At 45.2% G+C, this 1,063,583-nt stretch overlaps 544 non-coding genes and 73 pseudogenes across 544 annotated transcripts; all 617 read left to right on the plus strand.

Moving 5' to 3' along the window:
* The first annotated feature begins 1,634 nt into the window (after positions 1-1,634).
* On the plus strand, positions 1,635-1,840 carry LOC141230376 (U2 spliceosomal RNA; annotated as a pseudogene).
* Positions 1,841-2,955: 1,115 nt separating this feature from the next.
* LOC141230557 (U2 spliceosomal RNA) lies at positions 2,956-3,146 on the plus strand. Its single transcript, XR_012297015.1, has one exon. It is a non-coding gene; the product is annotated as a U2 spliceosomal RNA (small nuclear RNA).
* Positions 3,147-9,252: 6,106 nt separating this feature from the next.
* Positions 9,253-9,457, plus strand: LOC141230349 (U2 spliceosomal RNA; annotated as a pseudogene).
* Positions 9,458-15,563: 6,106 nt separating this feature from the next.
* Positions 15,564-15,768, plus strand: LOC141230350 (U2 spliceosomal RNA; annotated as a pseudogene).
* Positions 15,769-16,883: 1,115 nt separating this feature from the next.
* Positions 16,884-17,074, plus strand: LOC141230568 (U2 spliceosomal RNA). Its single transcript, XR_012297026.1, has one exon. It is a non-coding gene; the product is annotated as a U2 spliceosomal RNA (small nuclear RNA).
* A 1,115-nt stretch (positions 17,075-18,189) lies between these two features.
* On the plus strand, positions 18,190-18,380 carry LOC141230579 (U2 spliceosomal RNA). The gene has a single exon (XR_012297037.1). It is a non-coding gene; the product is annotated as a U2 spliceosomal RNA (small nuclear RNA).
* A 1,115-nt stretch (positions 18,381-19,495) lies between these two features.
* LOC141230590 (U2 spliceosomal RNA) lies at positions 19,496-19,686 on the plus strand. The gene has a single exon (XR_012297048.1). It is a non-coding gene; the product is annotated as a U2 spliceosomal RNA (small nuclear RNA).
* Positions 19,687-20,801: 1,115 nt separating this feature from the next.
* On the plus strand, positions 20,802-20,992 carry LOC141230602 (U2 spliceosomal RNA). Its single transcript, XR_012297059.1, has one exon. It is a non-coding gene; the product is annotated as a U2 spliceosomal RNA (small nuclear RNA).
* A 3,033-nt stretch (positions 20,993-24,025) lies between these two features.
* LOC141230308 (U2 spliceosomal RNA) lies at positions 24,026-24,221 on the plus strand. Its single transcript, XR_012296857.1, has one exon. It is a non-coding gene; the product is annotated as a U2 spliceosomal RNA (small nuclear RNA).
* A 1,115-nt stretch (positions 24,222-25,336) lies between these two features.
* Positions 25,337-25,527, plus strand: LOC141230614 (U2 spliceosomal RNA). The gene has a single exon (XR_012297070.1). It is a non-coding gene; the product is annotated as a U2 spliceosomal RNA (small nuclear RNA).
* A 1,115-nt stretch (positions 25,528-26,642) lies between these two features.
* Positions 26,643-26,833, plus strand: LOC141230626 (U2 spliceosomal RNA). The gene has a single exon (XR_012297081.1). It is a non-coding gene; the product is annotated as a U2 spliceosomal RNA (small nuclear RNA).
* A 1,112-nt stretch (positions 26,834-27,945) lies between these two features.
* LOC141230637 (U2 spliceosomal RNA) lies at positions 27,946-28,136 on the plus strand. The gene has a single exon (XR_012297092.1). It is a non-coding gene; the product is annotated as a U2 spliceosomal RNA (small nuclear RNA).
* Positions 28,137-29,245: 1,109 nt separating this feature from the next.
* On the plus strand, positions 29,246-29,436 carry LOC141230649 (U2 spliceosomal RNA). Its single transcript, XR_012297103.1, has one exon. It is a non-coding gene; the product is annotated as a U2 spliceosomal RNA (small nuclear RNA).
* Positions 29,437-30,548: 1,112 nt separating this feature from the next.
* LOC141230662 (U2 spliceosomal RNA) lies at positions 30,549-30,739 on the plus strand. Its single transcript, XR_012297115.1, has one exon. It is a non-coding gene; the product is annotated as a U2 spliceosomal RNA (small nuclear RNA).
* Positions 30,740-31,854: 1,115 nt separating this feature from the next.
* On the plus strand, positions 31,855-32,045 carry LOC141230673 (U2 spliceosomal RNA). The gene has a single exon (XR_012297126.1). It is a non-coding gene; the product is annotated as a U2 spliceosomal RNA (small nuclear RNA).
* Positions 32,046-33,160: 1,115 nt separating this feature from the next.
* LOC141230685 (U2 spliceosomal RNA) lies at positions 33,161-33,351 on the plus strand. Its single transcript, XR_012297137.1, has one exon. It is a non-coding gene; the product is annotated as a U2 spliceosomal RNA (small nuclear RNA).
* Positions 33,352-34,466: 1,115 nt separating this feature from the next.
* On the plus strand, positions 34,467-34,657 carry LOC141230696 (U2 spliceosomal RNA). Its single transcript, XR_012297148.1, has one exon. It is a non-coding gene; the product is annotated as a U2 spliceosomal RNA (small nuclear RNA).
* Positions 34,658-35,769: 1,112 nt separating this feature from the next.
* On the plus strand, positions 35,770-35,960 carry LOC141230707 (U2 spliceosomal RNA). The gene has a single exon (XR_012297159.1). It is a non-coding gene; the product is annotated as a U2 spliceosomal RNA (small nuclear RNA).
* Positions 35,961-37,075: 1,115 nt separating this feature from the next.
* Positions 37,076-37,266, plus strand: LOC141230719 (U2 spliceosomal RNA). Its single transcript, XR_012297170.1, has one exon. It is a non-coding gene; the product is annotated as a U2 spliceosomal RNA (small nuclear RNA).
* A 1,115-nt stretch (positions 37,267-38,381) lies between these two features.
* Positions 38,382-38,572, plus strand: LOC141230730 (U2 spliceosomal RNA). The gene has a single exon (XR_012297181.1). It is a non-coding gene; the product is annotated as a U2 spliceosomal RNA (small nuclear RNA).
* A 1,115-nt stretch (positions 38,573-39,687) lies between these two features.
* On the plus strand, positions 39,688-39,878 carry LOC141230741 (U2 spliceosomal RNA). The gene has a single exon (XR_012297192.1). It is a non-coding gene; the product is annotated as a U2 spliceosomal RNA (small nuclear RNA).
* Positions 39,879-40,993: 1,115 nt separating this feature from the next.
* On the plus strand, positions 40,994-41,184 carry LOC141230163 (U2 spliceosomal RNA). Its single transcript, XR_012296719.1, has one exon. It is a non-coding gene; the product is annotated as a U2 spliceosomal RNA (small nuclear RNA).
* A 1,115-nt stretch (positions 41,185-42,299) lies between these two features.
* On the plus strand, positions 42,300-42,490 carry LOC141230752 (U2 spliceosomal RNA). Its single transcript, XR_012297203.1, has one exon. It is a non-coding gene; the product is annotated as a U2 spliceosomal RNA (small nuclear RNA).
* A 1,115-nt stretch (positions 42,491-43,605) lies between these two features.
* Positions 43,606-43,796, plus strand: LOC141230764 (U2 spliceosomal RNA). The gene has a single exon (XR_012297216.1). It is a non-coding gene; the product is annotated as a U2 spliceosomal RNA (small nuclear RNA).
* Positions 43,797-44,911: 1,115 nt separating this feature from the next.
* On the plus strand, positions 44,912-45,102 carry LOC141230777 (U2 spliceosomal RNA). The gene has a single exon (XR_012297229.1). It is a non-coding gene; the product is annotated as a U2 spliceosomal RNA (small nuclear RNA).
* A 1,115-nt stretch (positions 45,103-46,217) lies between these two features.
* On the plus strand, positions 46,218-46,408 carry LOC141230164 (U2 spliceosomal RNA). Its single transcript, XR_012296720.1, has one exon. It is a non-coding gene; the product is annotated as a U2 spliceosomal RNA (small nuclear RNA).
* A 1,115-nt stretch (positions 46,409-47,523) lies between these two features.
* Positions 47,524-47,714, plus strand: LOC141230788 (U2 spliceosomal RNA). The gene has a single exon (XR_012297240.1). It is a non-coding gene; the product is annotated as a U2 spliceosomal RNA (small nuclear RNA).
* A 1,115-nt stretch (positions 47,715-48,829) lies between these two features.
* LOC141230800 (U2 spliceosomal RNA) lies at positions 48,830-49,020 on the plus strand. Its single transcript, XR_012297252.1, has one exon. It is a non-coding gene; the product is annotated as a U2 spliceosomal RNA (small nuclear RNA).
* A 1,118-nt stretch (positions 49,021-50,138) lies between these two features.
* On the plus strand, positions 50,139-50,329 carry LOC141230811 (U2 spliceosomal RNA). Its single transcript, XR_012297263.1, has one exon. It is a non-coding gene; the product is annotated as a U2 spliceosomal RNA (small nuclear RNA).
* Positions 50,330-51,444: 1,115 nt separating this feature from the next.
* Positions 51,445-51,635, plus strand: LOC141230823 (U2 spliceosomal RNA). The gene has a single exon (XR_012297274.1). It is a non-coding gene; the product is annotated as a U2 spliceosomal RNA (small nuclear RNA).
* Positions 51,636-52,750: 1,115 nt separating this feature from the next.
* LOC141230834 (U2 spliceosomal RNA) lies at positions 52,751-52,941 on the plus strand. The gene has a single exon (XR_012297285.1). It is a non-coding gene; the product is annotated as a U2 spliceosomal RNA (small nuclear RNA).
* Positions 52,942-54,059: 1,118 nt separating this feature from the next.
* On the plus strand, positions 54,060-54,250 carry LOC141230846 (U2 spliceosomal RNA). The gene has a single exon (XR_012297296.1). It is a non-coding gene; the product is annotated as a U2 spliceosomal RNA (small nuclear RNA).
* Positions 54,251-55,365: 1,115 nt separating this feature from the next.
* LOC141230857 (U2 spliceosomal RNA) lies at positions 55,366-55,556 on the plus strand. Its single transcript, XR_012297307.1, has one exon. It is a non-coding gene; the product is annotated as a U2 spliceosomal RNA (small nuclear RNA).
* Positions 55,557-56,674: 1,118 nt separating this feature from the next.
* Positions 56,675-56,865, plus strand: LOC141230868 (U2 spliceosomal RNA). Its single transcript, XR_012297318.1, has one exon. It is a non-coding gene; the product is annotated as a U2 spliceosomal RNA (small nuclear RNA).
* A 1,116-nt stretch (positions 56,866-57,981) lies between these two features.
* LOC141230880 (U2 spliceosomal RNA) lies at positions 57,982-58,172 on the plus strand. Its single transcript, XR_012297329.1, has one exon. It is a non-coding gene; the product is annotated as a U2 spliceosomal RNA (small nuclear RNA).
* Positions 58,173-59,287: 1,115 nt separating this feature from the next.
* LOC141230132 (U2 spliceosomal RNA) lies at positions 59,288-59,478 on the plus strand. The gene has a single exon (XR_012296688.1). It is a non-coding gene; the product is annotated as a U2 spliceosomal RNA (small nuclear RNA).
* A 6,383-nt stretch (positions 59,479-65,861) lies between these two features.
* Positions 65,862-66,076, plus strand: LOC141230329 (U2 spliceosomal RNA; annotated as a pseudogene).
* Positions 66,077-67,191: 1,115 nt separating this feature from the next.
* Positions 67,192-67,307, plus strand: LOC141230415 (U2 spliceosomal RNA; annotated as a pseudogene).
* A 524-nt stretch (positions 67,308-67,831) lies between these two features.
* Positions 67,832-68,013, plus strand: LOC141230280 (U2 spliceosomal RNA). Its single transcript, XR_012296832.1, has one exon. It is a non-coding gene; the product is annotated as a U2 spliceosomal RNA (small nuclear RNA).
* A 1,115-nt stretch (positions 68,014-69,128) lies between these two features.
* On the plus strand, positions 69,129-69,319 carry LOC141230893 (U2 spliceosomal RNA). The gene has a single exon (XR_012297341.1). It is a non-coding gene; the product is annotated as a U2 spliceosomal RNA (small nuclear RNA).
* A 1,115-nt stretch (positions 69,320-70,434) lies between these two features.
* On the plus strand, positions 70,435-70,625 carry LOC141230904 (U2 spliceosomal RNA). Its single transcript, XR_012297352.1, has one exon. It is a non-coding gene; the product is annotated as a U2 spliceosomal RNA (small nuclear RNA).
* Positions 70,626-71,740: 1,115 nt separating this feature from the next.
* Positions 71,741-71,931, plus strand: LOC141230915 (U2 spliceosomal RNA). The gene has a single exon (XR_012297363.1). It is a non-coding gene; the product is annotated as a U2 spliceosomal RNA (small nuclear RNA).
* A 1,115-nt stretch (positions 71,932-73,046) lies between these two features.
* Positions 73,047-73,237, plus strand: LOC141230927 (U2 spliceosomal RNA). The gene has a single exon (XR_012297374.1). It is a non-coding gene; the product is annotated as a U2 spliceosomal RNA (small nuclear RNA).
* A 1,115-nt stretch (positions 73,238-74,352) lies between these two features.
* LOC141230939 (U2 spliceosomal RNA) lies at positions 74,353-74,543 on the plus strand. The gene has a single exon (XR_012297385.1). It is a non-coding gene; the product is annotated as a U2 spliceosomal RNA (small nuclear RNA).
* Positions 74,544-75,658: 1,115 nt separating this feature from the next.
* LOC141230138 (U2 spliceosomal RNA) lies at positions 75,659-75,849 on the plus strand. Its single transcript, XR_012296694.1, has one exon. It is a non-coding gene; the product is annotated as a U2 spliceosomal RNA (small nuclear RNA).
* A 1,115-nt stretch (positions 75,850-76,964) lies between these two features.
* LOC141230149 (U2 spliceosomal RNA) lies at positions 76,965-77,155 on the plus strand. The gene has a single exon (XR_012296705.1). It is a non-coding gene; the product is annotated as a U2 spliceosomal RNA (small nuclear RNA).
* A 1,115-nt stretch (positions 77,156-78,270) lies between these two features.
* On the plus strand, positions 78,271-78,461 carry LOC141230160 (U2 spliceosomal RNA). The gene has a single exon (XR_012296716.1). It is a non-coding gene; the product is annotated as a U2 spliceosomal RNA (small nuclear RNA).
* Positions 78,462-79,576: 1,115 nt separating this feature from the next.
* On the plus strand, positions 79,577-79,767 carry LOC141230171 (U2 spliceosomal RNA). Its single transcript, XR_012296727.1, has one exon. It is a non-coding gene; the product is annotated as a U2 spliceosomal RNA (small nuclear RNA).
* Positions 79,768-80,876: 1,109 nt separating this feature from the next.
* LOC141230182 (U2 spliceosomal RNA) lies at positions 80,877-81,067 on the plus strand. Its single transcript, XR_012296738.1, has one exon. It is a non-coding gene; the product is annotated as a U2 spliceosomal RNA (small nuclear RNA).
* Positions 81,068-82,182: 1,115 nt separating this feature from the next.
* Positions 82,183-82,373, plus strand: LOC141230152 (U2 spliceosomal RNA). Its single transcript, XR_012296708.1, has one exon. It is a non-coding gene; the product is annotated as a U2 spliceosomal RNA (small nuclear RNA).
* A 1,115-nt stretch (positions 82,374-83,488) lies between these two features.
* Positions 83,489-83,679, plus strand: LOC141230188 (U2 spliceosomal RNA). Its single transcript, XR_012296743.1, has one exon. It is a non-coding gene; the product is annotated as a U2 spliceosomal RNA (small nuclear RNA).
* A 1,112-nt stretch (positions 83,680-84,791) lies between these two features.
* Positions 84,792-84,982, plus strand: LOC141230219 (U2 spliceosomal RNA). The gene has a single exon (XR_012296773.1). It is a non-coding gene; the product is annotated as a U2 spliceosomal RNA (small nuclear RNA).
* Positions 84,983-86,097: 1,115 nt separating this feature from the next.
* On the plus strand, positions 86,098-86,288 carry LOC141230148 (U2 spliceosomal RNA). The gene has a single exon (XR_012296704.1). It is a non-coding gene; the product is annotated as a U2 spliceosomal RNA (small nuclear RNA).
* A 1,115-nt stretch (positions 86,289-87,403) lies between these two features.
* Positions 87,404-87,495, plus strand: LOC141230432 (U2 spliceosomal RNA; annotated as a pseudogene).
* A 795-nt stretch (positions 87,496-88,290) lies between these two features.
* Positions 88,291-88,473, plus strand: LOC141230361 (U2 spliceosomal RNA). The gene has a single exon (XR_012296894.1). It is a non-coding gene; the product is annotated as a U2 spliceosomal RNA (small nuclear RNA).
* Positions 88,474-89,588: 1,115 nt separating this feature from the next.
* Positions 89,589-89,779, plus strand: LOC141230195 (U2 spliceosomal RNA). The gene has a single exon (XR_012296750.1). It is a non-coding gene; the product is annotated as a U2 spliceosomal RNA (small nuclear RNA).
* Positions 89,780-90,894: 1,115 nt separating this feature from the next.
* On the plus strand, positions 90,895-91,085 carry LOC141230161 (U2 spliceosomal RNA). The gene has a single exon (XR_012296717.1). It is a non-coding gene; the product is annotated as a U2 spliceosomal RNA (small nuclear RNA).
* A 1,115-nt stretch (positions 91,086-92,200) lies between these two features.
* Positions 92,201-92,391, plus strand: LOC141230207 (U2 spliceosomal RNA). Its single transcript, XR_012296761.1, has one exon. It is a non-coding gene; the product is annotated as a U2 spliceosomal RNA (small nuclear RNA).
* Positions 92,392-93,506: 1,115 nt separating this feature from the next.
* LOC141230218 (U2 spliceosomal RNA) lies at positions 93,507-93,697 on the plus strand. Its single transcript, XR_012296772.1, has one exon. It is a non-coding gene; the product is annotated as a U2 spliceosomal RNA (small nuclear RNA).
* Positions 93,698-94,812: 1,115 nt separating this feature from the next.
* Positions 94,813-94,951, plus strand: LOC141230424 (U2 spliceosomal RNA; annotated as a pseudogene).
* A 470-nt stretch (positions 94,952-95,421) lies between these two features.
* LOC141230301 (U2 spliceosomal RNA) lies at positions 95,422-95,614 on the plus strand. The gene has a single exon (XR_012296851.1). It is a non-coding gene; the product is annotated as a U2 spliceosomal RNA (small nuclear RNA).
* A 1,115-nt stretch (positions 95,615-96,729) lies between these two features.
* On the plus strand, positions 96,730-96,920 carry LOC141230230 (U2 spliceosomal RNA). The gene has a single exon (XR_012296783.1). It is a non-coding gene; the product is annotated as a U2 spliceosomal RNA (small nuclear RNA).
* A 1,115-nt stretch (positions 96,921-98,035) lies between these two features.
* Positions 98,036-98,226, plus strand: LOC141230241 (U2 spliceosomal RNA). The gene has a single exon (XR_012296794.1). It is a non-coding gene; the product is annotated as a U2 spliceosomal RNA (small nuclear RNA).
* A 1,115-nt stretch (positions 98,227-99,341) lies between these two features.
* Positions 99,342-99,532, plus strand: LOC141230253 (U2 spliceosomal RNA). Its single transcript, XR_012296805.1, has one exon. It is a non-coding gene; the product is annotated as a U2 spliceosomal RNA (small nuclear RNA).
* Positions 99,533-103,999: 4,467 nt separating this feature from the next.
* Positions 104,000-104,192, plus strand: LOC141230302 (U2 spliceosomal RNA). Its single transcript, XR_012296852.1, has one exon. It is a non-coding gene; the product is annotated as a U2 spliceosomal RNA (small nuclear RNA).
* A 1,115-nt stretch (positions 104,193-105,307) lies between these two features.
* Positions 105,308-105,498, plus strand: LOC141230264 (U2 spliceosomal RNA). The gene has a single exon (XR_012296816.1). It is a non-coding gene; the product is annotated as a U2 spliceosomal RNA (small nuclear RNA).
* A 1,115-nt stretch (positions 105,499-106,613) lies between these two features.
* Positions 106,614-106,804, plus strand: LOC141230275 (U2 spliceosomal RNA). The gene has a single exon (XR_012296827.1). It is a non-coding gene; the product is annotated as a U2 spliceosomal RNA (small nuclear RNA).
* A 1,115-nt stretch (positions 106,805-107,919) lies between these two features.
* Positions 107,920-108,110, plus strand: LOC141230286 (U2 spliceosomal RNA). The gene has a single exon (XR_012296838.1). It is a non-coding gene; the product is annotated as a U2 spliceosomal RNA (small nuclear RNA).
* Positions 108,111-109,225: 1,115 nt separating this feature from the next.
* On the plus strand, positions 109,226-109,416 carry LOC141230255 (U2 spliceosomal RNA). The gene has a single exon (XR_012296807.1). It is a non-coding gene; the product is annotated as a U2 spliceosomal RNA (small nuclear RNA).
* A 1,115-nt stretch (positions 109,417-110,531) lies between these two features.
* LOC141230298 (U2 spliceosomal RNA) lies at positions 110,532-110,722 on the plus strand. The gene has a single exon (XR_012296848.1). It is a non-coding gene; the product is annotated as a U2 spliceosomal RNA (small nuclear RNA).
* Positions 110,723-111,837: 1,115 nt separating this feature from the next.
* Positions 111,838-112,028, plus strand: LOC141230310 (U2 spliceosomal RNA). Its single transcript, XR_012296859.1, has one exon. It is a non-coding gene; the product is annotated as a U2 spliceosomal RNA (small nuclear RNA).
* A 1,115-nt stretch (positions 112,029-113,143) lies between these two features.
* Positions 113,144-113,334, plus strand: LOC141230322 (U2 spliceosomal RNA). The gene has a single exon (XR_012296866.1). It is a non-coding gene; the product is annotated as a U2 spliceosomal RNA (small nuclear RNA).
* A 1,115-nt stretch (positions 113,335-114,449) lies between these two features.
* Positions 114,450-114,640, plus strand: LOC141230334 (U2 spliceosomal RNA). The gene has a single exon (XR_012296876.1). It is a non-coding gene; the product is annotated as a U2 spliceosomal RNA (small nuclear RNA).
* A 1,115-nt stretch (positions 114,641-115,755) lies between these two features.
* Positions 115,756-115,946, plus strand: LOC141230345 (U2 spliceosomal RNA). The gene has a single exon (XR_012296884.1). It is a non-coding gene; the product is annotated as a U2 spliceosomal RNA (small nuclear RNA).
* Positions 115,947-117,061: 1,115 nt separating this feature from the next.
* LOC141230357 (U2 spliceosomal RNA) lies at positions 117,062-117,252 on the plus strand. Its single transcript, XR_012296890.1, has one exon. It is a non-coding gene; the product is annotated as a U2 spliceosomal RNA (small nuclear RNA).
* A 1,115-nt stretch (positions 117,253-118,367) lies between these two features.
* On the plus strand, positions 118,368-118,558 carry LOC141230369 (U2 spliceosomal RNA). Its single transcript, XR_012296898.1, has one exon. It is a non-coding gene; the product is annotated as a U2 spliceosomal RNA (small nuclear RNA).
* A 1,115-nt stretch (positions 118,559-119,673) lies between these two features.
* LOC141230190 (U2 spliceosomal RNA) lies at positions 119,674-119,864 on the plus strand. Its single transcript, XR_012296745.1, has one exon. It is a non-coding gene; the product is annotated as a U2 spliceosomal RNA (small nuclear RNA).
* A 1,115-nt stretch (positions 119,865-120,979) lies between these two features.
* On the plus strand, positions 120,980-121,170 carry LOC141230380 (U2 spliceosomal RNA). Its single transcript, XR_012296905.1, has one exon. It is a non-coding gene; the product is annotated as a U2 spliceosomal RNA (small nuclear RNA).
* Positions 121,171-122,285: 1,115 nt separating this feature from the next.
* On the plus strand, positions 122,286-122,476 carry LOC141230392 (U2 spliceosomal RNA). The gene has a single exon (XR_012296912.1). It is a non-coding gene; the product is annotated as a U2 spliceosomal RNA (small nuclear RNA).
* Positions 122,477-123,591: 1,115 nt separating this feature from the next.
* Positions 123,592-123,782, plus strand: LOC141230403 (U2 spliceosomal RNA). Its single transcript, XR_012296913.1, has one exon. It is a non-coding gene; the product is annotated as a U2 spliceosomal RNA (small nuclear RNA).
* Positions 123,783-124,897: 1,115 nt separating this feature from the next.
* LOC141230414 (U2 spliceosomal RNA) lies at positions 124,898-125,088 on the plus strand. Its single transcript, XR_012296914.1, has one exon. It is a non-coding gene; the product is annotated as a U2 spliceosomal RNA (small nuclear RNA).
* Positions 125,089-126,203: 1,115 nt separating this feature from the next.
* On the plus strand, positions 126,204-126,394 carry LOC141230426 (U2 spliceosomal RNA). Its single transcript, XR_012296916.1, has one exon. It is a non-coding gene; the product is annotated as a U2 spliceosomal RNA (small nuclear RNA).
* A 1,115-nt stretch (positions 126,395-127,509) lies between these two features.
* On the plus strand, positions 127,510-127,700 carry LOC141230437 (U2 spliceosomal RNA). Its single transcript, XR_012296917.1, has one exon. It is a non-coding gene; the product is annotated as a U2 spliceosomal RNA (small nuclear RNA).
* Positions 127,701-128,815: 1,115 nt separating this feature from the next.
* On the plus strand, positions 128,816-129,006 carry LOC141230205 (U2 spliceosomal RNA). Its single transcript, XR_012296759.1, has one exon. It is a non-coding gene; the product is annotated as a U2 spliceosomal RNA (small nuclear RNA).
* Positions 129,007-130,121: 1,115 nt separating this feature from the next.
* On the plus strand, positions 130,122-130,312 carry LOC141230448 (U2 spliceosomal RNA). Its single transcript, XR_012296918.1, has one exon. It is a non-coding gene; the product is annotated as a U2 spliceosomal RNA (small nuclear RNA).
* A 1,115-nt stretch (positions 130,313-131,427) lies between these two features.
* LOC141230458 (U2 spliceosomal RNA) lies at positions 131,428-131,618 on the plus strand. The gene has a single exon (XR_012296919.1). It is a non-coding gene; the product is annotated as a U2 spliceosomal RNA (small nuclear RNA).
* A 1,115-nt stretch (positions 131,619-132,733) lies between these two features.
* LOC141230459 (U2 spliceosomal RNA) lies at positions 132,734-132,924 on the plus strand. The gene has a single exon (XR_012296920.1). It is a non-coding gene; the product is annotated as a U2 spliceosomal RNA (small nuclear RNA).
* Positions 132,925-134,036: 1,112 nt separating this feature from the next.
* Positions 134,037-134,227, plus strand: LOC141230460 (U2 spliceosomal RNA). Its single transcript, XR_012296921.1, has one exon. It is a non-coding gene; the product is annotated as a U2 spliceosomal RNA (small nuclear RNA).
* A 1,115-nt stretch (positions 134,228-135,342) lies between these two features.
* Positions 135,343-135,533, plus strand: LOC141230233 (U2 spliceosomal RNA). The gene has a single exon (XR_012296786.1). It is a non-coding gene; the product is annotated as a U2 spliceosomal RNA (small nuclear RNA).
* Positions 135,534-137,945: 2,412 nt separating this feature from the next.
* On the plus strand, positions 137,946-138,132 carry LOC141230297 (U2 spliceosomal RNA). The gene has a single exon (XR_012296847.1). It is a non-coding gene; the product is annotated as a U2 spliceosomal RNA (small nuclear RNA).
* A 1,115-nt stretch (positions 138,133-139,247) lies between these two features.
* LOC141230461 (U2 spliceosomal RNA) lies at positions 139,248-139,438 on the plus strand. The gene has a single exon (XR_012296922.1). It is a non-coding gene; the product is annotated as a U2 spliceosomal RNA (small nuclear RNA).
* A 1,115-nt stretch (positions 139,439-140,553) lies between these two features.
* On the plus strand, positions 140,554-140,744 carry LOC141230462 (U2 spliceosomal RNA). The gene has a single exon (XR_012296923.1). It is a non-coding gene; the product is annotated as a U2 spliceosomal RNA (small nuclear RNA).
* Positions 140,745-141,859: 1,115 nt separating this feature from the next.
* LOC141230463 (U2 spliceosomal RNA) lies at positions 141,860-142,050 on the plus strand. Its single transcript, XR_012296924.1, has one exon. It is a non-coding gene; the product is annotated as a U2 spliceosomal RNA (small nuclear RNA).
* Positions 142,051-143,165: 1,115 nt separating this feature from the next.
* On the plus strand, positions 143,166-143,356 carry LOC141230464 (U2 spliceosomal RNA). The gene has a single exon (XR_012296925.1). It is a non-coding gene; the product is annotated as a U2 spliceosomal RNA (small nuclear RNA).
* A 1,115-nt stretch (positions 143,357-144,471) lies between these two features.
* Positions 144,472-144,662, plus strand: LOC141230770 (U2 spliceosomal RNA). Its single transcript, XR_012297223.1, has one exon. It is a non-coding gene; the product is annotated as a U2 spliceosomal RNA (small nuclear RNA).
* Positions 144,663-147,000: 2,338 nt separating this feature from the next.
* LOC141230466 (U2 spliceosomal RNA) lies at positions 147,001-147,191 on the plus strand. The gene has a single exon (XR_012296927.1). It is a non-coding gene; the product is annotated as a U2 spliceosomal RNA (small nuclear RNA).
* A 1,115-nt stretch (positions 147,192-148,306) lies between these two features.
* Positions 148,307-148,497, plus strand: LOC141230467 (U2 spliceosomal RNA). Its single transcript, XR_012296928.1, has one exon. It is a non-coding gene; the product is annotated as a U2 spliceosomal RNA (small nuclear RNA).
* Positions 148,498-149,612: 1,115 nt separating this feature from the next.
* LOC141230468 (U2 spliceosomal RNA) lies at positions 149,613-149,803 on the plus strand. Its single transcript, XR_012296929.1, has one exon. It is a non-coding gene; the product is annotated as a U2 spliceosomal RNA (small nuclear RNA).
* Positions 149,804-150,918: 1,115 nt separating this feature from the next.
* LOC141230469 (U2 spliceosomal RNA) lies at positions 150,919-151,109 on the plus strand. The gene has a single exon (XR_012296930.1). It is a non-coding gene; the product is annotated as a U2 spliceosomal RNA (small nuclear RNA).
* A 1,115-nt stretch (positions 151,110-152,224) lies between these two features.
* Positions 152,225-152,415, plus strand: LOC141230470 (U2 spliceosomal RNA). Its single transcript, XR_012296931.1, has one exon. It is a non-coding gene; the product is annotated as a U2 spliceosomal RNA (small nuclear RNA).
* Positions 152,416-153,530: 1,115 nt separating this feature from the next.
* Positions 153,531-153,721, plus strand: LOC141230471 (U2 spliceosomal RNA). Its single transcript, XR_012296932.1, has one exon. It is a non-coding gene; the product is annotated as a U2 spliceosomal RNA (small nuclear RNA).
* A 6,133-nt stretch (positions 153,722-159,854) lies between these two features.
* Positions 159,855-160,048, plus strand: LOC141230375 (U2 spliceosomal RNA). The gene has a single exon (XR_012296901.1). It is a non-coding gene; the product is annotated as a U2 spliceosomal RNA (small nuclear RNA).
* Positions 160,049-161,163: 1,115 nt separating this feature from the next.
* LOC141230472 (U2 spliceosomal RNA) lies at positions 161,164-161,354 on the plus strand. The gene has a single exon (XR_012296933.1). It is a non-coding gene; the product is annotated as a U2 spliceosomal RNA (small nuclear RNA).
* Positions 161,355-167,372: 6,018 nt separating this feature from the next.
* Positions 167,373-167,559, plus strand: LOC141230299 (U2 spliceosomal RNA). The gene has a single exon (XR_012296849.1). It is a non-coding gene; the product is annotated as a U2 spliceosomal RNA (small nuclear RNA).
* Positions 167,560-168,674: 1,115 nt separating this feature from the next.
* Positions 168,675-168,865, plus strand: LOC141230473 (U2 spliceosomal RNA). The gene has a single exon (XR_012296934.1). It is a non-coding gene; the product is annotated as a U2 spliceosomal RNA (small nuclear RNA).
* A 1,115-nt stretch (positions 168,866-169,980) lies between these two features.
* Positions 169,981-170,171, plus strand: LOC141230474 (U2 spliceosomal RNA). Its single transcript, XR_012296935.1, has one exon. It is a non-coding gene; the product is annotated as a U2 spliceosomal RNA (small nuclear RNA).
* A 1,115-nt stretch (positions 170,172-171,286) lies between these two features.
* Positions 171,287-171,477, plus strand: LOC141230475 (U2 spliceosomal RNA). Its single transcript, XR_012296936.1, has one exon. It is a non-coding gene; the product is annotated as a U2 spliceosomal RNA (small nuclear RNA).
* A 1,115-nt stretch (positions 171,478-172,592) lies between these two features.
* On the plus strand, positions 172,593-172,708 carry LOC141230416 (U2 spliceosomal RNA; annotated as a pseudogene).
* Positions 172,709-173,232: 524 nt separating this feature from the next.
* On the plus strand, positions 173,233-173,414 carry LOC141230281 (U2 spliceosomal RNA). Its single transcript, XR_012296833.1, has one exon. It is a non-coding gene; the product is annotated as a U2 spliceosomal RNA (small nuclear RNA).
* A 1,118-nt stretch (positions 173,415-174,532) lies between these two features.
* LOC141230224 (U2 spliceosomal RNA) lies at positions 174,533-174,723 on the plus strand. The gene has a single exon (XR_012296778.1). It is a non-coding gene; the product is annotated as a U2 spliceosomal RNA (small nuclear RNA).
* A 1,118-nt stretch (positions 174,724-175,841) lies between these two features.
* On the plus strand, positions 175,842-176,032 carry LOC141230477 (U2 spliceosomal RNA). Its single transcript, XR_012296938.1, has one exon. It is a non-coding gene; the product is annotated as a U2 spliceosomal RNA (small nuclear RNA).
* A 1,115-nt stretch (positions 176,033-177,147) lies between these two features.
* Positions 177,148-177,338, plus strand: LOC141230478 (U2 spliceosomal RNA). Its single transcript, XR_012296939.1, has one exon. It is a non-coding gene; the product is annotated as a U2 spliceosomal RNA (small nuclear RNA).
* Positions 177,339-178,453: 1,115 nt separating this feature from the next.
* On the plus strand, positions 178,454-178,644 carry LOC141230174 (U2 spliceosomal RNA). Its single transcript, XR_012296730.1, has one exon. It is a non-coding gene; the product is annotated as a U2 spliceosomal RNA (small nuclear RNA).
* A 1,115-nt stretch (positions 178,645-179,759) lies between these two features.
* Positions 179,760-179,950, plus strand: LOC141230479 (U2 spliceosomal RNA). Its single transcript, XR_012296940.1, has one exon. It is a non-coding gene; the product is annotated as a U2 spliceosomal RNA (small nuclear RNA).
* Positions 179,951-186,020: 6,070 nt separating this feature from the next.
* LOC141230374 (U2 spliceosomal RNA) lies at positions 186,021-186,221 on the plus strand (annotated as a pseudogene).
* A 1,115-nt stretch (positions 186,222-187,336) lies between these two features.
* LOC141230944 (U2 spliceosomal RNA) lies at positions 187,337-187,527 on the plus strand. Its single transcript, XR_012297390.1, has one exon. It is a non-coding gene; the product is annotated as a U2 spliceosomal RNA (small nuclear RNA).
* A 1,115-nt stretch (positions 187,528-188,642) lies between these two features.
* LOC141230935 (U2 spliceosomal RNA) lies at positions 188,643-188,833 on the plus strand. Its single transcript, XR_012297381.1, has one exon. It is a non-coding gene; the product is annotated as a U2 spliceosomal RNA (small nuclear RNA).
* Positions 188,834-189,948: 1,115 nt separating this feature from the next.
* On the plus strand, positions 189,949-190,139 carry LOC141230480 (U2 spliceosomal RNA). Its single transcript, XR_012296941.1, has one exon. It is a non-coding gene; the product is annotated as a U2 spliceosomal RNA (small nuclear RNA).
* A 1,115-nt stretch (positions 190,140-191,254) lies between these two features.
* On the plus strand, positions 191,255-191,445 carry LOC141230481 (U2 spliceosomal RNA). Its single transcript, XR_012296942.1, has one exon. It is a non-coding gene; the product is annotated as a U2 spliceosomal RNA (small nuclear RNA).
* A 1,115-nt stretch (positions 191,446-192,560) lies between these two features.
* Positions 192,561-192,751, plus strand: LOC141230482 (U2 spliceosomal RNA). Its single transcript, XR_012296943.1, has one exon. It is a non-coding gene; the product is annotated as a U2 spliceosomal RNA (small nuclear RNA).
* A 1,115-nt stretch (positions 192,752-193,866) lies between these two features.
* LOC141230483 (U2 spliceosomal RNA) lies at positions 193,867-194,057 on the plus strand. Its single transcript, XR_012296944.1, has one exon. It is a non-coding gene; the product is annotated as a U2 spliceosomal RNA (small nuclear RNA).
* Positions 194,058-195,172: 1,115 nt separating this feature from the next.
* LOC141230484 (U2 spliceosomal RNA) lies at positions 195,173-195,363 on the plus strand. The gene has a single exon (XR_012296945.1). It is a non-coding gene; the product is annotated as a U2 spliceosomal RNA (small nuclear RNA).
* Positions 195,364-196,478: 1,115 nt separating this feature from the next.
* On the plus strand, positions 196,479-196,669 carry LOC141230485 (U2 spliceosomal RNA). The gene has a single exon (XR_012296946.1). It is a non-coding gene; the product is annotated as a U2 spliceosomal RNA (small nuclear RNA).
* Positions 196,670-197,784: 1,115 nt separating this feature from the next.
* LOC141230417 (U2 spliceosomal RNA) lies at positions 197,785-197,900 on the plus strand (annotated as a pseudogene).
* Positions 197,901-198,424: 524 nt separating this feature from the next.
* On the plus strand, positions 198,425-198,609 carry LOC141230294 (U2 spliceosomal RNA). Its single transcript, XR_012296844.1, has one exon. It is a non-coding gene; the product is annotated as a U2 spliceosomal RNA (small nuclear RNA).
* Positions 198,610-199,724: 1,115 nt separating this feature from the next.
* LOC141230425 (U2 spliceosomal RNA) lies at positions 199,725-199,840 on the plus strand (annotated as a pseudogene).
* A 525-nt stretch (positions 199,841-200,365) lies between these two features.
* Positions 200,366-200,547, plus strand: LOC141230292 (U2 spliceosomal RNA). Its single transcript, XR_012296842.1, has one exon. It is a non-coding gene; the product is annotated as a U2 spliceosomal RNA (small nuclear RNA).
* Positions 200,548-201,662: 1,115 nt separating this feature from the next.
* LOC141230427 (U2 spliceosomal RNA) lies at positions 201,663-201,778 on the plus strand (annotated as a pseudogene).
* Positions 201,779-202,303: 525 nt separating this feature from the next.
* LOC141230279 (U2 spliceosomal RNA) lies at positions 202,304-202,485 on the plus strand. Its single transcript, XR_012296831.1, has one exon. It is a non-coding gene; the product is annotated as a U2 spliceosomal RNA (small nuclear RNA).
* A 1,115-nt stretch (positions 202,486-203,600) lies between these two features.
* LOC141230418 (U2 spliceosomal RNA) lies at positions 203,601-203,716 on the plus strand (annotated as a pseudogene).
* A 524-nt stretch (positions 203,717-204,240) lies between these two features.
* On the plus strand, positions 204,241-204,425 carry LOC141230295 (U2 spliceosomal RNA). Its single transcript, XR_012296845.1, has one exon. It is a non-coding gene; the product is annotated as a U2 spliceosomal RNA (small nuclear RNA).
* A 6,231-nt stretch (positions 204,426-210,656) lies between these two features.
* On the plus strand, positions 210,657-210,832 carry LOC141230313 (U2 spliceosomal RNA; annotated as a pseudogene).
* A 1,115-nt stretch (positions 210,833-211,947) lies between these two features.
* On the plus strand, positions 211,948-212,138 carry LOC141230486 (U2 spliceosomal RNA). Its single transcript, XR_012296947.1, has one exon. It is a non-coding gene; the product is annotated as a U2 spliceosomal RNA (small nuclear RNA).
* A 1,115-nt stretch (positions 212,139-213,253) lies between these two features.
* LOC141230430 (U2 spliceosomal RNA) lies at positions 213,254-213,345 on the plus strand (annotated as a pseudogene).
* Positions 213,346-214,139: 794 nt separating this feature from the next.
* On the plus strand, positions 214,140-214,340 carry LOC141230393 (U2 spliceosomal RNA; annotated as a pseudogene).
* Positions 214,341-215,455: 1,115 nt separating this feature from the next.
* On the plus strand, positions 215,456-215,646 carry LOC141230206 (U2 spliceosomal RNA). The gene has a single exon (XR_012296760.1). It is a non-coding gene; the product is annotated as a U2 spliceosomal RNA (small nuclear RNA).
* Positions 215,647-216,761: 1,115 nt separating this feature from the next.
* LOC141230488 (U2 spliceosomal RNA) lies at positions 216,762-216,952 on the plus strand. The gene has a single exon (XR_012296949.1). It is a non-coding gene; the product is annotated as a U2 spliceosomal RNA (small nuclear RNA).
* A 1,115-nt stretch (positions 216,953-218,067) lies between these two features.
* LOC141230489 (U2 spliceosomal RNA) lies at positions 218,068-218,258 on the plus strand. Its single transcript, XR_012296950.1, has one exon. It is a non-coding gene; the product is annotated as a U2 spliceosomal RNA (small nuclear RNA).
* Positions 218,259-219,373: 1,115 nt separating this feature from the next.
* Positions 219,374-219,564, plus strand: LOC141230490 (U2 spliceosomal RNA). The gene has a single exon (XR_012296951.1). It is a non-coding gene; the product is annotated as a U2 spliceosomal RNA (small nuclear RNA).
* A 1,115-nt stretch (positions 219,565-220,679) lies between these two features.
* On the plus strand, positions 220,680-220,870 carry LOC141230491 (U2 spliceosomal RNA). Its single transcript, XR_012296952.1, has one exon. It is a non-coding gene; the product is annotated as a U2 spliceosomal RNA (small nuclear RNA).
* Positions 220,871-221,985: 1,115 nt separating this feature from the next.
* On the plus strand, positions 221,986-222,077 carry LOC141230433 (U2 spliceosomal RNA; annotated as a pseudogene).
* Positions 222,078-222,866: 789 nt separating this feature from the next.
* LOC141230317 (U2 spliceosomal RNA) lies at positions 222,867-223,050 on the plus strand. The gene has a single exon (XR_012296862.1). It is a non-coding gene; the product is annotated as a U2 spliceosomal RNA (small nuclear RNA).
* Positions 223,051-224,165: 1,115 nt separating this feature from the next.
* On the plus strand, positions 224,166-224,356 carry LOC141230492 (U2 spliceosomal RNA). Its single transcript, XR_012296953.1, has one exon. It is a non-coding gene; the product is annotated as a U2 spliceosomal RNA (small nuclear RNA).
* Positions 224,357-225,471: 1,115 nt separating this feature from the next.
* Positions 225,472-225,662, plus strand: LOC141230493 (U2 spliceosomal RNA). Its single transcript, XR_012296954.1, has one exon. It is a non-coding gene; the product is annotated as a U2 spliceosomal RNA (small nuclear RNA).
* Positions 225,663-226,777: 1,115 nt separating this feature from the next.
* LOC141230494 (U2 spliceosomal RNA) lies at positions 226,778-226,968 on the plus strand. The gene has a single exon (XR_012296955.1). It is a non-coding gene; the product is annotated as a U2 spliceosomal RNA (small nuclear RNA).
* Positions 226,969-228,083: 1,115 nt separating this feature from the next.
* Positions 228,084-228,274, plus strand: LOC141230304 (U2 spliceosomal RNA). The gene has a single exon (XR_012296854.1). It is a non-coding gene; the product is annotated as a U2 spliceosomal RNA (small nuclear RNA).
* A 1,115-nt stretch (positions 228,275-229,389) lies between these two features.
* On the plus strand, positions 229,390-229,580 carry LOC141230539 (U2 spliceosomal RNA). The gene has a single exon (XR_012296998.1). It is a non-coding gene; the product is annotated as a U2 spliceosomal RNA (small nuclear RNA).
* Positions 229,581-230,695: 1,115 nt separating this feature from the next.
* On the plus strand, positions 230,696-230,886 carry LOC141230495 (U2 spliceosomal RNA). The gene has a single exon (XR_012296956.1). It is a non-coding gene; the product is annotated as a U2 spliceosomal RNA (small nuclear RNA).
* Positions 230,887-232,001: 1,115 nt separating this feature from the next.
* On the plus strand, positions 232,002-232,192 carry LOC141230420 (U2 spliceosomal RNA). Its single transcript, XR_012296915.1, has one exon. It is a non-coding gene; the product is annotated as a U2 spliceosomal RNA (small nuclear RNA).
* Positions 232,193-233,307: 1,115 nt separating this feature from the next.
* On the plus strand, positions 233,308-233,498 carry LOC141230496 (U2 spliceosomal RNA). The gene has a single exon (XR_012296957.1). It is a non-coding gene; the product is annotated as a U2 spliceosomal RNA (small nuclear RNA).
* A 1,121-nt stretch (positions 233,499-234,619) lies between these two features.
* On the plus strand, positions 234,620-234,810 carry LOC141230497 (U2 spliceosomal RNA). The gene has a single exon (XR_012296958.1). It is a non-coding gene; the product is annotated as a U2 spliceosomal RNA (small nuclear RNA).
* Positions 234,811-235,925: 1,115 nt separating this feature from the next.
* Positions 235,926-236,116, plus strand: LOC141230499 (U2 spliceosomal RNA). The gene has a single exon (XR_012296960.1). It is a non-coding gene; the product is annotated as a U2 spliceosomal RNA (small nuclear RNA).
* A 1,118-nt stretch (positions 236,117-237,234) lies between these two features.
* Positions 237,235-237,425, plus strand: LOC141230500 (U2 spliceosomal RNA). Its single transcript, XR_012296961.1, has one exon. It is a non-coding gene; the product is annotated as a U2 spliceosomal RNA (small nuclear RNA).
* Positions 237,426-238,540: 1,115 nt separating this feature from the next.
* On the plus strand, positions 238,541-238,731 carry LOC141230501 (U2 spliceosomal RNA). The gene has a single exon (XR_012296962.1). It is a non-coding gene; the product is annotated as a U2 spliceosomal RNA (small nuclear RNA).
* A 1,115-nt stretch (positions 238,732-239,846) lies between these two features.
* LOC141230502 (U2 spliceosomal RNA) lies at positions 239,847-240,037 on the plus strand. Its single transcript, XR_012296963.1, has one exon. It is a non-coding gene; the product is annotated as a U2 spliceosomal RNA (small nuclear RNA).
* A 1,115-nt stretch (positions 240,038-241,152) lies between these two features.
* On the plus strand, positions 241,153-241,343 carry LOC141230503 (U2 spliceosomal RNA). Its single transcript, XR_012296964.1, has one exon. It is a non-coding gene; the product is annotated as a U2 spliceosomal RNA (small nuclear RNA).
* A 1,115-nt stretch (positions 241,344-242,458) lies between these two features.
* On the plus strand, positions 242,459-242,550 carry LOC141230457 (U2 spliceosomal RNA; annotated as a pseudogene).
* Positions 242,551-243,344: 794 nt separating this feature from the next.
* LOC141230365 (U2 spliceosomal RNA) lies at positions 243,345-243,524 on the plus strand (annotated as a pseudogene).
* Positions 243,525-244,639: 1,115 nt separating this feature from the next.
* LOC141230196 (U2 spliceosomal RNA) lies at positions 244,640-244,830 on the plus strand. The gene has a single exon (XR_012296751.1). It is a non-coding gene; the product is annotated as a U2 spliceosomal RNA (small nuclear RNA).
* A 1,115-nt stretch (positions 244,831-245,945) lies between these two features.
* Positions 245,946-246,136, plus strand: LOC141230505 (U2 spliceosomal RNA). Its single transcript, XR_012296965.1, has one exon. It is a non-coding gene; the product is annotated as a U2 spliceosomal RNA (small nuclear RNA).
* Positions 246,137-247,251: 1,115 nt separating this feature from the next.
* On the plus strand, positions 247,252-247,442 carry LOC141230506 (U2 spliceosomal RNA). The gene has a single exon (XR_012296966.1). It is a non-coding gene; the product is annotated as a U2 spliceosomal RNA (small nuclear RNA).
* Positions 247,443-248,557: 1,115 nt separating this feature from the next.
* Positions 248,558-248,748, plus strand: LOC141230507 (U2 spliceosomal RNA). The gene has a single exon (XR_012296967.1). It is a non-coding gene; the product is annotated as a U2 spliceosomal RNA (small nuclear RNA).
* Positions 248,749-249,863: 1,115 nt separating this feature from the next.
* Positions 249,864-250,054, plus strand: LOC141230139 (U2 spliceosomal RNA). Its single transcript, XR_012296695.1, has one exon. It is a non-coding gene; the product is annotated as a U2 spliceosomal RNA (small nuclear RNA).
* A 1,115-nt stretch (positions 250,055-251,169) lies between these two features.
* LOC141230140 (U2 spliceosomal RNA) lies at positions 251,170-251,360 on the plus strand. The gene has a single exon (XR_012296696.1). It is a non-coding gene; the product is annotated as a U2 spliceosomal RNA (small nuclear RNA).
* A 1,115-nt stretch (positions 251,361-252,475) lies between these two features.
* LOC141230434 (U2 spliceosomal RNA) lies at positions 252,476-252,567 on the plus strand (annotated as a pseudogene).
* A 794-nt stretch (positions 252,568-253,361) lies between these two features.
* On the plus strand, positions 253,362-253,540 carry LOC141230366 (U2 spliceosomal RNA; annotated as a pseudogene).
* Positions 253,541-254,655: 1,115 nt separating this feature from the next.
* On the plus strand, positions 254,656-254,846 carry LOC141230508 (U2 spliceosomal RNA). The gene has a single exon (XR_012296968.1). It is a non-coding gene; the product is annotated as a U2 spliceosomal RNA (small nuclear RNA).
* A 6,825-nt stretch (positions 254,847-261,671) lies between these two features.
* LOC141230339 (U2 spliceosomal RNA) lies at positions 261,672-261,844 on the plus strand (annotated as a pseudogene).
* A 6,070-nt stretch (positions 261,845-267,914) lies between these two features.
* Positions 267,915-268,113, plus strand: LOC141230372 (U2 spliceosomal RNA). Its single transcript, XR_012296900.1, has one exon. It is a non-coding gene; the product is annotated as a U2 spliceosomal RNA (small nuclear RNA).
* Positions 268,114-269,228: 1,115 nt separating this feature from the next.
* On the plus strand, positions 269,229-269,419 carry LOC141230509 (U2 spliceosomal RNA). The gene has a single exon (XR_012296969.1). It is a non-coding gene; the product is annotated as a U2 spliceosomal RNA (small nuclear RNA).
* Positions 269,420-270,534: 1,115 nt separating this feature from the next.
* On the plus strand, positions 270,535-270,725 carry LOC141230511 (U2 spliceosomal RNA). Its single transcript, XR_012296971.1, has one exon. It is a non-coding gene; the product is annotated as a U2 spliceosomal RNA (small nuclear RNA).
* A 1,115-nt stretch (positions 270,726-271,840) lies between these two features.
* Positions 271,841-272,031, plus strand: LOC141230512 (U2 spliceosomal RNA). Its single transcript, XR_012296972.1, has one exon. It is a non-coding gene; the product is annotated as a U2 spliceosomal RNA (small nuclear RNA).
* A 1,115-nt stretch (positions 272,032-273,146) lies between these two features.
* On the plus strand, positions 273,147-273,337 carry LOC141230513 (U2 spliceosomal RNA). Its single transcript, XR_012296973.1, has one exon. It is a non-coding gene; the product is annotated as a U2 spliceosomal RNA (small nuclear RNA).
* A 1,115-nt stretch (positions 273,338-274,452) lies between these two features.
* On the plus strand, positions 274,453-274,643 carry LOC141230487 (U2 spliceosomal RNA). The gene has a single exon (XR_012296948.1). It is a non-coding gene; the product is annotated as a U2 spliceosomal RNA (small nuclear RNA).
* A 1,115-nt stretch (positions 274,644-275,758) lies between these two features.
* LOC141230410 (U2 spliceosomal RNA) lies at positions 275,759-275,874 on the plus strand (annotated as a pseudogene).
* Positions 275,875-276,399: 525 nt separating this feature from the next.
* LOC141230285 (U2 spliceosomal RNA) lies at positions 276,400-276,582 on the plus strand. Its single transcript, XR_012296837.1, has one exon. It is a non-coding gene; the product is annotated as a U2 spliceosomal RNA (small nuclear RNA).
* A 1,115-nt stretch (positions 276,583-277,697) lies between these two features.
* LOC141230411 (U2 spliceosomal RNA) lies at positions 277,698-277,813 on the plus strand (annotated as a pseudogene).
* A 525-nt stretch (positions 277,814-278,338) lies between these two features.
* On the plus strand, positions 278,339-278,521 carry LOC141230287 (U2 spliceosomal RNA). The gene has a single exon (XR_012296839.1). It is a non-coding gene; the product is annotated as a U2 spliceosomal RNA (small nuclear RNA).
* A 1,115-nt stretch (positions 278,522-279,636) lies between these two features.
* LOC141230412 (U2 spliceosomal RNA) lies at positions 279,637-279,752 on the plus strand (annotated as a pseudogene).
* A 525-nt stretch (positions 279,753-280,277) lies between these two features.
* On the plus strand, positions 280,278-280,460 carry LOC141230289 (U2 spliceosomal RNA). Its single transcript, XR_012296840.1, has one exon. It is a non-coding gene; the product is annotated as a U2 spliceosomal RNA (small nuclear RNA).
* Positions 280,461-281,575: 1,115 nt separating this feature from the next.
* On the plus strand, positions 281,576-281,766 carry LOC141230514 (U2 spliceosomal RNA). The gene has a single exon (XR_012296974.1). It is a non-coding gene; the product is annotated as a U2 spliceosomal RNA (small nuclear RNA).
* A 1,115-nt stretch (positions 281,767-282,881) lies between these two features.
* Positions 282,882-283,072, plus strand: LOC141230515 (U2 spliceosomal RNA). Its single transcript, XR_012296975.1, has one exon. It is a non-coding gene; the product is annotated as a U2 spliceosomal RNA (small nuclear RNA).
* A 1,115-nt stretch (positions 283,073-284,187) lies between these two features.
* On the plus strand, positions 284,188-284,378 carry LOC141230516 (U2 spliceosomal RNA). The gene has a single exon (XR_012296976.1). It is a non-coding gene; the product is annotated as a U2 spliceosomal RNA (small nuclear RNA).
* Positions 284,379-285,493: 1,115 nt separating this feature from the next.
* On the plus strand, positions 285,494-285,684 carry LOC141230517 (U2 spliceosomal RNA). The gene has a single exon (XR_012296977.1). It is a non-coding gene; the product is annotated as a U2 spliceosomal RNA (small nuclear RNA).
* A 1,115-nt stretch (positions 285,685-286,799) lies between these two features.
* On the plus strand, positions 286,800-286,990 carry LOC141230518 (U2 spliceosomal RNA). Its single transcript, XR_012296978.1, has one exon. It is a non-coding gene; the product is annotated as a U2 spliceosomal RNA (small nuclear RNA).
* Positions 286,991-288,105: 1,115 nt separating this feature from the next.
* LOC141230405 (U2 spliceosomal RNA) lies at positions 288,106-288,183 on the plus strand (annotated as a pseudogene).
* A 5,564-nt stretch (positions 288,184-293,747) lies between these two features.
* LOC141230303 (U2 spliceosomal RNA) lies at positions 293,748-293,940 on the plus strand. Its single transcript, XR_012296853.1, has one exon. It is a non-coding gene; the product is annotated as a U2 spliceosomal RNA (small nuclear RNA).
* A 1,115-nt stretch (positions 293,941-295,055) lies between these two features.
* LOC141230519 (U2 spliceosomal RNA) lies at positions 295,056-295,246 on the plus strand. The gene has a single exon (XR_012296979.1). It is a non-coding gene; the product is annotated as a U2 spliceosomal RNA (small nuclear RNA).
* A 1,115-nt stretch (positions 295,247-296,361) lies between these two features.
* Positions 296,362-296,552, plus strand: LOC141230244 (U2 spliceosomal RNA). Its single transcript, XR_012296797.1, has one exon. It is a non-coding gene; the product is annotated as a U2 spliceosomal RNA (small nuclear RNA).
* A 1,115-nt stretch (positions 296,553-297,667) lies between these two features.
* LOC141230209 (U2 spliceosomal RNA) lies at positions 297,668-297,858 on the plus strand. The gene has a single exon (XR_012296763.1). It is a non-coding gene; the product is annotated as a U2 spliceosomal RNA (small nuclear RNA).
* Positions 297,859-298,973: 1,115 nt separating this feature from the next.
* Positions 298,974-299,164, plus strand: LOC141230520 (U2 spliceosomal RNA). Its single transcript, XR_012296980.1, has one exon. It is a non-coding gene; the product is annotated as a U2 spliceosomal RNA (small nuclear RNA).
* Positions 299,165-300,279: 1,115 nt separating this feature from the next.
* Positions 300,280-300,470, plus strand: LOC141230522 (U2 spliceosomal RNA). Its single transcript, XR_012296982.1, has one exon. It is a non-coding gene; the product is annotated as a U2 spliceosomal RNA (small nuclear RNA).
* Positions 300,471-301,585: 1,115 nt separating this feature from the next.
* LOC141230210 (U2 spliceosomal RNA) lies at positions 301,586-301,776 on the plus strand. The gene has a single exon (XR_012296764.1). It is a non-coding gene; the product is annotated as a U2 spliceosomal RNA (small nuclear RNA).
* A 1,115-nt stretch (positions 301,777-302,891) lies between these two features.
* LOC141230523 (U2 spliceosomal RNA) lies at positions 302,892-303,082 on the plus strand. Its single transcript, XR_012296983.1, has one exon. It is a non-coding gene; the product is annotated as a U2 spliceosomal RNA (small nuclear RNA).
* Positions 303,083-304,197: 1,115 nt separating this feature from the next.
* LOC141230175 (U2 spliceosomal RNA) lies at positions 304,198-304,388 on the plus strand. Its single transcript, XR_012296731.1, has one exon. It is a non-coding gene; the product is annotated as a U2 spliceosomal RNA (small nuclear RNA).
* Positions 304,389-305,506: 1,118 nt separating this feature from the next.
* On the plus strand, positions 305,507-305,697 carry LOC141230524 (U2 spliceosomal RNA). The gene has a single exon (XR_012296984.1). It is a non-coding gene; the product is annotated as a U2 spliceosomal RNA (small nuclear RNA).
* A 6,564-nt stretch (positions 305,698-312,261) lies between these two features.
* LOC141230525 (U2 spliceosomal RNA) lies at positions 312,262-312,452 on the plus strand. Its single transcript, XR_012296985.1, has one exon. It is a non-coding gene; the product is annotated as a U2 spliceosomal RNA (small nuclear RNA).
* A 1,115-nt stretch (positions 312,453-313,567) lies between these two features.
* LOC141230526 (U2 spliceosomal RNA) lies at positions 313,568-313,758 on the plus strand. Its single transcript, XR_012296986.1, has one exon. It is a non-coding gene; the product is annotated as a U2 spliceosomal RNA (small nuclear RNA).
* A 1,115-nt stretch (positions 313,759-314,873) lies between these two features.
* Positions 314,874-315,064, plus strand: LOC141230527 (U2 spliceosomal RNA). Its single transcript, XR_012296987.1, has one exon. It is a non-coding gene; the product is annotated as a U2 spliceosomal RNA (small nuclear RNA).
* Positions 315,065-316,179: 1,115 nt separating this feature from the next.
* On the plus strand, positions 316,180-316,370 carry LOC141230528 (U2 spliceosomal RNA). Its single transcript, XR_012296988.1, has one exon. It is a non-coding gene; the product is annotated as a U2 spliceosomal RNA (small nuclear RNA).
* Positions 316,371-317,485: 1,115 nt separating this feature from the next.
* LOC141230498 (U2 spliceosomal RNA) lies at positions 317,486-317,676 on the plus strand. Its single transcript, XR_012296959.1, has one exon. It is a non-coding gene; the product is annotated as a U2 spliceosomal RNA (small nuclear RNA).
* Positions 317,677-318,791: 1,115 nt separating this feature from the next.
* Positions 318,792-318,982, plus strand: LOC141230529 (U2 spliceosomal RNA). The gene has a single exon (XR_012296989.1). It is a non-coding gene; the product is annotated as a U2 spliceosomal RNA (small nuclear RNA).
* Positions 318,983-320,097: 1,115 nt separating this feature from the next.
* Positions 320,098-320,279, plus strand: LOC141230273 (U2 spliceosomal RNA). The gene has a single exon (XR_012296825.1). It is a non-coding gene; the product is annotated as a U2 spliceosomal RNA (small nuclear RNA).
* A 1,115-nt stretch (positions 320,280-321,394) lies between these two features.
* On the plus strand, positions 321,395-321,576 carry LOC141230274 (U2 spliceosomal RNA). Its single transcript, XR_012296826.1, has one exon. It is a non-coding gene; the product is annotated as a U2 spliceosomal RNA (small nuclear RNA).
* Positions 321,577-322,691: 1,115 nt separating this feature from the next.
* Positions 322,692-322,873, plus strand: LOC141230276 (U2 spliceosomal RNA). Its single transcript, XR_012296828.1, has one exon. It is a non-coding gene; the product is annotated as a U2 spliceosomal RNA (small nuclear RNA).
* A 1,115-nt stretch (positions 322,874-323,988) lies between these two features.
* On the plus strand, positions 323,989-324,170 carry LOC141230277 (U2 spliceosomal RNA). The gene has a single exon (XR_012296829.1). It is a non-coding gene; the product is annotated as a U2 spliceosomal RNA (small nuclear RNA).
* Positions 324,171-325,285: 1,115 nt separating this feature from the next.
* On the plus strand, positions 325,286-325,476 carry LOC141230531 (U2 spliceosomal RNA). Its single transcript, XR_012296990.1, has one exon. It is a non-coding gene; the product is annotated as a U2 spliceosomal RNA (small nuclear RNA).
* A 1,115-nt stretch (positions 325,477-326,591) lies between these two features.
* LOC141230278 (U2 spliceosomal RNA) lies at positions 326,592-326,773 on the plus strand. The gene has a single exon (XR_012296830.1). It is a non-coding gene; the product is annotated as a U2 spliceosomal RNA (small nuclear RNA).
* A 1,115-nt stretch (positions 326,774-327,888) lies between these two features.
* LOC141230532 (U2 spliceosomal RNA) lies at positions 327,889-328,079 on the plus strand. The gene has a single exon (XR_012296991.1). It is a non-coding gene; the product is annotated as a U2 spliceosomal RNA (small nuclear RNA).
* A 1,115-nt stretch (positions 328,080-329,194) lies between these two features.
* LOC141230147 (U2 spliceosomal RNA) lies at positions 329,195-329,385 on the plus strand. Its single transcript, XR_012296703.1, has one exon. It is a non-coding gene; the product is annotated as a U2 spliceosomal RNA (small nuclear RNA).
* Positions 329,386-330,501: 1,116 nt separating this feature from the next.
* LOC141230211 (U2 spliceosomal RNA) lies at positions 330,502-330,692 on the plus strand. The gene has a single exon (XR_012296765.1). It is a non-coding gene; the product is annotated as a U2 spliceosomal RNA (small nuclear RNA).
* Positions 330,693-331,807: 1,115 nt separating this feature from the next.
* On the plus strand, positions 331,808-331,998 carry LOC141230931 (U2 spliceosomal RNA). Its single transcript, XR_012297378.1, has one exon. It is a non-coding gene; the product is annotated as a U2 spliceosomal RNA (small nuclear RNA).
* A 1,115-nt stretch (positions 331,999-333,113) lies between these two features.
* LOC141230534 (U2 spliceosomal RNA) lies at positions 333,114-333,304 on the plus strand. The gene has a single exon (XR_012296993.1). It is a non-coding gene; the product is annotated as a U2 spliceosomal RNA (small nuclear RNA).
* Positions 333,305-334,419: 1,115 nt separating this feature from the next.
* LOC141230256 (U2 spliceosomal RNA) lies at positions 334,420-334,610 on the plus strand. Its single transcript, XR_012296808.1, has one exon. It is a non-coding gene; the product is annotated as a U2 spliceosomal RNA (small nuclear RNA).
* A 1,115-nt stretch (positions 334,611-335,725) lies between these two features.
* LOC141230535 (U2 spliceosomal RNA) lies at positions 335,726-335,916 on the plus strand. The gene has a single exon (XR_012296994.1). It is a non-coding gene; the product is annotated as a U2 spliceosomal RNA (small nuclear RNA).
* Positions 335,917-342,020: 6,104 nt separating this feature from the next.
* LOC141230353 (U2 spliceosomal RNA) lies at positions 342,021-342,234 on the plus strand (annotated as a pseudogene).
* Positions 342,235-343,349: 1,115 nt separating this feature from the next.
* On the plus strand, positions 343,350-343,540 carry LOC141230536 (U2 spliceosomal RNA). Its single transcript, XR_012296995.1, has one exon. It is a non-coding gene; the product is annotated as a U2 spliceosomal RNA (small nuclear RNA).
* A 1,115-nt stretch (positions 343,541-344,655) lies between these two features.
* On the plus strand, positions 344,656-344,846 carry LOC141230537 (U2 spliceosomal RNA). The gene has a single exon (XR_012296996.1). It is a non-coding gene; the product is annotated as a U2 spliceosomal RNA (small nuclear RNA).
* Positions 344,847-345,961: 1,115 nt separating this feature from the next.
* On the plus strand, positions 345,962-346,077 carry LOC141230419 (U2 spliceosomal RNA; annotated as a pseudogene).
* Positions 346,078-346,601: 524 nt separating this feature from the next.
* Positions 346,602-346,782, plus strand: LOC141230291 (U2 spliceosomal RNA; annotated as a pseudogene).
* Positions 346,783-347,897: 1,115 nt separating this feature from the next.
* Positions 347,898-348,088, plus strand: LOC141230538 (U2 spliceosomal RNA). The gene has a single exon (XR_012296997.1). It is a non-coding gene; the product is annotated as a U2 spliceosomal RNA (small nuclear RNA).
* Positions 348,089-349,203: 1,115 nt separating this feature from the next.
* On the plus strand, positions 349,204-349,394 carry LOC141230941 (U2 spliceosomal RNA). The gene has a single exon (XR_012297387.1). It is a non-coding gene; the product is annotated as a U2 spliceosomal RNA (small nuclear RNA).
* Positions 349,395-350,509: 1,115 nt separating this feature from the next.
* Positions 350,510-350,587, plus strand: LOC141230406 (U2 spliceosomal RNA; annotated as a pseudogene).
* Positions 350,588-356,153: 5,566 nt separating this feature from the next.
* Positions 356,154-356,352, plus strand: LOC141230332 (U2 spliceosomal RNA). Its single transcript, XR_012296874.1, has one exon. It is a non-coding gene; the product is annotated as a U2 spliceosomal RNA (small nuclear RNA).
* Positions 356,353-357,463: 1,111 nt separating this feature from the next.
* Positions 357,464-357,654, plus strand: LOC141230510 (U2 spliceosomal RNA). Its single transcript, XR_012296970.1, has one exon. It is a non-coding gene; the product is annotated as a U2 spliceosomal RNA (small nuclear RNA).
* Positions 357,655-363,582: 5,928 nt separating this feature from the next.
* On the plus strand, positions 363,583-363,773 carry LOC141230540 (U2 spliceosomal RNA). The gene has a single exon (XR_012296999.1). It is a non-coding gene; the product is annotated as a U2 spliceosomal RNA (small nuclear RNA).
* A 1,115-nt stretch (positions 363,774-364,888) lies between these two features.
* On the plus strand, positions 364,889-365,079 carry LOC141230541 (U2 spliceosomal RNA). Its single transcript, XR_012297000.1, has one exon. It is a non-coding gene; the product is annotated as a U2 spliceosomal RNA (small nuclear RNA).
* Positions 365,080-366,194: 1,115 nt separating this feature from the next.
* LOC141230150 (U2 spliceosomal RNA) lies at positions 366,195-366,385 on the plus strand. The gene has a single exon (XR_012296706.1). It is a non-coding gene; the product is annotated as a U2 spliceosomal RNA (small nuclear RNA).
* A 1,115-nt stretch (positions 366,386-367,500) lies between these two features.
* On the plus strand, positions 367,501-367,691 carry LOC141230542 (U2 spliceosomal RNA). Its single transcript, XR_012297001.1, has one exon. It is a non-coding gene; the product is annotated as a U2 spliceosomal RNA (small nuclear RNA).
* A 1,115-nt stretch (positions 367,692-368,806) lies between these two features.
* LOC141230153 (U2 spliceosomal RNA) lies at positions 368,807-368,997 on the plus strand. Its single transcript, XR_012296709.1, has one exon. It is a non-coding gene; the product is annotated as a U2 spliceosomal RNA (small nuclear RNA).
* A 1,115-nt stretch (positions 368,998-370,112) lies between these two features.
* LOC141230543 (U2 spliceosomal RNA) lies at positions 370,113-370,303 on the plus strand. The gene has a single exon (XR_012297002.1). It is a non-coding gene; the product is annotated as a U2 spliceosomal RNA (small nuclear RNA).
* Positions 370,304-371,418: 1,115 nt separating this feature from the next.
* Positions 371,419-371,609, plus strand: LOC141230154 (U2 spliceosomal RNA). The gene has a single exon (XR_012296710.1). It is a non-coding gene; the product is annotated as a U2 spliceosomal RNA (small nuclear RNA).
* Positions 371,610-372,725: 1,116 nt separating this feature from the next.
* Positions 372,726-372,916, plus strand: LOC141230928 (U2 spliceosomal RNA). The gene has a single exon (XR_012297375.1). It is a non-coding gene; the product is annotated as a U2 spliceosomal RNA (small nuclear RNA).
* Positions 372,917-374,031: 1,115 nt separating this feature from the next.
* LOC141230544 (U2 spliceosomal RNA) lies at positions 374,032-374,222 on the plus strand. Its single transcript, XR_012297003.1, has one exon. It is a non-coding gene; the product is annotated as a U2 spliceosomal RNA (small nuclear RNA).
* Positions 374,223-375,337: 1,115 nt separating this feature from the next.
* Positions 375,338-375,528, plus strand: LOC141230546 (U2 spliceosomal RNA). The gene has a single exon (XR_012297005.1). It is a non-coding gene; the product is annotated as a U2 spliceosomal RNA (small nuclear RNA).
* A 1,115-nt stretch (positions 375,529-376,643) lies between these two features.
* On the plus strand, positions 376,644-376,834 carry LOC141230547 (U2 spliceosomal RNA). The gene has a single exon (XR_012297006.1). It is a non-coding gene; the product is annotated as a U2 spliceosomal RNA (small nuclear RNA).
* Positions 376,835-377,949: 1,115 nt separating this feature from the next.
* Positions 377,950-378,140, plus strand: LOC141230548 (U2 spliceosomal RNA). Its single transcript, XR_012297007.1, has one exon. It is a non-coding gene; the product is annotated as a U2 spliceosomal RNA (small nuclear RNA).
* A 1,115-nt stretch (positions 378,141-379,255) lies between these two features.
* On the plus strand, positions 379,256-379,446 carry LOC141230549 (U2 spliceosomal RNA). Its single transcript, XR_012297008.1, has one exon. It is a non-coding gene; the product is annotated as a U2 spliceosomal RNA (small nuclear RNA).
* A 1,115-nt stretch (positions 379,447-380,561) lies between these two features.
* Positions 380,562-380,752, plus strand: LOC141230476 (U2 spliceosomal RNA). The gene has a single exon (XR_012296937.1). It is a non-coding gene; the product is annotated as a U2 spliceosomal RNA (small nuclear RNA).
* A 6,231-nt stretch (positions 380,753-386,983) lies between these two features.
* Positions 386,984-387,159, plus strand: LOC141230315 (U2 spliceosomal RNA; annotated as a pseudogene).
* Positions 387,160-399,250: 12,091 nt separating this feature from the next.
* Positions 399,251-399,443, plus strand: LOC141230364 (U2 spliceosomal RNA). Its single transcript, XR_012296895.1, has one exon. It is a non-coding gene; the product is annotated as a U2 spliceosomal RNA (small nuclear RNA).
* Positions 399,444-400,557: 1,114 nt separating this feature from the next.
* On the plus strand, positions 400,558-400,748 carry LOC141230550 (U2 spliceosomal RNA). The gene has a single exon (XR_012297009.1). It is a non-coding gene; the product is annotated as a U2 spliceosomal RNA (small nuclear RNA).
* A 1,115-nt stretch (positions 400,749-401,863) lies between these two features.
* On the plus strand, positions 401,864-402,054 carry LOC141230551 (U2 spliceosomal RNA). Its single transcript, XR_012297010.1, has one exon. It is a non-coding gene; the product is annotated as a U2 spliceosomal RNA (small nuclear RNA).
* Positions 402,055-403,169: 1,115 nt separating this feature from the next.
* On the plus strand, positions 403,170-403,360 carry LOC141230934 (U2 spliceosomal RNA). The gene has a single exon (XR_012297380.1). It is a non-coding gene; the product is annotated as a U2 spliceosomal RNA (small nuclear RNA).
* A 6,334-nt stretch (positions 403,361-409,694) lies between these two features.
* LOC141230377 (U2 spliceosomal RNA) lies at positions 409,695-409,886 on the plus strand. The gene has a single exon (XR_012296902.1). It is a non-coding gene; the product is annotated as a U2 spliceosomal RNA (small nuclear RNA).
* Positions 409,887-411,001: 1,115 nt separating this feature from the next.
* Positions 411,002-411,192, plus strand: LOC141230228 (U2 spliceosomal RNA). The gene has a single exon (XR_012296781.1). It is a non-coding gene; the product is annotated as a U2 spliceosomal RNA (small nuclear RNA).
* A 1,115-nt stretch (positions 411,193-412,307) lies between these two features.
* Positions 412,308-412,431, plus strand: LOC141230413 (U2 spliceosomal RNA; annotated as a pseudogene).
* A 5,380-nt stretch (positions 412,432-417,811) lies between these two features.
* LOC141230348 (U2 spliceosomal RNA) lies at positions 417,812-417,994 on the plus strand. The gene has a single exon (XR_012296886.1). It is a non-coding gene; the product is annotated as a U2 spliceosomal RNA (small nuclear RNA).
* A 1,116-nt stretch (positions 417,995-419,110) lies between these two features.
* Positions 419,111-419,301, plus strand: LOC141230552 (U2 spliceosomal RNA). Its single transcript, XR_012297011.1, has one exon. It is a non-coding gene; the product is annotated as a U2 spliceosomal RNA (small nuclear RNA).
* A 1,115-nt stretch (positions 419,302-420,416) lies between these two features.
* Positions 420,417-420,607, plus strand: LOC141230553 (U2 spliceosomal RNA). Its single transcript, XR_012297012.1, has one exon. It is a non-coding gene; the product is annotated as a U2 spliceosomal RNA (small nuclear RNA).
* Positions 420,608-421,722: 1,115 nt separating this feature from the next.
* Positions 421,723-421,913, plus strand: LOC141230554 (U2 spliceosomal RNA). The gene has a single exon (XR_012297013.1). It is a non-coding gene; the product is annotated as a U2 spliceosomal RNA (small nuclear RNA).
* Positions 421,914-423,028: 1,115 nt separating this feature from the next.
* Positions 423,029-423,219, plus strand: LOC141230555 (U2 spliceosomal RNA). The gene has a single exon (XR_012297014.1). It is a non-coding gene; the product is annotated as a U2 spliceosomal RNA (small nuclear RNA).
* Positions 423,220-424,337: 1,118 nt separating this feature from the next.
* Positions 424,338-424,528, plus strand: LOC141230558 (U2 spliceosomal RNA). The gene has a single exon (XR_012297016.1). It is a non-coding gene; the product is annotated as a U2 spliceosomal RNA (small nuclear RNA).
* A 1,109-nt stretch (positions 424,529-425,637) lies between these two features.
* LOC141230429 (U2 spliceosomal RNA) lies at positions 425,638-425,729 on the plus strand (annotated as a pseudogene).
* Positions 425,730-426,489: 760 nt separating this feature from the next.
* On the plus strand, positions 426,490-426,717 carry LOC141230383 (U2 spliceosomal RNA; annotated as a pseudogene).
* Positions 426,718-427,829: 1,112 nt separating this feature from the next.
* Positions 427,830-428,020, plus strand: LOC141230559 (U2 spliceosomal RNA). Its single transcript, XR_012297017.1, has one exon. It is a non-coding gene; the product is annotated as a U2 spliceosomal RNA (small nuclear RNA).
* Positions 428,021-429,135: 1,115 nt separating this feature from the next.
* On the plus strand, positions 429,136-429,326 carry LOC141230270 (U2 spliceosomal RNA). Its single transcript, XR_012296822.1, has one exon. It is a non-coding gene; the product is annotated as a U2 spliceosomal RNA (small nuclear RNA).
* Positions 429,327-430,441: 1,115 nt separating this feature from the next.
* LOC141230257 (U2 spliceosomal RNA) lies at positions 430,442-430,632 on the plus strand. The gene has a single exon (XR_012296809.1). It is a non-coding gene; the product is annotated as a U2 spliceosomal RNA (small nuclear RNA).
* Positions 430,633-431,747: 1,115 nt separating this feature from the next.
* On the plus strand, positions 431,748-431,938 carry LOC141230560 (U2 spliceosomal RNA). The gene has a single exon (XR_012297018.1). It is a non-coding gene; the product is annotated as a U2 spliceosomal RNA (small nuclear RNA).
* Positions 431,939-433,053: 1,115 nt separating this feature from the next.
* On the plus strand, positions 433,054-433,244 carry LOC141230561 (U2 spliceosomal RNA). The gene has a single exon (XR_012297019.1). It is a non-coding gene; the product is annotated as a U2 spliceosomal RNA (small nuclear RNA).
* Positions 433,245-434,360: 1,116 nt separating this feature from the next.
* On the plus strand, positions 434,361-434,551 carry LOC141230562 (U2 spliceosomal RNA). The gene has a single exon (XR_012297020.1). It is a non-coding gene; the product is annotated as a U2 spliceosomal RNA (small nuclear RNA).
* Positions 434,552-435,666: 1,115 nt separating this feature from the next.
* Positions 435,667-435,857, plus strand: LOC141230563 (U2 spliceosomal RNA). The gene has a single exon (XR_012297021.1). It is a non-coding gene; the product is annotated as a U2 spliceosomal RNA (small nuclear RNA).
* Positions 435,858-436,973: 1,116 nt separating this feature from the next.
* Positions 436,974-437,164, plus strand: LOC141230564 (U2 spliceosomal RNA). Its single transcript, XR_012297022.1, has one exon. It is a non-coding gene; the product is annotated as a U2 spliceosomal RNA (small nuclear RNA).
* Positions 437,165-438,280: 1,116 nt separating this feature from the next.
* Positions 438,281-438,471, plus strand: LOC141230565 (U2 spliceosomal RNA). The gene has a single exon (XR_012297023.1). It is a non-coding gene; the product is annotated as a U2 spliceosomal RNA (small nuclear RNA).
* A 1,116-nt stretch (positions 438,472-439,587) lies between these two features.
* LOC141230214 (U2 spliceosomal RNA) lies at positions 439,588-439,778 on the plus strand. Its single transcript, XR_012296768.1, has one exon. It is a non-coding gene; the product is annotated as a U2 spliceosomal RNA (small nuclear RNA).
* A 1,115-nt stretch (positions 439,779-440,893) lies between these two features.
* LOC141230566 (U2 spliceosomal RNA) lies at positions 440,894-441,084 on the plus strand. The gene has a single exon (XR_012297024.1). It is a non-coding gene; the product is annotated as a U2 spliceosomal RNA (small nuclear RNA).
* A 1,116-nt stretch (positions 441,085-442,200) lies between these two features.
* Positions 442,201-442,391, plus strand: LOC141230567 (U2 spliceosomal RNA). The gene has a single exon (XR_012297025.1). It is a non-coding gene; the product is annotated as a U2 spliceosomal RNA (small nuclear RNA).
* Positions 442,392-443,506: 1,115 nt separating this feature from the next.
* LOC141230569 (U2 spliceosomal RNA) lies at positions 443,507-443,697 on the plus strand. The gene has a single exon (XR_012297027.1). It is a non-coding gene; the product is annotated as a U2 spliceosomal RNA (small nuclear RNA).
* Positions 443,698-444,812: 1,115 nt separating this feature from the next.
* On the plus strand, positions 444,813-445,003 carry LOC141230245 (U2 spliceosomal RNA). The gene has a single exon (XR_012296798.1). It is a non-coding gene; the product is annotated as a U2 spliceosomal RNA (small nuclear RNA).
* A 6,070-nt stretch (positions 445,004-451,073) lies between these two features.
* Positions 451,074-451,267, plus strand: LOC141230381 (U2 spliceosomal RNA). The gene has a single exon (XR_012296906.1). It is a non-coding gene; the product is annotated as a U2 spliceosomal RNA (small nuclear RNA).
* A 1,115-nt stretch (positions 451,268-452,382) lies between these two features.
* LOC141230570 (U2 spliceosomal RNA) lies at positions 452,383-452,573 on the plus strand. The gene has a single exon (XR_012297028.1). It is a non-coding gene; the product is annotated as a U2 spliceosomal RNA (small nuclear RNA).
* Positions 452,574-453,688: 1,115 nt separating this feature from the next.
* On the plus strand, positions 453,689-453,879 carry LOC141230254 (U2 spliceosomal RNA). The gene has a single exon (XR_012296806.1). It is a non-coding gene; the product is annotated as a U2 spliceosomal RNA (small nuclear RNA).
* Positions 453,880-454,994: 1,115 nt separating this feature from the next.
* On the plus strand, positions 454,995-455,185 carry LOC141230177 (U2 spliceosomal RNA). Its single transcript, XR_012296733.1, has one exon. It is a non-coding gene; the product is annotated as a U2 spliceosomal RNA (small nuclear RNA).
* A 1,115-nt stretch (positions 455,186-456,300) lies between these two features.
* Positions 456,301-456,491, plus strand: LOC141230571 (U2 spliceosomal RNA). The gene has a single exon (XR_012297029.1). It is a non-coding gene; the product is annotated as a U2 spliceosomal RNA (small nuclear RNA).
* Positions 456,492-457,606: 1,115 nt separating this feature from the next.
* LOC141230178 (U2 spliceosomal RNA) lies at positions 457,607-457,797 on the plus strand. Its single transcript, XR_012296734.1, has one exon. It is a non-coding gene; the product is annotated as a U2 spliceosomal RNA (small nuclear RNA).
* A 1,115-nt stretch (positions 457,798-458,912) lies between these two features.
* LOC141230572 (U2 spliceosomal RNA) lies at positions 458,913-459,103 on the plus strand. The gene has a single exon (XR_012297030.1). It is a non-coding gene; the product is annotated as a U2 spliceosomal RNA (small nuclear RNA).
* A 1,115-nt stretch (positions 459,104-460,218) lies between these two features.
* On the plus strand, positions 460,219-460,409 carry LOC141230573 (U2 spliceosomal RNA). Its single transcript, XR_012297031.1, has one exon. It is a non-coding gene; the product is annotated as a U2 spliceosomal RNA (small nuclear RNA).
* Positions 460,410-461,524: 1,115 nt separating this feature from the next.
* LOC141230574 (U2 spliceosomal RNA) lies at positions 461,525-461,715 on the plus strand. Its single transcript, XR_012297032.1, has one exon. It is a non-coding gene; the product is annotated as a U2 spliceosomal RNA (small nuclear RNA).
* A 1,115-nt stretch (positions 461,716-462,830) lies between these two features.
* On the plus strand, positions 462,831-463,021 carry LOC141230575 (U2 spliceosomal RNA). The gene has a single exon (XR_012297033.1). It is a non-coding gene; the product is annotated as a U2 spliceosomal RNA (small nuclear RNA).
* A 1,118-nt stretch (positions 463,022-464,139) lies between these two features.
* LOC141230576 (U2 spliceosomal RNA) lies at positions 464,140-464,330 on the plus strand. The gene has a single exon (XR_012297034.1). It is a non-coding gene; the product is annotated as a U2 spliceosomal RNA (small nuclear RNA).
* Positions 464,331-465,445: 1,115 nt separating this feature from the next.
* LOC141230162 (U2 spliceosomal RNA) lies at positions 465,446-465,636 on the plus strand. Its single transcript, XR_012296718.1, has one exon. It is a non-coding gene; the product is annotated as a U2 spliceosomal RNA (small nuclear RNA).
* Positions 465,637-466,751: 1,115 nt separating this feature from the next.
* Positions 466,752-466,942, plus strand: LOC141230202 (U2 spliceosomal RNA). The gene has a single exon (XR_012296756.1). It is a non-coding gene; the product is annotated as a U2 spliceosomal RNA (small nuclear RNA).
* Positions 466,943-468,057: 1,115 nt separating this feature from the next.
* Positions 468,058-468,248, plus strand: LOC141230577 (U2 spliceosomal RNA). The gene has a single exon (XR_012297035.1). It is a non-coding gene; the product is annotated as a U2 spliceosomal RNA (small nuclear RNA).
* A 1,115-nt stretch (positions 468,249-469,363) lies between these two features.
* LOC141230578 (U2 spliceosomal RNA) lies at positions 469,364-469,554 on the plus strand. Its single transcript, XR_012297036.1, has one exon. It is a non-coding gene; the product is annotated as a U2 spliceosomal RNA (small nuclear RNA).
* A 1,115-nt stretch (positions 469,555-470,669) lies between these two features.
* Positions 470,670-470,860, plus strand: LOC141230580 (U2 spliceosomal RNA). The gene has a single exon (XR_012297038.1). It is a non-coding gene; the product is annotated as a U2 spliceosomal RNA (small nuclear RNA).
* Positions 470,861-473,806: 2,946 nt separating this feature from the next.
* LOC141230382 (U2 spliceosomal RNA) lies at positions 473,807-473,994 on the plus strand. The gene has a single exon (XR_012296907.1). It is a non-coding gene; the product is annotated as a U2 spliceosomal RNA (small nuclear RNA).
* Positions 473,995-475,109: 1,115 nt separating this feature from the next.
* On the plus strand, positions 475,110-475,300 carry LOC141230235 (U2 spliceosomal RNA). The gene has a single exon (XR_012296788.1). It is a non-coding gene; the product is annotated as a U2 spliceosomal RNA (small nuclear RNA).
* A 1,115-nt stretch (positions 475,301-476,415) lies between these two features.
* Positions 476,416-476,606, plus strand: LOC141230581 (U2 spliceosomal RNA). Its single transcript, XR_012297039.1, has one exon. It is a non-coding gene; the product is annotated as a U2 spliceosomal RNA (small nuclear RNA).
* A 1,115-nt stretch (positions 476,607-477,721) lies between these two features.
* Positions 477,722-477,912, plus strand: LOC141230582 (U2 spliceosomal RNA). Its single transcript, XR_012297040.1, has one exon. It is a non-coding gene; the product is annotated as a U2 spliceosomal RNA (small nuclear RNA).
* Positions 477,913-479,027: 1,115 nt separating this feature from the next.
* On the plus strand, positions 479,028-479,218 carry LOC141230583 (U2 spliceosomal RNA). Its single transcript, XR_012297041.1, has one exon. It is a non-coding gene; the product is annotated as a U2 spliceosomal RNA (small nuclear RNA).
* Positions 479,219-480,333: 1,115 nt separating this feature from the next.
* On the plus strand, positions 480,334-480,524 carry LOC141230584 (U2 spliceosomal RNA). The gene has a single exon (XR_012297042.1). It is a non-coding gene; the product is annotated as a U2 spliceosomal RNA (small nuclear RNA).
* Positions 480,525-481,639: 1,115 nt separating this feature from the next.
* Positions 481,640-481,830, plus strand: LOC141230585 (U2 spliceosomal RNA). The gene has a single exon (XR_012297043.1). It is a non-coding gene; the product is annotated as a U2 spliceosomal RNA (small nuclear RNA).
* A 1,115-nt stretch (positions 481,831-482,945) lies between these two features.
* Positions 482,946-483,136, plus strand: LOC141230586 (U2 spliceosomal RNA). The gene has a single exon (XR_012297044.1). It is a non-coding gene; the product is annotated as a U2 spliceosomal RNA (small nuclear RNA).
* A 1,115-nt stretch (positions 483,137-484,251) lies between these two features.
* On the plus strand, positions 484,252-484,442 carry LOC141230587 (U2 spliceosomal RNA). The gene has a single exon (XR_012297045.1). It is a non-coding gene; the product is annotated as a U2 spliceosomal RNA (small nuclear RNA).
* Positions 484,443-485,557: 1,115 nt separating this feature from the next.
* LOC141230588 (U2 spliceosomal RNA) lies at positions 485,558-485,748 on the plus strand. The gene has a single exon (XR_012297046.1). It is a non-coding gene; the product is annotated as a U2 spliceosomal RNA (small nuclear RNA).
* Positions 485,749-486,863: 1,115 nt separating this feature from the next.
* LOC141230589 (U2 spliceosomal RNA) lies at positions 486,864-487,054 on the plus strand. Its single transcript, XR_012297047.1, has one exon. It is a non-coding gene; the product is annotated as a U2 spliceosomal RNA (small nuclear RNA).
* A 1,115-nt stretch (positions 487,055-488,169) lies between these two features.
* LOC141230591 (U2 spliceosomal RNA) lies at positions 488,170-488,360 on the plus strand. The gene has a single exon (XR_012297049.1). It is a non-coding gene; the product is annotated as a U2 spliceosomal RNA (small nuclear RNA).
* Positions 488,361-489,475: 1,115 nt separating this feature from the next.
* Positions 489,476-489,666, plus strand: LOC141230593 (U2 spliceosomal RNA). Its single transcript, XR_012297050.1, has one exon. It is a non-coding gene; the product is annotated as a U2 spliceosomal RNA (small nuclear RNA).
* A 1,115-nt stretch (positions 489,667-490,781) lies between these two features.
* On the plus strand, positions 490,782-490,972 carry LOC141230594 (U2 spliceosomal RNA). Its single transcript, XR_012297051.1, has one exon. It is a non-coding gene; the product is annotated as a U2 spliceosomal RNA (small nuclear RNA).
* Positions 490,973-492,087: 1,115 nt separating this feature from the next.
* Positions 492,088-492,278, plus strand: LOC141230595 (U2 spliceosomal RNA). The gene has a single exon (XR_012297052.1). It is a non-coding gene; the product is annotated as a U2 spliceosomal RNA (small nuclear RNA).
* A 1,115-nt stretch (positions 492,279-493,393) lies between these two features.
* On the plus strand, positions 493,394-493,584 carry LOC141230596 (U2 spliceosomal RNA). Its single transcript, XR_012297053.1, has one exon. It is a non-coding gene; the product is annotated as a U2 spliceosomal RNA (small nuclear RNA).
* Positions 493,585-494,702: 1,118 nt separating this feature from the next.
* On the plus strand, positions 494,703-494,893 carry LOC141230597 (U2 spliceosomal RNA). Its single transcript, XR_012297054.1, has one exon. It is a non-coding gene; the product is annotated as a U2 spliceosomal RNA (small nuclear RNA).
* Positions 494,894-496,011: 1,118 nt separating this feature from the next.
* On the plus strand, positions 496,012-496,202 carry LOC141230598 (U2 spliceosomal RNA). The gene has a single exon (XR_012297055.1). It is a non-coding gene; the product is annotated as a U2 spliceosomal RNA (small nuclear RNA).
* Positions 496,203-497,317: 1,115 nt separating this feature from the next.
* LOC141230599 (U2 spliceosomal RNA) lies at positions 497,318-497,508 on the plus strand. The gene has a single exon (XR_012297056.1). It is a non-coding gene; the product is annotated as a U2 spliceosomal RNA (small nuclear RNA).
* A 1,115-nt stretch (positions 497,509-498,623) lies between these two features.
* LOC141230600 (U2 spliceosomal RNA) lies at positions 498,624-498,814 on the plus strand. The gene has a single exon (XR_012297057.1). It is a non-coding gene; the product is annotated as a U2 spliceosomal RNA (small nuclear RNA).
* A 1,118-nt stretch (positions 498,815-499,932) lies between these two features.
* On the plus strand, positions 499,933-500,123 carry LOC141230601 (U2 spliceosomal RNA). The gene has a single exon (XR_012297058.1). It is a non-coding gene; the product is annotated as a U2 spliceosomal RNA (small nuclear RNA).
* Positions 500,124-506,192: 6,069 nt separating this feature from the next.
* Positions 506,193-506,394, plus strand: LOC141230394 (U2 spliceosomal RNA; annotated as a pseudogene).
* Positions 506,395-507,509: 1,115 nt separating this feature from the next.
* Positions 507,510-507,610, plus strand: LOC141230397 (U2 spliceosomal RNA; annotated as a pseudogene).
* Positions 507,611-512,501: 4,891 nt separating this feature from the next.
* On the plus strand, positions 512,502-512,630 carry LOC141230400 (U2 spliceosomal RNA; annotated as a pseudogene).
* A 1,115-nt stretch (positions 512,631-513,745) lies between these two features.
* LOC141230173 (U2 spliceosomal RNA) lies at positions 513,746-513,936 on the plus strand. Its single transcript, XR_012296729.1, has one exon. It is a non-coding gene; the product is annotated as a U2 spliceosomal RNA (small nuclear RNA).
* Positions 513,937-520,144: 6,208 nt separating this feature from the next.
* Positions 520,145-520,327, plus strand: LOC141230321 (U2 spliceosomal RNA). The gene has a single exon (XR_012296865.1). It is a non-coding gene; the product is annotated as a U2 spliceosomal RNA (small nuclear RNA).
* A 1,115-nt stretch (positions 520,328-521,442) lies between these two features.
* On the plus strand, positions 521,443-521,633 carry LOC141230227 (U2 spliceosomal RNA). The gene has a single exon (XR_012296780.1). It is a non-coding gene; the product is annotated as a U2 spliceosomal RNA (small nuclear RNA).
* Positions 521,634-524,045: 2,412 nt separating this feature from the next.
* On the plus strand, positions 524,046-524,232 carry LOC141230300 (U2 spliceosomal RNA). The gene has a single exon (XR_012296850.1). It is a non-coding gene; the product is annotated as a U2 spliceosomal RNA (small nuclear RNA).
* Positions 524,233-525,347: 1,115 nt separating this feature from the next.
* Positions 525,348-525,538, plus strand: LOC141230189 (U2 spliceosomal RNA). Its single transcript, XR_012296744.1, has one exon. It is a non-coding gene; the product is annotated as a U2 spliceosomal RNA (small nuclear RNA).
* Positions 525,539-526,653: 1,115 nt separating this feature from the next.
* Positions 526,654-526,844, plus strand: LOC141230603 (U2 spliceosomal RNA). Its single transcript, XR_012297060.1, has one exon. It is a non-coding gene; the product is annotated as a U2 spliceosomal RNA (small nuclear RNA).
* Positions 526,845-527,959: 1,115 nt separating this feature from the next.
* LOC141230604 (U2 spliceosomal RNA) lies at positions 527,960-528,150 on the plus strand. The gene has a single exon (XR_012297061.1). It is a non-coding gene; the product is annotated as a U2 spliceosomal RNA (small nuclear RNA).
* Positions 528,151-529,265: 1,115 nt separating this feature from the next.
* On the plus strand, positions 529,266-529,456 carry LOC141230605 (U2 spliceosomal RNA). The gene has a single exon (XR_012297062.1). It is a non-coding gene; the product is annotated as a U2 spliceosomal RNA (small nuclear RNA).
* Positions 529,457-530,571: 1,115 nt separating this feature from the next.
* On the plus strand, positions 530,572-530,663 carry LOC141230435 (U2 spliceosomal RNA; annotated as a pseudogene).
* Positions 530,664-531,461: 798 nt separating this feature from the next.
* Positions 531,462-531,650, plus strand: LOC141230378 (U2 spliceosomal RNA). The gene has a single exon (XR_012296903.1). It is a non-coding gene; the product is annotated as a U2 spliceosomal RNA (small nuclear RNA).
* Positions 531,651-532,765: 1,115 nt separating this feature from the next.
* LOC141230606 (U2 spliceosomal RNA) lies at positions 532,766-532,956 on the plus strand. The gene has a single exon (XR_012297063.1). It is a non-coding gene; the product is annotated as a U2 spliceosomal RNA (small nuclear RNA).
* Positions 532,957-534,070: 1,114 nt separating this feature from the next.
* Positions 534,071-534,261, plus strand: LOC141230607 (U2 spliceosomal RNA). The gene has a single exon (XR_012297064.1). It is a non-coding gene; the product is annotated as a U2 spliceosomal RNA (small nuclear RNA).
* A 1,115-nt stretch (positions 534,262-535,376) lies between these two features.
* LOC141230609 (U2 spliceosomal RNA) lies at positions 535,377-535,567 on the plus strand. The gene has a single exon (XR_012297065.1). It is a non-coding gene; the product is annotated as a U2 spliceosomal RNA (small nuclear RNA).
* A 1,115-nt stretch (positions 535,568-536,682) lies between these two features.
* Positions 536,683-536,873, plus strand: LOC141230610 (U2 spliceosomal RNA). Its single transcript, XR_012297066.1, has one exon. It is a non-coding gene; the product is annotated as a U2 spliceosomal RNA (small nuclear RNA).
* Positions 536,874-537,988: 1,115 nt separating this feature from the next.
* LOC141230611 (U2 spliceosomal RNA) lies at positions 537,989-538,179 on the plus strand. Its single transcript, XR_012297067.1, has one exon. It is a non-coding gene; the product is annotated as a U2 spliceosomal RNA (small nuclear RNA).
* A 1,115-nt stretch (positions 538,180-539,294) lies between these two features.
* LOC141230612 (U2 spliceosomal RNA) lies at positions 539,295-539,485 on the plus strand. Its single transcript, XR_012297068.1, has one exon. It is a non-coding gene; the product is annotated as a U2 spliceosomal RNA (small nuclear RNA).
* Positions 539,486-540,600: 1,115 nt separating this feature from the next.
* LOC141230613 (U2 spliceosomal RNA) lies at positions 540,601-540,791 on the plus strand. Its single transcript, XR_012297069.1, has one exon. It is a non-coding gene; the product is annotated as a U2 spliceosomal RNA (small nuclear RNA).
* A 1,115-nt stretch (positions 540,792-541,906) lies between these two features.
* On the plus strand, positions 541,907-542,097 carry LOC141230236 (U2 spliceosomal RNA). Its single transcript, XR_012296789.1, has one exon. It is a non-coding gene; the product is annotated as a U2 spliceosomal RNA (small nuclear RNA).
* A 1,115-nt stretch (positions 542,098-543,212) lies between these two features.
* LOC141230615 (U2 spliceosomal RNA) lies at positions 543,213-543,403 on the plus strand. The gene has a single exon (XR_012297071.1). It is a non-coding gene; the product is annotated as a U2 spliceosomal RNA (small nuclear RNA).
* Positions 543,404-544,521: 1,118 nt separating this feature from the next.
* LOC141230936 (U2 spliceosomal RNA) lies at positions 544,522-544,712 on the plus strand. Its single transcript, XR_012297382.1, has one exon. It is a non-coding gene; the product is annotated as a U2 spliceosomal RNA (small nuclear RNA).
* A 6,849-nt stretch (positions 544,713-551,561) lies between these two features.
* Positions 551,562-551,734, plus strand: LOC141230340 (U2 spliceosomal RNA; annotated as a pseudogene).
* A 6,247-nt stretch (positions 551,735-557,981) lies between these two features.
* Positions 557,982-558,177, plus strand: LOC141230331 (U2 spliceosomal RNA). The gene has a single exon (XR_012296873.1). It is a non-coding gene; the product is annotated as a U2 spliceosomal RNA (small nuclear RNA).
* A 1,115-nt stretch (positions 558,178-559,292) lies between these two features.
* LOC141230616 (U2 spliceosomal RNA) lies at positions 559,293-559,483 on the plus strand. The gene has a single exon (XR_012297072.1). It is a non-coding gene; the product is annotated as a U2 spliceosomal RNA (small nuclear RNA).
* Positions 559,484-560,598: 1,115 nt separating this feature from the next.
* Positions 560,599-560,789, plus strand: LOC141230617 (U2 spliceosomal RNA). The gene has a single exon (XR_012297073.1). It is a non-coding gene; the product is annotated as a U2 spliceosomal RNA (small nuclear RNA).
* A 7,484-nt stretch (positions 560,790-568,273) lies between these two features.
* LOC141230618 (U2 spliceosomal RNA) lies at positions 568,274-568,464 on the plus strand. The gene has a single exon (XR_012297074.1). It is a non-coding gene; the product is annotated as a U2 spliceosomal RNA (small nuclear RNA).
* A 1,115-nt stretch (positions 568,465-569,579) lies between these two features.
* On the plus strand, positions 569,580-569,770 carry LOC141230619 (U2 spliceosomal RNA). The gene has a single exon (XR_012297075.1). It is a non-coding gene; the product is annotated as a U2 spliceosomal RNA (small nuclear RNA).
* A 1,115-nt stretch (positions 569,771-570,885) lies between these two features.
* LOC141230157 (U2 spliceosomal RNA) lies at positions 570,886-571,076 on the plus strand. Its single transcript, XR_012296713.1, has one exon. It is a non-coding gene; the product is annotated as a U2 spliceosomal RNA (small nuclear RNA).
* A 1,115-nt stretch (positions 571,077-572,191) lies between these two features.
* On the plus strand, positions 572,192-572,382 carry LOC141230620 (U2 spliceosomal RNA). The gene has a single exon (XR_012297076.1). It is a non-coding gene; the product is annotated as a U2 spliceosomal RNA (small nuclear RNA).
* A 1,115-nt stretch (positions 572,383-573,497) lies between these two features.
* On the plus strand, positions 573,498-573,688 carry LOC141230212 (U2 spliceosomal RNA). The gene has a single exon (XR_012296766.1). It is a non-coding gene; the product is annotated as a U2 spliceosomal RNA (small nuclear RNA).
* Positions 573,689-579,764: 6,076 nt separating this feature from the next.
* LOC141230621 (U2 spliceosomal RNA) lies at positions 579,765-579,955 on the plus strand. The gene has a single exon (XR_012297077.1). It is a non-coding gene; the product is annotated as a U2 spliceosomal RNA (small nuclear RNA).
* A 1,115-nt stretch (positions 579,956-581,070) lies between these two features.
* Positions 581,071-581,261, plus strand: LOC141230622 (U2 spliceosomal RNA). Its single transcript, XR_012297078.1, has one exon. It is a non-coding gene; the product is annotated as a U2 spliceosomal RNA (small nuclear RNA).
* A 1,115-nt stretch (positions 581,262-582,376) lies between these two features.
* LOC141230231 (U2 spliceosomal RNA) lies at positions 582,377-582,567 on the plus strand. The gene has a single exon (XR_012296784.1). It is a non-coding gene; the product is annotated as a U2 spliceosomal RNA (small nuclear RNA).
* Positions 582,568-583,683: 1,116 nt separating this feature from the next.
* On the plus strand, positions 583,684-583,874 carry LOC141230232 (U2 spliceosomal RNA). Its single transcript, XR_012296785.1, has one exon. It is a non-coding gene; the product is annotated as a U2 spliceosomal RNA (small nuclear RNA).
* Positions 583,875-584,989: 1,115 nt separating this feature from the next.
* LOC141230201 (U2 spliceosomal RNA) lies at positions 584,990-585,180 on the plus strand. The gene has a single exon (XR_012296755.1). It is a non-coding gene; the product is annotated as a U2 spliceosomal RNA (small nuclear RNA).
* Positions 585,181-586,295: 1,115 nt separating this feature from the next.
* LOC141230623 (U2 spliceosomal RNA) lies at positions 586,296-586,486 on the plus strand. Its single transcript, XR_012297079.1, has one exon. It is a non-coding gene; the product is annotated as a U2 spliceosomal RNA (small nuclear RNA).
* Positions 586,487-587,601: 1,115 nt separating this feature from the next.
* LOC141230625 (U2 spliceosomal RNA) lies at positions 587,602-587,792 on the plus strand. Its single transcript, XR_012297080.1, has one exon. It is a non-coding gene; the product is annotated as a U2 spliceosomal RNA (small nuclear RNA).
* A 1,118-nt stretch (positions 587,793-588,910) lies between these two features.
* Positions 588,911-589,101, plus strand: LOC141230942 (U2 spliceosomal RNA). The gene has a single exon (XR_012297388.1). It is a non-coding gene; the product is annotated as a U2 spliceosomal RNA (small nuclear RNA).
* Positions 589,102-590,216: 1,115 nt separating this feature from the next.
* LOC141230465 (U2 spliceosomal RNA) lies at positions 590,217-590,407 on the plus strand. The gene has a single exon (XR_012296926.1). It is a non-coding gene; the product is annotated as a U2 spliceosomal RNA (small nuclear RNA).
* Positions 590,408-591,522: 1,115 nt separating this feature from the next.
* On the plus strand, positions 591,523-591,713 carry LOC141230627 (U2 spliceosomal RNA). Its single transcript, XR_012297082.1, has one exon. It is a non-coding gene; the product is annotated as a U2 spliceosomal RNA (small nuclear RNA).
* A 1,115-nt stretch (positions 591,714-592,828) lies between these two features.
* On the plus strand, positions 592,829-593,019 carry LOC141230628 (U2 spliceosomal RNA). Its single transcript, XR_012297083.1, has one exon. It is a non-coding gene; the product is annotated as a U2 spliceosomal RNA (small nuclear RNA).
* A 1,115-nt stretch (positions 593,020-594,134) lies between these two features.
* On the plus strand, positions 594,135-594,325 carry LOC141230629 (U2 spliceosomal RNA). Its single transcript, XR_012297084.1, has one exon. It is a non-coding gene; the product is annotated as a U2 spliceosomal RNA (small nuclear RNA).
* A 1,116-nt stretch (positions 594,326-595,441) lies between these two features.
* Positions 595,442-595,632, plus strand: LOC141230630 (U2 spliceosomal RNA). The gene has a single exon (XR_012297085.1). It is a non-coding gene; the product is annotated as a U2 spliceosomal RNA (small nuclear RNA).
* Positions 595,633-596,747: 1,115 nt separating this feature from the next.
* On the plus strand, positions 596,748-596,938 carry LOC141230631 (U2 spliceosomal RNA). The gene has a single exon (XR_012297086.1). It is a non-coding gene; the product is annotated as a U2 spliceosomal RNA (small nuclear RNA).
* A 1,118-nt stretch (positions 596,939-598,056) lies between these two features.
* On the plus strand, positions 598,057-598,247 carry LOC141230632 (U2 spliceosomal RNA). Its single transcript, XR_012297087.1, has one exon. It is a non-coding gene; the product is annotated as a U2 spliceosomal RNA (small nuclear RNA).
* Positions 598,248-599,362: 1,115 nt separating this feature from the next.
* LOC141230633 (U2 spliceosomal RNA) lies at positions 599,363-599,553 on the plus strand. The gene has a single exon (XR_012297088.1). It is a non-coding gene; the product is annotated as a U2 spliceosomal RNA (small nuclear RNA).
* Positions 599,554-600,668: 1,115 nt separating this feature from the next.
* Positions 600,669-600,859, plus strand: LOC141230634 (U2 spliceosomal RNA). The gene has a single exon (XR_012297089.1). It is a non-coding gene; the product is annotated as a U2 spliceosomal RNA (small nuclear RNA).
* Positions 600,860-601,974: 1,115 nt separating this feature from the next.
* LOC141230635 (U2 spliceosomal RNA) lies at positions 601,975-602,165 on the plus strand. The gene has a single exon (XR_012297090.1). It is a non-coding gene; the product is annotated as a U2 spliceosomal RNA (small nuclear RNA).
* Positions 602,166-603,280: 1,115 nt separating this feature from the next.
* LOC141230636 (U2 spliceosomal RNA) lies at positions 603,281-603,471 on the plus strand. The gene has a single exon (XR_012297091.1). It is a non-coding gene; the product is annotated as a U2 spliceosomal RNA (small nuclear RNA).
* A 1,118-nt stretch (positions 603,472-604,589) lies between these two features.
* LOC141230638 (U2 spliceosomal RNA) lies at positions 604,590-604,780 on the plus strand. The gene has a single exon (XR_012297093.1). It is a non-coding gene; the product is annotated as a U2 spliceosomal RNA (small nuclear RNA).
* Positions 604,781-605,898: 1,118 nt separating this feature from the next.
* Positions 605,899-606,089, plus strand: LOC141230639 (U2 spliceosomal RNA). Its single transcript, XR_012297094.1, has one exon. It is a non-coding gene; the product is annotated as a U2 spliceosomal RNA (small nuclear RNA).
* Positions 606,090-607,204: 1,115 nt separating this feature from the next.
* On the plus strand, positions 607,205-607,395 carry LOC141230641 (U2 spliceosomal RNA). The gene has a single exon (XR_012297095.1). It is a non-coding gene; the product is annotated as a U2 spliceosomal RNA (small nuclear RNA).
* Positions 607,396-608,513: 1,118 nt separating this feature from the next.
* LOC141230642 (U2 spliceosomal RNA) lies at positions 608,514-608,704 on the plus strand. Its single transcript, XR_012297096.1, has one exon. It is a non-coding gene; the product is annotated as a U2 spliceosomal RNA (small nuclear RNA).
* Positions 608,705-609,819: 1,115 nt separating this feature from the next.
* Positions 609,820-610,010, plus strand: LOC141230643 (U2 spliceosomal RNA). Its single transcript, XR_012297097.1, has one exon. It is a non-coding gene; the product is annotated as a U2 spliceosomal RNA (small nuclear RNA).
* A 1,115-nt stretch (positions 610,011-611,125) lies between these two features.
* On the plus strand, positions 611,126-611,316 carry LOC141230644 (U2 spliceosomal RNA). Its single transcript, XR_012297098.1, has one exon. It is a non-coding gene; the product is annotated as a U2 spliceosomal RNA (small nuclear RNA).
* Positions 611,317-612,431: 1,115 nt separating this feature from the next.
* On the plus strand, positions 612,432-612,622 carry LOC141230645 (U2 spliceosomal RNA). Its single transcript, XR_012297099.1, has one exon. It is a non-coding gene; the product is annotated as a U2 spliceosomal RNA (small nuclear RNA).
* A 1,112-nt stretch (positions 612,623-613,734) lies between these two features.
* On the plus strand, positions 613,735-613,925 carry LOC141230646 (U2 spliceosomal RNA). Its single transcript, XR_012297100.1, has one exon. It is a non-coding gene; the product is annotated as a U2 spliceosomal RNA (small nuclear RNA).
* A 1,115-nt stretch (positions 613,926-615,040) lies between these two features.
* Positions 615,041-615,231, plus strand: LOC141230647 (U2 spliceosomal RNA). Its single transcript, XR_012297101.1, has one exon. It is a non-coding gene; the product is annotated as a U2 spliceosomal RNA (small nuclear RNA).
* Positions 615,232-616,349: 1,118 nt separating this feature from the next.
* On the plus strand, positions 616,350-616,540 carry LOC141230648 (U2 spliceosomal RNA). Its single transcript, XR_012297102.1, has one exon. It is a non-coding gene; the product is annotated as a U2 spliceosomal RNA (small nuclear RNA).
* Positions 616,541-617,655: 1,115 nt separating this feature from the next.
* Positions 617,656-617,846, plus strand: LOC141230650 (U2 spliceosomal RNA). The gene has a single exon (XR_012297104.1). It is a non-coding gene; the product is annotated as a U2 spliceosomal RNA (small nuclear RNA).
* A 1,115-nt stretch (positions 617,847-618,961) lies between these two features.
* Positions 618,962-619,152, plus strand: LOC141230651 (U2 spliceosomal RNA). Its single transcript, XR_012297105.1, has one exon. It is a non-coding gene; the product is annotated as a U2 spliceosomal RNA (small nuclear RNA).
* A 1,115-nt stretch (positions 619,153-620,267) lies between these two features.
* On the plus strand, positions 620,268-620,359 carry LOC141230436 (U2 spliceosomal RNA; annotated as a pseudogene).
* A 787-nt stretch (positions 620,360-621,146) lies between these two features.
* LOC141230341 (U2 spliceosomal RNA) lies at positions 621,147-621,336 on the plus strand. The gene has a single exon (XR_012296880.1). It is a non-coding gene; the product is annotated as a U2 spliceosomal RNA (small nuclear RNA).
* A 1,115-nt stretch (positions 621,337-622,451) lies between these two features.
* LOC141230438 (U2 spliceosomal RNA) lies at positions 622,452-622,543 on the plus strand (annotated as a pseudogene).
* A 791-nt stretch (positions 622,544-623,334) lies between these two features.
* Positions 623,335-623,519, plus strand: LOC141230370 (U2 spliceosomal RNA). The gene has a single exon (XR_012296899.1). It is a non-coding gene; the product is annotated as a U2 spliceosomal RNA (small nuclear RNA).
* A 1,115-nt stretch (positions 623,520-624,634) lies between these two features.
* LOC141230652 (U2 spliceosomal RNA) lies at positions 624,635-624,825 on the plus strand. Its single transcript, XR_012297106.1, has one exon. It is a non-coding gene; the product is annotated as a U2 spliceosomal RNA (small nuclear RNA).
* Positions 624,826-625,940: 1,115 nt separating this feature from the next.
* Positions 625,941-626,131, plus strand: LOC141230653 (U2 spliceosomal RNA). Its single transcript, XR_012297107.1, has one exon. It is a non-coding gene; the product is annotated as a U2 spliceosomal RNA (small nuclear RNA).
* A 6,158-nt stretch (positions 626,132-632,289) lies between these two features.
* LOC141230367 (U2 spliceosomal RNA) lies at positions 632,290-632,485 on the plus strand. Its single transcript, XR_012296896.1, has one exon. It is a non-coding gene; the product is annotated as a U2 spliceosomal RNA (small nuclear RNA).
* A 1,115-nt stretch (positions 632,486-633,600) lies between these two features.
* Positions 633,601-633,791, plus strand: LOC141230654 (U2 spliceosomal RNA). Its single transcript, XR_012297108.1, has one exon. It is a non-coding gene; the product is annotated as a U2 spliceosomal RNA (small nuclear RNA).
* Positions 633,792-634,906: 1,115 nt separating this feature from the next.
* Positions 634,907-635,097, plus strand: LOC141230657 (U2 spliceosomal RNA). Its single transcript, XR_012297110.1, has one exon. It is a non-coding gene; the product is annotated as a U2 spliceosomal RNA (small nuclear RNA).
* Positions 635,098-636,212: 1,115 nt separating this feature from the next.
* Positions 636,213-636,403, plus strand: LOC141230658 (U2 spliceosomal RNA). Its single transcript, XR_012297111.1, has one exon. It is a non-coding gene; the product is annotated as a U2 spliceosomal RNA (small nuclear RNA).
* Positions 636,404-637,518: 1,115 nt separating this feature from the next.
* Positions 637,519-637,709, plus strand: LOC141230659 (U2 spliceosomal RNA). Its single transcript, XR_012297112.1, has one exon. It is a non-coding gene; the product is annotated as a U2 spliceosomal RNA (small nuclear RNA).
* Positions 637,710-638,824: 1,115 nt separating this feature from the next.
* Positions 638,825-639,015, plus strand: LOC141230660 (U2 spliceosomal RNA). The gene has a single exon (XR_012297113.1). It is a non-coding gene; the product is annotated as a U2 spliceosomal RNA (small nuclear RNA).
* Positions 639,016-640,130: 1,115 nt separating this feature from the next.
* LOC141230661 (U2 spliceosomal RNA) lies at positions 640,131-640,321 on the plus strand. The gene has a single exon (XR_012297114.1). It is a non-coding gene; the product is annotated as a U2 spliceosomal RNA (small nuclear RNA).
* Positions 640,322-641,439: 1,118 nt separating this feature from the next.
* Positions 641,440-641,630, plus strand: LOC141230663 (U2 spliceosomal RNA). Its single transcript, XR_012297116.1, has one exon. It is a non-coding gene; the product is annotated as a U2 spliceosomal RNA (small nuclear RNA).
* A 1,115-nt stretch (positions 641,631-642,745) lies between these two features.
* Positions 642,746-642,936, plus strand: LOC141230664 (U2 spliceosomal RNA). The gene has a single exon (XR_012297117.1). It is a non-coding gene; the product is annotated as a U2 spliceosomal RNA (small nuclear RNA).
* A 1,115-nt stretch (positions 642,937-644,051) lies between these two features.
* Positions 644,052-644,242, plus strand: LOC141230665 (U2 spliceosomal RNA). Its single transcript, XR_012297118.1, has one exon. It is a non-coding gene; the product is annotated as a U2 spliceosomal RNA (small nuclear RNA).
* A 1,115-nt stretch (positions 644,243-645,357) lies between these two features.
* On the plus strand, positions 645,358-645,548 carry LOC141230666 (U2 spliceosomal RNA). Its single transcript, XR_012297119.1, has one exon. It is a non-coding gene; the product is annotated as a U2 spliceosomal RNA (small nuclear RNA).
* A 1,115-nt stretch (positions 645,549-646,663) lies between these two features.
* LOC141230667 (U2 spliceosomal RNA) lies at positions 646,664-646,854 on the plus strand. Its single transcript, XR_012297120.1, has one exon. It is a non-coding gene; the product is annotated as a U2 spliceosomal RNA (small nuclear RNA).
* Positions 646,855-647,969: 1,115 nt separating this feature from the next.
* Positions 647,970-648,160, plus strand: LOC141230668 (U2 spliceosomal RNA). Its single transcript, XR_012297121.1, has one exon. It is a non-coding gene; the product is annotated as a U2 spliceosomal RNA (small nuclear RNA).
* A 1,115-nt stretch (positions 648,161-649,275) lies between these two features.
* Positions 649,276-649,466, plus strand: LOC141230259 (U2 spliceosomal RNA). Its single transcript, XR_012296811.1, has one exon. It is a non-coding gene; the product is annotated as a U2 spliceosomal RNA (small nuclear RNA).
* Positions 649,467-657,068: 7,602 nt separating this feature from the next.
* Positions 657,069-657,259, plus strand: LOC141230180 (U2 spliceosomal RNA). Its single transcript, XR_012296736.1, has one exon. It is a non-coding gene; the product is annotated as a U2 spliceosomal RNA (small nuclear RNA).
* A 1,115-nt stretch (positions 657,260-658,374) lies between these two features.
* Positions 658,375-658,565, plus strand: LOC141230669 (U2 spliceosomal RNA). The gene has a single exon (XR_012297122.1). It is a non-coding gene; the product is annotated as a U2 spliceosomal RNA (small nuclear RNA).
* A 1,115-nt stretch (positions 658,566-659,680) lies between these two features.
* On the plus strand, positions 659,681-659,871 carry LOC141230237 (U2 spliceosomal RNA). The gene has a single exon (XR_012296790.1). It is a non-coding gene; the product is annotated as a U2 spliceosomal RNA (small nuclear RNA).
* A 1,115-nt stretch (positions 659,872-660,986) lies between these two features.
* LOC141230670 (U2 spliceosomal RNA) lies at positions 660,987-661,177 on the plus strand. The gene has a single exon (XR_012297123.1). It is a non-coding gene; the product is annotated as a U2 spliceosomal RNA (small nuclear RNA).
* A 13,947-nt stretch (positions 661,178-675,124) lies between these two features.
* On the plus strand, positions 675,125-675,340 carry LOC141230355 (U2 spliceosomal RNA; annotated as a pseudogene).
* Positions 675,341-681,443: 6,103 nt separating this feature from the next.
* Positions 681,444-681,656, plus strand: LOC141230391 (U2 spliceosomal RNA; annotated as a pseudogene).
* Positions 681,657-682,771: 1,115 nt separating this feature from the next.
* Positions 682,772-682,962, plus strand: LOC141230671 (U2 spliceosomal RNA). The gene has a single exon (XR_012297124.1). It is a non-coding gene; the product is annotated as a U2 spliceosomal RNA (small nuclear RNA).
* Positions 682,963-684,077: 1,115 nt separating this feature from the next.
* Positions 684,078-684,268, plus strand: LOC141230672 (U2 spliceosomal RNA). The gene has a single exon (XR_012297125.1). It is a non-coding gene; the product is annotated as a U2 spliceosomal RNA (small nuclear RNA).
* A 1,115-nt stretch (positions 684,269-685,383) lies between these two features.
* LOC141230674 (U2 spliceosomal RNA) lies at positions 685,384-685,574 on the plus strand. The gene has a single exon (XR_012297127.1). It is a non-coding gene; the product is annotated as a U2 spliceosomal RNA (small nuclear RNA).
* Positions 685,575-686,689: 1,115 nt separating this feature from the next.
* LOC141230675 (U2 spliceosomal RNA) lies at positions 686,690-686,880 on the plus strand. The gene has a single exon (XR_012297128.1). It is a non-coding gene; the product is annotated as a U2 spliceosomal RNA (small nuclear RNA).
* Positions 686,881-687,995: 1,115 nt separating this feature from the next.
* On the plus strand, positions 687,996-688,186 carry LOC141230676 (U2 spliceosomal RNA). The gene has a single exon (XR_012297129.1). It is a non-coding gene; the product is annotated as a U2 spliceosomal RNA (small nuclear RNA).
* A 1,115-nt stretch (positions 688,187-689,301) lies between these two features.
* On the plus strand, positions 689,302-689,492 carry LOC141230677 (U2 spliceosomal RNA). Its single transcript, XR_012297130.1, has one exon. It is a non-coding gene; the product is annotated as a U2 spliceosomal RNA (small nuclear RNA).
* Positions 689,493-690,601: 1,109 nt separating this feature from the next.
* Positions 690,602-690,792, plus strand: LOC141230678 (U2 spliceosomal RNA). The gene has a single exon (XR_012297131.1). It is a non-coding gene; the product is annotated as a U2 spliceosomal RNA (small nuclear RNA).
* Positions 690,793-691,904: 1,112 nt separating this feature from the next.
* On the plus strand, positions 691,905-692,095 carry LOC141230679 (U2 spliceosomal RNA). Its single transcript, XR_012297132.1, has one exon. It is a non-coding gene; the product is annotated as a U2 spliceosomal RNA (small nuclear RNA).
* Positions 692,096-693,210: 1,115 nt separating this feature from the next.
* LOC141230181 (U2 spliceosomal RNA) lies at positions 693,211-693,401 on the plus strand. The gene has a single exon (XR_012296737.1). It is a non-coding gene; the product is annotated as a U2 spliceosomal RNA (small nuclear RNA).
* A 1,115-nt stretch (positions 693,402-694,516) lies between these two features.
* Positions 694,517-694,707, plus strand: LOC141230680 (U2 spliceosomal RNA). The gene has a single exon (XR_012297133.1). It is a non-coding gene; the product is annotated as a U2 spliceosomal RNA (small nuclear RNA).
* A 1,115-nt stretch (positions 694,708-695,822) lies between these two features.
* On the plus strand, positions 695,823-695,914 carry LOC141230439 (U2 spliceosomal RNA; annotated as a pseudogene).
* A 794-nt stretch (positions 695,915-696,708) lies between these two features.
* On the plus strand, positions 696,709-696,901 carry LOC141230390 (U2 spliceosomal RNA). Its single transcript, XR_012296911.1, has one exon. It is a non-coding gene; the product is annotated as a U2 spliceosomal RNA (small nuclear RNA).
* A 2,438-nt stretch (positions 696,902-699,339) lies between these two features.
* Positions 699,340-699,534, plus strand: LOC141230356 (U2 spliceosomal RNA). The gene has a single exon (XR_012296889.1). It is a non-coding gene; the product is annotated as a U2 spliceosomal RNA (small nuclear RNA).
* Positions 699,535-700,649: 1,115 nt separating this feature from the next.
* Positions 700,650-700,840, plus strand: LOC141230545 (U2 spliceosomal RNA). The gene has a single exon (XR_012297004.1). It is a non-coding gene; the product is annotated as a U2 spliceosomal RNA (small nuclear RNA).
* Positions 700,841-701,955: 1,115 nt separating this feature from the next.
* LOC141230681 (U2 spliceosomal RNA) lies at positions 701,956-702,146 on the plus strand. The gene has a single exon (XR_012297134.1). It is a non-coding gene; the product is annotated as a U2 spliceosomal RNA (small nuclear RNA).
* A 1,115-nt stretch (positions 702,147-703,261) lies between these two features.
* LOC141230683 (U2 spliceosomal RNA) lies at positions 703,262-703,452 on the plus strand. The gene has a single exon (XR_012297135.1). It is a non-coding gene; the product is annotated as a U2 spliceosomal RNA (small nuclear RNA).
* Positions 703,453-704,567: 1,115 nt separating this feature from the next.
* Positions 704,568-704,758, plus strand: LOC141230684 (U2 spliceosomal RNA). Its single transcript, XR_012297136.1, has one exon. It is a non-coding gene; the product is annotated as a U2 spliceosomal RNA (small nuclear RNA).
* A 1,115-nt stretch (positions 704,759-705,873) lies between these two features.
* Positions 705,874-705,965, plus strand: LOC141230440 (U2 spliceosomal RNA; annotated as a pseudogene).
* Positions 705,966-706,756: 791 nt separating this feature from the next.
* LOC141230324 (U2 spliceosomal RNA) lies at positions 706,757-706,940 on the plus strand. The gene has a single exon (XR_012296868.1). It is a non-coding gene; the product is annotated as a U2 spliceosomal RNA (small nuclear RNA).
* Positions 706,941-708,055: 1,115 nt separating this feature from the next.
* On the plus strand, positions 708,056-708,246 carry LOC141230686 (U2 spliceosomal RNA). The gene has a single exon (XR_012297138.1). It is a non-coding gene; the product is annotated as a U2 spliceosomal RNA (small nuclear RNA).
* A 1,115-nt stretch (positions 708,247-709,361) lies between these two features.
* LOC141230687 (U2 spliceosomal RNA) lies at positions 709,362-709,552 on the plus strand. The gene has a single exon (XR_012297139.1). It is a non-coding gene; the product is annotated as a U2 spliceosomal RNA (small nuclear RNA).
* Positions 709,553-710,667: 1,115 nt separating this feature from the next.
* On the plus strand, positions 710,668-710,858 carry LOC141230688 (U2 spliceosomal RNA). The gene has a single exon (XR_012297140.1). It is a non-coding gene; the product is annotated as a U2 spliceosomal RNA (small nuclear RNA).
* Positions 710,859-711,973: 1,115 nt separating this feature from the next.
* LOC141230689 (U2 spliceosomal RNA) lies at positions 711,974-712,164 on the plus strand. Its single transcript, XR_012297141.1, has one exon. It is a non-coding gene; the product is annotated as a U2 spliceosomal RNA (small nuclear RNA).
* Positions 712,165-713,279: 1,115 nt separating this feature from the next.
* Positions 713,280-713,470, plus strand: LOC141230690 (U2 spliceosomal RNA). The gene has a single exon (XR_012297142.1). It is a non-coding gene; the product is annotated as a U2 spliceosomal RNA (small nuclear RNA).
* A 1,115-nt stretch (positions 713,471-714,585) lies between these two features.
* LOC141230441 (U2 spliceosomal RNA) lies at positions 714,586-714,677 on the plus strand (annotated as a pseudogene).
* A 791-nt stretch (positions 714,678-715,468) lies between these two features.
* Positions 715,469-715,652, plus strand: LOC141230325 (U2 spliceosomal RNA). The gene has a single exon (XR_012296869.1). It is a non-coding gene; the product is annotated as a U2 spliceosomal RNA (small nuclear RNA).
* A 1,115-nt stretch (positions 715,653-716,767) lies between these two features.
* LOC141230691 (U2 spliceosomal RNA) lies at positions 716,768-716,958 on the plus strand. The gene has a single exon (XR_012297143.1). It is a non-coding gene; the product is annotated as a U2 spliceosomal RNA (small nuclear RNA).
* Positions 716,959-718,073: 1,115 nt separating this feature from the next.
* LOC141230442 (U2 spliceosomal RNA) lies at positions 718,074-718,165 on the plus strand (annotated as a pseudogene).
* Positions 718,166-718,956: 791 nt separating this feature from the next.
* Positions 718,957-719,140, plus strand: LOC141230326 (U2 spliceosomal RNA). The gene has a single exon (XR_012296870.1). It is a non-coding gene; the product is annotated as a U2 spliceosomal RNA (small nuclear RNA).
* A 1,115-nt stretch (positions 719,141-720,255) lies between these two features.
* LOC141230692 (U2 spliceosomal RNA) lies at positions 720,256-720,446 on the plus strand. Its single transcript, XR_012297144.1, has one exon. It is a non-coding gene; the product is annotated as a U2 spliceosomal RNA (small nuclear RNA).
* Positions 720,447-721,561: 1,115 nt separating this feature from the next.
* On the plus strand, positions 721,562-721,653 carry LOC141230443 (U2 spliceosomal RNA; annotated as a pseudogene).
* Positions 721,654-722,444: 791 nt separating this feature from the next.
* LOC141230327 (U2 spliceosomal RNA) lies at positions 722,445-722,628 on the plus strand. The gene has a single exon (XR_012296871.1). It is a non-coding gene; the product is annotated as a U2 spliceosomal RNA (small nuclear RNA).
* A 1,115-nt stretch (positions 722,629-723,743) lies between these two features.
* LOC141230693 (U2 spliceosomal RNA) lies at positions 723,744-723,934 on the plus strand. The gene has a single exon (XR_012297145.1). It is a non-coding gene; the product is annotated as a U2 spliceosomal RNA (small nuclear RNA).
* Positions 723,935-725,049: 1,115 nt separating this feature from the next.
* Positions 725,050-725,240, plus strand: LOC141230694 (U2 spliceosomal RNA). The gene has a single exon (XR_012297146.1). It is a non-coding gene; the product is annotated as a U2 spliceosomal RNA (small nuclear RNA).
* Positions 725,241-726,355: 1,115 nt separating this feature from the next.
* Positions 726,356-726,546, plus strand: LOC141230695 (U2 spliceosomal RNA). The gene has a single exon (XR_012297147.1). It is a non-coding gene; the product is annotated as a U2 spliceosomal RNA (small nuclear RNA).
* A 2,330-nt stretch (positions 726,547-728,876) lies between these two features.
* On the plus strand, positions 728,877-729,067 carry LOC141230697 (U2 spliceosomal RNA). The gene has a single exon (XR_012297149.1). It is a non-coding gene; the product is annotated as a U2 spliceosomal RNA (small nuclear RNA).
* Positions 729,068-730,179: 1,112 nt separating this feature from the next.
* On the plus strand, positions 730,180-730,370 carry LOC141230698 (U2 spliceosomal RNA). The gene has a single exon (XR_012297150.1). It is a non-coding gene; the product is annotated as a U2 spliceosomal RNA (small nuclear RNA).
* Positions 730,371-731,485: 1,115 nt separating this feature from the next.
* LOC141230699 (U2 spliceosomal RNA) lies at positions 731,486-731,676 on the plus strand. Its single transcript, XR_012297151.1, has one exon. It is a non-coding gene; the product is annotated as a U2 spliceosomal RNA (small nuclear RNA).
* Positions 731,677-732,791: 1,115 nt separating this feature from the next.
* On the plus strand, positions 732,792-732,982 carry LOC141230700 (U2 spliceosomal RNA). The gene has a single exon (XR_012297152.1). It is a non-coding gene; the product is annotated as a U2 spliceosomal RNA (small nuclear RNA).
* Positions 732,983-734,097: 1,115 nt separating this feature from the next.
* On the plus strand, positions 734,098-734,288 carry LOC141230701 (U2 spliceosomal RNA). The gene has a single exon (XR_012297153.1). It is a non-coding gene; the product is annotated as a U2 spliceosomal RNA (small nuclear RNA).
* Positions 734,289-735,403: 1,115 nt separating this feature from the next.
* On the plus strand, positions 735,404-735,594 carry LOC141230702 (U2 spliceosomal RNA). The gene has a single exon (XR_012297154.1). It is a non-coding gene; the product is annotated as a U2 spliceosomal RNA (small nuclear RNA).
* Positions 735,595-736,709: 1,115 nt separating this feature from the next.
* On the plus strand, positions 736,710-736,900 carry LOC141230703 (U2 spliceosomal RNA). Its single transcript, XR_012297155.1, has one exon. It is a non-coding gene; the product is annotated as a U2 spliceosomal RNA (small nuclear RNA).
* A 1,115-nt stretch (positions 736,901-738,015) lies between these two features.
* On the plus strand, positions 738,016-738,206 carry LOC141230704 (U2 spliceosomal RNA). Its single transcript, XR_012297156.1, has one exon. It is a non-coding gene; the product is annotated as a U2 spliceosomal RNA (small nuclear RNA).
* Positions 738,207-739,321: 1,115 nt separating this feature from the next.
* LOC141230705 (U2 spliceosomal RNA) lies at positions 739,322-739,512 on the plus strand. The gene has a single exon (XR_012297157.1). It is a non-coding gene; the product is annotated as a U2 spliceosomal RNA (small nuclear RNA).
* Positions 739,513-740,627: 1,115 nt separating this feature from the next.
* LOC141230706 (U2 spliceosomal RNA) lies at positions 740,628-740,818 on the plus strand. The gene has a single exon (XR_012297158.1). It is a non-coding gene; the product is annotated as a U2 spliceosomal RNA (small nuclear RNA).
* Positions 740,819-741,933: 1,115 nt separating this feature from the next.
* LOC141230444 (U2 spliceosomal RNA) lies at positions 741,934-742,025 on the plus strand (annotated as a pseudogene).
* A 794-nt stretch (positions 742,026-742,819) lies between these two features.
* LOC141230387 (U2 spliceosomal RNA) lies at positions 742,820-742,999 on the plus strand (annotated as a pseudogene).
* A 1,115-nt stretch (positions 743,000-744,114) lies between these two features.
* Positions 744,115-744,305, plus strand: LOC141230708 (U2 spliceosomal RNA). The gene has a single exon (XR_012297160.1). It is a non-coding gene; the product is annotated as a U2 spliceosomal RNA (small nuclear RNA).
* Positions 744,306-745,420: 1,115 nt separating this feature from the next.
* Positions 745,421-745,512, plus strand: LOC141230445 (U2 spliceosomal RNA; annotated as a pseudogene).
* Positions 745,513-746,306: 794 nt separating this feature from the next.
* Positions 746,307-746,486, plus strand: LOC141230389 (U2 spliceosomal RNA; annotated as a pseudogene).
* A 1,115-nt stretch (positions 746,487-747,601) lies between these two features.
* Positions 747,602-747,792, plus strand: LOC141230709 (U2 spliceosomal RNA). Its single transcript, XR_012297161.1, has one exon. It is a non-coding gene; the product is annotated as a U2 spliceosomal RNA (small nuclear RNA).
* Positions 747,793-748,904: 1,112 nt separating this feature from the next.
* LOC141230710 (U2 spliceosomal RNA) lies at positions 748,905-749,095 on the plus strand. The gene has a single exon (XR_012297162.1). It is a non-coding gene; the product is annotated as a U2 spliceosomal RNA (small nuclear RNA).
* A 6,070-nt stretch (positions 749,096-755,165) lies between these two features.
* Positions 755,166-755,383, plus strand: LOC141230371 (U2 spliceosomal RNA; annotated as a pseudogene).
* Positions 755,384-756,498: 1,115 nt separating this feature from the next.
* Positions 756,499-756,689, plus strand: LOC141230155 (U2 spliceosomal RNA). The gene has a single exon (XR_012296711.1). It is a non-coding gene; the product is annotated as a U2 spliceosomal RNA (small nuclear RNA).
* A 6,389-nt stretch (positions 756,690-763,078) lies between these two features.
* Positions 763,079-763,267, plus strand: LOC141230318 (U2 spliceosomal RNA). Its single transcript, XR_012296863.1, has one exon. It is a non-coding gene; the product is annotated as a U2 spliceosomal RNA (small nuclear RNA).
* Positions 763,268-764,381: 1,114 nt separating this feature from the next.
* LOC141230711 (U2 spliceosomal RNA) lies at positions 764,382-764,572 on the plus strand. Its single transcript, XR_012297163.1, has one exon. It is a non-coding gene; the product is annotated as a U2 spliceosomal RNA (small nuclear RNA).
* Positions 764,573-765,687: 1,115 nt separating this feature from the next.
* Positions 765,688-765,878, plus strand: LOC141230712 (U2 spliceosomal RNA). The gene has a single exon (XR_012297164.1). It is a non-coding gene; the product is annotated as a U2 spliceosomal RNA (small nuclear RNA).
* Positions 765,879-766,993: 1,115 nt separating this feature from the next.
* On the plus strand, positions 766,994-767,184 carry LOC141230713 (U2 spliceosomal RNA). The gene has a single exon (XR_012297165.1). It is a non-coding gene; the product is annotated as a U2 spliceosomal RNA (small nuclear RNA).
* A 1,115-nt stretch (positions 767,185-768,299) lies between these two features.
* On the plus strand, positions 768,300-768,415 carry LOC141230456 (U2 spliceosomal RNA; annotated as a pseudogene).
* A 523-nt stretch (positions 768,416-768,938) lies between these two features.
* On the plus strand, positions 768,939-769,120 carry LOC141230282 (U2 spliceosomal RNA). Its single transcript, XR_012296834.1, has one exon. It is a non-coding gene; the product is annotated as a U2 spliceosomal RNA (small nuclear RNA).
* Positions 769,121-770,235: 1,115 nt separating this feature from the next.
* On the plus strand, positions 770,236-770,426 carry LOC141230145 (U2 spliceosomal RNA). Its single transcript, XR_012296701.1, has one exon. It is a non-coding gene; the product is annotated as a U2 spliceosomal RNA (small nuclear RNA).
* Positions 770,427-771,541: 1,115 nt separating this feature from the next.
* Positions 771,542-771,732, plus strand: LOC141230208 (U2 spliceosomal RNA). Its single transcript, XR_012296762.1, has one exon. It is a non-coding gene; the product is annotated as a U2 spliceosomal RNA (small nuclear RNA).
* Positions 771,733-772,847: 1,115 nt separating this feature from the next.
* LOC141230886 (U2 spliceosomal RNA) lies at positions 772,848-773,038 on the plus strand. Its single transcript, XR_012297335.1, has one exon. It is a non-coding gene; the product is annotated as a U2 spliceosomal RNA (small nuclear RNA).
* A 1,115-nt stretch (positions 773,039-774,153) lies between these two features.
* Positions 774,154-774,243, plus strand: LOC141230404 (U2 spliceosomal RNA; annotated as a pseudogene).
* A 5,552-nt stretch (positions 774,244-779,795) lies between these two features.
* On the plus strand, positions 779,796-779,993 carry LOC141230312 (U2 spliceosomal RNA). Its single transcript, XR_012296861.1, has one exon. It is a non-coding gene; the product is annotated as a U2 spliceosomal RNA (small nuclear RNA).
* A 1,115-nt stretch (positions 779,994-781,108) lies between these two features.
* LOC141230714 (U2 spliceosomal RNA) lies at positions 781,109-781,299 on the plus strand. Its single transcript, XR_012297166.1, has one exon. It is a non-coding gene; the product is annotated as a U2 spliceosomal RNA (small nuclear RNA).
* A 1,115-nt stretch (positions 781,300-782,414) lies between these two features.
* LOC141230715 (U2 spliceosomal RNA) lies at positions 782,415-782,605 on the plus strand. The gene has a single exon (XR_012297167.1). It is a non-coding gene; the product is annotated as a U2 spliceosomal RNA (small nuclear RNA).
* Positions 782,606-783,720: 1,115 nt separating this feature from the next.
* LOC141230716 (U2 spliceosomal RNA) lies at positions 783,721-783,911 on the plus strand. The gene has a single exon (XR_012297168.1). It is a non-coding gene; the product is annotated as a U2 spliceosomal RNA (small nuclear RNA).
* Positions 783,912-785,026: 1,115 nt separating this feature from the next.
* On the plus strand, positions 785,027-785,217 carry LOC141230243 (U2 spliceosomal RNA). The gene has a single exon (XR_012296796.1). It is a non-coding gene; the product is annotated as a U2 spliceosomal RNA (small nuclear RNA).
* Positions 785,218-786,332: 1,115 nt separating this feature from the next.
* LOC141230717 (U2 spliceosomal RNA) lies at positions 786,333-786,523 on the plus strand. The gene has a single exon (XR_012297169.1). It is a non-coding gene; the product is annotated as a U2 spliceosomal RNA (small nuclear RNA).
* A 1,115-nt stretch (positions 786,524-787,638) lies between these two features.
* LOC141230720 (U2 spliceosomal RNA) lies at positions 787,639-787,829 on the plus strand. The gene has a single exon (XR_012297171.1). It is a non-coding gene; the product is annotated as a U2 spliceosomal RNA (small nuclear RNA).
* A 1,115-nt stretch (positions 787,830-788,944) lies between these two features.
* On the plus strand, positions 788,945-789,135 carry LOC141230721 (U2 spliceosomal RNA). The gene has a single exon (XR_012297172.1). It is a non-coding gene; the product is annotated as a U2 spliceosomal RNA (small nuclear RNA).
* A 1,115-nt stretch (positions 789,136-790,250) lies between these two features.
* Positions 790,251-790,441, plus strand: LOC141230722 (U2 spliceosomal RNA). The gene has a single exon (XR_012297173.1). It is a non-coding gene; the product is annotated as a U2 spliceosomal RNA (small nuclear RNA).
* A 1,115-nt stretch (positions 790,442-791,556) lies between these two features.
* LOC141230723 (U2 spliceosomal RNA) lies at positions 791,557-791,747 on the plus strand. The gene has a single exon (XR_012297174.1). It is a non-coding gene; the product is annotated as a U2 spliceosomal RNA (small nuclear RNA).
* Positions 791,748-792,862: 1,115 nt separating this feature from the next.
* Positions 792,863-793,053, plus strand: LOC141230724 (U2 spliceosomal RNA). Its single transcript, XR_012297175.1, has one exon. It is a non-coding gene; the product is annotated as a U2 spliceosomal RNA (small nuclear RNA).
* A 1,113-nt stretch (positions 793,054-794,166) lies between these two features.
* Positions 794,167-794,357, plus strand: LOC141230229 (U2 spliceosomal RNA). The gene has a single exon (XR_012296782.1). It is a non-coding gene; the product is annotated as a U2 spliceosomal RNA (small nuclear RNA).
* Positions 794,358-795,472: 1,115 nt separating this feature from the next.
* On the plus strand, positions 795,473-795,663 carry LOC141230926 (U2 spliceosomal RNA). Its single transcript, XR_012297373.1, has one exon. It is a non-coding gene; the product is annotated as a U2 spliceosomal RNA (small nuclear RNA).
* Positions 795,664-796,774: 1,111 nt separating this feature from the next.
* Positions 796,775-796,965, plus strand: LOC141230725 (U2 spliceosomal RNA). The gene has a single exon (XR_012297176.1). It is a non-coding gene; the product is annotated as a U2 spliceosomal RNA (small nuclear RNA).
* Positions 796,966-798,080: 1,115 nt separating this feature from the next.
* LOC141230399 (U2 spliceosomal RNA) lies at positions 798,081-798,238 on the plus strand (annotated as a pseudogene).
* Positions 798,239-798,762: 524 nt separating this feature from the next.
* LOC141230293 (U2 spliceosomal RNA) lies at positions 798,763-798,947 on the plus strand. The gene has a single exon (XR_012296843.1). It is a non-coding gene; the product is annotated as a U2 spliceosomal RNA (small nuclear RNA).
* A 1,115-nt stretch (positions 798,948-800,062) lies between these two features.
* LOC141230137 (U2 spliceosomal RNA) lies at positions 800,063-800,253 on the plus strand. The gene has a single exon (XR_012296693.1). It is a non-coding gene; the product is annotated as a U2 spliceosomal RNA (small nuclear RNA).
* Positions 800,254-801,368: 1,115 nt separating this feature from the next.
* Positions 801,369-801,559, plus strand: LOC141230191 (U2 spliceosomal RNA). The gene has a single exon (XR_012296746.1). It is a non-coding gene; the product is annotated as a U2 spliceosomal RNA (small nuclear RNA).
* A 1,115-nt stretch (positions 801,560-802,674) lies between these two features.
* On the plus strand, positions 802,675-802,865 carry LOC141230726 (U2 spliceosomal RNA). Its single transcript, XR_012297177.1, has one exon. It is a non-coding gene; the product is annotated as a U2 spliceosomal RNA (small nuclear RNA).
* A 1,115-nt stretch (positions 802,866-803,980) lies between these two features.
* On the plus strand, positions 803,981-804,171 carry LOC141230727 (U2 spliceosomal RNA). Its single transcript, XR_012297178.1, has one exon. It is a non-coding gene; the product is annotated as a U2 spliceosomal RNA (small nuclear RNA).
* Positions 804,172-810,326: 6,155 nt separating this feature from the next.
* On the plus strand, positions 810,327-810,524 carry LOC141230368 (U2 spliceosomal RNA). The gene has a single exon (XR_012296897.1). It is a non-coding gene; the product is annotated as a U2 spliceosomal RNA (small nuclear RNA).
* A 1,115-nt stretch (positions 810,525-811,639) lies between these two features.
* LOC141230728 (U2 spliceosomal RNA) lies at positions 811,640-811,830 on the plus strand. The gene has a single exon (XR_012297179.1). It is a non-coding gene; the product is annotated as a U2 spliceosomal RNA (small nuclear RNA).
* A 2,313-nt stretch (positions 811,831-814,143) lies between these two features.
* Positions 814,144-814,334, plus strand: LOC141230729 (U2 spliceosomal RNA). Its single transcript, XR_012297180.1, has one exon. It is a non-coding gene; the product is annotated as a U2 spliceosomal RNA (small nuclear RNA).
* A 1,115-nt stretch (positions 814,335-815,449) lies between these two features.
* LOC141230731 (U2 spliceosomal RNA) lies at positions 815,450-815,640 on the plus strand. The gene has a single exon (XR_012297182.1). It is a non-coding gene; the product is annotated as a U2 spliceosomal RNA (small nuclear RNA).
* Positions 815,641-816,755: 1,115 nt separating this feature from the next.
* On the plus strand, positions 816,756-816,871 carry LOC141230423 (U2 spliceosomal RNA; annotated as a pseudogene).
* A 524-nt stretch (positions 816,872-817,395) lies between these two features.
* On the plus strand, positions 817,396-817,577 carry LOC141230290 (U2 spliceosomal RNA). The gene has a single exon (XR_012296841.1). It is a non-coding gene; the product is annotated as a U2 spliceosomal RNA (small nuclear RNA).
* A 1,115-nt stretch (positions 817,578-818,692) lies between these two features.
* On the plus strand, positions 818,693-818,883 carry LOC141230732 (U2 spliceosomal RNA). Its single transcript, XR_012297183.1, has one exon. It is a non-coding gene; the product is annotated as a U2 spliceosomal RNA (small nuclear RNA).
* Positions 818,884-819,998: 1,115 nt separating this feature from the next.
* On the plus strand, positions 819,999-820,189 carry LOC141230733 (U2 spliceosomal RNA). The gene has a single exon (XR_012297184.1). It is a non-coding gene; the product is annotated as a U2 spliceosomal RNA (small nuclear RNA).
* Positions 820,190-821,304: 1,115 nt separating this feature from the next.
* On the plus strand, positions 821,305-821,495 carry LOC141230734 (U2 spliceosomal RNA). Its single transcript, XR_012297185.1, has one exon. It is a non-coding gene; the product is annotated as a U2 spliceosomal RNA (small nuclear RNA).
* A 1,115-nt stretch (positions 821,496-822,610) lies between these two features.
* Positions 822,611-822,801, plus strand: LOC141230735 (U2 spliceosomal RNA). Its single transcript, XR_012297186.1, has one exon. It is a non-coding gene; the product is annotated as a U2 spliceosomal RNA (small nuclear RNA).
* Positions 822,802-823,910: 1,109 nt separating this feature from the next.
* LOC141230198 (U2 spliceosomal RNA) lies at positions 823,911-824,101 on the plus strand. The gene has a single exon (XR_012296753.1). It is a non-coding gene; the product is annotated as a U2 spliceosomal RNA (small nuclear RNA).
* Positions 824,102-825,216: 1,115 nt separating this feature from the next.
* LOC141230736 (U2 spliceosomal RNA) lies at positions 825,217-825,407 on the plus strand. The gene has a single exon (XR_012297187.1). It is a non-coding gene; the product is annotated as a U2 spliceosomal RNA (small nuclear RNA).
* A 5,993-nt stretch (positions 825,408-831,400) lies between these two features.
* Positions 831,401-831,582, plus strand: LOC141230359 (U2 spliceosomal RNA). Its single transcript, XR_012296892.1, has one exon. It is a non-coding gene; the product is annotated as a U2 spliceosomal RNA (small nuclear RNA).
* Positions 831,583-832,697: 1,115 nt separating this feature from the next.
* On the plus strand, positions 832,698-832,888 carry LOC141230737 (U2 spliceosomal RNA). The gene has a single exon (XR_012297188.1). It is a non-coding gene; the product is annotated as a U2 spliceosomal RNA (small nuclear RNA).
* A 1,115-nt stretch (positions 832,889-834,003) lies between these two features.
* Positions 834,004-834,194, plus strand: LOC141230738 (U2 spliceosomal RNA). Its single transcript, XR_012297189.1, has one exon. It is a non-coding gene; the product is annotated as a U2 spliceosomal RNA (small nuclear RNA).
* Positions 834,195-835,309: 1,115 nt separating this feature from the next.
* LOC141230739 (U2 spliceosomal RNA) lies at positions 835,310-835,500 on the plus strand. Its single transcript, XR_012297190.1, has one exon. It is a non-coding gene; the product is annotated as a U2 spliceosomal RNA (small nuclear RNA).
* Positions 835,501-836,615: 1,115 nt separating this feature from the next.
* On the plus strand, positions 836,616-836,806 carry LOC141230740 (U2 spliceosomal RNA). Its single transcript, XR_012297191.1, has one exon. It is a non-coding gene; the product is annotated as a U2 spliceosomal RNA (small nuclear RNA).
* Positions 836,807-837,921: 1,115 nt separating this feature from the next.
* Positions 837,922-838,037, plus strand: LOC141230421 (U2 spliceosomal RNA; annotated as a pseudogene).
* Positions 838,038-838,561: 524 nt separating this feature from the next.
* On the plus strand, positions 838,562-838,743 carry LOC141230283 (U2 spliceosomal RNA). The gene has a single exon (XR_012296835.1). It is a non-coding gene; the product is annotated as a U2 spliceosomal RNA (small nuclear RNA).
* A 1,115-nt stretch (positions 838,744-839,858) lies between these two features.
* On the plus strand, positions 839,859-840,049 carry LOC141230742 (U2 spliceosomal RNA). The gene has a single exon (XR_012297193.1). It is a non-coding gene; the product is annotated as a U2 spliceosomal RNA (small nuclear RNA).
* A 1,115-nt stretch (positions 840,050-841,164) lies between these two features.
* Positions 841,165-841,355, plus strand: LOC141230743 (U2 spliceosomal RNA). The gene has a single exon (XR_012297194.1). It is a non-coding gene; the product is annotated as a U2 spliceosomal RNA (small nuclear RNA).
* A 1,115-nt stretch (positions 841,356-842,470) lies between these two features.
* Positions 842,471-842,661, plus strand: LOC141230744 (U2 spliceosomal RNA). The gene has a single exon (XR_012297195.1). It is a non-coding gene; the product is annotated as a U2 spliceosomal RNA (small nuclear RNA).
* A 1,115-nt stretch (positions 842,662-843,776) lies between these two features.
* LOC141230199 (U2 spliceosomal RNA) lies at positions 843,777-843,967 on the plus strand. The gene has a single exon (XR_012296754.1). It is a non-coding gene; the product is annotated as a U2 spliceosomal RNA (small nuclear RNA).
* A 1,115-nt stretch (positions 843,968-845,082) lies between these two features.
* Positions 845,083-845,273, plus strand: LOC141230745 (U2 spliceosomal RNA). Its single transcript, XR_012297196.1, has one exon. It is a non-coding gene; the product is annotated as a U2 spliceosomal RNA (small nuclear RNA).
* Positions 845,274-846,388: 1,115 nt separating this feature from the next.
* LOC141230746 (U2 spliceosomal RNA) lies at positions 846,389-846,579 on the plus strand. The gene has a single exon (XR_012297197.1). It is a non-coding gene; the product is annotated as a U2 spliceosomal RNA (small nuclear RNA).
* A 5,993-nt stretch (positions 846,580-852,572) lies between these two features.
* On the plus strand, positions 852,573-852,754 carry LOC141230360 (U2 spliceosomal RNA). The gene has a single exon (XR_012296893.1). It is a non-coding gene; the product is annotated as a U2 spliceosomal RNA (small nuclear RNA).
* Positions 852,755-853,869: 1,115 nt separating this feature from the next.
* LOC141230747 (U2 spliceosomal RNA) lies at positions 853,870-854,060 on the plus strand. Its single transcript, XR_012297198.1, has one exon. It is a non-coding gene; the product is annotated as a U2 spliceosomal RNA (small nuclear RNA).
* A 1,115-nt stretch (positions 854,061-855,175) lies between these two features.
* Positions 855,176-855,366, plus strand: LOC141230748 (U2 spliceosomal RNA). Its single transcript, XR_012297199.1, has one exon. It is a non-coding gene; the product is annotated as a U2 spliceosomal RNA (small nuclear RNA).
* Positions 855,367-856,481: 1,115 nt separating this feature from the next.
* LOC141230749 (U2 spliceosomal RNA) lies at positions 856,482-856,672 on the plus strand. Its single transcript, XR_012297200.1, has one exon. It is a non-coding gene; the product is annotated as a U2 spliceosomal RNA (small nuclear RNA).
* A 1,115-nt stretch (positions 856,673-857,787) lies between these two features.
* On the plus strand, positions 857,788-857,978 carry LOC141230750 (U2 spliceosomal RNA). The gene has a single exon (XR_012297201.1). It is a non-coding gene; the product is annotated as a U2 spliceosomal RNA (small nuclear RNA).
* Positions 857,979-864,823: 6,845 nt separating this feature from the next.
* On the plus strand, positions 864,824-865,014 carry LOC141230751 (U2 spliceosomal RNA). Its single transcript, XR_012297202.1, has one exon. It is a non-coding gene; the product is annotated as a U2 spliceosomal RNA (small nuclear RNA).
* Positions 865,015-866,129: 1,115 nt separating this feature from the next.
* On the plus strand, positions 866,130-866,320 carry LOC141230753 (U2 spliceosomal RNA). The gene has a single exon (XR_012297204.1). It is a non-coding gene; the product is annotated as a U2 spliceosomal RNA (small nuclear RNA).
* A 1,112-nt stretch (positions 866,321-867,432) lies between these two features.
* Positions 867,433-867,623, plus strand: LOC141230755 (U2 spliceosomal RNA). The gene has a single exon (XR_012297205.1). It is a non-coding gene; the product is annotated as a U2 spliceosomal RNA (small nuclear RNA).
* A 1,115-nt stretch (positions 867,624-868,738) lies between these two features.
* Positions 868,739-868,929, plus strand: LOC141230756 (U2 spliceosomal RNA). Its single transcript, XR_012297206.1, has one exon. It is a non-coding gene; the product is annotated as a U2 spliceosomal RNA (small nuclear RNA).
* A 1,115-nt stretch (positions 868,930-870,044) lies between these two features.
* Positions 870,045-870,122, plus strand: LOC141230408 (U2 spliceosomal RNA; annotated as a pseudogene).
* Positions 870,123-875,687: 5,565 nt separating this feature from the next.
* LOC141230296 (U2 spliceosomal RNA) lies at positions 875,688-875,884 on the plus strand. The gene has a single exon (XR_012296846.1). It is a non-coding gene; the product is annotated as a U2 spliceosomal RNA (small nuclear RNA).
* Positions 875,885-876,999: 1,115 nt separating this feature from the next.
* On the plus strand, positions 877,000-877,190 carry LOC141230757 (U2 spliceosomal RNA). The gene has a single exon (XR_012297207.1). It is a non-coding gene; the product is annotated as a U2 spliceosomal RNA (small nuclear RNA).
* A 1,115-nt stretch (positions 877,191-878,305) lies between these two features.
* LOC141230758 (U2 spliceosomal RNA) lies at positions 878,306-878,496 on the plus strand. Its single transcript, XR_012297208.1, has one exon. It is a non-coding gene; the product is annotated as a U2 spliceosomal RNA (small nuclear RNA).
* A 1,114-nt stretch (positions 878,497-879,610) lies between these two features.
* Positions 879,611-879,801, plus strand: LOC141230759 (U2 spliceosomal RNA). Its single transcript, XR_012297210.1, has one exon. It is a non-coding gene; the product is annotated as a U2 spliceosomal RNA (small nuclear RNA).
* Positions 879,802-880,916: 1,115 nt separating this feature from the next.
* On the plus strand, positions 880,917-881,107 carry LOC141230929 (U2 spliceosomal RNA). The gene has a single exon (XR_012297376.1). It is a non-coding gene; the product is annotated as a U2 spliceosomal RNA (small nuclear RNA).
* A 1,115-nt stretch (positions 881,108-882,222) lies between these two features.
* Positions 882,223-882,413, plus strand: LOC141230760 (U2 spliceosomal RNA). Its single transcript, XR_012297211.1, has one exon. It is a non-coding gene; the product is annotated as a U2 spliceosomal RNA (small nuclear RNA).
* Positions 882,414-888,605: 6,192 nt separating this feature from the next.
* On the plus strand, positions 888,606-888,794 carry LOC141230352 (U2 spliceosomal RNA). Its single transcript, XR_012296887.1, has one exon. It is a non-coding gene; the product is annotated as a U2 spliceosomal RNA (small nuclear RNA).
* A 1,115-nt stretch (positions 888,795-889,909) lies between these two features.
* Positions 889,910-890,100, plus strand: LOC141230761 (U2 spliceosomal RNA). Its single transcript, XR_012297212.1, has one exon. It is a non-coding gene; the product is annotated as a U2 spliceosomal RNA (small nuclear RNA).
* Positions 890,101-891,215: 1,115 nt separating this feature from the next.
* Positions 891,216-891,406, plus strand: LOC141230762 (U2 spliceosomal RNA). Its single transcript, XR_012297213.1, has one exon. It is a non-coding gene; the product is annotated as a U2 spliceosomal RNA (small nuclear RNA).
* Positions 891,407-892,521: 1,115 nt separating this feature from the next.
* LOC141230763 (U2 spliceosomal RNA) lies at positions 892,522-892,712 on the plus strand. Its single transcript, XR_012297214.1, has one exon. It is a non-coding gene; the product is annotated as a U2 spliceosomal RNA (small nuclear RNA).
* A 1,115-nt stretch (positions 892,713-893,827) lies between these two features.
* LOC141230765 (U2 spliceosomal RNA) lies at positions 893,828-894,018 on the plus strand. Its single transcript, XR_012297217.1, has one exon. It is a non-coding gene; the product is annotated as a U2 spliceosomal RNA (small nuclear RNA).
* Positions 894,019-895,133: 1,115 nt separating this feature from the next.
* On the plus strand, positions 895,134-895,324 carry LOC141230766 (U2 spliceosomal RNA). The gene has a single exon (XR_012297218.1). It is a non-coding gene; the product is annotated as a U2 spliceosomal RNA (small nuclear RNA).
* Positions 895,325-896,439: 1,115 nt separating this feature from the next.
* LOC141230144 (U2 spliceosomal RNA) lies at positions 896,440-896,630 on the plus strand. Its single transcript, XR_012296700.1, has one exon. It is a non-coding gene; the product is annotated as a U2 spliceosomal RNA (small nuclear RNA).
* Positions 896,631-897,745: 1,115 nt separating this feature from the next.
* On the plus strand, positions 897,746-897,936 carry LOC141230767 (U2 spliceosomal RNA). Its single transcript, XR_012297219.1, has one exon. It is a non-coding gene; the product is annotated as a U2 spliceosomal RNA (small nuclear RNA).
* A 1,115-nt stretch (positions 897,937-899,051) lies between these two features.
* LOC141230768 (U2 spliceosomal RNA) lies at positions 899,052-899,242 on the plus strand. Its single transcript, XR_012297220.1, has one exon. It is a non-coding gene; the product is annotated as a U2 spliceosomal RNA (small nuclear RNA).
* A 1,115-nt stretch (positions 899,243-900,357) lies between these two features.
* On the plus strand, positions 900,358-900,449 carry LOC141230446 (U2 spliceosomal RNA; annotated as a pseudogene).
* A 789-nt stretch (positions 900,450-901,238) lies between these two features.
* On the plus strand, positions 901,239-901,415 carry LOC141230320 (U2 spliceosomal RNA; annotated as a pseudogene).
* Positions 901,416-902,530: 1,115 nt separating this feature from the next.
* LOC141230769 (U2 spliceosomal RNA) lies at positions 902,531-902,721 on the plus strand. The gene has a single exon (XR_012297222.1). It is a non-coding gene; the product is annotated as a U2 spliceosomal RNA (small nuclear RNA).
* Positions 902,722-903,836: 1,115 nt separating this feature from the next.
* On the plus strand, positions 903,837-904,027 carry LOC141230771 (U2 spliceosomal RNA). Its single transcript, XR_012297224.1, has one exon. It is a non-coding gene; the product is annotated as a U2 spliceosomal RNA (small nuclear RNA).
* A 1,115-nt stretch (positions 904,028-905,142) lies between these two features.
* On the plus strand, positions 905,143-905,333 carry LOC141230772 (U2 spliceosomal RNA). The gene has a single exon (XR_012297225.1). It is a non-coding gene; the product is annotated as a U2 spliceosomal RNA (small nuclear RNA).
* Positions 905,334-906,448: 1,115 nt separating this feature from the next.
* LOC141230773 (U2 spliceosomal RNA) lies at positions 906,449-906,639 on the plus strand. Its single transcript, XR_012297226.1, has one exon. It is a non-coding gene; the product is annotated as a U2 spliceosomal RNA (small nuclear RNA).
* Positions 906,640-909,238: 2,599 nt separating this feature from the next.
* LOC141230386 (U2 spliceosomal RNA) lies at positions 909,239-909,424 on the plus strand. Its single transcript, XR_012296910.1, has one exon. It is a non-coding gene; the product is annotated as a U2 spliceosomal RNA (small nuclear RNA).
* Positions 909,425-910,539: 1,115 nt separating this feature from the next.
* Positions 910,540-910,730, plus strand: LOC141230774 (U2 spliceosomal RNA). Its single transcript, XR_012297227.1, has one exon. It is a non-coding gene; the product is annotated as a U2 spliceosomal RNA (small nuclear RNA).
* Positions 910,731-911,845: 1,115 nt separating this feature from the next.
* On the plus strand, positions 911,846-912,036 carry LOC141230776 (U2 spliceosomal RNA). Its single transcript, XR_012297228.1, has one exon. It is a non-coding gene; the product is annotated as a U2 spliceosomal RNA (small nuclear RNA).
* A 1,115-nt stretch (positions 912,037-913,151) lies between these two features.
* LOC141230778 (U2 spliceosomal RNA) lies at positions 913,152-913,342 on the plus strand. Its single transcript, XR_012297230.1, has one exon. It is a non-coding gene; the product is annotated as a U2 spliceosomal RNA (small nuclear RNA).
* Positions 913,343-914,457: 1,115 nt separating this feature from the next.
* Positions 914,458-914,648, plus strand: LOC141230779 (U2 spliceosomal RNA). Its single transcript, XR_012297231.1, has one exon. It is a non-coding gene; the product is annotated as a U2 spliceosomal RNA (small nuclear RNA).
* A 1,115-nt stretch (positions 914,649-915,763) lies between these two features.
* On the plus strand, positions 915,764-915,954 carry LOC141230187 (U2 spliceosomal RNA). Its single transcript, XR_012296742.1, has one exon. It is a non-coding gene; the product is annotated as a U2 spliceosomal RNA (small nuclear RNA).
* Positions 915,955-917,069: 1,115 nt separating this feature from the next.
* Positions 917,070-917,260, plus strand: LOC141230780 (U2 spliceosomal RNA). The gene has a single exon (XR_012297232.1). It is a non-coding gene; the product is annotated as a U2 spliceosomal RNA (small nuclear RNA).
* A 1,115-nt stretch (positions 917,261-918,375) lies between these two features.
* Positions 918,376-918,566, plus strand: LOC141230781 (U2 spliceosomal RNA). Its single transcript, XR_012297233.1, has one exon. It is a non-coding gene; the product is annotated as a U2 spliceosomal RNA (small nuclear RNA).
* Positions 918,567-919,681: 1,115 nt separating this feature from the next.
* LOC141230271 (U2 spliceosomal RNA) lies at positions 919,682-919,872 on the plus strand. Its single transcript, XR_012296823.1, has one exon. It is a non-coding gene; the product is annotated as a U2 spliceosomal RNA (small nuclear RNA).
* A 6,149-nt stretch (positions 919,873-926,021) lies between these two features.
* On the plus strand, positions 926,022-926,222 carry LOC141230373 (U2 spliceosomal RNA; annotated as a pseudogene).
* Positions 926,223-927,337: 1,115 nt separating this feature from the next.
* LOC141230782 (U2 spliceosomal RNA) lies at positions 927,338-927,528 on the plus strand. Its single transcript, XR_012297234.1, has one exon. It is a non-coding gene; the product is annotated as a U2 spliceosomal RNA (small nuclear RNA).
* A 1,115-nt stretch (positions 927,529-928,643) lies between these two features.
* Positions 928,644-928,834, plus strand: LOC141230204 (U2 spliceosomal RNA). Its single transcript, XR_012296758.1, has one exon. It is a non-coding gene; the product is annotated as a U2 spliceosomal RNA (small nuclear RNA).
* Positions 928,835-929,946: 1,112 nt separating this feature from the next.
* LOC141230783 (U2 spliceosomal RNA) lies at positions 929,947-930,137 on the plus strand. Its single transcript, XR_012297235.1, has one exon. It is a non-coding gene; the product is annotated as a U2 spliceosomal RNA (small nuclear RNA).
* Positions 930,138-936,243: 6,106 nt separating this feature from the next.
* LOC141230351 (U2 spliceosomal RNA) lies at positions 936,244-936,448 on the plus strand (annotated as a pseudogene).
* A 1,115-nt stretch (positions 936,449-937,563) lies between these two features.
* Positions 937,564-937,695, plus strand: LOC141230401 (U2 spliceosomal RNA; annotated as a pseudogene).
* A 923-nt stretch (positions 937,696-938,618) lies between these two features.
* Positions 938,619-938,814, plus strand: LOC141230309 (U2 spliceosomal RNA). Its single transcript, XR_012296858.1, has one exon. It is a non-coding gene; the product is annotated as a U2 spliceosomal RNA (small nuclear RNA).
* Positions 938,815-939,929: 1,115 nt separating this feature from the next.
* On the plus strand, positions 939,930-940,120 carry LOC141230784 (U2 spliceosomal RNA). Its single transcript, XR_012297236.1, has one exon. It is a non-coding gene; the product is annotated as a U2 spliceosomal RNA (small nuclear RNA).
* Positions 940,121-941,235: 1,115 nt separating this feature from the next.
* On the plus strand, positions 941,236-941,367 carry LOC141230402 (U2 spliceosomal RNA; annotated as a pseudogene).
* Positions 941,368-942,290: 923 nt separating this feature from the next.
* Positions 942,291-942,486, plus strand: LOC141230311 (U2 spliceosomal RNA). The gene has a single exon (XR_012296860.1). It is a non-coding gene; the product is annotated as a U2 spliceosomal RNA (small nuclear RNA).
* A 1,115-nt stretch (positions 942,487-943,601) lies between these two features.
* LOC141230943 (U2 spliceosomal RNA) lies at positions 943,602-943,792 on the plus strand. The gene has a single exon (XR_012297389.1). It is a non-coding gene; the product is annotated as a U2 spliceosomal RNA (small nuclear RNA).
* A 1,115-nt stretch (positions 943,793-944,907) lies between these two features.
* LOC141230785 (U2 spliceosomal RNA) lies at positions 944,908-945,098 on the plus strand. The gene has a single exon (XR_012297237.1). It is a non-coding gene; the product is annotated as a U2 spliceosomal RNA (small nuclear RNA).
* A 1,115-nt stretch (positions 945,099-946,213) lies between these two features.
* LOC141230407 (U2 spliceosomal RNA) lies at positions 946,214-946,291 on the plus strand (annotated as a pseudogene).
* A 5,564-nt stretch (positions 946,292-951,855) lies between these two features.
* On the plus strand, positions 951,856-952,046 carry LOC141230306 (U2 spliceosomal RNA). The gene has a single exon (XR_012296856.1). It is a non-coding gene; the product is annotated as a U2 spliceosomal RNA (small nuclear RNA).
* Positions 952,047-953,161: 1,115 nt separating this feature from the next.
* On the plus strand, positions 953,162-953,253 carry LOC141230447 (U2 spliceosomal RNA; annotated as a pseudogene).
* A 789-nt stretch (positions 953,254-954,042) lies between these two features.
* LOC141230354 (U2 spliceosomal RNA) lies at positions 954,043-954,225 on the plus strand. The gene has a single exon (XR_012296888.1). It is a non-coding gene; the product is annotated as a U2 spliceosomal RNA (small nuclear RNA).
* Positions 954,226-955,340: 1,115 nt separating this feature from the next.
* Positions 955,341-955,531, plus strand: LOC141230786 (U2 spliceosomal RNA). The gene has a single exon (XR_012297238.1). It is a non-coding gene; the product is annotated as a U2 spliceosomal RNA (small nuclear RNA).
* Positions 955,532-956,646: 1,115 nt separating this feature from the next.
* LOC141230787 (U2 spliceosomal RNA) lies at positions 956,647-956,837 on the plus strand. Its single transcript, XR_012297239.1, has one exon. It is a non-coding gene; the product is annotated as a U2 spliceosomal RNA (small nuclear RNA).
* Positions 956,838-957,952: 1,115 nt separating this feature from the next.
* On the plus strand, positions 957,953-958,143 carry LOC141230789 (U2 spliceosomal RNA). The gene has a single exon (XR_012297241.1). It is a non-coding gene; the product is annotated as a U2 spliceosomal RNA (small nuclear RNA).
* Positions 958,144-959,258: 1,115 nt separating this feature from the next.
* Positions 959,259-959,449, plus strand: LOC141230790 (U2 spliceosomal RNA). Its single transcript, XR_012297243.1, has one exon. It is a non-coding gene; the product is annotated as a U2 spliceosomal RNA (small nuclear RNA).
* A 1,112-nt stretch (positions 959,450-960,561) lies between these two features.
* LOC141230791 (U2 spliceosomal RNA) lies at positions 960,562-960,752 on the plus strand. Its single transcript, XR_012297244.1, has one exon. It is a non-coding gene; the product is annotated as a U2 spliceosomal RNA (small nuclear RNA).
* A 1,115-nt stretch (positions 960,753-961,867) lies between these two features.
* LOC141230792 (U2 spliceosomal RNA) lies at positions 961,868-962,058 on the plus strand. Its single transcript, XR_012297245.1, has one exon. It is a non-coding gene; the product is annotated as a U2 spliceosomal RNA (small nuclear RNA).
* Positions 962,059-963,173: 1,115 nt separating this feature from the next.
* Positions 963,174-963,364, plus strand: LOC141230937 (U2 spliceosomal RNA). The gene has a single exon (XR_012297383.1). It is a non-coding gene; the product is annotated as a U2 spliceosomal RNA (small nuclear RNA).
* Positions 963,365-964,479: 1,115 nt separating this feature from the next.
* LOC141230215 (U2 spliceosomal RNA) lies at positions 964,480-964,670 on the plus strand. Its single transcript, XR_012296769.1, has one exon. It is a non-coding gene; the product is annotated as a U2 spliceosomal RNA (small nuclear RNA).
* Positions 964,671-965,785: 1,115 nt separating this feature from the next.
* LOC141230938 (U2 spliceosomal RNA) lies at positions 965,786-965,976 on the plus strand. The gene has a single exon (XR_012297384.1). It is a non-coding gene; the product is annotated as a U2 spliceosomal RNA (small nuclear RNA).
* A 1,109-nt stretch (positions 965,977-967,085) lies between these two features.
* On the plus strand, positions 967,086-967,177 carry LOC141230449 (U2 spliceosomal RNA; annotated as a pseudogene).
* A 794-nt stretch (positions 967,178-967,971) lies between these two features.
* Positions 967,972-968,161, plus strand: LOC141230384 (U2 spliceosomal RNA). Its single transcript, XR_012296908.1, has one exon. It is a non-coding gene; the product is annotated as a U2 spliceosomal RNA (small nuclear RNA).
* A 1,115-nt stretch (positions 968,162-969,276) lies between these two features.
* On the plus strand, positions 969,277-969,467 carry LOC141230793 (U2 spliceosomal RNA). Its single transcript, XR_012297246.1, has one exon. It is a non-coding gene; the product is annotated as a U2 spliceosomal RNA (small nuclear RNA).
* Positions 969,468-970,582: 1,115 nt separating this feature from the next.
* Positions 970,583-970,773, plus strand: LOC141230794 (U2 spliceosomal RNA). Its single transcript, XR_012297247.1, has one exon. It is a non-coding gene; the product is annotated as a U2 spliceosomal RNA (small nuclear RNA).
* A 1,115-nt stretch (positions 970,774-971,888) lies between these two features.
* Positions 971,889-972,079, plus strand: LOC141230795 (U2 spliceosomal RNA). Its single transcript, XR_012297248.1, has one exon. It is a non-coding gene; the product is annotated as a U2 spliceosomal RNA (small nuclear RNA).
* A 1,115-nt stretch (positions 972,080-973,194) lies between these two features.
* LOC141230165 (U2 spliceosomal RNA) lies at positions 973,195-973,385 on the plus strand. Its single transcript, XR_012296721.1, has one exon. It is a non-coding gene; the product is annotated as a U2 spliceosomal RNA (small nuclear RNA).
* Positions 973,386-974,500: 1,115 nt separating this feature from the next.
* On the plus strand, positions 974,501-974,691 carry LOC141230246 (U2 spliceosomal RNA). Its single transcript, XR_012296799.1, has one exon. It is a non-coding gene; the product is annotated as a U2 spliceosomal RNA (small nuclear RNA).
* Positions 974,692-975,806: 1,115 nt separating this feature from the next.
* On the plus strand, positions 975,807-975,997 carry LOC141230797 (U2 spliceosomal RNA). Its single transcript, XR_012297249.1, has one exon. It is a non-coding gene; the product is annotated as a U2 spliceosomal RNA (small nuclear RNA).
* A 1,115-nt stretch (positions 975,998-977,112) lies between these two features.
* LOC141230798 (U2 spliceosomal RNA) lies at positions 977,113-977,303 on the plus strand. Its single transcript, XR_012297250.1, has one exon. It is a non-coding gene; the product is annotated as a U2 spliceosomal RNA (small nuclear RNA).
* A 1,115-nt stretch (positions 977,304-978,418) lies between these two features.
* On the plus strand, positions 978,419-978,609 carry LOC141230799 (U2 spliceosomal RNA). The gene has a single exon (XR_012297251.1). It is a non-coding gene; the product is annotated as a U2 spliceosomal RNA (small nuclear RNA).
* Positions 978,610-979,727: 1,118 nt separating this feature from the next.
* LOC141230450 (U2 spliceosomal RNA) lies at positions 979,728-979,819 on the plus strand (annotated as a pseudogene).
* A 790-nt stretch (positions 979,820-980,609) lies between these two features.
* Positions 980,610-980,788, plus strand: LOC141230307 (U2 spliceosomal RNA; annotated as a pseudogene).
* Positions 980,789-981,903: 1,115 nt separating this feature from the next.
* On the plus strand, positions 981,904-982,094 carry LOC141230655 (U2 spliceosomal RNA). Its single transcript, XR_012297109.1, has one exon. It is a non-coding gene; the product is annotated as a U2 spliceosomal RNA (small nuclear RNA).
* A 6,382-nt stretch (positions 982,095-988,476) lies between these two features.
* LOC141230335 (U2 spliceosomal RNA) lies at positions 988,477-988,701 on the plus strand (annotated as a pseudogene).
* Positions 988,702-989,819: 1,118 nt separating this feature from the next.
* Positions 989,820-990,010, plus strand: LOC141230801 (U2 spliceosomal RNA). Its single transcript, XR_012297253.1, has one exon. It is a non-coding gene; the product is annotated as a U2 spliceosomal RNA (small nuclear RNA).
* Positions 990,011-991,128: 1,118 nt separating this feature from the next.
* Positions 991,129-991,319, plus strand: LOC141230247 (U2 spliceosomal RNA). The gene has a single exon (XR_012296800.1). It is a non-coding gene; the product is annotated as a U2 spliceosomal RNA (small nuclear RNA).
* Positions 991,320-992,440: 1,121 nt separating this feature from the next.
* On the plus strand, positions 992,441-992,631 carry LOC141230179 (U2 spliceosomal RNA). Its single transcript, XR_012296735.1, has one exon. It is a non-coding gene; the product is annotated as a U2 spliceosomal RNA (small nuclear RNA).
* Positions 992,632-993,749: 1,118 nt separating this feature from the next.
* LOC141230248 (U2 spliceosomal RNA) lies at positions 993,750-993,940 on the plus strand. The gene has a single exon (XR_012296801.1). It is a non-coding gene; the product is annotated as a U2 spliceosomal RNA (small nuclear RNA).
* Positions 993,941-995,058: 1,118 nt separating this feature from the next.
* Positions 995,059-995,249, plus strand: LOC141230269 (U2 spliceosomal RNA). Its single transcript, XR_012296821.1, has one exon. It is a non-coding gene; the product is annotated as a U2 spliceosomal RNA (small nuclear RNA).
* A 1,118-nt stretch (positions 995,250-996,367) lies between these two features.
* On the plus strand, positions 996,368-996,558 carry LOC141230249 (U2 spliceosomal RNA). Its single transcript, XR_012296802.1, has one exon. It is a non-coding gene; the product is annotated as a U2 spliceosomal RNA (small nuclear RNA).
* An 11,980-nt stretch (positions 996,559-1,008,538) lies between these two features.
* Positions 1,008,539-1,008,713, plus strand: LOC141230398 (U2 spliceosomal RNA; annotated as a pseudogene).
* Positions 1,008,714-1,014,888: 6,175 nt separating this feature from the next.
* Positions 1,014,889-1,015,078, plus strand: LOC141230358 (U2 spliceosomal RNA). Its single transcript, XR_012296891.1, has one exon. It is a non-coding gene; the product is annotated as a U2 spliceosomal RNA (small nuclear RNA).
* Positions 1,015,079-1,016,196: 1,118 nt separating this feature from the next.
* On the plus strand, positions 1,016,197-1,016,387 carry LOC141230802 (U2 spliceosomal RNA). The gene has a single exon (XR_012297254.1). It is a non-coding gene; the product is annotated as a U2 spliceosomal RNA (small nuclear RNA).
* A 6,104-nt stretch (positions 1,016,388-1,022,491) lies between these two features.
* Positions 1,022,492-1,022,714, plus strand: LOC141230363 (U2 spliceosomal RNA; annotated as a pseudogene).
* Positions 1,022,715-1,023,832: 1,118 nt separating this feature from the next.
* LOC141230250 (U2 spliceosomal RNA) lies at positions 1,023,833-1,024,023 on the plus strand. The gene has a single exon (XR_012296803.1). It is a non-coding gene; the product is annotated as a U2 spliceosomal RNA (small nuclear RNA).
* Positions 1,024,024-1,025,141: 1,118 nt separating this feature from the next.
* On the plus strand, positions 1,025,142-1,025,332 carry LOC141230803 (U2 spliceosomal RNA). The gene has a single exon (XR_012297255.1). It is a non-coding gene; the product is annotated as a U2 spliceosomal RNA (small nuclear RNA).
* Positions 1,025,333-1,026,450: 1,118 nt separating this feature from the next.
* On the plus strand, positions 1,026,451-1,026,641 carry LOC141230804 (U2 spliceosomal RNA). The gene has a single exon (XR_012297256.1). It is a non-coding gene; the product is annotated as a U2 spliceosomal RNA (small nuclear RNA).
* Positions 1,026,642-1,027,759: 1,118 nt separating this feature from the next.
* On the plus strand, positions 1,027,760-1,027,950 carry LOC141230251 (U2 spliceosomal RNA). The gene has a single exon (XR_012296804.1). It is a non-coding gene; the product is annotated as a U2 spliceosomal RNA (small nuclear RNA).
* A 1,118-nt stretch (positions 1,027,951-1,029,068) lies between these two features.
* Positions 1,029,069-1,029,259, plus strand: LOC141230805 (U2 spliceosomal RNA). The gene has a single exon (XR_012297257.1). It is a non-coding gene; the product is annotated as a U2 spliceosomal RNA (small nuclear RNA).
* Positions 1,029,260-1,030,377: 1,118 nt separating this feature from the next.
* LOC141230806 (U2 spliceosomal RNA) lies at positions 1,030,378-1,030,568 on the plus strand. Its single transcript, XR_012297258.1, has one exon. It is a non-coding gene; the product is annotated as a U2 spliceosomal RNA (small nuclear RNA).
* Positions 1,030,569-1,031,686: 1,118 nt separating this feature from the next.
* On the plus strand, positions 1,031,687-1,031,877 carry LOC141230807 (U2 spliceosomal RNA). The gene has a single exon (XR_012297259.1). It is a non-coding gene; the product is annotated as a U2 spliceosomal RNA (small nuclear RNA).
* A 1,118-nt stretch (positions 1,031,878-1,032,995) lies between these two features.
* On the plus strand, positions 1,032,996-1,033,186 carry LOC141230808 (U2 spliceosomal RNA). Its single transcript, XR_012297260.1, has one exon. It is a non-coding gene; the product is annotated as a U2 spliceosomal RNA (small nuclear RNA).
* A 1,112-nt stretch (positions 1,033,187-1,034,298) lies between these two features.
* LOC141230809 (U2 spliceosomal RNA) lies at positions 1,034,299-1,034,489 on the plus strand. Its single transcript, XR_012297261.1, has one exon. It is a non-coding gene; the product is annotated as a U2 spliceosomal RNA (small nuclear RNA).
* Positions 1,034,490-1,040,886: 6,397 nt separating this feature from the next.
* Positions 1,040,887-1,041,075, plus strand: LOC141230319 (U2 spliceosomal RNA). Its single transcript, XR_012296864.1, has one exon. It is a non-coding gene; the product is annotated as a U2 spliceosomal RNA (small nuclear RNA).
* Positions 1,041,076-1,042,195: 1,120 nt separating this feature from the next.
* On the plus strand, positions 1,042,196-1,042,386 carry LOC141230810 (U2 spliceosomal RNA). Its single transcript, XR_012297262.1, has one exon. It is a non-coding gene; the product is annotated as a U2 spliceosomal RNA (small nuclear RNA).
* Positions 1,042,387-1,043,506: 1,120 nt separating this feature from the next.
* LOC141230813 (U2 spliceosomal RNA) lies at positions 1,043,507-1,043,697 on the plus strand. Its single transcript, XR_012297264.1, has one exon. It is a non-coding gene; the product is annotated as a U2 spliceosomal RNA (small nuclear RNA).
* Positions 1,043,698-1,044,818: 1,121 nt separating this feature from the next.
* LOC141230814 (U2 spliceosomal RNA) lies at positions 1,044,819-1,045,009 on the plus strand. Its single transcript, XR_012297265.1, has one exon. It is a non-coding gene; the product is annotated as a U2 spliceosomal RNA (small nuclear RNA).
* Positions 1,045,010-1,046,127: 1,118 nt separating this feature from the next.
* LOC141230815 (U2 spliceosomal RNA) lies at positions 1,046,128-1,046,318 on the plus strand. Its single transcript, XR_012297266.1, has one exon. It is a non-coding gene; the product is annotated as a U2 spliceosomal RNA (small nuclear RNA).
* A 1,120-nt stretch (positions 1,046,319-1,047,438) lies between these two features.
* LOC141230816 (U2 spliceosomal RNA) lies at positions 1,047,439-1,047,629 on the plus strand. Its single transcript, XR_012297267.1, has one exon. It is a non-coding gene; the product is annotated as a U2 spliceosomal RNA (small nuclear RNA).
* Positions 1,047,630-1,048,750: 1,121 nt separating this feature from the next.
* LOC141230817 (U2 spliceosomal RNA) lies at positions 1,048,751-1,048,941 on the plus strand. Its single transcript, XR_012297268.1, has one exon. It is a non-coding gene; the product is annotated as a U2 spliceosomal RNA (small nuclear RNA).
* A 1,122-nt stretch (positions 1,048,942-1,050,063) lies between these two features.
* On the plus strand, positions 1,050,064-1,050,254 carry LOC141230818 (U2 spliceosomal RNA). Its single transcript, XR_012297269.1, has one exon. It is a non-coding gene; the product is annotated as a U2 spliceosomal RNA (small nuclear RNA).
* A 1,114-nt stretch (positions 1,050,255-1,051,368) lies between these two features.
* On the plus strand, positions 1,051,369-1,051,559 carry LOC141230819 (U2 spliceosomal RNA). The gene has a single exon (XR_012297270.1). It is a non-coding gene; the product is annotated as a U2 spliceosomal RNA (small nuclear RNA).
* Positions 1,051,560-1,052,679: 1,120 nt separating this feature from the next.
* Positions 1,052,680-1,052,870, plus strand: LOC141230820 (U2 spliceosomal RNA). The gene has a single exon (XR_012297271.1). It is a non-coding gene; the product is annotated as a U2 spliceosomal RNA (small nuclear RNA).
* Positions 1,052,871-1,053,991: 1,121 nt separating this feature from the next.
* On the plus strand, positions 1,053,992-1,054,182 carry LOC141230216 (U2 spliceosomal RNA). Its single transcript, XR_012296770.1, has one exon. It is a non-coding gene; the product is annotated as a U2 spliceosomal RNA (small nuclear RNA).
* Positions 1,054,183-1,055,303: 1,121 nt separating this feature from the next.
* LOC141230265 (U2 spliceosomal RNA) lies at positions 1,055,304-1,055,494 on the plus strand. The gene has a single exon (XR_012296817.1). It is a non-coding gene; the product is annotated as a U2 spliceosomal RNA (small nuclear RNA).
* Positions 1,055,495-1,056,614: 1,120 nt separating this feature from the next.
* LOC141230821 (U2 spliceosomal RNA) lies at positions 1,056,615-1,056,805 on the plus strand. Its single transcript, XR_012297272.1, has one exon. It is a non-coding gene; the product is annotated as a U2 spliceosomal RNA (small nuclear RNA).
* A 1,119-nt stretch (positions 1,056,806-1,057,924) lies between these two features.
* Positions 1,057,925-1,058,115, plus strand: LOC141230822 (U2 spliceosomal RNA). The gene has a single exon (XR_012297273.1). It is a non-coding gene; the product is annotated as a U2 spliceosomal RNA (small nuclear RNA).
* A 1,119-nt stretch (positions 1,058,116-1,059,234) lies between these two features.
* Positions 1,059,235-1,059,425, plus strand: LOC141230268 (U2 spliceosomal RNA). Its single transcript, XR_012296820.1, has one exon. It is a non-coding gene; the product is annotated as a U2 spliceosomal RNA (small nuclear RNA).
* The last annotated feature ends 4,158 nt before the right edge of the window (positions 1,059,426-1,063,583 follow it).

A 1,063,583-nucleotide genomic window follows, 5' to 3' on the forward strand; every position in this document is an offset into this window, starting at 1 on the left:
GGGTAGGAAAGTGAATGTGTTTTCGGGTGTGCGACAGGGGTGTCCTTTGTCCCCTGTAGCATTTATTTGTGCAATTGAGCCATTGTTGTGTATGCTGAGGAAAGATAAGGTAATTCGTGGTGTGCAAGTGCCGGGAGGTGGAGGAAAAGAATGGAAGGTGAGTGGTTATATGGATGACGTGTGTGTATTATGTGATTCTGAATGTTCGGTGAGGCGGGTGAAGTTGTTAGTGTCTATTTTTTGTGGTGCATCTGCGTTTAAAGTGAATTGGGAAAAGAGTGAGTGTAAGGGTTTTGGAGGCGGAAGTTTAAGTAGGGATGTAGGTGTGAATGTAGTGAATGGACCTATTAAAGTTTTGGGTGTGAAGTTTTCAGAGAGTTTGGATGGGAAAGAAAGTTGGGATGATGCGAAAGGAAAAGTTGAGCAGAAGTTGAATTTTTGGAAATTGAGGAGTTTATCCTTTTTTGGGAAGATTTTAATTGTTAAGAGTGTGGTGTTGCCAATATTTTTATATATTGCGGTAGTATTTCCACCAGGATATATGTGTATGAGACGCTTGAATAGAATTTTATTTGTTTTTTTGTGGAACTCGAAAATGGAGAGAGCTAGGAGAGAAATTTTGGTTAAAAGAGTGGAAAAAGGTGGCTTGGGTTTTCCGAATTTGGACGTGTTTTTTGGTGTGAATATCGTTGTGTTTGTTTTGAAAGTGATTAGGGCGGATGGAAAGTTTTCATCTATGTGTAGGTATTTATTTGGAGCGTATTTGTTTCGTTTAAAGTGGCAAGAAAGGGATTTGCGATGTCCGATTGCTTTTGAGGTGCCTGTATGGTATGTGTGGGTTTATAAGTTTTTGGTGAGGTATGAACTGTGTGATGCAGATGTGAGATTGCTGGAGAATAAGAAGGCTGTGTATAGGATGATTGAATGTAGAGAGGTAGAATGTGGAATAAATATGGTTAGGGGTGGTGATGTGCAGAAGGTTTGGAAGAAAGTGCGGATGAGTGGTATGACCAACAAACAGAGTGAGGTGGTGTGGCAGTCTTTACATGGAGTATTACCTGTGAGAAAGTTTCAGAGGAATAGAGGTTTGGTGAGGAGTGAAATGTGTCCAAGAAATGGCTGTGGTGGAAGGGAAAGTGTGTTGCATGTTTTTTGGAATTGCCAGTATGCTAGAGATGTGATTGGGAGAATGGGGCCTTTGTGTAAAGAATTGTGTGGTGTGAATTTGTTGTCTTTTGAGTTGTTTATGTTTGGTTTGGGAATATGTGATGGGACAAAGGAAAGAGTCTTGTGGTTGATGCTTGCATGTATAAAGGAAGTGTTATGGGATGTGAGGAATGTGTATGTGTTTAAAAGGAAGGAAATTGCTGTAAAGGATAGTGTGAAGGTGATTTTGGGGAAGATGTATGTGTGTTTCCTATGGGACAAAAAGAGGAGAGGGGAAGTGGATGCGGAGGGAATATGGAAAGTTAAAAAGTGGAGATATATTGTTAGTACCTCTTGATTTTTGTTATTGTTGTTTTGAAATATGAAATAAATATTTCCGATGATGATGGGGACAGCAAATTGCGTATTGGATTTGACGCAGCTGTTTTGATGGAATTTTCCTTTGTCTGGTTTCCATAGACTGTGGAATTTCCTCGTCTGAGGAGAAAAAAGAAAAAAAAAAAAAAAAAAAAAAAAAAAATCTGTTCTTATCAGTTTAATATCTGATACGTCCCCTATCTGGGGACCATATATTAAATGGATTTTTAGAACAGGGAGATGGAAAAAGAGCTTGCTCTGTCCACTCCACGCATTGACCTGGTATTGCAGTATCTCCAGGACCGGTGCACCCCTTCTTTAATGCAGTTTCTAAAATCAGAAAGAATTGAATTCAATGTTTTTTGTTCATTTTGCTTGTTTGTCGGATTTGGGGATGGACTCTTTGGCTTTGCTTTTCTTCTCCTCATTGGATTTTTCATGTTCAAAGTTGCAGAAGCCAGATTACAAGCTCATTTTGGTTCAACTTCAGCAACTGTGCATTGCATTGCCATGTAATGTGATGCAATGCTATCTTTCTAGCTCTCCCTTTTTACTTCCTTTTGGATAAACAGACATATTAGGCAAGCATTTTGGAGCTTTCACCTAAATAACTACAGGTGGTGAGATAAGCTGCACAATATAATTGACCTTTCAGTATATTGTTGCACACACACCATCTATTTAGCAAATGCCCTTGTTATCAACAGCAGCCTTTTAAACTCACCTGAGCTAACAGGTATGTGCGCTGGTTACTCTGCTGCGCTTAAAATTTCTTTTTTGGTTTGCTACAATGCCTTTTCTGAAACGTTGTCTCCTTCTGCTGGAACACTGACTTCTTTCATTTAATGCCTGCAGACTATAAAAGAGAACCCAACCCAAAAAGTTTGGTTGATTAGTCTGTGGCATTCTGTTAAACTGTTGCTTATGGCGGTCTCTGTGAGCTTCTCAGCGACATTCAGCCAGCCAGGTATCCTGCCTGCAGTAGATGGAATGTGGCAATGGAACGCTGGCTGCGCGTGTCATAATAGGCTCTGAGCCTTTATATACCTGTGCACAGCAGCAGCCACCTTCAGTCTGCTGCTGGACAGCCAGCAGCAGCAGCAGCAGGAGAGGTATGTAATCAGGAGCCCTCCTGCTAAGGGTAGACAGCTGCTCGTTCCACCCCACCCCCCGCCTTAATTGGTTCTCCTCCCTTCCAACGGTGTTGAGGCGGGTGGGAACAGCAGGGGGTGAAGGTGCTGTGTTTAAAGAGGTGGAGTTATGCAGATCTAAAACGCGTGGATTGCAGCAGCAGCAAGCCGAAAAGTGCAGGCATGTAAGGGATCTAGAGGTTGACAACATGTCTTCTTAACGGGAGTCCAGGAGCTCATCTCCACAAATGGACTTTTCAGGATCCTTGGGTGGCTCCGTAGTTTGAAACCAATTCTGGTTATCGCTTCTCGGCCTTTTGGCTAAGATCAAGTGTAGTATCTGTTCTTATCAGTTTAATATCTGATACGTCCCCTATCTGGGGACCATATATTAAATGGATTTTTAGAACAGGGAGATGGAAAAAGAGCTTGCTCTGTCCACTCCACGCATTGACCTGGTATTGCAGTATCTCCAGGACCGGTGCACCCCTTCTTTAATGCAGTTTCTAAAATCAGAAAGAATTGAATTCAATGTTTTTTGTTCATTTTGCTTGTTTGTCGGATTTTGGGATGGACTCTTTGGCTTTGCTTTTCTTCTCCTCATTGGATTTTTCATGTTCAAAGTTGCAGAAGCCAGATTACAAGCTCATTTTGGTTCAACTTCAGCAACTGTGCATTGCATTGCCATGTAATGTGATGCAATGCTATCTTTCTAGCTCTCCCTTTTTACTTCCTTTTGGATAAACAGACATATTAGGCAAGCATTTTGGAGCTTTCACCTAAATAACTACAGGTGGTGAGATAAGCTGCACAATATAATTGACCTTTCAGTATATTGTTGCACACACACCATCTATTTAGCAAATGCCCTTGTTATCAACAGCAGCCTTTTAAACTCACCTGAGCTAACAGGTATGTGCGCTGGTTACTCTGCTGCGCTTAAAATTTCTTTTTTGGTTTGCTACAATGCCTTTTCTGAAACGTTGTCTCCTTCTGCTGGAACACTGACTTCTTTCATTTAATGCCTGCAGACTATAAAAGAGAACCCAACCCAAAAAGTTTGGTTGATTAGTCTGTGGCATTCTGTTAAACTGTTGCTTATGGCGGTCTCTGTGAGCTTCTCAGCGACATTCAGCCAGCCAGGTATCCTGCCTGCAGTAGATGGAATGTGGCAATGGAACGCTGGCTGCGCGTGTCATAATAGGCTCTGAGCCTTTATATACCTGTGCACAGCAGCAGCCACCTTCAGTCTGCTGCTGGACAGCCAGCAGCAGCAGCAGCAGGAGAGGTATGTAATCAGGAGCCCTCCTGCTAAGGGTAGACAGCTGCTCGTTCCACCCCACCCCCCGCCTTAATTGGTTCTCCTCCCTTCCAACGGTGTTGAGGCGGGTGGGAACAGCAGGGGGTGAAGGTGCTGTGTTTAAAGAGGTGGAGTTATGCAGATCTAAAACGCGTGGATTGCAGCAGCAGCAAGCCGAAAAGTGCAGGCATGTAAGGGATCTAGAGGTTGACAACATGTCTTCTTAACGGGAGTCCAGGAGCTCATCTCCACAAATGGACTTTTCAGGATCCTTGGGTGGCTCCGTAGTTTGAAACCAATTCTGGTTATCGCTTCTCGGCCTTTTGGCTCAGACCTAGTGTTTGGACAAGAGGTTCCTTGTGTACTAGCCCTCAGCCTTCCAGCATCGCCACTTCGGTGGCTTAAGCTGGATGCTGCTATAGGGGGAGAGTGAGGAGGAAACGAGAAGGCGATTCCTGAAGCGACCATGGGTGTCAAGCTTCGTTTTGCTGGGACCGGGGATCCCCGGGTCAAGAATGCTTTCCGTATCGACGTCTCTGAGGAGAAGAAGGACCATTTCTCGTTGTCATACCTGGTCAACGCCATTTTCTATGAAATCCTGAAGATCCAGAAGTCGGAGATCATCTTTTTGCAGGAGTTCAGAAGGGAGCATAGGTACGTCTTGGTGCTTTCTTCTATGGCGGCTTGCCAAAACCTTTTCAAAACTCTTCAAGTCCTTTCAGAGCACCCTCAGCTGGATGGACTTATCTTCACTGTACTCTACTCTAAGGGGGATATCCCGGTGGTAATATTCATGCACAACCCCTTTATCTCCCGGGATGATATCACTGCATTCCTGAGAAGACACTGCATTTTTGTGCAATTCTCCCATAAAATCTTAAATGGAGAAGGGCTGTGGACTGGGAAGTATAAATACTTTGTGAGGTTTGGGATAGACCCTCATGGTCCTGGAGGTATTCACTATCCTCCCCTGAACTTTACAATTGGAAGAGACTCTGGATATCTGTTTTTTCCCGAGGCGCCATTGTTCTGCAGGAGATGCAACATGTTCGGGCATATCCAGGATTTCTGCAAGCAATTGCCAAACTGTAGAAAGTGCAACAAGTACGGTCATCTGGCGAAGGATTGTTCCAACCCGGTGGTATGTGATGCCTGCGGGGAGGAAGGACATGTGATTCGGGATTGTAAGGCTAAAGTCAAGCCTAGGTCCTTCTCCGAAGTGACCAAAGGTAAGCCTACTGTCCCTGCTGTTACCCCACAGGTGACTACTGCAGAGATCAATGCTGAGACGGAGCCCCCTGAGGTTGAAGATCTGGTGGGTGAGGCCCAGAACCTGTTGGACCCTCCGGCCCCTGCTGGGCCAGGTATGGAGATCTCCGAGTTGGATGTGGACCTCCCTCATCAGTCCGAAATATGTGGTGAGGGTGACATGGATGTGTCTCTAGCTCGAACCCCTGCATTGTCCTGGGGTGCTACAGACGAAGAGGTGGCCAGGGATGGTGGCCAAGGAGACTTTACTTCTGGGAGGTCTTTTGATGATGATGATACTCCTGAACTGGCCAATAAAAAACCCAGACGAGAGTACTCACCTGCCAGCGGAGGGTGCGACAGTCCTGCAAGTGACCGCATTTACCCGCAGGATGTCTTCTCCCCTGATGCTCCTTACCTTGGCATCCCTGAGAGCATCAACACCTTTGGGGTGCTTTCCCAGTCTGATGATAATGGATGAGTATGGTGTGATCAACATTGAGTCATGTATTTCTTTTCATTAATTAATGTCTTGCCAATCTGGTTGGGATGTAGTGTCCCTAAATGTAAGGCAGATCAGATCTAAAATCAGAAGAACAACTGTTCTGGACTACCTGAAACATTTAGGTGCTGATGTTTTTTGCCTTCAGGAGTGTGGGATTCAGGATGCTCCTTGTGACAAAGACTGGCCTTACGGACAGCATATCTGGTCAGGGTCTAATCATAATAAAAATGATGGGGTGGGGATATTAGTTGGGAATAAAGAAATCTCTATTGATAGTTATATTGTGGTGGAGGTGGGCCGATGTTTAATTGCATTTTTGAGTTATAGAGGGTGGCGGGTCAGAATTATTAATTTATATTGCCCTACAGGGAAGGAAGAGCGGCTTGCTCTTCTTGAAAAATTAAGTTTTTTTCTTCCAGGGAAATCTCCCACTATTTTTGTTGGGGACGTTAATTGTGTCACAGAAGGAAAGTGTGACATAACAGGAAAGAAATTGTCCCATTTAATTTGTGATTTTTCCTTTTTAGATGCAGCAGTTGTTGTTCTTGGCATGCCACCACCGCCGACATACCATGCTGACCGTGGTGAGATTCATTCCAGAATTGATTTAATGTTATTTTCTAAAAATATGGTATGTTTGGATTTTTCTCAACAAAAGGTACCTTTTTCGGACCATGAATGTTTGAGAGGCGTGTTTTGTGCGAATGGTGACCAAGTGTATGGCGGTGGGGTATGGAAGTTGAATGCAAGGCTGTTAGAGGATGATGAGGTGATGAATGAGTTTAATGTAAAGTATGAAAGATGGAGAATGCGTAAGAAGGATTTTGTGTGTGTTCTTGACTGGTGGGACTGGGTGAAAGTGCAATTTAAAACTTTCTTCAAAAAGTGGGGCTATAGAAAAGCTGCCAGATATAGGAATAGGTTTAATGACCTTAATAGACGGATTGACTGGTTGAGAAAGTGTGTTGCAAGTGGTTTGGAGATGTCTGATCAACTTACTGAGGCTAAGAATGAATTGAAGCGTGTGTTGGATGAGAAAGGAAAGGAAATTATATATCGTACTAAAATTGAGCACCTGGAGAAAAATGAGAAGTGTACGAGGTTCTTTTTTAAAAAAATGAATGGTAGGAAGACTGATATGAATGAAGTTGTGAATGAAAGTGGAACCAACTGTATGGGTGAGGATGTGCTGAAAGAAGTGAATAGGTTTTATAGCAAGTTGTATGATGAGAAATGGATTGACTCTGGGCTTGTGTCATATGTTCTGAATGGTGTGGAGAAAAAACTTGATTCTGAGGAGCGTGATCTATTGTGTGAGGATGTAGTTCTGGATGAAGTGAAGAATGTGGTGTGGAGTGCTAAAAAGAGTAAGACTCCTGGGAAAGATGGTATACCTGTAGAGTTGTATGTGACAGCATGGGAAGTTTTGGGAACAGATTTGACTGAGGTATGTAAGTATATGTGGGTGAATGGTAGGTTGTGTGAATCAATGAAAGAAGGAGTGGTTGTGCTTGTGTATAAAAAGGGTGAGAGGAAACGTTTGGAAAACTGGAGACCAATAACACTGCTGAATTCGGATTATAAGGTCTACAGTAAGTTACTGGCAAATCGTATGCGTGAAGTGATTGGTAGTGTTGTGGAGGAGGACCAAGTATGTGCAGTGCCTGGAAGAAGTATGAGTGATAACTTGTTATTGTTGAGAGATATGATTGGGGATTGCAAGGATAGAAAGCAGAAATGTATGACTTTAGCTATTGATTTTGAGAAGGCGTTTGACAGGGTTTCGCATGTGTTTTTGTTTAAAGTACTGGAAAGAATGGGGTTTCCTAGAGAATTTGTGAATTGTGTAAAATCATTGTATGATTGTGTGTCAAGTGAGTTCTTGGTTAATGGGTGGCTGTGTGACAAAGTGAAGATTAGGTCAGGAGTAAGGCAGGGGTGTCCTATGTCCCCCGTCTTATTTGTATGTGTAATAGAACCATTGTTATGTTTGATTAGACGGGATAAAATGATGAGAGGTTTGTTGGTGCCTGGTAGTGGTGGTAAGCATGTGAAAGTGTTAGGTTATATGGATGATGTTGTGGTTGTGAGTGAAAGTATGGCTTCTTTGAGTAGAATTAAATTGCTTTTGGATTTTTTTGTTGGTGCGTCTGGTTTTAGGGTAAATTGGAATAAATGTAGTTTTAAATGTTTTGGAGATAGTAGTATTCGTATGGATGGTGTAAAGTGTGAAGAGGGTGCAATCAAGATTTTGGGCGTATTATTTAATGATGACTTAAAAGGGAATGAAAGTTGGGAAGAGTGTGGTATGCGGGTTGAACGTAAATTGAATTTTTGGCGAATGAGAGAATTGACTCTGCGTGGTAAGGTATTAATTATCAAAGCAGTGATTCTCCCTATCCTGCTTTATGTGGCGACTGTTTTTCCTTCTCCTTACAGGAAAATTAAGAGAATAGAGAAGTTGGTATTCACATTCCTGTGGTGTAGTAAGATGGAGAAGTTGAAGCGGGAGAGCCTTTTTAAGGCTTGTCAGCATGGTGGGCTGGCCTTTCCCAATATTGAAGTTTTTTTAGGTCTTAATTATATTAAGACTGTGGTTATTTTGCTGGGTAAAGGCAATAAAGGTGCTTTTATGGCTAATTATTCTGCTGGATGGATGTTGTATGGGTTATGCTGGAGGAAGAGAGATGCGAGTGTGCCTGTGGCCTTTAAGTGTCCTGTTTGGTATGAGGTGATTGAGAAATTTGTGAGAAAGCATGATTTGTTGAGTGTGGGAATGAATGATTTTAGAATGACCAAGAATGTGGTGAAAAGAATGAGTGCAAATGAGGTAGAGTGTAATATTGTTGGGCTGAGAGGGAATGAGGTTTCAGATGCATGGAAGAAGTTAGATACGTATGGGATGTCAAACAAACAGAAGGATGTTGTGTGGATGACTTTACATAATATTTTACCTGTGAGAGAAGTGCAGAAGAAAAGAGAGTTGATAAGAACAGATGTGTGTCCGAGAGTGGGATGTGGTGGTTGTGAGACTGTCAGGCATGTTATGTGGGATTGTGAGTACGCGTACAGTGTGTGGAAGTGTGTAGGTGGATTGTGTAAGGGTTTAGCAGGCGTGAATTTTGTGGATTGGCGTGTGGCGATGTTTGGAATTGGTGCGTGTAGTCGGTCTAAAGATAGAATTTTATGGTTGATAATGGCTTGTGTGATGGAGAGTTTGTGGGATGCAAGGAACCTTGGACTTTTCAAAAGGAAATCTTTATCAGTGAATGAATGTGTTAGACTTATTCTTTCAAGACTATACCTGATATATAAGTTGGACAGCAGAGGCGGTGGTGGCACAGATGCCGAAGGGATTTGGAAATTTAAAAAGTGGCATTACCTTATCAAATACCAGTGATTTTTTTCTTTGTGATTCCTTGAAGTTTCTGCATTTGTGTTACGTAAAGGATGTTCCCTTGTGATTATATTTCGTCTTATACTACTGCTAAATAAATAGAACCATGATGATGAGAAGTTTTAAGTAGCAAATTTTGGAGAAATTCATACTGTTTGCTAAAAAACTAAACTGAATGGTTTAAAAAAAAAAAAAAAAAATCTGTTCTTATCAGTTTAATATCTGATACGTCCCCTATCTGGGGACCATATATTAAATGGATTTTTAGAACAGGGAGATGGAAAAAGAGCTTGCTCTGTCCACTCCACGCATTGACCTGGTATTGCAGTATCTCCAGGACCGGTGCACCCCTTCTTTAATGCAGTTTCTAAAATCAGAAAGAATTGAATTCAATGTTTTTTGTTCATTTTGCTTGTTTGTCGGATTTTGGGATGGACTCTTTGGCTTTGCTTTTCTTCTCCTCATTGGATTTTTCATGTTCAAAGTTGCAGAAGCCAGATTACAAGCTCATTTTGGTTCAACTTCAGCAACTGTGCATTGCATTGCCATGTAATGTGATGCAATGCTATCTTTCTAGCTCTCCCTTTTTACTTCCTTTTGGATAAACAGACATATTAGGCAAGCATTTTGGAGCTTTCACCTAAATAACTACAGGTGGTGAGATAAGCTGCACAATATAATTGACCTTTCAGTATATTGTTGCACACACACCATCTATTTAGCAAATGCCCTTGTTATCAACAGCAGCCTTTTAAACTCACCTGAGCTAACAGGTATGTGCGCTGGTTACTCTGCTGCGCTTAAAATTTCTTTTTTGGCTTGCTACAATGCCTTTTCTGAAACGTTGTCTCCTTCTGCTGGAACACTGACTTCTTTCATTTAATGCCTGCAGACTATAAAAGAGAACCCAACCCAAAAAGTTTGGTTGATTAGTCTGTGGCATTCTGTTAAACTGTTGCTTATGGCGGTCTCTGTGAGCTTCTCAGCGACATTCAGCCAGCCAGGTATCCTGCCTGCAGTAGATGGAATGTGGCAATGGAACGCTGGCTGCGCGTGTCATAATAGGCTCTGAGCCTTTATATACCTGTGCACAGCAGCAGCCACCTTCAGTCTGCTGCTGGACAGCCAGCAGCAGCAGCAGCAGGAGAGGTATGTAATCAGGAGCCCTCCTGCTAAGGGTAGACAGCTGCTCGTTCCACCCCACCCCCCGCCTTAATTGGTTCTCCTCCCTTCCAACGGTGTTGAGGCGGGTGGGAACAGCAGGGGGTGAAGGTGCTGTGTTTAAAGAGGTGGAGTTATGCAGATCTAAAACGCGTGGATTGCAGCAGCAGCAAGCCGAAAAGTGCAGGCATGTAAGGGATCTAGAGGTTGACAACATGTCTTCTTAACGGGAGTCCAGGAGCTCATCTCCACAAATGGACTTTTCAGGATCCTTGGGTGGCTCCGTAGTTTGAAACCAATTCTGGTTATCGCTTCTCGGCCTTTTGGCTCAGACCTAGTGTTTGGACAAGAGGTTCCTTGTGTACTAGCCCTCAGCCTTCCAGCATCGCCACTTCGGTGGCTTAAGCTGGATGCTGCTATAGGGGGAGAGTGAGGAGGAAACGAGAAGGCGATTCCTGAAGCGACCATGGGTGTCAAGCTTCGTTTTGCTGGGACCGGGGATCCCCGGGTCAAGAATGCTTTCCGTATCGACGTCTCTGAGGAGAAGAAGGACCATTTCTCGTTGTCATACCTGGTCAACGCCATTTTCTATGAAATCCTGAAGATCCAGAAGTCGGAGATCATCTGTTTGCAGGAGTTCAGAAGGGAGCATAGGTACGTCTTGGTGCTTTCTTCTATGGCGGCTTGCCAAAACCTTTTCAAAACTCTTCAAGTCCTTTCAGAGCACCCTCAGCTGGATGGACTTATCTTCACTGTACTCTACTCTAAGGGGGATATCCCGGTGGTAATATTCATGCACAACCCCTTTATCTCCCGGGATGATATCACTGCATTCCTGAGAAGACACTGCATTTTTGTGCAATTCTCCCATAAAATCTTAAATGGAGAAGGGCTGTGGACTGGGAAGTATAAATACTTTGTGAGGTTTGGGATAGACCCTCATGGTCCTGGAGGTATTCACTATCCTCCCCTGAACTTTACAATTGGAAGAGACTCTGGATATCTGTTTTTTCCCGAGGCGCCATTGTTCTGCAGGAGATGCAACATGTTCGGGCATATCCAGGATTTCTGCAAGCAATTGCCAAACTGTAGAAAGTGCAACAAGTACGGTCATCTGGCGAAGGATTGTTCCAACCCGGTGGTATGTGATGCCTGCGGGGAGGAAGGACATGTGATTCGGGATTGTAAGGCTAAAGTCAAGCCTAGGTCCTTCTCCGAAGTGACCAAAGGTAAGCCTACTGTCCCTGCTGTTACCCCACAGGTGACTACTGCAGAGATCAATGCTGAGACGGAGCCCCCTGAGGTTGAAGATCTGGTGGGTGAGGCCCAGAACCTGTTGGACCCTCCGGCCCCTGCTGGGCCAGGTATGGAGATCTCCGAGTTGGATGTGGACCTCCCTCATCAGTCCGAAATATGTGGTGAGGGTGACATGGATGTGTCTCTAGCTCGAACCCCTGCATTGTCCTGGGGTGCTACAGACGAAGAGGTGGCCAGGGATGGTGGCCAAGGAGACTTTACTTCTGGGAGGTCTTTTGATGATGATGATACTCCTGAACTGGCCAATAAAAAACCCAGACGAGAGTACTCACCTGCCAGCGGAGGGTGCGACAGTCCTGCAAGTGACCGCATTTACCCGCAGGATGTCTTCTCCCCTGATGCTCCTTACCTTGGCATCCCTGAGAGCATCAACACCTTTGGGGTGCTTTCCCAGTCTGATGATAATGGATGAGTATGGTGTGATCAACATTGAGTCATGTATTTCTTTTCATTAATTAATGTCTTGCCAATCTGGTTGGGATGTAGTGTCCCTAAATGTAAGGCAGATCAGATCTAAAATCAGAAGAACAACTGTTCTGGACTACCTGAAACATTTAGGTGCTGATGTTTTTTGCCTTCAGGAGTGTGGGATTCAGGATGCTCCTTGTGACAAAGACTGGCCTTACGGACAGCATATCTGGTCAGGGTCTAATCATAATAAAAATGATGGGGTGGGGATATTAGTTGGGAATAAAGAAATCTCTATTGATAGTTATATTGTGGTGGAGGTGGGCCGATGTTTAATTGCATTTTTGAGTTATAGAGGGTGGCGGGTCAGAATTATTAATTTATATTGCCCTACAGGGAAGGAAGAGCGGCTTGCTCTTCTTGAAAAATTAAGTTTTTTTCTTCCAGGGAAATCTCCCACTATTTTTGTTGGGGACGTTAATTGTGTCACAGAAGGAAAGTGTGACATAACAGGAAAGAAATTGTCCCATTTAATTTGTGATTTTTCCTTTTTAGATGCAGCAGTTGTTGTTCTTGGCATGCCACCACCGCCGACATACCATGCTGACCGTGGTGAGATTCATTCCAGAATTGATTTAATGTTATTTTCTAAAAATATGGTATGTTTGGATTTTTCTCAACAAAAGGTACCTTTTTCGGACCATGAATGTTTGAGAGGCGTGTTTTGTGCGAATGGTGACCAAGTGTATGGCGGTGGGGTATGGAAGTTGAATGCAAGGCTGTTAGAGGATGATGAGGTGATGAATGAGTTTAATGTAAAGTATGAAAGATGGAGAATGCGTAAGAAGGATTTTGTGTGTGTTCTTGACTGGTGGGACTGGGTGAAAGTGCAATTTAAAACTTTCTTCAAAAAGTGGGGCTATAGAAAAGCTGCCAGATATAGGAATAGGTTTAATGACCTTAATAGACGGATTGACTGGTTGAGAAAGTGTGTTGCAAGTGGTTTGGAGATGTCTGATCAACTTACTGAGGCTAAGAATGAATTGAAGCGTGTGTTGGATGAGAAAGGAAAGGAAATTATATATCGTACTAAAATTGAGCACCTGGAGAAAAATGAGAAGTGTACGAGGTTCTTTTTTAAAAAAATGAATGGTAGGAAGACTGATATGAATGAAGTTGTGAATGAAAGTGGAACCAACTGTATGGGTGAGGATGTGCTGAAAGAAGTGAATAGGTTTTATAGCAAGTTGTATGATGAGAAATGGATTGACTCTGGGCTTGTGTCATATGTTCTGAATGGTGTGGAGAAAAAACTTGATTCTGAGGAGCGTGATCTATTGTGTGAGGATGTAGTTCTGGATGAAGTGAAGAATGTGGTGTGGAGTGCTAAAAAGAGTAAGACTCCTGGGAAAGATGGTATACCTGTAGAGTTGTATGTGAAAGCATGGGAAGTTTTGGGAACAGATTTGACTGAGGTATGTAAGTATATGTGGGTGAATGGTAGGTTGTGTGAATCAATGAAAGAAGGAGTGGTTGTGCTTGTGTATAAAAAGGGTGAGAGGAAACGTTTGGAAAACTGGAGACCAATAACACTGCTGAATTCGGATTATAAGGTCTACAGTAAGTTACTGGCAAATCGTATGCGTGAAGTGATTGGTAGTGTTGTGGAGGAGGACCAAGTATGTGCAGTGCCTGGAAGAAGTATGAGTGATAACTTGTTATTGTTGAGAGATATGATTGGGGATTGCAAGGATAGAAAGCAGAAATGTATGACTTTAGCTATTGATTTTGAGAAGGCGTTTGACAGGGTTTCGCATGTGTTTTTGTTTAAAGTACTGGAAAGAATGGGGTTTCCTAGAGAATTTGTGAATTGTGTAAAATCATTGTATGATTGTGTGTCAAGTGAGTTCTTGGTTAATGGGTGGCTGTGTGACAAAGTGAAGATTAGGTCAGGAGTAAGGCAGGGGTGTCCTATGTCCCCCGTCTTATTTGTATGTGTAATAGAACCATTGTTATGTTTGATTAGACGGGATAAAATGATGAGAGGTTTGTTGGTGCCTGGTAGTGGTGGTAAGCATGTGAAAGTGTTAGGTTATATGGATCATGTTGTGGTTGTGAGTGAAAGTATGGCTTCTTTGAGTAGAATTAAATTGCTTTTGGATTTTTTTGTTGGTGCGTCTGGTTTTAGGGTAAATTGGAATAAATGTAGTTTTAAATGTTTTGGAGATAGTAGTATTCGTATGGATGGTGTAAAGTGTGAAGAGGGTGCAATCAAGATTTTGGGCGTATTATTTAATGATGACTTAAAAGGGAATGAAAGTTGGGAAGAGTGTGGTATGCGGGTTGAACGTAAATTGAATTTTTGGCGAATGAGAGAATTGACTCTGCGTGGTAAGGTGTTAATTATCAAAGCAGTGATTCTCCCTATCCTGCTTTATGTGGCGACTGTTTTTCCTTCTCCTTACAGGAAAATTAAGAGAATAGAGAAGTTGGTATTCACATTCCTGTGGTGTAGTAAGATGGAGAAGTTGAAGCGGGAGAGCCTTTTTAAGGCTTGTCAGCATGGTGGGCTGGCCTTTCCCAATATTGAAGTTTTTTTAGGTCTTAATTATATTAAGACTGTGGTTATTTTGCTGGGTAAAGGCAATAAAGGTGCTTTTATGGCTAATTATTCTGCTGGATGGATGTTGTATGGGTTATGCTGGAGGAAGAGAGATGCGAGTGTGCCTGTGGCCTTTAAGTGTCCTGTTTGGTATGAGGTGATTGAGAAATTTGTGAGAAAGCATGATTTGTTGAGTGTGGGAATGAATGATTTTAGAATGACCAAGAATGTGGTGAAAAGAATGAGTGCAAATGAGGTAGAGTGTAATATTGTTGGGCTGAGAGGGAATGAGGTTTCAGATGCATGGAAGAAGTTAGATACGTATGGGATGTCAAACAAACAGAAGGATGTTGTGTGGATGACTTTACATAATATTTTACCTGTGAGAGAAGTGCAGAAGAAAAGAGAGTTGATAAGAACAGATGTGTGTCCGAGAGTGGGATGTGGTGGTTGTGAGACTGTCAGGCATGTTATGTGGGATTGTGAGTACGCGTACAGTGTGTGGAAGTGTGTAGGTGGATTGTGTAAGGGTTTAGCAGGCGTGAATTTTGTGGATTGGCGTGTGGCGATGTTTGGAATTGGTGCGTGTAGTCGGTCTAAAGATAGAATTTTATGGTTGATAATGGCTTGTGTGATGGAGAGTTTGTGGGATGCAAGGAACCTTGGACTTTTCAAAAGGAAATCTTTATCAGTGAATGAATGTGTTAGACTTATTCTTTCAAGACTATACCTGATATATAAGTTGGACAGCAGAGGCGGTGGTGGCACAGATGCCGAAGGGATTTGGAAATTTAAAAAGTGGCATTACCTTATCAAATACCAGTGATTTTTTTCTTTGTGATTCCTTGAAGTTTCTGCATTTGTGTTACGTAAAGGATGTTCCCTTGTGATTATATTTCGTCTTATACTACTGCTAAATAAATAGAACCATGATGATGAGAAGTTTTAAGTAGCAAATTTTGGAGAAATTCATACTGTTTGCTAAAAAACTAAACTGAATGGTTTAAAAAAAAAAAAAAAAAATCTGTTCTTATCAGTTTAATATCTGATACGTCCCCTATCTGGGGACCATATATTAAATGGATTTTTAGAACAGGGAGATGGAAAAAGAGCTTGCTCTGTCCACTCCACGCATTGACCTGGTATTGCAGTATCTCCAGGACCGGTGCACCCCTTCTTTAATGCAGTTTCTAAAATCAGAAAGAATTGAATTCAATGTTTTTTGTTCATTTTGCTTGTTTGTCGGATTTTGGGATGGACTCTTTGGCTTTGCTTTTCTTCTCCTCATTGGATTTTTCATGTTCAAAGTTGCAGAAGCCAGATTACAAGCTCATTTTGGTTCAACTTCAGCAACTGTGCATTGCATTGCCATGTAATGTGATGCAATGCTATCTTTCTAGCTCTCCCTTTTTACTTCCTTTTGGATAAACAGACATATTAGGCAAGCATTTTGGAGCTTTCACCTAAATAACTACAGGTGGTGAGATAAGCTGCACAATATAATTGACCTTTCAGTATATTGTTGCACACACACCATCTATTTAGCAAATGCCCTTGTTATCAACAGCAGCCTTTTAAACTCACCTGAGCTAACAGGTATGTGCGCTGGTTACTCTGCTGCGCTTAAAATTTCTTTTTTGGCTTGCTACAATGCCTTTTCTGAAACGTTGTCTCCTTCTGCTGGAACACTGACTTCTTTCATTTAATGCCTGCAGACTATAAAAGAGAACCCAACCCAAAAAGTTTGGTTGATTAGTCTGTGGCATTCTGTTAAACTGTTGCTTATGGCGGTCTCTGTGAGCTTCTCAGCGACATTCAGCCAGCCAGGTATCCTGCCTGCAGTAGATGGAATGTGGCAATGGAACGCTGGCTGCGCGTGTCATAATAGGCTCTGAGCCTTTATATACCTGTGCACAGCAGCAGCCACCTTCAGTCTGCTGCTGGACAGCCAGCAGCAGCAGCAGCAGGAGAGGTATGTAATCAGGAGCCCTCCTGCTAAGGGTAGACAGCTGCTCGTTCCACCCCACCCCCCGCCTTAATTGGTTCTCCTCCCTTCCAACGGTGTTGAGGCGGGTGGGAACAGCAGGGGGTGAAGGTGCTGTGTTTAAAGAGGTGGAGTTATGCAGATCTAAAACGCGTGGATTGCAGCAGCAGCAAGCCGAAAAGTGCAGGCATGTAAGGGATCTAGAGGTTGACAACATGTCTTCTTAACGGGAGTCCAGGAGCTCATCTCCACAAATGGACTTTTCAGGATCCTTGGGTGGCTCCGTAGTTTGAAACCAATTCTGGTTATCGCTTCTCGGCCTTTTGGCTAAGATCAAGTGTAGTATCTGTTCTTATCAGTTTAATATCTGATACGTCCCCTATCTGGGGACCATATATTAAATGGATTTTTAGAACAGGGAGATGGAAAAAGAGCTTGCTCTGTCCACTCCACGCATTGACCTGGTATTGCAGTATCTCCAGGACCGGTGCACCCCTTCTTTAATGCAGTTTCTAAAATCAGAAAGAATTGAATTCAATGTTTTTTGTTCATTTTGCTTGTTTGTCGGATTTTGGGATGGACTCTTTGGCTTTGCTTTTCTTCTCCTCATTGGATTTTTCATGTTCAAAGTTGCAGAAGCCAGATTACAAGCTCATTTTGGTTCAACTTCAGCAACTGTGCATTGCATTGCCATGTAATGTGATGCAATGCTATCTTTCTAGCTCTCCCTTTTTACTTCCTTTTGGATAAACAGACATATTAGGCAAGCATTTTGGAGCTTTCACCTAAATAACTACAGGTGGTGAGATAAGCTGCACAATATAATTGACCTTTCAGTATATTGTTGCACACACACCATCTATTTAGCAAATGCCCTTGTTATCAACAGCAGCCTTTTAAACTCACCTGAGCTAACAGGTATGTGCGCTGGTTACTCTGCTGCGCTTAAAATTTCTTTTTTGGTTTGCTACAATGCCTTTTCTGAAACGTTGTCTCCTTCTGCTGGAACACTGACTTCTTTCATTTAATGCCTGCAGACTATAAAAGAGAACCCAACACAAAAAGTTTGGCTGATTAGTCTGTGGCATTCTGTTAAACTGTTGCTTATGGCGGTCTCTGTGAGCTTCTCAGCGACATTCAGCCAGCCAGGTATCCTGCCTGCAGTAGATGGAATGTGGCAATGGAACGCTGGCTGCGCGTGTCATAATAGGCTCTGAGCCTTTATATACCTGTGCACAGCAGCAGCCACCTTCAGTCTGCTGCTGGACAGCCAGCAGCAGCAGCAGCAGGAGAGGTATGTAATCAGGAGCCCTCCTGCTAAGGGTAGACAGCTGCTCGTTCCACCCCACCCCCCGCCTTAATTGGTTCTCCTCCCTTCCAACGGTGTTGAGGCGGGTGGGAACAGCAGGGGGTGAAGGTGCTGTGTTTAAAGAGGTGGAGTTATGCAGATCTAAAACGCGTGGATTGCAGCAGCAGCAAGCCGAAAAGTGCAGGCATGTAAGGGAGCTAGAGGTTGACAACATGTCTTCTTAACGGGAGTCCAGGAGCTCATCTCCACAAATGGACTTTTCAAGATCCTTGGGTGGCTCCGTAGTTTGAAACCAATTCTGGTTATCGCTTCTCGGCCTTTTGGCTAAGATCAAGTGTAGTATCTGTTCTTATCAGTTTAATATCTGATACGTCCCCTATCTGGGGACCATATATTAAATGGATTTTTAGAACAGGGAGATGGAAAAAGAGCTTGCTCTGTCCACTCCACGCATTGACCTGGTATTGCAGTATCTCCAGGACCGGTGCACCCCTTCTTTAATGCAGTTTCTAAAATCAGAAAGAATTGAATTCAATGATTTTTGTTCATTTTGCTTGTTTGTCGGATTTTGGGATGGACTCTTTGGCTTTGCTTTTCTTCTCCTCATTGGATTTTTCATGTTCAAAGTTGCAGAAGCCAGATTACAAGCTCATTTTGGTTCAACTTCAGTAACTGTGCATTGCATTGCCATGTAATGTGATGCAATGCTATCTTTCTAGCTCTCCCTTTTTACTTCCTTTTGGATAAACAGACATATTAGGCAAGCATTTTGGAGCTTTCACCTAAATAACTACAGGTGGTGAGATAAGCTGCACAATATAATTGACCTTTCAGTATATTGTTGCACACACACCATCTATTTAGCAAATGCCCTTGTTATCAACAGCAGCCTTTTAAACTCACCTGAGCTAACAGGTATGTGCGCTGGTTACTCTGCTGCGCTTAAAATTTCTTTTTTGGTTTGCTACAATGCCTTTTCTGAAACGTTGTCTCCTTCTGCTGGAACACTGACTTCTTTCATTTAATGCCTGCAGACTATAAAAGAGAACCCAACCCAAAAAGTTTGGTTGATTAGTCTGTGGCATTCTGTTAAACTGTTGCTTATGGCGGTCTCTGTGAGCTTCTCAGCGACATTCAGCCAGCCAGGTATCCTGCCTGCAGTAGATGGAATGTGGCAATGGAACGCTGGCTGCGCGTGTCATAATAGGCTCTGAGCCTTTATATACCTGTGCACAGCAGCAGCCACCTTCAGTCTGCTGCTGGACAGCCAGCAGCAGCAGCAGCAGGAGAGGTATGTAATCAGGAGCCCTCCTGCTAAGGGTAGACAGCTGCTCATTCCACCCCACCCCCCGCCTTAATTGGTTCTCCTCCCTTCCAACGGTGTTGAGGCGGGTGGGAACAGCAGGGGGTGAAGGTGCTGTGTTTAAAGAGGTGGAGTTATGCAGATCTAAAACGCGTGGATTGCAGCAGCAGCAAGCCGAAAAGTGCAGGCATGTAAGGGATCTAGAGGTTGACAACATGTCTTCTTAACGGGAGTCCAGGAGCTCATCTCCACAAATGGACTTTTCAGGATCCTTGGGTGGCTCCGTAGTTTGAAACCAATTCTGGTTATCGCTTCTCGGCCTTTTGGCTAAGATCAAGTGTAGTATCTGTTCTTATCAGTTTAATATCTGATACGTCCCCTATCTGGGGACCATATATTAAATGGATTTTTAGAACAGGGAGATGGAAAAAGAGCTTGCTCTGTCCACTCCACGCATTGACCTGGTATTGCAGTATCTCCAGGACCGGTGCACCCCTTCTTTAATGCAGTTTCTAAAATCAGAAAGAATTGAATTCAATGTTTTTTGTTCATTTTGCTTGTTTGTCGGATTTTGGGATGGACTCTTTGGCTTTGCTTTTCTTCTCCTCATTGGATTTTTCATGTTCAAAGTTGCAGAAGCCAGATTACAAGCTCATTTTGGTTCAACTTCAGCAACTGTGCATTGCATTGCCATGTAATGTGATGCAATGCTATCTTTCTAGCTCTCCCTTTTTACTTCCTTTTGGATAAACAGACATATTAGGCAAGCATTTTGGAGCTTTCACCTAAATAACTACAGGTGGTGAGATAAGCTACATAATATAATTGACCTTTCAGTATATTGTTGCACACACACCATCTATTTAGCAAATGCCCTTGTTATCAACAGCAGCCTTTTAAACTCACCTGAGCTAACAGGTATGTGCGCTGGTTACTCTGCTGCGCTTAAAATTTCTTTTTTGGTTTGCTACAATGCCTTTTCTGAAACGTTGTCTCCTTCTGCTGGAACACTGACTTCTTTCATTTAATGCCTGCAGACTATAAAAGAGAACCCAACCCAAAAAGTTTGGTTGATTAGTCTGTGGCATTCTGTTAAACTGTTGCTTATGGCGGTCTCTGTGAGCTTCTCAGCGACATTCAGCCAGCCAGGTATCCTGCCTGCAGTAGATGGAATGTGGCAATGGAACGCTGGCTGCGCATGTCATAATAGGCTCTGAGCCTTTATATACCTGTGCACAGCAGCAGCCACCTTCAGTCTGCTGCTGGACAGCCAGCAGCAGCAGCAGCAGGAGAGGTATGTAATCAGGAGCCCTCCTGCTAAGGGTAGACAGCTGCTCGTTCCACCCCACCCCCCGCCTTAATTGGTTCTCCTCCCTTCCAACGGTGTTGAGGCGGGTGGGAACAGCAGGGGGTGAAGGTGCTGTGTTTAAAGAGGTGGAGTTATGCAGATCTAAAACGCGTGGATTGCAGCAGCAGCAAGCCGAAAAGTGCAGGCATGTAAGGGATCTAGAGGTTGACAACATGTCTTCTTAACGGGAGTCCAGGAGCTCATCTCCACAAATGGACTTTTCAGGATCCTTGGGTGGCTCCGTAGTTTGAAACCAATTCTGGTTATCGCTTCTCGGCCTTTTGGCTAAGATCAAGTGTAGTATCTGTTCTTATCAGTTTAATATCTGATACGTCCCCTATCTGGGGACCATATATTAAATGGATTTTTAGAACAGGGAGATGGAAAAAGAGCTTGCTCTGTCCACTCCACGCATTGACCTGGTATTGCAGTATCTCCAGGACCGGTGCACCCCTTCTTTAATGCAGTTTCTAAAATCAGAAAGAATTGAATTCAATGTTTTTTGTTCATTTTGCTTGTTTGTCGGATTTTGGGATGGACTCTTTGGCTTTGCTTTTCTTCTCCTCATTGGATTTTTCATGTTCAAAGTTGCAGAAGCCAGATTACAAGCTCATTTTGGTTCAACTTCAGCAACTGTGCATTGCATTGCCATGTAATGTGATGCAATGCTATCTTTCTAGCTCTCCCTTTTTACTTCCTTTTGGATAAACAGACATATTAGGCAAGCATTTTGGAGCTTTCACCTAAATAACTACAGGTGGTGAGATAAGCTGCACAATATAATTGACCTTTCAGTATATTGTTGCACACACACCATCTATTTAGCAAATGCCCTTGTTATCAACAGCAGCCTTTTAAACTCACCTGAGCTAACAGGTATGTGCGCTGGTTACTCTGCTGCGCTTAAAATTTCTTTTTTGGTTTGCTACAATGCCTTTTCTGAAACGTTGTCTCCTTCTGCTGGAACACTGACTTCTTTCATTTAATGCCTGCAGACTATAAAAGAGAACCCAACCCAAAAAGTTTGGTTGATTAGTCTGTGGCATTCTGTTAAACTGTTGCTTATGGCGGTCTCTGTGAGCTTCTCAGCGACATTCAGCCAGCCAGGTATCCTGCCTGCAGTAGATGGAATGTGGCAATGGAACGCTGGCTGCGCGTGTCATAATAGGCTCTGAGCCTTTATATACCTGTGCACAGCAGCAGCCACCTTCAGTCTGCTGCTGGACAGCCAGCAGCAGCAGCAGCAGGAGAGGTATGTAATCAGGAGCCCTCCTGCTAAGGGTAGACAGCTGCTCGTTCCACCCCACCCCCCGCCTTAATTGGTTCTCCTCCCTTCCAACGGTGTTGAGGCGGGTGGGAACAGCAGGGGGTGAAGGTGCTGTGTTTAAAGAGGTGGAGTTATGCAGATCTAAAACGCGTGGATTGCAGCAGCAGCAAGCCGAAAAGTGCAGGCATGTAAGGGATCTAGAGGTTGACAACATGTCTTCTTAACGGGAGTCCAGGAGCTCATCTCCACAAATGGACTTTTCAGGATCCTTGGGTGGCTCCGTAGTTTCTCGGCCTTTTGGCTAAGATCAAGTGTAGTATCTTTCGAAAAGGCGGTTTTGGATGTTGGCCGCCCTAGTAGATTGATACATTATGCACACTGGGGTTTAGGCGCTTGTTAGTACGCCAGGTGGCTAATATAGTCATCTGGTGGAAAGCATGGCCCCCCAGGATCGACGCCATTGGGCCGGGGAAGATCGAAAGCCCGAAGTGTGAAGTGCCCCAGGAGTGGTGACCCTGGGGTGCCTTAACTCACTGGGATTGGGAACCCCACTTGAGTTTATGGCACATTTGCACTAGCACTTCAATATTTCTTTCTTCACACACACCCTTATTCCGGGCCTTCTGGCCTTAGGATGGGGAATTTTTCAATTCCCGGTCGAAGGTCCGGGCAGTATTATACTGTGAAACCTTCACTATTTATTTAAATTTTTTTTGTCACTGTGTGTCCACTTTTTCACGTGTGTCCACGTCCTTACTAGGATTTTGTCGGGATGCGGTTCCCTTACGGGTTCCTCTCTTGGCAGGTCTAGGGGGGGAGTGTGTGGCCATCAGGTTCCGCTCCCCCCTGAACCCCCCTGGCTCTCCTCTTTCGGGAGGAGAGCGTTGTTGGCTCCCCTCTTCCGGGAGGGGAGCACAGTCTTTGGCTCCCAGTGCCTTGCTCGGGTGAGAACTCGGGCAGGTATTGGGGGTAAGATTGGGTCGCCTCTGGCTCCGGCTGGAGGTGGCTATTTGTCCCTGTTCCTCGCTGTGGCCTTCTGGCTCGGAGGGACGGGGAATGGTTTGGGGGACCCTTCTCCTTTTGGAGAGGGTTTCAAGAAGACCAGCATCCTAGTGCACTTTTTTTGTGGCACTTGTCACTTTTTTAAGCGCACTCGGGTTTTGTACACGAATTCGGGCTTTCGAACAAAAAAAAAAAAAAAAATCTGTTCTGAATGGCTCCGCGGGCAGGTCCATGTCTCGCTTCTTCCTGCTTCCTCTTTGGAGGCGACTCGGCTGGGACAAGTGGGACAGCTCCTTCCCCTACAACTGGACGACGCCATGGTTCTACGGAGACGTCGTTCGATTTGTGGGGGAGCATCAACTGGAGGGACTCAAGCCCGACTTGTGGAAGCCCAAAACTATCCACAAGCTAATCAGAGCCAAGGATGACGTGGAGAACATCACAGGACTTCACCAGGACACGCTGGAGACTGTGTGGACAAATGTGTCGTCTGACAGGCTGACCAACGGGCACAAGGACTTGTCGTGGATGGCGATTCAGGGCGGACTGCCCGTCCGGTCATTCATGCATGCCCGGAACCTGTGCAAGACCCGGTACTGCCCAAGGTGCCCCTTCGTGGAGGAAACATCTTTGCACACTTTTTGGGACTGCGGATTTGCACAGCGCCTATTGACTGCACTTGAGGACGACCTGAGGAACTCTGTCCCCAGGGCGAGCCTATCGCACCATTCTGTGCTTTACGGACTCTTCCCTGGGGTTCATACCGTCGGAGCCATCCAGGAGGCTTGGCGCCTTATGAACTGCTTCAAGGATGCCGTTTGGGTCGCCAGGAACCGGCTCATCTTGAGGAGGGAGAGGATGTCCATCCAGGACTGCCGCAGGCTGATCCACAGCCTGCTCAGAGACTATTCCATCATGGACGGTCCGGAGGACGAGGACGAGGACTAAACCCCTCCTCCCCCTCTCCCCTTATGTGTCTTGTCTTTCAATAAAGCTTCGGGCCTGTGATTTTCCCCTCCCCATCCCCTTTTTCTCAATCCCCATCCCTTATCACAGTTCGTCGTACTGCATTGATTGACATGCTTTTTCTTTCAGATTGAGTGTTTTGTGTAGCATAGGGGTGTGATGTGTCTAGTTAGTGCGTCGTATCCTCATGCTATGTAAATATGATGTAGAATTCTGTGTGTACTGGGCTGCGGCACTGTACACTGTCTGTTAACTTATTTTTTGTGCTAATAAAAGATATATTCAATCAAAAAAAAATCTGTTCTTATCAGTTTAATATCTGATACGTCCCCTATCTGGGGACCATATATTAAATGGATTTTTAGAACAGGGAGATGGAAAAAGAGCTTGCTCTGTCCACTCCACGCATTGACCTGGTATTGCAGTATCTCCAGGACCGGTGCACCCCTTCTTTAATGCAGTTTCTAAAATCAGAAAGAATTGAATTCAATGTTTTTTGTTCATTTTGCTTGTTTGTCGGATTTTGGGATGGACTCTTTGGCTTTGCTTTTCTTCTCCTCATTGGATTTTTCATGTTCAAAGTTGCAGAAGCCAGATTACAAGCTCATTTTGGTTCAACTTCAGCAACTGTGCATTGCATTGCCATGTAATGTGATGCAATGCTATCTTTCTAGCTCTCCCTTTTTACTTCCTTTTGGATAAACAGACATATTAGGCAAGCATTTTGGAGCTTTCACCTAAATAACTACAGGTGGTGAGATAAGCTGCACAATATAATTGACCTTTCAGTATATTGTTGCACACACACCATCTATTTAGCAAATGCCCTTGTTATCAACAGCAGCCTTTTAAACTCACCTGAGCTAACAGGTATGTGCGCTGGTTACTCTGCTGCGCTTAAAATTTCTTTTTTGGTTTGCTACAATGCCTTTTCTGAAACGTTGTCTCCTTCTGCTGGAACACTGACTTCTTTCATTTAATGCCTGCAGACTATAAAAGAGAACCCAACCCAAAAAGTTTGACTGATTAGTCTGTGGCATTCTGTTAAACTGTTGCTTATGGCGGTCTCTGTGAGCTTCTCAGCGACATTCAGCCAGCCAGGTATCCTGCCTGCAGTAGATGGAATGTGGCAATGGAACGCTGGCTGCGCGTGTCATAATAGGCTCTGAGCCTTTATATACCTGTGCACAGCAGCAGCCACCTTCAGTCTGCTGCTGGACAGCCAGCAGCAGCAGCAGCAGGAGAGGTATGTAATCAGGAGCCCTCCTGCTAAGGGTAGACAGCTGCTCGTTCCACCCCACCCCCCGCCTTAATTGGTTCTCCTCCCTTCCAACGGTGTTGAGGCGGGTGGGAACAGCAGGGGGTGAAGGTGCTGTGTTTAAAGAGGTGGAGTTATGCAGATCTAAAACGCGTGGATTGCAGCAGCAGCAAGCCGAAAAGTGCAGGCATGTAAGGGATCTAGAGGTTGACAACATGTCTTCTTAACGGGAGTCCAGGAGCTCATCTCCACAAATGGACTTTTCAGGATCCTTGGGTGGCTCCGTAGTTTGAAACCAATTCTGGTTATCGCTTCTCGGCCTTTTGGCTAAGATCAAGTGTAGTATCTGTTCTTATCAGTTTAATATCTGATACGTCCCCTATCTGGGGACCATATATTAAATGGATTTTTAGAACAGGGAGATGGAAAAAGAGCTTGCTCTGTCCACTCCACGCATTGACCTGGTATTGCAGTATCTCCAGGACCGGTGCACCCCTTCTTTAATGCAGTTTCTAAAATCAGAAAGAATTGAATTCAATGTTTTTTGTTCATTTTGCTTGTTTGTCGGATTTTGGGATGGACTCTTTGGCTTTGCTTTTCTTCTCCTCATTGGATTTTTCATGTTCAAAGTTGCAGAAGCCAGATTACAAGCTCATTTTGGTTCAACTTCAGCAACTGTGCATTGCATTGCCATGTAATGTGATGCAATGCTATCTTTCTAGCTCTCCCTTTTTACTTCCTTTTGGATAAACAGACATATTAGGCAAGCATTTTGGAGCTTTCACCTAAATAACTACAGGTGGTGAGATAAGCTGCACAATATAATTGACCTTTCAGTATATTGTTGCACACACACCATCTATTTAGCAAATGCCCTTGTTATCAACAGCAGCCTTTTAAACTCACCTGAGCTAACAGGTATGTGCGCTGGTTACTCTGCTGCGCTTAAAATTTCTTTTTTGGTTTGCTACAATGCCTTTTCTGAAACGTTGTCTCCTTCTGCTGGAACACTGACTTCTTTCATTTAATGCCTGCAGACTATAAAAGAGAACCCAACCCAAAAAGTTTGGTTGATTAGTCTGTGGCATTCTGTTAAACTGTTGCTTATGGCGGTCTCTGTGAGCTTCTCAGCGACATTCAGCCAGCCAGGTATCCTGCCTGCAGTAGATGGAATGTGGCAATGGAACGCTGGCTGCGCGTGTCATAATAGGCTCTGAGCCTTTATATACCTGTGCACAGCAGCAGCCACCTTCAGTCTGCTGCTGGACAGCCAGCAGCAGCAGCAGCAGGAGAGGTATGTAATCAGGAGCCCTCCTGCTAAGGGTAGACAGCTGCTCGTTCCACCCCACCCCCCGCCTTAATTGGTTCTCCTCCCTTCCAACGGTGTTGAGGCGGGTGGGAACAGCAGGGGGTGAAGGTGCTGTGTTTAAAGAGGTGGAGTTATGCAGATCTAAAACGCGTGGATTGCAGCAGCAGCAAGCCGAAAAGTGCAGGCATGTAAGGGATCTAGAGGTTGACAACATGTCTTCTTAACGGGAGTCCAGGAGCTCATCTCCACAAATGGACTTTTCAGGATCCTTGGGTGGCTCCGTAGTTTGAAACCAATTCTGGTTATCGCTTCTCGGCCTTTTGGCTAAGATCAAGTGTAGTATCTGTTCTTATCAGTTTAATATCTGATACGTCCCCTATCTGGGGACCATATATTAAATGGATTTTTAGAACAGGGAGATGGAAAAAGAGCTTGCTCTGTCCACTCCACGCATTGACCTGGTATTGCAGTATCTCCAGGACCGGTGCACCCCTTCTTTAATGCAGTTTCTAAAATCAGAAAGAATTGAATTCAATGTTTTTTGTTCATTTTGCTTGTTTGTCGGATTTTGGGATGGACTCTTTGGCTTTGCTTTTCTTCTCCTCATTGGATTTTTCATGTTCAAAGTTGCAGAAGCCAGATTACAAGCTCATTTTGGTTCAACTTCAGCAACTGTGCATTGCATTGCCATGTAATGTGATGCAATGCTATCTTTCTAGCTCTCCCTTTTTACTTCCTTTTGGATAAACAGACATATTAGGCAAGCATTTTGGAGCTTTCACCTAAATAACTACAGGTGGTGAGATAAGCTGCACAATATAATTGACCTTTCAGTATATTGTTGCACACACACCATCTATTTAGCAAATGCCCTTGTTATCAACAGCAGCCTTTTAAACTCACCTGAGCTAACAGGTATGTGCGCTGGTTACTCTGCTGCGCTTAAAATTTCTTTTTTGGTTTGCTACAATGCCTTTTCTGAAACGTTGTCTCCTTCTGCTGGAACACTGACTTCTTTCATTTAATGCCTGCAGACTATAAAAGAGAACCCAACCCAAAAAGTTTGGTTGATTAGTCTGTGGCATTCTGTTAAACTGTTGCTTATGGCGGTCTCTGTGAGCTTCTCAGCGACATTCAGCCAGCCAGGTATCCTGCCTGCAGTAGATGGAATGTGGCAATGGAACGCTGGCTGCGCATGTCATAATAGGCTCTGAGCCTTTATATACCTGTGCACAGCAGCAGCCACCTTCAGTCTGCTGCTGGACAGCCAGCAGCAGCAGCAGGAGAGGTATGTAATCAGGAGCCCTCCTGCTAAGGGTAGACAGCTGCTCGTTCCACCCCACCCCCCGCCTTAATTGGTTCTCCTCCCTTCCAACGGTGTTGAGGCGGGTGGGAACAGCAGGGGGTGAAGGTGCTGTGTTTAAAGAGGTGGAGTTATGCAGATCTAAAACGCGTGGATTGCAGCAGCAGCAAGCCGAAAAGTGCAGGCATGTAAGGGATCTAGAGGTTGACAACATGTCTTCTTAACGGGAGTCCAGGAGCTCATCTCCACAAATGGACTTTTCAGGATCCTTGGGTGGCTCCGTAGTTTGAAACCAATTCTGGTTATCGCTTCTCGGCCTTTTGGCTAAGATCAAGTGTAGTATCTGTTCTTATCAGTTTAATATCTGATACGTCCCCTATCTGGGGACCATATATTAAATGGATTTTTAGAACAGGGAGATGGAAAAAGAGCTTGCTCTGTCCACTCCACGCATTGACCTGGTATTGCAGTATCTCCAGGACCGGTGCACCCCTTCTTTAATGCAGTTTCTAAAATCAGAAAGAATTGAATTCAATGTTTTTTGTTCATTTTGCTTGTTTGTCGGATTTTGGGATGGACTCTTTGGCTTTGCTTTTCTTCTCCTCATTGGATTTTTCATGTTCAAAGTTGCAGAAGCCAGATTACAAGCTCATTTTGGTTCAACTTCAGCAACTGTGCATTGCATTGCCATGTAATGTGATGCAATGCTATCTTTCTAGCTCTCCCTTTTTACTTCCTTTTGGATAAACAGACATATTAGGCAAGCATTTTGGAGCTTTCACCTAAATAACTACAGGTGGTGAGATAAGCTGCACAATATAATTGACCTTTCAGTATATTGTTGCACACACACCATCTATTTAGCAAATGCCCTTGTTATCAACAGCAGCCTTTTAAACTCACCTGAGCTAACAGGTATGTGCGCTGGTTACTCTGCTGCGCTTAAAATTTCTTTTTTGGTTTGCTACAATGCCTTTTCTGAAACGTTGTCTCCTTCTGCTGGAACACTGACTTCTTTCATTTAATGCCTGCAGACTATAAAAGAGAACCCAACCCAAAAAGTTTGGTTGATTAGTCTGTGGCATTCTGTTAAACTGTTGCTTATGGCGGTCTCTGTGAGCTTCTCAGCGACATTCAGCCAGCCAGGTATCCTGCCTGCAGTAGATGGAATGTGGCAATGGAACGCTGGCTGCGCGTGTCATAATAGGCTCTGAGCCTTTATATACCTGTGCACAGCAGCAGCCACCTTCAGTCTGCTGCTGGACAGCCAGCAGCAGCAGGAGAGGTATGTAATCAGGAGCCCTCCTGCTAAGGGTAGACAGCTGCTCGTTCCACCCCACCCCCCGCCTTAATTGGTTCTCCTCCCTTCCAACGGTGTTGAGGCGGGTGGGAACAGCAGGGGGTGAAGGTGCTGTGTTTAAAGAGGTGGAGTTATGCAGATCTAAAACGCGTGGATTGCAGCAGCAGCAAGCCGAAAAGTGCAGGCATGTAAGGGATCTAGAGGTTGACAACATGTCTTCTTAACGGGAGTCCAGGAGCTCATCTCCACAAATGGACTTTTCAGGATCCTTGGGTGGCTCCGTAGTTTGAAACCAATTCTGGTTATCGCTTCTCGGCCTTTTGGCTAAGATCAAGTGTAGTATCTGTTCTTATCAGTTTAATATCTGATACGTCCCCTATCTGGGGACCATATATTAAATGGATTTTTAGAACAGGGAGATGGAAAAAGAGCTTGCTCTGTCCACTCCACGCATTGACCTGGTATTGCAGTATCTCCAGGACCGGTGCACCCCTTCTTTAATGCAGTTTCTAAAATCAGAAAGAATTGAATTCAATGTTTTTTGTTCATTTTGCTTGTTTGTCGGATTTTGGGATGGACTCTTTGGCTTTGCTTTTCTTCTCCTCATTGGATTTTTCATGTTCAAAGTTGCAGAAGCCAGATTACAAGCTCATTTTGGTTCAACTTCAGCAACTGTGCATTGCATTGCCATGTAATGTGATGCAATGCTATCTTTCTAGCTCTCCCTTTTTACTTCCTTTTGGATAAACAGACATATTAGGCAAGCATTTTGGAGCTTTCACCTAAATAACTACAGGTGGTGAGATAAGCTGCACAATATAATTGACCTTTCAGTCTATTGTTGCACACACACCATCTATTTAGCAAATGCCCTTGTTATCAACAGCAGCCTTTTAAACTCACCTGAGCTAACAGGTATGTGCGCTGGTTACTCTGCTGCGCTTAAAATTTCTTTTTTGGTTTGCTACAATGCCTTTTCTGAAACGTTGTCTCCTTCTGCTGGAACACTGACTTCTTTCATTTAATGCCTGCAGACTATAAAAGAGAACCCAACCCAAAAAGTTTGGTTGATTAGTCTGTGGCATTCTGTTAAACTGTTGCTTATGGCGGTCTCTGTGAGCTTCTCAGCGACATTCAGCCAGCCAGGTATCCTGCCTGCAGTAGATGGAATGTGGCAATGGAACGCTGGCTGCGCGTGTCATAATAGGCTCTGAGCCTTTATATACCTGTGCACAGCAGCAGCCACCTTCAGTCTGCTGCTGGACAGCCAGCAGCAGCAGCAGGAGAGGTATGTAATCAGGAGCCCTCCTGCTAAGGGTAGACAGCTGCTCGTTCCACCCCACCCCCCGCCTTAATTGGTTCTCCTCCCTTCCAACGGTGTTGAGGCGGGTGGGAACAGCAGGGGGTGAAGGTGCTGTGTTTAAAGAGGTGGAGTTATGCAGATCTAAAACGCGTGGATTGCAGCAGCAGCAAGCCGAAAAGTGCAGGCATGTAAGGGATCTAGAGGTTGACAACATGTCTTCTTAACGGGAGTCCAGGAGCTCATCTCCACAAATGGACTTTTCAGGATCCTTGGGTGGCTCCGTAGTTTGAAACCAATTCTGGTTATCGCTTCTCGGCCTTTTGGCTAAGATCAAGTGTAGTATCTGTTCTTATCAGTTTAATATCTGATACGTCCCCTATCTGGGGACCATATATTAAATGGATTTTTAGAACAGGGAGATGGAAAAAGAGCTTGCTCTGTCCACTCCACGCATTGACCTGGTATTGCAGTATCTCCAGGACCGGTGCACCCCTTCTTTAATGCAGTTTCTAAAATCAGAAAGAATTGAATTCAATGTTTTTTGTTCATTTTGCTTGTTTGTCGGATTTTGGGATGGACTCTTTGGCTTTGCTTTTCTTCTCCTCATTGGATTTTTCATGTTCAAAGTTGCAGAAGCCAGATTACAAGCTCATTTTGGTTCAACTTCAGCAACTGTGCATTGCATTGCCATGTAATGTGATGCAATGCTATCTTTCTAGCTCTCCCTTTTTACTTCCTTTTGGATAAACAGACATATTAGGCAAGCATTTTGGAGCTTTCACCTAAATAACTACAGGTGGTGAGATAAGCTGCACAATATAATTGACCTTTCAGTATATTGTTGCACACACACCATCTATTTAGCAAATGCCCTTGTTATCAACAGCAGCCTTTTAAACTCACCTGAGCTAACAGGTATGTGCGCTGGTTACTCTGCTGCGCTTAAAATTTCTTTTTTGGTTTGCTACAATGCCTTTTCTGAAACGTTGTCTCCTTCTGCTGGAACACTGACTTCTTTCATTTAATGCCTGCAGACTATAAAAGAGAACCCAACCCAAAAAGTTTGGTTGATTAGTCTGTGGCATTCTGTTAAACTGTTGCTTATGGCGGTCTCTGTGAGCTTCTCAGCGACATTCAGCCAGCCAGGTATCCTGCCTGCAGTAGATGGAATGTGGCAATGGAACGCTGGCTGCGCGTGTCATAATAGGCTCTGAGCCTTTATATACCTGTGCACAGCAGCAGCCACCTTCAGTCTGCTGCTGGACAGCCAGCAGCAGCAGCAGCAGGAGAGGTATGTAATCAGGAGCCCTCCTGCTAAGGGTAGACAGCTGCTCGTTCCACCCCACCCCCCGCCTTAATTGGTTCTCCTCCCTTCCAACGGTGTTGAGGCGGGTGGGAACAGCAGGGGGTGAAGGTGCTGTGTTTAAAGAGGTGGAGTTATGCAGATCTAAAACGCGTGGATTGCAGCAGCAGCAAGCCGAAAAGTGCAGGCATGTAAGGGATCTAGAGGTTGACAACATGTCTTCTTAACGGGAGTCCAGGAGCTCATCTCCACAAATGGACTTTTCAGGATCCTTGGGTGGCTCCGTAGTTTGAAACCAATTCTGGTTATCGCTTCTCGGCCTTTTGGCTAAGATCAAGTGTAGTATCTGTTCTTATCAGTTTAATATCTGATACGTCCCCTATCTGGGGACCATATATTAAATGGATTTTTAGAACAGGGAGATGGAAAAAGAGCTTGCTCTGTCCACTCCACGCATTGACCTGGTATTGCAGTATCTCCAGGACCGGTGCACCCCTTCTTTAATGCAGTTTCTAAAATCAGAAAGAATTGAATTCAATGTTTTTTGTTCATTTTGCTTGTTTGTCGGATTTTGGGATGGACTCTTTGGCTTTGCTTTTCTTCTCCTCATTGGATTTTTCATGTTCAAAGTTGCAGAAGCCAGATTACAAGCTCATTTTGGTTCAACTTCAGCAACTGTGCATTGCATTGCCATGTAATGTGATGCAATGCTATCTTTCTAGCTCTCCCTTTTTACTTCCTTTTGGATAAACAGACATATTAGGCAAGCATTTTGGAGCTTTCACCTAAATAACTACAGGTGGTGAGATAAGCTGCACAATATAATTGACCTTTCAGTATATTGTTGCACACACACCATCTATTTAGCAAATGCCCTTGTTATCAACAGCAGCCTTTTAAACTCACCTGAGCTAACAGGTATGTGCGCTGGTTACTCTGCTGCGCTTAAAATTTCTTTTTTGGTTTGCTACAATGCCTTTTCTGAAACGTTGTCTCCTTCTGCTGGAACACTGACTTCTTTCATTTAATGCCTGCAGACTATAAAAGAGAACCCAACCCAAAAAGTTTGGTTGATTAGTCTGTGGCATTCTGTTAAACTGTTGCTTATGGCGGTCTCTGTGAGCTTCTCAGCGACATTCAGCCAGCCAGGTATCCTGCCTGCAGTAGATGGAATGTGGCAATGGAACGCTGGCTGCGCGTGTCATAATAGGCTCTGAGCCTTTATATACCTGTGCACAGCAGCAGCCACCTTCAGTCTGCTGCTGGACAGCCAGCAGCAGCAGCAGCAGGAGAGGTATGTAATCAGGAGCCCTCCTGCTAAGGGTAGACAGCTGCTCGTTCCACCCCACCCCCCGCCTTAATTGGTTCTCCTCCCTTCCAACGGTGTTGAGGCGGGTGGGAACAGCAGGGGGTGAAGGTGCTGTGTTTAAAGAGGTGGAGTTATGCAGATCTAAAACGCGTGGATTGCTGCAGCAGCAAGCCGAAAAGTGCAGGCATGTAAGGGATCTAGAGGTTGACAACATGTCTTCTTAACGGGAGTCCAGGAGCTCATCTCCACAAATGGACTTTTCAGGATCCTTGGGTGGCTCCGTAGTTTGAAACCAATTCTGGTTATCGCTTCTCGGCCTTTTGGCTAAGATCAAGTGTAGTATCTGTTCTTATCAGTTTAATATCTGATACGTCCCCTATCTGGGGACCATATATTAAATGGATTTTTAGAACAGGGAGATGGAAAAAGAGCTTGCTCTGTCCACTCCACGCATTGACCTGGTATTGCAGTATCTCCAGGACCGGTGCACCCCTTCTTTAATGCAGTTTCTAAAATCAGAAAGAATTGAATTCAATGTTTTTTGTTCATTTTGCTTGTTTGTCGGATTTTGGGATGGACTCTTTGGCTTTGCTTTTCTTCTCCTCATTGGATTTTTCCTGTTCAAAGTTGCAGAAGCCAGATTACAAGCTCATTTTGGTTCAACTTCAGCAACTGTGCATTGCATTGCCATGTAATGTGATGCAATGCTATCTTTCTAGCTCTCCCTTTTTACTTCCTTTTGGATAAACAGACATATTAGGCAAGCATTTTGGAGCTTTCACCTAAATAACTACAGGTGGTGAGATAAGCTGCACAATATAATTGACCTTTCAGTATATTGTTGCACACACACCATCTATTTAGCAAATGCCCTTGTTATCAACAGCAGCCTTTTAAACTCACCTGAGCTAACAGGTATGTGCGCTGGTTACTCTGCTGCGCTTAAAATTTCTTTTTTGGTTTGCTACAATGCCTTTTCTGAAACGTTGTCTCCTTCTGCTGGAACACTGACTTCTTTCATTTAATGCCTGCAGACTATAAAAGAGAACCCAACCCAAAAAGTTTGGTTGATTAGTCTGTGGCATTCTGTTAAACTGTTGCTTATGGCGGTCTCTGTGAGCTTCTCAGCGACATTCAGCCAGCCAGGTATCCTGCCTGCAGTAGATGGAATGTGGCAATGGAACGCTGGCTGCGCGTGTCATAATAGGCTCTGAGCCTTTATATACCTGTGCACAGCAGCAGCCACCTTCAGTCTGCTGCTGGACAGCCAGCAGCAGCAGCAGCAGGAGAGGTATGTAATCAGGAGCCCTCCTGCTAAGGGTAGACAGCTGCTCGTTCCACCCCACCCCCCGCCTTAATTGGTTCTCCTCCCTTCCAACGGTGTTGAGGCGGGTGGGAACAGCAGGGGGTGAAGGTGCTGTGTTTAAAGAGGTGGAGTTATGCAGATCTAAAACGCGTGGATTGCAGCAGCAGCAAGCCGAAAAGTGCAGGCATGTAAGGGATCTAGAGGTTGACAACATGTCTTCTTAACGGGAGTCCAGGAGCTCATCTCCACAAATGGACTTTTCAGGATCCTTGGGTGGCTCCGTAGTTTGAAACCAATTCTGGTTATCGCTTCTCGGCCTTTTGGCTAAGATCAAGTGTAGTATCTGTTCTTATCAGTTTAATATCTGATACGTCCCCTATCTGGGGACCATATATTAAATGGATTTTTAGAACAGGGAGATGGAAAAAGAGCTTGCTCTGTCCACTCCACGCATTGACCTGGTATTGCAGTATCTCCAGGACCGGTGCACCCCTTCTTTAATGCAGTTTCTAAAATCAGAAAGAATTGAATTCAATGTTTTTTGTTCATTTTGCTTGTTTGTCGGATTTTGGGATGGACTCTTTGGCTTTGCTTTTCTTCTCCTCATTGGATTTTTCATGTTCAAAGTTGCAGAAGCCAGATTACAAGCTCATTTTGGTTCAACTTCAGCAACTGTGCATTGCATTGCCATGTAATGTGATGCAATGCTATCTTTCTAGCTCTCCCTTTTTACTTCCTTTTGGATAAACAGACATATTAGGCAAGCATTTTGGAGCTTTCACCTAAATAACTACAGGTGGTGAGATAAGCTGCACAATATAATTGACCTTTCAGTATATTGTTGCACACACACCATCTATTTAGCAAATGCCCTTGTTATCAACAGCAGCCTTTTAAACTCACCTGAGCTAACAGGTATGTGCGCTGGTTACTCTGCTGCGCTTAAAATTTCTTTTTTGGTTTGCTACAATGCCTTTTCTGAAACGTTGTCTCCTTCTGCTGGAACACTGACTTCTTTCATTTAATGCCTGCAGACTATAAAAGAGAACCCAACCCAAAAAGTTTGGTTGATTAGTCTGTGGCATTCTGTTAAACTGTTGCTTATGGCGGTCTCTGTGAGCTTCTCAGCGACATTCAGCCAGCCAGGTATCCTGCCTGCAGTAGATGGAATGTGGCAATGGAACGCTGGCTGCGCGTGTCATAATAGGCTCTGAGCCTTTATATACCTGTGCACAGCAGCAGCCACCTTCAGTCTGCTGCTGGACAGCCAGCAGCAGCAGCAGGAGAGGTATGTAATCAGGAGCCCTCCTGCTAAGGGTAGACAGCTGCTCGTTCCACCCCACCCCCCGCCTTAATTGGTTCTCCTCCCTTCCAACGGTGTTGAGGCGGGTGGGAACAGCAGGGGGTGAAGGTGCTGTGTTTAAAGAGGTGGAGTTATGCAGATCTAAAACGCGTGGATTGCAGCAGCAGCAAGCCGAAAAGTGCAGGCATGTAAGGGATCTAGAGGTTGACAACATGTCTTCTTAACGGGAGTCCAGGAGCTCATCTCCACAAATGGACTTTTCAGGATCCTTGGGTGGCTCCGTAGTTTGAAACCAATTCTGGTTATCGCTTCTCGGCCTTTTGGCTAAGATCAAGTGTAGTATCTGTTCTTATCAGTTTAATATCTGATACGTCCCCTATCTGGGGACCATATATTAAATGGATTTTTAGAACAGGGAGATGGAAAAAGAGCTTGCTCTGTCCACTCCACGCATTGACCTGGTATTGCAGTATCTCCAGGACCGGTGCACCCCTTCTTTAATGCAGTTTCTAAAATCAGAAAGAATTGAATTCAATGTTTTTTGTTCATTTTGCTTGTTTGTCGGATTTTGGGATGGACTCTTTGGCTTTGCTTTTCTTCTCCTCATTGGATTTTTCATGTTCAAAGTTGCAGAAGCCAGATTACAAGCTCATTTTGGTTCAACTTCAGCAACTGTGCATTGCATTGCCATGTAATGTGATGCAATGCTATCTTTCTAGCTCTCCCTTTTTACTTCCTTTTGGATAAACAGACATATTAGGCAAGCATTTTGGAGCTTTCACCTAAATAACTACAGGTGGTGAGATAAGCTGCACAATATAATTGACCTTTCAGTATATTGTTGCACACACACCATCTATTTAGCAAATGCCCTTGTTATCAACAGCAGCCTTTTAAACTCACCTGAGCTAACAGGTATGTGCGCTGGTTACTCTGCTGCGCTTAAAATTTCTTTTTTGGTTTGCTACAATGCCTTTTCTGAAACGTTGTCTCCTTCTGCTGGAACACTGACTTCTTTCATTTAATGCCTGCAGACTATAAAAGAGAACCCAACCCAAAAAGTTTGGTTGATTAGTCTGTGGCATTCTGTTAAACTGTTGCTTATGGCGGTCTCTGTGAGCTTCTCAGCGACATTCAGCCAGCCAGGTATCCTGCCTGCAGTAGATGGAATGTGGCAATGGAACGCTGGCTGCGCGTGTCATAATAGGCTCTGAGCCTTTATATACCTGTGCACAGCAGCAGCCACCTTCAGTCTGCTGCTGGACAGCCAGCAGCAGCAGCAGCAGGAGAGGTATGTAATCAGGAGCCCTCCTGCTAAGGGTAGACAGCTGCTCGTTCCACCCCACCCCCCGCCTTAATTGGTTCTCCTCCCTTCCAACGGTGTTGAGGCGGGTGGGAACAGCAGGGGGTGAAGGTGCTGTGTTTAAAGAGGTGGAGTTATGCAGATCTAAAACGCGTGGATTGCAGCAGCAGCAAGCCGAAAAGTGCAGGCATGTAAGGGATCTAGAGGTTGACAACATGTCTTCTTAACGGGAGTCCAGGAGCTCATCTCCACAAATGGACTTTTCAGGATCCTTGGGTGGCTCCGTAGTTTGAAACCAATTCTGGTTATCGCTTCTCGGCCTTTTGGCTAAGATCAAGTGTAGTATCTGTTCTTATCAGTTTAATATCTGATACGTCCCCTATCTGGGGACCATATATTAAATGGATTTTTAGAACAGGGAGATGGAAAAAGAGCTTGCTCTGTCCACTCCACGCATTGACCTGGTATTGCAGTATCTCCAGGACCGGTGCACCCCTTCTTTAATGCAGTTTCTAAAATCAGAAAGAATTGAATTCAATGTTTTTTGTTCATTTTGCTTGTTTGTCGGATTTTGGGATGGACTCTTTGGCTTTGCTTTTCTTCTCCTCATTGGATTTTTCATGTTCAAAGTTGCAGAAGCCAGATTACAAGCTCATTTTGGTTCAACTTCAGCAACTGTGTATTGCATTGCCATGTAATGTGATGCAATGCTATCTTTCTAGCTCTCCCTTTTTACTTCCTTTTGGATAAACAGACATATTAGGCAAGCATTTTGGAGCTTTCACCTAAATAACTACAGGTGGTGAGATAAGCTGCACAATATAATTGACCTTTCAGTATATTGTTGCACACACACCATCTATTTAGCAAATGCCCTTGTTATCAACAGCAGCCTTTTAAACTCACCTGAGCTAACAGGTATGTGCGCTGGTTACTCTGCTGCGCTTAAAATTTCTTTTTTGGTTTGCTACAATGCCTTTTCTGAAACGTTGTCTCCTTCTGCTGGAACACTGACTTCTTTCATTTAATGCCTGCAGACTATAAAAGAGAACCCAACCCAAAAAGTTTGGTTGATTAGTCTGTGGCATTCTGTTAAACTGTTGCTTATGGCGGTCTCTGTGAGCTTCTCAGCGACATTCAGCCAGCCAGGTATCCTGCCTGCAGTAGATGGAATGTGGCAATGGAACGCTGGCTGCGCGTGTCATAATAGGCTCTGAGCCTTTATATACCTGTGCACAGCAGCAGCCACCTTCAGTCTGCTGCTGGACAGCCAGCAGCAGCAGCAGCAGGAGAGGTATGTAATCAGGAGCCCTCCTGCTAAGGGTAGACAGCTGCTCGTTCCACCCCACCCCCCGCCTTAATTGGTTCTCCTCCCTTCCAACGGTGTTGAGGCGGGTGGGAACAGCAGGGGGTGAAGGTGCTGTGTTTAAAGAGGTGGAGTTATGCAGATCTAAAACGCGTGGATTGCAGCAGCAGCAAGCCGAAAAGTGCAGGCATGTAAGGGATCTAGAGGTTGACAACATGTCTTCTTAACGGGAGTCCAGGAGCTCATCTCCACAAATGGACTTTTCAGGATCCTTGGGTGGCTCCGTAGTTTGAAACCAATTCTGGTTATCGCTTCTCGGCCTTTTGGCTAAGATCAAGTGTAGTATCTGTTCTTATCAGTTTAATATCTGATACGTCCCCTATCTGGGGACCATATATTAAATGGATTTTTAGAACAGGGAGATGGAAAAAGAGCTTGCTCTGTCCACTCCACGCATTGACCTGGTATTGCAGTATCTCCAGGACCGGTGCACCCCTTCTTTAATGCAGTTTCTAAAATCAGAAAGAATTGAATTCAATGTTTTTTGTTCATTTTGCTTGTTTGTCGGATTTTGGGATGGACTCTTTGGCTTTGCTTTTCTTCTCCTCATTGGATTTTTCATGTTCAAAGTTGCAGAAGCCAGATTACAAGCTCATTTTGGTTCAACTTCAGCAACTGTGCATTGCATTGCCATGTAATGTGATGCAATGCTATCTTTCTAGCTCTCCCTTTTTACTTCCTTTTGGATAAACAGACATAGTAGGCAAGCATTTTGGAGCTTTCACCTAAATAACTACAGGTGGTGAGATAAGCTGCACAATATAATTGACCTTTCAGTATATTGTTGCACACACACCATCTATTTAGCAAATGCCCTTGTTATCAACAGCAGCCTTTTAAACTCACCTGAGCTAACAGGTATGTGCGCTGGTTACTCTGCTGCGCTTAAAATTTCTTTTTTGGTTTGCTACAATGCCTTTTCTGAAACGTTGTCTCCTTCTGCTGGAACACTGACTTCTTTCATTTAATGCCTGCAGACTATAAAAGAGAACCCAACCCAAAAAGTTTGGTTGATTAGTCTGTGGCATTCTGTTAAACTGTTGCTTATGGCGGTCTCTGTGAGCTTCTCAGCGACATTCAGCCAGCCAGGTATCCTGCCTGCAGTAGATGGAATGTGGCAATGGAACGCTGGCTGCGCGTGTCATAATAGGCTCTGAGCCTTTATATACCTGTGCACAGCAGCAGCCACCTTCAGTCTGCTGCTGGACAGCCAGCAGCAGCAGCAGCAGGAGAGGTATGTAATCAGGAGCCCTCCTGCTAAGGGTAGACAGCTGCTCGTTCCACCCCACCCCCCGCCTTAATTGGTTCTCCTCCCTTCCAACGGTGTTGAGGCGGGTGGGAACAGCAGGGGGTGAAGGTGCTGTGTTTAAAGAGGTGGAGTTATGCAGATCTAAAACGCGTGGATTGCAGCAGCAGCAAGCCGAAAAGTGCAGGCATGTAAGGGATCTAGAGGTTGACAACATGTCTTCTTAACGGGAGTCCAGGAGCTCATCTCCACAAATGGACTTTTCAGGATCCTTGGGTGGCTCCGTAGTTTGAAACCAATTCTGGTTATCGCTTCTCGGCCTTTTGGCTAAGATCAAGTGTAGTATCTGTTCTTATCAGTTTAATATCTGATACGTCCCCTATCTGGGGACCATATATTAAATGGATTTTTAGAACAGGGAGATGGAAAAAGAGCTTGCTCTGTCCACTCCACGCATTGACCTGGTATTGCAGTATCTCCAGGACCGGTGCACCCCTTCTTTAATGCAGTTTCTAAAATCAGAAAGAATTGAATTCAATGTTTTTTGTTCATTTTGCTTGTTTGTCGGATTTTGGGATGGACTCTTTGGCTTTGCTTTTCTTCTCCTCATTGGATTTTTCATGTTCAAAGTTGCAGAAGCCAGATTACAAGCTCATTTTGGTTCAACTTCAGCAACTGTGCATTGCATTGCCATGTAATGTGATGCAATGCTATCTTTCTAGCTCTCCCTTTTTACTTCCTTTTGGATAAACAGACATATTAGGCAAGCATTTTGGAGCTTTCACCTAAATAACTACAGGTGGTGAGATAAGCTGCACAATATAATTGACCTTTCAGTATATTGTTGCACACACACCATCTATTTAGCAAATGCCCTTGTTATCAACAGCAGCCTTTTAAACTCACCTGAGCTAACAGGTATGTGAGCTGGTTACTCTGCTGCGCTTAAAATTTCTTTTTTGGTTTGCTACAATGCCTTTTCTGAAACGTTGTCTCCTTCTGCTGGAACACTGACTTCTTTCATTTAATGCCTGCAGACTATAAAAGAGAACCCAACCCAAAAAGTTTGGTTGATTAGTCTGTGGCATTCTGTTAAACTGTTGCTTATGGCGGTCTCTGTCAGCTTCTCAGCGACATTCAGCCAGCCAGGTATCCTGCCTGCAGTAGATGGAATGTGGCAATGGAACGCTGGCTGCGCGTGTCATAATAGGCTCTGAGCCTTTATATACCTGTGCACAGCAGCAGCCACCTTCAGTCTGCTGCTGGACAGCCAGCAGCAGCAGCAGCAGGAGAGGTATGTAATCAGGAGCCCTCCTGCTAAGGGTAGACAGCTGCTCGTTCCACCCCACCCCCCGCCTTAATTGGTTCTCCTCCCTTCCAACGGTGTTGAGGCGGGTGGGAACAGCAGGGGGTGAAGGTGCTGTGTTTAAAGAGGTGGAGTTATGCAGATCTAAAACGCGTGGATTGCAGCAGCAGCAAGCCGAAAAGTGCAGGCATGTAAGGGATCTAGAGGTTGACAACATGTCTTCTTAACGGGAGTCCAGGAGCTCATCTCCACAAATGGACTTTTCAGGATCCTTGGGTGGCTCCGTAGTTTGAAACCAATTCTGGTTATCGCTTCTCGGCCTTTTGGCTAAGATCAAGTGTAGTATCTGTTCTTATCAGTTTAATATCTGATACATCCCCTATCTGGGGACCATATATTAAATGGATTTTTAGAACAGGGAGATGGAAAAAGAGCTTGCTCTGTCCACTCCACGCATTGACCTGGTATTGCAGTATCTCCAGGACCGGTGCACCCCTTCTTTAATGCAGTTTCTAAAATCAGAAAGAATTGAATTCAATGTTTTTTGTTCATTTTGCTTGTTTGTCGGATTTTGGGATGGACTCTTTGGCTTTGCTTTTCTTCTCCTCATTGGATTTTTCATGTTCAAAGTTGCAGAAGCCAGATTACAAGCTCATTTTGGTTCAACTTCAGCAACTGTGCATTGCATTGCCATGTAATGTGATGCAATGCTATCTTTCTAGCTCTCCCTTTTTACTTCCTTTTGGATAAACAGACATATTAGGCAAGCATTTTGGAGCTTTCACCTAAATAACTACAGGTGGTGAGATAAGCTGCACAATATAATTGACCTTTCAGTATATTGTTGCACACACACCATCTATTTAGCAAATGCCCTTGTTATCAACAGCAGCCTTTTAAACTCACCTGAGCTAACAGGTATGTGCGCTGGTTACTCTGCTGCGCTTAAAATTTCTTTTTTGGTTTGCTACAATGCCTTTTCTGAAACGTTGTCTCCTTCTGCTGGAACACTGACTTCTTTCATTTAATGCCTGCAGACTATAAAAGAGAACCCAACCCAAAAAGTTTGGTTGATTAGTCTGTGGCATTCTGTTAAACTGTTGCTTATGGCGGTCTCTGTGAGCTTCTCAGCGACATTCAGCCAGCCAGGTATCCTGCCTGCAGTAGATGGAATGTGGCAATGGAACGCTGGCTGCGCGTGTCATAATAGGCTCTGAGCCTTTATATACCTGTGCACAGCAGCAGCCACCTTCAGTCTGCTGCTGGACAGCCAGCAGCAGCAGCAGCAGGAGAGGTATGTAATCAGGAGCCCTCCTGCTAAGGGTAGACAGCTGCTCGTTCCACCCCACCCCCCGCCTTAATTGGTTCTCCTCCCTTCCAACGGTGTTGAGGCGGGTGGGAACAGCAGGGGGTGAAGGTGCTGTGTTTAAAGAGGTGGAGTTATGCAGATCTAAAACGCGTGGATTGCAGCAGCAGCAAGCCGAAAAGTGCAGGCATGTAAGGGATCTAGAGGTTGACAACATGTCTTCTTAACGGGAGTCCAGGAGCTCATCTCCACAAATGGACTTTTCAGGATCCTTGGGTGGCTCCGTAGTTTGAAACCAATTCTGGTTATCGCTTCTCGGCCTTTTGGCTAAGATCAAGTGTAGTATCTGTTCTTATCAGTTTAATATCTGATACGTCCCCTATCTGGGGACCATATATTAAATGGATTTTTAGAACAGGGAGATGGAAAAAGAGCTTGCTCTGTCCACTCCACGCATTGACCTGGTATTGCAGTATCTCCAGGACCGGTGCACCCCTTCTTTAATGCAGTTTCTAAAATCAGAAAGAATTGAATTCAATGTTTTTTGTTCATTTTGCTTGTTTGTCGGATTTTGGGATGGACTCTTTGGCTTTGCTTTTCTTCTCCTCATTGGATTTTTCATGTTCAAAGTTGCAGAAGCCAGATTACAAGCTCATTTTGGTTCAACTTCAGCAACTGTGTATTGCATTGCCATGTAATGTGATGCAATGCTATCTTTCTAGCTCTCCCTTTTTACTTCCTTTTGGATAAACAGACATATTAGGCAAGCATTTTGGAGCTTTCACCTAAATAACTACAGGTGGTGAGATAAGCTGCACAATATAATTGACCTTTCAGTATATTGTTGCACACACACCATCTATTTAGCAAATGCCCTTGTTATCAACAGCAGCCTTTTAAACTCACCTGAGCTAACAGGTATGTGCGCTGGTTACTCTGCTGCGCTTAAAATTTCTTTTTTGGTTTGCTACAATGCCTTTTCTGAAACGTTGTCTCCTTCTGCTGGAACACTGACTTCTTTCATTTAATGCCTGCAGACTATAAAAGAGAACCCAACCCAAAAAGTTTGGTTGATTAGTCTGTGGCATTCTGTTAAACTGTTGCTTATGGCGGTCTCTGTGAGCTTCTCAGCGACATTCAGCCAGCCAGGTATCCTGCCTGCAGTAGATGGAATGTGGCAATGGAACGCTGGCTGCGCGTGTCATAATAGGCTCTGAGCCTTTATATACCTGTGCACAGCAGCAGCCACCTTCAGTCTGCTGCTGGACAGCCAGCAGCAGCAGCAGCAGGAGAGGTATGTAATCAGGAGCCCTCCTGCTAAGGGTAGACAGCTGCTCGTTCCACCCCACCCCCCGCCTTAATTGGTTCTCCTCCCTTCCAACGGTGTTGAGGCGGGTGGGAACAGCAGGGGGTGAAGGTGCTGTGTTTAAAGAGGTGGAGTTATGCAGATCTAAAACGCGTGGATTGCAGCAGCAGCAAGCCGAAAAGTGCAGGCATGTAAGGGATCTAGAGGTTGACAACATGTCTTCTTAACGGGAGTCCAGGAGCTCATCTCCACAAATGGACTTTTCAGGATCCTTGGGTGGCTCCGTAGTTTGAAACCAATTCTGGTTATCGCTTCTCGGCCTTTTGGCTAAGATCAAGTGTAGTATCTGTTCTTATCAGTTTAATATCTGATACGTCCCCTATCTGGGGACCATATATTAAATGGATTTTTAGAACAGGGAGATGGAAAAAGAGCTTGCTCTGTCCACTCCACGCATTGACCTGGTATTGCAGTATCTCCAGGACCGGTGCACCCCTTCTTTAATGCAGTTTCTAAAATCAGAAAGAATTGAATTCAATGTTTTTTGTTCATTTTGCTTGTTTGTCGGATTTTGGGATGGACTCTTTGGCTTTGCTTTTCTTCTCCTCATTGGATTTTTCATGTTCAAAGTTGCAGAAGCCAGATTACAAGCTCATTTTGGTTCAACTTCAGCAACTGTGCATTGCATTGCCATGTAATGTGATGCAATGCTATCTTTCTAGCTCTCCCTTTTTACTTCCTTTTGGATAAACAGACATAGTAGGCAAGCATTTTGGAGCTTTCACCTAAATAACTACAGGTGGTGAGATAAGCTGCACAATATAATTGACCTTTCAGTATATTGTTGCACACACACCATCTATTTAGCAAATGCCCTTGTTATCAACAGCAGCCTTTTAAACTCACCTGAGCTAACAGGTATGTGCGCTGGTTACTCTGCTGCGCTTAAAATTTCTTTTTTGGTTTGCTACAATGCCTTTTCTGAAACGTTGTCTCCTTCTGCTGGAACACTGACTTCTTTCATTTAATGCCTGCAGACTATAAAAGAGAACCCAACCCAAAAAGTTTGGTTGATTAGTCTGTGGCATTCTGTTAAACTGTTGCTTATGGCGGTCTCTGTGAGCTTCTCAGCGACATTCAGCCAGCCAGGTATCCTGCCTGCAGTAGATGGAATGTGGCAATGGAACGCTGGCTGCGCGTGTCATAATAGGCTCTGAGCCTTTATATACCTGTGCACAGCAGCAGCCACCTTCAGTCTGCTGCTGGACAGCCAGCAGCAGCAGCAGCAGGAGAGGTATGTAATCAGGAGCCCTCCTGCTAAGGGTAGACAGCTGCTCGTTCCACCCCACCCCCCGCCTTAATTGGTTCTCCTCCCTTCCAACGGTGTTGAGGCGGGTGGGAACAGCAGGGGGTGAAGGTGCTGTGTTTAAAGAGGTGGAGTTATGCAGATCTAAAACGCGTGGATTGCAGCAGCAGCAAGCCGAAAAGTGCAGGCATGTAAGGGATCTAGAGGTTGACAACATGTCTTCTTAACGGGAGTCCAGGAGCTCATCTCCACAAATGGACTTTTCAGGATCCTTGGGTGGCTCCGTAGTTTGAAACCAATTCTGGTTATCGCTTCTCGGCCTTTTGGCTAAGATCAAGTGTAGTATCTGTTCTTATCAGTTTAATATCTGATACGTCCCCTATCTGGGGACCATATATTAAATGGATTTTTAGAACAGGGAGATGGAAAAAGAGCTTGCTCTGTCCACTCCACGCATTGACCTGGTATTGCAGTATCTCCAGGACCGGTGCACCCCTTCTTTAATGCAGTTTCTAAAATCAGAAAGAATTGAATTCAATGTTTTTTGTTCATTTTGCTTGTTTGTCGGATTTTGGGATGGACTCTTTGGCTTTGCTTTTCTTCTCCTCATTGGATTTTTCATGTTCAAAGTTGCAGAAGCCAGATTACAAGCTCATTTTGGTTCAACTTCAGCAACTGTGCATTGCATTGCCATGTAATGTGATGCAATGCTATCTTTCTAGCTCTCCCTTTTTACTTCCTTTTGGATAAACAGACATATTAGGCAAGCATTTTGGAGCTTTCACCTAAATAACTACAGGTGGTGAGATAAGCTGCACAATATAATTGACCTTTCAGTATATTGTTGCACACACACCATCTATTTAGCAAATGCCCTTGTTATCAACAGCAGCCTTTTAAACTCACCTGAGCTAACAGGTATGTGAGCTGGTTACTCTGCTGCGCTTAAAATTTCTTTTTTGGTTTGCTACAATGCCTTTTCTGAAACGTTGTCTCCTTCTGCTGGAACACTGACTTCTTTCATTTAATGCCTGCAGACTATAAAAGAGAACCCAACCCAAAAAGTTTGGTTGATTAGTCTGTGGCATTCTGTTAAACTGTTGCTTATGGCGGTCTCTGTCAGCTTCTCAGCGACATTCAGCCAGCCAGGTATCCTGCCTGCAGTAGATGGAATGTGGCAATGGAACGCTGGCTGCGCGTGTCATAATAGGCTCTGAGCCTTTATATACCTGTGCACAGCAGCAGCCACCTTCAGTCTGCTGCTGGACAGCCAGCAGCAGCAGCAGCAGGAGAGGTATGTAATCAGGAGCCCTCCTGCTAAGGGTAGACAGCTGCTCGTTCCACCCCACCCCCCGCCTTAATTGGTTCTCCTCCCTTCCAACGGTGTTGAGGCGGGTGGGAACAGCAGGGGGTGAAGGTGCTGTGTTTAAAGAGGTGGAGTTATGCAGATCTAAAACGCGTGGATTGCAGCAGCAGCAAGCCGAAAAGTGCAGGCATGTAAGGGATCTAGAGGTTGACAACATGTCTTCTTAACGGGAGTCCAGGAGCTCATCTCCACAAATGGACTTTTCAGGATCCTTGGGTGGCTCCGTAGTTTGAAACCAATTCTGGTTATCGCTTCTCGGCCTTTTGGCTAAGATCAAGTGTAGTATCTGTTCTTATCAGTTTAATATCTGATACATCCCCTATCTGGGGACCATATATTAAATGGATTTTTAGAACAGGGAGATGGAAAAAGAGCTTGCTCTGTCCACTCCACGCATTGACCTGGTATTGCAGTATCTCCAGGACCGGTGCACCCCTTCTTTAATGCAGTTTCTAAAATCAGAAAGAATTGAATTCAATGTTTTTTGTTCATTTTGCTTGTTTGTCGGATTTTGGGATGGACTCTTTGGCTTTGCTTTTCTTCTCCTCATTGGATTTTTCATGTTCAAAGTTGCAGAAGCCAGATTACAAGCTCATTTTGGTTCAACTTCAGCAACTGTGCATTGCATTGCCATGTAATGTGATGCAATGCTATCTTTCTAGCTCTCCCTTTTTACTTCCTTTTGGATAAACAGACATATTAGGCAAGCATTTTGGAGCTTTTACCTAAATAACTACAGGTGGTGAGATAAGCTGCACAATATAATTGACCTTTCAGTATATTGTTGCACACACACCATCTATTTAGCAAATGCCCTTGTTATCAACAGCAGCCTTTTAAACTCACCTGAGCTAACAGGTATGTGCGCTGGTTACTCTGCTGCGCTTAAAATTTCTTTTTTGGTTTGCTACAATGCCTTTTCTGAAACGTTGTCTCCTTCTGCTGGAACACTGACTTCTTTCATTTAATGCCTGCAGACTATAAAAGAGAACCCAACCCAAAAAGTTTGGTTGATTAGTCTGTGGCATTCTGTTAAACTGTTGCTTATGGCGGTCTCTGTGAGCTTCTCAGCGACATTCAGCCAGCCAGGTATCCTGCCTGCAGTAGATGGAATGTGGCAATGGAACGCTGGCTGCGCGTGTCATAATAGGCTCTGAGCCTTTATATACCTGTGCACAGCAGCAGCCACCTTCAGTCTGCTGCTGGACAGCCAGCAGCAGCAGCAGCAGGAGAGGTATGTAATCAGGAGCCCTCCTGCTAAGGGTAGACAGCTGCTCGTTCCACCCCACCCCCCGCCTTAATTGGTTCTCCTCCCTTCCAACGGTGTTGAGGCGGGTGGGAACAGCAGGGGGTGAAGGTGCTGTGTTTAAAGAGGTGGAGTTATGCAGATCTAAAACGCGTGGATTGCAGCAGCAGCAAGCCGAAAAGTGCAGGCATGTAAGGGATCTAGAGGTTGACAACATGTCTTCTTAACGGGAGTCCAGGAGCTCATCTCCACAAATGGACTTTTCAGGATCCTTGGGTGGCTCCGTAGTTTGAAACCAATTCTGGTTATCGCTTCTCGGCCTTTTGGCTAAGATCAAGTGTAGTATCTGTTCTTATCAGTTTAATATCTGATACGTCCCCTATCTGGGGACCATATATTAAATGGATTTTTAGAACAGGGAGATGGAAAAAGAGCTTGCTCTGTCCACTCCACGCATTGACCTGGTATTGCAGTATCTCCAGGACCGGTGCACCCCTTCTTTAATGCAGTTTCTAAAATCAGAAAGAATTGAATTCAATGTTTTTTGTTCATTTTGCTTGTTTGTCGGATTTTGGGATGGACTCTTTGGCTTTGCTTTTCTTCTCCTCATTGGATTTTTCATGTTCAAAGTTGCAGAAGCCAGATTACAAGCTCATTTTGGTTCAACTTCAGCAACTGTGTATTGCATTGCCATGTAATGTGATGCAATGCTATCTTTCTAGCTCTCCCTTTTTACTTCCTTTTGGATAAACAGACATATTAGGCAAGCATTTTGGAGCTTTCACCTAAATAACTACAGGTGGTGAGATAAGCTGCACAATATAATTGACCTTTCAGTATATTGTTGCACACACACCATCTATTTAGCAAATGCCCTTGTTATCAACAGCAGCCTTTTAAACTCACCTGAGCTAACAGGTATGTGCGCTGGTTACTCTGCTGCGCTTAAAATTTCTTTTTTGGTTTGCTACAATGCCTTTTCTGAAACGTTGTCTCCTTCTGCTGGAACACTGACTTCTTTCATTTAATGCCTGCAGACTATAAAAGAGAACCCAACCCAAAAAGTTTGGTTGATTAGTCTGTGGCATTCTGTTAAACTGTTGCTTATGGCGGTCTCTGTGAGCTTCTCAGCGACATTCAGCCAGCCAGGTATCCTGCCTGCAGTAGATGGAATGTGGCAATGGAACGCTGGCTGCGCGTGTCATAATAGGCTCTGAGCCTTTATATACCTGTGCACAGCAGCAGCCACCTTCAGTCTGCTGCTGGACAGCCAGCAGCAGCAGCAGCAGGAGAGGTATGTAATCAGGAGCCCTCCTGCTAAGGGTAGACAGCTGCTCGTTCCACCCCACCCCCCGCCTTAATTGGTTCTCCTCCCTTCCAACGGTGTTGAGGCGGGTGGGAACAGCAGGGGGTGAAGGTGCTGTGTTTAAAGAGGTGGAGTTATGCAGATCTAAAACGCGTGGATTGCAGCAGCAGCAAGCCGAAAAGTGCAGGCATGTAAGGGATCTAGAGGTTGACAACATGTCTTCTTAACGGGAGTCCAGGAGCTCATCTCCACAAATGGACTTTTCAGGATCCTTGGGTGGCTCCGTAGTTTGAAACCAATTCTGGTTATCGCTTCTCGGCCTTTTGGCTAAGATCAAGTGTAGTATCTGTTCTTATCAGTTTAATATCTGATACGTCCCCTATCTGGGGACCATATATTAAATGGATTTTTAGAACAGGGAGATGGAAAAAGAGCTTGCTCTGTCCACTCCACGCATTGACCTGGTATTGCAGTATCTCCAGGACCGGTGCACCCCTTCTTTAATGCAGTTTCTAAAATCAGAAAGAATTGAATTCAATGTTTTTTGTTCATTTTGCTTGTTTGTCGGATTTTGGGATGGACTCTTTGGCTTTGCTTTTCTTCTCCTCATTGGATTTTTCATGTTCAAAGTTGCAGAAGCCAGATTACAAGCTCATTTTGGTTCAACTTCAGCAACTGTGTATTGCATTGCCATGTAATGTGATGCAATGCTATCTTTCTAGCTCTCCCTTTTTACTTCCTTTTGGATAAACAGACATATTAGGCAAGCATTTTGGAGCTTTCACCTAAATAACTACAGGTGGTGAGATAAGCTGCACAATATAATTGACCTTTCAGTATATTGTTGCACACACACCATCTATTTAGCAAATGCCCTTGTTATCAACAGCAGCCTTTTAAACTCACCTGAGCTAACAGGTATGTGCGCTGGTTACTCTGCTGCGCTTAAAATTTCTTTTTTGGTTTGCTACAATGCCTTTTCTGAAACGTTGTCTCCTTCTGCTGGAACACTGACCTCTTTCATTTAATGCCTGCAGACTATAAAAGAGAACCCAACCCAAAAAGTTTGGTTGATTAGTCTGTGGCATTCTGTTAAACTGTTGGTTATGGCGGTCTCTGTGAGCTTCTCAGCGACATTCAGCCAGCCAGGTATCCTGCCTGCAGTAGATGGAATGTGGCAATGGAACGCTGGCTGCGCGTGTCATAATAGGCTCTGAGCCTTTATATACCTGTGCACAGCAGCAGCCACCTTCAGTCTGCTGCTGGACAGCCAGCAGCAGCAGCAGCAGCAGGAGAGGTATGTAATCAGGAGCCCTCCTGCTAAGGGTAGACAGCTGCTCGTTCCACCCCACCCCCCGCCTTAATTGGTTCTCCTCCCTTCCAACGGTGTTGAGGCGGGTGGGAACAGCAGGGGGTGAAGGTGCTGTGTTTAAAGAGGTGGAGTTATGCAGATCTAAAACGCGTGGATTGCAGCAGCAGCAAGCCGAAAAGTGCAGGCATGTAAGGGATCTAGAGGTTGACAACATGTCTTCTTAACGGGAGTCCAGGAGCTCATCTCCACAAATGGACTTTTCAGGATCCTTGGGTGGCTCCGTAGTTTGAAACCAATTCTGGTTATCGCTTCTCGGCCTTTTGGCTAAGATCAAGTGTAGTATCTGTTCTTATCAGTTTAATATCTGATACGTCCCCTATCTGGGGACCATATATTAAATGGATTTTTAGAACAGGGAGATGGAAAAAGAGCTTGCTCTGTCCACTCCACGCATTGACCTGGTATTGCAGTATCTCCAGGACCGGTGCACCCCTTCTTTAATGCAGTTTCTAAAATCAGAAAGAATTGAATTCAATGTTTTTTGTTCATTTTGCTTGTTTGTCGGATTTTGGGATGGACTCTTTGGCTTTGCTTTTCTTCTCCTCATTGGATTTTTCATGTTCAAAGTTGCAGAAGCCAGATTACAAGCTCATTTTGGTTCAACTTCAGCAACTGTGCATTGCATTGCCATGTAATGTGATGCAATGCTATCTTTCTAGCTCTCCCTTTTTACTTCCTTTTGGATAAACAGACATAGTAGGCAAGCATTTTGGAGCTTTCACCTAAATAACTACAGGTGGTGAGATAAGCTGCACAATATAATTGACCTTTCAGTATATTGTTGCACACACACCATCTATTTAGCAAATGCCCTTGTTATCAACAGCAGCCTTTTAAACTCACCTGAGCTAACAGGTATGTGCGCTGGTTACTCTGCTGCGCTTAAAATTTCTTTTTTGGTTTGCTACAATGCCTTTTCTGAAACGTTGTCTCCTTCTGCTGGAACACTGACTTCTTTCATTTAATGCCTGCAGACTATAAAAGAGAACCCAACCCAAAAAGTTTGGTTGATTAGTCTGTGGCATTCTGTTAAACTGTTGCTTATGGCGGTCTCTGTGAGCTTCTCAGCGACATTCAGCCAGCCAGGTATCCTGCCTGCAGTAGATGGAATGTGGCAATGGAACGCTGGCTGCGCGTGTCATAATAGGCTCTGAGCCTTTATATACCTGTGCACAGCAGCAGCCACCTTCAGTCTGCTGCTGGACAGCCAGCAGCAGCAGCAGCAGGAGAGGTATGTAATCAGGAGCCCTCCTGCTAAGGGTAGACAGCTGCTCGTTCCACCCCACCCCCCGCCTTAATTGGTTCTCCTCCCTTCCAACGGTGTTGAGGCGGGTGGGAACAGCAGGGGGTGAAGGTGCTGTGTTTAAAGAGGTGGAGTTATGCAGATCTAAAACGCGTGGATTGCAGCAGCAGCAAGCCGAAAAGTGCAGGCATGTAAGGGATCTAGAGGTTGACAACATGTCTTCTTAACGGGAGTCCAGGAGCTCATCTCCACAAATGGACTTTTCAGGATCCTTGGGTGGCTCCGTAGTTTGAAACCAATTCTGGTTATCGCTTCTCGGCCTTTTGGCTAAGATCAAGTGTAGTATCTGTTCTTATCAGTTTAATATCTGATACGTCCCCTATCTGGGGACCATATATTAAATGGATTTTTAGAACAGGGAGATGGAAAAAGAGCTTGCTCTGTCCACTCCACGCATTGACCTGGTATTGCAGTATCTCCAGGACCGGTGCACCCCTTCTTTAATGCAGTTTCTAAAATCAGAAAGAATTGAATTCAATGTTTTTTGTTCATTTTGCTTGTTTGTCGGATTTTGGGATGGACTCTTTGGCTTTGCTTTTCTTCTCCTCATTGGATTTTTCATGTTCAAAGTTGCAGAAGCCAGATTACAAGCTCATTTTGGTTCAACTTCAGCAACTGTGTATTGCATTGCCATGTAATGTGATGCAATGCTATCTTTCTAGCTCTCCCTTTTTACTTCCTTTTGGATAAACAGACATATTAGGCAAGCATTTTGGAGCTTTCACCTAAATAACTACAGGTGGTGAGATAAGCTGCACAATATAATTGACCTTTCAGTATATTGTTGCACACACACCATCTATTTAGCAAATGCCCTTGTTATCAACAGCAGCCTTTTAAACTCACCTGAGCTAACAGGTATGTGCGCTGGTTACTCTGCTGCGCTTAAAATTTCTTTTTTGGTTTGCTACAATGCCTTTTCTGAAACGTTGTCTCCTTCTGCTGGAACACTGACTTCTTTCATTTAATGCCTGCAGACTATAAAAGAGAACCCAACCCAAAAAGTTTGGTTGATTAGTCTGTGGCATTCTGTTAAACTGTTGCTTATGGCGGTCTCTGTGAGCTTCTCAGCGACATTCAGCCAGCCAGGTATCCTGCCTGCAGTAGATGGAATGTGGCAATGGAACGCTGGCTGCGCGTGTCATAATAGGCTCTGAGCCTTTATATACCTGTGCACAGCAGCAGCCACCTTCAGTCTGCTGCTGGACAGCCAGCAGCAGCAGCAGCAGGAGAGGTATGTAATCAGGAGCCCTCCTGCTAAGGGTAGACAGCTGCTCGTTCCACCCCACCCCCCGCCTTAATTGGTTCTCCTCCGTTCCAACGGTGTTGAGGCGGGTGGGAACAGCAGGGGGTGAAGGTGCTGTGTTTAAAGAGGTGGAGTTATGCAGATCTAAAACGCGTGGATTGCAGCAGCAGCAAGCCGAAAAGTGCAGGCATGTAAGGGATCTAGAGGTTGACAACATGTCTTCTTAACGGGAGTCCAGGAGCTCATCTCCACAAATGGACTTTTCAGGATCCTTGGGTGGCTCCGTAGTTTGAAACCAATTCTGGTTATCGCTTCTCGGCCTTTTGGCTAAGATCAAGTGTAGTATCTGTTCTTATCAGTTTAATATCTGATACGTCCCCTATCTGGGGACCATATATTAAATGGATTTTTAGAACAGGGAGATGGAAAAAGAGCTTGCTCTGTCCACTCCACGCATTGACCTGGTATTGCAGTATCTCCAGGACCGGTGCACCCCTTCTTTAATGCAGTTTCTAAAATCAGAAAGAATTGAATTCAATGTTTTTTGTTCATTTTGCTTGTTTGTCGGATTTTGGGATGGACTCTTTGGCTTTGCTTTTCTTCTCCTCATTGGATTTTTCATGTTCAAAGTTGCAGAAGCCAGATTACAAGCTCATTTTGGTTCAACTTCAGCAACTGTGCATTGCATTGCCATGTAATGTGATGCAATGCTATCTTTCTAGCTCTCCCTTTTTACTTCCTTTTGGATAAACAGACATAGTAGGCAAGCATTTTGGAGCTTTCACCTAAATAACTACAGGTGGTGAGATAAGCTGCACAATATAATTGACCTTTCAGTATATTGTTGCACACACACCATCTATTTAGCAAATGCCCTTGTTATCAACAGCAGCCTTTTAAACTCACCTGAGCTAACAGGTATGTGCGCTGGTTACTCTGCTGCGCTTAAAATTTCTTTTTTGGTTTGCTACAATGCCTTTTCTGAAACGTTGTCTCCTTCTGCTGGAACACTGACTTCTTTCATTTAATGCCTGCAGACTATAAAAGAGAACCCAACCCAAAAAGTTTGGTTGATTAGTCTGTGGCATTCTGTTAAACTGTTGCTTATGGCGGTCTCTGTGAGCTTCTCAGCGACATTCAGCCAGCCAGGTATCCTGCCTGCAGTAGATGGAATGTGGCAATGGAACGCTGGCTGCGCGTGTCATAATAGGCTCTGAGCCTTTATATACCTGTGCACAGCAGCAGCCACCTTCAGTCTGCTGCTGGACAGCCAGCAGCAGCAGCAGCAGCAGGAGAGGTATGTAATCAGGAGCCCTCCTGCTAAGGGTAGACAGCTGCTCGTTCCACCCCACCCCCCGCCTTAATTGGTTCTCCTCCCTTCCAACGGTGTTGAGGCGGGTGGGAACAGCAGGGGGTGAAGGTGCTGTGTTTAAAGAGGTGGAGTTATGCAGATCTAAAACGCGTGGATTGCAGCAGCAGCAAGCCGAAAAGTGCAGGCATGTAAGGGATCTAGAGGTTGACAACATGTCTTCTTAACGGGAGTCCAGGAGCTCATCTCCACAAATGGACTTTTCAGGATCCTTGGGTGGCTCCGTAGTTTGAAACCAATTCTGGTTATCGCTTCTCGGCCTTTTGGCTAAGATCAAGTGTAGTATCTGTTCTTATCAGTTTAATATCTGATACGTCCCCTATCTGGGGACCATATATTAAATGGATTTTTAGAACAGGGAGATGGAAAAAGAGCTTGCTCTGTCCACTCCACGCATTGACCTGGTATTGCAGTATCTCCAGGACCGGTGCACCCCTTCTTTAATGCAGTTTCTAAAATCAGAAAGAATTGAATTCAATGTTTTTTGTTCATTTTGCTTGTTTGTCGGATTTTGGGATGGACTCTTTGGCTTTGCTTTTCTTCTCCTCATTGGATTTTTCATGTTCAAAGTTGCAGAAGCCAGATTACAAGCTCATTTTGGTTCAACTTCAGCAACTGTGTATTGCATTGCCATGTAATGTGATGCAATGCTATCTTTCTAGCTCTCCCTTTTTACTTCCTTTTGGATAAACAGACATATTAGGCAAGCATTTTGGAGCTTTCACCTAAATAACTACAGGTGGTGAGATAAGCTGCACAATATAATTGACCTTTCAGTATATTGTTGCACACACACCATCTATTTAGCAAATGCCCTTGTTATCAACAGCAGCCTTTTAAACTCACCTGAGCTAACAGGTATGTGCGCTGGTTACTCTGCTGCGCTTAAAATTTCTTTTTTGGTTTGCTACAATGCCTTTTCTGAAACGTTGTCTCCTTCTGCTGGAACACTGACTTCTTTCATTTAATGCCTGCAGACTATAAAAGAGAACCCAACCCAAAAAGTTTGGTTGATTAGTCTGTGGCATTCTGTTAAACTGTTGCTTATGGCGGTCTCTGTGAGCTTCTCAGCGACATTCAGCCAGCCAGGTATCCTGCCTGCAGTAGATGGAATGTGGCAATGGAACGCTGGCTGCGCGTGTCATAATAGGCTCTGAGCCTTTATATACCTGTGCACAGCAGCAGCCACCTTCAGTCTGCTGCTGGACAGCCAGCAGCAGCAGCAGCAGGAGAGGTATGTAATCAGGAGCCCTCCTGCTAAGGGTAGACAGCTGCTCGTTCCACCCCACCCCCCGCCTTAATTGGTTCTCCTCCGTTCCAACGGTGTTGAGGCGGGTGGGAACAGCAGGGGGTGAAGGTGCTGTGTTTAAAGAGGTGGAGTTATGCAGATCTAAAACGCGTGGATTGCAGCAGCAGCAAGCCGAAAAGTGCAGGCATGTAAGGGATCTAGAGGTTGACAACATGTCTTCTTAACGGGAGTCCAGGAGCTCATCTCCACAAATGGACTTTTCAGGATCCTTGGGTGGCTCCGTAGTTTGAAACCAATTCTGGTTATCGCTTCTCGGCCTTTTGGCTAAGATCAAGTGTAGTATCTGTTCTTATCAGTTTAATATCTGATACGTCCCCTATCTGGGGACCATATATTAAATGGATTTTTAGAACAGGGAGATGGAAAAAGAGCTTGCTCTGTCCACTCCACGCATTGACCTGGTATTGCAGTATCTCCAGGACCGGTGCACCCCTTCTTTAATGCAGTTTCTAAAATCAGAAAGAATTGAATTCAATGTTTTTTGTTCATTTTGCTTGTTTGTCGGATTTGGGGATGGACTCTTTGGCTTTGCTTTTCTTCTCCTCATTGGATTTTTCATGTTCAAAGTTGCAGAAGCCAGATTACAAGCTCATTTTGGTTCAACTTCAGCAACTGTGCATTGCATTGCCATGTAATGTGATGCAATGCTATCTTTCTAGCTCTCCCTTTTTACTTCCTTTTGGATAAACAGACATAGTAGGCAAGCATTTTGGAGCTTTCACCTAAATAACTACAGGTGGTGAGATAAGCTGCACAATATAATTGACCTTTCAGTATATTGTTGCACACACACCATCTATTTAGCAAATGCCCTTGTTATCAACAGCAGCCTTTTAAACTCACCTGAGCTAACAGGTATGTGCGCTGGTTACTCTGCTGCGCTTAAAATTTCTTTTTTGGTTTGCTACAATGCCTTTTCTGAAACGTTGTCTCCTTCTGCTGGAACACTGACTTCTTTCATTTAATGCCTGCAGACTATAAAAGAGAACCCAACCCAAAAAGTTTGGTTGATTAGTCTGTGGCATTCTGTTAAACTGTTGCTTATGGCGGTCTCTGTGAGCTTCTCAGCGACATTCAGCCAGCCAGGTATCCTGCCTGCAGTAGATGGAATGTGGCAATGGAACGCTGGCTGCGCGTGTCATAATAGGCTCTGAGCCTTTATATACCTGTGCACAGCAGCAGCCACCTTCAGTCTGCTGCTGGACAGCCAGCAGCAGCAGCAGCAGCAGGAGAGGTATGTAATCAGGAGCCCTCCTGCTAAGGGTAGACAGCTGCTCGTTCCACCCCACCCCCCGCCTTAATTGGTTCTCCTCCCTTCCAACGGTGTTGAGGCGGGTGGGAACAGCAGGGGGTGAAGGTGCTGTGTTTAAAGAGGTGGAGTTATGCAGATCTAAAACGCGTGGATTGCAGCAGCAGCAAGCCGAAAAGTGCAGGCATGTAAGGGATCTAGAGGTTGACAACATGTCTTCTTAACGGGAGTCCAGGAGCTCATCTCCACAAATGGACTTTTCAGGATCCTTGGGTGGCTCCGTAGTTTGAAACCAATTCTGGTTATCGCTTCTCGGCCTTTTGGCTAAGATCAAGTGTAGTATCTGTTCTTATCAGTTTAATATCTGATACGTCCCCTATCTGGGGACCATATATTAAATGGATTTTTAGAACAGGGAGATGGAAAAAGAGCTTGCTCTGTCCACTCCACGCATTGACCTGGTATTGCAGTATCTCCAGGACCGGTGCACCCCTTCTTTAATGCAGTTTCTAAAATCAGAAAGAATTGAATTCAATGTTTTTTTGTTCATTTTGCTTGTTTGTCGGATTTGGGGATGGACTCTTTGGCTTTGCTTTTCTTCTCCTCATTGGATTTTTCATGTTCAAAGTTGCAGAAGCCAGATTACAAGCTCATTTTGGTTCAACTTCAGCAACTGTGCATTGCATTGCCATGTAATGTGATGCAATGCTATCTTTCTAGCTCTCCCTTTTTACTTCCTTTTGGATAAACAGACATATTAGGCAAGCATTTTGGAGCTTTTACATAAATAACTACAGGTGGTGAGATAAGCTGCACAATATAATTGACCTTTCAGTATATTGTTGCACACACACCATCTATTTAACAAATGCCCTTGTTATCAACAGCAGCCTTTTAAACTCACCTGAGCTAACAGGTATGTGCGCTGGTTACTCTGCTGCGCTTAAAATTTCTTTTTTGGTTTGCTACAATGCCTTTTCTGAAACGTTGTCTCCTTCTGCTGGAACACTGACTTCTTTCATTTAATGCCTGCAGACTATAAAAGAGAACCCAACCCAAAAAGTTTGGTTGATTAGTCTGTGGCATTCTGTTAAACTGTTGCTTATGGCGGTCTCTGTGAGCTTCTCAGCGACATTCAGCCAGCCAGGTATCCTGCCTGCAGTAGATGGAATGTGGCAATGGAACGCTGGCTGCGCGTGTCATAATAGGCTCTGAGCCTTTATATACCTGTGCACAGCAGCAGCCACCTTCAGTCTGCTGCTGGACAGAAAGCAGCAGCAGCAGCAGGAGAGGTATGTAATCAGGAGCCCTCCTGCTAAGGGTAGACAGCTGCTCGTTCCACCCCACCCCCCGCCTTAATTGGTTCTCCTCCCTTCCAACGGTGTTGAGGCGGGTGGGAACAGCAGGGGGTGAAGGTGCTGTGTTTAAAGAGGTGGAGTTATGCAGATCTAAAACGCGTGGATTGCAGCAGCAGCAAGCCGAAAAGTGCAGGCATGTAAGGGATCTAGAGGTTGACAACATGTCTTCTTAACGGGAGTCCAGGAGCTCATCTCCACAAATGGACTTTTCAGGATCCTTGGGTGGCTCCGTAGTTTGAAACCAATTCTGGTTATCGCTTCTCGGCCTTTTGGCTAAGATCAAGTGTAGTATCTGTTCTTATCAGTTTAATATCTGATACGTCCCCTATCTGGGGACCATATATTAAATGGATTTTTAGAACAGGGAGATGGAAAAAGAGCTTGCTCTGTCCACTCCACGCATTGACCTGGTATTGCAGTATCTCCAGGACCGGTGCACCCCTTCTTTAATGCAGTTTCTAAAATCAGAAAGAATTGAATTCAATGTTTTTTGTTCATTTTGCTTGTTTGTCGGATTTTGGGATGGACTCTTTGGCTTTGCTTTTCTTCTCCTCATTGGATTTTTCATGTTCAAAGTTGCAGAAGCCAGATTACAAGCTCATTTTGGTTCAACTTCAGCAACTGTGTATTGCATTGCCATGTAATGTGATGCAATGCTATCTTTCTAGCTCTCCCTTTTTACTTCCTTTTGGATAAACAGACATATTAGGCAAGCATTTTGGAGCTTTCACCTAAATAACTACAGGTGGTGAGATAAGCTGCACAATATAATTGACCTTTCAGTATATTGTTGCACACACACCATCTATTTAGCAAATGCCCTTGTTATCAACAGCAGCCTTTTAAACTCACCTGAGCTAACAGGTATGTGCGCTGGTTACTCTGCTGCGCTTAAAATTTCTTTTTTGGTTTGCTACAATGCCTTTTCTGAAACGTTGTCTCCTTCTGCTGGAACACTGACTTCTTTCATTTAATGCCTGCAGACTATAAAAGAGAACCCAACCCAAAAAGTTTGGTTGATTAGTCTGTGGCATTCTGTTAAACTGTTGCTTATGGCGGTCTCTGTGAGCTTCTCAGCGACATTCAGCCAGCCAGGTATCCTGCCTGCAGTAGATGGAATGTGGCAATGGAACGCTGGCTGCGCGTGTCATAATAGGCTCTGAGCCTTTATATACCTGTGCACAGCAGCAGCCACCTTCAGTCTGCTGCTGGACAGCCAGCAGCAGCAGCAGCAGGAGAGGTATGTAATCAGGAGCCCTCCTGCTAAGGGTAGACAGCTGCTCGTTCCACCCCACCCCCCGCCTTAATTGGTTCTCCTCCCTTCCAACGGTGTTGAGGCGGGTGGGAACAGCAGGGGGTGAAGGTGCTGTGTTTAAAGAGGTGGAGTTATGCAGATCTAAAACGCGTGGATTGCAGCAGCAGCAAGCCGAAAAGTGCAGGCATGTAAGGGATCTAGAGGTTGACAACATGTCTTCTTAACGGGAGTCCAGGAGCTCATCTCCACAAATGGACTTTTCAGGATCCTTGGGTGGCTCCGTAGTTTGAAACCAATTCTGGTTATCGCTTCTCGGCCTTTTGGCTAAGATCAAGTGTAGTATCTGTTCTTATCAGTTTAATATCTGATACGTCCCCTATCTGGGGACCATATATTAAATGGATTTTTAGAACAGGGAGATGGAAAAAGAGCTTGCTCTGTCCACTCCACGCATTGACCTGGTATTGCAGTATCTCCAGGACCAGTGCACCCCTTCTTTAATGCAGTTTCTAAAATCAGAAAGAATTGAATTCAATGTTTTTTGTTCATTTTGCTTGTTTGTCGGATTTTGGGATGGACTCTTTGGCTTTGCTTTTCTTCTCCTCATTGGATTTTTCATGTTCAAAGTTGCAGAAGCCAGATTACAAGCTCATTTTGGTTCAACTTCAGCAACTGTGCATTGCATTGCCATGTAATGTGATGCAATGCTATCTTTCTAGCTCTCCCTTTTTACTTCCTTTTGGATAAACAGACATATTAGGCAAGCATTTTGGAGCTTTCACCTAAATAACTACAGGTGGTGAGATAAGCTGCACAATATAATTGACCTTTCAGTATATTGTTGCACACACACCATCTATTTAGCAAATGCCCTTGTTATCAACAGCAGCCTTTTAAACTCACCTGAGCTAACAGGTATGTGCGCTGGTTACTCTGCTGCGCTTAAAATTTCTTTTTTGGTTTGCTACAATGCCTTTTCTGAAACGTTGTCTCCTTCTGCTGGAACACTGACTTCTTTCATTTAATGCCTGCAGACTATAAAAGAGAACCCAACCCAAAAAGTTTGGTTGATTAGTCTGTGGCATTCTGTTAAACTGTTGCTTATGGCGGTCTCTGTGAGCTTCTCAGCGACATTCAGCCAGCCAGGTATCCTGCCTGCAGTAGATGGAATGTGGCAATGGAACGCTGGCTGCGCGTGTCATAATAGGCTCTGAGCCTTTATATACCTGTGCACAGCAGCAGCCACCTTCAGTCTGCTGCTGGACAGCCAGCAGCAGCAGCAGCAGGAGAGGTATGTAATCAGGAGCCCTCCTGCTAAGGGTAGACAGCTGCTCGTTCCACCCCACCCCCCGCCTTAATTGGTTCTCCTCCCTTCCAACGGTGTTGAGGCGGGTGGGAACAGCAGGGGGTGAAGGTGCTGTGTTTAAAGAGGTGGAGTTATGCAGATCTAAAACGCGTGGATTGCAGCAGCAGCAAGCCGAAAAGTGCAGGCATGTAAGGGATCTAGAGGTTGACAACATGTCTTCTTAACGGGAGTCCAGGAGCTCATCTCCACAAATGGACTTTTCAGGATCCTTGGGTGGCTCCGTAGTTTGAAACCAATTCTGGTTATCGCTTCTCGGCCTTTTGGCACGATCTGTAGTGGGTTGTGACATTGGGCTGAAGGTTACTGTGGTGGCAGAACCGATTCTTGGCCTTTGGAGATATCCAGTGCTGCTTTTGGGAATCGGTGCTAAAGCTGCAGTGCCTTTTCTTTACGGAGGACGGTGTGTTGGAGGGAGGACGAACTTCGTGGAGGCTGCGATCCGTGTGTGATATTTTCCTTGGTATCTGGAAAAGAAGAGGAAAATCATGGAGACAAGGAGAAACCCTGGAGGAAGGAAGGAGAATCAAGCAAGCAACCCGAATGATTATTTCTCGGAGGAGCATCCGCTGAAGGACACCATCAGGTTCGTGGTTGCTCCTGACCACCGGCAGGTGAAAGATTCTCAATTTATTTTCAATGTTATTTGTAAGCTCTTGAAGATCGACAAGGAGCATCTTTTTTGCTTTCAATCTTTTTTTTCTCGAGGACTTTATGATGTTACGCTTAATAAAGCCTCGCAGTGTGAAAGTGCCTACGCTCTTTATGAAGTAAATAAAGAGAAGGTAGAGCTGGAGGGGGTGAAAGTAATCCCCTCTTTTCAGTTTTCAATGAAAGTACTGACGATTCATTTGTTTAGTCCATTTATTACAGACTCTGAGGTTGAAAGTTACCTATCAATGTATTGTGACAAAATCATCCCTAAGAGACGCGGGGAAACACAGTTTGGAGTGTGGAACGGGAAACGTGTGTATGTGGTATCATTTAGGAAGAACCCGAATGAGGAGGGGGGCGTGTCCAGACCTCCGCCGCAGGTTTATATCAACCATAGCCGCGGTTATTTATTCTTCCCAGGGATGCCACACTACTGCCGTGTGTGTAAAAAATATGGACATCTGGATGCAGAATGTAACAAGTGTTTTAGTTGCATGGGTACTCCTCACCAGATGGATGAGTGCCCTAAAAATAAGAAAAAGGATGTAGAGGAGATGGACACATCGCCTGAAGAACAGCAACAAGAAGCTAAAGACGATGTGGAAGCAGGCATTGCTGCTGAAGAGGAAAAAGGGGAAGAGGAGAAAGAAAGGAGTGAGAAGGAGGAGACAGAAAGAAAGAGAAAAGAGGAAGAGGAGGGACGGGCAATGAAGGAGAAGAAGAAGGAGGAACGGGTTAAAAAATCACAAGAAGAAGAGGAAAGGAAGTTGGAAGAAAGGAAGAGAAAGAAGGAAGAGGAAAAACAGAAGAGGATAGAGGACATAGAAAAAAGGGCCATGGAGATAAAGAAACAGATGGAAAGGAAAAAGAGAGAAGAGCAGAAGAAAGAAGATAAGAAGAAAGAAGATAAGAATGAAAAGAAGAAGATAGAAGAACAGAAGAAAGAAGATCAGAAGAGAGAAGAGAAGAGTCAAATGTTGCAAGAAATTTCTCCACTAAGTAAAGGGAGTAGTTGTGGAGGGGAAAGTGATATTCCAGAAGTAGTGGAGTCCACTCCTACTAATTCCCTGTCGCAGAGCTTACCTTGCGCGCAGGTACAAATGGACTGCACAGAAAAATCTCTAAAAAGAAGTGTGGATAGAAGTGATAATGAAGGAATACCATGTGGTGGGAAAGTAAAGGCATTAGAAGCAACAAGTCTGCTGGGGAGTGTGTCATCTTCGGATGTATCAGATCTGGAGGTAGACCCATCTTCTCCGGCAGTAGAGAATGAGGGCGGAGGGAAGAGCCCTGCACTAAATGTTAGAAGATGATCCGCTCAATGTCCTTGAATGTTCAGGGGTTTAACGACCTATATAAGAGAACTGCTTTATATGATTTTTTAAATAATGAAAATATTGATTTTATCTTTCTACAAGAATGTAATTTGACAAAAAAAATAAGCTATGAATATTTACAGGGTATATGGAAGGGTAACTTATGCTTTTCTGGTGGGAACGAGTCAAAAAGTGATGGTGTGGGGTTTTTATGCTCTAAAGATTGGGAGATTGTAAATTATGAAGAGATATACCCTGGGAGGATTTTAAGAATTGATGTGCAGAAAAATGGGAAGAAAGTGAGGTGTTTTAATGTGTATGCAAATGCAGAAAAAGCCTTGAGATTACATTTGTTTGAACTGTTGCAGCTGTTTTTACCTGGAGTAGATCCATTAGTTTTAGGTGGGGATTTTAATTGTCATTTAAAAAATGTAAAAGATGGGTCAGCTTCATGTCTTAGAAATATTTTAGCAGCTTTTAATCTTAAAGATACATGGGCATTAGATGGACAAAAAAAGGAGCATGAAGTCACTTGGGTGGGGAGAGGTGTTTCATCCAGAATAGATTATATTTTTATATCTCAAGCCCTAACATGCTCAGGTTTTAAAACGCATTCAACACCTTTTTCAGATCATAAAATAATAGAATGTAGTTTTAAAATAGAATCAGATGTGGATAAAAGACCGTCACACTGGAAATTTAATGTATCCCTACTACAAGACGAGGTGGTTATGGAAGGTTTTAAAAAGCTGTATGAAAAACTGAAGCTAAAAAAAACGTTTTTTAAATCTATTTTTAATTGGTGGGATTTTGTCAAGAAGGAGGTAAAAATATTTTTTATTAAAGAAGGAAAGAAGAAAGCTGCTGCAAAACGTATTTTTTATAATGATCTTAATGCTAAACTGCAATGTTTTTTTCACCTCGAAAATAACGGATGTGATATGGAGGAGGCGATCCGAACAACAAAAGAAAAGATCCAAAACTGCCTGAAAGAAAAAGGTAAAGAAATTATTTTTAATTCCCGAGTAAAAGTTTTAGACGAGGATGAAAAATGCACAAAATTCTTTTTTAAAAAAATATGTGACAAGAAGGATTATATGAAGGTTTTGGAAGGAGAAACAAGTTTGGAGGGGAAGAAGATGAAAGCAAAAGAATTTTATGATGATTTATTTTCTGTTAAAAACACGGATGTGTCTCTAAAAAAACATTTTTTAGAAGGACTGGAAAAAAATTTTAATGCGGATGATAAATCTTTTTTAATAGGGAATTTTACTAAAGAGGAAGTTTTTAATACAATTAATACGCTACAAAATAACAAAACGCCGGGAGCAGATGGACTACCTGTTGAATTTTACAAGTGTTTATGGGAGATCATGGGTGAGGATTTTTATGAAGTAATTTTAGAAGCAGAAGCATCTTTTAGTGTCCCAGAGTCGTGGTGGGAGGGTCTTATTGTTTTATTATTTAAGAAAGGAAATAAAGAACTGATTAAAAATTGGAGACCAATAACCCTTTTAAATACGGACTGTAAGGTATATGCAAAGTTACTAGCAAATAGATTAAAAAAGGTAATCGGCTCAGTAATAGAAGTGGATCAGACGTGTGCAGTGCCAAATCGGAGAATCAGCGACTCATTGATTTTAATCAGGGATGTTTTATGGGATGTTTTAGACAGAAAACAAAAGCTTGCTCTAATTACTTTGGATTTTGAAAAAGCGTACGATAGAGTTGCCCATGATTTTTTATTTGCAGTTTTAGAGAAAATGGGATGCCCGGATGTTTTTAGCAAACGTATTAAATCTCTTTACAAATCATGTTTTAGCAAAATATCTATTAATGGTTTTTTATCTGATAATGTAAAAATAAACTGTGGCGTTAAACAGGGGTGTCCCTTATCCCCTATTCTTTTTATTTGTGCAATTGAACCACTTTTAGCAGCTTTTAGGAGAGATAAGGTAATCAATGTTTTTTTTATTCCCGGGAGTTGCAATGAACAAGTTAAAGTGGTGGCATATATGGATGATGTGACGGTTTTAGTTAAAGACACTAGAAGCATGAACAGAGCCATAAGAACAGTGGATTGGTTTGGGGGCGCATCGGGTTTTAAAATTAACATGGAAAAATCTGGTATTTTAACTGTTGGTGATTTTATTGTAGATTCTGAGTGTAAATTAACAAGAATGAATGAAGTAAAAATTTTAGGTATTTATTTCTCAGAGTCAGGTGGTAATGTAAGAAATTGGGAGTCTCTGCTGGAAAGAGTTAAGAAAAAGATTACTTTCTGGCAGTTGAGAGATCTTACCCTGGAAGGAAAAATTTTAATTATTAGACAGGTTTTACTCCCAATGTTTTTATATGTCTCAACAGTTTTTATCCCCCAAAATAATATCATGAAGAGAGTTATTAAGGTATGTTTTAATTTTTTATGGAGATCCAAGATGGAAAGAGTAAAGAGAGAGGAGATATATAAATCAAAGAAAAAAGGTGGGAAAGGTTTTCCGGATATTAGGTCCTTTTTATATGCAAAGTATGTAGCGAACTGTGTATGCACTTTATTAGGACCAGGCTCTAAGCTAAAGTTGTTTTCTATATATAATTTAGGTTTCTATATTAGAAATTATAAATGGTTGGAGATGTCTCTAAATAGGCCTTATAGGTTTTTACCTCCAGGAAATTATATTGTTTTAGGAAAAATTTTAAGAGATTTTAAACTTAAGATGGTCGAAATAAATGTTCTTAAATGCCATAAAAAAATCCTAAAAATCCTGGAAGAGAGAATAGGTATCAGTCCTGTGGAACATTTTTCATTCAAAATTGTGGAAAGAATCTGGATGAATGTAAATTATAGTGTGTTATCTAATGAACACAGGGATTTACTCTGGTGTATAGTAAAAGACTGCCTGCCAACCCGTGAGTTCCAACACAGGCGTGGGTTGGTAAGATCTGAAGTGTGCCCAAGATCCAGGTGTGGGAATAGTGAAACACCCATGCACATCTTCTGGAATTGTAATTTTGCACAGACAATATGGAGGAAAGTGTGCAATATAGTGAGAGCTGTGAGTACTGTTAATTTTTTGGATTTTAACAGAGCATTTTATGGGATGGGGATAAGAGAGGAGGATTTTAAAATTGTATGGATTATTATTGCATGTGTGAAGGCGGCATTGTGGAAAGCAAGGAACATTTTAGTGTTTAAACATAAGGAAGTAACAGTCGACCAGTGTATTAAATTATGTCTAAGTTATTTGTACATGTATTTCTGGAGGGACAAAATGACGCTTGGCAAGGTGAAAGCAAATGAGAAATGGAAACAATGTAAATGGAATGAACTTACCTTGTAAGATTTGATTTTTTGAAAACCTGTGGAAAAACAAAAAAAGAAGAACAAAAACAAACAAAAAAAAATAGCCAAAACTATATAATTTTTTAAAAAAAAAAAAAAGAGGGAAAAAATAAATAAATATATATATATAAAAGAAAAAGAAAATAAAAGATTTGGAGAAGTATTAAAATTGGTAGAATGCACGATAAGGATTTGAGTCTTCTTATCTTTTTGTTGATTCCAAGACTTTGTAATCTGAGTGTAAAAAAAAAAAAAAAAAAAAAATCTGTTCTTATCAGTTTAATATCTGATACGTCCCCTATCTGGGGACCATATATTAAATGGATTTTTAGAACAGGGAGATGGAAAAAGAGCTTGCTCTGTCCACTCCACGCATTGACCTGGTATTGCAGTATCTCCAGGACCGGTGCACCCCTTCTTTAATGCAGTTTCTAAAATCAGAAAGAATTGAATTCAATGTTTTTTGTTCATTTTGCTTGTTTGTCGGATTTTGGGATGGACTCTTTGGCTTTGCTTTTCTTCTCCTCATTGGATTTTTCATGTTCAAAGTTGCAGAAGCCAGATTACAAGCTCATTTTGGTTCAACTTCAGCAACTGTGCATTGCATTGCCATGTAATGTGATGCAATGCTATCTTTCTAGCTCTCCCTTTTTACTTCCTTTTGGATAAACAGACATATTAGGCAAGCATTTTGGAGCTTTCACCTAAATAACTACAGGTGGTGAGATAAGCTGCACAATATAATTGACCTTTCAGTATATTGTTGCACACACACCATCTATTTAGCAAATGCCCTTGTTATCAACAGCAGCCTTTTAAACTCACCTGAGCTAACAGGTATGTGCGCTGGTTACTCTGCTGCGCTTAAAATTTCTTTTTTGGTTTGCTACAATGCCTTTTCTGAAACGTTGTCTCCTTCTGCTGGAACACTGACTTCTTTCATTTAATGCCTGCAGACTATAAAAGAGAACCCAACCCAAAAAGTTTGGTTGATTAGTCTGTGGCATTCTGTTAAACTGTTGCTTATGGCGGTCTCTGTGAGCTTCTCAGCGACATTCAGCCAGCCAGGTATCCTGCCTGCAGTAGATGGAATGTGGCAATGGAACGCTGGCTGCGCGTGTCATAATAGGCTCTGAGCCTTTATATACCTGTGCACAGCAGCAGCCACCTTCAGTCTGCTGCTGGACAGCCAGCAGCAGCAGCAGCAGGAGAGGTATGTAATCAGGAGCCCTCCTGCTAAGGGTAGACAGCTGCTCGTTCCACCCCACCCCCCGCCTTAATTGGTTCTCCTCCCTTCCAACGGTGTTGAGGCGGGTGGGAACAGCAGGGGGTGAAGGTGCTGTGTTTAAAGAGGTGGAGTTATGCAGATCTAAAACGCGTGGATTGCAGCAGCAGCAAGCCGAAAAGTGCAGGCATGTAAGGGATCTAGAGGTTGACAACATGTCTTCTTAACGGGAGTCCAGGAGCTCATCTCCACAAATGGACTTTTCAGGATCCTTGGGTGGCTCCGTAGTTTGAAACCAATTCTGGTTATCGCTTCTCGGCCTTTTGGCTAAGATCAAGTGTAGTATCTTTTGAAAAGGCAGTTTTGTCCTTGGGCTGCCCTAGTAAATTGATGCATATTACACACTGGTTTGGTGCACTTGTTAGTACGCCAGGTGGCTCATAGAGTTATCTGATGGAAAACATGGCCCTCCAGGATCGAAGTCACTAGGCTGGGTAAGTGTGAGGGCTTTGGAGCAATGTGCCCCAGGAGTAGGCGCCCTGGTGGGAGTCCAAGCTTACTGGGACTGGGAACCCCAGAAAGACTTGGCTTCGTAGCACGCCGCACCTTTGCCAATCATACTTTCTGAACAACCCTCCCTATTCCTGGCCTCCGGGCTAGGAAGGGGAATTTTTATAAACCCGGTCGGAGGTCCGGTCAGCTTTGGGCTGAGAAACCAACACAGGCTCCAGCTCCACTAGGGTGGCAGCCTAGATGGAAGCTGGGAGCACGAAAACGGCTCTTCTCCGGCTTCGGCTAGGGAGAGCATCGGAGATCCCTGACCCTCGCTGTGGCCTTCTGGCTCGGAGGGATGGGGATGGTTTATTGGGGACCCTCTCCTCCGGGAAGGGTCCACATGAATCCTCGCCTCGTGCGCTGTTTTGGTGTGACTTCGGTCACATTTTTCAGTGCCTTGGATGCAGCTTCAATCAAAAAATCTGTTCTTATCAGTTTAATATCTGATACGTCCCCTATCTGGGGACCATATATTAAATGGATTTTTAGAACAGGGAGATGGAAAAAGAGCTTGCTCTGTCCACTCCACGCATTGACCTGGTATTGCAGTATCTCCAGGACCGGTGCACCCCTTCTTTAATGCAGTTTCTAAAATCAGAAAGAATTGAATTCAATGTTTGTTGTTCATTTTGCTTGTTTGTCGGATTTTGGGATGGACTCTTTGGCTTTGCTTTTCTTCTCCTCATTGGATTTTTCATGTTCAAAGTTGCAGAAGCCAGATTACAAGCTCATTTTGGTTCAACTTCAGCAACTGTGCATTGCATTGCCATGTAATGTGATGCAATGCTATCTTTCTAGCTCTCCCTTTTTACTTCCTTTTGGATAAACAGACATATTAGGCAAGCATTTTGGAGCTTTCACCTAAATAACTACAGGTGGTGAGATAAGCTGCACAATATAATTGACCTTTCAGTATATTGTTGCACACACACCATCTATTTAGCAAATGCCCTTGTTATCAACAGCAGCCTTTTAAACTCACCTGAGCTAACAGGTATGTGCGCTGGTTACTCTGCTGCGCTTAAAATTTCTTTTTTGGTTTGCTACAATGCCTTTTCTGAAACGTTGTCTCCTTCTGCTGGAACACTGACTTCTTTCATTTAATGCCTGCAGACTATAAAAGAGAACCCAACCCAAAAAGTTTGGTTGATTAGTCTGTGGCATTCTGTTAAACTGTTGCTTATGGCGGTCTCTGTGAGCTTCTCAGCGACATTCAGCCAGCCAGGTATCCTGCCTGCAGTAGATGGAATGTGGCAATGGAACGCTGGCTGCGCGTGTCATAATAGGCTCTGAGCCTTTATATACCTGTGCACAGCAGCAGCCACCTTCAGTCTGCTGCTGGACAGCCAGCAGCAGCAGCAGCAGGAGAGGTATGTAATCAGGAGCCCTCCTGCTAAGGGTAGACAGCTGCTCGTTCCACCCCACCCCCCGCCTTAATTGGTTCTCCTCCCTTCCAACGGTGTTGAGGCGGGTGGGAACAGCAGGGGGTGAAGGTGCTGTGTTTAAAGAGGTGGAGTTATGCAGATCTAAAACGCGTGGATTGCAGCAGCAGCAAGCCGAAAAGTGCAGGCATGTAAGGGATCTAGAGGTTGACAACATGTCTTCTTAACGGGAGTCCAGGAGCTCATCTCCACAAATGGACTTTTCAGGATCCTTGGGTGGCTCCGTAGTTTGAAACCAATTCTGGTTATCGCTTCTCGGCCTTTTGGCTAAGATCAAGTGTAGTATCTGTTCTTATCAGTTTAATATCTGATACGTCCCCTATCTGGGGACCATATATTAAATGGATTTTTAGAACAGGGAGATGGAAAAAGAGCTTGCTCTGTCCACTCCACGCATTGACCTGGTATTGCAGTATCTCCAGGACCGGTGCACCCCTTCTTTAATGCAGTTTCTAAAATCAGAAAGAATTGAATTCAATGTTTTTTGTTCATTTTGCTTGTTTGTCGGATTTTGGGATGGACTCTTTGGCTTTGCTTTTCTTCTCCTCATTGGATTTTTCATGTTCAAAGTTGCAGAAGCCAGATTACAAGCTCATTTTGGTTCAACTTCAGCAACTGTGCATTGCATTGCCATGTAATGTGATGCAATGCTATCTTTCTAGCTCTCCCTTTTTACTTCCTTTTGGATAAACAGACATATTAGGCAAGCATTTTGGAGCTTTCACCTAAATAACTACAGGTGGTGAGATAAGCTGCACAATATAATTGACCTTTCAGTATATTGTTGCACACACACCATCTATTTAGCAAATGCCCTTGTTATCAACAGCAGCCTTTTAAACTCACCTGAGCTAACAGGTATGTGCGCTGGTTACTCTGCTGCGCTTAAAATTTCTTTTTTGGTTTGCTACAATGCCTTTTCTGAAACGTTGTCTCCTTCTGCTGGAACACTGACTTCTTTCATTTAATGCCTGCAGACTATAAAAGAGAACCCAACCCAAAAAGTTTGGTTGATTAGTCTGTGGCATTCTGTTAAACTGTTGCTTATGGCGGTCTCTGTGAGCTTCTCAGCGACATTCAGCCAGCCAGGTATCCTGCCTGCAGTAGATGGAATGTGGCAATGGAACGCTGGCTGCGCGTGTCATAATAGGCTCTGAGCCTTTATATACCTGTGCACAGCAGCAGCCACCTTCAGTCTGCTGCTGGACAGCCAGCAGCAGCAGCAGCAGGAGAGGTATGTAATCAGGAGCCCTCCTGCTAAGGGTAGACAGCTGCTCGTTCCACCCCACCCCCCGCCTTAATTGGTTCTCCTCCCTTCCAACGGTGTTGAGGCGGGTGGGAACAGCAGGGGGTGAAGGTGCTGTGTTTAAAGAGGTGGAGTTATGCAGATCTAAAACGCGTGGATTGCAGCAGCAGCAAGCCGAAAAGTGCAGGCATGTAAGGGATCTAGAGGTTGACAACATGTCTTCTTAACGGGAGTCCAGGAGCTCATCTCCACAAATGGACTTTTCAGGATCCTTGGGTGGCTCCGTAGTTTGAAACCAATTCTGGTTATCGCTTCTCGGCCTTTTGGCTAAGATCAAGTGTAGTATCTGTTCTTATCAGTTTAATATCTGATACGTCCCCTATCTGGGGACCATATATTAAATGGATTTTTAGAACAGGGAGATGGAAAAAGAGCTTGCTCTGTCCACTCCACGCATTGACCTGGTATTGCAGTATCTCCAGGACCGGTGCACCCCTTCTTTAATGCAGTTTCTAAAATCAGAAAGAATTGAATTCAATGTTTTTTGTTCATTTTGCTTGTTTGTCGGATTTTGGGATGGACTCTTTGGCTTTGCTTTTCTTCTCCTCATTGGATTTTTCATGTTCAAAGTTGCAGAAGCCAGATTACAAGCTCATTTTGGTTCAACTTCAGCAACTGTGCATTGCATTGCCATGTAATGTGATGCAATGCTATCTTTCTAGCTCTCCCTTTTTACTTCCTTTTGGATAAACAGACATATTAGGCAAGCATTTTGGAGCTTTCACCTAAATAACTACAGGTGGTGAGATAAGCTGCACAATATAATTGACCTTTCAGTATATTGTTGCACACACACCATCTATTTAGCAAATGCCCTTGTTATCAACAGCAGCCTTTTAAACTCACCTGAGCTAACAGGTATGTGCGCTGGTTACTCTGCTGCGCTTAAAATTTCTTTTTTGGTTTGCTACAATGCCTTTTCTGAAACGTTGTCTCCTTCTGCTGGAACACTGACTTCTTTCATTTAATGCCTGCAGACTATAAAAGAGAACCCAACCCAAAAAGTTTGGTTGATTAGTCTGTGGCATTCTGTTAAACTGTTGCTTATGGCGGTCTCTGTCAGCTTCTCAGCGACATTCAGCCAGCCAGGTATCCTGCCTGCAGTAGATGGAATGTGGCAATGGAACGCTGGCTGCGCGTGTCATAATAGGCTCTGAGCCTTTATATACCTGTGCACAGCAGCAGCCACCTTCAGTCTGCTGCTGGACAGCCAGCAGCAGCAGCAGCAGGAGAGGTATGTAATCAGGAGCCCTCCTGCTAAGGGTAGACAGCTGCTCGTTCCACCCCACCCCCCGCCTTAATTGGTTCTCCTCCCTTCCAACGGTGTTGAGGCGGGTGGGAACAGCAGGGGGTGAAGGTGCTGTGTTTAAAGAGGTGGAGTTATGCAGATCTAAAACGCGTGGATTGCAGCAGCAGCAAGCAGAAAAGTGCAGGCATGTAAGGGATCTAGAGGTTGACAACATGTCTTCTTAACGGGAGTCCAGGAGCTCATCTCCACAAATGGACTTTTCAGGATCCTTGGGTGGCTCCGTAGTTTGAAACCAATTCTGGTTATCGCTTCTCGGCCTTTTGGCTAAGATCAAGTGTAGTATCTGTTCTTATCAGTTTAATATCTGATACGTCCCCTATCTGGGGACCATATATTAAATGGATTTTTAGAACAGGGAGATGGAAAAAGAGCTTGCTCTGTCCACTCCACGCATTGACCTGGTATTGCAGTATCTCCAGGACCGGTGCACCCCTTCTTTAATGCAGTTTCTAAAATCAGAAAGAATTGAATTCAATGTTTTTTGTTCATTTTGCTTGTTTGTCGGATTTTGGGATGGACTCTTTGGCTTTGCTTTTCTTCTCCTCATTGGATTTTTCATGTTCAAAGTTGCAGAAGCCAGATTACAAGCTCATTTTGGTTCAACTTCAGCAACTGTGCATTGCATTGCCATGTAATGTGATGCAATGCTATCTTTCTAGCTCTCCCTTTTTACTTCCTTTTGGATAAACAGACATATTAGGCAAGCATTTTGGAGCTTTCACCTAAATAACTACAGGTGGTGAGATAAGCTGCACAATATAATTGACCTTTCAGTATATTGTTGCACACACACCATCTATTTAGCAAATGCCCTTGTTATCAACAGCAGCCTTTTAAACTCACCTGAGCTAACAGGTATGTGCGCTGGTTACTCTGCTGCGCTTAAAATTTCTTTTTTGGTTTGCTACAATGCCTTTTCTGAAACGTTGTCTCCTTCTGCTGGAACACTGACTTCTTTCATTTAATGCCTGCAGACTATAAAAGAGAACCCAACCCAAAAAGTTTGGTTGATTAGTCTGTGGCATTCTGTTAAACTGTTGCTTATGGCGGTCTCTGTGAGCTTCTCAGCGACATTAAGCCAGCCAGGTATCCTGCCTGCAGTAGATGGAATGTGGCAATGGAACGCTGGCTGCGCGTGTCATAATAGGCTCTGAGCCTTTATATACCTGTGCACAGCAGCAGCCACCTTCAGTCTGCTGCTGGACAGCCAGCAGCAGCAGCAGCAGGAGAGGTATGTAATCAGGAGCCCTCCTGCTAAGGGTAGACAGCTGCTCGTTCCACCCCACCCCCCGCCTTAATTGGTTCTCCTCCCTTCCAACGGTGTTGAGGCGGGTGGGAACAGCAGGGGGTGAAGGTGCTGTGTTTAAAGAGGTGGAGTTATGCAGATCTAAAACGCGTGGATTGCAGCAGCAGCAAGCCGAAAAGTGCAGGCATGTAAGGGATCTAGAGGTTGACAACATGTCTTCTTAACGGGAGTCCAGGAGCTCATCTCCACAAATGGACTTTTCAGGATCCTTGGGTGGCTCCGTAGTTTGAAACCAATTCTGGTTATCGCTTCTCGGCCTTTTGGCTAAGATCAAGTGTAGTATCTGTTCTTATCAGTTTAATATCTGATACGTCCCCTATCTGGGGACCATATATTAAATGGATTTTTAGAACAGGGAGATGGAAAAAGAGCTTGCTCTGTCCACTCCACGCATTGACCTGGTATTGCAGTATCTCCAGGACCGGTGCACCCCTTCTTTAATGCAGTTTCTAAAATCAGAAAGAATTGAATTCAATGTTTTTTGTTCATTTTGCTTGTTTGTCGGATTTTGGGATGGACTCTTTGGCTTTGCTTTTCTTCTCCTCATTGGATTTTTCATGTTCAAAGTTGCAGAAGCCAGATTACAAGCTCATTTTGGTTCAACTTCAGCAACTGTGCATTGCATTGCCATGTAATGTGATGCAATGCTATCTTTCTAGCTCTCCCTTTTTACTTCCTTTTGGATAAACAGACATATTAGGCAAGCATTTTGGAGCTTTCACCTAAATAACTACAGGTGGTGAGATAAGCTGCACAATATAATTGACCTTTCAGTATATTGTTGCACACACACCATCTATTTAGCAAATGCCCTTGTTATCAACAGCAGCCTTTTAAACTCACCTGAGCTAACAGGTATGTGCGCTGGTTACTCTGCTGCGCTTAAAATTTCTTTTTTGGTTTGCTACAATGCCTTTTCTGAAACGTTGTCTCCTTCTGCTGGAACACTGACTTCTTTCATTTAATGCCTGCAGACTATAAAAGAGAACCCAACCCAAAAAGTTTGGTTGATTAGTCTGTGGCATTCTGTTAAACTGTTGCTTATGGCGGTCTCTGTGAGCTTCTCAGCGACATTCTGCCAGCCAGGTATCCTGCCTGCAGTAGATGGAATGTGGCAATGGAACGCTGGCTGCGCGTGTCATAATAGGCTCTGAGCCTTTATATACCTGTGCACAGCAGCAGCCACCTTCAGTCTGCTGCTGGACAGCCAGCAGCAGCAGCAGCAGGAGAGGTATGTAATCAGGAGCCCTCCTGCTAAGGGTAGACAGCTGCTCGTTCCACCCCACCCCCCGCCTTAATTGGTTCTCCTCCCTTCCAACGGTGTTGAGGCGGGTGGGAACAGCAGGGGGTGAAGGTGCTGTGTTTAAAGAGGTGGAGTTATGCAGATCTAAAACGCGTGGATTGCAGCAGCAGCAAGCCGAAAAGTGCAGGCATGTAAGGGATCTAGAGGTTGACAACATGTCTTCTTAACGGGAGTCCAGGAGCTCATCTCCACAAATGGACTTTTCAGGATCCTTGGGTGGCTCCGTAGTTTGAAACCAATTCTGGTTATCGCTTCTCGGCCTTTTGGCTAAGATCAAGTGTAGTATCTGTTCTTATCAGTTTAATATCTGATACGTCCCCTATCTGGGGACCATATATTAAATGGATTTTTAGAACAGGGAGATGGAAAAAGAGCTTGCTCTGTCCACTCCACGCATTGACCTGGTATTGCAGTATCTCCAGGACCGGTGCACCCCTTCTTTAATGCAGTTTCTAAAATCAGAAAGAATTGAATTCAATGTTTTTTGTTCATTTTGCTTGTTTGTCGGATTTTGGGATGGACTCTTTGGCTTTGCTTTTCTTCTCCTCATTGGATTTTTCATGTTCAAAGTTGCAGAAGCCAGATTACAAGCTCATTTTGGTTCAACTTCAGCAACTGTGCATTGCATTGCCATGTAATGTGATGCAATGCTATCTTTCTAGCTCTCCCTTTTTACTTCCTTTTGGATAAACAGACATATTAGGCAAGCATTTTGGAGCTTTCACCTAAATAACTACAGGTGGTGAGATAAGCTGCACAATATAATTGACCTTTCAGTATATTGTTGCACACACACCATCTATTTAGCAAATGCCCTTGTTATCAACAGCAGCCTTTTAAACTCACCTGAGCTAACAGGTATGTGCGCTGGTTACTCTGCTGCGCTTAAAATTTCTTTTTTGGTTTGCTACAATGCCTTTTCTGAAACGTTGTCTCCTTCTGCTGGAACACTGACTTCTTTCATTTAATGCCTGCAGACTATAAAAGAGAACCCAACCCAAAAAGTTTGGTTGATTAGTCTGTGGCATTCTGTTAAACTGTTGCTTATGGCGGTCTCTGTGAGCTTCTCAGCGACATTCAGCCAGCCAGGTATCCTGCCTGCAGTAGATGGAATGTGGCAATGGAACGCTGGCTGCGCGTGTCATAATAGGCTCTGAGCCTTTATATACCTGTGCACAGCAGCAGCCACCTTCAGTCTGCTGCTGGACAGCCAGCAGCAGCAGCAGCAGGAGAGGTATGTAATCAGGAGCCCTCCTGCTAAGGGTAGACAGCTGCTCGTTCCACCCCACCCCCCGCCTTAATTGGTTCTCCTCCCTTCCAACGGTGTTGAGGCGGGTGGGAACAGCAGGGGGTGAAGGTGCTGTGTTTAAAGAGGTGGAGTTATGCAGATCTAAAACGCGTGGATTGCAGCAGCAGCAAGCCGAAAAGTGCAGGCATGTAAGGGATCTAGAGGTTGACAACATGTCTTCTTAACGGGAGTCCAGGAGCTCATCTCCACAAATGGACTTTTCAGGATCCTTGGGTGGCTCCGTAGTTTGAAACCAATTCTGGTTATCGCTTCTCGGCCTTTTGGCTAAGATCAAGTGTAGTATCTGTTCTTATCAGTTTAATATCTGATACGTCCCCTATCTGGGGACCATATATTAAATGGATTTTTAGAACAGGGAGATGGAAAAAGAGCTTGCTCTGTCCACTCCACGCATTGACCTGGTATTGCAGTATCTCCAGGACCGGTGCACCCCTTCTTTAATGCAGTTTCTAAAATCAGAAAGAATTGAATTCAATGTTTTTTGTTCATTTTGCTTGTTTGTCGGATTTTGGGATGGACTCTTTGGCTTTGCTTTTCTTCTCCTCATTGGATTTTTCATGTTCAAAGTTGCAGAAGCCAGATTACAAGCTCATTTTGGTTCAACTTCAGCAACTGTGCATTGCATTGCCATGTAATGTGATGCAATGCTATCTTTCTAGCTCTCCCTTTTTACTTCCTTTTGGATAAACAGACATATTAGGCAAGCATTTTGGAGCTTTCACCTAAATAACTACAGGTGGTGAGATAAGCTGCACAATATAATTGACCTTTCAGTATATTGTTGCACACACACCATCTATTTAGCAAATGCCCTTGTTATCAACAGCAGCCTTTTAAACTCACCTGAGCTAACAGGTATGTGCGCTGGTTACTCTGCTGCGCTTAAAATTTCTTTTTTGGTTTGCTACAATGCCTTTTCTGAAACGTTGTCTCCTTCTGCTGGAACACTGACTTCTTTCATTTAATGCCTGCAGACTATAAAAGAGAACCCAACCCAAAAAGTTTGGTTGATTAGTCTGTGGCATTCTGTTAAACTGTTGCTTATGGCGGTCTCTGTGAGCTTCTCAGCGACATTCTGCCAGCCAGGTATCCTGCCTGCAGTAGATGGAATGTGGCAATGGAACGCTGGCTGCGCGTGTCATAATAGGCTCTGAGCCTTTATATACCTGTGCACAGCAGCAGCCACCTTCAGTCTGCTGCTGGACAGCCAGCAGCAGCAGCAGCAGGAGAGGTATGTAATCAGGAGCCCTCCTGCTAAGGGTAGACAGCTGCTCGTTCCACCCCACCCCCCGCCTTAATTGGTTCTCCTCCCTTCCAACGGTGTTGAGGCGGGTGGGAACAGCAGGGGGTGAAGGTGCTGTGTTTAAAGAGGTGGAGTTATGCAGATCTAAAACGCGTGGATTGCAGCAGCAGCAAGCCGAAAAGTGCAGGCATGTAAGGGATCTAGAGGTTGACAACATGTCTTCTTAACGGGAGTCCAGGAGCTCATCTCCACAAATGGACTTTTCAGGATCCTTGGGTGGCTCCGTAGTTTGAAACCAATTCTGGTTATCGCTTCTCGGCCTTTTGGCTAAGATCAAGTGTAGTATCTGTTCTTATCAGTTTAATATCTGATACGTCCCCTATCTGGGGACCATATATTAAATGGATTTTTAGAACAGGGAGATGGAAAAAGAGCTTGCTCTGTCCACTCCACGCATTGACCTGGTATTGCAGTATCTCCAGGACCGGTGCACCCCTTCTTTAATGCAGTTTCTAAAATCAGAAAGAATTGAATTCAATGTTTTTTGTTCATTTTGCTTGTTTGTCGGATTTTGGGATGGACTCTTTGGCTTTGCTTTTCTTCTCCTCATTGGATTTTTCATGTTCAAAGTTGCAGAAGCCAGATTACAAGCTCATTTTGGTTCAACTTCAGCAACTGTGCATTGCATTGCCATGTAATGTGATGCAATGCTATCTTTCTAGCTCTCCCTTTTTACTTCCTTTTGGATAAACAGACATATTAGGCAAGCATTTTGGAGCTTTCACCTAAATAACTACAGGTGGTGAGATAAGCTGCACAATATAATTGACCTTTCAGTATATTGTTGCACACACACCATCTATTTAGCAAATGCCCTTGTTATCAACAGCAGCCTTTTAAACTCACCTGAGCTAACAGGTATGTGCGCTGGTTACTCTGCTGCGCTTAAAATTTCTTTTTTGGTTTGCTACAATGCCTTTTCTGAAACGTTGTCTCCTTCTGCTGGAACACTGACTTCTTTCATTTAATGCCTGCAGACTATAAAAGAGAACCCAACCCAAAAAGTTTGGTTGATTAGTCTGTGGCATTCTGTTAAACTGTTGCTTATGGCGGTCTCTGTGAGCTTCTCAGCGACATTCTGCCAGCCAGGTATCCTGCCTGCAGTAGATGGAATGTGGCAATGGAACGCTGGCTGCGCGTGTCATAATAGGCTCTGAGCCTTTATATACCTGTGCACAGCAGCAGCCACCTTCAGTCTGCTGCTGGACAGCCAGCAGCAGCAGCAGCAGGAGAGGTATGTAATCAGGAGCCCTCCTGCTAAGGGTAGACAGCTGCTCGTTCCACCCCACCCCCCGCCTTAATTGGTTCTCCTCCCTTCCAACGGTGTTGAGGCGGGTGGGAACAGCAGGGGGTGAAGGTGCTGTGTTTAAAGAGGTGGAGTTATGCAGATCTAAAACGCGTGGATTGCAGCAGCAGCAAGCCGAAAAGTGCAGGCATGTAAGGGATCTAGAGGTTGACAACATGTCTTCTTAACGGGAGTCCAGGAGCTCATCTCCACAAATGGACTTTTCAGGATCCTTGGGTGGCTCCGTAGTTTGAAACCAATTCTGGTTATCGCTTCTCGGCCTTTTGGCTAAGATCAAGTGTAGTATCTGTTCTTATCAGTTTAATATCTGATACGTCCCCTATCTGGGGACCATATATTAAATGGATTTTTAGAACAGGGAGATGGAAAAAGAGCTTGCTCTGTCCACTCCACGCATTGACCTGGTATTGCAGTATCTCCAGGACCGGTGCACCCCTTCTTTAATGCAGTTTCTAAAATCAGAAAGAATTGAATTCAATGTTTTTTGTTCATTTTGCTTGTTTGTCGGATTTTGGGATGGACTCTTTGGCTTTGCTTTTCTTCTCCTCATTGGATTTTTCATGTTCAAAGTTGCAGAAGCCAGATTACAAGCTCATTTTGGTTCAACTTCAGCAACTGTGCATTGCATTGCCATGTAATGTGATGCAATGCTATCTTTCTAGCTCTCCCTTTTTACTTCCTTTTGGATAAACAGACATATTAGGCAAGCATTTTGGAGCTTTCACCTAAATAACTACAGGTGGTGAGATAAGCTGCACAATATAATTGACCTTTCAGTATATTGTTGCACACACACCATCTATTTAGCAAATGCCCTTGTTATCAACAGCAGCCTTTTAAACTCACCTGAGCTAACAGGTATGTGCGCTGGTTACTCTGCTGCGCTTAAAATTTCTTTTTTGGTTTGCTACAATGCCTTTTCTGAAACGTTGTCTCCTTCTGCTGGAACACTGACTTCTTTCATTTAATGCCTGCAGACTATAAAAGAGAACCCAACCCAAAAAGTTTGGTTGATTAGTCTGTGGCATTCTGTTAAACTGTTGCTTATGGCGGTCTCTGTGAGCTTCTCAGCGACATTCAGCCAGCCAGGTATCCTGCCTGCAGTAGATGGAATGTGGCAATGGAACGCTGGCTGCGCGTGTCATAATAGGCTCTGAGCCTTTATATACCTGTGCACAGCAGCAGCCACCTTCAGTCTGCTGCTGGACAGCCAGCAGCAGCAGCAGCAGGAGAGGTATGTAATCAGGAGCCCTCCTGCTAAGGGTAGACAGCTGCTCGTTCCACCCCACCCCCCGCCTTAATTGGTTCTCCTCCCTTCCAACGGTGTTGAGGCGGGTGGGAACAGCAGGGGGTGAAGGTGCTGTGTTTAAAGAGGTGGAGTTATGCAGATCTAAAATGCGTGGATTGCAGCAGCAGCAAGCCGAAAAGTGCAGGCATGTAAGGGATCTAGAGGTTGACAACATGTCTTCTTAAAGGGAGTCCAGGAGCTCATCTCCACAAATGGACTTTTCAGGATCCTTGGGTGGCTCCGTAGTTTGAAACCAATTCTGGTTATCGCTTCTCGGCCTTTTGGCTAAGATCAAGTGTAGTATCTGTTCTTATCAGTTTAATATCTGATACGTCCCCTATCTGGGGACCATATATTAAATGGATTTTTAGAACAGGGAGATGGAAAAAGAGCTTGCTCTGTCCACTCCACGCATTGACCTGGTATTGCAGTATCTCCAGGACCGGTGCACCCCTTCTTTAATGCAGTTTCTAAAATCAGAAAGAATTGAATTCAATGTTTTTTGTTCATTTTGCTTGTTTGTCGGATTTTGGGATGGACTCTTTGGCTTTGCTTTTCTTCTCCTCATTGGATTTTTCATGTTCAAAGTTGCAGAAGCCAGATTACAAGCTCATTTTGGTTCAACTTCAGCAACTGTGCATTGCATTGCCATGTAATGTGATGCAATGCTATCTTTCTAGCTCTCCCTTTTTACTTCCTTTTGGATAAACAGACATATTAGGCAAGCATTTTGGAGCTTTCACCTAAATAACTACAGGTGGTGAGATAAGCTGCACAATATAATTGACCTTTCAGTATATTGTTGCACACACACCATCTATTTAGCAAATGCCCTTGTTATCAACAGCAGCCTTTTAAACTCACCTGAGCTAACAGGTATGTGCGCTGGTTACTCTGCTGCGCTTAAAATTTCTTTTTTGGTTTGCTACAATGCCTTTTCTGAAACGTTGTCTCCTTCTGCTGGAACACTGACTTCTTTCATTTAATGCCTGCAGACTATAAAAGAGAACCCAACCCAAAAAGTTTGGTTGATTAGTCTGTGGCATTCTGTTAAACTGTTGCTTATGGCGGTCTCTGTGAGCTTCTCAGCGACATTCAGCCAGCCAGGTATCCTGCCTGCAGTAGATGGAATGTGGCAATGGAACGCTGGCTGCGCGTGTCATAATAGGCTCTGAGCCTTTATATACCTGTGCACAGCAGCAGCCACCTTCAGTCTGCTGCTGGACAGCCAGCAGCAGCAGGAGAGGTATGTAATCAGGAGCCCTCCTGCTAAGGGTAGACAGCTGCTCGTTCCACCCCACCCCCCGCCTTAATTGGTTCTCCTCCCTTCCAACGGTGTTGAGGCGGGTGGGAACAGCAGGGGGTGAAGGTGCTGTGTTTAAAGAGGTGGAGTTATGCAGATCTAAAACGCGTGGATTGCAGCAGCAGCAAGCCGAAAAGTGCAGGCATGTAAGGGATCTAGAGGTTGACAACATGTCTTCTTAACGGGAGTCCAGGAGCTCATCTCCACAAATGGACTTTTCAGGATCCTTGGGTGGCTCCGTAGTTTGAAACCAATTCTGGTTATCGCTTCTCGGCCTTTTGGCTAAGATCAAGTGTAGTATCTGTTCTTATCAGTTTAATATCTGATACGTCCCCTATCTGGGGACCATATATTAAATGGATTTTTAGAACAGGGAGATGGAAAAAGAGCTTGCTCTGTCCACTCCACGCATTGACCTGGTATTGCAGTATCTCCAGGACCGGTGCACCCCTTCTTTAATGCAGTTTCTAAAATCAGAAAGAATTGAATTCAATGTTTTTTGTTCATTTTGCTTGTTTGTCGGATTTTGGGATGGACTCTTTGGCTTTGCTTTTCTTCTCCTCATTGGATTTTTCATGTTCAAAGTTGCAGAAGCCAGATTACAAGCTCATTTTGGTTCAACTTCAGCAACTGTGCATTGCATTGCCATGTAATGTAATGCAATGCTATCTTTCTAGCTCTCCCTTTTTACTTCCTTTTGGATAAACAGACATATTAGGCAAGCATTTTGGAGCTTTCACCTAAATAACTACAGGTGGTGAGATAAGCTGCACAATATAATTGACCTTTCAGTATATTGTTGCACACACACCATCTATTTAGCAAATGCCCTTGTTATCAACAGCAGCCTTTTAAACTCACCTGAGCTAACAGGTATGTGCGCTGGTTACTCTGCTGCGCTTAAAATTTCTTTTTTGGTTTGCTACAATGCCTTTTCTGAAACGTTGTCTCCTTCTGCTGGAACACTGACTTCTTTCATTTAATGCCTGCAGACTATAAAAGAGAACCCAACCCAAAAAGTTTGGTTGATTAGTCTGTGGCATTCTGTTAAACTGTTGCTTATGGCGGTCTCTGTGAGCTTCTCAGCGACATTCAGCCAGCCAGGTATCCTGCCTGCAGTAGATGGAATGTGGCAATGGAACGCTGGCTGCGCGTGTCATAATAGCCTCTGAGCCTTTATATACCTGTGCACAGCAGCAGCCACCTTCAGTCTGCTGCTGGACAGCCAGCAGCAGCAGCAGCAGGAGAGGTATGTAATCAGGAGCCCTACTGCTAAGGGTAGACAGCTGCTCGTTCCACCCCACCCCCCGCCTTAATTGGTTCTCCTCCCTTCCAACGGTGTTGAGGCGGGTGGGAACAGCAGGGGGTGAAGGTGCTGTGTTTAAAGAGGTGGAGTTATGCAGATCTAAAACGCGTGGATTGCAGCAGCAGCAAGCCGAAAAGTGCAGGCATGTAAGGGATCTAGAGGTTGACAACATGTCTTCTTAACGGGAGTCCAGGAGCTCATCTCCACAAATGGACTTTTCAGGATCCTTGGGTGGCTCCGTAGTTTGAAACCAATTCTGGTTATCGCTTCTCGGCCTTTTGGCTAAGATCAAGTGTAGTATCTGTTCTTATCAGTTTAAGATCTGATACGTCCCCTATCTGGGGACCATATATTAAATGGATTTTTAGAACAGGGAGATGGAAAAAGAGCTTGCTCTGTCCACTCCACGCATTGACCTGGTATTGCAGTATCTCCAGGACCGGTGCACCCCTTCTTTAATGCAGTTTCTAAAATCAGAAAGAATTGAATTCAATGTTTTTTGTTCATTTTGCTTGTTTGTCGGATTTTGGGATGGACTCTTTGGCTTTGCTTTTCTTCTCCTCATTGGATTTTTCATGTTCAAAGTTGCAGAAGCCAGATTACAAGCTCATTTTGGTTCAACTTCAGCAACTGTGCATTGCATTGCCATGTAATGTGATGCAATGCTATCTTTCTAGCTCTCCCTTTTTACTTCCTTTTGGATAAACAGACATATTAGGCAAGCATTTTGGAGCTTTCACCTAAATAACTACAGGTGGTGAGATAAGCTGCACAATATAATTGACCTTTCAGTATATTGTTGCACACACACCATCTATTTAGCAAATGCCCTTGTTATCAACAGCAGCCTTTTAAACTCACCTGAGCTAACAGGTATGTGCGCTGGTTACTCTGCTGCGCTTAAAATTTCTTTTTTGGTTTGCTACAATGCCTTTTCTGAAACGTTGTCTCCTTCTGCTGGAACACTGACTTCTTTCATTTAATGCCTGCAGACTATAAAAGAGAACCCAACCCAAAAAGTTTGGTTGATTAGTCTGTGGCATTCTGTTAAACTGTTGCTTATGGCGGTCTCTGTGAGCTTCTCAGCGACATTCAGCCAGCCAGGTATCCTGCCTGCAGTAGATGGAATGTGGCAATGGAACGCTGGCTGCGCGTGTCATAATAGGCTCTGAGCCTTTATATACCTGTGCACAGCAGCAGCCACCTTCAGTCTGCTGCTGGACAGCCAGCAGCAGCAGCAGCAGGAGAGGTATGTAATCAGGAGCCCTCCTGCTAAGGGTAGACAGCTGCTCGTTCCACCCCACCCCCCGCCTTAATTGGTTCTCCTCCCTTCCAACGGTGTTGAGGCGGGTGGGAACAGCAGGGGGTGAAGGTGCTGTGTTTAAAGAGGTGGAGTTATGCAGATCTAAAACGCGTGGATTGCAGCAGCAGCAAGCCGAAAAGTGCAGGCATGTAAGGGATCTAGAGGTTGACAACATGTCTTCTTAACGGGAGTCCAGGAGCTCATCTCCACAAATGGACTTTTCAGGATCCTTGGGTGGCTCCGTAGTTTGAAACCAATTCTGGTTATCGCTTCTCGGCCTTTTGGCTAAGATCAAGTGCAGTATCTGTTCTTATCAGTTTAATATCTGATACGTCCCCTATCTGGGGACCATATATTAAATGGATTTTTAGAACAGGGAGATGGAAAAAGAGCTTGCTCTGTCCACTCCACGCATTGACCTGGTATTGCAGTATCTCCAGGACCGGTGCACCCCTTCTTTAATGCAGTTTCTAAAATCAGAAAGAATTGAATTCAATGTTTTTTGTTCATTTTGCTTGTTTGTCGGATTTTGGGATGGACTCTTTGGCTTTGCTTTTCTTCTCCTCATTGGATTTTTCATGTTCAAAGTTGCAGAAGCCAGATTACATGCTCATTTTGGTTCAACTTCAGCAACTGTGCATTGCATTGCCATGTAATGTGATGCAATGCTATCTTTCTAGCTCTCCCTTTTTACTTCCTTTTGGATAAACAGACATATTAGGCAAGCATTTTGGAGCTTTCACCTAAATAACTACAGGTGGTGAGATAAGCTGCACAATATAATTGACCTTTCAGTATATTGTTGCACACACACCATCTATTTAGCAAATGCCCTTGTTATCAACAGCAGCCTTTTAAACTCACCTGAGCTAACAGGTATGTGCGCTGGTTACTCTGCTGCGCTTAAAATTTCTTTTTTGGTTTGCTACAATGCCTTTTCTGAAACGTTGTCTCCTTCTGCTGGAACACTGACTTCTTTCATTTAATGCCTGCAGACTATAAAAGAGAACCCAACCCAAAAAGTTTGGTTGATTAGTCTGTGGCATTCTGTTAAACTGTTGCTTATGGCGGTCTCTGTGAGCTTCTCAGCGACATTCAGCCAGCCAGGTATCCTGCCTGCAGTAGATGGAATGTGGCAATGGAACGCTGGCTGCGCGTGTCATAATAGGCTCTGAGCCTTTATATACCTGTGCACAGCAGCAGCCACCTTCAGTCTGCTGCTGGACAGCCAGCAGCAGCAGCAGGAGAGGTATGTAATCAGGAGCCCTCCTGGTAAGGGTAGACAGCTGCTCGTTCCACCCCACCCCCCGCCTTAATTGGTTCTCCTCCCTTCCAACGGTGTTGAGGCGGGTGGGAACAGCAGGGGGTGAAGGTGCAGTGTTTAAAGAGGTGGAGTTATGCAGATCTAAAACGCGTGGATTGCAGCAGCAGCAAGCCGAAAAGTGCAGGCATGTAAGGGATCTAGAGGTTGACAACATGTCTTCTTAACGGGAGTCCAGGAGCTCATCTCCACAAATGGACTTTTCAGGATCCTTGGGTGGCTCCGTAGTTTGAAACCAATTCTGGTTATCGCTTCTCGGCCTTTTGGCTAAGATCAAGTGTAGTATCTGTTCTTATCAGTTTAATATCTGATACGTCCCCTATCTGGGGACCATATATTAAATGGATTTTTAGAACAGGCAGATGGAAAAAGAGCTTGCTCTGTCCACTCCACGCATTGACCTGGTATTGCAGTATCTCCAGGACCGGTGCACCCCTTCTTTAATGCAGTTTCTAAAATCAGAAAGAATTGAATTCAATGTTTTTTGTTCATTTTGCTTGTTTGTCGGATTTTGGGATGGACTCTTTGGCTTTGCTTTTCTTCTCCTCATTGGATTTTTCATGTTCAAAGTTGCAGAAGCCAGATTACAAGCTCATTTTGGTTCAACTTCAGCAACTGTGCATTGCATTGCCATGTAATGTGATGCAATGCTATCTTTCTAGCTCTCCCTTTTTACTTCCTTTTGGATAAACAGACATATTAGGCAAGCATTTTGGAGCTTTCACCTAAATAACTACAGGTGGTGAGATAAGCTGCACAATATAATTGACCTTTCAGTATATTGTTGCACACACACCATCTATTTAGCAAATGCCCTTGTTATCAACAGCAGCCTTTTAAACTCACCTGAGCTAACAGGTATGTGCGCTGGTTACTCTGCTGCGCTTAAAATTTCTTTTTTGGTTTGCTACAATGCCTTTTCTGAAACGTTGTCTCCTTCTGCTGGAACACTGACTTCTTTCATTTAATGCCTGCAGACTATAAAAGAGAACCCAACCCAAAAAGTTTGGTTGATTAGTCTGTGGCATTCTGTTAAACTGTTGCTTATGGCGGTCTCTGTGAGCTTCTCAGCGACATTCAGCCAGCCAGGTATCCTGCCTGCAGTAGATGGAATGTGGCAATGGAACGCTGGCTGCGCGTGTCATAATAGGCTCTGAGCCTTTATATACCTGTGCACAGCAGCAGCCACCTTCAGTCTGCTGCTGGACAGCCAGCAGCAGCAGCAGCAGGAGAGGTATGTAATCAGGAGCCCTCCTGCTAAGGGTAGACAGCTGCTCGTTCCACCCCACCCCCCGCCTTAATTGGTTCTCCTCCCTTCCAACGGTGTTGAGGTGGGTGGGAACAGCAGGGGGTGAAGGTGCTGTGTTTAAAGAGGTGGAGTTATGCAGATCTAAAACGCGTGGATTGCAGCAGCAGCAAGCCGAAAAGTGCAGGCATGTAAGGGATCTAGAGGTTGACAACATGTCTTCTTAACGGGAGTCCAGGAGCTCATCTCCACAAATGGACTTTTCAGGATCCTTGGGTGGCTCCGTAGTTTGAAACCAATTCTGGTTATCGCTTCTCGGCCTTTTGGCTAAGATCAAGTGTAGTATCTGTTCTTATCAGTTTAATATCTGATACGTCCTCTATCTGGGGACCATATATTAAATGGATTTTTAGAACAGGGAGATGGAAAAAGAGCTTGCTCTGTCCACTCCACGCATTGACCTGGTATTGCAGTATCTCCAGGACCGGTGCACCCCTTCTTTAATGCAGTTTCTAAAATCAGAAAGAATTGAATTCAATGTTTTTTGTTCATTTTGCTTGTTTGTCGGATTTTGGGATGGACTCTTTGGCTTTGCTTTTCTTCTCCTCATTGGATTTTTCATGTTCAAAGTTGCAGAAGCCAGATTACAAGCTCATTTTGGTTCAACTTCAGCAACTGTGCATTGCATTGCCATGTAATGTGATGCAATGCTATCTTTCTAGCTCTCCCTTTTTACTTCCTTTTGGATAAACAGACATATTAGGCAAGCATTTTGGAGCTTTCACCTAAATAACTACAGGTGGTGAGATAAGCTGCACAATATAATTGACCTTTCAGTATATTGTTGCACACACACCATCTATTTAGCAAATGCCCTTGTTATCAACAGCAGCCTTTTAAACTCACCTGAGCTAACAGGTATGTGCGCTGGTTACTCTGCTGTGCTTAAAATTTCTTTTTTGGTTTGCTACAATGCCTTTTCTGAAAGGTTGTCTCCTTCTGCTGGAACACTGACTTCTTTCATTTAATGCCTGCAGACTATAAAAGAGAACCCAACCCAAAAAGTTTGGTTGATTAGTCTGTGGCATTCTGTTAAACTGTTGCTTATGGCGGTCTCTGTGAGCTTCTCAGCGACATTCAGCCAGCCAGGTATCCTGCCTGCAGTAGATGGAATGTGGCAATGGAACGCTGGCTGCGCGTGTCATAATAGGCTCTGAGCCTTTATATACCTGTGCACAGCAGCAGCCACCTTCAGTCTGCTGCTGGACAGCCAGCAGCAGCAGCAGCAGGAGAGGTATGTAATCAGGAGCCCTCCTGCTAAGGGTAGACAGCTGCTCGTTCCACCCCACCCCCCGCCTTAATTGGTTCTCCTCCCTTCCAACGGTGTTGAGGCGGGTGGGAACAGCAGGGGGTGAAGGTGCTGTGTTTAAAGAGGTGGAGTTATGCAGATCTAAAACGCGTGGATTGCAGCAGCAGCAAGCCGAAAAGTGCAGGCATGTAAGGGATCTAGAGGTTGACAACATGTCTTCTTAACGGGAGTCCAGGAGCTCATCTCCACAAATGGACTTTTCAGGATCCTTGGGTGGCTCCGTAGTTTGAAACCAATTCTGGTTATCGCTTCTCGGCCTTTTGGCTAAGATCAAGTGTAGTATCTTTCGAAAAGGCGGTTTTGGATGTTGGCCGCCCTAGTAGATTGATACATTATGCACACTGGGGTTTAGGCGCTTGTTAGTACGCCAGGTGGCTAATATAGTCATCTGGTGGAAAGCATGGCCCCCCAGGATCGACGCCATTGGGCCGGGGAAGATCGAAAGCCCGAAGTGTGAAGTGCCCCAGGAGTGGTGATCCTGGGGTGCCTTAACTCACTGGGATTGGGAACCCCACTTCAGTTTATGGCACATTTGCACTAGCACTTCAATATTTCTTTCTTCACACACACCCTTATTCCGGGCCTTCTGGCCTTAGGATGGGGAATTTTTCAATTCCCGGTCGAAGGTCCGGGCAGTATTATACTGTGAAACCTTCACTATTTATTTAAATTTCTTTGTCACTGTGTGTCCACTTATTCACGTGTGTTACGTCCTACTAGGATTTTGTCGGGATGCGGTTCCCTTACGGGTTCCTCTCTTGGCAGGTCTAGGGGGGGAGTGTGTGGCCATCAGGTTCCGCTCCCCCCTGAACCCCCTTGGCTCTCCTCTTTCGGGAGGAGAGCGTTGTTGGCTCCCCTCTTCCGGGAGGGGAGCACAGTCTTTGGCTCCCAGTGCCTTGCTCGGGTGAGAACTCGGGCAGGTGCTGGGGGTAAGATTGGGTCGCCTCTGGCTCCGGCTGGAGGTGGCTATTTGTCCCTGTTCCTCGCTGTGGCCTTCTGGCTCGGAGGGACGGGGAATGGTTTGGGGGACCCTTCTCCTTTTGGAGAGGGTTTCAAGAAGACCAGCATCCTAGTGCACTTTTTTTGTGGCACTTGTCACTTTTTTAAGCGCACTCGGGTTTTGTACACGAATTCGGGCTTTCGATAAAAAAAAAAAAAAAATCTGTTCTTATCAGTTTAATATCTGATACGTCCCCTATCTGGGGACCATATATTAAATGGATTTTTAGAACAGGGAGATGGAAAAAGAGCTTGCTCTGTCCACTCCACGCATTGACCTGGTATTGCAGTATCTCCAGGACCGGTGCACCCCTTCTTTAATGCAGTTTCTAAAATCAGAAAGAATTGAATTCAATGTTTTTTGTTCATTTTGCTTGTTTGTCGGATTTTGGGATGGACTCTTTGGCTTTGCTTTTCTTCTCCTCATTGGATTTTTCATGTTCAAAGTTGCAGAAGCCTGATTACAAGCTCATTTTGGTTCAACTTCAGCAACTGTGCATTGCATTGCCATGTAATGTGATGCAATGCTATCTTTCTAGCTCTCCCTTTTTACTTCCTTTTGGATAAACAGACATATTAGGCAAGCATTTTGGAGCTTTCACCTAAATAACTACAGGTGGTGAGATAAGCTGCACAATATAATTGACCTTTCAGTATATTGTTGCACACACACCATCTATTTAGCAAATGCCCTTGTTATCAACAGCAGCCTTTTAAACTCACCTGAGCTAACAGGTATGTGCGCTGGTTACTCTGCTGCGCTTAAAATTTCTTTTTTGGTTTGCTACAATGCCTTTTCTGAAACGTTGTCTCCTTCTGCTGGAACACTGACTTCTTTCATTTAATGCCTGCAGACTATAAAAGAGAACCCAACCCAAAAAGTTTGGTTGATTAGTCTGTGGCATTCTGTTAAACTGTTGCTTATGGCGGTCTCTGTGAGCTTCTCAGCGACATTCAGCCAGCCAGGTATCCTGCCTGCAGTAGATGGAATGTGGCAATGGAACGCTGGCTGCGCGTGTCATAATAGGCTCTGAGCCTTTATATACCTGTGCACAGCAGCAGCCACCTTCAGTCTGCTGCTGGACAGCCAGCAGCAGCAGCAGCAGGAGAGGTATGTAATCAGGAGCCCTCCTGCTAAGGGTAGACAGCTGCTCGTTCCACCCCACCCCCCGCCTTAATTGGTTCTCCTCCCTTCCAACGGTGTTGAGGCGGGTGGGAACAGCAGGGGGTGAAGGTGCTGTGTTTAAAGAGGTGGAGTTATGCAGATCTAAAACGCGTGGATTGCAGCAGCAGCAAGCCGAAAAGTGCAGGCATGTAAGGGATCTAGAGGTTGACAACATGTCTTCTTAACGGGAGTCCAGGAGCTCATCTCCACAAATGGACTTTTCAGGATCCTTGGGTGGCTCCGTAGTTTGAAACCAATTCTGGTTATCGCTTCTCGGCCTTTTGGCTAAGATCAAGTGTAGTATCTGTTCTTATCAGTTTAATATCTGATACGTCCCCTATCTGGGGACCATATATTAAATGGATTTTTAGAACAGGGAGATGGAAAAAGAGCTTGCTCTGTCCACTCCACGCATTGACCTGGTATTGCAGTATCTCCAGGACCGGTGCACCCCTTCTTTAATGCAGTTTCTAAAATCAGAAAGAATTGAATTCAATGTTTTTTGTTCATTTTGCTTGTTTGTCGGATTTTGGGATGGACTCTTTGGCTTTGCTTTTCTTCTCCTCATTGGATTTTTCATGTTCAAAGTTGCAGAAGCCAGATTACAAGCTCATTTTGGTTCAACTTCAGCAACTGTGCATTGCATTGCCATGTAATGTGATGCAATGCTATCTTTCTAGCTCTCCCTTTTTACTTCCTTTTGGATAAACAGACATATTAGGCAAGCATTTTGGAGCTTTCACCTAAATAACTACAGGTGGTGAGATAAGCTGCACAATATAATTGACCTTTCAGTATATTGTTGCACACACACCATCTATTTAGCAAATGCCCTTGTTATCAACAGCAGCCTTTTAAACTCACCTGAGCTAACAGGTATGTGCGCTGGTTACTCTGCTGCGCTTAAAATTTCTTTTTTGGTTTGCTACAATGCCTTTTCTGAAACGTTGTCTCCTTCTGCTGGAACACTGACTTCTTTCATTTAATGCCTGCAGACTATAAAAGAGAACCCAACCCAAAAAGTTTGGTTGATTAGTCTGTGGCATTCTGTTAAACTGTTGCTTATGGCGGTCTCTGTGAGCTTCTCAGCGACATTCAGCCAGCCAGGTATCCTGCCTGCAGTAGATGGAATGTGGCAATGGAACGCTGGCTGCGCATGTCATAATAGGCTCTGAGCCTTTATATACCTGTGCACAGCAGCAGCCACCTTCAGTCTGCTGCTGGACCGCCAGCAGCAGCAGCAGCAGGAGAGGTATGTAATCAGGAGCCCTCCTGCTAAGGGTAGACAGCTGCTCGTTCCACCCCACCCCCCGCCTTAATTGGTTCTCCTCCCTTCCAACGGTGTTGAGGCGGGTGGGAACAGCAGGGGGTGAAGGTGCTGTGTTTAAAGAGGTGGAGTTATGCAGATCTAAAACGCGTGGATTGCAGCAGCAGCAAGCCGAAAAGTGCAGGCATGTAAGGGATCTAGAGGTTGACAACATGTCTTCTTAACGGGAGTCCAGGAGCTCATCTCCACAAATGGACTTTTCAGGATCCTTGGGTGGCTCCGTAGTTTGAAACCAATTCTGGTTATCGCTTCTCGGCCTTCTGGCTAAGATCAAGTGTAGTATCTGTTCTTATCAGTTTAATATCTGATACGTCCCCTATCTGGGGACCATATATTAAATGGATTTTTAGAACAGGGAGATGGAAAAAGAGCTTGCTCTGTCCACTCCACGCATTGACCTGGTATTGCAGTATCTCCAGGACCGGTGCACCCCTTCTTTAATGCAGTTTCTAAAATCAGAAAGAATTGAATTCAATGTTTTTTGTTCATTTTGCTTGTTTGTCGGATTTTGGGATGGACTCTTTGGCTTTGCTTTTCTTCTCCTCATTGGATTTTTCATGTTCAAAGTTGCAGAAGCCAGATTACAAGCTCATTTTGGTTCAACTTCAGCAACTGTGCATTGCATTGCCATGTAATGTGATGCAATGCTATCTTTCTAGCTCTCCCTTTTTACTTCCTTTTGGATAAACAGACATATTAGGCAAGCATTTTGGAGCTTTCACCTAAATAACTACAGGTGGTGAGATAAGCTGCACAATATAATTGACCTTTCAGTATATTGTTGCACACACACCATCTATTTAGCAAATGCCCTTGTTATCAACAGCAGCCTTTTAAACTCACCTGAGCTAACAGGTATGTGCGCTGGTTACTCTGCTGCGCTTAAAATTTCTTTTTTGGTTTGCTACAATGCCTTTTCTGAAACGTTGTCTCCTTCTGCTGGAACACTGACTTCTTTCATTTAATGCCTGCAGACTATAAAAGAGAACCCAACCCAAAAAGTTTGGTTGATTAGTCTGTGGCATTCTGTTAAACTGTTGCTTATGGCGGTCTCTGTGAGCTTCTCAGCGACATTCAGCCAGCCAGGTATCCTGCCTGCAGTAGATGGAATGTGGCAATGGAACGCTGGCTGCGCGTGTCATAATAGGCTCTGAGCCTTTATATACCTGTGCACAGCAGCAGCCACCTTCAGTCTGCTGCTGGACAGCCAGCAGCAGCAGCAGCAGGAGAGGTATGTAATCAGGAGCCCTCCTGCTAAGGGTAGACAGCTGCTCGTTCCACCCCACCCCCCGCCTTAATTGGTTCTCCTCCCTTCCAACGGTGTTGAGGCGGGTGGGAACAGCAGGGGGTGAAGGTGCTGTGTTTAAAGAGGTGGAGTTATGCAGATCTAAAACGCGTGGATTGCAGCAGCAGCAAGCCGAAAAGTGCAGGCATGTAAGGGATCTAGAGGTTGACAACATGTCTTCTTAATGGGAGTCCAGGAGCTCATCTCCACAAATGGACTTTTCAGGATCCTTGGGTGGCTCCGTAGTTTGAAACCAATTCTGGTTATCGCTTCTCGGCCTTTTGGCTAAGATCAAGTGTAGTATCTGTTCTTATCAGTTTAATATCTGATACGTCCCCTATCTGGGGACCATATATTAAATGGATTTTTAGAACAGGGAGATGGAAAAAGAGCTTGCTCTGTCCACTCCACGCATTGACCTGGTATTGCAGTATCTCCAGGACCGGTGCACCCCTTCTTTAATGCAGTTTCTAAAATCAGAAAGAATTGAATTCAATGTTTTTTGTTCATTTTGCTTGTTTGTCGGATTTTGGGATGGACTCTTTGGCTTTGCTTTTCTTCTCCTCATTGGATTTTTCATGTTCAAAGTTGCAGAAGCCAGATTACAAGCTCATTTTGGTTCAACTTCAGCAACTGTGCATTGCATTGCCATGTAATGTGATGCAATGCTATCTTTCTAGCTCTCCCTTTTTACTTCCTTTTGGATAAACAGACATATTAGGCAAGCATTTTGGAGCTTTCACCTAAATAACTACAGGTGGTGAGATAAGCTGCACAATATAATTGACCTTTCAGTATATTGTTGCACACACACCATCTATTTAGCAAATGCCCTTGTTATCAACAGCAGCCTTTTAAACTCACCTGAGCTAACAGGTATGTGCGCTGGTTACTCTGCTGCGCTTAAAATTTCTTTTTTGGTTTGCTACAATGCCTTTTCTGAAACGTTGTCTCCTTCTGCTGGAACACTGACTTCTTTCATTTAATGCCTGCAGACTATAAAAGAGAACCCAACCCAAAAAGTTTGGTTGATTAGTCTGTGGCATTCTGTTAAACTGTTGCTTATGGCGGTCTCTGTGAGCTTCTCAGCGACATTCAGCCAGCCAGGTATCCTGCCTGCAGTAGATGGAATGTGGCAATGGAACGCTGGCTGCACGTGTCATAATAGGCTCTGAGCCTTTATATACCTGTGCACAGCAGCAGCCACCTTCAGTCTGCTGCTGGACAGCCAGCAGGAGCAGCAGCAGGAGAGGTATGTAATCAGGAGCCCTCCTGCTAAGGGTAGACAGCTGCTCGTTCCACCCCACCCCCCGCCTTAATTGGTTCTCCTCCCTTCCAACGGTGTTGAGGCGGGTGGGAACAGCAGGGGGTGAAGGTGCTGTGTTTAAAGAGGTGGAGTTATGCAGATCTAAAACGCGTGGATTGCAGCAGCAGCAAGCCGAAAAGTGCAGGCATGTAAGGGATCTAGAGGTTGACAACATGTCTTCTTAACGGGAGTCCAGGAGCTCATCTCCACAAATGGACTTTTCAGGATCCTTGGGTGGCTCCGTAGTTTGAAACCAATTCTGGTTATCGCTTCTCGGCCTTTTGGCTAAGATCAAGTGTAGTATCTGTTCTTATCAGTTTAATATCTGATACGTCCCCTATCTGGGGACCATATATTAAATGGATTTTTAGAACAGGGAGATGGAAAAAGAGCTTGCTCTGTCCACTCCACGCATTGACCTGGTATTGCAGTATCTCCAGGACCGGTGCACCCCTTCTTTAATGCAGTTTCTAAAATCAGAAAGAATTGAATTCAATGTTTTTTGTTCATTTTGCTTGTTTGTCGGATTTTGGGATGGACTCTTTGGCTTTGCTTTTCTTCTCCTCATTGGATTTTTCATGTTCAAAGTTGCAGAAGCCAGATTACAAGCTCATTTTGGTTCAACTTCAGCAACTGTGCATTGCATTGCCATGTAATGTGATGCAATGCTATCTTTCTAGCTCTCCCTTTTTACTTCCTTTTGGATAAACAGACATATTAGGCAAGCATTTTGGAGCTTTCACCTAAATAACTACAGGTGGTGAGATAAGCTGCACAATATAATTGACCTTTCAGTATATTGTTGCACACACACCATCTATTTAGCAAATGCCCTTGTTATCAACAGCAGCCTTTTAAACTCACCTGAGCTAACAGGTATGTGCGCTGGTTACTCTGCTGCGCTTAAAATTTCTTTTTTGGTTTGCTACAATGCCTTTTCTGAAACGTTGTCTCCTTCTGCTGGAACACTGACTTCTTTCATTTAATGCCTGCAGACTATAAAAGAGAACCCAACCCAAAAAGTTTGGTTGATTAGTCTGTGGCATTCTGTTAAACTGTTGCTTATGGCGGTCTCTGTGAGCTTCTCAGCGACATTCAGCCAGCCAGGTATCCTGCCTGCAGTAGATGGAATGTGGCAATGGAACGCTGGCTGCGCGTGTCATAATAGGCTCTGAGCCTTTATATACCTGTGCACAGCAGCAGCCACCTTCAGTCTGCTGCTGGACAGCCAGCAGCAGCAGCAGCAGGAGAGGTATGTAATCAGGAGCCCTCCTGCTAAGGGTAGACAGCTGCTCGTTCCACCCCACCCCCCGCCTTAATTGGTTCTCCTCCCTTCCAACGGTGTTGAGGCGGGTGGGAACAGCAGGGGGTGAAGGTGCTGTGTTTAAAGAGGTGGAGTTATGCAGATCTAAAACGCGTGGATTGCAGCAGCAGCAAGCCGAAAAGTGCAGGCATGTAAGGGATCTAGAGGTTGACAACATGTCTTCTTAACGGGAGTCCAGGAGCTCATCTCCACAAATGGACTTTTCAGGATCCTTGGGTGGCTCCGTAGTTTGAAACCAATTCTGGTTATCGCTTCTCGGCCTTTTGGCTAAGATCAAGTGTAGTATCTGATTTGCACAGCGCCTGTTGACTGCCCTTGAGGACGACCTGAGGAACTCTGTCCCCAGGGCGAGCCTATCGCACCATTCTGTGCTTTATGGACTCTTCCCTGGGGTTCATACCGTCGGAGCCATCCAGGAGGCTTGGCGCCTTATGAACTGCTTCAAGGATGCCGTTTGGGTCGCCAGGAACCGGCTCATCTTGAGGAGGGAGAGGATGTCCATCCAGGACTGCCGCAGGCTGATCCACAGCCTGCTCAGAGACTATTCCATCGAGGACGGTCCGGAGGACGAGGATGAGGACTAAACCCCTCCTCCCCCTCTCCCCTTATGTGTCTTGTCTTTCAATAAAGCTTCGGGCCTGTGATTTTCCCCTCCCCATCCCCTTTTTCCCAATCCCCATCCCTTATCACGGTTCGTCGTACTGTATTGATTGACATGCTTTTTCTTTCAGATTGAGTGTTTTGTGTAGCATAGGGGTGTGATGTGTCTAGTTAGTGCGTCGTATCCTCATGCTATGTAAATATGATGTAGAATTCTGGGTGTACTGGGCTGCGGCACTGTACACTGTCTGTTAACTTATTTTTTGTGCTAATAAAAGATATATTCAATCAAAAAATCTGTTCTTATCAGTTTAATATCTGATACGTCCCCTATCTGGGGACCATATATTAAATGGATTTTTAGAACAGGGAGATGGAAAAAGAGCTTGCTCTGTCCACTCCACGCATTGACCTGGTATTGCAGTATCTCCAGGACCGGTGCACCCCTTCTTTAATGCAGTTTCTAAAATCAGAAAGAATTGAATTCAATGTTTTTTGTTCATTTTGCTTGTTTGTCGGATTTTGGGATGGACTCTTTGGCTTTGCTTTTCTTCTCCTCATTGGATTTTTCATGTTCAAAGTTGCAGAAGCCAGATTACAAGCTCATTTTGGTTCAACTTCAGCAACTGTGCATTGCATTGCCATGTAATGTGATGCAATGCTATCTTTCTAGCTCTCCCTTTTTACTTCCTTTTGGATAAACAGACATATTAGGCAAGCATTTTGGAGCTTTCACCTAAATAACTACAGGTGGTGAGATAAGCTGCACAATATAATTGACCTTTCAGTATATTGTTGCACACACACCATCTATTTAGCAAATGCCCTTGTTATCAACAGCAGCCTTTTAAACTCACCTGAGCTAACAGGTATGTGCGCTGGTTACTCTGCTGCGCTTAAAATTTCTTTTTTGGTTTGCTACAATGCCTTTTCTGAAACGTTGTCTCCTTCTGCTGGAACACTGACTTCTTTCATTTAATGCCTGCAGACTATAAAAGAGAACCCAACCCAAAAAGTTTGGTTGATTAGTCTGTGGCATTCTGTTAAACTGTTGCTTATGGCGGTCTCTGTGAGCTTCTCAGCGACATTCAGCCAGCCAGGTATCCTGCCTGCAGTAGATGGAATGTGGCAATGGAACGCTGGCTGCGCGTGTCATAATAGGCTCTGAGCCTTTATATACCTGTGCACAGCAGCAGCCAAGTTCAGTCTGCTGCTGGACAGCCAGCAGCAGCAGCAGCAGGAGAGGTATGTAATCAGGAGCCCTCCTGCTAAGGGTAGACAGCTGCTCGTTCCACCCCACCCCCCGCCTTAATTGGTTCTCCTCCCTTCCAACGGTGTTGAGGCGGGTGGGAACAGCAGGGGGTGAAGGTGCTGTGTTTAAAGAGGTGGAGTTATGCAGATCTAAAACGCGTGGATTGCAGCAGCAGCAAGCCGAAAAGTGCAGGCATGTAAGGGATCTAGAGGTTGACAACATGTCTTCTTAATGGGAGTCCAGGAGCTCATCTCCACAAATGGACTTTTCAGGATCCTTGGGTGGCTCCGTAGTTTGAGACCAATTCTGGTTATCGCTTCTCGGCCTTTTGGCTAAGATCAAGTGTAGTATCTGTTCTTATCAGTTTAATATCTGATACGTCCCCTATCTGGGGACCATATATTAAATGGATTTTTAGAACAGGGAGATGGAAAAAGAGCTTGCTCTGTCCACTCCACGCATTGACCTGGTATTGCAGTATCTCCAGGACCGGTGCACCCCTTCTTTAATGCAGTTTCTAAAATCAGAAAGAATTGAATTCAATGTTTTTTGTTCATTTTGCTTGTTTGTCGGATTTTGGGATGGACTCTTTGGCTTTGCTTTTCTTCTCCTCATTGGATTTTTCATGTTCAAAGTTGCAGAAGCCAGATTACAAGCTCATTTTGGTTCAACTTCAGCAACTGTGCATTGCATTGCCATGTAATGTGATGCAATGCTATCTTTCTAGCTCTCCCTTTTTACTTCCTTTTGGATAAACAGACATATTAGGCAAGCATTTTGGAGCTTTCACCTAAATAACTACAGGTGGTGAGATAAGCTGCACAATATAATTGACCTTTCAGTATATTGTTGCACACACACCATCTATTTAGCAAATGCCCTTGTTATCAACAGCAGCCTTTTAAACTCACCTGAGCTAACAGGTATGTGCGCTGGTTACTCTGCTGCGCTTAAAATTTCTTTTTTGGTTTGCTACAATGCCTTTTCTGAAACGTTGTCTCCTTCTGCTGGAACACTGACTTCTTTCATTTAATGCCTGCAGACTATAAAAGAGAACCCAACCCAAAAAGTTTGGTTGATTAGTCTGTGGCATTCTGTTAAACTGTTGCTTATGGCGGTCTCTGTGAGCTTCTCAGCGACATTCAGCCAGCCAGGTATCCTGCCTGCAGTAGATGGAATGTGGCAATGGAACGCTGGCTGCGCGTGTCATAATAGGCTCTGAGCCTTTATATACCTGTGCACAGCAGCAGCCACCTTCAGTCTGCTGCTGGACAGCCAGCAGCAGCAGCAGCAGGAGAGGTATGTAATCAGGAGCCCTCCTGCTAAGGGTAGACAGCTGCTTGTTCCACCCCACCCCCCGCCTTAATTGGTTCTCCTCCCTTCCAACGGTGTTGAGGCGGGTGGGAACAGCAGGGGGTGAAGGTGCTGTGTTTAAAGAGGTGGAGTTATGCAGATCTAAAACGCGTGGATTGCAGCAGCAGCAAGCCGAAAAGTGCAGGCATGTAAGGGATCTAGAGGTTGACAACATGTCTTCTTAATGGGAGTCCAGGAGCTCATCTCCACAAATGGACTTTTCAGGATCCTTGGGTGGCTCCGTAGTTTGAAACCAATTCTGGTTATCGCTTCTCGGCCTTTTGGCTAAGATCAAGTGTAGTATCTGTTCTTATCAGTTTAATATCTGATACGTCCCCTATCTGGGGACCATATATTAAATGGATTTTTAGAACAGGGAGATGGAAAAAGAGCTTGCTCTGTCCACTCCACGCATTGACCTGGTATTGCAGTATCTCCAGGACCGGTGCACCCCTTCTTTAATGCAGTTTCTAAAATCAGAAAGAATTGAATTCAATGTTTTTTGTTCATTTTGCTTGTTTGTCGGATTTTGGGATGGACTCTTTGGCTTTGCTTTTCTTCTCCTCATTGGATTTTTCATGTTCAAAGTTGCAGAAGCCAGATTACAAGCTCATTTTGGTTCAACTTCAGCAACTGTGCATTGCATTGCCATGTAATGTGATGCAATGCTATCTTTCTAGCTCTCCCTTTTTACTTCCTTTTGGATAAACAGACATATTAGGCAAGCATTTTGGAGCTTTCACCTAAATAACTACAGGTGGTGAGATAAGCTGCACAATATAATTGACCTTTCAGTATATTGTTGCACACACACCATCTATTTAGCAAATGCCCTTGTTATCAACAGCAGCCTTTTAAACTCACCTGAGCTAACAGGTATGTGCGCTGGTTACTCTGCTGCGCTTAAAATTTCTTTTTTGGTTTGCTACAATGCCTTTTCTGAAACGTTGTCTCCTTCTGCTGGAACACTGACTTCTTTCATTTAATGCCTGCAGACTATAAAAGAGAACCCAACCCAAAAAGTTTGGTTGATTAGTCTGTGGCATTCTGTTAAACTGTTGTTTATGGCGGTCTCTGTGAGCTTCTCAGCGACATTCAGCCAGCCAGGTATCCTGCCTGCAGTAGATGGAATGTGGCAATGGAACGCTGGCTGCGCGTGTCATAATAGGCTCTGAGCCTTTATATACCTGTGCACAGCAGCAGCCACCTTCAGTCTGCTGCTGGACAGCCAGCAGCAGCAGCAGCAGGAGAGGTATGTAATCAGGAGCCCTCCTGCTAAGGGTAGACAGCTGCTCGTTCCACCCCACCCCCCGCCTTAATTGGTTCTCCTCCCTTCCAACGGTGTTGAGGCGGGTGGGAACAGCAGGGGGTGAAGGTGCTGTGTTTAAAGAGGTGGAGTTATGCAGATCTAAAACGCGTGGATTGCAGCAGCAGCAAGCCGAAAAGTGCAGGCATGTAAGGGATCTAGAGGTTGACAACATGTCTTCTTAACGGGAGTCCAGGAGCTCATCTCCACAAATGGACTTTTCAGGATCCTTGGGTGGCTCCGTAGTTTGAAACCAATTCTGGTTATCGCTTCTCGGCCTTTTGGCTAAGATCAAGTGTAGTATCTGTTCTTATCAGTTTAATATCTGATACGTCCCCTATCTGGGGACCATATATTAAATGGATTTTTAGAACAGGGAGATGGAAAAAGAGCTTGCTCTGTCCACTCCACGCATTGACCTGGTATTGCAGTATCTCCAGGACCGGTGCACCCCTTCTTTAATGCAGTTTCTAAAATCAGAAAGAATTGAATTCAATGTTTTTTGTTCATTTTGCTTGTTTGTCGGATTTTGGGATGGACTCTTTGGCTTTGCTTTTCTTCTCCTCATTGGATTTTTCATGTTCAAAGTTGCAGAAGCCAGATTACAAGCTCATTTTGGTTCAACTTCAGCAACTGTGCATTGCATTGCCATGTAATGTGATGCAATGCTATCTTTCTAGCTCTCCTTTTTACTTCCTTTTGGATAAACAGACATATTAGGCAAGCATTTTGGAGCTTTCACCTAAATAACTACAGGTGGTGAGATAAGCTGCACAATATAATTGACCTTTCAGTATATTGTTGCACACACACCATCTATTTAGCAAATGCCCTTGTTATCAACAGCAGCCTTTTAAACTCACCTGAGCTAACAGGTATGTGCGCTGGTTACTCTGCTGCGCTTAAAATTTCTTTTTTGGTTTGCTACAATGCCTTTTCTGAAACGTTGTCTCCTTCTGCTGGAACACTGACTTCTTTCATTTAATGCCTGCAGACTATAAAAGAGAACCCAACCCAAAAAGTTTGGTTGATTAGTCTGTGGCATTCTGTTAAACTGTTGCTTATGGCGGTCTCTGTGAGCTTCTCAGCGACATTCAGCCAGCCAGGTATCCTGCCGGCAGTAGATGGAATGTGGCAATGGAACGCTGGCTGCGCGTGTCATAATAGGCTCTGAGCCTTTATATACCTGTGCACAGCAGCAGCCACCTTCAGTCTGCTGCTGGACAGCCAGCAGCAGCAGCAGCAGGAGAGGTATGTAATCAGGAGCCCTCCTGCTAAGGGTAGACAGCTGCTCGTTCCACCCCACCCCCCGCCTTAATTGGTTCTCCTCCCTTCCAACGGTGTTGAGGCGGGTGGGAACAGCAGGGGGTGAAGGTGCTGTGTTTAAAGAGGTGGAGTTATGCAGATCTAAAACGCGTGGATTGCAGCAGCAGCAAGCCGAAAAGTGCAGGCATGTAAGGGATCTAGAGGTTGACAACATGTCTTCTTAACGGGAGTCCAGGAGCTCATCTCCACAAATGGACTTTTCAGGATCCTTGGGTGGCTCCGTAGTTTGAAACCAATTCTGGTTATCGCTTCTCGGCCTGTTGGCTAAGATCAAGTGTAGTATGCGTCCCCACTGAAGAATGAGCGTTTGGAGCTTTTCCAGACCCTGCGGCTTCAGCTTGCCACCACCAGGACCTTAGTGATGGCCGGGGATTTCAACTGCCCCATCGAGGAGGATGGTCGTAGTTCTGGCACATCTGCCAAGTTGGACATCACGTCCAAGCTGCTCATCGAGATGGTAACCGAGGCCTCTCTTCAGGACGTGGTGGACTCCATGGGGAGAGGCTCCATAAACTATTCGTGGAGCCGACCCGATGGCTCACTCCGCTCCAGGATTGACTTTGTGTTCACCTCTCGGGCAGTCAGGCAGAGTAGGCACTCGATGGTCCCCTGCTTCTTCTCCGACCACAGAGCCATTCACTTACAAGGTGTCCTCGGCGACGCTTTTCCGTCCGGCCCCGGCTCCTGGAAGCTGAATTGTGCTCTGCTGGCTCAGGATGAAGTCGTGGAGGAGCTGAGAGCAGCCTACGCAATGTGGCAGTCCTACAAGGGTATCTTCCAAACAGTCTCTGATTGGTGGGAATATGTTAAACTTGAGTTTCGCTGTTTCTTTCAGGCCAAGGGTCGACAACAGGCGTGTGAGAAGAGGAGGGACTTCAGAGGGCTGCAGCGCGAGCTGCGGTCGCTGCAGGACCTTCTTCACTGCGGCTGGGACGTGAGGGAGGAGCTGGAGGAGACCAAGAAGAGCCTGAAAAGGCACTTTGAGGAGGAGTCCAAGCGAATCGTCTTCCGTTCCAAAGTGGAGAATCTGGAGAAGGGTGAGAAATGTAACTCATTCTTTTTCAGGAAACTTCATGCCGGTCACACGCCCCTGAACGAGCTGCGAGACGAGAGCGGAAACATGCGACGTGGGAAGGAGGAAGTGATGAAGGTCGTCAGCGACTTCTACAGCGAACTCTACTCCCACAAGACTACCGACCCCGACGCTGCTGATAAGTTCCTGTCAGGTATCACTAACCATCTTGATCCTGCAGGCACGGCAGCCTTGGACAAACCTCTGATGGTGGGCGAATTGCTCTCTGCCGCTAAATCCTTTAGGACCGGCAGGACCCCGGGCAGTGATGGTCTTCCAGCGGAGCTCTATGTAGCGCTGGGAGACCTCATCTGTCCGGACCTGTTGGACCTGTACGAGGAGATGGTGGTGGAGGGTAGAATGCCTCCATCTTTGAGGGAAGGAATGGTCACGATCCTGTACAAGCGGAAGGGAGAGAGGTGCGACCTGAGGAATTGGCGTCCCATCACTCTGCTCAACGTGGACTACAAGATCCTGGCCAAGACAATGGCGACACGACTTAAGACGGTCATCGGACGGATCATCCACCCGGACCAGACCTGCGGCATCCCTGGACGTCGCATCGCAGACAGCCTCGCTCTCGTGCGGGACACGGTCGAGTACATCAAGGTCCGCCGCGCACACGCGGCCCTGGTCTCCTTGGATCAGGAGAAGGCCTTCGACCGGGTTTCCCACGAGTTCATGGGCCGAGCTCTGCACCGGTTAGGTTTGGGTAACATGTTTTGTTCGTATGTCCGTCTGATGTATTTTGATATCCACAGCTCGGTGTTGGTGAACGGCTGGAAGACTGACCCCTTCCCTGTCCTCTCTGGGGTCAGACAAGGCTGCCCTCTATCACCTCTTCTTTTTGTTTGTGTTATAGAACTCTTCGCAGAGGCTATCCGGCAGAATGGAGAGATCAGAGGGATCACCGCACCGGGTCCGGGACGACACGAGGTCAAGTGCTCGCTCTACATGGACGACGTCACCGTCTTCTGCGCTGATCGTGGTTCAGTCGACGCCCTCGTCCAGACGTGTGAGAGGTTCGGCCGGGCTTCAGGGGCCAAAGTCAACTGCAGGAAGTCGGAAGCCATGCTCTTCGGGGATTGGCAGCCGGCCTCCTCCGCCCCCTTCCCCTTCAACATTCAACCGGATTTCCTCAAGGTGCTGGGAGTCTGGTTCGGGAAGGAAGGAGCGGCCCTCAAGTCCTGGCAAGAACGCTTGGCCAAGGTGAAGCAACGGATCGGACTCTGGAGCCTCAGACACCTCACTTGTGAGGGTAAGGCACTCGTCCTGCGTAATGAGGTCCTGCCCGTCTTGCAGTACACGGCGCAGGCCTGGCCCCCACACGTCACTGTGTGCAGGGCCATTACCAGGACAGTGTTTCACTTTGTCTGGGGATCCAAGATGGACAGAGTCAGGCGGGCCGTCATGTACAAGGAGCCTCGCAAGGGTGGGAAGGGCGTTCCAGATATCCCCACCCTCCTGCGATCCTCTTTTGTGTGTGATTGTGTCCGCCGGACTTTGCAAGTCAAGAATGGCTCCGCGGGCAGGTCCATGTCTCGCTTCTTCCTGCTTCCTCTTTGGAGGCGACTCGGCTGGGACAAGTGGGACAGCTCCTTCCCCTACAACTGGACGACGCCATGGTTCTACGGAGACGTCGTTCGATTTGTGGGGGAACATCAACTGGAGGGACTCAAGCCCGACTTGTGGAAGCCCAAAACTATCCACAAGCTCATCAGAGCCAAGGATGACGTGGAGAACATCACAGGACTTCACCAGGACACGCTGGAGACTGTGTGGACAAATGTGTCGTCTGACAGGCTGACCAACGGGCACAAGGACTTGTCGTGGATGGCGATTCAGGGCGGACTGCCCGTCCGGTCATTCATGCATGCCCGGAACCTGTGCAAGACCCGGTACTGCCCAAGGTGCCCCTTCGTGGAGGAAACATCTTTGCACACTTTTTGGGACTGCGGATTTGCACAGCGCCTGTTGACTGCCCTTGAGGACGACCTGAGGAACTCTGTCCCCAGGGCGAGCCTATCGCACCATTCTGTGTTTTACGGACTCTTCCCTGGGGTTCATACCGTCGGAGCCATCCAGGAGGCTTGGCGACTTATGAACTGCTTCAAGGATGCCGTTTGGGTCGCCAGGAACCGGCTCATCTTGAGGAGGGAGAGGATGTCCATCCAGGACTGCCGCAGGCTGATCCACAGCCTGCTCAGAGACTATTCCATCGTGGACAGTCCGGAGGACGAGGATGAGGACTAAACCCCTCCTCCCCCTCTCCCCTTATGTGTCTTGTCTTTCAATAAAGCTTCGGGCCTGTGATTTTCCCCTCCCCATCCCCTTTTTCCCAATCCCCATCCCTTATCACGGTTCGTCGTACTGTATTGATTGACATGCTTTTTCTTTCAGATTGAGTGTTTTGTGTAGCATAGGGGTGTGATGTGTCTAGTTAGTGCGTCGTATCCTCATGCTATGTAAATATGATGTAGAATTCTGTGTGTACTGGGCTGCGGCACTGTACACTGTCTGTTAACTTATTTTTTGTGCTAATAAAAGATATATTCAATCAAAAAATCTGTTCTTATCAGTTTAATATCTGATACGTCCCCTATCTGGGGACCATATATTAAATGGATTTTTAGAACAGGGAGATGGAAAAAGAGCTTGCTCTGTCCACTCCACGCATTGACCTGGTATTGCAGTATCTCCAGGACCGGTGCACCCCTTCTTTAATGCAGTTTCTAAAATCAGAAAGAATTGAATTCAATGTTTTTTGTTCATTTTGCTTGTTTGTCGGATTTTGGGATGGACTCTTTGGCTTTGCTTTTCTTCTCCTCATTGGATTTTTCATGTTCAAAGTTGCAGAAGCCAGATTACAAGCTCATTTTGGTTCAACTTCAGCAACTGTGCATTGCATTGCCATGTAATGTGATGCAATGCTATCTTTCTAGCTCTCCCTTTTTACTTCCTTTTGGATAAACAGACATATTAGGCAAGCATTTTGGAGCTTTCACCTAAATAACTACAGGTGGTGAGATAAGCTGCACAATATAATTGACCTTTCAGTATATTGTTGCACACACACCATCTATTTAGCAAATGCCCTTGTTATCAACAGCAGCCTTTTAAACTCACCTGAGCTAACAGGTATGTGCGCTGGTTACTCTGCTGCGCTTAAAATTTCTTTTTTGGTTTGCTACAATGCCTTTTCTGAAACGTTGTCTCCTTCTGCTGGAACACTGACTTCTTTCATTTAATGCCTGCAGACTATAAAAGAGAACCCAACCCAAAAAGTTTGGTTGATTAGTCTGTGGCATTCTGTTAAACTGTTGCTTATGGCGGTCTCTGTGAGCTTCTCAGCGACATTCAGCCAGCCAGGTATCCTGCCTGCAGTAGATGGAATGTGGCAATGGAACGCTGGCTGCGCGTGTCATAATAGGCTCTGAGCTTTTATATACCTGTGCACAGCTGCAGCCACCTTCAGTCTGCTGCTGGACAGCCAGCAGCAGCAGCAGCAGGAGAGGTATGTAATCAGGAGCCCTCCTGCTAAGGGTAGACAGCTGCTCGTTCCACCCCACCCCCCGCCTTAATTGGTTCTCCTCCCTTCCAACGGTGTTGAGGCGGGTGGGAACAGCAGGGGGTGAAGGTGCTGTGTTTAAAGAGGTGGAGTTATGCAGATCTAAAACGCGTGGATTGCAGCAGCAGCAAGCCGAAAAGTGCAGGCATGTAAGGGATCTAGAGGTTGACAACATGTCTTCTTAACGGGAGTCCAGGAGCTCATCTCCACAAATGGACTTTTCAGGATCCTTGGGTGGCTCCGTAGTTTGAAACCAATTCTGGTTATCGCTTCTCGGCCTTTTGGCTAAGATCAAGTGTAGTATCTGTTCTTATCAGTTTAATATCTGATACGTCCCCTATCTGGGGACCATATATTAAATGGATTTTTAGAACAGGGAGATGGAAAAAGAGCTTGCTCTGTCCACTCCACGCATTGACCTGGTATTGCAGTATCTCCAGGACCGGTGCACCCCTTCTTTAATGCAGTTTCTAAAATCAGAAAGAATTGAATTCAATGTTTTTTGTTCATTTTGCTTGTTTGTCGGATTTTGGGATGGACTCTTTAGCTTTGCTTTTCTTCTCCTCATTGGATTTTTCATGTTCAAAGTTGCAGAAGCCAGATTACAAGCTCATTTTGGTTCAACTTCAGCAACTGTGCATTGCATTGCCATGTAATGTGATGCAATGCTATCTTTCTAGCTCTCCCTTTTTACTTCCTTTTGGATAAACAGACATATTAGGCAAGCATTTTGGAGCTTTCACCTAAATAACTACAGGTGGTGAGATAAGCTGCACAATATAATTGACCTTTCAGTATATTGTTGCACACACACCATCTATTTAGCAAATGCCCTTGTTATCAACAGCAGCCTTTTAAACTCACCTGAGCTAACAGGTATGTGCGCTGGTTACTCTGCTGCGCTTAAAATTTCTTTTTTGGTTTGCTACAATGCCTTTTCTGAAACGTTGTCTCCTTCTGCTGGAACACTGACTTCTTTCATTTAATGCCTGCAGACTATAAAAGAGAACCCAACCCAAAAAGTTTGGTTGATTAGTCTGTGGCATTCTGTTAAACTGTTGCTTATGGCGGTCTCTGTGAGCTTCTCAGCGACATTCAGCCAGCCAGGTATCCTGCCTGCAGTAGATGGAATGTGGCAATGGAACGCTGGCTGCGCATGTCATAATAGGCTCTGAGCCTTTATATACCTGTGCACAGCAGCAGCCACCTTCAGTCTGCTGCTGGACAGCCAGCAGCAGCAGCAGCAGGAGAGGTATGTAATCAGGAGCCCTCCTGCTAAGGGTAGACAGCTGCTCGTTCCACCCCACCCCCCGCCTTAATTGGTTCTCCTCCCTTCCAACGGTGTTGAGGCGGGTGGGAACAGCAGGGGGTGAAGGTGCTGTGTTTAAAGAGGTGGAGTTATGCAGATCTAAAACGCGTGGATTGCAGCAGCAGCAAGCCGAAAAGTGCAGGCATGTAAGGGATCTAGAGGTTGACAACATGTCTTCTTAACGGGAGTCCAGGAGCTCATCTCCACAAATGGACTTTTCAGGATCCTTGGGTGGCTCCGTAGTTTGAAACCAATTCTGGTTATCGCTTCTCGGCCTTTTGGCTAAGATCAAGTGTAGTATCTGTTCTTATCAGTTTAATATCTGATACGTCCCCTATCTGGGGACCATATATTAAATGGATTTTTAGAACAGGGAGATGGAAAAAGAGCTTGCTCTGTCCACTCCACGCATTGACCTGGTATTGCAGTATCTCCAGGACCGGTGCACCCCTTCTTTAATGCAGTTTCTAAAATCAGAAAGAATTGAATTCAATGTTTTTTGTTCATTTTGCTTGTTTGTCAGATTTTGGGATGGACTCTTTGGCTTTGCTTTTCTTCTCCTCATTGGATTTTTCATGTTCAAAGTTGCAGAAGCCAGATTACAAGCTCATTTTGGTTCAACTTCAGCAACTGTGCATTGCATTGCCATGTAATGTGATGCAATGCTATCTTTCTAGCTCTCCCTTTTTACTTCCTTTTGGATAAACAGACATATTAGGCAAGCATTTTGGAGCTTTCACCTAAATAACTACAGGTGGTGAGATAAGCTGCACAATATAATTGACCTTTCAGTATATTGTTGCACACACACCATCTATTTAGCAAATGCCCTTGTTATCAACAGCAGCCTTTTAAACTCACCTGAGCTAACAGGTATGTGCGCTGGTTACTCTGCTGCGCTTAAAATTTCTTTTTTGGTTTGCTACAATGCCTTTTCTGAAACGTTGTCTCCTTCTGCTGGAACACTGACTTCTTTCATTTAATGCCTGCAGACTATAAAAGAGAACCCAACCCAAAAAGTTTGGTTGATTAGTCTGTGGCATTCTGTTAAACTGTTGCTTATGGCGGTCTCTGTGAGCTTCTCAGCGACATTCAGCCAGCCAGGTATCCTGCCTGCAGTACATGGAATGTGGCAATGGAACGCTGGCTGCGCGTGTCATAATAGGCTCTGAGCCTTTATATACCTGTGCACAGCAGCAGCCACCTTCAGTCTGCTGCTGGACAGCCAGCAGCAGCAGCAGCAGGAGAGGTATGTAATCAGGAGCCCTCCTGCTAAGGGTAGACAGCTGCTCGTTCCACCCCACCCCCCGCCTTAATTGGTTCTCCTCCCTTCCAACGGTGTTGAGGCGGGTGGGAACAGCAGGGGGTGAAGGTGCTGTGTTTAAAGAGGTGGAGTTATGCAGATCTAAAATGCGTGGATTGCAGCAGCAGCAAGCCGAAAAGTGCAGGCATGTAAGGGATCTAGAGGTTGACAACATGTCTTCTTAACGGGAGTCCAGGAGCTCATCTCCACAAATGGACTTTTCAGGATCCTTGGGTGGCTCCGTAGTTTGAAACCAATTCTGGTTATCGCTTCTCGGCCTTTTGGCTAAGATCAAGTGTAGTATCTGTTCTTATCAGTTTAATATCTGATACGTCCCCTATCTGGGGACCATATATTAAATGGATTTTTAGAACAGGGAGATGGAAAAAGAGCTTGCTCTGTCCACTCCACGCATTGACCTGGTATTGCAGTATCTCCAGGACCGGTGCACCCCTTCTTTAATGCAGTTTCTAAAATCAGAAAGAATTGAATTCAATGTTTTTTGTTCATTTTGCTTGTTTGTCGGATTTTGGGATGGACTCTTTGGCTTTGCTTTTCTTCTCCTCATTGGATTTTTCATGTTCAAAGTTGCAGAAGCCAGATTACAAGCTCATTTTGGTTCAACTTCAGCAACTGTGCATTGCATTGCCATGTAATGTGATGCAATGCTATCTTTCTAGCTCTCCCTTTTTACTTCCTTTTGGATAAACAGACATATTAGGCAAGCATTTTGGAGCTTTCACCTAAATAACTACAGGTGGTGAGATAAGCTGCACAATATAATTGACCTTTCAGTATATTGTTGCACACACACCATCTATTTAGCAAATGCCCTTGTTATCAACAGCAGCCTTTTAAACTCACCTGAGCTAACAGGTATGTGCGCTGGTTACTCTGCTGCGCTTAAAATTTCTTTTTTGGTTTGCTACAATGCCTTTTCTGAAACGTTGTCTCCTTCTGCTGGAACACTGACTTCTTTCATTTAATGCCTGCAGACTATAAAAGAGAACCCAACCCAAAAAGTTTGGTTGATTAGTCTGTGGCATTCTGTTAAACTGTTGCTTATGGCGGTCTCTGTGAGCTTCTCAGCGACATTCAGCCAGCCAGGTATCCTGCCTGCAGTACATGGAATGTGGCAATGGAACGCTGGCTGCGCGTGTCATAATAGGCTCTGAGCCTTTATATACCTGTGCACAGCAGCAGCCACCTTCAGTCTGCTGCTGGACAGCCAGCAGCAGCAGCAGCAGGAGAGGTATGTAATCAGGAGCCCTCCTGCTAAGGGTAGACAGCTGCTCGTTCCACCCCACCCCCCGCCTTAATTGGTTCTCCTCCCTTCCAACGGTGTTGAGGCGGGTGGGAACAGCAGGGGGTGAAGGTGCTGTGTTTAAAGAGGTGGAGTTATGCAGATCTAAAACGCGTGGATTGCAGCAGCAGCAAGCCGAAAAGTGCAGGCATGTAAGGGATCTAGAGGTTGACAACATGTCTTCTTAACGGGAGTCCAGGAGCTCATCTCCACAAATGGACTTTTCAGGATCCTTGGGTGGCTCCGTAGTTTGAAACCAATTCTGGTTATCGCTTCTCGGCCTTTTGGCTAAGATCAAGTGTAGTATCTGTACTTATCAGTTTAATATCTGATACGTCCCCTATCTGGGGACCATATATTAAACGGATTTTTAGAACAGGGAAATGGAAAAAGAGCTTGCTCTGTCCACTCCACGCATTGACCTGGTATTGCAGTATCTCCAGGACCGGTGCACCCCTTCTTTAATGCAGTTTCTAAAATCAGAAAGAATTGAATTCAATGTTTTTTGTTCATTTTGCTTGTTTGTCGGATTTTGGGATGGACTCTTTGGCTTTGCTTTTCTTCTCCTCATTGGATTTTTCATGTTTAAAGTTGCAGAAGCCAGATTACAAGCTCATTTTGGTTCAACTTCAGCAACTGTGCATTGCATTGCCATGTAATGTGATGCAATGCTATCTTTCTAGCTCTCCCTTTTTACTTCCTTTTGGATAAACAGACATATTAGGCAAGCATTTTGGAGCTTTCACCTAAATAACTACAGGTGGTGAGATAAGCTGCACAATATAATTGACCTTTCAGTATATTGTTGCACACACACCATCTATTTAGCAAATGCCCTTGTTATCAACAGCAGCCTTTTAAACTCACCTGAGCTAACAGGTATGTGCGCTGGTTACTCTGCTGCGCTTAAAATTTCTTTTTTGGTTTGCTACAATGCCTTTTCTGAAACGTTGTCTCCTTCTGCTGGAACACTGACTTCTTTCATTTAATGCCTGCAGACTATAAAAGAGAACCCAACCCAAAAAGTTTGGTTGATTAGTCTGTGGCATTCTGTTAAACTGTTGCTTATGGCGGTCTCTGTGAGCTTCTCAGCGACATTCAGCCAGCCAGGTATCCTGCCTGCAGTAGATGGAATGTGGCAATGGAACGCTGGCTGCGCGTGTCATAATAGGCTCTGAGCCTTTATATACCTGTGCACAGCAGCAGCCACCTTCAGTCTGCTGCTGGACAGCCAGCAGCAGCAGCAGCAGGAGAGGTATGTAATCAGGAGCCCTCCTGCTAAGGGTAGACAGCTGCTCGTTCCACCCCACCCCCCGCCTTAATTGGTTCTCCTCCCTTCCAACGGTGTTGAGGCGGGTGGGAACAGCAGGGGGTGAAGGTGCTGTGTTTAAAGAGGTGGAGTTATGCAGATCTAAAACGCGTGGATTGCAGCAGCAGCAAGCCGAAAAGTGCAGGCATGTAAGGGATCTAGAGGTTGACAACATGTCTTCTTAACGGGAGTCCAGGAGCTCATCTCCACAAATGGACTTTTCAGGATCCTTGGGTGGCTCCGTAGTTTGAAACCAATTCTGGTTATCGCTTCTCGGCCTTTTGGCTAAGATCAAGTGTAGTATCTGTTCTTATCAGTTTAATATCTGATACGTCCCCTATCTGGGGACCATATATTAAATGGATTTTTAGAACAGGGAGATGGAAAAAGAGCTTGCTCTGTCCACTCCACGCATTGACCTGGTATTGCAGTATCTCCAGGACCGGTGCACCCCTTCTTTAATGCAGTTTCTAAAATCAGAAAGAATTGAATTCAATGTTTTTTGTTCATTTTGCTTGTTTGTCGGATTTTGGGATGGACTCTTTGGCTTTGCTTTTCTTCTCCTCATTGGATTTTTCATGTTCAAAGTTGCAGAAGCCAGATTACAAGCTCATTTTGGTTCAACTTCAGCAACTGTGCATTGCATTGCCATGTAATGTGATGCAATGCTATCTTTCTAGCTCTCCCTTTTTACTTCCTTTTGGATAAACAGACATATTAGGCAAGCATTTTGGAGCTTTCACCTAAATAACTACAGGTGGTGAGATAAGCTGCACAATATAATTGACCTTTCAGTATATTGTTGCACACACACCATCTATTTAGCAAATGCCCTTGTTATCAACAGCAGCCTTTTAAACTCACCTGAGCTAACAGGTATGTGCGCTGGTTACTCTGCTGCGCTTAAAATTTCTTTTTTGGTTTGCTACAATGCCTTTTCTGAAACGTTGTCTCCTTCTGCTGGAACACTGACTTCTTTCATTTAATGCCTGCAGACTATAAAAGAGAACCCAACCCAAAAAGTTTGGTTGATTAGTCTGTGGCATTCTGTTAAACTGTTGCTTATGGCGGTCTCTGTGAGCTTCTCAGCGACATTCAGCCAGCCAGGTATCCTGCCTGCAGTAGATGGAATGTGGCAATGGAACGCTGGCTGCGCGTGTCATAATAGGCTCTGAGCCTTTATATACCTGTGCACAGCAGCAGCCACCTTCAGTCTGCTGCTGGACAGCCAGCAGCAGCAGCAGCAGGAGAGGTATGTAATCAGGAGCCCTCCTGCTAAGGGTAGACAGCTGCTCGTTCCACCCCACCCCCCGCCTTAATTGGTTCTCCTCCCTTCCAACGGTGTTGAGGCGGGTGGGAACAGCAGGGGGTGAAGGTGCTGTGTTTAAAGAGGTGGAGTTATGCAGATCTAAAACGCGTGGATTGCAGCAGCAGCAAGCCGAAAAGTGCAGGCATGTAAGGGATCTAGAGGTTGACAACATGTCTTCTTAACGGGAGTCCAGGAGCTCATCTCCACAAATGGACTTTTCAGGATCCTTGGGTGGCTCCGTAGTTTGAAACCAATTCTGGTTATCGCTTCTCGGCCTTTTGGCTAAGATCAAGTGTAGTATCTGTTCTTATCAGTTTAATATCTGATACGTCCCCTATCTGGGGACCATATATTAAATGGATTTTTAGAACAGGGAGATGGAAAAAGAGCTTGCTCTGTCCACTCCACGCATTGACCTGGTATTGCAGTATCTCCAGGACCGGTGCACCCCTTCTTTAATGCAGTTTCTAAAATCAGAAAGAATTGAATTCAATGTTTTTTGTTCATTTTGCTTGTTTGTCGGATTTTGGGATGGACTCTTTGGCTTTGCTTTTCTTCTCCTCATTGGATTTTTCATGTTCAAAGTTGCAGAAGCCAGATTACAAGCTCATTTTGGTTCAACTTCAGCAACTGTGCATTGCATTGCCATGTAATGTGATGCAATGCTATCTTTCTAGCTCTCCCTTTTTACTTCCTTTTGGATAAACAGACATATTAGGCAAGCATTTTGGAGCTTTCACCTAAATAACTACAGGTGGTGAGATAAGCTGCACAATATAATTGACCTTTCAGTATATTGTTGCACACACACCATCTATTTAGCAAATGCCCTTGTTATCAACAGCAGCCTTTTAAACTCACCTGAGCTAACAGGTATGTGCGCTGGTTACTCTGCTGCGCTTAAAATTTCTTTTTTGGTTTGCTACAATGCCTTTTCTGAAACGTTGTCTCCTTCTGCTGGAACACTGACTTCTTTCATTTAATGCCTGCAGACTATAAAAGAGAACCCAACCCAAAAAGTTTGGTTGATTAGTCTGTGGCATTCTGTTAAACTGTTGCTTATGGCGGTCTCTGTGAGCTTCTCAGCGACATTCAGCCAGCCAGGTATCCTGCCTGCAGTAGATGGAATGTGGCAATGGAACGCTGGCTGCGCGTGTCATAATAGGCTCTGAGCCTTTATATACCTGTGCACAGCAGCAGCCACCTTCAGTCTGCTGCTGGACAGCCAGCAGCAGCAGCAGCAGGAGAGGTATGTAATCAGGAGCCCTCCTGCTAAGGGTAGACAGCTGCTCGTTCCACCCCACCCCCCGCCTTAATTGGTTCTCCTCCCTTCCAACGGTGTTGAGGCGGGTGGGAACAGCAGGGGGTGAAGGTGCTGTGTTTAAAGAGGTGGAGTTATGCAGATCTAAAACGCGTGGATTGCAGCAGCAGCAAGCCGAAAAGTGCAGGCATGTAAGGGATCTAGAGGTTGACAACATGTCTTCTTAACGGGAGTTCAGGAGCTCATCTCCACAAATGGACTTTTCAGGATCCTTGGGTGGCTCCGTAGTTTGAAACCAATTCTGGTTATCGCTTCTCGGCCTTTTGGCTAAGATCAAGTGTAGTATCTGTTCTTATCAGTTTAATATCTGATACGTCCCCTATCTGGGGACCATATATTAAATGGATTTTTAGAACAGGGAGATGGAAAAAGAGCTTGCTCTGTCCACTCCACGCATTGACCTGGTATTGCAGTATCTCCAGGACCGGTGCACCCCTTCTTTAATGCAGTTTCTAAAATCAGAAAGAATTGAATTCAATGTTTTTTGTTCATTTTGCTTGTTTGTCGGATTTTGGGATGGACTCTTTGGCTTTGCTTTTCTTCTCCTCATTGGATTTTTCATGTTCAAAGTTGCAGAAGCCAGATTACAAGCTCATTTTGGTTCAACTTCAGCAACTGTGCATTGCATTGCCATGTAATGTGATGCAATGCTATCTTTCTAGCTCTCCCTTTTTACTTCCTTTTGGATAAACAGACATATTAGGCAAGCATTTTGGAGCTTTCACCTAAATAACTACAGGTGGTGAGATAAGCTGCACAATATAATTGACCTTTCAGTATATTGTTGCACACACACCATCTATTTAGCAAATGCCCTTGTTATCAACAGCAGCCTTTTAAACTCACCTGAGCTAACAGGTATGTGCGCTGGTTACTCTGCTGCGCTTAAAATTTCTTTTTTGGTTTGCTACAATGCCTTTTCTGAAACGTTGTCTCCTTCTGCTGGAACACTGACTTCTTTCATTTAATGCCTGCAGACTATAAAAGAGAACCCAACCCAAAAAGTTTGGTTGATTAGTCTGTGGCATTCTGTTAAACTGTTGCTTATGGCGGTCTCTGTGAGCTTCTCAGCGACATTCAGCCAGCCAGGTATCCTGCCTGCAGTAGATGGAATGTGGCAATGGAACGCTGGCTGCGCGTGTCATAATAGGCTCTGAGCCTTTATATACCTGTGCACAGCAGCAGCCACCTTCAGTCTGCTGCTGGACAGCCAGCAGCAGCAGCAGCAGGAGAGGTATGTAATCAGGAGCCCTCCTGCTAAGGGTAGACAGCTGCTCGTTCCACCCCACCCCCCGCCTTAATTGGTTCTCCTCCCTTCCAACGGTGTTGAGGCGGGTGGGAACAGCAGGGGGTGAAGGTGCTGTGTTTAAAGAGGTGGAGTTATGCAGATCTAAAACGTGTGGATTGCAGCAGCAGCAAGCCGAAAAGTGCAGGCATGTAAGGGATCTAGAGGTTGACAACATGTCTTCTTAACGGGAGTCCAGGAGCTCATCTCCACAAATGGACTTTTCAGGATCCTTGGGTGGCTCCGTAGTTTGAAACCAATTCTGGTTATCGCTTCTCGGCCTTTTGGCTAAGATCAAGTGTAGTATCTGTTCTTATCAGTTTAATATCTGATACGTCCCCTATCTGGGGACCATATATTAAATGGATTTTTAGAACAGGGAGATGGAAAAAGAGCTTGCTCTGTCCACTCCACGCATTGACCTGGTATTGCAGTATCTCCAGGACCGGTGCACCCCTTCTTTAATGCAGTTTCTAAAATCAGAAAGAATTGAATTCAATGTTTTTTGTTCATTTTGCTTGTTTGTCGGATTTTGGGATGGACTCTTTGGCTTTGCTTTTCTTCTCCTCATTGGATTTTTCATGTTCAAAGTTGCAGAAGCCAGATTACAAGCTCATTTTGGTTCAGCTTCAGCAACTTTGCATTGCATTGCCATGTAATGTGATGCAATGCTATCTTTCTAGCTCTCCCTTTTTACTTCCTTTTGGATAAACAGACATATTAGGCAAGCATTTTGGAGCTTTCACCTAAATAACTACAGGTGGTGAGATAAGCTGCACAATATAATTGACCTTTCAGTATATTGTTGCACACACACCATCTATTTAGCAAATGCCCTTGTTATCAACAGCAGCCTTTTAAACTCACCTGAGCTAACAGGTATGTGCGCTGGTTACTCTGCTGCGCTTAAAATTTCTTTTTTGGTTTGCTACAATGCCTTTTCTGAAACGTTGTCTCCTTCTGCTGGAACACTGACTTCTTTCATTTAATGCCTGCAGACTATAAAAGAGAACCCAACCCAAAAAGTTTGGTTGATTAGTCTGTGGCATTCTGTTAAACTGTTGCTTATGGCGGTCTCTGTGAGCTTCTCAGCGACATTCAGCCAGCCAGGTATCCTGCCTGCAGTAGATGGAATGTGGCAATGGAACGCTGGCTGCGCGTGTCATAATAGGCTCTGAGCCTTTATATACCTGTGCACAGCAGCAGCCACCTTCAGTCTGCTGCTGGACAGCCAGCAGCAGCAGCAGCAGGAGAGGTATGTAATCAGGAGCCCTCCTGCTAAGGGTAGACAGCTGCTCGTTCCACCCCACCCCCCGCCTTAATTGGTTCTCCTCCCTTCCAACGGTGTTGAGGCGGGTGGGAACAGCAGGGGGTGAAGGTGCTGTGTTTAAAGAGGTGGAGTTATGCAGATCTAAAACGCGTGGATTGCAGCAGCAGCAAGCCGAAAAGTGCAGGCATGTAAGGGATCTAGAGGTTGACAACATGTCTTCTTAACGGGAGTCCAGGAGCTCATCTCCACAAATGGACTTTTCAGGATCCTTGGGTGGCTCCGTAGTTTGAAACCAATTCTGGTTATCGCTTCTCGGCCTTTTGGCTAAGATCAAGTGTAGTATCTGTTCTTATCAGTTTAATATCTGATACGTCCCCTATCTGGGGACCATATATTAAATGGATTTTTAGAACAGGGAGATGGAAAAAGAGCTTGCTCTGTCCACTCCACGCATTGACCTGGTATTGCAGTATCTCCAGGACCGGTGCACCCCTTCTTTAATGCAGTTTCTAAAATCAGAAAGAATTGAATTCAATGTTTTTTGTTCATTTTGCTTGTTTGTCGGATTTGGGGATGGACTCTTTGGCTTTGCTTTTCTTCTCCTCATTGGATTTTTCATGTTCAAAGTTGCAGAAGCCAGATTACAAGCTCATTTTGGTTCAACTTCAGCAACTGTGCATTGCATTGCCATGTAATGTGATGCAATGCTATCTTTCTAGCTCTCCCTTTTTACTTCCTTTTGGATAAACAGACATATTAGGCAAGCATTTTGGAGCTTTCACCTAAATAACTACAGGTGGTGAGATAAGCTGCACAATATAATTGACCTTTCAGTATATTGTTGCACACACACCATCTATTTAGCAAATGCCCTTGTTATCAACAGCAGCCTTTTAAACTCACCTGAGCTAACAGGTATGTGCGCTGGTTACTCTGCTGCGCTTAAAATTTCTTTTTTGGTTTGCTACAATGCCTTTTCTGAAACGTTGTCTCCTTCTGCTGGAACACTGACTTCTTTCATTTAATGCCTGCAGACTATAAAAGAGAACCCAACCCAAAAAGTTTGGTTGATTAGTCTGTGGCATTCTGTTAAACTGTTGCTTATGGCGGTCTCTGTGAGCTTCTCAGCGACATTCAGCCAGCCAGGTATCCTGCCTGCAGTAGATGGAATGTGGCAATGGAACGCTGGCTGCGCGTGTCATAATAGGCTCTGAGCCTTTATATACCTGTGCACAGCAGCAGCCACCTTCAGTCTGCTGCTGGACAGCCAGCAGCAGCAGCAGCAGGAGAGGTATGTAATCAGGAGCCCTCCTGCTAAGGGTAGACAGCTGCTCGTTCCACCCCACCCCCCGCCTTAATTGGTTCTCCTCCCTTCCAACGGTGTTGAGGCGGGTGGGAACAGCAGGGGGTGAAGGTGCTGTGTTTAAAGAGGTGGAGTTATGCAGATCTAAAACGCGTGGATTTCAGCAGCAGCAAGCCGAAAAGTGCAGGCATGTAAGGGATCTAGAGGTTGACAACATGTCTTCTTAACGGGAGTCCAGGAGCTCATCTCCACAAATGGACTTTTCAGGTTCCTTGGGTGGCTCCGTAGTTTGAAACCAATTCTGGTTATCGCTTCTCGGCCTTTTGGCTAAGATCAAGTGTAGTATCTGTTCTTATCAGTTTAATATCTGATACGTCCCCTATCTGGGGACCATATATTAAATGGATTTTTAGAACAGGGAGATGGAAAAAGAGCTTGCTCTGTCCACTCCACGCATTGACCTGGTATTGCAGTATCTCCAGGACCGGTGCACCCCTTCTTTAATGCAGTTTCTAAAATCAGAAAGAATTGAATTCAATGTTTTTTGTTCATTTTGCTTGTTTGTCGGATTTTGGGATGGACTCTTTGGCTTTGCTTTTCTTCTCCTCATTGGATTTTTCATGTTCAAAGTTGCAGAAGCCAGATTACAAGCTCATTTTGGTTCAACTTCAGCAACTGTGCATTGCATTGCCATGTAATGTGATGCAATGCTATCTTTCTAGCTCTCCCTTTTTACTTCCTTTTGGATAAACAGACATATTAGGCAAGCATTTTGGAGCTTTCACCTAAATAACTACAGGTGGTGAGATAAGCTGCACAATATAATTGACCTTTCAGTATATTGTTGCACACACACCATCTATTTAGCAAATGCCCTTGTTATCAACAGCAGCCTTTTAAACTCACCTGAGCTAACAGGTATGTGCGCTGGTTACTCTGCTGCGCTTAAAATTTCTTTTTTGGTTTGCTACAATGCCTTTTCTGAAACGTTGTCTCCTTCTGCTGGAACACTGACTTCTTTCATTTAATGCCTGCAGACTATAAAAGAGAACCCAACCCAAAAAGTTTGGTTGATTAGTCTGTGGCATTCTGTTAAACTGTTGCTTATGGCGGTCTCTGTGAGCTTCTCAGCGACATTCAGCCAGCCAGGTATCCTGCCTGCAGTAGATGGAATGTGGCAATGGAACGCTGGCTGCGCGTGTCATAATAGGCTCTGAGCCTTTATATACCTGTGCACAGCAGCAGCCACCTTCAGTCTGCTGCTGGACAGCCAGCAGCAGCAGCAGCAGGAGAGGTATGTAATCAGGAGCCCTCCTGCTAAGGGTAGACAGCTGCTCGTTCCACCCCACCCCCCGCCTTAATTGGTTCTCCTCCCTTCCAACGGTGTTGAGGCGGGTGGGAACAGCAGGGGGTGAAGGTGCTGTGTTTAAAGAGGTGGAGTTATGCAGATCTAAAACGCGTGGATTGCAGCAGCAGCAAGCCGAAAAGTGCAGGCATGTAAGGGATCTAGAGGTTGACAACATGTCTTCTTAACGGGAGTCCAGGAGCTCATCTCCACAAATGGACTTTTCAGGATCCTTGGGTGGCTCCGTAGTTTGAAACCAATTCTGGTTATCGCTTCTCGGCCTTTTGGCTAAGATCAAGTGTAGTATCTGTTCTTATCAGTTTAATATCTGATACGTCCCCTATCTGGGGACCATATATTAAATGGATTTTTAGAACAGGGAGATGGAAAAAGAGCTTGCTCTGTCCACTCCACGCATTGACCTGGTATTGCAGTATCTCCAGGACCGGTGCACCCCTTCTTTAATGCAGTTTCTAAAATCAGAAAGAATTGAATTCAATGTTTTTTGTTCATTTTGCTTGTTTGTCGGATTTTGGGATGGACTCTTTGGCTTTGCTTTTCTTCTCCTCATTGGATTTTTCATGTTCAAAGTTGCAGAAGCCAGATTACAAGCTCATTTTGGTTCAACTTCAGCAACTGTGCATTGCATTGCCATGTAATGTGATGCAATGCTATCTTTCTAGCTCTCCCTTTTTACTTCCTTTTGGATAAACAGACATATTAGGCAAGCATTTTGGAGCTTTCACCTAAATAACTACAGGTGGTGAGATAAGCTGCACAATATAATTGACCTTTCAGTATATTGTTGCACACACACCATCTATTTAGCAAATGCCCTTGTTATCAACAGCAGCCTTTTAAACTCACCTGAGCTAACAGGTATGTGCGCTGGTTACTCTGCTGCGCTTAAAATTTCTTTTTTGGTTTGCTACAATGCCTTTTCTGAAACGTTGTCTCCTTCTGCTGGAACACTGACTTCTTTCATTTAATGCCTGCAGACTATAAAAGAGAACCCAACCCAAAAAGTTTGGTTGATTAGTCTGTGGCATTCTGTTAAACTGTTGCTTATGGCGGTCTCTGTGAGCTTCTCAGCGACATTCAGCCAGCCAGGTATCCTGCCTGCAGTAGATGGAATGTGGCAATGGAACGCTGGCTGCGCGTGTCATAATAGGCTCTGAGCCTTTATATACCTGTGCACAGCAGCAGCCACCTTCAGTCTGCTGCTGGACAGCCAGCAGCAGCAGCAGCAGGAGAGGTATGTAATCAGGAGCCCTCCTGCTAAGGGTAGACAGCTGCTCGTTCCACCCCACCCCCCGCCTTAATTGGTTCTCCTCCCTTCCAACGGTGTTGAGGCGGGTGGGAACAGCAGGGGGTGAAGGTGCTGTGTTTAAAGAGGTGGAGTTATGCAGATCTAAAACGCGTGGATTGCAGCAGCAGCAAGCCGAAAAGTGCAGGCATGTAAGGGATCTAGAGGTTGACAACATGTCTTCTTAACGGGAGTCCAGGAGCTCATCTCCACAAATGGACTTTTCAGGATCCTTGGGTGGCTCCGTAGTTTGAAACCAATTCTGGTTATCGCTTCTCGGCCTTTTGGCTAAGATCAAGTGCAGTATCTGTTCTTATCAGTTTAATATCTGATACGTCCCCTATCTGGGGACCATATATTAAATGGATTTTTAGAACAGGGAGATGGAAAAAGAGCTTGCTCTGTCCACTCCACGCATTGACCTGGTATTGCAGTATCTCCAGGACCGGTGCACCCCTTCTTTAATGCAGTTTCTAAAATCAGAAAGAATTGAATTCAATGTTTTTTGTTCATTTTGCTTGTTTGTCGGATTTTGGGATGGACTCTTTGGCTTTGCTTTTCTTCTCCTCATTGGATTTTTCATGTTCAAAGTTGCAGAAGCCAGATTACAAGCTCATTTTGGTTCAACTTCAGCAACTGTGCATTGCATTGCCATGTAATGTGATGCAATGCTATCTTTCTAGCTCTCCCTTTTTACTTCCTTTTGGATAAACAGACATATTAGGCAAGCATTTTGGAGCTTTCACCTAAATAACTACAGGTGGTGAGATAAGCTGCACAATATAATTGACCTTTCAGTATATTGTTGCACACACACCATCTATTTAGCAAATGCCCTTGTTATCAACAGCAGCCTTTTAAACTCACCTGAGCTAACACTTATGTGCGCTGGTTACTCTGCTGCGCTTAAAATTTCTTTTTTGGTTTGCTACAATGCCTTTTCTGAAACGTTGTCTCCTTCTGCTGGAACACTGACTTCTTTTATTTAATGCCTGCAGACTATAAAAGAGAACCCAACCCAAAAAGTTTGGTTGATTAGTCTGTGGCATTCTGTTAAACTGTTGCTTATGGCGGTCTCTGTGAGCTTCTCAGCGACATTCAGCCAGCCAGGTATCCTGCCTGCAGTAGATGGAATGTGGCAATGGAACGCTGGCTGCGCGTGTCATAATAGGCTCTGAGCCTTTATATACCTGTGCACAGCAGCAGCCACCTTCAGTCTGCTGCTGGACAGCCAGCAGCAGCAGCAGCAGGAGAGGTATGTAATCAGGAGCCCTCCTGCTAAGGGTAGACAGCTGCTCGTTCCACCCCACCCCCCGCCTTAATTGGTTCTCCTCCCTTCCAACGGTGTTGAGGCGGGTGGGAACAGCAGGGGGTGAAGGTGCTGTGTTTAAAGAGGTGGAGTTATGCAGATCTAAAACGCGTGGATTGCAGCAGCAGCAAGCCGAAAAGTGCAGGCATGTAAGGGATCTAGAGGTTGACAACATGTCTTCTTAACGGGAGTCCAGGAGCTCATCTCCACAAATGGACTTTTCAGGATCCTTGGGTGGCTCCGTAGTTTGAAACCAATTCTGGTTATCGCTTCTCGGCCTTTTGGCTAAGATCAAGTGTAGTATCTGTTCTTATCAGTTTAATATCTGATACGTCCCCTATCTGGGGACCATATATTAAATGGATTTTTAGAACAGGGAGATGGAAAAAGAGCTTGCTCTGTCCACTCCACGCATTGACCTGGTATTGCAGTATCTCCAGGACCGGTGCACCCCTTCTTTAATGCAGTTTCTAAAATCAGAAAGAATTGAATTCAATGTTTTTTGTTCATTTTGCTTGTTTGTCGGATTTTGGGATGGACTCTTTGGCTTTGCTTTTCTTCTCCTCATTGGATTTTTCATGTTCAAAGTTGCAGAAGCCAGATTACAAGCTCATTTTGGTTCAACTTCAGCAACTGTGCATTGCATTGCCATGTAATGTGATGCAATGCTATCTTTCTAGCTCTCCCTTTTTACTTCCTTTTGGATAAACAGACATATTAGGCAAGCATTTTGGAGCTTTCACCTAAATAACTACAGGTGGTGAGATAAGCTGCACAATATAATTGACCTTTCAGTATATTGTTGCACACACACCATCTATTTAGCAAATGCCCTTGTTATCAACAGCAGCCTTTTAAACTCACCTGAGCTAACAGGTATGTGCGCTGGTTACTCTGCTGCGCTTAAAATTTCTTTTTTGGTTTGCTACAATGCCTTTTCTGAAACGTTGTCTCCTTCTGCTGGAACACTGACTTCTTTCATTTAATGCCTGCAGACTATAAAAGAGAACCCAACCCAAAAAGTTTGGTTGATTAGTCTGTGGCATTCTGTTAAACTGTTGCTTATGGCGGTCTCTGTGAGCTTCTCAGCGACATTCAGCCAGCCAGGTATCCTGCCTGCAGTAGATGGAATGTGGCAATGGAACGCTGGCTGCGCGTGTCATAATAGGCTCTGAGCCTTTATGTACCTGTGCACAGCAGCAGCCACCTTCAGTCTGCTGCTGGACAGCCAGCAGCAGCAGCAGCAGGAGAGGTATGTAATCAGGAGCCCTCCTGCTAAGGGTAGACAGCTGCTCGTTCCACCCCACCCCCCGCCTTAATTGGTTCTCCTCCCTTCCAACGGTGTTGAGGCGGGTGGGAACAGCAGGGGGTGAAGGTGCTGTGTTTAAAGAGGTGGAGTTATGCAGATCTAAAACGCGTGGATTGCAGCAGCAGCAAGCCGAAAAGTGCAGGCATGTAAGGGATCTAGAGGTTGACAACATGTCTTCTTAACGGGAGTCCAGGAGCTCATCTCCACAAATGGACTTTTCAGGATCCTTGGGTGGCTCCGTAGTTTGAAACCAATTCTGGTTATCGCTTCTCGGCCTTTTGGCTAAGATCAAGTGTAGTATCTGTTCTTATCAGTTTAATATCTGATACGTCCCCTATCTGGGGACCATATATTAAATGGATTTTTAGAACAGGGAGATGGAAAAAGAGCTTGCTCTGTCCACTCCACGCATTGACCTGGTATTGCAGTATCTCCAGGACCGGTGCACCCCTTCTTTAATGCAGTTTCTAAAATCAGAAAGAATTGAATTCAATGTTTTTTGTTCATTTTGCTTGTTTGTCGGATTTTGGGATGGACTCTTTGGCTTTGCTTTTCTTCTCCTCATTGGATTTTTCATGTTCAAAGTTGCAGAAGCCAGATTACAAGCTCATTTTGGTTCAACTTCAGCAACTGTGCATTGCATTGCCATGTAATGTGATGCAATGCTATCTTTCTAGCTCTCCCTTTTTACTTCCTTTTGGATAAACAGACATATTAGGCAAGCATTTTGGAGCTTTCACCTAAATAACTACAGGTGGTGAGATAAGCTGCACAATATAATTGACCTTTCAGTATATTGTTGCACACACACCATCTATTTAGCAAATGCCCTTGTTATCAACAGCAGCCTTTTAAACTCACCTGAGCTAACAGGTATGTGTGCTGGTTACTCTGCTGCGCTTAAAATTTCTTTTTTGGTTTGCTACAATGCCTTTTCTGAAACGTTGTCTCCTTCTGCTGGAACACTGACTTCTTTCATTTAATGCCTGCAGACTATAAAAGAGAACCCAACCCAAAAAGTTTGGTTGATTAGTCTGTGGCATTCTGTTAAACTGTTGCTTATGGCGGTCTCTGTGAGCTTCTCAGCGACATTCAGCCAGCCAGGTATCCTGCCTGCAGTAGATGGAATGTGGCAATGGAACGCTGGCTGCGCGTGTCATAATAGGCTCTGAGCCTTTATATACCTGTGCACAGCAGCAGCCACCTTCAGTCTGCTGCTGGACAGCCAGCAGCAGCAGCAGCAGGAGAGGTATGTAATCAGGAGCCCTCCTGCTAAGGGTAGACAGCTGCTCGTTCCACCCCACCCCCCGCCTTAATTGGTTCTCCTCCGTTCCAACGGTGTTGAGGCGGGTGGGAACAGCAGGGGGTGAAGGTGCTGTGTTTAAAGAGGTGGAGTTATGCAGATCTAAAACGCGTGGATTGCAGCAGCAGCAAGCCGAAAAGTGCAGGCATGTAAGGGATCTAGAGGTTGACAACATGTCTTCTTAACGGGAGTCCAGGAGCTCATCTCCACAAATGGACTTTTCAGGATCCTTGGGTGGCTCCGTAGTTTGAAACCAATTCTGGTTATCGCTTCTCGGCCTTTTGGCTAAGATCAAGTGTAGTATCTGTTCTTATCAGTTTAATATCTGATACGTCCCCTATCTGGGGACCATATATTAAATGGATTTTTAGAACAGGGAGATGGAAAAAGAGCTTGCTCTGTCCACTCCACGCATTGACCTGGTATTGCAGTATCTCCAGGACCGGTGCACCCCTTCTTTAATGCAGTTTCTAAAATCAGAAAGAATTGAATTCAATGTTTTTTGTTCATTTTGCTTGTTTGTCGGATTTTGGGATGGACTCTTTGGCTTTGCTTTTCTTCTCCTCATTGGATTTTTCATGTTCAAAGTTGCAGAAGCCAGATTACAAGCTCATTTTGGTTCAACTTCAGCAACTGTGCATTGCATTGCCATGTAATGTGATGCAATGCTATCTTTCTAGCTCTCCCTTTTTACTTCCTTTTGGATAAACAGACATATTAGGCAAGCATTTTGGAGCTTTCACCTAAATAACTACAGGTGGTGAGATAAGCTGCACAATATAATTGACCTTTCAGTATATTGTTGCACACACACCATCTATTTAGCAAATGCCCTTGTTATCAACAGCAGCCTTTTAAACTCACCTGAGCTAACAGGTATGTGCGCTGGTTACTCTGCTGCGCTTAAAATTTCTTTTTTGGTTTGCTACAATGCCTTTTCTGAAACGTTGTCTCCTTCTGCTGGAACACTGACTTCTTTCATTTAATGCCTGCAGACTATAAAAGAGAACCCAACCCAAAAAGTTTGGTTGATTAGTCTGTGGCATTCTGTTAAACTGTTGCTTATGGCGGTCTCTGTGAGCTTCTCAGCGACATTCAGCCAGCCAGGTATCCTGCCTGCAGTAGATGGAATGTGGCAATGGAACGCTGGCTGCGCGTGTCATAATAGGCTCTGAGCCTTTATATACCTGTGCACAGCAGCAGCCACCTTCAGTCTGCTGCTGGACAGCCAGCAGCAGCAGCAGCAGGAGAGGTATGTAATCAGGAGCCCTCCTGCTAAGGGTAGACAGCTGCTCGTTCCACCCCACCCCCCGCCTTAATTGGTTCTCCTCCCTTCCAACGGTGTTGAGGCGGGTGGGAACAGCAGGGGGTGAAGGTGCTGTGTTTAAAGAGGTGGAGTTATGCAGATCTAAAACGCGTGGATTGCAGCAGCAGCAAGCCGAAAAGTGCAGGCATGTAAGGGATCTAGAGGTTGACAACATGTCTTCTTAACGGGAGTCCAGGAGCTCATCTCCACAAATGGACTTTTCAGGATCCTTGGGTGGCTCCGTAGTTTGAAACCAATTCTGGTTATCGCTTCTCGGCCTTTTGGCTAAGATCAAGTGTAGTATCTGTTCTTATCAGTTTAATATCTGATACGTCCCCTATCTGGGGACCATATATTAAATGGATTTTTAGAACAGGGAGATGGAAAAAGAGCTTGCTCTGTCCACTCCACGCATTGACCTGGTATTGCAGTATCTCCAGGACCGGTGCACCCCTTCTTTAATGCAGTTTCTAAAATCAGAAAGAATTGAATTCAATGTTTTTTGTTCATTTTGCTTGTTTGTCGGATTTTGGGATGGATTCTTTGGCTTTGCTTTTCTTCTCCTCATTGGATTTTTCATGTTCAAAGTTGCAGAAGCCAGATTACAAGCTCATTTTGGTTCAACTTCAGCAACTGTGCATTGCATTGCCATGTAATGTGATGCAATGCTATCTTTCTAGCTCTCCCTTTTTACTTCCTTTTGGATAAACAGACATATTAGGCAAGCATTTTGGAGCTTTCACCTAAATAACTACAGGTGGTGAGATAAGCTGCACAATATAATTGACCTTTCAGTATATTGTTGCACACACACCATCTATTTAGCAAATGCCCTTGTTATCAACAGCAGCCTTTTAAACTCACCTCAGCTAACAGGTATGTGCGCTGGTTACTCTGCTGCGCTTAAAATTTCTTTTTTGGTTTGCTACAATGCCTTTTCTGAAACGTTGTCTCCTTCTGCTGGAACACTGACTTCTTTTATTTAATGCCTGCAGACTATAAAAGAGAACCCAACCCAAAAAGTTTGGTTGATTAGTCTGTGGCATTCTGTTAAACTGTTGCTTATGGCGGTCTCTGTGAGCTTCTCAGCGACATTCAGCCAGCCAGGTATCCTGCCTGCAGTAGATGGAATGTGGCAATGGAACGCTGGCTGCGCGTGTCATAATAGGCTCTGAGCCTTTATATACCTGTGCACAGCAGCAGCCACCTTCAGTCTGCTGCTGGACAGCCAGCAGCAGCAGCAGCAGGAGAGGTATGTAATCAGGAGCCCTCCTGCTAAGGGTAGACAGCTGCTCGTTCCACCCCACCCCCCGCCTTAATTGGTTCTCCTCCCTTCCAACGGTGTTGAGGCGGGTGGGAACAGCAGGGGGTGAAGGTGCTGTGTTTAAAGAGGTGGAGTTATGCAGATCTAAAACGCGTGGATTGCAGCAGCAGCAAGCCGAAAAGTGCAGGCATGTAAGGGATCTAGAGGTTGACAACATGTCTTCTTAACGGGAGTCCAGGAGCTCATCTCCACAAATGGACTTTTCAGGATCCTTGGGTGGCTCCGTAGTTTGAAACCAATTCTGGTTATCGCTTCTCGGCCTTTTGGCTAAGATCAAGTGTAGTATCTGTTCTTATCAGTTTAATATCTGATACGTCCCCTATCTGGGGACCATATATTAAATGGATTTTTAGAACAGGGAGATGGAAAAAGAGCTTGCTCTGTCCACTCCACGCATTGACCTGGTATTGCAGTATCTCCAGGACCGGTGCACCCCTTCTTTAATGCAGTTTCTAAAATCAGAAAGAATTGAATTCAATGTTTTTTGTTCATTTTGCTTGTTTGTCGGATTTTGGGATGGACTCTTTGGCTTTGCTTTTCTTCTCCTCATTGGATTTTTCATGTTCAAAGTTGCAGAAGCCAGATTACAAGCTCATTTTGGTTCAACTTCAGCAACTGTGCATTGCATTGCCATGTAATGTGATGCAATGCTATCTTTCTAGCTCTCCCTTTTTACTTCCTTTTGGATAAACAGACATATTAGGCAAGCATTTTGGAGCTTTCACCTAAATAACTACAGGTGGTGAGATAAGCTGCACAATATAATTGACCTTTCAGTATATTGTTGCACACACACCATCTATTTAGCAAATGCCCTTGTTATCAACAGCAGCCTTTTAAACTCACCTGAGCTAACAGGTATGTGCGCTGGTTACTCTGCTGCGCTTAAAATTTCTTTTTTGGTTTGCTACAATGCCTTTTCTGAAACGTTGTCTCCTTCTGCTGGAACACTGACTTCTTTCATTTAATGCCTGCAGACTATAAAAGAGAACCCAACCCAAAAAGTTTGGTTGATTAGTCTGTGGCATTCTGTTAAACTGTTGCTTATGGCGGTCTCTGTGAGCTTCTCAGCGACATTCAGCCAGCCAGGTATCCTGCCTGCAGTAGATGGAATGTGGCAATGGAACGCTGGCTGCGCGTGTCATAATAGGCTCTGAGCCTTTATATACCTGTGCACAGCAGCAGCCACCTTCAGTCTGCTGCTGGACAGCCAGCAGCAGCAGCAGCAGGAGAGGTATGTAATCAGGAGCCCTCCTGCTAAGGGTAGACAGCTGCTCGTTCCACCCCACCCCCCGCCTTAATTGGTTCTCCTCCCTTCCAACGGTGTTGAGGCGGGTGGGAACTGCAGGGGGTGAAGGTGCTGTGTTTAAAGAGGTGGAGTTATGCAGATCTAAAACGCGTGGATTGCAGCAGCAGCAAGCCGAAAAGTGCAGGCATGTAAGGGATCTAGAGGTTGACAACATGTCTTCTTAACGGGAGTCCAGGAGCTCATCTCCACAAATGGACTTTTCAGGATCCTTGGGTGGCTCCGTAGTTTGAAACCAATTCTGGTTATCGCTTCTCGGCCTTTTGGCTAAGATCAAGTGTAGTATCTGTTCTTATCAGTTTAATATCTGATACGTCCCCTATCTGGGGACCATATATTAAATGGATTTTTAGAACAGGGAGATGGAAAAAGAGCTTGCTCTGTCCACTCCACGCATTGACCTGGTATTGCAGTATCTCCAGGACCGGTGCACCCCTTCTTTAATGCAGTTTCTAAAATCAGAAAGAATTGAATTCAATGTTTTTTGTTCATTTTGCTTGTTTGTCGGATTTTGGGATGGACTCTTTGGCTTTGCTTTTCTTCTCCTCATTGGATTTTTCATGTTCAAAGTTGCAGAAGCCAGATTACAAGCTCATTTTGGTTCAACTTCAGCAACTGTGCATTGCATTGCCATGTAATGTGATGCAATGCTATCTTTCTAGCTCTCCCTTTTTACTTCCTTTTGGATAAACAGACATATTAGGCAAGCATTTTGGAGCTTTCACCTAAATAACTACAGGTGGTGAGATAAGCTGCACAATATAATTGACCTTTCAGTATATTGTTGCACACACACCATCTATTTAGCAAATGCCCTTGTTATCAACAGCAGCCTTTTAAACTCACCTGAGCTAACAGGTATGTGCGCTGGTTACTCTGCTGCGCTTAAAATTTCTTTTTTGGTTTGCTACAATGCCTTTTCTGAAACGTTGTCTCCTTCTGCTGGAACACTGACTTCTTTTATTTAATGCCTGCAGACTATAAAAGAGAACCCAACCCAAAAAGTTTGGTTGATTAGTCTGTGGCATTCTGTTAAACTGTTGCTTATGGCGGTCTCTGTGAGCTTCTCAGCGACATTCAGCCAGCCAGGTATCCTGCCTGCAGTAGATGGAATGTGGCAATGGAACGCTGGCTGCGCGTGTCATAATAGGCTCTGAGCCTTTATATACCTGTGCACAGCAGCAGCCACCTTCAGTCTGCTGCTGGACAGCCAGCAGCAGCAGCAGCAGGAGAGGTATGTAATCAGGAGCCCTCCTGCTAAGGGTAGACAGCTGCTCGTTCCACCCCACCCCCCGCCTTAATTGGTTCTCCTCCCTTCCAACGGTGTTGAGGCGGGTGGGAACAGCAGGGGGTGAAGGTGCTGTGTTTAAAGAGGTGGAGTTATGCAGATCTAAAACGCGTGGATTGCAGCAGCAGCAAGCCGAAAAGTGCAGGCATGTAAGGGATCTAGAGGTTGACAACATGTCTTCTTAACGGGAGTCCAGGAGCTCATCTCCACAAATGGACTTTTCAGGATCCTTGGGTGGCTCCGTAGTTTGAAACCAATTCTGGTTATCGCTTCTCGGCCTTTTGGCTAAGATCAAGTGTAGTATCTGTTCTTATCAGTTTAATATCTGATACGTCCCCTATCTGGGGACCATATATTAAATGGATTTTTAGAACAGGGAGATGGAAAAAGAGCTTGCTCTGTCCACTCCACGCATTGACCTGGTATTGCAGTATCTACAGGACCGGTGCACCCCTTCTTTAATGCAGTTTCTAAAATCAGAAAGAATTGAATTCAATGTTTTTTGTTCATTTTGCTTGTTTGTCGGATTTTGGGATGGACTCTTTGGCTTTGCTTTTCTTCTCCTCATTGGATTTTTCATGTTCAAAGTTGCAGAAGCCAGATTACAAGCTCATTTTGGTTCAACTTCAGCAACTGTGCATTGCATTGCCATGTAATGTGATGCAATGCTATCTTTCTAGCTCTCCCTTTTTACTTCCTTTTGGATAAACAGACATATTAGGCAAGCATTTTGGAGCTTTCACCTAAATAACTACAGGTGGTGAGATAAGCTGCACAATATAATTGACCTTTCAGTATATTGTTGCACACACACCATCTATTTAGCAAATGCCCTTGTTATCAACAGCAGCCTTTTAAACTCACCTGAGCTAACAGGTATGTGCGCTGGTTACTCTGCTGCGCTTAAAATTTCTTTTTTGGTTTGCTACAATGCCTTTTCTGAAACGTTGTCTCCTTCTGCTGGAACACTGACTTCTTTCATTTAATGCCTGCAGACTATAAAAGAGAACCCAACCCAAAAAGTTTGGTTGATTAGTCTGTGGCATTCTGTTAAACTGTTGCTTATGGCGGTCTCTGTGAGCTTCTCAGCGACATTCAGCCAGCCAGGTATCCTGCCTGCAGTAGATGGAATGTGGCAATGGAACGCTGGCTGCGCGTGTCATAATAGGCTCTGAGCTTTTATATACCTGTGCACAGCAGCAGCCACCTTCAGTCTGCTGCTGGACAGCCAGCAGCAGCAGCAGCAGGAGAGGTATGTAATCAGGAGCCCTCCTGCTAAGGGTAGACAGCTGCTCGTTCCACCCCACCCCCCGCCTTAATTGGTTCTCCTCCCTTCCAACGGTGTTGAGGCGGGTGGGAACAGCAGGGGGTGAAGGTGCTGTGTTTAAAGAGGTGGAGTTATGCAGATCTAAAACGCGTGGATTGCAGCAGCAGCAAGCCGAAAAGTGCAGGCATGTAAGGGATCTAGAGGTTGACAACATGTCTTCTTAACGGGAGTCCAGGAGCTCATCTCCACAAATGGACTTTTCAGGATCCTTGGGTGGCTCCGTAGTTTGAAACCAATTCTGGTTATCGCTTCTCGGCCTTTTGGCTAAGATCAAGTGTAGTATCTGTTCTTATCAGTTTAATATCTGATACGTCCCCTATCTGGGGACCATATATTAAATGGATTTTTAGAACAGGGAGATGGAAAAAGAGCTTGCTCTGTCCACTCCACGCATTGACCTGGTATTGCAGTATCTCCAGGACCGGTGCACCCCTTCTTTAATGCAGTTTCTAAAATCAGAAAGAATTGAATTCAATGTTTTTTGTTCATTTTGCTTGTTTGTCGGATTTTGGGATGGACTCTTTGGCTTTGCTTTTCTTCTCCTCATTGGATTTTTCATGTTCAAAGTTGCAGAAGCCAGATTACAAGCTCATTTTGGTTCAACTTCAGCAACTGTGCATTGCATTGCCATGTAATGTGATGCAATGCTATCTTTCTAGCTCTCCCTTTTTACTTCCTTTTGGATAAACAGACATATTAGGCAAGCATTTTGGAGCTTTCACCTAAATAACTACAGGTGGTGAGATAAGCTGCACAATATAATTGACCTTTCAGTATATTGTTGCACACACACCATCTATTTAGCAAATGCCCTTGTTATCAACAGCAGCCTTTTAAACTCACCTGAGCTAACAGGTATGTGCGCTGGTTACTCTGCTGCGCTTAAAATTTCTTTTTTGGTTTGCTACAATGCCTTTTCTGAAACGTTGTCTCCTTCTGCTGGAACACTGACTTCTTTCATTTAATGCCTGCAGACTATAAAAGAGAACCCAACCCAAAAAGTTTGGTTGATTATTCTGTGGCATTCTGTTAAACTGTTGCTTATGGCGGTCTCTGTGAGCTTCTCAGCGACATTCAGCCAGCCAGGTATCCTGCCTGCAGTAGATGGAATGTGGCAATGGAACGCTGGCTGCGCGTGTCATAATAGGCTCTGAGCCTTTATATACCTGTGCACAGCAGCAGCCACCTTCAGTCTGCTGCTGGACAGCCAGCAGCAGCAGCAGCAGGAGAGGTATGTAATCAGGAGCCCTCCTGCTAAGGGTAGACAGCTGCTCGTTCCACCCCACCCCCCGCCTTAATTGGTTCTCCTCCCTTCCAACGGTGTTGAGGCGGGTGGGAACAGCAGGGGGTGAAGGTGCTGTGTTTAAAGAGGTGGAGTTATGCAGATCTAAAACGCGTGGATTGCAGCAGCAGCAAGCCGAAAAGTGCAGGCATGTAAGGGATCTAGAGGTTGACAACATGTCTTCTTAACGGGAGTCCAGGAGCTCATCTCCACAAATGGACTTTTCAGGATCCTTGGGTGGCTCCGTAGTTTGAAACCAATTCTGGTTATCGCTTCTCGGCCTTTTGGCTAAGATCAAGTGTAGTATCTGTTCTTATCAGTTTAATATCTGATACGTCCCCTATCTGGGGACCATATATTAAATGGATTTTTAGAACAGGGAGATGGAAAAAGAGCTTGCTCTGTCCACTCCACGCATTGACCTGGTATTGCAGTATCTCCAGGACCGGTGCACCCCTTCTTTAATGCAGTTTCTAAAATCAGAAAGAATTGAATTCAATGTTTTTTGTTCATTTTGCTTGTTTGTCGGATTTTGGGATGGACTCTTTGGCTTTGCTTTTCTTCTCCTCATTGGATTTTTCATGTTCAAAGTTGCAGAAGCCAGATTACAAGCTCATTTTGGTTCAACTTCAGCAACTGTGCATTGCATTGCCATGTAATGTGATGCAATGCTATCTTTCTAGCTCTCCCTTTTTACTTCCTTTTGGATAAACAGACATATTAGGCAAGCATTTTGGAGCTTTCACCTAAATAACTACAGGTGGTGAGATAAGCTGCACAATATAATTGACCTTTCAGTATATTGTTGCACACACACCATCTATTTAGCAAATGCCCTTGTTATCAACAGCAGCCTTTTAAACTCACCTGAGCTAACAGGTATGTGCGCTGGTTACTCTGCTGCGCTTAAAATTTCTTTTTTGGTTTGCTACAATGCCTTTTCTGAAACGTTGTCTCCTTCTGCTGGAACACTGACTTCTTTCATTTAATGCCTGCAGACTATAAAAGAGAACCCAACCCAAAAAGTTTGGTTGATTAGTCTGTGGCATTCTGTTAAACTGTTGCTTATGGCGGTCTCTGTGAGCTTCTCAGCGACATTCAGCCAGCCAGGTATCCTGCCTGCAGTAGATGGAATGTGGCAATGGAACGCTGGCTGCGCGTGTCATAATAGGCTCTGAGCCTTTATATACCTGTGCACAGCAGCAGCCACCTTCAGTCTGCTGCTGGACAGCCAGCAGCAGCAGCAGCAGGAGAGGTATGTAATCAGGAGCCCTCCTGCTAAGGGTAGACAGCTGCTCGTTCCACCCCACCCCCCGCCTTAATTGGTTCTCCTCCCTTCCAACGGTGTTGAGGCGGGTGGGAACAGCAGGGGGTGAAGGTGCTGTGTTTAAAGAGGTGGAGTTATGCAGATCTAAAACGCGTGGATTGCAGCAGCAGCAAGCCGAAAAGTGCAGGCATGTAAGGGATCTAGAGGTTGACAACATGTCTTCTTAACGGGAGTCCAGGAGCTCATCTCCACAAATGGACTTTTCAGGATCCTTGGGTGGCTCCGTAGTTTGAAACCAATTCTGGTTATCGCTTCTCGGCCTTTTGGCTAAGATCAAGTGTAGTATCTGTTCTTATCAGTTTAATATCTGATACGTCCCCTATCTGGGGACCATATATTAAATGGATTTTTAGAACAGGGAGATGGAAAAAGAGCTTGCTCTGTCCACTCCACGCATTGACCTGGTATTGCAGTATCTCCAGGACCGGTGCACCCCTTCTTTAATGCAGTTTCTAAAATCAGAAAGAATTGAATTCAATGTTTTTTGTTCATTTTGCTTGTTTGTCGGATTTTGGGATGGACTCTTTGGCTTTGCTTTTCTTCTCCTCATTGGATTTTTCATGTTCAAAGTTGCAGAAGCCAGATTACAAGCTCATTTTGGTTCAACTTCAGCAACTGTGCATTGCATTGCCATGTAATGTGATGCAATGCTATCTTTCTAGCTCTCCCTTTTTACTTCCTTTTGGATAAACAGACATATTAGGCAAGCATTTTGGAGCTTTCACCTAAATAACTACAGGTGGTGAGATAAGCTGCACAATATAATTGACCTTTCAGTATATTGTTGCACACACACCATCTATTTAGCAAATGCCCTTGTTATCAACAGCAGCCTTTTAAACTCACCTGAGCTAACAGGTATGTGCGCTGGTTACTCTGCTGCGCTTAAAATTTTTTTTTTGGTTTGCTACAATGCCTTTTCTGAAACGTTGTCTCCTTCTGCTGGAACACTGACTTCTTTCATTTAATGCCTGCAGACTATAAAAGAGAACCCAACCCATAAAGTTTGGTTGATTAGTCTGTGGCATTCTGTTAAACTGTTGCTTATGGCGGTCTCTGTGAGCTTCTCAGCGACATTCAGCCAGCCAGGTATCCTGCCTGCAGTAGATGGAATGTGGCAATGGAACGCTGGCTGCGCGTGTCATAATAGGCTCTGAGCCTTTATATACCTGTGCACAGCAGCAGCCACCTTCAGTCTGCTGCTGGACAGCCAGCAGCAGCAGCAGGAGAGGTATGTAATCAGGAGCCCTCCTGCTAAGGGTAGACAGCTGCTCGTTCCACCCCACCCCCCGCCTTAATTGGTTCTCCTCCCTTCCAACGGTGTTGAGGCGGGTGGGAACAGCAGGGGGTGAAGGTGCTGTGTTTAAAGAGGTGGAGTTATGCAGATCTAAAACGCGTGGATTGCAGCAGCAGCAAGCCGAAAAGTGCAGGCATGTAAGGGATCTAGAGGTTGACAACATGTCTTCTTAACGGGAGTCCAGGAGCTCATCTCCACAAATGGACTTTTCAGGATCCTTGGGTGGCTCCGTAGTTTGAAACCAATTCTGGTTATCGCTTCTCGGCCTTTTGGCTAAGATCAAGTGTAGTATCTGTTCTTATCAGTTTAATATCTGATACGTCCCCTATCTGGGGACCATATATTAAATGGATTTTTAGAACAGGGAGATGGAAAAAGAGCTTGCTCTGTCCACTCCACGCATTGACCTGGTATTGCAGTATCTCCAGGACCGGTGCACCCCTTCTTTAATGCAGTTTCTAAAATCAGAAAGAATTGAATTCAATGTTTTTTGTTCATTTTGCTTGTTTGTCGGATTTTGGGATGGACTCTTTGGCTTTGCTTTTCTTCTCCTCATTGGATTTTTCATGTTCAAAGTTGCAGAAGCCAGATTACAAGCTCATTTTGGTTCAACTTCAGCAACTGTGCATTGCATTGCCATGTAATGTGATGCAATGCTATCTTTCTAGCTCTCCCTTTTTACTTCCTTTTGGATAAACAGACATATTAGGCAAGCATTTTGGAGCTTTCACCTAAATAACTACAGGTGGTGAGATAAGCTGCACAATATAATTGACCTTTCAGTATATTGTTGCACACACACCATCTATTTAGCAAATGCCCTTGTTATCAACAGCAGCCTTTTAAACTCACCTGAGCTAACAGGTATGTGCGCTGGTTACTCTGCTGCGCTTAAAATTTCTTTTTTGGTTTGCTATAATGCCTTTTCTGAAACGTTGTCTCCTTCTGCTGGAACACTGACTTCTTTCATTTAATGCCTGCAGACTATAAAAGAGAACCCAACCCAAAAAGTTTGGTTGATTAGTCTGTGGCATTCTGTTAAACTGTTGCTTATGGCGGTCTCTGTGAGCTTCTCAGCGACATTCAGCCAGCCAGGTATCCTGCCTGCAGTAGATGGAATGTGGCAATGGAACGCTGGCTGCGCATGTCATAATAGGCTCTGAGCCTTTATATACCTGTGCACAGCAGCAGCCACCTTCAGTCTGCTGCTGGACAGCCAGCAGCAGCAGCAGCAGGAGAGGTATGTAATCAGGAGCCCTCCTGCTAAGGGTAGACAGCTGCTCGTTCCACCCCACCCCCCGCCTTAATTGGTTCTCCTCCCTTCCAACGGTGTTGAGGCGGGTGGGAACAGCAGGGGGTGAAGGTGCTGTGTTTAAAGAGGTGGAGTTATGCAGATCTAAAACGCGTGGATTGCAGCAGCAGCAAGCCGAAAAGTGCAGGCATGTAAGGGATCTAGAGGTTGACAACATGTCTTCTTAACGAGAGTCCAGGAGCTCATCTCCACAAATGGACTTTTCAGGATCCTTGGGTGGCTCCGTAGTTTGAAACCAATTCTGGTTATCGCTTCTCGGCCTTTTGGCTAAGATCAAGTGTAGTATCTGTTCTTATCAGTTTAATATCTGATACGTCCCGTATCTGGGGACCATATATTAAATGGATTTTTAGAACAGGGAGATGGAAAAAGAGCTTGCTCTGTCCACTCCACGCATTGACCTGGTATTGCAGTATCTCCAGGACCGGTGCACCCCTTCTTTAATGCAGTTTCTAAAATCAGAAAGAATTGAATTCAATGTTTTTTGTTCATTTTGCTTGTTTGTCGGATTTTGGGATGGACTCTTTGGCTTTGCTTTTCTTCTCCTCATTGGATTTTTCATGTTCAAAGTTGCAGAAGCCAGATTACAAGCTCATTTTGGTTCAACTTCAGCAACTGTGCATTGCATTGCCATGTAATGTGATGCAATGCTATCTTTCTAGCTCTCCCTTTTTACTTCCTTTTGGATAAACAGACATATTAGGCAAGCATTTTGGAGCTTTCACCTAAATAACTACAGGTGGTGAGATAAGCTGCACAATATAATTGACCTTTCAGTATATTGTTGCACACACACCATCTATTTAGCAAATGCCCTTGTTATCAACAGCAGCCTTTTAAACTCACCTGAGCTAACAGGTATGTGCGCTGGTTACTCTGCTGCGCTTAAAATTTCTTTTTTGGTTTGCTACAATGCCTTTTCTGAAACGTTGTCTCCTTCTGCTGGAACACTGACTTCTTTCATTTAATGCCTGCAGACTATAAAAGAGAACCCAACCCAAAAAGTTTGGTTGATTAGTCTGTGGCATTCTGTTAAACTGTTGCTTATGGCGGTCTCTGTGAGCTTCTCAGCGACATTCAGCCAGCCAGGTATCCTGCCTGCAGTAGATGGAATGTGGCAATGGAACGCTGGCTGCGCGTGTCATAATAGGCTCTGAGCCTTTATATACCTGTGCACAGCAGCAGCCACCTTCAGTCTGCTGCTGGACAGCCAGCAGCAGCAGCAGCAGGAGAGGTATGTAATCAGGAGCCCTCCTGCTAAGGGTAGACAGCTGCTCGTTCCACCCCACCCCCCGCCTTAATTGGTTCTCCTCCCTTCCAACGGTGTTGAGGCGGGTGGGAACAGCAGGGGGTGAAGGTGCTGTGTTTAAAGAGGTGGAGTTATGCAGATCTAAAACGCGTGGATTGCAGCAGCAGCAAGCCGAAAAGTGCAGGCATGTAAGGGATCTAGAGGTTGACAATATGTCTTCTTAACGGGAGTCCAGGAGCTCATCTCCACAAATGGACTTTTCAGGATCCTTGGGTGGCTCCGTAGTTTGAAACCAATTCTGGTTATCGCTTCTCGGCCTTTTGGCTAAGATCAGGTGCAGTGATCTACCAGTTGCTGCCTTGGCCTTGGCTAGGAGGTGCCCAGGGTACCCGGCTCCTTGGCCTGGGGGGATCGCTTTGTCTAACGGCAGGGCTTCACCCTCCTGCTGCTATTGGGGAGTCGGATTAGTCCCTGGGCAACGAGAGGCGATCATCGTGTCACCACACATAGCTGTGGGGGGCAGTTCTTTTGGAGGAAGAAGATGGAGTTGACGAGGAAGAGGAACTGTTTACGGTTCTATGTGAAGACGGAGTTAGAGGATTTTTCGTTGGAGGAGAATCAGATCTTGGATATTCTGTTCAAGTATGGGACGATCATTGAAGAGGACATTTTTTGTATGCAAGAAATCAAGTTTAAAAAGGTATTTGACGTAACACTGAAGTCTGAAGAAAAGTGTATTTGTCTTCTCAAGAATTGGGAAGGAAAAGAAATTGGAGTTAATGCTCTTTTTGCTGGAAGGCCGAAAAAGGTGGTTATCTGTATGGATGACCCCTTTGTAGAGATGGAGGAAGTGATGGAGTTTTTGAAGCCATGGAGTATTTTGGTAAAATTCCAGAAGGACTACTTAAATAAAGTGGGAGTCTGGAATGGGAAGAGAAGTTTCCTAGTTTGGGAAAATGGACAAAATGAACTAAGTTTAGGAAGGATTGTTATAAATGGTAAATGTGGATTCAGTTATGTGGAAAATGGTAAAAGAAGAATTGATAATGGGAAACCTGGATTTTGTTATGAGGAAGGTGGGAAAAAAGAGGAGAAAGGGAAAAAGATATTTGAAGAATCGTTTGAAGATTGTAAAGAGAAAGAAGACAAAGATATACAAGTAGTTGAAAATAAGAAGGAGTTTGTGGGAGAGAAGCAGGAATTCTCAGGAGTTGGGGACTCTATGTTTTGCAGACTGGAGAGAGTACCTAGAAGTAAAGACGTTAAGGAAAAAAGGAAGGTGGATGATAAGGGAAAAGAGAAAGTAATGCAGGATTGTGTTGATACCAGTGCTGAAGCTGAAGAAGATGAAAAGATTTTGCTGCAAGGTTTTGACTGGAAATTGTTGGACATGTCATGGAGGAAGAAGAAACGTGGAAGAAGAAAAATGTTGAGTTGATGTTTTTGTTGGAAGTTTTTTGTTGTTGATGTAAGGATATGTTATGTTATGTTTTATTTATTAATTATCATTAAATTTTCTTAAAAAAAACAAAAAGTTGAATTCGGATGATGAAGGCGTAGGCGACATTTTTTTGGTTATCCATGCAAATGGAATTTAATTTATGTCGCGTCTTCTGACGCATTCAATTAAAAAAATCTGTTCTTATCAGTTTAATATCTGATACGTCCCCTATCTGGGGACCATATATTAAATGGATTTTTAGAACAGGGAGATGGAAAAAGAGCTTGCTCTGTCCACTCCACGCATTGACCTGGTATTGCAGTATCTCCAGGACCGGTGCACCCCTTCTTTAATGCAGTTTCTAAAATCAGAAAGAATTGAATTCAATGTTTTTTGTTCATTTTGCTTGTTTGTCGGATTTTGGGATGGACTCTTTGGCTTTGCTTTTCTTCTCCTCATTGGATTTTTCATGTTCAAAGTTGCAGAAGCCAGATTACAAGCTCATTTTGGTTCAACTTCAGCAACTGTGCATTGCATTGCCATGTAATGTGATGCAATGCTATCTTTCTAGCTCTCCCTTTTTACTTCCTTTTGGATAAACAGACATATTAGGCAAGCATTTTGGAGCTTTCACCTAAATAACTACAGGTGGTGAGATAAGCTGCACAATATAATTGACCTTTCAGTATATTGTTGCACACACACCATCTATTTAGCAAATGCCCTTGTTATCAACAGCAGCCTTTTAAACTCACCTGAGCTAACAGGTATGTGCGCTGGTTACTCTGCTGCGCTTAAAATTTCTTTTTTGGTTTGCTACAATGCCTTTTCTGAAACGTTGTCTCCTTCTGCTGGAACACTGACTTCTTTCATTTAATGCCTGCAGACTATAAAAGAGAACCCAACCCAAAAAGTTTGGTTGATTAGTCTGTGGCATTCTGTTAAACTGTTGCTTATGGCGGTCTCTGTGAGCTTCTCAGCGACATTCAGCCAGTCAGGTATCCTGCCTGCAGTAGATGGAATGTGGCAATGGAACGCTGGCTGCGCGTGTCATAATAGGCTCTGAGCCTTTATATACCTGTGCACAGCAGCAGCCACCTTCAGTCTGCTGCTGGACAGCCAGCAGCAGCAGCAGCAGGAGAGGTATGTAATCAGGAGCCCTCCTGCTAAGGGTAGACAGCTGCTCGTTCCACCCCACCCCCCGCCTTAATTGGTTCTCCTCCCTTCCAACGGTGTTGAGGCGGGTGGGAACAGCAGGGGGTGAAGGTGCTGTGTTTAAAGAGGTGGAGTTATGCAGATCTAAAACGCGTGGATTGCAGCAGCAGCAAGCCGAAAAGTGCAGGCATGTAAGGGATCTAGAGGTTGACAACATGTCTTCTTAACGGGAGTCCAGGAGCTCATCTCCACAAATGGACTTTTCAGGATCCTTGGGTGGCTCCGTAGTTTGAAACCAATTCTGGTTATCGCTTCTCGGCCTTTTGGCTAAGATCAAGTGTAGTATCTGTTCTTATCAGTTTAATATCTGATACGTCCCCTATCTGGGGACCATATATTAAATGGATTTTTAGAACAGGGAGATGGAAAAAGAGCTTGCTCTGTCCACTCCACGCATTGACCTGGTATTGCAGTATCTCCAGGACCGGTGCACCCCTTCTTTAATGCAGTTTCTAAAATCAGAAAGAATTAAATTCAATGTTTTTTGTTCATTTTGCTTGTTTGTCGGATTTTGGGATGGACTCTTTGGCTTTGCTTTTCTTCTCCTCATTGGATTTTTCATGTTCAAAGTTGCAGAAGCCAGATTACAAGCTCATTTTGGTTCAACTTCAGCAACTGTGCATTGCATTGCCATGTAATGTGATGCAATGCTATCTTTCTAGCTCTCCCTTTTTACTTCCTTTTGGATAAACAGACATATTAGGCAAGCATTTTGGAGCTTTCACCTAAATAACTACAGGTGGTGAGATAAGCTGCACAATATAATTGACCTTTCAGTATATTGTTGCACACACACCATCTATTTAGCAAATGCCCTTGTTATCAACAGCAGCCTTTTAAACTCACCTGAGCTAACAGGTATGTGCGCTGGTTACTCTGCTGCGCTTAAAATTTCTTTTTTGGTTTGCTACAATGCCTTTTCTGAAACGTTGTCTCCTTCTGCTGGAACACTGACTTCTTTCATTTAATGCCTGCAGACTATAAAAGAGAACCCAACCCAAAAAGTTTGGTTGATTAGTCTGTGGCATTCTGTTAAACTGTTGCTTATGGCGGTCTCTGTGAGCTTCTCAGCGACATTCAGCCAGCCAGGTATCCTGCCTGCAGTAGATGGAATGTGGCAATGGAACGCTGGCTGCGCGTGTCATAATAGGCTCTGAGCCTTTATATACCTGTGCACAGCAGCAGCCACCTTCAGTCTGCTGCTGGACAGCCAGCAGCAGCAGCAGCAGGAGAGGTATGTAATCAGGAGCCCTCCTGCTAAGGGTAGACAGCTGCTCGTTCCACCCCACCCCCCGCCTTAATTGGTTCTCCTCCCTTCCAACGGTGTTGAGGCGGGTGGGAACAGGAGGGGGTGAAGGTGCTGTGTTTAAAGAGGTGGAGTTATGCAGATCTAAAACGCGTGGATTGCAGCAGCAGCAAGCCAAAAAGTGCAGGCATGTAAGGGATCTAGAGGTTGACAACATGTCTTCTTAACGGGAGTCCAGGAGCTCATCTCCACAAATGGACTTTTCAGGATCCTTGGGTGGCTCCGTAGTTTGAAACCAATTCTGGTTATCGCTTCTCGGCCTTTTGGCTAAGATCAAGTGTAGTATCTGTTCTTATCAGTTTAATATCTGATACGTCCCCTATCTGGGGACCATATATTAAATGGATTTTTAGAACAGGGAGATGGAAAAAGAGCTTGCTCTGTCCACTCCACGCATTGACCTGGTATTGCAGTATCTCCAGGACCGGTGCACCCCTTCTTTAATGCAGTTTCTAAAATCAGAAAGAATTGAATTCAATGTTTTTTGTTCATTTTGCTTGTTTGTCGGATTTTGGGATGGACTCTTTGGCTTTGCTTTTCTTCTCCTCATTGGATTTTTCATGTTCAAAGTTGCAGAAGCCAGATTACAAGCTCATTTTGGTTCAACTTCAGCAACTGTGCATTGCATTGCCATGTAATGTGATGCAATGCTATCTTTCTAGCTCTCCCTTTTTACTTCCTTTTGGATAAACAGACATATTAGGCAAGCATTTTGGAGCTTTCACCTAAATAACTACAGGTGGTGAGATAAGCTGCACAATATAATTGACCTTTCAGTATATTGTTGCACACACACCATCTATTTAGCAAATGCCCTTGTTATCAACAGCAGCCTTTTAAACTCACCTGAGCTAACAGGTATGTGCGCTGGTTACTCTGCTGCGCTTAAAATTTCTTTTTTGGTTTGCTACAATGCCTTTTCTGAAACGTTGTCTCCTTCTGCTGGAACACTGACTTCTTTCATTTAATGCCTGCAGACTATAAAAGAGAACCCAACCCAAAAAGTTTGGTTGATTAGTCTGTGGCATTCTGTTAAACTGTTGCTTATGGCGGTCTCTGTGAGCTTCTCAGCGACATTCAGCCAGCCAGGTATCCTGCCTGCAGTAGATGGAATGTGGCAATGGAACGCTGGCTGCGCGTGTCATAATAGGCTCTGAGCCTTTATATACCTGTGCACAGCAGCAGCCACCTTCAGTCTGCTGCTGGACAGCCAGCAGCAGCAGCAGCAGGAGAGGTATGTAATCAGGAGCCCTCCTGCTAAGGGTAGACAGCTGCTCGTTCCACCCCACCCCCCGCCTTAATTGGTTCTCCTCCCTTCCAACGGTGTTGAGGCGGGTGGGAACAGCAGGGGGTGAAGGTGCTGTGTTTAAAGAGGTGGAGTTATGCAGATCTAAAACGCGTGGATTGCAGCAGCAGCAAGCCGAAAAGTGCAGGCATGTAAGGGATCTAGAGGTTGACAACATGTCTTCTTAACGGGAGTCGAGGAGCTCATCTCCACAAATGGACTTTTCAGGATCCTTGGGTGGCTCCGTAGTTTGAAACCAATTCTGGTTATCGCTTCTCGGCCTTTTGGCTAAGATCAAGTGTAGTATCTGTTCTTATCAGTTTAATATCTGATACGTCCCCTATCTGGGGACCATATATTAAATGGATTTTTAGAACAGGGAGATGGAAAAAGAGCTTGCTCTGTCCACTCCACGCATTGACCTGGTATTGCAGTATCTCCAGGACCGGTGCACCCCTTCTTTAATGCAGTTTCTAAAATCAGAAAGAATTGAATTCAATGTTTTTTGTTCATTTTGCTTGTTTGTCGGATTTTGGGATGGACTCTTTGGCTTTGCTTTTCTTCTCCTCATTGGATTTTTCATGTTCAAAGTTGCAGAAGCCAGATTACAAGCTCATTTTGGTTCAACTTCAGCAACTGTGCATTGCATTGCCATGTAATGTGATGCAATGCTATCTTTCTAGCTCTCCCTTTTTACTTCCTTTTGGATAAACAGACATATTAGGCAAGCATTTTGGAGCTTTCACCTAAATAACTACAGGTGGTGAGATAAGCTGCACAATATAATTGACCTTTCAGTATATTGTTGCACACACACCATCTATTTAGCAAATGCCCTTGTTATCAACAGCAGCCTTTTAAACTCACCTGAGCTAACAGGTATGTGCGCTGGTTACTCTGCTGCGCTTAAAATTTCTTTTTTGGTTTGCTACAATGCCTTTTCTGAAACGTTGTCTCCTTCTGCTGGAACACTGACTTCTTTCATTTAATGCCTGCAGACTATAAAAGAGAACCCAACCCAAAAAGTTTGGTTGATTAGTCTGTGGCATTCTGTTAAACTGTTGCTTATGGCGGTCTCTGTGAGCTTCTCAGCGACATTCAGCCAGCCAGGTATCCTGCCTGCAGTAGATGGAATGTGGCAATGGAACGCTGGCTGCGCGTGTCATAATAGGCTCTGAGCCTTTATATACCTGTGCACAGCAGCAGGCACCTTCAGTCTGCTGCTGGACAGCCAGCAGCAGCAGCAGCAGGAGAGGTATGTAATCAGGAGCCCTCCTGCTAAGGGTAGACAGCTGCTCGTTGCACCCCACCCCCCGCCTTAATTGGTTCTCCTCCCTTCCAACGGTGTTGAGGCGGGTGGGAACAGCAGGGGGTGAAGGTGCTGTGTTTAAAGAGGTGGAGTTATGCAGATCTAAAACGCGTGGATTGCAGCAGCAGCAAGCCGAAAAGTGCAGGCATGTAAGGGATCTAGAGGTTGACAACATGTCTTCTTAACGGGAGTCCAGGAGCTCATCTCCACAAATGGACTTTTCAGGATCCTTGGGTGGCTCCGTAGTTTGAAACCAATTCTGGTTATCGCTTCTCGGCCTTTTGGCTAAGATCAAGTGTAGTATCTGTTCTTATCAGTTTAATATCTGATACGTCCCCTATCTGGGGACCATATATTAAATGGATTTTTAGAACAGGGAGATGGAAAAAGAGCTTGCTCTGTCCACTCCACGCATTGACCTGGTATTGCAGTATCTCCAGGACCGGTGCACCCCTTCTTTAATGCAGTTTCTAAAATCAGAAAGAATTGAATTCAATGTTTTTTGTTCATTTTGCTTGTTTGTCGGATTTTGGGATGGACTCTTTGGCTTTGCTTTTCTTCTCCTCATTGGATTTTTCATGTTCAAAGTTGCAGAAGCCAGATTACAAGCTCATTTTGGTTCAACTTCAGCAACTGTGCATTGCATTGCCATGTAATGTGATGCAATGCTATCTTTCTAGCTCTCCCTTTTTACTTCCTTTTGGATAAACAGACATATTAGGCAAGCATTTTGGAGCTTTCACCTAAATAACTACAGGTGGTGAGATAAGCTGCACAATATAATTGACCTTTCAGTATATTGTTGCACACACACCATCTATTTAGCAAATGCCCTTGTTATCAACAGCAGCCTTTTAAACTCACCTGAGCTAACAGGTATGTGCGCTGGTTACTCTGCTGCGCTTAAAATTTCTTTTTTGGTTTGCTACAATGCCTTTTCTGAAACGTTGTCTCCTTCTGCTGGAACACTGACTTCTTTCATTTAATGCCTGTAGACTATAAAAGAGAACCCAACCCAAAAAGTTTGGTTGATTAGTCTGTGGCATTCTGTTAAACTGTTGCTTATGGCGGTCTCTGTGAGCTTCTCAGCGACATTCAGCCAGCCAGGTATCCTGCCTGCAGTAGATGGAATGTGGCAATGGAACGCTGGCTGCGCGTGTCATAATAGGCTCTGAGCCTTTATATACCTGTGCACAGCAGCAGCCACCTTCAGTCTGCTGCTGGACAGCCAGCAGCAGCAGCAGCAGGAGAGGTATGTAATCAGGAGCCCTCCTGCTAAGGGTAGACAGCTGCTCGTTCCACCCCACCCCCCGCCTTAATTGGTTCTCCTCCCTTCCAACGGTGTTGAGGCGGGTGGGAACAGCAGGGGGTGAAGGTGCTGTGTTTAAAGAGGTGGAGTTATGCAGATCTAAAACGCGTGGATTGCAGCAGCAGCAAGCCGAAAAGTGCAGGCATGTAAGGGATCTAGAGGTTGACAACATGTCTTCTTAACGGGAGTCCAGGAGCTCATCTCCACAAATGGACTTTTCAGGATCCTTGGGTGGCTCCGTAGTTTGAAACCAATTCTGGTTATCGCTTCTCGGCCTTTTGGCTAAGATCAAGTGTAGTATCTGTTCTTATCAGTTTAATATCTGATACGTCCCCTATCTGGGGACCATATATTAAATGGATTTTTAGAACAGGGAGATGGAAAAAGAGCTTGCTCTGTCCACTCCACGCATTGACCTGGTATTGCAGTATCTCCAGGATCGGTGCACCCCTTCTTTAATGCAGTTTCTAAAATCAGAAAGAATTGAATTCAATGTTTTTTGTTCATTTTGCTTGTTTGTCGGATTTTGGGATGGACTCTTTGGCTTTGCTTTTCTTCTCCTCATTGGATTTTTCATGTTCAAAGTTGCAGAAGCCAGATTACAAGCTCATTTTGGTTCAACTTCAGCAACTGTGCATTGCATTGCCATGTAATGTGATGCAATGCTATTGTAGCACCCTGAGGATTCGGCTGCTACAGGGGTATTGCACCTCAACCCAGAGGTGTGATATTCCATTCCCGGGTAAGGATGGAGTATGGAACTGAGCTCGGTAGGCTGCATGCACTACACACATCCCATTTCCGGGGAACAGGCCGACGGTACTCCCACTTAGAAATGTGCAGGTACGACCGAGTCTGTTCCTGGCTGGAGTGGGAGGGGAGTGGTACATCCCATGTAGTGTAGGGGCAGATAGGGGGAGCAGCCTGGGTAAAGATAGGAGCTCATTGGGTGCTGGTCACCTGAGCTCACACATAGAGGGTGTATATAAGGTGGGCACCAAGAAAGAACAGGGTCAGATGCAGAGAACAAGTCAGTTGGAGACAGCAAGACAGCTGCAGAGGAGCAGACAGCAAGCAGAGAGGAAGTCAGCCTGCAGCAAGGGAGAAAAGAGAGAGACCCAGAGGAACAGAAGAGAGGACTCTAAGATCCCAACTAAAATCCCCGGGTGAAGAGTCGGCATCAGGGTACCGGAACCCAAGCTGGTGGGGGTAAAAACATTCCCCAGCCAGAGACCGGAGACCGTGGGCAGCGTTTGCCACGGTCACCCACCACATCCACCCCGAAGGCACACCACATGAAGGGTCAGGGAACCCAGGGCCAAGGGTGTCCCAACAGAAGGCCCGAGGGAGCTGGACCTAGGTGGATCACTGGTGGGGACGGCCAGAGAACGGGACAGAAGGAGAGCTCAGGGCCACGCTCCGGACTTGTTTGGGGGTTGGCTGGATCCAGGACCTGGTGGACGCAGCACGGCTCGGGTGGTCACTCGAAGCTGGAGTGACCAGTACAACATCTGCAGTAAGTAAACACCCTTAACTGCACAACCCGACTCTGTCTTCACTGCCGTCTGCACTGCACCACCACAACCCTCATCCTCTGCACCTGTCCCCTCTGAGGCTATACCCCTCCCGTTGGGGGTTATACCATCACAAGCTGCACCTACACCATCAGCCTCAGCGGACCCTGCTGCAGCGGCGGCCATAGTGACCGCAATACAACGGGTGGCGTAGTCGACATTAAGAACTTATTAACATCTGTAGGACTGCCACATACAACTGAATTTGACACCCTGGGCACGGACCGGGTCATAGCCACTCGGAGACTACAACCCCCATCTGATCCGGCTCCGGATATTCCCATAAAGAATATGGCCCAGGGGGCGCGTCACTATCTTTCTAGCTCTCCCTTTTTACTTCCTTTTGGATAAACAGACATATTAGGCAAGCATTTTGGAGCTTTCACCTAAATAACTACAGGTGGTGAGATAAGCTGCACAATATAATTGACCTTTCAGTATATTGTTGCACACACACCATCTATTTAGCAAATGCCCTTGTTATCAACAGCAGCCTTTTAAACTCACCTGAGCTAACAGGTATGTGCGCTGGTTACTCTGCTGCGCTTAAAATTTCTTTTTTGGTTTGCTACAATGCCTTTTCTGAAACGTTGTCTCCTTCTGCTGGAACACTGACTTCTTTCATTTAATGCCTGCAGACTATAAAAGAGAACCCAACCCAAAAAGTTTGGTTGATTAGTCTGTGGCATTCTGTTAAACTGTTGCTTATGGCGGTCTCTGTGAGCTTCTCAGCGACATTCAGCCAGCCAGGTATCCTGCCTGCAGTAGATGGAATGTGGCAATGGAACGCTGGCTGCGCGTGTCATAATAGGCTCTGAGCCTTTATATACCTGTGCACAGCAGCAGCCACCTTCAGTCTGCTGCTGGACAGCCAGCAGCAGCAGCAGCAGCAGGAGAGGTATGTAATCAGGAGCCCTCCTGCTAAGGGTAGACAGCTGCTCGTTCCACCCCACCCCCCGCCTTAATTGGTTCTCCTCCCTTCCAACGGTGTTGAGGTGGGTGGGAACAGCAGGGGGTGAAGGTGCTGTGTTTAAAGAGTTGGAGTTATGCAGATCTAAAACGCGTGGATTGCAGCAGCAGCAAGCCGAAAAGTGCAGGCATGTAAGGGATCTAGAGGTTGACAACATGTCTTCTTAACGGGAGTCCAGGAGCTCATCTCCACAAATGGACTTTTCAGGATCCTTGGGTGGCTCCGTAGTTTGAAACCAATTCTGGTTATCGCTTCTCGGCCTTTTGGCTAAGATCAAGTGTAGTATCTGTTCTTATCAGTTTAATATCTGATACGTCCCCTATCTGGGGACCATATATTAAATGGATTTTTAGAACAGGGAGATGGAAAAAGAGCTTGCTCTGTCCACTCCACGCATTGACCTGGTATTGCAGTATCTCCAGGACCGGTGCACCCCTTCTTTAATGCAGTTTCTAAAATCAGAAAGAATTGAATTCAATGTTTTTTGTTCATTTTGCTTGTTTGTCGGATTTTGGGATGGACTCTTTGGCTTTGCTTTTCTTCTCCTCATTGGATTTTTCATGTTCAAAGTTGCAGAAGCCAGATTACAAGCTCATTTTGGTTCAACTTCAGCAACTGTGCATTGCATTGCCATGTAATGTGATGCAATGCTATCTTTCTAGCTCTCCCTTTTTACTTCCTTTTGGATAAACAGACATATTAGGCAAGCATTTTGGAGCTTTCACCTAAATAACTACAGGTGGTGAGATAAGCTGCACAATATAATTGACCTTTCAGTATATTGTTGCACACACACCATCTATTTAGCAAATGCCCTTGTTATCAACAGCAGCCTTTTAAACTCACCTGAGCTAACAGGTATGTGCGCTGGTTACTCTGCTGCGCTTAAAATTTCTTTTTTGGTTTGCTACAATGCCTTTTCTGAAACGTTGTCTCCTTCTGCTGGAACACTGACTTCTTTCATTTAATGCCTGCAGACTATAAAAGAGAACCCAACCCAAAAAGTTTGGTTGATTAGTCTGTGGCATTCTGTTAAACTGTTGCTTATGGCGGTCTCTGTGAGCTTCTCAGCGACATTCAGCCAGCCAGGTATCCTGCCTGCAGTAGATGGAATGTGGCAATGGAACGCTGGCTGCGCGTGTCATAATAGGCTCTGAGCCTTTATATACCTGTGCACAGCAGCAGCCACCTTCAGTCTGCTGCTGGACAGCCAGCAGCAGCAGCAGCAGGAGAGGTATGTAATCAGGAGCCCTCCTGCTAAGGGTAGACAGCTGCTCGTTCCACCCCACCCCCCGCCTTAATTGGTTCTCCTCCCTTCCAACGGTGTTGAGGCGGGTGGGAACAGCAGGGGGTGAAGGTGCTGTGTTTAAAGAGGTGGAGTTATGCAGATCTAAAACGCGTGGATTGCAGCAGCAGCAAGCCGAAAAGTGCAGGCATGTAAGGGATCTAGAGGTTGACAACATGTCTTCTTAACGGGAGTCCAGGAGCTCATCTCCACAAATGGACTTTTCAGGATCCTTGGGTGGCTCCGTAGTTTGAAACCAATTCTGGTTATCGCTTCTCGGCCTTTTGGCTAAGATCAAGTGTAGTATCTGTTCTTATCAGTTTAATATCTGATACGTCCCCTATCTGGGGACCATATATTAAATGGATTTTTAGAACAGGGAGATGGAAAAAGAGCTTGCTCTGTCCACTCCACGCATTGACCTGGTATTGCAGTATCTCCAGGACCGGTGCACCCCTTCTTTAATGCAGTTTCTAAAATCAGAAAGAATTAAATTCAATGTTTTTTGTTCATTTTGCTTGTTTGTCGGATTTTGGGATGGACTCTTTGGCTTTGCTTTTCTTCTCCTCATTGGATTTTTCATGTTCAAAGTTGCAGAAGCCAGATTACAAGCTCATTTTGGTTCAACTTCAGCAACTGTGCATTGCATTGCCATGTAATGTGATGCAATGCTATCTTTCTAGCTCTCCCTTTTTACTTCCTTTTGGATAAACAGACATATTAGGCAAGCATTTTGGAGCTTTCACCTAAATAACTACAGGTGGTGAGATAAGCTGCACAATATAATTGACCTTTCAGTATATTGTTGCACACACACCATCTATTTAGCAAATGCCCTTGTTATCAACAGCAGCCTTTTAAACTCACCTGAGCTAACAGGTATGTGCGCTGGTTACTCTGCTGCGCTTAAAATTTCTTTTTTGGTTTGCTACAATGCCTTTTCTGAAACGTTGTCTCCTTCTGCTGGAACACTGACTTCTTTCATTTAATGCCTGCAGACTATAAAAGAGAACCCAACCCAAAAAGTTTGGTTGATTAGTCTGTGGCATTCTGTTAAACTGTTGCTTATGGCGGTCTCTGTGAGCTTCTCAGCGACATTCAGCCAGCCAGGTATCCTGCCTGCAGTAGATGGAATGTGGCAATGGAACGCTGGCTGCGCGTGTCATAATAGGCTCTGAGCCTTTATATACCTGTGCACAGCAGCAGCCACCTTCAGTCTGCTGCTGGACAGCCAGCAGCAGCAGCAGCAGGAGAGGTATGTAATCAGGAGCCCTCCTGCTAAGGGTAGACAGCTGCTCGTTCCACCCCACCCCCCGCCTTAATTGGTTCTCCTCCCTTCCAACGGTGTTGAGGCGGGTGGGAACAGCAGGGGGTGAAGGTGCTGTGTTTAAAGAGGTGGAGTTATGCAGATCTAAAACGCGTGGATTGCAGCAGCAGCAAGCCGAAAAGTGCAGGCATGTAAGGGATCTAGAGGTTGACAACATGTCTTCTTAACGGGAGTCCAGGAGCTCATCTCCACAAATGGACTTTTCAGGATCCTTGGGTGGCTCCGTAGTTTGAAACCAATTCTGGTTATCGCTTCTCGGCCTTTTGGCTAAGATCAAGTGTAGTATCTGTTCTTATCAGTTTAATATCTGATACGTCCCCTATCTGGGGACCATATATTAAATGGATTTTTAGAACAGGGAGATGGAAAAAGAGCTTGCTCTGTCCACTCCACGCATTGACCTGGTATTGCAGTATCTCCAGGACCGGTGCACCCCTTCTTTAATGCAGTTTCTAAAATCAGAAAGAATTGAATTCAATGCTTTTTGTTCATTTTGCTTGTTTGTCGGATTTTGGGATGGACTCTTTGGCTTTGCTTTTCTTCTCCTCATTGGATTTTTCATGTTAAAAGTTGCAGAAGCCAGATGACAAGCTCATTTTTGTTCAACTTCAGCAACTGTGCATTGCATTGCCATGTAATGTGATGCAATGCTATCTTTCTAGCTCTCCCTTTTTACTTCCTTTTGGATAAACAGACATATTAGGCAAGCATTTTGGAGCTTTCACCTAAATAACTACAGGTGGTGAGATAAGCTGCACAATATAATTGACCTTTCAGTATATTGTTGCACACACACCATCTATTTAGCAAATGCCCTTGTTATCAACAGCAGCCTTTTAAACTCACCTGAGCTAACAGGTATGTGCGCTGGTTACTCTGCTGTGCTTAAAATTTCTTTTTTGGTTTGCTACAATGCCTTTTCTGAAACGTTGTCTCCTTCTGCTGGAACACTGACTTCTTTCATTTAATGCCTGCAGACTATAAAAGAGAACCCAACCCAAAAAGTTTGGTTGATTAGTCTGTGGCATTCTGTTAAACTGTTGCTTATGGCGGTCTCTGTGAGCTTCTCAGCGACATTCAGCCAGCCAGGTATCCTGCCTGCAGTAGATGGAATGTGGCAATGGAACGCTGGCTGCGCGTGTCATAATAGGCTCTGAGCCTTTATATACCTGTGCACAGCAGCAGCCACCTTCAGTCTGCTGCTGGACAGCCAGCAGCAGCAGCAGCAGGAGAGGTATGTAATCAGGAGCCCTCCTGCTAAGGGTAGACAGCTGCTCGTTCCACCCCACCCCCCGCCTTAATTGGTTCTCCTCCCTTCCAACGGTGTTGAGGCGGGTGGGAACAGCAGGGGGTGAAGGTGCTGTGTTTAAAGAGGTGGAGTTATGCAGATCTAAAACGCGTGGATTGCAGCAGCAGCAAGCCGAAAAGTGCAGGCATGTAAGGGATCTAGAGGTTGACAACATGTCTTCTTAACGGGAGTCCAGGAGCTCATCTCCACAAATGGACTTTTCAGGATCCTTGGGTGGCTCCGTAGTTTGAAACCAATTCTGGTTATCGCTTCTCGGCCTTTTGGCTAAGATCAAGTGTAGTATCTGTTCTTATCAGTTTAATATCTGATACGTCCCCTATCTGGGGACCATATATTAAATGGATTTTTAGAACAGGGAGATGGAAAAAGAGCTTGCTCTGTCCACTCCACGCATTGACCTGGTATTGCAGTATCTCCAGGACCGGTGCACCCCTTCTTTAATGCAGTTTCTAAAATCAGAAAGAATTGAATTCAATGTTTTTTGTTCATTTTGCTTGTTTGTCGGATTTTGGGATGGACTCTTTGGCTTTGCTTTTCTTCTCCTCATTGGATTTTTCATGTTCAAAGTTGCAGAAGCCAGATTACAAGCTCATTTTGGTTCAACTTCAGCAACTGTGCATTGCATTGCCATGTAATGTGATGCAATGCTATCTTTCTAGCTCTCCCTTTTTACTTCCTTTTGGATAAACAGACATATTAGGCAAGCATTTTGGAGCTTTCACCTAAATAACTACAGGTGGTGAGATAAGCTGCACAATATAATTGACCTTTCAGTATATTGTTGCACACACACCATCTATTTAGCAAATGCCCTTGTTATCAACAGCAGCCTTTTAAACTCACCTGAGCTAACAGGTATGTGCGCTGGTTACTCTGCTGCGCTTAAAATTTCTTTTTTGGTTTGCTACAATGCCTTTTCTGAAACGTTGTCTCCTTCTGCTGGAACACTGACTTCTTTCATTTAATGCCTGCAGACTATAAAAGAGAACCCAACCCAAAAAGTTTGGTTGATTAGTCTGTGGCATTCTGTTAAACTGTTGCTTATGGCGGTCTCTGTGAGCTTCTCAGCGACATTCAGCCAGCCAGGTATCCTGCCTGCAGTAGATGGAATGTGGCAATGGAACGCTGGCTGCGCGTGTCATAATAGGCTCTGAGCCTTTATATACCTGTGCACAGCAGCAGCCACCTTCAGTCTGCTGCTGGACAGCCAGCAGCAGCAGCAGCAGGAGAGGTATGTAATCAGGAGCCCTCCTGCTAAGGGTAGACAGCTGCTCGTTCCACCCCACCCCCCGCCTTAATTGGTTCTCCTCTCTTCCAACGGTGTTGAGGCGGGTGGGAAAAGCAGGGGGTGAAGGTGCTGTGTTTAAAGAGGTGGAGTTATGCAGATCTAAAACGCGTGGATTGCAGCAGCAGCAAGCCGAAAAGTGCAGGCATGTAAGGGATCTAGAGGTTGACAACATGTCTTCTTAACGGGAGTCCAGGAGCTCATCTCCACAAATGGACTTTTCAGGATCCTTGGGTGGCTCCGTAGTTTGAAACCAATTCTGGTTATCGCTTCTCGGCCTTTTGGCTAAGATCAAGTGTAGTATCTGTTCTTATCAGTTTAATATCTGATACGTCCCCTATCTGGGGACCATATATTAAATGGATTTTTAGAACAGGGAGATGGAAAAAGAGCTTGCTCTGTCCACTCCACGCATTGACCTGGTATTGCAGTATCTCCAGGACCGGTGCACCCCTTCTTTAATGCAGTTTCTAAAATCAGAAAGAATTAAATTCAATGTTTTTTGTTCATTTTGCTTGTTTGTCGGATTTTGGGATGGACTCTTTGGCTTTGCTTTTCTTCTCCTCATTGGATTTTTCATGTTCAAAGTTGCAGAAGCCAGATTACAAGCTCATTTTGGTTCAACTTCAGCAACTGTGCATTGCATTGCCATGTAATGTGATGCAATGCTATCTTTCTAGCTCTCCCTTTTTACTTCCTTTTGGATAAACAGACATATTAGGCAAGCATTTTGGAGCTTTCACCTAAATAACTACAGGTGGTGAGATAAGCTGCACAATATAATTGACCTTTCAGTATATTGTTGCACACACACCATCTATTTAGCAAATGCCCTTGTTATCAACAGCAGCCTTTTAAACTCACCTGAGCTAACAGGTATGTGCGCTGGTTACTCTGCTGCGCTTAAAATTTCTTTTTTGGTTTGCTACAATGCCTTTTCTGAAACGTTGTCTCCTTCTGCTGGAACACTGACTTCTTTCATTTAATGCCTGCAGACTATAAAAGAGAACCCAACCCAAAAAGTTTGTTTGATTAGTCTGTGGCATTCTGTTAAACTGTTGCTTATGGCGGTCTCTGTGAGCTTCTCAGCGACATTCAGCCAGCCAGGTATCCTGCCTGCAGTAGATGGAATGTGGCAATGGAACGCTGGCTGCGCGTGTCATAATAGGCTCTGAGCCTTTATATACCTGTGCACAGCAGCAGCCACCTTCAGTCTGCTGCTGGACAGCCAGCAGCAGCAGCAGCAGGAGAGGTATGTAATCAGGAGCCCTCCTGCTAAGGGTAGACAGCTGCTCGTTCCACCCCACCCCCCGCCTTAATTGGTTCTCCTCCCTTCCAACGGTGTTGAGGCGGGTGGGAACAGCAGGGGGTGAAGGTGCTGTGTTTAAAGAGGTGGAGTTATGCAGATCTAAAACGCGTGGATTGCAGCAGCAGCAAGCCGAAAAGTGCAGGCATGTAAGGGATCTAGAGGTTGACAACATGTCTTCTTAACGGGAGTCCAGGAGCTCATCTCCACAAATGGACTTTTCAGGATCCTTGGGTGGCTCCGTAGTTTGAAACCAATTCTGGTTATCGCTTCTCGGCCTTTTGGCTAAGATCAAGTGTAGTATCTGTTCTTATCAGTTTAATATCTGATACGTCCCCTATCTGGGGACCATATATTAAATGGATTTTTAGAACAGGGAGATGGAAAAAGAGCTTGCTCTGTCCACTCCACGCATTGACCTGGTATTGCAGTATCTCCAGGACCGGTGCACCCCTTCTTTAATGCAGTTTCTAAAATCAGAAAGAATTGAATTCAATGTTTTTTGTTCATTTTGCTTGTTTGTCGGATTTTGGGATGGACTCTTTGGCTTTGCTTTTCTTCTCCTCATTGGATTTTTCATGTTCAAAGTTGCAGAAGCCAGATTACAAGCTCATTTTGGTTCAACTTCAGCAACTGTGCATTGCATTGCCATGTAATGTGATGCAATGCTATCTTTCTAGCTCTCCCTTTTTACTTCCTTTTGGATAAACAGACATATTAGGCAAGCATTTTGGAGCTTTCACCTAAATAACTACAGGTGGTGAGATAAGCTGCACAATATAATTGACCTTTCAGTATATTGTTGCACACACACCATCTATTTAGCAAATGCCCTTGTTATCAACAGCAGCCTTTTAAACTCACCTGAGCTAACAGGTATGTGCGCTGGTTACTCTGCTGCGCTTAAAATTTCTTTTTTGGTTTGCTACAATGCCTTTTCTGAAACGTTGTCTCCTTCTGCTGGAACACTGACTTCTTTCATTTAATGCCTGCAGACTATAAAAGAGAACCCAACCCAAAAAGTTTGGTTGATTAGTCTGTGGCATTCTGTTAAACTGTTGCTTATGGCGGTCTCTGTGAGCTTCTCAGCGACATTCAGCCAGCCAGGTATCCTGCCTGCAGTAGATGGAATGTGGCAATGGAACGCTGGCTGCGCGTGTCATAATAGGCTCTGAGCCTTTATATACCTGTGCACAGCAGCAGCCACCTTCAGTCTGCTGCTGGACAGCCAGCAGCAGCAGCAGCAGGAGAGGTATGTAATCAGGAGCCCTCCTGCTAAGGGTAGACAGCTGCTCGTTCCACCCCACCCCCCGCCTTAATTGGTTCTCCTCCCTTCCAACGGTGTTGAGGCGGGTGGGAACAGCAGGGGGTGAAGGTGCTGTGTTTAAAGAGGTGGAGTTATGCAGATCTAAAACGCGTGGATTGCAGCAGCAGCAAGCCGAAAAGTGCAGGCATGTAAGGGATCTAGAGGTTGACAACATGTCTTCTTAACGGGAGTCCAGGAGCTCATCTCCACAAATGGACTTTTCAGGATCCTTGGGTGGCTCCGTAGTTTGAAACCAATTCTGGTTATCGCTTCTCGGCCTTTTGGCTCAGACCTAGTGTTTGGACAAGAGGTTCCTTGTGTACTAGCCCTCGGCCTTCCAGCATCGCCACTTCGGTGGCTTAAGCTGGATGCTGCTATAGGGGGAGAGTGAGGAGGAAACGAGAAGGCGATTCCTGAAGCGACCATGGGTGTCAAGCTTCGCTTTGCTGGGACCGGGGATCCCCGGGTCAAGAATGCTTTCCGTATCGAGGTCTCTGAGGAGAAGAAGGACCATTTCTCGTTGTCATACCTGGTCAACGCCATTTTCTATGAAATCCTGAAGATCCAGAAGTCGGAGATCATCTGTTTGCAGGAGTTCAGAAGGGAGCATAGGTACGTCTTGGTGCTTTCTTCTATGGCGGCTTGCCAAAACCTTTTCAAAACTCTTCAAGTCCTTTCAGAGCACCCTCAGCTGGATGGACTTATCTTCACTGTACTCTACTCTAAGGGGGATATCCCGGTGGTAGTATTCATGCACAACCCCTTTATCTCCCGGGATGATATCACTGCATTCCTGAGAAGACACTGCATTTTTGTGCAATTCTCCCATAAAATCTTAAATGGAGAAGGGCTGTGGACTGGGAAGTATAAATACTTTGTGAGGTTTGGGATAGACCCTCATGGTCCTGGAGGTATTCACTATCCTCCCCTGAACTTTACAATTGGAAGAGACTCTGGATATCTGTTTTTTCCCGAGGCGCCATTGTTCTGCAGGAGATGCAACATGTTCGGGCATATCCAGGATTTCTGCAAACAATTGCCAAACTGTAGAAAGTGCAACAAGTACGGTCATCTGGCGAAGGATTGTTCCAACCCGGTGGTATGTGATGCCTGCGGGGAGGAAGGACATGTGATTCGGGATTGTAAGGCTAAAGTCAAGCCTAGGTCCTTCTCCGAAGTGACCAAAGGTAAGCCTACTGTCCCTGATGTTACCCCACAGGTGACTACTGCAGAGATCAATGAGGAGACGGAGCCCCCTGAGGTTGAAGATCTGGTGGGTGAGGCCCAGACCCTGTTGGACCCTCCAGCCCCTGCTGGGCCAAGTATGGAGATCTCCGAGTTGGATGTGGACCTCCCTCATCAGTCCGAAATATGTGGTGAGGGTGACATGGATGTGTCTCTTGCTCGAACCCCTGCATTGTCCTGGGGTGCTACAGACGAAGAGGTGGCCAGGGATGGTGGCCAAGGAGACTTTACTTCTGGGAGGTCTTTTGATGATGATGATACTCCTGAACTGGCCAATAAAAAACCCAGACGAGAGTACTCACCTGCCAGCGGAGGGTGCGACAGTCCTGCAAGTGACCGCATTTACCCGCAGGATGTCTTCTCCCCTGATGCTCCTTACCTTGGCATTCCTGAGAGCATCAACACCTTTGGGGTGCTTTCCCAGTCTGATGATAATGGATGAGTATGGTGTGATCAACATTGAGTCATGTATTTCTTTTCTTTAATTAATGTCTTGCCAATCTGGTTGGGATGTAGTGTCCCTAAATGTAAGGCAGATCAGATCTAAAATCAGAAGAACAACTGTTCTGGACTACCTGAAACATTTAGGTGCTGATGTTTTTTGCCTTCAGGAGTGTGGGATTCAGGATGCTCCTTGTGACAAAGACTGGCCTTACGGACAGCATATCTGGTCAGGGTCTAATCATAATAAAAATGATGGGGTGGGGATATTAGTTGGGAATAAAGAAATCTCTATTGATAGTTATATTGTGGTGGAGGTGGGCCGATGTTTAATTGCATTTTTGAGTTATAGAGGGTGGCGGGTCAGAATTATTAATTTATATTGCCCTACAGGGAAGGAAGAGCGGCTTGCTCTTCTTGAAAAATTAAGTTTTTTTCTTCCAGGGAAATCTCCCACTATTTTTGTTGGGGACGTTAATTGTGTCACAGAAGGAAAGTGTGACATAACAGGAAAGAAATTGTCCCATTTAATTTGTGATTTTTCCTTTTTAGATGCAGCAGTTATTGTTCTTGGCATGCCACCACCGCCGACATACCATGCTGACCGTGGTGAGATTCATTCCAGAATTGATTTAATGTTATTTTCTAAAAATATGGTATGTTTGGATTTTTCTCAACAAAAGGTACCTTTTTCGGACCATGAATGTTTGAGAGGCGTGTTTTGTGCGAATGGTGACCAAGTGTATGGCGGTGGGGTATGGAAGTTGAATGCAAGGCTGTTAGAGGATGATGAGGTGATGAATGAGTTTAATGTAAAGTATGAAAGATGGAGAATGCGTAAGAAGGATTTTGTGTGTGTTCTTGACTGGTGGGACTGGGTGAAAGTGCAATTTAAAACGTTCTTCAAAAAGTGGGGCTATAGAAAAGCTGCCAGATATAGGAATAGGTTTAATGACCTTAATAGACGGATTGACTGGTTGAGAAAGTGTGTTGCAAGTGGTTTGGAGATGTCTGATCAACTTACTGAGGCTAAGAATGAATTGAAGCGTGTGTTGGATGAGAAAGGAAAGGAAATTATATATCGTACTAAAATTGAGCACCTGGAGAAAAATGAGAAGTGTACGAGGTTCTTTTTTAAAAAAATGAATGGTAGGAAGACTGATATGAATGAAGTTGTGAATGAAAGTGGAACCAACTGTATGGGTGAGGATGTGCTGAAAGAAGTGAATAGGTTTTATAGCAAGTTGTATGATGAGAAATGGATTGACTCTGGGCTTGTGTCATATGTTCTGAATGGTGTGGAGAAAAAACTTGATTCTGAGGAGCGTGATCTGTTGTGTGAGGATGTAGTTCTGGATGAAGTGAAGAATGTGGTGTGGAGTGCTAAAAAGAGTAAGACTCCTGGGAAAGATGGTATACCTGTAGAGTTGTATGTGAAAGCATGGGAAGTTTTGGGAACAGATTTGACTGAGGTATGTAAGTATATGTGGGTGAATGGTAGGTTGTGTGAATCAATGAAAGAAGGAGTGGTTGTGCTTGTGTATAAAAAGGGTGAGAGGAAACGTTTGGAAAACTGGAGACCAATAACACTGCTGAATTCGGATTATAAGGTCTACAGTAAGTTACTGGCAAATCGTATGCGTGAAGTGATTGGTAGTGTTGTGGAGGAGGACCAAGTATGTGCAGTGCCTGGAAGAAGTATGAGTGATAACTTGTTATTGTTGAGAGATATGATTGGGGATTGCAAGGATAGAAAGCAGAAATGTATGACTTTAGCTATTGATTTTGAGAAGGCGTTTGACAGGGTTTCGCATGTGTTTCTGTTTAAAGTACTGGAAAGAATGGGGTTTCCTAGAGAATTTGTGAATTGTGTAAAATCATTGTATGATTGTGTGTCAAGTGAGTTCTTGGTTAATGGGTGGCTGTGTGACAAAGTGAAGATTAGGTCAGGAGTAAGGCAGGGGTGTCCTATGTCCCCCGTCTTATTTGTATGTGTAATAGAACCATTGTTATGTTTGATTAGACGGGATAAAATGATGAGAGGTTTGTTGGTGCCTGGTAGTGGTGGTAAGCATGTGAAAGTGTTAGGTTATATGGATGATGTTGTGGTTGTGAGTGAAAGTATGGCTTCTTTGAGTAGAATTAAATTGCTTTTGGATTTTTTTGTTGGTGCGTCTGGTTTTAGGGTAAATTGGAATAAATGTAGTTTTAAATGTTTTGGAGATAGTAGTATTCGTATGGATGGTGTAAAGTGTGAAGTGGGTGCAATCAAGATTTTGGGCGTATTATTTAATGATGACTTAAAAGGGAATGAAAGTTGGGAAGAGTGTGGTATGCGGGTTGAACGTAAATTGAATTTTTGGCGAATGAGAGAATTGACTCTGCGTGGTAAGGTATTAATTATCAAAGCAGTGATTCTCCCTATCCTGCTTTATGTGGCGACTGTTTTTCCTTCTCCTTACAGGAAAATTAAGAGAATAGAGAAGTTGGTATTCACATTCCTGTGGTGTAGTAAGATGGAGAAGTTGAAGCGGGAGAGCCTTTTTAAGGCTTGTCAGCATGGTGGGCTGGCCTTTCCCAATATTGAAGTTTTTTTAGGCCTTAATTATATTAAGACTGTGGTTATTTTGCTGGGTAAAGGCAATAAAGGTGCTTTTATGGCTAATTATTCTGCTGGATGGATGTTGTATGGGTTATGCTGGAGGAAGAGAGATGCGAGTGTGCCTGTGGCCTTTAAGTGTCCTGTTTGGTATGAGGTGATTGAGAAATTTGTGAGAAAGCATGATTTGTTGAGTGTGGGAATGAATGATTTTAGAATGACCAAGAATGTGGTGAAAAGAATGAGTGCAAATGAGGTAGAGTGTAATATTGTTGGGCTGAGAGGGAATGAGGTTTCAGATGCATGGAAGAAGTTAGATACGTATGGGATGTCAAACAAACAGAAGGATGTGGTGTGGATGACTTTACATAATATTTTACCTGTGAGAGAAGTGCAGAAGAAAAGAGAGTTGATAAGAACAGATGTGTGTCCGAGAGTGGGATGTGGTGGTTGTGAGACTGTGAGGCATGTTATGTGGGATTGTGAGTACGCGTACAGTGTGTGGAAGTGTGTAGGTGGATTGTGTAAGGGTTTAGCAGGCGTGAATTTTGTGGATTGGCGTGTGGCGATGTTTGGAATTGGTGCGTGTAGTCGGTCTAAAGATAGAATTTTATGGTTGATAATGGCTTGTGTGATGGAGAGTTTGTGGGATGCAAGGAACCTTGGACTTTTCAAGAGGAAATCTTTATCAGTGAATGAATGTGTTAGACTTATTCTTTCAAGACTATACCTGATATATAAGTTGGACAGCAGAGGCGGTGGTGGCACAGATGCCGAAGGGATTTGGAAATTTAAAAAGTGGCATTACCTTATCAAATACCAGTGATTTTTTTCTTTGTGATTCCTTGAAGTTTCTGCATTTGTGTTACGTAAAGGATGTTCCCTTGTGATTATATTTCGTCTTATACTACTGCTGAATAAATAGAACCATGATGATGAGAAGTTTTAAGTAGCAAATTTTGGAGAAATTCATACTGTTTGCTAAAAAACTAAACTGAATGGTTTAAAAAAAAAAAAAAAAAAAAAAAAAAAAAAAAAATCTGTTCTTATCAGTTTAATATCTGATACGTCCCCTATCTGGGGACCATATATTAAATGGATTTTTAGAACAGGGAGATGGAAAAAGAGCTTGCTCTGTCCACTCCACGCATTGACCTGGTATTGCAGTATCTCCAGGACCGGTGCACCCCTTCTTTAATGCAGTTTCTAAAATCAGAAAGAATTGAATTCAATGTTTTTTGTTCATTTTGCTTGTTTGTCAGATTTTGGGATGGACTCTTTGGCTTTGCTTTTCTTCTCCTCATTGGATTTTTCATGTTCAAAGTTGCAGAAGCCAGATTACAAGCTCATTTTGGTTCAACTTCAGCAACTGTGCATTGCATTGCCATGTAATGTGATGCAATGCTATCTTTCTAGCTCTCCCTTTTTACTTCCTTTTGGATAAACAGACATATTAGGCAAGCATTTTGGAGCTTTCACCTAAATAACTACAGGTGGTGAGATAAGCTGCACAATATAATTGACCTTTCAGTATATTGTTGCACACACACCATCTATTTAGCAAATGCCCTTGTTATCAACAGCAGCCTTTTAAACTCACCTGAGCTAACAGGTATGTGCGCTGGTTACTCTGCTGCGCTTAAAATTTCTTTTTTGGTTTGCTACAATGCCTTTTCTGAAACGTTGTCTCCTTCTGCTGGAACACTGACTTCTTTCATTTAATGCCTGCAGACTATAAAAGAGAACCCAACCCAAAAAGTTTGGTTGATTAGTCTGTGGCATTCTGTTAAACTGTTGCTTATGGCGGTCTCTGTGAGCTTCTCAGCGACATTCAGCCAGCCAGGTATCCTGCCTGCAGTAGATGGAATGTGGCAATGGAACGCTGGCTGCGCGTGTCATAATAGGCTCTGAGCCTTTATATACCTGTGCACAGCAGCAGCCACCTTCAGTCTGCTGCTGGACAGCCAGCAGCAGCAGCAGCAGGAGAGGTATGTAATCAGGAGCCCTCCTGCTAAGGGTAGACAGCTGCTCGTTCCACACCACCCCCCGCCTTAATTGGTTCTCCTCCCTTCCAACGGTGTTGAGGCGGGTGGGAACAGCAGGGGGTGAAGGTGCTGTGTTTAAAGAGGTGGAGTTATGCAGATCTAAAACGCGTGGATTGCAGCAGCAGCAAGCCGAAAAGTGCAGGCATGTAAGGGATCTAGAGGTTGACAACATGTCTTCTTAATGGGAGTCCAGGAGCTCATCTCCACAAATGGACTTTTCAGGATCCTTGGGTGGCTCCGTAGTTTGAAACCAATTCTGGTTATCGCTTCTCGGCCTTTTGGCTAAGATCAAGTGTAGTATCTGTTCTTATCAGTTTAATATCTGATACGTCCCCTATCTGGGGACCATATATTAAATGGATTTTTAGAACAGGGAGATGGAAAAAGAGCTTGCTCTGTCCACTCCACGCATTGACCTGGTATTGCAGTATCTCCAGGACCGGTGCACCCCTTCTTTAATGCAGTTTCTAAAATCAGAAAGAATTGAATTCAATGTTTTTTGTTCATTTTGCTTGTTTGTCGGATTTTGGGATGGACTCTTTGGCTTTGCTTTTCTTCTCCTCATTGGATTTTTCATGTTCAAAGTTGCAGAAGCCAGATTACAAGCTCATTTTGGTTCAACTTCAGCAACTGTGCATTGCATTGCCATGTAATGTGATGCAATGCTATCTTTCTAGCTCTCCCTTTTTACTTCCTTTTGGATAAACAGACATATTAGGCAAGCATTTTGGAGCTTTCACCTAAATAACTACAGGTGGTGAGATAAGCTGCACAATATAATTGACCTTTCAGTATATTGTTGCACACACACCATCTATTTAGCAAATGCCCTTGTTATCAACAGCAGCCTTTTAAACTCACCTGAGCTAACAGGTATGTGCGCTGGTTACTCTGCTGCGCTTAAAATTTCTTTTTTGGTTTGCTACAATGCCTTTTCTGAAACGTTGTCTCCTTCTGCTGGAACACTGACTTCTTTCATTTAATGCCTGCAGACTATAAAAGAGAACCCAACCCAAAAAGTTTGGTTGATTAGTCTGTGGCATTCTGTTAAACTGTTGCTTATGGCGGTCTCTGTGAGCTTCTCAGCGACATTCAGCCAGCCAGGTATCCTGCCTGCAGTAGATGCAATGTGGCAATGGAACGCTGGCTGCGCGTGTCATAATAGGCTCTGAGCCTTTATATACCTGTGCACAGCAGCAGCCACCTTCAGTCTGCTGCTGGACAGCCAGCAGCAGCAGCAGCAGGAGAGGTATGTAATCAGGAGCCCTCCTGCTAAGGGTAGACAGCTGCTCGTTCCACCCCACCCCCCGCCTTAATTGGTTCTCCTCCCTTCCAACGGTGTTGAGGCGGGTGGGAACAGCAGGGGGTGAAGGTGCTGTGTTTAAAGAGGTGGAGTTATGCAGATCTAAAACGCGTGGATTGCAGCAGCAGCAAGCCGAAAAGTGCAGGCATGTAAGGGATCTAGAGGTTGACAACATGTCTTCTTAACGGGAGTCCAGGAGCTCATCTCCACAAATGGACTTTTCAGGATCCTTGGGTGGCTCCGTAGTTTGAAACCAATTCTGGTTATCGCTTCTCGGCCTTTTGGCTAAGATCAGGTGCAGTGATCTACCAGTTGCTGCCTTGGCCTTGGCTAGGAGGTGCCCAGGGTACCCGGCTCCTTGGCCTGGGGGGATCGCTTTGTCTAACGGCAGGGCTTCACCCTCCTGCTGCTATTGGGGAGTCGGATTAGTCCCTGGGCAACGAGAGGCGATCATCGTGTCACCACACATAGCTGTGGGGGGCAGTTCTTTTGGAGGAAGAAGATGGAGTTGACGAGGAAGAGGAACTGTTTACGGTTCTATGTGAAGACGGAGTTAGAGGATTTTTCGTTGGAGGAGAATCAGATCTTGGATATTCTGTTCAAGTATGGGACGATCATTGAAGAGGACATTTTTTGTATGCAAGAAATCAAGTTTAAAAAGGTATTTGACGTAACACTGAAGTCTGAAGAAAAGTGTATTTGTCTTCTCAAGAATTGGGAAGGAAAAGAAATTGGAGTTAATGCTCTTTTTGCTGGAAGGCCGAAAAAGGTGGTTATCTGTATGGATGACCCCTTTGTAGAGATGGAGGAAGTGATGGAGTTTTTGAAGCCATGGAGTATTTTGGTAAAATTCCAGAAGGACTACTTAAATAAAGTGGGAGTCTGGAATGGGAAGAGAAGTTTCCTAGTTTGGGAAAATGGACAAAATGAACTAAGTTTAGGAAGGATTGTTATAAATGGTAAATGTGGATTCAGTTATGTGGAAAATGGTAAAAGAAGAATTGATAATGGGAAACCTGGATTTTGTTATGAGGAAGGTGGGAAAAAAGAGGAGAAAGGGAAAAAGATATTTGAAGAATCGTTTGAAGATTGTAAAGAGAAAGAAGACAAAGATATACAAGTAGTTGAAAATAAGAAGGAGTTTGTGGGAGAGAAGCAGGAGTTCTCAGGAGTTGGGGACTCTATGTTTTGCAGACTGGAGAGAGTACCTAGAAGTAAAGACTAGAGATGAGCGGTGTTCGACTAGAACTGTTCGCCAATCTCAAATTCGAGCTGTTTTGGGCGGTGTTCGAGTTGTTCGACGAACCCGAACGATTTGCAAAAAATTCGGCTGTTCGAGGTTATGTTCGATAACTGTTCGTGCACCAAAAGCGTGTCCTGCATGTCTGGCGCTATTTAGAGCACCAATCATGCAGGGATTGTCTGCCACTCACTGTAATGCCACAGCCATGGTGGTTGTGGCATTACAGTGATTGCCCAAATCGATGGGAACAGTGCCAACAGTGAAACATGAAAAGCCGGCAATTCAGCAGCGGCATACACCTGTACCCGACAATTTAGAACCGAAAGAATAGAGCTTCACACATAGATTAGATAGATATAAACATGTCAGCCACATATATACGAAGTACAGTGAAAGTGCTGCTTACTGTACTTGTCATTTAGCGTAAAGGATTTATCAAAAAAAATAATAGTGTTTTCATGCACTGTCTCTTTAAAAAAGCCGGCCGGCAATTCAGCAGCGGTACCCGACAATTTAGAATAGAAAGAATAGAGAATCACACATAGATTAGATAGATAGAAACATGTCAGTCACATATATATGAAGTACAGTGACAGTGTTGGTTACTGTACTTGTCATTTAGTATTAAAACAAAGGATTTATTATTAAAAAAATTGGCGTGGGGTTCCCCTTAATTTTAGGCTCTAGCGGAGGTTAAGCAGACGGCTGGGGCAGATGTTTGAAGCCTGGGAAGGGGGTAATACCCACGGAGCTTCCCAGGCTACTAATATCAGCCCCCAGCTGAATACATAGCCTTTACTAGCTATTAAAATGGGGGACCCCCCCAAAAAAATGACGTGGGGTCCCCCCTAATTTAATAGCTAGCAAAGGCTAGGCAGACAGCTGGGGGCTGATATTAATAGCCCAGGAAGGGAGCCATGAATATTGGCCCCCTCCCAGGCTAGAAACACCAGCCGTCAGCCGCCCCAGAAATGGCGCATTCATAGGATGCGCCAATTCTGGCACTTAGCCTCGCTCTTCCACGCTGCCCTGGTGCGGTGGCAGGGGGTAATAGGGCTGGGGTTGATGTCAGCTTATAATGCCAGCTGACATCAAGCCCAGGTTAGTAATGGAGAGGCGTCTATAAGACACCCCCATTACTAACCCCATAGTCAAAGTTAAAAAAAACACAAACACCCAGAATAAAGTCCTTTAATTGAAATAAAGACACAATCCTTTATTGTTCTAAATTAAACCATACTTACCGTCACGCCCATTCCAGCTGAAGCCAACGATCTCCTGCAATAAAAGAAAAATAATAAAGCAACCTCATCCTTACCTTTCCATGGTTCCCACGACAGCTTCAGCTCTGCTACATCGAGATGACAGGCTGGACCGCAGCAGAACGCTGCCATCCAGCCTCTCATCCCGCAGACACTGAGAAGCGCAGGCTTGCTTGCGCTGCTCAGCGTCTCTCTGTGACGACATCCAGATGAGCCGAGGTCATGTCCAATGAACTCGGCTCACCTCATGCACGTCACTGACAGCGTGGGAAAATTCTCACGCTGAAGTGCTGAGTGCAGGAGAATTCTCCCACGCTGTCAGTGATGTGCATGAGGTGAGCTCATGTCCAATGAACTCAGCTCACCTCCTGCACGTCACTGACAGCGTGGGAAAATTCTCCTGCAATCAGCGCTTCAGCGTGAGAATTTTCCCACGCTGTCAGTGACGTGCATGAGGTGAGCCGAGTTCATTGGACATGAACTCGGCTCATCTGGATGTCGTCACAGAGAGACGCTGAGCAGCGCAAGCAAGCCTGCGCTTCTCAGTGTCTGCGGGATGACAGGCTGGATGGCGGCGTTCTGCTGCGGTCCAGCCTGTCATCTCGATGTAGCAGAGCTGGAGCTGTCGTGGGAACCATGGAAAGGTAAGGATGAGGTTGCTTTATTATTTTTCTTTTATTGCAGGAGATCGTTGGCTTCAGCTGGAATGGGCGTGATGGTAGGTATGGTTTAATTTAGAACAATAAAGGATTGTGTCTTTATTTCAATTAAAGGACTTTATTCTGGGTGTTTGTGTTTTTTTTAACTTTGACTATGGGGTTAGTAATGGGGGTGTCTTATAGACGCCTCTCCATTACTAACCTGGGCTTGATGTCAGCTGGCATTATAAGCTGACATCAACCCCAACCCTATTACCCCCTGCCACCGCACCAGGGCAGCGTGGAAGAGCGAGGCTAAGTGCCAGAATTGGCGCATCCTATGAATGCGCCATTTCTGGGGCGGCTGACGGCTGGTGTTTCTAGCCTGGGAGGGGGCCAATATTCATGGCTCCCTTCCTGGGCTATTAATATCAGCCCCCAGCTGTCTGCTTAGCCTTTGCTAGCTATTAAATTAGGGGGGACCCCACGTCATTTTTTTGGGGGGGTCCCCCATTTTAATAGCTAGTAAAGGCTATGTATTCAGCTGGGGGCTGATATTAGTAGCCTGGGAAGCTCCGTGGGTATTACCCCCTTCCCAGGCTTCAAACATCTGCCCCAGCCGTCTGCTTAACCTCCGCTAGAGCCTAAAATTAAGGGGAACCCCACGCCAATTTTTTTAATAATAAATCCTTTATTTTAATACTAAATGACAAGTACAGTAACCAACACTATCACTGTACTTCATATATATGTGACTGACATGTTTCTATCTATCTAATCTATGTGTGATGCTCTATCTTTCTGTTCTAAATTGTCGGGTACCGCTGCTGAATTGCCGGCCGGCTTTTTTAAAGAGACAGTGCATGAAAACACTATTATTTTTTTAAATAAATCCTTTACACTAAATGACAAGTACAGTAAGCAACACTATCACTGTACTTATTATATATGTGACTGACATGTTTCTATCTATCTAATCTATGTGTGATGCTCTATCTTTCTGTTCTAAATTGTCGGGTACCGCTGCTGAATTGCCGGCCGGCTTTTTTAAAGAGACAGTGCATGAAAACACTATTATTTTTTTAAATAAATCCTTTACACTAAATGACAAGTACAGTAAGCAACACTATCACTGTACTTATTATATATGTGACTGACATGTTTCTATCTATCTAATCTATGTGTGAAGCTCTATTCTTTCTGTTCTAAATTGTCGGGTACAGATGCTGAATTGCCGGCCGGCTTTTTTAAAGAGACGGTGCACGAAAACACTAATATTTTTTTTAATAAATCCTTTACACTAAATGACAAATGCAGTAACCAACACTGTCACTGTGCTTCTTATATGTGTGACTGACATGTTTCTATCTATCTAATCTATGTGTGAGGCTCTATTCCTTCTTGTCTAAATTGTCGGGTACCGGTGTATGCCGCTGCTGAATTTGCCGGCCGGCTTTTTTAAACAGAGTGTCTTCTGAGCAGTTTGTCAGCTTTTGGACACCTTTGCAGGTGTTTTCTATGTGTTTCTATGTGTTTTTGTTTGCCTGCCATTGGTTTTAACGGTGTTCGACGGTGTTCTAAGGTGTTCGACGAACAGTTCGACGAACAGTTCCTCGAACATCCCGGTGTTCGACGAACCGAACCGAACCCGAACACTACGGGGGTGGCTCAACACTAGTAAAGACGTTAAGGAAAAAAGGAAGGTGGATGATAAGGGAAAAGAGAAAGTAATGCAGGATTGTGTTGATACCAGTGCTGAAGCTGAAGAAGATGAAAAGATTTTGCTGCAAGGTTTTGACTGGAAATTGTTGGACATGTCATGGAGGAAGAAGAAACGTGGAAGAAGAAAAATGTTGAGTTGATGTTTTTGTTGGAAGTTTTTTGTTGTTGATGTAAGGATATGTTATGTTATGTTTTATTTATTAATTATCATTAAATTTTCTTAAAAAAAACAAAAAGTTGAATTCGGATGATGAAGGCGTAGGCGACATTTTTTTGGTTATCCATGCAAATGGAATTTAATTTATGTCGCGTCTTCTGACGCATTCAATTAAAAAAATCTGTTCTTATCAGTTTAATATCTGATACGTCCCCTATCTGGGGACCATATATTAAATGGATTTTTAGAACAGGGAGATGGAAAAAGAGCTTGCTCTGTCCACTCCACGCATTGACCTGGTATTGCAGTATCTCCAGGACCGGTGCACCCCTTCTTTAATGCAGTTTCTAAAATCAGAAAGAATTGAATTCAATGTTTTTTGTTCATTTTGCTTGTTTGTCGGATTTTGGGATGGACTCTTTGGCTTTGCTTTTCTTCTCCTCATTGGATTTTTCATGTTCAAAGTTGCAGAAGCCAGATTCCAAGCTCATTTTGGTTCAACTTCAGCAACTGTGCATTGCATTGCCATGTAATGTGATGCAATGCTATCTTTCTAGCTCTCCCTTTTTACTTCCTTTTGGATAAACAGACATATTAGGCAAGCATTTTGGAGCTTTCACCTAAATAACTACAGGTGGTGAGATAAGCTGCACAATATAATTGACCTTTCAGTATATTGTTGCACACACACCATCTATTTAGCAAATGCCCTTGTTATCAACAGCAGCCTTTTAAACTCACCTGAGCTAACAGGTATGTGCGCTGGTTACTCTGCTGCGCTTAAAATTTCTTTTTTGGTTTGCTACAATGCCTTTTCTGAAACGTTGTCTCCTTCTGCTGGAACACTGACTTCTTTCATTTAATGCCTGCAGACTATAAAAGAGAACCCAACCCAAAAAGTTTGGTTGATTAGTCTGTGGCATTCTGTTAAACTGTTGCTTATGGCGGTCTCTGTGAGCTTCTCAGCGACATTCAGCCAGCCAGGTATCCTGCCTGCAGTAGATGGAATGTGGCAATGGAACGCTGGCTGCGCGTGTCATAATAGGCTCTGAGCCTTTATATACCTGTGCACAGCAGCAGCCACCTTCAGTCTGCTGCTGGACAGCCAGCAGCAGCAGCAGCAGGAGAGGTATGTAATCAGGAGCCCTCCTGCTAAGGGTAGACAGCTGCTCGTTCCACCCCACCCCCCGCCTTAATTGGTTCTCCTCCCTTCCAACGGTGTTGAGGCGGGTGGGAACAGCAGGGGGTGAAGGTGCTGTGTTTAAAGAGGTGGAGTTATGCAGATCTAAAACGCGTGGATTGCAGCAGCAGCAAGCCGAAAAGTGCAGGCATGTAAGGGATCTAGAGGTTGACAACATGTCTTCTTAACGGGAGTCCAGGAGCTCATCTCCACAAATGGACTTTTCAGGATCCTTGGGTGGCTCCGTAGTTTGAAACCAATTCTGGTTATCGCTTCTCGGCCTTTTGGCTAAGATCAAGTGTAGTATCTGTTCTTATCAGTTTAATATCTGATACGTCCCCTATCTGGGGACCATATATTAAATGGATTTTTAGAACAGGGAGATGGAAAAAGAGCTTGCTCTGTCCACTCCACGCATTGACCTGGTATTGCAGTATCTCCAGGACCGGTGCACCCCTTCTTTAATGCAGTTTCTAAAATCAGAAAGAATTGAATTCAATGTTTTTTGTTCATTTTGCTTGTTTGTCGGATTTTGGGATCGACTCTTTGGCTTTGCTTTTCTTCTCCTCATTGGATTTTTCATGTTCAAAGTTGCAGAAGCCAGATTACAAGCTCATTTTGGTTCAACTTCAGCAACTGTGCATTGCATTGCCATGTAATGTGATGCAATGCTATCTTTCTAGCTCTCCCTTTTTACTTCCTTTTGGATAAACAGACATATTAGGCAAGCATTTTGGAGCTTTCACCTAAATAACTACAGGTGGTGAGATAAGCTGCACAATATAATTGACCTTTCAGTATATTGTTGCACACACACCATCTATTTAGCAAATGCCCTTGTTATCAACAGCAGCCTTTTAAACTCACCTGAGCTAACAGGTATGTGCGCTGGTTACTCTGCTGCGCTTAAAATTTCTTTTTTGGTTTGCTACAATGCCTTTTCTGAAACGTTGTCTCCTTCTGCTGGAACACTGACTTTTTTCATTTAATGCCTGCAGACTATAAAAGAGAACCCAACCCAAAAAGTTTGGTTGATTAGTCTGTGGCATTCTGTTAAACTGTTGCTTATGGCGGTCTCTGTGAGCTTCTCAGCGACATTCAGCCAGCCAGGTATCCTGCCTGCAGTAGATGGAATGTGGCAATGGAACGCTGGCTGCGCGTGTCATAATAGGCTCTGAGCCTTTATATACCTGTGCACAGCAGCAGCCACCTTCAGTCTGCTGCTGGACAGCCAGCAGCAGCAGCAGCAGGAGAGGTATGTAATCAGGAGCCCTCCTGCTAAGGGTAGACAGCTGCTCGTTCCACCCCACCCCCCGCCTTAATTGGTTCTCCTCCCTTCCAACGGTGTTGAGGCGGGTGGGAACAGCAGGGGGTGAAGGTGCTGTGTTTAAAGAGGTGGAGTTATGCAGATCTAAAACGCGTGGATTGCAGCAGCAGCAAGCCGAAAAGTGCAGGCATGTAAGGGATCTAGAGGTTGACAACATGTCTTCTTAACGGGAGTCCAGGAGCTCATCTCCACAAATGGACTTTTCAGGATCCTTGGGTGGCTCCGTAGTTTGAAACCAATTCTGGTTATCGCTTCTCGGCCTTTTGGCTAAGATCAAGTGTAGTATCTGTTCTTATCAGTTTAATATCTGATACGTCCCCTATCTGGGGACCATATATTAAATGGATTTTTAGAACAGGGAGATGGAAAAAGAGCTTGCTCTGTCCACTCCACGCATTGACCTGGTATTGCAGTATCTCCAGGACCGGTGCACCCCTTCTTTAATGCAGTTTCTAAAATCAGAAAGAATTGAATTCAATGTTTTTTGTTCATTTTGCTTGTTTGTCGGATTTTGGGATGGACTCTTTGGCTTTGCTTTTCTTCTCCTCATTGGATTTTTCATGTTCAAAGTTGCAGAAGCCAGATTACAAGCTCATTTTGGTTCAACTTCAGCAACTGTGCATTGCATTGCCATGTAATGTGATGCAATGCTATCTTTCTAGCTCTCCCTTTTTACTTCCTTTTGGATAAACAGACATATTAGGCAAGCATTTTGGAGCTTTCACCTAAATAACTACAGGTGGTGAGATAAGCTGCACAATATAATTGACCTTTCAGTATATTGTTGCACACACACCATCTATTTAGCAAATGCCCTTGTTATCAACAGCAGCCTTTTAAACTCACCTGAGCTAACAGGTATGTGCGCTGGTTACTCTGCTGCGCTTAAAATTTCTTTTTTGGTTTGCTACAATGCCTTTTCTGAAACGTTGTCTCCTTCTGCTGGAACACTGACTTCTTTCATTTAATGCCTGCAGACTATAAAAGAGAACCCAACCCAAAAAGTTTGGTTGATTAGTCTGTGGCATTCTGTTAAACTGTTGCTTATGGCGGTCTCTGTGAGCTTCTCAGCGACATTCAGCCAGCCAGGTATCCTGCCTGCAGTAGATGGAATGTGGCAATGGAACGCTGGCTGCGCGTGTCATAATAGGCTCTGAGCCTTTATATACCTGTGCACAGCAGCAGCCACCTTCAGTCTGCTGCTGGACAGCCAGCAGCAGCAGCAGCAGGAGAGGTATGTAATCAGGAGCCCTCCTTCTAAGGGTAGACAGCTGCTCGTTCCACCCCACCCCCCGCCTTAATTGGTTCTCCTCCCTTCCAACGGTGTTGAGGCGGGTGGGAACAGCAGGGGGTGAAGGTGCTGTGTTTAAAGAGGTGGAGTTATGCAGATCTAAAACGCGTGGATTGCAGCAGCAGCAAGCCGAAAAGTGCAGGCATGTAAGGGATCTAGAGGTTGACAACATGTCTTCTTAACGGGAGTCCAGGAGCTCATCTCCACAAATGGACTTTTCAGGATCCTTGGGTGGCTCCGTAGTTTGAAACCAATTCTGGTTATCGCTTCTCGGCCTTTTGGCTAAGATCAAGTGTAGTATCTGTTCTTATCAGTTTAATATCTGATACGTCCCCTATCTGGGGACCATATATTAAATGGATTTTTAGAACAGGGAGATGGAAAAAGAGCTTGCTCTGTCCACTCCACGCATTGACCTGGTATTGCAGTATCTCCAGGACCGGTGCACCCCTTCTTTAATGCAGTTTCTAAAATCAGAAAGAATTGAATTCAATGTTTTTTGTTCATTTTGCTTGTTTGTCGGATTTTGGGATGGACTCTTTGGCTTTGCTTTTCTTCTCCTCATTGGATTTTTCATGTTCAAAGTTGCAGAAGCCAGATTACAAGCTCATTTTGGTTCAACTTCAGCAACTGTGCATTGCATTGCCATGTAATGTGATGCAATGCTATCTTTCTAGCTCTCCCTTTTTACTTCCTTTTGGATAAACAGACATATTAGGCAAGCATTTTGGAGCTTTCACCTAAATAACTACAGGTGGTGAGATAAGCTGCACAATATAATTGACCTTTCAGTATATTGTTGCACACACACCATCTATTTAGCAAATGCCCTTGTTATCAACAGCAGCCTTTTAAACTCACCTGAGCTAACAGGTATGTGCGCTGGTTACTCTGCTGCGCTTAAAATTTCTTTTTTGGTTTGCTACAATGCCTTTTCTGAAACGTTGTCTCCTTCTGCTGGAACACTGACTTCTTTCATTTAATGCCTGCAGACTATAAAAGAGAACCCAACCCAAAAAGTTTGGTTGATTAGTCTGTGGCATTCTGTTAAACTGTTGCTTATGGCGGTCTCTGTGAGCTTCTCAGCGACATTCAGCCAGCCAGGTATCCTGCCTGCAGTAGATGGAATGTGGCAATGGAACGCTGGCTGCGCGTGTCATAATAGGCTCTGAGCCTTTATATACCTGTGCACAGCAGCAGCCACCTTCAGTCTGCTGCTGGACAGCCAGCAGCAGCAGCAGCAGGAGAGGTATGTAATCAGGAGCCCTCCTGCTAAGGGTAGACAGCTGCTCGTTCCACCCCACCCCCCGCCTTAATTGGTTCTCCTCCCTTCCAACGGTGTTGAGGCGGGTGGGAACAGCAGGGGGTGAAGGTGCTGTGTTTAAAGAGGTGGAGTTATGCAGATCTAAAACGCGTGGATTGCAGCAGCAGCAAGCCGAAAAGTGCAGGCATGTAAGGGATCTAGAGGTTGACAACATGTCTTCTTAACGGGAGTCCAGGAGCTCATCTCCACAAATGGACTTTTCAGGATCCTTGGGTGGCTCCGTAGTTTGAAACCAATTCTGGTTATCGCTTCTCGGCCTTTTGGCTAAGATCAAGTGTAGTATCTTTTGAAAAGGCAGTTTTGTCCTTGGGCTGCCCTAGTAAATTGATGCATATTACACACTGGTTTGGTGCACTTGTTAGTACGCCAGGTGGCTCATAGAGTTATCTGATGGAAAACATGGCCCTCCAGGATCGAAGTCACTAGGCTGGGTAAGTGTGAGGGCTTTGGAGCAATGTGCCCCAGGATTAGGCGCCCTGGTGGGAGTCCAAGCTTACTGGGACTGGGAACCCCAGAAAGACTTGGCTTCGTAGCACGCCGCACCTTTGCCAATCATACTTTCTGAGCAACCCTCCCTATTCCTGGCCTCCGGGCTAGGAAGGGGAATTTTTATAAACCCGGTCGGAGGTCCGGTCAGCTTTGGGCTGAGAAACCAACACAGGCTCCAGCTCCACTAGGGTGGCAGCCTAGATGGAAGCTGGGAGCACGAAAACGGCTCTTCTCCGGCTTCGGCTAGGGAGAGCATCGGAGATCCCTGACCCTCGCTGTGGCCTTCTGGCTCGGAGGGATGGGGATGGTTTATTGGGGACCCTCTCCTCCGGGAAGGGTCCACATGAATCCTCGCCTCGTGCACTGTTTTGGTGTGACTTCGGTCACATTTTTCAGTGCCTTGGATGCAGCTTCAATCAAAAAATCTGTTCTTATCAGTTTAATATCTGATACGTCCCCTATCTGGGGACCATATATTAAATGGATTTTTAGAACAGGGAGATGGAAAAAGAGCTTGCTCTGTCCACTCCACGCATTGACCTGGTATTGCAGTATCTCCAGGACCGGTGCACCCCTTCTTTAATGCAGTTTCTAAAATCAGAAAGAATTGAATTCAATGTTTTTTGTTCATTTTGCTTGTTTGTCGGATTTTGGGATGGACTCTTTGGCTTTGCTTTTCTTCTCCTCATTGGATTTTTCATGTTCAAAGTTGCAGAAGCCAGATTACAAGCTCATTTTGGTTCAACTTCAGCAACTGTGCATTGCATTGCCATGTAATGTGATGCAATGCTATCTTTCTAGCTCTCCCTTTTTACTTCCTTTTGGATAAACAGACATATTAGGCAAGCATTTTGGAGCTTTCACCTAAATAACTACAGGTGGTGAGATAAGCTGCACAATATAATTGACCTTTCAGTATATTGTTGCACACACACCATCTATTTAGCAAATGCCCTTGTTATCAACAGCAGCCTTTTAAACTCACCTGAGCTAACAGGTATGTGCGCTGGTTACTCTGCTGCGCTTAAAATTTCTTTTTTGGTTTGCTACAATGCCTTTTCTGAAACATTGTCTCCTTCTGCTGGAACACTGACTTCTTTCATTTAATGCCTGCAGACTATAAAAGAGAACCCAACCCAAAAAGTTTGGTTGATTAGTCTGTGGCATTCTGTTAAACTGTTGCTTATGGCGGTCTCTGTGAGCTTCTCAGCGACATTCAGCCAGCCAGGTATCCTGCCTGCAGTAGATGGAATGTGGCAATGGAACGCTGGCTGCGCGTGTCATAATAGGCTCTGAGCCTTTATATACCTGTGCACAGCAGCAGCCACCTTCAGTCTGCTGCTGGACAGCCAGCAGCAGCAGCAGCAGCAGGAGAGGTATGTAATCAGGAGCCCTCCTGCTAAGGGTAGACAGCTGCTCGTTCCACCCCACCCGCCGCCTTAATTGGTTCTCCTCCCTTCCAACGGTGTTGAGGCGGGTGGGAACAGCAGGGGGTGAAGGTGCTGTGTTTAAAGAGGTGGAGTTATGCAGATCTAAAACGCGTGGATTGCAGCAGCAGCAAGCCGAAAAGTGCAGGCATGTAAGGGATCTAGAGGTTGACAACATGTCTTCTTAACGGGAGTCCAGGAGCTCATCTCCACAAATGGACTTTTCAGGATCCTTGGGTGGCTCCGTAGTTTGAAACCAATTCTGGTTATCGCTTCTCGGCCTTTTGGCTAAGATCAAGTGTAGTATCTGTTCTTATCAGTTTAATATCTGAAACGTCCCCTATCTGGGGACCATATATTAAATGGATTTTTAGAACAGGGAGATGGAAAAAGAGCTTGCTCTGTCCACTCCACGCATTGACCTGGTATTGCAGTATCTCCAGGACCGGTGCACCCCTTCTTTAATGCAGTTTCTAAAATCAGAAAGAATTGAATTCAATGTTTTTTGTTCATTTTGCTTGTTTGTCGGATTTTGGGATGGACTCTTTGGCTTTGCTTTTCTTCTCCTCATTGGATTTTTCATGTTCAAAGTTGCAGAAGCCAGATTACAAGCTCATTTTGGTTCAACTTCAGCAACTGTGCATTGCATTGCCATGTAATGTGATGCAATGCTATCTTTCTAGCTCTCCCTTTTTACTTCCTTTTGGATAAACAGACATATTAGGCAAGCATTTTGGAGCTTTCACCTAAATAACTACAGGTGGTGAGATAAGCTGCACAATATAATTGACCTTTCAGTATATTGTTGCACACACACCATCTATTTAGCAAATGCCCTTGTTATCAACAGCAGCCTTTTAAACTCACCTGAGCTAACAGGTATGTGCGCTGGTTACTCTGCTGCGCTTAAAATTTCTTTTTTGGTTTGCTACAATGCCTTTTCTGAAACGTTGTCTCCTTCTGCTGGAACACTGACTTCTTTCATTTAATGCCTGCAGACTATAAAAGAGAACCCAACCCAAAAAGTTTGGTTGATTAGTCTGTGGCATTCTGTTAAACTGTTGCTTATGGCGGTCTCTGTGAGCTTCTCAGCGACATTCAGCCAGCCAGGTATCCTGCCTGCAGTAGATGGAATGTGGCAATGGAACGCTGGCTGCGCGTGTCATAATAGGCTCTGAGCCTTTATATACCTGTGCACAGCAGCAGCCACCTTCAGTCTGCTGCTGGACAGCCAGCAGCAGCAGCAGCAGCAGGAGAGGTATGTAATCAGGAGCCCTCCTGCTAAGGGTAGACAGCTGCTCGTTCCACCCCACCCGCCGCCTTAATTGGTTCTCCTCCCTTCCAACGGTGTTGAGGCGGGTGGGAACAGCAGGGGGTGAAGGTGCTGTGTTTAAAGAGGTGGAGTTATGCAGATCTAAAACGCGTGGATTGCAGCAGCAGCAAGCCGAAAAGTGCAGGCATGTAAGGGATCTAGAGGTTGACAACATGTCTTCTTAACGGGAGTCCAGGAGCTCATCTCCACAAATGGACTTTTCAGGATCCTTGGGTGGCTCCGTAGTTTGAAACCAATTCTGGTTATCGCTTCTCGGCCTTTTGGCTAAGATCAAGTGTAGTATCTGTTCTTATCAGTTTAATATCTGATACGTCCCCTATCTGGGGACCATATATTAAATGGATTTTTAGAACAGGGAGATGGAAAAAGAGCTTGCTCTGTCCACTCCACGCATTGACCTGGTATTGCAGTATCTCCAGGACCGGTGCACCCCTTCTTTAATGCAGTTTCTAAAATCAGAAAGAATTGAATTCAATGTTTTTTGTTCATTTTGCTTGTTTGTCGGATTTTGGGATGGACTCTTTGGCTTTGCTTTTCTTTTCCTCATTGGATTTTTCATGTTCAAAGTTGCAGAAGCCAGATTACAAGCTCATTTTGGTTCAACTTCAGCAACTGTGCATTGCATTGCCATGTAATGTGATGCAATGCTATCTTTCTAGCTCTCCCTTTTTACTTCCTTTTGGATAAACAGACATATTAGGCAAGCATTTTGGAGCTTTCACCTAAATTACTACAGGTGGTGAGATAAGCTGCACAATATAATTGACCTTTCAGTATATTGTTGCACACACACCATCTATTTAGCAAATGCCCTTGTTATCAACAGCAGCCTTTTAAACTCACCTGAGCTAACAGGTATGTGCGCTGGTTACTCTGCTGCGCTTAAAATTTCTTTTTTGGTTTGCTACAATGCCTTTTCTGAAACGTTGTCTCCTTCTGCTGGAACACTGACTTCTTTCATTTAATGCCTGCAGACTATAAAAGAGAACCCAACCCAAAAAGTTTGGTTGATTAGTCTGTGGCATTCTGTTAAACTGTTGCTTATGGCGGTCTCTGTGAGCTTCTCAGCGACATTCAGCCAGCCAGGTATCCTGCCTGCAGTAGATGGAATGTGGCAATGGAACGCTGGCTGCGCGTGTCATAATAGGCTCTGAGCCTTTATATACCTGTGCACAGCAGCAGCCACCTTCAGTCTGCTGCTGGACAGCCAGCAGCAGCAGCAGCAGGAGAGGTATGTAATCAGGAGCCCTCCTGCTAAGGGTAGACAGCTGCTCGTTCCACCCCACCCGCCGCCTTAATTGGTTCTCCTCCCTTCCAACGGTGTTGAGGCGGGTGGGAACAGCAGGGGGTGAAGGTGCTGTGTTTAAAGAGGTGGAGTTATGCAGATCTAAAACGCGTGGATTGCAGCAGCAGCAAGCCGAAAAGTGCAGGCATGTAAGGGATCTAGAGGTTGACAACATGTCTTCTTAACGGGAGTCCAGGAGCTCATCTAAACAAATGGACTTTTCAGGATCCTTGGGTGGCTCCGTAGTTTGAAACCAATTCTGGTTATCGCTTCTCGGCCTTTTGGCTAAGATCAAGTGTAGTATCTGTTCTTATCAGTTTAATATCTGATACGTCCCCTATCTGGGGACCATATATTAAATGGATTTTTAGAACAGGGAGATGGAAAAAGAGCTTGCTCTGTCCACTCCACGCATTGACCTGGTATTGCAGTATCTCCAGGACCGGTGCACCCCTTCTTTAATGCAGTTTCTAAAATCAGAAAGAATTGAATTCAATGTTTTTTGTTCATTTTGCTTGTTTGTCGGATTTTGGGATGGACTCTTTGGCTTTGCTTTTCTTCTCCTCATTGGATTTTTCATGTTCAAAGTTGCAGAAGCCAGATTACAAGCTCATTTTGGTTCAACTTCAGCAACTGTGCATTGCATTGCCATGTAATGTGATGCAATGCTATCTTTCTAGCTCTCCCTTTTTACTTCCTTTTGGATAAACAGACATATTAGGCAAGCATTTTGGAGCTTTCACCTAAATAACTACAGGTGGTGAGATAAGCTGCACAATATAATTGACCTTTCAGTATATTGTTGCACACACACCATCTATTTAGCAAATGCCCTTGTTATCAACAGCAGCCTTTTAAACTCACCTGAGCTAACAGGTATGTGCGCTGGTTACTCTGCTGCGCTTAAAATTTCTTTTTTGGTTTGCTACAATGCCTTTTCTGAAACGTTGTCTCCTTCTGCTGGAACACTGACTTCTTTCATTTAATGCCTGCAGACTATAAAAGAGAACCCAACCCAAAAAGTTTGGTTGATTAGTCTGTGGCATTCTGTTAAACTGTTGCTTATGGCGGTCTCTGTGAGCTTCTCAGCGACATTCAGCCAGCCAGGTATCCTGCCTGCAGTAGATGGAATGTGGCAATGGAACGCTGGCTGCGCGTGTCATAATAGGCTCTGAGCCTTTATATACCTGTGCACAGCAGCAGCCACCTTCAGTCTGCTGCTGGACAGCCAGCAGCAGCAGCAGCAGGAGAGGTATGTAATCAGGAGCCCTCCTGCTAAGGGTAGACAGCTGCTCGTTCCACCCCACCCCCCGCCTTAATTGGTTCTCCTCCCTTCCAACGGTGTTGAGGCGGGTGGGAACAGCAGGGGGTGAAGGTGCTGTGTTTAAAGAGGTGGAGTTATGCAGATCTAAAACGCGTGGATTGCAGCAGCAGCAAGCCGAAAAGTGCAGGCATGTAAAGGATCTAGAGGTTGACAACATGTCTTCTTAACGGGAGTCCAGGAGCTCATCTCCACAAATGGACTTTTCAGGATCCTTGGGTGGCTCCGTAGTTTGAAACCAATTCTGGTTATCGCTTCTCGGCCTTTTGGCTAAGATCAAGTGTAGTATCTGTTCTTATCAGTTTAATATCTGATGCGTCCCCTATCTGGGGACCATATATTAAATGGATTTTTAGAACAGGGAGATGGAAAAAGAGCTTGCTCTGTCCACTCCACGCATTGACCTGGTATTGCAGTATCTCCAGGACCGGTGCACCCCTTCTTTAATGCAGTTTCTAAAATCAGAAAGAATTGAATTCAATGTTTTTTGTTCATTTTGCTTGATTGTCGGATTTTGGGATGGACTCTTTGGCTTTGCTTTTCTTCTCCTCATTGGATTTTTCATGTTCAAAGTTGCAGAAGCCAGATTACAAGCTCATTTTGGTTCAACTTCAGCAACTGTGCATTGCATTGCCATGTAATGTGATGCAATGCTATCTTTCTAGCTCTCCCTTTTTACTTCCTTTTGGATAAACAGACATATTAGGCAAGCATTTTGGAGCTTTCACCTAAATAACTACAGGTGGTGAGATAAGCTGCACAATATAATTGACCTTTCAGTATATTGTTGCACACACACCATCTATTTAGCAAATGCCCTTGTTATCAACAGCAGCCTTTTAAACTCACCTGAGCTAACAGGTATGTGCGCTGGTTACTCTGCTGCGCTTAAAATTTCTTTTTTGGTTTGCTACAATGCCTTTTCTGAAACGTTGTCTCCTTCTGCTGGAACACTGACTTCTTTCATTTAATGCCTGCAGACTATAAAAGAGAACCCAACCCAAAAAGTTTGGTTGATTAGTCTGTGGCATTCTGTTAAACTGTTGCTTATGGCGGTCTCTGTGAGCTTCTCAGCGACATTCAGCCAGCCAGGTATCCTGCCTGCAGTAGATGGAATGTGGCAATGGAACGCTGGCTGCGCGTGTCATAATAGGCTCTGAGCCTTTATATACCTGTGCACAGCAGCAGCCACCTTCAGTCTGCTGCTGGACAGCCAGCAGCAGCAGCAGCAGGAGAGGTATGTAATCAGGAGCCCTCCTGCTAAGGGTAGACAGCTGCTCGTTCCACCCCACCCCCCGCCTTAATTGGTTCTCCTCCCTTCCAACGGTGTTGAGGCGGGTGGGAACAGCAGGGGGTGAAGGTGCTGTGTTTAAAGAGGTGGAGTTATGCAGATCTAAAACGCGTGGATTGCAGCAGCAGCAAGCCGAAAAGTGCAGGCATGTAAGGGATCTAGAGGTTGACAACATATCTTCTTAACGGGAGTCCAGGAGCTCATCTCCACAAATGGACTTTTCAGGATCCTTGGGTGGCTCCGTAGTTTGAAACCAATTCTGGTTATCGCTTCTCGGCCTTTTGGCTAAGATCAAGTGTAGTATCTGTTCTTATCAGTTTAATATCTGATACGTCCCCTATCTGGGGACCATATATTAAATGGATTTTTAGAACAGGGAGATGGAAAAAGAGCTTGCTCTGTCCACTCCACGCATTGACCTGGTATTGCAGTATCTCCAGGACCGGTGCACCCCTTCTGTAATGCAGTTTCTAAAATCAGAAAGAATTGAATTCAATGTTTTTTGTTCATTTTGCTTGTTTGTCGGATTTTGGGATGGACTCTTTGGCTTTGCTTTTCTTCTCCTCATTGGATTTTTCATGTTCAAAGTTGCAGAAGCCAGATTACAAGCTCATTTTGGTTCAACTTCAGCAACTGTGCATTGCATTGCCATGTAATGTGATGCAATGCTATCTTTCTAGCTCTCCCTTTTTACTTCCTTTTGGATAAACAGACATATTAGGCAAGCATTTTGGAGCTTTCACCTAAATAACTACAGGTGGTGAGATAAGCTGCACAATATAATTGACCTTTCAGTATATTGTTGCACACACACCATCTATTTAGCAAATGCCCTTGTTATCAACAGCAGCCTTTTAAACTCACCTGAGCTAACAGGTATGTGCGCTGGTTACTCTGCTGCGCTTAAAATTTCTTTTTTGGTTTGCTACAATGCCTTTTCTGAAACGTTGTCTCCTTCTGCTGGAACACTGACTTCTTTCATTTAATGCCTGCAGACTATAAAAGAGAACCCAACCCAAAAAGTTTGGTTGATTAGTCTGTGGCATTCTGTTAAACTGTTGCTTATGGCGGTCTCTGTGAGCTTCTCAGCGACATTCAGCCAGCCAGGTATCCTGCCTGCAGTAGATGGAATGTGGCAATGGAACGCTGGCTGCGCGTGTCATAATAGGCTCTGAGCCTTTATATACCTGTGCACAGCAGCAGCCACCTTCAGTCTGCTGCTGGACAGCCAGCAGCAGCAGCAGCAGGAGAGGTATGTAATCAGGAGCCCTCCTGCTAAGGGTAGACAGCTGCTCGTTCCACCCCACCCCCCGCCTTAATTGGTTCTCCTCCCTTCCAACGGTGTTGAGGCGGGTGGGAACAGCAGGGGGTGAAGGTGCTGTGTTTAAAGAGGTGGAGTTATGCAGATCTAAAACGCGTGGATTGCAGCAGCAGCAAGCCGAAAAGTGCAGGCATGTAAGGGATCTAGAGGTTGACAACATGTCTTCTTAACGGGAGTCCAGGAGCTCATCTCCACAAATGGACTTTTCAGGATCCTTGGGTGGCTCCGTAGTTTGAAACCAATTCTGGTTATCGCTTCTCGGCCTTTTGGCAAGATCAGTGGTGGTTTTCTGCTGCTGGTGTTGTTTGGAGGGCAGTTGTGACTGGGGTTCCCCCTTGTGGGGCCCTAGTGTGCGATTGAGCGGCGATTGTGTTTATCTGCTGTAAAAATGGTGGAGAAAACACGTGGATTAGAGGACTCGGTCTGTCTGAAGGTGGCTGCAGGTAATGAAGGAGAAATCGGTTTGGACCAAGTTTGCGTTGATGTCTTGAAGAACATTAATGGCTTGAAGGTAACGGATGTATTGGCACTGCAGGATTTTCAGAAACAAGGAATTTATGATATCACTTTTGTTTCTTTGAGTATTTGCCAGAGAGTCTACATGGAGTTGGTACGAATGAAGGAAGAAAAGGAATTGAAATGCCTAGAGTTTATTGCACTGGAACCTCTGTTCCAGCAGACATATAAGTATGTGGTTGTGCACATGTATAACCCTAAAGTTCCGGATGAGACTGTTTCCAATTTTTTAGCTCGGTATTGTAGTGAGGTTAAATTTTTGGGAAGAATGAAGAACAAATACAATTATCTAAATGGCAAGAGGAGATATGTTGTAAAACTGAGACCGGATGATAGAGCTATTGGGGGTGCCAAGAGCATTCCTGGACAGTTTTCTATCGGAAGAGAAAGGGGATTTTGTTTTTATAATGGACAGATGGAATATTGTAGGAAGTGTCATGAGTTTGGACATGTTCAGAAAGATTGTCCAGTGCAAGGTGATGTTTGTAGAGGTTGTGGGAAATCTGGGCATGTTGCAAGTGGTTGCCCAATGAATAAGGTGTGTGATTTGTGTGGACATGCAGATCACCTTGCAAGGAAATGTAGATTGTGGGCTCAGATTCCTAGGTCACAGGTGGACGCTGAAGAGAGGCAGAAGAAGACTCGGCAGGAAAGTGGGGAGGAGGGCGAAGGCTCAGACTCAGAGGGGGAAAGCCAAAAACAAGATGGTGGTAGGGGAAGAGACCATGCGGTGCCCAAGATGGAGGAAAAGGGGCGGAGCCAGAAGAAAGTTGGTTTGAGGGAGGGGCTGGAAGTAATAAACAAAGTAGCTGATGTGCATGGCCCGGGTGATGGGATGGATTTGTCTAATATGGCGGAGTCAGTGAATCCTGTTTTGGGAAGAGATGGGGGTGAGGAAATGGAGGTTTTGGAGGAGGAGGATTCTGATTCGGATGGAACTATAACCCCTCAGCAGCGTGATAGGGTTAACAGTGATTGGAGTGAAAATGAGGAGGAAGATGATGGCAAGGAGGAGAGTTATGCCTCCGCGATTAAAAGAAGTAAGGTGGAGGGGTGTTGGTCTGGGGGGCAGGAAGATCCAGTCTCCCTAAGACCAGGTTATTCTAACAGGGACTCGAGTTCTGAGTCGCCTGATATACGTAGAAAAGTGGGTGGCAGGAGTGGGTTTTCTCCTGGTTCATGATGGATCGGGTATGGTGGAGATTTTTTCCTGTTGTTATGATGGCGTTGTGTGTTGCTTCTCTGAATGTACGAGGGATTGGTTCTGCTTGTAGGAGAGCAGGGATACTGGAGTACATTGAGAGTGTGAATGCAGATATTGTCTGTCTGCAGGAATGTGTAATTAAATCTGCCCCGCATGAGAGTGAGTGGAATAAGGGGCAATCTTTTTGGTCCCCATGCTCAGAAAACAGGAATGAAGGGGTGGGCATTTTACTGTGTAATTCCAGTCTAAAGGTTTTAGAGTTTAAAGTAATCATACCTGGGAGATGTTTGTTTTTATTAGTGGATTTTTTAGGTCAGCGGGTACGGGTTTTTAATGTTTATGCCCCTGCTGATAAACAAGCAAGAGTTGGGTTTTTGGAGTCTCTAAAGTTGTTTTTACCAGGCAGAGACTTCACTATAGTGGCTGGAGATTTTAATTGTGTCAGATCCGCAAAAGATCGTAAGAGCTCTACGGAAGGTAGGACTGATGTTACGTCTAATATTTTAAATCAGATTGTGCAGGATTTACGCTACACGGATGCTGGTCTGATGGTTGGGCCAAGTGATAAGTTCACATACATATCAGACAGTGGACGTAGTGTTTCCCGAATTGACTATGTTTTTATGTCTGAAGGGATTAAGGTGGCCAAGTGCAACCACGTGATGACGACTTTTTCTGACCACAAGATGATAGTGGTAGATCTGTGTATAGCTGAGTCCCTGGCTTTTGGAAAGGGACTCTGGAAGCTGAACGTAAGCCTGCTGGAAGAGGAGAGTGTTAAGGTTGGTTTTAATAAAGTGTTTTTGTCTTGTGTGTCTGAACAGCACCTTTTTAAAGATTTGCTAGAGTGGTGGGACTGGGCTAAGGAGAAATTTGCATGTTATTTTAAAGGGGTGTGTTTTAGGAGAGCGAAAGCCAAAAGGGATCATGATGCTGCTGTTATTTCAAAATTGGAAGTACTCCATAAGTTTAAGAGAGCGGGGATGGAGGTGGATAAAGAGATTGCAGATTTGAAGGACGAACTGAAGAAGATACTTATTGAAAAAGGGAAGACTATTATGTTTAAGGCAAAAATAAAGCACATGGAGGAAAATGAGCAATGTTCGAGATACTTTTTTAAAAAATGTTTTAAACCTAAAGGGGTTTTTAAGTTTGTTTTTTCTCCTGCAGGGGAGGTATCTGGGGATGAGATGATTGGCAGTATTCTTTCCTTTTATGAAACACTCTTCTCTAACGATAGTAGAGCCAGTGATGCGGAAATTAATGATTATTGCAAAGTATTAACTAATAATATTCCTGAGGAGAAAATTGGGTTTTTAAGTGAGGAGGTTGGGAAAGATGAAATTAGACGGGCAGTGGATGGCTTGGCGAAAGGCAAGACGCCAGGCTGTGATGGTCTTCCTGCTGAATTTTATGTTAGATTTTGGGATATTATAGGTGTGGAGTTTTCCCGGGTGGTGCAATATGGTTTTACTCATGGGATTTTATCGGTTTCTATGCGTAGGGGGATTGTTACGCTGATTCATAAGAAAGGGGACATGAGGGATATTTAAAACTGGAGGCCCATAACATTGTTAAACAGTGATTACAAAATTATTTCTAAAATTGTGGCTGGTAGACTGGCAGATGTGATAGGTGATATGGTGGGGGAGTATCAGGCATGTGCAGTGCCTGGTAGGAAAATTTCAGATAATTTGCTGCTTCTAAGAGACTTAATTTATCAGGCTAATTTGAATAAGAATGCTCTTTTGTTACAGTCGGTGGACCTGGAGAAAGCCTTTGATAAAATATCACATAGATTTTTGTTCTCTGCTTTAAGTCACCTTGGTGTTCCGGATAAATTATTGATGGTCATTAAGAGTTTTTATTGTGGGGTCAGTAGCCAGATTTTAGTTAATGGGCATGTGAGTTCCAGTTTTAATATTTTATCGGGAGTTAGGCAGGGTTGTCCCCTGTCACCAATTCTTTTTATCTGTGTGGTGGAGGCCCTTTTAAAAAGTGTGCAAGTTGACAAGTGTGTGGCTGGTGTTTTTATTCCTGGGGGATCCGGGGGTCCAGTCAAGTCTTTAAGTTATATGGATGATATTGTTTTTACTTGTGGTTCACAGGCGGATCTCAATAGAGTGAATTTGCACGTAAGGATTTTTTGTTGTGTGGCTGGTATGGCGGTGAATTGGGGAAAGTGCCAGCTTTGTAACTTTGGGAGGCAGGTTGAGGTTAACGTGGCAGGAGTGGAGAGTAGGGAGGAAATTGAGGTTCTTGGTGTCATCTTTGAGAAGGAACTGAAAGGGAAAAGCAGCCTGAAGATTCTAGAAGACAAAATGGATCAGAAGTTGAACTTTTGGAAACTAAGGAACCTGTCGCTGAGAGGGAAAGTGCTGGTAATCAAGTCTGTGATTCTCCCGCTTCTGCTGTACACTGCTTTGATTTTCCCACCTGCTGTGCTTTGGACAAAGAGAGTGACAAGGAAACTGTTTATGTTTTTTTGGGGATCCAAAATGGAGAAACTAAGAAGAGGAATGGTTATGTGTTCTGTGGAAAATGGGGGTTGTGATTTTCCTAACATTGACTTATTTTTAAGAATGCATTATTTTTTGAACATTTATAAATTATCCCAGTGCAATAACAGGACTGCGGACATGTGCAAATATTTAGCAGGACGGCTTTTCCAGAAATGGAGCTGGTGTGAGAAGGATTTAAGAAAACCAGTTTCGTTTGTGATACCGTTTTTTTATGTGGTGCTTAGGTCCTTCTATGATCAAAATGGGATAAGCTCCATGGTTAGACCGGACAAAAAACTGATTGTCTCAGGTATTAAGAAGAAGGAGATGTTATGTGATGTGCCGTTTTGTAATAATGCACAGTCTGGACAGGTGTGGAAGCTTTTTTTCATGCGTGGAATCAGCAACAGACAGAAGGATGTAACCTGGATGGCGTTGCATGGATGCTTGCCAACAAGAGCTTTTTTGAATGACCGGGGGATAAAGGTTCAAGAACTATGTCCTAGGGAAGGTTGCAATAAGGTGGAAACAATACAGCATATTTTTTGGGACTGTTTTTTTGCTAAAAAAGTTTTTACCTTGTTGTCACGTATGTTTGTTGCTTTAGTTGGTTTTCATTGTTTCGATTTTGAAAGGATTTTAATAGGTCAAGATTTTAAGTACTCGCAAAGGAAGCGGGCAAGCTGGATTATTTTTGTCATATATAAAGAGGTTTTATGGGACGTTCGGAATTTGGTGATTTTTAAAAAGATTGTTTTTTCCCCCATGGAATGCAGAAAGATTTTTCTTGCTAGACTGTTTTATGCCTATTTATTGGATAAAAAGAAGTATGGTGAGACAGCAGCAGAGGCACTCTGGAACTTTTCACATTGGACTTCTTACAGTAAGTAACAGTTAATTGCAGGGTTGTGTTTTTTGGGATTTTGTTTTTGTTTTTCCGAATGATGATTTGAGAACCCGTTATGTGAATATGCGCTATGATGCATAAATTAATGTGGGTCTTAATCTGAGGAAAAAAAAAAAAAAAAAAAATCTGTTCTTATCAGTTTAATATCTGATACGTCCCCTATCTGGGGACCATATATTAAATGGATTTTTAGAACAGGGAGATGGAAAAAGAGCTTGCTCTGTCCACTCCACGCATTGACCTGGTATTGCAGTATCTCCAGGACCGGTGCACCCCTTCTTTAATGCAGTTTCTAAAATCAGAAAGAATTGAATTCAATGTTTTTTGTTCATTTTGCTTGTTTGTCGGATTTTGGGATGGACTCTTTGGCTTTGCTTTTCTTCTCCTCATTGGATTTTTCATGTTCAAAGTTGCAGAAGCCAGATTACAAGCTCATTTTGGTTCAACTTCAGCAACTGTGCATTGCATTGCCATGTAATGTGATGCAATGCTATCTTTCTAGCTCTCCCTTTTTACTTCCTTTTGGATAAACAGACATATTAGGCAAGCATTTTGGAGCTTTCACCTAAATAACTACAGGTGGTGAGATAAGCTGCACAATATAATTGACCTTTCAGTATATTGTTGCACACACACCATCTATTTAGCAAATGCCCTTGTTATCAACAGCAGCCTTTTAAACTCACCTGAGCTAACAGGTATGTGCGCTGGTTACTCTGCTGCGCTTAAAATTTCTTTTTTGGTTTGCTACAATGCCTTTTCTGAAACGTTGTCTCCTTCTGCTGGAACACTGACTTCTTTCATTTAATGCCTGCAGACTATAAAAGAGAACCCAACCCAAAAAGTTTGGTTGATTAGTCTGTGGCATTCTGTTAAACTGTTGCTTATGGCGGTCTCTGTGAGCTTCTCAGCGACATTCAGCCAGCCAGGTATCCTGCCTGCAGTAGATGGAATGTGGCAATGGAACGCTGGCTGCGCGTGTCATAATAGGCTCTGAGCCTTTATATACCTGTGCACAGCAGCAGCCACCTTCAGTCTGCTGCTGGACAGCCAGCAGCAGCAGCAGCAGGAGAGGTATGTAATCAGGAGCCCTCCTGCTAAGGGTAGACAGCTGCTCATTCCACCCCACCCCCCGCCTTAATTGGTTCTCCTCCCTTCCAACGGTGTTGAGGCGGGTGGGAACAGCAGGGGGTGAAGGTGCTGTGTTTAAAGAGGTGGAGTTATGCAGATCTAAAACGCGTGGATTGCAGCAGCAGCAAGCCGAAAAGTGCAGGCATGTAAGGGATCTAGAGGTTGACAACATGTCTTCTTAACGGGAGTCCAGGAGCTCATCTCCACAAATGGACTTTTCAGGATCCTTGGGTGGCTCCGTAGTTTGAAACCAATTCTGGTTATCGCTTCTCGGCCTTTTGGCTAAGATCAAGTGTAGTATCTGTTCTTATCAGTTTAATATCTGATACGTCCCCTATCTGGGGACCATATATTAAATGGATTTTTAGAACAGGGAGATGGAAAAAGAGCTTGCTCTGTCCACTCCACGCATTGACCTGGTATTGCAGTATCTCCAGGACCGGTGCATCCCTTCTTTAATGCAGTTTCTAAAATCAGAAAGAATTGAATTCAATGTTTTTTGTTCATTTTGCTTGTTTGTCGGATTTTGGGATGGACTCTTTGGCTTTGCTTTTCTTCTCCTCATTGGATTTTTCATGTTCAAAGTTGCAGAAGCCAGATTACAAGCTCATTTTGGTTCAACTTCAGCAACTGTGCATTGCATTGCCATGTAATGTGATGCAATGCTATCTTTCTAGCTCTCCCTTTTTACTTCCTTTTGGATAAACAGACATATTAGGCAAGCATTTTGGAGCTTTCACCTAAATAACTACAGGTGGTGAGATAAGCTGCACAATATAATTGACCTTTCAGTATATTGTTGCACACACACCATCTATTTAGCAAATGCCCTTGTTATCAACAGCAGCCTTTTAAACTCACCTGAGCTAACAGGTATGTGCGCTGGTTACTCTGCTGCGCTTAAAATTTCTTTTTTGGTTTGCTACAATGCCTTTTCTGAAACGTTGTCTCCTTCTGCTGGAACACTGACTTCTTTCATTTAATGCCTGCAGACTATAAAAGAGAACCCAACCCAAAAAGTTTGGTTGATTAGTCTGTGGCATTCTGTTAAACTGTTGCTTATGGCGGTCTCTGTGAGCTTCTCAGCGACATTCAGCCAGCCAGGTATCCTGCCTGCAGTACATGGAATGTGGCAATGGAACGCTGGCTGCGCGTGTCATAATAGGCTCTGAGCCTTTATATACCTTTGCACAGCAGCAGCCACCTTCAGTCTGCTGCTGGACAGCCAGCAGCAGCAGCAGCAGGAGAGGTATGTAATCAGGAGCCCTCCTGCTAAGGGTAGACAGCTGCTCGTTCCACCCCACCCCCCGCCTTAATTGGTTCTCCTCCCTTCCAACGGTGTTGAGGCGGGTGGGAACAGCAGGGGGTGAAGGTGCTGTGTTTAAAGAGGTGGAGTTATGCAGATCTAAAACGCGTGGATTGCAGCAGCAGCAAGCCGAAAAGTGCAGGCATGTAAGGGATCTAGAGGTTGACAACATGTCTTCTTAACGGGAGTCCAGGAGCTCATCTCCACAAATGGACTTTTCAGGATCCTTGGGTGGCTCCGTAGTTTGAAACCAATTCTGGTTATCGCTTCTCGGCCTTTTGGCTAAGATCAAGTGTAGTATCTGTTCTTATCAGTTTAATATCTGATACGTCCCCTATCTGGGGACCATATATTAAATGGATTTTTAGAACAGGGAGATGGAAAAAGAGCTTGCTCTGTCCACTCCATGCATTGACCTGGTATTGCAGTATCTCCAGGACCGGTGCACCCCTTCTTTAATGCAGTTTCTAAAATCAGAAAGAATTGAATTCAATGTTTTTTGTTCATTTTGCTTGTTTGTCGGATTTTGGGATGGACTCTTTGGCTTTGCTTTTCTTCTCCTCATTGGATTTTTCATGTTCAAAGTTGCAGAAGCCAGATTACAAGCTCATTTTGGTTCAACTTCAGCAACTGTGCATTGCATTGCCATGTAATGTGATGCAATGCTATCTTTCTAGCTCTCCCTTTTTACTTCCTTTTGGATAAACAGACATATTAGGCAAGCATTTTGGAGCTTTCACCTAAATAACTACAGGTGGTGAGATAAGCTGCACAATATAATTGACCTTTCAGTATATTGTTGCACACACACCATCTATTTAGCAAATGCCCTTGTTATCAACAGCAGCCTTTTAAACTCACCTGAGCTAACAGGTATGTGCGCTGGTTACTCTGCTGCGCTTAAAATTTCTTTTTTGGTTTGCTACAATGCCTTTTCTGAAACGTTGTCTCCTTCTGCTGGAACACTGACTTCTTTCATTTAATGCCTGCAGACTATAAAAGAGAACCCAACCCAAAAAGTTTGGTTGATTAGTCTGTGGCATTCTGTTAAACTGTTGCTTATGGCGGTCTCTGTGAGCTTCTCAGCGACATTCAGCCAGCCAGGTATCCTGCCTGCAGTAGATGGAATGTGGCAATGGAACGCTGGCTGCGCGTGTCATAATAGGCTCTGAGCCTTTATATACCTTTGCACAGCAGCAGCCACCTTCAGTCTGCTGCTGGACAGCCAGCAGCAGCAGCAGCAGGAGAGGTATGTAATCAGGAGCCCTCCTGCTAAGGGTAGACAGCTGCTCGTTCCACCCCACCCCCCGCCTTAATTGGTTCTCCTCCCTTCCAACGGTGTTGAGGCGGGTGGGAACAGCAGGGGGTGAAGGTGCTGTGTTTAAAGAGGTGGAGTTATGCAGATCTAAAACGCGTGGATTGCAGCAGCAGCAAGCCGAAAAGTGCAGGCATGTAAGGGATCTAGAGGTTGACAACATGTCTTCTTAACGGGAGTCCAGGAGCTCATCTCCACAAATGGACTTTTCAGGATCCTTGGGTGGCTCCGTAGTTTGAAACCAATTCTGGTTATCGCTTCTCGGCCTTTTGGCTAAGATCAAGTGTAGTATCTGTTCTTATCAGTTTAATATCTGATACGTCCCCTATCTGGGGACCATATATTAAATGGATTTTTAGAACAGGGAGATGGAAAAAGAGCTTGCTCTGTCCACTCCACGCATTGACCTGGTATTGCAGTATCTCCAGGACCGGTGCACCCCTTCTTTAATGCAGTTTCTAAAATCAGAAAGAATTGAATTCAATGTTTTTTGTTCATTTTGCTTGTTTGTCGGATTTTGGGATGGACTCTTTGGCTTTGCTTTTCTTCTCCTCATTGGATTTTTCATGTTCAAAGTTGCAGAAGCCAGATTACAAGCTCATTTTGGTTCAACTTCAGCAACTGTGCATTGCATTGCCATGTAATGTGATGCAATGCTATCTTTCTAGCTCTCCCTTTTTACTTCCTTTTGGATAAACAGACATATTAGGCAAGCATTTTGGAGCTTTCACCTAAATAACTACAGGTGGTGAGATAAGCTGCACAATATAATTGACCTTTCAGTATATTGTTGCACACACACCATCTATTTAGCAAATGCCCTTGTTATCAACAGCAGCCTTTTAAACTCACCTGAGCTAACAGGTATGTGCGCTGGTTACTCTGCTGCGCTTAAAATTTCTTTTTTGGTTTGCTACAATGCCTTTTCTGAAACGTTGTCTCCTTCTGCTGGAACACTGACTTCTTTCATTTAATGCCTGCAGACTATAAAAGAGAACCCAACCCAAAAAGTTTGGTTGATTAGTCTGTGGCATTCTGTTAAACTGTTGCTTATGGCGGTCTCTGTGAGCTTCTCAGCGACATTCAGCCAGCCAGGTATCCTGCCTGCAGTAGATGGAATGTGGCAATGGAACGCTGGCTGCGCGTGTCATAATAGGCTCTGAGCCTTTATATACCTGTGCACAGCAGCAGCCACCTTCAGTCTGCTGCTGGACAGCCAGCAGCAGCAGCAGCAGGAGAGGTATGTAATCAGGAGCCCTCCTGCTAAGGGTAGACAGCTGCTCGTTCCACCCCACCCCCCGCCTTAATTGGTTCTCCTCCCTTCCAACGGTGTTGAGGCGGGTGGGAACAGCAGGGGGTGAAGGTGCTGTGTTTAAAGAGGTGGAGTTATGCAGATCTAAAACGCGTGGATTGCAGCAGCAGCAAGCCGAAAAGTGCAGGCATGTAAGGGATCTAGAGGTTGACAACATGTCTTCTTAACGGGAGTCCAGGAGCTCATCTCCACAAATGGACTTTTCAGGATCCTTGGGTGGCTCCGTAGTTTGAAACCAATTCTGGTTATCGCTTCTCGGCCTTTTGGCTAAGATCAAGTGTAGTATCTGTTCTTATCAGTTTAATATCTGATACGTCCCCTATCTGGGGACCATATATTAAATGGATTTTTAGAACAGGGAGATGGAAAAAGAGCTTGCTCTGTCCACTCCACGCATTGACCTGGTATTGCAGTATCTCCAGGACCGGTGCACCCCTTCTTTAATGCAGTTTCTAAAATCAGAAAGAATTGAATTCAATGTTTTTTGTTCATTTTGCTTGTTTGTCGGATTTTGGGATGGACTCTTTGGCTTTGCTTTTCTTCTCCTCATTGGATTTTTCATGTTCAAAGTTGCAGAAGCCAGATTACAAGCTCATTTTGGTTCAACTTCAGCAACTGTGCATTGCATTGCCATGTAATGTGATGCAATGCTATCTTTCTAGCTCTCCCTTTTTACTTCCTTTTGGATAAACAGACATATTAGGCAAGCATTTTGGAGCTTTCACCTAAATAACTACAGGTGGTGAGATAAGCTGCACAATATAATTGACCTTTCAGTATATTGTTGCACACACACCATCTATTTAGCAAATGCCCTTGTTATCAACAGCAGCCTTTTAAACTCACCTGAGCTAACAGGTATGTGCGCTGGTTACTCTGCTGCGCTTAAAATTTCTTTTTTGGTTTGCTACAATGCCTTTTCTGAAACGTTGTCTCCTTCTGCTGGAACACTGACTTCTTTCATTTAATGCCTGCAGACTATAAAAGAGAACCCAACCCAAAAAGTTTGGTTGATTAGTCTGTGGCATTCTGTTAAACTGTTGCTTATGGCGGTCTCTGTGAGCTTCTCAGCGACATTCAGCCAGCCAGGTATCCTGCCTGCAGTACATGGAATGTGGCAATGGAACGCTGGCTGCGCGTGTCATAATAGGCTCTGAGCCTTTATATACCTTTGCACAGCAGCAGCCACCTTCAGTCTGCTGCTGGACAGCCAGCAGCAGCAGCAGCAGGAGAGGTATGTAATCAGGAGCCCTCCTGCTAAGGGTAGACAGCTGCTCGTTCCACCCCACCCCCCGCCTTAATTGGTTCTCCTCCCTTCCAACGGTGTTGAGGCGGGTGGGAACAGCAGGGGGTGAAGGTGCTGTGTTTAAAGAGGTGGAGTTATGCAGATCTAAAACGCGTGGATTGCAGCAGCAGCAAGCCGAAAAGTGCAGGCATGTAAGGGATCTAGAGGTTGACAACATGTCTTCTTAACGGGAGTCCAGGAGCTCATCTCCACAAATGGACTTTTCAGGATCCTTGGGTGGCTCCGTAGTTTGAAACCAATTCTGGTTATCGCTTCTCGGCCTTTTGGCTAAGATCAAGTGTAGTATCTGTTCTTATCAGTTTAATATCTGATACGTCCCCTATCTGGGGACCATATATTAAATGGATTTTTAGAACAGGGAGATGGAAAAAGAGCTTGCTCTGTCCACTCCACGCATTGACCTGGTATTGCAGTATCTCCAGGACCGGTGCACCCCTTCTTTAATGCAGTTTCTAAAATCAGAAAGAATTGAATTCAATGTTTTTTGTTCATTTTGCTTGTTTGTCGGATTTTGGGATGGACTCTTTGGCTTTGCTTTTCTTCTCCTCATTGGATTTTTCATGTTCAAAGTTGCAGAAGCCAGATTACAAGCTCATTTTGGTTCAACTTCAGCAACTGTGCATTGCATTGCCATGTAATGTGATGCAATGCTATCTTTCTAGCTCTCCCTTTTTACTTCCTTTTGGATAAACAGACATATTAGGCAAGCATTTTGGAGCTTTCACCTAAATAACTACAGGTGGTGAGATAAGCTGCACAATATAATTGACCTTTCAGTATATTGTTGCACACACACCATCTATTTAGCAAATGCCCTTGTTATCAACAGCAGCCTTTTAAACTCACCTGAGCTAACAGGTATGTGCGCTGGTTACTCTGCTGCGCTTAAAATTTCTTTTTTGGTTTGCTACAATGCCTTTTCTGAAACGTTGTCTCCTTCTGCTGGAACACTGACTTCTTTCATTTAATGCCTGCAGACTATAAAAGAGAACCCAACCCAAAAAGTTTGGTTGATTAGTCTGTGGCATTCTGTTAAACTGTTGCTTATGGCGGTCTCTGTGAGCTTCTCAGCGACATTCAGCCAGCCAGGTATCCTGCCTGCAGTAGATGGAATGTGGCAATGGAACGCTGGCTGCGCGTGTCATAATAGGCTCTGAGCCTTTATATACCTGTGCACAGCAGCAGCCACCTTCAGTCTGCTGCTGGACAGCCAGCAGCAGCAGCAGCAGGAGAGGTATGTAATCAGGAGCCCTCCTGCTAAGGGTAGACAGCTGCTCGTTCCACCCCACCCCCCGCCTTAATTGGTTCTCCTCCCTTCCAACGGTGTTGAGGCGGGTGGGAACAGCAGGGGGTGAAGGTGCTGTGTTTAAAGAGGTGGAGTTATGCAGATCTAAAACGCGTGGATTGCAGCAGCAGCAAGCCGAAAAGTGCAGGCATGTAAGGGATCTAGAGGTTGACAACATGTCTTCTTAACGGGAGTCCAGGAGCTCATCTCCACAAATGGACTTTTCAGGATCCTTGGGTGGCTCCGTAGTTTGAAACCAATTCTGGTTATCGCTTCTCGGCCTTTTGGCTAAGATCAAGTGTAGTATCTGTTCTTATCAGTTTAATATCTGATACGTCCCCTATCTGGGGACCATATATTAAATGGATTTTTAGAACAGGGAGATGGAAAAAGAGCTTGCTCTGTCCACTCCACGCATTGACCTGGTATTGCAGTATCTCCAGGACCGGTGCACCCCTTCTTTAATGCAGTTTCTAAAATCAGAAAGAATTGAATTCAATGTTTTTTGTTCATTTTGCTTGTTTGTCGGATTTTGGGATGGACTCTTTGGCTTTGCTTTTCTTCTCCTCATTGGATTTTTCATGTTCAAAGTTGCAGAAGCCAGATTACAAGCTCATTTTGGTTCAACTTCAGCAACTGTGCATTGCATTGCCATGTAATGTGATGCAATGCTATCTTTCTAGCTCTCCCTTTTTACTTCCTTTTGGATAAACAGATTTATTAGGCAAGCATTTTGGAGCTTTCACCTAAATAACTACAGGTGGTGAGATAAGCTGCAAAATATAATTGACCTTTCAGTATATTGTTGCACACACACCATCTATTTAGCAAATGCCCTTGTTATCAACAGCAGCCTTTTAAACTCACCTGAGCTAACAGGTATGTGCGCTGGTTACTCTGCTGCGCTTAAAATTTCTTTTTTGGTTTGCTACAATGCCTTTTCTGAAACGTTGTCTCCTTCTGCTGGAACACTGACTTCTTTCATTTAATGCCTGCAGACTATAAAAGAGAACCCAACCCAAAAAGTTTGGTTGATTAGTCTGTGGCATTCTGTTAAACTGTTGCTTATGGCGGTCTCTGTGAGCTTCTCAGCGACATTCAGCCAGCCAGGTATCCTGCCTGCAGTAGATGGAATGTGGCAATGGAACGCTGGCTGCGCGTGTCATAATAGGCTCTGAGCCTTTATATACCTGTGCACAGCAGCAGCCACCTTCAGTCTGCTGCTGGACAGCCAGCAGCAGCATCAGCAGGAGAGGTATGTAATCAGGAGCCCTCCTGCTAAGGGTAGACAGCTGCTCGTTCCACCCCACCCCCCGCCTTAATTGGTTCTCCTCCCTTCCAACGGTGTTGAGGCGGGTGGGAACAGCAGGGGGTGAAGGTGCTGTGTTTAAAGAGGTGTAGTTATGCAGATCTAAAACGCGTGGATTGCAGCAGCAGCAAGCCGAAAAGTGCAGGCATGTAAGGGATCTAGAGGTTGACAACATGTCTTCTTAACGGGAGTCCAGGAGCTCATCTCCACAAATGGACTTTTCAGAATCCTTGGGTGGCTCCGTAGTTTGAAACCAATTCTGGTTATCGCTTCTCGGCCTTTTGGCTAAGATCAAGTGTAGTATCTGTTCTTATCAGTTTAATATCTGATACGTCCCCTATCTGGGGACCATATATTAAATGGATTTTTAGAACAGGGAGATGGAAAAAGAGCTTGCTCTGTCCACTCCACGCATTGACCTGGTATTGCAGTATCTCCAGGACCGGTGCACCCCTTCTTTAATGCAGTTTCTAAAATCAGAAAGAATTGAATTCAATGCTTTTTGTTCATTTTGCTTGTTTGTCGGATTTTGGGATGGACTCTTTGGCTTTGCTTTTCTTCTCCTCATTGGATTTTTCATGTTCAAAGTTGCAGAAGCCAGATTACAAGCTCATTTTGGTTCAACTTCAGCAACTGTGCATTGCATTGCCATGTAATGTGATGCAATGCTATCTTTCTAGCTCTCCCTTTTTACTTCCTTTTGGATAAACAGACATATTAGGCAAGCATTTTGGAGCTTTCACCTAAATAACTACAGGTGGTGAGATAAGCTGCACAATATAATTGACCTTTCAGTATATTGTTGCACACACACCATCTATTTAGCAAATGCCCTTGTTATCAACAGCAGCCTTTTAAACTCACCTGAGCTAACAGGTATGTGCGCTGGTTACTCAGCTGCACTTAAAATTTCTTTTTTGGTTTGCTACAATGCCTTTTCTGAAACGTTGTCTCCTTCTGCTGGAACACTGACTTCTTTCATTTAATGCCTGCAGACTATAAAAGAGAACCCAACCCAAAAAGTTTGGTTGATTAGTCTGTGGCATTCTGTTAAACTGTTGCTTATGGCGGTCTCTGTGAGCTTCTCAGCGACATTCAGCCAGCCAGGTATCCTGCCTGCAGTAGATGGAATGTGGCAATGGAACGCTGGCTGCGCGTGTCATAATAGGCTCTGAGCCTTTATATACCTGTGCACAGCAGCAGCCACCTTCAGTCTGCTGCTGGACAGCCAGCAGCAGCAGCAGCAGGAGAGGTATGTAATCAGGAGCCCTCCTGCTAAGGGTAGACAGCTGCTCGTTCCACCCCACCCCCCGCCTTAATTGGTTCTCCTCCCTTCCAACGGTGTTGAGGCGGGTGGGAACAGCAGGGGGTGAAGGTGCTGTGTTTAAAGAGGTGGAGTTATGCAGATCTAAAACGCGTGGATTGCAGCAGCAGCAAGCCGAAAAGTGCAGGCATGTAAGGGATCTAGAGGTTGACAACATGTCTTCTTAACGGGAGTCCAGGAGCTCATCTCCACAAATGGACTTTTCAGGATCCTTGGGTGGCTCCGTAGTTTGAAACCAATTCTGGTTATCGCTTCTCGGCCTTTTGGCTAAGATCAAGTGTAGTATCTGTTCTTATCAGTTTAATATCTGATACGTCCCCTATCTGGGGACCATATATTAAATGGATTTTTAGAACAGGGAGATGGAAAAAGAGCTTGCTCTGTCCACTCCACGCATTGACCTGGTATTGCAGTATCTCCAGGACCGGTGCACCCCTTCTTTAATGCAGTTTCTAAAATCAGAAAGAATTGAATTCAATGTTTTTTGTTCATTTTGCTTGTTTGTCGGATTTTGGGATGGACTCTTTGGCTTTGCTTTTCTTCTCCTCATTGGATTTTTCATGTTCAAAGTTGCAGAAGCCAGATTACAAGCTCATTTTGGTTCAACTTCAGCAACTGTGCATTGCATTGCCATGTAATGTGATGCAATGCTATCTTTCTAGCTCTCCCTTTTTACTTCCTTTTGGATAAACAGACATATTAGGCAAGCATTTTGGAGCTTTCACCTAAATAACTACAGGTGGTGAGATAAGCTGCACAATATAATTGACCTTTCAGTATATTGTTGCACACACACCATCTATTTAGCAAATGCCCTTGTTATCAACAGCAGCCTTTTAAACTCACCTGAGCTAACAGGTATGTGCGCTGGTTACTCTGCTGCGCTTAAAATTTCTTTTTTGGTTTGCTACAATGCCTTTTCTGAAACGTTGTCGCCTTCTGCTGGAACACTGACTTCTTTCATTTAATGCCTGCAGACTATAAAAGAGAACCCAATCCAAAAAGTTTGGTTGATTAGTCTGTGGCATTCTGTTAAACTGTTGCTTATGGCGGTCTCTGTGAGCTTCTCAGCGACATTCAGCCAGCCAGGTATCCTGCCTGCAGTAGATGGAATGTGGCAATGGAACGCTGGCTGCGCGTGTCATAATAGGCTCTGAGCCTTTATATACCTGTGCACAGCAGCAGCCACCTTCAGTCTGCTGCTGGACAGCCAGCAGCAGCAGCAGCAGGAGAGGTATGTAATCAGGAGCCCTCCTGCTAAGGGTAGACAGCTGCTCGTTCCACCCCACCCCCCGCCTTAATTGGTTCTCCTCCCTTCCAACGGTGTTGAGGCGGGTGGGAACAGCAGGGGGTGAAGGTGCTGTGTTTAAAGAGGTGGAGTTATGCAGATCTAAAACGCGTGGATTGCAGCAGCAGCAAGCCGAAAAGTGCCGGCATGTAAGGGATCTAGAGGTTGACAACATGTCTTCTTAATGGGAGTCCAGGAGCTCATCTCCACAAATGGACTTTTCAGGATCCTTGGGTGGCTCCGTAGTTTGAAACCAATTCTGGTTATCGCTTCTCGGCCTTTTGGCTAAGATCAAGTGTAGTATCTTTTGAAAAGGCAGTTTTGTCCTTGGGCTGCCCTAGTAAATTGATGCATATTACACACTGGTTTGGTGCACTTGTTAGTACGCCAGGTGGCTCATAGAGTTATCTGATGGAAAACATGGCCCTCCAGGATCGAAGTCACTAGGCTGGGTAAGTGTGAGGGCTTTGGAGCAATGTGCCCCAGGAGTAGGCGCCCTGGTGGGAGTCCAAGCTTACTGGGACTCTGAACCCCAGAAAGACTTGGCTTCGTAGCACGCCGCACCTTTGCCAATCATACTTTCTGAGCAACCCCCCCTATTCCTGGCCTCCGGGCTAGGAAGGGGAATTTTTATAAACCCGGTCGGAGGTCCGGTCAGCTTTGGGCTGAGAAACCAACACAGGCTCCAGCTCCACTAGGGTGGCAGCCTAGATGGAAGCTGGGAGCACGAAAACGGCTCTTCTCCGGCTTCGGTTAGGGAGAGCATCGGAGATCCCTGACCCTCGCTGTGGCCTTCTGGCTCGGAGGGATGGGGATGGTTTATTGGGGACCCTCTCCTCCGGGAAGGGTCCACATGAATCCTCGCCTCGTGCGCTGTTTTGGTGTGACTTCGGTCACATTTTTCAGTGCCTTGGATGCAGCTTCAATCAAAAAAAAATCTGTTCTTATCAGTTTAATATCTGATACGTCCCCTATCTGGGGACCATATATTAAATGGATTTTTAGAACAGGGAGATGGAAAAAGAGCTTGCTCTGTCCACTCCACGCATTGACCTGGTATTGCAGTATCTCCAGGACCGGTGCACCCCTTCTTTAATGCAGTTTCTAAAATCAGAAAGAATTGAATTCAATGTTTTTTGTTCATTTTGCTTGTTTGTCGGATTTTGGGATGGACTCTTTGGCTCTGCTTTTCTTCTCCTCATTGGATTTTTCATGTTCAAAGTTGCAGAAGCCAGATTACAAGCTCATTTTGGTTCAACTTCAGCAACTGTGCATTGCATTGCCATGTAATGTGATGCAATGCTATCTTTCTAGCTCTCCCTTTTTACTTCCTTTTGGATAAACAGACATATTAGGCAAGCATTTTGGAGCTTTCACCTAAATAACTACAGGTGGTGAGATAAGCTGCACAATATAATTGACCTTTCAGTATATTGTTGCACACACACCATCTATTTAGCAAATGCCCTTGTTATCAACAGCAGCCTTTTAAACTCACCTGAGCTAACAGGTATGTGCGCTGGTTACTCTGCTGCGCTTAAAATTTCTTTTTTGGTTTGCTACAATGCCTTTTCTGAAACGTTGTCTCCTTCTGCTGGAACACTGACTTCTTTCATTTAATGCCTGCAGACTATAAAAGAGAACCCAACCCAAAAAGTTTGGTTGATTAGTCTGTGGCATTCTGTTAAACTGTTGCTTATGGCGGTCTCTGTGAGCTTCTCAGCGACATTCAGCCAGCCAGGTATCCTGCCTGCAGTAGATGGAATGTGGCAATGGAACGCTGGCTGCGCGTGTCATAATAGGCTCTGAGCCTTTATATACCTGTGCACAGCAGCAGCCACCTTCAGTCTGCTGCTGGACAGCCAGCAGCAGCAGCAGCAGGAGAGGTATGTAATCAGGAGCCCTCCTGCTAAGGGTAGACAGCTGCTCGTTCCACCCCACCCCCCGCCTTAATTGGTTCTCCTCCCTTCCAACGGTGTTGAGGCGGGTGGGAACAGCAGGGGGTGAAGGTGCTGTGTTTAAAGAGGTGGAGTTATGCAGATCTAAAACGCGTGGATTGCAGCAGCAGCAAGCCGAAAAGTGCAGGCATGTAAGGGATCTAGAGGTTGACAACATGTCTTCTTAACGGGAGTCCAGGAGCTCATCTCCATAAATGGACTTTTCAGGATCCTTGGGTGGCTCCGTAGTTTGAAACCAATTCTGGTTATCGCTTCTCGGCCTTTTGGCTAAGATCAAGTGTAGTATCTTTTGAAAAGGCGGTTTTGTCCTTGGGCTGCTCTAGTAAATTGATGCACATTACACACTGGTTTGGTGCACTTGTTAGTACGCCAGGTGGCTCATAGAGTCATCTGATGGAAAACATGGCCCTCCAGGATCGAAGTCACTAGGCTGGGTAAGTGTGAGGGCTTTGGAGCAATGTGCCCCAGGAGTAGGCGCCCTGGTGGGAGTCCAAGCTTACTGGGACTGGGAACCCCAGAAAGACTTGGGCTTCGTAGCACGCCGCACCTTTGCCAATCATACTTTCTGAGCAACACCCCCTATTCCTGGCCTCCGGGCTAGGAAGGGGAATTTTTATAAACCCGGTCGGAGGTCCGGTCAGCTTTGGGCTGAGAAACCAACACAGGCTCCAGCTCCACTAGGGTGGCAGCCTAGCTGGACGCTGGGAGCACGAAAATGGCTCTTCTCTGGCTTCGGCAAGAGAGAGCATCGGAGATCCCCGACCCTCGCTATGGCCTTCTGGCTCGGAGGGATGGGGATGGTTTATTGGGGACCCTCTCCTCCGGGAAGGGTCCACATGAATCCTCGCCTCGTGCGCTGTTTTGGTGTGACTTCGGTCACATTTTTCAGTGCCTTGGATGCAGCTTCAATCAAAAAATCTGTTCTTATCAGTTTAATATCTGATACGTCCCCTATCTGGGGACCATATATTAAATGGATTTTTAGAACAGGGAGATGGAAAAAGAGCTTGCTCTGTCCACTCCACGCATTGACCTGGTGTTGCAGTATCTCCAGGACCGGTGCACCCCTTCTTTAATGCAGTTTCTAAAATCAGAAAGAATTGAATTCAATGTTTTTTGTTCATTTTGCTTGTTTGTCGGATTTTGGGATGGACTCTTTGGCTTTGCTTTTCTTCTCCTCATTGGATTTTTCATGTTCAAAGTTGCAGAAGCCAGATTACAAGCTCATTTTGGTTCAACTTCAGCAACTGTGCATTGCATTGCCATGTAATGTGATGCAATGCTATCTTTCTAGCTCTCCCTTTTTACTTCCTTTTGGATAAACAGACATATTAGGCAAGCATTTTGGAGCTTTCACCTAAATAACTACAGGTGGTGAGATAAGCTGCACAATATAATTGACCTTTCAGTATATTGTTGCACACACACCATCTATTTAGCAAATGCCCTTGTTATCAACAGCAGCCTTTTAAACTCACCTGAGCTAACAGGTATGTGCGCTGGTTACTCTGCTGCGCTTAAAATTTCTTTTTTGGTTTGCTACAATGCCTTTTCTGAAACGTTGTCTCCTTCTGCTGGAACACTGACTTCTTTCATTTAATGCCTGCAGACTATAAAAGAGAACCCAACCCAAAAAGTTTGGTTGATTAGTCTGTGGCATTCTGTTAAACTGTTGCTTATGGCGGTCTCTGTGAGCTTCTCAGCGACATTCAGCCAGCCAGGTATCCTGCCTGCAGTAGATGGAATGTGGCAATGGAACGCTGGCTGCGCGTGTCATAATAGGCTCTGAGCCTTTATATACCTGTGCACAGCAGCAGCCACCTTCAGTCTGCTGCTGGACAGCCAGCAGCAGCAGCAGCAGGAGAGGTATGTAATCAGGAGCCCTCCTGCTAAGGGTAGACAGCTGCTCGTTCCACCCCACCCCCCGCCTTAATTGGTTCTCCTCCCTTCCAACGGTGTTGAGGCGGGTGGGAACAGCAGGGGGTGAAGGTGCTGTGTTTAAAGAGGTGGAGTTATGCAGATCTAAAACGCGTGGATTGCAGCAGCAGCAAGCCGAAAAGTGCAGGCATGTAAGGGATCTAGAGGTTGACAACATGTCTTCTTAACGGGAGTCCAGGAGCTCATCTCCATAAATGGACTTTTCAGGATCCTTGGGTGGCTCCGTAGTTTGAAACCAATTCTGGTTATCGCTTCTCGGCCTTTTGGCTAAGATCAAGTGTAGTATCTTTTGAAAAGGCGGTTTTGTCCTTGGGCTGCTCTAGTAAATTGATGCACATTACACACTGGTTTGGTGCACTTGTTAGTACGCCAGGTGGCTCATAGAGTCATCTGATGGAAAACATGGCCCTCCAGGATCGAAGTCACTAGGCTGGGTAAGTGTGAGGGCTTTGGAGCAATGTGCCCCAGGAGTAGGCGCCCTGGTGGGAGTCCAAGCTTACTGGGACTGGGAACCCCAGAAAGACTTGGGCTTCGTAGCACGCCGCACCTTTGCCAATCATACTTTCTGAGCAACACCCCCTATTCCTGGCCTCCGGGCTAGGAAGGGGAATTTTTATAAACCCGGTCGGAGGTCCGGTCAGCTTTGGGCTGAGAAACCAACACAGGCTCCAGCTCCACTAGGGTGGCAGCCTAGCTGGACGCTGGGAGCACGAAAACGGCTCTTCTCTGGCTTCGGCAAGAGAGAGCATCGGAGATCCCCGACCCTCGCTGTGGCCTTCTGGCTCGGAGGGATGGGGATGGTTTATTGGGGACCCTCTCCTCCGGGAAGGGTCCACATGAATCCTCGCCTCGTGCGCTGTTTTGGTGTGACTTCGGTCACATTTTTCAGTGCCTTGGATGCAGCTTCAATCAAAAAATCTGTTCTTATCAGTTTAATATCTGATACGTCCCCTATCTGGGGACCATATATTAAATGGATTTTTAGAACTGGGAGATGGAAAAAGAGCTTGCTCTGTCCACTCCACGCATTGACCTGGTATTGCAGTATCTCCAGGACCGGTGCACCCCTTCTTTAATGCAGTTTCTAAAATCAGAAAGAATTGAATTCAATGTTTTTTGTTCATTTTGCTTGTTTGTCGGATTTTGGGATGGACTCTTTGGCTTTGCTTTTCTTCTCCTCATTGGATTTTTCATGTTCAAAGTTGCAGAAGCCAGATTACAAGCTCATTTTGGTTCAACTTCAGCAACTGTGCATTGCATTGCCATGTAATGTGATGCAATGCTATCTTTCTAGCTCTCCCTTTTTACTTCCTTTTGGATAAACAGACATATTAGGCAAGCATTTTGGAGCTTTCACCTAAATAACTACAGGTGGTGAGATAAGCTGCACAATATAATTGACCTTTCAGTATATTGTTGCACACACACCATCTATTTAGCAAATGCCCTTGTTATCAACAGCAGCCTTTTAAACTCACCTGAGCTAACAGGTATGTGCGCTGGTTACTCTGCTGCGCTTAAAATTTCTTTTTTGGTTTGCTACAATGCCTTTTCTGAAACGTTGTCGCCTTTTGCTGGAACACTGACTTCTTTCATTTAATGCCTGCAGACTATAAAAGAGAACCCAACCCAAAAAGTTTGGTTGATTAGTCTGTGGCATTCTGTTAAACTGTTGCTTATGGCGGTCTCTGTGAGCTTCTCAGCGACATTCAGCCAGCCAGGTATCCTGCCTGCAGTAGATGGAATGTGGCAATGGAACGCTGGCTGCGCGTGTCATAATAGGCTCTGAGCCTTTATATACCTGTGCACAGCAGCAGCCACCTTCAGTCTGCTGCTGGACAGCCAGCAGCAGCAGCAGCAGGAGAGGTATGTAATCAGGAGCCCTCCTGCTAAGGGTAGACAGCTGCTCGTTCCACCCCACCCCCCGCCTTAATTGGTTCTCCTCCCTTCCAACGGTGTTGAGGCGGGTGGGAACAGCAGGGGGTGAAGGTGCTGTGTTTAAAGAGGTGGAGTTATGCAGATCTAAAACGCGTGGATTGCAGCAGCAGCAAGCCGAAAAGTGCAGGCATGTAAGGGATCTAGAGGTTGACAACATGTCTTCTTAACGGGAGTCCAGGAGCTCATCTCCACAAATGGACTTTTCAGGATCCTTGGGTGGCTCCATAGTTTGAAACCAATTCTGGTTATCGCTTCTCGGCCTTTTGGCTAAGATCAAGTGTAGTATCTTTTGAAAAGGCAGTTTTGTCCTTGGGCTGCCCTAGTAAATTGATGCATATTACACACTGGTTTGGTGCACTTGTTAGTACGCCAGGTGGCTCATAGAGTTATCTGATGGAAAACATGGCCCTCCAGGATCGAAGTCACTAGGCTGGGTAAGTGTGAGGGCTTTGGAGCAATGTGCCCCAGGAGTAGGCGCCCTGGTGGGAGTCCAAGCTTACTGGGACTGGGAACCCCAAAAAGACTTGGCTTCGTAGCACGCCGCACCTTTGCCAATCATACTTTCTGAGCAACCCCCCCTATTCCTGGCCTCCGGTCTAGGAAGGGGAATTTTTATAAACCCGGTCGGAGGTCCGGTCAGCTTTGGGCTGAGAAACCAACACAGGCTCCAGCTCCACTAGGGTGGCAGCCTAGATGGAAGCTGGGAGCACGAAAACGGCTCTTCTCCGGCTTCGGCTAGGGAGAGCATCGGAGATCCCTGACCCTCGCTGTGGCCTTCTGGCTCGGAGGGATGGGGATGGTTTATTGGGGACCCTCTCCTCCGGGAAGGGTCCACATGAATCCTCGCCTCGTGCGCTGTTTTGGTGTGACTTTGGTCACATTTTTCAGTGCCTTGGATGCAGCTTCAATCAAAAAAAAATCTGTTCTTATCAGTTTAATATCTGATACGTCCCCTATCTGGGGACCATATATTAAATGGATTTTTAGAACAGGGAGATGGAAAAAGAGCTTGCTCTGTCCACTCCACGCATTGACCTGGTATTGCAGTATCTCCAGGACCGGTGCACCCCTTCTTTAATGCAGTTTCTAAAATCAGAAAGAATTGAATTCAATGTTTTTTGTTCATTTTGCTTGTTTGTCGGATTTTGGGATGGACTCTTTGGCTTTGCTTTTCTTCTCCTCATTGGATTTTTCATGTTCAAAGTTGCAGAAGCCAGATTACAAGCTCATTTTGGTTCAACTTCAGCAACTGTGCATTGCATTGCCATGTAATGTGATGCAATGCTATCTTTCTAGCTCTCCCTTTTTACTTCCTTTTGGATAAACAGACAAATTAGGCAAGCATTTTGGAGCTTTCACCTAAATAACTACAGGTGGTGAGATAAGCTGCACAATATAATTGACCTTTCAGTATATTGTTGCACACACACCATCTATTTAGCAAATGCCCTTGTTATCAACAGCAGCCTTTTAAACTCACCTGAGCTAACAGGTATGTGCGCTGGTTACTCTGCTGCGCTTAAAATTTCTTTTTTGGTTTGCTACAATGCCTTTTCTGAAACGTTGTCTCCTTCTGCTGGAACACTGACTTCTTTCATTTAATGCCTGCAGACTATAAAAGAGAACCCAACCCAAAAAGTTTGGTTGATTAGTCTGTGGCATTCTGTTAAACTGTTGCTTATGGCGGTCTCTGTGAGCTTCTCAGCGACATTCAGCCAGCCAGGTATCCTGCCTGCAGTAGATGGAATGTGGCAATGGAACGCTGGCTGCGCGTGTCATAATAGGCTCTGAGCCTTTATATACCTGTGCACAGCAGCAGCCACCTTCAGTCTGCTGCTGGACAGCCAGCAGCAGCAGCAGCAGGAGAGGTATGTAATCAGGAGCCCTCCTGCTAAGGGTAGACAGCTGCTCGTTCCACCCCACCCCCCGCCTTAATTGGTTCTCCTCCCTTCCAACGGTGTTGAGGCGGGTGGGAACAGCAGGGGGTGAAGGTGCTGTGTTTAAAGAGGTGGAGTTATGCAGATCTAAAACGCGTGGATTGCAGCAGCAGCAAGCCGAAAAGTGCAGGCATGTAAGGGATCTAGAGGTTGACAACATGTCTTCTTAACGGGAGTCCAGGAGCTCATCTCCACAAATGGACTTTTTAGGATCCTTGGGTGGCTCCGTAGTTTGAAACCAATTCTGGTTATCGCTTCTCGGCCTTTTGGCTAAGATACCACATCTTGCCAGAAGGATTCTAAGCCAATCGTGCCCTTGGCCTTGAGGCATCGGCGGTGTAAAAGCCGTCTTAAGCCTCATGCTGCTTTAGGGGGCAGATACGCAAAGAAACCAAGAAGGCGATCGACCCTATCTACCTTTTGAAGATGGCATCAGCAGTAGCGGCCGCAGTGCGCTATGCCAGAGCTGGTGACCTTCGCATCAAGAACTCTTTCAAGATCGAAGTGGACGATGCATCCAAGGAGAAGATGACCTTGAAGTTTTTCGTGAGGAGAGTGCTGCTGGAGATCCTAGGAGTAAAGAGGGAAGACATCCTGGCCCTTCAAGATCGCCCCGGTTCCTTCACTTTGACTCTGGAGTCGGAGTATGCGTGCCAGAACCTCTTCCGCCAGATTCACCTGCACCTTTCAGATGAGGATCTTAAAGGACTCACCTTTGTCATCCTTTACTCCGGTGGAGAGAAGCCGCTCGTGGTTCAGATGAGCAACCCTCATGTTCCCTTAGTTAATATTATTTGCTTTCTTCAAAACTATTTCCCAGAACTGCGGTATTCCCACAAGGTCATGAATGAGGAAAACCTCTGGACGGGAAAGCATAAATTTTTTGTTAAATTTTGTGAAGATCCAAATGGCATTGGTGGTCAGCGTCATCCTCCGTCAAGTTTCCTGATCGGTAGGGAGCGGGGGCGCCTCTTCTACCCGGACATGCCCCTCTTCTGCCGGAAATGCATGTGTTTCGGTCACACTTATGAGAACTGCAAGGAGGAGGTGGCAATCTGTAAGAAGTGCTACAAGCATGGACATGCCACAATGGACTGTACCAATGAGATGGTGTGCAACATCTGCCGGGTCCCAGGTCACTCCTTCCGGGAGTGTCCTTTGAAGAAAAAGGCGGAAACCTATGCTGAAACGCTGGCAAAGCAACCTGCCCGTGTGCCTCCATCTGCTCCCGGGGGGCAGAGGCAACCCTCTGCTGTTCCTGCTCCTGCGGGTGCGTCTACAGCGCGGGGGCAGTCTTCTAGCTCTGCAGTACCTGCTCCACAGACCAAGCCTGCTAGTACATCAGGTGGTACGTCTGCACCTGCTGCACAGAGGAAGCCAACCAACCCTCCTGCTCCTGCTGCTAAGGGGGGTCCCACCGGTGTTCCTGTATCTACTGTGCGAACACAACCCCCTGTAGGCGGGTCCACAAGCACTTCAGTGCCTGCTGCACAGGGAAAACCTGCCAGTTCTCCTATTCCTGCTGCGCATAAGCCCACGTCTATGCAGAAACCTCCAGCTGAGAAACCTGTCCGTCCTGAGAGGAGGGAAGCTTCATCTAAGGACTGGGCTGCTGATTCTGATCCGGGTGATATGGTGGTGGAGGGGAGTCCCTCTGCTGAAATCGGGACATTTAGCTCGGAGGAAGAAGCAATGGAGCTGGAAACTCGTAGGAAAAGGAAAACAGATGATAGGTCTGATGAGAATGTGGCCAGGGAGACTTCCAAGAAGTGTCCATTAAAACCAAGTCTTCTGCAATACAAGCCAATGGCTCCCGCTGCCCCTCCTGAGGAGCCAAGGCCTTCAGACCCTATAAACATTTCTTTTTCGGACTCAGAAGTGCAGAGCCCGTTAACATCGGTGGGCTTTATGTCTGATTCTGACAGTAGTGTGACCTGAACTATCCTATCATGACCTCATCAATTAAAGTAGCCTCGCTCAATGTGAGGAGTATAAGGGGCTCTACAAGAAGGGCTGCTTTGTTTTCCTACCTGACAACAGTGGACTGTGATGTCTTTTGTTTGCAAGAATGTAACATTGACTTTGATATGAATTATGCAGATTTAAGAAAAGATTGGCCTCATGGGCCCTCTATCTGGTCCGGAGATAATGAAAATCGTTCCTCTGGCATTGGAGTGCTGTTTAGGTCGCATGACTTTAAAATCAACTCTTTTGTGGACATTTCTTCTGGACGTGCTCTTTTCTTAAATATTAGTTTTAAAGGTGTGGACTTTAGACTTTTGAACATTTATGCTTCTCCGGTGAAGGAAGAGAGACATCAGTTGTTTGAAGATGTGCAATATTACCTACCTGGTTCATCGCCTCTGATGTTCTGTGGGGATTTCAATTGTGTCTTGCCTGGTGAAGGGAGAAGCGGGAGTTCCACCGTTCCTAAAAAAGACAAAACAGAGAAACAACTAAAGGATTTGTTAACTGATTTTTTTCTTAGAGACTCCTGGAAAGAGAGCCGTAGTAATGATCCCGGTTATACTTGGGAGAACTCTTCTTCTAAATCTCGTATTGATTTTATTTTCATGTCCCAATATGTGAATGTCAAATCTGTTGTCTTAATCCCAAACATTTTTTCAGATCATAAGATGTTGCTATCAGAGTTAGAATTACCTGGGCTTGTCAAGGCAAGAGGAGTTTGGAGGCTAAATACAACATTGTTACAAGATCCTAAGGTAAGAACAGATTTTAAAGCGTTTTTTAATTATTTAAGAACAAAACAACAAAAATTTTTAACTCTGCTAGAATGGTGGGAATACAGCAAGATGAAGATAAAAAGTTTTTTTATCAAGGTCAGCATAGCCAATGCAAGAGAAAGGTCCGCTTGGCATAAAAGGCTTATTACTAAATTGCAGACCTGTTATCAACTAAGAGATGTGGGACTTGAAATGGACGATTTAATTGAAGCAACAAAAAAAGAAATTAAAAAGAGTATAGAGTCGAAGGGTAAGGAAATAATTTATAACTCAAAAATTGAAGTGATGGAGAAAAATGAAAAGTGCTCAAGATTTTTTTTTAAAAAAGTAGTTGCTGCTAAGGAAATGATAACAGAATTAGAGGGTGAAACTACAACTGAAGGTATGCTCAACCAAGCTCACCAGTTTTATCAGCAGCTTTTTAATGAGAAAACTATAGACCAGTCTTTTACTGAAGATGCCCTTAATTCATTAAAAAATAGTCTGAGCCGCGAAGACCAAGAATTGTTATGCACTGAAGTCACCTTGTCGGAAGTAGATGCTGCTATCAAAAGTTTTTCCTATGGGAAAACCCCTGGTTCTGACGGTTTGCCTGTTGAATTTTATCGTGAATTTTGGAATTTTTTAAAACCCGACTTGTTTTTAGTAATCAAAGAAGCTTTTAAGTGTGATATCCTGCCTATATCTTGGAGAAGTGGTCTGGTCTCCCTGATTTTTAAAAAAGGAGCCAAATCCCATCTGGCAAACTGGAGACCAATCACACTGTTGAATGTTGATTACAAGTTGATGTCCAAAATTTTAGTGAACCGTTTTAAAAAAGTTTTATCCAAAGTTATTTATGAAGACCAGGTATGTGGGGTGCCAGGAAGAGGAGTTGCGGAGCATCTCAATACCATCCGCGATGTCATATGGTACCAGCAATCCAGGAAGCAAGACTTAGCAATTTTATCGTTGGATTTTCAAAAGGCTTTTGATCGTGTCTCTCATTGTTTTTTATGGTTGGTTTTAAAAAAAATGGGCTTCCCTGAAATTTTTATCAAGCAAGTGGCACTTTTATATAAGAACTCTTTTAGTAAAATTTTAATCAATGGATTTTTGTCTAATGAAGTGTTTTTGCATTCAGGTGTGAAGCAAGGCTGCCCTTTGTCCCCAGTGCTATTTATATGTGCAATAGAGCCTCTTTTATCTATGCTACGAGAGGATAAAGTGATTAAAGGTGTCCCTATCCCTGGAGGACATGGAAGAGATGTGAAGGTAATGGGCTACATGGATGATATTACTATTTTTTGTTCATCACCTGCCGCTCTCAGGAGAGCTATAAGAACGACCAATTTTTTTTGTGAAGCCTCAGGTTTTAAGTTAAACATTGAGAAATGTGATTGTTTTGTCCGTGGCAATTGGGCGGATGTGTCCATCCCTGATCTCCCGATGCAGTCAGAGAAGATTAAAATTCTGGGCGTGATTTTTGATCGACAGAATGATGGAATGAAGAGCTGGGATGGAGTAAGGGACAAAATACAAAAGAAGATTGACTTTTGGAAATTAAGAAAATTAACAATCGAAGGTAAAGTTTTAATTATTAAGGCCCTTCTGCTTCCTGTCATGTTATATCTCAGTTATGTTTATCCCCCAAGTGACCTTACAGCGAGAAGATTACAGAGAATGCTGTTTGAATTTGTGTGGAACTCTAAGTTCGAAAAGGTGAAGAGAGAAACAATGTACAAGATGCACCACCTTGGTGGTAAGGATGTTCCCAACGTCAAACTGTTTTTATACTCCAAGTTTTTTAGCCTCTGTTTTAAATATATGTTTGCTTCAAGCCCTTGGGCACATTTTTTAAGATATGCAGCTGGCCACATTTTTAGGAGGCGAAAGTGGATATCCATTTCTTTAACAAGCCCAGTGTTGTTATCACCTCCACAACAATATGCCATCCTGGAGAAAGTTATCAGATTATATGGCCTAGATTCTTTTGAGATGGAGACATTGAAGAATGCAAGGAAGCTGCTGCAGCAATTAAAAAAGAAAGAAACTTTGACGCCCATAAGCCATTATTCATATAGCAGAGTCACTAAAATATGGAATTTAACAAATGCACCTTACCTGATGAATCAACATAAAGACTTAGCTTGGATGATTGTGCAGGAATGTTTACCGACTCGTGATTTCCAGTATAAAAGAAGACTGAGCACTATACAAACCTGCCCGAGGCATCAGTGCAATAATGATGAGACTACTATGCACCTTATTTGGAATTGTGATTTTGCACAGCAAGTGTGGAAAGACTGTGGTGAGCTTTTAAAATTTTTATCTGGTCTTAATTTTTTAAGCCATGAAGTGGTTTTATATGGGATTTTACCAAACATGATGAAAGAAAAAGAGAGAGTTTTATGGTGCACTTTGAGTTGTGTTAAAAGTGCTCTATGGAAGACCAGAAACATATTGTTGTTTAAAAGAGACTATATAGAAGTCAAGGATTGTATAAGACTGGCATTAAGTGAAATTTATATGTACTACCTAATGGATATGAAGAAGCTTGGAAAGAAAAGAGCCCTGAGTATATGGAACTATCACCTATGGAAGATGTTATTTTAAAGCTCTGAAGAAAAGATAAAGACTACGATATTTTAAATATAAACGCAAAATCTGTTCTTATCAGTTTAATATCTGATACGTCCCCTATCTGGGGACCATATATTAAATGGATTTTTAGAACAGGGAGATGGAAAAAGAGCTTGCTCTGTCCACTCCACGCATTGACCTGGTATTGCAGTATCTCCAGGACCGGTGCACCCCTTCTTTAATGCAGTTTCTAAAATCAGAAAGAATTGAATTCAATGTTTTTTGTTCATTTTGCTTGTTTGTCGGATTTTGGGATGGACTCTTTGGCTCTGCTTTTCTTCTCCTCATTGGATTTTTCATGTTCAAAGTTGCAGAAGCCAGATTACAAGCTCATTTTGGTTCAACTTCAGCAACTGTGCATTGCATTGCCATGTAATGTGATGCAATGCTATCTTTCTAGCTCTCCCTTTTTACTTCCTTTTGGATAAACAGACATATTAGGCAAGCATTTTGGAGCTTTCACCTAAATAACTACAGGTGGTGAGATAAGCTGCACAATATAATTGACCTTTCAGTATATTGTTGCACACACACCATCTATTTAGCAAATGCCCTTGTTATCAACAGCAGCCTTTTAAACTCACCTGAGCTAACAGGTATGTGCGCTGGTTACTCTGCTGCGCTTAAAATTTCTTTTTTGGTTTGCTACAATGCCTTTTCTGAAACGTTGTCTCCTTCTGCTGGAACACTGACTTCTTTCATTTAATGCCTGCAGACTATAAAAGAGAACCCAACCCAAAAAGTTTGGTTGATTAGTCTGTGGCATTCTGTTAAACTGTTGCTTATGGCGGTCTCTGTGAGCTTCTCAGCGACATTCAGCCAGCCAGGTATCCTGCCTGCAGTAGATGGAATGTGGCAATGGAACGCTGGCTGCGCGTGTCATAATAGGCTCTGAGCCTTTATATACCTGTGCACAGCAGCAGCCACCTTCAGTCTGCTGCTGGACAGCCAGCAGCAGCAGCAGCAGGAGAGGTATGTAATCAGGAGCCCTCCTGCTAAGGGTAGACAGCTGCTCGTTCCACCCCACCCCCCGCCTTAATTGGTTCTCCTCCCTTCCAACGGTGTTGAGGCGGGTGGGAACAGCAGGGGGTGAAGGTGCTGTGTTTAAAGAGGTGGAGTTATGCAGATCTAAAACGCGTGGATTGCAGCAGCAGCAAGCCGAAAAGTGCAGGCATGTAAGGGATCTAGAGGTTGACAACATGTCTTCTTAACGGGAGTCCAGGAGCTCATCTCCACAAATGGACTTTTTAGGATCCTTGGGTGGCTCCGTAGTTTGAAACCAATTCTGGTTATCGCTTCTCGGCCTTTTGGCTAAGATCAAGTGTAGTATCTGTTCTTATCAGTTTAATATCTGATACGTCCCCTATCTGGGGACCATATATTAAATGGATTTTTAGAACAGGGAGATGGAAAAAGAGCTTGCTCTGTCCACTCCACGCATTGACCTGGTATTGCAGTATCTCCAGGACCGGTGCACCCCTTCTTTAATGCAGTTTCTAAAATCAGAAAGAATTGAATTCAATGTTTTTTGTTCATTTTGCTTGTTTGTCGGATTTTGGGATGGACTCTTTGGCTCTGCTTTTCTTCTCCTCATTGGATTTTTCATGTTCAAAGTTGCAGAAGCCAGATTACAAGCTCATTTTGGTTCAACTTCAGCAACTGTGCATTGCATTGCCATGTAATGTGATGCAATGCTATCTTTCTAGCTCTCCCTTTTTACTTCCTTTTGGATAAACAGACATATTAGGCAAGCATTTTGGAGCTTTCACTTAAATAACTACAGGTGGTGAGATAAGCTGCACAATATAATTGACCTTTCAGTATATTGTTGCACACACACCATCTATTTAGCAAATGCCCTTGTTATCAACAGCAGCCTTTTAAACTCACCTGAGCTAACAGGTATGTGCGCTGGTTACTCTGCTGCGCTTAAAATTTCTTTTTTGGTTTGCTACAATGCCTTTTCTGAAACGTTGTCTCCTTCTGCTGGAACACTGACTTCTTTCATTTAATGCCTGCAGACTATAAAAGAGAACCCAACCCAAAAAGTTTGGTTGATTAGTCTGTGGCATTCTGTTAAACTGTTGCTTATGGCGGTCTCTGTGAGCTTCTCAGCGACATTCAGCCAGCCAGGTATCCTGCCTGAAGTAGATGGAATGTGGCAATGGAACGCTGGCTGCGCGTGTCATAATAGGCTCTGAGCCTTTATATACCTGTGCACAGCAGCAGCCACCTTCAGTCTGCTGCTGGACAGCCAGCAGCAGCAGCAGCAGGAGAGGTATGTAATCAGGAGCCCTCCTGCTAAGGGTAGACAGCTGCTCGTTCCACCCCACCCCCCGCCTTAATTGGTTCTCCTCCCTTCCAACGGTGTTGAGGCGGGTGGGAACAGCAGGGGGTGAAGGTGCTGTGTTTAAAGAGGTGGAGTTATGCAGATCTAAAACGCGTGGATTGCAGCAGCAGCAAGCCGAAAAGTGCAGGCATGTAAGGGATCTAGAGGTTGACAACATGTCTTCTTAACGGGAGTCCAGGAGCTCATCTCCACAAATGGACTTTTTAGGATCCTTGGGTGGCTCCGTAGTTTGAAACCAATTCTGGTTATCGCTTCTCGGCCTTTTGGCTAAGATCAAGTGTAGTATCTTTCGAAAAGGCGTATTTGGATGTTGGCCGCCCTAGTAGATTGATACATTATGCACACTGGGGTTTAGGCGCTTGTTAGTACGCCAGGTGGCTAATATAGTCATCTGGTGGAAAGCATGGCCCCCCAGGATCGACGCCATTGGGCCGGGGAAGATCGAAAGCCCGAAGTGTGAAGTGCCCCAGGAGTGGTGACCCTGGGGTGCCTTAACTCACTGGGATTGGGAACCCCACTTGAGTTTATGGCACATTTGCACAAGCACTTCAAATTTTCTTTCTTCGCACACACCCTTATTCCGGGCCTTCTGGCCTTAGGATGGGGAATTTTTCAATTCCCGGTCGAAGGTCCGGGCAGTATTATACTGTGAAACCTTCACTATTTATTTAATTTCTTTGTCACTGTGTGTCCACTTATTCACGTGTGTCACGTCCTACTAGGATTTTGTCGGGATGCGGTTCCCTTACGGGTTCCTCTCTTGGCAGGTCTAGGGGGGGAGTGTGTGGCCATCAGGTTCCGCTCCCCCCTGAACCCCCCTGGCTCTCCTCTTTCGGGAGGAGAGCGTTGTTGGCTCCCCTCTTCCGGGAGGGGAGCACAGTCTTTGGCTCCCAGTGCCTTGCTCGGGTGAGAACTCGGGCAGGTGCTGGGGGTAAGATTGGGTCGCCTCTGGCTTCGGCTGGAGGTGGCTTTTTGTCCCTGTTCCTCGCTGTGGCCTTTTGGCTCGGAGGGACGGGGAATGGTTTGGGGGACCCTTCTCCTTTTGGAGAGGGTTTCAAGAAGACCAGCATCCTAGTGCACTTTTTTTGTGGCACTTGTCACTTTTTTAAGCGCACTCGGGTTTTGTACACGAATTCGGGCTTTCAAAAAAAAAGAATAAAAAAAAAAAAAAAAAAAAAAAATCTGTTCTTATCAGTTTAATATCTGATACGTCCCCTATCTGGGGACCATATATTAAATGGATTTTTAGAACAGGGAGATGGAAAAAGAGCTTGCTCTGTCCACTCCACGCATTGACCTGGTATTGCAGTATCTCCAGGACCGGTGCACCCCTTCTTTAATGCAGTTTCTAAAATCAGAAAGAATTGAATTCAATGTTTTTTGTTCATTTTGCTTGTTTGTCGGATTTTGGGATGGACTCTTTGGCTCTGCTTTTCTTCTCCTCATTGGATTTTTCATGTTCAAAGTTGCAGAAGCCAGATTACAAGCTCATTTTGGTTCAACTTCAGCAACTGTGCATTGCATTGCCATGTAATGTGATGCAATGCTATCTTTCTAGCTCTCCCTTTTTACTTCCTTTTGGATAAACAGACATATTAGGCAAGCATTTTGGAGCTTTCACCTAAATAACTACAGGTGGTGAGATAAGCTGCACAATATAATTGACCTTTCAGTATATTGTTGCACACACACCATCTATTTAGCAAATGCCCTTGTTATCAACAGCAGCCTTTTAAACTCACCTGAGCTAACAGGTATGTGCGCTGGTTACTCTGCTGCGCTTAAAATTTCTTTTTTGGTTTGCTACAATGCCTTTTCTGAAACGTTGTCTCCTTCTGCTGGAACACTGACTTCTTTCATTTAATGCCTGCAGACTATAAAAGAGAACCCAACCCAAAAAGTTTGGTTGATTAGTCTGTGGCATTCTGTTAAACTGTTGCTTATGGCGGTCTCTGTGAGCTTCTCAGTGACATTCAGCCAGCCAGGTATCCTGCCTGCAGTAGATGGAATGTGGCAATGGAACGCTGGCTGCGCGTGTCATAATAGGCTCTGAGCCTTTATATACCTGTGCACAGCAGCAGCCACCTTCAGTCTGCTGCTGGACAGCCAGCAGCAGCAGCAGCAGGAGAGGTATGTAATCAGGAGCCCTCCTGCTAAGGGTAGACAGCTGCTCGTTCCACCCCACCCCCCGCCTTAATTGGTTCTCCTCCCTTCCAACGGTGTTGAGGCGGGTGGGAACAGCAGGGGGTGAAGGTGCTGTGTTTAAAGAGGTGGAGTTATGCAGATCTAAAACGCGTGGATTGCAGCAGCAGCAAGCCGAAAAGTGCAGGCATGTAAGGGATCTAGAGGTTGACAACATGTCTTCTTAACGGGAGTCCAGGAGCTCATCTCCACAAATGGACTTTTTAGGATCCTTGGGTGGCTCCGTAGTTTGAAACCAATTCTGGTTATCGCTTCTCGGCCTTTTGGCTAAGATCAAGTGTACTATCTGTTCTTATCAGTTTAATATCTGATACGTCCCCTATCTGGGGACCATATATTAAATGGATTTTTAGAACAGGGAGATGGAAAAAGAGCTTGCTCTGTCCACTCCACGCATTGACCTGGTATTGCAGTATCTCCAGGACCGGTGCACCCCTTCTTTAATGCAGTTTCTAAAATCAGAAAGAATTGAATTCAATGTTTTTTGTTCATTTTGCTTGTTTGTCGGATTTTGGGATGGACTCTTTGGCTCTGCTTTTCTTCTCCTCATTGGATTTTTCATGTTCAAAGTTGCAGAAGCCAGATTACAAGCTCATTTTGGTTCAACTTCAGCAACTGTGCATTGCATTGCCATGTAATGTGATGCAATGCTATCTTTCTAGCTCTCCCTTTTTACTTCCTTTTGGATAAACAGACATATTAGGCAAGCATTTTGGAGCTTTCACCTAAATAACTACAGGTGGTGAGATAAGCTGCACAATATAATTGACCTTTCAGTATATTGTTGCACACACACCATCTATTTAGCAAATGCCCTTGTTATCAACAGCAGCCTTTTAAACTCACCTGAGCTAACAGGTATGTGCGCTGGTTACTCTGCTGCGCTTAAAATTTCTTTTTTGGTTTGCTACAATGCCTTTTCTGAAACGTTGTCTCCTTCTGCTGGAACACTGACTTCTTTCATTTAATACCTGCAGACTATAAAAGAGAACCCAACCCAAAAAGTTTGGTTGATTAGTCTGTGGCATTCTGTTAAACTGTTGCTTATGGCGGTCTCTGTGAGCTTCTCAGCGACATTCAGCCAGCCAGGTATCCTGCCTGCAGTAGATGGAATGTGGCAATGGAACGCTGGCTGCGCGTGTCATAATAGGCTCTGAGCCTTTATATACCTGTGCACAGCAGCAGCCACCTTCAGTCTGCTGCTGGACAGCCAGCAGCAGCAGCAGCAGGAGAGGTATGTAATCAGGAGCCCTCCTGCTAAGGGTAGACAGCTGCTCGTTCCACCCCACCCCCCGCCTTAATTGGTTCTCCTCCCTTCCAACGGTGTTGAGGCGGGTGGGAACAGCAGGGGGTGAAGGTGCTGTGTTTAAAGAGGTGGAGTTATGCAGATCTAAAACGCGTGGATTGCAGCAGCAGCAAGCCGAAAAGTGCAGGCATGTAAGGGATCTAGAGGTTGACAACATGTCTTCTTAACGGGAGTCCAGGAGCTCATCTCCACAAATGGACTTTTTAGGATCCTTGGGTGGCTCCGTAGTTTGAAACCAATTCTGGTTATCGCTTCTCGGCCTTTTGGCTAAGATCAAGTGTAGTATCTGTTCTTATCAGTTTAATATCTGATACGTCCCCTATCTGGGGACCATATATTAAATGGATTTTTAGAACAGGGAGATGGAAAAAGAGCTTGCTCTGTCCACTCCACGCATTGACCTGGTATTGCAGTATCTCCAGGACCGGTGCACCCCTTCTTTAATGCAGTTTCTAAAATCAGAAAGAATTGAATTCAATGTTTTTTGTTCATTTTGCTTGTTTGTCGGATTTTGGGATGGACTCTTTGGCTCTGCTTTTCTTCTCCTCATTGGATTTTTCATGTTCAAAGTTGCAGAAGCCAGATTACAAGCTCATTTTGGTTCAACTTCAGCAACTGTGCATTGCATTGCCATGTAATGTGATGCAATGCTATCTTTCTAGCTCTCCCTTTTTACTTCCTTTTGGATAAACAGACATATTAGGCAAGCATTTTGGAGCTTTCACCTAAATAACTACAGGTGGTGAGATAAGCTGCACAATATAATTGACCTTTCAGTATATTGTTGCACACACACCATCTATTTAGCAAATGCCCTTGTTATCAACAGCAGCCTTTTAAACTCACCTGAGCTAACAGGTATGTGCGCTGGTTACTCTGCTGCGCTTAAAATTTCTTTTTTGGTTTGCTACAATGCCTTTTCTGAAACGTTGTCTCCTTCTGCTGGAACACTGACTTCTTTCATTTAATGCCTGCAGACTATAAAAGAGAACCCAACCCAAAAAGTTTGGTTGATTAGTCTGTGGCATTCTGTTAAACTGTTGCTTATGGCGGTCTCTGTGAGCTTCTCAGCGACATTCAGCCAGCCAGGTATCCTGCCTGCAGTAGATGGAATGTGGCAATGGAACGCTGGCTGCGCGTGTCATAATAGGCTCTGAGCCTTTATATACCTGTGCACAGCAGCAGCCACCTTCAGTCTGCTGCTGGACAGCCAGCAGCAGCAGCAGCAGGAGAGGTATGTAATCAGGAGCCCTCCTGCTAAGGGTAGACAGCTGCTCGTTCCACCCCACCCCCCGCCTTAATTGGTTCTCCTCCCTTCCAACGGTGTTGAGGCGGGTGGGAACAGCAGGGGGTGAAGGTGCTGTGTTTAAAGAGGTGGAGTTATGCAGATCTAAAACGCGTGGATTGCAGCAGCAGCAAGCCGAAAAGTGCAGGCATGTAAGGGATCTAGAGGTTGACAACATGTCTTCTTAACGGGAGTCCAGGAGCTCATCTCCACAAATGGACTTTTTAGGATCCTTGGGTGGCTCCGTAGTTTGAAACCAATTCTGGTTATCGCTTCTCGGCCTTTTGGCTAAGATCAAGTGTAGTATCTGTTCTTATCAGTTTAATATCTGATACGTCCCCTATCTGGGGACCATATATTAAATGGATTTTTAGAACAGGGAGATGGAAAAAGAGCTTGCTCTGTCCACTCCACGCATTGACCTGGTATTGCAGTATCTCCAGGACCGGTGCACCCCTTCTTTAATGCAGTTTCTAAAATCAGAAAGAATTGAATTCAATGTTTTTTGTTCATTTTGCTTGTTTGTCGGATTTTGGGATGGACTCTTTGGCTCTGCTTTTCTTCTCCTCATTGGATTTTTCATGTTCAAAGTTGCAGAAGCCAGATTACAAGCTCATTTTGGTTCAACTTCAGCAACTGTGCATTGCATTGCCATGTAATGTGATGCAATGCTATCTTTCTAGCTCTCCCTTTTTACTTCCTTTTGGATAAACAGACATATTAGGCAAGCATTTTGGAGCTTTCACCTAAATAACTACAGGTGGTGAGATAAGCTGCACAATATAATTGACCTTTCAGTATATTGTTGCACACACACCATCTATTTAGCAAATGCCCTTGTTATCATCAGCAGCCTTTTAAACTCACCTGAGCTAACAGGTATGTGCGCTGGTTACTCTGCTGCGCTTAAAATTTCTTTTTTGGTTTGCTACAATGCCTTTTCTGAAACGTTGTCTCCTTCTGCTGGAACACTGACTTCTTTCATTTAATGCCTGCAGACTATAAAAGAGAACCCAACCCAAAAAGTTTGGTTGATTAGTCTGTGGCATTCTGTTAAACTGTTGCTTATGGCGGTCTCTGTGAGCTTCTCAGCGACATTCAGCCAGCCAGGTATCCTGCCTGCAGTAGATGGAATGTGGCAATGGAACGCTGGCTGCGCGTGTCATAATAGGCTCTGAGCCTTTATATACCTGTGCACAGCAGCAGCCACCTTCAGTCTGCTGCTGGACAGCCAGCAGCAGCAGCAGCAGGAGAGGTATGTAATCAGGAGCCCTCCTGCTAAGGGTAGACAGCTGCTCGTTCCACCCCACCCCCCGCCTTAATTGGTTCTCCTCCCTTCCAACGGTGTTGAGGCGGGTGGGAACAGCAGGGGGTGAAGGTGCTGTGTTTAAAGAGGTGGAGTTATGCAGATCTAAAACGCGTGGATTGCAGCAGCAGCAAGCCGAAAAGTGCAGGCATGTAAGGGATCTAGAGGTTGACAACATGTCTTCTTAACGGGAGTCCAGGAGCTCATCTCCACAAATGGACTTTTTAGGATCCTTGGGTGGCTCCGTAGTTTGAAACCAATTCTGGTTATCGCTTCTCGGCCTTTTGGCTAAGATCAAGTGTAGTATCTGTTCTTATCAGTTTAATATCTGATACGTCCCCTATCTGGGGACCATATATTAAATGGATTTTTAGAACAGGGAGATGGAAAAAGAGCTTGCTCTGTCCACTCCACGCATTGACCTGGTATTGCAGTATCTCCAGGACCGGTGCACCCCTTCTTTAATGCAGTTTCTAAAATCAGAAAGAATTGAATTCAATGTTTTTTGTTCATTTTGCTTGTTTGTCGGATTTTGGGATGGACTCTTTGGCTCTGCTTTTCTTCTCCTCATTGGATTTTTCATGTTCAAAGTTGCAGAAGCCAGATTACAAGCTCATTTTGGTTCAACTTCAGCAACTGTGCATTGCATTGCCATGTAATGTGATGCAATGCTATCTTTCTAGCTCTCCCTTTTTACTTCCTTTTGGATAAACAGACATATTAGGCAAGCATTTTGGAGCTTTCACCTAAATAACTACAGGTGGTGAGATAAGCTGCACAATATAATTGACCTTTCAGTATATTGTTGCACACACACCATCTATTTAGCAAATGCCCTTGTTATCAACAGCAGCCTTTTAAACTCACCTGAGCTAACAGGTATGTGCGCTGGTTACTCTGCTGCGCTTAAAATTTCTTTTTTGGTTTGCTACAATGCCTTTTCTGAAACGTTGTCTCCTTCTGCTGGAACACTGACTTCTTTCATTTAATGCCTGCAGACTATAAAAGAGAACCCAACCCAAAAAGTTTGGTTGATTAGTCTGTGGCATTCTGTTAAACTGTTGCTTATGGCGGTCTCTGTGAGCTTCTCAGCGACATTCAGCCAGCCAGGTATCCTGCCTGCAGTAGATGGAATGTGCCAATGGAACGCTGGCTGCGCGTGTCATAATAGGCTCTGAGCCTTTATATACCTGTGCACAGCAGCAGCCACCTTCAGTCTGCTGCTGGACAGCCAGCAGCAGCAGCAGCAGGAGAGGTATGTAATCAGGAGCCCTCCTGCTAAGGGTAGACAGCTGCTCGTTCCACCCCACCCCCCGCCTTAATTGGTTCTCCTCCCTTCCAACGGTGTTGAGGCGGGTGGGAACAGCAGGGGGTGAAGGTGCTGTGTTTAAAGAGGTGGAGTTATGCAGATCTAAAACGCGTGGATTGCAGCAGCAGCAAGCCGAAAAGTGCAGGCATGTAAGGGATCTAGAGGTTGACAACATGTCTTCTTAACGGGAGTCCAGGAGCTCATCTCCACAAATGGACTTTTTAGGATCCTTGGGTGGCTCCGTAGTTTGAAACCAATTCTGGTTATCGCTTCTCGGCCTTTTGGCTAAGATCAAGTGTAGTATCTGTTCTTATCAGTTTAATATCTGATACGTCCCCTATCTGGGGACCATATATTAAATGGATTTTTAGAACAGGGAGATGGAAAAAGAGCTTGCTCTGTCCACTCCACGCATTGACCTGGTATTGCAGTATCTCCAGGACCGGTGCACCCCTTCTTTAATGCAGTTTCTAAAATCAGAAAGAATTGAATTCAATGTTTTTTGTTCATTTTGCTTGTTTGTCGGATTTTGGGATGGACTCTTTGGCTCTGCTTTTCTTCTCCTCATTGGATTTTTCATGTTCAAAGTTGCAGAAGCCAGATTACAAGCTCATTTTGGTTCAACTTCAGCAACTGTGCATTGCATTGCCATGTAATGTGATGCAATGCTATCTTTCTAGCTCTCCCTTTTTACTTCCTTTTGGATAAACAGACATATTAGGCAAGCATTTTGGAGCTTTCACCTAAATAACTACAGGTGGTGAGATAAGCTGCACAATATAATTGACCTTTCAGTATATTGTTGCACACACACCATCTATTTAGCAAATGCCCTTGTTATCAACAGCAGCCTTTTAAACTCACCTGAGCTAACAGGTATGTGCGTTGGTTACTCTGCTGCGCTTAAAATTTCTTTTTTGGTTTGCTACAATGCCTTTTCTGAAACGTTGTCTCCTTCTGCTGGAACACTGACTTCTTTCATTTAATGCCTGCAGACTATAAAAGAGAACCCAACCCAAAAAGTTTGGTTGATTAGTCTGTGGCATTCTGTTAAACTGTTGCTTATGGCGGTCTCTGTGAGCTTCTCAGCGACATTCAGCCAGCCAGGTATCCTGCCTGCAGTAGATGGAATGTGCCAATGGAACGCTGGCTGCGCGTGTCATAATAGGCTCTGAGCCTTTATATACCTGTGCACAGCAGCAGCCACCTTCAGTCTGCTGCTGGACAGCCAGCAGCAGCAGCAGCAGGAGAGGTATGTAATCAGGAGCCCTCCTGCTAAGGGTAGACAGCTGCTCGTTCCACCCCACCCCCCGCCTTAATTGGTTCTCCTCCCTTCCAACGGTGTTGAGGCGGGTGGGAACAGCAGGGGGTGAAGGTGCTGTGTTTAAAGAGGTGGAGTTATGCAGATCTAAAACGCGTGGATTGCAGCAGCAGCAAGCCGAAAAGTGCAGGCATGTAAGGGATCTAGAGGTTGACAACATGTCTTCTTAACGGGAGTCCAGGAGCTCATCTCCACAAATGGACTTTTTAGGATCCTTGGGTGGCTCCGTAGTTTGAAACCAATTCTGGTTATCGCTTCTCGGCCTTTTGGCTAAGATCAAGTGTAGTATCTTTCGAAAAGGCGGTTTTGGATGTTGGCCGCCCTAGTAGATTGATACATTATGCACACTGGGGTTTAGGCGCTTGTTAGTACGCCAGGTGGCTAATATAGTCATCTGGTGGAAAGCATGGCCCCCCAGGATCGACGCCATTGGGCCGGGGAAGATCGAAAGCCCGAAGTGTGAAGTGCCCCAGGAGTGGTGACCCTGGGGTGCCTTAACTCACTGGGATTGGGAACCCCACTTGAGTTTATGGCACATTTGCACAAGCACTTCAAATTTTCTTTCTTCGCACACACCCTTATTCCGGGCCTTCTGGCCTTAGGATGGGGAATTTTTCAATTCCCGGTCGAAGGTCCGGGCAGTATTATACTGTGAAACCTTCACTATTTATTTAATTTCTTTGTCACTGTGTGTCCACTTATTCACGTGTGTCACGTCCTACTAGGATTTTGTCGGGATGCGGTTCCCTTACGGGTTCCTCTCTTGGCAGGTCTAGGGGGGGAGTGTGTGGCCATCAGGTTCCGCTCCCCCCTGAACCCCCCTGGCTCTCCTCTTTCGGGAGGAGAGCGTTGTTGGCTCCCCTCTTCCGGGAGGGGAGCACAGTCTTTGGCTCCCAGTGCCTTGCTCGGGTGAGAACTCGGGCAGGTGCTGGGGGTAAGATTGGGTCGCCTCTGGCTTCGGCTGGAGGTGGCTTTTTGTCCCTGTTCCTCGCTGTGGCCTTTTGGCTCGGAGGGACGGGGAATGGTTTGGGGGACCCTTCTCCTTTTGGAGAGGGTTTCAAGAAGACCAGCATCCTAGTGCACTTTTTTTGTGGCACTTGTCACTTTTTTAAGCGCACTCGGGTTTTGTACACGAATTCGGGCTTTCGATTAAAAAAAAAAATCTGTTCTTATCAGTTTAATATCTGATACGTCCCCTATCTGGGGACCATATATTAAATGGATTTTTAGAACAGGGAGATGGAAAAAGAGCTTGCTCTGTCCACTCCACGCATTGACCTGGTATTGCAGTATCTCCAGGACCGGTGCACCCCTTCTTTAATGCAGTTTCTAAAATCAGAAAGAATTGAATTCAATGTTTTTTGTTCATTTTGCTTGTTTGTCGGATTTTGGGATGGACTCTTTGGCTCTGCTTTTCTTCTCCTCATTGGATTTTTCATGTTCAAAGTTGCAGAAGCCAGATTACAAGCTCATTTTGGTTCAACTTCAGCAACTGTGCATTGCATTGCCATGTAATGTGATGCAATGCTATCTTTCTAGCTCTCCCTTTTTACTTCCTTTTGGATAAACAGACATATTAGGCAAGCATTTTGGAGCTTTCACCTAAATAACTACAGGTGGTGAGATAAGCTGCACAATATAATTGACCTTTCAGTATATTGTTGCACACACACCATCTATTTAGCAAATGCCCTTGTTATCAACAGCAGCCTTTTAAACTCACCTGAGCTAACAGGTATGTGCGCTGGTTACTCTGCTGCGCTTAAAATTTCTTTTTTGGTTTGCTACAATGCCTTTTCTGAAACATTGTCTCCTTCTGCTGGAACACTGACTTCTTTCATTTAATGCCTGCAGACTATAAAAGAGAACCCAACCCAAAAAGTTTGGTTGATTAGTCTGTGGCATTCTGTTAAACTGTTGCTTATGGCGGTCTCTGTGAGCTTCTCAGCGACATTCAGCCAGCCAGGTATCCTGCCTGCAGTAGATGGAATGTGGCAATGGAACGCTGGCTGCGCGTGTCATAATAGGCTCTGAGCCTTTATATACCTGTGCACAGCAGCAGCCACCTTCAGTCTGCTGCTGGACAGCCAGCAGCAGCAGCAGCAGGAGAGGTATGTAATCAGGAGCCCTCCTGCTAAGGGTAGACAGCTGCTCGTTCCACCCCACCCCCCGCCTTAATTGGTTCTCCTCCCTTCCAACGGTGTTGAGGCGGGTGGGAACAGCAGGGGGTGAAGGTGCTGTGTTTAAAGAGGTGGAGTTATGCAGATCTAAAACGCGTGGATTGCAGCAGCAGCAAGCCGAAAAGTGCAGGCATGTAAGGGATCTAGAGGTTGACAACATGTCTTCTTAACGGGAGTCCAGGAGCTCATCTCCACAAATGGACTTTTTAGGATCCTTGGGTGGCTCCGTAGTTTGAAACCAATTCTGGTTATCGCTTCTCGGCCTTTTGGCTAAGATCAAGTGTAGTATCTGTTCTTATCAGTTTAATATCTGATACGTCCCCTATCTGGGGACCATATATTAAATGGATTTTTAGAACAGGGAGATGGAAAAAGAGCTTGCTCTGTCCACTCCACGCATTGACCTGGTATTGCAGTATCTCCAGGACCGGTGCACCCCTTCTTTAATGCAGTTTCTAAAATCAGAAAGAATTGAATTCAATGTTTTTTGTTCATTTTGCTTGTTTGTCGGATTTTGGGATGGACTCTTTGGCTCTGCTTTTCTTCTCCTCATTGGATTTTTCATGTTCAAAGTTGCAGAAGCCAGATTACAAGCTCATTTTGGTTCAACTTCAGCAACTGTGCATTGCATTGCCATGTAATGTGATGCAATGCTATCTTTCTAGCTCTCCCTTTTTACTTCCTTTTGGATAAACAGACATATTAGGCAAGCATTTTGGAGCTTTCACCTAAATAACTACAGGTGGTGAGATAAGCTGCACAATATAATTGACCTTTCAGTATATTGTTGCACACACACCATCTATTTAGCAAATGCCCTTGTTATCAACAGCAGCCTTTTAAACTCACCTGAGCTAACAGGTATGTGCGCTGGTTACTCTGCTGCGCTTAAAATTTCTTTTTTGGTTTGCTACAATGCCTTTTCTGAAACGTTGTCTCCTTCTGCTGGAACACTGACTTCTTTCATTTAATGCCTGCAGACTATAAAAGAGAACCCAACCCAAAAAGTTTGGTTGATTAGTCTGTGGCATTCTGTTAAACTGTTGCTTATGGCGGTCTCTGTGAGCTTCTCAGCGACATTCAGCCAGCCAGGTATCCTGCCTGCAGTAGATGGAATGTGGCAATGGAACGCTGGCTGCGCGTGTCATAATAGGCTCTGAGCCTTTATATACCTGTGCACAGCAGCAGCCACCTTCAGTCTGCTGCTGGACAGCCAGCAGCAGCAGCAGCAGGAGAGGTATGTAATCAGGAGCCCTCCTGCTAAGGGTAGACAGCTGCTCGTTCCACCCCACCCCCCGCCTTAATTGGTTCTCCTCCCTTCCAACGGTGTTGAGGCGGGTGGGAACAGCAGGGGGTGAAGGTGCTGTGTTTAAAGAGGTGGAGTTATGCAGATCTAAAACGCGTGGATTGCAGCAGCAGCAAGCCGAAAAGTGCAGGCATGTAAGGGATCTAGAGGTTGACAACATGTCTTCTTAACGGGAGTCCAGGAGCTCATCTCCACAAATGGACTTTTTAGGATCCTTGGGTGGCTCCGTAGTTTGAAACCAATTCTGGTTATCGCTTCTCGGCCTTTTGGCTAAGATCAAGTGTAGTATCTGTTCTTATCAGTTTAATATCTGATACGTCCCCTATCTGGGGACCATATATTAAATGGATTTTTAGAACAGGGAGATGGAAAAAGAGCTTGCTCTGTCCACTCCACGCATTGACCTGGTATTGCAGTATCTCCAGGACCGGTGCACCCCTTCTTTAATGCAGTTTCTAAAATCAGAAAGAATTGAATTCAATGTTTTTTGTTCATTTTGCTTGTTTGTCGGATTTTGGGATGGACTCTTTGGCTCTGCTTTTCTTCTCCTCATTGGATTTTTCATGTTCAAAGTTGCAGAAGCCAGATTACAAGCTCATTTTGGTTCAACTTCAGCAACTGTGCATTGCATTGCCATGTAATGTGATGCAATGCTATCTTTCTAGCTCTCCCTTTTTACTTCCTTTTGGATAAACAGACATATTAGGCAAGCATTTTGGAGCTTTCACCTAAATAACTACAGGTGGTGAGATAAGCTGCACAATATAATTGACCTTTCAGTATATTGTTGCACACACACCATCTATTTAGCAAATGCCCTTGTTATCAACAGCAGCCTTTTAAACTCACCTGAGCTAACAGGTATGTGCACTGGTTACTCTGCTGCGCTTAAAATTTCTTTTTTGGTTTGCTACAATGCCTTTTCTGAAACGTTGTCTCCTTCTGCTGGAACACTGACTTCTTTCATTTAATGCCTGCAGACTATAAAAGAGAACCCAACCCAAAAAGTTTGGTTGATTAGTCTGTGGCATTCTGTTAAACTGTTGCTTATGGCGGTCTCTGTGAGCTTCTCAGCGACATTCAGCCAGCCAGGTATCCTGCCTGCAGTAGATGGAATGTGGCAATGGAACGCTGGCTGCGCGTGTCATAATAGGCTCTGAGCCTTTATATACCTGTGCACAGCAGCAGCCACCTTCAGTCTGCTGCTGGACAGCCAGCAGCAGCAGCAGCAGGAGAGGTATGTAATCAGGAGCCCTCCTGCTAAGGGTAGACAGCTGCTCGTTCCACCCCACCCCCCGCCTTAATTGGTTCTCCTCCCTTCCAACGGTGTTGAGGCGGGTGGGAACAGCAGGGGGTGAAGGTGCTGTGTTTAAAGAGGTGGAGTTATGCAGATCTAAAACGCGTGGATTGCAGCAGCAGCAAGCCGAAAAGTGCAGGCATGTAAGGGATCTAGAGGTTGACAACATGTCTTCTTAACGGGAGTCCAGGAGCTCATCTCCACAAATGGACTTTTTAGGATCCTTGGGTGGCTCCGTAGTTTGAAACCAATTCTGGTTATCGCTTCTCGGCCTTTTGGCTAAGATCAAGTGTAGTATCTGTTCTTATCAGTTTAATATCTGATACGTCCCCTATCTGGGGACCATATATTAAATGGATTTTTAGAACAGGGAGATGGAAAAAGAGCTTGCTCTGTCCACTCCACGCATTGACCTGGTATTGCAGTATCTCCAGGACCGGTGCACCCCTTCTTTAATGCAGTTTCTAAAATCAGAAAGAATTGAATTCAATGTTTTTTGTTCATTTTGCTTGTTTGTCGGATTTTGGGATGGACTCTTTGGCTCTGCTTTTCTTCTCCTCATTGGATTTTTCATGTTCAAAGTTGCAGAAGCCAGATTACAAGCTCATTTTGGTTCAACTTCAGCAACTGTGCATTGCATTGCCATGTAATGTGATGCAATGCTATCTTTCTAGCTCTCCCTTTTTACTTCCTTTTGGATAAACAGACATATTAGGCAAGCATTTTGGAGCTTTCACCTAAATAACTACAGGTGGTGAGATAAGCTGCACAATATAATTGACCTTTCAGTATATTGTTGCACACACACCATCTATTTAGCAAATGCCCTTGTTATCAACAGCAGCCTTTTAAACTCACCTGAGCTAACAGGTATGTGCGCTGGTTACTCTGCTGCGCTTAAAATTTCTTTTTTGGTTTGCTACAATGCCTTTTCTGAAACGTTGTCTCCTTCTGCTGGAACACTGACTTCTTTCATTTAATGCCTGCAGACTTTAAAAGAGAACCCAACCCAAAAAGTTTGGTTGATTAGTCTGTGGCATTCTGTTAAACTGTTGCTTATGGCGGTCTCTGTGAGCTTCTCAGCGACATTCAGCCAGCCAGGTATCCTGCCTGCAGTAGATGGAATGTGGCAATGGAACGCTGGCTGCGCGTGTCATAATAGGCTCTGAGCCTTTATATACCTGTGCACAGCAGCAGCCACCTTCAGTCTGCTGCTGGACAGCCAGCAGCAGCAGCAGCAGGAGAGGTATGTAATCAGGAGCCCTCCTGCTAAGGGTAGACAGCTGCTCGTTCCACCCCACCCCCCGCCTTAATTGGTTCTCCTCCCTTCCAACGGTGTTGAGGCGGGTGGGAACAGCAGGGGGTGAAGGTGCTGTGTTTAAAGAGGTGGAGTTATGCAGATCTAAAACGCGTGGATTGCAGCAGCAGCAAGCCGAAAAGTGCAGGCATGTAAGGGATCTAGAGGTTGACAACATGTCTTCTTAACGGGAGTCCAGGAGCTCATCTCCACAAATGGACTTTTTAGGATCCTTGGGTGGCTCCGTAGTTTGAAACCAATTCTGGTTATCGCTTCTCGGCCTTTTGGCTAAGATCAAGTGTAGTATCTGTTCTTATCAGTTTAATATCTGATACGTCCCCTATCTGGGGACCATATATTAAATGGATTTTTAGAACAGGGAGATGGAAAAAGAGCTTGCTCTGTCCACTCCACGCATTGACCTGGTATTGCAGTACCTCCAGGACCGGTGCACCCCTTCTTTAATGCAGTTTCTAAAATCAGAAAGAATTGAATTCAATGTTTTTTGTTCATTTTGCTTGTTTGTCGGATTTTGGGATGGACTCTTTGGCTCTGCTTTTCTTCTCCTCATTGGATTTTTCATGTTCAAAGTTGCAGAAGCCAGATTACAAGCTCATTTTGGTTCAACTTCAGCAACTGTGCATTGCATTGCCATGTAATGTGATGCAATGCTATCTTTCTAGCTCTCCCTTTTTACTTCCTTTTGGATAAACAGACATATTAGGCAAGCATTTTGGAGCTTTCACCTAAATAACTACAGGTGGTGAGATAAGCTGCACAATATAATTGACCTTTCAGTATATTGTTGCACACACACCATCTATTTAGCAAATGCCCTTGTTATCAACAGCAGCCTTTTAAACTCACCTGAGCTAACAGGTATGTGCGCTGGTTACTCTGCTGCGCTTAAAATTTCTTTTTTGGTTTGCTACAATGCCTTTTCTGAAACGTTGTCTCCTTCTGCTGGAACACTGACTTCTTTCATTTAATGCCTGCAGACTATAAAAGAGAACCCAACCCAAAAAGTTTGGTTGATTAGTCTGTGGCATTCTGTTAAACTGTTGCTTATGGCGGTCTCTGTGAGCTTCTCAGCGACATTCAGCCAGCCAGGTATCCTGCCTGCAGTAGATGGAATGTGGCAATGGAACGCTGGCTGTACGTGTCATAATAGGCTCTGAGCCTTTATATACCTGTGCACAGCAGCAGCCACCTTCAGTCTGCTGCTGGACAGCCAGCAGCAGCAGCAGCAGGAGAGGTATGTAATCAGGAGCCCTCCTGCTAAGGGTAGACAGCTGCTCGTTCCACCCCACCCCCCGCCTTAATTGGTTCTCCTCCCTTCCAACAGTGTTGAGGCGGGTGGGAACAGCAGGGGGTGAAGGTGCTGTGTTTAAAGAGGTGGAGTTATGCAGATCTAAAACGCGTGGATTGCAGCAGCAGCAAGCCGAAAAGTGCAGGCATGTAAGGGATCTAGAGGTTGACAACTTGTCTTCTTAACGGGAGTCCAGGAGCTCATCTCCACAAATGGACTTTTTAGGATCCTTGGGTGGCTCCGTAGTTTGAAACCAATTCTGGTTATCGCTTCTCGGCCTTTTGGCTAAGATCAAGTGTAGTATCTGTTCTTATCAGTTTAATATCTGATACGTCCCCTATCTGGGGACCATATATTAAATGGATTTTTAGAACAGGGAGATGGAAAAAGAGCTTGCTCTGTCCACTCCACGCATTGACCTGGTATTGCAGTATCTCCAGGACCAGTGCACCCCTTCTTTAATGCAGTTTCTAAAATCAGAAAGAATTGAATTCAATGTTTTTTGTTCATTTTGCTTGTTTGTCGGATTTTGGGATGGACTCTTTGGCTCTGCTTTTCTTCTCCTCATTGGATTTTTCATGTTCAAAGTTGCAGAAGCCAGATTACAAGCTCATTTTGGTTCAACTTCAGCAACTGTGCATTGCATTGCCATGTAATGTGATGCAATGCTATCTTTCTAGCTCTCCCTTTTTACTTCCTTTTGGATAAACAGACATATTAGGCAAGCATTTTGGAGCTTTCACCTAAATAACTACAGGTGGTGAGATAAGCTGCACAATATAATTGACCTTTCAGTATATTGTTGCACACACACCATCTATTTAGCAAATGCCCTTGTTATCAACAGCAGCCTTTTAAACTCACCTGAGCTAACAGGTATGTGCGCTGGTTACTCTGCTGCGCTTAAAATTTCTTTTTTGGTTTGCTACAATGCCTTTTCTGAAACGTTGTCTCCTTCTGCTGGAACACTGACTTCTTTCATTTAATGCCTGCAGACTATAAAAGAGAACCCAACCCAAAAAGTTTGGTTGATTAGTCTGTGGCATTCTGTTAAACTGTTGCTTATGGCGGTCTCTGTGAGCTTCTCAGCGACATTCAGCCAGCCAGGTATCCTGCCTGCAGTAGATGGAATGTGGCAATGGAACGCTGGCTGCGCGTGTCATAATAGGCTCTGAGCCTTTATATACCTGTGCACAGCAGCAGCCACCTTCAGTCTGCTGCTGGACAGCCAGCAGCAGCAGCAGCAGGAGAGGTATGTAATCAGGAGCCCTCCTGCTAAGGGTAGACAGCTGCTCGTTCCACCCCACCCCCCGCCTTAATTGGTTCTCCTCCCTTCCAACGGTGTTGAGGCGGGTGGGAACAGCAGGGGGTGAAGGTGCTGTGTTTAAAGAGGTGGAGTTATGCAGATCTAAAACGCGTGGATTGCAGCAGCAGCAAGCCGAAAAGTGCAGGCATGTAAGGGATCTAGAGGTTGACAACATGTCTTCTTAACGGGAGTCCAGGAGCTCATCTCCACAAATGGACTTTTTAGGATCCTTGGGTGGCTCCGTAGTTTGAAACCAATTCTGGTTATCGCTTCTCGGCCTTTTGGCTAAGATCAAGTGTAGTATCTGTTCTTATCAGTTTAATATCTGATACGTCCCCTATCTGGGGACCATATATTAAATGGATTTTTAGAACAGGGAGATGGAAAAAGAGCTTGCTCTGTCCACTCCACGCATTGACCTGGTATTGCAGTATCTCCAGGACCGGTGCACCCCTTCTTTAATGCAGTTTCTAAAATCAGAAAGAATTGAATTCAATGTTTTTTGTTCATTTTGCTTGTTTGTCGGATTTTGGGATGGACTCTTTGGCTCTGCTTTTCTTCTCCTCATTGGATTTTTCATGTTCAAAGTTGCAGAAGCCAGATTACAAGCTCATTTTGGTTCAACTTCAGCAACTGTGCATTGCATTGCCATGTAATGTGATGCAATGCTATCTTTCTAGCTCTCCCTTTTTACTTCCTTTTGGATAAACAGACATATTAGGCAAGCATTTTGGAGCTTTCACCTAAATAACTACAGGTGGTGAGATAAGCTGCACAATATAATTGACCTTTCAGTATATTGTTGCACACACACCATCTATTTAGCAAATGCCCTTGTTATCAACAGCAGCCTTTTAAACTCACCTGAGCTAACAGGTATGTGCGCTGGTTACTCTGCTGCGCTTAAAATTTCTTTTTTGGTTTGCTACAATGCCTTTTCTGAAACGTTGTCTCCTTCTGCTGGAACACTGACTTCTTTCATTTAATGCCTGCAGACTATAAAAGAGAACCCAACCCAAAAAGTTTGGTTGATTAGTCTGTGGCATTCTGTTAAACTGTTGCTTATGGCGGTCTCTGTGAGCTTCTCAGCGACATTCAGCCAGCCAGGTATCCTGCCTGCAGTAGATGGAATGTGGCAATGGAACGCTGGCTGCGCGTGTCATAATAGGCTCTGAGCCTTTATATACCTGTGCACAGCAGCAGCCACCTTCAGTCTGCTGCTGGACAGCCAGCAGCAGCAGCAGCAGGAGAGGTATGTAATCAGGAGCCCTCCTGCTAAGGGTAGACAGCTGCTCGTTCCACCCCACCCCCCGCCTTAATTGGTTCTCCTCCCTTCCAACGGTGTTGAGGCGGGTGGGAACAGCAGGGGGTGAAGGTGCTGTGTTTAAAGAGGTGGAGTTATGCAGATCTAAAACGCGTGGATTGCAGCAGCAGCAAGCCGAAAAGTGCAGGCATGTAAGGGATCTAGAGGTTGACAACATGTCTTCTTAACGGGAGTCCAGGAGCTCATCTCCACAAATGGACTTTTTAGGATCCTTGGGTGGCTCCGTAGTTTGAAACCAATTCTGGTTATCGCTTCTCGGCCTTTTGGCTAAGATCAAGTGTAGTATCTGTTCTTATCAGTTTAATATCTGATACGTCCCCTATCTGGGGACCATATATTAAATGGATTTTTAGAACAGGGAGATGGAAAAAGAGCTTGCTCTGTCCACTCCACGCATTGACCTGGTATTGCAGTACCTCCAGGACCGGTGCACCCCTTCTTTAATGCAGTTTCTAAAATCAGAAAGAATTGAATTCAATGTTTTTTGTTCATTTTGCTTGTTTGTCGGATTTTGGGATGGACTCTTTGGCTCTGCTTTTCTTCTCCTCATTGGATTTTTCATGTTCAAAGTTGCAGAAGCCAGATTACAAGCTCATTTTGGTTCAACTTCAGCAACTGTGCATTGCATTGCCATGTAATGTGATGCAATGCTATCTTTCTAGCTCTCCCTTTTTACTTCCTTTTGGATAAACAGACATATTAGGCAAGCATTTTGGAGCTTTCACCTAAATAACTACAGGTGGTGAGATAAGCTGCACAATATAATTGACCTTTCAGTATATTGTTGCACACACACCATCTATTTAGCAAATGCCCTTGTTATCAACAGCAGCCTTTTAAACTCACCTGAGCTAACAGGTATGTGCGCTGGTTACTCTGCTGCGCTTAAAATTTCTTTTTTGGTTTGCTACAATGCCTTTTCTGAAACGTTGTCTCCTTCTGCTGGAACACTGACTTCTTTCATTTAATGCCTGCAGACTATAAAAGAGAACCCAACCCAAAAAGTTTGGTTGATTAGTCTGTGGCATTCTGTTAAACTGTTGCTTATGGCGGTCTCTGTGAGCTTCTCAGCGACATTCAGCCAGCCAGGTATCCTGCCTGCAGTAGATGGAATGTGGCAATGGAACGCTGGCTGTACGTGTCATAATAGGCTCTGAGCCTTTATATACCTGTGCACAGCAGCAGCCACCTTCAGTCTGCTGCTGGACAGCCAGCAGCAGCAGCAGCAGGAGAGGTATGTAATCAGGAGCCCTCCTGCTAAGGGTAGACAGCTGCTCGTTCCACCCCACCCCCCGCCTTAATTGGTTCTCCTCCCTTCCAACGGTGTTGAGGCGGGTGGGAACAGCAGGGGGTGAAGGTGCTGTGTTTAAAGAGGTGGAGTTATGCAGATCTAAAACGCGTGGATTGCAGCAGCAGCAAGCCGAAAAGTGCAGGCATGTAAGGGATCTAGAGGTTGACAACTTGTCTTCTTAACGGGAGTCCAGGAGCTCATCTCCACAAATGGACTTTTTAGGATCCTTGGGTGGCTCCGTAGTTTGAAACCAATTCTGGTTATCGCTTCTCGGCCTTTTGGCTAAGATCAAGTGTAGTATCTGTTCTTATCAGTTTAATATCTGATACGTCCCCTATCTGGGGACCATATATTAAATGGATTTTTAGAACAGGGAGATGGAAAAAGAGCTTGCTCTGTCCACTCCACGCATTGACCTGGTATTGCAGTATCTCCAGGACCGGTGCACCCCTTCTTTAATGCAGTTTCTAAAATCAGAAAGAATTGAATTCAATGTTTTTTGTTCATTTTGCTTGTTTGTCGGATTTTGGGATGGACTCTTTGGCTCTGCTTTTCTTCTCCTCATTGGATTTTTCATGTTCAAAGTTGCAGAAGCCAGATTACAAGCTCATTTTGGTTCAACTTCAGCAACTGTGCATTGCATTGCCATGTAATGTGATGCAATGCTATCTTTCTAGCTCTCCCTTTTTACTTCCTTTTGGATAAACAGACATATTAGGCAAGCATTTTGGAGCTTTCACCTAAATAACTACAGGTGGTGAGATAAGCTGCACAATATAATTGACCTTTCAGTATATTGTTGCACACACACCATCTATTTAGCAAATGCCCTTGTTATCAACAGCAGCCTTTTAAACTCACCTGAGCTAACAGGTATGTGCGCTGGTTACTCTGCTGCGCTTAAAATTTCTTTTTTGGTTTGCTACAATGCCTTTTCTGAAACGTTGTCTCCTTCTGCTGGAACACTGACTTCTTTCATTTAATGCCTGCAGACTATAAAAGAGAACCCAACCCAAAAAGTTTGGTTGATTAGTCTGTGGCATTCTGTTAAACTGTTGCTTATGGCGGTCTCTGTGAGCTTCTCAGCGACATTCAGCCAGCCAGGTATCCTGCCTGCAGTAGATGGAATGTGGCAATGGAACGCTGGCTGTACGTGTCATAATAGGCTCTGAGCCTTTATATACCTGTGCACAGCAGCAGCCACCTTCAGTCTGCTGCTGGACAGCCAGCAGCAGCAGCAGCAGCAGCAGGAGAGGTATGTAATCAGGAGCCCTCCTGCTAAGGGTAGACAGCTGCTCGTTCCACCCCACCCCCCGCCTTAATTGGTTCTCCTCCCTTCCAACGGTGTTGAGGCGGGTGGGAACAGCAGGGGGTGAAGGTGCTGTGTTTAAAGAGGTGGAGTTATGCAGATCTAAAACGCGTGGATTGCAGCAGCAGCAAGCCGAAAAGTGCAGGCATGTAAGGGATCTAGAGGTTGACAACATGTCTTCTTAACGGGAGTCCAGGAGCTCATCTCCACAAATGGACTTTTTAGGATCCTTGGGTGGCTCCGTAGTTTGAAACCAATTCTGGTTATCGCTTCTCGGCCTTTTGGCTAAGATCAAGTGTAGTATCTGTTCTTATCAGTTTAATATCTGATACGTCCCCTATCTGGGGACCATATATTAAATGGATTTTTAGAACAGGGAGATGGAAAAAGAGCTTGCTCTGTCCACTCCACGCATTGACCTGGTATTGCAGTATCTCCAGGACCGGTGCACCCCTTCTTTAATGCAGTTTCTAAAATCAGAAAGAATTGAATTCAATGTTTTTTGTTCATTTTGCTTGTTTGTCGGATTTTGGGATGGACTCTTTGGCTCTGCTTTTCTTCTCCTCATTGGATTTTTCATGTTCAAAGTTGCAGAAGCCAGATTACAAGCTCATTTTGGTTCAACTTCAGCAACTGTGCATTGCATTGCCATGTAATGTGATGCAATGCTATCTTTCTAGCTCTCCCTTTTTACTTCCTTTTGGATAAACAGACATATTAGGCAAGCATTTTGGAGCTTTCACCTAAATAACTACAGGTGGTGAGATAAGCTGCACAATATAATTGACCTTTCAGTATATTGTTGCACACACACCATCTATTTAGCAAATGCCCTTGTTATCAACAGCAGCCTTTTAAACTCACCTGAGCTAACAGGTATGTGCGCTGGTTACTCTGCTGCGCTTAAAATTTCTTTTTTGGTTTGCTACAATGCCTTTTCTGAAACGTTGTCTCCTTCTGCTGGAACACTGACTTCTTTCATTTAATGCCTGCAGACTATAAAAGAGAACCCAACCCAAAAAGTTTGGTTGATTAGTCTGTGGCATTCTGTTAAACTGTTGCTTACGGCGGTCTCTGTGAGCTTCTCAGCGACATTCAGCCAGCCAGGTATCCTGCCTGCAGTAGATGGAATGTGGCAATGGAACGCTGGCTGCGCGTGTCATAATAGGCTCTGAGCCTTTATATACCTGTGCACAGCAGCAGCCACCTTCAGTCTGCTGCTGGACAGCCAGCAGCAGCAGCAGCAGGAGAGGTATGTAATCAGGAGCCCTCCTGCTAAGGGTAGACAGCTGCTCGTTCCACCCCACCCCCCGCCTTAATTGGTTCTCCTCCCTTCCAACGGTGTTGAGGCGGGTGGGAACAGCAGGGGGTGAAGGTGCTGTGTTTAAAGAGGTGGAGTTATGCAGATCTAAAACGCGTGGATTGCAGCAGCAGCAAGCCGAAAAGTGCAGGCATGTAAGGGATCTAGAGGTTGACAACATGTCTTCTTAACGGGAGTCCAGGAGCTCATCTCCACAAATGGACTTTTTAGGATCCTTGGGTGGCTCCGTAGTTTGAAACCAATTCTGGTTATCGCTTCTCGGCCTTTTGGCTAAGATCAAGTGTAGTATCTGTTCTTATCAGTTTAATATCTGATACGTCCCCTATCTGGGGACCATATATTAAATGGATTTTTAGAACAGGGAGATGGAAAAAGAGCTTGCTCTGTCCACTCCACGCATTGACCTGGTATTGCAGTATCTCCAGGACCGGTGCACCCCTTCTTTAATGCAGTTTCTAAAATCAGAAAGAATTGAATTCAATGTTTTTTGTTCATTTTGCTTGTTTGTCGGATTTTGGGATGGACTCTTTGGCTCTGCTTTTCTTCTCCTCATTGGATTTTTCATGTTCAAAGCTGCAGAAGCCAGATTACAAGCTCATTTTGGTTCAACTTCAGCAACTGTGCATTGCATTGCCATGTAATGTGATGCAATGCTATCTTTCTAGCTCTCCCTTTTTACTTCCTTTTGGATAAACAGACATATTAGGCAAGCATTTTGGAGCTTTCACCTAAATAACTACAGGTGGTGAGATAAGCTGCACAATATAATTGACCTTTCAGTATATTGTTGCACACACACCATCTATTTAGCAAATGCCCTTGTTATCAACAGCAGCCTTTTAAACTCACCTGAGCTAACAGGTATGTGCGCTGGTTACTCTGCTGCGCTTAAAATTTCTTTTTTGGTTTGCTACAATGCCTTTTCTGAAACGTTGTCTCCTTCTGCTGGAACACTGACTTCTTTCATTTAATGCCTGCAGACTATAAAAGAGAACCCAACCCAAAAAGTTTGGTTGATTAGTCTGTGGCATTCTGTTAAACTGTTGCTTATGGCGGTCTCTGTGAGCTTCTCAGCGACATTCAGCCAGCCAGGTATCCTGCCTGCAGTAGATGGAATGTGGCAATGGAACGCTGGCTGCGCGTGTCATAATAGGCTCTGAGCCTTTATATACCTGTGCACAGCAGCAGCCACCTTCAGTCTGCTGCTGGACAGCCAGCAGCAGCAGCAGCAGCAGGAGAGGTATGTAATCAGGAGCCCTCCTGCTAAGGGTAGACAGCTGCTCGTTCCACCCCACCCCCCGCCTTAATTGGTTCTCCTCCCTTCCAACGGTGTTGAGGCGGGTGGGAACAGCAGGGGGTGAAGGTGCTGTGTTTAAAGAGGTGGAGTTATGCAGATCTAAAACGCGTGGATTGCAGCAGCAGCAAGCCGAAAAGTGCAGGCATGTAAGGGATCTAGAGGTTGACAACATGTCTTCTTAACGGGAGTCCAGGAGCTCATCTCCACAAATGGACTTTTTAGGATCCTTGGGTGGCTCCGTAGTTTGAAACCAATTCTGGTTATCGCTTCTCGGCCTTTTGGCTAAGATCAAGTGTAGTATCTGTTCTTATCAGTTTAATATCTGATACGTCCCCTATCTGGGGACCATATATTAAATGGATTTTTAGAACAGGGAGATGGAAAAAGAGCTTGCTCTGTCCACTCCACGCATTGACCTGGTATTGCAGTATCTCCAGGACCGGTGCACCCCTTCTTTAATGCAGTTTCTAAAATCAGAAAGAATTGAATTCAATGTTTTTTGTTCATTTTGCTTGTTTGTCGGATTTTGGGATGGACTCTTTGGCTCTGCTTTTCTTCTCCTCATTGGATTTTTCATGTTCAAAGTTGCAGAAGCCAGATTACAAGCTCATTTTGGTTCAACTTCAGCAACTGTGCATTGCATTGCCATGTAATGTGATGCAATGCTATCTTTCTAGCTCTCCCTTTTTACTTCCTTTTGGATAAACAGACATATTAGGCAAGCATTTTGGAGCTTTCACCTAAATAACTACAGGTGGTGAGATAAGCTGCACAATATAATTGACCTTTCAGTATATTGTTGCACACACACCATCTATTTAGCAAATGCCCTTGTTATCAACAGCAGCCTTTTAAACTCACCTGAGCTAACAGGTATGTGCGCTGGTTACTCTGCTGCGCTTAAAATTTCTTTTTTGGTTTGCTACAATGCCTTTTCTGAAACGTTGTCTCCTTCTGCTGGAACACTGACTTCTTTCATTTAATGCCTGCAGACTATAAAAGAGAACCCAACCCAAAAAGTTTGGTTGATTAGTCTGTGGCATTCTGTTAAACTGTTGCTTATGGCGGTCTCTGTGAGCTTCTCAGCGACATTCAGCCAGCCAGGTATCCTGCCTGCAGTAGATGGAATGTGGCAATGGAACGCTGGCTGCGCGTGTCATAATAGGCTCTGAGCCTTTATATACCTGTGCACAGCAGCAGCCACCTTCAGTCTGCTGCTGGACAGCCAGCAGCAGCAGCAGCAGGAGAGGTATGTAATCAGGAGCCCTCCTGCTAAGGGTAGACAGCTGCTCGTTCCACCCCACCCCCCGCCTTAATTGGTTCTCCTCCCTTCCAACGGTGTTGAGGCGGGTGGGAACAGCAGGGGGTGAAGGTGCTGTGTTTAAAGAGGTGGAGTTATGCAGATCTAAAACGCGTGGATTGCAGCAGCAGCAAGCCGAAAAGTGCAGGCATGTAAGGGATCTAGAGGTTGACAACATGTCTTCTTAACGGGAGTCCAGGAGCTCATCTCCACAAATGGACTTTTTACGATCCTTGGGTGGCTCCGTAGTTTGAAACCAATTCTGGTTATCGCTTCTCGGCCTTTTGGCTAAGATCAAGTGTAGTATCTGTTCTTATCAGTTTAATATCTGATACGTCCCCTATCTGGGGACCATATATTAAATGGATTTTTAGAACAGGGAGATGGAAAAAGAGCTTGCTCTGTCCACTCCACGCATTGACCTGGTATTGCAGTATCTCCAGGACCGGTGCACCCCTTCTTTAATGCAGTTTCTAAAATCAGAAAGAATTGAATTCAATGTTTTTTGTTCATTTTGCTTGTTTGTCGGATTTTGGGATGGACTCTTTGGCTCTGCTTTTCTTCTCCTCATTGGATTTTTCATGTTCAAAGTTGCAGAAGCCAGATTACAAGCTCATTTTGGTTCAACTTCAGCAACTGTGCATTGCATTGCCATGTAATGTGATGCAATGCTATCTTTCTAGCTCTCCCTTTTTACTTCCTTTTGGATAAACAGACATATTAGGCAAGCATTTTGGAGCTTTCACCTAAATAACTACAGGTGGTGAGATAAGCTGCACAATATAATTGACCTTTCAGTATATTGTTGCACACACACCATCTATTTAGCAAATGCCCTTGTTATCAACAGCAGCCTTTTAAACTCACCTGAGCTAACAGGTATGTGCGCTGGTTACTCTGCTGCGCTTAAAATTTCTTTTTTGGTTTGCTACAATGCCTTTTCTGAAACGTTGTCTCCTTCTGCTGGAACACTGACTTCTTTCATTTAATGCCTGCAGACTATAAAAGAGAACCCAACCCAAAAAGTTTGGTTGATTAGTCTGTGGCATTCTGTTAAACTGTTGCTTATGGCGGTCTCTGTGAGCTTCTCAGCGACATTCAGCCAGCCAGGTATCCTGCCTGCAGTAGATGGAATGTGGCAATGAAACGCTGGCTGCGCGTGTCATAATAGGCTCTGAGCCTTTATATACCTGTGCACAGCAGCAGCCACCTTCAGTCTGCTGCTGGACAGCCAGCAGCAGCAGCAGCAGGAGAGCTATGTAATCAGGAGCCCTCCTGCTAAGGGTAGACAGCTGCTCGTTCCACCCCACCCCCCGCCTTAATTGGTTCTCCTCCCTTCCAACGGTGTTGAGGCGGGTGGGAACAGCAGGGGGTGAAGGTGCTGTGTTTAAAGAGGTGGAGTTATGCAGATCTAAAACGCGTGGATTGCAGCAGCAGCAAGCCGAAAAGTGCAGGCATGTAAGGGATCTAGAGGTTGACAACATGTCTTCTTAACGGGAGTCCAGGAGCTCATCTCCACAAATGGACTTTTTAGGATCCTTGGGTGGCTCCGTAGTTTGAAACCAATTCTGGTTATCGCTTCTCGGCCTTTTGGCTAAGATCAAGTGTAGTATCTGTTCTTATCAGTTTAATATCTGATACGTCCCCTATCTGGGGACCATATATTAAATGGATTTTTAGAACAGGGAGATGGAAAAAGAGCTTGCTCTGTCCACTCCACGCATTGACCTGGTATTGCAGTATCTCCAGGACCGGTGCACCCCTTCTTTAATGCAGTTTCTAAAATCAGAAAGAATTGAATTCAATGTTTTTTGTTCATTTTGCTTGTTTGTCGGATTTTGGGATGGACTCTTTGGCTCTGCTTTTCTTCTCCTCATTGGATTTTTCATGTTCAAAGTTGCAGAAGCCAGATTACAAGCTCATTTTGGTTCAACTTCAGCAACTGTGCATTGCATTGCCATGTAATGTGATGCAATGCTATCTTTCTAGCTCTCCCTTTTTACTTCCTTTTGGATAAACAGACATATTAGGCAAGCATTTTGGAGCTTTCACCTAAATAACTACAGGTGGTGAGATAAGCTGCACAATATAATTGACCTTTCAGTATATTGTTGCACACACACCATCTATTTAGCAAATGCCCTTGTTATCAACAGCAGCCTTTTAAACTCACCTGAGCTAACAGGTATGTGCGCTGGTTACTCTGCTGCGCTTAAAATTTCTTTTTTGGTTTGCTACAATGCCTTTTCTGAAACGTTGTCTCCTTCTGCTGGAACACTGACTTCTTTCATTTAATGCCTGCAGACTATAAAAGAGAACCCAACCCAAAAAGTTTGGTTGATTAGTCTGTGGCATTCTGTTAAACTGTTGCTTATGGCGGTCTCTGTGAGCTTCTCAGCGACATTCAGCCAGCCAGGTATCCTGCCTGCAGTAGATGGAATGTGGCAATGGAACGCTGGCTGCGCGTGTCATAATAGGCTCTGAGCCTTTATATACCTGTGCACAGCAGCAGCCACCTTCAGTCTGCTGCTGGACAGCCAGCAGCAGCAGCAGCAGGAGAGGTATGTAATCAGGAGCCCTCCTGCTAAGGGTAGACAGCTGCTCGTTCCACCCCACCCCCCGCCTTAATTGGTTCTCCTCCCTTCCAACGGTGTTGAGGCGGGTGGGAACAGCAGGGGGTGAAGGTGCTGTGTTTAAAGAGGTGGAGTTATGCAGATCTAAAACGCGTGGATTGCAGCAGCAGCAAGCCGAAAAGTGCAGGCATGTAAGGGATCTAGAGGTTGACAACATGTCTTCTTAACGGGAGTCCAGGAGCTCATCTCCACAAATGGACTTTTTAGGATCCTTGGGTGGCTCCGTAGTTTGAAACCAATTCTGGTTATCGCTTCTCGGCCTTTTGGCTAAGATCAAGTGTAGTATCTGTTCTTATCAGTTTAATATCTGATACGTCCCCTATCTGGGGACCATATATTAAATGGATTTTTAGAACAGGGAGATGGAAAAAGAGCTTGCTCTGTCCACTCCACGCATTGACCTGGTATTGCAGTATCTCCAGGACCGGTGCACCCCTTCTTTAATGCAGTTTCTAAAATCAGAAAGAATTGAATTCAATGTTTTTTGTTCATTTTGCTTGTTTGTCGGATTTTGGGATGGACTCTTTGGCTCTGCTTTTCTTCTCCTCATTGGATTTTTCATGTTCAAAGTTGCAGAAGCCAGATTACAAGCTCATTTTGGTTCAACTTCAGCAACTGTGCATTGCATTGCCATGTAATGTGATGCAATGCTATCTTTCTAGCTCTCCCTTTTTACTTCCTTTTGGATAAACAGACATATTAGGCAAGCATTTTGGAGCTTTCACCTAAATAACTACAGGTGGTGAGATAAGCTGCACAATATAATTGACCTTTCAGTATATTGTTGCACACACACCATCTATTTAGCAAATGCCCTTGTTATCAACAGCAGCCTTTTAAACTCACCTGAGCTAACAGGTATGTGCGCTGGTTACTCTGCTGCGCTTAAAATTTCTTTTTTGGTTTGCTACAATGCCTTTTCTGAAACGTTGTCTCCTTCTGCTGGAACACTGACTTCTTTCATTTAATGCCTGCAGACTATAAAAGAGAACCCAACCCAAAAAGTTTGGTTGATTAGTCTGTGGCATTCTGTTAAACTGTTGCTTATGGCGGTCTCTGTGAGCTTCTCAGCGACATTCAGCCAGCCAGGTATCCTGCCTGCAGTAGATGGAATGTGGCAATGGAACGCTGGCTGCGCGTGTCATAATAGGCTCTGAGCCTTTATATACCTGTGCACAGCAGCAGCCACCTTCAGTCTGCTGCTGGACAGCCAGCAGCAGCAGCAGCAGGAGAGGTATGTAATCAGGAGCCCTCCTGCTAAGGGTAGACAGCTGCTCGTTCCACCCCACCCCCCGCCTTAATTGGTTCTCCTCCCTTCCAACGGTGTTGAGGCGGGTGGGAACAGCAGGGGGTGAAGGTGCTGTGTTTAAAGAGGTGGAGTTATGCAGATCTAAAACGCGTGGATTGCAGCAGCAGCAAGCCGAAAAGTGCAGGCATGTAAGGGATCTAGAGGTTGACAACATGTCTTCTTAACGGGAGTCCAGGAGCTCATCTCCACAAATGGACTTTTTAGGATCCTTGGGTGGCTCCGTAGTTTGAAACCAATTCTGGTTATCACTTCTCGGCCTTTTGGCTAAGATCAAGTGTAGTATCTTTCGAAAAGGCGGTTTTGGATGTTGGCCGCCCTAGTAGATTGATACATTATGCACACTGGGGTTTAGGCGCTTGATAGTACGCCAGGTGGCTAATATAGTCATCTGGTGGAAAGCATGGCCCCCCAGGATCGACGCCATTGGGCCGGGGAAGATCGAAAGCCCGAAGTGTGAAGTGCCCCAGGAGTGGTGACCCTGGGGTGCCTTAACTCACTGGGATTGGGAACCCCACTTGAGTTTATGGCACATTTGCACAAGCACTTCAAATTTTCTTTCTTCGCACACACCCTTATTACGGGCCTTCTGGCCTTAGGATGGGGAATTTTTCAATTCCCGGTCGAAGGTCCGGGCAGTATTATACTGTGAAACCTTCACTATTTATTTAATTTCTTTGTCACTGTGTGTCCACTTATTCACGTGTGTCACGTCCTACTAGGATTTTGTCGGGATTCGGTTCCCTTACGGGTTCCTCTCTTGGCAGGTCTAGGGGGGGAGTGTGTGGCCATCAGGTTCCGCTCCCCCCTGAAACCCCCTGGCTCTCCTCTTTCGGGAGGACAGCGTTGTTGGCTCCCCTCTTCCGGGAGGGGAGCACAGTCTTTGGCTCCCAGTGCCTTGCTCGGGTGAGAACTCGGGCAGGTGCTGGGGGTAAGATTGGGTCGCCTCTGGCTTCGGCTGGAGGTGGCTTTTTGTCCCTGTTCCTCGCTGTGGCCTTTTGGCTCGGAGGGACGGGGAATGGTTTGGGGGACCCTTCTCCTTTTGGAGAGGGTTTCATGAAGACCAGCATCCTAGTGCACTTTTTTTGTGGCACTTGTCACTTTTTTAAGCGCACTCGGGTTTTGTACACGAATTCGGGCTTTCAAAAAAAAAAAAAAAATCTGTTCTTATCAGTTTAATATCTGATACGTCCCCTATCTGGGGACCATATATTAAATGGATTTTTAGAACAGGGAGATGGAAAAAGAGCTTGCTCTGTCCACTCCACGCATTGACCTGGTATTGCAGTATCTCCAGGACCGGTGCACCCCTTCTTTAATGCAGTTTCTAAAATCAGAAAGAATTGAATTCAATGTTTTTTGTTCATTTTGCTTGTTTGTCGGATTTTGGGATGGACTCTTTGGCTCTGCTTTTCTTCTCCTCATTGGATTTTTCATGTTCAAAGTTGCAGAAGCCAGATTACAAGCTCATTTTGGTTCAACTTCAGCAACTGTGCATTGCATTGCCATGTAATGTGATGCAATGCTATCTTTCTAGCTCTCCCTTTTTACTTCCTTTTGGATAAACAGACATATTAGGCAAGCATTTTGGAGCTTTCACCTAAATAACTACAGGTGGTGAGATAAGCTGCACAATATAATTGACCTTTCAGTATATTGTTGCACACACACCATCTATTTAGCAAATGCCCTTGTTATCAACAGCAGCCTTTTAAACTCACCTGAGCTAACAGGTATGTGCGCTGGTTACTCTGCTGCGCTTAAAATTTCTTTTTTGGTTTGCTACAATGCCTTTTCTGAAACGTTGTCTCCTTCTGCTGGAACACTGACTTCTTTCATTTAATGCCTGCAGACTATAAAAGAGAACCCAACCCAAAAAGTTTGGTTGATTAGTCTTTGGCATTCTGTTAAACTGTTGCTTATGGCGGTCTCTGTGAGCTTCTCAGCGACATTCAGCCAGCCAGGTATCCTGCCTGCAGTAGATGGAATGTGGCAATGGAACGCTGGCTGCGCGTGTCATAATAGGCTCTGAGCCTTTATATACCTGTGCACAGCAGCAGCCACCTTCAGTCTGCTGCTGTACAGCCAGCAGCAGCAGCAGCAGGAGAGGTATGTAATCAGGAGCCCTCCTGCTAAGGGTAGACAGCTGCTCGTTCCACCCCACCCCCCGCCTTAATTGGTTCTCCTCCCTTCCAACGGTGTTGAGGCGGGTGGGAACAGCAGGGGGTGAAGGTGCTGTGTTTAAAGAGGTGGAGTTATGCAGATCTAAAACGCGTGGATTGCAGCAGCAGCAAGCCGAAAAGTGCAGGCATGTAAGGGATCTAGAGGTTGACAACATGTCTTCTTAACGGGAGTCCAGGAGCTCATCTCCACAAATGGACTTTTTAGGATCCTTGGGTGGCTCCGTAGTTTGAAACCAATTCTGGTTATCGCTTCTCGGCCTTTTGGCTAAGATCAAGTGTAGTATCTGTTCTTATCAGTTTAATATCTGATACGTCCCCTATCTGGGAACCATATATTAAATGGATTTTTAGAACAGGGAGATGGAAAAAGAGCTTGCTCTGTCCACTCCACGCATTGACCTGGTATTGCAGTATCTCCAGGACCGGTGCACCCCTTCTTTAATGCAGTTTCTAAAATCAGAAAGAATTGAATTCAATGTTTTTTGTTCATTTTGCTTGTTTGTCGGATTTTGGGATGGACTCTTTGGCTCTGCTTTTCTTCTCCTCATTGGATTTTTCATGTTCAAAGTTGCAGAAGCCAGATTACAAGCTCATTTTGGTTCAACTTCAGCAACTGTGCATTGCATTGCCATGTAATGTGATGCAATGCTATCTTTCTAGCTCTCCCTTTTTACTTCCTTTTGGATAAACAGACATATTAGGCAAGCATTTTGGAGCTTTCACCTAAATAACTACAGGTGGTGAGATAAGCTGCACAATATAATTGACCTTTCAGTATATTGTTGCACACACACCATCTATTTAGCAAATGCCCTTGTTATCAACAGCAGCCTTTTAAACTCACCTGAGCTAACAGGTATGTGCGCTGGTTACTCTGCTGCGCTTAAAATTTCTTTTTTGGTTTGCTACAATGCCTTTTCTGAAACGTTGTCTCCTTCTGCTGGAACACTGACTTCTTTCATTTAATGCCTGCAGACTATAAAAGAGAACCCAACCCAAAAAGTTTGGTTGATTAGTCTGTGGCATTCTGTTAAACTGTTGCTTATGGCGGTCTCTGTGAGCTTCTCAGCGACATTCAGCCAGCCAGGTATCCTGCCTGCAGTAGATGGAATGTGGCAATGGAACGCTGGCTGCGCGTGTCATAATAGGCTCTGAGCCTTTATATACCTGTGCACAGCAGCAGCCACCTTCAGTCTGCTGCTGGACAGCCAGCAGCAGCAGCAGCAGGAGAGGTATGTAATCAGGAGCCCTCCTGCTAAGGGTAGACAGCTGCTCGTTCCACCCCACCCCCCGCCTTAATTGGTTCTCCTCCCTTCCAACGGTGTTGAGGCGGGTGGGAACAGCAGGGGGTGAAGGTGCTGTGTTTAAAGAGGTGGAGTTATGCAGATCTAAAACGCGTGGATTGCAGCAGCAGCAAGCCGAAAAGTGCAGGCATGTAAGGGATCTAGAGGTTGACAACATGTCTTCTTAACGGGAGTCCAGGAGCTCATCTCCACAAATGGACTTTTTAGGATCCTTGGGTGGCTCCGTAGTTTGAAACCAATTCTGGTTATCGCTTCTCGGCCTTTTGGCTAAGATCAAGTGTAGTATCTGTTCTTATCAGTTTAATATCTGATACGTCCCCTATCTGGGGACCATATATTAAATGGATTTTTAGAACAGGGAGATGGAAAAAGAGCTTGCTCTGTCCACTCCACGCATTGACCTGGTATTGCAGTATCTCCAGGACCGGTGCACCCCTTCTTTAATGCAGTTTCTAAAATCAGAAAGAATTGAATTCAATGTTTTTTGTTCATTTTGCTTGTTTGTCGGATTTTGGGATGGACTCTTTGGCTCTGCTTTTCTTCTCCTCATTGGATTTTTCATGTTCAAAGTTGCAGAAGCCAGATTACAAGCTCATTTTGGTTCAACTTCAGCAACTGTGCATTGCATTGCCATGTAATGTGATGCAATGCTATCTTTCTAGCTCTCCCTTTTTACTTCCTTTTGGATAAACAGACATATTAGGCAAGCATTTTGGAGCTTTCACCTAAATAACTACAGGTGGTGAGATAAGCTGCACAATATAATTGACCTTTCAGTATATTGTTGCACACACACCATCTATTTAGCAAATGCCCTTGTTATCAACAGCAGCCTTTTAAACTCACCTGAGCTAACAGGTATGTGCGCTGGTTACTCTGCTGCGCTTAAAATTTCTTTTTTGGTTTGCTACAATGCCTTTTCTGAAACGTTGTCTCCTTCTGCTGGAACACTGACTTCTTTCATTTAATGCCTGCAGACTATAAAAGAGAACCCAACCCAAAAAGTTTGGTTGATTAGTCTGTGGCATTCTGTTAAACTGTTGCTTATGGCGGTCTCTGTGAGCTTCTCAGCGACATTCAGCCAGCCAGGTATCCTGCCTGCAGTAGATGGAATGTGGCAATGGAACGTTGGCTGCGCGTGTCATAATAGGCTCTGAGCCTTTATATACCTGTGCACAGCAGCAGCCACCTTCAGTCTGCTGCTGGACAGCCAGCAGCAGCAGCAGCAGGAGAGGTATGTAATCAGGAGCCCTCCTGCTAAGGGTAGACAGCTGCTCGTTCCACCCCACCCCCCGCCTTAATTGGTTCTCCTCCCTTCCAACGGTGTTGAGGCGGGTGGGAACAGCAGGGGGTGAAGGTGCTGTGTTTAAAGAGGTGGAGTTATGCAGATCTAAAACGCGTGGATTGCAGCAGCAGCAAGCCGAAAAGTGCAGGCATGTAAGGGATCTAGAGGTTGACAACATGTCTTCTTAACGGGAGTCCAGGAGCTCATCTCCACAAATGGACTTTTTAGGATCCTTGGGTGGCTCCGTAGTTTGAAACCAATTCTGGTTATCGCTTCTCGGCCTTTTGGCTAAGATCAAGTGTAGTATCTGTTCTTATCAGTTTAATATCTGATACGTCCCCTATCTGGGGACCATATATTAAATGGATTTTTAGAACAGGGAGATGGAAAAAGAGCTTGCTCTGTCCACTCCACGCATTGACCTGGTATTGCAGTATCTCCAGGACCGGTGCACCCCTTCTTTAATGCAGTTTCTAAAATCAGAAAGAATTGAATTCAATGTTTTTTGTTCATTTTGCTTGTTTGTCGGATTTTGGGATGGACTCTTTGGCTCTGCTTTTCTTCTCCTCATTGGATTTTTCATGTTCAAAGTTGCAGAAGCCAGATTACAAGCTCATTTTGGTTCAACTTCAGCAACTGTGCATTGCATTGCCATGTAATGTGATGCAATGCTATCTTTCTAGCTCTCCCTTTTTACTTCCTTTTGGATAAACAGACATATTAGGCAAGCATTTTGGAGCTTTCACCTAAATAACTACAGGTGGTGAGATAAGCTGCACAATATAATTGACCTTTCAGTATATTGTTGCACACACACCATCTATTTAGCAAATGCCCTTGTTATCAACAGCAGCCTTTTAAACTCACCTGAGCTAACAGGTATGTGCGCTGGTTACTCTGCTGCGCTTAAAATTTCTTTTTTGGTTTGCTACAATGCCTTTTCTGAAACGTTGTCTCCTTCTGCTGGAACACTGACTTCTTTCATTTAATGCCTGCAGACTATAAAAGAGAACCCAACCCAAAAAGTTTGGTTGATTAGTCTGTGGCATTCTGTTAAACTGTTGCTTATGGCGGTCTCTGTGAGCTTCTCAGCGACATTCAGCCAGCCAGGTATCCTGCCTGCAGTAGATGGAATGTGGCAATGGAACGCTGGCTGCGCGTGTCATAATAGGCTCTGAGCCTTTATATACCTGTGCACAGCAGCAGCCACCTTCAGTCTGCTGCTGGACAGCCAGCAGCAGCAGCAGCAGGAGAGGTATGTAATCAGGAGCCCTCCTGCTAAGGGTAGACAGCTGCTCGTTCCACCCCACCCCCCGCCTTAATTGGTTCTCCTCCCTTCCAACGGTGTTGAGGCGGGTGGGAACAGCAGGGGGTGAAGGTGCTGTGTTTAAAGAGGTGGAGTTATGCAGATCTAAAACGCGTGGATTGCAGCAGCAGCAAGCCGAAAAGTGCAGGCATGTAAGGGATCTAGAGGTTGACAACATGTCTTCTTAACGGGAGTCCAGGAGCTCATCTCCACAAATGGACTTTTTAGGATCCTTGGGTGGCTCCGTAGTTTGAAACCAATTCTGGTTATCGCTTCTCGGCCTTTTGGCTAAGATCAAGTGTAGTATCTGTTCTTATCAGTTTAATATCTGATACGTCCCCTATCTGGGGACCATATATTAAATGGATTTTTAGAACAGGGAGATGGAAAAAGAGCTTGCTCTGTCCACTCCACGCATTGACCTGGTATTGCAGTATCTCCAGGACCGGTGCACCCCTTCTTTAATGCAGTTTCCAAAATCAGAAAGAATTGAATTCAATGTTTTTTGTTCATTTTGCTTGTTTGTCGGATTTTGGGATGGACTCTTTGGCTCTGCTTTTCTTCTCCTCATTGGATTTTTCATGTTCAAAGTTGCAGAAGCCAGATTACAAGCTCATTTTGGTTCAACTTCAGCAACTGTGCATTGCATTGCCATGTAATGTGATGCAATGCTATCTTTCTAGCTCTCCCTTTTTACTTCCTTTTGGATAAACAGACATATTAGGCAAGCATTTTGGAGCTTTCACCTAAATAACTACAGGTGGTGAGATAAGCTGCACAATATAATTGACCTTTCAGTATATTGTTGCACACACACCATCTATTTAGCAAATGCCCTTGTTATCAACAGCAGCCTTTTAAACTCACCTGAGCTAACAGGTATGTGCGCTGGTTACTCTGCTGCGCTTAAAATTTCTTTTTTGGTTTGCTACAATGCCTTTTCTGAAACGTTGTCTCCTTCTGCTGGAACACTGACTTCTTTCATTTAATGCCTGCAGACTATAAAAGAGAACCCAACCCAAAAAGTTTGGTTGATTAGTCTGTGGCATTCTGTTAAACTGTTGCTTATGGCGGTCTCTGTGAGCTTCTCAGCGACATTCAGCCAGCCAGGTATCCTGCCTGCAGTAGATGGAATGTGGCAATGGAACGCTGGCTGCGCGTGTCATAATAGGCTCTGAGCCTTTATATACCTGTGCACAGCAGCAGCCACCTTCAGTCTGCTGCTGGACAGCCAGCAGCAGCAGCAGCAGGAGAGGTATGTAATCAGGAGCCCTCCTGCTAAGGGTAGACAGCTGCTCGTTCCACCCCACCCCCCGCCTTAATTGGTTCTCCTCCCTTCCAACGGTGTTGAGGCGGGTGGGAACAGCAGGGGGTGAAGGTGCTGTGTTTAAAGAGGTGGAGTTATGCAGATCTAAAACGCGTAGATTGCAGCAGCAGCAAGCCGAAAAGTGCAGGCATGTAAGGGATCTAGAGGTTGACAACATGTCTTCTTAACGGGAGTCCAGGAGCTCATCTCCACAAATGGACTTTTTAGGATCCTTGGGTGGCTCCGTAGTTTGAAACCAATTCTGGTTATCGCTTCTCAGCCTTTTGGCTAAGATCAAGTGTAGTATCTGTTCTTATCAGTTTAATATCTGATACGTCCCCTATCTGGGGACCATATATTAAATGGATTTTTAGAACAGGGAGATGGAAAAAGAGCTTGCTCTGTCCACTCCACGCATTGACCTGGTATTGCAGTATCTCCAGGACCGGTGCACCCCTTCTTTAATGCAGTTTCTAAAATCAGAAAGAATTGAATTCAATGTTTTTTGTTCATTTTGCTTGTTTGTCGGATTTTGGGATGGACTCTTTGGCTCTGCTTTTCTTCTCCTCATTGGATTTTTCATGTTCAAAGTTGCAGAAGCCAGATTACAAGCTCATTTTGGTTCAACTTCAGCAACTGTGCATTGCATTGCCATGTAATGTGATGCAATGCTATCTTTCTAGCTCTCCCTTTTTACTTCCTTTTGGATAAACAGACATATTAGGCAAGCATTTTGGAGCTTTCACCTAAATAACTACAGGTGGTGAGATAAGCTGCACAATATAATTGACCTTTCAGTATATTGTTGCACACACACCATCTATTTAGCAAATGCCCTTGTTATCAACAGCAGCCTTTTAAACTCACCTGAGCTAACAGGTATGTGCGCTGGTTACTCTGCTGCGCTTAAAATTTCTTTTTTGGTTTGCTACAATGCCTTTTCTGAAACGTTGTCTCCTTCTGCTGGAACACTGACTTCTTTCATTTAATGCCTGCAGACTATAAAAGAGAACCCAACCCAAAAAGTTTGGTTGATTAGTCTGTGGCATTCTGTTAAACTGTTGCTTATGGCGGTCTCTGTGAGCTTCTCAGCGACATTCAGCCAGCCAGGTATCCTGCCTGCAGTAGATGGAATGTGGCAATGGAACGCTGGCTGCGCGTGTCATAATAGGCTCTGAGCCTTTATATACCTGTGCACAGCAGCAGCCACCTTCAGTCTGCTGCTGGACAGCCAGCAGCAGCAGCAGCAGGAGAGGTATGTAATCAGGAGCCCTCCTGCTAAGGGTAGACAGCTGCTCGTTCCACCCCACCCCCCGCCTTAATTGGTTCTCCTCCCTTCCAACGGTGTTGAGGCGGGTGGGAACAGCAGGGGGTGAAGGTGCTGTGTTTAAAGAGGTGGAGTTATGCAGATCTAAAACGCGTGGATTGCAGCAGCAGCAAGCCGAAAAGTGCAGGCATGTAAGGGATCTAGAGGTTGACAACATGTCTTCTTAACGGGAGTCCAGGAGCTCATCTCCACAAATGGACTTTTTAGGATCCTTGGGTGGCTCCGTAGTTTGAAACCAATTCTGGTTATCGCTTCTCAGCCTTTTGGCTAAGATCAAGTGTAGTATCTGTTCTTATCAGTTTAATATCTGATACGTCCCCTATCTGGGGACCATATATTAAATGGATTTTTAGAACAGGGAGATGGAAAAAGAGCTTGCTCTGTCCACTCCACGCATTGACCTGGTATTGCAGTATCTCCAGGACCGGTGCACCCCTTCTTTAATGCAGTTTCTAAAATCAGAAAGAATTGAATTCAATGTTTTTTGTTCATTTTGCTTGTTTGTCGGATTTTGGGATGGACTCTTTGGCTCTGCTTTTCTTCTCCTCATTGGATTTTTCATGTTCAAAGTTGCAGAAGCCAGATTACAAGCTCATTTTGGTTCAACTTCAGCAACTGTGCATTGCATTGCCATGTAATGTGATGCAATGCTATCTTTCTAGCTCTCCCTTTTTACTTCCTTTTGGATAAACAGACATATTAGGCAAGCATTTTGGAGCTTTCACCTAAATAACTACAGGTGGTGAGATAAGCTGCACAATATAATTGACCTTTCAGTATATTGTTGCACACACACCATCTATTTAGCAAATGCCCTTGTTATCAACAGCAGCCTTTTAAACTCACCTGAGCTAACAGGTATGTGCGCTGGTTACTCTGCTGCGCTTAAAATTTCTTTTTTGGTTTGCTACAATGCCTTTTCTGAAACGTTGTCTCCTTCTGCTGGAACACTGACTTCTTTCATTTAATGCCTGCAGACTATAAAAGAGAACCCAACCCAAAAAGTTTGGTTGATTAGTCTGTGGCATTCTGTTAAACTGTTGCTTATGGCGGTCTCTGTGAGCTTCTCAGCGACATTCAGCCAGCCAGGTATCCTGCCTGCAGTAGATGGAATGTGGCAATGGAACGCTGGCTGCGCGTGTCATAATAGGCTCTGAGCCTTTATATACCTGTGCACAGCAGCAGCCACCTTCAGTCTGCTGCTGGACAGCCAGCAGCAGCAGCAGCAGGAGAGGTATGTAATCAGGAGCCCTCCTGCTAAGGGTAGACAGCTGCTCGTTCCACCCCACCCCCCGCCTTAATTGGTTCTCCTCCCTTCCAACGGTGTTGAGGCGGGTGGGAACAGCAGGGGGTGAAGGTGCTGTGTTTAAAGAGGTGGAGTTATGCAGATCTAAAACGCGTGGATTGCAGCAGCAGCAAGCCGAAAAGTGCAGGCATGTAAGGGATCTAGAGGTTGACAACATGTCTTCTTAACGGGAGTCCAGGAGCTCATCTCCACAAATGGACTTTTTAGGATCCTTGGGTGGCTCCGTAGTTTGAAACCAATTCTGGTTATCGCTTCTCGGCCTTTTGGCTAAGATCAAGTGTAGTATCTTTCGAAAAGGCGGTTTTGGATGTTGGCCGCCCTAGTAGATTGATACATTATGCACACTGGGGTTTAGGCGCTTGTTAGTACGCCAGGTGGCTAATATAGTCATCTGGTGGAAAGCATGGCCCCCCAGGATCGACGCCATTGGGCCGGGGAAGATCGAAAGCCCGAAGTGTGAAGTGCCCCAGGAGTGGTGACCCTGGGGTGCCTTAACTCACTGGGATTGGGAACCCCACTTGAGTTTATGGCACATTTGCACAAGCACTTCAAATTTTCTTTCTTCGCACACACCCTTATTCCGGGCCTTCTGGCCTTAGGATGGGGAATTTTTCAATTCCCGGTCGAAGGTCCGGGCAGTATTATACTGTGAAACCTTCACTATTTATTTAATTTCTTTGTCACTGTGTGTCCACTTATTCACGTGTGTCACGTCCTACTAGGATTTTGTCGGGATGCGGTTCCCTTACGGGTTCCTCTCTTGGCAGGTCTAGGGGGGGAGTGTGTGGCCATCAGGTTCCGCTCCCCCCTGAAACCCCCTGGCTCTCCTCTTTCGGGAGGACAGCGTTGTTGGCTCCCCTCTTCCGGGAGGGGAGCACAGTCTTTGGCTCCCAGTGCCTTGCTCGGGTGAGAACTCGGGCAGGTGCTGGGGGTAAGATTGGGTCGCCTCTGGCTTCGGATGGAGGTGGCTTTTTGTCCCTGTTCCTCGCTGTGGCCTTTTGGCTCGGAGGGACGGGGAATGGTTTGGGGGACCCTTCTCCTTTTGGAGAGGGTTTCAAGAAGACCAGCATCCTAGTGCACTTTTTTTGTGGCACTTGTCACTTTTTTAAGCGCACTCGGGTTTTGTACACGAATTCGGGCTTTCAAAAAAAAAAAAAAATCTGTTCTTATCAGTTTAATATCTGATACGTCCCCTATCTGGGGACCATATATTAAATGGATTTTTAGAACAGGGAGATGGAAAAAGAGCTTGCTCTGTCCACTCCACGCATTGACCTGGTATTGCAGTATCTCCAGGACCGGTGCACCCCTTCTTTAATGCAGTTTCTAAAATCAGAAAGAATTGAATTCAATGTTTTTTGTTCATTTTGCTTGTTTGTCGGATTTTGGGATGGACTCTTTGGCTCTGCTTTTCTTCTCCTCATTGGATTTTTCATGTTCAAAGTTGCAGAAGCCAGATTACAAGCTCATTTTGGTTCAACTTCAGCAACTGTGCATTGCATTGCCATGTAATGTGATGCAATGCTATCTTTCTAGCTCTCCCTTTTTACTTCCTTTTGGATAAACAGACATATTAGGCAAGCATTTTGGAGCTTTCACCTAAATAACTACAGGTGGTGAGATAAGCTGCACAATATAATTGACCTTTCAGTATATTGTTGCACACACACCATCTATTTAGCAAATGCCCTTGTTATCAACAGCAGCCTTTTAAACTCACCTGAGCTAACAGGTATGTGCGCTGGTTACTCTGCTGCGCTTAAAATTTCTTTTTTGGTTTGCTACAATGCCTTTTCTGAAACGTTGTCTCCTTCTGCTGGAACACTGACTTCTTTCATTTAATGCCTGCAGACTATAAAAGAGAACCCAACCCAAAAAGTTTGGTTGATTAGTCTGTGGCATTCTGTTAAACTGTTGCTTATGGCGGTCTCTGTGAGCTTCTCAGCGACATTCAGCCAGCCAGGTATCCTGCCTGCAGTAGATGGAATGTGGCAATGGAACGCTGGCTGCGCGTGTCATAATAGGCTCTGAGCCTTTATATACCTGTGCACAGCAGCAGCCACCTTCAGTCTGCTGCTGGACAGCCAGCAGCAGCAGCAGCAGGAGAGGTATGTAATCAGGAGCCCTCCTGCTAAGGGTAGACAGCTGCTCGTTCCACCCCACCCCCCGCCTTAATTGGTTCTCCTCCCTTCCAACGGTGTTGAGGCGGGTGGGAACAGCAGGGGGTGAAGGTGCTGTGTTTAAAGAGGTGGAGTTATGCAGATCTAAAACGCGTGGATTGCAGCAGCAGCAAGCCGAAAAGTGCAGGCATGTAAGGGATCTAGAGGTTGACAACATGTCTTCTTAACGGGAGTCCAGGAGCTCATCTCCACAAATGGACTTTTTAGGATCCTTGGGTGGCTCCGTAGTTTGAAACCAATTCTGGTTATCGCTTCTCGGCCTTTTGGCTAAGATCAAGTGTAGTATCTGTTCTTATCAGTTTAATATCTGATACGTCCCCTATCTGGGGACCATATATTAAATGGATTTTTAGAACAGGGAGATGGAAAAAGAGCTTGCTCTGTCCACTCCACGCATTGACCTGGTATTGCAGTATCTCCAGGACCGGTGCACCCCTTCTTTAATGCAGTTTCTAAAATCAGAAAGAATTGAATTCAATGTTTTTTGTTCATTTTGCTTGTTTGTCGGATTTTGGGATGGACTCTTTGGCTCTGCTTTTCTTCTCCTCATTGGATTTTTCATGTTCAAAGTTGCAGAAGCCAGATTACAAGCTCATTTTGGTTCAACTTCAGCAACTGTGCATTGCATTGCCATGTAATGTGATGCAATGCTATCTTTCTAGCTCTCCCTTTTTACTTCCTTTTGGATAAACAGACATATTAGGCAAGCATTTTGGAGCTTTCACCTAAATAACTACAGGTGGTGAGATAAGCTGCACAATATAATTGACCTTTCAGTATATTGTTGCACACACACCATCTATTTAGCAAATGCCCTTGTTATCAACAGCAGCCTTTTAAACTCACCTGAGCTAACAGGTATGTGCGCTGGTTACTCTGCTGCGCTTAAAATTTCTTTTTTGGTTTGCTACAATGCCTTTTCTGAAACGTTGTCTCCTTCTGCTGGAACACTGACTTCTTTCATTTAATGCCTGCAGACTATAAAAGAGAACCCAACCCAAAAAGTTTGGTGGATTAGTCTGTGGCATTCTGTTAAACTGTTGCTTATGGCGGTCTCTGTGAGCTTCTCAGCGACATTCAGCCAGCCAGGTATCCTGCCTGCAGTAGATGGAATGTGGCAATGGAACGCTGGCTGCGCGTGTCATAATAGGCTCTGAGCCTTTATATACCTGTGCACAGCAGCAGCCACCTTCAGTCTGCTGCTGGACAGCCAGCAGCAGCAGCAGCAGGAGAGGTATGTAATCAGGAGCCCTCCTGCTAAGGGTAGACAGCTGCTCGTTCCACCCCACCCCCCGCCTTAATTGGTTCTCCTCCCTTCCAACGGTGTTGAGGCGGGTGGGAACAGCAGGGGGTGAAGGTGCTGTGTTTAAAGAGGTGGAGTTATGCAGATCTAAAACGCGTGGATTGCAGCAGCAGCAAGCCGAAAAGTGCAGGCATGTAAGGGATCTAGAGGTTGACAACATGTCTTCTTAACGGGAGTCCAGGAGCTCATCTCCACAAATGGACTTTTTAGGATCCTTGGGTGGCTCCGTAGTTTGAAACCAATTCTGGTTATCGCTTCTCGGCCTTTTGGCTGAGATCAGGTGCAGTGATCTAACGGTTGCTGCCTTGGTCTTGGCTGAGAGGTGCCCGGGGTACCCCGCTCCTTGGCCTGGGGGGATCGTCTCACCTTTTGGTGGGACTTCACCCCCCTGCTGCTATTAGGGAGCTGGCTTAGTCCCCGGGCAACAAGTTGCGATCCCCAGGCGAAAGGCCGAGCCCGTAGTGACGGTAAGCCTTTGCCACTTTGGTGAGATGCCTTGTTCATTTCAATTTTCCACTGGCTTCGGCCAGATCAGGAACTCGGTGCGTATCGAGGTTCCAGCAAACCACGTCGGATATGACAACCCCCGTGAGTTCTATGTACAGAGTTTGAGAGATCTGTTGAACGTGAAAGATCATGATGTTTACTGCCTGCAGGAGAAGGGGCAGAGTACATATATTCTCACGTTCTCGACCAAGGTTGCCTGCCAGCACTTTTACGAATGCGTTAAGGGCCACCGTAACAGCAAGCTGTTGGACGGAGTGATTTTTACGGGTCTCTATGGCGGAGTTGACGTTCCCCTTGTGGTATACATGTTTAACCCCCATGTGTCCACAGATGATATTGAGCTTTTTCTGAGCAGATATTGTACATCTGTCAGATTTACGGGGAACGTCAAAGGTCGGAGCGGTTTCTGGAATGGGAAACGACGCTTTATGGTACGCTTCAGACTTGACCCTGGGGGTGTAGAAGGCCTTATGCACCCCCCCTCCACAGTGGTGCTGGGAAGAGACCATGGCTACCTCTTCTATGATGGACAACCATTCAGGTGTCGTAGGTGTGGTGACCTTGGTCACATACAGAGCGATTGTAAGAACGAGCGGATGAGTCAGTGCCACAACTGTGGACAATGGGGTCATGCCTCAAAGGACTGTAAGAACAGTAAGACCTGCAGTGGGTGCGGAATGTCTACTCACCTGTTCAGTAATTGTCCGATGCGGACAAGGTCTCGTGGTGGCTCTCGGGCGCCTGCGGCTAGTTCCGCAGGAGTTCCTGCTGATGCCAGCAGGGTCAGCCCGGGTGACCCCAGAAAAAGCTTTGTGGACATTACTAAAGGTCAAAAACAGTCTGACTCAGTCGATGCTCTGTCGGTACCTTTGCGGAAAAACCCGGCCTCTGTAGCCGAGGTCACGCCTTTGCCTACTCCTGCAGGGGTCCAGGTTTCACCTGGTGGGGAGATGGCACCTTCTCAGAGCGGAAATGAGAGGGAACCAAAAAAGAGGCGAAAATCTGGAGCTGTTGGTACCAATCCAGATGTCCATCCAGATACCCCTGCTGATGCCAGCACAGATGTTGGACCAGATGTCTGCCCTGATGCCAGTCCAGACGGATGCCCTGATGCCAATCCAGATGGATGCCCTGATGCCAATCCAGACGGATGCCCTGATGCCAATCCAGATGGATGTCCTGATGCCAACCCAGATGGATGCCCTGATGCCAGTCCAGATGGATGTCCTGATGCCAGTCCAGATGGATGTCCTGGAACCATTCCTGATGGATGTCCTGTTGCCTGCCTGGATGATAGAGGTCGTGCAGTGGTTGGTGAACCTGTTGCTGGTCCTGATGGTCATCCTGCTCCGGAAATGATGTCCCTTGGTGCTCCTGGAGGGTCTGCGGGTATTCCACCTGCTGCAGTGCCTGGTGAGGATCGGGTGGATTCGGAGGATCGGATGGATCTCAGCGCCAGTGGTAAGAGAAGTCGTGAAGAGGCGCAGGAGGAGCATAACCTGCCTCAGATGTCCCGTAAAGTCTTTCTATCTAGTGCTGCAAAAATTCTCAGCCCAGAGGGGACTAACTTAATTGAGGATTTCACGGACTCAGATGAAACGGACAGTTTACGAACTGTGTCATCCCTTCCTTCACCTTCTCTGTCACAAATTATTGATTCAGATTCAGAGTATAATGAATCAATAAAAAACACCTAACATGGCAGAAATCCGTGTTGCCTCACTAAATGTGAGAAGCCTAAAGAGCCCTGTTAGACGGGCTGCTTTGTTTGCTTGGTTAATGACTCTGAACTTTGACATTTTTTTCCTGCAAGAATGCGGTATTGATCACGATTTGTCATACCCCAACTTAAAAATGGACTGGTCAGCAGGACCCTCTATTTGGTCAGGGTCCAATGAAAATAAAGCTGCCGGGGTTGGGATTTTATTCAAATGTCAAAATGTTAATGTTTTATCCATCACTGAAATAGTTCCAGGTCGTGCCTTATCAACTCATGTTATTTTAAATGGTTTTACCTGTCGTCTTATTAATGTTTATGCATCCCCAGAGAAAAATGAGCGTGCTTCCCTTTTTAATGTCATCCCTTTGTTTTTATCAGGTCCGTCCCCTGTGATAGTGGGAGGGGATTTTAACTGTGTCATGTTGGGGGAGGGGAGGAGTGGAGGTGATACTAATGGAAGAACAGACAAAACATCCAGTCTGTTAAAACATTTGACAACGGACCTCAAATTATTAGATGCTTGGAGAAAGTCCTACCCTACTGACCCTGGGCATACATGGAGGGGTAGAGGGATGTCATCTCGTATTGATTTTATTTTTTCCTCTTCTGATGTTTTTAAACCTAGGAATGCTGGTCTAATAGAAAATATTTTTTCTGATCATGTATTACTATACAATGTATTGCAAACTCCACAGGAAGCAAAAGTTGGAAAAGGTATGTGGAAATTGAATGTGCTCTTATTAGAAGACGAACTGGTAAGGGCGGAGTTTTATGCAAAGTATGAGAGTTGGAGAAGACGGAAACACCCAAATCAGAGTATGTTGGGGTGGTGGGAGTGTGTTAAAACCCGTATTAAAGAATTTTTTATTAAAATTGGTAAAAGGAAGGCACGTGAAAAAAGGAAATGTTTTAAAGATTTTAATGTCAGGATGCAAACTCTCCTTAAGCTTAAGGGGTGGGGAGTACCTGGTGTGGATGATGAGATTGCCAAGATCCAGACAGAAATCCAAAAATTCCTGGAACAAAAGGGTAAAGAAATTATATTTAATACCCGTGTGAAATATTTGGAAGAGGGTGAGACCTGCTCAAGGTTTTTCTTTAAAAAAATGAGTGACAAAAAACAAGTGATTACTGAGCTAGAAGGACAATCTTCCACTGAGGGCATTTTAGAGCATACTGCTAATTTTTATAGAGATCTTTTTAGTATTAAAAATGTTGATGAACCTGCTTTTACAGAGAATCTTAATGTTTTATCCCAGTTTTTAAATAAAGATGACCAGATTTTTTTAGCTAAAGAACTTTTACCCAGTGAAATTGAAGAGACCCTTAAGAGTTTTAATAAAGGTAAGGCTCCTGGATCAGATGGCCTTCCTTTTGAATTTTATCTTTGCTTTTGGGATCTAATTAAGGAGGATTTTATACAAGTAGTTTGTGAAGCCTCTAAGGCTGATTTATTACCATATTCATGGCGTAAAAGTATGATTACATTAATTTTTAAGAAAGGTGATAAATCAAAGTTGGAGAATTGGAGGCCTATTTCACTATTAAATACAGACTACAAGATTTTAGCTAAAGTTGTTGCTGGTCGTCTTAAAGCAGTTATTAAAAATGTAATTCATCCAGATCAGGTGTGTGGTGTCCCCGGGAGATCAATCTGGGAGCATCTAAACCTAATTCGTGATCTTATCTGGTTTCAAAAAGATAGAAAACAGCCACTAGCTATTTTATCTTTGGATTTTATGAAAGCGTTTGATAGGGTCTCCCACTTTTATCTTTTTAAAGTTATGGGAAAGATGGGGTTCCCTGATTCTTTTATTCAGAAAATTGCGCTTTTATACAAACAGTCATCTGCCCGGATTTTAGTCAATGGTTTTTTAACTAGAGAGGTGGAGCTTCTTTCCGGTGTTAAACAAGGTTGCCCCATGTCCCCACTTTTATTTGTCTGCTCCATTGAGCCACTGTTGTGCCTGCTGCGTCGGGACAAGGTGGTTAGGGGCATTTTTATTCCGGGTGGGGGTGGACAACAAGTTAAAGCCATTGGATATATGGATGACATATCTGTATATGGCACTAGCTCAGCATCTATTAACAGAGCAATTCTAATTACTGAAATTTTTAGTGCTGGGTCTGGGTTTAAGTTGAATATAAATAAATGTGACTGTATGATTATGGGTCAATGGGAGTCAGATCCGCCTAGGGTTCCCACACAAACAGTAGGAATCAAGATCCTGGGTGTCTTGTTTAATCCTGCTAATGATGGTATTGAAAACTGGGATTTGGTTTTGAATAAATTAAATCAGAAGATCTCTTTATGGCAAACTCGAAAACTAACAATGGAGGGCAAGATTCTTGTAATTAAAATGGTTTTGCTTCCTATCATTTTGTATGCCGCTATGGTTTTTCCCCCTAATTCTCTGTATCTTAGAAGACTTATGAAGCCCATGTTTTATTTTCTGTGGGGATCCAAAATGGAGAAATTGAGGAGGGAGGTGGTATGTAAAAGCAAGAAAAATGGGGGTAAAGGGTTCCCTGATTTAAAATTGTTTTTATTTATCAAGTTTTTTGTATTTTGTTGCAAAAGCTTGAATAATGTTGGGGCTTTCTCTTGTTTTCTTAGATATACAACTGGGTTTCTTTTCCGAAAGTTGAACTTCGGTATGACTGTTAATTGTCCTTTTCTCTTATCTCCCCCTAAGCATTACAAGATCTTGGAGAAGGTCATTTCAGAATATGATCTGACCCAAGTTGATCGTCAGCTTTTATTTGATCAACGTAAGTTAACAGTTATTTGTAAGGGACATGAGGAGATGGAGGATGTGTCTAATTTTTCCATCTCCAGGTGCCGCCTGGTGTGGAACAACGTGGCCTGTCCTGCACTTAGAAACTCACAAAAGGATTTAGCTTGGCAGGTTGTTCACCAATGTCTCCCTACGAGAGCTTTTCAGCATCATAGGGGGCTGGTGGCTAGTGCTAGATGTCCCAGAGAAAGATGCGCCCCAAACGAGTCAGTGTTTCATTTATTGTGGGATTGCCCCTACGCACAAGAGCTATGGCAGACGGTGGGCACCCTCCTAAAATGGATATGTGGTATACAAACCCTTAATTGTGACATTATAATATATGGGATAATTAATTGCCCAACCATGAAACAAGCACGAGTCGCATGGCTTATAATAAACTGTTTAAAAGAAGCTTTATGGAAAGTGCGCAATATATTATTGTTTAAACGTGAATTTATTCCTGTCAAAGATTGTATTGGGCTTGCTCTTTGTGAAATGTTTACATACTACCTGAGAGATTGTAAAAAGATGGGAATCAATGAAGCAAAAAAGCTATGGTGTTTGCAAATTTGGAATATGTATTTATTTATGTAAATTATATGCAAAACTGTGTTTTATGCTTTTTATGCTTTTAAGTGCATTTTAATTCTGACTCTGTATTAGTTTTATGTCATATTTTATTCCAGTATTTGTGATTTGTTTCAAATATTGTATCGGATATGTTCTTTGTGAAAAGTTTTCATACTACCTGATTGTAAAAAGATAAAGTTAAAAAGCTATGGTGTTTGCATTTGACATATGTATTTATTTATGCAAATTATATGCAAAACTGTGTTTTATGCTTTTTATGCTTTTATGCGCTTTTTAAATCTGACCTTGTATTTGTTTTATGTCATATTTTATTCAAGTCTTTGTGATTTGTTTGTAATTTATGATGTATGTCTGATTTAAATAAAGCTTGTTTGAAAACGGATCTGTTCTTATCAGTTTAATATCTGATACGTCCCCTATCTGGGGACCATATATTAAATGGATTTTTAGAACAGGGAGATGGAAAAAGAGCTTGCTCTGTCCACTCCACGCATTGACCTGGTATTGCAGTATCTCCAGGACCGGTGCACCCCTTCTTTAATGCAGTTTCTAAAATCAGAAAGAATTGAATTCAATGTTTTTTGTTCATTTTGCTTGTTTGTCGGATTTTGGGATGGACTCTTTGGCTCTGCTTTTCTTCTCCTCATTGGATTTTTCATGTTCAAAGTTGCAGAAGCCAGATTACAAGCTCATTTTGGTTCAACTTCAGCAACTGTGCATTGCATTGCCATGTAATGTGATGCAATGCTATCTTTCTAGCTCTCCCTTTTTACTTCCTTTTGGATAAACAGACATATTAGGCAAGCATTTTGGAGCTTTCACCTAAATAACTACAGGTGGTGAGATAAGCTGCACAATATAATTGACCTTTCAGTATATTGTTGCACACACACCATCTATTTAGCAAATGCCCTTGTTATCAACAGCAGCCTTTTAAACTCACCTGAGCTAACAGGTATGTGCGCTGGTTACTCTGCTGCGCTTAAAATTTCTTTTTTGGTTTGCTACAATGCCTTTTCTGAAAAGTTGTCTCCTTCTGCTGGAACACTGACTTCTTTCATTTAATGCCTGCAGACTATAAAAGAGAACCCAACCCAAAAAGTTTGGTTGATTAGTCTGTGGCATTCTGTTAAACTGTTGCTTATGGCGGTCTCTGTGAGCTTCTCAGCGACATTCAGCCAGCCAGGTATCCTGCCTGCAGTAGATGGAATGTGGCAATGGAACGCTGGCTGCGCGTGTCATAATAGGCTCTGAGCCTTTATATACCTGTGCACAGCAGCAGCCACCTTCAGTCTGCTGCTGGACAGCCAGCAGCAACAGCAGCAGGAGAGGTATGTAATCAGGAGCCCTCCTGCTAAGGGTAGACAGCTGCTCGTTCCACCCCACCCCCCGCCTTAATTGGTTCTCCTCCCTTCCAACGGTGTTGAGGCGGGTGGGAACAGCAGGGGGTGAAGGTGCTGTGTTTAAAGAGGTGGAGTTATGCAGATCTAAAACGCGTGGATTGCAGCAGCAGCAAGCCGAAAAGTGCAGGCATGTAAGGGATCTAGAGGTTGACAACATGTCTTCTTAACGGGAGTCCAGGAGCTCATCTCCACAAATGGACTTTTTAGGATCCTTGGGTGGCTCCGTAGTTTGAAACCAATTCTGGTTATCGCTTCTCGGCCTTTTGGCAAGATCAGTGGTGGTTTTCTGCTGCTGGTGTTGTTTGGAGGGCAGTTGTGACTGGGGTTCCCCCTTGTGGGGCCCTAGTGTGCGATTGAGCGGCGATTGTGTTTATCTGCTGTAAAAATGGTGGAGAAAACACGTGGATTAGAGGACTCGGTCCGTCTGAAGGTGGCTGCAGGTCATGAAGGAGAAATCGGTTTGGACCAAGTTTGCGTTGATGTCTTGAAGAACATTAATGGCTTGAAGGTAACGGATGTATTGGCACTGCAGGATTTTCAGAAACAAGGAATTTATGATATCACTTTTGTTTCTTTGAGTATTTGCCAGAGAGTCTACATGGAGTTGGTACGAATGAAGGAAGAAAAGGAATTGAAATGCTTAGAGTTTATTGCACTGGAACCTCTGTTCCAGCAGACATATAAGTATGTGGTTGTGCACATGTATAACCCTAAAGTTCCGGATGAGACTGTTTCCAATTTTTTAGCTCGGTATTGTAGTGAGGTTAAATTTTTGGGAAGAATGAAGAACAAATACAATTATCTAAATGGCAAGAGGAGATATGTTGTAAAACTGAGACCGGATGATAGAGCTATTGGGGGTGCCAAGAGCATTCCTGCACAGTTTTCTATCGGAGGAGAAAGGGGATTTTGTTTTTATAATGGACAGATGGAATATTGTAGGAAGTGTCATGAGTTTGGACATGTTCAGAAAGATTGTCCAGTGCAAGGTGATGTTTGTAGAGGTTGTGGGAAATCTGGGCATGTTGCAAGTGGTTGCCCAATGAATAAGGTGTGTGATTTGTGTGGACATGCAGATCACCTTGCAAGGAAATGTAGATTGTGGGCTCAGATTCCTAGGTCACAGGTGGACGCTGAAGAGAGGCAGAAGAAGACTCGGCAGGAAAGTGGGGAGGAGGGCGAAGGCTCAGACTCAGAGGGGGAAAGCCAAAAACAAGATGGTGGTAGGGGAAGAGACCATGCGGTGCCCAAGATGGAGGAAAAGGGGCGGAGCCAGAAGAAAGTTGGTTTGAGGGAGGGGCTGGAAGTAATAAACAAAGTAGCTGATGTGCATGGCCCGGGTGATGGGATGGATTTGTCTAATATGGCGGAGTCAGTGAATCCTGTTTTGGGAAGAGATGGGGGTGAGGAAATGGAGGTTTTGGAGGAGGAGGATTCTGATTCGGATGGAACTATAACCCCTCAGCAGCGTGATAGGGTTAACAGTGATTGGAGTGAAAATGAGGAGGAAGATGATGGCAAGGAGGAGAGTTATGCCTCCGTGATTAAAAGAAGTAAGGTGGAGGGGTGTTGGTCTGGGGGGCAGGAAGATCCAGTCTCCCTAAGACCAGGTTATTCTAACAGGGACTCGAGTTCTGAGTCGCCTGATATACGTAGAAAAGTGGGTGGCAGGAGTGGGTTTTCTCCTGGTTCATGATGGATCGGGTATGGTGGAGATTTTTTCCTGTTGTTATGATGGCGTTGTGTGTTGCTTCTCTGAATGTACGAGGGATTGGTTCTGCTTGTAAGAGAGCAGGGATACTGGAGTACATTGAGAGTGTGAATGCAGATATTGTCTGTCTGCAGGAATGTGTAATTAAATCTGCCCCGCATGAGAGTGAGTGGAATAAGGGGCAATCTTTTTGGTCCCTATGCTCAGAAAACAGGAATGAAGGGGTGGGCATTTTACTGTGTAATTCCAGTCTAAAGGTTTTAGAGTTTAAAGTAATCATACCTGGGAGATGTTTGTTTTTATTAGTGGATTTTTTAGGTAAGCGGGTACGGGTTTTTAATGTTTATGCCCCTGCTGATAAACAAGCAAGAGTTGGGTTTTTGGAGTCTCTAAAGTTGTTTTTACCAGGCAGAGACTTCACTATAGTGGCTGGAGATTTTAATTGTGTCAGATCCGCAAAAGATCGTAAGAGCTCTACGGAAGGTAGGACTGATGTTACGTCTAATATTTTAAATCAGATTGTGCAGGATTTACGCTACACGGATGCTGGTCTGATGGTTGGGCCAAGTGATAAGTTCACATACATATCAGATAGTGGACGTAGTGTTTCCCGAATTGACTATGTTTTTATGTCTGAAGGGATTAAGGTGGCCAAGTGCAACCACGTGATGACGACTTTTTCTGACCACAAGATGATAGTGGTAGATCTGTGTATAGCTGAGTCCCTGGCTTTTGGAAAGGGACTCTGGAAGCTGAACGTAAGCCTGCTGGAAGAGGAGAGTGTTAAGGTTGGTTTTAATAAAGTGTTTTTGTCTTGTGTGTCTGAACAGCACCTTTTTAAAGATTTGCTAGAGTGGTGGGACTGGGCTAAGGAGAAATTTGCATGTTATTTTAAAGGGGTGTGTTTTAGGAGAGCGAAAGCCAAAAGGGATCATGATGCTGCTGTTATTTCAAAATTGGAAGTACTCCATAAGTTTAAGAGAGCGGGGATGGAGGTGGATAAAGAGATTGCAGATTTGAAGGACGAACTGAAGAAGATACTTATTGAAAAAGGGAAGACTATTATGTTTAAGGCAAAAATAAAGCACATGGAGGAAAATGAGCAATGTTCGAGATACTTTTTTAAAAAATGTTTTAAACCTAAAGGGGTTTTTAAGTCTGTTTTTTCTCCTGCAGGGGAGGTATCTGGGGATGAGATGATTGGCAGTATTCTTTCCTTTTATGAAACACTCTTCTCTAACGATAGTAGAGCCAGTGATGCGGAAATTAATGATTATTGCAAAGTATTAACTAATAATATTCCTGAGGAGAAAATTGGGTTTCTAAGTGAGGAGGTTGGGAAAGATGAAATTAGACGGGCAGTGGATGGCTTGGCGAAAGGCAAGACGCCAGGCTGTGATGGTCTTCCTGCTGAATTTTATGTTAGATTTTGGGATATTATAGGTGTGGAGTTTTCCCGGGTGGTGCAATATGGTTTTACTCATGGGATTTTATCGGTTTCTATGCGTAGGGGGATTGTTACGCTGATTCATAAGAAAGGGGACATGAGGGATATTAAAAATTGGAGGCCCATAACATTGTTAAACAGTGATTACAAAATTATTTCTAAAATTGTGGCTGGTAGACTGGCAGATGTGATAGGTGATATGGTGGGGGAGTATCAGGCATGTGCAGTGCCTGGTAGGAAAATTTCAGATAATTTGCTGCTTCTAAGAGACTTAATTTATCAGGCTAATTTGAATAAGAATGCTCTTTTGTTACAGTCGGTGGACCTGGAGAAAGCCTTTGATAAAATATCACATAGATTTTTGTTCTCTGCTTTAAGTCACCTTGGTGTTCCGGATAAATTATTGATGGTCATTAAGAGTTTTTATTGTGGGGTCAGTAGCCAGATTTTAGTTAATGGGCATGTGAGTTCCAGTTTTAATATTTTATCGGGAGTTAGGCAGGGTTGTCCCCTGTCACCAATTCTTTTTATCTGTGTGGTGGAGGCCCTTTTAAAAAGTGTGCAAGTTGACAAGTGTGTGGCTGGTGTTTTTATTCCTGGGGGATCCGGGGGTCCAGTCAAGTCTTTAAGTTATATGGATGATATTGTTTTTACTTGTGGTTCACAGGCGGATCTCAATAGAGTGAATTTGCACGTAAGGATTTTTTGTTGTGTGGCTGGTATGGCGGTGAATTGGGGAAAGTGCCAGCTTTGTAACTTTGGGAGGCAGGTTGAGGTTAACGTGGCAGGAGTGGAGAGTAGGGAGGAAATTGAGGTTCTTGGTGTCATCTTTGAGAAGGAACTGAAAGGGAAAAGCAGCCTGAAGATTCTAGAAGACAAAATGGATCAGAAGTTGAACTTTTGGAAACTAAGGAACCTGTCGCTGAGAGGGAAAGTGCTGGTAATCAAGTCTGTGATTCTCCCGCTTCTGCTGTACACTGCTTTGATTTTCCCACCTGCTGTGCTTTGGACAAAGAGAGTGACAAGGAAACTGTTTGTGTTTTTTTGGGGATCCAAAATGGAGAAACTAAGAAGAGGAATGGTTATGTGTTCTGTGGAAAATGGGGGTTGTGATTTTCCTAACATTGACTTATTTTTAAGAATGCATTATTTTTTGAACATTTATAAATTATCCCAGTGCAATAACAGGACTGCGGACATGTGCAAATATTTAGCAGGACGGCTTTTCCAGAAATGGAGCTGGTGTGAGAAGGATTTAAGAAAACCAGTTTCGTTTGTGATACCGTTTTTTTATGTGGTGCTTAGGTCCTTCTATGATCAAAATGGGATAAGCTCCATGGTTAGACCGGACAAAAAACTGATTGTCTCAGGTATTAAGAAGAAGGAGATGTTATGTGATGTGCCGTTTTGTAATAATGCACAGTCTGGACAGGTGTGGAAGCTTTTTTTCATGCGTGGAATCAGCAACAGACAGAAGGATGTAACCTGGATGGCGTTGCATGGATGCTTGCCAACAAGGGCTTTTTTGAATGACCGGGGGATAAAGGTTCAAGAACTATGTCCTAGGGAAGGTTGCAATAAGGTGGAAACAATACAGCATATTTTTTGGGACTGTTTTTTTGCTAAAAAAGTTTTTACCTTGTTGTCACGTACGTTTGTTGCTTTAGTTGGTTTTCATTGTTTCGATTTTGAAAGGATTTTAATAGGTCAAGATTTTAAGTACTCGCAAAGGAAGCGGGCAAGCTGGATTATTTTTGTCATATATAAAGAGGTTTTATGGGACGTTCGGAATTTGGTGATTTTTAAAAAGATTGTTTTTTCCCCCATGGAATGCAGAAAGATTTTTCTTGCTAGACTGTTTTATGCCTATTTATTGGATAAAAAGAAGTATGGTGAGACAGCAGCAGAAGCACTGTGGAACTTTTCACATTGGACTTCTTACAGTAAGTAACAGTTAATTGCAGGGTTGTGTTTTTTGGGATTTTGTTTTTGTTTTTCCGAATGATGATTTGAGAACCCGTTCAGTGAATATGCGCTATGATGCATAAATTAATGTGGGTCTTAATCTGAGGAAAAAAAAAAAAAAAAAATCTGTTCTTATCAGTTTAATATCTGATACGTCCCCTATCTGGGGACCATATATTAAATGGATTTTTAGAACAGGGAGATGGAAAAAGAGCTTGCTCTGTCCACTCCACGCATTGACCTGGTATTGCAGTATCTCCAGGACCGGTGCACCCCTTCTTTAATGCAGTTTCTAAAATCAGAAAGAATTGAATTCAATGTTTTTTGTTCATTTTGCTTGTTTGTCGGATTTTGGGATGGACTCTTTGGCTCTGCTTTTCTTCTCCTCATTGGATTTTTCATGTTCAAAGTTGCAGAAGCCAGATTACAAGCTCATTTTGGTTCAACTTCAGCAACTGTGCATTGCATTGCCATGTAATGTGATGCAATGCTATCTTTCTAGCTCTCCCTTTTTACTTCCTTTTGGATAAACAGACATATTAGGCAAGCATTTTGGAGCTTTCACCTAAATAACTACAGGTGGTGAGATAAGCTGCACAATATAATTGACCTTTCAGTATATTGTTGCACACACACCATCTATTTAGCAAATGCCCTTGTTATCAACAGCAGCCTTTTAAACTCACCTGAGCTAACAGGTATGTGCGCTGGTTACTCTGCTGCGCTTAAAATTTCTTTTTTGGTTTGCTACAATGCCTTTTCTGAAACGTTGTCTCCTTCTGCTGGAACACTGACTTCTTTCATTTAATGCCTGCAGACTATAAAAGAGAACCCAACCCAAAAAGTTTGGTTGATTAGTCTGTGGCATTCTGTTAAACTGTTGCTTATGGCGGTCTCTGTGAGCTTCTCAGCGACATTCAGCCAGCCAGGTATCCTGCCTGCAGTAGATGGAATGTGGCAATGGAACGCTGGCTGCGCGTGTCATAATAGGCTCTGAGCCTTTATATACCTGTGCACAGCAGCAGCCACCTTCAGTCTGCTGCTGGACAGCCAGCAGCAGCAGCAGCAGGAGAGGTATGTAATCAGGAGCCCTCCTGCTAAGGGTAGACAGCTGCTCGTTCCACCCCACCCCCCGCCTTAATTGGTTCTCCTCCCTTCCAACGGTGTTGAGGCGGGTGGGAACAGCAGGGGGTGAAGGTGCTGTGTTTAAAGAGGTGGAGTTATGCAGATCTAAAACGCGTGGATTGCAGCAGCAGCAAGCCGAAAAGTGCAGGCATGTAAGGGATCTAGAGGTTGACAACATGTCTTCTTAATGGGAGTCCAGGAGCTCATCTCCACAAATGGACTTTTTAGGATCCTTGGGTGGCTCCGTAGTTTGAAACCAATTCTGGTTATCGCTTCTCGGCCTTTTGGCTAAGATCAAGTGTAGTATCTGTTCTTATCAGTTTAATATCTGATACGTCCCCTATCTGGGGACCATATATTAAATGGATTTTTAGAACAGGGAGATGGAAAAAGAGCTTGCTCTGTCCACTCCACGCATTGACCTGGTATTGCAGTATCTCCAGGACCGGTGCACCCCTTCTTTAATGCAGTTTCTAAAATCAGAAAGAATTGAATTCAATGTTTTTTGTTCATTTTGCTTGTTTGTCGGATTTTGGGATGGACTCTTTGGCTCTGCTTTTCTTCTCCTCATTGGATTTTTCATGTTCAAAGTTGCAGAAGCCAGATTACAAGCTCATTTTGGTTCAACTTCAGCAACTGTGCATTGCATTGCCATGTAATGTGATGCAATGCTATCTTTCTAGCTCTCCCTTTTTACTTCCTTTTGGATAAACAGACATATTAGGCAAGCATTTTGGAGCTTTCACCTAAGTAACTACAGGTGGTGAGATAAGCTGCACAATATAATTGACCTTTCAGTATATTGTTGCACACACACCATCTATTTAGCAAATGCCCTTGTTATCAACAGCAGCCTTTTAAACTCACCTGAGCTAACAGGTATGTGCGCTGGTTACTCTGCTGCGCTTAAAATTTCTTTTTTGGTTTGCTACAATGCCTTTTCTGAAACGTTGTCTCCTTCTGCTGGAACACTGACTTCTTTCATTTAATGCCTGCAGACTATAAAAGAGAACCCAACCCAAAAAGTTTGGTTGATTAGTCTGTGGCATTCTGTTAAACTGTTGCTTATGGCGGTCTCTGTGAGCTTCTCAGCGACATTCAGCCAGCCAGGTATCCTGCCTGCAGTAGATGGAATGTGGCAATGGAACGCTGGCTGCGCGTGTCATAATAGGCTCTGAGCCTTTATATACCTGTGCACAGCAGCAGCCACCTTCAGTCTGCTGCTGGACAGCCAGCAGCAGCAGCAGCAGGAGAGGTATGTAATCAGGAGCCCTCCTGCTAAGGGTAGACAGCTGCTCGTTCCACCCCACCCCCCGCCTTAATTGGTTCTCCTCCCTTCCAACGGTGTTGAGGCGGGTGGGAACAGCAGGGGGTGAAGGTGCTGTGTTTAAAGAGGTGGAGTTATGCAGATCTAAAACGCGTGGATTGCAGCAGCAGCAAGCCGAAAAGTGCAGGCATGTAAGGGATCTAGAGGTTGACAACATGTCTTCTTAACGGGAGTCCAGGAGCTCATCTCCACAAATGGACTTTTTAGGATCCTTGGGTGGCTCCGTAGTTTGAAACCAATTCTGGTTATCGCTTCTCGGCCTTTTGGCTAAGATCAAGTGTAGTATCTGTTCTTATCAGTTTAATATCTGATACGTCCCCTATCTGGGGACCATATATTAAATGGATTTTTAGAACAGGGAGATGGAAAAAGAGCTTGCTCTGTCCACTCCACGCATTGACCTGGTATTGCAGTATCTCCAGGACCGGTGCACCCCTTCTTTAATGCAGTTTCTAAAATCAGAAAGAATTGAATTCAATGTTTTTTGTTCATTTTGCTTGTTTGTCGGATTTTGGGATGGACTCTTTGGCTCTGCTTTTCTTCTCCTCATTGGATTTTTCATGTTCAAAGTTGCAGAAGCCAGATTACAAGCTCATTTTGGTTCAACTTCAGCAACTGTGCATTGCATTGCCATGTAATGTGATGCAATGCTATCTTTCTAGCTCTCCCTTTTTACTTCCTTTTGGATAAACAGACATATTAGGCAAGCATTTTGGAGCTTTCACCTAAATAACTACAGGTGGTGAGATAAGCTGCACAATATAATTGACCTTTCAGTATATTGTTGCACACACACCATCTATTTAGCAAATGCCCTTGTTATCAACAGCAGCCTTTTAAACTCACCTGAGCTAACAGGTATGTGCGCTGGTTACTCTGCTGCGCTTAAAATTTCTTTTTTGGTTTGCTACAATGCCTTTTCTGAAACGTTGTCTCCTTCTGCTGGAACACTGACTTCTTTCATTTAATGCCTGCAGACTATAAAAGAGAACCCAACCCAAAAAGTTTGGTTGATTAGTCTGTGGCATTCTGTTAAACTGTTGCTTATGGCGGTCTCTGTGAGCTTCTCAGCGACATTCAGCCAGCCAGGTATCCTGCCTGCAGTAGATGGAATGTGGCAATGGAACGCTGGCTGCGCGTGTCATAATAGGCTCTGAGCCTTTATATACCTGTGCACAGCAGCAGCCACCTTCAGTCTGCTGCTGGACAGCCAGCAGCAGCAGCAGCAGGAGAGGTATGTAATCAGGAGCCCTCCTGCTAAGGGTAGACAGCTGCTCGTTCCACCCCACCCCCCGCCTTAATTGGTTCTCCTCCCTTCCAACGGTGTTGAGGCGGGTGGGAACAGCAGGGGGTGAAGGTGCTGTGTTTAAAGAGGTGGAGTTATGCAGATCTAAAACGCGTGGATTGCAGCAGCAGCAAGCCGAAAAGTGCAGGCATGTAAGGGATCTAGAGGTTGACAACATGTCTTCTTAACGGGAGTCCAGGAGCTCATCTCCACAAATGGACTTTTTAGGATCCTTGGGTGGCTCCGTAGTTTGAAACCAATTCTGGTTATCGCTTCTCGGCCTTTTGGCTAAGATCAAGTGTAGTATCTGTTCTTATCAGTTTAATATCTGATACGTCCCCTATCTGGGGACCATATATTAAATGGATTTTTAGAACAGGGAGATGGAAAAAGAGCTTGCTCTGTCCACTCCACGCATTGACCTGGTATTGCAGTATCTCCAGGACCGGTGCACCCCTTCTTTAATGCAGTTTCTAAAATCAGAAAGAATTGAATTCAATGTTTTTTGTTCATTTTGCTTGTTTGTCGGATTTTGGGATGGACTCTTTGGCTCTGCTTTTCTTCTCCTCATTGGATTTTTCATGTTCAAAGTTGCAGAAGCCAGATTACAAGCTCATTTTGGTTCAACTTCAGCAACTGTGCATTGCATTGCCATGTAATGTGATGCAATGCTATCTTTCTAGCTCTCCCTTTTTACTTCCTTTTGAATAAACAGACATATTAGGCAAGCATTTTGGAGCTTTCACCTAAATAACTACAGGTGGTGAGATAAGCTGCACAATATAATTGACCTTTCAGTATATTGTTGCACACACACCATCTATTTAGCAAATGCCCTTGTTATCAACAGCAGCCTTTTAAACTCACCTGAGCTAACAGGTATGTGCGCTGGTTACTCTGCTGCGCTTAAAATTTCTTTTTTGGTTTGCTACAATGCCTTTTCTGAAACGTTGTCTCCTTCTGCTGGAACACTGACTTCTTTCATTTAATGCCTGCAGACTATAAAAGAGAACCCAACCCAAAAAGTTTGGTTGATTAGTCTGTGGCATTCTGTTAAACTGTTGCTTATGGCGGTCTCTGTGAGCTTCTCAGCGACATTCAGCCAGCCAGGTATCCTGCCTGCAGTAGATGGAATGTGGCAATGGAACGCTGGCTGCGCGTGTCATAATAGGCTCTGAGCCTTTATATACCTGTGCACAGCAGCAGCCACCTTCAGTCTGCTGCTGGACAGCCAGCAGCAGCAGCAGCAGGAGAGGTATGTAATCAGGAGCCCTCCTGCTAAGGGTAGACAGCTGCTCGTTCCACCCCACCCCCCGCCTTAATTGGTTCTCCTCCCTTCCAACGGTGTTGAGGCGGGTGGGAACAGCAGGGGGTGAAGGTGCTGTGTTTAAAGAGGTGGAGTTATGCAGATCTAAAACGCGTGGATTGCAGCAGCAGCAAGCCGAAAAGTGCAGGCATGTAAGGGATCTAGAGGTTGACAACATGTCTTCTTAACGGGAGTCCAGGAGCTCATCTCCACAAATGGACTTTTTAGGATCCTTGGGTGGCTCCGTAGTTTGAAACCAATTCTGGTTATCGCTTCTCGGCCTTTTGGCTAAGATCAAGTGTAGTATCTGTTCTTATCAGTTTAATATCTGATACGTCCCCTATCTGGGGACCATATATTAAATGGATTTTTAGAACAGGGAGATGGAAAAAGAGCTTGCTCTGTCCACTCCACGCATTGACCTGGTATTGCAGTATCTCCAGGACCGGTGCACCCCTTCTTTAATGCAGTTTCTAAAATCAGAAAGAATTGAATTCAATGTTTTTTGTTCATTTTGCTTGTTTGTCAGATTTTGGGATGGACTCTTTGGCTCTGCTTTTCTTCTCCTCATTGGATTTTTCATGTTCAAAGTTGCAGAAGCCAGATTACAAGCTCATTTTGGTTCAACTTCAGCAACTGTGCATTGCATTGCCATGTAATGTGATGCAATGCTATCTTTCTAGCTCTCCCTTTTTACTTCCTTTTGGATAAACAGACATATTAGGCAAGCATTTTGGAGCTTTCACCTAAATAACTACAGGTGGTGAGATAAGCTGCACAATATAATTGACCTTTCAGTATATTGTTGCACACACACCATCTATTTAGCAAATGCCCTTGTTATCAACAGCAGCCTTTTAAACTCACCTGAGCTAACAGGTATGTGCGCTGGTTACTCTGCTGCGCTTAAAATTTCTTTTTTGGTTTGCTACAATGCCTTTTCTGAAACGTTGTCTCCTTCTGCTGGAACACTGACTTCTTTCATTTAATGCCTGCAGACTATAAAAGAGAACCCAACCCAAAAAGTTTGGTTGATTAGTCTGTGGCATTCTGTTAAACTGTTGCTTATGGCGGTCTCTGTGAGCTTCTCAGCGACATTCAGCCAGCCAGGTATCCTGCCTGCAGTAGATGGAATGTGGCAATGGAACGCTGGCTGCGCGTGTCATAATAGGCTCTGAGCCTTTATATACCTGTGCACAGCAGCAGCCACCTTCAGTCTGCTGCTGGACAGCCAGCAGCAGCAGCAGCAGGAGAGGTATGTAATCAGGAGCCCTCCTGCTAAGGGTAGACAGCTGCTCGTTCCACCCCACCCCCCGCCTTAATTGGTTCTCCTCCCTTCCAACGGTGTTGAGGCGGGTGGGAACAGCAGGGGGTGAAGGTGCTGTGTTTAAAGAGGTGGAGTTATGCAGATCTAAAACGCGTGGATTGCAGCAGCAGCAAGCCGAAAAGTGCAGGCATGTAAGGGATCTAGAGGTTGACAACATGTCTTCTTAACGGGAGTCCAGGAGCTCATCTCCACAAATGGACATTTTAGGATCCTTGGGTGGCTCCGTAGTTTGAAACCAATTCTGGTTATCGCTTCTCGGCCTTTTGGCTAAGATCAAGTGTAGTATCTGTTCTTATCAGTTTAATATCTGATATGTCCCCTATCTGGGGACCATATATTAAATGGATTTTTAGAACAGGGAGATGGAAAAAGAGCTTGCTCTGTCCACTCCACGCATTGACCTGGTATTGCAGTATCTCCAGGACCGGTGCACCCCTTCTTTAATGCAGTTTCTAAAATCAGAAAGAATTGAATTCAATGTTTTTTGTTCATTTTGCTTGTTTGTCGGATTTTGGGATGGACTCTTTGGCTCTGCTTTTCTTCTCCTCATTGGATTTTTCATGTTCAAAGTTGCAGAAGCCAGATTACAAGCTCATTTTGGTTCAACTTCAGCAACTGTGCATTGCATTGCCATGTAATGTGATGCAATGCTATCTTTCTAGCTCTCCCTTTTTACTTCCTTTTGGATAAACAGACATATTAGGCAAGCATTTTGGAGCTTTCACCTAAATAACTACAGGTGGTGAGATAAGCTGCACAATATAATTGACCTTTCAGTATATTGTTGCACACACACCATCTATTTAGCAAATGCCCTTGTTATCAACAGCAGCCTTTTAAACTCACCTGAGCTAACAGGTATGTGCGCTGGTTACTCTGCTGCGCTTAAAATTTCTTTTTTGGTTTGCTACAATGCCTTTTCTGAAACGTTGTCTCCTTCTGCTGGAACACTGACTTCTTTCATTTAATGCCTGCAGACTATAAAAGAGAACCCAACCCAAAAAGTTTGGTTGATTAGTCTGTGGCATTCTGTTAAACTGTTGCTTATGGCGGTCTCTGTGAGCTTCTCAGCGACATTCAGCCAGCCAGGTATCCTGCCTGCAGTAGATGGAATGTGGCAATGGAACGCTGGCTGCGCGTGTCATAATAGGCTCTGAGCCTTTATATACCTGTGCACAGCAGCAGCCACCTTCAGTCTGCTGCTGGACAGCCAGCAGCAGCAGCAGCAGGAGAGGTATGTAATCAGGAGCCCTCCTGCTAAGGGTAGACAGCTGCTCGTTCCACCCCACCCCCCGCCTTAATTGGTTCTCCTCCCTTCCAACGGTGTTGAGGCGGGTGGGAACAGCAGGGGGTGAAGGTGCTGTGTTTAAAGAGGTGGAGTTATGCAGATCTAAAACGCGTGGATTGCAGCAGCAGCAAGCCGAAAAGTGCAGGCATGTAAGGGATCTAGAGGTTGACAACATGTCTTCTTAACGGGAGTCCAGGAGCTCATCTCCACAAATGGACTTTTTAGGATCCTTGGGTGGCTCCGTAGTTTGAAACCAATTCTGGTTATCGCTTCTCGGCCTTTTGGCTAAGATCAAGTGTAGTATCTTTTGAAAAGGCAGTTTTGTCCTTGGGCTGCCCTAGTAAATTGATGCATTTTACACACTGGTTTGGTGCACTTGTTAGTACGCCAGGTGGCTCATAGAGTTATCTGATGGAAAACATGGCCCTCCAGGATCGAAGTCACTAGGCTGGGTAAGTGTGAGGGCTTTGGAGCAATGTGCCCCAGGAGTAGGCGCCCTGGTGGGAGTTCAAGCTTACTGGGACTGGGAACCCCAGAAAGACTTGGCTTCGTAGCACGCCGCACCTTTGCCAATCATACTTTCTGAGCAACCCCCCCCTATTCCTGGCCTTCGGGCTAGGAAGGGGAATTTTTATAAACCCGGTCGGAGGTCCGGTCAGCTTTGGGCTGAGAAACCAACACAGGCTCCAGCTCCACTAGGGTGGCAGCCTAGATGGAAGCTGGGAGCACGAAAACGGCTCTTCTCCGGCTTCGGCTAGGGAGAGCATCGGAGATCCCTGACCCTCGCTGTGGCCTTCTGGCTCGGAGGGATGGGGATGGTTTATTGGGGACCCTCTCCTCCGGGAAGGGTCCACATGAATCCTCGCCTCGTGCGCTGTTTTGGTGTGACTTCGGTCACATTTTTCAGTGCCTTGGATGCAGCTTCAATCAAAAAAATCTGTTCTTATCAGTTTAATATCTGATACGTCCCCTATCTGGGGACCATATATTAAATGGATTTTTAGAACAGGGAGATGGAAAAAGAGCTTGCTCTGTCCACTCCACGCATTGACCTGGTATTGCAGTATCTCCAGGACCGGTGCACCCCTTCTTTAATGCAGTTTCTAAAATCAGAAAGAATTGAATTCAATGTTTTTTGTTCATTTTGCTTGTTTGTCGGATTTTGGGATGGACTCTTTGGCTCTGCTTTTCTTCTCCTCATTGGATTTTTCATGTTCAAAGTTGCAGAAGCCAGATTACAAGCTCATTTTGGTTCAACTTCAGCAACTGTGCATTGCATTGCCATGTAATGTGATGCAATGCTATCTTTCTAGCTCTCCCTTTTTACTTCCTTTTGGATAAACAGACATATTAGGCAAGCATTTTGGAGCTTTCACCTAAATAACTACAGGTGGTGAGATAAGCTGCACAATATAATTGACCTTTCAGTATATTGTTGCACACACACCATCTATTTAGCAAATGCCCTTGTTATCAACAGCAGCCTTTTAAACTCACCTGAGCTAACAGGTATGTGCGCTGGTTACTCTGCTGCGCTTAAAATTTCTTTTTTGGTTTGCTACAATGCCTTTTCTGAAACGTTGTCTCCTTCTGCTGGAACACTGACTTCTTTCATTTAATGCCTGCAGACTATAAAAGAGAACCCAACCCAAAAAGTTTGGTTGATTAGTCTGTGGCATTCTGTTAAACTGTTGCTTATGGCGGTCTCTGTGAGCTTCTCAGCGACATTCAGCCAGCCAGGTATCCTGCCTGCAGTAGATGGAATGTGGCAATGGAACGCTGGCTGCGCGTGTCATAATAGGCTCTGAGCCTTTATATACCTGTGCACAGCAGCAGCCACCTTCAGTCTGCTGCTGGACAGCCAGCAGCAGCAGCAGCAGGAGAGGTATGTAATCAGGAGCCCTCCTGCTAAGGGTAGACAGCTGCTCGTTCCACCCCACCCCCCGCCTTAATTGGTTCTCCTCCCTTCCAACGGTGTTGAGGCGGGTGGGAACAGCAGGGGGTGAAGGTGCTGTGTTTAAAGAGGTGGAGTTATGCAGATCTAAAACGCGTGGATTGCAGCAGCAGCAAGCCGAAAAGTGCAGGCATGTAAGGGATCTAGAGGTTGACAACATGTCTTCTTAACGGGAGTCCAGGAGCTCATCTCCACAAATGGACTTTTTAGGATCCCTGGGTGGCTCCGTAGTTTGAAACCAATTCTGGTTATCGCTTCTCGGCCTTTTGGCTAAGATCAAGTGTAGTATCTTTTGAAAAGGCAGTTTTGTCCTTGGGCTGCCCTAGTAAATTGATGCATTTTACACACTGGTTTGGTGCACTTGTTAGTACGCCAGGTGGCTCATAGAGTTATCTGATGGAAAACATGGCCCTCCAGGATCGAAGTCACTAGGCTGGGTAAGTGTGAGGGCTTTGGAGCAATGTGCCCCAGGAGTAGGCGCCCTGGTGGGAGTTCAAGCTTACTGGGACTGGGAACCCCAGAAAGACTTGGCTTCGTAGCACGCCGCACCTTTGCCAATCATACTTTCTGAGCAACCCCCCCCTATTCCTGGCCTCCGGGCTAGGAAGGGGAATTTTTATAAACCCGGTCGGAGGTCCGGTCAGCTTTGGGCTGAGAAACCAACACAGGCTCCAGCTCCACTAGGGTGGCAGCCTAGATGGAAGCTGGGAGCACGAAAACGGCTCTTCTCCGGCTTCGGCTAGGGAGAGCATCGGAGATCCCTGACCCTCGCTGTGGCCTTCTGGCTCGGAGGGATGGGGATGGTTTATTGGGGACCCTCTCCTCCGGGAAGGGTCCACATGAATCCTCGCCTCGTGCGCTGTTTTGGTGTGACTTCGGTCACATTTTTCAGTGCCTTGGATGCAGCTTCAATCAAAAAAATCTGTTCTTATCAGTTTAATATCTGATACGTCCCCTATCTGGGGACCATATATTAAATGGATTTTTAGAACAGGGAGATGGAAAAAGAGCTTGCTCTGTCCACTCCACGCATTGACCTGGTATTGCAGTATCTCCAGGACCGGTGCACCCCTTCTTTAATGCAGTTTCTAAAATCAGAAAGAATTGAATTCAATGTTTTTTGTTCATTTTGCTTGTTTGTCGGATTTTGGGATGGACTCTTTGGCTCTGCTTTTCTTCTCCTCATTGGATTTTTCATGTTCAAAGTTGCAGAAGCCAGATTACAAGCTCATTTGGGTTCAACTTCAGCAACTGTGCATTGCATTGCCATGTAATGTGATGCAATGCTATCTTTCTAGCTCTCCCTTTTTACTTCCTTTTGGATAAACAGACATATTAGGCAAGCATTTTGGAGCTTTCACCTAAATAACTACAGGTGGTGAGATAAGCTGCACAATATAATTGACCTTTCAGTATATTGTTGCACACACACCATCTATTTAGCAAATGCCCTTGTTATCAACAGCAGCCTTTTAAACTCACCTGAGCTAACAGGTATGTGCGCTGGTTACTCTGCTGCGCTTAAAATTTCTTTTTTGGTTTGCTACAATGCCTTTTCTGAAACGTTGTCTCCTTCTGCTGGAACACTGACTTCTTTCATTTAATGCCTGCAGACTATAAAAGAGAACCCAACCCAAAAAGTTTGGTTGATTAGTCTGTGGCATTCTGTTAAACTGTTGCTTATGGCGGTCTCTGTGAGCTTCTCAGCGACATTCAGCCAGCCAGGTATCCTGCCTGCAGTAGATGGAATGTGGCAATGGAACGCTGGCTGCGCGTGTCATAATAGGCTCTGAGCCTTTATATACCTGTGCACAGCAGCAGCCACCTTCAGTCTGCTGCTGGACAGCCAGCAGCAGCAGCAGCAGGAGAGGTATGTAATCAGGAGCCCTCCTGCTAAGGGTAGACAGCTGCTCGTTCCACCCCACCCCCCGCCTTAATTGGTTCTCCTCCCTTCCAACGGTGTTGAGGCGGGTGGGAACAGCAGGGGGTGAAGGTGCTGTGTTTAAAGAGGTGGAGTTATGCAGATCTAAAACGCGTGGATTGCAGCAGCAGCAAGCCGAAAAGTGCAGGCATGTAAGGGATCTAGAGGTTGACAACATGTCTTCTTAACGGGAGTCCAGGAGCTCATCTCCACAAATGGACTTTTTAGGATCCCTGGGTGGCTCCGTAGTTTGAAACCAATTCTGGTTATCGCTTCTCGGCCTTTTGGCTAAGATCAAGTGTAGTATCTTTTGAAAAGGCAGTTTTGTCCTTGGGCTGCCCTAGTAAATTGATGCATTTTACACACTGGTTTGGTGCACTTGTTAGTACGCCAGGTGGCTCATAGAGTTATCTGATGGAAAACATGGCCCTCCAGGATCGAAGTCACTAGGCTGGGTAAGTGTGAGGGCTTTGGAGCAATGTGCCCCAGGAGTAGGCGCCCTGGTGGGAGTTCAAGCTTACTGGGACTGGGAACCCCAGAAAGACTTGGCTTCGTAGCACGCCGCACCTTTGCCAATCATACTTTCTGAGCAACCCCCCCCTATTCCTGGCCTCCGGGCTAGGAAGGGGAATTTTTATAAACCCGGTCGGAGGTCCGGTCAGCTTTGGGCTGAGAAACCAACACAGGCTCCAGCTCCACTAGGGTGGCAGCCTAGATGGAAGCTGGGAGCACGAAAACGGCTCTTCTCCGGCTTCGGCTAGGGAGAGCATCGGAGATCCCTGACCCTCGCTGTGGCCTTCTGGCTCGGAGGGATGGGGATGGTTTATTGGGGACCCTCTCCTCCGGGAAGGGTCCACATGAATCCTCGCCTCGTGCGCTGTTTTGGTGTGACTTCGGTCACATTTTTCAGTGCCTTGGATGCAGCTTCAATCAAAAAAATCTGTTCTTATCAGTTTAATATCTGATACGTCCCCTATCTGGGGACCATATATTAAATGGATTTTTAGAACAGGGAGATGGAAAAAGAGCTTGCTCTGTCCACTCCACGCATTGACCTGGTATTGCAGTATCTCCAGGACCGGTGCACCCCTTCTTTAATGCAGTTTCTAAAATCAGAAAGAATTGAATTCAATGTTTTTTGTTCATTTTGCTTGTTTGTCGGATTTTGGGATGGACTCTTTGGCTCTGCTTTTCTTCTCCTCATTGGATATTTCATGTTCAAAGTTGCAGAAGCCAGATTACAAGCTCATTTTGGTTCAACTTCAGCAACTGTGCATTGCATTGCCATGTAATGTGATGCAATGCTATCTTTCTAGCTCTCCCTTTTTACTTCCTTTTGGATAAACAGACATATTAGGCAAGCATTTTGGAGCTTTCACCTAAATAACTACAGGTGGTGAGATAAGCTGCACAATATAATTGACCTTTCAGTATATTGTTGCACACACACCATCTATTTAGCAAATGCCCTTGTTATCAACAGCAGCCTTTTAAACTCACCTGAGCTAACAGGTATGTGCGCTGGTTACTCTGCTGCGCTTAAAATTTCTTTTTTGGTTTGCTACAATGCCTTTTCTGAAACGTTGTCTCCTTCTGCTGGAACACTGACTTCTTTCATTTAATGCCTGCAGACTATAAAAGAGAACCCAACCCAAAAAGTTTGGTTGATTAGTCTGTGGCATTCTGTTAAACTGTTGCTTATGGCGGTCTCTGTGAGCTTCTCAGCGACATTCAGCCAGCCAGGTATCCTGCCTGCAGTAGATGGAATGTGGCAATGGAACGCTGGCTGCGCGTGTCATAATAGGCTCTGAGCCTTTATATACCTGTGCACAGCAGCAGCCACCTTCAGTCTGCTGCTGGACAGCCAGCAGCAGCAGCAGCAGGAGAGGTATGTAATCAGGAGCCCTCCTGCTAAGGGTAGACAGCTGCTCGTTCCACCCCACCCCCCGCCTTAATTGGTTCTCCTCCCTTCCAACGGTGTTGAGGCGGGTGGGAACAGCAGGGGGTGAAGGTGCTGTGTTTAAAGAGGTGGAGTTATGCAGATCTAAAACGCGTGGATTGCAGCAGCAGCAAGCCGAAAAGTGCAGGCATGTAAGGGATCTAGAGGTTGACAACATGTCTTCTTAACGGGAGTCCAGGAGCTCATCTCCACAAATGGACTTTTTAGGATCCTTGGGTGGCTCCGTAGTTTGAAACCAATTCTGGTTATCGCTTCTCGGCCTTTTGGCTAAGATCAAGTGTAGTATCTGTTCTTATCAGTTTAATATCTGATACGTCCCCTATCTGGGGACCATATATTAAATGGATTTTTAGAACAGGGAGATGGAAAAAGAGCTTGCTCTGTCCACTCCACGCATTGACCTGGTATTGCAGTATCTCCAGGACCGGTGCACCCCTTCTTTAATGCAGTTTCTAAAATCAGAAAGAATTGAATTCAATGTTTTTTGTTCATTTTGCTTGTTTGTCGGATTTTGGGATGGACTCTTTGGCTCTGCTTTTCTTCTCCTCATTGGATTTTTCATGTTCAAAGTTGCAGAAGCCAGATTACAAGCTCATTTTGGTTCAACTTCAGCAACTGTGCATTGCATTGCCATGTAATGTGATGCAATGCTATCTTTCTAGCTCTCCCTTTTTACTTCCTTTTGGATAAACAGACATATTAGGCAAGCATTTTGGAGCTTTCACCTAAATAACTACAGGTGGTGAGATAAGCTGCACAATATAATTGACCTTTCAGTATATTGTTGCACACACACCATCTATTTAGCAAATGCCCTTGTTATCAACAGCAGCCTTTTAAACTCACCTGAGCTAACAGGTATGTGCGCTGGTTACTCTGCTGCGCTTAAAATTTCTTTTTTGGTTTGCTACAATGCCTTTTCTGAAACGTTGTCTCCTTCTGCTGGAACACTGACTTCTTTCATTTAATGCCTGCAGACTATAAAAGAGAACCCAACCCAAAAAGTTTGGTTGATTAGTCTGTGGCATTCTGTTAAACTGTTGCTTATGGCGGTCTCTGTGAGCTTCTCAGCGACATTCAGCCAGCCAGGTATCCTGCCTGCAGTAGATGGAATGTGGCAATGGAACGCTGGCTGCGCGTGTCATAATAGGCTCTGAGCCTTTATATACCTGTGCACAGCAGCAGCCACCTTCAGTCTGCTGCTGGACAGCCAGCAGCAGCAGCAGCAGGAGAGGTATGTAATCAGGAGCCCTCCTGCTAAGGGTAGACAGCTGCTCGTTCCACCCCACCCCCCGCCTTAATTGGTTCTCCTCCCTTCCAACGGTGTTGAGGCGGGTGGGAACAGCAGGGGGTGAAGGTGCTGTGTTTAAAGAGGTGGAGTTATGCAGATCTAAAACGCGTGGATTGCAGCAGCAGCAAGCCGAAAAGTGCAGGCATGTAAGGGATCTAGAGGTTGACAACATGTCTTCTTAACGGGAGTCCAGGAGCTCATCTCCACAAATGGACTTTTTAGGATCCTTGGGTGGCTCCGTAGTTTGAAACCAATTCTGGTTATCGCTTCTCGGCCTTTTGGCTAAGATCAAGTGTAGTATCTGTTCTTATCAGTTTAATATCTGATACGTCCCCTATCTGGGGACCATATATTAAATGGATTTTTAGAACAGGGAGATGGAAAAAGAGCTTGCTCTGTCCACTCCACGCATTGACCTGGTATTGCAGTATCTCCAGGACCGGTGCACCCCTTCTTTAATGCAGTTTCTAAAATCAGAAAGAATTGAATTCAATGTTTTTTGTTCATTTTGCTTGTTTGTCGGATTTTGGGATGGACTCTTTGGCTCTGCTTTTCTTCTCCTCATTGGATTTTTCATGTTCAAAGTTGCAGAAGCCAGATTACAAGCTCATTTTGGTTCAACTTCAGCAACTGTGCATTGCATTGCCATGTAATGTGATGCAATGCTATCTTTCTAGCTCTCCCTTTTTACTTCCTTTTGGATAAACAGACATATTAGGCAAGCATTTTGGAGCTTTCACCTAAATAACTACAGGTGGTGAGATAAGCTGCACAATATAATTGACCTTTCAGTATATTGTTGCACACACACCATCTATTTAGCAAATGCCCTTGTTATCAACAGCAGCCTTTTAAACTCACCTGAGCTAACAGGTATGTGCGCTGGTTACTCTGCTGCGCTTAAAATTTCTTTTTTGGTTTGCTACAATGCCTTTTCTGAAACGTTGTCTCCTTCTGCTGGAACACTGACTTCTTTCATTTAATGCCTGCAGACTATAAAAGAGAACCCAACCCAAAAAGTTTGGTTGATTAGTCTGTGGCATTCTGTTAAACTGTTGCTTATGGCGGTCTCTGTGAGCTTCTCAGCGACATTCAGCCAGCCAGGTATCCTGCCTGCAGTAGATGGAATGTGGCAATGGAACGCTGGCTGCGCGTGTCATAATAGGCTCTGAGCCTTTATATACCTGTGCACAGCAGCAGCCACCTTCAGTCTGCTGCTGGACAGCCAGCAGCAGCAGCAGCAGGAGAGGTATGTAATCAGGAGCCCTCCTGCTAAGGGTAGACAGCTGCTCGTTCCACCCCACCCCCCGCCTTAATTGGTTCTCCTCCCTTCCAACGGTGTTGAGGCGGGTGGGAACAGCAGGGGGTGAAGGTGCTGTGTTTAAAGAGGTGGAGTTATGCAGATCTAAAACGCGTGGATTGCAGCAGCAGCAAGCCGAAAAGTGCAGGCATGTAAGGGATCTAGAGGTTGACAACATGTCTTCTTAACGGGAGTCCAGGAGCTCATCTCCACAAATGGACTTTTTAGGATCCTTGGGTGGCTCCGTAGTTTGAAACCAATTCTGGTTATCGCTTCTCGGCCTTTTGGCTAAGATCAAGTGTAGTATCTGTTCTTATCAGTTTAATATCTGATACGTCCCCTATCTGGGGACCATATATTAAATGGATTTTTAGAACAGGGAGATGGAAAAAGAGCTTGCTCTGTCCACTCCACGCATTGACCTGGTATTGCAGTATCTCCAGGACCGGTGCACCCCTTCTTTAATGCAGTTTCTAAAATCAGAAAGAATTGAATTCAATGTTTTTTGTTCATTTTGCTTGTTTGTCGGATTTTGGGATGGACTCTTTGGCTCTGCTTTTCTTCTCCTCATTGGATTTTTCATGTTCAAAGTTGCAGAAGCCAGATTACAAGCTCATTTTGGTTCAACTTCAGCAACTGTGCATTGCATTGCCATGTAATGTGATGCAATGCTATCTTTCTAGCTCTCCCTTTTTACTTCCTTTTGGATAAACAGACATATTAGGCAAGCATTTTGGAGCTTTCACCTAAATAACTACAGGTGGTGAGATAAGCTGCACAATATAATTGACCTTTCAGTATATTGTTGCACACACACCATCTATTTAGCAAATGCCCTTGTTATCAACAGCAGCCTTTTAAACTCACCTGAGCTAACAGGTATGTGCGCTGGTTACTCTGCTGCGCTTAAAATTTCTTTTTTGGTTTGCTACAATGCCTTTTCTGAAACGTTGTCTCCTTCTGCTGGAACACTGACTTCTTTCATTTAATGCCTGCAGACTATAAAAGAGAACCCAACCCAAAAAGTTTGGTTGATTAGTCTGTGGCATTCTGTTAAACTGTTGCTTATGGCGGTCTCTGTGAGCTTCTCAGCGACATTCAGCCAGCCAGGTATCCTGCCTGCAGTAGATGGAATGTGGCAATGGAACGCTGGCTGCGCGTGTCATAATAGGCTCTGAGCCTTTATATACCTGTGCACAGCAGCAGCCACCTTCAGTCTGCTGCTGGACAGCCAGCAGCAGCAGCAGCAGGAGAGGTATGTAATCAGGAGCCCTCCTGCTAAGGGTAGACAGCTGCTCGTTCCACCCCACCCCCCGCCTTAATTGGTTCTCCTCCCTTCCAACGGTGTTGAGGCGGGTGGGAACAGCAGGGGGTGAAGGTGCTGTGTTTAAAGAGGTGGAGTTATGCAGATCTAAAACGCGTGGATTGCAGCAGCAGCAAGCCGAAAAGTGCAGGCATGTAAGGGATCTAGAGGTTGACAACATGTCTTCTTAACGGGAGTCCAGGAGCTCATCTCCACAAATGGACTTTTTAGGATCCTTGGGTGGCTCCGTAGTTTGAAACCAATTCTGGTTATCGCTTCTCGGCCTTTTGGCTAAGATCAAGTGTAGTATCTGTTCTTATCAGTTTAATATCTGATACGTCCCCTATCTGGGGACCATATATTAAATGGATTTTTAGAACAGGGAGATGGAAAAAGAGCTTGCTCTGTCCACTCCACGCATTGACCTGGTATTGCAGTATCTCCAGGACCGGTGCACCCCTTCTTTAATGCAGTTTCTAAAATCAGAAACAATTGAATTCAATGTTTTTTGTTCATTTTGCTTGTTTGTCGGATTTTGGGATGGACTCTTTGGCTCTGCTTTTCTTCTCCTCATTGGATTTTTCATGTTCAAAGTTGCAGAAGCCAGATTACAAGCTCATTTTGGTTCAACTTCAGCAACTGTGCATTGCATTGCCATGTAATGTGATGCAATGCTATCTTTCTAGCTCTCCCTTTTTACTTCCTTTTGGATAAACAGACATATTAGGCAAGCATTTTGGAGCTTTCACCTAAATAACTACAGGTGGTGAGATAAGCTGCACAATATAATTGACCTTTCAGTATATTGTTGCACACACACCATCTATTTAGCAAATGCCCTTGTTATCAACAGCAGCCTTTTAAACTCACCTGAGCTAACAGGTATGTGCGCTGGTTACTCTGCTGCGCTTAAAATTTCTTTTTTGGTTTGCTACAATGCCTTTTCTGAAACGTTGTCTCCTTCTGCTGGAACACTGACTTCTTTCATTTAATGCCTGCAGACTATAAAAGAGAACCCAACCCAAAAAGTTTGGTTGATTAGTCTGTGGCATTCTGTTAAACTGTTGCTTATGGCGGTCTCTGTGAGCTTCTCAGCGACATTCAGCCAGCCAGGTATCCTGCCTGCAGTAGATGGAATGTGGCAATGGAACGCTGGCTGCGCGTGTCATAATAGGCTCTGAGCCTTTATATACCTGTGCACAGCAGCAGCCACCTTCAGTCTGCTGCTGGACAGCCAGCAGCAGCAGCAGCAGGAGAGGTATGTAATCAGGAGCCCTCCTGCTAAGGGTAGACAGCTGCTCGTTCCACCCCACCCCCCGCCTTAATTGGTTCTCCTCCCTTCCAACGGTGTTGAGGCGGGTGGGAACAGCAGGGGGTGAAGGTGCTGTGTTTAAAGAGGTGGAGTTATGCAGATCTAAAACGCGTGGATTGCAGCAGCAGCAAGCCGAAAAGTGCAGGCATGTAAGGGATCTAGAGGTTGACAACATGTCTTCTTAACGGGAGTCCAGGAGCTCATCTCCACAAATGGACTTTTTAGGATCCTTGGGTGGCTCTGTAGTTTGAAACCAATTCTGGTTATCGCTTCTCGGCCTTTTGGCTAAGATCAAGTGTAGTATCTGTTCTTATCAGTTTAATATCTGATACGTCCCCTATCTGGGGACCATATATTAAATGGATTTTTAGAACAGGGAGATGGAAAAAGAGCTTGCTCTGTCCACTCCACGCATTGACCTGGTATTGCAGTATCTCCAGGACCGGTGCACCCCTTCTTTAATGCAGTTTCTAAAATCAGAAAGAATTGAATTCAATGCTTTTTGTTCATTTTGCTTGTTTGTCGGATTTTGGGATGGACTCTTTGGCTCTGCTTTTCTTCTCCTCATTGGATTTTTCATGTTCAAAGTTGCAGAAGCCAGATTACAAGCTCATTTTGGTTCAACTTCAGCAACTGTGCATTGCATTGCCATGTAATGTGATGCAATGCTATCTTTCTAGCTCTCCCTTTTTACTTCCTTTTGGATAAACAGACATATTAGGCAAGCATTTTGGAGCTTTCACCTAAATAACTACAGGTGGTGAGATAAGCTGCACAATATAATTGACCTTTCAGTATATTGTTGCACACACACCATCTATTTAGCAAATGCCCTTGTTATCAACAGCAGCCTTTTAAACTCACCTGAGCTAACAGGTATGTGCGCTGGTTACTCTGCTGCGCTTAAAATTTCTTTTTTGGTTTGCTACAATGCCTTTTCTGAAACGTTGTCTCCTTCTGCTGGAACACTGACTTCTTTCATTTAATGCCTGCAGACTATAAAAGAGAACCCAACCCAAAAAGTTTGGTTGATTAGTCTGTGGCATTCTGTTAAACTGTTGCTTATGGCGGTCTCTGTGAGCTTCTCAGCGACATTCAGCCAGCCAGGTATCCTGCCTGCAGTAGATGGAATGTGGCAATGGAACGCTGGCTGCGCGTGTCATAATAGGCTCTGAGCCTTTATATACCTGTGCACAGCAGCAGCCACCTTCAGTCTGCTGCTGGACAGCCAGCAGCAGCAGCAGCAGGAGAGGTATGTAATCAGGAGCCCTCCTGCTAAGGGTAGACAGCTGCTCGTTCCACCCCACCCCCCGCCTTAATTGGTTCTCCTCCCTTCCAACGGTGTTGAGGCGGGTGGGAACAGCAGGGGGTGAAGGTGCTGTGTTTAAAGAGGTGGAGTTATGCAGATCTAAAACGCGTGGATTGCAGCAGCAGCAAGCCGAAAAGTGCAGGCATGTAAGGGATCTAGAGGTTGACAACATGTCTTCTTAACGGGAGTCCAGGAGCTCATCTCCACAAATGGACTTTTTAGGATCCTTGGGTGGCTCCGTAGTTTGAAACCATTTCTGGTTATCGCTTCTCGGCCTTTTGGCTAAGATCAAGTGTAGTATCTGTTCTTTTAAGAACACAAGAGCTACGATCTACACTTGACGAGAGCGATCGAACTCGGAAGGAGAAGAGCTTCGGAGCCCAGCTGACATCGGAGAACGAAGGCGGATATCGGTGGGAGGAAGAAGCTCTAAAGAATCCAGAAGAAGACGAAGACTCGGAGAAGAATCGGGCTGTCCTGTGGAATCTTCGAGGAAGAAAATCATCGAGACAAAGACCTTTCGGGGAATTTGTCCAGAACACGACGGGAGAAGAATCTGCATAGCTCCACCCATTCCGGGAAGAGTTCCAGATCCAGCTCCAAGAAGTAACTGCAGGAGGAAAGCCATGGCAAGCGCTGCGAGGAAGGCCGAAAAGAAGAGCCTGGAGCTGGGGACAGCCAGGAGGGCCCAGCCAGGAGCCGATTCTGACCCCAAGGACTCTGCCTCCACGACTGGCCAGCAGAAGGGACCCCAGAAGCCCCGCCACGAAGCTCCAGCCCTGGAGCCATGGATGCGGCAGACGGTGGCCCTGAAGCTGAAGGAAGTGGATGGGAGGGTGCCGGACATGTCCTCGGACGTGTTCTGCCAGAAGATGCTGCTGGATCGAGGCTTCTCCAGGTCGGACACCCTCAGCATCCAGACCTTCTTGACGGGGATCTTCTTCGTCACCTTCGCCACTGTGAACACCTGCAGGAGGTTCTGGGAAATGGTAAGCGCAAAAGGACCGGATAATTCTTTCTCTGCCTTTACAGGTAGCTGCCCTATCCAGAGGGATGAAAGGAGGATCACGGTCTCCATGCGCAACCCGCACACCCCAGGCCAAGACATCTGTACCTTCCTGAGACGCTTCTGTTTGGTTGTGAAGGAACCCTCTCACATCCTGAATGGACTCGGCTTCTGGACAGGTAAGTGGTCGGTGACCGTTAGACTTCACAGGGACCTGGCGTACTCAGACGGACTTCGGCACCAGCCCCCGACATTCTCCCTGGGCAACTCCTACGGCCTCATCTATTACCCGGACATGCCGCGGAACTGCAGGAGATGCGGCAAGAACGGCCACGAGATGAAGGACTGCAAGGAGGATGCCTGCAGGATTTGTCGAGTGACGGGACACAGCTCGAAGGACTGCCCGAAGAAGACGTCCTGCAACCTGTGTGGGCTGGCGGCTCATCTGTACAAGGATTGCCCCAGGCGTGAGAGATCCTGGGCATCGGTGGTTGCGACGACCCCAGCTACGGAGGACAAGGCCCCGACGACCAGGCCTGTGAAGGTCAAGGACGCGACGACCAAGGCCCCAGCGGCCAAGGCCGAGACGACCAAGGCCAAAGCGGTCAAGGAGTCGGTGGCCAAAGCCCCAGCGACGGTCCCAGCAGCTCCGAAGCAGAAGAAAAAGTCAAAGGAGGGTAAGAGTTCTGTCACCCCTCTCTCGATCCCTCCCCCTGCCACCCCCGTCCAATCCCCCCCCACCCCGGCCACCCCTGCTGAGGATTCCACTTCCTCTTCCTCCTTCCCCTACTCCTCAGCAGGTGTCCTTTCCCCTGCCCCGGCAGCCACTCTCCCTCCCCAGACCATGGTAGCGGTGGAATTAACCTTTCCTCCACCCGCCGCTATCTATTCCGAGGAGGATTTTCCCCTTCTTCTCTCCCCAGTTCCAACCCGGGGAAAGAGGAAGGTGGAGGACAGCCCTGCTACTGAATCCTCCAAAAAGAAGATTCTGGATTTCGTAGGCGAAAAGGAGGATACCCTCCCTGAGCCAGAAGAGATGGAGCACATGGTTGAGACCCTGGTGGCCGAGCCAGAAGAGGAGGAACTGGTGGTCGCCGAGATCGAGGCCGCGCTGCTTGACCAGATGGAGGAAGAGGGCCTGCTGGTGATCCCATCACCAGCAGTCAACACCGACGAGGGACCACCCGACCGGAGTGGTAACTAAGGTGTATTGCCTGCGCTAACTTTTTCTTTTTTCCCTACATGATGGCTAATATTAACTTATTTTCCATTAATGTCAGGAGCATCAAGGACAAGTTTAGACGTCAGACTATTTATGCCTTCCTTACTTCCCAGTTGTGTGATGTTTATATGTTGCAGGAATGTTCCCTTCCCTCCTCTAGGTCCTTCAAACATCTGGCCAGGGAGTGGTCCCACGGTCCATCCTACTGGTCCGGTGGGGGTGACTGCAAGTCTGCGGGGGTCGCAATTCTGATCAGGGGGGGCGCATTCACGCTTGAGTCCGTCCAGGAGCTCATCTGCGGCAGGGCTCTTGTTGTAGATGGCAACTGGGCGGGAGAACCTGTCAGGTTCATCAACGTGTATGCGTCCCCACTGAAGAATGAGCGTTTGGAGCTTTTCCAGACCCTGCGGCTTCAGCTTGCCACCACCAGGACCTTAGTGATGGCCGGGGATTTCAACTGCCCCATCGAGGAGGACGGTCGTAGTTCTGGCACATCTGCCAAGTTGGACATCACGTCCAAGCTGCTCATCGAGATGGTAACCGAGGCCTCTCTTCAGGACGTGGTGGGCTCCATGGGGAGAGGCTCCACGAACTATTCGTGGAGCCGACCCGATGGCTCACTCCGCTCCAGGATTGACTTTGTGTTCACCTCTCGGGCAGTCAGGCAGAGTAGGCACTCGATGGTCTCCTGCTTCTTCTCCGACCACAGAGCCATTCACTTACAAGGTGTCCTCGGCGACGGTTTTCCGTCCGGCCCCGGCTCCTGGAAGCTGAATTGTGCTCTGCTGGCTCAGGATGAAGTCGTGGAGGAGCTGAGAGCAGCCTACGCAATGTGGCAGTCCTACAAGGGTAGCTTCCAAACAGTCTCTGATTGGTGGGAATATGTTAAACTTGAGTTCCGCTGTTTCTTTCAGGCCAAGGGTCGACAACAGGCGTGTGAGAAGAGGAGGGACTTCAGAGGGCTGCAGCGCGAGCTGCGGTCGCTGCAGGACCTTCTTCACTGCGGCTGGGACGTGAGGGAGGAGCTGGAGGAGACCAAGAAGAGCCTGAAAAGGCACTTTGAGGAGGAGTCCAAGCGAATCATCTTCCGTTCCAAAGTGGAGAATCTGGAGAAGGGTGAGAAATGTAACTCATTCTTTTTCAGGAAACTTCATGCCGGTCACACGCCCCTGAACGAGCTGCGAGACGAGAGCGGAAACATGCGACGTGGGAAGGAGGACGTGATGAGGGTCGTCAGCGACTTCTACAGCGAACTCTACTCCCACAAGACTACCGACCCCGACGCTGCTGATAAGTTCCTGTCAGGTATCACTAACCATCTTGATCCTGCAGGCACGGCAGCCTTGGACAAACCTCTGATGGTGGGCGAATTGCTCTCTGCCGCTAAATCCTTTAGGACCGGCAGGACCCCGGGCAGTGATGGTCTTCCAGCGGAGCTCTATGTAGCGCTGGGAGACCTCATCTGTCCGGACCTGTTGGACCTGTATGAGGAGATGGTGGTGGAGGGTAGAATGCCTCCATCTTTGAGGGAAGGAATGGTCACGATCCTGTACAAGCGGAAGGGAGAGAGGTGCGACCTGAGGAATTGGCGTCCCATCACTCTGCTCAACGTGGACTACAAGATCCTGGCCAAGACGATGGCGACACGACTTAAGACGGTCATCGGACGGATCATCCACCCGGACCAGACCTGCGGCATCCCTGGACGTCGCATCGCAGACAGCCTCGCTCTCGTGTGGGACACGGTCGAGTACATCAAGGTCCGCCGCGCACACGCGGCCCTGGTCTCCTTGGATCAGGAGAAGGCCTTCGACCGGGTTTCCCACGAGTTCATGGGCCAAGCTCTGCACCGGTTAGGTTTGGGTAACATGTTTTGTTCGTATGTCCGTCTGATGTATTTTGATATCCACAGCTCGGTGTTGGTGAACGGCTGGAAGACTGACCCCTTCCCTGTCCTCTCTGGGGTCAGACAAGGCTGCCCTCTATCACCTCTTCTTTTTGTTTGTGTTATAGAACTCTTCGCAGAGGCTATCCGGCAGAATGGAGAGATCAGAGGGATCACCGCACCGGGTCCGGGACGACACGAGGTCAAGTGCTCGCTCTACATGGACGACGTCACCGTCTTCTGCGCTGATCGTGGTTCAGTCGATGCCCTCGTCCAGACGTGTGAGAGGTTCGGCCGGGCTTCAGGGGCCAAAGTCAACTGCAGGATGTCGGAAGCCATGCTCTTCGGGGATTGGCAGCCGGCCTCCTCCGCCCCCTTCCCCTTCAACATTCAACCGGATTTCCTCAAGGTGCTGGGAGTCTGGTTCGGGAAGGAAGGAGCGGCCCTCAAGTCCTGGCAAGAACGCTTGGCCAAGGTGAAGCAACGGATCGGACTCTGGAGCCTCAGACACCTCACTTGTGAGGGTAAGGCACTCGTCCTGCGTAATGAGGTCCTGCCCGTCTTGCAGTACACGGCGCAGGCCTGGCCCCCACACGTCACTGTGTGCAGGGCCATTACCAGGACAGTGTTTCACTTTGTCTGGGGATCCAAGATGGACAGAGTCAGGCGGGCCGTCATGTACAAGGAGCCTCGCAAGGGTGGGAAGGGCGTTCCAGATATCCCCACCCTCCTGCGATCCTCTTTTGTGTGTGATTGTGTCCGCCGGACTTTGCAAGTCAAGAATGGCTCCGCGGGCAGGTCCATGTCTCGCTTCTTCCTGCTTCCTCTTTGGAGGCGACTCGGCTGGGACAAGTGGGACAGCTCCTTCCCCTACAACTGGACGATGCCATGGTTCTACGGAGACGTCGTTCGATTTGTGGGGGAGCATCAACTGGAGGGACTCAAGCCCGACTTGTGGAAGCCCAAAACTATCCACAAGCTAATCAGAGCCAAGGATGACGTGGAGAACATCACAGGACTTCACCAGGACACGCTGGAGACTGTGTGGACAAATGTGTCGTCTGACAGGCTGACCAACGGGCACAAGGACTTGTCGTGGATGGCGATTCAGGGCGGACTGCCCGTCCGGTCATTAATGCATGCCCGGAACCTGTGCAAGACCCGGTACTGCCCAAGGTGCCCCTTCGTGGAGGAAACATCTTTGCACACTTTTTGGGTCTGCGGATTTGCACAGCGCCTATTGACTGCACTTGAGGACGACCTGAGGAACTCTGTCCCCAGGGCGAGCCTATCGCACCATTCTGTGCTTTACGGACTCTTCCCTGGGGTTCATACCGTCGGAGCCATCCAGGAGGCTTGGCGCCTTATGAACTGCTTCAAGGATGCCGTTTGGGTCGCCAGGAACCGGCTCATCTTGAGGAGGGAGAGGATGTCCATCCAGGACTGCCGCAGGCTGATCCACAGCCTGCTCAGAGACTATTCCATCATGGACGGTCCGGAGGACGAGGACGAGGACTAAACCCCTCCTCCCCCTCTCCCCTTATGTGTCTTGTCTTTCAATAAAGCTTCGGGCCTGTGATTTTCCCCTCCCCATCCCCTTTTTCCCAATCCCCATCCCTTATCACGGTTCGTCGTACTGTATTGATTGACATGCTTTTTCTTTCAGATTGAGTGTTTTGTGTAGCATAGGGGTGTGATGTGTCTAGTTAGTGCGTCGTATCCTCATGCTATGTAAATATGATGTAGAATTCTGTGTGTACTGGGCTGCGGCACTGTACACTGTCTGTTAACTTATTTTTTGTGCTAATAAAAGATATATTCAATCAAAAAATCTGTTCTTATCAGTTTAATATCTGATACGTCCCCTATCTGGGGACCATATATTAAATGGATTTTTAGAACAGGGAGATGGAAAAAGAGCTTGCTCTGTCCACTCCACGCATTGACCTGGTATTGCAGTATCTCCAGGACCGGTGCACCCCTTCTTTAATGCAGTTTCTAAAATCAGAAAGAATTGAATTCAATGCTTTTTGTTCATTTTGCTTGTTTGTCGGATTTTGGGATGGACTCTTTGGCTCTGCTTTTCTTCTCCTCATTGGATTTTTCATGTTCAAAGTTGCAGAAGCCAGATTACAAGCTCATTTTGGTTCAACTTCAGCAACTGTGCATTGCATTGCCATGTAATGTGATGCAATGCTATCTTTCTAGCTCTCCCTTTTTACTTCCTTTTGGATAAACAGACATATTAGGCAAGCATTTTGGAGCTTTCACCTAAATAACTACAGGTGGTGAGATAAGCTGCACAATATAATTGACCTTTCAGTATATTGTTGCACACACACCATCTATTTAGCAAATGCCCTTGTTATCAACAGCAGCCTTTTAAACTCACCTGAGCTAACAGGTATGTGCGCTGGTTACTCTGCTGCGCTTAAAATTTCTTTTTTGGTTTGCTACAATGCCTTTTCTGAAACGTTGTCTCCTTCTGCTGGAACACTGATTTCTTTCATTTAATGCCTGCAGACTATAAAAGAGAACCCAACCCAAAAAGTTTGGTTGATTAGTCTGTGGCATTCTGTTAAACTGTTGCTTATGGCGGTCTCTGTGAGCTTCTCAGCGACATTCAGCCAGCCAGGTATCCTGCCTGCAGTAGATGGAATGTGGCAATGGAACGCTGGCTGCGCGTGTCATAATAGGCTCTGAGCCTTTATATACCTGTGCACAGCAGCAGCAACCTTCAGTCTGCTGCTGGACAGCCAGCAGCAGCAGCAGCAGGAGAGGTATGTAATCAGGAGCCCTCCTGCTAAGGGTAGACAGCTGCTCGTTCCACCACACCCCCCGCCTTAATTGGTTCTCCTCCCTTCCAACGGTGTTGAGGCGGGTGGGAACAGCAGGGGGTGAAGGTGCTGTGTTTAAAGAGGTGGAGTTATGCAGATCTAAAACGCGTGGATTGCAGCAGCAGCAAGCCGAAAAGTGCAGGCATGTAAGGGATCTAGAGGTTGACAACATGTCTTCTTAACGGGAGTCCAGGAGCTCATCTCCACAAATGGACTTTTTAGGATCCTTGGGTGGCTCCGTAGTTTGAAACCAATTCTGGTTATCGCTTCTCGGCCTTTTGGCTAAGATCAAGTGTAGTATCTGTTCTTATCAGTTTAATATCTGATACGTCCCCTATCTGGGGACCATATATTAAATGGATTTTTAGAACAGGGAGATGGAAAAAGAGCTTGCTCTGTCCACTCCACGCATTGACCTGGTATTGCAGTATCTCCAGGACCGGTGCACCCCTTCTTTAATGCAGTTTCTAAAATCAGAAAGAATTGAATTCAATGTTTTTTGTTCATTTTGCTTGTTTGTCGGATTTTGGGATGGACTCTTTGGCTCTGCTTTTCTTCTCCTCATTGGATTTTTCATGTTCAAAGTTGCAGAAGCCAGATTACAAGCTCATTTTGGTTCAACTTCAGCAACTGTGCATTGCATTGCCATGTAATGTGATGCAATGCTATCTTTCTAGCTCTCCCTTTTTACTTCCTTTTGGATAAACAGACATATTAGGCAAGCATTTTGGAGCTTTCACCTAAATAACTACAGGTGGTGAGATAAGCTGCACAATATAATTGACCTTTCAGTATATTGTTGCACACACACCATCTATTTAGCAAATGCCCTTGTTATCAACAGCAGCCTTTTAAACTCACCTGAGCTAACAGGTATGTGCGCTGGTTACTCTGCTGCGCTTAAAATTTCTTTTTTGGTTTGCTACAATGCCTTTTCTGAAACGTTGTTTCCTTCTGCTGGAACACTGACTTCTTTCATTTAATGCCTGCAGACTATAAAAGAGAACCCAACCCAAAAAGTTTGGTTGATTAGTCTGTGGCATTCTGTTAAACTGTTGCTTATGGTGGTCTCTGTGAGCTTCTCAGCGACATTCAGCCAGCCAGGTATCCTGCCTGCAGTAAATGGAATGTGGCAATGGAACGCTGGCTGCGCGTGTCATAATAGGCTCTGAGCCTTTATATACCTGTGCACAGCAGCAGCCACCTTCAGTCTGCTGCTGGACAGCCAGCAGCAGCAGCAGCAGGAGAGGTATGTAATCAGGAGCCCTCCTGCTAAGGGTAGACAGCTGCTCGTTCCACCCCACCCCCCGCCTTAATTGGTTCTCCTCCCTTCCAACGGTGTTGAGGCGGGTGGGAACAGCAGGGGGTGAAGGTGCTGTGTTTAAAGAGGTGGAGTTATGCAGATCTAAAACGCGTGGATTGCAGCAGCAGCAAGCCGAAAAGTGCAGGCATGTAAGGGATCTAGAGGTTGACAACATGTCTTCTTAACGGGAGTCCAGGAGCTCATCTCCACAAATGGACTTTTTAGGATCCTTGGGTGGCTCCGTAGTTTGAAACCAATTCTGGTTATCGCTTCTCGGCCTTTTGGTTAAGATCAAGTGTAGTATCTGTTCTTATCAGTTTAATATCTGATACGTCCCCTATCTGGGGACCAAATATTAAATGGATTTCTAGAACAGGGAGATGGAAAAAGAGCTTGCTCTGTCCACTCCACGCATTGACCTGGTATTGCAGTATCTCCAGGACCGGTGCACCCCTTCTTTAATGCAGTTTCTAAAATCAGAAAGAATTGAATTCAATGTTTTTTGTTCATTTTGCTTGTTTGTCGGATTTTGGGATGGACTCTTTGGCTCTGCTTTTCTTCTCCTCATTGGATTTTTCATGTTCAAAGTTGCAGAAGCCAGATTACAAGCTCATTTTGGTTCAACTTCAGCAACTGTGCATTGCATTGCCATGTAATGTGATGCAATGCTATCTTTCTAGCTCTCCCTTTTTACTTCCTTTTGGATAAACAGACATATTAGGCAAGCATTTTGGAGCTTTCACCTAAATAACTACAGGTGGAGAGATAAGCTGCACAATATAATTGACCTTTCAGTATATTGTTGCACACACACCATCTATTTAGCAAATGCCCTTGTTATCAACAGCAGCCTTTTAAACTCACCTGAGCTAACAGGTATGTGCGCTGGTTACTCTGCTGCGCTTAAAATTTCTTTTTTGGTTTGCTACAATGCCTTTTCTGAAACGTTGTCTCCTTCTGCTGGAACACTGACTTCTTTCATTTAATGCCTGCAGACTATAAAAGAGAACCCAACCCAAAAAGTTTGGTTGATTAGTCTGTGGCATTCTGTTAAACTGTTGGTTATGGCGGTCTCTGTGAGCTTCTCAGCGACATTCAGCCAGCCAGGTATCCTGCCTGCAGTAGATGGAATGTGGCAATGGAACGCTGGCTGCGCGTGTCATAATAGGCTCTGAGCCTTTATATACCTGTGCACAGCAGCAGCCACCTTCAGTCTGCTGCTGGACAGCCAGCAGCAGCAGCAGCAGGAGAGGTATGTAATCAGGAGCCCTCCTGCTAAGGGTAGACAGCTGCTCGTTCCACCCCACCCCCCGCCTTAATTGGTTCTCCTCCCTTCCAACGGTGTTGAGGCGGGTGGGAACAGCAGGGGGTGAAGGTGCTGTGTTTAAAGAGGTGGAGTTATGCAGATCTAAAACGCGTGGATTGCAGCAGCAGCAAGCCGAAAAGTGCAGGCATGTAAGGGATCTAGAGGTTGACAACATGTCTTCTTAACGGGAGTCCAGGAGCTCATCTCCACAAATGGACTTTTTAGGATCCTTGGGTGGCTCCGTAGTTTGAAACCAATTCTGGTTATCGCTTCTCGGCCTTTTGGCTAAGATCAAGTGTAGTATCTGTTCTTATCAGTTTAATATCTGATACGTCCCCTATCTGGGGACCATATATTAAATGGATTTTTAGAACAGGGAGATGGAAAAAGAGCTTGCTCTGTCCACTCCACGCATTGACCTGATATTGCAGTATCTCCAGGACCGGTGCACCCCTTCTTTAATGCAGTTTCTAAAATCAGAAAGAATTGAATTCAATGTTTTTTGTTCATTTTGCTTGTTTGTCGGATTTTGGGATGGACTCTTTGGCTCTGCTTTTCTTCTCCTCATTGGATTTTTCATGTTCAAAGTTGCAGAAGCCAGATTACAAGCTCATTTTGGTTCAACTTCAGCAACTGTGCATTGCATTGCCATGTAATGTGATGCAATGCTATCTTTCTAGCTCTCCCTTTTTACTTCCTTTTGGATAAACAGACATATTAGGCAAGCATTTTGGAGCTTTCACCTAAATAACTACAGGTGGTGAGATAAGCTGCACAATATAATTGACCTTTCAGTATATTGTTGCACACACACCATCTATTTAGCAAATGCCCTTGTTATCAACAGCAGCCTTTTAAACTCACCTGAGCTAACAGGTATTTGCGCTGGTTACTCTGCTGCGCTTAAAATTTCTTTTTTGGTTTGCTACAATGCCTTTTCTGAAACGTTGTCTCCTTCTGCTGGAACACTGACTTCTTTCATTTAATGCCTGCAGACTATAAAAGAGAACCCAACCCAAAAAGTTTGGTTGATTAGTCTGTGGCATTCTGTTAAACTGTTGCTTATGGCGGTCTCTGTGAGCTTCTCAGCGACATTCAGCCAGCCAGGTATCCTGCCTGCAGTAGATGGAATGTGGCAATGGAACGCTGGCTGCGCGTGTCATAATAGGCTCTGAGCCTTTATATACCTGTGCACAGCAGCAGCCACCTTCAGTCTGCTGCTGGACAGCCAGCAGCAGCAGCAGCAGGAGAGGTATGTAATCAGGAGCCCTCCTGCTAAGGGTAGACAGCTGCTCGTTCCACCCCACCCCCCGCCTTAATTGGTTCTCCTCCCTTCCAACGGTGTTGAGGCGGGTGGGAACAGCAGGGGGTGAAGGTGCTGTGTTTAAAGAGGTGGAGTTATGCAGATCTAAAACGCGTGGATTGCAGCAGCAGCAAGCCGAAAAGTGCAGGCATGTAAGGGATCTAGAGGTTGACAACATGTCTTCTTAACGGGAGTCCAGGAGCTCATCTCCACAAATGGACTTTTTAGGATCCTTGGGTGGCTCCGTAGTTTGAAACCAATTCTGGTTATCGCTTCTCGGCCTTTTGGCTAAGATCAAGTGTAGTATCTGTTCTTATCAGTTTAATATCTGATACGTCCCCTATCTGGGGACCATATATTAAATGGATTTTTAGAACAGGGAGATGGAAAAAGAGCTTGCTCTGTCCACTCCACGCATTGACCTGGTATTGCAGTATCTCCAGGACCGGTGCACCCCTTCTTTAATGCAGTTTCTAAAATCAGAAAGAATTGAATTCAATGTTTTTTGTTCATTTTGCTTGTTTGTCGGATTTTGGGATGGACTCTTTGGCTCTGCTTTTCTTCTCCTCATTGGATTTTTCATGTTCAAAGTTGCAGAAGCCAGATTACAAGCTCATTTTGGTTCAACTTCAGCAACTGTGCATTGCATTGCCATGTAATGTGATGCAATGCTATCTTTCTAGCTCTCCCTTTTTACTTCCTTTTGGATAAACAGACATATTAGGCAAGCATTTTGGAGCTTTCACCTAAATAACTACAGGTGGTGAGATAAGCTGCACAATATAATTGACCTTTCAGTATATTGTTGCACACACACCATCTATTTAGCAAATGCCCTTGTTATCAACAGCAGCCTTTTAAACTCACCTGAGCTAACAGGTATTTGCGCTGGTTACTCTGCTGCGCTTAAAATTTCTTTTTTGGTTTGCTACAATGCCTTTTCTGAAACGTTGTCTCCTTCTGCTGGAACACTGACTTCTTTCATTTAATGCCTGCAGACTATAAAAGAGAACCCAACCCAAAAAGTTTGGTTGATTAGTCTGTGGCATTCTGTTAAACTGTTGCTTATGGCGGTCTCTGTGAGCTTCTCAGCGACATTCAGCCAGCCAGGTATCCTGCCTGCAGTAGATGGAATGTGGCAATGGAACGCTGGCTGCGCGTGTCATAATAGGCTCTGAGCCTTTATATACCTGTGCACAGCAGCAGCCACCTTCAGTCTGCTGCTGGACAGCCAGCAGCAGCAGCAGCAGGAGAGGTATGTAATCAGGAGCCCTCCTGCTAAGGGTAGACAGCTGCTCGTTCCACCCCACCCCCCGCCTTAATTGGTTCTCCTCCCTTCCAACGGTGTTGAGGCGGGTGGGAACAGCAGGGGGTGAAGGTGCTGTGTTTAAAGAGGTGGAGTTATGCAGATCTAAAACGCGTGGATTGCAGCAGCAGCAAGCCGAAAAGTGCAGGCATGTAAGGGATCTAGAGGTTGACAACATGTCTTCTTAACGGGAGTCCAGGAGCTCATCTCCACAAATGGACTTTTTAGGATCCTTGGGTGGCTCCGTAGTTTGAAACCAATTCTGGTTATCGCTTCTCGGCCTTTTGGCTAAGATCAAGTGTAGTATCTGTTCTTATCAGTTTAATATCTGATACGTCCCCTATCTGGGGACCATATATTAAATGGATTTTTAGAACAGGGAGATGGAAAAAGAGCTTGCTCTGTCCACTCCACGCATTGACCTGGTATTGCAGTATCTCCAGGACCGGTGCACCCCTTCTTTAATGCAGTTTCTAAAATCAGAAAGAATTGAATTCAATGTTTTTTGTTCATTTTGCTTGTTTGTCGGATTTTGGGATGGACTCTTTGGCTCTGCTTTTCTTCTCCTCATTGGATTTTTCATGTTCAAAGTTGCAGAAGCCAGATTACAAGCTCATTTTGGTTCAACTTCAGCAACTGTGCATTGCATTGCCATGTAATGTGATGCAATGCTATCTTTCTAGCTCTCCCTTTTTACTTCCTTTTGGATAAACAGACATATTAGGCAAGCATTTTGGAGCTTTCACCTAAATAACTACAGGTGGTGAGATAAGCTGCACAATATAATTGACCTTTCAGTATATTGTTGCACACACACCATCTATTTAGCAAATGCCCTTGTTATCAACAGCAGCCTTTTAAACTCACCTGAGCTAACAGGTATGTGCGCTGGTTACTCTGCTGCGCTTAAAATTTCTTTTTTGGTTTGCTACAATGCCTTTTCTGAAACGTTGTCTCCTTCTGCTGGAACACTGACTTCTTTCATTTAATGCCTGCAGACTATAAAAGAGAACCCAACCCAAAAAGTTTGGTTGATTAGTCTGTGGCATTCTGTTAAACTGTTGGTTATGGCGGTCTCTGTGAGCTTCTCAGCGACATTCAGCCAGCCAGGTATCCTGCCTGCAGTAGATGGAATGTGGCAATGGAACGCTGGCTGCGCGTGTCATAATAGGCTCTGAGCCTTTATATACCTGTGCACAGCAGCAGCCACCTTCAGTCTGCTGCTGGACAGCCAGCAGCAGCAGCAGCAGGAGAGGTATGTAATCAGGAGCCCTCCTGCTAAGGGTAGACAGCTGCTCGTTCCACCCCACCCCCCGCCTTAATTGGTTCTCCTCCCTTCCAACGGTGTTGAGGCGGGTGGGAACAGCAGGGGGTGAAGGTGCTGTGTTTAAAGAGGTGGAGTTATGCAGATCTAAAACGCGTGGATTGCAGCAGCAGCAAGCCGAAAAGTGCAGGCATGTAAGGGATCTAGAGGTTGACAACATGTCTTCTTAACGGGAGTCCAGGAGCTCATCTCCACAAATGGACTTTTTAGGATCCTTGGGTGGCTCCGTAGTTTGAAACCAATTCTGGTTATCGCTTCTCGGCCTTTTGGCTAAGATCAAGTGTAGTATCTGTTCTTATCAGTTTAATATCTGATACGTCCCCTATCTGGGGACCATATATTAAATGGATTTTTAGAACAGGGAGATGGAAAAAGAGCTTGCTCTGTCCACTCCACGCATTGACCTGATATTGCAGTATCTCCAGGACCGGTGCACCCCTTCTTTAATGCAGTTTCTAAAATCAGAAAGAATTGAATTCAATGTTTTTTGTTCATTTTGCTTGTTTGTCGGATTTTGGGATGGACTCTTTGGCTCTGCTTTTCTTCTCCTCATTGGATTTTTCATGTTCAAAGTTGCAGAAGCCAGATTACAAGCTCATTTTGGTTCAACTTCAGCAACTGTGCATTGCATTGCCATGTAATGTGATGCAATGCTATCTTTCTAGCTCTCCCTTTTTACTTCCTTTTGGATAAACAGACATATTAGGCAAGCATTTTGGAGCTTTCACCTAAATAACTACAGGTGGTGAGATAAGCTGCACAATATAATTGACCTTTCAGTATATTGTTGCACACACACCATCTATTTAGCAAATGCCCTTGTTATCAACAGCAGCCTTTTAAACTCACCTGAGCTAACAGGTATTTGCGCTGGTTACTCTGCTGCGCTTAAAATTTCTTTTTTGGTTTGCTACAATGCCTTTTCTGAAACGTTGTCTCCTTCTGCTGGAACACTGACTTCTTTCATTTAATGCCTGCAGACTATAAAAGAGAACCCAACCCAAAAAGTTTGGTTGATTAGTCTGTGGCATTCTGTTAAACTGTTGCTTATGGCGGTCTCTGTGAGCTTCTCAGCGACATTCAGCCAGCCAGGTATCCTGCCTGCAGTAGATGGAATGTGGCAATGGAACGCTGGCTGCGCGTGTCATAATAGGCTCTGAGCCTTTATATACCTGTGCACAGCAGCAGCCACCTTCAGTCTGCTGCTGGACAGCCAGCAGCAGCAGCAGCAGGAGAGGTATGTAATCAGGAGCCCTCCTGCTAAGGGTAGACAGCTGCTCGTTCCACCCCACCCCCCGCCTTAATTGGTTCTCCTCCCTTCCAACGGTGTTGAGGCGGGTGGGAACAGCAGGGGGTGAAGGTGCTGTGTTTAAAGAGGTGGAGTTATGCAGATCTAAAACGCGTGGATTGCAGCAGCAGCAAGCCGAAAAGTGCAGGCATGTAAGGGATCTAGAGGTTGACAACATGTCTTCTTAACGGGAGTCCAGGAGCTCATCTCCACAAATGGACTTTTTAGGATCCTTGGGTGGCTCCGCAGTTTGAAACCAATTCTGGTTATCGCTTCTCGGCCTTTTGGCTAAGATCAAGTGTAGTATCTGTTCTTATCAGTTTAATATCTGATACGTCCCCTATCTGGGGACCATATATTAAATGGATTTTTAGAACAGGGAGATGGAAAAAGAGCTTGCTCTGTCCACTCCACGCATTGACCTGGTATTGCAGTATCTCCAGGACCGGTGCACCCCTTCTTTAATGCAGTTTCTAAAATCAGAAAGAATTGAATTCAATGTTTTTTGTTCATTTTGCTTGTTTGTCGGATTTTGGGATGGACTCTTTGGCTCTGCTTTTCTTCTCCTCATTGGATTTTTCATGTTCAAAGTTGCAGAAGCCAGATTACAAGCTCATTTTGGTTCAACTTCAGCAACTGTGCATTGCATTGCCATGTAATGTGATGCAATGCTATCTTTCTAGCTCTCCCTTTTTACTTCCTTTTGGATAAACAGACATATTAGGCAAGCATTTTGGAGCTTTCACCTAAATAACTACAGGTGGTGAGATAAGCTGCACAATATAATTGACCTTTCAGTATATTGTTGCACACACACCATCTATTTAGCAAATGCCCTTGTTATCAACAGCAGCCTTTTAAACTCACCTGAGCTAACAGGTATGTGCGCTGGTTACTCTGCTGCGCTTAAAATTTCTTTTTTGGTTTGCTACAATGCCTTTTCTGAAACGTTGTCTCCTTCTGCTGGAACACTGACTTCTTTCATTTAATGCCTGCAGACTATAAAAGAGAACCCAACCCAAAAAGTTTGGTTGATTAGTCTGTGGCATTCTGTTAAACTGTTGCTTATGGCGGTCTCTGTGAGCTTCTCAGCGACATTCAGCCAGCCAGGTATCCTGCCTGCAGTAGATGGAATGTGGCAATGGAACGCTGGCTGCGCGTGTCATAATAGGCTCTGAGCCTTTATATACCTGTGCACAGCAGCAGCCACCTTCAGTCTGCTGCTGGACAGCCAGCAGCAGCAGCAGCAGGAGAGGTATGTAATCAGGAGCCCTCCTGCTAAGGGTAGACAGCTGCTCGTTCCACCCCACCCCCCGCCTTAATTGGTTCTCCTCCCTTCCAACGGTGTTGAGGCGGGTGGGAACAGCAGGGGGTGAAGGTGCTGTGTTTAAAGAGGTGGAGTTATGCAGATCTAAAACGCGTGGATTGCAGCAGCAGCAAGCCGAAAAGTGCAGGCATGTAAGGGATCTAGAGGTTGACAACATGTCTTCTTAACGGGAGTCCAGGAGCTCATCTCCACAAATGGACTTTTTAGGATCCTTGGGTGGCTCCGTAGTTTGAAACCAATTCTGGTTATCGCTTCTCGGCCTTTTGGCTAAGATCAAGTGTAATATCTGTTCTTATCAGTTTAATATCTGATACGTCCCCTATCTGGGGACCATATATTAAATGGATTTTTAGAACAGGGAGATGGAAAAAGAGCTTGCTCTGTCCACTCCACGCATTGACCTGGTATTGCAGTATCTCCAGGACCGGTGCACCCCTTCTTTAATGCAGTTTCTAAAATCAGAAAGAATTGAATTCAATGTTTTTTGTTCATTTTGCTTGTTTGTCGGATTTTGGGATGGACTCTTTGGCTCTGCTTTTCTTCTCCTCATTGGATTTTTCATGTTCAAAGTTGCAGAAGCCAGATTACAAGCTCATTTTGGTTCAACTTCAGCAACTGTGCATTGCATTGCCATGTAATGTGATGCAATGCTATCTTTCTAGCTCTCCCTTTTTACTTCCTTTTGGATAAACAGACATATTAGGCAAGCATTTTGGAGCTTTCACCTAAATAACTACAGGTGGTGAGATAAGCTGCACAATATAATTGACCTTTCAGTATATTGTTGCACACACACCATCTATTTAGCAAATGCCCTTGTTATCAACAGCAGCCTTTTAAACTCACCTGAGCTAACAGGTATGTGCGCTGGTTACTCTGCTGCGCTTAAAATTTCTTTTTTGGTTTGCTACAATGCCTTTTCTGAAACGTTGTCTCCTTCTGCTGGAACACTGACTTCTTTCATTTAATGCCTGCAGACTATAAAAGAGAACCCAACCCAAAAAGTTTGGTTGATTAGTCTGTGGCATTCTGTTAAACTGTTGCTTATGGCGGTCTCTGTGAGCTTCTCAGCGACATTCAGCCAGCCAGGTATCCTGCCTGCAGTAGATGGAATGTGGCAATGGAACGCTGGCTGCGCGTGTCATAATAGGCTCTGAGCCTTTATATACCTGTGCACAGCAGCAGCCACCTTCAGTCTGCTGCTGGACAGCCAGCAGCAGCAGCAGCAGGAGAGGTATGTAATCAGGAGCCCTCCTGCTAAGGGTAGACAGCTGCTCGTTCCACCCCACCCCCCGCCTTAATTGGTTCTCCTCCCTTCCAATGGTGTTGAGGCGGGTGGGAACAGCAGGGGGTGAAGGTGCTGTGTTTAAAGAGGTGGAGTTATGCAGATCTAAAACGCGTGGATTGCAGCAGCAGCAGCAAGCCGAAAAGTGCAGGCATGTAAGGGATCTAGAGGTTGACAACATGTCTTCTTAACGGGAGTCCAGGAGCTCATCTCCACAAATGGACTTTTTAGGATCCTTGGGTGGCTCCGTAGTTTGAAACCAATTCTGGTTATCGCTTCTCGGCCTTTTGGCTAAGATCAAGTGTAGTATCTGTTCTTATCAGTTTAATATCTGATACGTCCCCTATCTGGGGACCATATATTAAATGGATTTTTAGAACAGGGAGATGGAAAAAGAGCTTGCTCTGTCCACTCCACGCATTGACCTGGTATTGCAGTATCTCCAGGACCGGTGCACCCCTTCTTTAATGCAGTTTCTAAAATCAGAAAGAATTGAATTCAATGTTTTTTGTTCATTTTGCTTGTTTGTCGGATTTTGGGATGGACTCTTTGGCTCTGCTTTTCTTCTCCTCATTGGATTTTTCATGTTCAAAGTTGCAGAAGCCAGATTACAAGCTCATTTTGGTTCAACTTCAGCAACTGTGCATTGCATTGCCATGTAATTGTCACGGGTGTGTTGCCACGAAGATCGTCACGAGTACACAGCCTGACTTCTCGCAGCTGACTTGTTGGTGCTTTGTGTTTTTTCGGCAGTGAAGGAGTTAATTCTCTCTCTCTCTGGGCTAGCTGAGGTCCAGCCTCGCCCAGCTGCAATCAATACTTCTGTAGTGAGACTCCTTCATATTCCTGCAGGTCTGTTTGGGAGGTGTCGGTGAAAGCTTTTCATTCAGACTTACAGAGCGGATCGTGGTGTTTGGAGTTGCTGAGATAAGTGTATTTGGAAGTGTTTTTTCCCTTTCCTCGCTTTATCATTTATCTCCTTTCCCGTTGGTGTTCCCTCTGTTGTAGTTGTGTAGAAGTTGTATGCAAGGTGGTTTTGGTTTTTCCCTTGTACTGTCTCGTTCGTCTAAATACTGTGTGTGGGCATATTATTTCTGGTTCCCAATTGTTGTGATCGGGGTCCTTCTCAGGACTAGATTACTGAAGTGCAGGGATCCTCAGGAGGTAGGGGTTACGCTGGCGGCCTGGACCTCTGTACCTTTAACAGTACCTCCAGGTTGAGGGATTAGTCAGGGCCCCAGTTTAGGGTCAGCTTAGGCCCCCTACCTCCAGTATTCTGTGACAGTGCGACATTTTCACCGACCAACTTAGTTTTTCTCCAGCTTCCATGGATCCAGTAGCCGGTCTAGCTCGGCAGTTGCAGAGTTTGTCCATGGGGCTGGCGGACGTTAGGTCCAAGGTTTTGCATCCTCTGGAGCAAGCCGGACCAGAACCTAAAGTAGCTCTCCCTGACAGGTTCACTGGGGGGCGGGACAAGTTTTTTGTTTTCCGGGAGGCATGCAAATTGTACTTTCGGCTGCGGCCTCGGTTATCGGGCAGCGAAGAACAAAGGGTGGGAATTGTCATCTCGCTCCTACAAGGGGACCCACAATCTTGGGCGTTCTCTCTTCCCCCAAGCTCCCCGGTTCTCCAGTCAGTGGATAGGTTTTTCGCTGCTCTGGGACTCGTATATGATGACCCAGATCGGATCTCCCTTGCTGAGTCTAAGTTACGTAGGATTCAGCAGGGAGATCGTCCGGCGGAGGAATTCTGTTCGGAGTTCCGTAGGTGGGCCACGGACACCCAGTGGAATGACCCGGCACTTAGGAGCCAGTTTTGTCATGGTTTATCCGACAAATTACAGGATGTGTTGGCACAGTATGACTCTCCCGCGTCACTGGAAGCCGCTATGGCCCTTGCCATTCGCGTTGACAGACGGCTTCGGGAGAGGTGCGGGATAACTCTACCCCCTGTAATGTCTCCACCTCCTACAAGGTCCCCTCATATGGTGGTTCCCCTGGTCAGTGCGGAGGAGCCTATGCAATTAGGAGGGACATCATTTCGGGGAAGGGGACCGGTGGAGCGCCATAAGACAGGAAGGTGTTTCCTCTGCGGGAAAAAGGGACATTTTATTGGGGGGTGTCCATCCCGTCCCTTGCAGAGTAAAGAGTCGTCGAAAAAACTGTTGATCCCAGGTTGTGTGGTGAACGGCAATCTGGGAGTAGGTATTTCGTCCCTAGGTTCGTCTCAGTTTCTCGTACCGGCGGAGGTGGTGGTGGGTGCGAGAACTGAGAGGATATCTGTTCTTCTGGATAGTGGGGCCGGGGCTAATCTGGTTGATGCTCGGTTTGCCCGGGTTCAAGGTATGCGATTGAGTGAGTTGGCTAAACCCATCCCCATATTCTCGATCGATGCCAGGCCTCTCGGTCAGGGAAGTTTTTTGCAAGCTGTGCATGGCGTAAAACTTCAAGTGGGGGCAATACATAAAGAACTGTTGTCTTGCTACGTGTTGGAGGGTCTTCCCACTCCTATAGTGTTGGGCCTTCCTTGGTTAGCTAAGCATAACCCGGTTATTAATTGGCAAACCAGAGAGATAAGCCAATGGAGTAAATTCTGTAATAAAAACTGCATGAACACGGTCATCGGTGCGGTTACTCCTTGGGTCTTACCTCCATTTCTGGCGGACTTTGAGGATGTATTCTCGGAGAATGGGTGTCAGGAACTACCTCCTCATCGCGAGTATGACTGTTCTGTAAAACTGCTCCCTGAGGCCAAGTTACCTAAAGCTAGGTTGTATAACCTTTCTGGTCCTGAGAGGCAGGCCATGAAGGATTATATTTCTGAAAGTCTGGCTAAGGGGCATATTAGACCTTCATCTTCACCGGTGGCCGCGGGGTTCTTCTTTGTTATGAAGAAAGATGGAGGCCTACGCCCTTGCCTGGATTTCCGTGAACTTAATCGGATTACGGTCCGAGATCCGTATCCGCTCCCACTTATTCCCGATCTCTTTAATCAGATCGTGGGCGCCAAATGGTTCTCTAAGTTGGATCTCAGGGGGGCGTACAATCTGATTAGGATGAAGGAGGGGGATGAGTGGAAGACGGCTTTTAACACTCCGGAGGGGCATTATGAGAACCTTGTCATGCCATTCGGTCTGACTAATGCCCCGGCGGTGTTTCAACACTTTGTTAATGATATTTTTCGCCACCTGGTGGGACAGTTTGTTGTCATATATCTGGATGATATCTTAATTTACTCGCCGGATCTGGTGTCTCATCAGGAGCACGTTAGACAGGCGTTACAGATCTTGCGGGATAATAAACTGTATGCCAAGTGGGAAAAGTGTGTGTTCGCCGTACAGGAACTCCAGTTTTTAGGCTTCCTGGTTTCAGCGTCCGGTTTTCGTATGGACCCTGGGAAAGTGCGGGCAGTTCTTGAGTTGGATCGGCCGGAGAATCTTAAGGCACTACAACGTTTCCTGGGGTTTGCTAACTATTACCGGAAGTTCATTCGTAATTTCTCGTCCATGGTTAAGCCTCTCACAGACATGACTAAAAAGGGGACGGATTTTTCTAGGTGGTCTGACAAGGCTTGTCAAGCATTCTCCTCCTTGAAAAAATGTTTTGCCTCGGCACCCATACTCATTCAACCTGATGCGTCTCAGCCATTCTTTGTAGAGGTAGACGCTTCCGAGGTAGGGGTGGGAGCAGTATTGTCACAGGGTTCGTCCCCTGGTAAGTGGCATCCGTGCGCCTTTTTCTCTAAAAAATTGTCGTCCGCTGAGAGGAATTACGATGTCGGCAATAGGGAACTCTTGGCCATTAAGTTAGCTTTTGAGGAGTGGCGCCATTTTTTGGAGGGGGCAGTTCATCCGGTCACCGTCATCACCGATCACAAGAACCTGCTATATCTGGAGTCCGCTAAACGTCTGAATCCCAGACAAGCTAGGTGGTCATTGTTTTTTACCAGGTTTAATTTCGTCGTTACATATCGTCCTGGGTCTAAAAATGTAAAGGCGGATGCCTTATCTCGTAGTTTCCCTGGGGCCGGGAATACGGACGACCCGATTCCTATTCTTCAGGAGGGGGTGGTGGTTTCGGCAGTATGCTCTGAGCTGGAGGAGGAGATATTGGAGGCTCAGGGGGACGCCCCTGTTGGACCTCCGGGGAGACTGTTCGTTCCAGATCAGTTGCGACAAAAGGTGATCGAGGCACACCATAACTCAGTTTTTGCAGGACACCCGGGGAGTAAAGCAACTGTGGATCTCCTCTCGCGTCGGTTTTGGTGGCCTAACTTACATAAAGAGGTGGTAACTTTTGTCGCGTCCTGTGGGGTTTGTGCGCGCTCTAAGACCTCACATACCCGTCCGTCTGGGGCCCTTTTACCTTTGAAGATCCCGGAGCGTCCTTGGACTCATCTGTCTATGGACTTTATTACGGACCTCCCTCCGTCTTCGGGTAAAACGGTCATACTCGTTGTAGTGGACAGGTTCAGCAAGATGGCACATTTTATCGCTCTTCCGGCTCTCCCTAATGCTAAAACTCTTGCGCAGGTGTTCATTGGGGAGATTGTGAGGCTTCACGGGGTACCCTCCGAGGTGGTGTCTGATCGGGGGTCTCAGTTTGTGTCCAAGTTCTGGAAGGCGTTTTGTGCACGGCGGGGGATGCATTTGTCATTCTCGTCGGCTTTTCATCCTCAGACCAATGGTCAGACGGAACGTATGAACCAGAGCTTGGAGACATATCTTCGGTGTTTTGTGTCAGAGAACCAGGAGGACTGGGCTTCTTTCCTACCTCTGGCAGAGTTTGCTCTCAATAATAGGCGGAGCGAGTCCACTGGTAAGTCCCCGTTTTTTGGGGCATATGGTTTTCACCCCCAGTTTTGTACTTTCAGTAGGGGGGGCTCTTCGGGGGTTCCGGAGGAGGAACGATTTTCCTCATCTCTCGCTTCAGTATGGAGAGGGGTGCTGAAGAATCTGAATACTATGGGGAACCGATACAAACGTATGGCTGATAGGAGGAGAGTGTCTGGTCCGGACCTAAGTGTGAACGATCAGGTATGGTTGTCTACCAGGAATATTAAACTTAAGGTTCCCTCCTGGAAACTGGGTCCCAGGTTCATCGGGCCGTACAGAATCAGTTCTGTTATTAATCCGGTGGCATTCCGTCTTGACCTCCCCCCTACGTTTAAAATTCACAACGTGTTTCACAGATCATTGCTTAAGAGGTATGTGGCGCCGGTGGTACCGTCACCTTTACCTCCCCCTCCTGTGGTTGTCAATGGTAACTTGGAGTTCCAGGTATCGAGGGTCATTGATTCACGCTTTAATCGCCGGTCCCTTCAGTACTTGGTTCATTGGAAGGGGTATGGTCCTGAGGAGAGGATGTGGGTTCCTGCGTCGGATATTAACGCAGACCGATTAGTTCGGGCCTTCCACACGACTCACCCGAATAAACCTGGCCCTGAGGGTCCGGAGGCCCCTCGTAGAAGGGGGGGTACTGTCACGGGTGTGTTGCCACGAAGATCGTCACGAGTACACAGCCTGACTTCTCGCAGCTGACTTGTTGGTGCTTTGTGTTTTTTCGGCAGTGAAGGAGTTAATTCTCTCTCTCTCTGGGCTAGCTGAGGTCCAGCCTCGCCCAGCTGCAATCAATACTTCTGTAGTGAGACTCCTTCATATTCCTGCAGGTCTGTTTGGGAGGTGTCGGTGAAAGCTTTTCATTCAGACTTACAGAGCGGATCGTGGTGTTTGGAGTTGCTGAGATAAGTGTATTTGGAAGTGTTTTATCCCTTTCCTCGCTTTATCATTTATCTCCTTTCCCGTTGGTGTTCCCTCTGTTGTAGTTGTGTAGAAGTTGTATGCAAGGTGGTTTTGGTTTTTCCCTTGTACTGTCTCGTTCGTCTAAATACTGTGTGTGGGCATATTATTTCTGGTTCCCAATTGTTGTGATCGGGGTCCTTCTCAGGACTAGATTACTGAAGTGCAGGGATCCTCAGGAGGTAGGGGTTACGCTGGCGGCCTGGACCTCTGTACCTTTAACAGTACCTCCAGGTTGAGGGATTAGTCAGGGCCCCAGTTTAGGGTCAGCTTAGGCCCCCTACCTCCAGTATTCTGTGACAGTGCGACAGTAATGTGATGCAATGCTATCTTTCTAGCTCTCCCTTTTTACTTCCTTTTGGATAAACAGACATATTAGGCAAGCATTTTGGAGCTTTCACCTAAATAACTACAGGTGGTGAGATAAGCTGCACAATATAATTGACCTTTCAGTATATTGTTGCACACACACCATCTATTTAGCAAATGCCCTTGTTATCAACAGCAGCCTTTTAAACTCACCTGAGCTAACAGGTATGTGCGCTGGTTACTCTGCTGCGCTTAAAATTTCTTTTTTGGTTTGCTACAATGCCTTTTCTGAAACGTTGTCTCCTTCTGCTGGAACACTGACTTCTTTCATTTAATGCCTGCAGACTATAAAAGAGAACCCAACCCAAAAAGTTTGGTTGATTAGTCTGTGGCATTCTGTTAAACTGTTGCTTATGGCGGTCTCTGTGAGCTTCTCAGCGACATTCAGCCAGCCAGGTATCCTGCCTGCAGTAGATGGAATGTGGCAATGGAACGCTGGCTGCGCGTGTCATAATAGGCTCTGAGCCTTTATATACCTGTGCACAGCAGCAGCCACCTTCAGTCTGCTGCTGGACAGCCAGCAGCAGCAGCAGCAGGAGAGGTATGTAATCAGGAGCCCTCCTGCTAAGGGTAGACAGCTGCTCGTTCCACCCCACCCCCCGCCTTAATTGGTTCTCCTCCCTTCCAACGGTGTTGAGGCGGGTGGGAACAGCAGGGGGTGAAGGTGCTGTGTTTAAAGAGGTGGAGTTATGCAGATCTAAAACGCGTGGATTGCAGCAGCAGCAAGCCGAAAAGTGCAGGCATGTAAGGGATCTAGAGGTTGACAACATGTCTTCTTAACGGGAGTCCAGGAGCTCATCTCCACAAATGGACTTTTTAGGATCCTTGGGTGGCTCCGTAGTTTGAAACCAATTCTGGTTATCGCTTCTCGGCCTTTTGGCTAAGATCAAGTGTAGTATCTGTTCTTATCAGTTTAATATCTGATACGTCCCCTATCTGGGGACCATATATTAAATGGATTTTTAGAACAGGGAGATGGAAAAAGAGCTTGCTCTGTCCACTCCACGCATTGACCTGGTATTGCAGTATCTCCAGGACCGGTGCACCCCTTCTTTAATGCAGTTTCTAAAATCAGAAAGAATTGAATTCAATGTTTTTTGTTCATTTTGCTTGTTTGTCGGATTTTGGGATGGACTCTTTGGCTCTGCTTTTCTTCTCCTCATTGGATTTTTCATGTTCAAAGTTGCAGAAGCCAGATTACAAGCTCATTTTGGTTCAACTTCAGCAACTGTGCATTGCATTGCCATGTAATGTGATGCAATGCTATCTTTCTAGCTCTCCCTTTTTACTTCCTTTTGGATAAACAGACATATTAGGCAAGCATTTTGGAGCTTTCACCTAAATAACTACAGGTGGTGAGATAAGCTGCACAATATAATTGACCTTTCAGTATATTGTTGCACACACACCATCTATTTAGCAAATGCCCTTGTTATCAACAGCAGCCTTTTAAACTCACCTGAGCTAACAGGTATGTGCGCTGGTTACTCTGCTGCGCTTAAAATTTCTTTTTTGGTTTGCTACAATGCCTTTTCTGAAACGTTGTCTCCTTCTGCTGGAACACTGACTTCTTTCATTTAATGCCTGCAGACTATAAAAGAGAACCCAACCCAAAAAGTTTGGTTGATTAGTCTGTGGCATTCTGTTAAACTGTTGCTTATGGCGGTCTCTGTGAGCTTCTCAGCGACATTCAGCCAGCCAGGTATCCTGCCTGCAGTAGATGGAATGTGGCAATGGAACGCTGGCTGCGCGTGTCATAATAGGCTCTGAGCCTTTATATACCTGTGCACAGCAGCAGCCACCTTCAGTCTGCTGCTGGACAGCCAGCAGCAGCAGCAGCAGGAGAGGTATGTAATCAGGAGCCCTCCTGCTAAGGGTAGACAGCTGCTCGTTCCACCCCACCCCCCGCCTTAATTGGTTCTCCTCCCTTCCAACGGTGTTGAGGCGGGTGGGAACAGCAGGGGGTGAAGGTGCTGTGTTTAAAGAGGTGGAGTTATGCAGATCTAAAACGCGTGGATTGCAGCAGCAGCAAGCCGAAAAGTGCAGGCATGTAAGGGATCTAGAGGTTGACAACATGTCTTCTTAACGGGAGTCCAGGAGCTCATCTCCACAAATGGACTTTTTAGGATCCTTGGGTGGCTCCGTAGTTTGAAACCAATTCTGGTTATCGCTTCTCGGCCTTTTGGCTAAGATCAAGTGTAGTATCTGTTCTTATCAGTTTAATATCTGATACGTCCCCTATCTGGGGACCATATATTAAATGGATTTTTAGAACAGGGAGATGGAAAAAGAGCTTGCTCTGTCCACTCCACGCATTGACCTGGTATTGCAGTATCTCCAGGACCGGTGCACCCCTTCTTTAATGCAGTTTCTAAAATCAGAAAGAATTGAATTCAATGTTTTTTGTTCATTTTGCTTGTTTGTCGGATTTTGGGATGGACTCTTTGGCTCTGCTTTTCTTCTCCTCATTGGATTTTTCATGTTCAAAGTTGCAGAAGCCAGATTACAAGCTCATTTTGGTTCAACTTCAGCAACTGTGCATTGCATTGCCATGTAATGTGATGCAATGCTATCTTTCTAGCTCTCCCTTTTTAATTCCTTTTGGATAAACAGACATATTAGGCAAGCATTTTGGAGCTTTCACCTAAATAACTACAGGTGGTGAGATAAGCTGCACAATATAATTGACCTTTCAGTATATTGTTGCACACACACCATCTATTTAGCAAATGCCCTTGTTATCAACAGCAGCCTTTTAAACTCACCTGAGCTAACAGGTATGTGCGCTGGTTACTCTGCTGCGCTTAAAATTTCTTTTTTGGTTTGCTACAATGCCTTTTCTGAAACGTTGTCTCCTTCTGCTGGAACACTGACTTCTTTCATTTAATGCCTGCAGACTGTAAAAGAGAACCCAACCCAAAAAGTTTGGTTGATTAGTCTGTGGCATTCTGTTAAACTGTTGCTTATGGCGGTCTCTGTGAGCTTCTCAGCGACATTCAGCCAGCCAGGTATCCTGCCTGCAGTAGATGGAATGTGGCAATGGAACGCTGGCTGCGCGTGTCATAATAGGCTCTGAGCCTTTATATACCTGTGCACAGCAGCAGCCACCTTCAGTCTGCTGCTGGACAGCCAGCAGCAGCAGCAGCAGGAGAGGTATGTAATCAGGAGCCCTCCTGCTAAGGGTAGACAGCTGCTCGTTCCACCCCACCCCCCGCCTTAATTGGTTCTCCTCCCTTCCAACGGTGTTGAGGCGGGTGGGAACAGCAGGGGGTGAAGGTGCTGTGTTTAAAGAGGTGGAGTTATGCAGATCTAAAACGCGTGGATTGCAGCAGCAGCAAGCCGAAAAGTGCAGGCATGTAAGGGATCTAGAGGTTGACAACATGTCTTCTTAACGGGAGTCCAGGAGCTCATCTCCACAAATGGACTTTTTAGGATCCTTGGGTGGCTCCGTAGTTTGAAACCAATTCTGGTTATCGCTTCTCGGCCTTTTGGCTAAGATCAAGTGTAGTATCTGTTCTTATCAGTTTAATATCTGATACGTCCCCTATCTGGGGACCATATATTAAATGGATTTTTAGAACAGGGAGATGGAAAAAGAGCTTGCTCTGTCCACTCCACGCATTGACCTGGTATTGCAGTATCTCCAGGACCGGTGCACCCCTTCTTTAATGCAGTTTCTAAAATCAGAAAGAATTGAATTCAATGTTTTTTGTTCATTTTGCTTGTTTGTCGGATTTTGGGATGGACTCTTTGGCTCTGCTTTTCTTCTCCTCATTGGATTTTTCATGTTCAAAGTTGCAGAAGCCAGATTACAAGCTCATTTTGGTTCAACTTCAGCAACTGTGCATTGCATTGCCATGTAATGTGATGCAATGCTATCTTTCTAGCTCTCCCTTTTTACTTCCTTTTGGATAAACAGACATATTAGGCAAGCATTTTGGAGCTTTCACCTAAATAACTACAGGTGGTGAGATAAGCTGCACAATATAATTGACCTTTCAGTATATTGTTGCACACACACCATCTATTTAGCAAATGCCCTTGTTATCAACAGCAGCCTTTTAAACTCACCTGAGCTAACAGGTATGTGCGCTGGTTACTCTGCTGCGCTTAAAATTTCTTTTTTGGTTTGCTACAATGCCTTTTCTGAAACGTTGTCTCCTTCTGCTGGAACACTGACTTCTTTCATTTAATGCCTGCAGACTATAAAAGAGAACCCAACCCAAAAAGTTTGGTTGATTAGTCTGTGGCATTCTGTTAAACTGTTGCTTATGGCGGTCTCTGTGAGCTTCTCAGCGACATTCAGCCAGCCAGGTATCCTGCCTGCAGTAGATGGAATGTGGCAATGGAACGCTGGCTGCGCGTGTCATAATAGGCTCTGAGCCTTTATATACCTGTGCACAGCAGCAGCCACCTTCAGTCTGCTGCTGGACAGCCAGCAGCAGCAGCAGCAGGAGAGGTATGTAATCAGGAGCCCTCCTGCTAAGGGTAGACAGCTGCTCGTTCCACCCCACCCCCCGCCTTAATTGGTTCTCCTCCCTTCCAACGGTGTTGAGGTGGGTGGGAACAGCAGGGGGTGAAGGTGCTGTGTTTAAAGAGGTGGAGTTATGCAGATCTAAAACGCGTGGATTGCAGCAGCAGCAAGCCGAAAAGTGCAGGCATGTAAGGGATCTAGAGGTTGACAACATGTCTTCTTAACGGGAGTCCAGGAGCTCATCTCCACAAATGGACTTTTTAGGATCCTTGGGTGGCTCCGTAGTTTGAAACCAATTCTGGTTATCGCTTCTCGGCCTTTTGGCTAAGATCAAGTGTAGTATCTGTTCTTATCAGTTTAATATCTGATACGTCCCCTATCTGGGGACCATATATTAAATGGATTTTTAGAACAGGGAGATGGAAAAAGAGCTTGCTCTGTCCACTCCACGCATTGACCTGGTATTGCAGTATCTCCAGGACCGGTGCACCCCTTCTTTAATGCAGTTTCTAAAATCAGAAAGAATTGAATTCAATGTTTTTTGTTCATTTTGCTTGTTTGTCGGATTTTGGGATGGACTCTTTGGCTCTGCTTTTCTTCTCCTCATTGGATTTTTCATGTTCAAAGTTGCAGAAGCCAGATTACAAGCTCATTTTGGTTCAACTTCAGCAACTGTGCATTGCATTGCCATGTAATGTGATGCAATGCTATCTTTCTAGCTCTCCCTTTTTACTTCCTTTTGGATAAACAGACATATTAGGCAAGCATTTTGGAGCTTTCACCTAAATAACTACAGATGGTGAGATAAGCTGCACAATATAATTGACCTTTCAGTATATTGTTGCACACACACCATCTATTTAGCAAATGCCCTTGTTATCAACAGCAGCCTTTTAAACTCACCTGAGCTAACAGGTATGTGCGCTGGTTACTCTGCTGCGCTTAAAATTTCTTTTTTGGTTTGCTACAATGCCTTTTCTGAAACGTTGTCTCCTTCTGCTGGAACACTGACTTCTTTCATTTAATGCCTGCAGACTATAAAAGAGAACCCAACCCAAAAAGTTTGGTTGATTAGTCTGTGGCATTCTGTTAAACTGTTGCTTATGGCGGTCTCTGTGAGCTTCTCAGCGACATTCAGCCAGCCAGGTATCCTGCCTGCAGTAGATGGAATGTGGCAATGGAACGCTGGCTGCGCGTGTCATAATAGGCTCTGAGCCTTTATATACCTGTGCACAGCAGCAGCCACCTTCAGTCTGCTGCTGGACAGCCAGCAGCAGCAGCAGCAGGAGAGGTATGTAATCAGGAGCCCTCCTGCTAAGGGTAGACAGCTGCTCGTTCCACCCCACCCCCCGCCTTAATTGGTTCTCCTCCCTTCCAACGGTGTTGAGGCGGGTGGGAACAGCAGGGGGTGATGGTGCTGTGTTTAAAGAGGTGGAGTTATGCAGATCTAAAACGCGTGGATTGCAGCAGCAGCAAGCCGAAAAGTGCAGGCATGTAAGGGATCTAGAGGTTGACAACATGTCTTCTTAATGGGAGTCCAGGAGCTCATCTCCACAAATGGACTTTTTAGGATCCTTGGGTGGCTCCGTAGTTTGAAACCAATTCTGGTTATCGCTTCTCGGCCTTTTGGCTAAGATCAAGTGTAGTATCTGTTCTTATCAGTTTAATATCTGATATGTCCCCTATCTGGGGACCATATATTAAATGGATTTTTAGAACAGGGAGATGGAAAAAGAGCTTGCTCTGTCCACTCCACGCATTGACCTGGTATTGCAGTATCTCCAGGACCGGTGCACCCCTTCTTTAATGCAGTTTCTAAAATCAGAAAGAATTGAATTCAATGTTTTTTGTTCATTTTGCTTGTTTGTCGGATTTTGGGATGGACTCTTTGGCTCTGCTTTTCTTCTCCTCATTGGATTTTTCATGTTCAAAGTTGCAGAAGCCAGATTACAAGCTCATTTTGGTTCAACTTCAGCAACTGTGCATTGCATTGCCATGTAATGTGATGCAATGCTATCTTTCTAGCTCTCCCTTTTTACTTCCTTTTGGATAAACAGACATATTAGGCAAGCATTTTGGAGCTTTCACCTAAATAACTACAGGTGGTGAGATAAGCTGCACAATATAATTGACCTTTCAGTATATTGTTGCACACACACCATCTATTTAGCAAATGCCCTTGTTATCAACAGCAGCCTTTTAAACTCACCTGAGCTAACAGGTATGTGCGCTGGTTACTCTGCTGCGCTTAAAATTTCTTTTTTGGTTTGCTACAATGCCTTTTCTGAAATGTTGTCTCCTTCTGCTGGAACACTGACTTCTTTCATTTAATGCCTGCAGACTATAAAAGAGAACCCAACCCAAAAAGTTTGGTTGATTAGTCTGTGGCATTCTGTTAAACTGTTGCTTATGGCGGTCTCTGTGAGCTTCTCAGCGACATTCAGCCAGCCAGGTATCCTGCCTGCAGTAGATGGAATGTGGCAATGGAACGCTGGCTGCGCGTGTCATAATAGGCTCTGAGCCTTTATATACCTGTGCACAGCAGCAGCCACCTTCAGTCTGCTGCTGGACAGCCAGCAGCAGCAGCAGCAGGAGAGGTATGTAATCAGGAGCCCTCCTGCTAAGGGTAGACAGCTGCTCGTTCCACCCCACCCCCCGCCTTAATTGGTTCTCCTCCCTTCCAACGGTGTTGAGGCGGGTGGGAACAGCAGGGGGTGAAGGTGCTGTGTTTAAAGAGGTGGAGTTATGCAGATCTAAAACGCGTGGATTGCAGCAGCAGCAAGCCGAAAAGTGCAGGCATGTAAGGGATCTAGAGGTTGACAACATGTCTTCTTAACGGGAGTCCAGGAGCTCATCTCCACAAATGGACTTTTTAGGATCCTTGGGTGGCTCCGTAGTTTGAAACCAATTCTGGTTATCGCTTCTCGGCCTTTTGGCTAAGATCAAGTGTAGTATCTGTTCTTATCAGTTTAATATCTGATACGTCCCCTATCTGGGGACCATATATTAAATGGATTTTTAGAACAGGGAGATGGAAAAAGAGCTTGCTCTGTCCACTCCACGCATTGACCTGGTATTGCAGTATCTCCAGGACCGGTGCACCCCTTCTTTAATGCAGTTTCTAAAATCAGAAAGAATTGAATTCAATGTTTTTTGTTCATTTTGCTTGTTTGTCGGATTTTGGGATGGACTCTTTGGCTCTGCTTTTCTTCTCCTCATTGGATTTTTCATGTTCAAAGTTGCAGAAGCCAGATTACAAGCTCATTTTGGTTCAACTTCAGCAACTGTGCATTGCATTGCCATGTAATGTGATGCAATGCTATCTTTCTAGCTCTCCCTTTTTACTTCCTTTTGGATAAACAGACATATTAGGCAAGCATTTTGGAGCTTTCACCTAAATAACTACAGGTGGTGAGATAAGCTGCACAATATAATTGACCTTTCAGTATATTGTTGCACACACACCATCTATTTAGCAAATGCCCTTGTTATCAACAGCAGCCTTTTAAACTCACCTGAGCTAACAGGTATGTGCGCTGGTTACTCTGCTGCGCTTAAAATTTCTTTTTTGGTTTGCTACAATGCCTTTTCTGAAACGTTGTCTCCTTCTGCTGGAACACTGACTTCTTTCATTTAATGCCTGCAGACTATAAAAGAGAACCCAACCCAAAAAGTTTGGTTGATTAGTCTGTGGCATTCTGTTAAACTGTTGCTTATGGCGGTCTCTGTGAGCTTCTCAGCGACATTCAGCCAGCCAGGTATCCTGCCTGCAGTAGATGGAATGTGGCAATGGAACGCTGGCTGCGCGTGTCATAATAGGCTCTGAGCCTTTATATACCTGTGCACAGCAGCAGCCACCTTCAGTCTGCTGCTGGACAGCCAGCAGCAGCAGCAGCAGGAGAGGTATGTAATCAGGAGCCCTCCTGCTAAGGGTAGACAGCTGCTCGTTCCACCCCACCCCCCGCCTTAATTGGTTCTCCTCCCTTCCAACGGTGTTGAGGCGGGTGGGAACAGCAGGGGGTGAAGGTGCTGTGTTTAAAGAGGTGGAGTTATGCAGATCTAAAACGCGTGGATTGCAGCAGCAGCAAGCCGAAAAGTGCAGGCATGTAAGGGATCTAGAGGTTGACAACATGTCTTCTTAACGGGAGTCCAGGAGCTCATCTCCACAAATGGACTTTTTAGGATCCTTGGGTGGCTCCGTAGTTTGAAACCAATTCTGGTTATCGCTTCTCGGCCTTTTGGCTAAGATCAAGTGTTCTTATCAGTTTAATATCTGATACGTCCCCTATCTGGGGACCATATATTAAATGGATTTTTAGAACAGGGAGATGGAAAAAGAGCTTGCTCTGTCCACTCCACGCATTGACCTGGTATTGCAGTATCTCCAGGACCGGTGCACCCCTTCTTTAATGCAGTTTCTAAAATCAGAAAGAATTGAATTCAATGTTTTTTGTTCATTTTGCTTGTTTGTCGGATTTTGGGATGGACTCTTTGGCTCTGCTTTTCTTCTCCTCATTGGATTTTTCATGTTCAAAGTTGCAGAAGCCAGATTACAAGCTCATTTTGGTTCAACTTCAGCAACTGTGCATTGCATTGCCATGTAATGTGATGCAATGCTATCTTTCTAGCTCTCCCTTTTTACTTCCTTTTGGATAAACAGACATATTAGGCAAGCATTTTGGAGCTTTCACCTAAATAACTACAGGTGGTGAGATAAGCTGCACAATATAATTGACCTTTCAGTATATTGTTGCACACACACCATCTATTTAGCAAATGCCCTTGTTATCAACAGCAGCCTTTTAAACTCACCTGAGCTAACAGGTATGTGCGCTGGTTACTCTGCTGCGCTTAAAATTTCTTTTTTGGTTTGCTACAATGCCTTTTCTGAAACGTTGTCTCCTTCTGCTGGAACACTGACTTCTTTCATTTAATGCCTGCAGACTATAAAAGAGAACCCAACCCAAAAAGTTTGGTTGATTAGTCTGTGGCATTCTGTTAAACTGTTGCTTATGGCGGTCTCTGTGAGCTTCTCAGCGACATTCAGCCAGCCAGGTATCCTGCCTGCAGTAGATGGAATGTGGCAATGGAACGCTGGCTGCGCGTGTCATAATAGGCTCTGAGCCTTTATATACCTGTGCACAGCAGCAGCCACCTTCAGTCTGCTGCTGGACAGCCAGCAGCAGCAGCAGCAGGAGAGGTATGTAATCAGGAGCCCTCCTGCTAAGGGTAGACAGCTGCTCGTTCCACCCCACCCCCCGCCTTAATTGGTTCTCCTCCCTTCCAACGGTGTTGAGGCGGGTGGGAACAGCAGGGGGTGAAGGTGCTGTGTTTAAAGAGGTGGAGTTATGCAGATCTAAAACGCGTGGATTGCAGCAGCAGCAAGCCGAAAAGTGCAGGCATGTAAGGGATCTAGAGGTTGACAACATGTCTTCTTAACGGGAGTCCAGGAGCTCATCTCCACAAATGGACTTTTTAGGATCCTTGGGTGGCTCCGTAGTTTGAAACCAATTCTGGTTATCGCTTCTCGGCCTTTTGGCTAAGATCAAGTGTTCTTATCAGTTTAATATCTGATACGTCCCCTATCTGGGGACCATATATTAAATGGATTTTTAGAACAGGGAGATGGAAAAAGAGCTTGCTCTGTCCACTCCACGCATTGACCTGGTATTGCAGTATCTCCAGGACCGGTGCACCCCTTCTTTAATGCAGTTTCTAAAATCAGAAAGAATTGAATTCAATGTTTTTTGTTCATTTTGCTTGTTTGTCGGATTTTGGGATGGACTCTTTGGCTCTGCTTTTCTTCTCCTCATTGGATTTTTCATGTTCAAAGTTGCAGAAGCCAGATTACAAGCTCATTTTGGTTCAACTTCAGCAACTGTGCATTGCATTGCCATGTAATGTGATGCAATGCTATCTTTCTAGCTCTCCCTTTTTACTTCCTTTTGGATAAACAGACATATTAGGCAAGCATTTTGGAGCTTTCACCTAAATAACTACAGGTGGTGAGATAAGCTGCACAATATAATTGACCTTTCAGTATATTGTTGCACACACACCATCTATTTAGCAAATGCCCTTGTTATCAACAGCAGCCTTTTAAACTCACCTGAGCTAACAGGTATGTGCGCTGGTTACTCTGCTGCGCTTAAAATTTCTTTTTTGGTTTGCTACAATGCCTTTTCTGAAACGTTGTCTCCTTCTGCTGGAACACTGACTTCTTTCATTTAATGCCTGCAGACTATAAAAGAGAACCCAACCCAAAAAGTTTGGTTGATTAGTCTGTGGCATTCTGTTAAACTGTTGCTTATGGCGGTCTCTGTGAGCTTCTCAGCGACATTCAGCCAGCCAGGTATCCTGCCTGCAGTAGATGGAATGTGGCAATGGAACGCTGGCTGCGCGTGTCATAATAGGCTCTGAGCCTTTATATTCCTGTGCACAGCAGCAGCCACCTTCAGTCTGCTGCTGGACAGCCAGCAGCAGCAGCAGCAGGAGAGGTATGTAATCAGGAGCCCTCCTGCTAAGGGTAGACAGCTGCTCGTTCCACCCCACCCCCCGCCTTAATTGGTTCTCCTCCCTTCCAACGGTGTTGAGGCGGGTGGGAACAGCAGGGGGTGAAGGTGCTGTGTTTAAAGAGGTGGAGTTATGCAGATCTAAAACGCGTGGATTGCAGCAGCAGCAAGCCGAAAAGTGCAGGCATGTAAGGGATCTAGAGGTTGACAACATGTCTTCTTAACGGGAGTCCAGGAGCTCATCTCCACAAATGGACTTTTTAGGATCCTTGGGTGGCTCCGTAGTTTGAAACCAATTCTGGTTATCGCTTCTCGGCCTTTTGGCTAAGATCAAGTGTTCTTATCAGTTTAATATCTGATACGTCCCCTATCTGGGGACCATATATTAAATGGATTTTTAGAACAGGGAGATGGAAAAAGAGCTTGCTCTGTCCACTCCACGCATTGACCTGGTATTGCAGTATCTCCAGGACCGGTGCACCCCTTCTTTAATGCAGTTTCTAAAATCAGAAAGAATTGAATTCAATGTTTTTTGTTCATTTTGCTTGTTTGTCGGATTTTGGGATGGACTCTTTGGCTCTGCTTTTCTTCTCCTCATTGGATTTTTCATGTTCAAAGTTGCAGAAGCCAGATTACAAGCTCATTTTGGTTCAACTTCAGCAACTGTGCATTGCATTGCCATGTAATGTGATGCAATGCTATCTTTCTAGCTCTCCCTTTTTACTTCCTTTTGGATAAACAGACATATTAGGCAAGCATTTTGGAGCTTTCACCTAAATAACTACAGGTGGTGAGATAAGCTGCACAATATAATTGACCTTTCAGTATATTGTTGCACACACACCATCTATTTAGCAAATGCCCTTGTTATCAACAGCAGCCTTTTAAACTCACCTGAGCTAACAGGTATGTGCGCTGGTTACTCTGCTGCGCTTAAAATTTCTTTTTTGGTTTGCTACAATGCCTTTTCTGAAACGTTGTCTCCTTCTGCTGGAACACTGACTTCTTTCATTTAATGCCTGCAGACTATAAAAGAGAACCCAACCCAAAAAGTTTGGTTGATTAGTCTGTGGCATTCTGTTAAACTGTTGCTTATGGCGGTCTCTGTGAGCTTCTCAGCGACATTCAGCCAGCCAGGTATCCTGCCTGCAGTAGATGGAATGTGGCAATGGAACGCTGGCTGCGCGTGTCATAATAGGCTCTGAGCCTTTATATTCCTGTGCACAGCAGCAGCCACCTTCAGTCTGCTGCTGGACAGCCAGCAGCAGCAGCAGCAGGAGAGGTATGTAATCAGGAGCCCTCCTGCTAAGGGTAGACAGCTGCTCGTTCCACCCCACCCCCCGCCTTAATTGGTTCTCCTCCCTTCCAACGGTGTTGAGGCGGGTGGGAACAGCAGGGGGTGAAGGTGCTGTGTTTAAAGAGGTGGAGTTATGCAGATCTAAAACGCGTGGATTGCAGCAGCAGCAAGCCGAAAAGTGCAGGCATGTAAGGGATCTAGAGGTTGACAACATGTCTTCTTAACGGGAGTCCAGGAGCTCATCTCCACAAATGGACTTTTTAGGATCCTTGGGTGGCTCCGTAGTTTGAAACCAATTCTGGTTATCGCTTCTCGGCCTTTTGGCTAAGATCAAGTGTTCTTATCAGTTTAATATCTGATACGTCCCCTATCTGGGGACCATATATTAAATGGATTTTTAGAACAGGGAGATGGAAAAAGAGCTTGCTCTGTCCACTCCACGCATTGACCTGGTATTGCAGTATCTCCAGGACCGGTGCACCCCTTCTTTAATGCAGTTTCTAAAATCAGAAAGAATTGAATTCAATGTTTTTTGTTCATTTTGCTTGTTTGTCGGATTTTGGGATGGACTCTTTGGCTCTGCTTTTCTTCTCCTCATTGGATTTTTCATGTTCAAAGTTGCAGAAGCCAGATTACAAGCTCATTTTGGTTCAACTTCAGCAACTGTGCATTGCATTGCCATGTAATGTGATGCAATGCTATCTTTCTAGCTCTCCCTTTTTACTTCCTTTTGGATAAACAGACATATTAGGCAAGCATTTTGGAGCTTTCACCTAAATAACTACAGGTGGTGAGATAAGCTGCACAATATAATTGACCTTTCAGTATATTGTTGCACACACACCATCTATTTAGCAAATGCCCTTGTTATCAACAGCAGCCTTTTAAACTCACCTGAGCTAACAGGTATGTGCGCTGGTTACTCTGCTGCGCTTAAAATTTCTTTTTTGGTTTGCTACAATGCCTTTTCTGAAACGTTGTCTCCTTCTGCTGGAACACTGACTTCTTTCATTTAATGCCTGCAGACTATAAAAGAGAACCCAACCCAAAAAGTTTGGTTGATTAGTCTGTGGCATTCTGTTAAACTGTTGCTTATGGCGGTCTCTGTGAGCTTCTCAGCGACATTCAGCCAGCCAGGTATCCTGCCTGCAGTAGATGGAATGTGGCAATGGAACGCTGGCTGCGCGTGTCATAATAGGCTCTGAGCCTTTATATACCTGTGCACAGCAGCAGCCACCTTCAGTCTGCTGCTGGACAGCCAGCAGCAGCAGCAGCAGGAGAGGTATGTAATCAGGAGCCCTCCTGCTAAGGGTAGACAGCTGCTCGTTCCACCCCACCCCCCGCCTTAATTGGTTCTCCTCCCTTCCAACGGTGTTGAGGCGGGTGGGAACAGCAGGGGGTGAAGGTGCTGTGTTTAAAGAGGTGGAGTTATGCAGATCTAAAACGCGTGGATTGCAGCAGCAGCAAGCCGAAAAGTGCAGGCATGTAAGGGATCTAGAGGTTGACAACATGTCTTCTTAACGGGAGTCCAGGAGCTCATCTCCACAAATGGACTTTTTAGGATCCTTGGGTGGCTCCGTAGTTTGAAACCAATTCTGGTTATCGCTTCTCGGCCTTTTGGCTAAGATCAAGTGTAGTATCTGTTCTTATCAGTTTAATATCTGATACGTCCCCTATCTGGGGACCATATATTAAATGGATTTTTAGAACAGGGAGATGGAAAAAGAGCTTGCTCTGTCCACTCCACGCATTGACCTGGTATTGCAGTATCTCCAGGACCGGTGCACCCCTTCTTTAATGCAGTTTCTAAAATCAGAAAGAATTGAATTCAATGTTTTTTGTTCATTTTGCTTGTTTGTCGGATTTTGGGATGGACTCTTTGGCTCTGCTTTTCTTCTCCTCATTGGATTTTTCATGTTCAAAGTTGCAGAAGCCAGATTACAAGCTCATTTTGGTTCAACTTCAGCAACTGTGCATTGCATTGCCATGTAATGTGATGCAATGCTATCTTTCTAGCTCTCCCTTTTTACTTCCTTTTGGATAAACAGACATATTAGGCAAGCATTTTGGAGCTTTCACCTAAATAACTACAGGTGGTGAGATAAGCTGCACAATATAATTGACCTTTCAGTATATTGTTGCACACACACCATCTATTTAGCAAATGCCCTTGTTATCAACAGCAGCCTTTTAAACTCACCTGAGCTAACAGGTATGTGCGCTGGTTACTCTGCTGCGCTTAAAATTTCTTTTTTGGTTTGCTACAATGCCTTTTCTGAAACGTTGTCTCCTTCTGCTGGAACACTGACTTCTTTCATTTAATGCCTGCAGACTATAAAAGAGAACCCAACCCAAAAAGTTTGGTTGATTAGTCTGTGGCATTCTGTTAAACTGTTGCTTATGGCGGTCTCTGTGAGCTTCTCAGCGACATTCAGCCAGCCAGGTATCCTGCCTGCAGTAGATGGAATGTGGCAATGGAACGCTGGCTGCGCGTGTCATAATAGGCTCTGAGCCTTTATATACCTGTGCACAGCAGCAGCCACCTTCAGTCTGCTGCTGGACAGCCAGCAGCAGCAGCAGCAGGAGAGGTATGTAATCAGGAGCCCTCCTGCTAAGGGTAGACAGCTGCTCGTTCCACCCCACCCCCCGCCTTAATTGGTTCTCCTCCCTTCCAACGGTGTTGAGGCGGGTGGGAACAGCAGGGGGTGAAGGTGCTGTGTTTAAAGAGGTGGAGTTATGCAGATCTAAAACGCGTGGATTGCAGCAGCAGCAAGCCGAAAAGTGCAGGCATGTAAGGGATCTAGAGGTTGACAACATGTCTTCTTAACGGGAGTCCAGGAGCTCATCTCCACAAATGGACTTTTTAGGATCCTTGGGTGGCTCCGTAGTTTGAAACCAATTCTGGTTATCGCTTCTCGGCCTTTTGGCTAAGATCAAGTGTTCTTATCAGTTTAATATCTGATACGTCCCCTATCTGGGGACCATATATTAAATGGATTTTTAGAACAGGGAGATGGAAAAAGAGCTTGCTCTGTCCACTCCACGCATTGACCTGGTATTGCAGTATCTCCAGGACCGGTGCACCCCTTCTTTAATGCAGTTTCTAAAATCAGAAAGAATTGAATTCAATGTTTTTTGTTCATTTTGCTTGTTTGTCGGATTTTGGGATGGACTCTTTGGCTCTGCTTTTCTTCTCCTCATTGGATTTTTCATGTTCAAAGTTGCAGAAGCCAGATTACAAGCTCATTTTGGTTCAACTTCAGCAACTGTGCATTGCATTGCCATGTAATGTGATGCAATGCTATCTTTCTAGCTCTCCCTTTTTACTTCCTTTTGGATAAACAGACATATTAGGCAAGCATTTTGGAGCTTTCACCTAAATAACTACAGGTGGTGAGATAAGCTGCACAATATAATTGACCTTTCAGTATATTGTTGCACACACACCATCTATTTAGCAAATGCCCTTGTTATCAACAGCAGCCTTTTAAACTCACCTGAGCTAACAGGTATGTGCGCTGGTTACTCTGCTGCGCTTAAAATTTCTTTTTTGGTTTGCTACAATGCCTTTTCTGAAACGTTGTCTCCTTCTGCTGGAACACTGACTTCTTTCATTTAATGCCTGCAGACTATAAAAGAGAACCCAACCCAAAAAGTTTGGTTGATTAGTCTGTGGCATTCTGTTAAACTGTTGCTTATGGCGGTCTCTGTGAGCTTCTCAGCGACATTCAGCCAGCCAGGTATCCTGCCTGCAGTAGATGGAATGTGGCAATGGAACGCTGGCTGCGCGTGTCATAATAGGCTCTGAGCCTTTATATACCTGTGCACAGCAGCAGCCACCTTCAGTCTGCTGCTGGACAGCCAGCAGCAGCAGCAGCAGGAGAGGTATGTAATCAGGAGCCCTCCTGCTAAGGGTAGACAGCTGCTCGTTCCACCCCACCCCCCGCCTTAATTGGTTCTCCTCCCTTCCAACGGTGTTGAGGCGGGTGGGAACAGCAGGGGGTGAAGGTGCTGTGTTTAAAGAGGTGGAGTTATGCAGATCTAAAACGCGTGGATTGCAGCAGCAGCAAGCCGAAAAGTGCAGGCATGTAAGGGATCTAGAGGTTGACAACATGTCTTCTTAACGGGAGTCCAGGAGCTCATCTCCACAAATGGACTTTTTAGGATCCTTGGGTGGCTCCGTAGTTTGAAACCAATTCTGGTTATCGCTTCTCGGCCTTTTGGCTAAGATCAAGTGTAGTATCTGTTCTTATCAGTTTAATATCTGATACGTCCCCTATCTGGGGACCATATATTAAATGGATTTTTAGAACAGGGAGATGGAAAAAGAGCTTGCTCTGTCCACTCCACGCATTGACCTGGTATTGCAGTATCTCCAGGACCGGTGCACCCCTTCTTTAATGCAGTTTCTAAAATCAGAAAGAATTGAATTCAATGTTTTTTGTTCATTTTGCTTGTTTGTCGGATTTTGGGATGGACTCTTTGGCTCTGCTTTTCTTCTCCTCATTGGATTTTTCATGTTCAAAGTTGCAGAAGCTAGATTACAAGCTCATTTTGGTTCAACTTCAGCAACTGTGCATTGCATTGCCATGTAATGTGATGCAATGCTATCTTTCTAGCTCTCCCTTTTTACTTCCTTTTGGATAAACAGACATATTAGGCAAGCATTTTGGAGCTTTCACCTAAATAACTACAGGTGGTGAGATAAGCTGCACAATATAATTGACCTTTCAGTATATTGTTGCACACACACCATCTATTTAGCAAATGCCCTTGTTATCAACAGCAGCCTTTTAAACTCACCTGAGCTAACAGGTATGTGCGCTGGTTACTCTGCTGCGCTTAAAATTTATTTTTTGGTTTGCTACAATGCCTTTTCTGAAACGTTGTCTCCTTCTGCTGGAACACTGACTTCTTTCATTTAATGCCTGCAGACTATAAAAGAGAACCCAACCCAAAAAGTTTGGTTGATTAGTCTGTGGCATTCTGTTAAACTGTTGCTTATGGCGGTCTCTGTGAGCTTCTCAGCGACATTCAGCCAGCCAGGTATCCTGCCTGCAGTAGATGGAATGTGGCAATGGAACGCTGGCTGCGCGTGTCATAATAGGCTCTGAGCCTTTATATACCTGTGCACAGCAGCAGCCACCTTCAGTCTGCTGCTGGACAGCCAGCAGCAGCAGCAGCAGGAGAGGTATGTAATCAGGAGCCCTCCTGCTACGGGTAGACAGCTGCTCGTTCCACCCCACCCCCCGCCTTAATTGGTTCTCCTCCCTTCCAACGGTGTTGAGGCGGGTGGGAACAGCAGGGGGTGAAGGTGCTGTGTTTAAAGAGGTGGAGTTATGCAGATCTAAAACGCGTGGATTGCAGCAGCAGCAAGCCGAAAAGTGCAGGCATGTAAGGGATCTAGAGGTTGACAACATGTCTTCTTAACGGGAGTCCAGGAGCTCATCTCCACAAATGGACTTTTTAGGATCCTTGGGTGGCTCCGTAGTTTGAAACCAATTCTGGTTATCGCTTCTCGGCCTTTTGGCTAAGATCAAGTGTAGTATCTGTTCTTATCAGTTTAATATCTGATACGTTCCCTATCTGGGGACCATATATTAAATGGATTTTTAGAACAGGGAGATGGAAAAAGAGCTTGCTCTGTCCACTCCACGCATTGACCTGGTATTGCAGTATCTCCAGGACCGGTGCACCCCTTCTTTAATGCAGTTTCTAAAATCAGAAAGAATTGAATTCAATGTTTTTTGTTCATTTTGCTTGTTTGTCGGATTTTGGGATGGACTCTTTGGCTCTGCTTTTCTTCTCCTCATTGGATTTTTCATGTTCAAAGTTGCAGAAGCCAGATTACAAGCTCATTTTGGTTCAACTTCAGCAACTGTGCATTGCATTGCCATGTAATGTGATGCAATGATATCTTTCTAGCTCTCCCTTTTTACTTCCTTTTGGATAAACAGACATATTAGGCAAGCATTTTGGAGCTTTCACCTAAATAACTACAGGTGGTGAGATAAGCTGCACAATATAATTGACCTTTCAGTATATTGTTGCACACACACCATCTATTTAGCAAATGCCCTTGTTATCAACAGCAGCCTTTTAAACTCACCTGAGCTAACAGGTATGTGCGCTGGTTACTCTGCTGCGCTTAAAATTTCTTTTTTTGGTTTGCTACAATGCCTTTTCTGAAACGTTGTCTCCTTCTGCTGGAACACTGACTTCTTTCATTTAATGCCTGCAGACTATAAAAGAGAACCCAACCCAAAAAGTTTGGTTGATTAGTCTGTGGCATTCTGTTAAACTGTTGCTTATGGCGGTCTCTGTGAGCTTCTCAGCGACATTCAGCCAGCCAGGTATCCTGCCTGCAGTAGATGGAATGTGGCAATGGAACGCTGGCTGCGCGTGTCATAATAGGCTCTGAGCCTTTATATACCTGTGCACAGCAGCAGCCACCTTCAGTCTGCTGCTGGACAGCCAGCAGCAGCAGCAGCAGGAGAGGTATGTAATCAGGAGCCCTCCTGCTAAGGGTAGACAGCTGCTCGTTCCACCCCACCCCCCGCCTTAATTGGTTCTCCTCCCTTCCAACGGTGTTGAGGCGGGTGGGAACAGCAGGGGGTGAAGGTGCTGTGTTTAAAGAGGTGGAGTTATGCAGATCTAAAACGCGTGGATTGCAGCAGCAGCAAGCCGAAAAGTGCAGGCATGTAAGGGATCTAGAGGTTGACAACATGTCTTCTTAACGGGAGTCCAGGAGCTCATCTCCACAAATGGACTTTTTAGGATCCTTGGGTGGCTCCGTAGTTTGAAACCAATTCTGGTTATCGCTTCTCGGCCTTTTGGCTAAGATCAAGTGTAGTATCTGTTCTTATCAGTTTAATATCTGATACGTCCCCTATCTGGGGACCATATATTAAATGGATTTTTAGAACAGGGAGATGGAAAAAGAGCTTGCTCTGTCCACTCCACGCATTGACCTGATATTGCAGTATCTCCAGGACCGGTGCACCCCTTCTTTAATGCAGTTTCTAAAATCAGAAAGAATTGAATTCAATGTTTTTTGTTCATTTTGCTTGTTTGTCGGATTTTGGGATGGACTCTTTGGCTCTGCTTTTCTTCTCCTCATTGGATTTTTCATGTTCAAAGTTGCAGAAGCCAGATTACAAGCTCATTTTGGTTCAACTTCAGCAACTGTGCATTGCATTGCCATGTAATGTGATGCAATGCTATCTTTCTAGCTCTCCCTTTTTACTTCCTTTTGGATAAACAGACATATTAGGCAAGCATTTTGGAGCTTTCACCTAAATAACTACAGGTGGTGAGATAAGCTGCACAATATAATTGACCTTTCAGTATATTGTTGCACACACACCATCTATTTAGCAAATGCCCTTGTTATCAACAGCAGCCTTTTAAACTCACCTGAGCTAACAGGTATGTGCGCTGGTTACTCTGCTGCGCTTAAAATTTCTTTTTTGGTTTGCTACAATGCCTTTTCTGAAACGTTGTCTCCTTCTGCTGGAACACTGACTTCTTTCATTTAATGCCTGCAGACTATAAAAGAGAACCCAACCCAAAAAGTTTGGTTGATTAGTCTGTGGCATTCTGTTAAACTGTTGCTTATGGCGGTCTCTGTGAGCTTCTCAGCGACATTCAGCCAGCCAGGTATCCTGCCTGCAGTAGATGGAATGTGGCAATGGAACGCTGGCTGCGCGTGTCATAATAGGCTCTGAGCCTTTATATACCTGTGCACAGCAGCAGCCACCTTCAGTCTGCTGCTGGACAGCCAGCAGCAGCAGCAGCAGGAGAGGTATGTAATCAGGAGCCCTCCTGCTAAGGGTAGACAGCTGCTCGTTCCACCCCACCCCCCGCCTTAATTGGTTCTCCTCCCTTCCAACGGTGTTGAGGCGGGTGGGAACAGCAGGGGGTGAAGGTGCTGTGTTTAAAGAGGTGGAGTTATGCAGATCTAAAACGCGTGGATTGCAGCAGCAGCAAGCCGAAAAGTGCAGGCATGTAAGGGATCTAGAGGTTGACAACATGTCTTCTTAACGGGAGTCCAGGAGCTCATCTCCACAAATGGACTTTTTAGGATCCTTGGGTGGCTCCGTAGTTTGAAACCAATTCTGGTTATCGCTTCTCGGCCTTTTGGCTAAGATCAAGTGTAGTATCTGTTCTTATCAGTTTAATATCTGATACGTCCCCTATCTGGGGACCATATATTAAATGGATTTTTAGAACAGGGAGATGGAAAAAGAGCTTGCTCTGTCCACTCCACGCATTGACCTGGTATTGCAGTATCTCCAGGACCGGTGCACTCCTTCTTTAATGCAGTTTCTAAAATCAGAAAGAATTGAATTCAATGTTTTTTGTTCATTTTGCTTGTTTGTCGGATTTTGGGATGGACTCTTTGGCTCTGCTTTTCTTCTCCTCATTGGATTTTTCATGTTCAAAGTTGCAGAAGCCAGATTACAAGCTCATTTTGGTTCAACTTCAGCAACTGTGCATTGCATTGCCATGTAATGTGATGCAATGCTATCTTTCTAGCTCTCCCTTTTTACTTCCTTTTGGATAAACAGACATATTAGGCAAGCATTTTGGAGCTTTCACCTAAATAACTACAGGTGGTGAGATAAGCTGCACAATATAATTGACCTTTCAGTATATTGTTGCACACACACCATCTATTTAGCAAATGCCCTTGTTATCAACAGCAGCCTTTTAAACTCACCTGAGCTAACAGGTATGTGCGCTGGTTACTCTACTGCGCTTAAAATTTCTTTTTTGGTTTGCTACAATGCCTTTTCTGAAACGTTGTCTCCTTCTGCTGGAACACTGACTTTTTTCATTTAATGCCTGCAGACTATAAAAGAGAACCCAACCCAAAAAGTTTGGTTGATTAGTCTGTGGCATTCTGTTAAACTGTTGCTTATGGCGGTCTCTGTGAGCTTCTCAGCGACATTCAGCCAGCCAGGTATCCTGCCTGCAGTAGATGGAATGTGGCAATGGAACGCTGGCTGCGCGTGTCATAATAGGCTCTGAGCCTTTATATACCTGTGCACAGCAGCAGCCACCTTCAGTCTGCTGCTGGACAGCCAGCAGCAGCAGCAGCAGGAGAGGTATGTAATCAGGAGCCCTCCTGCTAAGGGTAGACAGCTGCTCGTTCCACCCCACCCCCCGCCTTAATTGGTTCTCCTCCCTTCCAACGGTGTTGAGGCGGGTGGGAACAGCAGGGGGTGAAGGTGCTGTGTTTAAAGAGGTGGAGTTATGCAGATCTAAAACGCGTGGATTGCAGCAGCAGCAAGCCGAAAAGTGCAGGCATGTAAGGGATCTAGAGGTTGACAACATGTCTTCTTAACGGGAGTCCAGGAGCTCATCTCCACAAATGGACTTTTTAGGATCCTTGGGTGGCTCCGTAGTTTGAAACCAATTCTGGTTATCGCTTCTCGGCCTTTTGGCTAAGATCAAGTGTAGTATCTGTTCTTATCAGTTTAATATCTGATACGTCCCCTATCTGGGGACCATATATTAAATGGATTTTTAGAACAGGGAGATGGAAAAAGAGCTTGCTCTGTCCACTCCACGCATTGACCTGGTATTGCAGTATCTCCAGGACCGGTGCACCCCTTCTTTAATGCAGTTTCTAAAATCAGAAAGAATTGAATTCAATGTTTTTTGTTCATTTTGCTTGTTTGTCGGATTTTGGGATGGACTCTTTGGCTCTGCTTTTCTTCTCCTCATTGGATTTTTCATGTTCAAAGTTGCAGAAGCCAGATTACAAGCTCATTTTGGTTCAACTTCAGCAACTGTGCATTGCATTGCCATGTAATGTGATGCAATGCTATCTTTCTAGCTCTCCCTTTTTACTTCCTTTTGGATAAACAGACATATTAGGCAAGCATTTTGGAGCTTTCACCTAAATAACTACAGGTGGTGAGATAAGCTGCACAATATAATTGACCTTTCAGTATATTGTTGCACACACACCATCTATTTAGCAAATGCCCTTGTTATCAACAGCAGCCTTTTAAACTCACCTGAGCTAACAGGTATGTGCGCTGGTTACTCTGCTGCGCTTAAAATTTCTTTTTTGGTTTGCTACAATGCCTTTTCTGAAACGTTGTCTCCTTCTGCTGGAACACTGACTTCTTTCATTTAATGCCTGCAGACTATAAAAGAGAACCCAACCCAAAAAGTTTGGTTGATTAGTCTGTGGCATTCTGTTAAACTGTTGCTTATGGCGGTCTCTGTGAGCTTCTCAGCGACATTCAGCCAGCCAGGTATCCTGCCTGCAGTAGATGGAATGTGGCAATGGAACGCTGGCTGCGCGTGTCATAATAGGCTCTGAGCCTTTATATACCTGTGCACAGCAGCAGCCACCTTCAGTCTGCTGCTGGACAGCCAGCAGCAGCAGCAGCAGGAGAGGTATGTAATCAGGAGCCCTCCTGCTAAGGGTAGACAGCTGCTCGTTCCACCCCACCCCCCGCCTTAATTGGTTCTCCTCCCTTCCAACGGTGTTGAGGCGGGTGGGAACAGCAGGGGGTGAAGGTGCTGTGTTTAAAGAGGTGGAGTTATGCAGATCTAAAACGCGTGGATTGCAGCAGCAGCAAGCCGAAAAGTGCAGGCATGTAAGGGATCTAGAGGTTGACAACATGTCTTCTTAACGGGAGTCCAGGAGCTCATCTCCACAAATGGACTTTTTAGGATCCTTGGGTGGCTCCGTAGTTTGAAACCAATTCTGGTTATCGCTTCTCGGCCTTTTGGCTAAGATCAAGTGTAGTATCTGTTCTTATCAGTTTAATATCTGATACGTCCCCTATCTGGGGACCATATATTAAATGGATTTTTAGAACAGGGAGATGGAAAAAGAGTTTGCTCTGACCACTCCACGCATTGACCTGGTATTGTAGTATCTCCAGGACCGGTGCACCCCTTCTTTAATGCAGTTTCTAAAATCAGAAAGAATTGAATTCAATGTTTTTTGTTCATTTTGCTTGTTTGTCGGATTTTGGGATGGACTCTTTGGCTCTGCTTTTCTTCTCCTCATTGGATTTTTCATGTTCAAAGTTGCAGAAGCCAGATTACAAGCTCATTTTGGTTCAACTTCAGCAACTGTGCATTGCATTGCCATGTAATGTGATGCAATGCTATCTTTCTAGCTCTCCCTTTTTACTTCCTTTTGGATAAACAGACATATTAGGCAAGCATTTTGGAGCTTTCACCTAAATAACTACAGGTGGTGAGATAAGCTGCACAATATAATTGACCTTTCAGTATATTGTTGCACACACACCATCTATTTAGCAAATGCCCTTGTTATCAACAGCAGCCTTTTAAACTCACCTGAGCTAACAGGTATGTGCGCTGGTTACTCTGCTGCACTTAAAATTTCTTTTTTGGTTTGCTACAATGCCTTTTCTGAAACGTTGTCTCCTTCTGCTGGAACACTGACTTCTTTCATTTAATGCCTGCAGACTATAAAAGAGAACCCAACCCAAAAAGTTTGGTTGATTAGTCTGTGGCATTCTGTTAAACTGTTGCTTATGGCGGTCTCTGTGAGCTTCTCAGCGACATTCAGCCAGCCAGGTATCCTGCCTGCAGTAGATGGAATGTGGCAATGGAACGCTGGCTGCGCGTGTCATAATAGGCTCTGAGCCTTTATATACCTGTGCACAGCAGCAGCCACCTTCAGTCTGCTGCTGGACAGCCAGCAGCAGCAGCAGCAGGAGAGGTATGTAATCAGGAGCCCTCCTGCTAAGGGTAGACAGCTGCTCGTTCCACCCCACCCCCCGCCTTAATTGGTTCTCCTCCCTTCCAACGGTGTTGAGGCGGGTGGGAACAGCAGGGGGTGAAGGTGCTGTGTTTAAAGAGGTGGAGTTATGCAGAACTAAAACGCGTGGATTGCAGCAGCAGCAAGCCGAAAAGTGCAGGCATGTAAGGGATCTAGAGGTTGACAACATGTCTTCTTAACGGGAGTCCAGGAGCTCATCTCCACAAATGGACTTTTTAGGATCCTTGGGTGGCTCCGTAGTTTGAAACTAATTCTGGTTATCGCTTCTCGGCCTTTTGGCTAAGATCAAGTGTAGTATCTGTTCTTATCAGTTTAATATCTGATACGTCCCCTATCTGGGGACCATATATTAAATGGATTTTTAGAACAGGGAGATGGAAAAAGAGCTTGCTCTGTCCACTCCACGCATTGACCTGGTATTGCAGTATCTCCAGGACCGGTGCACCCCTTCTTTAATGCAGTTTCTAAAATCAGAAAGAATTGAATTCAATGTTTTTTGTTCATTTTGCTTGTTTGTCGGATTTTGGGATGGACTCTTTGGCTCTGCTTTTCTTCTCCTCATTGGATTTTTCATGTTCAAAGTTGCAGAAGCCAGATTACAAGCTCATTTTGGTTCAACTTCAGCAACTGTGCATTGCATTGCCATGTAATGTGATGCAATGCTATCTTTCTAGCTCTCCCTTTTTACTTCCTTTTGGATAAACAGACATATTAGGCAAGCATTTTGGAGCTTTCACCTAAATAACTACAGGTGGTGAGATAAGCTGCACAATATAATTGACCTTTCAGTATATTGTTGCACACACACCATCTATTTAGCAAATGCCCTTGTTATCAACAGCAGCCTTTTAAATTCACCTGAGCTAACAGGTATGTGCGCTGGTTACTCTGCTGCGCTTAAAATTTCTTTTTTGGTTTGCTACAATGCCTTTTCTGAAACGTTGTCTCCTTCTGCTGGAACACTGACTTCTTTCATTTAATGCCTGCAGACTATAAAAGAGAACCCAACCCAAAAAGTTTGGTTGATTAGTCTGTGGCATTCTGTTAAACTGTTGCTTATGGCGGTCTCTGTGAGCTTCTCAGCGACATTCAGCCAGCCAGGTATCCTGCCTGCAGTAGATGGAATGTGGCAATGGAACGCTGGCTGCGCGTGTCATAATAGGCTCTGAGCCTTTATATACCTGTGCACAGCAGCAGCCACCTTCAGTCTGCTGCTGGACAGCCAGCAGCAGCAGCAGCAGGAGAGGTATGTAATCAGGAGCCCTCCTGCTAAGGGTAGACAGCTGCTCGTTCCACCCCACCCCCCGCCTTAATTGGTTCTCCTCCCTTCCAACGGTGTTGAGGCGGGTGGGAACAGCAGGGGGTGAAGGTGCTGTGTTTAAAGAGGTGGAGTTATGCAGATCTAAAACGCGTGGATTGCAGCAGCAGCAAGCCGAAAAGTGCAGGCATGTAAGGGATCTAGAGGTTGACAACATGTCTTCTTAACGGGAGTCCAGGAGCTCATCTCCACAAATGGACTTTTTAGGATCCTTGGGTGGCTCCGTAGTTTGAAACCAATTCTGGTTATCGCTTCTCGGCCTTTTGGCTAAGACCAAGTGTCTTGTCTGGGGTCCTTGAGTGTTTTCCCTTGGCCTTCCGGCATCGCCATCTTGATGGCTTAAGCCGGTTGCTGCTTTAGGGGGAGAACGAGGAGGAACGAGAGAGTGATCATAATGGGCGTGAAGATACGCTATGCTGGGACCGATGACAATCGGGTTCGCAATGCATTCCGCATTGAAGTTGATGCTGCTGTCAGAGAGCGTTTCAATCTGTCGTATATGGTGCACGAGGTGATCTTCAAAATCCTGGAAGTGACAAGAGAAAACATCGTCTGCCTGCAGGAATCCCGGAAAGAAGGACGGTATGTCTTGGTGTTGCAATCTATGGCGGCTTGCCGGAACCTGTATAAGAAGTTGAGGGAGCAGGAGAAGAATCCAACCTTGCATGGTTTGACTTTTACAGTCTTGTACTCCAAAGGTGATGTTCCCCTAGTCATATTTATGTATAATCCCTTTGTGCACGAACATGACATTGCGACTTTTCTTAAGAGGCATTGTGACTTTGTGAGCAACAGTCACAAAATCATGAACGAGGAGAACTTATGGACTGGCAAATACAGATATTTTGTCAGATTTGGGGAAAGTTCTTCGGAGCCTGGAGGTGTTCATTACCCTCCCCAAAGTTTCTCTATCGGGAGAGATAGGGGTATTCTCTTCTTTCCTGAGGCCCCAGTTTTTTGCAGGAAATGTAAGAAGTACGGACACTTACAAGAGGTTTGTACTGCTGTGCCTGTTTGCTCCAAGTGCAACCAAAGTGGGCATGTTGCTAAGGACTGTACCAATCCAATTGTTTGCAATGCTTGTGGCATGGAGGGGCATGCCTTTAAGGATTGTACTCGTCGTGCGAACGAGGGCAAGGCAAGGGCATACTCTGAGGTGGTCTCGAACTCTCCGAGGCCTAAGAGTGTGGCACCTGAGGCCGCAGTTTCTTCCAGGGTGAAGGTAGTGGAACAGCGTGTGGAGACTGCTCCAGTGAGGGCGTCTGCTGACCTACTGGTGGAGCCCGGGAGAGTGGAAGAGGTTCTGGCAGCTGAGATGGACATTTCTTCCTATCAGGGGGGTTTCATTGACTCCTTTTGTGAAGAACGTGAGGGAGCCTTGGAAATCCCAGGGGACCCGGCTCTCAGTTGGAGCAGTGAAAGTATGGATGAAGAGGGAGCTGGAGGTCAAGGAGACTTCACTGAGACTGGGGTGAGGTCTTCTGAGGAACCGGACCGCGCTAAGAATAAAAGGGCCCGGTTGTCTGAACCATCAAGTAGCCAATGCGTGGCAAGTCCGGTGAGTGAGCGGGATTACCCAGTGGTTTCTCTTTCTCCTGCGTCAACGGCTTACCTGGAGGAGAATTTGGAGTCCACTATCTTTCAGCTAAGTGGGAGTTCGCCGGATGACAAAGGATAAGGAAGGCATGTTTTTTTGCTGAGACTGGTGTTTCTGGTTTTTGAGCCAAAGAATGGTCTCTAAACCAAATTGGGACATTGCGTCCCTTAATGTAAGACTTTTAAAGTCTAGAGTTAGAAGATCTGTGATTCTGGACTTCTTACATAACCATTCTTTTGATATTATGTGTCTACAGGAGTGTGGTATAGAAGAACCCCTGGAAGACGCTGATTGGCCATATGGCCAGCATATCTGGTCTGGCTCTAGTGGGAATAAAAATGATGGAGTTGGGATAGTATTAAATAATAGAAATTTTGTTTTTGAATATTATAAGGTAATAGAGGTGGGTCGTTGCATCTCTGCAGTTGTGTGTGGGAGGGGGTGGAAAGTTAAAATTATAAATATTTATGGTCCTACAAAAAAAGAAGACAGGTTAAGTTTATTAGATAAATTATGTTTAGAATTACCTGGTAGGATCCCTGTGATAGTAACAGGTGATTTTAACTGTGTAACTGAGGGGAAAGTTGATGCCTCAGGAAAAAAATTGGCAAACATTATTTCTGATTTTTTCTTTTTTGATGCTGCTGAGGTTTATTTGGGGAAGCCACCACCACCAACCTATAAAGCTGACAGGGGTGGGATAACATCTAGGATTGATAGGATGTTTTTTTCTAAAAATATAATATGTGATGGTTTTTCTCAATTTTCAGTTCCTTTTTCGGACCATGTGTGCCTGAAAGGTGAGTTTAGAGGGGATTTAAGGCGGGTGCATGGGAGAGGTGTGTGGAAATTGAATGTGAGTTTGCTTGAGGATGAGAGAATTGTGAATGATTTTAAGAAAAAATATAGTTGGTGTAAATCTCAAAAGAGTAAGTTTGAAAGTGTGTTGGTGTGGTGGGATTGGATGAAGTATGAAGTGCAAAAGTTTTTTCGTCGATGGGGCTATAAAAAGGCTGCCATGGTTAGGAGTCAATATAAAGATTTAATGATGAGGGTGGAATGGCTGTAGAAAATGAGGATGTGTGGTGTGGATGTGGATGATTTGTTAAGAAGTGCGAGAGAGGATTTGAAGAGGACTTTGGAGAGGAAGGGAAGGGAAATAATTTTTAGGTCAAAGGTGGTCCATCTTGATAAAGATGAAAAGTGTTCAAGATATTTCTTTAAAAAAATAAATGGTAAGAAGGAGGGTATGGAGGAGATTTTTGATGTGGATGGTGTTTGTGTGAGTGGGGAGGATGTAATGAAGGAAGTGGTCACGTTTTATGCTGAGTTGTTTGGCAGGAAGTGGGTGGATGAGAGTTTGAAAGAAGAAGTGCTTAAGACTTTGGATTGTAAGGTGGATAAGGATGGATGTTCTGGTCTATGTGAGGCAGTGATTGAGGAGGAAGTTAAGAAAGCGGTGTTTGGTGCAAGGAAAAATGTGACGCCTGGGAAGGATGGTTTGCCTGTGGAGCTATATGTTATGATGTGGGAAGTGATGGGTAAGGATTTAGTGGAAGTGTGTCAGTTTATGTGGGAGAATGGGATGCTTGCGGGTTCAATGAAGGAGGGAGTGGTGGTCTTAATCCATAAGAAAGGGGATAAAAGGTGTTTGAGTAATTGGAGGCCAATTACGCTTCTGAACGCCGATTACAAGGTATTCAGTAAAATTTTGGCGTGTCGGATGCGTGTGGTTATAGCTGATGTGATTGGTAAAGATCAAGTGTGTGCAGTGCCTGGTAGATGTATGACAGATAATCTGTGTCTTTTAAGAGATGTGTTGTGGGATTGTAAAGTAAGAAAGCAGAAGTGTATGGTGATGGCTGTTGACTTTGAAAAGGCGTTTGATCGCGTGTCTCATGTGTTTCTATTTGAGGTTTTGCGTAGAATGGGTTTTCCGGAGAAATTTGTGCGTGCCGTGAGAGGATTGTATGGGGAGGTGGTGAGTGAATTTCTGGTGAATGGGTTTTTGAGTGAGAAAGTGTGTATTAGGTCTGGTGTGAGGCAAGGTTGTCCCATGTCACCGGTATTATTTGTGTGTGTGATTGAGCCACTGCTGTGTATGATTCGGAAAGAGAAAGTGGTGCGTGGTTTGTTAGTGCCGGGGAGTGGTGGAATGACTGTGAAAGTCTTAGGATATATGGATGATGTAGTAGTGGTGAGTGAGAGTGTGGCCTCTATGGAGAGAGTAAAATTGTTGTTGAATTTTTTTTGTGGCGCGTCAGCGTTTCGTGTGAATTGGAACAAATGCATGTTTAAATGTTTTGGTGACAATAGGATTAAGATGGATGGTGTGGCTGGTGTGGATGGTGCAATTAAAGTGTTGGGAGTTTTTTTTAATGATGATTTGAAAGGTTATGAGAGTTGGGATGAATGTGGTGAGCGGATTGTGCGAAAGATGAATTTTTGGAAGTTACGTTCTTTGTCTTTGGTAGGGAAGGTTCTTATTATTAAGGCTGTTATTCTCCCTATTTTGCTTTATGTTTCTTGTATTTTTCCAGTGCCCTATAGGAAAATTAAAAAAGTGGAGAAACTAATTTTTGTGTTTTTTTGGGGCAGTAGGATGGAAAGACTTATGAGAGAGATTTTGTTTAAGCAATATTTGTATGGGGGACTGAAGTTTCCGAATATTGAAGTGTTTCTAACATTGCATTTTATTAAGACTACGGTCATTTTGATTGGGAAGAATAATAAAGGGGCATTTATGTGTAAGTATTTGGCTGGATGGATGCTGTATGGTCTGAATTGGGTGAAGCATGATAAGAATGTGCCTGTTGCTTTTAAGTGTCCTGAGTGGTATGGTTTGATTGAGAAGTTTGTGAGGAAGAATGATTTGTTAGCAGTTGCAATGAAAGACTTTACGTTTGTTAAGAAGGTGATGGGGAAGATGTGTGTGAATGAGTGTGAGAGTAATGTGGTGGGGTTGCGTTCTATGGAAGTTGCGCGGGTATGGAAGAAGTTAAGCATTCAAGGTGTGTCGAATAGACAGCGAGATATAGTATGGATGGGCCTTCATAATATTTTGCCAGTGAGGGATTTTCAGAAGAAAAGAGATCTCATAAGATCTGCAGTATGTCCAAGGGATGGTTGTGGAGCGAATGAGACGGTGAGGCACCTTATGTGGGATTGTAATTTTGCGTATGATGTGTGGAAAGGTGTGGGTGGACTGTGTAAAGGGGTTGCTGGTGTGAAGTTTATTGATTGGAGAGTGGCTATGTTTGGTTTTGGTGCTAGTCGTCGTGGCCTAGAAAGGATGATGTGGTTTATTATGGTGTGTGTGCAGGAGAGCTTGTGGGATGTGAGAAATTTGTGTGTGTTTAAAAGAGTAAATTTAACAGTAAATGATTGTATTAGGTTGATCTTAGCAAGACTATATGTAATCTATTTGTGGGATACAAGAGAAGGTGGTGGTGGTGGAACAGATTCTGAAGGTGTGTGGAAATACCTTAAGTGGCAGGATATGGTTAAATACCGTTGATATTTTTTCTGGAAATTTCTCTGGCATAGGATTACTTGTTTGTATTTTTGTTGAATAATCCTTTAATAAAGAAACCACAATGATGTTTATGAAGTGGCAGTATAACTTATGACGAAGTCTGGTTAACTGTTTGCTTATATCTAAACCTGAGTGGTTTTAAAAAAAAAAAAAAAAAAAAAAAAATCTGTTCTTATCAGTTTAATATCTGATACGTCCCCTATCTGGGGACCATATATTAAATGGATTTTTAGAACAGGGAGATGGAAAAAGAGCTTGCTCTGTCCACTCCACGCATTGACCTGGTATTGCAGTATCTCCAGGACCGGTGCACCCCTTCTTTAATGCAGTTTCTAAAATCAGAAAGAATTGAATTCAATGTTTTTTGTTCATTTTGCTTGTTTGTCGGATTTTGGGATGGACTCTTTGGCTCTGCTTTTCTTCTCCTCATTGGATTTTTCATGTTCAAAGTTGCAGAAGCCAGATTACAAGCTCATTTTGGTTCAACTTCAGCAACTGTGCATTGCATTGCCATGTAATGTGATGCAATGCTATCTTTCTAGCTCTCCCTTTTTACTTCCTTTTGGATAAACAGACATATTAGGCAAGCATTTTGGAGCTTTCACCTAAATAACTACAGGTGGTGAGATAAGCTGCACAATATAATTGACCTTTCAGTATATTGTTGCACACACACCATCTATTTAGCAAATGCCCTTGTTATCAACAGCAGCCTTTTAAACTCACCTGAGCTAACAGGTATGTGCGCTGGTTACTCTGCTGCGCTTAAAATTTCTTTTTTGGTTTGCTACAATGCCTTTTCTGAAACGTTGTCTCCTTCTGCTGGAACACTGACTTCTTTCATTTAATGCCTGCAGACTATAAAAGAGAACCCAACCCAAAAAGTTTGGTTGATTAGTCTGTGGCATTCTGTTAAACTGTTGCTTATGGCGGTCTCTGTGAGCTTCTCAGCGACATTCAGCCAGCCAGGTATCCTGCCTGCAGTAGATGGAATGTGGCAATGGAACGCTGGCTGCGCGTGTCATAATAGGCTCTGAGCCTTTATATACCTGTGCACAGCAGCAGCCACCTTCAGTCTGCTGCTGGACAGCCAGCAGCAGCAGCAGCAGGAGAGGTATGTAATCAGGAGCCCTCCTGCTAAGGGTAGACAGCTGCTCGTTCCACCCCACCCCCCGCCTTAATTGGTTCTCCTCCCTTCCAATGGTGTTGAGGCGGGTGGGAACAGCAGGGGGTGAAGGTGCTGTGTTTAAAGAGGTGGAGTTATGCAGATCTAAAACGCGTGGATTGCAGCAGCAGCAAGCCGAAAAGTGCAGGCATGTAAGGGATCTAGAGGTTGACAACATGTCTTCTTAACGGGAGTCCAGGAGCTCATCTCCACAAATGGACTTTTTAGGATCCTTGGGTGGCTCCGTAGTTTGAAACCAATTCTGGTTATCGCTTCTCGGCCTTTTGGCTAAGATCAAGTGTAGTATCTGTTCTTATCAGTTTAATATCTGATACGTCCCCTATCTGGGGACCATATATTAAATGGATTTTTAGAACAGGGAGATGGAAAAAGAGCTTGCTCTGTCCACTCCACGCATTGACCTGGTATTGCAGTATCTCCAGGACCGGTGCACCCCTTCTTTAATGCAGTTTCTAAAATCAGAAAGAATTGAATTCAATGTTTTTTGTTCATTTTGCTTGTTTGTCGGATTTTGGGATGGACTCTTTGGCTCTGCTTTTCTTCTCCTCATTGGATTTTTCATGTTCAAAGTTGCAGAAGCCAGATTACAAGCTCATTTTGGTTCAACTTCAGCAACTGTGCATTGCATTGCCATGTAATGTGATGCAATGCTATCTTTCTAGCTCTCCCTTTTTACTTCCTTTTGGATAAACAGACATATTAGGCAAGCATTTTGGAGCTTTCACCTAAATAACTACAGGTGGTGAGATAAGCTGCACAATATAATTGACCTTTCAGTATATTGTTGCACACACACCATCTATTTAGCAAATGCCCTTGTTATCAACAGCAGCCTTTTAAACTCACCTGAGCTAACAGGTATGTGCGCTGGTTACTCTGCTGCGCTTAAAATTTCTTTTTTGGTTTGCTACAATGCCTTTTCTGAAACGTTGTCTCCTTCTGCTGGAACACTGACTTCTTTCATTTAATGCCTGCAGACTATAAAAGAGAACCCAACCCAAAAAGTTTGGTTGATTAGTCTGTGGCATTCTGTTAAACTGTTGCTTATGGCGGTCTCTGTGAGCTTCTCAGCGACATTCAGCCAGCCAGGTATCCTGCCTGCAGTAGATGGAATGTGGCAATGGAACGCTGGCTGCGCGTGTCATAATAGGCTCTGAGCCTTTATATACCTGTGCACAGCAGCAGCCACCTTCAGTCTGCTGCTGGACAGCCAGCAGCAGCAGCAGCAGGAGAGGTATGTAATCAGGAGCCCTCCTGCTAAGGGTAGACAGCTGCTCGTTCCACCCCACCCCCCGCCTTAATTGGTTCTCCTCCCTTCCAACGGTGTTGAGGCGGGTGGGAACAGCAGGGGGTGAAGGTGCTGTGTTTAAAGAGGTGGAGTTATGCAGATCTAAAACGCGTGGATTGCAGCAGCAGCAAGCCGAAAAGTGCAGGCATGTAAGGGATCTAGAGGTTGACAACATGTCTTCTTAACGGGAGTCCAGGAGCTCATCTCCACAAATGGACTTTTTAGGATCCTTGGGTGGCTCCGTAGTTTGAAACCAATTCTGGTTATCGCTTCTCGGCCTTTTGGCTAAGATCAAGTGTAGTATCTGTTCTTATCAGTTTAATATCTGATACGTCCCCTATCTGGGGACCATATATTAAATGGATTTTTAGAACAGGGAGATGGAAAAAGAGCTTGCTCTGTCCACTCCACGCATTGACCTGGTATTGCAGTATCTCCAGGACCGGTGCACCCCTTCTTTAATGCAGTTTCTAAAATCAGAAAGAATTGAATTCAATGTTTTTTGTTCATTTTGCTTGTTTGTCGGATTTTGGGATGGACTCTTTGGCTCTGCTTTTCTTCTCCTCATTGGATTTTTCATGTTCAAAGTTGCAGAAGCCAGATTACAAGCTCATTTTGGTTCAACTTCAGCAACTGTGCATTGCATTGCCATGTAATGTGATGCAATGCTATCTTTCTAGCTCTCCCTTTTTACTTCCTTTTGGATAAACAGACATATTAGGCAAGCATTTTGGAGCTTTCACCTAAATAACTACAGGTGGTGAGATAAGCTGCACAATATAATTGACCTTTCAGTATATTGTTGCACACACACCATCTATTTAGCAAATGCCCTTGTTATCAACAGCAGCCTTTTAAACTCACCTGAGCTAACAGGTATGTGCGCTGGTTACTCTGCTGCGCTTAAAATTTCTTTTTTGGTTTGCTACAATGCCTTTTCTGAAACGTTGTCTCCTTCTGCTGGAACACTGACTTCTTTCATTTAATGCCTGCAGACTATAAAAGAGAACCCAACCCAAAAAGTTTGGTTGATTAGTCTGTGGCATTCTGTTAAACTGTTGCTTATGGCGGTCTCTGTGAGCTTCTCAGCGACATTCAGCCAGCCAGGTATCCTGCCTGCAGTAGATGGAATGTGGCAATGGAACGCTGGCTGCGCGTGTCATAATAGGCTCTGAGCCTTTATATACCTGTGCACAGCAGCAGCCACCTTCAGTCTGCTGCTGGACAGCCAGCAGCAGCAGCAGCAGGAGAGGTATGTAATCAGGAGCCCTCCTGCTAAGGGTAGACAGCTGCTCGTTCCACCCCACCCCCCGCCTTAATTGGTTCTCCTCCCTTCCAACGGTGTTGAGGCGGGTAGGAACAGCAGGGGGTGAAGGTGCTGTGTTTAAAGAGGTGGAGTTATGCAGATCTAAAACGCGTGGATTGCAGCAGCAGCAAGCCGAAAAGTGCAGGCATGTAAGGGATCTAGAGGTTGACAACATGTCTTCTTAACGGGAGTCCAGGAGCTCATCTCCACAAATGGACTTTTTAGGATCCTTGGGTGGCTCCGTAGTTTGAAACCAATTCTGGTTATCGCTTCTCGGCCTTTTGGCTAAGATCAAGTGTAGTATCTTTTGAAAAGGCAGTTTTGTCCTTGGGCTGCCCTAGTAAATTGATGCATATTACACACTGGTTTGGTGCACTTGTTAGTACGCCAGGTGGCTCATAGAGTTATCTGATGGAAAACATGGCCCTCCAGGATCGAAGTCACTAGGCTGGGTAAGTGTGAGGGCTTTGGAGCAATGTGCCCCAGGAGTAGGCGCCCTGGTGGGAGTCCAAGCTTACTGGGACTGGGAACCCCAGAAAGACTTGGCTTCGTAGCACGCCGCACCTTTGCCAATCATACTTTCTGAGCAACCCCCCCTATTCCTGGCCTCCGGGCTAGGAAGGGGAATTTTTATAAACCCGGTCGGAGGTCCGGTCAGCTTTGGGCTGAGAAACCAACACAGGCTCCAGCTCCACTAGGGTGGCAGCCTAGATGGAAGCTGGGAGCACGAAAACGGCTCTTCTCCGGCTTCGGCTAGGGAGAGTATCGGAGATCCCTGACCCTCGCTGTGGCCTTCTGGCTCGGAGGGATGGGGATGGTTTATTGGGGACCCTCTCCTCCGGGAAGGGTCCACATGAATCCTCGCCTCGTGCGCTGTTTTGGTGTGACTTCGGTCACATTTTTCAGTGCCTTGGATGCAGCTTCAATCAAAAATCTGTTCTTATCAGTTTAATATCTGATACGTCCCCTATCTGGGGACCATATATTAAATGGATTTTTAGAACAGGGAGATGGAAAAAGAGCTTGCTCTGTCCACTCCACGCATTGACCTGGTATTGCAGTATCTCCAGGACCGGTGCACCCCTTCTTTAATGCAGTTTCTAAAATCAGAAAGAATTGAATTCAATGTTTTTTGTTCATTTTGCTTGTTTGTCGGATTTTGGGATGGACTCTTTGGCTCTGCTTTTCTTCTCCTCATTGGATTTTTCATGTTCAAAGTTGCAGAAGCCAGATTACAAGCTCATTTTGGTTCAACTTCAGCAACTGTGCATTGCATTGCCATGTAATGTGATGCAATGCTATCTTTCTAGCTCTCCCTTTTTACTTCCTTTTGGATAAACAGACATATTAGGCAAGCATTTTGGAGCTTTCACCTAAATAACTACAGGTGGTGAGATAAGCTGCACAATATAATTGACCTTTCAGTATATTGTTGCACACACACCATCTATTTAGCAAATGCCCTTGTTATCAACAGCAGCCTTTTAAACTCACCTGAGCTAACAGGTATGTGCGCTGGTTACTCTGCTGTGCTTAAAATTTCTTTTTTGGTTTGCTACAATGCCTTTTCTGAAACGTTGTCTCCTTCTGCTGGAACACTGACTTCTTTCATTTAATGCCTGCAGACTATAAAAGAGAACCCAACCCAAAAAGTTTGGTTGATTAGTCTGTGGCATTCTGTTAAACTGTTGCTTATGGCGGTCTCTGTGAGCTTCTCAGCGACATTCAGCCAGCCAGGTATCCTGCCTGCAGTAGATGGAATGTGGCAATGGAACGCTGGCTGCGCGTGTCATAATAGGCTCTGAGCCTTTATATACCTGTGCACAGCAGCAGCCACCTTCAGTCTGCTGCTGGACAGCCAGCAGCAGCAGCAGCAGGAGAGGTATGTAATCAGGAGCCCTCCTGCTAAGGGTAGACAGCTGCTCGTTCCACCCCACCCCCCGCCTTAATTGGTTCTCCTCCCTTCCAACGGTGTTGAGGCGGGTGGGAACAGGAGGGGGTGAAGGTGCTGTGTTTAAAGAGGTGGAGTTATGCAGATCTAAAACGCGTGGATTGCAGCAGCAGCAAGCCGAAAAGTGCAGGCATGTAAGGGATCTAGAGGTTGACAACATGTCTTCTTAACGGGAGTCCAGGAGCTCATCTCCACAAATGGACTTTTTAGGATCCTTGGGTGGCTCCGTAGTTTGAAACCAATTCTGGTTATCGCTTCTCGGCCTTTTGGCTAAGATCAAGTGTAGTATCTGTTCTTATCAGTTTAATATCTGATACGTCCCCTATCTGGGGACCATATATTAAATGGATTTTTAGAACAGGGAGATGGAAAAAGAGCTTGCTCTGTCCACTCCACGCATTGACCTGGTATTGCAGTATCTCCAGGACCGGTGCACCCCTTCTTTAATGCAGTTTCTAAAATCAGAAAGAATTGAATTCAATGTTTTTTGTTCATTTTGCTTGTTTGTCGGATTTTGGGATGGACTCTTTGGCTCTGCTTTTCTTCTCCTCATTGGATTTTTCATGTTCAAAGTTGCAGAAGCCAGATTACAAGCTCATTTTGGTTCAACTTCAGCAACTGTGCATTGCATTGCCATGTAATGTGATGCAATGCTATCTTTCTAGCTCTCCCTTTTTACTTCCTTTTGGATAAACAGACATATTAGGCAAGCATTTTGGAGCTTTCACCTAAATAACTACAGGTGGTGAGATAAGCTGCACAATATAATTGACCTTTCAGTATATTGTTGCACACACACCATCTATTTAGCAAATGCCCTTGTTATCAACAGCAGCCTTTTAAACTCACCTGAGCTAACAGGTATGTGCGCTGGTTACTCTGCTGCGCTTAAAATTTCTTTTTTGGTTTGCTACAATGCCTTTTCTGAAACGTTGTCTCCTTCTGCTGGAACACTGACTTCTTTCATTTAATGCCTGCAGACTATAAAAGAGAACCCAACCCAAAAAGCTTGGTTGATTAGTCTGTGGCATTCTGTTAAACTGTTGCTTATGGCGGTCTCTGTGAGCTTCTCAGCGACATTCAGCCAGCCAGGTATCCTGCCTGCAGTAGATGGAATGTGGCAATGGAACGCTGGCTGCGCGTGTCATAATAGGCTCTGAGCCTTTATATACCTGTGCACAGCAGCAGCCACCTTCAGTCTGCTGCTGGACAGCCAGCAGCAGCAGCAGCAGGAGAGGTATGTAATCAGGAGCCCTCCTGCTAAGGGTAGACAGCTGCTCGTTCCACCCCACCCCCCGCCTTAATTGGTTCTCCTCCCTTCCAACGGTGTTGAGGCGGGTGGGAACAGCAGGGGGTGAAGGTGCTGTGTTTAAAGAGGTGGAGTTATGCAGATCTAAAACGCGTGGATTGCAGCAGCAGCAAGCCGAAAAGTGCAGGCATGTAAGGGATCTAGAGGTTGACAACATGTCTTCTTAACGGGAGTCCAGGAGCTCATCTCCACAAATGGACTTTTTAGGATCCTTGGGTGGCTCCGTAGTTTGAAACCAATTCTGGTTATCACTTCTCGGCCTTTTGGCTAAGATCAAGTGTAGTATCTGTTCTTATCAGTTTAATATCTGATACGTCCCCTATCTGGGGACCATATATTAAATGGATTTTTAGAACAGGGAGATGGAAAAAGAGCTTGCTCTGTCCACTCCACGCATTGACCTGGTATTGCAGTATCTCCAGGACCGGTGCACCCCTTCTTTAATGCAGTTTCTAAAATCAGAAAGAATTGAATTCAATGTTTTTTGTTCATTTTGCTTGTTTGTCGGATTTTGGGATGGACTCTTTGGCTCTGCTTTTCTTCTCCTCATTGGATTTTTCATGTTCAAAGTTGCAGAAGCCAGATTACAAGCTCATTTTGGTTCAACTTCAGCAACTGTGCATTGCATTGCCATGTAATGTGATGCAATGCTATCTTTCTAGCTCTCCCTTTTTACTTCCTTTTGGATAAACAGACATATTAGGCAAGCATTTTGGAGCTTTCACCTAAATAACTACAGGTGGTGAGATAAGCTGCACAATATAATTGACCTTTCAGTATATTGTTGCACACACACCATCTATTTAGCAAATGCCCTTGTTATCAACAGCAGCCTTTTAAACTCACCTGAGCTAACAGGTATGTGCGCTGGTTACTCTGCTGCGCTTAAAATTTCTTTTTTGGTTTGCTACAATGCCTTTTCTGAAACGTTGTCTCCTTCTGCTGGAACACTGACTTCTTTCATTTAATGCCTGCAGACTATAAAAGAGAACCCAACCCAAAAAGTTTGGTTGATTAGTCTGTGGCATTCTGTTAAACTGTTGCTTATGGCGGTCTCTGTGAGCTTCTCAGCGACATTCAGCCAGCCAGGTATCCTGCCTGCAGTAGATGGAATGTGGCAATGGAACGCTGGCTGCGCGTGTCATAATAGGCTCTGAGCCTTTATATACCTGTGCACAGCAGCAGCCACCTTCAGTCTGCTGCTGGACAGCCAGCAGCAGCAGCAGCAGGAGAGGTATGTAATCAGGAGCCCTCCTGCTAAGGGTAGACAGCTGCTCGTTCCACCCCACCCCCCGCCTTAATTGGTTCTCCTCCCTTCCAACGGTGTTGAGGCGGGTGGGAACAGCAGGGGGTGAAGGTGCTGTGTTTAAAGAGGTGGAGTTATGCAGATCTAAAACGCGTGGATTGCAGCAGCAGCAAGCCGAAAAGTGCAGGCATGTAAGGGATCTAGAGGTTGACAACATGTCTTCTTAACGGGAGTCCAGGAGCTCATCTCCACAAATGGACTTTTTAGGATCCTTGGGTGGCTCCGTAGTTTGAAACCAATTCTGGTTATCGCTTCTCGGCCTTTTGGCTAAGATCAAGTGTAGTATCTGTTCTTTTAAGAACACAAGAGCTACGATCTACACTTGACGAGAGCGATCGAACTCGGAAGGAGAAGAGCTTCGGAGCCCAGCTGACATCGGAGAAGGAAGGCGGATATCGGTGGGAGGAAGAAGCTCTAAAGAATCCAGAAGAAGACGAAGACTCGGAGAAGAATCGGGCTGTCCTGTGGAATCTTCGAGGAAGAAAATCATCGAGACAAAGACCTTTCGGGGAATTTGTCCAGAACACGACGGGAGAAGAATCTGCATAGCTCCACCCATTCCGGGAAGAGTTCCAGATCCAGCTCCAAGAAGTAACTGCAGGAGGAAAGCCATGGCAAGCGCTGCGAGGAAGGCCGAAAAGAAGAGCCTGGAGCAGGGGACAGCCAGGAGAGCCCAGCCAGGAGCCGATTCTGACCCCAAGGACTCTGCCTCCACGACTGGCCAGCAGAAGGGACCCCAGAAGCCCCGCCACGAAGCTCCAGCCCTGGAGCCATGGATGCGGCAGACGGTGGCCCTGAAGCTGAAGGAAGTGGATGGGAGGGTGCCGGATATGTCCTCGGACGTGTTCTGCCAGAAGATGCTGCTGGATCGAGGCTTCTCCAGGTCGGACACCCTCAGCATCCAGACCTTCTTGACGGGGATCTTCTTCGTCACCTTCGCCACTGTGAACACCTGCAGGAGGTTCTGGGAAATGGTAAGCGCAAAAGGACCGGATAATTCTTTCTCTGCCTTTACAGGTAGCTGCCCTATCCAGAGGGACGAAAGGAGGATCACGGTCTCCATGCGCAACCCGCACACCCCAGGCCAAGACATCTGTACCTTCCTGAGACGCTTCTGTTTGGTTGTGAAGGAACCCTCTCACATCCTGAATGGACTCGGCTTCTGGACAGGTAAGTGGTCGGTGACCGTTAGACTTCACAGGGACCTGGCGTACTCAGACGGACTTCGGCACCTGCCCCCGACATTCTCCCTTGGCAACTCCTACGGCCTCATCTATTACCCGGACATGCCGCGGAACTGCAGGAGATGCGGCAAGAACGGCCACGAGATGAAGGACTGCAAGGAGGATGCCTGCAGGATTTGTCGAGTGATGGGACACAGCTTGAAGGACTGCCCGAAGAAGACATCCTGCAACCTGTGTGGGCTGGCGGCTCATCTGTACAAGGATTGCCCCAAGCGTGAGAGATCCTGGGCATCGGTGGTTGCGACGACCCCAGCTACGGAGGACAAGGCCCCGACGACCAGGCCTGTGAAGGTCAAGGACGCGACGACCAAGGCCCCAGCGGCCAAGGCCGAGACGACCAAGGCCAAAGCGGTCAAGGAGTCGGTGGCCAAAGCCCCAGCGACGGTCCCAGCAGCTCCAAAGCAGAAGAAAAAGTCAAAGGAGGGTAAGAGTTCTGTCACCCCTCTCTCGATCCCTCCCCCTGCCACCCCCGTCCAATTCCCCCCCACCCCGGCCACCCCTGCTGAGGATTCCACTTCCTCTTCCTCCTTCCCCTACTCCTCAGCAGGTGTCCTTTCCCCTGCCCCGGCAGCCACTCTCCCTCCCCAGACCATGATAGCGGTGGAATTAACCTTTCCTCCACCCGCCGCTATCTATTCCGAGGAGGATTTTCCCCTTCTTGTCTCCCCAGTTCCAACCCGGGGAAAGAGGAAGGTGGAGGACAGCCCTGCTACTGAATCCTCCAAAAAGAAGATTCTGGATTTCGTAGGCGAAAAGGAGGATACCCTCCCTGAGCCAGAAGAGATGGAGCACATGGTTGAGACCCTGGTGGCCGAGCCAGAAGAGGAGGAATTGGTGGTCGCCGAGATCGAGGCCGCGCTGCTTGACCAGATGGAGGAAGAGGGCCTGCTGGTGATCCCGTCACCAGCAGTCAACACCGACGAGGGACCACCCGACTGGAGTGGTAACTAAGGTGTATTGCCTGCGCTAACTTTTTCTTTTTTCCCTACATGATGGCTAATATTAACTTATTTTCCATTAATGTCAGGAGCATCAAGGACAAGTTCAGACGTCAGACTATTTATGCCTTCCTTACTTCCCAGTTGTGTGATGTTTATATGTTGCAGGAATGTTCCCTTCCCTCCTCTAGGTCCTTCAAACATGTGGCCAGGGAGTGGTCCCACGGTCCATCCTACTGGTCCGGTGGGGGTGACTGCAAGTCTGCGGGGGTCGCAATTCTGATCAGGGGGGGCGCATTCACGCTTGAGTCCGTCCAGGAGCTCATCTGCGGCAGGGCTCTTGTTGTAGATGGCAACTGGGCGGGAGAACCTGTCAGGTTCATCAACGTGTATGCGTCCCCACTGAAGAATGAGCGTTTGGAGCTTTTCCAGACCCTGCGGCTTCAGCTTGCCACCACCAGGACCTTAGTGATGGCAGGGGATTTCAACTGCCCCATCGAGGAGGATGGTCGTAGTTCTGGCACATCTGCCAAGTTGGACATCACGTCCAAGCTGCTCATCGAGATGGTAACCGAGGCCTCTCTTCAGGACGTGGTGGGCTCCATGGGGAGAGGCTCCACGAAATATTCGTGGAGCCGACCCGATGGCTCACTCCACTCCAGGATTGACTTTGTGTTCACCTCTCGGGCAGTCAGGCAGAGTAGGCACTCGATGGTCTCCTGCTTCTTCTCCGACCACAGAGCCATTCACTTACAAGGTGTCCTCGGCGACGGTTTTCCGTCCGGCCCCGGCTCCTGGAAGCTGAATTGTGCTCTGCTGGCTCAGGATGAAGTCGTGGAGGAGCTGAGAGCAGCCTACGCAATGTGGCAGTCCTACAAGGGTAGCTTCCAAACAGTCTCTGATTGGTGGGAATATGTTAAACTTGAGTTTCGCTGTTTCTTTCAGGCCAAGGGTCGACAACAGGCGTGTGAGAAGAGGAGGGACTTCAGAGGGCTGCAGCGCGAGCTGCGGTCGCTGCAGGACCTTCTTCACTGCGGCTGGGACGTGAGGGAGGAGCTGGAGGAGACCAAGAAGAGCCTGAAAAGGCACTTTGAGGAGGAGTCCAAGCGAATAGTCTTCCGTTCCAAAGTGGAGAATCTGGAGAAGGGTGAGAAATGTAATTCATTCTTTTTCAGGAAACTTCATGCTGGTCACACGCCCCTGAACGAGCTGCGAGACGAGAGCGGAAACATGCGACGTGGGAAGGAGGACGTGATGAGGGTCGTCAGCGACTTCTACAGCGAACTCTACTCCCACAAGACTACCGACCCCGACGCTGCTGATAAGTTCCTGTCAGGTATCACTAACCATCTTGATCCTGCAGGCACGGCAGCCTTGGACAAACCTCTGATGGTGGGCGAATTGCTCTCTGCCGCTAAATCCTTTAGGACCGGCAGGACCCCGGGCAGTGATGGTCTTCCAGCGGAGCTCTATGTAGCGCTGGGAGACCTCATCTGTCCGGACCTGTTGGACCTGTACGAGGAGATGGTGGTGGAGGGTAGAATGCCTCCATCTTTGAGGGAAGGAATGGTCACGATCCTGTACAAGCGGAAGGGAGAGAGGTGCGACCTGAGGAATTGGCGTCCCATCACTCTGCTCAACGTGGACTACAAGATCCTGGCCAAGACGATGGCGACACGACTTAAGACGGTCATCGGACGGATCATCCACCCGGACCAGACCTGCGGCATCCCTGGACGTCGCATCGCAGACAGCCTCGCTCTCGTGCGGGACACGGTCGAGTACATCAAGGTCCGCCGCGCACACGCGGCCCTGGTCTCCTTGGATCAGGAGAAGGCCTTCGACCGGGTTTCCCACGAGTTCATGGGCCGAGCTCTGCACCGGTTAGGTTTGGGTAACATGTTTTGTTCGTATGTCCGTCTGATGTATTTTGATATCCACAGCTCGGTGTTGGTGAACGGCTGGAAGACTGACCCCTTCCCTGTCCTCTCTGGGGTCAGACAAGGCTGCCCTCTATCACCTCTTCTTTTTGTTTGTGTTATAGAACTCTTCGCAGAGGCTATCCGGCAGAATGGAGAGATCAGAGGGATCACCGCACCGGGTCCGGGACGACACGAGGTCAAGTGCTCGCTCTACATGGACGACGTCACCGTCTTCTGCGCTGATCGTGGTTCAGTCGACGCCCTCGTCCAGACGTGTGAGAGGTTCGGCCGGGCTTCAGGGGCCAAAGTCAACTGCAGGAAGTCGGAAGCCATGCTCTTCGGGGATTGGCAGCCGGCCTCCTCCGCCCCCTTCCCCTTCAACATTCAACCGGATTTCCTCAAGGTGCTGGGAGTCTGGTTTGGGAAGGAAGGAGCGGCCCTCAAGTCCTGGCAAGAACGCTTGGCCAAGGTGAAGCAACGGATCGGACTCTGGAGCCTCAGACACCTCACTTGTGAGGGTAAGGCACTCGTCCTGCGTAATGAGGTCCTGCCCGTCTTGCAGTACACGGCGCAGGCCTGGCCCCCACACGTCACTGTGTGCAGGGCCATTACCAGGACAGTGTTTCACTTTGTCTGGGGATCCAAGATGGACAGAGTCAGGCGGGCCGTCATGTACAAGGAGCCTCGCAAGGGTGGGAAGGGCGTTCCAGATATCCCCACCCTCCTGCGATCCTCTTTTGTGTGTGATTGTGTCCGCCGGACTTTGCAAGTCAAGAATGGCTCCGCGGGCAGGTCCATGTCTCGCTTCTTCCTGCTTCCTCTTTGCAGGCGACTCGGCTGGGACAAGTGGGACAGCTCCTTCCCCTACAACTGGACGACGCCATGGTTCTACGGAGACGTCGTTCGATTTGTGGGGGAGCATCAACTGGAGGGACTCAAGCCCGACTTGTGGAAGCCCAAAACTATCCACAAGCTAATCAGAGCCAAGGATGACGTGGAGAACATCACAGGACTTCACCAGGACACGCTGGAGACTGTGTGGACAAATGTGTCGTCTGACAGGCTGACCAACGGGCACAAGGACTTGTCGTGGATGGCGATTCAGGGCGGACTGCCCGTCCGGTCATTCATGCATGCCCGGAACCTGTGCAATACCCGGTACTGCCCAAGGTGCCCCTTCGTGGAGGAAACATCTTTGCACACTTTTTGGGACTGCGGATTTGCACAGCGCCTATTGACTGCACTTGAGGACGACCTGAGGAACTCTGTCCCCAGGGCGAGCCTATCGCACCATTCTGTGCTTTACGGACTCTTCCCTGGGGTTCATACCGTCGGAGCCATCCAGGAGGCTTGGCGCCTTATGAACTGCTTCAAGGATGCCGTTTGGGTCGCCAGGAACCGGCTCATCTTGAGGAGGGAGAGGATGTCCATCCAGGACTGCCGCAGGCTGATCCACAGCCTGCTCAGAGACTATTCCATCATGGACGGTCCGGAGGACGAGGATGAGGACTAAACCCCTCCTCCCCCTTTCCCCTTATGTGTCTTGTCTTTCAATAAAGCTTCGGGCCTGTGATTTCCCCCCCCCCCCATCCCCTTTTTCCCAATGCCCATCCCTTATCACAGTTCGTCGTACTGTATTGATTGACATGCTTTTTCTTTCAGATTGAGTGTTTTGTGTAGCATAGGGGTGTGATATGTCTAGTTAGTGCGTCGTATCCTCATGCTATGTAAATATGATGTAGAATTCTGTGTGTACTGGGCTGCGGCACTGTACACTGTCTGTTAACTTATTTTTTGTGCTAATAAAAGATATATTCAATCCAAAAAAAAAAATCTGTTCTTATCAGTTTAATATCTGATACGTCCCCTATCTGGGGACCATATATTAAATGGATTTTTAGAACAGGGAGATGGAAAAAGAGCTTGCTCTGTCCACTCCACGCATTGACCTGGTATTGCAGTATCTCCAGGACCGGTGCACCCCTTCTTTAATGCAGTTTCTAAAATCAGAAAGAATTGAATTCAATGTTTTTTGTTCATTTTGCTTGTTTGTCGGATTTTGGGACTCTTTGGCTCTGCTTTTCTTCTCCTCATTGGATTTTTCATGTTCAAAGTTGCAGAAGCCAGATTACAAGCTCATTTTGGTTCAACTTCAGCAACTGTGCATTGCATTGCCATGTAATGTGATGCAATGCTATCTTTCTAGCTCTCCCTTTTTACTTCCTTTTGGATAAACAGACATATTAGGCAAGCATTTTGGAGCTTTCACCTAAATAACTACAGGTGGTGAGATAAGCTGCACAATATAATTGACCTTTCAGTATATTGTTGCACACACACCATCTATTTAGCAAATGCCCTTGTTATCAACAGCAGCCTTTTAAACTCACCTGAGCTAACAGGTATGTGCGCTGGTTACTCTGCTGCGCTTAAAATTTCTTTTTTGGTTTGCTACAATGCCTTTTCTGAAACGTTGTCTCCTTCTGCTGGAACACTGACTTCTTTCATTTAATGCCTGCAGACTATAAAAGAGAACCCAACCCAAAAAGTTTGGTTGATTAGTCTGTGGCATTCTGTTAAACTGTTGCTTATGGCGGTCTCTGTGAGCTTCTCAGCGACATTCAGCCAGCCAGGTATCCTGCCTGCAGTAGATGGAATGTGGCAATGGAACGCTGGCTGCGCGTGTCATAATAGGCTCTGAGCCTTTATATACCTGTGCACAGCAGCAGCCACCTTCAGTCTGCTGCTGGACAGCCAGCAGCAGCAGCAGCAGGAGAGGTATGTAATCAGGAGCCCTTCTGCTAAGGGTAGACAGCTGCTCGTTCCACCCCACCCCCCGCCTTAATTGGTTCTCCTCCCTTCCAACGGTGTTGAGGCGGGTGGGAACAGCAGGGGGTGAAGGTGCTGTGTTTAAAGAGGTGGAGTTATGCAGATCTAAAACGCGTGGATTGCAGCAGCAGCAAGCCGAAAAGTGCAGGCATGTAAGGGATCTAGAGGTTGACAACATGTCTTCTTAACGGGAGTCCAGGAGCTCATCTCCACAAATGGACTTTTTAGGATCCTTGGGTGGCTCCGTAGTTTGAAACCAATTCTGGTTATCGCTTCTCGGCCTTTTGGCTAAGATCAAGTGTAGTATCTGTTCTTATCAGTTTAATATCTGATATGTCCCCTATCTGGGGACCATATATTAAATGGATTTTTAGAACAGGGAGATGGAAAAAGAGCTTGCTCTGTCCACTCCACGCATTGACCTGGTATTGCAGTATCTCCAGGACCGGTGCACCCCTTCTTTAATGCAGTTTCTAAAATCAGAAAGAATTGAATTCAATGTTTTTTGTTCATTTTGCTTGTTTGTCGGATTTGGGGATGGACTCTTTGGCTTTGCTTTTCTTCTCCTCATTGGATTTTTCATGTTCAAAGTTGCAGAAGCCAGATTACAAGCTCATTTTGGTTCAACTTCAGCAACTGTGCATTGCATTGCCATGTAATGTGATGCAATGCTATCTTTCTAGCTCTCCCTTTTTACTTCCTTTTGGATAAACAGACATATTAGGCAAGCATTTTGGAGCTTTCACCTAAATAACTACAGGTGGTGAGATAAGCTGCACAATATAATTGACCTTTCAGTATATTGTTGCACACACACCATCTATTTAGCAAATGCCCTTGTTATCAACAGCAGCCTTTTAAACTCACCTGAGCTAACAGGTATGTGCGCTGGTTACTCTCATAGAATCATAGAATCATAGAATGGTAGAGTTGGAAGGGACCTCCTGGGTCATCTGGTCCAACCCCCTGCTCAAAGCAGGATTCACTAGATCATCTCAGACAGATGTCTGTCCAGCCTCTGTTTGAAGACGTCCATTGAAGGGGAACTCACCACCTCTCGTGGCAGCCTGTTCCACTCATTAATCACCCTAACTGTCAAAAAGTTTTTTCTAATATCTAATCTGTGTCTCCTCCCATTTAGTTTCATCCCATTGCTTCTAGTCTTTCCTTGTGCAAATGAGAATAAAGATGATCCTTCTACAATGTGACAGCCCTTGACATATTTGTAGACAGCTATTAAGTCTCCTCTCAGTCTTCTTTTTTGCAAGCTAAACATTCCCAAATCCTGCAACCGTTCCTCATAGGACATGGTTTGCAGACCAGTCACCATTCTGGTCGCTCTTCTCTGAACTTGCTCCAGTTTGTCTATGTCTTTTTTAAAATGTGGTGCCCAAAACTGTACACAGTATTCCAGATGAGGTCTGACCAAAGAGGAGTAAAGACCGATAATGACTTCACGTGATCTAGACTGTATGCTTCTGTTAATACATCCCAGAATTGTATTTGCCTTTTTTGCTGCTGCATCACACTGTTGACTCATGTTCAGTCTATGATCTATTAGTATACCTAAGTCTTTTTCACATGTACTGTTGCTTAGCTCTATTCCTCCCATTCTGTATATGCTTTTTTCATTTTTATTGCCCAGATGTAGTACTTTGCATTTTTCCCTGTTAAAAACCATTCTGTTGGTTGCTGCCCACTGCTCCAGTTTATTTAGGTCTTTTTGAATCCTCTCTCTCTCTTCTCTAGTATTAGCTATCCCTCCTAGCTTTGTGTCATCAGCAAATTTAATCAGTTTACCCTCAATTCCTTCATCTAAATCATTGATAAAGATGTTGAACAATACAGGTCCCAGGACGGAGCCCTGTGGTACCCCACTTGAGACATTCATCCAGCTGGATGTGAAGCCATTTACAACCACCCTTTGAGTCCGATCACTAAGCCAGTTATGAATCCACCTAACAGTTGCCTGGTCCATTGCATACTTGGTCATTTTTTCAATAAGGATGGTGTGAGATACTTTGTCAAATGCTTTGCTGAAGTCAAGATATACTATATCTACAGCATTTCCCTGATCCACCCAGTCAGTGATTCTGTCATAGAAGGAAATTAAGTTAGTCTGACATGACTTGTTAGTTACAAACCCATGCTGACTCTGGTTAATCACTTCATTCTTATCCATGTACTTACATACATGTTGTTTAATAATTTGTTCAAAGATCTTTCCTGGTATAGAAGTCAGACTCACCGGCCTATAGTTCCCTGGGTCCACCTTCTTCCCCTTTTTGAAGATAGGAACAACATTTGCTCTTCTCCAGTCTTCTGGGACTTCTCCTGTTCTCCAAGAATTTTCAAAGATTATGGAGAGTGGTTCTAAAATTTCTTCTACGATCTCCTTCAGTACTCTGGGGTGTAATTCATCTGGACCTGGAGACTTGAACTCATTTATGTTAGCTAAATATTCCCTCACAAGCTTTCTGTTTACAGATAACTTGGATTCCTCTATTCCTTTAAAAGGACAGTGAAGATCAGTTGATGTTACATTTTCTTTCTGAGGGAAAACAGATGCAAAATAGGAATTAAAAAGTTCGGCCTTCTCAACATCCTCTCTTACCATTTCTCCATTTTCATCCTGTAAAAATCCTATAGCATCTTTGACTTTTCTTTTACTTTTGACATACCCCCAAAATCCTTTTTTATTGCTTTTGACATCTCTTGCAAGCCTTAATTCATTGTCAGCTTTAGCTAACCTGATACGTGCCCTACAGGATCTGCAGACTGCATTATAATCTTCTTTAGATATGCCTCCCTCTTTCCATTTAATAAACATTTCTTTCTTTCTTTTTAGCATGTGTTTAAGTTCTGTGTTCATCCATCCTGGTTTCCTTAAATGCTTCCCATTCTTCCTACTTTTCGGGATTGTTAACGATTGTGCTTTGAGAATCTCATTTTTAAAAATTTCCCATCCTTCCTGGACATTTTTGTCCTTAAGGACATCCAGCCATTGGATCACTCCTATTCTCTTTCTGAGTCTCTTAAAATCTGCCTTTCTAAAATCTAACCTTGAAGTCTGAGTCTTCACATGTCTTCCTCCTCTAGTTATCCAAAATTCTATAATAGCATGATCGCTGCCTCCTAGGGTCCCAGCCACCTTTACCTCCTCAACCATTTCCTCCCTGTTTATAAGGATTAGATCCAAAGTAGCAGATCCCCTTGTTTTCTCCCCTACCTTTTGGAAGATAAAGTTGTCAGCAAGAGAGGATAAGAATTTGCTTGACCTGTTAGTTTTACTTGAGAGAGATTCCCAACAAATGTCTGGATAGTTGAAATCTCCCATGACCACTACGTCATATTTTTTGGAGAACTTGGTCATTTGATACATAAAGAGTTCATCCATATCTTCAGCTTGCCCAGGTGGCCTGTAGTAAATGCCTACAATGGTGTCCTTTCCGCTGTTCTCTCCTTGTATTCTTACCCAAACAGTTTCCACAGAACTCCCAGTCTCTGAAGCTTCAATCTCTGTGCAGATATACGCTTTTCTAACATACAATGCAACACCTCCTCCTCGTTTATCAAGTCTGTTTCTTGCAAATAAGGTGTATCCTTTTAGCCTTTTATTCCAATCATGTGTATCGTCCCACCAAGTTTCAGTGATTCCAATGACATCATATTCCTTTTCCTGCATTAGTAGTTCCAATTCTCCTTGTTTGTTGCCCATGCTTTGTGCATTTGTATAAAAACATTTTAGTTTGTGATTGGTTTCTCTTCCTCCCATATTTTTATTATTTAAATTGTTTTATCTTTGTTCTTCCTTTCCACTTCCAGTAGCAGAGATCTCAATAGTATTTGTCAGCTGTATGGCTTTTTCTGGCCTTTTGCTTCCCTTCCCACATTGTTCTAGTTTAAAGCTCTTCTGATGAGTGTAGCAAGGCGACTTCCAAATACATGTTTTCCAGTCTTCGTAAGGTGCACCCCATCTCTAGCAAGTAGTCCATCGTATAGGTAATTCATTCCGTGATCCAGAAATCCAAATCCTTGTTGACGGCACCATCGATGTAGCCAGTTGTTCACCTGTAGAATCTTATTCCACCTCATTGTTCCATGGCCATCCACTGGGAGGATGGATGAGAAGACCACCTGCACTCCCAATTCTTTCACTTTCTTGCCTAAGTCTTCAAAGTCACTGCAGATGGTTTCCAGGTCCTTTCTTGCGGTGTCATTTGTCCCCACATGTATTAGCAGGAATGGGTAGTGATCTGTAGGTCTGAAGAGTCTTGATATCCTGTCAGACACATCTTTAATTTTTGCTCCTGGAAGACAGCACATTTCTCTTGAGGTTATGTCTGGTCTGCAGATAGCGGCCTCTGTTCCTCTTAACAGGGAATCCCCCATGACCACCACTCTCCGTTTTTTCTTCACAACATTCTTCTTTCTCCATCCAGGAGGATTCTGAGGGCTTACAAGGTTATTCATTGCTGGCAAAGTCTTATTTTGCTGTATTTCTTCATGGTTCTCCTGCGTGAGAGCCTGGTACTGGTTCCTGAGCAGTATGGGTGCTGACTGCCTCTCGATCCTCCTGCTTCTGTGGGTCACATGCTTCCATTCCTCTGTTTCGTCAGGTGCAGTTCGAATTTCTTCTCTTTCTGAATCATGAAGAGATAATTCTGCTCTGTCTAAGAACTCTTCACCTTCCTTAATGATTTTCAAGGTAGTTAACCTCTCTTCTAGATTTCGCAACTTTTCCTCCAACAGGGACACAAGCTTGCATTTCTGGCATGTGAAGTTTGGCTTTTCCACTGGCAAGTCTGTGAACATGTAGCAGGATATGCAGCTCACCAAATGGCTCCTGGACTCTTCCATGTTCTTATTGTTAATGTTCTGAAAACAGTGAAAAAAGCTTAAAAAAAAAGCTTCAAAATGCGCGCGCCTACCGGCGCGCGGTTTACCGATGTCCTCTTTTCAGCTCCAACAGCCAAAATCCAGTGTTCTTTGAGCTCGCGGAGACTCTTCACTTACCCCAAAATGCAGTGGGAATATGCAAATTATCTCCTCAGGACTCCTCCCCTGGTTTACCGATGTCCTCTTTTCAGCTCCAACAGCCAAAATCCAGTGTTCTTTGAGCTCGCGTAGACTCTTCACTTACCCCAAAATGCAGTGGGAATATGCAAATTATCTCCTCAGGACTCCTCCCCTGGTTTACCGATGTCCTCTTTTCAGCTCCAACAGCCAAAATCCAGTGTTCTTTGAGCTCGCGGAGACTCTTCACTTACCCCAAAATGCAGTGGGAATATGCAAATTATCTCCTCAGGACTCCTCCCCTGGTTTACCGATGTCCTCTTTTCAGCTCCAACAGCCAAAATCCAGTGTTCTTTGAGCTCGCGGAGACTCTTCACTTACCCCAAAATGCAGTGGGAATATGCAAATTATCTCCTCAGGACTCCTCCCCTGGTTTACCGATGTCCTCTTTTCAGCTCCAACAGCCAAAATCCAGTGTTCTTTGAGCTCGCGGAGACTCTTCACTTACCCCAAAATGCAGTGGGAATATGCAAATTATCTCCTCAGGACTCCTCCCCTGGTTTACCGATGTCCTCTTTTCAGCTCCAACAGCCAAAATCCAGTGTTCTTTGAGCTCGCGGAGACTCTTCACTTACCCCAAAATGCAGTGGGATTATGCAAATTATCTCCTCAGGACTCCTCCCCTGGTTTTACTCTGCTGCGCTTAAAATTTCTTTTTTGGTTTGCTACAATGCCTTTTCTGAAACGTTGTCTCCTTCTGCTGGAACACTGACTTCTTTCATTTAATGCCTGCAGACTATAAAAGAGAACCCAACCCAAAAAGTTTGGTTGATTAGTCTGTGGCATTCTGTTAAACTGTTGCTTATGGCGGTCTCTGTGAGCTTCTCAGCGACATTCAGCCAGCCAGGTATCCTGCCTGCAGTAGATGGAATGTGGCAATGGAACGCTGGCTGCGCGTGTCATAATAGGCTCTGAGCCTTTATATACCTGTGCACAGCAGCAGCCACCTTCAGTCTGCTGCTGGACAGCCAGCAGCAGCAGCAGCAGGAGAGGTATGTAATCAGGAGCCCTCCTGCTAAGGGTAGACAGCTGCTCGTTCCACCCCACCCCCCGCCTTAATTGGTTCTCCTCCCTTCCAACGGTGTTGAGGCGGGTGGGAACAGCAGGGGGTGAAGGTGCTGTGTTTAAAGAGGTGGAGTTATGCAGATCTAAAACGCGTGGATTGCAGCAGCAGCAAGCCGAAAAGTGCAGGCATGTAAGGGATCTAGAGGTTGACAACATGTCTTCTTAACGGGAGTCCAGGAGCTCATCTCCACAAATGGACTTTTTAGGATCCTTGGGTGGCTCCGTAGTTTGAAACCAATTCTGGTTATCGCTTCTCGGCCTTTTGGCTAAGATCAAGTGTAGTATCTGTTCTTATCAGTTTAATATCTGATACGTCCCCTATCTGGGGACCATATATTAAATGGATTTTTAGAACAGGGAGATGGAAAAAGAGCTTGCTCTGTCCACTCCACGCATTGACCTGGTATTGCAGTATCTCCAGGACCGGTGCACCCCTTCTTTAATGCAGTTTCTAAAATCAGAAAGAATTGAATTCAATGTTTTTTGTTCATTTTGCTTGTTTGTCGGATTTTGGGATGGACTCTTTGGCTCTGCTTTTCTTCTCCTCATTGGATTTTTCATGTTCAAAGTTGCAGAAGCCAGATTACAAGCTCATTTTGGTTCAACTACAGCAACTGTGCATTGCATTGCCATGTAATGTGATGCAATGCTATCTTTCTAGCTCTCCCTTTTTACTTCCTTTTGGATAAACAGACATATTAGGCAAGCATTTTGGAGCTTTCACCTAAATAACTACAGGTGGTGAGATAAGCTGCACAATATAATTGACCTTTCAGTATATTGTTGCACACACACCATCTATTTAGCAAATGCCCTTGTTATCAACAGCAGCCTTTTAAACTCACCTGAGCTAACAGGTATGTGCGCTGGTTACTCTGCTGCGCTTAAAATTTCTTTTTTGGTTTGCTACAATGCCTTTTCTGAAACGTTGTCTCCTTCTGCTGGAACACTGACTTCTTTCATTTAATGCCTGCAGACTATAAAAGAGAACCCAACCCAAAAAGTTTGGTTGATTAGTCTGTGGCATTCTGTTAAACTGTTGCTTATGGCGGTCTCTGTGAGCTTCTCAGCGACATTCAGCCAGCCAGGTATCCTGCCTGCAGTAGATGGAATGTGGCAATGGAACGCTGGCTGCGCGTGTCATAATAGGCTCTGAGCCTTTATATACCTGTGCACAGCAGCAGACACCTTCAGTCTGCTGCTGGACAGCCAGCAGCAGCAGCAGCAGGAGAGGTATGTAATCAGGAGCCCTCCTGCTAAGGGTAGACAGCTGCTCGTTCCACCCCACCCCCCGCCTTAATTGGTTCTCCTCCCTTCCAACGGTGTTGAGGCGGGTGGGAACAGCAGGGGGTGAAGGTGCTGTGTTTAAAGAGGTGGAGTTATGCAGATCTAAAACGCGTGGATTGCAGCAGCAGCAAGCCGAAAAGTGCAGGCATGTAAGGGATCTAGAGGTTGACAACATGTCTTCTTAACGGGAGTCCAGGAGCTCATCTCCACAAATGGACTTTTTAGGATCCTTGGGTGGCTCCGTAGTTTGAAACCAATTCTGGTTATCGCTTCTCGGCCTTTTGGCTAAGATCAAGTGTAGTATCTGTTCTTATCAGTTTAATATCTGATACGTCCCCTATCTGGGGACCATATATTAAATGGATTTTTAGAACAGGGAGATGGAAAAAGAGCTTGCTCTGTCCACTCCACGCATTGACCTGGTATTGCAGTATCTCCAGGACCGGTGCACCCCTTCTTTAATGCAGTTTCTAAAATCAGAAAGAATTGAATTCAATGTTTTTTGTTCATTTTGCTTGTTTGTCGGATTTTGGGATGGACTCTTTGGCTCTGCTTTTCTTCTCCTCATTGGATTTTTCATGTTCAAAGTTGCAGAAGCCAGATTACAAGCTCATTTTGGTTCAACTTCAGCAACTGTGCATTGCATTGCCATGTAATGTGATGCAATGCTATCTTTCTAGCTCTCCCTTTTTACTTCCTTTTGGATAAACAGACATATTAGGCAAGCATTTTGGAGCTTTCACCTAAATAACTACAGGTGGTGAGATAAGCTGCACAATATAATTGACCTTTCAGTATATTGTTGCACACACACCATCTATTTAGCAAATGCCCTTGTTATCAACAGCAGCCTTTTAAACTCACCTGAGCTAACAGGTATGTGCGCTGGTTACTCTGCTGCGCTTAAAATTTCTTTTTTGGTTTGCTACAATGCCTTTTCTGAAACGTTGTCTCCTTCTGCTGGAACACTGACTTCTTTCATTTAATGCCTGCAGACTATAAAAGAGAACCCAACCCAAAAAGTTTGGTTGATTAGTCTGTGGCATTCTGTTAAACTGTTGCTTATGGCGGTCTCTGTGAGCTTCTCAGCGACATTCAGCCAGCCAGGTATCCTGCCTGCAGTAGATGGAATGTGGCAATGGAACGCTGGCTGCGCGTGTCATAATAGGCTCTGAGCCTTTATATACCTGTGCACAGCAGCAGCCACCTTCAGTCTGCTGCTGGACAGCCAGCAGCAGCAGCAGCAGGAGAGGTATGTAATCAGGAGCCCTCCTGCTAAGGGTAGACAGCTGCTCGTTCCACCCCACCCCCCGCCTTAATTGGTTCTCCTCCCTTCCAACGGTGTTGAGGCGGGTGGGAACAGCAGGGGGTGAAGGTGCTGTGTTTAAAGAGGTGGAGTTATGCAGATCTAAAACGCGTGGATTGCAGCAGCAGCAAGCCGAAAAGTGCAGGCATGTAAGGGATCTAGAGGTTGACAACATGTCTTCTTAACGGGAGTCCAGGAGCTCATCTCCACAAATGGACTTTTTAGGATCCTTGGGTGGCTCCGTAGTTTGAAACCAATTCTGGTTATCGCTTCTCGGCCTTTTGGCTGAGATCAAGTGTAGTATCTGTTCTTATCAGTTTAATATCTGATACGTCCCCTATCTGGGGACCATATATTAAATGGATTTTTAGAACAGGGAGATGGAAAAAGAGCTTGCTCTGTCCACTCCACGCATTGACCTGGTATTGCAGTATCTCCAGGACCGGTGCACCCCTTCTTTAATGCAGTTTCTAAAATCAGAAAGAATTGAATTCAATGTTTTTTGTTCATTTTGCTTGTTTGTCGGATTTTGGGATGGACTCTTTGGCTCTGCTTTTCTTCTCCTCATTGGATTTTTCATGTTCAAAGTTGCAGAAGCCAGATTACAAGCTCATTTTGGTTCAACTTCAGCAACTGTGCATTGCATTGCCATGTAATGTGATGCAATGCTATCTTTCTAGCTCTCCCTTTTTACTTCCTTTTGGATAAACAGACATATTAGGCAAGCATTTTGGAGCTTTCACCTAAATAACTACAGGTGGTGAGATAAGCTGCACAATATAATTGACCTTTCAGTATATTGTTGCACACACACCATCTATTTAGCAAATGCCCTTGTTATCAACAGCAGCCTTTTAAACTCACCTGAGCTAACAGGTATGTGCGCTGGTTACTCTGCTGCGCTTAAAATTTCTTTTTTGGTTTGCTACAATGCCTTTTCTGAAACGTTGTCTCCTTCTGCTGGAACACTGACTTCTTTCATTTAATGCCTGCAGACTATAAAAGAGAACCCAACCCAAAAAGTTTGGTTGATTAGTCTGTGGCATTCTGTTAAACTGTTGCTTATGGCGGTCTCTGTGAGCTTCTCAGCGACATTCAGCCAGCCAGGTATCCTGCCTGCAGTAGATGGAATGTGGCAATGGAACGCTGGCTGCGCGTGTCATAATAGGCTCTGAGCCTTTATATACCTGTGCACAGCAGCAGCCACCTTCAGTCTGCTGCTGGACAGCCAGCAGCAGCAGCAGCAGGAGAGGTATGTAATCAGGAGCCCTCCTGCTAAGGGTAGACAGCTGCTCGTTCCACCCCACCCCCCGCCTTAATTGGTTCTCCTCCCTTCCAACGGTGTTGAGGCGGGTGGGAACAGCAGGGGGTGAAGGTGCTGTGTTTAAAGAGGTGGAGTTATGCAGATCTAAAACGCGTGGATTGCAGCAGCAGCAAGCCGAAAAGTGCAGGCATGTAAGGGATCTAGAGGTTGACAACATGTCTTCTTAACGGGAGTCCAGGAGCTCATCTCCACAAATGGACTTTTTAGGATCCTTGGGTGGCTCCGTAGTTTGAAACCAATTCTGGTTATCGCTTCTCGGCCTTTTGGCTAAGATCAAGTGTAGTATCTGTTCTTATCAGTTTAATATCTGATACGTCCCCTATCTGGGGACCATATATTAAATGGATTTTTAGAACAGGGAGATGGAAAAAGAGCTTGCTCTGTCCACTCCACGCATTGACCTGGTATTGCAGTATCTCCAGGACCGGTGCACCCCTTCTTTAATGCAGTTTCTAAAATCAGAAAGAATTGAATTCAATGTTTTTTGTTCATTTTGCTTGTTTGTCGGATTTTGGGATGGACTCTTTGGCTCTGCTTTTCTTCTCCTCATTGGATTTTTCATGTTCAAAGTTGCAGAAGCCAGATTACAAGCTCATTTTGGTTCAACTTCAGCAACTGTGCATTGCATTGCCATGTAATGTGATGCAATGCTATCTTTCTAGCTCTCCCTTTTTACTTCCTTTTGGATAAACAGACATATTAGGCAAGCATTTTGGAGCTTTCACCTAAATAACTACAGGTGGTGAGATAAGCTGCACAATATAATTGACCTTTCAGTATATTGTTGCACACACACCATCTATTTAGCAAATGCCCTTGTTATCAACAGCAGCCTTTTAAACTCACCTGAGCTAACAGGTATGTGCGCTGGTTACTCTGCTGCGCTTAAAATTTCTTTTTTGGTTTGCTACAATGCCTTTTCTGAAACGTTGTCTCCTTCTGCTGGAACACTGACTTCTTTCATTTAATGCCTGCAGACTATAAAAGAGAACCCAACCCAAAAAGTTTGGTTGATTAGTCTGTGGCATTCTGTTAAACTGTTGCTTATGGCGGTCTCTGTGAGCTTCTCAGCGACATTCAGCCAGCCAGGTATCCTGCCTGCAGTAGATGGAATGTGGCAATGGAACGCTGGCTGCGCGTGTCATAATAGGCTCTGAGCCTTTATATACCTGTGCACAGCAGCAGCCACCTTCAGTCTGCTGCTGGACAGCCAGCAGCAGCAGCAGCAGGAGAGGTATGTAATCAGGAGCCCTCCTGCTAAGGGTAGACAGCTGCTCGTTCCACCCCACCACCCGCCTTAATTGGTTCTCCTCCCTTCCAACGGTGTTGAGGCGGGTGGGAACAGCAGGGGGTGAAGGTGCTGTGTTTAAAGAGGTGGAGTTATGCAGATCTAAAACGCGTGGATTGCAGCAGCAGCAAGCCGAAAAGTGCAGGCATGTAAGGGATCTAGAGGTTGACAACATGTCTTCTTAACGGGAGTCCAGGAGCTCATCTCCACAAATGGACTTTTTAGGATCCTTGGGTGGCTCCGTAGTTTGAAACCAATTCTGGTTATCGCTTCTGGGCCTTTTGGCTAAGATCAAGTGTAGTATCTGTTCTTATCAGTTTAATATCTGATACGTCCCCTATCTGGGGACCATATATTAAATGGATTTTTAGAACAGGGAGATGGAAAAAGAGCTTGCTCTGTCCACTCCACGCATTGACCTGGTATTGCAGTATCTCCAGGACCGGTGCACCCCTTCTTTAATGCAGTTTCTAAAATCAGAAAGAATTGAATTCAATGTTTTTTGTTCATTTTGCTTGTTTGTCGGATTTTGGGATGGACTCTTTGGCTCTGCTTTTCTTCTCCTCATTGGATTTTTCATGTTCAAAGTTGCAGAAGCCAGATTACAAGCTCATTTTGGTTCAACTTCAGCAACTGTGCATTGCATTGCCATGTAATGTGATGCAATGCTATCTTTCTAGCTCTCCCTTTTTACTTCCTTTTGGATAAACAGACATATTAGGCAAGCATTTTGGAGCTTTCACCTAAATAACTACAGGTGGTGAGATAAGCTGCACAATATAATTGACCTTTCAGTATATTGTTGCACACACACCATCTATTTAGCAAATGCCCTTGTTATCAACAGCAGCCTTTTAAACTCACCTGAGCTAACAGGTATGTGCGCTGGTTACTCTGCTGCGCTTAAAATTTCTTTTTTGGTTTGCTACAATGCCTTTTCTGAAACGTTGTCTCCTTCTGCTGGAACACTGACTTCTTTCATTTAATGCCTGCAGACTATAAAAGAGAACCCAACCCAAAAAGTTTGGTTGATTAGTCTGTGGCATTCTGTTAAACTGTTGCTTATGGCGGTCTCTGTGAGCTTCTCAGCGACATTCAGCCAGCCAGGTATCCTGCCTGCAGTAGATGGAATGTGGCAATGGAACGCTGGCTGCGCGTGTCATAATAGGCTCTGAGCCTTTATATACCTGTGCACAGCAGCAGCCACCTTCAGTCTGCTGCTGGACAGCCAGCAGCAGCAGCAGCAGGAGAGGTATGTAATCAGGAGCCCTCCTGCTAAGGGTAGACAGCTGCTCGTTCCACCCCACCCCCCGCCTTAATTGGTTCTCCTCCCTTCCAACGGTGTTGAGGCGGGTGGGAACAGCAGGGGGTGAAGGTGCTGTGTTTAAAGAGGTGGAGTTATGCAGATCTAAAACGCGTGGATTGCAGCAGCAGCAAGCCGAAAAGTGCAGGCATGTAAGGGATCTAGAGGTTGACAACATGTCTTCTTAACGGGAGTCCAGGAGCTCATCTCCACAAATGGACTTTTTAGGATCCTTGGGTGGCTCCGTAGTTTGAAACCAATTCTGGTTATCGCTTCTCGGCCTTTTGGCTAAGATCAAGTGTAGTATCTGTTCTTATCAGTTTAATATCTGATACGTCCCCTATCTGGGGACCATATATTAAATGGATTTTTAGAACAGGGAGATGGAAAAAGAGCTTGCTCTGTCCACTCCACGCATTGACCTGGTATTGCAGTATCTCCAGGACCGGTGCACCCCTTCTTTAATGCAGTTTCTAAAATCAGAAAGAATTGAATTCAATGTTTTTTGTTCATTTTGCTTGTTTGTCGGATTTTGGGATGGACTCTTTGGCTCTGCTTTTCTTCTCCTCATTGGATTTTTCATGTTCAAAGTTGCAGAAGCCAGATTACAAGCTCATTTTGGTTCAACTTCAGCAACTGTGCATTGCATTGCCATGTAATGTGATGCAATGCTATCTTTCTAGCTCTCCCTTTTTACTTCCTTTTGGATAAACAGACATATTAGGCAAGCATTTTGGAGCTTTCACCTAAATAACTACAGGTGGTGAGATAAGCTGCACAATATAATTGACCTTTCAGTATATTGTTGCACACACACCATCTATTTAGCAAATGCCCTTGTTATCAACAGCAGCCTTTTAAACTCACCTGAGCTAACAGGTATGTGCGCTGGTTACTCTGCTGCGCTTAAAATTTCTTTTTTGGTTTGCTACAATGCCTTTTCTGAAACGTTGTCTCCTTCTGCTGGAACACTGACTTCTTTCATTTAATGCCTGCAGACTATAAAAGAGAACCCAACCCAAAAAGTTTGGTTGATTAGTCTGTGGCATTCTGTTAAACTGTTGCTTATGGCGGTCTCTGTGAGCTTCTCAGCGACATTCAGCCAGCCAGGTATCCTGCCTGCAGTAGATGGAATGTGGCAATGGAACGCTGGCTGCGCGTGTCATAATAGGCTCTGAGCCTTTATATACCTGTGCACAGCAGCAGCCACCTTCAGTCTGCTGCTGGACAGCCAGCAGCAGCAGCAGCAGGAGAGGTATGTAATCAGGAGCCCTCCTGCTAAGGGTAGACAGCTGCTCGTTCCACCCCACCCCCCGCCTTAATTGGTTCTCCTCCCTTCCAACGGTGTTGAGGCGGGTGGGAACAGCAGGGGGTGAAGGTGCTGTGTTTAAAGAGGTGGAGTTATGCAGATCTAAAACGCGTGGATTGCAGCAGCAGCAAGCCGAAAAGTGCAGGCATGTAAGGGATCTAGAGGTTGACAACATGTCTTCTTAACGGGAGTCCAGGAGCTCATCTCCACAAATGGACTTTTTAGGATCCTTGGGTGGCTCCGTAGTTTGAAACCAATTCTGGTTATCGCTTCTGGGCCTTTTGGCTAAGATCAAGTGTAGTATCTGTTCTTATCAGTTTAATATCTGATACGTCCCCTATCTGGGGACCATATATTAAATGGATTTTTAGAACAGGGAGATGGAAAAAGAGCTTGCTCTGTCCACTCCACGCATTGACCTGGTATTGCAGTATCTCCAGGACCGGTGCACCCCTTCTTTAATGCAGTTTCTAAAATCAGAAAGAATTGAATTCAATGTTTTTTTGTTCATTTTGCTTGTTTGTCGGATTTTGGGATGGACTCTTTGGCTCTGCTTTTCTTCTCCTCATTGGATTTTTCATGTTCAAAGTTGCAGAAGCCAGATTACAAGCTCATTTTGGTTCAACTTCAGCAACTGTGCATTGCATTGCCATGTAATGTGATGCAATGCTATCTTTCTAGCTCTCCCTTTTTACTTCCTTTTGGATAAACAGACATATTAGGCAAGCATTTTGGAGCTTTCACCTAAATAACTACAGGTGGTGAGATAAGCTGCACAATATAATTGACCTTTCAGTATATTGTTGCACACACACCATCTATTTAGCAAATGCCCTTGTTATCAACAGCAGCCTTTTAAACTCACCTGAGCTAACAGGTATGTGCGCTGGTTACTCTGCTGCGCTTAAAATTTCTTTTTTGGTTTGCTACAATGCCTTTTCTGAAACGTTGTCTCCTTCTGCTGGAACACTGACTTCTTTCATTTAATGCCTGCAGACTATAAAAGAGAACCCAACCCAAAAAGTTTGGTTGATTAGTCTGTGGCATTCTGTTAAACTGTTGCTTATGGCGGTCTCTGTGAGCTTCTCAGCGACATTCAGCCAGCCAGGTATCCTGCCTGCAGTAGATGGAATGTGGCAATGGAACGCTGGCTGCGCATGTCATAATAGGCTCTGAGCCTTTATATACCTGTGCACAGCAGCAGCCACCTTCAGTCTGCTGCTGGACAGCCAGCAGCAGCAGCAGCAGGAGAGGTATGTAATCAGGAGCCCTCCTGCTAAGGGTAGACAGCTGCTCGTTCCACCCCACCCCCCGCCTTAATTGGTTCTCCTCCCTTCCAACGGTGTTGAGGCGGGTGGGAACAGCAGGGGGTGAAGGTGCTGTGTTTAAAGAGGTGGAGTTATGCAGATCTAAAACGCGTGGATTGCAGCAGCAGCAAGCCGAAAAGTGCAGGCATGTAAGGGATCTAGAGGTTGACAACATGTCTTCTTAACGGGAGTCCAGGAGCTCATCTCCACAAATGGACTTTTTAGGATCCTTGGGTGGCTCCGTAGTTTGAAACCAATTCTGGTTATCGCTTCTCGGCCTTTTGGCTAAGATCAAGTGTAGTATCTGTTCTTATCAGTTTAATATCTGATACGTCCCCTATCTGGGGACCATATATTAAATGGATTTTTAGAACAGGGAGATGGAAAAAGAGCTTGCTCTGTCCACTCCACGCATTGACCTGGTATTGCAGTATCTCCAGGACCGGTGCAACCCTTCTTTAATGCAGTTTCTAAAATCAGAAAGAATTGAATTCAATGTTTTTTGTTCATTTTGCTTGTTTGTCGGATTTTGGGATGGACTCTTTGGCTCTGCTTTTCTTCTCCTCATTGGATTTTTCATGTTCAAAGTTGCAGAAGCCAGATTACAAGCTCATTTTGGTTCAACTTCAGCAACTGTGCATTGCATTGCCATGTAATGTGATGCAATGCTATCTTTCTAGCTCTCCCTTTTTACTTCCTTTTGGATAAACAGACATATTAGGCAAGCATTTTGGAGCTTTCACCTAAATAACTACAGGTGGTGAGATAAGCTGCACAATATAATTGACCTTTCAGTATATTGTTGCACACACACCATCTATTTAGCAAATGCCCTTGTTATCAACAGCAGCCTTTTAAACTCACCTGAGCTAACAGGTATGTGCGCTGGTTACTCTGCTGCGCTTAAAATTTCTTTTTTGGTTTGCTACAATGCCTTTTCTGAAACGTTGTCTCCTTCTGCTGGAACACTGACTTCTTTCATTTAATGCCTGCAGACTATAAAAGAGAACCCAACCCAAAAAGTTTGGTTGATTAGTCTGTGGCATTCTGTTAAACTGTTGCTTATGGCGGTCTCTGTGAGCTTCTCAGCGACATTCAGCCAGCCAGGTATCCTGCCTGCAGTAGATGGAATGTGGCAATGGAACGCTGGCTGCGCGTGTCATAATAGGCTCTGAGCCTTTATATACCTGTGCACAGCAGCAGCCACCTTCAGTCTGCTGCTGGACAGCCAGCAGCAGCAGCAGCAGGAGAGGTATGTAATCAGGAGCCCTCCTGCTAAGGGTAGACAGCTGCTCGTTCCACCCCACCCCCCGCCTTAATTGGTTCTCCTCCCTTCCAACGGTGTTGAGGCGGGTGGGAACAGCAGGGGGTGAAGGTGCTGTGTTTAAAGAGGTGGAGTTATGCAGATCTAAAACGCGTGGATTGCAGCAGCAGCAAGCCGAAAAGTGCAGGCATGTAAGGGATCTAGAGGTTGACAACATGTCTTCTTAACGGGAGTCCAGGAGCTCATCTCCACAAATGGACTTTTTAGGATCCTTGGGTGGCTCCGTAGTTTGAAACCAATTCTGGTTATCGCTTCTCGGCCTTTTGGCTAAGATCAAGTGTAGTATCTGTTCTTATCAGTTTAATATCTGATACGTCCCCTATCTGGGGACCATATATTAAATGGATTTTTAGAACAGGGAGATGGAAAAAGAGCTTGCTCTGTCCACTCCACGCATTGACCTGGTATTGCAGTATCTCCAGGACCGGTGCACCCCTTCTTTAATGCAGTTTCTAAAATCAGAAAGAATTGAATTCAATGTTTTTTGTTCATTTTGCTTGTTTGTCGGATTTTGGGATGGACTCTTTGGCTCTGCTTTTCTTCTCCTCATTGGATTTTTCATGTTCAAAGTTGCAGAAGCCAGATTACAAGCTCATTTTGGTTCAACTTCAGCAACTGTGCATTGCATTGCCATGTAATGTGATGCAATGCTATCTTTCTAGCTCTCCCTTTTTACTTCCTTTTGGATAAACAGACATATTAGGCAAGCATTTTGGAGCTTTCACCTAAATAACTACAGGTGGTGAGATAAGCTGCACAATATAATTGACCTTTCAGTATATTGTTGCACACACACCATCTATTTAGCAAATGCCCTTGTTATCAACAGCAGCCTTTTAAACTCACCTGAGCTAACAGGTATGTGCGCTGGTTACTCTGCTGCGCTTAAAATTTCTTTTTTGGTTTGCTACAATGCCTTTTCTGAAACGTTGTCTCCTTCTGCTGGAACACTGACTTCTTTCATTTAATGCCTGCAGACTATAAAAGAGAACCCAACCCAAAAAGTTTGGTTGATTAGTCTGTGGCATTCTGTTAAACTGTTGCTTATGGCGGTCTCTGTGAGCTTCTCAGCGACATTCAGCCAGCCAGGTATCCTGCCTGCAGTAGATGGAATGTGGCAATGGAACGCTGGCTGCGCGTGTCATAATAGGCTCTGAGCCTTTATATACCTGTGCACAGCAGCAGCCACCTTCAGTCTGCTGCTGGACAGCCAGCAGCAGCAGCAGCAGGAGAGGTATGTAATCAGGAGCCCTCCTGCTAAGGGTAGACAGCTGCTCGTTCCACCCCACCCCCCGCCTTAATTGGTTCTCCTCCCTTCCAACGGTGTTGAGGCGGGTGGGAACAGTAGGGGGTGAAGGTGCTGTGTTTAAAGAGGTGGAGTTATGCAGATCTAAAACGCGTGGATTGCAGCAGCAGCAAGCCGAAAAGTGCAGGCATGTAAGGGATCTAGAGGTTGACAACATGTCTTCTTAACGGGAGTCCAGGAGCTCATCTCCACAAATGGACTTTTTAGGATCCTTGGGTGGCTCCGTAGTTTGAAACCAATTCTGGTTATCGCTTCTCGGCCTTTTGGCTAAGATCAAGTGTAGTATCTGTTCTTATCAGTTTAATATCTGATACGTCCCCTATCTGGGGACCATATATTAAATGGATTTTTAGAACAGGGAGATGGAAAAAGAGCTTGCTCTGTCCACTCCACGCATTGACCTGGTATTGCAGTATCTCCAGGACCGGTGCACCCCTTCTTTAATGCAGTTTCTAAAATCAGAAAGAATTGAATTCAATGTTTTTTGTTCATTTTGCTTGTTTGTCGGATTTTGGGATGGACTCTTTGGCTCTGCTTTTCTTCTCCTCATTGGATTTTTCATGTTCAAAGTTGCAGAAGCCAGATTACAAGCTCATTTTGGTTCAACTTCAGCAACTGTGCATTGCATTGCCATGTAATGTGATGCAATGCTATCTTTCTAGCTCTCCCTTTTTACTTCCTTTTGGATAAACAGACATATTAGGCAAGCATTTTGGAGCTTTCACCTAAATAACTACAGGTGGTGAGATAAGCTGCACAATATAATTGACCTTTCAGTATATTGTTGCACACACACCATCTATTTAGCAAATGCCCTTGTTATCAACAGCAGCCTTTTAAACTCACCTGAGCTAACAGGTATGTGCGCTGGTTACTCTGCTGCGCTTAAAATTTCTTTTTTGGTTTGCTACAATGCCTTTTCTGAAACGTTGTCTCCTTCTGCTGGAACACTGACTTCTTTCATTTAATGCCTGCAGACTATAAAAGAGAACCCAACCCAAAAAGTTTGGTTGATTAGTCTGTGGCATTCTGTTAAACTGTTGCTTATGGCGGTCTCTGTGAGCTTCTCAGCGACATTCAGCCAGCCAGGTATCCTGCCTGCAGTAGATGGAATGTGGCAATGGAACGCTGGCTGCGCGTGTCATAATAGGCTCTGAGCCTTTATATACCTGTGCACAGCAGCAGCCACCTTCAGTCTGCTGCTGGACAGCCAGCAGCAGCAGCAGCAGGAGAGGTATGTAATCAGGAGCCCTCCTGCTAAGGGTAGACAGCTGCTCGTTCCACCCCACCCCCTGCCTTAATTGGTTCTCCTCCCTTCCAACGGTGTTGAGGCGGGTGGGAACAGCAGTGGGTGAAGGTGCTGTGTTTAAAGAGGTGGAGTTATGCAGATCTAAAACGCGTGGATTGCAGCAGCAGCAAGCCGAAAAGTGCAGGCATGTAAGGGATCTAGAGGTTGACAACATGTCTTCTTAACGGGAGTCCAGGAGCTCATCTCCACAAATGGACTTTTTAGGATCCTTGGGTGGCTCCGTAGTTTGAAACCAATTCTGGTTATCGCTTCTCGGCCTTTTGGCTAAGATCAAGTGTAGTATCTGTTCTTATCAGTTTAATATCTGATACGTCCCCTATCTGGGGACCATATATTAAATGGATTTTTAGAACAGGGAGATGGAAAAAGAGCTTGCTCTGTCCACTCCACGCATTGACCTGGTATTGCAGTATCTCCAGGACCGGTGCACCCCTTCTTTAATGCAGTTTCTAAAATCAGAAAGAATTGAATTCAATGTTTTTTGTTCATTTTGCTTGTTTGTCGGATTTTGGGATGGACTCTTTGGCTCTGCTTTTCTTCTCCTCATTGGATTTTTCATGTTCAAAGTTGCAGAAGCCAGATTACAAGCTCATTTTGGTTCAACTTCAGCAACTGTGCATTGCATTGCCATGTAATGTGATGCAATGCTATCTTTCTAGCTCTCCCTTTTTACTTCCTTTTGGATAAACAGACATATTAGGCAAGCATTTTGGAGCTTTCACCTAAATAACTACAGGTGGTGAGATAAGCTGCACAATATAATTGACCTTTCAGTATATTGTTGCACACACACCATCTATTTAGCAAATGCCCTTGTTATCAACAGCAGCCTTTTAAACTCACCTGAGCTAACAGGTATGTGCGCTGGTTACTCTGCTGCGCTTAAAATTTCTTTTTTGGTTTGCTACAATGCCTTTTCTGAAACGTTGTCTCCTTCTGCTGGAACACTGACTTCTTTCATTTAATGCCTGCAGACTATAAAAGAGAACCCAACCCAAAAAGTTTGGTTGATTAGTCTGTGGCATTCTGTTAAACTGTTGCTTATGGCGGTCTCTGTGAGCTTCTCAGCGACATTCAGCCAGCCAGGTATCCTGCCTGCAGTAGATGGAATGTGGCAATGGAACGCTGGCTGCGCGTGTCATAATAGGCTCTGAGCCTTTATATACCTGTGCACAGCAGCAGCCACCTTCAGTCTGCTGCTGGACAGCCAGCAGCAGCAGCAGCAGGAGAGGTATGTAATCAGGAGCCCTCCTGCTAAGGGTAGACAGCTGCTCGTTCCACCCCACCCCCCGCCTTAATTGGTTCTCCTCCCTTCCAACGGTGTTGAGGCGGGTGGGAACAGCAGGGGGTGAAGGTGCTGTGTTTAAAGAGGTGGAGTTATGCAGATCTAAAACGCGTGGATTGCAGCAGCAGCAAGCCAAAAAGTGCAGGCATGTAAGGGATCTAGAGGTTGACAACATGTCTTCTTAACGGGAGTCCAGGAGCTCATCTCCACAAATGGACTTTTTAGGATCCTTGGGTGGCTCCGTAGTTTGAAACCAATTCTGGTTATCGCTTCTCGGCCTTTTGGCTAAGATCAAGTGTAGTATCTGTTCTTATCAGTTTAATATCTGATACGTCCCCTATCTGGGGACCATATATTAAATGGATTTTTAGAACAGGGAGATGGAAAAAGAGCTTGCTCTGTCCACTCCACGCATTGACCTGGTATTGCAGTATCTCCAGGACCGGTGCACCCCTTCTTTAATGCAGTTTCTAAAATCAGAAAGAATTGAATTCAATGTTTTTTGTTCATTTTGCTTGTTTGTCGGATTTTGGGATGGACTCTTTGGCTCTGCTTTTCTTCTCCTCATTGGATTTTTCATATTCAAAGTTGCAGAAGCCAGATTACAAGCTCATTTTGGTTCAACTTCAGCAACTGTGCATTGCATTGCCATGTAATGTGATGCAATGCTATCTTTCTAGCTCTCCCTTTTTACTTCCTTTTGGATAAACAGACATATTAGGCAAGCATTTTGGAGCTTTCACCTAAATAACTACAGGTGGTGAGATAAGCTGCACAATATAATTGACCTTTCAGTATATTGTTGCACACACACCATCTATTTAGCAAATGCCCTTGTTATCAACAGCAGCCTTTTAAACTCACCTGAGCTAACAGGTATGTGCGCTGGTTACTCTGCTGCGCTTAAAATTTCTTTTTTGGTTTGCTACAATGCCTTTTCTGAAACGTTGTCTCCTTCTGCTGGAACACTGACTTCTTTCATTTAATGCCTGCAGACTATAAAAGAGAACCCAACCCAAAAAGTTTGGTTGATTAGTCTGTGGCATTCTGTTAAACTGTTGCTTATGGCGGTCTCTGTGAGCTTCTCAGCGACATTCAGCCAGCCAGGTATCCTGCCTGCAGTAGATGGAATGTGGCAATGGAACGCTGGCTGCGCGTGTCATAATAGGCTCTGAGCCTTTATATACCTGTGCACAGCAGCAGCCACCTTCAGTCTGCTGCTGGACAGCCAGCAGCAGCAGCAGCAGGAGAGGTATGTAATCAGGAGCCCTCCTGCTAAGGGTAGACAGCTGCTCGTTCCACCCCACCCCCCGCCTTAATTGGTTCTCCTCCCTTCCAACGGTGTTGAGGCGGGTGGGAACAGCAGGGGGTGAAGGTGCTGTGTTTAAAGAGGTGGAGTTATGCAGATCTAAAACGCGTGGATTGCAGCAGCAGCAAGCCGAAAAGTGCAGGCATGTAAGGGATCTAGAGGTTGACAACATGTCTTCTTAACGGGAGTCCAGGAGCTCATCTCCACAAATGGACTTTTTAGGATCCTTGGGTGGCTCCGTAGTTTGAAACCAATTCTGGTTATCGCTTCTCGGCCTTTTGGCTAAGATCAAGTGTAGTATCTGTTCTTATCAGTTTAATATCTGATACGTCCCCTATCTGGGGACCATATATTAAATGGATTTTTAGAACAGGGAGATGGAAAAAGAGCTTGCTCTGTCCACTCCACGCATTGACCTGGTATTGCAGTATCTCCAGGACCGGTGCACCCCTTCTTTAATGCAGTTTCTAAAATCAGAAAGAATTGAATTCAATGTTTTTTGTTCATTTTGCTTGTTTGTCGGATTTTGGGATGGACTCTTTGGCTCTGCTTTTCTTCTCCTCATTGGATTTTTCATGTTCAAAGTTGCAGAAGCCAGATTACAAGCTCATTTTGGTTCAACTTCAGCAACTGTGCATTGCATTGCCATGTAATGTGATGCAATGCTATCTTTCTAGCTCTCCCTTTTTACTTCCTTTTGGATAAACAGACATATTAGGCAAGCATTTTGGAGCTTTCACCTAAATAACTACAGGTGGTGAGATAAGCTGCACAATATAATTGACCTTTCAGTATATTGTTGCACACACACCATCTATTTAGCAAATGCCCTTGTTATCAACAGCAGCCTTTTAAACTCACCTGAGCTAACAGGTATGTGCGCTGGTTACTCTGCTGCGCTTAAAATTTCTTTTTTGGTTTGCTACAATGCCTTTTCTGAAACGTTGTCTCCTTCTGCTGGAACACTGACTTCTTTCATTTAATGCCTGCAGACTATAAAAGAGAACCCAACCCAAAAAGTTTGGTTGATTAGTCTGTGGCATTCTGTTAAACTGTTGCTTATGGCGGTCTCTGTGAGCTTCTCAGCGACATTCAGCCAGCCAGGTATCCTGCCTGCAGTAGATGGAATGTGGCAATGGAACGCTGGCTGCGCGTGTCATAATAGGCTCTGAGCCTTTATATACCTGTGCACAGCAGCAGCCACCTTCAGTCTGCTGCTGGACAGCCAGCAGCAGCAGCAGCAGGAGAGGTATGTAATCAGGAGCCCTCCTGCTAAGGGTAGACAGCTGCTCGTTCCACCCCACCCCCTGCCTTAATTGGTTCTCCTCCCTTCCAACGGTGTTGAGGCGGGTGGGAACAGCAGGGGGTGAAGGTGCTGTGTTTAAAGAGGTGGAGTTATGCAGATCTAAAACGCGTGGATTGCAGCAGCAGCAAGCCAAAAAGTGCAGGCATGTAAGGGATCTAGAGGTTGACAACATGTCTTCTTAACGGGAGTCCAGGAGCTCATCTCCACAAATGGACTTTTTAGGATCCTTGGGTGGCTCCGTAGTTTGAAACCAATTCTGGTTATCGCTTCTCGGCCTTTTGGCTAAGATCAAGTGTAGTATCTGTTCTTATCAGTTTAATATCTGATACGTCCCCTATTTGGGGACCATATATTAAATGGATTTTTAGAACAGGGAGATGGAAAAAGAGCTTGCTCTGTCCACTCCACGCATTGACCTGGTATTGCAGTATCTCCAGGACCGGTGCACCCCTTCTTTAATGCAGTTTCTAAAATCAGAAAGAATTGAATTCAATGTTTTTTGTTCATTTTGCTTGTTTGTCGGATTTTGGGATGGACTCTTTGGCTCTGCTTTTCTTCTCCTCATTGGATTTTTCATATTCAAAGTTGCAGAAGCCAGATTACAAGCTCATTTTGGTTCAACTTCAGCAACTGTGCATTGCATTGCCATGTAATGTGATGCAATGCTATCTTTCTAGCTCTCCCTTTTTACTTCCTTTTGGATAAACAGACATATTAGGCAAGCATTTTGGAGCTTTCACCTAAATAACTACAGGTGGTGAGATAAGCTGCACAATATAATTGACCTTTCAGTATATTGTTGCACACACACCATCTATTTAGCAAATGCCCTTGTTATCAACAGCAGCCTTTTAAACTCACCTGAGCTAACAGGTATGTGCGCTGGTTACTCTGCTGCGCTTAAAATTTCTTTTTTGGTTTGCTACAATGCCTTTTCTGAAACGTTGTCTCCTTCTGCTGGAACACTGACTTCTTTCATTTAATGCCTGCAGACTATAAAAGAGAACCCAACCCAAAAAGTTTGGTTGATTAGTCTGTGGCATTCTGTTAAACTGTTGCTTATGGCGGTCTCTGTGAGCTTCTCAGCGACATTCAGCCAGCCAGGTATCCTGCCTGCAGTAGATGGAATGTGGCAATGGAACGCTGGCTGCGCGTGTCATAATAGGCTCTGAGCCTTTATATACCTGTGCACAGCAGCAGCCACCTTCAGTCTGCTGCTGGACAGCCAGCAGCAGCAGCAGCAGGAGAGGTATGTAATCAGGAGCCCTCCTGCTAAGGGTAGACAGCTGCTCGTTCCACCCCACCCCCCGCCTTAATTGGTTCTCCTCCCTTCCAACGGTGTTGAGGCGGGTGGGAACAGCAGGGGGTGAAGGTGCTGTGTTTAAAGAGGTGGAGTTATGCAGATCTAAAACGCGTGGATTGCAGCAGCAGCAAGCCGAAAAGTGCAGGCATGTAAGGGATCTAGAGGTTGACAACATGTCTTCTTAACGGGAGTCCAGGAGCTCATCTCCACAAATGGACTTTTTAGGATCCTTGGGTGGCTCCGTAGTTTGAAACCAATTCTGGTTATCGCTTCTCGGCCTTTTGGCTAAGATACCACATCTTGCCAGAAGGATTCTAAGCCAATCGTGCCCTTGGCCTTGAGGCATCGGCGGTGTAAAAGCTGTCTTAAGCCTCATGCTGCTTTAGGGGGCAGATACGCAAAGAAACCAAGAAGGCGATCGACCCTATCTACCTTTTGAAGATGGCATCAGCAGTAGCGGCCGCAGTGCGCTATGCCAGAGCTGGTGACCTTCGCATCAAGAACTCTTTCAAGATCGAAGTGGACGATGCATCCAAGGAGAAGATGACCTTGAAGTTTTTCGTGAGGAGAGTGCTGCTGGAGATCCTAGGAGTAAAGAGGGAAGACATCCTGGCCCTTCAAGATCGCCCCGGTTCCTTCACTTTGACTCTGGAGTCGGAGTATGCGTGCCAGAACCTCTTCCGCCAGATTCACCTGCACCTTTCAGATGAGGATCTTAAAGGACTCACCTTTGTCATCCTTTACTCCGGTGGAGAGAAGCCGCTCGTGGTTCAGATGAGCAACCCTCATGTTCCCTTAGTTAATATTATTTGCTTTCTTCAAAACTATTTCCCAGAACTGCGGTATTCCCACAAGGTCATGAATGAGGAAAACCTCTGGACGGGAAAGCATAAATTTTTTGTTAAATTTTGTGAAGATCCAAATGGCATTGGTGGTCAGCGTCATCCTCCGTCAAGTTTCCTGATCGGTAGGGAGCGGGGGCGCCTCTTCTACCCGGACATGCCCCTCTTCTGCCGGAAATGCATGTGTTTCGGTCACACTTATGAGAACTGCAAGGAGGAGGTGGCAATCTGTAAGAAGTGCTACAAGCATGGACATGCCACAATGGACTGTACCAATGAGATGGTGTGCAACATCTGCCGGGTCCCAGGTCACTCCTTCCGGGAGTGTCCTTTGAAGAAAAAGGCGGAAACCTATGCTGAAACGCTGGCAAAGCAACCTGCCCGTGTGCCTCCATCCGCTCCCGGGGGGCAGAGGCAACCCTCTGCTGTTCCTGCTCCTGCGGGTGCGTCTACAGCGCGGGGGCAGTCTTCTAGCTCTCCAGTACCTGCTCCACAGACCAAGCCTGCTAGTACATCAGGTGGTACGTCTGCACCTGCTGCACAGAGGAAGCCAACCAACCCTCCTGCTCCTGCTGCTAAGGGGGGTCCCACCGGTGCTCCTGTATCTACTGTGCGAACACAACCCCCTGTAGGCGGGTCCACAAGCACTTCAGTGCCTGCTGCACAGGGAAAACCTGCCAGTTCTCCTATTCCTGCTGCGCATAAGCCCACGTCTATGCAGAAACCTCCAGCTGAGAAACCTGTCCGTCCTGAGAGGAGGGAAGCTTCATCTAAGGACTGGGCTGCTGATTCTGATCCGGGTGATATGGTGGTGGAGGGGAGTCCCTCTGCTGAAATCGGGACATTTAGCTCGGAGGAAGAAGCAATGGAGCTGGAAACTCGTAGGAAAAGGAAAACAGATGATAGGTCTGATGAGAATGTGGCCAGGGAGACTTCCAAGAAGTGTCCATTAAAACCAAGTCTTCTGCAATACAAGCCAATGGCTCCCGCTGCCCCTCCTGAGGAGCCAAGGCCTTCAGACCCTATAAACATTTCTTTTTCGGACTCAGAAGTGCAGAGCCCGTTAACAACGGTGGGCTTTATGTCTGATTCTGACAGTAGTGTGACCTGAACTATCCTATCATGACCTCATCAATTAAAGTAGCCTCGCTCAATGTGAGGAGTATAAGGGGCTCTACAAGAAGGGCTGCTTTGTTTTCCTACCTGTCAACAGTGGACTGTGATGTCTTTTGTTTGCAAGAATGTAACATTGACTTTGATATGAATTATGCAGATTTAAGAAAAGATTGGCCTCATGGGCCCTCTATCTGGTCCGGAGATAATGAAAATCGTTCCTCTGGCATTGGAGTGCTGTTTAGGTCGCATGACTTTAAAATCAACTCTTTTGTGGACATTTCTTCTGGACGTGCTCTTTTCTTAAATATTAGTTTTAAAGGTGTGGACTTTAGACTTTTGAACATTTATGCTTCTCCGGTGAAGGAAGAGAGACATCAGTTGTTTGAAGATGTGCAATATTACCTACCTGGTTCATCGCCTCTGATGTTCTGTGGGGATTTCAATTGTGTCTTGCCTGGTGAAGGGAGAAGCGGGAGTTCCACCGTTCCTAAAAAAGACAAAACAGAGAAACAACTAAAGGATTTGTTAACTGATTTTTTTCTTAGAGACTCCTGGAAAGAGATCCGTAGTAATGATCCCGGTTATACTTGGGAGAACTCTTCTTCTAAATCTCGTATTGATTTTATTTTCATGTCCCAATATGTGAATGTCAAATCTGTTGTCTTAATCCCAAACATTTTTTCAGATCATAAGATGTTGCTATCAGAGTTAGAATTACCTGGGCTTGTCAAGGCAAGAGGAGTTTGGAGGCTAAATACAACATTGTTACAAGATCCTAAGGTAAGAACAGATTTTAAAGCGTTTTTTAATTATTTAAGAACAAAACAACAAAAATTTTTAACTCTGCTAGAATGGTGGGAATACAGCAAGATGAAGATAAAAAGTTTTTTTATCAAGGTCAGCATAGCCAATGCAAGAGAAAAGTCCGCTTGGCATAAAAGGCTTATTACTAAATTGCAGACCTGTTATCAACTAAGAGATGTGGGACTTGAAATGGACGATTTAATTGAAGCAACAAAAAAAGAAATTAAAAAGAGTATAGAGTCGAAGGGTAAGGAAATAATTTATAACTCAAAAATTGAAGTGATGGAGAAAAATGAAAAGTGCTCAAGATTTTTTTTTAAAAAAGTAGTTGCTGCTAAGGAAATGATAACAGAATTAGAGGGTGAAACTACAACTGAAGGTATGCTCAACCAAGCTCACCAGTTTTATCAGCAGCTTTTTAATGAGAAAACTATAGACCAGTCTTTTACTGAAGATGCCCTTAATTCATTAAAAAATAGTCTGAGCCGCGAAGACCAAGAATTGTTATGCACTGAAGTCACCTTGTCGGAAGTAGATGCTGCTATCAAAAGTTTTTCCTATGGGAAAACCCCTGGTTCTGACGGTTTGCCTGTTGAATTTTATCGTGAATTTTGGAATTTTTTAAAACCCGACTTGTTTTTAGTAATCAAAGAAGCTTTTAAGTGTGATATCCTGCCTATATCTTGGAGAAGTGGTCTGGTCTCCCTGATTTTTAAAAAAGGAGCCAAATCCCATCTGGCAAACTGGAGACCAATCACACTGTTGAATGTTGATTACAAGTTGATGTCCAAAATTTTAGTGAACCGTTTTAAAAAAGTTTTATCCAAAGTTATTTATGAGGACCAGGTATGTGGGGTGCCAGGAAGAGGAGTTGCGGAGCATCTCAATACCATCCGCGATGTCATATGGTACCAGCAATCCAGGAAGCAAGACTTAGCAATTTTATCGTTGGATTTTCAAAAGGCTTTTGATCGTGTCTCTCATTGTTTTTTATGGTTGGTTTTAAAAAAAATGGGCGTCCCTGAAATTTTTATCAAGCAAGTGGCACTTTTATATAAGAACTCTTTTAGTAAAATTTTAATCAATGGATTTTTGTCTAATGAAGTGTTTTTGCATTCAGGTGTGAAGCAAGGCTGCCCTTTGTCCCCAGTGCTATTTATATGTGCAATAGAGCCTCTTTTATCTATGCTACGAGAGGATAAAGTGATTAAAGGTGTCCCTATCCCTGGAGGACATGGAAGAGATGTGAAGGTAATGGGCTACATGGATGATATTACTATTTTTTGTTCATCACCTGCCGCTCTCAGGAGAGCTATAAGAACGACCAATTTTTTTTGTGAAGCCTCAGGGTTTAAGTTAAACATTGAGAAATGTGATTGTTTTGTCCGTGGCAATTGGGCGGATGTGTCCATCCCTGATCTCCCGATGCAGTCAGAGAAGATTAAAATTCTGGGCGTGATTTTTGATCGACAGAATGATGGAATGAAGAGCTGGGATGGAGTAAGGGACAAAATACAAAAGAAGATTGACTTTTGGAAATTAAGAAAATTAACAATCGAAGGTAAAGTTTTAATTATTAAGGCCCTTCTGCTTCCTGTCATGTTATATCTCAGTTATGTTTATCCCCCAAGTGACCTTACAGCGAGAAGATTACAGAGAATGCTGTTTGAATTTGTGTGGAACTCTAAGTTCGAAAAGGTGAAGAGAGAAACAATGTACAAGATGCACCACCTTGGTGGTAAGGATGTTCCCAACGTCAAACTGTTTTTATACTCCAAGTTTTTTAGCCTCTGTTTTAAATATATGTTTGCTTCAAGCCCTTGGGCACATTTTTTAAGATATGCAGCTGGCCACATTTTTAGGAGGCGAAAGTGGATATCCATTTCTTTAACAAGCCCAGTGTTGTTATCACCTCCACAACAATATGCCATCCTGGAGAAAGTTATCAGATTATATGGCCTAGATTCTTTTGAGATGGAGACATTGAAGAATGCAAGGAAGCTGCTGCAGCAATTAAAAATGAAAGAAACTTTGACGCCCATAAGCCATTATTCATATACCAGAGTCACTAAAATATGGAATTTAACAAATGCACCTTACCTGATGAATCAACATAAAGATTTAGCTTGGATGATTGTGCAGGAATGTTTACCGACTCGTGATTTCCAGTATAAAAGAAGACTTAGTACTATACAAACCTGCCCGAGGCATCAGTGCAATAATGATGAGACTACTATGCACCTTATTTGGAATTGTGATTTTGCACAGCAAGTGTGGAAAGACTGTGGTGAGCTTTTAAAATTTTTATCTGGTCTTAATTTTTTAAGCCATGAAGTGGTTTTATATGGGATTTTACCAAACATGACGAAAGAAAAAGAGAGAGTTTTATGGTGCACTTTGAGTTGTGTTAAAAGTGCTCTATGGAAGACCAGAAACATATTGTTGTTTAAAAGAGACTATATAGAAGTCAAGGATTGTATAAGACTGGCATTAAGTGAAATTTATATGTACTACCTAATGGATATGAAGAAGCTTGGAAAGAAAAGAGCCCTGAGTATATGGAACTATCACCTATGGAAGATGTTATTTTAAAGCTCTGAAGAAAAGATAAAGACTACGATATTTTAAATATAAACGCAAAATCTGTTCTTATCAGTTTAATATCTGATACGTCCCCTATCTGGGGACCATATATTAAATGGATTTTTAGAACAGGGAGATGGAAAAAGAGCTTGCTCTGTCCACTCCACGCATTGACCTGGTATTGCAGTATCTCCAGGACCGGTGCACCCCTTCTTTAATGCAGTTTCTAAAATCAGAAAGAATTGAATTCAATGTTTTTTGTTCATTTTGCTTGTTTGTCGGATTTTGGGATGGACTCTTTGGCTCTGCTTTTCTTCTCCTCATTGGATTTTTCATGTTCAAAGTTGCAGAAGCCAGATTACAAGCTCATTTTGGTTCAACTTCAGCAACTGTGCATTGCATTGCCATGTAATGTGATGCAATGCTATCTTTCTAGCTCTCCCTTTTTACTTCCTTTTGGATAAACAGACATATTAGGCAAGCATTTTGGAGCTTTCACCTAAATAACTACAGGTGGTGAGATAAGCTGCACAATATAATTGACCTTTCAGTATATTGTTGCACACACACCATCTATTTAGCAAATGCCCTTGTTATCAACAGCAGCCTTTTAAACTCACCTGAGCTAACAGGTATGTGCGCTGGTTACTCTGCTGCGCTTAAAATTTCTTTTTTGGTTTGCTACAATGCCTTTTCTGAAACGTTGTCTCCTTCTGCTGGAACACTGACTTCTTTCATTTAATGCCTGCAGACTATAAAAGAGAACCCAACCCAAAAAGTTTGGTTGATTAGTCTGTGGCATTCTGTTAAACTGTTGCTTATGGCGGTCTCTGTGAGCTTCTCAGCGACATTCAGCCAGCCAGGTATCCTGCCTGCAGTAGATGGAATGTGGCAATGGAACGCTGGCTGCGCGTGTCATAATAGGCTCTGAGCCTTTATATACCTGTGCACAGCAGCAGCCACCTTCAGTCTGCTGCTGGACAGCCAGCAGCAGCAGCAGCAGGAGAGGTATGTAATCAGGAGCCCTCCTGCTAAGGGTAGACAGCTGCTCGTTCCACCCCACCCCCCGCCTTAATTGGTTCTCCTCCCTTCCAACGGTGTTGAGGCGGGTGGGAACAGCAGGGGGTGAAGGTGCTGTGTTTAAAGAGGTGGAGTTATGCAGATCTAAAACGCGTGGATTGCAGCAGCAGCAAGCCGAAAAGTGCAGGCATGTAAGGGATCTAGAGGTTGACAACATGTCTTCTTAACGGGAGTCCAGGAGCTCATCTCCACAAATGGACTTTTTAGGATCCTTGGGTGGCTCCGTAGTTTGAAACCAATTCTGGTTATCGCTTCTCGGCCTTTTGGCTGCGATCGTATGACTGTACCTTGATTGGTGCGAGTCTCCTGGAGGAATCCGGACCCTTTTGTGGAGGATTTTCTGCTTTTTCCTGTGGTATTCCATGCCGACAGAATCCAAGATGTCTTTTGTGAAGAACACCATCCGTTTGTCCGTGGATCCATCTGACCAGAACAAGAACAACGTGGTTTTCATTGTCCAAGACATCGTTGAAGGCAAAGCTGGAGCAAGACGTTCTGAGATCTTCAGTGTCAACGAATTTTCACGTCAAGGTAATTATGACGTTACCTTTATGGACCAGGATGTTTGCCTTAATGTCTTTGAATGGCTCCGTGGTCACTCTAGTGACCCCTGCTTGGAAGGAGTTAGATGGGAACCTTTGTTTGGTCTGCAAGAAAAGGAGGTGACTGTGACTGTCTATAACCCTTTTACAGACCCTGAGCTGCTGGAGTGCTTCCTCTCTCGCTACTGTGAATATGTGCGGAAGGGAGTGAAGCAAGTCAATTGTCTAGGAATCTTTAACTGTCAGTATAAATTCCGTGTGAAATTGAAAAGGGATCCTGACAGTGTGGGGGGCTTTAGACACCCTCCATCAAATTTTTCCGTTGCAGGCCATAGAGGTTTCCTCTTTTACCCAGGCCAGCCCATGTTTTGCCGTAGATGCTTTTCTTTCGGACATACCATGGTAACATGCCTTAAAGGGCAGTGTTGCCGAAATTGCAGAAAGGAGGGGCATATGGCCAACCAGTGTCCAGAGGCCAAGTCCTGTGATGTCTGTGGGAGTAGTGATCACATGTATAAGGACTGTCCTATGAGTGCACCTAGACGTTCTGATAAAGAACAGAAGGAGGAGGAGCTGGAGAGGAGGCAGATGGCAAGCGCACTGAAAGTGCTGGAAAGATTGGAGAGGGAGGAGAGAGAGGGAAGGAGGCGGGAAACTGGTAGAGCCTCTCCCTCTACGGCGCCAGAGGAGGTGTCCCTGAGACCATGTTCTTCTTCTGCTGAAGAAATGAGGAAGAAGCGGAGGGAAGAAAAGGAGTTCTGGAGGGAAGTGGCAAAGGTGGAGAAAAAGGCAGTGTCTGCGAGAATATCTAGGAAAGTGGTGGAAGCAGAGCTGCCTGAGATGATGACTTTTGGAGAGGCAATGGACGCAACAGGATGTGAAGTGCAAATCTCGGAACCCGACAGTCCTGAACACCCTTCGGGTCCTGAATAGTGTTGAGCATTCCGATACTGAAATATCGGGTATCGGCCGATATTCACTGTATCGGAATTCCGATACTTAATTCCGATACTTTTATAATATCGAATACCGGAATCGGAAGTTCCCATAATGCCTGCGCTCTGCAGTGTCTGTGAAGGATGACAAGCTGGATGGCAGCGCTCAGCTGCGATCCAGCTTGTCATCAGAATGCCATCCCAGCGTGGGAGAATTCTCCTGATTGTTTAAAAGCCGGCGGGCGGTAAAAAGCCGCCGGCTTTTAAACAATCACACAGCCCATACTGCTTCCCCGCAGCCTCCCACCCCGATCCTCCGCTCCCCTCGCCACCTCCAATCCCAATCGTAAATTAGGACCGGGCGGGGAGCGCAGCACCAAGGAGCGAAGGACCCGGGCGGGGAAGCCGGCAGTGAAAAGACTTCACCGCCGGCTTTCCCGTTCTGTGCTGCGCTTTCCCGCCAGTTATTTCAAATGAACAGCTGAGGTATCAGGTGATGCCGATCAGCTGTTCATTTGAAGTAGCCGCGGTGCCCTCAGAGGGTTCATGTGAGTTCATGCTTGACTGCATGAACTCACATGAACTTTCCCACGGCCGCACAGGTCAGCCTCACCTCCCAGACCCGTCATGATTAGTGTGTGCGGGGTGTGTGTGTGCGGGGTGTGTGTGTGTGCGGGGTGTGTGTGTGTGCGGGGTGTGTGTGCGGGGTGTGTGTGTGCGGGGTGTGTGTGTGTGCGGGGTGTCTGTGCGGGTGTCTGTGCGTGCAGGCAGACATAGGCCGATGTGACACTACTACTCCCATCGGCCTATGTCTGTCCCCCGTCCACTCGTGCCAGCAGGATCAGCTCGATGGGAGCAGTAGTTCCCATCAGCCTGATCCTGCTATATAAATTGCCCTACTGTGTCCCCAATAAATGTTAGATACATGTCATTGGTGGCCAGTGGTTACCTAAAAGAAATTAGTTTATACATTACCTGTCCCCGCCGATCGCCACCTAAAATAAAGTAAAAAATAAAAAACTACACCTATACTCACCTAGACACCTAATTCCCCGAAGCCATCGATCTCCTGTAATAAAATATAAAATAATAAACCACAACCTTATCCTTACCCCTCCGTAGCAGTCCACGAGTGTCCCACGAAGATCTCCAGTTCAGAGCAGCCACATAGAATGTGACCGCTCTGAACCGCTGCCGCCGCTAGAATGACGGGGCCGTAAGGGTTCACCAGAGTTAAGGCAGCGCTGCTCCGGTTAGCTGCTTTACGGCACTGCTGTATCGTGAGAAATTCCCACGGTACAGCACTGCCGTAAAGGAGGTCTCCGGAGCTGCGCTGCCTGAATGCACTCCGGTAACCTCAGTCAGTGGCTCCCGCTGCCGGGAGCGGACGTGTTCCCGGCAGCGTGAGCTTACAGCAGCCATGCACAGCTGTCACCATCTCCAGATGTGACAGCTGTGCATGGGAGATCAGCGCAGGAACGTGGACAGGTAACTATTTTTTTTTAGTAAACTAAGAATTAAATAAAATGGTGTTTTATTTCAAATAAATTATTTTTTTCTGGGTGTAGTGTGTTTTTTCTTTTTAACACTTTGTAGGTTAGTAATGGGGGTGTCTTATAGACACCCATCATTACTAACCTGGGCTTCATGGCAGCTGGCGCTGACATGAACCCCACCACTATTACCCCCTGCCACCGCACCAGGGCAGCGTGGAAGAGCGAGGCTAAGTGCCAGAATTGGCGCATCCTATGGATGCGCCATTTCTGGGGCGGCTGACGGCTGGTGTTTCTAGCCTGGGAGGGGGCCAATATTCATGGCACCCTTCCTGAGCTATTAATATCAGCCCCCAGCTGTCTGCCTAGCCTTTGCTAGCTATTAAAATAGGGGGGACCCCACGTCATTTTTTTTGGGGGGGTCCCCCATTTTAATAGCTAGTAAAGGCTAGGTATTCAGCTGGGGGCTGATATTAGTAGCCTGGGAAGCTCCGTGGGTTTTACCCCCTTCCCAGGCTTCAAACATCTGCCCCAGCCGTCTGCTTAACCTCCGCTAGAGACTAAAATTATGGGGGATCCCACGCCATTTTTTTTTAAAATAAATCCTTTATTTTAACACTAAATGACATTTGAGGACTTAATAAAGATGCAGTCCCTAAATTATTATTTATTTTTTAATAAATTTTTCCCAAAACTTTTGACGTGGGCTTCGCCATATTTTTGTATGCCAGCCAGGTACAGCATCCAGCTTCTATGAACGCGCCATTTTCCGGGGCGGCCGCGGACTGCAATTTTCAGCGGGGGGCAGAAAGCTTGGGCCTCCCTGCGCTGCAGATTCCATCCCCCAGCTGCCTAGTTGTACCTGGCTGGACACAAAAATAGGGAGAAGCCCCACGTTTTTTTTTTTTTAATTATTTCATGAAATTCATGGAATAATTAAGAAAAAAAGGGCTTCCCTATATTGTTGTGTCTGGCCAGGTACAAATAGGCAGCTGGTGGTTGGGGGCAGCCCGTTCCTGCCTGCTGTACCTGGCTGGACACAAATATAGTGTGAAGCCCCACGTCAATTTTTTTTTAATTATTTCAGGAAATTCATGAAATAATTAAAAAAAAATTATGTGGGGCTTCGCCCTATATTTGTGTCCAGTCAGGTACAGCAGGCAGGAACGGGCTGCCCCCAACCACCAGCTGCCTATTTGTACCTGGCCGGACACAACAATATAGGGAAGCCCTTTTTTTCTTAATTATTCCATGAATTTCATGAAATAATTTAAAAAAAATTGACGTGGGGCTTCGCACTATATTTGTGTCCAGCCAGGTACAGCAGGCAGGAACGGGCTGCCCCCAACCACCAGCTGCCTATTTGTACCTGGTTGGACACAACAATATAGGGAAGCCCTTTTTTTCTTAATTATTTCATGAATTTCATGAAATAATTAAAAAAAAAAAATACGTGAAGCTTCTCCCTATTTTTGTGTCCAGCCAGGTACAACTAGGCAGCTGGGGGATGGAATCTGCAGCGCAGGGAGGCCCAAGCTTTCTCCCCCCCCCCCCCCCGCTGAAAATTGCAGTCCGCAGCCACCCCGGAAAATGGCGCGTTCATAGAAGCTGGATGCTGTACCTGGCTGGCATACAAAAATATGGCGAAGCCCACGTCAAAAGTTTTGGGAAAAATTAATTAAAAAATAAATAATAATTTAGGGACTGCATCTTTATTAACTCCTCAAATGTCATTTAGTGTTAAAATAAAGGATTTATTTTAAAAAAAATTGACGTGGGGCTTCGCCCTATATTTGTGTCCAGCCAGGTACAGCAGGCAGGAATGGGCTGCCCCCAACCACCAGCTGCCTATTTGTACCTGGTTGGACACAACAATATAGGGAAGCCCTTTTTTTCTTAATTATTCCATGAATTTCATGAAATAATTAAAAAAAAATTGACGTGGGGCTTCGCACTATATTTGTGTCCAGCCAGGTACAGCAGGCAGGAATGGGCTGCCCCCAACCACCAGCTGCCTATTTGTACCTGGTTGGACACAACAATATAGGGAAGCCCTTTTTTTCTTAATTATTCCATGAATTTCATGAAATAATTAAAAAAAAAAATGCTTGGGGCTTCGCCCTATTTTTGTGTCCAGCCAGATACAACTATGCAGCTGGGGGCTGGAATCCGCAGCGCAGGGAGACCCAAGCTTTCTGGGCCACCCCCGCTGCAAATTGCAGTCCGCAGCCGCCCCAGAAAATGGCGCGTTCATTGAAGCGCCATCTTCTGGCGCTGTACCCAACTCATCCAGGGCCCTGGTGCGGTGGCTCACTGGGTAATAAAGGGGTTAAGGCCAGCTTGGTATTATCAGCTGGCCCTAAGCCCAAAATTCATGGGGTCACGCCAATATTAGACATGACCACCATGAATTTCTAGTAAAGTATTTAAAAAAACACAACACCCAGAAAAAAGTCCTTTAATTGAAATAAACACACAATTCTTTATTGTTCTAAATTAAACCATACTTACCATCACGCCCATTCCAGCTGAAGCCAACGATCTCCTGCAATAAAAGTAAAATAATAAAGCAACCTCATCCTTACCTTTCCATGGCTCCCACGACAGCTTCAGCTCTGCTACATCGAGATGACAGGCTGGACCGCAGCAGAACGCTGCCATCCATCCTGTCATCCCGCAGACACTGAGAAGCACAGGCATGCTTGTGCTCCTCAATGTCTGGCTGTGACGGCATAAAGATGAGCCGAGGTCATGTCCAATGAACTCAGCTCACCTCATGTACGTCACTGACAGCGTGGGAAAATTCTCCTGCACTCAGCACTTCAGCGTGAGAATTTTCCCACACTGTCAGTGACGTGCATGAGGTGAGCTGAGTTCATTGGACATGACCTCACCTCATGTATGTCACTGACAGCGTGGGAGAATTCTCACGCTGAAGCGCTGAGTGCAGGAGAACTTTCCCACGCTGTCAGTGACGTGCATGAGGTGAGCTGAGTTCATTGGACATGAACTCGGCTCATCTGGATGACGTCACAGAGAGACACTGAGGAGCGCAAGCATGCCTGCCTTCTCAGTGTCTGCGGGATGACAGGCTGGATGGCAGCGTTCTGCTGCGGTCCATCCTGTCATCTCGATGTAGCAGAGCTGGAGCTGTCCTGGGAACCATCGAAAGGTAAGGATGAGGTTGCTTTATTATTTTTCTTTTATTGCAGGAGATCGTTGGCTTCAGCTGGAATGGGCGTGATGGTAAGTATGGTTTAATTTAGAACAATAAAGAATTGTGTCTTTATTTCAATTAAAGGACTTTACTCTGGGTGTTTGTGTTTTCTTTTAACTTTGACTATGGGGTTAGTAATGGGGGTGTCTTATAGACGCCTCTCCATTACTAACCTGGGCTTGATGTCAGCTGGCATTATAAGCTGACATCAACCCCAACCCTATTACCCCCTGCCACCGCACCAGGGCAGCGTGGAAGAGCGAGGCTAAGTGCCAGAATTGGCGCATCCTATGGATGCGCCATTTCTGGGGCGGCTGACGGCTGGTGTTTCTAGCCTGGGAGGGGGCCAATATTCATGGCACCCTTCCTGGGCTATTAATATCAGCCCCCAGCTGTCTGCCTAGCCTGTGCTAGCTATTAAATTAGGGGGGACCCCACGTTATTTTTTTGGGGGGGTTCCCCCATTTTAATAGCTAGTAAAGGCTAGGTATTCAGCTGGGGGCTGATATTAGTAGCCTGGGAAGCTCCGTGGGTATTACCCCCTTCGCAGGCTTCAAACATTTGCCCCAGCTGTCTGCTTAACCTCCGCTAGAGCCTAAAATTAAGGGGAACCCCACGCCAATTTTTTTTTAAATAAATCCTTTATTTTAACACTAAATGACAAGTACAGTAATCAACACTGTCACTGTACTTCATATATATGTGACTGACATGTTTCTATCTATCTAATCTATGTGTGATTCTCTATTCTTTCTGTTCTAAATTGTCGGGTACAGATGCTGAATTGCCGGCCGGCTTTCTTAAAGAGACGGTGCATGAAAACACTATTATTTTTTTAAATAAATCCTTTACACTAAATGACAAGTACAGTAAGCAACACTGTCACTGTACTTCATATATATGTGACTGACATGTTTCTATCTATCTAATCTATGTGTGATGCTCTATTCTTTCTGTTGTAAATTGTCGGGTACCGGTGTATGCCGCTGATGAATTGCCGGCTTTTCATGTCTACATTATTCTTAGTTGTTTTACTTCATGTAGAATTAACCTACAAGGAAAGAAAGGGTTTATTTTCATTCCGATATTTGTGTCCCATTGACTTGCATTGGTTTCCGGTATCGGAATCGGCGATATCCGATACTTTTTGGGTATCGGCCCGATCCAATCCGATACGATATTTCCTGATATCGGAAGGTATCGCTCAACACTAGTCCTGAAAACATTGAAGATTTTTCTTCGGAGGATGATAGGGGTGCAAAGAAGAGTCGTAGGGAGGATGGTGGGGGCAGTGATGATGCAAATTTTAGTGAGCCTCAGAGGAAGATCAGAACTGCCAGAATGAGGAGTGTGGCTGGTGAAGCCAGCGGGTCGGAAACCAGCTGTTCTGTTCTGATGGCGGAGGAGGATAGTGGTGGTGCTGGATAGTGTCACCATATAATATTGTAAATGTTTTTTTCTTTTTGTCCTCTTGTGAGCTTTGGTTTAGGCCAAAGGCTATTTCTTTGTGTAATTGGTGAAGGAGTAGAAGTATTATGGGATTTACCATAGTGTCCCAAAACGTAAGAGTGTTTAAAAGTAAAGTAAGAAGAGCTGCTATTTTTGAGTTTTTAGCTATGCAAAATGCATCTATTTTTTGTTTACAAGAATGTGGGGTAGTGGATGGTGTGAAAGGGGATGAATGGTCTTATGGAGCGTCTGTGTGGTCGGGGAGTGCATGTAATAAGAATGATGGTGTGGGTATTTTGGTTAAAGGAAGGGAGGTTGTTTTGAGTGATTATTTGGTTATTGAGGTGGGGAGATGTATCCTTGCTAATTTTGTATACAAGAATGTAAAGTTTTGTGTTATTAATGTTTATGCGCCAGTTGAAAAAAATGAGCGCAAAAATTTATTTGAAAAAATTAAGCTTTTTGTTCCAGGAAGAATACCTGTGGTAATTGTGGGTGATATGAACTGTGATGTGGGGAGAGTGAATGTGGATGTGTCTGGGAAAGCATTATTGGAGTTAGTGAATGATTTTGGGTTGTGTGATATGCAGCGCGTGTGTAACATGAATCCTTTGTTGAACACTTTCTTTTCTGAGAGTGGTAGGGTACAATCCAGATTGGATTATTGTTTTATTTCTAAAAATATGGTTTCTGTTAATTATAGGCAGGAAAACGTTCTTTTTTCAGATCATGTGTGTATGTTGTGTGAGTTGGATATAAAAGTTGATGGAGTGTTTGGGAGAGGATTGTGGAAGTTAAATGTTAAACTGTTAGAGAATGAAGATGTGAGAAAGGAGTATGAAAGGCGGTATGAAGAATGGTGTAAGCATAAAAATGAGTTTGGGAATGTTTGTGAGTGGTGGGACTGGGTGAAGAAACAAACAAAAATGTTCTTTAAAAATTTAGGATACAAGTATGCAGCAATTAAAAGAGAGAGTTTTGTTAAACTGAACGCGCGGTTGAGCGTTTTGTATAAGTTAAGGGAAGGAGGAGTTGAGGTGGAGGAGGATATTTTAGAGGTAAAAAAGGAGATTAGTGAGTTTTTGTTGGAGAGAGGGAGAAGCATAGTGTTTAGGGCAAAGATTGATAAGATGGAGCAGGATGAGAAATGTTCTCGGTTTTTCTTTAAAAAAGTTTTTGGAAAGAAACAGAGTATGAGCGTGGTGTATGGAGCAGATGGAAGTGAGGTGAGTGGAGAGGATATGTGTGAAGAGGTGGCTAAGTTTTATGAGGATCTGTATGCAGTGAAACAGAGGGATGAATGTTTGGAGAATGATGTTTTGAGTGTGTTAGAGAGTAAGTTGAGTGAAGCAGAAAGAGAGAGAGTGATGGGTGAGGTGACTGGTGATGAGGTATGGAAGGTTATGTGTAGTATGGCTTTGAATAAGACGCCGGGGGAGGATGGCCTCCCAGTAGAATTTTATCGTGTGATGTGGGGTGTGATTGGTAAGGACTTTGTGGATGTATGTAAGTATATGTGGGGAACATGGAGGTGGCTGAGAGTATGCGTGCAGGTATGGTTGTGTTAATTCCTAAGAAAGGGGATTTGAAAAGTCTGAGGAATTGGAGGCCAATAACGTTACTTAATTGTGATTATAAAATCTATGCAAAACTTATGGCTAATAGGATGCGTGATGTGATAGAGAGTGTGATTGGGGATGAGCAGTGTTGTGCGGTACCTGGGAGGCGGATTCATGAGTGTGTGTGTATGTTAAGAGATTGTCTATGGGATTGCATGGGTCGTAAGAAGAGTGTATTTTTGTTAAGTTTGGATTTTGAAAAGGCTTATGATAGGTTGTCGCATGGTTTTTTGTTCAGAGTGTTGTTAAAAATGGGTTTTCCGGCTGATTTTGTTGGGCGAGTGAGAAGTTTGTATGCGGGTGTTTATAGCTGTGTTTTAATGAATGGGTATGTGGGTAGGAAAGTGAATGTGTTTTCGGGTGTGCGACAGGGGTGTCCTTTGTCCCCTGTAGCATTTATTTGTGCAATTGAGCCATTGTTGTGTATGCTGAGGAAAGATAAGGTAATTCGTGGTGTGCAAGTGCCGGGAGGTGGAGGAAAAGAATGGAAGGTGAGTGGTTATATGGATGACGTGTGTGTATTATGTGATTCTGAATGTTCGGTGAGGCGGGTGAAGTTGTTAGTGTCTATTTTTTGTGGTGCATCTGCGTTTAAAGTGAATTGGGAAAAGAGTGAGTGTAAGGGTTTTGGAGGCGGAAGTTTAAGTAGGGATGTAGGTGTGAATGTAGTGAATGGACCTATTAAAGTTTTGGGTGTGAAGTTTTCAGAGAGTTTGGATGGGAAAGAAAGTTGGGATGATGCGAAAGGAAAAGTTGAGCAGAAGTTGAATTTTTGGAAATTGAGGAGTTTATTCTTTTTTGGGAAGATTTTAATTGTTAAGAGTGTGGTGTTGCCAATATTTTTATATATTGCGGTAGTATTTCCACCAGGATATATGTGTATGAGAAGCTTGAATAGAATTTTATTTGTTTTTTTGTGGAACTCGAAAATGGAGAGAGCTAGGAGAGAAATTTTGGTTAAAAGAGTGGAAAAAGGTGGTTTGGGTTTTCCGAATTTGGACGTGTTTTTTGGTGTGAATATCGTTGTGTTTGTTTTGAAAGTGATTAGGGCGGATGGAAAGTTTTCATCTATGTGTAGGTATTTATTTGGAGCGTATTTGTTTCGTTTAAAGTGGCAAGAAAGGGATTTGCGATGTCCGATTGCTTTTGAGGTGCCTGTATGGTATGTGTGGGTTTATAAGTTTTTGGTGAGGTATGAACTGTGTGATGCAGATGTGAGATTGCTGGAGAATAAGAAGGCTGTGTATAGGATGATTGAATGTAGAGAGGTAGAATGTGGAATAAATATGGCTAGGGGTGGTGATGTGCAGAAGGTTTGGAAGAAAGTGCGGATGAGTGGTATGACCAACAAACAGAGTGAAGTTGTGTGGCAGTCTTTACATGGAGTATTACCTGTGAGAGAGTTTCAGAGGAATAGAGGTTTGGTGAGGAGTGAAATGTGTCCAAGAAATGGCTGTGGTGGAAGGGAAAGTGTGTTGCATGTTTTTTGGAATTGCCAGTATGCTAGAGATGTGATTGGGAGAATGGGGCCTTTGTGTAAAGAATTGTGTGGTGTGAATTTGTTGTCTTTTGAGTTGTTTATGTTTGGTTTGGGAATATGTGATGGGACGAAGGAAAGAGTCTTGTGGTTGATGCTTGCATGTATAAAGGAAGTGTTATGGGATGTGAGGAATGTGTATGTGTTTAAAAGGAAGGAAATTGCTGTAAAGGATAGTGTGAAGGTGATTTTGGGGAAGATGTATGTGTGTTTCCTATGGGACAAAAAGAGGAGAGGGGAAGTGGATGCGGAGGGAATATGGAAAGTTAAAAAGTGGAGATATATTGTTAGTACCTCTTGATTTTTGTTATTGTTGTTTTGAAATATGAAATAAATATTTCCGATGATGATGGGGACAGCAAATTGCGTATTGGATTTGACGCAGCTGTTTTGATGGAATTTTCCTTTGTCTGGTTTCCATAGACTGTGGAATTTCCTCGTCTGAGGAGAAAAAAAAAAAAAAAAAAAAAATCTGTTCTTATCAGTTTAATATCTGATACGTCCCCTATCTGGGGACCATATATTAAATGGATTTTTAGAACAGGGAGATGGAAAAAGAGCTTGCTCTGTCCACTCCACGCATTGACCTGGTATTGCAGTATCTCCAGGACCGGTGCACCCCTTCTTTAATGCAGTTTCTAAAATCAGAAAGAATTGAATTCAATGTTTTTTGTTCATTTTGCTTGTTTGTCGGATTTTGGGATGGACTCTTTGGCTCTGCTTTTCTTCTCCTCATTGGATTTTTCATGTTCAAAGTTGCAGAAGCCAGATTACAAGCTCATTTTGGTTCAACTTCAGCAACTGTGCATTGCATTGCCATGTAATGTGATGCAATGCTATCTTTCTAGCTCTCCCTTTTTACTTCCTTTTGGATAAACAGACATATTAGGCAAGCATTTTGGAGCTTTCACCTAAATAACTACAGGTGGTGAGATAAGCTGCACAATATAATTGACCTTTCAGTATATTGTTGCACACACACCATCTATTTAGCAAATGCCCTTGTTATCAACAGCAGCCTTTTAAACTCACCTGAGCTAACAGGTATGTGAGCTGGTTACTCTGCTGCGCTTAAAATTTCTTTTTTGGTTTGCTACAATGCCTTTTCTGAAACGTTGTCTCCTTCTGCTGGAACACTGACTTCTTTCATTTAATGCCTGCAGACTATAAAAGAGAACCCAACCCAAAAAGTTTGGTTGATTAGTCTGTGGCATTCTGTTAAACTGTTGCTTATGGCGGTCTCTGTGAGCTTCTCAGCGACATTCAGCCAGCCAGGTATCCTGCCTGCAGTAGATGGAATGTGGCAATGGAACGCTGGCTGCGCGTGTCATAATAGGCTCTGAGCCTTTATATACCTGTGCACAGCAGCAGCCACCTTCAGTCTGCTGCTGGACAGCCAGCAGCAGCAGCAGCAGGAGAGGTATGTAATCAGGAGCCCTCCTGCTAAGGGTAGACAGCTGCTCGTTCCACCCCACCCCCCGCCTTAATTGGTTCTCCTCCCTTCCAACGGTGTTGAGGCGGGTGGGAACAGCAGGGCGTGAAGGTGCTGTGTTTAAAGAGGTGGAGTTATGCAGATCTAAAACGCGTGGATTGCAGCAGCAGCAAGCCGAAAAGTGCAGGCATGTAAGGATCTAGAGGTTGACAACATGTCTTCTTAACGGGAGTCCAGGAGCTCATCTCCACAAATGGACTTTTTAGGATCCTTGGGTGGCTCCGTAGTTTGAAACCAATTCTGGTTATCGCTTCTCGGCCTTTTGGCTAAGATCAAGTGTAGTATCTGTTCTTATCAGTTTAATATCTGATACGTCCCCTATCTGGGGACCATATATTAAATGGATTTTTAGAACAGGGAGATGGAAAAAGAGCTTGCTCTGTCCACTCCACGCATTGACCTGGTATTGCAGTATCTCCAGGACCGGTGCACCCCTTCTTTAATGCAGTTTCTAAAATCAGAAAGAATTGAATTCAATGTTTTTTGTTCATTTTGCTTGTTTGTCGGATTTTGGGATGGACTCTTTGGCTCTGCTTTTCTTCTCCTCATTGGATTTTTCATGTTCAAAGTTGCAGAAGCCAGATTACAAGCTCATTTTGGTTCAACTTCAGCAACTGTGCATTGCATTGCCATGTAATGTGATGCAATGCTATCTTTCTAGCTCTCCCTTTTTACTTCCTTTTGGATAAACAGACATATTAGGCAAGCATTTTGGAGCTTTCACCTAAATAACTACAGGTGGTGAGATAAGCTGCACAATATAATTGACCTTTCAGTATATTGTTGCACACACACCATCTATTTAGCAAATGCCCTTGTTATCAACAGCAGCCTTTTAAACTCACCTGAGCTAACAGGTATGTGCGCTGGTTACTCTGCTGCGCTTAAAATTTCTTTTTTGGTTTGCTACAATGCCTTTTCTGAAACGTTGTCTCCTTCTGCTGGAACACTGACTTCTTTCATTTAATGCCTGCAGACTATAAAAGAGAACCCAACCCAAAAAGTTTGGTTGATTAGTCTGTGGCATTCTGTTAAACTGTTGCTTATGGCGGTCTCTGTGAGCTTCTCAGCGACATTCAGCCAGCCAGGTATCCTGCCTGCAGTAGATGGAATGTGGCAATGGAACGCTGGCTGCGCGTGTCATAATAGGCTCTGAGCCTTTATATACCTGTGCACAGCAGCAGCCACCTTCAGTCTGCTGCTGGACAGCCAGCAGCAGCAGCAGCAGGAGAGGTATGTAATCAGGAGCCCTCCTGCTAAGGGTAGACAGCTGCTCGTTCCACCCCACCCCCCGCCTTAATTGGTTCTCCTCCCTTCCAACGGTGTTGAGGCGGGTGGGAACAGCAGGGGGTGAAGGTGCTGTGTTTAAAGAGGTGGAGTTATGCAGATCTAAAACGCGTGGATTGCAGCAGCAGCAAGCCGAAAAGTGCAGGCATGTAAGGGATCTAGAGGTTGACAACATGTCTTCTTAACGGGAGTCCAGGAGCTCATCTCCACAAATGGACTTTTTAGGATCCTTGGGTGGCTCCGTAGTTTGAAACCAATTCTGGTTATCGCTTCTCGGCCTTTTGGCTAAGATCAAGTGTAGTATCTGTTCTTATCAGTTTAATATCTGATACGTCCCCTATCTGGGGACCATATATTAAATGGATTTTTAGAACAGGGAGATGGAAAAAGAGCTTGCTCTGTCCACTCCACGCATTGACCTGGTATTGCAGTATCTCCAGGACCGGTGCACCCCTTCTTTAATGCAGTTTCTAAAATCAGAAAGAATTGAATTCAATGTTTTTTGTTCATTTTGCTTGTTTGTCGGATTTTGGGATGGACTCTTTGGCTCTGCTTTTCTTCTCCTCATTGGATTTTTCATGTTCAAAGTTGCAGAAGCCAGATTACAAGCTCATTTTGGTTCAACTTCAGCAACTGTGCATTGCATTGCCATGTAATGTGATGCAATGCTATCTTTCTAGCTCTCCCTTTTTACTTCCTTTTGGATAAACAGACATATTAGGCAAGCATTTTGGAGCTTTCACCTAAATAACTACAGGTGGTGAGATAAGCTGCACAATATAATTGACCTTTCAGTATATTGTTGCACACACACCATCTATTTAGCAAATGCCCTTGTTATCAACAGCAGCCTTTTAAACTCACCTGAGCTAACAGGTATGTGCGCTGGTTGCTCTGCTGCGCTTAAAATTTCTTTTTTGGTTTGCTACAATGCCTTTTCTGAAACGTTGTCTCCTTCTGCTGGAACACTGACTTCTTTCATTTAATGCCTGCAGACTATAAAAGAGAACCCAACCCAAAAAGTTTGGTTGATTAGTCTGTGGCATTCTGTTAAACTGTTGCTTATGGCGGTCTCTGTGAGCTTCTCAGCGACATTCAGCCAGCCAGGTATCCTGCCTGCAGTAGATGGAATGTGGCAATGGAACGCTGGCTGCGCGTGTCATAATAGGCTCTGAGCCTTTATATACCTGTGCACAGCAGCAGCCACCTTCAGTCTGCTGCTGGACAGCCAGCAGCAGCAGCAGCAGGAGAGGTATGTAATCAGGAGCCCTCCTGCTAAGGGTAGACAGCTGCTCGTTCCACCCCACCCCCCGCCTTAATTGGTTCTCCTCCCTTCCAACGGTGTTGAGGCGGGTGGGAACAGCAGGGGGTGAAGGTGCTGTGTTTAAAGAGGTGGAGTTATGCAGATCTAAAACGCGTGGATTGCAGCAGCAGCAAGCCGAAAAGTGCAGGCATGTAAGGGATCTAGAGGTTGACAACATGTCTTCTTAACGGGAGTCCAGGAGCTCATCTCCACAAATGGACTTTTTAGGATCCTTGGGTGGCTCCGTAGTTTGAAACCAATTCTGGTTATCGCTTCTCGGCCTTTTGGCTAAGATCAAGTGTAGTATCTGTTCTTATCAGTTTAATATCTGATACGTCCCCTATCTGGGGACCATTTATTAAATGGATTTTTAGAACAGGGAGATGGAAAAAGAGCTTGCTCTGTCCACTCCACGCATTGACCTGGTATTGCAGTATCTCCAGGACCGGTGCACCCCTTCTTTAATGCAGTTTCTAAAATCAGAAAGAATTGAATTCAATGTTTTTTGTTCATTTTGCTTGTTTGTCGGATTTTGGGATGGACTCTTTGGCTCTGCTTTTCTTCTCCTCATTGGATTTTTCATGTTCAAAGTTGCAGAAGCCAGATTACAAGCTCATTTTGGTTCAACTTCAGCAACTGTGCATTGCATTGCCATGTAATGTGATGCAATGCTATCTTTCTAGCTCTCCCTTTTTACTTCCTTTTGGATAAACAGACATATTAGGCAAGCATTTTGGAGCTTTCACCTAAATAACTACAGGTGGTGAGATAAGCTGCACAATATAATTGACCTTTCAGTATATTGTTGCACACACACCATCTATTTAGCAAATGCCCTTGTTATCAACAGCAGCCTTTTAAACTCACCTGAGCTAACAGGTATGTGCGCTGGTTACTCTGCTGCGCTTAAAATTTCTTTTTTGGTTTGCTACAATGCCTTTTCTGAAACGTTGTCTCCTTCTGCTGGAACACTGACTTCTTTCATTTAATGCCTGCAGACTATAAAAGAGAACCCAACCCAAAAAGTTTGGTTGATTAGTCTGTGGCATTCTGTTAAACTGTTGCTTATGGCGGTCTCTGTGAGCTTCTCAGCGACATTCAGCCAGCCAGGTATCCTGCCTGCAGTAGATGGAATGTGGCAATGGAACGCTGGCTGCGCGTGTCATAATAGGCTCTGAGCCTTTATATACCTGTGCACAGCAGCAGCCACCTTCAGTCTGCTGCTGGACAGCCAGCAGCAGCAGCAGCAGGAGAGGTATGTAATCAGGAGCCCTCCTGCTAAGGGTAGACAGCTGCTCGTTCCACCCCACCCCCCGCCTTAATTGGTTCTCCTCCCTTCCAACGGTGTTGAGGCGGGTGGGAACAGCAGGGGGTGAAGGTGCTGTGTTTAAAGAGGTGGAGTTATGCAGATCTAAAACGCGTGGATTGCAGCAGCAGCAAGCCGAAAAGTGCAGGCATGTAAGGGATCTAGAGGTTGACAACATGTCTTCTTAACGGGAGTCCAGGAGCTCATCTCCACAAATGGACTTTTTAGGATCCTTGGGTGGCTCCGTAGTTTGAAACCAATTCTGGTTATCGCTTCTCGGCCTTTTGGCTGCGATCTGTAGTGGGTTGCGTCATTTGGCCAAGGTGATCTAGGTGGATCTTTGCACTCGGCCTTCTGGATCTTGGTCCAGCTGCTGCTATTGGGTGTGGAGCAAAGTCTAGATTTGCCTTTTCTTCCTGGAGGACGGTTCTTTTTCGTGGTGTGGAGGTCGGTAGGACGAAGAGGATTGAAATCCGGGTGGAGCTGCGATCTGCTGTGTCGTTTTTTTTCCTGATCATCTGTGGAAAAAGAAGGAGGAAAAGAATATGGAATCGAAGAGGCCATTTGGAGGTAGGAGGGAAAATCGGGAGAACAATTCCAATGACTATTTTTCAGAGGATTATCCTTTGAAGGATACACTCCGTTTGTTGGTGGCTCCTGGTTATCGGCAGGAAAAGGATTCCGAGTTTATCTTCAGAGAGATTTGTAAATTTCTGAAGATTGAAAAGGAGGAACTTTTTTGTTTTCAATCCTTTTTTTCGAGAGGGATATATGATTTAACTTTAATGGGGAACTCTCAGTGTGAAAGAGCCTATACTCTCTATGAAGTTAATAGGGAGAACGAGCTTTTTGTTGGAGTGAGAGTGATTCCCTCCTTTCAGTTCTCCATGAAACTGCTAACAATACATTTGTTCAGTCCATTTGTTACTGATAGTGAAGTAATAAACTATCTAAGTGCATATTGTGAGAAAGTTATCCCAAGAAAACGTGGGGAAACTAGGTTCGGAGTATGGAACGGAAAAAGGGTTTTTCTGGTAGCCTTCAAGAAGGACCCAGAAGAAGAAGGTGGGGTACTTAGACCACCACCAAATGTCTATGTTAATCGTAGCCGTGGATATCTGTTTTTTTCGGGTATGCCTAATTACTGTTATGGGTGCCGTAAATATGGACATTTGGATATTGTGTGCAAAAAGTGTTGTAGGTGTCCCGGTTCAGCTCATCAGGAGGATGCATGTCCAAATAAGAAGAAAGGAGGCGAGGAGGAGATGGATACTTCATCAGAACATCGGCAGAATGAAGCCGAGGATGGTGAGGAAGCAAGTGAAAAGAGAACTGATGAGCAGGAAATGGAGGAGGTGAGAAAAGTAAAGAAGAAGAAAACACCGGAAGAAGAGAAGAGAAAGAAAGAAGAGAGAGGGAGGAGGTCGGAGGAGGATGAGAAAAGAAAGATGGAAGAAAGGAAGAAGGAGAAGGAGTTAGAAGAAGATAAGAACAGAGAAGAGCAGAAGAAAGAAGGTCGGGAGAAGGAAGAGCAGAAGAAAGAAGAAAAGAAGAAAGAAGAAAAGAAGAATGAAGAACGGAGGATTGAAGAATTGAAGTCTGTGCTGGTGGGTGTGGGACAATTAATGCAGAAAGTCCCTCCACCAAGCAAAGAGAGTAATATAAAAGAACAAGGGGGTGAAGTAAAAAAGGGAGGCGCAGGGGGAAAGGTGGTGGTAGTGAAAAGTCAAAGCCTGCCTGTAATAGGGCCTTCCCCTAGGGAGATTTTATCTCAGAGTATACCCTGTGGTCAGGAAAGGATGGATTCATCAAAAATTTTGAAAAGAAGTGTAGATGATAAAGAGCGTGGTGTAGGGCCATGTGTAGTAAAAGTATTTGCTTGTGAAAAGGATTTTGACATTTCCAGTACATCAGAGTCGGAAGGGCTGAGTATCGATGAAAGTGCTTTGCAATCCGATGAGGGCGGGGGAGATAGCCCGGTGCCAGTCACTAAAAGATGATCAGGGCGGCTTCCCTGAATGTTCAGGGTTTCAATGACTTATATAAAAGAACTGTGATTTATGACTATTTTAATAATGAAAATTTTGATTTTGTATTTCTTCAAGAATGTAATTTGTCAAAGAAGTTAAATTATGATTTTTTACGGGGTATATGGAAGGGTAATTTATGTTTTTCAGGCGGGAATGAATTCAGAAGTGATGGGGTTGGTTTTATATGTTCCAGGGAATGGGAGATTACCAACTACGAAGAAATATACCCTGGTAGGATTCTAAGAGTGGATGTAGAAAGGAATGGGAAGAAATATAGATGTTTTAATATTTATGCCAATACAGAAAAAGTTTTAAGGTTACATTTGTTTGAAATTTTGCAGCTTTTTATCCCAGGTGTAGTTCCAGTAATTTTAGGGGGAGATTTTAATTGTCAACTAAATAATGTAAAAGATGGTTCGGTTTCTTGTCTCAAGGGTATTTTATCTTCTTTTAACCTAAAAGATGCTTGGTGGTTGGACGGGCAGAAGAAGGAGTATGAAATTACTTGGGAAGGAAGAGGTTGTTCCTCGAGAATAGATTATTTGTTTATATCCAAGGATTTTACTTGTTCTAATTTTAAAACGCATAAAGCACCTTTTTCTGATCATAGAATAATTGAATGTACACTGATGGTAGAGGCGGATGAGGGAAAAAGGCCGTCTCATTGGAAACTGAATGTATCATTGTTACAGCATAAGGAGGTAAGGGAGGATTTTAAATTTTTCTTTGAGAAACTGAAATTAGAAAAGAAATGTTTTGACTCTACTTTTAAATGGTGGGACTACATGAAAAAGGAAGTTAAATTATTCTTTATGGAAGTAGGCAAGAGGAAAGCTGCGGATAAGCGACAGTCATACAATAACCTTAATGCAAATCTACAGTGTCTGTATCAGTTTAGGAATAATGGAGTTAATGTGGAGGAGGAAATTATGGTGACGAAGGAAAAAATTCAAAAATGTCTGAGAGAAAAAGGAAAAGAAATTATCTTTAATTCTCGTGTGAAGGTGTTGGAGGAAGACGAGAAATGTACTAAATTCTTTTTTAAAAAAATCTGTGAGAAAAAGGCCTTTATGGGGGTTTTAGAGGGGGAAAGGAGTTTGGAGGGGAAAAAGATGAAAGTGAAAGAATTTTATGATAACCTGTTTTCAGCAAAAAATACAGATAGGTCTTTGAAGGAGCATTTTTTAGGAGGGTTGGATAAATGTTTTACTAAGGAAAATAAATTATTATTATCAGAGGGTATTTCAAAAGAAGAAGTTTTTAATACAGTTAATACATTGCAAAACGGTAAGACACCAGGGTCGGATGGGTTACCCATTGAGTTTTATAAAATATTATGGGATATTGTGGGGAATGAATTTTATGAAATGTTTTTAAAAGTTGAGTCTTTATGTCGTGTCCCGGAGTCATGGTTGGAGGGGGTAATTGTTTTATTATACAAAAGAGGTGATAGAGAATTGCTAAAAAACTGGAGACCGATTACTCTTTTAAATACAGATTATAAAGTTTATGCGAAGCTGTTGGCAAATAGATTAAAGAAAGTGGTGAGTTCGGTGATAGATATAGACCAAACGTGTGCAGTTCCAACGCGGAAGATCAGTGACTCGTTGATTTTAATTAGAGACATAATATGGGATGTTTCCGATAGAAGACAGAAGATGGCGTTAATTACTCTGGATTTTGAAAAGGCTTATGATAGAGTCGCCCATGATTTTTTATTCGATGTTTTAAGGAGAATGGGTTGCCCGGATGATTTTAGTAAACGTATTAAATCCTTGTATCAAGCATGTTTTAGTAAAGTATCTGTAAATGGGTTTTTATCTGGAAGTGTAAAGATTAATTGTGGGGTGAAACAGGGATGCCCCTTATCCCCTATTCTTTTTATCTGTGCGATTGAGCCTCTTTTAACTGCTTTTAGGAAAGACAAAGTGATTAATGGTTTTTTTATTCCTGGGAGTTGAGGAGAGCAGGTTAAAGTGGTGGCTTTTATGGATGATGTGACTGTTTTTGTAAAAGATTTAAGAAGTATGAATAGGGTTTTAAGAACGGTTGAATGGTTTGGGGCGGCATCAGGTTTTAAGATCAATTTGGAGAAATCTGGTGTTTTAACGATGGGCGGTTTTATCTTAGAATCCGATTGTAAATTATTGAGAGTCTTTGAAGCAAAGATTTTAGGCATCTATTTTTCGGAAGAGTGTGGAAATGTAAAAAATTGGGAATCACTGTTGGAGAGGGTTAGGAAAAAGGTGTCTTTTTGGAATCTGAGAGAGCTAACGTTGGAAGGGAAGATTTTAATTATCAAGCAGGTTTTACTCCCAATGATTTTATATGTTGCAACCATTTTTATTCCACCTGTCAATGCGATGAAAAAAATTATTAAAGTATGTTTTAATTTTTTATGGAGATCAAAAATGGAAAGGGTTAAGCGCGAAGAATTGTATAAGCCAAAAAAGAAAGGTGGTAAAGGTTATCCTGATATCAAAGCCTTTTTATATGCAAAGTATATGGCAAACTGCATAAATATTTTATTAGGGTCAGAATCGAAGCTTAAAGCCTTTTCTATTTATAATTTGGGTTTCTATATAAGAAAATATAAGTGGGTGGACATGAGATTGAATAGACCTTATAGATTTTTACCCCCAAGTAACTATGTTGTGCTGGAAAAGATTTTGAGAGATTATGATCTAAAAGGTTTTGATCTTAAGGTACTGAGGTGTCATAAAAAGATATTACAAGTCTTGGAAGGAAGGTTAAACACTAGTCCAGTGGAGCACTTTATGCCAAAGATAGTGGACAGGATTTGGCTGAATGTAAACTATGTGTTCTTATCAAATGAACATAAAGATTTGTTATGGTGTATAATAAAGGATTGCTTACCGACACGAGAATTTCAGCATAGACGTGGTCTTGTTCGTTTTGAAAAATGTCCAAGACAGAGATGTGGAGGTAGTGAGACTCCTATGCACGTATTCTGGAATTGCGAGTTTGCACAAAAAGTCTGGAGGAAAATGTGCAATCTGATTAAAGCTGTGAGTAATGTTAATTTTTTAGATTTTAACAGGGTGTTCTATGGGATGGGTGTAAAGGAAGAAGATTTTAAGGTGGTGTGGGTGATTATAACATGTGTAAAGATGGCAATTTGGAAGGTGAGAAACATTTTGATTTTTAAACATAATGAAGTGTCTGTTGAACAGTGTATTAAGTTGTGTCTAAGTTATTTATTTATGTATTTTTGGAAGGACAAAATGGTTTTGGGCATAAGAAAAGCAGATGTATTGTGGAAGCAAAATGAATGGAATATACTTACTGTGTAGCCTTTGTTGTCATTGAAAATCTTTTTCTGGAAAAATACAAATATTAATTACAGGAAAAAAAAAAAAAAAAGTTAAAAAGAAAGTTAAGAAAAAGGAAAGAAGGAAATATATATGTATATATATATATATATATATATATATATATATATATAAAAAAAAAAAAAAAAAAAAAAAAAAAAAAATCTGTTCTTATCAGTTTAATATCTGATACGTCCCCTATCTGGGGACCATATATTAAATGGATTTTTAGAACAGGGAGATGGAAAAAGAGCTTGCTCTGTCCACTCCACGCATTGACCTGGTATTGCAGTATCTCCAGGACCGGTGCACCCCTTCTTTAATGCAGTTTCTAAAATCAGAAAGAATTGAATTCAATGTTTTTTGTTCATTTTGCTTGTTTGTCGGATTTTGGGATGGACTCTTTGGCTTTGCTTTTCTTCTCCTCATTGGATTTTTCATGTTCAAAGTTGCAGAAGCCAGATTACAAGCTCATTTTGGTTCAACTTCAGCAACTGTGCATTGCATTGCCATGTAATGTGATGCAATGCTATCTTTCTAGCTCTCCCTTTTTACTTCCTTTTGGATAAACAGACATATTAGGCAAGCATTTTGGAGCTTTCACCTAAATAACTACAGGTGGTGAGATAAGCTGCACAATATAATTGACCTTTCAGTATATTGTTGCACACACACCATCTATTTAGCAAATGCCCTTGTTATCAACAGCAGCCTTTTAAACTCACCTGAGCTAACAGGTATGTGCGCTGGTTACTCTGCTGCGCTTAAAATTTCTTTTTTGGTTTGCTACAATGCCTTTTCTGAAACGTTGTCTCCTTCTGCTGGAACACTGACTTCTTTCATTTAATGCCTGCAGACTATAAAAGAGAACCCAACCCAAAAAGTTTGGTTGATTAGTCTGTGGCATTCTGTTAAACTGTTGCTTATGGCGGTCTCTGTGAGCTTCTCAGCGACATTCAGCCAGCCAGGTATCCTGCCTGCAGTAGATGGAATGTGGCAATGGAACGCTGGCTGCGCGTGTCATAATAGGCTCTGAGCCTTTATATACCTGTGCACAGCAGCAGCCACCTTCAGTCTGCTGCTGGACAGCCAGCAGCAGCAGCAGCAGGAGAGGTATGTAATCAGGAGCCCTCCTGCTAAGGGTAGACAGCTGCTCGTTCCACCCCACCCCCCGCCTTAATTGGTTCTCCTCCCTTCCAACGGTGTTGAGGCGGGTGGGAACAGCAGGGGGTGAAGGTGCTGTGTTTAAAGAGGTGGAGTTATGCAGATCTAAAACGCGTGGATTGCAGCAGCAGCAAGCCGAAAAGTGCAGGCATGTAAGGGATCTAGAGGTTGACAACATGTCTTCTTAACGGGAGTCCAGGAGCTCATCTCCACAAATGGACTTTTCAGGATCCTTGGGTGGCTCCGTAGTTTGAAACCAATTCTGGTTATCGCTTCTCGGCCTTTTGGCTAAGATCAAGTGTAGTATCTGTTCTTATCAGTTTAATATCTGATACGTCCCCTATCTGGGGACCATATATTAAATGGATTTTTAGAACAGGGAGATGGAAAAAGAGCTTGCTCTGTCCACTCCACTCATTGACCTGGCATTGCAGTATCTCCAGGACCGGTGCACCCCTTCTTTAATGCAGTTTCTAAAATCAGAAAGAATTGAATTCAATGTTTTTTGTTCATTTTGCTTGTTTGTCGGATTTTGGGATGGACTCTTTGGCTTTGCTTTTCTTCTCCTCATTGGATTTTTCATGTTCAAAGTTGCAGAAGCCAGATTACAAGCTCATTTTGGTTCAACTTCAGCAACTGTGCATTGCATTGCCATGTAATGTGATGCAATGCTATCTTTCTAGCTCTCCCTTTTTACTTCCTTTTGGATAAACAGACATATTAGGCAAGCATTTTGGAGCTTTCACCTAAATAACTACAGGTGGTGAGATAAGCTGCACAATATAATTGACCTTTCAGTATATTGTTGCACACACACCATCTATTTAGCAAATGCCCTTGTTATCAACAGCAGCCTTTTAAACTCACCTGAGCTAACAGGTATGTGCGCTGGTTACTCTGCTGCGCTTAAAATTTCTTTTTTGGTTTGCTACAATGCCTTTTCTGAAACGTTGTCTCCTTCTGCTGGAACACTGACTTCTTTCATTTAATGCCTGCAGACTATAAAAGAGAACCCAACCCAAAAAGTTTGGTTGATTAGTCTGTGGCATTCTGTTAAACTGTTGCTTATGGCGGTCTCTGTGAGCTTCTCAGCGACATTCAGCCAGCCAGGTATCCTGCCTGCAGTAGATGGAATGTGGCAATGGAACGCTGGCTGCGCGTGTCATAATAGGCTCTGAGCCTTTATAAACCTGTGCACAGCAGCAGCCACCTTCAGTCTGCTGCTGGACAGCCAGCAGCAGCAGCAGCAGGAGAGGTATGTAATCAGGAGCCCTCCTGCTAAGGGTAGACAGCTGCTCGTTCCACCCCACCCCCCGCCTTAATTGGTTCTCCTCCCTTCCAACGGTGTTGAGGCGGGTGGGAACAGCAGGGGGTGAAGGTGCTGTGTTTAAAGAGGTGGAGTTATGCAGATCTAAAACGCGTGGATTGCAGCAGCAGCAAGCCGAAAAGTGCAGGCATGTAAGGGATCTAGAGGTTGACAACATGTCTTCTTAACGGGAGTCCAGGAGCTCATCTCCACAAATGGACTTTTCAGGATCCTTGGGTGGCTCCGTAGTTTGAAACCAATTCTGGTTATCGCTTCTCGGCTTTTGGCTAAGATCAAGTGTAGTATCTGTTCTTATCAGAGAAGAATCGGAGAAGAATCGGGCTGTCCTGTGGAATCTTCGAGGAAGAAAATCATCGAGACAAAGACCTTTCGGGGAATTTGTCCAGAACACGACGGGAGAAGAATCTGCATAGCTCCACCCATTCCGGGAAGAGTTCCAGATCCAGCTCCAAGAAGTAACTGCAGGAGGAAAGCCATGGCAAGCGCTGCGAGGAAGGCCGAAAAGAAGAGCCTGGAGCTGGGGACAGCCAGGAGGGCCCAGCCAGGAGCCGATTCTGACCCCAAGGACTCTGCCTCCACGACTGGCCAGCAGAAGGGACCCCAGAAGCCCCGCCACGAAGCTCCAGCCCTGGAGCCATGGATGCGGCAGACGGTGGCCCTGAAGCTGAAGGAAGTGGATGGGAGGGTGCCGGACATGTCCTCGGACGTGTTCTGCCAGAAGATGCTGCTGGATCGAGGCTTCTCCAGGTCGGACACCCTCAGCATCCAGACCTTCTTGACGGGGATCTTCTTCGTCACCTTCGCCACTGTGAACACCTGCAGGAGGTTCTGGGAAATGGTAAGCGCAAAAGGACCGGATAATTCTTTCTCTGCCTTTACAGGTAGCTGCCCTATCCAGAGGGATGAAAGGAGGATCACGGTCTCCATGCGCAACCCGCACACCCCAGGCCAAGACATCTGTACCTTCCTGAGACGCTTCTGTTTGGTTGTGAAGGAACCCTCTCACATCCTGAATGGACTCGGCTTCTGGACAGGTAAGTGGTCGGTGACCGTTAGACTTCACAGGGACCTGGCGTACTCAGACGGACTTCGGCACCTGCCCCCGACATTCTCCCTGGGCAACTCCTACGGCCTCATCTATTACCCGGACATGCCGCGGAACTGCAGGAGATGCGGCAAGAACGGCCACGAGATGAAGGACTGCAAGGAGGATGCCTGCAGGATTTGTCGAGTGACGGGACACAGCTCGAAGGACTGCCCGAAGAAGACGTCCTGCAACCTGTGTGGGCTGGCGGCTCATCTGTACAAGGATTGCCCCAGGCGTGAGAGATCCTGGGCATCGGTGGTTGCGACGACCCCAGCTACGGAGGACAAGGCCCCGACGACCAGGCCTGTGAAGGTCAAGGACGCGACGACCAAGGCCCCAGCGGCCAAGGCCGAGACGACCAAGGCCAAAGCGGTCAAGGAGTCGGTGGCCAAAGCCCCAGCGACGGTCCCAGCAGCTCCGAAGCAGAAGAAAAAGTCAAAGGAGGGTAAGAGTTCTGTCACCCCTCTCTCGATCCCTCCCCCTGCCACCCCCGTCCAATCCCCCCCCACCCCGGCCACCCCTGCTGAGGATTCCACTTCCTCTTCCTCCTTCCCCTACTCCTCAGCAGGTGTCCTTTCCCCTGCCCCGGCAGCCACTCTCCCTCCCCAGACCATGGTAGCGGTGGAATTAACCTTTCCTCCACCCGCCGCTATCTATTCCGAGGAGGATTTTCCCCTTCTTGTCTCCCCAGTTCCAACCCGGGGAAAGAGGAAGGTGGAGGACAGCCCTGCTACTGAATCCTCCAAAAAGAAGATTCTGGATTTCGTAGGCGAAAAGGAGGATACCCTCCCTGAGCCAGAAGAGATGGAGCACATGGTTGAGACCCTGGTGGCCGAGCCAGAAGAGGAGGAACTGGTGGTCGCCGAGATTGAGGCCGCGCTGCTTGACCAGATGGAGGAAGAGGGCCTGCTGGTGATCCCGTCACCAGCAGTCAACACCGACGAGGGACCACCCGACCGGAGTGGTAACTAAGGTGTATTGCCTGCGCTAACTTTTTCTTTTTTCCCTACATGATGGCTAATATTAACTTATTTTCCATTAATGTCAGGAGCATCAAGGACAAGTTCAGACGTCAGACTATTTATGCCTTCCTTACTTCCCAGTTGTGTGATGTTTATATGTTGCAGGAATGTTCCCTTCCCTCCTCTAGGTCCTTCAAACATCTGGCCAGGGAGTGGTCCCACGGTCCATCCTACTGGTCCGGTGGGGGTGACTGCAAGTCTGCGGGGGTCGCAATTCTGATCAGGGGGGGCGCATTCACGCTTGAGTCCGTCCAGGAGCTCATCTGCGGCAGGGCTCTTGTTGTAGATGGCAACTGGGCGGGAGAACCTGTCAGGTTCATCAACGTGTATGCGTCCCCACTGAAGAATGAGCGTTTGGAGCTTTTCCAGACCCTGCGGCTTCAGCTTGCCACCACCAGGACCTTAGTGATGGCCGGGGATTTCAACTGCCCCATCGAGGAGGACGGTCGTAGTTCTGGCACATCTGCCAAGTTGGACATCACGTCCAAGCTGCTCATCGAGATGGTAACCGAGGCCTCTCTTCAGGACGTGGTGGGCTCCATGGGGAGAGGCTCCACGAACTATTCGTGGAGCCGACCCGATGGCTCACTCCGCTCCAGGATTGACTTTGTGTTCACCTCTCGGGCAGTCAGGCAGAGTAGGCACTCGATGGTCTCCTGCTTCTTCTCCGACCACAGAGCCATTCACTTACAAGGTGTCCTCGGCGACGGTTTTCCGTCCGGCCCCGGCTCCTGGAAGCTGAATTGTGCTCTGCTGGCTCAGGATGAAGTCGTGGAGGAGCTGAGAGCAGCCTACGCAATGTGGCAGTCCTACAAGGGTAGCTTCCAAACAGTCTCTGATTGGTGGGAATATGTTAAACTTGAGTTTCGCTGTTTCTTTCAGGCCAAGGGTCGACAACAGGAGTGTGAGAAGAGGAGGGACTTCAGAGGGCTGCAGCGCGAGCTGCGGTCGCTGCAGGACCTTCTTCACTGCGGCTGGGACGTGAGGGAGGAGCTGGAGGAGACCAAGAAGAGCCTGAAAAGGCACTTTGAGGAGGAGTCCAAGCGAATCATCTTCCGTTCCAAAGTGGAGAATCTGGAGAAGGGTGAGAAATGTAACTCATTCTTTTTCAGGAAACTTCATGCCGGTCACACGCCCCTGAACGAGCTGCGAGACGAGAGCGGAAACATGCGACGTGGGAAGGAGGACGTGATGAGGGTCGTCAGCGACTTCTACAGCGAACTCTACTCCCACAAGACTACCGACCCCGACGCTGCTGATAAGTTCCTGTCAGGTATCACTAACCATCTTGATCCTGCAGGCACGGCAGCCTTGGACAAACCTCTGATGGTGGGCGAATTGCTCTCTGCCGCTAAATCCTTTAGGACCGGCAGGACCCCGGGCAGTGATGGTCTTCCAGCGGAGCTCTATGTAGCGCTGGGAGACCTCATCTGTCCGGACCTGTTGGACCTGTACGAGGAGATGGTGGTGGAGGGTAGAATGCCTCCATCTTTGAGGGAAGGAATGGTCACGATCCTGTACAAGCGGAAGGGAGAGAGGTGCGACCTGAGGAATTGGCGTCCCATCACTCTGCTCAACGTGGACTACAAGATCCTGGCCAAGACGATGGCGACACGACTTAAGACGGTCATCGGACGGATCATCCACCCGGACCAGACCTGCGGCATCCCTGGACGTCGCATCGCAGACAGCCTCGCTCTCGTGCGGGACACGGTCGAGTACATCAAGGTCCGCCGCGCACACGCGGCCCTGGTCTCCTTGGATCAGGAGAAGGCCTTCGACCGGGTTTCCCACGAGTTCATGGGCCGAGCTCTGCACCGGTTAGGTTTGGGTAACATGTTTTGTTCGTATGTCCGTCTGATGTATTTTGATATCCACAGCTCGGTGTTGGTGAACGGCTGGAAGACTGACCCCTTCCCTGTCCTCTCTGGGGTCAGACAAGGCTGCCCTCTATCACCTCTTCTTTTTGTTTGTGTTATAGAACTCTTCGCAGAGGCTATCCGGCAGAATGGAGAGATCAGAGGGATCACCGCACCGGGTCCGGGACGACATGAGGTCAAGTGCTCGCTCTACATGGACGACGTCACCGTCTTCTGCGCTGATCGTGGTTCAGTCGACGCCCTCGTCCAGACGTGTGAGAGGTTCGGCCGGGCTTCAGGGGCCAAAGTCAACTGCAGGAAGTCGGAAGCCATGCTCTTCGGGGATTGGCAGCCGGCCTCCTCCGCCCCCTTCCCCTTCAACATTCAACCGGATTTCCTCAAGGTGCTGGGAGTCTGGTTCGGGAAGGAAGGAGCGGCCCTCAAGTCCTGGCAAGAACGCTTGGCCAAGGTGAAGCAACGGATCGGACTCTGGAGCCTCAGACACCTCACTTGTGAGGGTAAGGCACTCGTCCTGCGTAATGAGGTCCTGCCCGTCTTGCAGTACACGGCGCAGGCCTGGCCCCCACACGTCACTGTGTGCAGGGCCATTACCAGGACAGTGTTTCACTTTGTCTGGGGATCCAAGATGGACAGAGTCAGGCGGGACGTCATGTACAAGGAGCCTCGCAAGGGTGGGAAGGGCGTTCCAGATATCCCCACCCTCCTGCGATCCTCTTTTGTGTGTGATTGTGTCCGCCGGACTTTGCAAGTCAAGAATGGCTCCGCGGGCAGGTCCATGTCTCGCTTCTTCCTGCTTCCTCTTTGGAGGCGACTCGGCTGGGACAAGTGGGACAGCTCCTTCCCCTACAACTGGACGACGCCATGGTTCTACGGAGACGTCGTTCGATTTGTGGGGGAGCATCAACTGGAGGGACTCAAGCCCGACTTGTGGAAGCCCAAAACTATCCACAAGCTAATCAGAGCCAAGGATGACGTGGAGAACATCACAGGACTTCACCAGGACACGCTGGAGACTGTGTGGACAAATGTGTCGTCTGACAGGCTGACCAACGGGCACAAGGACTTGTCGTGGATGGCGATTCAGGGCGGACTGCCCGTCCGGTCATTCATGCATGCCCGGAACCTGTGTAAGACCCTGTACTGCCCAAGGTGCCCCTTCGTGGAGGAAACATCTTTGCACACTTTTTGGGACTGCGGATTTGCACAGCGCCTATTGACTGCACTTGAGGACGACCTGAGGAACTCTGTCCCCAGGGCGAGCCTATCGCACCATTCTGTGCTTTACGGACTCTTCCCTGGGGTTCATACCGTCGGAGCCATCCAGGAGGCTTGGCGCCTTATGAACTGCTTCAAGGATGCCGTTTGGGTCGCCAGGAACCGGCTCATCTTGAGGAGGGAGAGGATGTCCATCCAGGACTGCCGCAGGCTGATCCACAGTCTGCTCAGAGACTATTCCATCATGGACGGTCCGGAGGACGAGGACGAGGACTAAACCCCTCCTCCCCCTCTCCCCTTATGTGTCTTGTCTTTCAATAAAGCTTCGGGCCTGTGATTTTCCCCTCCCCATCCCCTTTTTCCCAATCCCCATCCCTTATCACGGTTCGTCGTACTGTATTGATTGACATGCTTTTTCTTTCAGATTGAGTGTTTTGTGTAGCATAGGGGTGTGATGTGTCTAGTTAGTGTGTCGTATCCTCATGCTATGTAAATATGATGTAGAATTCTGTGTGTACTGGGCTGCGGCACTGTACACTGTCTGTTAACTTATTTTTTGTGCTAAAAAAAAAAAAAATCTGTTCTTATCAGTTTAATATCTGATACGTCCCCTATCTGGGGACCATATATTAAATGGATTTTTAGAACAGGGAGATGGAAAAAGAGCTTGCTCTGTCCACTCCACTCATTGACCTGGCATTGCAGTATCTCCAGGACCGGTGCACCCCTTCTTTAATGCAGTTTCTAAAATCAGAAAGAATTGAATTCAATGTTTTTTGTTCATTTTGCTTGTTTGTCGGATTTTGGGATGGACTCTTTGGCTTTGCTTTTCTTCTCCTCATTGGATTTTTCATGTTCAAAGTTGCAGAAGCCAGATTACAAGCTCATTTTGGTTCAACTTCAGCAACTGTGCATTGCATTGCCATGTAATGTGATGCAATGCTATCTTTCTAGCTCTCCCTTTTTACTTCCTTTTTGGATAAACAGACATATTAGGCAAGCATTTTGGAGCTTTCACCTAAATAACTACAGGTGGTGAGATAAGCTGCACAATATAATTGACCTTTCAGTATATTGTTGCACACACACCATCTATTTAGCAAATGCCCTTGTTATCAACAGCAGCCTTTTAAACTCACCTGAGCTAACAGGTATGTGCGCTGGTTACTCTGCTGCGCTTAAAATTTCTTTTTTGGTTTGCTACAATGCCTTTTCTGAAACGTTGTCTCCTTCTGCTGGAACACTGACTTCTTTCATTTAATGCCTGCAGACTATAAAAGAGAACCCAACCCAAAAAGTTTGGTTGATTAGTCTGTGGCATTCTGTTAAACTGTTGCTTATGGCGGTCTCTGTGAGCTTCTCAGCGACATTCAGCCAGCCAGGTATCCTGCCTGCAGTAGATGGAATGTGGCAATGGAACGCTGGCTGCGCGTGTCATAATAGGCTCTGAGCCTTTATATACCTGTGCACAGCAGCAGCCACCTTCAGTCTGCTGCTGGACAGCCAGCAGCAGCAGCAGCAGGAGAGGTATGTAATCAGGAGCCCTCCTGCTAAGGGTAGACAGCTGCTCGTTCCACCCCACCCCCCGCCTTAATTGGTTCTCCTCCCTTCCAACGGTGTTGAGGCGGGTGGGAACAGCAGGGGGTGAAGGTGCTGTGTTTAAAGAGGTGGAGTTATGCAGATCTAAAACGCGTGGATTGCAGCAGCAGCAAGCCGAAAAGTGCAGGCATGTAAGGGATCTAGAGGTTGACAACATGTCTTCTTAACGGGAGTCCAGGAGCTCATCTCCACAAATGGACTTTTCAGGATCCTTGGGTGGCTCCGTAGTTTGAAACCAATTCTGGTTATCGCTTCTCGGCCTTTTGGCTAAGATCAAGTGTAGTATCTGTTCTTATCAGTTTAATATCTGATACGTCCCCTATCTGGGGACCATATATTAAATGGATTTTTAGAACAGGGAGATGGAAAAAGAGCTTGCTCTGTCCACTCCACGCATTGACCTGGTATTGCAGTATCTCCAGGACCGGTGCACCCCTTCTTTAATGCAGTTTCTAAAATCGGAAAGAATTGAATTCAATGTTTTTTGTTCATTTTGCTTGTTTGTCGGATTTTGGGATGGACTCTTTGGCTTTGCTTTTCTTCTCCTCATTGGATTTTTCATGTTCAAAGTTGCAGAAGCCAGATTACAAGCTCATTTTGGTTCAACTTCAGCAACTGTGCATTGCATTGCCATGTAATGTGATGCAATGCTATCTTTCTAGCTCTCCCTTTTTACTTCCTTTTGGATAAACAGACATATTAGGCAAGCATTTTGGAGCTTTCACCTAAATAACTACAGGTGGTGAGATAAGCTGCACAATATAATTGACCTTTCAGTATATTGTTGCACACACACCATCTATTTAGCAAATGCCCTTGTTATCAACAGCAGCCTTTTAAACTCACCTGAGCTAACAGGTATGTGCGCTGGTTACTCTGCTGCGCTTAAAATTTCTTTTTTGGTTTGCTACAATGCCTTTTCTGAAACGTTGTCTCCTTCTGCTGGAACACTGACTTCTTTCATTTAATGCCTGCAGACTATAAAAGAGAACCCAACCCAAAAAGTTTGGTTGATTAGTCTGTGGCATTCTGTTAAACTGTTGCTTATGGCGGTCTCTGTGAGCTTCTCAGCGACATTCAGCCAGCCAGGTATCCTGCCTGCAGTAGATGGAATGTGGCAATGGAACGCTGGCTGCGCGTGTCATAATAGGCTCTGAGCCTTTATATACCTGTGCACAGCAGCAGCCACCTTCAGTATGCTGCTGGACAGCCAGCAGCAGCAGCAGCAGGAGAGGTATGTAATCAGGAGCCCTCCTGCTAAGGGTAGACAGCTGCTCGTTCCACCCCACCCCCCGCCTTAATTGGTTCTCCTCCCTTCCAACGGTGTTGAGGCGGGTGGGAACAGCAGGGGGTGAAGGTGCTGTGTTTAAAGAGGTGGAGTTATGCAGATCTAAAACGCGTGGATTGCAGCAGCAGCAAGCCGAAAAGTGCAGGCATGTAAGGGATCTAGAGGTTGACAACATGTCTTCTTAACGGGAGTCCAGGAGCTCATCTCCACAAATGGACTTTTCAGGATCCTTGGGTGGCTCCGTAGTTTGAAACCAATTCTGGTTATCGCTTCTCGGCCTTTTGGCTAAGATCAAGTGTAGTATCTGTTCTTATCAGTTTAATATCTGATACGTCCCCTATCTGGGGACCATATATTAAATGGATTTTTAGAACAGGGAGATGGAAAAAGAGCTTGCTCTGTCCACTCCACGCATTGACCTGGTATTGCAGTATCTCCAGGACCGGTGCACCCCTTCTTTAATGCAGTTTCTAAAATCAGAAAGAATTGAATTCAATGTTTTTTGTTCATTTTGCTTGTTTGTCGGATTTTGGGATGGACTCTTTGGCTTTGCTTTTCTTCTCCTCATTGGATTTTTCATGTTCAAAGTTGCAGAAGCCAGATTACAAGCTCATTTTGGTTCAACTTCAGCAACTGTGCATTGCATTGCCATGTAATGTGATGCAATGCTATCTTTCTAGCTCTCCCTTTTTACTTCCTTTTGGATAAACAGACATATTAGGCAAGCATTTTGGAGCTTTCACCTAAATAACTACAGGTGGTGAGATAAGCTGCACAATATAATTGACCTTTCAGTATATTGTTGCACACACACCATCTATTTAGCAAATGCCCTTGTTATCAACAGCAGCCTTTTAAACTCACCTGAGCTAACAGGTATGTGCGCTGGTTACTCTGCTGCGCTTAAAATTTCTTTTTTGGTTTGCTACAATGCCTTTTCTGAAACGTTGTCTCCTTCTGCTGGAACACTGACTTCTTTCATTTAATGCCTGCAGACTATAAAAGAGAACCCAACCCAAAAAGTTTGGTTGATTAGTCTGTGGCATTCTGTTAAACTGTTGCTTATGGCGGTCTCTGTGAGCTTCTCAGCGACATTCAGCCAGCCAGGTATCCTGCCTGCAGTAGATGGAATGTGGCAATGGAACGCTGGCTGCGCGTGTAATAATAGGCTCTGAGCCTTTATATACCTGTGCACAGCAGCAGCCACCTTCAGTCTGCTGCTGGACAGCCAGCAGCAGCAGCAGCAGGAGAGGTATGTAATCAGGAGCCCTCCTGCTAAGGGTAGACAGCTGCTCGTTCCACCCCACCCCCCGCCTTAATTGGTTCTCCTCCCTTCCAACGGTGTTGAGGCGGGTGGGAACAGCAGGGGGTGAAGGTGCTGTGTTTAAAGAGGTGGAGTTATGCAGATCTAAAACGCGTGGATTGCAGCAGCAGCAAGCCGAAAAGTGCAGGCATGTAAGGGATCTAGAGGTTGACAACATGTCTTCTTAACGGGAGTCCAGGAGCTCATCTCCACAAATGGACTTTTCAGGATCCTTGGGTGGCTCCGTAGTTTGAAACCAATTCTGGTTATCGCTTCTCGGCCTTTTGGCTAAGATCAAGTGTAGTATCTGTTCTTATCAGTTTAATATCTGATACGTCCCCTATCTGGGGACCATATATTAAATGGATTTTTAGAACAGGGAGATGGAAAAAGAGCTTGCTCTGTCCACTCCACGCATTGACCTGGTATTGCAGTATCTCCAGGACCGGTGCACCCCTTCTTTAATGCAGTTTCTAAAATCAGAAAGAATTGAATTCAATGTTTTTTGTTCATTTTGCTTGTTTGTCGGATTTTGGGATGGACTCTTTGGCTTTGCTTTTCTTCTCCTCATTGGATTTTTCATGTTCAAAGTTGCAGAAGCCAGATTACAAGCTCATTTTGGTTCAACTTCAGCAACTGTGCATTGCATTGCCATGTAATGTGATGCAATGCTATCTTTCTAGCTCTCCCTTTTTACTTCCTTTTGGATAAACAGACATATTAGGCAAGCATTTTGGAGCTTTCACCTAAATAACTACAGGTGGTGAGATAAGCTGCACAATATAATTGACCTTTCAGTATATTGTTGCACACACACCATCTATTTAGCAAATGCCCTTGTTATTAACAGCAGCCTTTTAAACTCACCTGAGCTAACAGGTATGTGCGCTGGTTACTCTGCTGCGCTTAAAATTTCTTTTTTGGTTTGCTACAATGCCTTTTCTGAAACGTTGTCTCCTTCTGCTGGAACACTGACTTCTTTCATTTAATGCCTGCAGACTATAAAAGAGAACCCAACCCAAAAAGTTTGGTTGATTAGTCTGTGGCATTCTGTTAAACTGTTGCTTATGGCGGTCTCTGTGAGCTTCTCAGCGACATTCAGCCAGCCAGGTATCCTGCCTGCAGTAGATGGAATGTGGCAATGGAACGCTGGCTGCGCGTGTCATAATAGGCTCTGAGCCTTTATATACCTGTGCACAGCAGCAGCCACCTTCAGTCTGCTGCTGGACAGCCAGCAGCAGCAGCAGCAGGAGAGGTATGTAATCAGGAGCCCTCCTGCTAAGGGTAGACAGCTGCTCGTTCCACCCCACCCCCCGCCTTAATTGGTTCTCCTCCCTTCCAACGGTGTTGAGGCGGGTGGGAACAGCAGGGGGTGAAGGTGCTGTGTTTAAAGAGGTGGAGTTATGCAGATCTAAAACGCGTGGATTGCAGCAGCAGCAAGCCGAAAAGTGCAGGCATGTAAGGGATCTAGAGGTTGACAACATGTCTTCTTAACGGGAGTCCAGGAGCTCATCTCCACAAATGGACTTTTCAGGATCCTTGGGTGGCTCCGTAGTTTGAAACCAATTCTGGTTATCGCTTCTCGGCCTTTTGGCTAAGATCAAGTGTAGTATCTGTTCTTATCAGTTTAATATCTGATACGTCCCCTATCTGGGGACCATATATTAAATGGATTTTTAGAACAGGGAGATGGAAAAAGAGCTTGCTCTGTCCACTCCACGCATTGACCTGGTATTGCAGTATCTCCAGGACCGGTGCACCCCTTCTTTAATGCAGTTTCTAAAATCAGAAAGAATTGAATTCAATGTTTTTTGTTCATTTTGCTTGTTTGTCGGATTTTGGGATGGACTCTTTGGCTTTGCTTTTCTTCTCCTCATTGGATTTTTCATGTTCAAAGTTGCAGAAGCCAGATTACAAGCTCATTTTGGTTCAACTTCAGCAACTGTGCATTGCATTGCCATGTAATGTGATGCAATGCTATCTTTCTAGCTCTCCCTTTTTACTTCCTTTTGGATAAACAGACATATTAGGCAAGCATTTTGGAGCTTTCACCTAAATAACTACAGGTGGTGAGATAAGCTGCACAATATAATTGACCTTTCAGTATATTGTTGCACACACACCATCTATTTAGCAAATGCCCTTGTTATCAACAGCAGCCTTTTAAACTCACCTGAGCTAACAGGTATGTGCGCTGGTTACTCTGCTGCGCTTAAAATTTCTTTTTTGGTTTGCTACAATGCCTTTTCTGAAACGTTGTCTCCTTCTGCTGGAACACTGACTTCTTTCATTTAATGCCTGCAGACTATAAAAGAGAACCCAACCCAAAAAGTTTGGTTGATTAGTCTGTGGCATTCTGTTAAACTGTTGCTTATGGCGGTCTCTGTGAGCTTCTCAGCGACATTCAGCCAGCCAGGTATCCTGCCTGCAGTAGATGGAATGTGGCAATGGAACGCTGGCTGCGCGTGTCATAATAGGCTCTGAGCCTTTATATACCTGTGCACAGCAGCAGCCACCTTCAGTCTGCTGCTGGACAGCCAGCAGCAGCAGCAGCAGCAGGAGAGGTATGTAATCAGGAGCCCTCCTGCTAAGGGTAGACAGCTGCTCGTTCCACCCCACCCCCCGCCTTAATTGGTTCTCCTCCCTTCCAACGGTGTTGAGGCGGGTGGGAACAGCAGGGGGTGAAGGTGCTGTGTTTAAAGAGGTGGAGTTATGCAGATCTAAAACGCGTGGATTGCAGCAGCAGCAAGCCGAAAAGTGCAGGCATGTAAGGGATCTAGAGGTTGACAACATGTCTTCTTAACGGGAGTCCAGGAGCTCATCTCCACAAATGGACTTTTCAGGATCCTTGGGTGGCTCCGTAGTTTGAAACCAATTCTGGTTATCGCTTCTCGGCCTTTTGGCTAAGATCAAGTGTAGTATCTGTTCTTATCAGTTTAATATCTGATACGTCCCCTATCTGGGGACCATATATTAAATGGATTTTTAGAACAGGGAGATGGAAAAAGAGCTTGCTCTGTCCACTCCACGCATTGACCTGGTATTGCAGTATCTCCAGGACCGGTGCACCCCTTCTTTAATGCAGTTTCTAAAATCAGAAAGAATTGAATTCAATGTTTTTTGTTCATTTTGCTTGTTTGTCGGATTTTGGGATGGACTCTTTGGCTTTGCTTTTCTTCTCCTCATTGGATTTTTCATGTTCAAAGTTGCAGAAGCCAGATTACAAGCTCATTTTGGTTCAACTTCAGCAACTGTGCATTGCATTGCCATGTAATTTGATGCAATGCTATCTTTCTAGCTCTCCCTTTTTACTTCCTTTTGGATAAACAGACATATTAGGCAAGCATTTTGGAGCTTTCACCTAAATAACTACAGGTGGTGAGATAAGCTGCACAATATAATTGACCTTTCAGTATATTGTTGCACACACACCATCTATTTAGCAAATGCCCTTGTTATCAACAGCAGCCTTTTAAACTCACCTGAGCTAACAGGTATGTGCGCTGGTTACTCTGCTGCGCTTAAAATTTCTTTTTTGGTTTGCTACAATGCCTTTTCTGAAACGTTGTCTCCTTCTGCTGGAACACTGACTTCTTTCATTTAATGCCTGCAGACTATAAAAGAGAACCCAACCCAAAAAGTTTGGTTGATTAGTCTGTGGCATTCTGTTAAACTGTTGCTTATGGCGGTCTCTGTGAGCTTCTCAGCGACATTCAGCCAGCCAGGTATCCTGCCTGCAGTAGATGGAATGTGGCAATGGAACGCTGGCTGCGCGTGTCATAATAGGCTCTGAGCCTTTATATACCTGTGCACAGCAGCAGCCACCTTCAGTCTGCTGCTGGACAGCCAGCAGCAGCAGGAGAGGTATGTAATCAGGAGCCCTCCTGCTAAGGGTAGACAGCTGCTCGTTCCACCCCACCCCCCGCCTTAATTGGTTCTCCTCCCTTCCAACGGTGTTGAGGCGGGTGGGAACAGCAGGGGGTGAAGGTGCTGTGTTTAAAGAGGTGGAGTTATGCAGATCTAAAACGCGTGGATTGCAGCAGCAGCAAGCCGAAAAGTGCAGGCATGTAAGGGATCTAGAGGTTGACAACATGTCTTCTTAACGGGAGTCCAGGAGCTCATCTCCACATATGGACTTTTCAGGATCCTTGGGTGGCTCCGTAGTTTGAAACCAATTCTGGTTATCGCTTCTCGGCCTTTTGGCTAAGATCAAGTGTAGTATCTTTTGAAAAGGCGGTTTTGGATGTTGGCCGCCCTAGTAGATTGATACATTATGCACACTGGGGTTTAGGCGCTTGTTAGTACGCCAGGTGGCTAATATAGTCATCTGGTGGAAAGCATGGCCCCCTAGGATCGACGCCATTGGGCCGGGGAAGATCGAAAGCCCGAAGTGTGAAGTGCCCCAGGAGTGGTGACCCTGGGGTGCCTTAACTCACTGGGATTGGGAACCCCACTTGAGTTTATGGCACATTTGCACAAGCACTTCAAATTTTCTTTCTTCGCACACACCCTTATTCCGGGCCTTCTGGCCTTAGGATGGGGAATTTTTCAATTCCCGGTCGAAGGTCCGGGCAGTATTATACTGTGAAACCTTCACTATTTATTTAATTTCTTTGTCACTGTGTGTCCACTTATTCACGTGTGTCACGTCCTACTAGGATTTTGTCGGGATGCGGTTCCCTTACGGGTTCCTCTCTTGGCAGGTCTAGGGGGGGAGTGTGTGGCCATCAGGTTCCGCTCCCCCCTGAACCCCCCTGGCTCTCCTCTTTCGGGAGGAGAGCGTTGTTGGCTCCCCTCTTCCGGGAGGGGAGCACAGTCTTTGGCTCCCAGTGCCTTGCTCGGGTGAGAACTCGGGCAGGTGCTGGGGGTAAGATTGGGTCGCCTCTGGCTTCGGCTGGAGGTGGCTTTTTGTCCCTGTTCCTCGCTGTGGCCTTTTGGCTCGGAGGGACGGGGAATGGTTTGGGGGACCCTTCTCCTTTTGGAGAGGGTTTCAAGAAGACCAGCATCCTAGTGCACTTTTTTTGTGGCACTTGTCACTTTTTTAAGCGCACTCGGGTTTTGTACACGAATTCGGGCTAAAAAAAAAAAAAAGAAAAAAAAAAAAAAAAAATCTGTTCTTATCAGTTTAATATCTGATACGTCCCCTATCTGGGGACCATATATTAAATGGATTTTTAGAACAGGGAGATGGAAAAAGAGCTTGCTCTGTCCACTCCACGCATTGACCTGGTATTGCAGTATCTCCAGGACCGGTGCACCCCTTCTTTAATGCAGTTTCTAAAATCAGAAAGAATTGAATTCAATGTTTTTTGTTCATTTTGCTTGTTTGTCGGATTTTGGGATGGACTCTTTGGCTTTGCTTTTCTTCTCCTCATTGGATTTTTCATGTTCAAAGTTGCAGAAGCCAGATTACAAGCTCATTTTGGTTCAACTTCAGCAACTGTGCATTGCATTGCCATGTAATGTGATGCAATGCTATCTTTCTAGCTCTCCCTTTTTACTTCCTTTTGGATAAACAGACATATTAGGCAAGCATTTTGGAGCTTTCACCTAAATAACTACAGGTGGTGAGATAAGCTGCACAATATAATTGACCTTTCAGTATATTGTTGCACACACACCATCTATTTAGCAAATGCCCTTGTTATCAACAGCAGCCTTTTAAACTCACCTGAGCTAACAGGTATGTGCGCTGGTTACTCTGCTGCGCTTAAAATTTCTTTTTTGGTTTGCTACAATGCCTTTTCTGAAACGTTGTCTCCTTCTGCTGGAACACTGACTTCTTTCATTTAATGCCTGCAGACTATAAAAGAGAACCCAACCCAAAAAGTTTGGTTGATTAGTCTGTGGCATTCTGTTAAACTGTTGCTTATGGCAGTCTCTGTGAGCTTCTCAGCGACATTCAGCCAGCCAGGTATCCTGCCTGCAGTAGATGGAATGTGGCAATGGAACGCTGGCTGCGCGTGTCATAATAGGCTCTGAGCCTTTATATACCTGTGCACAGCAGCAGCCACCTTCAGTCTGCTGCTGGACAGCCAGCAGCAGCAGCAGGAGAGGTATGTAATCAGGAGCCCTCCTGCTAAGGGTAGACAGCTGCTCGTTCCACCCCACCCCCCGCCTTAATTGGTTCTCCTCCCTTCCAACGGTGTTGAGGCGGGTGGGAACAGCAGGGGGTGAAGGTGCTGTGTTTAAAGAGGTGGAGTTATGCAGATCTAAAACGCGTGGATTGCAGCAGCAGCAAGCCGAAAAGTGCAGGCATGTAAGGGATCTAGAGGTTGACAACATGTCTTCTTAACGGGAGTCCAGGAGCTCATCTCCACAAATGGACTTTTCAGGATCCTTGGGTGGCTCCGTAGTTTGAAACCAATTCTGGTTATCGCTTCTCGGCCTTTTGGCTAAGATCAAGTGTAGTATCTGTTCTTATCAGTTTAATATCTGATACGTCCCCTATCTGGGGACCATATATTAAATGGATTTTTAGAACAGGGAGATGGAAAAAGAGCTTGCTCTGTCCACTCCACGCATTGACCTGGTATTGCAGTATCTCCAGGACCGGTGCACCCCTTCTTTAATGCAGTTTCTAAAATCAGAAAGAATTGAATTCAATGTTTTTTGTTCATTTTGCTTGTTTGTCGGATTTTGGGATGGACTCTTTGGCTTTGCTTTTCTTCTCCTCATTGGATTTTTCATGTTCAAAGTTGCAGAAGCCAGATTACAAGCTCATTTTGGTTCAACTTCAGCAACTGTGCATTGCATTGCCATGTAATGTGATGCAATGCTATCTTTCTAGCTCTCCCTTTTTACTTCCTTTTGGATAAACAGACATATTAGGCAAGCATTTTGGAGCTTTCACCTAAATAACTACAGGTGGTGAGATAAGCTGCACAATATAATTGACCTTTCAGTATATTGTTGCACACACACCATCTATTTAGCAAATGCCCTTGTTATCAACAGCAGCCTTTTAAACTCACCTGAGCTAACAGGTATGTGCGCTGGTTACTCTGCTGCGCTTAAAATTTCTTTTTTGGTTTGCTACAATGCCTTTTCTGAAACGTTGTCTCCTTCTGCTGGAACACTGACTTCTTTCATTTAATGCCTGCAGACTATAAAAGAGAACCCAACCCAAAAAGTTTGGTTGATTAGTCTGTGGCATTCTGTTAAACTGTTGCTTATGGCGGTCTCTGTGAGCTTCTCAGCGACATTCAGCCAGCCAGGTATCCTGCCTGCAGTAGATGGAATGTGGCAATGGAACGCTGGCTGCGCGTGTCATAATAGGCTCTGAGCCTTTATATACCTGTGCACAGCAGCAGCCACCTTCAGTCTGCTGCTGGACAGCCAGCAGCAGCAGCAGCAGGAGAGGTATGTAATCAGGAGCCCTCCTGCTAAGGGTAGACAGCTGCTCGTTCCACCCCACCCCCCGCCTTAATTGGTTCTCCTCCCTTCCAACGGTGTTGAGGCGGGTGGGAACAGCAGGGGGTGAAGGTGCTGTGTTTAAAGAGGTGGAGTTATGCAGATCTAAAACGCGTGGATTGCAGCAGCAGCAAGCCGAAAAGTGCAGGCATGTAAGGGATCTAGAGGTTGACAACATGTCTTCTTAACGGGAGTCCAGGAGCTCATCTCCACAAATGGACTTTTCAGGATCCTTGGGTGGCTCCGTAGTTTGAAACCAATTCTGGTTATCGCTTCTCGGCCTTTTTTCTAAGATCAAGTGTAGTATCTGTTCTTATCAGTTTAATATCTGATACGTCCCCTATCTGGGGACCATATATTAAATGGATTTTTAGAACAGGGAGATGGAAAAAGAGCTTGCTCTGTCCACTCCACGCATTGACCTGGTATTGCAGTATCTCCAGGACCGGTGCACCCCTTCTTTAATGCAGTTTCTAAAATCAGAAAGAATTGAATTCAATGTTTTTTGTTCATTTTGCTTGTTTGTCGGATTTTGGGATGGACTCTTTGGCTTTGCTTTTCTTCTCCTCATTGGATTTTTCATGTTCAAAGTTGCAGAAGCCAGATTACAAGCTCATTTTGGTTCAACTTCAGCAACTGTGCATTGCATTGCCATGTAATGTGATGCAATGCTATCTTTCTAGCTCTCCCTTTTTACTTCCTTTTGGATAAACAGACATATTAGGCAAGCATTTTGGAGCTTTCACCTAAATAACTACAGGTGGTGAGATAAGCTGCACAATATAATTGACCTTTCAGTATATTGTTGCACACACACCATCTATTTAGCAAATGCCCTTGTTATCAACAGCAGCCTTTTAAACTCACCTGAGCTAACAGGTATGTGCGCTGGTTACTCTGCTGCGCTTAAAATTTCTTTTTTGGTTTGCTACAATGCCTTTTCTGAAACGTTGTCTCCTTCTGCTGGAACACTGACTTCTTTCATTTAATGCCTGCAGACTATAAAAGAGAACCCAACCCAAAAAGTTTGGTTGATTAGTCTGTGGCATTCTGTTAAACTGTTGCTTATGGCGGTCTCTGTGAGCTTCTCAGCGACATTCAGCCAGCCAGGTATCCTGCCTGCAGTAGATGGAATGTGGCAATGGAACGCTGGCTGCGCGTGTCATAATAGGCTCTGAGCCTTTATATACCTGTGCACAGCAGCAGCCACCTTCAGTCTGCTGCTGGACAGCCAGCAGCAGCAGCAGCAGGAGAGGTATGTAATCAGGAGCCCTCCTGCTAAGGGTAGACAGCTGCTCGTTCCACCCCACCCCCCCCCTTAATTGGTTCTCCTCCCTTCCAACGGTGTTGAGGCGGGTGGGAACAGCAGGGGGTGAAGGTGCTGTGTTTAAAGAGGTGGAGTTATGCAGATCTAAAACGCGTGGATTGCAGCAGCAGCAAGCCGAAAAGTGCAGGCATGTAAGGGATCTAGAGGTTGACAACATGTCTTCTTAACGGGAGTCCAGGAGCTCATCTCCACAAATGGACTTTTCAGGATCCTTGGGTGGCTCCGTAGTTTGAAACCAATTCTGGTTATCGCTTCTCGGCCTTTTGGCTAAGATCAAGTGTAGAATCTGTTCTTATCAGTTTAATATCTGATACGTCCCCTATCTGGGGACCATATATTAAATGGATTTTTAGAACAGGGAGATGGAAAAAGAACTTGCTCTGTCCACTCCACGCATTGACCTGGTATTGCAGTATCTCCAGGACCGGTGCACCCCTTCTTTAATGCAGTTTCTAAAATCAGAAAGAATTGAATTCAATGTTTTTTGTTCATTTTGCTTGTTTGTCGGATTTTGGGATGGACTCTTTGGCTTTGCTTTTCTTCTCCTCATTGGATTTTTCATGTTCAAAGTTGCAGAAGCCAGATTACAAGCTCATTTTGGTTCAACTTCAGCAACTGTGCATTGCATTGCCATGTAATGTGATGCAATGCTATCTTTCTAGCTCTCCCTTTTTACTTCCTTTTGGATAAACAGACATATTAGGCAAGCATTTTGGAGCTTTCACCTAAATAACTACAGGTGGTGAGATAAGCTGCACAATATAATTGACCTTTCAGTATATTGTTGCACACACACCATCTATTTAGCAAATGCCCTTGTTATCAACAGCAGCCTTTTAAACTCACCTGAGCTAACAGGTATGTGCGCTGGTTACTCTGCTGCGCTTAAAATTTCTTTTTTGGTTTGCTACAATGCCTTTTCTGAAACGTTGTCTCCTTCTGCTGGAACACTGACTTCTTTCATTTAATGCCTGCAGACTATAAAAGAGAACCCAACCCAAAAAGTTTGGTTGATTAGTCTGTGGCATTCTGTTAAACTGTTGCTTATGGCGGTCTCTGTGAGCTTCTCAGCGACATTCAGCCAGCCAGGTATCCTGCCTGCAGTAGATGGAATGTGGCAATGGAACGCTGGCTGCGCGTGTCATAATAGGCTTTGAGCCTTTATATACCTGTGCACAGCAGCAGCCACCTTCAGTCTGCTGCTGGACAGCCAGCAGCAGCAGCAGCAGGAGAGGTATGTAATCAGGAGCCCTCCTGCTAAGGGTAGACAGCTGCTCGTTCCACCCCACCCCCCGCCTTAATTGGTTCTCCTCCCTTCCAACGGTGTTGAGGCGGGTGGGAACAGCAGGGGGTGAAGGTGCTGTGTTTAAAGAGGTGGAGTTATGCAGATCTAAAACGCGTGGATTGCAGCAGCAGCAAGCCGAAAAGTGCAGGCATGTAAGGGATCTAGAGGTTGACAACATGTCTTCTTAACGGGAGTCCAGGAGCTCATCTCCACAAATGGACTTTTCAGGATCCTTGGGTGGCTCCGTAGTTTGAAACCAATTCTGGTTATCGCTTCTCGGCCTTTTGGCTAAGATCAAGTGTAGTATCTGTTCTTATCAGTTTAATATCTGATACGTCCCCTATCTGGGGACCATATATTAAATGGATTTTTAGAACAGGGAGATGGAAAAAGAGCTTGCTCTGTCCACTCCACGCATTGACCTGGTATTGCAGTATCTCCAGGACCGGTGCACCCCTTCTTTAATGCAGTTTCTAAAATCAGAAAGAATTGAATTCAATGTTTTTTGTTCATTTTGCTTGTTTGTCAGATTTTGGGATGGACTCTTTGGCTTTGCTTTTCTTCTCCTCATTGGATTTTTCATGTTCAAAGTTGCAGAAGCCAGATTACAAGCTCATTTTGGTCAAACTTCAGCAACTGTGCATTGCATTGCCATGTAATGTGATGCAATGCTATCTTTCTAGCTCTCCCTTTTTACTTCCTTTTGGATAAACAGACATATTAGGCAAGCATTTTGGAGCTTTCACCTAAATAACTACAGGTGGTGAGATAAGCTGCACAATATAATTGACCTTTCAGTATATTGTTGCACACACACCATCTATTTAGCAAATGCCCTTGTTATCAACAGCAGCCTTTTAAACTCACCTGAGCTAACAGGTATGTGCGCTGGTTACTCTGCTGCGCTTAAAATTTCTTTTTTGGTTTGCTACAATGCCTTTTCTGAAACGTTGTCTCCTTCTGCTGGAACACTGACTTCTTTCATTTAATGCCTGCAGACTATAAAAGAGAACCCAACCCAAAAAGTTTGGTTGATTAGTCTGTGGCATTCTGTTAAACTGTTGCTTATGGCGGTCTCTGTGAGCTTCTCAGCGACATTCAGCCAGCCAAGTATCCTGCCTGCAGTAGATGGAATGTGGCAATGGAACGCTGGCTGCGCGTGTCATAATAGGCTCTGAGCCTTTATATACCTGTGCACAGCAGCAGCCACCTTCAGTCTGCTGCTGGACAGCCAGCAGCAGCAGCAGCAGGAGAGGTATGTAATCAGGAGCCCTCCTGCTAAGGGTAGACAGCTGCTCGTTCCACCCCACCCCCCGCCTTAATTGGTTCTCCTCCCTTCCAACGGTGTTGAGGCGGGTGGGAACAGCAGGGGGTGAAGGTGCTGTGTTTAAAGAGGTGGAGTTATGCAGATCTAAAACGCGTGGATTGCAGCAGCAGCAAGCCGAAAAGTGCAGGCATGTAAGGGATCTAGAGGTTGACAACATGTCTTCTTAACGGGAGTCCAGGAGCTCATCTCCACAAATGGACTTTTCAGGATCCTTGGGTGGCTCCGTAGTTTGAAACCAATTCTGGTTATCGCTTCTCGGCCTTTTGGCTAAGATCAAGTGTAGTATCTGTTCTTATCAGTTTAATATCTGATACGTCCCCTATCTGGGGACCATATATTAAATGGATTTTTAGAACAGGGAGATGGAAAAAGAGCTTGCTCTGTCCACTCCACGCATTGACCTGGTATTGCAGTATCTCCAGGACCGGTGCACCCCTTCTTTAATGCAGTTTCTAAAATCAGAAAGAATTGAATTCAATGTTTTTTGTTCATTTTGCTTGTTTGTCGGATTTTGGGATGGACTCTTTGGCTTTGCTTTTCTTCTCCTCATTGGATTTTTCATGTTCAAAGTTGCAGAAGCCAGATTACAAGCTCATTTTGGTTCAACTTCAGCAACTGTGCATTGCATTGCCATGTAATGTGATGCAATGCTATCTTTCTAGCTCTCCCTTTTTACTTCCTTTTGGATAAACAGACATATTAGGCAAGCATTTTGGAGCTTTCACCTAAATAACTACAGGTGGTGAGATAAGCTGCACAATATAATTGACCTTTCAGTATATTGTTGCACACACACCATCTATTTAGCAAATGCCCTTGTTATCAACAGCAGCCTTTTAAACTCACCTGAGCTAACAGGTATGTGCGCTGGTTACTCTGCTGCGCTTAAAATTTCTTTTTTGGTTTGCTACAATGCCTTTTCTGAAACGTTGTCTCCTTCTGCTGGAACACTGACTTCTTTCATTTAATGCCTGCAGACTATAAAAGAGAACCCAACCCAAAAAGTTTGGTTGATTAGTCTGTGGCATTCTGTTAAACTGTTGCTTATGGCGGTCTCTGTGAGCTTTTCAGCGACATTCAGCCAGCCAGGTATCCTGCCTGCAGTAGATGGAATGTGGCAATGGAACGCTGGCTGCGCGTGTCATAATAGGCTCTCTAGCCTTTATATACCTGTGCACAGCAGCAGCCACCTTCAGTCTGCTGCTGGACAGCCAGCAGCAGCAGCAGCAGGAGAGGTATGTAATCAGGAGCCCTCCTGCTAAGGGTAGACAGCTGCTCGTTCCACCCCACCCCCCGCCTTAATTGGTTCTCCTCCCTTCCAACGGTGTTGAGGCGGGTGGGAACAGCAGGGGGTGAAGGTGCTGTGTTTAAAGAGGTGGAGTTATGCAGATCTAAAACGCGTGGATTGCAGCAGCAGCAAGCCGAAAAGTGCAGGCATGTAAGGGATCTAGAGGTTGACAACATGTCTTCTTAACGGGAGTCCAGGAGCTCATCTCCACAAATGGACTTTTCAGGATCCTTGGGTGGCTCCGTAGTTTGAAACCAATTCTGGTTATCGCTTCTCGGCCTTTTGGCTAAGATCAAGTGTAGTATCTGTTCTTATCAGTTTAATATCTGATACGTCCCCTATCTGGGGACCATATATTAAATGGATTTTTAGAACAGGGAGATGGAAAAAGAGCTTGCTCTGTCCACTCCACGCATTGACCTGGTATTGCAGTATCTCCAGGACCGGTGCACCCCTTCTTTAATGCAGTTTCTAAAATCAGAAAGAATTGAATTCAATGTTTTTTGTTCATTTTGCTTGTTTGTCAGATTTTGGGATGGACTCTTTGGCTTTGCTTTTCTTCTCCTCATTGGATTTTTCATGTTCAAAGTTGCAGAAGCCAGATTACAAGCTCATTTTGGTTCAACTTCAGCAACTGTGCATTGCATTGCCATGTAATGTGATGCAATGCTATCTTTCTAGCTCTCCCTTTTTACTTCCTTTTGGATAAACAGACATATTAGGCAAGCATTTTGGAGCTTTCACCTAAATAACTACAGGTGGTGAGATAAGCTGCACAATATAATTGACCTTTCAGTATATTGTTGCACACACACCATCTATTTAGCAAATGCCCTTGTTATCAACAGCAGCCTTTTAAACTCACCTGAGCTAACAGGTATGTGCGCTGGTTACTCTGCTGCGCTTAAAATTTCTTTTTTGGTTTGCTACAATGCCTTTTCTGAAACGTTGTCTCCTTCTGCTGGAACACTGACTTCTTTCATTTAATGCCTGCAGACTATAAAAGAGAACCCAACCCAAAAAGTTTGGTTGATTAGTCTGTGGCATTCTGTTAAACTGTTGCTTATGGCGGTCTCTGTGAGCTTCTCAGCGACATTCAGCCAGCCAGGTATCCTGCCTGCAGTAGATGGAATGTGGCAATGGAACGCTGGCTGCGCGTGTCATAATAGGCTCTGAGCCTTTATATACCTGTGCACAGCAGCAGCCACCTTCAGTCTGCTGCTGGACAGCCAGCAGCAGCAGCAGCAGGAGAGGTATGTAATCAGGAGCCCTCCTGCTAAGGGTAGACAGCTGCTCGTTCCACCCCACCCCCCGCCTTAATTGGTTCTCCTCCCTTCCAACGGTGTTGAGGCGGGTGGGAACAGCAGGGGGTGAAGGTGCTGTGTTTAAAGAGGTGGAGTTATGCAGATCTAAAACGCGTGGATTGCAGCAGCAGCAAGCCGAAAAGTGCAGGCATGTAAGGGATCTAGAGGTTGACAACATGTCTTCTTAACGGGAGTCCAGGAGCTCATCTCCACAAATGGACTTTTCAGGATCCTTGGGTGGCTCCGTAGTTTGAAACCAATTCTGGTTATCGCTTCTCGGCCTTTTGGCTAAGATCAAGTGTAGTATCTGTTCTTATCAGTTTAATATCTGATACGTCCCCTATCTGGGGACCATATATTAAATGGATTTTTAGAACAGGGAGATGGAAAAAGAGCTTGCTCTGTCCACTCCACGCATTGACCTGGTATTGCAGTATCTCCAGGACCGGTGCACCCCTTCTTTAATGCAGTTTCTAAAATCAGAAAGAATTGAATTCAATGTTTTTTGTTCATTTTGCTTGTTTGTCGGATTTTGGGATGGACTCTTTGGCTTTGCTTTTCTTCTCCTCATTGGATTTTTCATGTTCAAAGTTGCAGAAGCCAGATTACAAGCTCATTTTGGTTCAACTTCAGCAACTGTGCATTGCATTGCCATGTAATGTGATGCAATGCTATCTTTCTAGCTCTCCCTTTTTACTTCCTTTTGGATAAACAGACATATTAGGCAAGCATTTTGGAGCTTTCACCTAAATAACTACAGGTGGTGAGATAAGCTGCACAATATAATTGACCTTTCAGTATATTGTTGCACACACACCATCTATTTAGCAAATGCCCTTGTTATCAACAGCAGCCTTTTAATCTCACCTGAGCTAACAGGTATGTGCGCTGGTTACTCTGCTGCGCTTAAAATTTCTTTTTTGGTTTGCTACAATGCCTTTTCTGAAACGTTGTCTCCTTCTGCTGGAACACTGACTTCTTTCATTTAATGCCTGCAGACTATAAAAGAGAACCCAACCCAAAAAGTTTGGTTGATTAGTCTGTGGCATTCTGTTAAACTGTTGCTTATGGCGGTCTCTGTGAGCTTTTCAGCGACATTCAGCCAGCCAGGTATCCTGCCTGCAGTAGATGGAATGTGGCAATGGAACGCTGGCTGCGCGTGTCATAATAGGCTCTCTAGCCTTTATATACCTGTGCACAGCAGCAGCCACCTTCAGTCTGCTGCTGGACAGCCAGCAGCAGCAGCAGCAGGAGAGGTATGTAATCAGGAGCCCTCCTGCTAAGGGTAGACAGCTGCTCGTTCCACCCCACCCCCCGCCTTAATTGGTTCTCCTCCCTTCCAACGGTGTTGAGGCGGGTGGGAACAGCAGGGGGTGAAGGTGCTGTGTTTAAAGAGGTGGAGTTATGCAGATCTAAAACGCGTGGATTGCAGCAGCAGCAAGCCGAAAAGTGCAGGCATGTAAGGGATCTAGAGGTTGACAACATGTCTTCTTAACGGGAGTCCAGGAGCTCATCTCCACAAATGGACTTTTCAGGATCCTTGGGTGGCTCCGTAGTTTGAAACCAATTCTGGTTATCGCTTCTCGGCCTTTTGGCTAAGATCAAGTGTAGTATCTGTTCTTATCAGTTTAATATCTGATACGTCCCCTATCTGGGGACCATATATTAAATGGATTTTTAGAACAGGGAGATGGAAAAAGAGCTTGCTCTGTCCACTCCACGCATTGACCTGGTATTGCAGTATCTCCAGGACCGGTGCACCCCTTCTTTAATGCAGTTTCTAAAATCAGAAAGAATTGAATTCAATGTTTTTTGTTCATTTTGCTTGTTTGTCGGATTTTGGGATGGACTCTTTGGCTTTGCTTTTCTTCTCCTCATTGGATTTTTCATGTTCAAAGTTGCAGAAGCCAGATTACAAGCTCATTTTGGTTCAACTTCAGCAACTGTGCATTGCATTGCCATGTAATGTGATGCAATGCTATCTTTCTAGCTCTCCCTTTTTACTTCCTTTTGGATAAACAGACATATTAGGCAAGCATTTTGGAGCTTTCACCTAAATAACTACAGGTGGTGAGATAAGCTGCACAATATAATTGACCTTTCAGTATATTGTTGCACACACACCATCTATTTAGCAAATGCCCTTGTTATCAACAGCAGCCTTTTAAACTCACCTGAGCTAACAGGTATGTGCGCTGGTTACTCTGCTGCGCTTAAAATTTCTTTTTTGGTTTGCTACAATGCCTTTTCTGAAACGTTGTCTCCTTCTGCTGGAACACTGACTTCTTTCATTTAATGCCTGCAGACTATAAAAGAGAACCCAACCCAAAAAGTTTGGTTGATTAGTCTGTGGCATTCTGTTAAACTGTTGCTTATGGCGGTCTCTGTGAGCTTTTCAGCGACATTCAGCCAGCCAGGTATCCTGCCTGCAGTAGATGGAATGTGGCAATGGAACGCTGGCTGCGCGTGTCATAATAGGCTCTCTAGCCTTTATATACCTGTGCACAGCAGCAGCCACCTTCAGTCTGCTGCTGGACAGCCAGCAGCAGCAGCAGCAGGAGAGGTATGTAATCAGGAGCCCTCCTGCTAAGGGTAGACAGCTGCTCGTTCCACCCCACCCCCCGCCTTAATTGGTTCTCCTCCCTTCCAACGGTGTTGAGGCGGGTGGGAACAGCAGGGGGTGAAGGTGCTGTGTTTAAAGAGGTGGAGTTATGCAGATCTAAAACGCGTGGATTGCAGCAGCAGCAAGCCGAAAAGTGCAGGCATGTAAGGGATCTAGAGGTTGACAACATGTCTTCTTAACGGGAGTCCAGGAGCTCATCTCCACAAATGGACTTTTCAGGATCCTTGGGTGGCTCCGTAGTTTGAAACCAATTCTGGTTATCGCTTCTCGGCCTTTTGGCTAAGATCAAGTGTAGTATCTGTTCTTATCAGTTTAATATCTGATACGTCCCCTATCTGGGGACCATATATTAAATGGATTTTTAGAACAGGGAGATGGAAAAAGAGCTTGCTCTGTCCACTCCACGCATTGACCTGGTATTGCAGTATCTCCAGGACCGGTGCACCCCTTCTTTAATGCAGTTTCTAAAATCAGAAAGAATTGAATTCAATGTTTTTTGTTCATTTTGCTTGTTTGTCGGATTTTGGGATGGACTCTTTGGCTTTGCTTTTCTTCTCCTCATTGGATTTTTCATGTTCAAAGTTGCAGAAGCCAGATTACAAGCTCATTTTGGTTCAACTTCAGCAACTGTGCATTGCATTGCCATGTAATGTGATGCAATGCTATCTTTCTAGCTCTCCCTTTTTACTTCCTTTTGGATAAACAGACATATTAGGCAAGCATTTTGGAGCTTTCACCTAAATAACTACAGGTGGTAAGATAAGCTGCACAATATAATTGACCTTTCAGTATATTGTTGCACACACACCATCTATTTAGCAAATGCCCTTGTTATCAACAGCAGCCTTTTAAACTCACCTGAGCTAACAGGTATGTGCGCTGGTTACTCTGCTGCGCTTAAAATTTCTTTTTTGGTTTGCTACAATGCCTTTTCTGAAACGTTGTCTCCTTCTGCTGGAACACTGACTTCTTTCATTTAATGCCTGCAGACTATAAAAGAGAACCCAACCCAAAAAGTTTGGTTGATTAGTCTGTGGCATTCTGTTAAACTGTTGCTTATGGCGGTCTCTGTGAGCTTTTCAGCGACATTCAGCCAGCCAGGTATCCTGCCTGCAGTAGATGGAATGTGGCAATGGAACGCTGGCTGCGCGTGTCATAATAGGCTCTCTAGCCTTTATATACCTGTGCACAGCAGCAGCCACCTTCAGTCTGCTGCTGGACAGCCAGCAGCAGCAGCAGCAGGAGAGGTATGTAATCAGGAGCCCTCCTGCTAAGGGTAGACAGCTGCTCGTTCCACCCCACCCCCCGCCTTAATTGGTTCTCCTCCCTTCCAACGGTGTTGAGGCGGGTGGGAACAGCAGGGGGTGAAGGTGCTGTGTTTAAAGAGGTGGAGTTATGCAGATCTAAAACGCGTGGATTGCAGCAGCAGCAAGCCGAAAAGTGCAGGCATGTAAGGGATCTAGAGGTTGACAACATGTCTTCTTAACGGGAGTCCAGGAGCTCATCTCCACAAATGGACTTTTCAGGATCCTTGGGTGGCTCCGTAGTTTGAAACCAATTCTGGTTATCGCTTCTCGGCCTTTTGGCTAAGATCAAGTGTAGTATCTGTTCTTATCAGTTTAATATCTGATACGTCCCCTATCTGGGGACCATATATTAAATGGATTTTTAGAACAGGGAGATGGAAAAAGAGCTTGCTCTGTCCACTCCACGCATTGACCTGGTATTGCAGTATCTCCAGGACCGCTGCACCCCTTCTTTAATGCAATTTCTAAAATCAGAAAGAATTGAATTCAATGTTTTTTGTTCATTTTGCTTGTTTGTCAGATTTTGGGATGGACTCTTTGGCTTTGCTTTTCTTCTCCTCATTGGATTTTTCATGTTCAAAGTTGCAGAAGCCAGATTACAAGCTCATTTTGGTTCAACTTCAGCAACTGTGCATTGCATTGCCATGTAATGTGATGCAATGCTATCTTTCTAGCTCTCCCTTTTTACTTCCTTTTGGATAAACAGACATATTAGGCAAGCATTTTGGAGCTTTCACCTAAATAACTACAGGTGGTGAGATAAGCTGCACAATATAATTGACCTTTCAGTATATTGTTGCACACACACCATCTATTTAGCAAATGCCCTTGTTATCAACAGCAGCCTTTTAAACTCACCTGAGCTAACAGGTATGTGCGCTGGTTACTCTGCTGCGCTTAAAATTTCTTTTTTGGTTTGCTACAATGCCTTTTCTGAAACGTTGTCTCCTTCTGCTGGAACACTGACTTCTTTCATTTAATGCCTGCAGACTATAAAAGAGAACCCAACCCAAAAAGTTTGGTTGATTAGTCTGTGGCATTCTGTTAAACTGTTGCTTATGGCGGTCTCTGTGAGCTTCTCAGCGACATTCAGCCAGCCAGGTATCCTGCCTGCAGTAGATGGAATGTGGCAATGGAACGCTGGCTGCGCGTGTCATAATAGGCTCTGAGCCTTTATATACCTGTGCACAGCAGCAGCCACCTTCAGTCTGCTGCTGGACAGCCAGCAGCAGCAGCAGCAGGAGAGGTATGTAATCAGGAGCCCTCCTGCTAAGGGTAGACAGCTGCTCGTTACACCCCACCCCCCGCCTTAATTGGTTCTCCTCCCTTCCAACGGTGTTGAGGCGGGTGGGAACAGCAGGGGGTGAAGGTGCTGTGTTTAAAGAGGTGGAGTTATGCAGATCTAAAACGCGTGGATTGCAGCAGCAGCAAGCCGAAAAGTGCAGGCATGTAAGGGATCTAGAGGTTGACAACATGTCTTCTTAACGGGAGTCCAGGAGCTCATCTCCACAAATGGACTTTTCAGGATCCTTGGGTGGCTCCGTAGTTTGAAACCAATTCTGGTTATCGCTTCTCGGCCTTTTGGCTAAGATCAAGTGTAGTATCTGTTCTTATCAGTTTAATATCTGATACGTCCCCTATCTGGGGACCATATATTAAATGGATTTTTAGAACAGGGAGATGGAAAAAGAGCTTGCTCTGTCCACTCCACGCATTGACCTGGTATTGCAGTATCTCCAGGACCGGTGCACCCCTTCTTTAATGCAGTTTCTAAAATCAGAAAGAATTGAATTCAATGTTTTTTGTTCATTTTGCTTGTTTGTCGGATTTTGGGATGGACTCTTTGGCTTTGCTTTTCTTCTCCTCATTGGATTTTTCATGTTCAAAGTTGCAGAAGCCAGATTACAAGCTCATTTTGGTTCAACTTCAGCAACTGTGCATTGCATTGCCATGTAATGTGATGCAATGCTATCTTTCTAGCTCTCCCTTTTTACTTCCTTTTGGATAAACAGACATATTAGGCAAGCATTTTGGAGCTTTCACCTAAATAACTACAGGTGGTGAGATAAGCTGCACAATATAATTGACCTTTCAGTATATTGTTGCACACACACCATCTATTTAGCAAATGCCCTTGTTATCAACAGCAGCCTTTTAAACTCACCTGAGCTAACAGGTATGTGCGCTGGTTACTCTGCTGCGCTTAAAATTTCTTTTTTGGTTTGCTACAATGCCTTTTCTGAAACGTTGTCTCCTTCTGCTGGAACACTGACTTCTTTCATTTAATGCCTGCAGACTATAAAAGAGAACCCAACCCAAAAAGTTTGGTTGATTAGTCTGTGGCATTCTGTTAAACTGTTGCTTATGGCGGTCTCTGTGAGCTTTTCAGCGACATTCAGCCAGCCAGGTATCCTGCCTGCAGTAGATGGAATGTGGCAATGGAACGCTGGCTGCGCGTGTCATAATAGGCTCTCTAGCCTTTATATACCTGTGCACAGCAGCAGCCACCTTCAGTCTGCTGCTGGACAGCCAGCAGCAGCAGCAGCAGGAGAGGTATGTAATCAGGAGCCCTCCTGCTAAGGGTAGACAGCTGCTCGTTCCACCCCACCCCCCGCCTTAATTGGTTCTCCTCCCTTCCAACGGTGTTGAGGCGGGTGGGAACAGCAGGGGGTGAAGGTGCTGTGTTTAAAGAGGTGGAGTTATGCAGATCTAAAACGCGTGGATTGCAGCAGCAGCAAGCCGAAAAGTGCAGGCATGTAAGGGATCTAGAGGTTGACAACATGTCTTCTTAACGGGAGTCCAGGAGCTCATCTCCACAAATGGACTTTTCAGGATCCTTGGGTGGCTCCGTAGTTTGAAACCAATTCTGGTTATCGCTTCTCGGCCTTTTGGCTAAGATCAAGTGTAGTATCTGTTCTTATCAGTTTAATATCTGATACGTCCCCTATCTGGGGACCATATATTAAATGGATTTTTAGAACAGGGAGATGGAAAAAGAGCTTGCTCTGTCCACTCCACGCATTGACCTGGTATTGCAGTATCTCCAGGACCGGTGCACCCCTTCTTTAATGCAGTTTCTAAAATCAGAAAGAATTGAATTCAATGTTTTTTGTTCATTTTGCTTGTTTGTCAGATTTTGGGATGGACTCTTTGGCTTTGCTTTTCTTCTCCTCATTGGATTTTTCATGTTCAAAGTTGCAGAAGCCAGATTACAAGCTCATTTTGGTTCAACTTCAGCAACTGTGCATTGCATTGCCATGTAATGTGATGCAATGCTATCTTTCTAGCTCTCCCTTTTTACTTCCTTTTGGATAAACAGACATATTAGGCAAGCATTTTGGAGCTTTCACCTAAATAACTACAGGTGGTGAGATAAGCTGCACAATATAATTGACCTTTCAGTATATTGTTGCACACACACCATCTATTTAGCAAATGCCCTTGTTATCAACAGCAGCCTTTTAAACTCACCTGAGCTAACAGGTATGTGCGCTGGTTACTCTGCTGCACTTAAAATTTCTTTTTTGGTTTGCTACAATGCCTTTTCTGAAACGTTGTCTCCTGCTGCTGGAACACTGACTTCTTTCATTTAATGCCTGCAGACTATAAAAGAGAACCCAACCCAAAAAGTTTGGTTGATTAGTCTGTGGCATTCTGTTAAACTGTTGCTTATGGCGGTCTCTGTGAGCTTCTCAGCGACATTCAGCCAGCCAGGTATCCTGCCTGCAGTAGATGGAATGTGGCAATGGAACGCTGGCTGCGCGTGTCATAATAGGCTCTGAGCCTTTATATACCTGTGCACAGCAGCAGCCACCTTCAGTCTGCTGCTGGACAGCCAGCAGCAGCAGCAGCAGGAGAGGTATGTAATCAGGAGCCCTCCTGCTAAGGGTAGACAGCTGCTCGTTCCACCCCACCCCCCGCCTTAATTGGTTCTCCTCCCTTCCAACGGTGTTGAGGCGGGTGGGAACAGCAGGGGGTGAAGGTGCTGTGTTTAAAGAGGTGGAGTTATGCAGATCTAAAACGCGTGGATTGCAGCAGCAGCAAGCCGAAAAGTGCAGGCATGTAAGGGATCTAGAGGTTGACAACATGTCTTCTTAACGGGAGTCCAGGAGCTCATCTCCACAAATGGACTTTTCAGGATCCTTGGGTGGCTCCGTAGTTTGAAACCAATTCTGGTTATCGCTTCTCGGCCTTTTGGCTAAGATCAAGTGTAGTATCTGTTCTTATCAGTTTAATATCTGATACGTCCCCTATCTGGGGACCATATATTAAATGGATTTTTAGAACAGGGAGATGGAAAAAGAGCTTGCTCTGTCCACTCCACGCATTGACCTGGTATTGCAGTATCTCCAGGACCGGTGCACCCCTTCTTTAATGCAGTTTCTAAAATCAGAAAGAATTGAATTCAATGTTTTTTGTTCATTTTGCTTGTTTGTCGGATTTTGGGATGGACTCTTTGGCTTTGCTTTTCTTCTCCTCATTGGATTTTTCATGTTCAAAGTTGCAGAAGCCAGATTACAAGCTCATTTTGGTTCAACTTCAGCAACTGTGCATTGCATTGCCATGTAATGTGATGCAATGCTATCTTTCTAGCTCTCCCTTTTTACTTCCTTTTGGATAAACAGACATATTAGGCAAGCATTTTGGAGCTTTCACCTAAATAACTACAGGTGGTGAGATAAGCTGCACAATATAATTGACCTTTCAGTATATTGTTGCACACACACCATCTATTTAGCAAATGCCCTTGTTATCAACAGCAGCCTTTTAAACTCACCTGAGCTAACAGGTATGTGCGCTGGTTACTCTGCTGCGCTTAAAATTTCTTTTTTGGTTTGCTACAATGCCTTTTCTGAAACGTTGTCTCCTTCTGCTGGAACACTGACTTCTTTCATTTAATGCCTGCAGACTATAAAAGAGAACCCAACCCAAAAAGTTTGGTTGATTAGTCTGTGGCATTCTGTTAAACTGTTGCTTATGGCGGTCTCTGTGAGCTTCTCAGCGACATTCAGCCAGCCAGGTATCCTGCCTGCAGTAGATGGAATGTGGCAATGGAACGCTGGCTGCGCGTGTCATAATAGGCTCTGAGCCTTTATATACCTGTGCACAGCAGCAGCCACCTTCAGTCTGCTGCTGGACAGCCAGCAGCAGCAGCAGCAGGAGAGGTATGTAATCAGGAGCCCTCCTGCTAAGGGTAGACAGCTGCTCGTTCCACCCCACCCCCCGCCTTAATTGGTTCTCCTCCCTTCCAACGGTGTTGAGGCGGGTGGGAACAGCAGGGGGTGAAGGTGCTGTGTTTAAAGAGGTGGAGTTATGCAGATCTAAAACGCGTGGATTGCAGCAGCAGCAAGCCGAAAAGTGCAGGCATGTAAGGGATCTAGAGGTTGACAACATGTCTTCTTAACGGGAGTCCAGGAGCTCATCTCCACAAATGGACTTTTCAGGATCCTTGGGTGGCTCCGTAGTTTGAAACCAATTCTGGTTATCGCTTCTCGGCCTTTTGGCTAAGATCAAGTGTAGTATCTGTTCTTATCAGTTTAATATCTGATACGTCCCCTATCTGGGGACCGTATATTAAATGGATTTTTAGAACAGGGAGATGGAAAAAGAGCTTACTCTGTCCACTCCACGCATTGACCTGGTATTGCAGTATCTCCAGGACCGGTGCACCCCTTCTTTAATGCAGTTTCTAAAATCAGAAAGAATTGAATTCAATGTTTTTTGTTCATTTTGCTTGTTTGTCGGATTTTGGGATGGACTCTTTGGCTTTGCTTTTCTTCTCCTCATTGGATTTTTCATGTTCAAAGTTGCAGAAGCCAGATTACAAGCTCATTTTGGTTCAACTTCAGCAACTGTGCATTGCATTGCCATGTAATGTGATGCAATGCTATCTTTCTAGCTCTCCCTTTTTACTTCCTTTTGGATAAACAGACATATTAGGCAAGCATTTTGGAGCTTTCACCTAAATAACTACAGGTGGTGAGATAAGCTGCACAATATAATTGACCTTTCAGTATATTGTTGCACACACACCATCTATTTAGCAAATGCCCTTGTTATCAACAGCAGCCTTTTAAACTCACCTCAGCTAACAGGTATGTGCGCTGGTTACTCTGCTGCGCTTAAAATTTCTTTTTTGGTTTGCTACAATGCCTTTTCTGAAACGTTGTCTCCTTCTGCTGGAACACTGACTTCTTTCATTTAATGCCTGCAGACTATAAAAGAGAACCCAACCCAAAAAGTTTGGTTGATTAGTCTGTGGCATTCTGTTAAACTGTTGCTTATGGCGGTCTCTGTGAGCTTCTCAGCGACATTCAGCCAGCCAGGTATCCTGCCTGCAGTAGATGGAATGTGGCAATGGAACGCTGGCTGCGCGTGTCATAATAGGCTCTGAGCCTTTATATACCTGTGCACAGCAGCAGCCACCTTCAGTCTGCTGCTGGACAGCCAGCAGCAGCAGCAGCAGGAGAGGTATGTAATCAGGAGCCCTCCTGCTAAGGGTAGACAGCTGCTCGTTCCACCCCACCCCCCGCCTTAATTGGTTCTCCTCACTTCCAACGGTGTTGAGGCGGGTGGGAACAGCAGGGGGTGAAGGTGCTGTGTTTAAAGAGGTGGAGTTATGCAGATCTAAAACGTGTGGATTGCAGCAGCAGCAAGCCGAAAAGTGCAGGCATGTAAGGGATCTAGAGGTTGACAACATGTCTTCTTAACGGGAGTCCAGGAGCTCATCTCCACAAATGGACTTTTCAGGATCCTTGGGTGGCTCCGTAGTTTGAAACCAATTCTGGTTATCGCTTCTCGGCCTTTTGGCAAGATCAGTGGTGGTTTTCTGCTGCTGGTGTTGTTTGGAGGGCAGTTGTGACTGGGGTTCCCCCTTGTGGGGCCCTAGTGTGCGATTGAGCGGCGATTGTGTTTATCTGCTGTAAAAATGGTGGAGAAAACACGTGGATTAGAGGACTCGGTCCGTCTGAAGGTGGCTGCAGGTCATGAAGGAGAAATCGGTTTGGACCAAGTTTGCGTTGATGTCTTGAAGAACATTAATGGCTTGAAGGTAACGGATGTATTGGCACTGCAGGATTTTCAGAAACAAGGAATTTATGATATCACTTTTGTTTCTTTGAGTATTTGCCAGAGAGTCTACATGGAGTTGGTACGAATGAAGGAAGAAAAGGAATTGAAATGCCTAGAGTTTATTGCACTGGAACCTCTGTTCCAGCAGACATATAAGTATGTGGTTGTGCACATGTATAACCCTAAAGTTCCGGATGAGACTGTTTCCAATTTTTTAGCTCGGTATTGTAGTGAGGTTAAATTTTTGGGAAGAATGAAGAACAAATACAATTATCTAAATGGCAAGAGGAGATATGTTGTAAAACTGAGACCGGATGATAGAGCTATTGGGGGTGCCAAGAGCATTCCTGCACAGTTTTCTATCGGAGGAGAAAGGGGATTTTGTTTTTATAATGGACAGATGGAATATTGTAGGAAGTGTCATGAGTTTGGACATGTTCAGAAAGATTGTCCAGTGCAAGGTGATGTTTGTAGAGGTTGTGGGAAATCTGGGCATGTTGCAAGTGGTTGCCCAATGAATAAGGTGTGTGATTTGTGTGGACATGCAGATCACCTTGCAAGGAAATGTAGATTGTGGGCTCAGATTCCTAGGTCACAGGTGGACGCTGAAGAGAGGCAGAAGAAGACTCGGCAGGAAAGTGGGGAGGAGGGCGAAGGCTCAGACTCAGAGGGGGAAAGCCAAAAACAAGATGGTGGTAGGGGAAGAGACCATGCGGTGCCCAAGATGGAGGAAAAGGGGCGGAGCCAGAAGAAAGTTGGTTTGAGGGAGGGGCTGGAAGTAATAAACAAAGTAGCTGATGTGCATGGCCCGGGTGATGGGATGGATTTGTCTAATATGGCGGAGTCAGTGAATCCTGTTTTGGGAAGAGATGGGGGTGAGGAAATGGAGGTTTTGGAGGAGGAGGATTCTGATTCGGATGGAACTATAACCCCTCAGCAGCGTGATAGGGTTAACAGTGATTGGAGTGAAAATGAGGAGGAAGATGATGGCAAGGAGGAGAGTTATGCCTCCGTGATTAAAAGAAGTAAGGTGGAGGGGTGTTGGTCTGGGGGGCAGGAAGATCCAGTCTCCCTAAGACCAGGTTATTCTAACAGGGACTCGAGTTCTGAGTCGCCTGATATACGTAGAAAAGTGGGTGGCAGGAGTGGGTTTTCTCCTGGTTCATGATGGATCGGGTATGGTGGAGATTTTTTCCTGTTGTTATGATGGCGTTGTGTGTTGCTTCTCTGAATGTACGAGGGATTGGTTCTGCTTGTAGGAGAGCAGGGATACTGGAGTACATTGAGAGTGTGAATGCAGATATTGTCTGTCTGCAGGAATGTGTAATTAAATCTGCCCCGCATGAGAGTGAGTGGAATAAGGGGCAATCTTTTTGGTCCCCATGCTCAGAAAACAGGAATGAAGGGGTGGGCATTTTACTGTGTAATTCCAGTCTAAAGGTTTTAGAGTTTAAAGTAATCATACCTGGGAGATGTTTGTTTTTATTAGTGGATTTTTTAGGTCAGCGGGTACGGGTTTTTAATGTTTATGCCCCTGCTGATAAACAAGCAAGAGTTGGGTTTTTGGAGTCTCTAAAGTTGTTTTTACCAGGCAGAGACTTCACTATAGTGGCTGGAGATTTTAATTGTGTCAGATCCGCAAAAGATCGTAAGAGCTCTACGGAAGGTAGGACTGATGTTACGTCTAATATTTTAAATCAGATTGTGCAGGATTTACGCTACACGGATGCTGGTCTGATGGTTGGGCCAAGTGATAAGTTCACATACATATCAGACAGTGGACGTAGTGTTTCCCGAATTGACTATTTTTTTATGTCTGAAGGGATTAAGGTGGCCAAGTGCAACCATGTGATGACGACTTTTTCTGACCACAAGATGATAGTGGTAGATCTGTGTATAGCTGAGTCCCTGGCTTTTGGAAAGGGACTCTGGAAGCTGAACGTAAGCCTGCTGGAAGAGGAGAGTGTTAAGGTTGGTTTTAATAAAGTGTTTTTGTCTTGTGTGTCTGAACAGCACCTTTTTAAAGATTTGCTAGAGTGGTGGGACTGGGCTAAGGAGAAATTTGCATGTTATTTTAAAGGGGTGTGTTTTAGGAGAGCGAAAGCCAAAAGGGATCATGATGCTGCTGTTATTTCAAAATTGGAAGTACTCCATAAGTTTAAGAGAGCGGGGATGGAGGTGGATAAAGAGATTGCAGATTTGAAGGACGAACTGAAGAAGATACTTATTGAAAAAGGGAAGACTATTATGTTTAAGGCAAAAATAAAGCACATGGAGGAAAATGAGCAATGTTCGAGATACTTTTTTAAAAAATGTTTTAAACCTAAAGGGGTTTTTAAGTCTGTTTTTTCTCCTGCAGGGGAGGTATCTGGGGATGAGATGATTGGCAGTATTCTTTCCTTTTATGAAACACTCTTCTCTAACGATAGTAGAGCCAGTGATGCGGAAATTAATGATTATTGCAAAGTATTAACTAATAATATTCCTGAGGAGAAAATTGGGTTTTTAAGTGAGGAGGTTGGGAAAGATGAAATTAGACGGGCAGTGGATGGCTTGGCGAAAGGCAAGACGCCAGGCTGTGATGGTCTTCCTGCTGAATTTTATGTTAGATTTTGGGATATTATAGGTGTGGAGTTTTCCCGGGTGGTGCAATATGGTTTTACTCATGGGATTTTATCGGTTTCTATGCGTAGGGGGATTGTTACGCTGATTCATAAGAAAGGGGACATGAGGGATATTAAAAATTGGAGGCCCATAACATTGTTAAACAGTGATTACAAAATTATTTCTAAAATTGTGGCTGGTAGACTGGCAGATGTGATAGGTGATATGGTGGGGGAGTATCAGGCATGTGCAGTGCCTGGTAGGAAAATTTCAGATAATTTGCTGCTTCTAAGAGACTTAATTTATCAGGCTAATTTGAATAAGAATGCTCTTTTGTTACAGTCGGTGGACCTGGAGAAAGCCTTTGATAAAATATCACATAGATTTTTGTTCTCTGCTTTAAGTCACCTTGGTGTTCCGGATAAATTATTGATGGTCATTAAGAGTTTTTATTGTGGGGTCAGTAGCCAGATTTTAGTTAATGGGCATGTGAGTTCCAGTTTTAATATTTTATCGGGAGTTAGGCAGGGTTGTCCCCTGTCACCAATTCTTTTTATCTGTGTGGTGGAGGCCCTTTTAAAAAGTGTGCAAGTTGACAAGTGTGTGGCTGGTGTTTTTATTCCTGGGGGATCCGGGGGTCCAGTCAAGTCTTTAAGTTATATGGATGATATTGTTTTTACTTGTGGTTCACAGGCGGATCTCAATAGAGTGAATTTGCACGTAAGGATTTTTTGTTGTGTGGCTGGTATGGCGGTGAATTGGGGAAAGTGCCAGCTTTGTAACTTTGGGAGGCAGGTTGAGGTTAACGTGGCAGGAGTGGAGAGTAGGGAGGAAATTGAGGTTCTTGGTGTCATCTTTGAGAAGGAACTGAAAGGGAAAAGCAGCCTGAAGATTCTAGAAGACAAAATGGATCAGAAGTTGAACTTTTGGAAACTAAGGAACCTGTCGCTGAGAGGGAAAGTGCTGGTAATCAAGTCTGTGATTCTCCCGCTTCTGCTGTACACTGCTTTGATTTTCCCACCTGCTGTGCTTTGGACAAAGAGAGTGACAAGGAAACTGTTTGTGTTTTTTTGGGGATCCAAAATGGAGAAACTAAGAAGAGGAATGGTTATGTGTTCTGTGGAAAATGGGGGTTGTGATTTTCCTAACATTGACTTATTTTTAAGAATGCATTATTTTTTGAACATTTATAAATTATCCCAGTGCAATAACAGGACTGCGGACATGTGCAAATATTTAGCAGGACGGCTTTTCCAGAAATGGAGCTGGTGTGAGAAGGATTTAAGAAAACCAGTTTCGTTTGTGATACCGTTTTTTTATGTGGTGCTTAGGTCCTTCTATGATCAAAATGGGATAAGCTCCATGGTTAGACCGGACAAAAAACTGATTGTCTCAGGTATTAAGAAGAAGGAGATGTTATGTGATGTGCCGTTTTGTAATAATGCACAGTCTGGACAGGTGTGGAAGCTTTTTTTCATGCGTGGAATCAGCAACAGACAGAAGGATGTAACCTGGATGGCGTTGCATGGATGCTTGCCAACAAGGGCTTTTTTGAATGACCGGGGGATAAAGGTTCAAGAACTATGTCCTAGGGAAGGTTGCAATAAGGTGGAAACAATACAGCATATTTTTTGGGACTGTTTTTTTGCTAAAAAAGTTTTTACCTTGTTGTCACGTATGTTTGTTGCTTTAGTTGGTTTTCATTGTTTCGATTTTGAAAGGATTTTAATAGGTCAAGATTTTAAGTACTCGCAAAGGAAGCGGGCAAGCTGGATTATTTTTGTCATATATAAAGAGGTTTTATGGGACGTTCGGAATTTGGTGATTTTTAAAAAGATTGTTTTTTCCCCCATGGAATGCAGAAAGATTTTTCTTGCTAGACTGTTTTATGCCTATTTATTGGATAAAAAGAAGTATGGTGAGACAGCAGCAGAAGCACTCTGGAACTTTTCACATTGGACTTCTTACAGTAAGTAACAGTTAATTGCAGGGTTGTGATTTTTGGGATTTTGTTTTTGTTTTTCCGAATGATGATTTGAGAACCCGTTATGTGAATATGCGCTATGATGCATAAATTAATGTGGGTCTTAATCTGAGGAAAAAAAAAAAAATCTGTTCTTATCAGTTTAATATCTGATACGTCCCCTATCTGGGGACCGTATATTAAATGGATTTTTAGAACAGGGAGATGGAAAAAGAGCTTGCTCTGTCCACTCCACGCATTGACCTGGTATTGCAGTATCTCCAGGACCGGTGCACCCCTTCTTTAATGCAGTTTCTAAAATCAGAAATAATTGAATTCAATGTTTTTTGTTCATTTTGCTTGTTTGTCGGATTTTGGGATGGACTCTTTGGCTTTGCTTTTCTTCTCCTCATTGGATTTTTCATGTTCAAAGTTGCAGAAGCCAGATTACAAGCTCATTTTGGTTCAACTTCAGCAACTGTGCATTGCATTGCCATGTAATGTGATGCAATGCTATCTTTCTAGCTCTCCCTTTTTACTTCCTTTTGGATAAACAGACATATTAGGCAAGCATTTTGGAGCTTTCACCTAAATAACTACAGGTGGTGAGATAAGCTGCACAATATAATTGACCTTTCAGTATATTGTTGCACACACACCATCTATTTAGCAAATGCCCTTGTTATCAACAGCAGCCTTTTAAACTCACCTGAGCTAACAGGTATGTGCGCTGGTTACTCTGCTGCGCTTAAAATTTCTTTTTTGGTTTGCTACAATGCCTTTTCTGAAACGTTGTCTCCTTCTGCTGGAACACTGACTTCTTTCATTTAATGCCTGCAGACTATAAAAGAGAACGCAACCCAAAAAGTTTGGTTGATTAGTCTGTGGCATTCTGTTAAACTGTTGCTTATGGCGGTCTCTGTGAGCTTCTCAGCGACATTCAGCCAGCCAGGTATCCTGCCTGCAGTAGATGGAATGTGGCAATGGAACGCTGGCTGCGCGTGTCATAATAGGCTCTGAGCCTTTATATACCTGTGCACAGCAGCAGCCACCTTCAGTCTGCTGCTGGACAGCCAGCAGCAGCAGCAGCAGGAGAGGTATGTAATCAGGAGCCCTCCTGCTAAGGGTAGACAGCTGCTCGTTCCACCCCACCCCCCGCCTTAATTGGTTCTCCTCCCTTCTAATGGTGTTGAGGCGGGTGGGAACAGCAGGGGGTGAAGGTGCTGTGTTTAAAGAGGTGGAGTTATGCAGATCTAAAACGCGTGGATTGCAGCAGCAGCAAGCCGAAAAGTGCAGGCATGTAAGGGATCTAGAGGTTGACAACATGTCTTCTTAACGGGAGTCCAGGAGCTCATCTCCACAAATGGACTTTTCAGGATCCTTGGGTGGCTCCGTAGTTTGAAACCAATTCTGGTTATCGCTTCTCGGCCTTTTGGCTAAGATCAAGTGTAGTATCTGTTCTTATCAGTTTAATATCTGATACGTCCCCTATCTGGGGACCATATATTAAATGGATTTTTAGAACAGGGAGATGGAAAAAGAGCTTGCTCTGTCCACTCCACGCATTGACCTGGTATTGCAGTATCTCCAGGACCGGTGCACCCCTTCTTTAATGCAGTTTCTAAAATCAGAAAGAATTGAATTCAATGTTTTTTGTTCATTTTGCTTGTTTGTCGGATTTTGGGATGGACTCTTTGGCTTTGCTTTTCTTCTCCTCATTGGATTTTTCATGTTCAAAGTTGCAGAAGCCAGATTACAAGCTCATTTTGGTTCAACTTCAGCAACTGTGCATTGCATTGCCATGTAATGTGATGCAATGCTATCTTTCTAGCTCTCCCTTTTTACTTCCTTTTGGATAAACAGACATATTAGGCAAGCATTTTGGAGCTTTCACCTAAATAACTACAGGTGGTGAGATAAGCTGCACAATATAATTGACCTTTCAGTATATTGTTGCACACACACCATCTATTTAGCAAATGCCCTTGTTATCAACAGCAGCCTTTTAAACTCACCTGAGCTAACAGGTATGTGCGCTGGTTACTCTGCTGCGCTTAAAATTTCTTTTTTGGTTTGCTACAATGCCTTTTCTGAAACGTTGTCTCCTTCTGCTGGAACACTGACTTCTTTCATTTAATGCCTGCAGACTATAAAAGAGAACCCAACCCAAAAAGTTTGGTTGATTAGTCTGTGGCATTCTGTTAAACTGTTGCTTATGGCGGTCTCTGTGAGCTTCTCAGCGACATTCAGCCAGCCAGGTATCCTGCCTGCAGTAGATGGAATGTGGCAATGGAACGCTGGCTGCGCGTGTCATAATAGGCTCTGAGCCTTTATATACCTGTGCACAGCAGCAGCCACCTTCAGTCTGCTGCTGGACAGCCAGCAGCAGCAGCAGCAGGAGAGGTATGTAATCAGGAGCCCTCCTGCTAAGGGTAGACAGCTGCTCGTTCCACCCCACCCCCCGCCTTAATTGGTTCTCCTCCCTTCCAACGGTGTTGAGGCGGGTGGGAACAGCAGGGGGTGAAGGTGCTGTGTTTAAAGAGGTGGAGTTATGCAGATCTAAAACGCGTGGATTGCAGCAGCAGCAAGCCGAAAAGTGCAGGCATGTAAGGGATCTAGAGGTTGACAACATGTCTTCTTAACGGGAGTCCAGGAGCTCATCTCCACAAATGGACTTTTCAGGATCCTTGGGTGGCTCCGTAGTTTGAAACCAATTCTGGTTATCGCTTCTCGGCCTTTTGTCTAAGATCAAGTGTAGTATCTGTTCTTATCAGTTTAATATCTGATACGTCCCCTATCTGGGGACCATATATTAAATGGATTTTTAGAACAGGGAGATGGAAAAAGAGCTTGCTCTGTCCACTCCACGCATTGACCTGGTATTGCAGTATCTCCAGGACCGGTGCACCCCTTCTTTAATGCAGTTTCTAAAATCAGAAAGAATTGAATTCAATGTTTTTTGTTCATTTTGCTTGTTTGTCGGATTTTGGGATGGACTCTTTGGCTTTGCTTTTCTTCTCCTCATTGGATTTTTCATGTTCAAAGTTGCAGAAGCCAGATTACAAGCTCATTTTGGTTCAACTTCAGCAACTGTGCATTGCATTGCCATGTAATGTGATGCAATGCTATCTTTCTAGCTCTCCCTTTTTACTTCCTTTTGGATAAACAGACATATTAGGCAAGCATTTTGGAGCTTTCACCTAAATAACTACAGGTGGTGAGATAAGCTGCACAATATAATTGACCTTTCAGTATATTGTTGCACACACACCATCTATTTAGCAAATGCCCTTGTTATCAACAGCAGCCTTTTAAACTCACCTGAGCTAACAGGTATGTGCGCTGGTTACTCTGCTGCGCTTAAAATTTCTTTTTTGGTTTGCTACAATGCCTTTTCTGAAACGTTGTCTCCTTCTGCTGGAACACTGACTTCTTTCATTTAATGCCTGCAGACTATAAAAGAGAACCCAACCCAAAAAGTTTGGTTGATTAGTCTGTGGCATTCTGTTAAACTGTTGCTTATGGCGGTCTCTGTGAGCTTCTCAGCGACATTCAGCCAGCCAGGTATCCTGCCTGCAGTAGATGGAATGTGGCAATGGAACGCTGGCTGCGCGTGTCATAATAGGCTCTGAGCCTTTATATACCTGTGCACAGCAGCAGCCACCTTCAGTCTGCTGCTGGACAGCCAGCAGCAGCAGCAGCAGGAGAGGTATGTAATCAGGAGCCCTCCTGCTAAGGGTAGACAGCTGCTCGTTCCACCCCACCCCCCGCCTTAATTGGTTCTCCTCCCTTCCAACGGTGTTGAGGCGGGTGGGAACAGCAGGGGGTGAAGGTGCTGTGTTTAAAGAGGTGGAGTTATGCAGATCTAAAACGCGTGGATTGCAGCAGCAGCAAGCCGAAAAGTGCAGGCATGTAAGGGATCTAGAGGTTGACAACATGTCTTCTTAACGGGAGTCCAGGAGCTCATCTCCACAAATGGACTTTTCAGGATCCTTGGGTGGCTCCGTAGTTTGAAACCAATTCTGGTTATCGCTTCTCGGCCTTTTGGCTAAGATCAAGTGTAGTATCTGTTCTTATCAGTTTAATATCTGATACGTCCCCTATCTGGGGACCATATATTAAATGGATTTTTAGAACAGGGAGATGGAAAAAAAGCTTGCTCTGTCCACTCCACGCATTGACCTGGTATTGCAGTATCTCCAGGACCGGTGCACCCCTTCTTTAATGCAGTTTCTAAAATCAGAAAGAATTGAATTCAATGTTTTTTGTTCATTTTGCTTGTTTGTCGGATTTTGGGATGGACTCTTTGGCTTTGCTTTTCTTCTCCTCATTGGATTTTTCATGTTCAAAGTTGCAGAAGCCAGATTACAAGCTCATTTTGGTTCAACTTCAGCAACTGTGCATTGCATTGCCATGTAATGTGATGCAATGCTATCTTTCTAGCTCTCCCTTTTTACTTCCTTTTGGATAAACAGACATATTAGGCAAGCATTTTGGAGCTTTCACCTAAATAACTACAGGTGGTGAGATAAGCTGCACAATATAATTGACCTTTCAGTATATTGTTGCACACACACCATCTATTTAGCAAATGCCCTTGTTATCAACAGCAGCCTTTTAAACTCACCTGAGCTAACAGGTATGTGCGCTGGTTACTCTGCTGCGCTTAAAATTTCTTTTTTGGTTTGCTACAATGCCTTTTCTGAAACGTTGTCTCCTTCTGCTGGAACACTGACTTCTTTCATTTAATGCCTGCAGACTATAAAAGAGAACCCAACCCAAAAAGTTTGGTTGATTAGTCTGTGGCATTCTGTTAAACTGTTGCTTATGGCGGTCTCTGTGAGCTTCTCAGCGACATTCAGCCAGCCAGGTATCCTGCCTGCAGTAGATGGAATGTGGCAATGGAACGCTGGCTGCGCGTGTCATAATAGGCTCTGAGCCTTTATATACCTGTGCACAGCAGCAGCCACCTTCAGTCTGCTGCTGGACAGCCAGCAGCAGCAGCAGCAGGAGAGGTATGTAATCAGGAGCCCTCCTGCTAAGGGTAGACAGCTGCTCGTTCCACCCCACCCCCCGCCTTAATTGGTTCTCCTCCCTTCCAACGGTGTTGAGGCGGGTGGGAACAGCAGGGGGTGAAGGTGCTGTGTTTAAAGAGGTGGAGTTATGCAGATCTAAAACGCGTGGATTGCAGCAGCAGCAAGCCGAAAAGTGCAGGCATGTAAGGGATCTAGAGGTTGACAACATGTCTTCTTAACGGGAGTCCAGGAGCTCATCTCCACAAATGGACTTTTCAGGATCCTTGGGTGGCTCCGTAGTTTGAAACCAATTCTGGTTATCGCTTCTCGGCCTTTTGGCTAAGATCAAGTGTAGTATCTGTTCTTATCAGTTTAATATCTGATACGTCCCCTATCTGGGGACCATATATTAAATGGATTTTTAGAACAGGGAGATGGAAAAAGAGCTTGCTCTGTCCACTCCACGCATTGACCTGGTATTGCAGTATCTCCAGGACCGGTGCACCCCTTCTTTAATGCAGTTTCTAAAATCAGAAAGAATTGAATTCAATGTTTTTTGTTCATTTTGCTTGTTTGTCGGATTTTGGGATGGACTCTTTGGCTTTGCTTTTCTTCTCCTCATTGGATTTTTCATGTTCAAAGTTGCAGAAGCCAGATTACAAGCTCATTTTGGTTCAACTTCAGCAACTGTGCATTGCATTGCCATGTAATGTGATGCAATGCTATCTTTCTAGCTCTCCCTTTTTACTTCCTTTTGGATAAACAGACATATTAGGCAAGCATTTTGGAGCTTTCACCTAAATAACTACAGGTGGTGAGATAAGCTGCACAATATAATTGACCTTTCAGTATATTGTTGCACACACACCATCTATTTAGCAAATGCCCTTGTTATCAACAGCAGCCTTTTAAACTCACCTGAGCTAACAGGTATGTGCGCTGGTTACTCTGCTGCGCTTAAAATTTCTTTTTTGGTTTGCTACAATGCCTTTTCTGAAACGTTGTCTCCTTCTGCTGGAACACTGACTTCTTTCATTTAATGCCTGCAGACTATAAAAGAGAACCCAACCCAAAAAGTTTGGTTGATTAGTCTGTGGCATTCTGTTAAACTGTTGCTTATGGCGGTCTCTGTGAGCTTCTCAGCGACATTCAGCCAGCCAGGTATCCTGCCTGCAGTAGATGGAATGTGGCAATGGAACGCTGGCTGCGCGTGTCATAATAGGCTCTGAGCCTTTATATACCTGTGCACAGCAGCAGCCACCTTCAGTCTGCTGCTGGACAGCCAGCAGCAGCAGCAGCAGGAGAGGTATGTAATCAGGAGCCCTCCTGCTAAGGGTAGACAGCTGCTCGTTCCACCCCACCCCCCGCCTTAATTGGTTCTCCTCCCTTCCAACGGTGTTGAGGCGGGTGGGAACAGCAGGGGGTGAAGGTGCTGTGTTTAAAGAGGTGGAGTTATGCAGATCTAAAACGCGTGGATTGCAGCAGCAGCAAGCCGAAAAGTGCAGGCATGTAAGGGATCTAGAGGTTGACAACATGTCTTCTTAACGGGAGTCCAGGAGCTCATCTCCACAAATGGACTTTTCAGGATCCTTGGGTGGCTCCGTAGTTTGAAACCAATTCTGGTTATCGCTTCTCGGCCTTTTGGCTAAGATCAAGTGTAGTATCTGTTCTTATCAGTTTAATATCTGATACGTCCCCTATCTGGGGACCATATATTAAATGGATTTTTAGAACAGGGAGATGGAAAAAAAGCTTGCTCTGTCCACTCCACGCATTGACCTGGTATTGCAGTATCTCCAGGACCGGTGCACCCCTTCTTTAATGCAGTTTCTAAAATCAGAAAGAATTGAATTCAATGTTTTTTGTTCATTTTGCTTGTTTGTCGGATTTTGGGATGGACTCTTTGGCTTTGCTTTTCTTCTCCTCATTGGATTTTTCATGTTCAAAGTTGCAGAAGCCAGATTACAAGCTCATTTTGGTTCAACTTCAGCAACTGTGCATTGCATTGCCATGTAATGTGATGCAATGCTATCTTTCTAGCTCTCCCTTTTTACTTCCTTTTGGATAAACAGACATATTAGGCAAGCATTTTGGAGCTTTCACCTAAATAACTACAGGTGGTGAGATAAGCTGCACAATATAATTGACCTTTCAGTATATTGTTGCACACACACCATCTATTTAGCAAATGCCCTTGTTATCAACAGCAGCCTTTTAAACTCACCTGAGCTAACAGGTATGTGCGCTGGTTACTCTGCTGCGCTTAAAATTTCTTTTTTGGTTTGCTACAATGCCTTTTCTGAAACGTTGTCTCCTTCTGCTGGAACACTGACTTCTTTCATTTAATGCCTGCAGACTATAAAAGAGAACCCAACCCAAAAAGTTTGGTTGATTAGTCTGTGGCATTCTGTTAAACTGTTGCTTATGGCGGTCTCTGTGAGCTTCTCAGCGACATTCAGCCAGCCAGGTATCCTGCCTGCAGTAGATGGAATGTGGCAATGGAACGCTGGCTGCGCGTGTCATAATAGGCTCTGAGCCTTTATATACCTGTGCACAGCAGCAGCCACCTTCAGTCTGCTGCTGGACAGCCAGCAGCAGCAGCAGCAGGAGAGGTATGTAATCAGGAGCCCTCCTGCTAAGGGTAGACAGCTGCTCGTTCCACCCCACCCCCCGCCTTAATTGGTTCTCCTCCCTTCCAACGGTGTTGAGGCGGGTGGGAACAGCAGGGGGTGAAGGTGCTGTGTTTAAAGAGGTGGAGTTATGCAGATCTAAAACGCGTGGATTGCAGCAGCAGCAAGCCGAAAAGTGCAGGCATGTAAGGGATCTAGAGGTTGACAACATGTCTTCTTAACGGGAGTCCAGGAGCTCATCTCCACAAATGGACTTTTCAGGATCCTTGGGTGGCTCCGTAGTTTGAAACCAATTCTGGTTATCGCTTCTCGGCCTTTTGGCTAAGATCAAGTGTAGTATCTGTTCTTATCAGTTTAATATCTGATACGTCCCCTATCTGGGGACCATATATTAAATGGATTTTTAGAACAGGGAGATGGAAAAAGAGCTTGCTCTGTCCACTCCACGCATTGACCTGGTATTGCAGTATCTCCAGGACCGGTGCACCCCTTCTTTAATGCAGTTTCTAAAATCAGAAAGAATTGAATTCAATGTTTTTTGTTCATTTTGCTTGTTTGTCGGATTTTGGGATGGACTCTTTGGCTTTGCTTTTCTTCTCCTCATTGGATTTTTCATGTTCAAAGTTGCAGAAGCCAGATTACAAGCTCATTTTGGTTCAACTTCAGCAACTGTGCATTGCATTGCCATGTAATGTGATGCAATGCTATCTTTCTAGCTCTCCCTTTTTACTTCCTTTTGGATAAACAGACATATTAGGCAAGCATTTTGGAGCTTTCACCTAAATAACTACAGGTGGTGAGATAAGCTGCACAATATAATTGACCTTTCAGTATATTGTTGCACACACACCATCTATTTAGCAAATGCCCTTGTTATCAACAGCAGCCTTTTAAACTCACCTGAGCTAACAGGTATGTGCGCTGGTTACTCTGCTGCGCTTAAAATTTATTTTTTGGTTTGCTACAATGCCTTTTCTGAAACGTTGTCTCCTTCTGCTGGAACACTGACTTCTTTCATTTAATGCCTGCAGACTATAAAAGAGAACCCAACCCAAAAAGTTTGGTTGATTAGTCTGTGGCATTCTGTTAAACTGTTGCTTATGGCGGTCTCTGTGAGCTTCTCAGCGACATTCAGCCAGCCAGGTATCCTGCCTGCAGTAGATGGAATGTGGCAATGGAACGCTGGCTGCGCGTGTCATAATAGGCTCTGAGCCTTTATATACCTGTGCACAGCAGCAGCCACCTTCAGTCTGCTGCTGGACAGCCAGCAGCAGCAGCAGCAGGAGAGGTATGTAATCAGGAGCCCTCCTGCTAAGGGTAGACAGCTGCTCGTTCCACCCCACCCCCCGCCTTAATTGGTTCTCCTCCCTTCCAACGGTGTTGAGGCGGGTGGGAACAGCAGGGGGTGAAGGTGCTGTGTTTAAAGAGGTGGAGTTATGCAGATCTAAAACGCGTGGATTGCAGCAGCAGCAAGCCGAAAAGTGCAGGCATGTAAGGGATCTAGAGGTTGACAACATGTCTTCTTAACGGGAGTCCAGGAGCTCATCTCCACAAATGGACTTTTCAGGATCCTTGGGTGGCTCCGTAGTTTGAAACCAATTCTGGTTATCGCTTCTCGGCCTTTTGGCTAAGATCAAGTGTAGTATCTGTTCTTATCAGTTTAATATCTGATACGTCCCCTATCTGGGGACCATATATTAAATGGATTTTTAGAACAGGGAGATGGAAAAAGAGCTTGCTCTGTCCACTCCACGCATTGACCTGGTATTGCAGTATCTCCAGGACCGGTGCACCCCTTCTTTAATGCAGTTTCTAAAATCAGAAAGAATTGAATTCAATGTTTTTTGTTCATTTTGCTTGTTTGTCGGATTTTGGGATGGACTCTTTGGCTTTGCTTTTCTTCTCCTCATTGGATTTTTCATGTTCAAAGTTGCAGAAGCCAGATTACAAGCTCATTTTGGTTCAACTTCAGCAACTGTGCATTGCATTGCCATGTAATGTGATGCAATGCTATCTTTCTAGCTCTCCCTTTTTACTTCCTTTTGGATAAACAGACATATTAGGCAAGCATTTTGGAGCTTTCACCTAAATAACTACAGGTGGTGAGATAAGCTGCACAATATAATTGACCTTTCAGTATATTGTTGCACACACACCATCTATTTAGCAAATGCCCTTGTTATCAACAGCAGCCTTTTAAACTCACCTGAGCTAACAGGTATGTGCGCTGGTTACTCTGCTGCGCTTAAAATTTCTTTTTTGGTTTGCTACAATGCCTTTTCTGAAACGTTGTCTCCTTCTGCTGGAACACTGACTTCTTTCATTTAATGCCTGCAGACTATAAAAGAGAACCCAACCCAAAAAGTTTGGTTGATTAGTCTGTGGCATTCTGTTAAACTGTTGCTTATGGCGGTCTCTGTGAGCTTCTCAGCGACATTCAGCCAGCCAGGTATCCTGCCTGCAGTAGATGGAATGTGGCAATGGAACGCTGGCTGCGCGTGTCATAATAGGCTCTGAGCCTTTATATACCTGTGCACAGCAGCAGCCACCTTCAGTCTGCTGCTGGACAGCCAGCAGCAGCAGCAGCAGGAGAGGTATGTAATCAGGAGCCCTCCTGCTAAGGGTAGACAGCTGCTCGTTCCACCCCACCCCCCGCCTTAATTGGTTCTCCTCCCTTCCAACGGTGTTGAGGCGGGTGGGAACAGCAGGGGGTGAAGGTGCTGTGTTTAAAGAGGTGGAGTTATGCAGATCTAAAACGCGTGGATTGCAGCAGCAGCAAGCCGAAAAGTGCAGGCATGTAAGGGATCTAGAGGTTGACAACATGTCTTCTTAACGGGAGTCCAGGAGCTCATCTCCACAAATGGACTTTTCAGGATCCTTGGGTGGCTCCGTAGTTTGAAACCAATTCTGGTTATCGCTTCTCGGCCTTTTGGCTAAGATCAAGTGTAGTATCTGTTCTTATCAGTTTAATATCTGATACGTCCCCTATCTGGGGACCATATATTAAATGGATTTTTAGAACAGGGAGATGGAAAAAGAGCTTGCTCTGTCCACTCCACGCATTGACCTGGTATTGCAGTATCTCCAGGACCGGTGCACCCCTTCTTTAATGCAGTTTCTAAAATCAGAAAGAATTGAATTCAATGTTTTTTGTTCATTTTGCTTGTTTGTCGGATTTTGGGATGGACTCTTTGGCTTTGCTTTTCTTCTCCTCATTGGATTTTTCATGTTCAAAGTTGCAGAAGCCAGATTACAAGCTCATTTTGGTTCAACTTCAGCAACTGTGCATTGCATTGCCATGTAATGTGATGCAATGCTATCTTTCTAGCTCTCCCTTTTTACTTCCTTTTGGATAAACAGACATATTAGGCAAGCATTTTGGAGCTTTCACCTAAATAACTACAGGTGGTGAGATAAGCTGCACAATATAATTGACCTTTCAGTATATTGTTGCACACACACCATCTATTTAGCAAATGCCCTTGTTATCAACAGCAGCCTTTTAAACTCACCTGAGCTAACAGGTATGTGCGCTGGTTACTCTGCTGCGCTTAAAATTTCTTTTTTGGTTTGCTACAATGCCTTTTCTGAAACGTTGTCTCCTTCTGCTGGAACACTGACTTCTTTCATTTAATGCCTGCAGACTATAAAAGAGAACCCAACCCAAAAAGTTTGGTTGATTAGTCTGTGGCATTCTGTTAAACTGTTGCTTATGGCGGTCTCTGTGAGCTTCTCAGCGACATTCAGCCAGCCAGGTATCCTGCCTGCAGTAGATGGAATGTGGCAATGGAACGCTGGCTGCGCGTGTCATAATAGGCTCTGAGCCTTTATATACCTGTGCACAGCAGCAGCCACCTTCAGTCTGCTGCTGGACAGCCAGCAGCAGCAGCAGCAGGAGAGGTATGTAATCAGGAGCCCTCCTGCTAAGGGTAGACAGCTGCTCGTTCCACCCCACCCCCCGCCTTAATTGGTTCTCCTCCCTTCCAACGGTGTTGAGGCGGGTGGGAACAGCAGGGGGTGAAGGTGCTGTGTTTAAAGAGGTGGAGTTATGCAGATCTAAAACGCGTGGATTGCAGCAGCAGCAAGCCGAAAAGTGCAGGCATGTAAGGGATCTAGAGGTTGACAACATGTCTTCTTAACGGGAGTCCAGGAGCTCATCTCCACAAATGGACTTTTCAGGATCCTTGGGTGGCTCCGTAGTTTGAAACCAATTCTGGTTATCGCTTCTCGGCCTTTTGGCTAAGATCAAGTGTAGTATCTGTTCTTATCAGTTTAATATCTGATACGTCCCCTATCTGGGGACCATATATTAAATGGATTTTTAGAACAGGGAGATGGAAAAAGAGCTTGCTCTGTCCACTCCACGCATTGACCTGGTATTGCAGTATCTCCAGGACCGGTGCACCCCTTCTTTAATGCAGTTTCTAAAATCAGAAAGAATTGAATTCAATGTTTTTTGTTCATTTTGCTTGTTTGTCGGATTTTGGGATGGACTCTTTGGCTTTGCTTTTCTTCTCCTCATTGGATTTTTCATGTTCAAAGTTGCAGAAGCCAGATTACAAGCTCATTTTGGTTCAACTTCAGCAACTGTGCATTGCATTGCCATTTAATGTGATGCAATGCTATCTTTCTAGCTCTCCCTTTTTACTTCCTTTTGGATAAACAGACATATTAGGCAAGCATTTTGGAGCTTTCACCTAAATAACTACAGGTGGTGAGATAAGCTGCACAATATAATTGACCTTTCAGTATATTGTTGCACACACACCATCTATTTAGCAAATGCCCTTGTTATCAACAGCAGCCTTTTAAACTCACCTGAGCTAACAGGTATGTGCGCTGGTTACTCTGCTGCGCTTAAAATTTCTTTTTTGGTTTGCTACAATGCCTTTTCTGAAACGTTGTCTCCTTCTGCTGGAACACTGACTTCTTTCATTTAATGCCTGCAGACTATAAAAGAGAACCCAACCCAAAAAGTTTGGTTGATTAGTCTGTGGCATTCTGTTAAACTGTTGCTTATGGCGGTCTCTGTGAGCTTCTCAGCGACATTCAGCCAGCCAGGTATCCTGCCTGCAGTAGATGGAATGTGGCAATGGAACGCTGGCTGCGCGTGTCATAATAGGCTCTGAGCCTTTATATACCTGTGCACAGCAGCAGCCACCTTCAGTCTGCTGCTGGACAGCCAGCAGCAGCAGCAGCAGCAGGAGAGGTATGTAATCAGGAGCCCTCCTGCTAAGGGTAGACAGCTGCTCGTTCCACCCCACCCCCCGCCTTAATTGGTTCTCCTCCCTTCCAACGGTGTTGAGGCGGGTGGGAACAGCAGGGGGTGAAGGTGCTGTGTTTAAAGAGGTGGAGTTATGCAGATTTAAAACGCGTGGATTGCAGCAGCAGCAAGCCGAAAAGTGCAGGCATGTAAGGGATCTAGAGGTTGACAACATGTCTTCTTAACGGGAGTCCAGGAGCTCATCTCCACAAATGGACTTTTCAGGATCCTTGGGTGGCTCCGTAGTTTGAAACCAATTCTGGTTATCGCTTCTCGGCCTTTTGGCTAAGATCAAGTGTAGTATCTGTTCTTATCAGTTTAATATCTGATACGTCCCCTATCTGGGGACCATATATTAAATGGATTTTTAGAACAGGGAGATGGAAAAAGAGCTTGCTCTGTCCACTCCACGCATTGACCTGGTATTGCAGTATCTCCAGGACCGGTGCACCCCTTCTTTAATGCAGTTTCTAAAATCAGAAAGAATTGAATTCAATGTTTTTTGTTCATTTTGCTTGTTTGTTGGATTTTGGGATGGACTCTTTGGCTTTGCTTTTCTTCTCCTCATTGGATTTTTCATGTTCAAAGTTGCAGAAGCCAGATTACAAGCTCATTTTGGTTCAACTTCAGCAACTGTGCATTGCATTGCCATGTAATGTGATGCAATGCTATCTTTCTAGCTCTCCCTTTTTACATCCTTTTGGATAAACAGACATATTAGGCAAGCATTTTGGAGCTTTCACCTAAATAACTACAGGTGGTGAGATAAGCTGCACAATATAATTGACCTTTCAGTATATTGTTGCACACACACCATCTATTTAGCAAATGCCCTTGTTATCAACAGCAGCCTTTTAAACTCACCTGAGCTAACAGGTATGTGCGCTGGTTACTCTGCTGCGCTTAAAATTTCTTTTTTGGTTTGCTACAATGCCTTTTCTGAAACGTTGTCTCCTTCTGCTGGAACACTGACTTCTTTCATTTAATGCCTGCAGACTATAAAAGAGAACCCAACCCAAAAAGTTTGGTTGATTAGTCTGTGGCATTCTGTTAAACTGTTGCTTATGGCGGTCTCTGTGAGCTTCTCAGCGACATTCAGCCAGCCAGGTATCCTGCCTGCAGTAGATGGAATGTGGCAATGGAACGCTGGCTGCGCATGTCATAATAGGCTCTGAGCCTTTATATACCTGTGCACAGCAGCAGCCACCTTCAGTCTGCTGCTGGACAGCCAGCAGCAGCAGCAGCAGGAGAGGTATGTAATCAGGAGCCCTCCTGCTAAGGGTAGACAGCTGCTCGTTCCACCCCACCCCCCACCTTAATTGGTTCTCCTCCCTTCCAATGGTGTTGAGGCGGGTGGGAACAGCAGGGGGTGAAGGTGCTGTGTTTAAAGAGGTGGAGTTATGCAGATCTAAAACGCGTGGATTGCAGCAGCAGCAAGCCGAAAAGTACAGGCATGTAAGGGATCTAGAGGTTGACAACATGTCTTCTTAACGGGAGTCCAGGAGCTCATCTCCACAAATGGACTTTTCAGGATCCTTGGGTGGCTCCGTAGTTTGAAACCAATTCTGGTTATCGCTTTTCGGCCTTTTGGCTAAGATCAAGTGTAGTATCTGTTCTTATCAGTTTAATATCTGATACGTCCCCTATCTGGGGACCATATATTAAATGGATTTTTAGAACAGGGAGATGGAAAAAGAGCTTGCTCTGTCAACTCCACGCATTGACCTGGTATTGCAGTATCTCCAGGACCGGTGCACCCCTTCTTTAATGCAGTTTCTAAAATCAGAAAGAATTGAATTCAATGTTTTTTGTTCATTTTGCTTGTTTGTCGGATTTTGGGATGGACTCTTTGGCTTTGCTTTTCTTCTCCTCATTGGATTTTTCATGTTCAAAGTTGCAGAAGCCAGATTACAAGCTCATTTTGGTTCAACTTCAGCAACTGTGCATTGCATTGCCATGTAATGTGATGCAATGCTATCTTTCTAGCTCTCCCTTTTTACTTCCTTTTGGATAAACAGACATATTAGGCAAGCATTTTGGAGCTTTCACCTAAATAACTACAGGTGGTGAGATAAGCTGCACAATATAATTGACCTTTCAGTATATTGTTGCACACACACCATCTATTTAGCAAATGCCCTTGTTATCAACAGCAGCCTTTTAAACTCACCTGAGCTAACAGGTATGTGCGCTGGTTACTCTGCTGCGCTTAAAATTTCTTTTTTGGTTTGCTACAATGCCTTTTCTGAAACGTTGTCTCCTTCTGCTGGAACACTGACTTCTTTCATTTAATGCCTGCAGACTATAAAAGAGAACCCAACCCAAAAAGTTTGGTTGATTAGTCTGTGGCATTCTGTTAAACTGTTGCTTATGGCGGTCTCTGTGAGCTTCTCAGCGACATTCAGCCAGCCAGGTATCCTGCCTGCAGTAGATGGAATGTGGCAATGGAACGCTGGCTGCGCGTGTCATAATAGGCTCTGAGCCTTTATATACCTGTGCACAGCAGCAGCCACCTTCAGTCTGCTGCTGGACAGCCAGCAGCAGCAGCAGCAGGAGAGGTATGTAATCAGGAGCCCTCCTGCTAAGGGTAGACAGCTGCTCGTTCCACCCCACCCCCCGCCTTAATTGGTTCTCCTCCCTTCCAACGGTGTTGAGGCGGGTGGGAACAGCAGGGGGTGAAGGTGCTGTGTTTAAAGAGGTGGAGTTATGCAGATCTAAAACGCGTGGATTGCAGCAGCAGCAAGCCGAAAAGTGCAGGCATGTAAGGGATCTAGAGGTTGACAACATGTCTTCTTAACGGGAGTCCAGGAGCTCATCTCCACAAATGGACTTTTCAGGATCCTTGGGTGGCTCCGTAGTTTGAAACCAATTCTGGTTATCGCTTCCCGGCCTTTTGGCTAAGATCAAGTGTAGTATCTGTTCTTATCAGTTTAATATCTGATACGTCCCCTATCTGGGGACCATATATTAAATGGATTTTTAGAACAGGGAGATGGAAAAAGAGCTTGCTCTGTCCACTCCACGCATTGACCTGGTATTGCAGTATCTCCAGGACCGGTGCACCCCTTCTTTAATGCAGTTTCTAAAATCAGAAAGAATTGAATTCAATGTTTTTTGTTCATTTTGCTTGTTTGTCGGATTTTGGGATGGACTCTTTGGCTTTGCTTTTCTTCTCCTCATTGGATTTTTCATGTTCAAAGTTGCAGAAGCCAGATTACAAGCTCATTTTGGTTCAACTTCAGCAACTGTGCATTGCATTGCCATGTAATGTGATGCAATGCTATCTTTCTAGCTCTCCCTTTTTACTTCCTTTTGGATAAACAGACATATTAGGCAAGCATTTTGGAGCTTTCACCTAAATAACTACAGGTGGTGAGATAAGCTGCACAATATAATTGACCTTTCAGTATATTGTTGCACACACACCATCTATTTAGCAAATGCCCTTGTTATCAACAGCAGCCTTTTAAACTCACCTGAGCTAACAGGTATGTGCGCTGGTTACTCTGCTGCGCTTAAAATTTCTTTTTTGGTTTGCTACAATGCCTTTTCTGAAACGTTGTCTCCTTCTGCTGGAACACTGACTTCTTTCATTTAATGCCTGCAGACTATAAAAGAGAACCCAACCCAAAAAGTTTGGTTGATTAGTCTGTGGCATTCTGTTAAACTGTTGCTTATGGCGGTCTCTGTGAGCTTCTCAGCGACATTCAGCCAGCCAGGTATCCTGCCTGCAGTAGATGGAATGTGGCAATGGAACGCTGGCTGCGCGTGTCATAATAGGCTCTGAGCATTTATATACCTGTGCACAGCAGCAGCCACCTTCAGTCTGCTGCTGGACAGCCAGCAGCAGCAGCAGCAGGAGAGGTATATAATCAGGAGCCCTCCTGCTAAGGGTAGACAGCTGCTCGTTCCACCCCACCCCCCGCCTTAATTGGTTCTCCTCCCTTCCAACGGTGTTGAGGCGGGTGGGAACAGCAGGGGGTGAAGGTGCTGTGTTTAAAGAGGTGGAGTTATGCACATCTAAAACGTGTGGATTGCAGCAGCAGCAAGCCGAAAAGTGCAGGCATGTAAGGGATCTAGAGGTTGACAACATGTCTTCTTAACGGGAGTCCAGGAGCTCATCTCCACAAATGGACTTTTCAGGATCCTTGGGTGGCTCCGTAGTTTGAAACCAATTCTGGTTATCGCTTCTCGGCCTTTTGGCTAAGATCAAGTGTAGTATCTGTTCTTATCAGTTTAATATCTGATACGTCCCCTATCTGGGGACCATATATTAAATGGATTTTTAGAACAGGGAGATGGAAAAAGAGCTTGCTCTGTCCACTCCACGCATTGACCTGGTATTGCAGTATCTCCAGGACCGGTGCACCCCTTCTTTAATGCAGTTTCTAAAATCAGAAAGAATTGAATTCAATGTTTTTTGTTCATTTTGCTTGTTTGTCGGATTTTGGGATGGACTCTTTGGCTTCGCTTTTCTTCTCCTCATTGGATTTTTCATGTTCAAAGTTGCAGAAGCCAGATTACAAGCTCATTTTGGTTCAACTTCAGCAACTGTGCATTGCATTGTCATGTAATGTGATGCAATGCTATCTTTCTAGCTCTCCCTTTTTACTTCCTTTTGGATAAACAGACATATTAGGCAAGCATTTTGGAGCTTTCACCTAAATAACTACAGGTGGTGAGATAAGCTGCACAATATAATTGACCTTTCAGCATATTGTTGCACACACACCATCTATTTAGCAAATGCCCTTGTTATCAACAGCAGCCTTTTAAACTCACCTGAGCTAACAGGTATGTGCGCTGGTTACTCTGCTGCGCTTAAAATTTCTTTTTTGGTTTGCTACAATGCCTTTTCTGAAACGTTGTCTCCTTCTGCTGGAACACTGACTTCTTTCATTTAATGCCTGCAGACTATAAAAGAGAACCCAACCCAAAAAGTTTGGTTGATTAGTCTGTGGCATTCTGTTAAACTGTTGCTTATGGCGGTCTCTGTGAGCTTCTCAGCGACATTCAGCCAGCCAGGTATCCTGCCTGCAGTAGATGGAATGTGGCAATGGAACGCTGGCTGCGCGTGTCATAATAGGCTCTGAGCCTTTATATACCTGTGCACAGCAGCAGCCACCTTCAGTCTGCTGCTGGACAGCCAGCAGCAGCAGCAGCAGGAGAGGTATGTAATCAGGAGCCCTCCTGCTAAGGGTAGACAGCTGCTCGTTCCACCCCACCCCCCGCCTTAATTGGTTCTCCTCCCTTCCAACGGTGTTGAGGCGGGTGGGAACAGCAGGGGGTGAAGGTGCTGTGTTTAAAGAGGTGGAGTTATGCAGATCTAAAACGCGTGGATTGCAGCAGCAGCAAGCCGAAAAGTGCAGGCATGTAAGGGATCTAGAGGTTGACAACATGTCTTCTTAACGGGAGTCCAGGAGCTCATCTCCACAAATGGACTTTTCAGGATCCTTGGGTGGCTCCGTAGTTTGAAACCAATTCTGGTTATCGCTTCTCGGCCTTTTGGCTAAGATCAAGTGTAGTATCTGTTCTTATCAGTTTAATATCTGATACGTCCCCTATCTGGGGACCATATATTAAATGGATTTTTAGAACAGGGAGATGGAAAAAGAGCTTGCTCTGTCCACTCCACGCATTGACCTGGTATTGCAGTATCTCCAGGACCGGTGCACCCCTTCTTTAATGCAGTTTCTAAAATCAGAAAGAATTGAATTCAATGTTTTTTGTTCATTTTGCTTGTTTGTCGGATTTTGGGATGGACTCTTTGGCTTTGCTTTTCTTCTCCTCATTGGATTTTTCATGTTCAAAGTTGCAGAAGCCAGATTACAAGCTCATTTTGGTTCAACTTCAGCAACTGTGCATTGCATTGCCATGTAATGTGATGCAATGCTATCTTTCTAGCTCTCCCTTTTTACTTCCTTTTGGATAAACAGACATATTAGGCAAGCATTTTGGAGCTTTCACCTAAATAACTACAGGTGGTGAGATAAGCTGCACAATATAATTGACCTTTCAGTATATTGTTGCACACACACCATCTATTTAGCAAATGCCCTTGTTATCAACAGCAGCCTTTTAAACTCACCTGAGCTAGCAGGTATGTGCGCTGGTTGCTCTGCTGCGCTTAAAATTTCTTTTTTGGTTTGCTACAATGCCTTTTCTGAAACGTTGTCTCCTTCTGCTGGAACACTGACTTCTTTCATTTAATGCCTGCAGACTATAAAAGAGAACCCAACCCAAAAAGTTTGGTTGATTAGTCTGTGGCATTCTGTTAAACTGTTGCTTATGGCGGTCTCTGTGAGCTTCTCAGCGACATTCAGCCAGCCAGGTATCCTGCCTGCAGTAGATGGAATGTGGCAATGGAACGCTGGCTGCGCGTGTCATAATAGGCTCTGAGCCTTTATATACCTGTGCACAGCAGCAGCCACCTTCAGTCTGCTGCTGGACAGCCAGCAGCAGCAGCAGCAGGAGAGGTATGTAATCAGGAGCCCTCCTGCTAAGGGTAGACAGCTGCTCGTTCCACCCCACCCCCCGCCTTAATTGGTTCTCCTCCCTTCCAACGGTGTTGAGGCGGGTGGGAACAGCAGGGGGTGAAGGTGCTGTGTTTAAAGAGGTGGAGTTATGCAGATCTAAAACGCGTGGATTGCAGCAGCAGCAAGCCGAAAAGTGCAGGCATGTAAGGGATCTAGAGGTTGACAACATGTCTTCTTAACGGGAGTCCAGGAGCTCATCTCCACAAATGGACTTTTCAGGATCCTTGGGTGGCTCCGTAGTTTGAAACCAATTCTGGTTATCGCTTCTCGGCCTTTTGGCTAAGATCAAGTGTAGTATCTGTTCTTATCAGTTTAATATCTGATACGTCCCCTATCTGGGGACCATATATTAAATGGATTTTTAGAACAGGGAGATGGAAAAAGAGCTTGCTCTGTCCACTCCACGCATTGACCTGGTATTGCAGTATCTCCAGGACCGGTGCACCCCTTCTTTAATGCAGTTTCTAAAATCAGAAAGAATTGAATTCAATGTTTTTTGTTCATTTTGCTTGTTTGTCGGATTTTGGGATGGACTCTTTGGCTTTGCTTTTCTTCTCCTCATTGGATTTTTCATGTTCAAAGTTGCAGAAGCCAGATTACAAGCTCATTTTGGTTCAACTTCAGCAACTGTGCATTGCATTGCCATGTAATGTGATGCAATGCTATCTTTCTAGCTCTCCCTTTTTACTTCCTTTTGGATAAACAGACATATTAGGCAAGCATTTTGGAGCTTTCACCTAAATAACTACAGGTGGTGAGATAAGCTGCACAATATAATTGACCTTTCAGTATATTGTTGCACACACACCATCTATTTAGCAAATGCCCTTGTTATCAACAGCAGCCTTTTAAACTCACCTGAGCTAGCAGGTATGTGCGCTGGTTGCTCTGCTGCGCTTAAAATTTCTTTTTTGGTTTGCTACAATGCCTTTTCTGAAACGTTGTCTCCTTCTGCTGGAACACTGACTTCTTTCATTTAATGCCTGCAGACTATAAAAGAGAACCCAACCCAAAAAGTTTGGTTGATTAGTCTGTGGCATTCTGTTAAACTGTTGCTTATGGCGGTCTCTGTGAGCTTCTCAGCGACATTCAGCCAGCCAGGTATCCTGCCTGCAGTAGATGGAATGTGGCAATGGAACGCTGGCTGCGCGTGTCATAATAGGCTCTGAGCCTTTATATACCTGTGCACAGCAGCAGCCACCTTCAGTCTGCTGCTGGACAGCCAGCAGCAGCAGCAGCAGGAGAGGTATGTAATCAGGAGCCCTCCTTCTAAGGGTAGACAGCTGCTCGTTCCACCCCACCCCCCGCCTTAATTGGTTCTCCTCCCTTCCAACGGTGTTGAGGCGGGTGGGAACAGCAGGGGGTGAAGGTGCTGTGTTTAAAGAGGTGGAGTTATGCAGATCTAAAACGCGTGGATTGCAGCAGCAGCAAGCCGAAAAGTGCAGGCATGTAAGGGATCTAGAGGTTGACAACATGTCTTCTTAAGGGGAGTCCAGGAGCTCATCTCCACAAATGGACTTTTCAGGATCCTTGGGTGGCTCCGTAGTTTGAAACCAATTCTGGTTATCGCTTCTCGGCCTTTTGGCTAAGATCAAGTGCAGTGATCTACCGGTTGCTGCCTTGGTCTTGGCTGAGAGGTGCCTTGGGTACCCGGCTCCTTGGCCTCGGGGGATCGCTGCATGTAGCAATGCGGCTTCACCCCCTTGCTGCTTTTGGGGAGCCGGATTAGTCCCGGGGCAACGAGGGGCGATCAGCCTGCCTGCTTTTTTTAAGTAGGCGAGGAGGATTTTTGCCACGTTTGGTGTGAAGATATGGACGGGAGAAGCCCAAATATGCTGACCTGTGAAGAGGTCCCAGTTTTTGCAAGATTGAAGAATGCAGTGCGGTTTATTTTTTTGGATCCAGAGAAGAAGAAGTCTGGCTTGTTTTTTTTGGTAGAGAAGATTTTGTTTGGACTATTGGAAGTTCAAATGGAACAAGTTTTGTCTATGTTGGAGTTCCCGAAGAGAGGGATATATGATGTTATTTTTTGTTCAGAAGATATCTTTTCTGACTTTTGGAAGAGAATGGATCTAGTGAAGGAAGATTCGATACTTGAAGGTGTTTTTTTTGTGTCGCATTTTCCTAGGAAGGAAAGGCTAATAGTAATAAGGATGTATAGTCCTTTCATATTGGAAGAAGAGATCATGACCTTTTTATCCCGGTACTGTGAGAAAGTGAGTTCTGCTGGCAAAATGTTTAACCGATATGGTTTTTGGACCACGAGGTGGAGGTTCCTGGTCAAGTTCAAGGAAAGTTCGGATGGTGTTGTGGTACTCCCACCAAGTAGATTCAAAATCGGGACAGTTAATGGAGATATGTTCTTTACAGGTATGCCGAAGTTTTGTAGGCGTTGTAAACAGTATGGCCATGAAAAGGATTCCTGTACATTACAGTGGTGTGCCAAGTGTGAAGAAGTGGGACATAAGGCAGAGAATTGTGAAAAAAGTAAGAAATGTAATCTATGTGGTGGCAGTGGTCATTTATATGATTGCTGTCCTGTCAATAAAAGGGAGGAGAAGTCAGTTGACAAGGAAGATGGAAAAGAAGAAGAGTCTGAAGCTGCCCCCCATGATGAAACGGAAGAGAACATATCTCAAAAGAAGGAGGAACAAATAAGAGATATAAGAAAAGAAGGTGATCATATGGAAGAAGATACTGAGAGTGATATCACAGACGTTGAGATTGAAAATACTAGCTTGGAAGAAGAAGTGGAGGTGGATAGGGAGTCAGAAGATCAGGAGGAAAGTGAGTCCTCCAGTCAGGATGAAAAGGAAGGTGCTGTAAGTAATATGGAAGAGGAGGAGGAGGGTGAAGAAACTAGTGAAGAAGAAAGAGAGGATGTCGCATGTGAAGCCAGAGAAGAAATTGAAGGAGTTTTGTCATCTGGGAAGGACTCTAGTAAAGCAAAGGATGTTTCAGAAAAAAATATGAGGGAGATGGAGGAGAGACAAGAAGTGTTGAAAATGCTAAAGAGTTGTGAAGGGGGGAGTCAGGCTAGTCTAAGGCGCAAAGTGTGGAATAACATTTATAGCGATATGCATCGTTTTTTTTCAACTTACAGAATAATTCAGTCGTTGGCTAAAGAGGTAGAAGAAGCTTGGGATGGTCGGTTTCTGGATGGAAGGCTTTTGAATGCCTTGGCAGCATATGGCCTGAAGAGAGGAATGTTGCCTTAAATCGTAATGGTAAAGATTGTAATGTTGTGATGTAAAGAATATGGAATAACTGTATTGTGATAATATAAACGTATATATATAAAATAAGATTGTAAAAATGGATATATGACCCACAATGATGGATAACAACCTAATACCATTTGGAAATCATTGCAAAGCATGAAATGGTAAATATGGGACTTGTAATCTGAGTGGAAAAAAAAAAAAAAAAAATCTGTTCTTATCAGTTTAATATCTGATACGTCCCCTATCTGGGGACCATATATTAAATGGATTTTTAGAACAGGGAGATGGAAAAAGAGCTTGCTCTGTCCACTCCACGCATTGACCTGGTATTGCAGTATCTCCAGGACCGGTGCACCCCTTCTTTAATGCAGTTTCTAAAATCAGAAAGAATTGAATTCAATGTTTTTTGTTCATTTTGCTTGTTTGTCGGATTTTGGGATGGACTCTTTGGCTTTGCTTTTCTTCTCCTCATTGGATTTTTCATGTTCAAAGTTGCAGAAGCCAGATTACAAGCTCATTTTGGTTCAACTTCAGCAACTGTGCATTGCATTGCCATGTAATGTGATGCAATGCTATCTTTCTAGCTCTCCCTTTTTACTTCCTTTTGGATAAACAGACATATTAGGCAAGCATTTTGGAGCTTTCACCTAAATAACTACAGGTGGTGAGATAAGCTGCACAATATAATTGACCTTTCAGTATATTGTTGCACACACACCATCTATTTAGCAAATGCCCTTGTTATCAACAGCAGCCTTTTAAACTCACCTGAGCTAACAGGTATGTGCGCTGGTTACTCTGCTGCGCTTAAAATTTCTTTTTTGGTTTGCTACAATGCCTTTTCTGAAATGTTGTCTCCTTCTGCTGGAACACTGACTTCTTTCATTTAATGCCTGCAGACTATAAAAGAGAACCCAACCCAAAAAGTTTGGTTGATTAGTCTGTGGCATTCTGTTAAACTGTTGCTTATGGCGGTCTCTGTGAGCTTCTCAGCGACATTCAGCCAGCCAGGTATCCTGCCTGCAGTAGATGGAATGTGGCAATGGAACGCTGGCTGCGCGTGTCATAATAGGCTCTGAGCCTTTATATACCTGTGCACAGCAGCAGCCACCTTCAGTCTGCTGCTGGACAGCCAGCAGCAGCAGCAGCAGGAGAGGTATGTAATCAGGAGCCCTCCTGCTAAGGGTAGACAGCTGCTCGTTCCACCCCACCCCCCGCCTTAATTGGTTCTCCTCCCTTCCAACGGTGTTGAGGCGGGTGGGAACAGCAGGGGGTGAAGGTGCTGTGTTTAAAGAGGTGGAGTTATGCAGATCTAAAACGCGTGGATTGCAGCAGCAGCAAGCCGAAAAGTGCAGGCATGTAAGGGATCTAGAGGTTGACAACATGTCTTCTTAACGGGAGTCCAGGAGCTCATCTCCACAAATGGACTTTTCAGGATCCTTGGGTGGCTCCGTAGTTTGAAACCAATTCTGGTTATCGCTTCTCGGCCTTTTGGCTAAGATCAAGTGTAGTATCTGTTCTTATCAGTTTAATATCTGATACGTCCCCTATCTGGGGACCATATATTAAATGGATTTTTAGAACAGGGAGATGGAAAAAGAGCTTACTCTGTCCACTCCACGCATTGACCTGGTATTGCAGTATCTCCAGGACCGGTGCACCCCTTCTTTAATGCAGTTTCTAAAATCAGAAAGAATTGAATTCAATGTTTTTTGTTCATTTTGCTTGTTTGTCGGATTTTGGGATGGACTCTTTGGCTTTGCTTTTCTTCTCCTCTTTGGATTTTTCATGTTCAAAGTTGCAGAAGCCAGATTACAAGCTCATTTTGGTTCAACTTCAGCAACTGTGCATTGCATTGCCATGTAATGTGATGCAATGCTATCTTTCTAGCTCTCCCTTTTTACTTCCTTTTGGATAAACAGACATATTAGGCAAGCATTTTGGAGCTTTCACCTAAATAACTACAGGTGGTGAGATAAGCTGCACAATATAATTGACCTTTCAGTATATTGTTGCACACACACCATCTATTTAGCAAATGCCCTTGTTATCAACAGCAGCCTTTTAAACTCACCTGAGCTAACAGGTATGTGCGCTGGTTACTCTGCTGCGCTTAAAATTTCTTTTTTGGTTTGCTACAATGTCTTTTCTGAAACGTTGTCTCCTTCTGCTGGAACACTGACTTCTTTCATTTAATGCCTGCAGACTATAAAAGAGAACCCAACCCAAAAAGTTTGGTTGATTAGTCTGTGGCATTCTGTTAAACTGTTGCTTATGGCGGTCTCTGTGAGCTTCTCAGCGACATTCAGCCAGCCAGGTATCCTGCCTGCAGTAGATGGAATGTGGCAATGGAACGCTGGCTGCGCGTGTCATAATAGGCTCTGAGCCTTTATATACCTGTGCACAGCAGCAGCCACCTTCAGTCTGCTGCTGGACAGCCAGCAGCAGCAGCAGCAGGAGAGGTATGTAATCAGGAGCCCTCCTGCTAAGGGTAGACAGCTGCTTGTTCCACCCCACCCCCCGCCTTAATTGGTTCTCCTCCCTTCCAACGGTGTTGAGGCGGGTGGGAACAGCAGGGGGTGAAGGTGCTGTGTTTAAAGAGGTGGAGTTATGCAGATCTAAAACGCGTGGATTGCAGCAGCAGCAAGCCGAAAAGTGCAGGCATGTAAGGGATCTAGAGGTTGACAACATGTCTTCTTAAGGGGAGTCCAGGAGCTCATCTCCACAAATGGACTTTTCAGGATCCTTGGGTGGCTCCGTAGTTTGAAACCAATTCTGGTTATCGCTTCTCGGCCTTTTGGCTAAGATCAAGTGTAGTATCTGTTCTTATCAGTTTAATATCTGATACGTCCCCTATCTGGGGACCATATATTAAATGGATTTTTAGAACAGGGAGATGGAAAAAGAGCTTGCTCTGTCCACTCCACGCATTGACCTGGTATTGCAGTATCTCCAGGACCGGTGCACCCCTTCTTTTATGCAGTTTCTAAAATCAGAAAGAATTGAATTCAATGTTTTTTGTTCATTTTGCTTGTTTGTCAGATTTTGGGATGGACTCTTTGGCTTTGCTTTTCTTCTCCTCATTGGATTTTTCATGTTCAAAGTTGCAGAAGCCAGATTACAAGCTCATTTTGGTTCAACTTCAGCAACTGTGCATTGCATTGCCATGTAATGTGATGCAATGCTATCTTTCTAGCTCTCCCTTTTTACTTCCTTTTGGATAAACAGACATATTAGGCAAGCATTTTGGAGCTTTCACCTAAATAACTACAGGTGGTGAGATAAGCTGCACAATATAATTGACCTTTCAGTATATTGTTGCACACACACCATCTATTTAGCAAATGCCCTTGTTATCAACAGTAGCCTTTTAAACTCACCTGAGCTAACAGGTATGTGCGCTGGTTACTCTGCTGCGCTTAAAATTTCTTTTTTGGTTTGCTACAATGCCTTTTCTGAAACGTTGTCTCCTTCTGCTGGAACACTGACTTCTTTCATTTAATGCCTGCAGACTATAAAAGAGAACCCAATCCAAAATGTTTGGTTGATTAGTCTGTGGCATTCTGTTAAACTGTTGCTTATGGCGGTCTCTGTGAGCTTCTCAGCGACATTCAGCCAGCCAGGTATCCTGCCTGCAGTAGATGGAATGTGGCAATGGAACGCTGGCTGCGCATGTCATAATAGGCTCTGAGCCTTTATATACCTGTGCACAGCAGCAGCCACCTTCAGTCTGCTGCTGGACAGCCAGCAGCAGCAGCAGCAGGAGAGGTATGTAATCAGGAGCCCTCCTGCTAAGGGTAGACAGCTGCTCGTTCCACCCCACCCCCCGCCTTAATTGGTTCTCCTCCCTTCCAACGGTGTTGAGGCGGGTGGGAACAGCAGGGGGTGAAGGTGCTGTGTTTAAAGAGGTGGAGTTATGCAGATCTAAAACGCGTGGATTGCAGTAGCAGCAAGCCGAAAAGTGCAGGCATGTAAGGGATCTAGAGGTTGACAACATGTCTTCTTAACGGGAGTCCAGGAGCTCATCTCCACAAATGGACTTTTCAGGATCCTTGGGTGGCTCCGTAGTTTGAAACCAATTCTGGTTATCGCTTCTCGGCCTTTTGGCTAAGATCAAGTGTAGTATCTGTTCTTATCAGTTTAATATCTGATACGTCCCCTATCTGGGGACCATATATTAAATGGATTTTTAGAACAGGGAGATGGAAAAAGAGCTTGCTCTGTCCACTCCACGCATTGACCTGGTATTGCAGTATCTCCAGGACCGGTGCACCCCTTCTTTAATGCAGTTTCTAAAATCAGAAAGAATTGAATTCAATGTTTTTTGTTCATTTTGCTTGTTTGTCGGATTTTGGGATGGACTCTTTGGCTTTGCTTTTCTTCTCCTCATTGGATTTTTCATGTTCAAAGTTGCAGAAGCCAGATTACAAGCTCATTTTGGTTCAACTTCAGCAACTGTGCATTGCATTGCCATGTAATGTGATGCAATGCTATCTTTCTAGCTCTCCCTTTTTACTTCCTTTTGGATAAACAGACATATTAGGCAAGCATTTTGGAGCTTTCACCTAAATAACTACAGGTGGTGAGATAAGCTGCACAATATAATTGACCTTTCAGTATATTGTTGCACACACACCATCTATTTAGCAAATGCCCTTGTTATCAACAGCAGCCTTTTAAACTCACCTGAGCTAACAGGTATGTGCGCTGGTTACTCTGCTGCGCTTAAAATTTCTTTTTTGGTTTGCTACAATGCCTTTTCTGAAACGTTGTCTCCTTCTGCTGGAACACTGACTTCTTTCATTTAATGCCTGCAGACTATAAAAGAGAACCCAACCCAAAAAGTTTGGTTGATTAGTCTGTGGCATTCTGTTAAACTGTTGCTTATGGCGGTCTCTGTGAGCTTCTCAGCGACATTCAGCCAGCCAGGTATCCTGCCTGCAGTAGATGGAATGTGGCAATGGAACGCTGGCTGCGCGTGTCATAATAGGCTCTGAGCCTTTATATACCTGTGCACAGCAGCAGCCACCTTCAGTCTGCTGCTGGACAGCCAGCAGCAGCAGCAGCAGGAGAGGTATGTAATCAGGAGCCCTCCTGCTAAGGGTAGACAGCTGCTCGTTCCACCCCACCCCCCGCCTTAATTGGTTCTCCTCCCTTCCAACGGTGTTGAGGCGGGTGGGAACAGCAGGGGGTGAAGGTGCTGTGTTTAAAGAGGTGGAGTTATGCAGATCTAAAACGCGTGGATTGCAGCAGCAGCAAGCCGAAAAGTGCAGGCATGTAAGGGATCTAGAGGTTGACAACATGTCTTCTTAACGGGAGTCCAGGAGCTCATCTCCACAAATGGACTTTTCAGGATCCTTGGGTGGCTCCCTAGTTTGAAACCAATTCTGGTTATCGCTTCTCGGCCTTTTGGCTAAGATCAAGTGTAGTATCTGTTCTTATCAGTTTAATATCTGATACGTCCCCTATCTGGGGACCATATATTAAATGGATTTTTAGAACAGGGAGATGGAAAAAGAGCTTGCTCTGTCCACTCCACGCATTGACCTGGTATTGCAGTATCTCCAGGACCGGTGCACCCCTTCTTTAATGCAGTTTCTAAAATCAGAAAGAATTGAATTCAATGTTTTTTGTTCATTTTGCTTGTTTGTCGGATTTTGGGATGGACTCTTTGGCTTTGCTTTTCTTCTCCTCATTGGATTTTTCATGTTCAAAGTTGCAGAAGCCAGATTACAAGCTCATTTTGGTTCAACTTCAGCAACTGTGCATTGCATTGCCATGTAATGTGATGCAATGCTATCTTTCTAGCTCTCCCTTTTTACTTCCTTTTGGATAAACAGACATATTAGGCAAGCATTTTGGAGCTTTCACCTAAATAACTACAGGTGGTGAGATAAGCTGCACAATATAATTGACCTTTCAGTATATTGTTGCACACACACCATCTATTTAGCAAATGCCCTTGTTATCAACAGCAGCCTTTTAAACTCACCTGAGCTAACAGGTATGTGCGCTGGTTACTCTGCTGCGCTTAAAATTTCTTTTTTGGTTTGCTACAATGCCTTTTCTGAAACGTTGTCTCCTTCTGCTGGAACACTGACTTCTTTCATTTAATGCCTGCAGACTATAAAAGAGAACCCAACCCAAAAAGTTTGGTTGATTAGTCTGTGGCATTCTGTTAAACTGTTGCTTATGGCGGTCTCTGTGAGCTTCTCAGCGACATTCAGCCAGCCAGGTATCCTGCCTGCAGTAGATGGAATGTGGCAATGGAACGCTGGCTGCGCGTGTCATAATAGGCTCTGAGCCTTTATATACCTGTGCACAGCAGCAGCCACCTTCAGTCTGCTGCTGGACAGCCAGCAGCAGCAGCAGCAGGAGAGGTATGTATTCAGGAGCCCTCCTGCTAAGGGTAGACAGCTGCTCGTTCCACCCCACCCCCCGCCTTAATTGGTTCTCCTCCCTTCCAACGGTGTTGAGGCGGGTGGGAACAGCAGGGGGTGAAGGTGCTGTGTTTAAAGAGGTGGAGTTATGCAGATCTAAAACGCGTGGATTGCAGCAGCAGCAAGCCGAAAAGTGCAGGCATGTAAGGGATCTAGAGGTTGACAACATGTCTTCTTAACGGGAGTCCAGGAGCTCATCTCCACAAATGGACTTTTCAGGATCCTTGGGTGGCTCCCTAGTTTGAAACCAATTCTGGTTATCGCTTCTCGGCCTTTTGGCTAAGATCAAGTGTAGTATCTGTTCTTATCAGTTTAATATCTGATACGTCCCCTATCTGGGGACCATATATTAAATGGATTTTTAGAACAGGGAGATGGAAAAAGAGCTTGCTCTGTCCACTCCACGCATTGACCTGGTATTGCAGTATCTCCAGGACCGGTGCACCCCTTCTTTAATGCAGTTTCTAAAATCAGAAAGAATTGAATTCAATGTTTTTTGTTCATTTTGCTTGTTTGTCGGATTTTGGGATGGACTCTTTGGCTTTGCTTTTCTTCTCCTCATTGGATTTTTCATGTTCAAAGTTGCAGAAGCCAGATTACAAGCTCATTTTGGTTCAACTTCAGCAACTGTGCATTGCATTGCCATGTAATGTGATGCAATGCTATCTTTCTAGCTCTCCCTTTTTACTTCCTTTTGGATAAACAGACATATTAGGCAAGCATTTTGGAGCTTTCACCTAAATAACTACAGGTGGTGAGATAAGCTGCACAATATAATTGACCTTTCAGTATATTGTTGCACACACACCATCTATTTAGCAAATGCCCTTGTTATCAACAGCAGCCTTTTAAACTCACCTGAGCTAACAGGTATGTGCGCTGGTTACTCTGCTGCGCTTAAAATTTCTTTTTTGGTTTGCTACAATGCCTTTTCTGAAACGTTGTCTCCTTCTGCTGGAACACTGACTTCTTTCATTTAATGCCTGCAGACTATAAAAGAGAACCCAACCCAAAAAGTTTGGTTGATTAGTCTGTGGCATTCTGTTAAACTGTTGCTTATGGCGGTCTCTGTGAGCTTCTCAGCGACATTCAGCCAGCCAGGTATCCTGCCTGCAGTAGATGGAATGTGGCAATGGAACGCTGGCTGCGCGTGTCATAATAGGCTCTGAGCCTTTATATACCTGTGCACAGCAGCAGCCACCTTCAGTCTGCTGCTGGACAGCCAGCAGCAGCAGCAGCAGGAGAGGTATGTATTCAGGAGCCCTCCTGCTAAGGGTAGACAGCTGCTCGTTCCACCCCACCCCCCGCCTTAATTGGTTCTCCTCCCTTCCAACGGTGTTGAGGCGGGTGGGAACAGCAGGGGGTGAAGGTGCTGTGTTTAAAGAGGTGGAGTTATGCAGATCTAAAACGCGTGGATTGCAGCAGCAGCAAGCCGAAAAGTGCAGGCATGTAAGGGATCTAGAGGTTGACAACATGTCTTCTTAACGGGAGTCCAGGAGCTCATCTCCACAAATGGACTTTTCAGGATCCTTGGGTGGCTCCGTAGTTTGAAACCAATTCTGGTTATCGCTTCTCGGCCTTTTGGCTAAGATCAAGTGTAGTATCTGTTCTTATCAGTTTAATATCTGATACGTCCCCTATCTGGGGACCATATATTAAATGGATTTTTAGAACAGGGAGATGGAAAAAGAGCTTGCTCTGTCCACTCCACGCATTGACCTGGTATTGCAGTATCTCCAGGACCGGTGCACCCCTTCTTTAATGCAGTTTCTAAAATCAGAAAGAATTGAATTCAATGTTTTTTGTTCATTTTGCTTGTTTGTCGGATTTTGGGATGGACTCTTTGGCTTTGCTTTTCTTCTCCTCATTGGATTTTTCATGTTCAAAGTTGCAGAAGCCAGATTACAAGCTCATTTTGGTTCAACTTCAGCAACTGTGCATTGCATTGCCATGTAATGTGATGCAATGCTATCTTTCTAGCTCTCCCTTTTTACTTCCTTTTGGATAAACAGACATATTAGGCAAGCATTTTGGAGCTTTCACCTAAATAACTACAGGTGGTGAGATAAGCTGCACAATATAATTGACCTTTCAGTATATTGTTGCACACACACCATCTATTTAGCAAATGCCCTTGTTATCAACAGCAGCCTTTTAAACTCACCTGAGCTAACAGGTATGTGCGCTGGTTACTCTGCTGCGCTTAAAATTTCTTTTTTGGTTTGCTACAATGCCTTTTCTGAAACGTTGTCTCCTTCTGCTGGAACACTGACTTCTTTCATTTAATGCCTGCAGACTATAAAAGAGAACCCAACCCAAAAAGTTTGGTTGATTAGTCTGTGGCATTCTGTTAAACTGTTGCTTATGGCGGTCTCTGTGAGCTTCTCAGCGACATTCAGCCAGCCAGGTATCCTGCCTGCAGTAGATGGAATGTGGCAATGGAACGCTGGCTGCGCGTGTCATAATAGGCTCTGAGCCTTTATATACCTGTGCACAGCAGCAGCCACCTTCAGTCTGCTGCTGGACAGTCAGCAGCAGCAGCAGCAGGAGAGGTATGTATTCAGGAGCCCTCCTGCTAAGGGTAGACAGCTGCTCGTTCCACCCCACCCCCCGCCTTAATTGGTTCTCCTCCCTTCCAACGGTGTTGAGGCGGGTGGGAACAGCAGGGGGTGAAGGTGCTGTGTTTAAAGAGGTGGAGTTATGCAGATCTAAAACGCGTGGATTGCAGCAGCAGCAAGCCGAAAAGTGCAGGCATGTAAGGGATCTAGAGGTTGACAACATGTCTTCTTAACGGGAGTCCAGGAGCTCATCTCCACAAATGGACTTTTCAGGATCCTTGGGTGGCTCCGTAGTTTGAAACCAATTCTGGTTATCGCTTCTCGGCCTTTTGGCTAAGATCAAGTGTAGTATCTGTTCTTATCAGTTTAATATCTGATACGTCCCCTATCTGGGGACCATATATTAAATGGATTTTTAGAACAGGGAGATGGAAAAAGAGCTTGCTCTGTCCACTCCACGCATTGACCTGGTATTGCAGTATCTCCAGGACCGGTGCACCCCTTCTTTAATGCAGTTTCTAAAATCAGAAAGAATTGAATTCAATGTTTTTTGTTCATTTTGCTTGTTTGTCGGATTTTGGGATGGACTCTTTGGCTTTGCTTTTCTTCTCCTCATTGGATTTTTCATGTTCAAAGTTGCAGAAGCCAGATTACAAGCTCATTTTGGTTCAACTTCAGCAACTGTGCATTGCATTGCCATGTAATGTGATGCAATGCTATCTTTCTAGCTCTCCCTTTTTACTTCCTTTTGGATAAACAGACATATTAGGCAAGCATTTTGGAGCTTTCACCTAAATAACTACAGGTGGTGAGATAAGCTGCACAATATAATTGACCTTTCAGTATATTGTTGCACACACACCATCTATTTAGCAAATGCCCTTGTTATCAACAGCAGCCTTTTAAACTCACCTGAGCTAACAGGTATGTGCGCTGGTTACTCTGCTGCGCTTAAAATTTCTTTTTTGGTTTGCTACAATGCCTTTTCTGAAACGTTGTCTCCTTCTGCTGGAACACTGACTTCTTTCATTTAATGCCTGCAGACTATAAAAGAGAACCCAACCCAAAAAGTTTGGTTGATTAGTCTGTGGCATTCTGTTAAACTGTTGCTTATGGCGGTCTCTGTGAGCTTCTCAGCGACATTCAGCCAGCCAGGTATCCTGCCTGCAGTAGATGGAATGTGGCAATGGAACGCTGGCTGCGCGTGTCATAATAGGCTCTGAGCCTTTATATACCTGTGCACAGCAGCAGCCACCTTCAGTCTGCTGCTGGACAGCCAGCAGCAGCAGCAGCAGGAGAGGTATGTAATCAGGAGCCCTCCTGCTAAGGGTAGACAGCTGCTCGTTCCACCCCACCCCCCGCCTTAATTGGTTCTCCTCCCTTCCAACGGTGTTGAGGCGGGTGGGAACAGCAGGGGGTGAAGGTGCTGTGTTTAAAGAGGTGGAGTTATGCAGATCTAAAACGCGTGGATCGCAGCAGCAGCAAGCCGAAAAGTGCAGGCATGTAAGGGATCTAGAGGTTGACAACATGTCTTCTTAACGGGAGTCCAGGAGCTCATCTCCACAAATGGACTTTTCAGGATCCTTGGGTGGCTCCCTAGTTTGAAACCAATTCTGGTTATCGCTTCTCGGCCTTTTGGCTAAGATCAAGTGTAGTATCTGTTCTTATCAGTTTAATATCTGATACGTCCCCTATCTGGGGACCATATATTAAATGGATTTTTAGAACAGGGAGATGGAAAAAGAGCTTGCTCTGTCCACTCCACGCATTGACCTGGTATTGCAGTATCTCCAGGACCGGTGCACCCCTTCTTTAATGCAGTTTCTAAAATCAGAAAGAATTGAATTCAATGTTTTTTGTTCATTTTGCTTGTTTGTCGGATTTTGGGATGGACTCTTTGGCTTTGCTTTTCTTCTCCTCATTGGATTTTTCATGTTCAAAGTTGCAGAAGCCAGATTACAAGCTCATTTTGGTTCAACTTCAGCAACTGTGCATTGCATTGCCATGTAATGTGATGCAATGCTATCTTTCTAGCTCTCCCTTTTTACTTCCTTTTGGATAAACAGACATATTAGGCAAGCATTTTGGAGCTTTCACCTAAATAACTACAGGTGGTGAGATAAGCTGCACAATATAATTGACCTTTCAGTATATTGTTGCACACACACCATCTATTTAGCAAATGCCCTTGTTATCAACAGCAGCCTTTTAAACTCACCTGAGCTAACAGGTATGTGCGCTGGTTACTCTGCTGCGCTTAAAATTTCTTTTTTGGTTTGCTACAATGCCTTTTCTGAAACGTTGTCTCCTTCTGCTGGAACACTGACTTCTTTCATTTAATGCCTGCAGACTATAAAAGAGAACCCAACCCAAAAAGTTTGGTTGATTAGTCTGTGGCATTCTGTTAAACTGTTGCTTATGGCGGTCTCTGTGAGCTTCTCAGCGACATTCAGCCAGCCAGGTATCCTGCCTGCAGTAGATGGAATGTGGCAATGGAACGCTGGCTGCGCGTGTCATAATAGGCTCTGAGCCTTTATATACCTGTGCACAGCAGCAGCCACCTTCAGTCTGCTGCTGGACAGCCAGCAGCAGCAGCAGCAGGAGAGGTATGTAATCAGGAGCCCTCCTGCTAAGGGTAGACAGCTGCTCGTTCCACCCCACCCCCCGCCTTAATTGGTTCTCCTCCCTTCCAACGGTGTTGAGGCGGGTGGGAACAGCAGGGGGTGAAGGTGCTGTGTTTAAAGAGGTGGAGTTATGCAGATCTAAAACGCGTGGATTGCAGCAGCAGCAAGCCGAAAAGTGCAGGCATGTAAGGGATCTAGAGGTTGACAACATGTCTTCTTAACGGGAGTCCAGGAGCTCATCTCCACAAATGGACTTTTCAGGATCCTTGGGTGGCTCCCTAGTTTGAAACCAATTCTGGTTATCGCTTCTCGGCCTTTTGGCTAAGATCAAGTGTAGTATCTGTTCTTATCAGTTTAATATCTGATACGTCCCCTATCTGGGGACCATATATTAAATGGATTTTTAGAACAGGGAGATGGAAAAAGAGCTTGCTCTGTCCACTCCACGCATTGACCTGGTATTGCAGTATCTCCAGGACCGGTGCACCCCTTCTTTAATGCAGTTTCTAAAATCAGAAAGAATTGAATTCAATGTTTTTTGTTCATTTTGCTTGTTTGTCGGATTTTGGGATGGACTCTTTGGCTTTGCTTTTCTTCTCCTCATTGGATTTTTCATGTTCAAAGTTGCAGAAGCCAGATTACAAGCTCATTTTGGTTCAACTTCAGCAACTGTGCATTGCATTGCCATGTAATGTGATGCAATGCTATCTTTCTAGCTCTCCCTTTTTACTTCCTTTTGGATAAACAGACATATTAGGCAAGCATTTTGGAGCTTTCACCTAAATAACTACAGGTGGTGAGATAAGCTGCACAATATAATTGACCTTTCAGTATATTGTTGCACACACACCATCTATTTAGCAAATGCCCTTGTTATCAACAGCAGCCTTTTAAACTCACCTGAGCTAACAGGTATGTGCGCTGGTTACTCTGCTGCGCTTAAAATTTCTTTTTTGGTTTGCTACAATGCCTTTTCTGAAACGTTGTCTCCTTCTGCTGGAACACTGACTTCTTTCATTTAATGCCTGCAGACTATAAAAGAGAACCCAACCCAAAAAGTTTGGTTGATTAGTCTGTGGCATTCTGTTAAACTGTTGCTTATGGCGGTCTCTGTGAGCTTCTCAGCGACATTCAGCCAGCCAGGTATCCTGCCTGCAGTAGATGGAATGTGGCAATGGAACGCTGGCTGCGCGTGTCATAATAGGCTCTGAGCCTTTATATACCTGTGCACAGCAGCAGCCACCTTCAGTCTGCTGCTGGACAGCCAGCAGCAGCAGCAGCAGGAGAGGTATGTATTCAGGAGCCCTCCTGCTAAGGGTAGACAGCTGCTCGTTCCACCCCACCCCCCGCCTTAATTGGTTCTCCTCCCTTCCAACGGTGTTGAGGCGGGTGGGAACAGCAGGGGGTGAAGGTGCTGTGTTTAAAGAGGTGGAGTTATGCAGATCTAAAACGCGTGGATTGCAGCAGCAGCAAGCCGAAAAGTGCAGGCATGTAAGGGATCTAGAGGTTGACAACATGTCTTCTTAACGGGAGTCCAGGAGCTCATCTCCACAAATGGACTTTTCAGGATCCTTGGGTGGCTCCGTAGTTTGAAACCAATTCTGGTTATCGCTTCTCGGCCTTTTGGCTAAGATCAAGTGTAGTATCTGTTCTTATCAGTTTAATATCTGATACGTCCCCTATCTGGGGACCATATATTAAATGGATTTTTAGAACAGGGAGATGGAAAAAGAGCTTGCTCTGTCCACTCCACGCATTGACCTGGTATTGCAGTATCTCCAGGACCGGTGCACCCCTTCTTTAATGCAGTTTCTAAAATCAGAAAGAATTGAATTCAATGTTTTTTGTTCATTTTGCTTGTTTGTCGGATTTTGGGATGGACTCTTTGGCTTTGCTTTTCTTCTCCTCATTGGATTTTTCATGTTCAAAGTTGCAGAAGCCAGATTACAAGCTCATTTTGGTTCAACTTCAGCAACTGTGCATTGCATTGCCATGTAATGTGATGCAATGCTATCTTTCTAGCTCTCCCTTTTTACTTCCTTTTGGATAAACAGACATATTAGGCAAGCATTTTGGAGCTTTCACCTAAATAACTACAGGTGGTGAGATAAGCTGCACAATATAATTGACCTTTCAGTATATTGTTGCACACACACCATCTATTTAGCAAATGCCCTTGTTATCAACAGCAGCCTTTTAAACTCACCTGAGCTAACAGGTATGTGCGCTGGTTACTCTGCTGCGCTTAAAATTTCTTTTTTGGTTTGCTACAATGCCTTTTCTGAAACGTTGTCTCCTTCTGCTGGAACACTGACTTCTTTCATTTAATGCCTGCAGACTATAAAAGAGAACCCAACCCAAAAAGTTTGGTTGATTAGTCTGTGGCATTCTGTTAAACTGTTGCTTATGGCGGTCTCTGTGAGCTTCTCAGCGACATTCAGCCAGCCAGGTATCCTGCCTGCAGTAGATGGAATGTGGCAATGGAACGCTGGCTGCGCGTGTCATAATAGGCTCTGAGCCTTTATATACCTGTGCACAGCAGCAGCCACCTTCAGTCTGCTGCTGGACAGCCAGCAGCAGCAGCAGCAGGAGAGGTATGTAATCAGGAGCCCTCCTGCTAAGGGTAGACAGCTGCTCGTTCCACCCCACCCCCCGCCTTAATTGGTTCTCCTCCCTTCCAACGGTGTTGAGGCGGGTGGGAACAGCAGGGGGTGAAGGTGCTGTGTTTAAAGAGGTGGAGTTATGCAGATCTAAAACGCGTGGATCGCAGCAGCAGCAAGCCGAAAAGTGCAGGCATGTAAGGGATCTAGAGGTTGACAACATGTCTTCTTAACGGGAGTCCAGGAGCTCATCTCCACAAATGGACTTTTCAGGATCCTTGGGTGGCTCCCTAGTTTGAAACCAATTCTGGTTATCGCTTCTCGGCCTTTTGGCTAAGATCAAGTGTAGTATCTGTTCTTATCAGTTTAATATCTGATACGTCCCCTATCTGGGGACCATATATTAAATGGATTTTTAGAACAGGGAGATGGAAAAAGAGCTTGCTCTGTCCACTCCACGCATTGACCTGGTATTGCAGTATCTCCAGGACCGGTGCACCCCTTCTTTAATGCAGTTTCTAAAATCAGAAAGAATTGAATTCAATGTTTTTTGTTCATTTTGCTTGTTTGTCGGATTTTGGGATGGACTCTTTGGCTTTGCTTTTCTTCTCCTCATTGGATTTTTCATGTTCAAAGTTGCAGAAGCCAGATTACAAGCTCATTTTGGTTCAACTTCAGCAACTGTGCATTGCATTGTCATGTAATGTGATGCAATGCTATCTTTCTAGCTCTCCCTTTTTACTTCCTTTTGGATAAACAGACATATTAGGCAAGCATTTTGGAGCTTTCACCTAAATAACTACAGGTGGTGAGATAAGCTGCACAATATAATTGACCTTTCAGTATATTGTTGCACACACACCATCTATTTAGCAAATGCCCTTGTTATCAACAGCAGCCTTTTAAACTCACCTGAGCTAACAGGTATGTGCGCTGGTTACTCTGCTCCGCTTAAAATTTCTTTTTTGGTTTGCTACAATGCCTTTTCTGAAACGTTGTCTCCTTCTACTGGAACACTGACTTCTTTCATTTAATGCCTGCAGACTATAAAAGAGAACCCAACCCAAAAAGTTTGGTTGATTAGTCTGTGGCATTCTGTTAAACTGTTGCTTATGGCGGTCTCTGTGAGCTTCTCAGCGACATTCAGCCAGCCAGGTATCCTGCCTGCAGTAGATGGAATGTGGCAATGGAACGCTGGCTGCGCGTGTCATAATAGGCTCTGAGCCTTTATATACCTGTGCACAGCAGCAGCCACCTTCAGTCTGCTGCTGGACAGCCAGCAGCAGCAGCAGCAGGAGAGGTATGTAATCAGGAGCCCTCCTGCTAAGGGTAGACAGCTGCTCGTTCCACCCCACCCCCCGCCTTAATTGGTTCTCCTCCCTTCCAACGGTGTTGAGGCGGGTGGGAACAGCAGGGGGTGAAGGTGCTGTGTTTAAAGAGGTGGAGTTATGCAGATCTAAAACGCGTGGATTGCAGCAGCAGCAAGCCGAAAAGTGCAGGCATGTAAGGGATCTAGAGGTTGACAACATGTCTTCTTAACGGGAGTCCAGGAGCTCATCTCCACAAATGGACTTTTCAGGATCCTTGGGTGGCTCCGTAGTTTGAAACCAATTCTGGTTATCGCTTCTCGGCCTTTTGGCTAAGATCAAGTGTAGTATCTGTTCTTATCAGTTTAATATCTGATACGTCCCCTATCTGGGGACCATATATTAAATGGATTTTTAGAACAGGGAGATGGAAAAAGAGCTTGCTCTGTCCACTCCACGCATTGACCTGGTATTGCAGTATCTCCAGGACCGGTGCACCCCTTCTTTAATGCAGTTTCTAAAATCAGAAAGAATTGAATTCAATGTTTTTTGTTCATTTTGCTTGTTTGTCGGATTTTGGGATGGACTCTTTGGCTTTGCTTTTCTTCTCCTCATTGGATTTTTCATGTTCAAAGTTGCAGAAGCCAGATTACAAGCTCATTTTGGTTCAACTTCAGCAACTGTGCATTGCATTGCCATGTAATGTGATGCAATGCTATCTTTCTAGCTCTCCCTTTTTACTTCCTTTTGGATAAACAGACATATTAGGCAAGCATTTTGGAGCTTTCACCTAAATAACTACAGGTGGTGAGATAAGCTGCACAATATAATTGACCTTTCAGTATATTGTTGCACACACACCATCTATTTAGCAAATGCCCTTGTTATCAACAGCAGCCTTTTAAACTCACCTGAGCTAACAGGTATGTGCGCTGGTTACTCTGCTGCGCTTAAAATTTCTTTTTTGGTTTGCTACAATGCCTTTTCTGAAACGTTGTCTCCTTCTGCTGGAACACTGACTTCTTTCATTTAATGCCTGCAGACTATAAAAGAGAACCCAACCCAAAAAGTTTGGTTGATTAGTCTGTGGCATTCTGTTAAACTGTTGCTTATGGCGGTCTCTGTGAGCTTCTCAGCGACATTCAGCCAGCCAGGTATCCTGCCTGCAGTAGATGGAATGTGGCAATGGAACGCTGGCTGCGCGTGTCATAATAGGCTCTGAGCCTTTATATACCTGTGCACAGCAGCAGCCACCTTCAGTCTGCTGCTGGACAGCCAGCAGCAGCAGCAGCAGGAGAGGTATGTAATCAGGAGCCCTCCTGCTAAGGGTAGACAGCTGCTCGTTCCACCCCACCCCCCGCCTTAATTGGTTCTCCTCCCTTCCAACGGTGTTGAGGCGGGTGGGAACAGCAGGGGGTGAAGGTGCTGTGTTTAAAGAGGTGGAGTTATGCAGATCTAAAACGCGTGGATCGCAGCAGCAGCAAGCCGAAAAGTGCAGGCATGTAAGGGATCTAGAGGTTGACAACATGTCTTCTTAACGGGAGTCCAGGAGCTCATCTCCACAAATGGACTTTTCAGGATCCTTGGGTGGCTCCCTAGTTTGAAACCAATTCTGGTTATCGCTTCTCGGCCTTTTGGCTAAGATCAAGTGTAGTATCTGTTCTTATCAGTTTAATATCTGATACGTCCCCTATCTGGGGACCATATATTAAATGGATTTTTAGAACAGGGAGATGGAAAAAGAGCTTGCTCTGTCCACTCCACGCATTGACCTGGTATTGCAGTATCTCCAGGACCGGTGCACCCCTTCTTTAATGCAGTTTCTAAAATCAGAAAGAATTGAATTCAATGTTTTTTGTTCATTTTGCTTGTTTGTCGGATTTTGGGATGGACTCTTTGGCTTTGCTTTTCTTCTCCTCATTGGATTTTTCATGTTCAAAGTTGCAGAAGCCAGATTACAAGCTCATTTTGGTTCAACTTCAGCAACTGTGCATTGCATTGTCATGTAATGTGATGCAATGCTATCTTTCTAGCTCTCCCTTTTTACTTCCTTTTGGATAAACAGACATATTAGGCAAGCATTTTGGAGCTTTCACCTAAATAACTACAGGTGGTGAGATAAGCTGCACAATATAATTGACCTTTCAGTATATTGTTGCACACACACCATCTATTTAGCAAATGCCCTTGTTATCAACAGCAGCCTTTTAAACTCACCTGAGCTAACAGGTATGTGCGCTGGTTACTCTGCTGCGCTTAAAATTTCTTTTTTGGTTTGCTACAATGCCTTTTCTGAAACGTTGTCTCCTTCTACTGGAACACTGACTTCTTTCATTTAATGCCTGCAGACTATAAAAGAGAACCCAACCCAAAAAGTTTGGTTGATTAGTCTGTGGCATTCTGTTAAACTGTTGCTTATGGCGGTCTCTGTGAGCTTCTCAGCGACATTCAGCCAGCCAGGTATCCTGCCTGCAGTAGATGGAATGTGGCAATGGAACGCTGGCTGCGCGTGTCATAATAGGCTCTGAGCCTTTATATACCTGTGCACAGCAGCAGCCACCTTCAGTCTGCTGCTGGACAGCCAGCAGCAGCAGCAGCAGGAGAGGTATGTAATCAGGAGCCCTCCTGCTAAGGGTAGACAGCTGCTCGTTCCACCCCACCCCCCGCCTTAATTGGTTCTCCTCCCTTCCAACGGTGTTGAGGCGGGTGGGAACAGCAGGGGGTGAAGGTGCTGTGTTTAAAGAGGTGGAGTTATGCAGATCTAAAACGCGTGGATCGCAGCAGCAGCAAGCCGAAAAGTGCAGGCATGTAAGGGATCTAGAGGTTGACAACATGTCTTCTTAACGGGAGTCCAGGAGCTCATCTCCACAAATGGACTTTTCAGGATCCTTGGGTGGCTCCGTAGTTTGAAACCAATTCTGGTTATCGCTTCTCGGCCTTTTGGCTAAGATCAAGTGTAGTATCTGTTCTTATCAGTTTAATATCTGATACGTCCCCTATCTGGGGACCATATATTAAATGGATTTTTAGAACAGGGAGATGGAAAAAGAGCTTGCTCTGTCCACTCCACGCATTGACCTGGTATTGCAGTATCTCCAGGACCGGTGCACCCCTTCTTTAATGCAGTTTCTAAAATCAGAAAGAATTGAATTCAATGTTTTTTGTTCATTTTGCTTGTTTGTCGGATTTTGGGATGGACTCTTTGGCTTTGCTTTTCTTCTCCTCATTGGATTTTTCATGTTCAAAGTTGCAGAAGCCAGATTACAAGCTCATTTTGGTTCAACTTCAGCAACTGTGCATTGCATTGCCATGTAATGTGATGCAATGCTATCTTTCTAGCTCTCCCTTTTTACTTCCTTTTGGATAAACAGACATATTAGGCAAGCATTTTGGAGCTTTCACCTAAATAACTACAGGTGGTGAGATAAGCTGCACAATATAATTGACCTTTCAGTATATTGTTGCACACACACCATCTATTTAGCAAATGCCCTTGTTATCAACAGCAGCCTTTTAAACTCACCTGAGCTAACAGGTATGTGCGCTGGTTACTCTGCTGCGCTTAAAATTTCTCTTTTGGTTTGCTACAATGCCTTTTCTGAAACGTTGTCTCCTTCTGCTGGAACACTGACTTCTTTCATTTAATGCCTGCAGACTATAAAAGAGAACCCAACCCAAAAAGTTTGGTTGATTAGTCTGTGGCATTCTGTTAAACTGTTGCTTATGGCGGTCTCTGTGAGCTTCTCAGCGACATTCAGCCAGCCAGGTATCCTGCCTGCAGTAGATGGAATGTGGCAATGGAACGCTGGCTGCGCGTGTCATAATAGGCTCTGAGCCTTTATATACCTGTGCACAGCAGCAGCCACCTTCAGTCTGCTGCTGGACAGCCAGCAGCAGCAGCAGCAGGAGAGGTATGTAATCAGGAGCCCTCCTGCTAAGGGTAGACAGCTGCTCGTTCCACCCCACCCCCCGCCTTAATTGGTTCTCCTCCCTTCCAACGGTGTTGAGGCGGGTGGGAACAGCAGGGGGTGAAGGTGCTGTGTTTAAAGAGGTGGAGATATGCAGATCTAAAACGCGTGGATTGCAGCAGCAGCAAGCCGAAAAGTGCAGGCATGTAAGGGATCTAGAGGTTGACAACATGTCTTCTTAACGGGAGTCCAGGAGCTCATCTCCACAAATGGACTTTTCAGGATCCTTGGGTGGCTCCGTAGTTTGAAACCAATTCTGGTTATCGCTTCTCGGCCTTTTGGCTAAGATCAAGTGTAGTATCTGTTCTTATCAGTTTAATATCTGATACGTCCCCTATCTGGGGACCATATATTAAATGGATTTTTAGAACAGGGAGATGGAAAAAGAGCTTGCTCTGTCCACTCCACGCATTGACCTGGTATTGCAGTATCTCCAGGACCGGTGCACCCCTTCTTTAATGCAGTTTCTAAAATCAGAAAGAATTGAATTCAATGTTTTTTGTTCATTTTGCTTGTTTGTCGGATTTTGGGATGGACTCTTTGGCTTTGCTTTTCTTCTCCTCATTGGATTTTTCATGTTCAAAGTTGCAGAAGCCAGATTACAAGCTCATTTTGGTTCAACTTCAGCAACTGTGCATTGCATTGCCATGTAATGTGATGCAATGCTATCTTTCTAGCTCTCCCTTTTTACTTCCTTTTGGATAAACAGACATATTAGGCAAGCATTTTGGAGCTTTCACCTAAATAACTACAGGTGGTGAGATAAGCTGCACAATATAATTGACCTTTCAGTATATTGTTGCACACACACCATCTATTTAGCAAATGCCCTTGTTATCAACAGCAGCCTTTTAAACTCACCTGAGCTAACAGGTATGTGCGCTGGTTACTCTGCTGCGCTTAAAATTTCTTTTTTGGTTTGCTACAATGCCTTTTCTGAAACGTTGTCTCCTTCTGCTGGAACACTGACTTCTTTCATTTAATGCCTGCAGACTATAAAAGAGAACCCAACCCAAAAAGTTTGGTTGATTAGTCTGTGGCATTCTGTTAAACTGTTGCTTATGGCGGTCTCTGTGAGCTTCTCAGCGACATTCAGCCAGCCAGGTATCCTGCCTGCAGTAGATGGAATGTGGCAATGGAACGCTGGCTGCGCGTGTCATAATAGGCTCTGAGCCTTTATATACCTGTGCACAGCAGCAGCCACCTTCAGTCTGCTGCTGGACAGCCAGCAGCAGCAGCAGCAGCAGGAGAGGTATGTAATCAGGAGCCCTCCTGCTAAGGGTAGACAGCTGCTCGTTCCACCCCACCCCCCGCCTTAATTGGTTCTCCTCCCTTCCAACGGTGTTGAGGCGGGTGGGAACAGCAGGGGGTGAAGGTGCTGTGTTTAAAGAGGTGGAGTTATGCAGATCTAAAACGCGTGGATTGCAGCAGCAGCAAGCCGAAAAGTGCAGGCATGTAAGGGATCTAGAGGTTGACAACATGTCTTCTTAACGGGAGTCCAGGAGCTCATCTCCACAAATGGACTTTTCAGGATCCTTGGGTGGCTCCGTAGTTTGAAACCAATTCTGGTTATCGCTTCTCGGCCTTTTGGCTAAGATCAAGTGTAGTATCTGTTCTTATCAGTTTAATATCTGATACGTCCCCTATCTGGGGACCATATATTAAATGGATTTTTAGAACAGGGAGATGGAAAAAGAGCTTGCTCTGTCCACTCCACGCATTGACCTGGTATTGCAGTATCTCCAGGACCGGTGCACCCCTTCTTTAATGCAGTTTCTAAAATCAGAAAGAATTGAATTCAATGTTTTTTGTTCATTTTGCTTGTTTGTCGGATTTTGGGATGGACTCTTTGGCTTTGCTTTTCTTCTCCTCATTGGATTTTTCATGTTCAAAGTTGCAGAAGCCAGATTACAAGCTCATTTTGGTTCAACTTCAGCAACTGTGCATTGCATTGCCATGTAATGTGATGCAATGCTATCTTTCTAGCTCTCCCTTTTTACTTCCTTTTGGATAAACAGACATATTAGGCAAGCATTTTGGAGCTTTCACCTAAATAACTACAGGTGGTGAGATAAGCTGCACAATATAATTGACCTTTCAGTATATTGTTGCACACACACCATCTATTTAGCAAATGCCCTTGTTATCAACAGCAGCCTTTTAAACTCACCTGAGCTAACAGGTATGTGCGCTGGTTACTCTGCTGCGCTTAAAATTTCTTTTTTGGTTTGCTACAATGCCTTTTCTGAAACGTTGTCTCCTTCTGCTGGAACACTGACTTCTTTCATTTAATGCCTGCAGACTATAAAAGAGAACCCAACCCAAAAAGTTTGGTTGATTAGTCTGTGGCATTCTGTTAAACTGTTGCTTATGGCGGTCTCTGTGAGCTTCTCAGCGACATTCAGCCAGCCAGGTATCCTGCCTGCAGTAGATGGAATGTGGCAATGGAACGCTGGCTGCGCGTGTCATAATAGGCTCTGAGCCTTTATATACCTGTGCACAGCAGCAGCCACCTTCAGTCTGCTGCTGGACAGCCAGCAGCAGCAGCAGCAGCAGGAGAGGTATGTAATCAGGAGCCCTCCTGCTAAGGGTAGACAGCTGCTCGTTCCACCCCACCCCCCGCCTTAATTGGTTCTCCTCCCTTCCAACGGTGTTGAGGCGGGTGGGAACAGCAGGGGGTGAAGGTGCTGTGTTTAAAGAGGTGGAGTTATGCAGATCTAAAACGCGTGGATCGCAGCAGCAGCAAGCCGAAAAGTGCAGGCATGTAAGGGATCTAGAGGTTGACAACATGTCTTCTTAACGGGAGTCCAGGAGCTCATCTCCACAAATGGACTTTTCAGGATCCTTGGGTGGCTCCGTAGTTTGAAACCAATTCTGGTTATCGCTTCTCGGCCTTTTGGCTAAGATCAAGTGTAGTATCTGTTCTTATCAGTTTAATATCTGATACGTCCCCTATCTGGGGACCATATATTAAATGGATTTTTAGAACAGGGAGATGGAAAAAGAGCTTGCTCTGTCCACTCCACGCATTGACCTGGTATTGCAGTATCTCCAGGACCGGTGCACCCCTTCTTTAATGCAGTTTCTAAAATCAGAAAGAATTGAATTCAATGTTTTTTGTTCATTTTGCTTGTTTGTCGGATTTTGGGATGGACTCTTTGGCTTTGCTTTTCTTCTCCTCATTGGATTTTTCATGTTCAAAGTTGCAGAAGCCAGATTACAAGCTCATTTTGGTTCAACTTCAGCAACTGTGCATTGCATTGCCATGTAATGTGATGCAATGCTATCTTTCTAGCTCTCCCTTTTTACTTCCTTTTGGATAAACAGACATATTAGGCAAGCATTTTGGAGCTTTCACCTAAATAACTACAGGTGGTGAGATAAGCTGCACAATATAATTGACCTTTCAGTATATTGTTGCACACACACCATCTATTTAGCAAATGCCCTTGTTATCAACAGCAGCCTTTTAAACTCACCTGAGCTAACAGGTATGTGCGCTGGTTACTCTGCTGCGCTTAAAATTTCTTTTTTGGTTTGCTACAATGCCTTTTCTGAAACGTTGTCTCCTTCTGCTGGAACACTGACTTCTTTCATTTAATGCCTGCAGACTATAAAAGAGAACCCAACCCAAAAAGTTTGGTTGATTAGTCTGTGGCATTCTGTTAAACTGTTGCTTATGGCGGTCTCTGTGAGCTTCTCAGCGACATTCAGCCAGCCAGGTATCCTGCCTGCAGTAGATGGAATGTGGCAATGGAACGCTGGCTGCGCGTGTCATAATAGGCTCTGAGCCTTTATATACCTGTGCACAGCAGCAGCCACCTTCAGTCTGCTGCTGGACAGCCAGCAGCAGCAGCAGCAGGAGAGGTATGTAATCAGGAGCCCTCCTGCTAAGGGTAGACAGCTGCTCGTTCCACCCCACCCCCCGCCTTAATTGGTTCTCCTCCCTTCCAACGGTGTTGAGGCGGGTGGGAACAGCAGGGGGTGAAGGTGCTGTGTTTAAAGAGGTGGAGTTATGCAGATCTAAAACGCGTGGATTGCAGCAGCAGCAAGCCGAAAAGTGCAGGCATGTAAGGGATCTAGAGGTTGACAACATGTCTTCTTAACGGGAGTCCAGGAGCTCATCTCCACAAATGGACTTTTCAGGATCCTTGGGTGGCTCCGTAGTTTGAAACCAATTCTGGTTATCGCTTCTCGGCCTTTTGGCTAAGATCAAGTGTAGTATCTGTTCTTATCAGTTTAATATCTGATACGTCCCCTATCTGGGGACCATATATTAAATGGATTTTTAGAACAGGGAGATGGAAAAAGAGCTTGCTCTGTCCACTCCACGCATTGACCTGGTATTGCAGTATCTCCAGGACCGGTGCACCCCTTCTTTAATGCAGTTTCTAAAATCAGAAAGAATTGAATTCAATGTTTTTTGTTCATTTTGCTTGTTTGTCGGATTTTGGGATGGACTCTTTGGCTTTGCTTTTCTTCTCCTCATTGGATTTTTCATGTTCAAAGTTGCAGAAGCCAGATTACAAGCTCATTTTGGTTCAACTTCAGCAACTGTGCATTGCATTGCCATGTAATGTGATGCAATGCTATCTTTCTAGCTCTCCCTTTTTACTTCCTTTTGGATAAACAGACATATTAGGCAAGCATTTTGGAGCTTTCACCTAAATAACTACAGGTGGTGAGATAAGCTGCACAATATAATTGACCTTTCAGTATATTGTTGCACACACACCATCTATTTAGCAAATGCCCTTGTTATCAACAGCAGCCTTTTAAACTCACCTGAGCTAACAGGTATGTGCGCTGGTTACTCTGCTGCGCTTAAAATTTCTTTTTTGGTTTGCTACAATGCCTTTTCTGAAACGTTGTCTCCTTCTGCTGGAACACTGACTTCTTTCATTTAATGCCTGCAGACTATAAAAGAGAACCCAACCCAAAAAGTTTGGTTGATTAGTCTGTGGCATTCTGTTAAACTGTTGCTTATGGCGGTCTCTGTGAGCTTCTCAGCGACATTCAGCCAGCCAGGTATCCTGCCTGCAGTAGATGGAATGTGGCAATGGAACGCTGGCTGCGCGTGTCATAATAGGCTCTGAGCCTTTATATACCTGTGCACAGCAGCAGCCACCTTCAGTCTGCTGCTGGACAGCCAGCAGCAGCAGCAGCAGGAGAGGTATGTAATCAGGAGCCCTCCTGCTAAGGGTAGACAGCTGCTCGTTCCACCCCACCCCCCGCCTTAATTGGTTCTCCTCCCTTCCAACGGTGTTGAGGCGGGTGGGAACAGCAGGGGGTGAAGGTGCTGTGTTTAAAGAGGTGGAGTTATGCAGATCTAAAACGCGTGGATTGCAGCAGCAGCAAGCCGAAAAGTGCAGGCATGTAAGGGATCTAGAGGTTGACAACATGTCTTCTTAACGGGAGTCCAGGAGCTCATCTCCACAAATGGACTTTTCAGGATCCTTGGGTGGCTCCGTAGTTTGAAACCAATTCTGGTTATCGCTTCTCGGCCTTTTGGCTAAGATCAAGTGTAGTATCTGTTCTTATCAGTTTAATATCTGATACGTCCCCTATCTGGGGACCATATATTAAATGGATTTTTAGAACAGGGAGATGGAAAAAGAGCTTGCTCTGTCCACTCCACGCATTGACCTGGTATTGCAGTATCTCCAGGACCGGTGCACCCCTTCTTTAATGCAGTTTCTAAAATCAGAAAGAATTGAATTCAATGTTTTTTGTTCATTTTGCTTGTTTGTCGGATTTTGGGATGGACTCTTTGGCTTTGCTTTTCTTCTCCTCATTGGATTTTTCATGTTCAAAGTTGCAGAAGCCAGATTACAAGCTCATTTTGGTTCAACTTCAGCAACTGTGCATTGCATTGCCATGTAATGTGATGCAATGCTATCTTTCTAGCTCTCCCTTTTTACTTCCTTTTGGATAAACAGACATATTAGGCAAGCATTTTGGAGCTTTCACCTAAATAACTACAGGTGGTGAGATAAGCTGCACAATATAATTGACCTTTCAGTATATTGTTGCACACACACCATCTATTTAGCAAATGCCCTTGTTATCAACAGCAGCCTTTTAAACTCACCTGAGCTAACAGGTATGTGCGCTGGTTACTCTGCTGCGCTTAAAATTTCTTTTTTGGTTTGCTACAATGCCTTTTCTGAAACGTTGTCTCCTTCTGCTGGAACACTGACTTCTTTCATTTAATGCCTGCAGACTATAAAAGAGAACCCAACCCAAAAAGTTTGGTTGATTAGTCTGTGGCATTCTGTTAAACTGTTGCTTATGGCGGTCTCTGTGAGCTTCTCAGCGACATTCAGCCAGCCAGGTATCCTGCCTGCAGTAGATGGAATGTGGCAATGGAACGCTGGCTGCGCGTGTCATAATAGGCTCTGAGCCTTTATATACCTGTGCACAGCAGCAGCCACCTTCAGTCTGCTGCTGGACAGCCAGCAGCAGCAGCAGCAGCAGGAGAGGTATGTAATCAGGAGCCCTCCTGCTAAGGGTAGACAGCTGCTCGTTCCACCCCACCCCCCGCCTTAATTGGTTCTCCTCCCTTCCAACGGTGTTGAGGCGGGTGGGAACAGCAGGGGGTGAAGGTGCTGTGTTTAAAGAGGTGGAGTTATGCAGATCTAAAACGCGTGGATTGCAGCAGCAGCAAGCCGAAAAGTGCAGGCATGTAAGGGATCTAGAGGTTGACAACATGTCTTCTTAACGGGAGTCCAGGAGCTCATCTCCACAAATGGACTTTTCAGGATCCTTGGGTGGCTCCGTAGTTTGAAACCAATTCTGGTTATCGCTTCTCGGCCTTTTGGCTAAGATCAAGTGTAGTATCTGTTCTTATCAGTTTAATATCTGATACGTCCCCTATCTGGGGACCATATATTAAATGGATTTTTAGAACAGGGAGATGGAAAAAGAGCTTGCTCTGTCCACTCCACGCATTGACCTGGTATTGCAGTATCTCCAGGACCGGTGCACCCCTTCTTTAATGCAGTTTCTAAAATCAGAAAGAATTGAATTCAATGTTTTTTGTTCATTTTGCTTGTTTGTCGGATTTTGGGATGGACTCTTTGGCTTTGCTTTTCTTCTCCTCATTGGATTTTTCATGTTCAAAGTTGCAGAAGCCAGATTACAAGCTCATTTTGGTTCAACTTCAGCAACTGTGCATTGCATTGCCATGTAATGTGATGCAATGCTATCTTTCTAGCTCTCCCTTTTTACTTCCTTTTGGATAAACAGACATATTAGGCAAGCATTTTGGAGCTTTCACCTAAATAACTACAGGTGGTGAGATAAGCTGCACAATATAATTGACCTTTCAGTATATTGTTGCACACACACCATCTATTTAGCAAATGCCCTTGTTATCAACAGCAGCCTTTTAAACTCACCTGAGCTAACAGGTATGTGCGCTGGTTACTCTGCTGCGCTTAAAATTTCTTTTTTGGTTTGCTACAATGCCTTTTCTGAAACGTTGTCTCCTTCTGCTGGAACACTGACTTCTTTCATTTAATGCCTGCAGACTATAAAAGAGAACCCAACCCAAAAAGTTTGGTTGATTAGTCTGTGGCATTCTGTTAAACTGTTGCTTATGGCGGTCTCTGTGAGCTTCTCAGCGACATTCAGCCAGCCAGGTATCCTGCCTGCAGTAGATGGAATGTGGCAATGGAACGCTGGCTGCGCGTGTCATAATAGGCTCTGAGCCTTTATATACCTGTGCACAGCAGCAGCCACCTTCAGTCTGCTGCTGGACAGCCAGCAGCAGCAGCAGCAGGAGAGGTATGTAATCAGGAGCCCTCCTGCTAAGGGTAGACAGCTGCTCGTTCCACCCCACCCCCCGCCTTAATTGGTTCTCCTCCCTTCCAACGGTGTTGAGGCGGGTGGGAACAGCAGGGGGTGAAGGTGCTGTGTTTAAAGAGGTGGAGTTATGCAGATCTAAAACGCGTGGATTGCAGCAGCAGCAAGCCGAAAAGTGCAGGCATGTAAGGGATCTAGAGGTTGACAACATGTCTTCTTAACGGGAGTCCAGGAGCTCATCTCCACAAATGGACTTTTCAGGATCCTTGGGTGGCTCCGTAGTTTGAAACCAATTCTGGTTATCGCTTCTCGGCCTTTTGGCAAGATCAGTGGTGGTTTTCTGCTGCTGGTGTTGTTTGGAGGGCAGTTGTGACTGGGGTTCCCCCTTGTGGGGCCCTAGTGTGCGATTGAGCGGCGATTGTGTTTATCTGCTGTAAAAATGGTGGAGAAAACACGTGGATTAGAGGACTCGGTCCGTCTGAAGGTGGCTGCAGGTCATGAAGGAGAAATCGGTTTGGACCAAGTTTGCGTTGATGTCTTGAAGAACATTAATGGCTTGAAGGTAACGGATGTATTGGCACTGCAGGATTTTCAGAAACAAGGAATTTATGATATCACTTTTGTTTCTTTGAGTATTTGCCAGAGAGTCTACATGGAGTTGGTACGAATGAAGGAAGAAAAGGAATTGAAATGCCTAGAGTTTATTGCACTGGAACCTCTGTTCCAGCAGACATATAAGTATGTGGTTGTGCACATGTATAACCCTAAAGTTCCGGATGAGACTGTTTCCAATTTTTTAGCTCGGTATTGTAGTGAGGTTAAATTTTTGGGAAGAATGAAGAACAAATACAATTATCTAAATGGCAAGAGGAGATATGTTGTAAAACTGAGACCGGATGATAGAGCTATTGGGGGTGCCAAAGCATTCCTGCACAGTTTTCTATCGGAGGAGAAAGGGGATTTTGTTTTTATAATGGACAGATGGAATATTGTAGGAAGTGTCATGAGTTTGGACATGTTCAGAAAGATTGTCCAGTGCAAGGTGATGTTTGTAGAGGTTGTGGGAAATCTGGGCATGTTGCAAGTGGTTGCCCAATGAATAAGGTGTGTGATTTGTGTGGACATGCAGATCACCTTGCAAGGAAATGTAGATTGTGGGCTCAGATTCCTAGGTCACAGGTGGACGCTGAAGAGAGGCAGAAGAAGACTCGGCAGGAAAGTGGGGAGGAGGGCGAAGGCTCAGACTCAGAGGGGGAAAGCCAAAAACAAGATGGTGGTAGGGGAAGAGACCATGCGGTGCCCAAGATGGAGGAAAAGGGGCGGAGCCAGAAGAAAGTTGGTTTGAGGGAGGGGCTGGAAGTAATAAACAAAGTAGCTGATGTGCATGGCCCGGGTGATGGGATGGATTTGTCTAATATGGCGGAGTCAGTGAATCCTGTTTTGGGAAGAGATGGGGGTGAGGAAATGGAGGTTTTGGAGGAGGAGGATTCTGATTCGGATGGAACTATAACCCCTCAGCAGCGTGATAGGGTTAACAGTGATTGGAGTGAAAATGAGGAGGAAGATGATGGCAAGGAGGAGAGTTATGCCTCCGTGATTAAAAGAAGTAAGGTGGAGGGGTGTTGGTCTGGGGGGCAGGAAGATCCAGTCTCCCTAAGACCAGGTTATTCTAACAGGGACTCGAGTTCTGAGTCGCCTGATATACGTAGAAAAGTGGGTGGCAGGAGTGGGTTTTCTCCTGGTTCATGATGGATCGGGTATGGTGGAGATTTTTTCCTGTTGTTATGATGGCGTTGTGTGTTGCTTCTCTGAATGTACGAGGGATTGGTTCTGCTTGTAGGAGAGCAGGGATACTGGAGTACATTGAGAGTGTGAATGCAGATATTGTCTGTCTGCAGGAATGTGTAATTAAATCTGCCCCGCATGAGAGTGAGTGGAATAAGGGGCAATCTTTTTGGTCCCCATGCTCAGAAAACAGGAATGAAGGGGTGGGCATTTTACTGTGTAATTCCAGTCTAAAGGTTTTAGAGTTTAAAGTAATCATACCTGGGAGATGTTTGTTTTTATTAGTGGATTTTTTAGGTCAGCGGGTACGGGTTTTTAATGTTTATGCCCCTGCTGATAAACAAGCAAGAGTTGGGTTTTTGGAGTCTCTAAAGTTGTTTTTACCAGGCAGAGACTTCACTATAGTGGCTGGAGATTTTAATTGTGTCAGATCCGCAAAAGATCGTAAGAGCTCTACGGAAGGTAGGACTGATGTTACGTCTAATATTTTAAATCAGATTGTGCAGGATTTACGCTACACGGATGCTGGTCTGATGGTTGGGCCAAGTGATAAGTTCACATACATATCAGACAGTGGACGTAGTGTTTCCCGAATTGACTATTTTTTTATGTCTGAAGGGATTAAGGTGGCCAAGTGCAACCACGTGATGACGACTTTTTCTGACCACAAGATGATAGTGGTAGATCTGTGTATAGCTGAGTCCCTGGCTTTTGGAAAGGGACTCTGGAAGCTGAACGTAAGCCTGCTGGAAGAGGAGAGTGTTAAGGTTGGTTTTAATAAAGTGTTTTTGTCTTGTGTGTCTGAACAGCACCTTTTTAAAGATTTGCTAGAGTGGTGGGACTGGGCTAAGGAGAAATTTGCATGTTATTTTAAAGGGGTGTGTTTTAGGAGAGCGAAAGCCAAAAGGGATCATGATGCTGCTGTTATTTCAAAATTGGAAGTACTCCATAAGTTTAAGAGAGCGGGGATGGAGGTGGATAAAGAGATTGCAGATTTGAAGGACGAACTGAAGAAGATACTTATTGAAAAAGGGAAGACTATTATGTTTAAGGCAAAAATAAAGCACATGGAGGAAAATGAGCAATGTTCGAGATACTTTTTTAAAAAATGTTTTAAACCTAAAGGGGTTTTTAAGTCTGTTTTTTCTCCTGCAGGGGAGGTATCTGGGGATGAGATGATTGGCAGTATTCTTTCCTTTTATGAAACACTCTTCTCTAACGATAGTAGAGCCAGTGATGCGGAAATTAATGATTATTGCAAAGTATTAACTAATAATATTCCTGAGGAGAAAATTGGGTTTTTAAGTGAGGAGGTTGGGAAAGATGAAATTAGACGGGCAGTGGATGGCTTGGCGAAAGGCAAGACGCCAGGCTGTGATGGTCTTCCTGCTGAATTTTATGTTAGATTTTGGGATATTATAGGTGTGGAGTTTTCCCGGGTGGTGCAATATGGTTTTACTCATGGGATTTTATCGGTTTCTATGCGTAGGGGGATTGTTACGCTGATTCATAAGAAAGGGGACATGAGGGATATTAAAAATTGGAGGCCCATAACATTGTTAAACAGTGATTACAAAATTATTTCTAAAATTGTGGCTGGTAGACTGGCAGATGTGATAGGTGATATGGTGGGGGAGTATCAGGCATGTGCAGTGCCTGGTAGGAAAATTTCAGATAATTTGCTGCTTCTAAGAGACTTAATTTATCAGGCTAATTTGAATAAGAATGCTCTTTTGTTACAGTCGGTGGACCTGGAGAAAGCCTTTGATAAAATATCACATAGATTTTTGTTCTCTGCTTTAAGTCACCTTGGTGTTCCGGATAAATTATTGATGGTCATTAAGAGTTTTTATTGTGGGGTCAGTAGCCAGATTTTAGTTAATGGGCATGTGAGTTCCAGTTTTAATATTTTATCGGGAGTTAGGCAGGGTTGTCCCCTGTCACCAATTCTTTTTATCTGTGTGGTGGAGGCCCTTTTAAAAAGTGTGCAAGTTGACAAGTGTGTGGCTGGTGTTTTTATTCCTGGGGGATCCGGGGGTCCAGTCAAGTCTTTAAGTTATATGGATGATATTGTTTTTACTTGTGGTTCACAGGCGGATCTCAATAGAGTGAATTTGCACGTAAGGATTTTTTGTTGTGTGGCTGGTATGGCGGTGAATTGGGGAAAGTGCCAGCTTTGTAACTTTGGGAGGCAGGTTGAGGTTAACGTGGCAGGAGTGGAGAGTAGGGAGGAAATTGAGGTTCTTGGTGTCATCTTTGAGAAGGAACTGAAAGGGAAAAGCAGCCTGAAGATTCTAGAAGACAAAATGGATCAGAAGTTGAACTTTTGGAAACTAAGGAACCTGTCGCTGAGAGGGAAAGTGCTGGTAATCAAGTCTGTGATTCTCCCGCTTCTGCTGTACACTGCTTTGATTTTCCCACCTGCTGTGCTTTGGACAAAGAGAGTGACAAGGAAACTGTTTGTGTTTTTTTGGGGATCCAAAATGGAGAAACTAAGAAGAGGAATGGTTATGTGTTCTGTGGAAAATGGGGGTTGTGATTTTCCTAACATTGACTTATTTTTAAGAATGCATTATTTTTTGAACATTTATAAATTATCCCAGTGCAATAACAGGACTGCGGACATGTGCAAATATTTAGCAGGACGGCTTTTCCAGAAATGGAGCTGGTGTGAGAAGGATTTAAGAAAACCAGTTTCGTTTGTGATACCGTTTTTTTATGTGGTGCTTAGGTCCTTCTATGATCAAAATGGGATAAGCTCCATGGTTAGACCGGACAAAAAACTGATTGTCTCAGGTATTATGAAGAAGGAGATGTTATGTGATGTGCCGTTTTGTAATAATGCACAGTCTGGACAGGTGTGGAAGCTTTTTTTCATGCGTGGAATCAGCAACAGACAGAAGGATGTAACCTGGATGGCGTTGCATGGATGCTTGCCAACAAGAGCTTTTTTGAATGACCGGGGGATAAAGGTTCAAGAACTATGTCCTAGGGAAGGTTGCAATAAGGTGGAAACAATACAGCATATTTTTTGGGACTGTTTTTTTGCTAAAAAAGTTTTTACCTTGTTGTCACGTATGTTTGTTGCTTTAGTTGGTTTTCATTGTTTCGATTTTGAAAGGATTTTAATAGGTCAAGATTTTAAGTACTCGCAAAGGAAGCGGGCAAGCTGGATTATTTTTGTCATATATAAAGAGGTTTTATGGGACGTTCGGAATTTGGTGATTTTTAAAAAGATTGTTTTTTCCCCCAAGGAATGCAGAAAGATTTTTCTTGCTAGACTGTTTTATGCCTATTTATTGGATAAAAAGAAGTATGGTGAGACAGCAGCAGAGGCACTCTGGAACTTTTCACATTGGACTTCTTACAGTAAGTAACAGTTAATTGCAGGGTTGTGTTTTTTGGGATTTTGTTTTTGTTTTTCCGAATGATGATTTGAGAACCCGTTATGTGAATATGCGCTATGATGCATAAATTAATGTGGGTCTTAATCTGAGGAAAAAAAAAAAAAAAAAAAAATCTGTTCTTATCAGTTTAATATTTGATACGTCCCCTATCTGGGGACCATATATTAAATGGATTTTTAGAACAGGGAGATGGAAAAAGAGCTTGCTCTGTCCACTCCACGCATTGACCTGGTATTGCAGTATCTCCAGGACCGGTGCACCCCTTCTTTAATGCAGTTTCTAAAATCAGAAAGAATTGAATTCAATGTTTTTTGTTCATTTTGCTTGTTTGTCGGATTTTGGGATGGACTCTTTGGCTTTGCTTTTCTTCTCCTCATTGGATTTTTCATGTTCAAAGTTGCAGAAGCCAGATTACAAGCTCATTTTGGTTCAACTTCAGCAACTGTGCATTGCATTGCCATGTAATGTGATGCAATGCTATCTTTCTAGCTCTCCCTTTTTACTTCCTTTTGGATAAACAGACATATTAGGCAAGCATTTTGGAGCTTTCACCTAAATAACTACAGGTGGTGAGATAAGCTGCACAATATAATTGACCTTTCAGTATATTGTTGCACACACACCATCTATTTAGCAAATGCCCTTGTTATCAACAGCAGCCTTTTAAACTCACCTGAGCTAACAGGTATGTGCGCTGGTTACTCTGCTGCGCTTAAAATTTCTTTTTTGGTTTGCTACAATGCCTTTTCTGAAACGTTGTCTCCTTCTGCTGGAACACTGACTTCTTTCATTTAATGCCTGCAGACTATAAAAGAGAACCCAACCCAAAAAGTTTGGTTGATTAGTCTGTGGCATTCTGTTAAACTGTTGCTTATGGCGGTCTCTGTGAGCTTCTCAGCGACATTCAGCCAGCCAGGTATCCTGCCTGCAGTAGATGGAATGTGGCAATGGAACGCTGGCTGCGCGTGTCATAATAGGCTCTGAGCCTTTATATACCTGTGCACAGCAGCAGCCACCTTCAGTCTGCTGCTGGACAGCCAGCAGCAGCAGCAGCAGGAGAGGTATGTAATCAGGAGCCCTCCTGCTAAGGGTAGACAGCTGCTCGTTCCACCCCACCCCCCGCCTTAATTGGTTCTCCTCCCTTCCAACGGTGTTGAGGCGGGTGGGAACAGCAGGGGGTGAAGGTGCTGTGTTTAAAGAGGTGGAGTTATGCAGATCTAAAACGCGTGGATTGCAGCAGCAGCAAGCCGAAAAGTGCAGGCATGTAAGGGATCTAGAGGTTGACAACATGTCTTCTTAACGGGAGTCCAGGAGCTCATCTCCACAAATGGACTTTTCAGGATCCTTGGGTGGCTCCGTAGTTTGAAACCAATTCTGGTTATCGCTTCTCGGCCTTTTGGCTAAGATCAAGTGTAGTATCTGTTCTTATCAGTTTAATATCTGATACGTCCCCTATCTGGGGACCAAATGTAGCACCCTGAGGATTCGGCTGCTACAGGGGTATTGCACCTCAACCCAGAGGTGTGATATTCCACTCCCGGGTAAGGATGGAGTGTGGGACTGAGCTCGGTAGGCTGCATGCACTACACACATCCCATTTCCGGAGGGCAGACCAACGGTACTCCCACTTAGAAATGTGCAGGTACGACCGAGTCTGTCCTTGGCTGGAGTGGGAGGGGGGGTGGTACATCCCAAGTAGTGTAGGGGCAGATAGGGGGAGCAGCCTGGGTAAAGATAGGAGCTCATTGGGTGCTGGTCACCTGAGCTCACACATAGAGGGTGTATATAAGGTGGGCACCAACTAAGATCAGGGTCAGATGCAGAGAACAAGTCAGCGAGCAAAGGAGAAGAAAGACCCAGAGTGAGAGAGGAGAAGAGAGAGAGACCCAGAGGGGGAAACAGCAGAAAAGGACTCCAAGAACCCAACTTAAATCCCCGGGTGAAGAGTCGGCACAGGGTACCGGAACCCAAGCTGGTGGGGGCATAAAACACACCCTAGCCAGAGACCGGAGGCCGTGGGCAGCATCTGCCACGGCCACCCACCACATCCACCCCGAAGGCACACCACATGAAGGGTCAGGGAACCCAAGGCCAAGGGTGTCCCAACAGAAGGCCCGAGGGAGCTGGACCTAGGTGGATCACTGGTGGGGACGGCCAGAGAACGGGACAGAAGGAGAGCTCAGGGCCACGCTCCGGACTTGTTTGGGGGTTGGCTGGATCCAGGACCTGGTGGACGCAGCACGGCTCGGGTGGTCACTCGAAGCTGGAGTGACCAGTACAACATCTGCAGTAAGTAAACACCCTTAACTGCACAACCCGACTCTGTCTTCATTGCCGTCTGCACTGCACCACCACAACCCCCATCCTCTGCACCTGTCCCCCCTGAGGCTATACCCCTCCCGTTGGGGGTTATCCCACCAAGCTGCGCACCCACCATCAGCCTCAGCGGACCCTGCTGCAGCGGCGGCCACAGTGACCGCATCACAACGGGTGGCGTAGTCGACACAAAAGAACTCTTAATAACATCTGTAGGACTGCCACATAACACTGAGTTTGACGCCCTGGGCACGGGCCGGGTCACAGCCGCTCGGAGACTACAACCCCCCATCTGATCCGGTGCCGGGTATTCCCCTCAAAAAGGAATATGTCCCAGGGGGCGCGTCAACTTTGGCGTAGTCGGCAGGATTACGTGCCCGCAACACCCGGGTACTGCGTGCCTGAAGAAAAGTGCAAGTTTACCTCAGAAAGAAGTCTCCCGCCGGTTCCGGATGGTCCACGCCATCGGACCCCATCACAGGTCGTTTCCCGCCGATTGTCCGCCATTTCCAGCTTGTTCCCGCCATCTGCAGAGTTTCCCGCCACTGGGCGACGCTTCCCGCCAAATCCGAAGATTTCCCGCCTTGGAAGAGCAGCGGACGCCATTATGGGCGTGCCAAAGGAGGGCAAGAGGCCGCCTCCCATCGTGGGCCAGGACAGAAAATGGCGCCAAAAGTGGAAACCGCCCCTACCAACAGAGACTGTGATGCTGGAGGTGTCTGTCAGCGTGAAAGAACTACCCCTGGAGCTGACAGTCACCGAGTTGCCCCGGGACCGCCCTCGAAGTGGGAGGAGACGAAAGAAAAGAACGAAGATGGGTGCCGCCTGGAGCAGTCTGGAGCGAGCGCACCCGGAGACAAGAAGTCTAACGAGCAGTCTGGAGAGAGCGCACCCGGAGACAAGAAGCCTGGAGAGGAGTAGCGGAGGAGCTTACCCGGAGATGGAGAGAAAGCAGAACAGCACCGGCCCGCTGGCCAGGAGTCTGCTAGAGACCGAGGAAGGAGAGCAGAGCAGCACCGGCCCGCTGGCCAGGAGCCTGCTGGAAGAAGAGCAGAGCAGCACCGACCCGTTGGTCAGGAGCCTGCTAGACACCACGACCCCACTAGGCCTAGTGGAGGTCCTTGCACAGCTCCCCCGAGACCGGGAGTGTGCACAGACTGCCCTGGAGGGCCTCGCACGGAGGATGGCCCGGGTACAGCGAGAGACATTGGCGGAGTGGAGCCGAGAGATGGCCCAGCAAACCAAGACCCGGAGCACGCCAACCAAGATGAGGAGACAGACCGCCTCTGAGGACGGCGCGGGAGGACCCAAGGCCGGAGACGGCGCCGAGAAGGGAGCCGGACGCAAGGAGGCAGGTAAAGGGGACGCCTATACCCCAAGCCGGGAAACCGCCCACCTGCCCCAGCTCCCCGTCGCAGAGCCCGAAAGTCCCCCTGCTGTGCCCGTAGCCGCCATGTCACCGCTATGGACTAGGCCCCGACCGGAAGCCGCCGCAGCGACCCCTGTGACGTCACGCGCCCCGACCCGGAGCGTGACAAAGCAGGAAATACCACCAGCCTGGTCGCAAGGCCTAGTACCCCCGGGCGCCGCATCACCAACAGCGCCCCCTACCTCCGCGGAGCCTCCGGCCTGGTCGCAAGGCCAGGTAGCCCAGGGCGCCGCCGTATTAACGGTGCCCTTCACCTTCCAGGTGCCCCAGGCCTGGCCGCAAGGCCTGGGCAACCCGGGCGCCACCACCACCGCGCCCGCGCCCGTAAAACCAAGGGTGCCACACCTGGGGGAGGACTTGTTCAGCCAGCTCACATGGCCGGACGGGCGGCCCTTCATCTGGCCCGAAGAATTCCATGAGCTGGAACGGCAGCAGAGACTAGGGCCCTTGTGTGAGCCCCTGATTCCGGCTCCGAAGCCCGTGGCACGGGTCTCGCCTCCTCTGGAAGAAGCCCAATTTGTGTGGGACCCCACGGGAGAAGATCTAATGGGGTTCACCGGAGAAACCAGGGCAGCTGCAGCGGAGCGTGCTGAGTGTTGCCGACAGCAGCTCGAAGAGTTTGCGAGGGAGCGGAGAGAGAGGCGGGTCCGGGAACAACAGGCCCAAATAAGGAGCGCCAAGCAGAAGAGCCGGGCCAGGAGAGACCCCCGTGCAGCGCACAGACCCCGTACCACCGGGACTGTAATAAAGTTTAACCTGCAGCATGGGTGGGGCTTCATCAGAGACAACAACACCCCCGGCGACGTCTTTGTCACGCGCAGAGACGTGGAGTCCCATCTGCCGGAGGGGCACAGAGGTCGTGACCTTTACAAGGGGGACGAGGTCACCTTTACCCGGCACAAGTGTGACAAAGGACCTTACGCCCTCCACGTACACCGCCTGACGGAGGAGGAGTTGCGGTGCGAGGAGGAGGAGCAAGAGGACCCGGACGGGTCTGAAGTTACAACCAGCTACAAGCAAAGAGCAGGAGGAAGACGCCGTTGAGTGCGGCAGAGCAGTAGATGTAAATAGTTACCCGACCGGGTACCAAAGAAACTGTTGCTATGTGAACTGTTCACCCGTTTACCCTTAATCCCACAGGCTGAGGACTGTGAGCAGCCATTCCCTTCCCTTTACCTGGCCGAGGACTGAGAGCGGCCAACTTCCCCTGTATATAGTTGCGCTTCCTAAAGCGCCCCCTACTGGTTTTACAGGAAAACCAGTTTTCCAGAGAGACTGTCGCACTTTACCCGGTCACACGTTGCACAGTGACCGGAGGAGGAGCCAGAGGCGACGAGAAAGTTTTATATATATAATGTTTTATATATTTTATATGTTTATGAAAAATTTGTATGTTTTGGTGTTGTTTTATATCTTACAGCCCGAGGACGTGCTGTGATTTACCAGGGGGGAATGTAGCACCCTGAGGATTCGGCTGCTACAGGGGTATTGCACCTCAACCCAGAGGTGTGATATTCCACTCCCGGGTAAGGATGGAGTGTGGGACTGAGCTCGGTAGGCTGCATGCACTACACACATCCCATTTCCGGAGGGCAGACCAACGGTACTCCCACTTAGAAATGTGCAGGTACGACCGAGTCTGTCCTTGGCTGGAGTGGGAGGGGGGGTGGTACATCCCAAGTAGTGTAGGGGCAGATAGGGGGAGCAGCCTGGGTAAAGATAGGAGCTCATTGGGTGCTGGTCACCTGAGCTCACACATAGAGGGTGTATATAAGGTGGGCACCAACTAAGATCAGGGTCAGATGCAGAGAACAAGTCAGCGAGCAAAGGAGAAGAAAGACCCAGAGTGAGAGAGGAGAAGAGAGAGAGACCCAGAGGGGGAAACAGCAGAAAAGGACTCCAAGAACCCAACTTAAATCCCCGGGTGAAGAGTCGGCACAGGGTACCGGAACCCAAGCTGGTGGGGGCATAAAACACACCCTAGCCAGAGACCGGAGGCCGTGGGCAGCATCTGCCACGGCCACCCACCACATCCACCCCGAAGGCACACCACATGAAGGGTCAGGGAACCCAAGGCCAAGGGTGTCCCAACAGAAGGCCCGAGGGAGCTGGACCTAGGTGGATCACTGGTGGGGACGGCCAGAGAACGGGACAGAAGGAGAGCTCAGGGCCACGCTCCGGACTTGTTTGGGGGTTGGCTGGATCCAGGACCTGGTGGACGCAGCACGGCTCGGGTGGTCACTCGAAGCTGGAGTGACCAGTACAACATCTGCAGTAAGTAAACACCCTTAACTGCACAACCCGACTCTGTCTTCATTGCCGTCTGCACTGCACCACCACAACCCCCATCCTCTGCACCTGTCCCCCCTGAGGCTATACCCCTCCCGTTGGGGGTTATCCCACCAAGCTGCGCACCCACCATCAGCCTCAGCGGACCCTGCTGCAGCGGCGGCCACAGTGACCGCATCACAACGGGTGGCGTAGTCGACACAAAAGAACTCTTAATAACATCTGTAGGACTGCCACATAACACTGAGTTTGACGCCCTGGGCACGGGCCGGGTCACAGCCGCTCGGAGACTACAACCCCCCATCTGATCCGGTGCCGGGTATTCCCCTCAAAAAGGAATATGTCCCAGGGGGCGCGTCACATATATTAAATGGATTTTTAGAACAGGGAGATGGAAAAAGAGCTTGCTCTGTCCACTCCACGCATTGACCTGGTATTGCAGTATCTCCAGGACCGGTGCACCCCTTCTTTAATGCAGTTTCTAAAATCAGAAAGAATTGAATTCAATGTTTTTTGTTCATTTTGCTTGTTTGTCGGATTTTGGGATGGACTCTTTGGCTTTGCTTTTCTTCTCCTCATTGGATTTTTCATGTTCAAAGTTGCAGAAGCCAGATTACAAGCTCATTTTGGTTCAACTTCAGCAACTGTGCATTGCATTGCCATGTAATGTGATGCAATGCTATCTTTCTAGCTCTCCCTTTTTACTTCCTTTTGGATAAACAGACATATTAGGCAAGCATTTTGGAGCTTTCACCTAAATAACTACAGGTGGTGAGATAAGCTGCACAATATAATTGACCTTTCAGTATATTGTTGCACACACACCATCTATTTAGCAAATGCCCTTGTTATCAACAGCAGCCTTTTAAACTCACCTGAGCTAACAGGTATGTGCGCTGGTTACTCTGCTGCGCTTAAAATTTCTTTTTTGGTTTGCTACAATGCCTTTTCTGAAACGTTGTCTCCTTCTGCTGGAACACTGACTTCTTTCATTTAATGCCTGCAGACTATAAAAGAGAACCCAACCCAAAAAGTTTGGTTGATTAGTCTGTGGCATTCTGTTAAACTGTTGCTTATGGCGGTCTCTGTGAGCTTCTCAGCGACATTCAGCCAGCCAGGTATCCTGCCTGCAGTAGATGGAATGTGGCAATGGAACGCTGGCTGCGCGTGTCATAATAGGCTCTGAGCCTTTATATACCTGTGCACAGCAGCAGCCACCTTCAGTCTGCTGCTGGACAGCCAGCAGCAGCAGCAGCAGGAGAGGTATGTAATCAGGAGCCCTCCTGCTAAGGGTAGACAGCTGCTCGTTCCACCCCACCCCCCGCCTTAATTGGTTCTCCTCCCTTCCAACGGTGTTGAGGCGGGTGGGAACAGCAGGGGGTGAAGGTGCTGTGTTTAAAGAGGTGGAGTTATGCAGATCTAAAACGCGTGGATTGCAGCAGCAGCAAGCCGAAAAGTGCAGGCATGTAAGGGATCTAGAGGTTGACAACATGTCTTCTTAACGGGAGTCCAGGAGCTCATCTCCACAAATGGACTTTTCAGGATCCTTGGGTGGCTCCGTAGTTTGAAACCAATTCTGGTTATCGCTTCTCGGCCTTTTGGCTAAGATCAAGTGTAGTATCTGTTCTTATCAGTTTAATATCTGATACGTCCCCTATCTGGGGACCATATATTAAATGGATTTTTAGAACAGGGAGATGGAAAAAGAGCTTGCTCTGTCCACTCCACGCATTGACCTGGTATTGCAGTATCTCCAGGACCCGTGCACCCCTTCTTTAATGCAGTTTCTAAAATCAGAAAGAATTGAATTCAATGTTTTTTGTTCATTTTGCTTGTTTGTCGGATTTTGGGATGGACTCTTTGGCTTTGCTTTTCTTCTCCTCATTGGATTTTTCATGTTCAAAGTTGCAGAAGCCAGATTACAAGCTCATTTTGGTTCAACTTCAGCAACTGTGCATTGCATTGCCATGTAATGTGATGCAATGCTATCTTTCTAGCTCTCCCTTTTTACTTCCTTTTGGATAAACAGACATATTAGGCAAGCATTTTGGAGCTTTCACCTAAATAACTACAGGTGGTGAGATAAGCTGCACAATATAATTGACCTTTCAGTATATTGTTGCACACACACCATCTATTTAGCAAATGCCCTTGTTATCAACAGCAGCCTTTTAAACTCACCTGAGCTAACAGGTATGTGCGCTGGTTACTCTGCTGCGCTTAAAATTTCTTTTTTGGTTTGCTACAATGCCTTTTCTGAAACGTTGTCTCCTTCTGCTGGAACACTGACTTCTTTCATTTAATGCCTGCAGACTATAAAAGAGAACCCAACCCAAAAAGTTTGGTTGATTAGTCTGTGGCATTCTGTTAAACTGTTGCTTATGGCGGTCTCTGTGAGCTTCTCAGCGACATTCAGCCAGCCAGGTATCCTGCCTGCAGTAGATGGAATGTGGCAATGGAACGCTGGCTGCGCGTGTCATAATAGGCTCTGAGCCTTTATATACCTGTGCACAGCAGCAGCCACCTTCAGTCTGCTGCTGGACAGCCAGCAGCAGCAGCAGCAGCAGGAGAGGTATGTAATCAGGAGCCCTCCTGCTAAGGGTAGACAGCTGCTCGTTCCACCCCACCCCCCGCCTTAATTGGTTCTCCTCCCTTCCAACGGTGTTGAGGCGGGTGGGAACAGCAGGGGGTGAAGGTGCTGTGTTTAAAGAGGTGGAGTTATGCAGATCTAAAACGCGTGGATTGCAGCAGCAGCAAGCCGAAAAGTGCAGGCATGTAAGGGATCTAGAGGTTGACAACATGTCTTCTTAACGGGAGTCCAGGAGCTCATCTCCACAAATGGACTTTTCAGGATCCTTGGGTGGCTCCGTAGTTTGAAACCAATTCTGGTTATCGCTTCTCGGCCTTTTGGCTTCGATCTTACAGCTTGTCTGTTTGGTTGTTGTCTATCTGGGTGCTTCCGGTACCCTCTCTCTCGGCCTGGGGGGATCGTTCCTCTTCGGAGGGACTTCACCCCCCTGCTGCTATAGGGAGAGAGGCTTAGTCCGGGAGCAACGGGAAGTGATCCCCTAAAAAGGCATATGCCTTTTTTTTCTTTCCGTAGTTGGCGTACTTTTTTTGGAAGAGATGCCGGCTGTGCTGTCATATGCATCGGGTGAACCCCGGATGAGAAATACAGTGCGAATTGACGTTTTGGAGAAGTTTCGCTGTGAGAAAAACATCCAGTATGTTTGCAACATCATCCTTCTTGGACTTCTGGGATTTAGTAGAGAGGACATCTTCTGCTTCCAGGACAACGAATCGAAAGGTACCTACACCATCACTTTTAGGAGTCAAGGGTGCTGCCAACAACTGGTCCAGAAAGTGAACGAAAATAGCCACATGGACGAAATGGAAGGTTTGATTTTTTCCTTATTATTTGTTTATGAAGAAGTCCAGATTGTGGTTCACTTCCCTAACCCTTTTGTGGAAGTGCTGGATATTTTGACTTTCTTGCGTCGCTATTGCGATGACGTGTCCTTTTTAGGAAAAATTAAAAATGCAGTTAATTTTTGGTGTGGGAAGCGGAGGTTCCTGGCACGATTAAAGAAGGATCCAACGGGAGTCGGAGGAACACAGCACCCTCCCTCCACCTTCACAATCGGGAAGAGCCGAGGATACCTCTTCTATCAAGGTATGCCCTTGTATTGTAGGAATTGTGGCACAATGGGGCATACCCAAGACGCTTGCCAGGAGAGGAGGGCTGCCCGTTGTAATAATTGCAGCCAGTATGGACACTTGACGAAAGACTGTCCTCACAAGAAACAGTGTAATCTGTGCGGGGAGGATGGACATGTATTCCGGAGTTGCCCCCAGAGAACCAAGGTACGGACATATGCAGAGGCAACTGGGGGTCCCTGGCGAAGACAATCTCTAGCTCGCCCCTCAGTGTCCGTCGGGGAGGATCCCCTTGACAGGACTGAGCTAAGCTCTACTGGCCCCTCTGTAGTGGAGGTGGCAAAGAAGAAGCCCCCGCAAAAAGGGGACTATGGGCGGTCCGTCCAGGGACCGGAGCAGGGATGCTCTTCTGTTCGGGAGGGTGTCTCTGTGTCGATGGCCCCTGAAGATGTGTGTGTTTCTGGTGTGCTGGAGCAGGGTGCCCCCAGTATGTTGGCACTGGTGGGCCCTGCTGCGAAGGCCCCAGATGCTATTCAAGTGTCGAGCCAGCAGGACGCAGTGTGTTTTTCCCTAGGTGACGACCTCGAGAAGAGAGACCATGAGGCAGTAGTGGGAGAAGATTGCACTAGTGACCTACCTGAACCCAGCGGGAAAAAGATGCGTGCGGATGTCTGTCCGGATTCACCGGATGTTTCCTTGGGTGTCGGTGATTTGTGGCTGCAGGGAGCAGGAGCTGGATACCCGGTCACTGCCTCGGATCCAATGAACATTTCCTTTTCCCCGGAGTCAGGGATCTTGGAGGCACTGTTGGATCATAGTCCTGAACAGGTCAAGATGATTCTGGATGACTCCCTCCCACCTTGACTTTAATGCCGTCCATAAAATGCCTCTCACTGAATGTGAGATCTTTAAAGAGCCCTGTTCGCAGGGCTGCTCTTTTTCAATATTTAGAGACTTTAGACTTTGATGTGTGTTTATTGCAGGAATGTGGACTACAACACTCAATTAATTATGACGAGCTTAAAAAGGATTGGAAGTCGGGACCGTCAGTGTGGTCCGGCTCAAATGTGAATAGGTCTGCTGGAGTGGGTTTGCTCTGTCGTGGTAATAACATCGTGTTTTCCTCTGTTACAGAGATTACACCAGGCAGGGCAATGTTAGTACATTTGCATATTAATAATTTTAGTTTTCGCATAATTAATGTGTATGCTCCTCCCGACAAGCAAGAGCGCATCCAATTGTTTGAAATTTTGCCTGTATTTTGTGTTGGGTCTTCTCCCCTCCTGATAGGTGGGGATTTCAACTGCCTTAGTGTCGGCGAACAACGAGTAGGAGGGGACCCTCTCCGTAAGTTGGATAAGTCATGTTTTCTGCTAAAAAATTTTCAAACTGATTTTAAGCTATGCGATGCCTGGAGGTCCCTTTCACCGACGGACCCTGGATTTACATGGTCCGGTCGGGGAGTGGCCTCTAGGATCGATTTTATGTTTTTATCTGTGGATTTTAAGCCGGTGATGTTTGATCTAATGTCTAATTTATTTTCCGATCACAAAATGTTAAAATTACAGTTAGAATACCAAGGAGAGCAGAGAATAAACAAAGGACTGTGGCGTTTGGGGACACATCTGCTGGAGGATCCTCAGATAAGGTCGGATTTTTGTACAGCCTACCAGGAATGGAGACAACATAGGCCTCCTTATATAAAAATGTTGTCTTGGTGGGAAAAGATTAAAAATAAAATTAGGCTTTTTTTTATCACGGCAGGGAGGAGGAAATCAAGACAGAAAAAACAATTTTTCTCAAATCTAAATACTAGGCTGCAGACACTTTATAAATTTAAAGAGATTGGGTTGGAGGTGGAGGAAGACATTGTCAGCCTAAAAGCAGAAATACATACACTTTTGGAGCAGAAGGGGAGAGAGGTTATTTTTAATTCAAAGGTAAAGCAGTTAGAAGAAGATGAAAAATGTACACGCTTCTTTTTTAAAAAAGCAATGGAGAGGAAAGATGCGATTACTTGTTTAGGTGAAGAATCCACTATACAGGGCATGAAGAACGTGGCTTTTGATTTTTACCGACTCCTTTTTAGTGAGAAAAGTGTGGATGATTCCTTTTTACAAGATGCTCTTAATGTCCTAGATTTTAAGTTGAATCAGTCAGATCAGGAGTTTTTAATACGGGATTTTAGCTTAGAGGAACTTTTTAACATTTTTAAAAGTTTTTCAAAGGGCAAAGCTCCGGGAGCAGACGGTCTCCCCGTCGAATTTTATCTGACTTTCTGGGATATTTTAAAGGATGATCTTTTAGCACTTTTTAAGGAGGTTTTTAAGTGTAAACGGTTGCCCAAGGGATGGAGGAGGGGAATAGTGTCCTTGATCTTTAAAAAGAAAGGGGCTCGTGAGGACCTTGCAAATTGGAGGCCTATCACCCTCCTCAACATGGATTATAAAGTATTAGCCAAATTTATTGCATGCCGGCTTAAAATGATAATTGATAAGTTGATACAACCAGAACAAGTTTGTGGTGTACCGGGAAGGAGTATTGCGGAGGTGTTAAATGTCATAAGAGATGCAATATGGTATACTAGGGATCGTGGTCAGAATTTAGCCCTGTTGGCGCTGGACTTTGAGAAGGCGTTCGACAGGGTATCGCACAAGTATCTTTTTAGTGTTTTAAAGAAGATGGCGATCCCGGATTTTATCATGTCTCTAATTAAGATTTTGTATAAAGATTCATATTGTCAAATCTCTGTTAATGGCTTCTTAACAGGTGAAATACCGCTGGAATCCGGAGTGAAGCAGGGCTGCCCTTTGTCCCCGATCCTGTTTATTTGTGCTATGGAGCCTTTATTATGCCAAATTAGGAAAGATAAAGTGATCCGTGGGGTCCCTGTTCCGGGTGGAGGGGGGGCCCAAATTAAAGTCTTCGGGTATATGGACGATGTTACTGCCATCTGCACGGATCCTGCTTCCCTCCGGAGGGTGGTGAGGTGTACCAGTTTTTTTAGTCAGGCTTCAGGTTTTAAGTTGAATTTTAATAAAACTGAGTGTTTGACAATTGGTTCCTGGGATACAGTGGACCTACCAGCAGTCAAAATGAAGTGTGATAAAGTTAAAATTTTGGGCATTACTTTTAATAAAGAAAATGACGGGGTTGTGAGTTGGGGGGAGGTCCAGGAGAAAATGGTGAAGAAACTATCCTTTTGGAATTTGCGTAGTTTGTCAATCGAAGGGAAAGTTCTAATTATTAAGTCTGTATTATTGCCAATGATGTTATATGTTGCAATTGTGTATCCTCCCTCCGACTTAATGCTCAAAAAGCTGACTCGCTGCATGTTTATATTTATTTGGGGCTCGAAGATGGAAAAAGTAAAACGCACAGAAATGTATAAAAGGCATCAAAATGGTGGAAAGGATGTCCCGGATTTGAGCATGTTTTTGTATATAAATTTCTTCTGTTTCTGTTTTAAGCTTCTTAATTCTAACAGTGTTTTTAGTCTGTTTTTAAAATATACTTGTGGTTATGTTTTTAAGAGATGGCTACGGCCATCCTTATCTTCGCCTGTTTTATTATGTCCCCCAAAGCATCTTATCATCTTAGAGAAAGTATGTAGAAATTATAAATTAAGAGACTTGGATACTGATATTCTTCAAGACCGAAGGAAATTGATAACTCATCTGAGAAGGGAAGAAAGAGTATCTGAAGTAATCAACTTTTCCTGGAGCAGATCCAAGCGAGTCTGGAGGAATGTGTTTGGAAAGTTTCTCGCAAATATTCATAAAGACCTTGCCTGGATGTCCGTCCACCAGTGCCTCCCAACTAGAGACTTTCAGCACAGGAGAGGCCTGGTGGCGCGGGCAAAATGTCCTAGAGACTCGTGTGGAAGTGATGAGACGGTTTTACATCTGTTCTGGAACTGTTTTTATGCGCAAGAACTTTGGCGGAGACTGGGGGTGCTTTTGAAATGGGTTTGTGGTCTGAAAGACTTTTGTCACGAATATGTTTTATACGGACTTTTTAATTGCCCAACTTTACATCAAACCAAAATATGCTGGTGTATAATAAATTGTGCAAAAAGTGCTATGTGGAAAGTGAGGAATATTTTGTTGTTCAAACGTGACTGTATTTCCATCAATGATTGTATTAGAATGGTTTTTAGCGAAATGTATATTTATTATTTGAAAGATGTCAAAGATGTGGGTAAACACGAAGCGAATAGAAGATGGTGTTTTTACATGTGGAATACTATTTTGTACTAATAAAGTCTGTGGAAAGAGCTCTATTAACGCTGTAAATAAGAATAATGTGTTTTTTGTACTTTTTTATATCTGAATAAATTTATGTTGAAACCTTATCTGTTCTTATCAGTTTAATATCTGATACGTCCCCTATCTGGGGACCATATATTAAATGGATTTTTAGAACAGGGAGATGGAAAAAGAGCTTGCTCTGTCCACTCCACGCATTGACCTGGTATTGCAGTATCTCCAGGACCGGTGCACCCCTTCTTTAATGCAGTTTCTAAAATCAGAAAGAATTGAATTCAATGTTTTTTGTTCATTTTGCTTGTTTGTCGGATTTTGGGATGGACTCTTTGGCTTTGCTTTTCTTCTCCTCATTGGATTTTTCATGTTCAAAGTTGCAGAAGCCAGATTACAAGCTCATTTTGGTTCAACTTCAGCAACTGTGCATTGCATTGCCATGTAATGTGATGCAATGCTATCTTTCTAGCTCTCCCTTTTTACTTCCTTTTGGATAAACAGACATATTAGGCAAGCATTTTGGAGCTTTCACCTAAATAACTACAGGTGGTGAGATAAGCTGCACAATATAATTGACCTTTCAGTATATTGTTGCACACACACCATCTATTTAGCAAATGCCCTTGTTATCAACAGCAGCCTTTTAAACTCACCTGAGCTAACAGGTATGTGCGCTGGTTACTCTGCTGCGCTTAAAATTTCTTTTTTGGTTTGCTACAATGCCTTTTCTGAAACGTTGTCTCCTTCTGCTGGAACACTGACTTCTTTCATTTAATGCCTGCAGACTATAAAAGAGAACCCAACCCAAAAAGTTTGGTTGATTAGTCTGTGGCATTCTGTTAAACTGTTGCTTATGGCGGTCTCTGTGAGCTTCTCAGCGACATTCAGCCAGCCAGGTATCCTGCCTGCAGTAGATGGAATGTGGCAATGGAATGCTGGCTGCGCGTGTCATAATAGGCTCTGAGCCTTTATATACCTGTGCACAGCAGCAGCCACCTTCAGTCTGCTGCTGGACAGCCAGCAGCAGCAGCAGCAGGAGAGGTATGTAATCAGGAGCCCTCCTGCTAAGGGTAGACAGCTGCTCGTTCCACCGCACCCCCTGCCTTAATTGGTTCTCCTCCCTTCCAACGGTGTTGAGGCGGGTGGGAACAGCAGGGGGTGAAGGTGCTGTGTTTAAAGAGGTGGAGTTATGCAGATCTAAAACGCGTGGATTGCAGCAGCAGCAAGCCGAAAAGTGCAGGCATGTAAGGGATCTAGAGGTTGACAACATGTCTTCTTAACGGGAGTCCAGGAGCTCATCTCCACAAATGGACTTTTCAGGATCCTTGGGTGGCTCCGTAGTTTGAAACCAATTCTGGTTATCGCTTCTCGGCCTTTTGGCTAAGATCAAGTGTAGTATCTGTTCTTATCAGTTTAATATCTGATACGTCCCCTATCTGGGGACCATATATTAAATGGATTTTTAGAACAGGGAGATGGAAAAAGAACTTGCTCTGTCCACTCCACGCATTGACCTGGTATTGCAGTATCTCCAGGACCGGTGCACCCCTTCTTTAATGCAGTTTCTAAAATCAGAAAGAATTGAATTCAATGTTTTTTGTTCATTTTGCTTGTTTGTCGGATTTTGGGATGGACTCTTTGGCTTTGCTTTTCTTCTCCTCATTGGATTTTTCATGTTCAAAGTTGCAGAAGCCAGATTACAAGCTCATTTTGGTTCAACTTCAGCAACTGTGCATTGCATTGCCATGTAATGTGATGCAATGCTATCTTTCTAGCTCTCCCTTTTTACTTCCTTTTGGATAAACAGACATATTAGGCAAGCATTTTGGAGCTTTCACCTAAATAACTACAGGTGGTGAGATAAGCTGCACAATATAATTGACCTTTCAGTATATTGTTGCACACACACCATCTATTTAGCAAATGCCCTTGTTATCAACAGCAGCCTTTTAAACTCACCTGAGCTAACAGGTATGTGCGCTGGTTACTCTGCTGCGCTTAAAATTTCTTTTTTGGTTTGCTACAATGCCTTTTCTGAAACGTTGTCTCCTTCTGCTGGAACACTGACTTCTTTCATTTAATGCCTGCAGACTATAAAAGAGAACCCAACCCAAAAAGTTTGGTTGATTAGTCTGTGGCATTCTGTTAAACTGTTGCTTATGGCGGTCTCTGTGAGCTTCTCAGCGACATTCAGCCAGCCAGGTATCCTGCCTGCAGTAGATGGAATGTGGCAATGGAACGCTGGCTGCGCGTGTCATAATAGGCTCTGAGCCTTTATATACCTGTGCACAGCAGCAGCCACCTTCAGTCTGCTGCTGGACAGCCAGCAGCAGCAGCAGCAGGAGAGGTATGTAATCAGGAGCCCTCCTGCTAAGGGTAGACAGCTGCTCGTTCCACCCCACCCCCCGCCTTAATTGGTTCTCCTCCCTTCCAACGGTGTTGAGGCGGGTGGGAACAGCAGGGGGTGAAGGTGCTGTGTTTAAAGAGGTGGAGTTATGCAGATCTAAAACGCGTGGATTGCAGCAGCAGCAAGCCGAAAAGTGCAGGCATGTAAGGGATCTAGAGGTTGACAACATGTCTTCTTAACGGGAGTCCAGGAGCTCATCTCCACAAATGGACTTTTCAGGATCCTTGGGTGGCTCCGTAGTTTGAAACCAATTCTGGTTATCGCTTCTCGGCCTTTTGGCTAAGATCAGGTGCAGTGATCTACCAGTTGCTGCCTTGGCCTTGGCTAGGAGGTGCCCAGGGTACCCGGCTCCTTGGCCTGGGGGGATCACTTTGTCTAACGGCAGGGCTTCACCCTCCTGCTGCTATTGGGGAGTCGGATTAGTCCCTGGGCAATGAGAGGCGATCATCGTGTCACCACACATAGCTGTGGGGGGCAGTTCTTTTGGAGGAAGAAGATGGAGTTGACGAGGAAGAGGAACTGTTTACGGTTCTATGTGAAGACGGAGTTAGAGGATTTTTCGTTGGAGGAGAATCAGATCTTGGATATTCTGTTCAAGTATGGGACGATCATTGAAGAGGACATTTTTTGTATGCAAGAAATCAAGTTTAAAAAGGTATTTGACGTAACACTGAAGTCTGAAGAAAAGTGTATTTGTCTTCTCAAGAATTGGGAAGGAAAAGAAATTGGAGTTAATGCTCTTTTTGCTGGAAGGCCGAAAAAGGTGGTTATCTGTATGGATGACCCCTTTGTAGAGATGGAGGAAGTGATGGAGTTTTTGAAGCCATGGAGTATTTTGGTAAAATTCCAGAAGGACTACTTAAATAAAGTGGGAGTCTGGAATGGGAAGAGAAGTTTCCTAGTTTGGGAAAATGGACAAAATGAACTAAGTTTAGGAAGGATTGTTATAAATGGTAAATGTGGATTCAGTTATGTGGAAAATGGTAAAAGAAGAATTGATAATGGGAAACCTGGATTTTGTTATGAGGAAGGTGGGAAAAAAGAGGAGAAAGGGAAAAAGATATTTGAAGAATCGTTTGAAGATTGTAAAGAGAAAGAAGACAAAGATATACAAGTAGTTGAAAATAAGAAGGAGTTTGTGGGAGAGAAGCAGGAGTTCTCAGGAGTTGGGGACTCTATGTTTTGCAGACTGGAGAGAGTACCTAGAAGTAAAGACGTTAAGGAAAAAAGGAAGGTGGATGATAAGGGAAAAGAGAAAGTAATGCAGGATTGTGTTGATACCAGTGCTGAAGCTGAAGAAGATGAAAAGATTTTGCTGCAAGGTTTTGACTGGAAATTGTTGGACATGTCATGGAGGAAGAAGAAACGTGGAAGAAGAAAAATGTTGAGTTGATGTTTTTGTTGGAAGTTTTTTGTTGTTGATGTAAGGATATGTTATGTTATGTTTTATTTATTAATTATCATTAAATTTTCTTAAAAAAAACAAAAAGTTGAATTCGGATGATGAAGGCGTAGGCGACATTTTTTTGGTTATCCATGCAAATGGAATTTAATTTATGTCGCGTCTTCTGACGCATTCAATTAAAAAAATCTGTTCTTATCAGTTTAATATCTGATACGTCCCCTATCTGGGGACCATATATTAAATGGATTTTTAGAACAGGGAGATGGAAAAAGAGCTTGCTCTGTCCACTCCACGCATTGACCTGGTATTGCAGTATCTCCAGGACCGGTGCACCCCTTCTTTAATGCAGTTTCTAAAATCAGAAAGAATTGAATTCAATGTTTTTTGTTCATTTTGCTTGTTTGTCGGATTTTGGGATGGACTCTTTGGCTTTGCTTTTCTTCTCCTCATTGGATTTTTCATGTTCAAAGTTGCAGAAGCCAGATTACAAGCTCATTTTGGTTCAACTTCAGCAACTGTGCATTGCATTGCCATGTAATGTGATGCAATGCTATCTTTCTAGCTCTCCCTTTTTACTTCCTTTTGGATAAACAGACATATTAGGCAAGCATTTTGGAGCTTTCACCTAAATAACTACAGGTGGTGAGATAAGCTGCACAATATAATTGACCTTTCAGTATATTGTTGCACACACACCATCTATTAAGCAAATGCCCTTGTTATCAACAGCAGCCTTTTAAACTCACCTGAGCTAACAGGTATGTGCGCTGGTTACTCTGCTGCGCTTAAAATTTCTTTTTTGGTTTGCTACAATGCCTTTTCTGAAACGTTGTCTCCTTCTGCTGGAACACTGACTTCTTTCATTTAATGCCTGCAGACTATAAAAGAGAACCCAACCCAAAAAGTTTGGTTGATTAGTCTGTGGCATTCTGTTAAACTGTTGCTTATGGCGGTCTCTGTGAGCTTCTCAGCGACATTCAGCCAGCCAGGTATCCTGCCTGCAGTAGATGGAATGTGGCAATGGAACGCTGGCTGCGCGTGTCATAATAGGCTCTGAGCCTTTATATACCTGTGCACAGCAGCAGCCACCTTCAGTCTGCTGCTGGACAGCCAGCAGCAGCAGCAGCAGGAGAGGTATGTAATCAGGAGCCCTCCTGCTAAGGGTAGACAGCTGCTCGTTCCACCCCACCCCCCGCCTTAATTGGTTCTCCTCCCTTCCAACGGTGTTGAGGCGGGTGGGAACAGCAGGGGGTGAAGGTGCTGTGTTTAAAGAGGTGGAGTTATGCAGATCTAAAACGCGTGGATTGCAGCAGCAGAAAGCCGAAAAGTGCAGGCATGTAAGGGATCTAGAGGTTGACAACATGTCTTCTTAACGGGAGTCCAGGAGCTCATCTCCACAAATGGACTTTTCAGGATCCTTGGGTGGCTCCGTAGTTTGAAACCAATTCTGGTTATCGCTTCTCGGCCTTTTGGCTAAGATCAAGTGTAGTATCTGTTCTTATCAGTTTAATATCTGATACGTCCCCAATCTGGGGACCATATATTAAATGGATTTTTAGAACAGGGAGATGGAAAAAGAGCTTGCTCTGTCCACTCCATGCATTGACCTGGTATTGCAGTATCTCCAGGACCGGTGCACCCCTTCTTTAATGCAGTTTCTAAAATCAGAAAGAATTGAATTCAATGTTTTTTGTTCATTTTGCTTGTTTGTCGGATTTTGGGATGGACTCTTTGGCTTTGCTTTTCTTCTCCTCATTGGATTTTTCATGTTCAAAGTTGCAGAAGCCAGATTACAAGCTCATTTTGGTTCAACTTCAGCAACTGTGCATTGCATTGCCATGTAATGTGATGCAATGCTATCTTTCTAGCTCTCCCTTTTTACTTCCTTTTGGATAAACAGACATATTAGGCAAGCATTTTGGAGCTTTCACCTAAATAACTACAGGTGGTGAGATAAGCTGCACAATATAATTGACCTTTCAGTATATTGTTGCACACACACCATCTATTTAGCAAATGCCCTTGTTATCAACAGCAGCCTTTTAAACTCACCTGAGCTAACAGGTATGTGCGCTGGTTACTCTGCTGCGCTTAAAATTTCTTTTTTGGTTTGCTACAATGCCTTTTCTGAAACGTTGTCTCCTTCTGCTGGAACACTGACTTCTTTCATTTAATGCCTGCAGACTATAAAAGAGAACCCAACCCAAAAAGTTTGGTTGATTAGTCTGTGGCATTCTGTTAAACTGTTGCTTATGGCGGTCTCTGTGAGCTTCTCAGCGACATTCAGCCAGCCAGGTATCCTGCCTGCAGTAGATGGAATGTGGCAATGGAACGCTGGCTGCGCGTGTCATAATAGGCTCTGAGCCTTTATATACCTGTGCACAGCAGCAGCCACCTTCAGTCTGCTGCTGGACAGCCAGCAGCAGCAGCAGCAGGAGAGGTATTTAATCAGGAGCCCTCCTGCTAAGGGTAGACAGCTGCTCGTTCCACCCCACCCCCCGCCTTAATTGGTTCTCCTCCCTTCCAACGGTGTTGAGGCGGGTGGGAACAGCAGGGGGTGAAGGTGCTGTGTTTAAAGAGGTGGAGTTATGCAGATCTAAAACGCGTGGATTGCAGCAGCAGCAAGCCGAAAAGTGCAGGCATGTAAGGGATCTAGAGGTTGACAACATGTCTTCTTAACGGGAGTCCAGGAGCTCATCTCCACAAATGGACTTTTCAGGATCCTTTGGTGGCTCCGTAGTTTGAAACCAATTCTGGTTATCGCTTCTCGGCCTTTTGGCTAAGATCAAGTGTAGTATCTGTTCTTATCAGTTTAATATCTGATACGTCCCCTATCTGGGGACCATATATTAAATGGATTTTTAGAACAGGGAGATGGAAAAAGAGCTTGCTCTGTCCACTCCACGCATTGACCTGGTATTGCAGTATCTCCAGGACCGGTGCACCCCTTCTTTAATGCAGTTTCTAAAATCAGAAAGAATTGAATTCAATGTTTTTTGTTCATTTTGCTTGTTTGTCGGATTTTGGGATGGACTCTTTGGCTTTGCTTTTCTTCTCCTCATTGGATTTTTCATGTTCAAAGTTGCAGAAGCCAGATTACAAGCTCATTTTGGTTCAACTTCAGCAACTGTGCATTGCATTGCCATGTAATGTGATGCAATGCTATCTTTCTAGCTCTCCCTTTTTACTTCCTTTTGGATAAACAGACATATTAGGCAAGCATTTTGGAGCTTTCACCTAAATAACTACAGGTGGTGAGATAAGCTGCACAATATAATTGACCTTTCAGTATATTGTTGCACACACACCATCTATTTAGCAAATGCCCTTGTTATCAACAGCAGCCTTTTAAACTCACCTGAGCTAACAGGTATGTGCGCTGGTTACTCTGCTGCGCTTAAAATTTCTTTTTTGGTTTGCTACAATGCCTTTTCTGAAACGTTGTCTCCTTCTGCTGGAACACTGACTTCTTTCATTTAATGCCTGCAGACTATAAAAGAGAACCCAACCCAAAAAGTTTGGTTGATTAGTCTGTGGCATTCTGTTAAACTGTTGCTTATGGCGGTCTCTGTGAGCTTCTCAGCGACATTCAGCCAGCCAGGTATCCTGCCTGCAGTAGATGGAATGTGGCAATGGAACGCTGGCTGCGCGTGTCATAATAGGCTCTGAGCCTTTATATACCTGTGCACAGCAGCAGCCACCTTCAGTCTGCTGCTGGACAGCCAGCAGCAGCAGCAGCAGGAGAGGTATGTAATCAGGAGCCCTCCTGCTAAGGGTAGACAGCTGCTCGTTCCACCCCACCCCCCGCCTTAATTGGTTCTCCTCCCTTCCAACGGTGTTGAGGCGGGTGGGAACAGCAGGGGGTGAAGGTGCTGTGTTTAAAGAGGTGGAGTTATGCAGATCTAAAACGCGTGGATTGCAGCAGCAGCAAGCCGAAAAGTGCAGGCATGTAAGGGATCTAGAGGTTGACAACATGTCTTCTTAACGGGAGTCCAGGAGCTCATCTCCACAAATGGACTTTTCAGGATCCTTTGGTGGCTCCGTAGTTTGAAACCAATTCTGGTTATCGCTTCTCGGCCTTTTGGCTAAGATCAAGTGTAGTATCTGTTCTTATCAGTTTAATATCTGATACGTCCCCTATCTGGGGACCATATATTAAATGGATTTTTAGAACAGGGAGATGGAAAAAGAGCTTGCTCTGTCCACTCCACGCATTGACCTGGTATTGCAGTATCTCCAGGACCGGTGCACCCCTTCTTTAATGCAGTTTCTAAAATCAGAAAGAATTGAATTCAATGTTTTTTGTTCATTTTGCTTGTTTGTCGGATTTTGGGATGGACTCTTTGGCTTTGCTTTTCTTCTCCTCATTGGATTTTTCATGTTCAAAGTTGCAGAAGCCAGATTACAAGCTCATTTTGGTTCAACTTCAGCAACTGTGCATTGCATTGCCATGTAATGTGATGCAATGCTATCTTTCTAGCTCTCCCTTTTTACTTCCTTTTGGATAAACAGACATATTAGGCAAGCATTTTGGAGCTTTCACCTAAATAACTACAGGTGGTGAGATAAGCTGCACAATATAATTGACCTTTCAGTATATTGTTGCACACACACCATCTATTTAGCAAATGCCCTTGTTATCAACAGCAGCCTTTTAAACTCACCTGAGCTAACAGGTATGTGCGCTGGTTACTCTGCTGCGCTTAAAATTTCTTTTTTGGTTTGCTACAATGCCTTTTCTGAAACGTTGTCTCCTTCTGCTGGAACACTGACTTCTTTCATTTAATGCCTGCAGACTATAAAAGAGAACCCAACCCAAAAAGTTTGGTTGATTAGTCTGTGGCATTCTGTTAAACTGTTGCTTATGGCGGTCTCTGTGAGCTTCTCAGCGACATTCAGCCAGCCAGGTATCCTGCCTGCAGTAGATGGAATGTGGCAATGGAACGCTGGCTGCGCGTGTCATAATAGGCTCTGAGCCTTTATATACCTGTGCACAGCAGCAGCCACCTTCAGTCTGCTGCTGGACAGCCAGCAGCAGCAGCAGCAGGAGAGGTATGTAATCAGGAGCCCTCCTGCTAAGGGTAGACAGCTGCTCGTTCCACCCCACCCCCCGCCTTAATTGGTTCTCCTCCCTTCCAACGGTGTTGAGGCGGGTGGGAACAGCAGGGGGTGAAGGTGCTGTGTTTAAAGAGGTGGAGTTATGCAGATCTAAAACGCGTGGATTGCAGCAGCAGCAAGCCGAAAAGTGCAGGCATGTAAGGGATCTAGAGGTTGACAACATGTCTTCTTAACGGGAGTCCAGGAGCTCATCTCCACAAATGGACTTTTCAGGATCCTTGGGTGGCTCCGTAGTTTGAAACCAATTCTGGTTATCGCTTCTCGGCCTTTTGGCTAAGATCAAGTGTAGTATCTGTTCTTATCAGTTTAATATCTGATACGTCCCCTATCTGGGGACCATATATTAAATGGATTTTTAGAACAGGGAGATGGAAAAAGAGCTTGCTCTGTCCACTCCACGCATTGACCTGGTATTGCAGTATCTCCAGGACCGGTGCACCCCTTCTTTAATGCAGTTTCTAAAATCAGAAAGAATTGAATTCAATGTTTTTTGTTCATTTTGCTTGTTTGTCGGATTTTGGGATGGACTCTTTGGCTTTGCTTTTCTTCTCCTCATTGGATTTTTCATGTTCAAAGTTGCAGAAGCCAGATTACAAGCTCATTTTGGTTCAACTTCAGCAACTGTGCATTGCATTGCCATGTAATGTGATGCAATGCTATCTTTCTAGCTCTCCCTTTTTACTTCCTTTTGGATAAACAGACATATTAGGCAAGCATTTTGGAGCTTTCACCTAAATAACTACAGGTGGTGAGATAAGCTGCACAATATAATTGACCTTTCAGTATATTGTTGCACACACACCATCTATTTAGCAAATGCCCTTGTTATCAACAGCAGCCTTTTAAACTCACCTGAGCTAACAGGTATGTGCGCTGGTTACTCTGCTGCGCTTAAAATTTCTTTTTTGGTTTGCTACAATGCCTTTTCTGAAACGTTGTCTCCTTCTGCTGGAACACTGACTTCTTTCATTTAATGCCTGCAGACTATAAAAGAGAACCCAACCCAAAAAGTTTGGTTGATTAGTCTGTGGCATTCTGTTAAACTGTTGCTTATGGCGGTCTCTGTGAGCTTCTCAGCGACATTCAGCCAGCCAGGTATCCTGCCTGCAGTAGATGGAATGTGGCAATGGAACGCTGGCTGCGCGTGTCATAATAGGCTCTGAGCCTTTATATACCTGTGCACAGCAGCAGCCACCTTCAGTCTGCTGCTGGACAGCCAGCAGCAGCAGCAGCAGGAGAGGTATGTAATCAGGAGCCCTCCTGCTAAGGGTAGACAGCTGCTCGTTCCACCCCACCCCCCGCCTTAATTGGTTCTCCTCCCTTCCAACGGTGTTGAGGCGGGTGGGAACAGCAGGGGGTGAAGGTGCTGTGTTTAAAGAGGTGGAGTTATGCAGATCTAAAACGCGTGGATTGCAGCAGCAGCAAGCCGAAAAGTGCAGGCATGTAAGGGATCTAGAGGTTGACAACATGTCTTCTTAACGGGAGTCCAGGAGCTCATCTCCACAAATGGACTTTTCAGGATCCTTGGGTGGCTCCGTAGTTTGAAACCAATTCTGGTTATCGCTTCTCGGCCTTTTGGCTAAGATCAAGTGTAGTATCTTTCGAAAAGGCGGTTTTGGATGTTGGCCGCCCTAGTAGATTGATACATTATGCACACTGGGGTTTAGGCGCTTGTTAGTACGCCAGGTGGCTAATATAGTCATCTGGTGGAAAGCATGGCCCCCCAGGATCGACGCCATTGGGCCGGGGAAGATCGAAAGCCCGAAGTGTGAAGTGCCCCAGGAGTGGTGACCCTGGGGTGCCTTAACTCACTGGGATTGGGAACCCCACTTGAGTTTATGGCACATTTGCACTAGCACTTCAATATTTCTTTCTTCACACACACCCTTATTCCGGGCCTTCTGGCCTTAGGATGGGGAATTTTTCAATTCCCGGTCGAAGGTCCGGGCAGTATTATACTGTGAAACCTTCACTATTTATTTTATTTTTTTTTGTCACTGTGTGTCCACTTTTTCACGTGTGTCCACGTCCTTACTAGGATTTTGTCGGGATGCGGTTCCCTTACGGGTTCCTCTCTTGGCAGGTCTAGGGGGGGAGTGTGTGGCCATCAGGTTCCGCTCCCCCCTGAACCCCCCTGGCTCTCCTCTTTCGGGAGGAGAGCGTTGTTGGCTCCCCTCTTCCGGGAGGGGAGCACAGTCTTTGGCTCCCAGTGCCTTGCTCGGGTGAGAACTCGGGCAGGTATTGGGGGTAAGATTGTGTCGCCTCTGGCTCCGGCTGGAGGTGGCTATTTGTCCCTGTTCCTCGCTGTGGCCTTCTGGCTCGGAGGGACGGGGAATGGTTTGGGGGACCCTTCTCCTTTTGGAGAGGGTTTCAAGAAGACCAGCATCCTAGTGCACTTTTTTTGTGGCACTTGTCACTTTTTTAAGCGCACTCGGGTTTTGTACACGAATTCGGGCTTTCGATAAAAAAAAAAAAAAAAAAAAAATCTGTTCTTATCAGTTTAATATCTGATACGTCCCCTATCTGGGGACCATATATTAAATGGATTTTTAGAACAGGGAGATGGAAAAAGAGCTTGCTCTGTCCACTCCACGCATTGACCTGGTATTGCAGTATCTCCAGGACCGGTGCACCCCTTCTTTAATGCAGTTTCTAAAATCAGAAAGAATTGAATTCAATGTTTTTTGTTCATTTTGCTTGTTTGTCGGATTTTGGGATGGACTCTTTGGCTTTGTTTTTCTTCTCCTCATTGGATTTTTCATGTTCAAAGTTGCAGAAGCCAGATTACAAGCTCATTTTGGTTCAACTTCAGCAACTGTGCATTGCATTGCCATGTAATGTGATGCAATGCTATCTTTCTAGCTCTCCCTTTTTACTTCCTTTTGGATAAACAGACATATTAGGCAAGCATTTTGGAGCTTTCACCTAAATAACTACAGGTGGTGAGATAAGCTGCACAATATAATTGACCTTTCAGTATATTGTTGCACACACACCATCTATTTAGCAAATGCCCTTGTTATCAACAGCAGCCTTTTAAACTCACCTGAGCTAACAGGTATGTGCGCTGGTTACTCTGCTGCGCTTAAAATTTCTTTTTTGGTTTGCTACAATGCCTTTTCTGAAACGTTGTCTCCTTCTGCTGGAACACTGACTTCTTTGATTTAATGCCTGCAGACTATAAAAGAGAACCCAACCCAAAAAGTTTGGTTGATTAGTCTGTGGCATTCTGTTAAACTGTTGCTTATGGCGGTCTCTGTGAGCTTCTCAGCGACATTCAGCCAGCCAGGTATCCTGCCTGCAGTAGATGGAATGTGGCAATGGAACGCTGGCTGCGCGTGTCATAATAGGCTCTGAGCCTTTATATACCTGTGCACAGCAGCAGCCACCTTCAGTCTGCTGCTGGACAGCCAGCAGCAGCAGCAGCAGGAGAGGTATGTAATCAGGAGCCCTCCTGCTAAGGGTAGACAGCTGCTCGTTCCACCCCACCCCCCGCCTTAATTGGTTCTCCTCCCTTCCAACGGTGTTGAGGCGGGTGGGAACAGCAGGGGGTGAAGGTGCTGTGTTTAAAGAGGTGGAGTTATGCAGATCTAAAACGCGTGGATTGCAGCAGCAGCAAGCCGAAAAGTGCAGGCATGTAAGGGATCTAGAGGTTGACAACATATCTTCTTAACGGGAGTCCAGGAGCTCATCTCCACAAATGGACTTTTCAGGATCCTTGGGTGGCTCCGTAGTTTGAAACCAATTCTGGTTATCGCTTCTCGGCCTTTTGGCTAAGATCAAGTGTAGTATCTGTTCTTATCAGTTTAATATCTGATACGTCCCCTATCTGGGGACCATATATTAAATGGATTTTTAGAACAGGGAGATGGAAAAAGAGCTTGCTCTGTCCACTCCACGCATTGACCTGGTATTGCAGTATCTCCAGGACCGGTGCACCCCTTCTTTAATGCAGTTTCTAAAATCAGAAAGAATTGAATTCAATGTTTTTTGTTCATTTTGCTTGTTTGTCGGATTTTGGGATGGACTCTTTGGCTTTGCTTTTCTTCTCCTCATTGGATTTTTCATGTTCAAAGTTGCAGAAGCCAGATTACAAGCTCATTTTGGTTCAACTTCAGCAACTGTGCATTGCATTGCCATGTAATGTGATGCAATGCTATCTTTCTAGCTCTCCCTTTTTACTTCCTTTTGGATAAACAGACATATTAGGCAAGCATTTTGGAGCTTTCCCTAAATAACTACAGGTGGTGAGATAAGCTGCACAATATAATTGACCTTTCAGTATATTGTTGCACACACACCATCTATTTAGCAAATGCCCTTGTTATCAACAGCAGCCTTTTAAACTCACCTGAGCTAACAGGTATGTGCGCTGGTTACTCTGCTGCGCTTAAAATTTCTTTTTTGGTTTGCTACAATGCCTTTTCTGAAACGTTGTCTCCTTCTGCTGGAACACTGACTTCTTTCATTTAATGCCTGCAGACTATAAAAGAGAACCCAACCCAAAAAGTTTGGTTGATTAGTCTGTGGCATTCTGTTAAACTGTTGCTTATGGCGGTCTCTGTGAGCTTCTCAGCGACATTCAGCCAGCCAGGTATCCTGCCTGCAGTAGATGGAATGTGGCAATGGAACGCTGGCTGCGCATGTCATAATAGGCTCTGAGCCTTTATATACCTGTGCACAGCAGCAGGCACCTTCAGTCTGCTGCTGGACAGCCAGCAGCAGCAGCAGCAGGAGAGGTATGTAATCAGGAGCCCTCCTGCTAAGGGTAGACAGCTGCTCGTTCCACCCCACCCCCCGCCTTAATTGGTTCTCCTCCCTTCCAACGGTGTTGAGGCGGGTGGGAACAGCAGGGGGTGAAGGTGCTGTGTTTAAAGAGGTGGAGTTATGCAGATCTAAAACGCGTGGATTGCAGCAGCAGCAAGCCGAAAAGTGCAGGCATGTAAGGGATCTAGAGGTTGACAACATGTCTTCTTAACGGGAGTCCAGGAGCTCATCTCCACAAATGGACTTTTCAGGATCCTTGGGTGGCTCCGTAGTTTGAAACCAATTCTGGTTATCGCTTCTCGGCCTTTTGGCTAAGATCAAGTGTAGTATCTGTTCTTATCAGTTTAATATCTGATACGTCCCCTATCTGGGGACCATATATTAAATGGATTTTTAGAACAGGGAGATGGAAAAAGAGCTTGCTCTGTCCACTCCACGCATTGACCTGGTATTGCAGTATCTCCAGGACCGGTGCACCCCTTCTTTAATGCAGTTTCTAAAATCAGAAAGAATTGAATTCAATGTTTTATGTTCATTTTGCTTGTTTGTCGGATTTTGGGATGGACTCTTTGGCTTTGCTTTTCTTCTCCTCATTGGATTTTTCATGTTCAAAGTTGCAGAAGCCAGATTACAAGCTCATTTTGGTTCAACTTCAGCAACTGTGCATTGCATTGCCATGTAATGTGATGCAATGCTATCTTTCTAGCTCTCCCTTTTTACTTCCTTTTGGATAAACAGACATATTAGGCAAGCATTTTGGAGCTTTCACCTAAATAACTACAGGTGGTGAGATAAGCTGCACAATATAATTGACCTTTCAGTATATTGTTGCACACACACCATCTATTTAGCAAATGCCCTTGTTATCAACAGCAGCCTTTTAAACTCACCTGAGCTAACAGGTATGTGCGCTGGTTACTCTGCTGCGCTTAAAATTTCTTTTTTGGTTTGCTACAATGCCTTTTCTGAAACGTTGTCTCCTTCTGCTGGAACACTGACTTCTTTCATTTAATGCCTGCAGACTATAAAAGAGAACCCAACCCAAAAAGTTTGGTTGATTAGTCTGTGGCATTCTGTTAAACTGTTGCTTATGGCGGTCTCTGTGAGCTTCTCAGCGACATTCAGCCAGCCAGGTATCCTGCCTGCAGTAGATGGAATGTGGCAATGGAACGCTGGCTGCGCGTGTCATAATAGGCTCTGAGCCTTTATATACCTGTGCACAGCAGCAGCCACCTTCAGTCTGCTGCTGGACAGCCAGCAGCAGCAGCAGCAGGAGAGGTATGTAATCAGGAGCCCTCCTGCTAAGGGTAGACAGCTGCTCGTTCCACCCCACCCCCCGCCTTAATTGGTTCTCCTCCCTTCCAACGGTGTTGAGGCGGGTGGGAACAGCAGGGGGTGAAGGTGCTGTGTTTAAAGAGGTGGAGTTATGCAGATCTAAAATGCGTGGATTGCAGCAGCAGCAAGCCGAAAAGTGCAGGCATGTAAGGGATCTAGAGGTTGACAACATGTCTTCTTAACGGGAGTCCAGGAGCTCATCTCCACAAATGGACTTTTCAGGATCCTTGGGTGGCTCCGTAGTTTGAAACCAATTCTGGTTATCGCTTCTCGGCCTTTTGGCTAAGATCAAGTGTAGTATCTGTTCTTATCAGTTTAATATCTGATACGTCCCCTATCTGGGGACCATATATTAAATGGATTTTTAGAACAGGGAGATGGAAAAAGAGCTTGCTCTGTCCACTCCACGCATTGACCTGGTATTGCAGTATCTCCAGGACCGGTGCACCCCTTCTTTAATGCAGTTTCTAAAATCAGAAAGAATTGAATTCAATGTTTTTTGTTCATTTTGCTTGTTTGTCGGATTTTGGGATGGACTCTTTGGCTTTGCTTTTCTTCTCCTCATTGGATTTTTCATGTTCAAAGTTGCAGAAGCCAGATTACAAGGTCATTTTGGTTCAACTTCAGCAACTGTGCATTGCATTGCCATGTAATGTGATGCAATGCTATCTTTCTAGCTCTCCCTTTTTACTTCCTTTTGGATAAACAGACATATTAGGCAAGCATTTTGGAGCTTTCACCTAAATAACTACAGGTGGTGAGATAAGCTGCACAATATAATTGACCTTTCAGTATATTGTTGCACACACACCATCTATTTAGCAAATGCCCTTGTTATCAACAGCAGCCTTTTAAACTCACCTGAGCTAACAGGTATGTGCGCTGGTTACTCTGCTGCGCTTAAAATTTCTTTTTTGGTTTGCTACAATGCCTTTTCTGAAACGTTGTCTCCTTCTGCTGGAACACTGACTTCTTTCATTTAATGCCTGCAGACTATAAAAGAGAACCCAACCCAAAAAGTTTGGTTGATTAGTCTGTGGCATTCTGTTAAACTGTTGCTTATGGCGGTCTCTGTGAGCTTCTCAGCGACATTCAGCCAGCCAGGTATCCTGCCTGCAGTAGATGGAATGTGGCAATGGAACGCTGGCTGCGCGTGTCATAATAGGCTCTGAGCCTTTATATACCTGTGCACAGCAGCAGCCACCTTCAGTCTGCTGCTGGACAGCCAGCAGCAGCAGCAGCAGGAGAGGTATGTAATCAGGAGCCCTCCTGCTAAGGGTAGACAGCTGCTCGTTCCACCCCACCCCCCGCCTTAATTGGTTCTCCTCCCTTCCAACGGTGTTGAGGCGGGTGGGAACAGCAGGGGGTGAAGGTGCTGTGTTTAAAGAGGTGGAGTTATGCAGATCTAAAACGCGTGGATTGCAGCAGCAGCAAGCCGAAAAGTGCAGGCATGTAAGGGATCTAGAGGTTGACAACATGTCTTCTTAACGGGAGTCCAGGAGCTCATCTCCACAAATGGACTTTTCAGGATCCTTGGGTGGCTCCGTAGTTTGAAACCAATTCTGGTTATCGCTTCTCGGCCTTTTGGCTAAGATCAAGTGTAGTATCTGTTCTTATCAGTTTAATATCTGATACGTCCCCTATCTGGGGACCATATATTAAATGGATTTTTAGAACAGGGAGATGGAAAAAGAGCTTGCTCTGTCCACTCCACGCATTGACCTGGTATTGCAGTATCTCCAGGACCGGTGCACCCCTTCTTTAATGCAGTTTCTAAAATCAGAAAGAATTGAATTCAATGTTTTATGTTCATTTTGCTTGTTTGTCGGATTTTGGGATGGACTCTTTGGCTTTGCTTTTCTTCTCCTCATTGGATTTTTCATGTTCAAAGTTGCAGAAGCCAGATTACAAGCTCATTTTGGTTCAACTTCAGCAACTGTGCATTGCATTGCCATGTAATGTGATGCAATGCTATCTTTCTAGCTCTCCCTTTTTACTTCCTTTTGGATAAACAGACATATTAGGCAAGCATTTTGGAGCTTTCACCTAAATAACTACAGGTGGTGAGATAAGCTGCACAATATAATTGACCTTTCAGTATATTGTTGCACACACACCATCTATTTAGCAAATGCCCTTGTTATCAACAGCAGCCTTTTAAACTCACCTGAGCTAACAGGTATGTGCGCTGGTTACTCTGCTGCGCTTAAAATTTCTTTTTTGGTTTGCTACAATGCCTTTTCTGAAACGTTGTCTCCTTCTGCTGGAACACTGACTTCTTTCATTTAATGCCTGCAGACTATAAAAGAGAACCCAACCCAAAAAGTTTGGTTGATTAGTCTGTGGCATTCTGTTAAACTGTTGCTTATGGCGGTCTCTGTGAGCTTCTCAGCGACATTCAGCCAGCCAGGTATCCTGCCTGCAGTAGATGGAATGTGGCAATGGAACGCTGGCTGCGCGTGTCATAATAGGCTCTGAGCCTTTATATACCTGTGCACAGCAGCAGCCACCTTCAGTCTGCTGCTGGACAGCCAGCAGCAGCAGCAGCAGGAGAGGTATGTAATCAGGAGCCCTCCTGCTAAGGGTAGACAGCTGCTCGTTCCACCCCACCCCCCGCCTTAATTGGTTCTCCTCCCTTCCAACGGTGTTGAGGCGGGTGGGAACAGCAGGGGGTGAAGGTGCTGTGTTTAAAGAGGTGGAGTTATGCAGATCTAAAACGCGTGGATTGCAGCAGCAGCAAGCCGAAAAGTGCAGGCATGTAAGGGATCTAGAGGTTGACAACATGTCTTCTTAACGGGAGTCCAGGAGCTCATCTCCACAAATGGACTTTTCAGGATCCTTGGGTGGCTCCGTAGTTTGAAACCAATTCTGGTTATCGCTTCTCGGCCTTTTGGCTAAGATCAAGTGTAGTATCTGTTCTTATCAGTTTAATATCTGATACGTCCCCTATCTGGGGACCATATATTAAATGGATTTTTAGAACAGGGAGATGGAAAAAGAGCTTGCTCTGTCCACTCCACGCATTGACCTGGTATTGCAGTATCTCCAGGACCGGTGCACCCCTTCTTTAATGCAGTTTCTAAAATCAGAAAGAATTGAATTCAATGTTTTTTGTTCATTTTGCTTGTTTGTCGGATTTTGGGATGGACTCTTTGGCTTTGCTTTTCTTCTCCTCATTGGATTTTTCATGTTCAAAGTTGCAGAAGCCAGATTACAAGCTCATTTTGGTTCAACTTCAGCAACTGTGCATTGCATTGCCATGTAATGTGATGCAATGCTATCTTTCTAGCTCTCCCTTTTTACTTCCTTTTGGATAAACAGACATATTAGGCAAGCATTTTGGAGCTTTCACCTAAATAACTACAGGTGGTGAGATAAGCTGCACAATATAATTGACCTTTCAGTATATTGTTGCACACACACCATCTATTTAGCAAATGCCCTTGTTATCAACAGCAGCCTTTTAAACTCACCTGAGCTAACAGGTATGTGTGCTGGTTACTCTGCTGCGCTTAAAATTTCTTTTTTGGTTTGCTACAATGCCTTTTCTGAAACGTTGTCTCCTTCTGCTGGAACACTGACTTCTTTAATTTAATGCCTGCAGACTATAAAAGAGAACCCAACCCAAAAAGTTTGGTTGATTAGTCTGTGGCATTCTGTTAAACTGTTGCTTATGGCGGTCTCTGTGAGCTTCTCAGCGACATTCAGCCAGCCAGGTATCCTGCCTGCAGTAGATGGAATGTGGCAATGGAACGCTGGCTGCGCGTGTCATAATAGGCTCTGAGCCTTTATATACCTGTGCACAGCAGCAGGCACCTTCAGTCTGCTGCTGGACAGCCAGCAGCAGCAGCAGCAGGAGAGGTATGTAATCAGGAGCCCTCCTGCTAAGGGTAGACAGCTGCTCGTTCCACCCCACCCCCCGCCTTAATTGGTTCTCCTCCCTTCCAACGGTGTTGAGGCGGGTGGGAACAGCAGGGGGTGAAGGTGCTGTGTTTAAAGAGGTGGAGTTATGCAGATCTAAAACGCGTGGATTGCAGCAGCAGCAAGCCGAAAAGTGCAGGCATGTAAGGGATCTAGAGGTTGACAACATGTCTTCTTAACGGGAGTCCAGGAGCTCATCTCCACAAATGGACTTTTCAGGATCCTTGGGTGGCTCCGTAGTTTGAAACCAATTCTGGTTATCGCTTCTCGGCCTTTTGGCTAAGATCAAGTGTAGTATCTGTTCTTATCAGTTTAATATCTGATACGTCCCCTATCTGGGGACCATATATTAAATGGATTTTTAGAACAGGGAGATGGAAAAAGAGCTTGCTCTGTCCACTCCACGCATTGACCTGGTATTGCAGTATCTCCAGGACCGGTGCACCCCTTCTTTAATGCAGTTTCTAAAATCAGAAAGAATTGAATTCAATGTTTTTTGTTCATTTTGCTTGTTTGTCGGATTTTGGGATGGACTCTTTGGCTTTGCTTTTCTTCTCCGCATTGGATTTTTCATGTTCAAAGTTGCAGAAGCCAGATTACAAGCTCATTTTGGTTCAACGTCAGCAACTGTGCATTGCATTGCCATGTAATGTGATGCAATGCTATCTTTCTAGCTCTCCCTTTTTACTTCCTTTTGGATAAACAGACATATTAGGCAAGCATTTTGGAGCTTTCACCTAAATAACTACAGGTGGTGAGATAAGCTGCACAATATAATTGACCTTTCAGTATATTGTTGCACACACACCATCTATTTAGCAAATGCCCTTGTTATCAACAGCAGCCTTTTAAACTCACCTGAGCTAACAGGTATGTGCGCTGGTTACTCTGCTGCGCTTAAAATTTCTTTTTTGGTTTGCTACAATGCCTTTTCTGAAACGTTGTCTCCTTCTGCTGGAACACTGACTTCTTTCATTTAATGCCTGCAGACTATAAAAGAGAACCCAACCCAAAAAGTTTGGTTGATTAGTCTGTGGCATTCTGTTAAACTGTTGCTTATGGCGGTCTCTGTGAGCTTCTCAGCGACATTCAGCCAGCCAGGTATCCTGCCTGCAGTAGATGGAATGTGGCAATGGAACGCTGGCTGCGCGTGTCATAATAGGCTCTGAGCCTTTATATACCTGTGCACAGCAGCAGCCACCTTCAGTCTGCTGCTGGACAGCCAGCAGCAGCAGCAGCAGGAGAGGTATGTAATCAGGAGCCCTCCTGCTAAGGGTAGACAGCTGCTCGTTCCACCCCACCCCCCGCCTTAATTGGTTCTCCTCCCTTCCAACGGTGTTGAGGCGGGTGGGAACAGCAGGGGGTGAAGGTGCTGTGTTTAAAGAGGTGGAGTTATGCAGATCTAAAACGCGTGGATTGCAGCAGCAGCAAGCCGAAAAGTGCAGGCATGTAAGGGATCTAGAGGTTGACAACATGTCTTCTTAACGGGAGTCCAGGAGCTCATCTCCACAAATGGACTTTTCAGGATCCTTGGGTGGCTCCGTAGTTTGAAACCAATTCTGGTTATCGCTTCTCGGCCTTTTGGCTAAGATCAAGTGTAGTATCTGTTCTTATCAGTTTAATATCTGATACGTCCCCTATCTGGGGACCATATATTAAATGGATTTTTAGAACAGGGAGATGGAAAAAGAGCTTGCTCTGTCCACTCCACGCATTGACCTGGTATTGCAGTATCTCCAGGACCGGTGCACCCCTTCTTTAATGCAGTTTCTAAAATCAGAAAGAATTGAATTCAATGTTTTTTGTTCATTTTGCTTGTTTGTCGGATTTTGGGATGGACTCTTTGGCTTTGCTTTTCTTCTCCTCATTGGATTTTTCATGTTCAAAGTTGCAGAAGCCAGATTACAAGCTCATTTTGGTTCAACTTCAGCAACTGTGCATTGCATTGCCATGTAATGTGATGCAATGCTATCTTTCTAGCTCTCCCTTTTTACTTCCTTTTGGATAAACAGACATATTAGGCAAGCATTTTGGAGCTTTCACCTAAATAACTACAGGTGGTGAGATAAGCTGCACAATATAATTGACCTTTCAGTATATTGTTGCACACACACCATCTATTTAGCAAATGCCCTTGTTATCAACAGCAGCCTTTTAAACTCACCTGAGCTAACAGGTATGTGCGCTGGTTACTCTGCTGCGCTTAAAATTTCTTTTTTGGTTTGCTACAATGCCTTTTCTGAAACGTTGTCTCCTTCTGCTGGAACACTGACTTCTTTCATTTAATGCCTGCAGACTATAAAAGAGAACCCAACCCAAAAAGTTTGGTTGATTAGTCTGTGGCATTCTGTTAAACTGTTGCTTATGGCGGTCTCTGTGAGCTTCTCCGCGACATTCAGCCAGCCAGGTATCCTGCCTGCAGTAGATGGAATGTGGCAATGGAACGCTGGCTGCGCGTGTCATAATAGGCTCTGAGCCTTTATATACCTGTGCACAGCAGCAGCCACCTTCAGTCTGCTGCTGGACAGCCAGCAGCAGCAGCAGCAGGAGAGGTATGTAATCAGGAGCCCTCCTGCTAAGGGTAGACAGCTGCTCGTTCCACCCCACCCCCCGCCTTAATTGGTTCTCCTCCCTTCCAACGGTGTTGAGGCGGGTGGGAACAGCAGGGGGTGAAGGTGCTGTGTTTAAAGAGGTGGAGTTATGCAGATCTAAAACGCGTGGATTGCAGCAGCAGCAAGCCGAAAAGTGCAGGCATGTAAGGGATCTAGAGGTTGACAACATGTCTTCTTAACGGGAGTCCAGGAGCTCATCTCCACAAATGGACTTTTCAGGATCCTTGGGTGGCTCCGTAGTTTGAAACCAATTCTGGTTATCGCTTCTCGGCCTTTTGGCTAAGATCAAGTGTAGTATCTGTTCTTATCAGTTTAATATCTGATACGTCCCCTATCTGGGGACCATATATTAAATGGATTTTTAGAACAGGGAGATGGAAAAAGAGCTTCCTCTGTCCACTCCACGCATTGACCTGGTATTGCAGTATCTCCAGGACCGGTGCACCCCTTCTTTAATGCAGTTTCTAAAATCAGAAAGAATTGAATTCAATGTTTTTTGTTCATTTTGCTTGTTTGTCGGATTTTGGGATGGACTCTTTGGCTTTGCTTTTCTTCTCCTCATTGGATTTTTCATGTTCAAAGTTGCAGAAGCCAGATTACAAGCTCATTTTGGTTCAACTTCAGCAACTGTGCATTGCATTGCCATGTAATGTGATGCAATGCTATCTTTTTAGCTCTCCCTTTTTACTTCCTTTTGGATAAACAGACATATTAGGCAAGCATTTTGGAGCTTTCACCTAAATAACTACAGGTGGTGAGATAAGCTGCACAATATAATTGACCTTTCAGTATATTGTTGCACACACACCATCTATTTAGCAAATGCCCTTGTTATCAACAGCAGCCTTTTAAACTCACCTGAGCTAACAGGTATGTGCGCTGGTTACTCTGCTGCGCTTAAAATTTCTTTTTTGGTTTGCTACAATGCCTTTTCTGAAACGTTGTCTCCTTCTGCTGGAACACTGACTTCTTTCATTTAATGCCTGCAGACTATAAAAGAGAACCCAACCCAAAAAGTTTGGTTGATTAGTCTGTGGCATTCTGTTAAACTGTTGCTTATGGCGGTCTCTGTGAGCTTCTCAGCGACATTCAGCCAGCCAGGTATCCTGCCTGCAGTAGATGGAATGTGGCAATGGAACGCTGGCTGCGCGTGTCATAATAGGCTCTGAGCCTTTATATACCTGTGCACAGCAGCAGCCACCTTCAGTCTGCTGCTGGACAGCCAGCAGCAGCAGCAGCAGGAGAGGTATGTAATCAGGAGCCCTCCTGCTAAGGGTAGACAGCTGCTCGTTCCACCCCACCCCCCGCCTTAATTGGTTCTCCTCCCTTCCAACGGTGTTGAGGCGGGTGGGAACAGCAGGGGGTGAAGGTGCTGTGTTTAAAGAGGTGGAGTTATGCAGATCTAAAACGCGTGGATTGCAGCAGCAGCAAGCCGAAAAGTGCAGGCATGTAAGGGATCTAGAGGTTGACAACATGTCTTCTTAACGGGAGTCCAGGAGCTCATCTCCACAAATGGACTTTTCAGGATCCTTGGGTGGCTCCGTAGTTTGAAACCAATTCTGGTTATCGCTTCTCGGCCTTTTGGCTAAGATCAAGTGTAGTATCTGTTCTTATCAGTTTAATATCTGATACGTCCCCTATCTGGGGACCATATATTAAATGGATTTTTAGAACAGGGAGATGGAAAAAGAGCTTGCTCTGTCCACTCCACGCATTGACCTGGTATTGCAGTATCTCCAGGACCGGTGCACCCCTTCTTTAATGCAGTTTCTAAAATCAGAAAGAACTGAATTCAATGTTTTTTGTTCATTTTGCTTGTTTGTCGGATTTTGGGATGGACTCTTTGGCTTTGCTTTTCTTCTCCTCATTGGATTTTTCATGTTCAAAGTTGCAGAAGCCAGATTACAAGCTCATTTTGGTTCAACTTCAGCAACTGTGCATTGCATTGCCATGTAATGTGATGCAATGCTATCTTTCTAGCTCTCCCTTTTTACTTCCTTTTGGATAAACAGACATATTAGGCAAGCATTTTGGAGCTTTCACCTAAATAACTACAGGTGGTGAGATAAGCTGCACAATATAATTGACCTTTCAGTATATTGTTGCACACACACCATCTATTTAGCAAATGCCCTTGTTATCAACAGCAGCCTTTTAAACTCACCTGAGCTAACAGGTATGTGCGCTGGTTACTCTGCTGCGCTTAAAATTTCTTTTTTGGTTTGCTACAATGCCTTTTCTGAAACGTTGTCTCCTTCTGCTGGAACACTGACTTCTTTCATTTAATGCCTGCAGACTATAAAAGAGAACCCAACCCAAAAAGTTTGGTTGATTAGTCTGTGGCATTCTGTTAAACTGTTGCTTATGGCGGTCTCTGTGAGCTTCTCAGCGACATTCAGCCAGCCAGGTATCCTGCCTGCAGTAGATGGAATGTGGCAATGGAACGCTGGCTGCGCGTGTCATAATAGGCTCTGAGCCTTTATATACCTGTGCACAGCAGCAGCCACCTTCAGTCTGCTGCTGGACAGCCAGCAGCAGCAGCAGCAGCAGGAGAGGTATGTAATCAGGAGCCCTCCTGCTAAGGGTAGACAGCTGCTCGTTCCACCCCACCCCCCGCCTTAATTGGTTCTCCTCCCTTCCAACGGTGTTGAGGCGGGTGGGAACAGCAGGGGGTGAAGGTGCTGTGTTTAAAGAGGTGGAGTTATGCAGATCTAAAACGCGTGGATTGCAGCAGCAGCAAGCCGAAAAGTGCAGGCATGTAAGGGATCTAAAGGTTGACAACATGTCTTCTTAACGGGAGTCCAGGAGCTCATCTCCACAAATGGACTTTTCAGGATCCTTGGGTGGCTCCGTAGTTTGAAACCAATTCTGGTTATCGCTTCTCGGCCTTTTGGCTAAGATCAAGTGTAGTATCTGTTCTTATCAGTTTAATATCTGATACGTCCCCTATCTGGGGACCATATATTAAATGGATTTTTAGAACAGGGAGATGGAAAAAGAGCTTGCTCTGTCCACTCCATGCATTGACCTGGTATTGCAGTATCTCCAGGACCGGTGCACCCCTTCTTTAATGCAGTTTCTAAAATCAGAAAGAATTGAATTCAATGTTTTTTGTTCATTTTGCTTGTTTGTCGGATTTTGGGATGGACTCTTTGGCTTTGCTTTTCTTCTCCTCATTGGATTTTTCATGTTCAAAGTTGCAGAAGCCAGATTACAAGCTCATTTTGGTTCAACTTCAGCAACTGTGCATTGCATTGCCATGTAATGTGATGCAATGCTATCTTTCTAGCTCTCCCTTTTTACTTCCTTTTGGATAAACAGACATATTAGGCAAGCATTTTGGAGCTTTCACCTAAATAACTACAGGTGGTGAGATAAGCTGCACAATATAATTGACCTTTCAGTATATTGTTGCACACACACCATCTATTTAGCAAATGCCCTTGTTATCAACAGCAGCCTTTTAAACTCACCTGAGCTAACAGGTATGTGCGCTGGTTACTCTGCTGCGCTTAAAATTTCTTTTTTGGTTTGCTACAATGCCTTTTCTGAAACGTTGTCTCCTTCTGCTGGAACACTGACTTCTTTCATTTAATGCCTGCAGACTATAAAAGAGAACCCAACCCAAAAAGTTTGGTTGATTAGTCTGTGGCATTCTGTTAAACTGTTGCTTATGGCGGTCTCTGTGAGCTTCTCAGCGACATTCAGCCAGCCAGGTATCCTGCCTGCAGTAGATGGAATGTGGCAATGGAACGCTGGCTGCGCGTGTCATAATAGGCTCTGAGCCTTTATATACCTGTGCACAGCAGCAGCCACCTTCAGTCTGCTGCTGGACAGCCAGCAGCAGCAGCAGCAGGAGAGGTATGTAATCAGGAGCCCTCCTGCTAAGGGTAGACAGCTGCTCGTTCCACCCCACCCCCCGCCTTAATTGGTTCTCCTCCCTTCCAACGGTGTTGAGGCGGGTGGGAACAGCAGGGGGTGAAGGTGCTGTGTTTAAAGAGGTGGAGTTATGCAGATCTAAAACGCGTGGATTGCAGCAGCAGCAAGCCGAAAAGTGCAGGCATGTAAGGGATCTAGAGGTTGACAACATGTCTTCTTAACGGGAGTCCAGGAGCTCATCTCCACAAATGGACTTTTCAGGATCCTTGGGTGGCTCCGTAGTTTGAAACCAATTCTGGTTATCGCTTCTCGGCCTTTTGGCTGAGATCAGGTGCAGTGATCTAACGGTTGCTGCCTTGGTCTTGGCTGAGAGGTGCCCGGGGTACCCGGCTCCTTGGCCTGGGGGGATCGTCTCACCTTTTGGTGGGACTTCACCCCCCTGCTGCTATTAGGGAGCTGGCTTAGTCCCCGGGCAACAAGTTGCGATCCCCAGGCGAAAGGCCGAGCCCGTAGTGACGGTAAGCCTTTGCCACTTTGGTGAGATGCCTTGTTCATTTCAATTTTCCACTGGCTCCGGCCAGATCAGGAACTCGGTGCGTATCGAGGTTCCAGCAAACCATGTCGGATATGACAACCCCCGTGAGTTCTATGTACAGATTTTGAGAGATCTGTTGAACGTGAAAGATCATGATGTTTACTGCCTGCAGGAGAAGGGGCAGAGTACATATATTCTCACGTTCTCGACCAAGGTTGCCTGCCAGCACTTTTACGAATGCGTTAAGGGCCACCGCAACAGCAAGCTGTTGGACGGAGTGATTTTTACGGGTCTATATGGCGGAGTTGACGTTCCCCTTGTGGTATACATGTTTAACCCCCATGTGTCCACAGATGATATTGAGCTTTTTCTGAGCAGATATTGTACATCTGTCAGATTTACGGGGAACGTCAAAGGTCGGAGCGGTTTCTGGAATGGGAAACGACGCTTTATGGTACGCTTCAGACTTGACCCTGGGGGTGTAGAAGGCCTTATGCACCCCCCCTCCACAGTGGTGCTGGGAAGAGACCATGGCTACCTCTTCTATGATGGACAACCATTCAGGTGTCGTAGGTGTGGTGACCTTGGTCACATACAGAGCGATTGTAAGAACGAGCGGATGAGTCAGTGCCACAATTGTGGACAATGGGGTCATGCCTCAAAGGACTGTAAGAACAGTAAGACCTGCAGTGGGTGCGGAATGTCTACTCACCTGTTCAGTAATTGTCCGATGCGGACAAGGTCTCGTGGTGGCTCTCGGGCGCCTGCGGCTAGTTCCGCAGGAGTTCCTGCTGATGCCAGCAGGGTCAGCCCGGGTGACCCCAGAAAAAGCTTTGTGGACATTACTAAAGGTCAAAAACAGTCTGACTCAGTCGATGCTCAGTCGGTACCTTTGCGGAAAAACCCGGCCTCTGTAGCCGAGGTCACGCCTTTGCCTACTCCTGCAGGGGTCCAGGTTTCACCTGGTGGGGAGATGGCACCTTCTCAGAGCGGAAATGAGAGGGAACCAAAAAAGAGGCGAAAATCTGGAGCTGTTGGTACCAATCCAGATGTCCATCCAGATACCCCTGCTGATGCCAGCACAGATGTTGGACCAGATGTCTGCCCTGATGCCAGTCCAGACGGATGCCCTGATGCCAATCCAGATGGATGCCCTGATGCCAATCCAGACGGATGCCCTGATGCCAATCCAGATGGATGTCCTGATGCCAACCCAGATGGATGCCTTGATGCCAGTCCAGATGGATGTCCTGATGCCAGTCCAGATGGATGTCCTGATGCCAGTCCAGATGGATGTCCTGGAACCATTCCTGATGGATGTCCTGTTGCCTGCCTGGATGATAGAGGTCGTGCAGTGGTTGGTGAACCTGTTGCTGGTCCTGATGGTCATCCTGCTCCGGAGATGATGTCCCTTGGTGCTCCTGGAGGGTCTGCGGGTATTCCACCTGCTGCAGTGCCTGGTGAGGATCGGGTGGATTCGGAGGATCGGATGGATCTCAGCGCCAGTGGTAAGAGAAGTCGTGAAGAGGCACAGGAGGAGCATAACCTGCCTCAGATGTCCCGTAAAGTCTTTCTATCTAGTGCTGCAAAAATTCTCAGCCCAGAGGGGACTAACTTAATTGAGGATTTCACGGACTCAGATGAAACGGACAGTTTACGAACTGTGTCATCCCTTCCTTCACCTTCTCTGTCACAAATTATTGATTCAGATTCAGAGTATAATGAATCAATAAAAAACACCTAACATGGCAGAAATCCGTGCTGCCTCACTAAATGTGAGAAGCCTAAAGAGCCCTGTTAGACGGGCTGCTTTGTTTGCTTGGTTACTGACTCTGAACTTTGACATTTTTTTCCTGCAAGAATGCGGTATTGATCACGATTTGTCATACCCCAACTTAAAAATGGACTGGTCAGCAGGACCCTCTATTTGGTCAGGGTCCAATGAAAATAAAGCTGCCGGGGTTGGGATTTTATTCAAATGTCAAAATGTTAATGTTTTATCCATCACTGAAATAGTTCCAGGTCGTGCCTTATCAACTCATGTTATTTTAAATGGTTTTACCTGTCGTCTTATTAATGTTTATGCATCCCCAGAGAAAAATGAGCGTGCTTCCCTTTTTAATGTCATCCCTTTGTTTTTATCAGGTCCGTCCCCTGTGATAGTGGGAGGGGATTTTAACTGTGTCATGTTGGGGGAGGGGAGGAGTGGAGGTGATACTAATGGAAGAACAGACAAAACATCCAGTCTGTTAAAACATTTGACAATGGACCTCAAATTATTAGATGCTTGGAGAAAGTCCTACCCTACTGACCCTGGGCATACATGGAGGGGTAGAGGGATGTCATCTCGTATTGATTTTATTTTTTCCTCTTCTGATGTTTTTAAACCTAGGAATGCTGGTCTAATAGAAAATATTTTTTCTGATCATGTATTACTATACAATGTATTGCAAACTCCACAGGAAGCAAAAGTTGGAAAAGGTATGTGGAAATTGAATGTGCTCTTATTAGAAGACGAACTGGTAAGGGCGGAGTTTTATGCAAAGTATGAGAGTTGGAGAAGACGGAAACACCCAAATCAGAGTATGTTGGGGTGGTGGGAGTGTGTTAAAACCCGTATTAAAGAATTTTTTATTAAAATTGGTAAAAGGAAGGCACGTGAAAAAAGGAAATGTTTTAAAGATTTTAATGTCAGGATGCAAACTCTCCATAAGCTTAAGGGGTGGGGAGTGCCTGGTGTGGATGGTGAGATTGCCAAGATCCAGACAGAAATCCAAAAATTCCTGGAACAAAAGGGTAAAGAAATTATATTTAATGCCCGTGTGAAATATTTGGAAGAGGGTGAGACCTGCTCAAGGTTCTTCTTTAAAAAAATGAGTGACAAAAAACAAGTGATTACTGAGCTAGAAGGACAATCTTCCACTGAGGGCATTTTAGAGCATACTGCTAATTTTTATAGAGATCTTTTTAGTATTAAAAATGTTGATGAACCTGCTTTTACAGAGAATCTTAATGTTTTATCCCAGTTTTTAAATAAAGATGACCAGATTTTTTTAGCTAAAGAACTTTTACCCAGTGAAATTGAAGAGACCCTTAAGAGTTTTAATAAAGGTAAGGCTCCTGGATCAGATGGCCTTCCTATTGAATTTTATCTTTGCTTTTGGGATCTAATTAAGGAGGATTTTATACAAGTAGTTTGTGAAGCCTCTAAGGCTGATTTATTACCATATTCATGGCGTAAAAGTATGATTACATTAATTTTTAAGAAAGGTGATAAATCAAAGTTGGAGAATTGGAGGCCTATTTCACTATTAAATACAGACTACAAGATTTTAGCTAAAGTTGTTGCTGGTCGTCTTAAAGCAGTTATTAAAAATGTAATTCATCCAGATCAGGTTTGTGGTGTCCCCGGGAGATCAATCTGGGAGCATCTAAACCTAATTCGTGATCTTATCTGGTTTCAAAAAGATAGAAAACAGCCACTAGCTATTTTATCTTTGGATTTTATGAAAGCGTTTGATAGGGTCTCCCACTTTTATCTTTTTAAAGTTATGGGAAAGATGGGGTTCCCTGATTCTTTTATTCAGAAAATTGCGCTTTTATACAAACAGTCATCTGCCCGGATTTTAGTCAATGGTTTTTTAACTAGAGAGGTGGAGCTTCTTTCCGGTGTTAAACAAGGTTGCCCCATGTCCCCACTTTTATTTGTCTGCTCCATTGAGCCACTGTTGTGCCTGCTGCGTCGGGACAAGGTGGTTAGGGGCATTTTTATTCCGGGTGGGGGTGGACAACAAGTTAAAGCCATTGGATATATGGATGACATATCTGTATATGGCACTAGCTCAGCATCTATTAACAGAGCAATTCTAATTACTGAAATTTTTAGTGCTGGGTCTGGGTTTAAGTTGAATATAAATAAATGTGACTGTATGATTATGGGTCAATGGGAGTCAGATCCGCCTAGGGTTCCCACACAAACAGTAGGAATCAAGATCCTGGGTGTCTTGTTTAATCCTGCTAATGATGGTATTGAAAACTGGGATTTGGTTTTGAATAAATTAAATCAGAAGATCTCTTTATGGCAAACTCGAAAACTAACAATGGAGGGCAAGATTCTTGTAATTAAAATGGTTTTGCTTCCTATCATTTTGTATGCCGCTATGGTTTTTCCCCCTAATTCTCTGTATCTTAAAAGACTTATGAAGCCCATGTTTTATTTTCTGTGGGGATCCAAAATGGAGAAATTGAGGAGGGAGGTGGTATGTAAAAGCAAGAAAAATGGGGGTAAAGGGTTCCCTGATTTAAAATTGTTTTTATTTATCAAGTTTTTTGTATTTTGTTGCAAAAGCTTGAATAATGTTGGGGCTTTCTCTTGTTTTCTTAGATATACAACTGGGTTTCTTTTCCGAAAGTTGAACTTCAGTATGACTGTTAATTGTCCTTTTCTCTTATCTCCCCCTAAGCATTACAAGATCTTGGAGAAGGTCATTTCAGAATATGATCTGACCCAAGTTGATCGTCAGCTTTTATTTGATCAACGTAAGTTAACAGTTATTTGTAAGGGACATGAGGAGATGGAGGATGTGTCTAATTTTTCCATCTCCAGGTGCCGCCTAGTGTGGAACAACGTGGCCTGTCCTGCACTTAGCAACTCACAAAAGGATTTAGCTTGGCAGGTTGTTCACCAATGTCTCCCTACGAGAGCTTTTCAGCATCATAGGGGGCTGGTGGCTAGTGCTAGATGTCCCAGAGAAAGATGCGCCCCAAACGAGTCAGTGTTTCATTTACTGTGGGATTGCCCCTACGCACAAGAGCTATGGCAGACGGTGGGCACCCTCCTAAAATGGATATGTGGTATACAAACCCTTAATTGTGACATTATAATATATGGGATAATTAATTGCCCAACCATGAAACAAGCACGAGTCGCATGGCTTATAATAAACTGTTTAAAAGAAGCTTTATGGAAAGTGCGCAATATATTATTGTTTAAACGTGAATTTATTCCTGTCAAAGATTGTATTGGGCTTGCTCTTTGTGAAATGTTTACATACTACCTGAGAGATTGTAAAAAGATGGGAATCAATGAAGCAAAAAAGCTATGGTGTTTGCAAATTTGGAATATGTATTTATTTATGTAAATTATATGCAAAACTGTGTTTTATGCTTTTTATGCTTTTAAGTGCATTTTAATTCTGACTCTGTATTAGTTTTATGTCATATTTTATTCCAGTATTTGTGATTTGTTTCAAATATTGTATCGGATATGTTCTTTGTGAAAAGTTTTCATACTACCTGATTGTAAAAAGATAAAGTTAAAAAGCTATGGTGTTTGCATTTGACATATGTATTTATTTATGCAAATTATATGCAAAACTGTGTTTTATGATTTTTATGCTTTTATGCGCTTTTTAAATCTGACCTTGTATTTGTTTTATGTCATATTTTATTCAAGTCTTTGTGATTTGTTTGTAATTTATGATGTATGTCTGATTTAAATAAAGCTTGTTTGAAAACGGATCTGTTCTTATCAGTTTAATATCTGATACGTCCCCTATCTGGGGACCATATATTAAATGGATTTTTAGAACAGGGAGATGGAAAAAGAGCTTGCTCTGTCCACTCCACGCATTGACCTGGTATTGCAGTATCTCCAGGACCGGTGCACCCCTTCTTTAATGCAGTTTCTAAAATCAGAAAGAATTGAATTCAATGTTTTTTGTTCATTTTGCTTGTTTGTCGGATTTTGGGATGGACTCTTTGGCTTTGCTTTTCTTCTCCTCATTGGATTTTTCATGTTCAAAGTTGCAGAAGCCAGATTACAAGCTCATTTTGGTTCAACTTCAGCAACTGTGCATTGCATTGCCATGTAATGTGATGCAATGCTATCTTTCTAGCTCTCCCTTTTTACTTCCTTTTGGATAAACAGACATATTAGGCAAGCATTTTGGAGCTTTCACCTAAATAACTACAGGTGGTGAGATAAGCTGCACAATATAATTGACCTTTCAGTATATTGTTGCACACACACCATCTATTTAGCAAATGCCCTTGTTATCAACAGCAGCCTTTTAAACTCACCTGAGCTAACAGGTATGTGCGTTGGTTACTCTGCTGCGCTTAAAATTTCTTTTTTGGTTTGCTACAATGCCTTTTCTGAAACGTTGTCTCCTTCTGCTGGAACACTGACTTTTTTCATTTAATGCCTGCAGACTATAAAAGAGAACCCAACCCAAAAAGTTTGGTTGATTAGTCTGTGGCATTCTGTTAAACTGTTGCTTATGGCGGTCTCTGTGAGCTTCTCAGCGACATTCAGCCAGCCAGGTATCCTGCCTGCAGTAGATGGAATGTGGCAATGGAACGCTGGCTGCGCGTGTCATAATAGGCTCTGAGCCTTTATATACCTGTGCACAGCAGCAGCCACCTTCAGTCTGCTGCTGGACAGGGGGTGAAGGTGCTGTGTTTAAAGAGGTGGAGTTATGCAGATCTAAAACGCGTGGATTGCAGCAGCAGCAAGCCGAAAAGTGCAGGCATGTAAGGGATCTAGAGGTTGACAACATGTCTTCTTAACGGGAGTTCAGGAGCTCATCTCCACAAATGGACTTTTCAGGATCCTTGGGTGGCTCCGTAGTTTGAAACCAATTCTGGTTATCGCTTCTCGGCCTTTTGGCTGAGACCAAGTGCTTCACAGCAGGAGGTTTCAGTTGAAGGGCACTCAGGTACCCCTCTCCTTGGCCTGGCAGGATCGTCCACTTCGGTGGGCTTCACCTGCCTGCTGCTATTAGGGAGAGGGATTAGTCCTAGGGTAACGGGCAGCGATCCCCCAGCCTTCAGGTGCTTTATCTCAAAGCTCTGAAGGCGCAGATTGCAGGCGGTTGCAATTTGCATTTTGTTTCGCCATACCATGGAGGTTGACCCCAACCTCGTGCCTCTATATGCGAGGCTTAAGAACACCATAAGGGTCCGCTTTACGGCTGGTGGTTCCGATATGCGGAATCTGGGATATGTAGTCCAGGACGTGCTTGAGAAACTGCTCCACGTCAGAACCAACGAAATCCTTTCTATCCAGGATTATCCTCGACGTGGAGATTATGATGTAACCTTTACTGGCGAAGGTATTTTCAAAGATGTTTTGTCCAGAGTTAAGTCGGTAGAAAATAGCCCTGGTCTAAAAGGGATTCAGATCATCGAGCACGTCCTGGATGAGGTAAAGATGGTGGTTGTGAAAATCTTCTCACCCTTCATAACAGCACCAGAGGTTATTTCCTTTTTGTCAGTTTATTTTAAAAGTGTGAAATTGATTGGGAAAGTGTTGAATGAGTTTAACATCTGGACCTCAAAATGGAAGTTTTTAGTAAACTGTGAAAGAGACCCTAAATTCCCTGGAGGTGTGAGACTTCCTCCAGCTCGATTTAAAATAGGGCAAACTAATGGGGATTTTTTTTTCTCAGGAATGCCACTTTTCTGTAGGTATTGTGGTCTCTATGGGCACTCTAAGGATAGTTGTGGTGCCACTTGTAGAAATTGTGCCAGTACTGAACATGACACAAAGGAGTGCCCAAATGAAAAAAAATGCTCTTTTTGTCGGACACCTGGTCATTTCTATTTTTCTTGCCCTCACAGGTTCAGAGAGGATGAACAAAAACAAAAGGAGAAGTCCAAGACATCCGGGAATGGACGGGCCAATCAGACCACCCCTCAGGAGGAGGAACAGCAACCTGGAGCCTCGGGAGGTGATAAGGGCGCTTCGACTAGTAACAATCCCTCCGAGTCAATGACAGGTAACTCACAGGAGCCCAGGAGCTGGCTGAAAGACCATAAGGAGGCTAAAAGGAAGGCTGAGAAAAATCATAAAGGGGTGGTCGGTAAGGCCAAAAAAGAACGCCAAAAGGCTGACACCGAGCCCAAAATTCCCACTGGGTCTCACGAGAGCGAGGGCGGTACGTGGCATTTGGTGAGGTCTCATAATAAGAAAAAGAATGGTTCCGTGGAGGTGGCTAATAGGGAGGAGATGGATACATCCCCTCACGGGGTGTAGACTCTGGAATCCCGAGGTCCCGGGGCTCTGCTGCCCCAGGTGGGGCCCCGAACCTGGCTGCCTCCGGGGACTCTGAGGCTCCGCCATGTGCGCAGCCTGCCCCTGTGTTACGACCCTCTGCGGGTCAGCAGGGGAGTGCGGAGCCTCTCGGAGACCCACCTGACGAGGACCTAAATGGTCAGCCTATGGAGACCCAGTGTAACCTTTCTCACAATATCCTTCCGAGCTACACCCCAGTAGCGTCGGGTCTTAATTTAAGTGAATGTTCCTTCTCCGATGATGAAGACTCTTTGATAACGGTGGATTCAGAAGAGGGCGTTGGTGAAAGTCCAAGTGGTCTGATCCGTCCATCGGATAGGTAAAGTCCAGTTTTTGTTTCTTCCTAACCATTTGTTATGATGGCTGACATTAGTGGTGTTTCCCTCAATGTGAGAGGCATAGGATCCAAGACCAGAAGAGCTACTGTTTTACATTTTTTAACCTGTTTTACAGCTTCTGTTTTCTTTTTACAAGAATGTCATATCCCTCATAAGATTTCTTACAAAAAATATAAGGAAGAGTGGAAACATGGTCCATCGGTCTGGTCTGGATCAAATGCAACCGGATCAGCCGGGGTAGCTATACTTTTTAAGGGAAATGTGTCTATTGATTTTATCCAAGATATTTTACCGGGTCGTATTCTTTTAGTTAAGGCTTTTATTGATGGGACAAGATGGCAGTTTTTAAATTTTTATGGGTCACCTGATAAAAATGAAAGGGCTGATATGCTGGAAATTTTACCTTTATTTATTAACATTTCAGAACCTTTTATCCTGGCAGGTGATTTTAATTGTATTTTAAAAGGCGAAAGCCGACGCTCCGGTTCCGTGAGTAGAAATTATGACAAAACGTCTGGAATGTTAAGCAATATTATAAATGATTGTAAATTAACTGATGTGTATAAAGAATGTAACAAGGATAGCCCTATAGACGCTGGTTTCACCTGGAGCAATTCTACATGTAGCTCCAGGATAGATTTTGTTTTAGGTTCAGAAAAAATACTGCCAGTGAAATGTGAAGTTTTAACTAATATTCTCTCAGATCACAAGGTTTTATCTTTTAGAGTGAGCATTAATGGAAAGAAGAAATGTGGTAAGAAATCTTGGAAATTGAATGTGTCCCTTTTAAAAGATCCACAAATTTTATCGGATTTTATTGAGTTTTATGTAAACTGTAGAAAAAGGAAAAACCCCAATATTTCTTTTAGCTCCTGGTGGGATAGAATGAAAATAAGCATTAAAGATTTCTTTATAAAGAAAAGCATACAAAAAGCTAAAGAAAAGTTTGAGATCTATAATTTTCTTAATATCAGGTTACAGACATTGTACAAATTCAAAGACAATGGTCTGGATGTAGGTAATGATATATTGAGTCTTAAAGGAGAAATTTCAAAGTGGTTGGAACAAAAAGGAAAAGAACTGATTTTTCGTTCAAAGGTAAAACACGTAGAAGAGGATGAGACTTGTTCCAGGTATTTTTTTAAGAAAAACAAACAGGCGAAAACAATAATTGATAACATAGATGGAGATAATAATATCAACGTTATATTGGATAAGGTAAATGTCTATTTTAATGATCTTTTTAATGTAAAAACTGTAGACCATGATTTAATACACACTTTCCTGGGGGAGATCAAGTCCACCCTAGATGCTGATGCCCAAAGTTTTTTATCCCAACCTCTATGTGAGGAAGAGATTTTAGAAACCATGAAGAGTTTTAAAAATGGTAAAGTGCCCGGCCCTGATGGTATCCCCATAGAGTTTTATATAAGTTTTTATGATATTTTAAAAGATGATTTGTTTAATTTGTTTTCCGAAGTTTTTAATAATAAGGTTTTACTCAACTCATGGAAGAAAGGTGAGGTATCACTACTATACAAAAAAGGTGACAAAACGGATCTTAAAAACTGGAGGCCGATAACTCTTTTAAATAGTGATTACAAAATTATGGCTAAGATCTGTGCAAATCGGTTGAAAAAAGTGATACATAAAGTAATTCATGCAAATCAGGTATGCGGGGTACCTGGGCGTAGTATCTGGGACAATTTAAACCTGGTGAAAGATTGTATTGAAGATGTAAAAACCAGAAAGACAAAGATGTCAATCCTAGCGGTGGATTTTGAGAAAGCTTTTGACCGCATGTCTCATTTTTATCTTTTTAAAGTTTTAGAAAAAATGGGCATTCCGGGTGGGTTTTTATTGTCTCTTAAAGCTTTTTATAATGATTGTACGAGTAAGATTTTAGTTAATGGTTTTAAAACAAAAGAGGTAGTTTTAAAATCAGGGGTGAAGCAGGGTTGCCCTTTGTCCCCCCTGCTTTTTATATGTGCTATAGAACCCCTTTTATGTACAATACGCCGGGATAAGCAAATATGTGGAGTACCCTTACCCGGAGGGAACGGTCTACAAGTTAAAGTTGTAAGCTATATGGATGATGTAGCAGTGTTTGGATGTGATGTACCTTCAATACAAAAAACGATAAGCCAAATTCAGTCTTTTTGTACAATTTCCGGTTTTAAAATTAATCTTACTAAATGTAATATTTTAAATGTCGGGGGGATGAGTTTACATGATGTACCAATTGCAGTTACAGATTCCATTACTATTTTAGGTGTTTCTTTTAATGAATCTAATAATGGTTTTAATAGCTGGGATGCGGCAGCACAGAAAATTAATCAGAAAATCTGCATGTGGAATATGAGAAAGCTGTCAATGGAAGGTAAAGTTCTGATTGTAAAAATGGTGATATTACCTATCCTGTTATATCTTAGTTTGGTGTTCCCCCTCCTACAAATTTGTTGAAACGAATTACAAAAGTATGTTTTACCTTTTTTTGGGGCTCAAAAATGGAGAAACTCAAAAGAGAAATTGTGACAAAGCCAAAGGTTAAAGGTGGGAAAGATTTCCCTGTTTTAGATAAGTTTCTTTTAATACATTTTTTCTGTTTCTGTTTTAAAACCCTTTTTAAAGATAATTACCTTTCCTATTTTATGCGTTTTAACACTGGTTTTCTCATGAGAAGGTTTGGTTGGTTTGAAACGGTTTTATCCTTTCCTTATGCTTTTAACCTGCCTGCACATTATGAGATTTTAAAGAAAATTATTCTTGATTTTAATTTGAATAAGAAACAGACAGGGGATCTATGTAACAGCAAGACACTACTCAAACAAATTAGTACTGATGTGACGTTGTGTGATATTGAACGTTATGATGATGACAAAACTGTACACATATGGAAAATGATTAACGCCCCTTATCTTTTTAATGTACAGAAAGACATGTCTTGGAGCTGCGCACACCACTGTCTTCCTTGCCGGGCATTCCAGTACAGAAGAAGTTTTGTGAGGTCTGCCATCTGCCCAAGAGAAGGTTGTCAAGAAGAAGAGACAGTGAAGCATCTTTTATGGACTTGTGCTTTTGCTAAAGAGTTCTGGAGAAGATTAATCCCCCTGCTGGAGAAAATGGTGGACCTCAAGGACTTTAATTTTGCATCAGTGTTATATGGTCTTCTGGAATGCCCAACAATGGACCAAAAAATAATGGCGTGGAAGACAGTGAATTGTGCCAAGATAGCGCTCTGGAATGCTAGAAATATTGCTGTTTTTAAACATGAAATGTTACCAGTAGATGATGTTTTAGCCTTTTGTAAAAGTGAAATGTACATATACTATTTATTGGACAGGAAAAAGAATGTAACATTGGCAGGCAAATGGCTTTTTAACCTATGGAATATTTGAAGTCTTGTAAAATTTGCTGTGATGGAATTTTTATTTTTCTTTGAAGTCCCGAAAGTGTAATGTGGATGTAATGGTTTTATTTCTGTAATTTGTTAAATTTTAAATAAACGGTTTTTATCCCCATGTGGGGGATAGCCAAATTAAAAAAAATCTGTTCTTATCAGTTTAATATCTGATACGTCCCCTATCTGGGGACCATATATTAAATGGATTTTTAGAACAGGGAGATGGAAAAAGAGCTTGCTCTGTCCACTCCACGCATTGACCTGGTATTGCAGTATCTCCAGGACCGGTGCACCCCTTCTTTAATGCAGTTTCTAAAATCAGAAAGAATTGAATTCAATGTTTTTTGTTCATTTTGCTTGTTTGTCGGATTTTGGGATGGACTCTTTGGCTTTGCTTTTCTTCTCCTCATTGGATTTTTCATGTTCAAAGTTGCAGAAGCCAGATTACAAGCTCATTTTGGTTCAACTTCAGCAACTGTGCATTGCATTGCCATGTAATGTGATGCAATGCTATCTTTCTAGCTCTCCCTTTTTACTTCCTTTTGGATAAACAGACATATTAGGCAAGCATTTTGGAGCTTTCACCTAAATAACTACAGGTGGTGAGATAAGCTGCACAATATAATTGACCTTTCAGTATATTGTTGCACACACACCATCTATTTAGCAAATGCCCTTGTTATCAACAGCAGCCTTTTAAACTCACCTGAGCTAACAGGTATGTGCGCTGGTTACTCTGCTGCGCTTAAAATTTCTTTTTTGGTTTGCTACAATGCCTTTTCTGAAACGTTGTCTCCTTCTGCTGGAACACTGACTTCTTTCATTTAATGCCTGCAGACTATAAAAGAGAACCCAACCCAAAAAGTTTGGTTGATTAGTCTGTGGCATTCTGTTAAACTGTTGCTTATGGCGGTCTCGGTGAGCTTCTCAGCGACATTCAGCCAGCCAGGTATCCTGCCTGCAGTAGATGGAATGTGGCAATGGAACGCTGGCTGCGCGTGTCATAATAGGCTCTGAGCCTTTATATACCTGTGCACAGCAGCAGCCACCTTCAGTCTGCTGCTGGACAGCCAGCAGCAGCAGCAGCAGGAGAGGTATGTAATCAGGAGCCCTCCTGCTAAGGGTAGACAGCTGCTCGTTCCACCCCACCCCCCGCCTTAATTGGTTCTCCTCCCTTCCAACGGTGTTGAGGCGGGTGGGAACAGCAGGGGGTGAAGGTGCTGTGTTTAAAGAGGTGGAGTTATGCAGATCTAAAACGCGTGGATTGCAGCAGCAGCAAGCCGAAAAGTGCAGGCATGTAAGGGATCTAGAGGTTGACAACATGTCTTCTTAACGGGAGTCCAGGAGCTCATCTCCACAAATGGACTCTTCAGGATCCTTGGGTGGCTCCGTAGTTTGAAACCAATTCTGGTTATCGCTTCTCGGCCTTTTGGCTAAGATCAAGTGTAGTATCTGTTCTTATCAGTTTAATATCTGATACGTCCCCTATCTGGGGACCATATATTAAATGGATTTTTAGAACAGGGAGATGGAAAAAGAGCTTGCTCTGTCCACTCCACGCATTGACCTGGTATTGCAGTATCTCCAGGACCGGTGCACCCCTTCTTTAATGCAGTTTCTAAAATCAGAAAGAATTGAATTCAATGTTTTTTGTTCATTTTGCTTGTTTGTCGGATTTTGGGATGGACTCTTTGGCTTTGCTTTTCTTCTCCTCATTGGATTTTTCATGTTCAAAGTTGCAGAAGCCAGATTACAAGCTCATTTTGGTTCAACTTCAGCAACTGTGCATTGCATTGCCATGTAATGTGATGCAATGCTATCTTTCTAGCTCTCCCTTTTTACTTCCTTTTGGATAAACAGACATATTAGGCAAGCATTTTGGAGCTTTCACCTAAATAACTACAGGTGGTGAGATAAGCTGCACAATATAATTGACCTTTCAGTATATTGTTGCACACACACCATCTATTTAGCAAATGCCCTTGTTATCAACAGCAGCCTTTTAAACTCACCTGAGCTAACAGGTATGTGCGCTGGTTACTCTGCTGCGCTTAAAATTTCTTTTTTGGTTTGCTACAATGCCTTTTCTGAAACGTTGTCTCCTTCTGCTGGAACACTGACTTCTTTCATTTAATGCCCGCAGACTATAAAAGAGAACCCAATCCAAAAAGTTTGGTTGATTAGTCTGTGGCATTCTGTTAAACTGTTGCTTATAGCGGTCTCTGTGAGCTTCTCAGCGACATTCAGCCAGCCAGGTATCCTGCCTGCAGTAGATGGAATGTGGCAATGGAACGCTGGCTGCGCGTGTCATAATAGGCTCTGAGCCTTTATATACCTGTGCACAGCAGCAGCCACCTTCAGTCTGCTGCTGGACAGCCAGCAGCAGCAGCAGCAGGAGAGGTATGTAATCAGGAGCCCTCCTGCTAAGGGTAGACAGCTGCTCGTTCCACCCCACCCCCCGCCTTAATTGGTTCTCCTCCCTTCCAACGGTGTTGAGGCGGGTGGGAACAGCAGGGGGTGAAGGTGCTGTGCTTAAAGAGGTGGAGTTATGCAGATCTAAAACGCGTGGATTGCAGCAGCAGCAAGCCGAAAAGTGCAGGCATGTAAGGGATCTAGAGGTTGACAACATGTCTTCTTAACGGGAGTCCAGGAGCTCATCTCCACAAATGGACTTTTCAGGATCCTTGGGTGGCTCCGTAGTTTGAAACCAATTCTGGTTATCGCTTCTCGGCCTTTTGGCTAAGATCAAGTGTAGTATCTGTTCTTATCAGTTTAATATCTGATACGTCCCCTATCTGGGGACCATATATTAAATGGATTTTTAGAACAGGGAGATGGAAAAAGAGCTTGCTCTGTCCACTCCACGCATTGACCTGGTATTGCAGTATCTCCAGGACCGGTGCACCCCTTCTTTAACCCCTTAATAACATCTGACGTACTAATACGCGTCTGTGCCCTGGGACTTAAGAGCCAGACCCGTATTAGTACGTCATCGCGATCGCGCCCGCACACAGGCTGTGCGGGCGCGATCGCCGCCGGGTGTCAGCTGATTGTCACAGCTGACACCCGGTACTATGTGCAGGGAGCGGTCACGCACCGCTCCCAGCACATTAACCCCCGCGATGCTGCGATCGAAGTCGATCGAAGTCGATCGCGGCATTGCGGGGGCAAGGGGAGGTGATCGGCGATACTCACCTCCTCTTCCGGCTTCCAGCGCAGTCTGCAAAGGCTTCCCGGGTGTTGCCATGATGACCCGATGTTGTCATGACAACATCCGGGTCACCAGAGAGCAGGAAGATTGCTTGGACATGCGCAGTGCATCTCCAAGCAATCTTCACACTGTGCACTTCTGACAGCCTTCATGGCATAGGGATGGTGCTCCATTCCTGTGCCATGCAGGCGATCAGAAAAAAAAAAGTGAAAGTCCCAGAGTGGGACAAAGTAATAAAGTGTATAAACTGTGTGAAAGTGGAAAAAAAAAAAAAAAAAAAATGTGCAAAAATATTATAAAAAAATAAAAAAAATAATACACCAAAAATAAAAATATAATGTACCCATCAATAAATATTATTATAAAAAAAAATAAAAAAAAAACAATAAAAGTACACATATTTGGTATCGCCGCGTCCGGAACAGCCTGACCTATAAAACTGTCCCACTAGTTAACCCCTTCAGTGAACACGGTAAAAAAAAAAAAAAAAAAAACAAGCAAAAAACAATGCTTTATCACCATACCGCCAAACAAAAAGTGGAATAACACGCGATCAAAAAGACGTATATAAATAGAAATGATACCGCTGAAAACGGCATCTCGTCCCGCAAAAAACAAGCCGCCATATAGCTCCATCAGCCGAAAAATAAAAAAGTTATAGCTCTCATAATAAAGCGATACTAAAAAATATTTATTTCTATAAAATAGCTTTTATTGTGTATAAGCGCCAAAACATAGAAAAATGATACAAATGTGGTACCGCTGTAAACGTACTGACCCGAAGAGTAAAGCTGCCTTATCAATTTTACCACACGCGGAACAGAATAAAAAAAAAAAAAAAAAAAACAATTCCTGAATTGTTGGTTTTTGTTTATTCTGCCTCCCAAAAATCGGAATAGAAAGCGATCAAAAAATGTCACGTGCCTGAAAATGGCACCAATAACAACGTCAAGTCATCCCGCAAAAATCGAGCCGTCACATGACTGTCTGCCAAAATCTGGAAAAATTATAGCTCTCAAAATATGGCGATGCAAAAACTAGATTTTACAAAAAATGCGTCTTTTAGTGTGTGACAGCTGTCAGTCATAAAAACCCCATATGATTCTGGCATTGCTGTAATCACACCGACCCGAAGAATAAAGTCGTCTAATCACTTATACCGCACAAGGAACGGCGTCAAAAATAAACTCTTGAGTTAGGATTGGGCTAGGGTTAGGGCTGGGTTTGGGGCTAGGGTTGTGCTGGGGCTAGGGTTGTGCTAGGGTTAGGGCTGGGGTTGGGATTTTTTTCAAAAGTAAGAAAAAAAGATGACGATATGGCGACTAGTGTTGAGAGCAAGTGCTCGCTACTTGAGTTTGCATCGGGTGCTCTGGTATGCATTTAGTATCGTGGGTATTTGAGTGACATGCTCGAGTCTCTGCCCCATATGCTTCGCGGCCAAAAAACTTTACGGGGATTGCCTGCCATGCACGAGCGATCCCCGCATGTTTTTTTTTGGGTGTCTAATAACCGTGAAACATGCGGAGCAGGGACTCGAGCATGTCACTCGAGCACACGCTGTACATGGTGCATACCTGAGTACCCGATGCAAACTCAAGTAGCGAGCACTTGCGCTCAAGAATAATGAAAACTTATTCAATATGATGACCTAATGTAAACAAATAATGTGCCGTACCTCTGGGTTCAAAATGTTCACTATACACCTTAATAAAATCTTTGAGGGGTATAGTTTCCAAAATGGGGACACTTGTGGGGGAGCTCCACTGTTTAGGCACATCACGGGCTCTCCAAACGCGACATGGTGTCCGCTAACAAATTGAATGGAAAATCGGCTCAAATTGTTAGCGGACGCCATGTTGCGTTTGGAGAGCCCCTGTGTGTCCAAACATTGGAGCTCCCCCACAAGTGACCCCATTTTGGAAACTAGACCCCCCAAGGCACCTATCTAGATGCATAGTGAGCACTTAGAACCCCCAGGTGCTTCACAAATTGATTCGTAAAAATGAAAAAGTGAAAATAAAACACTTTTTCATTTTTATGAATCAATTTGTGAAGCACCTGGGGTTCCAAGTGCTCACTATGAATCTAGATAGGTGCCTTGGGGGGTCTAGTTTCCAAAATGGGGTCACTTGTGGGGGAGCTCCAATGTTTGGGCACACAGGGACTCTCTAAATGCAACATGGTATCCGCTAACAAATTGAATGGAAAATCGGCTCAAATTGTTAGCGGACACCACATTGCGTTTGGAGAGCCCCTCTGTGCCCAAACTTTGGAGCTCCCCCACAAGTGACCCCATTTTGGAAACTAGACCCCCCAAGGCACCTTTCTAGATGCATAGTGAGCACTTGGAACCCCCAGGTGCTTCACAAATTGATTCATAAAAATGAAAAAGTGAAAAAAAAAACACTTTTTCATTTTTATGAATCAATTTGTGAAGCACCTGGGGTTCCAAGTGCTCACTATGAATCTAGAAAGGTGCCTTGGGGGGTCTAGTTTCCAAAATGGGGTCACTTGTGGGGGAGCTCCAATGTTTGGGCACACAGGGACTCTCTAAATGCAACATGGTATCCGCTAACAAATTGAATGGAAAATCGGCTCAAATTGTTAGCGGACACCACATTGCGTTTGGAGAGCCCCTCTGTGCCCAAACTTTGGAGCTCCCCCACAAGTGACCCCATTTTGGAAACTAGACCCCCCAAGGCACCTTTCTAGATGCATAGTGAGCACTTGGAACCCCCAGGTGCTTCACAAATTGATTCGTAAAAATGAAAAAGTGAAAAAAAAAACACTTTTTCATTTTTATGAATCAATTTGTGAAGCACCTGGGGTTCCAAGTGCTCACTATGAATCTAGATAGGTGCCTTGGGGGGTCTAGTTTCCAAAATGGGGTCACTTGTGGGGGAGCTCCAATGTTTGGGCACACAGGGACTCTCTAAATGCAACATGGTATCCGCTAACAAATTGAATGGAAAATCGGCTCAAATTGTTAGCGGACACCACATTGCGTTTGGAAAGCCCCTCTGTGCCCAAACTTTGGAGCTCCCCCACAAGTGACCCCATTTTGGAAACTAGACCCCCCAAGGCACCTTTCTAGATGCATAGTGAGCACTTGGAACCCCCAGGTGCTTCACAAATTAATTCGTAAAAATGAAAAAGTGAAAAAAAAAACACTTTTTCATTTTTATGAATCAATTTGTGAAGCACCTGGGGTTCCAAGTGCTCACTATGAATCTAGATAGGTGCCTTTGGGGGTCTAGTTTCCAAAATGGGGTCACTTGTGGGGGAGCTCCAATGTTTGGGCACACAGGGACTCTCCAAATGCAACATGATATCCGCTAACAAATTGTCGGCTCAAATTGTTAGCGGATATCATGTTGCATTTGGAGAGTCCCTGTGTGCCCAAACATTGGAGCTCCTCCACAAGTGACCCCATTTTGGAAACTAGACCCCCCAAGGCACCTATCTAGATGCATAGTGAGCACTTGGAACCCCTAGGTGCTTCACAAATTAATTCGTAAAAATGAAAAAGTGTTTTTTTTTTCACTTTTTCATTATTACGAATCAATTTGTGAAGCACCTGGGGGTTCCAAGTGCTCACTATGCATCTAGAAAGGTGCCTTGGGGGGTCTAGTTTCCAAAATGGGGTCACTTGTGGGGGAGCTCCAAAGTTTGGGCACAGAGGGGCTCTCCAAACGCAATGTGGCGTCCGCTAACAATTTGAGCCGATTTTCCATTCAATTTGTTAGCGGATACCATGTTGCATTTAGAGAGTCCCTGTGTGCCCTAACATTGGAGCTCCCCCACAAGTGACCCCATTTTGGAAACTAGACCCCCCAAGGCACCTATCTAGATGCATAGTAAGCACTTGGAACCCCTAGGTGCTTCACAAATTGATTCGTAAAAATGAAAAATTGTTTTTTTTTTCACTTTTTCATTATTACGAATCAATTTGTGAAGCACCTGGGGGTTCCAAGTGCTCACTATGCATCTAGAAAGGTGCCTTGGGGGGTTTAGTTTCCAAAATGGGGTCACTTGTGGGGGAGCTCCAAAGTTTGGGCACAGAGGGGCTCTCCAAACGCAATGTGGCGTCCGCTAACAATTTGAGCCGATTTTCCATTCAATTTGTTAGCGGATACCATGTTGCATTTAGAGAGTCCCTGTGTGCCCAAACATTGGAGCTCCCCCACAAGTAACCCCATTTTGGAAACTAGACCCCCCAAGGCACCTATCTAGATGCATAGTGAGCACTTGGAACCCCTAGGTGCTTCACAAATTGATTCGTAAAAATGAAAAAGTGTTTTTTTTTTCACTTTTTCATTATTACGAATCAATTTGTGAAGCACCTGGGGGTTCCAAGTGCTCACTATGCATCTAGAAAGGTGCCTTGGGGGGTCTAGTTTCCAAAATGGGGTCACTTGTGGGGGAGCTCCAAAGTTTGGGCACAGAGAAGCTCTCCAAACGCAATGTGGTGTCCGCTAAGAATTTGAGCCGATTTTCCATTCAATTTGTTAGCGGACACCATGTTGCATTTAGAGAGCCGCTGTGTGCCCAAATATTGGAGCTCCCCCACAAGTGACCCCATTTTGGAAACTAGACCACCCAAGGCACCTATCTAGATGCATAGTGAGCACTTGGAACCCTCAGGTGCTTCACAAATTGATTCATACAAATGAAAAAGTGTTTTTTTTTTCACTTTTTCATTGTTACGAATCAATTTGTGAAGCACCTGGGGGTTCCAAGTGCTCACTATGCATCTAGATAGGTGCCTTGGGGGGTCTAGTTTCCAAAATGGGGTCACTTGTGGGGGAGCTCCAATGTTTGGGCACACAGGGACTCTCTAAATGCAACATGGTGTCCTCTAACAAATTTAACGGAAAATCGGCTCAAATTGTTAGCGACACCATATTGCGTTTGGAGAGCCGCTGTGTGCCCAAACATTGGAGCTCCCCCACAAGTGACCCCATTTTGGAAACTAGACCCCCCAAGGCACCTATCTAGATGCATTGTGAGCACTTGGAACACTCAGGTGCTTCACAAATTGATTCATAAAAATGAAAAAGTGTTTTTTTTTTTCACTTTTTCATTGTTACGAATCAATTTGTGAAGCACCTGGGGGTTCCAAGTGCTCACTATGCATCTAGAAAGGTGCCTTGGGGGGTCTAGTTTCCAAAATGGGGTCACTTGTGGGGGAGCTCCAAAGTTTGGGCACACATGGGCTCTCCAAACACAACATGGCGTCCGCTAATTATTCAAGCAAATTTTACAATCAAAAAGTCAAATAGCGCTCCTTCCCTTCCGAGCCCTGCCGTGCGCCCAAACAGTATTTTTTCCCCAAATATTGGGTATCTGCGTGCCCAGGGGAAATTGCACAACAAATTTTGGGGTCCATTTTTTCTTGTTACCCCTGTGAAAATAAAAAAAATTGGGTCTAAATTAACATTTTTGTGAAAAAAGTTAAATGTTCATTTTTTTCTTCCACATTCAAAAAATTCCTGTGAAGCACCTGAAGGGTTAATAAAGTTCTTGAATGTGGTTTTGAGCACCTTGAGGGGTGCAGTTTTTAGAATGGTGTCACTTTTGGGTATTTTCTGTCATAAAGACCTCTCAAAGTGACTTCAAATGTGATGTGGTCCCTAAAAAAATGGTTTTGTAAATTTTGTTGGAAAAATGAGAAATCGCTGGTCAACTTTTAACCCTTATAGCTCCCTAACAAAAAAAAATTTTGGTTCCAAAATTGTGCTGATGTAAAGTAGACATGTGGGAAATGTTATTTATTAACTCTTTTGTGTGACATATCGCTCTGATTTCAGGGCTTAAAAATTCAAATTTTGAAAATTGCAAAATTTTCAAAATTTTCGCCAAATTTCCGTTTTTTTTACAAATAAACGCAAGTGATATCGAAGAAATTTTTCCACAATCATGAAGTACAATATGTCACGAAAAAACAATCTCAGAATCAGGGGGATCCGTTGAAGCGTTCGAGAGTAATTACCTCATAAAGTGACAGTGGTCAGAATTGTAAAAATTGGCCCGGTCATTAACGTGCAAACCACCCGCGGGGCTTAAGGGGTTAATGCAGTTTCTAAAATCAGAAAGAATTGAATTCAATGTTTTTTGTTCATTTTGCTTGTTTGTCGGATTTTGGGATGGACTCTTTGGCTTTGCTTTTCTTCTCCTCATTGGATTTTTCATGTTCAAAGTTGCAGAAGCCAGATTACAAGCTCATTTTGGTTCAACTTCAGCAACTGTGCATTGCATTGCCATGTAATGTGATGCAATGCTATCTTTCTAGCTCTCCCTTTTTACTTCCTTTTGGATAAACAGACATATTAGGCAAGCATTTTGGAGCTTTCACCTAAATAACTACAGGTGGTGAGATAAGCTGCACAATATAATTGACCTTTCAGTATATTGTTGCACACACACCATCTATTTAGCAAATGCCCTTGTTATCAACAGCAGCCTTTTAAACTCACCTGAGCTAACAGGTATGTGCGCTGGTTACTCTGCTGCGCTTAAAATTTCTTTTTTGGTTTGCTACAATGCCTTTTCTGAAACGTTGTCTCCTTCTGCTGGAACACTGACTTCTTTCATTTAATGCCTGCAGACTATAAAAGAGAACCCAACCCAAAAAGTTTGGTTGATTAGTCTGTGGCATTCTGTTAAACTGTTGCTTATGGCGGTCTCTGTGAGCTTCTCAGCGACATTCAGCCAGCCAGGTATCCTGCCTGCAGTAGATGGAATGTGGCAATGGAACGCTGGCTGCGCGTGTCATAATAGGCTCTGAGCCTTTATATACCTGTGCACAGCAGCAGCCACCTTCAGTCTGCTGCTGGACAGCCAGCAGCAGCAGCAGCAGGAGAGGTATGTAATCAGGAGCCCTCCTGCTAAGGGTAGACAGCTGCTCGTTCCACCCCACCCCCCGCCTTAATTGGTTCTCCTCCCTTCCAACGGTGTTGAGGCGGGTGGGAACAGCAGGGGTTGAAGGTGCTGTGTTTAAAGAGGTGGAGTTATGCAGATCTAAAATGCGTGGATTGCAGATGCAGCAAGCCGAAAAGTGCAGGCATGTAAGGGATCTAGAGGTTGACAACATGTCTTCTTAACGGGAGTCCAGGAGCTCATCTCCACAAATGGACTTTTCAGGATCCTTGGGTGGCTCCGTAGTTTGAAACCAATTCTGGTTATCGCTTCTCGGCCTTTTGGCTAAGATCAAGTGTAGTATCTGTTCTTATCAGTTTAATATCTGATACGTCCCCTATCTGGGGACCATATATTAAATGGATTTTTAGAACAGGGAGATGGAAAAAGAGCTTGCTCTGTCCACTCCACGCATTGACCTGGTATTGCAGTATCTCCAGGACCGGTGCACCCCTTCTTTAATGCAGTTTCTAAAATCAGAAAGAATTGAATTCAATGTTTTTTGTTCATTTTGCTTGTTTGTCGGATTTTGGGATGGACTCTTTGGCTTTGCTTTTCTTCTCCTCATTGGATTTTTCATGTTCAAAGTTGCAGAAGCCAGATTACAAGCTCATTTTGGTTCAACTTCAGCAACTGTGCATTGCATTGCCATGTAATGTGATGCAATGCTATCTTTCTAGCTCTCCCTTTTTACTTCCTTTTGGATAAACAGACATATTAGGCAAGCATTTTGGAGCTTTCACCTAAATAACTACAGGTGGTGAGATAAGCTGCACAATATAATTGACCTTTCAGTATATTGTTGCACACACACCATCTATTTAGCAAATGCCCTTGTTATCAACAGCAGCCTTTTAAACTCACCTGAGCTAACAGGTATGTGCGCTGGTTACTCTGCTGCGCTTAAAATTTCTTTTTTGGTTTGCTACAATGCCTTTTCTGAAACGTTGTCTCCTTCTGCTGGAACACTGACTTCTTTCATTTAATGCCTGCAGACTATAAAAGAGAACCCAACCCAAAAAGTTTGGTTGATTAGTCTGTGGCATTCTGTTAAACTGTTGCTTATGGCGGTCTCTGTGAGCTTCTCAGCGACATTCAGCCAGCCAGGTATCCTGCCTGCAGTAGATGGAATGTGGCAATGGAACGCTGGCTGCGCGTGTCATAATAGGCTCTGAGCCTTTATATACCTGTGCACAGCAGCAGCCACCTTCAGTCTGCTGCTGGACAGCCAGCAGCAGCAGCAGCAGGAGAGGTATGTAATCAGGAGCCCTCCTGCTAAGGGTAGACAGCTGCTCGTTCCACCCCACCCCCCGCCTTAATTGGTTCTCCTCCCTTCCAACGGTGTTGAGGCGGGTGGGAACAGCAGGGGGTGAAGGTGCTGTGTTTAAAGAGGTGGAGTTATGCAGATCTAAAACGCGTGGATTGCAGCAGCAGCAAGCCGAAAAGTGCAGGCATGTAAGGGATCTAGAGGTTGACAACATGTCTTCTTAACGGGAGTCCAGGAGCTCATCTCCACAAATGGACTTTTCAGGATCCTTGGGTGGCTCCGTAGTTTGAAACCAATTCTGGTTATCGCTTCTCGGCCTTTTGGCTAAGATCAAGTGTAGTATCTGTTCTTATCAGTTTAATATCTGATACGTCCCCTATCTGGGGACCATATATTAAATGGATTTTTAGAACAGGGAGATGGAAAAAGAGCTTGCTCTGTCCACTCCACGCATTGACCTGGTATTGCAGTATCTCCAGGACCGGTGCACCCCTTCTTTAATGCAGTTTCTAAAATCAGAAAGAATTGAATTCAATGTTTTTTGTTCATTTTGCTTGTTTGTCGGATTTTGGGATGGACTCTTTGGCTTTGCTTTTCTTCTCCTCATTGGATTTTTCATGTTCAAAGTTGCAGAAGCCAGATTACAAGCTCATTTTGGTTCAACTTCAGCAACTGTGCATTGCATTGCCATGTAATGTGATGCAATGCTATCTTTCTAGCTCTCCCTTTTTACTTCCTTTTGGATAAACAGACATATTAGGCAAGCATTTTGGAGCTTTCACCTAAATAACTACAGGTGGTGAGATAAGCTGCACAATATAATTGACCTTTCAGTATATTGTTGCACACACACCATCTATTTAGCAAATGCCCTTGTTATCAACAGCAGCCTTTTAAACTCACCTGAGCTAACAGGTATGTGCGCTGGTTACTCTGCTGCGCTTAAAATTTCTTTTTTGGTTTGCTACAATGCCTTTTCTGAAACGTTGTCTCCTTCTGCTGGAACACTGACTTCTTTCATTTAATGCCTGCAGACTATAAAAGAGAACCCAACCCAAAAAGTTTGGTTGATTAGTCTGTGGCATTCTGTTAAACTGTTGCTTATGGCGGTCTCTGTGAGCTTCTCAGCGACATTCAGCCAGCCAGGTATCCTGCCTGCAGTAGATGGAATGTGGCAATGGAACGCTGGCTGCGCGTGTCATAATAGGCTCTGAGCCTTTATATACCTGTGCACAGCAGCAGCCACCTTCAGTCTGCTGCTGGACAGCCAGCAGCAGCAGCAGCAGGAGAGGTATGTAATCAGGAGCCCTCCTGCTAAGGGTAGACAGCTGCTCGTTCCACCCCACCCCCCGCCTTAATTGGTTCTCCTCCCTTCCAACGGTGTTGAGGCGGGTGGGAACAGCAGGGGGTGAAGGTGCTGTGTTTAAAGAGGTGGAGTTATGCAGATCTAAAACGCGTGGATTGCAGCAGCAGCAAGCCGAAAAGTGCAGGCATGTAAGGGATCTAGAGGTTGACAACATGTCTTCTTAACGGGAGTCCAGGAGCTCATCTCCACAAATGGACTTTTCAGGATCCTTGGGTGGCTCCGTAGTTTGAAACCAATTCTGGTTATCGCTTCTCGGCCTTTTGGCTAAGATCAAGTGTAGTATCTGTTCTTATCAGTTTAATATCTGATACGTCCCCTATCTGGGGACCATATATTAAATGGATTTTTAGAACAGGGAGATGGAAAAAGAGCTTGCTCTGTCCACTCCACGCATTGACCTGGTATTGCAGTATCTCTAGGACCGGTGCACCCCTTCTTTAATGCAGTTTCTAAAATCAGAAAGAATTGAATTCAATGTTTTTTGTTCATTTTGCTTGTTTGTCGGATTTTGGGATGGACTCTTTGGCTTTGCTTTTCTTCTCCTCATTGGATTTTTCATGGTCAAAGTTGCAGAAGCCAGATTACAAGCTCATTTTGGTTCAACTTCAGCAACTGTGCATTGCATTGCCATGTAATGTGATGCAATGCTATCTTTCTAGCTCTCCCTTTTTACTTCCTTTTGGATAAACAGACATATTAGGCAAGCATTTTGGAGCTTTCACCTAAATAACTACAGGTGGTGAGATAAGCTGCACAATATAATTGACCTTTCAGTATATTGTTGCACACACACCATCTATTTAGCAAATGCCCTTGTTATCAACAACAGCCTTTTAAACTCACCTGAGCTAACAGGTATGTGCGCTGGTTACTCTGCTGCGCTTAAAATTTCTTTTTTGGTTTGCTACAATGCCTTTTCTGAAACGTTGTCTCCTTCTGCTGGAACACTGACTTCTTTCATTTAATGCCTGCAGACTATAAAAGAGAACCCAACCCAAAAAGTTTGGTTGATTAGTCTGTGGCATTCTGTTAAACTGTTGCTTATGGCGGTCTCTGTGAGCTTCTCAGCGACATTCAGCCAGCCAGGTATCCTGCCTGCAGTAGATGGAATGTGGCAATGGAACGCTGGCTGCGCGTGTCATAATAGGCTCTGAGCCTTTATATACCTGTGCACAGCAGCAGCCACCTTCAGTCTGCTGCTGGACAGCCAGCAGCAGCAGCAGCAGGAGAGGTATGTAATCAGGAGCCCTCCTGCTAAGGGTAGACAGCTGCTCGTTCCACCCCACCCCCCGCCTTAATTGGTTCTCCTCCCTTCCAACGGTGTTGAGGCGGGTGGGAACAGCAGGGGGTGAAGGTGCTGTGTTTAAAGAGGTGGAGTTATGCAGATCTAAAACGCGTGGATTGCAGCAGCAGCAAGCCGAAAAGTGCAGGCATGTAAGGGATCTAGAGGTTGACAACATGTCTTCTTAACGGGAGTCCAGGAGCTCATCTCCACAAATGGACTTTTCAGGATCCTTGGGTGGCTCCGTAGTTTGAAACCAATTCTGGTTATCGCTTCTCGGCCTTTTGGCTAAGATCAAGTGTAGTATCTGTTCTTATCAGTTTAATATCTGATACGTCCCCTATCTGGGGACCATATATTAAATGGATTTTTAGAACAGGGAGATGGAAAAAGAGCTTGCTCTGTCCACTCCACGCATTGACCTGGTATTGCAGTATCTCCAGGACCGGTGCACCCCTTCTTTAATGCAGTTTCTAAAATCAGAAAGAATTGAATTCAATGTTTTTTGTTCATTTTGCTTGTTTGTCGGATTTTGGGATGGACTCTTTGGCTTTGCTTTTCTTCTCCTCATTGGATTTTTCATGTTCAAAGTTGCAGAAGCCAGATTTCAAGCTCATTTTGGTTCAACTTCAGCAACTGTGCATTGCATTGCCATGTAATGTGATGCAATGCTATCTTTCTAGCTCTCCCTTTTTACTTCCTTTTGGATAAACAGACATATTAGGCAAGCATTTTGGAGCTTTCACCTAAATAACTACAGGTGGTGAGATAAGCTGCACAATATAATTGACCTTTCAGTATATTGTTGCACACACACCATCTATTTAGCAAATGCCCTTGTTATCAACAGCAGCCTTTTAAACTCACCTGAGCTAACAGGTATGTGCGCTGGTTACTCTGCTGCGCTTAAAATTTATTTTTTGGTTTGCTACAATGCCTTTTCTGAAACGTTGTCTCCTTCTGCTGGAACACTGACTTCTTTCATTTAATGCCTGCAGACTATAAAAGAGAACCCAACCCAAAAAGTTTGGTTGATTAGTCTGTGGCATTCTGTTAAACTGTTGCTTATGGCGGTCTCTGTGAGCTTCTCAGCGACATTCAGCCAGCCAGGTATCCTGCCTGCAGTAGATGGAATGTGGCAATGGAACGCTGGCTGCGCGTGTCATAATAGGCTCTGAGCCTTTATATACCTGTGCACAGCAGTAGCCACCTTCAGTCTGCTGCTGGACAGCCAGCAGCAGCAGCAGCAGGAGAGGTATGTAATCAGGAGCCCTCCTGCTAAGGGTAGACAGCTGCTCGTTCCACCCCACCCCCCGCCTTAATTGGTTCTCCTCCCTTCCAACGGTGTTGAGGCGGGTGGGAACAGCAGGGGGTGAAGGTGCTGTGTTTAAAGAGGTGGAGTTATGCAGATCTAAAACGCGTGGATTGCAGCAGCAGCAAGCCGAAAAGTGCAGGCATGTAAGGGATCTAGAGGTTGACAACATGTCTTCTTAACGGGAGTCCAGGAGCTCATCTCCACAAATGGACTTTTCAGGATCCTTGGGTGGCTCCGTAGTTTGAAACCAATTCTGGTTATCGCTTCTCGGCCTTTTGGCTAAGATCAAGTGTAGTATCTGTTCTTACCAGTTTAATATCTGATACGTCCCCTATCTGGGGACCATATATTAAATGGATTTTTAGAACAGGGAGATGGAAAAAGAGCTTGCTCTGTCCACTCCACGCATTGACCTGGTATTGCAGTATCTCCAGGACCGGTGCACCCCTTCTTTAATGCAGTTTCTAAAATCAGAAAGAATTGAATTCAATGTTTTTTGTTCATTTTGCTTGTTTGTCGGATTTTGGGATGGACTCTTTGGCTTTGCTTTTCTTCTCCTCATTGGATTTTTCATGTTCAAAGTTGCAGAAGCCAGATTACAAGCTCATTTTGGTTCAACTTCATCAACTGTGCATTGCATTGCCATGTAATGTGATGCAATGCTATCTTTCTAGCTCTCCCTTTTTACTTCCTTTTGGATAAACAGACATATTAGGCAAGCATTTTGGAGCTTTCACCTAAATAACTACAGGTGGTGAGATAAGCTGCACAATATAATTGACCTTTCAGTATATTGTTGCACACACACCATCTATTTAGCAAATGCCCTTGTTATCAACAGCAGCCTTTTAAACTCACCTGAGCTAACAGGTATGTGCGCTGGTTACTCTGCTGCGCTTAAAATTTCTTTTTTGGTTTGCTACAATGCCTTTTCTGAAACGTTGTTGTAGCACCCTGAGGATTCGGCTGCTACAGGGGTATTGCACCTCAACCCAGAGGTGTGATATTCCACTCCCGGGTAAGGAAGGAGTGTGGAACTGAGCTCAGATAGACTGCATGCACTACATACATCCCATTCCAGAGGAGCAGGCCGACGGCACTCCCACTTAGAAATGTGCAGGTGCGACCGAGCCTGTTCCTGGCTGGAGTGGGAGGGGGGAGGAACATCCCATGTAGTGTAGGGGCAGATAGGGGGAGCAGTCTGGGTAGTGATAGGAGCTCATTGGGTGCTGGTCACCTGAGCTCACACATAGAGGGATATATAAGGAGGGCACCAACTAGGATCAGGGTCAGACGCAGAGAGTAAGTCAGATGCAGAGGACAAGCCTGCAGAAAGAGAGAGAGAAAGAAACAACAGCCCTGGAGAGAGAGTGGAGTAAAGAAGGAGACCCAGAGGGGGACAAAGAAGGGACCCAAGAACCCAAATAAGAACACCGGGTGAGGAGTCAGCAGAAGGGTACCGGAACCCAAGCTGGTGGGGGTAAAGACATTCCCCAGCCAGAGACCGGAGACCGTGGGCAGAGTCTGTCACGGTCACCCACTACATTCACCCTGAAGGCACACCACATGGAGGGTCAGGGAACCTGAGGCCAAAGGTTGCCCAACAGAAGGCCCGAGGGAGCTGGATTTAGGTGAATCACTGGTGGGGACGGCTGAAGGAAGGACAGAGGGAGAGCTCAGGGCCACGCTCCGGACTTGTTTGGGGGTTGGCCGGATCCAGGACCTGGTGGACGCAGCACGGCTCGGGAGGTCACTTGGAGCTAGAGTGACCAGGAACATCTGCAGTAAGTAAAGACCCTTAACTGCACTACCCGAGTCTGTCATCATTACCGGCTGCACCGCACCACCACAACCCCCATCCTCTGCGCCTGTCCCCTCTGAGGCTATACCCCTCCCGTTGGGGGTTATCCCACCAAGCTGCGCATCCACCATCAGCCTCAGCGGACCCTGCTGCAGCGGCGGGCACAGTGACCGCATCACAACGGGTGGCGTAGTCGACACAACGAACTTTAATAACATCAGTAAAGACTGCCACATAACCCTGAGCTTGACGCCCTGGGCACGGGACCGGGTCACAGCCGCTCGGACACTACAACCCCCCATCTGATCCGGTGCCGGGTATTCCCCTCAAAAAGGAATATGTCCCAGGGGGCGCGACAACTTTGGCGTAGTCGGCAGGATTACGTGCCCGCAACACCCGGGTACTGCGTGCCTGAAGAAAAGTGCAAGTTTACCTCAGAAAGAAGACTCCTGCCGGTTCCGGAGGGTCCACGCCATCGGACTCCATCACCAGTCGTTTCCCGCCGATTGTCCGCCATTTCCAGCTTGTTCCCGCCATCTGCAGAGTTTCCCGCCACTGGGAAGCGATTCCCGCCAAAACCGCAGATTTCCCGCCTTGGAAGAGCAGCGGACGCCATTATGGGCGTGCCAAAGGAGGGCAAGAGGCCACCTCCCATCGTGGGCCAGGACAGAAAATGGCGCCAAAAGTGGAAACCGCCCCCACCAACAGAGACTGTGATGCTGGAGGTGTCTGTCAGCGTGAAAGAACTCCCCCTGGAGCTGACAGTCACCGAGTTGCCCCGGGACCGCCCTCGAAGTGAGAGGAGACGAAAGAAAAGAGAAAAGATGGGTGTCGCTTGGAGGAGTCTAGAACGAGCGCACCCGGAGGCAAGGTGTCCAGAGCGAGAGCACCCGGAGTCGAGGAGAGGAAGAGTAGACCCGGGAATGGAGCGGCAGCAGAGCAGCACCGGCCCGCTGGCCAGGAGCCTGCAGAAGGAAGAAGGAGGAGAGCAGAGCAGCACCGGCCCGCTGGCCAGGAGCCTGCCGGAAGCAGAGCAGAGCAGCACCGACCCGATGGTCAGGAGCCTGCTGGAGTCAACAACCCCGCTAGGCTTAGCGGAGATCCTGGCGCAGCTTCCCCGAGATCGGGAGTGCGCGCGGAGTGCCCTGGAGGGCCTCGCGGGAAGGATGGCCCGAGTGCAGAGGGAGATCCTGGCGGAGTGGGGCCGGGAGATGGCCCAGCAAGCTGGAATCCGTCCACGGAACCCGCTCCCTTGGAAGAAGACACCGACTACCTCTGCGGATGACGCGGGAGGACCCAAGGCCGGAGACGGCGCAGAAGAGGGAGCGAGACGTATGGCAGCAGGTAAGGGGGACGCCTATACCCCATACCGGAAGACCACCCACCTGCCCCAGCTCCCCGTCGCAGAGCCCGAAAGTCCCCCTGCCGTACCCGAGACCGCCATGACACCGCCACCGACTAGGCCACGACCGGAAGCCGCCGACGCGACCCCAGTGACGTCACGCGTCGTGACCCGGAGCGTGGCGCAGGAAGAAGAGCCTCCGGCCTGGTCACAGGGCCTAGCGTTTCCGGGCGCCGCATCCAAAGCAGAGCCATCTACCTCCGCGGAGCCTCCGGCCTGGTCGCAAGGCCAGGTAACCCAGGGCGCCGCCGTCCTTACGGTGCCCTTCACCTTCCAGGTGCCCCAGGCCTGGCCGCAAGGCCTGGGCAGCCCGGGCGCCATCACCACCGCGCCCGCGCCCGCAATACCAAGGGTGCCACACCTGGGGGAGGACCTCTTCGGCCAGCTCACATGGCCGGACGGGCGGCCCTTCATCTGGCCCGAAGGGTACCCTGAGCTAGAGCGGCAGCAAAGACTAGGGCCCTTGTGTGAGCCCCTGATCCCGGCTCCAAAGCCCGTGACTCGGGTCTCGCCTCCACTCGAGGAAGCCCAGTTCGTGTGGGACCCCACGGGAGAAGATTTGATGGGGTTCACCGGAGAGACTCGGGCAGCTGCAGCAGAGCGTACCGAGTGTTGCCGTCAACAGCTGGCAGAGTTCAAGAGAGAGCGGGAGGAGAGGCGGGCCAGAGAGCAATGGGCCCGGACCCGCAGCGCGGAGCAAAAGAGCCGGACCAGAAGGGACCCCCGTGCAGCAGATCGTCCCCGTACCATCGGGACGGTAATAAAGTTTAATGCGCAGCATGGGTGGGGCTTCATAAAGGACCAGAACACCATGGGTGACGTCTTCGTTACCCGACGGGATGTCGAGTCTCACCTGCCAGAGGGTCACAAAGGCCGTGACCTCTACGTCGGTGACGAGGTAACGTTCACCCGGCACAAGTGTGCCAAGGGACCTTACGCCCTCCACGTGCATCGCCTGACAGAGGAGGAGCTGCGGTGTAGGGAGGAAGAGCCAGAAGACCCGGACGGGTTCAAGGCTAGGAGGTACTACGATTAAGAACAGTAGTAAAGAAAAACTGTATATAGTTACCCGTCGGGGTACACAAGTAACCGTGGCTGCTTTGAAGTATAGTCCCCGTTGGGACCAGTGAACAGTTTAATCTGTGTGTCCCTTACCCAAACCAGGCTGAGGACTGTGAGCAGCCATCCCTTTACCTTACCTGGCCGGGGACTGAGAACGGCCAAATTTTCCTGTAAATAGTTGCGCTTCCTAAGGCGCCCCCTACTGGTTTTATAAGGAACTGCTTTTCAAAAGACTGTCGCACTTTACCTGGTCACGAGTTGCACGGTGACCAGAGGAGGAAGAAAGAAAGAGACGACGAGAATGTTATTTATATAAATATATCTACTGTTTTATATAATGTTTTATATGTTTATAAAAATTTGTATGTTTTGGTGTTTTTGTCTTGGCAGCCCGAGGACGTGCTGTGGTTTACCAGGGGGGAATGTAGCACCCTGAGGATTCGGCTGCTACAGGGGTATTGCACCTCAACCCAGAGGTGTGATATTCCACTCCCGGGTAAGGAAGGAGTGTGGAACTGAGCTCAGATAGACTGCATGCACTACATACATCCCATTCCAGAGGAGCAGGCCGACGGCACTCCCACTTAGAAATGTGCAGGTGCGACCGAGCCTGTTCCTGGCTGGAGTGGGAGGGGGGAGGAACATCCCATGTAGTGTAGGGGCAGATAGGGGGAGCAGTCTGGGTAGTGATAGGAGCTCATTGGGTGCTGGTCACCTGAGCTCACACATAGAGGGATATATAAGGAGGGCACCAACTAGGATCAGGGTCAGACGCAGAGAGTAAGTCAGATGCAGAGGACAAGCCTGCAGAAAGAGAGAGAGAAAGAAACAACAGCCCTGGAGAGAGAGTGGAGTAAAGAAGGAGACCCAGAGGGGGACAAAGAAGGGACCCAAGAACCCAAATAAGAACACCGGGTGAGGAGTCAGCAGAAGGGTACCGGAACCCAAGCTGGTGGGGGTAAAGACATTCCCCAGCCAGAGACCGGAGACCGTGGGCAGAGTCTGTCACGGTCACCCACTACATTCACCCTGAAGGCACACCACATGGAGGGTCAGGGAACCTGAGGCCAAAGGTTGCCCAACAGAAGGCCCGAGGGAGCTGGATTTAGGTGAATCACTGGTGGGGACGGCTGAAGGAAGGACAGAGGGAGAGCTCAGGGCCACGCTCCGGACTTGTTTGGGGGTTGGCCGGATCCAGGACCTGGTGGACGCAGCACGGCTCGGGAGGTCACTTGGAGCTAGAGTGACCAGGAACATCTGCAGTAAGTAAAGACCCTTAACTGCACTACCCGAGTCTGTCATCATTACCGGCTGCACCGCACCACCACAACCCCCATCCTCTGCGCCTGTCCCCTCTGAGGCTATACCCCTCCCGTTGGGGGTTATCCCACCAAGCTGCGCATCCACCATCAGCCTCAGCGGACCCTGCTGCAGCGGCGGGCACAGTGACCGCATCACAACGGGTGGCGTAGTCGACACAACGAACTTTAATAACATCAGTAAAGACTGCCACATAACCCTGAGCTTGACGCCCTGGGCACGGGACCGGGTCACAGCCGCTCGGAGACTACAACCCCCCATCTGATCCGGTGCCGGGTATTCCCCTCAAAAAGGAATATGTCCCAGGGGGCGCGACATTGTCTCCTTCTGCTGGAACACTGACTTCTTTCATTTAATGCCTGCAGACTATAAAAGAGAACCCAACCCAAAAAGTTTGGTTGATTAGTCTGTGGCATTCTGTTAAACTGTTGCTTATGGCGGTCTCTGTGAGCTTCTCAGCGACATTCAGCCAGCCAGGTATCCTGCCTGCAGTAGATGGAATGTGGCAATGGAACGCTGGCTGCGCGTGTCATAATAGGCTCTGAGCCTTTATATACCTGTGCACAGCAGTAGCCACCTTCAGTCTGCTGCTGGACAGCCAGCAGCAGCAGCAGCAGGAGAGGTATGTAATCAGGAGCCCTCCTGCTAAGGGTAGACAGCTGCTCGTTCCACCCCACCCCCCGCCTTAATTGGTTCTCCTCCCTTCCAACGGTGTTGAGGCGGGTGGGAACAGCAGGGGGTGAAGGTGCTGTGTTTAAAGAGGTGGAGTTATGCAGATCTAAAACGCGTGGATTGCAGCAGCAGCAAGCCGAAAAGTGCAGGCATGTAAGGGATCTAGAGGTTGACAACATGTCTTCTTAACGGGAGTCCAGGAGCTCATCTCCACAAATGGACTTTTCAGGATCCTTGGGTGGCTCCGTAGTTTGAAACCAATTCTGGTTATCGCTTCTCGGCCTTTTGGCTAAGATCAAGTGTAGTATCTGTTCTTATCAGTTTAATATCTGATACGTCCCCTATCTGGGGACCATATATTAAATGGATTTTTAGAACAGGGAGATGGAAAAAGAGCTTGCTCTGTCCACTCCACGCATTGACCTGGTATTGCAGTATCTCCAGGACCGGTGCACCCCTTCTTTAATGCAGTTTCTAAAATCAGAAAGAATTGAATTCAATGTTTTTTGTTCATTTTGCTTGTTTGTCGGATTTTGGGATGGACTCTTTGGCTTTGCTTTTCTTCTCCTCATTGGATTTTTCATGTTCAAAGTTGCAGAAGCCAGATTACAAGCTCATTTTGGTTCAACTTCATCAACTGTGCATTGCATTGCCATGTAATGTGATGCAATGCTATCTTTCTAGCTCTCCCTTTTTACTTCCTTTTGGATAAACAGACATATTAGGCAAGCATTTTGGAGCTTTCACCTAAATAACTACAGGTGGTGAGATAAGCTGCACAATATAATTGACCTTTCAGTATATTGTTGCACACACACCATCTATTTAGCAAATGCCCTTGTTATCAACAGCAGCCTTTTAAACTCACCTGAGCTAACAGGTATGTGCGCTGGTTACTCTGCTCCGCTTAAAATTTCTTTTTTGGTTTGCTACAATGCCTTTTCTGAAACGTTGTCTCCTTCTGCTGGAACACTGACTTCTTTCATTTAATGCCTGCAGACTATAAAAGAGAACCCAACCCAAAAAGTTTGGTTGATTAGTCTGTGGCATTCTGTTAAACTGTTGCTTATGGCGGTCTCTGTGAGCTTCTCAGAGACATTCAGCCAGCCAGGTATCCTGCCTGCAGTAGATGGAATGTGGCAATGGAACGCTGGCTGCGCGTGTCATAATAGGCTCTGAGCCTTTATATACCTGTGCACAGCAGCAGCCACCTTCAGTCTGCTGCTGGACAGCCAGCAGCAGCAGCAGCAGGAGAGGTATGTAATCAGGAGCCCTCCTGCTAAGGGTAGACAGCTGCTCGTTCCACCCCACCCCCCGCCTTAATTGGTTCTCCTCCCTTCCAACGGTGTTGAGGCGGGTGGGAACAGCAGGGGGTGAAGGTGCTGTGTTTAAAGAGGTGGAGTTATGCAGATCTAAAACGCGTGGATTGCAGCAGCAGCAAGCCGAAAAGTGCAGGCATGTAAGGGATCTAGAGGTTGACAACATGTCTTCTTAACGGGAGTCCAGGAGCTCATCTCCACAAATGGACTTTTCAGGATCCTTGGGTGGCTCCGTAGTTTGAAACCAATTCTGGTTATCGCTTCTCGGCCTTTTGGCTAAGATCAAGTGTAGTATCTGTTCTTATCAGTTTAATATCTGATACGTCCCCTATCTGGGGACCATATATTAAATGGATTTTTAGAACAGGGAGATGGAAAAAGAGCTTGCTCTGTCCACTCCACGCATTGACCTGGTATTGCAGTATCTCCAGGACCGGTGCACCCCTTCTTTAATGCAGTTTATAAAATCAGAAAGAATTGAATTCAATGTTTTTTGTTCATTTTGCTTGTTTGTCGGATTTTGGGATGGACTCTTTGGCTCTGCTTTTCTTCTCCTCATTGGATTTTTCATGTTCAAAGTTGCAGAAGCCAGATTACAAGCTCATTTTGGTTCAACTTCAGCAACTGTGCATTGCATTGCCATGTAATGTGATGCAATGCTATCTTTCTAGCTCTCCCTTTTTACTTCCTTTTGGATAAACAGACATATTAGGCAAGCATTTTGGAGCTTTCACCTAAATAACTACAGGTGGTGAGATAAGCTGCACAATATAATTGACCTTTCAGTATATTGTTGCACACACACCATCTATTTAGCAAATGCCCTTGTTATCAACAGCAGCCTTTTAAACTCACCTGAGCTAACAGGTATGTGCGCTGGTTACTCTGCTGCGCTTAAAATTTCTTTTTTGGTTTGCTACAATGCCTTTTCTGAAACGTTGTCTCCTTCTGCTGGAACACTGACTTCTTTCATTTAATGCCTGCAGACTATAAAAGAGAACCCAACCCAAAAAGTTTGGTTGATTAGTCTGTGGCATTCTGTTAAACTGTTGCTTATGGCGGTCTCTGTGAGCTTCTCAGCGACATTCAGCCAGCCAGGTATCCTGCCTGCAGTAGATGGAATGTGGCAATGGAACGCTGGCTGCGCGTGTCATAATAGGCTCTGAGCCTTTATATACCTGTGCACAGCAGCAGCCACCTTCAGTCTGCTGCTGGACAGCCAGCAGCAGCAGCAGCAGGAGAGGTATGTAATCAGGAGCCCTCCTGCTAAGGGTAGACAGCTGCTCGTTCCACCCCACCCCCCGCCTTAATTGGTTCTCCTCCCTTCCAACGGTGTTGAGGCGGGTGGGAACAGCAGGGGGTGAAGGTGCTGTGTTTAAAGAGGTGGAGTTATGCAGATCTAAAATGCGTGGATTGCAGCAGCAGCAAGCCGAAAAGTGCAGGCATGTAAGGGATCTAGAGGTTGACAACATGTCTTCTTAACGGGAGTCCAGGAGCTCATCTCCACAAATGGACTTTTTAGGATCCTTGGGTGGCTCCGTAGTTTGAAACCAATTCTGGTTATCGCTTCTCGGCCTTTTTGCTAAGATCAAGTGTAGTATCTGTTCTTATCAGTTTAATATCTGATACGTCCCCTATCTGGGGACCATATATTAAATGGATTTTTAGAACAGGGAGATGGAAAAAGAGCTTGCTCTGTCCACTCCACGCATTGACCTGGTATTGCAGTATCTCCAGGACCGGTGCACCCCTTCTTTAATGCAGTTTCTAAAATCAGAAAGAATTGAATTCAATGTTTTTTGTTCATTTTGCTTGTTTGTCGGATTTTGGGATGGACTCTTTGGCTTTGCTTTTCTTCTCCTCATTGGATTTTTCATGTTCAAAGTTGCAGAAGCCAGATTACAAGCTCATTTTGGTTCAACTTCAGCAACTGTGCATTGCATTGCCATGTAATGTGATGCAATGCTATCTTTCTAGCTCTCCCTTTTTACTTCCTTTTGGATAAACAGACATATTAGGCAAGCATTTTGGAGCTTTCACCTAAATAACTACAGGTGGTGAGATAAGCTGCACAATATAATTGACCTTTCAGTATATTGTTGCACACACACCATCTATTTAGCAAATGCCCTTGTTATCAACAGCAGCCTTTTAAACTCACCTGAGCTAACAGGTATGTGCGCTGGTTACTCTGCTGCGCTTAAAATTTCTTTTTTGGTTTGCTACAATGCCTTTTCTGAAACGTTGTCTCCTTCTGCTGGAACACTGACTTCTTTCATTTAATGCTTGCAGACTATAAAAGAGAACCCAACCCAAAAAGGTTTGGTTGATTAGTCTGTGGCATTCTGTTAAACTGTTGCTTATGGCGGTCTCTGTGAGCTTCTCAGCGACATTCAGCCAGCCAGGTATCCTGCCTGCAGTAGATGGAATGTGGCAATGGAACGCTGGCTGCGCGTGTCATAATAGGCTCTGAGCCTTTATATACCTGTGCACAGCAGCAGCCACCTTCAGTCTGCTGCTGGACAGCCAGCAGCAGCAGCAGCAGGAGAGGTATGTAATCAGGAGCCCTCCTGCTAAGGGTAGACAGCTGCTCGTTCCACCCCACCCCCCGCCTTAATTGGTTCTCCTCCCTTCCAACGGTGTTGAGGCGGGTGGGAACAGCAGGGGGTGAAGGTGCTGTGTTTAAAGAGGTGGAGTTATGCAGATCTAAAATGCGTGGATTGCAGCAGCAGCAAGCCGAAAAGTGCAGGCATGTAAGGGATCTAGAGGTTGACAACATGTCTTCTTAACGGGAGTCCAGGAGCTCATCTCCACAAATGGACTTTTTAGGATCCTTGGGTGGCTCCGTAGTTTGAAACCAATTCTGGTTATCGCTTCTCGGCCTTTTTGCTAAGATCAAGTGTAGTATCTGTTCTTATCAGTTTAATATCTGATACGTCCCCTATCTGGGGACCATATATTAAATGGATTTTTAGAACAGGGAGATGGAAAAAGAGCTTGCTCTGTCCACTCCACGCATTGACCTGGTATTGCAGTATCTCCAGGACCGGTGCACCCCTTCTTTAATGCAGTTTCTAAAATCAGAAAGAATTGAATTCAATGTTTTTTGTTCATTTTGCTTGTTTGTCGGATTTTGGGATGGACTCTTTGGCTCTGCTTTTCTTCTCCTCATTGGATTTTTCATGTTCAAAGTTGCAGAAGCCAGATTACAAGCTCATTTTGGTTCAACTTCAGCAACTGTGCATTGCATTGCCATGTAATGTGATGCAATGCTATCTTTCTAGCTCTCCCTTTTTACTTCCTTTTGGATTAACAGACATATTAGGCAAGCATTTTGGAGCTTTCACCTAAATAACTACAGGTGGTGAGATAAGCTGCACAATATAATTGACCTTTCAGTATATTGTTGCACACACACCATCTATTTAGCAAATGCCCTTGTTATCAACAGCAGCCTTTTAAACTCACCTGAGCTAACAGGTATGTGCGCTGGTTACTCTGCTGCGCTTAAAATTTCTTTTTTGGTTTGCTACAATGCCTTTTCTGAAACGTTGTCTCCTTCTGCTGGAACACTGACTTCTTTCATTTAATGCCTGCAGACTATAAAAGAGAACCCAACCCAAAAAGTTTGGTTGATTAGTCTGTGGCATTCTGTTAAACTGTTGCTTATGGCTGTCTCTGTGAGCTTCTCAGCGACATTCAGCCAGCCAGGTATCCTGCCTGCAGTAGATGGAATGTGGCAATGGAACGCTGGCTGCGCGTGTCATAATAGGCTCTGAGCCTTTATATACCTGTGCACAGAAGCAGCCACCTTCAGTCTGCTGCTGGACAGCCAGCAGCAGCAGCAGCAGGAGAGGTATGTAATCAGGAGCCCTCCTGCTAAGGGTAGACAGCTGCTCGTTCCACCCCACCCCCCGCCTTAATTGGTTCTCCTCCCTTCCAACGGTGTTGAGGCGGGTGGGAACAGCAGGGGGTGAAGGTGCTGTGTTTAAAGAGGTGGAGTTATGCAGATCTAAAACGCGTGGATTGCAGCAGCAGCAAGCCGAAAAGTGCAGGCATGTAAGGGATCTAGAGGTTGACAACATGTCTTCTTAACGGGAGTCCAGGAGCTCATCTCCACAAATGGACTTTTTAGGATCCTTGGGTGGCTCCGTAGTTTGAAACCAATTCTGGTTATCGCTTCTCGGCCTTTTGGCTAAGATCAAGTGTAGTATCTGATCTTATCAGTTTAATATCTGATACGTCCCCTATCTGGGGACCATATATTAAATGGATTTTTAGAACAGGGAGATGGAAAAAGAGCTTGCTCTGTCCACTCCACGCATTGACCTGGTATTGCAGTATCTCCAGGACCGGTGCACCCCTTCTTTAATGCAGTTTCTAAAATCAGAAAGAATTGAATTCAATGTTTTTTGTTCATTTTGCTTGTTTGTCGGATTTTGGGATGGACTCTTTGGCTCTGCTTTTCTTCTCCTCATTGGATTTTTCATGTTCAAAGTTGCAGAAGCCAGATTACAAGCTCATTTTGGTTCAACTTCAGCAACTGTGCATTGCATTGCCATGTAATGTGATGCAATGCTATCTTTCTAGCTCTCCCTTTTTACTTCCTTTTGGATAAACAGACATATTAGGCAAGCATTTTGGAGCTTTCACCTAAATAACTACAGGTGGTGAGATAAGCTGCACAATATAATTGACCTTTCAGTATATTGTTGCACACACACCATCTATTTAGCAAATGCCCTTGTTATCAACAGCAGCCTTTTAAACTCACCTGAGCTAACAGGTATGTGCGCTGGTTACTCTGCTGCGCTTAAAATTTCTTTTTTGGTTTGCTACAATGCCTTTTCTGAAACGTTGTCTCCTTCTGCTGGAACACTGACTTCTTTCATTTAATGCCTGCAGACTATAAAAGAGAACCCAACCCAAAAAGTTTGGTTGATTAGTCTGTGGCATTCTGTTAAACTGTTGCTTATGGCGGTCTCTGTGAGCTTCTCAGCGACATTCAGCCAGCCAGGTATCCTGCCTGCAGTAGATGGAATGTGGCAATGGAACGCTGGCTGCGCGTGTCATAATAGGCTCTGAGCCTTTATATACCTGTGCACAGCAGCAGCCACCTTCAGTCTGCTGCTGGACAGCCAGCAGCAGCAGCAGCAGGAGAGGTATGTAATCAGGAGCCCTCCTGCTAAGGGTAGACAGCTGCTCGTTCCACCCCACCCCCCGCCTTAATTGGTTCTCCTCCCTTCCAACGGTGTTGAGGCGGGTGGGAACAGCAGGGGGTGAAGGTGCTGTGTTTAAAGAGGTGGAGTTATGCAGATCTAAAACGCGTGGATTGCAGCAGCAGCAAGCCGAAAAGTGCAGGCATGTAAGGGATCTAGAGGTTGACAACATGTCTTCTTAACGGGAGTCCAGGAGCTCATCTCCACAAATGGACTTTTTAGGATCCTTGGGTGGCTCCGTAGTTTGAAACCAATTCTGGTTATCGCTTCTCGGCCTTTTGGCTAAGATCAAGTGTAGTATCTGTTCTTATCAGTTTAATATCTGATACGTCCCCTATCTGGGGACCATATATTAAATGGATTTTTAGAACAGGGAGATGGAAAAAGAGCTTGCTCTGTCCACTCCACGCATTGACCTGGTATTGCAGTATCTCCAGGACCGGTGCACCCCTTCTTTAATGCAGTTTCTAAAATCAGAAAGAATTGAATTCAATGTTTTTTGTTCATTTTGCTTGTTTGTCGGATTTTGGGATGGACTCTTTGGCTCTGCTTTTCTTCTCCTCATTGGATTTTTCATGTTCAAAGTTGCAGAAGCCAGATTACAAGCTCATTTTGGTTCAACTTCAGCAACTGTGCATTGCATTGCCATGTAATGTGATGCAATGCTATCTTTCTAGCTCTCCCTTTTTACTTCCTTTTGGATAAACAGACATATTAGGCAAGCATTTTGGAGCTTTCACCTAAATAACTACAGGTGGTGAGATAAGCTGCACAATATAATTGACCTTTCAGTATATTGTTGCACACACACCATCTATTTAGCAAATGCCCTTGTTATCAACAGCAGCCTTTTAAACTCACCTGAGCTAACAGGTATGTGCGCTGGTTACTCTGCTGCGCTTAAAATTTCTTTTTTGGTTTGCTACAATGCCTTTTCTGAAACGTTGTCTCCTTCTGCTGGAACACTGACTTCTTTCATTTAATGCCTGCAGACTATAAAAGAGAACCCAACCCAAAAAGTTTGGTTGATTAGTCTGTGGCATTCTGTTAAACTGTTGCTTATGGCGGTCTCTGTGAGCTTCTCAGCGACATTCAGCCAGCCAGGTATCCTGCCTGCAGTAGATGGAATGTGGCAATGGAACGCTGGCTGCGCGTGTCATAATAGGCTCTGAGCCTTTATATACCTGTGCACAGCAGCAGCCACCTTCAGTCTGCTGCTGGACAGCCAGCAGCAGCAGCAGCAGGAGAGGTATGTAATCAGGAGCCCTCCTGCTAAGGGTAGACAGCTGCTCGTTCCACCCCACCCCCCGCCTTAATTGGTTCTCCTCCCTTCCAACGGTGTTGAGGCGGGTGGGAACAGCAGGGGGTGAAGGTGCTGTGTTTAAAGAGGTGGAGTTATGCAGATCTAAAACGCGTGGATTGCAGCAGCAGCAAGCCGAAAAGTGCAGGCATGTAAGGGATCTAGAGGTTGACAACATGTCTTCTTAACGGGAGTCCAGGAGCTCATCTCCACAAATGGACTTTTTAGGATCCTTGGGTGGCTCCGTAGTTTGAAACCAATTCTGGTTATCGCTTCTCGGCCTTTTGGCTAAGATCAAGTGTAGTATCTGTTCTTATCAGTTTAATATCTGATACGTCCCCTATCTGGGGACCATATATTAAATGGATTTTTAGAACAGGGAGATGGAAAAAGAGCTTGCTCTGTCCACTCCACGCATTGACCTGGTATTGCAGTATCTCCAGGACCGGTGCACCCCTTCTTTAATGCAGTTTCTAAAATCAGAAAGAATTGAATTCAATGTTTTTTGTTCATTTTGCTTGTTTGTCGGATTTTGGGATGGACTCTTTGGCTCTGCTTTTCTTCTCCTCATTGGATTTTTCATGTTCAAAGTTGCAGAAGCCAGATTACAAGCTCATTTTGGTTCAACTTCAGCAACTGTGCATTGCATTGCCATGTAATGTGATGCAATGCTATCTTTCTAGCTCTCCCTTTTTACTTCCTTTTGGATAAACAGACATATTAGGCAAGCATTTTGGAGCTTTCACCTAAATAACTACAGGTGGTGAGATAAGCTGCACAATATAATTGACCTTTCAGTATATTGTTGCACACACACCATCTATTTAGCAAATGCCCTTGTTATCAACAGCAGCCTTTTAAACTCACCTGAGCTAACAGGTATGTGCGCTGGTTACTCTGCTGCGCTTAAAATTTCTTTTTTGGTTTGCTACAATGCCTTTTCTGAAACGTTGTCTCCTTCTGCTGGAACACTGACTTCTTTCATTTAATGCCTGCAGACTATAAAAGAGAACCCAACCCAAAAAGTTTGGTTGATTAGTCTGTGGCATTCTGTTAAACTGTTGCTTATGGCGGTCTCTGTGAGCTTCTCAGCGACATTCAGCCAGCCAGGTATCCTGCCTGCAGTAGATGGAATGTGGCAATGGAACGCTGGCTGCGCGTGTCATAATAGGCTCTGAGCCTTTATATACCTGTGCACAGCAGCAGCCACCTTCAGTCTGCTGCTGGACAGCCAGCAGCAGCAGCAGCAGGAGAGGTATGTAATCAGGAGCCCTCCTGCTAAGGGTAGACAGCTGCTCGTTCCACCCCACCCCCCGCCTTAATTGGTTCTCCTCCCTTCCAACGGTGTTGAGGCGGGTGGGAACAGCAGGGGGTGAAGGTGCTGTGTTTAAAGAGGTGGAGTTATGCAGATCTAAAACGCGTGGATTGCAGCAGCAGCAGCAAGCCGAAAAGTGCAGGCATGTAAGGGATCTAGAGGTTGACAACATGTCTTCTTAACGGGAGTCCAGGAGCTCATCTCCACAAATGGACTTTTTAGGATCCTTGGGTGGCTCCGTAGTTTGAAACCAATTCTGGTTATCGCTTCTCGGCCTTTTGGCTAAGATCAAGTGTAGTATCTGTTCTTATCAGTTTAATATCTGATACGTCCCCTATCTGGGGACCATATATTAAATGCATTTTTAGAACAGGGAGATGGAAAAAGAGCTTGCTCTGTCCACTCCACGCATTGACCTGGTATTGCAGTATCTCCAGGACCGGTGCACCCCTTCTTTAATGCAGTTTCTAAAATCAGAAAGAATTGAATTCAATGTTTTTTGTTCATTTTGCTTGTTTGTCGGATTTTGGGATGGACTCTTTGGCTCTGCTTTTCTTCTCCTCATTGGATTTTTCATGTTCAAAGTTGCAGAAGCCAGATTACAAGCTCATTTTGGTTCAACTTCAGCAACTGTGCATTGCATTGCCATGTAATGTGATGCAATGCTATCTTTCTAGCTCTCCCTTTTTACTTCCTTTTGGATAAACAGACATATTAGGCAAGCATTTTGGAGCTTTCACCTAAATAACTACAGGTGGTGAGATAAGCTGCACAATATAATTGACCTTTCAGTATATTGTTGCACACACACCATCTATTTAGCAAATGCCCTTGTTATCAACAGCAGCCTTTTAAACTCACCTGAGCTAACAGGTATGTGCGCTGGTTACTCTGCTGCGCTTAAAATTTCTTTTTTGGTTTGCTACAATGCCTTTTCTGAAACGTTGTCTCCTTCTGCTGGAACACTGACTTCTTTCATTTAATGCCTGCAGACTATAAAAGAGAACCCAACCCAAAAAGTTTGGTTGATTAGTCTGTGGCATTCTGTTAAACTGTTGCTTATGGCGGTCTCTGTGAGCTTCTCAGCGACATTCAGCCAGCCAGGTATCCTGCCTGCAGTAGATGGAATGTGGCAATGGAACGCTGGCTGCGCGTGTCATAATAGGCTCTGAGCCTTTATATACCTGTGCACAGCAGCAGCCACCTTCAGTCTGCTGCTGGACAGCCAGCAGCAGCAGCAGCAGGAGAGGTATGTAATCAGGAGCCCTCCTGCTAAGGGTAGACAGCTGCTCGTTCCACCCCACCCCCCGCCTTAATTGGTTCTCCTCCCTTCCAACGGTGTTGAGGCGGGTGGGAACAGCAGGGGGTGAAGGTGCTGTGTTTAAAGAGGTGGAGTTATGCAGATCTAAAACGCGTGGATTGCAGCAGCAGCAAGCCGAAAAGTGCAGGCATGTAAGGGATCTAGAGGTTGACAACATGTCTTCTTAACGGGAGTCCAGGAGCTCATCTCCACAAATGGACTTTTTAGGATCCTTGGGTGGCTCCGTAGTTTGAAACCAATTCTGGTTATCGCTTCTCGGCCTTTTGGCTAAGATCAAGTGTAGTATCTGTTCTTATCAGTTTAATATCTGATACGTCCCCTATCTGGGGACCATATATTAAATGGATTTTTAGAACAGGGAGATGGAAATAGAGCTTGCTCTGTCCACTCCACGCATTGACCTGGTATTGCAGTATCTCCAGGACCGGTGCACCCCTTCTTTAATGCAGTTTCTAAAATCAGAAAGAATTGAATTCAATGTTTTTTGTTCATTTTGCTTGTTTGTCGGATTTTGGGATGGACTCTTTGGCTCTGCTTTTCTTCTCCTCATTGGATTTTTCATGTTCAAAGTTGCAGAAGCCAGATTACAAGCTCATTTTGGTTCAACTTCAGCAACTGTGCATTGCATTGCCATGTAATGTGATGCAATGCTATCTTTCTAGCTCTCCCTTTTTACTTCCTTTTGGATAAACAGACATATTAGGCAAGCATTTTGGAGCTTTCACCTAAATAACTACAGGTGGTGAGATAAGCTGCACAATATAATTGACCTTTCAGTATATTGTTGCACACACACCATCTATTTAGCAAATGCCCTTGTTATCAACAGCAGCCTTTTAAACTCACCTGAGCTAACAGGTATGTGCGCTGGTTACTCTGCTGCCCTTAAAATTTCTTTTTTGGTTTGCTACAATGCCTTTTCTGAAACGTTGTCTCCTTCTGCTGGAACACTGACTTCTTTCATTTAATGCCTGCAGACTATAAAAGAGAACCCAACCCAAAAAGTTTGGTTGATTAGTCTGTGGCATTCTGTTAAACTGTTGCTTATGGCGGTCTCTGTGAGCTTCTCAGCGACATTCAGCCAGCCAGGTATCCTGCCTGCAGTAGATGGAATGTGGCAATGGAACGCTGGCTGCGCGTGTCATAATAGGCTCTGAGCCTTTATATACCTGTGCACAGCAGCAGCCACCTTCAGTCTGCTGCTGGACAGCCAGCAGCAGCAGCAGCAGGAGAGGTATGTAATCAGGAGCCCTCCTGCTAAGGGTAGACAGCTGCTCGTTCCACCCCACCCCCCGCCTTAATTGGTTCTCCTCCCTTCCAACGGTGTTGAGGCGGGTGGGAACAGCAGGGGGTGAAGGTGCTGTGTTTAAAGAGGTGGAGTTATGCAGATCTAAAACGCGTGGATTGCAGCAGCAGCAAGCCGAAAAGTGCAGGCATGTAAGGGATCTAGAGGTTGACAACATGTCTTCTTAACGGGAGTCCAGGAGCTCATCTCCACAAATGGACTTTTCAGGATCCTTGGGTGGCTCCGTAGTTTGAAACCAATTCTGGTTATCGCTTCTCGGCCTTTTGGCTAAGATCAAGTGTAGTATCTGTTCTTATCAGTTTAATATCTGATACGTCCCCTATCTGGGGACCATATATTAAATGGATTTTTAGAACAGGGAGATGGAAAAAGAGCTTGCTCTGTCCACTCCACGCATTGACCTGGTATTGCAGTATCTCCAGGACCGGTGCACCCCTTCTTTAATGCAGTTTCTAAAATCAGAAAGAATTGAATTCAATGTTTTTTGTTCATTTTGCTTGTTTGTCGGATTTTGGGATGGACTCTTTGGCTCTGCTTTTCTTCTCCTCATTGGATTTTTCATGTTCAAAGTTGCAGAAGCCAGATTACAAGCTCATTTTGGTTCAACTTCAGCAACTGTGCATTGCATTGCCATGTAATGTGATGCAATGCTATCTTTCTAGCTCTCCCTTTTTACTTCCTTTTGGATAAACAGACATATTAGGCAAGCATTTTGGAGCTTTCACCTAAATAACTACAGGTGGTGAGATAAGCTGCACAATATAATTGACCTTTCAGTATATTGTTGCACACACACCATCTATTTAGCAAATGCCCTTGTTATCAACAGCAGCCTTTTAAACTCACCTGAGCTAACAGGTATGTGCGCTGGTTACTCTGCTGCGCTTAAAATTTCTTTTTTGGTTTGCTACAATGCCTTTTCTGAAACGTTGTCTCCTTCTGCTGGAACACTGACTTCTTTCATTTAATGCCTGCAGACTATAAAAGAGAACCCAACCCAAAAAGTTTGGTTGATTAGTCTGTGGCATTCTGTTAAACTGTTGCTTATGGCGGTCTCTGTGAGCTTCTCAGCGACATTCAGCCAGCCAGGTATCCTGCCTGCAGTAGATGGAATGTGGCAATGGAACGCTGGCTGCGCGTGTCATAATAGGCTCTGAGCCTTTATATACCTGTGCACAGCAGCAGCCACCTTCAGTCTGCTGCTGGACAGCCAGCAGCAGCAGCAGCAGGAGAGGTATGTAATCAGGAGCCCTCCTGCTAAGGGTAGACAGCTGCTCGTTCCACCCCACCCCCCGCCTTAATTGGTTCTCCTCCCTTCCAACGGTGTTGAGGCGGGTGGGAACAGCAGGGGGTGAAGGTGCTGTGTTTAAAGAGGTGGAGTTATGCAGATCTAAAACGCGTGGATTGCAGCAGCAGCAAGCCGAAAAGTGCAGGCATGTAAGGGATCTAGAGGTTGACAACATGTCTTCTTAACGGGAGTCCAGGAGCTCATCTCCACAAATGGACTTTTTAGGATCCTTGGGTGGCTCCGTAGTTTGAAACCAATTCTGGTTATCGCTTCTCGGCCTTTTGGCTAAGATCAAGTGTAGTATCTGTTCTTATCAGTTTAATATCTGATACGTCCCCTATCTGGGGACCATATATTAAATGGATTTTTAGAACAGGGAGATGGAAAAAGAGCTTGCTCTGTCCACTCCACGCATTGACCTGGTATTGCAGTATCTCCAGGACCGGTGCACCCCTTCTTTACTGCAGTTTCTAAAATCAGAAAGAATTGAATTCAATGTTTTTTGTTCATTTTGCTTGTTTGTCGGATTTTGGGATGGACTCTTTGGCTCTGCTTTTCTTCTCCTCATTGGATTTTTCATGTTCAAAGTTGCAGAAGCCAGATTACAAGCTCATTTTGGTTCAACTTCAGCAACTGTGCATTGCATTGCCATGTAATGTGATGCAATGCTATCTTTCTAGCTCTCCCTTTTTACTTCCTTTTGGATAAACAGACATATTAGGCAAGCATTTTGGAGCTTTCACCTAAATAACTACAGGTGGTGAGATAAGCTGCACAATATAATTGACCTTTCAGTATATTGTTGCACACACACCATCTATTTAGCAAATGCCCTTGTTATCAACAGCAGCCTTTTAAACTCACCTGAGCTAACAGGTATGTGCGCTGGTTACTCTGCTGCGCTTAAAATTTCTTTTTTGGTTTGCTACAATGCCTTTTCTGAAACGTTGTCTCCTTCTGCTGGAACACTGACTTCTTTCATTTAATGCCTGCAGACTATAAAAGAGAACCCAACCCAAAAAGTTTGGTTGATTAGTCTGTGGCATTCTGTTAAACTGTTGCTTATGGCGGTCTCTGTGAGCTTCTCAGCGACATTCAGCCAGCTAGGTGTCCTGCCTGCAGTAGATGGAATGTGGCAATGGAACGCTGGCTGCGCGTGTCATAATAGGCTCTGAGCCTTTATATACCTGTGCACAGCAGCAGCCACCTTCAGTCTGCTGCTGGACAGCCAGCAGCAGCAGCAGCAGGAGAGGTATGTAATCAGGAGCCCTCCTGCTAAGGGTAGACAGCTGCTCGTTCCACCCCACCCCCCGCCTTAATTGGTTCTCCTCCCTTCCAACGGTGTTGAGGCGGGTGGGAACAGCAGGGGGTGAAGGTGCTGTGTTTAAAGAGGTGGAGTTATGCAGATCTAAAACGCGTGGATTGCAGCAGCAGCAAGCCGAAAAGTGCAGGCATGTAAGGGATCTAGAGGTTGACAACATGTCTTCTTAACGGGAGTCCAGGAGCTCATCTCCACAAATGGACTTTTTAGGATCCTTGGGTGGCTCCGTAGTTTGAAACCAATTCTGGTTATCGCTTCTCGGCCTTTTGGCTAAGATCAAGTGTAGTATCTGTTCTTATCAGTTTAATATCTGATACGTCCCCTATCTGGGGACCATATATTAAATGGATTTTTAGAACAGGGAGATGGAAAAAGAGCTTGCTCTGTCCACTCCACGCATTGACCTGGTATTGCAGTATCTCCAGGACCGGTGCACCCCTTCTTTAATGCAGTTTCTAAAATCAGAAAGAATTGAATTCAATGTTTTTTGTTCATTTTGCTTGTTTGTCGGATTTTGGGATGGACTCTTTGGCTCTGCTTTTCTTCTCCTCATTGGATTTTTCATGTTCAAAGTTGCAGAAGCCAGATTACAAGCTCATTTTGGTTCAACTTCAGCAACTGTGCATTGCATTGCCATGTAATGTGATGCAATGCTATCTTTCTAGCTCTCCCTTTTTACTTCATTTTGGATAAACAGACATATTAGGCAAGCATTTTGGAGCTTTCACCTAAATAACTACAGGTGGTGAGATAAGCTGCACAATATAATTGACCTTTCAGTATATTGTTGCACACACACCATCTATTTAGCAAATGCCCTTGTTATCAACAGCAGCCTTTTTAAACTCACCTGAGCTAACAGGTATGTGCGCTGGTTACTCTGCTGCGCTTAAAATTTCTTTTTTGGTTTGCTATAATGCCTTTTCTGAAACGTTGTCTCCTTCTGCTGGAACACTGACTTCTTTCATTTAATGCCTGCAGACTATAAAAGAGAACCCAACCCAAAAAGTTTGGTTGATTAGTCTGTGGCATTCTGTTAAACTGTTGCTTATGGCGGTCTCTGTGAGCTTCTCAGCGACATTCAGCCAGCCAGGTATCCTGCCTGCAGTAGATGGAATGTGGCAATGGAACGCTGGCTGCGCGTGTCATAATAGGCTCTGAGCCTTTATATACCTGTGCACAGCAGCAGCCACCTTCAGTCTGCTGCTGGACAGCCAGCAGCAGCAGCAGCAGGAGAGGTATGTAATCAGGAGCCCTCCTGCTAAGGGTAGACAGCTGCTCGTTCCACCCCACCCCCCGCCTTAATTGGTTCTCCTCCCTTCCAACGGTGTTGAGGCGGGTGGGAACAGCAGGGGGTGAAGGTGCTGTGTTTAAAGAGGTGGAGTTATGCAGATCTAAAACGCGTGGATTGCAGCAGCAGCAAGCCGAAAAGTGCAGGCATGTAAGGGATCTAGAGGTTGACAACATGTCTTCTTAACGGGAGTCCAGGAGCTCATCTCCACAAATGGACTTTTTAGGATCCTTGGGTGGCTCCGTAGTTTGAAACCAATTCTGGTTATCGCTTCTCGGCCTTTTGGCTAAGATCAAGTGTAGTATCTGTTCTTATCAGTTTAATATCTGATACGTCCCCTATCTGGGGACCATATATTAAATGGATTTTTAGAACAGGGAGATGGAAAAAGAGCTTGCTCTGTCCACTCCACGCATTGACCTGGTATTGCAGTATCTCCAGGACCGGTGCACCCCTTCTTTAATGCAGTTTCTAAAATCAGAAAGAATTGAATTCAATGTTTTTTGTTCATTTTGCTTGTTTGTCGGATTTTGGGATGGACTCTTTGGCTCTGCTTTTCTTCTCCTCATTGGATTTTTCATGTTCAAAGTTGCAGAAGCCAGATTACAAGCTCATTTTGGTTCAACTTCAGCAACTGTGCATTGCATTGCCATGTAATGTGATGCAATGCTATCTTTCTAGCTCTCCCTTTTTACTTCCTTTTGGATAAACAGACATATTAGGCAAGCATTTTGGAGCTTTCACCTAAATAACTACAGGTGGTGAGATAAGCTGCACAATATAATTGACCTTTCAGTATATTGTTGCACACACACCATCTATTTAGCAAATGCCCTTGTTATCAACAGCAGCCTTTTAAACTCACCTGAGCTAACAGGTATGTGCGCTGGTTACTCTGCTGCGCTTAAAATTTCTTTTTTGGTTTGCTACAATGCCTTTTCTGAAACGTTGTCTCCTTCTGCTGGAACACTGACTTCTTTCATTTAATGCCTGCAGACTATAAAAGAGAACCCAACCCAAAAAGTTTGGTTGATTAGTCTGTGGCATTCTGTTAAACTGTTGCTTATGGCGGTCTCTGTGAGCTTCTCAGCGACATTCAGCCAGCCAGGTATCCTGCCTGCAGTAGATGGAATGTGGCAATGGAACGCTGGCTGCGCGTGTCATAATAGGCTCTGAGCCTTTATATACCTGTGCACAGCAGCAGCCACCTTCAGTCTGCTGCTGGACAGCCAGCAGCAGCAGCAGCAGGAGAGGTATGTAATCAGGAGCCCTCCTGCTAAGGGTAGACAGCTGCTCGTTCCACCCCACCCCCCGCCTTAATTGGTTCTCCTCCCTTCCAACGGTGTTGAGGCGGGTGGGAACAGCAGGGGGTGAAGGTGCTGTGTTTAAAGAGGTGGAGTTATGCAGATCTAAAACGCGTGGATTGCAGCAGCAGCAAGCCGAAAAGTGCAGGCATGTAAGGGATCTAGAGGTTGACAACATGTCTTCTTAACGGGAGTCCAGGAGCTCATCTCCACAAATGGACTTTTTAGGATCCTTGGGTGGCTCCGTAGTTTGAAACCAATTCTGGTTATCGCTTCTCGGCCTTTTGGCTAAGATCAAGTGTAGTATCTGTTCTTATCAGTTTAATATCTGATACGTCCCCTATCTGGGGACCATATATTAAATGGATTTTTAGAACAGGGAGATGGAAAAAGAGCTTGCTCTGTCCACTCCACGCATTGACCTGGTATTGCAGTATCTCCAGGACCGGTGCACCCCTTCTTTAATGCAGTTTCTAAAATCAGAAAGAATTGAATTCAATGTTTTTTGTTCATTTTGCTTGTTTGTCGGATTTTGGGATGGACTCTTTGGCTCTGCTTTTCTTCTCCTCATTGGATTTTTCATGTTCAAAGTTGCAGAAGCCAGATTACAAGCTCATTTTGGTTCAACTTCAGCAACTGTGCATTGCATTGCCATGTAATGTGATGCAATGCTATCTTTCTAGCTCTCCCTTTTTACTTCCTTTTGGATAAACAGACATATTAGGCAAGCATTTTGGAGCTTTCCCCTAAATAACTACAGGTGGTGAGATAAGCTGCACAATATAATTGACCTTTCAGTATATTGTTGCACACACACCATCTATTTAGCAAATGCCCTTGTTATCAACAGCAGCCTTTTAAACTCACCTGAGCTAACAGGTATGTGCGCTGGTTACTCTGCTGCGCTTAAAATTTCTTTTTTGGTTTGCTACAATGCCTTTTCTGAAACGTTGTCTCCTTCTGCTGGAACACTGACTTCTTTCATTTAATGCCTGCAGACTATAAAAGAGAACCCAACCCAAAAAGTTTGGTTGATTAGTCTGTGGCATTCTGTTAAACTGTTGCTTATGGCGGTCTCTGTGAGCTTCTCAGCGACATTCAGCCAGCCAGGTATCCTGCCTGCAGTAGATGGAATGTGGCAATGGAACGCTGGCTGCGCGTGTCATAATAGGCTCTGAGCCTTTATATACCTGTGCACAGCAGCAGCCACCTTCAGTCTGCTGCTGGACAGCCAGCAGCAGCAGCAGCAGCAGGAGAGGTATGTAATCAGGAGCCCTCCTGCTAAGGGTAGACAGCTGCTCGTTCCACCCCACCCCCCGCCTTAATTGGTTCTCCTCCCTTCCAACGGTGTTGAGGCGGGTGGGAACAGCAGGGGGTGAAGGTGCTGTGTTTAAAGAGGTGGAGTTATGCAGATCTAAAACGCGTGGATTGCAGCAGCAGCAAGCCGAAAAGTGCAGGCATGTAAGGGATCTAGAGGTTGACAACATGTCTTCTTAACGGGAGTCCAGGAGCTCATCTCCACAAATGGACTTTTTAGGATCCTTGGGTGGCTCCGTAGTTTGAAACCAATTCTGGTTATCGCTTCTCGGCCTTTTGGCTAAGATCAAGTGTAGTATCTGTTCTTATCAGTTTAATATCTGATACGTCCCCTATCTGGGGACCATATATTAAATGGATTTTTAGAACAGGGAGATGGAAAAAGAGCTTGCTCTGTCCACTCCACGCATTGACCTGGTATTGCAGTATCTCCAGGACCGGTGCACCCCTTCTTTAATGCAGTTTCTAAAATCAGAAAGAATTGAATTCAATGTTTTTTGTTCATTTTGCTTGTTTGTCGGATTTTGGGATGGACTCTTTGGCTCTGCTTTTCTTCTCCTCATTGGATTTTTCATGTTCAAAGTTGCAGAAGCCAGATTACAAGCTCATTTTGGTTCAACTTCAGCAACTGTGCATTGCATTGCCATGTAATGTGATGCAATGCTATCTTTCTAGCTCTCCCTTTTTACTTCCTTTTGGATAAACAGACATATTAGGCAAGCATTTTGGAGCTTTCACCTAAATAACTACAGGTGGTGAGATAAGCTGCACAATATAATTGACCTTTCAGTATATTGTTGCACACACACCATCTATTTAGCAAATGCCCTTGTTATCAACAGCAGCCTTTTAAACTCACCTGAGCTAACAGGTATGTGCGCTGGTTACTCTGCTGCGCTTAAAATTTCTTTTTTGGTTTGCTACAATGCCTTTTCTGAAACGTTGTCTCCTTCTGCTGGAACACTGACTTCTTTCATTTAATGCCTGCAGACTATAAAAGAGAACCCAACCCAAAAAGTTTGGTTGATTAGTCTGTGGCATTCTGTTAAACTGTTGCTTATGGCGGTCTCTGTGAGCTTCTCAGCGACATTCAGCCAGCCAGGTATCCTGCCTGCAGTAGATGGAATGTGGCAATGGAACGCTGGCTGCGCGTGTCATAATAGGCTCTGAGCCTTTATATACCTGTGCACAGCAGCAGCCACCTTCAGTCTGCTGCTGGACAGCCAGCAGCAGCAGCAGCAGGAGAGGTATGTAATCAGGAGCCCTCCTGCTAAGGGTAGACAGCTGCTCGTTCCACCCCACCCCCCGCCTTAATTGGTTCTCCTCCCTTCCAACGGTGTTGAGGCGGGTGGGAACAGCAGGGGGTGAAGGTGCTGTGTTTAAAGAGGTGGAGTTATGCAGATCTAAAACGCGTGGATTGCAGCAGCAGCAAGCCGAAAAGTGCAGGCATGTAAGGGATCTAGAGGTTGACAACATGTCTTCTTAACGGGAGTCCAGGAGCTCATCTCCACAAATGGACTTTTTAGGATCCTTGGGTGGCTCCGTAGTTTGAAACCAATTCTGGTTATCGCTTCTCGGCCTTTTGGCTAAGATCAAGTGTAGTATCTGTTCTTATCAGTTTAATATCTGATACGTCCCCTATCTGGGGACCATATATTAAATGGATTTTTAGAACAGGGAGATGGAAAAAGAGCTTGCTCTGTCCACTCCACGCATTGACCTGGTATTGCAGTATCTCCAGGACCGGTGCACCCCTTCTTTAATGCAGTTTCTAAAATCAGAAAGAATTGAATTCAATGTTTTTTGTTCATTTTGCTTGTTTGTCGGATTTTGGGATGGACTCTTTGGCTCTGCTTTTCTTCTCCTCATTGGATTTTTCATGTTCAAAGTTGCAGAAGCCAGATTACAAGCTCATTTTGGTTCAACTTCAGCAACTGTGCATTGCATTGCCATGTAATGTGATGCAATGCTATCTTTCTAGCTCTCCCTTTTTACTTCCTTTTGGATAAACAGACATATTAGGCAAGCATTTTGGAGCTTTCACCTAAATAACTACAGGTGGTGAGATAAGCTGCACAATATAATTGACCTTTCAGTATATTGTTGCACACACACCATCTATTTAGCAAATGCCCTTGTTATCAACAGCAGCCTTTTAAACTCACCTGAGCTAACAGGTATGTGCGCTGGTTACTCTGCTGCGCTTAAAATTTCTTTTTTGGTTTGCTACAATGCCTTTTCTGAAACGTTGTCTCCTTCTGCTGGAACACTGACTTCTTTCATTTAATGCCTGCAGACTATAAAAGAGAACCCAACCCAAAAAGTTTGGTTGATTAGTCTGTGGCATTCTGTTAAACTGTTGCTTATGGCGGTCTCTGTGAGCTTCTCAGCGACATTCAGCCAGCCAGGTATCCTGCCTGCAGTAGATGGAATGTGGCAATGGAACGCTGGCTGCGCGTGTCATAATAGGCTCTGAGCCTTTATATACCTGTACACAGCAGCAGCCACCTTCAGTCTGCTGCTGGACAGCCAGCAGCAGCAGCAGCAGGAGAGGTATGTAATCAGGAGCCCTCCTGCTAAGGGTAGACAGCTGCTCGTTCCACCCCACCCCCCGCCTTAATTGGTTCTCCTCCCTTCCAACGGTGTTGAGGCGGGTGGGAACAGCAGGGGGTGAAGGTGCTGTGTTTAAAGAGGTGGAGTTATGCAGATCTAAAACGCGTGGATTGCAGCAGCAGCAAGCCGAAAAGTGCAGGCATGTAAGGGATCTAGAGGTTGACAACATGTCTTCTTAACGGGAGTCCAGGAGCTCATCTCCACAAATGGACTTTTTAGGATCCTTGGGTGGCTCCGTAGTTTGAAACCAATTCTGGTTATCGCTTCTCGGCCTTTTGGCTAAGATCAAGTGTAGTATCTGTTCTTATCAGTTTAATATCTGATACGTCCCCTATCTGGGGACCATATATTAAATGGATTTTTAGAACAGGGAGATGGAAAAAGAGCTTGCTCTGTCCACTCCACGCATTGACCTGGTATTGCAGTATCTCCAGGACCGGTGCACCCCTTCTTTAATGCAGTTTCTAAAATCAGAAAGAATTGAATTCAATGTTTTTTGTTCATTTTGCTTGTTTGTCGGATTTTGGGATGGACTCTTTGGCTCTGCTTTTCTTCTCCTCATTGGATTTTTCATGTTCAAAGTTGCAGAAGCCAGATTACAAGCTCATTTTGGTTCAACTTCAGCAACTGTGCATTGCATTGCCATGTAATGTGATGCAATGCTATCTTTCTAGCTCTCCCTTTTTACTTCCTTTTGGATAAACAGACATATTAGGCAAGCATTTTGGAGCTTTCACCTAAATAACTACAGGTGGTGAGATAAGCTGCACAATATAATTGACCTTTCAGTATATTGTTGCACACACACCATCTATTTAGCAAATGCCCTTGTTATCAACAGCAGCCTTTTAAACTCACCTGAGCTAACAGGTATGTGCGCTGGTTACTCTGCTGCGCTTAAAATTTCTTTTTTGGTTTGCTACAATGCCTTTTCTGAAACGTTGTCTCCTTCTGCTGGAACACTGACTTCTTTCATTTAATGCCTGCAGACTATAAAAGAGAACCCAACCCAAAAAGTTTGGTTGATTAGTCTGTGGCATTCTGTTAAACTGTTGCTTATGGCGGTCTCTGTGAGCTTCTCAGCGACATTCAGCCAGCCAGGTATCCTGCCTGCAGTAGATGGAATGTGGCAATGGAACGCTGGCTGCGCGTGTCATAATAGGCTCTGAGCCTTTATATACCTGTACACAGCAGCAGCCACCTTCAGTCTGCTGCTGGACAGCCAGCAGCAGCAGCAGCAGGAGAGGTATGTAATCAGGAGCCCTCCTGCTAAGGGTAGACAGCTGCTCGTTCCACCCCACCCCCCGCCTTAATTGGTTCTCCTCCCTTCCAACGGTGTTGAGGCGGGTGGGAACAGCAGGGGGTGAAGGTGCTGTGTTTAAAGAGGTGGAGTTATGCAGATCTAAAACGCGTGGATTGCAGCAGCAGCAAGCCGAAAAGTGCAGGCATGTAAGGGATCTAGAGGTTGACAACATGTCTTCTTAACGGGAGTCCAGGAGCTCATCTCCACAAATGGACTTTTTAGGATCCTTGGGTGGCTCCGTAGTTAGAAACCAATTCTGGTTATCGCTTCTCGGCCTTTTGGCTAAGATCAAGTGTAGTATCTGTTCTTATCAGTTTAATATCTGATACGTCCCCTATCTGGGGACCATATATTAAATGGATTTTTAGAACAGGGAGATGGAAAAAGAGCTTGCTCTGTCCACTCCACGCATTGACCTGGTATTGCAGTATCTCCAGGACCGGTGCACCCCTTCTTTAATGCAGTTTCTAAAATCAGAAAGAATTGAATTCAATGTTTTTTGTTCATTTTGCTTGTTTGTCGGATTTTGGGATGGACTCTTTGGCTCTGCTTTTCTTCTCCTCATTGGATTTTTCATGTTCAAAGTTGCAGAAGCCAGATTACAAGCTCATTTTGGTTCAACTTCAGCAACTGTGCATTGCATTGCCATGTAATGTGATGCAATGCTATCTTTCTAGCTCTCCCTTTTTACTTCCTTTTGGATAAACAGACATATTAGGCAAGCATTTTGGAGCTTTCACCTAAATAACTACAGGTGGTGAGATAAGCTGCACAATATAATTGACCTTTCAGTATATTGTTGCACACACACCATCTATTTAGCAAATGCCCTTGTTATCAACAGCAGCCTTTTAAACTCACCTGAGCTAACAGGTATGTGCGCTGGTTACTCTGCTGCGCTTAAAATTTCTTTTTTGGTTTGCTACAATGCCTTTTCTGAAACGTTGTCTCCTTCTGCTGGAACACTGACTTCTTTCATTTAATGCCTGCAGACTATAAAAGAGAACCCAACCCAAAAAGTTTGGTTGATTAGTCTGTGGCATTCTGTTAAACTGTTGCTTATGGCGGTCTCTGTGAGCTTCTCAGCAACATTCAGCCAGCCAGGTATCCTGCCTGCAGTAGATGGAATGTGGCAATGGAACGCTGGCTGCGCGTGTCATAATCTGCTCTGAGCCTTTATATACCTGTGCACAGCAGCAGCCACCTTCAGTCTGCTGCTGGACAGCCAGCAGCAGCAGCAGCAGGAGAGGTATGTAATCAGGAGCCCTCCTGCTAAGGGTAGACAGCTGCTCGTTCCACCCCACCCCCCGCCTTAATTGGTTCTCCTCCCTTCCAACGGTGTTGAGGCGGGTGGGAACAGCAGGGGGTGAAGGTGCTGTGTTTAAAGAGGTGGAGTTATGCAGATCTAAAACGCGTGGATTGCAGCAGCAGCAAGCCGAAAAGTGCAGGCATGTAAGGGATCTAGAGGTTGACAACATGTCTTCTTAACGGGAGTCCAGGAGCTCATCTCCACAAATGGACTTTTTAGGATCCTTGGGTGGCTCCGTAGTTTGAAACCAATTCTGGTTATCGCTTCTCGGCCTTTTGGCTAAGATCAAGTGTAGTATCTGTTCTTATCAGTTTAATATCTGATACGTCCCCTATCTGGGGACCATATATTAAATGGATTTTTAGAACAGGGAGATGGAAAAAGAGCTTGCTCTGTCCACTCCACGCATTGACCTGGTATTGCAGTATCTCCAGGACCGGTGCACCCCTTCTTTAATGCAGTTTCTAAAATCAGAAAGAATTGAATTCAATGTTTTTTGTTCATTTTGCTTGTTTGTCGGATTTTGGGATGGACTCTTTGGCTCTGCTTTTCTTCTCCTCATTGGATTTTTCATGTTCAAAGTTGCAGAAGCCAGATTACAAGCTCATTTTGGTTCAACTTCAGCAACTGTGCATTGCATTGCCATGTAATGTGATGCAATGCTATCTTTCTAGCTCTCCCTTTTTACTTCCTTTTGGATAAACAGACATATTAGGCAAGCATTTTGGAGCTTTCACCTAAATAACTACAGGTGGTGAGATAAGCTGCACAATATAATTGACCTTTCAGTATATTGTTGCACACACACCATCTATTTAGCAAATGCCCTTGTTATCAACAGCAGCCTTTTAAACTCACCTGAGCTAACAGGTATGTGCGCTGGTTACTCTGCTGCGCTTAAAATTTCTTTTTTGGTTTGCTACAATGCCTTTTCTGAAACGTTGTCTCCTTCTGCTGGAACACTGACTTCTTTCATTTAATGCCTGCAGACTATAAAAGAGAACCCAACCCAAAAAGTTTGGTTGATTAGTCTGTGGCATTCTGTTAAACTGTTGCTTATGGCGGTCTCTGTGAGCTTCTCAGCGACATTCAGCCAGCCAGGTATCCTGCCTGCAGTAGATGGAATGTGGCAATGGAACGCTGGCTGCGCGTGTCATAATAGGCTCTGAGCCTTTATATACCTGTGCACAGCAGCAGCCACCTTCAGTCTGCTGCTGGACAGCCAGCAGCAGCAGCAGCAGCAGGAGAGGTATGTAATCAGGAGCCCTCCTGCTAAGGGTAGACAGCTGCTCGTTCCACCCCACCCCCCGCCTTAATTGGTTCTCCTCCCTTCCAACGGTGTTGAGGCGGGTGGGAACAGCAGGGGGTGAAGGTGCTGTGTTTAAAGAGGTGGAGTTATGCAGATCTAAAACGCGTGGATTGCAGCAGCAGCAAGCCGAAAAGTGCAGGCATGTAAGGGATCTAGAGGTTGACAACATGTCTTCTTAACGGGAGTCCAGGAGCTCATCTCCACAAATGGACTTTTTAGGATCCTTGGGTGGCTCCGTAGTTTGAAACCAATTCTGGTTATCGCTTCTCGGCCTTTTGGCTAAGATCAAGTGTAGTATCTGTTCTTATCAGTTTAATATCTGATACGTCCCCTATCTGGGGACCATATATTAAATGGATTTTTAGAACAGGGAGATGGAAAAAGAGCTTGCTCTGTCCACTCCACGCATTGACCTGGTATTGCAGTATCTCCAGGACCGGTGCACCCCTTCTTTAATGCAGTTTCTAAAATCAGAAAGAATTGAATTCAATGTTTTTTGTTCATTTTGCTTGTTTGTCGGATTTTGGGATGGACTCTTTGGCTCTGCTTTTCTTCTCCTCATTGGATTTTTCATGTTCAAAGTTGCAGAAGCCAGATTACAAGCTCATTTTGGTTCAACTTCAGCAACTGTGCATTGCATTGCCATGTAATGTGATGCAATGCTATCTTTCTAGCTCTCCCTTTTTACTTCCTTTTGGATAAACAGACATATTAGGCAAGCATTTTGGAGCTTTCACCTAAATAACTACAGGTGGTGAGATAAGCTGCACAATATAATTGACCTTTCAGTATATTGTTGCACACACACCATCTATTTAGCAAATGCCCTTGTTATCAACAGCAGCCTTTTAAACTCACCTGAGCTAACAGGTATGTGCGCTGGTTACTCTGCTGCGCTTAAAATTTCTTTTTTGGTTTGCTACAATGCCTTTTCTGAAACGTTGTCTCCTTCTGCTGGAACACTGACTTCTTTCATTTAATGCCTGCAGACTATAAAAGAGAACCCAACCCAAAAAGTTTGGTTGATTAGTCTGTGGCATTCTGTTAAACTGTTGCTTATGGCGGTCTCTGTGAGCTTCTCAGCGACATTCAGCCAGCCAGGTATCCTGCCTGCAGTAGATGGAATGTGGCAATGGAACGCTGGCTGCGCGTGTCATAATAGGCTCTGAGCCTTTATATACCTGTGCACAGCAGCAGCCACCTTCAGTCTGCTGCTGGACAGCCAGCAGCAGCAGCAGCAGCAGGAGAGGTATGTAATCAGGAGCCCTCCTGCTAAGGGTAGACAGCTGCTCGTTCCACCCCACCCCCCGCCTTAATTGGTTCTCCTCCCTTCCAACGGTGTTGAGGCGGGTGGGAACAGCAGGGGGTGAAGGTGCTGTGTTTAAAGAGGTGGAGTTATGCAGATCTAAAATGCGTGGATTGCAGCAGCAGCAAGCCGAAAAGTGCAGGCATGTAAGGGATCTAGAGGTTGACAACATGTCTTCTTAACGGGAGTCCAGGAGCTCATCTCCACAAATGGACTTTTTAGGATCCTTGGGTGGCTCCGTAGTTTGAAACAAATTCTGGTTATCGCTTCTCGGCCTTTTGGCTAAGATCAAGTGTAGTATCTGTTCTTATCAGTTTAATATCTGATACGTCCCCTATCTGGGGACCATATATTAAATGGATTTTTAGAACAGGGAGATGGAAAAAGAGCTTGCTCTGTCCACTCCACGCATTGACCTGGTATTGCAGTATCTCCAGGACCGGTGCACCCCTTCTTTAATGCAGTTTCTAAAATCAGAAAGAATTGAATTCAATGTTTTTTGTTCATTTTGCTTGTTTGTCGGATTTTGGGATGGACTCTTTGGCTCTGCTTTTCTTCTCCTCATTGGATTTTTCATGTTCAAAGTTGCAGAAGCCAGATTACAAGCTCATTTTGGTTCAACTTCAGCAACTGTGCATTGCATTGCCATGTAATGTGATGCAATGCTATCTTTCTAGCTCTCCCTTTTTACTTCCTTTTGGATAAACAGACATATTAGGCAAGCATTTTGGAGCTTTCACCTAAATAACTACAGGTGGTGAGATAAGCTGCACAATATAATTGACCTTTCAGTATATTGTTGCACACACACCATCTATTTAGCAAATGCCCTTGTTATCAACAGCAGCCTTTTAAACTCACCTGAGCTAACAGGTATGTGCGCTGGTTACTCTGCTGCGCTTAAAATTTCTTTTTTGGTTTGCTACAATGCCTTTTCTGAAACGTTGTCTCCTTCTGCTGGAACACTGACTTCTTTCATTTAATGCCTGCAGACTATAAAAGAGAACCCAACCCAAAAAGTTTGGTTGATTAGTCTGTGGCATTCTGTTAAACTGTTGCTTATGGCGGTCTCTGTGAGCTTCTCAGCGACATTCAGCCAGCCAGGTATCCTGCCTGCAGTAGATGGAATGTGGCAATGGAACGCTGGCTGCGCGTGTCATAATAGGCTCTGAGCCTTTATATACCTGTGCACAGCAGCAGCCACCTTCAGTCTGCTGCTGGACAGCCAGCAGCAGCAGCAGCAGGAGAGGTATGTAATCAGGAGCCCTCCTGCTAAGGGTAGACAGCTGCTCGTTCCACCCCACCCCCCGCCTTAATTGGTTCTCCTCCCTTCCAACGGTGTTGAGGCGGGTGGGAACAGCAGGGGGTGAAGGTGCTGTGTTTAAAGAGGTGGAGTTATGCAGATCTAAAACGCGTGGATTGCAGCAGCAGCAAGCCGAAAAGTGCAGGCATGTAAGGGATCTAGAGGTTGACAACATGTCTTCTTAACGGGAGTCCAGGAGCTCATCTCCACAAATGGACTTTTTAGGATCCTTGGGTGGCTCCGTAGTTTGAAACCAATTCTGGTTATCGCTTCTCGGCCTTTTGGCTAAGATCAAGTGTAGTATCTGTTCTTATCAGTTTAATATCTGATACGTCCCCTATCTGGGGACCATATATTAAATGGATTTTTAGAACAGGGAGATGGAAAAAGAGCTTGCTCTGTCCACTCCACGCATTGACCTGGTATTGCAGTATCTCCAGGACCGGTGCACCCCTTCTTTAATGCAGTTTCTAAAATCAGAAAGAATTGAATTCAATGTTTTTTGTTCATTTTGCTTGTTTGTCGGATTTTGGGATGGACTCTTTGGCTCTGCTTTTCTTCTCCTCATTGGATTTTTCATGTTCAAAGTTGCAGAAGCCAAATTACAAGCTCATTTTGGTTCAACTTCAGCAACTGTGCATTGCATTGCCATGTAATGTGATGCAATGCTATCTTTCTAGCTCTCCCTTTTTACTTCCTTTTGGATAAACAGACATATTAGGCAAGCATTTTGGAGCTTTCACCTAAATAACTACAGGTGGTGAGATAAGCTGCACAATATAATTGACCTTTCAGTATATTGTTGCACACACACCATCTATTTAGCAAATGCCCTTGTTATCAACAGCAGCCTTTTAAACTCACCTGAGCTAACAGGTATGTGCGCTGGTTACTCTGCTGCGCTTAAAATTTCTTTTTTGGTTTGCTACAATGCCTTTTCTGAAACGTTGTCTCCTTCTGCTGGAACACTGACTTCTTTCATTTAATGCCTGCAGACTATAAAAGAGAACCCAACCCAAAAAGTTTGGTTGATTAGTCTGTGGCATTCTGTTAAACTGTTGCTTATGGCGGTCTCTGTGAGCTTCTCAGCGACATTCAGCCAGCCAGGTATCCTGCCTGCAGTAGATGGAATGTGGCAATGGAACGCTGGCTGCGCGTGTCATAATAGGCTCTGAGCCTTTATATACCTGTGCACAGCAGCAGCCACCTTCAGTCTGCTGCTGGACAGCCAGCAGCAGCAGCAGCAGCAGGAGAGGTATGTAATCAGGAGCCCTCCTGCTAAGGGTAGACAGCTGCTCGTTCCACCCCACCCCCCGCCTTAATTGGTTCTCCTCCCTTCCAACGGTGTTGAGGCGGGTGGGAACAGCAGGGGGTGAAGGTGCTGTGTTTAAAGAGGTGGAGTTATGCAGATCTAAAACGCGTGGATTGCAGCAGCAGCAAGCCGAAAAGTGCAGGCATGTAAGGGATCTAGAGGTTGACAACATGTCTTCTTAACGGGAGTCCAGGAGCTCATCTCCACAAATGGACTTTTTAGGATCCTTGGGTGGCTCCGTAGTTTGAAACCAATTCTGGTTATCGCTTCTCGGCCTTTTGGCTAAGATCAAGTGTAGTATCTGTTCTTATCAGTTTAATATCTGATACGTCCCCTATCTGGGGACCATATATTAAATGGATTTTTAGAACAGGGAGATGGAAAAAGAGCTTGCTCTGTCCACTCCACGCATTGACCTGGTATTGCAGTATCTCCAGGACCGGTGCACCCCTTCTTTAATGCAGTTTCTAAAATCAGAAAGAATTGAATTCAATGTTTTTTGTTCATTTTGCTTGTTTGTCGGATTTTGGGATGGACTCTTTGGCTCTGCTTTTCTTCTCCTCATTGGATTTTTCATGTTCAAAGTTGCAGAAGCCAGATTACAAGCTCATTTTGGTTCAACTTCAGCAACTGTGCATTGCATTGCCATGTAATGTGATGCAATGCTATCTTTCTAGCTCTCCCTTTTTACTTCCTTTTGGATAAACAGACATATTAGGCAAGCATTTTGGAGCTTTCACCTAAATAACTACAGGTGGTGAGATAAGCTGCACAATATAATTGACCTTTCAGTATATTGTTGCACACACACCATCTATTTAGCAAATGCCCTTGTTATCAACAGCAGCCTTTTAAACTCACCTGAGCTAACAGGTATGTGCGCTGGTTACTCTGCTGCGCTTAAAATTTCTTTTTTGGTTTGCTACAATGCCTTTTCTGAAACGTTGTCTCCTTCTGCTGGAACACTGACTTCTTTCATTTAATGCCTGCAGACTATAAAAGAGAACCCAACCCAAAAAGTTTGGTTGATTAGTCTGTGGCATTCTGTTAAACTGTTGCTTATGGCGGTCTCTGTGAGCTTCTCAGCGACATTCAGCCAGCCAGGTATCCTGCCTGCAGTAGATGGAATGTGGCAATGGAACGCTGGCTGCGCGTGTCATAATAGGCTCTGAGCCTTTATATACCTGTGCACAGCAGCAGCCACCTTCAGTCTGCTGCTGGACAGCCAGCAGCAGCAGCAGCAGGAGAGGTATGTAATCAGGAGCCCTCCTGCTAAGGGTAGACAGCTGCTCGTTCCACCCCACCCCCCGCCTTAATTGGTTCTCCTCCCTTCCAACGGTGTTGAGGCGGGTGGGAACAGCAGGGGGTGAAGGTGCTGTGTTTAAAGAGGTGGAGTTATGCAGATCTAAAACGCGTGGATTGCAGCAGCAGCAAGCCGAAAAGTGCAGGCATGTAAGGGATCTAGAGGTTGACAACATGTCTTCTTAACGGGAGTCCAGGAGCTCATCTCCACAAATGGACTTTTCAGGATCCTTGGGTGGCTCCGTAGTTTGAAACCAATTCTGGTTATCGCTTCTCGGCCTTTTGGCTAAGATCAAGTGTAGTATCTGTTCTTATCAGTTTAATATCTGATACGTCCCCTATCTGGGGACCATATATTAAATGGATTTTTAGAACAGGGAGATGGAAAAAGAGCTTGCTCTGTCCACTCCACGCATTGACCTGGTATTGCAGTATCTCCAGGACCGGTGCACCCCTTCTTTAATGCAGTTTCTAAAATCAGAAAGAATTGAATTCAATGTTTTTTGTTCATTTTGCTTGTTTGTCGGATTTTGGGATGGACTCTTTGGCTCTGCTTTTCTTCTCCTCATTGGATTTTTCATGTTCAAAGTTGCAGAAGCCAGATTACAAGCTCATTTTGGTTCAACTTCAGCAACTGTGCATTGCATTGCCATGTAATGTGATGCAATGCTATCTTTCTAGCTCTCCCTTTTTACTTCCTTTTGGATAAACAGACATATTAGGCAAGCATTTTGGAGCTTTCACCTAAATAACTACAGGTGGTGAGATAAGCTGCACAATATAATTGACCTTTCAGTATATTGTTGCACACACACCATCTATTTAGCAAATGCCCTTGTTATCAACAGCAGCCTTTTAAACTCACCTGAGCTAACAGGTATGTGCGCTGGTTACTCTGCTGCGCTTAAAATTTCTTTTTTGGTTTGCTACAATGCCTTTTCTGAAACGTTGTCTCCTTCTGCTGGAACACTGACTTCTTTCATTTAATGCCTGCAGACTATAAAAGAGAACCCAACCCAAAAAGTTTGGTTGATTAGTCTGTGGCATTCTGTTAAACTGTTGCTTATGGCGGTCTCTGTGAGCTTCTCAGCGACATTCAGCCAGCCAGGTATCCTGCCTGCAGTAGATGGAATGTGGCAATGGAACGCTGGCTGCGCGTGTCATAATAGGCTCTGAGCCTTTATATACCTGTGCACAGCAGCAGCCACCTTCAGTCTGCTGCTGGACAGCCAGCAGCAGCAGCAGCAGGAGAGGTATGTAATCAGGAGCCCTCCTGCTAAGGGTAGACAGCTGCTCGTTCCACCCCACCCCCCGCCTTAATTGGTTCTCCTCCCTTCCAACGGTGTTGAGGCGGGTGGGAACAGCAGGGGGTGAAGGTGCTGTGTTTAAAGAGGTGGAGTTATGCAGATCTAAAACGCGTGGATTGCAGCAGCAGCAAGCCGAAAAGTGCAGGCATGTAAGGGATCTAGAGGTTGACAACATGTCTTCTTAACAGGAGTCCAGGAGCTCATCTCCACAAATGGACTTTTTAGGATCCTTGGGTGGCTCCGTAGTTTGAAACCAATTCTGGTTATCGCTTCTCGGCCTTTTGGCTAAGATCAAGTGTAGTATCTGTTCTTATCAGTTTAATATCTGATACGTCCCCTATCTGGGGACCATATATTAAATGGATTTTTAGAACAGGGAGATGGAAAAAGAGCTTGCTCTGTCCACTCCACGCATTGACCTGGTATTGCAGTATCTCCAGGACCGGTGCACCCCTTCTTTAATGCAGTTTCTAAAATCAGAAAGAACTGAATTCAATGTTTTTTGTTCATTTTGCTTGTTTGTCGGATTTTGGGATGGACTCTTTGGCTCTGCTTTTCTTCTCCTCATTGGATTTTTCATGTTCAAAGTTGCAGAAGCCAGATTACAAGCTCATTTTGGTTCAACTTCAGCAACTGTGCATTGCATTGCCATGTAATGTGATGCAATGCTATCTTTCTAGCTCTCCCTTTTTACTTCCTTTTGGATAAACAGACATATTAGGCAAGCATTTTGGAGCTTTCACCTAAATAACTACAGGTGGTGAGATAAGCTGCACAATATAATTGACCTTTCAGTATATTGTTGCACACACACCATCTATTTAGCAAATGCCCTTGTTATCAACAGCAGCCTTTTAAACTCACCTGAGCTAACAGGTATGTGCGCTGGTTACTCTGCTGCGCTTAAAATTTCTTTTTTGGTTTGCTACAATGCCTTTTCTGAAACGTTGTCTCCTTCTGCTGGAACACTGACTTCTTTCATTTAATGCCTGCAGACTATAAAAGAGAACCCAACCCAAAAAGTTTGGTTGATTAGTCTGTGGCATTCTGTTAAACTGTTGCTTATGGCGGTCTCTGTGAGCTTCTCAGCGACATTCAGCCAGCCAGGTATCCTGCCTGCAGTAGATGGAATGTGGCAATGGAACGCTGGCTGCGCGTGTCATAATAGGCTCTGAGCCTTTATATACCTGTGCACAGCAGCAGCCACCTTCAGTCTGCTGCTGGACAGCCAGCAGCAGCAGCAGCAGGAGAGGTATGTAATCAGGAGCCCTCCTGCTAAGGGTAGACAGCTGCTCGTTCCACCCCACCCCCCGCCTTAATTGGTTCTCCTCCCTTCCAACGGTGTTGAGGCGGGTGGGAACAGCAGGGGGTGAAGGTGCTGTGTTTAAAGAGGTGGAGTTATGCAGATCTAAAACGCGTGGATTGCAGCAGCAGCAAGCCGAAAAGTGCAGGCATGTAAGGGATCTAGAGGTTGACAACATGTCTTCTTAACGGGAGTCCAGGAGCTCATCTCCACAAATGGACTTTTTAGGATCCTTGGGTGGCTCCGTAGTTTGAAACCAATTCTGGTTATCGCTTCTCGGCCTTTTGGCTAAGATCAAGTGTAGTATCTGTTCTTATCAGTTTAATATCTGATACGTCCCCTATCTGGGGACCATATATTAAATGGATTTTTAGAACAGGGAGATGGAAAAAGAGCTTGCTCTGTCCACTCCACGCATTGACCTGGTATTGCAGTATCTCCAGGACCGGTGCACCCCTTCTTTAATGCAGTTTCTAAAATCAGAAAGAATTGAATTCAATGTTTTTTGTTCATTTTGCTTGTTTGTCGGATTTTGGGATGGACTCTTTGGCTCTGCTTTTCTTCTCCTCATTGGATTTTTCATGTTCAAAGTTGCAGAAGCCAGATTACAAGCTCATTTTGGTTCAACTTCAGCAACTGTGCATTGCATTGCCATGTAATGTGATGCAATGCTATCTTTCTAGCTCTCCCTTTTTACTTCCTTTTGGATAAACAGACATATTAGGCAAGCATTTTGGAGCTTTCACCTAAATAACTACAGGTGGTGAGATAAGCTGCACAATATAATTGACCTTTCAGTATATTGTTGCACACACACCATCTATTTAGCAAATGCCCTTGTTATCAACAGCAGCCTTTTAAACTCACCTGAGCTAACAGGTATGTGCGCTGGTTACTCTGCTGCGCTTAAAATTTCTTTTTTGGTTTGCTACAATGCCTTTTCTGAAACGTTGTCTCCTTCTGCTGGAACACTGACTTCTTTCATTTAATGCCTGCAGACTATAAAAGAGAACCCAACCCAAAAAGTTTGGTTGATTAGTCTGTGGCATTCTGTTAAACTGTTGCTTATGGCGGTCTCTGTGAGCTTCTCAGCGACATTCAGCCAGCCAGGTATCCTGCCTGCAGTAGATGGAATGTGGCAATAGAACGCTGGCTGCGCGTGTCATAATAGGCTCTGAGTCTTTATATACCTGTGCACAGCAGCAGCCACCTTCAGTCTGCTGCTGGACAGCCAGCAGCAGCAGCAGGAGAGGTATGTAATCAGGAGCCCTCCTGCTAAGGGTAGACAGCTGCTCGTTCCACCCCACCCCCCGCCTTAATTGGTTCTCCTCCCTTCCAACGGTGTTGAGGCGGGTGGGAACAGCAGGGGGTGAAGGTGCTGTGTTTAAAGAGGTGGAGTTATGCAGATCTAAAACGCGTGGATTGCAGCAGCAGCAAGCCGAAAAGTGCAGGCATGTAAGGGATCTAGAGGTTGACAACATGTCTTCTTAACGGGAGTCCAGGAGCTCATCTCCACAAATGGACTTTTTAGGATCCTTGGGTGGCTCCGTAGTTTGAAACCAATTCTGGTTATCGCTTCTCGGCCTTTTGGCTAAGATCAAGTGTAGTATCTGTTCTTATCAGTTTAATATCTGATACGTCCCCTATCTGGGGACCATATATTAAATGGATTTTTAGAACAGGGAGATGGAAAAAGAGCTTGCTCTGTCCACTCCACGCATTGACCTGGTATTGCAGTATCTCCAGGACCGGTGCACCCCTTCTTTAATGCAGTTTCTAAAATCAGAAAGAATTGAATTCAATGTTTTTTGTTCATTTTGCTTGTTTGTCGGATTTTGGGATGGACTCTTTGGCTCTGCTTTTCTTCTCCTCATTGGATTTTTCATGTTCAAAGTTGCAGAAGCCAGATTACAAGCTCATTTTGGTTCAACTTCAGCAACTGTGCATTGCATTGCCATGTAATGTGATGCAATGCTATCTTTCTAGCTCTCCCTTTTTACTTCCTTTTGGATAAACAGACATATTAGGCAAGCATTTTGGAGCTTTCACCTAAATAACTACAGGTGGTGAGATAAGCTGCACAATATAATTGACCTTTCAGTATATTGTTGCACACACACCATCTATTTAGCAAATGCCCTTGTTATCAACAGCAGCCTTTTAAACTCACCTGAGCTAACAGGTATGTGCGCTGGTTACTCTGCTGCGCTTAAAATTTCTTTTTTGGTTTGCTACAATGCCTTTTCTGAAACGTTGTCTCCTTCTGCTGGAACACTGACTTCTTTCATTTAATGCCTGCAGACTATAAAAGAGAACCCAACCCAAAAAGTTTGGTTGATTAGTCTGTGGCATTCTGTTAAACTGTTGCTTATGGCGGTCTCTGTGAGCTTCTCAGCGACATTCAGCCAGCCAGGTATCCTGCCTGCAGTAGATGGAATGTGGCAATGGAACGCTGGCTGCGCGTGTCATAATAGGCTCTGAGCCTTTATATACCTGTGCACAGCAGCAGCCACCTTCAGTCTGCTGCTGGACAGCCAGCAGCAGCAGCAGCAGGAGAGGTATGTAATCAGGAGCCCTCCTGCTAAGGGTAGACAGCTGCTCGTTCCACCCCACCCCCCGCCTTAATTGGTTCTCCTCCCTTCCAACGGTGTTGAGGCGGGTGGGAACAGCAGGGGGTGAAGGTGCTGTGTTTAAAGAGGTGGAGCTATGCAGATCTAAAACGCGTGGATTGCAGCAGCAGCAAGCCGAAAAGTGCAGGCATGTAAGGGATCTAGAGGTTGACAACATGTCTTCTTAACGGGAGTCCAGGAGCTCATCTCCACAAATGGACTTTTTAGGATCCTTGGGTGGCTCCGTAGTTTGAAACCAATTCTGGTTATCGCTTCTCGGCCTTTTGGCTAAGATCAAGTGTAGTATCTGTTCTTATCAGTTTAATATCTGATACGTCCCCTATCTGGGGACCATATATTAAATGGATTTTTAGAACAGGGAGATGGAAAAAGAGCTTGCTCTGTCCACTCCACGCATTGACCTGGTATTGCAGTATCTCCAGGACCGGTGCACCCCTTCTTTAATGCAGTTTCTAAAATCAGAAAGAATTGAATTCAATGTTTTTTGTTCATTTTGCTTGTTTGTCTGATTTTGGGATGGACTCTTTGGCTCTGCTTTTCTTCTCCTCATTGGATTTTTCATGTTCAAAGTTGCAGAAGCCAGATTACAAGCTCATTTTGGTTCAACTTCAGCAACTGTGCATTGCATTGCCATGTAATGTGATGCAATGCTATCTTTCTAGCTCTCCCTTTTTACTTCCTTTTGGATAAACAGACATATTAGGCAAGCATTTTGGAGCTTTCACCTAAATAACTACAGGTGGTGAGATAAGCTGCACAATATAATTGACCTTTCAGTATATTGTTGCACACACACCATCTATTTAGCAAATGCCCTTGTTATCAACAGCAGCCTTTTAAACTCACCTGAGCTAACAGGTATGTGCGCTGGTTACTCTGCTGCGCTTAAAATTTCTTTTTTGGTTTGCTACAATGCCTTTTCTGAAACGTTGTCTCCTTCTGCTGGAACACTGACTTCTTTCATTTAATGCCTGCAGACTATAAAAGAGAACCCAACCCAAAAAGTTTGGTTGATTAGTCTGTGGCATTCTGTTAAACTGTTGCTTATGGCGGTCTCTGTGAGCTTCTCAGCGACATTCAGCCAGCCAGGTATCCTGCCTGCAGTAGATGGAATGTGGCAATGGAACGCTGGCTGCGCGTGTCATAATAGGCTCTGAGCCTTTATATACCTGTGCACAGCAGCAGCCACCTTCAGTCTGCTGCTGGACAGCCAGCAGCAGCAGCAGCAGCAGGAGAGGTATGTAATCAGGAGCCCTCCTGCTAAGGGTAGACAGCTGCTCGTTCCACCCCACCCCCCGCCTTAATTGGTTCTCCTCCCTTCCAACGGTGTTGAGGCGGGTGGGAACAGCAGGGGGTGAAGGTGCTGTGTTTAAAGAGGTGGAGTTATGCAGATCTAAAACGCGTGGATTGCAGCCGCAGCAAGCCGAAAAGTGCAGGCATGTAAGGGATCTAGAGGTTGACAACATGTCTTCTTAACGGGAGTCCAGGAGCTCATCTCCACAAATGGACTTTTTAGGATCCTTGGGTGGCTCCGTAGTTTGAAACCAATTCTGGTTATCGCTTCTCGGCCTTTTGGCTAAGATCAAGTGTAGTATCTGTTCTTATCAGTTTAATATCTGATACGTCCCCTATCTGGGGACCATATATTAAATGGATTTTTAGAACAGGGAGATGGAAAAAGAGCTTGCTCTGTCCACTCCACGCATTGACCTGGTATTGCAGTATCTCCAGGACCGGTGCACCCCTTCTTTAATGCAGTTTCTAAAATCAGAAAGAATTGAATTCAATGTTTTTTGTTCATTTTGCTTGTTTGTCGGATTTTGGGATGGACTCTTTGGCTCTGCTTTTCTTCTCCTCATTGGATTTTTCATGTTCAAAGTTGCAGAAGCCAGATTACAAGCTCATTTTGGTTCAACTTCAGCAACTGTGCATTGCATTGCCATGTAATGTGATGCAATGCTATCTTTCTAGCTCTCCCTTTTTACTTCCTTTTGGATAAACAGACATATTAGGCAAGCATTTTGGAGCTTTCACCTAAATAACTACAGGTGGTGAGATAAGCTGCACAATATAATTGACCTTTCAGTATATTGTTGCACACACACCATCTATTTAGCAAATGCCCTTGTTATCAACAGCAGCCTTTTAAACTCACCTGAGCTAACAGGTATGTGCGCTGGTTACTCTGCTGCGCTTAAAATTTCTTTTTTGGTTTGCTACAATGCCTTTTCTGAAACGTTGTCTCCTTCTGCTGGAACACTGACTTCTTTCATTTAATGCCTGCAGACTATAAAAGAGAACCCAACCCAAAAAGTTTGGTTGATTAGTCTGTGGCATTCTGTTAAACTGTTGCTTATGGCGGTCTCTGTGAGCTTCTCAGCGACATTCAGCCAGCCAGGTATCCTGCCTGCAGTAGATGGAATGTGGCAATGGAACGCTGGCTGCGCGTGTCATAATAGGCTCTGAGCCTTTATATACCTGTGCACAGCAGCAGCCACCTTCAGTCTGCTGCTGGACAGCCAGCAGCAGCAGCAGCAGGAGAGGTATGTAATCAGGAGCCCTCCTGCTAAGGGTAGACAGCTGCTCGTTCCACCCCACCCCCCGCCTTAATTGGTTCTCCTCCCTTCCAACGGTGTTGAGGCGGGTGGGAACAGCAGGGGGTGAAGGTGCTGTGTTTAAAGAGGTGGAGTTATGCAGATCTAAAACGCGTGGATTGCAGCAGCAGCAAGCCGAAAAGTGCAGGCATGTAAGGGATCTAGAGGTTGACAACATGTCTTCTTAACGGGAGTCCAGGAGCTCATCTCCACAAATGGACTTTTTAGGATCCTTGGGTGGCTCCGTAGTTTGAAACCAATTCTGGTTATCGCTTCTCGGCCTTTTGGCTAAGATCAAGTGTAGTATCTGTTCTTATCAGTTTAATATCTGATACGTCCCCTATCTGGGGACCATATATTAAATGGATTTTTAGAACAGGGAGATGGAAAAAGAGCTTGCTCTGTCCACTCCACGCATTGACCTGGTATTGCAGTATCTCCAGGACCGGTGCACCCCTTCTTTAATGCAGTTTCTAAAATCAGAAAGAATTGAATTCAATGTTTTTTGTTCATTTTGCTTGTTTGTCGGATTTTGGGATGGACTCTTTGGCTCTGCTTTTCTTCTCCTCATTGGATTTTTCATGTTCAAAGTTGCAGAAGCCAGATTACAAGCTCATTTTGGTTCAACTTCAGCAACTGTGCATTGCATTGCCATGTAATGTGATGCAATGCTATCTTTCTAGCTCTCCCTTTTTACTTCCTTTTGGATAAACAGACATATTAGGCAAGCATTTTGGAGCTTTCACCTAAATAACTACAGGTGGTGAGATAAGCTGCACAATATAATTGACCTTTCAGTATATTGTTGCACACACACCATCTATTTAGCAAATGCCCTTGTTATCAACAGCAGCCTTTTAAACTCACCTGAGCTAACAGGTATGTGCGCTGGTTACTCTGCTGCGCTTAAAATTTCTTTTTTGGTTTGCTACAATGCCTTTTCTGAAACGTTGTCTCCTTCTGCTGGAACACTGACTTCTTTCATTTAATGCCTGCAGACTATAAAAGAGAACCCAACCCAAAAAGTTTGGTTGATTAGTCTGTGGCATTCTGTTAAACTGTTGCTTATGGCGGTCTCTGTGAGCTTCTCAGCGACATTCAGCCAGCCAGGTATCCTGCCTGCAGTAGATGGAATGTGGCAATGGAACGCTGGCTGCGCGTGTCATAATAGGCTCTGAGCCTTTATATACCTGTGCACAGCAGCAGCCACCTTCAGTCTGCTGCTGGACAGCCAGCAGCAGCAGCAGCAGGAGAGGTATGTAATCAGGAGCCCTCCTGCTAAGGGTAGACAGCTGCTCGTTCCACCCCACCCCCCGCCTTAATTGGTTCTCCTCCCTTCCAACGGTGTTGAGGCGGGTGGGAACAGCAGGGGGTGAAGGTGCTGTGTTTAAAGAGGTGGAGTTATGCAGATCTAAAACACGTGGATTGCAGCAGCAGCAAGCCGAAAAGTGCAGGCATGTAAGGGATCTAGAGGTTGACAACATGTCTTCTTAACGGGAGTCCAGGAGCTCATCTCCACAAATGGACTTTTTAGGATCCTTGGGTGGCTCCGTAGTTTGAAACCAATTCTGGTTATCGCTTCTCGGCCTTTTGGCTAAGATCAAGTGTAGTATCTGTTCTTATCAGTTTAATATCTGATACGTCCCCTATCTGGGGACCATATATTAAATGGATTTTTAGAACAGGGAGATGGAAAAAGAGCTTGCTCTGTCCACTCCACGCATTGACCTGGTATTGCAGTATCTCCAGGACCGGTGCACCCCTTCTTTAATGCAGTTTCTAAAATCAGAAAGAATTGAATTCAATGTTTTTTGTTCATTTTGCTTGTTTGTCGGATTTTGGGATGGACTCTTTGGCTCTGCTTTTCTTCTCCTCATTGGATTTTTCATGTTCAAAGTTGCAGAAGCCAGATTACAAGCTCATTTTGGTTCAACTTCAGCAACTGTGCATTGCATTGCCATGTAATGTGATGCAATGCTATCTTTCTAGCTCTCCCTTTTTACTTCCTTTTGGATAAACAGACATATTAGGCAAGCATTTTGGAGCTTTCACCTAAATAACTACAGGTGGTGAGATAAGCTGCACAATATAATTGACCTTTCAGTATATTGTTGCACACACACCATCTATTTAGCAAATGCCCTTGTTATCAACAGCAGCCTTTTAAACTCACCTGAGCTAACAGGTATGTGCGCTGGTTACTCTGCTGCGCTTAAAATTTCTTTTTTGGTTTGCTACAATGCCTTTTCTGAAACGTTGTCTCCTTCTGCTGGAACACTGACTTCTTTCATTTAATGCCTGCAGACTATAAAAGAGAACCCAACCCAAAAAGTTTGGTTGATTAGTCTGTGGCATTCTGTTAAACTGTTGCTTATGGCGGTCTCTGTGAGCTTCTCAGCGACATTCAGCCAGCCAGGTATCCTGCCTGCAGTAGATGGAATGTGGCAATGGAACGCTGGCTGCGCGTGTCATAATAGGCTCTGAGCCTTTATATACCTGTGCACAGCAGCAGCCACCTTCAGTCTGCTGCTGGACAGCCAGCAGCAGCAGCAGCAGGAGAGGTATGTAATCAGGAGCCCTCCTGCTAAGGGTAGACAGCTGCTCGTTCCACCCCACCCCCCGCCTTAATTGGTTCTCCTCCCTTCCAACGGTGTTGAGGCGGGTGGGAACAGCAGGGGGTGAAGGTGCTGTGTTTAAAGAGGTGGAGTTATGCAGATCTAAAACGCGTGGATTGCAGCAGCAGCAAGCCGAAAAGTGCAGGCATGTAAGGGATCTAGAGGTTGACAACATGTCTTCTTAACGGGAGTCCAGGAGCTCATCTCCACAAATGGACTTTTTAGGATCCTTGGGTGGCTCCGTAGTTTGAAACCAATTCTGGTTATCGCTTCTCGGCCTTTTGGCTAAGATCAAGTGTAGTATCTTTCGAAAAGGCGGTTTTGGATGTTGGCCGCCCTAGTAGATTGATACATTATGCACACTGGGGTTTAGGCGCTTGTTAGTACGCCAGGTGGCTAATATAGTCATATGGTGGAAAGCATGGCCCCCCAGGATCGACGCCATTGGGCCGGGGAAGATCGAAAGCCCGAAGTGTGAAGTGCCCCAGGAGTGGTGACCCTGGGGTGCCTTAACTCACTGGGATTGGGAACCCCACTTGAGTTTATGGCACATTTGCACAAGCACTTCAAATTTTCTTTCTTCGCACACACCCTTATTCCGGGCCTTCTGGCCTTAGGATGGGGAATTTTTCAATTCCCGGTCGAAGGTCCGGGCAGTATTATACTGTGAAACCTTCACTATTTATTTAATTTCTTTGTCACTGTGTGTCCACTTATTCACGTGTGTCACGTCCTACTAGGATTTTGTCGGGATGCGGTTCCCTTACGGGTTCCTCTCTTGGCAGGTCTAGGGGGGGAGTGTGTGGCCATCAGGTTCCGCTCCCCCCTGAACCCCCCTGGCTCTCCTCTTTCGGGAGGAGAGCGTTGTTGGCTCCCCTCTTCCGGGAGGGGAGCACAGTCTTTGGCTCCCAGTGCCTTGCTCGGGTGAGAACTCGGGCAGGTGCTGGGGGTAAGATTGGGTCGCCCCTGGCTTCGGCTGGAGGTGGCTTTTTGTCCCTGTTCCTCGCTGTGGCCTTTTGGCTCGGAGGGACGGGGAATGGTTTGGGGGACCCTTCTCCTTTTGGAGAGGGTTTCAAGAAGACCAGCATCCTAGTGCACTTTTTTTGTGGCACTTGTCACTTTTTTAAGCGCACTCGGGTTTTGTACACGATTTCGGGCTTTCAAAAAAAAAAAAAAAAAAATCTGTTCTTATCAGTTTAATATCTGATACGTCCCCTATCTGGGGACCATATATTAAATGGATTTTTAGAACAGGGAGATGGAAAAAGAGCTTGCTCTGTCCACTCCACGCATTGACCTGGTATTGCAGTATCTCCAGGACCGGTGCACCCCTTCTTTAATGCAGTTTCTAAAATCAGAAAGAATTGAATTCAATGTTTTTTGTTCATTTTGCTTGTTTGTCGGATTTTGGGATGGACTCTTTGGCTCTGCTTTTCTTCTCCTCATTGGATTTTTCATGTTCAAAGTTGCAGAAGCCAGATTACAAGCTCATTTTGGTTCAACTTCAGCAACTGTGCATTGCATTGCCATGTAATGTGATGCAATGCTATCTTTCTAGCTCTCCCTTTTTACTTCCTTTTGGATAAACAGACATATTAGGCAAGCATTTTGGAGCTTTCACCTAAATAACTACAGGTGGTGAGATAAGCTGCACAATATAATTGACCTTTCAGTATATTGTTGCACACACACCATCTATTTAGCAAATGCCCTTGTTATCAACAGCAGCCTTTTAAACTCACCTGAGCTAACAGGTATGTGCGCTGGTTACTCTGCTGCGCTTAAAATTTCTTTTTTGGTTTGCTACAATGCCTTTTCTGAAACGTTGTCTCCTTCTGCTGGAACACTGACTTCTTTCATTTAATGCCTGCAGACTATAAAAGAGAACCCAACCCAAAAAGTTTGGTTGATTAGTCTGTGGCATTCTGTTAAACTGTTGCTTATGGCGGTCTCTGTGAGCTTCTCAGCGACATTCAGCCAGCCAGGTATCCTGCCTGCAGTAGATGGAATGTGGCAATGGAACGCTGGCTGCGCGTGTCATAATAGGCTCTGAGCCTTTATATACCTGTGCACAGCAGCAGCCACCTTCAGTCTGCTGCTGGACAGCCAGCAGCAGCAGCAGCAGGAGAGGTATGTAATCAGGAGCCCTCCTGCTAAGGGTAGACAGCTGCTCGTTCCACCCCACCCCCCGCCTTAATTGGTTCTCCTCCCTTCCAACGGTGTTGAGGCGGGTGGGAACAGCAGGGGGTGAAGGTGCTGTGTTTAAAGAGGTGGAGTTATGCAGATCTAAAACGCGTGGATTGCAGCAGCAGCAAGCCGAAAAGTGCAGGCATGTAAGGGATCTAGAGGTTGACAACATGTCTTCTTAACGGGAGTCCAGGAGCTCATCTCCACAAATGGACTTTTTAGGATCCTTGGGTGGCTCCGTAGTTTGAAACCAATTCTGGTTATCGCTTCTCGGCCTTTTGGCTAAGATCAAGTGTAGTATCTTTCGAAAAGGCGGTTTTGGATGTTGGCCGCCCTAGTAGATTGATACATTATGCACACTGGGGTTTAGGCGCTTGTTAGTACGCCAGGTGGCTAATATAGTCATCTGGTGGAAAGCATGGCCCCCCAGGATCGACGCCATTGGGCCGGGGAAGATCGAAAGCCCGAAGTGTGAAGTGCCCCAGGAGTGGTGACCCTGGGGTGCCTCAACTCACTGGGATTGGGAACCCCACTTGAGTTTATGGCACATTTGCACTAGCACTTCAATATTTCTTTCTTCACACACACCCTTATTCCGGGCCTTCTGGCCTTAGGATGGGGAATTTTTCAATTCCCGGTCGAAGGTCCGGGCAGTATTATACTGTGAAACCTTCACTATTTATTTAATTTTTTTGTCACTGTGTGTCCACTTTTTCACGTGTGTCCACGTCCTTACTAGGATTTTGTCGGGATGCGGTTCCCTTACGGGTTCCTCTCTTGGCAGGTCTAGGGGGGGAGTGTGTGGCCATCAGGTTCCGCTCCCCCCTGAACCCCCCTGGCTCTCCTCTTTCTGGAGGAGAGCGTTGTTGGCTCCCCTCTTCCGGGAGGGGAGCACAGTCTTTGGCTCCCAGTGCCTTGCTCGGGTGAGAACTCGGGCAGGTGCTGGGGGTAAGATTGGGTCGCCTCTGGCTCCGGCTGGAGGTGGCTATTTCTCCCTGTTCCTCGCTGTGGCCTTCTGGCTCGGAGGGACGGGGAATGGTTTGGGGGACTCTTCTCCTTTTGGAGAGGGTTTCAAGAAGACCAGCATCCTAGTGCACTTTTTTTGTGGCACTTGTCACTTTTTTAAGCGCACTCGGGTTTTGTACACGAATTCGGGCTTTCGAAAAAAAAAAAAAAATCTGTTCTTATCAGTTTAATATCTGATACGTCCCCTATCTGGGGACCATATATTAAATGGATTTTTAGAACAGGGAGATGGAAAAAGAGCTTGCTCTGTCCACTCCACGCATTGACCTGGTATTGCAGTATCTCCAGGACCGGTGCACCCCTTCTTTAATGCAGTTTCTAAAATCAGAAAGAATTGAATTCAATGTTTTTTGTTCATTTTGCTTGTTTGTCGGATTTTGGGATGGACTCTTTGGCTCTGCTTTTCTTCTCCTCATTGGATTTTTCATGTTCAAAGTTGCAGAAGCCAGATTACAAGCTCATTTTGGTTCAACTTCAGCAACTGTGCATTGCATTGCCATGTAATGTGATGCAATGCTATCTTTCTAGCTCTCCCTTTTTACTTCCTTTTGGATAAACAGACATATTAGGCAAGCATTTTGGAGCTTTCACCTAAATAACTACAGGTGGTGAGATAAGCTGCACAATATAATTGACCTTTCAGTATATTGTTGCACACACACCATCTATTTAGCAAATGCCCTTGTTATCAACAGCAGCCTTTTAAACTCACCTGAGCTAACAGGTATGTGCGCTGGTTACTCTGCTGCGCTTAAAATTTCTTTTTTGGTTTGCTACAATGCCTTTTCTGAAACGTTGTCTCCTTCTGCTGGAACACTGACTTCTTTCATTTAATGCCTGCAGACTATAAAAGAGAACCCAACCCAAAAAGTTTGGTTGATTAGTCTGTGGCATTCTGTTAAACTGTTGCTTATGGCGGTCTCTGTGAGCTTCTCAGCGACATTCAGCCAGCCAGGTATCCTGCCTGCAGTAGATGGAATGTGGCAATGGAACGCTGGCTGCGCGTGTCATAATAGGCTCTGAGCCTTTATATACCTGTGCATAGCAGCAGCCACCTTCAGTCTGCTGCTGGACAGCCAGCAGCAGCAGCAGCAGGAGAGGTATGTAATCAGGAGCCCTCCTGCTAAGGGTAGACAGCTGCTCGTTCCACCCCACCCCCCGCCTTAATTGGTTCTCCTCCCTTCCAACGGTGTTGAGGCGGGTGGGAACAGCAGGGGGTGAAGGTGCTGTGTTTAAAGAGGTGGAGTTATGCAGATCTAAAACGCGTGGATTGCAGCAGCAGCAAGCCGAAAAGTGCAGGCATGTAAGGGATCTAGAGGTTGACAACATGTCTTCTTAACGGGAGTCCAGGAGCTCATCTCCACAAATGGACTTTTTAGGATCCTTGGGTGGCTCCGTAGTTTGAAACCAATTCTGGTTATCGCTTCTCGGCCTTTTGGCTAAGATCAAGTGTAGTATCTGTTCTTATCAGTTTAATATCTGATACGTCCCCTATCTGGGGACCATATATTAAATGGATTTTTAGAACAGGGAGATGGAAAAAGAGCTTGCTCTGTCCACTCCACGCATTGACCTGGTATTGCAGTATCTCCAGGACCGGTGCACCCCTTCTTTAATGCAGTTTCTAAAATCAGAAAGAATTGAATTCAATGTTTTGTGTTCATTTTGCTTGTTTGTCGGATTTTGGGATGGACTCTTTGGCTCTGCTTTTCTTCTCCCCATTGGATTTTTCATGTTCAAAGTTGCAGAAGCCAGATTACAAGCTCATTTTGGTTCAACTTCAGCAACTGTGCATTGCATTGCCATGTAATGTGATGCAATGCTATCTTTCTAGCTCTCCCTTTTTACTTCCTTTTGGATAAACAGACATATTAGGCAAGCATTTTGGAGCTTTCACCTAAATAACTACAGGTGGTGAGATAAGCTGCACAATATAATTGACCTTTCAGTATATTGTTGCACACACACCATCTATTTAGCAAATGCCCTTGTTATCAACAGCAGCCTTTTAAACTCACCTGAGCTAACAGGTATGTGCGCTGGTTACTCTGCTGCGCTTAAAATTTCTTTTTTGGTTTGCTACAATGCCTTTTCTGAAACGTTGTTTCCTTCTGCTGGAACACTGACTTCTTTCATTTAATGCCTGCAGACTATAAAAGAGAACCCAACCCAAAAAGTTTGGTTGATTAGTCTGTGGCATTCTGTTAAACTGTTGCTTATGGCGGTCTCTGTGAGCTTCTCAGCGACATTCAGCCAGCCAGGTATCCTGCCTGCAGTAGATGGAATGTGGCAATGGAACGCTGGCTGCGCGTGTCATAATAGGCTCTGAGCCTTTATATACCTGTGCACAGCAGCAGCCACCTTCAGTCTGCTGCTGGACAGCCAGCAGCAGCAGCAGCAGGAGAGGTATGTAATCAGGAGCCCTCCTGCTAAGGGTAGACAGCTGCTCGTTCCACCCCACCCCCCGCCTTAATTGGTTCTCCTCCCTTCCAACGGTGTTGAGGCGGGTGGGAACAGCAGGGGGTGAAGGTGCTGTGTTTAAAGAGGTGGAGTTATGCAGATCTAAAACGCGTGGATTGCAGCAGCAGCAAGCCGAAAAGTGCAGGCATGTAAGGGATCTAGAGGTTGACAACATGTCTTCTTAACGGGAGTCCAGGAGCTCATCTCCACAAATGGACTTTTTAGGATCCTTGGGTGGCTCCGTAGTTTGAAACCAATTCTGGTTATCGCTTCTCGGCCTTTTGGCTAAGATCAAGTGTAGTATCTGTTCTTATCAGTTTAATATCTGATACGTCCCCTATCTGGGGACCATATATTAAATGGATTTTTAGAACAGGGAGATGGAAAAAGAGCTTGCTCTGTCCACTCCACGCATTGACCTGGTATTGCAGTATCTCCAGGACCGGTGCACCCCTTCTTTAATGCAGTTTCTAAAATCAGAAAGAATTGAATTCAATGTTTTTTGTTCATTTTGCTTGTTTGTCGGATTTTGGGATGGACTCTTTGGCTCTGCTTTTCTTCTCCTCATTGGATTTTTCATGTTCAAAGTTGCAGAAGCCAGATTACAAGCTCATTTTGGTTCAACTTCAGCAACTGTGCATTGCATTGCCATGTAATGTGATGCAATGCTATCTTTCTAGCTCTCCCTTTTTACTTCCTTTTGGATAAACAGACATATTAGGCAAGCATTTTGGAGCTTTCACCTAAATAACTACAGGTGGTGAGATAAGCTGCACAATATAATTGACCTTTCAGTATATTGTTGCACACACACCATCTATTTAGCAAATGCCCTTGTTATCAACAGCAGCCTTTTAAACTCACCTGAGCTAACAGGTATGTGCGCTGGTTACTCTGCTGCGCTTAAAATTTCTTTTTTGGTTTGCTACAATGCCTTTTCTGAAACGTTGTCTCCTTCTGCTGGAACACTGACTTCTTTCATTTAATGCCTGCAGACTATAAAAGAGAACCCAACCCAAAAAGTTTGGTTGATTAGTCTGTGGCATTCTGTTAAACTGTTGCTTATGGCGGTCTCTGTGAGCTTCTCAGCGACATTCAGCCAGCCAGGTATCCTGCCTGCAGTAGATGGAATGTGGCAATGGAACGCTGGCTGCGCGTGTCATAATAGGCTCTGAGCCTTTATATACCTGTGCACAGCAGCAGCCACCTTCAGTCTGCTGCTGGACAGCCAGCAGCAGCAGCAGCAGCAGGAGAGGTATGTAATCAGGAGCCCTCCTGCTAAGGGTAGACAGCTGCTCGTTCCACCCCACCCCCCGCCTTAATTGGTTCTCCTCCCTTCCAACGGTGTTGAGGCGGGTGGGAACAGCAGGGGGTGAAGGTGCTGTGTTTAAAGAGGTGGAGTTATGCAGATCTAAAACGCGTGGATTGCAGCAGCAGCAAGCCGAAAAGTGCAGGCATGTAAGGGATCTAGAGGTTGACAACATGTCTTCTTAACGGGAGTCCAGGAGCTCATCTCCACAAATGGACTTTTCAGGATCCTTGGGTGGCTCCGTAGTTTGAAACCAATTCTGGTTATCGCTTCTCGGCCTTTTGGCTGCGATCGTATGACTGTACCTTGATTGGTGCGAGTCTCCTGGAGGAATCCGGACCCTTTTGTGGAGGATTTTCTGCTTTTTCCTGTGGTATTCCATACCGACAGAATCCAAGATGTCTTTTGTGAAGAACACCATCCGTTTGTCCGTGGATCCATCTGACCAGAACAAGAACAACGTGGTTTTCATTTTCCAAGACATCGTTGAAGGCAAAGCTGGAGCAAGACGTTCTGAGATCTTCAGTGTCAACGAATTTTCACGTCAAGGTAATTATGACGTTACCTTTATGGACCAGGATGTTTGCCTTAATGTCTTTGAATGGCTCCGTGGTCACTCTAGTGACCCCTGCTTGGAAGGAGTTAGATGGGAACCTTTGTTTGGTCTGCAAGAAAAGGAGGTGACTGTGACTGTCTATAACCCTTTTACAGACCCTGAGCTGCTGGAGTGCTTCCTCTCTCGCTACTGTGAATATGTGCGGAAGGGAGTGAAGCAAGTCAATTGTCTAGGAATCTTTAACTGTCAGTATAAATTCCGTGTGAAATTGAAAAGGGATCCTGACAGTGTGGGGGGCTTTAGACACCCTCCATCAAATTTTTCCGTTGCAGGCCATAGAGGTTTCCTCTTTTACCCAGGCCAGCCCATGTTTTGCCGTAGATGCTTTTCTTTCGGACATATCATGGTAACATGCCTTAAAGGGCAGTGTTGCCGAAATTGCAGAAAGGAGGGGCATATGGCCAACCAGTGTCCAGAGGCCAAGTCCTGTGATGTCTGTGGGAGTAGTGATCACATGTATAAGGACTGTCCTATGAGTGCACCTAGACGTTCTGATAAAGAACAGAAGGAGGAGGAGCTGGAGAGGAGGCAGATGGCAAGCGCACTGAAAGTGCTGGAAAGATTGGAGAGGGAGGAGAGAGAGGGAAGGAGGCGGGAAACTGGTAGAGCCTCTCCCTCTACGGCGCCAGAGGAGGTGTCCCTGAGACCATGTTCTTCTTCTGCTGAAGAAATGAGGAAGAAGCGGAGGGAAGAAAAGGAGTTCTGGAGGGAAGTGGCAAAGGTGGAGAAAAAGGCAGTGTCTGCGAGAATATCTAGGAAAGTGGTGGAAGCAGAGCTGCCTGAGATGATGACTTTTGGAGAGGCAATGGACGCAACAGGATGTGAAGTGCAAATCTCGGAACCCGACAGTCCTGAACACCCTTCGGGTCCTGAAAACATTGAAGATTTTTCTTCGGAGGATGATAGGGGTGCAAAGAAGAGTCGTAGGGAGGATGGTGGGGGCAGTGATGATGCAGATTTTAGTGAGCCTCAGAGGAAGATCAGAACTGCCAGAATGAGGAGTGTGGCTGGTGAAGCCAGCGGGTCGGAAACCAGCTGTTCTGTTCTGATGGCGGAGGAGGATAGTGGTGGTGCTGGATAGTGTCACCATATAATATTGTAAATGTTTTTTCTTTTTGTCCTCTTGTGAGCTTTGGTTTAGGCCAAAGGCTATTTCTTTGTGTAATTGGTGAAGGAGTAGAAGTATTATGGGATTTACCATAGTGTCCCAAAACGTAAGAGTGTTTAAAAGTAAAGTAAGAAGAGCTGCTATTTTTGAGTTTTTAGCTATGCAAAATGCATCTATTTTTTGTTTACAAGAATGTGGGGTAGTGGATGGTGTGAAAGGGGATGAATGGTCTTATGGAGCGTCTGTGTGGTCGGGGAGTGCATGTAATAAGAATGATGGTGTGGGTATTTTGGTTAAAGGAAGGGAGGTTGTTTTGAGTGATTATTTGGTTATTGAGGTGGGGAGATGTATCCTTGCTAATTTTGTATACAAGAATGTAAAGTTTTGTGTTATTAATGTTTATGCGCCAGTTGAAAAAAATGAGCGCAAAAATTTATTTGAAAAAATTAAGCTTTTTGTTCCAGGAAGAATACCTGTGGTAATTGTGGGTGATATGAACTGTGATGTGGGGAGAGTGAATGTGGATGTGTCTGGGAAAGCATTATTGGAGTTAGTGAATGATTTTGGGTTGTGTGATATGCAGCGCGTGTGTAACATGAATCCTTTGTTGAACACTTTCTTTTCTGAGAGTGGTAGGGTACAATCCAGATTGGATTATTGTTTTATTTCTAAAAATATGGTTTCTGTTAATTATAGGCAGGAAAACGTTCTTTTTTCAGATCATGTGTGTATGTTGTGTGAGTTGGATATAAAAGTTGATGGAGTGTTTGGGAGAGGATTGTGGAAGTTAAATGTTAAACTGTTAGAGAATGAAGATGTGAGAAAGGAGTATGAAAGGCGGTATGAAGAATGGTGTAAGCATAAAAATGAGTTTGGGAATGTTTGTGAGTGGTGGGACTGGGTGAAGAAACAAACAAAAATGTTCTTTAAAAATTTAGGATACAAGTATGCAGCAATTAAAAGAGAGAGTTTTGTTAAACTGAACGCGCGGTTGAGCGTTTTGTATAAGTTAAGGGAAGGAGGAGTTGAGGTGGAGGAGGATATTTTAGAGGTAAAAAAGGAGATTAGTGAGTTTTTGTTGGAGAGAGGGAGAAGCATAGTGTTTAGGGCAAAGATTGATAAGATGGAGCAGGATGAGAAATGTTCTCGGTTTTTCTTTAAAAAAGTTTTTGGAAAGAAACAGAGTATGAGCGTGGTGTATGGAGCAGATGGAAGTGAGGTGAGTGGAGAGGATATGTGTGAAGAGGTGGCTAAGTTTTATGAGGATCTGTATGCAGTGAAACAGAGGGATGAATGTTTGGAGAATGATGTTTTGAGTGTGTTAGAGAGTAAGTTGAGTGAAGCAGAAAGAGAGAGAGTGATGGGTGAGGTGACTGGTGATGAGGTATGGAAGGTTATGTGTAGTATGGCTTTGAATAAGACGCCGGGGGAGGATGGCCTCCCAGTAGAATTTTATCGTGTGATGTGGGGTGTGATTGGTAAGGACTTTGTGGATGTATGTAAGTATATGTGGGGAAACATGGAGGTGACTGAGAGTATGCGTGCAGGTATGGTTGTGTTAATTCCTAAGAAAGGGGATTTGAAAAGTCTGAGGAATTGGAGGCCAATAACGTTACTTAATTGTGATTATAAAATCTATGCAAAACTTATGGCTAATAGGATGCGTGATGTGATAGAGAGTGTGATTGGGGATGAGCAGTGTTGTGCGGTACCTGGGAGGCGGATTCATGAGTGTGTGTGTATGTTAAGAGATTGTCTATGGGATTGCATGGGTCGTAAGAAGAGTGTATTTTTGTTAAGTTTGGATTTTGAAAAGGCTTATGATAGGTTGTCGCATGGTTTTTTGTTCAGAGTGTTGTTAAAAATGGGTTTTCCGGCTGATTTTGTTGGGCGAGTGAGAAGTTTGTATGCGGGTGTTTATAGCTGTGTTTTAATGAATGGGTATGTGGGTAGGAAAGTGAATGTGTTTTCGGGTGTGCGACAGGGGTGTCCTTTGTCCCCTGTAGCATTTATTTGTGCAATTGAGCCATTGTTGTGTATGCTGAGGAAAGATAAGGTAATTCGTGGTGTGCAAGTGCCGGGAGGTGGAGGAAAAGAATGGAAGGTGAGTGGTTATATGGATGACGTGTGTGTATTATGTGATTCTGAATGTTCGGTGAGGCGGGTGAAGTTGTTAGTGTCTATTTTTTGTGGTGCATCTGCGTTTAAAGTGAATTGGGAAAAGAGTGAGTGTAAGGGTTTTGGAGGCGGAAGTTTAAGTAGGGATGTAGGTGTGAATGTAGTGAATGGACCTATTAAAGTTTTGGGTGTGAAGTTTTCAGAGAGTTTGGATGGGAAAGAAAGTTGGGATGATGCGAAAGGAAAAGTTGAGCAGAAGTTGAATTTTTGGAAATTGAGGAGTTTATTCTTTTTTGGGAAGATTTTAATTGTTAAGAGTGTGGTGTTGCCAATATTTTTATATATTGCGGTAGTATTTCCACCAGGATATATGTGTATGAGAAGCTTGAATAGAATTTTATTTGTTTTTTTGTGGAACTCGAAAATGGAGAGAGCTAGGAGAGAAATTTTGGTTAAAAGAGTGGAAAAAGGTGGTTTGGGTTTTCCGAATTTGGACGTGTTTTTTGGTGTGAATATCGTTGTGTTTGTTTTGAAAGTGATTAGGGCGGATGGAAAGTTTTCATCTATGTGTAGGTATTTATTTGGAGCGTATTTGTTTCGTTTAAAGTGGCAAGAAAGGGATTTGCGATGTCCGATTGCTTTTGAGGTGCCTGTATGGTATGTGTGGGTTTATAAGTTTTTGGTGAGGTATGAACTGTGTGATGCAGATGTGAGATTGCTGGAGAATAAGAAGGCTGTGTATAGGATGATTGAATGTAGAGAGGTAGAATGTGGAATAAATATGGTTAGGGGTGGTGATGTGCAGAAGGTTTGGAAGAAAGTGCGGATGAGTGGTATGACCAACAAACAGAGTGAAGTTGTGTGGCAGTCTTTACATGGAGTATTACCTGTGAGAGAGTTTCAGAGGAATAGAGGTTTGGTGAGGAGTGAAATGTGTCCAAGAAATGGCTGTGGTGGAAGGGAAAGTGTGTTGCATGTTTTTTGGAATTGCCAGTATGCTAGAGATGTGATTGGGAGAATGGGGCCTTTGTGTAAAGAATTGTGTGGTGTGAATTTGTTGTCTTTTGAGTTGTTTATGTTTGGTTTGGGAATATGTGATGGGACGAAGGAAAGAGTCTTGTGGTTGATGCTTGCATGTATAAAGGAAGTGTTATGGGATGTGAGGAATGTGTATGTGTTTAAAAGGAAGGAAATTGCTGTAAAGGATAGTGTGAAGGTGATTTTGGGGAAGATGTATGTGTGTTTCCTATGGGACAAAAAGAGGAGAGGGGAAGTGGATGCGGAGGGAATATGGAAAGTTAAAAAGTGGAGATATATTGTTAGTACCTCTTGATTTTTGTTATTGTTGTTTTGAAATATGAAATAAATATTTCCGATGATGATGGGGACAGCAAATTGCGTATTGGATTTGACGCAGCTGTTTTGATGGAATTTTCCTTTGTCTGCTTTCCATAGACTGTGGAATTTCCTCGTCTGAGGAGAAAAAAAAAAAAAAAAAAAAAAAAATCTGTTCTTATCAGTTTAATATCTGATACGTCCCCTATCTGGGGACCATATATTAAATGGATTTTTAGAACAGGGAGATGGAAAAAGAGCTTGCTCTGTCCACTCCACGCATTGACCTGGTATTGCAGTATCTCCAGGACCGGTGCACCCCTTCTTTAATGCAGTTTCTAAAATCAGAAAGAATTGAATTCAATGTTTTTTGTTCATTTTGCTTGTTTGTCGGATTTTGGGATGGACTCTTTGGCTCTGCTTTTCTTCTCCTCATTGGATTTTTCATGTTCAAAGTTGCAGAAGCCAGATTACAAGCTCATTTTGGTTCAACTTCAGCAACTGTGCATTGCATTGCCATGTAATGTGATGCAATGCTATCTTTCTAGCTCTCCCTTTTTACTTCCTTTTGGATAAACAGACATATTAGGCAAGCATTTTGGAGCTTTCACCTAAATAACTACAGGTGGTGAGATAAGCTGCACAATATAATTGACCTTTCAGTATATTGTTGCACACACACCATCTATTTAGCAAATGCCCTTGTTATCAACAGCAGCCTTTTAAACTCACCTGAGCTAACAGGTATGTGCGCTGGTTACTCTGCTGCGCTTAAAATTTCTTTTTTGGTTTGCTACAATGCCTTTTCTGAAACGTTGTCTCCTTCTGCTGGAACACTGACTTCTTTCATTTAATGCCTGCAGACTATAAAAGAGAACCCAACCCAAAAAGTTTGGTTGATTAGTCTGTGGCATTCTGTTAAACTGTTGCTTATGGCGGTCTCTGTGAGCTTCTCAGCGACATTCAGCCAGCCAGGTATCCTGCCTGCAGTAGATGGAATGTGGCAATGGAACGCTGGCTGCGCGTGTCATAATAGGCTCTGAGCCTTTATATACCTGTGCACAGCAGCAGCCACCTTCAGTCTGCTGCTGGACAGCCAGCAGCAGCAGCAGCAGGAGAGGTATGTAATCAGGAGCCCTCCTGCTAAGGGTAGACAGCTGCTCGTACCACCCCACCCCCCGCCTTAATTGGTTCTCCTCCCTTCCAACGGTGTTGAGGCGGGTGGGAACAGCAGGGGGTGAAGGTGCTGTGTTTAAAGAGGTGGAGTTATGCAGATCTAAAACGCGTGGATTGCAGCAGCAGCAAGCCGAAAAGTGCAGGCATGTAAGGGATCTAGAGGTTGACAACATGTCTTCTTAACGGGAGTCCAGGAGCTCATCTCCACAAATGGACTTTTTAGGATCCTTGGGTGGCTCCGTAGTTTGAAACCAATTCTGGTTATCGCTTCTCGGCCTTTTGGCTAAGATCAAGTGTAGTATCTGTTCTTATCAGTTTAATATCTGATACGTCCCCTATCTGGGGACCATATATTAAATGGATTTTTAGAACAGGGAGATGGAAAAAGAGCTTGCTCTGTCCACTCCACGCATTGACCTGGTATTGCAGTATCTCCAGGACCGGTGCACCCCTTCTTTAATGCAGTTTCTAAAATCAGAAAGAATTGAATTCAATGTTTTTTGTTCATTTTGCTTGTTTGTCGGATTTTGGGATGGACTCTTTGGCTCTGCTTTTCTTCTCCTCATTGGATTTTTCATGTTCAAAGTTGCAGAAGCCAGATTACAAGCTCATTTTGGTTCAACTTCAGCAACTGTGCATTGCATTGCCATGTAATGTGATGCAATGCTATCTTTCTAGCTCTCCCTTTTTACTTCCTTTTGGATAAACAGACATATTAGGCAAGCATTTTGGAGCTTTCACCTAAATAACTACAGGTGGTGAGATAAGCTGCACAATATAATTGACCTTTCAGTATATTGTTGCACACACACCATCTATTTAGCAAATGCCCTTGTTATCAACAGCAGCCTTTTAAACTCACCTGAGCTAACAGGTATGTGCGCTGGTTACTCTGCTGCGCTTAAAATTTCTTTTTTGGTTTGCTACAATGCCTTTTCTGAAACGTTGTCTCCTTCTGCTGGAACACTGACTTCTTTCATTTAATGCCTGCAGACTATAAAAGAGAACCCAACCCAAAAAGTTTGGTTGATTAGTCTGTGGCATTCTGTTAAACTGTTGCTTATGGGGGTCTCTGTGAGCTTCTCAGCGACATTCAGCCAGCCAGGTATCCTGCCTGCAGTAGATGGAATGTGGCAATGGAACGCTGGCTGCGCGTGTCATAATAGGCTCTGAGCCTTTATATACCTGTGCACAGCAGCAGCCACCTTCAGTCTGCTGCTGGACAGCCAGCAGCAGCAGCAGCAGGAGAGGTATGTAATCAGGAGCCCTCCTGCTAAGGGTAGACAGCTGCTCGTTCCACCCCACCCCCCGCCTTAATTGGTTCTCCTCCCTTCCAACGGTGTTGAGGCGGGTGGGAACAGCAGGGGGTGAAGGTGCTGTGTTTAAAGAGGTGGAGTTATGCAGATCTAAAACGCGTGGATTGCAGCAGCAGCAAGCCGAAAAGTGCAGGCATGTAAGGGATCTAGAGGTTGACAACATGTCTTCTTAACGGGAGTCCAGGAGCTCATCTCCACAAATGGACTTTTTAGGATCCTTGGGTGGCTCCGTAGTTTGAAACCAATTCTGGTTATCGCTTCTCGGCCTTTTGGCTAAGATCAAGTGTAGTATCTGTTCTTATCAGTTTAATATCTGATACGTCCCCTATCTGGGGACCATATATTAAATGGATTTTTAGAACAGGGAGATGGAAAAAGAGCTTGCTCTGTCCACTCCACGCATTGACCTGGTATTGCAGTATCTCCAGGACCGGTGCACCCCTTCTTTAATGCAGTTTCTAAAATCAGAAAGAATTGAATTCAATGTTTTTTGTTCATTTTGCTTGTTTGTCGGATTTTGGGATGGACTCTTTGGCTCTGCTTTTCTTCTCCTCATTGGATTTTTCATGTTCAAAGTTGCAGAAGCCAGATTACAAGCTCATTTTGGTTCAACTTCAGCAACTGTGCATTGCATTGCCATGTAATGTGATGCAATGCTATCTTTCTAGCTCTCCCTTTTTACTTCCTTTTGGATAAACAGACATATTAGGCAAGCATTTTGGAGCTTTCACCTAAATAACTACAGGTGGTGAGATAAGCTGCACAATATAATTGACCTTTCAGTATATTGTTGCACACACACCATCTATTTAGCAAATGCCCTTGTTATCAACAGCAGCCTTTTAAACTCACCTGAGCTAACAAGTATGTGCGCTGGTTACTCTGCTGCGCTTAAAATTTCTTTTTTGGTTTGCTACAATGCCTTTTCTGAAACGTTGTCTCCTTCTGCTGGAACACTGACTTCTTTCATTTAATGCCTGCAGACTATAAAAGAGAACCCAACCCAAAAAGTTTGGTTGATTAGTCTGTGGCATTCTGTTAAACTGTTGCTTATGGCGGTCTCTGTGAGCTTCTCAGCGACATTCAGCCAGCCAGGTATCCTGCCTGCAGTAGATGGAATGTGGCAATGGAACGCTGGCTGCGCGTGTCATAATAGGCTCTGAGCCTTTATATACCTGTGCACAGCAGCAGCCACCTTCAGTCTGCTGCTGGACAGCCAGCAGCAGCAGCAGCAGGAGAGGTATGTAATCAGGAGCCCTCCTGCTAAGGGTAGACAGCTGCTCGTACCACCCCACCCCCCGCCTTAATTGGTTCTCCTCCCTTCCAACGGTGTTGAGGCGGGTGGGAACAGCAGGGGGTGAAGGTGCTGTGTTTAAAGAGGTGGAGTTATGCAGATCTAAAACGCGTGGATTGCAGCAGCAGCAAGCCGAAAAGTGCAGGCATGTAAGGGATCTAGAGGTTGACAACATGTCTTCTTAACGGGAGTCCAGGAGCTCATCTCCACAAATGGACTTTTTAGGATCCTTGGGTGGCTCCGTAGTTTGAAACCAATTCTGGTTATCGCTTCTCGGCCTTTTGGCTAAGATCAAGTGTAGTATCTGTTCTTATCAGTTTAATATCTGATACGTCCCCTATCTGGGGACCATATATTAAATGGATTTTTAGAACAGGGAGATGGAAAAAGAGCTTGCTCTGTCCACTCCACGCATTGACCTGGTATTGCAGTATCTCCAGGACCGGTGCACCCCTTCTTTAATGCAGTTTCTAAAATCAGAAAGAATTGAATTCAATGTTTTTTGTTCATTTTGCTTGTTTGTCGGATTTTGGGATGGACTCTTTGGCTCTGCTTTTCTTCTCCTCATTGGATTTTTCATGTTCAAAGTTGCAGAAGCCAGATTACAAGCTCATTTTGGTTCAACTTCAGCAACTGTGCATTGCATTGCCATGTAATGTGATGCAATGCTATCTTTCTAGCTCTCCCTTTTTACTTCCTTTTGGATAAACAGACATATTAGGCAAGCATTTTGGAGCTTTCACCTAAATAACTACAGGTGGTGAGATAAGCTGCACAATATAATTGACCTTTCAGTATATTGTTGCACACACACCATCTATTTAGCAAATGCCCTTGTTATCAACAGCAGCCTTTTAAACTCACCTGAGCTAACAGGTATGTGCGCTGGTTACTCTGCTGCGCTTAAAATTTCTTTTTTGGTTTGCTACAATGCCTTTTCTGAAACGTTGTCTCCTTCTGCTGGAACACTGACTTCTTTCATTTAATGCCTGCAGACTATAAAAGAGAACCCAACCCAAAAAGTTTGGTTGATTAGTCTGTGGCATTCTGTTAAACTGTTGCTTATGGCGGTCTCTGTGAGCTTCTCAGCGACATTCAGCCAGCCAGGTATCCTGCCTGCAGTAGATGGAATGTGGCAATGGAACGCTGGCTGCGCGTGTCATAATAGGCTCTGAGCCTTTATATACCTGTGCACAGCAGCAGCCACCTTCAGTCTGCTGCTGGACAGCCAGCAGCAGCAGCAGCAGGAGAGGTATGTAATCAGGAGCCCTCCTGCTAAGGGTAGACAGCTGCTCGTTCCACCCCACCCCCCGCCTTAATTGGTTCTCCTCCCTTCCAACGGTGTTGAGGCGGGTGGGAACAGCAGGGGGTGAAGGTGCTGTGTTTAAAGAGGTGGAGTTATGCAGATCTAAAACGCGTGGATTGCAGCAGCAGCAAGCCGAAAAGTGCAGGCATGTAAGGGATCTAGAGGTTGACAACATGTCTTCTTAACGGGAGTCCAGGAGCTCATCTCCAAAAATGGACTTTTTAGGATCCTTGGGTGGCTCCGTAGTTTGAAACCAATTCTGGTTATCGCTTCTCGGCCTTTTGGCTAAGATCAAGTGTAGTATCTGTTCTTATCAGTTTAATATCTGATACGTCCCCTATCTGGGGACCATATATTAAATGGATTTTTAGAACAGGGAGATGGAAAAAGAGCTTGCTCTGTCCACTCCACGCATTGACCTGGTATTGCAGTATCTCCAGGACCGGTGCACCCCTTCTTTAATGCAGTTTCTAAAATCAGAAAGAATTGAATTCAATGTTTTTTGTTCATTTTGCTTGTTTGTCGGATTTTGGGATGGACTCTTTGGCTCTGCTTTTCTTCTCCTCATTGGATTTTTCATGTTCAAAGTTGCAGAAGCCAGATTACAAGCTCATTTTGGTTCAACTTCAGCAACTGTGCATTGCATTGCCATGTAATGTGATGCAATGCTATCTTTCTAGCTCTCCCTTTTTACTTCCTTTTGGATAAACAGACATATTAGGCAAGCATTTTGGAGCTTTCACCTAAATAACTACAGGTGGTGAGATAAGCTGCACAATATAATTGACCTTTCAGTATATTGTTGCACACACACCATCTATTTAGCAAATGCCCTTGTTATCAACAGCAGCCTTTTAAACTCACCTGAGCTAACAGGTATGTGCGCTGGTTACTCTGCTGCGCTTAAAATTTCTTTTTTGGTTTGCTACAATGCCTTTTCTGAAACGTTGTCTCCTTCTGCTGGAACACTGACTTCTTTCATTTAATGCCTGCAGACTATAAAAGAGAACCCAACCCAAAAAGTTTGGTTGATTAGTCTGTGGCATTCTGTTAAACTGTTGCTTATGGCGGTCTCTGTGAGCTTCTCAGCGACATTCAGCCAGCCAGGTATCCTGCCTGCAGTAGATGGAATGTGGCAATGGAACGCTGGCTGCGCGTGTCATAATAGGCTCTGAGCCTTTATATACCTGTGCACAGCAGCAGCCACCTTCAGTCTGCTGCTGGACAGCCAGCAGCAGCAGCAGCAGGAGAGGTATGTAATCAGGAGCCCTCCTGCTAAGGGTAGACAGCTGCTCGTTCCACCCCACCCCCCGCCTTAATTGGTTCTCCTCCCTTCCAACGGTGTTGAGGCGGGTGGGAACAGCAGGGGGTGAAGGTGCTGTGTTTAAAGAGGTGGAGTTATGCAGATCTAAAACGCGTGGATTGCAGCAGCAGCAAGCCGAAAAGTGCAGGCATGTAAGGGATCTAGAGGTTGACAACATGTCTTCTTAACGGGAGTCCAGGAGCTCATCTCCACAAATGGACTTTTTAGGATCCTTGGGTGGCTCCGTAGTTTGAAACCAATTCTGGTTATCGCTTCTCGGCCTTTTGGCTAAGATCAAGTGTAGTATCTGTTCTTATCAGTTTAATATCTGATACGTCCCCTATCTGGGGACCATATATTAAATGGATTTTTAGAACAGGGAGATGGAAAAAGAGCTTGCTCTGTCCACTCCACGCATTGACCTGGTATTGCAGTATCTCCAGGACCGGTGCACCCCTTCTTTAATGCAGTTTCTAAAATCAGAAAGAATTGAATTCAATGTTTTTTGTTCATTTTGCTTGTTTGTCGGATTTTGGGATGGACTCTTTGGCTCTGCTTTTCTTCTCCTCATTGGATTTTTCATGTTCAAAGTTGCAGAAGCCAGATTACAAGCTCATTTTGGTTCAACTTCAGCAACTGTGCATTGCATTGCCATGTAATGTGATGCAATGCTATCTTTCTAGCTCTCCCTTTTTACTTCCTTTTGGATAAACAGACATATTAGGCAAGCATTTTGGAGCTTTCACCTAAATAACTACAGGTGGTGAGATAAGCTGCACAATATAATTGACCTTTCAGTATATTGTTGCACACACACCATCTATTTAGCAAATGCCCTTGTTATCAACAGCAGCCTTTTAAACTCACCTGAGCTAACAGGTATGTGCGCTGGTTACTCTGCTGCGCTTAAAATTTCTTTTTTGGTTTGCTACAATGCCTTTTCTGAAACGTTGTCTCCTTCTGCTGGAACACTGACTTCTTTCATTTAATGCCTGCAGACTATAAAAGAGAACCCAACCCAAAAAGTTTGGTTGATTAGTCTGTGGCATTCTGTTAAACTGTTGCTTATGGCGGTCTCTGTGAGCTTCTCAGCGACATTCAGCCAGCCAGGTATCCTGCCTGCAGTAGATGGAATGTGGCAATGGAACGCTGGCTGCGCGTGTCATAATAGGCTCTGAGCCTTTATATACCTGTGCACAGCAGCAGCCACCTTCAGTCTGCTGCTGGACAGCCAGCAGCAGCAGCAGCAGGAGAGGTATGTAATCAGGAGCCCTCCTGCTAAGGGTAGACAGCTGCTCGTTCCACCCCACCCCCCGCCTTAATTGGTTCTCCTCCCTTCCAACGGTGTTGAGGCGGGTGGGAACAGCAGGGGGTGAAGGTGCTGTGTTTAAAGAGGTGGAGTTATGCAGATCTAAAACGCGTGGATTGCAGCAGCAGCAAGCCGAAAAGTTCAGGCATGTAAGGGATCTAGAGGTTGACAACATGTCTTCTTAACGGGAGTCCAGGAGCTCATCTCCACAAATGGACTTTTTAGGATCCTTGGGTGGCTCCGTAGTTTGAAACCAATTCTGGTTATCGCTTCTCGGCCTTTTGGCTAAGATCAAGTGTAGTATCTGTTCTTATCAGTTTAATATCTGATACGTCCCCTATCTGGGGACCATATATTAAATGGATTTTTAGAACAGGGAGATGGAAAAAGAGCTTGCTCTGTCCACTCCACGCATTGACCTGGTATTGCAGTATCTCCAGGACCGGTGCACCCCTTCTTTAATGCAGTTTCTAAAATCAGAAAGAATTGAATTCAATGTTTTTTGTTCATTTTGCTTGTTTGTCGGATTTTGGGATGGACTCTTTGGCTCTGCTTTTCTTCTCCTCATTGGATTTTTCATGTTCAAAGTTGCAGAAGCCAGATTACAAGCTCATTTTGGTTCAACTTCAGCAACTGTGCATTGCATTGCCATGTACTGTGATGCAATGCTATCTTTCTAGCTCTCCCTTTTTACTTCCTTTTGGATAAACAGACATATTAGGCAAGCATTTTGGAGCTTTCACCTAAATAACTACAGGTGGTGAGATAAGCTGCACAATATAATTGACCTTTCAGTATATTGTTGCACACACACCATCTATTTAGCAAATGCCCTTGTTATCAACAGCAGCCTTTTAAACTCACCTGAGCTAACAGGTATGTGCGCTGGTTACTCTGCTGCGCTTAAAATTTCTTTTTTGGTTTGCTACAATGCCTTTTCTGAAACGTTGTCTCCTTCTGCTGGAACACTGACTTCTTTCATTTAATGCCTGCAGACTATAAAAGAGAACCCAACCCAAAAAGTTTGGTTGATTAGTCTGTGGCATTCTGTTAAACTGTTGCTTATGGCGGTCTCTGTGAGCTTCTCAGCGACATTCAGCCAGCCAGGTATCCTGCCTGCAGTAGATGGAATGTGGCAATGGAACGCTGGCTGCGCGTGTCATAATAGGCTCTGAGCCTTTATATACCTGTGCACAGCAGCAGCCACCTTCAGTCTGCTGCTGGACAGCCAGCAGCAGCAGCAGCAGCAGGAGAGGTATGTAATCAGGAGCCCTCCTGCTAAGGGTAGACAGCTGCTCGTTCCACCCCACCCCCCGCCTTAATTGGTTCTCCTCCCTTCCAACGGTGTTGAGGCGGGTGGGAACAGCAGGGGGTGAAGGTGCTGTGTTTAAAGAGGTGGAGTTATGCAGATCTAAAACGCGTGGATTGCAGCAGCAGCAAGCCGAAAAGTGCAGGCATGTAAGGGATCTAGAGGTTGACAGCATGTCTTCTTAACGGGAGTCCAGGAGCTCATCTCCACAAATGGACTTTTTAGGATCCTTGGGTGGCTCCGTAGTTTGAAACCAATTCTGGTTATCGCTTCTCGGCCTTTTGGCTAAGATCAAGTGTAGTATCTGTTCTTATCAGTTTAATATCTGATACGTCCCCTATCTGGGGACCATATATTAAATGGATTTTTAGAACAGGGAGATGGAAAAAGAGCTTGCTCTGTCCACTCCACGCATTGACCTGGTATTGCAGTATCTCCAGGACCGGTGCACCCCTTCTTTAATGCAGTTTCTAAAATCAGAAAGAATTGAATTCAATGTTTTTTGTTCATTTTGCTTGTTTGTCGGATTTTGGGATGAACTCTTTGGCTCTGCTTTTCTTCTCCTCATTGGATTTTTCATGTTCAAAGTTGCAGAAGCCAGATTACAAGCTCATTTTGGTTCAACTTCAGCAACTGTGCATTGCATTGCCATGTAATGTGATGCAATGCTATCTTTCTAGCTCTCCCTTTTTACTTCCTTTTGGATAAACAGACATATTAGGCAAGCATTTTGGAGCTTTCACCTAAATAACTACAGGTGGTGAGATAAGCTGCACAATATAATTGACCTTTCAGTATATTGTTGCACACACACCATCTATTTAGCAAATGCCCTTGTTATCAACAGCAGCCTTTTAAACTCACCTGAGCTAACAGGTATGTGCGCTGGTTACTCTGCTGCGCTTAAAATTTCTTTTTTGGTTTGCTACAATGCCTTTTCTGAAACGTTGTCTCCTTCTGCTGGAACACTGACTTCTTTCATTTAATGCCTGCAGACTATAAAAGAGAACCCAACCCAAAAAGTTTGGTTGATTAGTCTGTGGCATTCTGTTAAACTGTTGCTTATGGCGGTCTCTGTGAGCTTCTCAGCGACATTCAGCCAGCCAGGTATCCTGCCTGCAGTAGATGGAATGTGGCAATGGAACGCTGGCTGCGCGTGTCATAATAGGCTCTGAGCCTTTATATACCTGTGCACAGCAGCAGCCACCTTCAGTCTGCTGCTGGACAGCCAGCAGCAGCAGCAGCAGGAGAGGTATGTAATCAGGAGCCCTCCTGCTAAGGGTAGACAGCTGCTCGTTCCACCCCACCCCCCGCCTTAATTGGTTCTCCTCCCTTCCAACGGTGTTGAGGCGGGTGGGAACAGCAGGGGGTGAAGGTGCTGTGTTTAAAGAGGTGGAGTTATGCAGATCTAAAACGCGTGGATTGCAGCAGCAGCAAGCCGAAAAGTGCAGGCATGTAAGGGATCTAGAGGTTGACAACATGTCTTCTTAACGGGAGTCCAGGAGCTCATCTCCACAAATGGACTTTTTAGGATCCTTGGGTGGCTCCGTAGTTTGAAACCAATTCTGGTTATCGCTTCTCGGCCTTTTGGCTAAGATCAAGTGTAGTATCTGTTCTTATCAGTTTAATATCTGATACGTCCCCTATCTGGGGACCATATATTAAATGGATTTTTAGAACAGGGAGATGGAAAAAGAGCTTGCTCTGTCCACTCCACGCATTGACCTGGTATTGCAGTATCTCCAGGACCGGTGCACCCCTTCTTTAATGCAGTTTCTAAAATCAGAAAGAATTGAATTCAATGTTTTTTGTTCATTTTGCTTGTTTGTCGGATTTTGGGATGGACTCTTTGGCTCTGCTTTTCTTCTCCTCATTGGATTTTTCATGTTCAAAGTTGCAGAAGCCAGATTACAAGCTCATTTTGGTTCAACTTCAGCAACTGTGCATTGCATTGCCATGTAATGTGATGCAATGCTATCTTTCTAGCTCTCCCTTTTTACTTCCTTTTGGATAAACAGACATATTAGGCAAGCATTTTGGAGCTTTCACCTAAATAACTACAGGTGGTGAGATAAGCTGCACAATATAATTGACCTTTCAGTATATTGTTGCACACACACCATCTATTTAGCAAATGCCCTTGTTATCAACAGCAGCCTTTTAAACTCACCTGAGCTAACAGGTATGTGCGCTGGTTACTCTGCTGCGCTTAAAATTTCTTTTTTGGTTTGCTACAATGCCTTTTCTGAAACGTTGTCTCCTTCTGCTGGAACACTGACTTCTTTCATTTAATGCCTGCAGACTATAAAAGAGAACCCAACCCAAAAAGTTTGGTTGATTAGTCTGTGGCATTCTGTTAAACTGTTGCTTATGGCGGTCTCTGTGAGCTTCTCAGCGACATTCAGCCAGCCAGGTATCCTGCCTGCAGTAGATGGAATGTGGCAATGGAACGCTGGCTGCGCGTGTCATAATAGGCTCTGAGCCTTTATATACCTGTGCACAGCAGCAGCCACCTTCAGTCTGCTGCTGGACAGCCAGCAGCAGCAGCAGCAGGAGAGGTATGTAATCAGGAGCCCTCCTGCTAAGGGTAGACAGCTGCTCGTTCCACCCCACCCCCCGCCTTAATTGGTTCTCCTCCCTTCCAACGGTGTTGAGGCGGGTGGGAACAGCAGGGGGTGAAGGTGCTGTGTTTAAAGAGGTGGAGTTATGCAGATCTAAAACGCGTGGATTGCAGCAGCAGCAAGCCGAAAAGTGCAGGCATGTAAGGGATCTAGAGGTTGACAACATGTCTTCTTAACGGGAGTCCAGGAGCTCATCTCCACAAATGGACTTTTTAGGATCCTTGGGTGGCTCCGTAGTTTGAAACCAATTCTGGTTATCGCTTCTCGGCCTTTTGGCTAAGATCAAGTGTAGTATCTGTTCTTATCAGTTTAATATCTGATACGTCCCCTATCTGGGGACCATATATTAAATGGATTTTTAGAACAGGGAGATGGAAAAAGAGCTTGCTCTGTCCACTCCACGCATTGACCTGGTATTGCAGTATCTCCAGGACCGGTGCACCCCTTCTTTAATGCAGTTTCTAAAATCAGAAAGAATTGAATTCAATGTTTTTTGTTCATTTTGCTTGTTTGTCGGATTTTGGGATGGACTCTTTGGCTCTGCTTTTCTTCTCCTCATTGGATTTTTCATGTTCAAAGTTGCAGAAGCCAGATTACAAGCTCATTTTGGTTCAACTTCAGCAACTGTGCATTGCATTGCCATGTAATGTGATGCAATGCTATCTTTCTAGCTCTCCCTTTATACTTCCTTTTGGATAAACAGACATATTAGGCAAGCATTTTGGAGCTTTCACCTAAATAACTACAGGTGGTGAGATAAGCTGCACAATATAATTGACCTTTCAGTATATTGTTGCACACACACCATCTATTTAGCAAATGCCCTTGTTATCAACAGCAGCCTTTTAAACTCACCTGAGCTAACAGGTATGTGCGCTGGTTACTCTGCTGCGCTTAAAATTTCTTTTTTGGTTTGCTACAATGCCTTTTCTGAAACGTTGTCTCCTTCAGCTGGAACACTGACTTCTTTCATTTAATGCCTGCAGACTATAAAAGAGAACCCAACCCAAAAAGTTTGGTTGATTAGTCTGTGGCATTCTGTTAAACTGTTGCTTATGGCGGTCTCTGTGAGCTTCTCAGCGACATTCAGCCAGCCAGGTATCCTGCCTGCAGTAGATGGAATGTGGCAATGGAACGCTGGCTGCGCGTGTCATAATAGGCTCTGAGCCTTTATATACCTGTGCACAGCAGCAGCCACCTTCAGTCTGCTGCTGGACAGCCAGCAGCAGCAGCAGCAGGAGAGGTATGTAATCAGGAGCCCTCCTGCTAAGGGTAGACAGCTGCTCGTTCCACCCCACCCCCCGCCTTAATTGGTTCTCCTCCCTTCCAACGGTGTTGAGGCGGGTGGGAACAGCAGGGGGTGAAGGTGCTGTGTTTAAAGAGGTGGAGTTATGCAGATCTAAAACGCGTGGATTGCAGCAGCAGCAAGCCGAAAAGTGCAGGCATGTAAGGGATCTAGAGGTTGACAACATGTCTTCTTAACGGGAGTCCAGGAGCTCATCTCCACAAATGGACTTTTTAGGATCCTTGGGTGGCTCCGTAGTTTGAAACCAATTCTGGTTATCGCTTCTCGGCCTTTTGGCTAAGATCAAGTGTAGTATCTGTTCTTATCAGTTTAATATCTGATACGTCCCCTATCTGGGGACCATATATTAAATGGATTTTTAGAACAGGGAGATGGAAAAAGAGCTTGCTCTGTCCACTCCACGCATTGACCTGGTATTGCAGTATCTCCAGGACCGGTGCACCCCTTCTTTAATGCAGTTTCTAAAATCAGAAAGAATTGAATTCAATGTTTTTTGTTCATTTTGCTTGTTTGTCGGATTTTGGGATGGACTCTTTGGCTCTGCTTTTCTTCTCCTCATTGGATTTTTCATGTTCAAAGTTGCAGAAGCCAGATTACAAGCTCATTTTGGTTCAACTTCAGCAACTGTGCATTGCATTGCCATGTAATGTGATGCAATGCTATCTTTCTAGCTCTCCCTTTATACTTCCTTTTGGATAAACAGACATATTAGGCAAGCATTTTGGAGCTTTCACCTAAATAACTACAGGTGGTGAGATAAGCTGCACAATATAATTGACCTTTCAGTATATTGTTGCACACACACCATCTATTTAGCAAATGCCCTTGTTATCAACAGCAGCCTTTTAAACTCACCTGAGCTAACAGGTATGTGCGCTGGTTACTCTGCTGCGCTTAAAATTTCTTTTTTGGTTTGCTACAATGCCTTTTCTGAAACGTTGTCTCCTTCAGCTGGAACACTGACTTCTTTCATTTAATGCCTGCAGACTATAAAAGAGAACCCAACCCAAAAAGTTTGGTTGATTAGTCTGTGGCATTCTGTTAAACTGTTGCTTATGGCGGTCTCTGTGAGCTTCTCAGCGACATTCAGCCAGCCAGGTATCCTGCCTGCAGTAGATGGAATGTGGCAATGGAACGCTGGCTGCGCGTGTCATAATAGGCTCTGAGCCTTTATATACCTGTGCACAGCAGCAGCCACCTTCAGTCTGCTGCTGGACAGCCAGCAGCAGCAGCAGCAGGAGAGGTATGTAATCAGGAGCCCTCCTGCTAAGGGTAGACAGCTGCTCGTTCCACCCCACCCCCCGCCTTAATTGGTTCTCCTCCCTTCCAACGGTGTTGAGGCGGGTGGGAACAGCAGGGGGTGAAGGTGCTGTGTTTAAAGAGGTGGAGTTATGCAGATCTAAAACGCGTGGATTGCAGCAGCAGCAAGCCGAAAAGTGCAGGCATGTAAGGGATCTAGAGGTTGACAACATGTCTTCTTAACGGGAGTCCAGGAGCTCATCTCCACAAATGGACTTTTTAGGATCCTTGGGTGGCTCCGTAGTTTGAAACCAATTCTGGTTATCGCTTCTCGGCCTTTTGGCTAAGATCAAGTGTAGTATCTGTTCTTATCAGTTTAATATCTGATACGTCCCCTATCTGGGGACCATATATTAAATGGATTTTTAGAACAGGGAGATGGAAAAAGAGCTTGCTCTGTCCACTCCACGCATTGACCTGGTATTGCAGTATCTCCAGGACCGGTGCACCCCTTCTTTAATGCAGTTTCTAAAATCAGAAAGAATTGAATTCAATGTTTTTTGTTCATTTTGCTTGTTTGTCGGATTTTGGGATGGACTCTTTGGCTCTGCTTTTCTTCTCCTCATTGGATTTTTCATGTTCAAAGTTGCAGAAGCCAGATTACAAGCTCATTTTGGTTCAACTTCAGCAACTGTGCATTGCATTGCCATGTAATGTGATGCAATGCTATCTTTCTAGCTCTCCCTTTATACTTCCTTTTGGATAAACAGACATATTAGGCAAGCATTTTGGAGCTTTCACCTAAATAACTACAGGTGGTGAGATAAGCTGCACAATATAATTGACCTTTCAGTATATTGTTGCACACACACCATCTATTTAGCAAATGCCCTTGTTATCAACAGCAGCCTTTTAAACTCACCTGAGCTAACAGGTATGTGCGCTGGTTACTCTGCTGCGCTTAAAATTTCTTTTTTGGTTTGCTACAATGCCTTTTCTGAAACGTTGTCTCCTTCAGCTGGAACACTGACTTCTTTCATTTAATGCCTGCAGACTATAAAAGAGAACCCAACCCAAAAAGTTTGGTTGATTAGTCTGTGGCATTCTGTTAAACTGTTGCTTATGGCGGTCTCTGTGAGCTTCTCAGCGACATTCAGCCAGCCAGGTATCCTGCCTGCAGTAGATGGAATGTGGCAATGGAACGCTGGCTGCGCGTGTCATAATAGGCTCTGAGCCTTTATATACCTGTGCACAGCAGCAGCCACCTTCAGTCTGCTGCTGGACAGCCAGCAGCAGCAGCAGCAGGAGAGGTATGTAATCAGGAGCCCTCCTGCTAAGGGTAGACAGCTGCTCGTTCCACCCCACCCCCCGCCTTAATTGGTTCTCCTCCCTTCCAACGGTGTTGAGGCGGGTGGGAACAGCAGGGGGTGAAGGTGCTGTGTTTAAAGAGGTGGAGTTATGCAGATCTAAAACGCGTGGATTGCAGCAGCAGCAAGCCGAAAAGTGCAGGCATGTAAGGGATCTAGAGGTTGACAACATGTCTTCTTAACGGGAGTCCAGGAGCTCATCTCCACAAATGGACTTTTTAGGATCCTTGGGTGGCTCCGTAGTTTGAAACCAATTCTGGTTATCGCTTCTCGGCCTTTTGGCTAAGATCAAGTGTAGTATCTGTTCTTATCAGTTTAATATCTGATACGTCCCCTATCTGGGGACCATATATTAAATGGATTTTTAGAACAGGGAGATGGAAAAAGAGCTTGCTCTGTCCACTCCACGCATTGACCTGGTATTGCAGTATCTCCAGGACCGGTGCACCCCTTCTTTAATGCAGTTTCTAAAATCAGAAAGAATTGAATTCAATGTTTTTTGTTCATTTTGCTTGTTTGTCGGATTTTGGGATGGACTCTTTGGCTCTGCTTTTCTTCTCCTCATTGGATTTTTCATGTTCAAAGTTGCAGAAGCCAGATTACAAGCTCATTTTGGTTCAACTTCAGCAACTGTGCATTGCATTGCCATGTAATGTGATGCAATGCTATCTTTCTAGCTCTCCCTTTTTACTTCCTTTTGGATAAACAGACATATTAGGCAAGCATTTTGGAGCTTTCACCTAAATAACTACAGGTGGTGAGATAAGCTGCACAATATAATTGACCTTTCAGTATATTGTTGCACACACACCATCTATTTAGCAAATGCCCTTGTTATCAACAGCAGCCTTTTAAACTCACCTGAGCTAACAGGTATGTGCGCTGGTTACTCTGCTGCGCTTAAAATTTCTTTTTTGGTTTGCTACAATGCCTTTTCTGAAACGTTGTCTCCTTCTGCTGGAACACTGACTTCTTTCATTTAATGCCTGCAGACTATAAAAGAGAACCCAACCCAAAAAGTTTGGTTGATTAGTCTGTGGCATTCTGTTAAACTGTTGCTTATGGCGGTCTCTGTGAGCTTCTCAGCGACATTCAGCCAGCCAGGTATCCTGCCTGCAGTAGATGGAATGTGGCAATGGAACGCTGGCTGCGCGTGTCATAATAGGCTCTGAGCCTTTATATACCTGTGCACAGCAGCAGCCACCTTCAGTCTGCTGCTGGACAGCCAGCAGCAGCAGCAGCAGGAGAGGTATGTAATCAGGAGCCCTCCTGCTAAGGGTAGACAGCTGCTCGTTCCACCCCACCCCCCGCCTTAATTGGTTCTCCTCCCTTCCAACGGTGTTGAGGCGGGTGGGAACAGCAGGGGGTGAAGGTGCTGTGTTTAAAGAGGTGGAGTTATGCAGATCTAAAACGCGTGGATTGCAGCAGCAGCAAGCCGAAAAGTGCAGGCATGTAAGGGATCTAGAGGTTGACAACATGTCTTCTTAACGGGAGTCCAGGAGCTCATCTCCACAAATGGACTTTTTAGGATCCTTGGGTGGCTCCGTAGTTTGAAACCAATTCTGGTTATCGCTTCTCGACCTTTTGGCTAAGATCAAGTGTAGTATCTGTTCTTATCAGTTTAATATCTGATACGTCCCCTATCTGGGGACCATATATTAAATGGATTTTTAGAACAGGGAGATGGAAAAAGAGCTTGCTCTGTCCACTCCACGCATTGATCTGGTATTGCAGTATCTCCAGGACCGGTGCACCCCTTCTTTAATGCAGTTTCTAAAATCAGAAAGAATTGAATTCAATGTTTTTTGTTCATTTTGCTTGTTTGTCGGATTTGGGGATGGACTCTTTGGCTTTGCTTTTCTTCTCCTCATTGGATTTTTCATGTTCAAAGTTGCAGAAGCCAGATTACAAGCTCATTTTGGTTCAACTTCAGCAACTGTGCATTGCATTGCCATGTAATGTGATGCAATGCTATCTTTCTAGCTCTCCCTTTTTACTTCCTTTTGGATAAACAGACATATTAGGCAAGCATTTTGGAGCTTTCACCTAAATAACTACAGGTGGTGAGATAAGCTGCACAATATAATTGACCTTTCAGTATATTGTTGCACACACACCATCTATTTAGCAAATGCCCTTGTTATCAACAGCAGCCTTTTAAACTCACCTGAGCTAACAGGTATGTGCGCTGGTTACTCTGCTGCGCTTAAAATTTCTTTTTTGGTTTGCTACAATGCCTTTTCTGAAACGTTGTCTCCTTCTGCTGGAACACTGACTTCTTTCATTTAATGCCTGCAGACTGTAACGGGTCCGGGAGGCGGACTGTAACGGGTCCGGGAGGCGGAACCTCTGAGCTACTATACAAGGGGGCGGCCCTTGTAAGGGAGCGGGTGGCAGTCTCTGGGTGAACGGACAGGGAGTTACGGCAAGTGATCAGGGCAGTCTCTGGGTAAGGGGTAGGTACGACCTGTGATGGCAGAGCCTCCGGGTAGGCTAGCAGGCAGGTGGTAGATGTGTGCTCCCAGGTGAGCAAGCGAGAGTCTCTGGAATAGCAGGTGGTCACGGCACGTGACGGCGGAACCTCCGGGCTGGCAGGCAGGTAGGTAACGGAGAAGCGCTCCCAGGTGAGCGGGCAAGAGTCTCTGGAATAGCTGATGGTCACCGCACGTGACAACGGGACCTCCGGGCTGGCAAGCAGGCAGGTAACGGAGATGCGCTCCCAGGTGAGCGGGAAAGAGTCTGGAGTAGCTGGTGGTCACAGCACGTGACAACGGAGCCTCCGGGCTGGCAAGCAGGCAGATAACGGAGAAGCGCTCCCAGGTGAGCGGGCAAGCTGGTCCATAGACAGACTGACCGGAGTAGCAAGGCAGACCGTCGGACCTCAGGCAAGCAGGCAGGTAGCTGATATGCGCTCCCAGGTGAGCGGGCAGGCTGGTCCTTTAGACAGACTGACAGGAGTAGTAAGGCAGACCGTCGGACCTCAGACTGGCAGACAGGTAACAAGTATTCAGGCAGGAATCAGGCAGGTAACTGGCAGGTACTGGCAGGTAACTAGCAGGAAACTGGCAGGAAACTGGCAGGTAACTGGCAACGGGACCTGAGGGCTGAAGCACAGGTGAGACACAGGTGCAAACAACATTGCTCGGGCACCTCCATTTTGGAGGAGGTGCCTTATATATGATGAAGTCCTCCGGCCATTGGCCGGGGACTCTTTAGGGCGGCGCGCGCGGCCCCTTTAAGAGGAGGGGAGCGTGCGCGCGCGCGCCCTAAGCACAGGGGCCGGGAAGGGGCGCGTGCTGAGAGCAGAGCAGGAGGAGGACGCCGGGACGGAGCGCGCGCTGACAGCAGAGCGGGGGGAGGAAGCCGGGCACGGAGCAGAGCGGTGAGAGGAGCAGCGTCCCTGCCTAGCAGAGGGCAGGGACGCCGGCACTACAGTACCCCCCCCTTTAGGCCCCCCCTTTTTTAGGCCAGACAGAAATTTAGCTAGGATGAGAGGGGCATGGATGTTCTCCCGGGGCTCCCACGTTCTCTCCTCAGGACCAAACCCCTTCCAATCTACCAGGAAAAAGGTCTTTCCTCTTACCCTTTTGGTGGCAAGAATGTTCTCTACCTCAAACTCGTCCTCAGCAGAAACCGGAGCAGGAGGCGTACCTGTAGACTTGGAAAAAGAGTTAAGTACCACAGGTTTGAGGAGAGACACATGGAAGGAGTTAGGGATCCGTAAGTTGGCCGGGAGTTTCAATTTATAGGCCACCGGGTTGATCTGACTGATGACCTCCAGTGGGCCAATGAACCGAGGCCCTAACTTATAGGAAGGGATCTTGAGCCGGACATATTTGGACGAGAGCCAGACTTTATCCCCAGGGCGGAATTGAGGAGGGTCCAGACGTTTTTTGTCAGCGTGTCTTTTCATACGCTCGGATGACAGAAGGAGTGCGGACCGGGTACTCTCCCATATGGAGGAAAATTTGTTAACAAGAGATTCCGCAGCCGGATTGTCCGCCGAGGTGGAGACGGGAAACGGGATCCGAGGATGCTGACCGTAGACTACAAAAAACGGGGATTTGGAGGAAGACTCGCTCTCGTGATTGTTGTACGAGAATTCGGCCCATGGCAGGAGATCCACCCAGTCAGAATGGTGGGCATTAACGAAGTGCCGAAGGTAACTGGTCAGGTTCTGATTGATCCGCTCCACTTGACCATTAGACTGTGGGTGATAAGCGGAGGAGAAGTCCAGGGTGACGTCCAGCAATTTACAAGTGGCTCTCCAGAAACGGGAAGTGAACTGTACCCCACGATCCGACACGATGTGACGGGGCAGGCCATGAAGACGGAAGATGTGGCGGATAAAGTCTTTAGCCAGCTCGGGTGCAGACGGAAGACCTGGCAGTGGAATGAAGTGAGCCATCTTGGAGAAGCGGTCAGCGACCACCCAAATGACCGTACAACCGGCAGAGACGGGCAGATCAGTAATGAAGTCCATCGCTATATGCTGCCAGGGGGCAGCAGGTACTGGCAGAGGTAGGAGGCGGCCGGCCGGCAGGTGTCTCGGAACTTTGTTGCGGGCGCAGGACACACAGGCAGAAACAAAGTCTATTACATCCTTGTGCAGGTTAGGCCACCAGTAGTGCCGGGTAATAAGCTGGAGGGTCTTTTTCTGACCGGCGTGGCAAGCTAGTTTAGACGAATGACCCCAGTGTAGAATCTTCTCCCGATCAGGTACTGGTACGAACGTCTTACCAGGAGGAAGACGATTTAGACTCACGGGAGCCACCTGCATTACTCTGGCGGGATCGATGATATGTTTCGGATCCTCCTCGAGATCAGACACCAGAAAGGATCGAGACAAGGCATCCGCCTTGACGTTTTTGTCAGCCGGGCGAAAATGAAGGACAAAATCAAAACGAGCAAAAAACAAGGACCACCGGGCTTGGCGCGGGTTAAGTCTCTGGGCATGCTGGAGGTAAGCCAAGTTCTTGTGGTCAGTGTAAATTATTACCGGGTGAAGAGCCCCCTCGAGCAGGTAACGCCACTCCTCCAATGCCAGTTTGATGGCCAATAACTCTCGGTCTCCTATGGAATAGTTGCGCTCAGAGGAGGAGAAGAGTTTAGAGAAGAAGCCACAAGTTACCATCCTCCCGGAAGATGATTTTTGAGTAAGTACCGCTCCGGCTCCAGAGGAGGAGGCGTCAACTTCCAGGAAGAACTGCTTGTTGCCATCTGGGCGATGCAGCACCGGGGCGGAAGAGAAGGCCTGTTTAAGGGAAAGAAAGGCCTCCTCTGCTTCGGGTGGCCACTCTTTGGGATTAGTACCTTTACGGGTGAGCGCAGAAATTGGGGCCGTCCGGGAAGAGAAGTGTGGTATGAAGAGGCGGTAGTAGTTGGCGAAGCCCAGGAAACGCTGAATGGCCTTCAACCCCTCCGGTCGGGGCCATTTCTCGATGGCAGACAGTTTCTCAGGATCCATTTGAAGGCCGGTCTGAGAGATAATGTAGCCCAGAAACGGAAGCGAGGTCTGCTCAAAGAGGCACTTCTCAAATTTAGCGTAGAGATGGTTCTGCCTTAGCCTGAGCAGGACCTGACGAACGTCCCTCCGGTGAGTCTGGAGATCCGGAGAGAAGACCAAGATGTCGTCCAGGTACACCACTACGCAGGAGTAGAGAAGGTCCCGGAAGATGTCATTGACCAACTCTTGAAAGACGGCAGGAGCGTTACAGAGACCAAAGGGCATTACCAGGTATTCATAGTGGCCGTCCCGGGTGTTGAATGCCGTCTTCCATTCATCCCCCTGACGAATACGAACCAGGTTGTACGCCCCACGAAGGTCCAGTTTGGTGAAGATCCTAGCCCCCCTCAGACGATCAAATAATTCTGGAATGAGCGGAAGGGGGTACTTATTCTTCACCGTGATCAGGTTTAGGCCTCTATAGTCTATACAGGGACGGAGAGAGCCGTCCTTCTTTTTGACGAAAAAGAAGCCTGCTTCCGCCGGGGAGGTAGATTTCCGGATGAATCCTCTGGCCAGATTCTCCTCAATATATTCGGACATTGACCGGGTCTCAGCAGCGGATAAAGGATAGATACGCCCACGGGGAGGAGTAGTACCGGGTAGCAGATCGATGGGACAGTCGTATGGTCTATGTGGTGGTAATGTCTCTGCCTCCTTTTTATTAAAGACATCTGCATAAGACCAATAAGGAATCGGAAGTCCAGGTAGATTAGCTGGGGTAGGAGAGGGACGGACGGGATGGACGGGAACCAGGCAGGTTTTATGACAGTCTTGTCCCCAGCGAAGGACCTCTCCGGTTTGCCAGTCTAGCACGGGTGCATGTCTCTGGAGCCAGGGCAGACCTAGCAAGAGGGCGTGAGAGAGTCCAGGCAGAACATGAAAGGAGATACTTTCAGAATGCAGCATTCCCACCTGCAGGGTAATGGATTCGGTGATGAGTTGAATGGGGCGAGGTAAGAGGCCCCCATCCACGGCAGCGACAGACAAGGGTACAGCCAGAGGTTTGGTGGGGATGCGGTATTTCTCAACCAGGGACTGTGAAATAAGGTTCCCGGCTGCTCCAGAGTCAAGTTGGGCTAGTTCGAAATAACGGTTCTCCCCGTAGATGATCGAAACTGACAACAGCAGGGATGGAGAGGATTTATTCTTGTCTAGGTGGACCTCTCTGAGCGAACCTAGACACAGGCGTTTCCCGACCTCTCCGGGCAGGCACGGATCCGGTGCTCCTTACTGCCACAGTAGAAGCAGCTCCCCTCGGCACGGCGTGAGTCCTGACGGGTTTTGACCATCTTGGTCTGGTCGACCTGCATAGGCTCAGGAGAGTGTACCTGGGGAGAGATGGAGGGAATGACGGGTTTCTGGAAAGTAGGAGCTAAACGTGGAATCCTTCTCTCACGGGTGACCTCTTTGGCACGCTCCTGAAACCGTAGGTCAATTCGGGTGGCAAGAGTTATTAAGTCATCGAGAGTGGTAGGAATGTCCCGACCGGCAAGTTCATCTTTAATACGGCCGGACAGACCCTCCCAGAAGACGGAAACCAGAGCGTCGTTATCCCAGGCCAGCTCCGAGGCAAGGGTACGGAACCGTATGGCATATTGGCCCACGGTGAGACTCCCCTGACGGAGGCGTAGCAACGATGATGCAGATGAGGTCTTCCGTCTGGGTTCGTCGAAGACTTTCCGGAAAGCCGTGAGAAAAGCAGGCAAGTTGGACACCAGGGGGTCTCCTCTCTCCCATAGAGGATTCAGCCAGGCCAGGGCCTCCCCGGTGAGATGGGACATGATGAAGGCAATTTTGGCCCGGTCGGAGTTAAACTGGTAAGACAAAAGTTCAAAATGCAGGGTGCACTGATTCAAGAAGCCCCGAGCCTGGACGGGGTCGCCTCCGAAGCGAGGAGGTGCAGAAAGCCGGGGTCCGGGGTAGGATACCATAGTATTAGTGAGCAGCGGAGCCGCCGGATTGCAAGATATGGCACTGGCGGAGGTTGTTGGTGGATCAGACAGAGTGTTCAGGCGAGTATTAACATTCCGCAGGTGACCCAGGATGGCCTCCTGTTGGGACCTCTGACGGGACAGTTCAAGACCGAGGTCCGAGAGCGAGGGAGCTTGGGTGCCACCGGGTTCCATGGCCCGAGCAAACTGTAACGGGTCCGGGAGGCGGACTGTAACGGGTCCGGGAGGCGGAACCTCTGAGCTACTATACAAGGGGGCGGCCCTTGTAAGGGAGCGGGTGGCAGTCTCTGGGTGAACGGACAGGGAGTTACGGCAAGTGATCAGGGCAGTCTCTGGGTAAGGGGTAGGTACGACCTGTGATGGCAGAGCCTCCGGGTAGGCTAGCAGGCAGGTGGTAGATGTGTGCTCCCAGGTGAGCAAGCGAGAGTCTCTGGAATAGCAGGTGGTCACGGCACGTGACGGCGGAACCTCCGGGCTGGCAGGCAGGTAGGTAACGGAGAAGCGCTCCCAGGTGAGCGGGCAAGAGTCTCTGGAATAGCTGATGGTCACCGCACGTGACAACGGGACCTCCGGGCTGGCAAGCAGGCAGGTAACGGAGATGCGCTCCCAGGTGAGCGGGCAAGAGTCTGGAGTAGCTGGTGGTCACAGTACGTGACAACGGAGCCTCCGGGCTGGCAAGCAGGCAGATAACGGAGAAGCGCTCCCAGGTGAGCGGGCAAGCTGGTCCATAGACAGACTGACCGGAGTAGTAAGGCAGACCGTCGGACCTCAGGCAAGCAGGCAGGTAGCTGATATGCGCTCCCAGGTGAGCGGGCAGGCTGGTCCTTTAGACAGACTGACAGGAGTAGTAAGGCAGACCGTCGGACCTCAGACTGGCAGACAGGTAACAAGTATTCAGGCAGGAATCAGGCAGGTAACTGGCAGGTACTGGCAGGTAACTAGCAGGAAACTGGCAGGAAACTGGCAGGTAACTGGCAACGGGACCTGAGGGCTGAAGCACAGGTGAGACACAGGTGCAAACAACATTGCTCGGGCACCTCCATTTTGGAGGAGGTGCCTTATATATGATGAAGTCCTCCGGCCATTGGCCGGGGACTCTTTAGGGCGGCGCGCGCGGCCCCTTTAAGAGGAGGGGAGCGCGCGCGCGCGCGCCCTAAGCACAGGGGCCGGGAAGGGGCGCGCGCTGAGAGCAGAGCAGGAGGAGGACGCCGGGACGGAGCGCGCGCTGACAGCAGAGCGGGGGGAGGAAGCCGGGCACGGAGCAGAGCGGTGAGAGGAGCAGCGTCCCTGCCTAGCAGAGGGCAGGGACGCCGGCACTACACAGACTATAAAAGAGAACCCAACCCAAAAAGTTTGGTTGATTAGTCTGTGTCATTCTGTTAAACTGTTGCTTATGGCGGTCTCTGTGAGCTTCTCAGCGACATTCAGCCAGCCAGGTATCCTGCCTGCAGTAGATGGAATGTGGCAATGGAACGCTGGCTGCGCGTGTCATAATAGGCTCTGAGCCTTTATATACCTGTGCACAGCAGCAGCCACCTTCAGTCTGCTGCTGGACAGCCAGCAGCAGCAGCAGCAGGAGAGGTATGTAATCAGGAGCCCTCCTGCTAAGGGTAGACAGCTGCTCGTTCCACCCCACCCCCCGCCTTAATTGGTTCTCCTCCCTTCCAACGGTGTTGAGGCGGGTGGGAACAGCAGGGGGTGAAGGTGCTGTGTTTAAAGAGGTGGAGTTATGCAGATCTAAAACGCGTGGATTGCAGCAGCAGCAAGCCGAAAAGTGCAGGCATGTAAGGGATCTAGAGGTTGACAACATGTCTTCTTAACGGGAGTCCAGGAGCTCATCTCCACAAATGGACTTTTTAGGATCCTTGGGTGGCTCCGTAGTTTGAAACCAATTCTGGTTATCGCTTCTCGGCCTTTTGGCTAAGATCAAGTGTAGTATCTGTTCTTATCAGTTTAATATCTGATACGTCCCCTATCTGGGGACCATATATTAAATGGATTTTTAGAACAGGGAGATGGAAAAAGAGCTTGCTCTGTCCACTCCACGCATGGACCTGGTATTGCAGTATCTCCAGGACCGGTGCACCCCTTCTTTAATGCAGTTTCTAAAATCAGAAAGAATTGAATTCAATGTTTTTTGTTCATTTTGCTTGTTTGTCGGATTTTGGGATGGACTCTTTGGCTCTGCTTTTCTTCTCCTCATTGGATTTTTCATGTTCAAAGTTGCAGAAGCCAGATTACAAGCTCATTTTGGTTCAACTTCAGCAACTGTGCATTGCATTGCCATGTAATGTGATGCAATGCTATCTTTCTAGCTCTCCCTTTTTACTTCCTTTTGGATAAACAGACATATTAGGCAAGCATTTTGGAGCTTTCACCTAAATAACTACAGGTGGTGAGATAAGCTGCACAATATAATTGACCTTTCAGTATATTGTTGCACACACACCATCTATTTAGCAAATGACCTTGTTATCAACAGCAGCCTTTTAAACTCACCTGAGCTAACAGGTATGTGCGCTGGTTACTCTGCTGCGCTTAAAATTTCTTTTTTGGTTTGCTACAATGCCTTTTCTGAAACGTTGTCTCCTTCTGCTGGAACACTGACTTCTTTCATTTAATGCCTGCAGACTATAAAAGAGAACCCAACCCAAAAAGTTTGGTTGATTAGTCTGTGGCATTCTGTTAAACTGTTGCTTATGGCGGTCTCTGTGAGCTTCTCAGCGACATTCAGCCAGCCAGGTATCCTGCCTGCAGTAGATGGAATGTGGCAATGGAACGCTGGCTGCGCGTGTCATAATAGGCTCTGAGCCTTTATATACCTGTGCACAGCAGCAGCCACCTTCAGTCTGCTGCTGGACAGCCAGCAGCAGCAGCAGCAGGAGAGGTATGTAATCAGGAGCCCTCCTGCTAAGGGTAGACAGCTGCTCGTTCCACCCCACCCCCCGCCTTAATTGGTTCTCCTCCCTTCCAACGGTGTTGAGGCGGGTGGGAACAGCAGGGGGTGAAGGTGCTGTGTTTAAAGAGGTGGAGTTATGCAGATCTAAAACGCGTGGATTGCAGCAGCAGCAAGCCGAAAAGTGCAGGCATGTAAGGGATCTAGAGGTTGACAACATGTCTTCTTAACGGGAGTCCAGGAGCTCATCTCCACAAATGGACTTTTTAGGATCCTTGGGTGGCTCCGTAGTTTGAAACCAATTCTGGTTATCGCTTCTCGGCCTTTTGGCTAAGATCAAGTGTAGTATCTGTTCTTATCAGTTTAATATCTGATACGTCCCCTATCTGGGGACCATATATTAAATGGATTTTTAGAACAGGGAGATGGAAAAAGAGCTTGCTCTGTCCACTCCACGCATTGACCTGGTATTGCAGTATCTCCAGGACCGGTGCACCCCTTCTTTAATGCAGTTTCTAAAATCAGAAAGAATTGAATTCAATGTTTTTTGTTCATTTTGCTTGTTTGTCGGATTTTGGGATGGACTCTTTGGCTCTGCTTTTCTTCTCCTCATTGGATTTTTCATGTTCAAAGTTGCAGAAGCCAGATTACAAGCTCATTTTGGTTCAACTTCAGCAACTGTGCATTGCATTGCCATGTAATGTGATGCAATGCTATCTTTCTAGCTCTCCCTTTTTACTTCCTTTTGGATAAACAGACATATTAGGCAAGCATTTTGGAGCTTTCACCTAAATAACTACAGGTGGTGAGATAAGCTGCACAATATAATTGACCTTTCAGTATATTGTTGCACACACACCATCTATTTAGCAAATGCCCTTGTTATCAACAGCAGCCTTTTAAACTCACCTGAGCTAACAGGTATGTGCGCTGGTTACTCTGCTGCGCTTAAAATTTCTTTTTTGGTTTGCTACAATGCCTTTTCTGAAACGTTGTCTCCTTCTGCTGGAACACTGACTTCTTTCATTTAATGCCTGCAGACTATAAAAGAGAACCCAACCCAAAAAGTTTGGTTGATTAGTCTGTGGCATTCTGTTAAACTGTTGCTTATGGCGGTCTCTGTGAGCTTCTCAGCGACATTCAGCCAGCCAGGTATCCTGCCTGCAGTAGATGGAATGTGGCAATGGAACGCTGGCTGCGCGTGTCATAATAGGCTCTGAGCCTTTATATACCTGTGCACAGCAGCAGCCACCTTCAGTCTGCTGCTGGACAGCCAGCAGCAGCAGCAGCAGGAGAGGTATGTAATCAGGAGCCCTCCTGCTAAGGGTAGACAGCTGCTCGTTCCACCCCACCCCCCGCCTTAATTGGTTCTCCTCCCTTCCAACGGTGTTGAGGCGGGTGGGAACAGCAGGGGGTGAAGGTGCTGTGTTTAAAGAGGTGGAGTTATGCAGATCTAAAACGCGTGGATTGCAGCAGCAGCAAGCCGAAAAGTGCAGGCATGTAAGGGATCTAGAGGTTGACAACATGTCTTCTTAACGGGAGTCCAGGAGCTCATCTCCACAAATGGACTTTTTAGGATCCTTGGGTGGCTCCGTAGTTTGAAACCAATTCTGGTTATCGCTTCTCGACCTTTTGGCTAAGATCAAGTGTAGTATCTGTTCTTATCAGTTTAATATCTGATACGTCCCCTATCTGGGGACCATATATTAAATGGATTTTTAGAACAGGGAGATGGAAAAAGAGCTTGCTCTGTCCACTCCACGCATTGACCTGGTATTGCAGTATCTCCAGGACCGGTGCACCCCTTCTTTAATGCAGTTTCTAAAATCAGAAAGAATTGAATTCAATGTTTTTTGTTCATTTTGCTTGTTTGTCGGATTTGGGGATGGACTCTTTGGCTTTGCTTTTCTTCTCCTCATTGGATTTTTCATGTTCAAAGTTGCAGAAGCCAGATTACAAGCTCATTTTGGTTCAACTTCAGCAACTGTGCATTGCATTGCCATGTAATGTGATGCAATGCTATCTTTCTAGCTCTCCCTTTTTACTTCCTTTTGGATAAACAGACATATTAGGCAAGCATTTTGGAGCTTTCACCTAAATAACTACAGGTGGTGAGATAAGCTGCACAATATAATTGACCTTTCAGTATATTGTTGCACACACACCATCTATTTAGCAAATGTCCTTGTTATCAACAGCAGCCTTTTAAACTCACCTGAGCTAACAGGTATGTGCGCTGGTTACTCTGCTGCGCTTAAAATTTCTTTTTTGGTTTGCTACAATGCCTTTTCTGAAACGTTGTCTCCTTCTGCTGGAACACTGACTTCTTTCATTTAATGCCTGCAGACTATAAAAGAGAACCCAACCCAAAAAGTTTGGTTGATTAGTCTGTGGCATTCTGTTAAACTGTTGCTTATGGCGGTCTCTGTGAGCTTCTCAGCGACATTCAGCCAGCCAGGTATCCTGCCTGCAGTAGATGGAATGTGGCAATGGAACGCTGGCTGCGCGTGTCATAATAGGCTCTGAGCCTTTATATACCTGTGCACAGCAGCAGCCACCTTCAGTCTGCTGCTGGACAGCCAGCAGCAGCAGCAGCAGGAGAGGTATGTAATCAGGAGCCCTCCTGCTAAGGGTAGACAGCTGCTCGTTCCACCCCACCCCCCGCCTTAATTGGTTCTCCTCCCTTCCAACGGTGTTGAGGCGGGTGGGAACAGCAGGGGGTGAAGGTGCTGTGTTTAAAGAGGTGGAGTTATGCAGATCTAAAACGCGTGGATTGCAGCAGCAGCAAGCCGAAAAGTGCAGGCATGTAAGGGATCTAGAGGTTGACAACATGTCTTCTTAACGGGAGTCCAGGAGCTCATCTCCACAAATGGACTTTTCAGGATCCTTGGGTGGCTCCGTAGTTTGAAACCAATTCTGGTTATCGCTTCTCGGCCTTTTGGCTAAGATCAAGTGTAGTATCTGTTCTTATCAGTTTAATATCTGATACGTCCCCTATCTGGGGACCATATATTAAATGGATTTTTAGAACAGGGAGATGGAAAAAGAGCTTGCTCTGTCCACTCCACGCATTGACCTGGTATTGCAGTATCTCCAGGACCGGTGCACCCCTTCTTTAATGCAGTTTCTAAAATCAGAAAGAATTGAATTCAATGTTTTTTGTTCATTTTGCTTGTTTGTCGGATTTGGGGATGGACTCTTTGGCTTTGCTTTTCTTCTCCTCATTGGATTTTTCATGTTCAAAGTTGCAGAAGCCAGATTACAAGCTCATTTTGGTTCAACTTCAGCAACTGTGCATTGCATTGCAATGTAATGTGATGCAATGCTATCTTTCTAGCTCTCCCTTTTTACTTCCTTTTGGATAAACAGACATATTAGGCAAGCATTTTGGAGCTTTCACCTAAATAACTACAGGTGTTGAGATAAGCTGCACAATATAATTGACCTTTCAGTATATTGTTGCACACACACCATCTATTTAGCAAATGCCCTTGTTATCAACAGCAGCCTTTTAAACTCACCTGAGCTAACAGGTATGTGCGCTGGTTACTCTGCTGCGCTTAAAATTTCTTTTTTGGTTTGCTACAATGCCTTTTCTGAAACGTTGTCTCCTTCTGCTGGAACACTGACTTCTTTCATTTAATGCCTGCAGACTATAAAAGAGAACCCAACCCAAAAAGTTTGGTTGATTAGTCTGTGGCATTCTGTTAAACTGTTGCTTATGGCGGTCTCTGTGAGCTTCTCAGCGACATTCAGCCAGCCAGGTATCCTGCCTGCAGTAGATGGAATGTGGCAATGGAACGCTGGCTGCGCGTGTCATAATAGGCTCTGAGCCTTTATATACCTGTGCACAGCAGCAGCCACCTTCAGTCTGCTGCTGGACAGCCAGCAGCAGCAGCAGCAGGAGAGGTATGTAATCAGGAGCCCTCCTGCTAAGGGTAGACAGCTGCTCGTTCCACCCCACCCCCCGCCTTAATTGGTTCTCCTCCCTTCCAACGGTGTTGAGGCGGGTGGGAACAGCAGGGGGTGAAGGTGCTGTGTTTAAAGAGGTGGAGTTATGCAGATCTAAAACGCGTGGATTGCAGCAGCAGCAAGCCGAAAAGTGCAGGCATGTAAGGGATCTAGAGGTTGACAACATGTCTTCTTAACGGGAGTCCAGGAGCTCATCTCCACAAATGGACTTTTCAGGATCCTTGGGTGGCTCCGTAGTTTGAAACCAATTCTGGTTATCGCTTCTCGGCCTTTTGGCTAAGACCAAGTGTCTTGTCTGGGGTCCTTGAGTGTTTTCCCTTGGCCTTCCGGCATCGCCATCTTGATGGCTTAAGCCGGTTGCTGCTTTAGGGGGAGAACGAGGAGGAACGAGAGAGTGATCATAATGGGCGTGAAGATACGCTATGCTGGGACCGATGACAATCGGGTTCGCAATGCATTCCGCATTGAAGTTGATGCTGCTGTCAGAGAGCGTTTCAATCTGTCGTATATGGTGCACGAGGTGATCTTCAAAATCCTGGAAGTGACAAGAGAAAACATCGTCTGCCTGCAGGAATCCCGGAAAGAAGGACGGTATGTCTTGGTGCTACAATCTATGGCGGCTTGCCGGAACCTGTATAAGAAGTTGAGGGAGCAGGAGAAGAATCCAACCTTGCATGGTTTGACTTTTACAGTCTTGTACTCCAAAGGTGATGTTCCCCTAGTCATATTTATGTATAATCCCTTTGTGCACGAACATGACATTGCGACTTTTCTTAAGAGGCATTGTGACTTTGTGAGCAACAGTCACAAAATCATGAACGAGGAGAACTTATGGACTGGCAAATACAGATATTTTGTCAGATTTGGGGAAAGTTCTTCGGAGCCTGGAGGTGTTCATTACCCTCCCCAAAGTTTCTCTATCGGGAGAGATAGGGGTATTCTCTTCTTTCCTGAGGCCCCAGTTTTTTGCAGGAAATGTAAGAAGTACGGACACTTACAAGAGGTTTGTACTGCTGTGCCTGTTTGCTCCAAGTGCAACCAAAGTGGGCATGTTGCTAAGGACTGTACCAATCCAATTGTTTGCAATGCTTGTGGTATGGAGGGGCATGCCTTTAAGGATTGTACTCGTCGTGCGAACGAGGGCAAGGCAAGGGCATACTCTGAGGTGGTCTCGAACTCTCCGAGGCCTAAGAGTGTGGCACCTGAGGCCGCAGTTTCTTCCAGGGTGAAGGTAGTGGAACAGCGTGTGGAGACTGCTCCAGTGAGGGCGTCTGCTGACCTACTGGTGGAGCCCGGGAGAGTGGAAGAGGTTCTGGCAGCTGAGATGGACATTTCTTCCTATCAGGGGGGTTTCATTGACTCCTTTTGTGAAGAACGTGAGGGAGCCTTGGAAATCCCAGGGGACCCGGCTCTCAGTTGGAGCAGTGAAAGTATGGATGAAGAGGGAGCTGGAGGTCAAGGAGACTTCACTGAGACTGGGGTGAGGTCTTCTGAGGAACCGGACCGCGCTAAGAATAAAAGGGCCCGGTTGTCTGAACCATCAAGTAGCCAATGCGTGGCAAGTCCGGTGAGTGAGCTGGATTACCCAGTGGTTTCTCTTTCTCCTGCGTCAACGGCTTACCTGGAGGAGAATTTGGAGTCCACTATCTTTCAGCTAAGTGGGAGTTCGCCGGATGATAAAGGATAAGGAAGGCATGTTTTTTTGCTGAGACTGGTGTTTCTGGTTTTTGAGCCAAAGAATGGTCTCTAAACCAAATTGGGACATTGCGTCCCTTAATGTAAGACTTTTAAAGTCTAGAGTTAGAAGATCTGTGATTCTGGACTTCTTACATAACCATTCTTTTGATATTATGTGTCTACAGGAGTGTGGTATAGAAGAACCCCTGGAAGACGCTGATTGGCCATATGGCCAGCATATCTGGTCTGGCTCTAGTGGGAATAAAAATGATGGAGTTGGGATAGTATTAAATAATAGAAATTTTGTTTTTGAATATTATAAGGTAATAGAGGTGGGTCGTTGCATCTCTGCAGTTGTGTGTGGGAGGGGGTGGAAAGTTAAAATTATAAATATTTATGGTCCTACAAAAAAAGAAGACAGGTTAAGTTTATTAGATAAATTATGTTTAGAATTACCTGGTAGGATCCCTGTGATAGTAACAGGTGATTTTAACTGTGTAACTGAGGGGAAAGTTGATGCCTCAGGAAAAAAATTGGCAAACATTATTTCTGATTTTTTCTTTTTTGATGCTGCTGAGGTTTATTTGGGGAAGCCACCACCACCAACCTATAAAGCTGACAGGGGTGGGATAACATCTAGGATTGATAGGATGTTTTTTTCTAAAAATATAATATGTGATGGTTTTTCTCAATTTTCAGTTCCTTTTTCGGACCATGTGTGCCTGAAAGGTGGTTTTAGAGGGGATTTAAGGCGGGTGCATGGGAGAGGTGTGTGGAAATTGAATGTGAGTTTGCTTGAGGATGAGAGAATTGTGAATGATTTTAAGAAAAAATATAGTTGGTGTAAATCTCAAAAGAGTAAGTTTGAAAGTGTATTGGTGTGGTGGGATTGGATGAAGTATGAAGTGCAAAAGTTTTTTCGTCGATGGGGCTATAAAAAGGCTGCCATGGTTAGGAGTCAATATAAAGATTTAATGATGAGGGTGGAATGGCTAGAGAAAATGAGGATGTGTGGTGTGGATGTGGATGATTTGTTAAGAAGTGCGAGAGAGGATTTGAAGAGGACTTTGGAGAGGAAGGGAAGGGAAATAATTTTTAGGTCAAAGGTGGTCCATCTTGATAAAGATGAAAAGTGTTCAAGATATTTCTTTAAAAAAATAAATGGTAAGAAGGAGGGTATGGAGGAGATTTTTGATGTGGATGGTGTTTGTGTGAGTGGGGAGGATGTAATGAAGGAAGTGCTCACGTTTTATGCTGAGTTGTTTGGCAGGAAGTGGGTGGATGAGAGTTTGAAAGAAGAAGTGCTTAAGACTTTGGATTGTAAGGTGGATAAGGATGGATGTTCTGGTCTATGTGAGGCAGTGATTGAGGAGGAAGTTAAGAAAGCGGTGTTTGGTGCAAGGAAAAATGTGACGCCTGGGAAGGATGGTTTGCCTGTGGAGCTATATGTTATGATGTGGGAAGTGATGGGTATGGATTTAGTGGAAGTGTGTCAGTTTATGTGGGAGAATGGGATGCTTGCGGGTTCAATGAAGGAGGGAGTGGTGGTCTTAATCCATAAGAAAGGGGATAAAAGGTGTTTGAGTAATTGGAGGCCAATTACGCTTCTGAACGCCGATTACAAGGTATTCAGTAAAATTTTGGCGTGTCGGATGCGTGTGGTTGTGACGCGCCCCTGGGCCTGTGTCGCGCTGCGTTGCGCACGCGGGAGCCTACCCGGAGCCGGATCAGTGGAGGGTTGTAGTCTCGTGGCGGTGACCCGGTCTGTGCCCAGGGGGTCAAACTAGACGGCAGTCTATTAGTAGTAAATAGTTGATGACTACGCCACCCGTTGAGTGCAGCCAGGAAGCTGCTGCTGCAGGGCAGACCGCTGAGGCCGGTGGTAGGATTGTGCAGCGTGATAGTATAACCCCCAACGGGAGGGGTATGGCCTCAGGGCAGCCGACGTGGATGATGGGGGTAGCAGGAACCACTCAGAGACGGTACGGTGTAGTTCAGGGTCTTTACTGGTAACAACAACAGACCCTCCCGGAGTACTTGCTAGCAAATGGGGCCTGGTCAGTCTTTGAGCAGATGGGATCTCCCCTGGCCAGGCGTAGTTGTAGGCCTCCCAAACTGACTGTACTCTTCTGGCTACCTTGCTAGAAGCTGATGTAAGTAGCCCACGTCCCTGAGTGTACCGTGTGGTGCTCACCCGTATGGCCGGTGACTCGGGGCCTTCTAATGGCTTCCGCTCCACGATGGCGGTGCTGGTCCCACGCGTGTGACCGTGCCTTCGGGCTTCTGGGCCAGAGGACCTGAAATCCCCTGCCTGACGGATTCTGCTGCTGGGTAGGAGTTAGTCCCCACAGCCTCGGACTCCGGGTCCGGTAAAGAATCTTCTTAGTCAGGGCGAGCTCTGCAGCTGCCAGCCCCTGACTCCTTGTAACTCTGCTGTTTCCTATGCTGCTTCTCTTCTCCACTCTCCTTGTCTGACTCTCCCTGCCTCAGCCCCGGGTTTTTACAGGGGAAGTTCTTCCCCTCCCAAGACTGGGCAGGAGGTGTGGCATGCACAGGATCCCTGACCAAAGGACCTCCCACCTGCTCTCAGACATAACATTACATTACTGTGGAAAACCAGACCCCTGGGGTGCCACATTCCCCCCTAGTGAAATTTAGTACTCCGGGACTAAACACATTTAGAAAAACATAACAAAGTATAACAATAACAATACAATAAGAAAAACACACAAGATGGTTACGGCGTGTCCGCAACCGGGTGCAGTCTTTGAAGAAAGCAAAGGTGTCCATTTCACCAACACAGGGAGACGTAACCAGGTAGGGGTCTGTCCTACCCCGAGTCCTTAACAGTCTCTAGTCCATCCTGGGTTACGCTCCAACTATATACAAGGATTCCCGGTAAATCCACCAAGGTTTCCTAAAAACAACTGGAAACACAAAATTATACACAAGCAACAATACACAGATAAACATAAATAAAACTATTTTTACACTTCAAATTCTCCAGCGTGCGGGTAACTGGCCTCTAGTGGCCCTAGTGGACCTACGGAGCTGACTGTCTGGCCCTGAACTACAGGGTGTAGGAGCTGTCAAGGGTAAACTGGGCAGCTGTCTACCGGCTCTTTGTCTCACTAGGGGTACGGCAGGCTCACTATAAGCAGAGGGTTGATTCTCCTGTTCTACTCGTGTGGAGTCTTCTGCCTCCTGGACCGGCTGTTCTTCCAGCTCTACCCGTTGCTCCGTAGGTTCTTGGGATGATGGTTGGAGGAAGGTGAGTACGGGTACCACAACTGCACTATTGACTTGAGTCCAAGACCGAGGGAAGTCCCCGAGCACGGTACTAACCATATCTTCCCTTTCCTCTACGGGTCGATGGTCTTCTTGTTCTTCTTCAGGGTTCCTCAGTTGTTCGGGACACTTCTTCAGGTGGTCCCGGGATACAATGGCTGTGGTTTCCCCTCCGTCTTTACTGATGGTACAGACCTTCGGGTTCTCGTGGCTTGAGGGCAGTACGGTGTACGGGTCCTTCTCCCACTGGTCATCCAACTTGTGGAGCCGTCTTTTCCTCTTCAAGACCTGCTCTCCGGGTACCAGGGGAACAGCGGGAGCATACTGGTTGTAAGTCTTCTCTTGTCTTTCCCTAGCCTGACAGAGACTTCGCTCCACGCTCTCTTGTACTCTCCGGTACTGCTGCTGCCTCTCTGTGTCCCAGTCTGTTTCTGGTGAAGTGTCCTCAGGTGTCAGGACTCCCAATTCCAGGTCAACAGGTAACTTACCAGGTCTCGCCCTCATTAGGTAAGCCGGGGTACAGTTGGTGGAACCTACCGGGATGTGGTTGTATAGGTCCACCAGATCGGGCAACTTCTCAGGCCACAGACTGCGTTCTTCCAGGGGCAATGTTTTTAGCAGATCCATTACCACCTGGTTCATTTTTTCACAAAGTCCATTAGTTTGCGGATGGTAGGGTGTCGTCCTTATCTTCCGGCAGCCATACAGATTGCAGAATTCCTGGAAGACCTCCGCTTCAAAGGCAGGTCCCTGGTCCGTCAGCACTTGGTCCGGGTACCCGTGTGGACGGCAGAAGTGCTGCTGGAAGGCTCTAGCTGCTGTTTGAGCCGTTAAGTCCTTGACGGGGACGACAACCAAGAACCGGGAGTAATGATCCACGATGGTTAACGCGTAGACGTAGCCACTTCTGCTTGGGGTCAGTTTTACATGATCCAAGGCTACCAGTTCCAACGGTTGCCGGGTGACGATGGACTGCAGGGGAGTCTTCTGGCTGGCCCGGTCCTTCCTTCTCAGATTGCACGGGCCACAGTCTCTGCACCACTTCTCGATGGTTCCCCTCATGCCTACCCAGTGGAACCGCTCGCGCAGCAGGAACTCCAGCTTTTTCCACCCGAAGTGTCCAGCTCCGTCGTGGTATGCCTCCATCACCATGGCTGCGTCTCTTCGTGGCACCACTACTTGCCAGAGTAGTTCATGCGTCCGGGAGTTGACCATTCTGCGGCACAACTTCCCCTTGTAAAGGAATAGTCGACTCTTCTCCGCCCATAGTTGTTTGGCTTCCTCCGGAGCGTCTGGTTCAAGGCGAGCCTCCGGCCGAGTCAGCATCTCCTTCACCAGTCGGACGGCAGGGTCGCTGTCTTGCGTTTCCGCCCAGTTGTAGTGGGGTAAGGGGTTCAACGTAGCAGCCTGCTTACCCCTTACCCGGTGGGAATACTGGATAGTCCCATGACGGTGGAACGCAGGGAGTTCAACTTCTTCCAGTCCCTCCGGATCTTCTCCTTCGTCCGGCAGGTTGGGCATCCTGGACAGGGCATCCGCGTTAGTATTGGAGCGTCCTGCCCGGTATTTGATTGTGAACTCGTAGTTGGACAGACGGGCCATCCACCTCTGCTCCAGGGCACCGAGTCTTGCCGTGTCCAGGTGTGTCAATGGGTTGTTATCCGTGTATACGGTGAACCGGGAAGAAGCGAGGTAATGCCTAAAGCGCTCGGTGACTGCCCATACCACGGCCAGGAACTCTAGCTTAAATGAGCTGTAATTCTCGGGGTTCCTTTCGGTGGGTCGCAGTTTTCGGCTGGCATAGGAGATTACTCGTTCTCTCCCCTGCTGAATCTGGGACAGTACGGCTCCTAGCCCGATGTTACTGGCGTCGGTGTAGAGGATGAAGGGCTGGCTATAGTCCGGGTACGCCAAGATTTCATCCCCCGTGAGGGCCATCTTCAGCTGGCGGAAGGACTCTTCTTCTAGCTCTTCCCATTTGAAGGGCGGCTTCTGGTTCTTGGCCTTTCGGGACTGGCCTATCAGGAGGTCCTGCATAGGCGCTGCCTTTTTGGTGAAACCGGGAATAAACCTTCGGTAGTAGCCTACCAACCCTAGGAACTGCCGCACTTCTTTTACGCTGGAGGGGCTTGGCCATCCCTTAATTGCGGTGATCTTATCGGGGTCGGGAGCCACTCCGTCAGCGCTCACCACGTGTCCTAGGTATTGCACCTTTGGTTTCAGGAGGTGACACTTGGAGGGTTTCACCTTTAGGCCGTAACTCGCCAGAGCTTCGAACACCTCCGCCAGGTGTTTCAGGTGGTCCTCATAAGTTTTGGAGTATACGATGACATCGTCCAGGTACAACAGGACCGTCTCGAAGTTTCTGTGGCCCAGACAGCACTCCATTAATCGTTGGAAGGTTCCTGGGGCGTTGCAGAGTCCGAACGGCATGCAGGTGAACTCGCTAAGTCCCATCGGGGTGGTGAATGCGGTCTTCTCCCGGTCCGCCTCTGCTACAGGAACCTGCCAGTACCCGCTAGTGAGATCCAAGGTAGAGAAGAAGTTAGCAGATCTTAAAGCAGCCAATGACTCCTCTATCCTTGGTAAGGGGTACGCATCCTTGTGTGTGATACGGTTGATTTTCCGGTAATCTACACACATCCTCATGGTGTTGTCTTTCTTTTTGACTAAAACTAGTGGGGCTGCCCAGGGGCTACAGCTATCCCGGATTACCCCAGCCTCCTTCATGTCTCTAAACATCCCCTTGGCGTGTTGGTAATGTGCAGGGGGTACGGGTCGATACCTCTCTTTTATGGGAGGATGATCTCCCGTGGGGATGCGGTGTTCTACCCCCTTGACTCGCCCGAAGTCTAACGGGTGTTTACTAAACACTCTCTCATACTCTTGAACCACCCGATAGACTCCTTGTTTCTGATGTGAGGGAGTGGAATCAGTACCCAAATGTAGTTGCTGACACCAGTCCTCCATGTCTTTCTTAGAGCCGTTACCTTCCTCCGGGTGAGATGGAGGCAAGGGTTCCACAGATTGTATAGAATTTTGATTAGTGGTATATAATTTGGCTAGCGTGGCATACCGGGGCAGGTACACTTCCCTCTCCCCGATATTTATTATGCGAATGGGCACCCTCCCATGGCGTACATTGACCACCCCCCGTGCTGTCAAAATGGTGGGCCTACTGTCTGAGTAAACTGGTTCTACCATTGCCTGGTAATCTCTACCTCTCAGACCAATAGCTGCCCGGCACCAAATCATCATTTCACTTTTTGGGGGCATGGCAATAGGAAAAGGGTCACACATTCTTACGCTACCAATCTCACCGCCGGAGAGTTCCACTTGTTGCCGTTGCATCAGTGCCCGGATCTCTTTCTGGAGCACCCGCTGCTCGCCGGAGCTGGCGTTCTTGGCAACCTGCTGTAAAAGGAAAATCACCTCTGCAAGACAATTTTCAATTACGTTAGTTCCTAGAGTTATTTTTGGGTGACTCTCATGTTTATCAATATCTACAATGATCAGTCCCTGTGCGGCCAGTTCGACTCTACCGATTTTGAGGGTCACCTCTTTAAATCCGATCTGTGGCACGGGCTGGCCATTGCTGGCGATGATACTCAAGTCGTCGTCAGGGTAGCGGGTAATATCCGAGTCATTCCAGTACTGCTTGAAGAGCACGTACGGGATGGTGGTGACCTGTGACCCGGTATCCAGTAGGGCACTCATGGGAATGCCATCCAGTACCACAGGCAAGACTGGACGTCCTCCCACATATCTGTCGCGCCAGTTCGATGGGCCTGGTGATCTTTTTCCTGGGGGTTGGCCCTCTACCCCAGGTTGTGCCCGTTTAAAGAACAGTACCTTTCCATATGTCCGGGTTGATTGCAGCGGCGGCAGATGGGTCGTCCGTCCTCGCTGTATCGGTCACTGGGTCTTCCTCTGGCCGGTGGGATCCTCCTTGGTCGACGCCACGGGATGTCCTCCAGTCCGGATGCCAGCTGGATCTTCCCTGGGGTGGAAACCTGTAAAGACTGCACAGTTCGGGTTAGCGCAGCAACGCTCTTAGCTAGCTCTTGGACCTGATGGTGTAGGTCTGGAGCCGGGTCATTGTCCAAAGCCTGCGCATCAGCTCCCACAGGCCCTGCCGACAAGGGCGCCGCCTCCTGGTGGTAAGTGATAGCTGGGCGCCTGTGGGTAACAACGCCACCCGGTGCTGGTTCTCGGAGCACCCGGATAGCTCTATCCTTGAACTGTGCAAAGTCCAGATGGGGATCCTGTAAGGCCATTGCCCGCAACTGGGTTCGGTGGGCATTGCAATATAAACCCTCTATAAATTGTTCAGTCAATAGCCTGTCCTCGTTTCCCACCCCATCAGGGTCGGTCTGCTTTATGGCCCTCAGGGCCTCTTGTAGGTTTAGTGCATAGTCCCTTATACTCTCATGCGCTCGCTGCTTGCACCCGTAGAATCTAAGCTTAATCTCGGCTGAGGTGCGGGTATCAAAGGTGTCCTTCAGCCGGGTTAGTATCCCTGCGACAGTCTTCCTCCCAGGTGGCCAGGATTTTACTTCCCTTTTGGCTGCCCCGGTTAGTTGGGCCACCAGGATGCTCACTTTTTGTTCTTCTGTGAGGGGGTACACCTGGAAGAGGCTATCCAGCTTTTCTCTAAAGTCATGCAGGGTATGTGACTCCCCTGAGTACTGGGGTAGCCAAGCTGCTCCCGGGATATAGGGCATGGTGAAGGGCATAACTGCAGCAGCGGTAGCGCTGGCGGGGGTTGAGGCAGTGAAGCTCTCCTCCGTATCCGACATCTTCCTCCCCCCTAGTGGACCGTGGCCTACCTTGCGATGATCCTCTTCCGTAGGCCGCGGCTCCGCAGTGGATCGTCAGGGTTGAGGACCTTCCGTCGCGCTCCTGTGACGTCGGCGTCTGCTGGGCTCCTTCCAGGACCTTACGCAACGTCCGGACGTGAGGCGGGGCTTCAGTTCTCGCGCGCTTTCGGAGTCCACGCCCCTCTTCTTCCCGCGCGGCGTCCTCAAGATGGCGTCCAATGGCGGGAAAACTCCACGGATGGCGGGAAGAAGGTCGAAGATGGCGCCGGATGGCGGGAAACCTTCGCGGATGGCGGGAAGAAGGTAGAAGATGGCGCCGGATGGCGGGAAACCTTCACCACTGGTAAGTTTGAACAGTCTTTGCTTTTCAGGCACGCAGTACCCGGTGGTTGCGGGCACGAAATCCTGCCGACTACGCCAAAGTTGACGCGCCCCTGGGCCTGTGTCGCGCTGCGTTGCGCACGCGGGAGCCTACCCGGAGCCGGATCAGTGGAGGGTTGTAGTCTCGTGGCGGTGACCCGGTCTGTGCCCAGGGAGTCAAACTAGACGGCAGTCTATTAGTAGTAAATAGTTGATGACTACGCCACCCGTTGAGTGCAGCTAGGAAGCTGCTGCTGCAGGGCAGACCGCTGAGGCCGGTGGTAGGATTGTGCAGCGTGATAGTATAACCCCCAACGGTAGGGGTATGGCCTCAGGGCAGCCGACGTGGATGATGGGGGTAGCAGGAACCACTCAGAGACGGTACGGTGTAGTTCAGGGTCTTTACTGGTAACAACAACAGACCCTCCCGGAGTACTTGCTAGCAAACGGGGCCTGGTCAGTCTTTGAGCAGATGGGATCTCCCCTGGCCAGGCGTAGTTTTAGGCCTCCCAAACTGACTGTACTCTTCTGGCTACCTTGCTAGAAGCTGATGTAAGTAGCCCACGTCCCTGAGTGTACCGTGTGGTGCTCACCCGTATGGCCGGTGACTCGGGGCCTTCTAATGGCTTCCGCTCCACGATGGCGGTGCTGGTCCCACGCGTGTGACCGTGCCTTCGGGCTTCTGGGCCAGAGGACCTGAAATCCCCTGCCTGACGGATTCTGCTGCTGGGTAGGAGTTAGTCCCCACAGCCTCGGACTCCGGGTCCGGTAAAGAATCTTCTTAGTCAGGGCGAGCTCTGCAGCTGCCAGCCCCTGACTCCTTGTAACTCTGCTGTTTCCTATGCTGCTTCTCTTCTCCACTCTCCTTGTCTGACTCTCCCTGCCTCAGCCCCGGGTTTTTACAGGGGAAGTTCTTCCCCTCCCAAGACTGGGCAGGAGGTGTGGCATGCACAGGATCCCTGACCAAAGGACCTCCCACCTGCTCTCAGACATAACATTACATTACTGTGGAAAACCAGACCCCTGGGGTGCCACAGTTGTAGCTGATGTGATTGGTAAAGATCAAGTGTGTGCAGTGCCTGGTAGATGTATGACGGATAATCTGTGTCTTTTAAGAGATGTGTTGTGGGATTGTAAAGTAAGAAAGCAGAAGTGTATGGTGATGGCTGTTGACTTTGAAAAGGCGTTTGATCGCGTGTCTCCTGTGTTTCTATTTGAGGTTTTGCGTAGAATGGGTTTTCCGGAGAAATTTGTGCGTGCCGTGAGAGGATTGTATGGGGAGGTGATGAGTGAATTTCTGGTGAATGGGTTTTTGAGTGAGAAAGTGTGTATTAGGTCTGGTGTGAGGCAAGGTTGTCCCATGTCACCGGTATTATTTGTGTGTGTGATTGAGCCACTGCTGTGTATGATTCGGAAAGAGAAAGTGGTGCGTGGTTTGTTAGTGCCAGGGAGTGGTGGAATGACTGTGAAAGTCTTAGGATATATGGATGATGTAGTAGTGGTGAGTGAGAGTGTGGCCTCTATGGAGAGAGTAAAATTGTTGTTGAATTTATTTAGTGGCGCGTCAGCGTTTCGTGTGAATTGGAACAAATGCATGTTTAAATGTTTTGATGACAATAGGATTAAGATGGATGGTGTGGCTGGTGTGGATGGTGCAATTAAAGTGTTGGGAGTTTTTTTTAATGATGATTTGAAAGGTTATGAGAGTTGGGATGAATGTGGTGAGCGGATTGTGCGGAAGATGAATTTTTGGAAGTTACGTTCTTTGTCTTTGGTAGGGAAGGTTCTTATTATTAAGGCTGTTATTCTCCCTATTTTGCTTTATGTTTCTTGTATTTTTCCAGTGCCCTATAGGAAAATTAAAAAAGTGGAGAAACTAATTTTTGTGTTTTTTTGGGGCAGTAGGATGGAAAGACTTAAGAGAGAGATTTTGTTTAAGCAATATTTGTATGGGGGACTAAAGTTTCCGAATATTGAAGTGTTTCTAACATTGCATTTTATTAAGACTACGGTCATTTTGATTGGGAAGAATAATAAAGGGGCATTTATGTGTAAGTATTTGGCTGGATGGATGCTGTATGGTCTGAATTGGGTGAAGCGTGATAAGAATGTGCCTGTTGCTTTTAAGTGTCCTGAGTGGTATGGTTTGATTGAGAAGTTTGTGAGGAAGAATGATTTGTTAGCAGTTGCAATGAAAGACTTTATGTTGGTTAAGAAGGTGATGGGGAAGATGTGTGTGAATGAGTGTGAGAGTAATGTGGTGGGATTGCGTTCTATGGAAGTTGCGCGGGTATGGAAGAAGTTAAGCATTCAAGGTGTGTCGAATAGACAGCGAGATATAGTATGGATGGGCCTTCATAATATTTTGCCAGTGAGGGATTTTCAGAAGAAAAGAGATCTCATAAGATCTGCAGTATGTCCAAGGGATGGTTGTGGAGCGAATGAGACGGTGAGGCACCTTATGTGGGATTGTAATTTTGCGTATGATGTGTGGAAAGGTGTGGGTGGACTGTGTAAAGGGGTTGCTGGTGTGAAGTTTATTGATTGGAGAGTGGCTATGTTTGGTTTTGGTGCTAGTCGTCGTGGCCTAGAAAGGATGATGTGGTTTATTATGGTGTGTGTGCAGGAGAGCTTGTGGGATGTGAGAAATTTGTGTGTGTTTAAAAGAGTAAATTTAACAGTAAATGATTGTATTAGGTTGATCTTAGCAAGACTATATGTAATCTATTTGTGGGATACAAGAGAAGGTGGTGGTGGTGGAACAGATTCTGAAGGTGTGTGGAAATACCTTAAGTGGCAGGATATGGTTAAATACCGTTGATATTTTTTCTGGAAATGTCTCTGGCATAGGATTACTTGTTTGTATTTTTGTTGAATAATACTTTAATAAAGAAACCACAATGATGCTTATGAAGTGGCAGTATAACTTATGACGAAGTCTGGTTAACTGTTTGCTTATATCTAAACCTGAGTGGTTTTAAAAAAAAAAAAAAAAAAAAAAAAAAATCTGTTCTTATCAGTTTAATATCTGATACGTCCCCTATCTGGGGACCATATATTAAATGGATTTTTAGAACAGGGAGATGGAAAAAGAGCTTGCTCTGTCCACTCCACGCATTGACCTGGTATTGCAGTATCTCCAGGACCGGTGCACCCCTTCTTTGCAGTTTCTAAAATCAGAAAGAATTGAATTCAATGTTTTTTGTTCATTTTGCTTGTTTGTCGGATTTGGGGATGGACTCTTTGGCTTTGCTTTTCTTCTCCTCATTGGATTTTTCATGTTCAAAGTTGCAGAAGCCAGATTACAAGCTCATTTTGGTTCAACTTCAGCAACTGTGCATTGCATTGCCATGTAATGTGATGCAATGCTATCTTTCTAGCTCTCCCTTTTTACTTCCTTTTGGATAAACAGACATATTAGGCAAGCATATTGGAGCTTTCACCTAAATAACTACAGGTGGTGAGATAAGCTGCACAATATAATTGACCTTTCAGTATATTGTTGCACACACACCATCTATTTAGCAAATGCCCTTGTTATCAACAGCAGCCTTTTAAACTCACCTGAGCTAACAGGTATGTGCGCTGGTTACTCTGCTGCGCTTAAAATTTCTTTTTTGGTTTGCTACAATGCCTTTTCTGAAACGTTGTCTCCTTCTGCTGGAACACTGACTTCTTTCATTTAATGCCTGCAGACTATAAAAGAGAACCCAACCCAAAAAGTTTGGTTGATTAGTCTGTGGCATTCTGTTAAACTGTTGCTTATGGCGGTCTCTGTGAGCTTCTCAGCGACATTCAGCCAGCCAGGTATCCTGCCTGCAGTAGATGGAATGTGGCAATGGAACGCTGGCTGCGCGTGTCATAATAGGCTCTGAGCCTTTATATACCTGTGCACAGCAGCAGCCACCTTCAGTCTGCTGCTGGACAGCCAGCAGCAGCAGCAGCAGGAGAGGTATGTAATCAGGAGCCCTCCTGCTAAGGGTAGACAGCTGCTCGTTCCACCCCACCCCCCGCCTTAATTGGTTCTCCTCCCTTCCAACGGTGTTGAGGCGGGTGGGAACAGCAGGGGGTGAAGGTGCTGTGTTTAAAGAGGTGGAGTTATGCAGATCTAAAACGCGTGGATTGCAGCAGCAGCAAGCCGAAAAGTGCAGGCATGTAAGGGATCTAGAGGTTGACAACATGTCTTCTTAACGGGAGTCCAGGAGCTCATCTCCACAAATGGACTTTTCAGGATCCTTGGGTGGCTCCGTAGTTTGAAACCAATTCTGGTTATCGCTTCTCGGCCTTTTGGCTCAGACCTAGTGTTTGGACAAGAGGTTCCTTGTGTACTAGCCCTCGGCCTTCCAGCATCGCCACTTCGGTGGCTTAAGCTGGATGCTGCTATAGGGGGAGAGTGAGGAGGAAACGAGAAGGCGATTCCTGAAGCGACCATGGGTGTCAAGCTTCGTTTTGCTGGGACCGGGGATCCCCGGGTCAAGAATGCTTTCCGTATCGACGTCTCTGAGGAGAAGAAGGACCATTTCTCGTTGTCATACCTGGTCAACGCCATTTTCTATGAAATCCTGAAGATCCAGAAGTCGGAGATCATCTGTTTGCAGGAGTTCAGAAGGGAGCATAGGTACGTCTTGGTGCTTTCTTCTATGGCGGCTTGCCAAAACCTTTTCAAAACTCTTCAAGTCCTTTCAGAGCACCCTCAGCTGGATGGACTTATCTTCACTGTACTCTACTCTAAGGGGGATATCCCGGTGGTAATATTCATGCACAACCCCTTTATCTCCCGGGATGATATCACTGCATTCCTGAGAAGACACTGCATTTTTGTGCAATTCTCCCATAAAATCTTAAATGGAGAAGGGCTGTGGACTGGGAAGTATAAATACTTTGTGAGGTTTGGGATAGACCCTCATGGTCCTGGAGGTATTCACTATCCTCCCCTGAACTTTACAATTGGAAGAGACTCTGGATATCTGTTTTTTCCCGAGGCGCCATTGTTCTGCAGGAGATGCAACATGTTCGGGCATATCCAGGATTTCTGCAAGCAATTGCCAAACTGTAGAAAGTGCAACAAGTACGGTCATCTGGCGAAGGATTGTTCCAACCCGGTGGTATGTGATGCCTGCGGGGAGGAAGGACATGTGATTCGGGATTGTAAGGCTAAAGTCAAGCCTAGGTCCTTCTCCGAAGTGACCAAAGGTAAGCCTACTGTCCCTGCTGTTACCCCACAGGTGACTACTGCAGAGATCAATGCTGAGACGGAGCCCCCTGAGGTTGAAGATCTGGTGGGTGAGGCCCAGAACCTGTTGGACCCTCCGGCCCCTGCTGGGCCAGGTATGGAGATCTCCGAGTTGGATGTGGACCTCCCTCATCAGTCCGAAATATGTGGTGAGGGTGACATGGATGTGTCTCTAGCTCGAACCCCTGCATTGTCCTGGGGTGCTACAGACGAAGAGGTGGCCAGGGATGGTGGCCAAGGAGACTTTACTTCTGGGAGGTCTTTTGATGATGATGATACTCCTGAACTGGCCAATAAAAAACCCAGACGAGAGTACTCACCTGCCAGCGGAGGGTGCGACAGTCCTGCAAGTGACCGCATTTACCCGCAGGATGTCTTCTCCCCTGATGCTCCTTACCTTGGCATCCCTGAGAGCATCAACACCTTTGGGGTGCTTTCCCAGTCTGATGATAATGGATGAGTATGGTGTGATCAACATTGAGTCATGTATTTCTTTTCATTAATTAATGTCTTGCCAATCTGGTTGGGATGTAGTGTCCCTAAATGTAAGGCAGATCAGATCTAAAATCAGAAGAACAACTGTTCTGGACTACCTGAAACATTTAGGTGCTGATGTTTTTTGCCTTCAGGAGTGTGGGATTCAGGATGCTCCTTGTGACAAAGACTGGCCTTACGGACAGCATATCTGGTCAGGGTCTAATCATAATAAAAATGATGGGGTGGGGATATTAGTTGGGAATAAAGAAATCTCTATTGATAGTTATATTGTGGTGGAGGTGGGCCGATGTTTAATTGCATTTTTGAGTTATAGAGGGTGGCGGGTCAGAATTATTAATTTATATTGCCCTACAGGGAAGGAAGAGCGGCTTGCTCTTCTTGAAAAATTAAGTTTTTTTCTTCCAGGGAAATCTCCCACTATTTTTGTTGGGGACGTTAATTGTGTCACAGAAGGAAAGTGTGACATAACAGGAAAGAAATTGTCCCATTTAATTTGTGATTTTTCCTTTTTAGATGCAGCAGTTGTTGTTCTTGGCATGCCACCACCGCCGACATACCATGCTGACCGTGGTGAGATTCATTCCAGAATTGATTTAATGTTATTTTCTAAAAATATGGTATGTTTGGATTTTTCTCAACAAAAGGTACCTTTTTCGGACCATGAATGTTTGAGAGGCGTGTTTTGTGCGAATGGTGACCAAGTGTATGGCGGTGGGGTATGGAAGTTGAATGCAAGGCTGTTAGAGGATGATGAGGTGATGAATGAGTTTAATGTAAAGTATGAAAGATGGAGAATGCGTAAGAAGGATTTTGTGTGTGTTCTTGACTGGTGGGACTGGGTGAAAGTGCAATTTAAAACTTTCTTCAAAAAGTGGGGCTATAGAAAAGCTGCCAGATATAGGAATAGGTTTAATGACCTTAATAGACGGATTGACTGGTTGAGAAAGTGTGTTGCAAGTGGTTTGGAGATGTCTGATCAACTTACTGAGGCTAAGAATGAATTGAAGCGTGTGTTGGATGAGAAAGGAAAGGAAATTATATATCGTACTAAAATTGAGCACCTGGAGAAAAATGAGAAGTGTACGAGGTTCTTTTTTAAAAAAATGAATGGTAGGAAGACTGATATGAATGAAGTTGTGAATGAAAGTGGAACCAACTGTATGGGTGAGGATGTGCTGAAAGAAGTGAATAGGTTTTATAGCAAGTTGTATGATGAGAAATGGATTGACTCTGGGCTTGTGTCATATGTTCTGAATGGTGAGGAGAAAAAACTTGATTCTGAGGAGCGTGATCTATTGTGTGAGGATGTAGTTCTGGATGAAGTGAAGAATGTGGTGTGGAGTGCTAAAAAGAGTAAGACTCCTGGGAAAGATGGTATACCTGTAGAGTTGTATGTGAAAGCATGGGAAGTTTTGGGAACAGATTTGACTGAGGTATGTAAGTATATGTGGGTGAATGGTAGGTTGTGTGAATCAATGAAAGAAGGAGTGGTTGTGCTTGTGTATAAAAAGGGTGAGAGGAAACGTTTGGAAAACTGGAGACCAATAACACTGCTGAATTCGGATTATAAGGTCTACAGTAAGTTACTGGCAAATCGTATGCGTGAAGTGATTGGTAGTGTTGTGGAGGAGGACCAAGTATGTGCAGTGCCTGGAAGAAGTATGAGTGATAACTTGTTATTGTTGAGAGATATGATTGGGGATTGCAAGGATAGAAAGCAGAAATGTATGACTTTAGCTATTGATTTTGAGAAGGCGTTTGACAGGGTTTCGCATGTGTTTTTGTTTAAAGTACTGGAAAGAATGGGGTTTCCTAGAGAATTTGTGAATTGTGTAAAATCATTGTATGATTGTGTGTCAAGTGAGTTCTTGGTTAATGGGTGGCTGTGTGACAAAGTGAAGATTAGGTCAGGAGTAAGGCAGGGGTGTCCTATGTCCCCCGTCTTATTTGTATGTGTAATAGAACCATTGTTATGTTTGATTAGACGGGATAAAATGATGAGAGGTTTGTTGGTGCCTGGTAGTGGTGGTAAGCATGTGAAAGTGTTAGGTTATATGGATGATGTTGTGGTTGTGAGTGAAAGTATGGCTTCTTTGAGTAGAATTAAATTGCTTTTGGATTTTTTTGTTGGTGCGTCTGGTTTTAGGGTAAATTGGAATAAATGTAGTTTTAAATGTTTTGGAGATAGTAGTATTCGTATGGATGGTGTAAAGTGTGAAGAGGGTGCAATCAAGATTTTGGGCGTATTATTTAATGATGACTTAAAAGGGAATGAAAGTTGGGAAGAGTGTGGTATGCGGGTTGAACGTAAATTGAATTTTTGGCGAATGAGAGAATTGACTCTGCGTGGTAAGGTGTTAATTATCAAAGCAGTGATTCTCCCTATCCTGCTTTATGTGGCGACTGTTTTTCCTTCTCCTTACAGGAAAATTAAGAGAATAGAGAAGTTGGTATTCACATTCCTGTGGTGTAGTAAGATGGAGAAGTTGAAGCGGGAGAGCCTTTTTAAGGCTTGTCAGCATGGTGGGCTGGCCTTTCCCAATATTGAAGTTTTTTTAGGCCTTAATTATATTAAGACTGTGGTTATTTTGCTGGGTAAAGGCAATAAAGGTGCTTTTATGGCTAATTATTCTGCTGGATGGATGTTGTATGGGTTATGCTGGAGGAAGAGAGATGCGAGTGTGCCTGTGGCCTTTAAGTGTCCTGTTTGGTATGAGGTGATTGAGAAATTTGTGAGAAAGCATGATTTGTTGAGTGTGGGAATGAATGATTTTAGAATGACCAAGAATGTGGTGAAAAGAATGAGTGCAAATGAGGTAGAGTGTAATATTGTTGGGCTGAGAGGGAATGAGGTTTCAGATGCATGGAAGAAGTTAGATACGTATGGGATGTCAAACAAACAGAAGGATGTGGTGTGGATGACTTTACATAATATTTTACCTGTGAGAGAAGTGCAGAAGAAAAGAGAGTTGATAAGAACAGATGTGTGTCCGAGAGTGGGATGTGGTGGTTGTGAGACTGTCAGGCATGTTATGTGGGATTGTGAGTACGCGTACAGTGTGTGGAAGTGTGTAGGTGGATTGTGTAAGGGTTTAGCAGGCGTGAATTTTGTGGATTGGCGTGTGGCGATGTTTGGAATTGGTGCGTGTAGTCGGTCTAAAGATAGAATTTTATGGTTGATAATGGCTTGTGTGATGGAGAGTTTGTGGGATGCAAGGAACCTTGGACTTTTCAAAAGGAAATCTTTATCAGTGAATGAATGTGTTAGACTTATTCTTTCAAGACTATACCTGATATATAAGTTGGACAGCAGAGGCGGTGGTGGCACAGATGCCGAAGGGATTTGGAAATTTAAAAAGTGGCATTACCTTATCAAATACCAGTGATTTTTTTCTTTGTGATTCCTTGAAGTTTCTGCATTTGTGTTACGTAAAGGATGTTCCCTTGTGATTATATTTCGTCTTATACTACTGCTAAATAAATAGAACCATGATGATGAGAAGTTTTAAGTAGCAAATTTTGGAGAAATTCATACTGTTTGCTAAAAAACTAAACTGAATGGTTTAAAAAAAAAAAAAAAAAAAAAAAAAATCTGTTCTTATCAGTTTAATATCTGATACGTCCCCTATCTGGGGACCATATATTAAATGGATTTTTAGAACAGGGAGATGGAAAACGAGCTTGCTCTGTCCACTCCACGCATTGACCTGGTATTGCAGTATCTCCAGGACCGGTGCACCCCTTCTTTAATGCAGTTTCTAAAATCAGAAAGAATTGAATTCAATGTTTTTTGTTCATTTTGCTTGTTTGTCGGATTTGGGGATGGACTCTTTGGCTTTGCTTTTCTTCTCCTCATTGGATTTTTCATGTTCAAAGTTGCAGAAGCCAGATTACAAGCTCATTTTGGTTCAACTTCAGCAACTGTGCATTGCATTGCCATGTAATGTGATGCAATGCTATCTTTCTAGCTCTCCCTTTTTACTTCCTTTTGGATAAACAGACATATTAGGCAAGCATTTTGGAGCTTTCACCTAAATAACTACAGGTGGTGAGATAAGCTGCACAATATAATTGACCTTTCAGTATATTGTTGCACACACACCATCTATTTAGCAAATGCCCTTGTTATCAACAGCAGCCTTTTAAACTCACCTGAGCTAACAGGTATGTGCGCTGGTTACTCTGCTGCGCTTAAAATTTCTTTTTTGGTTTGCTACAATGCCTTTTCTGAAACGTTGTCTCCTTCTGCTGGAACACTGACTTCTTTCATTTAATGCCTGCAGACTATAAAAGAGAACCCAACCCAAAAAGTTTGGTTGATTAGTCTGTGGCATTCTGTTAAACTGTTGCTTATGGCGGTCTCTGTGAGCTTCTCAGCGACATTCAGCCAGCCAGGTATCCTGCCTGCAGTAGATGGAATGTGGCAATGGAACGCTGGCTGCGCGTGTCATAATAGGCTCTGAGCCTTTATATACCTGTGCACAGCAGCAGCCACCTTCAGTCTGCTGCTGGACAGCCAGCAGCAGCAGCAGCAGGAGAGGTATGTAATCAGGAGCCCTCCTGCTAAGGGTAGACAGCTGCTCGTTCCACCCCACCCCCCACCTTAATTGGTTCTCCTCCCTTCCAACGGTGTTGAGGCGGGTGGGAACAGCAGGGGGTGAAGGTGCTGTGTTTAAAGAGGTGGAGTTATGCAGATCTAAAACGCGTGGATTGCAGCAGCAGCAAGCCGAAAAGTGCAGGCATGTAAGGGATCTAGAGGTTGACAACATGTCTTCTTAACGGGAGTCCAGGAGCTCATCTCCACAAATGGACTTTTCAGGATCCTTGGGTGGCTCCGTAGTTTGAAACCAATTCTGGTTATCGCTTCTCGGCCTTTTGGCTAAGATCAAGTGTAGTATCTGTTCTTATCAGTTTAATATCTGATACGTCCCCTATCTGGGGACCATATATTAAATGGATTTTTAGAACAGGGAGATGGAAAAAGAGCTTGCTCTGTCCACTCCACGCATTGACCTGGTATTGCAGTATCTCCAGGACCGGTGCACCCCTTCTTTAATGCAGTTTCTAAAATCAGAAAGAATTGAATTCAATGTTTTTTGTTCATTTTGCTTGTTTGTCGGATTTGGGGATGGACTCTTTGGCTTTGCTTTTCTTCTCCTCATTGGATTTTTCATGTTCAAAGTTGCAGAAGCCAGATTACAAGCTCATTTTGGTTCAACTTCAGCAACTGTGCATTGCATTGCCATGTAATGTGATGCAATGCTATCTTTCTAGCTCTCCCTTTTTACTTCCTTTTGGATAAACAGACATATTAGGCAAGCATTTTGGAGCTTTCACCTAAATAACTACAGGTGGTGAGATAAGCTGCACAATATAATTGACCTTTCAGTATATTGTTGCACACACACCATCTATTTAGCAAATGCCCTTGTTATCAACAGCAGCCTTTTAAACTCACCTGAGCTAACAGGTATGTGCGCTGGTTACTCTGCTGCGCTTAAAATTTCTTTTTTGGTTTGCTACAATGCCTTTTCTGAAACGTTGTCTCCTTCTGCTGGAACACTGACTTCTTTCATTTAATGCCTGCAGACTATAAAAGAGAACCCAACCCAAAAAGTTTGGTTGATTAGTCTGTGGCATTCTGTTAAACTGTTGCTTATGGCGGTCTCTGTGAGCTTCTCAGCGACATTCAGCCAGCCAGGTATCCTGCCTGCAGTAGATGGAATGTGGCAATGGAACGCTGGCTGCGCGTGTCATAATAGGCTCTGAGCCTTTATATACCTGTGCACAGCAGCAGCCACCTTCAGTCTGCTGCTGGACAGCCAGCAGCAGCAGCAGCAGGAGAGGTATGTAATCAGGAGCCCTCCTGCTAAGGGTAGACAGCTGCTCGTTCCACCCCACCCCCCGCCTTAATTGGTTCTCCTCCCTTCCAACGGTGTTGAGGCGGGTGGGAACAGCAGGGGGTGAAGGTGCTGTGTTTAAAGAGGTGGAGTTATGCAGATCTAAAACGCGTGGATTGCAGCAGCAGCAAGCCGAAAAGTGCAGGCATGTAAGGGATCTAGAGGTTGACAACATGTCTTCTTAACGGGAGTCCAGGAGCTCATCTCCACAAATGGACTTTTCAGGATCCTTGGGTGGCTCCGTAGTTTGAAACCAATTCTGGTTATCGCTTCTCGGCCTTTTGGCTAAGATCAAGTGTAGTATCTGTTCTTATCAGTTTAATATCTGATACGTCCCCTATCTGGGGACCATATATTAAATGGATTTTTAGAACAGGGAGATGGAAAAAGAGCTTGCTCTGTCCACTCCACGCATTGACCTGGTATTGCAGTATCTCCAGGACCGGTGCACCCCTTCTTTAATGCAGTTTCTAAAATCAGAAAGAATTGAATTCAATGTTTTTTGTTCATTTTGCTTGTTTGTCGGACTTGGGGATGGACTCTTTGGCTTTGCTTTTCTTCTCCTCATTGGATTTTTCATGTTCAAAGTTGCAGAAGCCAGATTACAAGCTCATTTTGGTTCAACTTCAGCAACTGTGCATTGCATTGCCATGTAATGTGATGCAATGCTATCTTTCTAGCTCTCCCTTTTTACTTCCTTTTGGATAAACAGACATATTAGGCAAGCATTTTGGAGCTTTCACCTAAATAACTACAGGTGGTGAGATAAGCTGCACAATATAATTGACCTTTCAGTATATTGTTGCACACACACCATCTATTTAGCAAATGCCCTTGTTATCAACAGCAGCCTTTTAAACTCACCTGAGCTAACAGGTATGTGCGCTGGTTACTCTGCTGCGCTTAAAATTTCTTTTTTGGTTTGCTACAATGCCTTTTCTGAAACGTTGTCTCCTTCTGCTGGAACACTGACTTCTTTTATTTAATGCCTGCAGACTATAAAAGAGAACCCAACCCAAAAAGTTTGGTTGATTAGTCTGTGGCATTCTGTTAAACTGTTGCTTATGGCGGTCTCTGTGAGCTTCTCAGCGACATTCAGCCAGCCAGGTATCCTGCCTGCAGTAGATGGAATGTGGCAATGGAACGCTGGCTGCGCGTGTCATAATAGGCTCTGAGCCTTTATATACCTGTGCACAGCAGCAGCCACCTTCAGTCTGCTGCTGGACAGCCAGCAGCAGCAGCAGCAGGAGAGGTATGTAATCAGGAGCCCTCCTGCTAAGGGTAGACAGCTGCTCGTTCCACCCCACCCCCCGCCTTAATTGGTTCTCCTCCCTTCCAACGGTGTTGAGGCGGGTGGGAACAGCAGGGGGTGAAGGTGCTGTGTTTAAAGAGGTGGAGTTATGCAGATCTAAAACGCGTGGATTGAAGCAGCAGCAAGCCGAAAAGTGCAGGCATGTAAGGGATCTAGAGGTTGACAACATGTCTTCTTAACGGGAGTCCAGGAGCTCATCTCCACAAATGGACTTTTCAGGATCCTTGGGTGGCTCCGTAGTTTGAAACCAATTCTGGTTATCGCTTCTCGGCCTTTTGGCTAAGATCAAGTGTAGTATCTGTTCTTATCAGTTTAATATCTGATACGTCCCCTATCTGGGGACCATATATTAAATGGATTTTTAGAACAGGGAGATGGAAAAAGAGCTTGCTCTGTCCACTCCACGCATTGACCTGGTATTGCAGTATCTCCAGGACCGGTGCACCCCTTCTTTAATGCAGTTTCTAAAATCAGAAAGAATTGAATTCAATGTTTTTTGTTCATTTTGCTTGTTTGTCGGATTTGGGGATGGACTCTTTGGCTTTGCTTTTCTTCTCCTCATTGGATTTTTCATGTTCAAAGTTGCAGAAGCCAGATTACAAGCTCATTTTGGTTCAACTTCAGCAACTGTGCATTGCATTGCCATGTAATGTGATGCAATGCTATCTTTCTAGCTCTCCCTTTTTACTTCCTTTTGGATAAACAGACATATTAGGCAAGCATTTTGGAGCTTTCACCTAAATAACTACAGGTGGTGAGATAAGCTGCACAATATAATTGACCTTTCAGTATATTGTTGCACACACACCATCTATTTAGCAAATGCCCTTGTTATCAACAGCAGCCTTTTAAACTCACCTGAGCTAACAGGTATGTGCGCTGGTTACTCTGCTGCGCTTAAAATTTCTTTTTTGGTTTGCTACAATGCCTTTTCTGAAACGTTGTCTCCTTCTGCTGGAACACTGACTTCTTTCATTTAATGCCTGCAGACTATAAAAGAGAACCCAACCCAAAAAGTTTGGTTGATTAGTCTGTGGCATTCTGTTAAACTGTTGCTTATGGCGGTCTCTGTGAGCTTCTCAGCGACATTCAGCCAGCCAGGTATCCTGCCTGCAGTAGATGGAATGTGGCAATGGAACGCTGGCTGCGCGTGTCATAATAGGCTCTGAGCCTTTATATACCTGTGCACAGCAGCAGCCACCTTCAGTCTGCTGCTGGACAGCCAGCAGCAGCAGCAGCAGGAGAGGTATGTAATCAGGAGCCCTCCTGCTAAGGGTAGACAGCTGCTCGTTCCACCCCACCCCCCGCCTTAATTGGTTCTCCTCCCTTCCAACGGTGTTGAGGCGGGTGGGAACAGCAGGGGGTGAAGGTGCTGTGTTTAAAGAGGTGGAGTTATGCAGATCTAAAACGCGTGGATTGCAGCAGCAGCAAGCCGAAAAGTGCAGGCATGTAAGGGATCTAGAGGTTGACAACATGTCTTCTTAACGGGAGTCCAGGAGCTCATCTCCACAAATGGACTTTTCAGGATCCTTGGGTGGCTCCGTAGTTTGAAACCAATTCTGGTTATCGCTTCTCGGCCTTTTGGCTAAGATCAAGTGTAGTATCTGTTCTTATCAGTTTAATATCTGATACGTCCCCTATCTGGGGACCATATATTAAATGGATTTTTAGAACAGGGAGATGGAAAAAGAGCTTGCTCTGTCCACTCCACGCATTGACCTGGTATTGCAGTATCTCCAGGACCGGTGCACCCCTTCTTTAATGCAGTTTCTAAAATCAGAAAGAATTGAATTCAATGTTTTTTGTTCATTTTGCTTGTTTGTCGGATTTGGGGATGGACTCTTTGGCTTTGCTTTTCTTCTCCTCATTGGATTTTTCATGTTCAAAGTTGCAGAAGCCAGATTACAAGCTCATTTTGGTTCAACTTCAGCAACTGTGCATTGCATTGCCATGTAATGTGATGCAATGCTATCTTTCTAGCTCTCCCTTTTTACTTCCTTTTGGATAAACAGACATATTAGGCAAGCATTTTGGAGCTTTCACCTAAATAACTACAGGTGGTGAGATAAGCTGCACAATATAATTGACCTTTCAGTATATTGTTGCACACACACCATCTATTTAGCAAATGCCCTTGTTATCAACAGCAGCCTTTTAAACTCACCTGAGCTAACAGGTATGTGCGCTGGTTACTCTGCTGCGCTTAAAATTTCTTTTTTGGTTTGCTACAATGCCTTTTCTGAAACGTTGTCTCCTTCTGCTGGAACACTGACTTCTTTCATTTAATGCCTGCAGACTATAAAAGAGAACCCAACCCAAAAAGTTTGGTTGATTAGTCTGTGGCATTCTGTTAAACTGTTGCTTATGGCGGTCTCTGTGAGCTTCTCAGCGACATTCAGCCAGCCAGGTATCCTGCCTGCAGTAGATGGAATGTGGCAATGGAACGCTGGCTGCGCGTGTCATAATAGGCTCTGAGCCTTTATATACCTGTGCACAGCAGCAGCCACCTTCAGTCTGCTGCTGGACAGCCAGCAGCAGCAGCAGCAGGAGAGGTATGTAATCAGGAGCCCTCCTGCTAAGGGTAGACAGCTGCTCGTTCCACCCCACCCCCCGCCTTAATTGGTTCTCCTCCCTTCCAACGGTGTTGAGGCGGGTGGGAACAGCAAGGGGTGAAGGTGCTGTGTTTAAAGAGGTGGAGTTATGCAGATCTAAAACGCGTGGATTGCAGCAGCAGCAAGCCGAAAAGTGCAGGCATGTAAGGGATCTAGAGGTTGACAACATGTCTTCTTAACGGGAGTCCAGGAGCTCATCTCCACAAATGGACTTTTCAGGATCCTTGGGTGGCTCCGTAGTTTGAAACCAATTCTGGTTATCGCTTCTCGGCCTTTTGGCTAAGATCAAGTGTAGTATCTGTTCTTATCAGTTTAATATCTGATACGTCCCCTATCTGGGGACCATATATTAAATGGATTTTTAGAACAGGGAGATGGAAAAAGAGCTTGCTCTGTCCACTCCACGCATTGACCTGGTATTGCAGTATCTCCAGGACCGGTGCACCCCTTCTTTAATGCAGTTTCTAAAATCAGAAAGAATTGAATTCAATGTTTTTTGTTCATTTTGCTTGTTTGTCGGATTTGGGGATGGACTCTTTGGCTTTGCTTTTCTTCTCCTCATTGGATTTTTCATGTTCAAAGTTGCAGAAGCCAGATTACAAGCTCATTTTGGTTCAACTTCAGCAACTGTGCATTGCATTGCCATGTAATGTGATGCAATGCTATCTTTCTAGCTCTCCCTTTTTACTTCCTTTTGGATAAACAGACATATTAGGCAAGCATTTTGGAGCTTTCACCTAAATAACTACAGGTGGTGAGATAAGCTGCACAATATAATTGACCTTTCAGTATATTGTTGCACACACACCATCTATTTAGCAAATGCCCTTGTTATCAACAGCAGCCTTTTAAACTCACCTGAGCTAACAGGTATGTGCGCTGGTTACTCTGCTGCGCTTAAAATTTCTTTTTTGGTTTGCTACAATGCCTTTTCTGAAACGTTGTCTCCTTCTGCTGGAACACTGACTTCTTTCATTTAATGCCTGCAGACTATAAAAGAGAACCGAACCCAAAAAGTTTGGTTGATTAGTCTGTGGCATTCTGTTAAACTGTTGCTTATGGCGGTCTCTGTGAGCTTCTCAGCGACATTCAGCCAGCCAGGTATCCTGCCTGCAGTAGATGGAATGTGGCAATGGAACGCTGGCTGCGCGTGTCATAATAGGCTCTGAGCCTTTATATACCTGTGCACAGCAGCAGCCACCTTCAGTCTGCTGCTGGACAGCCAGCAGCAGCAGCAGCAGGAGAGGTATGTAATCAGGAGCCCTCCTGCTAAGGGTAGACAGCTGCTCGTTCCACCCCACCCCCCGCCTTAATTGGTTCTCCTCCCTTCCAACGGTGTTGAGGCGGGTGGGAACAGCAGGGGGTGAAGGTGCTGTGTTTAAAGAGGTGGAGTTATGCAGATCTAAAACGCGTGGATTGCAGCAGCAGCAAGCCGAAAAGTGCAGGCATGTAAGGGATCTAGAGGTTGACAACATGTCTTCTTAACGGGAGTCCAGGAGCTCATCTCCACAAATGGACTTTTCAGGATCCTTGGGTGGCTCCGTAGTTTGAAACCAATTCTGGTTATCGCTTCTCGGCCTTTTGGCTAAGATCAAGTGTAGTATCTGTTCTTATCAGTTTAATATCTGATACGTCCCCTATCTGGGGACCATATATTAAATGGATTTTTAGAACAGGGAGATGGAAAAAGAGCTTGCTCTGTCCACTCCACGCATTGACCTGGTATTGCAGTATCTCCAGGACCGGTGCACCCCTTCTTTAATGCAGTTTCTAAAATCAGAAAGAATTGAATTCAATGTTTTTTGTTCATTTTGCTTGTTTGTCGGATTTGGGGATGGACTCTTTGGCTTTGCTTTTCTTCTCCTCATTGGATTTTTCATGTTCAAAGTTGCAGAAGCCAGATTACAAGCTCATTTTGGTTCAACTTCAGCAACTGTGCATTGCATTGCCATGTAATGTGATGCAATGCTATCTTTCTAGCTCTCCCTTTTTACTTCCTTTTGGATAAACAGACATATTAGGCAAGCATTTTGGAGCTTTCACCTAAATAACTACAGGTGGTGAGATAAGCTGCACAATATAATTGACCTTTCAGTATATTGTTGCACACACACCATCTATTTAGCAAATGCCCTTGTTATCAACAGCAGCCTTTTAAACTCACCTGAGCTAACAGGTATGTGCGCTGGTTACTCTGCTGCGCTTAAAATTTCTTTTTTGGTTTGCTACAATGCCTTTTCTGAAACGTTGTCTCCTTCTGCTGGAACACTGACTTCTTTCATTTAATGCCTGCAGACTATAAAAGAGAACCCAACCCAAAAAGTTTGGTTGATTAGTCTGTGGCATTCTGTTAAACTGTTGCTTATGGCGGTCTCTGTGAGCTTCTCAGCAACATTCAGCCAGCCAGGTATCCTGCCTGCAGTAGATGGAATGTGGCAATGGAACGCTGGCTGCGCGTGTCATAATAGGCTCTGAGCCTTTATATACCTGTGCACAGCAGCAGCCACCTTCAGTCTGCTGCTGGACAGCCAGCAGCAGCAGGAGAGGTATGTAATCAGGAGCCCTCCTGCTAAGGGTAGACAGCTGCTCGTTCCACCCCACCCCCCGCCTTAATTGGTTCTCCTCCCTTCCAACGGTGTTGAGGCGGGTGGGAACAGCAGGGGGTGAAGGTGCTGTGTTTAAAGAGGTGGAGTTATGCAGATCTAAAACGCGTGGATTGCAGCAGCAGCAAGCCGAAAAGTGCAGGCATGTAAGGGATCTAGAGGTTGACAACATGTCTTCTTAACGGGAGTCCAGGAGCTCATCTCCACAAATGGACTTTTCAGGATCCTTGGGTGGCTCCGTAGTTTGAAACCAATTCTGGTTATCGCTTCTCGGCCTTTTGGCTAAGATCAAGTGTAGTATCTGTTCTTATCAGTTTAATATCTGATACGTCCCCTATCTGGGGACCATATATTAAATGGATTTTTAGAACAGGGAGATGGAAAAAGAGCTTGCTCTGTCCACTCCACGCATTGACCTGGTATTGCAGTATCTCCAGGACCGGTGCACCCCTTCTTTAATGCAGTTTCTAAAATCAGAAAGAATTGAATTCAATGTTTTTTGTTCATTTTGCTTGTTTGTCGGATTTGGGGATGGACTCTTTGGCTTTGCTTTTCTTCTCCTCATTGGATTTTTCATGTTCAAAGTTGCAGAAGCCAGATTATAAGCTCATTTTGGTTCAACTTCAGCAACTGTGCATTGCATTGCCATGTAATGTGATGCAATGCTATCTTTCTAGCTCTCCCTTTTTACTTCCTTTTGGATAAACAGACATATTAGGCAAGCATTTTGGAGCTTTCACCTAAATAACTACAGGTGGTGAGATAAGCTGCACAATATAATTGACCTTTCAGTATATTGTTGCACACACACCATCTATTTAGCAAATGCCCTTGTTATCAACAGCAGCCTTTTAAACTCACCTGAGCTAACAGGTATGTGCGCTGGTTACTCTGCTGCGCTTAAAATTTCTTTTTTGGTTTGCTACAATGCCTTTTCTGAAACGTTGTCTCCTTCTGCTGGAACACTGACTTCTTTCATTTAATGCCTGCAGACTATAAAAGAGAACCCAACCCAAAAAGTTTGGTTGATTAGTCTGTGGCATTCTGTTAAACTGTTGCTTATGGCGGTCTCTGTGAGCTTCTCAGCGACATTCAGCCAGCCAGGTATCCTGCCTGCAGTAGATGGAATGTGGCAATGGAACGCTGGCTGCGCGTGTCATAATAGGCTCTGAGCCTTTATATACCTGTGCACAGCAGCAGCCACCTTCAGTCTGCTGCTGGACAGCCAGCAGCAGCAGCAGGAGAGGTATGTAATCAGGAGCCCTCCTGCTAAGGGTAGACAGCTGCTCGTTCCACCCCACCCCCCGCCTTAATTGGTTCTCCTCCCTTCCAACGGTGTTGAGGCGGGTGGGAACAGCAGGGGGTGAAGGTGCTGTGTTTAAAGAGGTGGAGTTATGCAGATCTAAAACGCGTGGATTGCAGCAGCAGCAAGCCGAAAAGTGCAGGCATGTAAGGGATCTAGAGGTTGACAACATGTCTTCTTAACGGGAGTCCAGGAGCTCATCTCCACAAATGGACTTTTCAGGATCCTTGGGTGGCTCCGTAGTTTGAAACCAATTCTGGTTATCGCTTCTCGGCCTTTTGGCTAAGATCAAGTGTAGTATCTGTTCTTATCAGTTTAATATCTGATACGTCCCCTATCTGGGGACCATATATTAAATGGATTTTTAGAACAGGGAGATGGAAAAAGAGCTTGCTCTGTCCACTCCACGCATTGACCTGGTATTGCAGTATCTCCAGGACCGGTGCACCCCTTCTTTAATGCAGTTTCTAAAATCAGAAAGAATTGAATTCAATGTTTTTTGTTCATTTTGCTTGTTTGTCGGATTTGGGGATGGACTCTTTGGCTTTGCTTTTCTTCTCCTCATTGGATTTTTCATGTTCAAAGTTGCAGAAGCCAGATTACAAGCTCATTTTGGTTCAACTTCAGCAACTGTGCATTGCATTGCCATGTAATGTGATGCAATGCTATCTTTCTAGCTCTCCCTTTTTACTTCCTTTTGGATAAACAGACATATTAGGCAAGCATTTTGGAGCTTTCACCTAAATAACTACAGGTGGTGAGATAAGCTGCACAATATAATTGACCTTTCAGTATATTGTTGCACACACACCATCTATTTAGCAAATGCCCTTGTTATCAACAGCAGCCTTTTAAACTCACCTGAGCTAACAGGTATGTGCGCTGGTTACTCTGCTGCGCTTAAAATTTCTTTTTTGGTTTGCTACAATGCCTTTTCTGAAACGTTGTCTCCTTCTGCTGGAACACTGACTTCTTTCATTTAATGCCTGCAGACTATAAAAGAGAACCCAACCCAAAAAGTTTGGTTGATTAGTCTGTGGCATTCTGTTAAACTGTTGCTTATGGCGGTCTCTGTGAGCTTCTCAGCGACATTCAGCCAGCCAGGTATCCTGCCTGCAGTAGATGGAATGTGGCAATGGAACGCTGGCTGCGCGTGTCATAATAGGCTCTGAGCCTTTATATACCTGTGCACAGCAGCAGCCACCTTCAGTCTGCTGCTGGACAGCCAGCAGCAGCAGCAGCAGGAGAGGTATGTAATCAGGAGCCCTCCTGCTAAGGGTAGACAGCTGCTCGTTCCACCCCACCCCCCGCCTTAATTGGTTCTCCTCCCTTCCAACGGTGTTGAGGCGGGTGGGAACAGCAGGGGGTGAAGGTGCTGTGTTTAAAGAGGTGGAGTTATGCAGATCTAAAACGCGTGGATTGCAGCAGCAGCAAGCCGAAAAGTGCAGGCATGTAAGGGATCTAGAGGTTGACAACATGTCTTCTTAACGGGAGTCCAGGAGCTCATCTCCACAAATGGACTTTTCAGGATCCTTGGGTGGCTCCGTAGTTTGAAACCAATTCTGGTTATCGCTTCTCGGCCTTTTGGCTAAGATCAAGTGTAGTATCTGTTCTTATCAGTTTAATATCTGATACGTCCCCTATCTGGGGACCATATATTAAATGGATTTTTAGAACAGGGAGATGGAAAAAGAGCTTGCTCTGTCCACTCCACGCATGGACCTGGTATTGCAGTATCTCCAGGACCGGTGCACCCCTTCTTTAATGCAGTTTCTAAAATCAGAAAGAATTGAATTCAATGTTTTTTGTTCATTTTGCTTGTTTGTCGGATTTGGGGATGGACTCTTTGGCTTTGCTTTTCTTCTCCTCATTGGATTTTTCATGTTCAAAGTTGCAGAAGCCAGATTACAAGCTCATTTTGGTTCAACTTCAGCAACTGTGCATTGCATTGCCATGTAATGTGATGCAATGCTATCTTTCTAGCTCTCCCTTTTTACTTCCTTTTGGATAAACAGACATATTAGGCAAGCATTTTGGAGCTTTCACCTAAATAACTACAGGTGGTGAGATAAGCTGCACAATATAATTGACCTTTCAGTATATTGTTGCACACACACCATCTATTTAGCAAATGCCCTTGTTATCAACAGCAGCCTTTTAAACTCACCTGAGCTAACAGGTATGTGCGCTGGTTACTCTGCTGCGCTTAAAATGTCTTTTTTGGTTTGCTACAATGCCTTTTCTGAAACGTTGTCTCCTTCTGCTGGAACACTGACTTCTTTCATTTAATGCCTGCAGACTATAAAAGAGAACCCAACCCAAAAAGTTTGGTTGATTAGTCTGTGGCATTCTGTTAAACTGTTGCTTATGGCGGTCTCTGTGAGCTTCTCAGCGACATTCAGCCAGCCAGGTATCCTGCCTGCAGTAGATGGAATGTGGCAATGGAACGCTGGCTGCGCGTGTCATAATAGGCTCTGAGCCTTTATATACCTGTGCACAGCAGCAGCCACCTTCAGTCTGCTGCTGGACAGCCAGCAGCAGCAGCAGCAGGAGAGGTATGTAATCAGGAGCCCTCCTGCTAAGGGTAGACAGCTGCTCGTTCCACCCCACCCCCCGCCTTAATTGGTTCTCCTCCCTTCCAACGGTGTTGAGGCGGGTGGGAACAGCAGGGGGTGAAGTTGCTGTGTTTAAAGAGGTGGAGTTATGCAGATCTAAAACGCGTGGATTGCAGCAGCAGCAAGCCGAAAAGTGCAGGCATGTAAGGGATCTAGAGGTTGACAACATGTCTTCTTAACGGGAGTCCAGGAGCTCATCTCCACAAATGGACTTTTCAGGATCCTTGGGTGGCTCCGTAGTTTGAAACCAATTCTGGTTATCGCTTCTCGGCCTTTTGGCTAAGATCAAGTGTAGTATCTGTTCTTATCAGTTTAATATCTGATACGTCCCCTATCTGGGGACCATATATTAAATGGATTTTTAGAACAGGGAGATGGAAAAAGAGCTTGCTCTGTCCACTCCACGCATTGACCTGGTATTGCAGTATCTCCAGGACCGGTGCACCCCTTCTTTAATGCAGTTTCTAAAATCAGAAAGAATTGAATTCAATGTTTTTTGTTCATTTTGCTTGTTTGTCGGATTTTGGGATGGACTCTTTGGCTTTGCTTTTCTTCTCCTCATTGGATTTTTCATGTTCAAAGTTGCAGAAGCCAGATTACAAGCTCATTTTGGTTCAACTTCAGCAACTGTGCATTGCATTGCCATGTAATGTGATGCAATGCTATCTTTCTAGCTCTCCCTTTTTACTTCCTTTTGGATAAACAGACATATTAGGCAAGCATTTTGGAGCTTTCACCTAAATAACTACAGGTGGTGAGATAAGCTGCACAATATAATTGACCTTTCAGTATATTGTTGCACACACACCATCTATTTAGCAAATGCCCTTGTTATCAACAGCAGCCTTTTAAACTCACCTGAGCTAACAGGTATGTGCGCTGGTTACTCTGCTGCGCTTAAAATTTCTTTTTTGGTTTGCTACAATGCCTTTTCTGAAACGTTGTCTCCTTCTGCTGGAACACTGACTTCTTTCATTTAATGCCTGCAGACTATAAAAGAGAACCCAACCCAAAAAGTTTGGTTGATTAGTCTGTGGCATTCTGTTAAACTGTTGCTTATGGCGGTCTCTGTGAGCTTCTCAGCGACATTCAGCCAGCCAGGTATCCTGCCTGCAGTAGATGGAATGTGGCAATGGAACGCTGGCTGCGCGTGTCATAATAGGCTCTGAGCCTTTATATACCTGTGCACAGCAGCAGCCACCTTCAGTCTGCTGCTGGACAGCCAGCAGCAGCAGCAGCAGGAGAGGTATGTAATCAGGAGCCCTCCTGCTAAGGGTAGACAGCTGCTCGTTCCACCCCACCCCCCGCCTTAATTGGTTCTCCTCCCTTCCAACGGTGTTGAGGCGGGTGGGAACAGCAGGGGGTGAAGGTGCTGTGTTTAAAGAGGTGGAGTTATGCAGATCTAAAACGCGTGGATTGCAGCAGCAGCAAGCCGAAAAGTGCAGGCATGTAAGGGATCTAGAGGTTGACAACATGTCTTCTTAACGGGAGTCCAGGAGCTCATCTCCACAAATGGACTTTTCAGGATCCTTGGGTGGCTCCGTAGTTTGAAACCAATTCTGGTTATCGCTTCTCGGCCTTTTGGCTAAGATCAAGTGTAGTATCTTTCGAAAAGGCGGTTTTGGATGTTGGCCGCCCTAGTAGATTGATACATTATGCACACTGGGGTTTAGGCGCTTGTTAGTACGCCAGGTGGCTAATATAGTCATCTGGTGGAAAGCATGGCCCCCCAGGATCGACGCCATTGGGCCGGGGAAGATCGAAAGCCTGAAGTGTGAAGTGCCCCAGGAGTGGTGACCCTGGGGTGCCTTAACTCACTGGGATTGGGAACCCCACTTGAGTTTATGGCACATTTGCACAAGCACTTTAAATTTTCTTTCTTCGCACACACCCTTATTCCGGGCCTTCTGGCCTTAGGATGGGTAATTTTTCAATTCCCGGTCGAAGGTCCGGGCAGTATTATACTGTGAAACCTTCACTATTTATTTAATTTCTTTGTCACTGTGTGTCCACTTATTCACGTGTGTCACGTCCTACTAGGATTTTGTCGGGATGCGGTTCCCTTACGGGTTCCTCTCTTGGCAGGTCTAGGGGGGGAGTGTGTGGCCATCAGGTTCCGCTCCCCCCTGAACCCCCCTGGCTCTCCTCTTTCGGGAGGAGAGCGTTGTTGGCTCCCCTCTTCCGGGAGGGGAGCACAGTCTTTGGCTCCCAGTGCCTTGCTCGGGTGAGAACTCGGGCAGGTGCTGGGGGTAAGATTGGGTCGCCTCTGGCTCCGGCTGGAGGTGGCTATTTGTCCCTGTTCCTCGCTGTGGCCTTCTGGCTCGGAGGGACGGGGAATGGTTTGGGGGACCCTTCTCCTTTTGGAGAGGGTTTCAAGAAGACCAGCATCCTAGTGCACTTTTTTTGTGGCACTTGTCACTTTTTTAAGCGCACTCGGGTTTTGTACACGAATTCGGGCTTTCGAAAAAAAAAAAAAAAAAAAAAAAAAAAATCTGTTCTTATCAGTTTAATATCTGATACGTCCCCTATCTGGGGACCATATATTAAATGGATTTTTAGAACAGGGAGATGGAAAAAGAGCTTGCTCTGTCCACTCCACGCATTGACCTGGTATTGCAGTATCTCCAGGACCGGTGCACCCCTTCTTTAATGCAGTTTCTAAAATCAGAAAGAATTGAATTCAATGTTTTTTGTTCATTTTGCTTGTTTGTCGGATTTGGGGATGGACTCTTTGGCTTTGCTTTTCTTCTCCTCATTGGATTTTTCATGTTCAAAGTTGCAGAAGCCAGATTACAAGCTCATTTTGGTTCAACTTCAGCAACTGTGCATTGCATTGCCATGTAATGTGATGCAATGCTATCTTTCTAGCTCTCCCTTTTTACTTCCTTTTGGATAAACAGACATATTAGGCAAGCATTTTGGAGCTTTCACCTAAATAACTACAGGTGGTGAGATAAGCTGCACAATATAATTGACCTTTCAGTATATTGTTGCACACACACCATCTATTTAGCAAATCCCCTTGTTATCAACAGCAGCCTTTTAAACTCACCTGAGCTAACAGGTATGTGCGCTGGTTACTCTGCTGCGCTTAAAATTTCTTTTTTGGTTTGCTACAATGCCTTTTCTGAAACGTTGTCTCCTTCTGCTGGAACACTGACTTCTTTCATTTAATGCCTGCAGACTATAAAAGAGAACCCAACCCAAAAAGTTTGGTTGATTAGTCTGTGGCATTCTGTTAAACTGTTGCTTATGGCGGTCTCTGTGAGCTTCTCAGCGACATTCAACCAGCCAGGTATCCTGCCTGCAGTAGATGGAATGTGGCAATGGAACGCTGGCTGCGCGTGTCATAATAGGCTCTGAGCCTTTATATACCTGTGCACAGCAGCAGCCACCTTCAGTCTGCTGCTGGACAGCCAGCAGCAGCAGCAGCAGGAGAGGTATGTAATCAGGAGCCCTCCTGCTAAGGGTAGACAGCTGCTCGTTCCACCCCACCCCCCGCCTTAATTGGTTCTCCTCCCTTCCAACGGTGTTGAGGCGGGTGGGAACAGCAGGGGGTGAAGGTGCTGTGTTTAAAGAGGTGGAGTTATGCAGATCTAAAACGCGTGGATTGCAGCAGCAGCAAGCCGAAAAGTGCAGGCATGTAAGGGATCTAGAGGTTGACAACATGTCTTCTTAACGGGAGTCCAGGAGCTCATCTCCACAAATGGACTTTTCAGGATCCTTGGGTGGCTCCGTAGTTTGAAACCAATTCTGGTTATCGCTTCTCGGCCTTTTGGCTAAGATCAAGTGCAGTGATCTAGCGGTTGCTGCCTTGGTCTTGACTGGGAGGTGCTTGGGGTACCCGGCTCCTTGGCCTGGGGGGATCGCTACACTCATCGGTGGAGCTAAACCCCCCTGCTGCTATTAGGGAGTCGGATTAGTCCCTGGGCAACGAGAGGCGATCACCTTGTCACCACACATAGCTGTGGGGGGCAACTGTCGCCACACATAGCTGTGGTGGCAACATTTGGAGGATTAAAAGGAAAAACGGAAGGAAAACGGATTGTTGAGATGGAGTTTTGGAAAAAGAAGAGATGCTTACTTTTTTTTGTGAAACGGGAGACGGAAGAAACTTTTTTGGAAGAAAAATGGATTCTGGAAATTTTGAGGAAACATGAAGTTTTGGAGAAGGATATCTACTGTATGCAAGAAATAAAGCAAGGTAAAGTTTGTGATGTGACTCTAGTTTCTGAGGAAAAGTGCATTCATTTTTTCAAATGCTGGAGTGAAGAGGATTCTGGGAAAATTGGAGTAAGTGCATCATTCATGGGGAAACCGAAGAGTGTGATAATTTACATGGACAATCCGTTTGTGGAAATAGAGGAGATAATGGTTTTTTTGGAATCTAAATGTAAGATGGTAAAGTTTCAGAAATTATACAGGAACAAAGTTGGTATTTGGAACGGAAAGAGACGTTTTTTGGTGTGGACAACAGGAGAAGAAAATTTGCATAATGGGAGGATTATGGTAAACGGGAGTTCTGGGTATTGTTACATGGAAAGCAGCAAAGGAACTTTTGAAAAGAACTTTGGAGGACAAAAGGAAGATATTGGTGATAAAATGAAGAAGGAAGTTGATGCGATAATTATAGAGGAGAATAAGCAGGGAAAAGAAGTTGAAAGTTTAAAGGTGAAGAAAAAGGTAATGGTACAGGAAAATTGTGGATCAAGGAAAGTATCTGGTGAAAAGAAAGAAGTAAAAGAGGAAAAGGGTAAAGTTTTGGAGAAGGTGGTGACTTTCAGAGATGATGAGGAAGAGTATGATTGGGAACAGATGCGGTTAGAGCATGAGGAGGAAGAAAAGAAGTTAAGGGGTTTTGTTGGGAGGAAAGTAAAAGGGAAAAAGGGGATATTTAGTTTGGGAAACCGGGTGAAGTAATGTCAGTTGTGATTTGTTTGGAAACTGTTGAAACTGTAAAGGAATTGTTATGTTTAACTTTATATATATTAATTCAAATGAAAAAATATAAATATAATATCTAAACACGATGATGGAACTAAAATCTTGAGTTTAGTGATATATGATTTAAGATTATAAAACTTAATTTCTGAGTGTTTGGAAAAAAAAAAAAAAAAAAAAAAATCTGTTCTTATCAGTTTAATATCTGATACGTCCCCTATCTGGGGACCATATATTAAATGGATTTTTAGAACAGGGAGATGGAAAAAGAGCTTGCTCTGTCCACTCCACGCATTGACCTGGTATTGCAGTATCACCAGGACCGGTGCACCCCTTCTTTAATGCAGTTTCTAAAATCAGAAAGAATTGAATTCAATGTTTTTTGTTCATTTTGCTTGTTTGTCGGATTTGGGGATGGACTCTTTGGCTTTGCTTTTCTTCTCCTCATTGGATTTTTCATGTTCAAAGTTGCAGAAGCCAGATTACAAGCTCATTTTGGTTCAACTTCAGCAACTGTGCATTGCATTGCCATGTAATGTGATGCAATGCTATCTTTCTAGCTCTCCCTTTTTACTTCCTTTTGGATAAACAGACATATTAGGCAAGCATTTTGGAGCTTTCACCTAAATAACTACAGGTGGTGAGATAAGCTGCACAATATAATTGACCTTTCAGTATATTGTTGCACACACACCATCTATTTAGCAAATGCCCTTGTTATCAACAGCAGCCTTTTAAACTCACCTGAGCTAACAGGTATGTGCGCTGGTTACTCTGCTGCGCTTAAAATTTCTTTTTTGGTTTGCTACAATGCCTTTTCTGAAACGTTGTCTCCTTCTGCTGGAACACTGACTTCTTTCATTTAATGCCTGCAGACTATAAAAGAGAACCCAACCCAAAAAGTTTGGTTGATTAGTCTGTGGCATTCTGTTAAACTGTTGCTTATGGCGGTCTCTGTGAGCTTCTCAGCGACATTCAGCCAGCCAGGTATCCTGCCTGCAGTAGATGGAATGTGGCAATGGAACGCTGGCTGCGCGTGTCATAATAGGCTCTGAGCCTTTATATACCTGTGCACAGCAGCAGCCACCTTCAGTCTGCTGCTGGACAGCCAGCAGCAGCAGCAGCAGGAGAGGTATGTAATCAGGAGCCCTCCTGCTAAGGGTAGACAGCTGCTCGTTCCACCCCACCCCCCGCCTTAATTGGTTCTCCTCCCTTCCAACGGTGTTGAGGCGGGTGGGAACAGCAGGGGGTGAAGGTGCTGTGTTTAAAGAGGTGGAGTTATGCAGATCTAAAACGCGTGGATTGCAGCAGCAGCAAGCCGAAAAGTGCAGGCATGTAAGGGATCTAGAGGTTGACAACATGTCTTCTTAACGGGAGTCCAGGAGCTCATCTCCACAAATGGACTTTTCAGGATCCTTGGGTGGCTCCGTAGTTTGAAAAAAATTCTGGTTATCCCTTCTCGGCCTTTTGGCTAAGATCAAGTGTAGTATCTGTTCTTATCAGTTTAATATCTGATACGTCCCCTATCTGGGGACCATATATTAAATGGATTTTTAGAACAGGGAGATGGAAAAAGAGCTTGCTCTGTCCACTCCACGCATTGACCTGGTATTGCAGTATCTCCAGGACCGGTGCACCCCTTCTTTAATGCAGTTTCTAAAATCAGAAAGAATTGAATTCAATGTTTTTTGTTCATTTTGCTTGTTTGTCGGATTTGGGGATGGACTCTTTGGCTTTGCTTTTCTTCTCCTCATTGGATTTTTCATGTTCAAAGTTGCAGAAGCCAGATTACAAGCTCATTTTGGTTCAACTTCAGCAACTGTGCATTGCATTGCCATGTAATGTGATGCAATGCTATCTTTCTAGCTCTCCCTTTTTACTTCCTTTTGGATAAACAGACATATTAGGCAAGCATTTTGGAGCTTTCACCTAAATAACTACAGGTGGTGAGATAAGCTGCACAATATAATTGACCTTTCAGTATATTGTTGCACACACACCATCTATTTAGCAAATGCCCTTGTTATCAACAGCAGCCTTTTAAACTCACCTGAGCTAACAGGTATGTGCGCTGGTTACTCTGCTGCGCTTAAAATTTCTTTTTTGGTTTGCTACAATGCCTTTTCTGAAACGTTGTCTCCTTCTGCTGGAACACTGACTTCTTTCATTTAATGCCTGCAGACTATAAAAGAGAGCCCAACCCAAAAAGTTTGGTTGATTAGTCTGTGGCATTCTGTTAAACTGTTGCTTATGGCGGTCTCTGTGAGCTTCTCAGCGACATTCAGCCAGCCAGGTATCCTGCCTGCAGTAGATGGAATGTGGCAATGGAACGCTGGCTGCGCGTGTCATAATAGGCTCTGAGCCTTTATATACCTGTGCACAGCAGCAGCCACCTTCAGTCTGCTGCTGGACAGCCAGCAGCAGCAGCAGCAGGAGAGGTATGTAATCAGGAGCCCTCCTGCTAAGGGTAGACAGCTGCTCGTTCCACCCCACCCCCCGCCTTAATTGGTTCTCCTCCCTTCCAACGGTGTTGAGGCGGGTGGGAACAGCAGGGGGTGAAGGTGCTGTGTTTAAAGAGGTGGAGTTATGCAGATCTAAAACGCGTGGATTGCAGCAGCAGCAAGCCGAAAAGTGCAGGCATGTAAGGGATCTAGAGGTTGACAACATGTCTTCTTAACGGGAGTCCAGGAGCTCATCTCCACAAATGGACTTTTCAGGATCCTTGGGTGGCTCCGTAGTTTGAAACCAATTCTGGTTATCGCTTCTCGGCCTTTTGGCTAAGATCAAGTGTAGTATCTGTTCTTATCAGTTTAATATCTGATACGTCCCCTATCTGGGGACCATATATTAAATGGATTTTTAGAACAGGGAGATGGAAAAAGAGCTTGCTCTGTCCACTCCACGCATTGACCTGGTATTGCAGTATCTCCAGGACCGGTGCACCCCTTCTTTAATGCAGTTTCTAAAATCAGAAAGAATTGAATTCAATGTTTTTTGTTCATTTTGCTTGTTTGTCGGATTTGGGGATGGACTTTTTGGCTTTGCTTTTCTTCTCCTCATTGGATTTTTCATGTTCAAAGTTGCAGAAGCCAGATTACAAGCTCATTTTGGTTCAACTTCAGCAACTGTGCATTGCATTGCCATGTAATGTGATGCAATGCTATCTTTCTAGCTCTCCCTTTTTACTTCCTTTTGGATAAACAGACATATTAGGCAAGCATTTTGGAGCTTTCACCTAAATAACTACAGGTGGTGAGATAAGCTGCACAATATAATTGACCTTTCAGTATATTGTTGCACACACACCATCTATTTAGCAAATGCCCTTGTTATCAACAGCAGCCTTTTAAACTCACCTGAGCTAACAGGTATGTGCGCTGGTTACTCTGCTGCGCTTAAAATTTCTTTTTTGGTTTGCTACAATGCCTTTTCTGAAACGTTGTCTCCTTCTGCTGGAACACTGACTTCTTTCATTTAATGCCTGCAGACTATAAAAGAGAACCCAACCCAAAAAGTTTGGTTGATTAGTCTGTGGCATTCTGTTAAACTGTTGCTTATGGCGGTCTCTGTGAGCTTCTCAGCGACATTCAGCCAGCCAGGTATCCTGCCTGCAGTAGATGGAATGTGGCAATGGAACGCTGGCTGCGCGTGTCATAATAGGCTCTGAGCCTTTATATACCTGTGCACAGCAGCAGCCACCTTCAGTCTGCTGCTGGACAGCCAGCAGCAGCAGCAGCAGGAGAGGTATGTAATCAGGAGCCCTTCTGCTAAGGGTAGACAGCTGCTCGTTCCACCCCACCCCCCGCCTTAATTGGTTCTCCTCCCTTCCAACGGTGTTGAGGCGGGTGGGAACAGCAGGGGGTGAAGGTGCTGTGTTTAAAGACGTGGAGTTATGCAGATCTAAAACGCGTGGATTGCAGCAGCAGCAAGCCGAAAAGTGCAGGCATGTAAGGGATCTAGAGGTTGACAACATGTCTTCTTAACGGGAGTCCAGGAGCTCATCTCCACAAATGGACTTTTCAGGATCCTTGGGTGGCTCCGTAGTTTGAAACCAATTCTGGTTATCGCTTCTCGGCCTTTTGGCTAAGATCAAGTGTAGTATCTGTTCTTATCAGTTTAATATCTGATACGTCCCCTATCTGGGGACCATATATTAAATGGATTTTTAGAACAGGGAGATGGAAAAAGAGCTTGCTCTGTCCACTCCACGCATTGACCTGGTATTGCAGTATCTCCAGGACCGGTGCACCCCTTCTTTAATGCAGTTTCTAAAATCAGAAAGAATTGAATTCAATGTTTTTTGTTCATTTTGCTTGTTTGTCGGATTTGGGGATGGACTCTTTGGCTTTGCTTTTCTTCTCCTCATTGGATTTTTCATGTTCAAAGTTGCAGAAGCCAGATTACAAGCTCATTTTGGTTCAACTTCAGCAACTGTGCATTGCATTGCCATGTAATGTGATGCAATGCTATCTTTCTAGCTCTCCCTTTTTACTTCCTTTTGGATAAACAGACATATTAGGCAAGCATTTTGGAGCTTTCACCTAAATAACTACAGGTGGTGAGATAAGCTGCACAATATAATTGACCTTTCAGTATATTGTTGCACACACACCATCTATTTAGCAAATGCCCTTGTTATCAACAGCAGCCTTTTAAACTCACCTGAGCTAACAGGTATGTGCGCTGGTTACTCTGCTGCGCTTAAAATTTCTTTTTTGGTTTGCTACAATGCCTTTTATGAAACGTTGTCTCCTTCTGCTGGAACACTGACTTCTTTCATTTAATGCCTGCAGACTATAAAAGAGAACCCAACCCAAAAAGTTTGGTTGATTAGTCTGTGGCATTCTGTTAAACTGTTGCTTATGGCGGTCTCTGTGAGCTTCTCAGCGACATTCAGCCAGCCAGGTATCCTGCCTGCAGTAGATGGAATGTGGCAATGGAACGCTGGCTGCGCGTGTCATAATAGGCTCTGAGCCTTTATATACCTGTGCACAGCAGCAGCCACCTTCAGTCTGCTGCTGGACAGCCAGCAGCAGCAGCAGCAGGAGAGGTATGTAATCAGGAGCCCTCCTGCTAAGGGTAGACAGCTGCTCGTTCCACCCCACCCTCCGCCTTAATTGGTTCTCCTCCCTTCCAACGGTGTTGAGGCGGGTGGGAACAGCAGGGGGTGAAGGTGCTGTGTTTAAAGAGGTGGAGTTATGCAGATCTAAAACGCGTGGATTGCAGCAGCAGCAAGCCGAAAAGTGCAGGCATGTAAGGGATCTAGAGGTTGACAACATGTCTTCTTAACGGGAGTCCAGGAGCTCATCTCCACAAATGGACTTTTCAGGATCCTTGGGTGGCTCCGTAGTTTGAAACCAATTCTGGTTATCGCTTCTCGGCCTTTTGGCTAAGATCAAGTGTAGTATCTGTTCTTATCAGTTTAATATCTGATACGTCCCCTATCTGGGGACCATATATTAAATGGATTTTTAGAACAGGGAGATGGAAAAAGAGCTTGCTCTGTCCACTCCACGCATTGACCTGGTATTGCAGTATCTCCAGGACCGGTGCACCCCTTCTTTAATGCAGTTTCTAAAATCAGAAAGAATTGAATTCAATGTTTTTTGTTCATTTTGCTTGTTTGTCGGATTTGGGGATGGACTCTTTGGCTTTGCTTTTCTTCTCCTCATTGGATTTTTCATGTTCAAAGTTGCAGAAGCCAGATTACAAGCTCATTTTGGTTCAACTTCAGCAACTGTGCATTGCATTGCCATGTAATGTGATGCAATGCTATCTTTCTAGCTCTCCCTTTTTACTTCCTTTTGGATAAACAGACATATTAGGCAAGCATTTTGGAGCTTTCACCTAAATAACTACAGGTGGTGAGATAAGCTGCACAATATAATTGACCTTTCAGTATATTGTTGCACACACACCATCTATTTAGCAAATGCCCTTGTTATCAACAGCAGCCTTTTAAACTCACCTGAGCTAACAGGTATGTGTGCTGGTTACTCTGCTGCGCTTAAAATGTCTTTTTTGGTTTGCTACAATGCCTTTTCTGAAACGTTGTCTCCTTCTGCTGGAACACTGACTTCTTTCATTTAATGCCTGCAGACTATAAAAGAGAACCCAACCCAAAAAGTTTGGTTGATTAGTCTGTGGCATTCTGTTAAACTGTTGCTTATGGCGGTCTCTGTGAGCTTCTCAGCGACATTCAGCCAGCCAGGTATCCTGCCTGCAGTAGATGGAATGTGGCAATGGAACGCTGGCTGCGCGTGTCATAATAGGCTCTGAGCCTTTATATACCTGTGCACAGCAGCAGCCACCTTCAGTCTGCTGCTGGACAGCCAGCAGCAGCAGCAGCAGGAGAGGTATGTAATCAGGAGCCCTCCTGCTAAGGGTAGACAGCTGCTCGTTCCACCCCACCCCCCGCCTTAATTGGTTCTCCTCCCTTCCAACGGTGTTGAGGCGGGTGGGAACAGCAGGGGGTGAAGGTGCTGTGTTTAAAGAGGTGGAGTTATGCAGATCTAAAACGCGTGGATTGCAGCAGCAGCAAGCCGAAAAGTGCAGGCATGTAAGGGATCTAGAGGTTGACAACATGTCTTCTTAACGGGAGTCCAGGAGCTCATCTCCACAAATGGACTTTTCAGGATCCTTGGGTGGCTCCGTAGTTTGAAACCAATTCTGGTTATCGCTTCTCGGCCTTTTGGCTAAGATCAAGTGTAGTATCTTTCGAAAAGGCGGTTTTGGATGTTGGCCGCCCTAGTAGATTGATACATTATGCACACTGGGGTTTAGGCGCTTGTTAGTACGCCAGGTGGCTAATATAGTCATCTGGTGGAAAGCATGGCCCCCCAGGATCGACGCCATTGGGTCGGGGAAGATCGAAAGCCCGAAGTGTGAAGTGCCCCAGGAGTGGTGACCCTGGGGTGCCTCAACTCACTGGGATTGGGAACCCCACTTGAGTTTAAGGCACATTTGCACTAGCACTTCAATATTTCTTTCTTCACACACACCCTTATTCCGGGCCTTCTGGCCTTAGGATGGGGAATTTTTCAATTCCCGGTCGAAGGTCCGGGCGGTATTATACTGTGAAACCTTCACTATTTATTTAATTTTTTTGTCACTGTGTGTCCACTTTTTCACGTGTGTCCACGTCCTTACTAGGATTTTGTCGGGATGCGGTTCCCATACGGGTTCCTCTCTTGGCAGGTCTAGGGGGGGAGTGTGTGGCCATCAGGTTCCGCTCCCCCCTGAACCCCCCTGGCTCTCCTCTTTCTGGAGGAGAGCGTTGTTGGCTCCCCTCTTCCGGGAGGGGAGCACAGTCTTTGGCTCCCAGTGCCTTGCTCGGGTGAGAACTCGGGCAGGTGCTGGGGGTAAGATTGGGTCGCCTCTGGCTCCGGCTGGAGGTGGCTATTTGTCCCTGTTCCTCGCTGTGGCCTTCTGGCTCGGAGGGACGGGGAATGGTTTGGGGGACCCTTCTCCTTTTGGAGAGGGTTTCAAGAAGACCAGCATCCTAGTGCACTTTTTTTGTGGCACTTGTCACTTTTTTAAGCGCACTCGGGTTTTGTACACGAATTCGGGCTTTCGATAAAAAAAAAAAATCTGTTCTTATCAGTTTAATATCTGATACGTCCCCTATCTGGGGACCATATATTAAATGGATTTTTAGAACAGGGAGATGGAAAAAGAGCTTGCTCTGTCCACTCCACGCATTGACCTGGTATTGCAGTATCTCCAGGACCGGTGCACCCCTTCTTTAATGCAGTTTCTAAAATCAGAAAGAATTGAATTCAATGTTTTTTGTTCATTTTGCTTGTTTGTCGGATTTGGGGATGGACTCTTTGGCTTTGCTTTTCTTCTCCTCATTGGATTTTTCATGTTCAAAGTTGCAGAAGCCAGATTACAAGCTCATTTTGGTTCAACTTCAGCAACTGTGCATTGCATTGCCATGTAATGTGATGCAATGCTATCTTTCTAGCTCTCCCTTTTTACTTCCTTTTGGATAAACAGACATATTAGGCAAGCATTTTGGAGCTTTCACCTAAATAACTACAGGTGGTGAGATAAGCTGCACAATATAATTGACCTTTCAGTATATTGTTGCACACACACCATCTATTTAGCAAATGCCCTTGTTATCAACAGCAGCCTTTTAAACTCACCTGAGCTAACAGGTATGTGCGCTGGTTACTCTGCTGCGCTTAAAATTTCTTTTTTGGTTTGCTACAATGCCTTTTCTGAAACGTTGTCTCCTTCTGCTGGAACACTGACTTCTTTCATTTAATGCCTGCAGACTATAAAAGAGAACCCAACCCAAAAAGTTTGGTTGATTAGTCTGTGGCATTCTGTTAAACTGTTGCTTATGGCGGTCTCTGTGAGCTTCTCAGCGACATTCAGCCAGCCAGGTATCCTGCCTGCAGTAGATGGAATGTGGCAATGGAACGCTGGCTGCGCGTGTCATAATAGGCTCTGAGCCTTTATATACCTGTGCACAGCAGCAGCCACCTTCAGTCTGCTGCTGGACAGCCAGCAGCAGCAGCAGCAGGAGAGGTATGTAATCAGGAGCCCTCCTGCTAAGGGTAGACAGCTGCTCGTTCCACCCCACCCCCCGCCTTAATTGGTTCTCCTCCCTTCCAACGGTGTTGAGGCGGGTGGGAACAGCAGGGGGTGAAGGTGCTGTGTTTAAAGACGTGGAGTTATGCAGATCTAAAACGCGTGGATTGCAGCAGCAGCAAGCCGAAAAGTGCAGGCATGTAAGGGATCTAGAGGTTGACAACATGTCTTCTTAACGGGAGTCCAGGAGCTCATCTCCACAAATGGACTTTTCAGGATCCTTGGGTGGCTCCGTAGTTTGAAACCAATTCTGGTTATCGCTTCTCGGCCTTTTGGCTAAGATCAAGTGTAGTATCTGTTCTTATCAGTTTAATATCTGATACGTCCCCTATCTGGGGACCATATATTAAATGGATTTTTAGAACAGGGAGATGGAAAAAGAGCTTGCTCTGTCCACTCCACGCATTGACCTGGTATTGCAGTATCTCCAGGACCGGTGCACCCCTTCTTTAATGCAGTTTCTAAAATCAGAAAGAATTGAATTCAATGTTTTTTGTTCATTTTGCTTGTTTGTCGGATTTGGGGATGGACTCTTTGGCTTTGCTTTTCTTCTCCTCATTGGATTTTTCATGTTCAAAGTTGCAGAAGCCAGATTACAAGCTCATTTTGGTTCAACTTCAGCAACTGTGCATTGCATTGCCATGTAATGTGATGCAATGCTATCTTTCTAGCTCTCCCTTTTTACTTCCTTTTGGATAAACAGACATATTAGGCAAGCATTTTGGAGCTTTCACCTAAATAACTACAGGTGGTGAGATAAGCTGCACAATATAATTGACCTTTCAGTATATTGTTGCACACACACCATCTATTTAGCAAATGCCCTTGTTATCAACAGCAGCCTTTTAAACTCACCTGAGCTAACAGGTATGTGCGCTGGTTACTCTGCTGCGCTTAAAATTTCTTTTTTGGTTTGCTACAATGCCTTTTCTGAAACGTTGTCTCCTTCTGCTGGAACACTGACTTCTTTCATTTAATGCCTGCAGACTATAAAAGAGAACCCAACCCAAAAAGTTTGGTTGATTAGTCTGTGGCATTCTGTTAAACTGTTGCTTATGGCGGTCTCTGTGAGCTTCTCAGTGACATTCAGCCAGCCAGGTATCCTGCCTGCAGTAGATGGAATGTGGCAATGGAACGCTGGCTGCGCGTGTCATAATAGGCTCTGAGCCTTTATATACCTGTGCACAGCAGCAGCCACCTTCAGTCTGCTGCTGGACAGCCAGCAGCAGCAGCAGCAGGAGAGGTATGTAATCAGGAGCCCTCCTGCTAAGGGTAGACAGCTGCTCGTTCCACCCCACCCCCCGCCTTAATTGGTTCTCCTCCCTTCCAACGGTGTTGAGGCGGGTGGGAACAGCAGGGGGTGAAGGTGCTGTGTTTAAAGAGGTGGAGTTATGCAGATCTAAAACGCGTGGATTGCAGCAGCAGCAAGCCGAAAAGTGCAGGCATGTAAGGGATCTAGAGGTTGACAACATGTCTTCTTAACGGGAGTCCAGGAGCTCATCTCCACAAATGGACTTTTCAGGATCCTTGGGTGGCTCCGTAGTTTGAAACCAATTCTGGTTATCGCTTCTCGGCCTTTTGGCTAAGATCAAGTGTAGTATCTGTTCTTATCAGTTTAATATCTGATACGTCCCCTATCTGGGGACCATATATTAAATGGATTTTTAGAACAGGGAGATGGAAAAAGAGCTTGCTCTGTCCACTCCACGCATTGACCTGGTATTGCAGTATCTCCAGGACCGGTGCACCCCTTCTTTAATGCAGTTTCTAAAATCAGAAAGAATTGAATTCAATGTTTTTTGTTCATTTTGCTTGTTTGTCGGATTTGGGGATGGACTCTTTGGCTTTGCTTTTCTTCTCCTCATTGGATTTTTCATGTTCAAAGTTGCAGAAGCCAGATTACAAGCTCATTTTGGTTCAACTTCAGCAACTGTGCATTGCATTGCCATGTAATGTGATGCAATGCTATCTTTCTAGCTCTCCCTTTTTACTTCCTTTTGGATAAACAGACATATTAGGCAAGCATTTTGGAGCTTTCACCTAAATAACTACAGGTGGTGAGATAAGCTGCACAATATAATTGACCTTTCAGTATATTGTTGCACACACACCATCTATTTAGCAAATGCCCTTGTTATCAACAGCAGCCTTTTAAACTCACCTGAGCTAACAGGTATGTGCGCTGGTTACTCTGCTGCGCTTAAAATGTCTTTTTTGGTTTGCTACAATGCCTTTTCTGAAACGTTGTCTCCTTCTGCTGGAACACTGACTTCTTTCATTTAATGCCTGCAGACTATAAAAGAGAACCCAACCCAAAAAGTTTGGTTGATTAGTCTGTGGCATTCTGTTAAACTGTTGCTTATGGCGGTCTCTGTGAGCTTCTCAGCGACATTCAGCCAGCCAGGTATCCTGCCTGCAGTAGATGGAATGTGGCAATGGAACGCTGGCTGCGCGTGTCATAATAGGCTCTGAGCCTTTATATACCTGTGCACAGCAGCAGCCACCTTCAGTCTGCTGCTGGACAGCCAGCAGCAGCAGCAGCAGGAGAGGTATGTAATCAGGAGCCCTTCTGCTAAGGGTAGACAGCTGCTCGTTCCACCCCACCCCCCGCCTTAATTGGTTCTCCTCCCTTCCAACGGTGTTGAGGCGGGTGGGAACAGCAGGGGGTGAAGGTGCTGTGTTTAAAGACGTGGAGTTATGCAGATCTAAAACGCGTGGATTGCAGCAGCAGCAAGCCGAAAAGTGCAGGCATGTAAGGGATCTAGAGGTTGACAACATGTCTTCTTAACGGGAGTCCAGGAGCTCATCTCCACAAATGGACTTTTCAGGATCCTTGGGTGGCTCCGTAGTTTGAAACCAATTCTGGTTATCGCTTCTCGGCCTTTTGGCTAAGATCAAGTGTAGTATCTGTTCTTATCAGTTTAATATCTGATACGTCCCCTATCTGGGGACCATATATTAAATGGATTTTTAGAACAGGGAGATGGAAAAAGAGCTTGCTCTGTCCACTCCACGCATTGACCTGGTATTGCAGTATCTCCAGGACCGGTGCACCCCTTCTTTAATGCAGTTTCTAAAATCAGAAAGAATTGAATTCAATGTTTTTTGTTCATTTTGCTTGTTTGTCGGATTTGGGGATGGACTCTTTGGCTTTGCTTTTCTTCTCCTCATTGGATTTTTCATGTTCAAAGTTGCAGAAGCCAGATTACAAGCTCATTTTGGTTCAACTTCAGCAACTGTGCATTGCATTGCCATGTAATGTGATGCAATGCTATCTTTCTAGCTCTCCCTTTTTACTTCCTTTTGGATAAACAGACATATTAGGCAAGCATTTTGGAGCTTTCACCTAAATAACTACAGGTGGTGAGATAAGCTGCACAATATAATTGACCTTTCAGTATATTGTTGCACACACACCATCTATTTAGCAAATGCCCTTGTTATCAACAGCAGCCTTTTAAACTCACCTGAGCTAACAGGTATGTGCGCTGGTTACTCTGCTGCGCTTAAAATTTCTTTTTTGGTTTGCTACAATGCCTTTTCTGAAACGTTGTCTCCTTCTGCTGGAACACTGACTTCTTTCATTTAATGCCTGCAGACTATAAAAGAGAACCCAACCCAAAAAGTTTGGTTGATTAGTCTGTGGCATTCTGTTAAACTGTTGCTTATGGCGGTCTCTGTGAGCTTCTCAGCGACATTCAGCCAGCCAGGTATCCTGCCTGCAGTAGATGGAATGTGGCAATGGAACGCTGGCTGCGCGTGTCATAATAGGCTCTGAGCCTTTATATACCTGTGCACAGCAGCAGCCACCTTCAGTCTGCTGCTGGACAGCCAGCAGCAGCAGCAGCAGGAGAGGTATGTAATCAGGAGCCCTTCTGCTAAGGGTAGACAGCTGCTCGTTCCACCCCACCCCCCGCCTTAATTGGTTCTCCTCCCTTCCAACGGTGTTGAGGCGGGTGGGAACAGCAGGGGGTGAAGGTGCTGTGTTTAAAGACGTGGAGTTATGCAGATCTAAAACGCGTGGATTGCAGCAGCAGCAAGCCGAAAAGTGCAGGCATGTAAGGGATCTAGAGGTTGACAACATGTCTTCTTAACGGGAGTCCAGGAGCTCATCTCCACAAATGGACTTTTCAGGATCCTTGGGTGGCTCCGTAGTTTGAAACCAATTCTGGTTATCGCTTCTCGGCCTTTTGGCTAAGATCAAGTGTAGTATCTGTTCTTATCAGTTTAATATCTGATACGTCCCCTATCTGGGGACCATATATTAAATGGATTTTTAGAACAGGGAGATGGAAAAAGAGCTTGCTCTGTCCACTCCACGCATTGACCTGGTATTGCAGTATCTCCAGGACCGGTGCACCCCTTCTTTAATGCAGTTTCTAAAATCAGAAAGAATTGAATTCAATGTTTTTTGTTCATTTTGCTTGTTTGTCGGATTTGGGGATGGACTCTTTGGCTTTGCTTTTCTTCTCCTCATTGGATTTTTCATGTTCAAAGTTGCAGAAGCCAGATTACAAGCTCATTTTGGTTCAACTTCAGCAACTGTGCATTGCATTGCCATGTAATGTGATGCAATGCTATCTTTCTAGCTCTCCCTTTTTACTTCCTTTTGGATAAACAGACATATTAGGCAAGCATTTTGGAGCTTTCACCTAAATAACTACAGGTGGTGAGATAAGCTGCACAATATAATTGACCTTTCAGTATATTGTTGCACACACACCATCTATTTAGCAAATGCCCTTGTTATCAACAGCAGCCTTTTAAACTCACCTGAGCTAACAGGTATGTGCGCTGGTTACTCTGCTGCGCTTAAAATTTCTTTTTTGGTTTGCTACAATGCCTTTTCTGAAACGTTGTCTCCTTCTGCTGGAACACTGACTTCTTTCATTTAATGCCTGCAGACTATAAAAGAGAACCCAACCCAAAAAGTTTGGTTGATTAGTCTGTGGCATTCTGTTAAACTGTTGCTTATGGCGGTCTCTGTGAGCTTCTCAGCGACATTCAGCCAGCCAGGTATCCTGCCTGCAGTAGATGGAATGTGGCAATGGAACGCTGGCTGCGCGTGTCATAATAGGCTCTGAGCCTTTATATACCTGTGCACAGCAGCAGCCACCTTCAGTCTGCTGCTGGACAGCCAGCAGCAGCAGCAGCAGGAGAGGTATGTAATCAGGAGCCCTCCTGCTAAGGGTAGACAGCTGCTCGTTCCACCCCACCCTCCGCCTTAATTGGTTCTCCTCCCTTCCAACGGTGTTGAGGCGGGTGGGAACAGCAGGGGGTGAAGGTGCTGTGTTTAAAGAGGTGGAGTTATGCAGATCTAAAACGCGTGGATTGCAGCAGCAGCAAGCCGAAAAGTGCAGGCATGTAAGGGATCTAGAGGTTGACAACATGTCTTCTTAACGGGAGTCCAGGAGCTCATCTCCACAAATGGACTTTTCAGGATCCTTGGGTGGCTCCGTAGTTTGAAACCAATTCTGGTTATCGCTTCTCGGCCTTTTGGCTAAGATCAAGTGTAGTATCTGTTCTTATCAGTTTAATATCTGATACGTCCCCTATCTGGGGACCATATATTAAATGGATTTTTAGAACAGGGAGATGGAAAAAGAGCTTGCTCTGTCCACTCCACGCATTGACCTGGTATTGCAGTATCTCCAGGACCGGTGCACCCCTTCTTTAATGCAGTTTCTAAAATCAGAAAGAATTGAATTCAATGTTTTTTGTTCATTTTGCTTGTTTGTCGGATTTGGGGATGGACTCTTTGGCTTTGCTTTTCTTCTCCTCATTGGATTTTTCATGTTCAAAGTTGCAGAAGCCAGATTACAAGCTCATTTTGGTTCAACTTCAGCAACTGTGCATTGCATTGCCATGTAATGTGATGCAATGCTATCTTTCTAGCTCTCCCTTTTTACTTCCTTTTGGATAAACAGACATATTAGGCAAGCATTTTGGAGCTTTCACCTAAATAACTACAGGTGGTGAGATAAGCTGCACAATATAATTGACCTTTCAGTATATTGTTGCACACACACCATCTATTTAGCAAATGCCCTTGTTATCAACAGCAGCCTTTTAAACTCACCTGAGCTAACAGGTATGTGCGCTGGTTACTCTGCTGCGCTTAAAATGTCTTTTTTGGTTTGCTACAATGCCTTTTCTGAAACGTTGTCTCCTTCTGCTGGAACACTGACTTCTTTCATTTAATGCCTGCAGACTATAAAAGAGAACCCAACCCAAAAAGTTTGGTTGATTAGTCTGTGGCATTCTGTTAAACTGTTGCTTATGGCGGTCTCTGTGAGCTTCTCAGCGACATTCAGCCAGCCAGGTATCCTGCCTGCAGTAGATGGAATGTGGCAATGGAACGCTGGCTGCGCGTGTCATAATAGGCTCTGAGCCTTTATATACCTGTGCACAGCAGCAGCCACCTTCAGTCTGCTGCTGGACAGCCAGCAGCAGCAGCAGCAGGAGAGGTATGTAATCAGGAGCCCTCCTGCTAAGGGTAGACAGCTGCTCGTTCCACCCCACCCCCCGCCTTAATTGGTTCTCCTCCCTTCCAACGGTGTTGAGGCGGGTGGGAACAGCAGGGGGTGAAGGTGCTGTGTTTAAAGAGGTGGAGTTATGCAGATCTAAAACGCGTGGATTGCAGCAGCAGCAAGCCGAAAAGTGCAGGCATGTAAGGGATCTAGAGGTTGACAACATGTCTTCTTAACGGGAGTCCAGGAGCTCATCTCCACAAATGGACTTTTCAGGATCCTTGGGTGGCTCCGTAGTTTGAAACCAATTCTGGTTATCGCTTCTCGGCCTTTTGGCTAAGATCAAGTGTAGTATCTTTCGAAAAGGCGGTTTTGGATGTTGGCCGCCCTAGTAGATTGATACATTATGCACACTGGGGTTTAGGCGCTTGTTAGTACGCCAGGTGGCTAATATAGTCATCTGGTGGAAAGCATGGCCCCCCAGGATCGACGCCATTGGGTCGGGGAAGATCGAAAGCCCGAAGTGTGAAGTGCCCCAGGAGTGGTGACCCTGGGGTGCCTCAACTCACTGGGATTGGGAACCCCACTTGAGTTTAAGGCACATTTGCACTAGCACTTCAATATTTCTTTCTTCACACACACCCTTATTCCGGGCCTTCTGGCCTTAGGATGGGGAATTTTTCAATTCCCGGTCGAAGGTCCGGGCAGTATTATACTGTGAAACCTTCACTATTTATTTAATTTTTTTGTCACTGTGTGTCCACTTTTTCACGTGTGTCCACGTCCTTACTAGGATTTTGTCGGGATGCGGTTCCCTTACGGGTTCCTCTCTTGGCAGGTCTAGGGGGGGAGTGTGTGGCCATCAGGTTCCGCTCCCCCCTGAACCCCCCTGGCTCTCCTCTTTCTGGAGGAGAGCGTTGTTGGCTCCCCTCTTCCGGGAGGGGAGCACAGTCTTTGGCTCCCAGTGCCTTGCTCGGGTGAGAACTCGGGCAGGTGCTGGGGGTAAGATTGGGTCGCCTCTGGCTCCGGCTGAAGGTGGCTATTTGTCCCTGTTCCTCGCTGTGGCCTTCTGGCTCGGAGGGACGGGGAATGGTTTGGGGGACCCTTCTCCTTTTGGAGAGGGTTTCAAGAAGACCAGCATCCTAGTGCACTTTTTTTGTGGCACTTGTCACTTTTTTAAGCGCACTCGGGTTTTGTACACGAATTCGGGCTTTCGATAAAAAAAAAAAATCTGTTCTTATCAGTTTAATATCTGATACGTCCCCTATCTGGGGACCATATATTAAATGGATTTTTAGAACAGGGAGATGGAAAAAGAGCTTGCTCTGTCCACTCCACGCATTGACCTGGTATTGCAGTATCTCCAGGACCGGTGCACCCCTTCTTTAATGCAGTTTCTAAAATCAGAAAGAATTGAATTCAATGTTTTTTGTTCATTTTGCTTGTTTGTCGGATTTGGGGATGGACTCTTTGGCTTTGCTTTTCTTCTCCTCATTGGATTTTTCATGTTCAAAGTTGCAGAAGCCAGATTACAAGCTCATTTTGGTTCAACTTCAGCAACTGTGCATTGCATTGCCATGTAATGTGATGCAATGCTATCTTTCTAGCTCTCCCTTTTTACTTCCTTTTGGATAAACAGACATATTAGGCAAGCATTTTGGAGCTTTCACCTAAATAACTACAGGTGGTGAGATAAGCTGCACAATATAATTGACCTTTCAGTATATTGTTGCACACACACCATCTATTTAGCAAATGCCCTTGTTATCAACAGCAGCCTTTTAAACTCACCTGAGCTAACAGGTATGTGCGCTGGTTACTCTGCTGCGCTTAAAATTTCTTTTTTGGTTTGCTACAATGCCTTTTCTGAAACGTTGTCTCCTTCTGCTGGAACACTGACTTCTTTCATTTAATGCCTGCAGACTGTAAAAGAGAACCCAACCCAAAAAGTTTGGTTGATTAGTCTGTGGCATTCTGTTAAACTGTTGCTTATGGCGGTCTCTGTGAGCTTCTCAGCGACATTCAGCCAGCCAGGTATCCTGCCTGCAGTAGATGGAATGTGGCAATGGAACGCTGGCTGCGCGTGTCATAATAGGCTCTGAGCCTTTATATACCTGTGCACAGCAGCAGCCACCTTCAGTCTGCTGCTGGACAGCCAGCAGCAGCAGCAGCAGGAGAGGTATGTAATCAGGAGCCCTCCTGCTAAGGGTAGACAGCTGCTCGTTCCACCCCACCCCCCGCCTTAATTGGTTCTCCTCCCTTCCAACGGTGTTGAGGCGGGTGGGAACAGCAGGGGGTGAAGGTGCTGTGTTTAAAGAGGTGGAGTTATGCAGATCTAAAACGCGTGGATTGCAGCAGCAGCAAGCCGAAAAGTGCAGGCATGTAAGGGATCTAGAGGTTGACAACATGTCTTCTTAACGGGAGTCCAGGAGCTCATCTCCACAAATGGACTTTTCAGGATCCTTGGGTGGCTCCGTAGTTTGAAACCAATTCTGGTTATCGCTTCTCGGCCTTTTGGCTAAGATCAAGTGTAGTATCTGTTCTTATCAGTTTAATATCTGATACGTCCCCTATCTGGGGACCATATATTAAATGGATTTTTAGAACAGGGAGATGGAAAAAGAGCTTGCTCTGTCCACTCCACGCATTGACCTGGTATTGCAGTATCTCCAGGACCGGTGCACCCCTTCTTTAATGCAGTTTCTAAAATCAGAAAGAATTGAATTCAATGTTTTTTGTTCATTTTGCTTGTTTGTCGGATTTGGGGATGGACTCTTTGGCTTTGCTTTTCTTCTCCTCATTGGATTTTTCATGTTCAAAGTTGCAGAAGCCAGATTACAAGCTCATTTTGGTTCAACTTCAGCAACTGTGCATTGCATTGCCATGTAATGTGATGCAATGCTATCTTTCTAGCTCTCCCTTTTTACTTCCTTTTGGATAAACAGACATATTAGGCAAGCATTTTGGAGCTTTCACCTAAATAACTACAGGTGGTGAGATAAGCTGCACAATATAATTGACCTTTCAGTATATTGTTGCACACACACCATCTATTTAGCAAATGCCCTTGTTATCAACAGCAGCCTTTTAAACTCACCTGAGCTAACAGGTATGTGCGCTGGTTACTCTGCTGCGCTTAAAATTTCTTTTTTGGTTTGCTACAATGCCTTTTCTGAAACGTTGTCTCCTTCTGCTGGAACACTGACTTCTTTCATTTAATGCCTGCAGACTATAAAAGAGAACCCAACCCAAAAAGTTTGGTTGATTAGTCTGTGGCATTCTGTTAAACTGTTGCTTATGGCGGTCTCTGTGAGCTTCTCAGCGACATTCAGCCAGCCAGGTATCCTGCCTGCAGTAGATGGAATGTGGCAATGGAACGCTGGCTGCGCGTGTCATAATAGGCTCTGAGCCTTTATATACCTGTGCACAGCAGCAGCCACCTTCAGTCTGCTGCTGGACAGCCAGCAGCAGCAGCAGCAGGAGAGGTATGTAATCAGGAGCCCTCCTGCTAAGGGTAGACAGCTGCTCGTTCCACCCCACCCCCCGCCTTAATTGGTTCTCCTCCCTTCCAACGGTGTTGAGGCGGGTGGGAACAGCAGGGGGTGAAGGTGCTGTGTTTAAAGAGGTGGAGTTATGCAGATCTAAAACGCGTGGATTGCAGCAGCAGCAAGCCGAAAAGTGCAGGCATGTAAGGGATCTAGAGGTTGACAACATGTCTTCTTAACGGGAGTCCAGGAGCTCATCTCCACAAATGGACTTTTCAGGATCCTTGGGTGGCTCCGTAGTTTGAAACCAATTCTGGTTATCGCTTCTCGGCCTTTTGGCTAAGATCAAGTGTAGTATCTTTCGAAAAGGCGGTTTTGGATGTTGGCCGCCCTAGTAGATTGATACATTATGCACACTGGGGTTTAGGCGCTTGTTAGTACGCCAGGTGGCTAATATAGTCATCTGGTGGAAAGCATGGCCCCCCAGGATCGACGCCATTGGGTCGGGGAAGATCGAAAGCCCGAAGTGTGAAGTGCCCCAGGAGTGGTGACCCTGGGGTGCCTCAACTCACTGGGATTGGGAACCCCACTTGAGTTTAAGGCACATTTGCACTAGCACTTCAATATTTCTTTCTTCACACACACCCTTATTCCGGGCCTTCTGGCCTTAGGATGGGGAATTTTTCAATTCCCGGTCGAAGGTCCGGGCAGTATTATACTGTGAAACCTTCACTATTTATTTAATTTTTTTGTCACTGTGTGTCCACTTTTTCACGTGTGTCCACGTCCTTACTAGGATTTTGTCGGGATGCGGTTCCCTTACGGGTTCCTCTCTTGGCAGGTCTAGGGGGGGAGTGTGTGGCCATCAGGTTCCGCTCCCCCCTGAACCCCCCTGGCTCTCCTCTTTCTGGAGGAGAGCGTTGTTGGCTCCCCTCTTCCGGGAGGGGAGCACAGTCTTTGGCTCCCAGTGCCTTGCTCGGGTGAGAACTCGGGCAGGTGCTGGGGGTAAGATTGGGTCGCCTCTGGCTCCGGCTGGAGGTGGCTATTTGTCCCTGTTCCTCGCTGTGGCCTTCTGGCTCGGAGGGACGGGGAATGGTTTGGGGAACCCTTCTCCTTTTGGAGAGGGTTTCAAGAAGACCAGCATCCTAGTGCACTTTTTTTGTGGCACTTGTCACTTTTTTAAGCGCACTCGGGTTTTGTACACGAATTCGGGCTTTCGATAAAAAAAAAAAATCTGTTCTTATCAGTTTAATATCTGATACGTCCCCTATCTGGGGACCATATATTAAATGGATTTTTAGAACAGGGAGATGGAAAAAGAGCTTGCTCTGTCCACTCCACGCATTGACCTGGTATTGCAGTATCTCCAGGACCGGTGCACCCCTTCTTTAATGCAGTTTCTAAAATCAGAAAGAATTGAATTCAATGTTTTTTGTTCATTTTGCTTGTTTGTCGGATTTGGGGATGGACTCTTTGGCTTTGCTTTTCTTCTCCTCATTGGATTTTTCATGTTCAAAGTTGCACAAGCCAGATTACAAGCTCATTTTGGTTCAACTTCAGCAACTGTGCATTGCATTGCCATGTAATGTGATGCAATGCTATCTTTCTAGCTCTCCCTTTTTACTTCCTTTTGGATAAACAGACATATTAGGCAAGCATTTTGGAGCTTTCACCTAAATAACTACAGGTGGTGAGATAAGCTGCACAATATAATTGACCTTTCAGTATATTGTTGCACACACACCATCTATTTAGCAAATGCCCTTGTTATCAACAGCAGCCTTTTAAACTCACCTGAGCTAACAGGTATGTGCGCTGGTTACTCTGCTGCGCTTAAAATTTCTTTTTTGGTTTGCTACAATGCCTTTTCTGAAACGTTGTCTCCTTCTGCTGGAACACTGACTTCTTTCATTTAATGCCTGCAGACTATAAAAGAGAACCCAACCCAAAAAGTTTGGTTGATTAGTCTGTGGCATTCTGTTAAACTGTTGCTTATGGCGGTCTCTGTGAGCTTCTCAGCGACATTCAGCCAGCCAGGTATCCTGCCTGCAGTAGATGGAATGTGGCAATGGAACGCTGGCTGCGCGTGTCATAATAGGCTCTGAGCCTTTATATACCTGTGCACAGCAGCAGCCACCTTCAGTCTGCTGCTGGACAGCCAGCAGCAGCAGCAGCAGGAGAGGTATGTAATCAGGAGCCCTCCTGCTAAGGGTAGACAGCTGCTCGTTCCACCCCACCCCCCGCCTTAATTGGTTCTACTCCCTTCCAACGGTGTTGAGGCGGGTGGGAACAGCAGGGGGTGAAGGTGCTGTGTTTAAAGAGGTGGAGTTATGCAGATCTAAAACGCGTGGATTGCAGCAGCAGCAAGCCGAAAAGTGCAGGCATGTAAGGGATCTAGAGGTTGACAACATGTCTTCTTAACGGGAGTCCAGGAGCTCATCTCCACAAATGGACTTTTCAGGATCCTTGGGTGGCTCCGTAGTTTGAAACCAATTCTGGTTATCGCTTCTCGGCCTTTTGGCTAAGATCAAGTGTAGTATCTGTTCTTATCAGTTTAATATCTGATACGTCCCCTATCTGGGGACCATATATTAAATGGATTTTTAGAACAGGGAGATGGAAAAAGAGCTTGCTCTGTCCACTCCACGCATTGACCTGGTATTGCAGTATCTCCAGGACCGGTGCACCCCTTCTTTAATGCAGTTTCTAAAATCAGAAAGAATTGAATTCAATGTTTTTTGTTCATTTTGCTTGTTTGTCGGATTTGGGGATGGACTCTTTGGCTTTGCTTTTCTTCTCCTCATTGGATTTTTCATGTTCAAAGTTGCAGAAGCCAGATTACAAGCTCATTTTGGTTCAACTTCAGCAACTGTGCATTGCATTGCCATGTAATGTGATGCAATGCTATCTTTCTAGCTCTCCCTTTTTACTTCCTTTTGGATAAACAGACATATTAGGCAAGCATTTTGGAGCTTTCACCTAAATAACTACAGGTGGTGAGATAAGCTGCACAATATAATTGACCTTTCAGTATATTGTTGCACACACACCATCTATTTAGCAAATGCCCTTGTTATCAACAGCAGCCTTTTAAACTCACCTGAGCTAACAGGTATGTGCGCTGGTTACTCTGCTGCGCTTAAAATTTCTTTTTTGGTTTGCTACAATGCCTTTTCTGAAACGTTGTCTCCTTCTGCTGGAACACTGACTTCTTTCATTTAATGCCTGCAGACTGTAAAAGAGAACCCAACCCAAAAAGTTTGGTTGATTAGTCTGTGGCATTCTGTTAAACTGTTGCTTATGGCGGTCTCTGTGAGCTTCTCAGCGACATTCAGCCAGCCAGGTATCCTGCCTGCAGTAGATGGAATGTGGCAATGGAACGCTGGCTGCGCGTGTCATAATAGGCTCTGAGCCTTTATATACCTGTGCACAGCAGCAGCCACCTTCAGTCTGCTGCTGGACAGCCAGCAGCAGCAGCAGCAGGAGAGGTAATTAATCAGCAACCCTCCTGCTAAGGGTAGACAGCTGCTCGTTCCACCCCACCCCCCGCCTTAATTGGTTCTCCTCCCTTCCAACGGTGTTGAGGCGGGTGGGAACAGCAGGGGGTGAAGGTGCTGTGTTTAAAGAGGTGGAGTTATGCAGATCTAAAACGCGTGGATTGCAGCAGCAGCAAGCCGAAAAGTGCAGGCATGTAAGGGATCTAGAGGTTGACAACATGTCTTCTTAACGGGAGTCCAGGAGCTCATCTCCACAAATGGACTTTTCAGGATCCTTGGGTGGCTCCGTAGTTTGAAACCAATTCTGGTTATCGCTTCTCGGCCTTTTGGCTAAGATCAAGTGTAGTATCTTTCGAAAAGGCGGTTTTGGATGTTGGCCGCCCTAGTAGATTGATACATTATGCACACTGGGGTTTAGGCGCTTGTTAGTACGCCAGGTGGCTAATATAGTCATCTGGTGGAAAGCATGGCCCCCCAGGATCGACGCCATTGGGTCGGGGAAGATCGAAAGCCCGAAGTGTGAAGTGCCCCAGGAGTGGTGACCCTGGGGTGCCTCAACTCACTGGGATTGGGAACCCCACTTGAGTTTAAGGCACATTTGCACTAGCACTTCAATATTTCTTTCTTCACACACACCCTTATTCCGGGCCTTCTGGCCTTAGGATGGGGAATTTTTCAATTCCCGGTCGAAGGTCCGGGCAGTATTATACTGTGAAACCTTCACTATTTATTTAATTTTTTTGTCACTGTGTGTCCACTTTTTCACGTGTGTCCACGTCCTTACTAGGATTTTGTCGGGATGCGGTTCCCTTACGGGTTCCTCTCTTGGCAGGTCTAGGGGGGGAGTGTGTGGCCATCAGGTTCCGCTCCCCCCTGAACCCCCCTGGCTCTCCTCTTTCTGGAGGAGAGCGTTGTTGGCTCCCCTCTTCCGGGAGGGGAGCACAGTCTTTGGCTCCCAGTGCCTTGCTCGGGTGAGAACTCGGGCAGGTGCTGGGGGTAAGATTGGGTCGCCTCTGGCTCCGGCTGGAGGTGGCTATTTGTCCCTGTTCCTCGCTGTGGCCTTCTGGCTCGGAGGGACGGGGAATGGTTTGGGGGACCCTTCTCCTTTTGGAGAGGGTTTCAAGAAGACCAGCATCCTAGTGCACTTTTTTTGTGGCACTTGTCACTTTTTTAAGCGCACTCGGGTTTTGTACACGAATTCGGGCTTTCGATAAAAAAAAAAAATCTGTTCTTATCAGTTTAATATCTGATACGTCCCCTATCTGGGGACCATATATTAAATGGATTTTTAGAACAGGGAGATGGAAAAAGAGCTTGCTCTGTCCACTCCACGCATTGACCTGGTATTGCAGTATCTCCAGGACCGGTGCACCCCTTATTTAATGCAGTTTCTAAAATCAGAAAGAATTGAATTCAATGTTTTTTGTTCATTTTGCTTGTTTGTCGGATTTGGGGATGGACTCTTTGGCTTTGCTTTTCTTCTCCTCATTGGATTTTTCATGTTCAAAGTTGCAGAAGCCAGATTACAAGCTCATTTTGGTTCAACTTCAGCAACTGTGCATTGCATTGCCATGTAATGTGATGCAATGCTATCTTTCTAGCTCTCCCTTTTTACTTCCTTTTGGATAAACAGACATATTAGGCAAGCATTTTGGAGCTTTCACCTAAATAACTACAGGTGGTGAGATAAGCTGCACAATATAATTGACCTTTCAGTATATTGTTGCACACACACCATCTATTTAGCAAATGCCCTTGTTATCAACAGCAGCCTTTTAAACTCACCTGAGCTAACAGGTATGTGCGCTGGTTACTCTGCTGCGCTTAAAATTTCTTTTTTGGTTTGCTACAATGCCTTTTCTGAAACGTTGTCTCCTTCTGCTGGAACACTGACTTCTTTCATTTAATGCCTGCAGACTATAAAAGAGAACCCAACCCAAAAAGTTTGGTTGATTAGTCTGTGGCATTCTGTTAAACTGTTGCTTATGGCGGTCTCTGTGAGCTTCTCAGCGACATTCAGCCAGCCAGGTATCCTGCCTGCAGTAGATGGAATGGGGCAATGGAACGCTGGCTGCGCGTGTCATAATAGGCTCTGAGCCTTTATATACCTGTGCACAGCAGCAGCCACCTTCAGTCTGCTGCTGGACAGCCAGCAGCAGCAGCAGCAGGAGAGGTATGTAATCAGGAGCCCTCCTGCTAAGGGTAGACAGCTGCTCGTTCCACCCCACCCCCCGCCTTAATTGGTTCTCCTCCCTTCCAACGGTGTTGAGGCGGGTGGGAACAGCAGGGGGTGAAGGTGCTGTGTTTAAAGAGGTGGAGTTATGCAGATCTAAAACGCGTGGATTGCAGCAGCAGCAAGCCGAAAAGTGCAGGCATGTAAGGGATCTAGAGGTTGACAACATGTCTTCTTAACGGGAGTCCAGGAGCTCATCTCCACAAATGGACTTTTCAGGATCCTTGGGTGGCTCCGTAGTTTGAAACCAATTCTGGTTATCGCTTCTCGGCCTTTTGGCTAAGATCAAGTGTAGTATCTGTTCTTATCAGTTTAATATCTGATACGTCCCCTATCTGGGGACCATATATTAAATGGATTTTTAGAACAGGGAGATGGAAAAAGAGCTTGCTCTGTCCACTCCACGCATTGACCTGGTATTGCAGTATCTCCAGGACCGGTGCACCCCTTCTTTAATGCAGTTTCTAAAATCAGAAAGAATTGAATTCAATGTTTTTTGTTCATTTTGCTTGTTTGTCGGATTTGGGGATGGACTCTTTGGCTTTGCTTTTCTTCTCCTCATTGGATTTTTCATGTTCAAAGTTGCAGAAGCCAGATTACAAGCTCATTTTGGTTCAACTTCAGCAACTGTGCATTGCATTGCCATGTAATGTGATGCAATGCTATCTTTCTAGCTCTCCCTTTTTACTTCCTTTTGGATAAACAGACATATTAGGCAAGCATTTTGGAGCTTTCACCTAAATAACTACAGGTGGTGAGATAAGCTGCACAATATAATTGACCTTTCAGTATATTGTTGCACACACACCATCTATTTAGCAAATGCCCTTGTTATCAACAGCAGCCTTTTAAACTCACCTGAGCTAACAGGTATGTGCGCTGGTTACTCTGCTGCGCTTAAAATTTCTTTTTTGGTTTGCTACAATGCCTTTTCTGAAACGTTGTCTCCTTCTGCTGGAACACTGACTTCTTTCATTTAATGCCTGCAGACTATAAAAGAGAACCCAACCCAAAAAGTTTGGTTGATTAGTCTGTGGCATTCTGTTAAACTGTTGCTTATGGCGGTCTCTGTGAGCTTCTCAGCGACATTCAGCCAGCCAGGTATCCTGCCTGCAGTAGATGGAATGTGGCAATGGAACGCTGGCTGCGCGTGTCATAATAGGCTCTGAGCCTTTATATACCTGTGCACAGCAGCAGCCACCTTCAGTCTGCTGCTGGACAGCCAGCAGCAGCAGCAGCAGGAGAGGTATGTAATCAGGAGCCCTCCTGCTAAGGGTAGACAGCTGCTCGTTCCACCCCACCCCCCGCCTTAATTGGTTCTCCTCCCTTCCAACGGTGTTGAGGCGGGTGGGAACAGCAGGGGGTGAAGGTGCTGTGTTTAAAGAGGTGGAGTTATGCAGATCTAAAACGCGTGGATTGCAGCAGCAGCAAGCCGAAAAGTGCAGGCATGTAAGGGATCTAGAGGTTGACAACATGTCTTCTTAACGGGAGTCCAGGAGCTCATCTCCACAAATGGACTTTTCAGGATCCTTGGGTGGCTCCGTAGTTTGAAACCAATTCTGGTTATCGCTTCTCGGCCTTTTGGCTAAGATCAAGTGTAGTATCTGTTCTTATCAGTTTAATATCTGATACGTCCCCTATCTGGGGACCATATATTAAATGGATTTTTAGAACAGGGAGATGGAAAAAGAGCTTGCTCTGTCCACTCCACGCATTGACCTGGTATTGCAGTATCTCCAGGACCGGTGCACCCCTTCTTTAATGCAGTTTCTAAAATCAGAAAGAATTGAATTCAAAGTTTTTTGTTCATTTTGCTTGTTTGTCGGATTTGGGGATGGACTCTTTGGCTTTGCTTTTCTTCTCCTCATTGGATTTTTCATGTTCAAAGTTGCAGAAGCCAGATTACAAGCTCATTTTGGTTCAACTTCAGCAACTGTGCATTGCATTGCCATGTAATGTGATGCAATGCTATCTTTCTAGCTCTCCCTTTTTACTTCCTTTTGGATAAACAGACATATTAGGCAAGCATTTTGGAGCTTTCACCTAAATAACTACAGGTGGTGAGATAAGCTGCACAATATAATTGACCTTTCAGTATATTGTTGCACACACACCATCTATTTAGCAAATGCCCTTGTTATCAACAGCAGCCTTTTAAACTCACCTGAGCTAACAGGTATGTGCGCTGGTTACTCTGCTGCGCTTAAAATTTCTTTTTTGGTTTGCTACAATGCCTTTTCTGAAACGTTGTCTCCTTCTGCTGGAACACTGACTTCTTTCATTTAATGCCTGCAGACTATAAAAGAGAACCCAACCCAAAAAGTTTGGTTGATTAGTCTGTGGCATTCTGTTAAACTGTTGCTTATGGCGGTCTCTGTGAGCTTCTCAGCGACATTCAGCCAGCCAGGTATCCTGCCTGCAGTAGATGGAATGTGGCAATGGAACGCTGGCTGCGCGTGTCATAATAGGCTCTGAGCCTTTATATACCTGTGCACAGCAGCAGCCACCTTCAGTCTGCTGCTGGACAGCCAGCAGCAGCAGCAGCAGGAGAGGTATGTAATCAGGAGCCCTCCTGCTAAGGGTAGACAGCTGCTCGTTCCACCCCACCCCCCGCCTTAATTGGTTCTCCTCCCTTCCAACGGTGTTGAGGCGGGTGGGAACAGCAGGGGGTGAAGGTGCTGTGTTTAAAGAGGTGGAGTTATGCAGATCTAAAACGCGTGGATTGCAGCAGCAGCAAGCCGAAAAGTGCAGGCATGTAAGGGATCTAGAGGTTGACAACATGTCTTCTTAACGGGAGTCCAGGAGCTCATCTCCACAAATGGACTTTTCAGGATCCTTGGGTGGCTCCGTAGTTTGAAACCAATTCTGGTTATCGCTTCTCGGCCTTTTGGCTAAGATCAAGTGTAGTATCTGTTCTTATCAGTTTAATATCTGATACGTCCCCTATCTGGGGACCATATATTAAATGGATTTTTAGAACAGGGAGATGGAAAAAGAGCTTGCTCTGTCCACTCCACGCATTGACCTGGTATTGCAGTATCTCCAGGACCGGTGCACCCCTTCTTTAATGCAGTTTCTAAAATCAGAAAGAATTGAATTCAATGTTTTTTGTTCATTTTGCTTGTTTGTCGGATTTGGGGATGGACTCTTTGGCTTTGCTTTTCTTCTCCTCATTGGATTTTTCATGTTCAAAGTTGCAGAAGCCAGATTACAAGCTCATTTTGGTTCAACTTCAGCAACTGTGCATTGCATTGCCATGTAATGTGATGCAATGCTATCTTTCTAGCTCTCCCTTTTTACTTCCTTTTGGATAAACAGACATATTAGGCAAGCATTTTGGAGCTTTCACCTAAATAACTACAGGTGGTGAGATAAGCTGCACAATATAATTGACCTTTCAGTATATTGTTGCACACACACCATCTATTTAGCAAATGCCCTTGTTATCAACAGCAGCCTTTTAAACTCACCTGAGCTAACAGGTATGTGCGCTGGTTACTCTGCTGCGCTTAAAATGTCTTTTTTGGTTTGCTACAATGCCTTTTCTGAAACGTTGTCTCCTTCTGCTGGAACACTGACTTCTTTCATTTAATGCCTGCAGACTATAAAAGAGAACCCAACCCAAAAAGTTTGGTTGATTAGTCTGTGGCATTCTGTTAAACTGTTGCTTATGGCGGTCTCTGTGAGCTTCTCAGCGACATTCAGCCAGCCAGGTATCCTGCCTGCAGTAGATGGAATGTGGCAATGGAACGCTGGCTGCGCGTGTCATAATAGGCTCTGAGCCTTTATATACCTGTGCACAGCAGCAGCCACCTTCAGTCTGCTGCTGGACAGCCAGCAGCAGCAGCAGCAGGAGAGGTATGTAATCAGGAGCCCTCCTGCTAAGGGTAGACAGCTGCTCGTTCCACCCCACCCCCCGCCTTAATTGGTTCTCCTCCCTTCCAACGGTGTTGAGGCGGGTGGGAACAGCAGGGGGTGAAGGTGCTGTGTTTAAAGAGGTGGAGTTATGCAGATCTAAAACGCGTGGATTGCAGCAGCAGCAAGCCGAAAAGTGCAGGCATGTAAGTGTAGCACCCTGAGGATTCGGCTGCTACAGGGGTATTGCACCTCAACCCAGAGGTGTGATATTCCACTCCCGGGTAAGGATGGAGTGTGGAACTGAGCTCAGATAGACTGCATGCACTACATACATCCCATTCCAGAGGAGCAGGCCGACGGTACTCCCACTTGGAAATGTGCAGGTACAACCGAGCCTGTTCCTGGCTGGAGTGGGAGGGGGGTGGTACATCCCATGTAGTGTAGGGGCAGATAGGGGGAGCAGTCTGGGTAGTGTTAGGAGCTCATTGGGTGCTGGTCACCTGAGCTCACACATAGAGGGATATATAAGGAGGGCACCAACTTAGAATCAGGGTCAGACGCAGAGAGTCAGTCAGCTGCAGAGGACAAGTCTGATGCAGAGAGCAGGAAACAGCAGCCCTGGAGAGAGAGGAGAAAGAAAGAGAAAGACCCAGAGGGGGAAGACTGAAGGGACCCAAGAACCCAAATTAGAGCACCGGGTGAGGAGTCAGCATCAGGGTACCGGAACCCAAGCTGGTGGGGGCAAAAACAATCCCTAGCCAGAGACCGGAGACCGTGGGCAGTGTCTGTCACGGTCACCCACCACATTCACCCCGAAGGCACACCACATGCAGGGTCAGGGAACCCAGGGCCAAGGGTGTCCCAAAAGAAGGCCCGAGGGAGCTGGACCTAGGTGAATCCCTGGTGGGGACGGCTGAAGAAAGGACAGAGGGAGAGCTCAGGGCCACGCTCCGGACTTGTTTGGGGGTTGGCTGTATCCAGGACCTGGTGGACGCAGCACGGCTCGGGTGGTCACTAGCGGCTGGAGTGACCGAAACATCAGCAGTAAGTAAACTCCCTTAACTGCACAACCCGAGTCTGTCTTCATTGCCGGCTGCACCGCACCACCACAACCCCCATCCTCTGCGCCTGTCCCCTCTGAGGCTATACCCCTCCCGTTGGGGGTTATCCCACCAAGCTGCGCATCCACCATCAGCCTCAGCGGACCCTGCTGCAGCGGCGGCCACAGTGACCGCATCACAACGGGTGGCGTAGTCGACACAAAAGAACTTTAGTAACATCTGTAAAGCTGCCACATAACACTGAGCTTGACGCCCTGGGCACGGGGCCGGGTCACAGCCGCTCGGAGACTACAACCCCCCATCTGATCCGGTGCCGGGTATTCCCCTCAAAAAGGAATATGTCCCAGGGGGCGCGTCATAAGGGATCTAGAGGTTGACAACATGTCTTCTTAACGGGAGTCCAGGAGCTCATCTCCACAAATGGACTTTTCAGGATCCTTGGGTGGCTCCGTAGTTTGAAACCAATTCTGGTTATCGCTTCTCGGCCTTTTGGCTAAGATCAAGTGTAGTATCTGTTCTTATCAGTTTAATATCTGATACGTCCCCTATCTGGGGACCATATATTAAATGGATTTTTAGAACAGGGAGATGGAAAAAGAGCTTGCTCTGTCCACTCCACGCATTGACCTGGTATTGCAGTATCTCCAGGACCGGTGCACCCCTTCTTTAATGCAGTTTCTAAAATCAGAAAGAATTGAATTCAATGTTTTTTGTTCATTTTGCTTGTTTGTCGGATTTGGGGATGGACTCTTTGGCTTTGCTTTTCTTCTCCTCATTGGATTTTTCATGTTCAAAGTTGCAGAAGCCAGATTACAAGCTCATTTTGGTTCAACTTCAGCAACTGTGCATTGCATTGCCATGTAATGTGATGCAATGCTATCTTTCTAGCTCTCCCTTTTTACTTCCTTTTGGATAAACAGACATATTAGGCAAGCATTTTGGAGCTTTCACCTAAATAACTACAGGTGGTGAGATAAGCTGCACAATATAATTGACCTTTCAGTATATTGTTGCACACACACCATCTATTTAGCAAATGCCCTTGTTATCAACAGCAGCCTTTTAAACTCACCTGAGCTAACAGGTATGTGCGCTGGTTACTCTGCTGCGCTTAAAATTTCTTTTTTGGTTTGCTACAATGCCTTTTCTGAAACGTTGTCTCCTTCTGCTGGAACACTGACTTCTTTCATTTAATGCCTGCAGACTATAAAAGAGAACCCAACCCAAAAAGTTTGGTTGATTAGTCTGTGGCATTCTGTTAAACTGTTGCTTATGGCGGTCTCTGTGAGCTTCTCAGCGACATTCAGCCAGCCAGGTATCCTGCCTGCAGTAGATGGAATGTGGCAATGGAACGCTGGCTGCGCGTGTCATAATAGGCTCTGAGCCTTTATATACCTGTGCACAGCAGCAGCCACCTTCAGTCTGCTGCTGGACAGCCAGCAGCAGCAGCAGGAGAGGTATGTAATCAGGAGCCCTCCTGCTAAGGGTAGACAGCTGCTCGTTCCACCCCACCCCCCGCCTTAATTGGTTCTCCTCCCTTCCAACGGTGTTGAGGCGGGTGGGAACAGCAGGGGGTGAAGGTGCTGTGTTTAAAGAGGTGGAGTTATGCAGATCTAAAACGCGTGGATTGCAGCAGCAGCAAGCCGAAAAGTGCAGGCATGTAAGGGATCTAGAGGTTGACAACATGTCTTCTTAACGGGAGTCCAGGAGCTCATCTCCACAAATGGACTTTTCAGGATCCTTGGGTGGCTCCGTAGTTTGAAACCAATTCTGGTTATCGCTTCTCGGCCTTTTGGCTAAGATCAAGTGTAGTATCTGTTCTTATCAGTTTAATATCTGATACGTCCCCTATCTGGGGACCATATATTAAATGGATTTTTAGAACAGGGAGATGGAAAAAGAGCTTGCTCTGTCCACTCCACGCATTGACCTGGTATTGCAGTATCTCCAGGACCGGTGCACCCCTTCTTTAATGCAGTTTCTAAAATCAGAAAGAATTGAATTCAATGTTTTTTGTTCATTTTGCTTGTTTGTCGGATTTGGGGATGGACTCTTTGGCTTTGCTTTTCTTCTCCTCATTGGATTTTTCATGTTCAAAGTTGCAGAAGCCAGATTACAAGCTCATTTTGGTTCAACTTCAGCAACTGTGCATTGCATTGCCATGTAATGTGATGCAATGCTATCTTTCTAGCTCTCCCTTTTTACTTCCTTTTGGATAAACAGACATATTAGGCAAGCATTTTCTAGCTTTCACCTAAATAACTACAGGTGGTGAGATAAGCTGCACAATATAATTGACCTTTCAGTATATTGTTGCACACACACCATCTATTTAGCAATTGCCCTTGTTATCAACAGCAGCCTTTTAAACTCACCTGAGCTAACAGGTATGTGCGCTGGTTACTCTGCTGCGCTTAAAATTTCTTTTTTGGTTTGCTACAATGCCTTTTCTGAAACGTTGTCTCCTTCTGCTGGAACACTGACTTCTTTCATTTAATGCCTGCAGACTATAAAAGAGAACCCAACCCAAAAAGTTTGGTTGATTAGTCTGTGGCATTCTGTTAAACTGTTGCTTATGGCGGTCTCTGTGAGCTTCTCAGCGACATTCAGCCAGCCAGGTATCCTGCCTGCAGTAGATGGAATGTGGCAATGGAACGCTGGCTGCGCGTGTCATAATAGGCTCTGAGCCTTTATATACCTGTGCACAGCAGCAGCCACCTTCAGTCTGCTGCTGGACAGCCAGCAGCAGCAGCAGCAGGAGAGGTATGTAATCAGGAGCCCTCCTGCTAAGGGTAGACAGCTGCTCGTTCCACCCCACCCCCCGCCTTAATTGGTTCTCCTCCCTTCCAACGGTGTTGAGGCGGGTGGGAACAGCAGGGGGTGAAGGTGCTGTGTTTAAAGAGGTGGAGTTATGCAGATCTAAAACGCGTGGATTGCAGCAGCAGCAAGCCGAAAAGTGCAGGCATGTAAGGGATCTAGAGGTTGACAACATGTCTTCTTAACGGGAGTCCAGGAGCTCATCTCCACAAATGGACTTTTCAGGATCCTTGGGTGGCTCCGTAGTTTGAAACCAATTCTGGTTATCGCTTCTCGGCCTTTTGGCTAAGATCAAGTGTAGTATCTGTTCTTATCAGTTTAATATCTGATACGTCCCCTATCTGGGGACCATATATTAAATGGATTTTTAGAACAGGGAGATGGAAAAAGAGCTTGCTCTGTCCACTCCACGCATTGACCTGGTATTGCAGTATCTCCAGGACCGGTGCACCCCTTCTTTAATGCAGTTTCTAAAATCAGAAAGAATTGAATTCAATGTTTTTTGTTCATTTTGCTTGTTTGTCGGATTTGGGGATGGACTCTTTGGCTTTGCTTTTCTTCTCCTCATTGGATTTTTCATGTTCAAAGTTGCAGAAGCCAGATTACAAGCTCATTTTGGTTCAACTTCAGCAACTGTGCATTGCATTGCCATGTAATGTGATGCAATGCTATCTTTCTAGCTCTCCCTTTTTACTTCCTTTTGGATAAACAGACATATTAGGCAAGCATTTTGGAGCTTTCACCTAAATAACTACAGGTGGTGAGATAAGCTGCACAATATAATTGACCTTTCAGTATATTGTTGCACACACACCATCTATTTAGCAAATGCCCTTGTTATCAACAGCAGCCTTTTAAACTCACCTGAGCTAACAGGTATGTGCGCTGGTTACTCTGCTGCGCTTAAAATTTCTTTTTTGGTTTGCTACAATGCCTTTTCTGAAACGTTGTCTCCTTCTGCTGGAACACTGACTTCTTTCATTTAATGCCTGCAGACTATAAAAGAGAACCCAACCCAAAAAGTTTGGTTGATTAGTCTGTGGCATTCTGTTAAACTGTTGCTTATGGCGGTCTCTGTGAGCTTCTCAGCGACATTCAGCCAGCCAGGTATCCTGCCTGCGAGTAGATGGAATGTGGCAATGGAACGCTGGCTGCGCGTGTCATAATAGGCTCTGAGCCTTTATATACCTGTGCACAGCAGCAGCCACCTTCAGTCTGCTGCTGGACAGCCAGCAGCAGCAGCAGCAGGAGAGGTATGTAATCAGGAACCTCCTGCTAAGGGTAGACAGCTGCTCGTTCCACCCCACCCCCCGCCTTAATTGGTTCTCCTCCCTTCCAACGGTGTTGAGGCGGGTGGGAACAGCAGGGGGTGAAGGTGCTGTGTTTAAAGAGGTGGAGTTATGCAGATCTAAAACGCGTGGATTGCAGCAGCAGCAAGCCGAAAAGTGCAGGCATGTAAGGGATCTAGAGGTTGACAACATGTCTTCTTAACGGGAGTCCAGGAGCTCATCTCCACAAATGGACTTTTCAGGATCCTTGGGTGGCTCCATAGTTTGAAACCAATTCTGGTTATCGCTTCTCGGCCTTTTGGCTAAGATCAAGTGTAGTATCTGTTCTTATCAGTTTAATATCTGATACGTCCCCTATCTGGGGACCATATATTAAATGGATTTTTAGAACAGGGAGATGGAAAAAGAGCTTGCTCTGTCCACTCCACGCATTGACCTGGTATTGCAGTATCTCCAGGACCGGTGCACCCCTTCTTTAATGCAGTTTCTAAAATCAGAAAGAATTGAATTCAATGTTTTTTGTTCATTTTGCTTGTTTGTCGGATTTGGGGATGGACTCTTTTTCTTTGCTTTTCTTCTCCTCATTGGATTTTTCATGTTCAAAGTTGCAGAAGCCAGATTACAAGCTCATTTTGGTTCAACTTCAGCAACTGTGCATTGCATTGCCATGTAATGTGATGCAATGCTATCTTTCTAGCTCTCCCTTTTTACTTCCTTTTGGATAAACAGACATATTAGGCAAGCATTTTGGAGCTTTCACCTAAATAACTACAGGTGGTGAGATAAGCTGCACAATATAATTGACCTTTCAGTATATTGTTGCACACACACCATCTATTTAGCAAATGCCCTTGTTATCAACAGCAGCCTTTTAAACTCACCTGAGCTAACAGGTATGTGCGCTGGTTACTCTGCTGCGCTTAAAATTTCTTTTTTGGTTTGCTACAATGCCTTTTCTGAAACGTTGTCTCCTTCTGCTGGAACACTGACTTCTTTCATTTAATGCCTGCAGACTATAAAAGAGAACCCAACCCAAAAAGTTTGGTTGATTAGTCTGTGGCATTCTGTTAAACTGTTGCTTATGGCGGTCTCTGTGAGCTTCTCAGCGACATTCAGCCAGCCAGGTATCCTGCCTGCAGTAGATGGAATGTGGCAATGGAACGCTGGCTGCGCGTGTCATAATAGGCTCTGAGCCTTTATATACCTGTGCACAGCAGCAGCCACCTTCAGTCTGCTGCTGGACAGCCAGCAGCAGCAGCAGCAGGAGAGGTATGTAATCAGGAGCCCTCCTGCTAAGGGTAGACAGCTGCTCGTTCCACCCCACCCCCCGCCTTAATTGGTTCTCCTCCCTTCCAACGGTGTTGAGGCGGGTGGGAACAGCAGGGGGTGAAGGTGCTGTGTTTAAAGAGGTGGAGTTATGCAGATCTAAAACGCGTGGATTGCAGCAGCAGCAAGCCGAAAAGTGCAGGCATGTAAGGGATCTAGAGGTTGACAACATGTCTTCTTAACGGGAGTCCAGGAGCTCATCTCCACAAATGGACTTTTCAGGATCCTTGGGTGGCTCCGTAGTTTGAAACCAATTCTGGTTATCGCTTCTCGGCCTTTTGGCTAAGATCAAGTGTAGTATCTGTTCTTATCAGTTTAATATCTGATACGTCCCCTATCTGGGGACCATATATTAAATGGATTTTTAGAACAGGGAGATGGAAAAAGAGCTTGCTCTGTCCACTCCACGCATTGACCTGGTATTGCAGTATCTCCAGGACCGGTGCACCCCTTCTTTAATGCAGTTTCTAAAATCAGAAAGAATTGAATTCAAAGTTTTTTGTTCATTTTGCTTGTTTGTCGGATTTGGGGATGGACTCTTTGGCTTTGCTTTTCTTCTCCTCATTGGATTTTTCATGTTCAAAGTTGCAGAAGCCAGATTACAAGCTCATTTTGGTTCAACTTCAGCAACTGTGCATTGCATTGCCATGTAATGTGATGCAATGCTATCTTTCTAGCTCTCCCTTTTTACTTCCTTTTGGATAAACAGACATATTAGGCAAGCATTTTGGAGCTTTCACCTAAATAACTACAGGTGGTGAGATAAGCTGCACAATATAATTGACCTTTCAGTATATTGTTGCACACACACCATCTATTTAGCAAATGCCCTTGTTATCAACAGCAGCCTTTTAAACTCACCTGAGCTAACAGGTATGTGCGCTGGTTACTCTGCTGCGCTTAAAATTTCTTTTTTGGTTTGCTACAATGCCTTTTCTGAAACGTTGTCTCCTTCTGCTGGAACACTGACTTCTTTCATTTAATGCCTGCAGACTATAAAAGAGAACCCAACCCAAAAAGTTTGGTTGATTAGTCTGTGGCATTCTGTTAAACTGTTGCTTATGGCGGTCTCTGTGAGCTTCTCAGCGACATTCAGCCAGCCAGGTATCCTGCCTGCAGTAGATGGAATGTGGCAATGGAACGCTGGCTGCGCGTGTCATAATAGGCTCTGAGCCTTTATATACCTGTGCACAGCAGCAGCCACCTTCAGTCTGCTGCTGGACAGCCAGCAGCAGCAGCAGCAGGAGAGGTATGTAATCAGGAGCCCTCCTGCTAAGGGTAGACAGCTGCTCATTCCACCCCACCCCCCGCCTTAATTGGTTCTCCTCCCTTCCAACGGTGTTGAGGCGGGTGGGAACAGCAGGGGGTGAAGGTGCTGTGTTTAAAGAGGTGGAGTTATGCAGATCTAAAACGCGTGGATTGCAGCAGCAGCAAGCCGAAAAGTGCAGGCATGTAAGGGATCTAGAGGTTGACAACATGTCTTCTTAACGGGAGTCCAGGAGCTCATCTCCACAAATGGACTTTTCAGGATCCTTGGGTGGCTCCGTAGTTTGAAACCAATTCTGGTTATCGCTTCTCGGCCTTTTGGCTAAGATCAAGTGTAGTATCTGTTCTTATCAGTTTAATATCTGATACGTCCCCTATCTGGGGACCATATATTAAATGGATTTTTAGAACAGGGAGATGGAAAAAGAGCTTGCTCTGTCCACTCCACGCATTGACCTGGTATTGCAGTATCTCCAGGACCGGTGCACCCCTTCTTTAATGCAGTTTCTAAAATCAGAAAGAATTGAATTCAAAGTTTTTTGTTCATTTTGCTTGTTTGTCGGATTTGGGGATGGACTCTTTGGCTTTGCTTTTCTTCTCCTCATTGGATTTTTCATGTTCAAAGTTGCAGAAGCCAGATTACAAGCTCATTTTGGTTCAACTTCAGCAACTGTGCATTGCATTGCCATGTAATGTGATGCAATGCTATCTTTCTAGCTCTCCCTTTTTACTTCCTTTTGGATAAACAGACATATTAGGCAAGCATTTTGGAGCTTTCACCTAAATAACTACAGGTGGTGAGATAAGCTGCACAATATAATTGACCTTTCAGTATATTGTTGCACACACACCATCTATTTAGCAAATGCCCTTGTTATCAACAGCAGCCTTTTAAACTCACCTGAGCTAACAGGTATGTGCGCTGGTTACTCTGCTGCGCTTAAAATTTCTTTTTTGGTTTGCTACAATGCCTTTTCTGAAACGTTGTCTCCTTCTGCTGGAACACTGACTTCTTTCATTTAATGCCTGCAGACTATAAAAGAGAACCCAACCCAAAAAGTTTGGTTGATTAGTCTGTGGCATTCTGTTAAACTGTTGCTTATGGCGGTCTCTGTGAGCTTCTCAGCGACATTCAGCCAGCCAGGTATCCTGCCTGCAGTAGATGGAATGTGGCAATGGAACGCTGGCTGCGCGTGTCATAAGAGGCTCTGAGCCTTTATATACCTGTGCACAGCAGCAGCCACCTTCAGTCTGCTGCTGGACAGCCAGCAGCAGCAGCAGCAGGAGAGGTATGTAATCAGGAGCCCTACTGCTAAGGGTAGACAGCTGCTCGTTCCACCCCACCCCCCGCCTTAATTGGTTCTCCTCCCTTCCAACGGTGTTGAGGCGGGTGGGAACAGCAGGGGGTGAAGGTGCTGTGTTTAAAGAGGTGGAGTTATGCAGATCTAAAACGCGTGGATTGCAGCAGCAGCAAGCCGAAAAGTGCAGGCATGTAAGGGATCTAGAGGTTGACAACATGTCTTCTTAACGGGAGTCCAGGAGCTCATCTCCACAAATGGACTTTTCAGGATCCTTGGGTGGCTCCGTAGTTTGAAACCAATTCTGGTTATCGCTTCTCGGCCTTTTGGCTAAGATCAAGTGTAGTATCTGTTCTTATCAGTTTAATATCTGATACGTCCCCTATCTGGGGACCATATATTAAATGGATTTTTAGAACAGGGAGATGGAAAAAGAGCTTGCTCTGTCCACTCCACGCATTGACCTGGTATTGCAGTATCTCCAGGACCGGTGCACCCCTTCTTTAATGCAGTTTCTAAAATCAGAAAGAATTGAATTCAAAGTTTTTTGTTCATTTTGCTTGTTTGTCGGATTTGGGGATGGACTCTTTGGCTTTGCTTTTCTTCTCCTCATTGGATTTTTCATGTTCAAAGTTGCAGAAGCCAGATTACAAGCTCATTTTGGTTCAACTTCAGCAACTGTGCATTGCATTGCCATGTAATGTGATGCAATGCTATCTTTCTAGCTCTCCCTTTTTACTTCCTTTTGGATAAACAGACATATTAGGCAAGCATTTTGGAGCTTTCACCTAAATAACTACAGGTGGTGAGATAAGCTGCACAATATAATTGACCTTTCAGTATATTGTTGCACACACACCATCTATTTAGCAAATGCCCTTGTTATCAACAGCAGCCTTTTAAACTTACCTGAGCTAACAGGTATGTGCGCTGGTTACTCTGCTGCGCTTAAAATTTCTTTTTTGGTTTGCTACAATGCCTTTTCTGAAACGTTGTCTCCTTCTGCTGGAACACTGACTTCTTTCATTTAATGCCTGCAGACTATAAAAGAGAACCCAACCCAAAAAGTTTGGTTGATTAGTCTGTGGCATTCTGTTAAACTGTTGCTTATGGCGGTCTCTGTGAGCTTCTCAGCGACATTCAGCCAGCCAGGTATCCTGCCTGCAGTAGATGGAATGTGGCAATGGAACGCTGGCTGCGCGTGTCATAATAGGCTCTGAGCCTTTATATACCTGTGCACAGCAGCAGCCACCTTCAGTCTGCTGCTGGACAGCCAGCAGCAGCAGCAGCAGGAGAGGTATGTAATCAGGAGCCCTCCTGCTAAGGGTAGACAGCTGCTCATTCCACCCCACCCCCCGCCTTAATTGGTTCTCCTCCCTTCCAACGGTGTTGAGGCGGGTGGGAACAGCAGGGGGTGAAGGTGCTGTGTTTAAAGAGGTGGAGTTATGCAGATCTAAAACGCGTGGATTGCAGCAGCAGCAAGCCGAAAAGTGCAGGCATGTAAGGGATCTAGAGGTTGACAACATGTCTTCTTAACGGGAGTCCAGGAGCTCATCTCCACAAATGGACTTTTCAGGATCCTTGGGTGGCTCCGTAGTTTGAAACCAATTCTGGTTATCGCTTCTCGGCCTTTTGGCTAAGATCAAGTGTAGTATCTGTTCTTATCAGTTTAATATCTGATACGTCCCCTATCTGGGGACCATATATTAAATGGATTTTTAGAACAGGGAGATGGAAAAAGAGCTTGCTCTGTCCACTCCACGCATTGACCTGGTATTGCAGTATCTCCAGGACCGGTGCACCCCTTCTTTAATGCAGTTTCTAAAATCAGAAAGAATTGAATTCAAAGTTTTTTGTTCATTTTGCTTGTTTGTCGGATTTGGGGATGGACTCTTTGGCTTTGCTTTTCTTCTCCTCATTGGATTTTTCATGTTCAAAGTTGCAGAAGCCAGATTACAAGCTCATTTTGGTTCAACTTCAGCAACTGTGCATTGCATTGCCATGTAATGTGATGCAATGCTATCTTTCTAGCTCTCCCTTTTTACTTCCTTTTGGATAAACAGACATATTAGGCAAGCATTTTGGAGCTTTCACCTAAATAACTACAGGTGGTGAGATAAGCTGCACAATATAATTGACCTTTCAGTATATTGTTGCACACACACCATCTATTTAGCAAATGCCCTTGTTATCAACAGCAGCCTTTTAAACTCACCTGAGCTAACAGGTATGTGCGCTGGTTACTCTGCTGCGCTTAAAATTTCTTTTTTGGTTTGCTACAATGCCTTTTCTGAAACGTTGTCTCCTTCTGCTGGAACACTGACTTCTTTCATTTAATGCCTGCAGACTATAAAAGAGAACCCAACCCAAAAAGTTTGGTTGATTAGTCTGTGGCATTCTGTTAAACTGTTGCTTATGGCGGTCTCTGTGAGCTTCTCAGCGACATTCAGCCAGCCAGGTATCCTGCCTGCAGTAGATGGAATGTGGCAATGGAACGCTGGCTGCGCGTGTCATAATAGGCTCTGAGCCTTTATATACCTGTGCACAGCAGCAGCCACCTTCAGTCTGCTGCTGGACAGCCAGCAGCAGCAGCAGCAGGAGAGGTATGTAATCAGGAGCCCTACTGCTAAGGGTAGACAGCTGTTCGTTCCACCCCACCCCCCGCCTTAATTGGTTCTCCTCCCTTCCAACGGTGTTGAGGCGGGTGGGAACAGCAGGGGGTGAAGGTGCTGTGTTTAAAGAGGTGGAGTTATGCAGATCTAAAACGCGTGGATTGCAGCAGCAGCAAGCTGAAAAGTGCAGGCATGTAAGGGATCTAGAGGTTGACAACATGTCTTCTTAACGGGAGTCCAGGAGCTCATCTCCACAAATGGACTTTTCAGGATCCTTGGGTGGCTCCGTAGTTTGAAACCAATTCTGGTTATCGCTTCTCGGCCTTTTGGCTAAGATCAAGTGTAGTATCTGTTCTTATCAGTTTAATATCTGATACGTCCCCTATCTGGGGACCATATATTAAATGGATTTTTAGAACAGGGAGATGGAAAAAGAGCTTGCTCTGTCCACTCCACGCATTGACCTGGTATTGCAGTATCTCCAGGACCGGTGCACCCCTTCTTTAATGCAGTTTCTAAAATCAGAAAGAATTGAATTCAAAGTTTTTTGTTCATTTTGCTTGTTTGTCGGATTTGGGGATGGACTCTTTGGCTTTGCTTTTCTTCTCCTCATTGGATTTTTCATGTTCAAAGTTGCAGAAGCCAGATTACAAGCTCATTTTGGTTCAACTTCAGCAACTGTGCATTGCATTGCCATGTAATGTGATGCAATGCTATCTTTCTAGCTCTCCCTTTTTACTTCCTTTTGGATAAACAGACATATTAGGCAAGCATTTTGGAGCTTTCACCTAAATAACTACAGGTGGTGAGATAAGCTGCACAATATAATTGACCTTTCAGTATATTGTTGCACACACACCATCTATTTAGCAAATGCCCTTGTTATCAACAGCAGCCTTTTAAACTTACCTGAGCTAACAGGTATGTGCGCTGGTTACTCTGCTGCGCTTAAAATTTCTTTTTTGGTTTGCTACAATGCCTTTTCTGAAACGTTGTCTCCTTCTGCTGGAACACTGACTTCTTTCATTTAATGCCTGCAGACTATAAAAGAGAACCCAACCCAAAAAGTTTGGTTGATTAGTCTGTGGCATTCTGTTAAACTGTTGCTTATGGCGGTCTCTGTGAGCTTCTCAGCGACATTCAGCCAGCCAGGTATCCTGCCTGCAGTAGATGGAATGTGGCAATGGAACGCTGGCTGCGCGTGTCATAATAGGCTCTGAGCCTTTATATACCTGTGCACAGCAGCAGCCACCTTCAGTCTGCTGCTGGACAGCCAGCAGCAGCAGCAGCAGGAGAGGTATGTAATCAGGAGCCCTCCTGCTAAGGGTAGACAGCTGCTCGTTCCACCCCACCCCCCGCCTTAATTGGTTCTCCTCCCTTCCAACGGTGTTGAGGCGGGTGGGAACAGCAGGGGGTGAAGGTGCTGTGTTTAAAGAGGTGGAGTTATGCAGATCTAAAACGCGTGGATTGCAGCAGCAGCAAGCCGAAAAGTGCAGGCATGTAAGGGATCTAGAGGTTGACAACATGTCTTCTTAACGGGAGTCCAGGAGCTCATCTCCACAAATGGACTTTTCAGGATCCTTGGGTGGCTCCGTAGTTTGAAACCAATTCTGGTTATCGCTTCTCGGCCTTTTGGCTAAGATCAAGTGTAGTATCTGTTCTTATCAGTTTAATATCTGATACGTCCCCTATCTGGGGACCATATATTAAATGGATTTTTAGAACAGGGAGATGGAAAAAGAGCTTGCTCTGTCCACTCCACGCATTGACCTGGTATTGCAGTATCTCCAGGACCGGTGCACCCCTTCTTTAATGCAGTTTCTAAAATCAGAAAGAATTGAATTCAAAGTTTTTTGTTCATTTTGCTTGTTTGTCGGATTTGGGGATGGACTCTTTGGCTTTGCTTTTCTTCTCCTCATTGGATTTTTCATGTTCAAAGTTGCAGAAGCCAGATTACAAGCTCATTTTGGTTCAACTTCAGCAACTGTGCATTGCATTGCCATGTAATGTGATGCAATGCTATCTTTCTAGCTCTCCCTTTTTACTTCCTTTTGGATAAACAGACATATTAGGCAAGCATTTTGGAGCTTTCACCTAAATAACTACAGGTGGTGAGATAAGCTGCACAATATAATTGACCTTTCAGTATATTGTTGCACACACACCATCTATTTAGCAAATGCCCTTGTTATCAACAGCAGCCTTTTAAACTCACCTGAGCTAACAGGTATGTGCGCTGGTTACTCTGCTGCGCTTAAAATTTCTTTTTTGGTTTGCTACAATGCCTTTTCTGAAACGTTGTCTCCTTCTGCTGGAACACTGACTTCTTTCATTTAATGCCTGCAGACTATAAAAGAGAACCCAACCCAAAAAGTTTGGTTGATTAGTCTGTGGCATTCTGTTAAACTGTTGCTTATGGCGGTCTCTGTGAGCTTCTCAGCGACATTCAGCCAGCCAGGTATCCTGCCTGCAGTAGATGGAATGTGGCAATGGAACGCTGGCTGCGCGTGTCATAATAGGCTCTGAGCCTTTATATACCTGTGCACAGCAGCAGCCACCTTCAGTCTGCTGCTGGACAGCCAGCAGCAGCAGCAGCAGGAGAGGTATGTAATCAGGAGCCCTCCTGCTAAGGGTAGACAGCTGCTCGTTCCACCCCACCCCCCGCCTTAATTGGTTCTCCTCCCTTCCAACGGTGTTGAGGCGGGTGGGAACAGCAGGGGGTGAAGGTGCTGTGTTTAAAGAGGTGGAGTTATGCAGATCTAAAACGCGTGGATTGCAGCAGCAGCAAGCCGAAAAGTGCAGGCATGTAAGGGATCTAGAGGTTGACAACATGTCTTCTTAACGGGAGTCCAGGAGCTCATCTCCACAAATGGACTTTTCAGGATCCTTGGGTGGCTCCGTAGTTTGAAACCAATTCTGGTTATCGCTTCTCGGCCTTTTGGCTAAGATCAAGTGTAGTATCTTTCGAAAAGGCGGTTTTGGATGTTGGCCGCCCTAGTAGATTGATACATTATGCACACTGGGGTTTAGGCGCTTGTTAGTACGCCAGGTGGCTAATATAGTCATCTGGTGGAAAGCATGGCCCCCCAGGATCGACGCCATTGGGCCGGGGAAGATCGAAAGCCCGAAGTGTGAAGTGCCCCAGGAGTGGTGACCCTGGGGTGCCTTAACTCACTGGGATTGGGAACCCCACTTGAGTTTATGGCACATTTGCACAAGCACTTCAAATTTTCTTTCTTCGCACACACCCTTATTCCGGGCCTTCTGGCCTTAGGATGGGGAATTTTTCAATTCCCGGTCGAAGGTCCGGGCAGTATTATACTGTGAAACCTTCACTATTTATTTAATTTCTTTGTCACTGTGTGTCCACTTATTCACGTGTGTCACGTCCTACTAGGATTTTGTCGGGATGCGGTTCCCTTACGGGTTCCTCTCTTGGCAGATCTAGGGGGGGAGTGTGTGGCCATCAGGTTCCGCTCCCCCCTGAACCCCCCTGGCTCTCCTCTTTCGGGAGGAGAGCGTTGTTGGCTCCCCTCTTCCGGGAGGGGAGCACAGTCTTTGGCTCCCAGTGCCTTGCTCGGGTGAGAACTCGGGCAGGTGCTGGGGGTAAGATTGGGTCGCCTCTGGCTTCGGCTGGAGGTGGCTTTTTGTCCCTGTTCCTCGCTGTGGCCTTTTGGCTCGGAGGGACGGGGAATGGTTTGGGGGACCCTTCTCCTTTTGGAGAGGGTTTCAAGAAGACCAGCATCCTAGTGCACTTTTTTTGTGGCACTTGTCACTTTTTTAAGCGCACTCGGGTTTTGTACACGAATTCGGGCTTTCAAAAAAAAAAAAAAAATCTGTTCTTATCAGTATAATATCTGATACGTCCCCTATCTGGGGACCATATATTAAATGGATTTTTAGAACAGGGAGATGGAAAAAGAGCTTGCTCTGTCCACTCCACGCATTGACCTGGTATTGCAGTATCTCCAGGACCGGTGCACCCCTTCTTTAATGCAGTTTCTAAAATCAGAAAGAATTGAATTCAATGTTTTTTGTTCATTTTGCTTGTTTGTCGGATTTGGGGATGGACTCTTTGGCTTTGCTTTTCTTCTCCTCGTTGGATTTTTCATGTTCAAAGTTGCACAAGCCAGATTACAAGCTCATTTTGGTTCAACTTCAGCAACTGTGCATTGCATTGCCATGTAATGTGATGCAATGCTATCTTTCTAGCTCTCCCTTTTTACTTCCTTTTGGATAAACAGACATATTAGGCAAGCATTTTGGAGCTTTCACCTAAATAACTACAGGTGGTGAGATAAGCTGCACAATATAATTGACCTTTCAGTATATTGTTGCACACACACCATCTATTTAGCAAATGCCCTTGTTATCAACAGCAGCCTTTTAAACTCACCTGAGCTAACAGGTATGTGCGCTGGTTACTCTGCTGCGCTTAAAATTTCTTTTTTGGTTTGCTACAATGCCTTTTCTGAAACGTTGTCTCCTTCTGCTGGAACACTGACTTCTTTCATTTAATGCCTGCAGACTATAAAAGAGAACCCAACCCAAAAAGTTTGGTTGATTAGTCTGTGGCATTCTGTTAAACTGTTGCTTATGGCGGTCTCTGTGAGCTTCTCAGCGACATTCAGCCAGCCAGGTATCCTGCCTGCAGTAGATGGAATGTGGCAATGGAACGCTGGCTGCGCGTGTCATAATAGGCTCTGAGCCTTTATATACCTGTGCACAGCAGCAGCCACCTTCAGTCTGCTGCTGGACAGCCAGCAGCAGCAGCAGCAGGAGAGGTATGTAATCAGGAGCCCTCCTGCTAAGGGTAGACAGCTGCTCGTTCCACCCCACCCCCCGCCTTAATTGGTTCTCCTCCCTTCCAACGGTGTTGAGGCGGGTGGGAACAGCAGGGGGTGAAGGTGCTGTGTTTAAAGAGGTGGAGTTATGCAGATCTAAAACGCGTGGATTGCAGCAGCAGCAAGCCGAAAAGTGCAGGCATGTAAGGGATCTAGAGGTTGACAACATGTCTTCTTAACGGGAGTCCAGGAGCTCATCTCCACAAATGGACTTTTCAGGATCCTTGGGTGGCTCCGTAGTTTGAAACCAATTCTGGTTATCGCTTCTCGGCCTTTTGGCTAAGATCAAGTGTAGTATCTGTTCTTATCAGTTTAATATCTGATACGTCCCCTATCTGGGGACCATATATTAAATGGATTTTTAGAACAGGGAGATGGAAAAAGAGCTTGCTCTGTCCACTCCACGCATTGACCTGGTATTGCAGTATCTCCAGGACCGGTGCACCCCTTCTTTAATGCAGTTTCTAAAATCAGAAAGAATTTAATTCAAAGTTTTTTGTTCATTTTGCTTGTTTGTCGGATTTGGGGATGGACTCTTTGGCTTTGCTTTTCTTCTCCTCATTGGATTTTTCATGTTCAAAGTTGCAGAAGCCAGATTACAAGCTCATTTTGGTTCAACTTCAGCAACTGTGCATTGCATTGCCATGTAATGTGATGCAATGCTATCTTTCTAGCTCTCCCTTTTTACTTCCTTTTGGATAAACAGACATATTAGGCAAGCATTTTGGAGCTTTCACCTAAATAACTACAGGTGGTGAGATAAGCTGCACAATATAATTGACCTTTCAGTATATTGTTGCACACACACCATCTATTTAGCAAATGCCCTTGTTATCAACAGCAGCCTTTTAAACTCACCTGAGCTAACAGGTATGTGCGCTGGTTACTCTGCTGCGCTTAAAATTTCTTTTTTGGTTTGCTACAATGCCTTTTCTGAAACGTTGTCTCCTTCTGCTGGAACACTGACTTCATTCATTTAATGCCTGCAGACTATAAAAGAGAACCCAACCCAAAAAGTTTGGTTGATTAGTCTGTGGCATTCTGTTAAACTGTTGCTTATGGCGGTCTCTGTGAGCTTCTCAGCGACATTCAGCCAGCCAGGTATCCTGCCTGCAGTAGATGGAATGTGGCAATGGAACGCTGGCTGCGCGTGTCATAATAGGCTCTGAGCCTTTATATACCTGTGCACAGCAGCAGCCACCTTCAGTCTGCTGCTGGACAGCCAGCAGCAGCAGCAGCAGGAGAGGTATGTAATCAGGAGCCCTCCTGCTAAGGGTAGACAGCTGCTCGTTCCACCCCACCCCCCGCCTTAATTGGTTCTCCTCCCTTCCAACGGTGTTGAGGCGGGTGGGAACAGCAGGGGGTGAAGGTGCTGTGTTTAAAGAGGTGGAGTTATGCAGATCTAAAACGCGTGGATTGCAGCAGCAGCAAGCCGAAAAGTGCAGGCATGTAAGGGATCTAGAGGTTGACAACATGTCTTCTTAACGGGAGTCCAGGAGCTCATCTCCACAAATGGACTTTTCAGGATCCTTGGGTGGCTCCGTAGTTTGAAACCAATTCTGGTTATCGCTTCTCGGCCTTTTGGCTAAGATCAAGTGTAGTATCTTTCGAAAAGGCGGTTTTGGATGTTGGCCGCCCTAGTAGATTGATACATTATGCACACTGGGGTTTAGGCGCTTGTTAGTACGCCAGGTGGCTAATATAGTCATCTGGTGGAAAGCATGGCCCCCCAGGATCGACGCCATTGGGCCGGGGAAGATCGAAAGCCCGAAGTGTGAAGTGCCCCAGGAGTGGTGACCCTGGGGTGCCTTAACTCACTGGGATTGGGAACCCCACTTGAGTTTATGGCACATTTGCACAAGCACTTCAAATTTTCTTTCTTCGCACACACCCTTATTCCGGGCCTTCTGGCCTTAGGATGGGGAATTTTTCAATTCCCGGTCGAAGGTCCGGGCAGTATTATACTGTGAAACCTTCACTATTTATTTAATTTCTTTGTCACTGTGTGTCCACTTATTCACGTGTGTCACGTCCTACTAGGATTTTGTCGGGATGCGGTTCCCTTACGGGTTCCTCTCTTGGCAGGTCTAGGGGGGGAGTGTGTGGCCATCAGGTTCCGCTCCCCCCTGAACCCCCCTGGCTCTCCTCTTTCGGGAGGAGAGCGTTGTTGGCTCCCCTCTTCCGGGAGGGGAGCACAGTCTTTGGCTCCCAGTGCCTTGCTCGGGTGAGAACTCGGGCAGGTGCTGGGGGTAAGATTGGGTCGCCTCTGGCTTCGGCTGGAGGTGGCTTTTTGTCCCTGTTCCTCGCTGTGGCCTTTTGGCTCGGAGGGACGGGGAATGGTTTGGGGGACCCTTCTCCTTTTGGAGAGGGTTTCAAGAAGACCAGCATCCTAGTGCACTTTTTTTGTGGCACTTGTCACTTTTTTAAGCGCACTCGGGTTTTGTACACGAATTCGGGCTTTCAAAAAAAAAAAAAAAATCTGTTCTTATCAGTATAATATCTGATACGTCCCCTATCTGGGGACCATATATTAAATGGATTTTTAGAACAGGGAGATGGAAAAAGAGCTTGCTCTGTCCACTCCACGCATTGACCTGGTATTGCAGTATCTCCAGGACCGGTGCACCCCTTCTTTAATGCAGTTTCTAAAATCAGAAAGAATTGAATTCAATGTTTTTTGTTCATTTTGCTTGTTTGTCGGATTTGGGGATGGACTCTTTGGCTTTGCTTTTCTTCTCCTCGTTGGATTTTTCATGTTCAAAGTTGCAGAAGCCAGATTACAAGCTCATTTTGGTTCAACTTCAGCAACTGTGCATTGCATTGCCATGTAATGTGATGCAATGCTATCTTTCTAGCTCTCCCTTTTTACTTCCTTTTGGATAAACAGACATATTAGGCAAGCATTTTGGAGCTTTCACCTAAATAACTACAGGTGGTGAGATAAGCTGCACAATATAATTGACCTTTCAGTATATTGTTGCACACACACCATCTATTTAGCAAATGCCCTTGTTATCAACAGCAGCCTTTTAAACTCACCTGAGCTAACAGGTATGTGCGCTGGTTACTCTGCTGCGCTTAAAATTTCTTTTTTGGTTTGCTACAATGCCTTTTCTGAAACGTTGTCTCCTTCTGCTGGAACACTGACTTCTTTCATTTAATGCCTGCAGACTATAAAAGAGAACCCAACCCAAAAAGTTTGGTTGATTAGTCTGTGGCATTCTGTTAAACTGTTGCTTATGGCGGTCTCTGTGAGCTTCTCAGCGACATTCAGCCAGCCAGGTATCCTGCCTGCAGTAGATGGAATGTGGCAATGGAACGCTGGCTGCGCGTGTCATAATAGGCTCTGAGCCTTTATATACCTGTGCACAGCAGCAGCCACCTTCAGTCTGCTGCTGGACAGCCAGCAGCAGCAGCAGCAGGAGAGGTATGTAATCAGGAGCCCTCCTGCTAAGGGTAGACAGCTGCTCGTTCCACCCCACCCCCCGCCTTAATTGGTTCTCCTCCCTTCCAACGGTGTTGAGGCGGGTGGGAACAGCAGGGGGTGAAGGTGCTGTGTTTAAAGAGGTGGAGTTATGCAGATCTAAAACGCGTGGATTGCAGCAGCAGCAAGCCGAAAAGTGCAGGCATGTAAGGGATCTAGAGGTTGACAACATGTCTTCTTAACGGGAGTCCAGGAGCTCATCTCCACAAATGGACTTTTCAGGATCCTTGGGTGGCTCCGTAGTTTGAAACCAATTCTGGTTATCGCTTCTCGGCCTTTTGGCTAAGATCAAGTGTAGTATCTGTTCTTATCAGTTTAATATCTGATACGTCCCCTATCTGGGGACCATATATTAAATGGATTTTTAGAACAGGGAGATGGAAAAAGAGCTTGCTCTGTCCACTCCACGCATTGACCTGGTATTGCAGTATCTCCAGGACCGGTGCACCCCTTCTTTAATGCAGTTTCTAAAATCAGAAAGAATTGAATTCAATGTTTTTTGTTCATTTTGCTTGTTTGTCGGATTTGGGGATGGACTCTTTGGCTTTGCTTTTCTTCTCCTCATTGGATTTTTCATGTTCAAAGTTGCAGAAGCCAGATTACAAGCTCATTTTGGTTCAACTTCAGCAACTGTGCATTGCATTGCCATGTAATGTGATGCAATGCTATCTTTCTAGCTCTCCCTTTTTACTTCCTTTTGGATAAACAGACATATTAGGCAAGCATTTTGGAGCTTTCACCTAAATAACTACAGGTGGTGAGATAAGCTGCACAATATAATTGACCTTTCAGTATATTGTTGCACACACACCATCTATTTAGCAAATGCCCTTGTTATCAACAGCAGCCTTTTAAACTCACCTGAGCTAACAGGTATGTGCGCTGGTTACTCTGCTGCGCTTAAAATTTCTTTTTTGGTTTGCTACAATGCCTTTTCTGAAACGTTGTCTCCTTCTGCTGGAACACTGACTTCTTTCATTTAATGCCTGCAGACTATAAAAGAGAACCCAACCCAAAAAGTTTGGTTGATTAGTCTGTGGCATTCTGTTAAACTGTTGCTTATGGCGGTCTCTGTGAGCTTCTCAGCGACATTCAGCCAGCCAGGTATCCTGCCTGCAGTAGATGGAATGTGGCAATGGAACGCTGGCTGCGCATGTCATAATAGGCTCTGAGCCTTTATATACCTGTGCACAGCAGCAGCCACCTTCAGTCTGCTGCTGGACAGCCAGCAGCAGCAGCAGGAGAGGTATGTAATCAGGAGCCCTCCTGCTAAGGGTAGACAGCTGCTCGTTCCACCCCACCCCCCGCCTTAATTGGTTCTCCTCCCTTCCAACGGTGTTGAGGCGGGTGGGAACAGCAGGGGGTGAAGGTGCTGTGTTTAAAGAGGTGGAGTTATGCAGATCTAAAACGCGTGGATTGCAGCAGCAGCAAGCCGAAAAGTGCAGGCATGTAAGGGATCTAGAGGTTGACAACATGTCTTCTTAACGGGAGTCCAGGAGCTCATCTCCACAAATGGACTTTTCAGGATCCTTGGGTGGCTCCGTAGTTTGAAACCAATTCTGGTTATCGCTTCTCGGCCTTTTGGCTAAGATCAAGTGTAGTATCTGTTCTTATCAGTTTAATATCTGATACGTCCCCTATCTGGGGACCATATATTAAATGGATTTTTAGAACAGGGAGATGGAAAAAGAGCTTGCTCTGTCCACTCCACGCATTGACCTGGTATTGCAGTATCTCCAGGACCGGTGCACCCCTTCTTTAATGCAGTTTCTAAAATCAGAAAGAATTGAATTCAATGTTTTTTGTTCATTTTGTTTGTTTGTCGGATTTGGGGAAGGACTCTTTGGCTTTGCTTTTCTTCTCCTCATTGGATTTTTCATGTTCAAAGTTGCAGAAGCCAGATTACAAGCTCATTTTGGTTCAACTTCAGCAACTGTGCATTGCATTGCCATGTAATGTGATGCAATGCTATCTTTCTAGCTCTCCCTTTTTACTTCCTTTTGGATAAACAGACATATTAGGCAAGCATTTTGGAGCTTTCACCTAAATAACTACAGGTGGTGAGATAAGCTGCACAATATAATTGACCTTTCAGTATATTGTTGCACACACACCATCTATTTAGCAAATGCCCTTGTTATCAACAGCAGCCTTTTAAACTCACCTGAGCTAACAGGTATGTGCGCTGGTTACTCTGCTGCGCTTAAAATTTCTTTTTTGGTTTGCTACAATGCCTTTTCTGAAACGTTGTCTCCTTCTGCTGGAACACTGACTTCTTTCATTTAATGCCTGCAGACTATAAAAGAGAACCCAACCCAAAAAGTTTGGTTGATTAGTCTGTGGCATTCTGTTAAACTGTTGCTTATGGCGGTCTCTGTGAGCTTCTCAGCGACATTCAGCCAGCCAGGTATCCTGCCTGCAGTAGATGGAATGTAGCAATGGAACGCTGGCTGCGCGTGTCATAATAGGCTCTGAGCCTTTATATACCTGTGCACAGCAGCAGCCACCTTCAGTCTGCTGCTGGACAGCCAGCAGCAGCAGCAGCAGGAGAGGTATGTAATCAGGAGCCCTCCTGCTAAGGGTAGACAGCTGCTCGTTCCACCCCACCCCCCGCCTTAATTGGTTCTCCTCCCTTCCAACGGTGTTGAGGCGGGTGGGAACAGCAGGGGGTGAAGGTGCTGTGTTTAAAGAGGTGGAGTTATGCAGATCTAAAACGCGTGGATTGCAGCAGCAGCAAGCCGAAAAGTGCAGGCATGTAAGGGATCTAGAGGTTGACAACATGTCTTCTTAACGGGAGTCCAGGAGCTCATCTCCACAAATGGACTTTTCAGGATCCTTGGGTGGCTCCGTAGTTTGAAGCCAATTCTGGTTATCGCTTCTCGGCCTTTTGGCAAGATCAGTGGTGGTTTTCTGCTGCTGGTGTTGTTTGGAGGGCAGTTGTGACTGGGGTTCCCCCTTGTGGGGCCCTAGTGTGCGATTGAGCGGCGATTGTGTTTATCTGCTGTAAAAATGGTGGAGAAAACACGTGGATTAGAGGACTCGGTCCGTCTGAAGGTGGCTGCAGGTCATGAAGGAGAAATCGGTTTGGACCAAGTTTGCGTTGATGTCTTGAAGAACATTAATGGCTTGAAGGTAACGGATGTATTGGCACTGCAGGATTTTCAGAAACAAGGAATTTATGATATCACTTTTGTTTCTTTGAGTATTTGCCAGAGAGTCTACATGGAGTTGGTACGAATGAAGGAAGAAAAGGAATTGAAATGCCTAGAGTTTATTGCACTGGAACCTCTGTTCCAGCAGACATATAAGTATGTGGTTGTGCACATGTATAACCCTAAAGTTCCGGATGAGACTGTTTCCAATTTTTTAGCTCGGTATTGTAGTGAGGTTAAATTTTTGGGAAGAATGAAGAACAAATACAATTATCTAAATGGCAAGAGGAGATATGTTGTAAAACTGAGACCGGATGATAGAGCTATTGGGGGTGCCAAGAGCATTCCTGCACAGTTTTCTATCGGAGGAGAAAGGGGATTTTGTTTTTATAATGGACAGATGGAATATTGTAGGAAGTGTCATGAGTTTGGACATGTTCAGAAAGATTGTCCAGTGCAAGGTGATGTTTGTAGAGGTTGTGGGAAATCTGGGCATGTTGCAAGTGGTTGCCCAATGAATAAGGTGTGTGATTTGTGTGGACATGCAGATCACCTTGCAAGGAAATGTAGATTGTGGGCTCAGATTCCTAGGTCACAGGTGGACGCTGAAGAGAGGCAGAAGAAGACTCGGCAGGAAAGTGGGGAGGAGGGCGAAGGCTCAGACTCAGAGGGGGAAAGCCAAAAACAAGATGGTGGTAGGGGAAGAGACCATGCGGTGCCCAAGATGGAGGAAAAGGGGCGGAGCCAGAAGAAAGTTGGTTTGAGGGAGGGGCTGGAAGTAATAAACAAAGTAGCTGATGTGCATGGCCCGGGTGATGGGATGGATTTGTCTAATATGGCGGAGTCAGTGAATCCTGTTTTGGGAAGAGATGGGGGTGAGGAAATGGAGGTTTTGGAGGAGGAGGATTCTGATTCGGATGGAACTATAACCCCTCAGCAGCGTGATAGGGTTAACAGTGATTGGAGTGAAAATGAGGAGGAAGATGATGGCAAGGAGGAGAGTTATGCCTCCGTGATTAAAAGAAGTAAGGTGGAGGGGTGTTGGTCTGGGGGGCAGGAAGATCCAGTCTCCCTAAGACCAGGTTATTCTAACAGGGACTCGAGTTCTGAGTCGCCTGATATACGTAGAAAAGTGGGTGGCAGGAGTGGGTTTTCTCCTGGTTCATGATGGATCGGGTATGGTGGAGATTTTTTCCTGTTGTTATGATGGCGTTGTGTGTTGCTTCTCTGAATGTACGAGGGATTGGTTCTGCTTGTAGGAGAGCAGGGATACTGGAGTACATTGAGAGTGTGAATGCAGATATTGTCTGTCTGCAGGAATGTGTAATTAAATCTGCCCCGCATGAGAGTGAGTGGAATAAGGGGCAATCTTTTTGGTCCCCATGCTCAGAAAACAGGAATGAAGGGGTGGGCATTTTACTGTGTAATTCCAGTCTAAAGGTTTTAGAGTTTAAAGTAATCATACCTGGGAGATGTTTGTTTTTATTAGTGGATTTTTTAGGTCAGCGGGTACGGGTTTTTAATGTTTATGCCCCTGCTGATAAACAAGCAAGAGTTGGGTTTTTGGAGTCTCTAAAGTTGTTTTTACCAGGCAGAGACTTCACTATAGTGGCTGGAGATTTTAATTGTGTCAGATCCGCAAAAGATCGTAAGAGCTCTACGGAAGGTAGGACTGATGTTACGTCTAATATTTTAAATCAGATTGTGCAGGATTTACGCTACACGGATGCTGGTCTGATGGTTGGGCCAAGTGATAAGTTCACATACATATCAGACAGTGGACGTAGTGTTTCCCGAATTGACTATTTTTTTATGTCTGAAGGGATTAAGGTGGCCAAGTGCAACCACGTGATGACGACTTTTTCTGACCACAAGATGATAGTGGTAGATCTGTGTATAGCTGAGTCCCTGGCTTTTGGAAAGGGACTCTGGAAGCTGAACGTAAGCCTGCTGGAAGAGGAGAGTGTTAAGGTTGGTTTTAATAAAGTGTTTTTGTCTTGTGTGTCTGAACAGCACCTTTTTAAAGATTTGCTAGAGTGGTGGGACTGGGCTAAGGAGAAATTTGCATGTTATTTTAAAGGGGTGTGTTTTAGGAGAGCGAAAGCCAAAAGGGATCATGATGCTGCTGTTATTTCAAAATTGGAAGTACTCCATAAGTTTAAGAGAGCGGGGATGGAGGTGGATAAAGAGATTGCAGATTTGAAGGACGAACTGAAGAAGATACTTATTGAAAAAGGGAAGACTATTATGTTTAAGGCAAAAATAAAGCACATGGAGGAAAATGAGCAATGTTCGAGATACTTTTTTAAAAAATGTTTTAAACCTAAAGGGGTTTTTAAGTCTGTTTTTTCTCCTGCAGGGGAGGTATCTGGGGATGAGATGATTGGCAGTATTCTTTCCTTTTATGAAACACTCTTCTCTAACGATAGTAGAGCCAGTGATGCGGAAATTAATGATTATTGCAAAGTATTAACTAATAATATTCCTGAGGAGAAAATTGGGTTTTTAAGTGAGGAGGTTGGGAAAGATGAAATTAGACGGGCAGTGGATGGCTTGGCGAAAGGCAAGACGCCAGGCTGTGATGGTCTTCCTGCTGAATTTTATGTTAGATTTTGGGATATTATAGGTGTGGAGTTTTCCCGGGTGGTGCAATATGGTTTTACTCATGGGATTTTATCGGTTTCTATGCGTAGGGGGATTGTTACGCTGATTCATAAGAAAGGGGACATGAGGGATATTAAAAATTGGAGGCCCATAACATTGTTAAACAGTGATTACAAAATTATTTCTAAAATTGTGGCTGGTAGACTGGCAGATGTGATAGGTGATATGGTGGGGGAGTATCAGGCATGTGCAGTGCCTGGTAGGAAAATTTCAGATAATTTGCTGCTTCTAAGAGACTTAATTTATCAGGCTAATTTGAATAAGAATGCTCTTTTGTTACAGTCGGTGGACCTGGAGAAAGCCTTTGATAAAATATCACATAGATTTTTGTTCTCTGCTTTAAGTCACCTTGGTGTTCCGGATAAATTATTGATGGTCATTAAGAGTTTTTATTGTGGGGTCAGTAGCCAGATTTTAGTTAATGGGCATGTGAGTTCCAGTTTTAATATTTTATCGGGAGTTAGGCAGGGTTGTCCCCTGTCACCAATTCTTTTTATCTGTGTGGTGGAGGCCCTTTTAAAAAGTGTGCAAGTTGACAAGTGTGTGGCTGGTGTTTTTATTCCTGGGGGATCCGGGGGTCCAGTCAAGTCTTTAAGTTATATGGATGATATTGTTTTTACTTGTGGTTCACAGGCGGATCTCAATAGAGTGAATTTGCACGTAAGGATTTTTTGTTGTGTGGCTGGTATGGCGGTGAATTGGGGAAAGTGCCAGCTTTGTAACTTTGGGAGGCAGGTTGAGGTTAACGTGGCAGGAGTGGAGAGTAGGGAGGAAATTGAGGTTCTTGGTGTCATCTTTGAGAAGGAACTGAAAGGGAAAAGCAGCCTGAAGATTCTAGAAGACAAAATGGATCAGAAGTTGAACTTTTGGAAACTAAGGAACCTGTCGCTGAGAGGGAAAGTGCTGGTAATCAAGTCTGTGATTCTCCCGCTTCTGCTGTACACTGCTTTGATTTTCCCACCTGCTGTGCTTTGGACAAAGAGAGTGACAAGGAAACTGTTTGTGTTTTTTTGGGGATCCAAAATGGAGAAACTAAGAAGAGGAATGGTTATGTGTTCTGTGGAAAATGGGGGTTGTGATTTTCCTAACATTGACTTATTTTTAAGAATGCATTATTTTTTGAACATTTATAAATTATCCCAGTGCAATAACAGGACTGCGGACATGTGCAAATATTTAGCAGGACGGCTTTTCCAGAAATGGAGCTGGTGTGAGAAGGATTTAAGAAAACCAGTTTCGTTTGTGATACCGTTTTTTTATGTGGTGCTTAGGTCCTTCTATGATCAAAATGGGATAAGCTCCATGGTTAGACCGGACAAAAAACTGATTGTCTCAGGTATTAAGAAGAAGGAGATGTTATGTGATGTGCCGTTTTGTAATAATGCACAGTCTGGACAGGTGTGGAAGCTTTTTTTCATGCGTGGAATCAGCAACAGACAGAAGGATGTAACCTGGATGGCGTTGCATGGATGCTTGCCAACAAGAGCTTTTTTGAATGACCGGGGGATAAAGGTTCAAGAACTATGTCCTAGGGAAGGTTGCAATAAGGTGGAAACAATACAGCATATTTTTTGGGACTGTTTTTTTGCTAAAAAAGTTTTTACCTTGTTGTCACGTATGTTTGTTGCTTTAGTTGGTTTTCATTGTTTCGATTTTGAAAGGATTTTAATAGGTCAAGATTTTAAGTACTCGCAAAGGAAGCGGGCAAGCTGGATTATTTTTGTCATATATAAAGAGGTTTTATGGGACGTTCGGAATTTGGTGATTTTTAAAAAGATTGTTTTTTCCCCCATGGAATGCAGAAAGATTTTTCTTGCTAGACTGTTTTATGCCTATTTATTGGATAAAAAGAAGTATGGTGAGACAGCAGCAGAAGCACTCTGGAACTTTTCACATTGGACTTCTTACAGTAAGTAACAGTTAATTGCAGGGTTGTGTTTTTTGGGATTTTGTTTTTGTTTTTCCGAATGATGATTTGAGAACCAGTTATGTGAATATGCGCTATGATGCATAAATTAATGTGGGTCTTAATCTGAGGAAAAAAAAAAAAAAGAAGAAATAAAAAAAAGGAAAAATCTGTTCTTATCAGTTTAATATCTGATACGTCCCCTATCTGGGGACCATATATTAAATGGATTTTTAGAACAGGGAGATGGAAAAAGAGCTTGCTCTGTCCACTCCACGCATTGACCTGGTATTGCAGTATCTCCAGGACCGGTGCACCCCTTCTTTAATGCAGTTTCTAAAATCAGAAAGAATTGAATTCAATGTTTTTTGTTCATTTTGCTTGTTTGTCGGATTTGGGGATGGACTCTTTGGCTTTGCTTTTCTTCTCCTCATTGGATTTTTCATGTTCAAAGTTGCAGAAGCCAGATTACAAGCTCATTTTGGTTCAACTTCAGCAACTGTGCATTGCATTGCCATGTAATGTGATGCAATGCTATCTTTCTAGCTCTCCCTTTTTACTTCCTTTTGGATAAACAGACATATTAGGCAAGCATTTTGGAGCTTTCACCTAAATAACTACAGGTGGTGAGATAAGCTGCACAATATAATTGACCTTTCAGTATATTGTTGCACACACACCATCTATTTAGCAAATGCCCTTGTTATCAACAGCAGCCTTTTAAACTCACCTGAGCTAAAAGGTATGTGCGCTGGTTACTCTGCTGTGCTTAAAATTTCTTTTTTGGTTTGCTACAATGCCTTTTCTGAAACGTTGTCTCCTTCTGCTGGAACACTGACTTCTTTCATTTAATGCCTGCAGACTATAAAAGAGAACCCAACCCAAAAAGTTTGGTTGATTAGTCTGTGGCATTCTGTTAAACTGTTGCTTATGGCGGTCTCTGTGAGCTTCTCAGCGACATTCAGCCAGCCAGGTATCCTGCCTGCAGTAGATGGAATGTGGCAATGGAACGCTGGCTGCGCGTGTCATAATAGGCTCTGAGCCTTTATATACCTGTGCACAGCAGCAGCCACCTTCAGTCTGCTGCTGGACAGCCAGCAGCAGCAGCAGCAGGAGAGGTATGTAATCAGGAGCCCTCCTGCTAAGGGTAGACAGCTGCTCGTTCCACCCCACCCCCCGCCTTAATTGGTTCTCCTCCCTTCCAACGGTGTTGAGGCGGGTGGGAACAGCAGGGGGTGAAGGTGCTGTGTTTAAAGAGGTGGAGTTATGCAGATCTAAAACGCGTGGATTGCAGCAGCAGCAAGCCGAAAAGTGCAGGCATGTAAGGGATCTAGAGGTTGACAACATGTCTTCTTAACGGGAGTCCAGGAGCTCATCTCCACAAATGGACTTTTCAGGATCCTTGGGTGGCTCCGTAGTTTGAAACCAATTCTGGTTATCGCTTCTCGGCCTTTTGGCTAAGATCAAGTGTAGTATCTGTTCTTATCAGTTTAATATCTGATACGTCCCCTATCTGGGGACCATATATTAAATGGATTTATAGAACAGGGAGATGGAAAAAGAGCTTGCTCTGTCCACTCCACGCATTGACCTGGTATTGCAGTATCTCCAGGACCGGTGCACCCCTTCTTTAATGCAGTTTCTAAAATCAGAAAGAATTGAATTCAATGTTTTTTGTTCATTTTGCTTGTTTGTCGGATTTTGGGATGGACTCTTTGGCTTTGCTTTTCTTCTCCTCATTGGATTTTTCATGTTCAAAGTTGCAGAAGCCAGATTACAAGCTCATTTTGGTTCAACTTCAGCAACTGTGCATTGCATTGCCATGTAATGTGATGCAATGCTATCTTTCTAGCTCTCCCTTTTTACTTCCTTTTGGATAAACAGACATATTAGGCAAGCATTTTGGAGCTTTCACCTAAATAACTACAGGTGGTGAGATAAGCTGCACAATATAATTGACCTTTCAGTATATTGTTGCACACACACCATCTATTTAGCAAATGCCCTTGTTATCAACAGCAGCCTTTTAAACTCACCTGAGCTAACAGGTATGTGCGCTGGTTACTCTGCTGCGCTTAAAATTTCTTTTTTGGTTTGCTACAATGCCTTTTCTGAAACGTTGTCTCCTTCTGCTGGAACACTGACTTCTTTCATTTAATGCCTGCAGACTATAAAAGAGAACCCAACCCAAAAAGTTTGGTTGATTAGTCTGTGGCATTCTGTTAAACTGTTGCTTATGGCGGTCTCTGTGAGCTTCTCAGCGACATTCAGCCAGCCAGGTATCCTGCCTGCAGTAGATGGAATGTGGCAATGGAACGCTGGCTGCGCGTGTCATAATAGGCTCTGAGCCTTTATATACCTGTGCACAGCAGCAGCCACCTTCAGTCTGCTGCTGGACAGCCAGCAGCAGCAGCAGCAGGAGAGGTATGTAATCAGGAGCCCTCCTGCTAAGGGTAGACAGCTGCTCATTCCACCCCACCCCCCGCCTTAATTGGTTCTCCTCCCTTCCAACGGTGTTGAGGCGGGTGGGAACAGCAGGGGGTGAAGGTGCTGTGTTTAAAGAGGTGGAGTTATGCAGATCTAAAACGCGTGGATTGCAGCAGCAGCAAGCCGAAAAGTGCAGGCATGTAAGGGATCTAGAGGTTGACAACATGTCTTCTTAACGGGAGTCCAGGAGCTCATCTCCACAAATGGACTTTTCAGGATCCTTGGGTGGCTCCGTAGTTTGAAACCAATTCTGGTTATCGCTTCTCGGCCTTTTGGCTACGATCAAGTGCTTTATTGCAGGAGATTGTGGTTGAAGGGCACTCGGGTACCCCTCTCCTTGGCCTGGCAGGATCGTCCACTTTGGTGGACTTAACCTGCTTGCTGCTATTAGGGAGAGGGCTTAGTCCCAGGGTAACGAGTTGCGATCCCCCAGCTTCCAGGTGTTTTTCGCTGCAAGAACACTGGGAGCGCAGATTGCAAGCGGCTGCAATTTGCAACCTTGTTGCGTTTTTCCATGGAGGTTGACCCTAACCTCGTGCCTCTTTATGCGAGGCTAAAAAACTCTATCCGAGTTCACTTCACGGCGGGTGGCTCGGATATGAGGAAATTAGGGTATGTAGTCCAGGACGTGCTCAGGAACCTTCTTGGCGTACAAAGGAATGAAATTCTCTCCATCCAGGATTATCCCAGAAGAGGTGACTATGACATCACATTCACCGGAGAAGGTATTTTTAGAGATGTACTAGAAAAGTTAAAAAAAGTTGAAAATAGTCCTGTTTTGAAAGGGATACAAATTGTTGAGCACGTCCTGGATGAGGTAAGACTGGTTATTGTAAAAGTATTTTCGCCCTTTGTTTCTGCTCCAGAAGTAATGTCATTTCTAGCAATTTATTTTAAAAGTGTTAAATGTATTGGGAAGATATTAAACGAATATAACATATGGACATCTAAGTGGAAATTCCTTGTGAAGTGTACAAGAGATCCAAATACACCAGGTGGTATACGTCTCCCCCCTGCCCGTTTCAAAATTGGGCAAACAAATGGGGATTTCTTCTTTTCTGGGATGCCAGTATATTGCAGAAATTGTGGGCGCTATGGTCATTCAAAAGAAAACTGTCATGTATCATGTAGAAATTGTGCTAGTGAAGAACATGAGACAAAAGAATGCCCTAAGGAAAAGAAATGCAGTTTTTGCCAGACTCCAGGTCACTTTTATTTTTCTTGCCCTCACAGATTTCGGGAAGATGAGCAAAAGGGGAAGTCCAAGACGTCCGACCAAGGACCAAAAGATCAGACCACCCCTCAGGAGGAGGAACAACAACCTGGAGCCTCTGGAGACAATAAGGGCGTACCAAATAGTGAAGTGTCTCCAGAGTCTATGACAGGTAAAATACCAAATCCCAAAACCTGGCTGCAGGACCTGCGGGAGTCCAAAAGGAGGGCTGAGAAGGAGCAGAAGGGCACTACTGGTAAGGTCAAAAGGGACCGGCAAAAGGCCGACACAGAAGCCCATGCCCAGTCTGGGTCTCCTAGGGCTGAGGGCGCTGAGTGGATAAAGGTGGGTCCTAAGAAAAAGAAAAAGGGTGGTTCGGAGGAGGCAGCAGGAGGTGAACAGATGGACACTTCTCCAGAAGGGGACGTGGACGCTGGACCCTCAGAGGTTTCGGTCTCCACTGCTACAGGTGGGGAACGGGATCTTGCTGCCTCTGAAGAGTCAGAGGCTCTGCCTTGTGCGCAACCTCCTCCTATAGGACGACCTTCTACAGGTCAAACAGGGGCGGCGGAACCCCTCGGGGACCCACCTGATGAGGAACTGCATGGCCAGCCAATGGAGACCCAGCGGGTTCTGCCAGCCAGCCCTCCGAGCTATGCCAGTGTAGCGTCGGGTTTATATAAATGTGGTAATCTTTCCTCCTCCACGGAGACTCTCGTGACGATACTATCAGATGAGGAGGGAGGCGCAAGCCCAGTGGTCTGATCAGGTTCATCGGACAGGTAAATCCGTTGCTCTTAGTTACCTAAGTAAAATTTTTACATTTTCTAATGATGGCTGAACTCAAAGGTATTTCCCTCAACGTGAGAGGCATAAAATCTAACATGAGAAGAACTGCTCTTTTTAATTTTTTTACGTGTTTTACTGCATCTGTATTTTTTCTGCAAGAATGTAATATCCCACATGAAATGTCATATCAAAAATATAAAGATGAGTGGAAGTGTGGGCCATCTGTCTGGTCCGGATCGAATGCTGCAGGATCAGCGGGTGTAGCCATACTTTTTAAAGGGAACGTTTTAATTGATTTTATTCAGGAAATTTTACCAGGTCGTATTTTATTAGTGAAAGCTTTTATTGATGGTATTAGATGGCAGTTTTTAAATTTTTATGGATCCCCAGAGAAAAATGAAAGAGCCGAAATGCTTGATCTTTTACCATTATTTATTAATAACTCTGAACCTTTTATCTTAGCAGGGGATTTTAATTGTGTTTTAAAAGGTGAAAACCGGCGCTCCAGCTCTGTAAGCAGGAACTACGATAAAACCTCAGGTATGCTACATGATATAGTCAAAGATGCTAAATTGATAGACATATATAAAGAGTGTCATAGTGACAGCCCAGAGGATGCCGGTTTCACTTGGAGCAATGCTAATTGTAGCTCTAGGATTGATTTTATTTTTGGTTCAGATAAAACAATACCTGCCAAATGTGAAGTTTTAACTAATATATTTTCAGACCATAAACTTTTATCCTTTACCATAAAAGTAAATGACAACAAAAAATGTGGTAAGAAAAGCTGGAAAATGAACGTATCCCTTTTAACCGACCCGCAGATTTTATCAGATTTTATTGAGTTTTATAGGAAATGTAGAAAAGGGAAAAAAACAAATGAGACTATGAGTGTATGGTGGGATAGAATGAAAGTAAAAATAAAAGACTTTTTTATTAAAAAGAGTATATGTAGAGCCAAAGAAAAATATGAAGAATATAGAATTTTAAATACCCGCCTACAAACATTATTTAAGCTCAGAGACAATGGGATAGATGTACAAGTTGATATTTCAAACTTAAAAGAAGAGATTTCAAAATGGCTAGAACAAAAAGGAAAAGAGATAATTTTTCGTTCTAGAGTACAACATAAAGAAGAAAATGAAAAGTGTTCCAGATATTTTTTTAGGAAAAATAAAAAAGAAAAGTGATAATTGACCATATAGATGGTGAGAATAATATAAAAAATATGCTGGGTAAAGTTGAGGTTTTTTTTTCTAATCTTTTTAATGGAAAAAATATAGATAATAAATTAATGGATGATTCGCTGCAAGGACTAACAGCTGTTTTAGATCCCGCATCCCAAGAGTTTTTATCCCAAGTTTTAACGGAACAAGAAGTGTTAAAAACTATTAAAAGTTTTAAAACTGGAAAGGTCCCTGGTCCTGATGGCATCCCAATAGAATTTTATGTATGTTTTTATGATATTTTAAAAGATGATTTGTTTTATTTGTTTACTGAGGTTTTTAATAATAAGGTTTTATTAAATTCCTGGAAGAAAGGTGAAGTCTCCCTCCTATACAAAAAAGGCGATAAATCAAAATTAGAAAACTGGAGACCAATAACACTTTTAAATTGTGACTATAAAATAATGGCTAAAATTTGTGCAAATCGTCTAAAAGAAGTCATCAGCAAAGTTATTCATTCTAATCAAGTGTGTGGGGTGCCGGGGCGCAGTATATGGGACAATCTGAATTTAGTGAAAGACTGTATTGAGGATGTGAAAGACAGAAAGGGGAAAATGGCGATTTTATCTATTGATTTTGAAAAAGCATTTGACCGTGTCTCACACTTTTATCTTTTTAAAGTTTTAGAGAAAATGGGCATACCAGAAGGGTTTTTACTATCGCTTAAAGCATTTTACAAGGATTGTACAAGTAAGATTTTAGTGAATGGTTTTAAGACACAAGAGGTATTTTTACGGTCAGGGGTGAAACAGGGATGCCCTCTGTCCCCCCTACTGTTTATCTGTGCACTGGAACCAATGTTATGTGCAATACGCCAAAATAAACAGATATGCGGTGTCCCTCTGCCTGGAAGCGGTGGTTTGGAGGCCAAGGTTGTAGGCTACATGGATGACGTGGCGGTCTTGTGTACAGATGCACCATCACTTACGGCCACTCTCCATCAAGTGCAATCCTTTTGCCTAGCTTCTGGTTTTAAAATCAATTTTAATAAGTGTAACATTTTAAGTGTTGGGGGGATGATTTTACGTGATGTACCAATTAATGTCTCCGAATCCATTTCCATTTTAGGTATATCATTCACTGAAAATAATGATGGTTATAATAGTTGGGAAACAGTTACACAGAAAGTAAATACGAAAATATGTATGTGGAACATGAGGAGACTTACAATAGAGGGTAAAGTATTGGTTTTAAAGATGGTGATTTTACCTCTTTTATTGTATCTTAGCATGGTTTTCCCCCCGCCTGTTAATGTTTTAAAAAAGATAACCAAAACCTGTTTTACCTTCTTTTGGAACTCAAAAATGGAAAAGCTGAAAAGAGAAATCGTGATGAAATCAAAAGTAAAAGGTGGTAAAGATTTTCCAGATTTTAATAGGTTTCTTTTAATCCATCTGTTCGTTTACTGTTTTAATGCCCTTTTTAAGAATCACTATTGGTCCTTTTTTATGCGTTTTAATACAGGATTTTTTATGAGAAAGTTTGGATGGTATGAAGTTAATATATCTGTGCCCCATGCTTTTAATTTGTCGACGCATTATGAGATTTTAAGGAAAATAGTGTCCGATTTTAATTTAGGGACTAAGAAAATAGAGGAATTAAGAAATAGTAAGAAACTAATTAAAGAAATACGTAAAAGTGAGGAAATATGTAATGTTGACAGATATGATGATGACAAATCTATGTCTATCTGGAAAATGATTAACGTTTTTTATCTTTTTAATGAACAGAGAGATCTGGCTTGGAGTTGCATGCACCGCTGTCTTCCTTGCCGGGCATTCCAATACAGAAGAGGATTTGTGAGGTCTGCCATCTGCCCAAGAGCCGGATGCCAAGAAGAGGAAACGGTGGAACATCTATTATGGACATGTAATTTTGCAAAGGATTTCTGGAGAAGACTGCTCCCCCTACTGGAAAGGGTGGCAGACCTCAAGAACTTTACATATAAAACTGTGCTATACGGACTTATGGAATGCCCCACAATGGACCAGTACACAATGGCTTGGAAGACAGTGAACTGCGCCAAGTCATCTCTCTGGAAAGCGCGCAACATTGCTATTTTTAAACAAGATGTTTTATCAGTGAATGATGTTTTAAGTTTATGTTTATGTGAAATGTATACTTATTATTTAATTGACAAAAAGAAGAATGTACATATTTCCAAAAAATGGCTTGTTGACCAATGGAACCTAATTATTTAAAATCTTTGTATTTTTTTGTTTTGTAAATTTCATTTGTCTTTTAACGTTTGGTATTTGTTAAATTATGCTTGTAATTTGTTAAAGTTTTAATAAACGGTTTTATCCCTCTGCAGGGGATAGCCAAATTAAAAAAAAAATCTGTTCTTATCAGTTTAATATCTGATACGTCCCCTATCTGGGGACCATATATTAAATGGATTTTTAGAACAGGGAGATGGAAAAAGAGCTTGCTCTGTCCACTCCACGCATTGACCTGGTATTGCAGTATCTCCAGGACCGGTGCACCCCTTCTTTAATGCAGTTTCTAAAATCAGAAAGAATTGAATTCAATGTTTTTTGTTCATTTTGCTTGTTTGTCGGATTTGGGGATGGACTCTTTGGCTTTGCTTTTCTTCTCCTCATTGGATTTTTCATGTTCAAAGTTGCAGAAGCCAGATTACAAGCTCATTTTGGTTCAACTTCAGCAACTGTGCATTGCATTGCCATGTAATGTGATGCAATGCTATCTTTCTAGCTCTCCTTTTTACTTCCTTTTGGATAAACAGACATATTAGGCAAGCATTTTGGAGCTTTCACCTAAATAACTACAGGTGGTGAGATAAGCTGCACAATATAATTGACCTTTCAGTATATTGTTGCACACACACCATCTATTTAGCAAATGCCCTTGTTATCAACAGCAGCCTTTTAAACTCACCTGAGCTAACAGGTATGTGCGCTGGTTACTCTGCTGCGCTTAAAATTTCTTTTTTGGTTTGCTACAATGCCTTTTCTGAAACGTTGTCTCCTTCTGCTGGAACACTGACTTCTTTCATTTAATGCCTGCAGACTATAAAAGAGAACCCAACCCAAAAAGTTTGGTTGATTAGTCTGTGGCATTCTGTTAAACTGTTGCTTATGGCGGTCTCTGTGAGCTTCTCAGCGACATTCAGCCAGCCAAGTATCCTGCCTGCAGTAGATGGAATGTGGCAATGGAACGCTGGCTGCGCGTGTCATAATAGGCTCTGAGCCTTTATATACCTGTGCACAGCAGCAGCCACCTTCAGTCTGCTGCTGGACAGCCAGCAGCAGCAGCAGCAGGAGAGGTATGTAATCAGGAGCCCTCCTGCTAAGGGTAGACAGCTGATCGTTCCACCCCACCCCCCGCCTTAATTGGTTCTCCTCCCTTCCAACGGTGTTGAGGCGGGTGGGAACAGCAGGGGGTGAAGGTGCTGTGTTTAAAGAGGTGGAGTTATGCAGATCTAAAACGGGTGGATTGCAGCAGCAGCAAGCCGAAAAGTGCAGGCATGTAAGGGATCTAGAGGTTGACAACATGTCTTCTTAACGGGAGTCCAGGAGCTCATCTCCACAAATGGACTTTTCAGGATCCTTGGGTGGCTCCGTAGTTTGAAACCAATTCTGGTTATCGCTTCTCGGCCTTTTGGCTAAGATCAAGTGTAGTATCTGTTCTTATCAGTTTAATATCTGATACGTCCCCTATCTGGGGACCATATATTAAATGGATTTTTAGAACAGGGAGATGGAAAAAGAGCTTGCTCTGTCCACTCCACGCATTGACCTGGTATTGCAGTATCTCCAGGACCGGTGCACCCCTTCTTTAATGCAGTTTCTAAAATCAGAAAGAATTGAATTCAATGTTTTTTGTTCATTTTGCTTGTTTGTCGGATTTGGGGATGGACTCTTTGGCTTTGCTTTTCTTCTCCTCATTGGATTTTTCATGTTCAAAGTTGCAGAAGCCAGATTACAAGCTCATTTTGGTTCAACTTCAGCAACTGTGCATTGCATTGCCATGTAATGTGATGCAATGCTATCTTTCTAGCTCTCCCTTTTTACTTCCTTTTGGATAAACAGACATATTAGGCAAGCATTTTGGAGCTTTCACCTAAATAACTACAGGTGGTGAGATAAGCTGCACAATATAATTGACCTTTCAGTATATTGTTGCACACACACCATCTATTTAGCAAATGCCCTTGTTATCAACAGCAGCCTTTTAAACTCACCTGAGCTAACAGGTATGTGCGCTGGTTACTCTGCTGCGCTTAAAATTTCTTTTTTGGTTTGCTACAATGCCTTTTCTGAAACGTTGTCTCCTTCTGCTGGAACACTGACTTCTTTCATTTAATGCCTGCAGACTATAAAAGAGAACCCAACCCAAAAAGTTTGGTTGATTAGTCTGTGGCATTCTGTTAAACTGTTGCTTATGGCGGTCTCTGTGAGCTTCTCAGCGACATTCAGCCAGCCAGGTATCCTGCCTGCAGTAGATGGAATGTGGCAATGGAACGCTGGCTGCGCGTGTCATAATAGGCTCTGAGCCTTTATATACCTGTGCACAGCAGCAGCCACCTTCAGTCTGCTGCTGGACAGCCAGCAGCAGCAGCAGCAGGAGAGGTATGTAATCAGGAGCCCTCCTGCTAAGGGTAGACAGCTGCTCGTTCCACCCCACCCCCCGCCTTAATTGGTTCTCCTCCCTTCCAACGGTGTTGAGGCGGGTGGGAACAGCAGGGGGTGAAGGTGCTGTGTTTAAAGAGGTGGAGTTATGCAGATCTAAAACGGGTGGATTGCAGCAGCAGCAAGCCGAAAAGTGCAGGCATGTAAGGGATCTAGAGGTTGACAACATGTCTTCTTAACGGGAGTCCAGGAGCTCATCTCCACAAATGGACTTTTCAGGATCCTTGGGTGGCTCCGTAGTTTGAAACCAATTCTGGTTATCGCTTCTCGGCCTTTTGGCTAAGATCAAGTGTAGTATCTGTTCTTATCAGTTTAATATCTGATACGTCCCCTATCTGGGGACCATATATTAAATGGATTTTTAGAACAGGGAGATGGAAAAAGAGCTTGCTCTGTCCACTCCACGCATTGACCTGGTATTGCAGTATCTCCAGGACCGGTGCACCCCTTCTTTAATGCAGTTTCTAAAATCAGAAAGAATTGAATTCAATGTTTTTTGTTCATTTTGCTTGTTTGTCGGATTTGGGGATGGACTCTTTGGCTTTGCTTTTCTTCTCCTCATTGGATTTTTCATGTTCAAAGTTGCAGAAGCCAGATTACAAGCTCATTTTGGTTCAACTTCAGCAACTGTGCATTGCATTGCCATGTAATGTGATGCAATGCTATCTTTCTAGCTCTCCCTTTTTACTTCCTTTTGGATAAACAGACATATTAGGCAAGCATTTTGGAGCTTTCACCTAAATAACTACAGGTGGTGAGATAAGCTGCACAATATAATTGACCTTTCAGTATATTGTTGCACACACACCATCTATTTAGCAAATGCCCTTGTTATCAACAGCAGCCTTTTAAACTCACCTGAGCTAACAGGTATGTGCGCTGGTTACTCTGCTGCGCTTAAAATTTCTTTTTTGGTTTGCTACAATGCCTTTTCTGAAACGTTGTCTCCTTCTGCTGGAACACTGACTTCTTTCATTTAATGCCTGCAGACTATAAAAGAGAACCCAACCCAAAAAGTTTGGTTGATTAGTCTGTGGCATTCTGTTAAACTGTTGCTTATGGCGGTCTCTGTGAGCTTCTCAGCGACATTCAGCCAGCCAGGTATCCTGCCTGCAGTAGATGGAATGTGGCAATGGAACGCTGGCTGCGCGTGTCATAATAGGCTCTGAGCCTTTATATACCTGTGCACAGCAGCAGCCACCTTCAGTCTGCTGCTGGACAGCCAGCAGCAGCAGCAGCAGGAGAGGTATGTAATCAGGAGCCCTCCTGCTAAGGGTAGACAGCTGCTCGTTCCACCCCACCCCCCGCCTTAATTGGTTCTCCTCCCTTCCAACGGTGTTGAGGCGGGTGGGAACAGCAGGGGGTGAAGGTGCTGTGTTTAAAGAGGTGGAGTTATGCAGATCTAAAACGCGTGGATTGCAGCAGCAGCAAGCCGAAAAGTGCAGGCATGTAAGGGATCTAGAGGTTGACAACATGTCTTCTTAACGGGAGTCCAGGAGCTCATCTCCACAAATGGACTTTTCAGGATCCTTGGGTGGCTCCGTAGTTTGAAACCAATTCTGGTTATCGCTTCTCGGCCTTTTGGCTAAGATCAAGTGTAGTATCTGTTCTTATCAGTTTAATATCTGATACGTCCCCTATCTGGGGACCATATATTAAATGGATTTTTAGAACAGGGAGATGGAAAAAGAGCTTGCTCTGTCCACTCCACGCATTGACCTGGTATTGCAGTATCTCCAGGACCGGTGCACCCCTTCTTTAATGCAGTTTCTAAAATCAGAAAGAATTGAATTCAATGTTTTTTGTTCATTTTGCTTGTTTGTCGGATTTGGGGATGGACTCTTTGGCTTTGCTTTTCTTCTCCTCATTGGATTTTTCATGTTCAAAGTTGCAGAAGCCAGATTACAAGCTCATTTTGGTTCAACTTCAGCAACTGTGCATTGCATTGCCATGTAATGTGATGCAATGCTATCTTTCTAGCTCTCCCTTTTTACTTCCTTTTGGATAAACAGACATATTAGGCAAGCATTTTGGAGCTTTCACCTAAATAACTACAGGTGGTGAGATAAGCTGCACAATATAATTGACCTTTCAGTATATTGTTGCACACACACCATCTATTTAGCAAATGCCCTTGTTATCAACAGCAGCCTTTTAAACTCACCTGAGCTAACAGGTATGTGCGCTGGTTACTCTGCTGCGCTTAAAATTTCTTTTTTGGTTTGCTACAATGCCTTTTCTGAAACGTTGTCTCCTTCTGCTGGAACACTGACTTCTTTCATTTAATGCCTGCAGACTATAAAAGAGAACCCAACCCAAAAAGTTTGGTTGATTAGTCTGTGGCATTCTGTTAAACTGTTGCTTATGGCGGTCTCTGTGAGCTTCTCAGCGACATTCAGCCAGCCAGGTATCCTGCCTGCAGTAGATGGAATGTGGCAATGGAACGCTGGCTGCGCGTGTCATAATAGGCTCTGAGCCTTTATATACCTGTGCACAGCAGCAGCCACCTTCAGTCTGCTGCTGGACAGCCAGCAGCAGCAGCAGCAGGAGAGGTATGTAATCAGGAGCCCTCCTGCTAAGGGTAGACAGCTGCTCGTTCCACCCCACCCCCCGCCTTAATTGGTTCTCCTCCCTTCCAACGGTGTTGAGGCGGGTGGGAACAGCAGGGGGTGAAGGTGCTGTGTTTAAAGAGGTGGAGTTATGCAGATCTAAAACGCGTGGATTGCAGCAGCAGCAAGCCGAAAAGTGCAGGCATGTAAGGGATCTAGAGGTTGACAACATGTCTTCTTAACGGAAGTCCAGGAGCTCATCTCCACAAATGGACTTTTCAGGATCCTTGGGTGGCTCCGTAGTTTGAAACCAATTCTGGTTATCGCTTCTCGGCCTTTTGGCTAAGATCAAGTGTAATATCATTTGAAAAGACAGTTTTGTCCTTGGGCTGCCCTAGTAAATTGATGCATATTACACACTGGTTTGGTGCACTTGTTAGTACGCCAGGTGGCTCATAGAGTTATCTGATGGAAAACATGGTCCTCCAGGATCGAAGTCACTAGTCTGGGTAAGTGTGAGGGCTTTGGAGCAATGTGCCCCAGGAGTAGGCTCCCTGGTGGGAGTCCAAGCTTACTGGGACTGGGAACCCCAGAAAGACTTGGCTTCGTAGCACGCCGCACCTTTGCCAATCATACTTTCTGAGCAACCCCCCCTATTCATGACCTCCGGGCTAGGAAGGGGAATTTTTATAAACCCGGTCGGAGGTCCGGTCAGCTTTGGGCTGAGAAACCAACACAGGCTCCAGCTCCACTAGGGTGGCAGCCTAGATGGAAGCTGGGAGCACGAAAACGGCTCTTCTCCGGCTTCGGCTAGGGAGAGCATCGGAGATCCCTGACCCTCGCTGTGGCCTTCTGGCTCGGAGGAATGGGGATGGTTTATTGGGGACCCTCTCCTCCGGGAAGGGTCCACATGAATCCTCGCCTCGTGCGCTGTTTGGTGTGACTTCGGTCACATTTTTCAGTGCCTTGGATGCAGCTTCAATCAAAAAATCTGTTCTTATCAGTTTAATATCTGATACGTCCCCTATCTGGGGACCATATATTAAATGGATTTTTAGAACAGGGAGATGGAAAAAGAGCTTGCTCTGTCCACTCCACGCATTGACCTGGTATTGCAGTATCTCCAGGACCGGTGCACCCCTTCTTTAATGCAGTTTCTAAAATCAGAAAGAATTGAATTCAATGTTTTTTGTTCATTTTGCTTGTTTGTCGGATTTGGGGATGGACTCTTTGGCTTTGCTTTTCTTCTCCTCATTGGATTTTTCATGTTCAAAGTTGCAGAAGCCAGATTACAAGCTCATTTTGGTTCAACTTCAGCAACTGTGCATTGCATTGCCATGTAATGTGATGCAATGCTATCTTTCTAGCTCTCCCTTTTTACTTCCTTTTGGATAAACAGACATATTAGGCAAGCATTTTGGAGCTTTCACCTAAATAACTACAGGTGGTGAGATAAGCTGCACAATATAATTGACCTTTCAGTATATTGTTGCACACACACCATCTATTTAGCAAATGCCCTTGTTATCAACAGCAGCCTTTTAAACTCACCTGAGCTAACAGGTATGTGCGCTGGTTACTCTGCTGCGCTTAAAATTTCTTTTTTGGTTTGCTACAATGCCTTTTCTGAAACGTTGTCTCCTTCTGCTGGAACACTGACTTCTTTCATTTAATGCCTGCAGACTATAAAAGAGAACCCAACCCAAAAAGTTTGGTTGATTAGTCTGTGGCATTCTGTTAAACTGTTTCTTATGGCGGTCTCTGTGAGCTTCTCAGCGACATTCAGCCAGCCAGGTATCCTGCCTGCAGTAGATGGAATGTGGCAATGGAACGCTGGCTGCGCGTGTCATAATAGGCTCTGAGCCTTTATATACCTGTGCACAGCAGCAGCCACCTTCAGTCTGCTGCTGGACAGCCAGCAGCAGCAGCAGCAGGAGAGGTATGTAATCAGGAGCCCTCCTGCTAAGGGTAGACAGCTGCTCGTTCCACCCCACCCCCCGCCTTAATTGGTTCTCCTCCCTTCCAACGGTGTTGAGGCGGGTGGGAACAGCAGGGGGTGAAGGTGCTGTGTTTAAAGAGGTGCAGTTATGCAGATCTAAAACGCGTGGATTGCAGCAGCAGCAAGCCGAAAAGTGCAGGCATGTAAGGGATCTAGAGGTTGACAACATGTCTTCTTAACGGGAGTCCAGGAGCTCATCTCCACAAATGGACTTTTCAGGATCCTTGGGTGGCTCCGTAGTTTGAAACCAATTCTGGTTATCGCTTCTCGGCCTTTTGGCTAAGATCAAGTGTAGTATCTGTTCTTATCAGTTTAATATCTGATACGTCCCCTATCTGGGGACCATATATTAAATGGATTTTTACAACAGGGAGATGGAAAAAGAGCTTGCTCTGTCCACTCCACGCATTGACCTGGTATTGCAGTATCTCCAGGACCGGTGCACCCCTTCTTTAATGCAGTTTCTAAAATCAGAAAGAATTGAATTCAATGTTTTTTGTTCATTTTGCTTGTTTGTCGGATTTGGGGATGGACTCTTTGGCTTTGCTTTTCTTCTCCTCATTGGATTTTTCATGTTCAAAGTTGCAGAAGCCAGATTACAAGCTCATTTTGGTTCAACTTCAGCAACTGTGCATTGCATTGCCATGTAATGTGATGCAATGCTATCTTTCTAGCTCTCCCTTTTTACTTCCTTTTGGATAAACAGACATATTAGGCAAGCATTTTGGAGCTTTCACCTAAATAACTACAGGTGGTGAGATAAGCTGCACAATATAATTGACCTTTCAGTATATTGTTGCACACACACCATCTATTTAGCAAATGCCCTTGTTATCAACAGCAGCCTTTTAAACTCACCTGAGCTAACAGGTATGTGCGCTGGTTACTCTGCTGCGCTTAAAATTTCTTTTTTGGTTTGCTACAATGCCTTTTCTGAAACGTTGTCTCCTTCTGCTGGAACACTGACTTCTTTCATTTAATGCCTGCAGACTATAAAAGAGAACCCAACCCAAAAAGTTTGGTTGATTAGTCTGTGGCATTCTGTTAAACTGTTGCTTATGGCGGTCTCTGTGAGCTTCTCAGCGACATTCAGCCAGCCAGGTATCCTGCCTGCAGTAGATGGAATGTGGCAATGGAACGCTGGCTGCGCGTGTCATAATAAGCTCTGAGCCTTTATATACCTGTGCACAGCAGCAGCCACCTTCAGTCTGCTGCTGGACAGCCAGCAGCAGCAGCAGCAGGAGAGGTATGTAATCAGGAGCCCTCCTGCTAAGGGTAGACAGCTGCTCGTTCCACCCCACCCCCCGCCTTAATTGGTTCTCCTCCCTTCCAACGGTGTTGAGGCGGGTGGGAACAGCAGGGGGTGAAGGTGCTGTGTTTAAAGAGGTGGAGTTATGCAGATCTAAAACGCGTGGATTGCAGCAGCAGCAAGCCGAAAAGTGCAGGCATGTAAGGGATCTAGAGGTTGACAACATGTCTTCTTAACGGGAGTCCAGGAGCTCATCTCCACAAATGGACTTTTCAGGATCCTTGGGTGGCTCCGTAGTTTGAAACCAATTCTGGTTATCGCTTCTCGGCCTTTTGGCTAAGATCAAGTGTACTATCTGTTCTTATCAGTTTAATATCTGATACGTCCCCTATCTGGGGACCATATATTAAATGGATTTTTAGAACAGGGAGATGGAAAAAGAGCTTGCTCTGTCCACTCCACGCATTGACCTGGTATTGCAGTATCTCCAGGACCGGTGCACCCCTTCTTTAATGCAGTTTCTAAAATCAGAAAGAATTGAATTCAATGTTTTTTGTTCATTTTGCTTGTTTGTCGGATTTGGGGATGGACTCTTTGGCTTTGCTTTTCTTCTCCTCATTGGATTTTTCATGTTCAAAGTTGTAGAAGCCAGATTACAAGCTCATTTTGGTTCAACTTCAGCAACTGTGCATTGCATTGCCATGTAATGTGATGCAATGCTATCTTTCTAGCTCTCCCTTTTTACTTCCTTTTGGATAAACAGACATATTAGGCAAGCATTTTGGAGCTTTCACCTAAATAACTACAGGTGGTGAGATAAGCTGCACAATATAATTGACCTTTCAGTATATTGTTGCACACACACCATCTATTTAGCAAATGCCCTTGTTATCAACAGCAGCCTTTTAAACTCACCTGAGCTAACAGGTATGTGCGCTGGTTACTCTGCTGCGCTTAAAATTTCTTTTTTGGTTTGCTACAATGCCTTTTCTGAAACGTTGTCTCCTTCTGCTGGAACACTGACTTCTTTCATTTAATGCCTGCAGACTATAAAAGAGAACCCAACCCAAAAAGTTTGGTTGATTAGTCTGTGGCATTCTGTTAAACTGTTGCTTATGGCGGTCTCTGTGAGCTTCTCAGCGACATTCAGCCAGCCAGGTATCCTGCCTGCAGTAGATGGAATGTGGCAATGGAACGCTGGCTGCGCGTGTCATAATAGGCTCTGAGCCTTTATATACCTGTGCACAGCAGCAGCCACCTTCAGTCTGCTGCTGGACAGCCAGCAGCAGCAGCAGCAGGAGAGGTATGTAATCAGGAGCCCTCCTGCTAAGGGTAGACAGCTGCTCGTTCCACCCCACCCCCTGCCTTAATTGGTTCTCCTCCCTTCCAACGGTGTTGAGGCGGGTGGGAACAGCAGGGGGTTAAGGTGCTGTGTTTAAAGAGGTGGAGTTATGCAGATCTAAAACGCGTGGATTGCAGCAGCAGCAAGCCGAAAAGTGCAGGCATGTAAGGGATCTAGAGGTTGACAACATGTCTTCTTAACGGGAGTCCAGGAGCTCATCTCCACAAATGGACTTTTCAGGATCCTTGGGTGGCTCCGTAGTTTGAAACCAATTCTGGTTATCGCTTCTCGGCCTTTTGGCTAAGATCAAGTGTAGTATCTGTTCTTATCAGTTTAATATCTGATACGTCCCCTATCTGGGGACCATATATTAAATGGATTTTTAGAACAGGGAGATGGAAAAAGAGCTTGCTCTGCCCACTCCACGCATTGACCTGGTATTGCAGTATCTCCAGGACCGGTGCACCCCTTCTTTAATGCAGTTTCTAAAATCAGAAAGAATTGAATTCAATGTTTTTTGTTCATTTTGCTTGTTTGTCGGATTTGGGGATGGACTCTTTGGCTTTGCTTTTCTTCTCCTCATTGGATTTTTCATGTTCAAAGTTGCAGAAGCCAGATTACAAGCTCATTTTGGTTCAACTTCAGCAACTGTGCATTGCATTGCCATGTAATGTGATGCAATGCTATCTTTCTAGCTCTCCCTTTTTACTTCCTTTTGGATAAACAGACATATTAGGCAAGCATTTTGGAGCTTTCACCTAAATAACTACAGGTGGTGAGATAAGCTGCACAATATAATTGACCTTTCAGTATATTGTTGCACACACACCATCTATTTAGCAAATGCCCTTGTTATCAACAGCAGCCTTTTAAACTCACCTGAGCTAACAGGTATGTGCGCTGGTTACTCTGCTGCGCTTAAAATTTCTTTTTTGGTTTGCTACAATGCCTTTTCTGAAACGTTGTCTCCTTCTGCTGGAACACTGACTTCTTTCATTTAATGCCTGCAGACTATAAAAGAGAACCCAACCCAAAAAGTTTGGTTGATTAGTCTGTGGCATTCTGTTAAACTGTTGCTTATGGCGGTCTCTGTGAGCTTCTCAGCAACATTCAGCCAGCCAGGTATCCTGCCTGCAGTAGATGGAATGTGGCAATGGAACGCTGGCTGCGCGTGTCATAATAGGCTCTGAGCCTTTATATACCTGTGCACAGCAGCAGCCACCTTCAGTCTGCTGCTGGACAGCCAGCAGCAGCAGCAGCAGGAGAGGTATGTAATCAGGAGCCCTCCTGCTAAGGGTAGACAGCTGCTCGTTCCACCCCACCCCCCGCCTTAATTGGTTCTCCTCCCTTCCAACGGTGTTGAGGCGGGTGGGAACAGCAGGGGGTGAAGGTGCTGTGTTTAAAGAGGTGGAGTTATGCAGATCTAAAACGCGTGGATTGCAGCAGCAGCAAGCCGAAAAGTGCAGGCATGTAAGGGATCTAGAGGTTGACAACATGTCTTCTTAACGGGAGTCCAGGAGCTCATCTCCACAAATGGACTTTTCAGGATCCTTGGGTGGCTCCGTAGTTTGAAACCAATTCTGGTTATCGCTTCTCGGCCTTTTGGCTAAGATCAAGTGTAGTATCTGTTCTTTTAAGAACACAAGAGCTACGATTTACACTTGACGAGAGCGATCGAACTCGGAAGGAGAAGAGCTTCGGAGCCCAGCTGACATCGGAGAACGAAGGCGGATATCGGTGGGAGGAAGAAGCTCTAAAGAATCCAGAAGAAGACGAAGACTCGGAGAAGAATCGGGCTGTCCTGTGGAATCTTCGAGGAAGAAAATCATCGAGACAAAGACCTTTCAGGGAATTTGTCCAGAACACGACGGGAGAAGAATCTGCATAGCTCCACCCATTCCGGGAAGAGTTCCAGATCCAGCTCCAAGAAGTAACTGCAGGAGGAAAGCCATGGCAAGCGCTGCGAGGAAGGCCGAAAAGAAGAGCCTGGAGCTGGGGACAGCCAGGAGGGCCCAGCCAGGAGCCGATTCTGACCCCAAGGACTCTGCCTCCACGACTGGCCAGCAGAAGGGACCCCAGAAGCCCCGCCACGAAGCTCCAGCCCTGGAGCCATGGATGCGGCAGACGGTGGCCCTGAAGCTGAAGGAAGTGGATGGGAGGGTGCCGGACATGTCCTCGGACGTGTTCTGCCAGAAGATGCTGCTGGATCGAGGCTTCTCCAGGTCGGACACCCTCAGCATCCAGACCTTCTTGACGGGGATCTTCTTCGTCACCTTCGCCACTGTGAACACCTGCAGGAGGTTCTGGGAAATGGTAAGCGCAAGAGGACCGGATAATTCTTTCTCTGCCTTTACAGGTAGCTGCCCTATCCAGAGGGATGAAAGGAGGATCACGGTCTCCATGCGCAACCCGCACACCCCAGGCCAAGACATCTGTACCTTCCTGAGACGCTTCTGTTTGGTTGTGAAGGAACCCTCTCACATCCTGAATGGACTCGGCTTCTGGACAGGTAAGTGGGCGGTGACCGTTAGACTTCACAGGGACCTGGCGTACTCAGACGGACTTCGGCACCTGCCCCCGACATTCTCCCTGGGCAACTCCTACGGCCTCATCTATTACCCGGACATGCCGCGGAACTGCAGGAGATGCGGCAAGAATGGCCACGAGATGAAGGACTGCAAGGAGGATGCCTGCAGGATTTGTCGAGTGACGGGACACAGCTCGAAGGACTGCCCGAAGAAGACGTCCTGCAACCTGTGTGGGCTGGCGGCTCATCTGTACAAGGATTGCCCCAGGCGTGAGAGATCCTGGGCATCGGTGGTTGCGACGACCCCAGCTACGGAGGACAAGGCCCCGACGACCAGGCCTGTGAAGGTCAAGGACGCGACGACCAAGGCCCCAGCGGCCAAGGCCGAGACGACCAAGGCCAAAGCGGTCAAGGAGTCGGTGGCCAAAGCCCCAGCGACGGTCCCAGCAGCTCCGAAGCAGAAGAAAAAGTCAAAGGAGGGTAAGAGTTCTGTCACCCCTCTCTCGATCCCTCCCCCTGCCACCCCCGTCCAATCCCCCCCCACCCCGGCCACCCCTGCTGAGGATTCCACTTCCTCTTCCTCCTTCCCCTACTCCTCAGCAGGTGTCCTTTCCCCTGCCCCGGCAGCCACTCTCCCTCCCCAGACCATGGTAGCGGTGGAATTAACCTTTCCTCCACCCGCCGCTATCTATTCCGAGGAGGATTTTCCCCTTCTTGTCTCCCCAGTTCCAACCCGGGGAAAGAGGAAGGTGGAGGACAGCCCTGCTACTGAATCCTCCAAAAAGAAGATTCTGGATTTCGTAGGCGAAAAGGAGGATACCCTCCCTGAGCCAGAAGAGATGGAGCACATGGTTGAGACCCTGGTGGCCGAGCCAGAAGAGGAGGAACTGGTGGTCGCCGAGATCGAGGCCGCGCTGCTTGACCAGATGGAGGAAGAGGGCCTGCTGGTGATCCCGTCACCAGCAGTCAACACCGACGAGGGACCACCCGACCGGAGTGGTAACTAAGGTGTATTGCCTGCGCTAACTTTTTCTTTTTTCCCTACATGATGGCTAATATTAACTTATTTTCCATTAATGTCAGGAGCATCAAGGACAAGTTCAGACGTCAGACTATTTATGCCTTCCTTACTTCCCAGTTGTGTGATGTTTATATGTTGCAGGAATGTTCCCTTCCCTCCTCTAGGTCCTTCAAACATCTGGCCAGGGAGTGGTCCCACGGTCCATCCTACTGGTCCGGTGGGGGTGACTGCAAGTCTGCGGGGGTCGCAATTCTGATCAGGGGGGGCGCATTCACGCTTGAGTCCGTCCAGGAGCTCATCTGCGGCAGGGCTCTTGTTGTAGATGGCAACTGGGCGGGAGAACCTGTCAGGTTCATCAACGTGTATGCGTCCCCACTGAAGAATGAGCGTTTGGAGCTTTTCCAGACCCTGCGGCTTCAGCTTGCCACCACCAGGACCTTAGTGATGGCCGGGGATTTCAACTGCCCCATCGAGGAGGACGGTCGTAGTTCTGGCACATCTGCCAAGTTGGACATCACGTCCAAGCTGCTCATCGAGATGGTAACCGAGGCCTCTCTTCAGGACGTGGTGGGCTCCATGGGGAGAGGCTCCACGAACTATTCGTGGAGCCGACCCGATGGCTCACTCCGCTCCAGGATTGACTTTGTGTTCACCTCTCGGGCAGTCAGGCAGAGTAGGCACTCGATGGTCTCCTGCTTCTTCTCCGACCACAGAGCCATTCACTTACAAGGTGTCCTCGGCGACGGTTTTCCGTCCGGCCCCGGCTCCTGGAAGCTGAATTGTGCTCTGCTGGCTCAGGATGAAGTCGTGGAGGAGCTGAGAGCAGCCTACGCAATGTGGCAGTCCTACAAGGGTAGCTTCCAAACAGTCTCTGATTGGTGGGAATATGTTAAACTTGAGTTTCGCTGTTTCTTTCAGGCCAAGGGTCGACAACAGGCGTGTGAGAAGAGGAGGGACTTCAGAGGGCTGCAGCGCGAGCTGCGGTCGCTGCAGGACCTTCTTCACTGCGGCTGGGACGTGAGGGAGGAGCTGGAGGAGACCAAGAAGAGCCTGAAAAGGCACTTTGAGGAGGAGTCCAAGCGAATCATCTTCCGTTCCAAAGTGGAGAATCTGGAGAAGGGTGAGAAATGTAACTCATTCTTTTTCAGGAAACTTCATGCCGGTCACACGCCCCTGAACGAGCTGCGAGACGAGAGCGGAAACATGCGACGTGGGAAGGAGGACGTGATGAGGGTCGTCAGCGACTTCTACAGCGAACTCTACTCCCACAAGACTACCGACCCCGACGCTGCTGATAAGTTCCTGTCAGGTATCACTAACCATCTTGATCCTGCAGGCACGGCAGCCTTGGACAAACCTCTGATGGTGGGCGAATTGCTCTCTGCCGCTAAATCCTTTAGGACCGGCAGGACCCCGGGCAGTGATGGTCTTCCAGCGGAGCTCTATGTAGCGCTGGGAGACCTCATCTGTCCGGACCTGTTGGACCTGTACGAGGAGATGGTGGTGGAGGGTAGAATGCCTCCATCTTTGAGGGAAGGAATGGTCACGATCCTGTACAAGCGGAAGGGAGAGAGGTGCGACCTGAGGAATTGGCGTCCCATCACTCTGCTCAACGTGGACTACAAGATCCTGGCCAAGACGATGGCGACACGACTTAAGACGGTCATCGGACGGATCATCCACCCGGACCAGACCTGCGGCATCCCTGGACGTCGCATCGCAGACAGCCTCGCTCTCGTGCGGGACACGGTCGAGTACATCAAGGTCCGCCGCGCACACGCGGCCCTGGTCTCCTTGGATCAGGAGAAGGCCTTCGACCGGGTTTCCCACGAGTTCATGGGCCGAGCTCTGCACCGGTTAGGTTTGGGTAACATGTTTTGTTCGTATGTCCGTCTGATGTATTTTGATATCCACAGCTCGGTGTTGGTGAACGGCTGGAAGACTGACCCCTTCCCTGTCCTCTCTGGGGTCAGACAAGGCTGCCCTCTATCACCTCTTCTTTTTGTTTGTGTTATAGAACTCTTCGCAGAGGCTATCCGGCAGAATGGAGAGATCAGAGGGATCACCGCACCGGGTCCGGGACGACACGAGGTCAAGTGCTCGCTCTACATGGACGACGTCACCGTCTTCTGCGCTGATCGTGGTTCAGTCGACGCCCTCGTCCAGACGTGTGAGAGGTTCGGCCGGGCTTCAGGGGCCAAAGTCAACTGCAGGAAGTCGGAAGCCATGCTCTTTGGGGATTGGCAGCCGGCCTCCTCCGCCCCCTTCCCCTTCAACATTCAACCGGATTTCCTCAAGGTGCTGGGAGTCTGGTTCGGGAAGGAAGGAGCGGCCCTCAAGTCCTGGCAAGAACGCTTGGCCAAGGTGAAGCAACGGATCGGACTCTGGAGCCTCAGACACCTCACTTGTGAGGGTAAGGCACTCGTCCTGCGTAATGAGGTCCTGCCCGTCTTGCAGTACACGGCGCAGGCCTGGCCCCCACACGTCACTGTGTGCAGGGCCATTACCAGGACAGTGTTTCACTTTGTCTGGGGATCCAAGATGGACAGAGTCAGGCGGGCCGTCATGTACATGGAGCCTCGCAAGGGTGGGAAGGGCGTTCCAGATATCCCCACCCTCCTGCGATCCTCTTTTGTGTGTGATTGTGTCCGCCGGACTTTGCAAGTCAAGAATGGCTCCGCGGGCAGGTCCATGTCTCGCTTCTTCCTGCTTTCTCTTTGGAGGCGACTCGGCTTTGACAAGTGGGACAGCTCCTTCCCCTACAACTGGACGACGCCATGGTTCTACGGAGACGTCGTTCGATTTGTGGGGGAGCATCAACTGGAGGGACTCAAGCCCGACTTGTGGAAGCCCAAAACTATCCACAAGATAATCAGAGCCAAGGATGACGTGGAGAACATCACAGGACTTCACCAGGACACGCTGGAGACTGTGTGGACAAATGTGTCGTCTGACAGGCTGACCAACGGGCACAAGGACTTGTCGTGGATGGCGATTCAGGGCGGACTGCCCGTCCGGTCATTCATGCATGCCCGGAACCTGTGCAAGACCCGGTACTGCCCAAGGTGCCCCTTCGTGGAGGAAACATCTTTGCACACTTTTTGGGACTGCGGATTTGCACAGCGCCTATTGACTGCACTTGAGGACGACCTGAGGAACTCTGTCCCCAGGGCGAGCCTATCGCACCATTCTGTGCTTTACGGACTCTTCCCTGGGGTTCATACCGTCGGAGCCATCCAGGAGGCTTGGCGCCTTATGAACTGCTTCAAGGATGCCGTTTGGGTCGCCAGGAACCGGCTCATCTTGAGGAGGGAGAGGATGTCCATCCAGGACTGCCGCAGGCTGATCCACAGCCTGCTCAGAGACTATTCCATCATGGACGGTCCGGAGGACGAGGACGAGGACTAAACCCCTCCTCCCCCTCTCCCCTTATGTGTCTTGTCTTTCAATAAAGCTTCGGGCCTGTGATTTTCCCCTCCCCATCCCCTTTTTCCCAATCCCCATCCCTTATCACGGTTCGTCGTACTGTATTGATTGACATGCTTTTTCTTTCAGATTGAGTGTTTTGTGTAGCATAGGGGTGTGATGTGTCTAGTTAGTGCGTCGTATCCTCATGCTATGTAAATATGATGTAGAATTCTGTGTGTACTGGGCTGCGGCACTGTACACTGTCTGTTAACTTATTTTTTGTGCTAATAAAAGATATATTCAATCAAAAAAAAAAATCTGTTCTTATCAGTTTAATATCTGATACGTCCCCTATCTGGGGACCATATATTAAATGGATTTTTAGAACAGGGAGATGGAAAAAGAGCTTGCTCTGTCCACTCCACGCATTGACCTGGTATTGCAGTATCTCCAGGACCGGTGCACCCCTTCTTTAATGCAGTTTCTAAAATCAGAAAGAATTGAATTCAATGTTTTTTGTTCATTTTGCTTGTTTGTCGGATTTGGGGATGGACTCTTTGGCTTTGCTTTTCTTCTCCTCATTGGATTTTTCATGTTCAAAGTTGCAGAAGCCAGATTACAAGCTCATTTTGGTTCAACTTCAGCAACTGTGCATTGCATTGCCATGTAATGTGATGCAATGCTATCTTTCTAGCTCTCCCTTTTTACTTCCTTTTGGATAAACAGACATATTAGGCAAGCATTTTGGAGCTTTCACCTAAATAACTACAGGTGGTGAGATAAGCTGCACAATATAATTGACCTTTCAGTATATTGTTGCACACACACCATCTATTTAGCAAATGCCCTTGTTATCAACAGCAGCCTTTTAAACTCACCTGAGCTAACAGGTATGTGCGCTGGTTACTCTGCTGCGCTTAAAATTTCTTTTTTGGTTTGCTACAATGCCTTTTCTGAAACGTTGTCTCCTTCTGCTGGAACACTGACTTCTTTCATTTAATGCCTGCAGACTATAAAAGAGAACCCAACCCAAAAAGTTTGGTTGATTAGTCTGTGGCATTCTGTTAAACTGTTGCTTATGGCGGTCTCTGTGAGCTTCTCAGCGACATTCAGCCAGCCAGGTACCCTGCCTGCAGTAGATGGAATGTGGCAATGGAACGCTGGCTGCGCGTGTCATAATAGGCTCTGAGCCTTTATATACCTGTGCACAGCAGCAGCCACCTTCAGTCTGCTGCTGGACAGCCAGCAGCAGCAGCAGCAGGAGAGGTATGTAATCAGGAGCCCTCCTGCTAAGGGTAGACAGCTGCTCGTTCCACCCCACCCCCCGCCTTAATTGGTTCTCCTCCCTTCCAACGGTGTTGAGGCGGGTGGGAACAGCAGGGGGTGAAGGTGCTGTGTTTAAAGAGGTGGAGTTATGCAGATCTAAAACGCGTGGATTGCAGCAGCAGCAAGCCGAAAAGTGCAGGCATGTAAGGGATCTAGAGGTTGACAACATGTCTTCTTAACGGGAGTCCAGGAGCTCATCTCCACAAATGGACTTTTCAGGATACTTGGGTGGCTCCGTAGTTTGAAACCAATTCTGGTTATCGCTTCTCGGCCTTTTGGCTAAGATCAAGTGTAGTATCTGTTCTTATCAGTTTAATATCTGATACGTCCCCTATCTGGGGACCATATATTAAATGGATTTTTAGAACAGGGAGATGGAAAAAGAGCTTGCTCTGTCCACTCCACGCATTGACCTGGTATTGCAGTATCTCCAGGACCGGTGCACCCCTTCTTTAATGCAGTTTCTAAAATCAGAAAGAATTGAATTCAATGTTTTTTGTTCATTTTGCTTGTTTGTCGGATTTGGGGATGGACTCTTTGGCTTTGCTTTTCTTCTCCTCATTGGATTTTTCATGTTCAAAGTTGCAGAAGCCAGATTACAAGCTCATTTTGGTTCAACTTCAGCAACTGTGCATTGCATTGCCATGTAATGTGATGCAATGCTATCTTTCTAGCTCTCCCTTTTTACTTCCTTTTGGATAAACAGACATATTAGGCAAGCATTTTGGAGCTTTCACCTAAAAACCTACAGGTGGTGAGATAAGCTGCACAATATAATTGACCTTTCAGTATATTGTTGCACACACACCATCTATTTAGCAAATGCCCTTGTTATCAACAGCAGCCTTTTAAACTCACCTGAGCTAACAGGTATGTGCGCTGGTTACTCTGCTGCGCTTAAAATTTCTTTTTTGGTTTGCTACAATGCCTTTTCTGAAACGTTGTCTCCTTCTGCTGGAACACTGACTTCTTTCATTTAATGCCTGCAGACTATAAAAGAGAACCCAACCCAAAAAGTTTGGTTGATTAGTCTGTGGCATTCTGTTAAACTGTTGCTTATGGCGGTCTCTGTGAGCTTCTCAGCGACATTCAGCCAGCCAGGTATCCTGCCTGCAGTAGATGGAATGTGGCAATGGAACGCTGGCTGCGCGTGTCATAATAGGCTCTGAGCCTTTATATACCTGTGCACAGCAGCAGCCACCTTCAGTCTGCTGCTGGACAGCCAGCAGCAGCAGCAGCAGGAGAGGTATGTAATCAGGAGCCCTCCTGCTAAGGGTAGACAGCTGCTCGTTCCACCCCACCCCCCGCCTTAATTGGTTCTCCTCCCTTCCAACGGTGTTGAGGCGGGTGGGAACAGCAGGGGGTGAAGGTGCTGTGTTTAAAGAGGTGGAGTTATGCAGATCTAAAACGCGTGGATTGCAGCAGCAGCAAGCCGAAAAGTGCAGGCATGTAAGGGATCTAGAGGTTGACAACATGTCTTCTTAACGGGAGTCCAGGAGCTCATCTCCACAAATGGACTTTTCAGGATCCTTGGGTGGCTCCGTAGTTTGAAACCAATTCTGGTTATCGCTTCTCGGCCTTTTGGCTAAGATCAAGTGTAGTATCTGTTCTTATCAGTTTAATATCTGATACGTCCCCTATCTGGGGACCATATATTAAATGGATTTTTAGAACAGGGAGATGGAAAAAGAGCTTGCTCTGTCCACTCCACGCATTGACCTGGTATTGCAGTATCTCCAGGACCGGTGCACCCCTTCTTTAATGCAGTTTCTAAAATCAGAAAGAATTGAATTCAATGTTTTTTGTTCATTTTGCTTGTTTGTCGGATTTGGGGATGGACTCTTTGGCTTTGCTTTTCTTCTCCTCATTGGATTTTTCATGTTCAAAGTTGCAGAAGCCAGATTACAAGCTCATTTTGGTTCAACTTCAGCAACTGTGCATTGCATTGCCATGTAATGTGATGCAATGCTATCTTTCTAGCTCTCCCTTTTTACTTCCTTTTGGATAAACAGACATATTAGGCAAGCATTTTGGAGCTTTCACCTAAATAACTACAGGTGGTGAGATAAGCTGCACAATATAATTGACCTTTCAGTATATTGTTGCACACACACCATCTATTTAGCAAATGCCCTTGTTATCAACAGCAGCCTTTTAAACTCACCTGAGCTAACAGGTATGTGCGCTGGTTACTCTGCTGCGCTTAAAATTTCTTTTTTGGTTTGCTACAATGCCTTTTCTGAAACGTTGTCTCCTTCTGCTGGAACACTGACTTCTTTCATTTAATGCCTGCAGACTATAAAAGAGAACCCAACCCAAAAAGTTTGGTTGATTAGTCTGTGGCATTCTGTTAAACTGTTGCTTATGGCGGTCTCTGTGAGCTTCTCAGCGACATTCAGCCAGCCAGGTACCCTGCCTGCAGTAGATGGAATGTGGCAATGGAACGCTGGCTGCGCGTGTCATAATAGGCTCTGAGCCTTTATATACCTGTGCACAGCAGCAGCCACCTTCAGTCTGCTGCTGGACAGCCAGCAGCAGCAGCAGCAGGAGAGGTATGTAATCAGGAGCCCTCCTGCTAAGGGTAGACAGCTGCTCGTTCCACCCCACCCCCCGCCTTAATTGGTTCTCCTCCCTTCCAACGGTGTTGAGGCGGGTGGGAACAGCAGGGGGTGAAGGTGCTGTGTTTAAAGAGGTGGAGTTATGCAGATCTAAAACGCGTGGATTGCAGCAGCAGCAAGCCGAAAAGTGCAGGCATGTAAGGGATCTAGAGGTTGACAACATGTCTTCTTAACGGGAGTCCAGGAGCTCATCTCCACAAATGGACTTTTCAGGATCCTTGGGTGGCTCCGTAGTTTGAAACCAATTCTGGTTATCGCTTCTCGGCCTTTTGGCTAAGATCAAGTGTAGTATCTGTTCTTATCAGTTTAATATCTGATACGTCCCCTATCTGGGGACCATATATTAAATGGATTTTTAGAACAGGGAGATGGAAAAAGAGCTTGCTCTGTCCACTCCACGCATTGACCTGGTATTGCAGTATCTCCAGGACCGGTGCACCCCTTCTTTAATGCAGTTTCTAAAATCAGAAAGAATTGAATTCAATGTTTTTTGTTCATTTTGCTTGTTTGTCGGATTTTGGGATGGACTCTTTGGCTTTGCTTTTCTTCTCCTCATTGGATTTTTCATGTTCAAAGTTGCAGAAGCCAGATTACAAGCTCATTTTGGTTCAACTTCAGCAACTGTGCATTGCATTGCCATGTAATGTGATGCAATGCTATCTTTCTAGCTCTCCCTTTTTACTTCCTTTTGGATAAACAGACATATTAGGCAAGCATTTTGGAGCTTTCACCTAAATAACTACAGGTGGTGAGATAAGCTGCACAATATAATTGACCTTTCAGTATATTGTTGCACACACACCATCTATTTAGCAAATGCCCTTGTTATCAACAGCAGCCTTTTAAACTCACCTGAGCTAACAGGTATGTGCGCTGGTTACTCTGCTGCGCTTAAAATTTCTTTTTTGGTTTGCTACAATGCCTTTTCTGAAACGTTGTCTCCTTCTGCTGGAACACTGACTTCTTTCATTTAATGCCTGCAGACTATAAAAGAGAACCCAACCCAAAAAGTTTGGTTGATTAGTCTGTGACATTCTGTTAAACTGTTGCTTATGGCGGTCTCTGTGAGCTTCTCAGCGACATTCAGCCAGCCAGGTATCCTGCCTGCAGTAGATGGAATGTGGCAATGGAACGCTGGCTGCGCGTGTCATAATAGGCTCTGAGCCTTTATATACCTGTGCACAGCAGCAGCCACCTTCAGTCTGCTGCTGGACAGCCAGCAGCAGCAGCAGCAGGAGAGGTATGTAATCAGGAGCCCTCCTGCTAAGGGTAGACAGCTGCTCGTTCCACCCCACCCCCCGCCTTAATTGGTTCTCCTCCCTTCCAACGGTGTTGAGGCGGGTGGGAACAGCAGGGGGTGAAGGTGCTGTGTTTAAAGAGGTGGAGTTATGCAGATCTAAAACGCGTGGATTGCAGCAGCAGCAAGCCGAAAAGTGCAGGCATGTAAGGGATCTAGAGGTTGACAACATGTCTTCTTAACGGGAGTCCAGGAGCTCATCTCCACAAATGGACTTTTCAGGATCCTTGGGTGGCTCCGTAGTTTGAAACCAATTCTGGTTATCGCTTCTCGGCCTTTTGGCTAAGATCAAGTGTAGTATCTGTTCTTATCAGTTTAATATCTGATACGTCCCCTATCTGGGGACCATATATTAAATGGATTTTTAGAACAGGGAGATGGAAAAAGAGATTGCTCTGTCCACTCCACGCATTGACCTGGTATTGCAGTATCTCCAGGACCGGTGCACCCCTTCTTTAATGCAGTTTCTAAAATCAGAAAGAATTGAATTCAATGTTTTTTGTTCATTTTGCTTGTTTGTCGGATTTGGGGATGGACTCTTTGGCTTTGCTTTTCTTCTCCTCATTGGATTTTTCATGTTCAAAGTTGCAGAAGCCAGATTACAAGCTCATTTTGGTTCAACTTCAGCAACTGTGCATTGCATTGTCATGTAATGTGATGCAATGCTATCTTTCTAGCTCTCCCTTTTTACTTCCTTTTGGATAAACAGACATATTAGGCAAGCATTTTGGAGCTTTCACCTAAATAACTACAGGTGGTGAGATAAGCTGCACAATATAATTGACCTTTCAGTATATTGTTGCACACACACCATCTATTTAGCAAATGCCCTTGTTATCAACAGCAGCCTTTTAAACTCACCTGAGCTAACAGGTATGTGCGCTGGTTACTCTGCTGCGCTTAAAATTTCTTTTTTGGTTTGCTACAATGCCTTTTCTGAAACGTTGTCTCCTTCTGCTGGAACACTGACTTCTTTCATTTAATGCCTGCAGACTATAAAAGAGAACCCAACCCAAAAAGTTTGGTTGATTAGTCTGTGGCATTCTGTTAAACTGTTGCTTATGGCGGTCTCTGTGAGCTTCTCAGCGACTTTCAGCCAGCCAGGTATCCTGCCTGCAGTAGATGGAATGTGGCAATGGAACGCTGGCTGCGCGTGTCATAATAGGCTCTGAGCCTTTATATACCTGTGCACAGCAGCAGCCACCTTCAGTCTGCTGCTGGACAGCCAGCAGCAGCAGCAGCAGGAGAGGTATGTAATCAGGAGCCCTCCTGCTAAGGGTAGACAGCTGCTCGTTCCACCCCACCCCCCGCCTTAATTGGTTCTCCTCCCTTCCAACGGTGTTGAGGCGGGTGGGAACAGCAGGGGGTGAAGGTGCTGTGTTTAAAGAGGTGGAGTTATGCAGATCTAAAACGCGTGGATTGCAGCAGCAGCAAGCCGAAAAGTGCAGGCATGTAAGGGATCTAGAGGTTGACAACATGTCTTCTTAACGGGAGTCCAGGAGCTCATCTCCACAAATGGACTTTTCAGGATCCTTGGGTGGCTCCGTAGTTTGAAACCAATTCTGGTTATCGCTTCTCGGCCTTTTGGCTAAGATCAAGTGTAGTATCTGTTCTTATCAGTTTAATATCTGATACGTCCCCTATCTGGGGACCATATATTAAATGGATTTTTAGAACAGGGAGATGGAAAAAGAGCTTGCTCTGTCCACTCCACGCATTGACCTGGTATTGCAGTATCTCCAGGACCGGTGCACCCCTTCTTTAATGCAGTTTCTAAAATCAGAAAGAATTGAATTCAATGTTTTTTGTTCATTTTGCTTGTTTGTCGGATTTGGGGATGGACTCTTTGGCTTTGCTTTTCTTCTCCTCATTGGATTTTTCATGTTCAAAGTTGCAGAAGCCAGATTACAAGCTCATTTTGGTTCAACTTCAGCAACTGTGCATTGCATTGCCATGTAATGTGATGCAATGCTATCTTTCTAGCTCTCCCTTTTTACTTCCTTTTGGATAAACAGACATATTAGGCAAGCATTTTGGAGCTTTCACCTAAATAACTACAGGTGGTGAGATAAGCTGCACAATATAATTGACCTTTCAGTATATTGTTGCACACACACCATCTATTTAGCAAATGCCCTTGTTATCAACAGCAGCCTTTTAAACTCACCTGAGCTAACAGGTATGTGCGCTGGTTACTCTGCTGCGCTTAAAATTTCTTTTTTGGTTTGCTACAATGCCTTTTCTGAAACGTTGTCTCCTTCTGCTGGAACACTGACTTCTTTCATTTAATGCCTGCAGACTATAAAAGAGAACCCAACCCAAAAAGTTTGGTTGATTAGTCTGTGGCATTCTGTTAAACTGTTGCTTATGGCGGTCTCTGTGAGCTTCTCAGCGACATTCAGCCAGCCAGGTATCCTGCCTGCAGTAGATGGAATGTGGCAATGGAACGCTGGCTGCGCGTGTCATAATAGGCTCTGAGCCTTTATAAACCTGTGCACAGCAGCAGCCACCTTCAGTCTGCTGCTGGACAGCCAGCAGCAGCAGCAGCAGGAGAGGTATGTAATCAGGAGCCCTCCTGCTAAGGGTAGACAGCTGCTCGTTCCACCCCACCCCCCGCCTTAATTGGTTCTCCTCCCTTCCAACGGTGTTGAGGCGGGTGGGAACAGCAGGGGGTGAAGGTGCTGTGTTTAAAGAGGTGGAGTTATGCAGATCTAAAACGCGTGGATTGCAGCAGCAGCAAGCCGAAAAGTGCAGGCATGTAAGGGATCTAGAGGTTGACAACATGTCTTCTTAACGGGAGTCCAGGAGCTCATCTCCACAAATGGACTTTTCAGGATCCTTGGGTGGCTCCGTAGTTTGAAACCAATTCTGGTTATCGCTTCTCGGCCTTTTGGCTAAGATCAAGTGTAGTATCTGTTCTTATCAGTTTAATATCTGATACGTCCCCTATCTGGGGACCATATATTAAATGGATTTTTAGAACAGGGAGATGGAAAAAGAGCTTGCTCTGTCCACTCCACGCATTGACCTGGTATTGCAGTATCTCCAGGACCGGTGCACCCCTTCTTTAATGCAGTTTCTAAAATCAGAAAGAATTGAATTCAATGTTTTTTGTTCATTTTGCTTGTTTGTCGGATTTGGGGATGGACTCTTTGGCTTTGCTTTTCTTCTCCTCATTGGATTTTTCATGTTCAAAGTTGCAGAAGCCAGATTACAAGCTCATTTTGGTTCAACTTCAGCAACTGTGCATTGCATTGCCATGTAATGTGATGCAATGCTATCTTTCTAGCTCTCCCTTTTTACTTCCTTTTGGATAAACAGACATATTAGGCAAGCATTTTGGAGCTTTCACCTAAATAACTACAGGTGGTGAGATAAGCTGCACAATATAATTGACCTTTCAGTATATTGTTGCACACACACCATCTATTTAGCAAATGCCCTTGTTATCAACAGCAGCCTTTTAAACTCACCTGAGCTAACAGGTATGTGCGCTGGTTACTCTGCTGCGCTTAAAATTTCTTTTTTGGTTTGCTACAATGCCTTTTCTGAAACGTTGTCTCCTTCTGCTGGAACACTGACTTCTTTCATTTAATGCCTGCAGACTATAAAAGAGAACCCAACCCAAAAAGTTTGGTTGATTAGTCTGTGGCATTCTGTTAAACTGTTGCTTATGGCGGTCTCTGTGAGCTTCTCAGCGACATTCAGCCAGCCAGGTATCCTGCCTGCAGTAGATGGAATGTGGCAATGGAACGCTGGCTGCGCGTGTCATAATAGGCTCTGAGCCTTTATATACCTGTGCACAGCAGCAGCCACCTTCAGTCTGCTGCTGGACAACCAGCAGCAGCAGCAGCAGGAGAGGTATGTAATCAGGAGCCCTCCTGCTAAGGGTAGACAGCTGCTCGTTCCACCCCACCCCCCGCCTTAATTGGTTCTCCTCCCTTCCAACGGTGTTGAGGCGGGTGGGAACAGCAGGGGGTGAAGGTGCTGTGTTTAAAGAGGTGGAGTTATGCAGATCTAAAACGCGTGGATTGCAGCAGCAGCAAGCCGAAAAGTGCAGGCATGTAAGGGATCTAGAGGTTGACAACATGTCTTCTTAACGGGAGTCCAGGAGCTCATCTCCACAAATGGACTTTTCAGGATCCTTGGGTGGCTCCGTAGTTTGAAACCAATTCTGGTTATCGCTTCTCGGCCTTTTGGCTAAGATCAAGTGTAGTATCTGTTCTTATCAGTTTAATATCTGATACGTCCCCTATCTGGGGACCATATATTAAATGGATTTTTAGAACAGGGAGATGGAAAAAGAGCTTGCTCTGTCCACTCCACGCATTGACCTGGTATTGCAGTATCTCCAGGACCGGTGCACCCCTTCTTTAATGCAGTTTCTAAAATCAGAAAGAATTGAATTCAATGTTTTTTGTTCATTTTGCTTGTTTGTCGGATTTGGGGATGGACTCTTTGGCTTTGCTTTTCTTCTCCTCATTGGATTTTTCATGTTCAAAGTTGCAGAAGCCAGATTACAAGCTCATTTTGGTTCAACTTCAGCAACTGTGCATTGCATTGCCATGTAATGTGATGCAATGCTATCTTTCTAGCTCTCCCTTTTTACTTCCTTTTGGATAAACAGACATATTAGGCAAGCATTTTGGAGCTTTCACCTAAATAACTACAGGTGGTGAGATAAGCTGCACAATATAATTGACCTTTCAGTATATTGTTGCACACACACCATCTATTTAGCAAATGCCCTTGTTATCAACAGCAGCCTTTTAAACTCACCTGAGCTAACAGGTATGTGCGCTGGTTACTCTGCTGCGCTTAAAATTTCTTTTTTGGTTTGCTACAATGCCTTTTCTGAAACGTTGTCTCCTTCTGCTGGAACACTGACTTCTTTCATTTAATGCCTGCAGACTATAAAAGAGAACCCAACCCAAAAAGTTTGGTTGATTAGTCTGTGGCATTCTGTTAAACTGTTGCTTATGGCGGTCTCTGTGAGCTTCTCAGCGACATTCAGCCAGCCAGGTATCCTGCCTGCAGTAGATGGAATGTGGCAATGGAACGCTGGCTGCGCGTGTCATAATAGGCTCTGAGCCTTTATATACCTGTGCACAGCAGCAGCCACCTTCAGTCTGCTGCTGGACAGCCAGCAGCAGCAGCAGCAGGAGAGGTATGTAATCAGGAGCCCTCCTGCTAAGGGTAGACAGCTGCTCGTTCCACCCCACCCCCCGCCTTAATTGGTTCTCCTCCCTTCCAACGGTGTTGAGGCGGGTGGGAACAGCAGGGGGTGAAGGTGCTGTGTTTAAAGAGGTGGAGTTATGCAGATCTAAAACGCGTGGATTGCAGCAGCAGCAAGCCGAAAAGTGCAGGCATGTAAGGGATCTAGAGGTTGACAACATGTCTTCTTAACGGGAGTCCAGGAGCTCATCTCCACAAATGGACTTTTCAGGATCCTTGGGTGGCTCCGTAGTTTGAAACCAATTCTGGTTATCGCTTCTCGGCCTTTTGGCTAAGATCAAGTGTAGTATCTGTTCTTATCAGTTTAATATCTGATACGTCCCCTATCTGGGGACCATATATTAAATGGATTTTTAGAACAGGGAGATGGAAAAAGAGCTTGCTCTGTCCACTCCACGCATTGACCTGGTATTGCAGTATCTCCAGGACCGGTGCACCCCTTCTTTAATGCAGTTTCTAAAATCAGAAAGAATTGAATTCAATGTTTTTTGTTCATTTTGCTTGTTTGTCGGATTTTGGGATGGACTCTTTGGCTTTGCTTTTCTTCTCCTCATTGGATTTTTCATGTTCAAAGTTGCAGAAGCCAGATTACAAGCTCATTTTGGTTCAACTTCAGCAACTGTGCATTGCATTGCCATGTAATGTGATGCAATGCTATCTTTCTAGCTCTCCCTTTTTACTTCCTTTTGGATAAACAGACATATTAGGCAAGCATTTTGGAGCTTTCACCTAAATAACTACAGGTGGTGAGATAAGCTGCACAATATAATTGACCTTTCAGTATATTGTTGCACACACACCATCTATTTAGCAAATGCCCTTGTTATCAACAGCAGCCTTTTAAACTCACCTGAGCTAACAGGTATGTGCGCTGGTTACTCTGCTGCGCTTAAAATTTCTTTTTTGGTTTGCTACAATGCCTTTTCTGAAACGTTGTCTCCTTCTGCTGGAACACTGACTTCTTTCATTTAATGCCTGCAGACTATAAAAGAGAACCCAACCCAAAAAGTTTGGTTGATTAGTCTGTGGCATTCTGTTAAACTGTTGCTTATGGCGGTCTCTGTGAGCTTCTCAGCGACATTCAGCCAGCCAGGTATCCTGCCTGCAGTAGATGGAATGTGGCAATGGAACGCTGGCTGCGCGTGTCATAATAGGCTCTGAGCCTTTATATACCTGTGCACAGCAGCAGCCACCTTCAGTCTGCTGCTGGACAGCCAGCAGCAGCAGCAGCAGGAGAGGTATGTAATCAGGAACCCTCCTGCTAAGGGTAGACAGCTGCTCGTTCCACCCCACCCCCCGCCTTAATTGGTTCTCCTCCCTTCCAACGGTGTTGAGGCGGGTGGGAACAGCAGGGGGTGAAGGTGCTGTGTTTAAAGAGGTGGAGTTATGCAGATCTAAAACGCGTGGATTGCAGCAGCAGCAAGCCGAAAAGTGCAGGCATGTAAGGGATCTAGAGGTTGACAACATGTCTTCTTAACGGGAGTCCAGGAGCTCATCTCCACAAATAGACTTTTCAGGATCCTTGGGTGGCTCCGTAGTTTGAAACCAATTCTGGTTATCGCTTCTCGGCCTTTTGGCTAAGATCAAGTGTAGTATCTGTTCTTATCAGTTTAATATCTGATACGTCCCCTATCTGGGGACCATATATTAAATGGATTTTTAGAACAGGGAGATGGAAAAAGAGCTTGCTCTGTCCACTCCACGCATTGACCTGGTATTGCAGTATCTCCAGGACCGGTGCACCCCTTCTTTAATGCAGTTTCTAAAATCAGAAAGAATTGAATTCAATGTTTTTTGTTCATTTTGCTTGTTTGTCGGATTTGGGGATGGACTCTTTGGCTTTGCTTTTCTTCTCCTCATTGGATTTTTCATGTTCAAAGTTGCAGAAGCCAGATTACAAGCTCATTTTGGTTCAACTTCAGCAACTGTGCATTGCATTGCCATGTAATGTGATGCAATGCTATCTTTCTAGCTCTCCCTTTTTACTTCCTTTTGGATAAACAGACATATTAGGCAAGCATTTTGGAGCTTTCACCTAAATAACTACAGGTGGTGAGATAAGCTGCTCAATATAATTGACCTTTCAGTATATTGTTGCACACACACCATCTATTTAGCAAATGCCCTTGTTATCAACAGCAGCCTTTTAAACTCACCTGAGCTAACAGGTATGTGCGCTGGTTACTCTGCTGCGCTTAAAATTTATTTTTTGGTTTGCTACAATGCCTTTTCTGAAACGTTGTCTCCTTCTGCTGGAACACTGACTTCTTTCATTTAATGCCTGCAGACTATAAAAGAGAACCCAACCCAAAAAGTTTGGTTGATTAGTCTGTGGCATTCTGTTAAACTGTTGCTTATGGCGGTCTCTGTGAGCTTCTCAGCGACATTCAGCCAGCCAGGTATCCTGCCTGCAGTAGATGGAATGTGGCAATGGAACGCTGGCTGCGCGTGTCATAATAGGCTCTGAGCCTTTATATACCTGTGCACAGCAGCAGCCACCTTCAGTCTGCTGCTGGACAGCCAGCAGCAGCAGCAGCAGGAGAGGTATGTAATCAGGAGCCCTCCTGCTAAGGGTAGACAGCTGCTCGTTCCACCCCACCCCCCGCCTTAATTGGTTCTCCTCCCTTCCAACGGTGTTGAGGCGGGTGGGAACAGCAGGGGGTGAAGGTGCTGTGTTTAAAGAGGTGGAGTTATGCAGATCTAAAACGCGTGGATTGCAGCAGCAGCAAGCCGAAAAGTGCAGGCATGTAAGGGATCTAGAGGTTGACAACATGTCTTCTTAACGGGAGTCCAGGAGCTCATCTCCACAAATGGACTTTTCAGGATCCTTGGGTGGCTCCGTAGTTTGAAACCAATTCTGGTTATCGCTTCTCGGCCTTTTGGCTAAGATCAAGTGTAGTATCTGTTCTTATCAGTTTAATATCTGATACGTCCCCTATCTGGGGACCATATATTAAATGGATTTTTAGAACAGGGAGATGGAAAAAGAGCTTGCTCTGTCCACTCCACGCATTGACCTGGTATTGCAGTATCTCCAGGACCGGTGCACCCCTTCTTTAATGCAGTTTCTAAAATCAGAAAGAATTGAATTCAATGTTTTTTGTTCATTTTGCTTGTTTGTCGGATTTGGGGATGGACTCTTTGGCTTTGCTTTTCTTCTCCTCATTGGATTTTTCATGTTCAAAGTTGCAGAAGCCAGATTACAAGCTCATTTTGGTTCAACTTCAGCAACTGTGCATTGCATTGCCATGTAATGTGATGCAATGCTATCTTTCTAGCTCTCCCTTTTTACTTCCTTTTGGATAAACAGACATATTAGGCAAGCATTTTGGAGCTTTCACCTAAATAACTACAGGTGGTGAGATAAGCTGCACAATATAATTGACCTTTCAGTATATTGTTGCACACACACCATCTATTTAGCAAATGCCCTTGTTATCAACAGCAGCCTTTTAAACTCACCTGAGCTAACAGGTATGTGCGCTGGTTACTCTGCTGCGCTTAAAATTTCTTTTTTTGGTTTGCTACAATGCCTTTTCTGAAACGTTGTCTCCTTCTGCTGGAACACTGACTTCTTTCATTTAATGCCTGCAGACTATAAAAGAGAACCCAACCCAAAAAGTTTGGTTGATTAGTCTGTGGCATTCTGTTAAACTGTTGCTTATGGCGGTCTCTGTGAGCTTCTCAGCGACATTCAGCCAGCCAGGTATCCTGCCTGCAGTAGATGGAATGTGGCAATGGAACGCTGGCTGCGCGTGTCATAATAGGCTCTGAGCCTTTATATACCTGTGCACAGCAGCAGCCACCTTCAGTCTGCTGCTGGACAGCCAGCAGCAGCAGCAGGAGAGGTATGTAATCAGGAGCCCTCCTGCTAAGGGTAGACAGCTGCTCGTTCCACCCCACCCCCCGCCTTAATTGGTTCTCCTCCCTTCCAACGGTGTTGAGGCGGGTGGGAACAGCAGGGGGTGAAGGTGCTGTGTTTAAAGAGGTGGAGTTATGCAGATCTAAAACGCGTGGATTGCAGCAGCAGCAAGCCGAAAAGTGCAGGCATGTAAGGGATCTAGAGGTTGACAACATGTCTTCTTAACGGGAGTCCAGGAGCTCATCTCCACAAATGGACTTTTCAGGATCCTTGGGTGGCTCCGTAGTTTGAAACCAATTCTGGTTATCGCTTCTCGGCCTTTTGGCTAAGATCAAGTGTAGTATCTGTTCGTATCAGTTTAATATCTGATACGTCCCCTATCTGGGGACCATATATTAAATGGATTTTTAGAACAGGGAGATGGAAAAAGAGCTTGCTCTGTCCACTCCACGCATTGACCTGGTATTGCAGTATCTCCAGGACCGGTGCACCCCTTCTTTAATGCAGTTTCTAAAATCAGAAAGAATTGAATTCAATGTTTTTTGTTCATTTTGCTTGTTTGTCGGATTTGGGGATGGACTCTTTGGCTTTGCTTTTCTTCTCCTCATTGGATTTTTCATGTTCAAAGTTGCAGAAGCCAGATTACAAGCTCATTTTGGTTCAACTTCAGCAACTGTGCATTGCATTGCCATGTAATGTGATGCAATGCTATCTTTCTAGCTCTCCCTTTTTACTTCCTTTTGGATAAACAGACATATTAGGCAAGCATTTTGGAGCTTTCACCTAAATAACTACAGGTGGTGAGATAAGCTGCACAATATAATTGACCTTTCAGTATATTGTTGCACACACACCATCTATTTAGCAAATGCCCTTGTTATCAACAGCAGCCTTTTAAACTCACCTGAGCTAACAGGTATGTGCGCTGGTTACTCTGCTGCGCTTAAAATTTCTTTTTTGGTTTGCTACAATGCCTTTTCTGAAACGTTGTCTCCTTCTGCTGGAACACTGACTTCTTTCATTTAATGCCTGCAGACTATAAAAGAGAACCCAACCCAAAAAGTTTGGTTGATTAGTCTGTGGCATTCTGTTAAACTGTTGCTTATGGCGGTCTCTGTGAGCTTCTCAGCGACATTCAGCCAGCCAGGTATCCTGCCTGCAGTAGATGGAATGTGGCAATGGAACGCTGGCTGCGCGTGTCATAATAGGCTCTGAGCCTTTATATACCTGTGCACAGCAGCAGCCACCTTCAGTCTGCTGCTGGACAGCCAGCAGCAGCAGCAGCAGGAGAGGTATGTAATCAGGAGCCCTCCTGCTAAGGGTAGACAGCTGCTCGTTCCACCCCACCCCCCGCCTTAATTGGTTCTCCTCCCTTCCAACGGTGTTGAGGCGGGTGGGAACAGCAGGGGGTGAAGGTGCTGTGTTTAAAGAGGTGGAGTTATGCAGATCTAAAACGCGTGGATTGCAGCAGCAGCAAGCCGAAAAGTGCAGGCATGTAAGGGATCTAGAGGTTGACAACATGTCTTCTTAACGGGAGTCCAGGAGCTCATCTCCACAAATGGACTTTTCAGGATCCTTGGGTGGCTCCGTAGTTTGAAACCAATTCTGGTTATCGCTTCTCGGCCTTTTGGCTAAGATCAAGTGTAGTATCTGTTCTTATCAGTTTAATATCTGATACGTCCCCTATCTGGGGACCATATATTAAATGGATTTTTAGAACAGGGAGATGGAAAAAGAGCTTGCTCTGTCCACTCCACGCATTGACCTGGTATTGCAGTATCTCCAGGACCGGTGCACCCTTCTTTAATGCAGTTTCTAAAATCAGAATGAATTGAATTCAATGTTTTTTGTTCATTTTGCTTGTTTGTCGGATTTGGGGATGGACTCTTTGGCTTTGCTTTTCTTCTCCTCATTGGATTTTTCATGTTCAAAGTTGCAGAAGCCAGATTACAAGCTCATTTTGGTTCAACTTCAGCAACTGTGCATTGCATTGCCATGTAATGTGATGCAATGCTATCTTTCTAGCTCTCCCTTTTTACTTCCTTTTGGATCAACAGACATATTAGGCAAGCATTTTGGAGCTTTCACCTAAATAACTACAGGTGGGGAGATAAGCTGCACAAAATAATTGACCTTTCAGTATATTGTTGCACACACACCATCTATTTAGCAAATGCCCTTGTTATCAACAGCAGCCTTTTAAACTCACCTGAGCTAACAGGTATGTGCGCTGGTTACTCTGCTGCGCTTAAAATTTCTTTTTTGGTTTGCTACAATGCCTTTTCTGAAACGTTGTCTCCTTCTGCTGGAACACTGACTTCTTTCATTTAATGCCTGCAGACTATAAAAGAGAACCCAACCCAAAAAGTTTGGTTGATTAGTCTGTGGCATTCTGTTAAACTGTTGCTTATGGCGGTCTCTGTGAGCTTCTCAGCGACATTCAGCCAGCCAGGTATCCTGCCTGCAGTAGATGGAATGTGGCAATGGAACGCTGGCTGCGCGTGTCATAATAGGCTCTGAGCCTTTATATACCTGTGCACAGCAGCAGCCACCTTCAGTCTGCTGCTGGACAGCCAGCAGCAGCAGCAGGAGAGGTATGTAATCAGGAGCCCTCCTGCTAAGGGTAGACAGCTGCTCGTTCCACCCCACCCCCCGCCTTAATTGGTTCTCCTCCCTTCCAACGGTGTTGAGGCGGGTGGGAACAGCAGGGGGTGAAGGTGCTGTGTTTAAAGAGGTGGAGTTATGCAGATCTAAAACGCGTGGATTGCAGCAGCAGCAAGCCGAAAAGTGCAGGCATGTAAGGGATCTAGAGGTTGACAACATGTCTTCTTAACGGGAGTCCAGGAGCTCATCTCCACAAATGGACTTTTCAGGATCCTTGGGTGGCTCCGTAGTTTGAAACCAATTCTGGTTATCGCTTCTCGGCCTTTTGGCTAAGATCAAGTGTAGTATCTGTTCTTATCAGTTTAATATCTGATACGTCCCCTATCTGGGGACCATATATTAAATGGATTTTTAGAACAGGGAGATGGAAAAAGAGCTTGCTCTGTCCACTCCACGCATTGACCTGGTATTGCAGTATCTCCAGGACCGGTGCACCCCTTCTTTAATGCAGTTTCTAAAATCAGAAAGAATTGAATTCAATGTTTTTTGTTCATTTTGCTTGTTTGTCGGATTTGGGGATGGACTCTTTGGCTTTGCTTTTCTTCTCCTCATTGGATTTTTCATGTTCAAAGTTGCAGAAGCCAGATTACAAGCTCATTTTGGTTCAACTTCAGCAACTGTGCATTGCATTGCCATGTAATGTGATGCAATGCTATCTTTCTAGCTCTCCCTTTTTACTTCCTTTTGGATAAACAGACATATTAGGCAAGCATTTTGGAGCTTTCACCTAAAAACCTACAGGTGGTGAGATAAGCTGCACAATATAATTGACCTTTCAGTATATTGTTGCACACACACCATCTATTTAGCAAATGCCCTTGTTATCAACAGCAGCCTTTTAAACTCACCTGAGCTAACAGGTATGTGCGCTGGTTACTCTGCTGCGCTTAAAATTTCTTTTTTGGTTTGCTACAATGCCTTTTCTGAAACGTTGTCTCCTTCTGCTGGAACACTGACTTCTTTCATTTAATGCCTGCAGACTATAAAAGAGAACCCAACCCAAAAAGTTTGGTTGATTAGTCTGTGGCATTCTGTTAAACTGTTGCTTATGGCGGTCTCTGTGAGCTTCTCAGCGACATTCAGCCAGCCAGGTATCCTGCCTGCAGTAGATGGAATGTGGCAATGGAACGCTGGCTGCGCGTGTCATAATAGGCTCTGAGCCTTTATATACCTGTGCACAGCAGCAGCCACCTTCAGTCTGCTGCTGGACAGCCAGCAGCAGCAGCAGCAGGAGAGGTATGTAATCAGGAGCCCTCCTGCTAAGGGTAGACAGCTGCTCGTTCCACCCCACCCCCCGCCTTAATTGGTTCTCCTCCCTTCCAACGGTGTTGAGGCGGGTGGGAACAGCAGGGGGTGAAGGTGCTGTGTTTAAAGAGGTGGAGTTATGCAGATCTAAAACGCGTGGATTGCAGCAGCAGCAAGCCGAAAAGTGCAGGCATGTAAGGGATCTAGAGGTTGACAACATGTCTTCTTAACGGGAGTCCAGGAGCTCATCTCCACAAATGGACTTTTCAGGATCCTTGGGTGGCTCCGTAGTTTGAAACCAATTCTGGTTATCGCTTCTCGGCCTTTTGGCTAAGATCAAGTGTAGTATCTGTTCGCTTCTCGGCCTTTTGGCTAAGATCAAGTGTAGTATCTTTTGAAAAGGCAGTTTTGTCCTTGGGCTGCCCTATTAAATTGATGCATATTACACACTGGTTTGGTGCACTTGTTAGTACGCCAGGTGGCTCATAGAGTTATCTGATGGAAAACATGGCCCTCCAGGATCGAAGTCACTAGGCTGGGTAAGTGTGAGGGCTTTGGAGCAATGTGCCCCAGGAGTAGGCGCCCTGGTGGGAGTCCAAGCTTACTGGGACTGGGAACCCCAGAAAGACTTGGCTTCGTAGCACGCCGCACCTTTGCCAATCATACTTTCTGAGCAACCCCCCCTATTCCTGGCCTCCGGGCTAGGAAGGGGAATTTTTATAAACCCGGTCGGAGGTCCGGTCAGCTTTGGGCTGAGAAACCAACACAGGCTCCAGCTCCACTAGGGTGGCAGCCTAGATGGAAGCTGGGAGCACGAAAACGGCTCTTCTCCGGCTTCGGCTAGGGAGAGCATCGGAGATCCCTGACCCTCGCTGTGGCCTTCTGGCTCGGAGGGATGGGGATGGTTTATTGGGAACCCTCTCCTCCGGGAAGGGTCCACATGAATCCTCACCTCGTGCGCTGTTTTGGTGTGACTTCGGTCACATTTATCAGTGCCTTGGATGCAGCTTCAATCAAAAAAAAATCTGTTCTTATCAGTTTAATATCTGATACGTCCCCTATCTGGGGACCATATATTAAATGGATTTTTAGAACAGGGAGATGGAAAAAGAGCTTGCTCTGTCCACTCCACGCATTGACCTGGTATTGCAGTATCTCCAGGACCGGTGCACCCCTTCTTTAATGCAGTTTCTAAAATCAGAAAGAATTGAATTCAATGTTTTTTGTTCATTTTGCTTGTTTGTCGGATTTGGGGATGGACTCTTTGGCTTTGCTTTTCTTCTCCTCATTGGATTTTTCATGTTCAAAGTTGCAGAAGCCAGATTACAAGCTCATTTTGGTTCAACTTCAGCAACTGTGCATTGCATTGCCATGTAATGTGATGCAATGCTATCTTTCTAGCTCTCCCTTTTTACTTCCATTTGGATAAACAGACATATTAGGCAAGCATTTTGGAGCTTTCACCTAAATAACTACAGGTGGTGAGATAAGCTGCACAATATAATTGACCTTTCAGTATATTGTTGCACACACACCATCTATTTAGCAAATGCCCTTGTTATCAACAGCAGCCTTTTAAACTCACCTGAGCTAACAGGTATGTGCGCTGGTTACTCTGCTGCGCTTAAAATTTCTTTTTTGGTTTGCTACAATGCCTTTTCTGAAACGTTGTCTCCTTCTGCTGTAACACTGACTTCTTTCATTTAATGCCTGCAGACTATAAAAGAGAACCCAACCCAAAAAGTTTGGTTGATTAGTCTGTGGCATTCTGTTAAACTGTTGCTTATGGCGGTCTCTGTGAGCTTCTCAGCGACATTCAGCCAGCCAGGTATCCTGCCTGCAGTAGATGGAATGTGGCAATGGAACGCTGGCTGCGCGTGTCATAATAGGCTCTGAGCCTTTATATACCTGTGCACAGCAGCAGCCACCTTCAGTCTGCTGCTGGACAGCCAGCAGCAGCAGCAGCAGGAGAGGTATGTAATCAGGAGCCCTCCTGCTAAGGGTAGACAGCTGCTCGTTCCACCCCACCCCCCGCCTTAATTGGTTCTCCTCCCTTCCAACGGTGTTGAGGCGGGTGGGAACAGCAGGGGGTGAAGGTGCTGTGTTTAAAGAGGTGGAGTTATGCAGATCTAAAACGCGTGGATTGCAGCAGCAGCAAGCCGAAAAGTGCAGGCATGTAAGGGATCTAGAGGTTGACAACATGTCTTCTTAACGGGAGTCCAGGAGCTCATCTCCACAAATGGACTTTTTAGGATCCTTGGGTGGCTCCGTAGTTTGAAACCAATTCTGGTTATCGCTTCTCGGCCTTTTGGCTAAGATCAAGTGTAGTATCTGTTCTTATCAGTTTAATATCTGATACGTCCCCTATCTGGGGACCATATATTAAATGGATTTTTAGAACAGGGAGATGGAAAAAGAGCTTGCTCTGTCCACTCCACGCATTGACCTGGTATTGCAGTATATCCAGGACCGGTGCACCCCTTCTTTAATGCAGTTTCTAAAATCAGAAAGAATTGAATTCAATGTTTTTTGTTCATTTTGCTTGTTTGTCGGATTTGGGGATGGACTCTTTGGCTTTGCTTTTCTTCTCCTCATTGGATTTTTCATGTTCAAAGTTGCAGAAGCCAGATTACAAGCTCATTTTGGTTCAACTTCAGCAACTGTGCATTGCATTGCCATGTAATGTGATGCAATGCTATCTTTCTAGCTCTCCCTTTTTACTTCCTTTTGGATAAACAGACATATTAGGCAAGCATTTTGGAGCTTTCACCTAAATAACTACAGGTGGTGAGATAAGCTGCACAATATAATTGACCTTTCAGTATATTGTTGCACACACACCATCTATTTAGCAAATGCCCTTGTTATCAACAGCAGCCTTTTAAACTCACCTGAGCTAACAGGTATGTGCGCTGGTTACTCTGCTGCGCTTAAAATTTCTTTTTTGGTTTGCTACAATGCCTTTTCTGAAACGTTGTCTCCTTCTGCTGGAACACTGACTTCTTTCATTTAATGCCTGCAGACTATAAAAGAGAACCCAACCCAAAAAGTTTGGTTGATTAGTCTGTGGCATTCTGTTAAACTGTTGCTTATGGCGGTCTCTGTGAGCTTCTCAGCGACATTCAGCCAGCCAGGTATCCTGCCTGCAGTAGATGGAATGTGGCAATGGAACGCTGGCTGCGCGTGTCATAATAGGCTCTGAGCCTTTATATACCTGTGCACAGCAGCAGCCACCTTCAGTCTGCTGCTGGACAGCCAGCAGCAGCAGCAGCAGGAGAGGTATGTAATCAGGAGCCCTCCTGCTAAGGGTAGACAGCTGCTCGTTCCACCCCACCCCCCGCCTTAATTGGTTCTCCTCCCTTCCAACGGTGTTGAGGCGGGTGGGAACAGCAGGGGGTGAAGGTGCTGTGTTTAAAGAGGTGGAGTTATGCAGATCTAAAACGCGTGGATTGCAGCAGCAGCAAGCCGAAAAGTGCAGGCATGTAAGGGATCTAGAGGTTGACAACATGTCTTCTTAACGGGAGTCCAGGAGCTCATCTCCACAAATGGACTTTTCAGGATCCTTGGGTGGCTTCGTAGTTTGAAACCAATTCTGGTTATCGCTTCTCGGCCTTTTGGCTAAGATCAAGTGTAGTATCTGTTCTTATCAGTTTAATATCTGATACGTCCCCTATCTGGGGACCATATATTAAATGGATTTTTAGAACAGGAAGATGGAAAAAGAGCTTGCTCTGTCCACTCCACGCATTGACCTGGTATTGCAGTATCTCCAGGACCGGTGCACCCCTTCTTTAATGCAGTTTCTAAAATCAGAAAGAATTGAATTCAATGTTTTTTGTTCATTTTGCTTGTTTGTCGGATTTGGGGATGGACTCTTTGGCTTTGCTTTTCTTCTCCTCATTGGATTTTTCATGTTCAAAGTTGCAGAAGCCAGATTACAAGCTCATTTTGGTTCAACTTCAGCAACTGTGCATTGCATTGCCATGTAATGTGATGCAATGCTATCTTTCTAGCTCTCCCTTTTTACTTCCTTTTGGATTAACAGACATATTAGGCAAGCATTTTGGAGCTTTCACCTAAATAACTACAGGTGGTGAGATAAGCTGCACAATATAATTGACCTTTCAGTATATTGTTGCACACACACCATCTATTTAGCAAATGCCCTTGTTATCAACAGCAGCCTTTTAAACTCACCTGAGCTAACAGGTATGTGCGCTGGTTACTCTGCTGCGCTTAAAATTTCTTTTTTGGTTTGCTACAATGCCTTTTCTGAAACGTTGTCTCCTTCTGCTGGAACACTGACTTCTTTCATTTAATGCCTGCAGACTATAAAAGAGAACCCAACCCAAAAAGTTTGGTTGATTAGTCTGTGGCATTCTGTTAAACTGTTGCTTATGGCGGTCTCTGTGAGCTTCTCAGCGACATTCAGCCAGCCAGGTATCCTGCCTGCAGTAGATGGAATGTGGCAATGGAACGCTGGCTGCGCGTGTCATAATAGGCTCTGAGCCTTTATATACCTGTGCACAGCAGCAGCCACCTTCAGTCTGCTGCTGGACAGCCAGCAGCAGCAGCAGCAGGAGAGGTATGTAATCAGGAGCCCTCCTGCTAAGGGTAGACAGCTGCTCGTTCCACCCCACCCCCCGCCTTAATTGGTTCTCCTCCCTTCCAATGGTGTTGAGGCGGGTGGGAACAGCAGGGGGTGAAGGTGCTGTGTTTAAAGAGGTGGAGTTATGCAGATCTAAAACGCGTGGATTGCAGCAGCAGCAAGCCGAAAAGTGCAGGCATGTAAGGGATCTAGAGGTTGACAACATGTCTTCTTAACGGGAGTCCAGGAGCTCATCTCCACAAATGGACTTTTCAGGATCCTTGGGTGGCTCCGTAGTTTGAAACCAATTCTGGTTATCGCTTCTCGGCCTTTTGGCTAAGATCAAGTGTAGTATCTGTTCTTATCAGTTTAATATCTGATACGTCCCCTATCTGGGGACCATATATTAAATGGATTTTTAGAACAGGGAGATGGAAAAAGAGCTTGCTCTGTCCACTCCACGCATTGACCTGGTATTGCAGTATCTCCAGGACCGGTGCACCCCTTCTTTAATGCAGTTTCTAAAATCAGAAAGAATTGAATTCAATGTTTTTTGTTCATTTTGCTTGTTTGTCGGATTTGGGGATGGACTCTTTGGCTTTGCTTTTCTTCTCCTCATTGGATTTTTCATGTTCAACGTTGCAGAAGCCAGATTACAAGCTCATTTTGGTTCAACTTCAGCAACTGTGCATTGCATTGCCATGTAATGTGATGCAATGCTATCTTTCTAGCTCTCCCTTTTTACTTCCTTTTGGATAAACAGACATATTAGGCAAGCATTTTGGAGCTTTCACCTAAATAACTACAGGTGGTGAGATAAGCTGCACAATATAATTGACCTTTCAGTATATTGTTGCACACACACCATATATTTAGCAAATGCCCTTGTTATCAACAGCAGCCTTTTAAACTCACCTGAGCTAACAGGTATGTGCGCTGGTTACTCTGCTGCGCTTAAAATTTCTTTTTTGGTTTGCTACAATGCCTTTTCTGAAACGTTGTCTCCTTCTGCTGGAACACTGACTTCTTTCATTTAATGCCTGCAGACTATAAAAGAGAACCCAACCCAAAAAGTTTGGTTGATTAGTCTGTGGCATTCTGTTAAACTGTTGCTTATGGCGGTCTCTGTGAGCTTCTCAGCGACATTCAGCCAGCCAGGTATCCTGCCTGCAGTAGATGGAATGTGGCAATGGAACGCTGGCTGCGCGTGTCATAATAGGCTCTGAGCCTTTATATACCTGTGCACAGCAGCAGCCACCTTCAGTTTGCTGCTGGACAGCCAGCAGCAGCAGCAGCAGGAGAGGTATGTAATCAGGAGCCCTCCTGCTAAGGGTAGACAGCTGCTCGTTCCACCCCACCCCCCGCCTTAATTGGTTCTCCTCCCTTCCAACGGTGTTGAGGCGGGTGGGAACAGCAGGGGGTGAAGGTGCTGTGTTTAAAGAGGTGGAGTTATGCAGATCTAAAACGCGTGGATTGCAGCAGCAGCAAGCCGAAAAGTGCAGGCATGTAAGGGATCTAGAGGTTGACAACATGTCTTCTTAACGGGAGTCCAGGAGCTCATCTCCACAAATGGACTTTTCAGGATCCTTGGGTGGCTCCGTAGTTTGAAACCAATTCTGGTTATCGCTTCTCGGCCTTTTGGCTAAGATCAAGTGTAGTATCTGTTCTTATCAGTTTAATATCTGATACGTCCCCTATCTGGGGACCATATATTAAATGGATTTTTAGAACAGGGAGATGGAAAAAGAGCTTGCTCTGTCCACTCCACGCATTGACCTGGTATTGCAGTATCTCCAGGACCGGTGCACCCCTTCTTTAATGCAGTTTCTAAAATCAGAAAGAATTGAATTCAATGTTTTTTGTTCATTTTGCTTGTTTGTCGGATTTGGGGATGGACTCTTTGGCTTTGCTTTTCTTCTCCTCATTGGATTTTTCATGTTCAAAGTTGCAGAAGCCAGATTACAAGCTCATTTTGGTTCAACTTCAGCAACTGTGCATTGCATTGCCATGTAATGTGATGCAATGCTATCTTTCTAGCTCTCCCTTTTTACTTCCTTTTGGATAAACAGACATATTAGGCAAGCATTTTGGAGCTTTCACCTAAATAACTACAGGTGGTGAGATAAGCTGCACAATATAATTGACCTTTCAGTATATTGTTGCACACACACCATCTATTTAGCAAATGCCCTTGTTATCAACAGCAGCCTTTTAAACTCACCTGAGCTAACAGGTATGTGCGCTGGTTACTCTGCTGCGCTTAAAATTTCTTTTTTGGTTTGCTACAATGCCTTTTCTGAAACGTTGTCTCCTTCTGCTGGAACACTGACTTCTTTCATTTAATGCCTGCAGACTATAAAAGAGAACCCAACCCAAAAAGTTTGGTTGATTAGTCTGTGGCATTCTGTTAAACTGTTGCTTATGGCGGTCTCTGTGAGCTTCTCAGCGACATTCAGCCAGCCAGGTATCCTGCCTGCAGTAGATGGAATGTGGCAATGGAACGCTGGCTGCGCGTGTCATAATAGGCTCTGAGCCTTTATATACCTGTGCACAGCAGCAGCCACCTTCAGTCTGCTGCTGGACAGCCAGCAGCAGCAGCAGCAGGAGAGGTATGTAATCAGGAGCCCTCCTGCTAAGGGTAGACAGCTGCTCGTTCCACCCCACCCCCCGCCTTAATTGGTTCTCCTCCCTTCCAACGGTGTTGAGGCGGGTGGGAACAGCAGGGGGTGAAGGTGCTGTGTTTAAAGAGGTGGAGTTATGCAGATCTAAAACGCGTGGATTGCAGCAGCAGCAAGCCGAAAAGTGCAGGCATGTAAGGGATCTAGAGGTTGACAACATGTCTTCTTAACGGGAGTCCAGGAGCTCATCTCCACAAATGGACTTTTCAGGATCCTTGGGTGGCTCCGTAGTTTGAAACCAATTCTGGTTATCGCTTCTCGGCCTTTTGGCTGCGATCGTATGACTGTACCTTGATTGGTGCGAGTCTCCTGGAGGAATCCGGACACTTTTGTGGAGGATTTTCTGCTTTTTCCTGTGGTATTCCATACCGACAGAATCCAAGATGTCTTTTGTGAAGAACACCATCCGTTTGTCCGTGGATCCATCTGACCAGAACAAGAACAACGTGGTTTTCATTGTCCAAGACATCGTTGAAGGCAAAGCTGGAGCAAGACGTTCTGAGATCTTCAGTGTCAACGAATTTTCACGTCAAGGTAATTATGACGTTACCTTTATGGACCAGGATGTTTGCCTTAATGTCTTTGAATGGCTCCGTGGTCACTCTAGTGACCCCTGCTTGGAAGGAGTTAGATGGGAACCTTTGTTTGGTCTGCAAGAAAAGGAGGTGACTGTGACTGTCTATAACCCTTTTACAGACCCTGAGCTGCTGGAGTGCTTCCTCTCTCGCTACTGTGAATATGTGCGGAAGGGAGTGAAGCAAGTCAATTGTCTAGGAATCTTTAACTGTCAGTATAAATTCCGTGTGAAATTGAAAAGGGATCCTGACAGTGTGGGGGGCTTTAGACACCCTCCATCAAATTTTTCCGTTGCAGGCCATAGAGGTTTCCTCTTTTACCCAGGCCAGCCCATGTTTTGCCGTAGATGCTTTTCTTTCGGACATACCATGGTAACATGCCTTAAAGGGCAGTGTTGCCGAAATTGCAGAAAGGAGGGGCATATGGCCAACCAGTGTCCAGAGGCCAAGTCCTGTGATGTCTGTGGGAGTAGTGATCACATGTATAAGGACTGTCCTATGAGTGCACCTAGACGTTCTGATAAAGAACAGAAGGAGGAGGAGCTGGAGAGGAGGCAGATGGCAAGCGCACTGAAAGTGCTGGAAAGATTGGAGAGGGAGGAGAGAGAGGGAAGGAGGCGGGAAACTGGTAGAGCCTCTCCCTCTACGGCGCCAGAGGAGGTGTCCCTGAGACCATGTTCTTCTTCTGCTGAAGAAATGAGGAAGAAGCGGAAGGAAGAAAAGGAGTTCTGGAGGGAAGTGGCAAAGGTGGAGAAAAAGGCAGTGTCTGCGAGAATATCTAGGAAAGTGGTGGAAGCAGAGCTGCCTGAGATGATGACTTTTGGAGAGGCAATGGACGCAACAGGATGTGAAGTGCAAATCTCGGAACCCGACAGTCCTGAACACCCTTCGGGTCCTGAAAACATTGAAGATTTTTCTTCGGAAGATGATAGGGGTGCAAAGAAGAGTCGTAGGGAGGATGGTGGGGGCAGTGATGATGCAGTTTTTAGTGAGCCTCAGAGGAAGATCAGAACTGCCAGAATGAGGAGTGTGGCTGGTGAAGCCAGCGGGTCGGAAACCAGCTGTTCTGTTCTGATGGCGGAGGAGGATAGTGGTGGTGCTGGATAGTGTCACCATATAATATTGTAAATGTTTTTTCTTTTTGTCCTCTTGTGAGCTTTGGTTTAGGCCAAAGGCTATTTCTTTGTGTAATTGGTGAAGGAGTAGAAGTATTATGGGATTTACCATAGTGTCCCAAAACGTAAGAGTGTTTAAAAGTAAAGTAAGAAGAGCTGCTATTTTTGAGTTTTTAGCTATGCAAAATGCATCTATTTTTTGTTTACAAGAATGTGGGGTAGTGGATGGTGTGAAAGGGGATGAATGGTCTTATGGAGCGTCTGTGTGGTCGGGGAGTGCATGTAATAAGAATGATGGTGTGGGTATTTTGGTTAAAGGAAGGGAGGTTGTTTTGAGTGATTATTTGGTTATTGAGGTGGGGAGATGTATCCTTGTTAATTTTGTATACAAGAATGTAAAGTTTTGTGTTATTAATGTTTATGCGCCAGTTGAAAAAAATGAGCGCAAAAATTTATTTGAAAAAATTAAGCTTTTTGTTCCAGGAAGAATACCTGTGGTAATTGTGGGTGATATGAACTGTGATGTGGGGAGAGTGAATGTGGATGTGTCTGGGAAAGCATTATTGGAGTTAGTGAATGATTTTGGGTTGTGTGATATGCAGCGCGTGTGTAACATGAATCCTTTGTTGAACACTTTCTTTTCTGAGAGTGGTAGGGTACAATCCAGATTGGATTATTGTTTTATTTCTAAAAATATGGTTTCTGTTAATTATAGGCAGGAAAACGTTCTTTTTTCAGATCATGTGTGTATGTTGTGTGAGTTGGATATAAAAGTTGATGGAGTGTTTGGGAGAGGATTGTGGAAGTTAAATGTTAAACTGTTAGAGAATGAAGATGTGAGAAAGGAGTATGAAAGGCGGTATGAAGAATGGTGTAAGCATAAAAATGAGTTTGGGAATGTTTGTGAGTGGTGGGACTGGGTGAAGAAACAAACAAAAATGTTCTTTAAAAATTTAGGATACAAGTATGCAGCAATTAAAAGAGAGAGTTTTGTTAAACTGAACGCGCGGTTGAGCGTTTTGTATAAGTTAAGGGAAGGAGGAGTTGAGGTGGAGGAGGATATTTTAGAGGTAAAAAAGGAGATTAGTGAGTTTTTGTTGGAGAGAGGGAGAAGCATAGTGTTTAGGGCAAAGATTGATAAGATGGAGCAGGATGAGAAATGTTCTCGGTTTTTCTTTAAAAAAGTTTTTGGAAAGAAACAGAGTATGAGCGTGGTGTATGGAGCAGATGGAAGTGAGGTGAGTGGAGAGGATATGTGTGAAGAGGTGGCTAAGTTTTATGAGGATCTGTATGCAGTGAAACAGAGGGATGAATGTTTGGAGAATGATGTTTTGAGTGTGTTAGAGAGTAAGTTGAGTGAAGCAGAAAGAGAGAGAGTGATGGGTGAGGTGACTGGTGATGAGGTATGGAAGGTTATGTGTAGTATGGCTTTGAATAAGACGCCGGGGGAGGATGGCCTCCCAGTAGAATTTTATCGTGTGATGTGGGGTGTGATTGGTAAGGACTTTGTGGATGTATGTAAGTATATGTGGGGAAACATGGAGGTGGCTGAGAGTATGCGTGCAGGTATGGTTGTGTTAATTCCTAAGAAAGGGGATTTGAAAAGTCTGAGGAATTGGAGGCCAATAACGTTACTTAATTGTGATTATAAAATCTATGCAAAACTTATGGCTAATAGGATGCGTGATGTGATAGAGAGTGTGATTGGGGATGAGCAGTGTTGTGCGGTACCTGGGAGGCGGATTCATGAGTGTGTGTGTATGTTAAGAGATTGTCTATGGGATTGCATGGGTCGTAAGAAGAGTGTATTTTTGTTAAGTTTGGATTTTGAAAAGGCTTATGATAGGTTGTCGCATGGTTTTTTGTTCAGAGTGTTGTTAAAAATGGGTTTTCCGGCTGATTTTGTTGGGCGAGTGAGAAGTTTGTATGCGGGTGTTTATAGCTGTGTTTTAATGAATGGGTATGTGGGTAGGAAAGTGAATGTGTTTTCGGGTGTGCGACAGGGGTGTCCTTTGTCCCCTGTAGCATTTATTTGTGCAATTGAGCCATTGTTGTGTATGCTGAGGAAAGATAAGGTAATTCGTGGTGTGCAAGTGCCGGGAGGTGGAGGAAAAGAATGGAAGGTGAGTGGTTATATGGATGACGTGTGTGTATTATGTGATTCTGAATGTTCGGTGAGGCGGGTGAAGTTGTTAGTGTCTATTTTTTGTGGTGCATCTGCGTTTAAAGTGAATTGGGAAAAGAGTGAGTGTAAGGGTTTTGGAGGCGGAAGTTTAAGTAGGGATGTAGGTGTGAATGTAGTGAATGGACCTATTAAAGTTTTGGGTGTGAAGTTTTCAGAGAGTTTGGATGGGAAAGAAAGTTGGGATGATGCGAAAGGAAAAGTTGAGCAGAAGTTGAATTTTTGGAAATTGAGGAGTTTATCCTTTTTTGGGAAGATTTTAATTGTTAAGAGTGTGGTGTTGCCAATATTTTTATATATTGCGGTAGTATTTCCACCAGGATATATGTGTATGAGAAGCTTGAATAGAATTTTATTTGTTTTTTTGTGGAACTCGAAAATGGAGAGAGCTAGGAGAGAAATTTTGGTTAAAAGAGTGGAAAAAGGTGGTTTGGGTTTTCCGAATTTGGACGTGTTTTTTGGTGTGAATATCGTTGTGTTTGTTTTGAAAGTGATTAGGGCGGATGGAAAGTTTTCATCTATGTGTAGGTATTTATTTGGAGCGTATTTGTTTCGTTTAAAGTGGCAAGAAAGGGATTTGCGATGTCCGATTGCTTTTGAGGTGCCTGTATGGTATGTGTGGGTTTATAAGTTTTTGGTGAGGTATGAACTGTGTGATGCAGATGTGAGATTGCTGGAGAATAAGAAGGCTGTGTATAGGATGATTGAATGTAGAGAGGTAGAATGTGGAATAAATATGGTTAGGGGTGGTGATGTGCAGAAGGTTTGGAAGAAAGTGCGGATGAGTGGTATGACCAACAAACAGAGTGAAGTTGTGTGGCAGTCTTTACATGGAGTATTACCTGTGAGAGAGTTTCAGAGGAATAGAGGTTTGGTGAGGAGTGAAATGTGTCCAAGAAATGGCTGTGGTGGAAGGGAAAGTGTGTTGCATGTTTTTTGGAATTGCCAGTATGCTAGAGATGTGATTGGGAGAATGGGGCCTTTGTGTAAAGAATTGTGTGGTGTGAATTTGTTGTCTTTTGAGTTGTTTATGTTTGGTTTGGGAATATGTGATGGGACGAAGGAAAGAGTCTTGTGGTTGATGCTTGCATGTATAAAGGAAGTGTTATGAGATGTGAGGAATGTGTATGTGTTTAAAAGGAAGGAAATTGCTGTAAAGGATAGTGTGAAGGTGATTTTGGGGAAGATGTATGTGTGTTTCCTATGGGACAAAAAGAGGAGAGGGGAAGTGGATGCGGAGGGAATATGGAAAGTTAAAAAGTGGAGATATATTGTTAGTACCTCTTGATTTTTGTTATTGTTGTTTTGAAATATGAAATAAATATTTCCGATGATGATGGGGACAGCAAATTGCGTATTGGATTTGACGCAGCTGTTTTGATGGAATTTTCCTTTGTCTGGTTTTCATAGACTGTGGAATTTCCTCGTCTGAGGAGAAAAAAAAAAAAAAAAAAAAAAAAAAATCTGTTCTTATCAGTTTAATATCTGATACGTCCCCTATCTGGGGACCATATATTAAATGGATTTTTAGAACAGGGAGATGGAAAAAGAGCTTGCTCTGTCCACTCCACGCATTGACCTGGTATTGCAGTATCTCCAGGACCGGTGCACCCCTTCTTTAATGCAGTTTCTAAAATCAGAAAGAATTGAATTCAATGTTTTTTGTTCATTTTGCTTGTTTGTCGGATTTGGGGATGGACTCTTTGGCTTTGCTTTTCTTCTCCTCATTGGATTTTTCATGTTCAAAGTTGCAGAAGCCAGATTACAAGCTCATTTTGGTTCAACTTCAGCAACTGTGCATTGCATTGCCATGTAATGTGATGCAATGCTATCTTTCTAGCTCTCCCTTTTTACTTCCTTTTGGATAAACAGACATATTAGGCAAGCATTTTGGAGCTTTCACCTAAATAACTACAGGTGGTGAGATAAGCTGCACAATATAATTGACCTTTCAGTATATTGTTGCACACACACCATCTATTTAGCAAATGCCCTTGTTATCAACAGCAGCCTTTTAAACTCACCTGAGCTAACAGGTATGTGCGCTGGTTACTCTGCTGCGCTTAAAATTTCTTTTTTGGTTTGCTACAATGCCTTTTCTGAAACGTTGTCTCCTTCTGCTGGAACACTGACTTCTTTCATTTAATGCCTGCAGACTATAAAAGAGACCCCAACCCAAAAAGTTTGGTTGATTAGTCTGTGGCATTCTGTTAAACTGTTGCTTATGGCGGTCTCTGTGAGCTTCTCAGCGACATTCAGCCAGCCAGGTATCCTGCCTGCAGTAGATGGAATGTGGCAATGGAACGCTGGCTGCGCGTGTCATAATAGGCTCTGAGCCTTTATATACCTGTGCACAGCAGCAGCCACCTTCAGTCTGCTGCTGGACAGCCAGCAGCAGCAGCAGCAGGAGAGGTATGTAATCAGGAGCCCTCCTGCTAAGGGTAGACAGCTGCTCGTTCCACCCCACCCCCCGCCTTAATTGGTTCTCCTCCCTTCCAACGGTGTTGAGGCGGGTGGGAACAGCAGGGGGTGAAGGTGCTGTGTTTAAAGAGGTGGAGTTATGCAGATCTAAAACGCGTGGATTGCAGCAGCAGCAAGCCGAAAAGTGCAGGCATGTAAGGGATCTAGAGGTTGACAACATGTCTTCTTAACGGGAGTCCAGGAGCTCATCTCCACAAATGGACTTTTCAGGATCCTTGGGTGGCTCCGTAGTTTGAAACCAATTCTGGTTATCGCTTCTCGGCCTTTTGGCTAAGATCAAGTGTAGTATCTGTTCTTATCAGTTTAATATCTGATACGTCCCCTATCTGGGGACCATATATTAAATGGATTTTTAGAACAGGGAGATGGAAAAAGAGCTTGCTCTGTCCACTCCACGCATTGACCTGGTATTGCAGTATCTCCAGGACCGGTGCACCCCTTCTTTAATGCAGTTTCTAAAATCAGAAAGAATTGAATTCAATGTTTTTTGTTCATTTTGCTTGTTTGTCGGATTTGGGGATGGACTCTTTGGCTTTGCTTTTCTTCTCCTCATTGGATTTTTCATGTTCAAAGTTGCAGAAGCCAGATTACAAGCTCATTTTGGTTCAACTTCAGCAACTGTGCATTGCATTGCCATGTAATGTGATGCAATGCTATTGACGCGCCCCCTGGGACATATTCCTTTTTGAGGGGAATACCCGGCACCGGATCAGATGGGGGGTTGTAGTCTCCGAGCGGCTGTGACCCGGCCCGTGCCCAGGGCGTCAAACTCAGTGTTATGTGGCAGTCCTACAGATGTTATTAAGAGTTCTTTTGTGTCGACTACGCCACCCGTTGTGATGCGGTCACTGTGGCCGCCGCTGCAGCAGGGTCCGCTGAGGCTGATGGTGGGTGCGCAGCTTGGTGGGATAACCCCCAACGGGAGGGGTATAGCCTCAGAGGGGACAGGTGCAGAGGATGGGGGTTGTGGTGGTGCAGTGCAGACGGCAATGAAGACAGAGTCGGGTTGTGCAGTTAAGGGTGTTTACTTACTGCAGATGTTGTACTGGTCACTCCAGCTTCGAGTGACCACCCGAGCCGTGCTGCGTCCACCAGGTCCTGGATCCAGCCAACCCCCAAACAAGTCCGGAGCGTGGCCCTGAGCTCTCCTTCTGTCCCGTTCTCTGGCCGTCCCCACCAGTGATCCACCTAGGTCCAGCTCCCTCGGGCCTTCTGTTGGGACACCCTTGGCCCTGGGTTCCCTGACCCTTCATGTGGTGTGCCTTCGGGGTGGATGTGGTGGGTGACCGTGGCAAACGCTGCCCACGGTCTCCGGTCTCTGGCTGGGGAATGTTTTTACCCCCACCAGCTTGGGTTCCGGTACCCTGATGCCGACTCCTCACCCGGTGCTTTAATTTGGGTTCTTGGGTCCTCTCTGCTGTTTCCCCCTCTGGGTCTTTCTCTCTCTTCTCCTCTCTCACTCTGGGTCCTTCTTCTCCTCTGCTCCTGACTTGTTCTCTGCATCTGACCCTGTTCTTAGTTGGTGCCCACCTTATATACACCCTCTATGTGTGAGCTCAGGTGACCAGCACCCAATGAGCTCCTATCTCTACCCAGACTGCACCCCCTATCTGCCCCTACACTACATGGGATGTTCCACCCCCCTCCCACTCCAGCCAGGAACAGACTCGGTCGTACCTGCACATTTCTAAGTGGGAGTACCGTCGGTCTGCTCCTCGGAAATGGGATGTGTGTAGTGCATGCAGCCTACCGAGCTCAAATCCACACTCCATCCTTGCCCGGGAGTGGAATATCACACCTCTGGGTTGAGGTGCAATACCCCTGTAGCAGCCGAATCCTCAGGGTGCTACACTATCTTTCTAGCTCTCCCTTTTTACTTCCTTTTGGATAAACAGACATATTAGGCAAGCATTTTGGAGCTTTCACCTAAATAACTACAGGTGGTGAGATAAGCTGCACAATATAATTGACCTTTCAGTATATTGTTGCACACACACCATCTATTTAGCAAATGCCCTTGTTATCAACAGCAGCCTTTTAAACTCACCTGAGCTAACAGGTATGTGCGCTGGTTACTCTGCTGCGCTTAAAATTTCTTTTTTGGTTTGCTACAATGCCTTTTCTGAAACGTTGTCTCCTTCTGCTGGAACACTGACTTCTTTCATTTAATGCCTGCAGACTATAAAAGAGAACCCAACCCAAAAAGTTTGGTTGATTAGTCTGCGGCATTCTGTTAAACTGTTGCTTATGGCGGTCTCTGTGAGCTTCTCAGCGACATTCAGCCAGCCAGGTATCCTGCCTGCAGTAGATGGAATGTGGCAATGGAACGCTGGCTGCGCGTGTCATAATAGGCTCTGAGCCTTTATATACCTGTGCACAGCAGCAGCCACCTTCAGTCTGCTGCTGGACAGCCAGCAGCAGCAGCAGCAGGAGAGGTATGTAATCAGGAGCCCTCCTGCTAAGGGTAGACAGCTGCTCGTTCCACCCCACCCCCCGCCTTAATTGGTTCTCCTCCCTTCCAACGGTGTTGAGGCGGGTGGGAACAGCAGGGGGTGAAGGTGCTGTGTTTAAAGAGGTGGAGTTATGCAGATCTAAAACGCGTGGATTGCAGCAGCAGCAAGCCGAAAAGTGCAGGCATGTAAGGGATCTAGAGGTTGACAACATGTCTTCTTAACGGGAGTCCAGGAGCTCATCTCCACAAATGGACTTTTCAGGATCCTTGGGTGGCTCCGTAGTTTGAAACCAATTCTGGTTATCGCTTCTCGGCCTTTTGGCTAAGATCAAGTGTAGTATCTGTTCTTATCAGTTTAATATCTGATACGTCCCCTATCTGGGGACCATATATTAAATGGATTTTTAGAACAGGGAGATGGAAAAAGAGCTTGCTCTGTCCACTCCACGCATTGACCTGGTATTGCAGTATCTCCAGGACCGGTGCACCCCTTCTTTAATGCAGTTTCTAAAATCAGAAAGAATTGAATTCAATGTTTTTTGTTCATTTTGCTTGTTTGTCGGATTTGGGGATGGACTCTTTGGCTTTGCTTTTCTTCTCCTCATTGGATTTTTCATGTTCAAAGTTGCAGAAGCCAGATTACAAGCTCATTTTGGTTCAACTTCAGCAACTGTGCATTGCATTGCCATGTAATGTGATGCAATGCTATCTTTCTAGCTCTCCCTTTTTACTTCCTTTTGGATAAACAGACATATTAGGCAAGCATTTTGGAGCTTTCACCTAAATAACTACAGGTGGTGAGATAAGCTGCACAATATAATTGACCTTTCAGTATATTGTTGCACACACACCATATATTTAGCAAATGCCCTTGTTATCAACAGCAGCCTTTTAAACTCACCTGAGCTAACAGGTATGTGCGCTGGTTACTCTGCTGCGCTTAAAATTTCTTTTTTGGTTTGCTACAATGCCTTTTCTGAAACGTTGTCTCCTTCTGCTGGAACACTGACTTCTTTCATTTAATGCCTGCAGACTATAAAAGAGAACCCAACCCAAAAAGTTTGGTTGATTAGTCTGTGGCATTCTGTTAAACTGTTGCTTATGGCGGTCTCTGTGAGCTTCTCAGCGACATTCAGCCAGCCAGGTATCCTGCCTGCAGTAGATGGAATGTGGCAATGGAACGCTGGCTGCGCGTGTCATAATAGGCTCTGAGCCTTTATATACCTGTGCACAGCAGCAGCCACCTTCAGTCTGCTGCTGGACAGCCAGCAGCAGCAGCAGCAGGAGAGGTATGTAATCAGGAGCCCTCCTGCTAAGGGTAGACAGCTGCTCGTTCCACCCCACCCCCCGCCTTAATTGGTTCTCCTCCCTTCCAACGGTGTTGAGGCGGGTGGGAACAGCAGGGGGTGAAGGTGCTGTGTTTAAAGAGGTGGAGTTATGCAGATCTAAAACGCGTGGATTGCAGCAGCAGCAAGCCGAAAAGTGCAGGCATGTAAGGGATCTAGAGGTTGACAACATGTCTTCTTAACGGGAGTCCAGGAGCTCATCTCCACAAATGGACTTTTCAGGATCCTTGGGTGGCTCCGTAGTTTGAAACCAATTCTGGTTATCGCTTCTCGGCCTTTTGGCTAAGATCAAGTGTAGTATCTGTTCTTATCAGTTTAATATCTGATACGTCCCCTATCTGGGGACCATATATTAAATGGATTTTTAGAACAGGGAGATGGAAAAAGAGCTTGCTCTGTCCACTCCACGCATTGACCTGGTATTGCAGTATCTCCAGGACCGGTGCACCCCTTCTTTAATGCAGTTTCTAAAATCAGAAAGAATTGAATTCAATGTTTTTTGTTCATTTTGCTTGTTTGTCGGATTTGGGGATGGACTCTTTGGCTTTGCTTTTCTTCTCCTCATTGGATTTTTCATGTTCAAAGTTGCAGAAGCCAGATTACAAGCTCATTTTGGTTCAACTTCAGCAACTGTGCATTGCATTGCCATGTAATGTGATGCAATGCTATCTTTCTAGCTCTCCCTTTTTACTTCCTTTTGGATAAACAGACATATTAGGCAAGCATTTTGGAGCTTTCACCTAAATAACTACAGGTGGTGAGATAAGCTGCACAATATAATTGACCTTTCAGTATATTGTTGCACACACACCATCTATTTAGCAAATGCCCTTGTTATCAACAGCAGCCTTTTAAACTCACCTGAGCTAACAGGTATGTGCGCTGGTTACTCTGCTGCGCTTAAAATTTCTTTTTTGGTTTGCTACAATGCCTTTTCTGAAACGTTGTCTCCTTCTGCTGGAACACTGACTTCTTTCATTTAATGCCTGCAGACTATAAAAGAGAACCCAACCCAAAAAGTTTGGTTGATTAGTCTGTGGCATTCTGTTAAACTGTTGCTTATGGCGGTCTCTGTGAGCTTCTCAGCGACATTCAGCCAGCCAGGTATCCTGCCTGCAGTAGATGGAATGTGGCAATGGAACGCTGGCTGCGCATGTCATAATAGGCTCTGAGCCTTTATATACCTGTGCACAGCAGCAGCCACCTTCAGTCTGCTGCTGGACAGCCAGCAGCAGCAGCAGCAGGAGAGGTATGTAATCAGGAGCCCTCCTGCTAAGGGTAGACAGCTGCTCGTTCCACCCCACCCCCCGCCTTAATTGGTTCTCCTCCCTTCCAACGGTGTTGAGGTGGGTGGGAACAGCAGGGGGTGAAGGTGCTGTGTTTAAAGAGGTGGAGTTATGCAGATCTAAAACGCGTGGATTGCAGCAGCAGCAAGCCGAAAAGTGCAGGCATGTAAGGGATCTAGAGGTTGACAACATGTCTTCTTAACGGGAGTCCAGGAGCTCATCTCCACAAATGGACTTTTCAGGATCCTTGGGTGGCTCCGTAGTTTGAAACCAATTCTGGTTATCGCTTCTCGGCCTTTTGGCTAAGATCAAGTGTAGTATCTTTTGAAAAGGCAGTTTTGTCCTTGGGCTGCCCTAGTAAATTGATGCATATTACACACTGGTTTGGTGCACTTGTTAGTACGCCAGGTGGTTCATAGAGTTATCTGATGGAAAACATGGCCCTCCAGGATCGAAGTCACTAGGCTGGGTAAGTGTGAGGGCTTTGGAGCAATGTGCCCCAGGAGTAGGCGCCCTGGTGGGAGTCCAAGCTTACTGGGACTGGGAACCCCAGAAAGACTTGGCTTCGTAGCACGCCGCACCTTTGCCAATCATACTTTCTGAGCAACCCCCCCTATTCCTGGCCTCCGGGCTAGGAAGGGGAATTTTTATAAACCCGGTCGGAGGTCCGGTCAGCTTTGGGCTGAGAAACCAACACAGGCTCCAGCTCCACTAGGGTGGCAGCCTAGATGGAAGCTGGGAGCACGAAAACGGCTCTTCTCCGGCTTCGGCTAGGGAGAGCATCGGAGATCCCTGACCCTCGCTGTGGCCTTCTGGCTCGGAGGGATGGGGATGGTTTATTGGGAACCCTCTCCTCCGGGAAGGGTCCACATGAATCCTCACCTCGTGCGCTGTTTTGGTGTGACTTCGGTCACATTTTTCAGTGCCTTGGATGCAGCTTCAATCAAAAAATCTGTTCTTATCAGTTTAATATCTGATACGTCCCCTATCTGGGGACCATATATTAAATGGATTTTTAGAACAGGGAGATGGAAAAAGAGCTTGCTCTGTCCACTCCACGCATTGACCTGGTATTGCAATATCTCCAGGACCGGTGCACCCCTTCTTTAATGCAGTTTCTAAAATCAGAAAGAATTGAATTCAATGTTTTTTGTTCATTTTGCTTGTTTGTTGGATTTGGGGATGGACTCTTTGGCTTTGCTTTTCTTCTCCTCATTGGATTTTTCATGTTCAAAGTTGCAGAAGCCAGATTACAAGCTCATTTTGGTTCAACTTCAGCAACTGTGCATTGCATTGCCATGTAATGTGATGCAATGCTATCTTTCTAGCTCTCCCTTTTTACTTCCTTTTGGATAAACAGACATATTAGGCAAGCATTTTGGAGCTTTCACCTAAATAACTACAGGTGGTGAGATAAGCTGCACAATATAATTGACCTTTCAGTATATTGTTGCACACACACCATCTATTTAGCAAATGCCCTTGTTATCAACAGCAGCCTTTTAAACTCACCTGAGCTAACAGGTATGTGCGCTGGTTACTCTGCTGCGCTTAAAATTTCTTTTTTGGTTTGCTACAATGCCTTTTCTGAAACGTTGTCTCCTTCTGCTGGAACATTGACTTCTTTCATTTAATGCCTGCAGACTATAAAAGAGAACCCAACCCAAAAAGTTTGGTTGATTAGTCTGTGGCATTCTGTTAAACTGTTGCTTATGGCGGTCTCTGTGAGCTTCTCAGCGACATTCAGCCAGCCAGGTATCCTGCCTGCAGTAGATGGAATGTGGCAATGGAACGCTGGCTGCGCGTGTCATAATAGGCTCTGAGCCTTTATATACCTGTGCACAGCAGCAGCCACCTTCAGTCTGCTGCTGGACAGCCAGCAGCAGCAGCAGCAGGAGAGGTATGTAATCAGGAGCCCTCCTGCTAAGGGTAGACAGCTGCTCGTTCCACCCCACCCCCCGCCTTAATTGGTTCTCCTCCCTTCCAACGGTGTTGAGGCGGGTGGGAACAGCAGGGGGTGAAGGTGCTGTGTTTAAAGAGGTGGAGTTATGCAGATCTAAAACGCGTGGATTGCAGCAGCAGCAAGCCGAAAAGTGCAGGCATGTAAGGGATCTAGAGGTTGACAACATGTCTTCTTAACGGGAGTCCAGGAGCTCATCTCCACAAATGGACTTTTCAGGATCCTTGGGTGGCTCCGTAGTTTGAAACCAATTCTGGTTATCGCTTCTCGGCCTTTTGGCTAAGATCAAGTGTAGTATCTGTTCTTATCAGTTTAATATCTGATACGTCCCCTATCTGGGGACCATATATTAAATGGATTTTTAGAACAGGGAGATGGAAAAAGAGCTTGCTCTGTCCACTCCACGCATTGACCTGGTATTGCAGTATCTCCAGGACCGGTGCACCCCTTCTTTAATGCAGTTTCTAAAATCAGAAAGAATTGAATTCAATGTTTTTTGTTCATTTTGCTTGTTTGTCGGATTTGGGGATGGACTCTTTGGCTTTGCTTTTCTTCTCCTCATTGGATTTTTCATGTTCAAAGTTGCAGAAGCCAGATTACAAGCTCATTTTGGTTCAACTTCAGCAACTGTGCATTGCATTGCCATGAAATGTGATGCAATGCTATCTTTCTAGCTCTCCCTTTTTACTTCCTTTTGGATAAACAGACATATTAGGCAAGCATTTTGGAGCTTTCACCTAAATAACTACAGGTGGTGAGATAAGCTGCACAATATAATTGACCTTTCAGTATATTGTTGCACACACACCATCTATTTAGCAAATGCCCTTGTTATCAACAGCAGCCTTTTAAACTCACCTGAGCTAACAGGTATGTGCGCTGGTTACTCTGCTGCGCTTAAAATTTCTTTTTTGGTTTGCTACAATGCCTTTTCTGAAACGTTGTCTCCTTCTGCTGGAACACTGACTTCTTTCATTTAATGCCTGCAGACTATAAAAGAGAACCCAACCCAAAAAGTTTGGTTGATTAGTCTGTGGCATTCTGTTAAACTGTTGCTTATGGCGGTCTCTGTGACCTTCTCAGCGACATTCAGCCAGCCAGGTATCCTGCCTGCAGTAGATGGAATGTGGCAATGGAACGCTGGCTGCGCGTGTCATAATAGGCTCTGAGCCTTTATATACCTGTGCACAGCAGCAGCCACCTTCAGTCTGCTGCTGGACAGCCAGCAGCAGCAGCAGCAGGAGAGGTATGTAATCAGGAGCCCTCCTGCTAAGGGTAGACAGCTGCTCGTTCCACCCCACCCCCCGCCTTAATTGGTTCTCCTCCCTTCCAACGGTGTTGAGGCGGGTGGGAACAGCAGGGGGTGAAGGTGCTGTGTTTAAAGAGGTGGAGTTATGCAGATCTAAAACGCGTGGATTGCAGCAGCAGCAAGCCGAAAAGTGCAGGCATGTAAGGGATCTAGAGGTTGACAACATGTCTTCTTAACGGGAGTCCAGGAGCTCATCTCCACAAATGGACTTTTCAGGATCCTTGGGTGGCTCCGTAGTTTGAAACCAATTCTGGTTATCGCTTCTCGGCCTTTTGGCTAAGATCAAGTGTAGTATCTGTTCTTATCAGTTTAATATCTGATACGTCCCCTATCTGGGGACCATATATTAAATGGATTTTTAGAACAGGGAGATGGAAAAAGAGCTTGCTCTGTCCACTCCACGCATTGACCTGGTATTGCAGTATCTCCAGGACCGGTGCACCCCTTCTTTAATGCAGTTTCTAAAATCAGAAAGAATTGAATTCAATGTTTTTTGTTCATTTTGCTTGTTTGTCGGATTTGGGGATGGACTCTTTGGCTTTGCTTTTCTTCTCCTCATTGGATTTTTCATGTTCAAAGTTGCAGAAGCCAGATTACAAGCTCATTTTGGTTCAACTTCAGCAACTGTGCATTGCATTGCCATGTAATGTGATGCAATGCTATCTTTCTAGCTCTCCCTTTTTACTTCCTTTTGGATAAACAGACATATTAGGCAAGCATTTTGGAGCTTTCACCTAAATAACTACAGGTGGTGAGATAAGCTGCACAATATAATTGACCTTTCAGTATATTGTTGCACACACACCATCTATTTAGCAAATGCCCTTGTTATCAACAGCAGCCTTTTAAACTCACCTGAGCTAACAGGTATGTGCGCTGGTTACTCTGCTGCGCTTAAAATTTCTTTTTTGGTTTGCTACAATGCCTTTTCTGAAACGTTGTCTCCTTCTGCTGGAACACTGACTTCTTTCATTTAATGCCTGCAGACTATAAAAGAGAACCCAACCCAAAAAGTTTGGTTGATTAGTCTGTGGCATTCTGTTAAACTGTTGCTTATGGCGGTCTCTGTGAGCTTCTCAGCGACATTCAGCCAGCCAGGTATCCTGCCTGCAGTAGATGGAATGTGGCAATGGAACGCTGGCTGCGCGTGTCATAATAGGCTCTGAGCCTTTATATACCTGTGCACAGCAGCAGCCACCTTCAGTCTGCTGCTGGACAGCCAGCAGCAGCAGCAGCAGGAGAGGTATGTAATCAGGAGCCCTCCTGCTAAGGGTAGACAGCTGCTCGTTCCACCCCACCCCCCGCCTTAATTGGTTCTCCTCCCTTCCAACGGTGTTGAGGCGGGTGGGAACAGCAGGGGGTGAAGGTGCTGTGTTTAAAGAGGTGGAGTTATGCAGATCTAAAACGCGTGGATTGCAGCAGCAGCAAGCCGAAAAGTGCAGGCATGTAAGGGATCTAGAGGTTGACAACATGTCTTCTTAACGGGAGTCCAGGAGCTCATCTCCACAAATGGACTTTTCAGGATCCTTGGGTGGCTCCGTAGTTTGAAACCAATTCTGGTTATCGCTTCTCGGCCTTTTGGCTAAGATCAAGTGTAGTATCTGTTCTTATCAGTTTAATATCTGATACGTCCCCTATCTGGGGACCATATATTAAATGGATTTTTAGAACAGGGAGATGGAAAAAGAGCTTGCTCTGTCCACTCCACGCATTGACCTGGTATTGCAGTATCTCCAGGACCGGTGCACCCCTTCTATAATGCAGTTTCTAAAATCAGAAAGAATTGAATTCAATGTTTTTTGTTCATTTTGCTTGTTTGTCGGATTTGGGGATGGACTCTTTGGCTTTGCTTTTCTTCTCCTCATTGGATTTTTCATGTTCAAAGTTGCAGAAGCCAGATTACAAGCTCATTTTGGTTCAACTTCAGCAACTGTGCATTGCATTGCCATGTAATGTGATGCAATGCTATCTTTCTAGCTCTCCCTTTTTACTTCCTTTTGGATAAACAGACATATTAGGCAAGCATTTTGGAGCTTTCACCTAAATAACTACAGGTGGTGAGATAAGCTGCACAATATAATTGACCTTTCAGTATATTGTTGCACACACACCATCTATTTAGCAAATGCCCTTGTTATCAACAGCAGCCTTTTAAACTCACCTGAGCTAACAGGTATGTGCGCTGGTTACTCTGCTGCGCTTAAAATTTCTTTTTTGGTTTGCTACAATGCCTTTTCTGAAACGTTGTCTCCTTCTGCTGGAACACTGACTTCTTTCATTTAATGCCTGCAGACTATAAAAGAGAACCCAACCCAAAAAGTTTGGTTGATTAGTCTGTGGCATTCTGTTAAACTGTTGCTTATGGCGGTCTCTGTGAGCTTCTCAGCGACATTCAGCCAGCCAGGTATCCTGCCTGCAGTAGATGGAATGTGGCAATGGAACGCTGGCTGCGCGTGTCATAATAGGCTCTGAGCCTTTATATACCTGTGCACAGCAGCAGCCACCTTCAGTCTGCTGCTGGACAGCCAGCAGCAGCAGCAGCAGGAGAGGTATGTAATCAGGAGCCCTCCTGCTAAGGGTAGACAGCTGCTCGTTCCACCCCACCCCCCGCCTTAATTGGTTCTCCTCCCTTCCAACGGTGTTGAGGCGGGTGGGAACAGCAGGGGGTGAAGGTGCTGTGTTTAAAGAGGTAGAGTTATGCAGATCTAAAACGCGTGGATTGCAGCAGCAGCAAGCCGAAAAGTGCAGGCATGTAAGGGATCTAGAGGTTGACAACATGTCTTCTTAACGGGAGTCCAGGAGCTCATCTCCACAAATGGACTTTTCAGGATCCTTGGGTGGCTCCGTAGTTTGAAACCAATTCTGGTTATCGCTTCTCGGCCTTTTGGCTAAGATCAAGTGTAGTATCTGTTCTTATCAGTTTAATATCTGATACGTCCCCTATCTGGGGACCATATATTAAATGGATTTTTAGAACAGGGAGATGGAAAAAGAGCTTGCTCTGTCCACTCCACGCATTGACCTGGTATTGCAGTATCTCCAGGACCGGTGCACCCCTTCTTTAATGCAGTTTCTAAAATCAGAAAGAATTGAATTCAATGTTTTTTGTTCATTTTGCTTGTTTGTCGGATTTTGGGATGGACTCTTTGGCTTTGCTTTTCTTCTCCTCATTGGATTTTTCATGTTCAAAGTTGCAGAAGCCAGATTACAAGCTCATTTTGGTTCAACTTCAGCAACTGTGCATTGCATTGCCATGTAATGTGATGCAATGCTATCTTTCTAGCTCTCCCTTTTTACTTCCTTTTGGATAAACAGACATATTAGGCAAGCATTTTGGAGCTTTCACCTAAATAACTACAGGTGGTGAGATAAGCTGCACAATATAATTGACCTTTCAGTATATTGTTGCACACACACCATCTATTTAGCAAATGCCCTTGTTATCAACAGCAGCCTTTTAAACTCACCTGAGCTAACAGGTATGTGCGCTGGTTACTCTGCTGCGCTTAAAATTTCTTTTTTGGTTTGCTACAATGCCTTTTCTGAAACGTTGTCTCCTTCTGCTGGAACACTGACTTCTTTCATTTAATGCCTGCAGACTATAAAAGAGAACCCAACCCAAAAAGTTTGGTTGATTAGTCTGTGGCATTCTGTTAAACTGTTGCTTATGGCGGTCTCTGTGAGCTTCTCAGCGACATTCAGCCAGCCAGGTATCCTGCCTGCAGTAGATGGAATGTGGCAATGGAACGCTGGCTGCGCGTGTCATAATAGGCTCTGAGCCTTTATATACCTGTGCACAGCAGCAGCCACCTTCAGTCTGCTGCTGGACAGCCAGCAGCAGCAGGAGAGGTATGTAATCAGGAGCCCTCCTGCTAAGGGTAGACAGCTGCTCGTTCCACCCCACCCCCCGCCTTAATTGGTTCTCCTCCCTTCCAACGGTGTTGAGGCGGGTGGGAACAGCAGGGGGTGAAGGTGCTGTGTTTAAAGAGGTGGAGTTATGCAGATCTAAAACGCGTGGATTGCAGCAGCAGCAAGCCGAAAAGTGCAGGCATGTAAGGGATCTAGAGGTTGACAACATGTCTTCTTAGCGGGAGTCCAGGAGCTCATCTCCACAAATGGACTTTTCAGGATCCTTGGGTGGCTCCGTAGTTTGAAACCAATTCTGGTTATCGCTTCTCGGCCTTTTGGCTAAGATCAAGTGTAGTATCTGTTCTTATCAGTTTAATATCTGATACGTCCCCTATCTGAGGACCATATATTAAATGGATTTTTAGAACAGGGAGATGGAAAAAGAGCTTGCTCTGTCCACTCCACGCATTGACCTGGTATTGCAGTATCTCCAGGACCGGTGCACCCCTTCTTTAATGCAGTTTCTAAAATCAGAAAGAATTGAATTCAATGTTTTTTGTTCATTTTGCTTGTTTGTCGGATTTGGGGATGGACTCTTTGGATTTGCTTTTCTTCTCCTCTTTGGATTTTTCATGTTCAAAGTTGCAGAAGCCAGATTACAAGCTCATTTTGGTTCAACTTCAGCAACTGTGCATTGCATTGCCATGTAATGTGATGCAATGCTATCTTTCTAGCTCTCCCTTTTTACTTCCTTTTGGATAAACAGACATATTAGGCAAGCATTTTGGAGCTTTCACCTAAATAACTACAGGTGGTGAGATAAGCTGCACAATATAATTGACCTTTCAGTATATTGTTGCACACACACCATCTATTTAGCAAATGCCCTTGTTATCAACAGCAGCCTTTTAAACTCACCTGAGCTAACAGGTATGTGCGCTGGTTACTCTGCTGCGCTTAAAATTTATTTTTTGGTTTGCTACAATGCCTTTTCTGAAACGTTGTCTCCTTCTGCTGGAACACTGACTTCTTTCATTTAATGCCTGCAGACTGTAAAAGAGAACCCAACCCAAAAAGTTTGGTTGATTAGTCTGTGGCATTCTGTTAAACTGTTGCTTATGGCGGTCTCTGTGAGCTTCTCAGCGACATTCAGCCAGCCAGGTATCCTGCCTGCAGTAGATGGAATATGGCAATGGAACGCTGGCTGCGCGTGTCATAATAGGCTCTGAGCCTTTATATACCTGTGCACAGCAGCAGCCACCTTCAGTCTGCTGCTGGACAGCCAGCAGCAGCAGCAGCAGGAGAGGTATGTAATCAGGAGCCCTCCTGCTAAGGGTAGACAGCTGCTCGTTCCACCCCACCCCCCGCCTTAATTGGTTCTCCTCCCTTCCAACGGTGTTGAGGCGGGTGGGAACAGCAGGGGGTGAAGGTGCTGTGTTTAAAGAGGTGGAGTTATGCAGATCTAAAACGCGTGGATTGCAGCAGCAGCAAGCCGAAAAGTGCAGGCATGTAAGGGATCTAGAGGTTGACAACATGTCTTCTTAACGGGAGTCCAGGAGCTCATCTCCACAAATGGACTTTTCAGGATCCTTGGGTGGCTCCGTAGTTTGAAACCAATTCTGGTTATCGCTTCTCGGCCTTTTGGCTAAGATCAAGTGTAGTATCTGTTCTTATCAGTTTAATATCTGATACGTCCCCTATCTGGGGACCATATATTAAATGGATTTTTAGAACAGGGAGATGGAAAAAGAGCTTGCTCTGTCCACTCCACGCATTGACCTGGTATTGCAGTATCTCCAGGACCGGTGCACCCCTTCTTTAATGCAGTTTCTAAAATCAGAAAGAATTGAATTCAATGTTTTTTGTTCATTTTGCTTGTTTGTCGGATTTGGGGATGGACTCTTTGGCTTTGCTTTTCTTCTCCTCATTGGATTTTTCATGTTCAAAGTTGCAGAAGCCAGATTACAAGCTCATTTTGGTTCAACTTCAGCAACTGTGCATTGCATTGCCATGTAATGTGATGCAATGCTATCTTTCTAGCTCTCCCTTTTTACTTCCTTTTGGATAAACAGACATATTAGGCAAGCATTTTGGAGCTTTCACCTAAATAACTACAGGTGGTGAGATAAGCTGCACAATATAATTGACCTTTCAGTATATTGTTGCACACACACCATCTATTTAGCAAATGCCCTTGTTATCAACAGCAGCCTTTTAAACTCACCTGAGCTAACAGGTATGTGCGCTGGTTACTCTGCTGCGCTTAAAATTTCTTTTTTGGTTTGCTACAATGCCTTTTCTGAAACGTTGTCTCCTTCTGCTGGAACACTGACTTCTTTCATTTAATGCCTGCAGACTATAAAAGAGAACCCAACCCAAAAAGTTTGGTTGATTAGTCTGTGGCATTCTGTTAAACTGTTGCTTATGGCGGTCTCTGTGACCTTCTCAGCGACATTCAGCCAGCCAGGTATCCTGCCTGCAGTAGATGGAATGTGGCAATGGAACGCTGGCTGCGCGTGTCATAATAGGCTCTGAGCCTTTATATACCTGTGCACAGCAGCAGCCACCTTCAGTCTGCTGCTGGACAGCCAGCAGCAGCAGCAGCAGGAGAGGTATGTAATCAGGAGCCCTCCTGCTAAGGGTAGACAGCTGCTCGTTCCACCCCACCCCCCGCCTTAATTGGTTCTCCTCCCTTCCAACGGTGTTGAGGCGGGTGGGAACAGCAGGGGGTGAAGGTGCTGTGTTTAAAGAGGTGGAGTTATGCAGATCTAAAACGCGTGGATTGCAGCAGCAGCAAGCCGAAAAGTGCAGGCATGTAAGGGATCTAGAGGTTGACAACATGTCTTCTTAACGGGAGTCCAGGAGCTCATCTCCACAAATGGACTTTTTAGGATCCTTGGGTGGCTCCGTAGTTTGAAACCAATTCTGGTTATCGCTTCTCGGCCTTTTGGCTACGACCAAGTGTTGTTGCTGGAAGACTCCAAAGCCTATCGCATCCTCGGCCTTGAGGCATCGGCAGTTCTACTGTCTTAAGCCTCCTGCTGCTATAGGGGGTGTGCGTGCTGAAGAGAACCAAGAAGGCGATCGACTTATCTGAATATGGCGATGGCGACATCGGCTACTCTCCGTTCTGCTGGAGCTGGCGACTTGAAGATCAAGAACTCTTTCAAGATTGAAGTTGAAGAGCGAGCCCGTGACAAGTTCTCCCTGTCTTTCTTCGTGAGGAAGGTCCTGCTTGAGATCCTGCAGGTGAAAAGGGAGAACATTCTGGCACTTCAAGATGCTCCTGGACGCTTTGTGCTTACCCTGACCTCTGAAGTGGCATCTCAGAATTTTTACCATCAGATCAAGCTGAGACTTCAGGAGGAAGATCTTAAAGGACTGTGTTTTGTGACCCTCTGCCTGGCAGAAGAGAAGTCTGTGGGGGTTCATATGAGCAATCCGCATGTCTCTGAAAAGGATGTGGCTGCGTTTCTGCATAACTATTGCTCTGAGGTCCACTTTTCTCACAAAATCATGAACTCTGAGAGGTTGTGGACCGGAAAATACAAGTTCATCGTGAAGCTGAGAGAAGGTTTGGGAATTGGTGGACTCATTCATCCGCCTCAGAGCTTCCTGATTGGCAGAGAGAGAGGAAGACTCTTCTATCCAGGGATGCCTATCTTCTGCAGAAAATGTATGGACTTTGGGCATTCCTTTGAGAGCTGCAAGGAGGAGAACGCTCTTTGCAAGAAGTGCTATCAAAAAGGACATGTCACTCTGAACTGCCCAAATCAGATGATCTGTAATATCTGCCGTATCCCTGGGCACTCTTTTCGGGATTGTCCGTTGAGAAAAAAGACCTTCAGCTATGCAGATGCAGCTCGGGGGGGAGCCCCTCCGAAGCGGTCCAGTCCTGAAGAACAAACAGACAAATCCAAGGACCCTCCCGGGAACCCTTCTGGGGATCCGCCCAAGGACACTGCTGGGGACCCGCCTGGGGATAGCATTGTTCTCAAGGATTGGTCGGAGAGTCCAGATGGTCATGTGGTGGAGGAGAATCCAGCTGAGTCTGAAGTGGAGATGGGAGAGGAGTCTTCTAAGGAGGCTGGTGGTGAGGAGGAGGAGGAGGAGATTAACATTGACGTGGAGGTTTTGAGGAAAAGGAAAAAGGAGAAGTCGAGTTTGTTTAAGGGAGAGAGCGCCAGCAAAAGACCTGCTGGGCGTTTGAAAATAGTCCTCCCTAATTACTCACCTAAACCGATCATCTCAGTTCCTAAACCTGTAAACCCATCTGATCCGGTGAACATCGAGGAATTCTCAGACACGGACGTTTCTGCGGGTCCCTCTACCCCGGTCGGATTCATGTCAGATACGGACTCAAGCTCTGTTTAAATGATTTATGGCTACACTCAAAATTGCCTCACTAAATGTGAGGAGTTTAAAGGGCTCTGTCAAGAGAGCTGCTTTATTTTCTTACCTGATGACTTTAGATGCTGATATTTTTTTACTTCAAGAATGCGGCATTGACCATGACCCTAACTATAACAAACTAAGGGAAGATTGGGCGAACGGACCTTCCATCTGGTCCGGTGAAAATGGATCGCGTGCTACTGGTGTTGGCGTCCTGTTTAAAAACAAAGACTTTAAGGTTACCTCGTTCACTGAAGTTGAACCTGGACGTGCACTAGTTGTTAATGTGAGTTACTGTGGATCCGAGTTCAAGCTGATTAATGTTTATGCATCTCCGATTAAAGAGGAAAGATCCAGTTTATTAGATATCATCAAACTCTTTATACCTGGTCCTACACCAACTGTGGTTGGCGGTGACTTCAATTGTATCCGGTCTGATGAAAATAGGACATCAGGTACTAGAAGGAAAGACAAAACTGAGATGCAGTTAAAAAATCTAATCGACGATACTTGCCTGAATGATGTCTGGAGAGTAAAGAATACCTCTGAACCAGGATACACTTGGGAGAACAATCTTCTAAAATCAAGAATTGACTTTGTTCTGACATCACAGAGTTTTAAAGTGAATAAAGTGGATCTAACAGGTAACATCTTTTCTGACCACAAAACGTTAATTACTCACTTGGAATTGCCCAGTCTAGAGAAAGGGCGAGGTGTCTGGAAGTTGAACACTCTGCTGCTGGAAGATGAAAGTATAAAAGAGGAATTTTTGAAATTTTATAAAAAACTACAGGGGAAAAAACATTATTACAAAAGAATTCTAGAATGGTGGGAGTATGTGAAGTCTCAAATTAGACATTTTTTTCTCTTAGCTGGCAAAAGGAAGGCCAGACAGAATCAGAAATGGTTTAAAGACCTGAATACAAAACTGCAAACAGGTTACAAACTCAGAAATGCAGGGATAGATATGGAGGATGTTATTTTACAAGTCAAAGAAGACATTAAAAAAGCAATTGAACAGAAAGGCAAAGAAATAATTTTCAACGCCAAGGTAGAACATATGGAAAAAAATGAAACATGTTCCAGGTTCTTTTTCAAAAAATCTTTAGAACGCAAAGAATTAATTAAAGAACTTGATGGTGAAACAACTAAAGATGGACTGTTGGACAAAGCGCAAACTTTTTATCAAAATCTTTTTGGCGAAAAGAAAATTGACGCTGATTTTTTACCTGATGCTCTTAATTCATTGCAGAATCACCTTGAAAAGCAAGATCAAGAGTTGTTGATTGAAGATATCTGTGAAGAAGAACTGCTAAGTGCAATCAAAAGCTTTTCTAGAGGAAAAACACCGGGTACTGACGGACTACAAATTGAATTTTATCTTACTTTTTGGGAGATTTTAAAAGACGACCTGTTTGAGATTTTTAAAGCTGTCTTTTTATGTGACAAATTGCCTGAATCTTGGAGAAGTGGTGTGGTCACCCTGCTTTTTAAAAAAGGAGATAAGACTAATCTAGAGAACTGGAGACCAATCACGTTACTCAACGTAGATTATAAAATTATGGCAAAAATCATGGTGAACAGAATGAAGAAGGTGATAGAGAAGGTCGTGCATCCTGATCAGGTATGTGGTGTGCCTGGTCGTACAATTGCAGAAAACTTGAATATTATACGGGACGCAATTTGGTATCAGCAAGAGAGGAAGCAAAAGCTAGCTCTTCTGTCCCTTGATTTCCAGAAAGCGTACGACAGAGTCTCTCATAAGTACCTGTATTCTGTGTTAAAGAAAATGAAATTCCCGGATGTTTTTATTAAGCACATTGCACTTTTATATGATGGAAGTTTTAGCAGGATTTTAATTAATGGTTTTTTATCTTCAGAAGTTGTTCTAAAGTCGGGCGTCAAACAAGGATGCCCACTTTCGCCTCTGCTCTTTATCTGCGCAATCGAGCCTCTACTGGCAATGTTGAGGAAAGATAAGATGGTGAAAGGTGTACCCATACCAGGTGGAAATGGACTAAGTACTAAGTCACTGGGGTACATGGATGACATCACGATCCTGTGCGACTCAGAACAATCGCTGAGAAGAGCAGTAAGAACTACTGATTTTTTCTGTTTAGCATCTGCCTTCAAACTGAACTTGGAGAAGAGCGAATGTCTTGGATTCGGTGATTGGTCAGATGCGCAGATTCCTCAACTTAAAATAAGAAGTGATAAGATCAAAATTTTAGGTGTTGTGTTTACAAAAAAGAATGATGGAGAAGAAAGTTGGCAGTTGGTGAAGGAGAAAATGCAAAAGAAGATAAGTTTATGGAAACTCAGAAAATTATCAATGGAAGGTAAAAACTTGATCATTAAGTCTTTGTTGTTGCCGATAATGTTGTTTTTAAGTATGGTGTACCCCCCGAATGAGAACACAGTAAAGTTTCTCCAGAGACAAATTTTTCTTTTTCTGTGGGGATCAAAAATGGAGAAGGTTCGAAGAGAGACAATGTACAAGCAGCATAAATATGGTGGAAAGAATATCCCAAATATCAAAAAATTTTTGTACCTAAAGTTCTTTAGTTTTTGCTTCAAAATGACCAATCTAAGAACTCATTGGTCTTTCTACTTAAGATATGCAGCTGGAGATATCTTTAGGAAAAGAAAGTGGATAACATTGCCCCCAAATTCTCCTGTCCTAATTACACCGCCAAAACAATATGTCTTACTAGAAAAAACAATTAGACTTTATAACTTACCTGAAGTAGATGTGGAGATGCTGTCAAATTCAAGAAGACTGGCTCTAGAGACAAAGAGAAAAGAAACGATGACAGCAGTGGCAAACTTTACATACACTAAAAGTGGAAGAATTTGGAGAATGACTTATGCACCTTATCTAACAAATGAATATAAAGACTTGGCATGGGCAATAGTGCAAGAATGTGTTCCTGTTAGATTTTTTCAACACAGAAGGGGATTGTGCAATACTGCAAGATGCCCTAGAACAGGCTGTGTTAGAGAGGAAACAGTTTTACACACCTTTTGGAACTGTTTTTATGCCCAAAATGTCTGGAAAGAAGTTGGAAGTCTCTTAAAGTTTGTTACTGGTCTTAAGTTTTTAAATCACGAAGTAGTTTTATATGGAAATTTTACATGTCAATCAAAAGAAAAAGAAAGAGTCATTTGGATAATGATAAATGGAATAAAGAATGCGCTATGGAAAGTCCGAAACATATTGCTTTTTAAAAGAGATTTTATAAGTGAAAGTGAATGCATAAAATTAGCACTAAGTGAAATATATATTTATTACCTGTTAGATCTGAAGAGAATTGGGAAAAAAAGAGCCAAGAGTCTATGGAACTTTCATCTGTGGAACCTTGTAGCATGAACAGATTATAAGGCAAGAGAAATATTAGAAGAGAAATAACAACTGAAATATAAGAACAAAATGAAAAAGAAAAAAATCTGTTCTTATCAGTTTAATATCTGATACGTCCCCTATCTGGGGACCATATATTAAATGGATTTTTAGAACAGGGAGATGGAAAAAGAGCTTGCTCTGTCCACTCCACGCATTGACCTGGTATTGCAGTATCTCCAGGACCGGTGCACCCCTTCTTTAATGCAGTTTCTAAAATCAGAAAGAATTGAATTCAATGTTTTTTGTTCATTTTGCTTGTTTGTCGGATTTGGGGATGGACTCTTTGGCTTTGCTTTTCTTCTCCTCATTGGATTTTTCATGTTCAAAGTTGCAGAAGCCAGATTACAAGCTCATTTTGGTTCAACTTCAGCAACTGTGCATTGCATTGCCATGTAATGTGATGCAATGCTATCTTTCTAGCTCTCCCTTTTTACTTCCTTTTGGATAAACAGACATATTAGGCAAGCATTTTGGAGCTTTCACCTAAATAACTACAGGTGGTGAGATAAGCTGCACAATATAATTGACCTTTCAGTATATTGTTGCACACACACCATCTATTTAGCAAATGCCCTTGTTATCAACAGCAGCCTTTTAAACTCACCTGAGCTAACAGGTATGTGCGCTGGTTACTCTGCTGCACTTAAAATTTCTTTTTTGGTTTGCTACAATGCCTTTTCTGAAACGTTGTCTCCTTCTGCTGGAACACTGACTTCTTTCATTTAATGCCTGCAGACTATAAAAGAGAACCCAACCCAAAAAGTTTGGTTGATTAGTATGTGGCATTCTGTTAAACTGTTGCTTATGGCGGTCTCTGTGAGCTTCTCAGCGACATTCAGCCAGCCAGGTATCCTGCCTGCAGTAGATGGAATGTGGCAATGGAACGCTGGCTGCGCGTGTCATAATAGGCTCTGAGCCTTTATATACCTGTGCACAGCAGCAGCCACCTTCAGTCTGCTGCTGGACAGCCAGCAGCAGCAGCAGCAGGAGAGGTATGTAATCAGGAGCCCTCCTGCTAAGGGTAGACAGCTGCTCGTTCCACCCCACCCCCCGCCTTAATTGGTTCTCCTCCCTTCCAACGGTGTTGAGGCGGGTGGGAACAGCAGGGGGTGAAGGTGCTGTGTTTAAAGAGGTGGAGTTATGCAGATCTAAAACGCGTGGATTGCAGCAGCAGCAAGCCGAAAAGTGCAGGCATGTAAGGGATCTAGAGGTTGACAACATGTCTTCTTAACGGGAGTCCAGGAGCTCATCTCCACAAATGGACTTTTCAGGATCCTTGGGTGGCTCCGTAGTTTGAAACCAATTCTGGTTATCGCTTCTCGGCCTTTTGGCTAAGATCAAGTGTAGTATCTGTTCTTATCAGTTTAATATCTGATACGTCCCCTATCTGGGGACCATATATTAAATGGATTTTTAGAACAGGGAGATGGAAAAAGAGCTTGCTCTGTCCACTCCACGCATTGACCTGGTATTGCAGTATCTCCAGGACCGGTGCACCCCTTCTTTAATGCAGTTTCTAAAATCAGAAAGAATTGAATTCAATGTTTTTTGCTCATTTTGCTTGTTTGTCGGATTTGGGGATGGACTCTTTGGCTTTGCTTTTCTTCTCCTCATTGGATTTTTCATGTTCAAAGTTGCAGAAGCCAGATTACAAGCTCATTTTGGTTCAACTTCAGCAACTGTGCATTGCATTGCCATGTAATGTGATGCAATGCTATCTTTCTAGCTCTCCCTTTTTACTTCCTTTTGGATAAACAGACATATTAGGCAAGCATTTTGGAGCTTTCACCTAAATAACTACAGGTGGTGAGATAAGCTGCACAATATAATTGACCTTTCAGTATATTGTTGCACACACACCATCTATTTAGCAAATGCCCTTGTTATCAACAGCAGCCTTTTAAACTCACCTGAGCTAACAGGTATGTGCGCTGGTTACTCTGCTGCACTTAAAATTTCTTTTTTGGTTTGCTACAATGCCTTTTCTGAAACGTTGTCTCCTTCTGCTGGAACACTGACTTCTTTCATTTAATGCCTGCAGACTATAAAAGAGAACCCAACCCAAAAAGTTTGGTTGATTAGTATGTGGCATTCTGTTAAACTGTTGCTTATGGCGGTCTCTGTGAGCTTCTCAGCGACATTCAGCCAGCCAGGTATCCTGCCTGCAGTAGATGGAATGTGGCAATGGAACGCTGGCTGCGCGTGTCATAATAGGCTCTGAGCCTTTATATACCTGTGCACAGCAGCAGCCACCTTCAGTCTGCTGCTGGACAGCCAGCAGCAGCAGCAGCAGGAGAGGTATGTAATCAGGAGCCCTCCTGCTAAGGGTAGACAGCTGCTCGTTCCACCCCACCCCCCGCCTTAATTGGTTCTCCTCCCTTCCAACGGTGTTGAGGCGGGTGGGAACAGCAGGGGGTGAAGGTGCTGTGTTTAAAGAGGTGGAGTTATGCAGATCTAAAACGCGTGGATTGCAGCAGCAGCAAGCCGAAAAGTGCAGGCATGTAAGGGATCTAGAGGTTGACAACATGTCTTCTTAACGGGAGTCCAGGAGCTCATCTCCACAAATGGACTTTTCAGGATCCTTGGGTGGCTCCGTAGTTTGAAACCAATTCTGGTTATCGCTTCTCGGCCTTTTGGCTAAGATCAAGTGTAGTATCTGTTCTTATCAGTTTAATATCTGATACGTCCCCTATCTGGGGACCATATATTAAATGGATTTTTAGAACAGGGAGATGGAAAAAGAGCTTGCTCTGTCCACTCCACGCATTGACCTGGTATTGCAGTATCTCCAGGACCGGTGCACCCCTTCTTTAATGCAGTTTCTAAAATCAGAAAGAATTGAATTCAATGTTTTTTGTTCATTTTGCTTGTTTGTCGGATTTGGGGATGGACTCTTTGGCTTTGCTTTTCTTCTCCTCATTGGATTTTTCATGTTCAAAGTTGCAGAAGCCAGATTACAAGCTCATTTTGGTTCAACTTCAGCAACTGTGCATTGCATTGCCATGTAATGTGATGCAATGCTATCTTTCTAGCTCTCCCTTTTTACTTCCTTTTGGATAAACAGACATATTAGGCAAGCATTTTGGAGCTTTCACCTAAATAACTACAGGTGGTGAGATAAGCTGCACAATATAATTGACCTTTCAGTATATTGTTGCACACACACCATCTATTTAGCAAATGCCCTTGTTATCAACAGCAGCCTTTTAAACTCACCTGAGCTAACAGGTATGTGCGCTGGTTACTCTGCTGCGCTTAAAATTTCTTTTTTGGTTTGCTACAATGCCTTTTCTGAAACGTTGTCTCCTTCTGCTGGAACACTGACTTCTTTCATTTAATGCCTGCAGACTATAAAAGAGAACCCAACCCAAAAAGTTTGGTTGATTAGTCTGTGGCATTCTGTTAAACTGTTGCTTATGGCGGTCTCTGTGAGCTTCTCAGCGACATTCAGCCAGCCAGGTATCCTGCCTGCAGTAGATGGAATGTGGCAATGGAACGCTGGCTGCGCGTGTCATAATAGGCTCTGAGCCTTTATATACCTGTGCACAGCAGCAGCCACCTTCAGTCTGCTGCTGGACAGCCAGCAGCAGCAGCAGCAGGAGAGGTATGTAATCAGGAGCCCTCCTGCTAAGGGTAGACAGCTGCTCGTTCCACCCCACCCCCCGCCTTAATTGGTTCTCCTCCCTTCCAACGGTGTTGAGGCGGGTGGGAACAGCAGGGGGTGAAGGTGCTGTGTTTAAAGAGGTGGAGTTATGCAGATCTAAAACGCGTGGATTGCAGCAGCAGCAAGCCGAAAAGTGCAGGCATGTAAGGGATCTAGAGGTTGACAACATGTCTTCTTAACGGGAGTCCAGGAGCTCATCTCCACAAATGGACTTTTCAGGATCCTTGGGTGGCTCCGTAGTTTGAAACCAATTCTGGTTATCGCTTCTCGGCCTTTTGGCTAAGATCAAGTGTAGTATCTGTTCTTATCAGTTTAATATCTGATACGTCCCCTATCTGGGGACCATATATTAAATGGATTTTTAGAACAGGGAGATGGAAAAAGAGCTTGCTCTGTCCACTCCACGCATTGACCTGGTATTGCAGTATCTCCAGGACCGGTGCACCCCTTCTTTAATGCAGTTTCTAAAATCAGAAAGAATTGAATTCAATGTTTTTTGTTCATTTTGCTTGTTTGTCGGATTTGGGGATGGACTCTTTGGCTTTGCTTTTCTTCTCCTCATTGGATTTTTCATGTTCAAAGTTGCAGAAGCCAGATTACAAGCTCATTTTGGTTCAACTTCAGCAACTGTGCATTGCATTGCCATGTAATGTGATGCAATGCTATCTTTCTAGCTCTCCCTTTTTACTTCCTTTTGGATAAACAGACATATTAGGCAAGCATTTTGGAGCTTTCACCTAAATAACTACAGGTGGTGAGATAAGCTGCACAATATAATTGACCTTTCAGTATATTGTTGCACACACACCATCTATTTAGCAAATGCCCTTGTTATCAACAGCAGCCTTTTAAACTCACCTGAGCTAACAGGTATGTGCGCTGGTTACTCTGCTGCGCTTAAAATTTCTTTTTTGGTTTGCTACAATGCCTTTTCTGAAACGTTGTCTCCTTCTGCTGGAACACTGACTTCTTTCATTTAATGCCTGCAGACTATAAAAGAGAACCCAACCCAAAAAGTTTGGTTGATTAGTCTGTGGCATTCTGTTAAACTGTTGCTTATGGCGGTCTCTGTGAGCTTCTCAGCGACATTCAGCCAGCCAGGTATCCTGCCTGCAGTAGATGGAATGTGGCAATGGAACGCTGGCTGCGCGTGTCATAATAGGCTCTGAGCCTTTATATACCTGTGCACAGCAGCAGCCACCTTCAGTCTGCTGCTGGACAGCCAGCAGCAGCAGCAGCAGGAGAGGTATGTAATCAGGAGCCCTCCTGCTAAGGGTAGACAGCTGCTCGTTCCACCCCACCCCCCGCCTTAATTGGTTCTCCTCCCTTCCAACGGTGTTGAGGCGGGTGGGAACAGCAGGGGGTGAAGGTGCTGTGTTTAAAGAGGTGGAGTTATGCAGATCTAAAACGCGTGGATTGCAGCAGCAGCAAGCCGAAAAGTGCAGGCATGTAAGGGATCTAGAGGTTGACAACATGTCTTCTTAACGGGAGTCCAGGAGCTCATCTCCACAAATGGACTTTTCAGGATCCTTGGGTGGCTCCGTAGTTTGAAACCAATTCTGGTTATCGCTTCTCGGCCTTTTGGCTAAGATCAAGTGTAGTATCTGTTCTTATCAGTTTAATATCTGATACGTCCCCTATCTGGGGACCATATATTAAATGGATTTTTAGAACAGGGAGATGGAAAAAGAGCTTGCTCTGTCCACTCCACGCATTGACCTGGTATTGCAGTATCTCCAGGACCGGTGCACCCCTTCTTTAATGCAGTTTCTAAAATCAGAAAGAATTGAATTCAATGTTTTTTGTTCATTTTGCTTGTTTGTCGGATTTGGGGATGGACTCTTTGGCTTTGCTTTTCTTCTCCTCATTGGATTTTTCATGTTCAAAGTTGCAGAAGCCAGATTACAAGCTCATTTTGGTTCAACTTCAGCAACTGTGCATTGCATTGCCATGTAATGTGATGCAATGCTATCTTTCTAGCTCTCCCTTTTTACTTCCTTTTGGATAAACAGACATATTAGGCAAGCATTTTGGAGCTTTCACCTAAATAACTACAGGTGGTGAGATAAGCTGCACAATATAATTGACCTTTCAGTATATTGTTGCACACACACCATCTATTTAGCAAATGCCCTTGTTATCAACAGCAGCCTTTTAAACTCACCTGAGCTAACAGGTATGTGCGCTGGTTACTCTGCTGCGCTTAAAATTTCTTTTTTGGTTTGCTACAATGCCTTTTCTGAAACGTTGTCTCCTTCTGCTGGAACACTGACTTCTTTCATTTAATGCCTGCAGACTATAAAAGAGAACCCAACCCAAAAAGTTTGGTTGATTAGTCTGTGGCATTCTGTTAAACTGTTGCTTATGGCGGTCTCTGTGAGCTTCTCAGCGACATTCAGCCAGCCAGGTATCCTGCCTGCAGTAGATGGAATGTGGCAATGGAACGCTGGCTGCGCATGTCATAATAGGCTCTGAGCCTTTATATACCTGTGCACAGCAGCAGCCACCTTCAGTCTGCTGCTGGACAGCCAGCAGCAGCAGCAGCAGGAGAGGTATGTAATCAGGAGCCCTCCTGCTAAGGGTAGACAGCTGCTCGTTCCACCCCACCCCCCGCCTTAATTGGTTCTCCTCCCTTCCAACGGTGTTGAGGTGGGTGGGAACAGCAGGGGGTGAAGGTGCTGTGTTTAAAGAGGTGGAGTTATGCAGATCTAAAACGCGTGGATTGCAGCAGCAGCAAGCCGAAAAGTGCAGGCATGTAAGGGATCTAGAGGTTGACAACATGTCTTCTTAACGGGAGTCCAGGAGCTCATCTCCACAAATGGACTTTTCAGGATCCTTGGGTGGCTCCGTAGTTTGAAACCAATTCTGGTTATCGCTTCTCGGCCTTTTGGCTAAGATCAAGTGTAGTATCTTTTGAAAAGGCAGTTTTGTCCTTGGGCTGCCCTAGTAAATTGATGCATATTACACACTGGTTTGGTGCACTTGTTAGTACGCCAGGTGGCTCATAGAGTTATCTGATGGAAAACATGGCCCTCCAGGATCGAAGTCACTAGGCTGGGTAAGTGTGAGGGCTTTGGAGCAATGTGCCCCAGGAGTAGGCGCCCTGGTGGGAGTCCAAGCTTACTGGGACTGGGAACCCCAGAAAGACTTGGCTTCGTAGCACGCCGCACCTTTGCCAATCATACTTTCTGAGCAACCCCCCCTATTCCTGGCCTCCGGGCTAGGAAGGGGAATTTTTATAAACCCGGTCGGAGGTCCGGTCAGCTTTGGGCTGAGAAACCAACACAGGCTCCAGCTCCACTAGGGTGGCAGCCTAGATGGAAGCTGGGAGCACGAAAACGGCTCTTCTCCGGCTTCGGCTAGGGAGAGCATCGGAGATCCCTGACCCTCGCTGTGGCCTTCTGGCTCGGAGGGATGGGGATGGTTTATTGGGAACCCTCTCCTCCGGGAAGGGTCCACATGAATCCTCACCTCGTGCGCTGTTTTGGTGTGACTTCGGTCACATTTTTCAGTGCCTTGGATGCAGCTTCAATCAAAAAATCTGTTCTTATCAGTTTAATATCTGATACGTCCCCTATCTGGGGACCATATATTAAATGGATTTTTAGAACAGGGAGATGGAAAAAGAGCTTGCTCTGTCCACTCCACGCATTGACCTGGTATTGCAGTATCTCCAGGACCGGTGCACCCCTTCTTTAATGCAGTTTCTAAAATCAGAAAGAATTGAATTCAATGTTTTTTGTTCATTTTGCTTGTTTGTTGGATTTGGGGATGGACTCTTTGGCTTTGCTTTTCTTCTCCTCATTGGATTTTTCATGTTCAAAGTTGCAGAAGCCAGATTACAAGCTCATTTTGGTTCAACTTCAGCAACTGTGCATTGCATTGCCATGTAATGTGATGCAATGCTATCTTTCTAGCTCTCCCTTTTTACTTCCTTTTGGATAAACAGACATATTAGGCAAGCATTTTGGAGCTTTCACCTAAATAACTACAGGTGGTGAGATAAGCTGCACAATATAATTGACCTTTCAGTATATTGTTGCACACACACCATCTATTTAGCAAATGCCCTTGTTATCAACAGCAGCCTTTTAAACTCACCTGAGCTAACAGGTATGTGCGCTGGTTACTCTGCTGCGCTTAAAATTTCTTTTTTGGTTTGCTACAATGCCTTTTCTGAAACGTTGTCTCCTTCTGCTGGAACACTGACTTCTTTCATTTAATGCCTGCAGACTATAAAAGAGAACCCAACCCAAAAAGTTTGGTTGATTAGTCTGTGGCATTCTGTTAAACTGTTGCTTATGGCGGTCTCTGTGAGCTTCTCAGCGACATTCAGCCAGCCAGGTATCCTGCCTGCAGTAGATGGAATGTGGCAATGGAACGCTGGCTGCGCGTGTCATAATAGGCTCTGAGCCTTTATATACCTGTGCACAGCAGCAGCCACCTTCAGTCTGCTGCTGGACAGCCAGCAGCAGCAGCAGCAGGAGAGGTATGTAATCAGGAGCCCTCCTGCTAAGGGTAGACAGCTGCTCGTTCCACCCCACCCCCCGCCTTAATTGGTTCTCCTCCCTTCCAACGGTGTTGAGGCGGGTGGGAACAGCAGGGGGTGAAGGTGCTGTGTTTAAAGAGGTGGAGTTATGCAGATCTAAAACGCGTGGATTGCAGCAGCAGCAAGCCGAAAAGTGCAGGCATGTAAGGGATCTAGAGGTTGACAACATGTCTTCTTAACGGGAGTCCAGGAGCTCATCTCCACAAATGGACTTTTCAGGATCCTTGGGTGGCTCCGTAGTTTGAAACCAATTCTGGTTATCGCTTCTCGGCCTTTTGGCTAAGATCAAGTGTAGTATCTGTTCTTATCAGTTTAATATCTGATACGTCCCCTATCTGGGGACCATATATTAAATGGATTTTTAGAACAGGGAGATGGAAAAAGAGCTTGCTCTGTCCACTCCACGCATTGACCTGGTATTGCAGTATCTCCAGGACCGGTGCACCCCTTCTTTAATGCAGTTTCTAAAATCAGAAAGAATTTAATTCAATGTTTTTTGTTCATTTTGCTTGTTTGTCGGATTTGGGGATGGACTCTTTGGCTTTGCTTTTCTTCTCCTCATTGGATTTTTCATGTTCAAAGTTGCAGAAGCCAGATTACAAGCTCATTTTGGTTCAACTTCAGCAACTGTGCATTGCATTGCCATGTAATGTGATGCAATGCTATCTTTCTAGCTCTCCCTTTTTACTTCCTTTTGGATAAACAGACATATTAGGCAAGCATTTTGGAGCTTTCACCTAAATAACTACAGGTGGTGAGATAAGCTGCACAATATAATTGACCTTTCAGTATATTGTTGCACACACACCATCTATTTAGCAAATGCCCTTGTTATCAACAGCAGCCTTTTAAACTCACCTGAGCTAACAGGTATGTGCGCTGGTTACTCTGCTGCGCTTAAAATTTCTTTTTTGGTTTGCTACAATGCCTTTTCTGAAACGTTGTCTCCTTCTGCTGGAACACTGACTTCTTTCATTTAATGCCTGCAGACTATAAAAGAGAACCCAACCCAAAAAGTTTGGTTGATTAGTCTGTGGCATTCTGTTAAACTGTTGCTTATGGCGGTCTCTGTGAGCTTCTCAGCGACATTCAGCCAGCCAGGTATCCTGCCTGCAGTAGATGGAATGTGGCAATGGAACGCTGGCTGCGCGTGTCATAATAGGCTCTGAGCCTTTATATACCTGTGCACAGCAGCAGCCACCTTCAGTCTGCTGCTGGACAGCCAGCAGCAGCAGCAGCAGGAGAGGTATGTAATCAGGAGCCCTCCTGCTAAGGGTAGACAGCTGCTCGTTCCACCCCACCCCCCGCCTTAATTGGTTCTCCTCCCTTCCAACGGTGTTGAGGCGGGTGGGAACAGCAGGGGGTGAAGGTGCTGTGTTTAAAGAGGTGGAGTTATGCAGATCTAAAACGCGTGGATTGCAGCAGCAGCAAGCCGAAAAGTGCAGGCATGTAAGGGATCTAGAGGTTGACAACATGTCTTCTTAACGGGAGTCCAGGAGCTCATCTCCACAAATGGACTTTTCAGGATCCTTGGGTGGCTCCGTAGTTTGAAACCAATTCTGGTTATCGCTTCTCGGCCTTTTGGCTAAGATCAAGTGTAGTATCTGTTCTTATCAGTTTAATATCTGATACGTCCCCTATCTGGGGACCATATATTAAATGGATTTTTAGAACAGGGAGATGGAAAAAGAGCTTGCTCTGTCCACTCCACGCATTGACCTGGTATTGCAGTATCTCCAGGACCGGTGCACCCCTTCTTTAATGCAGTTTCTAAAATCAGAAAGAATTGAATTCAATGTTTTTTGTTCATTTTGCTTGTTTGTCGGATTTGGGGATGGACTCTTTGGCTTTGCTTTTCTTCTCCTCATTGGATTTTTCATGTTCAAAGTTGCAGAAGCCAGATTACAAGCTCATTTTGGTTCAACTTCAGCAACTGTGCATTGCATTGCCATGTAATGTGATGCAATGCTATCTTTCTAGCTCTCCCTTTTTACTTCCTTTTGGATAAACAGACATATTAGGCAAGCATTTTGGAGCTTTCACCTAAATAACTACAGGTGGTGAGATAAGCTGCACAATATAATTGACCTTTCAGTATATTGTTGCACACACACCATCTATTTAGCAAATGCCCTTGTTATCAACAGCAGCCTTTTAAACTCACCTGAGCTAACAGGTATGTGCGCTGGTTACTCTGCTGCGCTTAAAATTTCTTTTTTGGTTTGCTACAATGCCTTTTCTGAAACGTTGTCTCCTTCTGCTGGAACACTGACTTCTTTCATTTAATGCCTGCAGACTATAAAAGAGAACCCAACCCAAAAAGTTTGGTTGATTAGTCTGTGGCATTCTGTTAAACTGTTGCTTATGGCGGTCTCTGTGAGCTTCTCAGCGACATTCAGCCAGCCAGGTATCCTGCCTGCAGTAGATGGAATGTGGCAATGGAACGCTGGCTGCGCGTGTCATAATAGGCTCTGAGCCTTTATATACCTGTGCACAGCAGCAGCCACCTTCAGTCTGCTGCTGGACAGCCAGCAGCAGCAGCAGCAGGAGAGGTATGTAATCAGGAGCCCTCCTGCTAAGGGTAGACAGCTGCTCGTTCCACCCCACCCCCCGCCTTAATTGGTTCTCCTCCCTTCCAACGGTGTTGAGGCGGGTGGGAACAGCAGGGGGTGAAGGTGCTGTGTTTAAAGAGGTAGAGTTATGCAGATCTAAAACGCGTGGATTGCAGCAGCAGCAAGCCGAAAAGTGCAGGCATGTAAGGGATCTAGAGGTTGACAACATGTCTTCTTAACGGGAGTCCAGGAGCTCATCTCCACAAATGGACTTTTCAGGATCCTTGGGTGGCTCCGTAGTTTGAAACCAATTCTGGTTATCGCTTCTCGGCCTTTTGGCTAAGATCAAGTGTAGTATCTGTTCTTATCAGTTTAATATCTGATACGTCCCCTATCTGGGGACCATATATTAAATGGATTTTTAGAACAGGGAGATGGAAAAAGAGCTTGCTCTGTCCACTCCACGCATTGACCTGGTATTGCAGTATCTCCAGGACCGGTGCACCCCTTCTTTAATGCAGTTTCTAAAATCAGAAAGAATTGAATTCAATGTTTTTTGTTCATTTTGCTTGTTTGTCGGATTTGGGGATGGACTCTTTGGCTTTGCTTTTCTTCTCCTCATTGGATTTTTCATGTTCAAAGTTGCAGAAGCCAGATTACAAGCTCATTTTGGTTCAACTTCAGCAACTGTGCATTGCATTGCCATGTAATGTGATGCAATGCTATCTTTCTAGCTCTCCCTTTTTACTTCCTTTTGGATAAACAGACATATTAGGCAAGCATTTTGGAGCTTTCACCTAAATAACTACAGGTGGTGAGATAAGCTGCACAATATAATTGACCTTTCAGTATATTGTTGCACACACACCATCTATTTAGCAAATGCCCTTGTTATCAACAGCAGCCTTTTAAACTCACCTGAGCTAACAGGTATGTGCGCTGGTTACTCTGCTGCGCTTAAAATTTCTTTTTTGGTTTGCTACAATGCCTTTTCTGAAACGTTGTCTCCTTCTGCTGGAACACTGACTTCTTTCATTTAATGCCTGCAGACTATAAAAGAGAACCCAACCCAAAAAGTTTGGTTGATTAGTCTGTGGCATTCTGTTAAACTGTTGCTTATGGCGGTCTCTGTGAGCTTCTCAGCGACATTCAGCCAGCCAGGTATCCTGCCTGCAGTAGATGGAATGTGGCAATGGAACGCTGGCTGCGCGTGTCATAATAGGCTCTGAGCCTTTATATACCTGTGCACAGCAGCAGCCACCTTCAGTCTGCTGCTGGACAGCCAGCAGCAGCAGCAGCAGGAGAGGTATGTAATCAGGAGCCCTCCTGCTAAGGGTAGACAGCTGCTCGTTCCACCCCACCCCCCGCCTTAATTGGTTCTCCTCCCTTCCAACGGTGTTGAGGCGGGTGGGAACAGCAGGGGGTGAAGGTGCTGTGTTTAAAGAGGTGGAGTTATGCAGATCTAAAACGCGTGGATTGCAGCAGCAGCAAGCCGAAAAGTGCAGGCATGTAAGGGATCTAGAGGTTGACAACATGTCTTCTTAACGGGAGTCCAGGAGCTCATCTCCACAAATGGACTTTTCAGGATCCTTGGGTGGCTCCGTAGTTTGAAACCAATTCTGGTTATCGCTTCTCGGCCTTTTGGCTAAGATCAAGTGTAGTATCTGTTCTTATCAGTTTAATATCTGATACGTCCCCTATCTGAGGACCATATATTAAATGGATTTTTAGAACAGGGAGATGGAAAAAGAGCTTGCTCTGTCCACTCCACGCATTGACCTGGTATTGCAGTATCTCCAGGACCGGTGCACCCCTTCTTTAATGCAGTTTCTAAAATCAGAAAGAATTGAATTCAATGTTTTTTGTTCATTTTGCTTGTTTGTCGGATTTGGGGATGGACTCTTTGGCTTTGCTTTTCTTCTCCTCATTGGATTTTTCATGTTCAAAGTTGCAGAAGCCAGATTACAAGCTCATTTTGGTTCAACTTCAGCAACTGTGCATTGCATTGCCATGTAATGTGATGCAATGCTATCTTTCTAGCTCTCCCTTTTTACTTCCTTTTGGATAAACAGACATATTAGGCAAGCATTTTGGAGCTTTCACCTAAATAACTACAGGTGGTGAGATAAGCTGCACAATATAATTGACCTTTCAGTATATTGTTGCACACACACCATCTATTTAGCAAATGCCCTTGTTATCAACAGCAGCCTTTTAAACTCACCTGAGCTAACAGGTATGTGCGCTGGTTACTCTGCTGCGCTTAAAATTTCTTTTTTGGTTTGCTACAATGCCTTTTCTGAAACGTTGTCTCCTTCTGCTGGAACACTGACTTCTTTCATTTAATGCCTGCAGACTATAAAAGAGAACCCAACCCAAAAAGTTTGGTTGATTAGTCTGTGGCATTCTGTTAAACTGTTGCTTATGGCGGTCTCTGTGAGCTTCTCAGCGACATTCAGCCAGCCAGGTATCCTGCCTGCAGTAGATGGAATGTGGCAATGGAACGCTGGCTGCGCGTGTCATAATAGGCTCTGAGCCTTTATATACCTGTGCACAGCAGCAGCCACCTTCAGTCTGCTGCTGGACAGCCAGCAGCAGCAGCAGCAGGAGAGGTATGTAATCAGGAGCCCTCCTGCTAAGGGTAGACAGCTGCTCGTTCCACCCCACCCCCCGCCTTAATTGGTTCTCCTCCCTTCCAACGGTGTTGAGGCGGGTGGGAACAGCAGGGGGTGAAGGTGCTGTGTTTAAAGAGGTGGAGTTATGCAGATCTAAAACGCGTGGATTGCAGCAGCAGCAAGCCGAAAAGTGCAGGCATGTAAGGGATCTAGAGGTTGACAACATGTCTTCTTAACGGGAGTCCAGGAGCTCATCTCCACAAATGGACTTTTCAGGATCCTTGGGTGGCTCCGTAGTTTGAAACCAATTCTGGTTATCGCTTCTCGGCCTTTTGGCTAAGATCAAGTGTAGTATCTGTTCTTATCAGTTTAATATCTGATACGTCCCCTATCTGGGGACCATATATTAAATGGATTTTTAGAACAGGGAGATGGAAAAAGAGCTTGCTCTGTCCACTCCACGCATTGACCTGGTATTGCAGTATCTCCAGGACCGGTGCACCCCTTCTTTAATGCAGTTTCTAAAATCAGAAAGAATTGAATTCAATGTTTTTTGTTCATTTTGCTTGTTTGTCGGATTTGGGGATGGACTCTTTGGCTTTGCTTTTCTTCTCCTCATTGGATTTTTCATGTTCAAAGTTGCAGAAGCCAGATTACAAGCTCATTTTGGTTCAACTTCAGCAACTGTGCATTGCATTGCCATGTAATGTGATGCAATGCTATCTTTCTAGCTCTCCCTTTTTACTTCCTTTTGGATAAACAGACATATTAGGCAAGCATTTTGGAGCTTTCACCTAAATAACTACAGGTGGTGAGATAAGCTGCACAATATAATTGACCTTTCAGTATATTGTTGCACACACACCATCTATTTAGCAAATGCCCTTGTTATCAACAGCAGCCTTTTAAACTCACCTGAGCTAACAGGTATGTGCGCTGGTTACTCTGCTGCGCTTAAAATTTCTTTTTTGGTTTGCTACGATGCCTTTCCTGAAACGTTGTCTCCTTCTGCTGGAACACTGACTTCTTTCATTTAATGCCTGCAGACTATAAAAGAGAACCCAACCCAAAAAGTTTGGTTGATTAGTCTGTGGCATTCTGTTAAACTGTTGCTTATGGCGGTCTCTGTGAGCTTCTCAGCGACATTCAGCCAGCCAGGTATCCTGCCTGCAGTAGATGGAATGTGGCAATGGAACGCTGGCTGCGCGTGTCATAATAGGCTCTGAGCCTTTATATACCTGTGCACAGCAGCAGCCACCTTCAGTCTGCTGCTGGACAGCCAGCAGCAGCAGCAGCAGGAGAGGTATGTAATCAGGAGCCCTCCTGCTAAGGGTAGACAGCTGCTCGTTCCACCCCACCCCCCGCCTTAATTGGTTCTCCTCCCTTCCAACGGTGTTGAGGCGGGTGGGAACAGCAGGGGGTGAAGGTGCTGTGTTTAAAGAGGTGGAGTTATGCAGATCTAAAACGCGTGGATTGCAGCAGCAGCAAGCCGAAAAGTGCAGGCATGTAAGGGATCTAGAGGTTGACAACATGTCTTCTTAACGGGAGTCCAGGAGCTCATCTCCACAAATGGACTTTTCAGGATCCTTGGGTGGCTCCGTAGTTTGAAACCAATTCTGGTTATCGCTTCTCGGCCTTTTGGCTAAGATCAAGTGTAGTATCTGTTCTTATCAGTTTAATATCTGATACGTCCCCTATCTGGGGACCATATATTAAATGGATTTTTAGAACAGGGAGATGGAAAAAGAGCTTGCTCTGTCCACTCCACGCATTGACCTGGTATTGCAGTATCTCCAGGACCGGTGCACCCCTTCTTTAATGCAGTTTCTAAAATCAGAAAGAATTGAATTCAATGTTTTTTGTTCATTTTGCTTGTTTGTCGGATTTGGGGATGGACTCTTTGGCTTTGCTTTTCTTCTCCTCATTGGATTTTTCATGTTCAAAGTTGCAGAAGCCAGATTACAAGCTCATTTTGGTTCAACTTCAGCAACTGTGCATTGCATTGCCATGTAATGTGATGCAATGCTATCTTTCTAGCTCTCCCTTTTTACTTCCTTTTGGATAAACAGACATATTAGGCAAGCATTTTGGAGCTTTCACCTAAATAACTACAGGTGGTGAGATAAGCTGCACAATATAATTGACCTTTCAGTATATTGTTGCACACACACCATCTATTTAGCAAATGCCCTTGTTATCAACAGCAGCCTTTTAAACTCACCTGAGCTAACAGGTATGTGCGCTGGTTACTCTGCTGCGCTTAAAATTTCTTTTTTGGTTTGCTACAATGCCTTTTCTGAAACGTTGTCTCCTTCTGCTGGAACACTGACTTCTTTCATTTAATGCCTGCAGACTATAAAAGAGAACCCAACCCAAAAAGTTTGGTTGATTAGTCTGTGGCATTCTGTTAAACTGTTGCTTATGGCGGTCTCTGTGACCTTCTCAGCGACATTCAGCCAGCCAGGTATCCTGCCTGCAGTAGATGGAATGTGGCAATGGAACGCTGGCTGCGCGTGTCATAATAGGCTCTGAGCCTTTATATACCTGTGCACAGCAGCAGCCACCTTCAGTCTGCTGCTGGACAGCCAGCAGCAGCAGCAGCAGGAGAGGTATGTAATCAGGAGCCCTCCTGCTAAGGGTAGACAGCTGCTCGTTCCACCCCACCCCCCGCCTTAATTGGTTCTCCTCCCTTCCAACGGTGTTGAGGCGGGTGGGAACAGCAGGGGGTGAAGGTGCTGTGTTTAAAGAGGTGGAGTTATGCAGATCTAAAACGCGTGGATTGCAGCAGCAGCAAGCCGAAAAGTGCAGGCATGTAAGGGATCTAGAGGTTGACAACATGTCTTCTTAACGGGAGTCCAGGAGCTCATCTCCACAAATGGACTTTTTAGGATCCTTGGGTGGCTCCGTAGTTTGAAACCAATTCTGGTTATCGCTTCTCGGCCTTTTGGCTACGACCAAGTGTTGTTGCTGGAAGACTCCAAAGCCTATCGCATCCTCGGCCTTGAGGCATCGGCAGTTCTACTGTCTTAAGCCTCCTGCTGCTATAGGGGGTGTGCGTGCTGAAGAGAACCAAGAAGGCGATCGACTTATCTGAATATGGCGATGGCGACATCGGCTACTCTCCGTTCTGCTGGAGCTGGCGACTTGAAGATCAAGAACTCTTTCAAGATTGAAGTTGAAGAGCGAGCCCGTGACAAGTTCTCCCTGTCTTTCTTCGTGAGGAAGGTCCTGCTTGAGATCCTGCAGGTGAAAAGGGAGAACATTCTGGCACTTCAAGATGCTCCTGGACGCTTTGTGCTTACCCTGACCTCTGAAGTGGCATCTCAGAATTTTTACCATCAGATCAAGCTGAGACTTCAGGAGGAAGATCTTAAAGGACTGTGTTTTGTGACCCTCTGCCTGGCAGAAGAGAAGTCTGTGGGGGTTCATATGAGCAATCCGCATGTCTCTGAAAAGGATGTGGCTGCGTTTCTGCATAACTATTGCTCTGAGGTCCACTTTTCTCACAAAATCATGAACTCTGAGAGGTTGTGGACCGGAAAATACAAGTTCATCGTGAAGCTGAGAGAAGGTTTGGGAATTGGTGGACTCATTCATCCGCCTCAGAGCTTCCTGATTGGCAGAGAGAGAGGAAGACTCTTCTATCCAGGGATGCCTATCTTCTGCAGAAAATGTATGGACTTTGGGCATTCCTTTGAGAGCTGCAAGGAGGAGAACGCTCTTTGCAAGAAGTGCTATCAAAAAGGACATGTCACTCTGAACTGCCCAAATCAGATGATCTGTAATATCTGCCGTATCCCTGGGCACTCTTTTCGGGATTGTCCGTTGAGAAAAAAGACCTTCAGCTATGCAGATGCAGCTCGGGGGGGAGCCCCTCCGAAGCGGTCCAGTCCTGAAGAACAAACAGACAAATCCAAGGACCCTCCCGGGAACCCTTCTGGGGATCCGCCCAAGGACACTGCTGGGGACCCGCCTGGGGATAGCATTGTTCTCAAGGATTGGTCGGAGAGTCCAGATGGTCATGTGGTGGAGGAGAATCCAGCTGAGTCTGAAGTGGAGATGGGAGAGGAGTCTTCTAAGGAGGCTGGTGGTGAGGAGGAGGAGGAGGAGATTAACATTGACGTGGAGGTTTTGAGGAAAAGGAAAAAGGAGAAGTCGAGTTTGTTTAAGGGAGAGAGCGCCAGCAAAAGACCTGCTGGGCGTTTGAAAATAGTCCTCCCTAATTACTCACCTAAACCGATCATCTCAGTTCCTAAACCTGTAAACCCATCTGATCCGGTGAACATCGAGGAATTCTCAGACACGGACGTTTCTGCGGGTCCCTCTACCCCGGTCGGATTCATGTCAGATACGGACTCAAGCTCTGTTTAAATGATTTATGGCTACACTCAAAATTGCCTCACTAAATGTGAGGAGTTTAAAGGGCTCTGTCAAGAGAGCTGCTTTATTTTCTTACCTGATGACTTTAGATGCTGATATTTTTTTACTTCAAGAATGCGGCATTGACCATGACCCTAACTATAACAAACTAAGGGAAGATTGGGCGAACGGACCTTCCATCTGGTCCGGTGAAAATGGATCGCGTGCTACTGGTGTTGGCGTCCTGTTTAAAAACAAAGACTTTAAGGTTACCTCGTTCACTGAAGTTGAACCTGGACGTGCACTAGTTGTTAATGTGAGTTACTGTGGATCCGAGTTCAAGCTGATTAATGTTTATGCATCTCCGATTAAAGAGGAAAGATCCAGTTTATTAGATATCATCAAACTCTTTATACCTGGTCCTACACCAACTGTGGTTGGCGGTGACTTCAATTGTATCCGGTCTGATGAAAATAGGACATCAGGTACTAGAAGGAAAGACAAAACTGAGATGCAGTTAAAAAATCTAATCGACGATACTTGCCTGAATGATGTCTGGAGAGTAAAGAATACCTCTGAACCAGGATACACTTGGGAGAACAATCTTCTAAAATCAAGAATTGACTTTGTTCTGACATCACAGAGTTTTAAAGTGAATAAAGTGGATCTAACAGGTAACATCTTTTCTGACCACAAAACGTTAATTACTCACTTGGAATTGCCCAGTCTAGAGAAAGGGCGAGGTGTCTGGAAGTTGAACACTCTGCTGCTGGAAGATGAAAGTATAAAAGAGGAATTTTTGAAATTTTATAAAAAACTACAGGGGAAAAAACATTATTACAAAAGAATTCTAGAATGGTGGGAGTATGTGAAGTCTCAAATTAGACATTTTTTTCTCTTAGCTGGCAAAAGGAAGGCCAGACAGAATCAGAAATGGTTTAAAGACCTGAATACAAAACTGCAAACAGGTTACAAACTCAGAAATGCAGGGATAGATATGGAGGATGTTATTTTACAAGTCAAAGAAGACATTAAAAAAGCAATTGAACAGAAAGGCAAAGAAATAATTTTCAACGCCAAGGTAGAACATATGGAAAAAAATGAAACATGTTCCAGGTTCTTTTTCAAAAAATCTTTAGAACGCAAAGAATTAATTAAAGAACTTGATGGTGAAACAACTAAAGATGGACTGTTGGACAAAGCGCAAACTTTTTATCAAAATCTTTTTAGCGAAAAGAAAATTGACGCTGATTTTTTACCTGATGCTCTTAATTCATTGCAGAATCACCTTGAAAAGCAAGATCAAGAGTTGTTGATTGAAGATATCTGTGAAGAAGAACTGCTAAGTGCAATCAAAAGCTTTTCTAGAGGAAAAACACCGGGTACTGACGGACTACAAATTGAATTTTATCTTACTTTTTGGGAGATTTTAAAAGACGACCTGTTTGAGATTTTTAAAGCTGTCTTTTTATGTGACAAATTGCCTGAATCTTGGAGAAGTGGTGTGGTCACCCTGCTTTTTAAAAAAGGAGATAAGACTAATCTAGAGAACTGGAGACCAATCACGTTACTCAACGTAGATTATAAAATTATGGCAAAAATCATGGTGAACAGAATGAAGAAGGTGATAGAGAAGGTCGTGCATCCTGATCAGGTATGTGGTGTGCCTGGTCGTACAATTGCAGAAAACTTGAATATTATACGGGACGCAATTTGGTATCAGCAAGAGAGGAAGCAAAAGCTAGCTCTTCTGTCCCTTGATTTCCAGAAAGCGTACGACAGAGTCTCTCATAAGTACCTGTATTCTGTGTTAAAGAAAATGAAATTCCCGGATGTTTTTATTAAGCACATTGCACTTTTATATGATGGAAGTTTTAGCAGGATTTTAATTAATGGTTTTTTATCTTCAGAAGTTGTTCTAAAGTCGGGCGTCAAACAAGGATGCCCACTTTCGCCTCTGCTCTTTATCTGCGCAATCGAGCCTCTACTGGCAATGTTGAGGAAAGATAAGATGGTGAAAGGTGTACCCATACCAGGTGGAAATGGACTAAGTACTAAGTCACTGGGGTACATGGATGACATCACGATCCTGTGCGACTCAGAACAATCGCTGAGAAGAGCAGTAAGAACTACTGATTTTTTCTGTTTAGCATCTGCCTTCAAACTGAACTTGGAGAAGAGCGAATGTCTTGGATTCGGTGATTGGTCAGATGCGCAGATTCCTCAACTTAAAATAAGAAGTGATAAGATCAAAATTTTAGGTGTTGTGTTTACAAAAAAGAATGATGGAGAAGAAAGTTGGCAGTTGGTGAAGGAGAAAATGCAAAAGAAGATAAGTTTATGGAAACTCAGAAAATTATCAATGGAAGGTAAAAACTTGATCATTAAGTCTTTGTTGTTGCCGATAATGTTGTTTTTAAGTATGGTGTACCCCCCAAATGAGAACACAGTAAAGTTTCTCCAGAGACAAATTTTTCTTTTTCTGTGGGGATCAAAAATGGAGAAGGTTCGAAGAGAGACAATGTACAAGCAGCATAAATATGGTGGAAAGAATATCCCAAATATCAAAAAATTTTTGTACCTAAAGTTCTTTAGTTTTTGCTTCAAAATGACCAATCTAAGAACTCATTGGTCTTTCTACTTAAGATATGCAGCTGGAGATATCTTTAGGAAAAGAAAGTGGATAACATTGCCCCCAAATTCTCCTGTCCTAATTACACCGCCAAAACAATATGTCTTACTAGAAAAAACAATTAGACTTTATAACTTACCTGAAGTAGATGTGGAGATGCTGTCAAATTCAAGAAGACTGGCTCTAGAGACAAAGAGAAAAGAAACGATGACAGCAGTGGCAAACTTTACATACACTAAAAGTGGAAGAATTTGGAGAATGACTTATGCACCTTATCTAACAAATGAATATAAAGACTTGGCATGGGCAATAGTGCAAGAATGTGTTCCTGTTAGATTTTTTCAACACAGAAGGGGATTGTGCAATACTGCAAGATGCCCTAGAACAGGCTGTGTTAGAGAGGAAACAGTTTTACACACCTTTTGGAACTGTTTTTATGCCCAAAATGTCTGGAAAGAAGTTGGAAGTCTCTTAAAGTTTGTTACTGGTCTTAAGTTTTTAAATCACGAAGTAGTTTTATATGGAAATTTTACATGTCAATCAAAAGAAAAAGAAAGAGTCATTTGGATAATGATAAATGGAATAAAGAATGCGCTATGGAAAGTCCGAAACATATTGCTTTTTAAAAGAGATTTTATAAGTGAAAGTGAATGCATAAAATTAGCACTAAGTGAAATATATATTTATTACCTGTTAGATCTGAAGAGAATTGGGAAAAAAAGAGCCAAGAGTCTATGGAACTTTCATCTGTGGAACCATGTAGCATGAACAGATTATAAGGCAAGAGAAATATTAGAAGAGAAATAACAACTGAAATATAAGAACAAAATGAAAAAGAAAAAAATCTGTTCTTATCAGTTTAATATCTGATACGTCCCCTATCTGGGGACCATATATTAAATGGATTTTTAGAACAGGGAGATGGAAAAAGAGCTTGCTCTGTCCACTCCACGCATTGACCTGGTATTGCAGTATCTCCAGGACCGGTGCACCCCTTCTTTAATGCAGTTTCTAAAATCAGAAAGAATTGAATTCAATGTTTTTTGTTCATTTTGCTTGTTTGTCGGATTTGGGGATGGACTCTTTGGCTTTGCTTTTCTTCTCCTCATTGGATTTTTCATGTTCAAAGTTGCAGAAGCCAGATTACAAGCTCATTTTGGTTCAACTTCAGCAACTGTGCATTGCATTGCCATGTAATGTGATGCAATGCTATCTTTCTAGCTCTCCCTTTTTACTTCCTTTTGGATAAACAGACATATTAGGCAAGCATTTTGGAGCTTTCACCTAAATAACTACAGGTGGTGAGATAAGCTGCACAATATAATTGACCTTTCAGTATATTGTTGCACACACACCATCTATTTAGCAAATGCCCTTGTTATCAACAGCAGCCTTTTAAACTCACCTGAGCTAACAGGTATGTGCGCTGGTTACTCTGCTGCGCTTAAAATTTCTTTTTTGGTTTGCTACAATGCCTTTTCTGAAACGTTGTCTCCTTCTGCTGGAACACTGACTTCTTTCATTTAATGCCTGCAGACTATAAAAGAGAACCCAACCCAAAAAGTTTGGTTGATTAGTCTGTGGCATTCTGTTAAACTGTTGCTTATGGCGGTCTCTGTGAGCTTCTCAGCGACATTCAGCCAGCCAGGTATCCTGCCTGCAGTAGATGGAATGTGGCAATGGAACGCTGGCTGCGCGTGTCATAATAGGCTCTGAGCCTTTATATACCTGTGCACAGCAGCAGCCACCTTCAGTCTGCTGCTGGACAGCCAGCAGCAGCAGCAGCAGGAGAGGTATGTAATCAGGAGCCCTCCTGCTAAGGGTAGCCAGCTGCTCGTTCCACCCCACCCCCCGCCTTAATTGGTTCTCCTCCCTTCCAACGGTGTTGAGGCGGGTGGGAACAGCAGGGGGTGAAGGTGCTGTGTTTAAAGAGGTGGAGTTATGCAGATCTAAAACGCGTGGATTGCAGCAGCAGCAAGCCGAAAAGTGCAGGCATGTAAGGGATCTAGAGGTTGACAACATGTCTTCTTAACGGGAGTCCAGGAGCTCATCTCCACAAATGGACTTTTCAGGATCCTTGGGTGGCTCCGTAGTTTGAAACCAATTCTGGTTATCGCTTCTCGGCCTTTTGGCTAAGATCAAGTGTAGTATCTGTTCTTATCAGTTTAATATCTGATACGTCCCCTATCTGGGGACCATATATTAAATGGATTTTTAGAACAGGGAGATGGAAAAAGAGCTTGCTCTGTCCACTCCACGCATTGACCTGGTATTGCAGTATCTCCAGGACCGGTGCACCCCTTCTTTAATGCAGTTTCTAAAATCAGAAAGAATTGAATTCAATGTTTTTTGTTCATTTTGCTTGTTTGTCGGATTTGGGGATGGACTCTTTGGCTTTGCTTTTCTTCTCCTCATTGGATTTTTCATGTTCAAAGTTGCAGAAGCCAGATTACAAGCTCATTTTGGTTCAACTTCAGCAACTGTGCATTGCATTGCCATGTAATGTGATGCAATGCTATCTTTCTAGCTCTCCCTTTTTACTTCCTTTTGGATAAACAGACATATTAGGCAAGCATTTTGGAGCTTTCACCTAAATAACTACAGGTGGTGAGATAAGCTGCACAATATAATTGACCTTTCAGTATATTGTTGCACACACACCATCTATTTAGCAAATGCCCTTGTTATCAACAGCAGCCTTTTAAACTCACCTGAGCTAACAGGTATGTGCGCTGGTTACTCTGCTGCGCTTAAAATTTCTTTTTTGGTTTGCTACAATGCCTTTTCTGAAACGTTGTCTCCTTCTGCTGGAACACTGACTTCTTTCATTTAATGCCTGCAGACTATAAAAGAGAACCCAACCCAAAAAGTTTGGTTGATTAGTCTGTGGCATTCTGTTAAACTGTTGCTTATGGCGGTCTCTGTGAGCTTCTCAGCGACATTCAGCCAGCCAGGTATCCTGCCTGCAGTAGATGGAATGTGGCAATGGAACGCTGGCTGCGCGTGTCATAATAGGCTCTGAGCCTTTATATACCTGTGCACAGCAGCAGCCACCTTCAGTCTGCTGCTGGACAGCCAGCAGCAGCAGCAGCAGGAGAGGTATGTAATCAGGAGCCCTCCTGCTAAGGGTAGACAGCTGCTCGTTCCACCCCACCCCCCGCCTTAATTGGTTCTCCTCCCTTCCAACGGTGTTGAGGCGGGTGGGAACAGCAGGGGGTGAAGGTGCTGTGTTTAAAGAGGTGGAGTTATGCAGATCTAAAACGCGTGGATTGCAGCAGCAGCAAGCCGAAAAGTGCAGGCATGTAAGGGATCTAGAGGTTGACAACATGTCTTCTTAACGGGAGTCCAGGAGCTCATCTCCACAAATGGACTTTTCAGGATCCTTGGGTGGCTCCGTAGTTTGAAACCAATTCTGGTTATCGCTTCTCGGCCTTTTGGCTAAGATCAAGTGTAGTATCTGTTCTTATCAGTTTAATATCTGATACGTCCCCTATCTGGGGACCATATATTAAATGGATTTTTAGAACAGGGAGATGGAAAAAGAGCTTGCTCTGTCCACTCCACGCATTGACCTGGTATTGCAGTATCTCCAGGACCGGTGCACCCCTTCTTTAATGCAGTTTCTAAAATCAGAAAGAATTGAATTCAATGTTTTTTGTTCATTTTGCTTGTTTGTCGGATTTGGGGATGGACTCTTTGGCTTTGCTTTTCTTCTCCTCATTGGATTTTTCATGTTCAAAGTTGCAGAAGCCAGATTACAAGCTCATTTTGGTTCAACTTCAGCAACTGTGCATTGCATTGCCATGTAATGTGATGCAATGCTATCTTTCTAGCTCTCCCTTTTTACTTCCTTTTGGATAAACAGACATATTAGGCAAGCATTTTGGAGCTTTCACCTAAATAACTACAGGTGGTGAGATAAGCTGCACAATATAATTGACCTTTCAGTATATTGTTGCACACACACCATCTATTTAGCAAATGCCCTTGTTATCAACAGCAGCCTTTTAAACTCACCTGAGCTAACAGGTATGTGCGCTGGTTACTCTGCTGCGCTTAAAATTTCTTTTTTGGTTTGCTACAATGCCTTTTCTGAAACGTTGTCTCCTTCTGCTGGAACACTGACTTCTTTCATTTAATGCCTGCAGACTATAAAAGAGAACCCAACCCAAAAAGTTTGGTTGATTAGTCTGTGGCATTCTGTTAAACTGTTGCTTATGGCGGTCTCTGTGAGCTTCTCAGCGACATTCAGCCAGCCAGGTATCCTGCCTGCAGTAGATGGAATGTGGCAATGGAACGCTGGCTGCGCGTGTCATAATAGGCTCTGAGCCTTTATATACCTGTGCACAGCAGCAGCCACCTTCAGTCTGCTGCTGGACAGCCAGCAGCAGCAGCAACAGGAGAGGTATGTAATCAGGAGCCCTCCTGCTAAGGGTAGACAGCTGCTCGTTCCACCCCACCCCCCGCCTTAATTGGTTCTCCTCCCTTCCAACGGTGTTGAGGCGGGTGGGAACAGCAGGGGGTGAAGGTGCTGTGTTTAAAGAGGTGGAGTTATGCAGATCTAAAACGCGTGGATTGCAGCAGCAGCAAGCCGAAAAGTGCAGGCATGTAAGGGATCTAGAGGTTGACAACATGTCTTCTTAACGGGAGTCCAGGAGCTCATCTCCACAAATGGACTTTTCAGGATCCTTGGGTGGCTCCGTAGTTTGAAACCAATTCTGGTTATCGCTTCTCGGCCTTTTGGCTAAGATCAAGTGTAGTATCTGTTCTTATCAGTTTAATATCTGATACGTCCCCTATCTGGGGACCATATATTAAATGGATTTTTAGAACAGGGAGATGGAAAAAGAGCTTGCTCTGTCCACTCCACGCATTGACCTGGTATTGCAGTATCTCCAGGACCGGTGCACCCCTTCTTTAATGCAGTTTCTAAAATCAGAAAGAATTGAATTCAATGTTTTTTGTTCATTTTGCTTGTTTGTCGGATTTGGGGATGGACTCTTTGGCTTTGCTTTTCTTCTCCTCATTGGATTTTTCATGTTCAAAGTTGCAGAAGCCAGATTACAAGCTCATTTTGGTTCAACTTCAGCAACTGTGCATTGCATTGCCATGTAATGTGATGCAATGCTATCTTTCTAGCTCTCCCTTTTTACTTCCTTTTGGATAAACAGACATATTAGGCAAGCATTTTGGAGCTTTCACCTAAATAACTACAGGTGGTGAGATAAGCTGCACAATATAATTGACCTTTCAGTATATTGTTGCACACACACCATCTATTTAGCAAATGCCCTTGTTATCAACAGCAGCCTTTTAAACTCACCTGAGCTAACAGGTATGTGCGCTGGTTACTCTGCTGCGCTTAAAATTTCTTTTTTGGTTTGCTACAATGTCTTTTCTGAAACGTTGTCTCCTTCTGCTGGAACACTGACTTCTTTCATTTAATGCCTGCAGACTATAAAAGAGAACCCAACCCAAAAAGTTTGGTTGATTAGTCTGTGGCATTCTGTTAAACTGTTGCTTATGGCGGTCTCTGTGAGCTTCTCAGCGACATTCAGCCAGCCAGGTATCCTGCCTGCAGTAGATGGAATGTGGCAATGGAACGCTGGCTGCGCGTGTCATAATAGGCTCTGAGCCTTTATATACCTGTGCACAGCAGCAGCCACCTTCAGTCTGCTGCTGGACAGCCAGCAGCAGCAGCAGCAGGAGAGGTATGTAATCAGGAGCCCTCCTGCTAAGGGTAGACAGCTGCTCGTTCCACCCCACCCCCCGCCTTAATTGGTTCTCCTCCCTTCCAACGGTGTTGAGGCGGGTGGGAACAGCAGGGGGTGAAGGTGCTGTGTTTAAAGAGGTGGAGTTATGCAGATCTAAAACGCGTGGATTGCAGCAGCAGCAAGCCGAAAAGTGCAGGCATGTAAGGGATCTAGAGGTTGACAACATGTCTTCTTAACGGGAGTCCAGGAGCTCATCTCCACAAATGGACTTTTCAGGATCCTTGGGTGGCTCCGTAGTTTGAAACCAATTCTGGTTATCGCTTCTCGGCCTTTTGGCTAAGATCAAGTGTAGTATCTGTTCTTATCAGTTTAATATCTGATACGTCCCCTATCTGGGGACCATATATTAAATGGATTTTTAGAACAGGGAGATGGAAAAAGAGCTTGCTCTGTCCACTCCACGCATTGACCTGGTATTGCAGTATCTCCAGGACCGGTGCACCCCTTCTTTAATGCAGTTTCTAAAATCAGAAAGAATTGAATTCAATGTTTTTTGTTCATTTTGCTTGTTTGTCGGATTTTGGGATGGACTCTTTGGCTTTGCTTTTCTTCTCCTCATTGGATTTTTCATGTTCAAAGTTGCAGAAGCCAGATTACAAGCTCATTTTGGTTCAACTTCAGCAACTGTGCATTGCATTGCCATGTAATGTGATGCAATGCTATCTTTCTAGCTCTCCCTTTTTACTTCCTTTTGGATAAACAGACATATTAGGCAAGCATTTTGGAGCTTTCACCTAAATAACTACAGGTGGTGAGATAAGCTGCACAATATAATTGACCTTTCAGTATATTGTTGCACACACACCATCTATTTAGCAAATGCCCTTGTTATCAACAGTAGAGATGAGCGGTGTTCGACTAGAACTGTTCGCCAATCTCAAATTCGAGCTGTTTTGGGCGGTGTTCGAGTTGTTCCACGAACCCGAACGATTTGCAAAAAATTCGGCTGTTCGAGGTTATGTTCGATAACTGTTCGTGCACCAAAAGCGTGTCCTGCATGTCTGGCGCTATTTAGAGCACCAATCATGCAGGGATTGTCTGCCACTCACTGTAATGCCACAGCCATGGTGGTTGTGGCATTACAGTGGTTGCCCAAATCGATGGGAACAGTGCTCACAGTGAAACATGAAAAGCCGGCAATTCAGCAGCGGCATACACCGGTACCCGACAATTTAGAACCGAAAGAATAGAGCTTCACACATAGATTAGATAGATATAAACATGTCAGTCACATATATATGAAGTACAGTGAAAGTGTTGCTTACTGTACTTGTCATTTAGCGTAAAGGATTTATCAAAAAAAATAATAGTGTTTTCATGCACCGTCTCTTTAAAAAAGCCGGCCGGCAATTCAGCAGCGGTACCCGACAATTTATAACAGACAGAATAGAGCTTCACACATAGATTAGATAGATAGAAACATGTCAGCCACATATATACGAAGTACAGTGACAGTGTTGCTTACTGTACTTGTCATTTAGCGTAAAGGATTTATCAAAAAAAATAATAGTGTTTTCATGCACTGTCTCTTTAAAAAAGCCGGCCGGCAATTCAGCAGCGGTACCCGACAATTTATAACAGACAGAATAGAGCTTCACACATAGATTAGATAGATAGAAACATGTCAGTCACATATATATGAAGTACAGTGATAGTGTTGCTAACTGTACTTGTCATTTAGTATTAAAATAAAGGATTTATTATTAAAAAAATTGGCGTGGGGTTCCCCTTAATTTTAGGCTCTAGCGGAGGTTAAGCAGACGGCTGGGGCAGATGTTTGAAGCCTGGGAAGGGGGTAATACCCACGGAGCTTCCCAGGCTACTAATATCAGCCCCCAGCTGAATACATAGCCTTTACTAGCTATTAAAATGGGGGACACCCCAAAAAAATGACGTGGGGTCCCCCCTAATTTAATAGCTAGCAAAGGCTAGGCAGACAGCTGGGGGCTGATATTAATAGCCCAGGAAGGGAGCCATGAATATTGGCCCCCTCCCAGGCTAGAAACACCAGCCGTCAGCCGCCCCAGAAATGGCGCATCCATAGGATGCGCCAATTCTGGCACTTAGCCTCGCTCTTCCACGCTGCCCTGGTGCGGTGGCAGGGGGTAATAGGGTTGGGGTTGATGTCAGCTTATAATGCCAGCTGACATCAAGCCCAGGTTAGTAATGGAGAGGCGTCTATAAGACACCCCCATTACTAACCCCATAGTCAAAGTTAAAAAAAACACAAACACCCAGAATAAAGTCCTTTAATTGAAATAAAGACACAATCCTTTATTGTTCTAAATTAAACCATACTTACTGTCACGCCCATTCCAGCTGAAGCCAACGATCTCCTGCAATAAAAGAAAAATAATAAAGCAACCTCATCCTTACCTTTCCATGGTTCCCACGACAGCTTCAGCTCTGCTACATCGAGATGACAGGCTGGACCGCAGCAGAACGCTGCCATCCAGCCTCTCATCCCGCAGACACTGAGAAGCGCAGGTTTGCTTGCGCTGCTCAGCGTCTCTCTGTGACGACATCCAGATGAGCCGAGTTCATGTCCAATGAACTCGGCTCACCTCATGCACGTCACTGACAGCGTGGGAAAATTCTCACGCTGAAGCGGTGAGTGCAGGAGAATTTTCCCACGCTGTCAGTGACGTGCATAAGGTGAGCTCATGTCCAATGAACTCAGCTCACCTCCTGCACGTCACTGACAGCGTGGGAGAATTCTCCTGCACTCAGCGCTTCAGTGTGAGAATTCTCCCACGCTGAAGCGCTGAGTGCAGGAGAATTTTCCCACGCTGTCAGTGACGTGCATGAGGTGAGCCGAGTTCATTGGACATAAACTCGGCTCATCTGGATGCCCTCACAGAGAGACACTGTGGAGCGCAAGCAAGCCTGCGCTTCTCAGTGTCTGCGGGATGAGAGGCTGGATGGCAGCGTTCTGCTGCGGTCCAGCCAGTCATCTCTATGTAGCAGAGCTGAAGCTGTCATGGGAACCATGGAAAGGTAAGGATGATGTTGCTTTATTATTTTTCTTTTATTTCAGGAGATCGTTGGCTTCAGCTGGAATGGGCGTGATGGTAAGTATGGTTTAATTTAGAACAATAAAGAATTGTGTGTTTATTTCAATTAAAGGACTTTTTTCTGGGTGTTGTGTTTTTTTTAAATACTTTACTAGAAATTCATGGTGGTCATGTCTAATATTGGCGTGACCCCATGAATTTCGGGCTTAGGGCCAGCTGATAATGCCAAGCTGGCCCTAACCCCTTTATTACCCAGTGAGCCACCGCATCAGGGCCCTGGATGAGTTGGGTACAGCGCCAGAAGATGGCGCTTCTATGAACGCGCCATTTTCCGGGGTGGCTGCGGACTGCAATTTGCAGCGGGGGTGGCCCAGAAAGCTTGGGCCTCCCTGCGCTGCGGATTCCAGCCCCCAGCTGCCTAGTTGTACCTGGCTGGACACAAAAACAGGGCGAAGCCCCACGTCAATTTTCTTTAAATTATTTCATGAAATAATTAAGAAAAAAAGGGCTTCCCTATATTGTTGTGTCCGGCCAGGTACAAATAGGCAGCTGGTGGTTGGGGGCAGCCCGTTCCTGCCTGCTGTACCTGGCTGGACACAAATATAGTGCGAAGCCCCACGTCAATTTTTTTTAAATTATTTCATGAATTTCCTGAAATAATTTAAAAAAATTGACGTGGGGCTTCGCACTATATTTGTGTCCAGCCAGGTACAGCAGGCAGGAACGGGCTGCCCCCATCCACCAGCTGCCTATTTGTACCTGGCCGGACACAACAATATAGGGAAGCCCTTTTTTTCTTAATTATTTCATGAATTTCATGAAATAATTAAAAAAAATTGAAGTGGGGCTTCGCACTATATTTGTGTCCAGCCAGGTACAGCAGGCAGGAACGGGCTGCCCCCAACCACCAGCTGCCTATTTGTACCTGGCCGGACACAACAATATAGGGAAGGCCTTTTTTTCTTAATTATTTCATGAAATTCATGAAATAATTAAAAAAAAAGTACGTGGGGCTTCGCCCTATTTTTGTGTCCAGCCAGGTACAACTAGGCAGCTGGGGGCTGGAATCTGCAGCGCAGGGAGGCCCAAGCTTTCTGGGCCCCCCCCCGCTACAAATTGCAGTCCGCAGCCACCCCGGAAAATGGCGCGTTCATAGAAGCGCCATCTTCTGGCGCTGTACCCAACTCATCCAGGGCCCTGGTGCGGTGGCTCACTGGGTAATAAAGGGGTTAGGGCCAGCTTGGTATTATCAGCTGGCCCCAAGCCCAAAATTCATGGGGTCACGCCAGTATTAGACATGACCGCCATGAATTTCTAGTAAAGTATTTAAAAAAAACACAACACCCAGAATAAAGTCCTTTAATTGAAATAAAGACACAATTCTTTATTGTTCTAAATTAAACCATACTTACCATCACACCCATTCCAGCTGAAGCCAACGATCTCCTGCAATAAAAGAAAAATAATAAACCAACCTCATCCTTACCTTTCCATGGTTCCCACGACAGCTTCAGCTCTGCTACATCGAGATGACTGGCTGGACCGCAGCAGAACGCTGCCATCCAGTCTGTCATCCCGCAGACACTGAGAAGCGCAGGCATGCTTGCGCTCCTCACTGTCTCGCTGTGACGGCATCCAGATGAGCCGAGGTCATGTCCAATGAACTCGGCTCACCTCATGCACGTCACTGACAGCGTGGGAAAATTCTCAAGCTGAAGCGGTGAGTGCAGGAGAATTCTCCCTCGCTGTCAGTGATGTGCATGAGGTGAGCTCATGTCCAATGAACTCAGCTCACCTCCTGCACGTCACTGACAGCGTGGGAAAATTCTCCTGCAATCAGCGCTTCAGCGTGAGAATTTTCCCACGCTGTCAGTGACGTGCATGAGGTGAGCCGAGTTCATTGGACATGAACTCGGCTCATCTGGATGTCGTCACAGAGAGACGCTGAGCAGCGCAAGCAAGCCTGCGCTTCTCAGTGTCTGCGGGATGACAGGCTGGATGGCGGCGTTCTGCTGCGGTCCAGCCTGTCATCTCGATGTAGCAGAGCTGAAGCTGTCGTGGGAACCATGGAAAGGTAAGGATGAGGTTGGTTTATTATTTTTCTTTTATTGCAGGAGATTGTTGGCTTCAGCTGGAATGGGCGTGATGGTAGGTATGGTTTAATTTAGAACAATAAAGGATTGTGTCTTTATTTCAATTAAAGGACTTTATTCTGGGTGTTTGTGTTTTTTTTAACTTTGACTATGGGGTTAGTAATGGGGGTGTCTTATAGACGCCTCTCCATTACTAACCTGGGCTTGATGTCAGCTGGCATTATAAGCTGACATCAACCCCAACCCTATTACCCCCTGCCACCGCACCAGGGCAGCGTGGAAGAGCGAGGCTAAGTGCCAGAATTGGCGCATCCTATGAATGCGCCATTTCTGGGGCGGCTGACGGCTGGTGTTTCTAGCCTGGGAGGGGGCCAATATTCATGGCTCCCTTCCTGGGCTATTAATATCAGCCCCCAGCTGTCTGCCTAGCCTTTGCTAGCTATTAAATTAGGGGGGACCCCACGTCATTTTTTTTGGGGTGTCCCCCATTTTAATAGCTAGTAAAGGCTATGTATTCAGCTGGGGGCTGATATTAGTAGCCTGGGAAGCTCCGTGGGTATTACCCCCTTCCCAGGCTTCAAACATCTGCCCCAGCCGTCTGCTTAACCTCCGCTAGAGCCTAAAATTAAGGGGAACCCCACGCCAATTTTTTTAATAATAAATCCTTTATTTTAATACTAAATGACAAGTACAGTAACCAACACTATCACTGTACTTCATATATATGTGACTGACATGTTTCTATCTATCTAATCTATGTGTGATGCTCTATCTTTCTGTTCTAAATTGTCGGGTACCGCTGCTGAATTGCCGGCCGGCTTTTTTAAAGAGACAGTGCATGAAAACACTATTATTTTTTTAAATAAATCCTTTACACTAAATGACAAGTACAGTAAGCAACACTATCACTGTACTTATTATATATGTGACTGACATGTTTCTATCTATCTAATCTATGTGTGAAGCTCTATTCTTTCTGTTCTAAATTGTCGGGTACAGATGCTGAATTGCCGGCCGGCTTTTTTAAAGAGACGGTGCATGAAAACACTAATATTTTTTTTAATAAATCCTTTACACTAAATGACAAATGCAGTAACCAACACTGTCACTGTGCTTCTTATATGTGTGACTGACATGTTTCTATCTATCTAATCTATGTGTGATGCTCTATTCCTTCTTGTCTAAATTGTCGGGTACCGGTGTATGCCGCTGCTGAATTTGCCGGCCGGCTTTTTTAAACAGAGTGTCTTCTGAGCAGTTTGTCAGCTTTTGGACACCTTTGCAGGTGTTTTCTATGTGTTTCTATGTGTTTTTGTTTGCCTGCCATTGGTTTTAACGGTGTTCGACGGTGTTCTAAGGTGTTCGACGAACAGTTCGACGAACAGTTCCTCGAACATCCCGGTGTTCGACGAACCGAACCGAACCCGAACACTACGGGGGTGGCTCAACACTAATCAACAGCAGCCTTTTAAACTCACCTGAGCTAACAGGTATGTGCGCTGGTTACTCTGCTGCGCTTAAAATTTCTTTTTTGGTTTGCTACAATGCCTTTTCTGAAACGTTGTCTCCTTCTGCTGGAACACTGACTTCTTTCATTTAATGCCTGCAGACTATAAAAGAGAACCCAACCCAAAAAGTTTGGTTGATTAGTCTGTGGCATTCTGTTAAACTGTTGCTTATGGCGGTCTCTGTGAGCTTCTCAGCGACATTCAGCCAGCCAGGTATCCTGCCTGCAGTAGATGGAATGTGGCAATGGAACGCTGGCTGCGCGTGTCATAATAGGCTCTGAGCCTTTATATACCTGTGCACAGCAGCAGCCACCTTCAGTCTGCTGCTGGACAGCCAGCAGCAGCAGCAGCAGGAGAGGTATGTAATCAGGAGCCCTCCTGCTAAGGGTAGACAGCTGCTCGTTCCACCCCACCCCCTGCCTTAATTGGTTCTCCTCCCTTCCAACGGTGTTGAGGCGGGTGGGAACAGCAGGGGGTGAAGGTGCTGTGTTTAAAGAGGTGGAGTTATGCAGATCTAAAACGCGTGGATTGCAGCAGCAGCAAGCCGAAAAGTGCAGGCATGTAAGGGATCTAGAGGTTGACAACATGTCTTCTTAACGGGAGTCCAGGAGCTCATCTCCACAAATGGACTTTTCAGGATCCTTGGGTGGCTCCGTAGTTTGAAACCAATTCTGGTTATCGCTTCTCGGCCTTTTGGCTAAGATCAAGTGTAGTATCTGTTCTTATCAGTTTAATATCTGATACGTCCCCTATCTGGGGACCATATATTAAATGGATTTTTAGAACAGGGAGATGGAAAAAGAGCTTGCTCTGTCCACTCCACGCATTGACCTGGTATTGCAGTATCTCCAGGACCGGTGCACCCCTTCTTTAATGCAGTTTCTAAAATCAGAAAGAATTGAATTCAATGTTTTTTGTTCATTTTGCTTGTTTGTCGGATTTGGGGATGGACTCTTTGGCTTTGCTTTTCTTCTCCTCATTGGATTTTTCATGTTCAAAGTTGCAGAAGCCAGATTACAAGCTCATTTTGGTTCAACTTCAGCAACTGTGCATTGCATTGCCATGTAATGTGATGCAATGCTATCTTTCTAGCTCTCCCTTTTTACTTCCTTTTGGATAAACAGACATATTAGGCAAGCATTTTGGAGCTTTCACCTAAATAACTACAGGTGGTGAGATAAGCTGCACAATATAATTGACCTTTCAGTATATTGTTGCACACACACCATCTATTTAGCAAATGCCCTTGTTATCAACAGCAGCCTTTTAAACTCACCTGAGCTAACAGGTATGTGCGCTGGTTACTCTGCTGCGCTTAAAATTTCTTTTTTGGTTTGCTACAATGCCTTTTCTGAAACGTTGTCTCCTTCTGCTGGAACACTGACTTCTTTCATTTAATGCCTGCAGACTATAAAAGAGAACCCAACCCAAAAAGTTTGGTTGATTAGTCTGTGGCATTCTGTTAAACTGTTGCTTATGGCGGTCTCTGTGAGCTTCTCAGCGACATTCAGCCAGCCAGGTATCCTGCCTGCAGTAGATGGAATGTGGCAATGGAACGCTGGCTGCGCGTGTCATAATAGGCTCTGAGCCTTTATATACCTGTGCACAGCAGCAGCCACCTTCAGTCTGCTGCTGGACAGCCAGCAGCAGCAGCAGCAGGAGAGGTATGTAATCAGGAGCCCTCCTGCTAAGGGTAGACAGCTGCTCGTTCCACCCCACCCCCTGCCTTAATTGGTTCTCCTCCCTTCCAACGGTGTTGAGGCGGGTGGGAACAGCAGGGGGTGAAGGTGCTGTGTTTAAAGAGGTGGAGTTATGCAGATCTAAAACGCGTGGATTGCAGCAGCAGCAAGCCGAAAAGTGCAGGCATGTAAGGGATCTAGAGGTTGACAACATGTCTTCTTAACGGGAGTCCAGGAGCTCATCTCCACAAATGGACTTTTCAGGATCCTTGGGTGGCTCCGTAGTTTGAAACCAATTCTGGTTATCGCTTCTCGGCCTTTTGGCTAAGATCAAGTGTAGTATCTGTTCTTATCAGTTTAATATCTGATACGTCCCCTATCTGGGGACCATATATTAAATGGATTTTTAGAACAGGGAGATGGAAAAAGAGCTTGCTCTGTCCACTCCACGCATTGACCTGGTATTGCAGTATCTCCAGGACCGGTGCACCCCTTCTTTAATGCAGTTTCTAAAATCAGAAAGAATTGAATTCAATGTTTTTTGTTCATTTTGCTTGTTTGTCGGATTTGGGGATGGACTCTTTGGCTTTGCTTTTCTTCTCCTCATTGGATTTTTCATGTTCAAAGTTGCAGAAGCCAGATTACAAGCTCATTTTGGTTCAACTTCAGCAACTGTGCATTGCATTGCCATGTAATGTGATGCAATGCTATCTTTCTAGCTCTCCCTTTTTACTTCCTTTTGGATAAACAGACATATTAGGCAAGCATTTTGGAGCTTTCACCTAAATAACTACAGGTGGTGAGATAAGCTGCACAATATAATTGACCTTTCAGTATATTGTTGCACACACACCATCTATTTAGCAAATGCCCTTGTTATCAACAGCAGCCTTTTAAACTCACCTGAGCTAACAGGTATGTGCGCTGGTTACTCTGCTGCGCTTAAAATTTCTTTTTTGGTTTGCTACAATGCCTTTTCTGAAACGTCTCCTTCTGCTGGAACACTGACTTCTTTCATTTAATGCCTGCAGACTATAAAAGAGAACCCAACCCAAAAAGTTTGGTTGATTAGTCTGTGGCATTCTGTTAAACTGTTGCTTATGGCGGTCTCTGTGAGCTTCTCAGCGACATTCAGCCAGCCAGGTATCCTGCCTGCAGTAGATGGAATGTGGCAATGGAACGCTGGCTGCGCGTGTCATAATAGGCTCTGAGCCTTTATATACCTGTGCACAGCAGCAGCCACCTTCAGTCTGCTGCTGGACAGCCAGCAGCAGCAGCAGCAGGAGAGGTATGTAATCAGGAGCCCTCCTGCTAAGGGTAGACAGCTGCTCGTTCCACCCCACCCCCCGCCTTAATTGGTTCTCCTCCCTTCCAACGGTGTTGAGGCGGGTGGGAACAGCAGGGGGTGAAGGTGCTGTGTTTAAAGAGGTGGAGTTATGCAGATCTAAAACGCGTGGATTGCAGCAGCAGCAAGCCGAAAAGTGCAGGCATGTAAGGGATCTAGAGGTTGACAACATGTCTTCTTAACGGGAGTCCAGAAGCTCATCTCCACAAATGGACTTTTCAGGATCCTTGGGTGGCTCCGTAGTTTGAAACCAATTCTGGTTATCGCTTCTCGGCCTTTTGGCTAAGATCAAGTGTAGTATCTGTTCTTATCAGTTTAATATCTGATACGTCCCCTATCTGGGGACCATATATTAAATGGATTTTTAGAACAGGGAGATGGAAAAAGAGCTTGCTCTGTCCACTCCACGCATTGACCTGGTATTGCAGTATCTCCAGGACCGGTGCACCCCTTCTTTAATGCAGTTTCTAAAATCAGAAAGAATTGAATTCAATGTTTTTTGTTCATTTTGCTTGTTTGTCGGATTTGGGGATGGACTCTTTGGCTTTGCTTTTCTTCTCCTCATTGGATTTTTCATGTTCAAAGTTGCAGAAGGCAGATTACAAGCTCATTTTGGTTCAACTTCAGCAACTGTGCATTGCATTGCCATGTAATGTGATGCAATGCTATCTTTCTAGCTCTCCCTTTTTACTTCCTTTTGGATAAACAGACATATTAGGCAAGCATTTTGGAGCTTTCACCTAAATAACTACAGGTGGTGAGATAAGCTGCACAATATAATTGACCTTTCAGTATATTGTTGCACACACACCATCTATTTAGCAAATGCCCTTGTTATCAACAGCAGCCTTTTAAACTCACCTGAGCTAACAGGTATGTGCGCTGGTTACTCTGCTGCGCTTAAAATTTCTTTTTTGGTTTGCTACAATGCCTTTTCTGAAACGTTGTCTCCTTCTGCTGGAACACTGACTTCTTTCATTTAATGCCTGCAGACTATAAAAGAGAACCCAACCCAAAAAGTTTGGTTGATTAGTCTGTGGCATTCTGTTAAACTGTTGCTTATGGCGGTCTCTGTGAGCTTCTCAGCGACATTCAGCCAGCCAGGTATCCTGCCTGCAGTAGATGGAATGTGGCAATGGAACGCTGGCTGCGCGTGTCATAATAGGCTCTGAGCCTTTATATACCTGTGCACAGCAGCAGCCACCTTCAGTCTGCTGCTGGACAGCCAGCAGCAGCAGCAGCAGGAGAGGTATGTAATCAGGAGCCCTCCTGCTAAGGGTAGACAGCTGCTCGTTCCACCCCACCCCCCGCCTTAATTGGTTCTCCTCCCTTCCAACGGTGTTGAGGCGGGTGGGAACAGCAGGGGGTGAAGGTGCTGTGTTTAAAGAGGTGGAGTTATGCAGATCTAAAACGCGTGGATTGCAGCAGCAGCAAGCCGAAAAGTGCAGGCATGTAAGGGATCTAGAGGTTGACAACATGTCTTCTTAACGGGAGTCCAGGAGCTCATCTCCACAAATGGACTTTTCAGGATCCTTGGGTGGCTCCGTAGTTTGAAACCAATTCTGGTTATCGCTTCTCGGCCTTTTGGCTAAGATCAAGTGTAGTATCTGTTCTTATCAGTTTAATATCTGATACGTCCCCTATCTGGGGACCATATATTAAATGGATTTTTAGAACAGGGAGATGGAAAAAGAGCTTGCTCTGTCCACTCCACGCATTGACCTGGTATTGCAGTATCTCCAGGACCGGTGCACCCCTTCTTTAATGCAGTTTCTAAAATCAGAAAGAATTGAATTCAATGTTTTTTGTTCATTTTGCTTGTTTGTCGGATTTGGGGATGGACTCTTTGGCTTTGCTTTTCTTCTCCTCATTGGATTTTTCATGTTCAAAGTTGCAGAAGCCAGATTACAAGCTCATTTTGGTTCAACTTCAGCAACTGTGCATTGCATTGCCATGTAATGTGATGCAATGCTATCTTTCTAGCTCTCCCTTTTTACTTCCTTTTGGATAAACAGACATATTAGGCAAGCATTTTGGAGCTTTCACCTAAATAACTACAGGTGGTGAGATAAGCTGCACAATATAATTGACCTTTCAGTATATTGTTGCACACACACCATCTATTTAGCAAATGCCCTTGTTATCAACAGCAGCCTTTTAAACTCACCTGAGCTAACAGGTATGTGCGCTGGTTACTCTGCTGCGCTTAAAATTTCTTTTTTGGTTTGCTACAATGCCTTTTCTGAAACGTTGTCTCCTTCTGCTGGAACACTGACTTCTTTCATTTAATGCCTGCAGACTATAAAAGAGAACCCAACCCAAAAAGTTTGGTTGATTAGTCTGTGGCATTCTGTTAAACTGTTGCTTATGGCGGTCTCTGTGAGCTTCTCAGCGACATTCAGCCAGCCAGGTATCCTGCCTGCAGTAGATGGAATGTGGCAATGGAACGCTGGCTGCGCGTGTCATAATAGGCTCTGAGCCTTTATATACCTGTGCACAGCAGCAGCCACCTTCAGTCTGCTGCTGGACAGCCAGCAGCAGCAGCAGCAGGAGAGGTATGTAATCAGGAGCCCTCCTGCTAAGGGTAGACAGCTGCTCGTTCCACCCCACCCCCCGCCTTAATTGGTTCTCCTCCCTTCCAACGGTGTTGAGGCGGGTGGGAACAGCAGGGGGTGAAGGTGCTGTGTTTAAAGAGGTGGAGTTATGCAGATCTAAAACGCGTGGATTGCAGCAGCAGCAAGCCGAAAAGTGCAGGCATGTAAGGGATCTAGAGGTTGACAACATGTCTTCTTAACGGGAGTCCAGGAGCTCATCTCCACAAATGGACTTTTCAGGATCCTTGGGTGGCTCCGTAGTTTGAAACCAATTCTGGTTATCGCTTCTCGGCCTTTTGGCTAAGATCAAGTGTAGTATCTGTTCTTATAAGAACACAAGAGCTACGATCTACACTTGACGAGAGCGATCGAACTCGGAAGGAGAAGAGCTTCGGAGCCCAGCTGACATCGGAGAAGGAAGGCGGATATCGGTGGGAGGAAGAAGCTCTAAAGAATCCAGAAGAAGACGAAGACTCGGAGAAGAATCGGGCTGTCCTGTGGAATCTTCGAGGAAGAAAATCATCGAGACAAAGACCTTTCGGGGAATTTGTCCAGAACACGACGGGAGAAGAATCTGCATAGCTCCACCCATTCCGGGAAAAGTTCCAGATCCAGCTCCAAGAAGTAACTGCAGGAGGAAAGCCATGGCAAGCGCTGCGAGGAAGGCCGAAAAGAAGAGCCTGGAGCAGGGGACAGCCAGGAGGGCCCAGCCAGGAGCCGATTCTGACCCCAAGGACTCTGCCTCCACGACTGGCCAGCAGAAGAGACCCCAGAAGCCCCGCCACGAAGCTCCAGCCCTGGAGCCATGGATGCGGCAGACGGTGGCCCTGAAGCTGAAGGAAGTGGATGGGAGGGTGCCGGACATGTCCTCGGACGTGTTCTGCCAGAAGATGCTGCTGGATCGAGGCTTCTCCAGGTCGGACACCCTCAGCATCCAGACCTTCTTGACGGGGATCTTCTTCGTCACCTTCGCCACTGTGAACACCTGCAGGAGGTTCTGGGAAATGGTAAGCGCAAAAGGACCAGATAATTCTTTCTCTGCCTTTACAGGTAGCTGCCCTATCCAGAGGGACGAAAGGAGGATCACGGTCTCCATGCGCAACCCGCACACCCCAGGCCAAGACATCTGTACCTTCCTGAGACGCTTCTGTTTGGTTGTGAAGGAACCTTCTCACATCCTGAATGGACTCGGCTTCTGGACAGGTAAGTGGTCGGTGACCGTTAGACTTCACAGGGACCTGGCGTACTCAGACGGACTTCGGCACCTGCCCCCGACATTCTCCCTGGGCAACTCCTACGGCCTCATCTATTACCCGGACATGCCGCGGAACTGCAGGAGATGCGGCAAGAACGGCCACGAGATGAAGGACTGCAAGGAGGATGCCTGCAGGATTTGTCGAGTGACGGGACACAGCTCGAAGGACTGCCCGAAGAAGACGTCCTGCAACCTGTGTGGGCTGGCGGCTCATCTGTACAAGGATTGCCCCAAGCGTGAGAGATCCTGGGCATCGGTGGTTGCGACGACCCCAGCTACGGAGGACAAGGCCCCGATGACCAGGCCTGTGAAGGTCAAGGACGCGACGACCAAGGCCCCAGCGGCCAAGGCCGAGACGACCAAGGCCAAAGCGGTCAAGGAGTCGGTGGCCAAAGCCCCAGCGACGGTCCCAGCAGCTCCGAAGCAGAAGAAAAATTCAAAGGAGGGTAAGAGTTCTGTCACCCCTCTCTCGATCCCTCCCCCTGCCACCCCCGTCCAATCCCCCCCCACCCCGGCCACCCCTGCTGAGGATTCCACTTCCTCTTCCTCCTTCCCCTACTCCTCAGCAGGTGTCCTTTCCCCTGCCCCGGCAGCCACTCTCCCTCCCCAGACCATGGTAGCGGTGGAATTAACCTTTCCTCCACCCGCCGCTATCTATTCCGAGGAGGATTTTCCCCTTCTTGTCTCCCCAGTTCCAACCCGGGGAAAGAGGAAGGTGGAGGACAGCCCTGCTACTGAATCCTCCAAAAAGAAGATTCTGGATTTCGTAGGCGAAAAGGAGGATACCCTCCCTGAGCCAGAAGAGATGGAGCACATGGTTGAGACCCTGGTGGCCGAGCCAGAAGAGGAGGAACTGGTGGTCGCCGAGATCGAGGCCGCGCTGCTTGACCAGATGGAGGAAGAGGGCCTGCTGGTGATCCCGTCACCAGCAGTCAACACCGACGAGGGACCACCCGACCGGAGTGGTAACTAAGGTGTATTGCCTGCCCTCTATCACCTCTTTTTTCCCTACATGATGGCTAATATTAACTTATTTTCCATTAATGTCAGGAGCATCAAGGACAAGTTCAGACGTCAGACTATTTATGCCTTCCTTACTTCCCAGTTGTGTGATGTTTATATGTTGCAGGAATGTTCCCTTCCCTCCTCTAGGTCCTTCAAACATCTGGCCAGGGAGTGGTCCCACGGTCCATCCTACTGGTCCGGTGGGGGTGACTGCAAGTCTGCGGGGGTCGCAATTCTGATCAGGGGGGGCGCATTCACGCTTGAGTCCGTCCAGGAGCTCATCTGCGGCAGGGCTCTTGTTGTAGATGGCAACTGGGCGGGAGAACCTGTCAGGTTCATCAACGTGTATGCGTCCCCACTGAAGAATGAGCGTTTGGAGCTTTTCCAGACCCTGCGGCTTCAGCTTGCCACCACCAGGACCTTAGTGATGGCCGGGGATTTCAACTGCCCCATCGAGGAGGATGGTCGTAGTTCTGGCACATCTGCCAAGTTGGACATCACGTCCAAGCTGCTCATCGAGATGGTAACCGAGGCCTCTCTTCAGGACGTGGTGGGCTCCATGGGGAGAGGCTCCACGAACTATTCGTGGAGCCGACCCGATGGCTCACTCCGCTCCAGGATTGACTTTGTGTTCACCTCTCGGGCAGTCAGGCAGAGTAGGCACTCGATGGTCTCCTGCTTCTTCTCCGACCACAGAGCCATTCACTTACAAGGTGTCCTCGGCGACGGTTTTCCGTCCGGCCCCGGCTCCTGGAAGCTGAATTGTGCTCTGCTGGCTCAGGATGAAGTCGTGGAGGAGCTGAGAGCAGCCTACGCAATGTGGCAGTCCTACAAGGGTAGCTTCCAAACAGTCTCTGATTGGTGGGAATATGTTAAACTTGAGTTTCGCTGTTTCTTTCAGGCCAAGGGTCGACAACAGGCGTGTGAGAAGAGGAGGGACTTCAGAGGGCTGCAGCGCGAGCTGCGGTCGCTGCAGGACCTTCTTCACTGCGGCTGGGACGTGAGGGAGGAGCTGGAGGAGACCAAGAAGAGCCTGAAAAGGCACTTTGAGGAGGAGTCCAAGCGAATCGTCTTCCGTTCCAAAGTGGAGAATCTGGAGAAGGGTGAGAAATGTAACTCATTCTTTTTCAGGAAACTTCATGCCGGTCACACGCCCCTGAACGAGCTGCGAGACGAGAGCGGAAACATGCGACGTGGGAAGGAGGACGTGATGAGGGTCGTCAGCGACTTCTACAGCGAACTCTACTCCCACAAGACTACCGACCCCGACGCTGCTGATAAGTTCCTGTCAGGTATCACTAACCATCTTGATCCTGCAGGCACGGCAGCCTTGGACAAACCTCTGATGGTGGGCGAATTGCTCTCTGCCGCTAAATCCTTTAGGACCGGCAGGACCCCGGGCAGTGATGGTCTTCCAGCGGAGCTCTATGTAGCGCTGGGAGACCTCATCTGTCCGGACCTGTTGGACCTGTACGAGGAGATGGTGGTGGAGGGTAGAATGCCTCCATCTTTGAGGGAAGGAATGGTCACGATCCTGTACAAGCGGAAGGGAGAGAGGTGCGACCTGAGGAATTGGCGTCCCATCACTCTGCTCAACGTGGACTACAAGATCCTGGCCAAGACGATGGCGACACGACTTAAGACGGTCATCGGACGGATCATCCACCCGGACCAGACCTGCGGCATCCCTGGACGTCGCATCGCAGACAGCCTCGCTCTCGTGCGGGACACGGTCGAGTACATCAAGGTCCGCCGCGCACACGCGGCCCTGGTCTCCTTGGATCAGGAGAAGGCCTTCGACCGGGTTTCCCACGAGTTCATGGGCCGAGCTCTGCACCGGTTAGGTTTGGGTAACATGTTTTGTTCGTATGTCCGTCTGATGTATTTTGATATCCACAGCTCGGTGTTGGTGAACGGCTGGAAGACTGACCCCTTCCCTGTCCTCTCTGGGGTCAGACAAGGCTGCCCTCTATCACCTCTTCTTTTTGTTTGTGTTATAGAACTCTTCGCAGAGGCTATCCGGCAGAATGGAGAGATCAGAGGGATCACCGCACCGGGTCCGGGACGACACGAGGTCAAGTGCTCGCTCTACATGGACGACGTCACCGTCTTCTGCGCTGATCGTGGTTCAGTCGACGCCCTCGTCCAGACGTGTGAGAGGTTCGGCCGGGCTTCAGGGGCCAAAGTCAACTGCAGGAAGTCGGAAGCCATGCTCTTCGGGGATTGGCAGCCGGCCTCCTCTGCCCCCTTCCCCTTCAACATTCAACCGGATTTCCTCAAGGTGCTGGGAGTCTGGTTCGGGAAGGAAGGAGCGGCCCTCAAGTCCTGGCAAGAACGCTTGGCCAAGGTGAAGCAACGGATCGGACTCTGGAGCCTCAGACACCTCACTTGTGAGGGTAAGGCACTCGTCCTGCGTAATGAGGTCCTGCCCGTCTTGCAGTACACGGCGCAGGCCTGGCCCCCACACGTCACTGTGTGCAGGGCCATTACCAAGACAGTGTTTCACTTTGTCTGGGGATCCAAGATGGACAGAGTCAGGCGGGCCGTCATGTACAAGGAGCCTCGCAAGGGTGGGAAGGGCGTTCCAGATATCCCCACCCTCCTGCGATCCTCTTTTGTGTGTGATTGTGTCCGCCGGACTTTGCAAGTCAAGAATGGCTCCGCGGGCAGGTCCATGTCTCACTTCTTCCTGCTTCCTCTTTGGAGGCGACTCGGCTGGGACAAGTGGGACAGCTCCTTCCCCTACAACTGGACGACGCCATGGTTCTACGGAGACGTCGTTCGATTTGTGGGGGAGCATCAACTGGAGGGACTCAAGCCCGACTTGTGGAAGCCCAAAACTATCCACAAGCTAATCAGAGCCAAGGATGACGTGGAGAACATCACAGGACTTCACCAGGACACGCTGGAGACTGTGTGGACAAATGTGTCGTCTGACAGGCTGACCAACGGGCACAAGAACTTGTCGTGGATGGCGATTCAGGGCGGACTGCCCGTCCGGTCATTCATGCATGCCCGGAACCTGTGCAAGACCCGGTACTGCCCAAGGTGCCCCTTCGTGGAGGAAACATCTTTGCACACTTTTTGGGACTGCGGATTTGCACAGCGCCTATTGACTGCACTTGAGGACGACCTGAGGAACTCTGTCCCCAGGGCGAGCCTATCGCACCATTCTGTGCTTTATGGACTATTCCCTGGGGTTCATACCGTCGGAGCCATCCAGGAGGCTTGGCGCCTTATGAACTGCTTCAAGGATGCCGTTTGGGTCGCCAGGAACCGGCTCATCTTGAGGAGGGAGAGGATGTCCATCCAGGACTGCCGCAGGCTGATCCACAGCCTGCTCAGAGACTATTCCATCATGGACGGTCCGGAGGACGAGGATGAGGACTAAACCCCTCCTCCCCCTCTCCCCTTATGTGTCTTGTCTTTCAATAAAGCTTCGGGCCTGTGATTTTCCCCTCCCCATCCCCTTTTTCCCAATCCCTATCCCTTATCACGGTTCGTCGTACTGTATTGATTGACATGCTTTTTCTTTCAGATTGAGTGTTTTGTGTAGCATAGGGGTGCGATGTGTCTAGTTAGTGCGTCGTATCCTCATGCTATGTAAATATGATGTAGAATTCTGTGTGTACTGGGCTGCGGCACTGTACACTGTCTGTTAACTTATTTTTTGTGCTAATAAAAGATATATTCAATCAAAAAAAAAATCTGTTCTTATCAGTTTAATATCTGATACGTCCCCTATCTGGGGACCATATATTAAATGGATTTTTAGAACAGGGAGATGGAAAAAGAGCTTGCTCTGTCCACTCCACGCATTGACCTGGTATTGCAGTATCTCCAGGACCGGTGCACCCCTTCTTTAATGCAGTTTCTAAAATCAGAAAGAATTGAATTCAATGTTTTTTGTTCATTTTGCTTGTTTGTCGGATTTGGGGATGGACTCTTTGGCTTTGCTTTTCTTCTCCTCATTGGATTTTTCATGTTCAAAGTTGCAGAAGGCAGATTACAAGCTCATTTTGGTTCAACTTCAGCAACTGTGCATTGCATTGCCATGTAATGTGATGCAATGCTATCTTTCTAGCTCTCCCTTTTTACTTCCTTTTGGATAAACAGACATATTAGGCAAGCATTTTGGAGCTTTCACCTAAATAACTACAGGTGGTGAGATAAGCTGCACAATATAATTGACCTTTCAGTATATTGTTGCACACACACCATCTATTTAGCAAATGCCCTTGTTATCAACAGCAGCCTTTTAAACTCACCTGAGCTAACAGGTATGTGCGCTGGTTACTCTGCTGCGCTTAAAATTTCTTTTTTGGTTTGCTACAATGCCTTTTCTGAAACGTTGTCTCCTTCTGCTGGAACACTGACTTCTTTCATTTAATGCCTGCAGACTATAAAAGAGAACCCAACCCAAAAAGTTTGGTTGATTAGTCTGTGGCATTCTGTTAAACTGTTGCTTATGGCGGTCTCTGTGAGCTTCTCAGCGACATTCAGCCAGCCAGGTATCCTGCCTGCAGTAGATGGAATGTGGCAATGGAACGCTGGCTGCGCGTGTCATAATAGGCTCTGAGCCTTTATATACCTGTGCACAGCAGCAGCCACCTTCAGTCTGCTGCTGGACAGCCAGCAGCAGCAGCAGCAGGAGAGGTATGTAATCAGGAGCCCTCCTGCTAAGGGTAGACAGCTGCTCGTTCCACCCCACCCCCCGCCTTAATTGGTTCTCCTCCCTTCCAACGGTGTTGAGGCGGGTGGGAACAGCAGGGGGTGAAGGTGCTGTGTTTAAAGAGGTGGAGTTATGCAGATCTAAAACGCGTGGATTGCAGCAGCAGCAAGCCGAAAAGTGCAGGCATGTAAGGGATCTAGAGGTTGACAACATGTCTTCTTAACGGGAGTCCAGGAGCTCATCTCCACAAATGGACTTTTCAGGATCCTTGGGTGGCTCCGTAGTTTGAAACCAATTCTGGTTATCGCTTCTCGGCCTTTTGGCTAAGATCAAGTGTAGTATCTGTTCTTATCAGTTTAATATCTGATACGTCCCCTATCTGGGGACCATATATTAAATGGATTTTTAGAACAGGGAGATGGAAAAAGAGCTTGCTCTGTCCACTCCACGCATTGACCTGGTATTGCAGTATCTCCAGGACCGGTGCACCCCTTCTTTAATGCAGTTTCTAAAATCAGAAAGAATTGAATTCAATGTTTTTTGTTCATTTTGCTTGTTTGTCGGATTTGGGAATGGACTCTTTGGCTTTGCTTTTCTTCTCCTCATTGGATTTTTCATGTTCAAAGTTGCAGAAGGCAGATTACAAGCTCATTTTGGTTCAACTTCAGCAACTGTGCATTGCATTGCCATGTAATGTGATGCAATGCTATCTTTCTAGCTCTCCCTTTTTACTTCCTTTTGGATAAACAGACATATTATTCAAGCATTTTGGAGCTTTCACCTAAATAACTACAGGTGGTGAGATAAGCTGCACAATATAATTGACCTTTCAGTATATTGTTGCACACACACCATCTATTTAGCAAATGCCCTTGTTATCAACAGCAGCCTTTTAAACTCACCTGAGCTAACAGGTATGTGCGCTGGTTACTCTGCTGCGCTTAAAATTTCTTTTTTGGTTTGCTACAATGCCTTTTCTGAAACGTTGTCTCCTTCTGCTGGAACACTGACTTCTTTCATTTAATGCCTGCAGACTATAAAAGAGAACCCAACCCAAAAAGTTTGGTTGATTAGTCTGTGGCATTCTGTTAAACTGTTGCTTATGGCGGTCTCTGTGAGCTTCTCAGCGACATTCAGCCAGCCAGGTATCCTGCCTGCAGTAGATGGAATGTGGCAATGGAACGCTGGCTGCGCGTGTCATAATAGGCTCTGAGCCTTTATATACCTGTGCACAGCAGCAGCCACCTTCAGTCTGCTGCTGGACAGCCAGCAGCAGCAGCAGCAGGAGAGGTATGTAATCAGGAGCCCTCCTGCTAAGGGTAGACAGCTGCTCGTTCCACCCCACCCCCCGCCTTAATTGGTTCTCCTCCCTTCCAACGGTGTTGAGGCGGGTGGGAACAGCAGGGGGTGAAGGTGCTGTGTTTAAAGAGGTGGAGTTATGCAGATCTAAAACGCGTGGATTGCAGCAGCAGCAAGCCGAAAAGTGCAGGCATGTAAGGGATCTAGAGGTTGACAACATGTCTTCTTAACGGGAGTCCAGGAGCTCATCTCCACAAATGGACTTTTCAGGATCCTTGGGTGGCTCCGTAGTTTGAAACCAATTCTGGTTATCGCTTCTCGGCCTTTTGGCTAAGATCAAGTGTAGTATCTGTTCTTATCAGTTTAATATCTGATACGTCCCCTATCTGGGGACCATATATTAAATGGATTTTTAGAACAGGGAGATGGAAAAAGAGCTTGCTCTGTCCACTCCACGCATTGACCTGGTATTGCAGTATCTCCAGGACCGGTGCACCCCTTCTTTAATGCAGTTTCTAAAATCAGAAAGAATTGAATTCAATGTTTTTTGTTCATTTTGCTTGTTTGTCGGATTTGGGGATGGACTCTTTGGCTTTGCTTTTCTTCTCCTCATTGGATTTTTCATGTTCAAAGTTGCAGAAGCCAGATTACAAGCTCATTTTGGTTCAACTTCAGCAACTGTGCATTGCATTGCCATGTAATGTGATGCAATGCTATCTTTCTAGCTCTCCCTTTTTACTTCCTTTTGGATAAACAGACATATTAGGCAAGCATTTTGGAGCTTTCACCTAAATAACTACAGGTGGTGAGATAAGCTGCACAATATAATTGACCTTTCAGTATATTGTTGCACACACACCATCTATTTAGCAAATGCCCTTGTTATCAACAGCAGCCTTTTAAACTCACCTGAGCTAACAAGTATGTGCGCTGGTTACTCTGCTGCGCTTAAAATTTCTTTTTTGGTTGCTACAATGCCTTTTCTGAAACGTTGTCTCCTTCTGCTGGAACACTGACTTCTTTCATTTAATGCCTGCAGACTATAAAAGAGAACCCAACCCAAAAAGTTTGGTTGATTAGTCTGTGGCATTCTGTTAAACTGTTGCTTATGGCGGTCTCTGTGAGCTTCTCAGCGACATTCAGCCAGCCAGGTATCCTGCCTGCAGTAGATGGAATGTGGCAATGGAACGCTGGCTGCGCGTGTCATAATAGGCTCTGAGCCTTTATATACCTGTGCACAGCAGCAGCCACCTTCAGTCTGCTGCTGGACAGCCAGCAGCAGCAGCAGCAGGAGAGGTATGTAATCAGGAGCCCTCCTGCTAAGGGTAGACAGCTGCTCGTTCCACCCCACCCCACGCCTTAATTGGTTCTCCTCCCTTCCAACGGTGTTGAGGCGGGTGGGAACAGCAGGGGGTGAAGGTGCTGTGTTTAAAGAGGTGGAGTTATGCAGATCTAAAACGCGTGGATTGCAGCAGCAGCAAGCCGAAAAGTGCAGGCATGTAAGGGATCTAGAGGTTGACAACATGTCTTCTTAACGGGAGTCCAGGAGCTCATCTCCACAAATGGACTTTTCAGGATCCTTGGGTGGCTCCGTAGTTTGAAACTAATTCTGGTTATCGCTTCTCGGCCTTTTGGCTAAGATCAAGTGTAGTATCTGTTCTTATCAGTTTAATATCTGATACGTCCCCTATCTGGGGACCATATATTAAATGGATTTTTAGAACAGGGAGATGGAAAAAGAGCTTGCTCTGTCCACTCCACGCATTGACCTGGTATTGCAGTATCTCCAGGACCGGTGCACCCCTTCTTTAATGCAGTTTCTAAAATCAGAAAGAATTGAATTCAATGTTTTTTGTTCATTTTGCTTGTTTGTCGGATTTGGGGATGGACTCTTTGGCTTTGCTTTTCTTCTCCTCATTGGATTTTTCATGTTCAAAGTTGCAGAAGCCAGATTACAAGCTCATTTTGGTTCAACTTCAGCAACTGTGCATTGCATTGCCATGTAATGTGATGCAATGCTATCTTTCTAGCTCTCCCTTTTTACTTCCTTTTGGATAAACAGACATATTAGGCAAGCATTTTGGAGCTTTCACCTAAATAACTACAGGTGGTGAGATAAGCTGCACAATATAATTGACCTTTCAGTATATTGTTGCACACACACCATCTATTTAGCAAATGCCCTTGTTATCAACAGCAGCCTTTTAAACTCACCTGAGCTAACAGGTATGTGCGCTGGTTACTCTGCTGCGCTTAAAATTTCTTTTTTGGTTTGCTACAATGCCTTTTCTGAAACGTTGTCTCCTTCTGCTGGAACACTGACTTCTTTCATTTAATGCCTGCAGACTATAAAAGAGAACCCAACCCAAAAAGTTTGGTTGATTAGTCTGTGGCATTCTGTTAAACTGTTGCTTATGGCGGTCTCTGTGAGCTTCTCAGCGACATTCAGCCAGCCAGGTATCCTGCCTGCAGTAGATGGAATGTGGCAATGGAACGCTGGCTGCGCGTGTCATAATAGGCTCTGAGCCTTTATATACCTGTGCACAGCAGCAGCCACCTTCAGTCTGCTGCTGGACAGCCAGCAGCAGCAGCAGCAGGAGAGGTATGTAATCAGGAGCCCTCCTGCTAAGGGTAGACAGCTGCTCGTTCCACCCCACCCCCCGCCTTAATTGGTTCTCCTCCCTTCCAACGGTGTTGAGGCGGGTGGGAACAGCAGGGGGTGAAGGTGCTGTGTTTAAAGAGGTGGAGTTATGCAGATCTAAAACGCGTGGATTGCAGCAGCAGCAAGCCGAAAAGTGCAGGCATGTAAGGGATCTAGAGGTTGACAACATGTCTTCTTAACGGGAGTCCAGGAGCTCATCTCCACAAATGGACTTTTCAGGATCCTTGGGTGGCTCCGTAGTTTGAAACCAATTCTGGTTATCGCTTCTCGGCCTTTTGGCTAAGATCAAGTGTAGTATCTGTTCTTATCAGTTTAATATCTGATACGTCCCCTATCTGGGGACCATATATTAAATGGATTTTTAGAACAGGGAGATGGAAAAAGAGCTTGCTCTGTCCACTCCACGCATTGACCTGGTATTGCAGTATCTCCAGGACCGGTGCAACCCTTCTTTAATGCAGTTTCTAAAATCAGAAAGAATTGAATTCAATGTTTTTTGTTCATTTTGCTTGTTTGTCGGATTTGGGGATGGACTCTTTGGCTTTGCTTTTCTTCTCCTCATTGGATTTTTCATGTTCAAAGTTGCAGAAGCCAGATTACAAGCTCATTTTGGTTCAACTTCAGCAACTGTGCATTGCATTGCCATGTAATGTGATGCAATGCTATCTTTCTAGCTCTCCCTTTTTACTTCCTTTTGGATAAACAGACATATTAGGCAAGCATTTTGGAGCTTTCACCTAAATAACTACAGGTGGTGAGATAAGCTGCACAATATAATTGACCTTTCAGTATATTGTTGCACACACACCATCTATTTAGCAAATGCCCTTGTTATCAACAGCAGCCTTTTAAACTCACCTGAGCTAACAGGTATGTGCGCTGGTTACTCTGCTGCGCTTAAAATTTCTTTTTTGGTTTGCTACAATGCCTTTTCTGAAACGTTGTCTCCTTCTGCTGGAACACTGACTTCTTTCATTTAATGCCTGCAGACTATAAAAGAGAACCCAACCCAAAAAGTTTGGTTGATTAGTCTGTGGCATTCTGTTAAACTGTTGCTTATGGCGGTCTCTGTGAGCTTCTCAGCGACATTCAGCCAGCCAGGTATCCTGCCTGCAGTAGATGGAATGTGGCAATGGAACGCTGGCTGCGCGTGTCATAATAGGCTCTGAGCCTTTATATACCTGTGCACAGCAGCAGCCACCTTCAGTCTGCTGCTGGACAGCCAGCAGCAGCAGCAGCAGGAGAGGTATGTAATCAGGAGCCCTCCTGCTAAGGGTAGACAGCTGCTCGTTCCACCCCACCCCCCGCCTTAATTGGTTCTCCTCCCTTCCAACGGTGTTGAGGCGGGTGGGAACAGCAGGGGGTGAAGGTGCTGTGTTTAAAGAGGTGGAGTTATGCAGATCTAAAACGCGTGGATTGCAGCAGCAGCAAGCCGAAAAGTGCAGGCATGTAAGGGATCTAGAGGTTGACAACATGTCTTCTTAACGGGAGTCCAGGAGCTCATCTCCACAAATGGACTTTTCAGGATCCTTGGGTGGCTCCGTAGTTTGAAACCAATTCTGGTTATCGCTTCTCGGCCTTTTGGCTAAGATCAAGTGTAGTATCTGTTCTTATCAGTTTAATATCTGATACGTCCCCTATCTGGGGACCATATATTAAATGGATTTTTAGAACAGGGAGATGGAAAAAGAGCTTGCTCTGTCCACTCCACGCATTGACCTGGTATTGCAGTATCTCCAGGACCGGTGCACCCCTTCTTTAATGCAGTTTCTAAAATCAGAAAGAATTGAATTCAATGTTTTTTGTTCATTTTGCTTGTTTGTCGGATTTGGGGATGGACTCTTTGGCTTTGCTTTTCTTCTCCTCATTGGATTTTTCATGTTCAAAGTTGCAGAAGCCAGATTACAAGCTCATTTTGGTTCAACTTCAGCAACTGTGCATTGCATTGCCATGTAATGTGATGCAATGCTATCTTTCTAGCTCTCCCTTTTTACTTCCTTTTGGATAAACAGACATATTAGGCAAGCATTTTGGAGCTTTCACCTAAATAACTACAGGTGGTGAGATAAGCTGCACAATATAATTGACCTTTCAGTATATTGTTGCACACACACCATCTATTTAGCAAATGCCCTTGTTATCAACAGCAGCCTTTTAAACTCACCTGAGCTAACAGGTATGTGCGCTGGTTACTCTGCTGCGCTTAAAATTTCTTTTTTGGTTTGCTACAATGCCTTTTCTGAAACGTTGTCTCCTTCTGCTGGAACACTGACTTCTTTCATTTAATGCCTGCAGACTATAAAAGAGAACCCAACCCAAAAAGTTTGGTTGATTAGTCTGTGGCATTCTGTTAAACTGTTGCTTATGGCGGTCTCTGTGAGCTTCTCAGCGACATTCAGCCAGCCAGGTATCCTGCCTGCAGTAGATGGAATGTGGCAATGGAACGCTGGCTGCGCGTGTCATAATAGGCTCTGAGCCTTTATATACCTGTGCACAGCAGCAGCCACCTTCAGTCTGCTGCTGGACAGCCAGCAGCAGCAGCAGCAGGAGAGGTATGTAATCAGGAGCCCTCCTGCTAAGGGTAGACAGCTGCTCGTTCCACCCCACCCCCCGCCTTAATTGGTTCTCCTCCCTTCCAACGGTGTTGAGGCGGGTGGGAACAGCAGGGGGTGAAGGTGCTGTGTTTAAAGAGGTGGAGTTATGCAGATCTAAAACGCGTGGATTGCAGCAGCAGCAAGCCGAAAAGTGCAGGCATGTAAGGGATCTAGAGGTTGACAACATGTCTTCTTAACGGGAGTCCAGGAGCTCATCTCCACAAATGGACTTTTCAGGATCCTTGGGTGGCTCCGTAGTTTGAAACCAATTCTGGTTATCGCTTCTCGGCCTTTTGGCTCAGATCTGTAATGGGTCTAGTCATTTGGCTGTCTGTGCGTTAACTCTTGGCCCTGTGGCATCGCCATTTTATGGCTTAAGCCACTTGCTGCTATAAGGAGTTGGCCAGTAGACACGACTAGCGATAATGGGACGCATTCGATACGCTGGGCCCGGTGAGGCTCGAGTGAAGTTTGGAATCCAGATTGATGTGGAAGAAGGCAAAGAAGGAATCTTTACCCTCAGCTTCGTGGTGAAGGAGATTTTGTTTGGACTCCTTGAAGTGAAGAAGGAAGAAATCTTGTGCCTCCAGCAATTCAAAAGCAAGTATAATCTTGTATTTACTTCTATGGCTGTTTGCAACAATTTCTATGATTGTTTGAAAAAGAATCTGGACAATCAATATTTGGATGGGCTGACTTTTGTCATCTTGTATTGCTCCAAAGAGGTACCTCTGACTGTTTTCATGTACAACCCACATGTGGACTTGGCTTTGATTTATGCCTTTCTAAATAGGCACTGCTATATTACCAAGGTGGCAGTAAAAGTCATGAATGAGGAGGAACTATGGACCGGTAAATATCGTTTCATGGTCAAGTTCCGGGAAAGTCCTGATGAACCAGGGGGTATACATTATCCTCCATCAAATTTTTCCATTGGGAGTGAGCGGGGTTACCTGTTCTTCCCCAATGCGCCCAGGTTTTGTCGTCATTGTAGGAGGTATGGCCATACTCAGGAAGCATGCGACATCAGACAGATTATTTGCAGGAAGTGCAATGAGGTGGGTCATTCTTCCAATAATTGCAAAAATGAAATAGTCTGTAACCTCTGCGGAGAGAAGGGGCATGCCTTCAGAGACTGTATATTCCATCCTGGTTCATATGCGGGGGCAGCGGGAAGGGGAAGGAGAAGAAATGAATCTCCTGCACCCACAGCTACAACTCCGACTGCTCCAACTCCGACTGCTCCGATATCTACTCTGGCTTTCCTGGATGAGGAGGAGGCTCGGGTTGCTTTTCCAGAACTGGTTCGTGTGAATGTAAGAGGAAATATGGAGCTGGCACCTGAGCCACCGGTGCAGAGGGCCGCGTCTGTGGCTTCAGATGTCAGTGAGTCTGAGACGATAACTGATGATCGTATAGGCATGGAAGTGGCCCCGGTGGAGGATCTGGAGGCTGAAATTCCAGACATGATGGTTACATTGCAGGGGGAAGAGGAGTCTGATCTGACCAGAACACCGCATGTGGCCTGGAGCGATGTCGTTTCTGACCTTGAGGAGGAGGGAGGTCAGGGGGACTTTGACCCCCAGCGGCGGGATTATAGTTCAGATGAAGATGGAGGCGCTTCAGTGAAGAAAAAGAAGAAAACTGAACCATCCTTTTCCCCTTTAAGTGACTGCAGTGTGAGTCCAGCCCGGGTGTACCCTACTGCATCCGATCCCCAAGATGTGTCTTTTTTGGGGGAAGGCACAAACTACGATATCTGCACGTCCAGCGTCCTACCCCCAGAAGGGTTAGGATGATGTACAGGTGGGCATGTTGTCGTGACCTGCCACATCAAATTAATAGATGGGTGCCCAAGTTGCTCTCAGCATCTTGTCGCTAAATGTTCGGCTGATTAAATCTGAGTCGAGAAGAGTGGCAATTTTGGACTACTTGAGCAACTTGGATGCGGACGTATACTGTGTCCAGGAGTGTGGGATCTCCGATCCCTTAAGTGAAAATGCATGGCCTTTAGGTCAAAGTGTGTGGTCTGGTTCTGTATGTAATAAAAATTGTGGGGTAGGTGTTTTGGTGAAGGGTTATAGTGTTAAGATAGAAAGTTACATGGTGGTGGAGGCGGGGAGGTGTGTAATATGTGAGTTAAATTGTAGGGGGTGGAGGGTTAGGGTGGTAAATATGTATGCACCAATAGATAAAGGGGAGAGGCTGGAAATTTTTGAGAAATTATGTTTTTTTTTATCTGGCAAAATGCCAATAATTTTTGTTGGAGATTTCAATTGTGTGACGGAGGGGGATAAGATGGATGTTACAGGTAAAAGACTCAAGAGTCTTGTGGCGGATTTTTCCTTACAGGATGCTGCGGAAGTTTTTTTAGGTAATCCACCTCCTGCGACCTATAAGGCCGACAGGGGAGGCATAGAGTCTAGAATAGACCGTATCTTCTTTTCTTCACAAAATGTTATTTGTAGGAATTTCCAGCAGGAAGATGTTCCCTTCTCTGACCATGTGTGTTTGAGGGCACGTCTAGAAGGTAAGATTTCCTTTGTATATGGTGGTGGCGTGTGGAAACTTAATGTGCGTTTGCTGGAAGATAATAGGATCATGCGTGATTTTAGGCGAATGTATGTTAGGTGGAGGGATAAAAAAAGTGATTTCAGGAATGTGCTTGAGTGGTGGGACTGGATGAAGAGTGAGATTGTTTTTTTCTTTAGAAAAAGGGGCAGGAGGAAAGCAGCAATGAATAGAGCAAAATTTAATGATTTAAGCTCTAGACTGGAGTGGCTGAGGAAGTTAAGGATGATTGGAGTGGATGTGGATGTTTTGATGTGTCAAGTGAAAGAAGAGATTAAGAAATATATTGAGGGTAAAGGGAAAGAAATTATTTACCGTTCTAAGATTGAACATTTGGAGAAAAATGAGAAATGCACAAGGTTTTTTTTCAACAAAGTTTTTGGGAAGAAAGTAGATATGGATGAGGTGGTGAATGGTGATGGGGTGTGTGTGAGTGGGAAGGATGTGATGCAGGAGGTGGTGTTGTTTTATAAGGAGTTGTATGGGGAAAAATGGGTTGATGATAGGATGTTGACTGATGCTTTGGGGTGTTTAGAAGGTTGTTTGGGTGAGGATGAACGTGAAATATTGGATGATGTAATTGTGTTGGATGAAGTTAAAAAAGTGGTGATGTCTGCGAGTAAGAATAAAACACCTGGGAAGGATGGACTGCCCGTGGAGTTATATGTTAAGGAATGGGACACGATGGGAAATGACTTATTGGAGGTGTGCCAGTATATGTTCACGGAGAATATGTTGAGTGAATCTATGAGAGATGGGGTGGTGGTTTTGGTTCATAAGAAAGGTGATAAAAAGGATTTGGGGAATTGGAGGCCAATCACCCTTTTGAATGCAGACTATAAGGTGTTTAGTAAATTGTTGGCTAGCCGGATGCGGGAAGTGATTGGCGGTGTGGTGGATGAAGATCAAGTGTGTGCAGTGCCTGGGAGAAGTATGACTGAAAATTTGGTGTTGTTGCGTGATGTGATTGGGGATTGTATGAGTCGTAAGCAGAAATGTTTGTTGTTTTCGGTTGATTTTGAAAAAGCTTTTGACCGTGTGTCACATAGCTTTATGTTTAAGGTTTTGTCTAAGATGGGTTATTCCAGGAATTTTGTAAACTGTGTTAGGAGTTTGTATTGTAATGTTTCAAGTGAATTTTTGGTGAATGGGTGGTTGAGTGAGAAAGTGAGAATTAAATCAGGAGTGCGTCAGGGGTGCCCTATGTCCCCTTTTTTGTTTATTAGTGTGATTGAAGTGTTGATGTGTATGGTTAGGAAGGATAAGGTTATGAGAGGTGTGATGATTCCTGGGAGTAATGGAAAGGATGTGAGAATTCTAGGTTACATGGATGATGTAGTGATTGTGAGTGGGAATATGGCTGCGATGAGTAGGGCAAGGTTGATATTAAGTTTGTTTTGTAGTGTCTCAGCTTTTAAGGTCAATTGGACTAAGAGTTCCTTTAAATGTTTTGGTGAGAGGAATGTACGGATGGATGGTGTGAGGTGTGAGGATGGTGCAATAAAGGTGCTTGGGATTAAGTTTAATGATGATTTGAAAGGAAATGAGAGTTGGGAAGATTGTGGGGTGAGAGTGGTGCGCAAGTTGAATTTTTGGCGAATGAGAGAATTAACTCTGACTGGGAAAGTTCTGATTATTAAGGCGGTTATTTTGCCTATTTTGTTGTTTGTTGCGAATGTATATCCTGCTGCTTTTAAGAAAATTAGGAAAACTGAGAAATTCATCTTTAATTTTCTTTGGGGAAGTCGCATGGAGAAATTGAAACGGGAATATGTCTATAAGTTATGTGTAAATGGTGGTTTGGATTTTCCAAATATTGATTTCTTTTTAGGGATTAGTTACGTGAAAATGGTGGTGGTGGTTCTAGGGAAAAGTAATAAGTGTGCTTATATGATGAAGTATTCGGCTGGATGGATGCTTTATGGCTTAAAGTGGGTCAAAAGGGATGCTAGAGTGCCTGTTGCTTTTAAGTGTCCTGTATGGTATGGTTGTGTTGAGAAATTTGTAAGGAAGTATGATTTGTTGTCCGTTAACATGAGTGATTTTAGGCAAAAGAAGAAAGTCATTAGGATGGTGCGTGAGCGTGAGGTGGTATGTAATATCAATGGGTTGAGAGGGGAGGAAGTAACCGAGATGTGGAGAAAATTAAGTATAGATGGTGTGACTAACAGACAGAGAGATATCGCTTGGATGATATTGCATGACATTTTGCCTGTTAGAGATGTGCAAAAGAAGAGGGATTTAGTTAAATCTGAGGTATGCCCGAGGGATGGATGTGGTTTGAGAGAGCATGTTAGACATATGGTATGGGATTGTGATTTTGCATATGATGTATGGAAGGGTATAGGGGGACTTTGCAAGGAATTGGTGGGTGTAAAGTATGTTAATTGGAAACTTGCTATGTTTGGGATGGGTGCATGTAGTAGAATTACGGATAGGATTTTATGGTTGTTGGTGGTGTGTGTAATTGAAAGTTTGTGGGATGCGAGGAATTTGTTAGTTTTTAAAAGGAAGAAAATGTCAGTTAATGAATGTTTGAGATTGATTCTGTCACGTATGTATGTAATATACCTCTGGGATCAGGAACGTGGAAGTATTATAGATGCTGAAGGGATCTGGAAGTTTAAAAAGTGGAGGTTTTTGGTAAAGTTTAATTAGTAGTGTATAATGTACCTGATGATAAGGTTTGGTTTTATTTTTGATTATATACCAAGTGTGATGAAAGGCTAAGTGTCAATGAAAGGCTTTTGTAAGTCGATTTGATTGAGCTTATGCTCCGGCCTATCTGATTTGGTTAAAAAAAAAAAAAAAAAAAAAAATCTGTTCTTATCAGTTTAATATCTGATACGTCCCCTATCTGGGGACCATATATTAAATGGATTTTTAGAACAGGGAGATGGAAAAAGAGCTTGCTCTGTCCACTCCACGCATTGACCTGGTATTGCAGTATCTCCAGGACCGGTGCACCCCTTCTTTAATGCAGTTTCTAAAATCAGAAAGAATTGAATTCAATGTTTTTTGTTCATTTTGCTTGTTTGTCGGATTTGGGGATGGACTCTTTGGCTTTGCTTTTCTTCTCCTCATTGGATTTTTCATGTTCAAAGTTGCAGAAGCCAGATTACAAGCTCATTTTGGTTCAACTTCAGCAACTGTGCATTGCATTGCCATGTAATGTGATGCAATGCTATCTTTCTAGCTCTCCCTTTTTACTTCCTTTTGGATAAACAGACATATTAGGCAAGCATTTTGGAGCTTTCACCTAAATAACTACAGGTGGTGAGATAAGCTGCACAATATAATTGACCTTTCAGTATATTGTTGCACACACGCCATCTATTTAGCAAATGCCCTTGTTATCAACAGCAGCCTTTTAAACTCACCTGAGCTAACAGGTATGTGCGCTGGTTACTCTGCTGCGCTTAAAATTTCTTTTTTGGTTTGCTACAATGCCTTTTCTGAAACGTTGTCTCCTTCTGCTGGAACACTGACTTCTTTCATTTAATGCCTGCAGACTATAAAAGAGAACCCAACCCAAAAAGTTTGGTTGATTAGTCTGTGGCATTCTGTTAAACTGTTGCTTATGGCGGTCTCTGTGAGCTTCTCAGCGACATTCAGCCAGCCAGGTATCCTGCCTGCAGTAGATGGAATGTGGCAATGGAACGCTGGCTGCGCGTGTCATAATAGGCTCTGAGCCTTTATATACCTGTGCACAGCAGCAGCCACCTTCAGTCTGCTGCTGGACAGCCAGCAGCAGCAGCAGCAGGAGAGGTATGTAATCAGGAGCCCTCCTGCTAAGGGTAGACAGCTGCTCGTTCCACCCCACCCCCCGCCTTAATTGGTTCTCCTCCCTTCCAACGGTGTTGAGGCGGGTGGGAACAGCAGGGGGTGAAGGTGCTGTGTTTAAAGAGGTGGAGTTATGCAGATCTAAAACGCGTGGATTGCAGCAGCAGCAAGCCGAAAAGTGCAGGCATGTAAGGGATCTAGAGGTTGACAACATGTCTTCTTAACGGGAGTCCAGGAGCTCATCTCCACAAATGGACTTTTCAGGATCCTTGGGTGGCTCCGTAGTTTGAAACCAATTCTGGTTATCGCTTCTCGGCCTTTTGGCTAAGATCAAGTGTAGTATCTGTTCTTATCAGTTTAATATCTGATACGTCCCCTATCTGGGGACCATATATTAAATGGATTTTTAGAACAGGGAGATGGAAAAAGAGCTTGCTCTGTCCACTCCACGCATTGACCTGGTATTGCAGTATCTCCAGGACCGGTGCACCCCTTCTTTAATGCAGTTTCTAAAATCAGAAAGAATTGAATTCAATGTTTTTTGTTCATTTTGCTTGTTTGTCGGATTTGGGGATGGACTCTTTGGCTTTGCTTTTCTTCTCCTCATTGGATTTCTCATGTTCAAAGTTGCAGAAGCCAGATTACAAGCTCATTTTGGTTCAACTTCAGCAACTGTGCATTGCATTGCCATGTAATGTGATGCAATGCTATCTTTCTAGCTCTCCCTTTTTACTTCCTTTTGGATAAACAGACATATTAGGCAAGCATTTTGGAGCTTTCACCTAAATAACTACAGGTGGTGAGATAAGCTGCACAATATAATTGACCTTTCAGTATATTGTTGCACACACACCATCTATTTAGCAAATGCCCTTGTTATCAACAGCAGCCTTTTAAACTCACCTGAGCTAACAGGTATGTGTGCTGGTTACTCTGCTGCGCTTAAAATTTCTTTTTTGGTTTGCTACAATGCCTTTTCTGAAACGTTGTCTCCTTCTGCTGGAACACTGACTTCTTTCATTTAATGCCTGCAGACTATAAAAGAGAACCCAACCCAAAAAGTTTGGTTGATTAGTCTGTGGCATTCTGTTAAACTGTTGCTTATGGCGGTCTCTGTGAGCTTCTCAGCGACATTCAGCCAGCCAGGTATCCTGCCTGCAGTAGATGGAATGTGGCAATGGAACGCTGGCTGCGCGTGTCATAATAGGCTCTGAGCCTTTATATACCTGTGCACAGCAGCAGCCACCTTCAGTCTGCTGCTGGACAGCCAGCAGCAGCAGCAGCAGGAGAGGTATGTAATCAGGAGCCCTCCTGCTAAGGGTAGACAGCTGCTCGTTCCACCCCACCCCCCGCCTTAATTGGTTCTCCTCCCTTCCAACGGTGTTGAGGCGGGTGGGAACAGCAGGGGGTGAAGGTGCTGTGTTTAAAGAGGTGGAGTTATGCAGATCTAAAACGCGTGGATTGCAGCAGCAGCAAGCCGAAAAGTGCAGGCATGTAAGGGATCTAGAGGTTGACAACATGTCTTCTTAACGGGAGTCCAGGAGCTCATCTCCACAAATGGACTTTTCAGGATCCTTGGGTGGCTCCGTAGTTTGAAACCAATTCTGGTTATCGCTTCTCGGCCTTTTGGCTAAGATCAAGTGTAGTATCTGTTCTTATCAGTTTAATATCTGATACGTCCCCTATCTGGGGACCATATATTAAATGGATTTTTAGAACAGGGAGATGGAAAAAGAGCTTGCTCTGTCCACTCCACGCATTGACCTGGTATTGCAGTATCTCCAGGACCGGTGCACCCCTTCTTTAATGCAGTTTCTAAAATCAGAAAGAATTGAATTCAATGTTTTTTGTTCATTTTGCTTGTTTGTCGGATTTGGGGATGGACTCTTTGGCTTTGCTTTTCTTCTCCTCATTGGATTTTTCATGTTCAAAGTTGCAGAAGCCAGATTACAAGCTCATTTTGGTTCAACCTCCGCAACTGTGCATTGCATTGCCATGTAATGTGATGCAATGCTATCTTTCTAGCTCTCCCTTTTTACTTCCTTTTGGATAAACAGACGTATTAGGCAAGCATTTTGGAGCTTTCACCTAAATAACTACAGGTGGTGAGATAAGCTGCACAATATAATTGACCTTTCAGTATATTGTTGCACACACACCATCTATTTAGCAAATGCCCTTGTTATCAACAGCAGCCTTTTAAACTCACCTGAGCTAACAGGTATGTGCGCTGGTTACTCTGCTGCGCTTAAAATTTCTTTTTTGGTTTGCTACAATGCCTTTTCTGAAACGTTGTCTCCTTCTGCTGGAACACTGACTTCTTTCATTTAATGCCTGCAGACTATAAAAGAGAACCCAACCCAAAAAGTTTGGTTGATTAGTCTGTGGCATTCTGTTAAACTGTTGCTTATGGCGGTCTCTGTGAGCTTCTCAGCGACATTCAGCCAGCCAGGTATCCTGCCTGCAGTAGATGGAATGTGGCAATGGAACGCTGGCTGCGCGTGTCATAATAGGCTCTGAGCCTTTATATACCTGTGCACAGCAGCAGCCACCTTCAGTCTGCTGCTGGACAGCCAGCAGCAGCAGCAGCAGGAGAGGTATGTAATCAGGAGCCCTCCTGCTAAGGGTAGACAGCTGCTCGTTCCACCCCACCCCCCGCCTTAATTGGTTCTCCTCCCTTCCAACGGTGTTGAGGCGGGTGGGAACAGCAGGGGGTGAAGGTGCTGTGTTTAAAGAGGTGGAGTTATGCAGATCTAAAATGCGTGGATTGCAGCAGCAGCAAGCCGAAAAGTGCAGGCATGTAAGGGATCTAGAGGTTGACAACATGTCTTCTTAACGGGAGTCCAGGAGCTCATCTCCACAAATGGACTTTTCAGGATCCTTGGGTGGCTCCGTAGTTTGAAACCAATTCTGGTTATCGCTTCTCGGCCTTTTGGCTAAGATCAAGTGTAGTATCTGTTCTTATCAGTTTAATATCTGATACGTCCCCTATCTGGGGACCATATATTAAATGGATTTTTAGAACAGGGAGATGGAAAAAGAGCTTGCTCTGTCCACTCCACGCATTGACCTGGTATTGCAGTATCTCCAGGACCGGTGCACCCCTTCTTTAATGCAGTTTCTAAAATCAGAAAGAATTGAATTCAATGTTTTTTGTTCATTTTGCTTGTTTGTCGGATTTGGGGATGGACTCTTTGGCTTTGCTTTTCTTCTCCTCATTGGATTTTTCATGTTCAAAGTTGCAGAAGCCAGATTACAAGCTCATTTTGGTTCAACTTCAGCAACTGTGCATTGCATTGCCATGTAATGTGATGCAATGCTATCTTTCTAGCTCTCCCTTTTTACTTCCTTTTGGATAAACAGACATATTAGGCAAGCATTTTGGAGCTTTCACCTAAATAACTACAGGTGGTGAGATAAGCTGCACAATATAATTGACCTTTCAGTATATTGTTGCACACACACCATCTATTTAGCAAATGCCCTTGTTATCAACAGCAGCCTTTTAAACTCACCTGAGCTAACAGGTATGTGCGCTGGTTACTCTGCTGCGCTTAAAATTTCTTTTTTGGTTTGCTACAATGCCTTTTCTGAAACGTTGTCTCCTTCTGCTGGAACACTGACTTCTTTCATTTAATGCCTGCAGACTATAAAAGAGAACCCAACCCAAAAAGTTTGGTTGATTAGTCTGTGGCATTCTGTTAAACTGTTGCTTATGGCGGTCTCTGTGAGCTTCTCAGCGACATTCAGCCAGCCAGGTATCCTGCCTGCAGTAGATGGAATGTGGTAATGGAACGCTGGCTGCGCGTGTCATAATAGGCTCTGAGCCTTTATATACCTGTGCACAGCAGCAGCCACCTTCAGTCTGCTGCTGGACAGCCAGCAGCAGCAGCAGCAGGAGAGGTATGTAATCAGGAGCCCTCCTGCTAAGGGTAGACAGCTGCTCGATCCACCCCACCCCCCGCCTTAATTGGTTCTCCTCCCTTCCAACGGTGTTGAGGCGGGTGGGAACAGCAGGGGGTGAAGGTGCTGTGTTTAAAGAGGTGGAGTTATGCAGATCTAAAACGCGTGGATTGCAGCAGCAGCAAGCCGAAAAGTGCAGGCATGTAAGGGATCTAGAGGTTGACAACATGTCTTCTTAACGGGAGTCCAGGAGCTCATCTCCACAAATGGACTTTTCAGGATCCTTGGGTGGCTCCGTAGTTTGAAACCAATTCTGGTTATCGCTTCTCGGCCTTTTGGCTAAGATCAAGTGTAGTATCTGTTCTTATCAGTTTAATATCTGATACGTCCCCTATCTGGGGACCATATATTAAATGGATTTTTAGAACAGGGAGATGGAAAAAGAGCTTGCTCTGTCCACTCCACGCATTGACCTGGTATTGCAGTATCTCCAGGACCGGTGCACCCCTTCTTTAATGCAGTTTCTAAAATCAGAAAGAATTGAATTCAATGTTTTTTGTTCATTTTGCTTGTTTGTCGGATTTGGGGATGGACTCTTTGGCTTTGCTTTTCTTCTCCTCATTGGATTTTTCATGTTCAAAGTTGCAGAAGCCAGATTACAAGCTCATTTTGGTTCAACTTCAGCAACTGTGCATTGCATTGCCATGTAATGTGATGCAATGCTATCTTTCTAGCTCTCCCTTTTTACTTCCTTTTGGATAAACAGACATATTAGGCAAGCATTTTGGAGCTTTCACCTAAATAACTACAGGTGGTGAGATAAGCTGCACAATATAATTGACCTTTCAGTATATTGTTGCACACACACCATCTATTTAGCAAATGCCCTTGTTATCAACAGCAGCCTTTTAAACTCACCTGAGCTAACAGGTATGTGCGCTGGTTACTCTGCTGCGCTTAAAATTTCTTTTTTGGTTTGCTACAATGCCTTTTCTGAAACGTTGTCTCCTTCTGCTGGAACACTGACTTCTTTCATTTAATGCCTGCAGACTATAAAAGAGAACCCAACCCAAAAAGTTTGGTTGATTAGTCTGTGGCATTCTGTTAAACTGTTGCTTATGGCGGTCTCTGTGAGCTTCTCAGCGACATTCAGCCAGCCAGGTATCCTGCCTGCAGTAGATGGAATGTGGCAATGGAACGCTGGCTGCGCGTGTCATAATAGGCTCTGAGCCTTTATATACCTGTGCACAGCAGCAGCCACCTTCAGTCTGCTGCTGGACAGCCAGCAGCAGCAGCAGCAGGAGAGGTATGTAATCAGGAGCCCTCCTGCTAAGGGTAGACAGCTGCTCGTTCCACCCCACCCCCCGCCTTAATTGGTTCTCCTCCCTTCCAACGGTGTTGAGGCGGGTGGGAACAGCAGGGGGTGAAGGTGCTGTGTTTAAAGAGGTGGAGTTATGCAGATCTAAAACGCGTGGATTGCAGCAGCAGCAAGCCGAAAAGTGCAGGCATGTAAGGGATCTAGAGGTTGACAACATGTCTTCTTAACGGGAGTCCAGGAGCTCATCTCCACAAATGGACTTTTCAGGATCCTTGGGTGGCTCCGTAGTTTGAAACCAATTCTGGTTATCGCTTCTCGGCCTTTTGGCTAAGATCAAGTGTAGTATCTGTTCTTATCAGTTTAATATCTGATACGTCCCCTATCTGGGGACCATATATTAAATGGATTTTTAGAACAGGGAGATGGAAAAAGAGCTTGCTCTGTCCACTCCACGCATTGACCTGGTATTGCAGTATCTCCAGGACCGGTGCACCCCTTCTTTAATGCAGTTTCTAAAATCAGAAAGAATTGAATTCAATGTTTTTTGTTCATTTTGCTTGTTTGTCGGATTTGGGGATGGACTCTTTGGCTTTGCTTTTCTTCTCCTCATTGGATTTTTCATGTTCAAAGTTGCAGAAGCCAGATTACAAGCTCATTTTGGTTCAACTTCAGCAACTGTGCATTGCATTGCCATGTAATGTGATGCAATGCTATCTTTCTAGCTCTCCCTTTTTACTTCCTTTTGGATAAACAGACATATTAGGCAAGCATTTTGGAGCTTTCACCTAAATAACTACAGGTGGTGAGATAAGCTGCACAATATAATTGACCTTTCAGTATATTGTTGCACACACACCATCTATTTAGCAAATGCCCTTGTTATCAACAGCAGCCTTTTAAACTCACCTGAGCTAACAGGTATGTGCGCTGGTTACTCTGCTGCGCTTAAAATTTCTTTTTTGGTTTGCTACAATGCCTTTTCTGAAACGTTGTCTCCTTCTGCTGGAACACTGACTTCTTTCATTTAATGCCTGCAGACTATAAAAGAGAACCCAACCCAAAAAGTTTGGTTGATTAGTCTGTGGCATTCTGTTAAACTGTTGCTTATGGCGGTCTCTGTGAGCTTCTCAGCGACATTCAGCCAGCCAGGTATCCTGCCTGCAATAGATGGAATGTGGCAATGGAACGCTGGCTGCGCGTGTCATAATAGGCTCTGAGCCTTTATATACCTGTGCACAGCAGCAGCCACCTTCAGTCTGCTGCTGGACAGCCAGCAGCAGCAGCAGCAGGAGAGGTATGTAATCAGGAGCCCTCCTGCTAAGGGTAGACAGCTGCTCGTTCCACCCCACCCCCCGCCTTAATTGGTTCTCCTCCCTTCCAACGGTGTTGAGGCGGGTGGGAACAGCAGGGGGTGAAGGTGCTGTGTTTAAAGAGGTGGAGTTATGCAGATCTAAAACGCGTGGATTGCAGCAGCAGCAAGCCGAAAAGTGCAGGCATGTAAGGGATCTAGAGGTTGACAACATGTCTTCTTAACGGGAGTCCAGGAGCTCATCTCCACAAATGGACTTTTCAGGATCCTTGGGTGGCTCCGTAGTTTGAAACCAATTCTGGTTATCGCTTCTCGGCCTTTTGGCTAAGATCAAGTGTAGTATCTGTTCTTATCAGTTTAATATCTGATACGTCCCCTATCTGGGGACCATATATTAAATGGATTTTTAGAACAGGGAGATGGAAAAAGAGCTTGCTCTGTCCACTCCAGGCATTGACCTGGTATTGCAGTATCTCCAGGACCGGTGCACCCCTTCTTTAATGCAGTTTCTAAAATCAGAAAGAATTGAATTCAATGTTTTTTGTTCATTTTGCTTGTTTGTCGGATTTGGGGATGGATTCTTTGGCTTTGCTTTTCTTCTCCTCATTGGATTTTTCATGTTCAAAGTTGCAGAAGCCAGATTACAAGCTCATTTTGGTTCAACTTCAGCAACTGTGCATTGCATTGCCATGTAATGTGATGCAATGCTATCTTTCTAGCTCTCCCTTTTTACTTCCTTTTGGATAAACAGACATATTAGGCAAGCATTTTGGAGCTTTCACCTAAATAACTACAGGTGGTGAGATAAGCTGCACAATATAATTGACCTTTCAGTATATTGTTGCACACACACCATCTATTTAGCAAATGCCCTTGTTATCAACAGCAGCCTTTTAAACTCACCTGAGCTAACAGGTATGTGCGCTGGTTACTCTGCTGCGCTTAAAATTTCTTTTTTGGTTTGCTACAATGCCTTTTCTGAAACGTTGTCTCCTTCTGCTGGAACACTGACTTCTTTCATTTAATGCCTGCAGACTATAAAAGAGAACCCAACCCAAAAAGTTTGGTTGATTAGTCTGTGGCATTCTGTTAAACTGTTGCTTATGGCGGTCTCTGTGAGCTTCTCAGCGACATTCAGCCAGCCAGGTATCCTGCCTGCAGTAGATGGAATGTGGCAATGGAACGCTGGCTGCGCGTGTCATAATAGGCTCTGAGCCTTTATATACCTGTGCACAGCAGCAGCCACCTTCAGTCTGCTGCTGGACAGCCAGCAGCAGCAGCAGCAGGAGAGGTATGTAATCAGGAGCCCTCCTGCTAAGGGTAGACAGCTGCTCGTTCCACCCCACCCCCCGCCTTAATTGGTTCTCCTCCCTTCCAACGGTGTTGAGGCGGGTGGGAACAGCAGGGGGTGAAGGTGCTGTGTTTAAAGAGGTGGAGTTATGCAGATCTAAAACGCGTGGATTGCAGCAGCAGCAAGCCGAAAAGTGCAGGCATGTAAGGGATCTAGAGGTTGACAACATGTCTTCTTAACGGGAGTCCAGGAGCTCATCTCCACAAATGGACTTTTCAGGATCCTTGGGTGGCTCCGTAGTTTGAAACCAATTCTGGTTATCGCTTCTCGGCCTTTTGGCTAAGATCAAGTGTAGTATCTGTTCTTATCAGTTTAATATCTGATACGTCCCCTATCTGGGGACCATATATTAAATGGATTTTTAGAACAGGGAGATGGAAAAAGAGCTTGCTCTGTCCACTCCACGCATTGACCTGGTATTGCAGTATCTCCAGGACCGGTGCACCCCTTCTTTAATGCAGTTTCTAAAATCAGAAAGAATTGAATTCAATGTTTTTTGTTCATTTTGCTTGTTTGTCGGATTTGGGGATGGACTCTTTGGCTTTGCTTTTCTTCTCCTCATTGGATTTTTCATGTTCAAAGTTGCAGAAGCCAGATTACAAGCTCATTTTGGTTCAACTTCAGCAACTGTGCATTGCATTGCCATGTAATGTGATGCAATGCTATCTTTCTAGCTCTCCCTTTTTACTTCCTTTTGGATAAACAGACATATTAGGCAAGCATTTTGGAGCTTTCACCTAAATAACTACAGGTGGTGAGATAAGCTGCACAATATAATTGACCTTTCAGTATATTGTTGCACACACACCATCTATTTAGCAAATGCCCTTGTTATCAACAGCAGCCTTTTAAACTCACCTGAGCTAACAGGTATGTGCGCTGGTTACTCTGCTGCGCTTAAAATTTCTTTTTTGGTTTGCTACAATGCCTTTTCTGAAACGTTGTCTCCTTCTGCTGGAACACTGACTTCTTTCATTTAATGCCTGCAGACTATAAAAGAGAACCCAACCCAAAAAGTTTGGTTGATTAGTCTGTGGCATTCTGTTAAACTGTTGCTTATGGCGGTCTCTGTGAGCTTCTCAGCGACATTCAGCCAGCCAGGTATCCTGCCTGCAGTAGATGGAATGTGGCAATGGAACGCTGGCTGCGCGTGTCATAATAGGCTCTGAGCCTTTATATACCTGTGCACAGCAGCAGCCACCTTCAGTCTGCTGCTGGACAGCCAGCAGCAGCAGCAGCAGGAGAGGTATGTAATCAGGAGCCCTCCTGCTAAGGGTAGACAGCTGCTCGTTCCACCCCACCCCCCGCCTTAATTGGTTCTCCTCCCTTCCAACGGTGTTGAGGCGGGTGGGAACAGCAGGGGGTGAAGGTGCTGTGTTTAAAGAGGTGGAGTTATGCAGATCTAAAACGCGTGGATTGCAGCAGCAGCAAGTCGAAAAGTGCAGGCATGTAAGGGATCTAGAGGTTGACAACATGTCCTCTTAACGGGAGTCCAGGAGCTCATCTCCACAAATGTACTTTTCAGGATCCTTGGGTGGCTCCGTAGTTTGAAACCAATTCTGGTTATCGCTTCTCGGCCTTTTGGCTAAGATCAAGTGTAGTATCTGTTCTTATCAGTTTAATATCTGATACGTCCCCTATCTGGGGACCATATATTAAATGGATTTTTAGAACAGGGAGATGGAAAAAGAGCTTGCTCTGTCCACTCCACGCATTGACCTGGTATTGCAGTATCTCCAGGACCGGTGCACCCCTTCTTTAATGCAGTTTCTAAAATCAGAAAGAATTGAATTCAATGTTTTTTGTTCATTTTGCTTGTTTGTCGGATTTGGGGATGGACTCTTTGGCTTTGCTTTTCTTCTCCTCATTGGATTTTTCATGTTCAAAGTTGCAGAAGCCAGATTACAAGCTCATTTTGGTTCAACTTCAGCAACTGTGCATTGCATTGCCATGTAATGTGATGCAATGCTATCTTTCTAGCTCTCCCTTTTTACTTCCTTTTGGATAAACAGACATATTAGGCAAGCATTTTGGAGCTTTCACCTAAATAACTACAGGTGGTGAGATAAGCTGCACAATATAATTGACCTTTCAGTATATTGTTGCACACACACCATCTATTTAGCAAATGCCCTTGTTATCAACAGCAGCCTTTTAAACTCACCTGAGCTAACAGGTATGTGCGCTGGTTACTCTGCTGCGCTTAAAATTTCTTTTTTGGTTTGCTACAATGCCTTTTCTGAAACGTTGTCTCCTTCTGCTGGAACACTGACTTCTTTCATTTAATGCCTGCAGACTATAAAAGAGAACCCAACCCAAAAAGTTTGGTTGATTAGTCTGTGGCATTCTGTTAAACTGTTGCTTATGGCGGTCTCTGTGAGCTTCTCAGCGACATTCAGCCAGCCAGGTATCCTGCCTGCAGTAGATGGAATGTGGCAATGGAACGCTGGCTGCGCGTGTCATAATAGGCTCTGAGCCTTTATATACCTGTGCACAGCAGCAGCCACCTTCAGTCTGCTGCTGGACAGCCAGCAGCAGCAGCAGCAGGAGAGGTATGTAATCAGGAGCCCTCCTGCTAAGGGTAGACAGCTGCTCGTTCCACCCCACCCCCCGCCTTAATTGGTTCTCCTCCCTTCCAACGGTGTTGAGGCGGGTGGGAACAGCAGGGGGTGAAGGTGCTGTGTTTAAAGAGGTGGAGTTATGCAGATCTAAAACGCGTGGATTGCAGCAGCAGCAAGCCGAAAAGTGCAGGCATGTAAGGGATCTAGAGGTTGACAACATGTCTTCTTAACGGGAGTCCAGGAGCTCATCTCCACAAATGGACTTTTCAGGATCCTTGGGTGGCTCCGTAGTTTGAAACCAATTCTGGTTATCGCTTCTCGGCCTTTTGGCTAAGATCAAGTGTAGTATCTTTCGAAAAGGCGGTTTTGGATGTTGGCCGCCCTAGTAGATTGATACATTATGCACACTGGGGTTTAGGCGCTTGTTAGTACGCCAGGTGGCTAATATAGTCATCTGGTGGAAAGCATGGCCCCCCAGGATCGACGCCATTGGGCCGGGGAAGATCGAAAGCCCGAAGTGTGAAGTGCCCCAGGAGTGGTGACCCTGGGGTGCCTTAACTCACTGGGATTGGGAACCCCACTTGAGTTTATGGCACATTTGCACAAGCACTTCAAATTTTCTTTCTTCGCACACACCCTTATTCCGGGCCTTCTGGCCTTAGGATGGGGAATTTTTCAATTCCCGGTCGAAGGTCCGGGCAGTATTATACTGTGAAACCTTCACTATTTATTTAATTTCTTTGTCACTGTGTGTCCACTTATTCACGTGTGTCACGTCCTACTAGGATTTTGTCGGGATGCGGTTCCCTTACGGGTTCCTCTCTTGGCAGGTCTAGGGGGGGAGTGTGTGGCCATCAGGTTCCGCTCCCCCCTGAACCCCCCTGGCTCTCCTCTTTCGGGAGGAGAGCGTTGTTGGCTCCCCTCTTCTGGGAGGGGAGCACAGTCTTTGGCTCCCAGTGCCTTGCTCGGGTGAGAACTCGGGCAGGTGCTGGGGGTAAGATTGGGTCGCCTCTGGCTTCGGCTGGAGGTGGCTTTTTGTCCCTGTTCCTCGCTGTGGCCTTTTGGCTCGGAGGGACGGGGAATGGTTTGGGGGACCCTTCTCCTTTTGGAGAGGGTTTCAAGAAGACCAGCATCCTAGTGCACTTTTTTTGTGGCACTTGTCACTTTTTTAAGCGCACTCGGGTTTTGTACACGAATTCGGGCTTTCGATAAAAATCTGTTCTTATCAGTTTAATATCTGATACGTCCCCTATCTGGGGACCATATATTAAATGGATTTTTAGAACAGGGAGATGGAAAAAGAGCTTGCTCTGTCCACTCCACGCATTGACCTGGTATTGCAGTATCTCCAGGACTGGTGCACCCCTTCTTTAATGCAGTTTCTAAAATCAGAAAGAATTGAATTCAATGTTTTTTGTTCATTTTGCTTGTTTGTCGGATTTGGGGATGGACTCTTTGGCTTTGCTTTTCTTCTCCTCATTGGATTTTTCATGTTCAAAGTTGCAGAAGCCAGATTACAAGCTCATTTTGGTTCAACTTCAGCAACTGTGCATTGCATTGCCATGTAATGTGATGCAATGCTATCTTTCTAGCTCTCCCTTTTTACTTCCTTTTGGATAAACAGACATATTAGGCAAGCATTTTGGAGCTTTCACCTAAATAACTACAGGTGGTGAGATAAGCTGCACAATATAATTGACCTTTCAGTATATTGTTGCACACACACCATCTATTTAGCAAATGCCCTTGTTATCAACAGCAGCCTTTTAAACTCACCTGAGCTAACAGGTATGTGCGCTGGTTACTCTGCTGCGCTTAAAATTTCTTTTTTGGTTTGCTACAATGCCTTTTCTGAAACGTTGTCTCCTTCTGCTGGAACACTGACTTCTTTCATTTAATGCCTGCAGACTATAAAAGAGAACCCAACCCAAAAAGTTTGGTTGATTAGTCTGTGGCATTCTGTTAAACTGTTGCTTATGGCGGTCTCTGTGAGCTTCTCAGCGACATTCAGCCAGCCAGGTATCCTGCCTGCAGTAGATGGAATGTGGCAATGGAACGCTGGCTGCGCGTGTCATAATAGGCTCTGAGCCTTTATATACCTGTGCACAGCAGCAGCCACCTTCAGTCTGCTGCTGGACAGCCAGCAGCAGCAGCAGCAGGAGAGGTATGTAATCAGGAGCCCTCCTGCTAAGGGTAGACAGCTGCTCGTTCCACCCCACCCCCCGCCTTAATTGGTTCTCCTCCCTTCCAACGGTGTTGAGGCGGGTGGGAACAGCAGGGGGTGAAGGTGCTGTGTTTAAAGAGGTGGAGTTATGCAGATCTAAAACGCGTGGATTGCAGCAGCAGCAAGCCGAAAAGTGCAGGCATGTAAGGGATCTAGAGGTTGACAACATGTCTTCTTAACGGGAGTCCAGGAGCTCATCTCCACAAATGGACTTTTCAGGATCCTTGGGTGGCTCCGTAGTTTGAAACCAATTCTGGTTATCGCTTCTCGGCCTTTTGGCTAAGATCAAGTGTAGTATCTGTTCTTATCAGTTTAATATCTGATACGTCCCCTATCTGGGGACCATATATTAAATGGATTTTTAGAACAGGGAGATGGAAAAAGAGCTTGCTCTGTCCACTCCACGCATTGACCTGGTATTGCAGTATCTCCAGGACCGGTGCACCCCTTCTTTAATGCAGTTTCTAAAATCAGAAAGAATTGAATTCAATGTTTTTTGTTCATTTTGCTTGTTTGTCGGATTTGGGGATGGACTCTTTGGCTTTGCTTTTCTTCTCCTCATTGGATTTTTCATGTTCAAAGTTGCAGAAGCCAGATTACAAGCTCATTTTGGTTCAACTTCAGCAACTGTGCATTGCATTGCCATGTAATGTGATGCAATGCTATCTTTCTAGCTCTCCCTTTTTACTTCCTTTTGGATAAACAGACATATTAGGCAAGCATTTTGGAGCTTTCACCTAAATAACTACAGGTGGTGAGATAAGCTGCACAATATAATTGACCTTTCAGTATATTGTTGCACACACACCATCTATTTAGCAAATGCCCTTGTTATCAACAGCAGCCTTTTAAACTCACCTGAGCTAACAGGTATGTGCGCTGGTTACTCTGCTGCGCTTAAAATTTCTTTTTTGGTTTGCTACAATGCCTTTTCTGAAACGTTGTCTCCTTCTGCTGGAACACTGACTTCTTTCATTTAATGCCTGCAGACTATAAAAGAGAACCCAACCCAAAAAGTTTGGTTGATTAGTCTGTGGCATTCTGTTAAACTGTTGCTTATGGCGGTCTCTGTGAGCTTCTCAGCGACATTCAGCCAGCCAGGTATCCTGCCTGCAGTAGATGGAATGTGGCAATGGAACGCTGGCTGCGCGTGTCATAATAGGCTCTGAGCCTTTATATACCTGTGCACAGCAGCAGCCACCTTCAGTCTGCTGCTGGACAGCCAGCAGCAGCAGCAGCAGGAGAGGTATGTAATCAGGAGCCCTCCTGCTAAGGGTAGACAGCTGCTCGTTCCACCCCACCCCCCGCCTTAATTGGTTCTCCTCCCTTCCAACGGTGTTGAGGCGGGTGGGAACAGCAGGGGGTGAAGGTGCTGTGTTTAAAGAGGTGGAGTTATGCAGATCTAAAACGCGTGGATTGCAGCAGCAGCAAGCCGAAAAGTGCAGGCATGTAAGGGATCTAGAGGTTGACAACATGTCTTCTTAACGGGAGTCCAGGAGCTCATCTCCACAAATGGACTTTTCAGGATCCTTGGGTGGCTCCGTAGTTTGAAACCAATTCTGGTTATCGCTTCTCGGCCTTTTGGCTAAGATCAAGTGTAGTATCTGTTCTTATCAGTTTAATATCTGATACGTCCCCTATCTGGGGACCATATATTAAATGGATTTTTAGAACAGGGAGATGGAAAAAGAGCTTGCTCTGTCCACTCCACGCATTGACCTGGTATTGCAGTATCTCCAGGACCGGTGCACCCCTTCTTTAATGCAGTTTCTAAAATCAGAAAGAATTGAATTCAATGTTTTTTGTTCATTTTGCTTGTTTGTCGGATTTGGGGATGGACTCTTTGGCTTTGCTTTTCTTCTCCTCATTGGATTTTTCATGTTCAAAGTTGCAGAAGCCAGATTACAAGCTCATTTTGGTTCAACTTCAGCAACTGTGCATTGCATTGCCATGTAATGTGATGCAATGCTATCTTTCTAGCTCTCCCTTTTTACTTCCTTTTGGATAAACAGACATATTAGGCAAGCATTTTGGAGCTTTCACCTAAATAACTACAGGTGGTGAGATAAGCTGCACAATATAATTGACCTTTCAGTATATTGTTGCACACACACCATCTATTTAGCAAATGCCCTTGTTATCAACAGCAGCCTTTTAAACTCACCTGAGCTAACAGGTATGTGCGCTGGTTACTCTGCTGCGCTTAAAATTTCTTTTTTGGTTTGCTACAATGCCTTTTCTGAAACGTTGTCTCCTTCTGCTGGAACACTGACTTCTTTCATTTAATGCCTGCAGACTATAAAAGAGAACCCAACCCAAAAAGTTTGGTTGATTAGTCTGTGGCATTCTGTTAAACTGTTGCTTATGGCGGTCTCTGTGAGCTTCTCAGCGACATTCAGCCAGCCAGGTATCCTGCCTGCAGTAGATGGAATGTGGCAATGGAACGCTGGCTGCGCGTGTCATAATAGGCTCTGAGCCTTTATATACCTGTGCACAGCAGCAGCCACCTTCAGTCTGCTGCTGGACAGCCAGCAGCAGCAGCAGCAGGAGAGGTATGTAATCAGGAGCCCTCCTGCTAAGGGTAGACAGCTGCTCGTTCCACCCCACCCCCCGCCTTAATTGGTTCTCCTCCCTTCCAATGGTGTTGAGGCGGGTGGGAACAGCAGGGGGTGAAGGTGCTGTGTTTAAAGAGGTGGAGTTATGCAGATCTAAAACGCGTGGATTGCAGCAGCAGCAAGCCGAAAAGTGCAGGCATGTAAGGGATCTAGAGGTTGACAACATGTCTTCTTAACGGGAGTCCAGGAGCTCATCTCCACAAATGGACTTTTCAGGATCCTTGGGTGGCTCCGTAGTTTGAAACCAATTCTGGTTATCGCTTCTCGGCCTTTTGGCTAAGATCAAGTGTAGTATCTGTTCTTATCAGTTTAATATCTGATACGTCCCCTATCTGGGGACCATATATTAAATGGATTTTTAGAACAGGGAGATGGAAAAAGAGCTTGCTCTGTCCACTCCACGCATTGACCTGGTATTGCAGTATCTCCAGGACCGGTGCACCCCTTCTTTAATGCAGTTTCTAAAATCAGAAAGAATTGAATTCAATGTTTTTTGTTCATTTTGCTTGTTTGTCGGATTTGGGGATGGACTCTTTGGCTTTGCTTTTCTTCTCCTCATTGGATTTTTCATGTTCAAAGTTGCAGAAGCCAGATTACAAGCTCATTTTGGTTCAACTTCAGCAACTGTGCATTGCATTGCCATGTAATGTGATGCAATGCTATCTTTCTAGCTCTCCCTTTTTACTTCCTTTTGGATAAACAGACATATTAGGCAAGCATTTTGGAGCTTTCACCTAAATAACTACAGGTGGTGAGATAAGCTGCACAATATAATTGACCTTTCAGTATATTGTTGCACACACACCATCTATTTAGCAAATGCCCTTGTTATCAACAGCAGCCTTTTAAACTCACCTGAGCTAACAGGTATGTGCGCTGGTTACTCTGCTGCGCTTAAAATTTCTTTTTTGGTTTGCTACAATGCCTTTTCTGAAACGTTGTCTCCTTCTGCTGGAACACTGACTTCTTTCATTTAATGCCTGCAGACTATAAAAGAGAACCCAACCCAAAAAGTTTGGTTGATTAGTCTGTGGCATTCTGTTAAACTGTTGCTTATGGCGGTCTCTGTGAGCTTCTCAGCGACATTCAGCCAGCCAGGTATCCTGCCTGCAGTAGATGGAATGTGGCAATGGAACGCTGGCTGCGCGTGTCATAATAGGCTCTGAGCCTTTATATACCTGTGCACAGCAGCAGCCACCTTCAGTCTGCTGCTGGACAGCCAGCAGCAGCAGCAGCAGGAGAGGTATGTAATCAGGAGCCCTCCTGCTAAGGGTAGACAGCTGCTCGTTCCACCCCACCCCCCGCCTTAATTGGTTCTCCTCCCTTCCAACGGTGTTGAGGCGGGTGGGAACAGCAGGGGGTGAAGGTGCTGTGTTTAAAGAGGTGGAGTTATGCAGATCTAAAACGCGTGGATTGCAGCAGCAGCAAGCCGAAAAGTGCAGGCATGTAAGGGATCTAGAGGTTGACAACATGTCTTCTTAACGGGAGTCCAGGAGCTCATCTCCACAAATGGACTTTTCAGGATCCTTGGGTGGCTCCGTAGTTTGAAACCAATTCTGGTTATCGCTTCTCGGCCTTTTGGCTAAGATCAAGTGTAGTATCTGTTCTTATCAGTTTAATATCTGATACGTCCCCTATCTGGGGACCATATATTAAATGGATTTTTAGAACAGGGAGATGGAAAAAGAGCTTGCTCTGTCCACTCCACGCATTGACCTGGTATTGCAGTATCTCCAGGACCGGTGCACCCCTTCTTTAATGCAGTTTCTAAAATCAGAAAGAATTGAATTCAATGTTTTTTGTTCATTTTGCTTGTTTGTCGGATTTGGGGATGGACTCTTTGGCTTTGCTTTTCTTCTCCTCATTGGATTTTTCATGTTCAAAGTTGCAGAAGCCAGATTACAAGCTCATTTTGGTTCAACTTCAGCAACTGTGCATTGCATTGCCATGTAATGTGATGCAATGCTATCTTTCTAGCTCTCCCTTTTTACTTCCTTTTGGATAAACAGACATATTAGGCAAGCATTTTGGAGCTTTCACCTAAATAACTACAGGTGGTGAGATAAGCTGCACAATATAATTGACCTTTCAGTATATTGTTGCACACACACCATCTATTTAGCAAATGCCCTTGTTATCAACAGCAGCCTTTTAAACTCACCTGAGCTAACAGGTATGTGCGCTGGTTACTCTGCTGCGCTTAAAATTTCTTTTTTGGTTTGCTACAATGCCTTTTCTGAAACGTTGTCTCCTTCTGCTGGAACACTGACTTCTTTCATTTAATGCCTGCAGACTATAAAAGAGAACCCAACCCAAAAAGTTTGGTTGATTAGTCTGTGGCATTCTGTTAAACTGTTGCTTATGGCGGTCTCTGTGAGCTTCTCAGCGACATTCAGCCAGCCAGGTATCCTGCCTGCAGTAGATGGAATGTGGCAATGGAACGCTGGCTGCGCGTGTCATAATAGGCTCTGAGCCTTTATATACCCGTGCACAGCAGCAGCCACCTTCAGTCTGCTGCTGGACAGCCAGCAGCAGCAGCAGCAGGAGAGGTATGTAATCAGGAGCCCTCCTGCTAAGGGTAGACAGCTGCTCGTTCCACCCCACCCCCCGCCTTAATTGGTTCTCCTCCCTTCCAACGGTGTTGAGGCGGGTGGGAACAGCAGGGGGTGAAGGTGCTGTGTTTAAAGAGGTGGAGTTATGCAGATCTAAAACGCGTGGATTGCAGCAGCAGCAAGCCGAAAAGTGCAGGCATGTAAGGGATCTAGAGGTTGACAACATGTCTTCTTAACGGGAGTCCAGGAGGTCATCTCCACAAATGGACTTTTCAGGATCCTTGGGTGGCTCCGTAGTTTGAAACCAATTCTGGTTATCGCTTCTCGGCCTTTTGGCTAAGATCAAGTGCAGTGATTTAGCGATTGCTACCTTGGTTTTGGTTGGAGGTGTCTAGGGTACCTGGCTCGTCGGCCTTGGGGGATCGTCCTTACCTAATTGTGGGGACTTCACCCCCTTGCTGCTATAGGCGTGTCGGCTTAGTCCCCAGACAACGGGAAGTGATCATACTCGCTCCTTCTGTGTGTTGGAGTGGAGATTACGCTCATTCTGTTGGAGAATCATGGCAACAGAGGCGGAGTTGTGGCCGAAGTTGGAGGTTCCAGAACATGCACGTGTGGAGACCGCTTTCCGGATTTTTGTCCGGATAGACTGTCAGAAGGTTAAGGACTTTCGGTTTATTATGAAGGAGATCATCTTGGGTGTCGCAAAGGTGAATAAAGAAGACATCGTGGCAGTTATGGATTATCCCCAAAAGGGTGTCTATGACGTGTTTTTTGAGTCTAGGAAGATTTTGGAGAACTATATGGATTCTTTTGATGAATTGAGACATGAGAAGTTTGTTGGAATTCGGTTTCAACATCACGTATTTAGTAGTGAAAAGATGGTGACAGTGAAAATGTTTTCACCACTGGTTCCAGAAGAGGACATTGTCACGTTTTTGAGTGGTTTTGCCAAGTCTGTAGTATCAAAAGGTAAAGTAATGAATGAATTCGGAGTATGGACGGGAAAGTGGAAATTTTTTGTGGAATTTAACATGAACAAGGATAGGAGTTTTTCCTACCCGCCTCAAAGGTTTAAGCTTGGTAAAGTAAGTGGGAATTTATTCTTTAATGGGATGGATTCCTTTTGTTCAATTTGTGAGGTATATGGTCATAAACGTGAAGACTGTACTGCAGAAAAGTGTTGGAAGTGTAAAGCGGAAGGACATGTTTCTAAATCATGTCCAGTAGAAAGGAATAAGTGTAACCTGTGTATGGAAATTGGGCATAGGTTTAAGGAATGCCCAAAGAGAAAGAGTAATAAGGAGAAGATGGAAAGTGCAAAGGCGGAAAAGAAAGAAAAAAAGAAGACGGTAGAGGTTCAGAGGCAAACAGAAGAGGAGGAAGCTGATAAAGAAATGGACAAAGTTAAAAAAGGAATTGCGGAAATGAAGGGAAGTGGTGTGTGTTTTGAAGCTTTTTTTCCAAAGGTAATCGCAAGTGTGAAGGCAAATAAAGAGAGGTTTTTTGAAACCTATAAGGTGGGAAGGACATGGATAGATTATGTGAATACAAACTTTGAATCTTTCTCGCAAGAGAAAGGACTGTTGGAGTATCTAACATATTATGCGTTGAAGGGAGGAATGCAGTAATGTGTTTTGTTTCCTTCCTCTATATATTATGTGTCTGAGAGGAAATACTGGTTGTTGTTTTGTTTTTTTTGTATATGCATTAAATAATGTTTTTTTGTTTTAAAATGACACGATGATGGATTTGGTCCATCACCGTTTTCAGAAGTATGGAATCGAGATGGTACTTGTAATCTGAGTGTTAAGAAAAAAAAAAAAAAAAAAATCTGTTCTTATCAGTTTAATATCTGATACGTCCCCTATCTGGGGACCATATATTAAATGGATTTTTAGAACAGGGAGATGGAAAAAGAGCTTGCTCTGTCCACTCCACGCATTGACCTGGTATTGCAGTATCTCCAGGACCGGTGCACCCCTTCTTTAATGCAGTTTCTAAAATCAGAAAGAATTGAATTCAATGTTTTTTGTTCATTTTGCTTGTTTGTCGGATTTGGGGATGGACTCTTTGGCTTTGCTTTTCTTCTCCTCATTGGATTTTTCATGTTCAAAGTTGCAGAAGCCAGATTACAAGCTCATTTTGGTTCAACTTCAGCAACTGTGCATTGCATTGCCATGTAATGTGATGCAATGCTATCTTTCTAGCTCTCCCTTTTTACTTCCTTTTGGATAAACAGACATATTAGGCAAGCATTTTGGAGCTTTCACCTAAATAACTACAGGTGGTGAGATAAGCTGCACAATATAATTGACCTTTCAGTATATTGTTGCACACACACCATCTATTTAGCAAATGCCCTTGTTATCAACAGCAGCCTTTTAAACTCACCTGAGCTAACAGGTATGTGCGCTGGTTACTCTGCTGTGCTTAAAATTTCTTTTTTGGTTTGCTACAATGCCTTTTCTGAAACGTTGTCTCCTTCTGCTGGAACACTGACTTCTTTCATTTAATGCCTGCAGACTATAAAAGAGAACCCAACCCAAAAAGTTTGGTTGATTAGTCTGTGGCATTCTGTTAAACTGTTGCTTATGGCGGTCTCTGTGAGCTTCTCAGCGACATTCAGCCAGCCAGGTATCCTGCCTGCAGTAGATGGAATGTGGCAATGGAACGCTGGCTGCGCGTGTCATAATAGGCTCTGAGCCTTTATATACCTGTGCACAGCAGCAGCCACCTTCAGTCTGCTGCTGGACAGCCAGCAGCAGCAGCAGCAGGAGAGGTATGTAATCAGGAGCCCTCCTGCTAAGGGTAGACAGCTGCTCGTTCCACCCCACCCCCCGCCTTAATTGGTTCTCCTCCCTTCCAACGGTGTTGAGGCGGGTGGGAACAGCAGGGGGTGAAGGTGCTGTGTTTAAAGAGGTGGAGTTATGCAGATCTAAAACGCGTGGATTGCAGCAGCAGCAAGCCGAAAAGTGCAGGCATGTAAGGGATCTAGAGGTTGACAACATGTCTTCTTAACGGGAGTCCAGGAGCTCATCTCCACAAATGGACTTTTCAGGATCCTTGGGTGGCTCCGTAGTTTGAAACCAATTCTGGTTATCGCTTCTCGGCCTTTTGGCTAAGATCAAGTGTAGTATCTGTTCTTATCAGTTTAATATCTGATACGTCCCCTATCTGGGGACCATATATTAAATGGATTTTTAGAACAGGGAGATGGAAAAAGAGCTTGCTCTGTCCACTCCACGCATTGACCTGGTATTGCAGTATCTCCAGGACCGGTGCACCCCTTCTTTAATGCAGTTTCTAAAATCAGAAAGAATTGAATTCAATGTTTTTTGTTCATTTTGCTTGTTTGTCGGATTTGGGGATGGACTCTTTGGCTTTGCTTTTCTTCTCCTCATTGGATTTTTCATGTTCAAAGTTGCAGAAGCCAGATTACAAGCTCATTTTGGTTCAACTTCAGCAACTGTGCATTGCATTGCCATGTAATGTGATGCAATGCTATCTTTCTAGCTCTCCCTTTTTACTTCCTTTTGGATAAACAGACATATTAGGCAAGCATTTTGGAGCTTTCACCTAAATAACTACAGGTGGTGAGATAAGCTGCACAATATAATTGACCTTTCAGTATATTGTTGCACACACACCATCTATTTAGCAAATGCCCTTGTTATCAACAGCAGCCTTTTAAACTCACCTGAGCTAACAGGTATGTGCGCTGGTTACTCTGCTGCGCTTAAAATTTCTTTTTTGGTTTGCTACAATGCCTTTTCTGAAACGTTGTCTCCTTCTGCTGGAACACTGACTTCTTTCATTTAATGCCTGCAGACTATAAAAGAGAACCCAACCCAAAAAGTTTGGTTGATTAGTCTGTGGCATTCTGTTAAACTGTTGCTTATGGCGGTCTCTGTGAGCTTCTCAGCGACATTCAGCCAGCCAGGTATCCTGCCTGCAGTAGATGGAATGTGGCAATGGAACGCTGGCTGCGCGTGTCATAATAGGCTCTGAGCCTTTATATACCTGTGCACAGCAGCAGCCACCTTCAGTCTGCTGCTGGACAGCCAGCAGCAGCAGCAGCAGGAGAGGTATGTAATCAGGAGCCCTCCTGCTAAGGGTAGACAGCTGCTCGTTCCACCCCACCCCCCGCCTTAATTGGTTCTCCTCCCTTCCAACGGTGTTGAGGCGGGTGGGAACAGCAGGGGGTGAAGGTGCTGTGTTTAAAGAGGTGGAGTTATGCAGATCTAAAACGCGTGGATTGCAGCAGCAGCAAGCCGAAAAGTGCAGGCATGTAAGGGATCTAGAGGTTGACAACATGTCTTCTTAACGGGAGTCCAGGAGCTCATCTCCACAAATGGACTTTTCAGGATCCTTGGGTGGCTCCGTAGTTTGAAACCAATTCTGGTTATCGCTTCTCGGCCTTTTGGCTAAGATCAAGTGTAGTATCTGTTCTTATCAGTTTAATATCTGATACGTCCCCTATCTGGGGACCATATATTAAATGGATTTTTAGAACAGGGAGATGGAAAAAGAGCTTGCTCTGTCCACTCCACGCATTGACCTGGTATTGCAGTATCTCCAGGACCGGTGCACCCCTTCTTTAATGCAGTTTCTAAAATCAGAAAGAATTGAATTCAATGTTTTTTGTTCATTTTGCTTGTTTGTCGGATTTGGGGATGGACTCTTTGGCTTTGCTTTTCTTCTCCTCATTGGATTTTTCATGTTCAAAGTTGCAGAAGCCAGATTACAAGCTCATTTTGGTTCAACTTCAGCAACTGTGCATTGCATTGCCATGTAATGTGATGCAATGCTATCTTTCTAGCTCTCCCTTTTTACTTCCTTTTGGATAAACAGACATATTAGGCAAGCATTTTGGAGCTTTCACCTAAATAACTACAGGTGGTGAGATAAGCTGCACAATATAATTGACCTTTCAGTATATTGTTGCACACACACCATCTATTTAGCAAATGCCCTTGTTATCAACAGCAGCCTTTTAAACTCACCTGAGCTAACAGGTATGTGCGCTGGTTACTCTGCTGCGCTTAAAATTTCTTTTTTGGTTTGCTACAATGCCTTTTCTGAAACGTTGTCTCCTTCTGCTGGAACACTGACTTCTTTCATTTAATGCCTGCAGACTATAAAAGAGAACCCAACCCAAAAAGTTTGGTTGATTAGTCTGTGGCATTCTGTTAAACTGTTGCTTATGGCGGTCTCTGTGAGCTTCTCAGCGACATTCAGCCAGCCAGGTATCCTGCCTGCAGTAGATGGAATGTGGCAATGGAACGCTGGCTGCGCGTGTCATAATAGGCTCTGAGCCTTTATATACCTGTGCACAGCAGCAGCCACCTTCAGTCTGCTGCTGGACAGCCAGCAGCAGCAGCAGCAGGAGAGGTATGTAATCAGGAGCCCTCCTGCTAAGGGTAGACAGCTGCTCGTTCCACCCCACCCCCCGCCTTAATTGGTTCTCCTCCCTTCCAAGGGTGTTGAGGCGGGTGGGAACAGCAGGGGGTGAAGGTGCTGTGTTTAAAGAGGTGGAGTTATGCAGATCTAAAACGCGTGGATTGCAGCAGCAGCAAGCCGAAAAGTGCAGGCATGTAAGGGATCTAGAGGTTGACAACATGTCTTCTTAACGGGAGTCCAGGAGCTCATCTCCACAAATGGACTTTTCAGGATCCTTGGGTGGCTCCGTAGTTTGAAACCAATTCTGGTTATCGCTTCTCGGCCTTTTGGCTAAGATCAAGTGTAGTATCTGTTCTTATCAGTTTAATATCTGATACGTCCCCTATCTGGGGACCATATATTAAATGGATTTTTAGAACAGGGAGATGGAAAAAGAGCTTGCTCTGTCCACTCCACGCATTGACCTGGTATTGCAGTATCTCCAGGACCGGTGCACCCCTTCTTTAATGCAGTTTCTAAAATCAGAAAGAATTGAATTCAATGTTTTTTGTTCATTTTGCTTGTTTGTCGGATTTGGGGATGGACTCTTTGGCTTTGCTTTTCTTCTCCTCATTGGATTTTTCATGTTCAAAGTTGCAGAAGCCAGATTACAAGCTCATTTTGGTTCAACTTCAGCAACTGTGCATTGCATTGCCATGTAATGTGATGCAATGCTATCTTTCTAGCTCTCCCTTTTTACTTCCTTTTGGATAAACAGACATATTAGGCAAGCATTTTGGAGCTTTCACCTAAATAACTACAGGTGGTGAGATAAGCTGCACAATATAATTGACCTTTCAGTATATTGTTGCACACACACCATCTATTTAGCAAATGCCCTTGTTATCAACAGCAGCCTTTTAAACTCACCTGAGCTAACAGGTATGTGCGCTGGTTACTCTGCTGCGCTTAAAATTTCTTTTTTGGTTTGCTACAATGCCTTTTCTGAAACGTTGTCTCCTTCTGCTGGAACACTGACTTCTTTCATTTAATGCCTGCAGACTATAAAAGAGAACCCAACCCAAAAAGTTTGGTTGATTAGTCTGTGGCATTCTGTTAAACTGTTGCTTATGGCGGTCTCTGTGAGCTTCTCAGCGACATTCAGCCAGCCAGGTATCCTGCCTGCAGTAGATGGAATGTGGCAATGGAACGCTGGCTGCGCGTGTCATAATAGGCTCTGAGCCTTTATATACCTGTGCACAGCAGCAGCCACCTTCAGTCTGCTGCTGGACAGCCAGCAGCAGCAGCAGCAGGAGAGGTATGTAATCAGGAGCCCTCCTGCTAAGGGTAGACAGCTGCTCGTTCCACCCCACCCCCCGCCTTAATTGGTTCTCCTCCCTTCCAAGGGTGTTGAGGCGGGTGGGAACAGCAGGGGGTGAAGGTGCTGTGTTTAAAGAGGTGGAGTTATGCAGATCTAAAACGCGTGGATTGCAGCAGCAGCAAGCCGAAAAGTGCAGGCATGTAAGGGATCTTGAGGTTGACAACATGTCTTCTTAACGGGAGTCCAGGAGCTCATCTCCACAAATGGACTTTTCAGGATCCTTGGGTGGCTCCGTAGTTTGAAACCAATTCTGGTTATCGCTTCTCGGCCTTTTGGCTAAGATCAAGTGTAGTATCTGTTCTTATCAGTTTAATATCTGATACGTCCCCTATCTGGGGACCATATATTAAATGGATTTTTAGAACAGGGAGATGGAAAAAGAGCTTGCTCTGTCCACTCCACGCATTGACCTGGTATTGCAGTATCTCCAGGACCGGTGCACCCCTTCTTTAATGCAGTTTCTAAAATCAGAAAGAATTGAATTCAATGTTTTTTGTTCATTTTGCTTGTTTGTCGGATTTGGGGATGGACTCTTTGGCTTTGCTTTTCTTCTCCTCATTGGATTTTTCATGTTCAAAGTTGCAGAAGCCAGATTACAAGCTCATTTTGGTTCAACTTCAGCAACTGTGCATTGCATTGCCATGTAATGTGATGCAATGCTATCTTTCTAGCTCTCCCTTTTTACTTCCTTTTGGATAAACAGACATATTATTCAAGCATTTTGGAGCTTTCACCTAAATAACTACAGGTGGTGAGATAAGCTGCACAATATAATTGACCTTTCAGTATATTGTTGCACACACACCATCTATTTAGCAAATGCCCTTGTTATCAACAGCAGCCTTTTAAACTCACCTGAGCTAACAGGTATGTGCACTGGTTACTCTGCTGCGCTTAAAATTTCTTTTTTGGTTTGCTACAATGCCTTTTCTGAAACGTTGTCTCCTTCTGCTGGAACACTGACTTCTTTCATTTAATGCCTGCAGACTATAAAAGAGAACCCAACCCAAAAAGTTTGGTTGATTAGTCTGTGGCATTCTGTTAAACTGTTGCTTATGGCGGTCTCTGTGAGCTTCTCAGCGACATTCAGCCAGCCAGGTATCCTGCCTGCAGTAGATGGAATGTGGCAATGGAACGCTGGCTGCGCGTGTCATAATAGGCTCTGAGCCTTTATATACCTGTGCACAGCAGCAGCCACCTTCAGTCTGCTGCTGGACAGCCAGCAGCAGCAGCAGCAGGAGAGGTATGTAATCAGGAGCCCTCCTGCTAAGGGTAGACAGCTGCTCGTTCCACCCCACCCCCCGCCTTAATTGGTTCTCCTCCCTTCCAACGGTGTTGAGGCGGGTGGGAACAGCAGGGGGTGAAGGTGCTGTGTTTAAAGAGGTGGAGTTATGCAGATCTAAAACGCGTGGATTGCAGCAGCAGCAAGCCGAAAAGTGCAGGCATGTAAGGGATCTAGAGGTTGACAACATGTCTTCTTAACGGGAGTCCAGGAGCTCATCTCCACAAATGGACTTTTCAGGATCCTTGGGTGGCTCCGTAGTTTGAAACCAATTCTGGTTATCGCTTCTCGGCCTTTTGGCTAAGATCAAGTGTAGTATCTGTTCTTATCAGTTTAATATCTGATACGTCCCCTATCTGGGGACCATATATTAAATGGATTTTTAGAACAGGGAGATGGAAAAAGAGCTTGCTCTGTCAGATCCACGCATTGACCTGGTATTGCAGTATCTCCAGGACCGGTGCACCCCTTCTTTAATGCAGTTTCTAAAATCAGAAAGAATTGAATTCAATGTTTTTTGTTCATTTTGCTTGTTTGTCGGATTTGGGGATGGACTCTTTGGCTTTGCTTTTCTTCTCCTCATTGGATTTTTCATGTTCAAAGTTGCAGAAGCCAGATTACAAGCTCATTTTGGTTCAACTTCAGCAACTGTGCATTGCATTGCCATGTAATGTGATGCAATGCTATCTTTCTAGCTCTCCCTTTTTACTTCCTTTTGGATAAACAGACATATTAGGCAAGCATTTTGGAGCTTTCACCTAAATAACTACAGGTGGTGAGATAAGCTGCACAATATAATTGACCTTTCAGTATATTGTTGCACACACACCATCTATTTAGCAAATGCCCTTGTTATCAACAGCAGCCTTTTAAAGTCACCTGAGCTAACAGGTATGTGCGCTGGTTACTCTGCTGCGCTTAAAATTTCTTTTTTGGTTTGCTACAATGCCTTTTCTGAAACGTTGTCTCCTTCTGCTGGAACACTGACTTCTTTCATTTAATGCCTGCAGACTATAAAAGAGAACCCAACCCAAAAAGTTTGGTTGATTAGTCTGTGGCATTCTGTTAAACTGTTGCTTATGGCGGTCTCTGTGAGCTTCTCAGCGACATTCAGTCAGCCAGGTATCCTGCCTGCAGTAGATGGAATGTGGCAATGGAACGCTGGCTGCGCGTGTCATAATAGGCTCTGAGCCTTTATATACCTGTGCACAGCAGCAGCCACCTTCAGTTTGCTGCTGGACAGCCAGCAGCAGCAGCAGCAGGAGAGGTATGTAATCAGGAGCCCTCCTGCTAAGGGTAGACAGCTGCTCGTTCCACCCCACCCCCCGCCTTAATTGGTTCTCCTCCCTTCCAACGGTGTTGAGGCGGGTGGGAACAGCAGGGGGTGAAGGTGCTGTGTTTAAAGAGGTGGAGTTATGCAGATCTAAAACGCGTGGATTGCAGCAGCAGCAAGCCGAAAAGTGCAGGCATGTAAGGGATCTAGAGGTTGACAACATGTCTTCTTAACGGGAGTCCAGGAGCTCATCTCCACAAATGGACTTTTCAGGATCCTTGGGTGGCTCCGTAGTTTGAAACCAATTCTGGTTATCGCTTCTCGGCCTTTTGGCTAAGATCAAGTGTAGTATCTGTTCTTATCAGTTTAATATCTGATACGTCCCCTATCTGGGGACCATATATTAAATGGATTTTTAGAACAGGGAGATGGAAAAAGAGCTTGCTCTGTCCACTCCACGCATTGACCTGGTATTGCAGTATCTCCAGGACCGGTGCACCCCTTCTTTAATGCAGTTTCTAAAATCAGAAAGAATTGAATTCAATGTTTTTTGTTCATTTTGCTTGTTTGTCGGATTTGGGGATGGACTCTTTGGCTTTGCTTTTCTTCTCCTCATTGGATTTTTCATGTTCAAAGTTGCAGAAGCCAGATTACAAGCTCATTTTGGTTCAACTTCAGCAACTGTGCATTGCATTGCCATGTAATGTGATGCAATGCTATCTTTCTAGCTCTCCCTTTTTACTTCCTTTTGGATAAACAGACATATTAGGCAAGCATTTTGGAGCTTTCACCTAAATAACTACAGGTGGTGAGATAAGCTGCACAATATAATTGACCTTTCAGTATATTGTTGCACACACACCATCTATTTAGCAAATGCCCTTGTTATCAACAGCAGCCTTTTAAACTCACCTGAGCTAACAGGTATGTGCACTGGTTACTCTGCTGCGCTTAAAATTTCTTTTTTGGTTTGCTACAATGCCTTTTCTGAAACGTTGTCTCCTTCTGCTGGAACACTGACTTCTTTCATTTAATGCCTGCAGACTATAAAAGAGAACCCAACCCAAAAAGTTTGGTTGATTAGTCTGTGGCATTCTGTTAAACTGTTGCTTATGGCGGTCTCTGTGAGCTTCTCAGCGACATTCAGCCAGCCAGGTATCCTGCCTGCAGTAGATGGAATGTGGCAATGGAACGCTGGCTGCGCGTGTCATAATAGGCTCTGAGCCTTTATATACCTGTGCACAGCAGCAGCCACCTTCAGTCTGCTGCTGGACAGCCAGCAGCAGCAGCAGCAGGAGAGGTATGTAATCAGGAGCCCTCCTGCTAAGGGTAGACAGCTGCTCGTTCCACCCCACCCCCCGCCTTAATTGGTTCTCCTCCCTTCCAACGGTGTTGAGGCGGGTGGGAACAGCAGGGGGTGAAGGTGCTGTGTTTAAAGAGGTGGAGTTATGCAGATCTAAAACGCGTGGATTGCAGCAGCAGCAAGCCGAAAAGTGCAGGCATGTAAGGGATCTAGAGGTTGACAACATGTCTTCTTAACGGGAGTCCAGGAGCTCATCTCCACAAATGGACTTTTCAGGATCCTTGGGTGGCTCCGTAGTTTGAAACCAATTCTGGTTATCGCTTCTCGGCCTTTTGGCTAAGATCAAGTGTAGTATCTGTTCTTATCAGTTTAATATCTGATACGTCCCCTATCTGGGGACCATATATTAAATGGATTTTTAGAACAGGGAGATGGAAAAAGAGCTTGCTCTGTCCACTCCACGCATTGACCTGGTATTGCAGTATCTCCAGGACCGGTGCACCCCTTCTTTAATGCAGTTTCTAAAATCAGAAAGAATTGAATTCAATGTTTTTTGTTCATTTTGCTTGTTTGTCGGATTTGGGGATGGACTCTTTGGCTTTGCTTTTCTTCTCCTCATTGGATTTTTCATGTTCAAAGTTGCAGAAGCCAGATTACAAGCTCATTTTGGTTCAACTTCAGCAACTGTGCATTGCATTGCCATGTAATGTGATGCAATGCTATCTTTCTAGCTCTCCCTTTTTACTTCCTTTTGGATAAACAGACATATTAGGCAAGCATTTTGGAGCTTTCACCTAAATAACTACAGGTGGTGAGATAAGCTGCACAATATAATTGACCTTTCAGTATATTGTTGCACACACACCATCTATTTAGCAAATGCCCTTGTTATCAACAGCAGCCTTTTAAACTCACCTGAGCTAACAGGTATGTGCGCTGGTTACTCTGCTGCGCTTAAAATTTCTTTTTTGGTTTGCTACAATGCCTTTTCTGAAACGTTGTCTCCTTCTGCTGGAACACTGACTTCTTTCATTTAATGCCTGCAGACTATAAAAGAGAACCCAACCCAAAAAGTTTGGTTGATTAGTCTGTGGCATTCTGTTAAACTGTTGCTTATGGCGGTCTCTGTGAGCTTCTCAGCGACATTCAGCCAGCCAGGTATCCTGCCTGCAGTAGATGGAATGTGGCAATGGAACGCTGGCTGCGCGTGTCATAATAGGCTCTGAGCCTTTATATACCTGTGCACAGCAGCAGCCACCTTCAGTCTGCTGCTGGACAGCCAGCAGCAGCAGCAGCAGGAGAGGTATGTAATCAGGAGCCCTCCTGCTAAGGGTAGACAGCTGCTCGTTCCACCCCACCCCCCGCCTTAATTGGTTCTCCTCCCTTCCAACGGTGTTGAGGCGGGTGGGAACAGCAGGGGGTGAAGGTGCTGTGTTTAAAGAGGTGGAGTTATGCAGATCTAAAACGCGTGGATTGCAGCAGCAGCAAGCCGAAAAGTGCAGGCATGTAAGGGATCTAGAGGTTGACAACATGTCTTCTTAACGGGAGTCCAGGAGCTCATCTCCAGAAATGGACTTTTCAGGATCCTTGGGTGGCTCCGTAGTTTGAAACCAATTCTGGTTATCGCTTCTCGGCCTTTTGGCTAAGATCAAGTGTAGTATCTGTTCTTATCAGTTTAATATCTGATACGTCCCCTATCTTTGAACCATATATTAAATGGATTTTTAGAACAGGGAGATGGAAAAAGAGCTTGCTCTGTCCACTCCACGCATTGACCTGGTATTGCAGTATCTCCAGGACCGGTGCACCCCTTCTTTAATGCAGTTTCTAAAATCAGAAAGAATTGAATTCAATGTTTTTTGTTCATTTTGCTTGTTTGTCGGATTTGGGGATGGACTCTTTGGCTTTGCTTTTCTTCTCCTCATTGGATTTTTCATGTTCAAAGTTGCAGAAGCCAGATTACAAGCTCATTTTGGTTCAACTTCAGCAACTGTGCATTGCATTGCCATGTAATGTGATGCAATGCTATCTTTCTAGCTCTCCCTTTTTACTTCCTTTTGGATAAACAGACATATTAGGCAAGCATTTTGGAGCTTTCACCTAAATAACTACAGGTGGTGAGATAAGCTGCACAATATAATTGACCTTTCAGTATATTGTTGCACACACACCATCTATTTAGCAAATGCCCTTGTTATCAACAGCAGCCTTTTAAACTCACCTGAGCTAACAGGTATGTGCGCTGGTTACTCTGCTGCGCTTAAAATTTCTTTTTTGGTTTGCTACAATGCCTTTTCTGAAACGTTGTCTCCCTCTGCTGGAACACTGACTTCTTTCATTTAATGCCTGCAGACTATAAAAGAGAACCCAACCCAAAAAGTTTGGTTGATTAGTCTGTGGCATTCTGTTAAACTGTTGCTTATGGCGGTCTCTGTGAGCTTCTCAGTGACATTCAGCCAGCCAGGTATCCTGCCTGCAGTAGATGGAATGTGGCAATGGAACGCTGGCTGCGCGTGTCATAATAGGCTCTGAGCCTTTATATACCTGTGCACAGCAGCAGACACCTTCAGTCTGCTGCTGGACAGCCAGCAGCAGCAGGAGAGGTATGTAATCAGGAGCCCTCCTGCTAAGGGTAGACAGCTGCTCGTTCCACCCCACCCCCCGCCTTAATTGGTTCTCCTCCCTTCCAACGGTGTTGAGGCGGGTGGGAACAGCAGGGGGTGAAGGTGCTGTGTTTAAAGAGGTGGAGTTATGCAGATCTAAAACGCGTGGATTGCAGCAGCAGCAAGCCGAAAAGTGCAGGCATGTAAGGGATCTAGAGGTTGACAACATGTCTTCTTAACGGGAGTCCAGGAGCTCATCTCCACAAATGGACTTTTCAGGATCCTTGGGTGGCTCCGTAGTTTGAAACCAATTCTGGTTATCGCTTCTCGGCCTTTTGGCTGCGATCGTATGACTGTACCTTGATTGGTGCGAGTCTCCTGGAGGAATCCGGACCCTTTTGTGGAGGATTTTCTGCTTTTTCCTGTGGTATTCCATACCGACAGAATCCAAGATGTCTTTTGTGAAGAACACCATCCGTTTGTCCGTGGATCCATCTGACCAGAACAAGAACAACGTGGTTTTCATTGTCCAAGACATCGTTGAAGGCAAAGCTGGAGCAAGACGTTCTGAGATCTTCAGTGTCAACGAATTTTCACGTCAAGGTAATTATGACGTTACCTTTATGGACCAGGATGTTTGCCTTAATGTCTTTGAATGGCTCCGTGGTCACTCTAGTGACCCCTGCTTGGAAGGAGTTAGATGGGAACCTTTGTTTGGTCTGCAAGAAAAGGAGGTGACTGTGACTGTCTATAACCCTTTTACAGACCCTGAGCTGCTGGAGTGCTTCCTCTCTCGCTACTGTGAATATGTGCGGAAGGGAGTGAAGCAAGTCAATTGTCTAGGAATCTTTAACTGTCAGTATAAATTCCGTGTGAAATTGAAAAGGGATCCTGACAGTGTGGGGGGCTTTAGACACCCTCCATCAAATTTTTCCGTTGCAGGCCATAGAGGTTTCCTCTTTTACCCAGGCCAGCCCATGTTTTGCCGTAGATGCTTTTCTTTCGGACATACCATGGTAACATGCCTTAAAGGGCAGTGTTGCCGAAATTGCAGAAAGGAGGGGCATATGGCCAACCAGTGTCCAGAGGCCAAGTCCTGTGATGTCTGTGGGAGTAGTGATCACATGTATAAGGACTGTCCTATGAGTGCACCTAGACGTTCTGATAAAGAACAGAAGGAGGAGGAGCTGGAGAGGAGGCAGATGGCAAGCGCACTGAAAGTGCTGGAAAGATTGGAGAGGGAGGAGAGAGAGGGAAGGAGGCGGGAAACTGGTAGAGCCTCTCCCTCTACGGCGCCAGAGGAGGTGTCCCTGAGACCATGTTCTTCTTCTGCTGAAGAAATGAGGAAGAAGCGGAGGGAAGAAAAGGAGTTCTGGAGGGAAGTGGCAAAGGTGGAGAAAAAGGCAGTGTCTGCGAGAATATCTAGGAAAGTGGTGGAAGCAGAGCTGCCTGAGATGATGACTTTTGGAGAGGCAATGGACGCAACAGGATGTGAAGTGCAAATCTCGGAACCCGACAGTCCTGAACACCCTTCGGGTCCTGAAAACACTGAAGATTTTTCTTCGGAGGATGATAGGGGTGCAAAGAAGAGTCGTAGGGAGGATGGTGGGGGCAGTGATGATGCAGATTTTAGTGAGCCTCAGAGGAAGATAAGAACTGCCAGAATGAGGAGTGTGGCTGGTGAAGCCAGCGGGTCGGAAACCAGCTGTTCTGTTCTGATGGCGGAGGAGGATAGTGGTGGTGCTGGATAGTGTCACCATATAATATTGTAAATGTTTTTTCTTTTTGTCCTCTTGTGAGCTTTGGTTTAGGCCAAAGGCTATTTCTTTGTGTAATTGGTGAAGGAGTAGAAGTATTATGGGATTTACCATAGTGTCCCAAAACGTAAGAGTGTTTAAAAGTAAAGTAAGAAGAGCTGCTATTTTTGAGTTTTTAGCTATGCAAAATGCATCTATTTTTTGTTTACAAGAATGTGGGGTAGTGGATGGTGTGAAAGGGGATGAATGGTCTTATGGAGCGTCTGTGTGGTCGGGGAGTGCATGTAATAAGAATGATGGTGTGGGTATTTTGGTTAAAGGAAGGGAGGTTGTTTTGAGTGATTATTTGGTTATTGAGGTGGGGAGATGTATCCTTGCTAATTTTGTATACAAGAATGTAAAGTTTTGTGTTATTAATGTTTATGCGCCAGTTGAAAAAAATGAGCGCAAAAATTTATTTGAAAAAATTAAGCTTTTTGTTCCAGGAAGAATACCTGTGGTAATTGTGGGTGATATGAACTGTGATGTGGGGAGAGTGAATGTGGATGTGTCTGGGAAAGCATTATTGGAGTTAGTGAATGATTTTGGGTTGTGTGATATGCAGCGCGTGTGTAACATGAATCCTTTGTTGAACACTTTCTTTTCTGAGAGTGGTAGGGTACAATCCAGATTGGATTATTGTTTTATTTCTAAAAATATGGTTTCTGTTAATTATAGGCAGGAAAACGTTCTTTTTTCAGATCATGTGTGTATGTTGTGTGAGTTGGATATAAAAGTTGATGGAGTGTTTGGGAGAGGATTGTGGAAGTTAAATGTTAAACTGTTAGAGAATGAAGATGTGAGAAAGGAGTATGAAAGGCGGTATGAAGAATGGTGTAAGCATAAAAATGAGTTTGGGAATGTTTGTGAGTGGTGGGACTGGGTGAAGAAACAAACAAAAATGTTCTTTAAAAATTTAGGATACAAGTATGCAGCAATTAAAAGAGAGAGTTTTGTTAAACTGAACGCGCGGTTGAGCGTTTTGTATAAGTTAAGGGAAGGAGGAGTTGAGGTGGAGGAGGATATTTTAGAGGTAAAAAAGGAGATTAGTGAGTTTTTGTTGGAGAGAGGGAGAAGCATAGTGTTTAGGGCAAAGATTGATAAGATGGAGCAGGATGAGAAATGTTCTCGGTTTTTCTTTAAAAAAGTTTTTGGAAAGAAACAGAGTATGAGCGTGGTGTATGGAGCAGATGGAAGTGAGGTGAGTGGAGAGGATATGTGTGAAGAGGTGGCTAAGTTTTATGAGGATCTGTATGCAGTGAAACAGAGGGATGAATGTTTGGAGAATGATGTTTTGAGTGTGTTAGAGAGTAAGTTGAGTGAAGCAGAAAGAGAGAGAGTGATGGGTGAGGTGACTGGTGATGAGGTATGGAAGGTTATGTGTAGTATGGCTTTGAATAAGACGCCGGGGGAGGATGGCCTCCCAGTAGAATTTTATCGTGTGATGTGGGGTGTGATTGGTAAGGACTTTGTGGATGTATGTAAGTATATGTGGGGAAACATGGAGGTGGCTGAGAGTATGCGTGCAGGTATGGTTGTGTTAATTCCTAAGAAAGGGGATTTGAAAAGTCTGAGGAATTGGAGGCCAATAACGTTACTTAATTGTGATTATAAAATCTATGCAAAACTTATGGCTAATAGGATGCGTGATGTGATAGAGAGTGTGATTGGGGATGAGCAGTGTTGTGCGGTACCTGGGAGGCGGATTCATGAGTGTGTGTGTATGTTAAGAGATTGTCTATGGGATTGCATGGGTCGTAAGAAGAGTGTATTTTTGTTAAGTTTGGATTTTGAAAAGGCTTATGATAGGTTGTCGCATGGTTTTTTGTTCAGAGTGTTGTTAAAAATGGGTTTTCCGGCTGATTTTGTTGGGCGAGTGAGAAGTTTGTATGCGGGTGTTTATAGCTGTGTTTTAATGAATGGGTATGTGGGTAGGAAAGTGAATGTGTTTTCGGGTGTGCGACAGGGGTGTCCTTTGTCCCCTGTAGCATTTATTTGTGCAATTGAGCCATTGTTGTGTATGCTGAGGAAAGATAAGGTAATTCGTGGTGTGCAAGTGCCGGGAGGTGGAGGAAAAGAATGGAAGGTGAGTGGTTATATGGATGACGTGTGTGTATTATGTGATTCTGAATGTTCGGTGAGGCGGGTGAAGTTGTTAGTGTCTATTTTTTGTGGTGCATCTGCGTTTAAAGTGAATTGGGAAAAGAGTGAGTGTAAGGGTTTTGGAGGCGGAAGTTTAAGTAGGGATGTAGGTGTGAATGTAGTGAATGGACCTATTAAAGTTTTGGGTGTGAAGTTTTCAGAGAGTTTGGATGGGAAAGAAAGTTGGGATGATGCGAAAGGAAAAGTTGAGCAGAAGTTGAATTTTTGGAAATTGAGGAGTTTATCCTTTTTTGGGAAGATTTTAATTGTTAAGAGTGTGGTGTTGCCAATATTTTTATATATTGCGGTAGTATTTCCACCAGGATATATGTGTATGAGAAGCTTGAATAGAATTTTATTTGTTTTTTTGTGGAACTCGAAAATGGAGAGAGCTAGGAGAGAAATTTTGGTTAAAAGAGTGGAAAAAGGTGGTTTGGGTTTTCCGAATTTGGACGTGTTTTTTGGTGTGAATATTGTTGTGTTTGTTTTGAAAGTGATTAGGGCGGATGGAAAGTTTTCATCTATGTGTAGGTATTTATTTGGAGCGTATTTGTTTCGTTTAAAGTGGCAAGAAAGGGATTTGCGATGTCCGATTGCTTTTGAGGTGCCTGTATGGTATGTGTGGGTTTATAAGTTTTTGGTGAGGTATGAACTGTGTGATGCAGATGTGAGATTGCTGGAGAATAAGAAGGCTGTGTATAGGATGATTGAATGTAGAGAGGTAGAATGTGGAATAAATATGGTTAGGGGTGGTGATGTGCAGAAGGTTTGGAAGAAAGTGCGGATGAGTGGTATGACCAACAAACAGAGTGAAGTTGTGTGGCAGTCTTTACATGGAGTATTACCTGTGAGAGAGTTTCAGAGGAATAGAGGTTTGGTGAGGAGTGAAATGTGTCCAAGAAATGGCTGTGGTGGAAGGGAAAGTGTGTTGCATGTTTTTTGGAATTGCCAGTATGCTAGAGATGTGATTGGGAGAATGGGGCCTTTGTGTAAAGAATTGTGTGGTGTGAATTTGTTGTCTTTTGAGTTGTTTATGTTTGGTTTGGGAATATGTGATGGGACGAAGGAAAGAGTCTTGTGGTTGATGCTTGCATGTATAAAGGAAGTGTTATGGGATGTGAGGAATGTGTATGTGTTTAAAAGGAAGGAAATTGCTGTAAAGGATAGTGTGAAGGTGATTTTGGGGAAGATGTATGTGTGTTTCCTATGGGACAAAAAGAGGAGAGGGGAAGTGGATGCGGAGGGAATATGGAAAGTTAAAAAGTGGAGATATATTGTTAGTACCTCTTGATTTTTGTTATTGTTGTTTTGAAATATGAAATAAATATTTCCGATGATGATGGGGACAGCAAATTGCGTATTGGATTTGACGCAGCTGTTTTGATGGAATTTTCCTTTGTCTGGTTTCCATAGACTGTGGAATTTCCTCGTCTGAGGAGAAAAAAGAAAAAAAAAAAAAAAAAAAAAAATCTGTTCTTATCAGTTTAATATCTGATACGTCCCCTATCTGGGGACCATATATTAAATGGATTTTTAGAACAGGGAGATGGAAAAAGAGCTTGCTCTGTCCACTCCACGCATTGACCTGGTATTGCAGTATCTCCAGGACCGGTGCACCCCTTCTTTAATGCAGTTTCTAAAATCAGAAAGAATTGAATTCAATGTTTTTTGTTCATTTTGCTTGTTTGTCGGATTTGGGGATGGACTCTTTGGCTTTGCTTTTCTTCTCCTCATTGGATTTTTCATGTTCAAAGTTGCAGAAGCCAGATTACAAGCTCATTTTGGTTCAACTTCAGCAACTGTGCATTGCATTGCCATGTAATGTGATGCAATGCTATCTTTCTAGCTCTCCCTTTTTACTTCCTTTTGGATAAACAGACATATTAGGCAAGCATTTTGGAGCTTTCACCTAAATAACTACAGGTGGTGAGATAAGCTGCACAATATAATTGACCTTTCAGTATATTGTTGCACACACACCATCTATTTAGCAAATGCCCTTGTTATCAACAGCAGCCTTTTAAACTCACCTGAGCTAACAGGTATGTGCGCTGGTTACTCTGCTGCGCTTAAAATTTCTTTTTTGGTTTGCTACAATGCCTTTTCTGAAACGTTGTCTCCTTCTGCTGGAACACTGACTTCTTTCATTTAATGCCTGCAGACTATAAAAGAGAACCCAACCCAAAAAGTTTGGTTGATTAGTCTGTGGCATTCTGTTAAACTGTTGCTTATGGCGGTCTCTGTGAGCTTCTCAGCGACATTCAGCCAGCCAGGTATCCTGCCTGCAGTAGATGGAATGTGGCAATGGAACGCTGGCTGCGCGTGTCATAATAGGCTCTGAGCCTTTATATACCTGTGCACAGCAGCAGCCACCTTCAGTCTGCTGCTGGACAGCCAGCAGCAGCAGCAGCAGGAGAGGTATGTAATCAGGAGCCCTCCTGCTAAGGGTAGACAGCTGCTCGTTCCACCCCACCCCCCGCCTTAATTGGTTCTCCTCCCTTCCAACGGTGTTGAGGCGGGTGGGAACAGCAGGGGGTGAAGGTGCTGTGTTTAAAGAGGTGGAGTTATGCAGATCTAAAACGCGTGGATTGCAGCAGCAGCAAGCCGAAAAGTGCAGGCATGTAAGGGATCTAGAGGTTGACAACATGTCTTCTTAACGGGAGTCCAGGAGCTCATCTCCACAAATGGACTTTTCAGGATCCTTGGGTGGCTCCGTAGTTTGAAACCAATTCTGGTTATCGCTTCTCGGCCTTTTGGCTAAGATCAAGTGTAGTATCTGTTCTTATCAGTTTAATATCTGATACGTCCCCTATCTGGGGACCATATATTAAATGGATTTTTAGAACAGGGAGATGGAAAAAGAGCTTGCTCTGTCCACTCCACGCATTGACCTGGTATTGCAGTATCTCCAGGACCGGTGCACCCCTTCTTTAATGCAGTTTCTAAAATCAGAAAGAATTGAATTCAATGTTTTTTGTTCATTTTGCTTGTTTGTCGGATTTTGGGATGGACTCTTTGGCTTTGCTTTTCTTCTCCTCATTGGATTTTTCATGTTCAAAGTTGCAGAAGCCAGATTACAAGCTCATTTTGGTTCAACTTCAGCAACTGTGCATTGCATTGCCATGTAATGTGATGCAATGCTATCTTTCTAGCTCTCCCTTTTTACTTCCTTTTGGATAAACAGACATATTAGGCAAGCATTTTGGAGCTTTCACCTAAATAACTACAGGTGGTGAGATAAGCTGCACAATATAATTGACCTTTCAGTATATTGTTGCACACACACCATCTATTTAGCAAATGCCCTTGTTATCAACAGCAGCCTTTTAAACTCACCTGAGCTAACAGGTATGTGCGCTGGTTACTCTGCTGCGCTTAAAATTTCTTTTTTGGTTTGCTACAATGCCTTTTCTGAAACGTTGTCTCCTTCTGCTGGAACACTGACTTCTTTCATTTAATGCCTGCAGACTATAAAAGAGAACCCAACCCAAAAAGTTTGGTTGATTAGTCTGTGGCATTCTGTTAAACTGTTGCTTATGGCGGTCTCTGTGAGCTTCTCAGCGACATTCAGCCAGCCAGGTATCCTGCCTGCAGTAGATGGAATGTGGCAATGGAACGCTGGCTGCGCGTGTCATAATAGGCTCTGAGCCTTTATATACCTGTGCACAGCAGCAGCCACCTTCAGTCTGCTGCTGGACAGCCAGCAGCAGCAGCAGCAGGAGAGGTATGTAATCAGGAGCCCTCCTGCTAAGGGTAGACAGCTGCTCGTTCCACCCCACCCCCCGCCTTAATTGGTTCTCCTCCCTTCCAACGGTGTTGAGGCGGGTGGGAACAGCAGGGGGTGAAGGTGCTGTGTTTAAAGAGGTGGAGTTATGCAGATCTAAAACGCGTGGATTGCAGCAGCAGCAAGCCGAAAAGTGCAGGCATGTAAGGGATCTAGAGGTTGACAACATGTCTTCTTAACGGGAGTCCAGGAGCTCATCTCCACAAATGGACTTTTCAGGATCCTTGGGTGGCTCCGTAGTTTGAAACCAATTCTGGTTATCGCTTCTCGGCCTTTTGGTTAAGATCAAGTGTAGTATCTGTTCTTATCAGTTTAATATCTGATACGTCCCCTATCTGGGGACCATATATTAAATGGATTTTTAGAACAGGGAGATGGAAAAAGAGCTTGCTCTGTCCACTCCACGCATTGACCTGGTATTGCAGTATCTCCAGGACCGGTGCACCCCTTCTTTAATGCAGTTTCTAAAATCAGAAAGAATTGAATTCAATGTTTTTTGTTCATTTTGCTTGTTTGTCGGATTTTGGGATGGACTCTTTGGCTTTGCTTTTCTTCTCCTCATTGGATTTTTCATGTTCAAAGTTGCAGAAGCCAGATTACAAGCTCATTTTGGTTCAACTTCAGCAACTGTGCATTGCATTGCCATGTAATGTGATGCAATGCTATCTTTCTAGCTCTCCCTTTTTACTTCCTTTTGGATAAACAGACATATTAGGCAAGCATTTTGGTGCTTTCACCTAAATAACTACAGGTGGTGAGATAAGCTGCACAATATAATTGACCTTTCAGTATATTGTTGCACACACACCATCTATTTAGCAAATGCCCTTGTTATCAACAGCAGCCTTTTAAACTCACCTGAGCTAACAGGTATGTGCGCTGGTTACTCTGCTGCGCTTAAAATTTCTTTTTTGGTTTGCTACAATGCCTTTTCTGAAACGTTGTCTCCTTCTGCTGGAACACTGACTTCTTTCATTTAATGCCTGCAGACTATAAAAGAGAACCCAACCCAAAAAGTTTGGTTGATTAGTCTGTGGCATTCTGTTAAACTGTTGCTTATGGCGGTCTCTGTGAGCTTCTCAGCGACATTCAGCCAGCCAGGTATCCTGCCTGCAGTAGATGGAATGTGGCAATGGAACGCTGGCTGCGCGTGTCATAATAGGCTCTGAGCCTTTATATACCTGTGCACAGCAGCAGCCACCTTCAGTCTGCTGCTGGACAGCCAGCAGCAGCAGCAGGAGAGGTATGTAATCAGGAGCCCTCCTGCTAAGGGTAGACAGCTGCTCGTTCCACCCCACCCCCCGCCTTAATTGGTTCTCCTCCCTTCCAACGGTGTTGAGGCGGGTGGGAACAGCAGGGGGTGAAGGTGCTGTGTTTAAAGAGGTGGAGTTATGCAGATCTAAAACGCGTGGATTGCAGCAGCAGCAAGCCGAAAAGTGCAGGCATGTAAGGGATCTAGAGGTTGACAACATGTCTTCTTAACGGGAGTCCAGGAGCTCATCTCCACAAATGGACTTTTCAGGATCCTTGGGTGGCTCCGTAGTTTGAAACCAATTCTGGTTATCGCTTCTCGGCCTTTTGGCTAAGATCAAGTGTAGTATCTGTTCTTATCAGTTTAATATCTGATACGTCCCCTATCTGGGGACCATATATTAAATGGATTTTTAGAACAGGGAGATGGAAAAAGAGCTTGCTCTGTCCACTCCACGCATTGACCTGGTATTGCAGTATCTCCAGGACCGGTGCACCCCTTCTTTAATGCAGTTTCTAAAATCAGAAAGAATTGAATTCAATGTTTTTTGTTCATTTTGCTTGTTTGTCGGATTTTGGGATGGACTCTTTGGCTTTGCTTTTCTTCTCCTCATTGGATTTTTCATGTTCAAAGTTGCAGAAGCCAGATTACAAGCTCATTTTGGTTCAACTTCAGCAACTGTGCATTGCATTGCCATGTAATGTGATGCAATGCTATCTTTCTAGCTCTCCCTTTTTACTTCCTTTTGGATAAACAGACATATTAGGCAAGCATTTTGGAGCTTTCACCTAAATAACTACAGGTGGTGAGATAAGCTGCACAATATAATTGACCTTTCAGTATATTGTTGCACACACACCATCTATTTAGCAAATGCCCTTGTTATCAACAGCAGCCTTTTAAACTCACCTGAGCTAACAGGTATGTGCGCTGGTTACTCTGCTGCGCTTAAAATTTCTTTTTTGGTTTGCTACAATGCCTTTTCTGAAACGTTGTCTCCTTCTGCTGGAACACTGACTTCTTTCATTTAATGCCTGCAGACTATAAAAGAGAACCCAACCCAAAAAGTTTGGTTGATTAGTCTGTGGCATTCTGTTAAACTGTTGCTTATGGCGGTCTCTGTGAGCTTCTCAGCGACATTCAGCCAGCCAGGTATCCTGCCTGCAGTAGATGGAATGTGGCAATGGAACGCTGGCTGCGCGTGTCATAATAGGCTCTGAGCCTTTATATACCTGTGCACAGCAGCAGCCACCTTCAGTCTGCTGCTGGACAGCCAGCAGCAGCAGCAGCAGGAGAGGTATGTAATCAGGAGCCCTCCTGCTAAGGGTAGACAGCTGCTCGTTCCACCCCACCCCCCGCCTTAATTGGTTCTCCTCCCTTCCAACGGTGTTGAGGCGGGTGGGAACAGCAGGGGGTGAAGGTGCTGTGTTTAAAGAGGTGGAGTTATGCAGATCTAAAACGCGTGGATTGCAGCAGCAGCAAGCCGAAAAGTGCAGGCATGTAAGGGATCTAGAGGTTGACAACATGTCTTCTTAACGGGAGTCCAGGAGCTCATCTCCACAAATGGACTTTTCAGGATCCTTGGGTGGCTCCGTAGTTTGAAACCAATTCTGGTTATCGCTTCTCGGCCTTTTGGCTCAGACCTAGTGTTTGGACAAGAGGTTCCTTGTGTACTAGCCCTCGGCCTTCCAGCATCGCCACTTCGGTGGCTTAAGCTGGATGCTGCTATAGGGGGAGAGTGAGGAGGAAACGAGAAGGCGATTCCTGAAGCGACCATGGGTGTCAAGCTTCGTTTTGCTGGGACCGGGGATCCCCGGGTCAAGAATGCTTTCCGTATCGACGTCTCTGAGGAGAAGAAGGACCATTTCTCGTTGTCATACCTGGTCAACGCCATTTTCTATGAAATCCTGAAGATCCAGAAGTCGGAGATCATCTGTTTGCAGGAGTTCAGAAGGGAGCATAGGTACGTCTTGGTGCTTTCTTCTATGGCGGCTTGCCAAAACCTTTTCAAAACTCTTCAAGTCCTTTCAGAGCACCCTCAGCTGGATGGACTTATCTTCACTGTACTCTACTCTAAGGGGGATATCCCGGTGGTAATATTCATGCACAACCCCTTTATCTCCCGGGATGATATCACTGCATTCCTGAGAAGACACTGCATTTTTGTGCAATTCTCCCATAAAATCTTAAATGGAGAAGGGCTGTGGACTGGGAAGTATAAATACTTTGTGAGGTTTGGGATAGACCCTCATGGTCCTGGAGGTATTCACTATCCTCCCCTGAACTTTACAATTGGAAGAGACTCTGGATATCTGTTTTTTCCCGAGGCGCCATTGTTCTGCAGGAGATGCAACATGTTCGGGCATATCCAGGATTTTTGCAAGCAATTGCCAAACTGTAGAAAGTGCAACAAGTACGGTCATCTGGCGAAGGATTGTTCCAACCCGGTGGTATGTGATGCCTGCGGGGAGGAAGGACATGTGATTCGGGATTGTAAGGCTAAAGTCAAGCCTAGGTCCTTCTCCGAAGTGACCAAAGGTAAGCCTACTGTCCCTGCTGTTACCCCACAGGTGACTACTGCAGAGATCAATGCTGAGACGGAGCCCCCTGAGGTTGAAGATCTGGTGGGTGAGGCCCAGAACCTGTTGGACCCTCCGGCCCCTGCTGGGCCAGGTATGGAGATCTCCGAGTTGGATGTGGACCTCCCTCATCAGTCCGAAATATGTGGTGAGGGTGACATGGATGTGTCTCTAGCTCGAACCCCTGCATTGTCCTGGGGTGCTACAGACGAAGAGGTGGCCAGGGATGGTGGCCAAGGAGACTTTACTTCTGGGAGGTCTTTTGATGATGATGATACTCCTGAACTGGCCAATAAAAAACCCAGACGAGAGTACTCACCTGCCAGCGGAGGGTGCGACAGTCCTGCAAGTGACCGCATTTACCCGCAGGATGTCTTCTCCCCTGATGCTCCTTACCTTGGCATCCCTGAGAGCATCAACACCTTTGGGGTGCTTTCCCAGTCTGATGATAATGGATGAGTATGGTGTGATCAACATTGAGTCATGTATTTCTTTTCATTAATTAATGTCTTGCCAATCTGGTTGGGATGTAGTGTCCCTAAATGTAAGGCAGATCAGATCTAAAATCAGAAGAACAACTGTTCTGGACTACCTGAAACATTTAGGTGCTGATGTTTTTTGCCTTCAGGAGTGTGGGATTCAGGATGCTCCTTGTGACAAAGACTGGCCTTACGGACAGCATATCTGGTCAGGGTCTAATCATAATAAAAATGATGGGGTGGGGATATTAGTTGGGAATAAAGAAATCTCTATTGATAGTTATATTGTGGTGGAGGTGGGCCGATGTTTAATTGCATTTTTGAGTTATAGAGGGTGGCGGGTCAGAATTATTAATTTATATTGCCCTACAGGGAAGGAAGAGCGGCTTGCTCTTCTTGAAAAATTAAGTTTTTTTCTTCCAGGGAAATCTCCCACTATTTTTGTTGGGGACGTTAATTGTGTCACAGAAGGAAAGTGTGACATAACAGGAAAGAAATTGTCCCATTTAATTTGTGATTTTTCCTTTTTAGATGCAGCAGTTGTTGTTCTTGGCATGCCACCACCGCCGACATACCATGCTGACCGTGGTGAGATTCATTCCAGAATTGATTTAATGTTATTTTCTAAAAATATGGTATGTTTGGATTTTTCTCAACAAAAGGTACCTTTTTCGGACCATGAATGTTTGAGAGGCGTGTTTTGTGCGAATGGTGACCAAGTGTATGGCGGTGGGGTATGGAAGTTGAATGCAAGGCTGTTAGAGGATGATGAGGTGATGAATGAGTTTAATGTAAAGTATGAAAGATGGAGAATGCGTAAGAAGGATTTTGTGTGTGTTCTTGACTGGTGGGACTGGGTGAAAGTGCAATTTAAAACTTTCTTCAAAAAGTGGGGCTATAGAAAAGCTGCCAGATATAGGAATAGGTTTAATGACCTTAATAGACGGATTGACTGGTTGAGAAAGTGTGTTGCAAGTGGTTTGGAGATGTCTGATCAACTTACTGAGGCTAAGAATGAATTGAAGCGTGTGTTGGATGAGAAAGGAAAGGAAATTATATATCGTACTAAAATTGAGCACCTGGAGAAAAATGAGAAGTGTACGAGGTTCTTTTTTAAAAAAATGAATGGTAGGAAGACTGATATGAATGAAGTTGTGAATGAAAGTGGAACCAACTGTATGGGTGAGGATGTGCTGAAAGAAGTGAATAGGTTTTATAGCAAGTTGTATGATGAGAAATGGATTGACTCTGGGCTTGTGTCATATGTTCTGAATGGTGTGGAGAAAAAACTTGATTCTGAGGAGCGTGATCTATTGTGTGAGGATGTAGTTCTGGATGAAGTGAAGAATGTGGTGTGGAGTGCTAAAAAGAGTAAGACTCCTGGGAAAGATGGTATACCTGTAGAGTTGTATGTGAAAGCATGGGAAGTTTTGGGAACAGATTTGACTGAGGTATGTAAGTATATGTGGGTGAATGGTAGGTTGTGTGAATCAATGAAAGAAGGAGTGGTTGTGCTTGTGTATAAAAAGGGTGAGAGGAAACGTTTGGAAAACTGGAGACCAATAACACTGCTGAATTCGGATTATAAGGTCTACAGTAAGTTACTGGCAAATCGTATGCGTGAAGTGATTGGTAGTGTTGTGGAGGAGGACCAAGTATGTGCAGTGCCTGGAAGAAGTATGAGTGATAACTTGTTATTGTTGAGAGATATGATTGGGGATTGCAAGGATAGAAAGCAGAAATGTATGACTTTAGCTATTGATTTTGAGAAGGCGTTTGACAGGGTTTCGCATGTGTTTTTGTTTAAAGTACTGGAAAGAATGGGGTTTCCTAGAGAATTTGTGAATTGTGTAAAATCATTGTATGATTGTGTGTCAAGTGAGTTCTTGGTTAATGGGTGGCTGTGTGACAAAGTGAAGATTAGGTCAGGAGTAAGGCAGGGGTGTCCTATGTCCCCCGTCTTATTTGTATGTGTAATAGAAACATTGTTATGTTTGATTAGACGGGATAAAATGATGAGAGGTTTGTTGGTGCCTGGTAGTGGTGGTAAGCATGTGAAAGTGTTAGGTTATATGGATGATGTTGTGGTTGTGAGTGAAAGTATGGCTTCTTTGAGTAGAATTAAATTGCTTTTGGATTTTTTTGTTGGTGCGTCTGGTTTTAGGGTAAATTGGAATAAATGTAGTTTTAAATGTTTTGGAGATAGTAGTATTCGTATGGATGGTGTAAAGTGTGAAGAGGGTGCAATCAAGATTTTGGGCGTATTATTTAATGATGACTTAAAAGGGAATGAAAGTTGGGAAGAGTGTGGTATGCGGGTTGAACGTAAATTGAATTTTTGGCGAATGAGAGAATTGACTCTGCGTGGTAAGGTGTTAATTATCAAAGCAGTGATTCTCCCTATCCTGCTTTATGTGGCGACTGTTTTTCCTTCTCCTTACAGGAAAATTAAGAGAATAGAGAAGTTGGTATTCACATTCCTGTGGTGTAGTAAGATGGAGAAGTTGAAGCGGGAGAGCCTTTTTAAGGCTTGTCAGCATGGTGGGCTGGCCTTTCCCAATATTGAAGTTTTTTTAGGCCTTAATTATATTAAGACTGTGGTTATTTTGCTGGGTAAAGGCAATAAAGGTGCTTTTATGGCTAATTATTCTGCTGGATGGATGTTGTATGGGTTATGCTGGAGGAAGAGAGATGCGAGTGTGCCTGTGGCCTTTAAGTGTCCTGTTTGGTATGAGGTGATTGAGAAATTTGTGAGAAAGCATGATTTGTTGAGTGTGGGAATGAATGATTTTAGAATGACCAAGAATGTGGTGAAAAGAATGAGTGCAAATGAGGTAGAGTGTAATATTGTTGGGCTGAGAGGGAATGAGGTTTCAGATGCATGGAAGAAGTTAGATACGTATGGGATGTCAAACAAACAGAAGGATGTGGTGTGGATGACTTTACATAATATTTTACCTGTGAGAGAAGTGCAGAAGAAAAGAGAGTTGATAAGAACAGATGTGTGTCCGAGAGTGGGATGTGGTGGTTGTGAGACTGTCAGGCATGTTATGTGGGATTGTGAGTACGCGTACAGTGTGTGGAAGTGTGTAGGTGGATTGTGTAAGGGTTTAGCAGGCGTGAATTTTGTGGATTGGCGTGTGGCGATGTTTGGAATTGGTGCGTGTAGTCGGTCTAAAGATAGAATTTTATGGTTGATAATGGCTTGTGTGATGGAGAGTTTGTGGGATGCAAGGAACCTTGGACTTTTCAAAAGGAAATCTTTATCAGTGAATGAATGTGTTAGACTTATTCTTTCAAGACTATACCTGATATATAAGTTGGACAGCAGAGGCGGTGGTGGCACAGATGCCGAAGGGATTTGGAAATTTAAAAAGTGGCATTACCTTATCAAATACCAGTGATTTTTTTCTTTGTGATTCCTTGAAGTTTCTGCATTTGTGTTACGTAAAGGATGTTCCCTTGTGATTATATTTCGTCTTATACTACTGCTAAATAAATAGAACCATGATGATGAGAAGTTTTAAGTAGCAAATTTTGGAGAAATTCATACTGTTTGCTAAAAAACTAAACTGAATGGTTTAAAAAAAAAAAAAAAAAATCTGTTCTTATCAGTTTAATATCTGATACGTCCCCTATCTGGGGACCATATATTAAATGGATTTTTAGAACAGGGAGATGGAAAAAGAGCTTGCTCTGTCCACTCCACGCATTGACCTGGTATTGCAGTATCTCCAGGACCGGTGCACCCCTTCTTTAATGCAGTTTCTAAAATCAGAAAGAATTGAATTCAATGTTTTTTGTTCATTTTGCTTGTTTGTCGAATTTTGGGATGGACTCTTTGGCTTTGCTTTTCTTCTCCTCATTGGATTTTTCATGTTCAAAGTTGCAGAAGCCAGATTACAAGCTCATTTTGGTTCAACTTCAGCAACTGTGCATTGCATTGCCATGTAATGTGATGCAATGCTATCTTTCTAGCTCTCCCTTTTTACTTCCTTTTGGATAAACAGACATATTAGGCAAGCATTTTGGAGCTTTCACCTAAATAACTACAGGTGGTGAGATAAGCTGCACAATATAATTGACCTTTCAGTATATTGTTGCACACACACCATCTATTTAGCAAATGCCCTTGTTATCAACAGCAGCCTTTTAAACTCACCTGAGCTAACAGGTATGTGCGCTGGTTACTCTGCTGCGCTTAAAATTTCTTTTTTGGTTTGCTACAATGCCTTTTCTGAAACGTTGTCTCCTTCTGCTGGAACACTGACTTCTTTCATTTAATGCCTGCAGACTATAAAAGAGAACCCAACCCAAAAAGTTTGGTTGATTAGTCTGTGGCATTCTGTTAAACTGTTGCTTATGGCGGTCTCTGTGAGCTTCTCAGCGACATTCAGCCAGCCAGGTATCCTGCCTGCAGTAGATGGAATGTGGCAATGGAACGCTGGCTGCGCGTGTCATAATAGGCTCTGAGCCTTTATATACCTGTGCACAGCAGCAGCCACCTTCAGTCTGCTGCTGGACAGCCAGCAGCAGCAGCAGCAGGAGAGGTATGTAATCAGGAGCCCTCCTGCTAAGGGTAGACAGCTGCTCGTTCCACCCCACCCCCCGCCTTAATTGGTTCTCCTCCCTTCCAACGGTGTTGAGGCGGGTGGGAACAGCAGGGGGTGAAGGTGCTGTGTTTAAAGAGGTGGAGTTATGCAGATCTAAAACGCGTGGATTGCAGCAGCAGGAAGCCGAAAAGTGCAGGCATGTAAGGGATCTAGAGGTTGACAACATGTCTTCTTAACGGGAGTCCAGGAGCTCATCTCCACAAATGGGCTTTTCAGGATCCTTGGGTGGCTCCGTAGTTTGAAACCAATTCTGGTTATCGCTTCTCGGCCTTTTGGCTAAGATCAAGTGTAGTATCTGTTCTGAATGGCTCCGCGGGCAGGTCCATGTCTCGCTTCTTCCTGCTTCCTCTTTGGAGGCGACTCGGCTGGGACAAGTGGGACAGCTCCTTCCCCTACAACTGGACGACGCCATGGTTCTACGGAGACGTCGTTCGATTTGTGGGGGAGCATCAACTGGAGGGACTCAAGCCCGACTTGTGGAAGCCCAAAACTATCCACAAGCTAATCAGAGCCAAGGATGACGTGGAGAACATCACAGGACTTCACCAGGACACGCTGGAGACTGTGTGGACAAATGTGTCGTCTGACAGGCTGACCAACGGGCACAAGGACTTGTCGTGGATGGCGATTCAGGGCGGACTGCCCGTCCGGTCATTCATGCATGCCCGGAACCTGTGCAAGACCCGGTACTGCCCAAGGTGCCCCTTCGTGGAGGAAACATCTTTGCACACTTTTTGGGACTGCGGATTTGCACAGCGCCTATTGACTGCACTTGAGGACGACCTGAGGAACTCTGTCCCCAGGGCGAGCCTATCGCACCATTCTGTGCTTTACGGACTCTTCCCTGGGGTTCATACCGTCGGAGCCATCCAGGAGGCTTGGCGCCTTATGAACTGCTTCAAGGATGCCGTTTGGGTCGCCAGGAACCGGCTCATCTTGAGGAGGGAGAGGATGTCCATCCAGGACTGCCGCAGGCTGATCCACAGTCTGCTCAGAGACTATTCCATCATGGACGGTCCGGAGGACGAGGACGAGGACTAAACCCCTCCTCCCCCTCTCCCCTTGTGTCTTGTCTTTCAATAAAGCTTCGGGCCTGTGATTTTCCCCTCCCCATCCCCTTTTTCTCAATCCCCATCCCTTATCACGGTTCGTCGTACTGTATTGATTGACATGCTTTTTCTTTCAGATTGAGTGTTTTGTGTAGCATAGGGGTGTGATGTGTCTAGTTAGTGCGTCGTATCCTCATGCTATGTAAATATGATGTAGAATTCTGTGTGTACTGGGCTGCGGCACTGTACACTGTCTGTTAACTTATTTTTTGTGCTAATAAAAGATATATTCAATCAAAAAAAAATCTGTTCTTATCAGTTTAATATCTGATACGTCCCCTATCTGGGGACCATATATTAAATGGATTTTTAGAACAGGGAGATGGAAAAAGAGCTTGCTCTGTCCACTCCACGCATTGACCTGGTATTGCAGTATCTCCAGGACCGGTGCACCCCTTCTTTAATGCAGTTTCTAAAATCAGAAAGAATTGAATTCAATGTTTTTTGTTCATTTTGCTTGTTTGTCGGATTTTGGGATGGACTCTTTGGCTTTGCTTTTCTTCTCCTCATTGGATTTTTCATGTTCAAAGTTGCAGAAGCCAGATTACAAGCTCATTTTGGTTCAACTTCAGCAACTGTGCATTGCATTGCCATGTAATGTGATGCAATGCTATCTTTCTAGCTCTCCCTTTTTACTTCCTTTTGGATAAACAGACATATTAGGCAAGCATTTTGGAGCTTTCACCTAAATAACTACAGGTGGTGAGATAAGCTGCACAATATAATTGACCTTTCAGTATATTGTTGCACACACACCATCTATTTAGCAAATGCCCTTGTTATCAACAGCAGCCTTTTAAACTCACCTGAGCTAACAGGTATGTGCGCTGGTTACTCTGCTGCGCTTAAAATTTCTTTTTTGGTTTGCTACAATGCCTTTTCTGAAACGTTGTCTCCTTCTGCTGGAACACTGACTTCTTTCATTTAATGCCTGCAGACTATAAAAGAGAACCCAACCCAAAAAGTTTGGCTGATTAGTCTGTGGCATTCTGTTAAACTGTTGCTTATGGCGGTCTCTGTGAGCTTCTCAGCGACATTCAGCCAGCCAGGTATCCTGCCTGCAGTAGATGGAATGTGGCAATGGAACGCTGGCTGCGCGTGTCATAATAGGCTCTGAGCCTTTATATACCTGTGCACAGCAGCAGCCACCTTCAGTCTGCTGCTGGACAGCCAGCAGCAGCAGCAGCAGGAGAGGTATGTAATCAGGAGCCCTCCTGCTAAGGGTAGACAGCTGCTCGTTCCACCCCACCCCCCGCCTTAATTGGTTCTCCTCCCTTCCAACGGTGTTGAGGCGGGTGGGAACAGCAGGGGGTGAAGGTGCTGTGTTTAAAGAGGTGGAGTTATGCAGATCTAAAACGCGTGGATTGCAGCAGCAGCAAGCCGAAAAGTGCAGGCATGTAAGGGATCTAGAGGTTGACAACATGTCTTCTTAACGGGAGTCCAGGAGCTCATCTCCACAAATGGACTTTTCAGGATCCTTGGGTGGCTCCGTAGTTTGAAACCAATTCTGGTTATCGCTTCTCGGCCTTTTGGCTAAGATCAAGTGTAGTATCTGTTCTTATCAGTTTAATATCTGATACGTCCCCTATCTGGGGACCATATATTAAATGGATTTTTAGAACAGGGAGATGGAAAAAGAGCTTGCTCTGTCCACTCCACGCATTGACCTGGTATTGCAGTATCTCCAGGACCGGTGCACCCCTTCTTTAATGCAGTTTCTAAAATCAGAAAGAATTGAATTCAATGTTTTTTGTTCATTTTGCTTGTTTGTCGAATTTTGGGATGGACTCTTTGGCTTTGCTTTTCTTCTCCTCATTGGATTTTTCATGTTCAAAGTTGCAGAAGCCAGATTACAAGCTCATTTTGGTTCAACTTCAGCAACTGTGCATTGCATTGCCATGTAATGTGATGCAATGCTATCTTTCTAGCTCTCCCTTTTTACTTCCTTTTGGATAAACAGACATATTAGGCAAGCATTTTGGAGCTTTCACCTAAATAACTACAGGTGGTGAGATAAGCTGCACAATATAATTGACCTTTCAGTATATTGTTGCACACACACCATCTATTTAGCAAATGCCCTTGTTATCAACAGCAGCCTTTTAAACTCACCTGAGCTAACAGGTATGTGCGCTGGTTACTCTGCTGCGCTTAAAATTTCTTTTTTGGTTTGCTACAATGCCTTTTCTGAAACGTTGTCTCCTTCTGCTGGAACACTGACTTCTTTCATTTAATGCCTGCAGACTATAAAAGAGAACCCAACCCAAAAAGTTTGGTTGATTAGTCTGTGGCATTCTGTTAAACTGTTGCTTATGGCGGTCTCTGTGAGCTTCTCAGCGACATTCAGCCAGCCAGGTATCCTGCCTGCAGTAGATGGAATGTGGCAATGGAACGCTGGCTGCGCGTGTCATAATAGGCTCTGAGCCTTTATATACCTGTGCACAGCAGCAGCCACCTTCAGTCTGCTGCTGGACAGCCAGCAGCAGCAGCAGCAGGAGAGGTATGTAATCAGGAGCCCTCCTGCTAAGGGTAGACAGCTGCTCGTTCCACCCCACCCCCCGCCTTAATTGGTTCTCCTCCCTTCCAACGGTGTTGAGGCGGGTGGGAACAGCAGGGGGTGAAGGTGCTGTGTTTAAAGAGGTGGAGTTATGCAGATCTAAAACGCGTGGATTGCAGCAGCAGGAAGCCGAAAAGTGCAGGCATGTAAGGGATCTAGAGGTTGACAACATGTCTTCTTAACGGGAGTCCAGGAGCTCATCTCCACAAATGGGCTTTTCAGGATCCTTGGGTGGCTCCGTAGTTTGAAACCAATTCTGGTTATCGCTTCTCGGCCTTTTGGCTAAGATCAAGTGTAGTATCTGTTCTGAATGGCTCCGCGGGCAGGTCCATGTCTCGCTTCTTCCTGCTTCCTCTTTGGAGGCGACTCGGCTGGGACAAGTGGGACAGCTCCTTCCCCTACAACTGGACGACGCCATGGTTCTACGGAGACGTCGTTCGATTTGTGGGGGAGCATCAACTGGAGGGACTCAAGCCCGACTTGTGGAAGCCCAAAACTATCCACAAGCTAATCAGAGCCAAGGATGACGTGGAGAACATCACAGGACTTCACCAGGACACGCTGGAGACTGTGTGGACAAATGTGTCGTCTGACAGGCTGACCAACGGGCACAAGGACTTGTCGTGGATGGCGATTCAGGGCGGACTGCCCGTCCGGTCATTCATGCATGCCCGGAACCTGTGCAAGACCCGGTACTGCCCAAGGTGCCCCTTCGTGGAGGAAACATCTTTGCACACTTTTTGGGACTGCGGATTTGCACAGCGCCTATTGACTGCACTTGAGGACGACCTGAGGAACTCTGTCCCCAGGGCGAGCCTATCGCACCATTCTGTGCTTTACGGACTCTTCCCTGGGGTTCATACCGTCGGAGCCATCCAGGAGGCTTGGCGCCTTATGAACTGCTTCAAGGATGCCGTTTGGGTCGCCAGGAACCGGCTCATCTTGAGGAGGGAGAGGATGTCCATCCAGGACTGCCGCAGGCTGATCCACAGTCTGCTCAGAGACTATTCCATCATGGACGGTCCGGAGGACGAGGACGAGGACTAAACCCCTCCTCCCCCTCTCCCCTTGTGTCTTGTCTTTCAATAAAGCTTCGGGCCTGTGATTTTCCCCTCCCCATCCCCTTTTTCTCAATCCCCATCCCTTATCACGGTTCGTCGTACTGTATTGATTGACATGCTTTTTCTTTCAGATTGAGTGTTTTGTGTAGCATAGGGGTGTGATGTGTCTAGTTAGTGCGTCGTATCCTCATGCTATGTAAATATGATGTAGAATTCTGTGTGTACTGGGCTGCGGCACTGTACACTGTCTGTTAACTTATTTTTTGTGCTAATAAAAGATATATTCAATCAAAAAAAAATCTGTTCTTATCAGTTTAATATCTGATACGTCCCCTATCTGGGGACCATATATTAAATGGATTTTTAGAACAGGGAGATGGAAAAAGAGCTTGCTCTGTCCACTCCACGCATTGACCTGGTATTGCAGTATCTCCAGGACCGGTGCACCCCTTCTTTAATGCAGTTTCTAAAATCAGAAAGAATTGAATTCAATGTTTTTTGTTCATTTTGCTTGTTTGTCGGATTTTGGGATGGACTCTTTGGCTTTGCTTTTCTTCTCCTCATTGGATTTTTCATGTTCAAAGTTGCAGAAGCCAGATTACAAGCTCATTTTGGTTCAACTTCAGCAACTGTGCATTGCATTGCCATGTAATGTGATGCAATGCTATCTTTCTAGCTCTCCCTTTTTACTTCCTTTTGGATAAACAGACATATTAGGCAAGCATTTTGGAGCTTTCACCTAAATAACTACAGGTGGTGAGATAAGCTGCACAATATAATTGACCTTTCAGTATATTGTTGCACACACACCATCTATTTAGCAAATGCCCTTGTTATCAACAGCAGCCTTTTAAACTCACCTGAGCTAACAGGTATGTGCGCTGGTTACTCTGCTGCGCTTAAAATTTCTTTTTTGGTTTGCTACAATGCCTTTTCTGAAACGTTGTCTCCTTCTGCTGGAACACTGACTTCTTTCATTTAATGCCTGCAGACTATAAAAGAGAACCCAACCCAAAAAGTTTGGTTGATTAGTCTGTGGCATTCTGTTAAACTGTTGCTTATGGCGGTCTCTGTGAGCTTCTCAGCGACATTCAGCCAGCCAGGTATCCTGCCTGCAGTAGATGGAATGTGGCAATGGAACGCTGGCTGCGCGTGTCATAATAGGCTCTGAGCCTTTATATACCTGTGCACAGCAGCAGCCACCTTCAGTCTGCTGCTGGACAGCCAGCAGCAGCAGCAGCAGGAGAGGTATGTAATCAGGAGCCCTCCTGCTAAGGGTAGACAGCTGCTCGTTCCACCCCACCCCCCGCCTTAATTGGTTCTCCTCCCTTCCAACGGTGTTGAGGCGGGTGGGAACAGCAGGGGGTGAAGGTGCTGTGTTTAAAGAGGTGGAGTTATGCAGATCTAAAACGCGTGGATTGCAGCAGCAGCAAGCCGAAAAGTGCAGGCATGTAAGGGATCTAGAGGTTGACAACATGTCTTCTTAACGGGAGTCCAGGAGCTCATCTCCACAAATGGACTTTTCAGGATCCTTGGGTGGCTCCGTAGTTTGAAACCAATTCTGGTTATCGCTTCTCGGCCTTTTGGCTAAGATCAAGTGTAGTATCTGTTCTTATCAGTTTAATATCTGATACGTCCCCTATCTGGGGACCATATATTAAATGGATTTTTAGAACAGGGAGATGGAAAAAGAGCTTGCTCTGTCCACTCCACGCATTGACCTGGTTTTGCAGTATCTCCAGGACCGGTGCACCCCTTCTTTAATGCAGTTTCTAAAATCAGAAAGAATTGAATTCAATGTTTTTTGTTCATTTTGCTTGTTTGTCGGATTTTGGGATGGACTCTTTGGCTTTGCTTTTCTTCTCCTCATTGGATTTTTCATGTTCAAAGTTGCAGAAGCCAGATTACAAGCTCATTTTGGTTCAACTTCAGCAACTGTGCATTGCATTGCCATGTAATGTGATGCAATGCTATCTTTCTAGCTCTCCCTTTTTACTTCCTTTTGGATAAACAGACATATTAGGCAAGCATTTTGGAGCTTTCACCTAAATAACTACAGGTGGTGAGATAAGCTGCACAATATAATTGACCTTTCAGTATATTGTTGCACACACACCATCTATTTAGCAAATGCCCTTGTTATCAACAGCAGCCTTTTAAACTCACCTGAGCTAACAGGTATGTGCGCTGGTTACTCTGCTGCGCTTAAAATTTCTTTTTTGGTTTGCTACAATGCCTTTTCTGAAACGTTGTCTCCTTCTGCTGGAACACTGACTTCTTTCATTTAATGCCTGCAGACTATAAAAGAGAACCCAACCCAAAAAGTTTGGTTGATTAGTCTGTGGCATTCTGTTAAACTGTTGCTTATGGCGGTCTCTGTGAGCTTCTCAGCGACATTCAGCCAGCCAGGTATCCTGCCTGCAGTAGATGGAATGTGGCAATGGAACGCTGGCTGCGCATGTCATAATAGGCTCTGAGCCTTTATACACCTGTGCACAGCAGCAGCCACCTTCAGTCTGCTGCTGGACAGCCAGCAGCAGCAGCAGCAGGAGAGGTATGTAATCAGGAGCCCTCCTGCTAAGGGTAGACAGCTGCTCGTTCCACCCCACCCCCCGCCTTAATTGGTTCTCCTCCCTTCCAACGGTGTTGAGGCGGGTGGGAACAGCAGGGGGTGAAGGTGCTGTGTTTAAAGAGGTGGAGTTATGCAGATCTAAAACGCGTGGATTGCAGCAGCAGCAAGCCGAAAAGTGCAGGCATGTAAGGGATCTAGAGGTTGACAACATGTCTTCTTAACGGGAGTCCAGGAGCTCATCTCCACAAATGGACTTTTCAGGATCCTTGGGTGGCTCCGTAGTTTGAAACCAATTCTGGTTATCGCTTCTCGGCCTTTTGGCTAAGATCAAGTGTAGTATCTGTTCTTATCAGTTTAATATCTGATACGTCCCCTATCTGGGGACCATATATTAAATGGATTTTTAGAACAGGGAGATGGAAAAAGAGCTTGCTCTGTCCACTCCACGCATTGACCTGGTATTGCAGTATCTCCAGGACCGGTGCACCCCTTCTTTAATGCAGTTTCTAAAATCAGAAATAATTGAATTCAATGTTTTTTGTTCATTTTGCTTGTTTGTCGGATTTTGGGATGGACTCTTTGGCTTTGCTTTTCTTCTCCTCATTGGATTTTTCATGTTCAAAGTTGCAGAAGCCAGATTACAAGCTCATTTTGGTTCAACTTCAGCAACTGTGCATTGCATTGCCATGTAATGTGATGCAATGCTATCTTTCTAGCTCTCCCTTTTTACTTCCTTTTGGATAAACAGACATATTAGGCAAGCATTTTGGAGCTTTCACCTAAATAACTACAGGTGGTGAGATAAGCTGCACAATATAATTGACCTTTCAGTATATTGTTGCACACACACCATCTATTTAGCAAATGCCCTTGTTATCAACAGCAGCCTTTTAAACTCACCTGAGCTAACAGGTATGTGCGCTGGTTACTCTGCTGCGCTTAAAATTTCTTTTTTGGTTTGCTACAATGCCTTTTCTGAAACGTTGTCTCCTTCTGCTGGAACACTGACTTCTTTCATTTAATGCCTGCAGACTATAAAAGAGAACCCAACCCAAAAAGTTTGGTTGATTAGTCTGTGGCATTCTGTTAAACTGTTGCTTATGGCGGTCTCTGTGAGCTTCTCAGCGACATTCAGCCAGCCAGGTATCCTGCCTGCAGTAGATGGAATGTGGCAATGGAACGCTGGCTGCGCGTGTCATAATAGGCTCTGAGCCTTTATATACCTGTGCACAGCAGCAGCCACCTTCAGTCTGCTGCTGGACAGCCAGCAGCAGCAGCAGCAGGAGAGGTATGTAATCAGGAGCCCTCCTGCTAAGGGTAGACAGCTGCTCGTTCCACCCCACCCCCCGCCTTAATTGGTTCTCCTCCCTTCCAACGGTGTTGAGGCGGGTGGGAACAGCAGGGGGTGAAGGTGCTGTGTTTAAAGAGGTGGAGTTATGCAGATCTAAAACGCGTGGATTGCAGCAGCAGCAAGCCGAAAAGTGCAGGCATGTAAGGGATCTAGAGGTTGACAACATGTCTTCTTAACGGGAGTCCAGGAGCTCATCTCCACAAATGGACTTTTCAGGATCCTTGGGTGGCTCCGTAGTTTGAAACCAATTCTGGTTATCGCTTCTCGGCCTTTTGGCTAAGATCAAGTGTAGTATCTGTTCTTTTAAGAACACAAGAGCTACGATCTACACTTGACGAGAGCGATCGAACTCGGAAGGAGAAGAGCTTCGGAGCCCAGCTGACATCAGAGAACGAAGGCGGATATCGGTGGGAGGAAGAAGCTGTAAAGAATCCAGAAGAAGACGAAGACTCGGAGAAGAATCGGGCTGTCCTGTGGAATCTTCGAGGAAGAAAATCATCGAGACAAAGACCTTTCGGGGAATTTGTCCAGAACACGACGGGAGAAGAATCTGCATAGCTCCACCCATTCCGGGAAGAGTTCCAGATCCAGCTCCAAGAAGTAACTGCAGGAGGAAAGCCATGGCAAGCGCTGCGAGGAAGGCCGAAAAGAAGAGCCTGGAGCTGGGGACAGCCAGGAGGGCCCAGCCAGGAGCCGATTCTGACCCCAAGGACTCTGCCTCCACGACTAGCCAGCAGAAGGGACCCCAGAAGCCCCGCCACGAAGCTCCAGCCCTGGAGCCATGGATGCGGCAGACGGTGGCCCTGAAGCTGAAGGAAGTGGATGGGAGGGTGCCGGACATGTCCTCGGACGTGTTCTGCCAGAAGATGCTGCTGGATCGAGGCTTCTCCAGGTCGGACACCCTCAGCATCCAGACCTTCTTGACGGGGATCTTCTTCGTCACCTTCGCCACTGTGAACACCTGCAGGAGGTTCTGGGAAATGGTAAGCGCAAAAGGACCGGATAATTCTTTCTCTGCCTTTACAGGTAGCTGCCCTATCCAGAGGGATGAAAGGAGGATCACGGTCTCCATGCGCAACCCGCACACCCCAGGCCAAGACATCTGTACCTTCCTGAGACGCTTCTGTTTGGTTGTGAAGGAACCCTCTCACATCCTGAATGGACTCGGCTTCTGGACAGGTAAGTGGTCGGTGACCGTTAGACTTCACAGGGACCTGGCGTACTCAGACGGACTTCGGCACCTGCCCCCGACATTCTCCCTGGGCAACTCCTACGGCCTCATCTATTACCCGGACATGCCGCGGAACTGCAGGAGATGCGGCAAGAACGGCCACGAGATGAAGGACTGCAAGGAGGATGCCTGCAGGATTTGTCGAGTGACGGGACACAGCTCGAAGGACTGCCCGAAGAAGACGTCCTGCAACCTGTGTGGGCTGGCGGCTCATCTGTACAAGGATTGCCCCAGGCGTGAGAGATCCTGGGCATCGGTGGTTGCGACGACCCCAGCTACGGAGGACAAGGCCCCGACGACCAGGCCTGTGAAGGTCAAGGACGCGACGACCAAGGCCCCAGCGGCCAAGGCCGAGACGACCAAGGCCAAAGCGGTCAAGGAGTCGGTGGCCAAAGCCCCAGCGACGGTCCCAGCAGCTCCGAAGCAGAAGAAAAAGTCAAAGGAGGGTAAGAGTTCTGTCACCCCTCTCTCGATCCCTCCCCCTGCCACCCCCGTCCAATCCCCCCCCACCCCGGCCACCCCTGCTGAGGATTCCACTTCCTCTTCCTCCTTCCCCTACTCCTCAGCAGGTGTCCTTTCCCCTGCCCCGGCAGCCACTCTCCCTCCCCAGACCATGGTAGCGGTGGAATTAACCTTTCCTCCACCCGCCGCTATCTATTCCGAGGAGGATTTTCCCCTTCTTGTCTCCCCAGTTCCAACCCGGGGAAAGAGGAAGGTGGAGGACAGCCCTGCTACTGAATCCTCCAAAAAGAAGATTCTGGATTTCGTAGGCGAAAAGGAGGATACCCTCCCTGAGCCAGAAGAGATGGAGCACATGGTTGAGACCCTGGTGGCCGAGCCAGAAGAGGAGGAACTGGTGGTCGCCGAGATTGAGGCCGCGCTGCTTGACCAGATGGAGGAAGAGGGCCTGCTGGTGATCCCGTCACCAGCAGTCAACACCGACGAGGGACCACCCGACCGGAGTGGTAACTAAGGTGTATTGCCTGCGCTAACTTTTTCTTTTTTCCCTACATGATGGCTAATATTAACTTATTTTCCATTAATGTCAGGAGCATCAAGGACAAGTTCAGACGTCAGACTATTTATGCCTTCCTTACTTCCCAGTTGTGTGATGTTTATATGTTGCAGGAATGTTCCCTTCCCTCCTCTAGGTCCTTCAAACATCTGGCCAGGGAGTGGTCCCACGGTCCATCCTACTGGTCCGGTGGGGGTGACTGCAAGTCTGCGGGGGTCGCAATTCTGATCAGGGGGGGCGCATTCACGCTTGAGTCCGTCCAGGAGCTCATCTGCGGCAGGGCTCTTGTTGTAGATGGCAACTGGGCGGGAGAACCTGTCAGGTTCATCAACGTGTATGCGTCCCCACTGAAGAATGAGCGTTTGGAGCTTTTCCAGACCCTGCGGCTTCAGCTTGCCACCACCAGGACCTTAGTGATGGCCGGGGATTTCAACTGCCCCATCGAGGAGGACGGTCGTAGTTCTGGCACATCTGCCAAGTTGGACATCACGTCCAAGCTGCTCATCGAGATGGTAACCGAGGCCTCTCTTCAGGACGTGGTGGGCTCCATGGGGAGAGGCTCCACGAACTATTCGTGGAGCCGACCCGATGGCTCACTCCGCTCCAGGATTGACTTTGTGTTCACCTCTCGGGCAGTCAGGCAGAGTAGGCACTCGATGGTCTCCTGCTTCTTCTCCGACCACAGAGCCATTCACTTACAACGTGTCCTCGGCGACGGTTTTCCGTCCGGCCCCGGCTCCTGGAAGCTGAATTGTGCTCTGCTGGCTCAGGATGAAGTCGTGGAGGAGCTGAGAGCAGCCTACGCAATGTGGCAGTCCTACAAGGGTAGCTTCCAAACAGTCTCTGATTGGTGGGAATATGTTAAACTTGAGTTTCGCTGTTTCTTTCAGGCCAAGGGTCGACAACAGGAGTGTGAGAAGAGGAGGGACTTCAGAGGGCTGCAGCGCGAGCTGCGGTCGCTGCAGGACCTTCTTCACTGCGGCTGGGACGTGAGGGAGGAGCTGGAGGAGACCAAGAAGAGCCTGAAAAGGCACTTTGAGGAGGAGTCCAAGCGAATCATCTTCCGTTCCAAAGTGGAGAATCTGGAGAAGGGTGAGAAATGTAACTCATTCTTTTTCAGGAAACTTCATGCCGGTCACACGCCCCTGAACGAGCTGCGAGACGAGAGCGGAAACATGCGACGTGGGAAGGAGGACGTGATGAGGGTCGTCAGCGACTTCTACAGCGAACTCTACTCCCACAAGACTACCGACCCCGACGCTGCTGATAAGTTCCTGTCAGGTATCACTAACCATCTTGATCCTGCAGGCACGGCAGCCTTGGACAAACCTCTGATGGTGGGCGAATTGCTCTCTGCCGCTAAATCCTTTAGGACCGGCAGGACCCCGGGCAGTGATGGTCTTCCAGCGGAGCTCTATGTAGCGCTGGGAGACCTCATCTGTCCGGACCTGTTGGACCTGTACGAGGAGATGGTGGTGGAGGGTAGAATGCCTCCATCTTTGAGGGAAGGAATGGTCACGATCCTGTACAAGCGGAAGGGAGAGAGGTGCGACCTGAGGAATTGGCGTCCCATCACTCTGCTCAACGTGGACTACAAGATCCTGGCCAAGACGATGGCGACACGACTTAAGACGGTCATCGGACGGATCATCCACCCGGACCAGACCTGCGGCATCCCTGGACGTCGCATCGCAGACAGCCTCGCTCTCGTGCGGGACACGGTCGAGTACATCAAGGTCCGCCGCGCACACGCGGCCCTGGTCTCCTTGGATCAGGAGAAGGCCTTCGACCGGGTTTCCCACGAGTTCATGGGCCGAGCTCTGCACCAGTTAGGTTTGGGTAACATGTTTTGTTCGTATGTCCGTCTGATGTATTTTGATATCCACAGCTCGGTGTTGGTGAACGGCTGGAAGACTGACCCCTTCCCTGTCCTCTCTGGGGTCAGACAAGGCTGCCCTCTATCACCTCTTCTTTTTGTTTGTGTTATAGAACTCTTCGCAGAGGCTATCCGGCAGAATGGAGAGATCAGAGGGATCACCGCACCGGGTCCGGGACGACACGAGGTCAAGTGCTCGCTCTACATGGACGACGTCACCGTCTTCTGCGCTGATCGTGGTTCAGTCGACGCCCTCGTCCAGACGTGTGAGAGGTTCGGCCGGGCTTCAGGGGCCAAAGTCAACTGCAGGAAGTCGGAAGCCATGCTCTTCGGGGATTGGCAGCCGGCCTCCTCCGCCCCCTTCCCCTTCAACATTCAACCGGATTTCCTCAAGGTGCTGGGAGTCTGGTTCGGGAAGGAAGGAGCGGCCCTCAAGTCCTGGCAAGAACGCTTGGCCAAGGTGAAGCAACGGATCGGACTCTGGAGCCTCAGACACCTCACTTGTGAGGGTAAGGCACTCGTCCTGCGTAATGAGGTCCTGCCCGTCTTGCAGTACACGGCGCAGGCCTGGCCCCCACACGTCACTGTGTGCAGGGCCATTACCAGGACAGTGTTTCACTTTGTCTGGGGATCCAAGATGGACAGAGTCAGGCGGGCCGTCATGTACAAGGAGCCTCGCAAGGGTGGGAAGGGCGTTCCAGATATCCCCACCCTCCTGCGATCCTCTTTTGGGTGTGATTGTGTCCGCCGGACTTTGCAAGTCAAGAATGGCTCCGCGGGCAGGTCCATGTCTCGCTTCTTCCTGCTTCCTCTTTGGAGGCGACTCGGCTGGGACAAGTGGGACAGCTCCTTCCCCTACAACTGGACGATGCCATGGTTCTACGGAGACGTCGTTCGATTTGTGGGGGAGCATCAACTGGAGGGACTCAAGCCCGACTTGTGGAAGCCCAAAACTATCCACAAGCTAATCAGAGCCAAGGATGACGTGGAGAACATCACAGGACTTCACCAGGACACGCTGGAGACTGTGTGGACAAATGTGTCGTCTGACAGGCTGACCAACGGGCACAAGGACTTGTCGTGGATGGCGATTCAGGGCGGACTGCCCGTCCGGTCATTCATGCATGCCCGGAACCTGTGCAAGACCCGGTACTGCCCAAGGTGCCCCTTCGTGGAGGAAACATCTTTGCACACTTTTTGGGACTGCGGATTTGCACAGCGCCTATTGACTGCACTTGAGGACGACCTGAGGAACTCTGTCCCCAGGGCGAGCCTATCGCACCATTCTGTGCTTTACGGACTCTTCCCTGGGGTTCATACCGTCGGAGCCATCCAGGAGGCTTGGCGCCTTATGAACTGCTTCAAGGATGCCGTTTGGGTCGCCAGGAACCGGCTCATCTTGAGGAGGGAGAGGATGTCCATCCAGGACTGCCGCAGGCTGATCCACAGCCTGCTCAGAGACTATTCCATCATGGACGGTCCGGAGGACGAGGACGAGGACTAAACCCCTCCTCCCCCTCTCCCCTTATGTGTCTTGTCTTTCAATAAAGCTTCGGGCCTGTGATTTTCCCCTCCCCATCCCCTTTTTCCCAATCCCCATCCCTTATCACGGTTCGTCGTACTGTATTGATTGACATGCTTTTTCTTTCAGATTGAGTGTTTTGTGTAGCATAGGGGTGTGATGTGTCTAGTTAGTGCGTCGTATCCTCATGCTATGTAAATATGATGTAGAATTCTGTGTGTACTGGGCTGCGGCACTGTACACGGTCTGTTAACTTATTTTTTGTGCTAATAAAAGATATATTCAATCAAAATCTGTTCTTATCAGTTTAATATCTGATACGTCCCCTATCTGGGGACCATATATTAAATGGATTTTTAGAACAGGGAGATGGAAAAAGAGCTTGCTCTGTCCACTCCACGCATTGACCTGGTATTGCAGTATCTCCAGGACCGGTGCACCCCTTCTTTAATGCAGTTTCTAAAATCAGAAAGAATTGAATTCAATGTTTTTTGTTCATTTTGCTTGTTTGTCGGATTTTGGGATGGACTCTTTGGCTTTGCTTTTCTTCTCCTCATTGGATTTTTCATGTTCAAAGTTGCAGAAGCCAGATTACAAGCTCATTTTGGTTCAACTTCAGCAACTGTGCATTGCATTGCCATGTAATGTGATGCAATGCTATCTTTCTAGCTCTCCCTTTTTACTTCCTTTTGGATAAACAGACATATTAGGCAAGCATTTTGGAGCTTTCACCTAAATAACTACAGGTGGTGAGATAAGCTGCACAATATAATTTACCTTTCAGTATATTGTTGCACACACACCATCTATTTAGCAAATGCCCTTGTTATCAACAGCAGCCTTTTAAACTCACCTGAGCTAACAGGTATGTGCGCTGGTTACTCTGCTGCGCTTAAAATTTCTTTTTTGGTTTGCTACAATGCCTTTTCTGAAACGTTGTCTCCTTCTGCTGGAACACTGACTTCTTTCATTTAATGCCTGCAGACTATAAAAGAGAACCCAACCCAAAAAGTTTGGTTGATTAGTCTGTGGCATTCTGTTAAACTGTTGCTTATGGCGGTCTCTGTGAGCTTCTCAGCGACATTCAGCCAGCCAGGTATCCTGCCTGCAGTAGATGGAATGTGGCAATGGAACGCTGACTGCGCGTGTCATAATAGGCTCTGAGCCTTTATATACCTGTGCACAGCAGCAGCCACCTTCAGTCTGCTGCTGGACAGCCAGCAGCAGCAGCAGCAGGAGAGGTATGTAATCAGGAGCCCTCCTGCTAAGGGTAGACAGCTGCTCGTTCCACCCCACCCCCCGCCTTAATTGGTTCTCCTCCCTTCCAACGGTGTTGAGGCGGGTGGGAACAGCAGGGGGTGAAGGTGCTGTGTTTAAAGAGGTGGAGTTATGCAGATCTAAAACGCGTGGATTGCAGCAGCAGCAAGCCGAAAAGTGCAGGCATGTAAGGGATCTAGAGGTTGACAACATGTCTTCTTAACGGGAGTCCAGGCGCTCATCTCCACAAATGGACTTTTCAGGATCCTTGGGTGGCTCCGTAGTTTGAAACCAATTCTGGTTATCGCTTCTCGGCCTTTTGGCTAAGATCAAGTGTAGTATCTTTCGAAAAGGCGGTTTTGGATGTTGGCCGCCCTAGTAGATTGATACATTATGCACACTGGGGTTTAGGCGCTTGTTAGTACGCCAGGTGGCTAATATAGTCATCTGGTGGAAAGCATGGCCCCCCAGGATCGACGCCATTGGGCCGGGGAAGATCGAAAGCCCGAAGTGTGAAGTGCCCCAGGAGTGGTGACCCTGGGGTGCCTTAACTCACTGGGATTGGGAACCCCACTTGAGTTCATGGCACATTTGCACAAGCACTTCAAATTTTCTTTCTTCGCACACACCCTTATTCCAGGCCTTCTGGCCTTAGGATGGGGAATTTTTCAATTCCCGGTCGAAGGTCCGGGCAGTATTATACTGTGAAACCTTCACTATTTATTTAATTTCTTTGTCACTGTGTGTCCACTTATTCACGTGTGTCACGTCCTACTAGGATTTTGTCGGGATGCGGTTCCCTTACGGGTTCCTCTCTTGGCAGGTCTAGGGGGGGAGTGTGTGGCCATCAGGTTCCGCTCCCCCCTGAACCCCCCTGGCTCTCCTCTTTCGGGAGGAGAGCGTTGTTGGCTCCCCTCTTCCGGGAGGGGAGCACAGTCTTTGGCTCCCAGTGCCTTGCTCGGGTGAGAACTCGGGCAGGTGCTGGGGGTAAGATTGGGTCGCCTCTGGCTTCGGCTGGAGGTGGCTTTTTGTCCCTGTTCCTCGCTGTGGCCTTTTGGCTCGGAGGGACGGGGAATGGTTTGGGGGACCCTTCTCCTTTTGGAGAGGGTTTCAAGAAGACCAGCATCCTAGTGCACTTTTTTTGTGGCACTTGTCACTTTTTTAAGCGCACTCGGGTTTTGTACACGAATTCGGGCTTTCGATAAAAAAAAAAATCTGTTCTTATCAGTATAATATCTGATACGTCCCCTATCTTGGGACCATATATTAAATGGATTTTTAGAACAGGGAGATGGAAAAAGAGCTTGCTCTGTCCACTCCACGCATTGACCTGGTATTGCAGTATCTCCAGGATCGGTGCACCCCTTCTTTAATGCAGTTTCTAAAATCAGAAAGAATTGAATTCAATGTTTTTTGTTCATTTTGCTTGTTTGTCGGATTTTGGGATGGACTCTTTGGCTTTGCTTTTCTTCTCCTCATTGGATTTTTCATGTTCAAAGTTGCAGAAGCCAGATTACAAGCTCATTTTGGTTCAATTTCAGCAACTGTGCATTGCATTGCCATGTAATGTGATGCAATGCTATCTTTCTAGCTCTCCCTTTTTACTTCCTTTTGGATAAACAGACATATTAGGCAAGCATTTTGGAGCTTTCACCTAAATAACTACAGGTGGTGAGATAAGCTGCACAATATAATTGACCTTTCAGTATATTGTTGCACACACACCATCTATTTAGCAAATGCCCTTGTTATCAACAGCAGCCTTTTAAACTCACCTGAGCTAACAGGTATGTGCGCTGGTTACTCTGCTGCGCTTAAAATTTCTTTTTTGGTTTGCTACAATGCCTTTTCTGAAACGTTGTCTCCTTCTGCTGGAACACTGACTTCTTTCATTTAATGCCTGCAGACTATAAAAGAGAACCCAACCCAAAAAGTTTGGTTGATTAGTCTGTGGCATTCTGTTAAACTGTTGCTTATGGCGGTCTCTGTGAGCTTCTCAGCGACATTCAGCCAGCCAGGTATCCTGCCTGCAGTAGATGGAATGTGGCAATGGAACGCTGGCTGCGTGTGTCATAATAGGCTCTGAGCCTTTATATACCTGTGCACAGCAGCAGCCACCTTCAGTCTGCTGCTGGACAGCCAGCAGCAGCAGCAGCAGGAGAGGTATGTAATCAGGAGCCCTCCTGCTAAGGGTAGACAGCTGCTCGTTCCACCCCACCCCCCGCCTTAATTGGTTCTCCTCCCTTCCAACGGTGTTGAGGCGGGTGGGAACAGCAGGGGGTGAAGGTGCTGTGTTTAAAGAGGTGGAGTTATGCAGATCTAAAACGCGTGGATTGCAGCAGCAGCAAGCCGAAAAGTGCAGGCATGTAAGGGATCTAGAGGTTGACAACATGTCTTCTTAACGGGAGTCCAGGAGCTCATCTCCACAAATGGACTTTTCAGGATCCTTGGGTGGCTCCGTAGTTTGAAACCAATTCTGGTTATCGCTTCTCGGCCTTTTGGCTAAGATCAAGTGTAGTATCTGTTCTTATCAGTTTAATATCTGATACGTCCCCTATCTGGGGACCATATATTAAATGGATTTTTAGAACAGGGAGATGGAAAAAGAGCTTGCTCTGTCCACTCCACGCATTGACCTGGTATTGCAGTATCTCCAGGACCGGTGCACCCCTTCTTTAATGCAGTTTCTAAAATCAGAAAGAATTGAATTCAATGTTTTTTGTTCATTTTGCTTGTTTGTCGGATTTTGGGATGGACTCTTTGGCTTTGCTTTTCTTCTCCTCATTGGATTTTTCATGTTCAAAGTTGCAGAAGCCAGATTACAAGCTCATTTTGGTTCAACTTCAGCAACTGTGCATTGCATTGCCATGTAATGTGATGCAATGCTATCTTTCTAGCTCTCCCTTTTTACTTCCTTTTGGATAAACAGACATATTAGGCAAGCATTTTGGAGCTTTCACCTAAATAACTACAGGTGGTGAGATAAGCTGCACAATATAATTGACCTTTCAGTATATTGTTGCACACACACCATCTATTTAGCAAATGCCCTTGTTATCAACAGCAGCCTTTTAAACTCACCTGAGCTAACAGGTATGTGCGCTGGTTACTCTGCTGCGCTTAAAATTTCTTTTTTGGTTTGCTACAATGCCTTTTCTGAAACGTTGTCTCCTTCTGCTGGAACACTGACTTCTTTCATTTAATGCCTGCAGACTATAAAAGAGAACCCAACCCAAAAAGTTTGGCTGATTAGTCTGTGGCATTCTGTTAAACTGTTGCTTATGGCGGTCTCTGTGAGCTTCTCAGCGACATTCAGCCAGCCAGGTATCCTGCCTGCAGTAGATGGAATGTGGCAATGGAACGCTGGCTGCGCGTGTCATAATAGGCTCTGAGCCTTTATATACCTGTGCACAGCAGCAGCCACCTTCAGTCTGCTGCTGGACAGCCAGCAGCAGCAGCAGCAGGAGAGGTATGTAATCAGGAGCCCTCCTGCTAAGGGTAGACAGCTGCTCGTTCCACCCCACCCCCCGCCTTAATTGGTTCTCCTCCCTTCCAACGGTGTTGAGGCGGGTGGGAACAGCAGGGGGTGAAGGTGCTGTGTTTAAAGAGGTGGAGTTATGCAGATCTAAAACGCGTGGATTGCAGCAGCAGCAAGCCGAAAAGTGCAGGCATGTAAGGGATCTAGAGGTTGACAACATGTCTTCTTAACGGGAGTCCAGGAGCTCATCTCCACAAATGGACTTTTCAGGATCCTTGGGTGGCTCCGTAGTTTGAAACCAATTCTGGTTATCGCTTCTCGGCCTTTTGGCTAAGATCAAGTGTAGTATCTGTTCTTATCAGTTTAATATCTGATACGTCCCCTATCTGGGGACCATATATTAAATGGATTTTTAGAACAGGGAGATGGAAAAAGAGCTTGCTCTGTCCACTCCACGCATTGACCTGGTATTGCAGTATCTCCAGGACCGGTGCACCCCTTCTTTAATGCAGTTTCTAAAATCAGAAAGAATTGAATTCAATGTTTTTTGTTCATTTTGCTTGTTTGTCGGATTTTGGGATGGACTCTTTGGCTTTGCTTTTCTTCTCCTCATTGGATTTTTCATGTTCAAAGTTGCAGAAGCCAGATTACAAGCTCATTTTGGTTCAACTTCAGCAACTGTGCATTGCATTGCCATGTAATGTGATGCAATGCTATCTTTCTAGCTCTCCCTTTTTACTTCCTTTTGGATAAACAGACATATTAGGCAAGCATTTTGGAGCTTTCACCTAAATAACTACAGGTGGTGAGATAAGCTGCACAATATAATTGACCTTTCAGTATATTGTTGCACACACACCATCTATTTAGCAAATGCCCTTGTTATCAACAGCAGCCTTTTAAACTCACCTGAGCTAACAGGTATGTGCGCTGGTTACTCTGCTGCGCTTAAAATTTCTTTTTTGGTTTGCTACAATGCCTTTTCTGAAACGTTGTCTCCTTCTGCTGGAACACTGACTTCTTTCATTTAATGCCTGCAGACTATAAAAGAGAACCCAACCCAAAAAGTTTGGTTGATTAGTCTGTGGCATTCTGTTAAACTGTTGCTTATGGCGGTCTCTGTGAGCTTCTCAGCGACATTCAGCCAGCCAGGTATCCTGCCTGCAGTAGATGGAATGTGGCAATGGAACGCTGGCTGCGCATGTCATAATAGGCTCTGAGCCTTTATATACCTGTGCACAGCAGCAGCCACCTTCAGTCTGCTGCTGGACAGCCAGCAGCAGCAGCAGCAGGAGAGGTATGTAATCAGGAGCCCTCCTGCTAAGGGTAGACAGCTGCTCGTTCCACCCCACCCCCCGCCTTAATTGGTTCTCCTCCCTTCCAACGGTGTTGAGGCGGGTGGGAACAGCAGGGGGTGAAGGTGCTGTGTTTAAAGAGGTGGAGTTATGCAGATCTAAAACGCGTGGATTGCAGCAGCAGCAAGCCGAAAAGTGCAGGCATGTAAGGGATCTAGAGGTTGACAACATGTCTTCTTAACGGGAGTCCAGGAGCTCATCTCCACAAATGGACTTTTCAGGATCCTTGGGTGGCTCCGTAGTTTGAAACCAATTCTGGTTATCGCTTCTCGGCCTTTTGGCTAAGATCAAGTGTAGTATCTGTTCTTATCAGTTTAATATCTGATACGTCCCCTATCTGGGGACCATATATTAAATGGATTTTTAGAACAGGGAGATGGAAAAAGAGCTTGCTCTGTCCACTCCACGCATTGACCTGGTATTGCAGTATCTCCAGGACCGGTGCACCCCTTCTTTAATGCAGTTTCTAAAATCAGAAAGAATTGAATTCAATGTTTTTTGTTCATTTTGCTTGTTTGTCGGATTTTGGGATGGACTCTTTGGCTTTGCTTTTCTTCTCCTCATTGGATTTTTCATGTTCAAAGTTGCAGAAGCCAGATTACAAGCTCATTTTGGTTCAATTTCAGCAACTGTGCATTGCATTGCCATGTAATGTGATGCAATGCTATCTTTCTAGCTCTCCCTTTTTACTTCCTTTTGGATAAACAGACATATTAGGCAAGCATTTTGGAGCTTTCACCTAAATAACTACAGGTGGTGAGATAAGCTGCACAATATAATTGACCTTTCAGTATATTGTTGCACACACACCATCTATTTAGCAAATGCCCTTGTTATCAACAGCAGCCTTTTAAACTCACCTGAGCTAACAGGTATGTGCGCTGGTTACTCTGCTGCGCTTAAAATTTCTTTTTTGGTTTGCTACAATGCCTTTTCTGAAACGTTGTCTCCTTCTGCTGGAACACTGACTTCTTTCATTTAATGCCTGCAGACTATAAAAGAGAACCCAACCCAAAAAGTTTGGTTGATTAGTCTGTGGCATTCTGTTAAACTGTTGCTTATGGCGGTCTCTGTGAGCTTCTCAGCGACATTCAGCCAGCCAGGTATCCTGCCTGCAGTAGATGGAATGTGGCAATGGAACGCTGGCTGCGCGTGTCATAATAGGCTCTGAGCCTTTATATACCTGTGCACAGCAGCAGCCACCTTCAGTCTGCTGCTGGACAGCCAGCAGCAGCAGCAGCAGGAGAGGTATGTAATCAGGAGCCCTCCTGCTAAGGGTAGACAGCTGCTCGTTCCACCCCACCCCCTGCCTTAATTGGTTCTCCTCCCTTCCAACGGTGTTGAGGCTGGTGGGAACAGCAGGGGGTGAAGGTGCTGTGTTTAAAGAGGTGGAGTTATGCAGATCTAAAACGCGTGGATTGCAGCAGCAGCAAGCCGAAAAGTGCAGGCATGTAAGGGATCTAGAGGTTGACAACATGTCTTCTTAACGGGAGTCCAGGAGCTCATCTCCACAAATGGACTTTTCAGGATCCTTGGGTGGCTCCGTAGTTTGAAACCAATTCTGGTTATCGCTTCTCGGCCTTTTGGCTAAGATCAAGTGTAGTATCTGTTCTTATCAGTTTAATATCTGATACGTCCCCTATCTGGGGACCATATATTAAATGGATTTTTAGAACAGGGAGATGGAAAAAGAGCTTGCTCTGTCCACTCCACGCATTGACCTGGTATTGCAGTATCTCCAGGACCGGTGCACCCCTTCTTTAATGCAGTTTCTAAAATCAGAAAGAATTGAATTCAATGTTTTTTGTTCATTTTGCTTGTTTGTCGGATTTTGGGATGGACTCTTTGGCTTTGCTTTTCTTCTCCTCATTGGATTTTTCATGTTCAAAGTTGCAGAAGCCAGATTACAAGCTCATTTTGGTTCAACTTCAGCAACTTTGCATTGCATTGCCATGTAATGTGATGCAATGCTATCTTTCTAGCTCTCCCTTTTTACTTCCTTTTGGATAAACAGACATATTAGGCAAGCATTTTGGAGCTTTCACCTAAATAACTACAGGTGGTGAGATAAGCTGCACAATATAATTTACCTTTCAGTATATTGTTGCACACACACCATCTATTTAGCAAATGCCCTTGTTATCAACAGCAGCCTTTTAAACTCACCTGAGCTAACAGGTATGTGCGCTGGTTACTCTGCTGCGCTTAAAATTTCTTTTTTGGTTTGCTACAATGCCTTTTCTGAAACGTTGTCTCCTTCTGCTGGAACACTGACTTCTTTCATTTAATGCCTGCAGACTATAAAAGAGAACCCAACCCAAAAAGTTTGGTTGATTAGTCTGTGGCATTCTGTTAAACTGTTGCTTATGGCGGTCTCTGTGAGCTTCTCAGCGACATTCAGCCAGCCAGGTATCCTGCCTGCAGTAGATGGAATGTGGCAATGGAACGCTGACTGCGCGTGTCATAATAGGCTCTGAGCCTTTATATACCTGTGCACAGCAGCAGCCACCTTCAGTCTGCTGCTGGACAGCCAGCAGCAGCAGCAGGAGAGGTATGTAATCAGGAGCCCTCCTGCTAAGGGTAGACAGCTGCTCGTTCCACCCCACCCCCCGCCTTAATTGGTTCTCCTCCCTTCCAACGGTGTTGAGGCGGGTGGGAACAGCAGGGGGTGAAGGTGCTGTGTTTAAAGAGGTGGAGTTATGCAGATCTAAAACGCGTGGATTGCAGCAGCAGCAAGCCGAAAAGTGCAGGCATGTAAGGGATCTAGAGGTTGACAACATGTCTTCTTAACGGGAGTCCAGGAGCTCATCTCCACAAATGGACTTTTCAGGATCCTTGGGTGGCTCCGTAGTTTGAAACCAATTCTGGTTATCGCTTCTCGGCCTTTTGGCTAAGATCAAGTGTAGTATCTGTTCTTATCAGTTTAATATCTGATACGTCCCCTATCTGGGGACCATATATTAAATGGATTTTTAGAACAGGGAGATGGAAAAAGAGCTTGCTCTGTCCACTCCACGCATTGACCTGGTATTGCAGTATCTCCAGGACCGGTGCACCCCTTCTTTAATGCAGTTTCTAAAATCAGAAAGAATTGAATTCAATGTTTTTTGTTCATTTTGCTTGTTTGTCGGATTTTGGGATGGACTCTTTGGCTTTGCTTTTCTTCTCCTCATTGGATTTTTCATGTTCAAAGTTGCAGAAGCCAGATTACAAGCTCATTTTGGTTCAACTTCAGCAACTGTGCATTGCATTGCCATGTAATGTGATGCAATGCTATCTTTCTAGCTCTCCCTTTTTACTTCCTTTTGGATAAACAGACATATTAGGCAAGCATTTTGGAGCTTTCACCTAAATAACTACAGGTGGTGAGATAAGCTGCACAATATAATTGACCTTTCAGTATATTGTTGCACACACACCATCTATTTAGCAAATGCCCTTGTTATCAACAGCAGCCTTTTAAACTCACCTGAGCTAACAGGTATGTGCGCTGGTTACTCTGCTGCGCTTAAAATTTCTTTTTTGGTTTGCTACAATGCCTTTTCTGAAACGTTGTCTCCTTCTGCTGGAACACTGACTTCTTTCATTTAATGCCTGCAGACTATAAAAGAGAACCCAACCCAAAAAGTTTGGTTGATTAGTCTGTGGCATTCTGTTAAACTGTTGCTTATGGCGGTCTCTGTGAGCTTCTCAGCGACATTCAGCCAGCCAGGTATCCTGCCTGCAGTAGATGGAATGTGGCAATGGAACGCTGGCTGCGCGTGTCATAATAGGCTCTGAGCCTTTATATACCTGTGCACAGCAGCAGCCACCTTCAGTCTGCTGCTGGACAGCCAGCAGCAGCAGCAGCAGGAGAGGTATGTAATCAGGAGCCCTCCTGCTAAGGGTAGACAGCTGCTCGTTCCACCCCACCCCCCGCCTTAATTGGTTCTCCTCCCTTCCAACGGTGTTGAGGCGGGTGGGAACAGCAGGGGGTGAAGGTGCTGTGTTTAAAGAGGTGGAGTTATGCAGATCTAAAACGCGTGGATTGCAGCAGCAGCAAGCCGAAAAGTGCAGGCATGTAAGGGATCTAGAGGTTGACAACATGTCTTCTTAACGGGAGTCCAGGAGCTCATCTCCACAAATGGACTTTTCAGGATCCTTGGGTGGCTCCGTAGTTTGAAACCAATTCTGGTTATCGCTTCTCGGCCTTTTGGCTAAGATCAAGTGTAGTATCTGTTCTTATCAGTTTAATATCTGATACGTCCCCTATCTGGGGACCATATATTAAATGGATTTTTAGAACAGGGAGATGGAAAAAGAGCTTGCTCTGTCCACTCCACGCATTGACCTGGTATTGCAGTATCTCCAGGACCGGTGCACCCCTTCTTTAATGCAGTTTCTAAAATCAGAAAGAATTGAATTCAATGTTTTTTGTTCATTTTGCTTGTTTGTCGGATTTTGGGATGGACTCTTTGGCTTTGCTTTTCTTCTCCTCATTGGATTTTTCATGTTCAAAGTTGCAGAAGCCAGATTACAAGCTCATTTTGGTTCAACTTCAGCAACTGTGCATTGCATTGCCATGTAATGTGATGCAATGCTATCTTTCTAGCTCTCCCTTTTTACTTCCTTTTGGATAAACAGACATATTAGGCAAGCATTTTGGAGCTTTCACCTAAATAACTACAGGTGGTGAGATAAGCTGCACAATATAATTGACCTTTCAGTATATTGTTGCACACACACCATCTATTTAGCAAATGCCCTTGTTATCAACAGCAGCCTTTTAAACTCACCTGAGCTAACAGGTATGTGCGCTGGTTACTCTGCTGCGCTTAAAATTTCTTTTTTGGTTTGCTACAATGCCTTTTCTGAAACGTTGTCTCCTTCTGCTGGAACACTGACTTCTTTCATTTAATGCCTGCAGACTATAAAAGAGAACCCAACCCAAAAAGTTTGGTTGATTAGTCTGTGGCATTCTGTTAAACTGTTGCTTATGGCGGTCTCTGTCAGCTTCTCAGCGACATTCAGCCAGCCAGGTATCCTGCCTGCAGTAGATGGAATGTGGCAATGGAATGCTGGCTGCGCGTGTCATAATAGGCTCTGAGCCTTTATATACCTGTGCACAGCAGCAGCCACCTTCAGTCTGCTGCTGGACAGCCAGCAGCAGCAGCAGCAGGAGAGGTATGTAATCAGGAGCCCTCCTGCTAAGGGTAGACAGCTGCTCGTTCCACCCCACCCCCCGCCTTAATTTGTTCTCCTCCCTTCCAACGGTGTTGAGGCGGGTGGGAACAGCAGGGGGTGAAGGTGCTGTGTTTAAAGAGGTGGAGTTATGCAGATCTAAAACGCGTGGATTGCAGCAGCAGCAAGCCGAAAAGTGCAGGCATGTAAGGGATCTAGAGGTTGACAACATGTCTTCTTAACGGGAGTCCAGGAGCTCATCTCCACAAATGGACTTTTCAGGATCCTTGGGTGGCTCCGTAGTTTGAAACCAATTCTGGTTATCGCTTCTCGGCCTTTTGGCTAAGATCAAGTGTAGTATCTGTTCTTATCAGTTTAATATCTGATACGTCCCCTATCTGGGGACCATATATTAAATGGATTTTTAGAACAGGGAGATGGAAAAAGAGCTTGCTCTGTCCACTCCATGCATTGACCTGGTATTGCAGTATCTCCAGGACCGGTGCACCCCTTCTTTAATGCAGTTTCTAAAATCAGAAAGAATTGAATTCAATGTTTTTTGTTCATTTTGCTTGTTTGTCGGATTTTGGGATGGACTCTTTGGCTTTGCTTTTCTTCTCCTCATTGGATTTTTCATGTTCAAAGTTGCAGAAGCCAGATTACAAGCTCATTTTGGTTCAACTTCAGCAACTGTGCATTGCATTGCCATGTAATGTGATGCAATGCTATCTTTCTAGCTCTCCCTTTTTACTTCCTTTTGGATAAACAGACATATTAGGCAAGCATTTTGGAGCTTTCACCTAAATAACTACAGGTGGTGAGATAAGCTGCACAATATAATTGACCTTTCAGTATATTGTTGCACACACACCATCTATTTAGCAAATGCCCTTGTTATCAACAGCAGCCTTTTAAACTCACCTGAGCTAACAGGTATGTGCGCTGGTTACTCTGCTGCGCTTAAAATTTCTTTTTTGGTTTGCTACAATGCCTTTTCTGAAACGTTGTCTCCTTCTGCTGGAACACTGACTTCTTTCATTTAATGCCTGCAGACTATAAAAGAGAACCCAACCCAAAAAGTTTGGTTGATTAGTCTGTGGCATTCTGTTAAACTGTTGCTTATGGCGGTCTCTGTGAGCTTCTCAGCGACATTCAGCCAGCCAGGTATCCTGCCTGCAGTAGATGGAATGTGGCAATGGAACGCTGGCTGCGCGTGTCATAATAGGCTCTGAGCCTTTATATACCTGTGCACAGCAGCAGCCACCTTCAGTCTGCTGCTGGACAGCCAGCAGCAGCAGCAGCAGGAGAGGTATGTAATCAGGAGCCCTCCTGCTAAGGGTAGACAGCTGCTCGTTCCACCCCACCCCCCGCCTTAATTGGTTCTCCTCCCTTCCAACGGTGTTGAGGCGGGTGGGAACAGCAGGGGGTGAAGGTGCTGTGTTTAAAGAGGTGGAGTTATGCAGATCTAAAACGCGTGGATTGCAGCAGCAGCAAGCCGAAAAGTGCAGGCATGTAAGGGATCTAGAGGTTGACAACATGTCTTCTTAACGGGAGTCCAGGAGCTCATCTCCACAAATGGACTTTTCAGGATCCTTGGGTGGCTCCGTAGTTTGAAACCAATTCTGGTTATCGCTTCTCGGCCTTTTGGCTAAGATCAAGTGTAGTATCTATTCTTATCAGTTTAATATCTGATACGTCCCCTATCTGGGGACCATATATTAAATGGATTTTTAGAACAGGGAGATGGAAAAAGAGCTTGCTCTGTCCACTCCACGCATTGACCTGGTATTGCAGTATCTCCAGGACCGGTGCACCCCTTCTTTAATGCAGTTTCTAAAATCAGAAAGAATTGAATTCAATGTTTTTTGTTCATTTTGCTTGTTTGTCGGATTTTGGGATGGACTCTTTGGCTTTGCTTTTCTTCTCCTCATTGGATTTTTCATGTTCAAAGTTGCAGAAGCCAGATTACAAGCTCATTTTGGTTCAACTTCAGCAACTGTGCATTGCATTGCCATGTAATGTGATGCAATGCTATCTTTCTAGCTCTCCCTTTTTACTTCCTTTTGGATAAACAGACATATTAGGCAAGCATTTTGGAGCTTTCACCTAAATAACTACAGGTGGTGAGATAAGCTGCACAATATAATTGACCTTTCAGTATATTGTTGCACACACACCATCTATTTAGCAAATGCCCTTGTTATCAACAGCAGCCTTTTAAACTCACCTGAGCTAACAGGTATGTGCGCTGGTTACTCTGCTGCGCTTAAAATTTCTTTTTTGGTTTGCTACAATGCCTTTTCTGAAACGTTGTCTCCTTCTGCTGGAACACTGACTTCTTTCATTTAATGCCTGCAGACTATAAAAGAGAACCCAACCCAAAAAGTTTGGTTGATTAGTCTGTGGCATTCTGTTAAACTGTTGCTTATGGCGGTCTCTGTCAGCTTCTCAGCGACATTCAGCCAGCCAGGTATCCTGCCTGCAGTAGATGGAATGTGGCAATGGAATGCTGGCTGCGCGTGTCATAATAGGCTCTGAGCCTTTATATACCTGTGCACAGCAGCAGCCACCTTCAGTCTGCTGCTGGACAGCCAGCAGCAGCAGCAGCAGGAGAGGTATGTAATCAGGAGCCCTCCTGCTAAGGGTAGACAGCTGCTCGTTCCACCCCACCCCCCGCCTTAATTTGTTCTCCTCCCTTCCAACGGTGTTGAGGCGGGTGGGAACAGCAGGGGGTGAAGGTGCTGTGTTTAAAGAGGTGGAGTTATGCAGATCTAAAACGCGTGGATTGCAGCAGCAGCAAGCCGAAAAGTGCAGGCATGTAAGGGATCTAGAGGTTGACAACATGTCTTCTTAACGGGAGTCCAGGAGCTCATCTCCACAAATGGACTTTTCAGGATCCTTGGGTGGCTCCGTAGTTTGAAACCAATTCTGGTTATCGCTTCTCGGCCTTTTGGCTAAGATCAAGTGTAGTATCTGTTCTTATCAGTTTAATATCTGATACGTCCCCTATCTGGGGACCATATATTAAATGGATTTTTAGAACAGGGAGATGGAAAAAGAGCTTGCTCTGTCCACTCCATGCATTGACCTGGTATTGCAGTATCTCCAGGACCGGTGCACCCCTTCTTTAATGCAGTTTCTAAAATCAGAAAGAATTGAATTCAATGTTTTTTGTTCATTTTGCTTGTTTGTCGGATTTTGGGATGGACTCTTTGGCTTTGCTTTTCTTCTCCTCATTGGATTTTTCATGTTCAAAGTTGCAGAAGCCAGATTACAAGCTCATTTTGGTTCAACTTCAGCAACTGTGCATTGCATTGCCATGTAATGTGATGCAATGCTATCTTTCTAGCTCTCCCTTTTTACTTCCTTTTGGATAAACAGACATATTAGGCAAGCATTTTGGAGCTTTCACCTAAATAACTACAGGTGGTGAGATAAGCTGCACAATATAATTGACCTTTCAGTATATTGTTGCACACACACCATCTATTTAGCAAATGCCCTTGTTATCAACAGCAGCCTTTTAAACTCACCTGAGCTAACAGGTATGTGCGCTGGTTACTCTGCTGCGCTTAAAATTTCTTTTTTGGTTTGCTACAATGCCTTTTCTGAAACGTTGTCTCCTTCTGCTGGAACACTGACTTCTTTCATTTAATGCCTGCAGACTATAAAAGAGAACCCAACCCAAAAAGTTTGGTTGATTAGTCTGTGGCATTCTGTTAAACTGTTGCTTATGGCGGTCTCTGTGAGCTTCTCAGCGACATTCAGCCAGCCAGGTATCCTGCCTGCAGTAGATGGAATGTGGCAATGGAACGCTGGCTGCGCGTGTCATAATAGGCTCTGAGCCTTTATATACCTGTGCACAGCAGCAGCCACCTTCAGTCTGCTGCTGGACAGCCAGCAGCAGCAGGAGAGGTATGTAATCAGGAGCCCTCCTGCTAAGGGTAGACAGCTGCTCGTTCCACCCCACCCCCCGCCTTAATTGGTTCTCCTCCCTTCCAACGGTGTTGAGGCGGGTGGGAACAGCAGGGGGTGAAGGTGCTGTGTTTAAAGAGGTGGAGTTATGCAGATCTAAAACGCGTGGATTGCAGCAGCAGCAAGCCGAAAAGTGCAGGCATGTAAGGGATCTAGAGGTTGACAACATGTCTTCTTAACGGGAGTCCAGGAGCTCATCTCCACAAATGGACTTTTCAGGATCCTTGGGTGGCTCCGTAGTTTGAAACCAATTCTGGTTATCGCTTCTCGGCCTTTTGGCTAAGATCAAGTGTAGTATCTTTCGAAAAGGCGGTTTTGGATGTTGGCCGCCCTAGTAGATTGATACATTATGCACACTGGGGTTTAGGCGCTTGTTAGTACGCCAGGTGGCTAATATAGTCATCTGGTGGAAAGCATGGCCCCCCAGGATCGACGCCATTGGGCCGGGGAAGATCGAAAGCCCGAAGTGTGAAGTGCCCCAGGAGTGGTGACCCTGGGGTGCCTTAACTCACTGGGATTGGGAACCCCACTTGAGTTTATGGCACATTTGCACAAGCACTTCAAATTTTCTTTCTTCGCACACACCCTTATTCCGGGCCTTCTGGCCTTAGGATGGGGAATTTTTCAATTCCCGGTCGAAGGTCCGGGCAGTATTATACTGTGAAACCTTCACTATTTATTTAATTTCTTTGTCACTGTGTGTCCACTTATTCACGTGTGTCACGTCCTACTAGGATTTTGTTGGGATGCGGTTCCCTTACGGGTTCCTCTCTTGGCAGGTCTAGGGGGGGAGTGTGTGGCCATCAGGTTCCGCTCCCCCCTGAACCCCCCTGGCTCTCCTCTTTCGGGAGGAGAGCGTTGTTGGCTCCCCTCTTCCGGGAGGGGAGCACAGTCTTTGGCTCCCAGTGCCTTGCTCGGGTGAGAACTCGGGCAGGTGCTGGGGGTAAGATTGGGTCGCCTCTGGCTTCGGCTGGAGGTGGCTTTTTGTCCCTGTTCCTCGCTGTGGCCTTTTGGCTCGGAGGGACGGGGAATGGTTTGGGGGACCCTTCTCCTTTTGGAGAGGGTTTCAAGAAGACCAGCATCCTAGTGCACTTTTTTTGTGGCACTTGTCACTTTTTTAAGCGCACTCGGGTTTTGTACACGAATTCGGGCTTTCGATAAAAAAAAAAAAAAAAAAAAAAATCTGTTCTTATCAGTTTAATATCTGATACGTCCCCTATCTGGGGACCATATATTAAATGGATTTTTAGAACAGGGAGATGGAAAAAGAGCTTGCTCTGTCCACTCCACGCATTGACCTGGTATTGCAGTATCTCCAGGACCGGTGCACCCCTTCTTTAATGCAGTTTCTAAAATCAGAAAGAATTGAATTCAATGTTTTTTGTTCATTTTGCTTGTTTGTCGGATTTTGGGATGGACTCTTTGGCTTTGCTTTTCTTCTCCTCATTGGATTTTTCATGTTCAAAGTTGCAGAAGCCAGATTACAAGCTCATTTTGGTTCAACTTCAGCAACTGTGCATTGCATTGCCATGTAATGTGATGCAATGCTATCTTTCTAGCTCTCCCTTTTTACTTCCTTTTGGATAAACAGACATATTAGGCAAGCATTTTGGAGCTTTCACCTAAATAACTACAGGTGGTGAGATAAGCTGCACAATATAATTGACCTTTCAGTATATTGTTGCACACACACCATCTATTTAGCAAATGCCCTTGTTATCAACAGCAGCCTTTTAAACTCACCTGAGCTAACAGGTATGTGAGCTGGTTACTCTGCTGCGCTTAAAATTTCTTTTTTGGTTTGCTACAATGCCTTTTCTGAAACGTTGTCTCCTTCTGCTGGAACACTGACTTCTTTCATTTAATGCCTGCAGACTATAAAAGAGAACCCAACCCAAAAAGTTTGGTTGATTAGTCTGTGGCATTCTGTTAAACTGTTGCTTATGGCGGTCTCTGTGAGCTTCTCAGCGACATTCAGCCAGCCAGGTATCCTGCCTGCAGTAGATGGAATGTGGCAATGGAACGCTGGCTGCGCGTGTCATAATAGGCTCTGAGCCTTTATATACCTGTGCACAGCAGCAGCCACCTTCAGTCTGCTGCTGGACAGCCAGCAGCAGCAGCAGCAGGAGAGGTATGTAATCAGGAGCCCTCCTGCTAAGGGTAGACAGCTGCTCGTTCCACCCCACCCCCCGCCTTAATTGGTTCTCCTCCCTTCCAACGGTGTTGAGGCGGGTGGGAACAGCAGGGGGTGAAGGTGCTGTGTTTAAAGAGGTGGAGTTATGCAGATCTAAAACGCGTGGATTGCAGCAGCAGCAAGCCGAAAAGTGCAGGCATGTAAGGGATCTAGAGGTTGACAACATGTCTTCTTAACGGGAGTCCAGGAGCTCATCTCCACAAATGGACTTTTCAGGATCCTTGGGTGGCTCCGTAGTTTGAAACCAATTCTGGTTATCGCTTCTCGGCCTTTTGGCTAAGATCAAGTGTAGTATCTGTTCTTATCAGTTTAATATCTGATACGTCCCCTATCTGGGGACCATATATTAAATGGATTTTTAGAACAGGGAGATGGAAAAAGAGCTTGCTCTGTCCACTCCACGCATTGACCTGGTATTGCAGTATCTCCAGGACCGGTGCACCCCTTCTTTAATGCAGTTTCTAAAATCAGAAAGAATTGAATTCAATGTTTTTTGTTCATTTTGCTTGTTTGTCGGATTTTGGGATGGACTCTTTGGCTTTGCTTTTCTTCTCCTCATTGGATTTTTCATGTTCAAAGTTGCAGAAGCCAGATTGCAAGCTCATTTTGGTTCAACTTCAGCAACTGTGCATTGCATTGCCATGTAATGTGATGCAATGCTATCTTTCTAGCTCTCCCTTTTTACTTCCTTTTGGATAAACAGACATATTAGGCAAGCATTTTGGAGCTTTCACCTAAATAACTACAGGTGGTGAGATAAGCTGCACAATATAATTGACCTTTCAGTATATTGTTGCACACACACCATCTATTTAGCAAATGCCCTTGTTATCAACAGCAGCCTTTTAAACTCACCTGAGCTAACAGGTATGTGCGCTGGTTACTCTGCTGCGCTTAAAATTTCTTTTTTGGTTTGCTACAATGCCTTTTCTGAAACGTTGTCTCCTTCTGCTGGAACACTGACTTCTTTCATTTAATGCCTGCAGACTATAAAAGAGAACCCAACCCAAAAAGTTTGGTTGATTAGTCTGTGGCATTCTGTTAAACTGTTGCTTATGGCGGTCTCTGTCAGCTTCTCAGCGACATTCAGCCAGCCAGGTATCCTGCCTGCAGTAGATGGAATGTGGCAATGGAACGCTGGCTGCGCGTGTCATAATAGGCTCTGAGCCTTTATATACCTGTGCACAGCAGCAGCCACCTTCAGTCTGCTGCTGGACAGCCAGCAGCAGCAGCAGCAGGAGAGGTATGTAATCAGGAGCCCTCCTGCTAAGGGTAGACAGCTGCTCGTTCCACCCCACCCCCCGCCTTAATTTGTTCTCCTCCCTTCCAACGGTGTTGAGGCGGGTGGGAACAGCAGGGGGTGAAGGTGCTGTGTTTAAAGAGGTGGAGTTATGCAGATCTAAAACGCGTGGATTGCAGCAGCAGCAAGCCGAAAAGTGCAGGCATGTAAGGGATCTAGAGGTTGACAACATGTCTTCTTAACGGGAGTCCAGGAGCTCATCTCCACAAATGGACTTTTCAGGATCCTTGGGTGGCTCCGTAGTTTGAAACCAATTCTGGTTATCGCTTCTCGGCCTTTTGGCTAAGATCAAGTGTAGTATCTGTTCTTATCAGTTTAATATCTGATACGTCCCCTATCTGGGGACCATATATTAAATGGATTTTTAGAACAGGGAGATGGAAAAAGAGCTTGCTCTGTCCACTCCACGCATTGACCTGGTATTGCAGTATCTCCAGGACCGGTGCACCCCTTCTTTAATGCAGTTTCTAAAATCAGAAAGAATTGAATTCAATGTTTTTTGTTCATTTTGCTTGTTTGTCGGATTTTGGGATGGACTCTTTGGCTTTGCTTTTCTTCTCCTCATTGGATTTTTCATGTTCAAAGTTGCAGAAGCCAGATTACAAGCTCATTTTGGTTCAACTTCAGCAACTGTGCATTGCATTGCCATGTAATGTGATGCAATGCTATCTTTCTAGCTCTCCCTTTTTACTTCCTTTTGGATAAACAGACATATTAGGCAAGCATTTTGGAGCTTTTACCTAAATAACTACAGGTGGTGAGATAAGCTGCACAATATAATTGACCTTTCAGTATATTGTTGCACACACACCATCTATTTAGCAAATGCCCTTGTTATCAACAGCAGCCTTTTAAACTCACCTGAGCTAACAGGTATGTGCGCTGGTTACTCTGCTGCGCTTAAAATTTCTTTTTTGGTTTGCTACAATGCCTTTTCTGAAACGTTGTCTCCTTCTGCTGGAACACTGACTTCTTTCATTTAATGCCTGCAGACTATAAAAGAGAACCCAACCCAAAAAGTTTGGTTGATTAGTCTGTGGCATTCTGTTAAACTGTTGCTTATGGCGGTCTCTGTGAGCTTCTCAGCGACATTCAGCCAGCCAGGTATCCTGCCTGCAGTAGATGGAATGTGGCAATGGAACGCTGGCTGCGCGTGTCATAATAGGCTCTGAGCCTTTATATACCTGTGCACAGCAGCAGCCACCTTCAGTCTGCTGCTGGACAGCCAGCAGCAGCAGCAGCAGGAGAGGTATGTAATCAGGAGCCCTCCTGCTAAGGGTAGACAGCTGCTCGTTCCACCCCACCCCCCGCCTTAATTGGTTCTCCTCCCTTCCAACGGTGTTGAGGCGGGTGGGAACAGCAGGGGGTGAAGGTGCTGTGTTTAAAGAGGTGGAGTTATGCAGATCTAAAACGCGTGGATTGCAGCAGCAGCAAGCCGAAAAGTGCAGGCATGTAAGGGATCTAGAGGTTGACAACATGTCTTCTTAACGGGAGTCCAGGAGCTCATCTCCACAAATGGACTTTTCAGGATCCTTGGGTGGCTCCGTAGTTTGAAACCAATTCTGGTTATCGCTTCTCGGCCTTTTGGCTAAGATCAAGTGTAGTATCTGTTCTTATCAGTTTAATATCTGATACGTCCCCTATCTGGGGACCATATATTAAATGGATTTTTAGAACAGGGAGATGGAAAAAGAGCTTGCTCTGTCCACTCCACGCATTGACCTGGTATTGCAGTATCTCCAGGACCGGTGCACCCCTTCTTTAATGCAGTTTCTAAAATCAGAAAGAATTGAATTCAATGTTTTTTGTTCATTTTGCTTGTTTGTCGGATTTTGGGATGGACTCTTTGGCTTTGCTTTTCTTCTCCTCATTGGATTTTTCATGTTCAAAGTTGCAGAAGCCAGATTACAAGCTCATTTTGGTTCAACTTCAGCAACTGTGCATTGCATTGCCATGTAATGTGATGCAATGCTATCTTTCTAGCTCTCCCTTTTTACTTCCTTTTGGATAAACAGACATATTAGGCAAGCATTTTGGAGCTTTCACCTAAATAACTACAGGTGGTGAGATAAGCTGCACAATATAATTGACCTTTCAGTATATTGTTGCACACACACCATCTATTTAGCAAATGCCCTTGTTATCAACAGCAGCCTTTTAAACTCACCTGAGCTAACAGGTATGTGCGCTGGTTACTCTGCTGCGCTTAAAATTTCTTTTTTGGTTTGCTACAATGCCTTTTCTGAAACGTTGTCTCCTTCTGCTGGAACACTGACTTCTTTCATTTAATGCCTGCAGACTATAAAAGAGAACCCAACCCAAAAAGTTTGGTTGATTAGTCTGTGGCATTCTGTTAAACTGTTGCTTATGGCGGTCTCTGTGAGCTTCTCAGCGACATTCAGCCAGCCAGGTATCCTGCCTGCAGTAGATGGAATGTGGCAATGGAACGCTGGCTGCGCGTGTCATAATAGGCTCTGAGCCTTTATATACCTGTGCACAGCAGCAGCCACCTTCAGTCTGCTGCTGGACAGCCAGCAGCAGCAGCAGCAGGAGAGGTATGTAATCAGGAGCCCTCCTGCTAAGGGTAGACAGCTGCTCGTTCCACCCCACCCCCCGCCTTAATTGGTTCTCCTCCCTTCCAACGGTGTTGAGGCGGGTGGGAACAGCAGGGGGTGAAGGTGCTGTGTTTAAAGAGGTGGAGTTATGCAGATCTAAAACGCGTGGATTGCAGCAGCAGCAAGCCGAAAAGTGCAGGCATGTAAGGGATCTAGAGGTTGACAACATGTCTTCTTAACGGGAGTCCAGGAGCTCATCTCCACAAATGGACTTTTCAGGATCCTTGGGTGGCTCCGTAGTTTGAAACCAATTCTGGTTATCGCTTCTCGGCCTTTTGGCTAAGATCAAGTGTAGTATCTGTTCTTATCAGTTTAATATCTGATACATCCCCTATCTGGGGACCATATATTAAATGGATTTTTAGAACAGGGAGATGGAAAAAGAGCTTGCTCTGTCCACTCCACGCATTGACCTGGTATTGCAGTATCTCCAGGACCGGTGCACCCCTTCTTTAATGCAGTTTCTAAAATCAGAAAGAATTGAATTCAATGTTTTTTGTTCATTTTGCTTGTTTGTCGGATTTTGGGATGGACTCTTTGGCTTTGCTTTTCTTCTCCTCATTGGATTTTTCATGTTCAAAGTTGCAGAAGCCAGATTACAAGCTCATTTTGGTTCAACTTCAGCAACTGTGCATTGCATTGCCATGTAATGTGATGCAATGCTATCTTTCTAGCTCTCCCTTTTTACTTCCTTTTGGATAAACAGACATATTAGGCAAGCATTTTGGAGCTTTCACCTAAATAACTACAGGTGGTGAGATAAGCTGCACAATATAATTGACCTTTCAGTATATTGTTGCACACACACCATCTATTTAGCAAATGCCCTTGTTATCAACAGCAGCCTTTTAAACTCACCTGAGCTAACAGGTATGTGCGCTGGTTACTCTGCTGCGCTTAAAATTTCTTTTTTGGTTTGCTACAATGCCTTTTCTGAAACGTTGTCTCCTTCTGCTGGAACACTGACTTCTTTCATTTAATGCCTGCAGACTATAAAAGAGAACCCAACCCAAAAAGTTTGGTTGATTAGTCTGTGGCATTCTGTTAAACTGTTGCTTATGGCGGTCTCTGTGAGCTTCTCAGCGACATTCAGCCAGCCAGGTATCCTGCCTGCAGTAGATGGAATGTGGCAATGGAACGCTGGCTGCGCGTGTCATAATAGGCTCTGAGCCTTTATATACCTGTGCACAGCAGCAGCCACCTTCAGTCTGCTGCTGGACAGCCAGCAGCAGCAGCAGCAGGAGAGGTATGTAATCAGGAGCCCTCCTGCTAAGGGTAGACAGCTGCTCGTTCCACCCCACCCCCCGCCTTAATTGGTTCTCCTCCCTTCCAACGGTGTTGAGGCGGGTGGGAACAGCAGGGGGTGAAGGTGCTGTGTTTAAAGAGGTGGAGTTATGCAGATCTAAAACGCGTGGATTGCAGCAGCAGCAAGCCGAAAAGTGCAGGCATGTAAGGGATCTAGAGGTTGACAACATGTCTTCTTAACGGGAGTCCAGGAGCTCATCTCCACAAATGGACTTTTCAGGATCCTTGGGTGGCTCCGTAGTTTGAAACCAATTCTGGTTATCGCTTCTCGGCCTTTTGGCTAAGATCAAGTGTAGTATCTGTTCTTATCACTTTAATATCTGATACGTCCCCTATCTGGGGACCATATATTAAATGGATTTTTAGAACAGGGAGATGGAAAAAGAGCTTGCTCTGTCCACTCCACGCATTGACCTGGTATTGCAGTATCTCCAGGACCGGTGCACCCCTTCTTTAATGCAGTTTCTAAAATCAGAAAGAATTGAATTCAATGTTTTTTGTTCATTTTGCTTGTTTGTCGGATTTTGGGATGGACTCTTTGGCTTTGCTTTTCTTCTCCTCATTGGATTTTTCATGTTCAAAGTTGCAGAAGCCAGATTACAAGCTCATTTTGGTTCAACTTCAGCAACTGTGCATTGCATTGCCATGTAATGTGATGCAATGCTATCTTTCTAGCTCTCCCTTTTTACTTCCTTTTGGATAAACAGACATATTAGGCAAGCATTTTGGAGCTTTCACCTAAATAACTACAGGTGGTGAGATAAGCTGCACAATATAATTGACCTTTCAGTATATTGTTGCACACACACCATCTATTTAGCAAATGCCCTTGTTATCAACAGCAGCCTTTTAAACTCACCTGAGCTAACAGGTATGTGCGCTGGTTACTCTGCTGCGCTTAAAATTTCTTTTTTGGTTTGCTACAATGCCTTTTCTGAAACGTTGTCTCCTTCTGCTGGAACACTGACTTCTTTCATTTAATGCCTGCAGACTATAAAAGAGAACCCAACCCAAAAAGTTTGGTTGATTAGTCTGTGGCATTCTGTTAAACTGTTGCTTATGGCGGTCTCTGTGAGCTTCTCAGCGACATTCAGCCAGCCAGGTATCCTGCCTGCAGTAGATGGAATGTGGCAATGGAACGCTGGCTGCGCGTGTCATAATAGGCTCTGAGCCTTTATATACCTGTGCACAGCAGCAGCCACCTTCAGTCTGCTGCTGGACAGCCAGCAGCAGCAGCAGCAGGAGAGGTATGTAATCAGGAGCCCTCCTGTTAAGGGTAGACAGCTGCTCGTTCCACCCCACCCCCCGCCTTAATTGGTTCTCCTCCCTTCCAACGGTGTTGAGGCGGGTGGGAACAGCAGGGGGTGAAGGTGCTGTGTTTAAAGAGGTGGAGTTATGCAGATCTAAAACGCGTGGATTGCAGCAGCAGCAAGCCGAAAAGTGCAGGCATGTAAGGGATCTAGAGGTTGACAACATGTCTTCTTAACGGGAGTCCAGGAGCTCATCTCCACAAATGGACTTTTCAGGATCCTTGGGTGGCTCCGTAGTTTGAAACCAATTCTGGTTATCGCTTCTCGGCCTTTTGGCTAAGATCAAGTGTAGTATCTGTTCTTATCAGTTTAATATCTGATACGTCCCCTATCTGGGGACCATATATTAAATGGATTTTTAGAACAGGGAGATGGAAAAAGAGCTTGCTCTGTCCACTCCACGCATTGACCTGGTATTGCAGTATCTCCAGGACCGGTGCACCCCTTCTTTAATGCAGTTTCTAAAATCAGAAAGAATTGAATTCAATGTTTTTTGTTCATTTTGCTTGTTTGTCGGATTTTGGGATGGACTCTTTGGCTTTGCTTTTCTTCTCCTCATTGGATTTTTCATGTTCAAAGTTGCAGAAGCCAGATTACAAGCTCATTTTGGTTCAACTTCAGCAACTGTGCATTGCATTGCCATGTAATGTGATGCAATGCTATCTTTCTAGCTCTCCCTTTTTACTTCCTTTTGGATAAACAGACATAGTAGGCAAGCATTTTGGAGCTTTCACCTAAATAACTACAGGTGGTGAGATAAGCTGCACAATATAATTGACCTTTCAGTATATTGTTGCACACACACCATCTATTTAGCAAATGCCCTTGTTATCAACAGCAGCCTTTTAAACTCACCTGAGCTAACAGGTATGTGCGCTGGTTACTCTGCTGCGCTTAAAATTTCTTTTTTGGTTTGCTACAATGCCTTTTCTGAAACGTTGTCTCCTTCTGCTGGAACACTGACTTCTTTCATTTAATGCCTGCAGACTATAAAAGAGAACCCAACCCAAAAAGTTTGGTTGATTAGTCTGTGGCATTCTGTTAAACTGTTGCTTATGGCGGTCTCTGTGAGCTTCTCAGCGACATTCAGCCAGCCAGGTATCCTGCCTGCAGTAGATGGAATGTGGCAATGGAACGCTGGCTGCGCGTGTCATAATAGGCTCTGAGCCTTTATATACCTGTGCACAGCAGCAGCCACCTTCAGTCTGCTGCTGGACAGCCAGCAGCAGCAGCAGCAGGAGAGGTATGTAATCAGGAGCCCTCCTGCTAAGGGTAGACAGCTGCTCGTTCCACCCCACCCCCCGCCTTAATTGGTTCTCCTCCCTTCCAACGGTGTTGAGGCGGGTGGGAACAGCAGGGGGTGAAGGTGCTGTGTTTAAAGAGGTGGAGTTATGCAGATCTAAAACGCGTGGATTGCAGCAGCAGCAAGCCGAAAAGTGCAGGCATGTAAGGGATCTAGAGGTTGACAACATGTCTTCTTAACGGGAGTCCAGGAGCTCATCTCCACAAATGGACTTTTCAGGATCCTTGGGTGGCTCCGTAGTTTGAAACCAATTCTGGTTATCGCTTCTCGGCCTTTTGGCTAAGATCAAGTGTAGTATCTGTTCTTATCAGTTTAATATCTGATACGTCCCCTATCTGGGGACCATATATTAAATGGATTTTTAGAACAGGGAGATGGAAAAAGAGCTTGCTCTGTCCACTCCACGCATTGACCTGGTATTGCAGTATCTCCAGGACCGGTGCACCCCTTCTTTAATGCAGTTTCTAAAATCAGAAAGAATTGAATTCAATGTTTTTTGTTCATTTTGCTTGTTTGTCGGATTTTGGGATGGACTCTTTGGCTTTGCTTTTCTTCTCCTCATTGGATTTTTCATGTTCAAAGTTGCAGAAGCCAGATTACAAGCTCATTTTGGTTCAACTTCAGCAACTGTGCATTGCATTGCCATGTAATGTGATGCAATGCTATCTTTCTAGCTCTCCCTTTTTACTTCCTTTTGGATAAACAGACATATTAGGCAAGCATTTTGGAGCTTTCACCTAAATAACTACAGGTGGTGAGATAAGCTGCACAATATAATTGACCTTTCAGTATATTGTTGCACACACACCATCTATTTAGCAAATGCCCTTGTTATCAACAGCAGCCTTTTAAACTCACCTGAGCTAACAGGTATGTGCGCTGGTTACTCTGCTGCGCTTAAAATTTCTTTTTTGGTTTGCTACAATGCCTTTTCTGAAACGTTGTCTCCTTCTGCTGGAACACTGACTTCTTTCATTTAATGCCTGCAGACTATAAAAGAGAACCCAACCCAAAAAGTTTGGTTGATTAGTCTGTGGCATTCTGTTAAACTGTTGCTTATGGCGGTCTCTGTGAGCTTCTCAGCGACATTCAGCCAGCCAGGTATCCTGCCTGCAGTAGATGGAATGTGGCAATGGAACGCTGGCTGCGCGTGTCATAATAGGCTCTGAGCCTTTATATACCTGTGCACAGCAGCAGCCACCTTCAGTCTGCTGCTGGACAGCCAGCAGCAGCAGCAGCAGGAGAGGTATGTAATCAGGAGCCCTCCTGCTAAGGGTAGACAGCTGCTCGTTCCACCCCACCCCCCGCCTTAATTGGTTCTCCTCCCTTCCAACGGTGTTGAGGCGGGTGGGAACAGCAGGGGGTGAAGGTGCTGTGTTTAAAGAGGTGGAGTTATGCAGATCTAAAACGCGTGGATTGCAGCAGCAGCAAGCCGAAAAGTGCAGGCATGTAAGGGATCTAGAGGTTGACAACATGTCTTCTTAACGGGAGTCCAGGAGCTCATCTCCACAAATGGACTTTTCAGGATCCTTGGGTGGCTCCGTAGTTTGAAACCAATTCTGGTTATCGCTTCTCGGCCTTTTGGCTAAGATCAAGTGTAGTATCTGTTCTTATCAGTTTAATATCTGATACGTCCCCTATCTGGGGACCATATATTAAATGGATTTTTAGAACAGGGAGATGGAAAAAGAGCTTGCTCTGTCCACTCCACGCATTGACCTGGTATTGCAGTATCTCCAGGACCGGTGCACCCCTTCTTTAATGCAGTTTCTAAAATCAGAAAGAATTGAATTCAATGTTTTTTGTTCATTTTGCTTGTTTGTCGGATTTTGGGATGGACTCTTTGGCTTTGCTTTTCTTCTCCTCATTGGATTTTTCATGTTCAAAGTTGCAGAAGCCAGATTACAAGCTCATTTTGGTTCAACTTCAGCAACTGTGCATTGCATTGCCATGTAATGTGATGCAATGCTATCTTTCTAGCTCTCCCTTTTTACTTCCTTTTGGATAAACAGACATATTAGGCAAGCATTTTGGAGCTTTCACCTAAATAACTACAGGTGGTGAGATAAGCTGCACAATATAATTGACCTTTCAGTATATTGTTGCACACACACCATCTATTTAGCAAATGCCCTTGTTATCAACAGCAGCCTTTTAAACTCACCTGAGCTAACAGGTATGTGCGCTGGTTACTCTGCTGCGCTTAAAATTTCTTTTTTGGTTTGCTACAATGCCTTTTCTGAAACGTTGTCTCCTTCTGCTGGAACACTGACTTCTTTCATTTAATGCCTGCAGCCTATAAAAGAGAACCCAACCCAAAAAGTTTGGTTGATTAGTCTGTGGCATTCTGTTAAACTGTTGCTTATGGCGGTCTCTGTGAGCATCTCAGCGACATTCAGCCAGCCAGGTATCCTGCCTGCAGTAGATGGAATGTGCCAATGGAACGCTGGCTGCGCGTGTCATAATAGGCTCTGAGCCTTTATATACCTGTGCACAGCAGCAGCCACCTTCAGTCTGCTGCTGGACAGCCAGCAGCAGCAGCAGCAGCAGGAGAGGTATGTAATCAGGAGCCCTCCTGCTAAGGGTAGACAGCTGCTCGTTCCACCCCACCCCCCGCCTTAATTGGTTCTCCTCCCTTCCAACGGTGTTGAGGCGGGTGGGAACAGCAGGGGGTGAAGGTGCTGTGTTTAAAGAGGTGGAGTTATGCAGATCTAAAACGCGTGGATTGCAGCAGCAGCAAGCCGAAAAGTGCAGGCATGTAAGGGATCTAGAGGTTGACAACATGTCTTCTTAACGGGAGTCCAGGAGCTCATCTCCACAAATGGACTTTTCAGGATCCTTGGGTGGCTCCGTAGTTTGAAACCAATTCTGGTTATCGCTTCTCGGCCTTTTGGCTAAGATCAAGTGTAGTATCTTTCGAAAAGGCGGTTTTGGATGTTGGCCGCCCTAGTAGATTGATACATTATGCACACTGGGGTTTAGGCGCTTGTTAGTACGCCAGGTGGCTAATATAGTCATCTGGTGGAAAGCATGGCCCCCCAGGATCGACGCCATTGGGCCGGGGAAGATCGAAAGCCCGAAGTGTGAAGTGCCCCAGGAGTGGTGACCCTGGGGTGCCTTAACTCACTGGGATTGGGAACCCCACTTGAGTTTATGGCACATTTGCACAAGCACTTCAAATTTTCTTTCTTCGCACACACCCTTATTCCGGGCCTTCTGGCCTTAGGATGGGGAATTTTTCAATTCCCGGTCGAAGGTCCGGGCAGTATTATACTGTGAAACCTTCACTATTTATTTAATTTCTTTGTCACTGTGTGTCCACTTATTCACGTGTGTCACGTCCTACTAGGATTTTGTCGGGATGCGGTTCCCTTACGGGTTCCTCTCTTGGCAGGTCTAGGGGGGGAGTGTGTGGCCATCAGGTTCCGCTCCCCCCCTGAACCCCCCTGGCTCTCCTCTTTTGGGAGGAGAGCGTTGTTGGCTCCCCTCTTCCGGGAGGGGAGCACAGTCTTTGGCTCCCAGTGCCTTGCTCGGGTGAGAACTCGGGCAGGTGCTGGGGGTAAGATTGGGTCGCCTCTGGCTTCGGCTGGAGGTGGCTTTTTGTCCCTGTTCCTCGCTGTGGCCTTTTGGCTCGGAGGGACGGGGAATGGTTTGGGGGACCCTTCTCCTTTTGGAGAGGGTTTCAAGAAGACCAGCATCCTAGTGCACTTTTTTTGTGGCACTTGTCACTTTTTTAAGCGCACTCGGGTTTTGTACACGAATTCGGGCTTTCGATAAAAAAATCTGTTCTTATCAGTTTAATATCTGATACGTCCCCTATCTGGGGACCATATATTAAATGGATTTTTAGAACAGGGAGATGGAAAAAGAGCTTGCTCTGTCCACTCCACGCATTGACCTGGTATTGCAGTATCTCCAGGACCAGTGCACCCCTTCTTTAATGCAGTTTCTAAAATCAGAAAGAATTGAATTCAATGTTTTTTGTTCATTTTGCTTGTTTGTCGGATTTTGGGATGGACTCTTTGGCTTTGCTTTTCTTCTCCTCATTGGATTTTTCATGTTCAAAGTTGCAGAAGCCAGATTACAAGCTCATTTTGGTTCAACTTCAGCAACTGTGCATTGCATTGCCATGTAATGTGATGCAATGCTGTCTTTCTAGCTCTCCCTTTTTACTTCCTTTTGGATAAACAGACATATTAGGCAAGCATTTTGGAGCTTTCACCTAAATAACTACAGGTGGTGAGATAAGCTGCACAATATAATTGACCTTTCAGTATATTGTTGCACACACACCATCTATTTAGCAAATGCCCTTGTTATCAACAGCAGCCTTTTAAACTCACCTGAGCTAACAGGTATGTGCGCTGGTTACTCTGCTGCGCTTAAAATTTCTTTTTTGGTTTGCTACAATGCCTTTTCTGAAACGTTGTCTCCTTCTGCTGGAACACTGACTTCTTTCATTTAATGCCTGCAGACTATAAAAGAGAACCCAACCCAAAAAGTTTGGTTGATTAGTCTGTGGCATTCTGTTAAACTGTTGCTTATGGCGGTCTCTGTGAGCTTCTCAGCGACATTCAGCCAGCCAGGTATCCTGCCTGCAGTAGATGGAATGTGGCAATGGAACGCTGGCTGCGCGTGTCATAATAGGCTCTGAGCCTTTATATACCTGTGCACAGCAGCAGCCACCTTCAGTCTGCTGCTGGACAGCCAGCAGCAGCAGCAGCAGGAGAGGTATGTAATCAGGAGCCCTCCTGCTAAGGGTAGACAGCTGCTCGTTCCACCCCACCCCCCGCCTTAATTGGTTCTCCTCCCTTCCAACGGTGTTGAGGCGGGTGGGAACAGCAGGGGGTGAAGGTGCTGTGTTTAAAGAGGTGGAGTTATGCAGATCTAAAACGCGTGGATTGCAGCAGCAGCAAGCCGAAAAGTGCAGGCATGTAAGGGATCTAGAGGTTGACAACATGTCTTCTTAACGGGAGTCCAGGAGCTCATCTCCACAAATGGACTTTTCAGGATCCTTGGGTGGCTCCGTAGTTTGAAACCAATTCTGGTTATCGCTTCTCGGCCTTTTGGCTAAGATCAAGTGTAGTATCTGTTCTTATCAGTTTAATATCTGATACGTCCCCTATCTGGGGACCATATATTAAATGGATTTTTAGAACAGGGAGATGGAAAAAGAGCTTGCTCTGTCCACTCCACGCATTGTCCTGGTATTGCAGTATCTCCAGGACCAGTGCACCCCTTCTTTAATGCAGTTTCTAAAATCAGAAAGAATTGAATTCAATGTTTTTTGTTCATTTTGCTTGTTTGTCGGATTTTGGGATGGACTCTTTGGCTTTGCTTTTCTTCTCCTCATTGGATTTTTTATGTTCAAAGTTGCAGAAGCCAGATTACAAGCTCATTTTGGTTCAACTTCAGCAACTGTGCATTGCATTGCCATGTAATGTGATGCAATGCTATCTTTCTAGCTCTCCCTTTTTACTTCCTTTTGGATAAACAGACATATTAGGCAAGCATTTTGGAGCTTTCACCTAAATAACTACAGGTGGTGAGATAAGCTGCACAATATAATTGACCTTTCAGTATATTGTTGCACACACACCATCTATTTAGCAAATGCCCTTGTTATCAACAGCAGCCTTTTAAACTCACCTGAGCTAACAGGTATGTGCGCTGGTTACTCTGCTGCGCTTAAAATTTCTTTTTTGGTTTGCTACAATGCCTTTTCTGAAACGTTGTCTCCTTCTGCTGGAACACTGACTTCTTTCATTTAATGCCTGCAGACTATAAAAGAGAACCCAACCCAAAAAGTTTGGTTGATTAGTCTGTGGCATTCTGTTAAACTGTTGCTTATGGCGGTCTCTGTGAGCTTCTCAGCGACATTCAGCCAGCCAGGTATCCTGCCTGCAGTAGATGGAATGTGGCAATGGAACGCTGGCTGCGCGTGTCATAATAGGCTCTGAGCCTTTATATACCTGTGCACAGCAGCAGCCACCTTCAGTCTGCTGCTGGACAGCCAGCAGCAGCGGCAGCAGGAGAGGTATGTAATCAGGAGCCCTCCTGCTAAGGGTAGACAGCTGCTCGTTCCACCCCACCCCCCGCCTTAATTGGTTCTCCTCCCTTCCAACGGTGTTGAGGCGGGTGGGAACAGCAGGGGGTGAAGGTGCTGTGTTTAAAGAGGTGGAGTTATGCAGATCTAAAACGCGTGGATTGCAGCAGCAGCAAGCCGAAAAGTGCAGGCATGTAAGGGATCTAGAGGTTGACAACATGTCTTCTTAACGGGAGTCCAGGAGCTCATCTCCACAAATGGACTTTTCAGGATCCTTGGGTGGCTCCGTAGTTTGAAACCAATTCTGGTTATCGCTTCTCGGCCTTTTGGCACGATCTGTAGTGGGTTGTGACATTGGGCTGAAGGTTACTGTGGTGGCAGAACCGATTCTTGGCCTTTGGAGATATCCAGTGCTGCTTTTGGGAATCGGTGCTAAAGCTGCAGTGCCTTTTCTTTACGGAGGACGGTGTGTTGGAGGGAGGACGAACTTCGTGGAGGCTGCGATCCGTGTGTGATATTTTCCTTGGTATCTGGAAAAGAAGAGGAAAATCATGGAGACAAGGAGAAACCCTGGAGGAAGGAAGGAGAATCAAGCAAGCAACCCGAATGATTATTTCTCGGAGGAGCATCCGCTGAAGGACACCATCAGGTTCGTGGTTGCTCCTGACCACCGGCAGGTGAAAGATTCTCAATTTATTTTCAATGTTATTTGTAAGCTCTTGAAGATCGACAAGGAGCATCTTTTTTGCTTTCAATCTTTTTTTTCTCGAGGACTTTATGATGTTACGCTTAATAAAGCCTCGCAGTGTGAAAGTGCCTACGCTCTTTATGAAGTAAATAAAGAGAAGGTAGAGCTGGAGGGGGTGAAAGTAATCCCCTCTTTTCAGTTTTCAATGAAAGTACTGACGATTCATTTGTTTAGTCCATTTATTACAGACTCTGAGGTTGAAAGTTACCTATCAATGTATTGTGACAAAATCATCCCTAAGAGACGCGGGGAAACACAGTTTGGAGTGTGGAACGGGAAACGTGTGTATGTGGTATCATTTAGGAAGAACCCGAATGAGGAGGGGGGCGTGTCCAGACCTCCGCCGCAGGTTTATATCAACCATAGCCGCGGTTATTTATTCTTCCCAGGGATGCCACACTACTGCCGTGTGTGTAAAAAATATGGACATCTGGATGCAGAATGTAACAAGTGTTTTAGTTGCATGGGTACTCCTCACCAGATGGATGAGTGCCCTAAAAATAAGAAAAAGGATGTAGAGGAGATGGACACATCGCCTGAAGAACAGCAACAAGAAGCTAAAGACGATGTGGAAGCAGGCATTGCTGCTGAAGAGGAAAAAGGGGAAGAGGAGAAAGAAAGGAGTGAGAAGGAGGAGACAGAAAGAAAGAGAAAAGAGGAAGAGGAGGGACGGGCAATGAAGGAGAAGAAGAAGGAGGAACGGGTTAAAAAATCACAAGAAGAAGAGGAAAGGAAGTTGGAAGAAAGGAAGAGAAAGAAGGAAGAGGAAAAACAGAAGAGGATAGAGGACATAGAAAAAAGGGCCATGGAGATAAAGAAACAGATGGAAAGGAAAAAGAGAGAAGAGCAGAAGAAAGAAGATAAGAAGAAAGAAGATAAGAATGAAAAGAAGAAGATAGAAGAACAGAAGAAAGAAGATCAGAAGAGAGAAGAGAAGAGTCAAATGTTGCAAGAAATTTCTCCACTAAGTAAAGGGAGTAGTTGTGGAGGGGAAAGTGATATTCCAGAAGTAGTGGAGTCCACTCCTACTAATTCCCTGTCGCAGAGCTTACCTTGCGCGCAGGTACAAATGGACTGCACAGAAAAATCTCTAAAAAGAAGTGTGGATAGAAGTGATAATGAAGGAATACCATGTGGTGGGAAAGTAAAGGCATTAGAAGCAACAAGTCTGCTGGGGAGTGTGTCATCTTCGGATGTATCAGATCTGGAGGTAGACCCATCTTCTCCGGCAGTAGAGAATGAGGGCGGAGGGAAGAGCCCTGCACTAAATGTTAGAAGATGATCCGCTCAATGTCCCTGAATGTTCAGGGGTTTAACGACCTATATAAGAGAACTGCTTTATATGATTTTTTAAATAATGAAAATATTGATTTTATCTTTCTACAAGAATGTAATTTGACAAAAAAAATAAGCTATGAATATTTACAGGGTATATGGAAGGGTAACTTATGCTTTTCTGGTGGGAACGAGTCAAAAAGTGATGGTGTGGGGTTTTTATGCTCTAAAGATTGGGAGATTGTAAATTATGAAGAGATATACCCTGGGAGGATTTTAAGAATTGATGTGCAGAAAAATGGGAAGAAAGTGAGGTGTTTTAATGTGTATGCAAATGCAGAAAAAGCCTTGAGATTACATTTGTTTGAACTGTTGCAGCTGTTTTTACCTGGAGTAGATCCATTAGTTTTAGGTGGGGATTTTAATTGTCATTTAAAAAATGTAAAAGATGGGTCAGCTTCATGTCTTAGAAATATTTTAGCAGCTTTTAATCTTAAAGATACATGGGCATTAGATGGACAAAAAAAGGAGCATGAAGTCACTTGGGTGGGGAGAGGTGTTTCATCCAGAATAGATTATATTTTTATATCTCAAGCCCTAACATGCTCAGGTTTTAAAACGCATTCAACACCTTTTTCAGATCATAAAATAATAGAATGTAGTTTTAAAATAGAATCAGATGTGGATAAAAGACCGTCACACTGGAAATTTAATGTATCCCTACTACAAGACGAGGTGGTTATGGAAGGTTTTAAAAAGCTGTATGAAAAACTGAAGCTAAAAAAAACGTTTTTTAAATCTATTTTTAATTGGTGGGATTTTGTCAAGAAGGAGGTAAAAATATTTTTTATTAAAGAAGGAAAGAAGAAAGCTGCTGCAAAACGTATTTTTTATAATGATCTTAATGCTAAACTGCAATGTTTTTTTCACCTCGAAAATAACGGATGTGATCTGCAGGAGGCGATCCGAACAACAAAAGAAAAGATCCAAAACTGCCTGAAAGAAAAAGGTAAAGAAATTATTTTTAATTCCCGAGTAAAAGTTTTAGACGAGGATGAAAAATGCACAAAATTCTTTTTTAAAAAAATATGTGACAAGAAGGATTATATGAAGGTTTTGGAAGGAGAAACAAGTTTGGAGGGGAAGAAGATGAAAGCAAAAGAATTTTATGATGATTTATTTTCTGTTAAAAACACGGATGTGTCTCTAAAAAAACATTTTTTAGAAGGACTGGAAAAAAATTTTAATGCGGAAGATAAATCTTTTTTAATAGGGAATTTTACTAAAGAGGAAGTTTTTAATACAATTAATACGCTACAAAATAACAAAACGCCAGGAGCAGATGGACTACCTGTTGAATTTTACAAGTGTTTATGGGAGATCATGGGTGAGGATTTTTATGAAGTAATTTTAGAAGCAGAAGCATCTTTTAGTGTCCCAGAGTCGTGGTGGGAGGGTCTTATTGTTTTATTATTTAAGAAAGGAAATAAAGAACTGATTAAAAATTGGAGACCAATAACCCTTTTAAATACGGACTGTAAGGTATATGCAAAGTTACTAGCAAATAGATTAAAAAAGGTAATCGGCTCAGTAATAGAAGTGGATCAGACGTGTGCAGTGCCAAATCGGAGAATCAGCGACTCATTGATTTTAATCAGGGATGTTTTATGGGATGTTTTAGACAGAAAACAAAAGCTTGCTCTAATTACTTTGGATTTTGAAAAAGCGTACGATAGAGTTGCCCATGATTTTTTATTTGCAGTTTTAGAGAAAATGGGATGCCCGGATGTTTTTAGCAAACGTATTAAATCTCTTTACAAATCATGTTTTAGCAAAATATCTATTAATGGTTTTTTATCTGATAATGTAAAAATAAACTGTGGCGTTAAACAGGGGTGTCCCTTATCCCCTATTCTTTTTATTTGTGCAATTGAACCACTTTTAGCAGCTTTTAGGAGAGATAAGGTAATCAATGGTTTTTTTATTCCCGGGAGTTGCAATGAACAAGTTAAAGTGGTGGCATATATGGATGATGTGACGGTTTTAGTTAAAGACACTAGAAGCATGAACAGAGCCATAAGAACAGTGGATTGGTTTGGGGGCGCATCGGGTTTTAAAATTAACATGGAAAAATCTGGTATTTTAACTGTTGGTGATTTTATTGTAGATTCTGAGTGTAAATTAACAAGAATGAATGAAGTAAAAATTTTAGGTATTTATTTCTCAGAGTCAGGTGGTAATGTAAGAAATTGGGAGTCTCTGCTGGAAAGAGTTAAGAAAAAGATTACTTTCTGGCAGTTGAGAGATCTTACCCTGGAAGGAAAAATTTTAATTATTAGACAGGTTTTACTCCCAATGTTTTTATATGTCTCAACAGTTTTTATCCCCCAAAATAATATCATGAAGAGAGTTATTAAGGTATGTTTTAATTTTTTATGGAGATCCAAGATGGAAAGAGTAAAGAGAGAGGAGATATATAAATCAAAGAAAAAAGGTGGGAAAGGTTTTCCGGATATTAGGTCCTTTTTATATGCAAAGTATGTAGCGAACTGTGTATGCACTTTATTAGGACCAGGCTCTAAGCTAAAGTTGTTTTCTATATATAATTTAGGTTTCTATATTAGAAATTATAAATGGTTGGAGATGTCTCTAAATAGGCCTTATAGGTTTTTACCTCCAGGAAATTATATTGTTTTAGAAAAAATTTTAAGAGATTTTAAACTTAAGATGGTCGAAATAAATGTTCTTAAATGCCATAAAAAAATCCTAAAAATCCTGGAAGAGAGAATAGGTATCAGTCCTGTGGAACTTTTTTCATTCAAAATTGTGGAAAGAATCTGGATGAATGTAAATTATAGTGTGTTATCTAATGAACACAGGGATTTACTCTGGTGTATAGTAAAAGACTGCCTGCCAACCCGTGAGTTCCAACACAGGCGTGGGTTGGTAAGATCTGAAGTGTGCCCAAGATCCAGGTGTGGGAATAGTGAAACACCCATGCACATCTTCTGGAATTGTAATTTTGCACAGACAATATGGAGGAAAGTGTGCAATATAGTGAGAGCTGTGAGTACTGTTAATTTTTTGGATTTTAACAGAGTATTTTATGGGATGGGGATAAGAGAGGAGGATTTTAAAATTGTATGGATTATTATTGCATGTGTGAAGGCGGCATTGTGGAAAGCAAGGAACATTTTAGTGTTTAAACATAAGGAAGTAACAGTCGACCAGTGTATTAAATTATGTCTAAGTTATTTGTACATGTATTTCTGGAGGGACAAAATGACGCTTGGCAAGGTGAAAGCAAATGAGAAATGGAAACAATGTAAATGGAATGAACTTACCTTGTAAGCTTTGATTTTTTGAAAACCTGTGGAAAAACAAAAAAAGAAAAACAAAAACAAACAAAAAAAAATAGCCAAAACTATATAATTTTTAAAAAAAAAAAAAGAGGGAAAAAATAAATAAATATATATATATAAAAGAAAAAGAAAATAAAAGATTTGGAGAAGTATTAAAATTGGTAGAATGCACGATGATGGATTTGAGTCTTCTTATCTTTTTGTTGATTCCAAGGCTTTGTAATCTGAGTGTAAAAAAAAAAAAAAAAAAAAAAAAAAAAAAAATCTGTTCTTATCAGTTTAATATCTGATACGTCCCCTATCTGGGGACCATATATTAAATGGATTTTTAGAACAGGGAGATGGAAAAAGAGCTTGCTCTGTCCACTCCACGCATTGACCTGGTATTGCAGTATCTCCAGGACCGGTGCACCCCTTCTTTAATGCAGTTTCTAAAATCAGAAAGAATTGAATTCAATGTTTTTTGTTCATTTTGCTTGTTTGTCGGATTTTGGGATGGACTCTTTGGCTTTGCTTTTCTTCTCCTCATTGGATTTTTCATGTTCAAAGTTGCAGAAGCCAGATGACAAGCTCATTTTGGTTCAACTTCAGCAACTGTGCATTGCATTGCCATGTAATGTAATGAAATGCTATCTTTCTAGCTCTCCCTTTTTACTTCCTTTTGGATAAACAGACATATTAGGCAAGCATTTTGGAGCTTTCACCTAAATAACTACAGGTGGTGAGATAAGCTGCACAATATAATTGACCTTTCAGTATATTGTTGCACACACACCATCTATTTAGCAAATGCCCTTGTTATCAACAGCAGCCTTTTAAACTCACCTGAGCTAACAGGTATGTGCGCTGGTTACTCTGCTGCGCTTAAAATTTCTTTTTTGGTTTGCTACAATGCCTTTTCTGAAACGTTGTCTCCCTCTGCTGGAACACTGACTTCTTTCATTTAATGCCTGCAGACTATAAAAGAGAACCCAACCCAAAAAGTTTGGTTGATTAGTCTGTGGCATTCTGTTAAACTGTTGCTTATGGCGGTCTCTGTGAGCTTCTCAGCGACATTCAGCCAGCCAGGTATCCTGCCTGCAGTAGATGGAATGTGGCAATGGAACGCTGGCTGCGCGTGTCATAATAGGCTCTGAGCCTTTATATACCTGTGCACAGCAGCAGCCACCTTCAGTCTGCTGCTGGACAGCCAGCAGCAGCAGCAGCAGCAGGAGAGGTATGTAATCAGCAGCCCTCCTGCTAAGGGTAGACAGCTGCTCGTTCCACCCCACCCCCCGCCTTAATTGGTTCTCCTCCCTTCCAACGGTGTTGAGGCGGGTGGGAACAGCAGGGGGTGAAGGTGCTGTGTTTAAAGAGGTGGAGTTATGCAGATCTAAAACGCGTGGATTGCAGCAGCAGCAAGCCGAAAAGTGCAGGCATGTAAGGGATCTAGAGGTTGACAACATGTCTTCTTAACGGGAGTCCAGGAGCTCATCTCCACAAATGGACTTTTCAGGATCCTTGGGTGGCTCCGTAGTTTGAAACCAATTCTGGTTATCGCTTCTCGGCCTTTTGGCTAAGATCAAGTGTAGTATCTGTTCTTATCAGTTTAATATCTGATACGTCCCCTATCTGGGGACCATATATTAAATGGATTTTTAGAACAGGGAGATGGAAAAAGAGCTTGCTCTGTCCACTCCACGCATTGACCTGGTATTGCAGTATCTCCAGGACCGGTGCACCCCTTCTTTAATGCAGTTTCTAAAATCAGAAAGAATTGAATTCAATGTTTTTTGTTCATTTTGCTTGTTTGTCGGATTTTGGGATGGACTCTTTGGCTTTGCTTTTCTTCTCCTCATTGGATTTTTCATGTTCAAAGTTGCAGAAGCCAGATTACAAGCTCATTTTGGTTCAACTTCAGCAACTGTGCATTGCATTGCCATGTAATGTAATGAAATGCTATCTTTCTAGCTCTCCCTTTTTACTTCCTTTTGGATAAACAGACATATTAGGCAAGCATTTTGGAGCTTTCACCTAAATAACTACAGGTGGTGAGATAAGCTGCACAATATAATTGACCTTTCAGTATATTGTTGCACACACACCATCTATTTAGCAAATGCCCTTGTTATCAACAGCAGCCTTTTAAACTCACCTGAGCTAACAGGTATGTGCGCTGGTTACTCTGCTGCGCTTAAAATTTCTTTTTTGGTTTGCTACAATGCCTTTTCTGAAACGTTGTCTCCCTCTGCTGGAACACTGACTTCTTTCATTTAATGCCTGCAGACTATAAAAGAGAACCCAACCCAAAAAGTTTGGTTGATTAGTCTGTGGCATTCTGTTAAACTGTTGCTTATGGCGGTCTCTGTGAGCTTCTCAGCGACATTCAGCCAGCCAGGTATCCTGCCTGCAGTAGATGGAATGTGGCAATGGAACGCTGGCTGCGCGTGTCATAATAGGCTCTGAGCCTTTATATACCTGTGCACAGCAGCAGCCACCTTCAGTCTGCTGCTGGACAGCCAGCAGCAGCAGCAGCAGCAGGAGAGGTATGTAATCAGCAGCCCTCCTGCTAAGGGTAGACAGCTGCTCGTTCCACCCCACCCCCCGCCTTAATTGGTTCTCCTCCCTTCCAACGGTGTTGAGGCGGGTGGGAACAGCAGGGGGTGAAGGTGCTGTGTTTAAAGAGGTGGAGTTATGCAGATCTAAAACGCGTGGATTGCAGCAGCAGCAAGCCGAAAAGTGCAGGCATGTAAGGGATCTAGAGGTTGACAACATGTCTTCTTAACGGGAGTCCAGGAGCTCATCTCCACAAATGGACTTTTCAGGATCCTTGGGTGGCTCCGTAGTTTGAAACCAATTCTGGTTATCGCTTCTCGGCCTTTTGGCTAAGATCAAGTGTAGTATCTGTTCTTATCACTTTAATATCTGATACGTCCCCTATCTGGGGACCATATATTAAATGGATTTTTAGAACAGGGAGATGGAAAAAGAGCTTGCTCTGTCCACTCCACGCATTGACCTGGTATTGCAGTATCTCCAGGACCGGTGCACCCCTTCTTTAATGCAGTTTCTAAAATCAGAAAGAATTGAATTCAATGTTTTTTGTTCATTTTGCTTGTTTGTCGGATTTTGGGATGGACTCTTTGGCTTTGCTTTTCTTCTCCTCATTGGATTTTTCATGTTCAAAGTTGCAGAAGCCAGATTACAAGCTCATTTTGGTTCAACTTCAGCAACTGTGCATTGCATTGCCATGTAATGTAATGAAATGCTATCTTTCTAGCTCTCCCTTTTTACTTCCTTTTGGATAAACAGACATATTAGGCAAGCATTTTGGAGCTTTCACCTAAATAACTACATGTGGTGAGATAAGCTGCACAATATAATTGACCTTTCAGTATATTGTTGCACACACACCATCTATTTAGCAAATGCCCTTGTTATCAACAGCAGCCTTTTAAACTCACCTGAGCTAACAGGTATGTGCGCTGGTTACTCTGCTGCGCTTAAAATTTCTTTTTTGGTTTGCTACAATGCCTTTTCTGAAACGTTGTCTCCCTCTGCTGGAACACTGACTTCTTTCATTTAATGCCTGCAGACTATAAAAGAGAACCCAACCCAAAAAGTTTGGTTGATTAGTCTGTGGCATTCTGTTAAACTGTTGCTTATGGCGGTCTCTGTGAGCTTCTCAGCGACATTCAGCCAGCCAGGTATCCTGCCTGCAGTAGATGGAATGTGGCAATGGAACGCTGGCTGCGCGTGTCATAATAGGCTCTGAGCCTTTATATACCTGTGCACAGCAGCAGCCACCTTCAGTCTGCTGCTGGACAGCCAGCAGCAGCAGCAGCAGCAGCAGGAGAGGTATGTAATCAGCAGCCCTCCTGCTAAGGGTAGACAGCTGCTCGTTCCACCCCACCCCCCGCCTTAATTGGTTCTCCTCCCTTCCAACGGTGTTGAGGCGGGTGGGAACAGCAGGGGGTGAAGGTGCTGTGTTTAAAGAGGTGGAGTTATGCAGATCTAAAACGCGTGGATTGCAGCAGCAGCAAGCCGAAAAGTGCAGGCATGTAAGGGATCTAGAGGTTGACAACATGTCTTCTTAACGGGAGTCCAGGAGCTCATCTCCACAAATGGACTTTTCAGGATCCTTGGGTGGCTCCGTAGTTTGAAACCAATTCTGGTTATCGCTTCTCGGCCTTTTGGCTAAGATCAAGTGTAGTATCTGTTCTTATCAGTTTAATATCTGATACGTCCCCTATCTGGGGACCATATATTAAATGGATTTTTAGAACAGGGAGATGGAAAAAAAGCTTGCTCTGTCCACTCCACGCATTGACCTGGTATTGCAGTATCTCCAGGACCGGTGCACCCCTTCTTTAATGCAGTTTCTAAAATCAGAAAGAATTGAATTCAATGTTTTTTGTTCATTTTGCTTGTTTGTCGGATTTTGGGATGGACTCTTTGGCTTTGCTTTTCTTCTCCTCATTGGATTTTTCATGTTCAAAGTTGCAGAAGCCAGATTACAAGCTCATTTTGGTTCAACTTCAGCAACTGTGCATTGCATTGCCATGTAATGTAATGAAATGCTATCTTTCTAGCTCTCCCTTTTTACTTCCTTTTGGATAAACAGACATATTAGGCAAGCATTTTGGAGCTTTCACCTAAATAACTACAGGTGGTGAGATAAGCTGCACAATATAATTGACCTTTCAGTATATTGTTGCACACACACCATCTATTTAGCAAATGCCCTTGTTATCAACAGCAGCCTTTTAAACTCACCTGAGCTAACAGGTATGTGCGCTGGTTACTCTGCTGCGCTTAAAATTTCTTTTTTGGTTTGCTACAATGCCTTTTCTGAAACGTTGTCTCCCTCTGCTGGAACACTGACTTCTTTCATTTAATGCCTGCAGACTATAAAAGAGAACCCAACCCAAAAAGTTTGGTTGATTAGTCTGTGGCATTCTGTTAAACTGTTGCTTATGGCGGTCTCTGTGAGCTTCTCAGCGACATTCAGCCAGCCAGGTATCCTGCCTGCAGTAGATGGAATGTGGCAATGGAACGCTGGCTACGCGTGTCATAATAGGCTCTGAGCCTTTATATACCTGTGCACAGCAGCAGCCACCTTCAGTCTGCTGCTGGACAGCCAGCAGCAGCAGCAGCAGCAGGAGAGGTATGTAATCAGCAGCCCTCCTGCTAAGGGTAGACAGCTGCTCGTTCCACCCCACCCCCCGCCTTAATTGGTTCTCCTCCCTTCCAACGGTGTTGAGGCGGGTGGGAACAGCAGGGGGTGAAGGTGCTGTGTTTAAAGAGGTGGAGTTATGCAGATCTAAAACGCGTGGATTGCAGCAGCAGCAAGCCGAAAAGTGCAGGCATGTAAGGGATCTAGAGGTTGACAACATGTCTTCTTAACGGGAGTCCAGGAGCTCATCTCCACAAATGGACTTTTCAGGATCCTTGGGTGGCTCCGTAGTTTGAAACCAATTCTGGTTATCGCTTCTCGGCCTTTTGGCTAAGATCAAGTGTAGTATCTGTTCTTATCACTTTAATATCTGATACGTCCCCTATCTGGGGACCATATATTAAATGGATTTTTAGAACAGGGAGATGGAAAAAGAGCTTGCTCTGTCCACTCCACGCATTGACCTGGTATTGCAGTATCTCCAGGACCGGTGCACCCCTTCTTTAATGCAGTTTCTAAAATCAGAAAGAATTGAATTCAATGTTTTTTGTTCATTTTGCTTGTTTGTCGGATTTTGGGATGGACTCTTTGGCTTTGCTTTTCTTCTCCTCATTGGATTTTTCATGTTCAAAGTTGCAGAAGCCAGATTACAAGCTCATTTTGGTTCAACTTCAGCAACTGTGCATTGCATTGCCATGTAATGTAATGAAATGCTATCTTTCTAGCTCTCCCTTTTTACTTCCTTTTGGATAAACAGACATATTAGGCAAGCATTTTGGAGCTTTCACCTAAATAACTACAGGTGGTGAGATAAGCTGCACAATATAATTGACCTTTCAGTATATTGTTGCACACACACCATCTATTTAGCAAATGCCCTTGTTATCAACAGCAGCCTTTTAAACTCACCTGAGCTAACAGGTATGTGCGCTGGTTACTCTGCTGCGCTTAAAATTTCTTTTTTGGTTTGCTACAATGCCTTTTCTGAAACGTTGTCTCCCTCTGCTGGAACACTGACTTCTTTCATTTAATGCCTGCAGACTATAAAAGAGAACCCAACCCAAAAAGTTTGGTTGATTAGTCTGTGGCATTCTGTTAAACTGTTGCTTATGGCGGTCTCTGTGAGCTTCTCAGCGACATTCAGCCAGCCAGGTATCCTGCCTGCAGTAGATGGAATGTGGCAATGGAACGCTGGCTGCGCGTGTCATAATAGGCTCTGAGCCTTTATATACCTGTGCACAGCAGCAGCCACCTTCAGTCTGCTGCTGGACAGCCAGCAGCAGCAGCAGCAGCAGGAGAGGTATGTAATCAGCAGCCCTCCTGCTAAGGGTAGACAGCTGCTCGTTCCACCCCACCCCCCGCCTTAATTGGTTCTCCTCCCTTCCAACGGTGTTGAGGCGGGTGGGAACAGCAGGGGGTGAAGGTGCTGTGTTTAAAGAGGTGGAGTTATGCAGATCTAAAACGCGTGGATTGCAGCAGCAGCAAGCCGAAAAGTGCAGGCATGTAAGGGATCTAGAGGTTGATAACATGTCTTCTTAACGGGAGTCCAGGAGCTCATCTCCACAAATGGACTTTTCAGGATCCTTGGGTGGCTCCGTAGTTTGAAACCAATTCTGGTTATCGCTTCTCGGCCTTTTGGCTAAGATCAAGTGTAGTATCTGTTCTTATCACTTTAATATCTGATACGTCCCCTATCTGGGGACCATATATTAAATGGATTTTTAGAACAGGGAGATGGAAAAAGAGCTTGCTCTGTCCACTCCACGCATTGACCTGCTATTGCAGTATCTCCAGGACCGGTGCACCCCTTCTTTAATGCAGTTTCTAAAATCAGAAAGAATTGAATTCAATGTTTTTTGTTCATTTTGCTTGTTTGTCGGATTTTGGGATGGACTCTTTGGCTTTGCTTTTCTTCTCCTCATTGGATTTTTCATGTTCAAAGTTGCAGAAGCCAGATTACAAGCTCATTTTGGTTCAACTTCAGCAACTGTGCATTGCATTGCCATGTAATGTAATGAAATGCTATCTTTCTAGCTCTCCCTTTTTACTTCCTTTTGGATAAACAGACATATTAGGCAAGCATTTTGGAGCTTTCACCTAAATAACTACAGGTGGTGAGATAAGCTGCACAATATAATTGACCTTTCAGTATATTGTTGCACACACACCATCTATTTAGCAAATGCCCTTGTTATCAACAGCAGCCTTTTAAACTCACCTGAGCTAACAGGTATGTGCGCTGGTTACTCTGCTGCGCTTAAAATTTCTTTTTTGGTTTGCTACAATGCCTTTTCTGAAACGTTGTCTCCCTCTGCTGGAACACTGACTTCTTTCATTTAATGCCTGCAGACTATAAAAGAGAACCCAACCCAAAAAGTTTGGTTGATTAGTCTGTGGCATTCTGTTAAACTGTTGCTTATGGCGGTCTCTGTGAGCTTCTCAGCGACATTCAGCCAGCCAGGTATCCTGCCTGCAGTAGATGGAATGTGGCAATGGAACGCTGGCTGCGCGTGTCATAATAGGCTCTGAGCCTTTATATACCTGTGCACAGCAGCAGCCACCTTCAGTCTGCTGCTGGACAGCCAGCAGCAGCAGCAGCAGCAGGAGAGGTATGTAATCAGCAGCCCTCCTGCTAAGGGTAGACAGCTGCTCGTTCCACCCCACCCTCCGCCTTAATTGGTTCTCCTCCCTTCCAACGGTGTTGAGGCGGGTGGGAACAGCAGGGGGTGAAGGTGCTGTGTTTAAAGAGGTGGAGTTATGCAGATCTAAAACGCGTGGATTGCAGCAGCAGCAAGCCGAAAAGTGCAGGCATGTAAGGGATCTAGAGGTTGACAACATGTCTTCTTAACGGGAGTCCAGGAGCTCATCTCCACAAATGGACTTTTCAGGATCCTTGGGTGGCTCCGTAGTTTGAAACCAATTCTGGTTATCGCTTCTCGGCCTTTTGGCTAAGATCAAGTGTAGTATCTGTTCTTATCACTTTAATATCTGATACGTCCCCTATCTGGGGACCATATATTAAATGGATTTTTAGAACAGGGAGATGGAAAAAGAGCTTGCTCTGTCCACTCCACGCATTGACCTGGTATTGCAGTATCTCCAGGACCGGTGCACCCCTTCTTTAATGCAGTTTCTAAAATCAGAAAGAATTGAATTCAATGTTTTTTGTTCATTTTGCTTGTTTGTCGGATTTTGGGATGGACTCTTTGGCTTTGCTTTTCTTCTCCTCATTGGATTTTTCATGTTCAAAGTTGCAGAAGCCAGATTACAAGCTCATTTTGGTTCAACTTCAGCAACTGTGCATTGCATTGCCATGTAATGTAATGAAATGCTATCTTTCTAGCTCTCCCTTTTTACTTCCTTTTGGATAAACAGACATATTAGGCAAGCATTTTGGAGCTTTCACCTAAATAACTACAGGTGGTGAGATAAGCTGCACAATATAATTGACCTTTCAGTATATTGTTGCACACACACCATCTATTTAGCAAATGCCCTTGTTATCAACAGCAGCCTTTTAAACTCACCTGAGCTAACAGGTATGTGCGCTGGTTACTCTGCTGCGCTTAAAATTTCTTTTTTGGTTTGCTACAATGCCTTTTCTGAAACGTTGTCTCCCTCTGCTGGAACACTGACTTCTTTCATTTAATGCCTGCAGACTATAAAAGAGAACCCAACCCAAAAAGTTTGGTTGATTAGTCTGTGGCATTCTGTTAAACTGTTGCTTATGGCGGTCTCTGTGAGCTTCTCAGCGACATTCAGCCAGCCAGGTATCCTGCCTGCAGTAGATGGAATGTGGCAATGGAACGCTGGCTGCGCGTGTCATAATAGGCTCTGAGCCTTTATATACCTGTGCACAGCAGCAGCCACCTTCAGTCTGCTGCTGGACAGCCAGCAGCAGCAGCAGCAGCAGGAGAGGTATGTAATCAGCAGCCCTCCTGCTAAGGGTAGACAGCTGCTCGTTCCACCCCACCCCCCGCCTTAATTGGTTCTCCTCCCTTCCAACGGTGTTGAGGCGGGTGGGAACAGCAGGGGGTGAAGGTGCTGTGTTTAAAGAGGTGGAGTTATGCAGATCTAAAACGCGTGGATTGCAGCAGCAGCAAGCCGAAAAGTGCAGGCATGTAAGGGATCTAGAGGTTGACAACATGTCTTCTTAACGGGAGTCCAGGAGCTCATCTCCACAAATGGACTTTTCAGGATCCTTGGGTGGCTCCGTAGTTTGAAACCAATTCTGGTTATCGCTTCTCGGCCTTTTGGCACGATCTGTAGTGGATCCTGTCATTGGGCTAAAGGTGACCTGTGTGGAGGTTGCTGCTCTCGGCCTTTTGGGTTTACCCAATTGCTGCTATTGGGAGTGGTGGACCAAAGCTGGGAATACCCTTTTATCGCTGGTGGACGGTCTTTTCTTTGTGTAGTGGTGGACGGTCGGAGAGGAGGTCGGAATCCAGAGACGTTTGGCGATCCTAGGAGGTGTTTTTCTTCATTTTTTTCCTGGTGTTATCTGTGGAAAGAAGGAAAGAAGAGAATATGGAGTCCAGGAGGAATACTGGAGGTAGGAGGACTGATCAAGGGGGAAATCCCAATGACTATTTTCACGAGGAATACCCGCTTAAGGACACAATTAGGTTTGTGGTGTCTCCTGGTCATAGGCAAGAGAAGGATGCGACTTTTGTCTATGAGAAGATTTGCAGCTTTTTGAAAATTGAAAAAGACGAATATTATTGTTTTCAAAGTTTCTTTTCAAGGGGCTTCCATGACGTTACTTTAATGAGAAGTTCCCAGTGTGAACGGGTATTTTCTCTTTATGAAATTAATAAGGAGAATGCGCTGTTCGAGGGGGTTAAAGTAATCCCCTCGTTTCAATTTTCATTTAGACTCTTGACAGTCCACATGTTCAGCCCTTTCATTTCTGATCAGGAGGTCCTGTGTTTTCTTAGTACTTACTGTGAGAAGGTGATTGAGAAGGGAAGAGGAAAAACGCAATTTGGGGTATGGAATGGGAAAAGAACTTATTTGGTGGCTTTCAAAAAAGATCCTGATGTAGAGGGTGGTGTACTGAGGCCCCCGCCGGTCGTTTTTATAAACCGTAGCCGTGGGTATTTATTTTTTGCGGGGATGCCTGAATATTGTAGAAAATGTCGAATATATGGCCATAATGACAATGGTTGCAAAAAGTGTTCAGAATGTCCAGGAGCTGGACATCAGGAGGAAGATTGCCCTGCAAAGAGGAATCAGAAGGGCGATGAAGAGATGGATACCGTGCCTGGAAGTCAGCAACAAGGAAAAGCTGATGAGGACATGGAAGGAACAAGGAATGAGGAGGAGGATCTGAGGATGGAGAATGAAAGGAAGGAGAAAGAAAAGGTGGAAAAGGAGAAGAAGAAGGCAGAGAGGTTCAAGAAAATGGAAGAGGAATATAAACAGAATAAAGAGGAGAAGAGTCGGGTGGAGACTGAAAAGGAAGTGAGGAAGAGAGAAGAACAGAAGAGAGAAGAAAAGAAGAAAGAAGATGAGAAGAAAGAAGATCAGAAGAAAGAAGAGCAGAAGATAGAAGAGCAGAAGGGAAAGGAACAGAAGAAAGAACAAAAAAAGGAAGAAGAGGGGAAGAGACATTCTGTGTTATTTGAATTGGGTAAAATTATACAGAAAATCCCGCCGGCAAGTAAAGTGGGAATCATGCAGAAAACTTTACCTCTGGTGGAGCCGTTACCTTCTGGGTCTCAGTCCGGTGGTCAGTCGTGTACTCAGGTCCAGATGGACTGTTCGGATAGAGTTCTGAAAAGAAGGGTAGAAGAAGTTGGAGAGGTGAATATACTAGGTGGAGGGAAAGTGAAAGCTATAGAAAAAGTAGATGTAGCAAAGGACATTGTAGTCTCCAGTTCAGATGAGCAGGAGATTCAAGATTTTTCTACTTCAGACGAGGGTGATGGGGCATGCCCTAAGAATGGCAGACCAGGATGATCCAATTTGCTTCCCTGAATGTTCAGGGGTTAAATAATGAACAAAAAAGAGTTGCTCTATATGATTTTTTAGGATTGGAAAATTTGGACTTTATTTTTTTACAGGAATGTAACCTAAGAAAATCTGTTGATTATGATTTTTTTAAAGAACATTGGTGTGGAAAAGCTATTTTTTCAGGTGGGAATGAAAATAAGAGTGATGGAGTTGGTTTCTTATGTAGTCAACACTGGGACATAGTGGATTATGAGGAGATATACCCGGGTCGAATTCTAAAAGTGGAGATCAAAAAACGTAATCTGATAATTAAATGCTTCTGTGTCTATGCCCATCCTGTTAAAAGCAGAAGGACAGAATTATTTGAAATTTTACAGATGTTTTTAACTGGGTCGGGACCAATAATTGTCAGTGGAGATTTTAATTGTCATCTGAATAGCAAAAAAGACAGCTCCGTTACGGTTTTAAATGGTATTATTTCTGCTAGTAACTTGCAAGATGCATGGGTTGCTTGTGGGAGAAACAAAGATGAAGAAGTAACATGGTCGAGTAATCGTGCTAGTTCTAGAATTGACTATTTTTTTATATCTACCCATTTTAAATGTGACTCTTTTAATTCCGAATTAAGCTGCTTCTCTGATCATAAATTAATAAGATGTGTTGTTGATTGTAATAATGTAGAAAACAGGAAATCCACGCATTGGAAACTAAACACTTCTCTGTTAGAGGACAAGGAAGTAGTTTTAGAGTTTTGTACATTTTATAAAAAACTGAGATTGAAGAGGAGGAGTTTTAAAGATGTTCTGGAGTGGTGGGATTTTTTTAAAAGAGAAACTAAGGTATTTTTTATTAAAGTGGGTAGAAGAATGGCCAGAGAGAAGAGAGAACAATATCGGTTGTTGAATGCTAGGTTACAATGTTTTTATACTTTCAGGAATAATGGAAATAATTTTGACGAAGAAATTGAGTGTGTTAAAAGTCAAATACAAAAAATTTTACATGAAAAAGGGAAAGAGATTATTTTTAATGCTAGAGTGAGAGTTTTGGAAGAAGATGAGAAATGCTCCAAATTCTTCTTTAAAAAAATTGTTGGGAAAAAAGACTTTATGGAAAATGTGGAAGGTGAAATTGTACTGGAAGGAAAGATTAAGAAGGTGGAGGAATTTTATAGTGATTTATTTTCAGAGAAAAAAAGTGATGGCGTTTTGAGGGATCATTTTTTGAATAACCTAAAGTATGCCTTTTCAGAGGAGGGGAAAGAGGTTTTAATTAGTGATTTTACGATTAATGAATTATGGGAAACAATCAAATCCTTTGCAAATTCTAAAACCCCGGGTATGGACGGTTTGCCTATAGAATTTTATAAGTGTTTTTGGAGTTTTTTAAAAGAAGATTTTTTTGAGTTATTTTATCATGTAATGTGTTCATGTTGTACTCCAGGGTCATGGGCAGAAGGGTTGATAGTGTTACTTTTTAAAAAGGGGGAAAAGAGTCTTATCAAGAATTGGAGACCTATAACTCTTCTTAATGCAGACTACAAAATTTATGCGAAAATACTTGCAAACCGTTTAAAAAAGGTAATATCTATGGTAATTGGAGGGCAGCAATCATGCGCAGTTCCTGGGAGAAAAATTACAGATTCACTTTTATTGATAAGGGACGTGATATGGGATTTTAAAGATAGGGCACAAAAACTAGCATTGATCACATTAGATTTTGAAAAGGCATATGATAGAGTATCACATTGTTTTTTATTTGAAGTTTTAAAGAAAATTGGTTGCCCGGAAGAGTTTATTAATCGTATTAAATGTTTATATGATTTATCTTTTAGTAAAGTGTCTGTTAACGGGTTTTTATCTGGAAGTATTAAGATAACTTGTGGCGTTAAACAGGGCTGCCCTTTGTCTCCTATTTTATTCATATGTGCGATAGAACCTCTTTTAAGTGCTATTAGAAACGATAAGGTGGTGGATGGAGTGTTTCTACCGGGAAATAATAATGTACCTCTTAAGTTTGTGGCATATATGGACGACGTAACAGTATTTGTGAGGAGTATGAGAAGTTTTAACAGAGTTTTAAGGACAGCGGAATGGTTCAGCGGTGCTTCTGGTTTTAAGGTTAACTTTGAAAAATCAGGGGTTTTATCAATTGGTGGTTTTATGATTGATGGGGCTTGTAGGCTTTTAGTGGTTCCAGAGATAAAAATTTTAGGGGTATTCTTTTCATCAAATTGTGGGAATATTAAGAATTGGGAATCACTTTTGGAGCGTGTAAGAAAAAAGATCAGCCTGTGGAAGCTAAGATGCTTGTCGATGGAAGGGAAGATATTAGTGATAAGACAAGTGCTTTTACCCTTGATTTTATATGTTGCCGTTGTTTTTATACCACCGGACTCTGTAATGAAGAAGATTATTAAGGAGTGTTTTAATTTTTTCTGGGGTACAAAGATGGAGAGGGTTAGAAGGGAGGAGTTGTATAAGAAGAAAGAAGATGGAGGGAAGAACTTCCCAGATATTAGAAGGTTTTTATATTGTAAATATCTCTCTTTGTGTTTTAATGTTCTGGTTGGCGAAGAATCGAATCTGAAAGCTATTTTAACATATAACTGCGGTTTTTTTATAAGGAAATATAAATGGTGTGTGATGGATCTGAAGAAACCCCATAGATGGCTACCTCCAGAACATTATATAATTTTGGAAAGAATAATGAGAGAATTTAACTTGATGTGTGGGGGATGTGAAATACTAACAAATCATAGGAAAATTTTAAAGTTTTTGGAGAATAGAAGTTATACATGTACGGTTGACCAATTCTCATCACAATTATCAAAAGAAATTTGGCTACGGGTTAATGTGCCATTTATTGCAAATGAGCAAAAGGATTTATTATGGAACATCATAAAGAAGTGTCTTCCAACTAAAGATTTTAATCATAGGAGAGGGTTGGTGAGGAATTCTCAGTGTCCGAGGCATGGTTGTATAGAGGACGAGACGTGTTTACACATCTTTTGGAATTGCGACTTTGCACAAAGGGTTTGGAGGAAGATAAGTACATTGGTTGGAGTTGTAAGTAGTCTTAGGTCTTTTGATTTTAACTTAATATTTTATGGAATTGGTATAAGAAATGTAGACTTTAAAGTGGTTTGGCTAATTGTTTCTGTAGTTAAAATGGCTTTATGGAAATGTAGAAATATTTTATTGTTTAAAAGGACCATGTTATCTGTTAATGATTGTATTAAACTTAGCTTTAGTTATTTATTTATCTACTATTGGAAAGATAGGAAAGATGTAGGTATAGAAGAAGCAGAAAAAATCTGGAGGCAGAAGGAGTGGAATAATATTTTGGATTAATAGTTCGTATTAGTATAAATGTTTCTACTTACCTTTTCTGTGTTTCACGGTGATGATTTCTTGGATTTAGTCTTAATTTCTGTGAAATATGAAAGACATAAATCATTTAATTTCGAAATCTGAGTGAAAAAAAAAAAAAAAAAAAATCTGTTCTTATCAGTTTAACCCCTTAAGCCCCGCGGGTGGTTTGCACGTTAATGACCGGGCCAATTTTTACAATTCTGACCACTGTCACTTTATGAGGTAATTACTCTCGAACGCTTCAACGGATCCCCCTGATTCTGAGATTGTTTTTTCGTGACATATTGTACTTCATGATTGTGGAAAAATTTCTTCGATATCACTTGCGTTTATTTGTGAAAAAAACGGAAATTTGGCGAAAATTTTGAAAATTTTGCAATTTTCAAAATTTGAATTTTTAAGCCCTGAAATCAGAGCGATATGTCACACAAAAGAGTTAATAAATAACATTTCCCACATGTCTACTTTACATCAGCACAATTTTGGAACCAAAATTTTTTTTTGTTAGGGAGCTATAAGGGTTAAAAGTTGACCAGCGATTTCTCATTTTTCCAACAAAATTTACAAAACCATTTTTTTAGGGACCACATCACATTTGAAGTCACTTTGAGAGGTCTTTATGACAGAAAATACCCAAAAGTGACACCATTCTAAAAACTGCACCCCTCAAGGTGCTCAAAACCACATTCAAGAACTTTATTAACCCTTCAGGTGCTTCACAGGAATTTTTTGAATGTGGAAGAAAAAAATGAACATTTAACTTTTTTCACAAAAATGTTAATTTAGACCCAATTTTTTTTATTTTCACAGGGGTAACAAGAAAAAATGGACCCCAAAATTTGTTGTGCAATTTCCCCTGGGCACGCAGATACCCAATATTTGGGGAAAAAATACTGTTTGGGCGCACGGCAGGGCTCGGAAGGGAAGGAGCGCTATTTGACTTTTTGATTGTAAAATTTGCTTGAATAATTAGCGGACGCCATGTTGTGTTTGGAGAGCCCATGTGTGCCCAAACTTTGGAGCTCCCCCACAAGTGACCCCATTTTGGAAACTAGACCCCCCAAGGCACCTTTCTAGATGCATAGTGAGCACTTGGAACCCCCAGGTGCTTCACAAATTGATTCGTAACAATGAAAAAGTGAAAAAAAAAAACACTTTTTCATTTTTATGAATCAATTTGTGAAGCACCTGAGTGTTCCAAGTGCTCACAATGCATCTAGATAGGTGCCTTGGGGGGTCTAGTTTCCAAAATGGGGTAACTTGTGGGGGAGCTCCAATGTTTGGGCACACAGCGGCTCTCCAAACGCAACATGGTGTCGCTAACAATTTGAGCCGATTTTCCGTTAAATTTGTTAGAGGACACCATGTTGCATTTAGAGAGTCCCTGTGTGCCCAAACATTGGAGCTCCCCCACAAGTGACCCCATTTTGGAAACTAGACCCCCCAAGGCACCTATCTAGATGCATAGTGAGCACTTGGAACCCCCAGGTGCTTCACAAATTGATTCGTAACAATGAAAAAGTGAAAAAAAAAACACTTTTTCATTTGTATGAATCAATTTGTGAAGCACCTGAGGGTTCCAAGTGCTCAGTATGCATCTAGATAGGTGCCTTGGGTGGTCTAGTTTCCAAAATGGGGTCACTTGTGGGGGAGCTCCAATATTTGGGCACACAGCGGCTCTCTAAATGCAACATGGTGTCCGCTAACAAATTTAACGCAAAATTGGCTCAAATTGTTAGCGACACCATGTTGCGTTTGGAGAGCTGCTGTGTGCCCAAACATTGGAGCTCCCCCACAAGTGACCCCATTTTGGAAACTAGACCCCCCAAGGCACCTATCTAGATGCATAGTGAGCACTTGGAACCCCCAGGTGCTTCACAAATTGATTCGTAACAATGAAAAAGTGAAAAAAAAAACACTTTTTCATTTTTATGAATCAATTTGTGAAGCACCTGGGGGTTCCAACTGCTCACTATGCATCTAGATAGGTGCCTTGGGGGGTCTAGTTTCCAAAATGGGGTCACTTGTGGGAGAGCTCCAATGTTTGGGCACACAGGGACTCTCTAAATGCAACATGGTATCCGCTAACAAATTGAATGGAAAATCGGCTCAAATTGTTAGCGGACACCACATTGCGTTTGGAGAGCTTCTCTGTGCCCAAACTTTGGAGCTCCCCCACAAGTGACCCCATTTTGGAAACTAGACCCCCCAAGGCACCTTTCTAGATGCATAGTGAGCACTTGGAACCCCCAGGTGCTTCACAAATTGATTCGTAATAATGAAAAAGTGAAAAAAAAAACACTTTTTCATTTTTACGAATCAATTTGTGAAGCACCTAGGGGTTCCAAGTGCTCACTATGCATCTAGATAGGTGCCTTGGGGGGTCTAGTTTCCAAAATGGGGTCACTTGTGGGGGAGCTCCAATGTTTGGGCACACAGGGACTCTCTAAATGCAACATGGTATCCGCTAACAAATTGAATGGAAAATCGGCTCAAATTGTTAGCGGACGCCACATTGCGTTTGGAGAGCCCCTCTGTGCCCAAACTTTGGAGCTCCCCCACAAGTGACCCCATTTTGGAAACTAGACCCCCCAAGGCACCTTTCTAGATGCATAGTGAGCACTTGGAACCCCCAGGTGCTTCACAAATTGATTCGTAATAATGAAAAAGTGAAAAAAAAAACACTTTTTCATTTTTACGAATTAATTTGTGAAGCACCTAGGGGTTCCAAGTGCTCACTATGCATCTAGATAGGTGCCTTGGGGGGTCTAGTTTCCAAAATGGGGTCACTTGTGGAGGAGCTCCAATGTTTGGGCACACAGGGACTCTCCAAATGCAACATGATATCCGCTAACAATTTGAGCCGACAATTTGTTAGCGGATATCATGTTGCATTTGGAGAGTCCCTGTGTGCTCAAACATTGGAGCTCCCCCACAAGTGACCCCATTTTGGAAACTAGACCCCCCAAGGCACCTATCTAGATTCATAGTGAGCACTTGGAACCCCAGGTGCTTCACAAATTGATTCATAAAAATGAAAAAGTGTTTTTTTTTTCACTTTTTCATTTTTACGAATCAATTTGTGAAGCACCTGGGGGTTCCAAGTGCTCACTATGCATCTAGAAAGGTGCCTTGGGGGGTCTAGTTTCCAAAATGGGGTCACTTGTGGGGGAGCTCCAAAGTTTGGGCACAGAGGGGCTCTCCAAACGCAATGTGGTGTCCGCTAACAATTTGAGCCGATTTTCCATTCAATTTGTTAGCGGATACCATGTTGCATTTAGAGAGTCCCTGTGTGCCCAAACATTGGAGCTCCCCCACAAGTGACCCCATTTTGGAAACTAGACCCCCCAAGGCACCTATCTAGATTCATAGTGAGCACTTGGAACCCCAGGTGCTTCACAAATTGATTCATAAAAATGAAAAAGTGTTTTATTTTCACTTTTTCATTTTTACGAATCAATTTGTGAAGCACCTGGGGGTTCTAAGTGCTCACTATGCATCTAGATAGGTGCCTTGGGGGGTCTAGTTTCCAAAATGGGGTCACTTGTGGGGGAGCTCCAATGTTTGGACACACAGGGGCTCTCCAAACGCAACATGGCGTCCGCTAACAATTTGAGCCGATTTTCCATTCAATTTGTTAGCGGACACCATGTCGCGTTTGGAGAGCCCGTGATGTGCCTAAACAGTGGAGCTCCCCCACAAGTGTCCCCATTTTGGAAACTATACCCCTCAAAGATTTTATTAAGGTGTATAGTGAACATTTTGAACCCAGAGGTACGGCACATTATTTGTTTACATTAGGTCATCATATTGAATAAGTTTTCATTATTCTTGAGCGCAAGTGCTCGCTACTTGAGTTTGCATCGGGTACTCAGGTATGCACCATGTACAGCGTGTGCTCGAGTGACATGCTCGAGTCCCTGCTCCGCATGTTTCACGGTTATTAGACACCCAAAAAAAAACATGCGGGGATCGCTCGTGCATGGCAGGCAATCCCCGTAAAGTTTTTTGGCCGCGAAGCATATGGGGCAGAGACTCGAGCATGTCACTCAAATACCCACGATACTAAATGCATACCAGAGCACCCGATGCAAACTCAAGTAGCGAGCACTTGCTCTCAACACTAGTCGCCATATCGTCATCTTTTTTTCTTACTTTTGAAAAAAATCCCAACCCCAGCCCTAACCCTAGCACAACCCTAACCCTAGCACAACCCTAGCCCCAGCACAACCCTAGCCCCAGCACAACCCTAGCCCCAGCACAACCCTAGCCCCAGCACAACCCTAGCCCCAAACCCAGCCCTAACCCTAGCCCAATCCTAACTCAAGAGTTTATTTTTGACGCCGTTCCTTGTGCGGTATAAGTGATTAGACGACTTTATTCTTCGGGTCGGTGTGATTACAGCAATGCCAGAATCATATGGGGTTTTTATGACTGACAGCTGTCACACACTAAAAGACGCATTTTTTGTAAAATCTAGTTTTTGCATCGCCATATTTTGAGAGCTATAATTTTTCCAAATTTTGGCAGACAGTCATGTGACGGCTCGTTTTTTGCGGGATGACTTGACGTTGTTATTGGTGCCATTTTCAGGCACGTGACATTTTTTGATCGCTTTCTATTCCGATTTTTGGGAGGCAGAATAAACAAAAACCAACAATTCAGGAATTGTTTTTTTTTTTTTTTTTTTATTCTGTTCCGCGTGTGGTAAAATTGATGAGGCAGCTTTACTCTTCGGGTCAGTACGTTTACAGCGGTACCACATTTGTATAATTTTTCTATGTTTTGGCGCTTATACACAATAAAAGCTATTTTATAGAAAAAAATATTTTTTAGTATCGCTTTATTCTGAGAGCTATAACTTTTTTATTTTTCGGCTGATGGAGCTATATGGCGGCTTGTTTCTTGCGGGACGAGATGACGTTTTCAGCGGTATCATTTTTATTTATATGCGTCTTTTTGATCGCGTGTTATTCCACTTTTTGTTTGGCGGTATGGTGATAAAGCATTGTTTTTTGCTTGTTTTTTTTTTTTTTTTTTTTTACCGTGTTCACTGAAGGGGTTAACTAGTGGGACAGTTTTATAGGTCAGGTTGTTCCGGACGCGGCGATACCAAATATGTGTACTTTTATTGTTTTTTTTTTATTTTTTTTATAATAATATTTATTGATGGGTACATTATATTTTTATTTTTGGTGTATTATTTTTTTTATTTTTTTATAATATTTTTGCACATTTTTTTTTTTTTTTTTTTCCACTTTCACACAGTTTATACACTTTATTACTTTGTCCCACTCTGGGACTTTCACTTTTTTTTTTCTGATCGCCTGCATGGCACAGGAATGGAGCACCATCCCTATGCCATGAAGGCTGTCAGAAGTGCACAGTGTGAAGATTGCTTGGAGATGCACTGCGCATGTCCAAGCAATCTTCCTGCTCTCTGGTGACCCGGATGTTGTCATGACGACATCGGGTCGTCATGGCAACACCCGGGAAGCCTTTGCAGACTGCGCTGGAAGCCGGAAGAGGAGGTGAGTATCGGCGATCACCTCCCCTTGCCCCCGCAATGCCGCGATCGACTTCGATCGACTTCGATCGCAGCATCGCGGGGGTTAATGTGCTGGGAGCGGTGCGTGACCGCTCCCTGCACATAGTACCGGGTGTCAGCTGTGACAATCAGCTGACACCCGGCGGCGATCGCGCCCGCACAGCCTGTGTGCGCGCGCGATCGCCATGACGTACTAATACGGGTCTGGCTCTTAAGTCCCAGGGCACAGACGCGTATTAGTACGTCAGATGTTATTAAGGGGTTAATATCTGATACGTCCCCTATCTGGGGACCATATATTAAATGGATTTTTAGAACAGGGAGATGGAAAAAGAGCTTGCTCTGTCCACTCCACGCATTGACCTGGTATTGCAGTATCTCCAGGACCGGTGCACCCCTTCTTTAATGCAGTTTCTAAAATCAGAAAGAATTGAATTCAATGTTTTTTGTTCATTTTGCTTGTTTGTCGGATTTTGGGATGGACTCTTTGGCTTTGCTTTTCTTCTCCTCATTGGATTTTTCATGTTCAAAGTTGCAGAAGCCAGATTACAAGCTCATTTTGGTTCAACTTCAGCAACTGTGCATTGCATTGCCATGTAATGTAATGAAATGCTATCTTTCTAGCTCTCCCTTTTTACTTCCTTTTGGATAAACAGACATATTAGGCAAGCATTTTGGAGCTTTCACCTAAATAACTACAGGTGGTGAGATAAGCTGCACAATATAATTGACCTTTCAGTATATTGTTGCACACACACCATCTATTTAGCAAATGCCCTTGTTATCAACAGCAGCCTTTTAAACTCACCTGAGCTAACAGGTATGTGAGCTGGTTACTCTGCTGCGCTTAAAATTTCTTTTTTGGTTTGCTACAATGCCTTTTCTGAAACGTTGTCTCCCTCTGCTGGAACACTGACTTCTTTCATTTAATGCCTGCAGACTATAAAAGAGAACCCAACCCAAAAAGTTTGGTTGATTAGTCTGTGGCATTCTGTTAAACTGTTGCTTATGGCGGTCTCTGTGAGCTTCTCAGCGACATTCAGCCAGCCAGGTATCCTGCCTGCAGTAGATGGAATGTGGCAATGGAACGCTGGCTGCGCGTGTCATAATAGGCTCTGAGCCTTTATATACCTGTGCACAGCAGCAGCCACCTTCAGTCTGCTGCTGGACAGCCAGCAGCAGCAGCAGCAGCAGGAGAGGTATGTAATCAGCAGCCCTCCTGCTAAGGGTAGACAGCTGCTCGTTCCACCCCACCCCCCGCCTTAATTGGTTCTCCTCCCTTCCAACGGTGTTGAGGCGGGTGGGAACAGCAGGGGGTGAAGGTGCTGTGTTTAAAGAGGTGGAGTTATGCAGATCTAAAACGCGTGGATTGCAGCAGCAGCAAGCCGAAAAGTGCAGGCATGTAAGGGATCTAGAGGTTGACAACATGTCTTCTTAACGGGAGTCCAGGAGCTCATCTCCACAAATGGACTTTTCAGGATCCTTGGGTGGCTCCGTAGTTTGAAACCAATTCTGGTTATCGCTTCTCGGCCTTTTGGCACGATCTATCAGGTTTACCTGTGTGGTCTTGCCTGTGAGGTGCTCTTGGTACCCTTTCTCTCGGCCTGGGGGGATCGTTCCTCTTCGGAGGGACTTAACCCCCCTGCTGCTATTGGGAGGAAGGATTAGTCCGGGAGCAACGGGAAGGGATCCCATGAAGGCTTGCGCCTTTCAGAGAGAAGAGTCGGTACGTTCCTGAGTGAAGGATGCCGGCAACGCTCACATATTCATCGGGTGATGCCCGGATGCGGAACACCGTGAGGATTGAAGTTGGAGCAGGATCGAGGACGGAGAAGAACTTGGACTACATCTGCCATAGGATTCTGCTTGGAGTTCTGGAGTTTCGGCGGGAAGACATATTCTGCTTCCAGGACAATGAGTACAAGGGGACTTACACCATCACCTTCAAGAGCCAGGGATGCTGTCACCAACTCGTACAAAAGGTAAATGAGAAAAACTACTTAGATGAATTGGATGGACTAACCTTTTGTCTCTTGTATGCCTATGACGAGATCCCTATCGTGGTGCATTTCCCGAACCCCTTTGTGGAGGCTGCAGACATCTCGACCTACCTTATCCGTTATTGTGATGATCTGAGATACCTGGGCACTGTGAAGAACGCGGTAGGCTTCTGGTGCGGCAAGAGGAGGTACATGGCCCGTCTAAAGAGGGACCCAAGCGGAGTGGGAGGAATGCTACACCCTCCCTCAACATTTGTGATCGGTAAGAGCAGAGTCTACTTATTTTACCCTGGAATGCCGGTATGTTGCAGGAACTGTGGACAAATGGGTCATACCCAAACGTCCTGCATGGGCAGGAAAGTAGACCGCTGCAATAATTGCAGCTGTTACGGACATTTAATGAAGGACTGTCCCGCTGGGAGGAAATGCAATCTTTGTGGTGAGGCGGGGCACATGTTCCGAGGATGCCCCAACAGGACCAGGACCAGGACCTACGCAGAAGCTGCATCTTCTGCAGCTGAGCCGATGCGCCCGCCGGTCTTCACTGGCGGGCCGGCGTCGGAGGGCGGTTCGAAGGGCGAGAAGGCTGGGATGGAGCAGGGAGCCGGAGGCCCCTCTGGGGCGGCCCCTGCATCGAAGTCCCTTAACGATGGGCGGACCTCGCATGGACCGGAGCGGAGGGGTCCTCCTTCTGGGAGGGTATCCTCCGTGTCGATGGTTCCCGATACCGATCCTGTTGGGCTGGAGTGTGGTGCCCCTGTGCGGTTGGCTACAGGGGACCACGCAGCGATGGCCTCAGGATCTTCCAGCGCGATTAGCCAGCCAGATGAGGGGGCTTTGCTTCTAGGTGGCGAACATCAGGGAATCTGTGTTGGTGATCTTATCCTGATGGACCAGTCTCTCCCCCTGGAGGAGGTGGAGGAAGAGGAGGACTGCACCAGTGACCTAGTGGAGTCTGCCCCGAAAAAGAGACGGAATGTCGAAGCCCCAGCGTCTCCTGGAATGTGGCTGGGAACCGTGACCTACGAGGGGGCAACCGCCGGCTCACAGAATATCGAGTCATTTGGGTCCTCTAGCCCGGATGTCCTGGAGCAATTTGGCATACAGGGCTTTGAGTCAGGTGTCCTCATGGAAGATCCACCACCCTGACCTATGAATGCCCACATTAAGACTTGTCTCACTGAATGTGAGGTCATTAAAGAGCCCAGTTCGTAGGGCTGCTCTATTTAAGTACTTAGAAACCACTGACTTTGACATATGTTTATTACAGGAATGCGGGATACAACATGCACTAAATTATAATGACATCAAGACAGATTGGAGACTGGGGCCCTCCATCTGGTCTGGCTCCAATGACAACAAGTCAGCGGGGGTGGGCTTCCTCTGTCGTGGGAGAAATATTGCTATAAATACTGTCACAGAAATAGTACCAGGCAGAGTGGTTTTAGTGCATTTTAAATTTAATGGTTTTACCCTACGTGTAATGAATGTTTATGCTTCCCCTGATAAGCAAGAGAGAATTAATTTATTTGGGATATTGCCATTGTACTGTACTGGGTCATCTCCCCTGATCGTAGGGGGTGATTTTAATTGTCTTTGTGCTAGTGAACAACGAGCGGGGGGTGACCCTTTACGCAAATTGGATAAGTCATGTCATCTATTGAATGATTTTATAACTGATTTTAAATTATGCGATGCGTGGAGGTCACTCCTGCCGACGGACCCTGGTTATACGTGGTCCGGAAGAGGGGTGTCCTCCAGGATCGATTTTATTTTCCTATCAGATGATTTTAACCCTGTAAAATGTGTTTTAACATCAAATATATTTTCTGACCATAAGGGCTTGGAGGTGCACCTAGAATACCGGGATGAACAGAGGGTCAACAGGGGCCTCTGGCGTCTAAGTACTTACCTGCTGGAGGACCCTCTGATTCGACAAGACTTTGGTAAAGCCTATCAAGCCTGGCGGCGACAAAAACCTTCTGATGCCCCTATGGTAACCTGGTGGGAAAATTTGAAAAAAAAAGTCAGAATGTTTTTTATAAAAGCAGGGAGACGTAAAGCTAGAGAGAAAAAAAGATGTTTTAGTGATCTTAACACCAAACTGCAAACACTTTTTAAATTCAAAGAGCTAGGGGTGGAGGTGGGAGATGATATTGCTGGCCTAAAAACTGAAATTTAGAACTGCATAGACACAAAGGGGAAAGAGATTATTTTTAACTCTAGAGTGCAGCACTTGGAGGAGGGGGAGAAGTGCTCTCGCTTCTTCTTCAAAAAAGTCATGGATAAAAGAGAAGTGATCACAAATCTAGAGGGTGAAACATCTATGCAGGGAATGTTGAATGCTACTTTTAACTTTTATAAGCATCTTTTTAGTAAAAAGTGTATAGATGAGTCCTTTTTATCTGATGCTCTTAATGATCTCGATTTTAAGTTACATTTTACAGACCAGGAGTTTTTAGAACGCGATATTGTTTTAGAGGAATTATTTTATGTTTTTAAAAGTTTCTCTAAGGGCAAAGCACCTGGGTGTGATGGACTACCTGTAGAGTTTTATCTTACTTTTTGGGACATTTTAAAAGAGGACCTTTTTATGCTTTTTAAAGAAGTTTTTATTTGTGAACAGTTGCCATTTTCGTGGAGGAGAGGAGTGGTGTCTTTGATATATAAAAAAGGTGATCGCAGTACTCTAGCGAATTGGAGACCCATAACTCTCCTAAACGTCGATTACAAGGTACTTGCTAAGGTGGTTGCAAACCGGCTCAGGAATGTCATTGCCAAACTAATCCAGCCTGAGCAGGTTTGTAGTGTACCAGGCAGAAGTATTTCAGAGGTTTTAAACGTATTAAGGGATGTAATTTGGTATTCCAGAGACCGGGGTCAAAATGTAGCTCTTTTAGCCCTAGATTTTGAAAAAGCTTTCGATAGAGTCTCCCATAGATTTCTTTTTAGAGTTTTAAAAAGAATGGGTATCCCTAATATGCTTTTAAATTGTATTAAGATTTTATATAAAAATTGTTTTAGTCAAATTTCTCTTAATGGCTTTTTAACAGATGGAGTTCCCCTTGAGTCCGGAGTGAAGCAGGGATGCCCCTTGTCGCCCATCCTGTTCATCTGTGCCATGGAGCCCCTGCTGAGCGCAATAAGGAGAGACAAAGTGATTAGAGGGGTTCCTGTTCCTGGCGGAGGTGGCAGTGATGTGAGAGTCTTTGGCTACATGGATGACGTGACGGTTGTGTGCGTGGACCCTGCTTCCCTCCGGAGGGCGGTGTTGCGCATTGATTTTTTTTCCCAGGCATCCGGTTTTAAACTTAATTTAAATAAATCTGAATGTCTGACTTTGGGATCCTGGGACACCGCCCAACTCCCGCAGCTCACTATAAAACGAGACAATGTAAAAATTCTTGGAGTTGTTTTTAACGAGGAGAATGTGGGAACTCAAAGCTGGGAGAATGTCATAGAAAAAATGTCAAAGAAAATATCATTTTGGGGTTTGAGGTCCCTAACAATGGAGGGGAAAATTTTAATTATAAAATCAGTGTTGTTACCCCTCATACTGTATATAGCTATGGTGTACCCCCCCTCTGATGTTTTAATTAAAAAAATGACTAGGATGATCTTTATGTTTTTATGGAACTCCAAAATGGAAAAATTAAGGCGAGAAATAATGAGGAAGAATAAAATGAACGGCGGAAGGGATGTCCCCGACTTACATATTTATTTGTATTTAAATTATTTCTGCTTTTGTTTCAAACATTTTAATGGTAATAGTGCGCTAAGTTATTTTTTAAAATATACTTGTGGGATGATTTTTAAAAGATGGTTTAAGTTGTCGTTGAATTCCCCTGTTTTACTATGCCCCCCCAAACACCAAGCAATCTTAGAAAAGACTGTTCGATTTTATAGCCTTGGTGATTTTAAAATGGACATTTTTAAAGACCGCAAGAAGCTTTTATCTTTTCTGAGGAGGAATGAAGATGTGACCCCCATAGTAAATTTCTCAGAAGAGAGGTCGAAGCAAGTTTGGAAGAATGTCTTCGGAAAATTTTTAGCAAATGGACATAAGGACATCGCATGGATGGTGGTCCACCAGTGCCTCCCCACCAGAGAGTTTCAACACAGGAGAGGCCTGGTGGCCAGAGCCAAATGCCCCAGAGACTCATGTGTTAATGACGAAACCACCTTGCACCTTATGTGGAATTGCCCGTTTGCACAGGAACTTTGGCACAAAGTTGGGATTCTTTTAAAATGGACTTGCGGTTTAAGAGATTTTAACCATGAATATGTTTTATATGGCCTTTTTAAATGTCCGACCCCTCAACAGTATTGTATATGTTGGTGTATGATTAACTGTTTTAAAGACGCCCTTTGGAAGGCACGCAATATTTTACTTTTTAAACGTGATGCTATTTCTGTGAAGGATTGTCTTAAAATTGCTTTTAGTCAGATGTATATTTATTACTTGAGGGATGTCAAATGTATTGGGAGGAGGGATGCTAATCGTATATGGGGTTTTTATGGGTGGAATTCTGTGTTTTATTAATGTATTTGTGTTGCTGTTTTTGATTGTAAACCATCTTTTACGCACATAATAAAATATGTTGAAACCTGATCTGTTCTTATCAGTTTAATATCTGATACGTCCCCTATCTGGGGACCATATATTAAATGGATTTTTAGAACAGGGAGATGGAAAAAGAGCTTGCTCTGTCCACTCCACGCATTGACCTGGTATTGCAGTATCTCCAGGACCGGTGCACCCCTTCTTTAATGCAGTTTCTAAAATCAGAAAGAATTGAATTCAATGTTTTTTGTTCATTTTGCTTGTTTGTCGGATTTTGGGATGGACTCTTTGGCTTTGCTTTTCTTCTCCTCATTGGATTTTTCATGTTCAAAGTTGCAGAAGCCAGATTACAAGCTCATTTTGGTTCAACTTCAGCAACTGTGCATTGCATTGCCATGTAATGTAATGAAATGCTATCTTTCTAGCTCTCCCTTTTTACTTCCTTTTGGATAAACAGACATATTAGGCAAGCATTTTGGAGCTTTCACCTAAATAACTACAGGTGGTGAGATAAGCTGCACAATATAATTGACCTTTCAGTATATTGTTGCACACACACCATCTATTTAGCAAATGCCCTTGTTATCAACAGCAGCCTTTTAAACTCACCTGAGCTAACAGGTATGTGCGCTGGTTACTCTGCTGCGCTTAAAATTTCTTTTTTGGTTTGCTACAATGCCTTTTCTGAAACGTTGTCTCCCTCTGCTGGAACACTGACTTCTTTCATTTAATGCCTGCAGACTATAAAAGAGAACCCAACCCAAAAAGTTTGGTTGATTAGTCTGTGGCATTCTGTTAAACTGTTGCTTATGGCGGTCTCTGTGAGCTTCTCAGCGACATTCAGCCAGCCAGGTATCCTGCCTGCAGTAGATGGAATGTGGCAATGGAACGCTGGCTGCGCGTGTCATAATAGGCTCTGAGCCTTTATATACCTGTGCACAGCAGCAGCCACCTTCAGTCTGCTGCTGGACAGCCAGCAGCAGCAGCAGCAGCAGGAGAGGTATGTAATCAGCAGCCCTCCTGCTAAGGGTAGACAGCTGCTCGTTCCACCCCACCCCCCGCCTTAATTGGTTCTCCTCCCTTCCAACGGTGTTGAGGCGGGTGGGAACAGCGGGGGGTGAAGGTGCTGTGTTTAAAGAGGTGGAGTTATGCAGATCTAAAACGCGTGGATTGCAGCAGCAGCAAGCCGAAAAGTGCAGGCATGTAAGGGATCTAGAGGTTGACAACATGTCTTCTTAACGGGAGTCCAGGAGCTCATCTCCACAAATGGACTTTTCAGGATCCTTGGGTGGCTCCGTAGTTTGAAACCAATTCTGGTTATCGCTTCTCGGCCTTTTGGCTAAGATCAAGTGTAGTATCTGTTCTTATCAGTTTAATATCTGATACGTCCCCTATCTGGGGACCATATATTAAATGGATTTTTAGAACAGGGAGATGGAAAAAGAGCTTGCTCTGTCCACTCCACGCATTGACCTGGTATTGCAGTATCTCCAGGACCGGTGCACCCCTTCTTTAATGCAGTTTCTAAAATCAGAAAGAATTGAATTCAATGTTTTTTGTTCATTTTGCTTGTTTGTCGGATTTTGGGATGGACTCTTTGGCTTTGCTTTTCTTCTCCTCATTGGATTTTTCATGTTCAAAGTTGCAGAAGCCAGATTACAAGCTCATTTTGGTTCAACTTCAGCAACTGTGCATTGCATTGCCATGTAATGTAATGAAATGCTATCTTTCTAGCTCTCCCTTTTTACTTCCTTTTGGATAAACAGACATATTAGGCAAGCATTTTGGAGCTTTCACCTAAATAACTACAGGTGGTGAGATAAGCTGCACAATATAATTGACCTTTCAGTATATTGTTGCACACACACCATCTATTTAGCAAATGCCCTTGTTATCAACAGCAGCCTTTTAAACTCACCTGAGCTAACAGGTATGTGCGCTGGTTACTCTGCTGCGCTTAAAATTTCTTTTTTGGTTTGCTACAATGCCTTTTCTGAAACGTTGTCTCCCTCTGCTGGAACACTGACTTCTTTCATTTAATGCCTGCAGACTATAAAAGAGAACCCAACCCAAAAAGTTTGGTTGATTAGTCTGTGGCATTCTGTTAAACTGTTGCTTATGGCGGTCTCTGTGAGCTTCTCAGCGACATTCAGCCAGCCAGGTATCCTGCCTGCAGTAGATGGAATGTGGCAATGGAACGCTGGCTGCGCGTGTCATAATAGGCTCTGAGCCTTTATATACCTGTGCACAGCAGCAGCCACCTTCAGTCTGCTGCTGGACAGCCAGCAGCAGCAGCAGCAGGAGAGGTATGTAATCAGCAGCCCTCCTGCTAAGGGTAGACAGCTGCTCGTTCCACCCCACCCCCCGCCTTAATTGGTTCTCCTCCCTTCCAACGGTGTTGAGGCGGGTGGGAACAGCAGGGGGTGAAGGTGCTGTGTTTAAAGAGGTGGAGTTATGCAGATCTAAAACGCGTGGATTGCAGCAGCAGCAAGCCGAAAAGTGCAGGCATGTAAGGGATCTAGAGGTTGACAACATGTCTTCTTAACGGGAGTCCAGGAGCTCATCTCCACAAATGGACTTTTCAGGATCCTTGGGTGGCTCCGTAGTTTGAAACCAATTCTGGTTATCGCTTCTCGGCCTTTTGGCTAAGACCAAGTGTCTTGTCTGGGGTCCTTGAGTTTTTTCCCTTGGCCTTCCGGCATCGCCATCTTGATGGCTTAAGCCGGTTGCTGCTTTAGGGGGAGAACGAGGAGGAACGAGAGAGTGATCATAATGGGCGTGAAGATACGCTATGCTGGGACCGATGACAATCGGGTTCGCAATGCATTCCGCATTGAAGTTGATGCTGCTGTCAGAGAGCGTTTCAATCTGTCGTATATGGTGCACGAGGTGATCTTCAAAATCCTGGAAGTGACAAGAGAAAACATCGTCTGCCTGCAGGAATCCCGGAAAGAAGGACGGTATGTCTTGGTGTTGCAATCTATGGCGGCTTGCCGGAACCTGTATAAGAAGTTGAGGGAGCAGGAGAAGAATCCAACCTTGCATGGTTTGACTTTTACAGTCTTGTACTCCAAAGGTGATGTTCCCCTAGTCATATTTATGTATAATCCCTTTGTGCATGAACATGACATTGCGACTTTTCTTAAGAGGCATTGTGACTTTGTGAGCAACAGTCACAAAATCATGAACGAGAAGAACTTATGGACTGGCAAATACAGATATTTTGTCAGATTTGGGGAAAGTTCTTCGGAGCCTGGAGGTGTTCATTACCCTCCCCAAAGTTTCTCTATCGGGAGAGATAGGGGTATTCTCTTCTTTCCTGAGGCCCCAGTTTTTTGCAGGAAATGTAAGAAGTACGGACACTTACAAGAGGTTTGTACTGCTGTGCCTGTTTGCTCCAAGTGCAACCAAAGTGGGCATGTTGCTAAGGACTGTACCAATCCAATTGTTTGCAATGCTTGTGGTATGGAGGGGCATGCCTTTAAGGATTGTACTCGTCGTGCGAACGAGGGCAAGGCAAGGGCATACTCTGAGGTGGTCTCGAACTCTCCGAGGCCTAAGAGTGTGGCACCTGAGGCCGCAGTTTCTTCCAGGGTGAAGGTAGTGGAACAGCGTGTGGAGACTGCTCCAGTGAGGGCGTCTGCTGACCTACTGGTGGAGCCCGGGAGAGTGGAAGAGGTTCTGGCAGCTGAGATGGACATTTCTTCCTATCAGGGGGGTTTCATTGACTCCTTTTGTGAAGAACGTGAGGGAGCCTTGGAAATCCCAGGGGACCCGGCTCTCAGTTGGAGCAGTGAAAGTATGGATGAAGAGGGAGCTGGAGGTCAAGGAGACTTCACTGAGACTGGGGTGAGGTCTTCTGAGGAACCGGACCGCGCTAAGAATAAAAGGGCCCGGTTGTCTGAACCATCAAGTAGCCAATGCGTGGCAAGTCCGGTGAGTGAGCGGGATTACCCAGTGGTTTCTCTTTCTCCTGCGTCAACGGCTTACCTGGAGGAGAATTTGGAGTCCACTATCTTTCAGCTAAGTGGGAGTTCGCCGGATGACAAAGGATAAGGAAGGCATGTTTTTTTGCTGAGACTGGTGTTTCTGGTTTTTGAGCCAAAGAATGGTCTCTAAACCAAATTGGGACATTGCGTCCCTTAATGTAAGACTTTTAAAGTCTAGAGTTAGAAGATCTGTGATTCTGGACTTCTTACATAACCATTCTTTTGATATTATGTGTCTACAGGAGTGTGGTATAGAAGAACCCCTGGAAGACGCTGATTGGCCATATGGCCAGCATATCTGGTCTGGCTCTAGTGGGAATAAAAATGATGGAGTTGGGATAGTATTAAATAATAGAAATTTTGTTTTTGAATATTATAAGGTAATAGAGGTGGGTCGTTGCATCTCTGCAGTTGTGTGTGGGAGGGGGTGGAAAGTTAAAATTATAAATATTTATGGTCCTACAAAAAAAGAAGACAGGTTAAGTTTATTAGATAAATTATGTTTAGAATTACCTGGTAGGATCCCTGTGATAGTAACAGGTGATTTTAACTGTGTAACTGAGGGGAAAGTTGATGCCTCAGGAAAAAAATTGGCAAACATTATTTCTGATTTTTTCTTTTTTGATGCTGCTGAGGTTTATTTGGGGAAGCCACCACCACCAACCTATAAAGCTGACAGGGGTGGGATAACATCTAGGATTGATAGGATGTTTTTTTCTAAAAATATAATATGTGATGGTTTTTCTCAATTTTCAGTTCCTTTTTCGGACCATGTGTGCCTGAAAGGTGAGTTTAGAGGGGATTTAAGGCGGGTGCATGGGAGAGGTGTGTGGAAATTGAATGTGAGTTTGCTTGAGGATGAGAGAATTGTGAATGATTTTAAGAAAAAATATAGTTGGTGTAAATCTCAAAAGAGTAAGTTTGAAAGTGTGTTGGTGTGGTGGGATTGGATGAAGTATGAAGTGCAAAAGTTTTTTCGTCGATGGGGCTATAAAAAGGCTGCCATGGTTAGGAGTCAATATAAAGATTTAATGATGAGGGTGGAATGGCTGGAGAAAATGAGGATGTGTGGTGTGGATGTGGATGATTTGTTAAGAAGTGCGAGAGAGGATTTGAAGAGGACTTTGGAGAGGAAGGGAAGGGAAATAATTTTTAGGTCAAAGGTGGTCCATCTTGATAAAGATGAAAAGTGTTCAAGATATTTCTTTAAAAAAATAAATGGTAAGAAGGAGGGTATGGAGGAGATTTTTGATGTGGATGGTGTTTGTGTGAGTGGGGAGGATGTAATGAAGGAAGTGGTCACGTTTTATGCTGAGTTGTTTGGCAGGAAGTGGGTGGATGAGAGTTTGAAAGAAGAAGTGCTTAAGACTTTGGATTGTAAGGTGGATAAGGATGGATGTTCTGGTCTATGTGAGGCAGTGATTGAGGAGGAAGTTAAGAAAGCGGTGTTTGGTGCAAGGAAAAATGTGACGCCTGGGAAGGATGGTTTGCCTGTGGAGCTATATGTTATGATGTGGGAAGTGATGGGTATGGATTTAGTGGAAGTGTGTCAGTTTATGTGGGAGAATGGGATGCTTGCGGGTTCAATGAAGGAGGGAGTGGTGGTCTTAATCCATAAGAAAGGGGATAAAAGGTGTTTGAGTAATTGGAGGCCAATTACGCTTCTGAACGCCGATTACAAGATATTCAGTAAAATTTTGGCGTGTCGGATGCGTGTGGTTATAGCTGATGTGATTGGTAAAGATCAAGTGTGTGCAGTGCCTGGTAGATGTATGACAGATAATCTGTGTCTTTTAAGAGATGTGTTGTGGGATTGTAAAGTAAGAAAGCAGAAGTGTATGGTGATGGCTGTTGACTTTGAAATGGCGTTTGATCGCGTGTCTCATGTGTTTCTATTTGAGGTTTTGCGTAGAATGGGTTTTCCGGAGAAATTTGTGCGTGCCGTGAGAGGATTGTATGGGGAGGTGGTGAGTGAATTTCTGGTGAATGGGTTTTTGAGTGAGAAAGTGTGTATTAGGTCTGGTGTGAGGCAAGGTTGTCCCATGTCACCGGTATTATTTGTGTGTGTGATTGAGCCACTGCTGTGTATGATTCAGAAAGAGAAAGTGGTGCGTGGTTTGTTAGTGCCGGGGAGTGGTGGAATGACTGTGAAAGTCTTAGGATATATGGATGATGTAGTAGTGGTGAGTGAGAGTGTGGCCTCTATGGAGAGAGTAAAATTGTTGTTGAATTTTTTTTGTGGCGCGTCAGCGTTTCGTGTGAATTGGAACAAATGCATGTTTAAATGTTTTGGTGACAATAGGATTAAGATGGATGGTGTGGCTGGTGTGGATGGTGCAATTAAAGTGTTGGGAGTTTTTTTTAATGATGATTTGAAAGGTTATGAGAGTTGGGATGAATGTGGTGAGCGGATTGTGCGGAAGATGAATTTTTGGAAGTTACGTTCTTTGTCTTTGGTAGGGAAGGTTCTTATTATTAAGGCTGTTATTCTCCCTATTTTGCTTTATGTTTCTTGTATTTTTCCAGTGCCCTATAGGAAAATTAAAAAAGTGGAGAAACTAATTTTTGTGTTTTTTTGGGGCAGTAGGATGGAAAGACTTAAGAGAGAGATTTTGTTTAAGCAATATTTGTATGGGTGACTGAAGTTTCCGAATATTGAAGTGTTTCTAACATTGCATTTTATTAAGACTACGGTCATTTTGATTGGGAAGAATAATAAAGGGGCATTTATGTGTAAGTATTTGGCTGGATGGATGCTGTATGGTCTGAATTGGGTGAAGCGTGATAAGAATGTGCCTGTTGCTTTTAAGTGTCCTGAGTGGTATGGTTTGATTGAGAAGTTTGTGAGGAAGAATGATTTGTTAGCAGTTGCAATGAAAGACTTTACGTTTGTTAAGAAGGTGATGGGGAAGATGTGTGTGAATGAGTGTGAGAGTAATGTGGTGGGATTGCGTTCTATGGAAGTTGCGCGGGTATGGAAGAAGTTAAGCATTCAAGGTGTGTCGAATAGACAGCGAGATATAGTATGGATGGGCCTTCATAATATTTTGCCAGTGAGGGATTTTCAGAAGAAAAGAGATCTCATAAGATCTGCAGTATGTCCAAGGGATGGTTGTGGAGCGAATGAGACGGTGAGGCACCTTATGTGGGATTGTAATTTTGCGTATGATGTGTGGAAAGGTGTGGGTGGACTGTGTAAAGGGGTTGCTGGTGTGAAGTTTATTGATTGGAGAGTGGCTATGTTTGGTTTTGGTGCTAGTCGTCGTGGCCTAGAAAGGATGATGTGGTTTATTATGGTGTGTGTGCAGGAGAGCTTGTGGGATGTGAGAAATTTGAGTGTGTTTAAAAGAGTAAATTTAACAGTAAATGATTGTATTAGGTTGATCTTAGCAAGACTATATGTAATCTATTTGTGGGATACAAGAGAAGGTGGTGGTGGTGGAACAGATTCTGAAGGTGTGTGGAAATACCTTAAGTGGCAGGATATGGTTAAATACCGTTGATATTTTTTCTGGAAATTTCTCTGGCATAGGATTACTTGTTTGTATTTTTGTTGAATAATACTTTAATAAAGAAACCACAATGATGTTTATGAAGTGGCAGTATAACTTATGAAGAAGTCTGGTTAACTGTTTGCTTATATCTAAACCTGAGTGGTTTTAAAAAGAAAAAAAGAAAAAAAAAAAAAAAAAAAATCTGTTCTTATCAGTTTAATATCTGATACGTCCCCTATCTGGGGACCATATATTAAATGGATTTTTAGAACAGGGAGATGGAAAAAGAGCTTGCTCTGTCCACTCCACGCATTGACCTGGTATTGCAGTATCTCCAGGACCGGTGCACCCCTTCTTTAATGCAGTTTCTAAAATCAGAAAGAATTGAATTCAATGCTTTTTGTTCATTTTGCTTGTTTGTCGGATTTTGGGATGGACTCTTTGGCTTTGCTTTTCTTCTCCTCATTGGATTTTTCATGTTCAAAGTTGCAGAAGCCAGATTACAAGCTCATTTTGGTTCAACTTCAGCAACTGTGCATTGCATTGCCATGTAATGTAATGAAATGCTATCTTTCTAGCTCTCCCTTTTTACTTCCTTTTGGATAAACAGACATATTAGGCAAGCATTTTGGAGCTTTCACCTAAATAACTACAGGTGGTGAGATAAGCTGCACAATATAATTGACCTTTCAGTATATTGTTGCACACACACCATCTATTTAGCAAATGCCCTTGTTATCAACAGCAGCCTTTTAAACTCACCTGAGCTAACAGGTATGTGCGCTGGTTACTCTGCTGCGCTTAAAATTTCTTTTTTGGTTTGCTACAATGCCTTTTCTGAAACGTTGTCTCCCTCTGCTGGAACACTGACTTCTTTCATTTAATGCCTGCAGACTATAAAAGAGAACCCAACCCAAAAAGTTTGGTTGATTAGTCTGTGGCATTCTGTTAAACTGTTGCTTATGGCGGTCTCTGTGAGCTTCTCAGCGACATTCAGCCAGCCAGGTATCCTGCCTGCAGTAGATGGAATGTGGCAATGGAACGCTGGCTGCGCGTGTCATAATAGGCTCTGAGCCTTTATATACCTGTGCACAGCAGCAGCCACCTTCAGTCTGCTGCTGGACAGCCAGCAGCAGCAGCAGCAGCAGGAGAGGTATGTAATCAGCAGCCCTCCTGCTAAGGGTAGACAGCTGCTCGTTCCACCCCACCCCCCGCCTTAATTGGTTCTCCTCCCTTCCAACGGTGTTGAGGCGGGTGGGAACAGCAGGGGGTGAAGGTGCTGTGTTTAAAGAGGTGGAGTTATGCAGATCTAAAACGCGTGGATTGCAGCAGCAGCAAGCCGAAAAGTGCAGGCATGTAAGGGATCTAGAGGTTGACAACATGTCTTCTTAACGGGAGTCCAGGAGCTCATCTCCACAAATGGACTTTTCAGGATCCTTGGGTGGCTCCGTAGTTTGAAACCAATTCTGGTTATCGCTTCTCGGCCTTTTGGCTAAGATCAAGTGTAGTATCTGTTCTTATCACTTTAATATCTGATACGTCCCCTATCTGGGGACCATATATTAAATGGATTTTTAGAACAGGGAGATGGAAAAAGAGCTTGCTCTGTCCACTCCACGCATTGACCTGGTATTGCAGTATCTCCAGGACCGGTGCACCCCTTCTTTAATGCAGTTTCTAAAATCAGAAAGAATTGAATTCAATGTTTTTTGTTCATTTTGCTTGTTTGTCGGATTTTGGGATGGACTCTTTGGCTTTGCTTTTCTTCTCCTCATTGGATTTTTCATGTTCAAAGTTGCAGAAGCCAGATTACAAGCTCATTTTGGTTCAACTTCAGCAACTGTGCATTGCATTGCCATGTAATGTAATGAAATGCTATCTTTCTAGCTCTCCCTTTTTACTTCCTTTTGGATAAACAGACATATTAGGCAAGCATTTTGGAGCTTTCACCTAAATAACTACAGGTGGTGAGATAAGCTGCACAATATAATTGACCTTTCAGTATATTGTTGCACACACACCATCTATTTAGCAAATGCCCTTGTTATCAACAGCAGCCTTTTAAACTCACCTGAGCTAACAGGTATGTGCGCTGGTTACTCTGCTGCGCTTAAAATTTCTTTTTTGGCTTGCTACAATGCCTTTTCTGAAACGTTGTCTCCCTCTGCTGGAACACTGACTTCTTTCATTTAATGCCTGCAGACTATAAAAGAGAACCCAACCCAAAAAGTTTGGTTGATTAGTCTGTGGCATTCTGTTAAACTGTTGCTTATGGCGGTCTCTGTGAGCTTCTCAGCGACATTCAGCCAGCCAGGTATCCTGCCTGCAGTAGATGGAATGTGGCAATGGAACGCTGGCTGCGCGTGTCATAATAGGCTCTGAGCCTTTATATACCTGTGCACAGCAGCAGCCACCTTCAGTCTGCTGCTGGACAGCCAGCAGCAGCAGCAGCAGCAGGAGAGGTATGTAATCAGCAGCCCTCCTGCTAAGGGTAGACAGCTGCTCGTTCCACCCCACCCCCCGCCTTAATTGGTTCTCCTCCCTTCCAACGGTGTTGAGGCGGGTGGGAACAGCAGGGGGTGAAGGTGCTGTGTTTAAAGAGGTGGAGTTATGCAGATCTAAAACGCGTGGATTGCAGCAGCAGCAAGCCGAAAAGTGCAGGCATGTAAGGGATCTAGAGGTTGACAACATGTCTTCTTAACGGGAGTCCAGGAGCTCATCTCCACAAATGGACTTTTCAGGATCCTTGGGTGGCTCCGTAGTTTGAAACCAATTCTGGTTATCGCTTCTCGGCCTTTTGGCTAAGATCAAGTGTAGTATCTGTTCTTATCAGTTTAATATCTGATACGTCCCCTATCTGGGGACCATATATTAAATGGATTTTTAGAACAGGGAGATGGAAAAAGAGCTTGCTCTGTCCACTCCACGCATTGACCTGGTATTGCAGTATCTCCAGGACCGGTGCACCCCTTCTTTAATGCAGTTTCTAAAATCAGAAAGAATTGAATTCAATGTTTTTTGTTCATTTTGCTTGTTTGTCGGATTTTGGGATGGACTCTTTGGCTTTGCTTTTCTTCTCCTCATTGGATTTTTCATGTTCAAAGTTGCAGAAGCCAGATTACAAGCTCATTTTGGTTCAACTTCAGCAACTGTGCATTGCATTGCCATGTAATGTAATGAAATGCTATCTTTCTAGCTCTCAATTTTTACTTCCTTTTGGATAAACAGACATATTAGGCAAGCATTTTGGAGCTTTCACCTAAATAAGTACAGGTGGTGAGATAAGCTGCACAATATAATTGACCTTTCAGTATATTGTTGCACACACACCATCTATTTAGCAAATGCCCTTGTTATCAACAGCAGCCTTTTAAACTCACCTGAGCTAACAGGTATGTGCGCTGGTTACTCTGCTGCGCTTAAAATTTCTTTTTTGGTTTGCTACAATGCCTTTTCTGAAACGTTGTCTCCCTCTGCTGGAACACTGACTTCTTTCATTTAATGCCTGCAGACTATAAAAGAGAACCCAACCCAAAAAGTTTGGTTGATTAGTCTGTGGCATTCTGTTAAACTGTTGCTTATGGCGGTCTCTGTGAGCTTCTCAGCGACATTCAGCCAGCCAGGTATCCTGCCTGCAGTAGATGGAATGTGGCAATGGAACGCTGGCTGCGCGTGTCATAATAGGCTCTGAGCCTTTATATACCTGTGCACAGCAGCAGCCACCTTCAGTCTGCTGCTGGACAGCCAGCAGCAGCAGCAGCAGCAGGAGAGGTATGTAATCAGCAGCCCTCCTGCTAAGGGTAGACAGCTGCTCGTTCCACCCCACCCCCCGCCTTAATTGGTTCTCCTCCCTTCCAACGGTGTTGAGGCGGGTGGGAACAGCAGGGGGTGAAGGTGCTGTGTTTAAAGAGGTGGAGTTATGCAGATCTAAAACGCGTGGATTGCAGCAGCAGCAAGCCGAAAAGTGCAGGCATGTAAGGGATCTAGAGGTTGACAACATGTCTTCTTAACGGGAGTCCAGGAGCTCATCTCCACAAATGGACTTTTCAGGATCCTTGGGTGGCTCCGTAGTTTGAAACCAATTCTGGTTATCGCTTCTCGGCCTTTTGGCTAAGATCAAGTGTAGTATCTGTTCTTATCAGTTTAATATCTGATACGTCCCCTATCTGGGGACCATATATTAAATGGATTTTTAGAACAGGGAGATGGAAAAAGAGCTTGCTCTGTCCACTCCACGCATTGACCTGGTATTGCAGTATCTCCAGGACCGGTGCACCCCTTCTTTAATGGAGTTTCTAAAATCAGAAAGAATTGAATTCAATGTTTTTTGTTCATTTTGCTTGTTTGTCGGATTTTGGGATGGACTCTTTGGCTTTGCTTTTCTTCTCCTCATTGGATTTTTCATGTTCAAAGTTGCAGAAGCCAGATTACAAGCTCATTTTGGTTCAACTTCAGCAACTGTGCATTGCATTGCCATGTAATGTAATGAAATGCTATCTTTCTAGCTCTCCCTTTTTACTTCCTTTTGGATAAACAGACATATTAGGCAAGCATTTTGGAGCTTTCACCTAAATAACTACAGGTGGTGAGATAAGCTGCACAATATAATTGACCTTTCAGTATATTGTTGCACACACACCATCTATTTAGCAAATGCCCTTGTTATCAACAGCAGCCTTTTAAACTCACCTGAGCTAACAGGTATGTGCGCTGGTTACTCTGCTGCGCTTAAAATTTCTTTTTTGGTTTGCTACAATGCCTTTTCTGAAACGTTGTCTCCCTCTGCTGGAACACTGACTTCTTTCATTTAATGCCTGCAGACTATAAAAGAGAACCCAACCCAAAAAGTTTGGTTGATTAGTCTGTGGCATTCTGTTAAACTGTTGCTTATGGCGGTCTCTGTGAGCTTCTCAGCGACATTCAGCCAGCCAGGTATCCTGCCTGCAGTAGATGGAATGTGGCAATGGAACGCTGGCTGCGCGTGTCATAATAGGCTCTGAGCCTTTATATACCTGTGCACAGCAGCAGCCACCTTCAGTCTGCTGCTGGACAGCCAGCAGCAGCAGCAGCAGCAGGAGAGGTATGTAATCAGCAGCCCTCCTGCTAAGGGTAGACAGCTGCTCGTTCCACCCCACCCCCCGCCTTAATTGGTTCTCCTCCCTTCCAACGGTGTTGAGGCGGGTGGGAACAGCAGGGGGTGAAGGTGCTGTGTTTAAAGAGGTGGAGTTATGCAGATCTAAAACGCGTGGATTGCAGCAGCAGCAAGCCGAAAAGTGCAGGCATGTAAGGGATCTAGAGGTTGACAACATGTCTTCTTAACGGGAGTCCAGGAGCTCATCTCCACAAATGGACTTTTCAGGATCCTTGGGTGGCTCCGTAGTTTGAAACCAATTCTGGTTATCGCTTCTCGGCCTTTTGGCTAAGATCAAGTGTAGTATCTGTTCTTATCACTTTAATATCTGATACGTCCCCTATCTGGGGACCATATATTAAATGGATTTTTAGAACAGGGAGATGGAAAAAGAGCTTGCTCTGTCCACTCCACGCATTGACCTGGTATTGCAGTATCTCCAGGACCGGTGCACCCCTTCTTTAATGCAGTTTCTAAAATCAGAAAGAATTGAATTCAATGTTTTTTGTTCATTTTGCTTGTTTGTCGGATTTTGGGATGGACTCTTTGGCTTTGCTTTTCTTCTCCTCATTGGATTTTTCATGTTCAAAGTTGCAGAAGCCAGATTACAAGCTCATTTTGGTTCAACTTCAGCAACTGTGCATTGCATTGCCATGTAATGTAATGAAATGCTATCTTTCTAGCTCTCCCTTTTTACTTCCTTTTGGATAAACAAACATATTAGGCAAGCATTTTGGAGCTTTCACCTAAATAACTACAGGTGGTGAGATAAGCTGCACAATATAATTGACCTTTCAGTATATTGTTGCACACACACCATCTATTTAGCAAATGCCCTTGTTATCAACAGCAGCCTTTTAAACTCACCTGAGCTAACAGGTATGTGCGCTGGTTACTCTGTTGCGCTTAAAATTTCTTTTTTGGTTTGCTACAATGCCTTTTCTGAAACGTTGTCTCCCTCTGCTGGAACACTGACTTCTTTCATTTAATGCCTGCAGACTATAAAAGAGAACCCAACCCAAAAAGTTTGGTTGATTAGTCTGTGGCATTCTGTTAAACTGTTGCTTATGGCGGTCTCTGTGAGCTTCTCAGCGACATTTAGCCAGCCAGGTATCCTGCCTGCAGTAGATGGAATGTGGCAATGGAACGCTGGCTGCGCGTGTCATAATAGGCTCTGAGCCTTTATATACCTGTGCACAGCAGCAGCCACCTTCAGTCTGCTGCTGGACAGCCAGCAGCAGCAGCAGCAGCAGGAGAGGTATGTAATCAGCAGCCCTCCTGCTAAGGGTAGACAGCTGCTCGTTCCACCCCACCCCCCACCTTAATTGGTTCTCCTCCCTTCCAACGGTGTTGAGGCGGGTGGGAACAGCAGGGGGTGAAGGTGCTGTGTTTAAAGAGGTGGAGTTATGCAGATCTAAAACGCGTGGATTGCAGCAGCAGCAAGCCGAAAAGTGCAGGCATGTAAGGGATCTAGAGGTTGACAACATGTCTTCATAACGGGAGTCCAGGAGCTCATCTCCACAAATGGACTTTTCAGGATCCTTGGGTGGCTCCGTAGTTTGAAACCAATTCTGGTTATCGCTTCTCGGCCTTTTGGCTAAGATCAAGTGTAGTATCTGTTCTTATCAGTTTAATATCTGATACGTCCCCTATCTGGGGACCATATATTAAATGGATTTTTAGAACAGGGAGATGGAAAAAGAGCTTGCTCTGTCCACTCCACGCATTGACCTGGTATTGCAGTATCTCCAGGACCGGTGCACCCCTTCTTTAATGCAGTTTCTAAAATCAGAAAGAATTGAATTCAATGTTTTTTGTTCATTTTGCTTGTTTGTCGGATTTTGGGATGGACTCTTTGGCTTTGCTTTTCTTCTCCTCATTGGATTTTTCATGTTCAAAGTTGCAGAAGCCAGATTACAAGCTCATTTTGGTTCAACTTCAGCAACTGTGCATTGCATTGCCATGTAATGTAATGAAATGCTATCTTTCTAGCTCTCCCTTTTTACTTCCTTTTGGATAAACAGACATATTAGGCAAGCATTTTGGAGCTTTCACCTAAATAACTACAGGTGGTGAGATAAGCTGCACAATATAATTGACCTTTCAGTATATTTTTGCACACACACCATCTATTTAGCAAATGCCCTTGTTATCAACAGCAGCCTTTTAAACTCACCTGAGCTAACAGGTATGTGCGCTGGTTACTCTGCTGCGCTTAAAATTTCTTTTTTGGTTTGCTACAATGCCTTTTCTGAAACGTTGTCTCCCTCTGCTGGAACACTGACTTCTTTCATTTAATGCCTGCAGACTATAAAAGAGAACCCAACCCAAAAAGTTTGGTTGATTAGTCTGTGGCATTCTGTTAAACTGTTGCTTATGGCGGTCTCTGTGAGCTTCTCAGCGACATTCAGCCAGCCAGGTATCCTGCCTGCAGTAGATGGAATGTGGCAATGGAACGCTGGCTGCGCGTGTCATAATAGGCTCTGAGCCTATATATACCTGTGCACAGCAGCAGCCACCTTCAGTCTGCTGCTGGACAGCCAGCAGCAGCAGCAGCAGCAGGAGAGGTATGTAATCAGCAGCCCTCCTGCTAAGGGTAGACAGCTGCTCGTTCCACCCCACCCCCCGCCTTAATTGGTTCTCCTCCCTTCCAACGGTGTTGAGGCAGGTGGGAACAGCAGGGGGTGAAGGTGCTGTGTTTAAAGAGGTGGAGTTATGCAGATCTAAAACGCGTGGATTGCAGCAGCAGCAAGCCGAAAAGTGCAGGCATGTAAGGGATCTAGAGGTTGACAACATGTCTTCTTAACGGGAGTCCAGGAGCTCATCCCCACAAATGGACTTTTCAGGATCCTTGGGTGGCTCCGTAGTTTGAAACCAATTCTGGTTATCGCTTCTCGGCCTTTTGGCTAAGATCAAGTGTAGTATCTGTTCTTATCAGTTTAATATCTGATACGTCCCCTATCTGGGGACCATATATTAAATGGATTTTTAGAACAGGGAGATGGAAAAAGAGCTTGCTCTGTCCACTCCACGCATTGACCTGGTATTGCAGTATCTCCAGGACCGGTGCACCCCTTCTTTAATGCAGTTTCTAAAATCAGAAAGAATTGAATTCAATGTTTTTTGTTCATTTTGCTTGTTTGTCGGATTTTGGGATGGACTCTTTGGCTTTGCTTTTCTTCTCCTCATTGGATTTTTCATGTTCAAAGTTGCAGAAGCCAGATTACAAGCTCATTTTGGTTCAACTTCAGCAACTGTGCATTGCATTGCCATGTAATGTAATGAAATGCTATCTTTCTAGCTCTCCCTTTTTACTTCCTTTTGGATAAACAGACATATTTGGCAAGCATTTTGGAGCATTCACCTAAATAACTACAGGTGGTGAGATAAGCTGCACAATATAATTGACCTTTCAGTATATTGTTGCACACACACCATCTATTTAGCAAATGCCCTTGTTATCAACAGCAGCCTTTTAAACTCACCTGAGCTAACAGGTATGTGCGCTGGTTACTCTGCTGCGCTTAAAATTTCTTTTTTGGTTTGCTACAATGCCTTTTCTGAAACGTTGTCTCCCTCTGCTGGAACACTGACTTCTTTCATTTAATGCCTGCAGACTATAAAAGAGAACCCAACCCAAAAAGTTTGGTTGATTAGTCTGTGGCATTCTGTTAAACTGTTGCTTATGGCGGTCTCTGTGAGCTTCTCAGCGACATTCAGCCAGCCAGGTATCCTGCCTGCAGTAGATGGAATGTGGCAATGGAACGCTGGCTGCGCGTGTCATAATAGGCTCTGAGCCTTTATATACCTGTGCACAGCAGCAGCCACCTTCAGTCTGCTGCTGGACAGCCAGCAGCAGCAGCAGCAGCAGGAGAGGTATGTAATCAGCAGCCCTCCTGCTAAGGGTAGACAGCTGCTCGTTCCACCCCACCCCCCGCCTTAATTGGTTCTCCTCCCTTCCAACGGTGTTGAGGCGGGTGGGAACAGCAGGGGGTGAAGGTGCTGTGTTTAAAGAGGTGGAGTTATGCAGATCTAAAACGCGTGGATTGCAGCAGCAGCAAGCCGAAAAGTGCAGGCATGTAAGGGATCTAGAGGTTGACAACATGTCTTCTTAACGGTAGTCCAGGAGCTCATCTCCACAAATGGACTTTTCAGGATCCTTGGGTGGCTCCGTAGTTTGAAACCAATTCTGGTTATCGCTTCTCGGCCTTTTGGCTAAGATCAAGTGTAGTATCTGTTCTTATCAGTTTAATATCTGATACGTCCCCTATCTGGGGACCATATATTAAATGGATTTTTAGAACAGGGAGATGGAAAAAGAGCTTGCTCTGTCCACTCCACGCATTGACCTGGTATTGCAGTATCTCCAGGACCGGTGCACCCCTTCTTTAATGCAGTTTCTAAAATCAGAAAGAATTGAATTCAATGTTTTTTGTTCATTTTGCTTGTTTGTCGGATTTTGGGATGGACTCTTTGGCTTTGCTTTTCTTCTCCTCATTGGATTTTTCATGTTCAAAGTTGCAGAAGCCAGATTACAAGCTCATTTTGGTTCAACTTCAGCAACTGTGCATTGCATTGCCATGTAATGTAATGAAATGCTATCTTTCTAGCTCTCCCTTTTTACTTCCTTTTGGATAAACAGACATATTAGGCAAGCATTTTGGAGCTTTCACCTAAATAACTACAGGTGGTGAGATAAGCTGCACAATATAATTGACCTTTCAGTATATTGTTGCACACACACCATCTATTTAGCAAATGCCCTTGTTATCAACAGCAGCCTTTTAAACTCACCTGAGCTAACAGGTATGTGCGCTGGTTACTCTGCTGTGCTTAAAATTTCTTTTTTGGTTTGCTACAATGCCTTTTCTGAAACGTTGTCTCCCTCTGCTGGAACACTGACTTCTTTCATTTAATGCCTGCAGACTATAAAAGAGAACCCAACCCAAAAAGTTTGGTTGATTAGTCTGTGGCATTCTGTTAAACTGTTGCTTATGGCGGTCTCTGTGAGCTTCTCAGCGACATTCAGCCAGCCAGGTATCCTGCCTGCAGTAGATGGAATGTGGCAATGGAACGCTGGCGGCGCGTGTCATAATAGGCTCTGAGCCTTTATATACCTGTGCACAGCAGCAGCCACCTTCAGTCTGCTGCTGGACAGCCAGCAGCAGCAGCAGCAGCAGGAGAGGTATGAAATCAGCAGCCCTCCTGCTAAGGGTAGACAGCTGCTCGTTCCACCCCACCCCCCGCCTTAATTGGTTCTCCTCCCTTCCAACGGTGTTGAGGCGGGTGGGAACAGCAGGGGGTGAAGGTGCTGTGTTTAAAGAGGTGGAGTTATGCAGATCTAAAACGCGTGGATTGCAGCAGCAGCAAGCCGAAAAGTGCAGGCATGTAAGGGATCTAGAGGTTGACAACATGTCTTCTTAACGGGAGTCCAGGAGCTCATCTCCACAAATGGACTTTTCAGGATCCTTGGGTGGCTCCGTAGTTTGAAACCAATTCTGGTTATCGCTTCTCGGCCTTTTGGCTAAGATCAAGTGTAGTATCTGTTCTTATCAGTTTAATATCTGATACGTCCCCTATCTGGGGACCATATATTAAATGGATTTTTAGAACAGGGAGATGGAAAAAGAGCTTGCTCTGTCCACTCCACGCATTGACCTGGTATTGCAGTATCTCCAGGACCGGTGCACCCCTTCTTTAATGCAGTTTCTAAAATCAGAAAGAATTGAATTCAATGTTTTTTGTTCATTTTGCTTGTTTGTCGGATTTTGGGATGGACTCTTTGGCTTTGCTTTTCTTCTCCTCATTGGATTTTTCATGTTCAAAGTTGCAGAAGCCAGATTACAAGCTCATTTTGGTTCAACTTCAGCAACTGTGCATTGCATTGCCATGTAATGTAATGAAATGCTATCTTTCTAGCTCTCCCTTTTTACTTCCTTTTGGATAAACAGACATATTAGGCAAGCATTTTGGAGCTTTCACCTAAATAACTACAGGTGGTGAGATAAGCTGCACAATATAATTGACCTTTCAGTATATTGTTGCACACACACCATCTATTTAGCAAATGCCCTTGTTATCAACAGCAGCCTTTTAAACTCACCTGAACTAACAGGTATGTGCGCTGGTTACTCTGCTGCGCTTAAAATTTCTTTTTTGGTTTGCTACAATGCCTTTTCTGAAACGTTGTCTCCCTCTGCTGGAACACTGACTTCTTTCATTTAATGCCTGCAGACTATAAAAGAGAACCCAACCCAAAAAGTTTGGTTGATTAGTCTGTGGCATTCTGTTAAACTGTTGCTTATGGCGGTCTCTGTGAGCTTCTCAGCGACATTCAGCCAGCCAGGTATCCTGCCTGCAGTAGATGGAATGTGGCAATGGAACGCTGGCTGCGCGTGTCATAATAGGCTCTGAGCCTTTATATACCTGTGCACAGCAGCAGCCACCTTCAGTCTGCTGCTGGACAGCCAGCAGCAGCAGCAGGAGAGGTATGTAATCAGCAGCCCTCCTGCTAAGGGTAGACAGCTGCTCGTTCCACCCCACCCCCTGCCTTAATTGGTTCTCCTCCCTTCCAACGGTGTTGAGGCGGGTGGGAACAGCAGGGGGTGAAGGTGCTGTGTTTAAAGAGGTGGAGTTATGCAGATCTAAAACGCGTGGATTGCAGCAGCAGCAAGCCGAAAAGTGCAGGCATGTAAGGGATCTAGAGGTTGACAACATGTCTTCTTAACGGGAGTCCAGGAGCTCATCTCCACAAATGGACTTTTCAGGATCCTTGGGTGGCTCCGTAGTTTGAAACCAATTCTGGTTATCGCTTCTCGGCCTTTTGGCTAAGATCAAGTGTAGTATCTGTTCTTATCAGTTTAATATCTGATACGTCCCCTATCTGGGGACCATATATTAAATGGATTTTTAGAACAGGGAGATGGAAAAAGAGCTTGCTCTGTCCACTCCACGCATTGACCTGGTATTGCAGTATCTCCAGGACCGGTGCACCCCTTCTTTAATGCAGTTTCTAAAATCAGAAAGAATTGAATTCAATGTTTTTTGTTCATTTTGCTTGTTTGTCGGATTTTGGGATGGACTCTTTGGCTTTGCTTTTCTTCTCCTCATTGGATTTTTCATGTTCAAAGTTGCAGAAGCCAGATTACAAGCTCATTTTGGTTCAACTTCAGCAACTGTGCATTGCATTGCCATGTAATGTAATGAAATGCTATCTTTCTAGCTCTCCCTTTTTACTTCCTTTTGGATAAACAGACATATTAGGCAAGCATTTTGGAGCTTTCACCTAAATAACTACAGGTGGTGAGATAAGCTGCACAATATAATTGACCTTTCAGTATATTGTTGCACACACACCATCTATTTAGCAAATGCCCTTGTTATCAACAGCAGCCTTTTAAACTCACCTGAGCTAACAGGTATGTGCGCTGGTTACTCTGCTGTGCTTAAAATTTCTTTTTTGGTTTGCTACAATGCCTTTTCTGAAACGTTGTCTCCCTCTGCTGGAACACTGACTTCTTTCATTTAATGCCTGCAGACTATAAAAGAGAACCCAACCCAAAAAGTTTGGTTGATTAGTCTGTGGCATTCTGTTAAACTGTTGCTTATGGCGGTCTCTGTGAGCTTCTCAGCGACATTCAGCCAGCCAGGTATCCTGCCTGCAGTAGATGGAATGTGGCAATGGAACGCTGGCTGCGCGTGTCATAATAGGCTCTGAGCCTTTATATACCTGTGCACAGCAGCAGCCACCTTCAGTCTGCTGCTGGACAGCCAGCAGCAGCAGCAGCAGCAGCAGGAGAGGTATGTAATCAGCAGCCCTCCTGCTAAGGGTAGACAGCTGCTCGTTCCACCCCACCCCCCGCCTTAATTGGTTCTCCTCCCTTCCAACGGTGTTGAGGCGGGTGGGAACAGCAGGGGGTGAAGGTGCTGTGTTTAAAGAGGTGGAGTTATGCAGATCTAAAACGCGTGGATTGCAGCAGCAGCAAGCCGAAAAGTGCAGGCATGTAAGGGATCTAGAGGTTGACAACATGTCTTCTTAACGGGAGTCCAGGAGCTCATCTCCACAAATGGACTTTTCAGGATCCTTGGGTGGCTCCGTAGTTTGAAACCAATTCTGGTTATCGCTTCTCGGCCTTTTGGCTAAGATCAAGTGCTTTATTGCAGGAGATTGTGGTTGAAGGGCACTCGGGTACCCCTCTCCTTGGCCTGGCAGGATCGTCCACTTTGGTGGACTTAACCTGCTTGCTGCTATTAGGGAGAGGGCTTAGTCCCAGGGTAACGAGTTGCGATCCCCCAGCTTCCAGGTGTTTTTCGCTGCAAGAACACTGGGAGCGCAGATTGCAAGCGGCTGCAATTTGCAACCTTGTTGCGTTTTTCCATGGAGGTTGACCCTAACCTCGTGCCTCTTTATGCAAGGCTAAAAAACTCTATCCGAGTTCACTTCACGGCGGGTGGCTCGGATATGAGGAAATTAGGGTATGTAGTCCAGGACGTGCTCAGGAACCTTCTTGGCGTACAAAGGAATGAAATTCTCTCCATCCAGGATTATCCCAGAAGAGGTGACTATGACATCACATTCACCGGAGAAGGTATTTTTAGAGATGTACTAGAAAAGTTAAAAAAAGTTGAAAATAGTCCTGTTTTGAAAGGGATACAAATTGTTGAGCACGTCCTGGATGAGGTAAGACTGGTTATTGTAAAAATATTTTCGCCCTTTGTTTCTGCTCCAGAAGTAATGTCATTTCTAGCAATTTATTTTAAAAGTGTTAAATGTATTGGGAAGATATTAAACGAATATAACATATGGACATCTAAGTGGAAATTCCTTGTGAAGTGTACAAGAGATCCAAATACACCAGGTGGTATACGGCTCCCCCCTGCCCGTTTCAAAATTGGGCAAACAAATGGGGATTTCTTCTTTTCTGGGATGCCAGTATATTGCAGAAATTGTGGGCGCTATGGTCATTCAAAAGAAAACTGTCATGTATCATGTAGAAATTGTGCTAGTGAAGAACATGAGACAAAAGAATGCCCTAAGGAAAAGAAATGCAGTTTTTGCCAGACTCCAGGTCACTTTTATTTTTCTTGCCCTCACAGATTTCGGGAAGATGAGCAAAAGGGGAAGTCCAAGACGTCCGACCAAGGACCAAAAGATCAGACCACCCCTCAGGAGGAGGAACAACAACCTGGAGCCTCTGGAGACAATAAGGGCGTACCAAATAGTGAAGTGTCTCCAGAGTCTATGACAGGTAAAATACCAAATCCCAAAACCTGGCTGCAGGACCTGCGGGAGTCCAAAAGGAGGGCTGAGAAGGAGCAGAAGGGCACTACTGGTAAGGTCAAAAGGGACCGGCAAAAGGCCGACACAGAAGCCCATGCCCAGTCTGGGTCTCCTAGTGCTGAGGGCGCTGAGTGGATAAAGGTGGGTCCTAAGAAAAAGAAAAAGGGTGGTTCGGAGGAGGCAGCAGGAGGTGAACAGATGGACACTTCTCCAGAAGGGGACGTGGACGCTGGACCCTCAGGGGTTTCGGTCTCCGCTGCTACAGGTGGGGACCGGGATCTTGCTGCCTCTGAAGAGTCAGAGGCTCTGCCTTGTGCGCAACCTCCTCCTATAGGACGACCTTCTACAGGTCAAACAGGGGCGGCGGAACCCCTCGGGGACCCACCTGATGAGGAACTGCATGGCCAGCCAATGGAGACCCAGCGGGTTCTGCCAGCCAGCCCTCCGAGCTATGCCAGTGTAGCGTCGGGTTTATATAAATGTGGTAATCTTTCCTCCTCCACGGAGACTCTCGTGACGATACTATCAGATGAGGAGGGAGGCGCAAGCCCAGTGGTCTGATCAGGTTCATCGGACAGGTAAATCCGTTGCTCTTAGTTACCTAAGTAAAATTTCTACATTTTCTAATGATGGCTGAACTCAAAGGTATTTCCTTCAACGTGAGAGGCATAAAATCTAACACGAGAAGAACTGCTCTTTTTAATTTTTTTACGTGTTTTACTGCATCTGTATTTTTTCTGCAAGAATGTAATATCCCACATGAAATGTCATATCAAAAATATAAAGATGAGTGGAAGTGTGGGCCATCTGTCTGGTCCGGATCGAATGCTGCAGGATCAGCGGGTGTAGCCATACTTTTTAAAGGGAACGTTTTAATTGATTTTATTCAGGAAATTTTACCAGGTCGTATTTTATTAGTGAAAGCTTTTATTGATGGTATTAGATGGCAGTTTTTAAATTTTTATGGATCCCCAGAGAAAAATGAAAGAGCCGAAATGCTTGATCTTTTACCATTATTTATTAATAACTCTGAACCTTTTATCTTAGCAGGGGATTTTAATTGTGTTTTAAAAGGTGAAAACCGGCGCTCCAGCTCTGTAAGCAGGAACTACGATAAAACCTCAGGTATGCTACATGATATAGTCAAAGATGCTAAATTGATAGACATATATAAAGAGTGTCATAGTGACAGCCCAGAGGACGCCGGTTTCACTTGGAGCAATGCTAATTGTAGCTCTAGGATTGATTTTATTTTTGGTTCAGATAAAACAATACCTGCCAAATGTGAAGTTTTAACTAATATATTTTCAGACCATAAACTTTTATCCTTTACCATAAAAGTAAATGACAACAAAAAATGTGGTAAGAAAAGCTGGAAAATGAACGTATCCCTTTTAACCGACCCGCAGATTTTATCAGATTTTATTGAGTTTTATAGGAAATGTAGAAAAGGGAAAAAAACAAATGAGACTATGAGTGTATGGTGGGATAGAATGAAAGTAAAAATAAAAGACTTTTTTATTAAAAAGAGTATATGTAGAGCCAAAGAAAAATATGAAGAATATAGAATTTTAAATACCCGCCTACAAACATTATTTAAGCTCAGAGACAATGGGATAGATGTACAAGTTGATATTTCAAACTTAAAAGAAGAGATTTCAAAATGGCTAGAACAAAAAGGAAAAGAGATAATTTTTCGTTCTAGAGTACAACATATAGAAGAAAATGAAAAGTGTTCCAGATATTTTTTTAGGAAAAATAAAAAAGAAAAAGTGATAATTGACCATATAGATGGTGAGAATAATATAAAAAATATGCTGGGTAAAGTTGAGGTTTTTTTTTCTAATCTTTTTAATGGAAAAAATATAGATAATAAATTAATGGATGATTCGCTGCAAGGACTAACAGCTGTTTTAGATCCCGCATCCCAAGAGTTTTTATCCCAAGTTTTAACGGAACAAGAAGTGTTAAAAACTATTAAAAGGTTTAAAACTGGAAAGGTCCCTGGTCCTGATGGCATCCCAATAGAATTTTATGTATGTTTTTATGATATTTTAAAAGATGATTTGTTTTATTTGTTTACTGAGGTTTTTAATAATAAGGTTTTATTAAATTCCTGGAAGAAAGGTGAAGTCTCCCTCCTATACAAAAAAGGTGATAAATCAAAATTAGAAAACTGGAGACCAATAACACTTTTAAATTGTGACTATAAAATAATGGCTAAAATTTGTGCAAATCGTCTAAAAGAAGTCATCAGCAAAGTTATTCATTCTAATCAAGTGTGTGGGGTGCCGGGGCGCAGTATATGGGACAATCTGAATTTAGTGAAAGACTGTATTGAGAATGTGAAAGACAGAAAGGGGAAAATGGCGATTTTATCTATTGATTTTGAAAAAGCATTTGACCATGTCTCACACTTTTATCTTTTTAAAGTTTTAGAGAAAATGGGCATACCAGAAGGGTTTTTACTATCGCTTAAAGCATTTTACAAGGATTGTACAAGTAAGATTTTAGTGAATGGTTTTAAGACACAAGAGGTATTTTTACGGTCAGGGGTGAAACAGGGATGCCCTCTGTCCCCCCTACTGTTTATCTGTGCACTGGAACCAATGTTATGTGCAATACGCCAAAATAAACAGATATGCGGTGTCCCTCTGCCTGGAAGCGGTGGTTTGGAGGCCAAGGTTGTAGGCTACATGGATGACGTGGCGGTCTTGTGTACAGATGCACCATCACTTACGGCCACTCTCCATCAAGTGCAATCCTTTTGTCTAGCTTCTGGTTTTAAAATCAATTTTAATAAGTGTAACATTTTAAGTGTTGGGGGGATGATTTTACGTGATGTACCAATTAATGTCTCCGAATCCATTTCCATTTTAGGTATATCATTCACTGAAAATAATGATGGTTATAATAGTTGGGAAACAGTTACACAGAAAGTAAATACGAAAATATGTATGTGGAACATGAGGAGACTTACAATGGAGGGTAAAGTATTGGTTTTAAAGATGGTGATTTTACCTCTTTTATTGTATCTTAGCATGGTTTTCCCCCCGCCTGTTAATGTTTTAAAAAAGATAACCAAAACCTGTTTTACCTTCTTTTGGAACTCAAAAATGGAAAAGCTGAAAAGAGAAATCGTGATGAAATCAAAAGTAAAAGGTGGTAAAGATTTTCCAGATTTTAATAGGTTTCTTTTAATCCATCTGTTCGTTTACTGTTTTAATGCCCTTTTTAAGAATCACTATTGGTCCTTTTTTATGCGTTTTAATACAGGATTTTTTTATGAGAAAGTTTGGATGGTATGAAGTTAATATATCTGTGCCCCATGCTTTTAATTTGTCGACGCATTATGAGATTTTAAGGAAAATAGTGTCCGATTTTAATTTAGGGACTAAGAAAATAGAGGAATTAAGAAATAGTAAGAAACTAATTAAAGAAATACGTAAAAGTGAGGAAATATGTAATGTTGACAGATATGATGATGACAAATCTATGTCTATCTGGAAAATGATTAACGTTTTTTATCTTTTTAATGAACAGAGAGATCTGGCTTGGAGTTGCATGCACCGCTGTCTTCCTTGCCGGGCATTCCAATACAGAAGAGGATTTGTGAGGTCTGCCATCTGCCCAAGAGCCGGATGCCAAGACGAGGAAACGGTGGAACATCTATTATGGACATGTAATTTTGCAAAGGATTTCTGGAGAAGACTGCTCCCCCTACTGGAAAGGGTGGCAGACCTCAAGGACTTTACATATAAAACTGTGCTATACGGACTTATGGAATGCCCCACAATGGACCAGTACACAATGGCTTGGAAGACAGTGAACTGCGCCAAGTCATCTCTCTGGAAAGCGCGCAACATTGCTATTTTTAAACAAGATGTTTTATCAGTGAATGATGTTTTAAGTTTATGTTTATGTGAAATGTATACTTATTATTTAATTGACAAAAAGAAGAATGTACATATTTCCAAAAAATGGCTTGTTGACCAATGGAACCTAATTATTTAAAATCTTTGTATTTTTTTGTTTTGTAAATTTCATTTGTCTTTTAACGTTTGGTATTTGTTTAATTATGCTTGTAATTTGTTAAAGTTTTAATAAACGGTTTTATCCCTCTGCAGGGGATAGCCAAATTAAAAAAAAAATCTGTTCTTATCAGTTTAATATCTGATACGTCCCCTATCTGGGGACCATATATTAAATGGATTTTTAGAACAGGGAGATGGAAAAAGAGCTTGCTCTGTCCACTCCACGCATTGACCTGGTATTGCAGTATCTCCAGGACCGGTGCACCCCTTCTTTAATGCAGTTTCTAAAATCAGAAAGAATTGAATTCAATGCTTTTTGTTCATTTTGCTTGTTTGTCGGATTTTGGGATGGACTCTTTGGCTTTGCTTTTCTTCTCCTCATTGGATTTTTCATGTTAAAAGTTGCAGAAGCCAGATGACAAGCTCATTTTGGTTCAACTTCAGCAACTGTGCATTGCATTGCCATGTAATGTAATGTAATGCAATGCTATCTATCTAGCTCTCCCTCTATACTTCCTTTTGGATAAACAGACATATTAGGCAAGCATTTTGGAGCTTTCACCTAAATAACTACAGGTGGTGAGATAAGCTGCACAATATAATTGACCTTTCAGTATATTGTTGCACACACACCATCTATTTAGCAAATGCCCTTGTTATCAACAGCAGCCTTTTAAACTCACCTGAGCTAACAGGTATGTGAGCTGGTTACTCTGCTGCGCTTAAAATTTCTTTTTTGGTTTGCTACAATGCCTTTTCTGAAACGTTGTCTCCCTCTGCTGGAACACTGACTTCTTTCATTTAATGCCTGCAGACTATAAAAGAGAAACCAACCCAAAAAGTTTGGTTGATTAGTCTGTGGCATTCTTTTAAACTGTTGCTTATGGCGGTCTCTGTGAGCTTCTCAGTGACATTCAGCCATCCAGGTATCCCGCCTGCAGTAGACGGAATGTGGCAATGGAACGCTGGCTGCGCGTGTCATAATAGGCTCTGAGCCTTTATATACCTGCGCACAGCAGCAGCCACCTTCAGTCTGCTGCTGGACAGCCAGCAGCAGCAGCCGCAGGAGAGGTAATTAATCAGCAACCCTCCTGCTAAGGGTAGACAGCTGCTCGTTCCACCCCCCCCCCGCCTTAATTGGTTCTCCTCCCTTCCAACGGTGTTGAGGCGGGTGGGAACAGCCAGAGGTTGAGGGTACTGTGCTAAAAGAGGTGGAGTTATGCAGATCTAAAACGCGTGGATTGCAGCAGCAGCAAGCCGAAAAGTGCAGGCATGTGAGGGATCTAGAGGTTGACAGCATATCTTCTTAACGGGAGTCCAGGTGGCCATCTCCACAAATGGACTTTTCAGAATCCTTGGGTGGCACCGTAGTCGGAAACCAATTCTGGTTATCGCTTCTCGGCCTTTTGGCTAAGATCAAGTGTAGTATCTGTTCTTATCAGTTTAATATCTGATACGTCCCCTATCTGGGGACCATATATTAAATGGATTTTTAGAACAGGGAGATGGAAAAAGAGCTTGCTCTGTCCACTCCACGCATTGACCTGGTATTGCAGTATCTCCAGGACCGGTGCACCCCTTCTTTAATGCAGTTTCTAAAATCAGAAAGAATTGAATTCAATGCTTTTTGTTCATTTTGCTTGTTTGTCGGATTTTGGGATGGACTCTTTGGCTTTGCTTTTCTTCTCCTCATTGGATTTTTCATGTTAAAAGTTGCAGAAGCCAGATGACAAGCTCATTTTGGTTCAACTTCAGCAACTGTGCATTGCATTGCCATGTAATGTAATGTAATGCAATGCTATCTATCTAGCTCTCCCTCTATACTTCCTTTTGGATAAACAGACATATTAGGCAAGCATTTTGGAGCTTTCACCTAAATAACTACAGGTGGTGAGATAAGCTGCACAATATAATTGACCTTTCAGTATATTGTTGCACACACACCATCTATTTAGCAAATGCCCTTGTTATCAACAGCAGCCTTTTAAACTCACCTGAGCTAACAGGTATGTGAGCTGGTTACTCTGCTGCGCTTAAAATTTCTTTTTTGGTTTGCTACAATGCCTTTTCTGAAACGTTGTCTCCCTCTGCTGGAACACTGACTTCTTTCATTTAATGCCTGCAGACTATAAAAGAGAAACCAACCCAAAAAGTTTGGTTGATTAGTCTGTGGCATTCTTTTAAACTGTTGCTTATGGCGGTCTCTGTGAGCTTCTCAGTGACATTCAGCCATCCAGGTATCCCGCCTGCAGTAGACGGAATGTGGCAATGGAACGCTGGCTGCGCGTGTCATAATAGGCTCTGAGCCTTTATATACCTGCGCACAGCAGCAGCCACCTTCAGTCTGCTGCTGGACAGCCAGCAGTAGCAGCAGCAGGAGAGGTAATTAATCAGCAACCCTCCTGCTAAGGGTAGACAGCTGCTCGTTCCACCCCCCCCCCGCCTTAATTGGTTCTCCTCCCTTCCAACGGTGTTGAGGCGGGTGGGAACAGCCGGGGGTTGAGGGTACTGTGCTAAAAGAGGTGGAGTTATGCAGATCTAAAACGCGTGGATTGCAGCAGCAGCAAGCCGAAAAGTGCAGGCATGTGAGGGATCTAGAGGTTGACAGCATGTCTTCTTAACGGGAGTCCAGGTGGCCATCTCCACAAATGGACTTTTCAGAATCCTTGGGTGGCACCGTAGTCGGAAACCAATTCTGGTTATCGCTTCTCGGCCTTTTGGCTAAGATCAAGTGTAGTATCTGTTCTTATCAGTTTAATATCTGATACGTCCCCTATCTGGGGACCATATATTAAATGGATTTTTAGAACAGGGAGATGGAAAAAGAGCTTGCTCTGTCCACTCCACGCATTGACCTGGTATTGCAGTATCTCCAGGACCGGTGCACCCCTTCTTTAATGCAGTTTCTAAAATCAGAAAGAATTGAATTCAATGCTTTTTGTTCATTTTGCTTGTTTGTCGGATTTTGGGATGGACTCTTTGGCTTTGCTTTTCTTCTCCTCATTGGATTTTTCATGTTAAAAGTTGCAGAAGCCAGATGACAAGCTCATTTTGGTTCAACTTCAGCAACTGTGCATTGCATTGCCATGTAATGTAATGTAATGCAATGCTATCTATCTAGCTCTCCCTCTATACTTCCTTTTGGATAAACAGACATATTAGGCAAGCATTTTGGAGCTTTCACCTAAATAACTACAGGTGGTGAGATAAGCTGCACAATATAATTGACCTTTCAGTATATTGTTGCACACACACCATCTATTTAGCAAATGCCCTTGTTATCAACAGCAGCCTTTTAAACTCACCTGAGCTAACAGGTATGTGAGCTGGTTACTCTGCTGCGCTTAAAATTTCTTTTTTGGTTTGCTACAATGCCTTTTCTGAAACGTTGTCTCCCTCTGCTGGAACACTGACTTCTTTCATTTAATGCCTGCAGACTATAAAAGAGAAACCAACCCAAAAAGTTTGGTTGATTAGTCTGTGGCATTCTTTTAAACTGTTGCTTATGGCGGTCTCTGTGAGCTTCTCAGTGACATTCAGCCATCCAGGTATCCCGCCTGCAGTAGACGGAATGTGGCAATGGAACGCTGGCTGCGCGTGTCATAATAGGCTCTGAGCCTTTATATACCTGCGCACAGCAGCAGCCACCTTCAGTCTGCTGCTGGACAGCCAGCAGCAGCAGCAGCAGGAGAGGTAATTAATCAGCAACCCTCCTGCTAAGGGTAGACAGCTGCTCGTTCCACCCCCCCCCCCGCCTTAATTGGTTCTCCTCCCTTCCAACGGTGTTGAGGCGGGTGGGAACAGCCGGGGGTTGAGGGTACTGTGCTAAAAGAGGTGGAGTTATGCAGATCTAAAACGCGTGGATTGCAGCAGCAGCAAGCCGAAAAGTGCAGGCATGTGAGGGATCTAGAGGTTGACAGCATATCTTCTTAACGGGAGTCCAGGTGGCCATCTCCACAAATGGACTTTTCAGAATCCTTGGGTGGCACCGTAGTCGGAAACCAATTCTGGTTATCGCTTCTCGGCCTTTTGGCTAAGATCAAGTGTAGTATCTGTTCTTATCAGTTTAATATCTGATACGTCCCCTATCTGGGGACCATATATTAAATGGATTTTTAGAACAGGGAGATGGAAAAAGAGCTTGCTCTGTCCACTCCACGCATTGACCTGGTATTGCAGTATCTCCAGGACCGGTGCACCCCTTCTTTAATGCAGTTTCTAAAATCAGAAAGAATTGAATTGAATGCTTTTTGTTCATTTTGCTTGTTTGTCGGATTTTGGGATGGACTCTTTGGCTTTGCTTTTCTTCTCCTCATTGGATTTTTCATGTTAAAAGTTGCAGAAGCCAGATGACAAGCTCATTTTGGTTCAACTTCAGCAACTGTGCATTGCATTGCCATGTAATGTAATGTAATGCAATGCTATCTATCTAGCTCTCCCTCTATACTTCCTTTTGGATAAACAGACATATTAGGCAAGCATTTTGGAGCTTTCACCTAAATAACTACAGGTGGTGAGATAAGCTGCACAATATAATTGACCTTTCAGTATATTGTTGCACACACACCATCTATTTAGCAAATGCCCTTGTTATCAACAGCAGCCTTTTAAACTCACCTGAGCTAACAGGTATGTGAGCTGGTTACTCTGCTGCGCTTAAAATTTCTTTTTTGGTTTGCTACAATGCCTTTTCTGAAACGTTGTCTCCCTCTGCTGGAACACTGACTTCTTTCATTTAATGCCTGCAGACTATAAAAGAGAAACCAACCCAAAAAGTTTGGTTGATTAGTCTGTGGCATTCTTTTAAACTGTTGCTTATGGCGGTCTCTGTGAGCTTCTCAGTGACATTCAGCCATCCAGGTATCCCGCCTGCAGTAGACGGAATGTGGCAATGGAACGCTGGCTGCGCGTGTCATAATAGGCTCTGAGCCTTTATATACCTGCGCACAGCAGCAGCCACCTTCAGTCTGCTGCTGGACAGCCAGCAGTAGCAGCAGCAGGAGAGGTAATTAATCAGCAACCCTCCTGCTAAGGGTAGACAGCTGCTCGTTCCCCCCCCCCCGCCTTAATTGGTTCTCCTCCCTTCCAACGGTGTTGAGGCGGGTGGGAACAGCCGGGGGTTGAGGGTACTGTGCTAAAAGAGGTGGAGTTATGCAGATCTAAAACGCGTGGATTGCAGCAGCAGCAAGCCGAAAAGTGCAGGCATGTGAGGGATCTAGAGGTTGACAGCATGTCTTCTTAACGGGAGTCCAGGTGGCCATCTCCACAAATGGACTTTTCAGAATCCTTGGGTGGCACCGTAGTCGGAAACCAATTCTGGTTATCGCTTCTCGGCCTTTTGGCTAAGATCAAGTGTAGTATCTGTTCTTATCAGTTTAATATCTGATACGTCCCCTATCTGGGGACCATATATTAAATGGATTTTTAGAACAGGGAGATGGAAAAAGAGCTTGCTCTGTCCACTCCACGCATTGACCTGGTATTGCAGTATCTCCAGGACCGGTGCACCCCTTCTTTAATGCAGTTTCTAAAATCAGAAAGAATTGAATTCAATGCTTTTTGTTCATTTTGCTTGTTTGTCGGATTTTGGGATGGACTCTTTGGCTTTGCTTTTCTTCTCCTCATTGGATTTTTCATGTTAAAAGTTGCAGAAGCCAGATGACAAGCTCATTTTGGTTCAACTTCAGCAACTGTGCATTGCATTGCCATGTAATGTAATGTAATGCAATGCTATCTATCTAGCTCTCCCTCTATACTTCCTTTTGGATAAACAGACATATTAGGCAAGCATTTTGGAGCTTTCACCTAAATAACTACAGGTGGTGAGATAAGCTGCACAATATAATTGACCTTTCAGTATATTGTTGCACACACACCATCTATTTAGCAAATGCCCTTGTTATCAACAGCAGCCTTTTAAACTCACCTGAGCTAACAGGTATGTGAGCTGGTTACTCTGCTGCGCTTAAAATTTCTTTTTTGGTTTGCTACAATGCCTTTTCTGAAACGTTGTCTCCCTCTGCTGGAACACTGACTTCTTTCATTTAATGCCTGCAGACTATAAAAGAGAAACCAACCCAAAAAGTTTGGTTGATTAGTCTGTGGCATTCTTTTAAACTGTTGCTTATGGCGGTCTCTGTGAGCTTCTCAGTGACATTCAGCCATCCAGGTATCCCGCCTGCAGTAGACGGAATGTGGCAATGGAACGCTGGCTGCGCGTGTCATAATAGGCTCTGAGCCTTTATATACCTGCGCACAGCAGCAGCCACCTTCAGTCTGCTGCTGGACAGCCAGCAGCAGCAGCAGCAGGAGAGGTAATTAATCAGCAACCCTCCTGCTAAGGGTAGACAGCTGCTCGTTCCACCCCCCCCCCGCCTTAATTGGTTCTCCTCCCTTCCAACGGTGTTGAGGCGGGTGGGAACAGCCGGGGGTTGAGGGTACTGTGCTAAAAGAGGTGGAGTTATGCAGATCTAAAACGCGTGGATTGCAGCAGCAGCAAGCCGAAAAGTGCAGGCATGTGAGGGATCTAGAGGTTGACAGCATGTCTTCTTAACGGGAGTCCAGGTGGCCATCTCCACAAATGGACTTTTCAGAATCCTTGGGTGGCACCGTAGTCGGAAACCAATTCTGGTTATCGCTTCTCGGCCTTTTGGCTAAGATCAAGTGTAGTATCTGTTCTTATCAGTTTAATATCTGATACGTCCCCTATCTGGGGACCATATATTAAATGGATTTTTAGAACAGGGAGATGGAAAAAGAGCTTGCTCTGTCCACTCCACGCATTGACCTGGTATTGCAGTATCTCCAGGACCGGTGCACCCCTTCTTTAATGCAGTTTCTAAAATCAGAAAGAATTGAATTCAATGCTTTTTGTTCATTTTGCTTGTTTGTCGGATTTTGGGATGGACTCTTTGGCTTTGCTTTTCTTCTCCTCATTGGATTTTTCATGTTAAAAGTTGCAGAAGCCAGATGACAAGCTCATTTTGGTTCAACTTCAGCAACTGTGCATTGCATTGCCATGTAATGTAATGTAATGCAATGCTATCTATCTAGCTCTCCCTCTATACTTCCTTTTGGATAAACAGACATATTAGGCAAGCATTTTGGAGCTTTCACCTAAATAACTACAGGTGGTGAGATAAGCTGCACAATATAATTGACCTTTCAGTATATTGTTGCACACACACCATCTATTTAGCAAATGCCCTTGTTATCAACAGCAGCCTTTTAAACTCACCTGAGCTAACAGGTATGTGAGCTGGTTACTCTGCTGCGCTTAAAATTTCTTTTTTGGTTTGCTACAATGCCTTTTCTGAAACGTTGTCTCCCTCTGCTGGAACACTGACTTCTTTCATTTAATGCCTGCAGACTATAAAAGAGAAACCAACCCAAAAAGTTTGGTTGATTAGTCTGTGGCATTCTTTTAAACTGTTGCTTATGGCGGTCTCTGTGAGCTTCTCAGTGACATTCAGCCATCCAGGTATCCCGCCTGCAGTAGACGGAATGTGGCAATGGAACGCTGGCTGCGCGTGTCATAATAGGCTCTGAGCCTTTATATACCTGCGCACAGCAGCAGCCACCTTCAGTCTGCTGCTGGACAGCCAGCAGCAGCATCAGCAGGAGAGGTAATTAATCAGCAACCCTCCTGCTAAGGGTAGACAGCTGCTCGTTCCACCCCCCCCCCCGCCTTAATTGGTTCTCCTCCCTTCCAACGGTGTTGAGGCGGGTGGGAACAGCCGGGGGTTGAGGGTACTGTGCTAAAAGAGGTGGAGTTATGCAGATCTAAAACGCGTGGATTGCAGCAGCAGCAAGCCGAAAAGTGCAGGCATGTGAGGGATCTAGAGGTTGACAGCATGTCTTCTTAACGGGAGTCCAGGTGGCCATCTCCACAAATGGACTTTTCAGAATCCTTGGGTGGCACCGTAGTCGGAAACCAATTCTGGTTATCGCTTCTCGGCCTTTTGGCTAAGATCAAGTGTAGTATCTGTTCTTATCAGTTTAATATCTGATACGTCCCCTATCTGGGGACCATATATTAAATGGATTTTTAGAACAGGGAGATGGAAAAAGAGCTTGCTCTGTCCACTCCACGCATTGACCTGGTATTGCAGTATCTCCAGGACCGGTGCACCCCTTCTTTAATGCAGTTTCTAAAATCAGAAAGAATTGAATTCAATGCTTTTTGTTCATTTTGCTTGTTTGTCGGATTTTGGGATGGACTCTTTGGCTTTGCTTTTCTTCTCCTCATTGGATTTTTCATGTTAAAAGTTGCAGAAGCCAGATGACAAGCTCATTTTGGTTCCACTTCAGCAACTGTGCATTGCATTGCCATGTAATGTAATGTAATGCAATGCTATCTATCTAGCTCTCCCTCTATACTTCCTTTTGGATAAACAGACATATTAGGCAAGCATTTTGGAGCTTTCACCTAAATAACTACAGGTGGTGAGATAAGCTGCACAATATAATTGACCTTTCAGTATATTGTTGCACACACACCATCTATTTAGCAAATGCCCTTGTTATCAACAGCAGCCTTTTAAACTCACCTGAGCTAACAGGTATGTGAGCTGGTTACTCTGCTGCGCTTAAAATTTCTTTTTTGGTTTGCTACAATGCCTTTTCTGAAACGTTGTCTCCCTCTGCTGGAACACTGACTTCTTTCATTTAATGCCTGCAGACTATAAAAGAGAAACCAACCCAAAAAGTTTGGTTGATTAGTCTGTGGCATTCTTTTAAACTGTTGCTTATGGCGGTCTCTGTGAGCTTCTCAGTGACATTCAGCCATCCAGGTATCCCGCCTGCAGTAGACGGAATGTGGCAATGGAACGCTGGCTGCGCGTGTCATAATAGGCTCTGAGCCTTTATATACCTGCGCACAGCAGCAGCCACCTTCAGTCTGCTGCTGGACAGCCAGCAGCAGCAGCAGCAGGAGAGGTAATTAATCAGCAACCCTCCTGCTAAGGGTAGACAGCTGCTCGTTCCACCCCCCCCCCCCGCCTTAATTGGTTCTCCTCCCTTCCAACGGTGTTGAGGCGGGTGGGAACAGCCGGGGGTTGAGGGTACTGTGCTAAAAGAGGTGGAGTTATGCAGATCTAAAACGCGTGGATTGCAGCAGCAGCAAGCCGAAAAGTGCAGGCATGTGAGGGATCTAGAGGTTGACAGCATGTCTTCTTAACGGGAGTCCAGGTGGCCATCTCCACGAATGGACTTTTCAGAATCCTTGGGTGGCACCGTAGTCGGAAACCAATTCTGGTTATCGCTTCTCGGCCTTTTGGCTAAGATCAAGTGTAGTATCTGTTCTTATCAGTTTAATATCTGATACGTCCCCTATCTGGGGACCATATATTAAATGGATTTTTAGAACAGGGAGATGGAAAAAGAGCTTGCTCTGTCCACTCCACGCATTGACCTGGTATTGCAGTATCTCCAGGACCGGTGCACCCCTTCTTTAATGCAGTTTCTAAAATCAGAAAGAATTGAATTCAATGCTTTTTGTTCATTTTGCTTGTTTGTCGGATTTTGGGATGGACTCTTTGGCTTTGCTTTTCTTCTCCTCATTGGATTTTTCATGTTAAAAGTTGCAGAAGCCAGATGACAAGCTCATTTTGGTTCAACTTCAGCAACTGTGCATTGCATTGCCATGTAATGTAATGTAATGCAATGCTATCTATCTAGCTCTCCCTCTATACTTCCTTTTGGATAAACAGACATATTAGGCAAGCATTTTGGAGCTTTCACCTAAATAACTACAGGTGGTGAGATAAGCTGCACAATATAATTGACCTTTCAGTATATTGTTGCACACACACCATCTATTTAGCAAATGCCCTTGTTATCAACAGCAGCCTTTTAAACTCACCTGAGCTAACAGGTATGTGAGCTGGTTACTCTGCTGCGCTTAAAATTTCTTTTTTGGTTTGCTACAATGCCTTTTCTGAAACGTTGTCTCCCTCTGCTGGAACACTGACTTCTTTCATTTAATGCCTGCAGACTATAAAAGAGAAACCAACCCAAAAAGTTTGGTTGATTAGTCTGTGGCATTCTTTTAAACTGTTGCTTATGGCGGTCTCTGTGAGCTTCTCAGTGACATTCAGCCATCCAGGTATCCCGCCTGCAGTAGACGGAATGTGGCAATGGAACGCTGGCTGCGCGTGTCATAATAGGCTCTGAGCCTTTATATACCTGCGCACAGCAGCAGCCACCTTCAGTCTGCTGCTGGACAGCCAGCAGCAGCAGGAGAGGTAATTAATCAGCAACCCTCCTGCTAAGGGTAGACAGCTGCTCGTTCCACCCCCCCCCCGCCTTAATTGGTTCTCCTCCCTTCCAATGGTGTTGAGGCGGGTGGGAACAGCCGGGGGTTGAGGGTACTGTGCTAAAAGAGGTGGAGTTATGCAGATCTAAAACGCGTGGATTGCAGCAGCAGCAAGCCGAAAAGTGCAGGCATGTGAGGGATCTAGAGGTTGACAGCATGTCTTCTTAACGGGAGTCCAGGTGGCCATCTCCACAAATGGACTTTTCAGAATCCTTGGGTGGCACCGTAGTCGGAAACCAATTCTGGTTATCGCTTCTCGGCCTTTTGGCTAAGATCAAGTGTAGTATCTGTTCTTATCAGTTTAATATCTGATACGTCCCCTATCTGGGGACCATATATTAAATGGATTTTTAGAACAGGGAGATGGAAAAAGAGCTTGCTCTGTCCACTCCACGCATTGACCTGGTATTGCAGTATCTCCAGGACCGGTGCACCCCTTCTTTAATGCAGTTTCTAAAATCAGAAAGAATTGAATTCAATGCTTTTTGTTCATTTTGCTTGTTTGTCGGATTTTGGGATGGACTCTTTGGCTTTGCTTTTCTTCTCCTCATTGGATTTTTCATGTTAAAAGTTGCAGAAGCCAGATGACAAGCTCATTTTGGTTCAACTTCAGCAACTGTGCATTGCATTGCCATGTAATGTAATGTAATGCAATGCTATCTATCTAGCTCTCCCTCTATACTTCCTTTTGGATAAACAGACATATTAGGCAAGCATTTTGGAGCTTTCACCTAAATAACTACAGGTGGTGAGATAAGCTGCACAATATAATTGACCTTTCAGTATATTGTTGCACACACACCATCTATTTAGCAAATGCCCTTGTTATCAACAGCAGCCTTTTAAACTCACCTGAGCTAACAGGTATGTGAGCTGGTTACTCTGCTGCGCTTAAAATTTCTTTTTTGGTTTGCTACAATGCCTTTTCTGAAACGTTGTCTCCCTCTGCTGGAACACTGACTTCTTTCATTTAATGCCTGCAGACTATAAAAGAGAAACCAACCCAAAAAGTTTGGTTGATTAGTCTGTGGCATTCTTTTAAACTGTTGCTTATGGCAGTCTCTGTGAGCTTCTCAGTGACATTCAGCCATCCAGGTATCCCGCCTGCAGTAGACGGAATGTGGCAATGGAACGCTGGCTGCGCGTGTCATAATAGGCTCTGAGCCTTTATATACCTGCGCACAGCAGCAGCCACCTTCAGTCTGCTGCTGGACAGCCAGCAGCAGCAGCAGCAGGAGAGGTAATTAATCAGCAACCCTCCTGCTAAGGGTAGACAGCTGCTCGTTCCACCCCCCCCCCGCCTTAATTGGTTCTCCTCCCTTCCAACGGTGTTGAGGCGGGTGGGAACAGCCGGGGGTTGAGGGTACTGTGCTAAAAGAGGTGGAGTTATGCAGATCTAAAACGCGTGGATTGCAGCAGCAGCAAGCCGAAAAGTGCAGGCATGTGAGGGATCTAGAGGTTGACAGCATGTCTTCTTAACGGGAGTCCAGGTGGCCATCTCCACAAATGGACTTTTCAGAATCCTTGGGTGGCACCGTAGTCGGAAACCAATTCTGGTTATCGCTTCTCGGCCTTTTGGCTAAGATCAAGTGTAGTATCTGTTCTTATCAGTTTAATATCTGATACGTCCCCTATCTGGGGACCATATATTAAATGGATTTTTAGAACAGGGAGATGGAAAAAGAGCTTGCTCTGTCCACTCCACGCATTGACCTGGTATTGCAGTATCTCCAGGACCGGTGCACCCCTTCTTTAATGCAGTTTCTAAAATCAGAAAGAATTGAATTCAATGCTTTTTGTTCATTTTGCTTGTTTGTCGGATTTTGGGATGGACTCTTTGGCTTTGCTTTTCTTCTCCTCATTGGATTTTTCATGTTAAAAGTTGCAGAAGCCAGATGACAAGCTCATTTTGGTTCAACTTCAGCAACTGTGCATTGCATTGCCATGTAATGTAATGTAATGCAATGCTATCTATCTAGCTCTCCCTCTATACTTCCTTTTGGATAAACAGACATATTAGGCAAGCATTTTGGAGCTTTCACCTAAATAACTACAGGTGGTGAGATAAGCTGCACAATATAATTGACCTTTCAGTATATTGTTGCACACACACCATCTATTTAGCAAATGCCCTTGTTATCAACAGCAGCCTTTTAAACTCACCTGAGCTAACAGGTATGTGAGCTGGTTACTCTGCTGCGCTTAAAATTTCTTTTTTGGTTTGCTACAATGCCTTTTCTGAAACGTTGTCTCCCTCTGCTGGAACACTGACTTCTTTCATTTAATGCCTGCAGACTATAAAAGAGAAACCAACCCAAAAAGTTTGGTTGATTAGTCTGTGGCATTCTTTTAAACTGTTGCTTATGGCGGTCTCTGTGAGCTTCTCAGTGACATTCAGCCATCCAGGTATCCCGCCTGCAGTAGACGGAATGTGGCAATGGAACGCTGGCTGCGCGTGTCATAATAGGCTCTGAGCCTTTATATACCTGCGCACAGCAGCAGCCACCTTCAGTCTGCTGCTGGACAGCCAGCAGTAGCAGCAGCAGGAGAGGTAATTAATCAGCAACCCTCCTGCTAAGGGTAGACAGCTGCTCGTTCCACCCCCCCCCCCGCCTTAATTGGTTCTCCTCCCTTCCAACGGTGTTGAGGCGGGTGGGAACAGCCGGGGGTTGAGGGTACTGTGCTAAAAGAGGTGGAGTTATGCAGATCTAAAACGCGTGGATTGCAGCAGCAGCAAGCCGAAAAGTGCAGGCATGTGAGGGATCTAGAGGTTGACAGCATGTCTTCTTAACGGGAGTCCAGGTGGCCATCTCCACAAATGGACTTTTCAGAATCCTTGGGTGGCACCGTAGTCGGAAACCAATTCTGGTTATCGCTTCTCGGCCTTTTGGCTACGATCAAGTGTAGTATCTGTTCTTATCAGTTTAATATCTGATACGTCCCCTATCTGGGGACCATATATTAAATGGATTTTTAGAACAGGGAGATGGAAAAAGAGCTTGCTCTGTCCACTCCACGCATTGACCTGGTATTGCAGTATCTCCAGGACCGGTGCACCCCTTCTTTAATGCAGTTTCTAAAATCAGAAAGAATTGAATTCAATGCTTTTTGTTCATTTTGCTTGTTTGTCGGATTTTGGGATGGACTCTTTGGCTTTGCTTTTCTTCTCCTCATTGGATTTTTCATGTTAAAAGTTGCAGAAGCCAGATGACAAGCTCATTTTGGTTCAACTTCAGCAACTGTGCATTGCATTGCCATGTAATGTAATGTAATGCAATGCTATCTATCTAGCTCTCCCTCTATACTTCCTTTTGGATAAACAGACATATTAGGCAAGCATTTTGGAGCTTTCACCTAAATAACTACAGGTGGTGAGATAAGCTGCACAATATAATTGACCTTTCAGTATATTGTTGCACACACACCATCTATTTAGCAAATGCCCTTGTTATCAACAGCAGCCTTTTAAACTCACCTGAGCTAACAGGTATGTGAGCTGGTTACTCTGCTGCGCTTAAAATTTCTTTTTTGGTTTGCTACAATGCCTTTTCTGAAACGTTGTCTCCCTCTGCTGGAACACTGACTTCTTTCATTTAATGCCTGCAGACTATAAAAGAGAAACCAACCCAAAAAGTTTGGTTGATTAGTCTGTGGCATTCTTTTAAACTGTTGCTTATGGCGGTCTCTGTGAGCTTCTCAGTGACATTCAGCCATCCAGGTATCCCGCCTGCAGTAGACGGAATGTGGCAATGGAACGCTGGCTGCGCGTGTCATAATAGGCTCTGAGCCTTTATATACCTGCGCACAGCAGCAGCCACCTTCAGTCTGCTGCTGGACAGCCAGCAGCAGCAGCAGCAGGAGAGGTAATTAATCAGCAACCCTCCTGCTAAGGGTAGACAGCTGTTCGTTCCACCCCCCCCCCCGCCTTAATTGGTTCTCCTCCCTTCCAACGGTGTTGAGGCGGGTGGGAACAGCCGGGGGTTGAGGGTACTGTGCTAAAAGAGGTGGAGTTATGCAGATCTAAAACGCGTGGATTGCAGCAGCAGCAAGCCGAAAAGTGCAGGCATGTGAGGGATCTAGAGGTTGACAGCATGTCTTCTTAACGGGAGTCCAGGTGGCCATCTCCACAAATGGACTTTTCAGAATCCTTGGGTGGCACCGTAGTCGGAAACCAATTCTGGTTATCGCTTCTCGGGCTTTTGGCTAAGATCAAGTGTAGTATCTGTTCTTATCAGTTTAATATCTGATACGTCCCCTAGCTGGGGACCATATATTAAATGGATTTTTAGAACAGGGAGATGGAAAAAGAGCTTGCTCTGTCCACTCCACGCATTGACCTGGTATTGCAGTATCTCCAGGACCGGTGCACCCCTTCTTTAATGCAGTTTCTAAAATCAGAAAGAATTGAATTCAATGCTTTTTGTTCATTTTGCTTGTTTGTCGGATTTTGGGATGGACTCTTTGGCTTTGCTTTTCTTCTCCTCATTGGATTTTTCATGTTAAAAGTTGCAGAAGCCAGATGACAAGCTCATTTTGGTTCAACTTCAGCAACTGTGCATTGCATTGCCATGTAATGTAATGTAATGCAATGCTATCTATCTAGCTCTCCCTCTATACTTCCTTTTGGATAAACAGACATATTAGGCAAGCATTTTGGAGCTTTCACCTAAATAACTACAGGTGGTGAGATAAGCTGCACAATATAATTGACCTTTCAGTATATTGTTGCACACACACCATCTATTTAGCAAATGCCCTTGTTATCAACAGCAGCCTTTTAAACTCACCTGAGCTAACAGGTATGTGAGCTGGTTACTCTGCTGCGCTTAAAATTTCTTTTTTGGTTTGCTACAATGCCTTTTCTGAAACGTTGTCTCCCTCTGCTGGAACACTGACTTCTTTCATTTAATGCCTGCAGACTATAAAAGAGAAACCAACCCAAAAAGTTTGGTTGATTAGTCTGTGGCATTCTTTTAAACTGTTGCTTATGGCGGTCTCTGTGAGCTTCTCAGTGACATTCAGCCATCCAGGTATCCCGCCTGCAGTAGACGGAATGTGGCAATGGAACGCTGGCTGCGCGTGTCATAATAGGCTCTGAGCCTTTATATACCTGCGCACAGCAGCAGCCACCTTCAGTCTGCTGCTGGACAGCCAGCAGCAGCAGCAGCAGGAGAGGTAATTAATCAGCAACCCTCCTGCTAAGGGTAGACAGCTGCTCGTTCCACCCCCCCCCCGCCTTAATTGGTTCTCCTCCCTTCCAACGGTGTTGAGGCGGGTGGGAACAGCCGGGGGTTGAGGGTACTGTGCTAAAAGAGGTGGAGTTATGCAGATCTAAAACGCGTGGATTGCAGCAGCAGCAAGCCGAAAAGTGCAGGCATGTGAGGGATCTAGAGGTTGACAGCATGTCTTCTTAACGGGAGTCCAGGTGGCCATCTCCACAAATGGACTTTTCAGAATCCTTGGGTGGCACCGTAGTCGGAAACCAATTCTGGTTATCGCTTCTCGGCCTTTTGGCTAAGATCAAGTGTAGTATCTGTTCTTATCAGTTTAATATCTGATACGTCCCCTATCTGGGGACCATATATTAAATGGATTTTTAGAACAGGGAGATGGAAAAAGAGCTTGCTCTGTCCACTCCACGCATTGACCTGGTATTGCAGTATCTCCAGGACCGGTGCACCCCTTCTTTAATGCAGTTTCTAAAATCAGAAAGAATTGAATTCAATGCTTTTTGTTCATTTTGCTTGTTTGTCGGATTTTGGGATGGACTCTTTGGCTTTGCTTTTCTTCTCCTCATTGGATTTTTCATGTTAAAAGTTGCAGAAGCCAGATGACAAGCTCATTTTGGTTCAAATTCAGCAACTGTGCATTGCATTGCCATGTAATGTAATGTAATGCAATGCTATCTATCTAGCTCTCCCTCTATACTTCCTTTTGGATAAACAGACATATTAGGCAAGCATTTTGGAGCTTTCACCTAAATAACTACAGGTGGTGAGATAAGCTGCACAATATAATTGACCTTTCAGTATATTGTTGCACACACACCATCTATTTAGCAAATGCCCTTGTTATCAACAGCAGCCTTTTAAACTCACCTGAGCTAACAGGTATGTGAGCTGGTTACTCTGCTGCGCTTAAAATTTCTTTTTTGGTTTGCTACAATGCCTTTTCTGAAACGTTGTCTCCCTCTGCTGGAACACTGACTTCTTTCATTTAATGCCTGCAGACTATAAAAGAGAAACCAACCCAAAAAGTTTGGTTGATTAGTCTGTGGCATTCTTTTAAACTGTTGCTTATGGCGGTCTCTGTGAGCTTCTCAGTGACATTCAGCCATCCAGGTATCCCGCCTGCAGTAGACGGAATGTGGCAATGGAACGCTGGCTGCGCGTGTCATAATAGGCTCTGAGCCTTTATATACCTGCGCACAGCAGCAGCCACCTTCAGTCTGCTGCTGGACAGCCAGCAGCAGCAGCAGCAGGAGAGGTAATTAATCAGCAACCCTCCTGCTAAGGGTAGACAGCTGCTCGTTCCACCCCCCCCCGCCTTAATTGGTTCTCCTCCCTTCCAACGGTGTTGAGGCGGGTGGGAACAGCCGGGGGTTGAGGGTACTGTGCTAAAAGAGGTGGAGTTATGCAGATCTAAAACGCGTGGATTGCAGCAGCAGCAAGCCGAAAAGTGCAGGCATGTGAGGGATCTAGAGGTTGACAGCATGTCTTCTTAACGGGAGTCCAGGTGGCCATCTCCACAAATGGACTTTTCAGAATCCTTGGGTGGCACCGTAGTCGGAAACCAATTCTGGTTATCGCTTCTCGGCCTTTTGGCTAAGATCAAGTGTAGTATCTGTTCTTATCAGTTTAATATCTGATACGTCCCCTATCTGGGGACCATATATTAAATGGATTTTTAGAACAGGGAGATGGAAAAAGAGCTTGCTCTGTCCACTCCACGCATTGACCTGGTATTGCAGTATCTCCAGGACCGGTGCACCCCTTCTTTAATGCAGTTTCTAAAATCAGAAAGAATTGAATTCAATGCTTTTTGTTCATTTTGCTTGTTTGTCGGATTTTGGGATGGACTCTTTGGCTTTGCTTTTCTTCTCCTCATTGGATTTTTCATGTTAAAAGTTGCAGAAGCCAGATGACAAGCTCATTTTGGTTCAACTTCAGCAACTGTGCATTGCATTGCCATGTAATGTAATGTAATGCAATGCTATCTATCTAGCTCTCCCTCTATACTTCCTTTTGGATAAACAGACATATTAGGCAAGCATTTTGGAGCTTTCACCTAAATAACTACAGGTGGTGAGATAAGCTGCACAATATAATTGACCTTTCAGTATATTGTTGCACACACACCATCTATTTAGCAAATGCCCTTGTTATCAACAGCAGCCTTTTAAACTCACCTGAGCTAACAGGTATGTGAGCTGGTTACTCTGCTGCGCTTAAAATTTCTTTTTTGGTTTGCTACAATGCCTTTTCTGAAACGTTGTCTCCCTCTGCTGGAACACTGACTTCTTTCATTTAATGCCTGCAGACTATAAAAGAGAAACCAACCCAAAAAGTTTGGTTGATTAGTCTGTGGCATTCTTTTAAACTGTTGCTTATGGCGGTCTCTGTGAGCTTCTCAGTGACATTCAGCCATCCAGGTATCCCGCCTGCAGTAGACGGAATGTGGCAATGGAACGCTGGCTGCGCGTGTCATAATAGGCTCTGAGCCTTTATATACCTGCGCACAGCAGCAGCCACCTTCAGTCTGCTGCTGGACAGCCAGCAGCAGCAGCAGCAGGAGAGGTAATTAATCAGCAACCCTCCTGCTAAGGGTAGACAGCTGCTCGTTCCACCCCCCCCCGCCTTAATTGGTTCTCCTCCCTTCCAACGGTGTTGAGGCGGGTGGGAACAGCCGGGGGTTGAGGGTACTGTGCTAAAAGAGGTGGAGTTATGCAGATCTAAAACGCGTGGATTGCAGCAGCAGCAAGCCGAAAAGTGCAGGCATGTGAGGGATCTAGAGGTTGACAGCATGTCTTCTTAACGGGAGTCCAGGTGGCCATCTCCACAAATGGACTTTTCAGAATCCTTGGGTGGCACCGTAGTCGGAAACCAATTCTGGTTATCGCTTCTCGGCCTTTTGGCTAAGATCAAGTGTAGTATCTGTTCTTATCAGTTTAATATCTGATACGTCCCCTATCTGGGGACCATATATTAAATGGATTTTTAGAACAGGGAGATGGAAAAAGAGCTTGATCTGTCCACTGCACGCATTGACCTGGTATTGCAGTATCTCCAGGACCGGTGCACCCCTTCTTTAATGCAGTTTCTAAAATCAGAAAGAATTGAATTCAATGCTTTTTGTTCATTTTGCTTGTTTGTCGGATTTTGGGATGGACTCTTTGGCTTTGCTTTTCTTCTCCTCATTGGATTTTTCATGTTAAAAGTTGCAGAAGCCAGATGACAAGCTCATTTTGGTTCAACTTCAGCAACTGTGCATTGCATTGCCATGTAATGTAATGTAATGCAATGCTATCTATCTAGCTCTCCCTCTATACTTCCTTTTGGATAAACAGACATATTAGGCAAGCATTTTGGAGCTTTCACCTAAATAACTACAGGTGGTGAGATAAGCTGCACAATATAATTGACCTTTCAGTATATTGTTGCACACACACCATCTATTTAGCAAATGCCCTTGTTATCAACAGCAGCCTTTTAAACTCACCTGAGCTAACAGGTATGTGAGCTGGTTACTCTGCTGCGCTTAAAATTTCTTTTTTGGTTTGCTACAATGCCTTTTCTGAAACGTTGTCTCCCTCTGCTGGAACACTGACTTCTTTCATTTAATGCCTGCAGACTATAAAAGAGAAACCAACCCAAAAAGTTTGGTTGATTAGTCTCATAGAATCATAGAATGGTAGAGTTGGAAGGGACCTCCTGGGTCATCTGGTCCAACCCCCTGCTCAAAGCAGGATTCACTAGATCATCTCAGACAGATGAGACACATTAAAAGAATGTCTGTGGCATTCTTTTAAACTGTTGCTTATGGCGGTCTCTGTGAGCTTCTCAGTGACATTCAGCCATCCAGGTATCCCGCCTGCAGTAGACGGAATGTGGCAATGGAACGCTGGCTGCGTGTGTCATAATAGGCTCTGAGCCTTTATATACCTGCGCACAGCAGCAGCCACCTTCAGTCTGCTGCTGGACAGCCAGCAGCAGCAGCAGCAGGAGAGGTAATTAATCAGCAACCCTCCTGCTAAGGGTAGACAGCTGCTCGTTCCACCCCCCCCCCCCCGCCTTAATTGGTTCTCCTCCCTTCCAACGGTGTTGAGGCGGGTGGGAACAGCCGGGGGTTGAGGGTACTGTGCTAAAAGAGGTGGAGTTATGCAGATCTAAAACGTGTGGATTGCAGCAGCAGCAAGCCGAAAAGTGCAGGCATGTGAGGGATCTAGAGGTTGACAGCATGTCTTCTTAACGGGAGTCCAGGTGGCCATCTCCACAAATGGACTTTTCAGAATCCTTGGGTGGCACCGTAGTCGGAAACCAATTCTGGTTATCGCTTCTCGGCCTTTTGGCTGAGACCAAGTGCTTCACAGCAGGCGGTTTCAGTTGAAGGGCACTCAGGTACCCCTCTCCTTGGCCTGGCAGGATCGTCCACTTCAGTGGGCTTCACCTGCCTGCTGCTATTAGGGAGAGGGATTAGTCCTAGGGTAACGGGCAGCGATCCCCCAGCCTTCAGGTGCTTTATCTCAAAGCTCTGAAGGCGCAGATTGCAGGCGGTTGCAATTTGCATTTTGTTGCGCCATACCATGGAGGTTGACCCCAACCTCGTGCCTCTATATGCGAGGCTTAAGAACACCATAAGGGTCCGCTTTACGGCTGGTGGTTCCGATATGCGGAATCTGGGATATGTAGTCCAGGACGTGCTTGAGAAACTGCTCCACGTCAGAACCAACGAAATCCTTTCTATCCAGGATTATCCTCGACGTGGAGATTATGATGTAACCTTTACTGGCGAAGGTATTTTCAAAGATGTTTTGTCCAGAGTTAAGTCGGTAGAAAATAGCCCTGGTCTAAAAGGGATTCAGATCATCGAGCACGTCCTGGATGAGGTAAAGATGGTGGTTGTGAAAATCTTCTCACCCTTCATAACAGCACCAGAGGTTATTTCCTTTTTGTCAGTTTATTTTAAAAGTGTGAAATTGATTGGGAAAGTGTTGAATGAGTTTAACATCTGGACCTCAAAATGGAAGTTTTTAGTAAAATGTGAAAGAGACCCTAAATTCCCTGGAGGTGGGAGACTTCCTCCAGCTCGATTTAAAATAGGGCAAACTAATGGGGATTTTTTTTTCTCAGGAATGCCACTTTTCTGTAGGTATTGTGGTCTCTATGGGCACTCTAAGGATAGTTGTGGTGCCACTTGTAGAAATTGTGCCAGTACTGAACATGACACAAAGGAGTGCCCAAATGAAAAAAAATGCTCTTTTTGTCGGACACCTGGTCATTTCTATTTTTCTTGCCCTCACAGGTTCAGAGAGGATGAACAAAAACAAAAGGAGAAGTCCAAGACATCCGGGAATGGACGGGCCAATCAGGCCACCCCTCAGGAGGAGGAACAACAACCTGGAGCCTCGGGAGGTGATAAGGGCGCTTCGACTAGTAACAATCCTTCCGAGTCAATGACAGGTAACTCACAGGAGCCCAGGAGCTGGCTGAAAGACCATAAGGAGGCTAAAAGGAAGGCTGAGAAAGATCATAAAGGGGCGGTCGGTAAGGCCAAAAAAGAGCGCCAAAAGGCTGACACCGAGCCCAAAATTCCCACTGGGTCTCACGAGAGCGAGGGCGGTACGTGGCATTTGGTGAGGTCTCATAATAAGAAAAAGAATGGTTCCGTGGAGGTGGCTAATAGGGAGGAGATGGATACATCCCCTCACGGGGGTGTAGACTCTGGAATCCCGAGGTCCCGGGGCTCTGCTGCCCCAGGTGGGGCCCCGAACCTGGCTGCCTCCGGGGACTCTGAGGCTCCGCCATGTGCGCAGCCTGCCCCTGTGTTACGACCCTCTGCGGGTCAGCAGGGGAGTGCGGAGCCTCTCGGAGACCCACCTGACGAGGACCTAAATGGTCAGCCTATGGAGACCCAGTGTAACCTTTCTCACAATATCCTTCCGAGCTACACCCCAGTAGCGTCGGGTCTTAATTTAAGTGAATGTTCCTTCTCCGATGATGAAGACTCTTTGATAACGGTGGATTCAGAAGAGGGCGTTGGTGAAAGTCCAAGTGGTCTGATCCGTCCATCGGATAGGTAAAGTCCAGTTTTTGTTTCTTCCTAACCATTTGTTATGATGGCTGACATTAGTGGTGTTTCCCTCAATGTGAGAGGCATAGGATCCAAGACCAGAAGAGCTACTGTTTTACATTTTTTAACCTGTTTTACAGCTTCTGTTTTCTTTTTACAAGAATGTCATATCCCTCATAAGATTTCTTACAAAAAATATAAGGAAGAGTGGAAACATGGTCCATCGGTCTGGTCTGGATCAAATGCAACCGGATCAGCCGGGGTAGCTATACTTTTTAAGGGAAATGTGTCTATTGATTTTATCCAAGATATTTTACCGGGTCGTATTCTTTTAGTTAAGGCTTTTATTGATGGGACAAGATGGCAGTTTTTAAATTTTTATGGGTCACCTGATAAAAATGAAAGGGCTGATATGCTGGAAATTTTACCTTTATTTATTAACATTTCTGAACCTTTTATCCTGGCAGGTGATTTTAATTGTATTTTAAAAGGCGAAAGCCGACGCTCCGGTTCCGTGAGTAGAAATTATGACAAAACGTCTGGAATGTTAAGCAATATTATAAATGATTGTAAATTAACTGATGTGTATAAAGAATGTAACAAGGATAGCCCTATAGACGCTGGTTTCACCTGGAGCAATTCTACATGTAGCTCCAGGATAGATTTTGTTTTAGGTTCAGAAAAAATACTGCCAGTGAAATGTGAAGTTTTAACTAATATTCTCTCAGATCACAAGGTTTTATCTTTTAGAGTGAGGATTAATGGAAAGAAGAAATGTGGTAAGAAATCTTGGAAATTGAATGTGTCCCTTTTAAAAGATCCACAAATTTTATCGGATTTTATTGAGTTTTATGTAAACTGTAGAAAAAGGAAAAACCCCAATATTTCTTTTAGCTCCTGGTGGGATAGAATGAAAATAAGCATTAAAGATTTCTTTATAAAGAAAAGCATACAAAAAGCTAAAGAAAAGTTTGAGATCTATAATTTTCTTAATATCAGGTTACAGACATTGTACAAATTCAAAGACAATGGTCTGGATGTAGGTAATGATATATTGAGTCTTAAAGGAGAAATTTCAAAGTGGTTGGAACAAAAAGGAAAAGAACTGATTTTTCGTTCAAAGGTAAAACACGTAGAAGAGGATGAGACTTGTTCCAGGTATTTTTTTAAGAAA

This window comes from Phyllobates terribilis, unplaced genomic scaffold (genome assembly GCF_046119375.1).
Source record: "Phyllobates terribilis strain yellow unplaced genomic scaffold, ASM4611937v1 Scaffold_499__1_contigs__length_1316695, whole genome shotgun sequence".
In the NCBI taxonomy this organism is placed as follows: domain Eukaryota; kingdom Metazoa; phylum Chordata; class Amphibia; order Anura; family Dendrobatidae; genus Phyllobates; species Phyllobates terribilis.